Source organism: Diabrotica undecimpunctata, chromosome 5 (assembly GCF_040954645.1).
Source record: "Diabrotica undecimpunctata isolate CICGRU chromosome 5, icDiaUnde3, whole genome shotgun sequence".
In the NCBI taxonomy this organism is placed as follows: Eukaryota; Metazoa; Arthropoda; class Insecta; order Coleoptera; family Chrysomelidae; genus Diabrotica; species Diabrotica undecimpunctata.
The window spans coordinates 111,024,161-112,177,593 of record NC_092807.1 but is presented as its reverse complement, the minus strand read 5'-3'; the positions used below and the strand labels follow the sequence as shown (position 1 = coordinate 112,177,593).

At 32.7% G+C, this 1,153,433-nt stretch overlaps 2 protein-coding genes and 2 long non-coding RNA genes across 5 annotated transcripts; 1 reads left to right on the top strand and 3 right to left on the bottom strand.

The window, feature by feature from the left end:
* Positions 1 to 23,272: 23,272 nt before the first annotated feature.
* Positions 23,273 to 52,760, bottom strand: LOC140442423 (uncharacterized). The gene is made up of 3 exons (XM_072533496.1): positions 52,508 to 52,760; positions 51,879 to 52,403; positions 23,273 to 23,385 (listed from the first exon to the last, which is right to left on the bottom strand). The coding sequence occupies exons 1-3, from the start codon at positions 52,758 to 52,760 to the stop codon at positions 23,273 to 23,275; spliced, it is 891 nt and encodes a 296-aa protein (XP_072389597.1).
* A 155,274-nt stretch (positions 52,761 to 208,034) lies between these two features.
* LOC140440747 (uncharacterized) lies at positions 208,035 to 841,950 on the top strand. The gene is made up of 5 exons (XR_011950919.1): positions 208,035 to 208,258; positions 533,947 to 534,002; positions 683,481 to 683,545; positions 840,963 to 841,039; positions 841,670 to 841,950. It is a non-coding gene; the product is annotated as an uncharacterized lncRNA (long non-coding RNA).
* LOC140440745 (uncharacterized) lies at positions 575,351 to 575,730 on the bottom strand. The gene is made up of 3 exons (XR_011950918.1): positions 575,594 to 575,730; positions 575,456 to 575,540; positions 575,351 to 575,398 (listed from the first exon to the last, which is right to left on the bottom strand). It is a non-coding gene; the product is annotated as an uncharacterized lncRNA (long non-coding RNA).
* Positions 611,906 to 673,934, bottom strand: LOC140440746 (general odorant-binding protein 69a-like). 2 transcript variants are annotated; one of them, XM_072531120.1, is made up of 6 exons: positions 673,795 to 673,934; positions 631,060 to 631,138; positions 622,908 to 622,996; positions 615,419 to 615,518; positions 615,272 to 615,336; positions 611,906 to 612,027 (listed from the first exon to the last, which is right to left on the bottom strand). In XM_072531120.1, exons 1-6 carry the CDS (start codon positions 673,795 to 673,797, stop codon positions 612,010 to 612,012), a joined length of 354 nt encoding a protein of 117 aa, XP_072387221.1. In that variant the 5' UTR covers positions 673,798 to 673,934; the 3' UTR covers positions 611,906 to 612,009. The 2 variants fall into 2 exon arrangements, with proteins under 2 accessions (XP_072387221.1, XP_072387220.1); XM_072531119.1 differs by lacking the exon at positions 673,795 to 673,934 and adding an exon at positions 634,835 to 634,907.
* Positions 841,951 to 1,153,433: the final 311,483 nt, after the last annotated feature.

Here is a 1,153,433-nt window from a genome sequence, read left to right as displayed (position 1 = left end):
ATTATGGTCTTGTACACTCTTATTTTTGCTGTTATTAAGAGTATTTTTGATTTAAGTATGGTCATTAATGAGTAATATGCCCTGTTGCCTGCAATAATCCTGGCTCCCAGGTACTTGAATTTTTTGACGACTTCAAAGTTGTATTCATTGATTGTTACGTTTTGTCTAACCCTTGGTCTTGGGTTCTTCGTAACCACCATGTACTTGGTCTTGTCCTCGTTGACCTTCAGACCAACTTCCTTGGCTTCGTTTTCGAATTGGGTAAAAACTTCTTTTGCATCTCTAGTGGATTGTGCAATTGTGTCCACGTCATCCGCAAACGCCAATAGTATTTTTGATCCTTGGGCGGCAAATCCGTTTGTCAGTTGTGGTTGAGCTTTCCTTACCGCATGTTTCAGTGCAAAACTAAATAGCAGGGGGACGAGAGGATCTCCTTGTCTAAGCTCGGTGTCAATGAGGAATTCTTCCGATGTAGTGCTGCCAACTCTGATCCGTGCGGAAGCGTTCTCTGTGTTCACCTCTGCAAATCGTACCAGCTTTCCAGGTACTCCCTATTTCTACCATAGTCTCTGACAATGCTGCTCTGCTAACAGAATCGTAAGCTTGTTTAAAGTCCACGAAGATTTGGTGTACATGGCGGTTGAATTCCCAGTTTTTTTTTTTCAACACCTGTCGTAGGACGAGTATCTGGTCTATGGTCGACTTTCCCTGTCTGAATCCGCTTTGATAGTCACCTATTATTTTCCTCTGCGTATGGTGGTAGCCTTCCAGACAGTATTATGGATCTAATTTTGTACATTGTATTGATTAACGATATTCCTCTATAATTCCGACATATTTGTTTGTCTCCCTTTTTGTGGATAGGTACTAATTGGCTTTCATGCCAGTGTTTCTGTATTTCTTCTCTTTCCCAGACTTCTCTTGATCTGATTTATTAGCACTAATAAAATTTTAGTTGTAAGTTTTACCGTAGTATTTAACAAGTTGGCTGGTAACAAGACCTCTGTAGTTTTCTGGCTGTTTTTATCTCCTTTTTTGAATAGTAGAATTAGTTTGCTCGTTCTCCATTCTTTCGGTGTTTTATTGTGTTTTATTGTGTTTTATAATTTTATTAATTAATGTTGTTAATTGTTCTGCCATTGCTGCTCCACAATATTTTAGTATTTTGTTTGGAATCCTGTCTTTACCTACTGCTTCTCTGTTCTTCAGGTTTTCAAGTATTTTCCGAACTTCCTGTACATTTATATTAAGTTCTTTATTTGTGGTAATTTCTGGTGCTTTTGGTTCTAGCGTCGTTTGTTCTTCCTTTGCATACAGTTATCTTAGATAATCAATCCATCTATCTTTTTCTATGTGTTTTGGTTCTATTAGTTTCTTCACCTCCGTTCTTTGACGTCTTATGAAGCGTTCCCAGTGATCATATTTTATTTTTGCAAGTGTTTTGTTTCTAATTTTCTTGTAATTATGATACGACTCTTGTGTTTTGGTTGACATGTATTTCAGGTAAGCTTTTTTCTTTTTTTTTACATTTTACCCTCATTTCTGTACAAAACCATGAAGTTCTTCGTATTGGGAACGATTTATTTTTATTTACATCTTTCACCAAGAACTTTCTTGGCCGAGGCTAAGATATTAGACTTAATTTTTGCCCAGCTTTCTTCGACTCTATCATTTTCTGTGATATATGTATTTCTGCTTTTTACCGTTATTTTTTTTTTGGAAGGGTATGGTGTATTCTGTTTTTATTCTGATTTTGCACAATACCAATTTATGATCGTTTTCTATTTCTGTTGATGTTAGTTCTTTTACATCCAAGATTTGAGAGGGCTGTAACTCTCGATTCGATAGAATATAGCCTATCATAGATCCTTGTCCTTTACTGTTTTCAAATGTGTATTTGTATTGTATCTACGCAGAGGTGCGTCAGAATGTCTCCATTTTCATTTCTGATATTTTCGATATATCGCTGTTTTATTCCTGGAACTAAACAAGAACGTTAAAATCACCCATAATGATTAAATATTCATCACTTGGGGTCTCGTTTATTACAGTCTGAAGGTGTTCGTAGAAGTTTTCCCTTGAGGTGGTATCTCTGTTATTCTCTGGTGCATAGATTGATCTCACGTTAATAGGTTTGACATCCAGTTTAATTTTTACACTTGCTATTCTTTCAGAGGTATATTTACATTCTTTTACTTGGTGTTCTTGTTCTTGTACTTCTTTGGCTCTGGTTTTTTTCGCAACACCAATGTAAATCATCTGATACTCATTTAGCTTAATTTGACCCTTTTTTTTTCTTCGTGTCTTGTAGTGTACAAATGTTTATATTTTTTTCTACACGCTCTTTTGTAATTTCATGCTCTCTTGTATTTAGAGACTTTACGTTCCAAGTACCGAAGTATGTTTCTCGTTTTCTATACATTCGTTGTCCTCTTTCGTTAGTCGTCGTACTGAAATCATTCCTGTTCCGAGGCATAATTCTGTTCCTAAGAGCTGTTTGGTTTTAAAGTATATCAGTAGGGTGCTATCCTGGCTGTAGACCCCCTCCTCCTTTATCCGAGCTTAGGACCGGCAACAGTTCTATCGAGCTACTAGATCCATCCAACAAAACTGCAGGCGAAGTTTTTCTGAGTTTCTAAAAGGAGGAACAAATTTTAGCTGGAATACGTTGTATATTGTAACCTTTACTACTACTTGTAATCTTTACTAACACCCGCTAATAACCTTTCACAATTGATGCGACTGTGAAAGGTGATGAACTGTGATGCAAATTTTTTAAATATTTTCGCCCAATTTGAGAGGAAAGATAAGACAATTATTATTACTTAAGAAGACAACTTTCTCTGCAAAAATCTGGTCTAAACTCCACAAATCAAAATATTTTGAATACACTCTGAAATACTTTGCCAGATAGTGGTTAAAAACCTACTTGTTCTAATTTTGGTTTTCACATTTTTTAGTTTCAGTTATTTTTTTTTATTTAGAAAAATCAAAAAACATATAATCCACATCAACCACGAAGGGTTATTAGTGGAGTAACGTACACAAAAGTTCATTTTATTTACATTAAATAGATGTATATAAAAGTGAATCTTTTAAATAATTTATTACATGGTCAGTGTTTATGGTTAAAGTGGTTTTGATGTCATCTGAGATTACATATTTTCTTCTGGTTTCTTCGTGGTACTGGCAGTCAATCATAATATGCTTCACCGTCAATGGGAGAGAACAGTTTCTGCAGGTTGGAGAAGGTTCTTTGTTGATTAAGAATCTATGGGTCAGTGCAGTGTGTCCAATTTTTAGTCGGTTAATTATTACTTGATCCCTTCTATTGGATGGATTATTCAAGATGGTCGTCACAAGGGGATAAATCTTATTGTTGTTGTATATTTTTTACCATGAAAACTTGCACATTTATAAAAAATATGTCTAAACAACAAATCGGACTACAATTTTTAATAAAAAATTCATATTTAGGTCCCACCAAAGTTTTTCTTTGTTCTACCACTTTGAAATAATTATTTTCTTATAATAAAGTAGTCGTTTAAAAAAATTAAATGTAGTAAATAAATTAGTATACTTAAGTTCTTCTTTGAATACTTTGAAAATTTTATTACTCTTCTTCGAAAAACTTATATAATGAAAATAAATGCTCGTCTGAAGCTTGAAGACCGTTGTACCGTGCAAACATTTACACATTGTAGCCTTTATTTAGTTTTCCGAACATCTTTTACCGTACTTTTATTTTCCTAATTACTGGTTGAGAAAAGTTTTTGAAGTGTTGATAGCAGCTTTTAGCTTCACTAGGGTATAAAATAAAAATTCAAAGTTTTATTAAAAGTGTTAAAAGTGCGGCACTAAAAGGATATTATGAAAAGGATGCATTCGAGTGAGAAAATTGGGTCACCTTTTTAAGGGAAAATGGGAAAGTGTCTGTTGGAGCCAGTAGATGTTAATGTTTGGTATAACGGCTTTTAGATATTATTTTATATAAATTTTTGTAGTCTCCAAATAAAAAAAAAAGGAACATGCAGATAGTATGAGTAAAATAATTATTTTCCATTTGTCCGGGTTTTTATATTTTTGTAAAAAAATTGTAATTAAAGAAAGATATTCATATAGTTATTGATGGAACAGTAATACTGATTACTTATATCTGTGACATGGTTGAGTATTTTTAAGATTTACTTTTCTTCTATATTACATATGATATCTTAAAGATCAAAATTAAAAAAAAATAATAATAATAAACCTAATTGTGTTTTTAATTAATGGTTTCCGTTATAAATTGCATATTTAATAATGAAAAAAATATAAGATTTTGTATTAAATTGTATCCTACTATTTTGGATCAAACCTAAAACATCCATATATGTAAGTACATAGCTGAAACTACAAACTAGAGGAGATAACCTGTGATCGGCATTAAGTTTTTGTGGCGGAAGTAGTTCTGGACAAGAGATCGAGAAAGATCGAATGGGACAAAAAATATCAGAAAAGAAACCAAGGATATCATTTGAATGCGACTTTGTTTTTATTCAGAACATGCAAGTGCTATCTATCTATATAAAAGACTATGATGACAGCGAAAGGTCTACTGTAATTCCAGTCAACTAACGGCGCCATCTAGAAAGGAAATATGAAGTACCATATTTCAATCATATTTTGTACTTGAAACGACACGTTTAATTAAAAATACATTATTAATTACATATTAATATAATTAATAATTAATTTTAATAATATTTTTAAGGTATAATACAAAATAATTTAAAGAAATTTGAATTCATTAATTTTTTGAACGTTTTGTGGTGGGGATAGAATAGTTAGTCGGATCGTGACGTATGATACATCATTGGAAAGGAGAGGCGGTAGCGAATATGTTGTGTTTAGTCCAATTGGGGCGTGTGATACGTAAAACGAAAGGGAAGGATATCACGAATACATTAAGATAGAAAAAACAAACAAAGCGACTACCAAAAGGGCTTTACACATTGTCTACATTAATAATAAACGTATAGTTACATACGAGATATCATACGGTACTATGAACAAAAATCGTATAACTAAAAGACAACTTTTGATTTATTGACTTAAAGAGGGCCTCTGGCTGAGTATAAAATAAACAATTGAACGAATCCTAACATGCGATATAGCAAATAAAAGGGGAGGATATAAAGAATATATTCAGATAGAAAAAATAAACATGGTGACTACCAAAAGGGCACTACACAGTATCTTCATTAATATTGAACGTATAGCGACATACGAGGTATTATAGAGCACTATAAATAAAAATAGATTTACTATAAGACAAATTTTGCTTTATTGACTTAAAGAAGGCCTCTGGCTGAATACAAAATAAACAACTGATTGAATCCTATCATGCTACATAGCAAATGAAAGGAAAGGATATAACAAATATATTCAGATATAAAAAATATACAAAGCGACTACCAAAATGGCACTACACAGTATCTTCATTATTAATGAACGTATAGCAATAAATACGAGATATCATAGGCCTCTATAGATTATAGATAAAAATAGATTTATCATTAGACAAATTTTGATTTATTGACTTACAGAAGGACTCAGGCTAAGGACAAAATAAACAACTGATCGAATCCTAATATGTGACATAGCACGTAAAAGGAGAGAATATAACGAATATATTTAGATAGAAAAAACAAACAAAGAGACTACCAAAAGGGTACTACACATAGTCTTCGCTATTATTGAACGTATAGCGAAATATCACATGACACTATGGATCATAATAGACATATTTGCTTTATGTATAAATCACCATCATTTAACCCGGATCTATCCATTGCTGGATATAAGTATCCCTCAGTCTTTTCCATGTATTTCTGTTTTGTGCTGTTTGCATCCAATTTTTGTCGATCCGTTTTATGTCATCAGACCATCTTGTTGGTGGACGACCTCTACTTCGATGTGCTTCTTGTCTCGGTCTCCACTGTATTATTCGCTGTGTCCATCTGTTATCCGACATTCTAGCTATGTGCCCCGCCCAGTTCCACTTAAGGGTCATAATTCTTTCTATGGCATCTGTCACTCCTGTTCTGCGTCTTATTTCCTTGTTCGTTATCCGATCCCTACGAGAAATGCCTAACATCGATCGTTTCATGGCTCTTGGGGTAACACAAATTTTATTTCTTACTTTCTTGGTTAGTGTTAATGTCTCTGCACCATATGTAAGTACTGGCAACACGCACTGATTAAAGACTTTTCTTTTAAGACACATAGGCAGTTCTGATTTCAGAACATAGCTTAGCTTGCCAAATGCCACCCAAGTGAGTCCTATGCGGCGGCTTAGTTCGCACGTTTGATTATCTTTTTCTATGCGTATCTCATGTCCTAAGTACTTATATGAGGTGGTTTCTTCAATATGCATGCCATTTAATGAAATATTTTCGCTTAACACAAGATTTGTCATGATTTGTGTTTTTGTGTGGTTGATTTTTAATCCTACTTGTAGGGAGGCTAGGTATAGTGTCTCCCTGTCGCACTCACCGTTTTATTTTAAATACCTTGGTCTTTTTATCTGCCAGTTTAACACTTGCTGTCCCATTTTGATAGATGTATTTTATCAGAGCGATGATCTATACGGCACTCTGTTAAGGCTTTTAATATCTTTTGATGACTTATTGTGTTGAAAGCTTTTTCGTAGTCAACAAATATCATGACTAATGGCTTGTTATATTCAACACTCTTTTCTATTAAGTTTTTAATTACTTGTGAATGATCATTCGTGCCATATCCTGCTCTAAAACCTGCTTGCTCTCTTGGCTGATAGAAATCCATTTTACTTCCTAGCCTATTGGTAATAACTCTTGTAAATAGCTTATATACTTGTGACAACAAGCTAATGGGGCGGTAGTTTCTAAGGTCGCTGATATATCCCTTCCTATGAAGTAAGATGATTTCACTTATTGTTATTTCGTTGTTCCACTTATGTATAAAGCATATATATATATATATATATATATATATATATATATATATATATATATATATATATATATATATATATATATATATATATATATATATGAAAATTACTGAGTTCTCGGGAAGAACCGCGTTGAGAATTTAAAACTCGACGTTTCGGCACCCATTTTGGAGCCATTATCAAGAGGGATACGGTTCGGTTCGAGTTCGGGGTCTCAATCTGCCTACTCCCCTCACTCGAGACGTACCAATATCGTGTTCTATATTGCAAGAACTGTCTCTCGGCACTGAGGTCTCAATCTGCCTACTCCCCAGTGTCGAGTGACAACCGGTCACACACACACACACACACACGCAGTGATCAACCCTGCCCCTAGGAACATGTGTATACCAATGTAAGAATGGGATCCACATGTCCGAAGATCAAACCGGTCACACCCCGCTAGTCGAAGTGGTACCTATCTGACCCCCAGGCTTTTCCACCACCCCTCCTCATCGTGTGACTTACGTGAGGAGGCTTATGATCTGAAATTTACTTAAGATGCCCTGGGTAATAGGACATCCTCGGTTTTTAGTGAATGTGGTTATGCCACCTAACTGTAGGGGTAGCCACATCTAGGCTTTTCTCCCTATTTACTTTACTGACTCAATTGATTTTAGTCTAGCTTTACGTCGGGACTTGAGTCCCTAAAAAAAGAAAAAAGAGCGTGTGTTCCGACCATAGAGCCATCAGCCTGAGCTGATGACTCTATGTCCGGAAAAGAGTGTGTGCTCGGTCACTCAGCCGCCGATTTGGCAAAATAAATTTTGTTCTCCTCGCCGGCTGAGCACCCGAGAGGGGTTCGGCCACCAAGCCCATGCATGCCGCACATGACCTCAGTGCTCGGATTTCGCGAGTAGATCTTTCATTTCGATCTGCCTTAAGGGCCTAGTCCGCGGAGCGGTATATAGAAGGCCTGGCGGGCCCCTTCTATATTTGCTATATAAGGTAAATTTACGTTAAACGGTTTAATGAAAAGTATGAATGTATCAATATGAATTTACGTTATTTAATCAGAAAACACTTTTTTTTTTTTTTTTTTTTTTGTTTTTTTTGTTTTTTTTTTTGTGGACTTCCTTGTGGCGTCGGGACTATAAAATGCCTGGGCAACAATTCTTTCCTTTTTTCCTTAATCCTATTTGTGTGCGTGTATTGGGGTGTGCATTCCCAAGTGTATAATGCTCTCACACACCCCGGTGTATATTGGACTTATAATTACCTAAAAACCTAAAAAAGAAAAGCGTACCCTCTCGCCAGAGTTTTTTTGGTGTGTTTTCTGATTGACTGCATTTCTTTGTTCGTTCTTCTTGCAACCATCTCATTCTTTATTTATTCGTTCGGGTTCTCCCTATATCGAGCTATCTGTTGTTTTGGTCTTCTGTGTACCGTCCTTGTGTTTTCATTGTAGTTAGTCAGCTCTCTTAACATTCTGCTGGGGTGGTTTCTTAGTCCGTTAAAAATTTCATATGCTCTCTCGTCTAGCGTGCGTAGGATTCTTGTTTGTCCTGAGTCTCTATATACATATCTCAAGGGTACGTACCTTGGTATCTTAAGGGCATCTCTGACTATTTGATTTTGAGTAGTCTGTATCTTTTTCCTGTTTGTTTTACAGGTGTGTCCCCACGCAGCGGATGCATATGTTAGGACTGGCAGGATAATACTATTCGCAACCCTGATTTTGGTTTTAAATCGTAGTTTACTTTTCCTTCCAATAAGTGTTGAGAGTTGACTTTTCAACGCTTTGGCTTTGCGTATTTGCTGATTGATGTGCTCAGTGAACGTTAGCTTCTTATCTAGATGTACCCCTAGGTATTTAGCCTGGTTGGTCCAGTCTACTGGGGTGTTTTCGATTGTAATTTCGCGATTTGGTACACTTCTTCTGTGACTAAACATTACAGCCTGTGTTTTATCTGGATTTAGGGCTATTTTCCATTTTATGCACCATCTTTGGAATCTGTTTAGTGCTCTTTGCAGATGATTAGCTGCATGATCCGGGTTTCTCCAGCTAACAGCTATTGCTGTGTCGTCAGCGTAAAGACTCAACAGAGAGCCTGGCTCTTTTGGCGTGTCGGCCGTATAGATGGTGTACAGGTAAGGCGACAGCACCGCTCCCTGAGGCACACCCGCCTCCAGGGTCCCGACTTCGGATAGGGTTGCCCCTACTCGAACTCTGAACCTTCTGTTGGCAAGATATGACGCAAGGAGGCATGTCATCGCCTCACTGTAACCAAATTCATTCATTTTATAGATGAGTCCATGGTGCCAGACTCTGTCGAAGGCTTTGCTGACGTCCAGAAAAGCTGTAGCTGTGTACATTTTTTCATTAAATCCTTTGGTGATAAATTCTGTAAGTCGTAGTACCTGTAATTCACAGGAGTGTTCGCTTCTGAACCCGAATTGAGCCTCTGGTATGGTTCCTAGCATTTGTGATTCTTCATTAAGTCTTTTTAGTATAACTCTTTCCGCTATCTTGCTTATAGATGATAATAAGCTGATAGGTCTGTAATTTTGCGGAAATGTGCCGTTTTTACCAGGTTTTGCAATCATTATTACGTGTGCCTCTTTCCACCTATCTGGGAAATATCGTAGTTTTAGCATGTTGTTTATTATGTTAGTGATATAAACAATAGCTTTTGTTGGTAGATTTTTCAGCGCCCTATTTGTGATGTTGTCGGGTCCTGGGGCTTTTTTGGCATTTGTCATTTTTATAAGTTCCTTTATTTCTTCGGGAGATGTATGTGTAATACCTATTCTGCCCTTTTTCCTTCTAAGTCTTCTCGCTGTTCTTTCTACCTCTTCTTCAAAGTCTATGTCATCGTCGGGGTCTTCGTTGTTTCTACACGCCCTTTCTAGTTCGTCCTTCATGACTTCGGCTTTGTCGATTTCCGTATGGACAATCCCGTTTACTCCGTGTAGGGGAGGTATGGGTTTCTTGTCCTTTCGAAGGATTTTAGATAACTTCCAGAAGGCGGATTTGTTAGGATTTAGCTCATCGATATAGGAGTCCCAGCTTTCATTTCTATGATTTTGAAGTTGTTTTTTCACTTCCCTGTCTAGCTCATTTGCAATCTTTTTGTCTTCTACCATTCTTGTGCGGTAGGCTCTTCTTCTTTTCCGGTTTTTCTCTTTGATTAGGTTTTGAAGTTCTATACTTATATCCCTGAATCTTCCTTTTTGTCTTGTGATTGTTTCGGTTTTGGAGCTGGCATCGATAGCATTGTTTATTGCTTGTTCTAGTTTTATTACACTGTCTTCTAGTTCTGTAATATTATTAATTGTTGAGATGTTACCGATGTTCTCGCTCACAATTCTTCTAAAGTTTGGCCAACTTGTTTTCTTTCTGTTGTGGGGCTGCAAATAGTTCAATTCTGTTGCGCCCAGGGTCAGGACGATTAGGTTATGTGTCGAATCGCCTTCATTTAGAGAGTGTATCTCGTATTGTTGACCCACGTTGTGTAGGATTGCAATGTCGAGATACGTAGGGAGTTCTCCGTGGAAACATGTCGGTTCTGTTGGTCCGATGACATATGTGTTCGGTCTGTTCTCGAGATGGTTGCAGAGATATCTTCCGTTTCGGTTGGTCGTCCTGTCAAACCAATTGGGAGATCTAGCATTTAGGTCTCCAATAATTATAGTTGGCTCTTCTGAGTTCAGTATTAGGCTCAAATCTTCGTTGAAAATCGGATCATGTGGTCTAACGTAAGCTGACACTATTTTTAGTGTTTCGTTGTTGGCCTTAAGTCGAATAATTGTGGCTTCCATTGTCACCAGTCCGTCTGGTGTTGGGATGTGCTCGTGTTCGAGTCCCCTTTTGACTAATATAGCTGTTCCTCCTGATAATGCTCTATGATCCGTTCTATAGATATCGTAGCCTGGAAATTTTGTTTTTTTCCTTTCCACTAGTTTGGTTTCTTGAAGGGCTACGATATCGAGCTCTAATCTGTTTATTATTTCATCCAGAAGGTTGATCTTTTTGAATATTCCGCCGGAATTCCATGACCCAATGCGTAGATCTTCGTTTTGGTTTGCTAACATTTTCGGACGGCTTCTCCAAATGCAGTCATCATTTTTGTTGCTTTGTCCATCATGGACATCATTTCCATCATTTTGTTATTATACTCTGTATGGAAGTTTGCGATGAGGGTAGCTGCGTCCTGTACTGACACTTCTTGTGGTTGTGCTGGAGATTCTGAGGTGGTTTCAGCGGATTTTTTCGCTGCCTGTGCGTAGCTGACTCCTTTGTTGATTGGAGCGCTGTTTATGGGTCTTCCTACCGTTCTTGTTGGGGCAGGTGTTTTCTTTTTGGGGGCCTTAGAGCATCCTCTATAATTTGCTGTGTGCGCTTCACCACAGTTTGCACATTTGGGGTCGGTTTCCCGGCTTTTCTCACAGTCGTTACTGATGTGGTTTTCTCCGCATTTTACACATCTGGATCCGCAATGGCAAGCCTTTGAGCTGTGATAGAACCCTTGACAGTTATAACACTGTAGGGTGTCTTTTGTGATTTTGAATTCATCCTCCACATAGATGCGCATGTAGCATATATCAGATATTTTTTTAATTTTTGCAACGTCTTCCTCTTTGAGGGTGACGATGAAATGTGGCAGTACTTTTTTATCAGCTTTTTTGGAGATCATATTGATCACCCTTGTTGCTTCTATTCCTTTATTGTATAGTTCGTCTTTAATTGCTACTGTGCTAGTAGTAGCAGATAGCCCTTTTATAATGACTCTTTTTAGTTTATCGCTATCTATGGGATATGCGATGAATTCTACTTTTGGACTGTGTTCTTCTAGGATGTGTACCATTCCTAGGTAATCTTTTCTGGTTTTTGTGTTAATAACAATCGATCTGCCTGATCGTGCAAACTTATTGACTGATATTATGCCTTGGTTGGCTGCTTTCTGCAGGATTTTTTGGTGTTCTCCTACAGTTTTTAGGATTATCGCCGGTGGTTTCGGCTCTTTTACTATAGGCTCCTCGCTTGTTTGCGGTGAGTCTTTTGGTACGTCGTTTTCTTTTTCAACTTGGCTATTTTTGCTCAAGTTATTTTGGGCAGTTTTCTTTTTCTGGCTTCTTTCATGAGCCTCTTTCGCAGCCTTGTTAAATTCGATTTCTTTCCGCTGATTTATTATCTGCGTCTGCTTTTCGGCGACGCTTATTTTTGTTTTCACACTACTGTCTGATTTCTCAGTAGTGGTGCCTGTCTTTTTTCCTTTTTTGTTTTGGACTTGTGTCCAACCTGCAGGTTCTTTGGTTGTTATGATTCTTTCCGGCTCTTTAGGCTTGCCTTTGCTACCGGATGGCTTTACGGGGGGAGGTGAACCGATTCCTAGTTCCACTAGCTTTACAACGTCATTATCGAGGGAGGCTTTCCACGGGTCGATTTCCATTATTGACTCTTCTTTCTCCTTGGCTGCTGTTAATGCCAATATATGTTGTACAAGTTTTTGTATCTCCTTGTCCTTTTCTTTGTTTTCGTTTCTCAGCTCAGTCATCTGAGCGAGAAGGTCTTGGATTTGTTTATTTGCCTTTTCCTCGCGGATACGGCTTTCTTCTTTAAGGGATTTGATCTGTTCCGTCAGTACATTGACCGACCTTAAAAGCTCATTGGCCTTTTCCCTTTCCGCCATTTCTCTGGCCTTTTTCTTTACTTCTTCGTCTTCCGAAGAGTCTTCTTTGGGCCTTAGCCTTTTCATTTTCTTGCCGATTTCGGGCTCGGCTTCATTTTTGGAGACGTTGTCCACGGCGGGTTGTGTCTCTACTACAGTTGGGGGTGGGGCTTCGCGCGATTCTGCAGCTGGGCTCGGCTCTTCGTCGATGGCGTCCATCGTATTGATATCGTCATCGGTGTCGATTTCGCTTTTTTCTTCCTCCGACTCGGGCAGATAGGAGTCATCGTCAGATATTACGATTTCTATGTCGTCGATCGCGGGATTAGTCGATTTAATAAATTTATTATATAGCTCGATCGAGCTGTCAACAGAGGGGTTTGATGATTCGGCTAAATCATTCTCTTCTTCTTCTTGTGTTGTCACCTGCGTGACAACACTTTCTGGGGGGGGAATATCACTCATATTGCCGTAAGGCAGTGAACAAATAGTTCATAAGATATAAGAAAATTCTACTTAGACGACTCTGTTTTTTTTCCACCGACTGACCGCTGTCAGTACGGCTTACTGGGTGCCGTCCCAGGTACCTCGCGGTAGTTCACTCCCTGTATTCACAGTGAGGGATCCTCTTCCTGTTTCTCACACCTCAGGAGCAGGGGCCGTTTCTGTCCGACCTTGTCAAATGTCAAGGCCTTACAGATGTTTTCCAGCTATATTCAATCATCAGGAGAAAGGCTCATAGAATTCTGCCAAGAACAGAATATGGTAATTGCCAATACTTGGTTTCAGCCTTTTAAGAGAAAACTATATACATGGACGTCTCCTTCACATACAGAAAACTACATTGTCAGAAACCAGATAGACTTTATACTTGTAATAGCAGATATAAAAACTCTTTAACCTCAATTAAAACTTATCCTGGAGTAGATGTTTACTCAGACCACAATCCGTTAGTTGCTGACGTGGAAAGAAAATTAAAAAGAACTCAACTCAGAAAACAACAATCAAAAATTAATGTAAGGATACTAAAAAACGAAGAAATAAAAAACGAATTAAAAAATAATGTGAATGTTAATATGCAAAAAACACTAACTGACAACAAACAAATTATGGACGTAAATAAAAAGTGGTATAATTTAAAAAAACACATTACTGAAATCAGCTCAAGAAAGTTTGATACAACAGAGGCCAGAGGCTAAAAAACAGTGGATGACAAAAGAAATATATATAAAAGAAAGAAGAAAATATAAAGGAAAAGATCTACAGAAGTATAAAAAAATACAACGAATAATTAAGGAAACGGTTAAAACAGCTAAGGATTTGATGAAACAATGTAAATAGATAGAAGAACTAGAAACAAAATATGATATGAGAAATATGCAAAAAAAATAAGAGAAGTGACTGGAATGGGTCGAAATAGACAGCGAGGATACATAAATGACAAAAAAGGAGTACCATTAATAGATTTACCAGAGAAATTAAGACGATGGGAGGAGTACGTTAGAGAACTTTTCCAAGATAAAAGAGGTGAAATGCAGAAAATACAAGAATTAAATCCTTTAGGGAGATAGAAGATCATGATAGATGAAATCAAATATGCTATCAAAAACTCTAAAGACAGTAAGGCAGCTATATTAGATAAAATACCAGTAGAACTGTTAAAACTAGTGGAAGAGGATAACTTGGAAGTATTGACAGATTTATTCAACACGGTCTACAATACAGGAATAATATCACAAGAGTGGCGGAAGTAAGCATTTATAACCATCTCTAAAAAAGAAGCAGCAAAAGAGTGCTCTGATTATCGAACACTGAGCCTCATGAGTCATACTTTAAAAGTACTGGTAAAAGTAATACATAAGAGAATATACGAAAGGCTAGAGAAGGATATTAGCGAGACTCAGTTCGGGTTCCGAAATGGAATGGGTACTCGAGAAGGACTATTTGTCATCAACATATTGATTCAGCGATGTCGGGATGTAAACGTTGATGTACACTTGTGCTTTGTTGATTACGAAAAAGCTATCGATAAAGTGAGACATGAAAAACTAATATAAATACTTATGAACAAGCGCATTGACAGTCAAATTAAAATATAGTGCAAACATTATATTGGAACCAAAGTGCCATAGTTCAAATTGATGGGCAATACTCAGAAGAAATAAAGATCTGTAGAGAAGTTAGACAGGGATGCGTTATATCGCCACTTTTGTTTAACTTATATTCTGAAAAAATTTTCCAAAACACGCTCAATAATATCAAAGTCATAGTTACCGTTAACGGAAAATTAATTAACAACTTACGATATGCAGACGACACTGTGATCATAACGAGTATAGAAGATCTACAACATCTTATCGAAAGCTTAAGTATAAATAGTGCTGAGATGGGAATTACTATAAACGCTAACAAAACGAAGTACATGCTAATTACAAAAAGGCCACAAAATATACATCACCTATTGACAATCAATGGTAACGTGATAGAACAAGTAGAAAAATATCAGTACTTGGGAACTTTGATCAATAAAACCAATGATCATAATGCAGAAATAAACAGGAGAATAGAGATTGCCAGATCAGCAATTGTACGAATGAAGCCACTACTAACGTGCAAAAATTTAAATTTGGAGATCAGACTACGTACCATTCGCTGTTATATATTTTCAATATTATTATATGGAGCTGAGACTTGGACATTAAAAATTAAAAAGAATCGAAGCTTTCGAACTCTGGTTATACCGCAGAGTATTAAAAATACCATGGACTAATAGAATTACAAATAAAGAAGTACTGGAGAGGGTTGGTAAAGAAACAGAACTAATCACCACTATACAAACCAGAAAACTGGAATACCTAAACCACGTGATGAGGGGACCAAAATATGAAATTTTGAGATTCATCATAGAGGGAAAGATTCAAGGAAGAAGATCTGTTAGCCGAAGGCAGAACTCATGGTTGAAGAATCTACGTGATTGGTATCAATGCAGATCGATTGATTTGTTTAGAGCAGCAAGCTCGAAAATAAAAATAGCCATTATGATTGCCAACCTCCGTAGGGAGACGGCACTCTAAGAAGAAGTGTACAAGAGTTCATTATTGCTAAATCATAGTCAACGCAGAACTAGATAAGGCGGTCTTCTCTTGAATCACGTACACGTATTCCATATATGCACACAACATTATGTAAATGTTCGTCAGCCATAGTACCACTGATTTTTTAGTTTAACTTGCTAATAATGATAGCGATTTGGGATTAACGGGTTTAATATTGGTTAGTTTTATAGTCTAGGTTTAATGTGTAGTTTATTCGTTATTTCCAAATAATTAATTTGCTCTCTTTTGTTGAAACTAAAATGTTGTGAATTATTTTCAGGTATGAAAATATCTGGTTACCCCGTATGTACTTTCAATTAGGTATTGTTTCATTGACATGCCCAAAGCCATCTGGAAAGAACACGATCGATAAAATATCAATCATAAAAGTACGGGGATATCCATTGAGCATAATGTTCGTGACGACATTGTATTCTGGTGAGCCACTGCGGTGTCGTTTAACCAATTGTCATGCAAACAATGTGAAACCGAATCTGGGCATTGCCTATGACATGTTGGATCAGCCCTTCAATATCTCGTATAATCAATGATATACTACTATAATATAGGGAATCGGCTGAAATGTTTTATTATATTTTTATCTCACACGTGAAGGTTATTTATATTATTTTAAAATAGTCAATTTCTATAATTTTTTTTTAGAATTACAGTATCAATCATAAAAGTGTATTAACCGATTTTACACACAAATGTTTGCAATATATCTGCAATGACCAAATTAAGTCAACAAAGCTTAGTATATACACAGTGATAACACGCAGAGAAAATGTAAGTCTTAAAGGAAAGAAAGATATACAAAGACAGCAATGAGAACGCAGACGTTTTCAGAAAGAATATGAATTTCCGAAAAACACTAATAAAAAGAGGAAGAAAAAATAAAGAAAAAAAATTATCAATTAACCTTCCCCAGATAACGTGAAAAATTTTAAAATTTTTGATAACGTCGGTCTAACAAACCGACTTTTTTTAAATTAAAAAAAAAATAGAAATTTAGCTGAAGGTGATAAATATTTGTAATATTATAATTGTGTATATTATTCCTTATACAAATATATGAAATTAATATTTTTTTTGTTATTTTAATAATTTTAAGGGGGCATTAAAAAAATCATTTTTATGAACAGGGTATTAATAAAATCAAGATAATTATAACAAAAAAAAAATCTGGTTTCACTAAAACATAAATCAGTTACTTGTATGTTAATAAACAGGGAAAATAAAATTTTACTCTCAAAATTTACACAGATTACTGAAACTATTCCAAATTTTGGACACCATAATTTTTAAAACAATGCCTACATAATCCCGTCAGATGTTCTAGACACAAATATTTTTTACAGTTTACACAAAAATATCTTGTTCTTCGACTTTTTGTAGTGCTGCAGTACGTACATCGTCCATGAGTTTTATTCTGGGGAGCAATATTCTCAGTTTCTATACCACATATTTCAGAAAGACGTAAACGGATTATCCTGGGAATGTTTTGCTGTTGTGTTCGTCGACGAACATGTGGGCTAATTAACTTAAATCCTAAATTTTCTAAGAATTTTCTTCTATCGATTTTTGTTTGGGTATTCGAGGTGTAAATGATGTAACTATTTATTCCAGCAACGTTCATGGCAATGTTTTAACAATTAATAAGAGTGGCGCAGAATAGAGAATATTTTGATGTAGTGATCGCAAAGCTCCAATAATGGAGTGCATCAGAAGAAGAAGAAAAAGTATCTCTTCTTTAATCATGGCAAGTAAATTTAGATAAAAAAATTTTATGTTAGATTTAAATATTATTTAAATATGAATTAACCTTTCCGTTGATTATATTTTCTTTGGTTTTTTCTAAAAGAGCTTCCTGATAGCTGCTTTCAGTATAGACAAAAAACATCAATGGTGACAAAACACAATCCTGTCGTTCTCCTCTGCGTATTTCTATATCTTGAGAAGTTTGAGCTTTTATACTGGCATTGTTTAACTTTTTCCCTATAGTATAATTCTAAAGAAAGCGTCACGGAAGAAGCGCCACGAGATGGCGTCACGAGTAACGTCACGAAATAACAATCTTCGCATTAATGAACTACCTGTTATCGATTCGTTTATAGTCATTATTATATTTATTTTAAGCAGGTTTAAATTAGAAACTGCATAAAAAATAACAACAAAAATACTTCTTATATTTTTGTTTTATTTTATTCTACCATACAATATACCACACGGTATTTATTGCCTCCAATGAAGAAGACCGGCAACGACTTATATACAGGGTAACCGAAACATGTGATAGTTATGGGCTAAAACTTATTACTTCTAAGACAAAACTTATGGTTGTCAGCAAAACGGGCTTACAAAGAACAAACATCAGAGTTTATGGAATAGACTTAGAAAGAGTCCACACTCTTACCTATTTGGGCGCAAACGTTACCGATAACTGGGATATAAATAAAGAAATAAGAATACGCATTGAAAAAGCCAGAGCCGCCTCCTATAGATTAATGAACATTCTAATTAATAGAGACATTACGTTAAACCTTAAAATCAGATTAATCCGTTGCTACATATTCTCTATATTTTTGTATGGTATGGACAGCTGTACCCTTACAGAGACATTAATGAAAAGATTGGAGGCCTTTGAGATGTGGATTTATCGACGAGTATTGCGGATAAGTTGGGTTGATCGAATAAGAAATGAAATAGTTTTATATCGAATGAAAAAGAGCACAGAAATAGCAAAAACAATAAAAATTCGAAAGATACAATATTTCGGTAATGTAATAAGACATTCAGAGAGGTATAACCTTTTATACATCATAATACAGGGTAAGATCGCCGAAACGAGAAGCCTAGGCCGAAGAAGAACATCCTGGCTCTGAAATTTTTGACAATAGTATCAAGAGACCACCCCTAATTTATTTAGAGCCGCCGTAAACAAAGTTATTATTGCCAATATGATCGCCAACGTTCGATAATTGGACAGGGTACTGAAAGAAGAAGATATAATATACAGTAGACATATTATCTCCGTAACCAGTGGATGAAAAAATTATCTGTTAGAAGAAAATCATCCCATTTTAATACTACGATATAACATATTACCATGTTGGAGATAATAAAATTTATAAAAAAATAAAAATAAAGTTCGTTAACTCGCGATTCTGTATTCCAACTAAATTAAACCTAATGAAATAAAGTGCTTTAGAGACAATGTAAACTAATCTACTTGATTATTTTCACTTAATTTTAGACAAAGAGTGAATCGCAAACGTTGTTAACAAATTTTATCTGTGCGTATCTGGTAAAATAACTGATTTAATAACGAATCTAAACCGCGGAGAATTTGCATAAAAGCAAAACATGCGCCAGTCGGGTATGACAATGTGAAATAAACCAATAAAAGGGGTCAGAAATAATTTAATAACTTGTGTTGTTTACTCGGAAACAATATTGAAATGGGAGAATAACCGACCAGCACGACAATTCTAAAATTGGAATAGCGCTTTGTGCAGAATGGAAAGGATCTGCTAGCAGTAGAAATCGAAATATGCGGAACTCAGGTTACTAAAATGGAATATGTCCGGAGTATGTATATTAAGTACAGCATGAAATAAAGTTATAAATATATCTATATATACATATTTATATACATATAAGTGAATATTAGGTCCAAGAACAATATTTTTAAAAAATATAAACTTTATTTACAAGGGACTTCTTACTACAATGAATGAAATATAAAAAGTAACACTTCTTCTTCTTCTAATGGCGCTACAACCATTTGTGAGTCTTGGCCTGCTTAACAATGTTCTTCCATCCTGCCCTGTCGGATACTTTCCTTCGCCACTGCCTGATGTTCATGGTTTTAAGATCCCTCTCTACGTCGTCTATCCATCTTTTACTTTTACTTTTACTTTTCTTCCTCTTGTTCTGTTTCCTTGGGGCTTCCATCTCTGGACTACTTTTACAGCTCGATTATTTGGCATTCTTTCTAGGTGACCAAGCCAGTTTAGTCTTTGTAACTTTACAAATCTGACAATATCTGCGCTCTGCATTAGTTCATCTAGCTCGTGGTTCATTTTAATTCTCCACGAACCATCACTGCATTGCGTTAATCCAAATATCTTCCTTAGTATTTTGCGCGCAAATATTCTTAGTTGATTTTCATCAGTGGTTGAGAGGGTCCACGTTTCACATCCGTATGTGACCACTGGTCTAATCACTGTTTTGTAGAAAACAAAAAGTAACACTATACAAACAAAATCTTGTATTTTAGTGAAGAAAATTTTTATCATGATTTTAATAAATATTGATCTATCTATCTATCTAGATGATCCATAAAATCCTTTGTCTAGAGACAAATATTTCAAAACATCCCATATTCAAACAGTTTTTATATTGGTGGAGATACGTAGACGACGTACTAGTATATTTCACAGGAACAAACAGGCAACTCGACCAATTTTTATCGTATATTAATTCACTTTATAGTCATAATAAATTACAATAGAAACAGAACAAAATCAATCCACAAATTTTTTTAGATTTAAAAATTATCAGACTTAAATCCAAACATGACTTCTCCATATTTCATAAACCTATCCATACTGACACCAATATACACAATTCGTCATCCCATCCTACACAACATAAACTGGTAGCCTATCATAGTGTGTTACATAGATTAACAGAAACTCCGATGTCAAAATTCAACTTTGAGACAGAATAAAATATAATTAAGCAAATAGCAGTAAACAGTGGATACAACGAACAAACAATTAATAAAATTTTAAATCAAAAACCACACAAGAAAGCCCTAAAATTAGTATTTATACCACCAGAGATAAAACCCAGTACCTTCTGCTCGATTACATATACAGGCAAAATATCAACAAAAATAGACAAACATATAAAAAAGAAAAAAACTTAGGCAAATATATTAAAAATAACCAGAGCCAAAATAAAAGGCACTTACACAGTGGTGTATACAAACTTAAATGTGGCGACTGCCCCAAAATTTACAGCAGAAACATAAAAGGGCTTTCAATAATAGAAAAACAGATTCTACATACGCACTTCACCTTCTAGATCATAATCATTCTCTTAATGACAAATTTCAAATTCTTTACATTCAAAACAAAGTCCTTAAGCTATCCTTGTTGGAATCTATAGAAATTAACAAATTAAAAAGCACAGATATAATTCTGAATGACCAACTTAAGACAGCCTTTGAGATGTATATATACAGACGAATGTTGAGGATTCCATGGGTACAAAGAGTTACTAATGTTGAGGTACTTCGTCGCATGTGTAAACAAAAAGAATTACTAAGAATAATCAAAGAGAGGAAAATGCAATACTTGGGTCATGTGCTGAGAGGCGACAGATATGAATTACTTCGAGTTATACTGAAAGGAAAAGTACAGGGCAAAAGATCAGTAGGAAGACGCCAGAACTCGTGGTTGAAAGACCTGAGGAGATGGTTCGACCACTCATCCGCAGAGATCTTTCGCGCAGCAGTTTCCAAAACTACAATTGCCATTTGGATCGCCAACCTTCGAAAGGAGACGGCGCAATGAGAAGAAGAAGAACTTAAGACAAACAGTTGTCCCCTCCTCAACCTATTTCATTAAAGACTATAATGTGTAAACGCATGCCAAAAATAGATCACTTGAGTAAGGTAATCAGCCGAAACAGCTGTAGTGTTAAGATTTTATAATAAATGTTGTGGAAGTTTTGAAAACAAAATTTTCAGTGTTTTATTGTTACAATTTTCCATTCCTTCAAACTATGCTCACCCAGTGATTCTCAACCTGTGGGGCGCGCCCCGTTATTGTGGTGCGCTTTTACTAGTGAGAGGGCGTGAGAATTTAAAAAAAACCAACAACATTCTGACAAAATAAAATACACATGAATACTGATATAGAGGTATAATTATTAAGGGCACTGGAAACTAAAGTATCAACAAGTGTAATGTATATTAGTGACTTCCTTGGGCCTGTTTTGCAGAGCAAGGTTTATCAAAACAGGGTGTAATATTAGAAACGCTCTCAGTTCTTTTTCTATATTTAGCTGCAATCTATATTTTGGTCTTCAAAGCAGCCATCGCGGAAAGCTGTTTCGCAAAGGCAAGATGTTGAAAACGGTAATAGTATTCAGAAGGCTCTGGTTTTTAGCGCAGAAAACTCACCATTTACCCCTGACTAAAATTCAAAGAGGGTTTTATTATTAAACTGTCTGTTGATTTCGGCATTTGCCGTGAACTCTATGAAGGTTTCTTCTTCGACAGTGGAGAGCCCTTCCAGTGTAATTTGAAATGGGTTAATAACCCACTCACAACTACGTATTAGTCGGTCGTCGGCAAACAAATATGTTTCAAAATTTTTTGTCAGCATCGCTAAATGATATTCAATGGTTACAAACGCAACTTTCACGTGTTGTTCTTCAACTTTGTAAGTTTTAATATATTCATCTACATTTGCAAACATTTCTAGGTTTTTTTACTTTAAATTTCTGCTCCATAATTCCAATTTTCTAGAACAAGCAGTAACTTTGTTACTCGTATCCAATATATGTATATTGGCTAATTGAAGCTGAAGGCTCAGGCCAGGAGACATTTCTTTGGAAGCCAGAGCTTCTCTGTGGATAATACAGTGTGTCCATATACACATTGGAGACTTTTGTTTCACAAGCGCTTGTAGACTTTGAAATTTTCCGGACATTGCAAGAGCATATTTTCGGTGCATATTCCGACGCAATTCCTCCACTCCACTTTTGCTTCGATTATAAAATCATTTAAGATAGCAACTAATAGAGGCGTTGTTGCTTTCAATTTTTGATGCTTCACTGGTATCTAATGCTCGCTTACACCCAGTTACTACCAAAAATGTATCCATGATTTTGTATATATTTATATTTACCCAAATAGTTGGGTTATCTGATTTTAGTACTGTCAACTGCAATTAACACGCAAACTAGAACATACACGTTCACAATAAATTTAACAGCTGCAGAAGATCTGACTAAACTGACTCGACTAAGACTGGTCACGGTCATAACTGAGGAGTGAGAGTGAGGAGAGGAGATGCAGGTGGACAGACGATCGGGAATGTTCAAGATATCGGAATTTTTGGCGAAGAAATGCGATCGGTTCTGAATAGGTGTTGCCACATATTAATAAATTTATTTATTCTCGGTAATATGGTAACTACAGTAAGATTTTACTGTAAGTTTTTTGACAAAATACTCAAGGTACATTATTATTGCATAGATATATTGTTATTGTACAAGAGGCGGCGCGGTGAAAATAATTATGGAAAATTGTAGCTAACTGATGGCTTCTAGCTTCTTCTGTGTAAACTGCAATATGGCTCAACAGTATTTTTTAGTAATTGCTTACATTTAACTACCTAGTTCTAGAGAGCACGTACGGCTAATTTATACCACGGTACAATTATATGTGCAGATCCTTTTTTGCTACGTTTATTTGTAGACAGTTGCGTCTGCAGAAGCTTCGAGCGTCCAGAACTTGGGTATGCGCAATGCTACTCATCTGGACTTGTGCTATGGGGACCGCTGTCTTTATCTGTGTCTGATTGCTTCGGATTCTCACTGGGCTGAGAGCTGTTCTCTAGATCTGGTTGGGGCTGGACTCTCACTGTCGAAGCGGTTACTTATATAGTCGATATTGGCGTGCTTCTTTCTAACGGCTCTTGACAACACTTCTTATGATTAGCCCTGTGCGAGTAAAGGTTAGAGGGGTCGTAATGGTCTTGGTATTGTTTTTTTAATACTGTTCTCCATATTGTTGGAAGCCTTAGAGCATCACCTTTTTGGTATAGACTGTTAGAACTTTTTTCTATTTTTAATAATTCCCTGATCTCGTTTTGTTTTCATCTTAATTTTAGCTAGCATCTTCGTTTGATTTAGGTTTGTTGTCTGTTCTGTATTTGAGACATGTTGTGCAAGAGATGACGTTTTTCTCTTATTTCGAGAATATTTCAATGTTATTCTCATCTAACATGCATTCTTTAATGGGTCTGTCCAATGTATGATTTGTCACACATGAATTCTCGTATACTTCTTAGATTTTTAACGATATTTTTGTTTTTTTTTTTGTTTATGTGAATGGTAAAATAGTTAAGACTTTTCTATCGGTAATAAATGTCATTTCTGTTTTGTGGTTTCTTAGCATTATTCTTGTTTTCTCTGTTGTACCTTTTACATATAGCAGAATGGTTTTTGCAATTGTTTTTTTTTTGTCTGTTGGATTACTAATTGTTATTTGAGTATACTGAGTTTTTTCGACGGTAAACGTTAAAAAGTAGTTTTTTTTTGGTTTAAAGAAAAAAAACTAATAATGAAACAGAAAAATTAGTGGCGTATCTTAACGAACAGAAAAAAAATTTCGTATCAATGCTCGAAAAGATGACAACAATCTTCAGTGCAATGACAATTATAGGTATCCTATAATATCTAGACGGCTGGAGAATCTATAAGTTGGATCATGGAATTCTACACAACGTGGGACAACTATACAAAATAAATTTATTAAATGTAAACGATGCAACACACAACCTAATAGGACCGACCCCAGGAGGAGTAGAAACAAACTATTTGCAATCTTATAAGAAGAAAAGTACAGGCTGGCTAAACTTCAGAAGAATTGTGGGCGAAAAGATTGAAACAATACTTACAATGAATAACCTTGCAGATCTAAAAAAAGGTGTGGTTAAAGTAAAGAAGGCCATCCAAAATGCTATCGATACTATCTCAAAAGAAAAAGAAATTACAACACTAAAAAGAAAATTCAGTGACATCAGTAATAAACTGAAAGATTGAACCAAAGAAAAAATGGGAAAAGAAAAAAAAACTAAAAAGACAAACGAACTGCTAACAAACTAAATAAGGAAGTCATAAACAATTAGAAAAGCATAGACACGAAACAAAGCAAATCTGCGTCCTAGAAGCTTTCAAAAATATTACGGAAAGCCAATTCTACTGCTATACTGAGAAAATGTAATTGTATACGTAGAAAAAAAGTGGAAGTTTTAGAAGATACTCTGGAAATTAAGATCTGGGAACAACCAGCAATCCTACGAATAGTTAGATTTCATAAAAGGTGTAGAAATAGGAGAATAATTCTAAAAAGAAGAATATGTAGAATGGGTATAATACATATGTCCCACAAGGATATCAAACAACTCAAAGAAATAACCAATTTTAAGAAAAAATTAAGACCAGACAAGATCACAAACAGAGCACTCATCCAGAATCAACCTTCAGTTTTGTGACAGGACATAACCTCGTCAAAAATATTGGTGGTAAAGACCGTATTTTAACAAAACTATAAAATAATCTGTTTTTGAGTACCTCATATAAACATAGTATTTAATTTAAACATACCAGAAGAACAATTGCATAAGCCTATTACTTCATCATCATCATTACATTCATCATGAGCCATCTCCTGAAAACTTTTTTAAAAATAATTATTATACATAAAAGAATATATAAAAAGTGTGAAGAACACATGACAAACACACAATTCGGCTTCAGGGATGCATTGGGTACTCGGGAGGCACTTTTCGCAATACAAGTTCTCTTTCAAAGATGTAGAGACGTAAATTGTGATATATATGTCTGTTTTGTTGATTACCAGAAAGCGTTCGATAGAATAAAACATGACGAACTGATGAAAATATTAAATTCAATTCGTCTAGACAGCAGAGATCGCCGTATAATAAACAATATCTCTTACGAACAAACTGCAGCTGTTAGAGTTGGGGATCAGTTAACAGACGACATAAACATAAAAAAAGGTGTGCGACAAGGATGTATATTGTCCCCATTATTGTTCAATACATATTCAGAGCACATTATGAACCTATCGCTAACGGACATAGACGAGGGAATACTTATAAACGGAGAACGATTGAACAACATAAGATACGCTGATGATACTGTCATTTTTGCAGACAGTCTAAAAGGTCTGCAGACATTTGTATCCAGTGTGGCAGAAGTAAGTAGCAGGTTTGGGCTTGATTTTAACATCAAAAAAACCAAATACATGGTTATAAGCAAAAATCGGATACCACCTGGTTAATTACTAGTTAACCAACAACCTATAATACAAATCGCCAACTTTTGTTATCTGGGTGCAAACTTAAATGAACAGTGGGACCAATCGACGGAAATTAAGATCAAGTTCGAGAAGGCAAGATCAGCTTTCGTCAAAATGAAAAAAATCTTTAACAGCCACGATATAAAATTGGAAATAAAAGTTCGTTTACTAAAATACTACGTATTCTCCGTTCTTTTATATAGAGTGGAGTCATGGACCTTAACTGAAGCATCACTGAAGAGACTCGAAGCATTTGAGATGTGGTGCTATAGACGCGTGTTGAGGATTTCTTGGATAGACAGGGTTACCAACGTAGAAGTACTACATAGAATGGGTAAAGACAGCGAACTAGTCATAACCATAAAACGTCGCAAACTAGAATACCTGGGCCATATAATGTGCAATGAACAACGATACAACCTACTTCGGACCATACTTCAAGGTAAAGTGCATGGGAAAAGAGGTCCAGGACGAAGAAGAATATCCTGGCTGCATAACCTGCGAAAATGATTTAACTTAACCACTACCGGACTTTTCAGGGCAGCAGTCAACAAAGTCAGAATAGCCATGTTAGTGTCAAACATCCGTAACGGATAGGCACCATAAGAAGAAGAAGATTACTTCATAATTCGACATACATACTTAACAAAATAATACGTTTCTCGTCGGAATTGCATTTATCGATTATATTATAGATGATTTATCTATTTTACCAAAATTTTAAAGGTAAAATTAATCTACAGGAAAGTTTCAATGATTTATGATAATTAAAATGATTTTAAAACACGATAATTATATAAATTACAGATTCTTAACTGATGCAAATATATTCTTAAAACCCATTTTACCGTTTTGTTTAGGACATAATTAGCATTAAGTATCGTTATAGCTTAGCGAGATATAACAGCTTTGCGTTGAATATTTTGCTAAAATATAGGTATTTTGTAAAGTTTACAGCTTTGAAATGTTGCTCGTATTCTGGCATTACGAGCTTATAGAAGGATTTGCCATTTCATATACAAATTCTCTAGGAAATTTTAGAGTTCAAGTAATCTTTTTGATACAATGTAAGAGATATTTATGGAGTGTAATCGAATTTCCAGCAAAAGGAATATAATATATTTTATGAGTAATGTTCGATATAGTATATGGATCAAATTGTTTTTTTATAAAACTGTAAAGTATAAAATTATCTTTCAATTTAATAGTAACTAATGTCATATTAGGTCTTGTAGCAAAATTTAGGAAGGGAAGGGCACTTAAATGTGTGTAAAAAGACTTAAGAAATGTAATGTAAAGCGACCAAATAGACTTAATGCATGAGGGTGTTTACTAGAAAACTCAAGGATAGAATTGGCCAATTTGCATGCCTGTAAAAGACATTATAATTTTAAACAAGACGTAGTTCTAACAAACAAATTGAAAAAAAATTTCTATCAAAGAAAGTGTGAAGAATCTTTATCAGAAGTAAAGACTTAAGCACAAGGGAAGTGTACAGAATAGACTTCGCCAAGTTGTGTCCTTTATTATTTAAAACCAATATTTTGGGTTTTTGTAAAATAATGAAGAGAATACCGAATAAAATAATATTACATATGTAACACTGTAATTATAATATGTGAAAATATAGTTAAATAAAGTAAATGAAACTATTGACTTAATGAAACACAAACAAGAAATAAGAACAATGTAGTTATAACTGTACTAGCAATTGATACATACAATGAAAGCGTTTTAAAAGAATAAATGAGAAACTTATTTAAATATATTTTGGAAATAGATCTTGAAATTAAAATCGCATACACACTAGGAGCGATAAAGCTCCAGGACACGACGGTATAATTGCCGAGCTCTTGAAAACAAGCAAAACATTAACAATCCCTGTGCTAACATAGCTTTTTAATAGATGTCTCCTTAATAGCAAGATCCCTAAAGACTGGAACGAGAGTCTAGTAATACTCTTACACAAAAAAGGGGACAAAAATGTAATCTCTACAGAATTATAGACCTATATCGTTGCTCAGTCAAGTATACAAACTATTTATGAGAATTATTAACAACTGGTTAACCGACAAAATGGACAATTACCAACCGGTTGAACAGGCTGGCTTCCGCAAAGGATATAGTACATCAGACCATCTGCTGACAATGAGAACATTGATAGAGAAGGCAAACGAATACCAACTACCCGTATTTCTTGCCTTCGTCGACTATGAAAAGGCGTTTGATAGTATCCAGATGTGGGCCATAGAACAAGCTATTAATAATTGTAGGATAGATTCGAGATATAGGCAACTAATACATATTATATATGAAAATGCAACTATAATAGTACAACTAGACGAAAATACAAATCCCATCCCCATTAAGAGATGAGTGAGACAAGGAGACGTAATATCGCCAAAATTTTTCAACCTAGCCCTAGAAGACGTCTTCAAAATTACAAATTGGTCAACTTATGGCATTAGCGTTAATAGCAACAAGTTAAACCACCTCATATTCGCTGACGATATAGTGATTATAGCGAGCACATTCGAGGAACTGCAAACTATGATGGAGGACTAGCAGTCAGCTCCTAATACGTCGGCCTAAAAATAAATATGAAAAAAACAAAAATAATGACAAACACAGATGACCCCAGACGGCGGTCTGTGGAATGGCAGTGAGATAGAACAAATCCAGGAATATATCTACCTAGGCCAAATCCTGAAACTTGACAAAGGGAACCAAAGTGCGGAAATTACTAGAAGAGCAAGAGGGCATGGGCAGGATTTGGAAAACTTAGTTGGATACTTAAAAACCGCAATATACCCCAATACTTGAGGAGCAAAGTGTTCAACCAATGCATCCTTCCTATTATGACATATGGATGTCAAAACTGGACCCTAACCAAGGCAAACATGAATAAACTAGCCACAACAAAAAGAACAATGGAAAGAGCAATGGTAGGTATACGACTGTCAGATAAAAAGAGGAACGACTGGGTAAGATTCAAAACAAAAGTCAAGGACATAGCAACAAAAATTGCCAAACTTAAATGGAGCTTCGCGAGCCACACTGCTAGACAAAAAGACCTACGTTGGAATACTACAATACAACATTGGAGACCTTACAAAAGTAAACGATTAAGAGGAAGACCACAGATGAGATGGGTGGATGATATTAAAAGAATAGTTGGAACAAATTGGAAATATGTTGCTAAGGATAGAGACCGATGGAAGGAGTTGGGAGAGGCCTATGTCCAAACATGGACGACAGAAGGCTAAGAAGAAGAAGAAAATACTATGGGAGAGAAAACCTGCCTTATGAAACTAATACAACATGAAGAGTAGGTACAGGTTATAAGAAATAAATTCAAACTTAGAAATGTTAAAGAAGGAATAATATACATCAATGACGATACTACGAATAAAGAGAGGAAAATTTAGAAAACAATTAAAAAACTTGCACTAGAAGAAAAAGAGAAAGAAAATAATATAAGAATTAGTGGATGTGTCTTAACTATACGCAATTTATTATCGCATTCTTCATAATATAAATTGGCAGCCTACCATAGCCTGTTACACAGATAAATAGAAATTTTCATGTCAAAACAACAAGATAGAATTAAATAATGTTAAGCAAATAGCAGTAAAAACAGAGTTGTGTATACAAACTTAAATATGGCGATTGCCAAAAACTTACATCAGTTAAACTGGTAGAACTTTTATCAAACGTAGGTATAGAAGAACATAAAAGAGATTTTAAAATAAAAAAAACAGACTCAACATACGCAGTTCACCTTGTAGACTATAACTGTTCTTTTAATGATGAATTTTAAAGTCATTATAGTTTAAACCAAGGCCTTAAGCTATAAGAATATATGAAAATTAACAAATTATAAAATACAGACATATTTCTGAATGACCAATTTAAAATAATCAGTTCTCCCCTCCTTAACTTGCTTGGAGCTTAGTGTTGCAGCTGGATGCTTTTGTGTAACTTAGAATTTTTTACTGTCTTTTTTTTTTGTTTTGATATTTTAATCTGATTTCACTTAATCTCTTTATTTTTTTTTTTGTGGAAAAAAAGTAGGTTCCTCTGTAGGTGTATTATTGTAGTAGGATATTGTGCATTTGTTTTGTATTTTGCCTGTGTTTAAATTCATAGTCTCATTTTCTAAATCAATTTTTAGGTCATTTGTTGTTTGTGAATCTAATTTGGTTGGGTGTATGTGTGGTTTTTGCTGTTAGGTAGTTCGTGGATAAATATTTTGTTGTATGCTTTCTTCTTTTGATTGTTGTTGATGAGTGTTGTTGGGCAGTTTTTTGTTAAGTGGTTGGTTTGCTTACACAATGCTAATCGCTGACTAGGACTATTTGATCTACAAGCCTGTAAGATTTTTTGGTTTATTTAAATTTTTTTATTTTTTTTTACATTTTTAAATAGTTTTATGTTTGCTCAATAGATACGTATACTGTTATTTGTTAATCTTAATCCTCCAGTACACGCGGTCTATTTTCTTCCGGATAACACGCGTGGAATACGTTAGTAATCCATACGTACTGGAGCTCTAAAAAGGCAATATTATTTGAAAATAGTGTTATTGTTTTAAAGAGGTTTCAGTAATACCAGAGAAATCTATAATTGGCTTTATTTTATAAGTAAAGAAAAATAAAAAAAAAACAATGAAAATTAAAAATCAAATACTATAAATCAAAGTTACCTATAACCAAATGTTACACTCCAAACTAGGCCCTATAATATCCTAAATATAACATCTTAATCTGATTAAGACTGCATGTTCTGTCTGCAAAACGAATTTACCATCAGTGCACGATCCTCCTGCATAAAATTCTACCTCTACCTTAGTTTGCCACACACGACAGACACGCATAGCCGTCATTGCCACACAATTAACACGACGGCCAATTTCGCGATACGACAAACCCATATCTTTATACGCAATAATTCTACTCCTGTCAAAATCGCTAAAATGGTGGTAATTATGGTTTATTCAAACTCGAGGCATTTTCTCACACTAAAGACAATTAGACTGAGGAATAATAACTAAAAATTTCTATACGAACCGGTATTCACAAGTCGGTCTCTCACAAAAAATTTAGAAGATAAAACTTCATTTTTACAAAAAGTAGAAGAGATAAACCATTGATATTGTTATCATAGCATTTTTTAAATATAGTCATTCTGTTGCCAAAACATTAAGTTCAATAAATTACTCCTGGGTGTAACACTTCTAATGTCACTGAGTATATTTTGTGGCCTGTCGTAATTTGTAAAGAAATTTTGTTGAAGCGATGTTACTTCTTGCCCTTTTTCTATATTCTGTACCTGAGTGATATTATTTTTGCGATATTTAACTATCACGTTGGCCATAAGTAAACGATGGTCGGATCCACATTCTGATCCACGGTATACCCTTACGTCAGTTGTTTTTAGCTGGGAAGTTTGACGTTGGATTACATAGTCGATTATCGAGCGCAGATTTCTAGTATGTTTTATCCATGTAAATTTGTGGATGTCTTTATGTTAAAAAATCCATTTTCAGTTGTCAATAGTTATTTTTTCTCATATCTTCCTACGACTCTGTTATTTTTTTCTCTCCCTAATCTGCCATTTAAATCTCCTAGTACAAAGATTTCACAGTTTTCTTGAACTCCTGAGAGTATTTCGTTTATTTTGTTGTAGAAATCGTCTTTACTTTCTGGATCTGCATCTTTATTTGGGGCATACACTCTGACAATTACGATGTTGTGCCCATTCTTTTTCATTTCCAGTGTTAGCAGTTGTTTATTTACTTCAGTCCACGATTTAATATTGTTTTTAAGATTTTTTCGAATGGCTATAGAGACTCCTCTCTTAGCTCTGGTATCTTTACTCACTCCACTGTAGGTATGTATATATTTTCCTATCTCTTCATTTCCTTTTCTCTTTTTCTTGGTCTCGGTGAGAATGCATATATCTATTGTTCATTCCGCTAATTCTTTGACCTACTTCTGCTTGTTTGGTTTTAAGTCCTTGTACATTCCATGTAACCAATATAATTTTCCTTTTCCGTTGTATAAGTCGTCTTTGTTTTAATCCATCCTTTGTATTTCAAGGAATAATATTTCAAATATCTAATAATTTTCATATTTTGTGGCAAATAGATTTTGTCTGAGGCCATAATCCCACATACACATAAAAAAATCAAAGGTATGACTGTCGTGTACGTACACGATTACACAATATTCAAAATTCTATATCACCATACTATTAATATTTGTCTACTTTTGATAAGGTTTTGTCCACATTTTTAAATTAGATAATTTTATAGTGGGGTGATACATATTGTAGCTCACCGTATAACTGCTTTAATAATGATATATTTTTAAACAAACTTTAGTAATACCAAATTTTATTACAATCGTTAGTTAGCGTCGTCTCCATGTTAATTCTCTTAAATTTACCTAATCCAAATTCTGATAGATGTAACTTTTATTCTAGCTAGACTACTAATAGTTAGTTGGATAATGACACGTAGATTTATACGGACAGTTTGAGCGACAACAGAATATCGAATAGACGGATATAACAAAGACTAATAGTAGTTTTTGTAAAGGGCTTTGACCATTTAAGCTCGTACATTTTTTAGTTTATTTTATATAAATTTTAAAATTCTCTTGGTACTAAAACTTTGTAGTAAAGAACTTAAATTATACAGAAGAAACATTTACGTACGTACCTATAAAGTACAATCTTGTTATTATAGATCGTTTTATTGTTTAGCCATTTGTGCCTTATGAAGTATTCTATTAATTTGTTTTACTTGTAAAAAGCATCATCTTGCTTATCACATACCGTGTTTTAGCAAAATATACATTTTTAAAGGGATGTTCCTTGTTCGCATAAATTTCTGGTCAGGTAAATAAAAATTTTCGGAGCCATTATAAAGCGAAATATGGTTCCGTTCGAGTTAGAGGTTTTAATCTGCATACTCCCCTCACTCGTGGCGTACCAGTATCATGTTCTCTGTAGAAATACAAGAATCGTCAAACGGCACTGAGGTCTCAATCTGTCTTCTCGTCAGTGTCGAATGGTCTTACCCTGTGTAGCTGCTTTTATACTCTCAGTATGCACGGGAACGGTATACGCGGAAACGGTCTGTGCAGGATCGGTTGGGGCGGTGGATCGCAGAAGTAGTCGCCAGGTTGCCAGCAGTCTTTTAGCGTCATCGCGCGTATTTATGCTGTTGGGACGTTTTTCAATTTTGATGGCTTTTCGACTAATTCTCGATTTTAAAAAGCGGATTTTTTTTAATATTTTTGGATTATTGATCCATTCAGCCACGATATATAATAAATACTGTTTGCTACAATTTTAAATATACGGATGCGATATACATATGCGCACATATACACACTTATGCTCGCACATATATATATATATATATATATATATATATATATATATATATATATATATATATATATATATATATATATATATATATTGTGATGATGTATTATTTAGAGTGATGATGTATATAGGGTTTTTATCGCGGTTCTCAAAGAATTAGTTTGTAAGCACTTTTTTAAAATTTCTTTCTTTATTATATCTATTATGAAACACACATATATATTTAACATAGCCAATGTAAATTGGCTTCGTTCTCAGCCTCGGTTATCCTTGTTTTTGTGAAATTCTTTTTTCCAATTATCAGCTTTCACCAATTTAAAATATTTTTCTTCTTAATAGCGTTTATATTTATTCTTCTTGTTAATACACCAATATACAATCACCAAATATATTGTATAATTTTAATTTTTAATTAATACTTTCTTCCATTATCCAATCACCGTTTATACATAACATAATTTTTAATCTTCAATAATATTCTTCTAATATACTTTCCAATACTATTAAATATTAAAACTAAATCACTGATTATTGCATACTTTATACTTTCTTCCTAATCACTAACTGTAACTAACTGTGTCTGTCTTCTTAATAACTAATTGTCTGACTGCTTACTGACTGACTGATTTGCTGACTGAACTCCTTTGTATCCAAATCACCGATTATTTATACCTTTTCAATGTTCCAGAACCATCTGGCAAGAAATCCTATTCGAATTTTTCTATTTCCTCTATATGAATGTTCTCGAAAAAGTATACCTTCGATTTACAGACATAACCATATTCGAGAAGGTTCTACCGTAAACAAAGGTTAAATTCTGTATTCTAGAGAATTCTTTACTTTTCTATCGAGAATTTTATTGACATTTAGGCTTTTCAGATCAGAATATAAACTTATATGTAATTTAAACAACCTAAATTAATAAATTACACTACTTCAAATCCGTAACTATATGTAAACTAAACATTTCAAACCAATAAATAACCCCACTTCTACATTCGCAACCATCATTTAAAATGTCACTTTCAGAGTATGTATATCTGGTTGCCTATGCACATGGCTCACTTAAATATATTTAAAATATTACAATTATTAAAAAAAAACTTTTTACACTTACTATATGCTAATTTCTTAAGAATACCCTCACATAAATAATATTTTATAGTATATAACTTATAAATTATTTTTAATCACTATTTTTCTTTCTCCTATATAAAATATCATTTCAATATATATATATATATATATATATATATATATATATATATATATATATATATATATATATATATATATATATATATATATATATAATAATTTCCCCCTTTTGCGATTGCACCTTTTGCGATTGCTTGAGCAAGTTATACTCAAAGAAGATATCATCGCTAATATAGAGTCTGCGATTCGCAACTTACCAATCGAAAAACCTGAAGAAATAAAGACAGAATCAGCGAGAATTCTGCATAAAGCTAAGACACTGAAAAATAACCTGAGCCACCAAGAAATCCGTGCCATAAAATCGTTAAACGCAGACAAAGATGTTGTAATTTTACCAGCAGACAAGGGAAACGCCACCGTCGTATTGAAAACAACCGACTACAAAACGAAAATACAAAATCTTCTAGATCCTGCGGTATATAAGAAACTTAAAAAAGATCTCAGTCACCGCAGTCACCCTACGAAAAATCAATAGACTTATAAAATCTTCGTCCATACCAGAGGATATAAAGCCAAGAGTATGCAACAGCGAAGCAGTCCCACCACGCATGTGTGGCATGCCGAAAATCCACAAAGACGATGTACCTCTACGTGCTATTGTGAGCTCCATAGGATCTCCGTCTTACAGCCTTGCTAATTTACAGGAATCTGACATTCTTGTTAGTTTTGATGTTATTTCCCTATTTACAAGAGTTCCCCTAGAAGAAGTTCTGAATTTAATTGAGGGACTGGTTTCCAAGGATATGATGGAATTATACCGTATTTGCCTCACTACCACCAACTTTTCCTGGGAAGACCAGATATATGAACAGATAGATGGAGTAGCAATGGGAAGCCCACTAAGCCCGGTCGTAGCCAACCTTTTCATGGAGCATTTAGAGAAGAGGTTAATGGGCTCAGTATACAGGCCAAGGGTATGGTTCAGATAGGTCGATGACACTTTTGTGATTTGGGGTAACGAAGAAATACCAAGAAACCAACCAGACAATTAAAAAAGAAATACGAAGAGCCAAGGAGACATGGATGCAAGAAAAATGTAAACTAATCGAGGAGCTCCAAGAGAAACACGATCATATAAATATCCACCGAAGGATTCGTGAAGCCACTGGTCAATACAAGAAGAGAAACACACACCTCCTCATAAATCAAGACGGTAATCTGGCGACGACAGTGAATGAGAAGTTGGTTACCTGGAAAATATATATCGAAGAACTTTTCTGGGACAACCGCGGCAACCTTCCGGAAATAAATTGCATGACAGGGCCGTCAATTCTAGAAAGCGAGGTAAAGGCTGCTTTAAAACAGTCTAAGAATGGTAAGGCTACAGGTCCGGACGAAATACCCGTTGAACTTATTAAGGTGATGAGTGAAGTGAGCACGAAGGAGTTAACTGAACTGTTCAACGCCATATACGATTCAGGTAATATCCCAGCGGAATGGCTATTGTCAACATTTGTAACGCTACCAAAAAAACGATCTACGAAAACGTGCGAAGATTTCCGAACTATCAGTCTTATGAGTCATGCACTTAAAATTTTTCTTAAAATCATACATGCCAGAATTTACAAGAAAAGCGAAGAAAATGTCGGTGAAATGCAATTCGGATTCCGCAATTCTATGGGTACACGTGAAGCACTTTTCACCTTACAAGTCCTACTTCAGAGATGCCGCGATGTCAGTTGTGATGTCTATATTTGTTTTATTGACTACGCCAAGGCATTTGACCGTTGTCAGCACCAGAAGATGGTCACCGCACTACAAAGAGTAGGATTGGATGAGAAGGACATTCGGATCATCATGAATTTATACTGGAACCAGCGTGCTCAAGTCAAGGTCGAAGACCAGCTGACCGACCATGTGAAGATCATGCGAGGAGTAAGGCAAGGATGTGTGCTATCGCCGACTCTTTTCAATATATACTCTGAGGAGATTTTTAATGAAGCCCTCAGAAACCTAGACATGGGAATCCGAGTGAACGGTGAATAAATCAATAATATCCGCTACGCCGATGACACCGTGTTACTAGCAACCAGCCTAAACGATCTGCAAGCCTTACTAGACCGAGTGCGAACTGTGAGCGTAACATACGGACTGAACCTCAATATTAAGAAAACTAAATTTATGGTTGTCAGCCGTACAAATTTAGATCCCGGGGCACTAATGGCAGGTAGCGAAGAGATCCAGAGAGTCGACAGATTCACTTACCTCGGAACTACCCTCAACGTACAATGGGACTACGCTCAAGAGATTAGATCCAGAATTGAAATGGCACGGTCTACATTTATTAAGTTGAGATCCTTGCTGTGCTGCAGTGATCTCAGTTTGGGAACCAAGATGCGGATAGTGAGGTGCTACGTTCTTCCAGTGTTACTATATGGAGTTGAAGCCTGGACACTGACGCAAGCCACTGAAAAACGAATCGAAGTCTTCGAGATGTGGATATACAGAAGGATACTAAAAATATCTTATGTGGACCATCTCACCAACGTTGAGGTGCTACAGCGCATGACAAAAGAAAAAGAAAAGCTTAATTTAATTAAACAACGTAAGCTTGAGTACCTCGGCCACGTGATGCGGAACGAAGAAAAATATCGAATTCTTCAACTTGTTATGCAGGGTAAAGTATTTGGCAGAAGAGGACCGGGACGCCGTCGTATCTCGTGGTTGAAAAATCTCCGACAATGGTTTGGGATGACCTCAGCGGAGCTGTTTCGCAGAGCAGTCAACAAAACCATGATAGCCTTGATGATCGTCAACATCCGGACCGGATAAGGCACTGAAGAAGAAGAAGGTAACGGAGTAGACAAACTGAACGATTTCCTGTCTTATATAAATACACTACATCCAAATATTCAATTTACGATGAAAACAGAAAAAGATCAACAACTAGCGTTCCTAGATGTATTAGTAAATCGAAAGGTTACTTAGGACATAAAGTGTATCGAAAACCTACACACACGGACAGATACCTAAACAGGAACTCCAAATCCAAGCCAAAAACAAGGTATCATCAAAACTCTGGCCGAGAGGGCGAAGAGAATTTGTGAACCACAGCATCTCCAAAGTGAACTTCTTCATATTAAGAAAGCGCTCACCTCTAATGGTTATACCAAAAGAGAAATACATAAAGCGATGAACAACATCTCTAGAAGAAAGGACGAAGAAACAGAATGTAAAGGCAAAGCCTTCTTGCCCTATATATCGGAGGTAACGGACAGAATTGGGCGAATACTTAAAAAAGCCAACGTAAAGACCATTTTCAAGCCTACAAAGAAAATCAAGGACTGTTTAAGATCGGTGAAAGACAAACGCGACCCATTAGCAACGGCCGGAGTATATCGAATACCATGCACATGTGGAATGGTATATGTGGGAACCACGAAAAGACACACAAACACAAGGATCAATGAACATAAAAGCCATTGTCGTTTAGGACATATCGACAAATCTGCCGTTGCCGAACACGCTTTGGGAAGCGGAGAACATCGAATACTGTTTGAAGAAATGCAGATGCTGGACAAAACTTCACAGTACTACCCACGATTGTATCGGGAAGCGGTGAAAATATATAACCACCCAAATAATTTTAATCGAATAGAAGAAGGACTGAAAATTAACAACACATGGATACCAATATTAAAATCCACAAACACCCTTCCCACCAAACACGAAGAAAGAAAAGCTACTACAAACGACGACACGCCCCCTTAAGCCGAAACCAGTGGAGGGGAGGCCAGTGGGAAGTCTAAATATTGCCTCCGTAGTACAACGCGGCGTCAGCTTCAGGTTACAAGCGAAGCAGTAACATCTCCAGAAGATGCCAATCCCTAGTGTCGGCGAAACGTCGAGAACTAATCTTAGGAGACAACGGCCTAACAGCCCGAACAAACAGTTTAACAGGTTAGACGATGGCCATGAAAGTCTAACACAGTTTATCTTTTACTTATTGTGGTGTCACTTTCATTTGAAATTAGATGTCGTCGTGGCTAGTCTAACATTATTAACTGTTACCACAGCTATACCATTCCCACAAGTTTCTCAGCCAGGATACTTTTCTTCGACTCGCACGTATGTTTCCTTAATTTAACCTTGTCTGATATTTCTAAGTAATAAGTAATCTTTCCCTATTTATAATATATCCCAAATACTAAGATTTTTGTGTTATTTTGCTTAAAAATATATGCCTTAAAACCATAAAAAAGAGTGAAAAACACATAGGAAAAACTGTTAAAGGGAAAAACTGTAATTTATATTACATAGTCTAGGATATGACGGTTTTCTGATTAGAATTTTTTTATATACATGTATTTACTTAAAATTTTGGAAGTAGACAGAAAACAGCTCACAGATCAAAATCTACTCTATGCCAATATGTGTTTTTTCTCTGAAGGTGGTTACCATTCCAACTCAGGGGTACAAGAAGTTTGTAAAAATAAACCAATGTTTATTTTAATAAAACAACAGAGTGTGTTTTATTTAGAAATTATTTAGACCTTTAGAAATTATATGACACAATTAAAGGGGTGAGTGGATGAAGGGAGTAAGTGACATTTTTTAAGAAAATGGGTTATCCGCGTGGATGAAGGTGGTAAGTGCTAAATTAAATTTTCCACTTATCCCCAGCCTTCTATGATTTAAAATAATAAAAAAATAATTATTGTCATTAAAATCGAAATGAGTACGCCGCTGTTCTGGTAAACATACCTTGAGCGGAGATCTTTAGGACACCCGATTATATAGGGAGAATATGGGACTGCTTAGTCTATATATTATACGTCATTGGGGAAAACACGCAGTCAGACCTAACAAGACCCCTGCTGAAGTTGCTGCTTACGTCATTGAGCATATTTAAAGTTTCCCAGCAGAAGAGTCGCACTACTCCAGGCATTGTAATATTCACAAAAAATATCTTTCACCGCAACTTTCGATCCCTAGAATGCATAAACTTTACCTAGACAAATGCCGAACTGACGGAAGAAATAAAAAATTTCAAATAAAAGAGGCTACATACCGATTCATTTTTAATAATGAATTTACTCTGTCTTTTGGTTATCCCAAAAGCGATACATGTAGCACATGCGATTCTGGCAAAAGTAATGAAGAGCACGCTGAAAATTACAAATCAGCGTTTGAATCTCAAAAAGCAGATAGAGAATTTGCTAGCAAATCAGAGAACACTGTGTATGTAACATTGGATCTAAAGCAAACTATGCCCCTACCTAGGCTTAGTACCCCGAAAGCCTTTTATCTTAGACAAATGTGGTTTTACAACTTAGAAATCCACATAATAACTAAAAATGTGGAAAAAACCGTTTTCTGCACATCGACCGAAAATCAAGCTTCCAGAGGTAGGTCGGAAATTTTTAGTTGTTTTCTACGAATAATCGAAAATATCATCTAGTTTTGTGGACGGACTCGTGTGCCGGGCAAAATAACAATTTTTTGATGGTATATTTGTTTCAGTATCTTGTGGGCAAAGGCATCTTTAAAACGATTGAGCACAAGTTTCCAGAGGTAGGACACTCGTACTTAGACTCGGATAGAGCATTTAGACGTATTGAGAAACGACTAAAGAAACATCAAAACATTTACATCCCTGATGAATATCGTGATGTGATTGTTTCTTCAACCAAGAAAAATGTGGTGATAGACATGCAACATCACTTTAGAGACACGGAAAATATTATGAAAACCATGAAACTAATGCATAGAAAAAAAGATCTTCTTAATGAAAAGGTTAATTTCAAAACTGGAATATAGTGGATTCGCGTAGATATCTTTGGATCATACCCTTTCAAGGAGTCTTACGATTACTACACACCTTTCAAAATGGTATATATCCTCAAGCACAAAAATTTCCCATCCCTTCTACCTGAAGAATTCAACATTCCAAGTCATATCCAAAATACTGGATCCTTAAGCAAAGAAAAGGTAGACAATCTAAAAGAACAGCTTTGCTTCATTCCAGAAAGGGATAAGTGGTATAATGAAGCCATCATAGAGCAACAAAAAAATTTTGAGAAGGTGGTACAATATCCTTAGACTAATTCAAAAGCTGCTTAGAAATTCAGTGTTTGTCAGTCTTTTGTAAAACCAAAAATATAAGTGTTTACTTGACATCCATGTTATTTTTTTTCTGGTTATAGCTCTTATTCAAAAGAAAATGCAAATATTTATCCTAGATAAAAGAGGTAAGTCCACATACCACCTTCATTTTGGCATAGACATAATTTCTAACACAAAAAAGTTTTTGGATAAAAGAGGTAAGTACAAATATATATTTTTCAAATAAGTTTTTAAAAATCAGGGGGATTTTTGTTTTTACAATAAAATTTATACATATCCTACCTGTGAGAATCAAAAAAATCGGTTTAAAAAATTGGTTAATAAAAAAGTTCCAGCAATAAAACTTTGGAGTTAAATTTCTCAAAAACTTACTTTTGTTACTTACTTCCTTCATCCACTCACCCCTTCAATTGTCAAACAAATAATCTTGCGTATATAGTAATAAGTATATAACATTGTACTTGACTTTTATTTTGAATAAATTCAAACTTCGTCATAATAAGAGTATATTATTCCATTTATAAGTTTATTAAAAAAAACCATGGTAATCGCTAGAATAGTAAATTCTAAGAAAAAAATACTCCCTTGAGTTTTTACGAAAAGTCAGTATTTTTAAAGTTATTCGTGAGTAAAATTTCACAAATTACACTTCAAAAAAGCGTTTATGTTTAACCCTTTATTTGGGCAAGGTGGGTCCAACGAGCCCGAGACGTCAATTCTTATATCATAAACTGATAAAAATTTTTATTGAATTTTATACAACACAATTTGTTTAGAAGTATGTTTTCTTCAACATAGTCATGAGCTATTCATAATACTCATTATCATTTTTGAAATTATTGCGTCGAAAGAATTTTGTCACGTAAAGGGGCAACGCGGGCATGTCGGACCCTCTTTGTATTTATACCTAAAGTCTAAAGCTTTGTTACAGAAGTTAATCTGGTAATGTTTTTTTGGATTATCTAAACGACTTTTATGATTCCGGATATCCAATAATAAAGTCTAAACGTGTAACAAACAATGTAAACATCTCTTTGATGTGAACATCAAAGATATGCATAAAATAGGTGTTATATCTATTCTAAATGAATATATATATATATATATATATATATATATATATATATATATATATATATATATATATATATATATATATATATATATATTTTTAAATAAATAATGCATCTGCTATCATTTGTTTGATATCGATGTTAATGTCTACAACTCCTCTTTCTCTACTCTTTATCCTTTGTAAGGATGTGGTGACGTTATGGTATTTGACGAATGGTTGCTATCCATTCTTGTCTCTCCTGGGCGCGGTGTGCTGCCTCAGACTGAGAGTAACCGGTAGCGCACTTTATTTATTGTGACCATCGGACGGGCGATCTTCCTCGGGATCTTTTACCATCTACCTTGCCTTCAACCACCAACCTCTCGATGCCTTCCATTCGTCTGGTAATGTGTCCTAACTACCTCAATATATTTTGTTTGATGATCGTGGTAAGCCTTGGACTTTTTAATGGTCCAAGTTTCTGACGCATAGGTAGTGATAGGAAAGATAAGCGTTCGTACTAGGCGCAGTTTCGTGTTCTTGGTTATGTCCGTATCTTTCCAGATTTTACTAAGTATGACCGTTGCTGATCTGGCCATTGTAAAGCGTCGACGTATCTCTTTTTCGCATCCAACATTGTTTGTGATAACAGACCCCAAGTAAGTGAAACGGCTTACCACTTCAAATCCCTCTACGTTTCGTATTTCCGGCTGGTCATTTCTAATTCGATCGATTATCATTACCTTGGTCTTCTATACATTAATTTTAAGTCCATATTCACAAATAATAGTATCTAGTCTGTTCATGATGTATTCGAGGTAAATTGTTGATGATGCTAGTTAGTACTAAAGTCTCGTCATCATAGCGGAGATTGCTGATTTTTGGGCCTCCGACTGATATTCATCCTTGCCTTCTATCGAATTCAATGCGCATGATGTGTTCGCTATATACAGTGTGTAAAAGCCAAATGGAATAAATTCATTATTTAGGTTACTGTACATATTTATAAAAAATCCCGAAACACGTCAAATTTAAATTATAACTTGACATCCTTTAATGTGAAAATGCAACCCCTACCTTCAACCCCCTTAGAATGATAGGTACAACCCACAATTTTTAAAATAGGAAGTATAGGCTTGTGATTATATCGTTTGAAAGTTCTTTTCATTCTCCATTCAAAAATGTTGTCGCTTTCAAGTTTATTAAGATTAATTAAGATAAAATAAATTAAAATCATGTGGTTACCGAAATTCGCTAAAATATACTCAAAACTTATTTCCCGTTTAGGTTTTGATAATGAGAAAGTGAACAAAAACCATAGCAATGTGGTTTTTAGATGGTAACCATTAAAAAACTTTAAAGAATTTCCGTGGCAACGTTATTTTAACACGTATTAGTAAGTTGTTTTATTTAAGTTGTCAGTATTTTAATTTAAGTAAAAAGTTTGTTCAATTCAATTCTGAAAAATGGTTAGATTAACGGAAATGCATAAAATAACAGTTTTAAAAATGGTTGGTTAAGGAGATAACACCCGAACACAACAGGAAGTAACTCGCCTATTCCATGAGAAATTTCCTAATTTACCGCCTATATCCCAAGGAACAATCAGTAAAATAGAGAAGCAATTTCGCGAGTTTGGTCATGTAAGGCAGATAAAAAAAGCAGCTGCCAATGCACTGAGTGATTAACTCAAATTAGATGTGTTGCTTGAGTTTCAGAAAAATCCCCATACATCGAGTAGACAGGCATCCACTACATTCAATGCTAGCCATACATCGATAGTAAACATACTAAAAGAAGAAAATAAATTGCATCCCTATAAGATGATACCTACTCAGAAGCTCATGGAAGACGATTTTGATAGAACTTTTTTTTTGTGAGCAAATGATGGACATGTTAGATAACAATATTATCCAATTAGAAGACGTTATGTTTTCTGATGAGTGTACTTTTTCACTTAACGGTCATGCTAATCGGCAAAATTGGAAGGAAAATCCTCACTGGATTAGAGAAGAACACACTCAATACCCTCAAAAGGTTAATGTTTGGGCAGGGATTGTAGGAAACAATATCATTGGTCCCTTTTTCATTGAGGGCAACTTGAATGGCAAAAATGATTTGGCACTACTTCAAAATGATGTCATTCCAACGTTGGCAAATTTATATCCTGATCTAGGAAACCCTCAAGTTCCAGCGAATACGATATGGTTTCAGCAGGATGGAGCACGACCACATTACCAACTTAATGTCCGGCACTACCTCGATACAATATTTCCCAATCGGTGGATAGGGAGGCGAGGATCGATTGAATGGCCAGCGCGATCACCTGATCTTACATTATTAGATTTCTTTTTATGGGGATATGTGAAGAGCCATGTGTACAAAACTAAACCTTCTGATTTAAATGACTGAAAAGAACGAATAACGCTCGCGATTAGGTCGATCACGCCTGTTATGTTAAATAATGTTAGAAGACAGTTTTATTTGAGATTAGGATGTTGCCAAGACGTTCGCGGTAAACATATTGAACATCTACTTCATTAACATTCATAGTTCTTTTTCGTGTTCTACATTTTATTACGTTTTGCATTACATTTTAGTTTTTGATTGTATTGTAGCGAATTTCGGTAACCACGTGATTTTAATTTATTTTATCTTAATTAATCTTAATAAACTTGAAAGCGACAAATTTTTGAATGGAGAATGAAAAGACCTTTCAAACGATATACCACAAGCCTATACTTCCTATTTTAAAAATTGGGGGTTGTACCTGTCATTCTAAGGGGGTTGCATTTTCACGTTAAAGAATGTCAAGTTATAATTTAAATTTGACGTGTTTCGGGATTTTTTATAAATATGTACAGTAACCTAAATAATGAATTTATTCCATTTGGCTTTTACACACTGTATATTGAATAACGTGGGAGAGATAATACATCCTTGACGAACACCGGCTTTTAGTTTAAAATTATCGAAGTATATGTTGTTGACTCTTACGTCTACAACTAAGCTCCTAAAATTATATTGAATTACAGTGAAAGTCTTCTTCTTCAAGTGCCATCTCCGCGGCGGAGGTCGGCAATCATCATAGCTATTCGCACTTTTGAGACGGCTGCTCTGAAAAGTTCATTTGATGTACATCCGTCCCACTCTCTCAGGTTGCGCAGCCATGACATTCTACGCCTCCCTATGCTTCTCTCTCCTTGGGTGAAGGAAGGTGATCCAGTGAAAGAACTGGAAATATTGCGATTCTACAGAGTTATATGTCTTTTATTAAACTACTAATAATTGCAGGGTACCTGAGTACCAACATTCATAATGTAGATATACTTTGGAGAAAGTTTTATGGACTTACTGTATTTAAAGCTACCGTGGGGTTAAAACCATTCAAAAATTTGCTAAGATTTGTTCGATTTGACGATAAGGCCACGAAGTCTGAACGAAAAAGGAACGACAGATAAGTATGGCATGAAAATATAGTGCGCCTGTGACTCGGAAACATATTATCCTTTAGGTGGAATACCATATAAAGGAAAAAACGGAAATACAGTAGCCAAAGGTCTTGTTTCTCAAGTTGTAAAGCAACTCATTGAGCCTTATTATAATTCCAAGAGGAATATGACTTGCGATAACTATTTCACTGATCTTGCTCTTGTACATGAATTACTGGCAAATTCTCTAACTCTTGTGGGTACAGTAAAAAAAATAAGATATTTGTTCCTAGGTAATTTCTACCAAACAAAAACCGATTAGAGAAATCTTCAATTTTCGGATTTACTTCAAAAACATCTCTTGTTTCTTACGTTCCGAAAAAACAAGAAGTGTCCTAGTCCTGTCTACCATGCATCACAATGCTTACTGTGCAGATCGTGTTGACAAAAAACCACATATATGATAGTTTATTATAAATGTGGTGTCGATACGTTAGACCAAATGATTTATAAATATATTTGCAAAAGACGAACTAACCGTTGGCCTTTTGCATTTTTTATGAATATTTTAGACGTTGCTGGGGTAGCCTCATTTATTACTTGGAAAAATATACATCCAAAATAGAAGGAAAATAAAAATGAAAAGCGAAGATTGTTTCTTACAACGACAGCAGAACAACTAGTGTTGTCTTAAATTTTGAGAAGAAAATCAAGGGGTCTATAATGGGAAACAAAACAGTGTATTGAAAAATGCTTACAGGAAGTTGAACCACGTAATAAGAAGCAAAAACTGGAAAAACCTTTAGTTTTAACAAGAAAAATGTGTCACATGTGCCCCACAAAAAAGGACAGGAAACAAAAAGAAATTTGTGAAATAGGTACGCAGTAGAAATGTGTGTAACTATTACTGTATAATTAAAAAAGTTTGTAAATATTGCAATAAAGAAAAATAAATGACTAATCTATGGTTTTTTTATCTTTTTTTTTTTTTATAACCTAATACTTAATAATAATTTAATTTGTCATATCAATTTGCTATTCTAGTTGGGAATAAGCTAATCTTGTGGGTTAGTCCTAACTAAAATAGTGAATTGATATGAAAAAGTATTAATTTGTAAAAGTAAAATAATAATATTTTTCTGACTTATGCGTTTTAGTCATTTTGTAAAGATTGTTTTTGTCGGTACTTTATACATGAGCTGCTAATTACCACAATCTTTTCTCAGAAGGGTTTTTACACAATAATGAAAGGCAACAATACCGTAATTTTCCAGGGTATGCGTAAACATCAACCCCTATTTTCAAATAATATGGCTTGGCAGATTTACAAAAGTTTTTATTTATTTATTAATTAAGTTTTTTTTTGGAATGTTTGTTACTTGTGAATAAATATTTTTTCTACAAAAGATTTCTTGGATTTAATTATTTTGTGCAAATCCTTCATGTAGATCGCACCCTCGAGGTAGACCGCATACTATAGTAGCACCTTTTTTTTTAATCGAGACAATTTAAATTTAACTTTAATAAAAAATAAAAAAATAATATTAGAAATATATGGGTAAATATAAATACTACATTCAAGAACAGTGGTAGGCCCAAGTTGCTCAGTTACGTAAGGAAAATATGTTGCCCGGATACGGATTAAACGGTTTTTCACGGATAACTCTAAAAATTTAGATTTTATCGGGAAAACGGTTTGGATATAAAATGAAGCTTTTAAGAAAAGATATTGGATTTTTAATATTACCGTTAACTCGATATTAACAAAGTTATGGCTGTTCGAGAGTAGAATTTTAATCATCGAATACAAAAATACAAACATACGATATTTAATAACCGGAAAACGGTAAGCTATTATAAAAAATATATGAAAAGTTTTTTAAAGATCTTAAACAAACCTTTAAGATGTTACTGATAGAAGCGAGTTACATGAAAAGTAAGGTAAGTTATAACTACAATAAAGTCTGCTTAAATTTTTTTGTGACGTAGAAAGAAACAAACTCACGCCTGCCAAAACCACCCTGATTGAAACTATTCGTTGTTCATTAGCAATTTACTTTATTTATATACAAACATTGTATCTAACTAAGGACAAAAAGCACTAATTACTAAAAAAAGGGAGAAATTCATTTAAACAAATTTTTCTCAAATTAAAAATAAAAAAATAGAAAATTACGTTTTTGGACAAAGGTTTGTCACCTCTTCTGTAAAGTAATTTAGTAATGGAGTCCGTTAGTAAAAAAACAAATGTGCCTTTGTTTCAGTACAAATTACAAAAAAAATCCAATCGATAAGTTTTGAATACACCACTGATTGCGTTTGGCACTTTCAATCAGCTATAAGTTCGATATTGAAAATTTGAATTACCAGATTCATCGTTTGTTCCAATTGAGAGCGATTGTCACAACTCCCAAAATGTAAAAATAGGAAACATGTTAACAGTTACTATTGTTACAAGTAAAAAAGAATTAAAAGTTTACTTTACAATTTTCTTCTATTTATAAAACATGAAAAACACAAACAAATTTTATTTCCCATATACCAAAGTCTCATAAATGCACACTGAAAAACATTTATGTCAATTCAAATCATCGTATCATGAATTATTTAGACATAAACAAGTAGATATTGTATAAATCTGTTTTTCGAGTTCGAATTCGTTAGTCGAAGTAAATAGAGTTGTTTGAGTTTATTGTGAATAAGCTGGTGATTAAGCTTTTGTAAAATATAAATATAATTTAACTATTGTTTTTAATATTTGTATTTCCGGACAGCATAAGTGAATTTTAAGGTGTAAGTAATGTCACAAGAAACGTTCGGCGATACGCCTACCGATGAACAAAAAATACGTCTAATAATAATGATACTGATAATGTCTCCTAAACTGTTAGATTAGGATTGTTTGTATGTTTCCAACTAAAAATTACCTAAAATATATTTTTAAAGATCCTCAAGTCCAAAATGACAAATGCCGATATGGATGCCAAGCCCAAGAAACCATCCAACATCTTACCGGGGGCCGCCAGGCGTTTGTCGGAACTGATTATAAAGAACGCCATGACTCAGTAGGAAAATAATAAAATAAACTTACCAGGCAAACAACACTTATTGATGTGGCAATACCTAACAACAATAATTTGCGTGTTAAATACAACGAAAAGATGGATCAGGAGACAATGGAGAATAGAATGTACCCAGACAGTACCTATTATTCTATCTACTACTGGTGTTATTCCCAAAAACCTCCTAGCAAACATCAAACAGCTGGGTCTAAATGAACGTCTTTATAAGGCCATGCAGAAAGCTGTACTCCTCGCGACGTCCAGATGTGTACGAAAATATTTGGGAGATACTCCAGCAAGCTGAGTCACCTAGGGTTCGATAACACGGAAAGAGTCCCACCAGAGCTCAATCCTTTTGATACCATAGGTATCTGGGATGAGTGAATTTTCCCCTTAGAGGGAGTGTGAGCCGTATGGCTAAATCTGGATGTCTTCTGATTTATGTGGTGAAGCTTAATCATCTGTTGTGTATGGATGATCTGAAATTAATGGCTTCCACTCTAAACCACTTAGATCAGATGCTAAAAACTGTAGAAACTTTCTCAAATGATATCAGTATTTTGAACTAGGCAAGTGCCGTATACTAAATATAGTCAAAGGAAAGGTTCATCCCGGAGGATTCGATATGCAAGATGGTCAAAACATCGAGACAATAGGTGAAAATAATATGTACAAATATCTCGGAGTAAAACAAGCGCTGAAAATTGACCATAAACAAATGAAAACTGAACTAACTTCGGAGTTTGTACGAATAGTAAGACAACTAAATCGGTCATATCTTAATAGTAAAAATTTGTTTAAGGCATTAAATACGTACGTTTGTCCCGCGCTGAGCTACTTATTTGGTATTACAATGTGGTCCAAGATGGATATAGAGAGTCTTCAGCGGAAAGTAAGAACACTTCTCACTTCTCCTCAGTGCAGTAGAGAGAACGACATTACCGCGGTATCAAGGGGGAAGAGGACTTATGGACATAGGTGAGCAACTGGATAGACAGGTTACTAATTTAAGAACTTATTTTCAGGTACAAGCTGAGACATCTACTTTACATCGAGCAATTTGCGCAGTAGATGATACAACGCCGCTTAAACTGAGGGAACAAGAAATGCACATAAACCATCTAACTAAGCAAGAAAAAATGCGCACCTGAATGGGTAAACCTCTGCATGGGCAACATCTCAATGAGATCCGCCATGAACATGTCGACAATACAGCGTTGATCCATTGGTTGACATCAGGAAAGATGTTTCTCGAGACTGAGGGTTTCCTACTCGCCATTCAGGATCAGGTTATTCCAACTAAAAATTACCTGAAATATATTGTCAAAGATCCCTAATTGTCAAAGATCCCCAAGTCCAAAATGACAAATGCCAAGCTCAAGAAACCATCCAACATCTTACCGGTAGCTGCCAGGCGTTTGTCGGTACTGATTATAAAGAACGTCATGACTCAGTAGGAAAGATTGTCCACCAAGAACTAGCTCACAAACTGGGACTTCTCTAAAGCGACCATCTTCCTTATTATCAATACGTCCCTAACAGAATGCTTGAAAATGACAACTACAAGCTATACTGGGACCGCACTGTGGTTACAGACCAACCAGTGGCGCATAAAAGACCGGATCTCATACTAGTTAATAAAATTACTAGGCAAACAACACTTATTGATATGGCGATACCCAACACCAATAATTTACGTGTTAAATACAACGAGAAGATCGCCAAGTACAGAGATCTAGAAATATAAATCGGGCGACAATGGAGAATGGAAAGTAACCAGACAGTACCTATTATTCTATCTACAACTAGTGTTCCTATTCACAAAAACCTCCTTTCTCTCTTGTCGTTTCCTCATTGCTGAGGATCGTGATTTCCTACAATGCGGGCTGTCAATTCTCTCCATCTCTTGCGATTTTGGGCTGCTCTTATGGACTCGGAAAACGTCTCTCCAGTGGCTTTCTGTACTTGATTTGACCATCGGATAGGTGAGCGTCCTCTGCCTCTACGTCCTTCTACGTTTCCGCATACAATTAGTCTTTCTAAGTTGTCATTGTCTCTTCTCGCAATGTGGCCAAAAAACTTTAAAACATTTGCAAGACACTGAGAGGAGAGTCTGGTCTGAATGTTTAGCTCTTCAAAAATCGACTGATTGGATCTGTGCTCCGTCCACGAGACGCGTAGCATTCGTCTCCAGCACCACATTTCGAATGCGTCAATCCTTTTCCTATCCTCTGATTTTATTGTCCATGTTTCGGCACCGTAACTGAAGATTGAAAAAATGAGTGTCCGTACCAGTCTCATTTTGAGTTTTTTGGATAAAGAGCGATCCTTCCATATTTTTGACAGTCGACTCATCGCGTTCTTGGCCATCCCTATTCTTCTGCGAATTTCCGTATGGGAGGAGGCTGCATTGCTTAAGGAAGATCCTAGATACGTGAACTCGTCTACTTTCTCGAATTGATTTAGGGCGCCTGTTGTTTGGAGGATATTCGCGTGGTCCACAATCATGATTTTTGTTTTCTGATTATTAATCTTGAGCCCACACTTGTTGCTTTCGGTTTCTACTCTCTTTATCAGTCTCGACATCGCCTCTTCAGATGTTGCTATCAGTGTTGTATCGTCTGCGAATCTTAAGTTTGAGATCTTTTTTCCTGCAATGAAGATGCCCCCTCTCCATCCATCGAGTGCGTTCCTTATTATGTATTCTCCATATAAATTGAACAGGTCTGGAGATAGTATGCACCCTTGTCGTACACCTCTGCTGATTTTGAAGGTATCAGATTGCTGGTTTTCAATTCTTATTTTAACTGAGTTATCTTCGTCTTCTTCTTCACGTGCCATCTCCGCGACGGAGGTTGGCAATCATCATGGCTATTCTGATCTTAGATGCTGCTGCTTTAAATAGTTCGATTGATGTGCATCCGTACCATTCCCTCAAGTTACGCAACCATGAGATTCTTCTTCTTTCTACACTTCTCTTGCCCTGGATTTTCCCTTGTATAATAAATTGAAGTAGGTTGTATCTCTCATTACGCATAACATGCCCCAGGTATTGCAGCTTTCGTGTCTTGATGGTTTCCAATACTTCCATTCTTTACTTTTACTTTTACTTCCAGTTATCTTCGTATAAGTTTTTAATTAATATTGCCAAATGATCTGGAACTCCCATCTCATGAAGAACTGTCCAGAGAACTTCCCACTTCACACAATCAAATGCCTTTTGGTAGTCTAGAAAACAGATTATTATTGGAATTTTAAATTCGCGGGCCTTTTCTATGACCTGCCGCATATTAAGGATTTGCTCTCTCGTACCCTTCCCTTTGACAAAGCCTGCTTGTTCTTGGGGAATTTGTTTGTCTAAGTATTGTTGCAAACGGCATTTAATGATTCTTAGTAATATTTTGCTTGGATGGGAAATCAGTGAGATGGTACGATAATTACTACACTTTGTAGTTGTTCCTTTTTTATGGATTGGTATGCACAATGATGTGCGCCATTCTCTGGGCCACTTTCCACATCTCCAAATTTTATTACAAAGTTTCCACATTATGTAACATCCTTTGTCTCCCATGTTCTGAAGGAGCTCTCCCGTGATATCATCGCAGCCAGGGGATTTATTCTTCTTGAGGTGAGTTACAGCTTCTTCAATCTCGGACAGCAGAATTTCAGGTTCAGGGTTGTATGCGATGTTTTCGAGGGCTGAAGTGTGGCCTAGATTTACGTGTTCTTCCCTGTAGAGCTCTGAACAATAGTTTTTCCATGTTTTCAACACTCTGTCGATATCACTTATGATAATACCATGTTTGTCCTCTATTGCATAGTTCTTGGGTTTAAATTTTTTCGCAAGAATTTTCACTTTCCGGAAGAGGTCTTTGGTTTCATTTCGATATCCGTGATTTTCAATTTCTTGACAGATTTCAGAGATGTATTCTTGTTTGTCTTTTTGGCATCTTCGTTGAATATCTCTGGAGAGAGCTTTATATGTCTGTTGATCACAGGGGCCAACTTTAAGTTGCTTTCTTTGTTCAATCACTTTCCACGTGTTTCTGCTGATCCACGGTTTAACGCTATTATTTATAGATGGTTGGCGACATTGGTTCACTGTTGTTACGATGGTTTCTTTAATATCTGTCCAGGCTTCATCCACACTTTGTTTTGCCTGATTGTTCTCTATTCTGGTTAGCGCTGGTTCAATTCTCTCTTTAAAGGTAGCTAATTCGGGGTCCGTTAGCCTAAAAGAACGGGGAGAAGCTTTGCGTATGTTCTTGAAACGTATTCTGTAATCAGCCATCAAGAGCTGGTGATCGCTTCCGCATTCTGCTCCTGGAAATGTTTTTGCGTTGGTAATTGAAGACTTCCATCTCGAACTGATCAGTCTATTTGATTTCTTGTTCTATCTCCAGGTGATTTCCAGGTATAGAGTCTACGCGGATGATGCTTGAAATGCGTGTTCATTACAGAAAATTTCCTTTGGTTGCAGAATTCTAATAGTCGGTCTCCTCGCTTATTTCTATCTCCTAGACCATATAACCCTACAATCATCTTCATGTGGTCATCTAGATTCGTTCTTCCAAGTTTGGCATTAAAGTCGCCTAGTACCACCACTATGTCTTTGTTTGGTATTTTATCAAGTACACCTTCGAGTATGTATAATTCTGTCATTAACTGCATCATATCCATTTACGTAGTTCTGGAATGTGGGTGGTATTATAATTGCAACCCCATTGATGCTCTTTATTTGGTGGCCTGAGAAATAAATGGTATTTCCAGAGGCGCTTCGGAAATGCCCCTTACCCTTTCAGTGAGTTTCACTGATGCCAAGCATAGAAATTCGATAATCAGCCATTTCTCTCTCAATTATATGTAACTTTCCAGGATGTTGGATCAAACCTCGTATATTCCAAGTTCCAAATCTGTTGGTTTTCCGAAAAGAGATTTTATTTAGTGTTCCAGTAGTCCTTTGTGCACCAGCGACCTGGTTTCCTGTCGCATTGAGCCCGGTAGCCCATTTCGCATCTCCCACCCCGGACGTGGAAAGACGCCGATTGTCAATCGGTTCGCCTGACTGACCTATTCTAATTTTGTAACACTCCATATTGTAGAACATTGTCTTAGGAATGTAGTGAAGTGGTTTCCTCTTGCCTACTTCACCGCTGTGCAGAGACCGTGTATGTGATTCCCACTGCGCTCGCTGATGTCTGATCTATAACCATACCAGTCCCCATGATCTATGCTCATGGTCAGTTTTAAACTTCCAGCTGCCGAAGTTTAGTTTGCGTCTGGGTTAGACGCTACCTTTTACCATATCTGGCTACCCTCACTTAGTTTAGCCTGCACACCAATGCAGTTTCCCGGGGTGTGGCACGTGGAGCCATAAGTGAGAGTTGGGTGTCTTATGAGGACCAGTTATCAAGAACCATCTTTCGTCTATGACGCTTGATGTGGTCGTCCCGATAAAAGGTACTACCCCTATAACACAACCCTACACTCCAAAACCTCCTAGAGAACATAAAACAGCTGGGTCTAAATGAACATCTTTATAAGGCCATGCAGAAAGCTGTACTCCTCGCAACGTCCAAATGTGTACGAAAATTTTTATGAGATACAGTTGGAATACAGATTTGGGGGAAATAGTCCCAACAGAGCTCAATACTTTTGATACCTTAGGTATCTGGGATGAGTGAGTTTTCCCCTTAGAGGTAGTGTGAGCCGTATGGCTAAATCTGGATGACTCCTGATTTGTCTTTCTAGATCTCTGTACTTGGCAATCTTTTCGTTTAACACGTAAACACGTTTAATTTAACACGTAATCTATTGGTGTTGGCATCGCCATATCAATAAGTGGTGTATATCAAATATATATATATATATATATATATATATATATATATATATATATATATATATATATATATAATCAAAACAAAAATCAAAACAGCAAAAAATGATTATAAAAGGAATATATCATGTCTTCTATTAAAACCAATATGCCTAGAAGCACCGTATGGGAAAATACAAGAAAAATATCTGGAAGCAATGACTACAAAAGAATTTCATTATCATGCAAAAATAAACATATAGTAATATCTAATAACGACATAAGAGAGTTACTAGCAAAACAATTTGAAATGAACTCCAGCGATAACAAATTTTCTAAATAATTTATCAATACTAAGATGATTGCGAAAAATAAATTAATAGATTTTAATGCATTAAGGATAATCCTCTTAATATAACATTTACCATTTAGGAGCTTAATAACTCTGAAGGTACCAGCAAAAAATCTGCGACAGAACCAGACCATATTCCAGTTAGTTCTTTACCAAAATTTTAGTTTAGTAGTTTAGTAGTTAGTACAAAATTTACCAGATATTGGAAAAAGAATATCTTCTTAGTCTATAAATCAGAATTTGTAAAAATAATGAATTTACATAGGTAATTTATTATACCCAAATTTCGAAATACATGAATTATTTGCAATTGGACAGAAATGTCTTGGTGTCTTTTTTTTATATAATAAAACCATTTATAAGTTAACTAAAGTTAATGAACAAAATCTTAGAAAACTTTGAAAAACTTGTTAAGGCGAGACTATACGCTGATGATTAAATTATATATTTAGAAGAAAAAAATTTTCTTTCTGTACAGAAATACTTACAATATAAATTAACTCACCTTAAAACCTGGCCGAAAGCTGTGAGATTGCAATTTCTACAAACAAAATCAAAAGTATTTTATTTTCAACAAACGGCACTCTACAAATCCAGATCTTAAGTTATATGGAAACAACTTAACTTATGTAGAATACTTAAATTTTTTAGGAATGATCTTTGATAAGAAAATATCTTTGAAATACCATTTTATGCAAATAAAGCAATCTTGACAATCTGGCATCAATGTAATGCGAACACTGTGCAATCGTAATTGGAGCTCAGATTTTAAAATTTTAATTCATGTTTACAAATTACTTGTACGACCAAAACTCAAATATGAATCATTACTATATGTGCAATAAAATTGTATTCCACTTTTTATCATACTATTGCTAAACTTTTAAATACACTAACTAATATAAATGAAAAAAGGACGAACCCTTCCGTTTACGATAGAATCAGAAGATATCTCGCTGTCCATAATACTCAATTTCCAAAATTTTTTAATCAGATAAATACAGTCACATCTCCCCTGGACCTTTCCTTTTGCTTTCCTCTTTCTAAATACCGCAAGCTAAGAGCCCCCCATGCAACAATTATCCAATCCTTTTACAACATACTTGCTTTCTTTATAGATCCATCATTGTCATATCTATACAGATTCATCTAAAACTATTTATGGCCAGAGATTAGCACTTATAGCTTCAAACATTGAATTACAGTTTAAATTATCTTCTATTTGCAGTATATTATACTCTAGAGAACTATACTTAATTTGCAAGCCATAAGTTATATACGTAAAATAATTTCAAAATCTCCAAATTAATGCAAAATAGCGGAAAGAATAGAAGACAGATTAAGTTGTGAGATAATACGAGATAAGGCTATTTCTTAGACGTGTCTATTTGACTTCAGTCATAATTATACGGATGACCTCGGAAATATTTTATTTTAATAATTTCTGGTAGAATAAATGATTAAATAAATTAAGATATATTATAGTAAACAACATTAATTAGTAGCGATGTTAAATTATAAATCTTTAAGTTTATTTAATAATAAAAATAACTAAACTGAAATATTTGACTAAACTAAAGGTAGGTATGTTATGTCCGAAAACAATTATTGTATGTGAAATTGGTGTAATAGTTAGAGACGTTGTCTATTGACAAGAAGATTGGGGTTCAATTCACACCAAGGGTAAAATTTTTGTTTTACTTAATCAAAAATAATAGAAAATGTGATGCATATTAGATAACAAGTTTTCGAAAAACTCATTATTTACAATTTATTCTTATTTCAATGTTATAAAATAGAAATACAAAATATTTCAAATTTAATTCCAGTTTTACAGTCTTCAGTTGTGAATGCAAAATAATCCATTGAAGACTATTTAATGTCAAATCCATCACTAAATTCTCAGTGTTCATATCAATTCCTCTGTACAGGTAATGATTTTCAAAACAATTGACGACATTGGAATGGATGCGCGCGAACAGCTACCTGTTTTTTTAAACTTTATATTGAAAAAACAATTCGTGAAAAGGATTTTAACGCTCGAGAAAAAAGTACCAATTGTGGTCTGGCATGTGAATGGGTTATCAGACAACATGATTAGACAACAATTTGTAAATATGTTTCCAAATAGGCCGGCTCCAGCACGATTAACAATTCAGTCTATTATACGTAATTTTTTTACTAATGGATCCGTGTTCGCTCCAAGAGGAGTTCGCAGACGAAGGGAGGTAAATCCAGATTTGGAACTAAGGGACACTTTCATTTGTGCAAGTATTGAGCAAAATCCTACCCAATCAACATCTCGTCTCGGAGAACAATATGGAATTCCAAGATTTAGAGTAGGTGAAATTTTGAAAAGACATCGATACCGTCCTTCTTAACCTTCTCGTCCTTCTCGTCCTTCTTCGTCCTAACTTCATAAATCCAACGAACAGTTCTCTGGGGATCGATATAGACGTTTAAAATTTTGTCAAACTACAATGGAAATGTCACATCAAGATGAACATTTTTTAGAGAACGTTTTGTTCACCGAAGAATGTACGTTTTCATTGCATGGCCGTCACAATCTAATGAATGCTAGGTATTGGTCTCGAGGAAATCCTCGTCAGATTTATGTCGCTCGTACCCAGCGTCTTCGAAAAGTAAATGTTTGGGGAGGCATAATAGGGAATCATGTCATTGGTCCATTTTTTATAGACGGTATGTTGACTGGGCGGAAATACTTGGAACTTCTGCAAAATGAAATTGTCCCAGCCCTTCGTAAGTTACCAATACCTTTCGATTCCATATGGTTTCAACACGATGGTTGTCCTGCACATAATTCTCGCATCGTCAGTGAATATCTCAGTGCGACTTTTCCTAATCGATTGATTAGTGGCCACGGAGATATTTTTTGGCCTGTAAGATCACCTGATCTTGCACCTTGTGATTTTTTTATGTGGGGATATATCAAGTCCAAACTATAAGAGAGATATAACGATGAGAACATCGTGCCTTGAACTCTGATCCATCAGACTTTTATAATTCTTTAGTGATGTCAAAGTTTGGGTTATTTAGACAATAACCCAAACTTTGACAGGTTGGGTCATTGTTCTGCTGCTAATGAAGGCTTATGTAAACATATTGTAAATACGTTTATTTACAGTATTTTTTATTTTTGTTGAATTTTTACTTATTTAAACATTCTTTAAAAGTTCTTTTAATTTTGAAGAATTTATACTTTATTTTCAAAAGTACGACGATACTGTTTTTTCAATAAGACTTTTTGTTTTAACTTTAAACACTTCTAATAGTAACGACTAACATAAATGTTTAGTGATTCAAAGCAAAACGATCCTTGCATAATTTCAAATTATTAAAAAAAAAAAGAAAACCACATGTGGGTCTTAAACTCTAATCGTCTGCGATGTCTGTGTCGCAATGTCGAATTCTTACCACTAATCCACGAAGGATTTATAATTATACCACGACAAGAGTGTATGAAACTTCTCAAATCATAGTAGAAATTATTCTTGGTTAATAATTTAAAACTTTAGATTAAATAATCACTATTAATTAAATTATTTTATTCACATTTTTGCTTTATTGTGGTCAATCAGTTTTTACTTTATGCCAAATTAAAAAATTGAAATACGTCACACATACGACGTTACTCATAATAATTATCACCGGGGTGATTTAGCTCGAAGCTAACGTCTAAAGGTGTGAGACTATCGATAGTGGTAATGTAATGTAATATAAATTATAGGTTTCTCCGATTATTTCTCACCTCTACGAATTTGATTTCTTTTTATTTCACAAGGTAACTGTGTTTTCTATCTCTTACGTTAAAAAGCCGGGTGGTAAAGGTCGTGGCATATTATCGTGCACGTTGCGTTTCCAGCATATAGCATTAAGTTTCCGAAAAATATAATTTAAATGGTTTTAAATACGAATAACGCACACTGTCCGGGACATAGGTCGTAACCGGTTGGTAAGGGTAATGTGCATTAGATGTCCGACGTTCTCCCCTTGTTGTTTATTTCGGAACTTGTTTGATTTTGATATAGAGTACTTAAAAAAATAATTTTCGGGGCTATTTTGTCATTTATGCATGTGTTTTTATTGCTTTGTGACAATTAATCACGGAAGTGATTAACAAGTAAGACTTTTGTACGAAAGACTTTTTAACGTTCGTTAAATGTAGTATTTTGTTTTTTAACTGAAGCTGAAATTAAATTTAAAACGTATTTAAACTAAATCCTATTCATTCTAAAATAATTGTTAAACCTATTAATTATTATTAAATTCCTATTAAAAACAGCCTTGAAAATTATTTTTTTTAAATACTCTGTATCAAAATCAAACAAAGACCTAAATAAACAACAAGGGGAAAACGACGGGTATCTAATTAACATTATCCTTACAAACCGGTTACGACTCGTTACGCAGCCGTCGGCATCAGTAAAATATTGTGTTCGAATATACTGAACAAGTGTCTGAAACGCAATGTTCCGGTCAGTGTGCGTTGTTCATATTTAAAACCATTTAAATTATATTTTTCGGAAACGATATGTGCTGGAAACGCAACGTGCACGATAATATGCCACGACCTGACACTCATCACTGTATACTTATATTCAAGTACGCTTTATATAGGTTGTATTACACATTGGATTTCAAGGAAACGAAAAAGCAGATTTTTATGCCAGAAAATCAATACCTCTTCAGTGTTGTGAACTTAGTGTCTGTTTTCGACTAAAAATCATTCCTTAAAGAAAAAGTGACAAATAAACGGGAAAATGAATAGAGTCTTTCACAACCAACTCTACACATCGTAAAGCCATCAACCGAATATTGAAGTGAGATAAACTTAAATCGCCAACTGTTTGTATAGGTCATACCAGGTTAACTCACAGATACCTAACCTTCAAATCAAATTACCCTACTTGTGACTTATGTAGCTGCGACATTATTGTAACACATATCATAATAGAGTCTCCTAAATATATAAGTGAAAGACAAAAACACTTAGTACCTAACAATATAAAAGCACTCTTAAGAGTACATTGTAAATTTACAAATACAAAAAAGACTGGCCCTGGCAAGGTACGGTTAAGTTGTACTGATAGCGTACTCCTAGTTTTTAATAAAAACAAGTGGTTTTATTAAATAGTTTTTTAAAATTAAAGTGTTTATCTACTAGATACTACTACGTAAGTCATCTATCATCTATACGTAATTATTATTTTATTATTGTGAAAAGAAAACGTCAAATAATAAATATACACTACCGTACAATCATTTTGTGAGGTTAGCTGCTTTAAGTAGCTTATAGTAGCATGCGATTGGTTTTTCATTTACCAGAGTCGGAGTAAGGTCTTCGCCTACGCAGCTTAAAATGACTTCACACAATATAAACACACCTTCCGATCTAACCAGTCCAGTAAATCAACGTTCGAATATCACAAATAGTTATGCTTCAGCCGCTTCACATTCTTTTCCGAGTAAGAACCAAGCAATTGTATTTGGTTGTATCGATAATGCTAAACTGCAGGATTATCTCATTCCTTTGGGTACAATCATCAACCCAAAAAATATTATTTTTTCATCTAGATTATCTCATAATAGAATCTGCATGTATTTGGCAAACAAAACCGTAGTAGATAATTTCATGACACAACATGGCTCTATAGAAGTACTCGGCGAAGTTGTAACAGCACGAAGACTTGTCTCTCCAGCACAAAGACTAGTCTTGTCTGGAGTCTGTCCGTCAATTCCTCATCAAGTATTAGTTGAAGAATTACAGAATATCGGTTTAAAGCTTATTTCCCCAATAACATTTCTGAAAATTAGCTCGACTCTTCCCGAATATAGTCACATATTGAGCTTTCGGAGGCAAGTTTATATAAGCCCTATAACATCACCAATTCCAGATTTTATTCTAATAAATTTCGACCAAACACCTTACCGCATATTTTTGTCTCAAGGTACACTCACCTGCTTTATTTGCAAAAATACAGGACACATATCATCCCAATGCAAAACCAGTTCAGTAACGGAATCAACTCGTATTGAGTCAAACAATGAAGTACCAAATCAAACAGCTTCAACAAGTATACTACACAAGGTACCAAACACCCAGCAGTCATCAAGTTATCCATTATCAAATCCGAGCATATCACCTACACCTACAAATCTTCACAACAAAGAAACTACTAATACTCCTACTCATAGCAACACTTTTATTCAACCTCATTCAGCGACAATACTGTTTTCACAAACTTAGGAAGCAATATTTTCCAATCTATCAGCTCCTTTTCCATAAGATACAACTGCAGAAAATTTTAATAAAACTGATACATCACCACAATTTTTTGAAACAACCAATTCAGTACCTCCAGTACTTCCAAATGTAATAAAGCCACATCATCTAAGTGAAAACTCTAATAGCAATTGCGAAAACGCAAGTTCTTCCATAAAACGCAGTATTGGTGAGATCGACACGCCTCCCTCAGATTCAGCAATTTCATCAGAAAATCTGTTTGTAAAACCCAAACTCTCTAAACCAAAAAACCGCGCTCATCTAAAGTTCAATCTACACAAGAAACTCTTGAAAATTTCATTGATAATCATACCCCACCATTCGTTTTAAATTTCCACCAATTGTCCTTACTGATTTATAATGTCCAAGGCTCCCCCGACACTATTAGCGTCGTTAAAGAATTTACAACTGATATGGCTGGTTTACTCCGTCTTTTACAAAGCAGCTATCAATATGCAAATGATAGATCTACAAAAAGCAAGTTTAGAAAACTTCAAAAGAAACTATACACCCACTAAGGGAAAGAGATTTCTGACTTAGATAGTGACTCTTCTGTAGGCAATCATTCAGTATCATCTAACTTCGAATCTGTTAACAACATTTAACTCGATACTTCAATGGAACATTGATGGATTCTTCCATCGTCTCCCTATGCTACAGCTTCTTTTATCTGAATATTCTCTAGATATTATTTGTCTACAGGAGACAAACTTAAAGACCAATCAGTTGTACAATTCAAAAAATTTTACTTGTTTCCGTAAAGACCGTACAGATGCAAGTCATGCAAGCGGTGGTGTAGCAATACTAGTAAACAAATCCATCGAGGCGATACAAATTCCAATAGTCAGTGATTTGGAGGCCGTTGCTATCAGAATCATATCTACCAGTTTAGTATCTATTTGCAATGTTTACCTTCCTTGTGACAAACAAGTAAGTTCTGATAGCCTTTGCAGGTTATTAGAGCAACTGCCACGTCTCTCTACATTCATTAAAACACATTTTTCCGAAACATCCTTTTGAAAAGTTGCTAAAATACCAGCTTTCCCAAGCTCATAAACATGGAAGAAGCGTCCAGTTTTTATGAGTTCCCTCACACGTCGGAATAACAGGAAATGAAGAAGCTGACAGGATTGCACGAGAGGCAATTTTAAGTGATTTGTCGTAGCCGATAGACAAGTGTGTTTCCAATGACTTAAAAGCTTATTTTAAAAATAAAGTGTTGTGTTTGTGGCGAAATGAGTGGTCTCAAACTAATTCCAATTTAAATAAAATCAAAAATAATGTGTCTCAGTGGTTTCCATCGTTGCGCAATAGACGAGAACAAATTGCGGTTGCGCGTTTCGTCTAGGACATATCAGATTAAAGCACTCCTATCTCTTCACAAAGAAAAATCCACCTATATTTGATCAGTGTAACGTCCGATTAACAGTCGAACACTTTTTAACAATTTGTAGTAAATATGACCAAGAAAGACAGCGCTACAAGATCCCAAACGCTCTACCACAGGCTCTAGGTCAAAACTGTTCCTGTGACAATATAGTGAATTATCTTAGATCCATAAACATTTTGTATAATCTGTAGGTGTTTAACTTTGTTATTTATAATTTGTTCCGTCGCTAATAACCTTTTGGTGGATGCGACATCTTTTTCTAATAAAAAAAAATAAAAAAAAAAAAAATTATAAATACGTTTAATTACTTGAAATATATTGATGTTTTAAACAAACTGTAACTATTAAGGTTTTCTAAATTCTATTTGCAAATTGTAAAGTATAATATTCTTACCTATTTTTGAACCTAATAATTAATCCAAAATACTGTTTAGATTGAAGTATCTATATATTAATTATAGTACTGCTAATAACCCAAATTGGTTGATGCTGTTATCAATAAAATAAATAAGAAAGTAGAAATTGGCTACTGTTACATAGCACATCCTGTATGAAAAGGTTTTATAGCAAAAAATGCGCAACAAAAAATACCAATCAACGTGTCCGAGAGTTTTTTTGAACACGCTTCCATTTATTTATTATCGAATATGTTCCGTTTGGCTGTTCCACTGTGTATATATATATATATATATATATATATATATATATATATATATATATATATATATATATATACATAGTATAAACTGTTTTAAGTAACACTTTTATTCTGTAAATATTATGCATTTTCAAAAGTATAAAAGTTATTAAAAAAAAGATTTTTGTATATAGTAAATATGTACATTTATCATTACATTTTGCTACTATATTTCTTTATTTAACTCGTTGGTTACTGGCTTATAAAGTATATAGTATTTGTCTGACAAAAATAAAATGTAATTTCGTCTGACTTTTATGTGAAAACGTCTATCCAATTTCTATCTTACTTAGTGCTACTTACAAATAGTGATAAAACTAACTACGCCAATACCATTTTATTCCCTTGTTTGTTTAGGGTGGTGGTCATAGCAGATGAGCCTGTCAGATTTAGGGATTGTTGACAGAAATCAAAGACTTTATTTTGATCCTGGATTATAAGGGACAAGACTTGAATTGCAACTAGAGAGATACAAATGACCGCCTCTTGAAACGTATTATGATGATGGAATAGGAGAGAAGCACCTATTTAGGGAGAACAATAGGAAAATAAGCGCTAAAAAGATCATGAAAAAGGCAATTTCGGAGATATACTGTGTACGACTCTTACACCAAGAAAAGTAGTCCCTTTACGTTGCTTAACATTTTTTCAATTGACTTCTCTGCAAACAAATTTAAAAATTGCTTGCTTATTTTAAATTTCACCATTACTAAGTTAAAATAATAAAACAGATAAGCAATTGTAAAAGATAATATCTTCTTTCTTATATTATAAGATGAGTCTTCCAGACTTCGAGATATTATATAAAACAAGCACTAAGTACACGTATGGGAGCAATGAAACCTTCACTTGCCGAACTTTTAAAAATAAAAGCCACAGTACCTCCCTTAGAATTTGGATCATTTTAGCTAAAAAAATGATGATTAAATTTTTAATTACTTATCTGAAGAGCTGCAAGAATATTTAATTGCCTCTTTCTGGGTGAAAAAAAAAGAATTCTACTCCTATTTGTAAACAACTAAGAAATGTAGCTCCACAACTAACAACACATAAAGATATCGATTACTTTATCTACTGTACTTTATTTGATATATCTCTGATTAGTCTGAATTAGCATCATTAAATATTACAGTTGTACAATAAATTCTGGAGCATCACCAGAATTTCCTTGCAATTTATACCCATGGTTCAAAAAGCATTAATAGCACAGGTTGTTTCTTTGTCATACCCAATTAGATACAGAAAAATATAATATATATACATATATATATATATATATATATATATATATATATATATATATGTATATATATATATATATATATATATATATATATATATGTATATATATATATATATATATATATATATATATATACAACTACTTCATAATTTTATCGAAGACGTTTCGCTTTATACTTCTAAAGCTTCATCAGTTCTCTAAAATATAAAAGATGACATAGAGTTTATAAGAAATACAGATGTTTATAGTTCATAACTTACAACTCAATATGTAGTATATTATCGATGTTATTATATATCTACTGTAAACTTTACTCATTATTTAAAACTTACTTAACAAAAACAAAACAAAACAAAAAACACACAAACTCTGCAGAAAATAATGTTCATATTCGTAGATACGAAGATTTAAAAAATTTTAAACGAACGTTTGGCTTCATTTAGATGATTCTCCGCTGAAGGCAAACAAAGCTCTGATTTATTGCAATCTATGCAAACAACATGACGCGATACCAAAAACTTTTTAAAGGGCCATATGTCACCAAATTCTAAGGTTTGAGATAATTATGAACTTCTACAGGGGTCATTGCATGATTAGTTGGACGGGTGGATTTGTATGAGTGGTATGAGAGAGTGGTAAACCTGGCTCAAAGGCTCAAATTGTCGATGTCGGTTCTTTTGCAATTCTTTTGCAATTAATTCTACTACGTAGAATTAATTGCGAAAAGTATTGTATTTGTAACAATACGATTCATGTCATGCATGACTGGATGTATAATTTCTTCCAAATAAACCCGTTTTGGTATGTGTTTAAAAGACATTATGTACATACACACCAAACAAGCATCTTTGGTTGCTAGCACCCTTTCTATTGACAGACTAAATAAATGAATATCGTTCTGAAATAAAAAGAATATACTAATTTGAGTATTTTACATTTTTAGGTACACAGTCGACTTCCGCACATCCGCAATATAATATTCTATTGTTATAATGAAAAGTGGCTAACAGGGAAAAATATTTTCTTACGCGCCGACAATGATCGAATTTAAAATTTCCGAAAATACATGATAGACACGTGAATTCGGTTACTTTTGACCACTTAGGACGCATGGTTTGTGATTTATAGTTTCATTTGATATTTGCCAGACTATAGCTTCGTTTAAATTATTCAGTCTGATAACTGATTTTTTAATATGTACTACTTCAAGGAAGATCCGGTGTTTATAATTTTCAACTTGCTCTAAAATTTAAATTTGAACAAATATATTGATTACATGCTGACGAAGGCTGAATATTTAATTAATTATAAATTTAAGAGTAGAAATTTAAATTTAATGTATGAAACACGATCTAGAAGTGATTTTACGTTATTTACAAGAAACTTTCTATGCATCCCGAAAAATATCACTTTCCGAACTTGTTAGGCAAATTTCTATTTAATATTACGTAATTTAATTAATATAATGAAGTCTCATATTGAACAAATTTTAGTGAATACGTAAACAAGACAAGTTGTAGAGAAATTAGAATAAATCAAAAGAATGTTAAGTTGATGTATTAAATCTAATCGATGATAAGTAGTGAGTTATGATAATCAGATCTATTCTGTAACTTTTAACAAATCGAATAGAAATGACCAAGTCGAATCGTAATTACCTGAAATCGGAATGTTGGATATCTATCGCGTCGTTTTTGTGTTTGGATTGGCATTCTGTAACTCACATCGTAATCGGTGTAAATCGAAAACGTCAACTTCTACTTGACGCGCTCAGAAGTTGGTGGCAACCCCGCACTAAAAAGAGAAATAAGTGTTCCGTGACGTTATGTTACTGGAAAGGCTAATGCGCGCGAAAAATTCATCAAAAAAGAAGATTATATTTCAAGCTTGTCGTCAAGTAGTTTTGATTTGTTTTGGTTAAGTTTAAAAAGTTCGTTACAAGAATACAAAATGGCAAGCGGAACACTAAAGAAAAAGACATCTGCTGAGCAGTTAAATTATTTAGTAAACTTTATCTAAATAAATAACACCACAGACTAAAAATGTCAGACTAAAAAAGTCAACAAATAAATGTCAAAACAAACGTCAAGACCAATTTCGATGTCGAAACTTGATCTCGACAGAGCTTGTCTAGTCGAAATCAATTTCTACACAACATTCCGATAGTAGAGGTCGAGATGAGTTACAGAATACCGATTCCTACAATTCCGATCCGACTTGCTGACCTCTATTCGATTTGACTCATTTCTATTCGATTTGTAGTTACAGAATAGGGCTGATTATTTACAATCAGAAATGGAATAAAATTGTAGGTAAAATAACTAAACGGTTTAAAAGTAATGTGTTTGTTTTTTAAAGATTTAGGAGTTTTGTTAATGTTTACCTTCTCAACAAAAAAGGAGATTTTATAATTGTGAACTAGTTCTATGATTTTTACATTATTAAATTCAAATTTATGCCCTGTCTTTAAGTGGTGTTCCGCTAAGGCACAAGAGTTTTTTCCTATATTTCAATAAATTGTGTTGAGCGTCACGTTGCTTAAGTCACTGCTGACTTTGTCCAATATAACAAATTTGACATTCTCTCAAATTTATTCGGTAAATTATGTAAATCTCCCGAATGTATCAGTTATAAGACTAAGTTATTTAAACAAAACTTTAGTCTGGCAAATATTAAATAAAACTATAAATAACAAATTATGCGTCGTAAGTGGTCAAAAGTAGTCGAATTCACGTGTCTATCATGCATTCTCGAAAATTTTGAATTTGATCATTAGCGGAGCGTAAAAAATATGTTTCCCTGCTGGTCATTTTGCATTGTAACAACAAAATATTATATGTCTGCTTATAAAAATAAAAATTATACATTAGATCTAGTTTATAAAATAAGTTTTCATTCACATTAATAATGTGTAGACTAAGCGGATTTGCAGAAGTCGACTATGTTACTAAAGATGTAAAATACTTAAATAAGTATATAAGTACTTCTTTTTATTTTAGAAAGATATTCAATTGTTTAGTCTGTCAATAGAAAAGCTAGCAACCACAGCTGCTTGTTTGGTTTATATTTACATAATGTCTTCTAAAAACATGTCAAAACGTGTTTATTTTTAAGAAATTGTAAATCGAGTCATGCATGACCTAATTCATATTGTTACGAATACAATACTACCGAAACTAATTTTACGTATTGCGTTTGCAACAGTAAACAGAACGAAATGAAATTATCGAGATTCAAAGTTTATGTCTGAGAAAAATTTAATTCTCTTGAATGTCAAAAGACTGAGAAGTCTTTTTAATAACGGAATAAATCAATTATGTCCTGACTTATGTCGAAATGTGTTTACATCGCAAAATAAAGGCACAACAGATGAATCAACAGCTGAATTAGCAGATTGTCGTAACTACACAACGAAGCAAATACTTTCATTTAATAACCAACAATAAAAAACTAAAAATTCCGTCACAGGAAGAACTGAAATACAAAGTAAACGTTTAACTTGCATGATATAGAATAGAAATGATAACACAGCCCAACAAAATGAAAAAAAATTTTACTTGAGAAATAACGAATTTTAAATATTTTTGATGCTCTGATTTTAAATGTGACTTATTTTTCATAGTTGTTTTTTTTTTGGAATTGATGATATATTTTAACTTCGCTCGAAAAGATATGTATACACAAAGGCACCTGGAAATCACCAGTTAGACTTACAATAAATATGATAGATCATTTTATTATAGACTCAAGGCACCAATCCAATATAATATACGTTCGCACCAGAAGAGTTAGAAACTGGATCGAAGGCAGGTTAACGGACAGATTTTAAACGTTAAAAAAAGGAAAATAGGTTTTAGACATAAACGATGCAATGTAGAAGAAAGAATGATACAATAAAAATAATTATATATACACTTTACTGCAAATTATTACATTTTGCTAATGATCCAGGCTTTTCATGCGGGGGTTGTATTTGGACACGTAATACAGACAACTGCTAATAATATCATAAATAAGTTGGCCATTATTTTCTGTAAGCAAATCATTACTAAATAAACTAAAACCTATTTGAAATAGTATATAGATAGATACTCTAGAACGTAAGGATATTTTTATATTATTGTGCAAAAGCAACCAAATAGTCCAATCGACAGAGAGTTGACCCCTAAAAATTCTACGAACAAGCTGAATTATGCAATATTAATTTTGGTACCCCAAAAAAGATGAAAAAAAGCTTACCACTTTTACCTTCGAGCTTACCCCTAAAACCCCTCTCGCAGACTGATAAAAATTTGAAAAAATCGATTTACCAAAAATCTGTACACCATAGAAAAAATGTTTAAAAAAAATATAACTAAGATAATTTTAAATAAAACTGTTTATAAGAATTTTTTGTGTAGTATGGACCGTACTCTTAGAAACAACGCTCGAAGCGGCCGTAGATTTTGAGAAGTCAATGTTCAATAAAATTTGTTCGGGTGATATAGCTCATTGTAAGTTTTAAAATTAACACACTGTATATAACTAAAGCATTATTGGCAACCGCATTTAAGAAGTGGAGGAAAACAGCGAAAGTCCATTTTTTTTCGTCTTCCTACATTATAACACAAAAATGATCAAAAATATCTACTCCTGCTTTTGTACAATTGTAAAAAGTTATCAATTCTGGATTTAAAAGATCGTTTGTAATTTCATCTATTTTATCATCGTGATGCATGCTTGAAACCATAATGACACTTTTCGATATTTTAGCACATACGAGACCATAGTCTTTTTTTCCGTAAAACCAAAAATGCTACTCCTAGCTTGTCTTTTTTTCTGTGGCATGGATTCCTTGGGAATTTCCTTTTTATTTTTTCCAAGGGTACCTACCATTGTTAACTTACAATCGGTAATCAGGGTCCTTACTAAGGGTACACTAGTATACTAGTTGTCAGTTGTCAGTTGTAACGTTACGATTTGAATACTTGATTGGTTTAACTAATGGCTTCACAAGATCTGACGGTGAGTTATTGATTTTATATGGACCTTCTGGATGAGTTCCTGCATATATCTCAAATGTTTTTAAATAGAAAGTTCTAGCATCAACCATCGCAAATACTTTAATAACATATTTGCCAGGTTTATTTGGTAAGTACTGCCTGAAAGGGCAACGGCCTTGGAACGGTATAAGCTATTCGGCGATTTTTACATAGGCGCCAGTGGCATATGAAGAAATAAAACTTTCTGACAGCAGCAAGTTTATTCGTTTGTCTCCTTTCTTTGTGTGTTGTTAAATCGTCAAATCTTAGACATCTTATAATATATAAGAACATTTGGAAAGGCATGGTCGTTCAATTTTTCACATGCAAAACACGTGTCCAGCGCCAACAACTTGAAAAGGTTGCACATACTCTATTTTCAACTATGCCTGCTTCTGAACACTCACGGTCTCCAACTCTATAAAATATATTTAAATTCTGATGCTTTTCAAACAAATTTAATATGGTCTCCACTTCAATAGTTAATCTTGACTTAGTTAATAGCTCCTCTAAGGTCATAGGTAATAAATGGTTACCTCGTTAAGACAATTTCTCTTTTAAGCCGCCTGTTTGTAAAGAGGCACCTCGCTTAAAGGAAAATTCTTATCTTTTATAATACACTCTAAACGTTTCTTACAACGTCTCTGGCCATTTCCTTGAATAATGGGAGACTGGAGACTGGGATGGTGAAATACTGGATGACCTATTAATCAAGAATTAAAAATCATTATTGGATACATTCCAATCAATATATAAAATTACATGTCCGAGATGCCTAACACTTCCATTGCTGGTTTTGAATATGCTACTACGACAAGGTGAACAGTAAAGGTGAACAGTTCTGAATCTGAACATAAGCCTCTTCAAGTCTTCCTTTCCATTGTTTTTTATTGTACGCTACTTGTAGCCAATTTTTCCCGGCAGTCCTTTTCAGATCATCTGTCCATCTCATAGGAGGTCTACCTCTGGGTCTTTTGTGTTGGTATGAGCTCCAGGTTAAAATTGATCTGTGCCATTTGTTTAGATCGCTCCTAGCTACATGTCCAGCGTATTCCCATTTCAACCCTAATGATTTTTGCACCACATCGGTGACTTTGGTTTTCTGTCTTATCCATGTGTTTGTTTTCTTGTCCTTAAGTGATATACCTAGCATTGCTCTTTCCATCGCGTGTTGAGTGACTCTAAGTTTATTCATATTCTTTTTTGTGATTGTCCATGTTTGTGCCGCATAAGTTAATATCGGAATAATGCATGCATCAAAAACTTTAGATCTAAGATGTAATTGGATTTGTTGATTTCTGAGTATATAGTTTAGTTTACCTAATGCTGTTCAAGCTAACTTTCTTCTTCTTTTTATTTCTTCAGTTTGAATTTCCCTATTTAGTATTATTTTTTGTCCTAAGTATATAATATATATTCTTCAACTTTTTCTATAACTTTATCGTTTATTATTGTCTCGGTGTCTTCGGAGTGCATGACTTTTGTTTTGTTTAAATTCATTTTTAGTCCTATTTTAGAAGATTCGGTATGTAGTTCTAAAAGCATGGTTTGCATTTCTTGTAGGTCAGTAGCTATCAGGATTATGTCATCTGCAAATCGTAGATTACTTAGGTAGCGGCCATTGATGTTTATTCCCTTATATTTCCAATTTAGGTTTTTAAAAGCGTCCTCCAAAACTAAGGTAAACAGTTTTTATAGTTATTAGCTACAAGTAGCGTACAGTAAAAAACCATGGAAAGGAAGACTTGAAGAGGCTTATGTTCAGATGTGGACGTGAATGGCTAGACGAAGAACTAGAAGAAGACTACGACAAAGTAGGAGTAAGTGGAACATCGCTACTGATCCTTTAAAGATGGATGATGTTGTACAAATCAAAGCCTCTGGCAAAAGTCATCAAATTGCTATTAGTCAAAGATTCTCTTGGTCAAATAGGTGTATTCACACCTAATGGCGAATACGTAAGGTTAATAAAGAAAATAGCGTGGTTTTCCTTTAACCAATAGTGGCACTGTAAATATACCTTGTATAATAATATGTATATGTATTGATTCACGGTAAAAAAACGATATCTTTTGACCCAAATGTCCTACCAACAAAATTCAGGATGGATTTAAAAAAAAAGGGTGCAGCTTTCGTATGCAGTTTTTGTATTTTGTCGAGAGTAAATTCAGTTTTTATAAAATTGTTAAATGAATTAACGTGTCGAGATTTTTCCATTTTTTACAATTCTCGTGAGATCAATAAAATTGATCACTTTTATTAACCGTTGGTAGTAAAATTTTCATTTTTAGAGATCAGTCTTTAAAACCTATGATATGAAATTTCAATTTTAAGCTGTGGTAACAAATATGAGGCATTTGAAATATGAATAAAAAACTGTTTTGGATGTATTTAATTGCAGTTTTGCAGTTTGAAGTTTTGTTCTTTTGCAAAACGTACTACTGTATTTAAAAAAAAAGTTTTAAATGTTTTAGATCGTTTGTTGTGTGAAAGTTTAAATCCAGCGTGTTCTAAGCATAATTCAAATGCCTCATATTTATTGCCAAAACTTGAAACTAAAATTTCATGCTATAGGTTTTAAGGCTGGGCTCTAGTAATCGAAACTGCATAGTGGCCAGTCAATGAAAGGGACAAATTGTATTGATCTCGTGAGAATCATAAAAATGGCAAAAATAGCGCCACGTTTATTTATTTAATACCTGTATATAACCTGAGTTTATATGCGGTAAAATACAAGAACTGCATACGAAAGCTGAACTCCTTACCTTTAAAATGCATCTTAATTTTTGTCAGTAGATCACTTAAATCAAAAGATATCTAATTTTTACCGTCGAGCTGATACAATTATTATTAAACATTGATTTCGTGCGCGTAACTGGCATGCAAAATTTACGGTCGCTACAAGCGTTGTTTTTAGAGAACGGTTCATTCTACACAAAAAATGCTTATAAACATATTTGTTTAAAATTATCTCAGCTACATTTTTTATTTGAAATATTTTTTTTTACAGTGTACAGATTCTTGGTAAATCGATTTTTTTGCGTTTTTACCCCCATGTGTAGTAGGTTTTAGGGAGAAGCCTGGGAGTAAAAGTAGTAAACATTATTAAACCTTTTTCGGGGTCCCAAAATTAATACTTTTGGCAAATTTCAGCGTGTTCGTATGATTTTTAGAGGTTTAGTGGCATTTTCGTCTCTGAAGACTGGAGTAAAATATGACATTACTGAAATATTTATGTAATTTTAACATACTGTAAATCAATTATATTTGACAATCATCCATTAAAGGATTAATAATTTATGATGACAGTTAGTTTGCATGTAAAATATTTAACACTCTGTTAAAATAGTATTATATTACATACTACATATTTCAATGCATTTGTTATTGTATTTGATTTTCAGTTTCTGCTCATCGATCTGTGCTATCAAAGGCGTTAGGTTAGTTTCAATTTTGTCAAGCCAATTGTTGCTAGAGCAGCCGTACGGCTATAACCTAAAGGGAAAGCGAAGCAATCATTGTTCTGTTGCGAGTAAATCACAATGTAACAAACGCGTATCTGGCACTATCACAAACAGTGTATGTGTGTGCATAACAGGATCTAATTTAAATATTTCACGCATGTCTGGATTGCCACGTGCTTTCAATCGCACTCCCTATTATTCTGACGAACGCACTCCTATGTATGGATTAGCTGAGAGCATTGGCGTACGAGGATGTACCTACTAAAGTCGTTGATAACACTTGAAAGGTTTTCGGATTATGTAAATTTGTTTTTGTGCTTGTAAATTGAATACCTATTTACCGAATTATCCTATGTGAGTTTATTATCCTCATATTCCAAACATAATATACATTAGTGGGAGTTGTTGTAGGTTAAATTAATTTCTTATTAAATTAATTGTATATTTTAAATACAGGCATATAAACAAGACCCATCTAAAAAAGAGAAAAAAAAATTACAAATTTAGGCTTAAAACAGAAAAAAAAACACCTAGAACACCTACAAAGTCCTAATATGACTAGTATAAATTTAATATTACTAGTATTGTGGCAAAAAAGCTAACAAAAGTAGATAATACAAAGCTTCTCATTAACCAATACTTAATAAAGACCACGTTCCTCAATTCAGGAGCTTCATTGGTGATGGGTAAGGATATGGATATTAGAAAAGTGTAGACCAAAGACAGATAAACGATGGATAACAATTAGATAACACAAAAGCACAAAAGGAACACCAATGAGTTTTAATCTTGACCTCATAAAAGAACTCAAGATTATACAAATTAAACATTATATTAACATTTCTCTCGAAAAAAATCAGAAACATATCAAAGAATTATCGCAAAAACTCTGAAAATTGACATATTTATTCATAAGCTGAAAGATATTTTACATAATACTTCAAATACTTTATATAGTCACTATAAAAATAGAATTATAAATCTCAAAAAATTGTTTATTACTACTTTAAAAAGTTATATACAAACACATGCTTATATCAAAAATTAGCGCAGATATATTTACTAAATACTCCAAAAAACGCATTTTACATATGACCATATTGTCAACAGTAAACTTATAAATAAACAGATTACAGCTCTTGAAATAAAAAAACTCAATTAGACATAAAATCGTTTATTAATTTCTTAAAGTGTTTCAAAAATAATAAATGAAATTAATTAAAATATGGGCTATAGTCTGTTAACAACCATAAAACTTTTCCTTTCTGCCTAAAATACGATACAAAAAAAGGCATTTCCATAAATCCTATACTTCATTACTTTATTTACAAAACGTAATATACAAATACGTCTGCTATTACCCGTAAAAATACTCACATTATAAATAGTTAAAAATACTATATATATATATATATATATATATATATATATATATATATACTTTCGCATACTATAATTTGCTATGCATCTCCAGGTCTACGGTACATGGTAAACTAAATGCCCAAATTGTAAAAACCCGTATTAGGGTACTGTCGGGTACAAATTATACAGCAATTATCCCTATATTATATGGGCGTGTTTATTAAATATGACTTTAAAAATTGATTTAATAAACAAAGTAAAACTTAAGTGAAAAAACAATCTAGTAAAATTAAAATTAAATAAATAAATAACTATTAGGTAAATGCCGATACAAGGATTATTATTTAATGTTTAAGAAAACAGGTAAAAACTATTATAGTACGGGTGATTCTCGGTTTTATTGTAACTATTTAATAAGTAAAGGGAAAGCTCTTGAGGGGAAAAGATATAAATAACTAAACTAGGAATATAGGTAAAGAACATCCCAGAGGTACTTTTCAGTGCGTCATTAATTATGACGTCATGGAATGAATTAGGCGTGTCGAGAATTATTTCATATAATTATTGATAAATCTGACAGATGCCAGGATCGTACTTAGCCACAGGTGAAAAGCTTGTGGAATTACTAGTATTTTTATTTCAAGGTCATCTGAGTAGATTTGATTATTACAAAATATGTTAAGATATATTTTTTTGTAATGGGGGTAATCTTGTATATTAATAAAAATAAAAAGTAAACAATATTGTTTATTTTATTTATAAATATGAAAACATTTAAAATTGACGACAAAATGATTCACTTATTGAGTTTTTGTATTTTCTTCTTCTCAAGGGGCTGTCTGCGCGTCGAAAGTTGGCAATCATCACAGCGATTTTTAATTTTAAGACCGCGGCTCTAAATAAGTCGTTATTACATGAGTTACGTCTCCTTCCTATGGATCTTTTTCTCCGGATTTTCGTTGCATAATGACCTGGAGTATTAGATATTTATCTCCCCTCATTACATGACCCATATATCCCACTTTTCTCCACTTAATTGTTAATACTTCTCTTTCCTTATGCATACGTCACATTACCTCAACGTTGGTTATTCCATCTACCCATAAGATCTCTAGTATTCTTCGATATATCTGCATCTTGAATGCTTTCAGTCTTCTCACGTCAATTTTCTTCAGTGTCCACGCTTCCATCCCGTATTATAATACGGATAACACATAGCACCTCAGCAGTTGCTATTTTTAACTTAAGGTTTAAGTTTCTACAGCAAAGAAGCCTTTGTATTTTTGTAAATGTGCTTCTGGCCTGTTCGATTCTGATTCGTATTTCTTGAGAGCTGTCATTGTTTTCATTAATAGTTGTATATAGGTATTTATTTTAATTCTCTTACTATTTCAATAGGCTTATTCTGTACATATATCTCACGAATGTTCTGAGTTGTCTTTTTTATTATCATATATTTCTTGCTCTGTTGAGTGATGGTCCATATTCTTCTTTGCTTACTGCGGTCACCTAATAAGAAGTATCTGTAGGTCTTCATGTAATTCGGCTAAAAGAACTGTATTATCAGCGTATCTCAGGTTATTTATAATCATGTCATTGATGCATATGCCTACATTTCGTTAATCCATTGCCTTACTTAATATGTCTTTCGAGTATATATTAAATAATACTGGTGAACGTATACACCCTTGTCGAACAACTCTTTGTACTTCTATTTCTTCTGATGTTATGTCTTCTATTCTCACTACTGCTTTTTGGCGATAGTATAAGTAACAAAAAAAATACTGTTTTCAAAAACTTATTAGGTAACTTATAAATTAATTACATACCTAAATAAAATATAATTCTAATCATAAAAACTATTTATTTATTAATGCGTAATAATAATAATAGTTTATTGAAAACACTGAAAAGTAGAATTTGAATAACCTAGCAAAACATTAATTAGAGGAGAAATTTTTAACGCCTCAGCAACAAGCTGAAGTAAACAGTAAATAAAACAATTATATTTTCAGGATAATAAAATACTTAATTAATAATTAAATATTTCACGAACAGCAGAAATTGGTAATAATGTTTGTCCAGCTTCCTTTTCCAATTGAAAATATCTAACTAATTTTTATATTAGTACTTCTTCTTTTTCCGTATATCTTGTCATCTTGACCCCACACAAATACAAATAAACACCCAATACTATGTACAAATACTGACCTGTACGACTACTGTCATTTGCTGTTCAACACTTCGAAAGAATGGCCAGCATGGACGAAGTTTTACGTCAACTGTCGGTAATAGGCGTATTCGATTGGCTAGCGAAAGCGCGCATCTAAATATCAATAAATCAAACGTAGGTTAGGAAAGAACCGCTTATGTATGTAAGCTTATTCTAACGCTGCAATATAGTTCTGTTTAATCACGGAACTACCGCTTTTTCCGTCACACCCAACTTAATGCATTGGAAAGAAATCGAAAAACTGTGACGCACTGAAAATTACCTCTGGGATGTTCTTTATTGTGTAAATTGTTTGTTGAAATTAAATTTGATGTGTTATATTTAGTTAAGATGTCTTAAGTTATTTAAATTTATTTAAAAGGTATAGTTTGGAAATATATATATATATATATATATATATACAGAATTAAAAAACATTTCCAGAATATAACTCTTAAATAAATATAAATAACTTTAACACAATATAACACATCACATTTAATTTCAACAAACAATTTACACAATACCTACATTCCTAGTTTAGTTGTTAATATCTTTTTCCGTCAAGAACTTTCCCTTTATTAGCTAAATAGTCACAACAGCCAATAAGCGCGCTCTGCTTACAAGTCATCTTCAGAGTTGCAGTTTAATATTAAAGTATCCTACAAGGAGAAATCATGTGGTAAAAAATTACAGAAAAATGCTGGCTCTATTTCAGTTTTCCTTCTTTGTTAATGACAAAACACAAAAAGGACTATACAAGAAACACATTAAAAAATTGGTTGTGGTACGAGTGTCAGAACCCAACGATTTATTGTAGTTGAAGCAGCCGATAGCATGAGCAAAAAAAATGCCAGAATTTATAAATATATTTTACTTAACAGCTTAGGGTTTTGTTTTCTTTTGCTCTATGAGAAATTGATGATCCTGGAAATAAATTATTATTTTGGCTTGGGTGGGTTTCTAACATAGCAAAGAATATTTCATATATTAAATTTATAATCTTGTTTGTTGGATAATGTTATGTTTATGTGTGTGTGTGGGATAATGGCATTAGATAAAATCTATAAAAAAGACTGATTTATCATAGAATCAAGTCCCGATTAATTTAAGAAAGGCAGGATAGCTGTTATATTTAGCGTCATTGGAAACTTATTGCGAATTAGTACAGAATTGGAGATTACCGAGAGTTGAGAACATTCGAGGAATATATGATTTAGATTACCCATGGATACGTTATCACAAGTACAGATGGGAGAGTTATGTATTCTTATCTGTCTATATAAAAGGCTATGATGACAGGTCACACCGTTTGTCCAGTAATGTAACGACGCCCGGATCATATTCCAAAATGAAAAATATGCAGATAGTACCTACGTTGTCTTGTATTTGTATTTGTGTTGCCATAATACATTCTAACTGCAATACAAATACATTTCCCTTCAAGAGGGGTATTAGGCAAGGAGAAAACCATCTCTCCTAAGCTATTCACCGCTTTGTTGCAGAGTGCTATGAGAAACAATAATTGGGAGAATATGGGAGTCAACATAAACGGAGAATTTCTGAACAACTTAAGATTTGCAGACGACATAGTTCTAATTGCAGACCGGGTAGATCATGCCTGCCAGCTTCTTTAAGACCTTCAGAGCTCGTGTACACGGGTTGGACTTAAATTTAATTTCTCTAAAACACAATATATTACCAACCTAGTACTGGCGAAAAACATCTCAACTAACGGCACGCAAATTGAACAGGTGTATAGCTATAAATATCTGGGCCACGACATTAAATTAGGAAGAGATATTCAAACAACAAAGCTAAACAGGAGAATAGGACTGGCATGGGCGGCTTACGGAAAACTGAGAGAAGTCTTTAGATCAGATATTCCCATGTGCTTGAAAAGGAAGGTCTTTGATCAATGTGTACTCCCAGTGTGTTTACCGTTTGGAGAAGAAACGTTGACCCTTACCAGAAAAGTAATCAATAAAATACAAGTGGCACAAAGAGCGATGAAGAGGTCAATGCTGAATATATCCCTCAGAGACAGAGTGTCAAATACAATAATTAGGAGAAAAACTGGTGCTACCGACACAGTTCAAAGGATTACAACATTGAAATGGAACTGGGCGGGGCATGTTGCCAGATTAAAAGATGGAAGGTGGACAAAGAAAATTCTGGAATGGAGACCTAGACACGATGCTTATCGTAATCAAAGACGTCCTCCAACAAGGTAGTCAGATGACATCAAGCGCATTCAGCACAACTGGATTCAGGGTGCTTAAAATAGAAAGCATTGGAATTATTTACGGTAGGCCTATATCCAGCAGTGGACTCAAAACGGCTGATGATGACCTATGTTATCAGATTCTCTTAATAACTATTATATAATACATTCAATTATGTATAAAAAAGACTCAGAGTAAGTAGACAAAATATCCAGAGTGTACTAGGAAATTTTCAAAACTTTTAATAAATCTTCTAGATATTTTAATATATGGAATATTGATTTTAAATACTGACAATTTCATTATACTTCTTGAATATGTTTTTCTAGGTACCTACTAGATAGGAATAAATAATTCTGTATTCTTAATACTTAACAAGTTTAAATGGAGATAATAGAAATGGTTTCTTACAAGGAGATTCTGATTATAAAATAAAGCCATTTTTAAGAAGTTCACTAAACAATCCAATTTCTAGAATGAATTTCATATTAGAACCAGATATGCAACATAACTTTTTATGTATGGAAGAGAAGGTTTTTGGTACTATTTCTTCCAGTGGAAGGGACTGTAAGGTTAAAAAGATTCAACCGTTCTAATCTACAGCAATATTCTAAGAGTATAACTTAGCGATAGATCAAAATTAAGATAATTTTGAAGATAAATTGCTAAATGAAGACATTACTGAACTTGTTGAAGTTAAAGATGTTTACGCTAACATTATATAATATTTTAGGCTTATGGAAAAACCTAAGATGGATTATTAAACGTGTATTCTTTTTTTAATCGCCATTAAATTTTTCTTAACATAATTTAATTTATACCTCCCCCCACAAATTGTATAAACAAAATAGATATTAAAACATTATTGTGACTTCTTTGATAATTAAATATGGGTAAATTACGAAATAAATTTTACATTTATCTTACAGATAAGTAACCGCAACATAATTTGACGTAAAAAGACGGGTGCACTTTGTTTTATAAATAAATGTCCATCCTTTGGATAACTATCTGTCAGATAGGAAAATAATTTTTCTGAAGGTGAAAAGAGCGCTCCTTTCATGCAAGAAGTTAATTATTTTAAAAATTTAATTTTTAATTTTTTTGAAAATTTTGTTGATCCTAAAAAATTGGCTGCGAATTTGGTGATCGGTAAAAAATATAATACAAAACTCGAGCTTTCCCGACAAATAAATTGCCAAACTAGAATTACGCTGATTTTAAACGTAGGTCAATTTCATAAAACGACTTTACGCAAAAAGTTCAGCGATTGTCCAAAAGTAACTCATTTGTTGTGAAAGTTGTACAACAGCTAAAATATTATTCTGTTGTCATCCTACCCTTAAATAGGAGAAAGACAGAAAAAATTAGGTTGAGTGATTATAGATGCAATTAATTGGATCCCCTGTATCATGGTGATAGGCAAAATCACTAGTCTGTATATATTTTTGTTCGACCAGAGGCATTTAGAATAGATTTTATCATGACTTGGTATAAGATATTACAATCTAAATACCAAGAGAATATGGTGGTATGTCTGTCAATTATAGAATCAAAATTTTGTGCATACAATGATGTAGAATATTGGTTGAAAATAATTTATTACCAATAAATACATCTGCCAAAGGAGAAGAGTTTTTCTTATTCCAGTAATGATTTGTCAAATTTTTAATTACAAGAAAGTTAATGTTTGCAGTCAAACTACTGTTGTAACACCTATATTTAAATAGACTTTTGTTAGCTAAAAACTATCTTTAAAAACTTTAAAGAGAAAGTTTCTTGAGACACTGAGAGAATAGTATGATTTGGTAAAGATACCATGGCTCCTTAACATATTTTTTGAGCTTTGTATTCGATCGAGAATAAGTTTGTTAGTATTTGAAGTAGAACCATAAAGAGTAGACACATAATCCAAAATCAAGCAAATGTAACACTTGTAGAACATCAAATAAATTTGTTGATCTGCGCTCTAGCTCCATTTGGAGAGGAAGCTCAGAGCAATAATTTTCTTTTCACCCTTTTTAGGTTTCGCCACACAATTGCAGGCTTCATTAGTACTACAACAGAATGCAAAAACATTCCTTAAAATTGTATAACATTTTTTTTTATAAATTCAACAAAATGGTGAAACTGTTACTTAGTGGTATTTCTGGAACAATACATAAGGTAGTGTATCATTATATGCTGCACTAAAATTGGTATTTGACAGTTGTGGCAAATCAGTTGAGTGTTCTTGGAGATAATGTATCCATGTATAATTTTTTTATGACCTAGCCGCAGTCTGTTGATCACCACTTCGTCATGTCTTCATGAGGCATGACCAAGTAGTTAAGAAAAGATGGGAAAAGGGCAAAAATGTAGACTTGTCAGGGTAACACTAAGTAACCTTGAAAAGTTAGCATCAAAGAAGTACTTGAAAATGACCAACAAAAACCTAAGGACATTTGGATTTTTAACTGGTCATTGTTAACTTAGCAAACACTTCCACATACTGGGAGTAGTAAACACGCATCTATGTACGAATTGTGAACTAGAACACAAAACTGTAAAGCAAGTCCTATGCGAATGTCCGGGATTATCGTTAATACGAGAGTACGCTTTCGGCGAGTCCTTGGTCCACCCCTGCTCATATAAGGGAAATATCCCCTGGTGACTTGTTTACCTTCCTAGAAATGGCGGGATGGACAATAAGTTAAGGACGAGAGCTCCCTGGGAGGATACTTAAAGAGTCAATTGTGGCCTTAGGGCTATAGGATTTAACTCACATGCCCTACTCTGCAAACATAAATACAGAAATAGTTTTGGTAGTAATAGACATGTAGTCCTTATCCCGATTTCGGTTTCTTCTAAGATGCATTAGATTTGATGGTAAGGTCGATCGTGAAAAACGTAGGAGACTGGATAAGATGACCGCCATCCGAGTATTTTTTGACAAATTCGTAGAAAAGTGTAAATCGGGATATTTAACATGCGATGAAATTCTTCCTGGATTTTTAAGGAATTGCCCTTGGATACAATATATTCCAAGCAAACCCTTAAAGTATGAGCTCAAATTTTTTAGTTTATGGGATGCTGAAATGTATTATACCATAAATATGGAGGTTTATGTGGGTCATCAACCAGATGGCCCATTTACTGAAAAAGAATTCTGGGTGCAACATTACTCTAGATAATTGGTTCATTAGCATTGCTCTAATAGATGTTTTAAAAAAAGAATTTGGATTGACTGTTGTGGGGACCATTAGAAAAAAAACAAAAGGGAACTGCCCCCTGAATTACTTCAAGGATTTCGTCCTCTAAAATCAAGTATGTTCGCCGTCGTATATCCCCAAAAAGAAGAAAGTTGTATTGCTTGTTTCAAGTCTACATGATGGCGACGCTATAGATAGAGAAACATTTGAACATTATAAACCAGAAATTCTGACGTTTTATAACATAACAAAAGGCGGGGTTGACGTCGTTGATCAGTTATGCTCCTCTTATGATGTTTCGCAAAAACCAGGCGTTGGCATATGGTAATTCTTAACACCATACTAAATATCGCAGGCATTAATTCGCTAATGATTCATGCAAGTAACAACCTTGCTGGTAAGCTTAGAAGAAAATTTTTGAAGCATTTAGCATTTTCTCTGATGGATGAACATCTACGGGTCCGAGCAACAGTAGACAATTTAAATAGAGATCTGAAGTTACGTATTAACGCCATGTAATATTCCTAACACAGACGGCACTCCAACGAATGAAGGAGTACATGGTAGATGCTACTTTTGCGACCGTAAAAAGAACCGGAAAACGACTGTTTCCTGCTGCCAGAGAACATACACGTGCATTATGCAAATAATGCCAAACTGAACTTATTCGGATTAACTAAAAGTTTCCTTTTTTTATCGGAGTAGAAAAAAGTTTTTTTAATGTTCTTTCCAGTGTTTTAACATTAGTTTACTTTTTATATTATTTGTAATATGTTACTCTACTAATTCAACCTTAATAAAATCGTGTTTTAGTTAAACTGGTTCCAAATACTTTTATTAACAAAAACTAAGAAGTAAAAGATCAAACGGTCGTTTCGACCTCGCGCGACTACTAATTTTCAAAAATTCCTAGCGACTACTGAACAGTTAATTAATGTATATCAAATCTTAATTAATTTATACTTAAATTGATTTATGCGTTTATTAAAAGCTAAGTTTCCAGGGGGGTAATTTGAGTACAGATTTAGAGAGTTATTTAGTATCAAAATACATTAAAAAATATTGCCTTCTTAATAATAATACCGGTTCTCTGGCTAGGACTTAAAGGCTGCTTATTGTTGTGGTTCTAAAATCTTGAAAAACTATGCCTAATGCTGTGGATTGAATGATGTCCAATTTATTCTATTGACTTTTAGTAGCAGTTTCGTAGCATATAGATGCGTAATGTAGTTTATTTCTAATTAATTAGAGCTTGATATAAATGTAAAGGAATAGTTGTATCTACTACCTATTTGTTATTAGAAAGTTTGTTCTCCATTGTCATGATTTAATTAGTTCATTTTTGTGCGATGTCCATTTGAGTTTAGAGTCAAACGTCATTCCCAATAATTTGATTTCGTTAGTTGTTGTAAGAGTGTGTGTATAGTTTTAAATTTAAGTGGTATTTTGTTTTTCTTTTTAATTTTTATTTCTCATGTATCTTACATACCGAAACTAAAACTGAAACCGATACTGAAACCATAAACATCCAAAGAGGAGTTAGACAAGGTTGTATACTATCACCATTATTATTGAACTTGTACTCAGAGGACATCTTTGCACATGCTCTAGATGAAGCACAAGAAGGAATAAAAGTCAATGGAAAAATCGTGAACAGTATCAGGTATGCCGATGATACAGTACTTATTGCTGGCAGTGAAGAAGAACTTCAAATTCTGTTAACCAAAGTAGTGCGAGAAGAAGAACTATACGGCCTTAAGGTGAATGTAAAAAAACCAAAACAATGGTAATTTCAAAAAACATAAACCAGTTATAAACATACTTCTTCTTCTTCTGGTTCCTATCCGTTTCGGATGTTGGAAATCATATTGGCAATCATGACCTTGCTTGCTGCGGCTCGAAACAGCTCCGTTGAGGTTTTCTTAAACCATGTTCTTAAATTCCGCAGCCATGATATTCTCCTTCTACCGGGTCCTCGCTTACCTTTGACTTTACCTTGCAATATAGACTGCAGCAGGGAGTAACGGTGCTGATTTCTCATAACGTGTCCCAGATATTGCAATTTTATGCGTTTGATCGTAAACACAATCTCTGGTTCCTTCTTCATTTTTTCTAGAACTTCCTTGTTCGTGATCCTTGCTGTCCATGATATTCTCAGCATTCTTCTATAAAGCCACATCTCAAATGCTTCAAGTTTTTTAATAGTGGTGTCTGTAAGCGTCCATGCCTCCGCCCCGTACAACAACGCAGAGAAAATATAGCATCTCAAATGTCTCATTTTTGTATCTAGGGATATGTTGTGACTTTTGAAGATGGCGCTCATTTTGTTAAAGACCGTTCTTGCCTTTCCTATGCGGCACTTTATTTCCTGTACATTGCTCCACTGTTCGTTTATAATAGTACCCAGGTAGCAATACTGTTTTACTCGCTCTATCGGCGTCCCTTTAATGTAAAGATGAACCCCATTTATATTCTCCTTGCTGATAATCATTTGTTTCGTTTTGTGGGTATTAATGTTTAGTCCGTACTGTTGACTGTACTCGTTTATTCTGTCCATTAGCCTCTGAAGTCCCTCTAAACTATCTGCTATCACCATGGTGTAGTCGGCATATCTAACATTGTTTACTCTTTCACCATTTAGAAGGATGCCTTCGTCTATTCCGTAAAGAGCCTCGTTAAAATTTTTCTCTGAGTACATATTAAATATCAACGGCGATAGGATACATCCCTGTCTAACTCCGCGTAGTATTTTTATGTGATCTGTTTCTTCTCCGTTAATTTTCATGTATGCGGTCTGATTCCAGTATAGTTCCGAAATTATTCTGAGGTCTTTGTCATCCAGGTCTGCTTCTTTTAAAATGTTTATCATCTTTTGATGTTGAACTCTGTCAAATGCCTTTTCATAGTCGATCAAGCACGCGTATACGTCGCAGTTAATGTTCCTGCATCTTTGAATCATTACCTGTACTCCGAAAAGTGCCTCTCTGGTACCTCTGGTAGTAAACATACTAGTCAACAACAATCTAGTTGAACAAGTGAAAAAGTTTAAGTATCTAGGCTGTTGGATACATGAAACCCTAACAGAAAAAGAGGTTAAATGTAGAGTAGAACAGGCAAGAAACACCTTCTTAAAGATGCGACAGTTACTCACTACCCGTATTCTTGATTTGTCCTTTCGATACCGCATGATAAAGTGTTATGTATATAGTGTACTATTACACTGCGTGATAGCTTGGGCGTTAACAGTCAGCTCGTTACGAAGTTTAGAGAGTTTTGAGATGTGGGTATTTCGTCGTATGCTGAAAATTCCATGGACCGACCGCGTTAGAAATGAAGAAGTTTTAAGGCGTATGAATAGAGATCGTGAACTCACAGAAATTGTCAAGAAGCGTAAAACGTCTTATCTTGGACACATATTTAGACACGACAGGTATAACTTCCTTCAGCTTATTATAGAAGAGAAAATAGAAGGCAGACGCGGCCCGGGTAGACGACAAATGACCTGGCTGCGCAACTTTAAAGATTGGACAGAATTAGACTTTCAAAGTTTAATAAGGAAAGCCCAAAATAGGGAAGACTTTGCAGAGGTCATTGCCAACCTTCACTAAGAAGACTGCACCTAAAGAAGAAGAAGTATCTTACAAGAACATCGGCGTAAAGACTTCAATTTTTTAAAAACTCAAATGGATACTTAAAATAATTTAGATCATTCTTTTTGCATTTAGTGTCTACAGATCGATAGGTGCACGTGTAGGGACGACTATCTATACATAAATTAAAACAAAAATGAAACAAAACTAAATTGCAATGAATTCTGGAAAATAGAACGAATTTCGCAGGCACGATGTATACTTTAATGAAGCATTTGCAGTGAAAATCTGCAGGGAATTAGTCAGTGAAAATTGCTAATCTCATGTCGCGTACTCACAATTTATAGATATTTTCCCGATAAAATTTTACATGATGCAGATAGGCAAACCAACATAGACCAAAGGCTCACTAGACCAAGGTCTACAGATTGGAAAATAGCCACAGCAATCACAAGACCAAACAGAATTAGATGGGCTATAAATAAGTTTCGGCCATATAAGTCTCCAGGGACAGATGGCATATATCAAATACTGTTGCATATGGGATTAGAGGTATTGATACCATACCTATACAAGCTCCTCAAAGCCACTTTAGCATGGGGGATCGTACCGGAAATATGGCAAAAGGTCAAAGTCATATGCTTGCCTAAGGTAGGTAAAGTATCAGACCTAACACCAAAGTCATATAGACCGATAAGCCTATCTTCTTTTCTATTAAAAACGCTGTAAAGGCTTCTTGATAGGTACATCAGAGACCAAGTGCTAAAAGATAATCCTCTAAGCAATCGTCAATATGCATACCAACCTGGTAAATCTACGGACTCCGCGTTGGATGATCTAAATAGGCTTATCTCAAAGTCAATGGAAGACAAAGAGATAGCAATGGCCGCTTTTTTAGATATAGAAGGGGCATTTAATAATGTTACCACCAGCTCTTTGATAGGGGCTATGAGTAGACGAGGTGCACCTGCGGTAATATGCAGATGGATAAGGGCATCCCTGGAGAATAGGACAGTAATGTCCACTCTGGGTAAAGCAACCATCAAAGCAAAAGTAGGCAGAGGCTGTCCACAAGGAGGAGTTCTGTCCCCTCTACTTTGGGCAACCTTGGTAGATGATCTGCTCAGAAATCTGTACACAGAAGGCTTTTATTGTCTAGGATATGCTGACGATATAGCAATCGTTGTCAGAGGTAGGTTTGCTCAGGTAGTTTCTGAGAGAATGCAAGCAGCCCTAAATATAGTTGACGACTGGTGTAAACAAGAGAGACTGATAGTCAATGCTCAGAAAACACAAATTGTCAACTTCACCAAAAAAACAGCACTACAAGGCCTAAAACCACCGGTGCTGGGAAGAACAGAGATTTCATTTGCCAAAGAAACAAAATACCTTGGGGTATATTTTGATCATAGGCTTACATGGAATACTTACATTCTAAAAACCACACAGAAAGCTACTATGTCCTTGGGCAGATGTAGAAGAATGTGCGGTAAGAATTGGGGACTTAACCCCAAAATGACTCTATGGCTATATACAAGGGTTATTAGACCCATGATAACCTATGGCTCGGTGACGTGGTGGACAAAGACGCAGCAAGGGGGAGCAATAAGGCTGCTAGGTAATACACAAAGGCTAGCATGCCTGTGTATTACGGGGGCCTTAAAAACAACTCCTACTGCATCGCTGGAAGTCCTGTTGAATCTACCACCACTTCATATCTTTATACAGGGCGAAGCCAGATCCGTGATGCACAGATTAATCCATAGTCAGCGACATATAAGCCAGATGCATGGTACTGACAACAGAAAGCTAATCGAGGAGCTAAAAGCCGATATTGTGATGGGGAAACCTATCGATGCAACAGTTACCAGATATAGCTTTAACAATAAGTTCACAATTAAGATACCAGGCAGGGAAGACTGGAATAAAGGTGTACCCATACAAGCTGCTGCTACCTGGTACACGGATGGCTCAAAAACATCGGAGAGTGTGGGAGCCGGCATAGTAGGGACAAATCAAGAGATAGATTTCCCGGTAAGTCTATCTAAGGATGTGACAGTTTTCCAGGCGGAAATAACTGCAATCCATCACTGCGTGGAAGAAATAGAAAGGCAGGAAAGAACGTTCTGTTCAGTTGCTATCTTCACAGATAGTCAGGCAGCGCTTAAGGCACTCAATTCCGTAGAGGTCAATTCTAAGCTAGTATGGGATTGCGTGTGTGCCCTAAATAAACTAGGAGACCGTAGCAAGGTTACGGTAGCCTGGGTACCGGGGCACGAGGGTCATAAGGGCAATGAAAAAGCAGATGAAATGGCCAAACAAGGCTCATCATTGCCATTCATTGGACCGGAACCCTTCTGCGGAGTTGCTAAATCAGTAACAAGAACGGCTACAAGGAAGTGGGTAGCTCGCAAATCTCTGGAATGGTGGAGGAATTCACCAGGACAAAGACAGGCGAAACAGTTCATTACAGAACATTCGCCAAAATTTACGGCAGACCTAATAAGCAAAGACAGGAAAACAGTCAAGGTCATAGTAGGTCTTCTAACAGAGCACTGTAAGCTGAATAGGCACTTGAAGCTGATGGGATTATCAGATGATGACCTGTGCAGATTCTGTCACCTCGAAGAAGAAACAGCAGAGCACATTTTATGTCAGTGTGACAGTCTGGCAAATGTGCGGTTCTTTGCATTAGGAGAAGAGAAATCCACCGGCAAATAGCTACATGGAAGGTACAGTCTCGAAGCTACTAGACTTTATAAAAAGGGTCAAGCTAGAGAATGTTATCTAGGACTAGAGGACCACAATAGATCTGAAAAGGTCGCAGTGGAATAGGCCGAAAGGCCACCTCTCTTAATCTAATCTAAAACCAAAGTAGTGCGAGAAGAAGAACTATACGGCCTTAAGGTGAATGTAAAAAAAACCAAAACAATGGTAATTTCAAAGAACATACACCAGTTAAAAACATACTAGTCAACAACAATCTAGTTGAACAAGTGAAAATGTTTAAGTATCTAGGCTGTTGGATACATGAAACCTTAGACCAAAAAAAAGAGGTTAAATGTAGAATAGAACAGGCAAGAAACACCTCCTTAAAGATGCGACAAATACTCACTACCCGTAATCTTGATTTGTCCATACTATACCGCATGATAAAGTTTTATGTATATAGTGTACTATTACACGGCGTGACAGCTTGGGCGTTAACAGTCAGCTCGTTACGACGTTAAGAGAGTTTTGAGATGCGGGTATTTCGTCGTATGCTGAAACTTCCATGGACCGACCGCGTTAGAAATGAAGAAGTTTTAAGGCGTATGAATAGAGAACGTGAACTCACAGAAATTGTCAAGAAGCGTAAAATGTCTTATCTTGGAAACATATTTAGACACGACAGGTATAACTTCCTTCAGCTTATTATAGAAGAGAAAATAGAAGGCAGATGCGGCCCGGGTAGACGACAAATAACCTGGCTGCACAACATCAAAGATTGGACAGAATTAGACTTTCAAAGTTTAATAAGGAAAGCCCAAAATAGGGAAGACTTTGCAGAGGTCATTGACAACCTTCACTAAGAAGACTGCACATAAAGAAGAAAAAGTATCTTACAAGAACATCGGCGTAAAGACTTCAATTTTTTAAAAACTCAAATGGATACTTAAAAATAATTTAGATCATTCTTTTTGCATTTAGTGTCTACAGATCGATAGGTGCACGTGTAGGGACGACTATCTATACATAAATTAAAACAAAAATGAAACAAAACTAAATTGCAATGAATTCTGGAAAATAGAACGAATTTCGCAGGCACGATGTATACTTTAATGAAGCATTTGCAGTGAAAATCTGCAGGGAATTAGTCAGTGAAAATTGCTAATCTCATGTCGCGTACTCACAATTTATAGATATTTTCCCGATAAAATTTTACACCGGGTTGAACTTTTCAAGCAAAAAAAAAACCGTAAATCAATTTCTATATCTTAATTATCAAATTACTACGTGCTTGTTTATTTGAAAGAGAGAATCGAAGCGTAGGTGCAATCCTTACAAAATAGTTATATTTTTTAAATATGCGAAAAATAAATAACACGAGAGATACCAATAAACTTCATTCGCTTAGCTCGGTCATATTTTGACAGATTCATTGTCGGAAACTCACAACACAACAATTTCTACTTCTCAGTATTAATAGCTCAAGTATCCTACTATTGCAGACTTCTTTCTTTGAAAAAAGAAGAATTATTCTAAATAGTGGAAGTGTATACTAAACTCATCAAATTTTGGGTAGTATATATTTAAAAAATATATTTTAGTCGTTATAATTTAACATAACCATTTATTATATGGTGCAGATAAATAAATATTAATTGTCGGTAATTCGCAAAGTTCTATTTTATTTACTATTTAGTTTGTTTACTATTAATATTGGCTGTGAGTACGTGTGCTTGGTTGTATAGTAATTTCCAGCCACTTTTAGTCTGTCAAAAAGTAACTAACTTCGCAAAAAAAAATAATTACTAAATGCACTAGACAGTTCGGACTGGGAATAGCGAACCGAGTTTAACAGACGTGTTTAAGTAAGTTCCCAAAGATGCAAAGAATTTTTATAAATTTCTGTTTTCGTCAAACTCCACAAATTTTCACATTGACGTAGATGGGTTTGGTGTAAATCTGAACTTAAAGATATATCTTTAAAATAAGATAATTCAAAATAAATAAGTATTTAAAAAAATATTTTGTTTTAAGTTTATTGTAAAAAATATTATTGCTATATTTGTTATCTCGAATAAATGATACGTAAAAATGAATACTTTTTAATAAAGCTATTGAAACACCGATATTATCACGTTTTAATGCTGCAATAAAATTTCGCTTTTAAATATTGTGGCAAACGTTTATAATCTTTTATAAAACTATTTTGTTTATTCTCTCAAAACATTGTGGCGGTGGCTTAACCGTTTTTGGATAACACCATCCATTTACAAGTGACATAAATAATTATTTTTACTATAATGCATATTAAAATAAAAGATATTCTTCCAAAAAATTATCGTTGTATTGGAGCAGGCATTAACCTTTAACTACGGGCTACGGTGTACTCAGTACACCAGTCGCACTAAATTGGCCGCTATTTCTGATAAGCACTGGTTGCGCACGTGTCCCTCTACCTAACCTATCTCTGATGTGTCAGCTATAAACCTCAACAGTTGTAAAATTGATTGCTGCAGAGATAGACTGACGGTTGGAAAAATTCAGGAGAAGTTTACCAGTGGTGTATGTAGTACACCAAGCACCTAGTTATGTAAGTAAATTTTGTGAGATTTATATTACGTTTATCTACTTAAAAATAGCATTATTAATGTATAGCGACTTATATGTAACAAAAGCTAGACATTTTGCAACGTTTTGAATAAAAGAATTTGTAATTTGTTATTAAAATTTTAATAAAACTTTCACTTTATTATAATAAAACTAGTTTTATGACAATACATTTGATCAAATATTTTATTTTAGCATTTTCTCATAACTTAATATACCGTTGTCTATTTGGATATTTGTGAGTACCTATTATTGGACTATTTAACGACCTTCTAGTTGTTTTTGTGGTCTTGTTTTTTCATGTTCTTTCTTCCATAGCAATACGGTCATGTCCTTTTGAAATATTAATTAGAAATAAATAATAAAAATTACAAACGTTGCCTCTATATATTTCTCGTAACGTTTATAAATCGAGAGGTACTACAAAATATTTACTTTGCAGGGATCGTGTACCAGTAAGAAATCCCCAAAAACTCTCAGAAGATAAACTTAGAGCTATGGCTCAAGCTATATTTGAGGAAGAATCTCATGAAGATGTTGGTGGAGACCCAGATACTTCAGACGACGAGCTAATAGAAAAAACGGAGCACGACACTGAATCAGAAGTTGATCTGAATGACGAAAATCAATATACGATTGACTCGGACACAAACAGTAACATTGAAAACAGTTCAGATCTTGATGAAGACAATGATTATTTTATAGCAAAAGACAAAAAAACTAAATGGTATAAGAAATCTCTTCTTAGCAAATTTACTAAAACTCCTTCAAAAAATATTGTCAAGATATTTCCTGGGCCAACAGTTTGTGCGAGAGATGTTACTACGGAACTAAGTGCTTTTGAAAAACTCTTTACAAATGAAATCATAGAAAATATAGTTGAATGTACAAATTTGCAGATTGCAAAAATGCGATTAAATTATGAACGGCCAAGACGGGCTAAAGATACGACTAAACAGGAAATCATGGCATTATTGCCATGATTTTCTGTTGCCATATGGAGGAAGAAAACGAAAGTGAATAGCACACATATTCTCAAATATGTTCATTTGTGAATGATTATTTACTCCTAGTTTTTAGATTTATATACTAGTTTTATAATATTTTTAATGTTAAGCTAATATACAAGAATCTCAAGAAGGTTATTTTTAGAGAAAAAGAAGTGGTTGAGTTTTTGTTCTTATATTTGTTGCTAATCTTTATATTTTCGTTATGTATTATTTTTTATGTTAAGACATTCTCTTAAATATATGCCTACATTTATTATATACAATATATGTACTAAAAATACCTAGTGGCTTTTATTTGCGTTTTTAGTCGGTGGTGTACAGAATACACCGCGCACGTAGTTATGACTAATGAAGGGGCGCCCGTAGTTAAAGGTTAAACTTTTGTTAAAAAATATAATGAATGGATGATCCCATTTTTGATATACATGTTATGATTTCAATGGCAATCCAAATATCTATTAGTGTTTTTAAATTTACCCGTTTTATTAAAATTTGTTCAGAGTATCACAAATAAAACACTACGTTAAGCAATAATTCAGATAACAATAAATCCAATAAAATTCAGAGATTTCTGTCCTAGAAGTTAACCAGTATAATATTTCCCGCTATTTCCGATAAGCACTGGTTGCGCACGTGTCCCTCTACCTAACCTATCTCTGATGTGTCAGCTATAAACCTCAACAGTTGTAAAATTGATTGCTGCAGAGATAGACTGACGGTTGGAAAAATTCAGGAGAAGTTTACCAGTGGTGTATGTAGTACACCAAGCACCTAGTTATGTAAGTAAATTTTGTGAGATTTATATTACGTTTATCTACTTAAAAATAGCATTATTAATGTATAGCGACTTATATGTAACAAAAGCTAGACATTTTGCAACGTTTTGAATAAAAGAATTTGTAATTTGTTATTAAAATTTTAATAAAACTTTCACTTTATTATAATAAAACTAGTTTTATGACAATACATTTGATCAAATATTTTATTTTAGCATTTTCTCATAACTTAATATACCGTTGTCTATTTGGATATTTGTGAGTACCTATTATTGGACTATTTAACGACCTTCTAGTTGTTTTTGTGGTCTTGTTTTTTCATGTTCTTTCTTCCATAGCAATACGGTCATGTCCTTTTGAAATATTAATTAGAAATAAATAATAAAAATTACAAACGTTGCCTCTATATATTTCTCGTAACGTTTATAAATCGAGAGGTACTACAAAATATTTACTTTGCAGGGATCGTGTACCAGTAAGAAATCCCCAAAAACTCTCAGAAGATAAACTTAGAGCTATGGCTCAAGCTATATTTGAGGAAGAATCTCATGAAGATGTTGGTGGAGACCCAGATACTTCAGACGACGAGCTAATAGAAAAAACGGAGCACGACACTGAATCAGAAGTTGATCTGAATGACGAAAATCAATATACGATTGACTCGGACACAAACAGTAACATTGAAAACAGTTCAGATCTTGATGAAGACAATGATTATTTTATAGCAAAAGACAAAAAAACTAAATGGTATAAGAAATCTCTTCTTAGCAAATTTACTAAAACTCCTTCAAAAAATATTGTCAAGATATTTCCTGGGCCAACAGTTTGTGCGAGAGATGTTACTACGGAACTAAGTGCTTTTGAAAAACTCTTTACAAATGAAATCATAGAAAATATAGTTGAATGTACAAATTTGCAGATTGCAAAAATGCGATTAAATTATGAACGGCCAAGACGGGCTAAAGATACGACTAAACAGGAAATCATGGCATTATTGCCATGATTTTCTGTTGCCATATGGAGGAAGAAAACGAAAGTGAATAGCACACATATTCTCAAATATGTTCATTTGTGAATGATTATTTACTCCTAGTTTTTAGATTTATATACTAGTTTTATAATATTTTTAATGTTAAGCTAATATACAAGAATCTCAAGAAGGTTATTTTTAGAGAAAAAGAAGTGGTTGAGTTTTTGTTCTTATATTTGTTGCTAATCTTTATATTTTCGTTATGTATTATTTTTTATGTTAAGACATTCTCTTAAATATATGCCTACATTTATTATATACAATATATGTACTAAAAATACCTAGTGGCTTTTATTTGCGTTTTTAGTCGGTGGTGTACAGAATACACCGCGCACGTAGTTATGACTAATGAAGGGGCGCCCGTAGTTAAAGGTTAAACTTTTGTTAAAAAATATAATGAATGGATGATCCCATTTTTGATATACATGTTATGATTTCAATGGCAATCCAAATATCTATTAGTGTTTTTAAATTTACCCGTTTTATTAAAATTTGTTCAGAGTATCACAAATAAAACACTACGTTAAGCAATAATTCAGATAACAATAAATCCAATAAAATTCAGAGATTTCTGTCCTAGAAGTTAACCAGTATAATAGGAAAATATCGGCTCTAAGTTAAGTGAATTTTAAGTCAAATATACCCATTGAAAAATTACAAGAGTGAGTTTGTGAATTTCCTGAGTAGGAGTAACATCAGAGACTCTAGTCAGTTTATATTACATAAATTATTATTAATAAACAAAAATATCTATTTGACAACATAAGAAGAACCATCGAATACTTTAAATGCAAACAAAAATTTCTTATCTTTCTTGTTTTTGCACCGGCTTAATTGCCTTGTTATAGTTTGGATACAGGACCGCATTCAGATCTAATGGCTAGTTTCAAAGTTTATTTAAATGGATGATATTAATTCCGAATTAGCTCAGCAAATGAGCTGTATTTTACCACCAACACTTAAAAAGTCGTACTCATCAGTAACCAGTACTCTTAATTTTCCATCCAAAAAGCAAGCTATTGTATTTAAAAAATTAATTAAAATCCTTTGTAAAAGGTATATATTTATAAATATTTTATTAAGGTATATAAGGTATATATTAAAGGTATATATTTAATATATTTTAAATATATACCTTTTACAAAGGATTTTAATAAATTTTTTAATATATGGTATACAGCCAAATACAGGAACGTAGATTCCTTGTGGATTCTATTGTATTTAGTTCATTAGAAAATGTAAAATTAGAAGATTACCTTGTATCACTAGGATCAGTTATTTCTTCAAAAGATATATTGTTCTCTTCACGTATAGCTAACAACAGGATTTGTATTTATTTATCTAAGGAAGAATTAGTTGACAAATTTATAAATATTCATCAAGGAAAAATCATAGTAAATAATCAAATAATATAAGGAAGAAGATTAATTACTCCTAGTAAACCACTAATATTATCCAATGTATGTCCAACAATTCCACATAGTATTCTAGAATCAGAACTACAGACACTAGGCTTTAAACTTATGTCTTTCTTATCATTCCTTAGAATTGGAACATCTCGTCCCGAATTTTAACACGTACTAAGTTTTCGTAGACAGGTATATATTTTACCTTTATTGGACCTAATACTTTCTGAATCCTCGTTATTTTGTCATGATAATACAAACTATAGAATTTTTATGTCTGTAGACCAACACTCCTGTCATATTTGTAAAAAGATTGACCATATTACCTTAAACTGTCCTCAAAAAAACAATAAATCCAGTTCAATAATAAATAACACAATGACTGCAGCAGATATTATAACCGACGTAACACAATATATATATATATATATATATATATATATATATATATATATATATATATATATATAATGGCTATACACCCCAGTGTGGGGTTAAACCGCAAATGCTTTCTAGATCCGATTTCTTAAGTGGATCAGTCTTTTTTGTTTATCTTATCTTCTTGACAATATCTCTTCATTTTTTCCTGTCTCTAGTTCTTCCTCTCCATTCTCTGACTCCTGCCCTTTGGAGGTCTTCTTCAACTTCTTGCAGCCACTTTGATCTCGGTCTTCCCCTTCTCTTTTTTCCTCCTGGATTCCATTCTATCATTGCGTATGTCACTGCCTCATCGCCTGCTCGCCAAATGTGACCTAACCATCTAACTCTGCATTGCTTTATTTTAGTTACGATGTCTTCCTTAAGTTCTTCCTTAATTTCTGCATTTGTTCTGCTTCTATATTCATTTTGCTCTGTTCTGATTGGTCCTAGTATGGTTCTCATAATCTTTCGCTCTGCTATTCTTAAGTCTTCTTCATCTTTTTTAACCATCGTCATTGTTTCTCCTGCATATAATAATATTGGCCTGATTATGGTGTTATAAATGCTCATCTTACTTTTTTTAGTCAGTGTTTTGCTTTTAAGTAATGTTTTGTTTGCAAAATAAGCTTTATTCGCTGCTAATATTTTTTCTTTTATTTCGGATTTCCTTTCTCCGGATTTACTTATTGTATCTCCTAGGTATTTGAAGTATTCTACTTCTTCAAACTCAGAACTACCTATTTTGATTTTTTCTTTCATTGGTTTTTTCCCTAATCTTAATATTTTTGTCTTTTCTTGATTTAATCTTAGCCCCATTACCTCCCCTTTCTCTCTTATTTCTTCTAGCATTTCTTTCATTATTTTTCTGTTCTTTGCAATAATAGCAATATCGTCTGCATATGCAATTATTTGACCACCTCTTGTTCTGAGATTTCCTTTATTTATATTTCGTAGTAAATATTCTAATGCTAGATTAAATAGCGTTGTTGATAAGGCATCTCCTTGTTTCATCCCTTTATTTATAATGAATTCCTCTGTCGACGTAACACAATACTCAGTACAAATCCATTCAGAACCAAATTATTTGGTACAAGATACTCAATCTAAATAATACAAAAATAAAGATGTAGATGTAAATAAACCAAGGCGAAAAAACGATAACTCGCTTACAAATGAAGGAATCATTCATCACTTCACCAATTAGCACAGAACCTACACTGCAAACACAGAGCAAAAGAGCTTTCTCCGAAACAGTTACACCACCTGAAACCCCTGAATGCTTTTTACGGCCTGCTAAGGATACACGTTCAAAAAAGTTTTTATCAACAATAAACAGTTCTAGTTCAGCAGCAATAGTGTGGAAAAAAATTAACAAAATTTCGGGACGCCACACAAACTCATCAATAAGATTTTTAGAAAATAGTAATAAAATTCATACATGTAGATCTGGAATAGCCAATGTATTAACTTCATCCTACGAGTCATAGTCAAGTAACAAAAATATTTCTCAAGAGTTTTTACAATTTAAAACCAAAGAAGAATTCTTCTTCAAGTGCCATCTTCGTTCCGAAGGTTGGCGATCATCAGGGCTATACGTATTTTCGAAACTGCTGACCGAAACAATTCGTTGCTGCTATAGCTATACCATTCCCGTAGATTCTTTAGCCAGGAGTTTCGTCTTCTTCCTATGGACCTTTTTCCTGCTATTTTCCCTTGCATAATTATTCAAAGCAGTTTATATCTTTCGCCTCTTGTAATGTGTCCCAAGTATTGCAGTTTTCATTTTTTGATCGTAAATATGACTTCCTTTTCTTTATTCATTCTTCTCAAGACCTCGACATTTGTGACTCTCTCGGTCCATGATATTCTCAGGATTCTGCGATACATCCACAGTTCAAATGCCTCTAATTTTTTGGTATCAATCTTTTTCAGCGTCCATGACTCCATTCCGTAGAACAGCACAGAAAGTACGTAACATCTCATCAGGCGAAGTTTCATTTCAAGGCTCAAATCTCTTCCGCAGAACACTCTCTTCATTTTAGTGAATATGGATCTGGCTTTTTCTATTCTTATTTTGATTTCTGCTGAGCTATCGTTGTCTTCATTTATAAAAGTGCCTAAATATTTGTATTTGCTAACTCGATCGATAATTTCATTGTGTAAATATAAATTTTGGACATTTTGTGTTGATTTCGATATTACCATAAATTTAGTTTTCTTTATGTTCAAAGATAGTCCATATTCTTCGCTGCAGTCTGCTATCTTATTCACCAATGTATGTAGCTCTTCAAGTGTTTCTGCGATCAGAACGATGTCGTCGGCAAATCTCAGATTGTTTAATCTAACACCATTTATTTTAATACCTACGGATTGCTCAGAGAGTGTTGTATTCATTACGTCTTCGGAATAGAGATTAAACAGGGTTGGTGACAGTATACACCCTTGTCTCACACCTCGCTTTATTTCAATTTCTTCAGTGGTATTATTCTCTACTCTCACTACTGCTTTCTGATTGTAGTGTATATTTGCTATTAGTCGGATGTCTCGTTTATCTAAATTCTTTTCTGTCAGGAGTCTGATTAGGTGATCATGCCACACTTTATCAAAGGCCTTGTTGTAATCTATGAAACACATGAATACATCTTGATTTATGTCAAGACATCTTTGAGACATAACGTTTAGTGCAAACAACGCCTCTCTTGTTCCAAGTCCATTTCGGAATCCAAACTGGGTATTATTGATGTCCATTTCCAGTTTTCTGTGTACTCTAGAGTGTATAATTTTCAGAAATAATTTCAGTACATGGCTCATCAGACTGATTGTACGGTAATCACTGCATTGTTTGGCATTTATCTTTTTTGGTATAGTAACAAAGGTGGATAAAAGCCATTCTTGTGGTATTTTTCCTGATGTATAAATGCTATTGAAAAGTTTAACTAAAATGTGAATCGAGTCTTTTTCTATTAGTTTAAGGATTTCCGTTGGTATTTCATCTTCACCTAGGGCTTTACCATTTTTCATTCTTTTTAGTGCGTACATTACTTCTTCCGTTTTTTCTGGACCTTCGTCTCCTTGTATCTTACTTAGCTTAGATTGTTGTCTATCATCTGCAAAGAGTTCTTGAATATAGTTTTTCCATGTCTTCAACTGTTCTTCTAGTTCTGTTATTATGTTTCCGTTGACATTATACAGGGTATTTGGCTGCTTACGTTTTTGTGTACCTGCAGGTTCTTTCACTTTTTTATGTACATTAAGAATATCATGTTTTGCCTGCAATTGCTCTATTTCTTCACATTTTCTTTCATAAAAATCTTCTTTTGCTATTCTGACTTCTATTTTGATTTCTTTCTGTACAATGAAGAATTACAAGAATTTAATTATGATAAAAGCGACAACCTACCAATAAATGCACCAATACTAGAGGAACAGTTTACTGAATCTATAAATTCTATTAAAAACTCTAGTCCTGGTCCAGATGATATTCCCATAATTTTCCTTAAAAATTTGCCTTAAAAATGGATTTGCCTATTTACTAAAGATACGTTCAGATCCAAACTCCTACCGTTCAGTATCGCTAGGATGTGCAATGAGCAAAGTGCTCGAAAAATTAATTAACCAACGTCTCATTTGGATACTCGAGCAAAAATCTGTTTTATATAACAAACAAAGTGGATTTCTTAGAGATAGATTAACTCTAGACAACTTATGGTTGTCTACTCAACATGGAATAATTAAAACTTTACAAAAATCAGGTATACAAGAAAATATACTAAACTTAATCACAAACTTTTTAAAAAACCGAAGCTTCCAAGTAAAGGTAGATGATTTCATTCCTAAAGTAAAAATACAGGGAAATGGAACCCCTTAATGATCATCAATTGGTGTTACTCTTTTTCTTATTACTGGTGAAAAGGATTTTTCACCAGTAAAGAGTAGGCTATACGCAGATTAATATTTTAATCTGCAGTTAAATTTTTTTTAAATTGTTTATTTAGAAAAGACAGTACCGTAATAATGTAGAAAAAGATATAATGTTCTATTTTTGATAGAAGTTTAAGTGTGCAATAACTTCAACTTGTAATTATCAAATTATGATGAACCGATTTTGGTCTGTGTTTGGACAGAAAAAAAAAATTGTAATGTCAATTAAATTAAAATTAAAAAACACTCAAGGACAAACAGAACACATTCAAAAAGACACGCCAAAAAAGGACTAGCTTTTTGTTGTCTAATAAATTTTTGAGAAGTAAAATTAACATAGTTGAAGGTATGTGTTACAGTTCTTCTTCTTTATTATCAGTACTGTAAATAAAGTTAATCAACTGTATGATGTGAGGTTAACATAAATGGCTGATATGGTGATTAAATATTTAATTGGATATTGTAATCTAATTTTATGAATAATATTGTCATACTTTGAACAAAGACTAAATAAATTTAACGTAACAATTAAGAAGGATTGTATAAGAAACTCAAAGGATCGTATTTACAAATTCAAACTTGTAAGTCAGCATTTGGTAATAAGATAATAAGCAAAATGAATATTAAATACAATAATGGAAAAACAAAAATTATCTGTGTCTATGCACCATCTGTAATGGTATATGTCAGAATTTTTAAATTTAAATATTTTATTGTGAAAAAAGAGAGAGGTAGAGAATTGTTGATATCAAATTACATATTTAAAAAATTTCAGATATTAACTAAATTATTCTAAAACAATAAGGTTGGTATTCTAAAATTGAAGACAAAGGAGAATCGGGTGTGCATTTAACTTTACATTGTGGTTGAACTACATATTTACACTGATTAACAGTAGGTTATCCTAGTCTATTTACCTAGTTTATTATTATATTATTAATATTGATGCCAAAATATTTATATTCTTTCACTATTAGACCAGATAAATTGGCACATAGAAATTTCAAACTTATTAAATCAACTACCTGCTCCAAGGATAATAATTGGAGATTTCAATGCACATAATCCGTTATGGGGTTCAGCAAAACTAACATCTCTAGGTCGAAAAATAGAAAAAATAATAGAAGAAGTCAACCTAAATATTCTTAACGACTGACAACATACGCGCTTTGACACAAGAACAGGTGAAGGCTCTAGTATAGATCTATGTATTTGCGAACCATCAATTACACATACTCTTACGTGGGATGTGTTACCAGATCTATATGATAGTGATCACTACGCTATCATAAAAAGCAATGAACTACAATCAACTACCCCGCAACAACTAAAATGGAATTTAAAAGGCGCAAATTGGAAAGAATTTTAAAATTACGTTGAAAACAACCTGCAAAACCTAAATGACAATGTAGATATATACAAAACAATATACAAACGTAATCACAGAATCAGCAAAAAAGTACATTAGAATAATTAACATCAGTCTTTACCTTGGTGGAATCATGACTTCAAAGAAGCATTAAAACAATCGAAACAAGCTTTTAATAAATTCAAACGACAAAAAACTCAAGAAAATTCTATAGAATTAAAAAAATTAAGGGCAGTCGCTAGGTATACCATTAAAAAAGCCAAACGTGACTCTTGGAGATAATATGTCACCACAATACATAGTTCAACTCCTATAACAGCTATATGGAAAAAAGTCAACAAAATGTCTTGTTCCAAACCCCATAAATCAATAAACTTTTTAACTCAAAATAACACTATTTATAAAAGCCCAGAAGAAATATCCAATATACTAGCATCTACTTATGAATATAACTCAAGTAACTTAAATTATACTTCCAATTTCTTAAAAATCCAAATAAAAGAAGAAAAAAATCCTATAGAATATTACGATCAAAACAATAACGATATTAATATACAAATAACAAAAAGGAAGAATTAGAAAATGTATTTCAGAATTGTAAGAACACTTGTCCTGGACCCGACAATACACCGTTTATATTTCTTAAAAATTTACGCCCTCAATCTAAAGAACACCTACTCAAAATCTACAATATAATCTTATCCAGAAACGTATTTCCTAAATCATGGAAAAATTCAATCATAATACCTATTCAAAAACCAACTAAACCAAAATCACATCCACAAACATATCGACCGATATCACTCACATGTAGCATAGGTAAAATATTAGAAAAGATAATAAACAATAGGCTTATGTGGTATTTAGAAGCAAACAAATTAATTATTCCAGAACAATGTGGTTTCCAAAAACATCGCTCAACTTTAAACAATCTCGTTGACTTAGAATCAGAAATCCACGAAGCATTTGCAATAAAACAGCATTGTGTTGGAATATTTTTTGATATAAGCAAAGCATATGATACAGTTTGGAAATATTCAATCATTAAAACACTCAGCAACTGGTTAATAAGATGTAACATATTAAAATACATTTCAAATTTTCTTGAAAACAGACAATTTTAAGTTCGAGTTGAAGGAACATATTCTCAAACGAAAATTCAACAAAATGGTATTCCACAAGGATCAAATTTAAGCACAACTTTATTCTCAGTAGCAATAAATTCGATATTAACACAAATTGAAAACCCCCTCAAAGCTAGATTATACGCTGACGACCTAGTTATTTTCTGTAGAGGAAAAAACATAGCAACGATTCACAATCACATTCAAAAAGCGTTAACACACATTGAGAAATGGTCAGCTACAAGTAGACTTCAGTTTAACACTACAAAAACGAAAGCAATCTGTTTCTCAAAGAGAAATCAAATCCAAACAAAAGAATTATATCTACACGAACAAAAACTAGATTATGTAGAAGAAATCCGATTCTTGGGTATGGCGTTTGATAAAAAATTAACTTGGAAGACACATATTCAACAGCTGAAAAAATCCTGTCTACCTGGTATAAATTTACTACGATCACTTGCCTTTAAAAACTGGGGTGCCGATTATTCAAGTTTAATACTTATTTACAAATCCATAATTCGATCAAAACTTGACTATGGAGCCATCGTCTACAACTCCTCAAAAAAAACACATTTGAAGTGACTGGATATTATCCAAAATAGATGTCTACGTATTTCTTTAGGTGCGCACTACACAAGTCCCATTCAAAGGCTCTATTGGGAAAGTGTAGAACTTCCTCTTTCTTTCAGAAGACAATATCTAAGCCTAATATATGCAGCGGCAGTGTCATCAAACCGAAATAATCCAGTACTGCATAACGTTTTTGCTGATCGATTTACAAATAAATTTCAACAAACACATCAAATTGATCATCCTTTTTGCTTTCGTATAAAATCGTACTTATCCAAATTAAATTTTTAATTTCCAAAAACCTATGATACCTCTTCAATCCACAACCCAGCACCATGGACAATATCTATTCCTTATATCGACATCAGTCTAACAAACCTAAGAAAATCAGAGATATCATCAACCGTCATTAAACAAAAGTTTTATACTCTATTAAACAGATATGGCAATACCTACAACGTATACACCGATGCGTCAAAAAATGAAGACAGAGTTGGAGCAGCAATTTTTTTGGAAGACTCCTCAGTTAGTTTCAAATTGCCATCAATTACAACCATCTTTTCGGCTGAATTATTTGCAATTCTAAAAGCACTATTGTTAATACAAAACAAAAACAAAGAAAGATGTATAACAATCACAGATTCTTTAAGTTCATTATCCTCACTGACTCAATTATACTGTGACAACCCCTTTCTACTTCTTATTAAAAAAGAACTTAAAAACATTGCAAATAAGAACATCCAAGTTCACTTTTTATGGATGCCTTCTCATATAGGAATTGAAGGTAACGAAGTTGTAGATAAACTGGCTAAGAACGCACCAACTAACCCGATGTCCGAAAAAAGTAATATATTGGTACAAAACGATTTAAAACCATACTTAAAACAAAAAATAATTTAAAAATGGCAACAAACTTGGAACAACACTCCATCAAGGCTATACGAAGTCAACAAACATTCACATCTTTGGAAACCAAAAATAAAAGACAGGAGAGAGCAAGTGATACTTACACGTCTCCGTATCGGCCATACACGACTTACTCATGACTATTTATTACAGCGCAAAAATAAACCAGTGTGTAAAGTGTGCAACAGTGTTCTAACGGTAAAACATTTTTTAATACAGTGTCCCAAATATAATAGTGAACGACTCAAATATAACATACCCAACTCCCTAAGAGATGCCCCAGAAGAAAATACAGACACCCGAAAAATATTTTCCTATCTTAAAGACTGCCAACTTCTTCAAAAGATCTAAAATGAACATTGTAACACACAAAGGTATTATTATTATTATCCAGATTTAGCCATACGGCTCACACTCCCTCTAAGGGGAAAATTCACTCATCCCAGATACCTACGGTATCAAAAGGATTGAGCTCTGGTGGGACTCTTTCCATGTTATCGAGTCCTAGGTGACTTGGTATGTCGGTGTATCTCCCAAAAATTTTCGTACGCATCTGGACGTCGAAAGTAACACAGCTTTCTGCATAATCTTATATAGATGTTCGTTTAGACCCAGCTTTTTTATGTTTTCTAGGAGGCTCTTCGGGATGACTCCAGTGGTAGAAAGAATAATGGGTATCGTCTGGGTACTTTCCATTCTCCATTGTCTCCTGATTTGTATTTCTAGATCTCTGTACTTGGCGATCTTTTCGTTGTATTTAACACGTAAATTATTGGTGTTGGGTATCGCCACATCAATAAGTGTTGTTTGCCTAGTAATTTTATTAACTAGTATGAGATCGGGTCTATTATGGGCCACTGGTTGGTCTGTAAGCACAGTGCGGTCCCAGTATAGCTTGTAGTTGTCATTTTCAAGCATTCTATCAGGGACGTATTGATAATAAGGAAGATGGTCGGTTTGGAGAAGTCCCAGTTTGTCAGCTAGTTCTTGGTGGATAATCTTTCCTACCGAGTCATGGCGTTCTTTATAATCAGTACCGACAAATGCCTGGCAGCCACCGGTAAGATGTTGGATGGTTTCTTGGGCTTGGCATCCATATCGGCATTTGTCATTTTGGACTTGAGGATCTTTAACAATATATTTCAGGTAATTTTTAGTTGGAATAACCTGATCCTGAATGGCAAGTAGGAAACCCTCAGTCTCGGGAAACATCTTTCCTGATGTCAACCAATAGTTCGACGCTGTATTGTCGACATATTCTTGGCTGATCTCATTGAGATGTCGCCCATGCAGAGGTTTACTCATCCAGGTGCGCATTTTGTCTTGTTTAGTCAGGTGGTTTATGCGCATTTCTTGTTCCCTCAGTTTAAGCGGCGTCGTATCATCTACTGCGCAAATTGCTCGATGTAAAGTAGATGTCTCAGCCTGTACCTGAAAATAAGTTCTTAAATTAGCAATTTGTTTATCCAATTGCTCACCTATATCCATAAGTCCTCTTCCCCCTTGATACCGCGGTAATGTTGTTCTCTCTACTGCACTGCGTGGGTGATGTTTTTGCGCCTTTGTGAGAAGTGTTCTTACTTTCCGCTGAAGACCCTCTATATCTGTTTTTGACCACTTTATAATACCAAATGAGTAGCTCAGCGCGGAACAGGCGTACGTATTTAATGCCTTAAACAAATTTTTACTATTAAGATATGACCGATTTAGTTGTCTTACTCTTCGTACGAACTCCGAAGTTAGTTCAGTTTTCATTTGTTTATGGTCAATTTTCCGCGCTTGTTTTACTCCGAGATATTTGTACATATCATTTTCACCCATTGCCTCGATGTTTTGGCCATCTTGCATATCGAAACCTCCGGGCTGAGTCTTTCCTCTGACTATATTTAGTATACGGCACTTGTCTAGTCCAAAATTCATACTAATATCATTTGAGAAATTTTCTACAGTTTTTAGCATCTCATCTAGGTGGTTTCGAGTGGAAGCCATTAATTTTAAATCATCCATATACAACAGATGATTAAGCTTCGCTACAACAGTGTTGTTATTTTTGATGCTAAAACCTGAGTCAGTAGAGTTCAGCAGCTGAGATAGTGGGTTCATTGCTAGGCAGAACCAAAGTGGACTCAACGAGTCCCCCTGGAAAAGCCCCCGGTTAATAGGGATATTTTCAGTTTCGATATTAATTTCACCCGGTATTTGAAGGTGAATTTTAGTCTTCCACTCTGCCATTATATTCTTCAAAAAGGTCACGAGATTATCATCGACTTTATATATTTTCAATATATCTATAAGCCATTCATGCGGCACTGAATCAAAAGCCTTCTTGTAGTCAATGAAGGCAGTAAAAAGGTTTCTTTTTTTGGTGTATGCCTGGTTAGAAATGACTGAGTCGATAATAAGTTGTTCTTTGCAGCCCATGGAGCCCTTAGCGCATCCTTTCTGTTGAGGCTCTATGATATTGTTCAGAGCACAATGTTGGTAGATACGCCGGGCCACACAGGATGTGACCAATTTGTACAAAGTTGGAAGACAAGTAATTGGGCGGTTATTATTATTATTATTATTATTATTATTATTATTATTATTGTAAACTAATGTATATTTTACTTATTGTATCTATATTGTATTAATCTAAATACGCTAATGACCCTGCGTGGTTGATGCGTTAATAAAAATAAAAAAAAAAAGGTTGGTATTCTAAAATTGTAGACAAAGAAGACTCGGGTGTGCATTTAACTTTACATAGTGGTTGAACTACATATTTACACTGATTAACAGTAGGTAATCCTAGTCTATTTACTTAGTTTATTATTATATTATTAATATTGATGCCAAGATATTTATATTCTTTCACTATTAGACCAGATAAATTGGCACATAAAAAGCCTTTTTGTGGCACTTTTTGATACAGGTATCTTACAACTGCTTCTGATAAATTTGGTGATAATATCATGAAATAAACAAAATATGCTAAAGATTAAACGTAATTTTTTACTTAAAAACAATATATAAACAGTGTAAGATCGCTGTTTGATTTTAAATATTAAAGGTGAATACCGGCTCACTATATGGAAAAGTGACATAATTTTACTGAAAAGGCATAGAAAATCCTTTAAAATAAAAACTTATAAAGTTTTTTTTGTTAATTTAAGGTTGATTTTTTGAAAATTTCCAATACCTTTTCTCAAAATTGCACAAAAAATTTTAATTTTGTGTAATAATATTTACAATATCACATGTATTCAACTTTAAAATTTTAATGAATTTTTACACTTATTGCATAATTGAAATTGTTTATCGCGAAATGCTTTTATCTACAACGTTAATATGCATAAACTATTACATAAATTCCAAAAACCACAAAATTAAAGAGAATTTTATCAAATTAAACTATTTAATTATTAAATAGTTTATGTTATATATTTAATATTGGGTTTTAAAAAGAACTCTGATTTTAAGCTTATAAACATTTAAAATAACAGATAAATTAACTTACAGAAAGTTAATTTTTTTTATTTGAAATGTCGGCATTTTTACACGAATTTTAAAATAAAATTCAATGTCCTACGATGCTTTGAATCCGAGTTCACAATTTGTTTATCTCTTTTTTTTTACTATTTTAAAAACTGAATTCATAATTTCAAAATAAATGTCGCAATAATTTATGGTTCTAATGAACGAAACTTTATTTTTTTAACCCTTTCGCTCATGGCGTCCACAAATGTGGACATACATTTCTAAGCGCTCTGTTATACGAAATTATAATAATATCACTATTTGCTCATGTTGCTTACGTTAGGAAACCTCTAAATATTCCTTATTCATGCACTTCATCCTATTTGTTGGCAAGTAGAAGAAATGATCGGAAAAGCTTTAGTAAGATTCTGGCCACTGTGCAGACATCTATACCGCGCAAAGAACAGTAAATTTATTTTTAGACTAGATGACTTACACATACTTTGTAAAAATTATTTATATGTTTGAAAAGGTGCATTTTTGTGGAATACGTAGTTGCCAGTGGAATAAATTGATATTTGGTTTTGTATTCCTACTGAAAAGTGACGTCTTCACTTGCGGACTGTGTAAGTATACGGATTCTTCTAGAGTAGGTAAATATAACCTAGTCCATTTATAGTACTTGTTGAAATAAACATATTTGTAATATTTCAGTAGCCAAGATGAACTTTAAGCGACCTTTGACCTATGAGCAGCTGCTCAATATAATAGAAAATCTTTCAGATGTTGAATATATGTCAGACGACAGTGATGACATTGATGCTTCCGAGCAGCAATTTGAAGATTTGGAAGGTAAAAATATTTATTTTGAAGTAAGATAAACAACTAATAAGTATTTCATCATCATCATGGCTTATTCACTCCTGGCGGAGTGTTTGCCGCCCTTTGGGCTCTCTGATTTATTTATTGCGGAGAATCAGTCCGCTGTTGTTTTTTTTTATTATTATAGCAGCGTGTGTGACTTGGCCCTGTCTACAATTTTCCTCCATTCTTTCCGGTCCTTACAGCGCTCCTTCCAATTGTAGATTCTCAGCTTCTTTATGTCTCCTAAGACTTGATCTCTCCATCTTGTTTTGGGTCTTCCCTTTGGTCTCTTTGTTGTTGGTCTCCATCCAGTTATTCGCTTTAGGGTAGAGTCTGGGTTAGCTCTTTCTGCGTGTCCCAGCCACCTGAGCCTTTGCGTCTTAACGAACTTGATTATGTCTTTACCGTCGATGACTTCTTTAATTTCTTCATTGGTTAATCTTCTAAATTCGCCTACACTTATTCCCACCGGTCCCATTATTCGTCGAATTATCTTTCTCTCTAGGATTTCCAACCTCATTTCATCTTTTTGTGTTAGGCACATCGTCTCTGCACCATAGGTGATCACTGGCCTGATTGCAGTCTTGTAAATTTTTAATTTGGTTTTCTTACTAATGTACTTTTCTTTCAGGAATTTTTGGTAATTCCAGTAGGTTTTATTACCCAGTAGGATGCGTTCATTTATTTTATCCGTTCTATCATTTCTGTCATTCACCATCACTCCCAGGTATTTGAAACGGTGTACTCTTTCAAATGTATATGCACCAAGCTTAATTTCTTTCTCTATGTTCGTATTCTCTCTTGAACACTTGAGGAATTTCGTTTTGCTTTGGTTTATTACTAGCCCTCTCTTCTTTGCTTCTTTATCTAGTATTAATATTATGTTCTGCATGGCTTTTAAATCTCTAGTAACCAGTGCAATATCGTCTGCATACACTATCAGTTGGGCTGAAGATTCGATAATCGTTCCCATAATTTTGGCTGCTCTTACTGCCCCCTCTATGGCAATGTTAAATAATGTGGTTGACAGGGAGTCTCCCTGTCTGACACCTACCTCCATGTGTACTTCATCTGACGGGCCTTTCCTTGTTAAGATTCGTGCCTTGGATTCCTTCATCGTCATTTTCGTGAGACTTATTAGTTTTTCTTGGATGCCTAATTGATTCATATTCTTAATTAGCTCCTCCCTTATTACACTGTCAAAAGCTTGCTTGTAGTCAATAAACAGTATATGTAGATCTATTCCGTGCTCGTAACTTTTTTCGACGATTTGCGTTACAATGTATATTGCATCTATTGTTGACTTACCTTCCCTGAATCCATGTTGGTATTCACCTATTTTTGTTTTAGTTTCTTTTTCTATTCTTTGTCTGATCAAATTAGTTAATATTTTGTACATTGTATTTAATAACGTGATTCCCCTGTAGTTAGTGTATTTCGTCTTGTCGCCCTTTTTAGGGATTGGTGTTATCAGACCACCATTCCAGTCGTTCGGCATGCGTTCTTCTTCCCATATTCGTTCTATTAGGTTGTATATTCTGTGGGCTAGTTCCTCTCCCCCTTTCTTGAAGAACTCATTTATAATGTCGTCTGGTCCTGCTGCTTTCCTTGTCTTTAATCTGTTTATGGTCGCCAATACTTCGCTGTATGAGGGAGGCTCTGATTGTTCTCCATGGAAAACAATAAGTATTTATTTTTAGTATAAACTGAAGAAGAAGACTTAGAAGAAGAACAGGAAATGCAGGTCCAAATGAACCTAATATTAATCATTTTTTTTTGTATTTATTTACTTAAGTATTGTCTTTTAGTTGTTAATGCAGATCGATCGCCATTCCCGATAAGAAACCTTTCTCATTAACTCATAAAAAAAATATATTTATATACATGGCAAAAACTTTTATCAGAACCTGATAGAAGAAGGTTTAGACTTGAATTTTTGTACTTAAGTACTCTACTATAAGAGGTAATTTTGAAAATGCTCATTTTTTTTATTTTAGTTGGAAAAAGTAAAATATTTACATTTATTTTGTCTGGGGATTTAAATGGGCAATAAAAATGGGCAACTGGTACAGTTTTCCAACAAGGAACAGAGCTAAAAAAATCACATAGATATAAGAACCAAAGAAATAATGGTTAATACATATAAATGTGAATAACAAGATAATCCTACGTTAACGGACATTCAACAAAATGATGCATATAAAGTTGGAGTTTATTCGAAAAGTGTCCTTTCATTGCCAATAAAGAGTATAAAAGTACCCATACCTTCTTCTTCTCGTGCCACTCCTAGCGGAGGTTGGAAATCATCATCGCCACTGCGACTTTGTTAGCAGCGCGCCTAAAAAGTTCAATTGAACTACACCCGAACCATTCACGTAGATTACGAAGCCATGATATTTTTCTTCTTCCCACACTTCTTTTGCCCTTAATTTTGCCCTGCATGATATTTCTTAAAAGTTCGTACTTTTTACCTCTCACAATGTGCCCCAAGTATTCCATCTTTCTAGTTTTTATCTCATTTAGAATTTCGCATCTTTTGTCTAAAGTTTGAAGTACTTGCGTGTTAGTGACGCGGTCCATCCATGATATTCTGAGAATGCGCCTATAGAACCACATCTCGAAAGCTTCGATGTTTTTTGTCGTCAACTGTTTTAGTGTCCAAGCCTCTACTCCATACAACAGGGTAGAAAAGACATAACACCGCAGCATTCGTATTCGTAACATTATATTGATATCACGATTGCAAAAGAGTTTGCGCATTCTATTAAAGACTGATCTAGCGATTTCTATTCTACATCTAATCTGTTTTGTTTGATCAGTATCTTCTGCGATCCAAGCACCTAGATATTTATAACAGGACACATGCTCAATCGTTGTATTGTCTATTACAAGATTAGCTCTGATGTTCTTTGATTTCGTGATTACCATAAATTTAGTTTTTTTCAAATTAATTATCAAGCCGTAACTGTTACAGTATATATTGAGACTTTGAACGAGATGTTGTAGTTCTACTAGCGTTCCCGTTAGGAGAACCGTATCGTCAGCATACCTTATATTGTTGATCGTCTCACCATTTATTATCAGACCAAGATCTTCTTCCTCGAGTGCTTGTTCACAGATAGCTTCACTATACAGATTAAACAAAAGTGGCGACAAGATGCATCCCTGCCGGACTCCTCGACGGATTTGAATTTCTTCTGTTAGCCTACCCGCAACCTTCACATTTGCTGTTTGATTCCAATATAGGTTGCATATAATTCAAATATCTCGGCTGTCTATATTTTTCTTTATTAGAATTTGTCTTAGTGGTTCATGTTGTACTTTGCCAAACGCCTTTTTGAAATCAATAAAGCAGGTGTAATTTTCTTGGTTCATGTCTAAGCATCTCTGTGAGAGAACGTTCATTACAAACAGAGCCTCCCTTGTACCTAGCCCTTTTCTGAATCCCATCTGAGTGTTACTTATGTCTACGTCTAATTTCCTATAGATCCTATTATGGATTATTTTCAAGAACAGTTTTAGAGCATGACTCATCAAAGCTATCGTACGAAATTCGCTGCATTCTCTTATATTTGCCTTTTTTGGCAGTAGTATAAAGGTCGAACGGAGCCATTCCCTAGGTATTATTCCAGTTCTATATATTGTGTTAAATAGATCTAGGAGTATTTTAATAGATTCATCGTCCATAAGTTTGAGCAGTTCTACGGGAATTTCATCAGGACCGGGGGCCTTACCACTTTTCGCTTGTTTGATTGCATAATCTATTTCTTCTCTGATTATATCAGGCCCTGTATCATCTCTATATTCGTTTGAGATTTCTTGTCTATCTTTGTCATCAAAAAGTTGTGATATGTATTCTGTCCATCGATTCATTTTTTGTTGTAAATCTGTTATAAGTATACCATCTGTATCTTTGATCTGTCCTGTCTGTGTTGTTCTTCTCCTTCCTGTCATTTCTTTAATCTTTTTGTGTACATTAAAAAAGTCATATTTTCGCTCCAGTTGTTCCAACTCCTGGCATTGCTCACTTAGCCATCTTTCTTTAGCTTCTCTTATTTTCTTTTTTATCAGTTTATCTGTTTCTTTGTATCTTATCGGATTATTTGTTTTGTGTACCCTTCTTTCGCACATCAACTGTAGTATTTCCTCATTCATCCATTCTTTATGTTTCCTTTCTTTCGGTGTTAAATTTTCTCTCCCTGCCAGCATTACGGCATGTTTAATATTCTCTCATTTTTGGTCTATGTTATCAGTATTTCTATTCAGTTTCTCTATATTTTGTAAATTTTCTTTGATGTTCACTATTGTTTTCTCTTTTATATGTTGTTCACTCAGTCTTCTCACTTCAATTTGTTTCTGTATGTGTTTTTGAATGATCTTTAGTTTTATTCTTAATGTGACTACTACAGGATTGTGATCCGAGCCTATATCTGCTCCTGGGTAGGTTTTAGCTGAGAGTATAGAGTTGCGGAATCTTTGTCTAACAAGGACAAAGTCAATTTGATTTCTAACTACTCTACCTTTGGTGTCACTCGGAGATTTCCATGCGTACAGTCGTCTGTTAGATAACTTGAAAAGAGTATTAGCAACTACTAACACCTAAAACATATTAAAATCGTTTAAAATCAATAGTTGCTATAGATGATTTTGATAAGTAAGCTATAAGAAGAAAGGTTCATCAATATTTCTTCCATAATGAAGTTCCTACAATTTAAAAAGCCCTAAGAGATGTTAAGAGATGTAAATTATGATAATGACTTACCAAATTTTAAGAGAACCACGTTTTAAAAACTCTTACAAAAGTTAAATTTTAAATTTTAAGAACTTGGAAGAAACAGTTTGCTACTCGACAGAAATGAAATTTTGCTATGGCAAAGAGACTATCTGTAAAAGATAAGACAATATAGTGCTTAAAATAGAACAATTTATTACTTGGACTTTGTGCAACACATGCATTTTGGGATGGGCTGACGACAGGCTTAAAAAATCTCCCAGGTAATTAAAATTAAAATAAACTTTAATTTTTTTTTATTATTATCCTTAATATCACTTTTAGCAAAATATAAAAGATTGATAATCTGTCACATCGGAAATAAGAATGGTTTTGTTCCAGATGATCTGTGGGATTTTGAATCAAGCAAAAGTGGAGACTACCATGAGGAGATGGATGGGAAGTCATTTGAAAGTTGGCTTCAAAAGACATTACCAACACTGGAAAATATTCCGTAATTGTAATGGAAAATGGCCCTTACCAATCCAGAAAATTGGAAAAAATTCCCATTATGATATTCACTTTTCCATTAAAGAAACGCTGTTAAAAGTGCAACTTTTATAAATCGTCAAACAACATAAAGGCAAATATAGTAAGTACATAGTAGATGAACTGGTAAGTAGCACAAATAGAATAGTGTTAAATTTGCCACCGTACCAGTACCACTGCTAGCTCAATCCAATAGAGCTTGTATGGGCACAAGTTAGAATTATGTTGCTGCCAATAACAAAACATTTAAATTTGCTGACAATAAAAATTTATTCCATGAAGCTATGTCTGCTGTAACCATGTAAAAAATGGGAAAACTGCGTCAGATATTTAAGAAGAAGAAGAAGAAGTAGAGCCCAAACTGTAGAAGTTGGACAATTTAATTGAAGCTCAACTTGAGCCTCTCAACTATTAACAATAATGATGACAGCAGTACATCAGATTCTGAAAGTTAATAACGCAAATACGGTAAATTTATAAACTTTCTTTTTTCAGCATACATACTTTATTTTGTAGTTAATAGCTCGCTATATTGTAAATCATTTTTGTATTAAAAAATTGATGTACAAATTAATATAATCTGTATATGTCAAAGAGTCTCTGTTTTATATTGCATATTTAATTTACTAGTCCGGCTCTGAACAAACGCATGTTTCCAGCGTGGATTTGTTTACATCATCCGTATCTTGAAGTTGAATTTACTTTAGTTAGAAAAGCAATATCTGTGGACTACCACAAGGTTTAGTATTGAGTCCTTTACTTTTCGTAATCTCAATAAATGACTATAAATCATTAATTTAAAAATCGAGGTGAAAATTGTTTTCTATTTGCTGACGATAACCTGAAGATCACCTAAAGAAACATTAATATTGCAACATTTTATGCAACTATAACTCATGATCTACTTAAAATAAAGAGCTAATCCGATACTCTCTTTTACCGTAGATAAAATAATAGCACTATCGTATAAAGGAACTCTTTAAAAACCTTGCTACCTAATATTAGCAGATCAGTAATATTGATTCTGTAAAATTTCTTGGTATTTTTATAGACAACAACCTTAAATGATCCCCTTATATCAAATTGTTAAGTAAGAAACTAGCCTCAGTTGAATATAAAATAAGATCCATTTTGAGTAAAATCAATTTAGTATCTTCCAAAATAACACGTTTTTCTTTGTTCGAGTCTCATCTTCAAAATAGTCTTCCTTTTTGGGGTTCTAATACAGCTGTCTAATCTGATGTTACATTTAAATTATAAAAAAGAGCAATACGGTATCTGTTTGGCCTCAGAACAACTCATTGCAGAAGTAACTTGTTCAAAAATCACAAGATTTTAACGCTTTCCTCTTTATATATTGTGGAAACTGTTTGCTTAATTCGTAAACACCTACATGTTTTTCCAGCAAGACCCAATCATGACTACTCCACCAGAAATTTCACATTTGCTACATCTTTTCCCAAATTCCGTATAATGACAAGATCATCTTTATCTAGAAGACCATATTATTCAGAAGAAGAGTTTCTTAACGAATAACTAAAAAATTACAATACCTATAATGACAAGTAACAAAAACATCTTTATCCGTATTTGGGTAATAATATATGCAACAACTTCAACTTATTTTTTAAAGGTTTTATTATGCAATTTGAAATTTATTTAAATTTTGCAATGAGATGTATATTTTTTTACCTCTTATTTTGTGATATCGACGATTTATGTAATTATAGTAAATTTTAATAATTGTGATTGTAATTTTTTAATTATTTGTAAGCTTTGTCCAAAAAATTGTAAAATTTTGAGTGACAACAAAGCACATTTCAATTCTTTTATATTTTATATATTCAGGTTTTTGTATTTTTAGGCGACCTAAACCATATATTTTTTTTTGCCACAATTATAAAGAAACTTCGCAGAAACGCAAATATTTCATCGAAAATACTTACTTATACGAATTATTTTTGTTTCCATTTTATCCATAATATTGTCTGCACTACGAACATAAATATAATAAACATACTAGGACGTTTCCTTAAAAGTGACCATCTCAATGTATAAGTATTTATAATTAAAAATATATCTGTGGCAAATTAACAGACAAAAACTAGTCACACACATTATATATTTTATTAAAATATATTATCGAACAATAAACAATTAAAAATTGATATGTTTATATAAATATTTTATACCTGACAAAATTTCACTGACGACCCTGACGAGCGTCAGATTTATTTTCATTTATTAAATTCATAGTAACGAGACTCCCTGCCAAGAAAATGTTGCACAAAATATGGATATAGGTACCTTGAACCTGGGAATAACTATTTGGAGTCGACGAGACGCTATAACTTTTTCCACTGAGATTTTTCTGAGACGTTGCTTTTTATAACAATTCATGATAATGATAAACTTTATTGGGCATTGGATATTATCCAAAAAAATTATCATCATTTTTTTGAATAATTATAAAATAAGTAATGAGTTTCGAAAAAAAAAAAAATAAATAAATGCCGAAATACGAAATATTGGATAAAACTTAAAGATAATAAGTCTGTTTGGAAAAATAAGATAGAAAACCTTTAATTTAAAAATTAGTTACACACAGAATAAAAATAAATTATAACTATCAAATTCGTGGTATTAGCTAACCCGGCGAACTTCGTACCAAATTAGAATTAAATATTGGGTCTAAAAAATTAACAGAAAAAAAGAACAAAAAAAATACTCAATCACATTGTCACACGTGTTATAAACGTTACATATTTATTAATTTATATTTAAATATTTATTTTATTTTAATTTCTTTATTAATTTAGTAATTCCTTTACCTTCAATTTTTTTTTACTATTTTTTCTTTAAAAAAGTGGTTGTCGCCTTCTCTCTTTTTTTGTCCGGTAGAATAAATATCCGCTCTCTCTCTCTTTTTGTCCGGAAGACTAATTCTGTTTTATGTTGGCAAAAAAACTAATATTAATAATATAATAGTAGTCTCACCCCACTGTTTGTCAGTCAGCTTTTCTAACATAGTTGGATATTATTTTTTGTCTGTAATTGAAATTTATAAAAGAAGGTAAAAATTACTATAAGAATAAAATTAAAGACAGTCAAGATTTCCTTTCACGCAAAAATAATCTATGTATCTGTTGATACGTATTTCGCTTTAATAAAGCTTATCAGAACAGTTATTCATAGGCTTTCTCAACGTGAAAATTAATCTTTTCCTGTCTTTCTGAAGCAACGATAAAATGGCTTCGAAACGGCTGCAATAGCGACATCTGATATTAAATCCGTAAAATAGTTTCGAAACACAATTCAGATAACTGCCTTAATCTGAACCTTCTATAAATGCAAGGTATAACAGACGCTGATAAAGATGTTAATAGAGACATGGGGAATCTAAAATTTGCATTCCACGACATGTCTCCTCAGCTAAGCAGAAATCGTTAGCGAATTGGTTTCTTGTACTCATACAGAGTAGATCCGAATAAAAATAAAATTAAAGACAGTCAAGATTTCCTTTCACGCAAAAATAGTCTATGTATCTGTTGATACGTATTTCGCTTTAATAAAGCTCATCAGAACAGTTATTCATAGGCTTTCTCAACGTGAAAATTAATCTTTTCCTGTCTTTGTGAAGCAACGATAAAATGGCTTCGAAACGGACGCAATAGCGACATCTGATATTAAATCCGTAAAATAGTTTCGAAACACAATTCAGATAACTGCCTTAATCTGAACCTTCTATAAATGCAAGGTATAAGAGACGCTGATAAAGATGTTAATAGAGACATGGGGAATCTAAAATTTGCATTCCACGACATGTCTCCTCAGCTAAGCAGAAATCGTTAGCGAATTGGTTTCTTGTACTCATACAGAGTAGATCCGAATAAAAATAAAATTAAAGACAGTCAAGATTTCCTTTCACGCAAAAATAGTCTATGTATCTGTTGATACGTATTTCGCTTTAATAAAGCTCATCAGAACAGTTATTCATAGGCTTTCTCAACGTGAAAATTAATCTTTTCCTGTCTTTGTGAAGCAACGATAAAATGGCTTCGAAACGGACGCAATAGCGACATCTGATATAAAATCCGTAAAATAGTTTCGAAACACAATTCAGATAACTGCCTTAATCTGAACCTTCTATAAATGCAAGGTATAACAGACGCTGATAAAGATGTTAATAGAGACATGGGGAATCTAAAATTTGCATTCCACGACATGTCTCCTTAGCTAAGCAGAAATCGTTAGCGAATTGGTTTCTTGTACTCATACAGAGTAGATCCGAATAAAAATAAAATTAAAGACAGTCAAGATTTTCTTTCACGCAAAAATAGTCTATGTATCTGTTGATACGTATTTCGCTTTAATAAAGCTCATCAGAACAGTTATTCATAGGCTTTCTCAACGTGAAAATTAATCTTTTCCTGACTTTGTGAAGCAACGATAAAATGGCTTCGAAACGGACGCAATAGCGACATCTGATATTAAATCCGTAAAATAGTTTCGAAACACAATTCAGATAACTGCCTTAATCTGAACCTTCTATAAATGCAAGGTATAACAGACGCTGATAAAGATGTTAATAGAGACATGGGGAATCTAAAATTTGCATTCCACGACATGTCTCCTCAGCTAAGCAGAAATCGTTAGCGAATTGGTTTCTTGTACTCATACAGAGTAGATCCGAATAAAAATAAAATTAAAGACAGTCAAGATTTCCTTTCACGCAAAAATAGTCTATGTATCTGTTGATACGTATTTCGCTTTAATAAAGCTCATCAGAACAGTTATTCATAGGCTTTCTCAACGTGAAAATTAATCTTTTCCTGTCTTTGTGAAGCAACGATAAAATGGCTTCGAAACGGACGCAATAGCGACATCTGATATAAAATCCGTAAAATAGTTTCGAAACACAATTCAGATAACTGCCTTAATCTGAACCTTCTATAAATGCAAGGTATAACAGACGCTGATAAAGATGTTAATAGAGACATGGGGAATCTAAAATTTGCATTTCACGACATGTCTCCTCAGCTAAGCAGAAATCGTTAGCGAATTGGTTTCTTGTACTCATACAGAGTAGATCCGAATAAAAATAAAATTAAAGACAGTCAAGATTTTCTTTCACGCAAAAATAGTCTATGTATCTGTTGATACGTATTTCGCTTTAATAAAGCTCATCAGAACAGTTACTCATAGGCTTTCTCAACGTGAAAATTAATCTTTTCCTGTCTTTGTGAAGCAACGATAAAATGGCTTCGAAACGGACGCAATAGCGACATCTGATATTAAATCCGTAAAATAGTTTCGAAACGCAATTCAGATAACTGCCTTAATCTGAACCTTTTATAAATGCAAGGTATAACAGACGCTGATAAAGATGTTAATAGAGACATGGGGAATCTAAAATTTGCATTCCACGACATGTCTCCTCAGCTAAGCAGAAATCGTTAGCGAATTGGTTTCTTGTACTCATACAGAGTAGATCCGAATAAAAATAAAATTAAAGACAGTCAAGATTTTCTTTCACGCAAAAATAGTCTATGTATCTGTTGATACGTATTTCGCTTTAATAAAGCTCATCAGAACAGTTATTCATAGGCTTTCTCAACGTGAAAATTAATCTTTTCCTGACTTTGTGAAGCAACGATAAAATGGCTTCGAAACGGACGCAATAGCGACATCTGATATTAAATCCGTAAAATAGTTTCGAAACACAATTCAGATAACTGCCTTAATCTGAACCTTCTATAAATGCAAGGTATAACAGACGCTGATAAAGATGTTAATAGAGACATGGGGAATCTAAAATTTGCATTCCACGACATGTCTCCTCAGCTAAGCAGAAATCGTTAGCGAATTGGTTTCTTGTACTCATACAGAGTAGATCCGAATAAAAATAAAATTAAAGACAGTTAAGATTTCCTTTCACGCAAAAATAGTCTATGTATCTGTTGATACGTATTTCGCTTTAATAAAGCTCATCAGAACAGTTATTCATAGGCTTTCTCAACGTGAAAATTAATCTTTTCCTGTCTTTGTGAAGCAACGATAAAATGGCTTCGAAACGGACGCAATAGCGACATCTGATATAAAATCCGTAAAATAGTTTCGAAACACAATTCAGATAACTGCCTTAATCTGAACCTTCTATAAATGCAAGGTATAACAGACGCTGATAAAGATGTTAATAGAGACATGGGGAATCTAAAATTTGCATTTCACGACATGTCTCCTCAGCTAAGCAGAAATCGTTAGCGAATTGGTTTCTTGTACTCATACAGAGTAGATCCGAATAAAAATAAAATTAAAGACAGTCAAGATTTTCTTTCACGCAAAAATAGTCTATGTATCTGTTGATACGTATTTCGCTTTAATAAAGCTCATCAGAACAGTTACTCATAGGCTTTCTCAACGTGAAAATTAATCTTTTCCTGTCTTTGTGAAGCAACGATAAAATGGCTTCGAAACGGACGCAATAGCGACATCTGATATTAAATCCGTAAAATAGTTTCGAAACGCAATTCAGATAACTGCCTTAATCTGAACCTTTTATAAATGCAAGGTATAACAGACGCTGATAAAGATGTTAATAGAGACATGGGGAATCTAAAATTTGCATTCCACGACATGTCTCCTCAGCTAAGCAGAAATCGTTAGCGAATTGGTTTCTTGTACTCATACAGAGTAGATCCGAATAAAAATAAAATTAAAGACAGTCAAGATTTTCTTTCACGCAAAAATAGTCTATGTATCTGTTGATACGTATTTCGCTTTAATAAAGCTCATCAGAACAGTTATTCATAGGCTTTCTCAACGTGAAAATTAATCTTTTCCTGACTTTGTGAAGCAACGATAAAATGGCTTCGAAACGGACGCAATAGCGACATCTGATATTAAATCCGTAAAATAGTTTCGAAACACAATTCAGATAACTGCCTTAATCTGAACCTTCTATAAATGCAAGGTATAACAGACGCTGATAAAGATGTTAATAGAGACATGGGGAATCTAAAATTTGCATTCCACGACATGTCTCCTCAGCTAAGCAGAAATCGTTAGCGAATTGGTTTCTTGTACTCATACAGCATTAGCGAGACATTAAATTTCGTGCTAATTATTTTACCAAAATCACAATTAAACAAATAGCAGATGGCAAGGATAAAATGAAATAGAATTATTATTAAAATTAGTTAAGTTTTGTAAGATTCCTACATGCATAAAATTGAAGACGTGCCTTTAAAAGAAGTGAGTTTATTAATATTAAAAATGCTGCCAAAATTATAGAATATAGATTACAATAAAAGTACTTACCTCAAGAGATTTATGCAGACAATGAAATGAACCTTATAGTAATTAAATCCGTAAAATAGTTTCGAAACACAATTCAGATAACTGCCTTAATCTGAACCTTCTATAAATGCAAGGTATAACAGACGCTGATAAAGATGTTAATAGAGACATGGGGAATCTAAAATTTGCATTCCACGACATGTCTGCTCAGCTAAGCAGAAATCGTTAGCGAATTGGTTTCTTGTACTCATACAGAGTAGATCCGAATAAAAATAAAATTAAAGACAGTCAAGATTTCCTTTCACGCAAAAATAGTCTATGTATCTGTTGATACGTATTTCGCTTTAATAAAGCTCATCAGAACAGTTATTCATAGGCTTTCTCAACGTGAAAATTAATCTTTTCCTGTCTTTGTGAAGCAACGATAAAATGGCTTCGAAACGGACGCAATAGCGACATCTGATATTAAATCCGTAAAATAGTTTCGAAACACAATTCAGATAACTGCCTTAATCTGAACCTTCTATAAATGCAAGGTATAACAGACGCTGATAAAGATGTTAATAGAGACATGGGGAATCTAAAATTTGCATTCCACGACATGTCTCCTCAGCTAAGCAGAAATCGTTAGCGAATTGGTTTCTTGTACTCATACAGAGTAGATCCGAATAAAAATAAAATTAAAGACAGTCAAGATTTCCTTTCACGCAAAAATAGTCTATGTATCTGTTGATACGTATTTCGCTTTAATAAAGCTCATCAGAACAGTTATTCATAGGCTTTCTCAACGTGAAAATTAATCTTTTCCTGTCTTTGTGAAGCAACGATAAAATGGCTTTGAAACGGACGCAATAGCGACATCTGATATAAAATCCGTAAAATAGTTTCGAAACACAATTCAGATAACTGCCTTAATCTGAACCTTCTATAAATGCAAGGTATAACAGACGCTGATAAAGATGTTAATAGAGACATGGGGAATCTAAAATTTGCATTTCACGACATGTCTCCTCAGCTAAGCAGAAATCGTTAGCGAATTGGTTTCTTGTACTCATACAGAGTAGATCCGAATAAAAATAAAATTAAAGACAGTCAAGATTTTCTTTCACGCAAAAATAGTCTATGTATCTGTTGATACGTATTTCGCTTTAATAAAGCTCATCAGAACAGTTACTCATAGGCTTTCTCAACGTGAAAATTAATCTTTTCCTGTCTTTGTGAAGCAACGATAAAATGGCTTCGAAACGGACGCAATAGCGACATCTGATATTAAATCCGTAAAATAGTTTCGAAACGCAATTTAGATAACTGCCTTAATCTGAACCTTTTATAAATGCAAGGTATAACAGACGCTGATAAAGATGTTAATAGAGACATGGGGAATCTAAAATTTGTATTCCACGACATGTCTCCTCAGCTAAGCAGAAATCGTTAGCGAATTGGTTTCTTGTACTCATACAGAGTAGATCCGAATAAAAATAAAATTAAAGACAGTCAAGATTTTCTTTCACGCAAAAATAGTCTATGTATCTGTTGATACGTATTTCGCTTTAATAAAGCTCATCAGAACAGTTATTCATAGGCTTTCTCAACGTGAAAATTAATCTTTTCCTGACTTTGTGAAGCAACGATAAAATGGCTTCGAAACGGACGCAATAGCGACATCTGATATTAAATCCGTAAAATAGTTTCGAAACACAATTCAGATAACTGCCTTAATCTGAACCTTCTATAAATGCAAGGTATAACAGACGCTGATAAAGATGTTAATAGAGACATGGGGAATCTAAAATTTGCATTCCACGACATGTCTCCTCAGCTAAGCAGAAATCGTTAGCGAATTGGTTTCTTGTACTCATACAGCATTAGCGAGACATTAAATTTCGTGCTAATTATTTTACCAAAATCACAATTAAACAAATAGCAGATGGCAAGGATAAAATGAAATAGAATTATTATTAAAATTAGTTAAGTTTTGTAAGATTCCTACATGCATAAAATTGAAGACGTGCCTTTAAAAGAAGTGAGTTTATTAATATTAAAAATGCTGCCAAAATTATAGAATATAGATTACAATAAAAGTACTTACCTCAAGAGATTTATGCAGACAATGAAATGAACCTTATAGTAATTAAATCCGTAAAATAGTTTCGAAACACAATTCAGATAACTGCCTTAATCTGAACCTTCTATAAATGCAAGGTATAACAGACGCTGATAAAGATGTTAATAGAGACATGGGGAATCTAAAATTTGCATTCCACGACATGTCTGCTCAGCTAAGCAGAAATCGTTAGCGAATTGGTTTCTTGTACTCATACAGAGTAGATCCGAATAAAAATAAAATTAAAGACAGTCAAGATTTCCTTTCACGCAAAAATAGTCTATGTATCTGTTGATACGTATTTCGCTTTAATAAAGCTCATCAGAACAGTTATTCATAGGCTTTCTCAACGTGAAAATTAATCTTTTCCTGTCTTTGTGAAGCAACGATAAAATGGCTTCGAAACGGACGCAATAGCGACATCTGATATTAAATCCGTAAAATAGTTTCGAAACACAATTCAGATAACTGCCTTAATCTGAACCTTCTATAAATGCAAGGTATAACAGACGCTGATAAAGATGTTAATAGAGACATGGGGAATCTAAAATTTGCATTCCACGACATGTCTCCTCAGCTAAGCAGAAATCGTTAGCGAATTGGTTTCTTGTACTCATACAGAGTAGATCCGAATAAAAATAAAATTAAAGACAGTCAAGATTTCCTTTCACGCAAAAATAGTCTATGTATCTGTTGATACGTATTTCGCTTTAATAAAGCTCATCAGAACAGTTATTCATAGGCTTTCTCAACGTGAAAATTAATCTTTTCCTGTCTTTGTGAAGCAACGATAAAATGGCTTCGAAACGGACGCAATAGCGACATCTGATATTAAATCCGTAAAATAGTTTCGAAACACAATTCAGATAACTGCCTTAATCTGAACCTTCTATAAATGCAAGGTATAACAGACGCTGATAAAGATGTTAATAGAGACATGGGGAATCTAAAATTTGCATTCCACGACATGTCTCCTCAGCTAAGCAGAAATCGTTAGCGAATTGGTTTCTTGTACTCATACAGAGTAGATCCGAATAAAAATAAAATTAAAGACAGTCAAGATTTCCTTTCACGCAAAAAAAGTCTATGTATCTGTTGATACGTATTTCGCTTTAATAAAGCTCATCAGAACAGTTATTCATAGGCTTTCTCAACGTGAAAATTAATCTTTTCCTGTCTTTGTGAAGCAACGATAAAATGGCTTCGAAACGGACGCAATAGCGACATCTGATATTAAATCCGTAAAATAGTTTCGAAACGCAATTCAGATAACTGCCTTAATCTGAACCTTCTATAAATGCAAGGTATAACAGACGCTGATAAAGATGTTAATAGAGACATGGGGAATCTAAAATTTGCATTCCACGACATGTCTCCTCAGCTAAGCAGAAATCGTTAGCGAATTGGTTTCTTGTACTCATACAGAGTAGATCCGAATAAAAATAAAATTAAAGACAGTCAAGATTTCCTTTCACGCAAAAATAGTCTATGTATCTGTTGATACGTATTTCGCTTTAATAAAGCTCATCAGAACAGTTATTCATAGGCTTTCTCAACGTGAAAATTAATCTTTTCCTGTCTTTGTGAAGCAACGATAAAATGGCTTCGAAACGGACGCAATAGCGACATCTGATATTAAATACGTAAAATAGTTTCGAAACACAATTCAGATAACTGCCTTAATCTGAACCTTCTATAAATGCAAGGTATAACAGACGCTGATAAAGATGTTAATAGAGACATGGGAAATCTAAAATTTGCATTCCACGACATGTCTCCTCAGCTAAGCAGAAATCGTTAGCGAATTGGTTTCTTGTACTCATACAGAGTAGATCCGAATAAAAATAAAATTAAAGACAGTCAAGATTTCCTTTCACGCAAAAATAGTCTATGTATCTGTTGATACGTATTTCGCTTTAATAAAGCTCATCAGAACAGTTATTCATAGGCTTTCTCAACGTGAAAATTAATCTTTTCCTGTCTTTGTGAAGCAACGATAAAATGGCTTCGAAACGGACGCAATAGCGACATCTGATATTAAATCCGTAAAATAGTTTCGAAACACAATTCAGATAACTGCCTTAATCTGAACCTTCTATAAATGCAAGGTATAACAGACGCTGATAAAGATGTTAATAGAGACATGGGGAATCTAAAATTTTTAGATTCCCCATGGGAAATACGTATCAACAGATACATAGACTATTTTTGCGTGAAAGGAAATCTTGACTGTCTTTAATTTTATTTTTATTCGGATCTACTCTGTATGAGTACAAGAAACCAATTCGCTAACGATTTCTGCTTAGCTGAGGAGACATGTCGTGGAATGCAAATTTTAGATTCCCCATGTCTCTATTAACATCTTTATCAGCGTCTGTTATACCTTGCATTTATAGAAGGTTCAGATTAAGGCAGTTATCTGAATTGTGTTTCGAAACTATTTTACGGATTTAATATCAGATGTCGCTATTGCGTCCGTTTCGAAGCCATTTTATCGTTGCTTCACAAAGACAGGAAAAGATTAATTTTCACGTTGAGAAAGCCTATGAATAACTGTTCTGATGAGCTTTATTAAAGCGAAATACGTATCAACAGATACATAGACTATTTTTGCGTGAAAGGAAATCTTGACTGTCTTTAATTTTATTTTTATTCGGATCTACTCTGTATGAGTACAAGAAACCAATTCGCTAACGATTTCTGCTTAGCTGACCAGACATGTCGTGGAATGCAAATTTTAGATTCCCCATGTCTCTATTAACATCTTTATCAGCGTCTGTTATACCTTGCATTTATAGAAGGTTCAGATTAAGGCAGTTATCTGAATTGTGTTTCGAAACTATTTTACGGATTTAATTACTATAAGGTTCATTTCATTGTCTGCATAAATCTCTTGAGGTAAGTACTTTTATTGTAATCTATATTCTATAATTTTGGCAGCATTTTTAATATTAATAAACTCACTTCTTTTAAAGGCACGTCTTCAATTTTATGCATGTAGGAATCTTACAAAACTTAACTAATTTTAATAATAATTCTATTTCATTTTATCCTTGCCATCTGCTATTTGTTTAATTGTGATTTTGGTAAAATAATTAGCACGAAATTTAATGTCTCGCTAATGCTGTTGTTATATTCTAGTTTATTTGGTTTATTGGATAATTTCTAAAATTCTATGAAATGTTTTATGGAATAATGGAATTTATTGATTAACCGCAGCTTTCTGTAAGGCCTACCAATATGCTCTGAAGGCGGCAACAGAAGCTACCCACATAATCTGGAGCCAATATCAAAGCAGGAGCAAGCAACCAACATATGCCATAAGTATCAGTTCAAAATTTATTGTAAAGCTTTAGTCAGGATTGTCTTGCTTTGTTTTATGTTAAATAATTACGATTAGCTAAATAATTGTGTTATTTGTTACCAACTAAATTTTCATTATGTAATTCATAGTTTAAGACCAGGAGGATTCACACTTGAGAGACTGAGCTAGGCGAAGCATAGACGATAAGCTCCCATGGTTGATTGAGGTATTATTTTATAATAGTATTTCAATTCTCTTTAGTAGTCTTATCGTTACAACATTATACTTGAAAAAAGTTAAATCAATTTAATGATTTCTTCTAAAAATATTTGTATTTTTTACGTTAAATAAATATCCAACGATGATGGTTTTCCGACACAGGAATAATTGCTCATGTTCGAAATATGGAAACTCTATAATTCCAAAAACTTTGTGATTTGTTTATTGTCATTGCAGAAAACAAAAGCACAGGAAAGTATAAACGTTTAAATACAAATGGTAGAGACATTCTCTCCTCTGTATTTTTCCTTGATGAGCTTGTCGCAATGATAATATTTATTAGTCTTTTCACAGTCTGTCTCATTCTATTGCACAGTCGAGGTTAATTAATATTATTGATCCTACTTTTAATTGCGAATTGTTGGGTGAGAGTGAAAACAATTCCAATGAATCCAAAAACTCTGCAGAGCCTCTGTATATGACGCTCTAATGATACCTAATGAGCTTGAAATACGTATAAGCGGATGGCAGAAGTCCTGCATTGAAATTAAACTTAATACCGTCTTTCTGTAAAAAATAATAAATAAATGGATAAAAATCAAGTTACTTACAAAGTTATAGGCTAAAGTTAGAGGCTAAATGAATAGGCAAAAGGAGAAGAAGTAGACCAATCAATCGGTGAGATATTTAAATAGAACTGACAAACTAAAATTAATTTATTGTTATAAAGCATTCTTACAAATAGAAATTAGCACAATTATTGATGCAAAACCCAAATTTATAATAAAAAATATATTTGTCAAAACTGCTTGTGAAAACAATATTATAAAGTCTACAAAAAGAAACACTAATATGGCATTAAAATTGTATATTTCATTTTCTTTTTCTTTTACAGTTATGACAAAGAAAAAGCTTCTTTTGTTTGGTAATTTAAAACGTACCGAGTAGTTTGTAAATAGTGAAATGGTTTTCGTCTTGCCACGTCTAGTGTCATTATTCCCACTGAATTAGGTTTCGCAATCGATTGACACCATTATTTTATAGGTTGCGCAATTTATACAACATTTTTTAGTTACTGTTTTTGGTTATGGTAATGGATACAAGTGGATGTCTTTAGAAAAGTCGACGATTACAAGATTAAATTTGAAATAAAAATATCTAGATTGCAGAACTCTTGTTCGAATAAAACAAAAGCCAAATAAAATGACTGAAATGGCGTTGGAGCACATAAACTAATAAACATTTAACAAAATCCAAACGAAGTTAATGGGACCTCAATAAATCAGTCGCCTAGATTCAAAACCTAACAAGTCCATGTAAATGAGATTTGAGATAATGAAGAAAAACTTGTAACATCTATATCCTATTAAATTAAGCAGCGACTTTTTGAGAAAATTGAGGTTTTTGATAATAATACATAAAAAACACTTTGAAAAAGTCTAGGGGCCCCCAGAAACAGGTAATTGTATGATATATTTTGGACATGTCGGGGGAAATCTATTAGAAAAATAAGTTTAATTACTCAACAACGCAAGATAACATTTATCCACTATTTTATATTGCAAAGCTAACTGTTTCTGCTTCGCAATTATCTTCCTCTTCGTTTGCCTCACTGCCTTGTCCCTCCTCTATAGCTTCGTGGAATACTTCTTTGAAAAAGACCAGTTCATCTCTATCTTGCCATCCCTTTCCGTAGTGTTTCTCCAATAGCTTAGTAATACTTTTTTTCTTATCTTCTTTAATCGCTATCCCAGCCTTCAGTGTTCTTGGAATAATTTGTGAGACCTTTTTCCCTTCTTTGCATAAGCTTTTGGGTGCGCATTAGTCAGTTTTGTACAATGCCTCACCCCTTATAAGTGGTACTGTTTGTCCTCTTGTAAGGATTACTCTCTTTGACGGTTGGAACTTAAAATGCCAATAGCCTGGTTGTTTTATTACTTTTTGAGTTTCAGCCTTCCAGTCCCTAATTGCAACACCAGTTTCAGCTCTGGAAACAGTGGCAAACTTTTTGATTAACTTTACATATTCATCAGGATGAACAATTACCGTGTGTTTTTTATAAACTCTTTCAATTTATATAAACACACGACTAGGGGGAATATAAGAATGCCCCACAACGGGAAACACTATCTTAATTTCCTTTATTTGTCTTGGAGCTTCAAACTGAAGCCAATAGCTCAGCATGGTGATGACCGGGGAATTTTTATTCTGTGCTCCACACCCATCGCAAATAAGGCGAAGAATACGTACATTATCCACAAAATTAAAATTTAAAAGGAATGGTGCAACAACGACGATATTTTGTTTGAACTTCTATGATGGTCCAACTCCGTATAAACATATGACGTAACATTTTCTGGAGTTAATTTACTTTTTGAAGATCCACAAACTACAGTTAGGTGATAAAAATTAAGTTGCATACTGAAATAAGCCGACTGATCCGGAAGTTTTGGTAGCGCCAAATTCTTCTGAAAATCAAATGAAAAATGTGACCATGTCGTCTTTTTCTTGTTGTTGAACACAAATCTGTCTTCGGAGTTCCAAAGCCAACCTTAACATTTTTGTTAAAATAATCTCTAAAGGAACATTCTTTGACTTTAAAGTCTTCGTTTTGGACCATTTTGTCATTGTATATTGTCCATAATTTTAAGGTACTTAATTCAGCAGGCAAATAAATTCTGTTGAATGTTTTTGAACGGCAATAATGAGATTCCGCACATTTTAGGGACTCGATGAATTTTTTTATAGATTGTTTTTTACCTTCGTTTTTTTGTCCAATTCGATCTCCGCCCCTTATTTCGGTAGGAATAAGCGAATGCTTCTTGTAGTTTGTCATAATGTTTAAAATTCTATCTTTTTTAATTCCCAGAATACCTTGGAAAGCTGTTCGACGTACAGGACCAATTAGGCTGTCACTTCTTTTCAATTTGTAGGATAAAATACAAGATTTTGGTTTATTTTTGTTGGCCGTTCGTTTTTTTTTGTCTTACCGGGATATGTGAGTCAATGTGGCATAAAATGAACATGTCTTGTCCCCTTTTATCCTTATTTTGATAAAAAGCTGAATGAAAGTCTCTTACATCGTTCATGGAGAGATGAGATGTACATTGAAATGGTTGATATGACTTTCCCTTATGGCCGCAAGTGGGGTACACAGGTAATGTTTTGGCAGCATACCTAAAAATAATTATTTCATCACAAATAATGTACTAATTTATTGTAATAATATAGGTTATACCTTGCACGTTTTGCCTTTTCTCTTCTTGTTTCGACCTTCGCTCTTTTTCAAGCCTTTGTCACATCACACTGTTTTACATTAATAAACTGTCCAACAGTATTTAAAGTTGCCAATGAATCCGTTATTTTAGCAATTTATTACACACACTGCAAACAACTTACTTAAAAGCATAAACTAAACTGATCTGCTTGGCTAACACGTTGTCAACCGAAATCAGGTGGCGAGTAAAATACTACGCTTCTATTGGCGGATTGGAAGTGTCCGCCACAAAATGGACCTGTCGGTATTTGCATCTAAGGTACATTTTTGGGAGCCTATAATTATCGGATATGTCCGGATTTGCTTGATAAATGTAATATGAACTTGTAGGTTTATGTATTTCTAATTTTTATATCTAATAAAACAGGTTTTGAAAAAATTGTGACTTGTCGGGTTTTGAATCTAGGCGACTGAAATGATACAAATAAAAAACAAACCCACATTTGAATTGACTGTACATTAAATAATTTCCTGAACTTTTCGTTTTATAAAGGAGACAATATTAACCCCTAAAATGAATAAAAATAATACTGGAAAAGGTCTGTGAGTTATTTCTTATTATCTAATCTCTCATACATATTTTTCGTCCTGAGATTAGGTATTTATAATTCCCGTCATTAGTAATTTATAATACTCATGACGAGAAAATGAAAACTCAAAATAAATGCATGTTTCAAAAATTTTAAGGAAATTAATTACAGAAGAAATAATTACCAGTGCATATTTAATTGAAATTATTGAAAAACTCACTTATTTACGAAATAAATTTAATGATGAGTATTACGATCTGGTCACCATTATAAAGGATTTTTTAATCAAACATCGAAATAATCTTGATAATTATCAAAGCTTTCAGAGTTCAAGTATGGAAGCTATATATTGAAGTGGGTTTGAATAATTATACATGTACCTGCAATTAACCAGAAGAAATTTGATAGAGCGTATCCCAGTTGGCTTGAATTCAGAGACATATTCAGGTCCTTAATTCACAAAGCTGATTTAATCAGTGATGTGCACAAATAGAATTATGTATATAAATGTTTAGCAATATCTTTTATTGGATTAATGTACAATAGTAATGAATTATAAATATCTAAATAGACTTTAATTACTCACTACAACATTTCTTAATTTACTTTAGTTAATATCATGTATTCACATGTGTGTAGGGGAGAGTGTTGTACCTCGGACCGGTTTGTACCTCGGGTCAGTTGAATTTCTTTTTCAACCACTGCAGATTTCTCTTCAATTTGGTTAAATTAGTGGTTTAATAATATATGCGGTAGATGGCATGTAAATACACTTATCCAAAAAATTGTAGCGTAGTGACTTGCAGAGCGTTTTGTGTTTTGCTTGATCGTAAGTAAAATATTTACCTATTTGTCATCTGTTTAAATCCACTTCAAATGTATATATTGATACGATTAGGGTTTATAGAAAATAATTTATAAGTTATATACTACATAATATTAGATATTTGGTTGTTTTAAATAAGTTATATACTAGAGAATTTTATAAAATTTATTTATGTGAGGGCATTTTAAGAAATTAGCATATAATAATTGTAAAAAGTTGTATTTTAGTAGTTATGATTTTGTAGATATTTTTAAGTGAGCCATGTGACTAGGCAACACACTATACCCTCCATTCCTAAGTGTCATTTTAAGAATTTTACGAATATAAGTGGGGTTATATTGTTTGAAATGTGTATTTTATTAAATTAGAGTGTTAGTTACTAATTTGAATGTTTATTCTGATCTGAAAAGCCTAAATGTCAACAAAATTATCAATGGAACATTAACGAATTCTCCAGAGTGTAGAATTTGACCTGTGTTTATGTTGGAACATTCTGGAATAATGATTATGGCGGTGGATCGAACAGATATTTTTTTCGAGAACATCTATATAGAAGTTAATGGAGCAGATTGGAACATGATCTCTTACGAGATGGTTCTGGAATATCCAAAAGATATAAATACCCGTGATTTGGATTCAAGAGGGCAGTTTTGGAAGTTTTTAGTCAGAAGTCAGGCCAGTTCATTATGAAAATAGACACATTTAGTTAGTGAATAGTGAAGTAAATTGTTCATAATTTTCAAGAAGTCAGTCAGAAAAGTTTAGTAAGAAATATGAAAGTTAGTTGGAGTCAGTGAATCAGGTACAAATAGTCGAATTGTTTGATATAGTGAGTTAAATGAAGATTAAAAATTATGCATATAATTAATGCACATTTATAATTATACACAAATAATTATTGAAGATTATAAAAGTATATTGGAAGAAATTAAATTATATTATGGTTGGAGATTAGTATAAATCAATTTATAATAATTGGATATTGGTATATTGAAAAGAAGAATAAATATAAATGCTGTTTGCTGGTTTGGTTGGTGGTGTATAAATGCTGGTGAAGAAAACTATATCTTAAATTGGTAGAAGCTGATAATTGGAAAAAGTAATTTCACAAAAAACAAGGATAACTGAAGTACGAAGACATTCAGTGGTGATTAGAATCTATATAGTAGAAAACAGTTCATTTAGGCATTCAGTGAAAGAAAGGTACAAAATTTTGTTAATATAATTTAGTTAGTGTCATAACAATTTCAATTTTGAAGATAGTTTTGTTTAAATTTTATATTGTCTATAGAATTTAATTAGTTTTATAAGAATATCAATTTAAAGATAGTTTATTTTAAATTTACATTGGCTAGGTTAGATATATATATATATATGTGTGTTTCATAATAGTTATAATAAAGATAATTTAAAAAAGTACTTACAAACTAATTCTTTGAGAACCGCGATAAAAACCCTATATATTATATTATTAAAAATACTCATTGCTCATCATTCAAACAAAAAACACATCATAACAATATATATATATATATATATATATATATATATATATATATATATATATATATATATATATATATATATATATATATATATATATATATATATATATATATATATATATATATATTTATATATTTATATATTTATTATCTGTAATGGACAATATATATTTACGCTTGATAATCATGGTATCTTGGGTCACCGGTAGGTTGTGTACATTGGACAGGACCAAGCAAAAATCTTATTGCTTAATTATTTTGACTTTTATTTGAATTAGTCGGTGTGTCTGTTACCCAATAGACTATTTATTATTGTTTCAGATAGTCAGATTAAAATGCCACGAAGTAATGTGGGTATCGAAAGATCACATTTAAATTCCCAGGATTTAACTACAGCCGCAAATAAATACATAAGTGGAGACTTATCAATTGGGGAAACAGCAACGTGCTATAACATATTTTATCAAAAACCGTAAAATCAGGCACGTAAAATTTTTCAACCAGTCGGGGACTTCAGAATTTTCTTATGTTGCTGCCAATAATGTAAAACAAGTTTTTAATAGAGAAGAGGAAGCTGAGTTAAAGATATATCTTCTTACTGCTGCACGCCTCCACTATGGTTTGACGGAAAAGGAAGTTCAAACTTTAGCATACCAGTATGCAATTGCAAATAACAAGTCTTATCCGCCTTCTTGGGACCAAAAAAAGATAGCTGGCAAGAAATGGCTGAGGCAGTTTCTTAGAAGATTATGAAGATTTATCACTTCGTAAACCCGAACCTACAAGTTTGTCCAGATCAACATCCTTCAATAAAACAAATATATCTTCCTTTTTTAAGAACTACAAAGAAGCCTTGTCTGGTGGAGATTTTAACCCAGAAAAAATTTGGAATTGTGACGAGACAGGGTTAACTACTGTCCATGTACCACCAAAAATTGTAGAACGCAAGGGAATAAAACAATTAGGTCAAATGATAAGTAGAGAGCGAGGTCAAAATAATGTAACCTTGATAACCTCAATAAATGCAATCGGAAATGAGATTCCGCCAATGATGATGAATTCCTTTCCGAGGGTTAATTTCAGCCTCACATGATAAAAGTATATATATATATATATATATATATATATATATATATATATATATATATATATATATATATACATATATATATATATATATATATATATATATATATATATATATATATATATATATATATATATATATATATATATATTGTTATGATGTATTGTTTGTTTGAATGATGAGCAATGAGTATTTTTTAATAATATAGGGTTTTTATCGCGGTTCTCAAAGAATTAGTTTGTAAGTACTTTTTTTTAAATTATCTTTATTATATCTATTATGAAACACACATATATATCTAACCTAGCCAATGTAAATTTAAAATAAACTATCTTTAAATTGAAATTCTTATGAAACTAATTAAATTCTATAGACAATGTTAAATTTAAACAAACTATCTTCAAAATTGAAATTGTTATGACACTAACTAAATTATATTAACAAATTTTTGTACCTTTCTGTCACTGAATGCCTAAATGAACTGTTTTCCACTGTATAGATTATAATCATTACTCAAATGTCTTCTTCTCAGCTTCGGTTATCCTTGTTTTTGTGAAATTACTTTTTTCAATTATTAGCTTCCACCAATTTAAGGTATTTTTCTTCACCAGCATTTATAAACCACCAAGCAAACCAGCAAACAGCATTTATTTTTATTCTTCTTTTCAATATATCAATATCCAATCACCAAAATATCATTTAATTTTAATATTCAATTAATACTTCTTCCATTATCATCATTTATACATAACATAATGTTTAATCTTCAATATTATTTTCTTTATACTGTTTCTTAATATTGATTTAACTCACTATATTGAACAATTGTAACTGATTGACTGCCTCTAACTAATTTTCATACTAAAAAACTCATAACTGATTGACTAACTGAATGGACTTTCTTACTAAACTTTCTAACTGACTAACTTAATGGACCTTCTTACTAAAAACTGCCATCTTGAATCCAAATCACGGGTATTTATATCTTTTCAATCTTCCAGAACCATCTGGTAAGAAATCATGTTCGATTTAGTTCTATTTCTTCTATATGGATGTTCTCGAAAAAAGTATATGTTCGATCCACAGACATAGTCATTATTCCAGAATGTTTCAACATAAACAAAGGTCAAATTCTGCATTCTGGAGAATTCGTTAATTTTCTATTGATAATTTTGTTGACATTTAGGCTTTTCAGATCAGAATATACACTTAAATCAATTACTTAACATTCTAATTTAATAAACTACACATTTTATTATTATAACCCTACTTAATATTCACAACCATTCCTTAAATGTCACTTCAGAGTATGTATATCTGGTTGCCTAGTCACATGGCTCACTTAAATATATTTACAACATTATGATTATATAAAAAAAATACTTTTTATATGCTAATTTCTTAAAAATGCCCTCACATAAACATTTTTTATTAAATTCTCTAGTATATAACTTCTTAAAATAACCAAATACTTGTTATATCTAATATTATCTAGTATATAACTTATAAATTATATTCTTTAAACACTAATCATATCAATATATATATATATATATATATATATATATATATATATATATATATATATATATATATATATATATATATATATATATATATATCTTTTTTGTCTCAATTTCCATATTTCTTTAATTTTGCCCTTCACTTAGTTTGTTTACAAATCTCTGGATTGGTGGAGGATTTTACTAGGACAAAAATTGGCGAAACAAAATTTAAAACTACATTCGCCAAAATTTGCACTGACTTGTACAACACGAACAAGTAAAGACAGGAAAACAGTAAAAACCATAAAAGATCTGTTAAAAAGGCACTACAAGTTGATTAGGCAGTTGAAACACATGATGATCTATGCAGATTCTTACATCATCTAGAGAAAGAAACAGCAGAGCACATTTTGTGCCAGTGCGATAGCCTGACAAATGTGCAGTTCTTTACATTAGGCAAGTATGGAGACATTATCACTTGTATGGAGATAAATAACATAGCTTAAAACTTATTTACGTGGTCTATGCTAAAGTTTTTTTTGTGTTTCTAGCTCTATCTCTGTTATTTTGCATCGACGCCAACATTTTTGTTTTTTCTCGTTTATTTTAAGGTTCATATTTTGTACAACTGTCAAATAGTTGAAAACCATATATTTAAATCCTCGTGTGATACTTGCGATCAAATTCAAATTGTAAGCCTAAGCCATATTCTGCTTTGACTTATTAAAGACTATTTTTCTGTTGTGTAATTCAGCATCTCTTACAGTCTTTTCTAATGTTATATTAAAGACGAGACACAGTTCATCTCCCTACCGTAACCCTGTTTATGTTTTAAATTCTTTTGACAGATCGCATTGTACTTGCACTCTGCGTATAACTTTACTCATAGTTGTTTTCACAGGTCTTATATTAATTTATAGGGAATGTTAAGTTTATTCATGACTTTGTATAATTTACATCTTAGGACGCTATCGTACGCTGACTTTAAGTCCACAAAGAGATGAAACATATCAATGTTAGAGTCATTGGTTTTTTTTTAATATTAGACGTAGCGCAAAAATCTGGTCAATTGTTGACCTACCTAGACTAAAATTGCTTTAATATTAACCAATTAATTCTTCCACGTACGTATTAAATGGCTTTACATAATGTTAAAGCATATTTTGTATATTGTTATAAAAAGAGTAAGAGTAAAGAGTTATACCCTCTAATTTTTACATCCCAACAAATCTTCCTTTTTGTGCAATGGACTAATGACTACACTGCACTATTCCTCTGGTGTTTCTTTTTCTTCCCAGAATTTCACTACTATCCTGCGAATTTGGTGCATAATGCTGTTAGAAGAAGGTGGGGGACTACTTAAGACAAAGCTAATATAGACTGTTTACTACAGATTTTTCGAATTTGAAACTTATAATATGGACATTTAGTTCATTCAGTTAACCAACTACTGTTTTTAAAATATTACAAAATAATTAGAAATATTTTAAAAAGACATATTTTTTTAAACATTCGGATAATATCGATCAATCGAATAATATCGACAATGGAGATGGGTAATATCGTTTAAGGATGCGAAATATCGATCACCAATGGACAAATTCAATGGTTAAGTATACCATACATATTACTTTAGTTACATTTACAGTTTGAGCTTATATAAAGAGTAGCAGTATCCACTTCCCTGCAGCTGCATGAGCTCAGAGACCACAGGGACATCTCTACCATAATTAATTTGATCCAAACTCCCAACATACTGCACATAGTTCGCTTTCTTATGTTTGGTGTGCTTTCACGCCATAAGTCTTCTTCTTGACTAATTTTTCTGTTTTTATCTTAGTAGCTTCAATTGTTCGTTTAACTTTCTCAACCTAATTCTTCTGTTGCTTTTTTTGTTCCTTATTTTCTAATTGTTTTTTTAATGGGGTTGATATTACAACGGTCTAGTGCTGAGTTCGCTTGCTTCTAGCTTTTGTATAACTACTGACTGGTAGTGCCGGTAGAGGGCATAGTTCACTGAAAGATATTAGGGATAAGCTCTCATTTTTTAGCTGCACATATTTATCCTTATCGTCGCTCAGATCAATGTCTGAAACTTTATCTAATTCTGATTTAGATAAAGAATCTTTTGATGATGCTGCAGCTTTTGGTCTCAGTGTTTTATTTTGGACTCCACTGGGCCCTGGTAGTTCATATAGGGAAACTGGTGTTGGCGATGGTGTTTGATGTGTATCGGAGATACATATCGAACACCATCGAAGAAGTTGGTGAAGAGAAGACACATTATCTTGGTATAGTTCAACTACTGGTATAGCTATTAATTCTTCTTTATAAAAAACATCGGGATTGAAAGGAAAGATCCCTGTGGTTCAAAAACCATTTACAGCCTTCTCAACAGACGCAGCCCTATTAAAGGCATTTTTAACAAGTTCTACAACGTCTGTTGTATTTATTTTCTCATATTTTTTTGGTTTTATATACATGTCATATTCTTGGTAGTAAGCTGTCTTTAATGGAGAAAAAACGTGATATCTAGAGGCTGGAGACGGTGTGCGGTGGCAGTGAAAGACGATTTATTCCGGTATCGCGACAAAGCTTGTAGGAAGCCAGACTTGAATGCGTTGTGTGCTTATCTAGCACTAAAAGAACTGGATGGTCTTTAGAAGCATTAACATGCTGCTGAAAATGTTTCAACCATTCCAAGAAAAGTTGGTCCCTTATCCACCCTGATTTAGAATATCTGTATATTGTCCCAATAGGACCGTTTTTGTCCAAACCTTCTTTCATCCAATTTCGTCTCTAAATAAACCTTCCACTTCTATAGGTGAAATATATTGACCGAAATATATGCACTGAAAGCGCATACTAGCGTCGTAGTTTATCCTTGTTCACTACTGGTAATTGCACCAGCTTGTTTCTGGCCTTTGGCAGCAAAAATTTTACAGGAAATATCAACATTACTGATATCCGTCTCATTAACAATAAAAATTTGATGAAATTCAAATTTGTAACGATCACATAATTATATTTACCAAGTTTTTTTAAAATATCTTTAGTTCTTTACGATTAAAAGCAGTAATCCTACTCAAACTTGTTGCTTCTTGTTTACGCAAACTGAGTTCTGGATGACGGTGCATAAATGACTAAAACCAGTCTTTTCCACACATTTCCGTTGCCATTTTAAATGTTTATTTTGTTTTGCTCTGAATATTTAAAAACAATTTGACGAATGGTACAGGACGTAAGGCCAAAAATCGCCTTCGACAGTTCGAAAATTCTAGATATAAATTCAGATTCCTCTTTCTTGGTAAAAACAGTTTTTTGTCCTAGTGTAATTCTTTTGACCTCGAAACGACCTTTTAATAGATCTTGAAATGTTTCATAAGGGATGTATATAACTTGGATGATCCTCTTATCCAAATGATTGTGTCAGCTATATCGCTGAGGGCTCTTTCCATCCCCTCTTCGCCCTTGAGGACCGTGTTGTTTTTCTGTGATGTGTTCATGGCATCTTAAATAAAAAACATCAACTGAGACCTATCACAATTAGGGTAATATCAATCACGTTGGGGTAAAATCGACCACTATGGTCGATTTTATCCGAACTTGTGCTCATTGTTGACATGAACTTCTTTAGAAAATACTTAACCTGAAATTATATGATTTTGTGATATTTGTATTCTAAAAATATGTTTTCATGCATTGTAAATACTAAAAAGCTTACTTCATCTAATAGAGGAGCCCTTACCTTAAAATACGATTGTAGAACCTTATAAAAATCTTCCACAAAACACGAATTTACTAGACATTAAGTGCCTACGGCGTATGAAAAACGACTAAGTGGCTAGTGCAGCACATGTTGTTGATGAGTTAAACATTCGTATTTCACGAATGCGCATTTGTTTTGCTCTGCGACGTCAATTAGATGAAATTTGAGAGTGATCGATATTACCCTGCAGTCCATATTCTTCCACCTTCCCCTACCTACATGTTTGATGAGCTGTGCAGTGATATAGTCCACTCCTGGGGACTTAATATTTTTAAGGCGTGTGATTGCGTTTTGGCCAATATTCAAAAAGGTTCTAAGTGGGTGGTACTTTTGGCCTTTGGGGTAACGCATTATTTTACACTTCGGTACTAACTAGTTCTTTAAAGTGCTCCACTCATCTGCTTTGTACTTTGTCACTAATAGTAACTATGTCAATTTTTTTTCCTATAAATTGTTAGCTGTGGTTCGAGTTCTTTCTGGTCTTATTTAGAATGTTATAGAACTTTCTAGTTTCATCTTTTTCCTTTAGTAATTGAAGCTCTTGCAAAATCTGGTTTTCTAATGTTCGCTGTTGTCTTTGATGTACGCGTTTCTCCTGTTCCTAAATTGGTAATAGTAAAAGGCGATGATTTGGTTCAATTTTAGAGAAAATTGGGAAATTTTGACTTCGTTAAATTTATTTCATATTTTTTTCTAAAAGATTTTTAAACTAATCCCTATCTAAATTATATACAGGTTTTAATGCAATATAAATTTTATTTAGAGTCAAATATTTTTTCTTGGTAACATACCGCTTACCGATACAATACTAACAGCTTCTTCACTTCTCGTGTAAGCATTTCGTAGAATCCAGATACTTTTTAGTAGCTTAAAGTGCAGAAGAGAAAAACACCTATAAATCAATGTACTGGTAAGGTTAAATGAATACAAACCACACCCCTGTACAGATCCACAGGCACTTCTTAAAATAAGTACGGAGATTTATGCGGCAATTCTTGCTCGCCGGTTATTTACAACCCCTCTCTACCTCAATTTATATCTATTTCAATACCGTTCGAAAAATGTCTTTTGGTTTTTGTTTTAAAATGTAATACATACTCCGAAGGATTATGTTCTTATTGTCCTTATTTTTATATTACAAATAGATAAAGACAGGAATATATATAATATATATATATATATATATATATATATATAATATATATATATATATATATATATATATATATATATATATATATATATATATATATATATATATATATATATATATATATATATATATATGGTACATGGAAACAAGAACGTATGTCAAATGACGGGCGAAAAGTAGATAATTAGACCATATAGTAGCAAAAACCGGATACTATTTTATATAAAAAATTCACATTGATGAAAGAGGTAAGACAGGATGTAACACACATATTTTTATATTTGTTATAAAGAGTAAAAAATGAGGCATGTCCGAGCGCTACAGTGAAAAAAGGAGGGATGTTAAGGTGACTGACATGTACATTTAGTTTGTACGTAGTTCAGAGGTATTTAGAGGTTACGATTGTTTACTAAACCTGAAACAAGAGTTATTATGCTGTACATAAGTCTAGTGAAAGTGACGTTATAGACACACTGGGACCGTCCCCTTGTCCCAGCCGTAGTAGTGCAGTGACTAGTGAGTGTCTGTAGTGTCTGGGGACTCGAGAGACTAAGACCTCGGAAGTCCTGAAGAAGACATCAGAGAGGATGTCGAAAACTTGGCCCCATGGATATCGACGCGATGTTCAACCCGGAAGACTGATGAGTTTAATATTAATTTTTATAATAGTATTAATCTTAGCTCTAGGTTTAGTGTATATATATATATATATATATATATATATATCTTTAAGGAATATGACCGTTTAATTTAATATAAAAAAAATGTGCACTCGTAAGTGAATGGGATATTTTCGGTCAATTTGGAGATAAAAAAGACAAGAGTTGTGCTACTTATCTTATCTTATACACTTATCTATTTATTGAAGACGTTTCGCCCAATGTTCATTGGGCATCATCAGTTCATCTAAAAGAGCATTATAAGCGATACATCTATATGAAAAACAATTAAGTAAATGATCTTACCTTTAAAAGATCTAGCATTAAGATGTTATTATTGTGAAGAAACATCAAAAATTAATCTATTAATTATATATATACAAACAACAAAGTTTATAAGGGTTGTTTTTTTTTGTCTAGCTCTCGAAATGGTTTTATTCCTTTTTCAAGACACTGAAATAAGAAAAAAAATGTAAATATTTATAAAATATCACAAATCTTCAGTGCAACTTACTAGTCGTTGAGATTATTTGTAAAAGCATAGACACTCAACATTAATAACACACACATAAAATATAAAATAGTGGACAAAATACATTTTAAAATCCTTTAAAATTTAGGTACAGATAGTAAAAATTTTGTTTGTCGTCGTTTGCTGGTGTGTCTTAACTCTGGCACATAGAGAACAAAAAGAAAAAATTATATGATTCAAAAGTAATTAGGTGTACTTAATATTCTATTCCTTTTAAGGAACTACTAGAGGCCCATCTTAGGTGATATTAAATTTTAAACCTGTCTTAAGAGCGTAGGCGCAAAATTTCGGGCCAATGCTTTTTAAATGCAATCATTTTTTTCGAATCCTGAAAAAACTAACAAATATTTTTGAAAAATTTAAACGCAGAATGAAAGATTACATTCTTACCAAGGGTAGAAAGTCCCTTAGTCTCTTAGAATAAACAAAAAGTATTTTTAAATGAGATATTTGAAATTAAAAATCACACTAAATTTTCTCTTTTTTTTCACCCCTGTAACTTATTAAAATAAACATTCGAGAAGTTTTTAGGGACTTTCTGCCCTCAGTAATAATGTAGTCTTTCATTCTGCGTTTAAATTTTTCAAAAATACTTATTAGTTTTTTCAGGATTCGAAAAAAATGAATGCATTTAAAAAGCATTGGCCCGATATTTTGCGCCTACGCTCTTAATGGTATGCATATATATATATATATATATATATATATATATATATATATATATATATATATATATATATATATATATATATATATATATATATATAACATACGGGTAAGAATAATACTATTACAATAATTATTATTAAACTCAACAATAAAAGAGATTACGGAATCCGATTACCTTCGACATGAAGACCTCTTATAAAGAAAATATCGTCCACTCTACCCTCCAATTAAAATCTTGCCGTTAGAAATATTCGTGCTAACTCTAACGCCAATACCCTCGCCAATCCCCACGACAACCTCCACCCAAAGCATCGACTGTATAAATGAATCGTCCGCTGTTTCCTAGTAGCAGTAATGCATAGATAAGGGATCAGTGTACTAGTGTCTAGGGGCTCGGAAAACTAAGACATCGAAAGCCCTGAAGAAGACGTTAGAGAGTGAGAGAGATCTGAATCATATTTGTAACACTTTTATACGTCTAAAATACAGTGCAATATTAATACTTATATTTAGTACCTACTGTTTTATTAATAAGTTCTTGATATTAGAAATCTATCATCTTCTTTTATATGAGTATAAATTTGTTAGCTTTTTTCCATTAAGGTTTTTCCAATTTTTTTTACGCCCCATATACTCGTAGAACGGGATCCTTGTCTGTATTAAATCTGTTTTAAAAATATTACATGGGCTGGATCTTGACTTTTGTATGCTTTATTCGTCAGCAAGCCATTTGTGCAATTTCTTTTTAATTTAATGGTTTTTTTATCCCTTCTATGATCCGTTTAGGAGTTTTTTCTGTTTTTTTTACAAATATCCTAATGTCGCCTTTACAACTTAGTGTATGCATTTTTTAACTGGTATGTTCCTTCTGCTGCTTCTACTTCGTCTACAGGTCCTAACTTTGCAGGCAGTCTTATCTTGTAAAGGAATTATGCAGATTTATTTCTTGAGCTTCCAATATTAATTTTATTGCTTTAGGTCTAATACTGGATCAGATCAGTATTAAAGATAATAAATTTAATAAATAATTTACGCTGATTAAACTAATTTATAATGTTTAAATTTAACCTTTGGCTTAAACTAGTTTAACATCCAATTAAACAAATAAAACATAATTAAAAAAGTTTTAAAAAATAGACGACAGTTCATATTCTTTAAGAACAGTACTAAAGAGATACTTAAAATCTACTAAGAGATAATAAAAAAGGTTATTTCTGCATATGAAAGTGTCGAGTCAACAAAATACATACCTACAATAAGATGTCAATTGTATCCGCTATTCTTTTATGTAGTCTATATATATTATATAGTTTTATAAACATTATTTTAATATTGATTTAAAAAAACGTGTTTTGGATGTTTCGATTATATTTGGAAAATTTTTGATATTTCATTTTTAAAATATATTACTTCCCTTCATATACATGTACCCATATCTCATCGAAACGTCAACATAACCGAGGACTGGAAAATTCGATCTGTCTGTCCTGATTTCATTTATAAAACCCATCGTGTATCGGCATCAGCGTCTCAGGGAAAAGACAGGACAGGTCAGAAATGCGTTTCATATATATATATATATATATATATATATATATATATATATATTGTTTTGATTCTATTTATTTTCTTAAGGTAATATGGTAATACAAAAATATAATTATATTTATTTTTAATTTTCTTAATAGATCAAAACTCTTCTTAGGCTAGTTCAAATTAATTAGGGTTTTACGTCATCAAACAACAGAAATACAAAACCAATACTAAGAGGAAGCTCATGGATAAATAAAATTCAAAAATTAACTATAACCGTATAATAAAAATATTGTATACCAAAGAAATAAATGAAAATTTTTAATGATAGATTAAATTGGTTAAACAAGTACTCTCTGAAACGAGTACTAATTTAATGTACAATATAAAAAATACCGCAAGTTATGTAAAGATAGCAAATTACCCAGTATAGATACAAAATGAATTATTACTGGATCTAAGAAATACTTTGAAAACACATTACGAAATTGTTTATGTAAAATTTCACTATAGTCTTTGTAGACGTTGATAAACATTGGGCGAAGAAAATATCGTTAGAATTATAGGTGAACACCTTGCACCAATTACTATATACGATGTCAGGATACAATTAATTGACTACTTACAAACTGTTGTCACTGATCACTGAATTTAATCTTTTACTTTTAAAAAAAATTTACTTTCTAGTTTATAACTTTTATGGTTGCCAAAAAAGCTTTTGTCTAACGTAGACCGGCACTTTTTATTTTTTTCTAAGTCACCAACTACTCCTATCTGCTGTCTGAACATTCCTTCCTTTTTATTGGTCAACACAAATATCCTTTGAAAGTCTTTAAATTTTCCGTCGTAATCATTTTACCTGTTCCTAAAAAATTCTACCCTTCGATTTCTAAATACTTGTTTTGCCTCGATCTTAATCTCAGCTAACAATCTCCACAAAACCCCCATGCATTGTCTACCAACTTTCAGTCACAAATTGTTCTTAGAATAATAGAAATTTAAATTGTTAATCCACGAAAAACTTCATACTGGGCAATTCTAACCTGTACATATTTTTTTTCGATAAAACCGACAAATAGGTATTTTACATGATTGAATGGAACAAACAGATATTTGAAAAAATATTACTTTACCGTTTTACAAATTGACAAATTTTATGTACACAAATTATTATACAGTTAAATATTTAAATTTCCCTTCTCCTTCTTATCTGCCTTTATTTGTGTACAATAATATATATATATATATATATATATATATATATATATATATATATATATATATATATATATATATATATATATAATATATATATATATATATATATATATATATATATATATATATATATATATATATATATATATATAATATTTATATAATTTCGTTTTAATGATTTCTTCTTCACATTGCAGGTATATTTCTAATTAACTACTATATTAACGTTATTTTATTAAATGTTGTGTTAAATAAAGTTGTGTTTTTTCATCTAAGTTTGCATTACCCTGTGAAATGTTTTAGAAGCAAACGCTACATCTTATTAATATTTCGAAATAGTTGGTACTTGATAAATAATCATGCTTATTACTTAAACACAAAATCTAACACAAAACCATTTTTAATTTCAATAGACTATACCCTGACGTTTCATAGATATTTCACTCGAACATTATAGTAGACGAGCCTAGATGCTAAATTTGTATTTACTAAATCATCATAAGGACCTATTTGATGGTGAAGAATAGGCCCTAAAACGAAAAAAAGTAATGTTAAATCCAATTTCAAAAACAGCAAAGGTAATAAGAAGATTTCTTTGACTCCTGGGATATTACTAAAAGTTTATATATTTTTTTTTTGGCATTGACTTTCGTCATTCAGCCAGCCTCGAAATGTTATAATATATTCCTTAAAAAAGTATACACAGATAAGTACAGATTATTTCTGTCAGACAAATGCACAGCGATATCCCTAAAACGAAATAGACGAATAATTAATAGAACACATCGAAGGGAAATACAAGGACATTCGCTTCTCGTCTAGGGGTCCGTCAAGACATTTATTTTAACAGACAAACAATACTGGACCACGGATAATGTATTGTTACATATAGGATAAACAAATGGTACAAGTCTAACCCTATACACGCTCATGAAAATTTTTATGAACGAGTACCAGATTTATAAAGCTATGCATGTGTCTGATTCTATAATTCTATAATTAAATTATATATTGTTACAGAACCTATGGCTAACATTCCTTCCTTTTTATTGGTCAACACAAATATCCTTTGAAAGTCTTTAAATTTACCGTCGTAATCATTTTACCTGTTCCTAAAAAATTCTACCCTTCGATTTCTAAATACTTGTTTTGCCTCGATCTTAATCTCAGCTAACAATCTCCACAAAACCCCCATGCATTGTCTACCAACTTTCAGTCACAAATTGTTCTTAGAATAATAGAAATTTAAATTGTTAATCCACGAAAAACTTCATACTGGGCAATTCTAACCTGTACATATTTTTTTTCGATAAAACCGACAAATAGGTATTTTACATGATTGAATGGAGCAAACAGATATTTGAAAAAATATTACTTTACCGTTTTACAAATTGACAAATTTTATGTACACAAATTATTATACAGTTAAATATTTAAATTTCCCTTCTCCTTCTTATCTGCCTTTATTTGTGTACAATAATATATATATATATATATATATATATATATATATATATATATATATATATATATATATATATATATATATATATATATATATATATATATATATATATATATATAATATATATATATATATATATATATATATATATATATATATATATAATATTTATATAATTTCGTTTTAATGATTTCTTCTTCACATTGCAGGTATATTTCTAATTAACTACTATATTAACGTTATTTTATTAAATGTTGTGTTAAATAAAGTTGTATTTTTTCATCTAAGTTTGCATTACCCTGTGAAATGTTTTAGAAGCAAACGCTACATCTTATTAATATTTCGAAATAGTTGATACTTGATAAATAATCATGCTTATTACTTAAACACAAAATCTAACACAAAACCATTTTTAATTTCAATAGACTATACCCTGACGTTTCATAGATATTTCACTCGAACATTATAGTAGACGAGCCTAGATGCTAAATTTGTATTTACTAAATCATCATAAGGACCTATTTGATGGTGAAGAATAGGCCCTAAAACGAAAAAAAGTAATGTTAAATCCAATTTCAAAAACAGCAAAGGTAATAAGAAGATTTCTTTGACTCCTGGGATATTACTAAAAGTTTATATATTTTTTTTTTGGCATTGACTTTCGTCATTCAGCCAGCCTCGAAATGTTATAATATATTCCTTAAAAAAGTATACACAGATAAGTACAGATTATTTCTGTCAGACAAATGCACAGCGATATCCCTAAAACGAAATAGACGAATAAATAATAGAACACATCGAAGGAAAATACAAGGACATTCGCTTCTCGTCTAGGGGTCCGTCAAGACATTTATTTTAACAGACAAACAATACTGGACCACGGATAATGTATTGTTACATATAGGATAAACAAATGGTACAAGTCTAACCCTATACACGCTCATGAAAATTTTTATGAACGAGTACCAGATTTATAAAGCTATGCATGTGTCTGATTCTATAATTCTATAATTAAATTATATATTGTTACAGAACCTATGGCTAACAAGGACTGTATATTATATGGAGCGTATGTATTGCATTTAGTTAATTTTGTATACAGGGAGTTTGAATGCTGAATAAATTTAGGACATTCAAAGAAGATGTGATCGAGGTCACCTAGCTTGCCGCAATGTTTGCAACTATCATCATCGATGACTTTAATTTTAAATAAATGGCATGGGAAGCATGCATGTCCAAAGCGTATTCGATTTATAGTAGTAATATATTTACGAGGAGCTTTGAAATTCTGAAGCCAGGTTGTGTTAAGCATATATTTCAACGTAGAGCCAGTTGTTACACTCATTTTAGCCAAGTGATCTACATATTCATTGTGTTTGAGACCAATATGTGCTTTGACCCAAATAAATTTTATGTTGACTCCAGTCGATGATAAATGATACAATCGGTCTTTTATTAAGGCAATCTGACAGAATTAAAATATGTCTATTACAGGTGTTTTTAACATATTTTATAGCCTTAAGTATAGCTATTGATTCCGCAGAAAAGATTGAACATTCATATGGTAGTTTATACTTGAATTCTTCGTTTGTAGCAGGTAAAAAGTATGCGCATCCAGTCCCTTCTGTTGTTTTTGATGCGTCCGTGTATATTACTGTAGCTTCCCTATAATCCTGCAGTAGAGATATTAGAAGATTGCTACTCATAATGGTGTTCTCGCTATAAGTGGGTATTATAACCTGAGTTCTGTGGAATAAAGAATAGTAGTCTAAGCTTCTGTCAACCGTGTCCAATTTCTTGAAAAAAATAGGATTATTCTGTAATGCCATGCATAAAGGCGGGGAAGGTTTTTTCTCCCAATATTTGTTTGTAAGATCTGAGTCGTTAAGTTGACGGACGCTTGAAAATAACTGGGAGTTAGTTAATAGAATTTTAAGAAGGCTTTTTTCACTTAAAAAATTTTTTTTATTTTCCAGGGGTAGCTCAGCGGCTTCAACATATAAAGGTTGTATAGGGGTTGATCTCATAGCACCCAAACATACTCTCATAATAGAATTTTGAAACGTGTTGATATTTCTTAAAAGGTTCTTAGAGGCGGAACCATAAAGAGTAGCACCGTAATCTAGAATAGATCGTATATATGCGCGATAAAACAACAAGGATGTTTCTACATCGATGTATCTATCCTGGCGGATTATATTATAATCTTTAAATATATAGTTTTGATTTGGTTTGAACCATGTTTCACTTAACAACGCTATATCAATGTTTTCAGCTGTTAAAAAATGAACTAAACTATTTTTATTGGTTGCAACGGACCTTCCGTTCCATTGCAAAATTCTCAGAGTTGTTTGTCCTTGGAAAACCTTATTTACTGAAGATGTCCTCCAACATCTGATTCTAACGAATAAGTAAAAAGTGGTAAAATAAAATAAGTGAAAACGTTCATATTTGTTTTTTTAATAGTGCATTTTGACTTTGGATTAATGTTTAAATAAGAAATACTGCCAGAAAAAAGTTCCATTTGAATTACATAATTTAGATAAATAATTTTGATTTTGATATATGCTAAGAATTTTATTTCAATGTTTTAGTACCCTCCAATACCGAAAATATTTTTTGACTTATGCTCTCATTATCTACAGATTTTAAATCCTCAAGTGTGTGAATATTTTTTAAAAAATTAATGACACACTCCGTCACTGCCTGCTCAATATCTTTATTATCACCTTCTGTGGGTTGAAAGGTAGATTGCTTTGGATACTGGGGAAGAGGATGTGATGGTCCAAAACAGAAGTTAAACACGGGAGGGTTCTGTTAGTTTGGGGATGAGGGAGAAGTAGTGGCTTTACGTTTTTTGCTGTTATGGGTTAGTGCCATAGGTCTGCTACTATCCGAACGTTGAGAATTTGTAGGTTGTGGCTGCTGGAAAGCATGTTTATTACCAGAACTTTGAGTGAGTTTCGGGAAATCTGCCTCGTAGTTTGCTAAAACAGAAAAGCGATTGTTCGTTGTTATTTCTGAATATGAAGATTGAAAAAGCTTTTTGGCTTCTAAAAAGGATACTTTCTGTTCTATCATCAAATTTTTAATACGTTTCTGTTCCTCGTAAATTGGGCATAGTTTGGAAATCGATGTATGCTGTGTACTCTTGCAATATATACATGATTTATTAAATTCAAAACAGTTATGTTCTTCGGTTTTTACAGATCCACATAAAATACAATGTTCTTGGCTGCTTTTGCACTGTTTTGATATGTGTCCGAATCTCAAACATCTATAGCATTGTGTGACCCTGCCTATAAACTTTTCCACATTAAAATAAACAAAATTAACGGATATATGGCTGGGTAATATGTTACCTTCAAAGCTGACTACAATGGTCTTCTTAGGTACATACTCAGCTTTACCATCTTTTTCAATTTTCCTGTGCATTCGTCTGATGTCTACAACCCTTGAGTTTGAATTTATGTTTTGTTTTAAATAATCAACGTTGTAACTTGTGTCAACGTCTCGAATCAGACCCTTGACCTCTAAAAGGTGATTAGGTATGAAAGCTTTTAAGTTTAATTCTTTCAAATTTTTATTTGTGACCAACTTATTAGCTTCTGCTATTGAATTTAATATTACTTTAACGCGATTTCTACCTATTCCCTTAATTTCCTGAATGTTTTGTACGTTTAGATTTTTGTGTAAAATATGTCCTACAAACATAGGATGCAAACGACCCAAACTTTGCTGATTAGTTTTTTCAACATATAAATAATTATTTAACGAGTACTAATTGTTCCCATTTCCATGATGGCAGCAGTACTTTCCATATTGGAAAAACTATCACTTCCACAAATAACTCCACTATCACCATCTGGCGTCTTATTTTTTACCATGGGGAGCGAAGTTTTTTAAAATCTTATTTAAATTGTTTTGATAAATTTAGAAACACGAAAAAACAAAAACTTGAACACTAATTAATAACAAATCGGTAAGCCGGTTATTGTTGTTTGACTTCTCTCTTCGAAGGTTCAAACGAAACTGAAAAGTTTATATGAGATGTCGAAAAAATTACAAAGCTTCTAACCAGATGCTTAAAACATACACCCGAATTTGCAGAATGCTTTAACACATGCAAACAATTATTAATGGACGAATCATTATTGCAATACCTTGATTTTTTCAAACCGTTTAATCTCACAACAGATACTAACTATTGCGCTACTGGAGTAGTACTTTCCCAAGGACCAAAACCGACTGATTTCGCTTCCAGAATATTGAATGAAACAGAAACTAACTACCTACTAAACTATAAAAGAAGACATGTTACTAATAGTGTGGGCAACTAAGTATTTCCGGCCTTACTTTCTTAAGGCAATATTAATTTCAACGCAGATACATTATATTGAATTAAAATACACACAAAGGGAAATAAGGACATTGATTCACAAAATAAGGAAGATTTTGATGATTTAGCAACATGGAAGATGATGGATATTCAACATATAATAATTCAGATGAAGATCAAGATTGTAATGGAAAACAATGGAAATAAAACAACATGCAGCAGCAGAAAATCCAGTTCTTGGCATACCTATTTCAGAAAAGTAACTTAACAGCGCTACAGACCTTGTAGGCCCCTGGCTTCTAAAAACTTATTTATTTATATTTGGGTCCCTTGCTTTCTATCTTCAACTTTTCAAGCCTATTTCTGACAAATTTTGCTTTATTGCTTAAGACCACCTCTACTTTGGACGTCATCCTCTTTTTTCTCCATTTCTCCCTCCTTTGGTATTGTTTTAAAATGTTGATTCTCTGGCATTCGTATAATGTGACCAAACCATCTAGTTCTTTGAGATCGTATTTTTGCCGTTATTGCTGGTTTTTCATACATCCTTATTATTTCTTTATTTGTTCGTCTTTTTTTCTGAGCTCCTTTTTTCCAGATCTCTACTTTCTTTTCTTCCTGCTGATTTATAATCCACGTTTCACTGGCATACATCAGTGTGAGTTCGATTACTGTCTCGTAAACTCACAGTTTAGCTGTTCTTGACACATTTTTGCTTTCGGTAATGAATTTAGTGACCCTTTCTCTCTGATTTCCTTTACTAATCTTTTGTCTATCTCTTTTTCTTCTTTTCCCGTGTTCATTATAGTTACTCCCAATTATTCAAGTTCTGACACATTTTTAAAACTGCAGGCAGTCTCTGCTTTTATATTGATATATTTATAATTATTTGTTATGTTTCCTCTTATTTTCATATAATGCGTTTTTGTTTGGTTTATTATTAATCCGTATCTTTTCGCTTTTCTTCAAACTTCTGGAAAACTTTTTCTAAATGTTTTTTGCACTGCTACAGTGTTTCCTGCTACTGAGAATAGTCCGGTTTGTGCTTATATTTGATCTTCTTACGATGTTTTCTAATATTAGGTTTAATAAATTCGTTGATAGCGTATCTCCTTGTTTTAAACCTCTATTCACTATGAACTGTAACTTTTATAATAACCAAATTATTATCAAAGCCGTCCACTACAAATTGGAAGATGTTTGGAACTCCGACGAAAAACATAATGAAGTTATAACGGATTATTGTGAAAGAAAAATTAACCGTTGAAGAATAGCTGCAACAGAAATCCAAATAAGAAAACAATATTACTGGCCTAATACAAAGAAAGGCATAGAAGATGTCATAAACTTAGGCCATATATGACAAAAAAAATAAATATGACAAAATTTCTCCTAAGCCAAAATTGTGGTTACACCAACTCCTACTACACCTCTAGAAATAGTCCCCACTCTATTAATTTGTGTAACACATTATGGACTCCCACCTACGATAGTAGCCAATAATGGTACAGAATTCAAAAATTAGGTAAACAAGAATTTATCGACTCACATAAAATCTCAATCCACTATACAACTCCAGAGAATCCCCAATCTACCGGACGATTAAGTGGTTTCATTCTACACTAATCGAGCATCTTTGGATCCTAACAAACACCAAATTAAAATTATCGATAAAAGATCAAATAATTTATGCTATAATTGTTTACAAGAACCCAATACATTTTCATCACTATCGATCACTATTCAACTGCTACAAATAAAATATAGTCGGTATAGAATTCCTTCGAAAACACAACGCTACCTCCCGAACTATAAATGATACGCACATATTTGGATGATGTTGTGATGATAAATAAATGTAAAGAGAAAAAAATATTTAAAATAAATTTGATACGTCTATGGGTGACAAGGAGAATATATATACATATATTTTTGCCTCCCAGCACCTTCATTTTCAAGTCCAGACTGCATCTACTAGATTGAAATAAGCTAAAATGTAAACTAATAAAACATGCATTTCCAAAACGGGCAATAAGGAAAGGAAAAATGAATTTACGTTTTTAAGGAAATTGTATGTTTTATATTTAAAATATGCAATATGATAGGCATGCCGCATTTAAATTTTGTAATTAACGAAGTAACTTTCAAAACACAGAGAACCACAATCTATCAATATAAAAGTCTATAATGGAAAGTTTCTCTTAAAAATTTAAATATTTAAACGATTATTTTTTCAGTTCTGAACATGTTAATAGTGAATAATATTAAAATCAAAATCCTGTTCGAGTCTAATCTAAAATAGCTCGCAAAGAAGTTAATTTTATGGTGGTTTAATAACTTAGTGAGAAAAGTAATTAAGTATAAAAGTGAAAGTGATTTGTATACTGAATATTGGAATCGTGAGTAGATAAAATATACTTTTTTCATCTATTTGGATTTAGATATTTAAGTAAATCACTGCTATTAGTTATAAGTATTATCCAATTTACATGAACTGGTATCACAACGAAAGCTGTAGAACAGCACCGGTTTTAGTCGGATTTTAAAATCCATTTAAAAGATGTCATCTTCCAATCAGCTAACACAAAATGCATCATACTCAAAAGCAGTTAGTTAACCACGTAGTATATTAATCCCAAGCAGAGATCAAGCTATTTTATTTAACACTCTAGAGAATTGTACAATTTATGACTATCTTGAAGGATTGAGTCAGCATATAGAACCGAAAAATATAATTTTCGCATCCCGTATATCAAATGGTAGAATATGCATATATCTATCATCCAAAAACCTAGTAGATAAATTCCTAGCAGAAACAAAGAAGATAATAGTAAATGGAAATATACTAGAAGCGAGAAGATTAATAACTCCATCAGTCCGCTTAATTCTGTTCAATGTATGTCCAAGCATACCTTCTAACATAATATTGGACGAATTAATAAAACTAGGTTTAAATCCTCTCTCAAAAATATCATATCTACGGATAGGAGCAACCAATCCTGCCTTTAGTCATATTCTAAGCTTCCGAAGACAAATTTTCGTTTCACCTTTTCCAGACAACTTTGTACTACCTGAATCTTTTATTATCGAGTTGGAACAAACATCATACCGCATATTTATAGCCTAAAACGAAAATTGTTTCAAATGCAAATTAACTGGACACCAGGCAGCTAATTGTCCAAATATTTTACCTTCTAACCATCCTCACGATGATAGTGCAATGCAAACAGAAATAAGACAAAATTCATCAATAAATCATACTCAACAAGATAACCTACAAAAAACTCCCGCAATATCAAATACCACTCCCTCCACACTTACTACGTCTTCTCAAACCACATTACAAACAGTAGCAATCCCAAATTTATCAATAAACCAAACCCAACAGTGCTCACTACAAAATACATCTATACATTTGACCACTTCTTCAGTTAACACTACAATCGCAACACCTACATCGTCTGAGTCATCCTCTAATACCCAAAAACATAAATCAACCTTACCCGAAACAAGTCAACACTTACCTCCAAATAAAAATACACATTTGAATTCTTACAAACTCCAAGTAACTTCGAACAAAGCAACCGGAAAAAGAACCATAGAAGATGCAATCACGCCACCCTCTGAAGAAAACTTTGAAAAACCTAAGCTTCAACTAAAGAAAAAAACCAAAACTGACGACAAAAACTTAAGAAATGATATACCAAATCTCCAAACATTATTGGAACCAGTTAGAGAATATGTAGAAAGGGAAAAGCAATTGTTAAGCTTCGATCAAGTAGTGGATCTATTCGAAAATATACAAGGATCAAAAGACATAATCAGCGTAACAAAATTGTACTCAGAAGACTCTCATGCACTTATAAAGTTTCTATCGGAATTACATCCACACTACATCGACAGAAGAATGAAAACCAAAAGCACCAAATTATTACGAAAACTTGGCAAACACATAGGTTTTCTCTCTGTGAATACTTCATTGTCGGAAGAAGATTCCGACTCATCGATAAATAATTCCTTTAAAGAATAATTACATTCACTTCTCTGCTTCAATGGAACTTAAATGGGTTTTACACCCATTTTGAAAAACTAAAACATATTATCTCTGAAACACACCCATCTATTATCTGTCTACAGGAAACAAATTTCAAAAATTCAAACCATGTATATAACCTTCGTAATTATTCATGTTTTTATAATAACAGATTAAACCAAAACATTGCCAGTGGAGGAGTAGCGATTTACGTGGATGAAAAATTCATGAGCACACAGTTACCAGTGACCTCAAATAATATTGAATTAATAACTATTGCAATAAATATACCTCAAAAGATTTATATATGTAATATGTATATCCCACTAAATCAAACCATATCCCAAGAAGATTTAACAGCTGTTTTGGAACAAATTCCTTCACCTAGAATTATCGTTGGAGATCTTGACTGCCACAATCCGATGTGTGGTTCCATAAAACTCAACCCAAAAGGAAGAATTATAGAAGATATTATAACATCCCAAAATCTGAATCTACTTAACGACGGAAGACCAACCAGATTCAACATACATAATGGCACATCATCGGCAATTGATATTTCTCTGTGTGACCCTGTTCTGTCCACTACGTTAACGTGGGACGTTCTACCCTACTTATATGGTAGTAACCACTACCCCATTATAATTTCTTTAACGCATCAAAAAACCACAAATATCGAATCGCCTATCTCAAAATAGAATATTAAAAATGCTGATTGGACTAATTTTACCAAACAGATCGAACAGGACATTAACCAAACCAACTTTACATCACCAAATGACATTGACAAGTTTTTAAGTACATTTTTACAAACCATCACAGCAGCCGCAGAGACGTATGTAAGAAAAACAAAAATTTTAAAGAAACATAAACCTGTTCCGTGGTGGACACCTGAATGTAGCCAAGCTACAAGAGCATATAAGAAATCTTTCAATAAACTAAAGCATCATAAAACAGACGAAAACATAACGGACTACAAAAAACGAAGAGCTGAGGCAAGATACATTCTAAAAAAGAATAGAAAAGAATCCTGGAGAAAATTCATCTCATCTCTAAATACCTCTTCAAGCACAAGTACAGTTTGGAGAAACTTAAGGAAAATCTCTGGCAAAAGTCAACCATATAGGATTCCTTTTCTAGCAAAAAATAACAAAATAATTAGTGATAGAAAAGAAATCGTGAATATGTTAGCAGACCAATACGAATTAAATTCCAGTGATGAAAATTACACTGATAATTTTAAAATACATAAAAACAACGTGGAAAAAAACGTATTGGGATTAGACGGACATAAGATTCACAACCTTAACATTCCTTTTTTCTTCATAGAACTTGCTGAAGCCTTAAACTCTTCCAAAGATTCAAGCCCAGGACCAGACGGTATCCCCTTAGCATTTCTACTACATCTACCAGACAATGGAAAAAATTTATTACTAGACTTTTATAATTTTCTCTCGAGTAACCAGGTTTTCCCATCAACTTGGTCCGAAGCAATAATACTACTACTTCTTAAACCTGAGAAATCCCGGACATCACCTGAGTCATATCGACCAATATCTTTAACCAATATTATATGTAAGGTGTTAGAGAAAATGGTAAATAAAAGGCTGAACAACAAAAGCTCCTTATTCCACAACAAAGCGGATTTAGGCAAAATAGATCCACTATAGATAACCTAATAGACTTAGAGTCAGGAATACATGAAGCATTTGCAAATAAGCAAGATTGTATCGCAGTTTTTTTTTGATATTAATAAAGCTTATGATACTGTCTGGCGATACAATATCATATCAAAATTGCATAATTGGAATATCAGAGGCAATATGTTAAAATTTATTTCCAATTTTCTTCATTCTCGCAGCTTCATAGTTCGATCAGACAACGTTAACTCAGTTAGATAAAAAAATTCAAAAGAACGGAGTACCACAAGGATCAGTTATAAGCTCAACCCTTTTTCTAATAGCTATAAATGACATACTTTAACAATGCTCACCGATTGTTAAAGGAAGATTATACGCTGATGACTTAGTTTTATTTGCCAAAGGAAAAAACTCTACATCTATTCAAAAACATTTACAACAAACAATTAATCAGTTAGAATCATGGTCTAGGACTATCGGATTACAATTTTCACCAACAAAAACTAAATGTATTTTATTCACACGAAAAAATAACACTCTAACTCCACATCTAAAGCTATACAATCAAACCCTTAGTTTCACAAATGATATCAGATTTTTAGGTATGATTTTCGACCAAAAGCTCACCTGGAAAAAACATACAGAAGAACTTAAAAAATCATGCCAAGCAGGACTAAATTTTATGAAAACTATTTCCAGCAAAAACTGGGGAGCAGATCAAAATACACTATTACATGTATATAAATCTTTAATTAGATCCAAACTCGACTATGGTGCGATAGTTTATTCATCAAGTAAAATATCAGTATTGAAAACATTAGAAACTGTTCAAAACACAGCTCTACGAATAGCTACAGGTGCGTTTTGAACGACACCAGTTGAAAGTTTACAATGCTTAACAGGAGAACCACCACTAAGTTTACGATGCAAATACCTTTCTCTCTCATATGCCTCTAAAATAGCTAGTAATAAAGAACACCCAACTTATACCAATACGTTCACAGATCGATTTCAAGACACTTTCTCTACAACAAGACTAGATTTACCATTTTACGAAAGAGTTAGAAGAAATCTTCATGACCTACATTTAAATTTCCTGAAATTCTCCCAACAAATTTCCTAACTTCTCCACCTTGGTTAATACCGATTCCCAATGTTAATACTAACCTTAGTATATATAAAAAACGTGAGACTATAACAAACCTGATCACACAATCATTCTTAACAGAAATGGAAACTTATAAAAATCACTATAAGATATACACTGACGCATCCAAATCTTCAAACGGTGTTGGTGCAGCCATCCTTACACCCAATACATCCTTAAAATTTAAATTCAAGCCCATTACTTTGTCATATACTGCGGAGTTGTTTGCAATATTACAAGCACTTATCCACATAAAAGAGTCAAAACGGTCCCCGCCTCTCATAATAACCGATTCACTAAGCTCACTTCACACTATCAAACGTTTATATACCAATAATCCACTTGCCTCACATATCAAATCAGAAATATCAGAAATAGAGATTCTAAATAATAATAAGATTACTGTTGACTTCATGTTTGTTCCATCACATTCAGGTATACAAGGAAATGAAGAAGCAGATGAACTAGCACGCTTAGCATCCTTCAGCCAGGACTCGATTATTATTAATGAGGTTTCTTCAGATGACCTTAAGTCAGAAATAAAACATAAAGTGCGTGGCAAAATAAGTGGAGTGTATCACAAAATAAACTCAAGGAAATCAAACAATTAGTGAAACCGTGGCTTCAACCAACAGCGAATAGACAAGACCAAGTGAAAATAACACGTTTGCGACTAGGACACAGTAACTTTACAAATAAACACCTCTTTACGCGAACTGTGCCGCCAATGTGTGAAATTTGTCAAGTAACACTCTCCGTGAAGCATATACTAACTCAGATCAAAACATATGAAGCAGCAAGAAAGAAGCACACTATACCAAATAATATAAAGGAAGCCCTAGGAAAAAACATGAACATTAAAAACACAATAAGTTATCTTAAAGACTCAGGACTGTTTCAATTATTGTAATTTTTTATAACTTTACCTGTATTATATATTTAGGTCGCCCAATAACCCAATAACCCCAATAACCCTGGTGGTTACAGCGTAAATAAATAGAAAAAAAGTCTATAATGACAAGTTACATCGTTTGTCATATGAATATAATTAAAAATAATATTAATAATATTTTAAGGTACGATTGAATACAAAATAATTTAATGTTTTATGTTAATTTAGATTTAAAATTCCAGCGTCAAAAGATATCTAGAAAATAAATTGTGTTTATTGTAGTTCGCTATATTATTGTAGGTTATCGCGAAATCAAATATATACCGTAAATATTGTTGTTTAGTTTAGGTTAGAGACATGAACATTAAAAAATTTAATGAAAGTGAAGAGTATGATCAGTATAATATTTAAAATGTTTATAAACTTAGGGCGAGAAAATAATATTTGATGCAGAATTGAATATTTAAATTTATGTAATGATAGACTTTTTAAAAGATTAAGATTAAGTAAACCGACAGTGATCTATATTCTGAGAAAATAGTGTAAATAGTTATTAATAAATGATTATAAAAGTAGGTCATATATTCATTTGCTAAGTTTAGGAATTCAATATTTTTATAATCTTGATAATTAAAAAAATGAAATAAATAACCTTTTTCAAGAGATATTGGTGTTATTGATTCAATAATAGTAGTATTGGATTCCAAATGAAAAATATGCACATAGTACCCAGGTTGTCAGATTCTTTTAACCCGGCGCCAGTGTGGTAGACTAAAATGTAAAAATCTGTGTGGTGGGGTATCAGATACACCAAATTTAAAAAAAAAAATGAAACAAAAATAACACATTTTTAGAAAATTTATATTGTGATTTATATTTCAACATATAACAAACTTAAATTAAAAGGAACTAGTGTTTAGAAACAAACTGCAAACTAAATACTTGAATATTTCAAAAAAAGTCTCATTTTACAGCATAAAAAAACGTCACTCTCATTTTTTCTCGATTATAAAAAAAAGATCAGAGAACTAGTAAAAGTAAATGAATTTTTGGAAAAAACCATAACATATAGAATATATTTTTTTTGTTTTTAGCTAGATAGCAAGAATCACAATGCACCACTGAATGCTCCAAACATATTGCGTTTTTACAATTCACATAATTATAAGGTATATAATTTACAAGGTCTTTCTCTCATTTTTTTTTTTCGGGTAAACATTACATATTTTTTTTTACTTTCATTCGTTTACCTGATTGATTCATTATACCTGATGATCGTTTACCCATTTATAATTTGTTACAGTTCCTTCAGGATGGACTTGGTAGACAGAATTTGTTTGTATTCCGTTAGTAAGTGTATTGCTAATAATTTCAAAAATTCCCTTCGTTTTGACTGAAAATCGCCAGTATTTTGTTGATAAATTACTCTAGCATTTATACCTGCACAGTTAAGTATCGTATAAAAAATTGTAATGGCCCACCTTTTGCTATTACGTGAAACTTTGTATGAAGCCGACAATTCATCGACCACATCTACCCCACATTTTGTAGCGTTATAAAAAGAAATTATTTCTGGTTTCTTACTTTCGCCAGTATTATCGTCCATATTAGGAGTGTGGTGTAAAGTTGACATTAGAGAAGATACTTTTCCTATTTTTGGTACATGTAAAACTAACGTTATACTTTCTTGAAATCCAAATTTTGAGGAATATACTGGCCTGTTCCTAGATTTTATAAAACTTTCAGGTATTTGCCTTTTGTTTTTTGGGTCCCTCTGGCTGCAATCCCACGTATAGTTCAAAATTCAAAACATAATATAATTTTGCATCAACGAGAGCGAATATGTTAAATCCGTATGGTGCAGGGTTTTTCGGCATATGGCGAAATGCACACTGCCACTGCACAAATTTCGCCACTGCATAATGGCAAAAACCACAGCGGCCTCTAAATGTCTCCAACTTTTCATCAATAGTATTCGCTTGGTGTATAGACCACGTCTTGATAGACCACTGAGAAAAAAGAAAGATGCCCCTCTAAAAGACGCAAATGGAAAAATCATTATAGAAATTAAAGAGAAATTTAAAAAATGGAAGACATACATAACAGATCTGTTTGAGGATAATCGACAAGAACCGAAAGAAATCGACAGCGAAACGGGGCCAGAGATCATAATAGAGGAAATCGAACAAGCAATACGAAATGCAAAAAGCAGAAAAACTGTAGGTCTAGACGAAATACCTGCGGAACTACTGAAATATCTAGACGATGAAACTCTACATGTACTTCTGGACTTATTTAATGAGGTATACAAAACTGGAAAAATCCCACAGGAATGGTTGATGTCCACCTGTAGCAATACCAAAAACAGTATATGCCAAAAATTGTTCAGACTATAGGACAATATCACTAATAACCCATACCCTCAAAAGATTTCCAAAGGTGATTCATGGAAGATTATATAGAAAACTAGAAAATGATATGGATGATACTCAGTTTGGGTTCCGCAAGGGACTGGGAACGTGAGAGGCATTGTTGGCTTTTAATGTCCTCTCTCAAAGATGCTTAGATATAAATCTGGATATTTATTCCTGTTTGATCGACTTCGAGAAGGCATTCGACAGAGTCCGACATGAAAAACTAATAGAAGTACTGAGAAACAAAGATATAGACAGACGAGACTTACGAATCATTATCAATATGTAATGGAATCAAAAGGCCAATATAAAGATAGAAGAACAAAAGTCCGAAAATATAGATATAAAGAGAGAAGTAAGACAGGGCTGTGTTCTGTCACCATTACTGTTTAACATGTACAGTAAAGCCATATTTCAGGAAGCGATAGCGGATCTGGGTGATGGAATCTCTGTAAACGGAAGAATAGTAAATAACATAAGATATTCTTTGATGACACCGTTATAATGGCAGACACCCTGGAATCGCTACAAGAATTGGTAAATAGAATTAACGGTTATTGCATTAGATATAAACTAAAAATAAATAAGAGAAAAACTAAATTTATGATTGTCTCAAAAACACAACATGGAAATTAAAGATTAATGATAGAGCAAACCCAAATAGAAAAAGTAGAGACATACAAATATCTGGATATTTGAACATATTGGACATTGAAGAAACAACACATAAGAAAAATAGAAGCGTTCGAAATGTGGTGTTACAGAAGAATATTAAAAATTCAGTGGGTTCAAAGGATTACCAATGCTGAGGTACTACGACGTCTAAATAAGGAGTTAGAAATTATGAACAGCATAAAAAGAAGAAAACTAGAGTATTTGGGTCACATAACCAGAGGAAAAAACAATGAGCTGCTGAGAATTATTGTGCAAGGAAGGATCCAAGGAAGAAGAAGCATAGGAAGAAGACGCATCTCCTGGCTGAAGAACCTTAGAGAATGGTTTAACTGTAGTTCACTACAACTTTTCAGAGCAGCAGCCAACAAAGTGACCATAGCCGTTATGATATCCAACCTCCGATAGTAGATGGAACTTTAAGAAGAAGAAGAAAAATAAAATTCTGTTAAGTGAGAGGGACTTAAATATTAATAGCATACCAGTTTATCATGGTAGGAGATTTATTCACACACGATGAGGTTCCAGACTCATAACAACAAAGGGTAAAGAATTGCCCAAAGCCATAAATGAAAACAACTGTGAAGCTATCTCAACAGGAAAGCCTACGTATTGGCCCAAAGATCCTATAAAATTCCTGATTTAATAGACTTTTACATCATTAACCTATCAAGCAACTATATACAAATAGAAGAGAACTTAAAAAAACCTAGGATCATACTCCCATTATATTAATTATTAGTGAAACTATTATTCAAAGGCCTTACAACTCTGTGTTGGTCAACAATAAAATGGACTTAGATAGCTTAAACATTACATTAAAAAAAATTGATTTGACCGTGTCATTAAAAACTAAAAAAGACTTAAACAAATTTAATACCGCTATTTAACAAGCGGTCTTGTAAAATAACCCCAACCTACTAAAAAGATTAACAGGAAAAAACTACCCTAAGGAAAAGGCAACTAACCAAAGCATCACAAGACAAAACAAAAGTAAACCAACTTGTCTCATAACTAAAGAGAGAGATTAGGCAGATTAAAAATGAATTCACTAGCAAATTCCTTATACATTTGTGAAATGCTTCTAGTCTGAATACTCGCTATAAAAGATCACCACGAATTTAAAGAGACCAATTATGCAAACGCCTGCTATCAAAAATAGACAAGAAGGTTGGGCAAAAAATAACAAACAAAAGCATTAGTATTTGCAAATGATCTCGAAAGTGTTTTCCAAACATATTATAGTAGACATAGATGAAGCTGTTCCAGAAGTCGTTCGACAAGATATGGTTATTCCTTTAGCCGCACCAAAAGGGGTTAAAAATGAAATCGACACGAATGTTAATCCCAGAAAGGACTCCGGCTGCGATATGATAACTGGTCAGGTCCTTAAGGAGCTACCTAGAAAGGGCCTCGTTAAACTTGCCAATCTGATTACCACATCAGTTTGTTAAAATTTTGTTTCACAACTATGGAAAGTAGCTAAGATGATTATGACCCTAAAACCAAGATAATCGCCAAATAAAAGGACGTCGTATCGGTTAATATCCTTAGTGTCGATTATGTCAAAACTGTTGGAAAATCTTTAGCTTAATTGGCTAAAACATATTATCAAAGAAAGACAAATAAACTCCGATCACCAATTGGGATTCCGAAATCAGCATTCTACAATAAATCAAATCCACCGGATCACGGACGTGATTCAAAGATCACTTAAAGAAAAAAAGATTAACTGAGCATTAATTTTGGATGTAGCCCAGGCCTTTGACAAGGTCTGGCACAACGGATTGGAGAACAATATAAAAGTGCCCCTTCCTGTCCAATACTTAAATTTCTTGTTTTTATATTTGTCACAGAGATACTTCAGAATTAAGTAGGATGATGCTTATTTTGAACAAAGGAAAATTAGTGCAGGGGTACTACAGGAAAGTGAACTGTAACGTGTCCTATAGCTCCTGTACACTGAACACCTGTCAGTTTTAGAGCGAACTGGATTTACAAATGAATATTTTTATCCTCGAGAGAGAAATAGAGAGAAAATATATTTTCTGTCTCTCTCTTACCTATATCTTACATATATAATGATTTTGCCGATTCACCCTCGTACAAATTTCCAACGTCGAACGCGCGTATAGAAATATAACTTCAAAAAATGTTTGTGGAAGATAAAAATAAGAAACCAGCAACTCGGATTATGTTGTAAATTTTCATTTTATTTTAAAATTCGGCATTTTTGCGTATATTACATATATTTAATAAGATTAACGTGAGGTTTTTAAATATTTCAAAAATAAAAAAGGAAATTCATATTGGGATTCGAACTCACATATATCAGCGTATGAACCAAACGAGTAAAAAATTTGCCAAATAGGCATGACACTAACGTATTTCATAATTGACAGTTTTCGGTCATACAGTGATTTATTGTAATTATTATTTTAAAATCCAATAATAAAATAATTATGAACATTTAATAAATAATACAAAACATATCACATAAATAATAATATTAATATATATTATATTATATATATATAATATATATATATATATATATATATATATAGAATATTAAATATATACAAAAGGATCATTTTTATTCTCGAGAGAGAAAGAGAGAAAATATATCTCCTGTCTCTCTCTTACTCATATCTTACATATGTAATGATTTTACTGATTCACTCCCGTGCAAATTTAAAACGTCGAGCGCGCGTATAGAAGTATAACTTCAAAAATGTCACATAACATTTTATACACTCGAACCTGTCAAATATTTATTTTATACAATTTTAATTTGTTACATTAAATAAAAATTGTATATTTATTAATTAATAGAAGCTTGTTCCAAAACCAACGAAAATATAAGAGGGGAGTATCTGCTGCCGACACATTATTCCGATGTCAAAATATGCCAGTTTAATTAAATCACAGATATATTTAAACCTGCATTGCAAATTAAATTAAATTTTCCAATTAAAAAGATGTTGAATCCAATTCAATTACTAATTATGTAATAAGAAGCCTCGGAAAGACCACTCGGGAGCTTTTTATATTGTTATTACGGTCGAAGTGGAGAATGTTTCGGAATTTATAATATAGCTCTGCTTTGTATTCAGGTCGACGTGTCGTCCAATGGGCTGTGAATAAGGAAACGCTATCAATGACTTGGTGCCGAAATTCATTTGCAGGTGACACTTGATAAAATATACAGTGAGGAAGGTACATTTATACGAGGTAATCGGAAAACGTCTAACGCAACAAATTAAAGTGTTTTTTAAATCAGTTTATAAAACATAAATAATTATAAACATCTATTTTAATAGTTATTTTGTTGTAATGTTGTTAATATTAACTACTAAAATTAAGAACTAAAAGTAAACCGTAGGTGAAATATTACACTGAAGTTTCCCCTACAAAGTTACTGACCAAATCATGATGCTTCTGGACATCAGGAATTTTACTGCATTTTTCATGACGCTGGAAAAACTTATTTGTAATGTAGTCAATAAAAAGAAGGATAACAGGTATTTTTTAATTCTCTATTGGCTCCTTATCTTAATATGAAGACCGCTTGTTGTAGTACAGTCATCAGAGATTTGATCTCTTAAAATTATACGAATAAGCTAAATTTTGCTGAGAATGTCAATCTTGGGATCCCAAAAAGATGCAAAAAAATCCTGTCCCTGCGCTTTAGCTAAAGAAGATGGGGGGCATGGGGGGGGGGGGGCGGTGGGAGACAGAAAACATTGATTTACAAAGAATTTGTCGAAAAAATACTTCAAACACGAAATGAAGCTGAGATAAAAATATGAATGGGCACTTTTTATGTAGAATAAACCGTTCTTATTTCAGAAAGGGTATTACCAAGTCTATACCGAGGTAAATAAAGCCAGAGATACACATGCCTGTTACTACCACAATGGCATACCAGTACCTAGCAAGCACCAGCTACTGTCCGAAAACTGGCAAGTGTGTACGTTAACTGGCATGCCTGTTCATGGCATGCTAGCTTATCGCAAAGAATTTGATTTTTCTTGCTAGTAGCATGCTGTGACATGCAAGGCGCATGCGTTGGGAGTGTCACTGGCATATGTGAACGCGCGCTACGGCTACGAGCATGATAGTAGCTAGCAGAGAACTGTCAGATTTGTTGTGTTGGTGAGAAAAATTAATCGTTTTATTTTAAACTTGTTAATTTAAAAAAATGTTTGGTTGGGGTGATGAAAAAACTATCAAATGTATCGCTATGTATAGAGAATTGGATTTTTTTTAATTCTAAGTCATCTCTATATAAAAATAAAATAGCCCGTGAGAACGCTTGGAACAAAATTCAAGGGAAATAGGAGATAAAGTCCAAAATACAAATGGCTTCAAGATTTTCCCTTCTACTAATCCAATTTCTCTTACAAATTTTTCTCTTTTTTAAGTTCTGCTTCGGATTTATTATTAAATTTCTAACAATATCTGTGGTTATCAGCAATATTTTCTTGTTGAATTCATTCCGAAAACGTTTCATGAGTTCCCTTTTTATTCATGGATACTCAAAAACTTTTAATTACAAAACAAGTATTTTAGTTTCAGATGAAAACCACTTGATTGTTTACTAGTACTGACATGTGCAAAAATCTACCCTGCCTTTTCGCTTTGTCAGTATAGGAAAGCGAGCTACTGACATGCCAATTACTAGCAAATTTGTTTTGTGCTTGTCAGTTACTGGCCTATGCCAGCAACTTGCATACCAGCTACATTCCGAATGTACTGGCATGTGTGTACGCGGCTTTACGGCCCGCGGGCCAAGTTGAATCTGGCCCTCGACATGGTTTTGAGTAACCCCAAAAATTAGGCAACATAGTACTCTACCTATTTTAAATGTTTCTCTATCTTGCCTTTTTGACCTCTGCGATCCCCTCGACCACAGTGACCTTACCCTGCACCTCATGATGACAGACGATATTGAGTATAATTCGTGTGTTGGTCGGTTAAGTTCGAAACGTATCGGACGCTACCATTCGCGCGCTAGTTTCGCCTTTTCTCATTGTCAGTTCTGTTTATTTCGATCACTCACATAGGCATGACATCCATCTGTGAAAAGTGTTTCTGCAGTTTTTCTTTGTTTGTAGTATTTTGTGACATTTTAATGTTAAAATGACAACTAAAAACGTAAAGTTGATACAAAATGTTGCGTTTTTACATATAAGTGGATTGTAAATAGTTTTTGAGCCTATTAAGGAAAAACTGTCAGTACAGCAAAATATTTGCAAGAAAGCATATCTTAACAAATTTATTCTCAAAAGCAAGTTACACGTGCCAGTTACGTTGTATTGCAAAGAGTAACAAAGCATTATCTGATGGTGAATTTTGTAAAAACTTGTATATGAAGTATTGTGTTCTGATAAAAAGAAAGACCTTGAGACAGTAAGTTTGTTTGGAAAAATAACTACTTTTAGGATATAGATAAAAGTTGAATGTACGTACAGGCGTAACCAAGGCTGCAATTACTTATATTTATAAGAGGTATTGATGAAAACTTTTGTGTTACTTAAGAACTAGCTTGTATGCGTGCAGTGAAGGAAACTTCAAAAGAATCCGATATTTTTTTAAGAATTTAAATAAACTATCAGATCTAAATAACAAGTATTACTAAGCTTGTTAATAGCATTCATTCAGGAGGTCTACCTACAAAATCATAGACGGTTTCAAGAGTTTTTTGGTTCATTGCAGTCTGAATATTCTGATGTACCTACTTTACTACAATAAAGTAAGATGGGTGCGCGCAGATCAAGTTTTCCATAGCAAAAAGAAAAAAAAAAAAAAGAGGTTAGTCTTTGTATGTGGGTATATTTTATTTTATAAAAACCCTTGAAAGGGCAACATTAAAAGCACGAACGTTTTCGGAACAACTGTTCCATCATAAGGTTAAAATACAGGTTACCATGCCTGAGCCACCAAAATATTTGGGTAAAAACCCTTTAAAATGTAATGTGTTACCAAAGATTGTACATGATGTTAATAATATTATATGATGTTTAATATTTTAATTTAATTTTACTTCAGGTAGCATACACCCATGCTTAAGTGAGTTCCAGTTTCCGGAGAGTAAACCTCTTCAAACGGACTTCGGCTGGTAACTCGAGTTACCAGCTCAATATTTTGGTGGCTCAGGCATGGTAACCTGTATTTTAACCTGATGATGGAACAGTTGTTCCGAAAACGTTCGTGCTTTTAATGTTGCCCTTTTAAGGGTTTATATAAAATAAAATATACTTACATACAAAGACTAACCTCTTTTTGTTATACGTGGTATACAGCCAGCTGCAGGAACTATTTTCCTTGTGGATTTTGAAAAAAAAAAAATGTTTTATGGCTTTCACAATTAGCATTTTTTACAGACCTTCTCAGTTAATTGAACCTTAAATTTTAGCAAAGAAATCAGTTAATCCATGATATTTGAGGTAATATCAGGGTCTTTACAAAAACCGTTTTAGAAACCGATAGACTTGAGGCACCTTAGCTTCACTCTGTAATATTTCGAATCACTTTGTATATGTTAAAACACTGAAAAATATTTTTAATCCGGCAAAGCCTTCAAAACTGGCAAATTTTTTTAATTTGAAGGGTAAATTTTACTCAAAATGCGAGCTAGCAGTTTTCTGTGAGAGATTATTAGAGAGGATTCTGTGTTTTATCTCAGAGATTTGTAAGACGGCGTTTATAACCATTTGAGAGGTCTACATGGTTTTGGGAGGAAATTGAGTGTCGGATTTTTGAAGATTGCCGTTTGTTGTCATCCGGGATAATCCGAAGCCCGAATACAGTGTCCAACTTCCAAAGAGTTGTCTATTTGTGTTTCCTATTCATTTCAGACCAATTTGCAGCTTGAGTGAGACACAGTTTGTAATAATTTTTGTAATAACTGTTTATGGTGAAGCAAGAATAAATATGTAATGTTTCTCTCTAATACAGCAGTTGTAGTACTATTTCCTTTGAAAAGATTGTCACCCCTTAATATTTTTTAGGAAAGAAAAGCCTTATTTTTCATCCAGCAGAAAAACTCATTTAAACGGTAGTTTAATATATATAGTTTAGGAACCTTCTTGTATGTATGTTGCCCAGGAAATCTATGTAAGTATTTTTTTGATTTTCTTCCTTTGTAGTTACCCCTTTCCAGTCCCTATTTTATGAACTTACGACCCAGCTCTCCAACCAAACCAAGAGTAGCCGTTCGCGAGTTCATACCTATAAGTGATACCCAATGTAGTAGGCAAAATATAACCCCTACAATTCCTGCAAAACAGCTCAACTCCACATTAGAAATCTTAAGATTTTATACTGGGCGAAATTAAATTAAAATGTTTATCACTGCACTTTCTACAATTGTAAAGTAGACACATTTATGAATTAGTCGACAAAGGAATCTACAATTTGCATTACAGAGATTGATGAATTAGTCGACAAAGAAATCTACAATTTACACTCCACATGTCGTTCATTACGTCAAAAATTCTTAGTGAATTAGTTTCTAGTATTCGAACCTGAGTAAAGAAAAAAAAGAGGGTTTTATATTTAATTTCGATTATCATCCGTTTATATGTATTTTGGCCTTATTAGGCGTCATATACAGAGGCTCGGAATCAAAAATAAATCTTTCGTGTCATAGTAAAATAATTACAAAAATAAATATTTACAAACCTTAAACCGCCATCTAATTCCTACTTGGCGAAACACAATTTAATTTTTTCCCATTGCGTTTTCTACAAATTCCAAAGCAGGCAGATTAATAAATCAGTCGACTACATGAATCTACAATTTACATGCCACATGTTCATCATGGCAAACATTTTTAGTGAATTAATTTTTAGTATTCAAAATCGAGTAAAAAATAAAACATGAATCCAGTTTTAGATTTAATTTCGATGCAGGGCATCTGCCGTCCGCTTATACGTATTTCAACCTTATTAGGTATTATCAGAGCATTATATTAAGTGCTAATCACAGTTTCTGCAAGATTATGAAAATCTTTTAAAAGCTTAGTCTCAGTTCCATATGTCACATGCACCTTCATACTTTGCTACAGAATAATCTATTTTTATGTAACTTTTTCAATATTTTTTACCATTTATACACATGCAGAACATAAAGAATGTTTTTATTTTATGTGGCACTCCGCTTAAATAGCTTGCTCATGTCTGAACTATATGGTAAAAATTTTGAAGGAAAGATTTTAATGATAGCTTTTGATCATATTCCAGTGATAAATTTTTATATATTTAAAATATATATATATATATATATATATATGTATATATTCAGGGATTCTATAGTATTCACTGCCTTCCCTCGCTTAACCGTTTCCATCTCTCTCTGTTGTCCCATTCTCCATCGTTTAGACCTCTCTTAATGGCGTCGTCTACTTCGTTTCTCCAGGATTTTCGGGGTCGTCTTTTTTCCTCGCTCCTATAAAGCCTCATTTGGTTATTCTCTTTATCCATCTGCTGTCGCTAATTCTTCTTACATTTCCATACCACTTTAGTCTTTTTTGTTTTATATATGTATATATGTTAATATGTCTGTTTCTATTGATGTTCTTTGCTTTATTTCGTCATTATTTCTCTTAGCCATTCTTGTAACTCTGCAACATCTTCGCAGGCATTCTATCTCTGTTGCTACTATCTTACTGCTGTTTTTTTTTTTGTTTATGATCCAATTTTCAGCCCCATATGTCATAATACTTCGCACTTATGTTTTATAATTCTCTGTTTTTGTTTTCATATTTGGGTGTCTATCCCATTATACTGAGTTAAGTTTTCGGATTGCTGTTCTTGTTTGTCCTAATCTTTGTGTAATTTCTTCCTCTGTTGTTGACTTTTTCGTGATTATAAACCCCAAGTATTTGAATCTATCCTTTCCTTTGATTGTTACGTTGTCATCAATTTGTTTCAAATCTCAATTTTAAAATATAAATTACGTATAAAATTAATAAAATCTATCACTTCCATCTACCGGTCGCTATGGAATTTCCATTATTAAAGCATAATTTTCAAAATATATAACGTGAAATTTTTATTTTGAGTTTTGGTAAACATGAGGCATTTTTTGAACATGCTTAAGAACGCTTAATTTAAACTTTCACATTACAACCAATCTCAAGTCCATAAAATTTAGAGCTAAATTAGTGTAGTTTTAAAAAACGTACTTACGTTATCCAAAAGCTGAAGTTTTAAATAAATCTTTTGTAATGTGAAAGTTTGAGTTCATCATTTAAGTTTTTTGGGTATAATTTAAATGCCTCATATTTGTTGCCAAAACTTAAAATCAAAATTTCGTGGTATAGGTGTGAAGCTTAGGTTTTAGTAATAAAAATTTTATAGTTAATACTCAATGCAAGTAACAAATTTTAATGATCTTATGAGATCCGTAAAAATGCCAAAAATCGCACATTGTTTATTTATTTATTAACTTTAAAAAAAAACTGACTTTATTTTCGGCAAAAAGCAAAAATTGAATACACAATCTGCACTCTAATCAAAAGATATCAAATATTTACAGACGAGTTGATAAAAATTGTTATTTAAATATATTTTGTACGCGTATTTAACATTCAAAATCGTCGACCGCTTCAAAGCTTAGACAAGGAAAGAGAGAGGACGGGTAACATTCATTTAATAAACCTTCGAAAAGTGAAGCCAGTTTCGATGTGACCAGGGTGCCTGTACGTTGCCCATTACTACCTCCCGTAGGGTTACCAGGTCTACTGATTTTTTCAACTTTAATTTACTGGTTTACTGAAAAACTATATCGTTCTCCTAAAAAATATGTAATGATAAAATCGTGTTCAAAAATTAAAATCATGATAAATACGTCAGTGTTAAATTATAAATAAAAAAGTTAATCAATAAACTTGTAAGTAGTACTTCGCCACTTTAAAATTAATATAATGTCCTAATTTAGTTGGTTTTTACCTCTATTAAAGTTTTGTGTACAACATATTAAGACAAAGGGTGATTTCCTTAGTCAATTTTTAGTCAATTTTAAACGAACACAAAAAACATTAATCAAGCTACAATTGTTTCCCGAAGTATCTCCTATTCGCTCTGTGCGTGACCATGATAGGGGTACTTTGAAACGATGCCAGCGTGCGTAGCGGCGAAATATGACAAAATTGGACCTACCTTTTTACTCATAAATTTTATCAAAAATGTGTGCAAATACATATTGCGTATTTAATTGTGCTAATAATAGCAAAAATAGTAAGTGTAGTTTTTATAGGTTTCCAAAGATGAATCCGTGCTATTAATATGAAAAAGTAAATATCACATAACTTCATTTTATGCAATTGAAATAGGAAAAATTTAAATAATTTAGCTTAAATGATATTTTATAAGGCTTCAAGCTAACTGCAGAGTGCCTGATGACTTTAGCTTTTATATCATAACTTTTACCATTACTGTTTTTAAATATATGCTCTTTCAAATATATATGATATATGCTTGAAAAACTTGATTTGCCAGTACTAGATTTTTCCCTTTCTTTTCCGTTTATGGTTGAAAAGATAATATGATGCATTTTGAGAAACCCAATTTTTAATACTACATTTATTTTGTACATAAACTGAAAAAATATAATTAAAAAGTTAATTATTAATAATTGTCAATTTCTCATGTATTTAACAATGTCAAACATATGTCATATGTTTAACCTGAAAATTGGTAGGTCCAAAACTGTCAGATGAAGGCGGTATTCAAACTATGTTTACACCTTGTATTCAAATAAATAAGTACAAATAATAATACTAATAGTTATTTTACATCTAAGAACATCAATTAAGGAATGAAATAAATGCAACGATTAACAAGCAATGTTCACTAATTGCGAATAAAACAAGTAGCAACTCTACCAAGTTTTATTAATGTAATAGTAAGCAAACCCGTACAAATGGGTACGTGTACTATTTGTCTTATCGTGATTCTGTTTATTTACAGTGCATCTTTACCGTTTTTTTTATTTATTTTGCTTCAACCACGGGTATTAGATAAAAAATACAAAAAGTGATAAAGACATACATAGGCATATACAAAATATCAACTACATAATAAACATATTTATATTTTAATTATTGATGTATTGTGTGAAATTTTAAGAAAATTTTTTATAGATTTTAAGAATTCTATCAATTCAGCTACGTATTTAGATTCTCCTAGAAGTTATTTTAATGTTTTTGGAATGTAGTGATATAGTCTTTCAACTGTGTATATTAGACAGTCAATCAAAATGTGCTTCGCTGTCACTTTACTTTCACAAATAAAACACACTGGTTCCTCTTCTGTCTTCAACATGTATTCATGTGCTGTAGAAGTGTGTCCTAATCTAAGACGTGTTATTAGGACTTGATGTTGTCGCTTTGAAGGTCAGAAGTTCCATGGAAGGACAGAAGATTTTATTTTTATTAATTTAGTGGTGCTTCTATTTCATTGGTTGTGCCAAAAATCGTGCAATTTTGCTTTTAAGAAGGGTTTTAAATCTAAATTCACCGTTCGATTTTCCAATGATGCGGCTTTACTGGTTACTGCGCACCTAGCCAGACTATTTGCCTTTTCGTTACCATCTATTCCAACTTGTGACGGTACCCAGAGAGGAACTGTCACACTACTGTCACATTGTTTTGGTATATACGGTATAAAATTAACTTAATCTGCTGTAATGTTGGATGAGAGGGACAAATCTGAGAAATTAATTTTAGACACCTAAGTGATTCAAATATTATAAGAGATTTGGGAAGTTTTTTTCTAGAATTAAGGTTAGGGTCTTAATTATGGCAAATAGTTCTACTGTAAAAATATTTGTCTCAGAAGACAATTTATAGATGGAATGTTCATGTGATATTACAAAGCATCCTCCTACTCCATTTATGGTATTAGGTGCGTCCGGTTAAGTAAGGTATTAATTTTTGTACTGTGTGACAACATGGAGAAAGTGAGTTTAAAAAAAATGGGTTTTACGTATTTTTGTAATATGCTGTAAGTTTAAGATTACAAAGCGGAGAAGGAACAACCCAAGGAAAACATAAATTTATTTTACAGGTAGGATAAAAATGGAAGGTAGTTCAATATTAAAATCTAATAAGTATCTATTAGCTCGATCATAGAAAGGTACAGGATACCTATTTTTTTTTAATAGACCTCCTGGAACCTGTTACCAAAAGCTTGATGAAGAGCTGGATTTTTTTGGTAAGTTTTTATATTCGAGACATTCGATAGAGTTAAGTATTATCTTCTTATGTTTAAGGATTGTTCTCCAGCTTTACAGAGTAGACAGTCCACAGAACTGGTGCAATATGCTCCAAGAGCAAGTCTAACGGCTGAACTCTGAAGAGTATCCAAAATTTTAAGCAATGCTTGGTTTGCGGAGTTATACACAACACATCCGTAGTCCAGTTTTCATCTAATTAAAGTTTTATATAAATTTATTAGAGTTGTAAAATCTGCTCCCCAATTTTATGTGATACAGATTTCATAATGTTTAGTCAAGCCTGGCACGATAGTCTTAGCGATACTATATGACTTGTCCAGCTTAATTTTGAGTCCAGTTGCATCCCTAGGAATTTTATATCTCTAGTATATTCTATAGAAGAATTGTATTATAAAAATAGATTTAAGGGCTTTTGAGGATTTGATTTTCGTGAAAAATATATAGCTTTTGTTTTTGTGGTGGAAAATTGGAGCCCAATGTTATTAGACCACGATTCTATCGAATTAAGAGCTGCACCAGTACGATTATAAGCAGATAATATGTTTTTATTTCTTGCTAGAATTACCAGATCATCAGCATACAAAAAAGTTTTAATTGTGCCATTGCAGTACGACACAACATTGTTAATAGCAATTAAATATAGCGCTACGCTTAGATTTGAGCCTTGTGGAATCCCATTTTTCTGTAATTTAGATTCAGACATATGGTTATTGATTCGAACTTGGAAATATCGTTGCCGTAGAAAGTTTTGAAATAAAAGCAAACATGTTACCGTGGGTCTTTCAATTGTGGAGTTTAGTTTAAATATCATAGCGACATACTGTATCAAAAGCCTTTTTTACATCAAAGAATATGTCTAAACATTCTTGGTTGCTTATAAATGCTTCGTGAATTTCTGATTTCAATGATATTAAATTATTTAATGTTGATCTATTTTTCCTAAATCCGCTTTGTTCGAGTATAATAATATGTTTATGTTCAATATAGCACATGAGTCGATAGGCAATGACCTTTTCTAGCAACTTACACATTGCATTCGTTAGAGAGATTGGTCTATAGGATTCTGCTTCAAATTTAGGTTTACCTGGTTTGTATATTGGAACTATAATTGACGAATACCAATTTGTGGAAACACCTTATTGATCAATATAAAATTGAAAAATTGCAATAATAGTTCTGGGCCTACTAGTGATAAGTTCTGTAAAAAAAGCACAGGTATGTTATCTGGTCCTGGACTAGTATTTCTAACGGAGTTAAGAGTTTTAATAAGTTTAGTAAAGCTTATAGGATTGTTTATTATTAAAGTGTCATTGATTCATGGCATTACTTTATTTTCTTTGAATCGTTTCTTATTTAAACATTTTATTGCATAGTTTCATCATTAGAAGCGGTACAATATTGATTTGCCATTATTTATTTTAGATATATTGTATGACGTAAATGTCTGATTGTCTTTTATTAAGTACTTTATAGAATGATGTGATTTTTTTTAATATACTAATTCTAATTCTAATCATGTTCCAGATTTGACCAATTGGACTAGATCTATTGATTTCTGAAACAAACTTCTGCCATGACTCTTGATTGCTTTTTTTAATGTTAAATCTACATTTAGCTCTTATTATTTTAAATTCCAAATGATTTTCAATAGTTCCCTATCGTTTATATCTATTAAAAGCCGATGGAGATTCTCTTATTTCCTGTTTGCCCGCATCTTCATAGCTGATGAAGAAATCAATGTTGAGAGCAGTGTCTAGTTGGCCCTGTATTTTTATTACCTACAGTCTAATAAAACAAGTTTACTGAAATCGTACAATTTTAAAGTGTAGAATCTACTGTTTCTTTTTTACTATACTTAGAGTCCACCCTGTATATAAAGAAATTGTCCATTTGCTTGTTGTGGCTCGATTTTATATTTAGGTAAAAGAAGTAAATATTTATTGATTTCATGATCATCCTTGATAAGTATCAAACAGTAAATAAATTCATATTAGACAACCATTGAAAATTCCTGCACGGCCCTGATAGCTAATCTAGTACTTTCATGAAACAATTTTTTTGTCAGTTCGTGTCATCGTATAATATCTGCTGGTCGGTATTTATTGAATTATTGCAGTCAATTGGGTTTTGCAGTTGACCTGACACAACATTTTGTCATCAACCACTGATGGTAACAAATTGCATTGTTTTATCTTTGTGACCAGATATAATTTCAAATTTACAAAATTTGCGGGAGCTATTTTCTGCGCCAGTGGCCATTTTTGTGTCATGTTATTGCTCATTTTTTAAAATAAATCACGGATTTCTCTAAATAAAGTTTATGGTCAAATGGCAAGCTAAAATATAACGTTTAGAGCCTGTTACATACAGTAAAACACACTCGAATGATATTTATTTTTCTACAAAGTTGAAAACAACTATTTACTTTGGATTTAAAGTATTTGGTTTTATATGCTTTATTTATATAGTTTTTAAATGTCATTAGTAAACTGATATAAATAAATTTCAAAATTTTTTCGTGAATACTGTTTTTTTGATGAATGATAAATATATACAGAGTAATTTATTTTTTGCTTAACTCACAGAAAAAAACAAAAGAAAATATTAAACAAGCCTGTAACCACCTAACAGCCAATGTACAAGCGTGGAGTTACTACCTATAACATTGGGTGCTATATATATATATATATATATATATATATATATATATATATATATATATATATATATATACATATATATATTTATATATATATTGTTATGATATGCAAAATCGAGAAAAATATTGGGTTGATTAAAATATTTCAAAGTTCAAAAACATTAAAATAATTCAGATAAGTAGGATAATAACCAACAAACATTTCGAAGAAGGAAAGTTATTAAATTCTTGGATTACCTGTACTAAACAAAATGTAAGCTATACATAAATTATTTCTTTGTTATACTTGAGTGACCCGCATAATTTTAAGTGAAATGCGCTGCTTTGGTTCGCGCATTACACACAATTTTAAATAGGCATGGAGAATTTGTTGTACATTACATAGATGATTTATTAATTTTCTCACCGGATATAACAAGCCATCTACGACATATTCATACTGTTCTCGAAGAACTTGATCAAGCCGGATTAAAACTAAATATTTACAAGTGTCAGTTTTTCCAAAAATAGGTATTGTATTTAGGATTCAAATTAGACACAAAAGGGATTAGTCTTGCAGAAGATAGAATCGAAGTCATAAACAACTACCCTAGGCCAACCAATTTAAAAACTTTGCGGGGATTTTTAGGAATGGTAAACTATTTCAAAAAGCTGATACCAGACCTCAGTACAAAAGAAATACCGCTAATAGCATTACTTAAGAAAAATGTCAGATGGAAATGGGGAACTGAACAAGAAATCGCTTTCAAAAATTTAAAAGGAGCGTTTTCCTCAGCTGTAAGAGTGCACCACCCAAGATATGAGCAACCTTTCATTCTCAGGACCGATGCTTCCATAAAAAAATTTGCAGGGGTGTTATCACAGATACAAGACGATATAGAGGTGCCAATATGTTTTGTTTCCCGTGTAACCAAAACGTATGAGAGAAAATACAGCGTTACTGAATTAGAGTTTGCCAGTGTGTTATTTTGTGTAAACAAATTACGTTTTTACCTACTTGGGGCAAGATTCACCATTGAAACGGACCATGCAGCGTTGGTACACATAATGAAAAATAGGTTGGTAAATAATAGAATTCATAGGGGCATTCTTTTACTCCAAGAATATGATTTTGAATTTAAATATATCAAAGGAACGGACAATATTTTGGCTGATGCGTTGACGAGAGATGAACAATTCCGCAAAGAGGATCACAAAACTCTCCACGTCGGCATGAACATAATGAGAGAAGAAGCAGGCTTATTTTCTTTGGCCAAAATCAGGGAAAATCAGGAAGAATTGAATGAAAGAGAAAAGCAAAGGGCTGAACAAGAAAATAACCTATATTTTAAGAGGGTCGATGGTAAAGAACTCTATGTAATCACGGAGCAAATGGCAAAAGAAGTTTTTTTAAAGTTACACTGTGACAACGGACATATTGGAAGTAGAAAGGTGTGGCTTATGTTCAGGGAGAACTACATTTGTCGACAGGACTATACAATAGCCAAAGAGGTGACTCGAAATTGTGTGACATGCCAAAAGTGTAAAAGTAGGAACTTTAAAAATGAAAACGTCACAAAAAACGTCGTAGCTCGGAAGAAACTGGATATTGTTGCTATTGATATGTTGAGCGATTTGATACCAACAACTCAAAGGAATAAACACATATTAGTTATGGTGGATTTTTTCTCAAAATATGTTAAATTGTACGCATGCAGAACCACAAAAGGAATTGAAATACTTAGGAAAATAGACAATTTTATAGAAACGGTGGGAAGACCAGACAATATTTTATTGGACAATGCGACATATTTTAGGAACGAACTTTTTAAAAGGGAATTAAGAGAGAGGGACATCGATACAAAATTTATAAGCATCCGTCATCCACAGAGCAACCCATCGGAGCGTTTTATACAAGAAGTCACAAAATTTCTACGAATTGCCGCGGAAGAACATCATCGACATTGGGACAGAAAAGTGTTTGAGATCGAGACCTATTTGAATTGTGCTCCAAATACGGTTACCAAAGAGACGCCTTTATATATAATGAAAGGAACAATGCCTACAAGACCGTGGGAAGACACCGCCCCCAGACAATACGAAGAAGTGATCGAGTTGGTTCAAAGAAGATTGAGACGAAGTAGAGAGAAATATCTCCAAAGACAAGAAAGAACCCGAAGAAGAAGGCCGATCAAATTCCAGAAAGGAGATAAAGTCTTAGTGAAGGCACTGAGTGTGTCGAATTTACAAAATGGTATTTGTGCTAAATTGATGCCGATATTTGAAGGTCCATATAGGGTCAATACGGAAAATGGGGTAAATAGTTATGAATTAGCGCACATAGAGACAGGAAATATACGGGGTATTTTTAACATTCACGACATCTATCAATATCATGAATAGATTTTAATAACATAGTGAAATAATTTGATCCTAGAAAACTTTTGTCATTTTAAAATTTAACAAAGAGTTTTCGGCAGATCAAATGGCGGGGATTTGTTATGATATGCAAAATCGAGAAAAATATTGGGTTGATTAAAATATTTCAAAGTTCAAAAACATTAAAATAATTCAGATAAGTAGGATAATAACCAACAAACATTTCAAAGAAGGAAAGTTATTAAATTCTTGGATTACCTGTACTAAACAAAATGTAAGCTATACATAAATTATTTCTTTGTTATACTTGAGTGACCCGCATAATTTTAAGTGAAATCCAAAGACAATTGAACCGGGTTTTCCAAATACATTAATGCAGTGATTAAAGACAATAGAAGAGATTTTACAAAGAGGTTTTTGTTAGTTTTTAAGAATTATAGAAAAATATTATTTGTAAATAAGTTTTAGGAAATTTTATAATTATAGGTAAAAATTTGTTTGTTATCGAAAAGAAAAAATGGGGGAATTGTGACGAGTTTTGATTGGCGGAGATTGAAAAAGGTGGGATAGGTATGTAGGAATGAAAGTTTAGCTAGATTTAGGAGAGAGAAAAGATAATCAGTTGGTTTTCCAAGTCTGTAAGACGAACAGTGATTGTTCTCTGGCGGTTCCCGAGAAGTAGCAAGCAGTAGTGTTGAATGTTAGTGAGTTTTTGTGGAGTTAGTGTATATGACAGAAGCTGAAGCAGCAAAATATTGTAAGTCATATTTTTCTACTTATATTCCAAGAGTCACTGTTCAGGCCAACGAGAGATTCAGTTTATCGTAAAGAGAAGATATTCCAAGAGTCATTTTTCACTCGGGCCAACGAGAGATTCAGTTTATCGAGAGGAGAAAGGCTATCATAATTTGAATGATTTGTGCTTTTGAAGGAGATCATTAAGGACGATATACTTGCAACAATCTGTTGTCAGATTGCTGATTACATAGGGAGCGTTTGAGAGGAGAAAATATAGTCTACAAGGAACAAGGATTTGGACCACTCATCATCAGAGAGAGATTTTTTTTGTTTTCTGCAGTTTTTTCTTTTATGGATAACACAATTTTTACACTTAATTTAGAAAGGATATAAATATTTTGATTAGGAGAGTTAGAATAGTTTGAGATTTTGAGATTTCAATTAATATTGTTTGTACCATTAATTTTGATTGTTCACGTACGTAGAACAAAATTTTGAGAATCATTATATGAGATTTGTTTATTGAAAACTTTTGAGTGTGAATTATTTCATTATTTTTATTTCAATATATAGTGTTAGATCATATGTTTTTTTTTATTCCGGTATTCTTTGGACCTTACCTTTCACATGTAATAGCATAGATATTGAAGCACGAATTTAACCCTGAGATAAAAGAATTAAAAATTGTGATAGAGACATAATCATATCATTTAAATAATTTCAATTAATCAAAAAATTAATTAGCTAATTATTGCTTGGCGCACCAAGACTTTAAATATCTCAATAATATATATATATATATATATATATATATATATATATATATATCTGTACAATTTGATCAGATGATGTTATGTGCATTTTCACTACTTTACAGGAGAGCGTAAAAACCGCTTATGGAATTTGTGTTTAAGATTTTAGCCATGAATTAGCAATTTTCAGAATACATAAAATAGTAGTTAATGTGATATGTTATAATTTCATTTATGATCCATAAAGAGTTTGAAAATAAAAGAAAAATTTGAAAAAAATGCCAATTATCATATTTTGACCAAACGATTATTGTTAAAGGATATCACTTTATCTTCTATCTTCGTATGTTGGATTTATTTAACTCTTTATTGAATAAATTACGCTTAATTATGACAAAAATATTTATTTATTAAAATATTTTGCCCACAAAATGGCAATATATATAAAATGGCTTATTATTCTTCGTCTTCGCTTTCGTCACAATTACTAACAACGTCGTTTTTTGTCATTGAATGGGTAGGTTTTTATAAAAGGGATAATAAAGTGGGTCTATGAAAGGTAATAGACCTTAAATATCCTTATGTTTTTCTTTACCAATTCGAATTTGCTGTTTTCCATAGGCATGAGAAACAATAATGTTTGACGAGTCGTAATTATTCATTTTTCCTCTTCTTAGATCAATAGTTTTAAACGGTTTATCTTCAAGTTAACTGCGCTTATAAAATAGTTTTTCAAAGGATTCTTTGCGTATTTGTATCCTAAATATTTTATTCTAGAAAATGCTTTCATTACCTTCATCTTTAGTCTTTCTCACGAATAAACTAGATTTCAACAGATCTGAAAAAAAGAAGAAATCTTCAGTTTTCATTTCATGTACCTTATAGTTCTGATTACTTATTCTCACCAAATTATACCAATCGTGAGGCACACTAATTACTCCATCGAACTATTTCTTTTTTCTCTCTATATTGGCATGATCTGAGTTGCATTCTAAATGCGTATGTCCTGGAACCAAATATTTGTGATATATTACTATTGCAAAAGGTTTAATATTAAATACGACAGTAAATAATTGACTCGTTTGCCTCTTCGACAGTTTCATCATACCAAGTAGGCATCCAGATACTATCTAACTTTTGTCTCTTTGTAAAATTGACTACTACTGTTTTAATAGGATTTACGAAGAGTTTTTCCCCATCACACCACCTAGTAAGGATATTTATTGTTCTTTAAAGTGTGCATTATCATTTTCTTGTTACGAAAATTACTAGACCATCTGCAATAAGCCTGTACTTCTACTAACTGTGCGTCAATTAGCGAAACCAATTCATCTACCAAGAGTGACCACAGGAGGGTAGAAAGCACGCCCCTTATGGCACCCCTTACCTGTTTTGGCTAAAATCTTCTCTTCTTGCAGGTCGGTTAGAATCAGTCTATTTTCCAGAATTTCTCTGATCCAGTTGCAAACGGTAGCAGATTCTGATGATGCTGCATTATAAAGAGAATTTGGTAGTGCATTATTTAATGCACCTTGATATCTAGGAAGACATTGACTGCCACAATAGTGAAAAAAAAAATTCCTGGCTGCAAATATTTTCTCTCTTTATAAAAACAGAAATAAAAAGTAACCATAAATGTAAACATCTCTTTTAAAATAACGTAGACTTGAGTTAGTTACAGATAAGAATCACCATATAATTCACGCAACGTTGTTAACTAATATTGTTTATTGCAATTATATGCTGATTCGCACAACAAACAGTCATTTCATGCAAAAATGAAACTTCATTATAAATTATTCGCGTTATTCCGTAGGTTTGAGTCGATTTTACTGTATATTCTGTGTAAATTCTGAGTAAAAAGATCGAGAAAAATTAAAACGTTTATGGCAGGAATATCTTACACATTAAGATTATTACTAGTTAAAGGTTCGGTTATAAGTTTCTCTCTAGCAATTCTGATAGTTTTTTAGACAATGAAACAAATACTTATGGCACATTAAAAAGTATATTCAATAGGGTAATGAAAACAATAAATGTGATTAAAAGAAATTTAGAAGAAAGTCAAAATGACCATAAAGGAATTGAAAGCATTAAGCTTCCGCAGATAACGTAAAAAATTAAAAAAATTTTGATAACGTCGGTCCAACAAACGGACTTTTTCTAAAATTAAAAAAAAAATAGAAATTTAGCTGTAGGTGATAAATATCTGTAATAATGTAATTGTGTATATTATTCTCTATACAAATATATGAAACTTATAATTTTTTTGTTATTTGAATCTTTTTAAGGGGGTATTAAAGAAAAGTGTCATTTTTATGAACAGGCTTTTAATAAAATCAAAATAATTATAACCAAAAAAAAATAAGTTCTGGTGCTACTAAAACATAAATCAGTTACTTGTATGGTAAAAAACAGGGAAAATAAAATTTTAATCTTAAAATTTACACAGATTACTCAAACTATTTTAAATTTTGGGCACCATAATTTTCAAAAGAATGCCTACATAATCCCGTCAGATGGTCAAATTCGAAGTATCCCGTTGCATTGGTCCGGCAGGTCCGACTTTCAAATTTGCAGTGTAAAACATTTTAGCATCCACTAAGGCATATATTTTTATTCCAGAGCGATGCGATTTTTTAGGCATATAAATTTTGAAAGGACATTTACATCGAAATGCTTCGAGTTTTTCGTCAATCGTGGTGAATTCGGACATATTGTAATGTTGGGACAAATTTAATACAAACTTGTCGTAAATTTCCCTAATTGGAGCTCATTTGTCGACTTGTACCCTTTCTTACCTGGTAGCTGTATCGTCGAAAGGAATATGTTTCAACAAAAACTGAAATCGTATCCGGGACGTAGTAAGTCTGAATATGTCCATAGCCATCCCGTCTGTCCTAAATAAATCTTCAGCGTTTCTCCGGTTATTTTTACTAGCACCAACTATATATAAAAGTCCCAATACTGTTTTTATTTCTAATAAATCAATCGGTCTAAAATAACGATTTTGCGAAACGTCATAGACTTGTATTTCTATAAATTTGTTGGTGTAAGTAACAATTTTTTCCAACATGTTTGGAGAAAGCAGCATTCCCATATTTTTAAAGCTTTATTTTTATGCCTTATATCTCCCTTAGGTCCAGGTAAATGTGTAAAAATATTTTCAGTGCGTGTTCGAACATTTCGTGCTGATGCAGGATATTTTAGCTTCCTGGTAGTTCTATCTTTACCGACAAGGCAGGGTATTCTTGAGGTACAAGGGGTTTCTTCAAGAATAGGTAAGTTTTGTTGATTTTCGAACTCCTCTTCCGGGTCTATGGTCTAAATGGTCGTCTATCAAACTCACATCTTAATCATCTTGTTCTACCTCTGAATCATTTAAAACTTTTCCATGAAGCCGCAACAGCCATATTTGTTTCCTCTCGTAATTCATTATAAACGTATGCCCTAAAATATATTATAAATCAGTACCGCAAACAAATTAGTCTTACCTCAAAATGTAACGGCAACTATAACGTCAGTTTGTGGAACCGAATCGTGTATAATATTCAAAATCCTTATTAGACGATACATGCTGTCCACTTGCTAAATTACAACTGAATAGATACAGGCACGTTCGAAAGGTACTGGGAGGAGCAGATTGAAATAAAAATTAGCAGCGCTTAAACCACGAAAACTTGAATCAGTCGGTGCGAGAGACATAACGTTATGAGCCGAAGGATAATGATGGTTAGAATTTATCGTGGAAAGACGTGAGTGGACAATATACGAATGTTTTTGATTTCACTAAAATATATGTTAATATAAAAGCGTAAAAGAAGAACTACATGGTTATTGTTTGGATACAGGTCCTTTAAATTTTTATGATATTATTGTCTAATAGCAGTCTCTACGATAATAAAATGAAACTTGTGATGTCTTGCAAACGTTTCAAATAAGTAGTCAAGACATGACATTTTTAATAATACTTTTTGCAGCTTTTATAAATTGTGATGTATGAGACTCGATATTTGATTCTCGTGGCTATTAAGATATATTACCCGTGCATCACGACATACTTCTCATTAAAATAAAGGTGTTAATGCAATCTCTTGATTATTATTATAGTAACTGATTTTCTAAACTACCTCCAGTGCTGTTTCTGCTAATTTTTCTTCTTGATATGCATGCCCGATATAATTATAAGTGGCCAGCTGAATGAAGAAGCCACAAAAAGTGGATCCCCTTAATAGACATTAACAAAACATTGATGATTTATCAACATCAGTATTCTATATGTATATAATAATGTAATTGTTTCATTCAAATTCTATAGGTACTTAGTTATACATAACTTACAGTTAAATTTATAACAAACTAACAAAAACTCTCGGCATGCCAATGTTGCTTTTAACTTAAAATTATTAGATTGAATTTAGTTTATTCGAATATGAGTGATGATTTGTTCTGCAACTTTGATGTGAATATTCAACATTTAATTTGAATATATATCCAGGGAACGCGAAGTGTTCTAATGGAAGCTATACTTCGAGTGATGTTATAATTCGAGTAGGACTGTGTAGAATTCATTAAAAAAGTTTAGAGTATCTGTTTTCCTAACTCGCTCTGTTCGCGTTTATTTACATAAAAAACTAATATAAACACCGAGCCACAAATATCGTTTATTTTTTGCAACCGTTTACATAATTTGATAACCCTAATATACGATGTTTAAAGGGTCTAATGTAAATGATTTCGTGTTTACTAAATAATTAAAATATAAATTTCACTGTTATATCTGAAGTACGACAAAAATTAATTTTTGGAATCCCAAAATATTTTAGTATCCTTCTTCTTACATTATTTATACCCGACATAATTATTTATGTCCTAACGATCAACAAAATATACTTAGTAAAGGAGCTAATTAGCATTTCATTATACAAAATAATTTATGTGCCTAAATCGGAAATGGACCTTTTCCACAATAAGTGAGAATAAACAGAATTACATTTGGAGACTAATTAATACAATTCGCTACGCAGCACAAATTTAAAAATACGAACACGTTCTTAATCCCCCAGTAGTAGCTAGGAATTTTTAAAAACTAGTAGTGGGGCGTGGTCAATACTACCGATCGTGGGCGTTCTGGGAAAATCCACTAACTCACAAAAGTAAAGTTTTGAGTAAAACGCATTTAAAGATTTCTATACCTCTTAAAAATCAGGAACACTGGTTGGTCAAGTTCTGGTACCTGGATATTATTTGGAAGTATGTTATCCACACGTGGTGTGCACATTCATGTAAAAATATTTTGAAAAACATTATTTTATTGATGAAAACTGTGAAAAAGATGGAGTTAGTTGATTTTCCTTGTCACTGATTGCACCTATTTAATATAACGGTTAAAACATTTAAATGTATAAATTAATATTTATGGGGTAAAACCTTTTATAATAAAAGACAAAAAGGTCTTGAATATTTATATTATCAAAAAACAGATATACATAGAGATAAGTGCAGACACTAAGGGTTTTGAACACTCATGTCATCTTCGGTACCACTATCCCCAACATCGGGTTCAATTATGACATCTGTTACCAGTTTTGACATGGGAAGAGACCTGTACCAACCCTGAAATTCATCTGGTATAATGTTGTTTTTGCACAATTTCATTAAATCCTACTTTTTTTGAATACTAATAGGTAGCTTTTTTGTGTAAAGCTTGGGTAAATCTTTTGGTTGATTTGGTGGCCTCCCCTTTCCGTAAATAGGAATTGAGCGGTAGGAGTCGGTATGTCTATACTTGTATTGAATTATGCCTTTGCCTGGTTCATGCTTGGAATATTTTAAGCTTTTAATTAGTAACCAATTAACAACCTTCCCAGTTTCGTCTTTAGATCTATTTTTAATAAGATTTTTTGAAAGGTGCTTCAAATCATAAAAATCTGTGTACTTTAGTTCTGTAATTTTATACGGTTTGGAATTTTTTGATTTTCGCGTAGATCGGGCTATCTGGAAGATATTTAACCAATCGTTCATTGAATACACAGATACATGGTTTTTCGCTTTTTCTATCGCACTATGCATCGAATCAGCTTCCATATAACTGTGCACGCTTTCCAGAAATTTATGTTCTATAACGTTAATACGTGAATTATTCACTGCGTGTAACAAAAGGGCTACCACATGTTGATTTCTGTTTTGTTCTCCACATGTATCAGACCAAAATGCTATTTCAGTTACATGTGGAGGCAACTGGTTGATGTATTTAAAGAGGCACGTTCCTATCTCTGAACTCCCTCGTTTGCCTTTTATTTCAGTCCAACAATAACAACTTGCTTCTTCGGATGATTGCTATATGGTAAGGTTGTATACACATAATTTGCGAGAGTAATACATTGGGCTAACATCTGAACTTCGTATCTGTAACACAGATTGTAGATCAAATGTTACATACACAAAAGTATTATCTTGTAGTCATCTCTCCTTTGTAAATGACACTACAGTGTCTATCATTATCTAGGTTTTCCGCTGTAAATGGCTTATGCGTTTCACATATTAAGCACTGATCCTTTTTGGGCTTAAAAAATGAATAATTGTAATTTCGGCCAAATATTCGTTTGTACGTTACCAGTGACACTGGTGGTTTTCCTTTCTCCTCCAATTCCCCCGTTTAGCATTTTTCTGTATACAACTGATACCTTTTTAATATAGACAAATTGCTATCCAAATACTGCCTTTTAGTGTATCGTCGGGAGTAATGCGATTCTTTTGTGGGAAAACTTTCTATGTGGCATTTTATCTCGGCGATAACTTCAGGCTTAGTTTTATTGGCAGGAGATGACATCCCCCTTTTGTCATTACCAACAAAATTTCCAGATAAACCTCTATGTTTAAAAGCATTTGGAACAACACAGTTACCAATGTTAAGTGTTTTTAAGAAGAAAAGCTGGCATATACGACGTTTGGTTTTATTCTTCTGAAAATGGTATTGTTTAGAATTTTGACGAATAACTGAGTCATCAGTTTTGCGTCGTCTTTTTTCTGGACTTTTTACGGTAACATTACTTAAAATAAAATCTTTCTGTCTGACAAAATCAAGATTCCAGTATGCTAAACACATCACTTTCCTGTTTTCTTCTGTGAAGTCCTCGTGACATTTAAAGCGGCAATTTTGACAATCAACTGGTTGGAGTGTCTTAGCTGGTCGTTTTTTTTTTCTTAATTTGATAATCTAAACCCTGACTTCGTCTTTTCCTGGCAACATTACATTTCTAAGTTTTAAGATTGGTTGCTTTTCACCTATTTAATTTTTTGATTGGACTCCTACTGTTTTCAGGGCTGTTCGGCTTAGACAGAGATAAATCACTATTATACTTAGACAGAGATAAATCACTATTATACGTTGGATCATTGACGGAATCATCACTAAATGGATCTACAACAAACACTAAAATTAACGAATTGTACTTGAAATCTATATAAGTTTTATACCGGACAGTGGAGTTGTAGTTCTACATATTGACACAGGTTGTGGTTCTTCCTGAACAGCATTAACCTCGATCTGGATTTTGTGCCTTCTCAGCATCCTCCACCATTTTACACAATAGCTTTCCTCTGCTATACATTCTAAAGAATTTTATAAACTAACCAAGTTGCATCGACGTCCAAACACAATTAAATTTAATGAAGTGTTTAGCAAACATAACCGCACTATTTGGAGTTAGTTGATTCTCCTTGTTCCAGGTTCTACTATTGCGGCTTGTATAGGCAACTAAAATTACACTATGTGCAGTTAGTTGATTTTTCCTGTCAAGCTTTGTAATTGTCTGTGAATAAGAATCAACTAAGTGCACTTAATTTATTTCTGCTGTATAAAAAAGTCCGCTAAAGGAGTTGGACTAAATCATAGTTCAGATTTAAAATGATGAATGACGAATTTGAAGATATAGGGTTTTTCCTGTTAAAATATTTATGTTTCTGGATTTAATCGTAATAAAATGTCAAAATTAAAAAAAATGGAGTTAGTGGATTTTCCCAGAACGCCCACGCGATCATCTTCTACTTTTTAGCTTGTGTTAATAGAAGTACTTTGAACCAGCTTTTAAGTAAACACTATTTTATTAAGATCTAATAAGTATAGTAACATGTTACAAAATAATATAAAAAGTAGAGAAAAAAACTCTAGGCAAAAAAAGGAAACTTTTGAATCTTCTTGTATACTGTACGTGAAATTCTTTGCACAAAAACTTTTTACATCTACAGTAGGAAAGAGTCGCAAAAGCAGCATCTACCATGTACTATTTCATTTGTTGGATTACCATCTGGGTTGTTAGGTTTATGAATCACTAGCTAAGTAATGCCTGCGATATTTAGTATTGTGTTAAAAATAAAGTACCATGGGCCAACGTCTTATTGTTCGAGAGATATGATAAGAGGAGCACAGCTAATCAACGACATCAACCCAGCGGATTGTACTGTTATAAAACGTCAACATTTATGGTTTGTAATGTTCAACTGTATTTTTATATATAGCATCATCATCATGCAGATTTATATGGTATACCTTGGTTTACCATATAAGCCTGCATATACAGGGGTCAGGCCATGGAGTTAAGGTGTCTTCATTGTAAAAATGACGCTCCATGCTATATCATGCTGGACGATCTATACAGTCTGTAGTCGACAATCCGAGGTACGAGCGGGAATACAAGGTGCATAAATACTCATATGTTTATAAAACGCACCTGCGTATCATATGAGCCTACACAAATTACTCTTTTTCAACTTGTCTTGAGTGATATGTCAGCCTCTATTGGCTAACTTTTATTTCTTCCGACCCCGAATGGCTATTGCGAGCAAAGTAGGCCAAACACCGTCCATTAAAGATCCACAGCAATACGCCCTAGTCAATCAATCATAGCAATGCTCAATACTAAAATCGAAGTAAGTCCTCCGATCGGGTCTCCGGAGAGGACAGTTTTGAGTTTACCAAAAGATAATAAATTGAAGTGCAGAATGAATATCAAAATCTGCACATGAAATGTCAAAACTTTATACAAAGCAGGAAAAATGTACAATGCAATACAGAAGATGAAGAGAATGCTTAACAAGAATTAAAAGAAAACTGGCAAATTAAATGGAATGCTTTTTGTAACAGAAGTAACAACCTTTATACAAAAATTCACCCTGTTTACCTACTGCACCTTTTGCTGCAAGAAGTCATCACAATAGAAGAGTATATTCAATTTTTGTTTGATGCCTTGTTATTCATGCTACTGTGCAAGCCTATCTTCACAGATTTAATTTAAGTGAAACAGAACTTTGTGATTGTAATGGTAACACTGACGATATCAATCATTGGATGTTCGGGTGCATATATAATAATGCTGCTATTAAGTACGTATTGGAAAATCTGATAAAAGAACAAATACCTCTTCCTCAGTGTCAATCTTCTATTTTATATATCTCTCGTCATAATATTAGGCTTAACCAAATTTTTTGGGAATATTTAAAAAGGACTAAAAGAAAAATTTAGGATGGAACGTGTAATGTGAATGTATAAATTTAGCTTTGTTCCCTCTGTCTATCCTTGTATTATATATTTACCTCCTAGCCGTTGCCTGTCTTGTGTTGTAATAAAGTCGCTATGAAAGGCACCTTAGCGTGAAAAGTATTCCTTTTTCTTCACGTGCCATCTCCGAGACGGAGGTTGGCAATCATCATGGCTATTCTGATCTTAGATGCTGCTGCTCTGAATAGTTCAATTGATGTGTATCCGTACCATTCCCTCAAGTTACGCAACCATGAGTTCTTCTTCTTCCTACACTCCTCTTGCCCTGGATATTCCCTTGTATAATCAATTGAAGTAGGTTGTATCTCTCATTACGCATAACATGCCCCAGGTATTGCAGCTTTCGTGTCTTGATGGTTTCCAATACTTCCATTCTTTTGTTGATTCTTCTCATGACTTCGTTGTTTGTTACATGCTCGGTCCATGATATCCTATATATAAGTATTCCTATATTATGTAATTCCTTGTTGGTTCTAAATGTTCACTTGAAGTTGCTTAGGGCAGTGAATGGAACGAATGAATGTATGGTTTTTTGTCAATCTACTGATTCTTGTGATACTGATGTTTACATTATATTTTTAATTTATCTCTATACGAAGTACTATTTTGTTAACAAATGCAATAGATCGATACATCATTAACATATTCAAGTAGTCAAATACATTATCGTGGCTGAATGGATCAAGTTATCCAAAGCCAATAATTAAATAAAAAAAAAAGAGAATGCTTATTGAAATCATAGGAATAGCAGTAATAAGATGGCATAATCCTGGAAAAATACAAATAGAAGGTCAGGTATATTTCTCGGACAAAAGCAATGGATCACATGAATATGGAGTCGGAATAATCGTATCACCCAAGGTTGCTAAATGCGTTACTAACTTTACACCAATATCAGAGAGAGTGATAATACTACAAGTAGAAGCCAACCCTATTAATATAAACATTATCCAACTCTATGCTTTCACTGCAAACAAAAAGGAGGAATAATTATGTTCTATCAGGACATCAACAGTATCATACAGAAAATTCCTTAACAGGAAGTTCTTAACATCATGGGCGATTTTAATGCCACGATTGAAGCTGGAGATAAGACACAGTACACTGGAGCAAATGGACTTGAAGTCAGAAACGAGAGAGGAGACCTCCAAGAAAAATTCGCAGAAGACTCAGAACTAGTTGTCACCAATACATTTTTCCAATTACCACCCCGCAAGCTGTACACTTGGAAATCCCCTCAAGACAGACCCGGGAGAATTATTAGGAATCAAATTGACTACATTTTAGTAAATAGAAGATTCCGAAACAGCTTTACATCTATCAAGACTTATCCTGAAGCAGACTTGGAGACTGACCACGTTCCACTGGTGGGAGTATTTCGAATGAAACTCAAAACAGTGCAGAAAAGGTAAGCACAATCATACGACTTACGTATGCTAAAAGACCTTGATACGAGGATGAGGGTCCAAGTCACGTTAAACGAGCAAGTGACTGCAATTAAAGATGAATCAAACGAAGAACAAACGATTAAATATATTACAGAAATAGTGCAAAATGTAAAGGATAAACACTTAAAGATAGATAGATTAATGAAGACAAAATCATGGATGACAGATGAGATCCTAAAACTATTGGATGAGAGCAGAAAAGCCAAGAATGACCCAGACAAATATAAAACCATAAATATATTAATAAGAACGAAAATCAGAGAAACAAGGGAAAGATGCAAAGAAATTGAGACTCTGCAGTAAAAGTATGATGGCCACAATGTACATAGGAAAGTTAAAGAACTTATAGGGGGACTAAGATGAAGGCAGAAAGGATATATAAATGATTCTGGTAGATTAGATTTGATTTGATTAGATTGATAGATTTTGAAAATAATGGCGGGACGTTTTTACTATTAATACTCTAAAAGAGGTAATTTTAAAATTTAGAATATATAATTTTGTATTAAAATGTTTTCTTATGTATTTTAGTGTGTTGCAGTAGTCTTAAAACTATGCGTATTTACTGTTAATATAACAGTTTGACAAATAGTTGACATTTTAAAAATTTCTCACTTATTACCTATTCTGATGTTTTGGCAACGGTGTGGGGTTTTAACGTCGTAAATCTTGAATGACGTGCAATAATTTTTATATGAAAAATGCTATTTAATCAGACTTCTCTGTACAAAGGTTCAAATCAGCGTTTTAAAGGCCGCTTGCCTTTAAAATGCGTGTTAATTTTTATAGATAGGACATTTGCATCCAAAATTATCGAATTTTTACCGTCCTGCTGATACAAATCTTATTGAACATTGATTTCGGACGCGTAACTTACATGCAAAATCGACAGTCGCTTTAAGCGTTGTTTCTAAGAGAACAGTTCATGCTACACAAACAATGCTTATTAACATTTTTGTTTAAAATTATCCTAGTTACATTTTTTATTTGTAACATTTTTTTCTACGGTGTACAGATTCTTGGTAAATAGATTTTGTTGTGTTTGTACCCCCCTACGAGGAGGGTTTTAGAGGGAAGCCTGGGGGTAATTGTGGTAAACTTTTTTGCATCTTTTTTAAACTTCCAATATTAATATTCTTCGCAAAATTCAGCTTGTTCGTATAATTTTAGGTGTCAATTCTCTGACGACTGCATTATAGTAATAAAATAAGGTAATATATTTTTAACATTACTTTTAAATGCAAATAACTTGAAAACTATCGCATTGAGTCAGATTAATAATATTTACGTAAAAAGTAACTAATAATCAAAAAAACATGAAATGATTATTACAACTTTGCCGGAGATTGTGAGGGGGAAGAAGAAAGTATCTATGTCTACAGCACGTCTCTATCTTTTAACACTAGTTAAAGTAACCAAATATGTGTAAACTGTTTGTCAATTTTAAACAAAAAATATTGGAAGGTGTTAAAACAATTGGCCTAAATCATTTTAGAATATCTATAATATAACACACATATATCTCGGTAAGGAGGAATATCTAATTTAAGTGTTTTAGGTTAACTCCTCGTATTTTGTGCTAAGGTGTCTCCAGTTACTATATGGAAAATTTTTAATTCAACACCCTGTATACGTTTCGTGGTTAACTGTATAATGTGTCGGTTATATCTGTTTAATTATTCGAAAAGGCAGCAAACGTTTAAAATCTGAATAAACTCAAAAAATATTTTTTGACTAATATCCTATATCCAATGTTTCAGTTCTTTGAATATGATAAATTTTTAATGTATATTTGTCAACATTACAAGGGATGGGAGATTTTTTAAAACAATACAAAGATAAAGTATTTGTATGCATCAATTTATCAAAAATTCAATTAAGCAATGCAAAATAGCTGTAATAGGACCGCCCGGATCCCTCATGTTGCATTAGCAATATTATAATATTCCCATTAATAATTTTTAACAGTTATTTAATTAAAGTTCTCGCGTATCCACGATCTAGTATAAAGCAAAGAGCCATTAATATGGTGCAGCAATGAATATTAAATTAGGGAAAAGTGTAAGAAATATGAAGTTAAAGCTGTTCTTTTATCTTTTGAAATATAATATGGATATTAAAAATTTAATTTAAAATGGAATAAGAAAAAACTCGGTTTTTGAATTGAAATTTAAAAATTGTAAAAATGATTTTAACAAAAAATTAAGTCAATTATTAAATTATAAGTTAATTATTTATATTTTCAAACAATAACTTATACTTTAGGTAAATACATAAAACTGATAGAATCGTGAATTACAATACAGATTCTAGTTAAGGAGTTATGGAAGCTTTAATTCTAAGAGTAGAAGTAGAAAAGGGTGTTCAAAAAACACTAAATCCTTTAATTAAGAGGAAATAATGGCCAAAAGATTAATTTTAATTAAATAAATTGTTATCAATAAGTTAAATATTATGATCAATATTCTGAGAGGCCCAACTTCCAAATGATTAACGTGATCTCCTATTTAAAACTCGAATTCTTCTCGGCTTATTAAATAAAATGTTTTTAAAATTTCGTGTATCTACAGAAAAACTTGTAAGTAAACAAATACACTATGTATTAGTTAGACAAAGATACAGGAACGCAATTATATCCGCAAAAACCTATCCAAGTGCCGACATAGGATTAGATCACAACCCAGTAGTGACCAAAATTAGGCTCAAAATGAAAATAATAAAATGAAGAACAACAAATGCAAAAATCGATACAAGTAAATTACGGAACCCACACATAAAGCAACGCCTGGCAGATGATATCAACAACGGATTAATGAATGTTAAAGAACAAATTCTAGAAAATACTGAACCGGATAAAAAATGGTTATTAATAAAGACAGAAATAGATAACAGTCAAAAAGAAATTCCAATACCAACCAGATGTAAAAAGAAGCAATGAATGACGGAAGAAATTTTAGATTGAATGGAAGAAAGACGTCAATATAAAAACAAAGATAATCAGATGCACAAAAAAGTGGATAAACAAATAAAATACAGAATTAAGAAAGCGAAAGAACAATGGTTAAAAGAACAATGCGCAGAAATTGAAGAATACCAGAAAAGACATGATAGTTTTAACACACATAAAAAATTAAAAAAGTAACTCACAACAATAGAACAAGAAAACGGGAAATACTGAAAGATGCAAATGGGAAACTTGTGTTGAATACTAATACATCAATGAACTGTTCAAAGACAATAGAACAGAACAGACGGAGATATAAGTAAAAGCGGATATGGTTTAAAAGGTATTAAAAGAGGAAATTAAAACGGCATTAAAAAAACAGCAAAAATGGTAAAGCACTAGGTCCAGTCCAAATTCCTATAGAAACCTTAAAATGCATAAATGATGAAACCTTAGACATTATAGTAGACTTATTTAACTCAGTATAAAAAACAGGACACATACCGAAACAATGGTTACTCTCCACCTTTTGTGCTATCTTTAAAAATACAAACGCTAAAGATTGCAGTTAATACAGAACAATATCACTAATAAGTCACATTCTCAAATTATTCCTAAAAATAATACATGGTCGTATAAATAAAAAACTGGAAGAAGGAATAGATGAAAGTCAGTATGGGTTCAGAAACGGACTAAGAACCAGAGAAGCGTTATTTGCTTTTAATGTGTTAGCTCAAAGATGCATGGATATGAATGTTGATGTGCAAGTTTGTTACGTTGATTTTGAAAAAGCATTTGACAAAGTAAGACATGAAAAATTAGTTCAAATTCTAAAGATAAAAAACATAGACCAACCTCTACTGGAATCAAAGAGCAAGAATCGTAATAGATAACGAACCCAGTCCAGAAATTGAAATCACGAGAGGAGTTAGGCAGGGATGTATTATGTCTCCATTACTATTTATTGTATACAGGGTGAGTCATGAGGAACTTTACATACTTCTACCATATGTAGAGTCCCTTAGGGAGCATATCATGTGGCCACTAAAAAATGTCAACTCCTCTTCTTTATTAATTAACAGGGTGATTTGTGTAATTGACCATTTATTTCATTTTACTGTAGTGTTTATACGGCTCATTTGATTTTTTTTAATTTTTGCATGATACAGTACACTACTATCAAGCATTCGACTGGTATTAGCTAAACTAAAAAATTCCAGGACTGGCTTTGGAAAAATTAATTTAGGGATTCGTATTAAATATTACACCCTGTATATATTTTTTTTAAAATGCAATAAGTGATTGTCAAACTACATAAATAGCCAATGAAAACGACATATGCGACAATGTTGTCGCAATTTTATTAAATTTTTAGTGAACGATCAAATCTTACCAAAAATAGAACAACCATAATGAAGTATCAAATTATAAGGTATTAATTTAAACAAATGTTATAAATTTCAAACATTTTAATTAAAAAAGTTCCTACAACATAATCTAATACGTAGAAAATTAACATCTTTACTGTCACTTTGTATTACTTTTACGATAGAATCAATTGTTTTTCAATTTTAAATTTTTACTCATAGATCGTATTGGGGCATTATTTTCGATAAATAATAAATTAAATTGATTAAAAAGTCAAACCCCTTGTATGTGTTAGTTTTTATTGATTGTAAATGATTAAAATTTTATGTCAAATAATAATACATTGCATCAACTGTACTAAATAAAAATAAATCTAAAAAAGGTTAAAATGAAGGTTGGCGTTGACCGTTTGACGTTTCTTGATATTTTATACCCATTGTCATTATTGTCATTATCAATTGTTATTTATGTGTACAAGAATACATATTTCTTCTGTCATATCTACGTTAAGTACATTGTGTTAGTTTTGGTAGAGCTTTTGTTACTTTCGTTCAAAATGCCACATCAGTTTTCGACCACAGAATATGCAGACATAATATTTGTTTATGGATTCTGTAATGGGAATGGTAGGACTGCTAGTAGAAAATATCGCAGGAGATTTCCTAATCGTCGAACTCCCAGTCATCCAACATTTGGGTCAGTTTTTAATTATTACTATGAACCCTACAATAAGCACTAGACAAGTAAGTCGAGAACTCAATGTTACTCAATCAAAAGTAAGTAGAGTCTTACAAAAAAATAATCTATACCCATATCACATTCAAATGGTTCAGCGACTACATGCTGGAGATGAGATCGATAGGTTGGAATTTTGTAGATGGATTAACAATAATCGGTCAACGCTATACAGAACACTATTTACAGATGAAGCCCAATTTACCAGAGACGGGATACATAATTCACGAAATTCACATGTGTGGGCAGAAGAAAATCCCCATGCTATTCAAGAACGTCGTTCTCAGTTAAGGTTTTCGGTTAACGTCTGGATTGGTGTCATAAATAACCAATTAGTAGGTCCTAACTTTTTTGATGGTCCTTTAACAGTACAGGTCTATTTGAACTTTCTACAAAATATTTTGCCGAATTTGCTTGCCAACGCGAACGTTGCTATCCGAGGGATGTATTTTTAGCATGATGGGGCACCCCCACACTTTTTACTGGCAGTGAGACAACATCTCAATAATGTTTATGGCAACAGGTGGATAGGACGTGCAGGTCCTATTTTGTGGCCTTCAAGATCCCCTGATTTCAATCCCGTTGATTACCATATTTGGGGACGATACCGACAACAATTAATTGATAGAATTATACATTGTTGTAGTACTATTAGAAACGATCCCCAGAGTATCCGTAATTCAATACGTCAATTAACAATTCGGCAACAAAAATGTGTACAGGCTGCAGGGTTCCATTTCGAAAATCTATTTTGAATTATTTTTATTTTGTTACCATTATTGTATCTTTTTCAGTTCTAATTTATGGGTTTATCATAACTATGTACATATTTTTAGTTTTTTTTTTTAAGTTGTTCTTCGTTATTGTTAGTAGTTACTGTTTTTTGTTGTGCAGTGACTCAGTTTATCATTTCAATTAAAATGTTTGAAATTTATAACATTTGTTTAAATTAATTACCTTATAATTTGATACTTCATTATGGTTGTTCTATTTTTGGTAAGATTTGATCGTTCACTAAAAATTTAATAAAAGTGCGACAACATTGTCGCATATGTCGTTTTCATTGGCTATTTATGTACTTTGAAAATCACTTATTGCATTTAAAAAAAATATATACAGGGTGTAATATTTAATACGAATCCCTAAATTAATTTTTCCAAAGCCAGTCCTGGAATTTTTTAGTTTAGCTAATACCAGTCGAATGCTTGATAATAGTGTACTGTATCATGCAAAAATTAAAAAAAAAATGAGCCGTATAAACACTACAGTAAAATGAAATAAATGGTCAATTACACAAATCACCCTGTTAATTAATAAAGAAGAGGAGTTGACATTTTTTAGTGGCCACATGATATGCTCCCTGAGGGACTCTACATATGGTAGAAGTATGTAAAGTTCCCCATTACACCCTGTATAGTGAGGCCATTTATAAAGAAGCATTACTATCTCAAAGTGAAGGAATAATAATTAACGGATCTATTAACAACATGAGATTTGCAGATGACACCGTAATTGTGGCCAGCTCTGCTGAACAACTCCAATTATTACTGATAAACAAAACAAACAGTTTCTGTGAAAAATATGATAGAAAGGGTTGATAAATACAAATACTTAGGAACCTGGATTTCAGACAATAAGAATCAAACAACCGAAATATGAGTAAGGATAGAAATAGCAAGAAATGCGTTTGTAAAAGTGAAAAAAATTCTCTGCAACAAAGACCTTAGATTAGAACTGAGAGTAAGAGCACTTAGATGCTACGTGTTTTTGATACTGCAATATTGGCTTGAAAGCTGGACATTAAAGCAAGAACACATAAATAAGTTACAGTCCTTTGAATATGCTGTTACAGGAGGATGTTTAGAATAGCATGTACAGAGAAGAAAACTAACACGGAAATATTGCGAGAAATGGGCAAAGAATGCGACATAATAAACACAATAAAAATAAGAAAGTTACAATATCTGGGACACGTAATGAGGGGACAGCGATATAAACTGCTAAGGCTGATGATACAGTTAAAGATAAGAGGAGGAAGGAGTATAGGAAGAAGGAGAGTGTCATAATTGAAGAATTTAAGGGACTGGTTTAAATTCAGTTCTATAAAACTCTTCAGAGTAGCAGTAGATAGAGTAAAGATAGTAATGATGATATCCAACCTTTGAACGGGAGACGGCACTTAAAGAAGAAAAAGACAGAAAAACTTAATACGTAAGCTAATACTGCCCTTCTAAGCAAAAAGGGCATATCTTATTTTTTTTTTGAAAATGAGAATTTGGTTGCATGGTATTTTTAAACAACTTCCTCATCTATATACCAAGCAAAAAAGCCACATCTCAAGACAAAGTACTTCAAAATTACTTATTAAAACAGACATAGCTAAAAAAAGTCATGAAATCCCAAGCAAATTTACCTTATCTCATTTGACTTAGCATAAAGGTCATAACTCTGAGATGCGGCCATTTCGCTACCTGATGCACAAACTGAATGGTCAGCTATGATAAGAAAAATAGACATATCTAAATATATACATCCAAGACGCTAAGTAAATCAGTTTTATGATGTATACTTAAGAAGTGAATGAATGTGCATGTGTTTAAATGTTGATTTAAAATTTGTTTATAGACCTATAAAAATTAAGTGCATAATTTTAGAACTAGTTCCTTAGCTCCTGATTTGTTCTTACTACTTCAAACACTCTTTAGATAAATATATTTCACTTGTAAATAACTTAACTTGTGAAACAAATTGATTGTATTGGTTCTAAACATAACCTACAAAATGGATTCTTATACATACATTATATTATCATATATTTAAGATACCTAACCCCAATCATGATTTAGGTACTCTCAAAGCTATATGTAGGTAATTTAAGTACTGGTACTAGAAGGCTACTTAATAGGCTCCATGTAGTTTTCTATTATAATTACTTGAATTTATTAAAAAGTACTTCAGACTGGAGAGATACTGGTCAGTGAAAATATCCATTTAAATGAAAACAACGAAGAAAAATTAATGTTTGAACTTCAGCCTCTTCAAGTAGATATTGCAAATGAATCCAGTAGAAATATTATCTGATAGTGTTGTAATGCCTAACAAAGAGAACATGCCCCTAATAGATTGTATCTAGCAAGTGATTTATCATTTATTGCCATGTATAATGAATTTATACTTAAGTATGACGATATATTTGCTTATGTGTGAATAAAACTCATGAAAGTAGCTTATTTCTTATATTTGGGTTGTGTTAGTGTAGTCTGTCGGAGTTCACCCTTGCCTATGTTCATACGAAAAGTATCCAGTCGTGGCAAAGAGAACGAATGTTTTTATAGTTAAGTTGGGACATGAAGAGTGCGAGTTGTGGGAAGAATTTTGATCCCATTACAGCTTACACACAAAAGAACACATAGATGAATCGTGTAAAAAGTGGAAAAAACATAAAGATAGAGCTGAAAAATTCCGTATACAGTATGTAACTGACAAAAATAAAGACGTAAACTTAGATGATATAGTATATTGAGCGCATATGGAAAAACTTATATTGTTGCCACGTTGGGATATATTTAAAGCTACCGTATTTATGCATAGAATTGTTGTGTAAAATGATAGTATTGTTCCAATTGGTAAAAAATAAAAGCAGCAAAATAAAAAAGCATAGATATATATATATATATATATATATATATATATATATATATATATATATATATATATATATATATATATATATTTCGTATTTTATATATAGTTTAAAAACGACTAAAACAGTGTATAGAGCATAGTATTACATTGTAGATTGCAAAAGGTTTTTAAACTTCATTATCATCAGCGGTTTCCTGTCATTACCTAAATGTACCTTTCTCACTTTGTTTACACTTTGTAGTAAAATTCGTAAAGCGCAGCACTTTGGTGTCCCAAAAAAATGTACGAGTATTAATACGTGCATCTCGAGCATTAACATTTTTGGGAATAAAAACAAAAAGGACCGAAGTTTGTCCACCTGATTGAATTATCCATGCACGCCAGTACAAATTTTAACACATGCGGCGTCTCTTTTCGGTGTTAATTAGAAATTCGTAGGTATGAATATGCAAATAACTTTGTGGAAACTCGTGAAAGAACGTGTAATACAAGCTTTTAGAGCTAAAAACACCGCCACCATATCTTGCAAATAAAATTATTCAAATAGGAATATTCAAATGAAGAGATCAGAGGAAAAGGCAATTTTAGTATTTCAATAGAAGTGAAGTAGGTACATGTACAATGCCTTCAACGTTTAAGGTAAATATAGAAGAGTATAATAGTAATTGCCAATTAGCAAAATGTGAAATTAGAGTTCATAACAAAGAAATTTTAATTAAAATTAATATAAATTTAAATGGAGTATATTTCAAACCACAAAATATATGTATGATATTTTTAAAATTATGAAAACACAATTTCTTAACCAGGCAACTGTGTTGTGGACTTAAAATCATCCACGACGTTTATTAGCGCATATTAATATAGTGACAACTTCGCCAGATTCATCTGGTGCCACGATTACCTTCCCATAATATAACAGACCTTGTATTGCATTATAAATTTTAGTATATAAATAAGATTTGAATGAGTGGTGTCACGTTCTTTGGACTTGTGGGTAATTTTGACCCCACCACACAGTTGAAGTTTAGTATTATTATGTTTTTGGTAATTTTTACCCCACAACACCGGTTCATTTCTAACAGGTAAGATATTATATTACCATCATTTATTTTGATTTGTTTTAACAGAAACATAATTGAATTGGTAGGAATATTGACAATTAATTAGATATTACTATTTTCAGACATATAGAAATATGTCTAGTTGGGAGAAAGAACAAGAAGCCCACTTGAAGCTTTGGTAGAACGAATTAACTAGATCAGAGTAGGATCAGAAAGCGAATCAGAAAATGAAAATCAGCAGGTTAGCCTTCATCCCAGTGAGCATGTTTTAAAACGAACCAACTTTAATCAATGGAAAATTGTCAGCCTGGAACTTCTAATCAGGAAAGTCAATCATCGTCGGAAGAATCTTCTCAAGACAACAATACGTTTGAAGATTGTGGAATAAGACAATCTAAGTTTTTTATCGGATAAAATGGGAAAACAAAGTGGGTAAAGGACTGTCTTAATAAATCGGTTAGAATACGATTAGAAAATTCAATTACTCTACTTCCCGATGTTCGAGATAATGCAAAATATTGCAAGTTGCTCATTTTTTGCTAGGAATTATTCATGAATACTATTATTGCTGAAGATATTGTCTAATGCACAATTAAAAAAATCAGTTTAGTCGCTCAGAATTATATTGACCAATATAAGCATATCACCAAGCCTACGGATGCAGGAGAAGAACTTCCAGTTTTTGGATTATTATAATCTATCAGGAATTTATAAAGCAAAATGGTTAAGTCTGGAGAATCTTTGGGCTATATATGAAACAGGAATTGACATTGATACTGTCTGACTTATATTATGTATCTGGTAATAGCAAGCGATGGCCTCTAATAATTTTTTTATACTGCTTTATAATGCAGGAATAAATAGTTATGTTATTTATCAACATAACAAGTCAACTAAAAACGACAATGCCGATTTTTTTTTTAAATAACTTGATTTATCAATAATTAAACCATGAATTGAACACCACAATTGAACCATATGAACCACATATAATAAAAAACAAAGCAACAATCAAAGAATACCATCAGACATAAGGGCGAAACTAAAAAGAAGAATTGGCAGCGGAGAGGACACTTAAGGACCTCCCAACAAGAAAAAACGAACAACATCTAGATATGGAGTGTGTCTCAGTGGAAAGGACAGAAAGTGTCAAAAGATGTGTGAAGTGTGACAAATTGTTAATTATCCTATTTAAACAAAAGTTCTTGGTTACTTTTTATTAATTTTGTATTTTTTATATTCTGTATCTCCAACAAAAATTTCGGTAACTTAAATTTTTGGTTAATAAACAAAATTTTAGTTTCTTTTTGAATTACTAAATTTTTTAACGAAAGTTTTTAAAATGATATAAATTTGATAAAGGATATAAGTAAAACAATATATCTTCAATTATTTAAAATCTTAAGGTTGTATGTAAGAATAAAATATTTTTCTTAATTTAAAAATTAGAAAATTTAGTTTAGTTTAGTTTAGTTTAGTTTAGTTAGAAAATTAGAATTTGTTTTTTTTTTTTTTTTTTGCCGCTAATTTGCCGAAGGGTCGTCTCGGCGGGGTTTTATAACACGGAAGAGGGGACCCCTGAAGAAGAGTGGGATTTATGTTAGTGTGCTTATAATTTAAATTTACATTTAACTGTATGTACATAAATAACCTCATATACTCGTATATCTTCAGTTGCAAGTAAGCTCGATAAGTTAAAAGGTGTGTCTATTTTTAATTTATATAGATTACTAAGTAGTGTAGAGATCTCTTGTTGAATAGAAGGGCATTCTAATATAATATGTTCTAAACTACCACGTTTTCCGCATTCGCAATAATCTTCGTTATGGATACCTAAACGGTGTTTATATTCCGGATACATTGCATGGTTACTTCTGATTCGTGAAATTGTTTTTATAAAATTTCTATTTTGTACATTAAAAAACCATGGTCTTTTTAACAGGTTTCTGTAACTTTTATCTGAAAGTAAAATAGAAACTACACATTTATTTTCGCTACAAACTGTCTTGGTATATTTAAAATTAGTTTACTGTATGTATTCATACACTATAAATATACAATGTATATCTTTCAATAAATCTTTCTAGGTACTTCGGCAGATCTGCTATTTATATGCAGATGTACAGACAGATTTATTATCTGGTTCGGGTATAACCAAGGAACTTGTACCAACGCGTCATCGATCCTTCTTGCAGTAAGAGAAAGTTCTTCTAAAGCTGTATTACTGTGCTTGCTAAAGGTTCCTGTGTAAAAGTCTGATTAATGGGCTATTATGTTTAAAAAATAAGGCTAAAAGCAACTACAACGTTAAACAGGTTTTATTCTTTTATATAATTAATGGACCTCTAAATATAAAATTGCGGAATGCTATCGTGCGGAGTGCGTTTTTGGGAAACTGGTGAATTTGTCTCTATGCACTAGGGTGAATTTGGGCGCCTTCTATGCAATTTTAGTACATTATCATTTACAGAAAAGTTGTTTAATATTAAATTTCCTACCAACTGTTACCTTTTAAATTTAAAAATATTTTTTTTATTACAAGAGTAGTCCTGTACATAAATTTTTTAAAGTTCGCCACTCACACCATTTTTTTGCTATTTTTCTTATTTATTCACAAATATTGCTCTAGAACTTGTTGTTTTTCAAGAACAAATAACTTGTATGCAGTTTATATGCAGTTTCAGGTAAATGTAGTGGTAGTGGTACATTTATTTGAAAGAAAACTTAAATAACTTTAAAATGGTCCATACTAAAATATTGTAGATCTAATTTTACACAAGATACGGTTCTTCAAAGACATTTTGGAAAGAATGGATAAAAGTTTATTTTGTAAAGCAATACGTATAGCTATATCGGTATGGAAGAAAATTATGGAACAAAAAAGACAAATCGCGTGTGTTTGTGTTGTTTTGTTTGGTTTTGAATATAAAAAGAGGTAATACCCTAACAAATAAATCAATAGCGATTGCTGTCATGCTGATGTCTTTTTTATTTTATCTCGCAGAAAAGAAAAGGTGACAGAAACATATTCACAATTAAAATCAGGGGCAAAAGAGACCGGACTAGAAATAAATATTTAACCCTTAACTGGTCCGGTACTGTGGCAGTAGCGTAACTGGTCCGGCGAAACTACTGTTTTCAAGAAAGCAAAACAACACTCAAAAATATTTTTTTTATTAAGAAAAAATGTTACAAACATACCCTGATATATTTATATAATAGTGAACGGATTAGATTTGGGCATTATTTGGGTTAGGAAAAAAATATTAAAATAAATCTGACATCCATACAAATATTTGTGAAAAAGTACATAGTTTTGTAACTTTATAAAAAAAATATATAAAAAACACTATGAAAAAAAAATGTATTCCTAGGATAAATGTTCAAACTGCATACTAAACAAAAAACTAGGTAAAATAAAAATCTTCAAACTTCAAATCTTGCGTTTTTCTAAAATATGAACATCAGTCTGATTGTCCTCTTGTTCTTCTTGAACTCCAAGTATCTGGCTAATTGTAAGACGTAATTGACGTTTAATATTCGTCATTGGCATCATTTTTATGTGATCTTGCACTAACTGCAAAGCCAACTCCAAAGCAAAAACACTTTTTTCTTTTATTACTGGATTGTTTTTGTAACACTGATGTAGAATATGTGAATTTGCTATAGAAATGTCCAATATGCGGAAAAAAATTGTTAAGGGCCTTTTTCGGGTTCGACGGCTTGAGGTGTTTTTGGAGCATTTCTCATCTAGGGAATCTACACCTCCCTTATTCTCATTATAATAAAAAATAATTTCTGGTTTTTCAGTAGAGGGATCACTATACCGTCTACTATGCATTGAAGATATAAGTACTGTGGCCTTTCTCACTTTTCCTACATGAGAAATTAAGGTACATTTTCCCCTAAATCCATAAATTGTTGACCCTTCAGGTCTATTTCTGTTGGGCAGAAAATTATTTTTCTGAAAAAAAAAGCCTTATTTTTTTTCAGTGTGCCCACATAAGTCAAGTTTTTAGTTCGTAAAATATCCACTAATTAAATAGAAGAGTACCAATTGTCAGCTTTGATATTTTGGTTGCTACCAAAGAGCGGTTCAGCTAAGCTCAACACAGCTTGTGTAGGCTTTAGGAATTTTTTGTATTCGTCACTGATACCAAATCCATCTGAGTCTTTTCCGCTGTAGATATAAGCATTATACAAATAACCATTGCGTGCATCCGTAAGACACTGTATTTTGAGTCCGTATTTACCCGGTTTGTTAGGCATGTACATTTTAAACCGGCATTTACCTCGAAAACTTACAAACATTTCATCAATTGTGGCAGATTGACCAAGTCCGTATACACTTTGACAATTTTCTATGAAAGTATTGAATATAAATGAAATAGCTGCAGTTGGACCATCTTTTTTGCGTTCCTCCCTGTCTTCAGGATTGTCGAATCGGATAGCAAGTAGAAGAACAGCAAATCTCTTTTTGCTCATGACTGCTTTGAAAATGTCTCTTCCAGTTCCATCAGTTGCAAATAAACGGTCTATATTTTCGTGACTGGAGTTGAAAATGGCAGTGTAAACAAGGAGTCCCAAAAATGCTCTTAACTCAATAACATCCATTTCTCTAAGATGATGGATAGAACTAGCAGAATATTTCTCACACATTGATCGTAATTTTGTGTTTGTATTATGCTTAATATGTTGTAGAATGTTATCACTAAACAACATATTCCAAACAAAGGGTATCTCAGCCTCGTTAAGCATTAGCCTTTGTTTTTAGAATTGGCACTTTTATGACAATGTTCTGTTTACGTGTTCTAGATGAGGGGATAACTTCTGACGTACACCACCTGTGTCGATTTTTACCATAAACATACGTTTTGTCACTATCACTTACTACTAATTCATCACAATCTAAAGGCTCGTCAGAATCAGAAAATTCCAAACATGTATCGTGTTCAGATTCAATGTTATGGTCTTCCGAAATATCGTCTACATCACTGTCACTATCACATTCCTCATTGTACCACTTTAAAAGAGTTGTCTTATAATCGTTATCGCCGAAACGCACTCGTTTTGATGGCCTGACCATAATTTTTAACAATGCACGACACACAAAAAAGTCACACCAACAGTCCGGCGTCGTCTGAGAAACTACTCTCGACCTAATTGTTACGATAACTTTTTAGGAACTGAGAGAAACTTGTCGCAAATACACCCACTTGTCAAGCTCCAACAGTTTAAGGATCAGTTAGAAGGACTTGCCTGTGAGCGGTGCCAATTTCCAATAAAATATAATTAAACATATGGAATCGTCTGTCAGACGACGCCGGACCAGTTAAGGGTTAAAAGACAAAAAAGCTAACACAGGCAAAAACTAGGGAAAATAGACGCACAGTTGAATTAGAAGATGATATTGAAACTGTAGAAAGTTCTACATATCTGGTAGTTGCATTAAAAATGGACGAAACAAAAAACCAAAAATTTAAAGAAAAATAGTAAAAGGGAAACAAAGCTTACTTTTTACTCTATTATGTATTCTGGTTCAAAAAGACACACTGGAGATCGAAAATTGGGGTCTATTAAATTATTATCAGACCAATAGTATCAATAGTATATCCCAAAACTAAAATTGGGTGTTTTAGAAAAAAAGTCCTAAGGGATATTATTGTAAGGAATATTTGGGCATATTAAAGAAAACAGATTATGGATATACAGATACAACCTTGAACTCTACCAATTGTTTAAAGAGGCACCGATCTCACAATTGGTTAAACTTCAAACACTTCGATGGGCTGTTCATGTAGTTAGAATAGAGTCCAAAAGATTGCCAAAAAGAGCCCTAGATAGCAAAATGCAGAACCGAAGACCAAGGCAGGCCACGGAAGGCCACAAAAAAAAGAGGAAAGATAAAATGACAGCGAACGCGCAAAAATTGTTAGACGTGAGAACCTGGAGAAGATCGGCGCGGGATCGGAAAAGCTGGAGGCATAGTTTGGAGGAGGTCCAGGCCCGATTTGGTCTGTAGCGCGATTAGAGAGAGAAAGAGAGAGAGAAAGAGAGAGAGAAAGAGAGAGAGAGAGGGAGAGAGATATCCAACATAATACACACGAAAGACATACAGATACACTTCTAATGACAGAACAGGTAATGTCTACATAATCCCTGTTGTAAAGAAGATTTAATAAAATTGAATGTTTTAACTACACTCATGGACAAAAATATCGAACATTTTGGAATTTTCCAATTTTTTTTTTGTAGTCACTATTACTTCAAAATAATTTTAGATTACTGATAATACTCATATGGTAGGTTGATGTACTTAACTGGTTTGAAATATTTTGATGTTTATTTTGACGTTTATTCAGTGGTTAATGTCATTCGTACATTTTATCATAAAAATCCTTCTTCACGTAAAGTAAAAAATCATACTAATTCGGTTATTTTTAGTTTAATTTATTAAGTTTAATTAAATATTGTTTTGATTTAACTAAGTTTAAAATAAGTATCCCACCAATTCGACACTGCGATGATGTCCAAGAAGCACATATTGTAATTTTGTACGAGGAAGGATATGCACAAAAAGGTATCGCACAACGTCTCAGCAGAACTGAATCTATAGTTTCAAATACTCTAAAAAAGTACCGCGAAACAGGAAATTTTGAACGAAGGCCTGGTCAAGGACGCCCAAGGTGCACAACCGCAACTGATGACCGATTTTTGGTTCTTAATTCTACACGAAATCATTCATTGACATCAATACACTTCAGAAATGAGCTATTAAATGTTAGACTGTTAATGTTAAAAGTTAATGTGAGTTCACAAACAGTTAGTAGACGAAGATCAAAAGAAGCAAACTTAAAGCCTAGACGCCTCGCCAAAGTTCCACGTCTTCTCCAAAATCATAAAGCTCGTCGTTTGGAATTTGCAAGAACACATATTTAGTGGAATATCGACAACTGGAAAAACGTTCTTTTCACTGATGAGACCAAAATACTATTATGGAAGCCAACAGGTCAAAACTACGTCTATAGAAGAGTTGTAGAACGATTCGCCAGCTGCAGGCTGGTTTTGGAGTTGATGGCATAATTCTTTGGAAAGGTATTAGTTGGGAGGTACGTACCGGACTTGTGGAACTGATTGGGCGGATGACTGGTGATTGTTACGTTTAAAACATCCTGCAAGATCATGTTTTGTTATATGTTGGTTATAAAAGATTCACGTTAATGCCCGACCACATGCCGCTGCCATAGTGAGTAATTATCTTGATTTGGTCCAAATTCGAAGATTGGATTGGCCACCGTCTAGCCTGGATTTAAATCCGATAGAGCACATGTGGGATCCCCTAAAAGGCAGCATACGACAAAGAAATCCCGTTCCAAATACGATACAGCAGCTTCGGCCTGCTGCACAGGATAAATGGAATGCAATTTCCTAAGGATATGTCCAAAATTTACTTGCAAGCATGCTGAGAAATATGCAAGCAGTAATAAGAGCTAAAGGGGGTAATACTTATTACTGATCATGCACTTCTTTCAGTTTAAACCAGTTGTTTAAGCAATTTAAATTATCATTTAAGTTTGGAGTAAATAACCTTATTTACCTAATATTAAACATTTATTTTTTTTACAATTTTCTCCGCATAAGAACTTAAAATTTTTCATTAAACATTGTTGGAATAAACTCTATTTTACAATAAACGACTTGCTTGACCAGAATTTATTTTGAAAAAACAAAAATTTGAAAATTCCAAAATATTCGATATTTTTGTTCATGAGTGTATTTTTGATACACTTCGAATATTGAGCTGGAGAGACATAAGATATGTAAATAGGAGGCAATTTTGCGTTTGCGTCCCAGGAAAGTTATTAATTTCTAAAGACAAACTGCAGATCTTATTTTATTTTTAAATGTTGTTTAATTTTGCTAATATATAAATTATCCAGAAATGTTTGAATTGACATTTATCCAACAATTGTTTCCATAAATTAAGTATTCCATGTACAAACTTTAACCAGTTTTCTAATTCTGAAATATGAGAATATCAAACTTTCTGGTAACAATGGCTTGAAACTTGTCTCATTTACTTCTATAGTTCGTACATTTACCCGAAACTTTCCTGTTTCAAAAATCTATTAGTCGTTGTTAAACGAACAATAAAAAAAGAAAAATCTCCAAAACAACTATCTATTACCAGTTGCCAAACTAAAATCGAAGGCGCAAGCGTGCTCTACTTTTGCAAAATCTCTCTCATGTCGAAATTCTCTATTCCAGTTTTCCTACATCCAGCTTGCCGAAGGCACTCTCTTCCCGGTTCTAACCCCGGTCTGACGAGACGGATGACGAGACTCGCGATCTTTTCTAAAATAAACAACATTGCATCTTATTTATCCCGCATTACCAGCATCTCTGAGTAAACGTTAAAAATTGATAATAAAGTGAATACTTGTTTAAAGTCTATTGAGAACTTTATATAGCAAAAAAAAATAGATCATAGAAACATTGTTAATTGTGTGCGTGTTAAAAGACTATTTGTCACTTAATTAAGGTAGTTGGTAAACTTTCAACTTCAAAGTAAGTAAAGTGCTTTAACACGCAAATATTTTTATAGATGGTGTTGGTTTTGGATAAATAATTATTGTCTGCAATGTGCTTACTGACAAAGATCGCAAAAGTTGCTTTCTAAAAGGGTTCATTATTCTTTTATTTTTAGAAACTACGAGGCACAATGTTGAATAAATGAACACATTTTAACCATTTAAATTACGAAAGATAATTAAACAGTAGCGACAACGAGATTGTTTGATTTCACAAAAGCTTTCACAAGTCAAAAACATTTCTTTATAAACTGGTTGTTTATTTTATTTGATTTAATATTAGCAATAATTTCTACGATAATATATAACTACATTTTTGTATTGTAAAAATCCCAAAAAGTCTGATAAATGGCTTGGTTTTTATAATTTTTTATATATACATTGAATTTTTTTAGTTATTGTTTTTAACCAATAAGTTTTCAGTGAAGCAGTACTTTGAGTAGATTTTACATACATAAGAGCTCGCATGGCGCCTCACAGGCACCAAAGTTTTAGTATTATGACATTTTAATATATTGGTAATTTATTTTGCTTTTATACATTAAAAAATATTTTCTTTGTACAAAATAAAATATTTTATTTTTCAAAAAACGTTAAGCAATTAACAAAAATAATAACAACAGAAACTAATGTCTAATGATTGTAGCATTTTGTACAGATATTTTTTAAATGTTTACAGTAGCTTTCTGCAGTTTGAACATATTTATGATCTCAAACATATGTAGCATCTTGATTTTTGACCTGTGGTCGGCAGCTCATCTACTTTCGGTGTTCTTTCTAATCATTTAGAAATTAGTCTTCTAATTTTTCACTTTAGGAAGTTCACTTTAGAGTTTAGAGTTTAGAGTTTATTTATTTAAATACATAACAAATAAAAATATTGTTTGTAGAAGTCAAAAAAAATATATACAGTCCATCTAATTTACTTACCGTTGCACGTCATTATCGTTGACAGAGATCGAAGTTGACATAGTTGCCAAAGTATAAAAAAATCCTGAATCCATTTTAAATCAAATAGGTCACATAATTATTGCAAAAGTGGATTATACAACAAAACAAATTAATATTTAATGTAAATAAATAGAAAAAAAAAAGAGTTTACAACCAATTTATGCCAAAATATCAATTTCGTTCGAATACAGTTACAGTGTGTTTTGAACAAATGTTCTTCATAAAAACGCTTTATAATGCATTTATACAAATTAAATGAAACATATTATTGTGTATTTCTTTTAAGTTAACATTAATAGAAATCTTTAAATATTATTTCTACGCGTATATAATAGTCAAGTCAGTCAAGTCAAGTCAAATTTATTGATCACATGCGACATTATACAAAGTACATGTATGAGACAAGTCAAAGTTACAAAATACATCTTAAAAGTATATAAATTAATAAACACGATAAAACATACTTAAAAGTTATTTTTAGAATATGGCTCTAGCTCACAAATGTATTGATGTACACACCTCCGAAAGTTTGGCTGATGTAAATTCATTCGTATATCTATTGGTAATTTGTTAAGAAACTTATGGCTGCATAATGTGTGCTACTTTCTAACAAAACAGAAAGATGTTGTGAAAGCATAAAGTGATTGTCTCTGAATCTTGTTGAATAAACATGGTTAAATTGAAATTTATTAAATTCATAAATTTTGCTATGTAAATACATTATACACGAAAATATATACAGACCAGGAATTGTAAGAATATTGTTTTGTCTAAAGATGCCTCTACACGAATCTCCAAATTTCATTTGATACATTATCCTAATAGCTCTTTTCTGAAGTACGAATATCTGCTCTAGTTCAGAGGTACAACCCCAGACTTCAATGCCATATTTGGCTATTGAGTAAAAATGGGCAAAGTATACTGTTTTTAATACTGATGTATGAAAGAGACGTGAAAGAATTCTCAATGCATAACATGGGCTACTTAATCTGGATTTCAAATTAGAAATGTGGTTTGACCATTTACAATTACTGTCTAGAAGTACCCCCAGCAACTTCGTGTAGTCTGTTTTATCTATTGCTGTTTCTATAGTGGCTTGATGGTTTAATAAATTATTTGACGTGAAAATCGTATACTTTGATTTCTCTTTATTCAAAACTAATTTGTTGGATAAGAAATAACTGTTGATGGTGGATAGTATCTGTGTGGTTTTATTTTGCAAATTTTGATCAGACGTTCCTGTGATAAGATTGTTAGTATCATCCGCATAACTGATGATGTTAACCCCAGTCAGTGAATTAGTTAACAAAGCCATATCATTAATAAATACTATAAAAAGTAGAGGACCTAATACACTACCCTAAGGGATACCATAATGGATATCCAATGTGTTTGATTCGTTTACAAGTTCATTAGATGTTATCTTTACTTTTTGTTTTCTATTCTCTAGGTAGGAAGTAAACCATTTTAGAACTACACCACGAATACCAATACCCTCAAGTTTTATTAGCAACAAATTATGATCCAAAGTGTCAAAAGCCTTGGACAAATCGAGAAATAAACCACATGCCGTCTCTCGTCTGTCCCAAGCATCCAACACTAAGCTGACGAAATTTGCAAGAGCTGTAGTTGTAGACTTAGAAGATATAAAACCATGTTGAAAATTATGCAAGACACTATGCTTTTTTAGGAATGCGTTTATTCTAGTATAAACCAGAGTTTCAATTATCTTTGAAAACACAGATAAGAGACTTATGGGGCGATAGTTGGTAAGGTCATCTTTATCACCACTTTTGAATAAAGGGATTACAATAGATAGATTAAACATACTAGGAAATATTCCTTGTTGGAAAGAGGCATTACAGATATCCGTCAGTGGATCTGCGAGACCATGAATGCATTGTTTTAATAACTTAGGGGAAATCTGATCAAAACCACAACTGTGTTTGGATTTAAAACTTTCGACTATACTAGTTATTTCTTGTGGGTTAGTTGGATATAAAAACATAGAACAACTATTACGGTTTTTTGATGCTGATGTAAACCCACATATTTTAGTAGGATCCAAAGCTGCAAGTAACTTTGGAGCCATTTTTAAAAATGGTGGTTAAATTTGTCTGCTAAATTACTGTTATCATCACTAGGTACTTTTGAGTTATTTTGTTTCCCGACTGTTAAGTTTACTAAATGCCAAATACATTTCATTTTATTTGATGATTCGTTTAACTGTCTCATGAAGTGACTACTTTTAGCTGCTTTTAATTTAATTGAATATTCTGCCTTTGCCAACTGAAGGACTGGCCTAAGATTTCTATTTTGCTGACAGATCGTTTCTAAAAGTTTTAGCTGATCCCCTAAATTGTACAGTTCCTGCGTAAACCAATTCGAACGATTCGAATAAAATATGTCTAGTGGCTGTAATGCCAGTGTACTCGGCAAAGTGATTCTAAAAAAGAACACACCTACCGCCTCCTAAATATTTCGTGTTGGTATCATATGACCTCACTGGCTATGACGCGGATGATGTGCAACGGTAAGTAAATTAGATGAAGTATATAAAAAAGGAATATAAAACGTAACTTAAATATATCACAAACAAGAAACAGATTAAACAGAAAAAACAAAAAAAGATTTATGTTAAAGTCACGGTAAGCAGTTCAGTGAATCTTCTACAATGAGTCATATTTTCTTCTGAGCAGTAAAACTAATTTACGATTTGTTTGTAAGTAGAGACAGTTTGGCGTATTGTAAACGTGAACATCAGACTGTTTTACTAAATGTGCCGTTTTTTTGTGAATTTAAGTCAGAACTTGAAATATCAACAGAGTAGGAAGTGGCATAATTTTGAATTTGATAAAGAAAGGTAGTGTTCTAGATAACTAACATCTGCTAAAAACTAGATAGCTTTCTTTTGCATTCTAAAAATTTTAAGTATATTTTTTTAATTGCCCCATATGATCAATCCATACTTTAGGTGAAAGTGGAATAAAGAAAAATATGTCATTTTTAATGTTGCAAAGTTGACAACTCTAGCTAGTTTGCGAATAACAAATAATGAACTGATAGCTATTTATTTAGTTGTGATATATGAGCCGACCAGTTCAGTCGAATATATATGGTTATTTCCAATAGTTTGACAGCCTCTTTGTGTTTTATTAGAGTTAAATTTTAGTTTGCTTGCGGCAAACTATGTGCTAGATTTAGTAGAAACTTTTTTCATAAGACATTTTTAAATCATTAATATTTTTCCTAATATAACGTATGTCGTATCATCTGCAAATTGTACGGATTTGTACGGAGATATGAAACCTAAACCTAAGACCGAACCTTGTGGGACTCCATGGTTTATAAATAGAAAATTGGAAAAAATACTTTTAGACACTACCGCCTGGTATCTGCCACATAGATAAGAAGTTATAAGTTTAAGAGGGATAACTTTGATTTCATAGTAATTCAATTTGTGGAGCAAAATGTGTGAGCCACAGTCAAAAGCATCCGACAAGTCGCAAAGAGTAATTGCTATGCAATTCGTAGTAGAACGAGCACTTCTGAATCCATATTGTGAGTTGCTAAAGTAATTATTTAACTTAAAACAGGAATAAAATTTGTTGTTCTGTAATTAGAATTACTAAGAGACTTTATTATTTGAGATACCTCTTCTTCCACAACGGGACGAAAAAAAATCTTGTTCGGAAAAGAATAATTTCTATAATTGAAGAGATCATCGACAATAATAGTCGGAAGAGATTTAATTATCTTTTCAGCAACTGTATTAAAAAATTGATTTATTTTGTCTGGAGGTAGATTAGGTTGTACTGAAATAAACCTTGCATTGTTTCTTTCGAAATTTACTATTTTTTAGCAGTATCTAAGTTTATTATTGGAAATAGTAATAAAATCACAGTAAGCTGACTTTTTAGCATTTTGTAATAGCCGAGTATATTTAAATTTTTATTGTTTATATACCTTAAAAAAATCTGGATCCTTACTGGCGTCTGCAATGTGTTCAATAAGAGAAATATTAGATTTGTAAGACCTTAATTCATTATTAAACCATTGCACGGGTGTTTCCGTAGCAGATTGTCGTACTCTTTTTTGGTGGAAATGCTTTAATATTAGGTTGTTATATGTTTTGGTAAGGAAGACTGACAAAAAATCAGGATCATTGTTAATATCATAGAGAAAGTCCATCTTTTGAGAGATCTATTGAGAATGCCTGACGAACATGAGCCCCAAAAACTTCACAGATGGCAGCCCCCTGGAAGAAGAAAAAGATGTAGAACTCGACGCGCATGGAATGAAGGAATTAGGAAAGCAATGGAATCGAAAGGTTTGGGGAGGAGCATGCCTTGGACCGGAAGGATTGACGGATAAGAATAGGAATACGGCGATAGCCGTCTCCAAAATGTATTGTATTTACAAGTTGGATCCTGTAATTTATATATATATATATATATATATATATATATATATATATATATATATATATATATATATATATATATATATATATATATGTGTATATATATATATAAAAGGTATCACCATAGCTCGCTACAAAAGAAAAAAATATAATAAAATATATGTATAGGATGAAAGGCAACCGTATATACGTATTTTTGACTATCAGTCGTCTTCAGTACGGTGCAGCCAAATTGGAAAAGGAGCATATTAACTTGGGAAAGAATCACTACAGGAGAAATGCGACCAATTTGTGGCAATAATGTTAGAAAACTCCTCTGAGTTTTCCAGAGCACCAGCTTACACATCCACAGAGGATGCTAAGCTACCTGAGGAAAGGAATGTAGAATCCAAAAGTCCATCTTTGTACTAGGTAGCGCACGTGTAAGCTTCTGTAAACCAGAAGAAGTAATAAACCGTTGAAATGTTGAACAACAACAACTTGGATATATACTTCCTTAATTTATTTTATTTTAATTAATCTTAATATACTTGAAAGCGACAACATTTTTGAATGGAGAATGAAAAGACCTTTCAAACGATATATCACAAGCCTATACTTCCTATTTTAAAAATTGGGTTTGTACCTGTCATTCTAAGGGGGTTGAAGGTAGGGGTTGCATTTTCACGTTAAAGAATGTTAAGTTATAATTTAAATTTGACGTGTTTCGGGATTTTTTATAAATATGTACAGTAACCTAAATAATGAATTTATTCCATTTCTCTTTTACACACTGTATATTCGTATCGGGATAAAAATTTTCTATTTGATTTTAATATGTTTATGGTGTAAATAACATACGAGTTAATATTTGCAATATTTATATAATATAGACGATACACAAAGGCCATCTCCTCGTTTTATGATTCGCATTCATACTCGAACACATCTGGTCAAATATATTTACTCCACCTTTCGTTCCATTATAATCAGTTATTATAGTGGGTTTACCATTTACGAGTATTTTGGGAATATCAGCAACTTCGTGAAGTGTTGAAAGAAGTAAAACTACCTTCTTTTTCTTCGGCATATATGATACCAATGGCTTCCTTTTATCGAAGCAAAACATATATGTATTGGAGACTTTATTCTTTACGTTTAACAATTTCTGTGGAACTTTTATTTTATTTTTGCGAAGAGTTCAGATAATTGTTAGTTTTTACTCATTTTTTAATAACTACTTTGCTAAACTAACTGACATAAACCAGTTGTTCATGGTATTATTTCTGTTACTTACATAAACTGATTTTTTTTACAAAATATGTACCCAACGGCAAACCATTTGTACTGGTTTGCTTGCTTAAATAAGGAATAACATCAATCATATATTTCGTAGAGCTGTCACACATAACAATTTTGAGATCATATGAATTAGGTTTATCAGGTAAATACATTCAAAACGTACTTGAAATACTACGAACTATGTATCAGGTGTTAGATAGGATAAAAGTGAAAGCCGGTAAAACTCTGCAGATGGTAATAAAAATATCCCATATTTCGCGTATATGTGCAAAAGGATCTTCTTGCTGCATTTATTTTTGTGTTTTTTTTTTTTTATCAAACCTAAGACAGCTTATGAGATATTTGAAACGTTGACCACTCATGCAGACCTGCTAAAATTATCCTGATATATTACTATCAAACATATATTTCATGGATAGATGACTGCTTTCATCTGCGGCAGATATTGTTAAAATTGACAATAAAGCTTTCAGCTTTATTTTACTCATGTTAAAAATATTAGCACGAGTGGCATATTTTTTAAAATATCTTGTAATTTCAGTACTTGGGTGTAACAGAGTACCACATAATAGAGCATATTAAAAAAATAGAGAAATAGGGAAATAGTAAGAAATAATATATATGTAATTTTTGGCATTTTCTTTGGGACCAGCTATGGTCCCAAATGAATAATATTTCTAGTTGCTTCGCCACTTATGTGTTTTTACCTTTTTGAGCCATTCCCAGATTTACAATAAACTGAGAAACAGTGGCGTTCTTACCTGATGTTCCAGGTACTTCGTCTGTATATTTTTTCGCTTTCCACCATATTGCTTTTATATCTGGATCCATTAAATTTACCGATGAACTGGGTACACTGAATGACTGAAAAATTTTAGGATTACCACTATTTTTAAAATCATATTCTTCATCTGAATCGTCCAATTCAAACTCCAAAACATCTTCTTCTAACTCCCAACTACTTCCACTACCTTCAAAAGGTTCCTGCGTAGTATCTTCACCATTATATATACGCTGTATTTCATCGTTTATTTCATTTGCCGTTAGAAGGTTTTCTTGATGACTTAAAATAATTAGATAATGGCTTACCAAAAACGTCACCGGCGTCCAAAGACACTAGAGAGAAAAAAACTCACGTAGAAAATGGACTTTCGTAAAATTGACGACTTGCTCTCAAAAAATCTAATACATAATTATTACAGTTGTAATTAAACACAAACACCATCTGTTAAATTGAGACTAAAGAAACAACTATTAAAGAGTGTATGGGCATAGGTAACGCGATTGCATCCGAACTGCGGCGAAAATGAAGGAGCATCGTCAAATTCACGATAGTCCATCTTTCTAGTTAATAAGTCGCATTTAAATTTGTGTTTGATAGTTTTTTTAGATTTCCGCAAAAAGAGGAGAGCTCCAACGTATTTATATTACTATTTAATCAAATTTCCAAAAAGCTTATTTTGTGGATATAATATATATATATATATATATATATATATATATATATATATATATATATATATATATATATATATACATATTATATAAATATATTATATATAAATATATATATATATATATATATATATATATTATATATATATATATATATATATATATATATATATATATATATATATATATTACTAAACTAATTTTTATTTGGTAAGTTAACAAAAATTGTTTTTTCTTTTTAGTTCAATCTTGTAAGATATTTTGTCATTTTTAGCTCTTGATAATAATTGTAAACACAATTGAAAGCTCGAGATTTAAAAAATAGTTAACCAATAGCCCTTTTATTGACTCCAACCCATCCAAAACAGTTATATACAGATTGAACCAATTTAAAACGGAACATACAATTTAATATATATCTGTTTGAACTGCATTTGAAATAGTGGACCAATATAAAACTTGGACAAAAATAAATCCATACCCGGTGATAGACATTGTATAAAATATCGTTCAACTATCAGTCTCCTTTAAAGGAAAGAGGAGCTTGCCTAATAGTCGGAGAGATAGAGCCGAAATTTTGAACTGATCAGTAATATGACATTTCTCTATTGGAATATATTCATTGTAACTGGGTTAAGACTTTGCCTTACAGGCGGACGCCCCACGTGGTACAGGGGGTGGCTATACAGGGATGAAGTTGTAATTTTTTTCGGAAAAATTAACGATCGATAATATGGCTAAAAATTTGCCCAGAGTAAGATCTTGATATAACTAGACGAAATCCCAAAGGGCTGACGCGAGAGTGGATACATAAGGGGTGGCGGACAGGGGTGAAGTTGCAATTTTTTGGGGAAAAATTAACGATAAGTAATATGTCCGCCATTTTCATGGCTCATTATTTAGCCCCTAAAAACTTTAAATCCAAAAGGTCGGACAGCTGGGTTGGTACAGAGAGCCACAAAACGGGGTCAAATGTACCACTTGCCTGCGCATTTTAGGTCTCGGTAACAATTTTCAAACTGATTTTATTATGATATTTTTATACCGATTGATTTGAAAATTTGTATGCTCACTTCTGTTACTATACTGAAAAGCGTCAAGTAGAGTTTTCCTCAAAATTTTCCAAAAAAATTTCCGTAAATGAAAATTTTCGTAATTTGTTGAGGTAAAATCTAATTTGTAGAATTCTTTCGATTTTCTGTCAGTTATACCATGATTTTTTTCCAAAAATTTTCAAACGATTTTTCCGATAAGAAAAAAAAATTTAGAAAAACTTTAAATTTCGTCATTTTTCTCACTCTCATTGATGTCATTACATTCATCATCTTCGTCACTTTTACTTTCAATAATATCACATTCATTATCTGCTTCATTTTCAATCACTACTTCTCGAACTGATTCTGGCATCTGAGGTCCACTAAACCATTTGAATTTATATGTTTCATCTTCAAACTCCCAACCATGTTCTTCAACAATCAATTCTGTTGGTAGTTTTTTATGAGCATTTGTCCAAATATTTGAAATGTAATGAGCTCGCAGTAGATGTTGGTGTAATTCATCTTGACATGGTGGTAAGCTTGAAGCATCGAAATTTTTTAGTTTTTTTTAAGGTTCGTTCACATCATGCAACTTATACTGCCGGTTAAATAGTGAAAATCTGACATCGTTTACTTTTCTTTTTGGAATTGTTCTCGTCAGTCCTGTTCCATATAAGTGACATACAAAAGTTTCTAAGGTTTCAAAAACTTCATTACAATCGAAGTCAGTTTCACCAAGTTGAATAAAAGCATCTTGATACTTATTACATTTAGCGCATGCGTCTAGAATTACTGATCTAAATGAACGCGCATCATTATTATTTTAATATTTTAAAATAATAATGATGCAAAATTAATGTCAAAACAGAATTTGTAAAATTATAATTAACTAATGAAAAAAAATTCAATCAATTTAAAAGTTAAAAAAAAATATTGAAAATATCTACAAAGTAAATTTCAAAACTTAAAAAATTGATAATTCCACTATTAAATTGATTTTTATTAATAATTATTTGTAAAATGTTAAAGGAATTCTACAAATTGAATTTTATCTATTGATAAATAGAAATAATATATTTTGTATTTGATTATTAATGTAATAATAAATCAAATTTTTCTTATATCTGAACAATCATTATTTATACAATATAAATTTAAAAACCTTTTTATTGTAATAAAAAATTAGTAAAATTACTATTTGTTATACCAAAAATATTTAATAATTAACATTATAAAATTACTTTAATTTAATAAAATATCAAATATCAAACATTTATTCAATTAAAAATTAATTCGTAAAATATTTATATTTAAGAAAAAAATGTGATTTGTAAAGTAAATATGACTTTAATTTGGAAAAAAAAACATTATCATAATATCATTTTAATACTACAAAATATTCTATAAAAGATTCAGACGATAACGTAGAGTTTTATCAAATGTTAGTTTTTCTAAATTTTTTTTTCTTATCGGAAAATTGGTTTGAAAATTTTTGGAAAAAAATCATGGTATAACTTACAGAAAATCGAAAGGATTCTACAAATTAGATTTTACCTCAAAAAATTACGAAAATTTTCATTTACGGAAATTTTTTTTAAAAATTTTGAGGAAAACTCTACTTGACGCTTCTCAGAATAGTAACAGAAGTGAGCATACAAATTTTCAAATCAATCGGTATAAAAATATCATAATAAAATCAGTTTGAAAATTGTTACCGAGACCTAAAATGCGCAGGCAAGTGGTACATTTGACCCCGTTTTGTGGCTCTCTGTACCAACCCAGCTGTCCGCCCTTTTGGATTTAAAGTTTTTAGGGGCTAAATAATGAGCCATGAAAATGGCGGACATATTACTTATCGTTAATTTTTCCCCAAAAAATTGCAATTTCACCCCTGTCCGTCACACCTTATGTATCTACTCTCGCGTCCGCCCTTTGGGATTTCGTCTAGTTATACCAAGATCTTACTCTGGGCAAATTTTCAGCCATATTATCGATCGTTAATTTTTCCGAAAAAAATGACAATTTTATCCCTGTATAGCCACCCCCTGTACCACGAGGGGCGTCCGCCTGTAAGGCAAAGTCTTAACCCAGTTACAATGAATATATTCCAATAGAGAAATGTCATATTACTGATCAGTTCAAAATTTCGGCTCTATCTCTTGGACTATAAGGAAGCGATAAGTGGTTTGACAGCATAATAACTGCTTGTTTAGTCTAGTTTTTTCAGTGATTCTAGGCAACCTATTTGGGTGGAGGTTTGACTTGTTCTTGAATGAGTTCCGAATCCAGCAGCCCGCTGAAGTATTGGATTTTTATAATATAATTATTTGACAACCTTTTGTTGGCCAACCACCTAGAGCGGAGTTGAGCCGAAATACATTGATTTCGTATGTTCCGTTTTAAATTCGTTCAATCTGTATAGACCATTATATATATATATATATATATATATATATATATATATATATATATATAATGTAATAGAGTTTACCCCTACATATCAATAAAACCTATAAATTAATAGAATTCATAGTAAAACAATTTTTTGCTTCTACTGAAAAAAAAAAAAATGATAAAATGGAGCTGCCTTCTTTTTGCACCCCTCTCTTTAATTAAATCGGTTTATGCCCTAAAACAAAGGAACAAAAAATTATCGTTTTTTAAAAACTATACTTACAATTTTTCTTCTCTTTAGTTGGAAAAATACTTTAATTTCACTATTAGCCACAAAGTTATTTTTAACATTTGACATAATCCAATAAAAAAAAGTTTTTATGCGGAGCTGAATTTTTTAACTCTGTAGCATTTCTATTTCCCCTCGCTGAGATTGATAATATAAACATTTCTGGTCTGTGTATAATAATTTTAATTGGATTCTTTTGATCATTATTCAGCTTAATATTGCGCGTCAAATAAATACCCACTTAAGTTGGTGAAAAAGTGATGCGGGGAGATTATGATGTCACTCAACGATGAAACGTCAAACCGTTTGGTTTTATTGTTTAGTCCTGATTTTCTTCAAATTCGTTACAGTTTTTTGTTATTCGTTTTGGTTATTGGAAATTTAAGTGTAAAGTTCAAATTTGGATTTGAAAGAGATAGCTTGTGGCGTGTAGTCTTCAAAGCCAAAGCAATTTTTTTAAGTAAAGGGGTGAATTTGGGCTCAAAATGTTATTTGGCAGTTTTTGTTGAGTTAATCACCGATATTTGTGCGGTGTCCTAGCTAAGGCATTTGCAAGATGGCGTTTCCAACCATTTTGAGAGATCCACATGGTTTTATGAAGGAATTGAGTGGCCGATTTTTAAAGATTGCAGTTTGTTGTCATCCAGGATAATCCAAAGCCCGAATCAGTGTCCTACTTCCCAAAATTTATCCATTTTTATGTTTCTTGGTCACCCCAGACTATGTGCAGTTTATGTGAGGACACAGTTAAATGTTGTTTGCATAGTTTTTGATTCAATTAGAATCCCAAACATTTTCTTAAAGCAAATACACCAGTCAGTGATAACAGATACTTTTTATTAAAATTATTCAAAATAAAAATAAACAATTTTCGATTAATAAAAAAAATAATTTTATGGATTAGCTAATTGTCATATTAGTCTTCTTTTAAATAAAGGTAACAATAATTAAAATTAATATTTCAATAAGGTTTGATATTTTATTTCGACATAATGACAGTCAGTATTATCCTTTGCTGACATTTGGTACATAACCACCATAATTTTGAATATAGTTTTGTTTAAAGTTAACCTCAAGGTAAGCTCCGTTGAGAAATTTAGATAATTTTCATTTTAATAATAATTTAAATTCCTATAAGTGTCTCCAACGTCTGGAGCTTGTTGTACAACTGTCGCCAACCTATAAGATTTGTTGATAAATTTTGTTAATATTATATGTAATAACTGTTGATGTGAAGTTATAATAAATATGTAATGTTTCTCTTAAAACCAGGAGTTGTAGAAATATTTCCTTTAAAAAGATTTTAACTTTCTTCACTTACTTACGACCCAGCTCTTTAACCAAAACAAGAGTGGCCGTTCGCAAACGTTTCGATTTGTTTGCTTACCCTATCTCCTGCCCAGTAATTTCTTAGTCCCTACTTTCAACCCCGTATAAGTGATACCCAATGGGGTAGGCAAATTATATTGTTACAACTCTTCCCTTAATAAATATTTTGACAGTTTAAAGTAAAATACCTATGATTTTAATAAACGCAATTAAAATTTTAAGCATTAGCAATTGGATTTGTTTCGAAACCGAAACATTAAAAGTTAGATCCTAAAGTCCCATTAATATAATCTAAGGATTTATCTAAGTATCTGCAGCAATTTAATACATTTAAGTAAGGATGTTTCCAAAATGTAGTAAAATGTCAATTATCTTTTCGTTGTGGCGTATCTCTCGCGACCAGTTTGAGACAGTGATATACAAACTACCGAGTTTACTTTTATGTTTATCGTAGTGTCCCTGACCCAAACCGTAAATCCGGTTTACTATTTTCATTACCTAACGGTAATATCTGGGACGTAACTAAAACAATTAATTTTGTTGGTGACACCGGCGATATGTTAACTGCAAAGCCGACTTGATGGGTAGCAATATGTCCTTATCTTGCCCTAATTGAATCTAATAAGAGTCAGAAGACGGCCTTATAATTACTTACATTGTTTTGATGAAATTGCTTCTACGTCTCCAGATTTTCCAGCCTACTCTCTCAGACTATTAATTACACTCACAGCGGAATGTGTTTCGCGTGTTGCTTGTTTTAACTTAAATAAGTATACGTCGTGGGGCGTAGGTGCTTACCTACCAGCTTACACCGAGAATAGCAAAAGCACAGATATATTAATTAGGCAACTGTACGTTCATATCCGATTACTAGGTTTTTAATTTTTGAAAAAAAATTGTGTTTTTTTTAATCTTTAAGAAAATCTATTACATTTTCCACCTCTAATTTTATTTTTTGGTCAATACTATGAGTTACAATAATGAGAATATCACAACAAATAACACAACAGTTGTCAACCTATGTAAAAGACAGTTGAACTAAACAATACTCTTCAAAGTTCCAAATTAAGCTGTAACACCCAACAGTTCGTAAACTTGACATAATCAGTGCAGTAGAAAAAATCTGAGCACAACAAACATACGAAAAAGAAGAATATATAGAAGAATATATACTATTCAAAAAGAAACTGGATAAAAATACAAAATCAAATGTCAGTAAACAGGAATCAAAGAGCTATCAAAACTCTAAAAGCAGAAGATCAATAACACTTCACTACAACAGGACACCACACCTATACGCAACGTACAGGTAATAGCAAACGTTAACATTTCATCAGTGTAAGCAATCAGCAGTACGAAAGAAATGTTTATTTTTTATATACATAGTAATAAAAATTATATCTATTTACCATTATCGTGAAAAGCAAATTCGTCTGTAAACAATACATTTTTAAAAAAATGAGGATCTTTTTTTTATTTACAAAAACTCTCTTTGACCTAATGAGGTTATTAGCGAAACAGTAACAATTAATTAAACTTTACTTATTAAATTACAATCTTTTAAAAACAGAGGTAGTTCATCAATATTGTTATTTGAGTGTAAAATGTCTTTAAGATTGTTGGGTAGATGGTACCACTGGATGGTAGATGGATGATTCCACTAGCACATGTTTTACTGTAAGGGATGAACCGCACTGATCACAAATTGGGTGTTCTTCTTTCTTAAACACCTGTTCATGGGAAAACTGGGTATGTCTAAGTCGTAAACGGGAAATTATTAATTTTATTTTTTATTTCCTGAAGTTTTGGTGGTGTGGATTTCCATTTATTGTCCCAGATCTCGAAAATATGTTTAATAAAGTAACTTTTTAGATTCATACTAAGATATTGGAGAGACATTTGAGTACTGTTATCATTTATGGCTTATTTGGCATTTCGGTAGGCTGCTTCATTAGGGAGAATTCAGGAGTGGTCAACAATAAACCAAGGATGTTGTTGCAAAATTTGATCATAAGTAATTTTAAGGTTGACATTAATATGATGAAGCTTGGTATAGTGCTTCTTAAGTTCTCTTTTCAGGATCTTTTTCTTCAAAATCCCTTTTTCCTTATCAAGTACATTTTTTGATATTTTGACCTTAGCAAAAGTAGGAGTGACTTAATGTAAAATGCACTGCCTAACGAACCAAAGTATCAACCAAGACTGATTAAAGAAATAATTGTTACTTTTCTATTAACTATACGTACCTATACATAAAAGAAGTTAAAATTTTTGAAGATAAAAAACAAAAGCCTCGTATAATTCTTGATTACAATAAAACAAAGTCAGGTGTCGAAACCATAAACAAGCTCGTCCTAACGTAAACACTCAAAGTGCAAACAAGAAGATTGCTTGTGACAGTTGTTTATATTATGATTAGAATTAGTAAATTAAACTCTTGTATTATAGGGTCACATCTAAACGAAGAGTGGAAACCAAAAAAAAAAGGTTAAAAACAACGCAAATGTCTCAAGCCGTTAGGAAAAGAGTTAGTTGCTACTGAAACAAGTGCAGATAAAGCTTCTACATCACAAGGTCCGGAAAAATCTAGAGAATTAAAACGTGCTAGATGTTGAAAATTTCCCAGAAATTTGGGCAAAAAATATTTCCAGAGATGTCAGAAGTGCAATTGATGGTCATAAATGTACAATAAACAATTTGTAAAATTATTAATTCTTTACTATAATTTAATAAAAATGTTAGGTATTTTAAAAATAAATTATGCGTATATTCCATAAAAATAACTATTTTTTTTTAAATATTAGTACACTGTTTGATGGAAAGCTTTCTCGTCACTATTGTACCAATTTGTTATTACGTGTCACAAAAAATCTGTTATTATCGGGATTAATAACATGAATGTTCCTGGTGATTGCAGGATGTCTTTAGATATTATTGATTGTTTTATCACCGATTTTCTTGGTTATCTTGTGGGTATTGTTCTTGGCAGAAATGAAAGGGAATTATGTAGTTCCTACACCTATGCGTATGTATGCTGACGCTAGGTAGGCTTTAAGTAGCGTCCAGTATGTAAAAGCTTAAGATTTATAATTTTGAGTGCAGTTAAACTTTATTTTGTTTGTGAATTTGTCTACTGAATTGCGATCAGGGCAATCCTCCATCACTAGCACCTCAAAAAATTACGCCATCGCTCGCGTGTTAGATTTTATCTAACATATGGGTATAGGTCAAATAAATGAGTCATTGGTACTTATTGGTTAAGTTTATTGGATATTAGCTCGATAACAAAAAACGATAAACTTATATTTTTTAAAACAAAACTGCAAAAAACTACTAGGTAAACTAAAGAAATATACACATTATCCTAAAACACGAATACCTAAAAAAGATAAAAAGTGGATATAAACCTCAAACAAGCCTATGCAAAGATGAAAGTGGGCAAATAATCAGTGACCAACAGAAAGTCACAGAAACCTGGAAGCATTATTTTCAGACCCTACTTGGAACACAAGTAGATATGGAAGATGAAATGGGTACGAACCATGTAGAAGAGAACGAAGTTGAAGTAGAAGCTCCAACCATAGAGGAAGTTCTCGAAGCCATTAAGGCCCAGAAAAACAATAAAGCCCCGGGAGTTGACGAGATTCCAGCAGAACTGTATAAGGTAGGTGGCAACCACCTATCAAGTCATATCCACGCGCTTATCAAAGAAATATGGCAAGAAGAGAAAATACCCGACGAATGAAAGAAAAGTATAGTATGCCCAATTTATAAAAAAGGAGACAAACTCCAGTGCAAAAACTACCGTGGAATTTCTCTACTATGTACAGCGTATAAAGTCCTCACGTATATTATAAACCAGCGACTCCAACCACTAGCAGAAAATATTATTGGAGAATATCAGACGGGCTTCAGACGGGGAAGATCGACAATGGATCAAATATTTACAGTCAAGCAGGTCTTGAGCAAATCGTGGGAACACGACATTGATGTTCACAACGTGTTTATAGACTTCAAACAGGCATACGATTCAGTCAAAAGGGACAGACTATACTATATATTGGCAGAATTAGCAATACCACATAAGCTGATTAGACTCATTAAAGCCACAATGGATAAAACTCAGGCATGTGTACGAATACAAAACAACCGGACAGACTTTTTCAAAATCTCGCAGGGACTAAAGCAGGGAGATGGGCTGGCACCAACATTGTTTAACCTGGCACTGGAGTATGCGGTTAGGCAAATGCAAACTGGACGAGAAAACCTACTGACCAATAAAACGGTTCAACTGGCTGCCTACGCCGATGATATTAATATTATGAGTAGAACATCAACAGGAGCACAGGAAGCATACGCAGAGTTAAAAACACAAACGAAAAGGCTAGGTCTGGAAATTAACACAGAAAAAACAAAAATAATGGTACAGACGAGAAGAAATATAATCCCACAAAACATTATGCATGAAGATGACATTGAAACGGTTGGAAAGTTTACATACCTGGGAGTAGAAATATATGCCGATGGAGCAGAGGATGGAGAAATACGAAAAAGGATAACGCAGGCAAACAAAGCTTATTTTGCCCTCTCCCATATATTTCGGTCTAAAAGTGTCCACCGAAATACAAAGATGAGAATCTATAAAACTTTAATTCGGCCAATAGCATGTTATGGCAGCGAAGCATGGGTCCTAAAAGAAACATCCAAAAACAAACTCGACACATTCGAAAGAAAAGTACTGAGGAGAATACTAGGACCTGTGAGGGAAAACGGAATCTTCAGAATTCGATATAACAACGAGCTCTATCAACTGTATAAGGAAACACCCCTGTCAGACTTCATTAGAATACAAAGATTGCAATGGGCCGGACATGTAATACGAATGGGAGAGGATAGGCTACTAAAACGAGCACTGAACGCCAGAATACAGGGAAAGAGACCAGTTGGAAAGCCAAGAAAGCGCTGGGAAGACATAGTAAGCAGCGACGCACAAGCACTTTTAGGAGTCCGTGTATGGAGAAGAGCAGCCACAGACAGACAAGGGTAGAGGCAAAAAATAAAGGAGGCCAAGGCTCATTTTGGGCTGTAGTGCCGTAGAAGAAGAAGAAACTAAAGAAATATACACATTATCCTAAAACAAAAAAAAATAAGGGGATTTATTCCAAAAAAAATGCATTACGCATAAAATTAGATTTCTTCCTCTTCTAGGCAGTGGTGGCAGGTAAAATTTGTTAAACCAGTGTGCTCCTTATATATCGGCAACACACTGTTAGTAATAATGTTGGGTAAACCTGTTCTTTCCTACAGGGCAAAAAGAACATCTTGGTTTTATAGTTGAAGTTGCCCCTTGAGAAACTGATGGCTTTTCTCCGGTTATATTTCGGATCCTGAGTCTTAACTGAAAAGGCGGATTTGGGATATTGGAACTTCGTTGAAGATGGGACATTAAAAGTTGCTTGCTCAGCTCCACAATGTAGCTTCTTCGAGATGTTACAATATTAGTGTTATTGTTGTAAATTATTTGGCTGTTTATAGTTAAAATATTTAGTAGGTTGCAAAAAACAGTAAACGGCCAGCGATTGCTAAATCAAGTCACCGAACATTCTGCCTTCATTTTATCAACAACATCCACTCCGCCTTTTGTGAGGTTGTAATCAGTACTAATATCTGGCTTCATGGTATGCTCTTTGGTGTTTTCATATTTGGTGTAGTTTTGAAAGTAGTAGTACACTTATTTTTTTTTTGAAACATATGATACAAGTACACACTTGTTTCCATCGTCACCATATGCAAACATGCTACTACATAAAAACTCAGGGGAATTTGTTGTTTGTTTTTATGCAAAGTATCTATCGTTGTCAAGCAATGGTCGTTCAATAAAAAGTTGGCTAAGGGTACAGAGGAAAAGTAATTATCCGTAGTTACATTTCAACCGGTTCCACTTATGAGACGTATAAGTCTTTTTACTACACTAGATACATCGTTGGGTAGTTGACATGGTTCTTCATGTTGTTTGCCGGTGTAAATTTCGAGATTTTGTGTAAAAAATGTTCTAGCGTCCACCAAGGCATAAATCTTGATTCCGTATTTCACTGGCTTATTGGCTATATACTGCCTAAATTTGCATCGACCACGGAACGCTTCCTACATTACATCTATGGTCACATAGATTCCAGGAGTGTATGCAGATAAACAGTTAGTGACAAACATTTCATACATTTCTCGAATATGTGCAAGATTATCAACTGCCGAATTTTTTTGCCACTTAGTGGCGACGTCAAATTTTACAGCTTAAATTATTTGGTAAAATCTTTTCTTGGACATAGTAACTGCAAAAATATCTGGAGCTGTGCCATTTACAGGAAAATCCCTAGGGCGAGTATAAAACACTGTAATCATATCCACTTTTTGATTTGTATATTTTACAATATTAGTGATCATAGCATCCGAGAAAAACAATTTCCAGAATTCCAATAAGGTTTTGGCGCCTTTTGTTTTGCTTTTACCCCAGGTAAGTTGGTAACAATATTACAAGCTTCGGTCTTACCTTCGGGAGTGTGTTTCTTATGTTTCAAACATGGTGTTTTATCTTTGCCATAAAATATTGGATAACCATCATCTTAGCCGCTTTCTTCCATGGCATCTTCAGGATCACTGGGTAGATCTTGTGTGGACTGCTCCGAATCTCTATTGTGGATACTTTTTTCAGAACGAACATCACGTAAGTGCTTATCAGAATCTAGTGATTCCACATCGCTGTCTATCTCTTCATACCATTTAAGTAACTGGTTTTTCATGTTCTTGTCCATATTTACCTCCAATAAACCAAAATAGTGCTTATAATAACGGATATTCAACAGTCTCTAGGTATTTTACTAAAAATCCTACCTTTTATGAAAATATTATAACTTTCTTAAGTGATCTCTCTAAAAATCAGCAGACGCCCACACGCTTAGTTAGATTTTTTCTAACGCTCCGACGAACGCGATCGCTCGCGTGTTAGATTTGAACTAACAACAACTGCTCTTGGCTATAAGATAATTGGTACTCGCACCATTATTTAACATTGTCTTATACGAGTCTTCACAGGAGTATTCGTGGTTGCAGAACCCAAAAGAAGCAATATTTCGAAAATTATGGCGAAAAATTTAAAAATGTTAAATTTTTTTCTAACGGTGCGAGTGATGAAGGGTGTTTTGTATAAAACTTAGAGGTTAAAAGAATTTTGAGATAATTAAGAAACAATGCAATATTTTGACTGTAAATATATTATCGAAAATTAGCAAATAGAACTGTAAATAACTTATGAAATCAACTAGTCTTAGCTCATACTGTTGTCTGTACAAATAATATAGACTCACCTTTTGGTATATTAATGTATTCGTGGCCCTTGTGTAGCGTTGACCGTCACGACGCCGAGGCACAAAAGAAGGGACGTCCCACGTGGTTACTGTTTACTGTTTCGGTAATGGAGTCGAAGTCTCGTCTCGAGACTTAAGATGGTCAGAAAGAACCCTCTAACCGTTACGTGGTGGTCCGTATACCATGAGGGTATACCAATAAATCACTCTATTGTATTGCGATTTTGAATGGCGATAATTTAAGTTAATTGTCACGGTAATACGATACTTTACTCTTGTGTGTATTGGCGACACAAAAATAACAAAAGAAGTCAAATTCTCCGTACTTAAAACATAATAAATGAGACAGCCAGTTTATTAATTCGATTTTACAAAATAACAGGGAGGAATATATTTTAACAAATTCGTTAAAATACAACATTGAATTAGATTACATTATAGTACAGCAAAAGAAAAACCTTTAATGAAAAACATGAAAATAAATACAACATACTTTCCCAAACAGAGGGTTAACTAGGTTTTGTTATAATGTTTATTTATAATTTATAATAGTTTTGTTATAATTTATGTTTACCATTTTGCTTTGCTAGCGCCTTCTATGTTATAGTGACAAACTCATATACTAGGTTTGAGTTTCTTGTTAATATTCGATAAGAAAAAAAATAATTGAACTAATGTATTACTTTTTAGATTTAACAATAAAATATTAATATTTAAAACAGCTATTAATAAGTTTGTAGGAATATATCATATTTTGATTTAAAAAGTATAATAATATATTCTACCTACTAAGACTACTGTTAGTTTATACACTTTTGATGAGTTCTCTATTACCCACCGGATTATACAAAGGCTATAAATCTTTTAACTTTTCTGCAATAGTTTCTCTAAAATGGTGTTCCAGAACCGTCATATATTTAAGAACCGTCCGCAACCCAGTCTTCCGCTGCTTCCTTTTATATTCGAAATGAAAACAATGAGATAAGGAAAATAAAAGTAAAGTATATCGCTGTAAATGTTTATAGGTCAAAATAGGTATAAGGTTAGCTAATATTCTGCAAAACAATGCGAGTTAGATCACAGACTTTTCTCTTTAGAACGTGATTTTGTTGGTAAAACAGGCATACAGAAAATATTTTATATACATGGGAAAACCGCAATAAATTATTGTAATAAAAATTACACTTTTTGTTTAGACGTTTCGATTTTTAACTCAAAAAGTATTTGCAAAATAATTGTTGTTATTTCAGGAATTTTTTTAAAGAAATCCGCATTAAAAATTAAAACAGGAAAACAAAACAACAAGTGAAATTTTTATTATAATTCATTGAGGTTTATTTCCATGTTCAAATATTAAGTGAAAAATCTGTGGTACTAAAGCAAAACCCCATAGGGTATTTGGGGGCAAAAACACTCAGTTTGGTAATCTCCCGTCGTCTTTAGAAATTATGATAGTTTAGAACTTTTCCAATGTTATTACGAGAGAGCCTGCATATTGTTTTTCCATTATAAGTATCGAAAGTAGTTCTATAAGTTCAATAATAAATAAAAAAAATGTTTTTAAAAAATCTTTTGTAATTTCCGTACTCTTGCTCCTACAAATGGGGCAGTTGTAAGCAAGTGCGTATTTTTGCCCCGAAACTAAACTGTATAAAACCCCAATTAAAAAAAATGGTAGGCATTGAAAAAAAACCAATATTTATTGAAAAAACCGAACCTCAAATAGAAAACGTTAATCTGAAAGAGCTGGTTTTTATTGGCTTTGAAAGCTTTAAAACAATATCGTCCTTTCAAAAGAAGGCATCTTCCGTGGTCTCACGAAAACGAAATGTTGTTGACAGTCACTTAAAAAATACGCTTTTATAACCATCATCATTTACTTGGCAGACTGTGGCGACAAATAATCTGTATGTTTTTTTTTTCAAAAACCTTCACTATGACAAAGTCATCAGGTAAAATATTTGGTACAAAATCAATGTCTTGCTCTTCATCGTTATCGGAAAAACAAATTTCACAAGAATCACTACTTTATTGATTGGAGAGTGCTACTAATTCATCAGATGATGATTCGTCGAAAACTTTTCTTTTGGCAGCACGAATTTTAGCATTTTGACATTTGATCTTTTCATTCTTCAGCAATACTTTAATTTTCTTCTCTTTTTCTGCTTCCTTCTTTTCATTTGTTCTTATAAAAGTCGCTCCTTATTAGGTGTCGATGTTATTAGCGTTGACTTCAAACTATTCCTAGTTCGTTCTCTTTTTATCTTTTAGTCCTTTAATTTTTGTGCAGGAATAATGTCTTAAGGTAAAATTACTGACTGTTTTGATTTTAATGACGGCTGGGGCTCTTTCGTGTCAGTAAAAGTGTCTTGTTTAATATTTGAAGACCAGGTACAGAAATTCTAACTTTCGATTTTGATGACGGCTGGGACTCTATCGCATCATTAACTAGTGTTTCTTCTTTTTGCTTAAACTGGATAAAAACATGACCCTCACCGTATGAATCTTTACATAAATCTTGGTCTGTTACTTCCGCTGGAATAAAATCTACGTCCGAAAAAATATTTTTATCTAGTGGGTAGATTCCTGTAGACCGAAAGCCCTCTCTTGCTATATCTACAGTAGCAGTTTTTCAAATGCTGTGAAAAAAAGACCAGCCACATGGTAAATGAAGAGAACCAGTCCTGGATGGGAACTGGTCCAGCTGTCAATCGACGCTCCCATAATAAGATATTATTGGTTTGAAAAATGCCTGATCGAGTGACTGGGTCTTATGGCTGCTATGTGGTGCTTGAAGTGGTACTGCTTGAAGACTTGTTTGTGACACATGATTATCTAAAATCAGGAGAACGGGGTTCTCCTCTTTTGGACTTGCATGTTTTTTAAAATGCTTTAGGTAATTGATAAACGTGGGAGTGTTCATGTAACCACAATCAGTAACAGCCATGTCGCAGGTAGTGGGCCCGTCTTTGATTAGAAGAAAAATCATCAGTTTTCGAGAAAATAAGAAAAATGGAGCGACATGGTAACCAGTTGCACTCATATAGCAAGCAGCCGTAATTTTTTGTCTTGATCGGCAGCTACAGCTTTTCCTACGGTTGGGAGGTAACCTATATTTTTTATAGCATTCTCCAAAATTTCAAAATACCGAGCTAGTTGCACTCTATCGAAGCTCATGGTTCTAGAAATACTTGTTTTTCGTGAAACTCGTAAATATAGTAGGTTTCTTTTCCTGAAAGATCTAGTGAAGTCACGATTAGCTAACTAATTTACAAGTAAAAATGGTTACTCAATACGTTTTCTTACACAATAAGAGCAAATTAAAAAAACAATGACTTCACCCTCATTCTATAAAATCGTTTGTCAAGTTCTTTGCAATGCTCAACTATTTCGTTTTCTTGGATCTTGGTTAGATCTGCTTTAAATCTACTTAAAGACTGGACACCATTTCCTTTTTTCAACCTTTGCCGTAGTGGCGCTTGATAAAATCCCACAATATTAGAGAATAAAAATTCTCTAATGTTTATACACAAATTATCAATACTTGTTATGGCTTGTACTCAAAAAGAAGATCTCTTAATTAAACTTTATATTTATTATGAAAACGAATAGCTGACCAAAATGTTAAAAGAATTAAATTAGTTATGATATCGTTACGAGTGTGGTTGAAAGTCCTCTTTTTATCTAAACAATTTTTTTATTGGCTCCGTTTCTCTTCCGAATGTGCTCTGACCATCTACTACTCGTATTCTTTAATGCTTCACATACCCCTGTTCTCATCAGCTGGTAAAAGTCTCTCACACACACTAACTTTCTCCAAAACTCCTCCTGGATAAACACCTATCCCACAGGAACACACTTTCTTACTAATCGATTGGATTTTCACTTTAGCGATTAGCGCTACATATTTGCTACACCTGTTTTTTTTACTATAGGATGTAAATACCGCTTTACATTGCTACCACTTCTCTGGCTTGTTCCACAGACATATCAAACACTATACACAATTTTTATTTACAAGCAACTCTGCTCATATTTACTGCAAGCTGTGGAGCAACAAAACAACCTGCTTGGCATCGTTTTCCTCTACCTTTCGCTTATAATAATCAGATTCCAGCATCATATACTCTACACCTTAATTCAATACTTTTTCAGTAAACAAACTCGCTGTCGTCATGATTTTATATCATTTGGTATTTTCCATTTCATAAATAATTTCATTCTTTTTGTTTACAAGTCTCAATATAACAATATAACTAAACATTAAGATTATTATCTTCCATTATCTTTTATTAAAAGCTTTCTCCTTACTTTTAAAGTTTTGTGTACAAAAGGTTTCTATTTTCTATTCAAAGAATTCCTATACCTGCGCCTATGACATAATTGTTTTTTAAAAACAGACTATCGCTATTATATCGATATCTATCTGCTTTATTATGGCTTAGAAAAATCATTACTCATTCTTATCTATTTTGTTTTACGGAAATAATTTTCCTATTTATTTATTAAATGGGGTTTATTGGTCGATTAAATTAAATTTACATTATGACATTTTTCTTTAAATATTTTAGATAGACCTTAACAATATTATATATATATATATATATATATATATATATATATATATATATATATATATATATATATATATATATATAATATTGTTGTGGTACATATATATATATATATATATATATATATATATATATATATATATATATATATATACAAAAAAATTGTTTTAAGAAGCATTAAAATAAAACAGAAACTATTTATTTCGTGTCTCTTCAATTTTAAAACAGCTTTAAGAATTATTTTTTCCATCAGACCGAATTATTTTTGAAACAATTTGTATTGAGTAATTTTTTTAAATTTTTTTTAGCGATAAAAAGCTTGATATTACATTTTTTATGATCAAAAAGTAAATTGAAAATCTCGAACATAACCTTTACTAGAAGGAAAATTTGTCCCTAGGCGCAACTTTCCTTTTCCTTTTGCAAATTTTTCATATATATCCGTCTGAAGTTTTATTGCTTGCTACCAACTAACGAGCAAACATTTCAACTAAACTGTGCTTTTTTATTGTTGATACTCTATACTTCCATAAAAACTTTCAAACTTTTCAATTTAAATGTAATATGTTTTACAAGTTTATTTCAACTGTTAAGTAAAACTTAGTTTCAATAGTCGTTTACAATATAAAAGGGTCTGGAGAGAGAGATGCTAACTTAAAAATATAGTTAATCTGTAAAATAAACCACAGTAAAAATTTTCTTTTATTTGGCCGAAGTTTTATGACAACTATGCACTAAAACTTATTATTTTTCGCTAACCTAATCATTTTCAAAGAAGTTAGAGTTCACCCAAACAAGCAAAAAAAAACAACGAATCAGTGACCACTTGAAACGTTAAAAGCATGTTCGAAGCCGAAAAAGTACATAAAACTATATATATATATATATATATATATATATATATATATATATATATATATATATATATATATATATATATGAAAATTACTGAGTTCTCGGGAAGAACCGCGTTGAGAATTTAAAACTCGACGTTTCGGCACCCATTTTGGAGCCATTATCAAGATTGATACGGTTCGGTTCGAGTTCGGGGTCTCAATCTGCCTACTCCTCTCACTCGAGACGTAGCAGTATCGTGTTGTATATTGCAAGAACTGTCTCTCGGCACTGAGGTCTCAATCTGCCTATTCCTCAGTGTCGAGTGACTCGAGAACTCAGTAATTTTCATTTATCTGACCGCGGAAACTTATCCGAACATATATATATATATATATATATATATATATATATATATATATATATATATATATGTATATATATATATATATATATATATATATACATTATTTTAGCCGAAATTTCTTATTCTCCATATTTAATATAGAAGTCTAAGAGTACCACAAAACACTTGGTATTCAATTAAAAATTAATGTTATAAAATCGGGAAAACTGCAAAACCCACCTTCTCCACGCTTCAATTTACTTCAATACTCACCTTTTTCATTCAACCAATACGTTTGTTTTTGTAATTAGGTTCAACCTGTTTGTTTCGTAATTTTGTAAAAATGCATTATTTATTTTATTAAGTATATTAATTACAGGGGTATTATAACCTATGGGTGAACTAGTGTCTTCAGTAAGTGGTGAAGAACGGGCACCAAAACTTTTGAATTGAAAAAGGGCAATCGTTAAAAAACGAAGGTAAATATCAAATCGCTTGTGTTTTAGGTAGACAGTAGAAATTAATTGTAAATATACATTAAATTACTTATACTTATTGACGATAGTAGGCTGATTGGTCAATAAATCTGTGGGAAGTTGCCATTTTTTCTAGGTTTAGCTATCATGATAACATGAGCTTCCTTCCATCTATCTGGGAAGTATCTTAATCTAAGTATACTGTTTATTATATTATTTTTTGTTACATGAACTATAGCTTTCGCTAGTAGATTTTTCAGTGCTTTATTAGTTATGTTGTTCGGTCCTGGGACTTTCTTTGCATTTGATATATATATATATATATATATATATATATATATATATATATATATATATATATATATATATTGTTATGCTACGTAAAATTAAAGATAATATTGGTTTACTCGTAATATATTTCAAATTATAAAATGTAATAATTCAAAATATTTCAACTGATAAACTATAAACGATATTTCAAAGAAATGAAAGTCCATTATCTTTGGATTACCTGTAGTAAACAAAATTTAAGATATGCATAAATTATTTTCTTTGTAAAATATATTCGAGTGTCGTGAGGAAGTTTAAGTGAAGTGAACAATACGACCGGGTTTTCCAAATGGACTTGTACAGTGAATAAGACAATAGAATCGAAATATTTAAGATGTATAATTCTCCGTTAGTTTTTAAGAATTTGTAGAAACGATTAGCGTGTTAATAGTTTTTAGGAAAGTTATAATTGTAGTTAAGGTTGTTGTTTGTTATCTAAATGGGGATAAATATGACGAACTTTGATTAGCAAAGAGTGAAAAAAAGTGGGAGAGATGGAGGAATGAGAGTTTAGCTAGATTTTAGAGGAAAAAAGATCATCAGTTGTTTTCAAAGGGTACAAGGCGAACAGTCGTTGTTCTTAGGCGGTTCCCAAGTGATATTAAGCATTAGAAGTGAATGTTTGTAAGTTCTCGTGGACTAAGTGTATCCTGACGGAAGCTGATCCAGTAAAATATTGTAAGTCATACTTTTCTACTTATATATTCCAAGAGTCACTGTTCAGGCCAGAACGAGAGATTCAGTTTATCAAGAGGAGAAGAGGCTAGCGTTTTTTTTTTAACGATACGTGCATCTGAAGGAGATCATTGAAGACGAGAGGCTCGCAAAAATTAGTTGTAAGATTGCTGATTACCTAGGGAATTGCTAACAATAGATAGTGTAGGCTACCAAGGATTTGGACAACCCATCATCGGAGAGATATTCTTTTTTTCACCATTCGGCAGTTTTTCTTTATCAACAAAGTTTTTTTTTATTGCTTCACAAAAGATAGAAATATTTATCAGGAGATACAGAACAACAATTTTGATTTGAAATTTTAATTTATATAGTGTATAACATTAAATTTTGAAGGTTCACGTACGTAGAATAAAATTTTTTTGATAATCATTAATCATTATATGAGATATTTTTGTTTAAGATATTTGAGTGTGAATTTTATTTCAATATATAATTTTGTATCATATATATCATATATGACTATTATTTCGATATCCCTTAGACCTTACCTATCATATTTAAAGCATAGATATTGAAGCACGAATATAACCCTGAGATAAGAGAATTAAATAGTGTGATAAAATCATAATTGCATCATTTAAATAAGTTTAATTAATTAATTAATTAGCTAATTAATTGCTTGGCGCACCTCTGACTTTTAATATCACATTAATATATATATATATATATATATATATATATATATATATATATATATATATATATATAAATATTGTGTCCAATTTTTATCTATTCCTCAGCAAAAAGAAAACAAAATTTTGTTATCTCCCTTTTAAAACGAATTGACTGTAAAAATTGTTCTAATTAACTTTCTTAAAAAACAAACAAAATTTTATTATGTGCGAATTATCTGATTTTTTTAACTCAATTCTTTTTAATCAATTACTTTATGATATGGATTTAAAAAGAACATATATGATGGTACAAATAAACGCTTATTTCATAAATAATTTGACTGACCTTTTTGATTTACTCTCTGCGATGTTTTCCGACGGACATTGATTTAGTCTCTGGATTGTGTTCGCAAAACTGTCTACTTCTCCAAACACGTGTGGCTCTGCTTCCTTATTCCAAAAATTGTTACACAAAACACCACTCGTTCAGATTCGCTCCAAAATTAAACCTCCGACTTGTTTCAAAATAATAATAATAATGGCACTCATTAAGCCAAATTAATGGTTTTCCCGAATCGACTGGTTATCTCGTACAAACTTTCATTTATAAAATTTTTTTTCTTTACTTACAGAGTTAGGAGTTTCTTCGGACACAAGGAGTTTGGAATTCTTGGACGGTTCTCGATTCGCCTTTAGTTATTCTACGATCACCAACTTGACTCATAAACAACAACTTATACTTATTTTTCACATACTGTACTCAAACTGGACTTCTCGTTCTGAATGGTAAAAACACAATGATTGAAATCTTCTGGTTTAATTTTTAAATTGACTGTGCTATTCTACTACCTTCATTCTCCCTAGCCAATCATACACATTCATTCTATTTACCTATGTAAAGCTATATGCCTATTTACCACAAGCGTGTTTTACCCACAGGTTTTTTCCTAAATTACCAGAAGAGAATACCGACTAACCTTTCTTTTGTGTCTACAGGCAAATCTGTATTTGTAAATGATTACGTCTAATTCATATACCTTCGAAGCAAAATAATATACAATCTGTTCAATTCTTATCTGATACAAAACCATGTATAACTATTTGTAAGATTTCAAACAATATTTAATACTTTCTAAATAATCCCGAAATGCTTTTGCTATACAAATTGTTCTTAAAAACTATTCACTATTGAGTCCACTGTTCTCCAAAAACAACTCTTAATTATAAATCATTAAATTTACAGATTTTTAACCTATATAGGGCCTTAAATAATATTTATGATCTCATACTGTTTTGCATACAAAAATTTATTTTATTCTTGATCTATTTTAGGATCATAACAAATCATTGCCTTTGCAAACGGTAAAAATTACTCGCATATGCAACTGATTTTTATTGGGGCTACACAATCTACTTGCATAGTTTCTTTTTTTAAGTAATTTTATTTTATGTCTTTTCCTTCCATTATTCGTAATATTTGCATAAATCGTAAATGTTGTACACTCCTCTGATCTCTTCTGATTCAACATATTTTAGAACATAGCTATTTATTTCATTTCCGTTATTCACTATGGAAGCACCCTCAAAAACAGGCATTAAGTTTACACAACTATAATTTGTGAGATTCGACACTCTTAATTTCCTTATAAGCACCTTCTCGTCTCTCTGGGAAGTGACTGATCTTCGTTTTCTCTATTTTGATCTTGTCCTTAAATATCTTTCTCATTGCTTCTTCGCGGTCTCCTCTGCATCGTTTTCAACACCTGTTGGTGTTCTCTCGACTCTGGATCTTCCCATGGTCTTTTCGGCATTAAGCCTTTTATGATGTATTCCGGCGTCTCTTTTGTTACCGTACTCGGGATGGTGTTTGGATAGTTCTCTATTTTGTCTACTTTATTACCTCATCGTCGATGTTGTCCATTTGTCGTAGTCCGAAGAAATTTGGTCACTTCCTGAATAAATCGTTCAGAAGGATTGCTCTGAGGATGTCTGATGCTTATCTTATTTTTATTTTATTTTTTCTTAACTGTCCCTTGAAACGATCGTCTCGTTCACTGTTCTCCAAAAACACTACTTAATTATAAATCATTATATTTACAAATTTTTAACCTATACAGGTGCTTGAATATTTTTTATGACCTCATGGTATTTTGCATACAAAAATTTATTTATTCTTGATCTATTTTAGAAACATTACGATATATATATATATATATATATGTATATATATATATATATATATATATATATATATATATATATATATACATATATATAATCAGAAGTTTTACATTTTCCTGATGGGTTTGCTGAATCCTTTATTATATGTTAAATAATTTTTAACTACAATATCTAATTTTTTATCTACAATAAATTGCAATTGTACATAGCTACTAAAACTCTCCGTAAAGTACAAATTGTAATTACGCTTTAAATAATATTTATCCTCTCTATTCATCATATAATTATGTAAATAATTGGGTACAATAAATTATGTGTATTTATGTATTTTAATTACAAACTGACCGAATAGTCATAGCTTTGGGACAATGTCAATGAACAAAATTTATTGTTAAAATAAAATGATTAAGTTTTAAATTATTATTATTATTATATTAATAATTAAAGTAGAATTGATTTTAAACAATATATATATATATATATATATATATATATATATATATATATATATATATATATATATATATATATATATATATATATATATATATATTTATATATATATATATATATATATATATATATATATATACTATCCTAGTGTTGGGTATTATTACTTCTCTCTCGAAATAACTTTTAAACCGTAATTACTGAACAAAAGAAAAACTAAATAATTACCGCGAAATTCAAAAACGTATAAAAAAAATTCAGTAAATTTATATATATTTAGGGATTCTACAGTATTCACTGCCTTCCCTCGCTCAACCGTTTCCATCTCTCTCTGTTGTTCCATTCTCTATCATTTAGTCCCCTCTTACTCATGGCGTCGTCTACTTCGTTCCTCCAGGATTTTCGGGGTCGTCCTCTTTTCCTCCTTCCTATGGGGCTCCATTCGGTTATTCTTTTTATCCATCTGCTGTCGCTAGCTCTTCTTACATGTCCATACCACTTTAGTCTTTTTTGTTCTATATATGTTAGTATGTCTGTTTCTATTGATGTTCTTTGCTTTATTTCGTCATTACTTCTCCTATCCATTCTTGTTACTCTGCAGCATCTTCGCAGGCATTCCATCTCTGTTGCTATTATCTTACTGCTGTTTTTCTTGTTTATGATCCAATTTTCGGCCCCATATGTCATAATACTTCGCACTAATGTTTTATAAATCTGCGTTTTTGTCTTCATATTTAGGTGTCTATCCCACCATACTGAGTTAAGTTGTCGGATTGCTGTTCTTGTTTGTCCTAATCTTTGTGTAATTTCTTCCTCTGTTGTTGCCTTTTTCGTGATTATAAACCCCAGGTATTTGAATTTATCCTTTCCTTTGATTGTTACGTTGTCATTAATCTGTAGATCTTCTATGTCTTCTTCACTTGTAGATAGGTACTCTGTTTTCGCGAGGTTAATATCTAGGCCAGCCTTGGTATATTCTTCTTGTAGTTTCTTCATCATGTAGCTGAGGTCGTCTTGGTCTTGTGCAATCACTACTTGATCGTCTGCAAAACTTAACGTATATAGGTATTCGTTTCGTACCGGTACTCCCATGCCTTCGCATTTTCTTTTCCATGTAGTCAAGGCTTTCTCTAAGTATATTTTGAATAGGGTTGATGATGTGGAACAACCCTGCAGGAGCCCTTTTGTTGTGGTGAAGTCTCCTATGATTATTGTTCCCATTTTAATGGACACTTTATTTTCTTTATACAGAGCTTTTGTAGCTTCTATGAGTTCCGTCTGTATTTCTAATTTGTAAATTTAATTTATTATAAAATATAACTTATTTGTTTTCTTTGTTATAATCTTGCTAGTAAGCCAAACATACATGGTTGTCAGAAGTTTTTGTTGAAGTCAGAATGCCTGAGAATTCCAATTCACTCTGTAAGTGCTGCAACCAGTAACACAGTAATCATCTAGGATTGTTTGTTGTATTTTTAAGAAAAATTTTTACTATGTTAGTATTAATTCGAGCTCCATTAATTAGGTAGAAAAATCTGTTATTTGTACTGCTACTGCTTTATAAAATTATATAAACTAAAGATTATTGTATTTACAAATAAATCAAATTCAGTTTCTTTTATTATCAAACTTAGTATGGATAACTTCGAATATTACTGAAAGAAACAAACAGAAAAAGGTTTTAATAATTTTTGGTAATATTAACTAATTCTTTTATCTGAGCTGAAAAAACGAAAACTTACCATTTTATGAAACTTAAATTTTTGTGCTTATCTTGGTCTCAACAAATTTCTAAATTTTATGTAGTAATTATTAACAGTTTACAATAATTATTCTAAGGCAGGAGTTCCCAAACTTTTTGTATCACGCCCCTTAACCAACCCCTCACGATGGATGTGCTTGCAGTTTCTTTACTACTATGCCTATTCGTGGCTGAGTTTTAGTAAGTGCACAAATAGGTGCTTGAGAAAGGCAAATATAAACGAATCGTTTCCCGTAATCCACTAGGATACACTTTAAAATATTTTAAGCAAAATGAAGGTTTGTCCCTTATATCAAAGTTGTATTTGGCAGATGAATCATGTTTTATTTGCAAAGCACAGGGAGTCTCTGTTGACATGGAATGGGTCAATTAACATTTTGATACTTATCGTCACAAGTGTTTGGAAAGTATTCCTTTAATTCTTCAATTAGGCTCTCCAAATGGTTTGATATGTGGATTTTTAAACTTGATCCTTCATAAATGTCCTTAAAGCGTGTTTTTTCTGAGATTGACTCTAATTTAGGGAAACTTAAATAATTGCAGGGGTTTGCTGATATTTTACGCCTCCAAAGTTGCGATTTCTCAATATACATCTTGATCGCATCACGATGAGTAACTATATTTAGATCTCCACCCCACAGTTTTAGGTTAAGGCTGTTCAACGAATAAAAAGTTTGACAAATAAGCCAGTATTACTTTGAAGGCCACGCTTAGTTTATTTTGCTTTTGCTCTTCCAAGAAGGCGATTACTTCATCTTGAAGGTCAAATAATCTTGCCAACATGTTTTTTTTTTGAATTTTCGTACATGTGTATGAAATAACAGTGTTCTTCTTTTTAAGCCATCGTACTTCTGTAAGAAATAGTAGTGTTTTGTGACCACTACCTTAATCTTCACAAAGCTTTTTAAACAGTCGAGTATTTAACACACTGTTTTTTAGGCAATTTACTACTGTAATACATAACTGACAGTATTTTCTAGTTCATTTGAAAGAGTTTTTGCTGCCAAGGCTTGTCGATGTATAACACAATGTATATCAGTCACATTAGTATTTTTCTCTCTTGCTAATTGTGCAAATCTTGAACGAGAACCAAGCATAGAAAGCGCGATATCCGTAAATACATCGATCAGTTTTTGCCAAGAGAGCTCATGTTTGTCAAAAAAGTCTGACACTGCTTTCATAATATCAATAGCTTTTGTCGTGGACTCAAACTCTGTAGAAAAGAGTAGCTCGTCTTTTATTATTTCTTTTATAATATGCCAAACATTACTAATTAAATGAGAATATTGTGGTATATATGTACTCTCGTCTCGCTGAATAGCCAAAAATGGAGATTGTTTTACTACATCAACTACCTGGTGTTGTATGTCTTCGGTCATATCATCAATGCGACGTTTCATAGGATTGTCAGAAAGAGGTATTTGAGATAATTTCTACTTACTCTGCGTTCCAAGAATAATATCAGCTGCCTTTAACAAACACGTTTTAACAAGTGTCTCTCCAATAATATGGCTCTTCTTTTCTTTAGCAATCAGAAGTGATGACTGAGCCTTAGAACCAGTACTATTCAACTTGATGCGTTTTAAATTTTCAGATTTTGTAGCAAAAAATTCCTTTGGTTTGTCCTTAAAAGAGTTATGTTTGGATTAGAAATATCTTTCAAGACGATTAGGTCTCATTGCATCACTGCTTAATACTTCATAGCAAATTAGACACTGAGGATGTTTGATATTATCTTTACGCATACAAATAAACCCATATTTGATATAATCATTATTATACTTGAGTTTCTTTGCTGAGCTCATTGTGACTACAATAACTTCTCTCACTCAAATCAATGAGATCAATGAAAGTTAACTACAATTAAAATTTTACAATATCAAACACTGAGTCACAATTGACTTGCTGCGGTTAGCTGGCCTGCGTCTGGTGGGGGAAAGAAAGCAGGGAGGCAGTGCTTGGAAACGCTCGGTTGTCAAATGCGCGCTATTGCGACATTGAACGGCTCACATGTCACTCTTTTAAGCATTCGATTTTAAATGTATGTGTAAAGTCAGATGTTACAGTGGTTTGTTTTAATTTGCTAAACGTCATGGTTAATTTAGAATTTTAGAAAGACTAAGCCCCTTAGTTAGGGAACCCCTGATCTAAGGTATATTTATTAAAGTTTCATTACCTGTTTAATTACTGGCTAGGTTTATATTATTCTTGAACTCGTCTTTTGTTAAAATAAAAATGGAACCTAATTATCACAGTCTCTCTAACACACCGCATATTTCACAATAACAGACAAGTATTAATAAAACCTATTCATCAGCAACTTCTAAAAACTTTTTTTAAAAGATTAAGTTATTATCTTCAGCGCGTTAGGACATACGCGGCTGCAAGATTACTTAATATCTTTAAGCAACCTCTCTCTCTTCAATCCTGACACCCCGGAGCGAGTGTAGTTGTTATCGTTATGTCGTGTATAGTCTATCTCGAAAGATCTGTCTTTGGTCATTTCTTTTAACTCATCCATAGGTCTTTTGCATATTCCTAAAATTTTGTCCATCCATCTTAGTGGGTATATTTCTCGTGGTTCCTGGCATTGTACGTTTCTTTGGATAATAAATCTTTCAATATTGTCTGTGTCTAATATTATAACTCTCTCATGGCCAAAGTATTTTAATTGTTGAAGATGGACTTTACTAGATAGCCGTATGCTCGCTTTTAGTTTATTTAGAAATAAGTTATTTGTCCTGTTGCCGGTCCACGGAAATCGTAACAATTTTCTTCAAGAGAACATTTTAGTGGCGTCTATTTTTCTTCTTTCCGCTTGTCGTAAGGCCCAAGATTCATATCCCTATGTGAATATTAAAAATATTAAGCCATATTTAGTTAATCAATCTTATTTTTAAAGTTCGTGAAATTTTAGTCATTTCATATTTTGGCCATCTTTCCTTCGTTTTATTCCTTTTTGTAGTGACCCCCTGTTTGTGATCAGTTATCCCAGTAATAAATATAAGGTCATTACCTCAAGCAGGTCATTAATGGTTATGTGTAGCTGGTTTTTATGTAGTCTATCTAGTATCACGATCTTTGTCTTTGATATGTTTATGTTTAATGGGGTATAATATATAGAGGTAATGACCCAAGTCCAGTGAACTGAAGAACGCTGATTAAGACAACATATTATGTTCCGAATGTTATACATTGCACTTTTGATATTATATTTCATTCTGTATAAAAATCATATTTGTAAGTTAGTCTAGATTCTGCTTTTATCATAGTAAAACGTATTGTTACTATTTTGTGTTAAATAAATATTTTTTAAAAATATAGTTTTGGAAAACTAAAATATATTTGGCGCAGTCAGATTGGATGGTCAAACGGGCGTTAATGAATATAACTCTCAGTTCGTTTCTACGATTTTTTGACCATTTGAACCATATTCGCAAAGTGAATTCCAGTTGGGCGAATTGAGTAACCTGACGAGAAGATTCGTACTTCTATACCGGAGGGACTTTCAAGTGAATATTGTGAGTGTCCCTAGATCTAGTTTCAAAGCAAGGTATTCCTGCTTTTGAGCCTAATTTAACGCTAGATACTAATTATTCAGAGAGTAGTAACTCAGAAACAGATTCTGACTCAATTTTAACTCATTTACATTTTAATAGTAATAATAAAATAATTCCAGAAATATTAAAAGTAAATAATAAATTTAAAATGGCAGTTCCACAATTAAAGAAAGAATACTTAGATATAATTCCAGATTTTGATGGAAATCATACATTACTTCCTAGATTCGATTACGTTGGAAAATACAAAATTTTTAACTATAATAGATTCTTTTTCTAAATATGGTCAACTATACAAAATAAATTCAGCTCAAGGCATTAAAGTAACGAATGCATTAATCCGATATTTTACTTATCACTGCATACCAGAACAAATAATATCTGATAATGGAACCGAATTAAAAAATTCAGTTGTCAAAGAACTGTTAGAGTTACACAAGGTAAAAGTACATTTTATAAGCTCTCAACCTCCAGAGGCTAATGGAATTGCCGAGAGATTTCATTCTACGATCATTGAACACGTTAGACTACTAAATAATCAAAAAGAATATAAAAATGAGCATATTGAACATAAAATAAATTATGCCTTACTAGCCTATAATAATAGCATCCATTCAGTAACAAAAATGAAACCATACGAGCTGATTACGGGACATATAGATAATAATTCTCGTTTTGATATCAATATCGAGCAACAAGTTTTAAATAATTATATTTCAAACCATAAAGAAAAGATGAAAATAATTTATTCTAATATCAATAAATCTTTACAAAACGTAAAAAAAAGTAATCTCAAAAGCTAACGAAAAACGAGAAGAATTGCCAGAAACAATCCCCACTAAAATATTTGTGCGTAACACACAATTCCAAGGTAAAACATTAAATAAATACAATGATGAAGAAATAAGCAAAATTAATAAAAAATGGAAAACCGCGAAAATAGTTACTCGACATAAAAATACTGCCAAAAATATCCACTTTTCTAACGTCAAACGATCTAAAAGAAAACCTTTTCAGGTTCCTGGCAATCAGATGCGCAGCAATCCAAATAAAAGATGTTACCCATAATCTAGGCATACTACCAATCAAATTGGGACCTCCAAAACTTCAAAAATCTAGGCACACATTTGTCCATTACTACAATTTAAATCCGCTTTTAGAAGAATATGATAGCTTAAATATACAGTATGATCACCTGAAAAATAATCTTTCTAATTGTAAATTTTTCAATACCGAAACAAAAAATTATGTTAATCTAGCACAGTACGTCAAAAATAACATTAAGGAAAAATTTGAAAATCTAAACATACATACAAAATTCCAAAGAAATAAAAAAGGTATAATCAATGGGTTCGGTTCAATTAATTATTAAAGCTGTAACAGGAAATTTAGATGCCGAAAATGGCGAAAAAATTAACTCAATACTAGAACACTTAACGTCGAACAAGTGGACAAATATGCATACCTGGGAACAATGATTAACTCCACAAATGATTACAATCAGGAGATAAAAATAAGAATAGAAAAGGCTAGAGCTAATTTCAACAAAATGAGAAGAGTTCTATGTACCAGGGATTTAAAACTGGAACTAAGAGTTAGGTTGGCGAGGTGCTATGTTTTTTCGACTTTATTTTATGGAATGGAATCTTGGACCTTGAATGCGACATCAATGAAAAAACTGGAATCATTTGAGCTGTGGGTGTACAGAAGAATTCTGAAAATATAATGGACAGAACAAGTCACAAACAAAGAGGTTCTGGGAAGGATGAACAAAGAAATGGAAATTTTAAATTCAATAAAAACAAGAAAATTAGAATATCTCGGACATATTACACGTGGAGAGAAATACACCTTGCTCCAACTGATTATGCAGGGAAAGATCCAAGGAAAGAGAAGCATAGGGAGGCGTAGAATGTCATGGCTGCGCAACCTGAGAGAGTGGTACGGATGTACTTCAAATGAACTTTTTAGAGCAGCCGTCTCAAAAGTCCGAATAGCTATGATGATTGCCGACCTCCGCCGCGGAGATGGCACTTGAAGAAGAAGAAGAACACTTTAAGACGAATGAAGCAAACTTGCAAAGCCAAATCAATAATTAGTATTCGCTAAGTCACCAAAATATTAATAATTGTAATGAAACAATTCAAAACATACAAGAAAATGAAATTAATTTAAAATCAACAATTTTGGCAATAAAAAATATAGTAGATTTCCAAACAAATATTGAAAACGTCAATTATTTAAAAGACATGTTTAACGAAATTATAATAACATACAACCTAATACTCAATGCAATGGAAAATGTCCAAAATTCTATTACATTTTGCAAACTAAAAACACTACATCCTAGCAATATTAAGTCTAGTGAATTATATAACGAACTCCAAAAAATTTAATCACATTATAAAACACAACTACCCTTTGAAGTAAAATATGAAAACATTTTAGATTCGAAGCTATTTTACAAATACATAACACGTAAAATAGAAAAGAACCAAATACAATATTTTCTTTCAATTCCTATTAATTATGAATCTAATTTCGACTTTAATAAATTATTACCAATCCTAACAAAAAGTAAGTCAGAATTTGTTATCATGTTACCAAACTCAAGATATTTATTAAAAAACGAAAAAATAACAATTCCTCTAAATGACATTTGTACTTATGGTAAGATCTTTTAATGTCCTGGTTATCTCCAAATCAACCACGAGCACTCATGTGAAGATGAAATTATATTTCATGGCATCTTCACGCACTTCCAATACTTAAAAGCGAAAATTCCATTAAACCATATCGAAATTATCCCAGAAATTAACGAATATTTAGCTGTCTTACCTAAAGAAGAAAAAATACTCATTAAATGTGCAGAAGAGACGCAAATAAAAATCTTAAACGGAATTTATCTCATAGAGAACATACCATATAAAATTATATTCCAGAATAAAGAGTTATCCTTTCAAGATGTCACATCAGGACAACCAATGATGATAAACGCACCACAATTAAATCTCGACATTCTTAAAATAGCACCAATGGAAATAACGATAAATTCATTAAAATTTAAAGATATTCCAAGTTCCATATGAATGAATGAATTAAGACCCATATTACAAACTACGCCTGTGTATCACATTCCAAGTATTTCGACCACTCTATTGTATATTGGAATAATTATAATAATTATTGTTTTCGGTAAGATAGTTTCGAAACAAATTCAGATTTCTGCTTTTATCTGGAGCCTTCTAAAAATTGCAAGGCATGGCCAGACGATGATAAAGATGTTAATAGAGACATGGGGAATCTAAAATTTGCATTCCACGACATCTCTATTCATCTAAGCAGAAATCCTTAACGAATTTGTTTCTCGTACTCATACAGAGTAGATCCGAATAAAATGAAAAAGACAGAAAAGATTTGATTTCACGTTCAAAGCGTCTATGTATCTATTGATACGTATTTCGACTTAATAAGTCTCATCAGAATAGTTATTCATAGCCGTTCTTACCCTTGAAAAATAATCTTCTCTGTCTTATAAGGAAGCATTCATTTCAAATTATTGTTTTATTCAAAAAGAAAATAGCCAAAACGAAGAAAAACAATTCTACAAAGAAGGAAGAAGAAAGGCAAACAATCAAACTTCCACGACATACTTCGTTCTAGGAGAGGAGGAGTTATCGACCCATAAATTACGAACTAAACTTTAATGAGATAATGACCCTAGTCATTACCTCATTAAAGGTTATGTATAAAAATCTAAAAATATAAAGGTTACCTCATTTCATTCTGTATAAAAATCATTTGTAAGTTAGTCTAGATTCTGCTTTTATCATAGTAAAACGGATTGTTACTATTTTGTGTTAAATAAATATTTTTTAAAAATATAGTTTTGGAAAACTCATATATATTTTATATATATATATATATATATATATATATATATATATATATATATATATTTATTTTATTTTTTTTATAAATCAATATATATATATATATATATATATATATATATAACAAGACAAAGGTTAATGCGAGTTAGTAGTAAAATATAGGTAAAAGATGAATGAATTAAGATATAAATAAGAAGGCAACTCTATATACGTATTTATAACTATTGGTCCTCTTCGGTACGGTGCAGCCAAGTAAGAAAAGGAGCATATTAACTTAAGAAAGGATCACTACAGGAGCACTGTGACCAACTTTATATTATATATATACAGTTACTTTTATATTTACCTATAATATACAGTTACTTTATGTTGAAAGCAAAACAAGTAGCAATAATTTTTATTATTATTAAGTTGATTGTCGATGAAAAATAAATTAATAATTTATTAATTTAATTTATTTTTCATCTACAATCAAATTATTAATAATTAAATCTATTGTTACTTGTTTTGCTTTCCACATAAAGTAGCTGTATATTCATTCATATATGTATATTAATCAAACCAACATGACATATATATAATGACAATATAGTTATTTAAAACAATTTTTTTTTAATTTTAATATATGATTAATGGTTCGTTTTATAAAGTACAACATAAACTGTAACCTCACGACTAGTAAGTAAGACAATTAATAATTATAACTAGATAATTTTTATATCTATTTGTTAACAGATGTCTTAAAAAATAATTAAAATAAATTCAAAAGCCTGATAGTAAGTCAAAGAGTTTTCTTTGTTTTGTGGGCCAAATAGACTAACGCATCCTCAAGAATCACCACTTGATATTTAAATCAACAGTCAATAATAGCACCATCTTATCTATCTATATATATATATATATATATATATATATATATATATATATATATATATATATATATATATATATATATATACTCAGTGACATTAGAAGTGTTACACCCAGAAGGAATAATTTCTTGAACTTAATTTTTTGGCAACAGAATGACTATATTTAAAACATGGTATGATAACAATACCAATGTTTTATCTTTTCTACTTTTTGTAAAAAAAATTTTATCTTTAAATTTTTTTGTGAAGAGACCGATTTGTAAAAACTGGTTCTTATAGAAATTTTTAGTTATTATTCCTCAGTCTAATTGTATTCAGTGTAAGAAAATGCCTCGAGTTCGAAGACAGTAAAATTACCACCATGTTAGCGATTTTGACAGGGGAGAATTATTGCGTATAGAGATATGGGTTTATCGAATCGCGAAATTGGCCGTCGCGTTAATTGTACGGCAATGACGATTATGCGTGTCTGTCGTGTGTGGACAAACGAAGGTAGAGGAACACAAAGAAGATCAACTGGTCAACCGAGGCGTACCACAAAGCGTCAAGATAGGCGCTTTAGATTACTGGTTCTGCGAGACCGTTTTGCTACTACGCGTCAAATTGCTGACCAATGGTTTGAAGTAGTAAGTAGACCTGTTAGTATGCGTAGACTATACCGTCATATTCGAGCCTTTGGACTGGTTCAATTCCGTCCACGACTAGTGGTTCCTTTGACTGCGGACCACTGTCATCAACGTTTGAATTGGTGCAGAGAATGGCAGCATTGGGTGGCAGAATGGCGTAATGCATCATTCAGCGATGAATCACGATTCTGTTTAGGAATGCATGATGGTCGTAGGATGGTAAGACGCCACCTTGGAGAGCGACGGGATATCGGGTTTATTGTTGAGAGGCATGTACACAGAACAGTTGGAGTAATGGTTTGAGGGGCTATTGCCTATGGTAGCCCATCACTACCTGTGTTTATTCGAGGCAATATGACAGCTGCGCGTTGTGTTGATGACATCTCACAAACTACTTTACTGCCTTATCTTGACGGCCGTCGAGACGTCTTTTTCAGCAAGACAACGCGCGTCCCCATATTACCCGTCAAACTATAGACTTTTTCCAAAAATCTGGAGCTAATATTTTGCCGTGGCCGCCCCGTGCTCCGGATTTGAATCCTATCGAACATGTATCAGATATGATGGGAAGGAGACTGTCCAGTTTGTACCATCTTCCACAGACTCTGGCACAGGTAATACATGAAGTTCAAGTTGCTTGGAACGACGAGCCACAGGCAGACATCGATGATCTCATTTTGTCAATGCCTAGACGTATACAGGAGTGTATTCAGCTACGGGGTCGCCAAAGACATTATTAATTTTTTTTTGATTACTTGTTATTAAAAGTTCTTGACAACGTTATCGTTTCATTCTTGATGTAAATCTACCATGTTGCCAAAAAATTAAGTTCAAGAAATTATTCCTTCTGGGTGTAACACTTCTAATGTCACTGAGTATATATATATATATATATATATATATATATATATATATATATATATATATATATATGTATATATATATATATATATATATATATATATATATATATATATATATATATATATATATATATTGCTGTGCTAATTCTGTTAATTTGTAAACTATACCTAGTTTCAATTAATTGTTTTATACAACTTTAACTCTAAATGTCCAGTATCGTAAGCTTTTTCATATTTTTAACATCATTGACTGCTACATGTCTATGTAAGGTAACACACATGTTTTTAACTTCTCTATGGATGTTTGGTTTTATATTGTTCTTTTTAGATGAACTGATGATGCTTTCTGAGCAGAAAGCGAAACGTCTTCAATAAATAGATGAAGTAGCCACGTTCTTTGTCTTTTATTTCTCCACTTTGCAAAAAACCCACCACTCTTCGAGTGTACCTTAGTTTATATATATATATATATATATATATATATATATATATATATATATATATATATATATATATATATATATATATATATATATGTATATATATTTATATATATATATATATACATATATATATATATATATAAATATATATACATATATATATATATATATATATATATATATATATATATATATATATATATATGTATATATATATATATATATATATATATATATATATACTAATAATAAATATTATTAAGTATAAAGGATCGCTAACTAAATTTGATAAAATATATTGAACTGGATCCTTAATAGTAGATGGGCAGTGTGATTTTTTTAAGTTTTAGTTTGAGATGTATACAAAATGGAAATAAAGTGAATAAATAAAAAAGACAGCGGTAAAACCACAATGGCTGACATTTTCCTACAAAAGAGGATTTATTCGAAATCTTGAAATACTTTTTATCCCTTTTTGGTAAATACAACGACAATAATACGGTTCAAATAAGCGAGGAACCGCAAATGCGACCTCTTTCTACATGAAACTTAAATGTTACATTCTTTTACATAATATTGAATTCTTTTATACAGGACAGTTTCTGTACAAATGATTGGCTTAGTTGTTTTAGTCTAAAATAGTATTTTTTGTAGTTTCACACTGTTATTTGAAGAAGATAATTAACAATAAAATAAAATTACTAAAACTCTTTTTAAACATTGACAACAAATTGTCAAACTATCGTAATTATAAACAAATTGAATCGGTTATCGAAGAGCTATTATACAAGTTTCAAACATAAAAGAAATAATTTTCCTTGTGTGTATTACACGTACCTACATACGTGTTAAAAATTGTTAAAAATGACTATATTCTTTTATGATTCCGTTTGGAGTAGCGAGTAGCGCACGAGTTTTTCAAAAATCGTCATTTGGTACATAAGTAACTCTCTTGTCAATTATTTGAAAGTCACTAGATCAGTTGTGTTTATATGGTCCATGCATTGTGGGGTTAACAAAGATCCTGCTAAAAACAAACCGCAAATTGTCTATTATTATAACAAAACTTATCGCCAAGATTACACTCACTCTTAAAAATATTAAAGGACATCAAAGAATCCCCACAATAGACACAAGATAACTTAAAGAACCTAACTTTAAGAATGCCTCAAACATAAATTGCATGTGAACTGCAGCAAATTGGACACAAACACCAATGATATTGACGAGTACTGGGATCGACTAAAACATTGTCTACTGTAACCCTGTAAAGAAATACTAAAGACTTTCTCAAGGAGAAAAGAAGAATGGATGATAACGAGATACTCAATATGATGGAACAACGGAGATAATTTAAAAACAAAGACAACAATAAATAGAGAGAGATAAACCATGAGATCAGGAAGATGATAAAGCAAGCAAAAGAAAAATAATTTGAAGAGAAATGCCACGAGATCGAAGACCTTTAAAATAAATATTTATAAGCTGTTTAACCTACACAAGAAAGTTAAAGAACTGACAGGACTAAAAAAACCACACAGCAAACCCGGGGCTACTCTAACACATAGAACATACGTCAAAAGAAATAGGTCCATATGTTACAAATAAAGAAATATTACACGCATTAAAAACAATGAAGAGTGTTAAAAGCCCTGGACCTGATATGCTTCTTATAGAAATCCTAAAAGTTCTAGATCATAAGCACATTGATGTTTTAGTGACAACTCTTGAACCAAATTATAGTTCAGGCGTATTACCCAAAGAGTGGTTAACGTTGATTTTTATTTGTCTCCCCAAGAAGGAAAAAATTAAGAGAATGCAGTGATTACCGCAGTATTAGCTTGATGTCTCATGTGCTAAAATTACTTCTAAATGTCATCCATAACCTAATATATCACAAACAAGTAGTGAGACTACTTGTTGTATAATGGGACCTTACAAATGTCGACCGTCAAAGAACTTGACGATCGACAGCTACCAACTATAAGAGATGTTATAAAATGTATATTATTTGTGAAGAACGATCTAAAATTAAAGTATAATGGAAAGGATCCATCCAATTCAGAAATATATGCCATTGTTTCTGAAAAAGTTATTATTATTTGAACAAAAGCTTCGATTCCAATTGTAACTAAGTAACGGATTATTCAGTTACTATAATATTATTTTGAAAAGTACCTCAGTTTGAAAATACACCCCAAAAGCAAACGAAATAATAGTTTTGAAAACAAAGTGAAGTATTTTGTAGAGTCAGCTGCAAAGCTTTTTGACGTTGCTGCTTGTAAATGTATTTTTATTGAATCTTGTTTATGTTTACAACATAAAAAAAATACCATCAATAATAGAGACTTTCTGTTGGATCAAAGAAATGACAGGAAAATGGTTATCGGCAGTGTTGATAAGAAAGAAACTGCCAGATTCATGAAACTACAGCAGAAAAAAATAGAAGAATCAATGAGGGCAACAAAAAAGTTGTGTGCTACTCAAACGACCGATTCTATATCAGCAAATTGTGATGAAGAAGCAGTGCCTGACTCTTTCTCAACAGAGACACCGTCGACTTTCACGTGTAATAGAAATACGTTGCGGTTGCCAACAGTTGCTAAAGTCAGTGATGGATAGATACGGTTTATCGGTGCGATCTGCTGCTGCTGTTGCTTCTGCCATTTTGGTTGACGTGGTTTTGGTTTCTACCGAAGATCTGACACTGGTTATTGATAAAAACAAAATCCACAGAGCTGTATGTAAAGCCCAAAGAGATGCTTCAAAAGATGTTGCAGGTATTGTTGTAAATAGCATTTACTTTGATGGACGAAAGTACAAGATCCTGATAAATGAGAAAATAGGGAATCGTTACCATCCCAAAAATATTTTGGAAGAACACATCTCATTGTTATCAGAACTCGGATTAATTTATTTGGGACATATGGAATTTTTACTTCGATTACAACTTTTTTTGAGGGTCAAAGTTTGAATTTAGATGATGTAATTTGCGTTGGATGTGATGAAACTGCAACTAATATTGGCTGGAAGGTTGGTGTGATTCAATATTTAGAGGAGTATTTGGAGAGACCGTTACAATGGTGCATTTGTTTGCTTCATGCCAATGAGTTACCGTTTCGTCACCTGTTCCTAACCATAGATGGTTCTACTTCGGGTCCTAGAGAATACTCCAAACCTATTGGAAAACAGTTAGTTGCTTGTGAAAATAAACCCACCGTGACTTTTTGTGCTGTGAATGGTAATTTGCCTGACTTGCCGAAAAATGTGGTAAATGAATTAAGTACAGATCAAAAATATCTATATGAAATATGTCAAGCAGTATTAACCGGTTTCTGTACTCCTGAATTGGCAAACCGTCAACCTGGAAAAATGGCGCACTCCAGATGGCTTACTACTCCATCAGAACCATCAGAAAATTTACAATTACTTGTAATCTATGTTTTTAAAGTATATGCTCCGATGTGGTTCAGAATTAAGCAAAAAGCGTCTTTTAAGGATGGAGTAAAGCATATTTTTCAACTAATTGTGTACTCTCGATTTCTACCCGAAAATCTAAGATCTGTTGTGGATACCATTATCGAAAGAAATTCCTTTTTTGCCCACCCAGAAAACTTACTTGTAAATGTTGTTTGATAATAGAGATCACATTAGGGAGCTGGCTTGACGAAGAATAGAAAAAGCTAGAGACACTGAAAGTAGCGGTAAACTCAGAATATTTAAAACAACAAAAATTAACTTCTCTGCTAAAGATTACACCGATATTATTATGTGGCACGAATGTCAGGATTGTCAGGTTGCAACACCGCCGGTTCTTAGGCATATTTCTACTGAGGAACTTCGACTTGAAGATATGTTAAATTGATTACAGAGGCCTCGCAGAATGTAACTGGTGCTACTTCTAGAGATAGCTTTAATAGAACTAGGTTGGAGTTTCGGGCAGAAATGCCAAATTTTGGACACAAAAATAAGTTCAAATTTTAAGTTTTTGTCATCAAATATAGGATCTGTTTAGTTTGCTAAGTTGTTTTGAAACTTTTTCATTAATTTTAATATTAAAATATCTTTTAAATTTAATTTGTGTATTATTTGAAGTACTTATATGATTTAGGTCTGTAGAAGCGTAAAATTTACAAAACTTTAGTCATTAGTTTTATAAGTCTAGTAGAGCCCTGAAGGTGACATGCTATCGTATTTATTTTACATGTTTGATAATCTCTGGCAGATTACGCAAATTTTGTTACCTCTTGCGATAGTTTAACCCAAAAAAAAAGACTTATGCAAAGACGGGACACCCTAATAGACGTTAATAAAACACAATTTGGCTTTCGCAAAGGCTTAGAAACGCGTAAGTCTCTATTTCACTTTATATACTGATACAAAGATGCATGGACGCCAATCAAGATATATAAGCATGTTTTATAGACAATATTAAAGCATTAGATAAAGTACGACATGAACAATTAATGAATGTACTGAAATCAAAGAAGATTGACTACAACAACCTTAGGATCATATCAAATTTATACTATAAACAGCGAGCAAAGTACATGTTAACGAATTAGTGTCAGAAAAAATTGAAATTAGAAGTGGAGTGAATCAGGGATGCGTATTGTCGCCAATTCTTTTTAATGCCTACTCCGAAGAGATCCTGAAAAAAAGCTCATGAGGGTGAAACAGCTAGAAAAAAGGTAAATAGAAATCCCGATAACAACATTAGATATGCGGACGACACTGTGATTTTAGCCGAAAATATTGAATATCTTTAAAGACTGGTGACCAGAATAGCGGATTATGGATCCGATCAAAACTCGATTATGGATCAGTTGTATACTTATCTGCACGAAGACTCTTCTTGCGCCACTAGAAGTCATACAAAATATAGCACTAAGAATAGCTACAGGAGTATTTTGTACTAGCCCCAATAAAAATCTACAATATTTAACCTTTAAATTGTATAAGAATGTACTCATCATTAACATACGCATCATCCATATGTGCGATAAAATCGCATCCCACTTTTCATCATACTATCGCTGAACATTTCAAAGAAACTTATATAAATAAATGAGGACGAACCCTCCCTTTTACGAGCGACTTATAAGATATCTCTCTCTCCATAATATTAAATTCCCAAAACTTTTGGAAAAGACAAATACAGTCACACCTCCCCGCTGGACCTTTCCTCCAACATACTTGCTTCTTTTCTAGATTATTGTCATATCTATACAGATTCATCCAAAACTATTGATGGTATGGGATTAACCGTTATAACTCCGAACATTGTATTACAGTTTAAATTATCTTCCAGTTGCAGTATTTACTCTGGAGAACTATACACAATTCTGCAAGCTCTCATTTATATACGTACCCAAAAACTTCCAAATTTTGTCATAATTACCAACTCTCTCAGTGCATTACACACGATAGAACAGGTATATACAAGTAATCCGATAAGTATTTTTGAACAAAAGAAAAGAACAATTAAATTTGCTAAACAACGCAAGGCAGCAAGTACGCTTTATATGGGTTCCCATTGGATTATATGGGTACACATTGGACTTTACGGAAACGAATAAGCAGATTTTCATGTCAGGAAAGCAATACACAGTGCCTCTTCAGTGTTAGTAAACTTAGTGTCTGTTTCCGATTACAAATCGTCCCTTGAAGAAAAAGTGGTAAAAGAATGGAAAAACAAATGGAATCTTTCACAATCAACTCTACACATCGTAAAACCCACAAGCAAATATTAGTGCTAGATAAACTTAAATCGCCAGCTGTTTTTTCACCTAACCCGTTTACGTATAGGTCATAGCAGACTAACTCACATCTACCTAATCTCCAAATCAAATCGCCCTATTTGTGATTTATGTAACTGTGATATTAATGTAGAACATAATATCTTAATAGAGTGTCCTAAATATATCAGTGAAAGACAAAAAACTCACTACCTGACAATATAAAAACAGTCTAAGGAGCACATTGTAAATTTACCTACCTGAAAGATATTAATGTTTTAAAGAAACTATAACTACACTCGCGATCATAAAATCCGGGTCACCTTGAAAATCACCGATATTTCATTTTTAACGAGCTTTATCGTAAATAATAATAACACAAATACAAACTAATGCATGTTTCTAAGAATTATTGCGGTTTCCTTTGTAACAAAGAATTCCAATAGTGCCGATTTCGCGGTAAAGTGCACACTTCCCAAAATGAACGCTACCTGTAACTCCGCTTGTTTTAAATGTCTCGTTTGTACTTCGACTTTCTGTTCAAATGCAACGGACAAACGTTTATTATTGCCACCATTAGTGTTTATTAGTGCCATTATTAGTGTTCATTTTTTGACAAAAATGCCTTTAACTGTTATTGAAACGGCACAAATTGTTGCGTTTGTGGAAGACGGTCACACTCAACGGCAAGTCGCAAGAACTATTGGCGTAAGCCTTTCTACGGTTCAACAAGTGCTCCAACGCTTTCAGGAGGCAAGTTCGCTAACCAGGCGACCTGGCTCTGGACGAAGAAGAACGACCAAGGCACTAGATGACCGTTTTTTTGTGTTTCAGGCTTTACGAAACCGGACCTCAACTGCGGTTATGCATTAAAATCGTCTAGAGGAAGTACGAAATCGCAATTTTAGTGTTGCAACAGTCAGAAGAAGACTTCGTTCTTCTTGACTATCTTCTCGGGTAATGGCTAGAGGACCGCCACTTCGCCGGGTTCCTCGAGTTGCACAACTAGCTTTTGCTCGACAATACCTGCATTGGGGAATTAACGATTGTAGCAAAGTGTTATTCTCAGATGAATCCCGTTTCTGCCTAACTGGATCCGATGGACGTGTAAGAGTTTGGAGGAGAACCGGTGAACGATTTGCACAAGCTTGCATTGCTCCAAGAATGCCATTTGGTGGAGACTCGGTCATGGCTTGGGGAGGTATATCTTCCGACTTCCACACAGAATTACCCTTCATTGAAAATGGGTCCCTAACTGCACGAAGGCACATTACGGAGATTCCGGAAGAACATGTTCTGCCCAACATGGCAGGGCTTGAAGAAAACGCCGTTTTTATGCAGGACAACGTGGACAACGACGCCATCGAACATCTCTGGGACGATTTGAAAAAACGTATTCAAACCCATACACCTCCTCCTAACAACGCACAGGAGCTTAAGGATCTGTTAGTGAGAGAGTGGAATAACATACCACATGTAATCCGGAGAAAAATTGAGAGTATGCCCCGTCGTCTGCAAGAAGTTATTAGAGCAAGGGGAGGCAATACACGTTATTGGTCATTGAAATTTCACTGATTTTTTACCACGTTCTGTATTTTCCATTTTTTTTTCGTATGTCTGTTTTATCAACAATTTGATTTGTTTTCTGTTTTTTTCAATAAAAACAATAAAAAACCATTTTTTTTCTTTCAAAACAAACATTGATGACAAATAAAAAATACATTAGCCAAAAAAAAGGTTATTACTGCACCAGAGGCAAAAATATTTAAGAAACTTGAAATTTTCAAGATGTCCCGGATTTTATGATCGCGAGTGTATTAATGTTTTGTTAACCATAAATACAAATTATAAAATGTGACATTATAACCTTATTGTAAACCTAGCAGTTAATCAAAAGTATTGTTTTAGAGTTAAATATCTATGTAATAAACTACATCTATCTATGTATAACTTAGTACAGCTAATAACCCAAAGTGGTTGATGCAGTTGTCAATAAAATAAAAAAAATCTTTTAGACGAAAATTTTTTATTTTTTACATTTCTGCTTTAAAACTTTGGTGCAAATTTAAAAATTACCAACAATTTTTAATACTTAAAGCTTATTTCTAAAGATTATTATATCATCGGTTAACTAAGAGGTCAGGTTTCATCAGTCATTACTTTAAGTAAAACTGTTGAAGAGAATTTTTTTAATTATTACTCTCAGTTAGTAGTTGACCTTCGCCAGAGTATCTAATTACCTCTAGAAATGATTTAAATAAAAATCCACGAAAAATGACGAGCTCATCTTTGCAAGCGCCTCTTTATGGAAGAAATAATTTTTCTCACTCCTAATCCGCTAAAGAAAGTTGCTTAATATAAAAAACTTTCAAAAGCATACCGTAACAGGAAGCAAGTAAATTTTACACAGTAAGTATTTTTAAAGTAGGACCATAAATTCAGAAATACAATCCATTACCTTGGGAACAACGCAATTTAAAAGAAAAGTATTTTTCTGGTAGAGAAAAGAAAAGGGAACAAGGACGGAGAGGGGCGACACAGTTTGATATCATTTTATTATTATCTCCCATAGAATTATGCGAAGTTACAATTAGGTGATATGACAAAAAGCAAAAAAGGAAGAAAATTTTAAATTTACAATTTATAGGGCTGTATATAAAAATAGTACACTTTGTGATTGAGAGTGGCTTATTTTTTAGGCCTAAATACATGGTGGAGAGCAACTTAATACTATTTGATTTATCACCACACAAATTCGCATTTGAGTTAACATTTTGCCGCTAATAACTGGTATTAACCAAGTCGTCTTACTTTGTTATTAAATTTATTTTTGACTTATTTTCCTATCTTCATTGTCACCAGAGGGGCAACGAGGGGGTTATATTTTTCGGCAGCAGTAAAATACTTACTAAAAATGTAACCTCGACTGCAAGCAACTAGCGTAAGGAATAGACGTGTGTAAATTCTGCTCCATAATAATTTAAATTTTGGTTATTGTGCGTCGATAATTTTGCTGATTTTCCGTACAGTGTGTAATAGAAGAATAAAAGTGTTAATGGTAATTATATCATTGGAAGAGAGGTACATAATCTCTATAAATTTAGGAAGGCGAAGGAAATTTTATTTACATTCAACACAAAAAACTAAAAACAAAGCCGGCCCAGGTAATTAACGCTAATATATTAGTTTTAAAAGCTAGAGGTGGGCGTTGCTACATCAGACCGTCCAAAGTAACTGACAATTAGTTTAATTGAAAATTAATTTATCCAGAAAGAAAACGAGAAAATAAATTACTACAAGCTCCTGCTTGAGAGAACCATCTTCCTTCGACGCGTTGAGTGGGGAGGTCGGCTCTATCGCGAGTAGTAGCAGTAGAAATATGGATTCAGATGATAATACATCCGATAACAATCGGAAAAGAAATAGAGAAGAAGGGGAATTGTTATTTGGTCCCAGTAAAAAAAATCAAAAAATACCAGTTAAAAGTCACAGAGATGAAAACAAAATAGATCAAATACTAAATATGATAAAAAATTTACCAATAGAGAATTAAAAACTGATGCCAGTAATACCTATCAAGTAAAAAGACAAATATCGTCCTCTCCAGACATTATTAAAAACAATCCTCGAACTAACACACAACTTTTTATTCCTCCTACTCTAAGCAAACCTAAGAAAAAATCCAAAAAATCAGATAAAGCTTTCCGGGAAGTACTCACTCTTTCCCTGGAATCAATAAAGGACAGAACAAATTACAGAACAGATCTCCCGAATTTAATCTAAATTATAATGAGATTTGCGATATCCTAGAAAACATATTACATTTTTCGCCCAACATTCCGAATTAATCTCCAAAAATTATTCCAATGAACCTACTGAACTAATCGATACTCTTAACTTCGTCCATTGTTATATCCTTAGTTCAAAACTAAAAAACAACATCACCCGTTTAAAGAAGAAACTAAACTCCAATAAAACATCTTTAATTAAAGAGTCTGATGAACCGCAATCCCAATCGGAAATGTAATGTCAGATTCTTTTATCATGCCGTGGGACCCTAATAGGTTTTACACCCATATTGAACAATTAAGACTTTTAATAAATAAACTATCCCCTAAAATACTTTGTCTTCAAGAGACCCATTTTAAAAATACCAATATAAATCTCCGAAATTATCAATGTTTTCTAAAAAATAGAAACGCACACCAAGCCAGTGGCGGAGTAGCTATCTTCACTAGAACAGATATACAAGCTAAACCAATTGCATTAAGTACTAGTCTTGAAGCTGTAGCTGTAAGAGTTACTTACCAAAAACATATTAACATTTGCAATATATATCTGCCTCATTCCAGCGATTTCGATTTACAAGAATTTAGAAATCTTATAGATCAAATTCAAAACCCAAAAATAATTTTAGGTGATATGAATAATTATTTATGATTATTAGAATTTTACTCAACAAAAAAGTAAATAAAGAATATATAGATTAAAATAATATAGATCAACTTTTAACTGTGTGCATACACAGTGTGAAACTATGAAGAAAAAATGGCAATAAATCAAGAATAAATTTTTGAAAACCTCAAGAGGACTTACATTTTTCTATTTATTTAGAAACACTGACTCAACTATAAAGTAAAAAACTGATAGTTAATTAGATGGTATTGATTCCTAAACATCGATATGAAAATTGTATATGCACATAGAAAATCAGTAGAGAAAATTATCTAATAGTAACTAATCATATAAAAAAAGTGACATAAAATATAATAATATAATAATATTTTGAGAACGATTTCCGAAGTAGAAATTGAAACGTCAATAAACGTACTTTAACCTTTAATTGTGGCTTATTCCCATTTAAATAGTAATTACTTTAACATGCCACAAGAGAATAGCTTCAGAACCAACTATTCCTTTTGAAACTGATTGGAGTAGCGCAGAGGTTGTTTAAAAAATGGTTAAACCCATAGAAGAAGCTGGCAGAAATATAACAGTGAATAACTCGTTTACCAGTAACTTTGGCCATGGACTTGCTTCAAAGGCAAATAACCATTGTTGGTACAATTCGTAAAAATAAAAGGAAGCTACAACAAGAATTTATAACGTCTAAAAACAGAGACATACATTAGGTATTCACTAATCGAATTCCTCCAAGAAACATGTACCTCGGTAACGTACGTTTCAAAAAAAAAAATAAGGTCGTATTAGTTGACGTATTGATCCTGAAACAGAAAACAACAACAAACCCGAAACATAACGGATTACAACAAAACAAAATTCGGTGTGGATTTGGTTGACCAGTAGTATGCACAATATAATGTTTCCCGAAACTGTCGGCGTTGGTCACTCACCGTGTTCTTTGATTTATTAAATATATTTGTTGTCATATTTGTGGACGAGGTCCACAAGGAATAAGAGCACAAGAAAATGGTGCAGCAGCTGTGATCAGTGAATTTGCTCAGGACATTTAAAGCAAATATGTGTACATTGTGCTGAGATGAAACAGAACATGCAGTCTGAATCAGATTAAGATGTTATATTTAGGATTATTATAAATATATATATATATATATATATATATATATATATATATATATATATATATATATATATACTATTATAGAACCTTGTTTGGTTTGTAACATTTGGTTATAGGTAACTTTGATTTATAGTATTTGTTTTTTAATTTTCATTATTTTTGTTTTATTTTTTTTTTTTTTAATTTAATGTACATTTTACTTATAAAATAAAGTCAATTATAGAAGGCAGTTGTATTATTAAAACCTCATTAAAACAATAACACTATTTTCAAATAATATTGCTTTTCCAGAGCTCCAGTATGTATGGATTACTAATGTAATCCACGCGTGTAGTCAAGTAAGAAAATAGAGCGCTTGTACTGGAGGGTTATTTAAATTCATCTTATGCTATTCGTTTGTTTATTTTTCCCTAAGATTTAAACTTCTCTAAATTAAAATATAGATATTACTTTAATTCTTTTTTGCTTTTGCTTTTACGAATTAAAAGCCCATGATTTTTTTTTTATTCGTCCTGGTATATAAAGATTATAAACGTTGTCGCTGTTGCCTGATACCTCAGCTGGTATTCGCGCTACTACGCGATGAAAAATGGCTTATAACGAGAACGACAAACTACAACGACCATTTCAAAGCATTGCTAAGTCTACTCAAAAGATTTACGAAACGGCTAGAAAAGAATGTAAAGTAAACCGGAAAAAGTTGGGTTTCTCCTGGAAAGAAAATTACCCGCGATACGAAAATGTCGCGTAAATAAAATGGAAGCATTATATGGGATCCTATAATTTATTACATTTATCTACACAAAACTGCTGACTATAGATATAATTAGAAAGTGTGTTTCAGAAAACAAGAAACTGAAAATTGGCAATGGAATTAAATGTCATCATAAAGTTAATTGTCCTAATATATTTGACAGTAATAAACTTATATATTCACTACTTTAGATAATGATAGGTAGTAACAGAACTGTAAATTTATTGATTTACTTTCTATATTCGAAACGATTTGGGGCAATAAAGTTTTTTTATGTCCATATTTCTCTTATTTGTCATAAGGGGTTCGATAATCTCTAAAAAATGGAGCGAAAGACTACTATTCTATGCTGGAAAAAATACAGATTAAGAATATTATACTTATTTATTTTATAACTAAAAAAAGTTAAATTTCAACCAAAGAAAACTAGATAATGTTCATATGAACAATGTTCTCGGTAACAATACGGAACGTTTTAGGTATTTTAGAGAGACACTTTGCTTTATTATACATACAGTCGAAAATATGAAAGATTAAACAGCGTTTACACGATGACAAATGACAATCATTACTATAAAAACTATAAGAAGGAAGTTTTCTTAGCAAAATACTATATGTGATACAGTCAAAAACTTTATTTAGATATAAGAAGAATGCAAGAGTGTCAAGATATTTTTCAACCTTTTCCAAAATATTGCTAGTGAAATGCTATTGGTCTTAAGAGTGTGGTAAAAATTATGAAGTAAATCAAATATATAATACCATTCATTATATGGCCCTACACCCTTCAGCAAACCTCTTCATTCGTTACGTAAGCGTTCTAATCCACAATCTATCGCCAACGAGATATCTATCGTTCTTCTATTGCTTTCTCGTTCGTTCACTAGGTTTCTGTCGGTACATTCTTGCATTAAACACTTTTTTCTGAATCCTCTTTTCTTCCATCCCAAACAAGATGTCCTACCCATTGAAGGTACTGTAGGCGGATATACTGGGATAAAGGTGGTTGTTTATATAAAATATATAAACACTTTATAATTGTATTGTTTTGCCACCTGCCGTTCTCATTTATAAAGCCTAGTATTCATCTCAGTATCTTTGTTCAAAGTTGTCTATGCGGTTTATAGATTTTTGAATTACCACCCAAGTGACATCTATAGCTCACTATCAGTCGGATTATGGTCTTGTATATTCGTGTCCTCTAGTCTACTTCTTTGATGTACGTCTTGTAATTTAAACATCGAGCTTATAGCTAAAGCTCGGATTTATAGGCAACAAAAATTGAAGAAAAAGGCGCCTATATAGGCAAAGATTTTTATTAAAAAAGACAGGAATATTAACATTTAGGTAAAATATAGGCAATAACGGAATATAACTTATTATTTATTGTACAAAGTGAATTAACGTAATATTAGCTTAAGGCAGGTATATTTACACATCATATCATAATCATAACATTAGTATAAATAAACTAGTAACTAAATAACTGTAAATTAATAAATAAACATTGTAACCACTTAAAATTTTATCATTAATAGAAACAACTAAATGTTTTTCAATATTTTCGGTCTTAAAACTATGTCTTCGATCACTTAAAATTAATTTGTACATTGAAAGCAAACGTTCGACATTGAGATGTAATTGGAGTATATTTCAGAGCGGATAATAAATCTGGCATAATTTGAAATTACTCGGAAAATGTCCCATATAAAACTTTAGCAACATTAGATAAAAACGAAAAACATTTATTCTTGTCAAAAACATATTTCATTTTTTTTTTTAATTAATTGACTGTTACTTCCAGGTGCCGATTTTTAATTTTACTGACTCACATAAATTTATCTCTTGTTTTTCTAATAAGGTAATTGTGGTAACTATTAGTTTATAATTGTCATTGATATAAGCGAGTTCCTGTTTTAATTTGGGATTTTTTCATATTTTTTTTTGCTTCTCGAATGGCTTCGGAAATATCATCATGAAATTCTGACATAACTAATTCTATTTCATTGCAATGTTCAAAGCTGCTTCGAGCCAGGTTTCCTACCTTGTAATTATTGGTTTAGGTGGCAAAGGGACACCGGGAAGTCTTTCTTTATATATTTGCACCCTCAACGGAGCCTTTACAAAAACTTTTTTCATAAAATTTATAAAATTATTCACCAACGGAAACAGATTTCCTATTTCTTCAGCAATTCTATTTACCCCGTGGGCTACACAAGTGCAATGAATTAAATTAGGATAAAAAGTCTTTAAATTAACAGAAGCTTTTAACATATATGCCGCAGTATCTGAAAGCATTAAAACTATTTTATTCACTGGTATAGCGTTGGGTAAAAAGAGGTTTGTTAAAGTATCTTGCATAAATCGACTTATGGTTAAATTGTTTGTTTTTTCCAATTCTTTAACGGCAACTAAATAAGGTTTTCTCGCAAAGTTTTTACTCAAAATTCCAATCGTATAGCAAAGCGTATATCCATTGTACAGCTAACTTAAACCATTATCACACCATTAGAACATTAAAACATTGCCACAAGTTTTAGGCCCAAACTGCAATTTCACCAATGTTATAAATTATTTACTAGGCAATAATATTTACTACAAAAATGACGTTACGAACTGTGACGTAGCTAATATTATCTGATCGTGGTGATTTCTTAAATAAAAAAGTATAAAACATTTGTTTTTAAATTTATAAAGTTTTTTGAAGCAGATAATAGTAAACTCCAATTACTTAGTAAATTTGTAACACAATTGTATCTAATAGAAACCATTTTACCCATTTAGTGCCTCATATTCTTTATTCAGTACTTAATTTGTTTGGCACTGTTTTCATGTAATCATTAGATATGGTTACAGTCCTCACATAATGCTGTTATTATCATTATTTTCTACTCCAAACGAGAATCTGGCTTAGTTTACTGGCTTTATTTCCCAGAAATGAGATTTACAAATAGATTTAGATATCGCATTTTCTGCTCACGACTTCCCTAATAAAGTTAATAGAAAATAAAAAGAATGAAAATGTTACAATAGCTGCTTGTAGTTTTTAGTTTTTAAATTTAATTATATTTTTTTAAAAAACTAAACTCAATTAAAATTGTTTGGGCATCCAATTAATGTAAACCAGGAATTGTTATTGCTCTTAAAGGAGGACCGATTACCGAAGTCTATAATATATCCTAATTATTTTGTGAAATATCAATTATTACTCAGGCTTTCTCTTCTTTTTTCGAACCCTATCTAACATGTAGTATTTATTTGAACTTTTTAGCATAAGTGTTGTGTGTCTCGGTATTTGCGAACTATCAAGTTGAAAATAATTAAGTGATAAAAATTGGTAAATTTTGTTTAGCAGTAAATGTTTGACTTCAATTAGTACCCACTATAAACATCCTGGGTTGACCGACAATAGTATAAAAGGCCCGGTTTCAGGTAAAATTTAAATATGTCTCCTGGTAAAATTTGTCAATCTTCATTTCTTAATATTGATTTAATTGCGTACAGTCCAAATTCATTATAATTTCATTTATACAGATAAGCCTTTGACGAAACTGTACTGATAAGAGGGTTTTTCGAATTCGATGGTAGTGCGCGACGGGTTTGCTAACCACCTGTTAAGTGGTTCTCAGGTATTTATATAATAAGTTTATGGAACTGAACACCCACCAGTATTTAAATACGAGTTCTTAATAAAATTTGTTTGTCCTTATGTATCATGAGAAGTGTTACGTAGTACTACTCATTTTATTCATAACGTTTTCTATCATTATGTGGTCTACGTGGGATATTAATAATGGGGCTTCTTCTGGTGCTCCGGTAAAGAAGAAACATTTTTCTGTATATGCAAAGCAAATTATAAAAACTACATACAGCACCTTACTTAAAAGAGGACTTGAAACAACTTCCGTTACGAGTGAAATATGCGATTTGACGAAAATACCTCTGACCACATTAAAGAATTATATCAAATCCCATAGAAACAAAAAAAAACGTAAAGATTCCAGTTCCACCAAGTGTATGGACGTAACCGATAAGGACTTGATACGTCGAAAAGTCTATACCATGTACGAAGAGCAACGCATACCTACATCAAGAGGTCTGAAGCAACGGCTCAATGTTGACAAAACCCAAATAAGCTGTAGCCTCACCAGCTTATGGAAAATGTTGAAAAGTATAGGCTTTCGATATTGTATATTTGACAAAAGACAAGTAATTATGGAATCTCATAGATTACAAAAATGGCGTTATGAGTATCTAACTTCGATAAGAAAACTCCGTTCTGAAAATTCTCCGATAATTTACCTCGACGAGACACACATTCAAAACGACCTAAAGGATTTTCCGATTTCTCCGGTAAATGTCAGGCAAGAGCTCTGTCAAATAAAGGAAAAAGAATAACGATTTTACATGCTGGATCAGAAAATGTTTGGGTTTCAAATGCCATGTGGCTTTCTGCAAAAAATATTAAAGATTCCTGCGTCGACTACCATGAAGATACAACGGCAGAAGTTTTTAAAGAATTATTCAAAAATAATCTTATGCCAAACATTCCTCAGAATAGCATGATAGTACTGGACAATGCCAGCTATCACAGTCGCCAACTAAGTAAGGCTCCAAACTCAAATAATACTAAATTGGAAATTGAAAATTACATGGACATGAATGATATGTGTTTTGTAAAATGTTACACCAAACAAGAGCTTTTAGAACTTTTAAAAGAATTTTTTTTTAAAAAGTATACGTTTGTGATACATTGGCAGAGGAAATGGGATATGGTACTGTTGTACTACTAAATGATATTCTTTCAAGTAGTTAAAGAAATTCAGTCCGACACGTAAAAAGTAAAGGAAATTCATATGTTCTTGCAGATCATAATATAAATAAACCGATCATAATTAATTTAGATAAGCATAGCGATAGTGAAACAGAACTATGTGTGGAGTAATACTGTCATCAAATCCACAAAAAGGTTTTGATTAAAAAAAAACGTGGTTTTTTACTAAACCACAAATTATTATTAATGTTTATTTCTCTATAAGCTTAGCAATTAAAATAGATTTAATTGATTTTAAAACTCATTTAAAAACATTAATTTTGGTTATATAAGGCAAAGCAGTATATTTTATATCCGTTTTTTGTTTTTGTCGTCGTAATTATTGTAATTTTGGTGGATAATTTGCTTTATAATAGGAGTACCGTCTAGTCAGTGTTAATTGACAAAAGACCAACTCTGTCTATCTCGTTTGCTTATCGCTCCGGACCGGTCTTAACAAAGTCAGATAAATTTAATATTATTTACGACCGCACTAATAGAAGTCAACCATTTTCTGCTAAACAAACTTTAAGCAATTATTTATGACTCAAAAGGAAACTTAAAACTGTTTGACTATGTAAAATTCACTTGCTAGAATGTTGGCCCTAAAAATATAATATTTGCATCTCAAATCTCAAACAACCGAAACTGCATATACCTGAGCAAAGTTGAACGTGTTGACCAGCTTAGTACCAACAATTCCACTATCGAAGTTAACGCTCTGGTCCTACCGGTTAGAAGATTAGTTGCTCTAGCAAAAGGTATCATAATTTTGAATGTTTCCTCATGAAATCCTCACGATTTCGTAAAAAATACTTTAAACGGCCTTAGTGCAAAACTCGCTTCTCCTGTTTCTTTCTTAAAAGCTGGAATTCAAGGAGATGAATATAGCCACATCCTCTCGTTTTGAAGACAAGTATACTTAATTCGACCTACTGAAAATTATGGGCTTTAGACTTAACTAGTCATTAAATTCGATTTCACACCATACTGTATATTTTTATCTGCTAATAAAATGGAAAGCTTTATCTGTAAGCAAACTGCAATACTACAAATTGTCAAAATACTAATGTTCCTCTATCTGCCGGTTAACAATCATCGATAACAAAAACCTCATCAGCTACTTACTACTACATCAGCAAAACAATTATCTGCTAAATCTATACAAGGACAAAATAGAGCACTTTCTGGTCACTCATCACACCGGATTCCCACTCTCTTGACCAACTCATATCTAATTCTCAAATTAAAAACTCGTCATTGATGGCTCCTACTAAAAAATTAATAGAAAAATGTTAACACATGATCAAAAACGTCAAAGCTAATTGCTTAACTAGATTAAATCTATTAAAATCTAGCAAACTATCACTGGGGCGCTGATAAAGATATCCTAATTATACAGATCTTTTATTCGCTCTCGTCTAGATTATGGATGCTTTGTATACATGTCAGCATTAAAATCTCATTGAAGGGCTCTTAACATTATTCAGAATAACGCATAACGAATAAGTCTCAGAGCGTTCAGATCCAGACCCGCCGAACGTCTTCGCTGCTACACCGGTGAACTTACCATTTCGTTTCGCAAGCAATAACGTTTTCTAACGTAGTTTGCTAGAGTTCCTTCGAATTAATACAATCCTATATACAAGCTAATTTACAAACCATAGAATTGTGAGCCTATCACTAAATACCAGATATTACTTCAAATTTTACTTGCCCTTTCACGACCTATAGATTTTTAATCATCATCATCATCTTTGGCTCGACAATCCTCTGTGGATCTTGGCCTGCTCTAAGATTCGTCGCCATTCTGTCCGGTTTCTGGCAACATGTTGTCATCTTTTGATTTTCAATATCCGTAAGTCGGTTTCAACTCCATCTAACCACCTAATTCGCGGTGGGCCTTTGCTTCTTCTTCCTACAGGTGTTCCTGTGGTTAGCTTTTTAGCAATCGTATTTTCTGGCATTCGTATTATGTGTCCAGCCGATCTAAGTCGCTATGTTTTAATGAACGTTATGACATCTGGCTCATCAAAGAGCTGATACAATTCAAATTTATATCTTCTGCGCCACTGCCCTTGGTCGTTTATAGCTCCAAATATTTTGCGGAGTATTTTACGCTCAAATATTCCCAAAAGTCTTTCATCTTTCTGCGTTAGAGTCCATGTTTCTGCTCCATATGTGAGGACCGGCCTCAGCAATGTTTTGTATATAATAATTTTAGTTCTTCTTTAAATGTTTCTTAAGTGGAAATGCTTTTGGAGTCCATAGTATGCCCTATTTGTAAGATTTATTTGTCTTTTGATTTCTTCGCTTGTTTTATTGGTAGCAGTCAATAGCAACCCAAGGTATGTGAAGTTGTCAACACGTCCAAAGGTATGACTTCCAAAGACTGTTTCTCGTTCCTCATTTGCTATCGGATCCTTTGTAACCAACATGTACTTGGTTTTGTCTTCGTTGATGACTAGACCGACCTGTTTCGCCGCTGTTTCTAATTCTAGGAGATTTATACCTCTCGCTTGCTACGCCCTATTATGTCAATGTCATCAGCATATTCTAAGACTTGTATCGATCTATTGTAAATAGTACCGCCGTCCTTAATTCCTGTATCTCGGACTGCCTTTTCTAAGGCAATATTAAATAGGAGGCAAGCCAGAGCATCCCCTTGTCTGAGTCCATCCTTTATCTCAAAGGATCTAGAATTCTCTCCCTGTATTCTAACAGTGGCTTCTAAGTTATACATTGTCATTCTCGTTAGTCGGATAAGTTTCTCTGGCATACCAAACTCATGCATTGATTGGTATAGCACTGTTCTCTTGACACTGTCGTATGCGGCTTTGAAGTCGACGAAAAGGTGATGGGTTTCAATAGATTTTCAATAACAAATACTTATATACTCTCAGATTGATCTTTCAATTAATAATTATCACAAAAATGAAACTAACAGCTAATTTCTAAGGCAATCTTTACTAGAACTTATCAACACAAACTTATATGACGAGATTCCTTATACGGAAGTGACGAGGGAGACAAGTGTCGGATATCCTTAATCAACTGCAAATAGAAGTATAGAATAATAATAAGAAGAAGAATATATAGTACATGTAATAAAAGAATCAAAAATTCAGAAGTTCTGCCTTTCACCACCCATCTCTATTCATACAAGAGAGCTGTACGCTATCCTACAAGTAATAAAATTCTTATGGAACCAAACTAACGCCAAGATTACTGTAATATGTACAGATTCGATGTCTTTCATCGACTTAATTAAAAATATATATTCAGAATATCCATTAGTTCATGCCATCCACGAAGCAAAAAACTGTGTCACTTCTTTTGAAACAAACATAACATTAATCTGGATTTTTTCACACGTTGAATAAAAAGAGAAGTAGCAATTACAATCAAATCAGACATCAAATCTGTTCAACTAGCATCAGATTCAAAACCACTTTTTAGGTACCAAATTAAAAAGTCCTGTCAAAACCAACGGAAGAATTCAACCTTAAAATTACCCAAAACATAACTTATCATCGAAACCTTTCGGCTACCTGACTTATGTAGAATTTATTGTTCGCATGCAAAGGATTCGTCACACACGGCTAAGACATGGTCACCTGATGGCTTCGGAGAAATCACCTGTTTTTGAAAAGTGTAGTGAATCATTACTCCAGTCGTCAGAGACGAAAATGAGATGAAAACTGAACCTCTAAAAATTATACTAACAAGATAAATTTTGCAGAGAATATTAAGTTTAAGACTCCAAAAAATGATGCAAAATGGTGTACCACTTTTATCCGTGGGCTTCCTCTAAAACCACCCTTACAGAGGGGTAAAAACGCAAAAAAATCGATTTACCGTTCGCGTCATAAATAACTGGTACAACTGTTATAACCGAAAATCGTGTTTTTCAAGTTGTGTAAGTTAAGCTTTTCACGTGTGTCATTCTAATTTCGAAGGCAACGTTGCCAGTTCAACGAAAATAATATATCAAACCAGCTAAAAGCAGGGCTGTGCGACATGTCGCAGGTTTTAGTATATTAAAAACTAAAACAATATCGATCATTCTCGATCAGTCAGTCACATTTATATTTAAACATTTATTTAAACATACATCTTAAAAAATTTTATTAATTTTGAAATTTTTCATTATCTCAGTACCCATACATTGATTCGTGTTTTATTATAATTTATGAAAATATTTCAATTTAAAAATAATGATAGATAATAAATCTAGACATGACTTTAAATTATTATGTTTAATTTCAAATCGAAATGTGTGATTGGTTTCCCGTAAAGTGTAGCACAAAACTGTATTGAGTTGTGGAATACTACAGTAAATAAAACCCACTGGAAAAATTTAAAATTTAATTTGAAATTAATAAAAAATTAATAATTTTTGCAGTGAACAAGTGTGGAATTTAAATATATGTATTACAATTTGAAAAGTTACTATTTTGTCATAGCTCCATTATTATTAATCACTTCTTTTAATCTTCTGGGAACTGAGTTTATTAAATGTAGTGACAAATTTCCATCTTCGGCCAAGCTTTCCTAGGTTTCTTCAATAATGGTCCATAAATGATCCCTGTTTTGGGGAACTACATTTAATTTTTGTATTTTGTTGATCATAAGTCCTCAACCGTTCTGTATTGGATTAATATCTGGACTTTTAGAGGGCCATGGAAGAGCTATGCTATTTTCCATAAGGCAATCCCGTACACGGTGGGTTGTGTGGACGGAACAGTTGTCATGCTGGAAAATTAGATTATTGTTGAGGAAAATTTTCCTAACCAATGGCAACATCACATTATCTAATATACGTAAATAGGTTTTAGTATTGAACCGTCCTTCAGTTCTCCAACACATTCCTAAACCTTTTCTATACATCCAAGCCCAAATATTTACAGAGAACCTTCCGGACTTATCACTTGATAAAATATAGTTTTCGTTAAACCTATTTCGAGGCGGTCTATAAACCCTAATGTTGCCATCATAATGAGACTGGAATACTTTTTCATCAGTAAAAATTACACGGTCCCAAAAATTGACTGGATCATTTAAAACGTAATTTAAAGCAAATAGGAGTCTACTTTGTTTATGTTCATCGCTAAATTTGTATTTTCGGGCGGCTGCACAATTTTTTAAATCTGTTTGCTTGCCTTGCGGTATGGAAGGGATACGCTCTTAAATAATTAGTTAATGTTTCATCTTGTTGGGCTGTAGTAATAACTGGTTTCCCACTCCCTCTCCTTATATCCAAAGTCTCGTTTTCCCATTTTTTTTTAATGTTGTGGATTGTGGTTTTGCTTCTATTTAACTCTTTAGCCAGTTGTCGAATAGACCAACCATCTTCTATTTTTGAAATTATTCTCGTTTTATCAAACTGACTTAACTGACGTGGCATCTTTAAAAATTCACTTTGACAAAACTTGCCAAATCTGACTGATGGCAAGCAATTTTTTTATGTTTAATCTTTATGTTTAATCGTTCGGATATGTTCGGGAAGTTTTCACGCGCTGATAACATCTGTAGATATTAAACCAACATTTTTCAGTTATAAGAGGATTTTTTAAGACAGACGATAATATCTTACTCCGCTTAATTTTATTTTCATTATCATTTATACACAGTAAATCATTTAATTTTGAAAAAAATATGCATCTCAATGTGTAGGTAAATGTTTTGTCTTTACATTTTATACTTAATAATGTAAAAAAGTAATAGCCTATTTATAGATAAAAACGGATTACAATTAGGGTGTAGATTCAACCTCCATAGGGAACATTACAGTGAGATATTGGATTGTAATGTAATACTGTCACGTTTTGAAAAGCATTTTTCGCCCCGGATATTTTATAGTTTATAATCTACGTAGGATAAAGTATAATGTTAGTTTTTCACATTTATCCTTTATGTAATAAATAATAAATTAATTTAGGTAGTTTGCCTGTTACTAAACTTATTGACATAACATAAAGTCAACAGTTTGTGTTCTGTAAGTAATTGAAGTATAAAATTACAGTAGATGCATTCCAATGTTCCCTGTGCCAATACCCTAAGTTTAAATATCGTTCAACATTTTGGACATTAACTCAATCCTCTCTCTGGTTATTAAATTTATTAGATACGGTTTTTTGTTGTTAATAATAAAAATAATAGCTATGTAAAAACTTTATACATTTTTGAACGTTATTTTTTACGTTTTACGTTTATTTTAAATATACTGAAATTCCGTTATCTGTGATGGCAACACGGCAACACATTGTGTCCAGTCCATCGAGCAAAAAGACAAAAGAGGGAATCTAATCGTTATGAAAAGGAGACCAAAAAAGTGGCCTCTGATGGCGGACATATCCGGAAATGCAAATGCGCCAAATTTAAATTTCATGACACTTCACAATAATCATACAGTGGTGTAGGGGTTCTAATTTATCTATTTATTTGTTATATTACATAATATTAATATTACATAATATTAATACATAATACACTTAAAATACTTTTTTTTAAACTAGGACACAATAAAGTTTTAATTAAATAATAACAATAATAGTCTAAAATGTGAAACAATTGTTAAAAAATTCAATAGAAAATACAAATAATCTTTCATGTGACAGTTGGGACAAACAATAACATCAGCAATAACATAACCCAACTAAATTTGATTTCTTAAACAAGGAAACAGTCTCTCTTTCCTTGTTTAATGTGGCCTCTCAAGATGGCACTTCCTGTCTAACAATATTTTTGCCCCCACTACCTTTACATTCCCTCTTTTGTCTTTTTGCTCGATGGTCCAGTCTGAACACAGGTTTACATTGGGAAAAAAAAGTGTACCAGTTTTATATGACGGGAAGTGTACACCGTAGAAAAATATGTTTGAATAGAAACGTCAGTCAGTTACGCGCGCGAAATAAATGTTCAATAAAATTTGTATCAGCTCGACGTTAAAAATTTAATTTCTTTTGATACAAGTGTCCTATCAACAAAAATCAAGACACGTTTTAAAGGTAAAGACTTCGGCTTTGATTTGAGGGTTTTGTATTTAGCCGCAAATAAATTCAGATTTTATACAGGTGTTAAATAAATCAACGTGGCGCGATTTTTGCCATTTTTTATGACTCTCACAAGAGTAATATAATCCACCCAACAACAAATGTGTGGCAGTTGAATTATAAAAAACGCTGGATTTAAACTTTCACAGAACAAACGATCTAAAACATTTAAATTTTTTTTCAATTACGCTAGTACGTTTTTCAAAAGAACAAAAAGCACTTTTGCAATAAACTACATCAAAACCGTCTTCGTAAATGCATTTCCCGTGACGTGTGATGATTTGTAATGTAAAACATTAAATTCAGCGTATTTTATACATATTTCAGATGATTCATAATTGTTATATCAATTCAAAATTAAAATTTCATGTCATAAGTTTTAAAAATTGATCTCCAGAAATGGAAATTTTACTACAACTGGTCAATGAAAATGATCAATTTTATTGATCTCACGAGAATCGTAAAAATAGCAAAAATCGTGTCACGTGTCAATTTATTTAACACCTTTATACAAACTGTGTTTATTCTCGGCAAAATACAAAACTGCACACGGAAGCTGCACTTTTTGCCTTTAAAACGCTTCTTGATTTTTGTTGATTGGACATTTGGATCAAAGGATATCGAATTTTTACCGTCGAGCTGATACAAATTTTATTGAACGTTGATTTCGCTCGCGGAACTAACATGCAAAATCGACGGTCGCTTTAAGCGTTGTTGCTAAGAGAACGGTTTATTTTATACAAAAAATGGTTATAAACATTTTTGTTTAAAATTATCTCAGCTACATTTTTTATTTAAAACATTTTTTTCTACGGTGTACAGATTCTTGGTAAATCGATTTTTTTACGTTTTTACCCCCCTGCGATGGGGGTTCTAGTAGTAAACTTTTTTGCATCTTTTTTGGGGTCCAAAAATTAATATTCTTACACAGTGTGTCAAGTACAAGCAAGAACAAAAAAACTCTCTACAAAGTCTTACAAATGTGATACTTCACCAATTAGAACTTTTTCAAAATGTACTAGGTTTCCTTCAAAAAACGAATTTTTATAAAAAATATTCATTGTTTTTTTTTTACTTTCTCTTGTACGCGAGAAGCGTCCACACAAAACTACACATGTCCACTTAAAATAGTTTTGAAATATGTTACAAAAACTGTTTGCACAATGGAAAGTAAGTTTTATTTGACGAAAATGTCAGTAAGTATACTTATGTGCACTTTTTTTGTTTGATAAGGAATGAGGAATAGTTATTTTTAATTTGAACATGTGTGGTTTTGCTCAGACAATATGGACATATGCAGTTTTGACTGGACTGAGTTACGGACATGTGTTATTTTGAACAGTTTATTGGTAAAATACACGAAATTGTTATTAGTGTGCAGAAAATGAAAGAAAAATAAATCATTTTACATTATAAAAATAAACAATAAACTTTAATATTTATATGTGAAAGTTTCCGCAGTCTACTTCCAAGCAATCGCATGTCTCTTCTTAATCGACCTTTATTGTAGATGATTCTTTAATATTCTGTTTTGAATTTCCATAAACAACGTTTTTAAAAAATGTCAGCTCTGGTAGATCTTCCCATTAAATTTTTTTTTTTCATTGTTATTATACTGTTTTTCCAACAATTGCTGTACGTCTGTTTTCTTTTCTTTCGCAATTTCGTTTCCAATTGACAGCTGTGCTAACATGAATGTACTTTCACTTTTGCCTCTTTTTACTAAGCATTGATATGGATCTAGTTGGATTTAAAATCTATAAAATTAGGAACCTTAAACAATAATACAACCAACCTAACGGTTGTAGTAATGTTTTTTGTAGTAAACTTTTTGAGTTTAAAATTTTTTATTCCTGGAATTTTGTTGTATACATCATCTGTTATGTTTTTTATATCGTATAAAAACCAATCATTTCCTAACATTAGAGTATTGTATTCTTCCACACTTGTGATTAAGTCTTTGTGTTTCAATAATTTCTCAACCCTTTTAAATACGCGGTCTGCTGGAAGGTAGCTATGCCCTCGAACTGGAAAATGTATTATTATAGTTTTGATTGACAAAGAAGATTCTAAAAGCCAGCCGGCCAAAATATGCATTATATACGAATTTTTATTTTGGCCACCACAACCGTCACAAAAAGCCGTATTTGCTCAAAATTTGTTAAGTCCAAAGAGCGTAAATGGTGTATTAAGGCTGATATAACTTCAGTATGCTTCAGTGGAACCTCGTTTGGCTTGCGACTCGTCTCAGTTATAAAATAATGGATGTTTACTGTTCATTCCAACACAACAAAATGCGTAGAATTTAATCTGCCGTAAGTGAAACGCATCTTGCATTGGAGTTTTCATAAGTGGATGGACCTACTGCAAATCAAAAGCGAACGAAATGATTTTTGGAGGAGACTCTTTCGTTAATTCGTAAAATGCATTAGCACGTAACTTATGAATTCGTAAATCGGTCAATGTTTTTTTTTTCACCTGTTTCTTTACGTGAAGTGCGCTTTAAATTAAGACAAGTACCACATACATCGCAAGCTGGGGACTTAAAACCAATATTCTACCAAGTTTTGGTAGAATACGTGTTTAAACATAGTAAGGCTCACTTTATAGTCGTCGTGCGCATTATTGTGCATTTGAAAAAGTTTGTTTATATTTAAGTCACACGTCAGATAAATTCGTGAAGATTTCTTACGATTATAATGACTTTCAGTTGCTAGAATTGCAGCTATAAATTCTTTAACTTTGGTTTTTTGTCAACGTTTTTTTCGTGAAATTCTATCCCCACCACGTCTTTCTTTAGGTATCTGTCCTCTTTCGTGGAATCTGTTAACTGTGCGTAGTCGACCAGCAGAAATATTCAAAGCAGCCATTATAAACTTTTTACATACCGGCACTGTCGTACCTTTTGTACGGAAATAAGAGAAGGCATGAAATGATTTAGGTTTAACATTATTTTCCTCTGTGTTATCCCTTCCACGTCTCCTCTGGGGTGGAGACACTGAGATAAAATGGCGCAATTTCTGGTCTTGATTAATTTTATTGGAATATCCATAAATTTTTTCCATCTGTATCTTAATTTCTTCTAGCGAAACTGAATTGCAATTTAAGTTTTTCCAGTTATGATTACAAGGACGTTCCAATCTCTTCATTCCAGTGTCATTGTTGGTATAATGAACACGCATATTAAAATTTAGTAATCGAATTGTTAAAAATAATTTTCCCCGAACGTTTTCTAAAGCTAACGTTAATTTGCCCCACAGTTCCATCCATATTTTATTATTAAATAATTTTCAACTGTAGAGAGTAAAGTAAAACTATTATGTAGCTCTTAAATATTCGCAGAACAAAAACAACGTATTTGAAACGAAATAATTGTACGCTGCGTGCTAGCACTTTATAGGTTAACCACAGATACAAAACGTGGAGATATCGTATTTTTTTGTAAACATGCAATTTAAAATATTATAAAGGATAAGTATTGCCCTCTATGACTGAGTATCTGTACACAAAATAGATAAAAAAGCCTAATATAGAAAACTTTGATTTGGGGACATGTGCTGTTTTGAAAAAGAATTTGCACTAGTCCATATTATGAACTCATGGACATGAGTAGTTTTGGTCGAAATATACAATCAAATTACTCGATTGGGACATGTGCTATTTTGCTCGGATATGGTATATCTTCCTATGTGTTTAATACAGGACAAGATGTATTTTGCTTGATTCTGACCTTATATTCTTGTTCAGTTTAGGAATTTCTATAGAATCTCACTTTTATCTAATTTGGATGAGATATGATGGACTTAATGTCTGACATGTGTCGTTTTGAATAGAGCTTCTCACATATTATCTTTATTGTAAACTAAACCTAATAAAAAGTAAAATGTGTCAATAACCTTGTTGTTTAGACACAATAAACTAAATAAAAAAAAACTTTTCTTGAAAAACGTTGATGTTAAAATAAATTTGTACACTTCTTTCGTTTCAGCAAAAAATTATCGTAAGGAACGACTATCCACGCATCCTCTAGGTAAATTGTGGCAGAATGACAATAAGCCTCTTAACATCGAAAACAATGCGAAAACTACAGAGGAATAAGCGTAATATTATCAATAGAAAGATTATATGGGAAGATACTGCGAGAAAAGATAGAGCAAGTGATAAAAGGCAAAATCGGGGAGGATCAGGCAGGCTTAACGGCAGGAAGATCATGCATAGACCACATATACACACTGGAACAACTGTTGGAAAAGAAAAAAGCAAAAAATAGAGATATACACTTGGCATTTGTGGACCTGAGAAAGGCGTATGACTCTGTACCAAGGTCAGAACTATGAGAGGCAATGTACAAATTAGAAATACAGACGGAGCTCATAGAAGCTACAAAAGCTCAGTATAAAGAAAATAAAGTGTCCATTAAAATGGGAACAAGAATCATAGAAGACTTCACCACAACAAAAGGGCTCCTGCAGGGTTGTTCCACATCTCCAACCCTATTCAAAATACACGTAGAAAAAGCCTTGACTACATGGAAAATAAAATGCGAAGGCATGGGAGTACCGGTACGGAACGAATACCTATATACGTTAAGTTTTGCAGACAATCAGGTAGTGATTGCACAAGACCAAGACGACCTCAGCTACATGATGAAGAAACTACAAGAAGAATATACCAAGGCTGGCCTAGATATTAACCTCGCGAAAACAGAGTACCTATCTACAAGTGAAGAAGACATAGAAGATCTACAGATTGATGACAACGTAACAATCAAAGGAAAGGATAAATTCAAATACCTGGGGTTTATAATCACGAAAAAGGCAACAACAGAGGAAGAAATTACACAAAGATTAGGACAAACAAGAACAGCAATCCGACAAATTAACTCAGTATGGTGGGATAGACACCTAAATATGAAGACAAAAACACAGATTTATAAAACATTAGTGCGAAGTATTATGACATATGGGGCTGAAAATTGGATCATAAACAAGAAAAACAGCAGTAAGATAGTAGCAACAGCGATGGAATGCCTGCGAAGATGTTGCAGAGTAACAAGAATGGATAGGAGAAGTAATGACGAAATAAAGCAAAGAACATCAATAGAAACAGACAGACTAACATATATAGAACAAAAAAGATTAAAGTGGTATGGACATGTAAGAAGAACTAGCGACAGCAGATGGATAAAGAGAATAACCGAATGGAGCCCCATAGGAAGGAGGAAAAGAGGACGACCCCGAAAATCCTGGAGGAACGAAGTAGACGACGCCATGAGTAAGAGAGGCCTAAACGATGGAGAATGGAACAACAGAGAGAGATGGAAACGGTTGAGCGAGGGAAGGCAGTGAATACTGTAGAATCCCTAAATATATATATATATATATATATATATATATATATATATATATATATATATATATATATATATATATATATATATATATATATATATATATATATATATATATACATCGAACATAGAGTACTAGTAGTATTTTAAACATCATTTAAAAATTCCTGTACATAAAGATTTAAGTCGATTATTTAAAACGTAGGTTCCAAGAAGAAATTGTGTTTTTCTTATGAACGGTTGCACTTTTACATCTATATAATGTTGGTTCAAATATGGCTGTACAAAATATAAAGAAAACACATAAAAGAGAATCAATAATTGAATTCATAATATAAATATAATAGACTGGCTTATATTTCCATATAAATTAGTTACCCTGCCGTAAATTCAGTTTCAGTAGACTGTGAAAATCATAATAATTTAATTAAATGGTAAAATACGCGTCAAAGGAATTTAATTTGTAAATCGGTAATAAATTTTTGTGGTTTTATTTCATTTGAACTGATCACTTTAACAATAGCAAACGCTTTTACTCAATTGCTACCCGTAAAAAACTTTTTATAATAGAAGCGAAATTAAAAACGAACATTTAGTGATAAATACAAACGATAATTTCGTTTTATACGTCAGTGAACAATAATGAAAAATCAGCGTATAAAACATTTGAATTGATGCTTTGGGTAAACATAATTAAAATATATTCAAAGAATATAGGATACAATACTAGTAATTTGATTAGGAAAAAAAACCCAAAATGATTATTTTTGATTATTCGAAGACTGCCAACTACGAGAGAACTCGTACTGTGTTTACTTGCCATTTTTGTGTAGCTGCACAAAAATATCAATGCTAATATCGATAGGCAGTGACTTCTGGTAAAAAAAAACAAGAAATTAATATGGCATGGCTTTTTCTAACGCTTTGTTTTTTTTTACGTGTTAAGACTATCTTTGTTTTTAAATTTCTTGATTTTTAGACTCTAAAAAAGAAGCTCTTGCAATATTATTTTTTAAACTGGTCGAATCTTCCTCTTTAAATCAACACAACGACGAATTCTTCTGTGAACATTGTCTGTATGGTATTTCAGACATGCGATACAGTGTACGAAGGAGATACAGCCATGTTAACTAAATGAGAAATTTCTTAACAATCTTACCGCTCTTCACAGCAGCAACCGTAGGAACAACATACAATTAGAAAATATCAATTTCGTTACAAAATTAGATTTTTAGTATACAGGGTGTCCCAGACTAATTTACCCACGCTATATCTCTTAAACGAATGGAGATTTTCGAATGAGACAAAAAGTGGTCTATTCTACTTGTAATACACTTTAATATGGCGTAGAAAAAAATCATCCCCTAAATACGCATCCCTTAGTTACAACCCCTAAATATAATTTTTTTAATAGCACCCTGTATATTTTTTTATAGTTTTGGATGTGGTCTTCTATCGTCTATTCAACAGATTTATTAAAAATAAAATCGGTTTGTAAATAATCAAGAAATCAATTTATTTTTTTTATTTTTGTTCATTAAGTGACCCAGACTAGTATGCTGATGACATGAACAAAAAACTAAAGGAACAGTGTAAATATACAAAGGATATAGAAACAGAATGGAGAAATTTAAAAAAATGTATAAATGAAACAGCGGATGTACACATAGGAATAAAAAGAAACAAAAAAAAACAAGAATGGTATAATGAAGAATGCCATAACATGCTAAAAAAGAAGATAGAAATTAGACAAATGTGGATAAGAACAAATAGACAGGATTATAGGGAAGAATACAATAGAATAAGGAATGAATGTAAGAAAAAAATAAGGAAAATTAAACGTGCCTGGTTAGATGATAAGATAAAAGAAATAGAAAAAGAAAGTAAGAACAGAAACACAAAAGCATTTTATAAGAAAATTAGCGAGCAAAACAAAACTTTTAAAGGAAAGATAAAAGGCATAAAAGATAAAAATGGAAAAGTATCAGAAAATGATGAAGAGTATAAAGAAATTTGGACTCACTATTTTAAAGAATTATTAACAGAGCAAGAAGATCAAGACCTAAATGAAAACGTAGAAGAAGAGACAATGATGTTAGGAAACCAGCTAGAAAGACCAACAAAAGAGGAAGTTGAGGAAATTATAAATAGCAGCCGTAATGGTAAATCTTCAGGATCAGACGGGATCAATATGGAACTTATAAAATATGGTGGTGAAGAATTAAAAGAAAAACTGTACAATTTAATAAAAGACATATGGGACGAAGAAAAAATGCCGGAAGAATGGAACAAAGGACAAATTATCACGATTCATAAAAAATGAGACCAACAAATGTGTAATAACTACAGAGGACTGACGCTATTAAACACAGCATATAAAATTATGTCGACCTTAATACATCGAAGACTGACCAACGCTATGACGAATATCATAGGACACTATCAATGCGGATTTATTAAGGGAAAGTCTACAACAGATGCCATACATACAGTTAAACAAATTATGGAAAAAGCTCATGGATATAAAATAGAAATTGAACTGCTTTTTATAGATTTTCAGCAAGCATTTGATACAATAAAAAGATCAAAATTAATGGTAGCTCTGAAAGAAATGGGAATACAAAACAAATTAAGACGATTAATAAAAATGACAATGAGTAGAACTGTAGTGAGTATAAAAACTCAAGTAGGAGACACAGAAGAATTTGTCATAAATAAAGGGGTTAGACAAGGAGATTCGTTATCAGCAACCCTGTTTAATCTTGCCCTGGAATACATCGTCAGGAAAATAAACAAAGGTACCCTTAGAACTAGAGAAGGACAAATAATAGCATACGCTGACGATATTGTGCTAATAACAAAAAATAGAAAAACAATGGAAAAAATGTTAAATGAAATGGTAACAGAAGGAAAAGTAATGGGATTAAAAATAAACCAAGAAAAAACAAAAATAATGAGATTTGATAAAAACTTCGAAAACAAAAAGGTTAGACTAGGCGAATACATTTTTGAAGAAGTCGAAAAATTTAAGTACTTGGGAATATTAATAACAAACAATGGAGAAAGAGAAACAGAAATCAAAGAAAGGATTATTACAGCAAATAAGACCTTCCATGCAAATAAGAAATTACTAAAAAATAAACTATTGAGTAAGAAATCGAAAATGAAGGTATACAAAACAATAATTCGACCGACGATGATGTATGCAGCCGAAACCCTCAGCATGACAAAAAAACAAGAGGAAAACCTTAGAATACAAGAAAGAAAAATACTAAGAGCAATACTGGGACCAATAAAAATAAATGAAAATGAATTTAGACAAAGAACGAACCTTGAGCTACTGGAAGAAATTAAGGAAGATATAGTGTGTAAAATAAAACAACAAAGAGCAAAATGGCTAGGACACGTATGGAGATCAGGATCAACTACGACGATATTCTCAATATTGGAATGGACACCAGCTGGCAAAAGAAGACGTGGAAGACCAAGATCTACATGGTTACAAGAAGTTGTAAATGATCTCAACAAGGCGGGCATACGACAGTGGAAAGGAAAAACCAGAGATAGGACACAATGGAGAAAAATAACTGAGAAAATTAAATAAGGAACATGAGGACTGATCTACCTCAAAACATAGATCTAGAGAGCGTAAGCGGCGTAACCCCTAAAGGGGTGTTTAGCCACATATATATAAGTGCCCCAGACTAATTTATCCAGGCTATATTTATTAACAAAATAGAGATTTTTTAAAGGGACAAAAACTGGTCTATTCCATTTGTAATACACTTAAATATAGCGAAGAAAAAATCATCCCCTTAATATCTATCCCTTAGTTACAACCCCTAACTTTAATTTTTTAATGGCACCCTGTACATTTTTTTATAGTTTTGGATGTGGTCTTCTATCGTCTATTTAACCCATTTTTTTTTTAATAAAATTTGGTTTGTAAGGTATCAAGAAAATATCAGTTTATTTTTTATTTTTGTTAAATTAATCAAGATAGCCTTAAAAAATAGAATTGAAAAGAAATATTATGCTTTATTATCACTAAAAATTTTACTAATTTAACTACGTATAGCCTAAGCCTAAAAAATAGAATAGAAAAGAAATATGCTTTATTGTCACTGAAATTAGATAAATCGTCAATATTACAAAATAAAAGAATGAAAGTAAAACAAAAACAATTTATTGCAAACTTTAAATAAATTGCAAATTGAACATACTATTCGTACAAATAAAATACAACCTTAGAAACAATAAAGCTTAAAGGAACAATAAAAATAAATGCAATAAAAATTAAACTAAAAAATAAATCAGAACACAAACTAACTAATATTATTTACATTAAATGTTTGAATTGTAACCCACCTGCTGCAACACACATTTCGAATCGTTCCAGAAGATTTCTGGTACATGTGGCTCGAATCATTTCGGGAGTAATTTGGCGACATGCTTGTCTTATTTTTTCTTTTAATTCCTCTAAATTTTGCGGTTTTGATTGACAAACAATATCTTTTATCGCTACCCAAAAGAAAGAGTCAAGAGGTGACAAATCACATGAACGTGCGGCCCACATAATTTCTGGAGAGTTGTTTGCTATCCAGTGGTTATCAAAACGGTTTTGTAGGTGGTCGCTAACGATTCTCGCATTATGTGGAGGAGCCCCGTCTTGTTACCACCACATTTCTTGACGCTCATGAAGAGGAATATCTTCTAGCAAATCGGGTAGAATGTTTTCTAAAAAGTCTAAATATCGAACACCTGTTTAGGACCTATAACACGGCCATTAAATAAACCGCACCACATATTTATACCCCAAATATTCTGAAATCTTGCTTCCATCGTCCAATGTGGGTTCACGGGAGACCAATAATTGGAATTGTGACGGTTGACAACACCATTATTGTGAAATCTAGCCTCATCACTCCACAATATTTTTGAAAAAAAAAAGTGGATCATCACTGATTTTTAACATCATTTTTGCAATAAACTCAAGACGTCTTTGGTCATCACCAGGCTGTAATCCTTGAACTAGGTGCACTTTAAAAGGATGGTACTTAAAATCTTTGAGAATTCTATGCACAGAACTGTTTGGAATGCCACATTCACTGGCGAGGGTTCTAACAGATACCTTGGGATTAAAATTAACATATTGTTGTGAATTTATTAAAAGGTTCAATATTTATAACACTTACGGATTTAATTTATTTCTTTATTTATTTTAACTTATCTGACAATAATTTATTATATTCGTACGTAACAAATTCGCGAGCGCGGGTGTTGAGAATTAACTGGCCCTCCATATAAAAATGTTGTATTTATATACGAAATCCTGATATACTAGAACAGCATCGAAAGATCGCATTGTCTTGCATCGAAAAATCGAGAAACATCTAGTTGGAGAATTCACCATAATTTTGAATCTAGAACCTCCGGCGAAATTTCTACAACAAAACAGAATATTAGTCATCATATATTTAGGCCAGTATATATTTATCGTAACATTGCCCCCCTCTTAAAAGATGGTTCCTCCTGGAACCTTGTCGGGACTGGAACCGGAACTGTATGCTGGTATCGGCAACTGGACCCTCTTTTACAACTTCCAGTTGTATAAAAATGACAAGGGACGGTTTTCTCTCCGCACAAGGTACTTAGCGGATTGCAACAGACTAACACCTGGACTTCGGTGTCTTTGAAGATCTCCTCCACCATATTTCGGATAACCCTCCAATCTAATTGGCGGCACTCCAACTTTGGCATGGCTAACTTTTGCACGTCGGACTCTAGTACGTGCTCTCTCAATTGAAGTAAGGCTTCCCATACATCTCGGTAGGTAGGTTGGTCACGGGCAGTGTCTTTTGTTACCAGGTAGAAAAGGTAACGTGATGCATCTTGGAGTTTCAAGGTTTTACCGGGAGCTGGCACTTGGCATTGAAGTTCTGCAACTCGACCAAACTTCCTTCGAAAGACGGATGCCAACCCTGGTGCATCTTTGATACTGGCCGGGATGGTAAGGGCCAGCGAGTAGTCATCGGGGAGCGCGAGTAGATCTTGCTTTTCTTCAGTGGTAACACCATGTCTTGCTTTACCGGTACCTCCATAGGCACCCATAAATTCCTCAAACGTGAGGTCAGACACATCTTGGACTTGGTTTACTTCCACTTCTTCATCTACGTCGTGGTCACCTTCGAAAGATGCCAACCGGTTATGGTGTACTATCATCGGCTTTCCCCTCGGAATCTTGCTTATTCGGTAGATGACATCGTTGATCTTCTCCATAATGAGGTATGGACCTTCCCAAAACTGCTGCAATTTGGGAGAACAACCTTTTCGCTTCTTGGGATTATACAGCCATACTTTGTCGTTCTTCTTAAAGCAACCCTTTTCGGCTTGTGTATCGTACCGTTTCTTCATTCTGTCGCTAGCGATCTGAAGGTGGGAACGGACCAACTCATGTATATCGTCCATTCTTCTTCGTAATTCGATCACATAATCTTCACCTGCTACATCTTCTCCAGGTTTACATCCAAACTCGAGATCACAAGGTAGTCGCATTTCGCGCCCGAATAGGACTTTGGCTGGTGTCTGGCCTGTTGATTCGTTAACAGCAGATCTGTAGGCCATTGTGAAGAACGGAAGGTATTGGTCCCAGTCTCGCTGATGATCGGACACCATCTTTGTCAAATACTTGCCAACTGTCCTATTCATTCGTTCTACCATACCATCCGATTGCGGATGATACGCGGTAGTTCTTGTTTTCTTCATGCCTAGTCTATCACATATTCCTTGGAATAGATCGCTTTCGAAGTTCCTGCCTTGGTCACTATGGATCTCCAAAGGCACTCCAAATCGGCTGATATATTCTTGGATCAACTTATCTGCAACGGTGGCGGCCTTCTGGTCTGGAAGTGCGTAAATCTCGACCCACTTAGTAAAGTAATCCATTACTACCAACATGTACTTGCCTCCATTTTCACTTTCTGGAAATGGCCCAGCGATGTCCAAAGCTATTCTTTCAAACGGGCTTCCAACATTATATTGTCTCATAGGAGCTCTCCTTTTTCGGTGAGGCCCGTTACTCGTAGCACAAATAGTACATTTCTTACACCAGTCTTTTACGTCGTCGGAACTGTTCATCCAATAAAACCGTTCCCGAATTCGCTGAAGGGTTTTCTTTACCCCAAAATGCCCTCCCGATGGACTGTCGTGTAACTGACGAAGTACTTCGGCTATTCTGCTCTTTGGGATCACCAACTGTCTTCTCTTCTCTGAACCGTCATCATTTTCCAGGACTCGTTTGAGCAAGCCATCTTCGATGATAAATGAGTCCCACTGGGCCCAATACGTCTTAACTACTGAGCATAGGTTTGATATTTCCTGCCAAGGTGGTCGACGGTTTTCCTCTTTCCATTTTCGGATTTTCTGTATAACTGGATCTCTCTCTTGTTCTTCCCTTATCTTAGTAGGCGTCCAGTCGTCGTTGACAATCGTCGTTCTTAGCACTGCTGCTTCCTTGGATTCCGTTTTGTTGCAGTGGGAACACTCTGCTGGGCATGGCCTTCTGGAAAGAGAATCAGCGTTTCTGTGGCTAACTCCGGCCCGGTGCTCAATCTTAAAATCGTATTCTTGGAGTCGTTCGATCCACCTGGCTATCTGACCCTCTGGATTCTTAAACTGCATCAACCACTTAAGGGCGGCATGGTCGGTTCGGATTAGAAACTTTCTGCCATAGAGATATTGATAGAAGTGCTCTACTGATTTCACTACTGCCAGAAGTTCTCTTCTCGTGACGCAATAATTCCGTTCTGGTTTTGAAAGAACTTTACTAAAATATCCGAGGACTCGTTCCTGTCCTCCTTGAATCTGAGACAGCACTCCTCCAATTCCCACATTACTTGCATCCGTATCTAAGATGAACTCTCCTTCTGGCAGTGGATACCCCAAAATTGGTGCTGTTATTAAATGCTTTTTCAACGTTTCAAAGGCATTTTGGCAGTCTATATCCCAGCGGTATTCTCTTGATTCCTCTGTAAGTCGCGTTAATGGCTTAGCGATATCTGCAAACTTCTTAATAAACCTCCGGTAGTAAGTACATAGTCCAAGAAAACTTCTCACTTGATGTTTGTCAGTTGGTTTTGGCCATTCCTTAATGGAATCGATTTTTCCCTTATCCACGGCCACTCCTTCTTTACTGACTATATGACCCAGATAATTGACTTTACCTTGAAATAGCTGGCACTTCTTGGGGTTTAGCATCAATTGGGCAGCTTTAAGTCGATTAAAAACGTTTTCTAAATTCCTCAAATGATCTTCGAATGTCTCCCCCAAGACGATTATGTCATCTAAATAAACCAGGCATGTTTTCCAAGATAACCCTCTCAACACATTTTCCATAAGCCTCTCAAATGTCGCAGGAGCATTACAGAGTCCAAATGGCATAACGTTGAATTGCCACAATCCAGATCCTGTGGTGAAGGCTGTCTTTTCTTTATCTACTGGGTCCATTTCTACCTGCCAGTATCCAGACTTCAAATCCAAAGTAGAAAACAATTTACTTCCAGCCAATGTGTCCAATGTGTCATCGATCCGAGGCAGAGGATAACTATCTTTCTTGGTAACGTTGTTCAGCAAACGGTAATCCACACAGAACCTCGTCGTTCCGTCTTTCTTCTTAACCAGGACCACCGGAGAGACCCATGGGCTCGTAGAAGGTTCTATCACCCCGTCTTTCTTCATTTCCTGAACAATCGTTTCAGCTTCCTCTCTTTTCGCCTGTGGTAATCGTCGAGCTGTTTGACGAATTGGCTTAGCATTACCAGTATCAATTTTATGCTTAACAACCGTAGTTCTTCCCGTCTTTCCTCCTTTCGGTACGAAAATATCACGATACTGCCGAAGAAATTCCCTTAATTTCCTTTTCTCCATCTGATTTAGAGACTGTCCTGCAACTGCAACCATTTGGTCGAATTTATCGTTGGAATTATCAGATGTTGTCGTCTGACGGATTATGGATGTCACAGGTACACAAGTTCCTACTTTTGTCTCTTTCTTTATGGTCACTGGGTAGTCGTTGACATTGATAAGTCTCACAGGAATTTCTTTAGCCGAAGTCACCAATTCCTTTCCAATTATGATTCCACGGCCAACCTCATCGTCGTGGTTCCAAGGCTCCATCATAACAGGTCTCCCTTCGTCTACAATTCCCTGTAGTCGCGCTACTATGATCGTTTCGCTTCTCGCAGGCACGACTGTATCTTCTGTAATGGCTGCTTGCACAGTGTTGTCATTATGTGGATGGAGAAATACCTCCTCGTTGCCAACTTTGATTACCTTATTCTTAAAATCCAATTGGAATCAATGCATATTCATTACGTCCATTCCTAATATAACATCCTCTTCGATGTCAGCAACTATAACAGTATGGACAAACTTTTCTGCCCCAATTCCCAATTGTACCTGGATTTCTCCATGAATGTTGGCATTTTCACCTGTAGCGGTCCGAAGTCGTAACCTCGTTGGTAACAGTTTCTTTCGGCTGTTTATAACTGTCGGGCGTATAATGGTTCTGGTCGCTCCGGTATCCACCAACAACGTATGTCTTTTACCATTTATTTCTCCATCTACATATACACTATCTTCACGACATTTCAAAGAAGCTATTAGTATAAGAGGGTCTTTGGAAAAGTTCCGGGTCGAAGCTGCTCCCCTAAAGCCGACTCGTTCTGGTTTTTCCGATGGTGAGTTTCTTGATTTTATGGTCTTCGTTTTCTTGCATGTCATGCTTTTTATCAAATTAAAGAGCTGGTCAAGTTTATCTTCATCTCCTTCCTCTTGTACAGTCCTAACTTTACTGTACCCGCCAGAGGCCTGCGTAGCTGACTCGTATTCGAGGGCGGCGGATAAGACATCAACCAGCGTCTTGTGACGAGCTAATCGTAGTGTTCTCTGCATTTCATGATCACGAAGACCATCAATAAACGTTTGAACGGCCAATTTTTCCATCATGTCTTCGGGAGCTGTTGGATAAGCATATCGTACTAATCTGGCAATATCTACCTCATATTCTTGAAGAGCCTCCTCTTTCTTCTGTCTATGATTTTTAAGCTGTGACTGATATACATGCTCCAAATGTTCGTGGCCATATCGCATATTTAACCTCTTCTTCAGTTGTTCGAAATCATCGGTCTCCTCTACGGCTATGGTCTGAAGCACATCTAAGGCATCTCCTCGAAGAGCGATAGTCAGGTTTACAGCCTTTTCTTTTTCAGACCATCCATTTGCTCTTGCGGCTGATTCGAACTGTTTCATGTAGTTGTTCCATGATGATTTTCCGTCGAAAGTTGGGACTTTAACATGAATAAAACCTCCACTTCCTTCAAATTTCGGCCGTGTCTCCAACTTAAATTTCGTCTCGTCTTCTTTTATCTCCACTGTAATCGGATTGTTACCTCTCTCTGCTGTCCCTGTTTCTTCCATCTTCCTTTCCATCTCTTTAATCTTTTCTTCGAAGGCCAACTTATCGGCAGCAACTTGGTTTTTTAGCGAAGACACTCTATCGTCAAGAGCAGATATTTCAGAAGTGACTTTAGAGATGTTAGCAGAAACTTTGCTTTCCAGAGAAGAAATCTCGTTAGAAACTTTGCTTTCTAAAGAAGCGATGTCGCCGGATACTTTGTTCTCCAATGATGCGATGTCGCCGGAAACTTTGGCTACATCAGAAGACACTTTCGAAATATCGTCGGAAACTTTGTTCTCTAATGATGCGATGTCGCCGGAAACTTTGGCTACATCAGAAGAAACTTTCGAAATCGACGAGAGGACAGCATCTTCAAATATATAAGTCTCTGGATCTAGTCCTTCTTCTAGCAAAGCGTTCTTTAGTCGTTGGACTAACTCAGCCTTTTTTCCGGTAGAAGCTAATTCTCTGTCTTCAAGATGTCTTCTTAAATTAGTCACTGTCAGCTCATAAATCTTAGCCATTTTCACAATTTATTTTATATTCACTTGTAATTTATTTTCGCAATTTATCTAAGTATTCCACTGTTCTGACACCATTTGTTGTGAATTTATTAAAAGGTTCAATATTTATAACACTTACGGATTTAATTTATTTCTTTATTTATTTTAACTTATCTGACAATAATTTATTATATTCGTACGTAACAAATTCGCGAGCGCGGGTGTTGAGAATTAACTGGCCCTCCATATAAAAATGTTGTATTTATATACGAAATCCTGATATACTAGAACAGCATCGAAAGATCGCATTGTCTTGCATCGAAAAATCGAGAAACATCTAGTTGGAGAATTCACCATAATTTTGAATCTAGAACCTCCGGCGAAATTTCTACAACAAAACAGAATATTAGTCATCATATATTTAGGCCAGTATATATTTATCGTAACAATATGCTAGTACAATAATAAGGTTTTGGTTACATCTTACTGTGCGTTTAATTGTACCTCTTTTATTATTAGGAAAATGTCCCTGTCTAAGTGAGCGTTCCAAATTCTTAAAGGTTTTTTCGCTTGGAATGTTTCGATTTGGAAACCTTTCTTGATATAATTGTCGGGAAATTCTCCTATTTTTTAGGCATTCTCCATAAATCAAAATAATATCAACGTACTCGTCAGGCGAAAATAAATAAGGCATATTAAAATGTTATAGATACACAATTACAACAAATATAATTATTACTGGTCTAATACGAAACGTCAAAAATAATAATTGTTGATTTGACAGATCAAATCATGGCAACCTGAATTAAGGGTAATATCCAAGACGTAAAATAACCGGAAAAGTTTTTCAAATACTGTGACTTTATTATAAGAGATTTTTTTGTTAATTTTTGCACACTAGAAGATAACGTATGCTCCTACAAAGACCAAATTTAGAAAAAATAAAAATTAATATTGTTTAAATAAAAAGAGTGTGTACTTCGTACGCACGTAAGTTCTACTACGTAGTTAAATTAGTAAAATTTTCAGTGATAATAAAGCATAATATTTCTTTTCTATTCTATTTTTTAAGGCTATCTTGATTAATTTAACAAAAATAAAAAATAAACTGATATTTTCTTGATACCTTACAAACCCATTTTATTTTTAAAAAATCGATTGAATAGACGATAGAAGACCACATCCAAAACTATAAAAAATGTACAGGGTGCCATTAAAAAATTTAAGTTAGGGGTTGTAACTAAGAGATGCATATTTAGGAAATGATGTTTTCTTCGCCATATAGCCTGGATAATTTAGTCTGGGACACTTAATAACCAAAAATAAAAAAAAATTGATTTCTTGATTATTTACAAACCGATTTTATTTTTAATAAATCTGTTGAATAGAAGATAGAAGACCACATCCAAAACTGTAAAAAAAATATAAAGGGTGCTATTAAAAAAATTAAAGTTAAGGGTTGTAACTAAGGGATGAATATTTAGGGGATGATTTTTTCTACGCCATATTAAAGTGTATTACAAGTAGAATAGATAACTTTTTGTCCCTTTAAAAAATCTCTATTTTGTTAATAAATATAGCCTGGATAAATTAGTCTGGGACACTTAATTAACAAAAATAAAAAAAAATTGATTTCTTGATTATTTACAAACCGATTTTATTTTTAATAAATCTATTGAATAGATGATAGAAGACCACATCCAAAACTGTAAAAAAATATAAAGGGTGCTATTAAAAAAATTAAAGTTAAGGGTTGTAACTAAGGGATAAATATTTAGGGGATGATTTTTTCTACGCCATATTAAAGTGTATTACAAGTAGAATAGATCACTTTTTGTCCCATTCGAAAATCTCTATTCGTTTAAGAGATATAGCGTGGGTAATTTAGTCTGGGACACCCTGTATATTAGAAGAAATAAAATTTGAGTTATTACATGGATAGAAAACAATTTCTTTTTAATGACTGCCATAATGAATAGTGGGATTTCAATAGGTACATAATTACTTATTAGGAATAGGAAACATATTTAATAACGTTTCTCAAAAATCTATAGTATCTGTTAGTGTCGGTTGTATTTTTGTTACAAGTTTGTATAAATTTAGTAATGGCACACGTAATTGTTTTACAGAAACGCGGGCTATATTTTAGTGTTTCAGAAAAGCAGATATTCATTTATTTTACGAACCATCATTTGGATCGACGTGGTAATGATTCATTATCAAGTATAATATCGCTTGCTTTCGAAATGAGTGGCGTTTCTGAAAGAAATATTTACAACATGTGCCAGGAGTATACAACCGGTCGTTTTGGTAGTAAAATTAAATTGATTGTGAGTAAGTCTTATTTTATTTCTTTTACCTATTTGAAATGGACTCACACAAGCAACACATTCATAATTTTATTATAATAGAGCATCATATCTGGTTTTGTTAACATCATCTGCACAGTAAGCATTGTGATGCATGGTAGACAGGACTAAGACACTTCTTGTTTTTTCAGAAAATAAGAAACAGGAGATGCTTTTGGAGTGAATCCGAAAATTGAAGATTTCTCTAAACGGTTCTGGTTCGGTAGAAATTCCCGAGAAAAAAATCTCTTTTTTTTTAATGTGTCCACAAAAGTTAGTGAATTTGCTAGTAATTCATGTGCGTGAGCAAGATCAGAGAAATAAAGATCGCAAGTCACATTTCTCTTGGAATTGTAATAAGGCTCAACGAATTGCTTTACAATTTAAGATGCAAGACTCTTGGCTACTGTATTTCCGTTATTTCCTGTATATGGTATTCCACCTAAAGGATAATATGTTTCTGAGTCACAGGCTACCATATTTTTATGCAATAATTATATATATATATTTGGTTTTTTATAACGTCTTACGACGTTGTCCGACTCCCAAACGCCACTGTATTCTGTCTTGAGTTAGGCCTTCGTCCAGATTTCGAGCGCTAATCGCTTTCCTAACTCCCAGGTTCCAGCTCTGTGGTGGTCTTCCTCGTTTCCTCTTCTCTGGGGGTTGCCACATCATCGTTTTTTTAGGCAATCTTTCGTTCCCCATTCGGCTCACATGCCCATACCATATGAGCTGTTTTCTCTCAATATCCTCAACTATAGTGCCCTCTATACCCATTTGTTGTTTTATCACTTCATTCCGTATTCTGTCGGCTCTTGATATTCTCATCGATCTTCTGATGGCATCCATTTCCGTGGCTTCGACCTTTTTCTTATATTTATTCTCGGTTATTCTCCATGTCTCAGCTCCATAAAGTAGGCTAGTTTTAACCATTGTCTCATAGATGTTCCATTTTCTTTTCTTTGAGATTTCTTTACTCCATAGAATTCCGTTCAAACATGCTATAGCTCTTCGTGCTTGTACAATTCGATATTCTATTTCTCGTTTGTCTTTTCCACTACGGCCGAAGATGACGCTCAGGTATTTATATTCGTTGATATATTTTATATTTTTTATATATATTATATAAAATAATATATTATTTTATATTATTCTTTTCTAAATTGATATTTAATCCCCATTTCTGGTATTCTTCAATTAGTTTTCTAAGCATGTGTTCCATGTCATTTAAGATTACCACCTGATCATCTGCAAACTGTAAAGTATATATGTAATCCTGATCGTTCAATTGTATACCCATTCCTTTGACTCTCCTTTTCCATTGTTTCAGAGGTGCAGAGATATAAATCTTAAATAAAGTCGGAGAGACACAACATCCTTGTCTGAGACCCTTAGTAACTGCAAATTTTTCAGCTAAGAGGTTTCCGAATTTCATTTGGGAGTTTGAACCATAATATAGATCTTTGAGAGCACTAACTAATGTTTGATGTATGTTTGATGTGCTCAGGACTTCCCATAGTTTATTTAGCGTGACTGTGTTATATGCCTTCTCAAGATCTACAAAACTCTCATATGTAACTCTCTATTTGTCACAATTTTCTTTTCTATAATTTGTTTAAGACAGAAGATGTTATCTGTACATGAACAACCTGCTCTAAATCCTCATTGTTCTTCGACTTCAGGCGATTGATAATCTTCCTCTATCAGGTCCCGTAGTATTCGACCGTATAGTCGACTCATTGAACTTATGACCAATATCCCTCTATAGTTTTTACAATTTCTCCTGTCAACTTTTTTATATATTGGGGTCATATATGCTGTTTTCCATTCATCTGGTGTTCGATGTCCATTAATATATTCGTTAAATATCACCGTGATCATTCTGTGTAATTTCTCTGAGCCATTGTTTATTAATTCCATAGTTACTCCCTCTGGTCCACTTGCTCTCCCAGAATTTCGATTCTTGATGAATTCATATCTTCTTTAAATTCGTCTCTGTTCTCATTTAATAGTTGTTTGTAATAATGTGTCCAATCCTCGGGATTTATGGGATTTAGAATCACTTTCTCGTTAGTCGGCTTCTTAACAGAGTAAAACTTCCACGCCTCAGTGCATTGTCGTCCTCCAATATAAGATTCTATCTCTCTGCACCTTCTATCCCATATCTCATTTTTGGAGGTCATAATTATCTTTCTAGTTTTCTTCTTCATTTCATTGTATCGGTCTTTGTCTGCGTCATCTTTTGTATTCAACCACTTATGGTATAATCTTTTCTTTTCTGTTACCGCATTTTCGACGTCTTCATTCCACCAAACCTTGTTACTAATTTTATTTTGTTTGATTCCTAAGACCTCCTGTGCTGTTTGATGAATACTTGATATTATGTTCTCATATATGCATTTGGTATTTGTTAGTGTTTCGTCAAGTTTGGAGTCCATTGGAGTTTTATATAGTGTGCGGGTGCTCTCATGAATTAAACTGGACAGATTGTATTGAGGAAGATCAATTCTTTCTAAAAGTTGTTCGTCTTGGCTTGATGAGACACGGTCCTTTAATCTATATGGGAAAACAATTTTTGCCCTGACCATGTGGTGATCTGATCCGCATACTGCTCCTCTCATAGCTCTAATATCTCTAATGAGTATTTGTGAATTTTGTTTATCTATCACGTAATCTATTATAGACTTAAGATTCCTTGTTGGTTGAAACCATGTATATTTGTGTATGTTTTTGTGACAGTAATATCCGTTAGTTATTTTGAGTCTATTACTTTCACAGAGATTTACGCAATAATTACCTGGATTTAAAGGCATGTACTGCTTGAAAGGACACCTATCTCGATACGGAACAAGTTGTTCGTCTACTGTTATGTTTTTTCCTGGTAAATAGTATTTCTGAAAGTGCTGGTTGACTTAATTTCACAAATCGCGTATTGCTGCTAATTTGTCGTTCCTTCTTTGTTTAGACCTCGTGTTCTTATCGTCAAATCGAAAAAAATTAGCAAATTTTTAAATCGTTTTAACGCCATGGTAGCTTTAAATATAGTAGGTCCATAAAACTTACTCCAAAATATATCTACATTATGAATGTTGGCACTCAGGTGCCCTGCAGCTAGTACTAGTCCAATAAAGGCATATAACTCTGTAGAGTCACATAGTTTCCAATTCTCTATCTCCAGGACTTTTTGGTCTTCTTTATTTGTACACTTCACTATTTTGTTCACAATTTTTTCGTCCACAGACAAACAAAATTAATCAACTAGATCATTTACACGTTGACCAGGGGCTAACATTACTTTGTGCACTTTGCTTTTTAATATGTCAAAGGATCACATACGTCCTGTCGGTTGTGGTTGACTCAGTTAATTCCATCCTTAGTTTCAAAAATTACACACTCTGAAATCTGGGAACTGCCACCTACTTCACGAGACTCTTCATCATCGGAATTTGACAAATTATTAGCAGTATCTTGCAGTTCTGCAGCTGATAATGGTTTTCGGGACATTTTATTCGCACTATCTACTTTCACTGTAATTAAATATAATTTTAGGAGCTTATTTGTCGACACTAACAATAATATCAAACGACTGATAGAGCAGATGCATTATTTATTTAAAAATATGTATAGATACTTACCTAAAAATATTATTGCATTCTAACAATGATTATCAGTAGACTTCGGCAAATATGCAAATAAAAATGTAGAAAATATGCGCATAAATATGCACGTGTTTACCCGAAAATATGCAAATATTTTACAAAATATGCATACAAATAAATAAAAAAATCGTAAAATAGTAACAATTTTATTTAAAAAAAAAAGTGTACATAACTAAATATTTCCTACTATTCATTAAGATTTACATTTATTTTAAGTAACTACATCATTTTTAAATATGAATAAACTTATTTAGAATTATGGTAACAATAAATGACCAAGTGGTGTTCAAAATTTTCTAACAAAAACTTGTGGCTTCTGTCTGAGTACATATATTTATAAATGGAAAAACTTCGTTCAACATCAACTGATGTAACGGGAGCATTTTTCAAACTAACCAAAACATTTGGTTCTAAATTAATTGTTTCCGAAATATTTCCAGCTAGAACACTGACTACTTCAGAAAGAATATGGTAACCTTTATTTTTTTCCATAGTAGCTTCAAATTTTTTTTTAAAATATCTTTTCCAATATTACCTCTAACGTTCCGACATGACGCAAATTCTTTTATTAATGCTGTACTTTCGAACAATGACAGTTTTGGTGATTCTAACTGAGTAATTGTTTTTTGAACAAAACTAAAATTTGATTTTATAAATGAAAGTTCTTGTTGAAGCAAGTTACTCTAAAAAGTTTGTTTACAATCCAAAAGAGATTGGGAACTTTCATCTGTTAACGTATCAATTATGTTCTTTATTTTAACAAAATGATCTGCATAAAAATTAGCTGCTTCTAACCATGTTCCCCATCGCGTTAAAATAGGTTGTGGTGGAAGAGGAATGTTAGGTAGCATTTCTTTATGAAGTTGAATTCTTATAGGAGATTTAAGAAATACTTTTTTGACACTGGATATCATGGTATTTACAAGAGGAAACTTTTTTCGTATTTCCTCTGCAACTCTGTTTAATCCATGCGCTACACAAATAACATGTATTAAATCTGGGAAAAATATTTTTAAATTTTGTCCTGCTTTCACCATATAAGGAGCAGCATCCGATAAAATAAGCAGTAATTTATTAGAAGAAATAGTTGTCGGAAGAAAAAAAGTTGCTAATGTTTCTTGTATAAAACGGGAAATTGTTAAAGCATTTGTTTTCTCAAGTTGCTGGCATGAAATAAGATGAGATTTTTGTAAGGTATCTTCTTTAAGAACACCAATCAATAAATGAGCAATATACTTTCCTGAGGAATCAGTGGTTTCGTCTACAGATATGTAAAAATAATTATCTGCAATTTCTTCCTTAATATTAATTAACACCGACGAGTATAGCCCGTTCACATTATTTCTTTTTAGAGACCGATCACTTGGAACATTAAGTTTGCAATATTTTTTTAGAAACGAACTAAAATTTACATTTGCTAATTTTAAAAGCGGTATGTTTGCAGACACTAATGCGCGACACAAGTCTTCATTAAAAGTTTCTTGCTCATCTAATTTTTTTGAAGTAGATTGGAAACATTTAGCCATTGAAGTTTGATGTTTTGCTCCTATTTTTCCTTTTTTTGCAATGTGTGAAGCAGTTCTCACATGTTGGTCTATCTGAAATTTCTTCTCACATGCTATCTATAAATAAAAATAAAAACCTTTATGTTAACCCAACCTTTAAAATATAAAAATATACAAGGTGTTTTTGGTTAATCAAATAACTGGTTTGGAAAAAAAACACTCGCTAAGTGTTTTAAATGCAGTATTAATCCACAAATTAAGTTTTGTTACTAACCATTAGTACATCATATAACTTATTTCAAAATTCAACAAAAGTTTTTTTTTTGTTAATTCAATTACAATAAAAATAATTGTGTTTTAGAATAGCTGACTTCATAAAAAAAAGTAAAGGTGAAAAATTATTCTAAATACACACCATTGTATTGTACCATGGACAATTTTTTCTCACTAAAGGAAGCTATTTTTCATTTAAAAACAACCTACGAGTACTAAATTTCAAGTAAATACGTTTATTGGTTTTAAAGTTATTGTTGTTATTAACTAAAAGAATTTAATTTCTTTTAATTTTAACACCCTGTATCTCGAAAAATAAATAAGTTTGACCCCTCATTAACTATATCGTTTTGTTCAATTTTTCGAGAAGTATCTACAGTCAAACGTTGTAAGTGTCATTTGGAAACACCCTGTATGTATGAAATATTAAAAATTTAATAGAAAATATTAAATACTTACAATTTTGCCACAGACTCAACAGTAGATTTTTCCCATATCCATAGACAGCTCTTTATAAGGTTTAATCCAAGTTGAAGCACTGGTTGTTTTAGGCATTATAAAATCACAATCTTCCTTTTTGGTACGCACAACGAGTGTTTACGCTTTGAATATCAAAACAAAAATGATTTACAAATCTGAGCGTCAAATTAGAAATGTTTAGGTACCTAATTCAATAAACTGGGAGATTTTGGAAAATCCCTAAATTAGGAACAAAACTATTAGCCGTTTACCTGCTGTTAAGATACAATAAATTGTAGATAGATTTGGGGATTAGATCATAAAATGCAAATGAGCGAACCCTTAGCGATTATCCAATAACTGAATGCCTCAGTGACCGAGACTTTCTAAGAATGTTGAGGGCTACTTAAATTGATCTTCTTTGAAATTGTAAATGTCTTGTACCTGTAGAGATTACGTACTTAGATAATTTCTTTATTAAAATGACTACAAAATTTTATACAAGAATTAAAATAAATTGGTATGTTTAAAAATTTTCAAATACAGTATAAAAATCTGAACTTTTATGCACTTTATGCAAACTTTTATACAAATATGCCAAAATATGAAATATTTGCATAAAATATGCACAATATGCAAAATATGCAATATGCATATTTGCCGAAGTCTAAGTATCAGTATTTAAAATTCATTTAGAATAGATAGAAACACCTATTGTAAGTATCTCTTTGATATTTACATCAAAGGGATGTTTATATTATTTGTTACACGTTTAGACTTTATTATTGGATTTCCCTAATCATAAAAGTCGTTTAGATAATCCACAAAAACATTTGACCTAACTGCCAGATTAACTTCTGTAACAAATGTTTAGACTATAAATACAAATAGGGCCGACTGGCCCGTGTTGCCTTTTTACGTGACAAAATTCTTTTGGCGCAATAATTTCAAAAAGGATAATAATTTTTATTGAATAGCTCATGACTATGTTGAAGGAAACATACTTCTAAACAAATTCAGTGATGCATAAAATTCAATAAAAATTTTTTTATTAGTTTATAATAAAAGAATTGGCGTCTCTGGCCCGTTGGACCCACCTTGCCATGATAAAGGATAAACCAAAACCGTAGAGTAAGAGGCTCATCACTCACTGTTGACACAAATTTATCTTACAGTGGTTTTAAAATAAATTTACCAATAATTCGGGTGTTATCTAGATCTATTCAATTTTAATCTGTCAACAAAATTCCAGCAAAGGTGGTTACGTTGTAGAAACGTTGAGGCGCTCGCGGTGTACAGGAGCCAACTTCAAAGGATTAACTCAATTACGGATCCTTCGTTAATTAACTGGTTTGCACATTTTGATTACGATGCAACTTCATAAATATTCAAGTAAATTCGAATAATACTGTCACGCAATTCACAATTTGACTAATGAAGTGTACACTGAACGAGCTGGCAGTGTTTGTGTGATCGTTTTTGTATTCCCCAATTTAGATTCCCGAACGGGTGGTAATGGTAATATGGATTTGAGGTTAGTTAAATTAATTTTGATTGCGACATAAATCTATATTTATAGTTACCGGAACGAAGGATTGCATCCAAATTCTATTAGTGTTGCGAGTCCAATAATTTAGTTGTTATCTATGGGAATATGCAACTCCATGAACTCTGTAAAATTTATTTGTAATGAACGCTTACGGTAATTTCATCTCATAAAGAAAACGTGCTATAAAATGTATCTATAGACTAGCAAATAAAAAATAAATTGAATCATACGCATGATCACTTAGGTTTATCGTGTCACTTAGCTGTCGCTTTTACCAAGAAGCGGGTTGGTAGCGGAGAAAGGATACGTATAAGGTCAGTATGCATTTAGTTTTCTCACAGTTATAAGTACACTGTCTGTTAAAAGTATGCAAGTGTCTTAGTGTTTAACAATATATTGCTTTTGTTAAATATTGTTAAATTAAATAAAAATGGAAGAAGCTAGTACTAGCAGAGAGAGTATACATGTGAAAAGTTCTAGTTCTCTATTTTGTAATTAGTTAGACACCCTTTCATTTCAATAAAAATGTAAAGGTAAATTTACCTTATGCTTTATATATAACGCAGATATGTCTATTATCATCCATTGTATCATGTTATATGTCGCTATGCGTTCAATAATAAATAAGACTATGTGTAGTGCCCTTATCTAAATATATTCGTTATATTTTCCCCTTTTATTGGCTATGTCGCATATTAGGATTCGATTAGTTGTTTAGAGAAGGTACACTCGCCTTGTTACGAAATTTATTATTTAGTACCGCTTGCAGCTTATCCGTGTTATTGAGGTATACCCAGAATGCCAATAGAGGGGCAGGCGGACACCGTTATTTCTTTTCGAAAGTAATATTCTTAATGCAATACGGCAACATTAATTTATATTTAAATGGGAATAAGCCACAATTAAAGGTTAAAATACGTTTATTGACGTTTCAATTTCCACTTCGGAAATCGTTCTCAAAATACAAACATTAGTAAATTAAACAAATTTTGTTTTTTATTACTTAGTGAAAAAATTCTTCTAATAATTTAATTTTATCTGACTCATCCATATTGACAATTCAGACATACCTTATACATTTTAAAGTAGAAGACTTTAAAATGATATTGCCAATATTGTTGAGTTGCGTTCCTGGGACGACTTTACTTATAAGATAGTTCATTCGATTACATGAAATCAACTTTAACTTGAGAATATCCGTCAGAAAAGATCATAACATGTAATTCGTCTTTAAAAAGACAAATACATGCCATGATGACAGTAAAATTCTCCTGTTAGTGATTCCATAGTAAATTATGAGGGAAAAACCAGGAAAAAAAAACCTCATAATACTATCCCGACATGGTAAGTATTTGATCGTGCATTTAGTTTACCTTCAATAAACACCAAATTCCGATTTTATATGTTTGTTATTTAAAAAACATAAATGATGTATTCTCTATATGTTACTGACTTACCAATACTGGTATTTTCCTTTTAATAACTTCCTCTTTCAATATGGGTAACCAGATCCTACTACATTCTGCCGAGGAATTCGCGACACAATTGGTCTCATTTAGCATAATTAGAGCCGCTTCTTTGATTTTTCTCTTTTTACCAGTCCTAAAAGAAACGGATGGTAAAAAGAGAAAAATCAAAGAAGCGGCGCTAATTATGCTAAATGAGACCAATTGTGTCGCGAATTCCTCGGCAGAATGTAGTAGGATCTGGTTACCCATATTGAAAGAGGAAGTTATTAAAAGGAAAATACCAGTATTGGTAAGTCAATAACATATAGAGAATACATCATTTATATTTTTTAAATAACAAACATATAAAATCGGAATTTGGTGTTTATTGAATGTAAACTAAATGCACGATCAAATACTTACCATGTCGGGATAGTATTATGAGGTTTTTTTTCCTGGTTTTTCCCTCATAATTTACTATGGAATCACTAACAGGAGAATTTTACTGTCATCATGGCATGTATTTGTCTTTTTAAAGACGAATTACATGTTATGATCTTTTCTGACGGATATTCTCAAGTTAAAGTTGATTTCATGTAATCGAATGAACTATCTTATAAGTAAAGTCGTCCCAGGAACGCAACTCAACAATATTGGCAATATCATTTTAAAGTCTTCTACTTTAGAATGTATAAGGTATGTCTGAATTGTCAATATAGATGAGTCAGATAAAATTAAATTATTAGAAGAATTTTTTCACTAAGTAATAAAAAACAAAATTTGTTTAATTTACTAATGTTTGTATTTTGAGAACGATTTCCGAAGTGGAAATTGAAACGTCAATAAACGTATTTTAACCTTTAATTGTGGCTTATTCCCATTTAAATATAAAGTAATTTAAAATGCCACAAGAAAATAGCTTCAGAACAATATTAAGAAACGGCAACATTGTGAAAACTCACCCACAAATAACCATTAAAATCAGGTGGGTGGTAGTATTTCATGAGCGTACCGTCGGGTAACATCATGGCATCAAAACCAACGTGCAGTACATCTGTTAATAAACAAAATAAAAAAAGGTGGTTGTCTGTGAGAGAAAAGCAAATGATCAAATCGGTTTATGAGGGATTGCGTAGAAGATATTCAGATATGCTTATAGAGGACGTCGCGGCATTTTCTGGAGATTTAACGAAAGTATCGGCTCGTACGGTTTTCCGAATAATTCAAGGTAACAAACCTATCCAAAAACCAATCCATAAAGGACGTGCAAAAATTGTATTGGACGATAGTACGAAAAGTATAATCCGAAGAAATTGATGGTTACTACACGAATCACACCCTTGTTTTCATTTTACATTTTCCTATTCTTTATTCCAAGTCGTTCACATACTTTCATTTATACTCCCTTTCAACTAATAATCACACAATAATCATTTCACCTGGTCCATACCTAGTCCACAACTCAGACCTTTTTCAATATATGGATGTACCATGCAAAAGAAGCGAATCCAAATCATTCATCTGTCCTGAGAAATTTCCACAAGAGAATGACCAGACTAATGACTGCATCATCCAAATTTTCCAGTTAATCAATGATGCTGCCCAATGCCAAAGTGTTTCCGTCACTGTCACTACAACGATCATTCAAAAAGTATCCGATGCACACTACATTGCCGTTTTTCCAAAGGCTACGAAAGTATCTACCCATTGCACCACCACTGAAATAGAAATACTCGAAGGGACCTATCTAATTGAGTTACCGCCAGGATGTGAACTACGAACCAATAATGAAGTTTACATGAATTCCAAAACAACAATTAAAGAAGAACCACTAACATTACCAAAAGTCAAGACCACCACTATTCTGAAGAACCACCCAATAGTCAAACCCCTAAAATTGGACAGAATTCCTTTAGACGAACTACACAAGTTATCACAGAAAGAAGAAAGGTTCCAATCCATCCTTTCAACACAAATGGACCACAGCTACATATGGACACCACCGATATATATCCTGGTAGCAATCCTTTTAATTTTTGGTTTTCTCAAGCTACGCAAACTGAAAAAAGAAAAAGATGAGCAGAATCCAACCACAGCAGAAGACATCCCTGACCAAAGTCAAGAGTCCTCAGAAACAGTTCACAGAGTTTTGTTCATCCCTCACAAAACTTCCCCAGGGGATGGAGAAATTACGATACATTAACCCCGATTGTCAGCAGTATTGCAGTTCAATAGCCCAGCCGATCAGCAGTTCCGACACATATTGCAGACAGGTGGTCATCAATTAATTTCATATAAATACTGTAAATTTTTATTCTAAAACCAGTTGTAATTATATTAAATAAAGTGCTGTTACTCTGTCAGTTGTACCTTTAAAAGGGCCTTTTTAAAAAGTACCTTCGGGAGTGACAACCCTTAAGTCGTGATATCTGATTTTATTTTCTTTACTTCTGCCATGACTTCGTCTGACTTGGTTCTCCACCCTTGGATATTCCATGTGTTTATATTCAAAGTCCTTGTTCCTTTGCTAGGTCGTCTTCGTTTTTTCCCGTCCGTATTCCGAGGCTGGATTTTAGAATTTTTTGCAGTAAGTTTTTTCACGGGTGTAGAGGAGCAGACCCTACGTCCCAACCCCCTACCAGGAGGACCAGGATTTTCTGTTAGGGTTTACTCCCTTAGTCGAGAGAAGAGTAGTAGAGTGTAGGAGACAGAATTATAGTGACCCGTCCGCCCTCGGATTACCCTAATAGCCACTCGGGGTCGGAAAAAACAAGAGTTAGCCAAGAAAGGCCGATAGGAAAGATTAAAGACATTTCACTCAAGACACATTGAAAAAGAGCAAAATGTGAAGGCCCCTATAATCCGCCAGGTGCGTTTCATAGGCGTATGAGTATTGTTACACTTTGTATTCCCGCTCATACCTCGGGGTGTCCACTACAGGCTGTATGGCTCGTCCAGCATGCCATAGCATGGAGGATAGGGTGCATGTCATTTTTACAATGTAGACCCCTAAACTCCACGGCCTGACAATCTAAATCTAAACGGTTTCCTATATAAAATTTATCACAATGTAAACATAGTATTTGATACAAAATTTTAGATATTTTACTTATTTTCAATAGATCCTTAGTGCATAAATTTAAGATGGTTTTTTTAGTGGCAGTTTTAAAATTAAGGTCCTTGCACAATGCCAAAAGTTTTTGTGTTAAATATCAGATAATGTAAATTAAAAAACCTTCACATTATTATTAAAAAAATATTGAAAGTATATTCCTTTATTCATCTTTTAAAAATCTATTAAAACATATAAAAATTCTGTTAATTTTTTTGCTTTATACTCTCTTATACAAAAAATTCAAGGTTTATATTTCCTCTTCAAACGTCTACGTTTGTCTGCATGGGAACGAATTGTGAGGAATGACAAGATTAAATACGAAATTCAATATTCTCTGTCATGGAAAATGCGAATATATTTCTCCGATTTGAAGCTTTTGTACATTGGAAAAAATAAAATAAGCGTTTACGCTTATAGAAAAATCATTTTTTAGAATATATTCACATCTTTTTGTTTTTTCATTTGATAATAATGACAGTAAGTATATTTAGAAATGTTTTGTGACTTAAAAGTTGTTAGTTAATTTGCTTCTAGATAGCGTTATTGTGGTGCAGTAGTATCTATTTTCATAATAAGAAGTAAGGTGTAACTTCTGCTGACATTAAAACTTAAGGTGTAAAGTAAGATACATATATATATATATATATATATATATATATATATATATATATATAAATTGTTATGATTGTTTATTTTGAGTTCAAACTTAGTTTATTGAGCCAATAAAAAAATTATAACTTATCTGTTATCAAAAGTAAAATAATCCTTATATTACCTGTGTTCGATGGATTCAAAAGATTTTCTAGTTGTCTTTTATCGGGATAGAGAAGAAAGGATAATAATACAAATATATTATATTACAAAGATTTACGTTTCTTTATTTTATATGAACGAATAAAACAATTATTAAATTCTGTCGTTATCTTATCAATCAGCATACAAGAAAATAAATCCAATTATTATGATAATAAGATTATAAAGCTACATACATTTATATTACGTGAAAAACCAATTTTACTTAAAATTTTCTTTACTTGAAAAAAAAGAAACCACAAAACTTTAAACTTTTGATTAGCCTAACAAAACCTCAGTTCTTAAATTTGAATGCTAATGACCATGATGTCGAAACGATCCTTCACAGATATAAAATTCACCTCTTTTAATCTACTTGTTATCTCCTTCTTCAAACTATTCACTTCTTTTCGTTACGCCGGTATCCAAACTCACGAACCACACCTTATCTTGAGACACACGACTGTTTCCTTTCGATGACCAAAATATGACTGACTTCTCCTGTCTCATCATCGACTCCCAAATTCCCATTTAAAAACGACCGTCCAATCAAAAAGCTTAAATTGTGTTTACTATGATATTGGAAAAGCCTAATTTCGGTTTCAGAGAAAACTAAATAGCTTACTTTAAAATTGGTTTTTTTCAATACATCATTTATACATATTTCAAAAGATTAGAGTATGGTCATTTAATACTCGACTCTACAAACAATGAAGAGATTAGCTTACAGGTAAAATGTCTTCTAATTCTAAACAAAGGTTTTTTGATAATTTTGTTTGCAACGGAAACAGGTCGTTTGCCAAACAAATTTCTATTCTTATCTATACTAAATTTAATCTTAAATTAATATATACATTTTGTCTATATTGATATCTTGAAATTTTATTTCGATGGATCTTTTTATTTATTTTTCTTTGGTTGGGAAAGAAGAAACATAACAATATATATATATATATATATATATATATATATATATATATATATATATATATATATATATATATATATATATATATATATATATATATATATATATATATATTCAGGGATTCTACAGTGTTCAATGCCTCCCCTCGCTCAACCGTTTCCATCTCTCTCTGCTGTCCCATTCTCCATCGTTTAGGCCTCTCTTACTCATGGCGTCGTCTACTTCGTTCCTCCAGGATTTCGGGGTCGTCCTCTTTTTCTCCTTTCTATGGGGCCCCATTCGGTTATTCTCTTTATCCATCTGCTGTCGCTAGTTCTTCTTACATGTCCATGCCACTTTAGTCTTTTTTGTTCTGTACATGTTAGTATGTCTGTTTTTATTGATGTTCTTTGCTTTATTTCGTCATTACTTCTCCTATTCATTTTTGTTACTCTGCAGCATCTTCGCAGGCATTCCATCTCTGTTGCTACTATCTTACTGCTGTTTTTCTTGTTTATGATCCAATTTTCAGCTCCATATGTCATAATACGTTGCACTAATGTTTTATAAATCTGTGTTTTTGTCTTCATATTTAGGTGTCTATCCCACCATACTGAGTTAAGTTGTCGGATTGCTGTTCTTGTTTGTCCTAATCTTTGTGTAATTTCTTTCTCTGTTGTTGCCTTTTTCGTGATTATAAACCCCAAGTATTTGAATTTATCCTTTCCTTTGATTGTTACATTGTCATCAATCTGTAGATCTTCTATGTCTTCTTCACTTGTAGATAGGTACTCTGTTTTCGGAGGTTAATATCTAGGACAGCCTTGGTATATTCTTCTTGTAGTTTGTTTATCATGTAGCTGAGGTCGTCTTGGTCTTGTGCAATCACTACTTGATCGTCTGCAAAGCTTAACGTATATAGGTATTCTTTCCGTAGCGGTACTCCCATGCCTTCGCATTTTCTTTTCCATGTAGTCAAGGCTTTCTCTAAGAATATTTTGAATAAGGTTTAAGATGTGGAACAACCCTGCAGGAGCCCTTTTGTTGTGGTGAAGTCTCCTATGATTCTTGTTCCCATTTAATGGACACTTTATTTTCTTTATATAGAGCTTTTGTAGCTTCTATGAGTTCCGTCTGTATTTCTAATTTGTACATTACCTCCCATAGTTCTGACCTTGGTACAGAGTCATACGCCTTTCTCAGGTCCACAAATGCCAAATGTATATCTTTATTTTTTGCTTTTTTCTTTTCCAAAAGTTGTTCCAGTGTGTATATTATGTGGTCTATGTATGATCTTCCTGCCGTGAAGCCTGCCTGATCCTCCCCGATTTTGCCTTTTATCGCTTGCTCTTTTCTCGCAGTATCTTTCCATATTATCTTCCGATTGATGATATTACGCTTATTCCTTTGTAGTTTTCGCATCGTTTTATATCTCCTTTCTTAAATATAGATGTCATATATGCCTCAGTCCATTTCTTTGAGAGCTGTTCTTTATTTATGGCTTTCTGAAATATCCATTGTATCATCTGGTGTAATTTTTTTGATCCGTATTTTATAAGCTCGGGTGAGATGCCTCTTGGTCCCCTTGCTTTCTTATTTTTGATTGCTTTTATGGCCGTTCTCATTTCCCTATCTGTTATTTCTATTTCTTGTTGTGGGGATCTCCTTCGTCTTCGCCTGTTTTCTTTTCCAATGACTTGTGGTCTTTGTTCTGTTAACAGTTCCTTGAAATAGTCCTTCCATTCTTTGTCCTGTATATTTCCCAATTTAATTTTTTCTTTTGAGTTTTGTTTCAATTCTCTTAGTACTTTCTATGACTCCGAAGTTCTTGTACCTCCTATGTATGTTTCAATATTTAAGCAGGTTCTTTCCCATTCCTTATTCTTTTGTTGTGTTATTTATTTTTCACTTCTCTATCTTTTTCTTTATATTCTTTATAAATTTCATCGTTGTTTGTAGTCATTTTCTGTATAGTTGCTTTTTTTCTTTAATTATTTTTTTTTGTTTATTTATTTCATAATAGTGCTGTTTATTTGTTATATATTGTTTTTCTCCAAGAGCTTCGACTGCTGCTTGTTTTATACTCGCCTTTATATGCTCGTATATTTCTTCGATGTTGCCGTGTCTAAATTCTATTAATTTTTGGTCTAGACGTTGTTGGTATAGTTCTCTTATTGATTGTTCTTGGAGTAGTTCTATATTGTATTGTTTTGCTCTTATAGTGTTCAACAATTCTTCTGTAGAGGGGGGTCTTGTTATGTTTCTAATTAATGCCCATTTTGCCGTCAGTAGTTTAAGGTCCTTTCCACATTTTGCTCCTCTTCTGACTCGCACATCTTTGATCTTTATTGTGGTATCTTGTTTGATTATTATGTAGTCTATATCAGAGGTGTGGATTTCCACCGGGGATGTGTTTATGTGTTTGGCTTTTTCATCTTGCAATTTTCGTTCTTCTTACCCTTATGTTTTTTTGTGTGCTAGGTTGCTAATTCCTAACGCCACAACCCTCGTTTGGAGGACCTATTCTTTAGCCGTCCATTCTGGATGAGACGCTCTTGGTTCTTCCGCCCTCTCGACCATTGTGACTTTTTCAGTCATCCTCCCCTCTTGAGACCGTTGACCGGTTTGTACCTGTACCCCAGGCAGGGACCCTCACAGGGTGCTATCAGTCGGGTTAGCTGAACCCTGGTTTTTTTAGAGGTGTTACTCCTCTATCCCCCTCTTTTACCCAGGCTTGGGACCGGCTGCATCGGTTATAGAGCTACTCAATTCACCCCATACCAATCCAGGCAGAGTTACTAACAAATATACAATTTCAAAATAAGATGCTCCGAACAGAATTACAAATTTAATAAAAATGTATAAACCTAAGTATGTAAGGTCTTATTCGGTTAAGAATTTGAGCCCATATCCTCTTCAATTACATATTTGATGAAATTATTTAAAAAAATATTAGTCCAATTAAGTTAGATTTTTACTCGAGACGGGTTGACAGTCGAAACGTGTAGAATGAGATATTACAAAAAGACTCTCATCTAGGGATTCATAAATTTTTTAATGACAATATGTTACAATAAACAATAAAAATGTCAAACTCATTATTTTGCTCATAACTTAAAAACGTGTCTATTTATCTATCGTGTCTTTTTTATAAAAAAAAAAGATACTAATAAACAAAAAAGTTATTGCAAAATAAAAAAAGGTGCTCTTTTTGAATATTGTTATAACTTTTTTTATTATTTACTAAAATTTGTTTAAATATACCTAAACTTATAGGTCTTATCATATTTATATTTTGTGCAAAAGATGGGCCAGATCGAAACACCATTTTTGCGAAATTTAATTTGTTTGATAAGATTTTTTAAATATTGATGTAATTTCTAAGGGCGTTACGGATAATTTGACTAAATATATCTCAATAATACTACAAGAACTAAGTTAGCTAACTTCTTCTTTGTGTGCTGTGCTTGTTTTCGAGCGTTATCTATCATCGTGTTAACACGCTGATAAAATGTTTATCGATTGGCAGCTATAGCTATAATATGCTTATATTCAGCTTATAGATGATACACTTCCTCGACCGTTCGATCTGTCCTTTACCTAAGGTTTCGCAGCCAGGACAGTTGCTTTCTTCCGACACAGCGCTTTCCTACGATTTTGCTGTGAATGATCTACCGTAGTAAGCGATACCTTTCTTATTTTGACGATGTTGATCAATTCTCGCTCTTTGTGCATGGTCTCTTTAATACGTTCGTAAGATATGTGTGCTGTCCTCGGGATTCTGAGCATACGAATGTAATACCACAACTTGAACGTTTCTAATTTGTTAAGATTTTTTATTTTTGCTGTCCAGGTTTCACATCCATAGAACAAAGCGAACCAGACGAAGCACTTCAATACTCTTAGACGTGTGGTTAATGACAGACTTTTACTGCACAATACAGAACGGCAAAGAATACAGCTTATTCGTGCAATTTTTATTCTGGTCGAAATTTCCTCGTCAATTTCAACCTTGCAGTCAACTTAACTACCCAGATATCTAATGTGTTTCACCCTTTCCACGATTTTGTTATCTAATTTTAGTATTGAGTCTTCGTTGTTAATCTTTTCGACTATTTCCAAGTTAGCTATCAGAGACAATGCGATGCTACATTATTTGCAATGGCAAAAGTCACAATGAATTCTGTCTGTAGAAGGCGATATACATTTTTTACAAAAAGTTTTTCACATCGTGTATTAGTATTTTTTCTAACAAAACTGGCTAAATGCACAGAACCACGATTACTACGAAAGTTACAATATTTAGATTTGGCTATACTGTTCCATAAAGTATATACAGAAGACCGGATATTTTAAAATGTAGAAGTGTGACATTCATTTTTGAATAAGATATAGTAAATCAGATTGCCCCCATATTTTTTTGATCATAATTGTTTTTTTTTTTAATTTCGGTATACTCTTTATGATGAGGCAACGGATAGTGATGTGAAACGTATAGCCCCTCCTATCCAAATGTCAACCTCACCTTCTCGCGTGATGATCTTGATTATGGTCACCCGGTTCATCCTGCTAGATAACAAATGAGGCTCTAACGTCCAAGAGATTGCCGGTATAAGCAATCCCCCACTTAATGACCAACGTCTTCGGGCAGATGAGTTTGTGAGTGGTAGGGCATTCTTTTGTCCTGGGGTTAAAAAATCGGCCCCGAAGGTGGATGAATCAACAAATAATTGTCAACGGCATTAGAATACAGAAGGCAAAAGAAAACCACTGCATTAACGGCTTATAGAGCGCCCCCAGGAAAATCGCCATAGAATTTACACTGCAATTTCAAATCGTTACTAATCATGGAAAGCGTATGCCAAGATTCGGCAGGAGGGCAGAAACATATTTATACCACGAGGCTTCGCAGGTCGTAAACATGCGAAAATCTCGTGAAGAAATCCTAAAAGTAAAAAAATCTAATTTTAGAATGTGCACATGGAATATTAGAAGTCTATTTGCGGCTGGAAAACTTGACAATCCAATTCAAGAAATGAAAAGAATGAAAATAGACCTACTGGGAATCAGCAAAATAAGATGGCCAGTGTCAGGATCATGTAAAAAGGACGGAAGTGTATTATATTATTTCGGTAACAGCACAGAAGACCCGCATCATAAAAATGGTGTAGGTATATTAGTAACATCAGAACTGACTAAATATGTGACCAATTTCATACCAGTCTGGGATAGAATAATATTACTCCAAATAAAGACTCAACCATTTAAAACTAACATACTTTAAGGTCGAGAAGTTGTATGATCAGATCCAAGATGTCTTACAAAAACTTAATAAACACGAAATTTTATATATTATAGGCGACTTCAATGCAAAAATTGGGGAAGGTCGACGAGGTCAGACTGTAGGTCCTCATGGTCTGGGACAACCTAATGATCGAGGAGAGAGATTATATGAATTTTGTAAAGAAAACGATATGATCATTGCAAACACCTGCTATAAACTACCCAAGCGACAACTCTTCACTTGGAAAGCCCCATTTGATGATGGCAATAACCCTGAGTCCTCAAGAAATCAAATAGACTATATACTTGTAAATGAGCGTTTTAGAAATACCGTCAAAAATGTCTCTACATTTCCTGGGGCAGATATTGGATCTGATCATCAACCACTTGTAGCAGATATTAAACTAAGTTTAAAACGAATTCAGCGACAAAAACCAAAAACCAATGTACTTAACTTTGACGATATAAACATAAAACTTAACATTAAAAAAGAATTTAACAATAGAATAAAAAACATCGGAGAACAACTAGAAGATCTAGAAGAACTATGAAGTGAATTTAAAAATCAACCTAACGAAATCTCCACAAACAATGATTATAGAAAAAACTTAATCAATAAAAATAAATGGATGACTGACGACATCTTGAAATTAATGGAACAACGTCGACTGATAAAATCTAATGAAACAGAATATAGACAACAACAATATAAAAAGAGATTAAATTAGCCAAAGAAAAAATGGTTGAGGGAAAGGTGCGACGAAATGAAGGATGGAATATCTAAACACGACTTATTTAATATTCACAAAAAACTAAAAGAAATGAGTAACATATTTAAAAAACAAGTTCACTCTATACTCGTTGACAATAATAACACAATTATTGTAAATGAGCACGAAATAAGAAAAGAATGGCAGCTGTATAATATATTAGAGTTGTTTGAAGATGACAGGAATAATATTGCCGAATTCTACCAAAACTGTACTGACGGCCCAGAAATTATGAAATGCGAGGTAGAACACGCTATTGCTAAAATTAGAAAAGCTTGTGGTTCAGATGATACACCAACTGAGTTGCTGAAACTATAGTGTATTTTTATGTATGAGAGAGTAATAAAACAATAAATTATGTATGCAAATCCCTAAACTGTTGATACGGGTGACTCAATGAAAAACAGATATTTGTCAACAAGTTTACAGAAGTATATATAGGAAAACAATTTTAAATTGACTATGACCACCAGGTATAAAGGTTGGAGCAGAATAGAATACAATAGTTGTGAGGATTACTAATCTCTAAATAAGATTGCCAGTGTCGGAGTGATGGAGGTTAACAGGTACTAATGAATTTGCAAGAAATGTAAGATGTTTATTTTATTGGTTATATATAACCAATAAAAGTTTAATAAGTACCTACCTATTTGCAAAATAAAGTTTAATTCTTTAAATAAAATAAAACGTTTTATTTTATCTGAAATGAGTGCATTCCACGAAGTAAGGGTTTCAACAATTAAACATTTAATTCTTTAATTCCAGGAATCTACGACAGCAATTGACTAGATAATTACCTTCTAAACTTATTCCACAGAAAATGTGATAGTGGGTTTTTCCATTTTGTAGGAAGGTCCAAGTGGCGTATTCAAAATTCTTAACAGTTCACTAAAAGTAGGTACTTCAGTTGCAAGGTGCAGTTTATTGTGTATACTAGTGTTATGGAAAATTTGGAAGTGCCCTGTAAACGCCGAAAAATTGGTCCTTTAACAGTTAATGAAAAAACATTAATATTTAATTGTTTTAAATCATTTACAGACAAACGTTTATGTGAAAGTGTTGATGAGACCGTTGAGTTAGTTAGCAGTACACTTGGTGTTGGGAAATCTACGATTTACAGAGTTATTAAAGAAGAGAAATGTGGTAGTTTTCAAATGCCACGTAATGCTCCAGGGAAACCAAAATTTCAAATATCATTTTAAAGAAGGACTTCGACGGAAAGTGCATGAATTTTTCTTTAGACAAGAATTTCCAACATTGGATAAAGTTCTTGTCTCAGTTCGAGATGATAAGGATTACCCAGAAATGAGTCGAAGTACGGTATGGAAACTTTTAAAAGAAATAGGCTTCCGCTGGAAAAAGAATCCCAGAAAGTCTATTTTATTAGAAAGAAGCGATATTGTCATATGGAGAAGACATTTTCTAAGAACCATAAAGGAAATGAGAAACCAAAAAAGAAAAATATTTTATCTTGATGAAACATGGATCAACGAGGGTCATACACCAAATAAATTTTGGCAGGATGAAACTGTTACAAGTCAAAGGCACGCTTTTGTAAATAACTTATCTACTGGTTTAAACCCACCATCAGGAAAGGGACGCAGGCTGATAATAGTACACATTGGCAGTTCAGACGGTTTTGTTGAAGGTGGTTTATTAACTTTTGAATCAACTCATACCGGTGACTACCATGAAGACATGAACGCTGATGTCTTTCAAGAATGGTTCGAACAAATGATAGATCTTCTTCCTAAGAACTGTGTAATAGTAATGGATAATGCAAGTTATCACTCCAGACTTATAGAAGGACTGCCCACAACCAACTGGTTAAAAAAAGACTTGCAGAATTGGCTGAGTTTAAAAATTATTACGTACCATCTCGGATCTATAAGAAAGGAACTTTATTCGTTGTGTGCCCTTCATAAAGAAAAATTTAAAAAATACGAAATTGATGAAATTGCCAAAAATCGTGGAATGACAGTATTTAGATCCCCACCATATCATTGTGAATTAAACCCGATTGAACTGGTATGGGCACAGATAAAGAGTGAAGTTTCAAGAAAAAATACCACTTTTAAAATTCATGATGTTAAACAGTTGTTTTTGGAGGCCGTAAATAATGTAAAACCTGAAAACTGGGAAAAGGCAGTAAATCACACTATTAAAGAAGAGGAAAAAATGTGGAAGCTGGACAATATTACTGATAAAATGATCGAGCCAGTTATTATAAATCTTGGTTCTAAAAGTTCATCTTCTGAATCTGATTTGGATTTGTACCAAGTAGCTGTAAGTTTTATATTAATATTTTTATTCATCTATTTAACATACCTTAGACGGTTTTAAAAACTCTTTTTCTCTTTTGTAATTTTTAAAAATTAAAAAAAATGTGAATTTTTTAAAACCCTTTTTAATGTAGGCCAGTCAGTTCTAATATAGTGTGTGATAAAAGAGGTCACTTTTGTTTACATACACATAACACTTTATAACACTGAAATAATTCATTTATTTTTTCAATTATTCAAAGTAATTTTTCAATTAATCTTGAGCACGCCCATGGAGTGGTCGGAGGTACCAAATTATGCTAATTACTCTCTCGTTCATAAAAATAAACTTTAATTGAGGAATATAACATAAAAGTAGTGGCAAGAATTTTTAATTCAATATATAACACCGGAGTGTTAACTCTTAACTCTTAAAATTTTCCTAACAATACTTCACAATAGAATTAGACGCAAATGCGAAGAAGATCTCGAAGATTCTAAATTTGGCTTTAGAAATGCTATTAATGGAACGAGGGAGGCACTTTTTGCGCTTAACATCCTATTACAAAAATGGCGTGACCAAAAAAAAGATGTATTTGCATGTTTCGTGGACTTCGAAAAGGCATTCGATAAAGTACAACATGTAAAATTGATGCAAATACTAAAAAATATCGGAATAAATGACAAGGATATTCGTGTCATTAAAAATTTTTAGTGAAATCAAACCGATATCTTAAAAATTGGAGATAACTACACCGATGAAATTTCTATACAACGAGGGAGGAGTCAGACAAGATTGCATTTTGTCGCCAACATTGTTCAATGTTTACTCGGACCAGTTATTTAAAAAGGCACTTGAGAGACAACCATATGGAATAAAAATCAACGGGGAACTACTTAATGTGATTAGATATGCAGACGATACAGTAATTATGTCAGATAATATCGAAGGTCTCCAAATTCTGCTTGATCGTATTCACGAGGTAGGAGAGGAGACAATCTTTTTTATAATTAAAAAAATAAGGAATGTAGGACATTCAATTATTACTTTTAATCGATTGATGTCCTATAATGGAATTTGCAATAATATAAGTTTTAAATATAATTTTTACTTTGTTTCTACCAACTAACTTAATATCGGTAATGTCTTTTTTGAAGAATGAGTTTTAAAATAAATAATGACCAACTTTGACTGCTGATAATCGACTATTTAAATCATAAGGGTCTACAATAACATAGTATGGTCCAATGTCAGTGGAACTATATTTATTGTTTAAATTATAAACTTGGCACCCTGTATCCATGTTATTCTCTATAACATCTCTATCTGGGGAATAGAATAGGCAAATAGAATTTGTTTGTTTATTACTATTTAAATCGAAAAAATTCTGAGAAACTTTGAAATTGTGTTTAATCTTAACAGATTTTTGACAATTTATATAAAAGCATTTGTGTTTATTTCATTTTCGTTTTTTTATTAATATTAGCAGCTATTAGTTTTTATAATACGTGATAACAAAATTTAAAACGAATATCCCTTAAGAAAATCTGATAAACGGCCCTTCATTAAAATATTGTTCATCTAATAACTACCATTATTACGTTAGGAGGTCGTGGGAGAAGAGACAAGCCGGTGCTAGACGTCTTTTGATAATGGAACGCGTTCCTTGGAAGATGCATTACTCACCTGACATAAATTAGAAACTCCATTGTAATTAATGAAATGGAGAAAATCGCTCTTGAGCTCTAAGGCGAAAGAGAAACAGAATACCAGAAAGCGAGAGAGTGGTTGAACTGGGGAATTATATCTGATAGTAGAATATTCTCTAGGATGGTAGTAGCTTCTTAAAGCCACAAATTTATTTGAACTATATTCAAAAAACTAATACAACATAACATTTTGGTTTGTGATTTATAATTTATCTCTAGAAACTTCTGTTTTTAAATTGTAAACAATATTAAATTAGTATTGCATCGAGCTATCTAAAAAAAAGCTTAATTAAATGAGACTACGAAAAAGTTTTATTGAGAAAACTGAGAGAAACTTTTAAAAGTCAGCTGCCCACATACCTAAAGAGAAAGGTATTTGATCAGTGCGTCCTCCCAGTCTTGACGTACGGAGCAGAAACACTTAAAGCAGCAGCTACTAAACGAGAATCACGCAGAGAAGAATGGAGCGGTCCATGTTAGGAATAACTCTGCGAGACAGAATAACCAACGAAGACACCAGGAGAAGAACCGGAGTGACTGACATCATCGAGAAGATAGCCAGACTAAAATGGAGATGGGCAGGATACATAGCCAGAATGACAGATGGGCAATGGACAAAGACGTTATTGGAATGGAGGCCAAGGGAAGACAAGAGAAGCGTCGGTCGACCACCTACAAGATGGACTGACGATTAAAGAAGACTCAATAAAAATTGGATAAGAGCGGCTCAAGATAGACGGGATTGGAAACATGAGGAAGAGGCCTATGTTCAGCAGTGGACTCTTGAAGCTGGATGACACACATACATCTCTACTAGCACTTATGTTTCTGTAAATTTTTTATATTCAGTATAACGCTTTAATATCTCATTATTTGATATCTATATTTTAAGTGAAAACTATCTATATTAAATAAAAAATATATATCGCTACTTCAATACAAAAGGGTAACAAATAAAAAAAAAATAAAAATAAAATTTATTCAAAAAATCTAACGTTAAGCAGTCATATTTTTATATACCAACGAACCACCCACATACTTTAACTAGCGCCCTTTTTGCATTTTTGTATTTGAGAGAACAAATATGGACTAAACCGCCAATTTGTTAGTTGCGTCCTAACAGTCGAAGTGAACTTACGTTTCTTTTGTGTTAAATAGCCACATTTAAAAAAACCCTAGCCGTTGTTATCGTTTTTATAAACAAAAGTGCCGCATTCCGAAATACGCCCGTTTTGCATGGAATATTCACGTAAGTATATTATTATTTCTTAAACAAAAGAGATGTGTAATGATATACGGCCATTTTATACAAAATATTCGCATATATATATATATATATATATATATATATATATATATATATATATATATATATATATATATTATTTCTTTATCCAAAGGGATGTATTACGAAATATGTTTATTTTGCTTATGATATTCCCAGAGCTGCTATATCATTTAAAATAAAAAAGTGACATATTTTGGGATACAACTCTTTTGCATTTTTTATGACAGTAAAATGTATAAAATAAAATGCAGTTTTTTTCATTTACTTGTATATTGTATTCATTGTGATAATATATCATATTATTTTAATATAATTCAGAAGTTTGAATATCATATTACACAACGTGTTTATTTCCAATTTTAATTGAGAGCGTACGCCTACCGCATTTTGTTTTGACTTTTATTTGGACATTGTCTGAATATGTAATGTCTGAATATATTTTTGTACATTGCCTAAATATATATTGTCTATTTTCAAGCTTCTCCAGTGCTGATTTCTCTTCAGACGACAGTATTAAGGATCCCGATTTTAAAACCAAGGACGATTCACTAAAGAGTGATACTGATTCTGATGAAAATAATGTTAATTTAAAGTAGTTAACGGAACAGCAACAATTATTTTTAAAACCCCAATTCTTCCATGGTAGAATGAAAATTGTCAACAAATTGTAAAAACGCGTACAAATCTGCCTTTAATAGGTTTAAAAGGAATAATTCAAACGTCAATCTAATAAATTACAAAAAACTAGAGCAGAAGCTAGATATATTATGAATAATAGCAGAAAATAATCGTGGACAAAGTTTGTTTATTTAATAAATAGTCAACACCAACATCTTTGTCATGAAATTTATCAGACAAAAGTTACAGGAAGGAAATATATTCCAAAAATTCCGTTCTTTCAACACAAAATGGAAAAATAATAACAAATACAGCAATAATTACAGAAATATTAGCAAATAAATATGAAAATAATTTAGGTGACAACAACTATAGTGATGCATTCCTGGAAACAAAATACACCAAAGAAACAGAATTAATGGATTAGGATAATTACATACACAACTCAATAAATAACCTCTTTACAAAAACAGAGTTAGACGACGCACTTAAAAAATTTAAGAAATCTGCAACAGGCCCTGACAACATACCCATTATTTTTTTTTTCAGAATTTGCCCGAGAGTGCCAAAGAGTTTTTACTACAAACATATAATCATATATATAGTCTAAAAACGTATTTTCTTCAAGTTGGCCTGAAGCCATAACTATTCCATTACTAAAAACTGACAATGAAGAAACTATCCCAGAATCATATAAACCAATATCGTTAACAAATGTTATGTGCAAAGTTTTAGAAAAAATGGTAAACAAGAGATTACTTTGGTACCTACAACATCACAATAAACTTATTATTGAGCAGAGTGGTTTCCGTCAAAATAGGTGTACAGCTGACAACTTGATTGACCTTGAGTCAGAAATTCATGAAGCTTTCGCAAACAAACAGGAATGTATCGCAGTATTTATAGATATAACAAAAACATATGATACTATATGGCGACGCAAAATTATAGGAAAACTCCACAAGTGGAACCTAAAAGGGAATATTTTACACTTTATTAGTAACTTCTTTAAAATTAGAAACATTCAGGTCAGAGTTGATAATATCTTTTCTTCAAAGAAAATACAAACAAACGGCATTAAGCAAGGCTCTACAATAAGCAAGACCCTTTTTTTAAATTGCTATAAATAATATTCTAGGTCACTGCTCCCCACTAGTGAAAGAAAGACTTTAGAAAGGAAGACTTTATGCTGTTGATCTGGTTATATTTGCTAATTGGAAAAATATCACATCTACCCAAAAACATATTCAAATTTTACTAGATAGCTTTGATCGCTGGTCAGAATCCATAAGATTAAAGTTTTCTACATCTAAAACACAATGTGTATTTTTTTCGAAAAAACATTGGCAAGTAAATCCATCATTATTCCTTCAAGGGCAATTGTTGGAATTTTAAAATAGCATTCGCTTCCTAGGTATGACTTTTGATAAAAAACTAACCTGAATACGGAAAGGAAAAAGCAGATTTGTGTGCTAAAGAAGCAACAACCAGCACCGAAGCAACAATAGTGCGCGAAGTGGTAGCGAGTGATATAAAAGCGGTTATTAAAAATAAAATGTGTATGTGGCAAAACAAGTGGAATGCGACTGCACAGAAACTTAAAACAATAAAACCGAGTGTGAAACCGTGGAAACAACTAAATATAAGTCGTGTGAACCACTCCATTTTCTTTGCAAAAATTCAACACCGGAATAGACAAATGAGACTCGTGATTATCTAATTCCATCAAAACGGGTTTCTCTTTGCTACATCGTACAAACTGGACGAAATGTTTCATAAACAAAAAAAAGTTATCACATGTCATCCATCCAGAGGAATGAGACGCACCTACACAACCAGGAGGTCCATTGGCTACCATAACATCTTTGAATTTCTTTCTCGGAAATATTAAAAATGGAGGTACAAAATTTCCAGTTGCGTTGACAGCTAATGCCAAGGTAACAAGTTGATCTCTTTCTCCAGATGTGATAGCACCTACCTGCTTAGTTCCCCTTTTTGCAATGATTTCTGTAGGCCTTTGGACAGTTGTAAGTCCAGTTTCGTCCATATTGTACACTTCTTGGAGCTCAAATTTATATTTATCATAAACTTCGCTGAGATTGTTAAAAAACTGTGACACATTATGACGGTTAAACGCGGTAGCTCGACCCATACTAGTAGCTTCAGGTGTCCGGACTGATAAAGTTCGATGCCTCTTCAAAAATCCATATAGCCAGTCTCTGGAAGCTATTTCATTAACCTTCCAATTTTCCGGAACAGATATTTGGTTGGCTGTTGCATATTGAAATGCAAATTTTCGCAAATTAGAAGTTGTAAGACCGTAATAAATTTTAGCAGAATGCTCAGTATATTCGGCAAGTTCCTCTTCTTCAGCATTGTTAAATATTTTTCTGGCCGTAGCGTAGCCGACTAAGTTCTTGTTACTGTTTTCAGCACCTAAGTTTGATTTTCTTTTCATATAGCGGTGCAATGTCATAAAATTAACTCCATAGCGAGTAGCAGCATCCCTAATTGACAAGTGTTCTTGTAAAACCGATTGCGCAGCCCTTTCAAATTGTTCGGTTGGAATAATACCCCTTGTGGTTTTCTTGGTATACGTTCGCACCATGTTAAGCTATCTGAAAACAACCAAAACAATTTCATGATAGAAAAATTTAATAAAACCTAATCTGTGTTTCTAACATGCTTTGCGAAAATAAATGTAGGTAGGTATGCTATTCATTACAAACAAATTACTATCTACAAAATATGTCTGATCATAATATTGGATTTTTAGTGAAATCATAAATTATGGTAACCATATTGTAACCATTGTAGGTATTTCGATATATTCTTACATTAACGTGTCCGGGCAAGTTGTTACAGTAACAACCTGGCCCCAGATTATTGTAACAACTGGCCCACGTGTACGAAATGAGGTTAAGTCAACGTTTTTTGGTAAATATTGAGAATCAATTACTAAAAATAGCATGCCAATAACGAGAAATATATACGCTTCAAAACTATATAATACACATATTTATACTACTTACCAATTTCTCACAAATAAAAACAAAAGCCACCTGACAACGGTACAGTTTTAGACCCGAAACCACATTCTAAGCAATAACACTATGATGGATGTCTGACTTGAGTATCAATATCCGTTCACAGATGACGGGTCGGTTGACCCAACTTTCCATAAAATATCGGCAACTCATGATACTTGCTGCGTTTTAAAATAATTGTGTAACAACTTGCCCGTGTAACAACTTGCCCCCCTCTCCCCTATTTCTATTTTAGTTGTAATTGTAATGTAAATATATTTGTAGAGCAATGTAATGTAACTTATGTCGCTAATAACTCTTAGTAGTTATTGCGAATAAATAAAACACAAAAAAATATAACACAGCTTAATATTCAATTAAATGAAATGATATCTAAGTTGAAACAATTGAAAAGCAACCTCACCACGCATAGTTAAAACCTGCATTAAATCAAAGAGCTCTGTAATATTCTAAATGGATCTATTAAATAAGCTTTAAAATTTACACTTTCAATTTACCTTTATGTAATGTACTCTTTGACCTGATTTAATTTCTACCAATTTAATTTCCGCGTGCGGTACAGAAAAGCATAAAGGCCAAAAACAGACCGTATTTATGTGTCGACTATAAATCATCAATAATGTACGATATCCACTTTTAAGTGAACTGTACAATTTAGAGAGCATTTATATGGAAAAATGCATCGAAAAGGTTTGTCCAGATAAACTTTATGCCATATTGGAGTTTACTTTGATATAAATCAAGTGAGAGAAAAATAAAAATCAAATGAAGGATACAAAACTGAAGCAAACTGTTCTGTGTTGGAAAAGGTATTTTAATATTAGAATTTTCTTTGGAAAATACTAATAAAAATGAAAGTTGTAAAAAGAATGTTAATTTTTAGCACTGTATTCAGCAGAAACATGTATTAATTGAACTGCTTTACATGTACACATATTATACAGTGATGTAATAAAGTAACGGATAAATTCATTTTATACAATATTATGAATACAAATGGAAAATACAGAAAAAGGTCAAAAAAAAAAAATATTCCAAAAAGGGGTAGTAGTTACCCATGAAAAAAATTTTAATGAAAAAGGGTAGCGTGTGATACAGCAATCGGTGCTCTATTCAGCTATGTCAATACTATTCTTTTTTCTACAGAGATAGTCAAGGAAAAAAAGATTTTATTTGATTCCATTAAAAAGCCATCACGATTTATATATCACAAAATATATGTCACAATTGACTGGTGTATTGGTTGTTTTGTTGTCAAAAAAATAAGATATAATTTTTATGACATTTAAATATCACAAAAAGATTAGACGTATTTAAAATTAATATTAGTTCGTTAGTACTCCTTAATAATTTGTTGTAAAAATACGTTTTATTAAGAATTTTTAAACATTATTCTAAATTATTTTAAAATGAGCTTAACTAAATCCCAGAGAATTAAAAAATATATGAGGAGGTAACATGCAAACGAGCTTAAGTCACAGAAAAATCAAAGTTAAGTTAGATATGCCAATGCATTGTTATGTTGTAGCCAACGTGGTTTATTTTATCTGATTCGTGCAAAAAAAAATATTTCCCATAGTAAAAGCATGTTAAAAACCATTTTTCCATGCAAAACAACTTATTTCCTTATACTGGTCCATGCTAACCAGCTAATTTCCCACCAACCAATAGGAGCTCTGCAACTGCCACTCAGCTGACCCAGTGCGACTTACAAATTTGAGGTTATGTGAGGGTTTATTGACAAAGTACATACAGGCCCGTTCCTAGGGTAGTGAGCGCCTGCGTGCAGGATTTTTTGTGCGCCCCCATATTATGTTTTTAAGATACCTATATTATAACATGTTCTTGTGATATGATTGAAAATACGATATGAATGTAAAAGGAAAAATAAAACGACCCATGTTTGAAAAAAGGTTTTATTGTCAAAATTAAATAAAGAAAAAAGGTCATTTTAAAACAATAATAATTATGTAAGTTAACAGTAAGAAAGAAAACACTTAATTCGCAAATTAATAAGGCATTCTGCAATATAACATGAAACAATAACGGAATGTTCAGTTGCTTCCATAAAGTCCTCGTAGACACACCGTCTCAGGACTTGCAACTTCAACGTGGAGTCATATGTCGCCATGTTACCTAATCCAACGGTAACTTTAACATCATAAGTATTTATAAGATATAATGTCGAACAAATGTAACTAATTATTTGTTAACGGGTTTTTACTTATATATTTAGTGGCTATATTCATATACTCCTAGACACCGATGATGGAATGATGTATTCCGAAAACGTTCTGTCTAACACAGCCCGTTTGGGTTTTTAAATATATACCTTTTACAAAGGATTTTAATTAATTTTTTAATATATGGTATACAGCCAAATACAGGAACGTAGATTCCTTGTGGAAATTAAATAACAAATATTGGAATTACAATATGACACGTTGTTCGTTCACAGATGCAAGCTCATTAGTCATTTCATTGTGATCAATGGCTTCACAAATTTTATTTTCAATTGAAATGACTGCCAAATCTGAGAGCCTTTCTTGGCACATTAACGTTCTTAAATAATTTTTTATGAGCTTTAGCTTTGAAAAACTCCTTTCGCCAGATGCCACCGAAATTGGAAGGGTCAGGAGTATTCTCAAGGCTATAAATAGATTTGAAAACAAGGATTGTAATTTTTTCTGTGTTATATAATTTAAAATATCTATGGGCGAATCCGAAATTTTGCTAGTCTGTGAGTAGGTTAAGAACTTTTTATGACAGAATTTCATTATGCAAATCAAGACCATCAATATCTTTGCATCCTTCATGTTGAATTTGTAAAGCTAAATCCAAATACATAGATGATCTTTTAATCACATCAGAATTTAGATTTTGAAAATTACCCAAAAATCCAAATAAATCGTGGCACTTATCTATTCCCCCAAAGCTTCTTTGTGGGGATTGAATTGTTTTGCTCTACATCACTTTTTTCTGCTTCTGCTACAGCCTCATTTATGAAAATCTCGAAATGTTTGTCTGACCTTTTTTCAGTGAAATAAATAATAAGATTTTTTATTTCTGTATGGCATTCATTTAAAGTTGTATTTGGATTCTGGACAAATTTACTTACTATACTAACTTTTGTTAACACATCATGCCAAATTATAATAGAAAAAATGAATTTGAACGTTTTACTTTTGTCTAATAGTGACCTTGCTGAATGTTTCGTGTTTATATCTCTTGAATTATCTTCCACCAAATCATGTAAACTTTTACAAATTTCGAGGAATTGAAACCTAAGAGGGCGAATGGCTTTGACTTTGCTTTCCCATCGTGTTTCACTTACTGATTTTAAAGTTAAGTTTGGTACATTCCTTTTTAAAATGTCATATCTGTAGGGTGACACAGAAAAAAAATTGAACAACTCCTGAATAATTGAAAAAAAAACCTACAGTCTCATATGAAATTTTAGCTGCATCATGGACACTTAAATTAAAAGTGTGAGCTGAACAAGACAAAAACCTTGCTCTGGGATTATTTTTTAGAATTTGAGCTTAAAGGCCCACATGCTTGCCAGACATATTTGCCCCATTGTCGTAATCCTGACCTCTCATGTCATCAAGGTTTATTTCAAATTTTGATAATATTTCTTCTTTTAAAAAATTGAAGAGCCCTTCTCCTGTAATATTTAAAACTTTTAAAAAACCCAGAAAGTGTTATCTAATTTCGACTTTATATGGAGAACAATAAACGAAGCGAATTATGACCATCAGCTGCTCAGCATGGCTAGCATTTGGAGATTCATCCAAAATAATTGAGTAATATTTTGCTGTTCTGAGGCAACTCAGAATTTCTTTCTGAATATTTCTTGACAATAAATGAATTAATTCATTTTGGAAGTGATTGCTTAGGTAATGAGGCATATTTCGGCATAACCCTTTAGACCTTCGAATATTGATAAGGTATTCCATCATAATTGGATCGAATTTAGTAATCATTTTAACTAATTTCAAAAAATTGCCATTATTACTCTCATAAAGATTCGTACTGTCACCCCTAAAAGCTAAATTTTGGCCAGCTAAATACTGCATAATACAAATCATTCTTTTAATTATTTTACGCCATCGCTGTTTTTCAATTTCATAATATTTTTGTTGCTCTTTATCAATAGTACATACTTTACTCAAACGCGGCGAGCGGCATTAGACGGCGCGTCGTGTGCTGACACTAATAAAATTGTAGGGTGCTAATTTAATTAGAAATTTTGGTATTATAATAGGGAATAGCAATCGGATGAAGTGATTGCTTTAGCGCTTACCGGGAAAATACTGAACACTGACTTTTTTTGTTTTAGAAGTGAGAATATTTTTGTAATGGTAACCAAATATTTGGCGCCCCTAAAATTTAGCGCCTGCGTGCGGGGCATTCATTGCATACCCGCCAGGAACGGCCCTGAGTATATAAAAACAATAAGTAATTAAAATGAAAAAGACAGTCAAGATTTGATTTTACGTCCATAGTGTCTATGTATCTGTTTATACGTATTTCGCCCTAATAGGGATCGTCAGAACAGATATTCATAGGCTTTCTCAACGTGAAAAATAAATCTTTTCTATCTTTAAGAAGCAACAATAAAATGGCTTCGATATGGACGCAATAGCGACATCTGATAATAAATCCGTAAAATAGTTTCGAAACACAATTCAGATTTCTTCTTTAATCTGAGCCTTCTAAAAATTGCAAGGCAAAACAGACGTTGATAAAGATGTTAATTACTTTACTAATTGTATTTAAAGAATACTGGATGAGGCAGATGAAAGTGTAAATATTAGTGAAGGAAATGAAGGTAATAGAAAGAGAAGAGTTACAAAAAGAAAAAGTGAACAAATTACCAAGTATGTAGCTCCTAAAAGAGCTCCAGATTTTGTTCCGTTTATTCTGTTTAAGAACAACAATAAACGTTTTACGTGTTTAAAAATCAAGCCCATTTACATAAGCGCTTTTAAATAAGAGTTTTATAAAGATCCAGACACGAAAAGACAAGATAATATAATTGCCAGTGTATAATTGTATTCATACAACACAAATCAAAAGACATAGGCCTAGGTCGGTAAACAAAAACAAAAAGAAAAAACCTGGACTTGAGCGAAAGTACCTACTCAATACAATACTTTTTTCCAACTGTCTCTGGTGCTAAAACTTGTGTATATTTAAAGTTTTTTCTCACTGTTATTGATATTGAACAAAATACAATAAAAACATAACCAAATAAGTGCATTTTGGGTTTGCTGTTGAAGGGAAAAGAGGAGGTGACTAAGATTATATGTGGGTAGTAAGTTAAGTATTAGTATACTAAGCAAAATATTAGCATAGGTTTTAAGTCACCTCCCTTTGATACTTACAGTACCTTTTCAAAGAATAAATTAAAAATGCACCAGCACAGTCTGTTGAAAGGCGTAGCATATGGTTGAAAAGCGGATTTATTAAAGAAGGGTAAATGCGTTTTATGAGTACATTGAAATGGATGTTTCTCATTCTGTTAACCTTGACTTTGATCTTCAACAAATACAGCCACAAGCGAAAAATCCAATTCAAGAAGCCTATTAATCCAATTTAAGACAGCTATGGTTTTATACCTTTTGTATTACTGATCTAAAAACTTAAAACAACATGTTCTAAACTTGGACAGAGAAGCACTCAGGAAGATAGTGTGGAAGTATCATTGGCTCTCTTTACTATTCGAAAGAAGCTAATTTTCGTGTTTCTTAAAAATAAAAGTTCTTAGAACGCTGATTAATTTTTTGGAAACACACAAAACATTAATCCAAAGATTTTATTGTATTTTTCTGTACGCGGACATAATTTTCTACTCGTCAACCGTGTTTTTAGAAGAGCAAAAAACCCACAATTTTAATTTAACAGGAATACCATGACATCTACAGTGGTATAGGCAAGGTAAGGGCACTAGGAGAAGATTAACCAATTCTTGATACTAAAAATCGTAGTGAAGACTATAAGAACATCCAATCAATTAGTGAACTAACGAGAATTGAAATATACTACCGGACACAAGAAGAAATTGAACACTTCCGCAAAAAGGAAAAGGAAAGGCTTACAAAAATATTGTATTGGTAAGAGCCTTGAAAAACTACAAGTATAAAGAAAAAGAGTCTTTTATATTTTTGAGAAAGAAAGGGAAAAATAATCTTAAAGAAGTGAGACTGGAAGAACTCCCACCTCATCATGTGTTAACCAAAGAAAATACAAAGATGTTTATAAACTTTTGAAAAAAATGTTTTTCTGGCTAACGCCATTTTACATGCAAAACAACTTATTTCCACTGAATTCGTGCAACAGGACTTATTGCCAAAACAAAATCAATTTTTTAAACTATTTTTTAGCTACTCTAACTGAAATAAGTGTTTTAATCTTATGTTTTAAACCAATACTATTGTATACCATTGATTAGAACTTATTATCCTTTTTCAGAGCAAAGCTACAAGTTTTTTGACTTCTCTAAAAATTACTTGTTTGAGACTTAAGCTTGTTTGCATTTTTCCTCCTCATATATAAAGAGAAAGGTCGTAAAACTTGTTAAGTGACACAATAAAAAAATTGATAATATCACATTTTGAATCTAAAAACTAACAAAATAATTTTTTTTTATATCAGCCGTTAAATAAAATATTTTAGAAATGCTCTCATATTATAATAAAAAGACATTGTTTTTTATCAAATTAAATTTGTTTTCAAATTTTAACAAAAAGAAATGTGGAAAAAATGGTACTTAACAAGTTTTTTATGCGTTTTGCATGTTAGCATAAAATTGTTTAGTTTAAGATAACTTTAGTTGAGCAAAGTTTAAAAGAAAGCAAGAGAAATGAACATAATTTAAAAAACATATGAACATAAAAAATAATTTTAAACTGTTAAGTCTTGAAATTTCAGTGAATAGTAGAAAGAATGATGTACTGGTGATGTACTTTTTTGGTTTCCATGTCTACTTCTGCTGTTTCAGGAGCAATAACACCATTTTTGGGCTTAATCACAATATATTCCACTCGACCTCTACCGATTCCATGCAAAGAAATAAATGTATTTTTGCAAATTTTTAAACTTTTGTTGTTTGATTGAATAGAGTATTCAAAAGTAGAAGTCCTCCTCGTATCCCTTTTTCTGGTCTTTCGTTGTTTATTGTTTCTACGCATACATCCGAATAGATAAGTATTTTGTGTATTATAGCTTGAGAGCTGTCAGAACTAAGAAAATATTTTGGATCGCTCATCTGTTGATATTATCTCAAAACATTTTCTTTTACAGGTGCATGGAGGCCCAACAGCTTTCTTGCTTACTTCGCAATCACTTCCTCTGTATTTTTTATATTTCTCTCCAGAATCTTTTAATATTTGTGTTTTCTTTAGTCTGTGTATCTGTCTCTTTCTTTTTCTTTCTTTGTTTACATTAATAATCTAAAAAAAATGTAAATTTAATATGTTAAATAGGTAAAAGAAATAAAATTAGACTTACTCATAATAAATTTAATTTTACTAAAAACAGTCCAAAGTAAATTAAACGCTGAAATTATAAAAAGTCCATATTAAGGTGCTGTCTTATAAAAATCAAGATCAAAAAAGGTTATAGTAATTATGTCAATATTACATGTCTGTGTTTATTAATATGCGTAGAATTGATTTAGCAGACAAAGCGAAAACCCATAATTGTAAGAGATAATCTATTGAATTGTAATAAATTAGAAATAAACAAAATACTACTTACATGCCGGTACAAGAATTTTTAGATAATGATTTGTGATACATAGTTCAAACTATCCTGTAATTGTCGATGATGGCTGATCTTCGGTTACTGTCGTAATTGTCTGACAATTAACGAGGAAGTTTCTTGAGGGGAGAGATGTTAACAAATGAAATAGGAGGAAGGTATATGTGATTGTTTGTTAAATAAAGTGTTGTTTTATATTATTTAAATTATTAAAGTTATTTATATTTATTTAAGAGATATATTTTAGACATGTGTGTTAGTTTATTGAAATTTTTACAGTAAATTTTTACAAAGGGGTGTGCTTTCTCCTTTACTTTTCAATAGTCAGAAGATTTGTTTAAAGAGGCATTAGAAGACGTAAATGAAGGCATATTTATTAACGGAGCACTAATGAATAATCTTAAATACGCAGATGACACAATACTCCTCGCGGACAGCAGATAAGGGCTACAGATCTTGGTTGAAAGATATGGAATAGCACTGAATACAAATAAAACAAAAATCATGGTGGTAAGCAAGAACAAGATAGAGGAAGACAGTGTTTATGCTAAAGGAAAACTTTTAGGAAGAGTGCACAGATATCAGTCCCTAGGTTGCAAACTAAATGAAGGGTGGAATAGAAGTACGGAAATAAAACGGCGTATTGAGATAGCTAGAAGTGCCTTTAATAAGATGAAAGCAATATTATGCAATGGAAATCTCAACATCGAAATTAGAACTAGAGTATTGAGATGCTACGTGTTCTCTGTCCTGCTGTATAGAGTTGAGGCCTGGACAATTACAGAGGCGACAGAAAAAAAGACTCATTAACTTTGAAATGTGTTATCGAAGAATGTTGGAACTATCTTGGACACAACACATACCAAATGCGGAAACGCTACGAAGAATAATAAAAGATAAAGAGATACTCAACACTATAAAGAAAAGAAAAATGAGCTACTTTGGTCACATACTAAGAAACGAGAAATACGCATTAATGCGGCTGGTAATACAAGGGAATGTGGAAGGCAAAAGAGGACCGGGGAGAAGACGCACGCTCTGGCTGAAGAATCTAACACAATGGAGTGGGAAAACGTCAACAGAACTTTTCAGAACGGCTGCAGATAGAGTCAAATGGGCCATGATGATCGCTAATGTCCTTAGGTATGGGGCAAGTTAAGAAGAAAGAAGATTACACGCTTTCTATTTTCAATTTAATTTTTTACTGGGGTAACTACTACCCCTAGGGAGAGCAAGATACATTTGAATAATGTCATTGGGAAAGTGTATTTTCATATATTATAAAAATTGACCTGTTTCAGGATTTTCCATTTATTTTCATAATACTGTATAAAATAAATGTATACGTTACTTTGGAACCTTACTGTATAAGTATATTGTAGAAGTATGTTGTTTTATAAAGATTTTTGGGGACCCGATTATTTATTTTTACTATGTATTTTTCACCTAAAAGTCACCCAAAAGAAATATCAAAATACAAAAATTTCCTACTGACGTATAAGTGTAAGAAAAAATAAGACTATACAAACCTATTTAGGTATTTTACTGCACGAGAAATTTAAAAACGCAGAATATATTAAATATGTCAGTCACAGAATTCTAAAAACGACTTTTAGCACTAGAACCCTGGAAGTTGTTGCCCACTTAGAACTGCGCGACCCGTGACCAATTTGATTGCGGTATACTTACTTAGATTTTACTACTATTATACTAGTATTTAGTGTTCTATCAAAATGAAAGAAATTTTTGCTTAATGTATTTATTCGTTTGTAACAAAATGTATTAAAAAAAATTTAAAAATGGAGATTACAAACCGTTTACACATTGTTTGCTACTTATTTCCTTTTATGTAAAACATTTTTCATATACGAGTTGCAGATATTGTTTACAAATATCCCAGTTTTATTTTTACATTTTTTGTGCAGCGCATTATCGTCGTTTCCGACTAGTGGCAGAGGATTTGCATGTTGGTTATGCCTTTGTATCAACACCTTTGGTTTTATTTCTTGAACTACGTTGCATCATTTATTCATTTCGAAGCTCTTGCGCTAGCTGAACGATAAAATCTCTACATTTAATTTTTCTGCCTGTTACCTCATTGTATAAAATGCATGAATTAATGGCAGCAACGTCCAATATATTATAACATACTTATAGCGGGTCGTCCGGCTTTGGTGGTATATTTTCTGACCATTTGGCCGACTACGTCACCGCCAAATTCCGTTTCGTTATAAAACTTCACAGTTTCTGGAAGATTTTCATTGTTATTATCTATATCCACCGTGGGATACATTGAACTTAGCAACAACACGTTTGTGGTACCTTTTGCTTGATACACAGTCATTGTATACACGTCCTGATTAAGAATAATCGTTGTATATAGTGAAGACCTGTTGTTTTTCAGCATCTTCTAATGTTGGCTTTCTAATTGTATTTCAGCTTTTTCCAATATGGAAGTTTAGGTCTCCTCAGCAAAAATTTAATAAAATGAGTCATACGCCTGATATCATGTTATCGTATAATTTAGCTGCCCTTATAAGTTTTATCAAGATGCGTATTAGTAGCTGAGAATTTATTTTTTATTTAGCATATGGTATATTAAGAACCAAAATAAAATACACCAATTAATGAAAGAAGCCTGGGAACAAGAAATAATGCCAAAAGAATGGAGTGGCTGTATTATCGTGCCAATACATAAAAAAGGCAAAAAGGATACATGTGGCAACTACAGGGGAATCTCACTAATCGGTACTACATATAAGATATTAGCTTCAGTTGTACTAAAACGATTACTGCCATATACAGAGGAAATTATTGGCGATCACCAATGCGGCTTTAGGCCTGGAAGATCAACAATCGACCAAATATTTACTATCAGAAAAATTCTAGAAAAGTATTGGGAATATAATAAAGAAGTACACTAGATCTTCATAGATTTCAAACAAGCATATGATTCCATAGATTGCTTAAAACTGTGGAGTGCAATGATGGAGTTAGGCGTACCAAAGAAGCTGACCATGATTGCGCGAATATGTGTCAACAATTCCTTTGCACAAATTAGAATAGGAGGCAAAACTTCAAAGACTTTCGGCATAAGCACCGGACTCAGACAGGGAGACCCGCTGTCCCCATTACTATTTAACCTAGCATTGGAATATGCAATGCGAAAAATCTATACCAGAGTCAAACCAGACATAACTGCCAGAGAAGCAAAGATTATTCTCGCATTTGCAGATGATGTAGATGCAGTAGCACAGACAACACTGGAAGTTAAGGATATAGTATCGAACTTTGAAGAAGCAACACTAAGCGTAGGCCTGAAAATAAACGAAGAAAAAACTAAATACATGGTCGTATCAAAAAAGGAACGACAGCGAATAAGACAAAACATTACCATAAACGATCATAATTTTGAGGTGGTCAAAGAATTCAAATACCTAGGAGCAACAATTACCAGTAAAAACACAGAAGAACGGGAGGTTGAAATACGAATACTGGCGGGGAATAAATCATTCTTTGCCATTCAACATCTAATGAGGTCAAAGCTTCTCTCAAGGCGTGCCAAAATCCAAATGTACAAAACCATAATACGACCAGCAGTGACATATGGAAGTGAAACATGGACATTGAGAAATAAAGAAATCAATAAGCTGGAAACGGTATGGGAACGCAAAATCCTGCGAATTATATATGGTCCTTGCAGGGACAACGTGACAAATGAATGGAGGAGCAGATACAACAATGAAATAGAGACTCTCTTCGGGAAAGGAAACATCGTAAGATACATAAAAGCCAATGGATTAAGATGGGCAGGCCACGTGGTACGGAGTGATGACGACAAACTGATTAGCAATGTGTTTTGGGAAAGACCAGATGGTAGAAGATCGACAGGAAGGCCTAGAAAAAGGTGGAAAGACGCAGTCAGGAAAGACCTGGAGAAGATGGAAGTAAGGCCATGGGAAATAATAGCACAGGATCGGAATCAATGGAAGGCAATAGTAAACGCGGCAAAAACTCACGAAGAGTTGTAAAAGCCAATGATGATGATGATGATATTAAGAACCCATAATTAAAAGCAATATTTTTATAAAATACCCTAAATGAAGTATTACAAACGAATAACTTTGTAGTGTTAGGGCAGAAGTTGATATGTCTAAAAAATCGTGTTTTTGGTTTTTAATTTGGGGGGGGATATAATTGCATATACATATACTATGAAGATTAACTGTAAAACACAACTAACTGGTCCTTTTTGAAACTAATTGGAGTAGCACAGAGCTAAAAGTATGGTTACACCCATAGGAGGAACGGGCAGAAATGTAACTATGGATAACTGGTTTACCAGTATACCTTTGGCCATGGACTTACTTCAAAAGCGATTAACTATTATTGGTACAATTCGTAAATATAAGAAGGAGCTGTATTAGCTGTTTCAACCATGCACCATGATGAAAGTATTGATCCTGAAACAGAAAGCAAGAACAAACTCGAAATAATAATGGATTACAACAAACCAAAATTCGGTATGGATCTGTAATTACTATTTAAATGGAAATAAGCCACAATTAAAGGTTAAAGTAAGTTTATTGAATTTTCAATTTCCACTTCGGAAATCGTTTTCAAAATACAAACATAAGTAAATTAAGCAAATTTTGTTTTTGAAGTTATACTTCTATACGCACGGTCGGCGTTGGAAATTTGCATGAGAGTGAATCTGTGAAACCATTACATAATATATGTAAGATAATGAGTAAGAGAGAGACAGAAGATATATTTTCTCTCTCTGCCTCTCTCGAGAATAAAAACGTTCCTTTTGTATATAATATAATATTAAATTTAATATTATATATATTATATATACGTATATAATATAATATAATATAATATTTATTAATATTATTATTTATGTGATATGTTTTGTATTATTTAAAATTAAACGTTTATTGTTTTAGGCTTTTGTATTTCAAAATAATCACTGTTTTACCGAGAACTGTCAATTTTGAAATCCGTTAGTGTCATGTCTAATTGGCAAATTCTTTTACGTGTTTGGTTCATACGCTGGTGGTTGGGAGTTCGAATCCCAATTATGAATTTCCTTTTTTATTTTTGAAATATTTAAAAATCTCACGTTAATCTTATTAAATATATGTAATATACGCAAAAAACATAAATTTCAAAATAAAATGAAAATTTACAACATAATCCGAGTTGTTGTTTTTTTATTTTTATCTTCGTAAAGTAAGTTATGTATATTGGCAGTTTTAAATACTTAGGAATATTACATTTTAATTTATATTGTATTATTATATTTAATTATGTTGCAGTGTATTTATTGTATTGTAATTTTTATATTAATAACAAAATAAACAATGAATTTTACTGCAGAGTATGTGTAAAATTTTTTTTGCATTCAACTCCTTTTATACATATATAAAAATAAAAATATATATTTTCATTAAAATATTGATACAATCCTTCATTTACTATAGTCCTATTACAGGTCAAATGTTTATATACAGCAAACGATGCACCATATACCTATATAACTAATTCTTTTTCTCTTTCTGCTCCCTCTTACCTATAGCATTACATATGTAATGATTGTGCAGATTGACTCCTATATAAATTTTTAACGACGAACGCGTGTATAGAAGTATAACTTCTACCGGCAGTCCCACTGGACTACCACACCCGTTTTTTTTTATTGATTGAATCTGATATATTTGTGGACGAGCAAGGAATAAGAGCACAAGAAAATGGTGTATCAGCTGTGAACTGTGGACTTTCAAAAGACATTTAAAGCAAATAAATATGTGTACATTCTGCTGAGATAAAACAGAACATGCAGTCTAAATGAGATTAAGATATTATATTTAGGATATTGTAGAACCTCGTTTGGTTTGTAACATTTGGTTATTATATAGGTAACTTTGATTTATAGTATTTGTTTTTTAATTTTCATTAATTTTGTTGAATTTTTTTTTAATTTAATGTACATTTTACTTATAAAATAAAGCCAATTATAGAAGGCAGTGGTATTATTAAAACCTCGTTAAAACAATAATACTATTTTTAAATAATATTGCTTTTCCAGAGCTCTAGTACATATATTATGGATTACTAATTTAATCCACCCGTGTAGTCACGTAAGAAATAGAGCGCCTGACTGGAGGATTAATACCACTGCTTATTTATTTACGTAATAATGAAATATTTTTGCTTTTCATACTAATAATTTTACATCTTAATAGATTTCGGTTTTAATTTTTTTATCAGAAACTATTTATTTGTATCGTTAATAACAAATCACTTTGCAAAAAATCCGTGGCAGTTAAAGAAGCGATTTTTCACAGGTGATTTAGTAAAAACGAAAAGGAATAATAGATATCTGGGGAACGCGGCATTGGGATTAAACTTCTGAATTTTCGATCGTTGTATCCTTTCCAAATGCTTCTACTGCAACCATTATGAGGGATCAGAATGAGGAAGTTTTATCTTTGTTAAAAGGGAAAACCCATATTCCTCGTAAATGGCAAATAAGACAAAGTAAATCTATAAAACTTAAGTTAAAAAATACAAAAAATTTCTATGAGTAAATTGTTCACTACAGAAAATGAAATACATTTTCTTAATTTTTTTTGCATTTTATTTTTGAAATGGAAAGGCGGATATATTTTTGTACACACTTTCCTTTGTCAGCTTTAGTTATTATAAATTTATGAGTTTTATTTATTTAATTATTCTATTATTCTATTATTCTATTATTTTTTTATTTTCTTATTCTATTATTTTTTTATTTTCTTATTCTATTATAGAATTATTTACTCTTTCTGCTGCTTCAACTTCAGTATGGTCGGGTTCTAACACCTGTATTAACCAAAAAAAAATTTAACGTGTTTTTTTGTGGAGTCCAGTGTATAGTCATTTGTGTTTTTTTCATTATTTAATGGTTAAGTGCCATGAGGGGCTAACACGCACGCACACGCGGCATCATACGGGCCGCGTGATGCCGACGTGGACTCACGCGCTAGGTCGTCAAAAAATGCTGTAGCTCAACAGCGGCTTTTCAAACTTACTTAAAATACACTTGGACATTTAGAGCCCGATTAGATGGTCTAGAAAGCATATTTGGCCTGTGCTTCTAAAATTTAAATGAGGACTCACATGGCCCATAATATTTATAAGTAACAGTTGCTTAATTATATATTTTTTTTGTTATATATTTACAGTAAGAACACATTTTAGGCAAAATAAGCTATATTTTCATAAAACAAAAGGTAATAATATTTTTCTGAAGCTATTTTCTTGTGGCATTTTAAATTAATTTATATTTAAATGAGAATTAGCCACAATTAAAGGTTAAAATACGTTTATTTTAACGTATTTTAACCTTTAATTGTGGCTTATCCCCATTTAAATATAAATTAGTAATAATATTATATCAAATATGTATCAAATAATCTTATATACTAAAACGCTAAGCCCTTTTCTTGTCCACCACTTTACTCAAAAACCATATTAGATAATTAAAATATTTTTTCGGAATATTATTAGTATTACGTATAAGATTGTCAAGATATACTTTTGGTACAAAAATTCACTTCCGGTTTTGAGATGACCGAAAGTTAAAATTTACTTTAAGTTTTAGACCCCACAATGTATATATGGATCGAAAGGTCTCGTCGAGACGAATCTAAATATGTACTTCCGGTTGCGATCCGACACCGGAAGTGACCCGAAACGCGCATAAAACGTCAAGATAGAGCAAATCTGACACCGGATTCGTGATCAGCATGCAAAATTAACTGCTAAATGATATCCATGTCGACATTTGATGAACTAAAAATTGCATTCCGGTTTTAAGGTCGACTTCAAGTTTCGTTTTTATTAGCCAAATCAATAGAGAATTCAACGTAGAGTTCAAAAATGTAAGTTCACGAAATTATCATTTATAGTTTTTGAGTTATTGATAGAAATATTTTTACTTCGGGTCATTGTATATATTGTATATGTCGAGTTGGTCCGCTAGTATTATATCTAAATAGACTAGGCGGGATCTGTAGAAATTCAGACCATAATGGACATTTTCCATAGGAAGCTATTTTTTTGCTGGAATCCCTTCAGGATGTGCCCAATATCGATAATCACGATATGCGCCAGTCGCAAACCCTGTGCTAAATTTTTTATTTAACAAAATCTGAAAACAATTGAAAATTTCTCATTTTTTTGCTCCTATTTTCGTTTATAATTCGGAAAATATTGATCCTAGAAAAAAAAATTATAAGAAGTAAAAAGTTTAGCTATTGAATTTTACACAATATTTCGTTAGCTAAAAATTGAAAATTTAATGTTTATTGTTGAAAAAATAGCAATAATTGGGAAAAAAGTACAAAAAAATGAAGTTAATCCTTTAAATGTTTTCGACTTTCTAAACTTGACTTACAAGCTCCATATTCCGCCTAAAAAAACTTTTTAATATGTTTAAAACGTGTGCTAAATTTTGTTAAGATCGGTCGGATAGGTTTTGCATAATAATTTTGCAATCCAGCCTACCGGAAAAAAATCGCAAATTTTCAAATTTATAGTAGGCCTCAAATAAGCCTTTTAGATAGTTGCAAATTTTTTTACATATAAAGAAAGGCTTAAACTTTCAAACACTTTTTGTAAAATTCAAATCGGTTCACTAGGAGAGCCTAGAAAATTTTTTAAAGTTTTTAAAATTTTTTAGGCTTATAAACAAATTGAATAACTTTACGAGCTTTAAACATTTCAATTTCAAAATTTATAAGGTTGTATACAACCTCTGCATTTTTTTATCAAAGAAAAAGCAAAATTGTTAAATTGTTTTCAACAAATAATGATATATCGCAAGAAGCAACTATTTGTAATGAAAAAAGTGCCACTAAGGAAGAAATTAAACGCAGCGGATGTAAAATTATATCGGCATTGACCTGATATGATATGTTATACCTCATATAACCTGAATGCTACTGAGTGGGGGTGGGAACTAACACAAAATGGTCTTGAGACAATACAAACTGAGCAGGTATTACTACCTGACTCACTGATTATTCAGAAATATTAGTTGCAAATGTAAAAAACTTTGTTCAAAAATGGATTCCTTAGATTTTCTAGAGGCACAAGATAAAGCTACAGATAAAGGAGCAGAAACATTAAATTTACAGATCGAGGATGAAGATATTGAAATGGAAAATGAAGGTTTTGAGGAAGAAATAAGACCTGAAGATTCTTGTCCTTCCAAAAAAAGAAAGACTTAAAAAAAAATTATTGAAGATTGCGTCAAAATAAAGTTTATTTATGAAAAAAAAATTTTTTTTCGTTCGCCCTTGTTTTAACAATTTAAATTATTTATTATCAATTTATAAATACATATTTGTTTACTAAAAGTAACAATTTACTTCAATGTATAAATTGCAAGCTCAAAAAAAATGCATGAAGAAAAAATGCAATTACTTGTTTAACATACAATTGTTTATTGCAAATTTCCCAATTTGCAATTAAAAAGAAGGTTAACAAGAAGCCGAGATAATGCAATTTTTAGCGTGCGCTATGATTTTGAACTCGCCGATTCACATTTCGAGTGAATGTCCCCCACCACCACCTCTCATGCATTCCGAGCGACATTTTACGCCAAAACGGTTTTTTATTTGTCTTTTTTATGGATGTTGCCATGAAGCGCATTACGTAAAACTTTTCATATAAAAAGTACTTGACAAGGCGAGGGTACTTGTTTAAAAACGAGCTCTCTATCATTTATGGTTACACGGCAAATGTATGCCAACTTTGACCTTCAATATCTCGGCATCCAGTAAGCCGAATGTATCTTTTTTTTTAAAGAAGCGTCTTTTAATATTCTTTAAGTGTATAAATTTTGAAATTGATATGTTTAAAGCTCGTAAAGCTCGTTAAAATTTTAAAAAAATTTCTAGGCTCTCCTAGTGAACCGATTTGAATTTTACAAAAAGCGTTGGAAAGTTTGTGCCTTCCTTTATATGTAAAAAAATTTGCAACTGTCTGAGAGGCTTATTTAGGGCCTACTATAAATTTGAAAATTTGCGATTTTTTTTTCCAGTAGGCTGGATTGCAAAATTATTATGCAAAATCTATCCGACCGATCTTAACAAAATTTAGCACACGTTTTAAAATTATTAAGAAGTTTTTCTAAGCGGAATATGGAGCTTGTAAGTTAAGTTTAGAAAGTCGAAAACATTTAAAGGATTAACTTAATTTTTTTGTACTTTTTTTCCCATTATTGCTATTTTTTCAACAATAAACATTAAATTTTCAATTTCTAGCTAACGAAATATTGTGTGAAATTGAATAACGAAACTTTTTACTTGTTATAATTTTTTCTCTTTCTCTAGGATCAATATTTTCCGAATTATAAACGAAAATAGGAGCAAAAAAATGAGAAAATTTCAATTGATTTCAGATTTTGTTAAATAAAAAATTTAGCACAGGGTTTGCGACTGGCGCATATCGTGATTATCGATATTGGGCACATCCTGAAGGGATTCCAGCAAAAAATAGCTTCCTATGTAAAATGTCCAATCCAAAAAAGATCCCGCCTAGACTAAAAGTACTAATCATACTAATAAAGTCACGGAATGTATGACAAAAAAACCGCAAAGGCAACATAATTTTTTAGAGCCATCACATGTCAATGAGGTGTTGGTTGCTTTCTCCTGTGCTATTTGCTTTCCATGCTCTTCTACCATTTTTGCGTAGTACGTTGTATGTCGTCTTCTTCCTGCACGACCAGCATCGATGGTTTTGTGACTATTTTCCATAATACCTGGTGTGACAATAAAATCTCCTAATAGGCCCCGAATTAATTTTTACTTGAACTTGGTAATCGTTATGCTTCCATTGGCAATGCTTTTTGGCCTTACAACATCACTGCGTGCCTTCTACATTATCATCAGTTCATAAGCGTATTTGGTACTAATCATCAGCATATCTCGCTTGTCCGTCCACTTCTGAACAACGATGCTCGAATTATTTTGTTCAGCTACATGTTCTCCTACTTTTAATTTTTTGGAAATATCGTTTTTGGGTTTATATTTGCGGCTTGCACATAGTGTACCAATCATATAAGTTTTGTGGTGCAAGAGTTCATGTGCAAGTGTGACAGAACTGTACTAGTTATCAATCGCAAGTGTCCGTCCTTTGTCAAGCAGTCCATACAAAAGCTTCATCACTACGTTTGTTAGTACGGTGCTACCTTCAGCATGTTCTTTTCTACAATATGCGTTAAAATCGTAGGTATAACTACCTTCCAGATAAAGTTTGAATAATGTTTTCCCAAAGTTGTGCCTCTTGTTGGCAATATACTGCTTAAATTTTAGTCGCCCTTAAAAAGGCACTAAAATTTGGTCAACGCACACGTTTTTCTTTGGAACGATGGCAGTCTTAAATTTATCATTTAGTCGTCTAACCAAGACAACAATCTTCTGCAAACGGTCATCTGTTGTTACGGATATACCGTTAAAATGCAATGTTTTCGACAATAACTGGAAGCGATTCCTTGACATTACTTTTTTGATATTATTCACATAAAGATCATTATTTGATCAGTACGAATGAAAAGATGGAAAATGACATAATTCTATCTGTATAACTATACCCAGGAATCGTTTTATTTCGACGACGTTAGTGTTGTGCCACGCTGTAATACGTGCACTTTTTTCTGATTTTTTTCTTGACACTGCAGGGCATAAAGATTTGTTTCTTCGACCTAAAAATTAAAAAAAAAATCAAAATCAGTTGATCAAAATAAATTAGATATTTACCATTATTTGTAGAAGTTTTCGTATAATTGTGTATGAAAACCTGCAGAATTATAAGCCTCAAATATAAGTTTCTGTAGATTTTCGCTGTTGACCGGTCCCCAGACAATAGCTTTGTTCATTTGTTCCAACCGTTTGGTATTTCAGGCCACTCGGTCTCTTTTTTTTATTCTGTTCCGGAGTACTCAATTCATTTTCAGTGTCAATTGAATCAGTGGTTGGTACTCGTCCGAAAGATACGTGTCGCTAAACTCATTCTATTCTTCATCTGAGAGAATTTTTTGCCAATATTTTTCAAGTTTTTGTTGCTCTTTCTCATACGACTGCATTCTACCGCTATAATCTAATTACTGATAAGAAAAAGGCAATCCACAGGAATAGGCAGGTCAAGGCGTGATGCCACGTTGGAATTCCATAGGCATTTTGTGATAAAAGTCTTGCTTGAGGCCGCGAAACTCCAATGTGGACTCACATTTTGAAAAATAAATTTTTAACCAAAATTTGCATTTTAGAGTGTTAGATTTTAATTTGAAAGTTAAAGAAAATAACAGAACTACTTTAAAAAAAAAAGTAATCGGACAATGAAGATATTAAAATTTTTGATATGGTGATACTTAACCTGTTAAAGAAAAAATAAAAAAAATAGAACCAGTTTTTTCTGCTTACCACAGGATCTCTAATAGTAGGATTTAATATTTGACCAGAGCGCCAAAGATGGATTTGCCTTTTTAAAGATAAACTACATCTTCCTCCTCCTCTATCCTTTATCCTTCGTAAGGATGTGGTGACGTTATGGTATTTGACGAATGTTTGCTATCCAGTCTTCTCTCCCCTGGGCGCGGTGTGCTGCCTCAGACAAAGAGTAACCGGTAGCGCACTTTATTTGGTCTAAACATCGAAGTAGCGATCTTCCTCGAGTTCTTTTACCATCTACCTTGCCTTTAACCACCAACCTCTCCATGCCTTCCATTCGTCTGTTAATGTGTCCAAATTACCGCAATATATTTTGGTTGATGATTGTGGTGAGCCTAATATTGATGTCGAGTTCTGTCAATATTGAGAAATTTGGGCGATGTGCTGTCCGGGGTATGCACATCATTCTACGATATACCCACATTACAAAGGCCATTATACGTCGTGGGTCAAAATTTTTAATGGTCCAAGTTTCTGACGCATAGGTAGCGGTAGAAAAGATAAACGTCCGTACTAGCGCAGTTTGGTGTTCCTGGTTCTGTCCGTATCTTTCCAGATTTTAGTAAGTTTGACCATTGCTGATCTGGCCATTATAAGGCGTCGACGTATCTCTTCTTCGCATCCACCATTGTTTGTAATAACAGAACCTGAGTAATTGAAACGGCTTACCACTTCAAATCTAGCTACGTTTCGTATTTCCGGCTGGTTATTTCTAATTCGATCGATTATCATTACCTTGGTCTTATGTACATTAATTTTAAGTCCATATTCACGACTAATAGTATCTAGTCTGTTCATGATGTATTCAAGGTCATTTGTTGATGATGCAAGTACTAAAGTGTCGTCAACATAGCGGAGATTGCTGATTTTTCGGCCTCCGACTGATATTCCTCCTTGCCATTCGTCGAATACAATGCTCATGATGTGTTCGCTGTATATATTGAATAACGTGGGAAAGATAATACATCCTTGACGAACACCGGCTTTTAGTTTAAAATTATCGGAGTATAATGTTGTTGACACTTACGCTTGCTGTGTTGTTGATATACAGTTGTTTCAGTAGGTATATTAGATGTTCGGGGGTACTAATTTCTCTCAGTATTCCCCACATTTTATGCCACTTTACATTATCGAACGCTTTCGAGTAGTCGACGAAGCACAAATATGTTTCTAGATTAAATTCTCTAGATTTTTCTATAATTTGTCTGAGATTGAGAATTTGTTCTCGTGTGCCTCTTCCTGGGACAAATCCACATTGTTCTTGTGGGATCTGTGAATTACATGCTAAGATTTTTTTCTGACGCATATTCTCAAGTTAAAGTTGATTTCATGTAATCGAATAAACTATCTTACAATAAAGCCCAGGAACACAACTCAGCAATATTGGCAATATCATTTTAAAGTCATCTACTTTAATTTTATATTATATATATATATATATATATATATATATATATATATATATATATATATATATATATATATATATATATATATATATATATATATATATATATATATATATATATATCTTGTACCGCAAATATCACGTTAGCATGGACTACACAGTATTCTGCTGTTACTGTTGCAGTGCAAATGTATTGAAAATGTCTGTCTGATATGATGATATACTGGCATGCTTGGATTCCGAGAAGAGCATTTTGTAGAAAGTGAAAGCGATTATATACCAGATAGCGATGATTCAGAAGAGGAGGAGATTGTTAATATTATTTATGGAAATGATGAAGCTATTTCTAAAAATGAAGGTACTGATAAGGGCGAAGCAGAAGTTGTGGTTGCAAATACATCCAGAAATGAAAGCAAAAGAGCTTAAGCGGATGATTTTAGTATACAGTGGGATAAACCACGGTTCGTAGACTTACTACGGTTGCCTCTTCCGACTGGGGTGGGGATGCTTGAGTTACGTCACCAGAGTACACAAGAATACAAAACTCATTTATTCGCGATTAAAACTGAATGTAGAGAGCAGGTCGATTGCAGTGTTGATTGGTTGAATGGGAAGAATTACGTCCCGAGAGTACAGTTTCGGGCTTAATGTTCATTTGTTAGGCGGAAGAGGCAACCGTAGTAAGTCTACGAACCGTGGGGATAAACAGCAATTTGTTCTTGTCGTTTACGAGTTTGATGACACAAATGCAGGTGCCCATTTAAACAATATTGAGAATCCTTATATATCCAAAATACTTTTGTTAAAAGCAGTTATATGCCAAGTAAAAATGACTTCTTTTAACATACTACTGCTATTTAAAGCGTTATTACTTTCTAAAGATCTGCTAAAACTATGATATTTAATAATTTTAGTTGCAATTCCGCATCTCTGTTATACTCTCCTAGCAGAAATAGATTTATTGCTGTGAGATGCATAGTTTTCACACACTACATTGTTGGATTAATATGTTTGGCTTCGGTTTTATGGAGATCATATCATGCACATTGGAAGCACTCTTCACAGCTAAGTTGTGCAAACGATATGTGTAGTTTTGTAATTTCCCAACGATAGAGCTTGTAGATTTTGTAGTCATTGTACATAATTGTTATTGAAATATCCCATGGTAAGTATGGACGATTGGGAGCATGTTCCCGACGATGATGAGATACGGTAGGTTAAAAAGACTTTATATGTTCAACGATCGGTTTTTTGTTAATAAAATTCAAAGCTCGTCGGAGCCCTCGGTGGTCTTATTTAGAAACTATAGCATTATATTATCAGTTCTTCTAATATTTTTCAAAACTAAATCATTAGTGTTGTCATACTCTTACATGACAGCAAAAAAGTTTTACATACTCGCATCTAATTCGTTAACATTCCATTGGTAATATATGTACGAATATTTGCGACTCGAATCAGTTCCAACAGTATTTTTTCTTTTGTTTAGTTGTTTAACATTACCGTGCAAAAACAAACATTGAGCTTGCTTGGTAAGTTCCCAATACTGCTTGTTAATATATTTTTGTTATGTATAACAGCACTTTAGTGCATAAAAAAAGTAACAAAATTTCAGAACAGAGTAATTTTTAACAAAATTTCACATTTTTCACATTGGGCTTGAAAATAACAGATATAGCAAACCTTTTAACCCCTCATAACCAATCATAAATAAAATGTCCTTTAGATTAGAAACCTTTTATATTAACATCGATTATTTTGTCTTAAGCCCTCTAATGGCAACTAGACCGATGGACTAGTAACTAAACCCTCACATGCCCGTTATATATACATGTATAATATCTTATATAACTTAAGGTTATAAATTATCTGAGGCCAGTTGGCAAAACCAGAACATGGGTCTGATTGTACTTTGTTTCCAAAACTACATTTGCCCTGAGGAATTTCATATATAACACTCTCTTGTTTTCTAAGCGACTTTGTTACACGTGACCGCTTTTAGGTAGTTTGGCATTGGATATGTTATTTTGTTTTGGTATTACGAGATTTATATTCAGTTAATACATTACACAAATTGGCGTTGGTAGAAGGAAAGGTAGGAAAGTTCATTTTATAACTTTTTGTTTATTGTTACTAGAGTTTATTTTTTTTAGTAATTAGTATTTATTGTAGTATAACAAAAACTATTTTTCGTTTATTTTTAAAAATTTTGTATAAACCAGAACAAGTCAGTAAAATACACACGTAAAAGTAAAGTAAATGTATTGGCGTGCTTGCTCTCTCGGAGGTAGTTAGAAAACACATTTGCTAATTCCTTAAAATAAACGCAACAGCTCCTTCCCCACTTATTACAAATACAACTTTTGTATTATATACTTAACCTTTGCCAGAATATATTAATATTATAAATGTACATAATATTCTTTCCACAAGGTTCTAAGCTAGGTCCATTATTGTTCTTGTTATTTATTAATGATCTGTATGAATCAATTTTGGCAGCATGTTTATGTTATGCCGATGGTTTAAAGATTTATTCATTGATAAGCGACCTCAACGATTGTCATTTTCTGCAGAATGAACTAAATCGTTAACATGAATGGTGTAATGCATTTGAATCTTAATGCCAATAAGAGCAAAGTAGTTAGTTATTCTAGGAAACAGTCTAATATATACCATCCTTATATTATCGACGGCAATGAACTTGAACGTTTAAATAAAATTAAAGACCTTGGAGTTACATGTGATTATAAACTCACCTTTGTTGAACGTCCAAATTATAGAGCAGGTGCTGCGTAAATTTTTAAAATTTTTGTCTTTCAAAATTAACGGCATATATCCCAAGAGGGGCATCAGCAATAATGAGTTGTGTAGCGGTTTGGAAGTAGTATCATTAGAATCTAGACGACTTAATGCCTCCGTAATATTCCTGTACAAGATACTACCTAATCTCATTGACTGCCCTGATATTCTGCGACAAATAAATTTTAACGTTCAATCTTATCCAGTGAGAAATTCGATTACGTTCCAAAACCACAAATATTTTCAGAGCTAAAGTTTGCAAAATACAAATTGCCATCATGGTCGTCAACATCCGTAACGGATGGGCACTACAAAAAGAATAATATTACCAATATTTATCCTTAAAATACAACAAATACAACTCATTCACAAGACGCGATAATGTGCGTTGACTGTTCTGATAAGACCCGTGTAATATTTTAAAACAAATTGTTTAAATAATATACTATATTTTAGAACCTAATACGGTTCTGCTTTTAAGTATAATATGTATCGATATTGATGTCAGTTAAAAAGAAAAACTGCTAAAAGAAAGCAATAAGATTAAGGAATAATGCGAAAAAAAGGTGCGTACTTAGGAACGTGCCTACGACTTTAAACTATATGTTGATATCGTAACGATCGATAAATAGGGGCAAGATTACTAAGCATCTAAAATTTTGACCCAGGAGCTAGATAGAATTTTGAAGGTAGGCACATAACATAGTTAACAACTGATAAAAAGTTTTTTAATGCAAAAATATCTAAGGTATTGATTTTTAAGAAATTTTTATATACACTCATTCCAAGTATTTAAATATTTTTATTTTTCGCCCTATTTTGATAATTTTCTTAGCACACTGTGTAAAAATTTATAAATTTTAATTTAGTATAGTTAGCTTTTTAATAAAATTTTTTGTTAGACTAATTATGGTGTTAATCGAAAGGTGGTTTTTTATCCTAACTTTAAAACATCTTGTGGAATAATTCCGTTAGCGGATTTTCTTAAAACCTTATTTTTTGATTGTAACAATGTCTTCTTAGCATTATATTTTTTGTTTTATGTCAAAATATACATTAATTCATATTTAGTCACAATTTACGACTTTTCCTATTATAACCATTATCTTCTGTATTAATTTGTAATACGACGATGGGGGCTTTGGTGACTGATATCGAAGGGATGTCATATCAACATCCCAAAGCACTTTATTTAAATAATGATTAAAAGCAACGAGATGATCTTGGTTTTAATGAACAATGATAACAATAACAAAACATAAAAAAATACAACTTAAATGTAAGTACGCAAATGACAAAGAACTACTAAATATAACTATATAAACTACTAAAATATAACTTAATACTTTATATTGCCGCTTTAACTGCCTAGAGACGTCATGCTGTCTATGAGGTTGCGAATACCGTTTTGCTTAGTGTTTTTCTTGTCTGGTGCTCTAATATTTCTGTTATGCATGTCCCAAACGTGCTCTATTGGGTTCAGATCTGGCAAACAGGCTGGCCAGTTTATTTTTAATAATACCAACTTCTTCTAAATCTTGCGTGACACACATCGCAGAGTGCGGTCGCGCATTATCTTGCATTAATAGAAAATCATCGTCGGTATATTGAGAAAATGGTACTACGTGATTCGCTAAACTTTCCTTAATATACCAGTGTGCAGTCAACGAACTCTCAATAAATACCAATTCAGTGGGCGCCTTTCGGGATATTGCTGCCCATACCATCACCGAACACCCTCCATAACGCGGATACTGAAAGCGCACTCCGCAAATCTCTCCAGTTCGACGCCATACTTGTTCTCCCCCATCTGATGAGTGAAGACAGTATCTCGACTAATCCGTAAAGAGAACATTAATCCATTGTACTAAATTCCAATGTAAATGTTCCCTGGAAAATTGTAGTCTAGCCACTCTGCACCTTGGAAGTAATTTGGGCCCAGTTGCTGGTCTGCAACTTTGCAAACCAAATTCATGTAATTTTCGACGAACTGTAAATACACTTACATTATTGCCTTAAACAATTTTTTGCGGTTGAATTAATAATAAAATGGCATTTCTTTAAAAAGATAAAACAAAAAATATACTAAAAAATTTAAGTAAAAATCCTTTATAAAAGGTATATAAATTAAAAACCCAAACGGGCTATGTCATGAAGATAAAACGTTTTCGGAAACCACGTTCCATCATCAGTGTCCTAAAAAGTATGTAACCACTTTAATTAAAAAGAACATGAAGTTAAAATTTTGACCAAGGTTAATACAAAATGGGTGTACATGTTTTGAGCCACTAAATATCAGGGTAAAAACCCGTTAAAAGTTATCTGTTACAATTTGGTTTACATTATTTTGTATTATATTTTAATGTTAGAGTTACCAGTGGATATGATAACATGGCGACGTATGACTCCACATAAAGTTGCTGGTCCTGAGACGAAGTGTCTACGAGGACTTGATGATAGCAACTGATTTGAATGACAAAATTGACATGTTAGGTCGGAAGTTCGAACAGAGCAGTCATTGTAAGTTAATGTCTGTGTCTAAATATGACTGAAGCCATCAATATTTAAAGATTTGAATAAGTTAAAGTTAAAATAATTTAACAGTAGCAACCATCAATGTTGTAGTATTAAATTGTGAATTTGTCCTGAATTTCTGTTAAGAACCTGGGGAAAAGTATTTTATTAATTGATGTATGTGAAATGAATTGTGGTGAAGAATAGTGTGGGTACTACTACTAAAAATATACTCTTAGTGAAAATAAATAATAATTCCTAATAAAATAATTATTAGTTCTTTATGCCCTACAGAAATGATTTAAATATTTGACCGTCTATGGTAACAATATCCCAATCTATCATCAAAACTTCTGCGGGCGGATGTAACAGTTTCTGCTGTAACAGGATAATTGGAGAATTCTGTTATTCGGTTTTTTAATGCAGTCAAATTTTTTGGGCTCTACCCTGAGGATCATCGTAGATAATGCTTTTTAATTGTCCCCAAAAAAGAAGTCCATGAGTGTAAGATCTAGAGATCGCGTAGACCACTTAATATCGCTTGTTCCAATGATAATTCCATTTGATAAACTATTGTTGAAGTACTCCCTAATTATTCGAGCATTGTGAACTAAACAGGCATTTTGATGGAACCAAACATTCTCCAGATTTACATCAGGAAGACTGAGAATAGCATGATTTTGTAACAAAACGAGGTATAATCTACTATTCAAGTTACCCTCAATAAAAAATGGACCTATTATGTGGTCTCCTAAAATGCCAGTCCAGACGTTAACTTTTTGAGGACGTTGAGGTCGAGAAACAACACTTCTGTCCTAGTTTTTCCGCACCCAATACCTTGTAGTGAAAGGATTGTGTCTCTTGACTAACGAAACAGAAGATTCATCAGTAAATAAAATGTTTTTAATAAAATTGAGTTCATCAGTAGCCTTCGTTTCACAAAATTCTATTCTTCGAAAGTTAGTAGTCGTCTGGATAAAGTGCTGCATTTTACAATTTTTAAAATTCTTGTAACCGTACTTTTTCTATACTTTCGTTACAGTAACATTGCTAACATCTTTCTTTTTGATAACTTTCTAGCAACGCTTCTACTTAAACGTGTTGAATCTACCTTGATTGTGGCACAAATTTGTGTATCCCGGTATTTTTGTTCCTCAACTTTTTCTGGTGACACTTCTTGGGCGTGACATTTTCTGCAATTTTTGAGTCAGTAACAACTCTTAAAATTTTAAAAATAATATGAATTGACTCTAGGCAAGGAATTTATGTGCCCCCAAAAAACACAGCAAAAAATACTACACACTATTGTCCAGAACTGCCACCATAAAACTATTTTATTATTTGAACCTTTACTGCGGGCGTATAAACAGACATGTTGTTTACAAAAATAAATTAAAAATCTACGCTGTTATTGCTTTAAACAACCACTGTATAATGACAAATTATTGGCGCCGGCGCAACGGAGGTTCGTGAAAAGTCTACGGCGCGCAGTGTTGCCATTTATAGTGTGTATATTTAATTTAAAACTTAACGTACTGTATACACATTTGGAATCTTTTTTACGGAACATAGGATTTTTAATACAATAACTCCGATTCCCTGATTTGCAATTAACCAGTGTAAATTTCAATATAACGTCGCGATGTTGTGTAACTAGTTTATTTGTCCCACTGGATTGTCTCTGCTTTGCGGTTTGTAGTAGCGTATGTGGCACGCCGACAGTGTTGTTCCGTCTACCAATTTTTCCTGAAACTCCGGTTTTGTGCAAATAATAATAATGTTATGTATGTTAGTTGTTAGTTGAATAATATAAATTTAATAATTCAACTATGTATTAGTTGAATTATTAAATTTATACTTAAATATATTTATTATTCTAAATATTGTTTATAATTTCAAATTAAAAAGGGTGTATTATTATTATATTTCTGAAATTCATTTTTATTTTAAAAAATCTCCTTTTTTTCAAGACGTTTTTGCAATAAAACAACCTTTTTTTAGTTAAGTAATATTTTTAATTCCGTATCTACATTTATGAATATGCGTTTTTGGCGAATTGACATGCACTTTAGCTGTGTTTCGTTTTTACATTTGCACTGGCGGCATCGCTTCATGGATTGACTTGACGATGATCGTTTGTGTCTTGCGAAGGTGTGGTAGTAGGATATCAACTGAAGAGAGACTACACTCAAACAAATGAATTAATTATAAAACATCGCGAGATTATATTGAAATTTACACCGGTTAATTGCAAATCAGGGGATCTGAGTTACTGTATTGAAAATTTTTTCCAAATCTGTATAGTGATAAGTGAAAAATATAATATATTTAGATCGATTTTAATAGGTGGAATAGAAGAAAGAAGTGTCTCAAGGACACAGTAACATTCGTGGCTGTGACATGTACGAGTTCGGTGCGGAATTCAAAATACATGTTTGAACTTGCTATAGATAAATTCACATTCAGATTGCAGCGTTCCAGAGATAGGCCTGTACTTTCTATATGCCAGAAATAACTACATTGTTGTCAGTTTTTAATCGTACCTACAATCGTACGTTATGGGCCGGCTCCTATAAAAGAATTATAATTTCGGAAATATTTATGAATGTGAAACGGAAAAATACTACATTTTTTTAATTATATTATTTTTCTGTTGGTATTTTAAAAATAGAAAGTTATATTTCGGAAATCTGGTCTTTTCGGAATTATATCTTCTGTTTAAAATTGTTTACAATTCGTGGAAATGAAATAATTATTTGTATAATCCGTTTTTGATCTTAATGTCCTTTTAATGACACACTTTCTCTACCTGCATTTACAGTTACAGACATTAAAAAATAATTTAGAATTAAAAAAATATACCTATTTATAAATTCAAAATTATTGTCTAATGCCAGCAATTATAAATTCAGGTAAATACTTGAGAGTCATTAAAAGAATTTTCAGTTGATATCAGACGTTTGTGTCGTGTCAGTGTCAAAATGGCCGCGAGTGTAATAAAATTCAAAAACGGTAATTTGTTAAATAGTGAATGCAAAAAAATAGTGTTAAATGTTTTTAACTATTTATCAAACAGTAATAATGATAAAAGTGTATCAACAATAGTGCGGGAAGTTTCTGCTATGACTGGAGTCTCTGAGCGAACGATATTCCGATATAGAAGTGAAAGTAAAAATGGTCCACTCGTAACTCCTATAAGAAAAAAAAGAACCGGTTATTTGAATAGTCGTGAGAATAGATATGATGAAGCAACTCGGTTTAGAATAAAACAAGTAGTGCACGGTTTTTTTATGGACAATATTCCTCCAACCCTTGACGTAGTACTAGAAAAAATTAAGCAAATGGAGCATCTTCCGAATTTTTCCAAGAGTACGTTGAGAAGACTATTGCACGACATGGGTTTTATATATGGCAAACAAGGTAGAAATTCAATAATAATAGAAAAACAAGAAATAGTCGCTTGGAGGCGTCACTATCTCCGGGAAATAAAGAAACTGAGGAACGAAGGAGCCAAGATCATTTATATGGACGAATCATGGGTTAATACTGGAATAACCAATGGGCAAGTATGGCAAGATACAACAATAAAAAATAGCCGACAGGCTTTCGTAAATGGACTTACCACAGGTTTAAAAACTCCGACCGGAAAAGGACCAAGATTTGTTTTAGTCCATGCAGGAAACAAAGACGGATTTGTTGAAGGTGCTGACATCACTTTTCTTGCCAAAAAAGGTGCTGAAGATTACCATGAAGAGATGGAAGGAGATCTATTTGAAAAATGGTTTGAAGAGATGTTAATACCGAATCTCCCAAAAAATAAAAAGAATGTCATTATCTTGGACAATGCATCTTGTCACTCTAGGAAATTAAATTTTCCCAAACAATATTGGGTGAAACGTCAAATTAAGGAGTGGCTCTATGAAAAGGACATTTATTTTGAAGAAGATTACTTAAAAAATGAACTTCTGGAAACTGCTAATGTATTTAAAAATATTTATGACAAATACAAAATTGATTGTATTGGTGAAAAATACAGGAATCACAGTGACGAACAATGCCGCGTAGATGTACATATCTTAAGACTTCCGCCTTATCACTGTGAACTGAACCCAATAGAAATGGTGTGGAGTGAAGTGAAACGGTACGTGTCCTCTAAGAATTCAAGTTTCAAACAAAACGACGTTAAAACATTGATTTATGAAGGTTATGATAAAGTACAGAACAATGGACATTGGAAAAATTACGTCAACCATGTTATAAAATTGGAGAATAATTTTTGGACAGTAGACAACATTCAAGATGACATTGAACCTATTAGAATTTCATTAAACGATGACTCTGAAGATGAACTAGATTATGAAAATGAAGATGATTGAAAATTGTTTTTCGGGGGTATTCTTTTCTCAGTAAAGGTAATAAAATATTTAGTTGATCTGGTTGAAATGTAGCACACTTAAATAACTCATTAATCGACATAATTTCAAGTAGTTATATTAGACGTCATTATGCAAAAAATAAAGTTATGAACATTTAATAAATTAGTGCACAATTGAGGCCCCTAGAACAGATGGGGTGTAAGTGCCAAAAACAAAGTTTTGAAAAATCTTTGTTCAAAGTTCGATATAAATTTAAAAACCTAGGTAGCACTTTTTCAGTTTTCAGCATGTTTTCAATAACATGTAATTTTTGATGGTGTTATTGTTGTTAATGTAGAAAGTTTGAAGCCAAAAGTACGTGCCTGTTGTTAGATCTTCTTCTTCAAGTGCCCTGTCCGTTGCGAACGTTGGCTATTAACATGGCAATTCTGATCTTATTTGCGGCGCTTCTGAATAGTTCGACCGATGTGAGCCCGAACCACTTCCTCAGATTTTGGAGCCACGAGTGTCTTCTCCTGCCTGGCCCTCGCTTACTGTCTATTTTTCCCTGGACAATCAATTGCAGTAGACGGTACTTATCGTGTCTCAATATGTGGCCTAGATATTCAAGCTTTCTTTGTTTAATTGTGTTCACGATTTCTTTCTCCTTTCCGATTCTTTGGATTACCTCTGTGTTGGTGACATGTTCGGTCCAGGATATACGAAGAATGCGTCGGTACACCCACATTTCGAATGCTTCTAGTTTTCTCGTGAGCGTCTCCGTCAGCGTCCAGGCCTCCACACCATACAGTAAGATCGGAAAAATGTAGCATTTAACTAGACGTAGTTTTAGGGGAAGAGACAAATCCCTGCTTATGAGGAGCTTTTTCATATTGCTGTTGTTAGATATCAGTTGCTAAGTGATAAGCAACTGCACTTACACCCTTGTGTTCTAGGGGCCTCAATTAGGGGTTTTTTGCAATTATCTCAGTCATTTGTTTATGTATTTTAATTTACAAACTAAAAAATTAAAAAACTGTTTAAGATCTGCAACATTTATTTGAAACATTTTTCCCTAAAATGCACGAGGAACAAAATAGGCAAAAAAATGATTTTTTCCAAACTTCATCTTTCTTTAAAAATAAACAAAGCAAAATTCCCTGTAATTCTTCAAGGAATTATCATCAGTTATCCCTTATCTACCGTTTAGAACATTAAAAAACTTGTAGAATATTTTTCATATTTTTTTCCCTATTAACTGCGGTATTATGTATAAAAGCATTTTAGGAATTATTACCATTTATTTCATTCACGAATTTTCTAATAACAACTTTAGCTTACCTAAACATATCTTAGTTTACCGTGAGTTTGGCCCTGCTTATTTTACAAAGGTAGCAAAACTTACAATGGCAGTAGAATTGGCAACGAGGTTATCCTATATCCGTACACTGCCATCTCAACGTGACTTTATCTATAGAGTGAGACAATTACAAATATGTTATGGCAGATAAAGCTTACACGTTGGAAGTGATTGGCACCTGAACAAGAAGTAGATTATGTAATAAATAGGTTAACAATTGTTTTGCTTGTTGATTTTCTACATGTATCAGCTAAATTTTAAATTTCGACAAGTTTCGATATTTAGGCATTTCTAAATTCAAGAATTCTTCAAAAATTTATAAATATACTAGAATAATATCACTAATCTGTTGAGCTGTCTTTGTTGCAATTAAAAATAGATCATTTTTTTAAATCATCGTAAATTCTAATCGAATATTTTAATAACAAAGAAGAGTGATGTTAAAAGAACAAAATGATGAACGGCCCATTATCTGAAAGAAGTCAACAAATACATCAATAAATAACAATCTAATCCGAATACCGCTCTCTCAAAAACTTCTTAATGTTCCATTTGCAGATCTTGAAAACACTCATCGGTTTTTATATCGTTCGACTTTTTCACAGAGTTGTAATAGGCAATATGGAAGTCTTTTGTGTATACCTAGAAGAACACTGTTTAAATAGACATAATATTTTTATAACTTGAAAAGGATAGGTATGTAAGCAAACTAATTTTAACAATTATTAGCATTAAATATTTAAAAACATAAAATAAAAACTTGATATTTTGTCGTTTATTCCCATTTATGTTGTTTTGTGGTATTTACATAAAGTAACTTCTGTGCGTGCAAGTAAAGTTTATTTTTTATTTATGCGAAATCATTATTTTAAACGTAATCGAGACCCACCTACATATTTATTTGTATTGAAAACTTGAACGGTAAATTATGTTTGCATAATCAGGCCCCTGTAAATAACCTTCGGAGTACGGAGATTATTTTACTTACTTAGATTGAGCTATGCAGTAAGTCATATCATGATATTTATATTTGTAGGGATCTAAACATTGATTATCTTGTCATGTCTAATAATAAGCAATCTTTTAATGAGTTTTTAGTTGGTTATAATCTAAGAGTCACATCTGAGGCTCCTACAAGAGTTTTCGTAGATAAAGTAGGTAAAACATCATCTACAAAATTGGATTACATATTGACAAATATTGAACCACATCTTTATAAATCAAATGTGTTCAAGGGTCACTTCAGTAACCATAAAGTATTTTCACTTAGTGTAAATTTGCAAGCCAATAAAGTATCGAAAAAAGATAAAAAACCCATCAGTTACAGGGATATGTCAGATGAAAATATGCGGATGTTTAAAGCAGGGATTTCTTCTACAGTTTTTGATGAAATTTATTCACAATTGAATGCTGAAAATGCCACAAATTCATTTGTTAGCATTTTAGATTACAATCTAAATTTATATTGTCCAATAAAAACACGGTAAAAAGCACACAAAACAAATAAGGCTACATGGGTAACAAATGAGGTAAGACACGCTAGTGAAAAACTAAAAAATCTACACTGGATAGCAAAAAATATAGGGACTCTCGAGTCTCAAGATACCTATAAACAGGCAAAAAAAGAATATAATTCTCTATAAATAAATCCTAAAAAAAACTTTCATAGTGACTTAATTAATCAATCTTACAATATACCAAAAACAATTTGGAATTTAGTAAACAGTGAAACTGGTAGGCAAAAGAACAGGTCTGATATTATTCTACATTATGATAATAAAATTATTACCAAGTCTTGTGATATTGCTAATTCGTTTGCCTCATATTTTGCTACAATTACAGAATACAATCTTCAAACTCATTTTTCCACATCGTTACCTTCTTCTTGTACTACCTCAAAAATGTGTAACAAAACATTTTTCTTTTTACCCGTAACTCCAATTGAAATAAAAAATACAATCGATCAACTAAAAAATAAGCCTAGTACTGGTATTGATAACATATCTGTAAAAATAATAAAACTGATAAGTGATCATATATCGATTCCTTTAACCCATTTAGTTAATCTCTCAATAACAACCAGCCAATTTCCATCCATATTTAAAATGGCAAAAGTTATTCCAATCTTCAAAAAGAATGACCCTCATGATATTTCAAATTATAGACCAGTATCTGTCCTTAGCATAATTTCAAAAGTAATAGAGAAGGTTGTATACAACAGAATGTTAAATTTTATAGAAGAATACAATTTATTAACTCCAACCCAACACGGCTTTAGATCAAAAAAGTCAACACTCACGGCTGCATGCAGCTTGTTTGAGCGTATTTATGATGAATTAGATAGTAGAAACCACGTGGCAGGACTATTTTTTGATCTATCGCGTGCTTTTGACTGCTTAGACATAACATTTATTCGCAATAAATTATATAACGTTGGTTTTAGAGGGATATTCCTAGAATGGATAATAAATTTCTTAAGTGACAGGAAGAGTGTTGTTAAGATGAAAGAATCAAGCTCAGAACCATACACGACAAATAAAGGAGTACCACAGGGATCCGTGCTGGGACCATTATTATTCCTAATTTTTATTAATGACCTACCAGATCACATAAGGGCACTTATAATATCAATGTTTGCTGATGATACCTCATTAATAGTCTCTGCACGTACACTAGAGGAATTAAAAATGACAATGAAGACTGTTGTTGACTGCTTTATACGCTGGTGTAATACCAACAGACTAATATTAAACATTGACAAGACGCAAATTATTTATTTTCATTCATACAACTCATCTAAATATGACTATACCTTAACCATCCACGATAGAAACAATATGTTATCTTCCACTCACTCTACAAAGTTTTTGGGTGTATTCATTGATTGTAATCTCAAATGGCCAGAGCAAGTGAATTCAGTGAACATGAAATTGAATAAAGCTTTTTATGCTATATCTAGAATTAAAATCACACTACCCATCTCGGCATTAATGAACGTTTATTATAGCCTTGCTTACAGCCACATGTGCTACAATGTAATTTTGTGGGGGAACTCAGTAGATAGTAACAAAGTGTTCATTAACCAAAAAAAATTATCCGTAAAATTTTTAATTTGGATTATCAACAGTCTTGTTGTTTTTATTAAACCTCAAATTTTAACTTTCTACTGCCTATATATCTATAAATGTTTACTTTATGTCAAAGAGGAAATCAATTCATTTCCAGTAAATTCAGACAATCACTACTACAATACAAGAAGTGCTGAATCTTTACGAGTTCCTAAACACAGAACATCCAAATTTCAAAATTGCTTCAGATATATGGGACTAACCTCATACAATAATTTGCCAAAACCTGTGAAAGAAATACCACTTATCTCTAAATTAAAAAAAAATGTTAAAGATTTACTCTTAAGAAAAGCATATTATTCTATAAATGAATATCTTGAGGACAAACTGTAATAGCTTCATATTTTACTTGTAAAAATGTTATTTTATATATTTTATGTTTTGTCAATTTTTTTTTATACTGTGAATATTGTATTATACACATTAATGTTTTTTATACCAAATTCTGTAGTGACGTATCCTATACATTTATTTTGAATGTCTTAAAGGATCAATAAAGATGACTATGACTATGACTATGACTACGATGATGGGTCAAACGTGACGCATTCTCATTTTATTTGCAAGTATGTTTTAAATATGTAGTCAGACAGTATCTTTAATTCAACGAAAAACAAAGAAACATAAAAATTATAATCCTAAATTATTGTATTTAAATTTTTTAAGATGGTTCACCATCCTGGTCTTTTTGGCAGTAGTTGCATTTAATTTTGACAATATGGACTTCTTTGCGTTTTCAATGAGTATTACAAATAAATCTGTTACACATGTCACACCTTTTTGATTTATTGTGTCATGTGTAATATGTCATTTATTGTCACTACTCCTACAAGAATGACAATAACCTCGTTTTGTTGCAGATTTCTGGCACTTCTATTTGCTTTTTTACACTAACACCAGTGGTCTCTATTGCAGTGATTACGGATTTATGGTACCCGGTGGGTTCTTCTTGTATTGTTTCAGCTCTTTGTTTTATATTGGGTAAGGTTAATTGTTTTCCAGGCTCCTCCAGAAATAGTTTTCGCATATAAATATTGGCGATTTTCAGGTCAGCCAAGTCAGTCCCTCACGGGTTCTCCGAGAGCTTAGTGCTCTCGGGGCTCTGCTTCCTGCATTTATTTTCCATACTCTGTGGCTGAGAATTGTTTCAACTTAACTTGGTGTTTTTAATTTTTTATTTCGACGAAGAAATTGTCATGTAAGAAATATCTTGCATTTTTTAAGGCAATACACCGAAGATAAATATTTTCCAAGTCCATAACCCGAAAATGGACTTAAGTAGAGGAGCTCTCGACAGTATATTCGAAGCCCTCTACAGAGCACTCGGGGATATCAGAAGGTGGTTAGACCCTTAATTGTTCCCCCGAGGTGACAACTGCATTTCATTTCAGTTGAACTTCCACAAGTGCTCCTGATGATGAGTTGAATAACTCGAAACACGTGTAGAGCAATGGTGGAGTTCCGATTGAAATGAAATGCAATCTTTTACTTTCATTTAAACGTCTTTCTCTACGTAAAGGGCGAAAAAGATAGTAATTTTCAAAGGTGAATCGTAGATGCATGTTGAAGTAAAAGGATACTTCTAGAGTCGTTAAAAGTCTCTAGTAAGAGGCTTTAAATTTGCGGTTCACCTAATTTACTATCAGAGAGAGGTCTCGGGACTTCTTGTTACATTATATATATATATATATATATATATATATATATATATATATATATATATATATATATATATATATATATATATATATATATATATTGCACACTTCAAGATCGATGCTGGAATTAAATTTATAAACAAAAATGAAATACCGCTTTACACTAAAGTTAGACCTCTCGTCCCGGACGTTCTCATAGAATATGCCTATATTAAAGACTAAATTTACTCCAAGATTAACTTCTATCTACTAATATTTCTACAGACATAATCATTTGGCTTTGAATACGTTCACTGGTAAACGAAGACGGCTGCGTTTTACGTGTACCTACAAACATATCGAAAATATTCTTCGAAATTCGAAGACCGGGTCAGGACTGAAAAGTGATTAAAAAGTGATATATTTGTAATTCGGAAATTATTGCCGCAAATAAGTTTAATATTGCTACTCGGGGGTTTCTGGGGTCACTAAACACTAATCACAATCATGTCATCGATGGTCTCCAAGGCACCTCGTGCTCATTATGGATATGAAATTCATATTCCTGTTTAGCGTCCCCAAAAACTCCTGAGTAACGAGCTTGCACCGATTTTGTTTCGAATTTCCACAAAACTCCACGAGATAAGGGATGAGCTACCTCAAAGACCATCGCTGACATAATATTCGTATTCAGTGACCCCAAAAACCCCCCAAGTAGTAATATCGAACTTATTTCCATTAATTATTTCCGAATTACATTTTTCGTCACTTCGAAAATTCATTTTTCTCGTACAATAATGATGCAACATTCATGTTTACATTTACACTTTAGTAAAAAAAATTTCCTGACGTTCTTACAAATCGAATAGGTTTCATTGATATTCATCCAACTGCAAAAAATTGGTAGGTTGTGCTTTTTACTGCTTTATTCCTCGCCTATATGGTGATTGTCATTATCTTGCATCTGCATCTTAAAAAGCTGTTCTCCTGTAGTTTTAACATTATTTAAGGCTGTTTTATCGGTGCATCAAAACCTAGAGACAGTGTTTTCTCTGTTATTTACTGACAAAATGTCTCGAAATTTGGACACGTTATTCGAAATTATGTTGCCTTTAAACTGATGGTTTTACTTTTTTTATTTTTTTGAAACTTCTGTTGAAAAATTGGAATATACTGTTTAACGTTCTATTATAACCAAACTTTTTACGCCCATCACTCGAGAGAGTTTTTTTTTCTGTAATCGTTGATTTTTGTTTCACCTTTCTGTGTCCAGTAATAATCGAGAAAAGCGTGTTCCAACTTTAAAGAAAATTGCCTAAAAATACTGAAATCTAATAGTGAAACGTGTTACTCATCATTGGGCTTAGTTTCATCGTTATCGCCTTCGTGACGTCAAATCTCATGAACGTACGGTCAGTTAGTTCGTGTTAAAACTAATTTGAATGGAGAATAATGTATTTGTTGTCATTAAACTACCCGTCGGCCGGCGGCACTGAGTAAAGATGGTCTCGCGTAAGCAGTGTAGAAAAGTAAGTGATACGCTTATTTCAAATCGCAGTTGGCTTGAACTGCTAAAACAGCCTTAATGATTACTTTTTTATATATTGGATACAGCATTATTTCTTTTGGGTATTTTTTTCTTGGTTCATAAAAGAAATGTTCAGAATGTTCAGAAAAGAAGACACCTTAAAACAAAATTTCTAAATTAAATTATAAATAATAAAAGTAAAAATACAACTAAAAAAGAGAATTTAAAAATTGTAAGTTTTTTTAAATGTAATCATTTTATAATCAATTTATTAATATTTTAATAAATGCTAAGACCGACCTGGTTGATTTGTGGAAATGTTGGCTAATACTTTATTAAAATATTCTTCGAAACTAATGAGTTGATGCTCTAGCAGAGGGTTGCTTTTGTGTATCTGTCAATTGTTGGCCAAACAGGCAAAAAACGAACAAGAAAACAAACAAGAAAGATTGGCAGAATGCTAAAGGTCGACATAATAAAAATGCAAATGACGACCCCAGTTAAGTCGAGGCAAAATATGAATTTTTCATTGTGCTGCCTGTGAGGCGAATTTCTGGTGTGGGCTTTAAAAGTTTCATCAGGTTCAAAAATAATTATAATAGAAATCCATTTCTAGGCCTGACATTGAATTTCTTATTATCTTTCGCAGGATACTCCACTAAACGGGTTATTCGTCGCTCGCGCTTTCGTTGGAATACTCGAAATACTTTCAACATCTTTGAAAGTTTATAAAAGAAAAATTGCCAGTTTTCATATTAAATTTATACTATTCAAAGACTTTACTAGACTCATTTATTTTTAATCTTAAAATTTAAATTTCATATAATATAAGAATACCAAAATGATTGTCTTAATCTTCATTACAACAATAACTGACCTAATTACATTTTACCATATAACTCATTTTTCTATTACGGCACCGCCTTCTTCTTAGAAAGGTTGTTGATCTAAATCTTTTTAATTTATCTGACGTTTTTTTACTGACCTTTTAGTAGATGTTCCAGGGGATTCTGGTCTTTATGGGGAAAACAATGTTTTCAAGAAAGAGCGTTATATAAATGTGTTGAAGAGAAATAGATATATGTTGACGTTACACTTTAGGTCGAAGAAATTTACATTACTGACTGCCATAGTTCAACTATGATCCGCTAGTTGGCGCCAATAATTCGCCATCTTTAATCCAAACTAATTTACAAATTATTTATGAAGTTTTGTGCTGGTTATCACTACCCACTAATCAAGGAGACAGATAGGGCACCCATCTTTTTCTTTTAGATATTCAGGTATTCAGATATTCGCAGTATCCTTCTATATACACACGTCTCAAAGGCTGTTATTCTCATTTTAGTCTGCTAGTCCATTCTCAAAATTTCACATCTGTAGAGTAAAATAAGAAAATCTTAAAATTCGATCATAGTACTTCTCATCTTTATACTAAGTTTTAATCTTTCTAAAATGTATTCATGCTTATAAATGTTTTCTTTCCTTAGTCAATTCTTAATATTATTTCTGTTTTGGGGTACTCACTTATGTTACTAGCTCTTAGATATGATACAGAGGTTATTCGTTATATTTTTGCCTATTGGGGATTTTAAAATAACTAGTGTTTTAAATTTGGATACGTTTTAGGTATTTATATCCAACGTACAGAATTTATTATGTTTTGGAGCTCTGTTACGTGTAGATGATCTGGTTTTCATAATTTCTCTGATCTTAATTCCACCTTGGGCCTATCCAATTCTTTTATTTAATAAACCTAATAATAAATTTATGTTTGTTTTTCATAGCAATCTTGTAATTAAAAAATAAGTAGTGCTCACTACGGTGAAGCGCTGTTACAGGGAGAAAAAAAAAATAACGATTTTCACAAACGCGGGCCGCGGAATCAATGCTCTACAAGGGCGCTACAGACCAAATTAAGCCTTGGCCTTCTCCAAACTATGCCTTCAATCCTGCCAGTTCCACGCCGATCTTCTTCAGATTCTCACGTCTAGCAAATTTTGCGCATCCTTCTCCCACCTTTTCCGTGGCCTTCCTTCTGGTTTTGCATTTTGCATTTTAGTATCCACGGCTCTTTTTAGTAATCTTTTAGTCTCCATTCTCACCACATGACCAGTCCATCGAAGTCTCTGAAGTTTAACAAATTTTAAAATACCTCGTTTAACACTTGGTAAAGTTTATGGTTTTACCTGGATCACCATATTCCGTCTTCGTTAATAAATCCAAATATATTTCTTATGAGTTTTCTTTCAAAGACTTCCAGCTGTTGTTTTGAGTCTTCTTTTATCACCCATGTCTTGCATCCATAACATATCGATGCTACCGTGGCAAAAAAGTTCGAAAAATTTCTTTGTAATTTTTTTTATATTGTCGCTCTAACATCTAATCCAACGTGATTTTAATTTTGAAATTTGAAAAAATTGTTTTTTTTTCACTTTTACATACGCAGGGTGCCGTATCAATTTGCTTCTAGGATAAATAGAAACCTTCATTAACACTTCTTCCTATTTCCATCAGAATAGCTGCCCCGGCTCTACTGAAATCTATCTATTTTAAATTTCTGGCCAACCCACTACCTAACGGAGCAACCAATCAGTTATAACCTGTCACAGGAGTCGACCCTTACAGTCCCACTCAATTTTAATTCTAAATAGTTATTTACTAATTAGTACTGTTTCGATGATCGGTAGGTTCAGTATTATTTTTTATAGCATTAAGCGGAATTGTCAAGGAAGGTGTCACCTGTGACAAATTTTCTGTGAATTCGTTTACAGTTGTTATAATTAGATTACAACTACTATGGCGTTACTCCGTAGTAGAGGATCTTATCCAATATTTGGTTCTAGCAGTGAGTTCCCTAAAAATCAGTTACATACATACAAGCATAATGATAAAGCTGTTTACATTCGTATCTCAAAACTATAATAAACAGTGTAATTGTGTGAGGAAAACCAGTAAAGTTGTGACGGAAAGAGTAGAGTATAGATAAAAACGATACCACGAGAAGTGTAGAACATTATTGAAACCTTATAAAGGCAGAAAGAACAAAGATGGTTATAAAGAGAAGCTGTTCAAGTTTGGCAAGAATAGTAAGAAATTGTTTAAGACTGTTACTTGCTAATATTTAGAGCTCAGAGATTCCGACTGTTCTAGAAACCGAAAAATTCTAATACCAGAACGAAATTTCTTAATAGACCAACGGACTGACCGCAAAATGATAATTGGTAGTTTAGATCTTGAAGAGACCAAAAAAACTGAGAAGAAATTACATAGCAACTAACAAAAACAAAGTGAAAAATAAACAATAAAATTAATTTCCATTCCAAGTACTTCTCAAATCACCCACAATTTCAAAGATATGGTATAATATTCCACAGGCAGATTGTTTTTTGTAAAACTGACTAAGGTCGCTGGTTAACCCTAGACCCACAAGGTGGCGTCGCCCGGGACCGCGAACGAGAGAAGACAGAAGAAAAATTGATAAATTTGCAATAAAGATTAGAAATTTTGCAATAGAGCCTACTACATCAAAACGTCAATAATCGGCAATGACAGGACTTTCACATGAGTCGGTTAGAAAGGTGTTGAAATAACATATCTACATACTACATATTACATAATTACATACGTGTTTAACACGTACAAAACACTAAATTATTTAATAACTAGGCGATGATGATTCAGACCGACGAATTGAGTTTTGTAAACTCATTACTGAAAGAATTCGCGTTAAACCGAGAATGTTAAAAAATATTTGTTTCATTGATGAATGTACTTTTATGCTGAATGGTAATATAAATAAACAAAACTGTCTGTATTGGAGTGATGCGAACCTGCATCGATTCAGAGAAGGTCACACTTAATATCCTGAAAAACTGTACGTTTGGGCAGGAATATTAGGCGATGCTATAATTGGCCCCTTGTTCATATAATTGGCACTTGGCAATTTAAGTGGCGACATTTATTTCGATATGTTGGAAAACACCATCGAATCTTTAATTGTGCATGGATTAGAGAACCAAAGGCGCGATTAAGGCAACCTAGCTCTAGACGAAGAGTTGCTGCACTTCCAATAGGATGGAGCACCTCCTCACCATGCAGCTCGTTAGGCACTGGTTGGATACTAATTACACGAATAAATTAATTGGAAGGAGAGGTCCTATTGAGTGGCCAGCGAGGTCACCAGACTTACCGCCACGTAAATTCATGTAATCGAATGAACTATCTTATAAGTAAAGTCGTCCCAGGAACGCAACTCAACAATATTGGCAATATTATTTTAAAGTCGTCTACTTTAAAATGTATACTGTATTTTTGATTTGTCAATATAGATGAGTCAGATAAAATTAAAATATTAGAAGAATTTTTCACTAAGTAACAAAAAAAAATTGTTTAATTTACTAATGTTTGTATTTTAAAAACGATTTCCGAAGTGGAAATTGAAACGTCAATAAACGTATTTCAACCTTTAATTGTGGCTTATTCCCATTTAAATAGTAATTACTTTAAAATGCCACAAGAAAATAGCTTTAGAACAAGAATTATCAAGACACTGACGATTATACAGAAGTAAGCATAAAAAAGGGAACAGGAAGAGAACCGTCAACTGTGTCACAGTTTGCCACGTATTTGGAACCATTGTGGACTAAAGGAAAGCCAGTTTTAAAAGCAAAACTCATACAAAAGATACACAAAGTTATCTTCACTTAATACCCTTAAGTTACCACGATTTTTATACATATCTTATAGCAGATAATACTATAATCGAGGATATAGAAGAATTTATGGGAAATTTCTGTCCAGATTTCGAACCAGGGGTCGTATTTTCGAATTCGTTCGAGCATATTTCGCATACGAAATTAGAAGAAATTCGCTCGAAATCCAGTTTTTTATATTTTCGAATAGTGCGTATACGAATTTTTTCGTATACGACGACACGAATGGGTACCTATGAACCATTCGAATTTCGATGCTAGTATACGATCAAAGTAATTTTTGTCATTTCAGTTGTCACTGGGCCCGTGTACGTCAGATAAAATTTCGACTGATAGTTTTTAATCGTTGTTTTAGATTGAACAATACAATAAAATTTACATTAATACCTACCATATTTTTACATTGAACATTGTTTTTAATGGGTGGTTTAAATAATTTTTTAATAGAAAGAAATAGTTAACGCCCTTGCCGAGGCGATAATATTAGCGGAACGAAGAGGCAAGTTTACCAACCCATTCTTAACCATCTAGAGGACTAATCGGATGTACAATTTTAAAAATTGTACAGATTAACAAGGCTCCTCACAATGGAGTTGATAGAATGGCTTTTTTTTGTTCGGCCGACACTGAACCACCATATTTCATGCCCTTTTTTACTTCTTGTTTTAGATAACAAATTCACCATAAACTAGGTTAAGTAAAACTGCCAATTATTCTTCTTTTTTTATTATTTAAGTTTTGGTTGTTCGAGTTTGCAGTGTTGCCGGTGCAAATTCTTTTAGTATACGTATAAAATTTCGAAGGACGTTCAAAAATACAGATTCAAATTCGTATACGAAATTTTTCATTCGAGTTTACTCGTATACGAAAAAATTCGATTGAATTCGAAAATACGAGCCCAAATGCGGACTGTTAATGTTATATTTAACAACAAAGAACCACGTGATTTTTTTTTACTTAGGAGTTAATTTTTTAGTTGTTAATTTTATTATGGCATTAATATCCATAAGTATATTAAATGTGTTTACTTTTGAGTCGTTTTTTATTATTTATATAATACAAATAATTTCCTCAAATAAATAAAACTTTTGTCTTGATTTTCTCAAAACTAAGTTAATGTCAGTTGGTTCGTTGTTCCATAACGTGGTCCAATTGTTCGTGTGTCGGAAAACCATAATCGTCGTATCGCAAAAAAAATAAAATTATTGTTTATCATAAAGTATTAAATTGATTTAACTTTTTTTATACATAATGTTTGGGTATTTTTTGCTTGTTTTTTTTTCTGTATTTTTTTTTAAACATGGCAAAAACATTCTAAGGCAGTATGAAGTTCACCGGGTCATCTAATATTAATATAAGTATAAAGTAAAAATAAATACTATACTTTCACCATAAACGTAAAACTAAAAGTAAAATAAATAATTTTTAGGAGTGTGTAATTTATCCGACATTAAACTCTTAATTAAATGTACGTCTTTGAGGGTATTTCCCACTTGAATCGAAAATGTTGCCAGCGAGATTACTAACAGAGATTACAAAGTAAATAATTCGCCGAGGGAACTATTCACTATTAATTCTGTCACGGTAAGGTAAAGAGTTTAGCTTCGAGACTTCACAACATATCAAAGTTCAGTGGAAAAGCGCGAGGTGTATTAACTTCCGCCTACTTACCTATCTGCTCACCGATGTAAAGAGCTGCTTTATCTTTCCCAAGTTATTAACGTACTACACGCAAAACTTTTAAACAAAGAAGGAATTAAAAACCGCTCCGAGCTACTTGGAAGCAGGTACGCTTTTATAAATTATAGAAACATTAGGTTAGATACCTTAATAAAGATGAGGTGATACTTCTTACAACATATTATTTTACTATTTTATTGAGAATAAGCCACAATTGAAGTTAAATTGAAATTAAACAAATTTTGTTTTTTGTTACTTGGTGAAAAATTTTTCTTATAATTTAATTTCATTTGATTTATTTATATTGACAAATCAGACATATATATTATACATTTTAAACTAGACGACTTAAATAATATTACCAATATTCTTGCCTGGAAAGGTAAAATAGTATAAGTGAAAAAAGTGAGTTTTGAGATAAATGACTTTTTGTTTTTTTTTACTGTGCCGTTTTGTCGTTTATAAAGTTAGATAAATGAAAATTGGAATGTAAGAAAAGTATGATATTATAATAATTATTATAACAACAAATACGTTCAGATAACCGATTTATGGGAGGTACTAATTTGTTAGATGGGAATCTTTCAAGGTATAGGATAAGTATCAGACGTAAAAAGTGTTGGCGGGTCATCTTCACATGGCTTTTAGGTGTTTTTATGGTAAATGCATGAAATAAATACAGAAAGACGGAACCTATATCTCAACTAGATTTTAGAAGACAAGTAGTACAAGCATATCTTACCAAATATGGGACTTCTGCAAAAGCCGTTAGAAAACCAGCAATATCAAGTTATATATATACAAGGTTTCCACAGTTTTCACTGTATTCCTTCACTCAACCGTTTTCTCCAATTTTTCCTGTTTAGCCAGTCCCCTTTCTGTAGGTTTCTTCTACTTATTGCTTCGTCCACCTCATCTCTGAAAGATCTTCGGGGTCTGCCTCTCTTTCTTCTTCCTATCGGGCTCCACTCTGTTATTCTATTTATCCACCGATTTTGGTCTGCTCTTCTGACATATCCATACCAGGTTAACCTCTTCTGTTCGAAGTAGTCTATTATGTCGGAGTTCATTCCCATTCTCCTCTTAATCTCCATGTTATTTATTCTATCTCTTCTTGTTACCCTGCAGCTTCTCCTTAGTAATTCCATCTCTGTTGCTCTTATTTTGTTTTTGGTTTTCTTATTTATTGTCCAATTTTCACACCCATAAGTGAGGATACTTCGTGTCATGGTATTATATATTTTTTTCTTTGTTTTCATGCTGATGTTCTTATCCCATAGTACCGGGTTCAATTTTCGTATGCATTCTCTTGTTTGTGGTAGTCTATTTTTTATATCTTCCTCCGTTGTTCCTTTGTTTGATATTATGAAACCTAAATACTTATACTTGTCTGTTCCTTTTATTTGTTTACCTTCGTCTATTTCCAGCTGTTTTATTTCTGTATTCTCCGTTGTTAGCTATTCAGTTTTCTTTGGGTTTATTTCCATCCCATTCTTTGTATATTCCTGCTCCAGTTTTCTCATCATAAAACTGAGGTCATCCTTGTCTTGTGCGATCACTATTTGGTCGTCGGCCAAACTTAGCGTATATAGATATTCGTTCCTTACTGGTATACCCATTCCTTCGCACTTTCTTTTCCATGGTTTCAGGGTTTTTTCCAGGAATATTTTAAACAGGGTGGGGGATGTAAAGCAACCCTGTAGTAGTCCCTTTGTCGTCTTAAATGGACTGTATATTCTACAGCCCGTTTTGATAGCCACTTCGTTATTCTTGTAGAGTGCTTTTACCGCGGTAATAACCTACTAGTAAAAAACAAAAATTACAAATAAAAGAAATAAAATTACAATTTTTGGTTTAAAAGAAAAACAATATTTTAACTATAATGTAAAACGGTCAAGTCTGTTTTTGAACGAGTTGGTAGAGGGAGCAGAGACAATGTTATCGTTAAGGTTATTCCAGCACTCAAAAACTCTATTTGGTAAAAAGTTCTGCCTTGATCTTGTAGAAAAATTTTCTTTCTTCAGTTTCAACTGATGACCTCTGAGGCGTTCATCTTGATTAATGGTAAACATTTCATCGATATTTCCAAAATTGAATTTTAGTATTTTAAAAGTTGTAATTAAGTCTCCACGTTGTCGGCGAAGTTCAAAAGAAGTTAGGTTAGCCATATTAAGTCTTTCTGCATAAGAAGGTCTTCTCGGTTCCAAAGAAATTCGAGTGGCTTTTCTTTGGACGTTTTCCAACATAGTCTTGTCACGAACCAGATCAGGATATCACGTTGGTCCAGCGTATTCAAGTATGGGTTTTACGTACAGAGTGTAAAGTTTACAGAATGATTGCACTAAAACTCTCGAAAAATACCTCCGAATAAAATACAGTCTGTAGTTCGCACGTTTACAAATAAAGGTAATATGGTCGGACCAATTTAGGCTGCTGTTTATAATAACACCAAGATCGTTATACGAAAACACAGAATATAATGGCTGCCCGTTAACAAAGTACGTCACAAGTGGGTTATTTTGAAGCATATATATGAAGCAAAAAAATCAATACAAATAAATAGAGGCGTGAGACAGGGTGACACAATATCACCGAAACTTTTCAATCAGACTTTGGAAGATATTTTTAAAAGATTAAAATGGGAAGAAAAAGGTATAAAAATTTGTGGACAACGCTTGAACCATCTAAGGTACGCTGATGACATCGCATTGATAACTGATAAAAAAGAAGAATTATTTCTTACAAGATAAAATAAAACAAGTTCAGGATTATATATATCTGGGTCAAACTATAAAACTTAACAAAGAAAACCAAACAGCAGAGATAAAAAGACGAGTTATACTGGAATGGGCGGCATTTGGCAAACTGAGCTACATTCTTAAAAACAAAAGATATCAACAGCATCTTAAGACCAAAGTATAAAATCAATGCGTACTACCTGTTCTCACTTATGGTTCCCAAACTTAGACAATTATACAAGCAAACATAGGCAAAATCATAAAAACCCAAAGAGCAATGGAAAGACAAATGTTGCACATAAGACTAATGGATAAAAAGAGAAACGAGTGGATAAGAGAGAAAACAAAAGTGAGGGATGTTAGATAAGAAGTTGCAAAATTGAAATGGAGATTTGCCGGCACAATATAAGACAAAAAGAAGACCGATGGAACAAAATTAATATAAGTTGGAGACCGTGGGAATATAAACGAAGCAGTGGAAGGCCCCAAATAAGATGGGCAGATCATATCAAGAAGTACGTGTGCTCTAGGTGAATGACTGTAGCGACAGACATAGAAGAATGGAAAAGAGTTGGGCCTCTGTCCAAAGATGGACCGAAGAAGGCTAATTAGATAGATTAGTCTAGCGTTACCATCTGGTCACAGTCCAATTTTTGTCAATAAAGTGTGTTCCTATCATATATATTTTTTTTAATTTTTCGAAAATATAAATAGTCTTAATATATCGTTGAACAATCTCCTTTCGCTAAAATAAAAAGAATCAAATTTCGCCCTTAATGAGTTAAGGGCTTTTTTCCCACATCATAAAAAAAATTAAAAAAATATTTGAAGTTAACCACACTTACCCTTTAGGAGTATGAAAAAATAGATTACGACCGAGTTTTAGACCTACTGAATATAATCTAAAATTTTAGAAAAATCGGTTCAGCCATTTTGAAGAAGTATGGCAACTAACTCTGTGACACTAATATTGCTATTAGAAAAAGGGGTTAGAAATAGAGAGATCTCTAATGTGGGAATGATAACTTTTGATCAGTATCACCAAAGTCTAGGCAAAGTTTCAGCCACAAACTGAATAAACTTTAACATGTGAAAAGTGCCGGGATCCTTTATCTGGTTATTTTATTGGTAAATGTGATCGATGCTTTAATTTCAACTTAAGCATATCAGTGTTAAACATTGCACAAAAAGTTGACTTAATGATATTTTAAAATATTGACCATTCAAAAATCAATAAAATGTCTACGTTAACAACATACTTTTAACAGTTTAAGCCAAACGACAATTTACGATTTAATATAATTATTTATCATTATTTTGTATAACGTTCCTATTACATTGGGAAATTAATAAAAACAGTTTTACTTGATAATATTTTCTTAAATATTTTATAATGAATTATGTTAACGGTGTCCCAGTTAAATAGGCCAAACTAGACTAACCATTAAAAATTCTCATAACAGTAATATAAGAAAACAAAAATAATAATTTCCCATTAGCAGTTGACAAGGCTGGCGTCCTGAAATCATTTACATTTCAATTAAGAATTCCGCTTGCATCATAACCATCGTCATCAGCCATTTCATGTATACAAAATTCAAATGAAGCTTCCACAGCAAAATAGCACTAAAATGAAATTAACTTAAGTATCTAATTATACTTAATCTGATAAAGTAGAGGACCTATTAAAAATTTGCATCTGTTTACGTTATCTGTTTTGCATTATAGAATAACTTTTTTGGCATGTTCAGCTTTTAATATAGATAATCCAATATCGTATTAGGATATAATTAAGTATAATTAGTCGAAATTAGTAACAAAAAAAGTACAAAATAAAGTTTCAAATAAGAAATAGGATAAAGCTTTATAAAATGGTTTCGTAGAACAATTGGAGTATAAAAGTAATTAACAAAAAACAAAGATAACTCCACAGTACTTTGAACACACACACTTAATGTCTTTTAGTACAATTACTAACTCTAAGTTAAACCGCATATTTTTTTTAACTTATCTCATAGGACGCGATTTGACATCTCTATCATCATCAGCTATAGAATATAGAAGAATCTTAATAAAGAATAATTAAAGGAAATTAGTTAGGTTTCCCAGGTCATAGGGGATAATTATTGCTAAAAGAGACTTCAAAAGTCCAATTGCTCTCTTCTGAGTACCAATTTCTCTGAGAGAGAATCCATGTTAGAAAGAAATAGGCAATATAACACAAATACTGTATATTACCACAAAAGAGGCTTTATTCAGGAATGTGGTATATCATCTACACTTTTTAACATATATTTATACAGATCGTGCTTTAAAAGATAGCGTAGAAAATGCTGAACAATGTGCATGCCAGTACAAGAGATTATATTTCATTCACTACTTCTCACAGATGACCAAGTCATCTTTACACAAGACAGGAAGGACATAAAATATATAAAAAGGAAATAAAAGAAAAAATATAAGCACTTAAATATGTTTTAAATCGAATACTTATCTATTGGATGCGAGGTTGCAGATTTAAACTTAAGTTTAACGGAAGAGTAAAAGCAAGCTACGGAAATACTTCATACAGTGATATGGAAAAACACTCTAACAAAAGAAAACAAAAAAAATGAACCTGTCAAATTAATATATAATATATTCCAGTGTAGTAACATTAAATATTTGAGCCAAGGTCACTTAATGACACATTTATTCTAGTTTTTGTTACTAGAACAAAAACTATATTAAGTACAAGAACACAGAATAAAAAGGTTTTTTTGTTCTCTTGTAGCCTGCCGGCTCCAACCTCTAGAACTGGAATTTTCATTTAATTTTTGATTTGGTGTAGAAGATTTTTAATTTGGGAAGAAACTTGGATTTGGGGAAGAAGATTGTTTTAATTTGGGAAGAAACTTTGATTTGGGGAATAATTTTAGTTTGAATTTTCTGGTTGGTCTGCCAGACCTTAAAAGCTGTTACAAGGAACGTAGACAGCAGTTGATCTTAGAGCCCATCCACTACCTGGACACTAGACAGCAGCTTAGAGAACTTCCTTTCCAGCAATAGGATTGCTAAGGACGATTATATTCTTATCAAATCTATTAATAATTTAAATTTCATTTTTTTATAATATATATATATATATATATATATATATATATCTTGGATACTTAGGCCTTCAGCCTAAGTGGGTTACAAAACAGGTTTGTGCACAATCCCTGGATAGTACCCTCAACTTGCTGAATCCTTTTACTTGTCTTACTTTTATTCCCTATTTAGTTTGAATTTATTTATTTATTAAAATTTTATATAACACTTATAATAAGTTGTCAGGATATATTATCCAATTTTGTGGTCAGTTGTATGTACCTTCATAATATCAAATTGATGTAGTATTGTTCCAATTGCTTAACTGACTATTGTCATACTTTTAAACTGCCTTTTCATACTGCCTTGTCATACCTTTTTAAACTGGTATAATTATTTTATTTTTCTGTAATATTTTAATTACTATTTACTCCATGTGAGTTATTCAAACAGTTTTAACATACCCTTTTTCCTTATTGGTAGAGGACTGTGCAGATCAATTTTTTTTGTATATATTTATATTTTTGGGTCCTAGTTTTAGGTAACTGTTCTTTGTAAATATATTTTAGTAATTATTTTAGTGTATATAAATATAGGGTTGGTACATAAGTAGATTAAGATTATAATATAGTGTATAAAGCATTTCAGATTTTTATTTGTTTCCCATAATCTTTTATTTCAGTTAGTAAATATATCCCCCAAATTGGAGTGATTTTTAAAACGGACCCTGGCGCCCATCTCAAGATCATCTTAGGATTGATCTAACTATCTTAAGTTACTACAGGCAAGCAAAGGTGCCGACCTCCTCTCTGAGTACAACTCTCTTTCTCTTGAGCTAAGCCGATTCTTTTGTAGTGTTTAAAGTAAGCTTCATATTTTCTTTTGTATTGGTTACATTCCCTGTTGTTTGACAATTTATTTTAACCATAAATATTTTTATTCACTACACTTTATCTTCATTCAATATAATTTCCACTTAAAAGATTAACACTTTGTTTTTTTCCCTTTTCATTTGCAACAATTGGCTTTTGGCTTACTCTTACATTATTTGTAACATTGGCTTGACCATATCAGGCTTTTCCCTTTTTTAATGGTAACAATAATAGATATATATATATATATATATATATATATATATATATATATATATATATATATATATATATATATATATATATATAGTATAAGTTGTAGCTATAAAATGGGAGTATACGTTTATGTATGTAAAGGTATAGAAAGGTCTAAGGGATCACGGCGTTTTAGTCTTCCTCTCCTCGATCGCTTAAGTAGGTCTTGGGCAAGCGTATTTGGATGGTTCAGTAGTCTATTTTTGTAAATGCCACTGAGTGAGACAACGGTGTCTCACTCAGTGGGACACCGCTCACGTTAATATTTTGGATCTGAAGGTCTCGATGTATGACATAATTGGGCACATACCACGGTGCATTGGTAATATGTCTCAAAACTTTAGATTGGAAACGCTAGAAAAGTTTCAGTAAGTAAGAATTAGATGCTGTACCCCATATCTGTATACCGTAGGTCCAAACTGGCTTTAGAATACATTTATACAGTAATAATTTATTATGTAGACTTAATTTGGATTTTTAGGTCATGCACTAATACGTTTTTCTGTATATTAATCCTAATTGCAGTCGCTTTATCCAGATGTGCTTTCCCCAATTTAGTCGGCTGTCAAAATGTACTCCCAAGTATTTAACATCACTTTTTTTGGGTATTATGGTATTGTTTATGCTCACAGATGGTACACTCTCTTTTCGTAAAGTAAATGTTATGTGTGCTGACTTGTGTGTGCTGTATGTGTGCTGTGTGCTATTTACTTTAACTCGCCACAGTTTTAACCATTTCTCTAGTTTATTTAAATGAATTTGTAAATTTTGACAGGCTGTAACAGAAACCGAGCTAGAAGCTATTATCACAGTATCATCTGCATAGGTAGTAATTGTGCTGTTTACTCTTGTGGGAATATCTGCCATATAGAGTAACTATAAAGTTGGTTCCAATATACTCCCCTGAGGTACCTACTCCCGATAGAATGGAACATATGTTTGATACTGCTTCATTGTATCTGACCTGAAAATATCGATTGCTAAGATAGGATCTCAGAAGTGTATACAGAGAATGAGGAAAGTGAGTTTTTATTTTAGATAGCAGCCCCTTATGCCATATTTTATCAAATACTTTTGAGAAATCCAAAAAGGCTGCAGTGCAGTATTCTTTCTTTTCAATTGCATCTCTTGCTACTTTATCAACTCTATGTACCTGCTCAATTGTTTCATGTTGTTGCCTGAATCCAAACTGATAATAAGGTATTACCTTTTGTCTGTCGATTATAGAATTCATTCTTTGAAGGAGTATCATCTCAAATATCTTAGAGATAATGGGAGGCAAACTGATTGGACGATAGGATGATAGTTCGTGTGGATCTTCATTTGGTTTCGGTATTAGAATAATTTGTGCCATTTTCCATTGAAACGGAAAATAGCCTAACTTTAGTGTAGCGTTAAATATGTACATAACCAGCCGAAATCCTTCTTCGGGTAAATTTCTGCAGATTTTTTCAGATATTAAATCATGCCCTGGAGCTTTTTTAGTATTGAGATGTTTAACTATCTCTTTAATTTTATTAATTTTGATATTTTCTATATAAGGTGGCATCTGGTAGGGTGCATATAAGTTCTTGTGAATGAATTCTTCTTCTTTCTTTGAGATAGTTCTGGAGTGAAGTTGAAAAACTTGGCTAAGATGATTAGCGAATGCTTGTGCATTATCTTCATCGGCCTTAGCCAAATCACCATCTTTATTTCTAATGGGACCATCATGCTTAATCTGATGTTTAAGTTTCTTAGAGAGTTTCCAAATAAAGTAATTTGTGTCATCCGTCGCAGTAAGACTTTTAAGAAAATCATTTATGCCTTGATCTTTGTATTTGTGTAGTTATATTTTAAGCAAACGAGTAGCCCTATTCAGTTCAGTTTTGTTCTCAGGAGATCTGAAAATTTGACACTGTTTTCTTAGTTTTCTCTTTTCGTTGATTAAGATTTTTATATGATGTGGGTATAGTTCACAGTTATTACTCTGATTTAGATTTGGAGTTGCTCTCCAAGCTGCCTGTTGAATGATTGATGTAAGGTGATGAACTGCTTCCTCAATATTTTCATTTGTTTTAAGAGGAGGATTTAAGTTAATTGCATTTTGAATATTAAATCTGAACAAACTCCAATTTGTTTTATGATTTGAAAACATAGGGTATTTATTTGTATTATATACATACGTCCGGGGTGGGAGATGTGAAATGGGCTACCGGGCTCAATGCGACAGGAAACCAGGTCGCAGGTGCACAAAGGACTACTGGAACATTAAATAAAATCTCTTTTCGGAAAACCAACAGATTTGGAACTTGGAATACACGAGGTTTGATCCAACATCCTGGAAAATTACATATAATAGAGAGAGAAATGGCTGATTATCGAATTTCTATGCTTGGCATCAGTGAAACTCACTGGAAGGGTAAGGGGCATTTCCGAAGCGCCTCTGGCAATACCATTTATTTCTCAGGCCACCAAACAGAGAGCATCAATGGGGTTGCAATTATAATACCACCCACATTCCAGAACTACGTAAATGGATATGATGCAGTTAATGACAGAATTATACATCTGAGATTAAAGTGCTCAACATCCATCCTCCACATCATACAAATATATGCCCCGACATCCACGGCAGAACAAGCAACACTAGAAGACTTTTATAATGGCTCTTAAAGGTGTACTTGATAAAATACCAAACAAAGACATAGTGGTGATACTAGGCGACTTTAATGCCAAACTTGGAAGAACGAATCTAGATGACTACATGAAGATGATTGTAGGGCCATATGGTCTAGGAGATAGGAATGAGCGAGGAGACCGACTATTAGAATTCTGCAACCAAAGGAAATTTTCTGTAATGAACACGCATTTCAAGCATCATCCGCGTAGACTCTATACCTGGAAATCACCTGGAGATAGAACAAGAAATCAAATAGACTTTATTGTGATCAGTTCGAGATGGAAGTCTTCAATTACCAACGCAAAAACATTTCCAGGAGCAGAATGCGGAAGCGATCACCAGCTCTTGATGGCTGATTACAGAATACGTTTAAAGAACATACGCAAAGCTTCTCCCCGTTCTTTTAGGCTAACGGACCCCGAATTAGCTACCTTTAAAGAGAGAATTGAACCAGCACTAACCAGAATAGAGAACAATCAGGCAGAACAAAGTGTGGATGAAGTCTGGACAGATATTAAAGGAACCATCGTAACAACAGTGAACCAATGTCGCCAACCATCTATAAATAATAGCATTAAACCGTGGATCAGCAGAAACACGTGGAAAGTGATTGAACAAAGAAAGCAACTTAAAGTTGGCCCCTGTGATCAACAGACATATAAAGCTCTCTCCAGAGATATTCAACGAAGATGCCAAAAAGACAAACAAGAATGCATCTCTGAAATCTGTCAAGAAATAGAAAATCACGGATATCGAAATGAAACCAAAGACCTCTTCCAGAAAGTGAAAATTCTCGCGAGAGAATTTAAACCCAAGAACTATGCAATAGAGGACAAACATGGTATTATCATAAGTGATATCGACAGAGTGTTGGAAACATGGAAAAACTATTGTTCAGAGCTCTACAGGGAAGAACACGTAAATCTAGGCCACACTTCAGCCCTCGAAAACATCGCATACAACCCTGAACCTTAAATTCTGGTGTCCGAGATTGAAGAAGCTGTAACTCACCTCAAGAAGAATAAATCCCCTGGCTGCGATGATATCGCGGGAGAGCTCCTTCAGAACATGGGAGACAAAGGATGTTACATAATGTAGAAACTTTGTAATAAAATTTGGAGATGCGGAAAGTGGCCCAGAGAATGGCGCACATCATTGTGCATACCAATTCATAAAAAAGGAACAACTACAAAGTGTAGTAATTATCGTACCATCTCACTGATTTCCCATCCAAGCAAAATATTACTAAGAATCATTAAACGCCGTTTGCAACAATACTTAGACAAACAAATTCCCCAAGAACAAGCAGGCTTTGTCAAAGGGAAGGGTACGAGAGAGCAAATCCTTAATATGCGGCAGCTCATAGAAAAGTCCCGCGAATTTAAAATTCCAATAATAATCTGTTTTCTAGACTACCAAAAGGCATTTTGATTGTGTGAAGTGGGAAGTTCTCTGGACAGTTCTTTATGAGATGGGAGTTCCAGATCATTTGGCAATATTAATTAAAAACTTATACGAAGATAACTCAGTTAAAATAAGAATTGAAAACCAGCAATCTGATACCTTCAAAACCAGCAGAGGTGTACGACAAGGGTGCATACTATCTCCAGACCTGTTCAATTTGTATGGAGAATACATAATGAGGAACGCACTCGATGGATGGAGAGGCGGCATCTCCATTGCAGGAAAAAAGATTTCAAACTTAAGATTCGCAGACGATACAACACTGATAGCAACATCTGAAGAGGAGATGTCGAGACTGATAAAGAGAGTAGAAACCGAAAGCAACAAGTGTGGGCTCAAGATTAATAATCAGAAAACAAAAATCATGATTGTTGACCACGCGAATATCCTCCAAACAACAGGCGCCCTAAATCAATTCAAGAAAGTAGACGAGTTCACGTATCTAGGATCTTCCTTAAGCAATACAGCCTCCTCCCATACGGAAATTCGCAGAAGAATAGGGATGGCCAAGAACGCGATGAGTCGACTGTCAAAAATATGGAAGGACCGCTCTTTATCCAAAAAACTCAAAATGAGACTGATACGGACACTCATTTTTTCAATCTTCAGTTACGGTGCCGAAACATGGACAATAAAATCAGAGGATAGGAAAAGGATTGACGCATTCGAAATGTGGTGGTGAAGACGAATGCTACGCGTCTCGTGGACGGAGCACAGATCCAATCAGTCGATTCTTGAAGAGCTAAACATTCAGACCAGACTCTCCTCTCAGTGTCTTGCAAATGTTTTAAAGTTTTTTGGCCACATTGCGAGAAGAGACAATTACAACTTAGAAAGACTAATTGTGTGCGGAAACGTAGAAGGACGTAGAGGCAGAGGACGCTCACCTATCCGATGGTCAGATCAAGTACAGAAAGCAACTGGAGAGACGTTTTCCGAGTCCACGAGAGCAGCCCAAAATCGCAAGAGATGGAGAGAATTGACAGCCCACATTGTAGGAAATCACGATCCTCAGCAATGAGGAAACGACAAGAGAGAGAGATATACATATTCCATCACATCAATAAATATGGGAGAATGGTCCGACGAAAGGTCAAAGGAAGGTTTAATATCTAAAAAGTTACTTATTCCTTTTAATCTTTAAAATATTAACGTAATCCTTGATATCGGAAAGAACAAAATAAAAAATCAGTCCCAAACTAGATAAATTTCCCAATCAGGGTGACTTTAGAGGATGGTTTCCAAGGTTCAAGTTATGTGGTGGATCGCTAATAAAATATATCTCCTATTACTTCCTCCTATTAAAAACCAAGGTTTTTACACTTGAATAGATGTAAAGATTGGCAAAAAAATTGACTTAAGGCATAAAAAGCATCATCTGTTAAAAGTTTGTTAAAAACGATTAACACCTTAAAGAGTTAATACCTATTAAATATCTATTTGGAATCAATTACATGGATAAAGGACAAATATATTGTAATCAAAAATTACCAATTTTACAATATATATCACGTACCTACATGACATTTACCTTTTAGCAACAATTTGATTTCGTGTGTACATGGTTTCATAATTTAAACCACTTTTTAAATATTTATTGTATTACACACGTTAATAGTATTTCAAAATTTTATCATAAAAATCATTTACTAAATACAGTTTGTATTCCAAAAAATCACAAATAATAGATACATGGTGGTTTATAATATTTTATTTTTCAAATAAAAAAACAAAACTCCAATTTGAGATACCGGTATCTTTAATTGGACCATTAGCACCCTAAATTGAACCAATGTTAAAACCTGTATTTAAACGGAATGTGTTAAAAAATATCTAGTAACTTAACATAAACTAATATTCAATGTTTGGTAACTGATAAATAGTGTTGCCCAAATCCAAGAGCAAGACGAGACTTAGACAGTCTTGGTCTTGGTCTTGCGCCAATACACCTGGTCTTGGTCTTGGTATTGCACTCCCGGTCTTGGTCTTGGTCTTGGTCTTGCAGCAAGAGTCTTGCAAGTCTTGCAGTTACCCATTAATTAGCCTATTACTATTTATTAAACGTTACTTTATATCTTAGAACAACGTAACAGAGTAAGTACATTTTAAGCTTGAATTAACATAGACATAATAAAGACTAACCAAATTAATAAATGTCTAAACAAGTGACACCAGGTGGGGTTTAAAGCGAAGATCTAAGCGATCCTTGCCTATGCTCTAACTAACTCAGTTATCTACCAGGCCCCACGGAATTCAATCTATTTCTTAATAAATGTTTGCATTTACTATGTATAAAGTAGTAGTTACATAATATATGTAATTGGTAATAAGGTAATAACTATATTTTTTTACATGTCCACCTTTTCTAGAGGTTATTAAAAAGCTTGTGATATCTCCACCGAATTTTGGTTTTTCGGGAAGAAATATTTGTAATTCCTTTTTGTGGAAAGATATTAGATGCTTTCTTAAATCTGACGTGTTTCTGTTGATCATTCTCATTTCAACCTTTTTATGTAGGCACAATTTACACAAAGCAATTTGAGATGCATGAATTATTTCGAAAAACTCATCAAATTTGCTTTTAGGTCTTTTAGATCTATAACTCTAACGCTCACTACTCGGACTAGAACTATTTGAATCTTTGTCCCTGATGTCAAATTGTAAACTTGTCACTCCGGAAACAACAAGGATTTGATGAAAAACAATTATTATATTAGCCTCAATGGAAAGCTCAATTTGGAATAAAGTTAAGTGATGTCGAAAAAGTAACTACTATACTACTAGTTACTTTGTGTTCGTTACTATCCAATACCCTAAGTATCTAATAACAAACCGAGAATTATAATATATTGTTACTTCGTTATTCTAAATACTTCATTACTAACATTATCTGTTACGGTACTTTTGAATATTAGCCACGCTCTTTCAGCAAATTTTGTTTAACCGAATGATATCATCGCACACTCAGCAGAAACAATTTATAGTCTTAGGCCGATAAGATTTGTTTATTTAGATTCCTCCTGACTAAATTATAATGGGAAAAAGTTAAATTATTAAGTGGGTGTCCGTAACAATTATATTTTTTATTAGCTATAGTGACATATTTAAAAAAATATCGATACGATATTACTGTCGGCGTCGCAATGCAAGAATATTATTTTTATGATTAGAGGGCGGCTATTCTCAAAATACGGACAATTAATTTCAGAGCGAAGAAGTCGTCTGCTGTAAAAGAATGTACAAAATATTTTATTTTTACATTGTAATTATGACCTCTGAGCACGTGTCAAATGTGTTTTTTTTAATGAATATTTTGATTCGGTATGTATGTTTATGGTATTGTTTGTAATGCGCGTCCAGTTTTTCAAATTTTTATTACATATTTTTTTGCGTCTCATAGAGTCTTTAAGCATATACCCGAACTACTATACTCGCTAAAACTACACTCAGTCCAAACTGCAAGACGCAAGAGTCTCGCAGGCTTTCTTGTTCTTGCTTAAATCTTGCACGGTCAGTCCTGGTCTTGGTCTTGCTAAAATTAGGCGGTCTTGGTCTTGGTCTTGGTCTTGGTCTTGCAAAAACGCAAGAACAAGACCAAGACTGCAAGACCAAGACCGATTTTGAGCAACACTACTGATAAATTGAACTTAAATGTAAAAAATCTGTATTGTCATGTAATATTATGAATCTAAATCTTGAGTTTTACAATTTGACCAAAAAAATGTTATTTTTTAGCGATACATTGGCAAAATTCGCATGAAACTAAATTTTACATATAAGACATTGGATCATTTCTTCATCTTTGACTGATTTAAACTCGCCTATTTTACAATACCAGCTGTCAGATTTAGCTACACCCAATTTTGCTACCTTTTTTCATAACCAATTTCTGACAATTTTAAAGTAGTTTTAACCGATTTTACTTTAGATGCCTCAGATCGTGCTTCAAGTTCGTTTTTGTACGGGAAACTAGTCAGTTCAACCGTCCTGAATGATTACCGTCCAGTAAACTTTTGATGATTTTGATTTCTTTATAGGTAACAGCGAAATATCCTAAACTGAAATAGTATTTAGAGAAGTTGATGCTGCTCTCTTCGTTTGTTCTGCAAATGGAATATTATCTTCTTCAAAAGAGGATCCAACAGTTGAAGTCTGTGTGTGGTGTGACTTGGTAACTGCAATAATCTACTTCTGTTATCCCTGGCAATTTGTAGAGCCTTTAGGTTTTTACTATAGGTGCTGTGGCCGTCCAACAATAACAAAATAGGAGCCTCAAGGCTTGACTTAACTATTTCAATGAAATGATTAAGCCATGTTACAAAAACATCGCTACCGATATATCCAGTATCGGTAATAGTGACAATGCTGCCAGCCGAAGCACCTAATAAAAGTTCCTCTTGCAGTATTATTTAACCCCTCTCTCCACTAGAAATGCTCCCAATTTGATGTTTTTCCTTCCTGGCTAATATTTTCTAACATTGCCGTTGTATGGTTGAGCAGCCTTTCTTATTGACGTTAAAAATGCGTGTATCGATTAATTTTTCCTCCTCACAAATTCTTTGTAAATGTTCATAGAGTTTCTCAACTTGTGCTTTGCTAAATCCTGCAGTCTTTTCCATTAAAGTTTGCTCAGGCTGCCGTAACGATATTTCTTTATGTCTTGTTAAAATTGTGTTTTAAATTGTTGTTTGTTAATAATTTAAACGCCAGTTAGCGAACGTTTCGTATGCCTATCCCTGACATTCGCTCTATGAAAGTTAAAATATGCTCAGCTATTTCTGCTTCAACCTGTTCATTAAATACAGCAAGCCTGCCCATTTTTTTAAATGCATTACTTGCACGTTTGTTTTTCTTTTTGAGATGTCCTTTTATTGTAGCTTTAGGCACTTTAAACAACCGTACACTTTCATTAAGGTTGATCTTCACCCTCGATTAATTTGTTTCTGATCCTAGAGATGGCTCTACTGCGGCATACTACTGTGGTAATTTTTTTAACTTAATCGTAGATTTCTACATGATGACTCTGTAATATTTTCAAACCGTAACATAAATTGCAGTTTTCTATCATTATGTCAATTGGCTGAGTTGCCAAGTTATGTAACAGTAATTTTATTAAATACCTACGCTATAATAACTTATAATACTAGTAGACCAAGTAAGCAAAGATACCTTTAACACCATCTTTATGTATAATACTTTACTGCTCTGCTGTGTCAGTCGGAATATAATAATTATCTAAACAATTTTATCGACAAAGAAATTATTTCGGCTATATCTGTGAATACCATATTACCATTAAATTGGTAGATCATATTATATTACATTTTTGTTGATAGTTAAAAATTAAATGATCTGGTATTATATAATATTTATACTATCTCAGTCTTTATGGATTAATACATTTTACTATGTCTTCCTCTTCATCAAATTAGTTCATAATAGAAATAGCAAGCAATTTTACTTGAATTTTACAATGAATCATTTACTTGAATTTACAGTCCGTAAACAAAAAATCATTTTTGATTCGCTTTCCGTATCAGTTATTTTTAATGGGACTGATTGTATTTTTATTTTAATTTTGTTTAGGCTTCTTAATACCATAGTGAAAAGTAATCACATTTTTATCTCAAAAAAGAAAATATAACGATCCAATCACAGTTACAGAGGGAAGTTAATTACATTTACTTTTAAGTAAAGTGCATACTCAATTTTTAATTGTAATTAATTTGTTCCCAGCTCTGATATCTAATAAAAAGTCTATATTGTACCAAAGTATCGTTATATTATACGCGTTGACAGTACACGCAAAAATTTTAACAAAGCATACATTTGCCTTTAGGTACTGAACGTAAGAGAGTATGCAAAATATTCTTCATGAATACCCTAGATATTTCCGAAAAAAACATCAGAACTGTTGTGAAAAAGAACAAAAACTGTACTGTCAAAGGCATTCAGGATGAAGAACTTAGAGGAAGACACAATAATCATTACCAGATTAATCCATCTCTACGACGACGTCAGGGATCATATTAACTCCATTCCGAGAATCGAGAGCCATTATTGTAGATCTCGTTCTAAACGCGAATATATAGAAGGCGGTCTTACCATTGCTGCTTTACACCGAAATTATGTTAATAAATGTGTTTCTGAGGATAAACAATATATTCCACACCAAATGCACGATCACATTTTTATGATAGAATTTAATATCTCTTGTCAGCCCAAGAAAGACCAGTGTGAAGAATGTACATTCTCTAATAATGCTGACGATAAACCAAGTTTACAAGCGAAACAAAAACCAGATAAAAGAGAAAATTCTTTTAAGATCAGAAAAAGAAAAAGACAAACAATAAGCTACTGAGATATTTATAGTTGCAGTATATGAATTGCAGGCTGTAATAATAATAATAATAATAATAATAATAACCGTGACCTTTTTGAAGAATATAATGGCAGAGTGGAAGACTAAAATTCACCTTCAAATACCGGGTGAAATTAATATCGAAACTGAAAATATCCCTATTAACCGGGGGCTTTTCCAGGGGGACTCGTTGAGTCCACTTTGGTTCTGCCTAGCAATGAACCCACTATCTCAGCTGCTGAACTCTACTGACTCAGGTTTTAGCATCAAAAATAACAACACTGTTGTAGCGAAGCTTAATCATCTGTTGTATATGGATGATTTAAAATTAATGGCTTCCACTCGAAACCACCTAGATGAGATGCTAAAAACTGTAGAAAATTTCTCAAATGATATCAGTATGAATTTTGGACTAGACAAGTGCCGTATACTAAATATAGTCAGAGGAAAGATTCAGCCCGGAGGTTTCGATATGCAAGATGGCCAAAACATCGAGGCAATGGGTGAAAATGATATGTACAAATATCTCGGAGTAAAACAAGCGCGGAAAATTGACCATAAACAAATGAAAACTGAACTAACTTCGGAGTTCGTACGAAGAGTAAGACAACTAAATCGGTCATATCTTAATAGTAAAAATTTGTTTAAGGCATTAAATACGTACGCCTGTTCCGCGCTGAGCTACTCATTTGGTATTATAAAGTGGTCAAAAACAGATATAGAGGATCTTCAGCGGAAAGTAAGAACACTTCTCACAAAGGCGCAAAAACATCACCCACGCAGTGCAGTAGAGAGAACAACATTACCGCGGTATCAAGGGGGAAGAGGACTTATGGATATAGGTGAGCAATTGGATAAACAAATTGCTAATTTAAGAACTTATTTTCAGGTACAGGCTGAGACATCTACTTTACATCGAGCAATTTGCGCAGTAGATGATACGACGCCGCTTAAACTGAGGGAACAAGAAATGCGCATAAACCACCTGACTAAACAAGACAAAATGCGCACCTGGATGAGTAAACCTCTGCATGGGCGACATCTCAATGAGATCAGCCAAGAATATGTCGACAATACAGCGTCGAACTATTGGTTGACATCAGGAAAGATGTTTCCCGAGACTGAGGGTTTCCTACTTGCCATTCAGGATCAGGTTATTCCAACTAAAAATTACCTGAAATATATTGTTAAAGATCCCCAAGTCCAAAATGACAAATGCCGATATAGATGCCAAGCCCAAGAAACCATCCAACATCTTACCGGTGGCTGCCAGGCATTTGTCGGTACTGATTATAAAGAACGCCATGACTCAGTAGGAAAGATTATCCACCAAGAACTAGCTGACAAGCTGGGACTTCTCCAAACCGACCATCTTCCTTATTATCAATACGTCCCTGATAGAATGCTTGAAAATGACAACTACAAGCTATACTGGGACCGCACTGTGCTTACAGACCAACCAGTGGCCCATAATAGACCCGATCTCATACTAGTTAATAAAATTACTAGGCAAACAACACTTATTGATGTGACGATACCCAACACCAATAATTTACGTGTTAAATACAACGAAAAGATCGCCAAGTACAGAGATCTAGAAATACAAATCAGGAGACAATGGAGAATGGAAAGTACCCAGACGATACCCATTATTCTTTCTACCACTGGAGTCATCCCGAAGAGCCTCCTAGAAAACATAAAAAAGCTGGGTCTAAACGAACATCTATATAAGATTATGCAGAAAGCTGTGTTACTTTCGACGTCCAGATGCGTACGAAAATTTTTGGGAGATACACCGACATACCAAGTCACCTAGGACTCGATAACATGGAAAGAGTCCCACCAGAGCTCAATCCTTTTGATACCGTAGGTATCTGGGATGAGTGAATTTTCCCCTTAGAGGGAGTGTGAGCCGTATGGCTAAATCTGGATAATAATAATAATAATAGCGTTTATTGTCCAACAGAATCCATTTATAGGACTCTTTTCCACAATGCCTTTTCCACAGGGCGTAATGACTTTTCCACAGGGCGAGGTCTCTAGTGTTTATTATATTTCGAAAGTAAATGTGCTTAATTTTACAATTACCGGTTTGTGGCTCTTTTGTATTGAAGTAGCGATATATAGCGAGTATATTTTAATATACAATACATACAACACAATACAAAATACACAAAATATCAAGTTTTAAATTTTCAAGATTTTGGTTTTACGTGGTAGATCAACTATTAGACGGTCGGTAAAGAATTAACACAAGATTAATAGATTTACTTACCGTTTAACTAAATGTAATCCTCTCCTACTATTCTTTTTAAAAGGCATATTGTCCGAATACTAAAACTAATTCTAATACTGATATAAAAATTACCAATAATACGTTATGCACTGTGACGTACCGAGGGGGGTTTTATGGGTTAGACCCCCCTTCCCCAGGGCATATAAAGTAAAAAATATATAAAGAATAGTAGGAAAATGTAACTTGTCTTTCATACACAATACAAAAAATCCAAAACGCTAATTGAATAATTAAACTTCCACGTTAGATATGTAGAACATAATAATTATTGTATAAATACACAATAATTAATAATATTTTTCGTTATGTTTAGATATAGATACCTAATATTAGGCTTATGACAAAAGTAGACAGGTGGTAGACATTGTGGACTATCAGTAGAAGCAGTGCTTTCTATGAGAAAAGAGAGCATTTGACAACAGTTATAAAAAAAAGAAGAAAGGGAAAGATCAATGGAAAGATGACAAGAAGAGGAGAACAACAAGGCAGATGTTGCCCAGTGGACCAAGATGCTAATCCCGAGCCTAAGGAGACTGGTTAGATTGTCTGTTTTAGGGCGTATCTTCACAGGTTCAGAAAGACAGATACAGATAAATGCCTATACTGTGAATATTCCGGCATTGTTACTCACACAATTATGGAGTATAACAGATGTACAGTGAAGAGAAACATAATGTATAAAGAAATAGGTAGAAACCCTGTGACTGTAAGAGAGATAATCGTGAAGATTTGGAGTACGGAGGGATGGAATAGTGTTCACAATTACATCCGAGCAGTCATTAGAAAGAAAGAAGAAGAAAGGAAACACCAACCGGGCCAACGACAGAGATAAGATCTGATTACTATTTTAATGGGAATAAGCGGCAATTGAAGGTTAAAATAAGTTTATTGACGTTTGAATCTTTGATCTTAGATCTTGCACTGATAACTTGTTTATACTCCAACAATTAATAGAAAAAAAAATATTAGTTGGTACCAAAGTACATCTAGCCTTCATTGACCTAGAAAAGGCGTATGATACAGTTCCAAGACTTAAATTGTAGCAAGCTTTACAACAACTCGACATTAGTCCATACCTTTTAGGAATAATCCCAGAAGTATACAGTGATAACACTACTTACCTAAAAATCGGAAATATACTATCAGAGCCAATAAAAGTAACTAAAGGACTAAAACAATGATGCAGTATGTCACCCTTACTAGGGCAAACCATGGTTGAATCAGTTTTTTGTTATGACTCTGAAGTATGGACAATTAATGCAGACCTGAAGACAAGATTGTTGTCAGTTGAAATGGATTATTTGAATGCTAGAACATCAAGGCAGGAAAGGAAGACCAACGAATATATAAGAAATAAGATGAGTGCTAGAGAAACGGTCATTGACGGAATAGAAAGAAGAGGTTTAAAATGGTTTGGACACCTATTGAGAATGCCTGACGAACGTTGGTCCCAAAAACTTCACAAATTGAAGCCTTATTCATCGGGCGGAGAAGAACAGGAATACGGCGATAGCCGTCTCCAAAATGTATTGTATTTACAAGTTGGATTAACGTCAAACGTTAATAAACTTATTTTAACCTTCAATTGAGGCTTATTCCCATTAAAATAGTAATTACTTTAAAATGCCACAATAAAATAGCTTCAGAACAATAGATACGATTTAGATAAGAGAAGGGAGTGTTCCAAAAAGTAAGTGTCGTCAGTCTTACCACCTGAATAAATACCTGAATCTTTGGCACTGCTATCTTTAGTACTTTAAATTAAACTAAAACCCAAATTTTACGGACTCACAATGGAGGTAGCATAAAAAAATTTCAAAACCCAACCCTCAGAAAAATTGTGAGTACGCCACTGGTTATGCAAGGAGCACTATTGTTTATAAATACTAAAATAATTAACTAAAAACGCCTAAATAGTTTTGTAAAACTAAATAGGTTTTTTATAGATATATTATTTATAGAGTGTAAATTTTATAATATCGTACTTTCAACATAAAAGTTGCAGTATCTACTATTGTGTAACTCTGTAAGTTTCAGCATGACCGGTTCAAAATTCAAACCGATAACATTTATATTAAATTTTGTTACAATCTGCCAAAGTGTTGTACAAAGTAATTGATATGGCAACCCTGTTAGTATGACGTTTAATTTGAAGCGTTTCGAAGCCGAACGTAATGCTATCTATCGATGATAAATACTACCATTGTTTCAGATGGAGCCATCTCCCTATATTACAATTTGAAGGCGGCAGTTCAAGACATAATTCTTGTTTAACGAGATTTTTCATATGTTTAGGAAAAAATATTTAACGTTTTATTGCAAATATTTTCTACTTTTACAGTTTTATATAATGTTATTATTATTAGTTATTAGTTATTAAAAAAATTTTCGGTTTCTTACCGGTAACTTTATTATAAGCCGAAACATATTATTTTTTCCTATTGGGACAAAACTGTAAATTCAAAAATTTTCAAAAAATTCATAAATATTTCTTATAATTATATCTTGATGCTGTAAAAAATTAACAAAATCCTATGTTTGGTTTTCCTGCTTTATACTTGGAAAAAAGTAGTTTTTTTGAGTTTCTTGAAAAACGAAAACATGAAGTTTGCTTAAAAGTTGTCAAAATACTTCTAGTCATCACATATGCCTTCTCAAATTTTTTCAAACTTTTTGAATTTGGAGTTTGTCTTTTGGGGGTGCAGATCAACCTTAAGCCCATAAGAACCATTACGAAATGCGAAAATAGCACTGCTAAAATTTTCTGTGCTCCACTTGCCGTATTAACTACCTAATGACAATCTGAAATTAAAAATAAATCTATTAAGAACTAAATGGGACTGGTTTAATTTACAATACGGTTGCCTAAATTGGACAGGTACAATTTACAAGTCAATTGCTAGCCCAATTTAGGAAACCTTGTTCTAAAGCTAAACAATATCAAATTTCACCCACAACAGGTTAAACCAATTTAAAAGTTAGGTCACGAAAATAATTCCTAAACTATGGCCTCCAATGAATATTGAGAAATCAAGATATTATAAATGTTGTAATTACTTACTTGAACCGTAAGTAGTGGTATCTTTGTATCGGAAGTTAAATAATTACGAAAACAGTAATATTTTCTCAACCGTTGTTTATAGCTGCAAACGTGTTAAAATCTAACAGGTTTCGGGATGTAGTTCTAGTTGATATTATTTGCAAAGGTCCAATTTACGAGCCGGTCCAATCTACGACTCTATCCTATAATGAGGGAATACATTAAGCCATATCTAATTATGTCCATATGAAATCTAATTGGTATGAAAAAACGTCCTGAGTAAAAAATTTTCATCGTATGCATTCTAGGGTTAAACATCTTTTCTATGCCCATTGGTATGACATTTAGTGACTGAAAACAAACATTTATTTTAAAACAAGACCTAACAACTTTCATAAAAAATGTTATTTTTGCTTAATTATCGACAGAACTTAAATATAATTTATGGTTTTTTAAATTACTTAATGCAAATAAAGCAATAATTACCGTTGAAATTTAATTTTGCTACAAGGCATTAAACTCAACCAGCGTCCAGTAAATTCTGTGTTATACTCAGTTTAATGACGTTATCAAAAGTTGTGAAAAAGGTTCATATTTAGTATACATTTTAAACTTTTGATTGCTTTGAAATGTTGTGGCAGTTACTTTAAAACTTTTAAATTAAAAAGTTGGGTTTTAGTTTTTATAGAGCAGCATAATAACTACAAATTTTCTAAATTAAACATACAACTTTCAATGTAAATAGGTAAAGTCTTTTAAAACACTGCATTTACTCGAGACAAAGTTGATGGTTTTCTATTAATTCGTTTACTTTTTCTGTTTACTTGATTGAACGTCATCAATAACAAGACTGTCTTTATAAGACTCAGTATATATATATATATATATATATATATATATATCTATATATATATATATATATATATATATACATATATATATATATATATATATATATATATATATATATACATAGATATACAAACTAAACGAATAAATTTAATACTGTGAGGAAGTTACCAAGAAATTATACTGGCAAACTCATTATTGAAAATAGAGAAACAAAATTGTTTTAAAAAGTACAAAAACCTCCAAAAGAAACTATTTTCTTTACCTCATAGAAAAATAAATTACGCATAAATATAATTAGATTAGATTTACAAATTTAATAACGAGAAATGAAAGATAAATAGTTCAATTCTCAAATAATAAACAAAAATTAATAGATTACTGAGGAGATTCTTATGTATGGCATGATAAAATATAAACTTGTCATATCCCTTCTTTTAATCACCGGTTTAATAATTGAAACAATTGAAGAAATCGTTCTTAAATTAGTGATCGGTTCGACCATTACTTGATGGAAATTCATTTTATTTAACAATAAAACACTAACAACTTTTGTTTTTAACACTTCCACAAAATTTATTTTCGATTATTATCACTACAGCTGTTTCGGCCAGAGTGCCTTTCTCAGAAGGATTTTGGGACGACTGCCCAAAAGCTTACATCGGTCAAACTGGTAGAACTTTTATCAAACTTACAGCTGAACATAAAAGGGCTTTCAATAATAGAAAAACATACTCTACGTACGCACTTTAAAACAATTGAAACAATTGAAGAAATAGTTCTTAAATTAGTGATCGGTTCGACCATTACTTGATGGAAATTCATTTTATTTAACAATAAAATAGTAAAAACATTTGTTTTTAACATTTCCACAAAATTTATTTTCGATTATTATCACTACAGCTGTTTCGGCCAAAGTGCCTTTCTCAGGAGGATTTTGGGACGACTGCCCAAAAGCTTACATCGGTCAAACTGGTAGAACTTTTATCAAACGTACAGTTGAACATAAAAGGGCTTTCAATAATAGAAAAACAGACTCTACGTACGCACTTTGAAACAATTGAAACAATTGAAGAAATAGTTTTTAAATTAGTGATCGGTTCGACCATTACTTGATGGAAATTCATTTTATTTAACAATAAAATACTAAAAACTTTTGTTTTTAACATTTCCACAAAATTTATTTTTGATTATTATCACTACAGCTGTTTCGGCCAGAGTGCCTTTCTCAGGAGGATTTTGGGACGACTGCCCAAAAGCTTACATCGGTCAAACTGGTAGAACTTTTATCAAACGTACAGCTGAACATAAAAGGGCTTTCAATAATAGAAAAACAGACTCTACGTACGCACTTTACCTTGTAGAGCATAATCATTCTTCTAATGACGAATTTCAAATTCCCAACATTCATATCTTTATTAGAATCTGTGGAAATCAACAAATTAAAAAATACAGACATAATTCTCAATTGAGTGGTATAAGGTTGACTGCTCGAATAAATAAATTTTAATCAAATAGAAGGTAGACAGCGAGCACAGTTTTTAAAAAATCTTGCCCAAATACTTTAGCTCCTAGAGAATCTTTAGGAGCATCTGAAATAAGTCAAGAAACGTTTTTTTTAACTGAAGGAAAATTAATTAACGACAGAAAACCTCGAAGTTGATGGTTGATAAAAAATTTTGTAATATAACGTTTTAGACTTACTTCGTCAAAATTAGGCTATCCAACAATTTGGTAAATGTCATAAACACGAACTAATATATTTACACAACTCGAGACAAAGGATAAATAGTTTAAAAATCATTATAAAATTGAAAAAGCTACATATTGTGTCACAGCAGAAGAGAAAATTGCTCCTGGTCTTAACGGAAATGTGTCTACCAAGCACTACCAATACTCTAGAAAAGAAGAAATTAAAATTAAATTAATTAATTAATTTAATTAAAATTAAAAATCAAAATTGAAAACAAAGTGTTTAAATGGGGTATAATACCAATAATTTAGTTGAATCCACAGACAATGGGAGAACCATAAAATTTAAATGCCAAAACATTAATCAAGACCAACTGACCAACAGTGGGAGATGTTAAAATATACAACTGTGGAGATGGTATATATAAATTACGAAGATATATGGAGAGTGTAATCAACGCCAACTATAGACCAATTGATCCTGAACAAGCTTGTTTTGCAAGTTATTGAAGAACAAATAGTAATATTAAGCAAAATATGAAATTAATAAACTCTTGATGGGTATACTCAGTGCAGGAAATCAAAACAGTTGAGCTGGGTCTCCTACGAGGTGAAGATACAATAAAGTTTTTAAAAATAGGTTTAAATTTAGTACAATTTAAATTATTTAAGTATTAAGACAGTGCGAGTTTTCATTCGTTTCCCTTGTAATTTCCAAATCGTCTAATAAATCCAACTTCAAGTAGTTTTTCTTTCTACTAATGTCATATAAAATATATGAACCAGTATTGATCTCGAGTCGATAGCATCGAGAAAGATATCGACATCATGGACTTAGCTCTCGTACAAGAAACAGATCCAAAACTAAAAACATACTTAATAGAGAAAACATTGTTGCATTTAAAGAAAATAGTGTTTCCGGAACAAAACGTTAGTTTGTACTGTGACGTAGCAACATCTATGGCAATTTTTAGCACCATGCATAATCTAGCACATCCTGGAATCAACAGTAGCAACATCTATGGCAATTTTAAGCACCATGCATAATCTGGCACATCTCGGAATCAACAGTTCTGAGAAGATGATCACACAGCGATATGTTTGACCTTTAATCAAATCAGATGTGAGAAAATGGGCGTGTCTACAATGCCAACAATCAAAAATATCGCGCCACATTGTTTCACCGACTGGAAGTTTCCTACCACCTTCCAGCCGATTCGATGTTTACATAGACATTATAGTGATGCCGATTTCTAAAGGAAACAGATACTGTTTAACATGTGTCGACCGTTTTACGGGTTGGCCAGAAGCTTTCCTAATACCCAATCAAGAAGCAGATACAGTTGTCAGAACATTTTTTCTGGTTGAATAGCTTGTTTTGGCACTCCCAAGCGTATTACAACGAATTAAGGTCGATAATTCGAATCATATCTCTTTAAATCAATCTGGAAATTAACTGGAACTATCCATTAAAGAACAAGTGCCTATTACCCTCAAGCAAATGACATGGTGGAAAGATTTCATCGACAATTAAAAGTAGCAATTCGATGCCATGAAAATATTCGATGGACCGAAAGCCTACCTTCAGTGTTACTCACGTAACTAGGTCGATAATATTTAAGTCTGGCTTTTAAAAACAAGGAAAGTGTGTTTAATTTGGTAATCAAAAAGTCACAATTTGCATCGGTCCGCAATACATACAAAAAATATTTTGTTACTTAGATCAAATTTTACTTCCTCTTAAGAAATAAATCCAGAGTAAATCAAGTTTAGTACTAAAATATATAAAGTATATATTATTTTTGAATAGTGCTATAATATCTTGACGTATTTCTGATAAATATACTGCACTTCAAAAATATATTATCCCTAGCAGATAGCGCCAATAATCCCTAGAGTTTGACAGCCAGTTCACAATTCAATTTGTTAGAAATTCTATACGCATGCAAAAAGGGGCACTTATAAGTTTGATCTGAAAAGTGACGTTGTCAACTCACCCCTGTTTCGGATTCCTTTACAATTGCCTACTCAATATCACAAGGGAGTTGTTTTCATGAAAATAGAATTACATTGAAAAATATATGTGTTTAGAAATAAATATGTTATCATACTACAAAATAGATTTAGTTTATTCTTTATTGATAAAATTCTAATATCTACATTCCAGAAATCATAGATTACTTTTAATTATTTTTTATGAGGTAACTACTTTTGAAAATTGTATATATATATATATATATATATATATATATATATATATATATATATATATATATATATATACATATATGTTTCGCTTTTATTTTTAAAAGCATCATCAGTTCACTACAAATAAAAAAGATTTTAGAATATAAGTAAACAACCAACAGGGTTCATACTTACAAAAACAATTTGTAGGTTGTTTTAGATGTTATAAGTATGAATCCTGTTGGTTGTTTACTACTTTTTTATTTGTAATGAACTGATAATGCTTTTAAAAATAAAAGCGAAACGTATTCGAATAAATCAATAAAGTAATTGACGACTTTCATTTGCCAATTATTGACCGATATTTTTTGCTATATATATACGAAAACAAAATAGGTATATCGATGGAAGGTAACCGTATATTTTAAACTATTGGTCGTCTTCAGCCACAAACCAACAATGCCACAAATTGGTCGCATTGTTTTTGTAGTAATTCTTTCCCAAGTAACTGCTTCTTTTTAAACTTGACTGCATCATACTAAATACGACCTATAGTCAGAAATACGTATATAAAGTTGCCTTCCATCGATATACCCATTTTGTTTTCTGTTTTCCTGTTTTGCGAGACATGCCATTACATTTTACTTTTATTATTCACTTGCAGTAACCTTTTCTATTTGTTTTAAAAGTTTTACCGTTTTGCATTCCTTTCCTCGGGTAGCTGTAACTCTAATGCCACAAATTGGTTGCATTGATCCCCTAGTAATCCTTTTCCAAATTAACTGCTCCTTTTCTAAATTGGCTGCTGTGTACTGAAGACGACCAATAGTCAGAAATACGTATATACGATTACCTTCCATCGATATACCTCTTTTGTTTTCCATTTTTCTGTTTTGCGAAACATGCCCTTACATTTACATTTAACACTTTCCTTCGAGTTAGGGGTCTCAATCTGTCTACTTTCTTTACTCACGACGTACCAGTATCTTGTTCCCCAGAAATACAAGAACCGTTGAACGGCATTACGGTCTCAATGAGCCTACTCCTCAGTGTCGAGTGACTGATCGAGGATTAGGCTGATTGAGACCTCTGTACCGTTTGACGGTAGTTATAGTACAATGACCTCTAGAATCCAGTATATTCGATCACGAGAATTCAATAAGAAGTTACTGCCTATCAGCACCGAACATTCTGCAACCTTGAAACATCAATTGCCACGTACTAGAACAGCAAACTTAGCAGGTGTATTTATTATAAATAAATCATCATAACACCATTATTTTCAGTCTGGTATATTTTATTTTTGTGGTCTGAATATTATATTTTAAATTATAATTTAAATATTTGCTTGTGTAAAAAGAAGTTTATTTTGAGTGCTTCTGCTTTTAAAAAATGTGTTTTTCAAAAGAACATTCATAATTGACGCAGTCAGTAGGATAGTGGAAAAGTCATGGAAGATCCTCGTCCCTTTCAAGTGTTTGTCCACTATTCCAAGAACTAGCACTAACAAAACTGCCTGCAGAAGATTTATATTTATTAAAAATTTTTAGCTGACTTAAAGTTAGATTTGTTAAAATAAAGAAGGATGCTTTAATTAAAAAAGCTCAAAACCTATAAAAAACAAAAACGTAAGAGAAAGCCAAGCGAATAGTCACTATCTGAAGATGTTACTCTAAACGACACTAGTGGTGCTGAAAATATGAGCGATATTGAAAATGAGTGTGTTGGGTGCAACGAGGACTATCGCCAAACATGTAAAAAGATGACTGGTTAAAACGTATTTTTTGTAAACCCATATTACTTCCACATATTCTGATGTTTATTTAATAAAGAATCAGGCTTTAGTTTTCTAACAGGTGGTCCATCTCTCCTCCCTTTACCATAAGCGGCTTGCAGATGCCCTGCATCGAAATTAAATCTTATGCCGTCTCTCTGTAAAATTTTATTGTTATTATAGAGTACCTAAGGCAGTACTTCAAAAAACAGAAAACTTTGAAAAATACTTATTTTTTTATTAGACTAAACAATCTGAATGTTCAACATACGATCTAGTCAATACGCTTTATTCTCTATTTATAGAATTGCTGTGTGCTGTAAACGTTATATTTTTGTTTTTTTTTAGCTTGATTTGAAGGTTTTTTTGTGTTTATTTGTTTTATACTCCATATAAATTAATATGAAGTAAGCTAAACTATTACCATGTGAATGCGTGGTAGAAAAAGACACAGATTGTGAAAGTGCTGAATCACTTGATGGGGTTTATGTGCCGCCGGAATCAGATGAAGTTTTCGATGTAGAAGACATTGATGATAATATTTGTAAAGAAGGAATAAAAACGGATATAGCAGGTACATACTTAATACAAGTAAATGAAAATTCTGACGATTCTAATTATAATATTTGAATACTTCTCTAAACCACAGATAAAACGTCCAAAGAAAAAACTAGAAAAAAATTGTAAATCCAAATTTGTCTCAAGTTGGGTAACAGATACTCATTCGTACTCAGTAGTAAGTCAACATTAGTCTGATTGATATTTAGACAATATAATAACCAACCATAGAAACAAGTCATATATTGAGATTAAGTTTTTTCACCCTTTTTTTGATAAAAAAATGAATCAGATGAAACAAGATTCGACAATATTGGCCATATTACAAAAAGAGACGATAGTGTAAGAATGTCGGATGTGCAAAAGTAATACTATTCATTTATGTAAAAGGTGTAGAGTGCTTCTACACCCTAAAGGTTTCGAAAATTTTCACCTTAAAATTTAATTTTCATTTAAGATACAATATGTCCTTTAATAAAAAATGTACTGTTTTCCTTGAAAATGAGAAAAAAAATCTTTTTATTTGTAAATTAGTCTTAATTTATGTTTTTTTATTCCAATCTAATAAATTAATGGTCGAATTCCTCTTTGTTTATTGTATCGGTCGTTAATTTGTTAATACTATTAGAAAATAAGCTTACCTCAACATTACTTTACTTAACTCAAAACTATTTTAAAATTAATAATAAATATATTCCCAAGAAATAGAACACACCACGCGTATGCACATACAAAATGTGAAATGAATAAACTAAAATATCATATTCCTATCACTACCATTCTTTCTAAGAACGTAAATATGTAAGAACAACGAAATTTTGATGATAAGTTTACCGATGTTTCAAACTATTTAAAGAACTTGCACAATAACTCATACACAATAAAAACGACCACGTAGGAATTTACTTCTGACATTTAACATGGTTGCCGTTAGCTCTTAGTTCAAGTTGTAGATTGGTCATCTTTAATTGAAAATTGTCTGACTTATGGTTTTGTTTTCTCTTAAAAAAACTGAATGTGTAATTCCATGGCTCCTGAGGTGAGCTTATGCTTTACTTCCATCTTTTTATACTTGCAAATTCTTGTAAATTATTTTTTGTAATTTTCACTATGGATGTTAGCTCATTCCTTTACTTTTAGATAAACTAAACATATGTATGGATTCATATACAAAACGTCTTTAATAAAGGATGAAATAGCAAGATGTTTTTATTGTATTCTTCACTTTGAACCCTTCCACAAGTATCAGTATAAACTACGATTCGGTTATTCAATTATTTTTAAGCTCAAAGCTAAATTTTACTGTTTTGCTGATTTGGTCCCCCTCCAGTGGTGATTACTATTAATCTAAATAATTTGAAATGCCTGTGCATGATATTTCGAAACGAGGTTATACATTGTCATGAACAATTATCATAGTACTGTTAAACCACATTAATAACAGCATGTGGGTATTAAATTAATACTACGTTAATAATTCTCAGATACTGAAATCAATGCAGTCTGGAATTTAATTTTCTCTTTTACAGCAACTACAAATATAATCCATGTTGGGCATGATAGAGTAGAACAGAATAGAAATATGCTTTATTGTTACTGAAAATTGAACAATTTTATGGACAAAGCTACAAAAAGTTATAACAGTTACAATTAAAATTAGATAAATCGTCAATATCATAAAATAAGAGATAATAGAAAAACAATCCATTGCAAAACTTTAATAAAATGCAAATTGTATAATAAAATTTTTACGAATTAATAAGTTGAAATTATTGCATGTGATACCCAAATAAATTAAATTACTTTAGTTATTTGAACATAAAGGTACTGTAATTTCTTAATGATTCGTTACCCAGATACTCCTACTGTCCGTTGAAACATACGCATTACAAATTCGTGTATTATTCGACTTTTACTATTATTCACTAGATGTCACAACGTAGCCTGCTTTTTAAATATGCATCAGTATCAGTAGTTGTTTGCATTTATCTGTAGTCGATGTTTAGCTAAGTAAGGTGTCGAAAATTTGCAATAAATATTAGCGCACGTGGTATATACAAAATGGATAAAAGGAAGTAAGTATTTTGAGGATACTATGATATTATTTTTTCAGAAAGTTTTAACATTTACTTTCGTTTTGGATTATATTTTACTATAGTTATTACTGTTATCAATATTTATTCTTTTTTCTGGGAAAAATAATGCTCAATAACGACTGTATGTGGTAACATACGGTAGGATAACATGCTACTTAGTCATAACATTTTGTAACTTTTTAGTTATTGGACGAAACTATTGACTCTCAATGAGTTATTAGATGACATTAAACACTTAGATGATCCATATTCATTACCTGATGGTATTATTGTCTTCCCTCCATCTAATAAATATGATACCGACGAAGATTTCGGGATAAAAACGACATTGACCTAAATAACCTTCCAGGTAGTGAAATAGGAGTACAAGCTGAAGTTGTTTTTGCTAGTGCAAAGTTTGAGAATGAAAGGCAGAATTAAATTATTACTTCGGGTCCAGAAGATACTACAATTGAAGATTCTGATAGTGACGATAACCTCCTGTTGTCTGTGCGTGTATCTCGCTTTGGTGTAAGTGCTCCACAACCTAAACCGAAGAAAAAAAGAGAGTATTCCTGGAAAAAAAATATTGATCCTAATTTTTCCGACTGAAAGCCAGTAAGTGAACCAAAAACTTTTCTCAGGCTTTTACGGTTATTTTACCTTTTTATTGATGATAAAGTTGTGGACCTAATTACAGGTGAAAAGATATTCGCAGGAAGAAAAAAAAAGTATACTCATCCCACAGCCATTTATAATAAAAAAATATAATGAAAATATGGGAGGAGTAGACCGTACAGACCAAAACATAAGCTTATAAAGAATAGATATCAGAAGCAAGAAATGGTACTTTAGTTTATTTTCGCATTGTCTTAATATGGCAGAGAACAATTCATTCACCTAGCATTCAGAAGATGCATAGCGTCAGGATTATTGGAAATGTATAAGAAAACAACTAAACGCGGACCGTCAAAAAAAGTCAACTTACACATTTTGAGTCAAGGTATGATAGATTAGACCATATTATCGTCATTTATCAAGAAAACCAAATAAGGTGTGGTGTATGTATGTTATAAGCAGGCAGCGTTCAGATGTAACAAGTGCGATGTTGCACTTCACCCTAAATCATGTTTTTTTAATTACCGTAATAAAGAATAACTTTAATTTTTATACTTAGTTTTATTTATTGTATAATGAAATCATTGATCCTTAAGTAGCTTGAATTCCTACTGTTGGTTATAACATACCCCTGATAACTCAAAAACGGCCAACCTAAATGAAAATTTTATTTGTAAAACTCGTATATAATTAAAGTAGAAAGCCATTCATACCAGAATTTATTAAAAAATTTGAGATAAAAGGTTTTAGGAGTATCTGGGTTAAGAAACTCTTTTTTTAAATAATAAATATGGTCTTTTAGGTAGATAGGCTGTTGTTATTTTATGGAACGTGGAAAAAGATGTTGCAGGTTTAAGTTGTAAATGGAGATAATTGTATAGTTTGTTTTGCGAACTATAAAATAGATTTCTTTAATAACTCAGTCGACGAGATCGGTCAATAAATATTAAAGGTTAAATTCTGGTGGTTTAGTCATAACTATGTGTATACTAATTATTTGATATGATATGAAATATGTGATATGAAAATTATATCTGTTCTATATTAGAATCAAACTGCCAAGCTAGAACACCCGAGATATCAAAATACAGAGAGCAGTTCGCCAAAGTTGCGTGATGTCACCACTACTCTTCACTGTCTACAGTGAAGCGGTATTCAATAGAATCTCAGATTCAATAGACGGTATACCTAATAATGGAGGAATTTTAAATAACTTACGTTTTGCAGACGATATAGTAATAATGAAGGATAACAAAAATGATTTACAGAACGTAATGCAACGACTTAATGAATGCTGTCATGAATAAGGACTAAGGATGAATCTAAAAAATCTAAATGAATGATCATGACTAAATCAGCAGATCCTAACATCCAATTAATTATTGAGGATACTGGTATTAAAAGTATAGATACCTTTATTTAGAAACGTAGATAACAGTAAATGTAGACCAAAACAAAGAAATTAAGACATGGATTGAAATAGCACGTGCATCATTCGTTAAACTTAAAAGTTTCTTTGTTGTCAGGATATAAAGTTAGGACTACGCCTGAGAATGCTTCGATATTACATATTTACTACTCTTCTTTATGGTTTGAAAGCATAAACAATAAAACAGGTGCATCTGAGTAAGTAGGCTGCCTTTGAATTTTGGTGTTACAGAAGAATCCTACAAATCCTGGACTCAAAGAATGGCAAATGCAGAAGATACTAGAAGAATAGGAATTGAGGCTAAAATGATATTCATTATCATTAGAAGAAAACTTGAGTAACTAGGCCATGTTACGAAAGGGCAAAGATATTCATTATTGCAGCTTAATATGCAAGGCAAAATTCGAGAAAAGCAAAATGTGGTATGACGAAGAATATCGTGGCTTAAGAACTTAAAGAAATGGAACTTAAAGAAGAAGAAGCAGTTATACTAAAACGCAAAAAAAAGACCGTATCGAAGATAAGTTTCGAAGAAAGAAAAATGTGGTATTTTGAGATGTTAAATCGATTTCCATCAGAACAGATCTTATTGCGTATCAGGCTGAGGCTAGTTTTTTATTCACCAAATCCATATGAAGGGAATATTTAAGGTTGCTGTCTATAAAAATACCAACAAATTTTACAGAATCAACGATACTGATCTGGCTATCATTAAGAAGATAGAGTTGAAGAGCTAGCTCTTTTATGGGATAAAGCTACCATCTTTTCCACGTCAAAATGGAGTCAAAACAGGTTTTTAGTTTAAGTAGATCAAAAATTATAGTTGCATGAAGAGTTGCAATAATACAATTCCTATGGGCGATACTCGTATTATCAGGTAGAAGAAAAATTTTTTTAACGATTTTTAAATTGGTGATGTCTTTTATGAAGATAACGAAAAATAGAGGATCCAATACTAAACCTTGTGGTACTCCACATACAATGATTTTGTAACTATAGTCAGTATTATTTGTTATTGTTTATTATTCCCTGCGTAAGATTAGAACTAATTCTAAGAAATACCTCGCATTCCATAGAAATTTAGTTTTTTTATGAAAATGTCTTGATTTACATAATCAGAAGCTTTTGCATAGCCACCAAAAACAGTGGCAGTAAAAGATTATTGTTTAGTGCTTGGTAAACTTCCTGTAGTACAAAAAACGTAGGAAAGAAAGCAAAAATGATTTTGTGATAAAATGTTGTTTTCAACGAGAAAGGACAACGGGCTTTTATAAGTCTCTTAATTATTTAGGATAATACCGGTAGTAAGATAATAGGTCTATAGTTGCAGGCTATCGATTTTGCACCACCCTTATTAACCCTTGAGAAGTCGGCTGGGGCGTGTGAGACCAGCGAGAATTTATTTCTAATGCCTCGCTGCTTATTTTATATCTAAGTGCACTGCGTTCGTCAGTACCTTTCCGTCTACATGTCGAACAACAGTGAACAACGAGGTTTGCATTAAGACAGTTTTACATTATGCTATTTTCATGCTAGGCAAGAGCCATGCAAGACAGATAGACAGATCATGGAACTGCGCATGCCCACGGGCTATTTCCATGCAATTCCTGTGCTAGACGAAAAATTAGAACATGTTCTATTTTTCATGCTATTTTCTTGCAATTTATCGGTAAAATTAATGTTGCCAACATAACAATTTATAATAGATTACATAACCTTATCTCTATCTTTAGCGTATATCATAAATTGCCCTACACACAATGGGAACACATTGAGATATAGCTGATTCTGATACATGCTGATACTCTAAAATTGTACATTAGAGATCGAAACGTTTCACCAGTTGCCAGATACCTTAAAGTTATAATTAATTTTGTCCTTGATGGAATGCACTGGCGGAAATTGGTATCTCTTTTCTGAATTAAGGGATTAATGTTTTCCAGGAGCTTAAGGAAAGTGGACTCGTTCATTCGAAGAAAGTTTTTAAAACTTTGAAGGTCTCTAGCATCCAAGAACTCTTGGGGTAACTTCAAATTTCCCAGTCCTGCATTCAACCAAGGTTTGACCCAGCATTTTCTAGGTTTTCTTTTTTTATTATTTTTCATAATTACATGCTACAACAGCAATATTCAACAATAACAATGTTTTCTTTTCTTTGGTTGACATCCTTCACCCTTTTAATAACCATAAATAGTGTATATTTATTTATTATATTTTTTATTTTATCTATTTCTTGGTTTACTCTATTCCTGATTCTCACGTAGTCTTCTCGTGCCTCCGATGTCTTCACTCCTTTGTATGTTAGGAAAGCTTGTTTCTTTTCATTTGCTAGTGCTTTCACCCTTTCGTCGTACCATGGAGTTTTGTATTCCCGTTTATTTCTATTAAATTTTATTTTACCTAAAGCTTCTTCCGCTGCTTGTAGGATACATTTTTTAATAATTTTCCAGGTTTCTTCTATATTCTTTTAGTCTCTAGGTTATGGCTGTTTAGCTTTTCTGTTAGTCTGTTTCTATACAATTTTTGTGTCCCTTCTTCTTCTAAGCTTTCTCTGTTTAAGTTTTCTTCTACTTTTGTATTTCGCTTGCCTTGTGTGGTGTTTGCTATATTTATTTTTCCTAGTACCAGAGCATGGTCGGATCCTACATTGGTGGAAGATAGAGTGCGCACATTTATTATATTCTTAGGGTGTATTCGTCTGTTTGTTATAATGTAGTCAATCATAGAGTTACTTCCTCTTGTATCTGACCAGGTGATCTTATGTTGTATTGGGTGGTCAAAGTATGTGTTGTTAATTCGGAGGTTACTCATTAAACAAAGTTCTAGAAGTTTTTCTCTATTGTCTTTAAGCATATAGCACCACATGTGAAAGTAAAAGACACGAGATGCTACAGGAGTGGATCTGCCTCGTTATCAATGGCCTCATCTGCAATGAACTGCTTAAAATCGCCAAATTTAAAAAATAATGTTTTGGATAACTTTTTGAAGTTTTGAGGTTTTATATTAGAATTCTTTGAAGTTATTTATCAACAAATTATTCGTGTTCAGCTCTCTCAAAACCCCCCAAGTAATGACTACTTACTAATTTCGACTAAAAATAACATAAAACTCCAGGAGACGATATCCACCCTGGGCACCAGATTGCACCTGGGCCATCGTCGTTATCATATTTGTATTCAGAAATCTCGAAAACTCACTCTACAAAAACTCTACAAAGCAATAATATGCCCAGTCCTAACATATGGTACATAGATGCTGACTCTAACAAAAAGTAATGAAAACATGTCAGGATGTCTCGAAAGAAACATACTAAGGCGAATCTATGGAGTAGTGAATGACAATGAAGTGTGAGAAGACGATATAACTTTAAACTTTATAGAATATATCATAAACCAGTAATCGTAACACATATTAAGATATGACATCTGAGGAGGATAGGGCATGTAATGCGGATGGAAAAAAATGGGCTTGCTAAAAAAACGCTCCTTGCTAGACTCTTAGGTTAAAGAAGAAGAGGAAATTTCAGAACAAGGTTCTCTCTGAGAGGAAAGCATAGCCTACACAATATCAGTAGCGACAATGGATTACGACCAATAAACACTGAATATGACAGTCGTTAGTACCTATTTTGAACACACAAACATACACAAGGTAACCTGGTCCTCTCCTGATGGAAGAACGATGAGTCAGATTGATCACACCTTAATAGATTCAAGGAATGGAACAGACATAATAAACTGCAGAAGTTATAGAGGCGCAAACATAGACATAGTAAATTTAACAAACCTTAATCTTAAAAAAGTTGAATGTAGAGTACGAATTTAGGGGGAACTGCCTGAACCTTTTAAAACAAATAACTGGCTGCGCCTAGGTGACCCCTCTCCCCTGTAAACTGTTCAATCTGGCTCTGTAAAAAATAATACGCATGTCACAGATCACAATTATTGGTTCAATATATTATAGATCAGTGCAAATCCTAGCCTATGCTAATGATATCAATATTGTTGGGAGAACGAAAAACGCTGTACGAGAGGCATATGTAACATTAAAAGCATCAGCTACAAAAATGGGTTTAATAATAAACACCAACAAAACGAAGTATAGGAAAATCAACACGCAACCACAAATACTACAACCACTTATAGAAAACGACATCATCGAAGCAGTGAACGAATTAGTACACCTGGGAGCGCTCCGTAACACAGAAAGGAATACTACCGCAGAGAAAAACCGCAGAATTTGCACGGCTAACAGATGTCATTTTGAGCTCAATCTCCTCCTTACATCTACAATTATATCGAGAAATACAAAAATAAAGCTCCATAAAACAATCATACGCTCAGTCCTAACATATGGTACAGAGACCTAGACTCTAACAAAAAATAATGAAAACATGTTAGGATGTTTCGAAAGAAAAGTACTAAGGCGAATCTATGGAGCAGTGAATGACAATGGATTGTGGAAAAGACGATACAACTTCGAACTTTATAGAATAGTCTCAGGTGGATAGGGCATGTAATGAGAAAGGAACAAAATGGCCCAGTCAGAAAAACACTCCTTGATAGGCCCATTGGTCAGAGAAGAAGAGGAAGACCCAGAAGAAGGTTCCTTGATAACATCGATGAAGACATAAAAAATATTGAAGTACTGCTTGGTGGAGGAAGGAGATGGATAGGGACGACTGCAGAGAAATTCTTAAGGAGGCTAGGACCTACGCAGGGTTGTAAAGACAGAATGATGATGATGATCTCGAATCAAAATTAAACTCATTTCTGTCAATATTTTTCAAGTTTTTTTTGGAAATGATTTTCTTTATTCTTACAATACAAATTTTATTTTACCATCATGAATTTTGTTCACAAACTTTCCTGATACTTTTCTGATTCGAATGCAAAAATTGCACAGCGATTCATTTTGCTGTGAAAAATTTGTAGGTTTAGTGCTTTTTAGTGCTTTATTTCGTAGACTATTAAGAATATAAACACGAGCTATAGCATGACGCTGTAGGCCGAGTTTGGCTTTAATTGGAGATCATAGTCTAAACAAATTTAAAAATTCAATATAATATAAGCTCCTTTTAAATAGATATTTCGCTTTTTTAGTTAATTTTTTCATAAATGAATCAAAAATATTTATATGTCAATTATTATTATTTTTTTTTGTCGAGAATACTTTTCCAGACGAACACTGTATGTTTTGTTATTTTAACTCTTTTAGTCCGAGGAAAAATTCCAGATGCTACATTTGTTGAAGTATTTTTATAGCATTGATCTATTTCTACAAGGATGCAATAACACTAGATAACGCTGAGATGGAAATAAGAATCAAAACTCGTTACAACGAACGAACAAAATAGATTTCATTGTGTAATACTTTCTCTCTTTTCTCGAAAACTTGAAATTTCCGCCTGAAGCGACGTAGTTCATGTGTAAAGGGCTCAAAGGGTCTTTCAAATGTTGCGCAATAGGTCAAAGGAGACTTCGACACGGTCAAACGGTTGATCCTGACTGATGTATTGTTTTCTTGTTTCTGAAAGTTTATACGGCCGTATATATTCCATCATCCTGAGGGTTTATGGACACGAGAGCCTCTTGAAAAGATATTTCGAATAACCGCACATTCAGGTAATTTTAGAGGGTTAGTGCAGGCTGGCGTCATAATGACGGGTTTTTATGTATACGTATACATGGACTCTTATTTATTGCTAAATCAGTTTTTTTTTTTCAAAAAGACCTAATAAGTCAATAAATGAAACACAATTTTTGCATAAACAAATAAATTTTCTTTTTTCAATATATGCCTTAAAATAAAATCAAATAATAATCATCAAGCCAAATCGGTCTGATGTAGAATATAGGCCTTCTGCAAATTTATTTATCTTTATTTGTCTTACGCTGAACCAATTTAGTTTGTGATTAATCTTCTTAGGTCATTAGGTCATCTGCACATCAGGTAGGCGATCTTCTGCGACAGCATCTCTTTTGTATTGGTCACTCTGGAATATTTAATGCCTATTTATTCATTTATCATAGTTTTTCTCATTTTAGATAGGGTTGAGTCAAAATTAGACCGTTTACGTTTTGTTTGTTTGTGGTTTAGAAAACCCGGCATCAATTTTCAGTCATGCTAATTCTGTCGCTAGGAGAAGAAAGTTTTGATGTGTACATTTATAGTTTGTTTGTGTATCTGTCACATATTGCCTTGGTAATTCCGACTAGAAGTTGTTATTTGAGGATGTAAGTGGTAAATTATTGACTTTAGGTGATATCTATGATATCATAGACTTTAGAAAGGCCTTTGACCGAGTGCAGCATATGAAGTTAATAGATGAAATAAAAAACATCAATTTAGACAACAAAGACATTGAGCTTATTAAGGCTATATACTGGAACCAGAAAGCAGTAGTAAAGGTGAACGATATAGAAACAAATAATATACCGATTGCGAGGGGGGTTAAGCAAGGATGCGTCTTGTCTCCGACGCTTTTCAACGTGTACTCACAGGTCATATTTGGAAAAGCCTTATGGGAAAGAAAAGAGGGAATAAGAATTGGTGGAGAAATCATAAACACCATGAGATTTGCAGATGACACGGTAATTATGGCTGAGAGTATAGAAGAACTACAAACTTTACTAGATGCAATAAATAGTGAATGCATTCAAATGGGACTTGATATCAACACAGATAAGACCAAATTTATGATAGTATCAAGGAGTCCAATAAATAATGAACAACTAACTCTTGGTGGACAGCAAATAGAGAGAGTGACAAAATATAAATATCTGGGAGCTTACATCAACACAGAATTAGATCCAGACCAAGAGATCCGGGTACGAATAGAAATGGCAAGGGCAGCGTTCTTAAAATTCAAACAATTGTTCTGTGACAAAAATCTGAATATTGCGCTGAGACTGAGGTTTGTTGAATGTTACGTCTGGTCGCAACTATTGTAAGGGGTAGAAACATGGACACTAAAAGCGCAAATAATTAAAAAGATTGAAGCCTTTGAACTTTGGATATACCGGAGAATGTTGAGAATCCGATGGACTGCCAGGGTCACCAATGAGGAAGTGCTGAGAAGGATGGGTCGAGACAAAAAATTGTTGAGAACGATAAAAGTATGCAAGACTGCATACCTTGGACACATACTAAGAAATAATAAATATAGTCTTCTGCAGGTCATCATGCAGGGTAGAGTCGATGGCAAAAAGGGAATAGGTAGAAAGAGGAAGTCATGGCTACGAAATATTCGAGACTGGACAAACATGACTGTAGACGAATTATTCCACGTTGCAAAAGACAGAGAAGCTTTTAAAAATGTGGTCGCCAACCTCCGTTAATGGGGACGGCATAGGAAGAAGAAGGTGATATCTCTTTTTTAATAGTTCACGTCACTTTTTTAATAGACGTGGATTCAGCTCTTAAAGGAGGAGGAGGCATTACCAAGGTGAGAAAAAAGTACTTTCGGGTGTATTTTTGCAATTTCAAGCGACGTGCCCTGATTTTATTTTTTACAGACAAAAGATTCCATTTTGTCCATATAAAGAATGATACGGTTTTTGATTTTCTTCGAAAGAGACCACAAGAGATATTTGAAGCTTAAAAGTTTCAGGGGGGGGAAACACGTAAACTAGTTAATAATATGTGATAATTCCTCCCCAGAAATGCCTTTTTAAGAAATGATGCTAGGAAAGCTATTTTTAGACCTAGGCTTTTAACTGCTTTTATATATAATTTTTTGTGAGATAAACGGGGAGGCATTGGATATTAAGATTTTTTTTTAGGAGAAACGAGTTTACGTATGTTTAAAGTTAAGGAGACGATTTGGATGGTGGGATGAAATTTTATAATTTCATCTACTATCTTTTTATTAGTTAAATATATAGAGACAATATTGTTGGAGATTTTAAAGGCGAACTGATGTTCCTGGGTTCGATAATATCACCTATTGATTTTTGCTATTGCTATTGCTAACAATTTGAGGCCGTCTTCGGTATTGAGTATGATTGCTTGTTTTTTCTTTGGGTAGGTTAGTTTTGGTGATGTTTTTGCTGCTGTTAGATATAACATCATTGGAGAAAAGTTGCTGTTTGGTTTATCTTGGATGTTGCAGATTGTTGAATCTTGTTGTGGAAGGAACAGTTGATTTGTTGGTATTTCCCGTGCTGCTTATGTATACATAAGCTGCACGTCAATTATTATTACAATTATTATTATTAATTGACAATTTAAATCAATTGTTCTTATCGTACAAAAACCACATTGGGCACACTACACCATTGTTTTAAACGATATTTATGTTTTTTTATATACGCTGCAATTTTAACTCGTCGGCGGCTAGCGCTATACTTTTAGTTGTGTCTTTTGATAATGTTTAGAACAAAAAGAACAATAGCCCGGTTTATGACTTAGAATTTAAATGAGGTAAATTTATAGGAATAGGAGCGTAGGTTTATTGTGATGGTAAAAAGAAAAAAAATAGATCCATCATAGTCTTCCATTTTTAAAAATATTGTTTATTCAGTACTTCGGTGTCTCGAGATAAATCTGTTCCCAATAAAATAGAAGAAACTGCTTTTAACTGATATACCAGTAACCAATTTACTTAACATATTTCTTAAAAAAATTAATAATGACAGAGTTATTATTTGCTGATTTCCGTATTTAAATCAGGACTGGAATCCTACATCCCTTCTGCCTTCATTGTTTTCTTAATAAAATAACCAAACCATTGCATTATAGGTACTACAAACTTATAAAATATCGAAAAATAATTTTGCGTTTTATTTAACAATCTACAAACTAAACCTTTTATTAAATAAAAAACCGTATCCATATAAAGTATTGTGCTTCTAATTCACAGAAATCTAAGGACGTAATAACAAAAAAAAAGAAATGGGGAAGAAAACAATGTACATAATAATATTTTAACGAATAAACAATACAAACGTTGTTTACTTTCAATTTAAGCTATGGAACGTATTTCTCCAGCTCTGCCCCCTGTGTACTTTTCTCCTTGTCTTCGGGCGTTGTCTTTCAAATGAGATAAAAGGATACATTCCACATGGGATGTTTCTTTGCGGATATGTCTTATCGGTGAATTGGAATATCTTGTCTAAAGAATTTTGTGGTTTCAACATCTAGCTTATGGAATACACAGTAAAAAATAGTGTATATCGCTCATCGACTTAAATAGTGCCATAATAAAAAAAGTGAAAATGAGGTTTTTGTCGCAAATGAATTTAAAAATCGGTATCTTCGAACATCATTAACGTTGTAACTGTAGTGTCACAAATAACTACCTGGAGCGCATTGTGTCGTTATGGCCTCTAGCATTTTTTGTTGAAACCCAGTCTGCTAAACTGCCACAATCTAGATTGTCCGTGACCACCGACAAAAGTGAGGATGTACAGAGAGTGAAATAGTGCCATAACCCTGCTGTCCGTCAATGGTAAGCTGTTTTCGTTCATAAATATTGCCTTATTATGTAATGATGCGTTATTGATATGGTGTTAGTATCAATAAAAATACACGAAATGGAACATTAATATTGCCTTAAGTTTGTTACGTCACTGTTGTGGTCCGAATTATTGCAAAAAATGGCAAGTTTTTTTTAAACAGTGTCATATTTTATGATATGGCACTGTTGTAGACTGATGTGACTGGATTCTATGTAGCAAGCTTGCCACAATAGTGTTAACAGTTGTATTGTGACAATATTTATAATCAATTTTGGTAATTAATTTGATAATAACTGCCTCAACAGGGTGATATGACTTTATCATTGTTTGTAAACCTTGACATATAATTATTTTATTGTTTATTTTAGATTGTGTATTTGGCTTTAATATCGACTTGGTGCTGGCATTCTATTTTTTAAAGATGCATCAGCATAAGCCTATAACCATACCAATGAACCCAAGGGGTGCATTAATGCTTAAACTACCGAGAAAAGACGCAGCTGCTGCCTACAAAATAGTGAAATAGAAAAAAGATGAGCCACTACTTTTCCCTTCAAGTAAGTCTGCAAGTAGCTAGTTAATCTACCTGGCCTTTTTTTTCTAATTGTGAGCTTGCTACATGTGCAAATGCTACAGAAATCTGAAATCTTTTGTAGACCTAAATATATTATAACGTAATCATTAATTATTATTATGTTTTGCTTTTAGGGGTTGAAAGTGATCATCCCAATGAAGCAGGACCTGGATATATCGAGTGTCTAGAAGACGTGGCTGTAACACAGCGCCCTTTCACTTAGAAAGTGTTATTCTTTCAAAGTGTGTACCCGAGAATTTATGGATAGTGGCAAGAGCTTAGCTGACATTTACCGTGACTATTCTATGAATAAAAAAAAGGAGGGGAAGATGCTGCCTCCTTGGTTACTGTTTCTCGTATATTTCGGAATTAATTTAACATTTCCTTCTTCATCCCAAAAAAAGACCAATGTGGTCTGTGTGAAGCTCTCAAAAATAATCCAAATGACCAAGAGATTAAAGAAGATTATGAAAACCATCAATACGAAAATGTGCTGAGCATGATTGCCAAAGAGTTAGACAGGAACAAAGCGAAGGAAAATCCGCTTCACTATGTCTGCTGCTGTGACTACAAAAGATTACGCCATGTCCCATTGGAAATGTTTCTCTTTTTTACTATAAGTCAAAATTTAATTGTTACAATTTCACTGTAACTAATATCATTCATTCAAACACAACTTGTTACTTTTGGCACTAAGGCGAGGGCATGCGAGGTGCTAACGAAATAGCAACTTCTATTTTTAATTATCTTACAAAGTTGTCAAAAGAGATAGATAATGATAGTTAAGAAGTTACTTTGTACTCTGATAATTATTGTGGCCAAAACAAGAACAGGTACATAATAGCAATGTATGCTTACGCAGTAAGAACTCTCAAGATTGAGGCAATCAACCATAATTTTTTGATTGTTGGTCATACACAAAATGAAGGGGACGCCGTTCATGCTGTCATTGAAAAGCAAATTAAGAAGACCTTGAGAAGTGGACCCATTTTCATACCACAACAATATGTCACAATTTTAAAGACATCAACAAAACGAGGGAAAGAGTTTACTATTAATGAACTGCCTTACAAAGACTTTCTAGATTTCAAAAGTCTTTAGAAGCAGCTGGGATCTAATTTTAAGATTGATCAATCAGGCCAAAAGCACAAAATAACTGAAATTAAAATGATGAGGTTTGAGAAGTCCCAACCGAATTCTTTTTACTTGAACACAAGCTACAAAGACGAAATTCAAGAAGTTACTTTCCGCCAAAGAGCCAATAAGGTCACCTCGAAAGTTTCCAATTTACTGCCAGCCTACAAAAAAAGAATGTCTATTGATGCTAATAAGATAAAAGATATAAAAGATTTAATTATGGCACGTGCAATACTTTTGACCTATGAGCCAGTTTTTGAATCAATGTTTGAAACTTAGAGGAAATTGTAAAATGGTCGTTTCCTTAAGTCGTTCTTATCTTGTCCTTTGTTCCTTGTAGTTATTAAAAGAATAAATTTCACTATTAAGAGCAAAATATTTTTTATTTGACATTATAAACTTGATATCCTATAACAATTTTTAGAAGAAAATACATTGGACAATAGTGTCATAACCCAAAAAAATGTATTTTTTGGCAAATTCTTTAATGCCATTGTCCCATTGTCAATATACCAATGTATAACAGCCTTGAATAAAACCGAAGGCAAAAATTAGCATTGGTAAGTTGTGATAGCGCGAAATTAACAATTAAAAGAAAATAGCAAACTTTGTTTCGCGTCTCCTGTAAAATTTTGCGTTTTTCGGGGTTATAGCAGTATTTAAGTCGATGAGCGATATATATATATATATATATATATATATATATATATATATATATATATATATATATATATATATATATATATATATATATATATATATATATATATATATATATGTATATATATATATATATATATATATATGTATATATATATATCGCTCAGTGACAGTGAAGGGTTATCGGTAAAAAGGTGAAGAATAAAAAAAGGATACTGCTACTTCATCCTTTAGTTAAAAATGTCTCGTTTATAATTTTATAAACATTATCAATTTATCTAAAATTAGTTTAATGAGCACACATCTAAAGACAAAAAAAATAGCAAAAATATATACCTTAAGATAAATAGCTCATAAAAAATGGAAGTGAGTAAAAGCTGAACTTATGAACCAGATAAAATTTAAACCATATAAAATTATGCAAAGAACAGAAGTATAAAAAATGAGTATACAAACATACTTTTACAACCTGGAGCACAAACAGACTTTCAAAAGTATTGATAATGTTCATTGATTTAACCTTAATAAGTTCAGGATTAATCAAGACATCAAGATTGGAGAAAAAATTAGATTTCTTTCAATTGAGAGAGCATTCAGGATTTCATTCAAATTATGTTACCAATGATCACCCCCATACAGTAAAATTTTTTATTGAAAAATCTATAGAATACAAGAAACCCCTTGTTCTCACTTAGATTTTCATAAAGCGTTCGACACAAAAATAGACAGCCTTATACAAGCAATGAATAACAGCAGGATTAACCATAGGTATAGTGAAGTTATTTACAATATTTACCAAAATGCCAGTATGATTGTTAAGATACACGATAAAATCCGATCAATAAAAATAAAACTTAGGATAAGGCAAGGAGATACATTGTCACTGAAATTATTCATAACGGCATTAGAGTATGCCTTTAAGACCGTCAATTGCGACCACAGAGGAGTACCAATAGCTGGTAAAAAGCTTAACCATCTTCGTTTTGCAGTTGACATTATCCTTATCGCAGATAATTTAGAAGAAACCACAGATATGTAAAATGAATTAAACTTTGCATGTTCTAAGGTGGACCTCACAATGATAAAACTAAGTTTATGACAAATATGGTCCCCAATAACCATTTAACTATTCAAGATAGAGTGGAAGAACTGATGGAGAAATATACATATTAGGGTCATGAAATAAGAATCAGCAAGAAAACTGCGAGACACATTTTGGGCAAACATACCAATTAGCCTCAAAAGAAAAGTATTTGACCAATGCGTATTACCGGTCATGACTTATGAGGCGGAAACTATGAGTCTAACCAAGACTACGACTTCAAAATTGAAAGTGAAACAGAGACGAATGGAACAGTCCATGCTGGGAGTGACGTTGCGGGACAGAATAAGATACAAAGATCTGCGAAAAGGGACGAGTATTGCTGATGTTGTTGAACGCATAGCGGAACTGAAATGGAACTGGGCAGGCCATGTACGACCCACGGTGGATGAGCAAAATTGCAAATTGAAGGCCAAGAGCAGACAAAAGTAGTAGGAACAGACCACCTTCACGTTTGGCTGACGATATCAGGCGCATCACAATAAATTAGCAACAAAGAGTGCAAAATCGTAAAGAATGAAGGAGTTTAAGGGAGGCCTATGTCCAGCAGTGGACGTGATAAATTTGACCTAAATTTCTAATGTCAGTTCTATTTAGTGCGGTTAGATGTTTAGTAAAACATATTTCCAAAAATTGATAGATAAATCAATATCACTACGATGTGCAGTTAGTCTAACCCCAAGTGATCGCCCAGTTTGCCCTATATAACATGAGTTATTTTCAGCACAAGGAATGTGTTAAAAAACATTTATTTCTTCGAGAAGGGACATGAATTGATAATGTTTATGGACTCATCAACGAAACGTCTTCAAATAAATGATAAAGTAGCATTATACTTATTTTTATTTTTCACCTTTGATGCCTTGTAAAGCTTAGTAAGGCTTTCTTTAGTTAAAATGGTGTATTTTATCAACAAAAGATTTAGGATATCAAAAAAAATATATATATATGGATGTAACTCAGGTGATCTCGCAATACGTTAAATTGTTTACTTTCTGTCAGTCCAGAAATCCCTTTATTTAAATATTGTCGTACGATATAAGAATAATGAGGTGAAGTACTATCCTTTTTGAAATGTATAAGATACTTCTGTAAAACGTAACTTACATTCTACAGAAAGGACCACACTTTCCATATCCCCGAACTCTTACAATCCCACAAATTTCATTTGCATATCAGTTTCAGAGCAATAAATAAATCGTTAGTTTGTAAGAACACGTTTTAACACCCTGTATCTCGGAAAATAAAGGAATCTCTGTAGTTAGTTGCACGTATTTACTAAAACTCTGTAAGTTTTACAAAAAGGTATCATCATCATATTTGGCTCTACAAACCTGTGTGGGTCTTGGCCTGTTCAAGAATTAGTCTCCATTCGCCTCTATCTTTCGCCCTGACTTTCCAATTTCTGACCCCTAGATTCCTGAAGTCATCTTCGACTTGAGTTTTAAATCTAGATCTTGGCCTGCCTCTCTTTCTAGTTCCTACTGGCTCTTGATATATTATCTGTTTTTGGGGTCTCCAGTGTCCATTCTTTTAAAGTGTCCTAGCCACCTTAGTCTATTAATTTTAATAGAACGGACGATGTTGCATTTTTTATAGCATTGATACAACTCAAAATTGTATGTGCCTAAATATTCTTCTTTCAAAGCGACCAACAGTTCTTCGTAGCTTTTATCATAGTCCATGTCTCTGATGCATATGTCAGGATAGGTTTAATAAGAGTTTCATACATTAGTATCTTGGTTTTTCTGCTAATTATGTGTGATGTTAAGAGCTGCGTTAGTCCAGAGTAAGCTCTGTTCGCCAGGTATATTCTTACCTTAATTTCTACGCTTACTGGGTTGCCGTTATTTAGTTTTGTTCCAAGATATATAAACTCCGAGACCCCTTCGAATGTGTGTGCTTCTTGTCTGTCACGAGCTCTTGTGGTGCCGCTATTTTGTGTGCTGTTCGTGATTTTCATGTATTTTGTTTTGGATACGTTGACCTGCAGTCCCATTGTCTTCGCGGCTTTTTCTAATGTTTCAAAAGCTTGTATCAGGTCTCTTTTTGTCCGTGTTACTATGTCAATGTCATCTGCGCAGGCCAATATCTGATTATTGATGATCGTACCTCTAGTTGTTATGCCCGATTTCTCTATGGCTCTTTCTAGCGCAATGTTAAACAATAGACACGATAGATTGTCTCCCTGGCGTAAGTGTTTGAAAAGATCTTGACACTCTGTTTTCGAAAGAGTTGTCTTTACCAATATTATTACATGTGACGGAATTCCGTCGTAAGTTTTACAAATATACATTATTAAAGTGGTTTGCGCACATAGGTGCAATTAACTTTGTACGAGAACGTTTAAGTAAAATAGTTCTGTGTTCCTCTGGGCTATCCAAATGTACAAATGATTGGAACTCTCAGCAAAAGCTTGCCTACTCCTCTGATGAAATCAACCAAATATTATGGATTTGGAGCAAAAATTAGTCCAACTCTTTACATCTGAATTGGCTCGAATGACTGACGACTTAGAGATCCCGAAATAACAGGTATATTTTTCCATTGATATCAATTTAGAAGTAAACAATTTGACTAATTTGTGCCCTAATGCTATAGCATTTGGTTTATTTCATCAGAGCAGTAGCAAGCTTCTGCAGAAAGTTCCAATCGTTTGCACATTTAGATAGCCAAGAGCAACAGAGAACTATTTTATTAAATCATTTTCGTACTTCGCCGTCAATGAAGATGGCATCTCTGAGCATAAACCGTTGGAAGCGGAAATATTTTGGGGTAAGTAAAAAATCTATTATATTTTGTTTGAATCATGGAATTCTTATAAAAATAACTTAATACATTTGGGCACGCCAGACGATAAAAGACTTTTCATAACTGAATTAAAACTAAAATTTACTATAAAATATATTTAAAAATATTTTTACCTTGTGATATTTTAGGACAATTTAAAAATAATTATGAAAAGGTAAATTAAAAGCTGATATAAAAATACTTTTTTATTAATAAAAATAATTCTAAAATATTAATTTATGTATAAGTATAATATAAAAAATTAACAATAAATAAAATCTATCTATTACTATAATTAATGATACGCATTACTTTGTGCTTATATCTACAATAATTCATTTATTTTTGGTTGCCAATTTTCACAGCCGTTTTCCATAACCTTGTTTAATCATCTACATCTAGGTTTTCAAAACGAGCTCTTAAGTTCTTATGGGCGACAGGAGTACCTTCATGCTCACTTGCAGCTATATTTTGTTCCGTCTCTTTGTTACAGAAGCATTCACCATGAAATGGAAATTTTTTACCACGTCTTCCATGTCTACCATGACGTCTAAAGGGGAAATTTTCACCCATCCAACCTGGTGGATGATGGTGGTGGTAGAAATGATCATGATGATGTGGTGGGAATCCAAAATCTACCCAACTGTTTCGTTCGTTTGCATTTACTTCAGGTGTTTCACAGACACAACGGCATCTAGATCTGTCATATCTGCCCTTGCTTCTAGATCTATCCTGCCTACTCCTGCTTCCAGATCTAGAACGACCACCCCGGCTTCGAGATCTAGACCGGCTTCTGCTTTTGGATCTAGACCTGGACCTACCAACTCGTTGTTCCATTAAACCGACAACAGTGTGTTCAACAGCTGCTTTAATTATTGCCTCTAGCTCTGCAGGTATCTGTGTAACAGCGATTGCTGTAGTGGGTTGTATAACAGTTTCCATATTGCTAAAACAATACAAAACTTCAAAAGGTTAAACTTACTAATTTACCTATACAAATTTTGAACTCCAAATAGCACTATAATTATACGAATATGTACACTGTATATCTGCACTGGAAAAATATGATAGAACACTGACACTTGCTATATCGGAAACCAGACTATTTATACACTCAAAGTGAATTATAATTAATATCATCATTTTGTATTATATTACTACACAGCCTTGACATTCCATAGTTAAGATAATGTTTTGTTTGCATCTTATCACATTTTTGTAAGATAATAAACGAAAAAATGTAATTGTCTCAGTAGAAAATCTGACTATAGATAAAGTTTTTGCGACTTAATCAACTAGTGAAGATTTAATCAGAGTCAAAAATATTTGTATAAAATGATTTATATTCATATTATCAAATAACAATAAAAATTCCATAATAATCTAAACGGAAAACATACCGAGATTAATTTTAATAATAAATAACTTTTAATCTAAAATCCTAAAATATAAATTAAACAGAATATTTGGTCTTGTTTTTTGGTAAAAAAAATTCTTCTAAAATTTAATTTTATTTTCCTTATTGATATTGACAATTAAGACATAATAAATTTATTATACACACATTTTAACATAGATGACCTTAAAATAATATTATCAATATTTTTGAGATGCATTTCTCGGACGACTTTATTGGAGAATAGTTCATTCGAACACACGAAATTGACTATACTTCATCTAATTTACTTACCGTTGCACGTCATCCGCGGCATAGCCCGTGAGGTCACATGTTACCAACACGAAATATTTAGGCGGTAGGTGTGTTTTTTTTTTAAATCACTTTCCGAGTACACTGGCATTACAGCCACTAGTCATATTTTATTATATTCACGTATATATAATATTTTAAGATTTCTATTAATGTTAACTTAAAGAAATACACAATAATATGTTTCATTTAATTTGTATAAATACATTATAAAGCGTTTTTATAAAGAACATTTGTTCGAAACACACTGTAACTGTAATCGAACGAAGGTGATATTTTGGCATAAATTGGTAACACAAAAATAATTGAATTTATCTCATAATAATAGAACATCATGTGAAAAGCCAAATACATCTCACCATGGAAAATAGCGGAAATTAAAGCTTTATTATTGAACACTAATCACTTCAACAGAAAAATACCATCAATTTCAAAAGTTTTAACGGCAACTGTGGACTGACAAAACTTGACGAAAATTTGGATTTGATGAAAGAAAAATTGGAGATATTGTCTTGACAAACAGAAAACGACCTCGAAGGATTTTGACAAAAATTATGCAAGGGTTTTACATTAATATTTCACCAATGACAGCTCGTCGGCCAATACAAGATTTGGGGTTTTCAACCTGTCGTCTTACAAAAAAGCCGTTACTGACACCGGCCATGAAGAAAAAAAGACGTCATTGGGGTAAAGATCATAAATATTATACCACTGATGAATGGAATCATGTAAATAACATTACTTAACGTTGTTTTTCTTTTATATAATTTACAAATGATCAATTTTTTGCACAATTTAAAAATAATAATAATATTCAAGGTTTTTTTTGTATTGTGTAGATCCTTATGGATAGTGCTAAATTTGTGAGAAGACCTGGGGAATATACATAGCGGATTATATTGTAAGGAGGGTAAAGCACTCCCTCGGCATTATTGTGTGGTTTTCATAAGCATTCAAGGAACTGATAGACTCTACATTATCGAAGAAACAATGCAGCAGGACCAGTACCAGGCAAGAGAGTACTGCAAACAAAAATGCTTCCTCAGGTCCAGGAGTGGTTCCCTAATAAGAGTTTTACGTTTATGCATGACTCGGTGCCTTGCCACAAAGAAAAAACTGTTAGAAAATTTCTTGCTGACAACTAGATAAAGGCGCTCGACTGGCCCGGCAATTCGCCAGATCTGAATACAATAGAAAATCTTTGGAAGCTCATGAAGAAAGAAATTTTTAATGAAATTAAAAAAACAAAGCGTCAACTGATCGAGCGCTTAAGATTAGTATGGCAAAGGAGTAAAACAATTCAACAAAATTGCCAGAAATTCATAAAAAGTATACCAAAAAGGTCTCAGGCAGCAATATTATGCCTTAAGCCAAGTATTAGGCTTAAGGCATAATTTTTAAGTATAAGTGTTTTCATGTAATTACTCATTTCTTTTTCAATATTTGTAAACTTTATAAGGTTCTAAATTACAGCAAATAGAATAAAGCACAAAAATATGTTTTATAGGTCAATTACGTACCATTATTAAAAAAAGTAAAATTTTATGGGATGCTCTAATAATTTGATCACCCACTGTAGGTACATCAATGGAAATTAACCGTAAATATTCCTATTTAAGCAGAGATATAAGCAAATTCTGTATCGCCTGACATAATAAGAAGATATTGAAAACAGTTTGTGAAATTTTAGTAAAATTCAATAAAATTTTGTTAATAAATTATTCGTGACGGTTAACGGTAATTTTTTTTCTATAAATATGATCACCTCAAATAAACCAAGCGATTGAAAAAATCTGCTCACTTACGTTAATGAAGTGTCAAGCAAAAAAAGCAGAGCCACGCAACAAAAATGCAATACACCCATTTCATTCTGTACGGCCCCACGTAACCTTAAAAAAAAATCAAATTAATTTTGTGTTGCGTGTTGATAGGCCCCATTCGCCTGTCGTATGCAAGATGGATTACCGGGATAATACATTGCTTATCAGGGCCGCCTTAGGAACGACCATATAATTAGTGGTGTTCGAGTTGGAAGAGAAAAAACATGCCAGTAAAGTAGCCGTTGTTATCTGATCGAAAAAGAAAAACAATTTCTTATCGAAAGTCCTGTAATAAGTACTACAAGTTGTTGGTTTGGTCTCATTGCGTGAAGTAATTTCGTCAAATGGACTTAACAATGACACAGGTCCGGGTTCAAGGTCAAGTGATCATATATAATTTTTTTAAATTTTTATTGATCATCCCAATTTTACACTCTCTAATATAATTACAATAAGTAAATTCTCTGACAATAGTTAATAATATACATAATATTATTATAATATTTTTAATATATATATATATATATATATATATATATATATATATATATATATATATATATATATATATATATATATATATTGTATAAAATATTATATTTATAATATAATATAGTATAATGTAATATGAACATTATTAAAAAAAAATGTCTTGTAGAAAATGACTCATTGACAATTTCCTGTTTATTCTTGGCACTGGTCAAGTGTGTCTTAGGGTTTTGTTCGGCTTCTGCTTCTAGATTCTATGGTTCATCTGCGACTAGTTATAGTTAACAGGTTGTCTGGGGTCTTTCGTTTAAGCCTTCGTCCGATTGGTTGTGTCATTTAATTATGGGCTACATTATTCGGTTGTTCTGTTAGTCTCTAATCATTTTGTTGGCAGAGTTTGGTAACCTCTTGGTTGGCAGTTGCCATTTTGAGATCTTGTGCTATCGCTATGTTTGAAACGTACCATGTAGCATCAGTTATCATTCAGAGGACCTTCAATTCAACACGGGACAAAATGTCCCGTGTTAGGATTCCATCAGTTTTTTATTTTGTTCTCAGCCAGAGGCCTTTCTGTCGTCAATTAATCAAAATTTTTCTTATATTAAATCTATTTTTATTCATAGTAACCTAGGATATCTTGGATGTCGCTATACGTTCATTAATAGTGAATATACTGTGTAGTGCCCTTTTGGTAGCGGCCCTGTTTGTTTTTTATATCTTAATGTATTGGGTATATTTTTTTTTATTTGCTATATCGCATGTTGGTATTTGATCAGTAGTTTATTTTGTACTCAGCCAAAGGCTTTCTTTAAGTCAATAATTTAAAATTTGTCTTACATCTATTTTTATCCATAGCGGCCTTTGATATATTGCATGTCATACGTCGTCATTGTCATGTATTATACATTTATTAATAACGAAGATGTTGTGTAATACCCTTTTGGTAGTCGCCTTGTTTATTTTTTCTATCTTAATATATTTGTTATATTTTCCTTTTTTATTTGCTATTTCGCATCTTAGAATTAAATCAGTTGTATATTTTGTACGCCCCAATCAGACGTCATTTCCAGGTCAATAAAGCAAATTTACCTTATAGTTTGTCCATTATCATCTATCTTGTCACATGATATCTCGTATGTCACTGTACGTTCATTTTTAGCACAAATATTGCATAAATAGCGACAGAAAGATAGATGGATAGAAAGAATAAGCAAATTATATATAGATATATATATATATATATATATATATATATATATATATATATATATATATACAGTACTTAAATCTTTCAGCTAGAGATAAGTAATATACATTGAGGTAAATGTGGCAACTGCGCTTTCTCGAGTCTTTGCCAATATTCCACGACACTAAGAGATAGCCTAAAATTACTCTGACAATAAATTAAAAAATCTGACTAATACATGTAATACGATATTCGAATTGTACGATGTGTATATCAAATACGCCGTTTACTAATAAGAAAATGAAAATAATATGGGTTCGAATTAGGCGAATTGGTCATTATTTATCCTCTATCAGTAGCGTTTTAAGACATTTTAACAGTTTTTTATTTAAAGTTAAATTTATTTGAGACATTTATTTTATAAATATTTATTATTTATAAGTACTTATATTCTGGTTTTTTAAGCGTAAACACTTGGATGGGATGTGGAGTGTGTAATACTAAGACGCAAACCCCTATCTTTTGTAGTACTGCTGATCCATAGTTATATTTGATACACCATCGTAATTTTGGGCCAAGTGGCAGACCATTTGGTCTTAATACTGTTACATAACCCTTTTTGTCTTCTGGTCAGGATTTTAACAATCAATTCACTAAATCATTTACAGTGAAGTCTGGGCCGCTTGGGTATCTGACCCAAAATTTTAATCTAGTCATAAATACGCCTTTTATGTATTTTTAAAAGATTACTAAATAGTTGAATAGATAATCCCACAATAAAAATATTTATATTAAACATTAAAATTTTTACTTACAGCTTGGTTTATAAATCATCAGAATCCAGAGAATTCATTGAGTCTGCTGACTCGTTGGCGCTGATCCTTACTATTACAGGTTTAATAAAATTTTTCACTAGACCATCCAGCTTTCACATTTTTTCTTTTATTTTTAATACGTGATCAATAGCAATAGTAATACGTTCTTTCAATTTGAAGGATGTATGAAATCTATACTGGTTTGCAATAGGCGCTAACCATCGCTAATTTTAAATGTTATATTCTCTCTGGCAACATATATCCCTTCATTTAAGCCCGCATTAATTGGATGGTAAGGTAAATGGTAAGGCAAATGGTAAATTAAAAGCCTCAAAACAGTAATACAGCATAATGGCGATATTTACCACGATGCTAATTGATTATTGTCATTGGTTTGCTTTGGATATATCCCCTGTAAATAAAATATATTTTTCTCGTAGCCAGCTCCGCATAATTGATTTTCTATCAATCATCAAGGTTCATGTCTTCATGATAGTCCCCGGTTTTCTTTGATATAAAAATAAGAACATCATTTTGTGGAAAACCGGTATCGCTGTAAATATGAGCGACAGTTGGATGCTGGCCCTTTCCTGACGGCGCTCGAAATCTAGTCAATAAACCTTCAACAAAGGTTTTTGTATTTTTATTACTGTTGTATCTTGCCAAACTGTCCATGTCTCATGGGCTATGAAAAAAACCATGCATAAAAGGAAGCATGGGAAAGAAAGATACTTCGCGGATTGTGTAGTGGAAAAGTAGTAGAGGGAGAATGGAGAAGTCGAACTAATGCAGAAGTCGAACTAATGCAGAAGTGTACCATTTGTATGCTAACCCTGCAATAACAAAAGTGGTAAAAAAACGTGGACTAGAATGGCTCGGACATCTAAACAGAATTTAAGGTAATAGACTAGTTAAGAATATTGCTTGGAGATTACATGAGGGCAAAAAAAAATAGAGGAAGACCAAGAAAGAAATGGAGAGGTGTTTGTAGTGATGAAAGATGAGAATCAGAGATTGAAAGCTAATAGCTAAGAACAGAAAACAGTGGAAATTATCCATCCAGCAATGGGCCTAAAAGGCCTGTTAACGCTGTACATACATCTTGCTAGACTTTGGCGACTGTATGTCTGGTGTCACTTAAAGTCTCGACGAGGTAATACATTATTTGTTTGGTCTCACGATATTTATGAACTGAGCGTAGATAATTACGTCACTATGATATAATTTGCTTTTTAACTGTAAACATCGATACCTTTTTGCCATAACATCGTAAGTCTCGTTTAGTAAATTTTACAGTACGGCAGTTTTTTCAATAAACATGTTTAGAAATGTCCAATTGAAGTGAAAATTGGCATCCGGACGTATTATGATGAGTGTTTGAAGTAAAGTAATGATTTTTCTTTAAAATAGTTTCAGTTTTTTTGTAGTTGGACTTACGTTACTTTGGAAGCATCAAAAATAATTTTGCTACTGTAGTTTTATACAAGTCCAACACTTACGATAATTTTGGTAAATTCAGAAATAATTTTACATTATGATTGTTATCGTAAGCTCAGCACTTACGATAAAAAGTATGTTTAGAGACAACCCCTTAAAGTAACATAAATATATATAAAAAAACACCAAAAATAGTTTATTTAAGGTAATTTATTTGTGAATAGTAAAAAGTACAATAGGCATTTAACTGAACAACAAATCGCTTTAGTCATAAACTTACAAATAGTCATAATATCTAATGTTATTGTATGTGGTATAATAAATGTGAATCATAGCTAGTCAGCAAAAATCTAATCTTGGGGCCCTTCATCGCTTTCGTCTTCCTCATCGGATTCTGCTAGCTTATCTGGCGTAGCTGACGTTTTCATTAGCCTATATTTTTTGAAACCTGAGAGGAATTATATTGTTGTCGCAGAGATCAATTAAGTCTTTTTTCTTTGCAACGGAAATAAACAATTTTTGAGAATAAAGCCGTTTTGTTTTTTTTTTCTTTTAATTCCATCGTGAAATTGATGCAGTTCTGGCCATTATTTAAATAGTCAACCTCTATAATAATATCTGGGTTACCTTTCTCAAATTTTACATTTTTAATTTCACTGATTTTTATAGGTTTTCCGTTCTTACATTTGAATTTACTCGGTTTTAGTACATCATCAGATATTTTTTTCCATTCTAAGAAGTCGCCGAAATCAATTTTTATTGTTTCAAATGGTTTAGGTTTGGTACGAGAGTTGGATATCAATGTGCACCATTCTGATGGGGCCCATACTATGCGTTTTTTGATAAACCGCTCAACTATTGCGTGAACTGGGTCGACATGCATATAAGTATGGCCTGGTAGTAAGTATCGCACACTGATTGATGTTATATTAACAGAATTTTTAAGAAAAGTCGAGATCATTACAAACATTGCCTTGTTTTTGTTCTGTCCATAACAACTATCACAATTTAGTGACATATGTTTTACGGTTTGTCTTTTATCAACTTCTTGCAAATATTTGTAGATTATGGTAGATATTTCGTTACTGCCACGTCCTCCGTCACATTCTCCCCACAAATAACAAAACCGATTTTGGGTTCCACTTTCGTCAACCATAAGATTGTAATAAGCATACTTTCTGGTGTAGTACAAGAGCAAATTGTCTCCATGTTGTATGTTTAACACCTTCTGTAGATCGAAACTAGCACATAAAAATTTTGAATCTTAGATAGTTTTCTTTTGCTCAGCTAGAAATGAATCTTTGCATTTTTCTTTGTTTTCCAAATGTTTTTCATACAATTGCTTTGTTTCTTCTGTTTCCTCAAAATCTTTGTCTTTTCTCACTTCACATACTTTGCACTTATCTTTTTTCGGCAAGTGAAATCCGATATTAAATTCTGCCATAAAAATCTTTCGGAACACTTGCAGGGAAACGATATCGTTCTTAGTTATGCGATTTTCTAACTGTTTCTTCTTAAAAAGTTCGTATAAGAATGATACATTATGAAATTCAGTGGGTAAGTGTCTTCTCGATGTTTTATTTCTGCAATAATGAGGTGGGACAGTGGGTAGCAACGTGATAAAATCCAAAACACTCTGCTTCTGCTCTTTCCCAGTCTTGTTATGTGGAACATGCTTACCTCTCGGATCTATTTTGGAAAATATGGTTGACGTAGAGTTTTCTTTCGTATATCTCAAAGTCATTTGTGAAATATCTGAGGTTTTCAATAAAAATTGTTGGCACACCTCGTGTTCCACATCATTTCACCTAATGATATACTTGTACGAACATTGTCTTCTGCTTCTTCCAGCCTCTTGTTTTCGACGTTTTATTTTAACATCTTTTATGCCTAAAGCAAAAGTAAAAACCATAAATAATTACCGAAACAAATATTTTGTGGTACTTACGTTCTGACTCTGCGGCTATACACAGTGCACTAATAGATCGTAACGCACTTCGCTGCATCGTAAGTAGCAATTTTTGTACCTTACGATGTTTTGGTGTCCATGCGATGTTTTCACAACTACAAAATAGATTTGTTCAGATTTTTATGTGATTTACGTTACAGCAAATTCGGTTTTTTCTCCAAGACTATGCTATTATAGCTTACGATAATTTTGCTGGGAGGTGCCTAGCGGCTTGATAGATACGATTCTTCAATAAAACTGTTTTCCCTAATTTTGTCACTTACGATGTTATGGCAAAAAGGTATCGACATGCAATTCAGGCACCGTTTGGTATGCCGAAAGTTAAGATCTTGTATTGGTTTTTATAATAACTCACTTACATTTGTGAGTTAGAGCCCAATTTTTAAATAAATGTACACTTCTGCTGACAGGTTTTTGTCAGAGGTCATTTGTAGGTGGAGGTTTAAAACCGTTTGTTCATTTGTTTCTCACTCAGAATACGTTCAACTGTTGCCTTTGCTACTCCTGTTAAAAAAGAAAAGCGACTAATAGATTCCGTTGAAAGTAATGGTTTTTAGTCGATCATATACCTTCCAGATAATTTGTTTTTTGTCTTATAAGACGAGTCTATGACGTGAATGTCGTAAACTTATACTAATGGTTATATTTATTTTTATTTTACGAAAAACTGATTGAATATAAGGGAAATCGTGTTACTTTAACCTAATATTTTGTCTTACTTCAAAATAGAAATAACAACGATGAAGACTGATTGCAAAAACTGTTCGCATTTTTCAAATAACATTTTTGCCAATTAGTTTTAAATAATCCAGAACGGTTATGTCTATTTAATTTTTTTAATCAAAACAATCATTACAAATCGAATTAAAAAAGAAATATAAAGCTACATTAGTTGTAAAGTACGAACATTTAATTTTTGTCTGTTTTTAATGTATTATTTATTTCATTTAAACTTTATTTTATCGTTACTAAATGCTGTGTTAAAAACTTTTAATCCGGTTCTGATAACGCCCTTCCGTTTACACGTAGTCGGTTAATTTACATTTTTATTCCTTCCTAATGATATCTTCACATAAAAAGAGTTACAAAAGTTGCGAAATGGCTTTACAGCTGGTTTTCTTTCTTAATTTAGGAGAAACTGTTTCAGATAATATCCGCATTCGTGTATAGAGGTTGTAACACTCGTTTAAAAATATTAGATTGGAGATATTGGTTCTCATTTTAATTACAATGGATGGTTAATGCAAGGACATATAATTAACTTGTAACAAAGTGTAGATCACGTTGAGAACAATCTAAAAAAAGTGTAGGATGTTTTAAACAAGAAAATGTAACGAATGAAATAAACAAAAATATGGAGGATTGCAAAATGCCCAGCTAAAGGCAAGGAAGCAAGCAATTTAACTAAACCCAGCCTGTGAGACATGCAAATTGAGTAATGTACACACTACCGTTAACTGCATAGGACCAATATGCCCAGTAACATTGATAATAATCAAAACAATAAATAATAAATATTAAAAAAACAGTATTAATAACATGATGGCAAAACAGAAGCAAAGCGTTCCTTGTGACTCCCAATTTCTGTACGGAATAGTTGAAGTACACCAAAACAGTCATCCGCAATCTCCTGTACTACTGGATGATTCTGTTAGAGAATATATGTTCAACCGGTCTCGAATTAATAGTAAGTTCTTAGGGGAGAAATCCCCAAAACGAGAAGTTATAAGCAATGCAAAATTAAATAAAAATTCTTCACCAAGTTTAAATATTAAGTTATAATTTGGGTTGGTCGGCTAAAAAAACCAACTTCTTTTTTACTCTATGTTTTTTTTTTTGCTGGAAAGGGTTTTATATGATATAGAAATAAAAAAGATCAGATCAGAGACAGTCTCGCAAAAATTAAAGTACTATACTGAGTTCTAAGTTAACTTTGGACAAACTTGTGTTATATTAAGTAAAATATGAAAGCTGAATATTAATTAAATCTGGCAACTGTTTAAGCAGAATAAGTCTGTTAAAGACATTGTCCCACCATCAATGATGTGCCAATGAAAGTGTACTACTCAAAATATGTCGAGCATTATTCCGATTTAAAATTAATAGACTATGATTTTATACTTTATTTGTCAACATTAAATAATTTCAAAAGGTAAAAGAAGTAATAAATTAGACTTACTCACAATTAATTTAATTTAACTAATCGGACGACCGGTTTCGCTTTCTACAATATGCAAAGCATCTTCAGGTCACGATACAAAGTTAAAATGCTGAAAATAATAATCCCATATTAGGGTGTTGTCTAATAAAGATAAAACAAAGATAGGTGATATAAATTATATAAATTACAGTAACTATGCCAATATTACATGTCTGTGGTTTTATTTATTTTTAAAACCACAGACATGTAATATTGGCATAATTACTGTAATTTATATAATTTATATCACCTATCTTTGTTTTATCTTTATTAGACAACACCCTAATATGGGATTATTATTTTCAGCATTTTAACTTTGTATCGTTACCTGAAGATGCTTTGCATATTGTAGAAAGCGAAACCGGTCGTCCGATTAGTTAAATTAAATTGATTGTGAGTAAGTCTAATTTATTATTTCTTTTACCTTTTGAAATGGACTCACACAAGCAACACATTCATGAATTAAATAATTTATTACAATCGTTAAACTCTTTCGATCCTGTCTTGCTGAAAGTCTCTACTGTTAATCCCATGAACTCTCCCTTTCCTTTCAGAGACAGCAACTACCTACTCCTATCTTTTTTTTTATTGTAGTATTGCCAGATTCCAGTAAAAGCATAAGAAAGTATTCATTGAATTCTGACAGGCAACGGTGGGAGAAATCTTTTTTAGATCTAACGTCACGGGGCAAGACACCTTGACATCTTTCGGCCGAGTAGGATACTATTCCAGAAGACCCCAGGGTAGTGCCGGATTAACCGCGTTCCGGCTAAAACCTTAACCACCGTTCCAGAGAGGTGGTATTACTATTCAATGAACAATTAAAACAACAAACTAAAACTTACAGATAACCAAATAATATTACTGTAAATCAGAAAATATTACCGTAAGGCCATACACTAATAAATAATAACAACCATAAATTTTAAATCCCTAGTTCAATTTTCTCCTCTATCCTCCTGCTTCTTCATCACTCCAAAAATCAGACAGTGTATTGTTCTTCGTTATTTTTCTTCTCTCAACATTATGTTTACCATGTTTCTTTCATCCAGCCCGAAACCCATTTGCCTATCGAAATCTCCCCTCTCATTTGCCCATATCTGGCAGTTAAAAATGTGGGCGGTAGCATCCGGTATACCACAACAGTCTACCGATACAGCTTTGCCTATTCTATTTGTGTAGGTGTCAAAACTACCATGTCCGGTCAGAAACTGCATCAGGAAGTAGTCTAGTTTCCTGGACTTACACTCCCAGATCGGGAGTAAGCTCCTTCGTCCACCTTGCCCTTCCGCCATCATTCGCCCATTCTCTCTGCCACTCCACTATCGTTTTTCTTTCTCATTTGTATCTATATTTCCATACATCCTCGTCACATACAACCTCGCTCGCTCTTTGCACAACAAAACGATCGGTATCACCACTCCAATGACATAAAGAAACTTATTTGGAAACTTCCTGTATGCGCTAGATACCTTAAGGACCATTTGCTTTTGCAAAGTCTCAATCAGCTTGGAAAATTTCTTAGTGTTCAGTGCCCTACACGACACGAGGGCAGCGTAGGTTACCTACTTCTTAAGCTAGCAGAATTTCATCGAATCCAAAAAACCAATTATTAAATCTTCTGACCTCTCCAATACCTGGATTCATAAACTAGCCTAGATAAAAACTTTTTCGACAAATCCTACAACCAGTACGCCAAGACACAAAATTATCTTAAATGCTTGCATCTATAAAATCAGAATCCCGACGATAGTTTAGAACAATTCTTTTTATAAACAATTCCCATTTTTAATTTAATAAGCAACAAACAAATATTATCGACCAGATTTTAAGGACATTTTTAATACATCCCACTATGACTAGGTGTTTTATACCAATGCATCCCAAAACGCGGATAAAATTGGCTGTTCCGTCACTACCGTTGATACAGTATTAGGGCAATACCGAATATCCAACAAATTTATCGTATTTTCGGGAGAACTCTTCAGTATTTCACAATGTCTGTGTTCTGATTCCATATTTGTAATTAATTCATTAGAAAATAGGTATCTTCAATTGACATCACTTACTGCTAAAAACACTAGAATCAATATATCGCCACACTAGCCGAGGGACTTCAATAACAATAATATGGGTGCCTTCTCATATCAGCATGGAAATGATATGGCTGACAGCGCTGCAAAAAGCATCTACATACATCCAACTTACCCATATACAATATGCAGCTCCAAGAAGATATAAAATAAAAACTGAAAAGGAATATCCAAGGCAAGTGGCAAGAACTTTGGATCAGCAAAGACACAAAGCTCAGAGAAATACAATCTAACGTTAACAGCTATGTATTTCTATCATAGATGATTATAAGAGATGAGATTACAGTACTAATAAAAAGGATAGGATACACACGTTTCACATACGGTACCTTATATCCTCTACAGACCAACAATTATACTCCCACTGCAACGATATTCCTAGCAGCGTCAAGCACATCCTCAAAACTTCTGAACTATTCAAGCCGACTCAAAATACTAATAGATTTTTTAAAGACTACATATTATTTTACAAACCATATATAATTCACATGGTATTGTTTTTCCTTAACTTCTTATGTATCTGTAATGTAAATATCTTCTATAACTATGTATTGTTGTAAACCTTTGCTCCCGTGTAAATTACCAAAGATCTGGAGACACGTTAATTCGAAATTAAAAATCGAGAACCATTTCAGAAGTGGAAATTAAAAGGCCAATAAAATTAATTTAACCTCAAATTGTTGCTTATTCCAATTTAAAGTAATTACTTTAACCCTTAACTGGTCCGGCGTCGTCTGAAAGCCGATTCCATATTTTTAATTATATTTTATTGGAAATTGGCACCGCCCACAGGCAAGTCCTTCTATCTAATCCTTAAACTATTCGCTGTGAGCCGATGAGTAGAGGGGATATGACAGTTTTCACCAGCGCTGTTAGTGGCAGTTTTCTGCATTTAACTTGTAAATTTTCAATTAATGGCGAATATGGATTTTTCAAAAAAAAAAGATATAGCAGCTGTTGTATTGATACATGTAAAAATACTGGGTATATCAGTGATTGTAAATTTTATTCATTTCCTGTTGCCAAGCATAAAACAGTTCAAAGAGAAAAGTGGATTATTGCTATCAATAAGAAAAAGTAAGTAAATAACCTATAATACAAACAACATAATATTTCTATGGTGTAAAATAAAAAAATAATTGATTTTGTAGCGAGGATGGATCATTATGGACTCCAAAAAGTCATCATTTAATTTGCAGTGATCATTTTCTTGGAGGAAGAAAATCTGATGCAGAAATGAGCCCTAGTTATGTACCTGAGGCCTGGATGCAGCTATTATATTTCGAAACATTGCGTACATGCCCAGCATCAACTAAATCTTTCCCCTTTTTTGGTGTAACTGGTTGATATGGGATATCATGTGATATAGACTTAAATCCAGTTTAATGTTTAATATCCATTTTGATAAAATTCAAACAAATTGATATCTAAGTACTAAGGCCTACGCACACAAAAAATAACGCTGAGCAAAAACAGTAAACAGAATGAAAAATGAAAACAAGAGGTGTAAACTGGATTTTGACAGATCTGATATCCGATGACACGAAATACGAAATTTTTTGTACGAATATATTGGATTGTCGTATCCGACATTTTTTGACATAATATATGTCATAATATATGTATCATGTGTCAGATTATTGGATGGATTAATATTTATTTCAATTAATTGTCAATAAATGTTAGCTGTTTTGTTTGATAATATAATATATATTATATTGAGCTACGTTCTCGTCGTTTTTGCCTCACATAGTGTAGAAGACCCAAAAGCAACACTTTATGTATTGCATTTATATAATAATTAGGTCTTTGTTCCATTTTAAATATATTTCAAGTAGTAAACATAAACACTCCACAAAAGTAAGTAAGGTAAGGTAACCTTTAACCTTTAAATATTTTCACATAAACTTCGTCTTTTTCTCAATGGCCTCTTGCGTAAGTAGTCATCCAGTCGCAGGAACTTATATCTTACATATTATAATTATAACGAATAAAATAAAAAAGCGTAATTACTTTTATTATTCATTCTGTGTATTCGTTCAGTAATCAGTTTACAATAATATTTCAGTTCATAATCTGTGTATTTTGAGATAAATATCTATTTTTCTCGTTTTGTCATATTTCACTTACACCGGTTTTACAAGAAAAGTACAAGTTTCAAACCGCGAGAGAGCGCTACCGGCGAAACTCACAGCCAATTGGAGCTTAACAAGTAGGTGTATTTGCGACAAGTTTCTCTCAGTTCCTAAAAAGTTATCGCAACAATTAGGTCGAGAGTAGTTCCTCAGACGACGCCGGACTGTTGGTATGACTTTTTTGTGTGTCGTGCATTTTTAGAAATTATGGCCGGGCCATCAAAACGAGTGCGTTTCGGCGATGACGATTATAAGATAACTCTTTTAAAGTGGTACAATGAGTAATGTGATAGTGACAGTGGTGTAGACGATGATTTGGAAGACCATAACATTGAATCTGAACGCGATACATGTTCGGAATTTTCTGATTCTGACGAGCCTGCAGATTGTAATGAATTAGCAGTAAGTGATAGTGACAAAACCTATGTTTATGATAAAAATCGACACAGGTGGTGTACGTCAGAAGTTATCCCCTCATCTAGAACACGTAAACACAACATTGTCATAAAAGTGCCAATTCTAAAAACAAAGGCAAAAATACTCGGCAAGGCAACGATACCCTTGTCTGTTTGGAATATGTTGTTTAGTGATAACATTCTACAACATATTAAGCAGAATAAAACAGAAAATTACGATCAATGCGTGAGAAATATTCTGCTAGTTCTATCCATCATCTTAGAGAAATAGATGTTATTGAGTTAAGAGCATTTTTGGGACTCCTTGTTAACACTGATATTTTTAACTCCACTCACGAAAATATAGACCGTTTATTTGCAACAGATGGAACTGGAAGAGAAATCTTCAAAGCAGTCATAAACAAAAAAATATTTGCTGTTCTTTTACTTGCTATCCGATTCGACAATCCTGAAGACAGGGAGGAACGCAAAAAAGAAGATCCAACTGCAGCTATTTCATTTATATTCAATACCTTTATAGAAAATTGTCAAAGTGTATACGGACTTGGTCAATATATCTACAGCGAAAAAGACTCGGATGGATTTGGTAACAGTTACGAGTACAAAAAATTCCTAAAGCCTGCACAAGCTGCGTTGAGCTTAGCTGAACCGCTCTTTGGTAGCAACCGAAATATCACAGCTGATTCAATTATTCAGCTGATTCAGCTATTCAATTATTGGATATTTTACGAACGAAAAACTTGGCTTATGTGGGAACACTGAAAAAAAGGCTAAAATACCTCCATCTTTTCTGCCCAACAAAAACAGACCTGAAGGGTCAACAATTTATGGATTTAGGGAAGAATGTACCTTAATTTTCTTAATTTTTCACGTAGAAAAAGTGGGAAAGGCTACAGTACTTATATCTTCAATGCATAGTAGACGTTATAGTGATCCCTCTACTGAAAAACCAGAAATTATTTCTTATTATAATGAGAATAAGGGAGGTGTAGATTCCCTAGATGAGAAATGCTCCAAAAGCACCTCAAGCTGTCGAACCCGAAGATGGCCCTTAACAATTTTTTTTCGCATATTGGACATTTCTATAGCAATCTATAGCAAATAAATATATTCTACATCAGTATTACAAAAACAAACCAGTAATAAAAGAAAAAAGTGTTTTTGTTTTGGAGTTGGCTATGCAGTTAGTGCAAGATCACATGAAAAGACGAATAACAATGACGAACATTTCACGTCAATTGGAGTTCAAGAAGAACAAAAGGCCAATCAGACGGATGTTCTTAATTTAGAAAAATGAAAGATTTGCAGTTTGTGTCCGATTAGAAATCGCAGGATGACAAAATACCTGTGCTTGCGTTGCAAAAAGCCTGTTTGTTTGGGATGTACAAAACCACTGTGTAAAAATTGCATATAAAAATGCTAAAGTTTGACTGATGCTGGAAACAAACATTTTTGATCGATTTGTATTTTACCTAGTTTTTTGTTTAGTGTGCAGTTTGAACATTTATCCTAGGAATACATTTTTTTTATAGTGTTTTTTATATATTTTTTAATTATTTTACAAAACTATATACGTTTTCACAAATATTTGTATGGACGTCAGTTTTATTGTAATATTTTTTCTTAACCCAAATAATGCCCAGATCTAATACGTTCACTTTTATATAAATATATCAGGGTATGTTTGTAACATTTTTTCTTAATAAAAAAATTATTTTTGAGTGTTGTTTTGCTTTCTTGAAAACAGTAGTTTCGCAGACTACGCCGGACCAGTTACGCTACTGCTACAGTACCGGACCAGTTAAGGGTTAAAATGCCACAAGAAAATAGCTTCAGAACAATATTAAGAAACCGTTATGGGCCCAGTGCTATTCAAAATTTTCGGAGATTGGAAATTCTTTACAAGAAACTGGCACATTGTCAAAATTCCATCAAATTTTTACGAAGATGTAGAGACAACAGCCAAATTTTAAAGGGCTTGAAGTTACGTCCAGCATATTCAAGCAGAAGGTTAAAAAACATTCAACATAGAGCCAGTTTGTCCATGATCCGCGAAAGTTTACAATTTCATAGATCTAATTTATTTTTTATTGAACAAGATATTGTAAGTATTAAAGATTTGCTTTTCAATGTAATATCAAATTATGATTTTAATCTAATTATTTTTAGTGTAAATATAGTACATGAAAATTCATATATCAAACAAAGAAATATATATTTAAATAAATTTAATATTCTTTTAGAACAAAACAGTATACACACTTTAGATAACCTAAGCAATTATTGTAGCTTAAAATATTAATGTCTTACCTTTATATATTTACCTTTATATTAATGGTTACCTTCTGTCAAGTTGTCACAGCAAATAAAAATATATACTTTTGGAAACTTACTTAAGGCAAAAAAGCAGAAAAAATGTATAACTGTGAATCATTTAGCACGAGTAATTTAAGATCATTAGTTGGATTTGTGCATGAGTTTTCCGGATGCTACACCACGTTAGCTATTTATTATCAAAAAAAGCAAAAAAGTATCAGTTTACTTTCTAATTACAATGATTTAGAAAATAAAGCAAAAACTTTTAACGCTCCAACTGCTTCACGCAAGCAAATAATATCTGCGTTGTATATAGATAAATGTGCTAAAATTAGAATAGATAGATTCAGTAGAATACTCTCCGATATTAATTTTATAAAATAGGATGCCAGAAATAGAACTTTAATTTATCAATACTTCTCCTTATAAAATCTCCTAATAAATATGGTTTGAAATGTTCTGATTATTGTACTTTCTAAAACAAATTATGCAAAAAATGCAATAATTTCCAAGACATCTACGAAAATAGAGGTCCACATTGATTATGATGACCAGATAGACACAAAAAAAGAAACTGACGATGTCTTACTCAATCACTTGAGAAAAATGCGTTTTAATTACACGCGAAGAGACCGCAATGAAGACAAAAAATACGATACTCAGCCAAAATGAGTGAAATATTAAATATATAATGGCACATAATTTAATTATAATAAAAATAATCTAGTTTTTTTCATGTTTTTTTTTTTCAATTTTCTATTATTTGAGTTAAAAACTAACTTTATTGCTTTTACTATTCTATATCTACTATACTATAAAATCAATAGGATTGTCAGGGCAGACATTTTGTAGTTCGTTAACACTCGCTGGTAAGCGGCTATATATTTATTTCTTTATTAGCACACAAATCCACTTCTTAATTATCATTTTTGACGGTTACATCTGTTGGAAGTCCGAACTAGAGAAGGTACACTCGCCTTGTTGCGAAATTTATTATTTAGTACCGCTTGCAGCTTATCCGTGCCATTGAGGTATACCCTTAATGCCAATAGAGAGGCAGGCGGACAACGTTATTTCTTTTCGAAAGTAATATTCTTAATGTAATACGGCAACATTGTGAAAACTCACCCACAAATAACCATTAAAATCAGGTGGGTGGTAGTATTTCATGAGCGTACCGTCGGGTAACATCATGGCATCAAAACCAACGTGCAGTACATCTGTTAATAAACAAAATAAAAAAAGGTGGTTGTCTGTGAGAGAAAAGCAAATGAGAAAATCGGTTTATGAGGAATTGCGTAGAAGATATCCAGATATGCTTATAGAGGACGCCGCGGCATTGTCTGGAGATTTAACGAAAGTATCGGCTCGTACGGTTTTTCCAATAATTCAAGGTAACAAACCTATCCAAAAACCAATTCATAAAGGATGTGCAAAAATTATATTGGACGATAGTACGAAAAGTATAATCCAAAGAAAAGTTCATGGATTTTATTTTAGGAACAAACTGCCCACGTTAAAGGCTATTCAACGAGAAGTTAATGCAGACGCAGATGATACTTTAAATAAACTATCCATGAGAGTATTACAAACAACTTTACATGAAATGGACTTTCGGTATGTGAAGAGAAATCGGAAAAGTTTATTGATCGAGAGAGATGAATTAGTGATATAGCCGAGAAAATATTTGCAAAAAATTCGTGATTTTAGACGACTTGGTAAAAAAATTTATTATACGGACGAAACGTGGTTGTATGAGGATCATACGAAATCCAAAGTATGGCAAGACATTATAGATATTAAAAGTGCGCTACAGGCTTTCATTGAGGGACTTTCAACCGGCTAAAAGCACCCTCGGGCAAAAGAAGACGACTCATTATAACGCACATTGGAAGTGATTCAGGTTTTTTACAAGATGGTTTAAATGTGTTTACCTCAATCAAAACGGACGATTATCATGAGGATATGAATTCGGATGTGTTTGAAAAGTGGTTTTCGTCTATACTGACTCTTGTAGATCCTGGTTTGGTAATTATAATGGACAATGCACCTTATCACAGCTGTCGTATGGAAAAAATACCGACTTCCGTATCTCGAAAGGCAGATATAATAGATTGGTTAAGAAGTAAAAATATAGATTTTGATGAATCCATGATAAAGGTTAAATTACTTGATATAGTGCGCGAACATAAGAGTTCATATATTAGATTTGCAGTAGACAAAATGGCACGCGAGCATGGCATCACCGTATTAAGAACTCCACCGTATCATTGTGAATTGAATCCCATCGAGCTAATATGGGCAGAAATAAAAAATGAGGTAGCGCAAAAGAATACAACCTTTAAATTAAAAGATGTCAAATTATTATTAGACCAAGCCATATAAAATATAACCGCTTCCAACTGGCAGTCATGCATTAAACATACATATAAAGAAGAAGATACAATGTGGCACGTAGACACGCGTGTTGATGTTCTTATCGAGCCCATTATCATTACTCCAGGAGAAGACAGTAGTGATAGTGAATTAACAACAGGAAGTGATTCAGAATAAAAATATTTCTTTCAAATAATATCTTATAGGTACAGTTCTAGAGATTTGTTGTTGCTACATTCGGAGACTACCTGTGAGATCCTTCGTCCTACCAGGTTATAATTTTCTAAGTAGGTATGTACCTAATAACTATATTAATATTATTATGGCAAGTTTGTTTTTCACAATTGTATTTTACATTAGGTTGCTGGGTCTAGAATTATTATTTTATGAAAGAAGTTGGTATTTATATGTTAATATGGATTTTATTTAAAAAAAAAATATTGTGCATTCTACCGATCTCAAAGTCGATCACAAAGCGACTAAGTTATTTCGAAACTATTACCTATTTACAAATTCATTCACATTTACTTAAAACTCTCATGTAGAAATTGATTGTAAATAAAAGTTCAAAAGAAAAAACAAGGTTGTTTCGGAAATTCTATTATTTCCATTTTAATCGTATTTAATTGGAAATTTCCAGGTATTATATTTGTGTTCTTGGAAATTGCTCAATTTGAATGCTACGTCGTGTTTAGTTTAAAACGCATATTATGACTAACGAGGGTTTTTCAAAAGGTTAATCTGACAATTCATCTACAGTTTGATGTCTTAACGGTGAAAAATTTTATAAAAAGCAGTGGAAGATATTCTATTGGGGAAATGCAAGGCGATACAATAGTTATTAGTTATTTTACGTTTACTACTAAAAGTTTCGTTTATATTTTTAAGATATTTTCTTTCTTGTTTGTTATGAATTTAAGATATTTATAAATGATAGGTTTTGTTTATTACAAATTATTACCAACCAGAAGTATATTCGTGACATTTCATTATTATAAGGGAGAAAGTTTTGAATTTAAAATATACCTAATTTAACACCTCGACACCGTAAGGTACAAAAGGACGGCTCAAGTAAGTAAGTATAATTTAGCATTTGAGATGTTGTAAAATAAACATGTACATATTTCTTAAACTAAAAATAATATAAATGAATGAAAATATTGTGTGTACATCTAGCTTACACAATTAATTGTTAAGACGTAATATTTTGAATATAATATTTTTACATAACATTTTAACAAAATATATTTAACATAAATTAACAATTTTACCGTTGACGCAAAAATATTTTTATGTACAAGTGTCCTATTATTTTCCTTATTTTAAAAATATACACGCCACCATTGAACTACACGCGTCTCTCATCTCGGACCCCTCGAGGATCTATCATTTCTAAGCGATAACCTGACAATCCTATTGAATTTCGACTATAGTTAAATAAATTTGTAATTTGAAATCACAGTTTGAAATTAAATTTACCGATTGTATTCCGTAATTTTTCATTATTTATAATTTCAATAAATAATGAAGAATAAATAATTTTACTTATAATAAATAAATATGTGCAATAATTGCGAAAATAGAAGTTTATAGTTCGTCTTTTTTACTTCACGTAAGATACCACTGTTTTTAATTATATTCCCAAAAAGAATAAAAATGTTATTTTTTTGAGTAATTTGCATCATGATAAGGCTATTAGTGACAGATATGACAAAAAGCTGCTAATTATTTTAGATTACAATTCCAGTAAGGGAGCAGTGGATACTCTAGATCAGCTTGTTGGTACATATACATGTAAGAGGAAGACAAATCGCTGGCCTATAATTGTTTTTTAAAATATGCTGGATATTTCTGCCTATAACGCGTTCGTTTTATCTTCTTCTTATGGTGCTGTATCCAATTAGTGGATATTGGCGACAATTCTGGCATACTCCTCTTTCTCTTGTGTGGCTCTAAAGAGTGCATGGGCATCGGGGTTTGTCCAATCTCTGATGTTTTTAAGCCATGAGTATTTCTTTCTTCCGATGCCCCGTTTTCCTTCTATCTTTCCTTCCATAATAACCTTTAAAAACTGGTACTTGTAATTTCAAAATATATGATCCAGATTAGTAGTTTTTCTTATTTTTATTATTGGCAGCAATTCTCGTTCTCTGCCCATTCGATTTAATACATCGACATTTGTTGGGTGATCTGTCCAGGAAATTTTAGGTAGTCTTCTAAATACCCACATTTCAAAGGTCTCCAATCGGTTCATCACATTGGTCTTTATTGTCCAGGTTTCTACACCATCTAGCAGTATGGAGTAAATGTAACATTTTACAAAGCAATATCGAAGCGTTAAGTTAAGGTTGCTGTTGCTTAGCAAGGTTCTAATATTAGTAAATCGTTTGTTTTAAACTTACAAAACGGCAAACTTTTCTTGATGAATTGAAAAAAAACACTAATGAAACCACTTATACTTTCCAGGAAAAATTAACCAAGAACTAAAGACTCACAAGAAGTGGTAAAAAGAACACAAACAGAAGCGAGTAGACAAGACGGAAGTTCTAGTGAATCGTCTATGGACAATCCAGCTTCGCCTGCTAAACGAGCACGCTGTAAATTTTGCTCTAAAAACGATAACAAGACTAATGTTTTATGTTGTATATGTCACAAACATTTTTGTAAAAAATTATTTTTATTACTGTCCAGTTGTAAACTAAATTAAATTTTAAAGGTATTTGTTCTTAGGCTTTTCAGGGAAAGAAAAAAATGCCTTTTATTTTTGTTAATAAGATTTGATTTATATTAGCAACATAATTTTTGTTTAATTAACTATAATTGTTTTTTAATAAAGTTTTGTTTAGCACCATTAGCTTATTTTATTTCGATTAAGGACAGTAAACTATAGTTATGTCATATTGACCCGAACAGTACATTTGCATAGTTGACTTGAACGGTATAGCAGGGTTAACCTTTTGAGTACACGCGCTTTAAAAAGTTGCATCAGTACACGCGGTACAGATTCATGTAAGAAATGCAATAATTTCAAAGTAAAAATAGAGGCTTGTGAAAATAGTGAACATTCCAAGAAGGCCGAACTTAGCACTGCCAAGGAGATTCATTTAAGAAAAGCGGAAAGTGCCATGAATAATATGAAAATTGATATACAGTATGCAAAAGAAAACAATGACACCACAGTAATTATATTTGATCTGATGAAGACTTTTCCAACTCCGGTAATTTCAACTGGAATATCCTATTATAAACGGCAGTTATACTTACTGTTAGGGCAGGGATCACCAACTACATTCCCTGAGGGTCCGTTTCGAAAACCTACTACACTTCCGCGGTCCGGACACTCAGCACTAAACCAGTAGTAGCGTAACCGGGTGTGGGGGTTACTCTGAAACCCTCCAGTAGTTGCAACCCCCCCCCTTAGGAGATCATCCTGGTTACGTAGTTGAAACCAGGCAACTTAGCCACCTCGCTTAGGGAGGGGTGTGAAATAAACTCAAGGAAAAAGATGATTATAAAGTTATTATATTGTTTTTTTCTCCCTTCTTTATTTAATAAATTTGTATATTAGAACTTAATTTAATCATTTAATGCTACTGTTTCTGGCTGCTTTCTTTCTGCAACTATAGTGTTCGACAATTTTATGGAACATTCTATTTAAACATTTAAATGTTGGTAATAGCTTACCTTAAATAACGTTTGTTTACTTTACAATTACTGCAGTTGTATCTATCTAATATCTCATTATTTTTTGGCCACTGTACAGTTAAATACTTTCCTGGTACAGTTAATGAATTATTATAATTTGTGTATTTTTTGATATTATTATCAGTACATTTTGAACATAGCAGTATTGTAAATTATTACTGAAAATATTTTAAAAGTTAGAAATTTATATTTATGTTTGTTTTAAGCTTTATAAATCTGAAAACTACTTTAATTAAATGCTCAGCTGAAAAGAACTCTTATTTAACATGTAGAGAAGAAGGGACTATAAAATAACGCACATAACAAATTTTACATTAGTTTAATTAAATTCAAAATTAATGATTACAATAAGTATAAAAATAAATGGGCCTGCGTAGCGCAAGCGGTAGGATGCTTACCTCGCATGCCGGTGGTCCGGAGTTCGAATCCTACCGCCGGCAAGAATAACTAGACATTTTTAAAAATGTCTATAGGCCCCAGGTCGACTCAGCCTGAATAAAAATGAGTACCTTGGGTAAAACCAGGGGTAATAATAGGCGGTTGAAGCGTAGCACTGGCCATGTTACCTTCCTTGTATACCGTAGGCCCTAGATATAGCAGACTACCCTGCTATACTCCCAAAGCCGCGAAGCGGTATAAAACGGTAGACTATTATATAAAAATAAAGGTAAAACTCCTTACAAAATTAAACAATTAGTGAGAAAAATGGCACTTTTTATTTTGTACAATCTGTTTGAAATTTGGAGTGAGGTTAGTGCAACTGATTCTCATTAGGGAGCCGAGATGTTCATCTGTCAACCGAAATCTGTACCGATTTTTAATACAATAAAGTACATTTTTGAAAAAGCGGCTTCGCAAAAAAGAAGTTCACGGTCCGGATGCGGACCGCGGTTCGCCATTTGGTGACTCCTGGTTTTGGAATTCACAATGCTTCTACTGATGACATTTTTATATACGTTTACGAGGAATCGACTGCATCCATAGGGCCACAGGAAATAGGTTCATGTTTATTAAAATTTATTAGAGATAATGTACGTACAAAGAAACTAATAATGTACTCAGACGAATGTGACGGTCGCAATATAAAAATTGGGGTGTTGTGTATGTACATTGTATCAAATCCAGCTTATACTGTGGAAAAGATTGATCACAAATTTACAGTGAGCGGCCATTCCTACTCATCTTGTGACCTAGCTTTCGGCTTAATAGAAAAGCAGAAGAGGTAATTCTCAAACATATACATTCCGGAGCATTGGAACATCGTGATAACAGCAGTGAGAAAAAAAAATCCATTCAAGGTGGTACAGATGAAACGAGAAGATTTCATATCGACGAAAGCCTGAGAAAGTAACATTACGAACAGAAAGATAAGCGTTGATAGGTCTAAAGTAGATTCGCTAAAAATGCAGTGGATGTTTTATAGTAGGACGCATCCATTCTCCATGTATTTTAAATATTCGAATAATCCAGATGTCCTTTTTACTGAAACTTCAGTAAAAGGAATTCTCAAGATGCTGCTAACCTAGAGCTCGAAACACTCTATCCGGATGAAAGAAAAATCAACCCTGAAACAAAGAAAGACCTTTTGTGTTTACTAGAATATGTTCCGCCCATATATCATCAATTCTACCACCAACTAGTAGACACTAACACTGCAAGAAATGAATTAGACAGAGCAATTAGCGATTTCTCAGTGGAGTAGTGTATAATGAAAACATTTAAAAACAATAAAAGTGATTACAACTTAAGTAAAAAACTAGCAATAAGTTTTAATTTGTAATTTTTCAGTTTAATAAAAGTCATTATCCCTGGTATATTACATTTATTTCTGGTATATTACATTTATTTCTATGAGATGGGTTGTTTTCATACCCGATGGCCTATTATACTTACTTTTATTCACCCGCTTGTTTTAAGGTCGGTACACATATACGAGCCAAACGGTATGCATACGGTATGCGAACGCTAATATTCGTTAATGTGTACGGCAGAAAAAACCGCTTGCGTACTGTTTCATCGTGACTCGTCGCGAACCAAATTGTTGCGGTTTATTTCACGACTTCAAAGGAAGCTCGTCTTTCAGTTTGGACGGCGCTTACTAGACGCAGCGAACATTTTTATTGTGTCATCAAATCGACATTGTGTGAATGACGTGTTCCTTCCTAGAGAGACGTGAGAAAACAGTAAACTGATTATTGTACATATTTTTATTTTTGTTAAACAAGCAAAAACAGGAACATAAATCAGTACCCAAATTATAAAAAAAATGAATCATTTTGCACATGTGTGTTCGTTGTTGGTTTGTCGCTTTCCATGGATCGAGATAAGTATGCGATCAGTACGATGTAGAATATTTTTCAAGGATCTGTACGCGTACGGTACGTATACCTTTTGGCTCGCATATGTGTACCCACCTTTAAATAGCCAATGCCAAAGTGGCCCAACTGTTAAAAAAATTACAAATACTTACAAAATTAGCATCAGGTTATAGCCCATTACAATCTTAGTAATTTTTAAAGTATTATGCTGCGAACTAAGCAATGTGTTTAATATTTACTTAATTTTCTACATTAACTCGAAAATTTCACTAAATTATTTTGGCCCATATCTCTAGTTTTGATTTTTATCACTTGGGCCACTCTGGTTCTGGTGGCCTGAGTTTACTTACAGAAAAAAAAGAATAAAAGATTTTTTAAATATTTTTATATTTTCTTTATTAAAAAGTTAAGCCTACATATTACAACTCACGCATAGTGAAATCATCAGTTGTGGTATTTTGGAGCGATTTATGCAAAAAACTGCGTTTATAAGCTTCACACACCCAACTTAAAAGAGATATCGGCTGGACTATTAAGCTTCTAATAAGAATAAGGATGATGTTAATTCCCGTTTATCCCCAATACCTTTTTTGTTATTTTTTAGCCCAACAAAGCTCATTCATGCTAGAGTACATATGAAAGAGCCTATAAGTTAGTACACACCCTTTTCTGATTCCTCATTTAATTGGTATATCTTTTGTTTGAATATTTCAAGATGAACTGCCGCTAACCGGTGTTTGTATAGATAATTCGTATTCACATTAATTTAATGCTTTAATTGTTTTATGAATTTCTGACCAGTAGCATAATTGAATGTATTAGTAATAATTGAAGTCGAGTCTAGCCAATCTCTATTTTATGTATAAGTGGTTGAATAACTCGAAAACTCTAGTAAGCTATCATGAAGTAAATAAAAATTGTTATAAAAAGTTTATTTTCATTTTCTGAAAAGTACCTCCAGCTCGCAATAAGCGTTCTTTTTTTTGTAACATATCTTCGATGCATGAGTTGATCGAAAACAGCTTTTCACAAAGAAGATGTGAACATTCTAAATCGACCTGACACAAAGTTGCAATATAAATTCATTTCATGGAAAATATGAACCCATCTTTTTCGTAAACGATTCCCCATCTAAGCGATCAAATGTTTATCGAACATTTTTATTTCTTGTTTTTAGTTGAACTTTACGGAAATACAGAGGTGAATTGTGCCAGAGGTGTTGAACGTATTCAGTAGAAACGTAATCAAAAAATAAAAAAAGGTTTAAAAATATTGAATAAAAACATAGGACGTAATTAGTGCAATCTGTTTCTTTCTATTCCATGCTTCAATTCGGATAGGTATCATCATCATCGACCTGTATGCGTCCACTGCTGGGCATAGGTGTTCCCAATCTCTTTCCTTCTGCCTGGTGGTTGGAGTCCTCTGCCTCGCAGTGCTTCTTGTCTTGGTCTCCACTCGACAATACGTTTTATCCTGTTTTGGATAGGTATACGGATTTTAATATCGGTTTTATACCAATTCCTGTTTTCTTACTATTCGCTTTGATCTCACGTTTGTTTTAAGATTTTCATTTCTTATCTCTCAGTTCTACTTCCATTTGATTTATAATTTAGTATGGCTTTAGTTAGTAGTATTACTAGCGTAGCCAGCGTAGTAGAGAAATGTGCAGGAATCCCTGTAAAATAAAAAAAAAAGAAAATGCAAAATGATTTTTGTGGTAAGGTAAAACGCGCTAAAAGGCAAACTTTAGCCAATTACGGCTGATGAACGACGAGCCAAGAAATACTAATTTGTTTGTACAGCCAAATCACTATACAAAGCCCGTCAGGAGAAGAACTAAGGTCACCGATGTCATCAAAAGGATGACATCGGTGACCTATGACAATATATATATATATATATATATATATATATATATATATATATATATATATATATATATATATATATATATATATATATTGTGACGATTGGGGTTTATAGAAAATAATTTATAAGTTATATACTACATAATATTAGATATAAAAAAGTATTTGATTATTTTAGATAAGTTATATACTAGAGAATTTAATAAAAATATATTTATGTGAGGGCATTTTTAATAAATTAGCATATAATAATTGTAAAAAGTTGTATTTTAATGTTGTAAATAGATTTAAGTGAGCCATGTGCATAGGCAACCAAAAATACTCTCGAAGTGACAGATAGAAATTAAGAATTATAAGAAATATAAAGTGGGGTTATATTGTTTGAAATGTGGATTTTATTAAATTAGAGTGTTAGTTACTAATTTGAATGTTTATTCTGATCTGAAAAGCCTAAATGTCAACAAAATTATTAATGGAACTTTAACGAATTCTCCAGAGTGCAGAGTGTGACCATTGTTTACGGTCGAACATTCTGGAATAATGATTATGTCGGTGGATGGAACAGATATTTTTTCGAGAACATCTATATATAAGTAATGGAACAAATTGGAACATGATCTCTTGCCAGATGATTCTGGAATATCCAAAAAGATATAAATACCCGTGATTTGGATTCAAGATGGCAGTTTTTAGTCAGAAGTCAAGCAGTTTATTATGAAAGTTAGTAGATTAGTTAGTGAAGTCAATTGTTCACAGTTTTAGTAAGTCAGTCAAGCAGTTTAATAAGAAATATGAAAGTTAGTTGGAGATAGTCCAATTGTTTAATATAGTGAGTTAAATGAAGATTAAAAATTATGCATATATTTAATGCACATTTATAATTATACACAAATAATTATTGAAGATTATAAAAGTATATTAGAAGAATATTGGATGGACATTGGAAGGAATTAAAATTATATTATGATTGGAGATTAGTATAAATCAACTTATAATAATTGGATATTGGTATATTGAAAAGAAGAATAAATATAAATGGTGTTTGCTGGTGGTGTATAAATGCTGGTGAAGAAAACTATATCTTAAATTGGTAGAAGCTGATAATTGGAAAAAGTAATTTCACAAAAAACAAGGATAACTGAAGTACGAAGACATTCAGTGGTGATTAGAATCTATATAGTGGAAAACAGTCCATTTAGGCATTCAGTGAAAGAAAGGTACAAAATTTTGTTAATATAATTTAGTTAGTGTCATAACAATTTCAATTTTGAAGATAGTTTGTTTAAATTTTAGATTGTTTATAGAATTTAATTAGTTTTATAAGAATACCAATTTAAAGATAGTTTATTTTAAATTTACATTGGCTAGGTTAGATATATATGTGTGTTTCATAATAGTTATAATAAAGATAATTTAAAAAAAGTACTTACAAACCAATTCTTTGAGAACCGCGATAAAAACCCTATATATTATTAAAATTACTCATTGCTCATCATTCAAACAAAAAATACATCATAACAATATATATATATATATATATTTATATATATATATATATATATATATATATATATATATATATATATATATACCATCATCATCATTCTCAACAGTTTGGAGATATTTTCAGGTTTGCAGAGTGTACAAACGTTCAAGGCAAATACTTTAAAACCGTTGTCCTTACTTCTTTGTAGAAATCATCGTCGAGAGTACTGACCAGCAAATTTACCTTTCGATTTAATAATAATAGATTTATACAAGGCGGAAAGGTTAGCCGTACATCCTCTCCCTTGTAGTACGACGCCTTGCACTTTTTGGGTTGGAATAATGATGGTTCCTTTTTCTTCTTTGACAGGAATTTTGACTTGGCTAATAGAATTTGCTTCCAAATGGATAGAATAAAATTGTGTTTTATTTGTTTCGGAATGTTTAATGGGGATTGTAGAATATTTTGTAACTAGAAGCGGTTTGGGGAAGTTTAATTGGGCTTCAAGGAGTTTTAGATTGTCGAGGCCAATAAGACCATTGAAAGTTTTGTGAAACTTAAAGAGATAAAATCGGGTTCCTCTCGAAAATTTGCGTTTTCTTTGTATTCGGTTGGTTGACATGTGTGTGTGTATCTTGTAGAAAATTGACGTATTCAGTTTCGTAGTAATCATTGTAGTTGGCATTCTATTCTTGCTCATCTCCGTGGCATTGTATACTGTAAAGTTCTTCTACGGTGAATTTTGGCTTTGCTCGGTAATTTTGTGTAAAATTTTGACGGCCTCTGGTTAGGTTAGGTTAGGTTAGGTTACCTGGTTGTGGTTTCTGTTATTCCACCATAGGTGTTGGTCTAGGCTGTTTTGACCGTCCGGGTTTGGGTGCCCATACATTTGACTGGTTCTGGGTCCTGAATGCTGGAGAGTTTGAATTTTGTCTAAATTGATTGAAGTTTTGTTGCCGATGTGGTTGCTGAAACTGATTCTTCGGATATAATTGTTTCATTGGTTGCTGCCATCGCTGAGGCGCAAAATTTAGCTGTTGATACAATGGTTTCTGGATAGGTACAGGCATCTGCTGTCTCTGAGGTCGGAGCTCTTGATAATTTTCGCTTCTTCCTGTTGTTGAAGGTTGACTTATTTAATTTTTTTGAAGGTATATAACAATATTTTCTTCCTGTACGTATTGTATTGCCGTGGCTAAACTTCCTGGTCTCATTGCTGTGAAAACCGAGCCCATTTTTCTTGTAGGCCTGCTATGAATGTTGTAAGAGCTTGTTAACGGCAAAAATTCTTGTTTGCTCCTTTTAATATCGGCATTTATGGTATGTAATTCTAGGTAAATATTAATACAGCTTAAAAGTCCCATGATGTTTTCCATTGGGGTTGTTATATCTTAACCAAAGGGTTCCAGATTAAGGAGCTAGAAACTATCGAGAGTGGAATATGTTAGTATCATTGGCTTGTGTCAACTTCGGAGTTTTTTGGTATTTAATGATAGCCACTTTACTTGGCATAGCTACTGCACACCAATATTCATCACTAACCATTCACTATTTTTGAACACTAAAATAACAAATTCAATCACAAAATTAAAAAAAAAAACAATATTTTTGTTTCGTTAGTACAATGTTATTTACAGTGTATACAGAAACGTAATTAATCGCACTCTCTTTATTAAAATTGATTTAGTAACCCTTCATAAAGTTCCGCCACTGGAATGCAGTTTCCTTCGAATTGCATTCGAAGGATCTCTGTTTAAACAAGTATTCATCGGAAAGGAATCGTGAATTCAAACTACTTTGATGTGACTCCAAGTTGTAAAAGTTGGCAAAACAGTATTTGTCAAACGGTCTCGATTTTTGATTAAAGTTTATCGTTGTTGATCGGGAAATTTATTAAGAATAAAATAGAATGACCTATTTGTATTTTGTACTTTATTTAGAATTTTGATTGATATATTTAAAGGAGATAGATACTATTTTATTGGGAATAAGCCATAATTATCGGGTAAAATACCTTAGTTTCAATTTTAGGACTCAGGTGTATAGAAAAGCAACACACACCAATAGATATTTAAATTACAAATTTAATCACAATATCAATATTAAAACGGGAATCATTAAATCGATATAAGATATTGTCAATATAAATTAGTTAGATAACATTAAAATATTAGAAGAATATTTCACCAAATAAAAAAAAGTAAAATTTGTTTAATTTATTAATGTTTGTATTTTAAGAACGATTTCCTAAGTAGAAATTGAATCGTCAATAAACCTAATAACCCTTTATTGTGACTTATTCCCAATAAAATAGTATCTACTTTAAAATGCTACAAGAAGATAGCTTCAAGAACAATTTAAACGAGATATTAATAAAAAAAGAAATATAGATCCTATGCGTACAGTATATATATATATATATATATATATATATATATATATATATATATATATATATATATATATATATACAAATAACACAGTTTATTAGGGCTGCAGTCAGAAATTTTGGCCGGGATGTTACAGAAACACTCTTTTGACTTTTGGTCTAGCTTTCATAATTGTTTTATTCCTTCTTCAAGACACTGTAATTAGAAGAATGTGTAAATATTTACAATATATCACAAATTGTCAGTGCAACTTACTATAAGTCGTCGAGAATATTTATATACAGCTATGACACTTATAATTAATAACACACATATAAAATATAACATATAAAATAATGAACAAAATACATTTTAAAATTTAGTTATTGATAGTAAAACTTTGTTTGTGACATCTTTTAATAGTGTGTTTTAACTGATCCATATAGAACAGAAAGAAAAAACAAAAATAGTATGAATTAAAATTAAAATGTAATTAAGTGTTCTTCATGTTTTATTAATGGAAGTAGTATATTAAACCTGTCTTGATGGTATGCAACATGTTTTGCATGCAGGTGTATTATGGTGTATATATATATATATATATATATATATATATATATATATATATATATATATATATATATATATATATATATATATATATATGTATGTATAGCTATTTAACTCCGCGTTGAACAATTTTGGATTTGATAAAAACCATTATTTTGACGACGTTTCGGCAAGGTCGCACTTGTCATTGTCAAGTCAGGTAGTAGTGCTTCTTGCTGGTGCTGGAAGTTAACTGACTTCCCAAGCAAGCAAGCAATTTAATTAAACCCAGCCTGTGAGACATGTTCACCCCTAAGAATTACGTTCGGTTGTAACAATTCATTGGAGTGAGGTGTATTAACTCGAGTAAAAGCTTGAGTCACTCCACCGCGCTCGAATGCTCTAGATCATCCCTTTCTCCCCTATAGCACTCTGATGCGCGATAGGTGCACAACTATCAGCCAAATGCTCTTAATATGGGAGTCCTTGGTAATAGAACCCCAACATGGTTTCCTAACCGAATTCAAAACTCAGGACAGCGCATTGTCGCTATAATCCTGTTATCTTACTATTGCTTATCCGCGAACTAAAATTGCTTACTTGGGCCTCAAGTCTCCGCTCTGAGCTTGGCTCAGTTCGACGACTTGATGCTCAAGGGGTTGAGCCCTACGTGCCTAGGTTTTTGGGTTTTTTTTTGTTAGTTTTTTTTTGTTGGCATGCGCCGGTTTTTATTAGTAGTTTTTAATTTTCTTTTGGTGGCTGAGGCCGTTTTTTGTGCGTTTTAGCTCTCAAACAAAAGTCATTAGTAGTAGAATATCTATATTATAACATTGAGAAATATATACAAATATGTGACAATATAATAATACCTGGTGTTTTGTTTTCTCTCTGGTGTGATTATCGATTTCCTCTATAGTATTTTGATTTTATTCTACTATTTGTTGTTTGGGTCTTTTGTGCTTCCATCTGTAGAAAGCGTCGTACCTTATGATCTCTCGCAATATGTGACTGGGCTAATTCGCTATCTTCGCAAACTTCGTCCTAGCTTTTTCTTTTATTATATCAGTCACTTTGATTTGTTGTAGTTCTCTAAAAAGAAATCTTTCTGCAACGTATCTCGGTACGTTGACTGCTTCTCTTAGGCTGTTGTTATGTGCCGCTTGTATTTTTTTTAATGTATTCCATATGTGTCCGCATGTGAGAGATGCATACGTTAGTATAGGAAAAATTCTACTATTTATTAATCTTATTTTTGTTTTCAGTCTAAGTTGGCTTTTTCTTCCTGCTAGGCCTCTTATTGATGCTCTTGCCATGTTGGCTTTTTATACCGTAGCGTCTACATGTTTACTAAACGTTAAGCATTTGTCCATGAAATACACATCCTTCTCGTATGCATACTTTGTTACTCATCTGCTAAGTTTACAAGTTGATTTATTCGTTCTTCCAAAATTTTAGTTGTAAGTTTCAGGGTAGTATTTAGCAAATTATTACTTTGTAGTTCTCTGGTTACTTCTTATCGTTTTTTTGAAATAATAAGATTAGTTTTAATGAAACAGTTGTAGCATAATATACCTCTCAATAACAGTGATAAAATGTGTAACAGTTGTATTAAAATTTTTATTTACAATTATATTCACACCATAAAATATCGAGGATAGTTATCTTTTGAATAGTCATCAGTTTCCTTAATGCTTATATTATTCCTAACTATTTATATAGTTATGATTTAACATTTATAGATTGTAATTAATTAAATACAAAAAAAACAACACCCTAAAAAAAGTTTTTACAATATTGAAATATAATTCATGCACCACTTCTTTAAGACCTGTATGTAATTTATATTAATAAATTAAGACAAAAATAAACCATGGATGAATGAAAATAATTTCTACGACCACTTTACAATCGATACTCATTAAGCAAGCAGGTGGCCATACAAACTCATTAAAAAACTTAGACTCTCTTTCGTAACCGCTGCAGTGATTACGGCATCCCATCTCATTACGGTCTGGCAGGTGTAACAGCATCTTTGGAATTTCGGCAAAACACAGTTCACCTGTTCGACGATGCACTCGAGTGTATACCTTTTTTGTCTTTTTTCACCTGTCTGTCTACCCACCGTGATAATTAGACTTTTATTAAAAACTACAGTTGCAGACAAAGTATTTTAATGAAGAATGAATATGAAGGATAGATACATTTGGTGAATAATTGTTTAATATTTTTTATAGATTACATAGAAATATACAGGGATTATCGCATTTTAGACAGAAATTTAGAAACAGTTAAATTTTTCTTTTCTACAAAGTTATTTTCAGTTAATTTCATTTCGACTTATTTATAAACAAGATACACAAATACCGGTATGCTATTGCGCACACTAGCTCTATCTCTTTCGCACTGTGTGACGTTACACGCGAAGCAAAGTTTCTATTGGAACACTCACGTTTGCCCTGTTGGTTAATATCAAATATAAGGCAATCAAATATATATCAGCATGCATATTTGTCACTTTATATTATAAGATGTGTAGTTTACAATGTTTTGAAATTTAACATAATATTCATGTTAATGTAGAAATATTAAAATGTCTTTTTAATTAACCTTTCTATTCTCCCGAAGTAAATGTTACATTCTTTGTCTATGGGTACGGGTGGATACCAGTGGATAAAACTTATACCTGTTTCATGTTATCGATGTATCAAAACTAAAAACATTTTTTTTGTAATAAAAAATATACGGGGCTGATTTTCTGCTTTGTCTGTATACACTTCTGCACAATAGACATACGCAGTTTTGACATCAGATAAAAGACATAATTTAATTCCATATTTCTCACGTGGTTTTTTTGGAATATACTGTCTGATGGGACACTTACCTCTAAATGGTACAAGTTGTTCGTCGACAGTAAGGCTTTCATATGGAACAAACATTTTGGGAATTTGTGCTACAAATAAATCAAAAAAACTTTTAATTGGAGCTTACTTGTCATGCCTCCATCGGATAGGTCTATCCTCTTTATTATCAAATCGCAAAAAGCGGATTATGTTACAAAATCGTTTTAGAGACATAGTAGTTCTAAAAATAATCCTACCATCAGAATTGCTCCAAAAGTTCTGCAGAGATTCTCCGGCACCTTTATGAACAACAGCCAGAAGAAGTAAACCTTGAATAAAAGTACAAAATTTCAAGTTAATTTATTTTATAACTGTAATGAAAGTAGTTAGTTTCCACTAAGAGTAAATTGAGCATTTCATCAGTGAAAAATAATCTCATTGAAGATATAGGTTTATCGGTAGTTCGTTGAGTGGCACATCTGCTGGGACCTGGCACTGGATTTGGTATATTGATCGATCTAAACAATATACAACGCAATTAGTAAAACCCACAAATTTAGTAAGAAAATATATGTAGCACTTGAGCCACCACTTATCTTACACGTGACTAAGGTGGTGGATGTTTGTTAAAAACTTCTATTTCATTTTTCGAATTTTCGCTTTCATCTTTGTCATCATCAATCTTAGATACATGATCTTCTTCAAAAAATCCTTTATCTACTAACTCTTCATTACAAGTAACGGTTTCTAAATTGGTACATTCATCTTCATTTTCTGAGTCTTCTTCAAGGATTTTTCGTAATTCCTCTTTCGTGAGTCCACCCCTGGAGCTCTTTTTCAGCAAGCGCTTATTATTCTATTTTTCACAAATGATTGTATACCACACTCTCAACTCTAAACTTCAAGCGATCAAGTCTGTTACAACACTAAAGATACTCGACAAAGGCTTCCGAAAATAGAACCCAAAAAATCTAATCACCCTTCTCAGAAAAATAAACAAAGCAAATATCACGTATATTTGAAAACACTTATGGGTACAGGTGGACCCATAAACAACAAATGTGTTTCTTTCATTTCAAAGAAAACCAAACTGATATTTCAAAACGCAAATACGTTAAATTGTATATAAACCTTATCTTAAGAGTGTAGGCACAAAATTTGCTTAGAATTAGTCAGTTTATTCAATTTTGGACTTATATTAAATGCATTTTTTTTCACACCCGAGAAGGGACGAAACTCACACCCATGACAAAAGCACACATCGGCACAATATCACTTTTTTCATGTCACAAATTTCATGTCAATCCAAACGGTTCTTTAATAATTACATCAAAAACCGTGAATAAATGGACTAAAAAGGAAATAAAACTTTTCGAAACATCAGTAAATTAAAATATTTTTTTCTCTTACCTTTATTAAAGTGATTACCGCAAGCTATTTTTACTTTTGATTAACAAATACTTTGTTTTTGGATACTAAAAGTTCACTACACACTATAAAACCTAATACTAAACCTATAAAAAACTCTAAACTCTAAAAAATAACACGACCAGTAAATAACTTAACAATAAATATAATATATAACACACAATATATTAACTTAAAAACCAACACGCTACAATTTGAATTTAAACAGACTGGCAAGTTTGGATCTGTATCATGAGAATCCGTCTGGCTTAAGGCAATAAATTATATTTAATAGCCTCTTGACGAATGGAAGGGCAAATATTAACACGTGTACGTGTGTTTACAGTTAAGGAATTTTTGAACGAATGTACTTTAGCTTCACAGTAATACTAAATAGAAATTTTATTTTTTTTATTGATTTTATTTTAGTTTTAGTCATTGAGTGAATACACTTAAGTGTATTTTTTTCACTAAATATATCTATAAGTTTTATTAGCATTTTGTTGGCAGTATTTATTAATACAAACAACTATGGATTACACAAAAATTACTGTTTCTATATAATATGTCTTTACTTTTTGTTAACTTTGCGATTTTGTTAAGCGAGAAGTACCTGTTTAACTAAAATAACGAAAACAATTAATTAAATCAGTTTCTGCTAAATTAATACGGTAATGTACTTAGATTGCTGAAAACATCGCCCAATATTTTATAACTCTCTAATATCTCAACATTTCTAAATTCTAAATGTAGATCTATTATATATACTGAAAATAATTTTCATTGTCTACAAGTAACTTTGTAATCAGCTTTATATTTTAAGTTCAGTATTAATTCAATTGGTTGGTAAAATATCGCTACAAAGAGCATATTGTTTGAGAAAGAATATTGTCTGGGATGAAACAGCATTCCTGATTCACATGTATATTAAAATCTTCTTCAATAAAACCAGAAGGAGAAATGAAAGAAAATACTGCAAAATCCGGATCAGTAATTCTATCAAGTCTAATTCTGGATTTCTGGAAGAGATTTTCTCCGCTTTTCAAATGAAAAGCCACACCATGCGGCGCGGCTTTGACGCTGTTAGTGATGCCGGGTCATTTCAACGGGGCAAATGAGAGAACGTCGCAAAATGTCTTTTTTTCTTTTCTTTTACGAGGCAAGCAGTAAACGTATACGCTCGAAATTAATGAAAAAACAAATCTCCCAACTCTTAACTTGATTGTAATTTAGTTAATAAAATTAGTAATCCTTTCAGTTTTCCTGTCGTCCTGCTAATTTGTTATTGAGCTACCTTAATACGGTATTTCTAGGTAATACAAATAGTTAGTAAATATTATCAAACAATATATCTTTTATGCTTATTACGTCAAATTAAATATTTAATGCCATACTAGTTAATTATTATGTTTTTATTGCTTAGTTACCAACTACGTAAAAGTGTACTTTATGGCCCGCACAGACAAAAAGGCAAAAAAAAATATTGATAAGTTATTAATAAAGTTTATTATTAAAGTTACAAAATATTGAATTAAATTATTATAATTACCTAACGTTATTTGGTAGAATTCACATAAAACTGGCAATTCTGGAAAGATCCAGTAATAGATAGATTATCAGCAGCAATGTTGATTCATGTTTTATTGTCTGCGTATCAAGTTTATGTAAGAAAAAGTCATATTTAGATGGTGTGCCTGCCAGCATCCCTGAAACCTTATTTTTAAATTATATAATACCCTCTAGGTATCGTTTAGCAAATGTCGGTCTATCAGTAGTTCAGTTTTATTGTGCATGTGTGAGCAAGGCCACGATTGGATTATTTGCAATTATGCAAACTCGGCTATTTTGTTAAACTTGACACACTAAGGGTATCCCCGATACTAAATGAAAACAATTTCAATTAGAACAATAACCACTAAAAAATTCTTTACCGTTATTATTTTTATCATTACATTTATTTATTTTCAAAAAATGTTATTATGCGATCGAGGGCTGAAAACCATAGAGTTCCAAGCGACATTTACAAAAATTTTCAGGAGACGAATTTTAAAGTTTGCTGTCAAATAAAACGGTTTCGACAATATTGTACTTTGTCAGATATGTTATATATTATTGTTTAAGGATTTGGTAATACAGTGATTCTTAAAACAATGCTGCCGTTGTGGTATAAAATGCAAATTTCATGGTTTTTTCAAAATGTTACACTTGTACTTGGAACCTTAGGGCACTGTAACAGCTGTCCTTGGAACTTTGTGTCCCTAAATAAATTTGAAGTTTAAAAAATGTCATATTATGACATATTATGTCATCATTGTAGACTTTATTGTCTTTAACAATAATAGCCTATACCATGACGTTGGAAGGATCAAAGGAAGAAGAAAATTAACGAATAGTAGAAAATTAACTTTTATTTTTATAAACTGTTTCGTTTCAGAAATCAAACATTTCATGTAATTCTGATCTTCCAGTGACATCCATTTATACGTAAACTCAATATGCTCATACTGCTGGTAACTTTACTAACATTGACTATAGAAAATTCGGCGCTGTGATCATTCAGCTTATACTGAAAAGTAAACATGTCTCCTTGCACAAAACGTAGTTGACATACTTTAGCGTAAGGTATTTTAATATATTGGTATAATGATGCTGTTTTTTTGAAGTTTTTAAAGTGTATTGGTTTCATATTAATCACACAGAATGGCTTTCGTTTGTTGACTTTTAACAATAGTCTAATAAACGCTAGTGGAGACCAAATATTCGTAACCTTCATAGCTTTTTTTATGCGAGAGTGGATATTATCGATAACCTATATGCACGAATGACCAGGTATGGAGTATTTCATAGTTGCCATTTGGATATTGGGATGTCTGTTCAGGAAGTCAGTGATTGCTACTAAAATTAGGGAGTTCCTGTTCTGAGGACCACAACTATTTGTTGTTTATTTCTGGATGTTTAAAACTACTTTCTCTAAAATTTGTATTAGGGCACTAGACAAATCATTGCCTGATCTCCCACATAATGTTTCTGGCCATACTGCACAGTAAATTTCTGAATTAACAGAACTGAGCTGTCAGATTGTATACGTTTAATTTCTGTTTGTAAAACAGCACATAGACTTCAGATTTAGGTAGATTTATGACATTTTCCAGATCAAAACATATAATGGCACAGTTTGAATTCTCTGTTTTTTTGTTATTTTCACGTTCTTGGCGCATTATTAATTTCTTTCTAATATGGGAATAATATGGCTGTTGCTCTTCTGCCTGCACCCTCTTCTCTTTTTTGGCCAATCTATAGTCTTCGCAGACGTCACACCTATCCGTTTTCGGTTGCAAGAACTCTAGATTATACTCAAAATTAAAAATGTGTCTATACAACGACAGCTTTTGTGGAGGTATATTGTTTGCATTGCACATTTCAATGTACAATTCATACATTTTTTGTACGTTAAGTGTTGGGTCTAGATATCTTTTTGTTGAATCTTTCTTGAAATAATGCGCTTCTACATATGGAAAATTGAAAATTATTTTCTTTGCTTGAAATGCGATCTTTGGTCCCTTTCCCCTTTTTTTATGAGAGTGTGGTGTGCCCGAAACCATTCTGTAAATGCACAGTATATATGGGCTTTTTCTGGAAGATATTCAGAACCGGAGCTACAATAATCCTCCCAAGATTCATTTTCGGACACAGAGGACATTGTAAACAAGAAAATGATAATTTAAACTGATAAAACTCACATGTAACTTTCACCAATACTCTCACTATAGTACATGGAACCATATGGTTCTAACTTTAAACCATTTCGTGCGCTTGGAACTAGATTTCACTGTTGATTGTGGCGCTATCTGTCAACGAATCGCAGAACTTTCAATACCATTCTATGCAGAATTTAAAAAACAATAGATTTCTGTTAAAAAACGAGTTTTGTACAAACTGTCGCTTGGAACCCTATGGTTCTCAGCCCTCGCGATATAAAAATAAGAAAAACCTAAAAACATGTCAATTTAATTACATTTATTTTGGTTTATTTCGATTAGGTTATTATTATTATTATTTTATTGTTTTGCAATACATATTTATATTGTATGCATAATTTAGTACAACTAAAAATAAATTAACTCTTTATATTTGTTTTGGAATTCTATATGATTGTCCCAATATAAAAACGTAAATTTTAATATCGAATAATAAAACATAAAATATATTTTTCAATGTTTTTATATTCACAGAAAAAAGTCAACTTATCGTTTAATACAATGTTTTGATAAAACAGCAACTTATAGGTAATTTAAAATTTTAAACAGAAAAGTAATTGTAAAACATTTTAAAGATTTTCTTGATTACAAATGAAAAGCACAGGGTAAAATCGATTTAAGTCACATTTGGTAGGTTTGAAGATAAACGACTTTAAATTTGAAAAGGTATCCATATAGGCACACTGAAAAAAATATTTTATTTGGTTTAGAAACAGGAATTAATATCGTTTTATTAAAAACTAAAGCAATTATTATACAAAACATTGTTGATAAAAAACTGTAAAATTAGGTCCAAAGGTCCAAAGGTATAAAGATCAAAAAAAAATTGTTTTAATTTCCTCGTATTTAATAATAGTTATTTAACCAACAAGTGTATTAATAAGGGCGATTAACAATTGAGATATATTAACGCGCGAGCGAAGCGAGTGCGTTAATGTTCGAGATTGTTAATCGCCATTTTAATTCAGGAATTCATTACAAAACTTTTCCGTCGACCGAACTTTTCATAAATAAAAATATCTTAGTTTAAATTTTTATATACTTAACGATAAATAATGGCATACAATGACAGACAGTACTTATAGCGGCTATGTCATTTTACATAATTTTTTAGTGGGAATATAAATAGGTACCTTTATGTTTGGTTGCCTACACCACAGGTCGCTGCCAATCACAGAGCGTTAAATGTGGTTAAATTATTATACAAGCAATGTATGTTGTGTTGCCTATAATAAAATCGTTCATTAATAGAAAATCATTCATTAATAGGGGTCATTAATCAATTTTGAGGGTGTTAAAATTAATCATAAATGGATGGTCGACGGAAAAAATATCTAGGGTCATCTCGTTTGGTTGTTGGTTTTAGACAGATGTATTTAATTGTCAAAATGACATGTTACCATTAGCATGTGAGCAATAGGTTTTTGTTTAATAAACAGTATTGTTTCTTTATAATTCCTTCAAAAACCAAATAAATGTTAGTTTTGGTTTTGTTTTTAAAATACTATCAGTAAACTTACATTAACCCCATCATCACAATATTACCATTATCGGCAACTCATGTACTAATTTTGGTGTTAATCGGCAACAAATCATTTTAGTTTCTGTAGCTGTTAGTATTTTGTTTGGCACCGGTTGGAATAGCTTGGAATAGTTTGGAATAGCTTTCTTATATAACAATTTTGGAGATCCGTTTCAAGTCAAATTTGACCCCGCAATAACGAAAATGTATCTCATTCCATTGTAATTTTCTCTTGTATCTATTTTTCTTGGATGATCATGTCTTACGCGCATTTCTCTTCGCGGTATTGTTGAAAATAGGTAATTCATTTTAAAAGATTCGTGCAAGAAAATTTGTCCAGGCACAAAACGTGTCTTGCTTGCATTCTCTAACATCAAATGGTTGTGGTTTTGCATCTGGCGTTTTTGAAAACTACTTATTACTGTGGAAAATCAAATTAATTTTTTTGGTTAATTAGACCAAAGACCTAAGGAAGAAATGAGTTCTTATAAGAAATGTGATAAAAACATAGTTAAAGCGTTCTTTTTTGTGTACCAGAAAATGCAAAATTCTTAAAAGCGTATAATTTTTGTTTTGGTCGTCCCAGGGAAATCTCTAAATGTTATACTCCAATATTAAGAAAATTAAAGCAAAAGTGGTTTAGAAGGGACGTATCATCTGTCCCCGTTTTAGCAACAGTTTTCTAGTATGTATAGAAAATAGACTATTCTGATGGAAGGTTATGAATATCAGTTGACGTTTGTAATACATCATTTGTCGAGGTGAATTGGAAAATTCTTTAAATAATCCATTATTAGAGTTTTAAATGTTTTTTGCTTTTAAGCATTTTCCTTAGCATTACGTTTTCTTGTGTAAAACGTTTCTGCCCTAAGTTTGTGTAATTTATGTTCACTTTCAATAAATTTTAGCTGTGTTTCTAAGACTGTTTGGCTCTAACTTATTTACAGTAACTACAGGTATTCTGATCTAGGATATCCAAACCAAACGTTAAATTTCGTTGTGAAAAGTACTCTGTACGATTCATAGCTTATTTTCTGATATGGATATTTTTCACAAAATAGGAGATACCGCTTTTTAATATTAAGAGTCTCCAAATAATAAAATTTGCTTGACTTTTTTAAACTAGAGTGCGATACACGACCTTTAAATGATCTGATATTTTCCTCCACGTGTTTCACAAGTTATGGTCTCATCTTATGTGGTTTATTTTCATGTCTACAATTTGAAAACGTATTCAGATCCAGTTTATTAGAATATTGTTCTGAAGCTATTTTCTTGTGACATTTTAAATTAATTTATATTTAAATGGGAATAAGCCACAATTAAAGGTTAAAATACGTTTATTGACGTTTCAATTTCCACTTCGGAAATCGTTCTCAAAATACAAAAAAAAATTTTGTATTTTGTTTTTGTATTTTGAGAACGATTTCCGAAGTGGAAATTGAAACGTCAATAAACGTATTTTAACCTTTAATTGTGGCTTATTCCCATTTAAATATAAATCAGTATATTAGATTTTTTAATATACACAACTAAGCTCTGATATATATTATCTGAATATACCGAACGAACTCCTAAAGTACGAAGGATCAGATCTGACCAATCAACTATTAAAACTAATCCAAAAAATATTAGAACAAACCAGAATTCTTCAAGAATGGAGATTAAGCCTCCTTATACCTTTCTTCAAAAGGGGAAACCAAGCGGAATTGGAAAATTACAGAGGAATTAATTTAGTAAACATAACACTAAAATTATTAACCAAAGTGAGAACGAATAAACTAAATGAAATTATAATACTAGCAGAAGAAAAACAAGGTTTCAGGTCGGGAAGATCATGCACCGACGCCAGTTTTATAATAAGGCAAGTGCAAGAGATATCATTAGAATATAACAAACCGGCATATCTATGTTTCGTAGACCTTAAGAATGCTTTTGACCAGGTCAAATTAAAGGACGCTATCCACTTATTGTACACAAAAAAGATACCTCTAGGAATAAGCAAAACGATCAAAAATTCTTACCCAAACAACACAACAAAAGTAAAAATGGAAGAAGAACTAACCGACCCTATTGAAGCTGGTAATGGAATAAGACAGGAAGATTCCCTGAGTCTTCTATTGTTCAACCTGATTATGGATAAAATAATAACACAGGTAAGAACTAAAAAAGGGTAACAAATGGGAGAAAAACAACTTAAAATAATCTGTTATGCTGATGACGCAATACTACTATCTAAAAGTAAAGACGATTTACAACGTATGCTGCACCAATTTAACATAACCGCCAGAAAATTTAATAATACATGTTAATTTCCCCAAAAAAGACAAAATTCGTGGTTACAACAGCAAATTTGCTAAGATGTAAATTGTAGCTGAAAGGTCAGATAATACAACCAGTGATAAAGTTTAAATATCTAGGCATCACATTATCTAGCTACGGAAAGCTCGAAACTGAAAGGGAAGATCAAGTGAATAGAGCAAACAGAGGCGAAAGCTGCCTGAATGAAACAATATGGAGAAATAAAAATATCGGGAAAGAAATTAAAGGCACAGTTTACAAAATAATCATCGGATTAATAATGGCATACGCGGCAGAAACACGACCTGACACAAAGAGGATAAAAAGTATGTTAGAAACAGCAGATATGAAAACATTTAAAACAATTAATGACAAGACACTGTAAGACAGACCTAGAAGTATAGATATACGACGTAGATGCAAGGTGAAGAACATCAAGAACTGGGTAAGAAATAGAAGAGTAGAATAAAACGATCATATAAGCCAAACGACAACAAATATAAAAATAGAGTAGTAAAAACGGCAAGAGACGGTTCCTCAATATGAAGACGATAAGTAAGAAGAGCATGTTGGCATATTGAAAAACAGAGAGAGTCATGTCTACATAAATAGAAGAAGAAGAAGAGGAACTTATCTCTGGTATTATGAGCTACCTTGTCCTCTAAGGCCACTTTTTATAGTTATTAGTAGTCTGTTTGTTATTATATGTAGACTAATTGTCGACGACAACCCATTTTGTATTTGAACGGTCCGCCACTGCAGCCCAGCCAGCCAGCTAGTTGGTACAGACGACAGATGACAGAATGACATTCCATCACCAGCCGTTGAGAAGCATAGAACTATTTGTTATTGTTTTCATATTTTTGTGCAAATTCATAAATAAATGCAGTATTTTAGACTATTAATTAATTTCAATGAATACAGTCCACTACAACAATAAACATTGGTCCATTCGACCCGATATTTGTGATAAAATCAGTGCTAAAAGTGATTCACAGTTAACGGTCAAGTGAAAGAACACGTGGGATTGCCGAACAATATACAGCCAAAAATACCGGTGAGTTCCCATCTGATTCCTATACCTATTTATACTGTTTTTGTTTGTGTAAGTTGCATAAAACTATTTACAATCTATATATCTATTTAAATTCAATTCGAATCTATTTGATTAATAAACAATGTCGGACGAACACTTAAAAAGATTAATTAGAAAACGTGCTGGTCATAAAGCTTCATTTACAATTTTCTCCAAATTTCTAGAGTCTATTAAATGCAAATTAGAATTACATGATGTTGAAAAAATCGAACTAAGCGACAGAATAAATAAACTAGAAAATACATTTTTAGAAATTAAAATTATCCAATCAGAAATAGAAGAATTGGCAGACGATCCCGAACCACACTTTGTGATAAGGGAAGAACTTGAAAACAATTTTTATTCACTATCGGCTAATGCCAAAGCATTGTTAAATAAATTCATTTCGGATATTGATGATAAAAAGTCGGTGACAAGCGAGCATACAAACAATAACACTTCTATTTCTGACGGGGCTTATCGTTTACAAGGTGTAAAACTGCCAACAATACAAATTCCAAAGTTCGACGGCACATACGAATTTTGGCTAAAATTTCGAGACACTTTTGAGTCACTCATTCATACAAATGATAGTATTACAAATATTCAGAAGTATCATTATCTTCGGGCATCATTACAAGGAAATACCGCCGCAGTCATAAAACCTATCGAATTTTCCGCAAACGGGTACAATTTGGCATGGGACTCTGTATGTGATCGATACAATAATAAAAAACTCTTAATACACAATCATATTAAAGCTTTATTTTCATTGGAATCTATTCACAAAGAATCTTTTGTAAAATTTCGTAAATTAGTAGATGATTTTTCAAAACATTTAAAGTCACTTCAACAATTAAATCAGCCGTGTGAACAATGGGATGCCTTACTTATATTCATTATAACATCAAAACTAGACGAAACTACTATTAGGGAATGGGAAAAGCATATTGCTACTCAAACGGAACTACCAACTTTATCCGATCTAAAAGGATTTTTAAAATCAAGAGCAGATTTTCTAGAGGCAATTGAAATGAACATTGAAACAAAAAATAAAAGTAAGGAGAACAGGACGACTAGGGGATTCTTAGCAACAAAAACAAACTATACATGCGTCTCTTGTCAAGGCGACCATAGCATTTACACTTGCGAAACATTTTTAAATTATCCAATAAACGAAAGGTGGAATTTTATTAGATCAAAATCATTGTGTACAAACTGCTTTCGATCGGGTCACTCCAATAAACAGTGCAAACTCGGGCTATGTCGCAAGTGCAAAGCACGTCACAACTCACTTTTACACAATAATACAAATGATAGGAGCATCATTATAAGCCAAAATAATTCGGGCACGTTCAATAGAAATTCGAATATATCCAATAGCAGTATTAATACAAATCCATCACAAAGTACAAGTGAGCCAATAAATCCAGTAACAAGTAACAATACATTTTGTAGTAACAGCATGCTTTCTTGTTCTGATACAGGCTATGTTTTTCTCTCAACAGCAATCTTAAGTGTTAAAGATATGAATGGTAAAATGCAAAGGGCTCGTGCACTATTGGATTGCGGGTCTCAATCTTCATTTATCACAACAAACATGTGTAACAAACTAGGAATCAAACCACAAGATGTCAGCTTAAATCTTTTGGGTATAGGCAACAAACTATCAACTATTACAGGTCAATGTCAGTTAGAGATTTGCACATCTAATAATAAATTTGTAAAAATAATCAACTGTTTTGTATTGCCAAAAATAACAAATATTATTCCTCATACAAACATTGATGTAAGCGCTATAAACATTCCTAATACAATTCGGTTAGCAGATCCTAATTTTGGCAATGCTGGATCTATTGACATTCTTATCGGCGCAGATATTTTTTGGCATTTGATTTGTAAAGGTCGCATATCTTTAGATCAAGGTCCTATTTTAACAGAAACAATATTTGGGTGGATAATTTCTGGCCCGCTGGGATCGGTTCCCCACAATACAATATCTTGCAATCTTAGCACAAATCTGGAACTAACTAAACTTCTTCAGCAATTTTGGGAAGTAGAGGAATTGCCAAATATTCCTCATCTATCTGAAGAAGAGCAATTGTGCGAGGACAATTTTCAAAAAACTACTACACGTGATCCAAATGGTAGATTCATAGTTATGATGCCATTAAAACAATATCCGCATGTGTTAAGTGATTCAAGGATACAAGCTGAAAGAAGATTTCATCATCTAGAAAAAAGATTAGCACAAAACAATCCTCTTCGCGAACAATATATACAATTCATGCGCGAATATCAGGAGCTAAACCACATGTCGTTAGCAGATATCTCTGAAAACTCTACTGTCGACTACTACATGCCACATCATGGTGTCCTAAAGGAGGACAGTCTTACAACAAAACTTCGTGTCGTGTTTGACGCATCTTCACCAACAAGCAACGGGTTATCATTAAACAATATTCAATGCGTCGGACCCAGTATACAACAAGATCTATTCTCAATTCTCATCCGATTCAGAAAACACAAATTCATCATAAGCTTAGACGTAACCAAAATGTACAGGCAGGTGTTAATTCATCCCAGCCAACGCAGTCTTCAAAAAATAGTCTGGAGGGAAAGTCCTTCAGATCCATTACAACATTTTGCTTTAAATACGGTTACTTATGGCCAAGCATCAGCTAGTTTTCTTGCTATCCGATGCCTTTTCGAGTTAGCTAACGAATGCCAATTGTCGCAACCAGAAATCGCGAAGATATTACGTCAGGATTTCTACGTAGATGACTTGTTAACCGGTGCGGATACTATTACTGAAGCTTCGAACATTTGCCGTGAAGTCTCACGTATTTTACTTACAGGTTGTTTTCCACTCAGAAAATGGATTTCAAATGACCCAAGAGTTTTAGAAAGGGTAAATAATCAAGATGATTCCTTTGGAAATCTAAACCTCTCTAAAGATGGAGTCACAAAAACTTTAGGACTTATTTGGTCATCCCAACGTGATTCACTATTATACAATGTACAATATAACAATTACAAGGAAACTTGTACCAAAAGAGATGTTCTTTCTTTAATTGCAAGAATATACGATCCACTAGGCTTAGTAGGTCCTTGTATCATACTTGCGAAGATTCTAATGCAAAGGCTATGGACTGAAAAACTGAATTGGGATGAAAAATTAAGCGGTTCATCACTAAATACTTGGAATAGATTGAAAAATGATCTTGCCAATCTGAAACAATTAAGTATACCACGTCATGCAGTGTGCAATAATGCTAAAGATATAGAAATACACGGTTTTTCGGACGCATCACAACAAGCCTACGGTGCTTGTATTTATTTAAGAAGTACTGATGACAAGGGAAATATCTCGGTTAAAATTCTATGTGCTAAATCAAAGGTTGCCCCTATCAAAACTCTAAGCATTCCACGCCTAGAGCTTTGCGCAGCTGTATTACTTTCACGTCTTTTAATTAAGGTAATTGAATCCATTAATATAGACCTCAATAAATGTTATTTATGGTCAGATTCCACAATAACCCTTGCTTGGATCAATACTTCTCCTAACAATCTTCAAACCTTCGTAGCTAACAGAGTCTCCGAAATTCAGGTCTTAACAAAGTCCTATACATGGAAGTATGTACCCACACAAGATAATCCTGCAGACCATCTATCAAGGGGATTATCTCCTTCTCAAATACTAAATTCTTCACTATGGTGGGACGGTCCGTCATGGTTGTCTTTAAGGGAAGAATTTTGGCCCCTTTTAAATCCAAAGGTAGACATTCTACCCGAAATAAAATCTCAAACTATTCTCAATTTTGTTTCCTATTCTCAGCAAGAACAATGGTTTCCATTCAAGGCCTTTTCACAATATTCGCGTTTACTGCGCGCATTTGCATACATCCTTAGATTTAAAAATAATTTATTAACACCCAAAATTCTTAGAGAGTGTGGCTCTCTAACATTAACCAATATTAATGACGCTCGTCGTTATTTATTGAAGATCATACAACTACACTCTTTTCGCGAAGAGTATAATCAGCTGTCAAAACAAAAAAGCGTTAGTTCCAACAGCAAGCTCTTCTCTTTAAACCCATTTATTGACCAGGATGGTTTAATACGTGTTGGTGGTCGCTTGGCTAACTCGGATTTTCTATATGACAAAAAACATCCCATTGTCTTGGATTCAAAACATCATTTCACGATATTATTTTTCCGTCATGAACACCTGCGTCTATATCATGCAGGCCCTCAGCTGCTTCTATCTACTATTCGGGAGACATATTGGCCTATATCAGGCAGAAACCTATCTAGGTTGACTGTTAAACAATGTACTACTTGTTTACGATTTAATCCTAAACCTATACAACCAATCATGGGTGATTTACCACGTGACCGATTACTATACACATTTCCCTTTTGCCATCACTGGTATTGACTACGCCGGTCCGTTTTTGTATAAAAATAAGGGCAGAGGTGCCAAATTAAATAAATGCTATATTTCATTATTCATATGTTTTGCTACAAAGGCGATTCATCTTGAGCTCGTAACCGATTTGAGCACTCAAACATTCATGCTTGCCTTGCGCCGCTTTATCGCTCGTAGAGGAAAGCCAGCCAAATTGTACTCAGATAATGGTAGAAACTTCGTAGGTGCCATGTCTGAACTTAAAAGATTTTTAAAAATTAACAATGCACACATACAAGATTCATGTACACATGAGGGTATTGAATGGCATTTAATTCCGCCATATTCTCCACATTTCGGGGGACTCTGGGAATCCGGAGTAAAATCTTGTAAATTTCACTTAAAACGTTCACTTAAAAATACAAATCTTACATTTGAGGAGTTTGCAACAATACTATCACAAATAGAAGCAGTACTCAACTCCAGACCTTTGTGTCCTATTAGTCCTGATCCTAATGATTTAACACCACTCTGTCCCGCTCATTTCCTCATCGGTAGAATGCCAACGCTAGCTCCAGAACCAGATCTACTCCAAGAGATTCCACAACGACTCAATAGATTTCAACGCATCCAACAAATTTTCCAAAGTTTCTGGAAGAGATGGTCTTCCGAATACGTCGTCGAGCTACAGAGACGTTCTAAGTGGCAAATATCTAAGGGAGAATTAGTAGAAGGAACTTTAGTCCTTATCAAAGATGACTGTCTGCCACCAGCAAAGTGGAAACTAGGCAGAATAACTTACATACATGACGGATCGCAGAATACCGCTAGAGTTGCAAAAATAAAGACTCAAGAAGGTATCATCACGAGGTCATTCTCCAAAATATGTCCTCTCCTTCCATTAAATTGAAAGATTTAGGATCTTTCAAGGCCGGGAGTATGTCGACGACAACCCATTTTGTATTTGAACGGTCCGCCACTGCAGCCCAGCCAGCCAGCTAGTCGGTACAGACGACAGATGACAGAATGACATTCCATCACCAGCCGTTGAGAAGCATAGAACTATTTGTTATTGTTTTCATATTTTTGTGCAAATTCATAAATAAATGCAGTATTTTAGACTATTAATTAATTTCAATGAATACAGTCCACTACAACAATAAACACTAATAAATACCTGTTGACATACTGACATTTACTAGAATCCGTCATTATCCTCACTTAAAACCCTAAATAAAATGCATTCGATATCAAATTGGCAGTATCTTCACTCTTTAATGGCTGACGTCTTGTAATTGTCAGCATAGAAATTAACCCAGCTTAATGCCCGTTTTGTGAATGTCTATGTTCTATTAAATTGAACTTCCTAACAATTTAATTTTTATCACCGGCACCCAATTTAAAAAAACTGTTTTTTGCAGTTACTCGGATTCTTCATCTTCAACGTATGGTTTTCAACATGTTTTTAAACATCCCTTACATGACCACAAGGATTTCTCTTTTGTGTTTTACCTAAAAAGTTGAACAATAGCACAGAGGTGCTATCACTACTAAACATAATAATATTATTTCTGAATTTGATAACGCCAGAAAAGGATTAGACGTTAATTCAAATAACTTGCTCTTCTAACTAAGATTTCTCTTTCATTGTACGCTTATTTTAAAACGCTAATATAAGGGACTAAGATCGGTCTTTCAATTGATTATTATCAGCATTACGAAAATTCCTATGCTAATCTATTATTTGGCGTAATGACCCTAATTTTCGATATTTTGGACTTGGATAATATTTTTCTCGTGTACTCTTTAAATGTTTAAGAGTTTAGGCTTTAGGCACATATATAAAAATTAATTATAGCAACACAACGCTATTTGTTAATTTACAAAACAAGATATCTTCGTGATGTATAAGATATACACAAAAATTTATTTTATTTATTTATTTATTTATATTTCTGTATATACCCTCTACAAAACAAACATTAGGCCTGTATACTTAGTAGACTTTACCCAATTACAGGTAGATCTAAGCGTTTCGTGATTTTTATTATCGCTTCCCAATTCCTCCAAAAAGCAGACACACCCATCCATCGTCGCTGAGAATCGTCTACAAATAAAACTTATTATTTTCGTTATTTATTACTTTCTTGCATGATTCTCCAATGATATACGGACGTAGTTGTTGTTGCTTATATTTATTTTTGTATTATTTCGCATCTGTTGTTGCAAACTTTCTTCGAGTTTTCGTAAGACGAATTGCCGAAAGTACTCAGACATGGGCGGTGCTACAACTTTGTTGATGAGTAGAGGTAAGCGTAGAATAAATTTTCGTTATGTGGAAAACTAGACCAAGGAAAACACAGGACATAAATAATGCGCTTTGCTAAAAGTGTTAGAAATTAGGTTTTTGGTGTGACGAGAGATATATTGTGTGGATGAAGTATGAAAAAAAGTGCAACATTACGAGAATCTAAACAATGTATTAAAATAGATTTAATACTAAAAACTAATACTAAATGTATTAAATTACAGAACGAATAAAATTGCCTAAGAAAATTTAATTACCTCCATTTTTATTTATGTACATTATTTATTACATAGAGTTTTAAAGTTTATAATAAACGAACAAAGTTGCATCTCCCTCCGTACACACATAAACGAAATTATTCAATAACTATACTGAAAATAACTATACCCCAAAATTGTAGGAAACCCCAATTACAATAGTTTAAGTCCTTATACTAATATTTTTTTTTTTTTTTTTTTTTTTTTATTTAAAGGCAGCCGCATCAACCATATTGGTTATTAGCGGATGAATTTAATACAAACAATAATGATTACAAATAACAAATAAATAACATACTTATATGTGGTTCAATATGTTACAGTCTCTTAAAAATTTCACAATATTTTCACTGGTACACTCACTAAAAATGTCCCTTATAACTGATGGGATTTTATTAGTTAGTCTTTCAGTACTATATTTGGGACACTCCGTTAATACGTGTTTCACTGTTAACGGCACGTCACAACTCGTACATTTTGATTGAGGTTCCTTCTTCATGAGATATTCATGGGTGAGTTTGCTGTGTCCTAATCGGATCCTGGTTAATACAACCTGAAGGAAACAGCTAGGGGCGTTGTTAGTCCATCGTCCAAAATTTGGTTTAATTTCTTTTAACTTTGAGGATTTTTCTTCCCAACATTTAGTCCAATTACATATCAGCTTTTGTTTAAAGTACGGATTGAGATCTTTTGCTAATGGTTTTATTATCGGTCTGATATTTGGGGAATTTGCTATTTCCCGAGCATTTTTATCAGCTAGTTCGTTTCCTTTAATGCCTATATGTGATGGTACCCACACGAAGACTAATGTTTTGTTTTCCAGCTGCTGCATCTTGTTTTTAATTAATTTAGCTATCGGGTTGCAAGTGTACATTTTTGACAGTATATGAAGGGAATTGATTGAGTCAGTAATAATAAGGAATTTATCTGGTTTGACTGTTTGTATGTGAATTAGAGCTCTGTATATTGCATACAATTCTCCAGTTATCACAGTGGATTCTGTGGGCAATTTGAAACTTTTTATTATGTCTCTTATAACAAATGATGATCCTACACCAGAAGTTGCTTTAGATGCATCTGTGTAAACTTGGGTATATTCAGGGAAAGAAGAAAGTATTCTATTATAATTGCTTATAAATATTTGTGGATTAGTTTCAGATTTATGATATGATGATAGTTCTAAATTTAAAGTAGGCAAAGGTATTAACCAAGGAGGTGGCGTGTTTACGTTTGCTGTATGTGTTGAGGGAAAGTTAAAAATTTCAATAGAGTTTAAAATGTTTTTGATCCTTAATTGAAATGGTAAATGTGTTCTTATATTGATATTTGATAACGATGGCTGAGTAAGAAAATGGTTGTCAGGTTGTAGTGATGATTGTTTTGAAGCGTAAGATAGACTAAGTAATTTACGTCGTTCATGTAATGATGGCTCTCCAAGTTCCCACTCGAGACTTGCAACAGGAGTTGTTCTATAAGCTCCAGAGATTATGCGTAATGCATTGTTGTGTATAATGTCTAAGATTTTTAAATTTGTCTTCGACGCTGAAGAATATGCAATGCATCCGTTATCCAATTTTGATCGAATTAGGCTTCTATACAACAGTAATAATGTATCTCCGTCAGCACCCCATTGTGTGTTGGCTAAACATTTAAGAAGATTTATACCATTTTGACATGATATCGCCAATTGTTTAATATGTGGTTTCCAACTTAAAGTTTCGTCGAATGTTATGCCTAAATATTTTATCTTTGTACTTCGTTTTAAAAACTTTGTGCTGAATTTTAAGGCAGGTATGTTAGTGTGAATAGGCTTTTTGGAAAAAATAATATATTGTGTCTTGTCAGCTGAAAAATAGAATCCACTCCTATTAGACCACCTTTCGATTTTATTTAGTTCTTCTTGTAAAAGTTTGACCATCGAGTTAATATTTTTTCCTTTGATAAACATTATCATATCATCAGCATATAATCTAGCCTGTGCAGGTCTCTTGAGATTTTTTATAACATCATTCATTGCAATTAAAAAAAGCGTAGGGCTAATTACAGATCCTTGTGGTGTTCCATTGTCTTGAGACTTAATACTAGAAATTTCTCCATTACTACGTACAGAAAATTTGCGTTCATGTAGAAAGTTATTCAAAAATGCCAACATGTTTCCTTGAATTCCCCAAGTCTGCAGCTTTGTTAATATTCTGTGTCGCCATGCTAAGTCAAATGCTTTGTGGATGTCAAAGTAAACAGCTATGCATTTCTGTTTGTTACAGAAGGCTTCATTAATTTGACTTTCTAAATGTAAAACATTATCTATAGTAGATCTCAAAGGACGAAATCCAGCTTGTTCCAGTATAAGTAAATTGTGATGTTCCAAATGCCACATAAGTCTATTATTTATTATTTTCTCTAGCAGTTTGCAAGTAGAACATGTAAGTGATATTGGCCTATATGGTTCTGCCGCTGTAGCCGGTTTGTTAGGTTTTAGTATAGGGATGACAATAGCTTGTCTCCATAAGTCAGGAAATTTATGTTTACACCAGATTGTATTAAAAAGATTCAATAGAAAGTCTAAAGCTTCGTTAGGTAACTGTTTTAAGAATATTGCGGGTATGTCATCTGGACCTGGTGATGTGTCTTTTAACATTTGGATTGTTTCTAATAGTTCTGTTTTATTAATTGGAGTATTTATATCATCGTTATTGGCTATAATTTCTATTGGATTTGCTTCTTCTTCTTCCCGATATCGTAAAAAAGTATTGCTGTAATTTTCATTTGTAGATTCTTGTCTGTATGTTTCAGCTAATTCTTCTACAATTTTCTTGTTTTCATTAATTATGTTTCCATTTCGTTCTAGGTATTTTATTCCATTTTTTTTACTGACGCCAGAAATCTTCTTAACTTTTTTCCATGCTGATGACATGTTTGTATTCCTGTTAATACTTTGAACGTATTTTTTCCAGGACTCTTTTTTAGATCTGGTAGTAATTAATTTTGCATATGCCCTTTTTTTCTTTAGCTCTATTAAGTTCTCATTGGTTTTCTGTCTTTTGAAAGTATTTAAAGCTTTTTTACTTTGTTTTATTGCCAATTTACACTCTTCATTCCACCAGGGAACAACTTTGTTTTTTGTTATATACTTTGTTTTTCCCATTGCAATTGTGGCCGCTTCAGTGATTAAGTTATTAAACAATTTTAAAGTTAAGTTTATGTCTTCTTCAATTATAGGGATATTCGGTATTTCTTCAGTAATTTTTGTTTTAAAAATGTTCCAGTTGGCTTGCTTAATTTTCCACTTTTGCAAAGGATTGGTTTTTGTTGTGGGGTTGGAAATTTTTGTTACTATTATTGGATAATGATCACTTCCATATAAATCGTCTACGGTTTGCCATGTGTGATTTAGTAACGTCGATGGGTCAGAAATAGACAACTCAATAGCTGAAAAATTTCCAGTAGCTGCGTCGAAACGAGTTTTAGCTCCGTCGTTCATTATTGTTAAATTCATGCTATTAATTACGTTTGCTAATACCTTTCCATTTTTAGTTGTTTTTCCGGAACCCCATAGAAGATTATGGCTGTTAATGTCCCCGAGAATTAATTTTGGTGATGGAATTTGCATAATTAAGTCGGAAAGTTCATTTCCTTGGATATTTTGGCTCGGGGGAATATAAACGTTACATATGTTCATTTTTTGATTAGTACCTATTGTTACTGTTACTGCTATTGCTTCTAAGTTTGTTTTAATTGTTATTCTGTTTACTTGTAAATCGGTTTTAGCATATATCGCAACACCGCCACTAGCGTGATTTGTTTGTCTATTTTGGTAGTAAACATTATATGACCTCAAGTTATACGCATTGTTGCCTTTAAAATTAGTTTCTTGAAGACATATAATATCAGGTGAATATTTCTTAATAAGGACCTGAAATAAGGGTAGGCGGGTGTAAAAACTGTTTAAGTTCCACTGTAAAATATTATTATACATGAATTTATTTTTATTTAAATAATTAGTTTTGAGATATATCGCTGTCTACGTCAGATGAGCCAACATGTTCGAGCAGTTGTTTGGTTAATTTTTTACTTAGTCTAGTACATTTAATTTTCATATTTCGATCTTCAGCCTGGGTATGTATTTCATTTATCATTTCTATAAGAGATGGAATATGTAGGGTATAGTCTTTAGCAATGCTTAATGCATCATTACTACCGTGAGTGTTCTCTAACAGATTAGTGAATTGTTGACTATCGAGTGGGAACTTGGGATTGTGATTGTCAATAAAATTGGTTATCTTTTGGGGCAATTCTGGAAATTTTAATGAGGGTTTATCTTTCGACTTCAACTTTTTCTTTGGAACTTTTGGAACAGGTGTTGGAAAGTAAGATTTTGGTTCTGAGGAATAAGTAATATCTGGTGTATCTTCTGGGCTAGATGTTGCAATTTCAGATAAATTTCGTTTGGAGGTCTTAGGTTTAGTTATCGGAGTTGTTTGAAATTCATTAGAAGCGGGTATGTCAGGATTGGGCTCATTAAATGTACGAGTAATTGGTGTTGGTTCACATATCATTTCAGGGTTAGTAGTATTTGATATAAACTCATCTACATTATTGCTGTCTAAGGAATGGTTTAGAGAGGAACTTTCTTGTTGTGATCTAGTATATGAAGAAGTTGAAGTTTGGAGTTGAAGGCCGGCACATTGAGATGCAAAATGTCCTGGTTGCTTGCACTTATAGCATAATAAATCTGTTGTGAGAAATATGCGATATTTTAAGTCATCATGATTAATTTCTAGTGTATCGGGAATTTGGAAACTATCTTCTGGAGGAGATATGTACACCTGTCTTCGAAAACTAAGTATGTGACTATACGCTGGATCGGTTGCTCCAATTCGTAAGAATGTAAGAGGTGACATTAGCTGTAATCCAATGATTTTTAACTCGCTTTCCAATAAATTATGTGGAATTGTGGGACTTACGTTGGATAGAACAAGTCTTTGTGACGGGGTAACTAGCTTTCGTACTGGTATTACTGTGTTATTAATCTTAATAGAATTATGTTCTTTTAAAAATTTGTCTACAGCTGGTTTACTTGATAAGTATAGACAAACACGGTTGTTTCAACTTCTGGATGAAAAAATTATGTTTTTTGGATCTACAAGTGGTCCCAGTTCTAATAAATAATCTTGTAATTTGAGGCCCTCTATTGCAGAAAAGATAATTGCCTGATCTTTGCTAGGAAAAGTTGTTGGTGAGTGAATCAATGCTGTGGAGTATTTTTTAGTGTTTGGTGAGTTCTCAGTCTCAATAATAACATTGCCGTTATTACTATTCATTTTGGTCGTTTTCGATTTTTCGGTTTCATCAATTCGGCTGAGTACGGATCTGTTTTATTTGAAAGTTGATTAGCAACCAGATTTTGATAATTGCTCTTTTTATTTTAACCAAATTGTTAGGTTATTTAGGACAATAATTTATTCAGTTTATTATCATGCAATCAAACAAAATCAAAGTTTTCTTTACTCACGTATGATTTCCTGCACTTAAACAATCACTATAATTACTTTAGTAATAATTTTAACTTGTTAATTATCGGTTTTTACTATTAATATTTCAGAGCTGTTTGTCACTATTTTGACACAATATTGACTTGATCTGACCTCCTTAAATATTGATTTTAATAAAAAAATTAAGATCAATTTTGTATAAAATATAATTTTCTCTATTTTTGTTCATATACATCCATGTTGTAAAGTTATTATTAAAACTTATCAGCTGGTACAGGGGTGAAAAATCTAGGATGCACCCTTCTATTTTTAACCGTTTAATCCGGAGCGGTACACGGGTGGGTCGCTAACAGTTTGTCCGTAACAGCGGAGCGACCCACCGGTGGGTCGACAGGTCTTTAGCTCCTACAGACGATGCGGTCCACCGGTGGAAAAAAAGTTGTTTAAAAATTGAAAGTTTTAGTATTATATATCAATATTGATACTGCTAGCACATTTTTTCAATACAGAATAAATTATTTCACAAAAATACAACAAACCAGTTTGAATGAAATTTTATTACAATTTTATATATTAGATACCATAAAAAAATTGAAAATACTTAAAAATTATTATTAATTATGGATAATATTAAAACAATCTAGACATAACTAAGGTTTGTTTTCACAAGTATCATAAAAGGTTGGTACTTTTTTTGTTTTTCGATCTGCTTGGAGTTTTACATCACTTTGAAGAATTAGCATTGATTATAAACCACCCATAGATACCTCACTTTTAGGTAAAAACGAATTCAGTGTTAAACTCCGCCCACTTACACCTCTTGGCCCCTCACGTCTAAGTACTACCTGACTGTATGGTGGCGACATTATTGAAATATTTGCCAAAATTGAAAAATAAATTTGAGTTGCCTGTTCCGGCCATTGTCTAGTGCAATAGACGACAACATAAGGATGGCTTTCAGCATTTTCACAAATAATTTTAACGTGCTTATAATTTATATTATTGAATTTCGATTTTATTTCAGAAAAAACGCTAAAAATTGATTAATGAATACAGTAGAGGTTTTCTAAAAATTATTTATTTATCAATACACTACAAAAAATAACAAAATATAAAATACATAATAAAATTAGCAGTGATAAATTACATCTCATTTAAATTACTTTTTTGTAACTTTTCAAACAAATTAATTTCCAGAATTGTTGCAAACTAAAATATTTCAAGCTAATATACAGAATTTATTTGAAGATTTAGTTTATTCACTCACGGTAAAATATTGCAAAACCTCCTAATTTTAAAGAGTCGCTTGGATTTACATGAAATTTGGCTTACGCCTAGCCAACATGTCAAGGAAAAAAAGATGATGCTTTTGCACTAGGGTTCAGTATCACACCTTCTCAGGAGTGAAATAATATATATGTTCAAGATAAGTTCTGAAGTGCATAAAATCAGTAATTCTAAGCAACTTTTGTTCTATAGAGTTTTTTCACTAAGTCAATACTTTTCGAGTTATTGAAAAATAGGTTCTGATTCGTCAAATTCCATGTTGAATATTTCAACGTGAAATAATAAAAAAATGAAGCACTTTTCGACGAAAACTCATTTTAACTTTTTTTAAAGTGTTTAATAAAGGTTTCTTTTTGTTAAGTTTCTAGCATCAAAAGTAAGCAAGTTTCAGAATAGCAAAACCTACATTTTTTTACTCTTTGTGATTTTTGCTGTCACTAATACATTTAAAGTTATTTTGAAAATAAGCATTTTTTTCATAATTAAAAAAAATTGTTCAAAAAATAAGCCGTTTGAACAAGTAAAACTTACAGATCATTATAAATAATACATTAGTAAAGTAATTTGTGAAGCGGTAACGATTAATTTGATTTAAATGCTAATTGGGGGCTGATTTTCCCGAGTTTTTTGACCAAAAACAGGGACCAACTTTATTTTGAGCGTAACGCTTACTTTTGATGCTAGAAACTTATTAAAAAACAAAAATGAATATTTTTTTGAAAACTTTAAAAAAGTTGTACTGAGGTTTCCCCAAAAAGTGTACAATTTTTTGGTTATTTCACGTTGAAATATTCACTTTGAAATTTAACAGATATGAACCTATTTTTCATTGGTTACAACTTTGCTTCTACTGGGTAGTAAAAGTGCTATAAAAATGAAGGTATATTACTCTTTTTTAATAAACTTGGTATACGACTTGTTCACTGAAAGCCGTGTAGACAGTGAATATTATTTCTCTCTTTCTGATTTTCAAAAACTTTAATTTTTTTAAAATATTCTAAACCTGCTGTTAAGTTTTCAGTTGACTTGCTTAAAGTTGACATTGGCTTTCTGTTTGGATTACTATCACTACAATATTTGTTGTTAAGACCATCAAAAATATTATTTATAATTTTCAAAAATATGGCAGTATGAGGAACCGTTTTGGTGGGTAACTGTCCTACAGCTATGGCTGTTGATATTGCTGAGGCATCTGAGTTGGAAAAAAATTGTACTGCTAACTTTACACGCATTTTTTAAAAATTATTAGGGTTTATATGAACGTCTGTTATTTTCAACAGGCATTGTGCTTCATATTGGTTCTATCGATGTTGTATGTGTATTCAATATCTTGCCACGATATTTGTTTAGAATTGGCAAACAACGTCTACTTTTTGTTAAGAAAATTATTTCTTAAACTCTTTAATAAGTGAGGTGTATCAAACACAGTGATATTTCTATTACAGCCTGATCGTTACATGCGCCTAACAGCTTAAATAAAGCTCTATTATTAGATGCTTGATCACACACTAACACTTTTGGTATATACCCAATATTTTGTAATTTTGAAACAACTTCAACTACAATGTTTTTTAAGTTGTTGTTATATATTGGACCAACTGTAACAAAATAACAAATAGGAATCTTCCAGTTATGTAGCAAGCCGCGCATCATGAAAACCAAACCTGTGTCGGCAAGTTTGTTTGTTCTTCTTAAAGCACCTAAATCTTAAAACCCTTCTATAATATCATTTAATTTATTGTACTCCAATTGTTTTTTCAAAGAAATTTCATCAAACATTAACACACAAATTTTTTCCCACTCATCCATTGTCTCTGCTTTTTTCTTCAACTTGTCAATTAAGGAAGTGTTTAAACCAGTTCTTAATTTTATAACACGCAACCAAATTTGAATTGTTTTTACTGAATGTAATATAAAGTTAAGAGATCTAATTAAAAATTTGTAATAACTAGGAGACTTATAATAAATGGCCAGAGTTCTTGCCATTTATTATAAGTAAGTTTTCATTATATTATTCTGGCCATTTCAATCTTTTTCATTGTGACTCCATTTTGAATGAGTTTTGTGTAAAAACTGCATATTAACAAAGTGTGCAGGTATTTGCTTTTATTTTCTAAGAGTATCTGTAACATGAATTTGGTTGCCGATTTTCTGTTTTTTGTTGTTCTTCTACAAAGCTGACTGTTCTTCTGACGGCACTTCTTCTTTTAAGCATTTACTAGATACTTCAATTTTTTTACCTTCTCCGTCAATTCAGTTTCAAATTTTGTGGGCAAATTAATTTCAAAACTGAAAATATCACTGAGACTACTACTTAATCATTTAGGCGATGGAGGTGACCTAACCATACAATCGCCACTTGTAGATCTTTTATGTTTCGTACCGCAATAAACGTATGTAGAGCATACTGGTGATGTATCACCTAAAATAGGTAATCATTGAAATGTATGTGTAATTTTAATTAAAGCAAAACAAGCATCTCCATTATTTCTGAAGTGATACTAACAACGCATTTATATTTAAAAAAAGTCTCTTTTGATTTAATTGTACAAAAATATATAAATCACTTAATATATATTTTATACAAAATATATTTTAATAGTATTATTCTCATTGACAAAGCGCATTAGGCAAACATAAAAATATTTCTAAAGTTGAGTACTCACCTAAATAAGTTGCTTACTGTGTAAATTTTAGAGGAACAGTATTTTTTCTTAATATCTTTCTTTGGCCACTTTCGTAAATATGTTCCACTGCAAAATAATCCTGGTAAAGTACCCTCAGTTTCAGGTTACTGATATCCATTAATATAATATCAATATTCTCGCAGTTTTTTTGCCAAATTTTTGTGCGCTCTATGTCTTTCAGGGGAAATTTAAAGAAAGATATATTACTATTTGTTCAATCGTTTCTTTCAAACCATCCCGCGTAAACACACTTATAAGTTTTTTTTTTTTTTTTTTTTTTTTTTTTTTGTGGCATTGACTTTCGTCATTCAGCCAGTCTCGAAAGGTTATAATATATTCCTTAAAAAAGTATAGACAGATAAGTACAGATTATTTCTCTCAGACAAATGCACAGCGATATCCCTAAAACGAAATAGACGAATTAATAGAAGAACACGTCGAAGGAAAATACAAGGACACTCGCTTCTCGTCTAGGGGTCCGTCAAGACATTTATTTTAACAGACAAACAACTTATAAGTTACAGAGGTCATTTTATCTAAAATGTGAGTCCTCTTTTTATAAAATTCCGCTTTCACTTGTCACAACACTTGTCACAGAAAATACACCTATAGGGTAAGTTCGGCCCTGACATTACTCCTACCTCCTCGCAAGTCAGAGAGAGAATGAGAAATCTCGATACGTTTTTCGAGTAACGCCATCTAGTTGTTGATACGTCTTTCGGTTACCACGAGGTGAGCTATCTAGTGGGTCGTTTATAATCAATGGAATTAGCTTGTAACACTGTCGACATCTTCTTCGACTGGTTTTGACATATTCAGGAGCTCTAGTCAGTTTGTGTTTTTTTCTGGAAGGTGTATTGGAAAACCAAGTACTTTGAACATCATTGACCAATGCATCGATGATACTTTCCTTAAATTTAAGGAGGGACATTTTTGTTCTATTATGGCAAAAATCTTTCTGTATTACCCATGAATTTACCATCATTATACCAAAAAGCAGATCTATAACTAATTTCGATACCACTTAACTCTTTTTCTCAATGTGTTGTAATAGGAACTTAGCTGGTCTAACATGTCTACACTAGAGTGGAGCGAAAAAATCGATATTTTTTTTGACATGTAATGCCTGCGAAAAGTTGACCCTACCTATAGTATATTTGCTCAGCTAACATTTCAGTAGAAAATAAAAATATTTTCAGGGCTCTACCGCGCATCAAAAAAAAAATTAAGAAAAATCGATTTTATTTATTTTTTACTTTTAAAAAATAAAAGAAGCTGCTTTTATCAATGTTAATTATTTTCTATTATTTTCTGCAAAGTGAATTCGAATCATCCACCGCAGAGACAAGAGGATTAAACTTCGATGGCAAAAAGGATAAAACTTTGTGCCAAGAAAAGGATAAACGTTATCGCAAGATAAAAACCGAAGAACACATCTCGTTATTTGAAGAAACCAAGTTCTAAATATCTAAATCACATTAGTCCAACGTCAGGTACAGGAAGACATATTGCCACATCTATATTAAATTTTTGATTTTGATTTTGATTTTTTAATTAATTGTGGCTTATTCCCAGCAGAATAGTATCTAATGTAAACTTACCACCATTATCAACTTTAATTCTTTGCGTTTTCAGATTATGCTTAGTTTTAATTAATTTAATAAACTAAATAATATTTTGATCGGCTTTATCTTTATTTTTTTAGTAATCTTACGACTAAAAAATGCGAGTAATCATCCATTAATACGTGAAAGTATTTATAACCTTCAGATGTTGGTGTAGTTACTGGACCTGAAATATTTGAGTGTATCAACTGACCAATTTTTGTTGTGTATTTTTAACATTTATAAAATGGTTTATGAGTACTTTTACCTTCCATACAATCTTTACAAATTTCTGAACAATAAGAAGTCCTAATATTTTTAAATTGTATCTATTTTATGTTTCCTAATCTTGTACCCTCTATATGGACAGAGAGGAGGTTACCCAGGAAATGGCACTAGGCTCTGGCTTCAGTCTGGTATAGGTATCTTGGTCGGGGTTCTTTTCTTATTACAATTACAAATAATTAGTTAGTGAAGATAAAGAGAAGTAAGAAGATAAAGAGAAGGAAAGTAATTGGGCACCACACTATTTTTAAAGAACAGGGAAACCTATGACATATAAAATAAGATAACGAGAAAGGTAAGGTACGGTTAGGATGATCACGCGAGAATAAATAAAACCGTGAGAGAAATGCTATTATGGTTCTCTTATGGTATTATAATCGTAATATCAATCAATATCAATGTCTGAAAGATATACACCATACACATGAAATAAATATACACATAATAAAAAAATTAAAGGCAAATAGATCAGCAGGGTTCTATTGAGGTATAGTTAAAGTAAATGCTCTAAAAAAAATTTTATTGAACAGTTAAATAGCAAGAAATAAGTTACTGCACAATTAATTATTAAATACAAAGAATATTTTCCGAAAAATAATTATGATTAATTTAGTATCCTCAAGAATAAGAAAAAGGTAAGGAATATTATAGTTGTATCTACGTCAATATTTGATATAACTTAAAATAAAACAAGTGAGTGTATTTTACGTCTTGAGGATACGCGAGAATGAAGTTATTAAAATATTTAATTGTGATCACCTCAAATATGTGTATAAAATCTATAATAAATATAAACTACATATAAAACAAATCTGATCATACCTCGTATGTATGTAAATACCGTAAATTTATGCTATTAATGGTTCGTTTAGTTTGATTCAAAATAAACAAACCATAAATAAATTAAAGGCACTGAACTTCAGTTATAAATCAATACCTAACAATTTGGGTAGCACCGGAGAAAAGATGATCATTGAATCATAAAAATCTCGGCTACTCACAATTGAAGAATCGATATTGTACTTACAGTCGGCGGCAGGTAGTCACAGGTAATAACGTTCTTTCATTAAATGGTCGTCGAAAGGGCTTGACAGGTTGTACCCGCAACAGGTGTATTGGGACGTCTCAAGCAGCGTAGACGATTTAAATAAGGTACCGAATTACCGTGGATTCAATCAGCACATCAATCATCAAATCAATGTAGGTACAGGTAATACATCAGATCAATCCTCACAATAGACTAGACTGGAATAGAATAGACTGAACTGGATGGATGGAGGAAACGGCAAACAGAGTTGACTCAGTGTCATCTAATTGGAGGACGTCTGTGAAGTACAACATATGGTGAGCTATTTCGTTGTTGCTAACAGGCGTGACAAATCGCTCGTTGCTTAAGGGTTATTTTTAATGGGTCTATCAAAGTAGTATATAGACATGGGTGGCATAAAAGTAATTTTATAAGAGGAATATTGAGGAAATTTTAAACATGCTTCAATCTCCTGTGCCATAAATTACCATCTATAGTCTTATTTACATAACTTACTTTATGATTCGTCTCATTACAATAATTGTATTTATTATTTACAAAGTATATATTATATTATCAACCTTTAAACAAAATAAATTATTCAATATTTCATACTGAAATTTTGATCCATTTTTATTTACTGTAGCTTGTCTTTTACCATTAATATCGTTAACAAATGTTACTCTAAAACCTTTTTCTAATAATTTAGATACAGAAATGAGGTTATGTGATAATATACCTTTAACAATAAGTGCTTCTATTTTAATATCTCGTCCCTAACATGTAGCTTTTACTGTACCTACCTTATTTGCTACCAGTACTTCACCATCCTTTGTATTTCCAATTTTCACTGTGTTGATATGTTTTCATCTACCATGTACTCAACCATTTCTTTAACTACCATGTGTTGTGTACATCTAGAATCTAAAATGAATATCTATACATTGAGAATAGCTATGGCACATGTTGCAGTTACACCACTTAATACAATGAAAGTTAATTTATTTGCTTGATTTGTCTCTAATTGCCACCTTGATTTCGTCGACTATGATGATTTGTACCACTTTTTATATATGTATTTCCTAAATGCCCTTGAAAGTTGCCTCTTGGATTGTGTCCTCTATTCCCACTTTTGAATTGACGAAACTCTGATATCTTATGTCCTGGTTTGTGACATTTATAACAAATTATTGTCTGGTTGATTTGGAATGACATTTCATTAACATTGGCTGATTTATCTTGTTTTGAATTAAGTTTCATTACTTAATCTAATAGCATGGATTTTACAAATTCCATTTTAATAGTTATGTTCATTGTTTCTATGGCTGTAATGATTAATTCGCTCTCTTTATTTAATAATAGTAATAAATGGCATACTTTGTCTTCTTCTTCTAGCTTTGAACCAGCATTTTCCAAAGCTCTTTACAATTTACCTTTCAATGTTAATTTTGTAAATAGACCTTTTATTTCAAATATGTTTTCCAAAGCTTTAACCGTTTCTTTTGTAGTTTTTGCATCCTCAACTAAATCCAAGTGTTTGTTAAACATTGTACTATGATGTTTGGTACCAATGTTCATTAGAGTCAAAGTAGAAATTAATACAGAACTACGTCAGTTCCTAAAATATTAACTTCATAATATAGGTATATTAAAAATCAAAATTTACCATTTTGTAATTTTAAAGAAAGATTCTGATTAAACAAAAAGAATCGATACTCAATCGCCTCTCTACTTAATTTATGATCTCCAGATATAGTCAACGTAATTGTTTAATTAGGAGAGTAGGTAATTTTTATTAGTGTACCTAATTACGTCCGCTTGAGTATAACCGAATGATGTTCACCGAAATTGTAAATTTATACGGACGGGGAATCTCTTTAACTCCTTCCCATTTAATGTTCATTTTGACTTTAGTGTTGGATAATATAAATCTACATTTCCTATTGTTGGGAAAGTGCATGCTCCGGCGATTTCGTGCTGGGGAATTTCTGGTAAATTCTAAAAGGGTTTTCTGTGGTCGGAATATTCGAGATAAAGGTGAACACTAGGATGAGACTGAATGAGATATAGTACATTTTATGGGTCTTATAAAGGACCCTCGGTCAGATATTTTACTTTTGCATCAAATAGGCTACATAATCACTTTTAAAAAATAATCAAAATTATTTTCTATTAGTTTTATAATTTTAAGTTTTAAGACGCCTTGAAGACAAAATATATTATGAAATATTTAAACTAATATATTAACCCGTCGTCACCAATGTGGGGTCTAACGGTACCCCCAACACACTTAGAACTAGCATAATTTTATTGTTAATACACGGATGTTTTATTGGTTGCCTATAGCTTCCTGAAACATGTTGCTGTTGAGTTGGGTATTCTGAACCAATTTCAGTTGTAAGTTGATCGTCAAAGTGAGTACAGTGTTCTGCAATCCGATTAGACCCCACCTGGGTGACGAAGGCACAATTTTAATTCGCAAGGTAACTAAGACAATTTTAACTACTAGCGTAATTTGTTGCACATATAAAATTTTTTCTCTAGAATGAATTACGAAAAAGAACCAGCTAAACTATTGGCACTTTGGCAGCAACTCGAAGTTGATGAGTACGAAATTATGAACTCAGACGATGAAATCGAAATTGATCACATATGTAAATAGTCTGATGGTGAACAAAATAAAGAAATTAAGGAACTAGAAGTATTGGAATTTGAAAATAAGCGAAAAGAAGATAAGAAATATCCTTATTATTTAGGTAGGGATTCCAAAGCAAAATGGAGAAAACACCATAGTAATAAAGCTGTTAGAACAAGGGCAGAAAACATAATTTGGAACTAAACAGGATCCAAACGATATGCTAAAATCGCTAAGACTCTTTTAGATTGCTAACTTTTTTTTGATGCAGAAATGCTTGAAGGTATCACTGTCTGCACCAATGTATTGATAGATAAAAAAGCGTTAGCCTACAAAGATAAAGCATATTGTAGCAGGACCAATATTGTTAAAATAAAGGCATTATTTGGCCTCCTCTACCTAGCGCGTGTATATAGAAATAGTCATCGTAATCTAAAAGACCTTTGGCGAATAAATGGTACAGGAATCGATATATTTCGTTCAGTGATGTCACTTTACATTTAGTGATTGACATTTTTATTGCAGTGCTTACATTTCGATAACGTAGATAATCGACAAGAAAGGCAACAGTCTGACAAGTTGGCTCCTATTGGGGCAGCTTTTGAAAAATTTGTCGCAATTTCTCAACAAGATACTCACCAGGAAAGTACTTAACTATTGACAAGAAGTTAGAGTCTTTTCGTGGGCATTGCTCATTCCGGCAGTATATTCCGAACAAGCCCGCGAAATACGGAATATAAATTCAGGCCCCAGTAGACTCCCGTACTTTTTTTATTTTTAATATGGAAAATTATGCAGGGACCCAGTCAGATGGGCGTACCAAATAAGCAATAAACCTATTGATATTGTCCAAAGACTGATAGCACCAATTTCTGGTAAAAATCGAAATATCGCTTTCGATAATTGGTATAACTCTTACGAACTTGTGAAAATTTTGCATAAACGACATAGTTTAACTTCAGTAGGAACTCTGAGAAAAAACAAGCGAGAGATTCCCCCAGAATTTATACAAATTAAGAAGAGACAACCACAGTCCTCGGTATTTGGATTTCAGGAACATATAACTATAGTATCCTTTGTAACAAAATAGGGAAAAACGTGATTTTATTATCATCACTTCACGATGTTAAAATAGATAAATCTACCGGCGAGAAACTTTTACCAGAAATAATAAGTTTCGATAACTTTACAAAAGGAGGGGTTGATACGGTGAATGAGTGGAAGTTACAGGGTAGCTCGTAATAGTAGAACGTGGTCACTAAGAATATTTTTTTCACTAATGGACACAGCTGGTAACAAGAGCCAGGTAATTTACAGAACAAACACTAGTGACTATTCAAAGAAACGTCGTATATTCCTGGAAGATCTGGGATTAGCATTAGTTACGCCAAATATGGAAGAACGAAAAGTTATCAGCGACTTACAAAACATTTACGAAATAAAATAGTTCAAGTTTTGGGAGAAAGTAACCAAGCTCCACCGAAAAAGCAACGAACTAAACGGACTAACAAAAAACTAACCAAACGTGCGATCAATGCCAAAATTTTTATTGTTTAGATTACCTTCATCGCGTTTGCGACGAATGTATCCAGTTCCGGGATTCCTAACTTTTTTCAAGCTTGGATATCTAATGTCTTGCTTGTTTAATATTTTTATTTCAACCTTTTGCAAAAAATTTTTTGGAAAATTTCTTATTTTGAATCTAATAGGACTAATAAGATCGAAGATTCATATACATAACTAACGTCCATTTGGCATGTTGCTGTATTTGAGTTTTGTGTCTCGTTGTATTCTATTGCTTAAATCCCATCATTTGAGGTACTGTACGTCACGATTTGACTAATAGGACCAAAGGTACGTAACTAAGGCCCTTTTAACACGTTGCTGCATTTGATTTTTCTATTTTATTGTATTTTATTGGTTAAAGTATATGATTTAAGGTACTGTATGTCACAATTGGGCAGATAGGAGCGAAGATATGTAACTAAGACCCTCTTGACATCGACATCGAGAGCGAGTAAACGGTAAAACCCTAAACTAAATATATATATTATGTTCACTGTATTATCATTTTAGACTTAAACATTTTCTGGAATAAACTTCTATAAGCTAGTAAGGTATAAAAAAGAAAGCTAATATTTTAAAATACCAACATGGCATCAATTATATTGTAGCATTTCTAAATTCTTTGATATATATTTTGAAATCCCCTCGTATATGTATTAAATTAAAATCCCCTCATATATGTATTGAAATAACGAAGATTGTTTTCCATGTATTTCTATTTCCTTTCGTACAAGTTAAAACACCGAATCTTTCAACTTCCTTTGATTTGCGTCACTAGAGATAATATAAACCATTTTTAGAGTTGTGTATATTTCACAAGATGCGTATTTTGTCGGTATTCATTGATCGAAGCCTCTTTTAGGATATTCTGCGTTTCAAATAAGTATTCCAGTTTATAAGTTTTGTTTATACCAGATTATGTGAATGAATTTTAAAGATAATTTAGTCATTCTTACTTGAGTCGCTGTAAAAGACAGTCGGCTTAGGTCTGGATCAAAATTTATTCGTCGAATTTGTAAAGTATTCTGTTTTTGCCCCTTATTATGGAAATTGTAGCGGTGTAAAGTAAAGTGTAAAGTATGTGTAGTTACAGAGGAGGTTAAAAAAGTATTTAAGAGATTTGTATCGCCTGCTGCAACTCTGATGTTCCAGTTTCCTGTTTTTTTTAAGAAGTCCAGTTTAAAGTTGCATAAGTGCTTCTTCAATTTTACTGTTCCTGTTTTGTTTCTGAAGTAGTTTGTTTAGTTCCAGTTATAGATCCAGAATTTTGGTATAAAACCCCAGTGGAGTAACTTTTTTGTATTTAAATATAAAGTAAAGAAAGACATTTTTTTTTTAATATATTGATTTCATTAAAATTTAAAAAATTGTAATATTCAAAATTGTAAATTTTAGGATTTGACTTTAGCTGTCATTTTAAATTTTCTGTTTTAAATTTAATGTTAACATAAGACAGCTCGCTTTATTATTTTTTTGACTTTAGTTTGTTTTATTTTTAAAGAAGGTTAACCTCCAAGCAATTTTGTAAGTTTTGTAGCAACACAGTTTGTAAACGGCTAGGAAGCATTTAAGATTTTTGTTATTCTTGTACTCTGTAACTATTAATCTGTATAGTAATTTGTGTCATTATTTTTACAACTGTTTGTGGTAAGACACAATAAGTGTTAAAATTTTTTTTAACATTTTGTTTATTTTTTTTAACTAATCCTTTTTTGAGTTTCATTTGAACAAGATATGTTCTGCATTTCCAATAATTATTTCCCTAGTTACAACTAGTTGTTGTAATAGTTATAATTAGGTATCTCGAAGTGGCGTCCTTTTTAAATTACTAGAGGTGTTTCCTGTTTCCTTTCTGTGTTTTGATTTATTTGTCTCAAGAGATTCATGACCTTCTGTTTCATATTTTTGTAGTTGTCCCAATCCTTGTCATTTACTTATCCACGATCCCAGCTCTCCTAACAAACCCTGAGTGCCGTCCGCATAAGTTTCGATTTGTTTTGTTTGCCCTATCTTCGCCCCCTGTAATTTCTATCCCCAATCTTCTACCCCTTATAATCTTACCCTATGGTAGGCAAAATATTTCGTTACAATCTCACTATTAAAATGGTTAAACTTGTTGTAACAAGTACAGGCAAAAATTTATTAAGGTGTTGTAAAGTGGCATGGATATACAGACGCTACTTTCAAACACGATGCCAAATTGATGGTAAAAGCATAATGTACCGATGCCAAAATGATAGCAGGATTTATATATATATATATATATATATATATATATATATATATATATATATATATATATATATATAATTCATTATATTTTAATTATAATGTTAAACATGTAAAAAAATGAGTTATAGTATATCACAAGAGAAACCTAGATTTTTTGTTTAAAAAGACATTGGCAAAGTGCCAGATGGGTGATTATAATTTTTTTTAGCAGAAAAGTATAAGTATCCGAGGATAATCCTAAATAAAAGTCTTGCGAGCCAGCCATTTAAAGTATGTAAAATATAAGAGCGAGCGGGAAATTAATCTTCTCCAAAAATTGAATGCACATAAACTTATTTACTTAATATTTTATAGATTGTAACGATAAGACTACCAAAGAGAATTGAAGTACTATTGTGAAAATAATACCTCAATCAACCATGGGAGCTGATCGTCTATACCTTGCCTAGCTCAGTATCTCAAGGGTGAGTTCGTCTTGTCCTAAACTAGGGATTGAACCTGAGTTCTCAGTTGATAGCAAATAAGACAAATTTTAACCAAACACATTTATTTAAATAAATAAAAAAACAATAATTAACCCTGCCAAAGCTTAACAGTTAATAAGTGTTACTTATTGCTTCGATGGGCTGCTTGTGTGTTCTAGCTGTTGGGTCCTCCAATTAGAATTTGTGGCTTCTGGAGAGCTGCAGTCACACGTGGCTGTATGTCCTGACCAATTGTTGAACTTCAAATAAAGTGGTTGATATAAAGCCAATAAATCCAATACACCAATAAACTGTCGAGTAAACCAATAAATTGTCCAGTAAACTGTCCAGTAAACCAATAAAGTTTTAATACCAATAAACTAAAAGATAAGGAACAACTTGCATTAGAAACACATCAAAAAGAAAGGTTTAACTTCCTAGCCATCTTATAAAATTATACTTAAACAAATAGCGTATGGCAAGGATAAAATGAAATATGACTTTTACTACTTAGTTAAATTCTGTTAGAGTCCTAATGCATATATCAGAAAAAAAAATGTGCTTTCGAAAGAAAGTAAGGTTACAAATATTGGAAATGTGGTCAGAATTATAGAATAAATATCACAATGAAAGTACTTACCCCAAGAGAATTTTTAGACCATACAAATGAGTCTTATAATAATTTTTGCCTTCTTTTATAAATTTCAAAAAGAGGCAAAAAATAATCCCACTACAGAAAAGTTGTTTTGACAGAAAGTGGGAGACTGAATGAAGTTAGCACAGATGTCATTAAATGTTGCTATAGATATCATGAAACTAGCTTGTCAGTCAACACGGAACAGAATAGTCTGCCGAACAAGAGTGAGAGGGCGAATATTTATTCTATGGGACAGAAAGAGAAAAAAAAAATAAAGACAGAGGAAGAAGAGAAAAACAGAGGGCGCCAACTACTTTTATAAATAAAAAATAGTAAAAATTAAACTGAAGATAAAGAAATTAATAAATTAATAAACAAATTAACATGAAATAATTATTTAAATATAAATTAATAGAGATGTGACGTTTATAACGTTACAAGATCATACATACGATCTGTTCTTAATTACGGTTGTGTTCTTTATTTCTCAAAACTATTTTTTTAACCTCAAACAGAATAGAATTTAATTCAATAAAAATGTGTCTAGAAGCTAATATGCCCTTACCAAACTAAGCCGTTCTAGCAGAAATCCAAGAATCTCCTTTATATATAGGTACATAGGCAAGCGTTAACAATAATAAAGTTTTAACAAAATATAAACCATTTAAAAGACTTGTGGTTTACAAAACAGATTTACTTCTGACAGATAAAAAGCTCTCCTCCTATTAGATATATGCATACCAACCTGGTAAATCTACGGACTCCGCGTTGGATGATCTAAATAGGCTTATCTCAAAGTCAATGGAAGACAAAGAGATAGCAATGGCCGCTTTTTTAGATATAGAAGGTGCATTTAATATTGTTACCAACAGCTCTTTGATAGGGGCTATGAGTAGACGAGGTGCACCTGCGGTAATATGCAGATGGATAAGGGCATCCCTGGAGAATAGGACAGTAATGTCCACTCTGGGTAAAGCAACCATCAAAGCAAAACTAGATGGAGGCTGTCCACAAGGAGGAGTTCTGTCCCCTCTACTTTGGGCAACCTTGGTAGATGATCTCCTCAGAAATGTGTCCACAGAAGGCTTTTATTGTCTAGTATATGCTGACGATATAGCAATCGTTGTCAGGGCAGGTTTGCTCAGGTAGTTTCTGAGAGAATGCAAGCAGCCCTAAATATAGTTGGCGACTGGTGTAAACAAGAGAGACTGATAGTCAATGCTCAGAAAACACAAATTGTCAACTTCACCAAAAAAACAGCACTACAAGGCCTAAAACCACCGGTGCTGGGAAGAACAGAGATTTCATTTGCCAAAGAAACAAAATACCTTGGGGTATATTTTGATCATAGGCTTACATGGAATACTCACATTCTAAAAACCACACAGAAAGCTACTATGTCCTTGGGCAGATGTAAAAGAATGTGCGGTAAGAATTGGGGACTTAACCCCAAAATGACTCTATGGTTATATACAAGGGTTATTAGACCCATGATAACCTATGGCTCGGTGACTTGGTGGACAAAGATGCAGCAAGTGGGATCAATAAGGCTGCTAGGTAATACACAAAGGCTAGCATGCCTGTGTATTACGTGGGCCTTAAAAACAACTCCTACTGCATCGCTGGAAGTCCTGTTGAATCTACCACCACTACATATCTTTATACAGGGCGAAGCCAGATCCGTGATGCACAGATTAATCCATAGTCAGCGACATATAAGCCAGATGCATGGTACTGACAACAGAAAGCTAATCGAGGAGCTAAAAGCCGATATTGTGATGGGGAAACCTATCGATGCAACAGTTACGAGATATAGCTTTAACAATAAGTTCACAATTAAGATACCAGGCAGGGAAGACTGGAATAAAGGTGTACCCATACAAGCTGCTGCTACCTGGTACACGGATGGCTCAAAAACATCGGAGGGTGTGGGAGCCGGCATAGTAGGGACAAATCAATGGATAGATTTCCCGGTAAGTCTACCTAAGGATGTGACAGTTTTCCAGGCGGAAATAACTGCAATCCATCACTGCGTGGAAGAAATAGAAAGGCAGGAAAGAACGTTCTGTTCAGTTGCTATCTTCACAGATAGTCAGGCAGCGCTTAAGGCACTCAATTCCGTAGAGGTCAATTCTAAGCTAGTATGGGATTGCGTGTGTGCTCTAAATAAACTAGGAGACCGTAGCAAGGTTACGGTAGCCTGGGTATCGGGGCACGAGGGTCATAAGGGCAATGAAAAAGCAGATGAAATGGCCAAACAAGGCTCATCATTGCCATTCAATGGACCGGAACCCTTCTGCGGAGTTGCTAAATCAGTAACAAGAACGGCTACAAGGAAGTGGGTAGCTCGCAAATCTCTGGAATGGTGGAGAAATTCATCAGGACAAAGACAGGCGAAACAGTTCATTACAGAACATTCGCCAAAATTTACTGCAGACCTAATAAGCAAAGACAGGAAAACAGTCAAGGTCATAGTAGGTCTTCTAACAGGGCACTGTAAGCTGAATAGGCACTTGAAGCTGATGGCATTATCAGATGATGACCTGTGCAGATTCTGTCACCTCGAAGAAGAAACAGCAGAGCACATTTTATGTCAGTGTGACAGTCTGGCAAATGTGCGGTTCTTTGCATTAGGAGAAGAAAATCCACCGGCAAATAGCTACATGGAAGGTACAGTCTCGAAGCTACTAGACTTTATAAAAAAAGTCAGGCTAGAGAATGTTATCTAGGACTAGAGGACCACAATAGATCTGAAAAGGTCGCAGTGGAATAGGCCGAAAGGCCACCTCTCTTAATCTAATCTAATCTAATCCTATTACATAACACACACACACACACACCTACACACACACACACACACACACACACACACACACACACACACACACACACACACACATTCTTTGAGAAATAGTCATCCTTTGAAAATATAGAAATTTTAGAGGGTCACAATTTGATAGAATACGTAAATTGAAAATAACATAAAAGTATTTTTAAAAAACTAACCTGCATCAATACTCCCATGTCAAAAACTCATCCAGTATATATTATAGTTTAACAGTAAACACGTACTACTATACTGGCACAACTCATCGTAAAATGCACTGACATAATTTATATATATTTTTGTTTTTAAGAAATCGATTGTTTCCCTATTAATTTAGTTTTAAAAACTAATAAAATAGAATGTATTCTAAGTTATAAATATGGAAGTGTTCATTGATAGTGGCAATTGGCCGAAACGTTTAAACAACAATAAAGTGTTTATTAATCCCAGCCAAAGAACTCAAGCAAATTTAGATAAAAATATTATTTAAAATTCATGGTCAGATCCAATGTTCTCCTTTTTTAGTTTCTACAAGAATTACAATTTTTAATATTTATTTGAAAAAAATACTCACAAGAATTAAAATTTCATTAATTCTAGTTTCATTTCCATTCAGCAAGTGAATAAAAGTAGCCTTTACAACTTGTTAATAGCGAATTGTTCGTCGCGTAAACAACTTTTTTGCACTAATATTCGGCAGAAGTCAAGCAAATGTAATTAGCTGTAACACATCCCGGGTTGTTAAGTTGGTATAATGAGTGCAAACCGCAATAACGATGGGGTTCGCCCTCAGGAGGGGAGCCACGCAGCTCCTAGAAGACCTAGGCAATTAGTATTGAAATACCTAGAGAGCCTTTGCGGCGGTAACAGTTGACCTTCTCTACACATAAGAATCTAAAGCACGAGGGTCAGAAAGTTAACGTGGCAGTGTTGTATAGAAATTAGTATTTGGTAAATAAATTATTACAATTTTAAAACCATTTAATCAATTATTTATAAATTTATATATCACCTTTTCTTCTTCATTAACCCATTAAAACCCGTAATTCTATACAGAAAGGCATTAAAACTTATATACATTATTTTCAGAATCAAATTAAATGTATAGATGTCATTTTTTGACTGGCAACTTTAGTTGCCACTGTGATACTATGACATAAAACAAATTAAAATACGTTAATAAATATTTCAGGTTAATTTTGAACATTTTAGAATATTTTAAAACACGTATCAGGGTGCAGAGGTGTATCACACTTCTTACATAAGTAGCAAATACGATTTTTACATACTCTGTAACGTCGATATTTAGAGCTACCTTTCTCTATTGTATGGTCATTCCGATCTCTTTGCAAGTCTTCAAGAAAAGGGGAAAATTGTAACGATGATCGTACTCCACTCACTGATGGCCTCCTTCCAAACGATTTCAAAATATAAGTTGTACATCCCGTCGAAATTATAACAGTGGCATGAAGTAACCAAGTCGCCGATACACTAGCCAAGCTTGAGCGCCGAAAGCATCTACTGTCCATAAAAAATACGGCCACCACAACTTTTTTGACCTTATTCGAGTACCATAAGTTTTCGGGACGAATTTGTCAAAAAGGTCTACTCCTCCCATATTGCTATTGTCACTGGTAATTGGTCCAGGAACATCCAAAATAATTATCTTTTTTGATGTCAACCGATGTGAACAAATTATCAAAATATAATTTTGTACCTTTTTGTAGCTGAAGGTAATCAGTCAATCCGATTATAACATTTCCTCCTGGTCCTAGACCATCATCAGATATTTTGATAGAAGAGCCACAATATGGTTTAATATGATGAATGTATCCAGACAGATCAGTGGCAACCCATAATTTAAATCTAGAGTAGAAAAGTAGAACTAAAACTAGTTTATTTGAGGTGCTTGGCTGAAATGTAACTATAATTATTTGTGAACGCTGAAAACATTTATGGAGATTCTTCTCTTCTTGCAGTACCGTCTCTTATCGGAGGTTGGCTACCATCACAGCAATCTTTACTTTGTTGGCTGTAGCTCTGAACAACTGTATTGAACTGCACCCATACCACTCCCTTAAATTTCGCAACCAGGAAATCCTCCTACGTCCCACATTTCTCTTTCCCGAGATTTTTCCTTGGATTATGAGTCTAAGCAGAGAGTACTTTTCTCCTCTCATTATGTGGCCCAGATATTTAAGTTTTTTCGTTTGTATGGTTTTTATGACTTCGCATTCCTTCCTCATCTTCAGCAGAACATCTTGATTTGTTACTCTTTCTGTCCATGGTACTTTCCACATTCTCCTGTAACACCACATCTCGAATGCCTCAATGTTTTTGATGTTTATATTTTTCAGTGTCCAGGCTTCCATGCCGTACAGCAGAACGGAAAAAAACATAGCACCTTAACATTCTCGTTCTTAAGTTTATATTTATGTCCCAACTGCATACGAACTTTTTCATTTTTACAAACGATTGTCTCGCTATCTCTATTCGCCTCTTGATTTCTCTTGTCTGGTCATTAGTATCAGTGAAGCAAACCCCTAAATATTTGTAGGACGTAACTCTTTCAACTGGCTGATTATTTATGGTTAAATTCACGTTATGGAGATTATCACTTAGTTTTTAATCAACTTTTGTATTCATTTGATTGACATCTTTATAGTATACGGACCAAAATGTAATCAATAATTTTATCTGCGATTAACCACGCGTTACGTTATCTGTGACTAAAACACCCATGGGTCTTGAGCATGTTTTTCTCTGCTTTATTGCTAGCGAAACGTTGGGCGGTAAATACTTTGCCGTTGTATTGTAAGCACGTGGTTAAGTCAACAGCACTTCACGATTACAAAAGTATTTTTCTACACATCATCATCATCCAGCCCCATTTTCACATCCATTGTTGGATATAGGCCTCCTCCAAACGTCTCCAGTTCTCTCTATCTCTAGCTGCTGCAATCCAGTTTGTTTCTATTCTCCTTAGGTCTTCGGTCCATCGGGTGGGTGGTCTGCCTCGACTTCGCTTGTCGGCTCTTGGTCTCCACTCCAATAATCTCTTCGTCCATCTTCCGTCTTCCATTCTAACAACATGTCCAGCCCACCTCCACTTTTGTTTATTGATTCGCAGTATAATATCGTCTACGCCAGTTCGTCGGCGTATCTCCTCATATCTCACGCGATCTTTCAAGGTCAGGCCCAGCATGGATCTCTCCATTCGCCTTTGTGTTACCCTCAGTTTTTCGGCAGTAGCTTTCGTTAAAGTTAGGGTCTCTGCTCCGTAGGTCAAGACTGGTAAGATGCATTGGTTAAATGCCTTCCTTTTCAGGTGAATTGGGGTATTTGTTTTAAAAATGTCTCTCATCCTTCCATATGCCGCCCATCCCAACGTGATTCGTCTATTTAGCTCGCAGGTTTGGTTCTCTCTGGTTATTCTGATTTCATGACACAAGTATGTGTATTTATCAATTAATCCTACCTTGTTGTTATTGATCTGTATCTCTTCGCTGGGAACCATATTGGTCATCATTTTGGTTTTCTCGAAATTTATCTCCAGCCCAGTTTCTTGTAGTATGTCATTCAGTTCTTGGAGCATGTCTTTGATCTCTCCCAGATTATCTGACAGAAGCACGATATCGTCCGCAAAACGTAGATGGTTTAATCTTTCTCCATCGATGGATATTCCTTTCTGTTGCCATGTTAGTCTTTTAAATGCATACTTAAGAACGGTAATGAACAGCTTTGGTGACATGGTATCACCTTGCCTGACTCCCCTTTTTATCTTTCTTTTTTTTTTACACATTAGTAAATAAAAATTTCGTATGTTTCCTTACAAAGGTGAAAAGTGGAGTTCAAGTCAGAACGAGAAGTCCAAATATACCTACCAAAAATAATAAACAATGCCCAAAACAGCAAGGCTTTCTTAAGTACCCAAAATGTCATCTAAAAGTTTTTGAGATAATAAAGTAAAGATCATTTTTATTAAATTTTGGTCTGATTTAAAATGGGACTGCCGGTAGAAGTTATACTTCTATACACGCGTTCGCCGTTAAAAATTTATATAATCTACTCTGCACAATCATTACATATGTAATGCTATAGGTAAGAGAGAGCAGAAAGAGAAAAAGAATTAGGTATATAGGTATATGGTGCATCGTTTGCTGTATATAAATATTTAACCTGTAATAGAAGTATAGTAAGTAAATGAAGGATTTAATCAATATTTTAATGAAAATATATATTTTTATTTTTATATTTATTTTATAAAAGGAGTTGAATGCAAAAAAAAATTACACATACTCTGCAGTAAAATTTATTGTTTATTTTGTTATTAATATAAAAATTACAATACAATAAATACACTGCAAAATAATTCAATATAATAATACAATATAAATTAAAATGTAATATTCATAAGTATTTAAAACTGCCAATATACATAAACTTACTTTACGAAGATAAAAATAAAAAACCAACAACTCTGATTATGTTGTAAATTTTCATTTTATTTTAAAATTTATGTTTTTTGCGTATATTACATATATTTAATAAGATTAACGTGAGGTTTTTAAATATTTTAAAAATAAAAAAGGAAATTCATAATTGGGATTCGAACTCACAACCACCAGCGTATGAACCAAACACGTAAAGGATATGTCAATTAGACATGACACTAACGGATTTCAAAATTGACAGTTCTCGGTAAAACACTGATTATTTTGAAATACAAAAGCCTAAAACAATTATAAACGTTTAATTTTAAATAATACAAAACATATCACATAAATAATAATATTAGTAAATATTATATTATATTATATACGTATATATAATATTAAATATAATATACAAAAGGAACATTTTTAGTCTCGAGAGAGGAAGAGAGAGAAAATATATCTTCTGTCTCTCTCTTATCCATTATCTTACGTATGTAATGGTTTCACAGATTCACTCTCATGCAAATTTCCAACGCCGACCGTGCGTATAGAGGTATAACTTCAAAGATAATAAAAAATTTTAAACCAATTGAAAGAAATTTGATGCAGACTTTTTCAAAAATGATATAATATTTAGCCTACTCCACTGCAACCCTATCAGATCTATTCTTATTTCAGATCAATTACAGATTATATTTTCTTCTAGGTCTAACAGCTTTGAGACTGAAACTTTCATGTAGCTCTTTGCCAGTGGCTACTCTTCGCCTAATGCAAAGAACCGCACATTTGTCAGACCGTCGCACTGACACAAAATGTGCTCTGCTTTCTTTTTCCCTATGTAACAGAATCTACATAGATCATGATCTACAAATCCCAATATTTTTAACTGCCTATTCAGCTTACACTGACTAATAAAATAATTATACGGACCTAGTTTTTTATTCATTTTTAGGTATAAAGATAGGCAGTGGGAAAATATTTTCCACTTCCAAAAAATTTTGAAAAAGTAGATCTAAATAAAAAGTTAATTAATCAGTTGTTAAATCATACCTTTAAAATTAACTTTTGGTAGGACTATATATCGTAGTAAGTAGATTTTGTTAATACCTACTAAAGGGTTAAACTATTTATAAAACACCGGTTTAAATTTTTAAATGACTTATAAGTGAAGATATATTTGAAGTGAAGAATTGATTGATCGCAAAGCACTTTATATGTCTCTGAAGAAAAATCAATTTGGTTTTAATTTGTCAATAAAAAGTTTATAAAAAATGTTCGCAATTTTGTTTGTTTTTTTTTATGTCTTTATCTTAACATTCCTAGCTATAAAGAAAAATCATATTGGTGTGAAGATGAAGACCTAAATCAAATGTGTAAGAAATCGCATCATATGCGACTGTTTGATGCCCATACACTATTAATTTATATTATATATTATATTAATACTCATCAGTTACTTTAGCGGGAGCTTGGAAAAACTGAAAAAAAAAGTTAACCAGTTGTAAAATGTAGAAAAGAGACTAGTAAAGAGGTCGAATATTGTATGAACATAACATGAATAATTCACAATTTTTTATTAGGAAATCAACATAAAAAACGTGGAGCCAGAAATCGAACCTTTTTCCATCTAACAAAGGGGTACTTGCCATAAGTCGTTCTACTTAGTTATAATTTATAAATAACTGACTTGGATTATTTTTAGTCTTTGAAACTCGTTTCCAATCGACAATACCTAAGTTATCTTAATATTACTAGTATTGCTGTAGTAAGTCGATTGCATTTTAACTGTTGTTTATTGTTGTGTTCTGCACATACGAAGACCTCTATATAACAATTAAGGTCATCAGAGAGAAAGAAGAATGTCTATATGTTTAATCTAGAACTCGCTGGTTTCTCCATTTCGTTTTGGGTATGTATATTCCCATAGAAAAATAATAAACGAATAAACTATACAAACTCTATTTAGAAACAGATAAAAGCAAAAGACAAATATATATATATATATACATTCAAATATAATAAAAATTTAAAGAGCTACAAATTAAAATCATATATGATACGAAATCCATACGACAACCAATATTGAGATGAGTTTACAAAAAGGGAACCGACTTTTTGTAAAAACACAGCTGTTTGAAATACTAAACATTACGAGGCAAGTTGTTGATATTCTATATTACACAACCCAAACCGCCGGTCTACAAAAGAAATTTTGAGTATGCTCCATATGATAAAAGAAAGAACAATGACTTTATCAGCTAATTTCTACTATAATACACAGAAATATAAGGATGTTAAACAAAATGCAATCGAGAAGGAAATAAATATGTTTTACTATGAGCAATTTAAACGTAATAAAAATTAGCAAGAAGAGAGGTTACTAGGCAATATACAAGTAACCCATACTTGTCATGGAACAGCAAACAATGCAATTGGTATATAATAAAATATGTACTTTATCACCGAAATGATACTATGTAGCGAAGACCCTGACTTCTTGGCAGGTCAGGAACAAAAGTATCTCGAGATAGGGAATACTTCCCCATAACTTCAACACACGTCTCTGTTGACTGAGCAGCCTCCACCCCTACTGGATAAGACGACTGATGGTGACTGAATGCTTGGTGGTAACTGATTGCTACGGCCGTTGGGCCCAGAGTTGTTTTTTTATAAGCAAACGCTAGGTGTGGTCGATAAATACCCAGCGACCTGCACTTTTAAAAAAAGCCATTCATTTTTCTATAGTCCGTTGTTAATATACAACGTATGGAAGAACACTTTTTTTCTATTACAAAATATTGAACAACCGTTTATTGTTCTATATCGTCTGTGGTTTTGTACGCAGAATCTTGGTTAAATATACAGGGAGAATCAAAACTAACACAAAGTCTGTTAATATATTGCAAACATTTATATACAGTTGTGAAACTGCAACAACTACTATTATTGGTTTTAATCACCTCATGTTCTTTTAGATGCGCTTCGTTCCTTTCTGACACTATAAGTACTCTAATTTAAGCTGTTAAATGTTGCTGGTTTAGATTGTTAATTATACCCTCATCTTCCTCCTTACCAATTTAAAATGAAGGCTTCAACCAAACGCTACCAAAACAGAGGTTTCCAGTTTTCAGCTAAATAACAAGCTTGCAGGATGAATACTGAACATCCAATTGGAAAACACCACACTCGCCTACAATAAAATACCATAGTACCTTGGAGTGACTCTTGACAGAACCCTATCTTTCAAGGAACATTTGTCAAAAACAGAGGAAAAACTTATATCCAGAAACAACATCATATAGAAGCTGTGCGGTACAACATGGGGAGCATCGGCTTCCACCTTGCGATCATCTGCCGTGGGCCTTGTCTTCTCAATCGCAGAATACTGCTCTTCAGCCTGGCTTAACAGCTCACATGTACACAAAGTAAATGCCCAATTGAACAGTACAATGAGAATGATTGCTGTTGTTTCAAAATTCATCCCTACGCAATGGCTTCCAGTACTGAGCCACATTCCACCATCCAAACTACGGCGCATACACTCCCTCACTAGTGAGTACAAAAAGATACTTAGTAACAAGATCCTGCCAATGCATCAAGATATAGATGCTGCCAACGGTAACCGTTTACGCTCCAGACGACCGCCAATAAAAACAACACAGATCGCTGTGGAAAATGAGTTTAACTTAACGACCACTTGACTCGAGAATAGATCACACAAAAACCACCAGGTTTTGACTTTCCACGCAACACATGGACTACGCTGAACCGAATCAGAACCCATCACGGCAGATGCGGTTACATGATGCACAAATGGGGTTAACGACCATCCCCACTCTGTGTCTGCGTACAGCCCAAACCATCTGTCACATTACAGAACAGTGTCCCACAAGATCCTATCAAGGCCAGTCAGAGGATTTCCTAATAGCGACTCCAGAGTCGATAGAATATATAAATAAGTTAGATGTTCGTTTGTAAACATATATGTAATGTTTTATACAAAATTATGTAAATTTAAATGTAAATGTGTCAAGTCGATGGCTTAATCTGCAAACAAGATCTCCACTCCACTTTTTTCGTAATATCGTTTTATTTGTGTATCGCTTTCTTTGCCCAGCTATAAAAATATCAGTTCACAAAACGCTGACTCCTAATTTTTATCGTAAACCTTTCAAATAGCTTGCCCAAAAACAAGCTACCTCCATGCATAAGACCCCCACTATGGTAAAAGCGCCAACTCCGTGTGGCGCCAACCGTTAGAAAGTAGTTTAAACGTAGAATCCTGCCCATACGGTTGTTATCAAAACAGTCGCTTTATGATTATTATGTTTCGGACTGGTGTTCTAAAACAACGTATTGCCTGTATCGGTGGCAAAATTTAATAACACTTTAGATACGGAAAACATATTATTATTTCATCCTTAAAAAGACGCCTGCGAGAAATGCATGTCATATAAATTGAGTTTTGTATCTGAAGATGAATACAAGAAAAACGCAACAAGAAAAGAGCAGGCTCGTGCTGAAAAAGAAAAGCATAAAAACTGAGAAGGTTACGTATTTGCAGTTGATGTTCAGGCTCTGCTACAGCACCAAAAACTTATGTACTACAAATCTAAACTTAATGTGCATAATTTTTGTGCATTAGATTTAAAAACTAAGGAAGCATACTGCTTTTTATGCAATGAGGTAGAAGGTGGAGTTTCCGCTGAAGAATTTGCTTCTGTCATTTCATACTTTTATATAGATATAGTTCTACCACAAATCTTGGACACCACAGACAAAAAAGTAGTGATTTACAGCGACGGATGCGCATCTTAAAATCGAAACGTTACGGTCTTAAATGCTTTGATGAATGGGGCGATGACCAGAACCATCGTTATTGAACAGAAGTACCTTGCAGTAGGTCACACACAGATGGAGGTAGATTATATGCATGCCTCCATCGAAAAAAAAAACCTTCGAAATAAAATTATTAATGTACCTGTTGAATACATTGGTATTGGCCGAAGTGCTTGCAAAAATCCAATACCATACTACGTTGAATATTTAACACATTCATTCTTTAAGTCGTTTAATGATGTCAGATTTCTTAAATCCATTCGACCTGGAAAAATGAAGGGGAATCTCGAGGTAATTTTTTTTTCTTCACCTTTGACGGGTAAGGTAGTAAACATTATTAATTGTTCTTGTCAAGGTTAATAAAATCAGAACCATGAAATATACGTATTTTATAGAGTAAAATTTGAAGAAGAATGGAAGTTACTTCCCCAACGGTGTGAAAAAATGACTAATCCAAAGGAGTTTGCTCAGCTGCCGAACTTCCATTCTGATAGATTGCCATTAACCGTCAGAAAGTTCCAGGATCTTCAAGATCTAAAAACCTCCATCCCAACTCATTATCATTCCTACTACAATAATCTAACTCATAGATAAACATTTTTTTTAAACAATCTGTTTTTTATCCTGTAATATTTTATTTTTTCTTGATACTTTTGAATTTTAGTTCTTTATGTTAATTTGTTTTAAAAGATGTTTAAAAAAACAGGCTAACTCCTTTTTTCTATTTCTTCCGGAATATATAAAAAAGCTAACTCCTTTTATGGCGCAAAAAAAACTTATAGGTCAAACAAAGTTATTTTTCATTAATTATTATTAACACCAAGCATTAAAAGAAAAAATTAAGGTTTAATAATTAACCGAAAGTATAATTATTCATGAACTGAATGGTTTTATGTTTATACTGAAAAATTTGCCTAAATGGAGTTGGCTTTTTTCCAGATTAAGCCATCGAAGTGCCATACGATAAATAAATAAATTCCTCTTTACCAGAGCCGATGCTAGGGAGTTGGCCACCCTCGTGCAAAGACGTTATGTGCGCCTTCCTCTGAAAAGTATGTCATATTTTTAATATTTCTTAACGATAGCATAAATCTACCTGACTAAGAAATTGGAAACCCAAAAGTTTATTTTTGAAAAAATACTTTTTAAAGATAATAAAAAACAAAAATGGAATCTTTTATTACATAAAAATAGATATTTTATATTAAAAAATACAAAACAACAGTACTCACTCAGAAAATATAATCTAAAAAGAGTAATTAAGCAGAAATGTCGTGAAATGACAAGTTTATAGAAAGAATCAAGAAAACTTTCAAGAAAATTCAGAATTTAAAATTAGGTCCTATTTTGTACCTATAAATTTTGATCCCAAATTTGTATATTGTATTATATTTTTAAAAGCTTCTCAATATACTAAACTTGGCAATCCCGTAAAGCATTTGTGACCTATGAAATATAGACAGTCTCTCTTCGCGACACTACTAATGGCCTCGTAGATGGTCTTGCGTAATTCCTAATAATTATGCGATGATGGTGGTCCTGTTGTTTAAGAGGATGAAGTCGCTTATCGTCGTAATTAGATATAGTTTTGTTTAAGTAATTAGTATTTGGAGCGATCATGTCTTTCTTGTTAGAATTGCAGCTCTGAGATAGGTAAATTATAGTTGAATTTCTTGTTAAGTCAGTTATACCTTCGGGCCAACTGTTACATTTAGTAGTTGTATCTAGTGTATAAAGGTGATTAGGTGATTTTCATTTAAATTAGGTACTACTGGTTAGAACATCTAGATTATATATGCTCAGTCGGTTATTAACAATGTAGGTACAAAGCGATGTTAGCATGTTGTAAACAATTTTTTTTGTAACACGTCTCGTAATTCTGAAACTATTTTCTTGTTGGATGTTTTTACTAAATATTTCATACTGGGAAATACAGACATGAATAAAAATTTTATTTTTTGTTTTTGACGTTTAGATTTCCAATCTTAAAATAGTTTTCAATACATTCTCGAAATATAGTTATGAGTATTTGATATTTCACATAAATATTATTTTAAATTGGCTGTGAATGAAATCTTGATAGTTCAAATTAGCTTGACTTTGGTATTGCAAGCATCAGCCATTTTTACGCTTCTATAGATGAAAGCCTCAATAACTGTTGTTACACCCGTGATTGATATCAAATTACGATCTTTCTGTGCTTAGTTTTAGTAATGTGTTATACTATTGTTGAATATAGATGATGTGTCTCATACTTGATGCATCCTCATTAGTATTGGTATATGCTTACTGATAATTTCTTCTTTGAATATTAATAACCAGATCTTACTGCATTCTATTATTCCACTCTTCAGATACGAAAATGCCACTGAACCTCTAAATATCATACAAACAAGCTTATTTCTTCTGAGGATGTCTATATTGGTACCCTAAATAGATGCAAAAAAGCTTCCACTTTTACTCCACGGCTTCAACCTAAATTACCAATTCGTAGGAAGGAACAACAGAAAAACTCGATTTACCAAGAATCTGTACTCATAAAAAAATGTTTCAAATAAAAAATATAACTGAGACAGTTTTGAACAAAAACGCGTATTAGCCCATTTTCTGTAAAATAAACCGTTCTTTTAGAAACAACGTTTGAAGCGACCAGTGATTTTTAATGTGAGGTACAATATGCGCGCGAAATTAATTTTGAATAGAATATTTATCAATTTGACTGTAAAAGTTCGATATATTTTGATCAGAAAGTCCTATTAACAAAAATTAACATGTATTTTAACCCAAGACATAACCAAAGAACAATTTTTAGATATTGATGTGCTTTTTACATCTTTTTATAATATTTCTTACGTCTAGTATTTTAGTGAAAAATATACATGTATGCTTATATGTAATAGTATTTTTTTATTTGTTCGTTATGTGTTCTTACGAGAAAGAAATAAAGCGTATTTTTAGTCATATGGACTGAAATTGAGGGCAACGATGAGATAGGTGGACCTCCTGAAGACCAAGATGACGTTTTGAAGAACAATGATAACTCTTACTCAGAGTAATCAGAAGGAGAAGAGCTACTAGATTTTAACAAAACTCAGTAAGATCTAAATACTCGTCTGTGTTAGATGGAAAACTTACAGAACCTATAGAAATAGGCAGCGGAATAAGACAAGGAGATTTACTGAGCTCCATACTCTTCAATTTAATCATGAATGAAATCACCAAACCGTTAACAAAGGAAGAGGATGCACAATGGGAAACAGAGAAATTAGAATAATCTGTTACGCAGACGACGCAATATTGATAGCCCAAGATGAAGAGTCTGCAAAGACTGGTCCTTAGATTTAACATAAGAGAAAAAGAATTAAATATGACAATTTCATCTCAGAAAGCTAAAACAATAGTAGTCAGCAAAGAACCAACCAGATGTAAAATAGAAATTGATGGCATCAGTATTGAACAAGTAATGGAAATAAAATACCTGGGAATTACACTGTCTAGCTATGGACATCCTGCAAGGAAAAATATTTGGAAAACGAGGTCCAGGAAGAAGAACATCTTGGTTAAAGAACCTTAGAATCTGGTTCAATACAACATCTGTGCAGCTTTTCCGCGCTGCTGCAGATAATAGCAAATAGACTGGCAGGATGCCTTAATAACACTATATGGCGAAACAGACACATTAACACTGAGATGAAGTCAAGAATTTATAAAGCCAGTGTAAGACCAATAATGACATATGCCTCGGAAACAAGACCCGAAACAGCTACAATGCAAAGGCTACTGGAAACGGCAGAGATGACAGTACTGAGAAGAATTACTGGAAATACGCTGAGAGATCGAAAGAGAAGTGAAGACATTAAAAGAAAATGTAACGTAATTGTATAAATGAATCGATCATCATCATCATCAGCCTTTTTAAGTCCACTGCTGGACATAGGTCTCCCGTAAATAATTCCAATGCATTATATCTTGAGCACCCTGAATCCAGTTGTGCTGAATGCGCTTGATGCCATCTGACCACCTTGTTACATTACATACATTAATAGATGATAATGGATTACAACGGATAATGGATTACAAACGAATGGATACAAAATAGAAAAAAAGAATGAAATAACGACATAAGCAGAATGGAGAAGACTCGTGTCATCAAAATAGCAAGAGATAAGTCACCAATCGGCAAAAGAAGTATAGGACGACCGCGCAAAAAATGGAGTGACTACCTTCCATAGAGGTATTAATCCGTCAATGAACAAGCAGAATTGCTTATAAAGAGAAAGAAGAAGAAGAAGAAGAAGTGTTTTATGGGAAGGGATAAAAAGACGTCGTGGAATAAATTTTCCGTAGCTGTTTAAAAAAAAAAAGACCTGGAGTAGAAACATAGTGACTCAATCTTCTGTAGCCAATTGGAAAAGCCAGAAAAACAAAAACCATTATTGATGCTTCTTGGCACTTGTTTTTTCCAGATTCCGTCATCAGCGAAATAGTTGAACACACAAACAAATATATTCTAAAACTTTCGATAAATTACAGTAGAGAAAGGGATGTCACAAATACAAATATGGAAGAAATTAAAGCACTTATTGGACTTCTATATTTTGCTGGAGTCTTGAGGTCATCACATCTACATTTAAGGGATGTGTGGGCACAGGATGGAACTGGTTTAGAGATTTTTCGTATTACAATGTGAATTAATCGATTTAAATTTTTTTTGCAAGTGCTTCGCTTTGACGAAGCACTATCTTCTGTAAGAGACTTTTTAATGGATTTGTTCAGGGATGTAAAGCCAATTATGCTCTAAGTGAATTTGTGACAACTGATGAAATGCTTAAGTAATTTTGCGGCAAATGTAGATTTCGGTAATATATACCGAATAAACCTGCAAAGTATGGAATCAAAATATTAGTGCTTGTTAGTTCCACGTCGTATTACACCTTAGAGGTGTGTGTAGCCCCTCTTCAGTCGTACAAAGAATAATTAAACCAATTTCTGGAACTGGAAGAAATGTAACTTTCGATAATTGGTTTACGTCGATACCTTTAGCCTTAGATTTGCTAAAAGAATACAAATTAACTGTTACGGGTACAATTCGCAAAAATAAAAAAGAAATTCCTGAGAATTTACCGCAAAGTTAAAGTAGCGTAGATATTTCGAGCATTTTTTATTTCACCAAAGACATGACTATGGTATCTTATAAGCCCAAGAAAAACAAAATAGTTACAATATTAACAACAATGCATTACAAAGACGAGATTAATCCAGAAAGTGGCGATACCTACAAGCTAACAATGATTATGTTTTACAATGCAACAAATGGAGGTGTTGATACCGTTGATGACCTAAAAGGAATTTATTCTGTGTCACGAAAAAGTTGCCTTTTACATTATTTTTTACTTCCTTGAATATCTTCTTCTTCTTACGATGCCTATCCGCTCCGGATGTTGGCGATCAACATGGCTATCCTAACTTTGCTTGCTGCTATTCTGAATAGTCCGGTTGTCGATGCATTAAACCACTTTCTCAGGTTTTGAAGCCGAGATATTCTTCTTCTCCCTGGTCCTCTCTTTCCAAATACCTTGCCCTGAAGAATGAGTTGCAACAAGCCGTATCTCTGTTCATTCCTCATAACATGGCCAAGATATTCTAGTTTGCGCTCTTTGATGGTGTTAATAATCTCGCATTCCTTGCCTATTCTACGTCGGACCTCAACATTAGTCACACGATCCACCCATGAAATTCTTAAAATACGTCTGTAACACCACATCTCGAATGCTTCGAGTTTTCTTTTAAAGAAGCTTCGGAAAGTGTCCAGGCCTCTACTCCGTATAATAACGTAGAAAATACATAGCATCTAATAAGAGAGATTTTGGTAGCAAGTAAATCGTGACTTTTGAAAAGAGATTCATCATTATGAACGCCGATCTCGCTTTTCCTATGCGTTGTTTTATTTCACTGGAGTGATCCCGTTGGCTGTTAATGTTGGTACCAAGGTATGTGTAGCTGTCCACTCTGTCAATTGGATGTTGGTTAACCAAAAGCTGTGTATTTAATATTTCGCGCTTACTGACTACCATGTATCATGGACTATCCTTGAATATATCTGAAATTAATAGCCATATCGTTGCTGACAAAAATAGCAAGACTCGTAGTACTAGCCGAAACTCTTTGAAATCATTAGCAGTCACCGCAACTTGAACGTCGTCAAAAAATGTTTATTCTGAGAAGTCGTACAAAATAAATATTGGACATCCCGGAGGTATCTACGCAATATAGCCAGTATAATGTTCTAGACAGATGTTATTTTTGCTCGTCGAAAAAAGAACTGAAAGACGAAGACCCTATGTGTATAGTGTCAAAAGTATATACAGTATGTTAATTTTAAAACTTACAATGGGCTATGTTTAACGAACAAAAGCTGATATCGAAAAATGCTAAAAACCCTTTCTAGGATAGTAAGGGGGAACTAAAATGACATAAAAGAGAACGCACCCCCATCAACCCACTAGGCCCCACCCATCACAACCAAAAAGTATAAATTGCAAACCTCTGCTTGTCATATATCATTGAAAATACTATAAAAAATACTATCCAATGGTATAAATAATAATTATACAGGATGAAGCAATAATTGTGAAATGGAAAATTTAATGAGGTTGAAAACTACAGTGAAATAAATATTTTTTACATTCTCGGTTCAACGCGAATTCTTTCAGTCATGAGTTCACAAAACTTAATTCGTCGGTCTGGATCATCATCGCCTAGTTCTTAAAGAATTTATGTTTTGTACGGTTGAAATTTATGTAATTTCAACACATTTCTAACCAACTTATGTGAAAATTCTGTCATGGGGATACGTGACGTGTTGATGCAGTAGGCTGTATTGCAAAATTTCCACGGACTTCAATTTAGGATGCTTCATTCAGTAATCTTGGGGCATTCCTTTTTTTATTTTGCACTGATCCCATTTTTCCAAATTTTTCAATTAAATAGCTGACCTACACGTGACTTACATTTTTGTCCAGATGCCTGTTATGAAATATTTGTGCTGTTCGCAAATAACACTGGTTCTGGATGGCAAATATGAAAATGATCTCCACGCGTTCAGGTATACTGTAAACGATCGTGATAACTACAGCTGATGACATGACATTTAAAATTCTCAAATAAACCAAAAATTATTGAATATGACAGAACTTAAAAACAGATGTTTTCAACTTGTTTTGAAAAAAAGGCAAATTCAATTTTTATCAAAAAAAATCCGAAGGGCACTTATCATTAGAAATAATAGTGAGGGAGATAGCATTACAAATACAAAAGTCATAGTAAGCCGGCTGATATTAACACCCTGTATAATTATTAAACAATAATTATACAGGGTCATCAACAGAATCTGTCACGACCCACGATTAGTTTATCGTGTGATATATTTGCTATAAAATATTATTTTATTAAATTAAAATAATATACGACGACAATTTTCATAGAACTAGCTATTGCTTAACTATACATGTTTACAGAACTGAGTGTCGAATGCTACTACTAAAAATACATTACAAAACTTATAACAGAAGCCCCTAGGGGAGGGGTGTCGTTTCTAAAAACTATAAGATTTTAACTTTTGGAAATAACGTACATTACAAATTTATTCATATTGTTTTTATCAAAACCATCCACAGACGCAGCGGCTGCGACAACAATAGCCGACAGATTTGCCGGGTACCTACTTTCTAAAGGAATGATTTAATCTACAAACTTTCACCAGAAATATGTAAAACTGACAAACATTTTAATCTTTTAATAGATTTCTGGAAGCTAATTTACACAAGCTTTAAGAATTACCGATATGAATCTAAAATATTAAAATAAAATCGACAATAACATGAAGTGAATTATAATGAGACGGAACATGCCTCCCGCCGTGAACTACTTAAGTTCAAAATGAAGTTGTCGGTTGACGTCGATAATCTACCTGATTGGAAGTGGACACAACTTCTTCACGCAGCGTCTGTACTCTCCAGTTTTGGTTTTCAAGGTTGCTACTCTGACAATGCCGTCCTCCCCAGGGTGCACCGACGTGATGAGTTCAACTGCCCATTGTAACGGTGGCAAATTGTCCTCAAGAATTACCACCAAAGCATCAAAGACCACTATTCCATTATCAGTAGCATTAACATTATTGCTGCTGATCAATTGATTAAGATATTCCTTATACCATCGTTTTCAGAATTGCTGCTTCAATTGCTGTGCGTGCTGCCAAGCTGATAATTTCTTGGCTGACATATCCAAAAAGTCAGTCTCAGGATAGCTTTTCATCGGACCACCATTTAAAAAATGTCCAGGTGTAAGGGGAAGAAGGTCCTTTGGGTTAGAAGACATAGGAGAAATAGGACGAGAATTAAATATTGCTTCTATTTCAATAAGATAAGTTTCTAATTGTTTATATTATATTAACAAAGTATCACCCTCGTCCCTCAGTGCGAATTAAATGATTCTTAAAGGACTTAACCGCGGCTTCCCAAATTCCTCCAAAGTGGGGAGATTTGGGCGGTATAGAATGCTAAGCGAACCTTTCAACATCCAAATATTTTCTAATGGCATTTTGATAATCTGACGAGTTAAATAATTCATAAAGCTCACGACTTGCTCTCACAAAATTGGTAGCGTTATCAGAATATATTTCTGTACATTTTCCTTGTCTAGTACAAAAACTGCGAAAGCTAGCTAAAAATACTTCGGCGGTTAAGTCGCTTACTAGTTCTAAATCAACCCCTCGTGTAGACATGCATACATACACTGCGACGTGTACCTTTAATCGTCTACGATTGCGGAACCTTTTTTCGTTCATAAACAAAGGACGCAATAATCAACTCTGGTTTTAAGAAAAGGTCGAGAAGGACATACTCGGTATTCGGGAAGGATACCCATTTTATTATTAGCCGGACGAGGTTTTACGCGAAAACAAGGGATGCATCGATGCACAATTTTTCGAGTTACATTACATCCGTCTAAAGGCCAATAAATTTGGCGCACGAAGTATAAGGTGGTTTGGGGACCAGCATGTTTTAATTTTACATGTTCTTCACGTATAATTAATAGAGTAATGTGATGATTAGCTGGCAGCAAGATTGGATATTTTTGCGATTCAAATAACGAGGATTGATTAAGTCTGCCACCAACCCTTAAGATTCCGTTATTATCTAGAAATGGATTAAAAGGTACCAATTTACCTTTACCAATAACAAAATCCTTGTTTTTTAAAGAATTAACTTCTTTTGAAAATTCCGAGAATTGCGTCATCTTAATTATTAAAGATTGTAAATCGACCAACTCTTGAGTATTTAGCTCGTTTAAATTGCGCTTATATTTTCCCTTCAACTTTGCGTTGAAAATAAATCGACGAACATAGGCAATCACGGGAATTAATTTATGCATGGAGCTGTATTTTTCTAAATTATTATTATTATTTAACAAACCATGCATTACTTAATTGATTAAGGCCTTACCATTTTTAGTTCGGGAATTTCTATCAAATCCAAAATTTCTTTCGGCCATGAAGACTCTGTTCACGAGAACCAAGACGGACCGATTTGCCAAATATTATTTGCTAAAAATTCGGAGGGAAGTTGACCGCGCGATAAAAAATCTGCCGGGTTGTCTAACGAGGAAACGTGCTGCCAATGACACCGACTAGTTAATCTTTGTATTTCCGCAACCCGGCTGGGTATTTATTTAAGTACCACTTACTTACAGTAAAAGAGAATGCTGAAGCGTTGCATAGAGCCGAGCTAGAAGTAATGCGCCGCATAACTCCAATCGCGGTAACGATATTGAGATTAGGGGGGCCACGCGAGATTTTGCACAAATTAATCGCACAACAATATTTCCCTCAGCATCAACAGAACGACAATAAAGACAAGCGCCGTAAGCTTTTTCACTTGCATCGCAAAATCCATGAATTTGGATATCGACGGGATTTGGTATTGTAATACAACGAGAAAAATTTAAATGTTTGATAAGTTTTAATTGAGAACATAAATCGTGAATTTCGAGTGAAAGTGATTCATCCCAGGCTACTCCCGATTTCCAGCACATTTGCATAACTATTTTTGCGTATACGATAACTGGGCCGAACAATCCCAGCGGATCAAATAATTCCGCTCACGCGTTAAAATATCTCAATTATTAATTGCCCTTATTTATACACTTGTTGGTTAAATAACTATAACCCAACATGTAAAAATTAATATTTATATATAAAAAGTAGTCAAAAAGTACAAAAAGTATGGAAATATCAAGATTAACTGCAAACAATGAATATATTGAAACATATAAAAATAGTATTTATTAATGCTTGTTAATTTGCTACCAAACTAAAAACCGATATCAAATCTTCGAATAATAAGTGACGTGGGCGCCAATGTGTAAAGATGTGGCATTCTTCAAACTGTAAACAGGCGTTGGGTGCCAATGTGTAACGATAAGACTACTAAAGAGAATTGAAATATTATTATAAAATGATACCTCAATTAACTATGGGAGCTTATCGTCTATGATTCTCCTAGCTGAGTCTCTCAAGTGTGAATCCGTCTTGTCTTAAACTATGAACTAAACAATGGAAATTCAGTTGGTAAGAAATAAAACAATGAATTAACTAATCATGCTTATTTAGCATAAAACAAAATAATGATATGTTGAACAAGCAAACCCTGCCTACAGCTTCACAATAAAATGAAATGATACTTATGACATCGATAGGTGGCTTGCTTCTGTATAGGATGTTGTTGCCTCCAGATTATGTGGGTAGATCTTGGGTGTCATTACCATTTGAGTGGTCTTGAAGACAGCTGCAGTCTTAGTTGGTGGATATGTGATTAATCAATCAGTTAGTTTAATAAATTATTCCATAAACTAGAATATAATAAAGGCTGTATTAGCGAGACATCACAGGGGGTTAACTTACTTGTCAATTATTTTACAAAATTACAATTAAACAAATAGCAGATGACAGGTAAAGTGAAATAGAATTAATATTAAAATTAGTTAAGTTTTGTAAGATTCCTACATACATAAAATCGAAAACGTGACTTTGGAAGAAGTGAGGTTATGAATATTAAAATATAGGTTACAGTGAAAGTACTCACCTTAAGAGATTTCTGCAGGCCATAAAATGAACCTTATTTTATATTTGCTTCTTTTTTAAATTTTAACGACACCCAAAAAAAATATCCCACCACGTAAGAAAAACTGATTAACTGAAATAGTGGGAGACAAAAGTTGTGGCTACAATGAAATATAGCATAGATGAAATAGAATATATATAGAACATATATGTCTATGATAAAATTACCTCTTCTCTCAACATAGAACAGAATAGTTAGTCTACCGGATAGAAAGAGAGGGCGCCAACTATTTTTTGAAGAAAAAAAAAATGAAAACTGAAGGTTAACTAATTAATAAATTAATAAATAAATTAAAATAAAATAAATATTTAAATATAAATTAATACACATGTGACGTTTATAACGTTACAATATTACTAGTACAAATTCACAACTCTAGTATAAATTCGTATACTTCATTTCATAGTATTAATTGCTACATTATGCACTTATATGTATACTACATACATTTTATACTATTTATACAGTACATACACGTTAAAGAATTACCAATTGCCTTTAATATTGCTCACTTTTGTGTAAACTTATATTTCAGATACAATCGTGATCAACACTTGGTCTTGCAGATGGAACATGGGGCTTAGTATCCACTCAAAGCCCGGAACCGGTAAACATTGCCAAGAAAATGGCGCGAGAGAGGGACTCGCGACCGGAAATAATCCTGCTGGTGTTTGTCTCATTAGGGAATCAAAGACCGACTCGAATTTACGAGTCGAGTCGACGGCATAGAGCGGAATGTCCTACATAATGGAGAGAAAAGCAGACTTGTTGGAAGCCAAATTATTCACCGAGTTTCTGTTTAGCGTTAAAGATTGTAACCGATTTAACTATTTTTTTTTTGTTTGCCAGTACATCTGGCAAATGTTCACTAAATACGTTTTGCCTAAAAGCTTGGCAACAAATTAAACTGACTTACTGAATTTTACTCAAATGTATAGTGTTACATTTATTTAATTTTTTTTAATGAAAGAAATTAAAACAAATGTTTCGAGTAAAAGCATTTTTTCTTCTTCTTTAAGTGCCATCTTCGTTCCGAAGGTTGGCGATCATCAGGGCTATACGTATTTTCGAAACTGCTGACCGAAACAATTCGTTGCTGCTACAGCTATACCATTCCCGTAGATTCTTTAGCCAGGAGTTTCGTCTTCTTCCTATGGACCTTTTTCCTGCTATTTTCCCTTGCATAATTATTCAAAGCAGTTCATATCTTCCGCCTCTTGTAATTAGTCCCAAGTATTGCAGTTTTCATTTTTTGATCGTAAATATGACTTTCTTTTCTTTATTCATTCTTCTCAAGACCTCGACATTTGTGACTCTCTCGGTCCATGATATTCTCAGGATTCTGCGATACAGTCATAGTTCAAATGCCTCTAATTTTTTGGTATCAATCTTTTTCAACGTCCACGACTCCATTCCGTAGAACAGCACGGAAAGTACGTAACATCTCATTAGGCGAAGTTTCATTTCAAGGCTCAAATCTCTTCCGCAGAAGACTCTCTTAATTTTAGTGAATATGGATCTGGCTTTTTCTATTCTTATTTTGATTTCTGCTGAGCTATCATTGTCTTCATTTATAAAAGTGCCTAAATATTTGTATTTGCTAACTCGATCGATAATTTTATTGTGTAAATATAAATTTTGGACATTTTCTGTTGATTTCGATATTACTATAAATTTAGTTTTCTTTATGTTCAAAGATAGTCCATATTCTTCGCTGCAGTCTGCTATCTTATTACCAATGTCTGGAACTCTTTAAATGTTTCTGCGATCAGAACGATTTTAATATTATTTTAATACCTACGGATTGCTCAGAGAGTGTTCTATTCATTACGTCTTCGGAATAGAGATTAAACAGGGTTGGTGACAGTATACACCCTTGTCTTACACCTCGCTTTATTTCAATTTCTTCAGTGGTATTATTCTCTACTCTCACTACTGCTTTCTGATTGTAGTACATATTTGCTATTAGTCGGATGTCTCGTTTATCTAAATTCTTTTCTGTCAGGAGTCTGATTGAGTGATCATGCCGCACTTTATCAAAGGCCTTGTTGTAATCTATGAAACACATAAATACACCTTGATTTATGTCAAGACATCTTTGAGACATAACGTTTAGTGCAAACAACGCCTCTCTTGTTCCAAGTCCATTTCGGAATCCAAACTGGGTATTATTAATGTTCATTTCCAGTTTTCTGTGTACTCTAGAGTGTATAATTTTCAGGAATATTTTCAGTACATGGCTCATCAGACTGATTGTACGGTAATCACTACATTGTTTGGCATTTATCTTTTTTGGTATAATAACAAAGGTGGATAAAAGCCATTATTGTGGTATTTTTCCTGGTGTATAAATTCTATTGAAAAGTTCAACTAAAATGTGAATCGAGCCTTTTTCTATTATTTTAAGGATTTCCGTTGGTATTTCATCTAGACCTGGGGCTTTACCATTTTTCATTCTTTTAAGTGCGTACATTACTTCCCCTTCCGTTATTTTTGGATCTTAGTCTCCTTGTATGTTACTTTTTAAAAAGCATTTTTTAGAAACTTCTTAAAATTGAGAAAAACTGTTTTTCAAATGAGCCGATTTAAATTTTATCTAAATTTTCTGTTGGATTGTTAGATAAGGGGTCTAGATTCAAAACTGGACATTTCCACTTTAAGTTATTTTGAGTAAACTAAAAAAAAAAAAACAATTTACAACTTCACTTTTTATTATATTTAAAATTTTTTTTTCTGTCAATGTTCAAAAACAATTAAAATAATCTTGTTATAAATTTTAAAATATAGGATAAGGCGTAATCTAGAGAAAAAGGAATAAAAATTGGAAATGTTAATTTTTGCATCCAAACTGCTCAATTTTATGTCCCTAAATATCTATATGTGATTGGAAGAAGCATATGTATAATTAAATAAAAGAAAGTACTCATTTAAAGAAAAAAAATTATTTTATACTAATATATTACACACAAAAACTAGGAATAAATTCCGTATGTTCACAGATTGAATCATTAAAATCCTGCGTATGTCGCTCATTCTCGTTTAAAGCTTTGGCATAGAATTCTAGCTCCTGCATTTGCTTCTAGTTTGTACCGAGATGTTTGTTTAGTAGCTCGTTTACATCTTTAAGTTTTGCTTCTTTGGCCTTTACACCTGAAGGTAAAACTGCAGGATTTATACCAGTTAATGCTTTACCTTTACCTACAGGCTCTTCTCTTATACTATTGTAATTATTGACGATTTGCTGATTTGGAAATGCCAACTTGGGAGCCCTTTCAATCTCTCCATTTTACCTACAGTAAATAATCATAAAATTTAGGGCCTAATATTCGATCAGAAGTTAAACTGGAAAATACACTTAAAAAAACTAAAGGACAACTGTGCTGGTAAACTAAATATATTGAAAACACTTGCACATTATCAATGGGGAGCTGAAGAAAATATGTTATTGAGAATCTATAGAGCTCTTATTCGCTCTATATTAGATTAGGGATGCATGCTCTACATGACCGTCTGTAATACTTATCTTAAATCCCTAAACTCAATACAAACGACCTCCTTACGTATATGTCTAGGTGCATTTCGATCTAGCCCCGCCGAAAGCATGTGCGTTGAAACTTTGGAACCTCCTCTTTTCATACGACGTCAGCTTTCACTCTCTTCCTATTTCACTAGAGTTTCAGCCAACCCAAAAAACCCAGTACTTAAGCTCATTAACATCCCCCACGCTCCTGAAAATAGAGACAGATCTGAACAGAATGACGGTATTAGATTTTTGTTTTGATACAGTGCAGCAACAACCGTTGATACGTATTTCGACCTCCTTAAGTCTCTTCAGAACGGTATAGTCACTGCTTTGAACCAAAACAAAAATCTTACGCCATCTGGCGTAGTTACGTCCGTATATAGTTATTTTAATAACTATTGTCTAGGACGGGGAAGATTTTTGTTTTGGTTCAGAGCAGTGACTATACCGTTCTGAAGAGACTTAAGGAGGTCGAAATACGTATCAACGGTTGTTGCTGCACTGTATTAAAACAAAAATCTAATACCGTCATTCTGTTTTGTTATTTACTTCGTTGGAAGTACGAGAAACTGAATTCACAACGAATTTTGACTAGGATGAACGGCTTGTGGAATGCAATTTTAGATTCCCTTGCCGAGTAATTCATCCAGCTGTTTGTTTCGCAAATTTTAGGAAACACAGTGGTTAAGATTTGAATTCTGTTTCGCTAAGTAGAAATCGTTTGATTTCTCTTTTTGTTTTAGATGGCGTAGTTACGTCCGTATATAGTTATTTTAATAACTATTGTCTAGGACGGGGAAGATTTTTGTTTTGGTTCAGAGCAGTGACTATACCGTTCTGAAGAGACTTAAGGAGGTCGAAATACGTATCAACGGTTGTTGCTGCACTGTATCAAAATAAAAATTTAATACCGTCATTCTGTTTTGTTATTTACTTCGTTGGAAGTACGAGAAACTGAATTCACAACGAATTTTGACTAGGATGAACGGCTTGTGAAATGCAATTTTAGATTCCCTTGCCGAGTAATTCATCCAGCTGTTTGTTTCGCAAATTTTAGGAAACACAGTGGTTAAGATTTGAATTCGGTTTCGCTAAGTAGAAATCGTTTGATTTCTCTTTTTGTTAGAGACAGATCTGTTTACCCCCTACCGCAATTAGTAAATCCTTTGCTAGCAGCCATAGACCTGAATATAACTACCCCCATCAGTACTTCCAATAATCCTTCATGGACCAATAAGCTACCTGCTTTCAATACCAGTCTAACTCGATATAAAAAAGAAGACACTCCTAACCACCTCCTTAGACAATTATTTCAAGAACTAATAAATGCAAAACAGTACAACCAAGTTCTTTATACCGACCCATCTAAAGATGAAAAGAATACTGGCTGTGTTGTATGTACCGAAAACATAACTTTAGCTTTATATCGACTACCAACCACTTGTAGTATTCACACTGCAGAATTATATGATATCCTTAAAGCTCTTGAAATGACTTCTCCCAATACCAAATCTCTAGCTATATGCACTGATTCTCTTTCTTCAATTTAGTTCATCGCCACCATATACTCGTTAAATCCGATAGTCCAAAAAATCCAACACATCTGTCATCAAAAACACATCAGAAGAACATCAATAATCATTCTTTGGACCCCATCTCATGTGGATCACTGGAAATGAGTCTGCAGACATCGCAGCAAGAAAAGCAAGTTGTTCTGACCTAAGCCAAGAAAAAATTCAACTTCATCAAGATCTAGCAACAACCATAAAACAAAACACTCATAAAATATTGCAAAATCATTGGAATGGACAAAATACAAAACTGTACATAATCAATCCCACTGTATACTCATTTAAGATACCTACAATGACTAGGAGGGACAAACTTATCATTCGAAGACTTCGAATAGGACACACTCGCTTCACTCACGGATACCTGATGACTTCCGAAAACCCACCGGCTTGTGAACATTGTGATTCTCACCGCCTTACAGTAGAACACTTACTCGTTGAATGCAGTTATTATAGAATATATAGACTAGCGCATAATATAACCGGTAACCTGAAACAGATACTTAGTTCGCCTAATGTGTACAGTGCACTAATTGACTTTTTAAAAGATTGCAGATTATATTATCGGATATAACAAATATTGCAACATTGTTTGTTAAAAAAAAACAAAGTTTGTAACACTACATGTAACTCCGTATAACTATTTGTAACTTACTATATTTATCTTATAATGTAATAATCTTATATGAATAAAGTAATACTCCAGACGTTCTTGTACCCGTGTCAATGGCCATAGATGTCGAGAAACGTTAATTTCAATAAAAAAAAAATCCCTCCATTTTTTCTATTAGGCTACGTTTTTGCAATTGATAATAAATAATTTATTTTCTAAGCTCATATCTTTAAATTAAATCCATTAGACCCGAGTATTATACTTTTTTAAAATCAGCTCATTTTTATCGATCTAAAAATGTCTTAAAATACAGGGTGTTACATTTAAAAAAGAGCTGTTGACGTCATCACTGTAATGTGTATCACCTTGTATAATGAAATTTATTGTAAAATGTAGAACATTAAATTTAAAAATCAACATGATTTAGTTTTTTTGGGCCTTTTCATTTAGGAAATATCGAATTTATTCCATACTATCGGACACACTATACAGATTGAACGAATTTAAAACGGAACATACGAAATCAATGTATTTCGGCTCAACTCCGCTCTAGGTGGTTGGCCAACAAAAGGTTGTCAAATAATTATATTATAAAAATCCAATACTTCAGCGGGCTGCTGGATTCTGAATTCATTCAAGAACAAGTCAAAACTCCACCCAAATAGGTTGCCTAGAATCATTGAAAAAACTAGACTACACAAGCAGTTATTATGCTGTCAAACCACTTATCGCTTCCTTATAGTCCAAGAGATAGAGCCGAAATTTTGAACTGATCAGTAATATGATATTTCTCTATTGGAATATATTCATTGTAACTGGGTTAAGACTTTGCCTTACAGGCGGACGCCCCTCGTGGTACAGGGGGTGGCTATACAGGGATGAAGTTGTAATTTTTTTCGGAAAAATTAACGATCGATAATATGGCTGAAAATTTGCCCAGAGTAAGATCTTGGTATAACTACACGAAATCCCAAAGGGCGGACGCGAGAGTGGATACATAAGGGGTGGCGGACAGGGGTGAAGTTGCAATTTTTTGGGGAAAAATTAACGATAAGTAATATGTCCGCCATTTTCATGGCTCATTATTTAGCCCCTAAAAACTCTAAATCCAAAAGGGCGGACAGCTGGGTTGGTACATAGAGCCATAAAACGGGGTCAAATGTACCACTTGCCTGCGCATTTTAGGTCTCGGTAACAATTTTCAAACTGATTTTATTATGTTATTTTTATACCGATTGATTTGAAAATTTGTATGCTCACTTCTGTTACTATTCTGCGAAGCGTCAAGTAGAGTTTTCCTCAAAATTTTCCAAAAAAAATTCCGTAAATGAAAATTTTCGTATGTTTTAAAGGTAAAATCTAATTTGTAGAATCCTTTCGATTTTCTGTATGTTTTTTTTACAAAATAAAGTCATATTTACTTTACAAATCACATTTTTTTCTTAAATATAAATATTTTACGAATTAATTTTTAATTGAATAAATGTTTGATATTTAATATTTTATTAAATTAAAGTAATTTTATAATGTTAACTATTAAATATTTTTAGTATAACAAATAGTAATTTTACTTATTTTTTATTACAATAAAAAGGTTTTTAAATTTATATTGCATAAATAATGGTTGTTCAGATATAAGAAAAATTTGATTTATTATTACATTAATAATCAAATACAAAATATATTATTTCTATTTATCAATAGGTAAAATTTAATTTCTAGAATTCCTTTAACATTTTACAAATAATTATTAATAAAAATCAATTTAATAGTGGAATTATCAATTTTTTAAGTTTTGAAATTTACTTTGTAGATATTTTCAATATTTTTTTTAACTTTTAAATTGATTGAATTTTTTTTTTCATTAGTTAATTATAATTTTACAAATTCTGTTTAGACATTAATTTTGCATCATTATTATTTTAAAATATTAAAATAATAATGATGCGCGTTCCATTTAGATCAGTAATTCTAGACGCATGCCCTAAATGTAATAAGTATCAAGATGCTTTTATCCAACTTGGTGAAACTGACTTCGATTGTAATGAAGTTTTTGAAACCTTAGAAACTTTCATATGTCACTTATATGGAACAGGACTGACGAGAACAATTCCAAAAAGAAAAGTAAACGATGTCAGATTTTCACTATTTAACCGGCAGTATAAGTTGCATGATGTAAACGTGCCTTTTAAAAAAAAAACTAAAAAATTTCGATGCTTCAAGCTTACCACCATGTCAAGATGAATTACACCAACATCTACTGCGAGCCCATTATATTTCAAATATTTGGACAAATGCTCATAAAAAAGTACCAACAGAATTGATTGTTGAAGAACATGGTTGGGAGTTTGAAGATGAAACATATAAATTCAAATGGTTTAGTGGACCTCAGATGCCAGAATCAGTTCGAGAAGTAGTGATTGAAAATGAAGCAGATAATGAATGTGATATTATTGAAAGTGAAAGTGACAAAGATGATGAATGTGATGACATCAATGAGAGTGAGAAAAATGACGAAATTTTTAAAGTTTTTCTAAATTTTTTTTTCTTATCTGAAAAATCGTTTGAAATTTTTTGGAAAAAAATCATGGTATAACTGACAGAAAATCGAAAGGATTCTAAAAATTAGATTTTACCTAAAAAAATTACGAAAATTTTCATTTACGGAAATTTTTTTGAAAACTCTACTTGACGCTTTTCAGAATAGTAACAGAAGTGAGCATACAAATTTTCAAATCAATCGGTATAAAAATATCATAATAAAATCAGTTTGAAAATTGTTACCGAGACCTAAAATGCGCAGGCAAGTGGTACATTTGACCCCGTTTTATGGCTCTCTGTACCAACCCAGCTGTCCGCTCTTTTGGATTTAGAGTTTTTAGGGGCTAAATAATGAGCCATGAAAATGGTGGACATATTACTTATCGTTAATTTTTCCCCAAAAAATTGCAACTTCACCCCTGTCCGCCACCCCTTATGTATCCACTCTCGCGTCCGCTCTTTCGTCTAGTTATACCAAGATCTTACTCTGGGCAAATTTTCAGCCATATTATCGATCGTTAATTTTTCCGAAAAAAATTACAACTTCATCCCTGTATAGCCACCCCCTGTACCACGAGGGGCGTCCGCCTGTAAGGCAAAGTCTTAACCCAATTACAATGAATATATTCCAATAGAGAAATGTCATATTACTGATCATTCCAAAATTTCGGCTCTATCTCTCCGACTATTAGGCAAGCTTCTCTTTCCTTTAAAGGAGACAGATAGTTGAACGATATTTTATACAATGTCTATCACTGGGTATGGATTTATTTTTGTCCAAGTTTTATATTGGTCCACTATTTCAAATGCAGTTCAAACAGACATATATTAAATTGTATGTTCCGTTTTAAATTCGTTCAATCTGTATATATATATATATATATATATATATATATATATATATATATATATATATATATCTTTAAGGTATATGACCGTTTAATTTAATATAAAATCCTTTATATCATCCTTTATATCTATCACATACCCTGTTCTGAATGTGATGCATGTTATATTGGTCAGACTGGCCGTTCCCTTAAAGGACGCCTTACTTCACATCGTAGTGACATTAAACTTTCTAAACATACTTGTGCCCTTGCAGAACATGCAATCAACACCAAACATACTGTTAATTTTGATGATGTTAGAATTCTCTGTAGAGAACGTAACCTTAATAAGAGACAATTTATGGAGATGTGTCATATTTTGAAACAACCTAATGCATTAAATAAGAGAACTGATATCAGCAACTTAAGCCAAATTTACCATGCACTAATACTACAAAATTGATTCTTCCGTATTCTACTTTTAATTATTGTTTTCTTCTTCAACTTCTTTTATTATATCATAACATTTATGTTGACATCTATAAAACTTTTCCTTCAATCTCACCAGCTGATTGTCATTTCTGACAGTCGAGCTTTCAAATACTTCATTTTCATGATATGATCATAACAGTCAAGAACCCTAGCCTTGCCGTTGTTTATATAACAATTCAAAATTGACAATTATATTTTTTGATAGATTTAATCAATCAATGTTTTCAAAAGTGAAATTTAAAACAAATTAGTTAAATTGAGAATCTTCCAGCGTTCTGTGTTTCTATATTTTTTGCTGTTATATTTATTATATTAATTTTTTGATGTTTCTTTGCAATAACAACATTGTAATGCTACAGATCTTTTAAAGGTAAGATCATTTACTTTATTGTTTTTTCATATTAGATGTATCGCTAATAACACTCTTTTAGATGAACTGATGATGCTTATTGAACAATAGGCGAAACGTCTTCAATAAATAGATAAAGTAGCACAACTCTTGTCTTTTTTATCTCCAGACCGATAACATTCCATTCACTTACGAGTGCACATTTTTTTATATATATATATATATATATATATATATATATATATATATATATATATATATTAAGTTCGAATTATCGGGTAAAGTGGTCTGTAATAAAAATCTTTCGTTTTTCTAAATTACTCAATATTTCGCCATTTATTTAACAGCTTCTTCAGGAGTAAACTAAAACAATTTGAACATTACAAAAAATGGCGTACAAATACATTTTAAAACACTTACAGAATTTAAAAGATTTCGCAAATAAAAACTGACATTGAAGTATTTGAAATATTGAATGTCAAGATTAAATTGTCTTAAGCACGTTCGTTACAGCTATACGATAAAAAATTAAAATTATTTCAAATGTAAAAATAAAAATAACAATAAAAGAAAAGTTAGAAGAATAATATTTCTTTGATGAATTATGAAGGTTAGTTGTTATTAAGATGAATGTTGGCTATTTTGAATATTTATAAATTTTGTTCAATATGTTACAATATATATATTACTTAACTATCCAGTGTCCGTTTTATAATTTAAAGTATTTTTATTTTCGTTAATGTAATACATTAATATTTCTTGAGATGTATTACATTAACAAAAATAAAAACACTTTAAATTATAAAACGGACACTGGACAGTTAAGTAATATATATATTGTAACATATTGAACAAAATTTATAAATATTCAAAATAGCCAACATTCATCTTAATAACAACTAACCTTCATAATTCATCAAAGAAATATTCTTCTAACTTTTCTTTTATTGTTATTTTTATTTTTACATTTGAAATAATTTTAATTTTTTATCGTATAGCTGTAACGAACGTGCTTAAGACAATTTAATCTTGACATTCAATATTTCAAATACTTCAATGTCAGTTTTTATTTGCGAAATCTTTTAAATTCTGTAAGTGTTTTAAAATCTATTTGTACGCCATTTTTTGTAATGTTCAAATTGTTTTAGTTTACTCCTGAAGAAGCTGTTAAATAAATGGCGAAATATTGAGTAATTTAGAAAAACGAAAGATTTTTATTACAGACCACTTTACCCGATAATTCGAACTTATTTATAAATTATTTTTTGGTGGAAATAATCATTTCTAATATATATATATATATATATATATATATATATATATATATATATATATATATATATACATATATATATATATACATATATATATATATATATATATATATATATATATATATATATATATATATATATATATGTATATATATATATATGTATATATATATATATATATGTATATATATATATATATATATATATATATATATATATATATATATATATATATATATAAGAATTACTGGATATTAGTGACTGTCAATATAAACAAACAACACAGTATATTAGGGTTGCAGTCAGAAAATTGGCCGGGATGTTAATGAAACACTCTTATGACTTTTTGTCTAGCTTTTGGAATGGTTTTATTCCTTTTTCAAGACATAGTCGTTGAGATTATTTATAAAAGGATATAGACACTCAACATTAATAACACACACATAAAATATAAAATAGTGGACAAAATACATTTTAAAATTCTTTAAAATTTAGGTAAAAATAGTAAAAATTTTGTTGTCATCTTTTACTGGTGTGTTTTAACTAATGTTGAGTGTCTATGCTTTTATAAATAATCTCAACGACTATGTCTTGAAAAAGGAATAAAACCATTCCGAAAGCTAGACAAAAAGTCATAAGAGTGTTTCATTAACATCCCGGCCAATTTTCTGACTGCAACCCTAATAAACTGTGTTGTTTGTATATATATATATATATATATATATATATATATATATATATAATATATATATATATATATATACATATATATATATATATATATATATATATATATACATATATATATATATATATATATATATATATATATATATATATATATATATATATATATATTATATATATATATATAATATATATATATATATATATATATATATATTATATATATATATATATATAAATATGTATACTTGTACAAATACATGTATATTTAACAGCAAAACAAATATTCCAGTTTAATTTCACTAACACAACGTGTATTCATTTTGCGTCCTCCAAGTTTGCTTTATATCCCTACATCTCCCAAGGTGGACTTTTTCTTCAATTCAATTCTAAGACAAGTCGCCGATTTAAGGGTAAGAATAGAGTTTCAGGGAAGGACGCCTCCTTTGATGCGTGATCGGGTTTAGATAGGATAGACGGGTGACTGGTCGGTGTCCATCTATTTTCCATGTTATTGGTTTGATTCCATAGTGTCAATATACTTCGGAGAGGACATTCGACTATACAAAGAAAACTCTCTCTGAAAACGTATATCGGACTAGAATATAATAAAATCCTATTTGCTGGTTTTTCTTGCTCGAGAGATGTTGTGTTACTTTAATATATTAAAAATACGAAATTGGAGATTATGTTAACGTAAATTTCTACTCCTACTAACCTATAGAAATTTATAAATAGACCTGGATTATTTCCTTTGATGGTAACAAAATAAGAGAGATTTAACGTTTGCAAATATATTCAATTTTTATCGAAACTATAGGATGAAGATTAAATAATGTCAAGCACAGCATTACGTAATGGATGATACACGAATAATTTAAAATCAGAAAGTACTTGCTGAAAAGAATTTTAAGGATGTATAAATAAAAACGTATTAGGCTGAACATGTAAAGTTGGATTATCTGACAATACACAATACGTATTTTGTGAGTGGTTTCCCTGTGGTTCCCATATTAACTTTATCTTATTTTTGGTGTGTTAAATATTTCTTGCAACATACACATATCACAAAAAACTCCATTTATATTCCTCCCTTAGCTAACCGATTAGTTGTTTGAGTTATATTGAGTCAATATAGTATATTATATTTAATGCTAAAATCATTATACAGTGTGGCGCACCGAAAACGAAACAGAGGCATTTACTGGCAGATGATTCCTTTTTTGAAAAAACGCTCGGACAGGTCGATTTTGTTTTCGAGGGGGACACAAAATTGGCATAAAATCACTTTAACATTTGCAGCCCCTTAAGCGGGGGTGGCATCATCCCTAAAATCTCAAATGAAAACGTGGGTCGAATGATCCATTATTTGAAAGGTCTTTCAACTCCCTTGATAATGATGTAAAATTCATGTATTCAATTCAGTAGTTTTGGAGATTTATTGATTTAAAGTTTAAAGTAGACTTTAATAGGTACATCAAATTAGTTTGTACTTCTTTCAGAATAAATTTTAGTAAAAGCATTTTCTTGATAAGTAAATGCTTTTATTTACTACGTCCATGGTTTATTAATAATAAAAATAGCAATTGAAGTGTCCTTTGTGACAAAAAAAGTTGTTTCTTGAAGAAAGATAAGTAGAGAATGCCACGTACTTATTTTAAATAGGAAATAGTACATTAGTTTGCGATTGATTTAACCAATCTTTGTTGTTAAAATATCATTTATTGCTTTATACATAAATTAACCATGGTATATTCCACGGCAGAAAGGGTTGAAATTATTGAAATATTTTTCGGAAATAATCAGTGCGCTAATAGAACAGCACAAATTTTTAATGAGCGACATGAGAACAATAATGTGCACCGAAAATATGTTCTAGAACTTGTAGCTAAATTTCGGGAAACTGGATCAGTCGCCAATAAAAAACGTAATATTGAAAATCCTATAAGGAACGAAGCAACAGAAGTGGGCGTTTTAGGGCAAGTTATTGTAGATCCTACATTAAGTACCCGCAAATTGCAAACTTCGTGTGGTGTTAGTCGACGTACTATCCAACGGATTCTAAAGGCCCATAATTTTCATCCGTATAAAATTAACCTTATACAAGAACTTAATGAAGACGATTTTGATAAGCGATTAGAATTTTGTGAAGTTATGAGTGAACGAATTACAAACGATGAACAATTTTTATTTAACATTTGCTTTTCCGACGAATGTTCCTTTTTTTTAAATGGCGAAGTAAATCGTCATAATTGTCGATATTGGTCGGACTCTAATCCCAGAATTTACCATGAGGTACACACACAGCAGCCACAAAAATTAAATGTTTGGGCTGGCATTTTTGGCGATTATTTGGTTGGTCCTTTTTTCTTACCTGGAAATTTGACTGGTGAAATGAATTTGGAATTACTGCAAAATGCCATAGATCCTGCGCTAACAGATATAATTGAAAATCAGAATGATGGTCGATACGTTGAGAATATGTTGATGTTCCAACAGGATGGTGCCCCACCACATTACGCATTAAGAGTTCGGCATTATTTAGATCAGACCTTTCCAGGTCAATGGATTGGTAGAAGAGGTGCCGTTGAATGGCCCCCAAGATCGCCAGATTTATCACCTTTGGATTTCTTTTTGTATGGTTACTTAAAAAGCAAAATCTATGCTACGCAGCCAACATCCTTAGAAGATTTACGACAAAGAATTGTGAATGAGTGCCATCAAATTACTCCTCAAATATTGCAAAATGTCCGGCAACGTTTTCAGCAAAACCTGTATTATTGCAGGAAAGTAATGGTGGTTATTTTCAACATTTACTCGGCTTACAGGTCAGTTCATTCTTTATTTTTTAACAACTTTGCTGCTATGAATTGATCTCCTCTTACGATGATGTATTTAAACTTTAAATTAATAAATCTCCAAAACTGCTGAATTGAAGTACATGAATTTTACATCATTGTAAAGGGAGTTGAAAGACCTTTTAAATGATGGATCATTCGACCCCCCTTTCCATTTAAGTTTTTAGGGATGGTGCCACCCCCGCTTAGGGGGCTGCAAATGTTAATGCGATTGTATGCCAATTGTGTTTCCTCCTCGATAACAAAATCGACGGGTCCAAGCGTTTTTTTTTTTAAAGGAATCATCTGCCAGTAAATGCATCTGTTTCGTTTTCGGTGCGCCACCCTGTATATTATTTTAAACTGAATAATAGTTATTATAATATTATTTTAAACTGAATAATAATAACTGAATAATACTTCAAAGCCGAAGTAGAATCGTTTTCAGCAGTAGATATGCTACAAAGTGATAGAAATTTAAAAATAACTCAATTTTGGATGCTAAATAAATAATGTAAAGTCAACCTCGTCTTTCATCTTAGATCCATCTGTATATTTATTTGTCTTGTCGACTTAACCACTCAATATGGGTTTGAAAAGGATGTGATTTATTTGAGGAGTTTCTGTATAATTGAGTATTATGAATCTGTGCGGTTTTAACAGGGTTCTGAAGGGAATAGCACATATCAACAATATTTCATTTGAGCAAATAAATTGTGGTCTTCGTTAGTCTTAACAAAAGCTTGTGCAACTGGGGAAAGAAATTTATTTTTCAATTTGTTCACTTTCTACCGACTTTATTTTGCTATTATTGCTTTTAATGGTGGCGATATTATCCCATCGATAGAGGTTCTAACAAGTTCAATATTTTTACTGAAATCTTTCCACTTTATTTAAATCAGTATTATACTAAAATCCGTACAGAATATACCTGTAACCAATTATGTAGAAAATGGTTTGGTTGTACCATTAATAAACTATTTAGGTCAGCTGTAAACAAGGTCAGGATAGCCTTGATGATGATCCAATCTCCGATAGGAGTGGCACAAGAAGAAGAAGTAACCAATGATGAATTGCACATACGTTGTATAGAACGTTAAAGCTATATAAGGAGTTGCGGTCCAACTAAGGCTTGTTACATACTTACTTAATAGAGGCAATGAAGCAATAAACCTACCAAATTTTTGTAGTTAGTTTGGTTTTCAATAAAACTGAAGCCTCGTTTAGCTTAGTCTCTCAGATCCTAAGATCCTTTCTACAATGGACTTTGTAGACAGTGCCGTCGTTCCAAGTAATCCAAATGATGCTATGGCTAATAAAAAAACAATCAAAAACCAATTAGTAATTTTGCAGTAAAATAGTAAATTATTAACATTCAATAAAAATTATTTGATAAAATACCTTGTTGATATTATCATACTTTCAGAAACTTGGCTTAAGTCTAATAGTAATTTTAATACAGGGATACAATTTCATTAAAAAATGCCGTGATGACGGATATGACAGAGTCGGTATATTTATTTTACAAACAATTAACTGTCAATAAAGTTTAATAATCAAACATTTTTTAGAGGGGCATTCAAGTGTTGCAGTATTTATTTAAGATATAAATATTTCTTTAGTTTCAGTACACAAACCTTCAGACAAAGCAGCCACAAAAAAAGATGGTTAAATTTATTGAAATAGTTTAGAATTCCCTGTACAATTTTTTGGGGAGCTTTCAATGTACACCATTACAAATGAGTCCTATTCCGGAAGATCGCAAAGGAAATGTTTCAACACAAGCTTTAGATACTTAAAAACTTTTTTTTAGAATTTGATAACGTTGATCACGAGTTTGAAAGATGCTCTTTTTTGATCCGTCTTCTACCGAAATATCTACAATAAATGATCATCATAATATTAGTAATTCTTCGTATTGGGTGATTAACGTCTCTACGTTGAACATAACCTAATTATCTTAACCTATGCTCTCTCAGCTTAACAACAATTGGAGCCACCCATAGACTTCTCCTTATATACTCATTTTTTGTTACTTCACTCATCCATCTAAGTATTATCATTTCTGCCACATATATTCGTTGTTCCTTTGTAGTGTTGCCCAAAATCGGACTTGGTCTTGCAGTCTCGGTCTTGTTTTTGCGTTTTCGCAAGACCAAGACCAAGACCGCCTAATTTTAGCAAGACCAACACCAAGACTGACCATGTAAGATTTAAGCAAGAACAAGACTAAACCTGCGTCTTGAGACGCTTGTCCTGAGACTCTTGCGTCTTGCAGTTAGGACTGAGTATTGTTTTAGCGACTATAGTAGTTCGGGTATATGCCTAAAGACTCTATGAGACGCAAAACAATATGTAATAAAAATTTAAAAAGCTGGACTTATGCGCATTACGAATAATACCATAAACGTACATACCGAATCAAAATATTCATTAAAAAATCATTTGACACGTGCTCAAAGGTCATAATTACAATGTAAAAATAAAATATTTTGTACATTCTTTCCCAGTAGACGACCTAATTGTCCAGATTTTGAGAATAGCCGCACTCTAATCATAAAATAATCTTCTTGCATTGCGACGCCGACAGTAATATCGTATCGAAACTTTTTAAAAATATATCACCTTAGCTAATAAAAAATATAATACTTACTGTTATGAATACCCACTAAATAATTCAATTGTTTTTCTATTATAATTTAGTTAGGAGGAATCTAAATAAACAAATCTTATCGACCTAAGACTAAACGTCGCTTCTGCCGAGTGTGCGATGAGATCATTCGGTTTAACAAAATTTGCTGAAAGAGCTCGGATAATATTCAAAAGTAACGAGACAAATTAATAACAGATAATTTCAGCTACTGTATAAACAAAATACCGAAATATTTAGAATCCTGAGGTAAAGATATATAATTCTCCGTTTGTTATTCGGTACTTAGGATATCGGATAGAAACCAACATAAAGTAACTAGTAGTAGTCTACCTCCACGGTAAACTCCCGCTAAATAAAGCAGGCCAATCAGAGCTTTTAGTTCACATATTTTATTTGTTAGCCTCGCATCGGAACTGTATTTATATCTCACGGACATATGCTCGATATTTATACATTAGAACATTCAACAAGTTTTATAATTTTGTCAATAAAAAACAGTTTCCAGTATTCCTTTTCAGTTGTGCAACTTTACGCTTCACGAATAACTCCAGAAAGTTTTGTGATGATATTTTCTCGTCTAGTTCTAACATTTCGTGATCCGCATGTCTTATTCCATTTCATTCCATCTTTGGTATTGTAATAAAGGTGTTGGTTTGACCCACCTTGTGGAATACATTCTTGTAAGTATAGTTCGGTGTCTGATAAATCGAATTCATACTCTGAGTTATGATTACCATCTTCATTTTCTAATTCTCTTGGGGTAAATACTTTCATTGTGTTATTTATTCTATAATTCTGACCACATTTCCAATATTTGTAACCTTACTTTCTTTCGAAAGCACATTTTTTTTTCTGATATATGCATTAGGACTCTTTAACAGGATTTAACTAAGTATGTAGTAACATTCATATTTCATTTTATCCTTGCCATACGCTATTTGTTTAAGTGTAATTTTGTAAGATGGCAAGGAAGTTAAACCTTTCTTTTTGATGTGTTTCTAATGCAAGTTGTTCCTTATCCTTTTAGTTTATTGATTTACTGGACAGTTTACTGGACATTTTATTGGTTTATTGAACATATCAAAATTTTATTGGTTTTATTGGCATATTTGGATTTCAACAATTGGTCAGGACATACAGCCACGTGTGACTGCAGCTCTCCAGAAGCCACAATTTCTAATTGGAGGACCCAACAGCTAGAACACACAAGCAGCCCATCGAAGCAATAAGTAACACTTATTAACTGTTAAGCTTTGGCAGGGTTAATTATTGTTTTTTTGTTCATTAGAATAAATATGTTTGGTTAAAATTTGTCTTATTTGCTATCAACCAAGAACTCAGGTTCAATCCCTAGTTTAAGACAAGACGAACGCACCCTTGAGATACTGAGCTAGGCAAGGTATAGACGATAAACTCCCATGGTTGATTGAGGTATTATTTTTACAATAGTACTTCAATTCTCTTTGGTAGTCTTATCGTTACACATTGGCTTACATTGGCATTGTACTTACATTAAGGAACGGGTTGTATAATGTCGCTGTTGATATAACATCGACACTATCGCTTCAATACGCATTAGTAACTGAGGGATTATAGCTGGCCATGCCGTCGAAAGGTACCTAGACCGCCATAACCGTACTTAGACTCGCTGATCGAATAGAAATATTGGAAAAACTGAATGGGCCCGACAGACCCAACCCGTGCACCGCAGGGTTAAGAATCAGACTGACTTCCGGGGATCATGGTAGATAGCCGAGTTAGTTAGAGCATAGGCACGGATCGCTTAGATTGTGGCTTCAAATCCCACCTAGTGTCACTGGTTTAGACATTAATTAATTTGGTTGGTCTTTGTTATGGCTATGTTAATTCAAGCTTAAAATGTACTTACTCTGTTAGGTTGTTCTAAAATCTAAAGTAAGGTTTAATAAATAGCAATAGGCTAATGGGTAAATGCAAGACTTGCAAGACTCTTGCTGCAAGACTAAGACCAAGTCCAAGACCGGAAGTGCAATACCAAGACCAAGACTAGGTGTCAAGACCAAGACCAAGATTGTCTAAGTTTCGTCTTGTTCTTGCATTTGCTATTGCTCTGTCTTTTTAATTGCCTAACATTCAGTTCCATATATCATATCTCGTCTTATGGCTGTTTTATATAATTTTCTCTTTGGCTTTATTGGATTTTTTCTGTCACACATTACACCACTCACCCTTTCACTTCATCCATCCAACCCTAATTCTACTGCATGCATCTCCATCTCTTTCCCCATTACACTGTAACACCGATCATGTACTTAAAACTATTTCACAATTATTTCCTAATTCTCACAATCATTCTATTTACATTTCACAATCATCGACTATAAAGAATAGCGGTCTTAAAAAAAGATGAAGTTATATTGTAATTCTGTTATTGATTTGGACTACATTTTATGTAAATTTTGTTTATAGAATGAACTAGTTTACTTTAGAATACTTGACTAACCTAAAAGTAGTACATCTTTAAATATTATTGTGATTTACATCTCTCACTTTCTCTCTCTTATTGCTTATCAATCTAAAAACTCTTTATTTATTTCAGGTTTAAAGATCGTTATAAATGGGAGCATCTACCACAATAAAATTGCTACCTAAGAGGTAAGTAAAAAATTTTAAGCAGCTCATTTTTACTAAAACTTTGCATGCGGAATTGGACAACTTGTCTAATGAGTTGTTGTCTTGTTTAAACCAACCAACACCTGTGCTATTTAACCAATTTATTCCTGAAACTTTTTATTTAAATACGACTATATACTTTAAGTAAAGATTAAACAGGCTTTAAAAATCCGGGAAAAATAAATAAAAAAATATCCAATACAGTAAGCGAGGCTACACCATAATCAGTAAAATATGCTGAGAATGATGATGATGGTATATATATATATATATATATATATATATATATATATATATATATATATATATATGTATATATATATATATATATATACATATATATATATATATATATATATATATATATATATATATATATATATATATTTACATATATACAACTAAAATTTTAGGTTGTCTGATAGCAAAATAGGCTTTAATATATTCTCTGTCTATCTCGCCCCCATTATTATTGTTAAGATCTCCTGGCTTACTCTATTGTACTTGTTAATAGGCTTACCTAGATTCGCAAAAGTTTCGTTAAAATACTTATCCCAACTGTATTTTAAGGACATACTGACCTCTGGCCTCATTTTCCTTTCCAAGGATTCTCTCTTTTCTGTTTTTACATAAGATAATCCTTGGATAAAACGCTTGAGTTGTCCTTTTTTACGCTATGCAACGTTATACCTCAATCTGCTATACTTTTAATTTCCTTAACAGGCTGTATTAAAAATGTTTTTTAAATAAGCATAATTGGGACTTTTTTTCCTTTATTGTAGCTATCATCGCTTTATCTTGTATTATTGTGCAGCATTGATTGTTGTATCAAATGTATTTATAGCATATTTTATATATGCTTCTCTTGCATTCATTATCAAATAATTCCGATATTCTATACGGCAGTAAGGGAGTAAGAAAGTTTCTTATAAGAGAAGTTTTTGTTATTCGATTCAGGTTATCAACCAAGTAGTCATGTGTAACACTGTGTGATATGACACTTTTGTGCTGATACTTTAGGATGCGTCATGTGTATTGACACCGCGACAATAAAGTGTCATGACACAGTAACAGTGTCGTAACACCCCGAGTGTTTCCGGCCCGAGCAATGCAATTCACCGCAATAGTGCGATTTGATACAAGATACAACAAAAAGAGACAGAACACGAAAGTTGTGCCTTAAAGTTTTCGAATCTCACCGAAACGAAAGTGTCTTTCAACTGCGTTGACTATTTTGTATTTTACCTGGTTGCCACGTTTTATATATTTTTACGGTGTCTACAGATAATTTTAAATCTTAAAAAATAAATTTGAATATATTTCTGTTTATGCAGATAAAATAATTAATAAAGAAAAAAACTGTATTATAAAAAAAAACAAATAAATAAAATTTCAAATCTAGGTCCAAACAACAAAACAAAAAATTTGAAATTAAAATTGGTATTGTTTAAATTATGTTTAAATTTGTTATAGTTTAAATAATTATAGTTAACTTAAAAATCAGTGGGGAGATATTAAACGCTAAAGAAAGAATAAAGATACCTACATAAAAAAATCTAAATCTAGGTTAACGCAACAAAACAAAAAATTTAAAGTAAAAAAATATACACCTACTTATTCGTTATTGTTTAAGTTATAACTTAAAAAAATCACTTAAGAGATTTTATCCGTCTTTAATCTCTCTTGCTTTTCGTTGACTATCTGTCTGGCTTTAGAAAATATCCTTTCACACGGGACAGATGTAGCCATAATACAAAGCCTAGTCTTCATAATTTGGTATAATTTTGGGTAAATGTGCTTCCTCTGGTGCCACCACAATAGAGGATCCTGGGTTATACCGCAGCTATCTTTTCTCGGTAAAATGCTTGCTTAATTGTTGGTGCTGTTGAACGTCCTTGTCAAAATCTTTCCATAAATTTTGAAGTAGATCTTCCTTATAGGGTATATTTTGAATTGGTTGTTCAATATTTTCCTCTTCGTTTTCTTTTTGTGTGGGTAATTTTGTGTTGGCTACCTTGCTGTACAAATTCTCTACTGCTTTGCGATACTGTCTTTCGTCTATGAAACCTCTATATCTGAAAATCTTTGTTTTAGTTCAAATTGCAGATTTTTTACCATATTTTAAACCTGAGGCATCATTGTATTTATGTCAAATGAATTCATGTGTTTCGTAATTTGTTTGTAATAAAATATTATTGACGAAGCACTAACTTTTTGCTCGGAACTTATGGCAGTTGTAACTAAATTAAAAATTTCCAGAACTTTAATAAACTGTTCAGCAATAGTCCAGTCTTCGTTTTGTAGAGGCCCAACAGATTCTGTAGCTGAACTATTTAAAACTGCCAATGTTGATATGATTGCATTTTTCATCTGTAAAATTCTCTTAATCATATCAAATGTGAAATTCCATCACGTAACTACATCATTTTTTAACTTTAGTGAGGGTATATCCATTCGCCAAATCTCGGACTGCTGTCAAAAAACTGACAACGTCGCAATATATCTAACTAGTTCATCAATCAAACATCAACAAACACATTTTGAGTTTTTAACCTGTCTGATCTATTATCCTTTTGTGTGCTTCTCAAAAAGGATTTATTTGTGAAAAGATCAACTCTCGGTCAGTCCGCACAGCTATTAAGTAAATGCAAAACAGATGTTACAGCTTAGGGAAGGTTTCAAACTTTCACGTAGTGTCAATGGCTTACTGTGTTATATGACACAATAGTGTTGACACACTGAGTTGATACAATAAACTGCGCCAGTGTTGCTGTATCAACACCTAAAAATTTAGTGTGTTACCCATCTTTACAACCAAGTAACACCTGTATATTCATATTCATATTTATATTCTTCTTCTCACTGCGCCGTCTCCTTTCGAAGGTTGGCGATCCAAATGGCAATTGTAGTTTTGGAAACTGTTGATAGATCTCTGCGGATGAGCGGTCGAACCATCTCCTCAGGTCTTTCAGCCACGAGTTCTGGCGTCTTCCTACTGATCTTTTGCCCTGTACTTTTCCTTCCAGTATAACTTGAAGTAATTTATATCTTTTGCCTCTCAGCACATGACCCAAGTATTGCATTTTCCTCTCTTTGATTATTCTTAGTAATTCTTTTTGTTTACACATGCGACGAAGTACCTCAACATTAGTAACTCTTTGTACCCATGGAATCCTCAACATTCGTCTGTATATATACATCTCAAAGGCATCTATTCTTTTTTTTTCTATTTCAGAGTCCATTGTCCCACTTTCACAGCCATACAGTAAGACAGAAAAAACGTAACATCTGATCATTCGGATTCTAAGCTGTAGACTAAGGTCTGATCTTGTAAAACATGTTTTAATGCTCATGAATGTTTTCCTTGCTTGTTCGATTCTTGATAGGATTTCTTTTTTTGGATTACACTGACTATTGATATTTGTTCCCAAATATTTTATGGAATTTACCTGTTCTATTATTTGACCCTTGGCATACACCTGTACATTTATTGGTGTCTTTGAAAATACTAAAGTTTTAGTTTTGGAAACGTTTAGATGTAAACCGAACATTTCGCTGTGATGAACTACTGCATTTATTATATTTTGTAGTTCTTGTGCGTTGCTTGCTATTAAGACGGTATCATCAGCATATCTGATGTTGTCTATGCTGATTCCGTTAATCTTAATTCCGCCTTGGACCTCGTCTAATGCTTCTCTGAATATAGACTCCGAATACAAATTAAAGAGTAGTGATAAGACGCAACCCTGTCTCACTCCTCGTCGGATTTGTATGTCTTCGTATGTTGTGTGCTCTATTTCAATTGTTGCCGTTTGGTGCCAGTATAGTTCTGAGATAATTCGCAAGTCTTGTTCGTCAACTCCAGTTGTTCTCAGAATTTCGATCATCTTTTGATGGTTAACGCAGTCAAATGCTTTTCGATAGTCAATAAAACATGCATATACATCTACATTCATGTGTCTGCATCGTTGCGTTAACACATTTAAAGCAAAAAGAGCCTCTCGTGTTCCCAGTTCCTCGATTTTAGCCAGTCTGTTGGTATTTTACCTGTTTCATATATCTTATTGAATAGTGCTGTTATTAAATCTAGGCTTTTACTTTCGTTCGTTATCTGCAATTAGTTTAAGTATTTCGACATTGATATTGTCTGGACCGGCGGCTTTTCCATCTTTCTGAAATTTTACTGCATGAATCACTTCTTCTTTGGTTATTTCTGGGCCTTTTTCATTTATTCAATTGTCTGTGGATGGTGGAGAACAAGGTCTATCGTCGTCAAAAAGAGTTTGTATGTATTCTTTTCATCTCTCTAGTTTGTCTTCTGTACCCATAATTATTTCGTTATTATCATTTTTTAATATTGTTGCTTGTCTCTTTTTGTGTCTACCTGTCATTTATTTTACTTTTTTATGGATAAAAAAGGTGTCGTATTTTTCCTGAAGTTGTTCGATTATTAGGCATTTTGTTGACATCTAGTTTTCTTTCGCCTTCCTGCACTTTTTTCTAATGATTTTGTTGATTCGCTTGTATTCTATTGGGCTTGTTTTATGTTTTCGTCTTACGTCCATGAGGTCCATGATCTCTTGCGTTATCCATTCTTGTTTTTTGTTGTGTTTTATGAACCCGATGTCTTTTTCTTGTATCTTTGTTATTTTTGTTTTTAGAGCAGTCCATGTTACTTCAATGTCTGTCTGTACCAAATAAAGTCAATTTGATTTCTAACAATTCTGTCTTTTCTGTCTGCAGGTGATTTCCATGTGTATAGCCTTCTAGGATGTTGTTTGAAGAAGGTATTGGCAATTAACAGATTGTTTTCTACGCAGAATTGTACAAGTCTATCTCCTCTATTATTTCTGGTACCTAGACCGTATGCTCCTATGTGGTCTCCTTTCGCACCACGACCAATTTTAGCGTTAAAGTCACCCATGATCATCATCATATCACCTCTTTTTGTCAGTCTCATTATTTCATCTATGTTGTTATAAAATTTTTCGATTTCTTCGTCTGACTTGTCACTTGTTGGAGCATAGACCTAAATAATATTTAGTTTTCTGTGAGTTGTTTGTAATTTCAACATTGCTACTCTATCATTTAGGGGGATGAAGTCTATGACTGATTGAGAAATTTTGTTCGACACTAATATAGTTCCATATTGATGTTCTGGGTCGGTTCCACCTAAATAGTATATGTATCCATGTTTTGTTTTTTATATTCCTGATCCAGGCCATCTTACTTTACTCATTCCCAAGTCTTACCATCATTTTTAGTCTTACCATCTCGGCTTCAGTGTTTGCCAGTTTCCCGGACATAAATAAGCTGCGTACGTTCCAGGTGGCAATGCGTACTATTCGGTCGTATTCATATTATTGATCATTGATCATTATTTACAACCCATAGCTACTCTTTAAAAGCAATTTTACCACATAATTATCGCAGTTTGGACCACTGTAAAGTTGGCATGTTCATCACAACTAAAGCACGCTTTCCATACACTAGGACGTGATCAATCTGATTCACTGTACTAATTTAGGACGCTTCTGTCTTCCGTTATAAAGATAATTATGTTCTAAATACGTATTTTTGAGGAATCCATTACTATTAAAACGTTGATCAAGAAATATCTGTTTTTATTTATTTGACAGTTCCGAGAATATGCTCCAGCCACTGTTTAATATGTAACATTTAGGAAAGTGAGAGTTTCTGAATAGTACGAAACAATATTAACAATATGTACTAGTAGAACATGTTAACACAGGTAATACTTTGCGTGACATGGATTAATCAGTTAACAAATTAGTCCAATGGGGTTGGGCGAAAAAAAAAGCCTAACCTTGCATAGCGAGCTGCCCCAAATTATATTAGTCTGACCTTAAGGCAGTCTTTAGCTATCTGCAGTCAATTTCAACAAAAGTTGAACATATCATAACAAAAATTGCCAAACTCAAATGAAGCTTCGCAGATCACACTGCCATATGAAAAGAACAACGTTGGAACACGTTGCCAAGGTAGCCAACCAAGAGGAAGTCCACAAATGAGAAGGGTAAATGACATAAAAAGAATAGCTAGAATAAATTGGAAGTATGATGCTCAAGATAGAGATAGATGGAAAGAGTTGGGAGCTGTTTTTACATACCTGTTATGATTCACCCGTAGACAAGCAGATTCTGAGATATATGTAGATATCCATATCGTTTTGTATTGGTTATATATATATATATATATATATATATATATATATATATATATATATATATATATATATATATATATATATATATATATATATATATATATATATATATATTTTACGGTTAAAATAGGTTTTTTCTTAAATACTTTTGCTATAACTATTCTCAACCTTCGATCATTGTTTTTTTGTATCTTTCTTTGTCACGCATATTTTAATTTTGTAGGTCTAACCGATTTAGAAGTAAATCTACAAATATTCTTCAGTTTTATATTGCTGGCTTTAAATATAGTCTCCATTCATTTCTTTGTATATAGTAATACCTAAAGGCGAAAGAGAGCAACCAGCGGGTTCTAGATTGATTAAAAACATTCTACTTTCTGTCTTGTGGCCTTATATGTTATATAAAAGTCATTATATTTACCGAAACCGCAACATCTTTAAGTTGTATTTCGTACAAGTCTTAATAAGTATTTCTTCGCTGTCATAACTTTCTGCCACTTTCTTACTTTTCGTGGCTTTCCCTGTCATACCGGTAGGGTCTTAAAGAAAAGAAATTAAATTTAAATATAATAAAAATTGCGGTTTAATAAAACTGTAAAAAATAAAACGGGTGTGGCAGTCCAGTGGGACTGCCGGTGGAAGTTACACTTCTATACACGCATTCGCCGTTACAAATTTATTTGGGAGTCAATCTGCACAATCATTACATGTGTAATTCTATAGGTAAGACATAGCAGAAAGAGAAACAGAATTAATAACAACTTACTAACAATGAAGGATTGAATCAATATTTTGATGAAAATGTATATTTTTATTTTCATATATGTATGAAAGGAGTTGAAATCAAAAATGTTTTTACACATACTCTGCAGTAAAATTCATTGTTTATTTTGTTATTAATATAATAATACAATACAAATTAAACTGCAATATTCATAAGTATTTAAAAATTACAATAATATACATAAAAAAATACACTACAATACAGTGCAACATAATTCCATATAATAATACAATACAAATTAAAATGCAATATTCGTAAGTATTTAAAAATGACAATAATGTAATAATATTAATAAAAAAGTCCTCCCCGACTGGGAATCGAACCGCGGTTTCCCGCGTAACAGGCGGGGATACTGACTACTATACTACCGAGGACAGGACACAAACTTATTTCAAGATTGACAGTTCTGGATCATACAGTGATTTATTGAGATTATTATTTTGAAATACAAAAGACTAATATAATTATGAACATTTAATAAATAATACAAAACATATCACATAAATAATAATATTAATAAATATTTTATTATAGGTATAATATTATATGTATATATATATTTGTATATAATATATTTATATAATATTTAATTATATATACAAAAGGAACATTTTTATATTCGAGAGAGGAAGAGAGAGAAAATATATCTTCTGTCTCTCTGTTACTTATTATCTTACATATGTAATGATTTCACAGATTCACTCCCATACAAATTTCCAACATGGAACGCGCGTATAGAAGTATAACTTCAAAAAGGATAAAAGCATTTTAATTATATTCAACAGTAAAATTAAAAAACAGAAATTGTTATATTTTATATATCGCTCTTAAAATAAATGAATATTTTAATCTAAACACTTTTTTATATTGAATCGTTTCCCGTAATAAAAGTTTTCCTAATAAGATCGGTAAACTGCAAAGAGAAACAACATTACCATATCAGATTATGTTATTTTGCGGTAAAAGAAAACAAACAGAAAACAAGTAGCAACTTTAGGGTTATCGCAGCAGCCATTTTATTAGATATAACTTTAATTTTGTGAGTTTTGTTTGTATATCTTTATTCTCTTTTCTGGAAATAATGGTGGAAAGGTATAAAAACATTAAATAATGGTTGACGTTTAACCTAGTTTCGTGTTTCTTATATTATATGAAGTAGCACAACGGTCCCGGAACAGTATTTTCCAAGAATTTATACGTCAAACACAATGAGGGAGCTGAAAGTAATGTTCAGCTCCATGTTTCACCACCGAGTGATTTATATTAAGCAATTGTTTTAATTTGATTTTATCATCACTGGTCTTTCAAGAGAACTGGGTCATCTCAAATTTTTTTATATGACGATTTTACTTACAGCTTTTAAAAAAAGCAATGGATTGAACAAATAAACTTTTTGGGAAAATCTTAAAAGCTTGTAAAATATGTTAAAAATAGCTGACACGAGTTTTTTCAAAATTTATGTAATGTGCTATTTATGTATTTTACTTATAACCTTTAATAATAATACTTTTTATTACAACATAATAAATAGCTAAGAAGATTTTTGTTAAGAATAATTTTATTTGCGTTGATTGTATAAAAATATCTTTTTTAACTACTTCATTCAAGTGCTTTCACCCTTTCTGTATGTGTAGAAGATTCAAAACAGTTAAACATGAACGAAAAATTAATGTCGTCAAAACATTAGGTGAGTGGAGTAAATAATTTAAAGCTCTGACTGAATAAACTTTTCTAACATACAATAGACTGTCGAAATGTCATAACTATACAGAGTTTTCGTAAGAATCATAGATAGGTATACCTTAATCATCATTCTGGCTCAACCCTGCGTGGGTGCTAGCCTCCTCAAGAATATCTCTCCAGTCGTCCCTATCCATCGCCTTTCTCCGCCAAGCACGTATTTCCATATTTCTCATGACTTCATCGATGTTATCAAGGAATCTTGTTCTGGGTCTTCCTCTTCTTCTCTGGCCAATCGGTCTATTAAGAAGCTAGGAGCTAGGTCATTTTGTTCCATCCGCATTACCTTCCCTATTCACCTACGACATCCTATTTTAATATGTTTTACGATATCTGCTTTCTGGTATATTCTCTAAAGCTTGAAGTTGTATCGTCTTCTCCATACTCCATTGTTACTCACAGCTCCATAGATTTGCCTTAGTACTTTTCTTTCAAAACATGCTAACTTGTTTTCATTAGTTTTTGTTGGAGTCACCGTCTCTGAAACATATGTTAGGACTGGGCGTATTATTGTTTTGTAGATTTTTATTTTTGTATTTCGCGATAAAATTGTAAATTTAAGGAGGAGATTTAGCCCAAAATAGCCCAAAATTCTGCGAATTATCTCTACGGTAGTATAATTTTCAGTGATAAGGAACGCTCCTAGGTATACCAATTTGTTCACTAATTCGATGACATTGTTTTCTATAACAAGTGTCGTAAGATTTGTGGTTGCGTAGTTATTTTCATTTTGTTGATGTTTATTATTAAACCCATTTTTATAGCTACTTCTTTTAATGCTACATACGCCTTTCGTACAGCAATATTGTACGAAACAATACCAACAATATTGATATCATCAGCATAGATAAGAATTTGCACTGATTTATATATTGAACTATTAGTTTTATTATGTGACATACGTATTACTTTTTTCAGAGCCAGATTGAACAGTATACAGAAGAGAGGGTGTTTCTGGCGTATCCTGTTATTTGTTTTAAAAGGTTCAGACAGTTTATCCTGAATTCGTACTTTACATTCAACTAATAAATTGTCGATTTACCACCTCTGAAACCACCCTGTGTAGTGTGTCCGCAGATGCGCAGAAGAAGAAGTCCGCAGAAGAGTAATCATTTAAAATTAGTTTATTTCATTTTGTCAAAAATAAAATGAAATAAATTTATGCAATAAAATGTTAATAAGGAAACATTCATAGAGATAAAAACATAATTTACCTTAACAAAAGATTTGCAGCATAATAATCAGTTGGAAGTGTAATCAGTAGCTTAATTTATGAATCATGTAAATTATCATACAAAACGTTTAGTTTTAAGAACTAAATCAGTTTTGTAAAAGATATAAAATGTTACAAGAACAATAATATAAAAATTATTAGTATTTCTCCCCTTTTATAAATCCCTTTTTGGATAGTTTTTGTTTTGTTTAATTTTTCATCTGTATCTATTTGTGGGGGCTCTTCTGTTCTCTGATCACCAAACAAATCTTTAAGATATTGTTCCCATATTTCTTCTTGTTTTTCAGGGTCCATTTCTATTTGGTTTTTTTTTTGTTACAATCGATAAGTGTTTGGGTTTCCATATTCCAGCTACTTCTTTAACCTTTCTGTGTAGTTCTCTATCTTTATGCTTCATTTGCAGATTTTCTACGTCTTTACATTTTTCTTTTATCCACTCTTCCTTAGCTACATTTATTTTTTTCTTAATTTCCCTGTTGAGTTCTTTGTATCTTGTTAATCCTCGTCTCCTCCCCATAATTTGTTATCTTTCGTTTGTCATTCATGGTTTTCTATGTTTACGGTTTTCTTTCTGTCTACTTTGGTCTGCTACCTCCAAGACAGTATTTTTAATTTTCCCCTACATGTCTTCAATGTTTTCTTTTACTGTCTTCTCCTTAGTGGGAGCTATTGTCTTAGACTCTAACTGCGCGTCTACCATGTCCTTATACTTCTTTTGCTGTCCTTGGTTAGCACTACTCCATGCTATTCTCTGACTGGGTTTAGCCTTGTCTACTCTTTTAAGTTTTAATCGGATGGTTGCGACTATAGGATTGTGGTCTAAATTTATGTCACAGCTTGGGTACGTTTTTACATTTAGAATACCATTACGGAACCTTTTGTTAATTGTAATGTAGTCGATTTGGTTTCTCACAATATTTGCTTTGAAATCTTGAGGAGACCGCCACATATATAGACTTCGCACTAATGTTTTATAAATCTGTGTTTTTGTCTTCATATTTAGGTGTCTATCCCACCACACTGAGTTAAGTTGTCGGATTGCTGTTCTTGTTTGTCCTAATCTTTGTGTAATTTCTTTCTCTGTTGTTGCCTTTTTTGTGATTATAAACCCCAAGAATTTGAATTTATGTTTTCCTTTGATTGTTACGTTGCCATCAATCTGTAGATCTTCTATATCTTCTTCACTTGTAGATTGGTACCCTGTTTTTGCGAGGTTAATATCTAGGCCAGCCTTGGTATATTCTTCTTCTAGTTTCTGCATCATGTAGCTGAGGTTGTCTTGGTCTTGTGCAATCACTACTTGATCGTCTGCAAAGTTTAACGTATATAGGTATTCATTCCGTACCGGTACTCCCATGCCTTCGCATTTTCTTTTCCATGTAGTCAAGGATTTCTCTAAGTACATTTTAAATAGGGTTGGAGATGTGAAACAGCCCTGCAGGAGCCCTTTCATTGTGGTGAAGTCTCCTATGATTATTGTTCCCATTTTAATGAAAACTTTATTTTCTTTATACAGAGCTTTTGTAGCTTCTATGAGTTGTACATTTTTAGTTCTGTTTTTCTAATTTGTGCATTGCCTTCCATAGTTCTGACCTTGGTACAGAGTGATACGCCTTTCTCAGGTCCACAAATGCCAAATGTATATCTCTATTTTTGCTTTTTTCTTTTTCAACAGTTGTTCCAGTGTGTATATGTGGTCTATGCATGATCTTCCTGCCGTGAAGCCTGCCTGATGCTCCCGATTTTGCCTTTTATCGCTTGCTCTATCTTTTCTCCCAGTATCTTTCCATATAATTCCTATTGATGATATTACGCTTATTCCTCTCTAGTTTTTGCATCGTTTTCTATCTCCTTTCTTAAATATAGATGTCGTACATTCCTTTGGAAGCTGTTCTCTATTGTTACTTGTGTTTATTATAAAGCTCATTTTACTAAATTGGTTTATGGTGTTTACTTATAAAATCACACAACACAACTATTCGAAGGAACGTTAACCTATAAAAACCTACTGACAGTCAAGCGATAAAGTTTCCAGCAAAAACACAAATAGTCATTAACAACTGTGGTTTTTGCATAAAACTGTACTTGATATATGGGGTTTATGCGGAATCGCCTATATTTTGTCGCTTATATCTTGGACTACTGTGGTTTTAATGGAATATTCTTACGGAAGGAACGTAGGTAATTAGCCCTTCAATCCATAGATGGCGTAAGTCCATTTCCGAAAAAACTGACATATTATGTGGTTTTTGCAAAAACCGCCTCAATTGTTAATATAAAATAATAAAAGACATTTAATTTAAGATCAATAAGGACTAAGATACTAATAATTTTTTTTGTTAACTTATTTTTAAAACAATAACACTATTATACTAGTTTTACTTAGGTCTACTTTTTAAACCACCTTTCGTCATCTACTTTTATTTCTGCGATACGTTAGTGCAATAAATATCAACAACACTGATCTTTCAAAAGAAAATACTTGTCATATAGTTTGTATAAGTCTTCTTTGAAGTCTTGTTCCTTTGATGCGAGCTATAAGAAATATTTTTTATTTGTATATACTTATAGTTAAACCGATATTTCTGCATGCAAGTATATACGCTTTTGTATTATATTTATGACATAAATCTACTGTGGTTTAAGCTTTGAAAGAATCTTTGAAAGAAATTGACAATATATACAAGGTTATGTCTGCATCCATCTTTTACTTTCGTTTTATTTTATTTTCGAATGTAACATAAAATAATAGGTAATGCAGACAAAGTAATAATAAAAAAAAAAGTTTGGTGAAAGTAACAAAACAAAAACTATCCAAAAAGGGATTTTTATAAGAATACTAATAATTTTTATATTATTGTTCTTGTAGCATTTTATATCTTCTATAAAACCGATTTAGTTCTGTTTTTTCTAACTTGAAACTAAACGTTTTGTATGATAATTTAAATGGTTCATAAATTAAGCTACTGCTCACACTTCCAACTTATTATTATGCTGCAATCTTTTGTAAAGGTAAATCACGTTTTTATCTCTATGAATGTTTGCTTATGAACATTCTATTGCATTAGATTAGAGATTAGATTAAGAGAGGTGGCCTTTCGGCCTATTCCACTGCGACCTTTTCAGATCTATTGTGGTCCTCTAGTCCTAGATAACATTCTCTAGCCTGACCCTTTTTATAAAGTCTAGTAGCTTCGAGACTGTACCTTCCATGTAGCTATTTGCCGGTGGATTTTCTTCTCCTAATGCAAAGAACCGCACATTTGCCAGACTGTCACACTGACATAAAATGTGCTCTGCTGTTTCTTCTTCGAGGTGACAGAATCTGCACAGGTCATCATCTGATAATCCCATCAGCTTCAAGTGCCTATTCAGCTTACAGTGCCCTGTTAGAAGACCTACTATAACCTTGACTGTTTTCCTGTCTTTGCTTATTAGGTCTGCCGTAAATTTTGGCGAATGTTCTGTAATGAACTGTTTCGCCTGTCTTTGTCCTGGTGAATTCCTCCACCATTCCAGAGATTTGCGAGCTACCCACTTCCTTGTAGCCGTTCTTGTTACTGATTTAGCAACTCCGCAGAAGGGTTCCGGTCCAATGAATGGCAATGATGAGCCTTGTTTGGCCATTTCATCTGCTTTTTCATTGCCCTTATGACCCTCGTGCCCCGGTACCCAGGCTACCGTAACCTTGCTACGGTCTCTTAGTTTATTTAGGGCACACACGCAATCCCATACTAGCTTAGAATTGACCTCTACGGAATTGAGTGCCTTAAGCGCTGCCTGACTATCTGTGAAGATAGCAACTGAACAGAACGTTCTTTCCTGCCTTTCTATTTCTTCCACGCAGTAATGGATTGCAGTTATTTCCGCTTGGAAAACTGTCACATCCTTAGATAGACTTACCGGGAAATCTATCCCTTGATTTGTCCCTACTATGCCGGCTCCCACACCCTCCGATGTTTTTGAGCCATCCGTGTACCAGGTAGCAGCAGCTTGTATGGGTACACCTTTATTCCAGTCTTCCCTGCCTGGTATCTTAATTGTGAACTTATTGTTAAAGCTATATCTCGTAACTGTTGCATCGATAGGTTTCCCCATCACAATATCGGCTTTTAGCTCCTCGATTAGCTTTCTGTTGTCAGTACCATGCATCTGGCTTATATGTCGCTGACTATGGATTAATCTGTGCATCACGGATCTGGCTTCGCCCTGTATAAAGATATGAAGTGGTGGTAGATTCAACAGGGCTTCCAGCGATGCAGTAGGAGTTGTTTTTAAGGCCCCCGTAATACACAGGCATGCTAGCCTTTGTGTATTACCTAGCAGCCTTATTGCTCCCCCTTGCTGCGTCTTTGTCCACCACGTCACCGAGCCATAGGTTATCATGGGTCTAATAACCCTTGTATATAGCCATAGAGTCATTTTGGGGTTAAGTCCCCAATTCTTACCGCACATTCTTCTACATCTGCCCAAGGACATAGTAGCTTTCTGTGTGGTTTTTAGAATGTGAGTATTCCATGTAAGCCTATGATCAAAATATACCCCAAGGTATTTTGTTTCTTTGGCAAATGAAATCTCTGTTCTTTCCAGCACCGGTGGTTTTAGGCCTTGTAGTGCTGTTTTTTTGGTGAAGTTGACAATTTGTGTTTTCTGAGCATTGACTATCAGTCTCTCTTGTTTACACCAGTCGTCAACTATATTTAGGGCTGCTTGCATTCTCTCAGAAACTACCTGAGCAAACCTGCCCCTGACAACGATTGCTATATCGTCAGCATATCCTAGACAATAAAAGCCTTCTGTGGACAGATTTCTGAGGAGATCATCTACCAAGGTTGCCCAAAGTAGAGGGAACAGAACTCCTCCTTGTGGACAGCCTCTGCCTACTTTTGCTTTGATGGTTGCTTTATCCAGAGTGGACATTACTGTCCTATTCTCCAGGGATGCCCTTATCCATCTGCATATTACCGCAGGTGCACCTCGTCTACTCATAGCCCCTATCAAAGAGCTGGTGGTAACATTATTAAATGCCCCTTCTATATCTAAAAAAGCGGCCATTGCTATCTCTTTGTCTTCCATTGACTTTGAGATAAGCCTATTTAGATCATCCAACGCGGAGTCCATAGATTTAACAGGTTGGTATGCATATTGACGATTGGAGAATTAGAGGATTATCTTTTAGCACTTCGTCTCTGATGTACCTATCAAGAAGCCTTTCCAGCGTTTTTAATAGAAAAGAAGATAGGCTTATCGGTCTATATCACTTTGGTGTTAGGTCTGATACTTTACCTACCTTAGGCAAGTATATGACTTTGACCTTTTGCCATATTTTTGGTACGATCCCCCATGCTAAAGTGGCTTTGAGGAGCTTGCATAGGTGTGGTATCAATACCTCTAATCCCATATGCAACAGTATTAGATATATGCCATCTGTCCCTGGAGACTTATATGGCCGAAACTTATTTATAGCCCATCTAATTCTGTTTGGTCTTGTGATTGCTGTGGCTATTTTCCAATCTGTAGACCTTGGTCTAGTGAGCCTTTGGTCTATGTTGGTTTGCCTATCTGCATCATCCAGAATTGTTGAGCCCGGAAAGTGCGTGTTCATTAGTTCTCTAAGACTTTCCTCTTTGGTGTCCGTAAATTTGCCATTAGCTTTCTTTAGGAAACCTACTTCTTTGGTTGTAGCACCATCCTTTGCCAGGACTTTATGAATTCGAGAACATGCCGGGATATCTGTAATCTCCTCGCAAAACTCTCTCCATGAATTCCTTTTGGCTTTCCGAATTTCTTTTTTTTTTCTATTGCATGAATTTATTTCATTTTATTTTTTGACAAAATAAAATAAACTAATGTTAAATAATTACTCTTCATAAATATATGTCGAATTACCATTTAATTTTTCTTAACTGATCTGGTTTTTGGAAAAAAAAATGTGTTTCCATTTGAGAACATTATATATAGAAACTCTTATTAGAACCAATAATCATACACATTAGATCGACGTATTATCAGTAACAAATTATTCCAAATTGGGTCTAGGTGCAATGAATCTTAATTTAAACGGTTGTTCGAGTGTGAAGCGTCTAGGCCTGTCTATTAAACACTTTGCAAATGCCACTAAGGATCCCGATTTGTTGAAAGTATGTAAACAACAAAAAGTTGAATATATTCGGCAATTAAAAATTGCTAAAAAGTCAGCTTACTGTAATTTTATTCCTAGAGACTAATTCCAACTATTTACTAATTCCAATAATAAACCTAGAGACTGCTGAAAAATAGTAAATTTCGAAAGAAACTACACAAGATCGAGTTCGGTATAACCCGAACTACCTCCAGACGAAATGACACACACACACACGCGAAGCGTTCAACCCAACCCCTAGTGACATGTGTATACCACTGCTAATCAGTGGGATCCACATGTCCGAAGATCAAACTGTACCTATCTGACCCCCAGGTTTTTCCACCACCCCTTCACTACGTCTGACATACGCAGCGAAGGCTTATGAACTTTACGTCGGGCGATTTCGGTAATAAACAACACCCTCCGTATCTACATGGTTGTGGTTAGGCCACCTAAAATTGAGGGGTAGCTAGAGGCTTTTCTCCCTATTTACTTTACTGAATTTAATTTGGTATTAGCATTACATTGGACTGGAGTCCCTAAAAAGTGTGTGCCCTGCACGGAGAGGCACCAACCTAGGTTGGTGCTCCTCCGCACAGGGAAAGTGTGCGTTCGGTCACTCAGCTGCCGATTTCGCAAAAACTAATTTGTTCTCCTCGCCAGATGGGCACCCGACTGGTCTGGCCACCGAGCCAATGCTTGTGGCACATGGCCTCGATGCTCAGAATTTGCGTGCTGGTCTCCCAAATAAACCTGCCTTAAGGGCCTAAACCAAAGAGTTTGGCTGTACAAAGAAAACTTATGGTTTTCTTTGTATCGCATGTGTTTATGTGTGTGCAACGGAATCAGTGTCGCGCATATTGTGGTTGAAGACCCGGAAAACTATGAATAGTTACTAAGCTATTCCCTGCCACTATAATTTGTTAGCGGAGTTAGAAGGTATTTTAACGCCTATTTTATACTAATACTAAGACTAAAACTAAGATATTTTTTTTTGGTGAGCAAGGCCTGGTATCCGAAACTCTAAAATGCCAGACCCCAGTTCTTACCCTTTTTTTTTCCTACTTCTAACCCGCGTTGCCTTTGCCTAATCTGTGCCTATCTCAATCTTTGTGTCATTATCTTATTGGGACATATCCAGCTATTTGTTGTTTAGGCCGTCTATGTGTCGTCCTAATATTTTCGTCATATTCCGTCAGCTCTCTCAGCTTTCTGTTGGGGTAGTTTCTTATTTCATTGAAGATCTCATATGCTTTTTCATTCATTGTATGTAAGATTCTTTTCTGGTTCGTGTCTCTGTATAAGTAACTTAATGGTACATATTTCGGTACATTTAAAGCGTCTCTTATTAGCTGATTTTGTGCTACTTGTAGTTTCTTCCTGTTTGATTTACAGGTATGCCCCCAAGCTGCTGATGCATAAGTTAATGTTGGAAGGATTATGCTATTTGCTACTCTTATTTTCGTAAAGAAGTTTAATTTGCTTTTCTTGGCGATTAGCAAGGCAATTTGCGTCTTTGTTAGCTTGGCTTTATATACTGTTTGGTTTACATGTTCAGTGAAAGTGAGCTTGTGATCAAGGGTCACTCCTAGGTATTTAGCTTGATTACTCCATTCTACGTTTTCATTGGCTAATCTTAATTCCAAATTGGGTGTTTGTCTTCTTTTCCTAAACATGACGGCCTGTGTTTTTTCCGGGTTGAGTGCAATTTTCCACTTTATGCACCATGCGTGCAGTCGGTTTAGAGATCGTTGTAAGTCTCTTGTTGCGAAATTTACGTTCCTGTTGCTTGTTGCAATTGCCGTATCGTCTGCATATAGGCTAAGCAGTGTTTTATGATCGTTTGGTGTGTCTGCCGTATATATGGTGTATAGATATGGAGATAACAGCGCTCCCTGCAGCACATCTGCCTCCAGAGTTCCGACTTCGGACAGGGCAGGCCCTATACGAACTCTGAATCTCCGGTTTGTCAGGTATGATGCAAGGAGACATGTCATTGCCTCACCATATCCATATTGGTTCATTTTAAAAAGCAGGCCTTTATTCCAGACTCTGTCAAAGGCCTTACTGACGTCTAGGAAGGCTGCAGCAATATACATTCTGTCATTATATCCTTTGGTGATGAATTCGGTTAGCCTAAGTATCTGTAATTCGCAGGAGTGGTTTGATCTGAAGCCGAAGTGTGATTCCGGAATCGTTCCGATTGCTTCTGTCTTGGTTTGCAGTCTCTTTAATATTATCATTTCGGCTATCTTACTTAATGAAGATAGGAGACTGATTGGTCGGTAATTCTGTGGAAAGCTCCCGTTTTTTCCCGGTTTTCCTATCATAATTACTTCTGCTTCTTTCCATCTGTCAGGAAAGTATCTTAGTCTTAGAATGCCGTTGTTATGTTTGTACACTATTATTTTGTTGGGTACGTTTTTGATTGCCCTGTTTGTGATTTTATCTGGCCCAGCTGCTTTCTTTGCATTTAATATTTTAATTATTTCTTTAATTTCTTCCGGACTTGTGTGTTCTAGGCCAATTATGCCCTTTCTCCTTAAGCGTCTAGCGCTTCTTTCTACTTCCTCCGTGAAGTCTAAATCTTCTGCCGGGTGAAAGTTTTTCATATTATTAGATTCTAGTGTATCTTGCATTACTTCTACTTTTTGTTCAGTGTATACCATTCCGTTTTCTCCATGTAGAGGCGGTATGGGGTTTTTGTCTTTTCTAAGTATTTTTGATACTTTCCAGAATGCAGATTTATTAGGATTTAGTTCTTGGATATATTTGTCCCAATATTCGTTTCTGTGTTCGTTTAGTCTTCTTTTGACTTCTCTGTCTAGTTCATTACCAATTTTTTTGTCTTCTTGATTCCTTGTTCTTTGTGCTCTTCTTCTTTTTCTCTTCTTTTCTTTAATGAGATCTTTTAGCTCATTTGATATTTCTTGGAATCTACCTTTTAGTGTTGTTTTTGTCTCCGTTTTTGAGCTGGCATCGATGGCATTTATTATTGTTTGCTCTAATCTTGCTATACTTTCTTCCAGTTCTTCTATGTTGTTAATTGTTGGGATTGCCCCGATGTTTTCGCTCACTACTCTCCTGAAGTTAGGCCAGTTTGTTTTCTTTATTTGATGGGGCTGCAGTGGATTTAGCTCCACTGCGCCTAGGGTCATGACGATTACGTAGTATGTGGAATCGCCTTCGTTTATTGATTTTATTTCATATTGTTGCCCTATATTGTGTAGAATTGCTAAATCTATGTGAGAAGGAAGTTCTCCGTGGAAGCATGTTGGGTCCATTGGACCCACTACGATGGTGTTATTTTTGTTTTCGAGATAGGCACAGAGTCGTCTACCGTTCGCATTTGTCCGCCTGTCATACCAGTTGGGCGATATAGCGATCAGATCGCCGATAATTCCCGTGGGTTCGTCTGAATTTAATATTAGATCTAAGTCTTCTCTTAGTACCGGCTCGTTTGGTCTTACGTACGTCGAAACTATTTTCAGCGTTTCGTTGGCCGCGACGATTCGGACTATTGTTGCTTCCATGGTGACAAGGCCATTTGGCGTAGGCAGCAGATGGTGATCTATTTGCCTTTTTACCATAATGGCCGTGACACCAGAGTTAGCTCTGTGATCGTTTCTATAGATGACATAGTCTAGAATCTTTGTTTTGATTCTTTCGACTAGTTTAGTCTCTTGTAAGGCCATGACATCTATAGCGAGTCTGTTGGTAAACTCGTCTAAGATGTTAATTTTCGAACGAATCCCGCCCGAATTCCACGACCCGATCTGTAGCTCGTCCAACTGTACTGGCATTATTCGGTTCTACATTTGCTCATTGCATCGAGGACAAGTGTAATTTTCTCGAACATACCCGAGAAGTGGTCTGTGAATGCTCTTAGCTGATTGTTCATGGCAGCGATAACTTTATCGCTGTCGGTGGAGGAGCTTTTTTGTGTTACAGGAGCAGCTTTTGGAGGTTCAGCTGCTTTTGTCGCTGCGGCATAACTTACGTTAGGCCGGGTAGTGGGTGCACTTGGTGCATCTTTGAATTTAGGAGGAGTTGCTGTTTTTGTTTTCCTTTTTGGTGCTTTTGAGCACCCCCTGTAACTGGCTGTGTGTGCCTCTCCGCAATTGGCACATTTGGCTGCTGTTTCTCTGTATTTCTGGCAATCTGACGATCTGTGGTATTCTCCGCATTTCACGCAGCGCGAGGCGCAGTGGCAGGCACTGGATCCATGGTAGAAGTTTTGGCAGTTGAAACATTGAAGAACGTCACGTTGCTGTCTGATTTCATCCTCAATATTTATCCGAAAGTAGCAGAGGTTGTTTAGTTTTCTAACTTTTTCTGTTTCTTCTTCAGGAACAGTGATTTTGTAGAGAGGTAAAACTTTTTTCCCTCTCTCATTGATCTGACAGATTCAGTTTTAATTAAGTCGATGCCTTTGTCCTCAATTGTTTTTAGGTCCATATTGACTTGTAATCCTCTGATTGCAAGCCTTTTTGTCTTTAGTGTGTCGATAGGGTACGCTATGAAGTCGACAGCCGGTTTGTGATTTTCTAATATTTTTACCATCTCTAGGTACCCCTCTCTGCTTTTGGTCTGTATTACTACAGATCGCCCAGATTTCGCAAACTTGTTGTCAGATGAGATGGCTTTCTCTGCCGCTTTGCGCAGGATATTCTGACTTTCTCCTACTGTTTTTAATATTATTTCCGGTGGTTTTGGCAATTTTGTTTGCTTTTCCGTGGTGGGAACCACTGGTTCGTTGTTTGTACTTTTACTCGTACTTGGTTTTTGTTCCTGAGTTACTTCTCTTTGGGCTCTTCTGGATTAACGAGCTTTGATCTCATCATCCATCATTTTCTCTTGTCGTTTTTCGACAAGAGCGCGTTGTTTTTGCGCTACGCTCACAGTTTCTGTGGGCGTGGCTTCGTCGCTGCTTTTAGCAGTGGTTCCCTTTTTTTTATTAGATTTCTTCGTTACTTCCTGCCATCTCTTCTCACATGGGTCGTTTTCAGGCTCCACGATTTTCGGTTTTTTGACCTTTTCGTGTTGCTTGATGATTTTTTCGGGTTTTTCGACCCTATACTCGTTGTGTCGGTTGCCACTTGTCTCGCGCGCGGGCTTTACGGGTGCCTTTGGCTCCTCCTTATTTTCTGTTAGTTGCACTATTCGCGCAACTAACTCTTTATTTTCACGATCCTTTGTTTTTATTTCTCTGCGGAGCTCTGATAGTTGTTCCATCAATGCCTCTATTTGCCTGTTATGGCTCTTCTGCATTTCATCCATTTTTTGGATGAGTAGTTGCATTTGGCTTGCAACTTCGTCCTTTTTATGTTTCTCAGGGCTTTGCCCTGGACTGCAGCATGGTCTTTTTACTGGTGCCTTTCCGTCCTCTCCGCGCCGAGCATTGTATATATTTGTAGTATCGAACATTAAGCATTTCTTTGAAAATTCCGCGTTAGATCTTTCGTCCGCGTTTAAATTATTGTCAATTTTGGAATTGATTGACTGAAGGTCAATCGCATCGTTACTATCTTCTTCCGAAAGCAGGTAGATATTCTCAGCATCCATAACAGATTCCTCTGAAATGGATGAAGATAAAGGGATGACAGGGATTGAGTCGGGAGCTGTACCATCTAGTACATACTCTGACTCGGTATAGGGAGAATGTGGGGAAGGTTGAACAACGAGATGAGCTGGAAGCTCGGTGGATTCAACGGAATCCGACGACATTTAAAAAGCTGTCTATTTCGAAGATTGCGGTTTTTTGTTTCTCCATCCGACACGTGTCGTGTGGATTCTGGGTACCTTCCCAGGCCCTGGCCTCCTGTTTCCAGGAGGGTGCCTCTTGACGTTTCTCGCTCTGTAAGCGCAGGGGCTGTTGCTGTCCGACCTAGATTCAAAACTAGGCCTTACAGTGTCAGTCCTGTCGACACCATACAGAGATCCCGACACCCACTTGCGGTGTCTTACCCACCGCTAGGAGCTGACAAGCTCAGTTGACTTAGGTCGGTTGCGACTCTTCAAAAACGAGTCTGCACTGCTCGGCTACTCGAACCGAACTTCAGACGAAATGAATCAATTTTTTACTACAATTGCGAAGAATATAATTACATCTCTTCCCACTATTAACGTCGATGTCCTCGTCGATTATAGAAATTATTCTTCTCCGAGCAAGTCCTCTTTTTTTCGTCCAGTTCTGGAAGAAGTGGTCTCTCAAATAATTAAGTCGTTTAGTAATTCTAGTTGGACGTACGTTTACGAAATTAATAGCAAAATTTTAAAAGAAACTTACCAAATAGTTTTAACACCTTTCTACTACAGTATTACCAATTTACAAAAAAAGGTGTATCCTCAAAAACTGACAATTACAGACCCATAAGCATTGTTTCTACTTTTGGGAAAGTGATTGAAAAGGTTACCAAAGAATAATTTTATTTCTATTTTAAGTCAAATGCTCGATATTAGCTATTCAACCGATGAATAGCTAATATCGAGTACTGGGACTGCTTTCCACCAGATGTATGTAGGTGTTCCTGAAACTCAAGCATAACAGCCAATTTGGTATCCTCACTTATTGCATTGTCAGCTTCTTTTTTTAGCTTCCTAACATAGACCAGCTAACCAGTAAACGAGCTACTTAAATTTGCGTCCGTGTCTTATCTCTATAGCCAATCATCTGTATAATTGTAATTTTTTGCAATTCTGTTAAATGAACCATTTTTCTGGCTTGCGGTTCATGAAATTCAAACGACTATAGCACTGACAACTACTTATGTCAAGGAACAATAAAACATTGGCGTTTTAAATCAAATTTAAATTTTTTTTTGTTTTTTTAACATATTAATAGAAAGAAATTCTTAAATAGTTTTTGCTTACTTTATTATTACCAGGACCTAAATGGACAAGAAGTGTTGACAGTTAAGACAGTTAAGACTTTCGACAAATAAATAATTTTCTTTTCTAAAATGCGAAGTTTTGCATTTTACTTAATATTTTTGAAACTGTCAAAGATAGGTATAGGATATTGTACTTAAAAAATGTCTAAGTTGATCTAAGAAATCCAAAATTTAATTAATATACAGGGTGTTCTATTTAAAATAAGCAAGTTGGTATGGGCCACCGTTATCTGAAACACCCCGTATAAAAAGTTTTTATGGAAAAATTGCGCAACTATAAATACTAATTTGTTTGACCGTTTTTTTGAATTTATTTCATTTGGCTGACACACAGTGTATGTTCAGATATGCAGATAATATACAAATCTATAGAGAATAAGAGATTCTAAATATCTGTGAATATAAAAATATAGTAAATGTTTTTTACTTTGAAAATTAAGAATGCATAATTGGTTTTCTGTATATTTATTTCCACTTTTAGTTGAAACGAGTGCACTTTTTATAAGAATATTTATAAAGCTTTTTTAAAAAATCATCTTGTTAAAATATTGTTTTCAATACATTACACTATTGATCTATATTTATTTTATTCTGAACGAAACTCACATTCACCGCTATCAAGCAAATCAATAAATCATACAATAAAAACACAGGACCCTATTCCAGTAGACAGTTTAATGTCATTCCGGTTTACTGTATTCGCGATAGGGTATCAACTAGTACTTGTAAGTTTTCGGTCTTATGATTGATGATTGTCGAATTGTCTTCGGCTTTATTCCTTGAGGCTGAAAGGGATTATCGGGTTCACTTCCCTTGGGGTTACTTTTGTTTAGTAAAACGCGAAATAGATAAATGGCTTTTATCCGAGTTAGAAACGGGGAAACATTAATATAAGGAAGTTGAGGACATTAAGAATTACTCAATTATTCAGTATAAATGTCTGTAGTCTACGGTATTTATCGAGCTACTTTTTTAAAATGTTTGTTTTGTTTATTGAAGGCAATTTAAAAGATATTACTAATGATTTTATTATGTATTATTAAAGGAGCTAATAATAGATACTACTGGTTAGAAAAAGACTAGTTTTTTCACAATCATTTATTAAATACTTAAAATATCTAAATTCAATATTAAAAATATTACATCGAATCATCGCTTAAAAACATCTGCGATGAGGGCATTGAACTGCTAACAAAAGTATGTAATAGGGTATGGAGTGAGAGCCAAATACCAAAAGATTGGGAAGTTGGAGTTATTCAGCCCATTTTTAAAAAGGGAGACAAACGGGAATGTAGAAACTACAAAGGAATAACACTATTGAGCATCCCATCCAAAGTATATGAGAGAATACTAGAGAAACGTTGATTCTAAAATGGAACAATCACAGAGTGGATTTAGAAAAGGCAAAAGTATCCGAGATCACATTTTTACTATTAAGAAACTAATACAAAACGCACGGAACTCAAGAATTGAGTTATACCAAGCCTTTATAGACTTAGAAAAGGCATTTTATAGTACTCCAAGGAAAGTAATTGACATATGTTTAAAAAAGAAAGGTGTGAAAATTAAACTCAGTCAAGCCATTATGAGTATATATAGACACATGTTGGCACATGATTATTCAATTGCACAAGCAAACATTTTTAGCGTCCATTTTCCTTACATTCAATAAAAAATAAAAATTCTGTACAGCGTTATAAGGTAATCAAACTAATCTACGCCTCTCACGTATGTATTGTAGCTTTTGATAACCTCAGATCGTTGTACTAAAACATATTCTTTAGTGTGGGCATTCATTTTTTTTGCTAATGCTCATATAGTTGGATACCATTGTAACGGGTTTATTTTCAAAAAATGTTGTCTTAGCATGTTCCCCTACCTTATTCTTCATTTCGCTATCTAAAAGATCTGGTGGCTTCTGGAACCTATCAACTCTAGATGTACCAGAAACGTAAATGTGCGTTTCTCTAAAATATTGCAATACATTATAATTACAAAAGTAGTTGTCATAATACAGCTAAAAACTAGGTGGAGGTATCCTTTTTAATAGATTCGTAATCACAGAGCCGTACAACCCAAGTATAAGCGATTCTTTTTAATTAAATTCAGTAGTTGCTCATTGATATATTATAAAATCATCAATGAAATTGAAAGGAAAAGTGAAATTGACATGAAATCACAAACATTTATGTTTCTGTCCCTTGAATGGCACGATATATTCATCTACGCAGATATGCATTTCTAGAGGTAAGGAAAGGCACTCTGTTGTTACTTTGCACAGTCTTTCGTTATCAGCCGAATTGTGTTTATCAATGTTTACAAAATGTAAATATTAGCGGAATTTACAGAATCTGTTGACAGGTATATCAGTAATCATAAAAATTTGAAGTTTAGGTTTTCAGTAGCATTTAATTTTAGGATAATACAAGTTTCCTATGAAAATTTGTCCTCAGCTATAGTGGAAGAAGAACTTTTACCTTTTTTAATAGCATAAAAATTGGTATATAAAAATAATATACATATAATATACGTATGTGGCAATTTCTACTAAAAGATCATTAATAAAATATTGATGAAAAAAATGATAAGGGCTTTAAATTAACGCAAGAAATGGCTTCCTCATGCCAATGTATATCTGGGCTTAAGTATGTCATGTTTTTTTCCACTTTATATCTCCTTTTTTTAGCTCTTTATTTTCCATAAAACCGTTTAATCTCTTTATTTTACTTTGTTTTAAAACTCTAAGCTGCCGTTCAACATCTACATGAACAAGCCCACTCAGGAGATGAATGTTCATTTCTAGCTCAGAAACCACCTTTTTGATGTTCTCGAACTACTTCTTTTTCGTCAAGGAATATTTCTGGGTGGGATAAGCCTTACGGAACTTTCGTAACTATATATATATATATATATATATATATATATATATATATATATATATATATATATATATATATATATATATAAACCTAAAGCTAAGATGAATACTATCACAAAAATTAATAATAAACTCACCAAGCTTCCGAGTTAAGCCGCGTCGATTATTAATGCGCCGAGCTTTTGATATCCTCTCTGATGTCTTCTTCATGTCTTTCGAGGTCTCAATCTCCTGAGCCCCCAGACACTATTACGCTAATCACTAGACTACTAATGTTGATGTACCTACATATATTTTATCATGGACAGCGTCTTTAATAAGCTGGTCAACCAGTTAATTTCTGTTGATGTTAGTGAATTTTTTAACCCAAAAAAATGTAAGTAGTATTATTTAAAATTAATCATTGAATAATCGACAATAAATCTGATAATAAACTATTTGTTTACGAAATTTGCGCTTGTTTAATCAAAATTAACCCTCCATCACTCAGTGATTTAAAATAGTTATTAAAAATAGTAAAAGTATCGCACTTAAAAAAATTACGCCATCTCTCGCGTGTTATATTTTACCTAACATATGGGTATAGGTCTAATAAATAAGTCATTAGTACTTATTGGTTAAGTTTATTGGCTATTAACACACAAAAAAAGGTTAACATATTTTTTACAACCAAAACTGCAAAAAAACTACTAGGTAACCTAAAAAAATATACACATTACCCTAGAATAAAACAAATAAGGGGATTTATTCCAAAAAAATGTACGCATTATGTATAAAATTATATTTCTTCCTCTTCTAGGCAGTGGTGGCAAGTAAAATTGGTTAAACCAGTGTGCTCTTTACCTACCGGCAACTTACAGTTAGTATAATAATGTTGAAGATGGTACATTGAAAGTTGCTTGCCAAGCTCCGCAATGTAGCTTCTTCGAGATGTTACAATATTAGTGTTATTATTGTAAATTATTTGGCTGTTTATAGTTAAAATATTTAGTAGGCTGAAAAAACAGTAAACGGTCAGCGATTGCTAAATCGAGTCACCTAGTATTCTGCCTTCATTTTATCAACAACATCCACTCCGTCTTTTGTGAGGTTGTAATCAGTAATAATCTCTGGCTTCATGGTATGCTCTTTAATGTTTTCATCGATGAAACCATCGCTGTGTAGTGTTGAGAGTAGTAGTACATTCTTATTTTTTTTTTTGGCACATATGATACAAGTACACACTTGTTTCCATCGTCACCATATGCAAACATGCTACTACATAAAGGTCTTCCTTTTACGTTTGTCAACTCAGGGGAAATTTGTCGTTTGTTTTTACGCAAAGTACCTATCGTTGTCAAGTAATGATCGTTCAAGAAAGAGTTAGCTAGGGGTGCAGAAGAAAAGTAATTATCCGTAGTTACATTTCGACCGGTTCCACTTATGGGTCGTATAAACCTTTTTACTACACTAGATGCATGGTATGTGGAAAATCCATATCAATACCAGAAGGACCATATCATACCATCGTTGGGTGTTTGCCGGGGTAAATTTCGAGATTTTGTATAAAAAATTTTCTAGCGTCCACCAAGACATAAATCTTGATTCCAGATTTCGCTGGCTTATTGGCTATATTATACTGCCTAAATTTGCATTGATCACTAAACGCTTCCAACATTTCATCTATGGTCACATAGAAAACGGGAGTATATGCAGATAAACAGTTAGTGACAAACATTTCATATATATCTCGAATGGGTGCAAGATTATCAACTGCCGAATTTTCTTGCCCCTTAGTGCCGTCGTCAAATCTTACAGCTTAAATTATTTGATGGAATCTTTTCTTGGACATAGTAGCTGAAAAAATATCTTTAGCTGTGCCATCTAATTTCCAGAGTACATCAGTATTTAGATGTTGCGCTCTCTTTATTCCAGCAAGGAACAGAAATCCGATAAATTCTTGCATTTCCTCGTAGTCAACAGCAGGACAATCCCTAGGGCGAGTATAAAACACTCATCATATCCACTTTTTGATTTGTATATTTTACTATTGATCATAGTATCCGAGAAAAACAATGTCCATCAGTATTATATAGTTTTGGTGCCTTTGCTTTTGCTTTTACCCCAAGTAAGTTCGTAACAATATTACAAGCTTTGGTATTACATTTGGGAGTGTGTTTCTTATATTTTAACCATGGTATTTTATCTTATATATGTCATATGCTATAAAATCTTTGGATAACCATAATCTTGGTCGCTTTCTTTTATGGCATTTTCAGAATCACTGGGTAGATCTTGTGTGGACTGCTCAGAATCTGTATTGTGGATACTGTGTTCAGAAAGAACAACATTTAATTCCTAATCAGAATCTAGTGGTTCCACATCGCTGTCTATCTCTTCATATCATTTTATTAACTGGTTTTCCATTTTTTTGTCCATATTTACCTGTAGTAAACCAAAATAGCGCTTATAATAACGGATGTTTAACGATCTATAGGTATTTCACTAAAAACCTTACCTTTTATAATAATATTATAACTTTTCTTAAGTTATCTCTCTAAAAATTAACACACGCCAACACTCGCGTATTTAGATTTTTTTCTAACGCTTCGACGAACGCGACCGCTCGCGTGTTAGATTGGAACTAACAACAAGTGCTGTCGGCTATAAGATAATAGGTACTCCCACCATTATTTAACAGAGTTTTATATACGAGTCTTCATAGAAGTATTCCTGGTTGCAGAACTCAAAAGAAGCAATATTTCGAAAATTATGGCGAAATATTTAAAATTGTTAAATTTGTTAAATTTTTTCTAACTGTGCGAGTAATGGAGGGTTAATATTGGTTAATTGAACATAACCTATAAAAATATGATTCATAAAATATATTAGAAACATTTTAAGATAAAAAAGGAGCTCGAAGCGTATCTTGTTTTAGATCAAAAACAAAATTTAAAAAACTACTTTAAGTTTTCTCCTACTTTAACCAATAAAGAATAATGAATCCCTCCGATCTACTTTCTAATCTTTCCTCTCTATGTCGAATAATAAGGGCGCCTTTTTAATGGAAAAAAATGAAAGTGTCGAGCGATCTGAGATATAACATGCCTTCGATCCTTAATCCCTTGGAAAAGGCATTAAGTTAGGTAAGGGTTAATGGCCAGGCGTAAATATTGTTATAAAAACCTTTCAGACCTTCCTCTCTTTGGCGTCGTCTTTTAACGTCATTTTCCTTTACCCGGCTCTCGATAGCATCTTAATAGACAACCAACTATTAAGAAAAAATTAGTAGCTTTGTTTTATTTATATCTAATATCCTTTAAATGGAGGGTTCACAAGTTTAGCCTCAACTAGATAAGTTTTAGTCAACAAAAAATAGGGTAAATTTAAATTATTCTGATTTTTGTATTTTTTATATAATTTCACAATTTGGTTACTCACTCTCACTCATTAACCACTCACAATATTTGTGAGTGGTTTTATATTTGAGAACGTTGGTCACCGTTTGTACAGCAATACTTGCTGTGGGAAATACTATTCCGCCCATATTTGTTTTTGGTTGTAAAAAGTTTAAGTCATTCTTTATACATAATAGTCCTTCAGGAAGTATTGGTAAGGCCAACGGTAATGGTTGAATAAACGAGGCAAAATTTATAAAACATTTTATAAAAGATGTAAAGCCAACTATAGAAAATAAAGTGATATTTCTGGACAATCACGACTCCCACCTTCATATACCTACCATAGACCTCTGCAAAAAAATAAAGGCATCATTTTATTATCTTTTCCATTCCATAAGTTTGAAATTTTCGCTGATGCATTTTTTTATCAAACCGTTTCCGCAAACATTATATCCGGTTTTAAGGTTTCTGGCATTTTACCATTAAATAGAGACATTTTCTGTGATGATAAGTGTCATGTCTCGCTAACATGATACTTAATTCCAATTCCTGCATGTTTCAATCATTCTTATGATGAAGTTAACAAATCTTTAGAAGCTTTGGAAAAAATCTTCTACTTCCCAAGGCTGTAACCAATAAAAAAAAGTTACCAAAAAAAGGAAGAAATATAGTGCCATTCTAACCGATACACCCGACAAACAGCTACTAGAAGAACAAAATCTATGTACGGAGAAAACAAATAAAGCAAAAAAGAAAAATGAAAGACGATGATAATATAGTTAAATAACAAAACAGGAAACAACTAAGAAATCTGCATGAATAGTGAAAATAAGGACGAGAATTGAATATGCTTTTATTGCTTCAAGTGGTCCAGAAAAAGCTTAAGAGACTTTTGGATTCAGTGCAATTGTACAAAGGTCCTTAAGTAATTGTACAAAAAGAAACCGTTCATTCTGCACTTAAAATAATAAATAATAAAATATTACGATTTAAGCAAAATTTCTTTATTAAAATATTAATATTAAGAAATATACAGGGTGTTGAAGTGGCAATTTAAAATTTTATTTTTTGCCATATGTAACTTTTACGTTTGTTAATATTTATGGATAAAAATTTATAATTACTTGCTTTTTAGAAGGAGAAATTATAATTTTATACATACTTTGATATAGATTAAGGAGGGCGCCACATATGCCACAAATGTGGCATAAATTTGCGCTTAATTTTTTTCTCTTCAGTTTACACTATTATTGTTAAAAAAATATTAAAGATACATTATTTTTACAAAAAAAGGTATACTTGTTAATAACTTTAAAATTCAACTGTTTTCGAGATAATCGCATTTTATAAGTCAGCTGCATAATAATTCTTAGTTGTGATATTTGTGCGGTAAAGTACTGAATACCTATGGAATAGCATAATTAATAGTTTGTTCTTATTAAAACAACTAAAAGATGAGAATGTAGCATAACAAAATGCTTTGTTATGGCTGCTAAATATCTTTGTGGAGAGAAGCTTTAGGTTCCGTGTTCGCATTCACACGTTGGCCGTCATCCTGTTTACAATTTCCTTTCTCTATCGCTTCTATAAGTTACTATACTGGCGTTGTAAAACTTTTTCCCCATTGTAAAATGCTGAGGTCAGCGTTACGGAAGAAGCGCTACCAGACGGCGTCACAAGTAGCTTTACGAAATAACGGTCTTCACATCGACTTACTACTCTCTATCAATTCGTTTCTGCTCATCATATATTTTTTAACGTTGGTTGTTAGTAAATTCCTTTTAAACTATAATCAAATTTCTTCAAATTTTTCTTGTGACATGTGACAATAGTAATTACTATTTAAATGGGAATAAGCCACAATTAAAAGTTGAAGTACGTTTATTGACGTTTCAATTTCCACTTCGGAACTCGTTCTCAAAATACAAACATTAGTAAATTAAACAAATTTTGTTTTTTTGTTACTTGGTGAAAAATTCTTCTAATAATTTAATTTTATCTGACTCATTTATATTGACAATTCAGACATACATTGTACATTTTAGGTTTGGTTTTAGACAAGATAGATCTCATTGTGTTTGTTGTTTTGAATGTTGAATTTATTTCCTATACTTTTAAGTTTTTCTGATAATCCTTTTATGTATGGTATTGTTATTTTCCTCGTATTATTCCTTGTGTATGCTATAGGATCTCGTTCTAAGTTGTTCTGTTCTATTCGGTCGATTGTTAAAAATTCCTTATTTAGAAACGATAAAGGATAATCATTTTTTAATAAAACAGATGTTAACAAATATTTTTCCTCCAAGAACGAATTTTCGTTAGAACAAGTAACTTTGGCTCTCTCGTATAAGGATTTAATAATCTCCTTTTTTATACTAATATTGTGATTTGATTTTTAATTTAAATATCTGTTGGTATGTGTTGGTTTTCTATACACCTGACTCTTATACCCAGTATCGTTCTTAGAGATTAAAACATCCAGGAAATGTAGTGTGTTACTATATTCCTTTTCCATGGTAAATGTTATTGTCCCTTGTTTACCATTTATATCATTCAGAAATGTGTCTGATCCATGAGGCCATATTGAGAACACATGTGTATGTATTCCATATATACTATAGTATGATTTTCGTTTCTGTACCTCTTAATACTTTCCAAAAAGTTATCATTTTTTGTTGTATATCAGGTTTTTCCATAAGCAATTTTTTCTTTGTCTGAGTTTTTCGCCAACGGAAGCAAATTTTATGTAATACTTTTCGTACTTTTATACGATCCTGTGTAATTAATTTCATTGAAAAAGTTCTTGTGTGTGCCTCTCAACGTAGGAACTTTTTTTTCGTGGACGTGAAAATTTATTACAAATCTCCGAAGAATTTTCTTATTTATGTTATCCAACTTAGTTTTGGTCGCACTTTTTTTTTTCTTTTCATATTAGGTGTATGGAACGAATTACTTTCACCATCATCAACTGATCTCATTTCCTTTGAAATTTGCTTTACAGAACCAACATTAACACCAGTTGCGCGCGAAACACATTCTTGAATTTTCGTTAGTTCTATTATCAGATGTTTAGCCTCCGCTTCTCGTTTCATAAAATATATTACAATTGCTATAATTTCACGAGATTGACCACTTAAAACTTTACGATGACCTTTTGATTTAAATTCAATTGTAACGGTACCGGATTAATAAGTCCTACACAAGTGAAATTGGTATGCGTCTGATCTGTTTGCTTCTGCTAACAAAATGGAACTAAGTATATTCAGGCTACTGAAGGATCCTCCAGTCCAAATTTATATTCTTGTCATAACTCAGAGACATTAGTATTCTTGACGAGCTATAGGTGTTTTATTATTTTGATTCAAAAAATTAATAAACACTACAGTGAATCAAAATAAATCTGTAAAATACATACATTTGTAAATTTTATTTAAAACTGTTTTTGTATTCTTCTCTTTTTAATCATAGGAAGGTAACCTTCATAAATTTTACGAGCTCTATTTTTATCGGCTTGCCTTATTTGGTTCAAGTCTGAAGATGGGGATCGAGCCCTCGTCTATTTACACGTAAATAGATGAAAATAAGTGATCAGTAATTATCTGTAATAAGATCAACAAAACAAAATAAAAAAATAGGTTTTAAGTTACTTTTTTGTTTAATTTTCTCTTATTTCTCATATCTTTATATGAAGTTTTACAAATTCTGAGCCTCTGTGAATAGTTTGTAGAAATCATGGACTCTACAAACTGAAGCATGGTTCACTGCATGCTTCGTTTTCGATAATAGGTCCAAATAATATCTTTTTTAGGACTTTTCATTCAAAGACTTCCAGCTTTCGTTTTGTATCATCACCCATGTCTAGCACCCATAATATACTACTGTTCTGATAATAGTCTTGTAGACCTTGCTTTTCTATCTCCAGTGTGTGTTTTTGGAACAGAATACATGGGTGAGTGAAAAGTAAGTCTTGTGTCTCTTTACTATTATTTTTAATAATTAAACATACCGTATTTATAACTTCCTAAATACCAAAATATTTCCATCTAAAGTAGGTATAGCTACAAAGCTTATAAAATCGCATAAAGAGTTTAAACTATTATTATTGTTAACAATTTTTTCACACTAAAAACGCTACAAATCAACTTAAATCTCACAAAACACCATAAAATCTACAACAAGCTTACCAAAGAAGCCAAAAGCTGAAAAACTAATAAAACTCCCGTTATAAACAGATATATTACAATGGGGGCTATGATGTATCATTTACGTAAATAATTACATACTAGTGTAAAATTCAGAAAACGTACATCAGATTACAGTTCTCAAAACATAATGTGTAAAAACGGTATGATGTATCATGCCCTGCGTTGCTATGCGTAAAATGACCAAGCCACAGCAGAAAATTACATAAAACGTTATTTTCGGTTCTGTCATATCCTGAAGATCTGTCAGATAATTCAAATTAACCTAACTTTTGGCTTCTTGTTTGTTTTTGAAAAAATGGATTTTGTAAATTTGTTATTACTCAATGAATTGAATGATGTGGCAGAAAGAAATTATATAAATGTAGAGCAACTTCAGTTACGGGACACCAGTAACCCATTTGAAATAGATAACCAACTCTAACTAAATTGCAATAGAATTAAAGGTTCTCTCCCTACTTAATTTTGTAGGAAATGAAAGTTACCAAAAATGTACTGGTAACAACCTGTTATTTTCAATGGAACAAAGTACGTTTAGTAAAGTATTAACAGAAATAGCTGCAGGGATAGTGGAACACTTTGTGCCAAAATGGTGAAAAAGATGAAGTACAGCGTAGTTCTCATAGAAATGATTCCAAAGGAGGCAAATCAAAACAATGGTTGGGTGTTGGAAGCACAGAGAATAAGAAGTGTTATTGCTGCAAACTTTGTGTAGTGAAACAAAAACTTATTAATATTTTCATAATTTATTTATTTCACAATGATAAATAGTGATATAGTTTTATAATCAAATATAGTTTAGTAATATAATTTTACAATTTAGTGATATCTCATCATCTTATAATATATATGATAAAGTTTTATAATCTAGTATAGTTTAGTGATATAAATGTTAATATTTCAATTAATTACAAAAAGCTCAAAACAAACAATCTAAAACATATTACTCAGTGGCTCAAAAATTTTTTAAACTGTTTAGATAATACGAAGATATTATATTGCTGCACACTGTATTATAACATATTAAATTAAAAATGTTTATATATTGTTAAAAACAAAAACATAATTCATGTATGTTACAATTAATTACAAAAATGACACAACACTAACAAAATAAAAATATATTACAACCTGGCTCAAAAGTTTTGAAAACCTTAGAGAATATAAAGAAGTGTTATCGCTGCAAATGTTGTTATAAAATATTTAAATAAAAATGTTTATCCTCAGTTTATTTTATAATTATATGATTTATATTTATACAAACTTTGTGTTATAAAATTGTTAAATAAAAATGTTTAAAAACATAAAACCCGTATGTTACAATTAATTGCAAAAAGTTCAAAATAAACAAATTTAAAATATATTAAAAAGTAGTCCAAAATTTGTTAGAACCCTTGGAAAATTAAAACATACAAGTGAAAAATACAATTTCAAAAATTAACGCAAACCTAAAATATACCACAAAGTAAACCTACAAATACACCTAAAATATACTACTACAAAGAACAAGGGGACGACCGGCCCTGGCAAGGTACGGTTAAGTAGTACTGATAGCGTACTCCTAGTTTTTAATAAAAACAAGTGGTTTTATTAAATAGTTTTTTAAAATTAAAGTGTTTATCTACTAGATACTACTACGTAAGTCATCTATACGTAATTATTATTTTATTATTGTGAAAAGAAAACGTCAAATAATAAATATACACTACCGTACAAACATTTTGTGAGGTTAGCTGCTATAAGTAGCTTATGGTAGCATGCGACTGGTTTTTCATTTACCAGAGTCGGAGTAAGGCCTTCGCCACCGCAGCTTAAAATGACTTCACACAATGTAAACACACCTTCCGATCTAACCAGTCCAGTAAATCAACGTTCGAATATCACAAACAGTTATGCTTCAGCCGCTTCACATTCTTTTCCGAGTAAGAACCAAGCAATTGTTTTTAGTTGTATCGATAATGCTAAACTGCAGGATTATCTCATTCCTTTGGGTACAATCATCAACCCAAAAAATATTATTTTTTCATCTAGATTATCTCATAATAGAATCTGCATGTATTTGGCAAACAAAACCGTAGTAGATAACTTCATGACACAACATGGCTCTATAGAAGTACTCGGCGAAGTTGTAACAGCACGAAGACTTGTCTCTCCAGCAGAAAGACTAGTCTTGTCTGGAGTCTGCCCGTCAATTCCTCATCAAGTATTAGTTGAAGAATTACAGAATATCGGTTTAAAGCTTATTTCCCCAATAACATTTCTGAAAATTAGCTCGACTCTTCCCGAATATAGTCACATATTGAGCTTTCGGAGGCAAGTTTATATAAGCCCTATAACATCACCAATTCCAGATTCTATTCTAATAAATTTCGACCAAACACCTTACCGCATATTTTTGTCACAAGGTACACTCACCTGCTTTATTTGCAAAAATACAGGACACATATCATCCCAATGCAAAACCAGTTCAGTAACGGAATCAACTCATATTGAGTCAAACAATGAAGTACCAAATCAAACAGCTTCAACAAGTATACTACACAAGGTACCAAACACCCAGCAGTCATCAAATTATCCATTATCATATCCGAGCATATCACCTACACCTACAAATCTCCACGACAAAGAAACTACTAATACTCCGACTCATAACAACACTTTTAATCGACCTCATTCAGCGGCAACACCGTTTTCACAAACTTCGGAAGCAATATTTTCCAATCTACCAGCTCCTCTTCCATTAGATACAACTGCAGAAAATTCTAATAAAACTGATACATCATCACAATTTTTTGAAACTACCAATTCAACCAATCTTACAAATAAAACTACAAGCTCGACTTCTGTCACTACCAATGAGTTTGCTCCATTACTTCCAAATGTAATAAAGCCACATCATCTAAGTGAAAACTCTAATAGCAATTGCGAAAACGCAAGTTCTTCCATAAAACGCAGTATTGGTGAGATCGACACGCCTCCTTCAGATTCAGCAATCTCATCAGAAAATCTGTTTGCAAAACCCAAACTCTCCAAACAAAAAAAACCGCGCTCATCTAAAGTTCAATCTACACGGGAAACTCTTGAAAATTTCATTGATAATCATACCCCACCATTCGTTTTAAATTTCCACCAATTGTCCTTACTGATTGATAATGTTCAAGGCTCCCCCGACACTATTAGCGTCGTTAAAGAATTTACAACTGATATGGCTGGTTTACTCCATCTTTTACAAAGCAGCTATCAATATGCAAATGATAGATCTACAAAAAGTAAGTTTACAAAACTTCAAAAGAAACTACTCACCCACTTAGGGAAAGAGATTTCTGACTTAGATAGTGACTCTTCTGTAGACAATCGTTCAGTATCATCTAACTCCGAATCTATTAACAACATTCAACTCGATACTTCAATGGAACATTGATGGATTCTTCCATCGTCTCCCTATGCTACAGCTTCTTTTATCTGAATATTCTCCAGATATTATTTGTCTACAGGAGACAAACTTAAAGACCAATCAGTTGTACAATTCAAAAAATTTCACTTGTTTCCGCAAAGACCGTACAGATGCAAGTCGTGCAAGCGGTGGTGTAGCAATACTAGTAAACAAATCCATCGAGGCGATACAAATTCCAATAGTCAGTGATTTAGAGGCCGTTGCTATCAGAATCATATCTACCAGTTTAGTATCTATTTGTAATGTTTACCTTCCTTCTGACAAACAAGTCAGTTCTGATAGCTTTTGCAGGTTATTAGAGCAACTGCCACGTCCTCGTATAATTCTAGGCGACTTTAATGCTCACAACATAATATGGGGTTCAGATCACACGTCTGTCAGAGGTTCAAGTATTGCCGATATCTTAGATCAACTTAATATAAATTTTCTTAATGATGGTAGCCCTACAAGATTCAATATTTCAACAGGATATTCCTCATGCATCGATTTAACTCTCTGCGACCCAAATTTAGCTCATTGTCTCAGTTGGACGCTCAAACCTATACATATGGTAGTGACCATTTTCCAATCCTAATTAGAAACCATAATTATCCCTCATCAGGACCCATATTCATATCTAAGTGGAGAATAAAAAATTCAAATTGGCAAGAATTCTCCCAATATATCGATAATAACATTTCCAGTTTGGATATAACAGACGATGTTAACTCGAATGTAGAACAGTTTAATCAACTTATCTTAAGCGCCGCCCACAAATTTATTGGTAAATCTAAATCTGTTAAGGGCCGATGTCCTGTACCATGGTGGAATGACCGTTGTGCTACAGCAATCCGTGAAAGTAAATCAGCCCTAAACCGATACAAAAAACATAAAACATCCGAAAATAAATTAAAATTCAAAATGCTAAAAGCAAGGGCACAGCTAACTGTCAAAACGGCTAAACAATTTTCATGGAACAAATACGTATCGGAAATTAATAGCAATACTCCCCTCTCTGATGTCTGGAACAAAGTTAGGAAAATTTCTGGTTTACATACTTCATATAATTTCACGGGGCTAAAAGAAAATAATAATTTCATAACATCGAGCAGCGATATTGCAAACATTTTTGGAAGAATCTATCAAGGCCACTCATCGAATCAACAGTATACGGCCAATTTTCTCAAAGCCAAAGAATTCGCCGAACAAAATCCCATTTATCTGTTTGAAGCACAAAACAATTCATTAACCATCCCATCACTTTTCAAGAGATAAACTCATCTATTCTTAACTTGAAGGACTCTAGTCCGGGGCCTGATGATATTCCTTCAGCATTTCTGAAACATCTCCCTGTTTCAGCCATAACGTATCTCTTAAACATATTCAACAGAATTTGGCTTCACCACCAATGGCCAGCTATTTGGTCAAATGCAATAGTCATTCCTTTCCTAAAAACTAATAAACCTAAATATGACCCAGAATCATATCGACCCATATCTCTGACATCGACAACCTGCAAATTACTAGAAAATATTGTTAACTCCAGACTCTCATGGGTTTTAGAAAATTCTAATTTCTTAATCTCCGAGCAAAATGGCTTTAGAAAAGATCGGTCATCCACAGACAACATTTTAGATTTGGAAAGTGAAATACATGAAGCTCTTGCTACAAACCAAAAATGTGTTGCTATATTTTTTGACTTAGAACGTGCATTTAATAAAGCTTGGAAATACAACATTTTAAGACAACTTCATAAATGGAATATTCAAGGTCACTGCCTTGCTTTCATCCAAAACTTTTTAAATAACAGATCTTTTCAAGTAAAAATAAATAATATCTTTTCAAATATTTATAGTTTGGAAAATGGTACACCCCAAGGATCCATACTCAGTCCAACACTATTTCTGGTAGCAATAAACGACATCATCAAAAACATTCAAGCACCCTTACAGGCTCGTTTATACGCTGATGACCTAGTGGTATCTATTAAAGGTAAAAATATTTCCTCAATGTCATCAATCCTTCAAAACTTTTTAGATACTCTCGAAAATTGGTCCAACTTTACAGGTTTTCAATTTTCAGTAGAAAAATCAATAGGAGTCGTATTCTCTTCAAGTTCCTTGCCACAACCTCCTAACCTAAGAATGTATGAGAAACAGCTGGAGTTTAGAGATCACCACAAATTCTTGGGTTTAATCTTTGATTCAAAGTTAACATGGAAAAATCACATCTCAGAACTAATCCTTTCCTGCAATAAAAGATTAAATGTTTTAAGATCTCTCTGTAATAAAAACTGGGGCTCAGACCAATCCACTCTACTCCTCCTGTATAAATCTTTAATACGTTCTAAGCTAGATTATGGAGCAATTGCCTATTCCACTGCTAATAAATCTCTACTGAAATCATTAGATATTATTCATAACAAAAGTCTCAGATTAATCTTAGGGGCTTTCCCAACTACACCTGTATCCAGCATTTATGCTCTTTTAGGAGAACCATCGCTACATCACCGCCGCATGTACCTCGCTCTATCACATGCAGCCTCAGTCGCGAGCAATACTTCAAAGCCAATACATCAAAATACTTTTACAAATAAATATTTAAACTTATTTCAAGGTATTCGCTATACTAAAAAACCATATTACGAAAGAATTAAATCCATTCTTCAAAACCTAAACATCAATTTTCCGGAGGTTTTCTCCTCGGATATTAAATACCCCGAGCCTTGGCTGATCGATATACCAACTTGCGATGCATCTCTAGAGTATTTAGATAAATCTAATACACATCATTCTCTAATTCGGTCCAAGTTTGAGGCCCTCATAAATAAGTACCCCGACTACCATAAAATCTACACAGATGCATCTAAATCCGAAGACGGAGTGGGGGCATCAATCGTTTCTTCAGAAAACAATCTTCTTTTCCGTTTACCCCCAGCATGCAGCACATACTCAGCTGAACTCTATGCCATATACCGTGCTGTGAAACTTCTTAACGAGCTTACACTCACAAAAGCCCTGATTATAACAGATTCCCTTAGCTCTTTAAATTCATTAAAACACATTTTTCCCAAACATCCTTTTGAAAAGTTGCTAAAATACCAGCTTTCCCAAGCTCATGAGCATGGAAGAAGCGTCCAATTTTTATGGGTTCCCTCACACGTCGGAATAACAGGAAATGAAGAAGCTGACAGGATAGCACGAGAGGCAATTTTAAGTGATTTGTCGGAGCCGATAGACAAGTGTGTTTCCACTGACTTAAAAGCTTATTTTAAAAATAAAGTGTTGTGTTTGTGGCGAAATGAGTGGTCTCAAACTAATTCCAATTTAAATAAAATTAAAAATAATGTGTCTCAGTGGTTTCCATCGTCGCGCAATAGACGAGAACAAATTGCGGTTGCGCGTTTACGTCTAGGACATACCAGATTAACGCACTCCTACCTTTTCACAAAGAAAAATCCACCTATATGTGATCAGTGTAACGTCCGATTAACAGTCGAACACTTTTTAACAATTTGTAGTAAATATGACCAAGAAAGACAGCGCTACAAGATCCCAAACGCTCTACCACAGGCTCTAGGTCAAAACTGTTCCTGTGACAATATAGTGAATTATCTCAGATCCATAAACATTTTGTATAATCTGTAGGTGTTTAACTATGTTATTTATATTTTGTTCCGTCGCTAATAACCTTTTGGTGGATGCGACATCTTTTTCTAATAAAAAAAAAAAAAAAAAAGAACAAGGTTTGTAGCACAAACATTACAACTTTGGGTTGTATAGAACCTGACATAAAATTCATTAAGGTAGCATACCTTACATGGATAGAGCAGAGCATTTCATCAGGCAAGAGGTAGGTGCAACAGTCGGAAAGGTTTTTAACAGAAGAGGAAGAAGGATTGATGGCACAATAAACCAGAAGAAAACCAAGACTTAGGTATCAAGACATTTTAGACGATGATTTAAAATCTATTGGAGTTAGAATGTACAGAAGAGTTGGTAGACACAGGGGTGAATGGAGGATTGTCCTAAAGAATTATTTGCACAAGCACAGAGTTTTACATTATAGCCTTGTTAAAGCTGGAAACATATATTCCTGTGTTGCATTGATGTTGACTAATGATAATGGTAAAACAAACTAAAATATATTACAAAATGGTCCAAATGTGCTCATAACCCTTAGAGAATATAAAGAAGTATTATTGCTGCAAACTTCGGTGTTGTAAGATAAAAAAAAAACAAATAAATAAAAGTGTTTATAATTAGTATATTTCATAATGATATGTAGGTATTTATGTTACAATTAGTTACAAAATCAAAAAGAATAACACAAAGATCAAGACAAAACAAAAATCTGAAACATATTACAAAGTGGCTAAAAAATTTTGAGTTATAAAACTGTTAAATAAAAATGTTTGTATTCAGTTTATTCCATAATTGAGATATAATTTTATAAAGGATATGTTTATAAAATTTTAAATAAAACTATTGCATTTTTAATTTTTACAGGTTGACTTCCTTTTCCTTCTAAAAAATATTATACACCATAATAAACATAATACATCAATAATTAATTTTTACTTTTAAACTCCAATGTATTTATAATCTGGGGCTCCCCAAGATGAATCTTTGAAATGAGTTGCAAAATCTTCCACTCATTGAACACCTAAAAATTTAGCATTTATTAAATTTGATAGTAACAGAAATTAATCTTCTTACATGTCTTCATTGTTCTCCTGTTTTTTAGGGCCACCATCTACTGTATTTACCATGATAGCAAATTCCTCTCACAATTGGGCTACTATCTTAGCTTTCCTTGACTATTTTGCCAGTAAGCACTATTTATTTTTATGAAGTCTAACATCACTTTCAATAATTGTTTCCTGGTTGTTTTCTTTTTAATTGAAGCCATTAGTTTATTTTATTATAATTATAAAAAAATAGTAACTTGTTTCCACAAATTATATACAATAACATAAGCTAACTAAAAGCGAAAACGGCACCTAATTTTAGACAGCTTAAAAATTACATTTACATATAGATAAATTACATATCAAGGTAGGCAACCCGTTATACGTAGTTCTTACATCATACCGATTTGAAAATTTTTACATAAATGTGTTAAAATCGGAGTTTACAGCATGTAATTATTTCACATAAACGATACATCATAGCCCTCAATGACGGCCACTCTCATTGTGACATCAAGAATAGAGGATCTGCTGACACTGGCCTGCGCAATATCATACCTATTATTGTTTGTATCATGGGTTGGGGTATTATATCTTTTTAGCATAATCAAGGCCAGGATTTTTTCACAAAAAAAATATCGTTTTCAGAACGTTAATGAATCGAACGTCATGGTCTCGATTATAAGTTTCACCCAAGTTAAAATGAAGGTGAGTTGTAAAAGAGATTTCAACACCTAAAAACTTATTGAACATTAAACAATACCTAAAAGAAGTTGTTATTCCCAGAGATATTTATAATATTCATATAATATACCTTTTGATTAACTGTTTCACTAATACGCCAGTTATACTTTAATGCTACTTTTTTGCTTATTTGATGCTTATTTAAAATAAATATACTTAACTATTATTATATTAAAATATAAAAGTAATTATATTCCTATATTTCGATGACTAAGAATATCTTAAGTTTTTCAATAAACAAGTAATCAGCAAATCTATAAATCATTGGATATACGGAGTCAAGTCGGTATTATAAATGTCACCTCATTTTAATATATATTCGCGATAACCTATCAGCTGTTACATGTTAGTTTCCAGTCCTATGATTGATGATTGTTAGACGGCTTCCATGTCTTAAGGTTGCCACCGTCTCTATATATAAAGGCGTATCGACCTTGGGTCTAGGGGTTTCTCCGCTTTACCTTGCTTTATTATATATGTTTGAAATGGGATGGAAAATAATATATCGATTTTAATAAGACCGTAAACTACACCAACAAATGGAACTGACGTTTTTATAATAATTGTCTTTATGCTACATATACTTTAACAAAAGTTGTATTGTAACGTTATAAACGTCACATTTTTATTAATTTACATTTAACTAATTATTTTATTTTAATTTCTTTATTAATTTACTAATTCCTTTACCTTCAGTTTCGTTTTTACTATTTTTTCTTCAAAAATGTAGTTGACGCCCTCTTTCTCTTTATTTCCGGTAGAATAAATATTCGCCTTTTCTCTTTCTCTCCGGTAGACTAAATATTCTGTTCTATGTTAACAGAAGAGCTAATTCCATCATAGGCATACGTCCTATGTCATCTGTGTAAACTTCATTTTAGTCTCCCCATTTTCTGTCAATCAACTTTTCTAACGTAGTGGTAATATAATTGTTTGCCTGTTTTTGAAATTTATAAAAGAAGGTAGGAATTATTATAAGCTTCATGTTATGGTCTGCAAAATTCTCTTGGGTTTATTGGCTGTAATATGAAGTTTTATTGGCTGTATTACCAGTTTATTGGCTTTAAGGGATATCTCTTGAAATTTATTGGCTTTATGAGATAATTACTGGAGAATATATGGAATAACATGCTCTTGAGGACCTAACTGCAGCTGTCAGGAAGACCTAATTACCCAATTGAGAAGCTACAGATAAACGGTAGCAAGCAGCCCATCGATACCATGATGCCATAAGTATCATCCTTTTATTTACTGTAGAGCATTGGCAGGGTTAATTTTTGCTAGTTAAATATTTTTTTTTTATTTTTAATAAATATAATTAGTTAAGTAATTGTTTTATTTGCTATCTGCTAAGGGTTCATGGTTTAATTTATAGTTTAAGACAAGACGAATTCAAACTTGAGAGAGTGAGCTAGGCGAAGCATAGACGTTAAGCTCCCATGGTTGATTGAGGTATTATTTTTATAATAGTATTTCAATTCTCTTTGGTAGTCTTATCATTTCAGTAAAAGTAATCGAAAAGATTAACAACCAATAAAAGCGAATATAAAAAATTATATATTTTAACGATTTAATCAACTGTTAATTTAGTTTTATTTGTTAAGCTGTTAGGATATTTCTTAAATAATAAGTAAATAACCTTAAAAATTTAAAGAATAATTTTTGTTATACAAACTTAGATTTGCTGACATTCCTGAAAATCATATAGGTCAAACTGGTGGAACCTGTAACAAGCGTACAGACATAAAAAGGGCTTTCGATAAGAAAAAACAAATTCTACGTACGTACTTCACCTTCTAGATTATAATCATCCTTTTATTGATTAATTCCAAATTCCCCATATTTAAAATAAGGGCCTTAAGCTGTCTTTATTAGCATCCATGGAAATTATTGAAATAAATAATAGAGATATAATTCTGAGTGACCAACTTGAGACACATAGTTCTTCCCCCCTTAACTTATTCAGTTAAAGAACATAAAGTTATAGTAAAAATATACTGCGCAGCATAAGTTAGAGATATTGCCAATATAATGTTAATGGTATTATTTGGCAAATATAGGAAAAGGTTTCAGAATCTTAGCCGTCAGCGCAGAGAACAGAGAGAGTGCACATTTGGAGAGTAAAAGAGGGAAGACATAAACGCTCGGTTTGGTGATTTTGCCCTCAAAAATTATTTTATTTTAATTTATTATAACATCTCGAGTCGGTAGGTAGGCATCATTAGAAAGGTAATGAATTTAATGGGTTTTTCCAATAAAAGTTTTTTATTAGTTTTTGGCTTTCTCCAACCAAATCCTATATCCCTCATTGCTTTTCTCAATGATTCACGCGAACCATTGTAGTTGTACTTAGTGGCAAATTTTCTATGTACTTGTCGTAAAGTTTGACCTTTTTTTTCGGTAGTACAAAAATTAATAATAAATCGACGAAGCACCCCTTTGTCGCACTCATCCAACTTAGATTTTAAAGCCGACTTTCGATGCACTCCATTTCCCTTGAAATGGCTTGTATGGCAGATAAACTTACACCTATTGCTCTTACAACACGTTTCTGCACTTGTTTTAAGTCTATTAGAGGTACGTTGTCCCTTGCTTCTTGTTGAATAAAAGGCATAACATTTGCTGTAATTTCTTGGCTTTGACCGGACAAAACTTTTCGATTTAAATTCCAATTTAAGTCACTAGAGACTTCGACTGGTATATTTTCGATAAATTTAGTGCGCATCCGGTGGGCGTGGCGATTGTAAGATTTTCAAACTTCATCCTATATTTAACAAATTGTATTTCATTCTGCATCAATTATTTGTAAATAAACAATTTAAAATTATTATAGTTTTAGTTATATATTTTAACATCAAAATTTGAGACGTTATACAGAAAATCATACAAAAAAAAGCATTTTAAGAAATGACAAAGCGTATGTGTAGCCATTTGTAAATGACCTTTGTTCTTTAAAATGGAATAAACAAATCGGTACCTCGGAGGTAAAGGACACTATGTCCATTTTCTTACTTTTTCGGGAGAGCAGTTTTAAAATTTTTTAAATTTGTAATCAGTAAATAGTCAAATGTTTCTTATATTTAATCAAGATTAATATATTATTATTGTGGTGTGTATAATCGTCTTTCATTCCATGAAGTGTTATATACCTGAGGTGTACCGTTTATTATCTAAAAATTTTTTTAAAATGTGTAGTTGGACATAGTGTTGTTTACCTCTAACAACTTTTACTATACTATTATTTTATTAAAAGTAAATATTATAATTTTCTAATAACTAAGTAAAATTATAGACGACAAGTTTCAAAATTGTTAAAGATGCTCCATATCATCTTCATCTTCTTGTGGGTAATCGTTTGTGGCTACATCGCTATGTGTTAAATTTTGATGAAACGCATAACAAACTGACGAAACAAAAGGCAGTAGTGCAATTAAGTCATTTTACTTTTGTTTTGTGATTGGTAATGGGATTACTGAGACTTGATTTAATTGGGCTGGAAACGTTACTTGCTGTCTTCGATACCTCATGAAGTCCACTTCATACATATTTTGATTATTGAAATCGGACTTATAAAAGAGCTTTCCAATATGTTCTTATTAGACTTGTAGAAAAACACATGTTGCCAGTAGAATAGGGCCTTTATTAACATTTTTTTTTCTACTTACAAAAGGAGGATTAGATGACAATTTCTTATCGAACAGCGTTTTGAAGTTTTTGAAATCTGCAAGTTCCATATTGTGCACTGTGTATTTACCTGATGTTTGCCTAACTAGCTGTTGCCAGTTTTATGGTGTTAAAATGGCCAAATTAGAGAGTTTCTTTCGATTAAAGCATGAACAGTGTCTGCTTCCATCTGTGTGTTCCCTTTCAGTAAACACTTTTGAGTGATCGTCTTTATTTGCAGTATCCAAAAATAGCATATTATAATTATATTTATTATATAATAGCACTTATATTTTTGTCCATAGCAGTTATCGGGCCAAAGAGTGATGTCCTCTACTTGACTACCTGGAATTGTATTGTCAGCCCATTTCAAAATTGATGTGGCAATTTCATTTGCACCTCGGGCCCCTTTCGATTCGTCCCACATTATACATTGTACAGAAGAATCACTGGCATTATGTAATGTAAAATTTAATGTCCAAAGTTTCCTTTTGTAGAAACTAATACTTACAATTGTTTGTTAGTGGTAAAGGCAAACATTTTTGCAAATCACTAGATAGTACTTTGTATTTTGGTTACTCTTTAGCTATTTTAAAGTCCAATTGTTTTAATTTATACCGAGTTTTAGATTCAATTAGGTGAGCATCATGATCAGCCTGTACACTGGTCAGTTCATCTGCAGTAAGATTATTTTTTAATTGAGCGGTGAATGTACTGCATGTATCGCAAATGTCTCTTTCGGGCGGTTTAAATGACAACTTGAAGTCTTTATTAAAAATATTTGCGTACAACCACTTTTTTGTTCTGAGATTTGGATCTACATGTCTTTCATTGCATTCATCAATGTACAGTTGATACATCTTTTCTATTGTAAGTTCTGTGCCCAGATAATCTCTCTTACTCCTTTCTCTGGAATAATGACTCTCGTATTTTGGGAATGATTTAATATGTTGATGTATACTATTTATGGTTTCGGTAGGAGTTTTATTGGTTGGCGTGTGTCTACCTCTTTGATCGGCTTTTATTAAACCTGGCTCAATTTTTTTCAACATATTTACTACTACTAAATTATATATACAAAGTGTGTTTAAAACATAACCTTGTACACCTTCAATAACTGATTGTTCACTGTAAAATGGTAGTGTAGTGTATTATTTTTAGGGTTGGTAGAATTTACATCTTTTTTTCTTGATCGAAGAGTAGGTTGGATGTCGATACATGAGAAGATAAATTGCTTTTTAAGATCTGAAACGTTTGTCTCAGTCCAGTATGAGTTGAAAATTTTTTGTCTTTCGTATTCTGGCAGTCTTTCAGAGCATTTCATGTGACACATGCAAGGGGACTTTAACATTTTTGCAGGCATGTCTTTTCCTCTTTTACTGAGATGCTCTTTCATACCTGCTATTTTTCGTTTGCGAACATTGCAGGCCCAATTTTGTTCACTTACTACACGTTTTTTACCTTTTTGTTTGCACTTAGTTATATTTTGTACCTTTCTTTTAACACTTTTCTCTTCTTTTAAAATAACTTCATTATGTTCATTAAAATTGTCTGCATCACTGCGTAGGGATAAATCGTCCTGAAGAAGATTTTTTTTATTCCCCACTACTTATACGTCTCATATCATTGTCGTCCGATTCTGAGCTTTCACCACTTAGAGGCTCATAGATTTTATTAGTATCCGAATTTTCATCTCCAAACAAATTATCATTTTTGTCCACTTCTTTCTTATAACGAATATATTATATCAAACCAGCTAAAAGAAGGACTTGAATCGTGTTTTATTATAATTTATGAAAATATTTTAATTAAATAATGTTAAAAAATAATAAATTTAGACATGACTTTAAATTATTATGTTTAATTTCAAATCAAGAGCTGTCATTCGTTTCTTGTAAAGTGTAGCACAAAACTGTATTGAGTTGTGGCATACTAGAATAAATAAACTACACTGAAAAAATTTAATTTAAAATTAATACAAAATAAATAACTTTTACAGTGAACAAGTGTGAAATTTAAATATATGTATAATTCGAAAATGCTGAAATAACAGTATTTTGTCATATCTCCATTATTAAAAAATTCTTCAAACATTTTGGACATTAACTCAACCGTCTCTCTAGTTATTAAATTTATTAGGTACCATTTTTTGTTGTTAATAATAAAAATAATATTTATCTAAACACATTTTAAACGTTATTTTTTTTTTATTTAGATTAAGTGCAATTCCGTTATCTGTGAAGGCAACAATGAATTGTTTCACGAACCATTGTCTCCAGTCTGAACCAGAGATATGTAAGAGAGGCTCTCCTTATATATCTCTGGTCTGAGCACTGGTTTACATTGGGAAAAAAAGTGTACCATTTTTATATGACGGGAAGTGTACAAGGGTACATAACACTATGTCCGGATGGTAAATGACGGTGCACACATATAGTAGAGGTAAACAACACCAAGTCCACATGGTGTTGTTTACCTCTGACTGGAAGTGGACTTGGTGTTTATTAAAAAGTCGGTAACTTGCCGTAAAATTGTCTCTGGGCATAGTATGCTTTACCCATGTGTAGAGCCAGAAAAGTTATATTCAAAAGTGCAATAATCTAAATTTCGATAAAAATGGACATAGTGTCCTTTACCTCCGGGGTACACAAATATAATTGTTTAAAAATTAGCTAACCGATTGTGTATATCTTTCGCCAATGTAGTAACTACATAAAAACCCACATTATGAAATGTGTTTTAAATGTTTTTATTGTTTATTTTAATAAGTATAAACAATTGTAAAACATGCTTACTTTCTGGTTTATTTGCAATAACTTTTTTATTAATAAACATTTTTTGATTTAGAAAATCTCATTTTTAGTCGTCTAATGAACCATTTTATCTAGAATGGATAGTTTTTTCACAATATTAAAATGAATGAAACCGATCACTTTTTTTGCTTGAATGTTATGACGCAATAAAAAATTCGATAACCACGAAATAATCTGCGTTTTTCTTGACTTCCCCCAGATATTCCAGTTAAAAATAGCGCCCAGTAGTTTTTCGATTTTTCAAGTAAATTTTCAGCTTTTTTCATGGGGTAATAAACTATAAATAACTTATAAACTTCTTAGCGTCTAAATCCTTTTTATTAACCATTTGGCCTTTAAATTTCAAAATATTTCCAGACAGTCTACAACAGCGACACCCCACATCCCATAAATATATTAGAGTCTATCCTGCTATACGCTGAAGATACTGCACTCCTCTCCACGGGACAGTGAGACATTTATTTTATACAACAGAGCACCAAACAAATTAAACAAAATTGTATCGCGGTGCAACAGATATAAAATTATACACAATCCCTCCAAAACACAAATTAGTTTATTAAGATCTCCTCGCAGCCGTAATGAAGGTGGCAGAACCCAAATAGTTCTCTTGGAAGAAATGCTTTAATTCACATTCTCGGTATCCAATTTGGGAGTTTCCTTTAGTAAAACTCTTGACTGGAACATAGACATCAAAAACACACTAGACAGAGTAAGAGTATCACGATGTCCTAGAAGCAACTTCCATTGGATATCGTAGATAAATTAAGCTGCATTTCAAAAACCAACAGTTGATCCAAAAGACTTTAGTAATGTATGAGTGGTACTAGCGGAGGTACTTTCTGTTCGTGGCAGGTCACGGCTTTTCCATTTTAAAGTAAAAACAACAAGTTTCTACTTACCATCAGCTTTTCCTTGCTTCGCTATCAGTTATTGCCACTCTATCCTTTGCAACTAGCATTGCTCGTCCTCTACAAGCTTCCGCAAAATTGAGTAATCTTAAAAAGGCGAAAGCCTAAACGAAGTCTAGTAACTTTTAGGTCCGGTTCCAAGTCAGTCAAGTCAATCCTTCACGGGTGCCCGTATAAACTGGTCTACACCCTGGGAGCCCTTTTGCTGGGGCTCTGCCCCTCTTCCAGTCTACCTTAAGACTTTAACATTGATTTTTGTCGACAACAAGTATTTTATTTCTAATTATGAGAACAGTTATAATTTATCAGCTCAAATACTAAGCCAGAATTCCAAGTCATAATTGTACAAAAAACTAATAAAATACATTTTTACGACCTTTGGGTGTAAAATATGCATATCTGCTTAAATCAAATTTATCAGGGTTACTTTACTGCACAAAATTTACCTTTAATTCGTGGCGTCTAGTATTTATTTGTTGCTTGCTTTCTTCGGGAAATACAAGGAGAATAAAAATATAACTAACACAAATTTTGTAAAATTTTAAATACCATTTATTTAATATACCATATAAAACATATAAAAACCGTGCATCATTTCTTATCTAATCTTCAAACAAAAGAAACCTTAATTTAGTTATCTTCTTTTTAACCAAATCTATTTAATGCAATGTGAAACCTACTTCTATTATTATTTCTTAAAAGAAAACAAATTTTAATTTTGTATCAATTATCTGACTTTAATTTTACTTTTAATTGATTTTATTTTTACCTGTGAAACTCTACTCTTTAAATAAATTAATTTATAACTCTTTAAGAATTTACGGATAAAGAATTTGTGTCCCAATAACTGAGACTTGACATAGGTTTTAAAATATATATGGTACAAACACAACTCTTATGTCATAAATAATTTGACTGACCTTTAATGTAAGCTCCGCGATGTTTTCCAAAATTTTGAGACCTATTAATTCTCCTGATTGTGCTCCCACAAAGCTGTCCAAATTCTCCAATATGTGTTCCTCTACTTCTTTTTTCCAAAACTGTTAAAAAAACGGCAGATTCTCTCCACAAATCAAATTTCCGACTCATTTCAAAATAACAGTGGCACTCTTTCAGCCCAAAAGTTTTTTGGCCTTGACTGGGTGTTTCGTACAAATCTTGGGTCTTTCGTACAGAATTTGGAATCTCTTCGAACACAAGAAGTCTGGAATTATCGACTTGGTCTTGTTTTGCTTTCCACTATTCTGCAATCGGCTAAAAGGCCGATGGTGATTTTAGCCGAAAACATTGAAGATCTTCAGAGACTGGTGACCAGAATAGCAGAGTATGGAAAAGAGTATGGTCTAACAATGAATGTCAAGAAGACGAAATTTATGAGAATATCGAAAACTCAAAGAAATAACGAGAGTCTTCTAATAAACGAAACCAACGTCGAACAAGTAGACAAATATGCATACCTGGGAACAATGATTAACTCCACAAATGATTACAATCAGGAGATAAAAATAAGAATAGAAAAGGCTAGAGCAAATTTTAACAAAATGAGAAGAGTTCTATGTACCAGGGATTTAAAACTGGAACTAAGAGTTAGGTTGGCGAGGTGCTATGTTTTTTTGACCTTATTTTATGGAATGGAATCTTCGACCTTAAATGCTACATCAATGAAAAAACTGGAATCATTTGAGCTGTGGGTGTACAGAAGAATTCTGAAAATATCATGGACAGAACACATCACAAACAAAGAGGTTCTGGGAAGGATGAACAAAGAAATGGAAATTTTAAATTCAATAAAAACAAAAAAATTGGAATATCTCGGACATATTACACGTGGAGAGAAATACACCTTGCTGAAACTGATCATGCAGGAAAAGATCCAAGGAAAGAGAAGCATAGGGAGGCGTAAAATGTCATGGCTGCGCAACCTGAGAGAGTGGTACGGATGTACATCAAATGAACTTTTCAGAGCAGCCGTCTCAAAAGTTCGAATAGCTATGATCATTGCCGACTTCTGCCGCGGAGATGGCACTCGAAGAAGAAGATTCTGCAATCATCAACTTAACCCACAAAACAACACAAATTGTACTTATCTTTTAACACACTGTTTTCAAACTGGACTGCTCGTTCCGGCTGGTAAAAACTCAATGCTCGAAATTTTCTCGTTCAATTTTAACATCGGCTATAAATTCTCCTCGCCTCGTTTCCCACAGCCAATCATACAAATTCATTCCTCCTATCTATTTTCCGAAAATCCCTACTTTAATTTTTAACAAATCAAGCGTATTGTACTCACTTGGTTTTTCCCTAAATTTATAGAGGATAATCTGAATAACATTTCTTTTGTGTTTATAGGCAGATCCGTAATAATAAAAACAACGTCTGGTTCGTACCATTACATTCGAGGAAAATACATCGAAAAATATAGATATATATATATATATATATATATATATATATATATATATATATATATATATATATATATGTATATATATATATATATATATATATATATATACACCACACCATAATACACCTGCATACAAAACATGTTGCATACTATCAAGACAGGTTTAGTATACTACTTCCATTAATATAATAGCAAGAACTCCTAATTACTTTTTTATCATACATATCATATTTTTGTTTTTTTTCTGTTCTCTATGGATCAGTCAAAACACACCATTAAAAGATGTCACTAACAAAATTTTAACTATCCAACTAAATTTTAAAATGTATTTTGTCCATTATTTTACATGTTATATTTTATTTGTGTGTTTTTAATGTTGAGTGTCGTAGCTTTAGAAAAATAATCTCAACGACTAGTAAGTTGCAATGACAATTTGTGATATGTTGTAAATATTTACACATTCTTCTAATTGCAATGTCTTGAAGAAGGAATAAAAGAATTCCGAAAGCTCGACCAAAAGTCAAAAGAGTGTTTCTATAACATCCCGGCCAAACCTACTGACTGCAGCCCTAATAAACTGTGTTTTTTGTTTATATCGACAGTCAATAATATCCAGTATTTCTTGTATATTGTATATATACCTGTATATATATCTTGCATATATATATATATATATATATATATATATATATATATATATATATATATATATATATGTCTTTTATCTTATTAAGTGTCCAAATGAAACTTTATGATAAAAATTGCTACGAAGGTAGCATTTAATTTTATCTTATTGTAAATTTAAGCACTTAACTCCTTTATCTCGATATAACGTAATTAATCCAGTCCTTTAACTGAGCTACAAAATACTTTACCCTACAGCTCTATCGCAAAGAATTAATAGTGTGGCGCTATATCCTTGTTAGCTACTTCACCTGCTTAACTGATTCAGAACCATAATGAGATAAACATAATGTAAGAGAGATACGCACCTGTGGCGTACAAAACCGAATCTATATAAAAAAATTACAAATTGTACCAAATATAAATCAGACGTACACCCGGAAAGAAAAGTACTATACGGTGACAGTCTGGGAATGGCTCGCGGCTAGACAAAACAGTGGAGATGGTCGTGCGGTCCACAAAACAAAAAAATCCGAAGTTATATCAGGGGCGCCAGGTAAATTGGCCCACAGCCTTCCCTACGTTGCTATTCAATAAACCACCAACTTACCAATAGGTTTACTACTAAAATACTAAGTAACAGTATACAACCTGAATAAATAAAAAAATAAATGAAATTGTCAGATTAGAATTTAGTCAATTTTAATAAATAGATTCCCAAGATAGTTGAAAATAAATACATACATATTACATATTACAATATTATTTAACTTTACCATAGGCTTAATAAAAAAATAATATAAAAATGCGGCTTCTGCTTGCCTAACAAAAATTCATAAGTTATTTCTACTTAACAGAACAAAATGAAAGGTAAGACGTGTCAAAAGTACCGGACGCTAAGGGGTGTGCGGTTCAATACCAACCAAAAAAAAATAATTAACGCAAATAGGACACCACGTGAGCTCAAGTGCGTGCGCAGAAAATAATATAAAAAAAATAAATCTCAAATATATAACCCCCCCTTAGACGCAGTTTACAAAATTAAAATAGGTATGTGTAAATATTGAATTAATAAAATAAACCGCAAATTATCTTTAAAAAAAATCTGTAAAGTATTTGTAAATATGAAAATAAAAACTAACAGCAAATAATCTTTAAAAAAAAACTATTGTATTCCGCAAACCAAATTAGACGGTGCTTAAATCTTCCGTTGAAAATTAATTATCGATCCATACCTCGAATATTCATATACTTCACCGCGTGGAATTCCAGTTATAGTTCAGCGTGTCTTCAATCCAAAATCCCATACGATTGCCGATGTACATAGACTTGTGTGACAATGTTGAAAAGTTGAAAATTACAGCCAGATGGAAAAATACGAAGAAGAAGAAGCAGAAAAAAAACAAACAAACCAACCAACCAACCAACCCTGAAGCAAGAAAACATTAATTACCATCTGTGTCTAAAATAATTATTTGGAAATAAATATATTGATTTTAACACTTTGTTTATCTGCCTTTTGGCGATAATGGAGCAATACAAAAAAAACTTGTCTCCGAACTTGAATGTATGAAAACTGATAAAAATGTGAATAGCTTTTTAGAGATGGGATAAAAAAATAACTACAACTTTTTAATTAATTAAAAACGAAATGTTCTAACACTCACCCTTCTTAGCCAGATTAGGGGTTTGAAATATCCCAAATTGGACCGAAGCGTAGCCGGCTATTTGGACTCGTGATTAAGGCTAATTTCTTGATCTAAATACGACTCCCGGTATTCACGTGTACTGTAGATCCGCTTTTTTTAGCGAAATTGTGGATATTCCAAAAAAAACCCTTCCACGAAGGCAGCAAATCCCCTTGAATATCCACACGGTTCGGACTAGTCCAGATCCCACATGGAACAGCAGCAAAAGCAAAAAAACAAAAATGCCGTTTTTAATCTAGCCCAACCTTTCAGTAACACTCTCAAACCTGGAATCACTTTCTTTCCGTCGTCTTTCCGAACACTTGACAACTTGACACACGGAGGTCACCGAATAGTACCGAGATTCAAAAATTTCAATTTTATGATCCCAATTCTTCCAAGATAACTCTAGAAAGAACGATCTAAATTAGTTTCTTCACAAAAAAGAGGACGTGTTCCCTTAACTTCAGCACAATTTGCCAGACATTACCCCTATTTGAAAATTACTAATTTTATTTTCGCCACCTTGCTTATAATATATTATAGGCAACCGCTCTTACACGTCCTGAATTATTTAAATTTTGATAAAATAGAGGTGGGACTTTCTACTTTAAATTTGGAACGTAACAACACCTCCCTTTCCCAGAGGAAAATTTACGAGGAAAAACTAGACGAAGAAAATTTTCCCTCGCGCTAGCGACACACTACCTAAACTCTGAGCGAAGTCCACACAATCCACACAATCATCATCCACACCGTCTTCACCATGCGCAAGTACTTGGACAACGAAAGACATACCAACCTCAAACCACACGCACAAAGCAACAACTTACTTACAACACTTACTCCACTTCCACACAACAGTCATCTCTCATCGTATGAGATCAAGTAGAATAGTTTCAAATTCCAACGTCAATCTGACAACACTGATTTGGTCGGTTACTGGATGTTGCCCTTATTCGCGACCTCCCAGCTCTGGGGCATCGCTAGTACTTCACTATACCTCGCATAACATGAGTCCATAAGAAACTCTCCACCACTCGACTCTTACTGATACTGCGAGAAACATCTACCGAAACAGTAGTGTAATTCCAATTGTTCATTAAAATAAAAATGAGATAGGTCTTTCAGAATTTAAATCCGTATACAACGAAATTTAGTGAATCATCCAAAACTAAGCTATTATCCAACAAGATTCACCAAAACATAATTATGTGGCTTCGAAAAAATCCCAATTAAATAGAATGGCTTACTAACATCAAAACAAATCCCAACGCCATATCATCGAAGACAACATATTTCTGACCAAACCTAAGTGACATTCAATTCCATAAATCAAAAGAAATTAAGGCTACCGCAACCCTACGACTTCGTATTGGCTACCTAACACAAAAAAAAAAACGAATCGGTTGACCATCCAAATACATCCTAAGAACCGATCATAGCCAACACTCAGTCATCCTTCACGGACACAACAAAAAAAAATAAATACAACCAATTTCAGAAGAATTTACTTAGACTAGACAAAACTTTGCTAGTCCGTTCTACTCCGACCTAAATCCTATCGGGATCACCAGTCGGGTTACTAATCCTTAAATCCTTAATATTCCAAATACCTTGATCCTTGCCATTTTCATCCTCTAAACTATATGTCCAGGGGGAAACTTTCTTCTTCACGAAGTAGGGTCCTATCCATCTAGGAGCTAACTTTTTCGTGAAATATTTAGCGGCATCTGACAACACAAAATTTCTCCGCCATACTGACTGATGGGGCTGAAATTCCTCTGGACGTCTCCGTAGATTATAGGTCTTCTCACACTTAGCCGAAGCTTTATCTAAACGTTTTCTAACATCAACAAATAATTCCTGGAGTCCACGCGATCGATTATATCCCATTTTAGCTACTTCGTCCTCCGGGTCTCCGAGTTTGTCCTTTCGGGAAAAATCTCGTCCATCCACTACCATCTTCCGACCGAAATTTATGAAGTAGGGATCTTGACCAGTCGACTCGTGGTATGCAGTGCGCGTAGCACATGCTAGTTTGGCCAAATTTTCATCCCACTTCTTATGGTTGTCAGCTATATAAGTTGCCATCATTGTTTTAAGGGTTCGGTTATAGCGTTCAGATGGATTGCACTGTGGATGATACAACGCATTATAACGAACTGAGACACCATAGGTTTCCATCATTTTCTTGAAAATACCCGAAGTATACTGGACACCATTATCACATAGTAACAGACGTGGAACTCCAAATACGAGGAAAACTTCTTCTTCTATTTTCTTAACGACATGCACGGCTTTTGAGGATCGCAACGGAAATACCAAAGAAAATTTACTAAACACATCCATTACCACTAAGATAAACTTATAGCCTTGAGTTGATCTTGGGAAAGGTCCCATAAGATCGGTTGCTACTATCTCCCATGGTTGAGTAGCTTTAGGTTGAGGAGTCATAAAGCCTTTGGGCTTACCTTGTTCCACCTTATGCATGGCACACAGTGAGCAACGTCCAACGTAACGAGACACATCACTCCGCAGTTTCGGCCAAAAATACTTCTCGTTAATACGCTTATAAGTTTTCAGGATCCCCATATGACCTGCTAAAGGACTATCATGACACAACTTCAGCACTTCCAATCGTTGACCCTTAGGAACGACTTCCTTCCAATTGTCCGCTTCCTCGACCAAAAATCCATAACTGGGACGGATGTATTTATAAAGTTTGCCACCAGACATTCTCCACTGAGGATACTTCAAGGGATTAGACTCGATTTTTCTACAAAGTTTATCATACCAACTATCACCACTAGGAAGCGGTACAACCTCTTCAACCATATCAAGCACGGGAACTGACCGAGATAACAAATCGGGGACAACATGTTCTTTTCCTTTCCGATGCACAATCTTAAAGTCATATTGTTGCAATCTTACCGCCCATCGAGCTAATCTTCCAGTAGGATCCTTCAAATTTTGAAGCCATACGAGGGATGCGTGATCAGTCACGACCGTAAACGGAACACCCTCCAAATAAGGACGCAGTTTTTCGACTGCCCATAACACAGCTAAACATTCCCGTTCCGTCGTGGAAAAATTCCTTTCTTGACGCGTTAGTGATCTGCTCAGGAAACTAATTACTTCGTCACCATCCGGGCCTGGCTGCAATAACACGGCGCCCACTCCATATCCTGAGGCATCACATTGGACAACAAAAGGCAAATTGTAGTCAGGACAATTAAGTATCGGAGCAGAAACTAGACATTCTTTTATTTTCTGAAAAGATTCTTCACAACTCGGGGTCCAATTGAATTTTCTTCCTTTCTTCAATATCGCTGTAATTGGAGCTAGTAGTGTCGCAAAGGAAGGAATAAATCTTCGATACCAGGAAAATGTGCCTATGATGCTACGAACTTCCTTGACGGATGTGGGTGTTGGGATACGTAGCATAGCCTTGACCTTATCACCATCAACATGTAGTCCATTCCTATCAACCACATGACCCAAATACTTTAGTTCCGGTCTACAAAATTGACATTTATCCCAGCTAACGGTTAACTTAGCTTCTCTCAAGCGTCTAAAGACTTCCTCTAAGATCCTTACATGTTCTTCAATAGACTTTGTCACGATGACCACGTCATCCAAGTAAGTAAAAACATAGGGTTCCAACTCCGGACCGAGGACACGATCTATCAACCTCTGCCATGTAGCCGGGGCATTATGTAATCCAAAAGGCATTCTGCAAAACTGAAAAAGACCTCGACCAGGAACCGTAAAAGCAGTATAAGGCCTGGAAGCCTTAGCAACAGGTACCTGCCAATACGCCGACTTAATGTCTATGGTGGAAAGATAATGCGCGTTCTTTAATTTATTTAAAATATTAGAGATGTACGGTAATGGGTAGCCATCCCTCTCTGTTACGGCATTAAGCTTTCGATAGTCTACGCAGAACCTCCATTTTGGTTCTTCACCTTCTGGAACCTTTTTTTTCACCAAGAGAATCGGGGACGACCAAGCACTATTCGATCGCTCCACTACTCCTTTCGCCAACATATCTTCTAGCTCTTTATCAATATGGCTTTGGATTACTGGGGATACAGGATAGTAACGTTGTTTTATGGGTGCAGATTTACAAACAATCACATGCTCAGTGACATCAGTACAACCAAGAGAAGTGCCCATTAGTTCACGACTTCTATTAATAACTTCCTCCAATTGCGACTTCTCTGCATCGGTCAAAATAGTTTGACCTCGGAGATGATCCACTGAACCTACCATTGCTGGAGCGTCCGAAAAATACCATTCGTTATGCCTCAAATCTGGAACGATACCCATAACACGCCAAAAATCAGATCCTAAAATCAGAATGTGCGGTACGTCCAAAATAACTAATACTGGCAAGACACGCAAGCGATCCCTAACCATGAAAGGTACTAAACATTCCCCCAACGATTCACACATCTGACCATTCGCCACTCTACAAACGATCTTCTTCGAAGTATCCAACTCTAAACCCAAGTTTTGTAAAAATTTCCAACCAGTTCTTCCTACAATGGTCTTTGAAGCACCAGAATCCAATAATCCCAAAATTTCCTTTCCTAAGACTTTAACTTTCAAATATGGACGTTCATCTCCTTCGGAATGATGTAAAATAAAGTCTAAAATAGGACGTAGGTTGGTCGAGTCAACGTCGGCAACACCTCTTCGACCAGTTAGGTGCGCTTCCTTCCGTTTCCCGAATTACACGAAGGACAAGTTCTGACTGTAAACCCTTCTTTCTTACACTTAAAACAGTGAACAGCCTCCTTCTTCATTAGACACCCTACTGCCTTATGGCCTGACTGATTACAACGATAACAGATTAAAGTCCTAAACTTTCCTCTAGCCGACTCCGATTCGGATGAAGCAACAGGACCCTCACTAACACTACTAAAACTTTCAGCATCCACACTGATATAAGCTAGGTCCTTTTCCAAAGTATTCATTTTCCTACTATTCGGTTCAACATAGTTCCTAATACAATCACGTCTTTCCTCCATACTGCGACATAGAACACGAAGTTCCTCCAAGGTAGCTGGCAAAGGATCACGTAATCTATCTTGATAGAACGGATGCAAATTCCTAATAACTATAGACAATTTAACTTCCTCTGGAACATGACAACGCAAGCGATTAAAGTAACTATTCATTATTGCCAAGTAAACTCCAATAGTCTCAGACGAATGCTGAGTTCTCCTCCGAAGCTCTTCAAAAAGCGCTTCCCCATGGTGAGCTGACAGGTACTCCCTACGAAACTCTTCAACTAATTCAGCCCAACTCCCTACACGTAGACGAACATCTTTATAAAACTGATAGGCTTTATCCGAAAATAAATCTATACCTGATTCCAAAAGTATACTATCTGGTACATGACGAGCGAGACTCAATTCATTCACCATCTCAAAAAATGCAGAAATAGACATACCCCTAGCAGAACCTGAAAACTTTTCTATTCCCCATTTATGAGGAAGTATCATCCCAGAAGAAAAACTAGAGACAGACCCTGAAAAAACATTATTACCAGCTTGTGACATCGCTCCAGGAGAAGAAGCATGAACTTGTCCTACCCCTGCCTGAAAAGACTGATTTAAAACCGAAATCACATCGAGCGCTACTGGTACCGAACCAGATCCGATTGGATGCTGCTTATCATGTAAATCCTGTGACAACTTCAAAATCTCAGCAAGAAAGTCTGACTTAACAACCTGGGCTGCGTCTGCATCATCACCTGTTGGCAATACCATAAGATCAATTCTCCCCAAGACATGGTTAATCTGTGTCCGCAATCTCAAGGACTCAGCACAAGTAGGAGTTCCGGCAAACTTTCCAACAGCCGTATTCAGCTCCGCAAGTTTAGTCTCGATTGCAGTTTTATCCTGTGAAAAGGTGAATGGGTGCTCAGGATATCTAAAGCTTTCATTTGCTGCCTCACGACTAAGTGCATCAGACAGACTAGACCTCATAGACTCAACAGTGCCAGTAGACACTCCACGAATTTTGAGTTCATATTCCAGTTCCTCTTTCCTTAAGTAGTTGGGTACAAGTTTTCGCACCATCTTGCCAAAGTTCAAAATTTAAAAAAAAATGTATCAACCGAAAGGAGCAAATATTCAAACAAAATCAAGATATAAGTAAAAATATTAACACACAGGTACAGTTTACTTTATTAATGGGAGCAAACCAAAAGCAAAATAAAAGTAATAGTCGCTTTATTCAATCTATAAAATTTCACAAAAGATTTTCAAAATTTCATTGTTTCAGAACAAATTACAAGTCACAACATAATCTCAAAAAAAGATTTTACATTCCCTAACATAACTAAGTTAAACCACAATGTAGAATTTCGAAGTCCAACTTCTCAAAAAAATAAATTTGAACTCCAACTGAAATAGAAATATTTCAAAGTCCTAATATATCCATAATTCTTCTAAGTTCCACAACACCACTTCAAAGTATCTTCTTTTAAGTTCCATTTTTGGCTTCTTCCAACTTCACGTCACACAAAAAAAAACTAGTAAGCACTTCTTGGCATACACTTCCACTAAACACGAAGTTCTAAGACTACTACTAAGTGCAAAACCAGTGGTAAAGTAAATAAATCAAAGTTAGTCAATTAAAGCCCAAACACGTTAGGTTAACTAATTAAAAGGAATCTACACAAGGGGTTGACAAAAAAACGGTTAATTAATTAAGGGCCCCACGTTGGGCGCCAAAATATGTGGCGTACAAAACCGAATCTATATAAAAAAATTACAAATTGTACCAAATATAAATCAGACGTACACCCGGAAAGAAAAGTACTATACGGTGACAGTCTGGGAATGGCTCGCGGCTAGACAAAACAGTGGAGATGGTCGTGCGGTCCACAAAACAAAAAAATCCGAAGTTATATCAGGGGCGCCAGGTAAATTGGCCCACAGCCTTCCCTACGTTGCTATTCAATAAACCACCAACTTACCAATAGGTTTACTACTAAAATACTAAGTAACAGTATACAACCTGAATAAATAAAAAAATAAATGAAATTGTCAGATTAGAATTTAGTCAATTTTAATAAATAGATTCCCAAGATAGTTGAAAATAAATACATACATATTACATATTACAATATTATTTAACTTTACCATAGGCTTAATAAAAAAATAATATAAAAATGCGGCTTCTGCTTGCCTAACAAAAATTCATAAGTTATTTCTACTTAACAGAACAAAATGAAAGGTAAGACGTGTCAAAAGTACCGGACGCTAAGGGGTGTGCGGTTCAATACCAACCAAAAAAAAATAATTAACGCAAATAGGACACCACGTGAGCTCAAGTGCGTGCGCAGAAAATAATATAAAAAAAATAAATCTCAAATATATAACCCCCCCTTAGACGCAGTTTACAAAATTAAAATAGGTATGTGTAAATATTGAATTAATAAAATAAACCGCAAATTATCTTTAAAAAAAAATCTGTAAAGTATTTGTAAATATGAAAATAAAAACTAACAGCAAATAATCTTTAAAAAAAAACTATTGTATTCCGCAAACCAAATTAGACGGTGCTTAAATCTTCCGTTGAAAATTAATTATCGATCCATACCTCGAATATTCATATACTTCACCGCGTGGAATTCCAGTTATAGTTCAGCGTGTCTTCAATCCAAAATCCCATACGATTGCCGATGTACATAGACTTGTGTGACAATGTTGAAAAGTTGAAAATTACAGCCAGATGGAAAAATACGAAGAAGAAGAAGCAGAAAAAAAAACAAACAAACCAACCAACCAACCAACCCTGAAGCAAGAAAACATTAATTACCATCTGTGTCTAAAATAATTATTTGGAAATAAATATATTGATTTTAACACTTTGTTTATCTGCCTTTTGGCGATAATGGAGCAATACAAAAAAAACTTGTCTCCGAACTTGAATGTATGAAAACTGATAAAAATGTGAATAGCTTTTTAGAGATGGGATAAAAAAATAACTACAACTTTTTAATTAATTAAAAACGAAATGTTCTAACACTCACCCTTCTTAGCCAGATTAGGGGTTTGAAATATCCCAAATTGGACCGAAGCGTAGCCGGCTATTTGGACTCGTGATTAAGGCTAATTTCTTGATCTAAATACGACTCCCGGTATTCACGTGTACTGTAGATCCGCTTTTTTTAGCGAAATTGTGGATATTCCAAAAAAAACCCTTCCACGAAGGCAGCAAATCCCCTTGAATATCCACACGGTTCGGACTAGTCCAGATCCCACATGGAACAGCAGCAAAAGCAAAAAAACAAAAATGCCGTTTTTAATCTAGCCCAACCTTTCAGTAACACTCTCAAACCTGGAATCACTTTCTTTCCGTCGTCTTTCCGAACACTTGACAACTTGACACACGGAGGTCACCGAATAGTACCGAGATTCAAAAATTTCAATTTTATGATCCCAATTCTTCCAAGATAACTCTAGAAAGAACGATCTAAATTAGTTTCTTCACAAAAAAGAGGACGTGTTCCCTTAACTTCAGCACAATTTGCCAGACATTACCCCTATTTGAAAATTACTAATTTTATTTTCGCCACCTTGCTTATAATATATTATAGGCAACCGCTCTTACACGTCCTGAATTATTTAAATTTTGATAAAATAGAGGTGGGACTTTCTACTTTAAATTTGGAACGTAACACACCGTAAAGCGACATAGAGATATGTAAATTTGTTTAGGAGAATGTTGCCCTATAAACTAGGTTAACAGGAGATCTCTCCAACCGTATAAGGCATATACCTATTCCTGCGCGGAAATTGTATGTTGTATGTTTGCCTGTGTCTGACTGTGTGTGTATGTATGTTTAATGAAATAATGTCGTTGTCATATTAGTTTAAATTCGTTGACTTGAAAATATATTTTAGGGGTTAACTCCATTAGTATGTGTAGTTTCTGGTTTCTGATATTTATCCAAATTTCCCCTTGACATTATAAAGGAAGAATGACTAAAAGTACATCCACTATATTTTGTATTCGGAAATTTTTTATATTTCTTTTTCTGTCGCGAAATGCTATTAGCAGGAAGGTAATACGCATTTCGGCGCATATCAGCTCGCCTTTTTTAAGTTAAAAGTTCTTTTAATTTTTTATTGGAGACCTTATTAGCTTAGTTAACACGTATAGAGACGTTGTTAACGAATTTTTGGGATGCTGTCAAAAATGCATCCATACTCTAGTGATAGTAAAGTTCAATAGTTCTGAGTTAAGTCTTTTCAATTCTCTTTGTAGTTCAACAATACGTAATACGTTCATACGTAATTCTCCATTCTTCTCAATATTTCTTTCACTTTTTGCTAGAATACTAGAAGATTTTTCACTAAGGAGTTTTAACTTCATGGTTCTCTGTATGTAATTGTTCGATCTCTTCATTACAATTTTCTACGCAGTTTTCGCTTCCAGAAGCTTTTAAATCCTTATTTTCTGTTTTAAGCTTTTATATTTCTGCCTAAAAGTAAATTTTGATACCTCTTTAGAATCGTGATAGGAATAAGAACCTTTAAGAAAAATGGATTGCCTGCTTTAGTGGAATATTACCGGGTTTTATGCTCACTTATGAAGTGTTTAAACGATTATGTTCAGAAATCTAACCATCTATTTTATATTTACACGAGACAAATTTTACAATACAGCATTCTTATTATATTATAAGTCTAAATTACCAATTTTTTTATGTATTTTAGACTTTTATTTCAATGTTTGATTCAAAACTTGTATTCTAAAATCCATCCGACATATAAAAAAAACGGGTGTGGCAGTCCAGTGGGACTGCCGGTAGAAGTTATACTTCTATACACGCGTTCGCCGTTAAAAATTTATATAGGAGTCAATCTGCACAATCATTACATATGTAATGCTATAGGTAAGAGAGAGCAGAAAGAGAAAAATAATTAGGTATGCAGGTATATGGTGCATCGTTTGCTGTATATAAACATTTGACCTGTAATAGGAGTATAGTAAACGAAGGATTGTATCAATATTTTAATGAAAATATATATTTTTATTTTTATATATGTATAAAAGGAGTTGAATGCAAAAAAAAATTTTACACATACTCTGCAGTAAAATTCATTGTTTATTTTGTTATTAATATAAAAATTACAATACAATAAATACACTGCAACATAATTCAATATAATAATACAATATAAATTAAAATGTAATATTCATAAGTATTTAAAACTGCCAATATACATAACTTACTTTACGAAGATAAAAAATAAAAAACCAACAACTCGGATTATGTTGTAAATTTTAATTTTATTTTAAAATTAATGTATTTTGCGTATATTACATATATTTAATAAGATTAACGTGAGGTTTTTAAATATTTCAAAAATAAAAAAGGGAATTTATAATTGGGATTCGAACTCACAACCACCAGCGTATGAACCAAACACGTAAAGGATTTGCCAATGAGTCATGACACTAGCAAATTTCAAAATTGATAGTTCTCGGTAAAACAGTGATTATTTTGAAATACAAAAGCCTAAAATAATTAGAAACGTTTAAATTTAAATAATACAAAGCATATCACATGAATAATAATATTAATACATATTATATTATATATAATAATATATATATATATATATATATATATATATATATATATATATATATATAATATTAAATATATATACAAAAGGAACATTTTTATTCTCGAGAGAGGAAGAGAGAGAAAATATATCTTCTGTCTCTCTCTTACTCATTATCTTACATATGTAATGGTTTCACAGATTCACTCTCATGCAAATTTCCAACGCCGACCGTGCGTATAGAAGTATAACTTCAAAAATAGTTATTTCACAACATCAGATTAGGAATGGCAGTTTTTGACAAAACACCGGTTTTCGGTTATACCTGTTTTTTTTTTGCTTACGGTTTAACCTGGCGGTTATAATCGGTCAAAAAAAACCGGTTTTTTTCAAAAACCGGATTTCGGTTTTTTAATCCAATAGGTTACAAAGTTAGACTTACAATGCACTTTAGTTTGTGATACTTCATTCGACTCGATAATACTCGTAAATATTATGATTACAAATATCTTTTTAACGAAATATTATAATAAAACTTAATTGTTTCTGGATAATGTGAGTTTGTACTTTCAGTTTGCTTCTGTATTTATAAAATAAACTAAAATTTGAATTATGGTTTTTTTTGGAACAATTACATAAGAATAATAATTATGATTGGGATCCTAACTGGGAAAATAATATCTAACCTAATCCTAATCACCGTAAAAACCTAATAACCGGTTTTTACTTTAAAAATCAAAAATCGGGTATAACCGGGACAAAAAAACAACCGATAAAACCGGTTATTGCGTAGTAAAAAAAAAACGATTTTCGGTTAAAACCGGTAGGTTTTTCCCATCCCTGCATCAGATGTTTGAACTTGAACTGATCTTTCTAATAAAGGTTTTTGACAATTTTTGATGCCAACTTTAATAGTGTCTCCATTGAATTGGCAAAAAATGTTTTTTGGTTCATGACACTTTATAAGAAATGTTTCCGAAGGCTTCACCAAATTGCCTTCTAAAAGGTGATTTATCGATGAGAACGAAGTGTTACTAATTGTAGGATTGCCCAAAACCTCTTCATGTCGTAGCTTGAAATCTATAAAATCAGCTAAATTTTCTAGTCTCTTCCAGTACAACTTTTCCATTTCAAAATCTGTTGGATGGTTTTCATTCTCTGAAGTTACTTTTTCTTTTTATATAGATATGACTCTCTCTGTTTTTTAATGTGCCTTCAGTAAGTTGAGGTTCCATCGTTTTCGTGGTCTCCCTACTGATCATCTTCCTATTGGGGAACCGCCTCTTGTCGTCTTTTCTACTCTATTTGTTGTCATTTGGCTTATATGATCGTTCCATTCTACTCTTCTATTTCCTACCCAGTTCTTGTTATTCTCCACCTTGCATCTACGTCGTATATATGTACTTCTAGCTCTATCCCATAGTGTCTTACCATCAATTTTTCTAGGTGTTTTCATCTCTGATGTTTCTAACATTTACTTTTTGTCCTCTCTATGTCAGGTCTTGTTTCTGCCGTGTATGTCATTAATGGTCTGATGACTGTTTTGTAAAATCTGCCTTTCGTTTCTTTCCCGATATTTTTATTTCTCTATATTGTTTCATTAAGGCAGCCTGCGGCTCTGTTTGCTCTATTCACTTGATCTTTTACTTCAGTTTCGAGTTTTCCGTAGCCAGATAATGTGATGTCTAGATGTTTAAACTCCTTCACTTGATGTATTATCTGACCTTCCAACTCCAATTTACGTCTTAGTAACATTTCTATTGAAACCGTGCATTTTGTTTTTTTTTTGTGAAAATTAACATTTTAAATTTTTTGGCGGTTATATTAGATTGGTGCAGCATACGTTGTAAATCAACTTCACTTTGAGATAGTAGTATTTCATCGTCTTAATTATTGCAGATTATTCTACAGGGTGGTCCCTAAGTAATTGTACAAACAGAAACCCTAGATTCTGCACTTTAAACTATTACGATTTAATCTAACTTGCTTTCATAAAATGTTGATAGTAAGAAAGATACAGGGTGTTAAAGTTGAAATTTAAAATTTTATTTTTTGCCATAACATTTACGTTTGTAAATATTTTTAGAAAAAAATTTACAGTTGGATGCTTTTGAGTAGGATAAATTATAATTTTATACATACTTTAATGTAAATGATAGAGGGCGCCACATATGTCACATGTGTGGCATAAATTTGGGCTTAACTTTTTTGCTCTTTAAGTTAGCTTAATAATAATATTTATGCGGTAAAGAACTGAATATCTGTAGATAAGCATAATTTATGGTTTATTCTTATTAAAACAACTTAAAGATAATAATGTTACATCACAAAATGCTTTGTTATGGCTGCTAAATGTCTTATTGAAAAAAAGATTATTCATCTTCTTCTTTAGGTGCCGTGTCTGTATTCAGACGTTGGTCGTCATTATGTTTACAATTTCTCTTTTCTATCGCTTCTTAAGTTTCTATACTGGCGTTGTATTACTCTTTCTTTATTGTAAAATGCTGAAAACCTAAAATATGTGGTTTATGCAAGATGGTATACCTCCAGATTCTAGAGAGAAGGCAGTGAGAACATACTTAAATACAACTTTTCTGAACATTGAATTGGTAGTGGTAGTCATATTCCTCAGCAATGTGGTGAGATATTGATATAATTATTTAATTTATAAAAAATCTCAAAGGAATACTTATTATTCATTACACAGTAAACACACAGGCAATTTAGTTCATCATAATATTAGTTCGTTATAGTCCATTTATTCGAGATGTAATTATAGTTACTCGTAAGCTGTAACGTAATTATATAAATAAGTAATGTCATCGATAGGTTATCCCGTGTGTATATAAGTAACCAATGAACGAGATAGATCACAGTTTAATATAATATTTAACCTCTGCGACAAATAAGTTGTAGTTCCACAATATACCATAAGATTTGGATATGTAACCAAAAGAATATATTCATCCATTATACATTATAGCCACCACGTAACCCAGAATTTAATCCGCTTGATTTTGGTGTATGGGGCGCATTAAATCAACGTGTTTAGAAGAATCCCATAAGCATTCGCAACCAACTATGGAAAGAAATAAATACTGCAGCAGTTTCTTTAGAACCAATGATGCTATATGAGACGATCTTTTATGGAATATATTGAGAAATGAATTAAAGAAAATGGTGGACATATCGAACACTTACTAAGACAAAAAGTTATGTTATTTAGTTTAACTATGTCTTAATTTGGTTTGTACACAAAATGTTTTGATTATGACATTAATTTAACATAAAACGTAAAATGTTTGATGTAAAATCCTATTATTCTGTTATTTTGTCAAATCCTATTATTAATTATGCTACTGATATATTTATCTTATTTAATATTTTGTTAACTGTTAACTTTAGTTAAAGGTATTTTATACCAAAATTCAGAAGTATTAATGTTTTTCTCTATTTTTCCTTCGTTGCCTTGAGTAATTGCCTTAAATCAGAATTACGCAGCTGATTTGTAAAATGCGATTATGGCGAAAACTTTTGAATTTTGAAGTTATTAACGAGTATACCTTTTTTTGTTAGGATAATGTATCTTTAATATTTTTTGTCACAAATATAGGTAACTTGAAGAGCAAAAGAGTTAAGTGCAAATTTATGCCACATATGTGGCATATGTGGCGCCCTCTATTAGCTACATCAAAGTGTGCATCAAATTATAATTTTTCATATTTAAAGGTACCCAGTTGTAAATTTTTATACATAAATGTTTACAAACATAAAAGTTATAATGAAAAATAAAATTTTAAATTTGCACTTTCACACCCTGTATATTTCTTATTATCAACATTTTATTAAAGCAATTTGGCTTAAATCGTAATATTTTAAAGTGTAGAATCTTCTGTTTCTCTTTGTACAATTACTTAAGGACCACCCTGTATATTGTTTTTCTCACATTTTGTATCCTTTTTTAGTTCTTATTTTTTTTTATTATTTCTTTCTAATACGTATTGAACTATTTGATGTGATTTTAATACCTTTGGTGTATTAGTAAGGCTACACCTTCTTTGGCCCTGTTTTTTTTTGCTACTCCACTATAGATTAGTATGTATTCACCTAATTTTGGTTAACCTTTTCTTTTCTTTTTGTTTCCTGCAGAGCACAAATGTCTATTTCTTTCTCTTTCAGCACTTCGGTAATGTCTTGGTCCCTTGAGTTGAGTAATACTCGCATCTGGGTTTTAGATCTTCATCTACGAAGTCGTCTTCTGAAGTTATTGGAGTATTATTTAATTGACTAAAAAGTGGTTTGGTTATCATCACCGAATCTTCTATGTCACATCTTCGTTCTGTCCGGTAGGTTACTTATTATATTAGCTGATAATGAAATAACTTCATCATTTCGGCCCATAATAAAATTATGAAAACGGTATTTAAATTGCAATATTGAGATAAGTCCTTCTAAGCAATCTTGATTTAAATTGTATGTTGTTATATACTATGTTGAAATCTTTTTTAAATCCAGAAGCAACAGTTAATATTTAATGCTAACAATAATACCATATTGAAAAAACAGTAAATACTTTGAAGTGGATGTACGAATATTTTTCACAAGATTTTCAATTTTATCTAAAATAATAATTTGCTTATTTAAAGATGTTTCGTAAGCTTTAATATGATGTCTTGTATCTTTTTTTTTTAATTTTAAATTGAATAAATATCAAACAAGTCGTTAATTTGTTTTATCATTTCCGCACATGCTAGCCAATTGACGTTATTCTTGAATTTTCCCAAAGATCCCAATCTAATAAGTGCCTTAGAAACAGTGTGTGAAAAACAGTTTTTTTGGCAACTTAACTTTCTGGGGTTGAGGTCCTTTCACTGTAAAAAATTCATCGCTAATTTTGTGAACAATATTCAAATCAATTTGTTTTGTATACTTGAGAAGATCGACTATCGGTCTGACGTTGATCAATTTTTCATTTAAAACAGAGCCATACTCCAAAAAGTAATTTCTAAACAATTTTAATTTTTTTTCCAGATATTGGGTTTTTAAACCAGGGCTCACTTTTAGAAATAAATCCTTTCCAAAAACCTAGATTACTGCCACCCAAATCTGAGTTTATAGCATAAACCGTATAGTTAATGTTCTCCGAACTCTCGATTCTTTCAAATAATAATTCTTTTGTCATTGGCCGATCATAATCATAGAAGATAGGCTGCTTCCATTTGTGGCAACTACTCCGGACCATACCAACTTGCACATAGTTATGAGGTCCTAGAATAATATAAGGTTTTTTATTATATTTGAACGTTGTTGGTTGAATTTTTATCTCATCGAAAATAATTATACAAATTTTTTTCTGTTTATTAGCCCATAATTTTTCAGGAGCCTTAAAATTATTTTCAATATTCCTAGAAAAAATATTTGCTTGTTAGAAATGTACTTAATTTAAATAAATTTTTACCTGGACGAATTTCGACATTGGACGCCCATTTTGTTATGGTACGAATTATTACTTTTTTAGCATGATTCACAATTGTTTTGTTTTTTTTTTTTCAAGTTGTCCAATTTTTTCTGAATCTTCATTTGAACCAGTCAATTCGTATTATTCCTTGTGTATGCTGTACGAGGAAAATAACAATACCATATATAAAAGGATTATCAGAAAAACTTCAGAAAAAAATCAGAAAAAGGAGGAAAATAAATTCAACATTCAAAACAACACATTGAGATCTATTTTGTCTAAAACCAAATCTAAAAATGAACAAGAAAGGACTAAGAATTGGAATTATAAAATACCTTGTGAATGCGATCAGTTTTATTTATTTCAAATATCAAGGCTATTAAATGTTAGAATAAGTAAACATCACTATTATATTAAAACTAGAGAATTTGATAGCTCTCAGATATGTAAACACGCATGGGATAATGAACATAGGGTTCAATGGAATGATTTAATAAGTCCTAGAAGAAACGAATGGAGAAAAGCGAAAAATCAAAGAAGCAGCTCTAATTGAACCAATTGTGTCGCAAATTCCTCGGCAGAATGTAGTAGGATCTGGTTACCCATATTAAAAGAGGAAGTTATTAAAAGAAAAATACCAGTATTAGTAAGTCGATGACATATAGAGGATATATGTTTAAATAAAAAAAAATATATAAAATCAGAATTTGGTGTTTATTGAAAGTAAACTAAATGCACGACCAAATACTTACGATGTCAGAAGAGTATTGTGAGGTTTTTCCTGGTTTTTCCCTCATATTACCATAAAATCACTAACAGGTGATTTTTACTGTCATAATGGCATGTGTTTGTGTTTTTAAAAACGAATTACATGCTATGATTTTTTCTGGCGGATATTCTCAAGTTAAAGTTGATTTCATGTAATCGAATGAAGTATCTTACAAGTAAAGTCGTCCCAGGAACGCAACTTAACAACATTGGCAATATCATTTTAAAGTCGTCTACTTTAAAATGTATAATGTATGTCTGAATTGTCAATATAAATGAGTCAGATAAAATTAAATTACAAAAAGAATTTTTCACCAAGTAACAAAAAAACAAAATTTGTTTATTTTACTATTGTTTGTATTTTGACAACAAGCTATTAATAATTGTAGAATAGATTCGAGATATAGGCAACTAATACATAATATATATGAAAATGTAACTATGATAGTACAACTAGACGAAAATACAAATCCCATCCCCATTAAGAGAGGAGTGAGACAAGGAGACGTAATATCGCCAAAACTTTGCAACATAGAATTTAGAAGAACCAGAAGAATCTTTGGGCCTTATCACGACATTAATAGCAACCAAATGAGAACAAATGCTGAGGTCAAGCAGATGTATAGAGCAAGCGATAGAGTCTAAGAGATTAAATACCAACGTCTTAGATGGGCTGGCCATGTCCATAGACTGCCTAATAACCGCCTTGCCAATTTAATATGCGAGGAAGCCCCCACAGAAAGAAGACCCTTAGAATGTCCACGAATGCGATGGAGAGACAATATATGGTCAGATCTAAGAACAATGGGGCTGCCCACTGACCCAACTATTATGAACGACCGTTCAAGATGGAAGCAAGTTGTGCAGTCAGCCAAAACCCACCTTGGGTTGTAGTGCTACGAGAAGAAGAAAAAGAAACAACAAGTTAAACCACCTCAGATTCGCTGACGACATAGTGATAGGGGAACTAGCAGCCAGCTCCCAATACGTCGGCCTAAAAATGAATATAAAAAAACTAAAATAATGACAAACATAGATGACCCCAGACATATAACTATAAATGGCAGTGAGATAGAACAAATCCAGGAATATATCTACCCAGGCCAAATCCTGAGACTTGGCAAAGAAAACCAAAGTGCGGAAATTACTAGAAGAGCAAGACTAGCATGGGCAGGATTTGAAAAACTTAGTTGGATACTTAAGAACCGCAAAATACCCTAATACTTGAGAAGCAAAGTGTTCAACCAATGCATCCTTCCTATCATGACATATGGATGTCAAACCTGGACCCTAACCAAGGCAAACATGAATAAACTAGCCACAACAGAAAGAACAATGGAAATAACATTGTTAGTTATACGACTGTCAGATAAAAAGAGAAACGACTGGGTAAGATCCAAAACAAAAGTCGAGGACATAGCAACAAAACTTGCCAAACTTAAATGGAGCTTCGCGGGCCACACTGCTAGACAAAAAGACCAACGTTGGAATACTACAATACAACATTGGAGACCTTACGAAAGTAAACGACCAAGAGGAAGACCACAGATGAGATGGGATGATGACATTAAAAGAATAGCCGGAACAAATTGGAAATATGTTGCTTAGGATAGAGACCGATGGAATGAGTTGGGAGAGGTCTATATCCAAATATGGACGACAGAAGACTAAGAAGAAGAAGAAGTATTTTGAGAACGATTTCCGAAGTGGAAATTGAAACGTCAATAAATGTACTTTAACCTTTAATTGTGGCTTATTTCCACTTAAATAGTAATTACTATAACACGCCACAAGAAAATAGCTTCAGAACAATAGTAAAATACAACATTTTACATTTTGTCGTTCGGTGACGTAGTCATAGAAGAAAGAGACACTGTTATTCATGCGCGTGGCTTTATCTTGTTGTCGTAGTATCATAAGCATAATAAACTATTTTATAAAATATGCTTATATATCCTGAAGCGCTCCACCATTATTGTTGAATATTTGGTCTCACTCCATCGTGTCGTACATGTTTCTTATAACCGATTAAAGATTAAAGTTTCATTACTTATGAAAAACAAGTTGCCCTCCAGATCTACGATCCTAAAAAGGTTTTTAAACGAGATTCCTTGTCTGTGGTTAGGACGTCGCAGTAACGAGCAGAGCGGAGAAATCAAACTCCGGGTCACAAATCCGCCAATAAGATGTTTGAGTTAGAGACAGAGGCGATAATAAAGATTTGCTTGGGAGTTTTAGAACGGAGAACGCCGTATTGGGGATTGGATTCCCGTTGGAAGTTTGTTGATCAGAATTTACTGAGGGATTCCGACCCAAATTTCGTTCATAAATTCAATTGTGGGATGTGTGGTAAATAGAGTGAAAAAGGAACCTAATGCATTTTTGTAAAGGTACATATTGTGTATAAGGATATATGTTTTAAATAGAGGGAGAAAGATGAAACAGCTAACTCTGGTTCATTTTGCGGAAATATAAATGTTCGCACGTTTGATAGCAGCGAACCGAATGCATTTTTATTTTATATAAATAAAAATGATTTCAATTAGGTTTGCATAAATAGGGTAGGACTAAGTACTGAGCCTTAAGGGGTACCGTTTTCTGCAGTATAAAAATCAGAATAAACGTTATTAACTCTTACTTGGAAAGAAAAGTCTTTTAACAAATTTTTAAAATCGGCTAAGCAGTGTCCTCTAATATTGGATGCGTGCAATTTTTTAATAATGTTGAATCTCCAACACGTATTAAAGGCTTTCTTTATATTGAAGAAAATACCTATGCACATTTGATTAATTGCTAACGCTTCTTGGACATCACTTTGTAAGTATACGGTATTGTCCATTGCTGACCGATTACGTCTGAAGCCGTTTTGCTCTGGTAAGAAGAAATGAGATTTTTCCAGTGTCCACATAAGCCGGGCATTGACTATTTTCTCCATTAATTTAGCCATGGCACATGTTAGAGAGATGGGTCTGTATGATTCTGGATCAAGTTGAGGCTTTCTGGATTTTAAAAATGGTAAAATTGTGGCTTTTGTCCATATAGACGGATATTGTCGTTGTTGCCAATTTTGATTGAAAATTTGCAGTAGATGTTGTTTCGTTAAGATTGATAAATGCTTTACGAATACAACAGGAATATTGTCGGATCCTGGATTTAAGTTTTTCATATCTTGTAAGGAGTTATTTAGTTCTATAATAGTAAGAGGTTGAGATAGGGGGTTTTCGTGGGATTCTTCTAGAGACAAGATGGTGCGTTCTTTCTTTAGCTTGTAGTCCCTAAAATTAATATCGTAGATTTCGCTAGAGGAATGTTGTTCAAAAATGAAAGCAAGAGTTTTAGCAATGTCTTGTGAAGAAGAGACTGTGGTATTGTTTATTTTAAGAGTGTGAATTGATGAAGAATACTTTAAACCGGAAATTTTCTTTACCCTTTCCCAAACTTTGCTCATTGGAGTAGAACTGTTTATTTCTGAGGCGTATTTTGACCATGAGGCTTTTTTTTTTAATTATATTTGATTAATTGGGCTCTAGCTTTTAATCGTTTGAATTATATTTTACTTTCTTGGGTTTTGTGCCGTCTAAACCTATTTAAAGCTTTTTTACTTTGCTGTATTGCTTCTTTGCAATCCTTATTCCACCATGGTACTGGATGATAATTGTGAATTTTTTTTATTTTTTGAATGTAGAGTTCTGCACTTTTTGGTATTAAGTCATTAAAATTGGTGATTGTTTTATCGATATCACAGTAATTTATTTCACAGCTTTCTACGGAATTATCAATATATGTTAAAAAACTCACCCAATCAGCCTTTTCTGTTATCCATTTTAAGATAAAGGTATCTTTTGGTTCCGGTAGGGTGTTAGTATTGCAGATTTTTATGGGGTAATGGTCGTTGCCGTAGTTGAACGACAAAACTTCCCAGGATAAGAAAGGAGTTAAAATTGGATCACAGAGACTTAGGTCAATTGCCAGAATTCTCCTGATGCTGAGTTGCACCTCCTGGGGGTTCCATCATTAAGAAAATTTAAATTAACGTTATGTATAAGTTTTTTCATTATTCTTCCCATCTTATTTATGTTAGAAGATCCCCATATTATATTGTGTCCATTAAAGTCACCGACGACTATACGTGGTGTTGGAATTTGGTGTATAAGGTGCAGTATATCTGCATAATTTACCTGTGAGTTGGGAGGAATGTAGATATTACATAGATAAAATGATATCAAGGAATCAATTTTGATGACTATAGCTTCTAAATTGCTTAATACGGGAAATAAATTTGCATCGAAAGATTTTTTTACTAATGTCATAACACCACCACTAGCATGGTTAACAAGCATCCTGTCTTTACGAAAGCATATGTATTGTTTTGGACTGTATTTTTATTGGGGTTTTAAATTGTTCTCTTGTATCCAGATTATGTCTGGACAGTTTTCGGCAATGATAATCTGTAGCATAGCCAAGCGATGGAAGAATCCATCGATATTCTATTGTATGATCGAGTTGAATGTAAGAAATAAAAAATTTAAATGAAAAAAAAAAAAAGAAATAAAAACTAAACGATAGCTGCTAATAAGTGCTGGTTTGTGATGCATCACTTTCTAATCCAGAGCCCACCTCTCCAAGGTAAGCAAATATTTTTTTGTTTAAGTTAGTTAGTCTTGATTTTATTGACCTTACTTTTAAATAGGGACGGATTTGTTTGGACATGTGAGAGAGACCTAGCAAATCAGGAGTGAAATCCTTGATCGAGATTATGGGATTAGATAAGCCGACAGGTGTTGTCTAGTAGGAGGGCTAATTGTTTACTGTTCAGTGGAAATGGTGGTTCGTGATTATTTATGAAGGTTTTGGCTGGTTCTATTATGGATGAAAAGAATAGATCCTAATCCATTTCTACAAGTTTAGTTTTCTTTGGCTTTTTTCGAGTTCTTGTGGATTTTGGTGTTACAAATGGGCTTTCTTGAGGTGCAGTGTCAGTTTCTGGAGAGATGACTTCATTTTGAATGCCTTTCTTTATTTCCTGTTTCTTCTGTATTTAAATTGGGTAATTCTAACTGTATTTACATTGGGTAATGTTGTAAAAGGGTGCTTTGGTGTGATAATGGAGGTAGAGTTTGGTTAGGCGGCGACATTGAAGGTTGGCTAGTTCAACTGGCAAAGGAACACGATTATGTAGGAGGTGTTTCTGTTACAGTTTGTGCAGTTAAATCAGCTATAGTTGTAATATTAGAAGTTGTAGAACTTAGTGGAGTTTGTTGTATTTCAGATATATTTGGTGCAGGCTGCTACCACGTGTCCTGGTTTTTACATTTAAAGCAGACGTTCCCATCTTGTGAAAAGAATACTGTGTAGTTTGTGTTTTCGAATGTTATTGTTATGGCTCTTGGGATGGTTAAATTATGAGGGCTAACATATACTTGCCGTCTAAAGCTTAGGATATCGCTATAATCGGGAAGACTTGCACCGATTTTTAGAAATGTTATGGGAGAAACAAGGTTTAGACCAATTTTGACTACCTAATTCTTTTTTAAGAATATTATGTGGAATGGTCGGGCATACGTTTGACATAACAATTCTTTCAGCAGGTGTTATAAGCCGTCTCGCTCTTAAAACTTCTCCTCGGATAGTGATTTGACCATGGTTATCTAGAAACTCATCTAGGATATTTTTGTTGGCAAGTTACATGCAGATTTGGTTGTTGGAAAGGCGGGAGGCGAAAATGATATTTTTTGGTAGAATTATAATACCAAGAGGAATTAGGTAGTTTTAAGGCGGAGTATTTTCAATTCCACTAAACACTAGTGCTTGTTCTTTGGAAGGAAATTTAAATTGATTGGTCACTGCTGAGTAGCTTTTTGGTACATTTCTTTTATATTGAGATGGTTCGAAATCAAGTTGTTGTGCATTACTTATATCCATGCTTGCTTCCGTAAAATTATTTTAAAATAACAGATGTTATCCGCAAGAGTGAGTGCGGCCCTGTCCCCTGATGGGAACCCAACCGGTTCTTATCAATTTAAACCTCGATTGAAAGTTTCTTGGTTAATATAATATTATTGGTATATACAATAAAATCTTTGTTATTTGGAATAATTAAGTGAAAAATAATATCTCGTTGGTAACTTACTGTCTTTTTTATTGATATTCACAACTTTCACAAAATAAATCAGACTTTTTACTTGCACTTTTTGTATAAATTACGATCATAACTAAAACACAGGTTAACTTGTGCTCAGTCAGGATCGGTCTCCTCTAAATGAATATTGGTAGTCAACGTTTGAATTATCTTCGTTGTCATTGATACTTTTATTCGATAACTCTGAATTAGTCTTGTGACTAAAATCACTATACTGTTTGCTTCAATTGGACAGCCTCCATATTGCTGGCATCACTAACAATCTCATTCTACTTAATAGCAGTTTCTTCAAAATTGTTGGACAATATAGATGTTTTTTCCAAGGAACTAGCCATAACTCTCAATAACGACTTAGTAACGCGAACAGGCAGGTGTCGTTTCACAAACTACAATTACTTTATTTTAGCCTTATACTGATTCGAAATTTCATAGGGTAACTGACCAGTCGGTTTAGGATGAGGAGGCGTTGCTAACTTGTCGGTTAGGTAAAACTTTTTCCTGTTAAGGGTTGAATAAACAACTTAAGAAAAACTTTTATTTAAATTAACAATACAAATAAATTTTTAATTATACCACTTTAAAAAAGGAAAACCAAAAAACTAAATTACATTTTTTCTATCAAAATATTTTTCTATGGTAAAAAGAATGCCTGAAAAATAAAGAAAACTAAAATTAAAAGCTATATAACTTATGTGAAAAGATATTTACTTCTACTACAACAATAACAACTAATTATGTAAAAAACATTTTATCGTTAGATCTTCATCTAAATGTTTTTTTTTTCAATGTAATACTTAACTATATTCGCAAAAAAATATATACATTCTTTCAGTCATCATCGGACTGACCAACTCCAATGATGATTCGAGTTTGGACCTATTAGTATAAGTATTATTTTTTTCTGCATTTCTATGCATCTTAATTTTGAATCGTCAAGCTTCCATCTATTGGTGATTACAATTTAATTAAGTAAAATATTATATTTTGAGTTAGTATTGGAGTCAGTTGAGTTCATAATTTAGAAAACATAAATAATTTTATCGAGATGGAAGAAGAAAATAACTTAGTTGATTAAAATATAAAAGAAATCAAATTGACATTTACTTTTTACAGTTTTTTTTATATGATATTAGGATCAGAGAACGAATGGAACGAACGACAGGAAATTTTATGGAAAAGGACACAATATAACTAAAAAAGTATGGAAAATGTTCTAATATCATTACCAAATAGGTCAAAAGAAAGAATCTCTTATTAGTACATGTCTTTTTCTTCGTTAAGTGTCATCTCCGCGGCGGAAGTTGACAATCATCATAGCTATTCGGACTTTTGAGACGGCTGTACATACGTACCACTCTCTCAGGTTGCGCAGCTATGACATTCTACAGTACATGTGGTGATGGGCAATGTCAGAAGAACATGTTGATTTTTATAAATCTGGATTTTAGGCTTAAAAAGCTGACGGGAAAAGTGCCAATATGTTAAAGGACCTGTACAATTCCGATGTATAGATTAAAAATTTCCAGAGGTGAGTCACTGTTAACTAGACTTAGACTGCGAGTTTGGTAGTATTGAAAGGAACATACGAAAATAGTCTAATATGTTCTTACCAGACATACAATATTGCAAACAACCACAGGAAACCAGGTTATAAATATGAAAGCTCACTTTAGGAACAATGAGGAATTAGCTATATATATATATATAAAATTCATCATTATCATCATTGGCGTCACAACCCATGTTGGGTCTTGGCCTGCTCAAGGATAAGTCTCCATTCTCTCCTATTCTTCTCCTTGGCTTTCCAGTTTCGTACTCCCAACATTCTCAAGTCTTCCTCCACCTGATTTTTAAATCGTGCTCTGCGCCTGCCTCTCCTTCTCACTGCATCTATTCTTTGGTTATAAATATGTTTTGGCGGCTCCATATTATTCATTCTCTCTATATGACCTAACCACCGCAGCCTGTTTATTTTGATGGACCTAATAATATCAGGTCTGTCATACAGGCGGTAAAGTTCGAAATTATAGCGTCTACGCCATAATCCACCCTCCTGTACTCCCCCATAGATATGCTAGAGGATTTTACGTCCAAAGCATCTTAAACGTTCTTCATCGCTTTTTGTCATCGTCCATGTTTCCGACGCGTAGGTGTGGATGAGCTTGATAAGAGTTCTGTATATCACTAGTTTCGTTCTTTTTGTAACTAAGCTTGTTGTTAAAAAATTTTTTAATCCATAGTAGGCTCTATTTGCCAGATATATCAGTCTCTTAATTTCTGCACTTACTGCATTATTTTGAATAATTTGTAAGCCTAGGTATACAAACTCTCTTACTCCTTCGAAAGTATATGTTCCGATCGTTAGATCTTCGGGTTTTGCTGCTTTTATATAATTTGATACTTTCGTATACTTCGTCTTACTAGTGTTAACCTCTAGTTTCATTCTTTTTCTTTTGCTGCATCAAGCGCCTTGAATAATTCGAGTAGGTCTGCATTTCTTCTTGCAATAATGTCGATGTCATCAGCGTACGCTAGTAATTGTACGCTGCGATTAATAATACTTCCTCTGGTTGTTATTCCAGTTTCTCTTATCGCTTTCTCTATTACATATATAAAACTAGTGAATCGAAAAAAGACCTCCTTTAAGCGACTGGGATAGATAAATCTGCTAGTTATCTGTACAAGTATAGCTACGATCCCAACATGCCGTTCAAGAAGGTAGGCACTCAACGTTATAGGTCTAGTCTAGTCAACAATGAGAAGATCATTACTAATTTACAAATTATCGGTTTGAGTCATTCGAAAAATCCAAACAGAAAGGAAAATTAAAAAATAACCTTCTCAGGTAGTTTTACCAATGAAAGGAGAGTTACAGGTAATTTAAATGTAAACAGAACCTTTATATACGTTTTGGGTCGGGGGCGATTTCTTATTTTAAAAAAACCATTATGAGCGGAGTGATTCAAGGGGGCCAGTTGACATCAGTTTTTATCCAGCATTTGGTAAGCTACAAGCTCTTGTTTCAGAACGTCGGAATATTAATAATTTTACTCAGTTCGTGTCAATAATGCGTCACCGACAAGTTATCTAGTTTTTTCTGCACATAAATTCAAGACAACTAAATTTCGTAAATCAGCTGACGTAAGCCAGTTATTGGCATTCAAAATAAGTTGTGGCAATTTTTTAAATAGACTTGTTAAAACGTTCTTTGCGAAACTTTCATTTGTACCAGTTTTCTGGGCGGTCCTTCAAAAACATATAGAAAAGTGAACCTATTTCCCTAAGGAAAAAATTTGTTCCCTAAGGGAAAAACCAGCGACCTATGACTGGTACGCTAAACAAAGGCATCAGGATAAGGCGTAAGGACAAACACACCTACATCTGCGCATACCAGTCTTAAATTAATGCTCCAAAACACTTCCCTTAACCTACAGAAACCAAACCCAGGGTAGTCCAAGGACGTATAGAACGCTCGTTACTTGGACTGACTCTCAAAGTTAGAGACGAAGAAATAAGAAGGACAGGCGTCACAGATGTCATAGAGCATATAACATGATTAAAGTAAAACTGGCCGGGCCATGTGGCCAGAATGAATGATGGGCGGTGGGCCCAAAAAATTAAAGTATGGTGGTCACGAGCTGACAGAAGAAGCAGAAGTATACCATATACACGATCGATAGCCTACGGCAAAAGAAACGCTGGGAATTGGCTGCAGGAAGCTTAAGACCGACAAAACTGAAAGAAATTAGGGGAGGATTATGTTCAACTATAGACGCAGAAGGCTGGATGATGAATTGTCTTTAATTAATCCAATTTTATTGTGTTCCCTTCATCGAAGAAATTGGATAAAGAGTAAACTTTAAATAATGATTCAGTAGATAAAATAATCTTACCGTTTTATCTTCATTATACTGACATTTCATTGTATTAAATACGACGTCACATATATCTGCACCAGCTGAAATAAATTAATGTATTAGTATCCACAAGTAATATAAAATTAAATTGTAGGAAATAATCAGAAGACACAACAAATTTACCTTGACTACCACATTTTTTGATTACTGGGGCACAATACTGTAGATTATCGGGTAAAGTAGCCAAAGCATAATCTACGTCAATTTTTCCATCATCACCTATCTGCAACAAAGCAAAAATCAAAAATGACTCTTAAGGATGTGTCTGGAGCTCGTTTAAGAGCTATCCGTGATGCTTACCTTATATTTTATCTTAATTTAGTTTATAATTCACTGTTTTCAAGCTATATCTTTATTATTTCTTGTTCTTCTTGCATTAAGAAATAGTTTGGTGTATCTGGCATTTTAGTTTTTTATATTTTTAACATATTTTGAGCGATGTTTTCAAATTAAAATGATTAAATAAAAAATGTAGATCTCTTTTTGTATTTGCTGAGTATTATCAATATGTTCATGTCTAGTGTTGCTTCGTTTCGGTTTTTGTCAGTAGTATCGATTTTATAGGGACTCAGTTTCATAGATTTCAGAATATGATATTATTCGTCTTTTACTTTTACTGTATTTTGTTTTATCCTGATATATTGTAGTCCTACGAGAAGCTAACCATACATGCCAACAGAAAACTAATGATACCTCCCTGTGACCTGATACCCGTAATTTTATCCGGATAAGTTCTAGTGAGCTATTCATACTTTTCAGAACCATAAACTACATCTAAATAAAGTCCAACTCCCACTACAATATCTTTCGTTGTCGAAAGGATTTTCACCTCTTTGATGGTAATTTTTTTTTCATTATTTTCCTCCCTTTACGCATTTACGCAATTTTCTATTACCAAACAAGTTTGAATATCAGCTTTATACAACTTTAAACTTATAAACTAGATAATTTCGTTTTTATTTAGTAATGGTTCCATTTAATTTTTTAAGCGTTTATGATCATACTTTTTGATAAATTAGAAGCAAATCCTGGCAAGAATTCTAATGTTTCTATCCAAAGCATATTACCGACTTTTAGGAAACTGTTGTTATTTCTAATATGCCTTACCGTATATTCATATTTCTTCATTTACTGATTTTTGAAATTGCTGTGCTATCTTACTAGAGTACTAATGGGTAGCGGGTAGATACTTTTAAACGATCCCGGTAGAGAATAGGTTTACTTCAGGAAAAATACTTTGCCTACGCGAGCGATGCTTTGCGCTTATTCTTATTTAGGAAAACCATGTCCAATCATTTTATGCTTCCTAAAAAATCCCTCCCAAGAATTTATGTATCTATTGACTATCCCTCCTTGGTGACACGCAGCAGCGATCATCAGTACCAGCATAAGGTGCAAAGAAAATAATCATGGATCGGCTTGATATTCGATTACCACACGTATGGCTGGAGCAATTTGAATGGTTGTGGTACTGCTATGAGGAAGGAAATGTAAAACCACAGTATACAAATTTTTTAAAAAAGTTATTACGGCAATAAACTAGGATAATAAAAGCTTATTTCAAGATCAGCTATCCTAGTAAATCTATTTAAGTCAATAGACTGGATAAATAAGGGAATCCCTGTTAACAGAAGATACTTGAACCATCTTAGATACGCAGATGATGTAGTACTAATAGCCGACAATTGGAATGCACTGAATACGGTGATTAAGGAGCTACACACAGAATCCCATAAAAAAAGACTGACAATGAATTTGAGCAAAACTAAACTAATATCAATCAAAGATAACAAACCTATTGTAAACATCCAAGGGACAAAGATAAAACACAAAGATGAATATACATATGTGGGTCAAAACGTCAAGATAAGCAAAAAAATCAGACTACCGAAATAAGCAGACGTGTAAAAATGGGATGGGCAGCATTTTTGAGACTCTCATACGTACTTAAAAATCAAAATATACATCAAAGACTGCGAACCAAAGTGTTTAATTTCTGTATCCTACCTGTTCTTACATATTTTAAGAAAAGACACTACTAAGTTGGAAAGAAGACAAAAACAAAGAAAATTATTTGAGTTACTGAACAATGTCAATAAATGCAAAATCACAGCTTAGTGCTTTATTGTGTATTAACTATAGGGCATAGCTATTAGATGAATTAAGGACGCCACGGAGTTAAGCTTTTTTAACCTATTTTAGTACCATTTAGTAATTTAAATCAAAAAAGAGTTGATACTCGGTCAACTGTGACTAGATTACAGTGGTATTAGCAGTTGTTGATTCTATAGGGATATACTTTTTATGTTTTTCATTATTTTCATTATGATCTAATGCCTGGTTGCACCAACAAATCTTAAGCTCCAGCTTAGCCTAGCTCCGCTTACAGCTAGGGCCGCCTGAACTCTCACTTACGTTGCACTATAATTTTCGATTCTTACTTAAGCACGTCTTAACTGCGACGAAATTTAAGGTGCAATTCACGTGGCAACCATGTAACTTGTCCATTATTGGGTGACGAAAAGAGTCTTAAGATTTTTTTATTTTTATGTGCTAATTTAAATAAGTATATATTTTTAATGCTCTGTCATATACTAATAACAAAAAGTTATTAAGTATACATTACAGTAAATGACCATTTACTTTTCTTTTTCTGGAAAAGATCACTGCCTATCTCAATCAACCAATTTCATAATCTACATTATATAGGTTTTTCTATACTATATGGCTGATTATGGTGGTTGTTGACCTTTTTTTGCAAAAATGCAACAAAGATTAAACACTAGTAAACCTGTAATTTACTGAAATGTGTACTTAATGAGTTTTTCTTGTCATCAGACAATACATAGTTTTTTTTTTCTGAATTTAAATATTGAATATATCGTAAGTAGTAACTCTCCTTGGTTTATTTATTTTAGGGTGTAATAGATACAGGTGAAAATAAAAAAAAATATGTATCTGTATTCCACAACAATTTCCACAACCCTCAATTTTTTGAGGGTAGATTGCTCATGAACTCAGACAACAACTTAAGCTGAGAATAACGGGGGTGGATTAGGATCAGTTCAAGCTGGAAATAATTGATCTAAGACTCAATATGTTAGTGCAACCAGGCATTAATACGTTTAAGTAGTATACCGATTTTTATAATATCCACCAATAGTTGACATCTATTTATCAAGTTAAACGTGTTGTTATAATCTACTATTTGTATATATTCAAAATATAAGTTATTCAAACATTCTCAGAGATTCGACTCATTCAGATTCAGAGATTCATTCGATGGTTATTAGTGATCAAGTAGTCTAATAACAAAAATAAATACAACAGAGAAACTCTAGAAGAAATGCTAAGATACTGTAAAACTTTATTTAATAACCCAACCTCCAACTACCCTATAACTTACGAACAGTTATTAGACTTTTTTGAAAAATGTGAGAACTCACCAGACCCGTTGAGTACCGACAAAATGTATACATAAGAAACAGGAGGGGTCATAGATCTATTAACTAATATATACCCTTACCTGAATGACCGAAAAATTAAAGTCAAATGCACTCGAATAAAAAATAAAATATTAAAGCAAATCAACTCAGACCTTCAAACAGACTTAGAAAGCGACGTATCTACAAAAACTTATTAATATATCAATTTCAACTCTCTAATTCAATGAAACATAAATGGATATTATGCCCATTAAGAAATGTTAAAATTATTAAATTTCAAACCTAAACCTAGTTTAATATGTTTACAAGAAACCAACTTCAAAAACAACAGATCTCATGACTTTCAACTATTTCTTTAGAAATCGAAAAAATACGAAAATTGCTAGCAGAGGGGTAGCAATCTACATAAAAGAGAACGTTGACGCTAAACCAATAAAACTCACAACAACTATCGACGCAATTGAAATTAGAGTCACAGACACAATTTATTTTGCAATTTGTATTATTTACATTCCTCCCAATAAAGAACCCGATTCAAAAGAAATTTTAAACCTGTTAAATCAACTACCTGCTCCACGGATAATAATTGGAGGATTTAATCCTCCATAATCCGTTATGAGGTTCAGCAAAATTAACATCTCTAGGTGGAAAAATGGAAAAAATAATAGAAGAAGTCAACTTAAATATCCTTAACGACGGACAACATAGGCGTATTGACATAAGAACAGGTGAAGGCTCTAGTATAGATCTTTGTATTTGCAAACCATCAATTACACATTTTCTTACGTGGGATGTGTTACCAGATCTATATGATAGTAATCACTACCCCATCATAATTTGCAATGAACTACAATCAACTACCTCGCAACAACTAAAATGGAACTTAAAAGGCGCAAATTGGACAGAATTTTAAAATTACGTTGAAAATAGGGATGGCGGTTTTTGACAAAATACCGGTTTTCGGTTATACCGTTTTTTTTTGCTTACGGTTTAACCTGGCGGTTATAACCGGCCAAAAAACCGGTTTTTCCAAAAACCGGTTTTCGGTTTTTTTAATCCAACAGGTTACAAGTTTGCACTTTCAGTTTGCTTCTGTATTTATAAAATAAAATAAAATTTGAATTATGGTTTTGTTTGGAATAATTACTTGAGAATAATAATTATGATTGGAATCCAAAATAATACCTAACCTAATCCTAATTACCGTAAAAACCTAATAACCGGTTTTTACTTTAAAAATAAAAAACCGGTTATAACCGGGACAAAAAAACAACCGATAAAACCGGTTATTGCGAAGTTAAAAAACCGGTTTTCGGTTAAAACCGGTAGGTTTTTCCCATCCCTAGTTGAAAACAATCTGTAAAACTTAAATGAAAATGTAGATATAGACAAAACAATATACTCTCTGACCAACGTAATCACAGAATCAGCAAATAAGTACGTTGGAATAATTAATAAAGATCACAAACATCAGTTGGTACCTTGGTGGGATCATGACTGCAAAGAAGCATTAAAATAATCGAAACAAGCTTTTAATAAATTCAAACGACACCAAACTCAAGAAAACTCTATAGAATTTAAAAATTAAGAGCAGTCGCTAGGTATACCATTAAAAAATTCAAACGTGACTATTGGAGAGAATATGTCACCACAATACATAGTTCAACTCATATAACAACTATATGGAAAAAAGCCAACAAAATGTGTAGATCCAAACCCCATAAATTAATCAACTTTCTAACTCAAAGTAACATTATTTATAAAAGCCTAGAAGAAATATCCAATATACTAGTATCTACTTATGAATATAACTTAATAGCTTAAATTATACTTCCAATTTCTTAGATATCAAAATAAAAGAAGAAAAAAATCCTATAGAATATTGCGTTCAAAACAATAACGATCTAAATGTACCAATAACAGAGAAAGAATTAGAAAATGTATTTCAGAACTGTAAGAACACTTGTCCTGGACCCGACATTATACCGTTTATATTTCTTAAAAATTTAGGTCCTCAATCTAAAGTACATCTACTTAAAATCTATAACATAATCCTGTTCAAAAACGTGTTTCCAACTAAAAGCAACTAAACCAAAATCAGATTCACAAACATACCGACCGATATCCCTCACATGTAGCATAGGTAAAGTACTAGAAAAGATAATTAACAATAGGCTTATGTGTTATTTAGAATCAAACAAACATCGCTCAATTTAAGACAACATTGTTGACTTAGAATCAGAAATCCACGAATCATTCGCAATAAAACACCACTGTGTTGGTGTTGCTTATATTTTTTGATATAAGCAAAGCATATGATACAGTTTGGAAATATTCAATCATTAAAACACTCAGCAACTGGTTAATAAGGGGTAACATATTAAAATACATTTCAAATTTTCTTGAAAATAGACAATTTTAAATTCGAGTTAACTTAACATATTCTCAAACAAAAATTCAACAAAATGGTATACCACAAGAATCAAACTTAAGCAAAACTTTATTCTTAGTAGCAATAAATTCGATATTAAATAGAAAACCCCGTCAAAGCTAGATTCTATGCTGACGACCTAGTTATTTTCTGTAGAGGGAAAAACATAACAACGAATCACAATCACATTCAAATAGCGTTAACACACATTGAGAAATGGTCAGCTACAAGTGGACTTTAGTTTATCACTTTAAAAACGAAAGCAATCTGTTTCTCAGAGAAAAATCAAATCCAAACAAAACACGAACAAAAACTAGATTATGCAGAAGAAATCCGATTCTTGGGTATGACGTTTGATAAAAAATTAACTTGGAAGAAAAATATTCAACAGCTGAAAAAATCCTGTCTACCTGGTATAAATTTACTTCGATCACAAATCCATAATTAGATCAAAACTTGACTACGGAGACAAGTTACTGGATGTTATCCAAAATAGATGTCTACGTATTTCTTTACGTGCTCACTACACAAGTCCCATTCAAAGTCTCTATTAGGAAAGTGGAGAACTTCCTCTTTCTTTCAGAAAACAATATCTAAGCCTACCATATGCAGCAGCAGTGCCATCAAACCAAAATAATCCAGTGCTGCTCAACGTTTTTGCTAATCAATTTATAACTAAATTTCAACTTACACATCAAAATGATCATCCCTTTTACATTCGCATGCAATCATACTTATCCAAATTAAATTTTCAATTTCCAAAAACCTATGATACCTCTTCAACCGACAACCCTGCACCATAAACAATATCTATTCCTGCTAACGACATCAGTCTAACAAACCTAAGAATATCAGAGATATCATCAATGGTCATTAAACAAAAGTTTCATAAATGCATTAAAAAATGAAGACAGAGTTGGAGCAGCAATTTACTCGGAAGACTCCACAGTTAGTTACAATTGTCGTCAAGTACAACCATCTTTTCGGCTGATTTATTCGGAATTCTAAAAGCATTATCGTAAAAAAAACAGAGAAATATGTAGAATAATCACAGATTCCCCAAGTTTATTATCCTCACTGACTCAATTGTACTGTGACAACCCCCTTCTACTTTTTATTAAAAAAGAACATTTTAAATAAGCACATCCAAGTTTATTTTTTATGGGTGCCTTCTGATGTCGGAATTGGAGGTAACGAAGTTGTAGATAAACCTGGCTAAAAACGTACCAGCTAACCCGATGTCTGAAGAAAGTAACATAGTGGTACAAAACGATTTAAAACCATACTTAAAACAAAAAATAATTCAAAAATGGCAACAAACTTGGAACAACCCTCCATCAAGGCTATACGAAGTTAACAAACATCTACATTTTTGGAAACCAAAAATAAAAGATAGAAGAGAGCAAGTGATACTTACTCGTCTCCGTATCGGCCATACACGACTTACCCGTGGGTATTTATTACAGCGCAAAAATAAACCAGTGTGTGAAGTATGCAAGAGTGTTTTAACCGTAAAACATTTTTTAATACAGTGTCCCAAATATAACAGTGAACGATTCAAATATAGCATACCCAACTCCCTAAGAGATGCTCTAGAAGAAAATACAGACATCCAAAAAATATTTTCTTATCTTAAAGACTGTCAACTACTTCAAAAGATCTAAAACATTCTTTGTAATACACATACATTATTATTATTGTAAAATTTCATAAAAAATAAAACATTCTCACTTACCACACCGATTTTATCAAAATAACATTTCATATAACATTTTAGTTTGGGATCTTGAACAAAATCTCCACTTTTGGCTTTGTCGATGACATCTGTAAAAGAAACATAGTAGCTGTTGAAAACTTTAAAAATTAGATTATCAGCTTAAACAACTTAAGTACTTTGGCACCAACTTAAAAAGCAAATGAGACTTCAACGTGAAAACAAAGATAATAACAGTAATATCTTAAGCTGGTTTTGGTAAATTTGGTATCTATATCCTCGGAAGTAAAGTTTTGGTAAACCTTCGAATCCGGTTCTTAAAACAGCTCATGTAGCCCATGCTAATTTACGGAAATAAGAGCTATAAACGTAAGATATCTGAATCATGTGGTAGCTTTTAGAATGTGGTGCTGTAGAAGATGGCCCAGAATTTCATGTATGTACCAAGTTACAAATTAAGTTCTAGTATTAGTACTAAGAAGAGAATTAATGTGGTAGAATACGTGGCTACAAGTAATATTTACGTTTCAGAGAAACAAGAAACCGGTGTGGCATAATATCTGATATTATAATAATAATCAAAAAAAGGAAAGAGGAATCTCTAGTACATTCGACAATAGGGGAAGAAGAGGCACATGAGGACAGAGGCACAAGTAGACAGTTGATTTTTTTCGTCTAGATTTCTTTTCGAATGGTTCTAACTCACTCTTCTAGGTGGTACTGGTAATATATTTCTACGTCCAGAAATAAATTTAATGCCAGTTGCCATTTGTTTGTTTCACAAGGTTGTGTTACTTTTACCACGTAAAAGTAATTAAACAGTTTTTTACAGATTGTAATATTATTAAGTAACATTCTGTGTTTCCTTGTAGTGCATCGTATTTGAATATTGTCATATTTGATATCAGCTAAGCTTCTACCGTTTTGTTTTAGTCATAACCTAAAAACAAATATCCGGTAGTTAAAAATCTATGCATACAGGGCAGATATTGACACCATATAGAAGAAGAAGTGGACAGTGTCCACTTGTACCCCATAGATTCTTTCAAAACAAAGCAACCTAAAATATAATTTTTTACCTTACAGTTCGAAATAATGGTGACAATCTACATTAGAAAAACTGAGAGAAGTAATATTCCTGAAAACGTAGTAGTTCAGATCATTTGCGATATAAAAAATGGTAACAGATCAATCAGAAACGTAACACAGAGATATGAATTGAATCAAAATATGTAACCAAAATATGTAACCAATAAACATAAAAGATTAAAAAAAAGTGGTCGCAAATAAGGGCTGTAAGCAAGTGTTACAAGCAGTTGAACCAGAGAGAGGTAAGCAAGTGACGTTTGTTGGAATAATTATTGGCAATGGAAACGATATTCTGTTTATTTATATCTTCCCACGAGTGCGAATTAAAGAGTCATTCCTGACTGGAGCTCCAGAAGACAGCATTGGTATTACTTCTCCAAGTGGTTGGATGACTAACGAGGGAAACAAGCTCCAGAACAAATTCGTCCATACCCAAAGGCCGTGAGAATAAGTTCTAAACAGGGAAGTAAGAAAAAATTTCAACCATTCTGACAACTACAACAGAATAAAATAAGATTGGAGAATAAAATAAGAGAAAATTGGGAAAAAAAAACGGACTGAGGAAAGAAAGGCAAGCAATGTAGAAAAAAAATCCAAATCTCATATTCGCAAGGATTTTGATCAGGAGACATCAGAAAGCGAAATTATTGGGAAGAAAAAAAATTATAGTCTTATGGAAGGTGACACTGAAGATGGTAAAGATTTTGGATTGGTTCTTACAAATATTCAAAAGGGGATTTTGTTCTCATTTAATTTGCTACAAAATCAAATTCTTTGTTGGTCAAAAAAAAAACACTCAAATTCTTTGTTGGTCAGATCGAAAAGGAACTAAAAGGGTCAGAATTTTTAGTAACTATTTTAAAAATGACGCCGCGACAAGATTTTGTATTTCCAGATCAGAAGGATGAGAGTCATATTTATGCGAACGATATTATGAGAAAATTGCTAGCTCCTAAAAAAAATTTGCACAGTAAGATCCAGCTCGTTTTTTATATTTTATGTTAATTTTCATGGGTTTTGTATGGGATAATTCAATGTATTAAGTTAAATAAATAAATACTAAAAATTGCACTTATAAAAAAATGGTATTATTTTATTATTACCAAAACCTGTGTCCATAAATATGTGTCCAGGAAGAGAATTAACAGAAAATGTTACCACATTATTACACAAGATTCTTGAAATGAAATGCATACCCGGGGAATACAAATTAAGTATATAATCTCTAAATACAAAAAGTGGGGCAAAAATGACCCATCTAACTATTAAACCATTACGTTGCTGGACACCAGTTTGAAATTATAGTGGGAATATAATTTTTTACCTCTTTTTGCAATTTATAAAAGAAGGCAAACAATTTTATAAGATTAATTTTATGGTCTACAAAATTCTCTTGGGGTAAGTATTTTCTTTCGAAGTCACGTTTTTTAATTGGGTGCAGTAGAATCGTAACAAAATTTAGCTAAGTTCAATAGTAATTCTATTTCATTTTATCCTTGCCATCTGCTATTTGTTTCATTGTAATTTTGAAAAATGGCAAGGAAGTTAAACCCCTTTTGATGTGCCTCTAATACCAGTTGTTGTTGCATTTTTAGTTTATTGACCAGTTTGAAAAATGTATTGACCACGTTCAAGACCGTATGAAAATTTATTGATCACATTCGAGTTTATTGGCTGAATTAATCAAATCATGAAAATTTGTTAACCAGTGAAGGACCTAACCTAAATTCTTAACAAATTATGAAAATTTATTGACCATTGAAGGACCTAACATCTACAACACACAAGCATCCCATCGAAGTCATATGTATCACTAATTGTTAAGCTTTGACAGGTTGGATTATTGTTTTTATTCTGTTTAATAAATATTTTTGGTTAAAATTTGTCTTATTTGCTATCAGCTAAGAGTTCAGGTTCAATCCCTAGTATAAGACAATACGTACTCACACTTGAGATACTGAGATACCAGTGAGATGCATGAACAAAAAAATAATAGAACAAGTATTGAAATGCAACTATCGAACCGGCAATATCGCATTAGGGAAACTTCTCCTAAGGAACCCGCATACAATCTAATAAAGCAGCGTACGTGCCAGGATGCTCATGAGACGTGATATGGAAAAATAAGGACATGAGAATAAAAGCAAAAACATACTTATATAAGGCTTGTGTTCGACCGGTATTAACCTATACTCTAAAAACAAAAGCAGAAACAACAATTACAAAGAAAAGAACAACAGATATGAAAACACTAAGAGCGATAGGAGGTAAAACTTTAAGAGACAGAATCTCTAATACACAAATCAGAGACATGTGTAAAGTACATGGTATCGTCAGATTTGATACTTGTCCGAATAGTAAGATATAGAAAACCAGAATGTAAAAGACCACAAGGAGACCCCCGAGAAGCTATACTGCTAAATCAGACAAGGCAAGTCAGTAATCGTTTGAGTCAAAAATGGCAAACCAAATGACTGGTGCAGTTACTGGCCATTTCAATCTCCACTCTTGTTAGTGGTTACCAAACCAAGTTTTTAGATTTTCAAAATCAAAGTCAAATGAAATAACCACCAATTTGCTTTGTAGGTGACCAAACAACAGTTATCGCCGTGTGGATCGAAATTTCAAAATCAGCCACAGTCTTGATGGACTTATAACGACGCGGAGCATGTTCAGAGTAATTAATTAATTAAATAAAGGCTGTGTCGTAGGTTTTCATTTATTTTTAGGAAATAACAAAGTACAAGAAGCATATAAAGTTGCCTCCATCTATCTATCGTCTGTCGGCAAATTCAAACAAATACCTCCTTTAGTCCAGATTTTTTAAATGAGCTGGACATACAAATTTTTCTGTCTTTGAACGCATTGTCGCGTTCTCTGTCTTTGTATGAATATAACGCCAGACCGCAAGATATTGACCGCCGAGTTCTGATTTGGACGTAAGTACGACAAACAACGCAGAAACATTGACTATAAACCACCCACTAGATAGCTCACCTCGTGGTAACCGAAAGACGTATTAACAACTAGATGGCGTTACTCGAAAAACGTATTGAGATTTCTCATTCTCTCTCTGACTTGCGAGGAGGTAGGAGTAATGTCAGGGCCGAACTTACCCTATAGGTGTATTATCTGTGACAAGTTTTATGAGTTATAGCGGAATTTTATAAAAAAAAAAGGACATTTTAGATAAAATGACCTCTGTAACTCATAAGTGTGTTTACCCGGGATGTTTTAAAAGAAACGATGGAACAAATAGTAATATATCTTTCTTTAAATTTCCCCTGAAAGACGTAGAGCGCACAAAAATTTGGCAAAAAAACTGCGGGAATATTGATATTATATTGATAGATATCAGTGACCTGAAACAGAGGGTAATTTGTTAGCATCATTTTGCAGTGGAACATATTTACCAAAGTGGCCAAAGAAAGTTATTAAGGAAAAATGCTGTTCCTCCAAAATTTACACAGTTAGCAATTTATTTAGGTGAGTATTCAACTTTAGAAATATTTTTATGTTTGCCTAATGCGCTTTGTCAATGAGAATAATACCATTAAAATATATTTTGTATAAAATCAGTTGATATTGAGTGATTTATATATTTTTTTTACAATTAAATCAAAAAAAACTTTTTTAAATATGAATGCGTTGTTAGTATCACTCCAGAAATAATGGAGATGCTTGTTTTGCTTTAATTAAAATTACACATACATTTCAATGATTACCTATTTTAGGTGATACATCACCAGTACGCTCTACATACGTATATTGCGGAACGAAACGTAAAAGATCTACAAGTGGCGATTGTATGGCTAGGTCACCTCCATCGCCTAAGTGATCAAGTTGTAGTCTCAGTGATATTTCCAGTTTTGAAATTAATTTGCCCACAAAACTTGAAACTGAATTGACGGAGAAAGTAAAAAATTGGAGTATCAAGTAAATGCTTTAAAGAAGAAGTGCCGTCAGAAGAACAGTCAGCTTTGTAGAAGAACAACAAAAAACAGAAAATCGGAAACCAAATTCATGTTACAGATACTGTTAGAAAATAAAAGCAAATACCTGCACACTTTGTTAATATGCAGTTTTCACACAAAACTCGTTCAAAATGGAGTCACAATGAAAAATATTGAAATGGCCAGAATAATATAATGAAAACTTATAATGAATGGCCAGAACTCTGGCCATTTATTATAAGTCTCCTAGTTGTTACAAATTTTTAATTAGATCTCTTAACTTTATATTACCTTCAGTAAAAACAATTCAAACTTGGTTGCGTGTTATAAAATTAAGAACTGGTTTAAATACTTCCTTAATTGACAAGTTGAAGAAAGAAGCAGAGACAATGGATGAGTGGGAAAAAAATTTTGTGTTAATGTTTGATGAAATTTCTTTGAAAAAACAATTGGAGTACAATAAATTAGATGATATTATAGAAGGGTTTTAAGATTAAGGTGCTTTAGGAATCACAAACAAACTTGCCGACACAGGTTTGGTTTTTATGATGCGCGGCTTGCTACATAACTGGAAGATTCCGATTTGTTATTTTGTTATAGTTGGTCCAATACATAGCGACAACTTAAAAAACATTCTAGTTGAAGTTGTTTCAAAATTACAAAATATTGGGTATATACCAAAAGTGTTAGTGTGTGATCAAGCATCTAATAATATAGCTTTATTTAAGCTGTTAGGCGCAAGTAAGGATCAGCCTGTAATAGAAATATCACTGTGTTTGGTACACCCCACGTATTAAAGAGTTTAAGAAATAATTTTCTTAACAAAAAGTTGACATTTTTTGGCGATTCTAAACAAATATCCTGGCAAGATATTGAATACACATACAACATCGATAACAATGCCTGTTGAAAATAACAGACGTTCAGATAAACCCTAATAATTTTTAAAAAATGCGTGTATAGTTAGCAGTACAAATTTTTTCCAACTCAGTTGCCTCAGCAATATAAACAGCAATAGCTGTAGGACAGTTACACACCAAAACGGTTCTTCATACTGCCATATTTTTGAAAATTATAAATAATATTTTTGATGGTCTTAACAACAAATATTGTAGTGATAGTAATCCAAACAGAAAGCCAATGTCAACTTTAAGCAAGTCAACTCTGCATATTAATAGGAAACATAAAACTTACGTTTATACTGAAGCACAGATTTACTATATTACTTTTCAATATTTGGAGAAACTGCTCAGATCAAAGTTTGAAGCTATTCTTCAAAATATTTGTTTTTACACACCGGAAGACGTAGAAGTTCAAGATCGACTTTACAAAATTAAAAACGTTACGAGTCATATTATAAATAGTATCTTTAAAGTTTACTATACAGGAGAGAACTTAAGTTTTGACGAGACCCTCTTACTGTGAAGAGGGCGGTTAATATTTCGACAGTATATGCTCAAAAAAACTAGTAAATATGGAATAAAAACTTATGAGATTACTAGCTCTGATAGATTTTTACTAAATTTCCTAATCTTAAGCGGCAAAGGGACAGTAGTAAATAAAAATGGGCATGCGTTTGAAGTAGTTATCATTATCAGACTTGTTACTGAATTATTAGAGAAAGGGCACACTATATACATGGACAAATATTAATACAACAGTTATGAGCTTGCCAAGTTTTTACATGAAAAGAAGACCTACGTTTGTGTAACATTAAGAAAAAATAGACAAAGTAACCGAAAGAGTGTTACTACAAAAAAATTAAAGAGAGGAGAAGTCGTATGGAAAAGAAATCGTAAACTCGTAAAGAAAAGAGAGTAACAAAATGGAAAGATAAGATAAATGTAATAATGAAGAAATGGTTGAAGTTGAAAATAGTAGAGGCCAGAAAAACTTGAAGCCAGTAATGATACGTGACTACAATTCCTTTATGTCGGGAATTGACAGATTTGATCAGATGACTTCATATTATGGCACACCACGAAAAACTTTGAGATGGTACATGAAAGTTTTCAGTCACTTAGTAGATATTATTTGCCAATAAAACATTTATTGGGACAAACAGAACGACCAAGCAGAAAAAAAATTGTTGAGAAACACAACTTAAAAAAATAAAATAAGCGGAAAAGATGTCGACAGTGCAGTGCAAGCAAAAAAGGAGGTCTCCTGGTACACATGTCAGGAACGTAAGGGAAGTGATGGATAGCCCATTGGATTATATGGTACACCCTGTTTTGCTGAGTGGCAGAGAAAAGACAATTAAACTTATGTTTCATTTTTTATTGGACGTGATTTTAATTTTTGTTAATGTTAAACAAATAAATGATTTTTTATAAGTAGTAGCTACAAATTTTTATTAGCATATACCAGTGTCACATATGTGTGTCATTAACCAAAACATTTTTTTTTATAATCCTTGTTCAATCATAATACTCCTCCCCAAAAAATGGTGGATTAGGCATGTTTCTTTCATGTATAACCCCAATCAGTTTGACTGGACAGACTGAAAAATAGGTTGGTCGCGAATGCGTTAAAGACCAGGACAAATTCTATAACTAGACATTGTTGTATACATATAGAACTAACTTGCCCTAAATTTCTATAAAATTTAAGATTGTCAGGAAAAAGTACTCTCAGTTTACAAATAATAAAAAACGCGATTTTCGAAAAATTGGCTATTTTTACAGCTATAACTTTAAATATTCTAAATGGATTATAATTTACCGATGCTCGTTTGAAAGGTATTTAGATATCCTTTAATTTACCTGTTCTTTCAACTTTTTGTCGTTTAGTTAAATTTTGAAAATTAATTGAAAATCATAAAATTTTATAATTTTTCGTTTCGTTCTTTACCTATATAATGAAACTTCTGTTTTGAGGTTTTATAAATTATTTCGTCATAAGCTGACACTAAAACAACAAAAAATTGGACTTTGTCAGTTAAAATAAGTTTAACCAATTAAGATAAAATACGTTATTCTTTAATTAAATATTTCAATGAAAGTAGTGAAGAAATACTGATAACGTAATTTGTATTTATAAGTACTACTTTTAATAAAATGTCTAAAGAGTACTGATCCATAACTTTTTTTTTAGTTATACATTATTACAAAAATATTTCTTAAACTCACCTTCAGAAACTCCAATTTCTGATACACACATAGTATGTATAGAATCCATATTCTGTTGTTGCTTTTCTGTTAGTACAGCCTAAAAAATAGCTTATTAAATAGATAAAAATACTGAAATGAAGTAATTTATATCATGGGCCAAGAGCTGGTCTACCTTCCGAGTAAAAGTATGTCTGAATGGCTAGAAATTTTTACAGTGATAAGTAGGGAGCGGATTTTATATTAAACGCATATCGCTTGCATATTTCGCATATTTAAGAATTTTATCAAATGTTGTAAGATTTTAAAAGAAACATGCATATTATGTGTAAAAGACTTTTTGTGTAAAATTAAAAATTTTTCAATTTGACATAAAATATTCCCCCGCACATGCCGTCGTATCTTTAGGAAAAGTCGGCTCATTCACTAAATTTTAGGATATTCTTAGAAAACACCCAAACTTTACCCACAAAGTGTGCATAGTCTTCTTCATTTTAGAGTGTTGTCTCTCTACAAAGGTTGGCAATAATAATGGCTATTTTTATTTTTGAACTTGCTGTTCCAAACAAATCAATCGATCTGCTTTGATACCAATCACGTAGATTCTTCAACCATGAATTCTGCATTCGGCCAACAAATCTTCTTCCTTGAATCTTTCCCTGCATTATGAGTCTCAAAATTTAATATTTTGGTCCCCTCATCACGTGGCCTAGGTATTCTAGTTTTCTGGTTTGTATAGTGGTGATTAATTCTGTTTGTTTACCAACCCTCTCCAGTACTTCTTTATTTGTAATTATATTAGTCCATGATATTTTTAATACTCTGCGGCATAACTAGATTTCGAAAGCCTCGATTCTTTTTAAATTGCATTTTTTTAATGTCCAAGTCTCAGTTACATATACTAATATTGAAAATATATAACAGCGAATGGTGCGTAGTCTGATCTTCAAATTTAGATTTTTGCACGTTAGTAGTGGCTTCATTCGTATAAATGCTGATCTGGCAATCTCTATTCTTCTTTTTATTTCTGCAGTATGATCATTGGTCTCATTGATCAAAGTTCCCAAGTACTGATATTTTTTAACTTGTTCTATCACGTTAGCATTGATTGTGAATAAGTAATGTATATTTTGTGGTCTTTTTGTAATTAGCATGTACTTCTCTTCTTCTTATTACTGTATTACTTTCTTACGTATCTTATTGGGCACTACTGAAGTATAATTGGTCATATTTTTTGCAAGTGTTTACGCTCAAACCTTATCCTTATCTGGCAAGAAATGCATTCTCAGATAAGCAATAAAATTAGTATCGTCATGATAGACAAGTGTAAGTATATTTTTAATATTTTGTGTACATCTAATGTTTCGGTAAATAATCCTGGTTCGAGTTTGTATATTTTGTACAATTCTGCGTTAGATTGTAGTAATAATGTTAATCCGGCTAAAGTACCATGTATAAGTTTGGACAGGGTGCTTGTGCTTTCTATCAGGAATAGCTTTACCCCCTGGATCTTTTGCTGTTTCGATAGCTCGTGGCCTGTATATTTTTATTTCTTGTATTTTTATTTCTTTCTTGGCCTGTTTATTTCTTTTATAAAGTAAGTTGAAGGTAACTGCAAGCTCAATCGTCTAATTAACTTACCGTCAAGGGTTTGCTGAGTGTTGTGTTTAATAAAACTCATTTCATTTCAAAAAAACATATATTGACAATACCAGGACTACAATACGTTTAAAGTTAGTTACTAGTACATACAAATAACCATAAATTGGGAATGTCCTTTTTTACCATTGAGCATCTTACACTAAGTAATGGATCACAGTACAAGCGCTGTTTTTGATTCGATTGTAGAGTTCAACTAATATACAATAAGGTCTAGTATCCGTGTTAATTACAGCGGCTGTTGAGCAAGCCATTTACGTTTTAGATAATTGTATACGTATAGGCAACGAGAATATTACTCGCATCTCCATTTTCATCGGTATAGCTGTAATCTGTACCATTTGGTACTGACTCGTTGCTGTGAAGTACCTCATGACTGTTATTTATTTGTTATTGGTATTGACTTTGGTGTCGATTATTGGCTGTGTTCATATTTCTACACATTGAGGAAGGACCTGCCTTGCCTTTTCTATCGTCTTCGCAATTTGTCCTGGCTTCATTATACCTATAAGATGCCCGTGGTTGTATTGCAAATTCAATATCTCTTTGTATATTTATATGTATTCCTGTATGAATTTCATTACTTGTTAAGAGATCATTTGTATTCTAAGTGTAATGTATTTTTTCTCTAAAATATTTGTTGTCTGCGTTACGGCGTCAAGCCCTTGACTAATTTCTTACATCCCTTTTTGTAAATGCATCTTGTTAAGGTGTCTGGCTATCCTCTGCTACTACTACTAGTTTCTGGGGGCTAAGGAGACTGAGATCTCGGAAGCCCTGAAGAAGACATGAGAGATAATGTCGAAAGCTCGGCCCAATGGATATCGACGCGGTTCAACAAGGAAGACTGGTGAGTTTAACATCAATGTTTATAATAGTATTAATCTTAGCTCTAGGTTTAATTGTACTAACTGCGGAAATCTTTCCGAACATTTTATTCGCCTCTACGGGGAGGAATTTTACCAGCTCACTAAATCATATAGCAACCTACTACTACGTAAGAATCGTCTTCTTTGTAATTTAACTTTCCTTAAAACCTGCCGAGACCATAAAGTCAAAAACAGTGTCTGGGGGCTCGGGAGACTGAGACCTCGGAAGCCCTGAAGAAGATATCAGAGAGGATGTCGAAACCTCGGCCCAATGGATATCGACGCGGTTGAACCCGGAAGACTGGTGAGGCTCTAGGTTTAATTGTACTAACCGTGGAAATCTTTTCGAACATATATATATATATATATATATATATATACATATATATATATATATATATATATATATATATTTATATAGAGCGAGAGAGAGAGAGAGAGAATGGATCAGACAGAAAACCAAGGTAACTGATGCTATCCACAAAATTAAATCCACTTGAAATAGCAGTGGCAAAATATTTAGCGCGAAGAACTGATAATAGATGACTATAGAATACTAGACTAACACTGTGGTATCCAAGAGGCAACAAGTGGCCAAGAAGACGTCCAAATTTAAGATTGGACTATGACATAAGGAAACAAGCTGGTAAAACATGGCAAAAAAAACGAATATTAGATAATTTTCTGAGCCAAAGTATGGTCATCTTTCAAACTCTTATATATTTTTAACAATTAGTCTACATATTTAGAATTGGTAGGATCACACTTTTTGTTATTTTTTTTAACCGAAACAATGTTCATTAGTTATCACGAGTGCCCAGCGCATTACATATATAAAGATCATACCCAGGAATCAATGATCTTTAAAGCCCTATTTTAAATTAAAAAATATTGCGAATAATTAATAAAGAATAGGAAATGATACGAAAAGTGAAAAAACAAAACAGGAGTAATATTATTATGTTCATATAGAGAGGAGAACCAGATATACAATAAGTATATCTGGTTCTCTTCTCTATAATAGAAGAAAAATAATTTCTTGGTTTGTGGATAGGGTAAGCCCAAAAAAGATGACCAGAAACAAGACGGAACAGGCTGCAAGCCCAATCCTTGAATTTCAGAAGAAGAAAAAAAAAGATAAAAATAATTTTTTAATTGAAAAGGTTATAAGTACAAGTACATAATATAATTTCTTATAATAACTTCTTCTAATAACATAAAAACTTAAATGGTGGGTGATATTTATGAAACCACCAAAATATACTCACCATTGTCCCACAAACTAAAGATCCCAAAATTATAAATAGTTTCATATTGTATGACCGTTATCAGGATTCGCACAAATCACTTAGTTAATATTCCACATAATTCACACATTTATATATACAATTTTAATAACAGTTTATAAACATGCAATTTTTACATAAATACCATTTAAGGCAGGATGTTACTATTTTTGTTTATGGTCACCTTTTGTACTTAACTGCTATTATGTAAATCATTATACTATTAGAACACTAGATAATATCCTTGCCGGTTAGAATTATTTTTATGGAAATTAAATTCAATTTAGATACACCACATTAAAATATTTTTTCCACAACTAATTAAAATATTTGTTTTACTTGACTTAAATATATGGTATTGTATTAAATTCTTTTTAATTCAATTTTCAGGTGTTGCAGAAATTAAAAATAAGTGACAAAGGGTACCAACCTCACATATTATGTAAAAGGATGGTAAAGGCGAAAAAATAAAGTAGCCCTGTGAAGAAAAATGTAAGCTACAATGTCGGCTAAAACTCACCCAAGAAGAGAGGGAAGCTATCTTATTGGGGTTTGGATAGTAATGAGAATCTATGGAATTTCATTTCCAAGAGTGTAGAAGCAATGTTTCCGAAATATAGATATATTCGAGAAGGAGGCGTTCGACCTCGACGGCAGTAACAATTCTTTTTATTTCCATTTGCCTGACAAAAAAATTATAGTATGTAAGACCTTCTTTAAAGCAACTTTGGATATAACAGGCCTACCGATTCGCGCAGTTATGAAAAAACGAAATAAAGTTGCCAACACTGAACTAGAAAAAGATCAACGTGGGAAGCACGGTAAACATCCCAAAATAGATAAAAAGGTTAAGGATAATATTAGGGATCATGTCAACTCGATCCCAAAAATTGAAACCCGTTACACCAGAGCTAACACCTCAAAACATTTCATTGACGGCAGTAAATCAATAGCAGAGATTCACAAGGATTAGGTTGCTAAGCAAAGAGGAAAATGTACCTTTTGGCAATTACATTCTTGTTTGCAGAATATTTACAGAGGAGTATAATATATCCTTCTTTCAGCCTAAGAAGGATATTTTTAAAACTATAAATCGTTTCGTATTGTGTAACCGTTCTCAGGATTCCCATAAATTACTAAGTTAATATTCCACAAAACTCATTTATATTTATACATTTATATAAAATTTTAGTGAGAATTTGTAAATATGCAAGTTTTAGATAAACGTCATTTAAGGCAGGATGTTACTATTTTTTGTTTAGGGTCACTCTTTGTACTCAACTGTTACTTACTATGTAAATCATTATAATATTATTACACTAGATAATATCCTCGTTAAGTATAGCAATTTAAATTAGCAATTATTTAGCTTTTTATCAATAAGATGGTTAATTTTGCATGTTAAGACAACAATTTTATGTGACCATTAAATACCTAAAAGTTCTTAGTCATGCCATAAAAATATTATTAATTGATAGACAAATACGAAAACGAACCATAATATCCGATAAGCAGTTTGGCTTTGTACCAGGCAGATCAATAACAGATGCAATTTTTATTACAAGGCAGTTAATGGAAAAAATGCAGGACTAAAATTCATTGATTCTAGAGATGATAGAGTTCCTTGAAAGATTTTGTGGTGAGTACTCAATAAGAAAGGAGTTGCCGGTGAATATGTAAAGATTTTGAACAAAACTTTAAAATTTTCTCCTACGAAGAAGTCACTACAGCTCTAAAGGATGTATGGCCAGGTAAAGACTTAGATTTTGACAATATTTATTCCAAATTCTTAATTAACAGCGGCAAATATGCGAAAGAATGAACTTTCTACGTTTTTACAGATATTATGAAGACTGGCACCATACCATAGAAACTCAAACGTTCAAAGGTCATTGCCATATTAAAACCAGGAAAAGAAACCAAATGATTACAAGCCTAGGAACCGATAGCCCTATTATTGGCGACGTTTAAGATACTAGAACGACTTAATTATAACAGAATTAGTCCAAAGCCACTTAAATCAATACCGTTGGATCAGGCACGTTTCCGACCGAAAAGAAGCTGCGCAAATCAGGTTCTTTCACTTACCAAATTTATTAAGGCAGGGTTACAGAGAAAATTTAAAACTGTAACCGCATTCATAGACCTAACAGCGGCCTACTGTCTACAGTCTGGAGAGAAGGTATGATATACAAGCTCTTCCGTATAATCACCTGTCAATCCACCGCTCGAATAATCATCAGCATGCTAGCCTACCAAACGATTCAAGTAGTCATAGAAATCGACATTAGCACCCCAAGAAAACTAAAGAATGGACTGCCTCAGAGATCTGTTTAAGTTCCTCTTCTTTTTAGCCTGAACATGGCTGATATACCAGAAACCAGATCAAGGAAGTTTGGTTACTCCGATGACTGGGTCCTTGCAACAAGCTGCAAATCATTTGAAAAAACAGAAGAAATCCTAACAGCGGACTTATACACAGTAGGAAAATATTTCCGTAAATGGAGGCTCCAACGATTCGCTATCAAAACAGAGGTTTCCAGTTTCTACCTAAATAACAAGCTTGCAGACAGAACACTCAATATCAAATTCGAAAACATCAAACTTGCCTACAATAAAACACCAAAGTACCTTGGGGTGACTCTTGCTAGAACCCTATCTTTCGAGAAACATCTGTCAAAAATAGCGGAAAAATTTAAATCCTGAAACAACATCATCAACAGCGGAATACTGTTCTTCAGCCTAGTTTAACAGCACACATATACACAAAGTAGATGCCCAATTGAACAATACAATAAGAATGATTACGTGAGTACAGAAAGATACTTATTAACGGGATCCTGCCAATCGATCAAGCTATAGATGCTACCAACAGTAATCGTCTACGCTTCAGACGACCGCCAATAAAAACAGCACAGACTGATATAAAAAATGAGTTCAGCTTAACGACCACTTGGTCTCGAGAATGGACAGAACAACAAAATAGCAGCTTAACCTGCATAACACATAAACCACCAGGTTTTGGCTTACCATTCTGAACCGAATCAGAACCCAACAGAGCAGTTGCGATTACATGATGCACAAATGGGCTAAACGACCATCTCCACTTTGTGACTGTGGACAAGGCACACACACAATCCCATACCAGCTGAGAATTGACCTCTACAAAATTGAGTGCCTTAATCGCTGCCTGACTATCTGTGAAGATGGAAACTGAACGGAACGTTTTTTCCTGCCTTTCTATTTTTTCCACGCAGTGATTAATTGCCGTTATTTTCGCCTGGAAAATTGTCACATTCTTAGATATACTTACCAAGAAATGTATCCCTTGATTTGTTTCTACTAGATTTGAGGGATTTGACTTCTCCTTTCATGTTGATTGTGTGCGGCTTGTCTTTTGATGCTTTAGATGTCAATAGTAGACGTGATGTTATGGTTTTTGGATTAACTATTCTTCTGTTTCTTTTTATGAGAGTTTCGCTTCTTAATTTTCTTAGTAATCTTAATTTCTATCTGCTTGTTCTTAAAAAGGTCAGGCTTTCTACCCTTTCCATTTATTTTTGTTATCTTGATGCATTTATGCTACGGTTTATTATTTTTTTTACGTTCTTGATCACCACTCTGAAGGAAATTTAAGTCAAAGTATAGTTCTTTGCTATAATGGGACCAACAAATAATGTATTTCTTCTGCTAACCTTTTGGTATATGATTTTTGGCTGTGCTTATTTCAATTCTGAAAAAACTTTTGTAATTTCTGCTGGTAGGAGATATCCAGCCTATAGGCTTATTCATGCCCGCAGCAAATTCCACATAGTCCCTCTTTAGATTGCACTTTTGTGGGAGATAGATTTGATTATCTGCTGTAGTTCTTTCTGTATGATAAGTGGAATATGCTGACTGTATGGAAAAACGTTCATAGCTTTTTGTAAGATTGCTAGAGATTTTTCGCTATTATTAGTAGCTAGCAAAAAGATAGGTCAAAGTTTACCGTTTACATTTTAATTCCATTTTTTATATTTCCACTGTTCATGGTGGCTGTTGTAATCCCCGTTATATAAATGTATAAAGGTGTGTTAGGATCACTTGGTCTAGCTCGAACACATCTGGTGATTTTTAGATGTGAGTACTAGGTGTTTTTAATTTTGGAACAATATGAGTTTTATCGGTAGTAGGTATGGAGACAAATACGGCGATTGTTGTTTAATATAGATTGTTAAAGTGGTACAAAGTTGTTGGTTTAACTTATTTAATAATTGAATCTTTTGATTTTTTTGGTAAATGGAATCACATGTCGGGATTTTATTGTTGTTATTTGTATTCAGTCCCGGCGCGCAGCGCTAGGATATAAGGTATAAACTTGCTCTTCGGTTTTTTTTTTATTTAATTATATATGTTTACTTATTTCATATTTTTCAAATCGTACAAAGTTTTGTAAAACGACTTAATATTTAAAAAAATATTAAACAAGATTTATCTCATTAATTTATATGGAATATATTTTCTCAGTAGCCCGATGAACTTTTTTATACATCGCACCTTTTATATAACGTCACTTATGCAATTTTTGTCAAAACTGAACTGAGTATAAGAAAATACTCCTAATCTATCTCTTTACTTTGTGTGTTATTGTCATTTGTGTAGTACATATAGTTTCCTCGTGAGGTCATTGGTTTTTGCGCAAATCTGGACGGCATTAGGAGAAACAACGTTACATTCATGGTACAATGAATACACAAGGTATGATATTGCGCATGACATTTGACATTCCTGGCCCAGGAGTGTGACGTAGTCAAGACCGCTCGAACCACCTCAAACCCATTATTACAGCTTAATGTACACATTAATTTTGAACTTATGGTCAAAAAATTATCTAATTTTTTTCAATGTTTTGTTTTGGTTATAATTGAATAAAAAATATATTTTCAGTAGCGTAAAACCTTTACTTTTCCTAGGGATTTAGGCAAAATATTTATTTTTGTTTTTATACATGTACTAATAATATAAGCACTCTTTTTGTTTGCAAATCCGTTGAAATTTAAAAATTTTCTGCAAAGGAAATACTGTGAATAGGTAAATAGTAGTAGATTTGCTTATTATGATTCACTGTCACTCACTTCCAAGCAGTTTTACTGAGATAAAATCAAAATAGATTACAATAAAGAAAAACCGTTTTACAATTCAATATGCTATTTTAGATGAGTTATAATGAAATTTAGCTAGTAAAACTTTAGTAAAACTAAGCTAATGTCGAATAAAGATGATCAACCGACGATAACCATCCAAGGAACAAAAGTGGAACATGTAGAAGAATACATATATCTGGGTCAGAATATCAAGGTAAACAAAGAAAACCAAACTACCGAAATAAGCAGACGAGTAAGAATGGGATGGGCCGCATTTGGAAAACTCTCATACATACTGAAAGACAAAAAGATACCCCAAAACCTTCGAACCAAAGTGTTTGATTCTTGTATCCTTCCCGTTCTCACTTACGGAGCTCAAACCTGAACATTCACAAAAAAGAACATGGACAAGATTCGAAAAACTCAGCGAGCCATGGAACGACAGATGCTTGGTATGTCACTAATAGATCGGCAAACGAACGAAGCAATCCGGAACAAAACAAAAATAAAGGACGCCGCGAAACAAGCAGCTAAATTAAAATGGAAATGGGCTGGACACAACGAACGTCTCGAAGATGGTAGATGGAACGAAGAAGTCGGAAACTGGTGACCGTACGATGCGAAGAGACCAAGAGGAAGACCTCAAATGCGCTGGAGCGACGATATCAAAAGAGTCGAAGGACCAATGTGGAAACGCCTAGCACATAACAGGGATGAAATGCGAGAAATGGGAGAGGCCTTTATTCGAAAATTTGGATAGAAAAAGGGCTATAAAAAAAATAATGAAATTTAGTAAAATAAAAAATATACACATTACTATAACCTACCGATTATTATATGCAAAATTTACTTATATGAAAATAAGACACAAATTAGTTCAAACGCAAAACACAATAAATATCGACTTCAGACGACTTTACACCGGCAAGCCAGAAAGCTTGTATAAAAACAAAAGTTCAACAATAATATCGGTTATCAATGGTGACTACTATCAATTGATGGATTCTACCGTTACTTGATGGAAATTCATTTTATGTTACAATAAAACACTGAAAACTTAAATTTATTTTAAATTCTAATCACTACAGCTGTTTCGTCTGATTGCCTTTCTCAAGTGATCTGTTTTTGGTATGGGTTTACACTTTATAGTCTCTAATGAAATAGGTTGAGGAGGGGAGAACTGTTTGTCTCAAGCTGGTCATTTAGAATTATATCTGTGTTTTTTAATTTGTTGATTTCCATAGATTCTAACAAAGATAGCTTAAGGCCTTTACTTTGAATTTGGAGAATTTTAAATTCGTCATTAAAAGAATGATTATGATCTGGAAGGTGAAGTGCGTATGTAAAATCTGTTTTTCTATTATTGAAAGCCCTTTTATGTTCTGCTATTCGTTTATTAAAATTTCTACCTGTTTGACCAATGTAAGTTTTTGGGAAGTCGCCACATTTAAGTTCGTACACACCACTGTGTAAGTGTTTTTTATGTTGACTCTTGTTGTTTTTAATATATTTGCCTAGGTTTTTATTTGTTCTGAAAGCTGGTGTTATTCCTTTCTTTTTTATATGTTTGGCTATTTTTGTTGATATTTTGCCTGTACATGTAATCGAGCAGCAGGTACTGGGTTTTTTCTCTGGTGATGGAAATACTAAGTTCAGGGCTTTCTTGTGTAGTTTTTGCTTTAACATTTTATTAATTATTTGTTCGTTGTATCCACTGTTTACTACTATTTGCTTAATGATATTTAATTCTGTCTCAAAATTGTATTTTGACATAGGAATTTCTGTTAATCTATGTAATATACTATGATAGGCTGCCAGTTTATGTTGTGTGGGATGGGATGATGAATTGTGAATAGTCGTGTCAGTATGGGTAGGTTTATGAAATATGGAGAAGTCATGTTTGTTTTTAAGTCTGGTAATTTTTAAATCTAAAAAATTTATGGATTGATTTTGTTCTGTTTTTATTGCAAATTCAATATGACTATGAAGAGAATTAACAGACGATAAAAATTGGTCGAGTTGCCTGTTAGTTCCTGTGAAACATACCAGTACATCGTCTACGTATCTCCACCAATATAAAAACTGTTTGAATATGGGATGTTTTAAAATCTTTGTCTCTAGATGATCCATAAAAATATCTGATAGCAATGGGCTTAGAGTATTGCCCATTATAAGTCCTGCACTGTTATTTGTATATAATTCATTATTAAAGTCAAAGTAGTCCTGGTTTATGGAAACTTCAAGAAGATGTAAAATTTCAGATGTAATAATTGGATTTGTAATATTTTGGTCTAAAAGGTTTTTTACTAGAATAAAAGTTTCTGTGGGAGGGATACTAGGAAAAAGATTTTTTACGTCAAATGAAATTAATCTGGAGTTGTTAGGTAACTGAAAATGTTGTATTTTATTAACTAGTTCTATTGTATTTTTTATGGTAAATTTAGGTGAAAATTTAGTGTGTTCTAAAATAATCTCTAGCAGTTTTTTTAAAAGTTTATATGACGGAGCTGTATAAAAAGACACTACAGGTCTTATTGGGTGATCCGGTTTGTGTAGTTTAATGAAAGAGTATAATTTAGGAGGTTGTGGGTTCATGATACTGAGGCATTTCTGTTCTATTGGATTTACTATTGATTTTGAATTTTCTAACGCTAGCTTAATTTGTTTTTGATACTTTTCTGTTGGATCTTTGTGTAACTTTTCAATGTTTTGATTATTTAAAAATTCTATTGTTTTGTTATTACATTCCATTTTATCTATAGCAATAGTAGTGTTACCTTTGTCTGCTTTTGTAAATACTATGTTGTTTTCTATTGATTTATTTTTAATTAAAATAGCTGTTTTATTCTCTTTGTAACAGGATTTTTTGGTTTCACTACACACATCTGTAATAGAATTTTCAATTATACTTTTTTCGATATTTTTAGCAGTTTTGTTTAATGCTACTTCACATTCTACACCTAAATATTCTAAAGTTTTCTGATTATTATGTTGGGGCAAGTTGTGTTTAAATCCTTTCTCTAAAAGTTGTATCTTGCTATTACTAAATTTAGTATCTGTTAAACCTATGTGTTTGCCAGGTTTTCGTAATAATTTAGTGCTTTTGGTTTTCATTCTTTTGTCGATGTAGTATGGATGTAATTCCGTTAGAAACTTTATAAGTGTATGAGAGTCTTCTGAGTACAATTTTGTTACGCTGATTATGTCTTTTGATCCTTGTATGTTTTCGAATAGATCCACTACTTGATCGAAGCTTAGCCCTTTCTACACATTCTCTAACTGATTCTAGTAATGTTTGGAAATTTGGTATCTCATCTCTTAAGTTTTTGTCATCAGTTTTGGTGTTTTTCTTTAATTGAAGCTTAGGTCTTTCAACGTTTTCTCTGGCGGGTGGGGAGATTGTATCTATTAGGGTTCTTTTTCCGGTTGCTTTGTTCGAAGTTATCTGGGGTTCGTAAATATTCATTTCTATATTTTTATTTGAAGGTAAGTGTTGACTTGTTTTGGGTGAGGTTGATTTATGTTTTGGGGTATTAAAGGATGACTGAAGACGATATAGGTGTTAATTGTCCAGTGTCAAATGTATCGATGTATTTTGTAGTGAGCACTGTTGGGTTTGGTTTATTGATAAACTTGGGATTGCTACTGTTTGTAATGTGGTTTGAGAATACGTAGTAAGTGTGGAGGGAGTGGTATTTGAGATTGTGGGGGTATTTTGTAGATTATCTTGTTAAGTATGATTTATTGATAAATTTTGTCTCATTTCTGTTTGCATTGCACTACTATTGTGAGGACGGTTAGAAGGTGAAATATTTGGACAATTAGCAGCCTGTTGTCCAGTTAATTTGCATTTGAAACTTGTTTCGTTTTGGACTATAAACATACCGCATGTATGATGTTTGTTTCAATTCGATGATAAAAGATTCAGGTAGTACAAAGTTGTCTGAGAAAGGTGAAATAAAAATTTGTCTTCGGAAGCTTAGAATATGACTGTAGGCATGATTGGTTGCTTCTATCTGTAGGTATAATATGTCTGAGAGAAGATTTAAACCTAGTTTTATTAATTCGTCCATTATTAAGTTGAAAGGTATGCTTGGACATGCATTGGACAGAATTAAGCGGACTGATGGAGTTATTAATCTTCTCGCTTCTAGTATATTTTCATTTACTATTATCTCCTTTGTTTTTGCTATGAATTTATCTACTAGGTTTTTAGATAATAGATATATGCATATTCTATTGTTTGATATACGGAATGCGAAAATTATATTTTTTGGTTCTATATGCTGACTTAATACTTCAAGATAGTCATTAATTGTACAATTCTCTAGAGTGTTAAATAGAATAACTTGATCTCTGTTTGGGATTAATATACTTCGTGGTTGACTAACTGCTTTTGAGTATGATGCATTTTGTGGTAGCTGACTGGAAGATGACATCTTCTAAATGAATTTAACCCGTCATTGTTCGCGTGGTGAGCGCAGCGCTCAGTTGGAATTATTTTTAAGGCTACAAAAGTATTCAGAAAACAACCGTCATTCAGAATCATTGTAATGTCTAATGGTAGTATGTAGGAGGCACTTACGTGTAAAAACATTGCCGGCAAGCAAAAATACCTTACCACTAAATATTTATTTCTTGTTCGGTCATAAGCTGAGCGGCGTGCTCAGTACAGTAACAGCCGTGGAAAGAATTTGTTGTGTTTGAGTCGTGCTGTTTTAACGTCACCGCGGAGATATAATTGTACTACTTGCGCTTTTTATTATGGATTCAGCCCAAAAGAGACAACTTTTGGCGTGGTTAGATGAAATTGAAGCAGAGGAGAATTAAAATAAACCTGGTTTACAAGATGAAGAAGACAGTGATATTGACCAGTGTGAAAATTTAGGCCATAATACAGACTCCGAATTGTCAGCAGATTCTGATGAAAATGATGTGTTGATGTGGCTTCTGTTTGTCGTAAAGGTGATCCAGTTTATCTTGGAAAAGATGGTATAACAAAATGGGCTGTTCATTCACAGCGAAAAACCAGTCGCACAAGAAGGCACAACATAGATACTCGTCTATAAGGTGTAAAACAAATAGCGAAAAATATGTTAACACCAATTGAATGCTGGAAATTATTTTTCTCTGACGAAATGATTAACGAAATTGTGCAACATACCAATACGTATTTAGTAAAAATGCGTAACCAGTTTTCTCGTGAAAGGGATGCAGTATGTACCAATAGTGATGAAATTAGAGCACTATTTGGCTTGTTGTACTTAGCTGGTACTTTCAAAGCTTCTCATGTAAATCTGGACGATCTTTGGGCTACAGATGGAACAGCTCCTGAATGTTTTCGGACAGTTATGTCACAGAAGCGATTCTATATCCTTCTTCTTGCACTACGCTTTGACGATATCCAGTCCAGAGCAGAACGACGAAAGCATGACAAACTTGCACCCATTAGAAAAGTTTTCGTTTTTAGAAAAGTGTATGGCTTGCTATACAGTTGGAATGTATTGCTGCATTGACGAGATGCTTGAAGGTTTTCAAGCTTGAATTGCTTTTATATAGCAATTTTAGAAATATATGCTGGAAAGCAGCCAGAAGGCCCCTTTGAGATAGATAATAATCCTAATGTGGTTAAACGTATATTGCCCATACTGGACGCAACATTACTTGCGACAACTGGTTTACGTCCATTCCACTGGCTACTGACTTGCTACATAATTACAGGATAACTCTAGTAGGAACCCTGAGAAAGAATAAACCACAAATTCCTCCCCTTTTTGTAGCTACAAAAGGAAGACCACTAAACAGAAGCATTTTTGGTTATGGTAAAGACTGTCTTTTACTATCATACGTTCCAAAAACAAAAATGTTCTGATGTTATCTACGTTTCATGATGATGACATAATTGATGAAAAAACAAGTGAAAACTGAAGCCGCAGATTATAACCTTCTACAAATACGACAAAGGGAGCAGTGGATGTTGTGGACCAGATGAAATGTAATTACTCCGTTTCTCGAATAAGTTACCGATGGCCACTTACAGTCTTTTTTTCATTGATGAATATTGCAGGAATAAATAGTTAGGTAATTTATTATAGCAATACTAATACTAAATTAGAACAGATCTCATCAGACCCCACCTGATAAGTCGTGCATCAATAATAACATTGCCATTGCCAATATTATTACGACTTCAAATCAGGCGCCAAGCAAGTCTTCCTGATGAAGAAACTTCAGTAGCAAGTCCAGAAACTAAAGATAGAGTTAAAGGTTTTTACTGTCCTCAAAGTAAAAAAAGAAAAACCACTTTAAGGTGTGTAGATTGTTCAGAACCTATTTTTGGTGAACATATAATTACAATATGTCAAATATGTCGCAATAAATGCTATGAGAGTGAATAAAGTGTTTACATTTCTTTTATGTTATACAATTTTTTCTATATGTATTATTTCATTAATAAAAAGTACATACATTTATGTTATTTATCACTAATAAAATTTTTAAAGAACCAGCAACCGACTAAGTTTCGTTAATTATTGAATATGTTAATAAAATATAAATAAATGAGAAGAAAATGTCGACTGAAAGCAGCACTCATAGGGAACAATCGCTTCATTTTCTGAGACGCGAACAATGACAGGTTAAAATCCGACTAAAACCGGTGCTGTTTTACAGCTTTTGCTGTGATACCAGCTTATAAAAATTGGATAATACTTGTAACTAATTTCAGTGATTTACTTAAATATCTAAATCTAAATAGATGAAAAAAGTATATATTTTATATGCTCACGATTCCAATATTCAGTATACTCGTACAAATCACTTTCACTTAGTTTTTTACTTAATTACTTTTAAATTTACTTCAATAATTACTATTTAACTCTGACTGAACTTTGCATTTCCTCTATATAGTGACTCTGGATTAGTTAGTCTAGAAAAATCTACCAGTTGACCAACCAACTCTTCCTTGAAATATGTGACGGAAATGTTACTGTTGATTACTTTTGGGTAAATTATATTAGCTTTGAAAATAGATGACCATAGAAGCAGCTCAATTGCTATATTATGATCCCATTAAACTGATTTTCGTAGTTTTGTAGAGTAAGATTTTATTTGGTCGAATATATCTATAAATCCATTGTTATTATTGTAATCAATAACACAAACTGGCTTTTTAACTATTTCTTCCCTTTGATGGACGTCTACTACTTCAGCAGTATCCTTTATACAAGCACTTCGCGTTTGTCCTTTTACATAGTTACTACTATTTCTGTGTTACTTCATTCCTATAATCTTCTCTTTCTTTAATTTTACACCTGTCACTTATTTCGGATTAGGTTTTTTGTTTTGTCACAAAGTTTTCAACAAATTTTTATTTATGTTTACCAACCTATGTGCTAATGTAACGCTAGTATAAAAAGTGTCTGTGAATATGGTATGTTTAGCATCTAATAGGTTATTAGCTTAACAAAATACAACACAAAACGAAACTGACATATTTTCAGTTTTATTAACACATATGATCTACAAATAAATTTGTAGATCATAAGTATAAGCTCCATCTAAACAGTTTGTATATCTTCATCTTGAACTTATAACTCTTATTTTGATATACTGTTTAAATAATAGTCGGTCTCTAAACAAAACTACGATTTCATTAATGCAGAGTTCTTCCCCCGGTACTACCATTTTTTGAAAATTTGATACCAGCTTCTCCAGTAGGGGGGATAGTTTATATAGTCGAAGTTCTCTCTTACGATTTTCATTGACACTAAAGTATAAACTGGCAAGTAATAATTAAAAACGATTACTCGTCAGAAAACATTTTACTTTGTTTTCCGATAAGGGATTTTTTGACTAATACGAACACAGTTTTGGCCTTCGTTGCAATCCCTTCCAGATAAGATTAACCAAAAATTTCTTTAGCATTTTTATACACCCAGCTGTGAATCCTAGCTGGTAGGTACAAATCTTCTATGAAATCGATTAGTTTTTTGCAGAATCCTCTCAATAATATCGTCATTCACAAATAGTTAAAAAAAGTCGAGGGATTTTTTATCATACAAAAACTCTTCTTCGAGTTTTGAACACTAAATGTAATATTTTTCAAGTACATACCATCCACATTCTTCGATGTCAAGGGTGTGTTATGATTAATCGCAATGTCCTCGTCTTATGAAAAGCTTTCATCATTTGGCAGTCGATATTGGGAAATAACATTTTTAATGATATCGTCTACTGCCCTTGAGTTTTGTGATGTTGAAGGTAAATTTTGTAAATTACTTTCCATTTTTTGTCTTTTGCTTTCCGGAACACCTTCATTTGGCAAAGAAGTACTTATTTCGTCATCACTACCTAATTAAAAATTTTTATCCCAAACACTGTATAATTTATATTGTAGAACTGTAAAAATATAAAAACTAATTACGCCATTACCGTCCCCGTACATTACAGTCCCCGACGGTCGGTAACGCATAGTGCTCACGCCAAGCTACAGGTTCCGGGGGACCGGTAATGCACAGTTCCGTGGATTACATATTTTGGGAACGCAGTCAACCTGATAACCCGTTAAAAAAACCTAGGTACACAGTACCTAATTACACAGTAGGTAGAGGAGAGTATACGACGGAGAGCAGTTGACACAAGCAGCGCGTGGTCTCTCAGGCATTGAGGTAGAGGTTGTACCAGAGCCCCAGTCAGATGATTTGCTTCGTAGAATACACATAAAACGTTTGGCAGTAGATTAGCATCTGATGCGACGCTCCATGGTGGAAAATATCTCTCCAGCTATTCGCAACCGACGCCAGGAAGTGGATGGAACTTCATGTGAACATCAGTTTCAGTGCCCTGATTGTATATTGCACCCCCAAAAAGTTTAAAAGTGCAACTTATAGGATCAAGTTTGACAAATTACTGTTACATTTTTATGTTTGGCACCCTTTTTAAAATAAAAGTTAATTTGCATGAACCCTTGTTTTATTTTTCACAATTCATGAACATCCATCATTTATTAATTATTTTGGAAGGTTATATTATTTATTGGTTCCAAATTACATTTTATTGTTTAAATATTCATAAAGAAGTAAAGCTAGATAATACACCAGTAGGTCTTGTTTTGATTTTCTACTTAATAAATTATTGAATTTTGGATCTGTCAGAATAGGCACCACTACTGGTGTTCCGATATTGGGTGCCATCAGTGCAGGATTAATATACTTCATTTAATAAAACAACGCAATATAGATGAAAGAAGAGCGCCAGGTCGAAGACGAACGTAATGGCTTTAAAATCTGAGAGAACTGTTCAACAGATTGTCGGCATTTCTTTTCCGAGCTGCCGTTAACAAAATTAGTATAGCCAATTTGATAGCTAACGCACGATGATCGAGCAGGGCACAAGTAGAAGAAATAAATAAATAAAGTTATTTTAAAGCTTATATAGTTAAAATTTTTAATTTAAAAAATACAGACCTTAGTTTTTTTATTGATTTTTTTACAGATTTTAATAAAATTGAAAAAGTCTACTTGTTGTATAATAAACTCGCTCGTCGCATTATTGGACTCTTCCAATTGATTACTGTGACTGCGAACCATACGAATTTCTTTTTCCCATAGAGAAAAAGTACCAGCAAAAAGTACCTACAGCAGTATAGATGCTTTGCTTTAAAATGTTATCGTATTATAGTATCTTAGTTAATATAATTTTACAAATACCTTCAGTTATTAAATTCTTAAAAAACGTTAGGGTAATTTTAAATACAATATTGGATTTCAATGTTGTGAAAAGCATAATATCATATAAAGTTTTCTACGGCCAGTTACTGCTTTAGAGATATTTAAATTCGTGAAAAAGCATTGCGTGATGTGAGATTTAAAAATTCATCATCATCATTATAACCCACATATCTGCATTTCTCTCATTATTTTTACTATTATCCTGTCACCTTTTTCAACGTTTCAGTTTTTTGTGGTTGAAAAATGTTGTTCCCATTACATAATTTAATTCAACAGGAACTGCGTGACATATTTAAATTTTCTTTACTGACCTGTTTAAAGCATACATGAAATGTTTTATAGAGTAATTTCTTATACAGGGGGTTTAGAAACTCCTGGCGAACGAAAACCGGAGATTTCTCAGATAATTTTAAGACAATTTAACTCAATTGATATATATATATTTAGGGATTCCACAGTATTCACTGCCTTCCCTCGCTCAACCGTTTCCTGCAGCATCTTCGTAGGCATTCCATCTCTGTTGCTATTATCTTATTGCTGTTTTTCTTGTTTATGATCCAATTTTCGGCCCCATATGTCATAATACTTCGCACTAATGTTTTATAAATCTGCGTTTTTGTCTTCATATTTAGGTGTCTATCCCACCATACAGAGTTAAGGTGTCGGATTGCTGTTCTTGTTTGTCCTAATCTTTGTGTTATTTCTTCCTCTGTTGTTGCCTTTTTCGTGATTATAAACCCCAGGTAGTTGAATTTATCCTTTCCTTTGATTGTTACGTTGTCATCAATCTGTAGATCTTCTATGTCTTCTTCACTTGTAGATAGGTACTCTGTTTTCGCGAGGTTAATATCTAGGCCAGCCTTGGTATATTCTTCTTGTAGTTTCTTCATCATGTAGCTGAGGTCGTCTTGGTCTTGTGCAATCACTACTTGATCGTCTGCAAAACTTAACGTATATAGGTATTCGTTCCGTACCGGTACTCCCATCTTCTTCTTCTTAAAGTGCCTATCCGTTACGGACGTTGGCGATCATCACGGCTATCTTCACTTTGCTTATTGCAGCGCGGAACAGTTCAGTGGTAGTCGTGTTATACCACTTTCGCAAATTTTGAAGCCAGGAAATGCGTCTTCTTCCCGGTCCTCTCTTACCATTTACTTTCCCTTGGAGAATCAGCTGGAGAAGGCCGTAACGTTCTTGATTTCTCATTACATGACCTAGATATTCCAACTTTTAAGTTTTGACGGTCATGAGAATTTCACATTCTTTCCCCATTCTACGCAGGACCTCCACATTAGTAACTCTGTCAACCCAGGATATACGTAAGATGCGCCTATAATATATGCTCCCATGCCTTCGCATTTTCTTTTCCATGTAGTCAAGGCTTTCTCTAAGTATATTTTGAATAGGGTTGGAGATGTGAAACAACCCTGCAGGAGCCCTTTTGTTGTGGTGAAGTCTCCTATGATTCTTGTTCCCATTTTAATGGACACTTTATTTTCTTTATACAGAGCTTTTGTAGCTTCTATGAGTTCCGTCTGTATTTCTAATTTGTACATTGCCTCCCATAGTTCTGACCTTGGTACAGAGTCATACGCCTTTCTCAGATCCACAAATGCCAAGTGTATATCTCTATTTTTTGCTTTTTCCTTTTCCAACAGTTGTTCCAGTGTGTATATCTCTATTTTTTGCTTTTTTCTTTTCCAACAGTTGTTCCAGTGTGTATATGTGGTCTATGCATGATCTTCCTGCCGTGAAGCCTGCCTGATCCTCCCCGATTTTGCCTTTTATCGCTTGCTCTATCTTTTCTCGCAGTATCTTCCCATATAATCTTCCTATTGATGATATTACGCTTATTCCTCTGTAGTTTTCGCATCGTTTTCTATCTCCTTTCTTAAATATAGATGTCATATATGCCGCCGTCCATTCCTTTGGGAGCTGTTCTCCATTTATGGCTTTCTGAAATATCCATTGTATCATCCGGTGTAATTTTTTTGATCCGTATTTTATAAGCTCAGGTGAGATGCCTCCAGGTCCCGGTGCTTTCTTATTTTTGATTGCTTTTATGGCCGTTCTCATTTCCCTATCTGTTATTTCTATTTCTTGTTGTGGGGATCTGCTTCGTCTTCGCCTGTTTTCTTTTCCAATGAATTGTGGTCTTTGTTCTGTTAATAGTTCCTTGTAGTAGTCCTTCCATCCTTTGTCCTGTATATTTCCCAATTTAGTTTTTTCTTTTGAGTTTTGTTTCAATCCTCTCAGTACTTTCCATGACTCCGAAGTTCTTGTACCTCCTATATATGTTTCAATATTTAAGCAGATTCTTTCCCATTCTTCATTCTTTTGCTGTGTTATTTGTTTTTTCACTTCTCTATCTTTTTCTCTATATTCTTTATAAACTTCATCGTTGTTTGTAGTCAGCCATTTTCTGTATAGTTGCTTTTTTTCTTCAATTATTCTTTTTGTTGGTTCATTTATTTCATTATAGTGCTGTTTATTTGTTATATGTTCTTTTTCCCCAAGGGCTTCGAATGCTGCTTGCTTTATACTCGCCTTTATATGCTCGTATATTTCTTCGATGTTGCCGTATCTAAATTCTATTAATTTTTGGTCTAGACGTTGTTGGTATAGTTCTCTTATTGATTGTTCTTGGAGTAGTTCTATATTGTATTGTTTTTCTCTTATAGTGTTCAACGGTTCTTCTGTGGAGAGGGTCTTGTTGTGTTTCCAATTAATGCCCATTTTTGCTGTCAGTAGTCTATGGTCCGTTCCACATTCTGCTCCTCTTTTGACTCACACATCTTTGATCTTTATTGTGGTATCTTGTTTGATTAGTATGTAGTCTATTATCGATATCAGCTTTCGTGTTTCTTGCGTCCATGTATATTTATGAATATTTTTATGTCTGAAGAATCCGTTGGTGATTTTTAGGTTGTTTAATTCGCATAATTCAATCAGACGTTCTCCGTTATCGTTTTGTTCATCCTCTCCAAATCTCCCCACTACTTTATCGTTTTCTTTCTGCCGTTAAGGTCTCCTGCTATAATTATCTCCACGTTCTTTTTAATTAGCTCTATTTGATTCTGGAGTTGTTCCGTGAAATGTTCTTTTTCTACTCTCGGAGAATCGTCTGTTGGTGCATATACTCCGAGTATCACTGTCTCTTTACCGTATATGTCTATATGCATTTTAATTATTCTCTCGTTGATTGGTTCCCATGTTCTAACCCTGTTCTTCCACTTATTTTTGATTAGTATTCCTACTCCTGCCTTTGCTCTACATTCTTTATTAACTCCGCTCCACCAGTGGATATGGTCTTCTATTGTTTCCGTTCCATTTTCTTTCTTTTTGGTTTCTGTTGTTACTAGTAAGTCGATGTTGCTTTCTTTAAACTCTTTGATCACTTCCGTCGCCTTTTTGTTCCATCCTTGTATATTCCATGTTGCACATATGAATGTTCTATCTTTTCTTCGTTTCGATTTTTGGTTGAGCTTTGATAAGACTGGGTCTTCCGAGCTCTTCGCAACATTGCCCCCCCCGTATCCGATGGGGCTCCCTCTATCAGAGGTGTGGATTTCCACCCGGGGATGTGTTTCCGTATTTGGCTTTTTCATCTTGCGATTTTCGTTCTTCTTACCCTTACGTTTTTCTGTGTGTTTGGTTGCTAATTCCTAACGCCACAACCCCCGTTTGGAGGACCTTTTCTTTAGCCGCCCATTCTGGATCAGACGCTGTTGGCTCTTCCGCCCTCTTGACCATTGTGACTTTTCTAGCCATCCTCTGCTCTCGAGACCGTTGACCGGTTTTCACCTGTACCCCAGGCAGGGACCCTCACAGGGTGCTATCAGCCGGGTCAGCTGAACCCTGGTTTTTTTTTAGAGGTGTTACTCCTCTATTCCTCCTCTTTTATCCGGGCTTGGGACCGGCTGCATCGGTTATAGAGCTACTCAATTCACCCCACACCAATTCAGGCAGAGTTAACTCAATTGATCAAGTCCGAAAATGTTTCTTAAGGGAGCCAGAGCTCTTTAAAGATGGCGCCTTGTAAGTAGTTTTGTTTTAATACCTCTAGAACGCTTCTTTTTAGAGAAATGAAAATTGGTACGATTATTTTTCCTCCAGAGTTGAATCGATTCCATTAATTGCAAATTTATTTGGTAAATTGTAAAAATGTTTTGGGTAGGTCAATGGGTATTTTAACGGATAACTCTTTGTCTGAGGTCTTTCGAGAGAAATCGATTTGAAAATTTTTCGTTTTTTCATTATGAAAATTAAATTATTATTTTAAACTGTCAACAGAACTATAACCTACGTTTTTCATTGTCAAATTTTTGATACTTCGTGAAGTTTCTCTTCACAATTTTTACTTTGTGGCATTCAAACACTATCTATCTATCTATCTATATAGTCCTTGCTGTCCAATTTTGGACATAGGCCTCCTCTTCCTTCTTCCACGTCTCTCTACTGTAGGCTGTTTGTATCCACTTCGGGCCTGCGTGTTCGTTTGTAACTATACGGTCTCCAGTGTATAATCATCTTATTGCATCTATCGTCATTCTGTCAAGTATTTTTTTTTTCTTGTCTGATAGCCTGATGTTCAGCATTTGTTTTTCCATGGCTCTTTGAGTCTTTGCTATTTTTTCCATGGTTTCCTTTGTAAACGTCCAAGTTTGAGAACCGTAGGTGAAAACAGGAAGTATACATTGGTTGAAGACCCTTGTTTTTAAACATTGGGGGTATTTTCTATTTTTTAGTATATAGGAAAGTTTTCCGAAGGATACCCAAGCCAACCGTATCCTTCTCTTTATCTCTCCGGACTGATTTTCTTTATTTAATTTAACTAGATGTCCCAAATATACATATTGTTGTACTTGTTCTATAGTTGTTTGTGCAATTATAATTATTAATTCTTCTGGTTGGTTGGTCATAATTTTCGTTTTATTATAATTCATTTGTAGACTATTTTTGCAGATTCCCTTTTTAATTCATTCATCATATTTTGATCTGTTAATAATACAATGTCGTCTACATATCTCAAGTGATTAAAGTATTGGCCATTTATGTTAATACTCAGTTTTTCCGATTGTAATTTCCTCATAACGTCTTCCAAAGCTTGATTGAATAGTGTGGGTGATATCTTAATGGGCTCCGTTTGTTCAACTATTTTGATGGATGTTGTTGCTTGTTTATATAATTATATTCTCCCATTTTGTAAAGACTTCTTTATTGTCCAATGTTTTACCCTATCGATTACTTTTTCAAAGTCTACAAATGCCATATACATTGGGATTTGATATTCGTTGGCCATTTCAATTAATATTTTTATCGTAAGCAGATGGTCGCTTGTACTGAATACTTTTCTAAAACCGGCTTGATCTCTTGACTGGTAATTATCTAACTTAGTTGTTAATATGTTTGTTAGTAGTTTAGTTAACAGTTTGTCTATTACATTCAGTATCGTTATGAGTTATAGTTTTTCAGATCTTTCCTATCGCCTTTCTTAAATAGTAGTAGTGTTATTGCCTCGTTCCATGTGGTGGGTATTTGTTTTGTGTTCAATATTTTATTCATTAGTACATAAATGACTTCCACTGTAGTTTTCCTCCATTTTTTAGCATCTTCATAGTTTTTCACATCTTTCCTAAGAGATTTGTTATTCTTCATATCTTTGAGTGCCTTTTTTATTTCATTTTTGCTAATTTCTGGTTGTAGGTCAGAGTTAATGTTCTTTATTTTCAGTTGTAACTGATCATCTTTAAAAATTTTTTATATTGTTGGTCTCCACTACTTCTTTGTTCTTTATGCTATTAATTTGTATGTTTCCTAGGTTCTGCTTTAAGCACTTCATGTTTCTATTTTTTTCAATTGTTTTCTCTATCTTTTCTTCCTGTACTCTCCGTTAACGTTCCTTGATATTTTTTTTTAATAGTTTTGTTTATTTCTTTGTATTCCATTTTATTTATGTCCCCTTGTTTTAGTAATGTTCTTCCTGTGTTCATAAGAACCTTTGTTTCCTGGGATATGAAACTTTCTTTTTTTGTTGTTGTCTGTGCTATTTCTTTACCCACTTTTATTAGAGTTTCATTAAATATCATGTTTATTTTATCGATATGTTTATGTTCTCTATCTTCCTTGGTCGTCAATAGTTCCTTTATTCTCATTTCGTACTAATAACATACATAATATAATCAATTTCGTTTTTAGTTTCACCATTGGGACTAATCCATGTCCATTTTCTTTGGGGTTTTTTCTTAAAGAATGTACTCATTGCATTCGTAGATATCTTCAATATCTTCATCGCTGTAGGTACTTGTTGGAGCGTACACCTGTATGATTTTTAAGGACGTTCTTTTTAATTTAAGCGTCGTTTATGCTACTTTATCTGATATGCTGTTGGTAGATTGTATGTGTTTAACTACTTTTTTATTTATTATAAATCCTACTCCATTGTTGCTGTTTTCTTCATTACCTTTATAGTATTGCAAATTTCCTGATTTAAGCTATATTTTTTGTTCTCCTTTTCTTTTTACTTGGGATATGCCACTGTATTTTAGTCAGTTTTTCCTCTAGTTTGTGGATTTTAATGTCTTCGTTCATGGATCTGATGTTATACGTTCCTACATTTATTTTTGTCGAATATTTGCCTCCGTCAAAATCCTTGAGGCGGACCGGTTTCCCGCTGTGGGATTCCGAGTTAGTAACTCTACGCACCTGGGGTCCTAATCCGTTTTTTCATAATTCGACATGTTTCCTGAAGAGGGTTGTTTGTATTCTGTATCAGCCGCCCACTCTGGGTCCGATGCTGTTCGTAGCCGTCCACTCTGGATCAGTTCAGCTCAGGAATATGCGTTCAAAGACTATCTATCATGTATTCCAGTCTCAAAATCTTCCGCAAAAAATATCTTACACAACGAAAATTTATATCCCTACATTTTACAAAGGTAAATGCTGCTACAAGGAGATTTTCCTGCTTAAAAAATTTTCAAATCGATTTTTATAGAAAACCGTGTATCCTACAAACTTAAAGTAAGAGTACCTTTTAGAACTAGAATATCTGAAAATTTAATAATCTAGTATCACAAATGCTTAAAAGAACAGACGAAAAAGTTAAATCGTTAATGCGTTAAACCACCCGTTGATCTACCCAAAACGGACGTCTATAAATGGTACTAGAAATTTGTATTTAATGGAATCGATTCAACTCTGGAGAATAAATAATCTTATCAGTTTTTATTACAACTCAATTACAAAAACTACTTACAAGGCGCTATCTTCAAAGAGCTCTAGCTTCCTTAGAAAGCATTTTCGAACTAGATGAATTGAGTTAAATCGTCTTAAAATTATCTGAGTAATCTCCGGTTTTCGTTTGTCAGGAGAGTTTCTGGACACCCTGTATACATTTTAAATTATACTTTGAAAGTGAAGACGCAAAATGATTGGTAAGAAAATATAAAAATTAATTTATAATTTAGCTTCCGCTTCAGCTTTTCCTGAATATTTGTCTGACTATCGTGTTTCAAGCGTCTTACATGATTATGTTTTTTAACTTGATTTTTAACTGATTTTGTTTTTTTCAAACCAATTGAAACATTTCAGTTTCTACGTTTTGTCCAATATACAGAATGCGCCAAACTTCTGGCGTTCATTTATTACGGCGAAATTATGGAGTCTATAAAAAATGTTTATAACGAAACTGGTGTATATTATATATCACATATGGAATTATATCACATATATCACATGGTAGAATTAATTGTTCCTCTCTTGTGAGTCAGAGTATTCTTAGAGTATCATATTACCATGATTTCCATTATCTATGTACTTTTAATGGTCCATTTTATAGAAAAAGCCATGGGCCAATGGCCCACTGAATAGATACTTATCTTTGTTAAACAACCTGAATGTAGAATGTACATGTATTTAATATGTCTCTCAATGAATATATAAATATTTGTAGAAAGTTACTGGTACGTTATAGGCATATATATTATATGTACATACATATGTTGTTATAGTGCTGGATCTTAGAATCATAGAGTTAACTGCTGGATTTATAGGTTTTAAGATTTAATTACATATATAATATATAAGTGTACTTAAAACACTATTTTATATATATATATATATATATATATATATATATATATATATATATATATATATAATATATAAGTGTACTTAAAACACTATTTTATATATTGTAAATTGTAACATTAAATGGGTTTGTCCCGTATATTAAATAAATTAAATTAAATGTTGGGTGACATCTAAATTACATATATATTAAAAAAAAAATTTTTTTTTCAAAAACATTTGGAAATACAAGGGCGTTCTCAAATGGGTTTAGCTATTTGTATGGTATTTCTCAAAACATCCTTTTTTTATACACATTGTTTTTCCACTCGTTTTGCATGTCCACCTTGCGTTCATATGACACACAGAACACTTTTTAACTGTTTTCCAGTTTTCCTGGAAAATAAAAGCCTCTGGTGACTTCAATTCTGGAACCAGCTTTTCTATTTCTTGGTGTTCTTAGTGATACCATCTCCCAAATAACTGTAGTCTATATGACGACGGAATTCTCACTATTTACATCACATTTTCAGTATAAATTTGATGAGGTTTCCAGGCATTGGCACTGATCATGTCAGGAAAGTACGTAAATAAAACCCACCATGACTTTTTACCGTTTAAACTTATTCGATATAACGATATGTACTGATCATGCGCATCTACTACACCCATTCCAGAATTGTAGAAAGCAAACAATTTTAGACTACATTACTGGACTTTTTTGTACACGATTTTCTCTTACAACTCCTGTCGCCTTTATGATTTTATTTTGTTTCAGATATATCATTAGTTTTTTGTCGTGATATAATTATCGAAAAAATACACAGGAAAGGTTTTAATATTTCATTTATATCCAAATTCTACTTTTCAATGTCTTCAGTCTATTTATGTAATTAATTTATAAGTTACGTAATAAACATCTTTAAAAACAGTATTTTTTGCTTTTATAAAAAAATGGCGGCAAATATTTAATTGTATAACTAGAAAACGAACTAACTACACTTGTATTATATACTATGATAAAATAAACAATAAATGGATCGTTGTGTTCTCGTTTTTAAATGTTTCCATATTTATAAATTTAATAAACAATATTGTTTACTATTATTTAATCCACCTTGCAATAAAAGTAAGTACGGTTCTGGCATCTGTCACAATTCTCAATAATTCATCATCATCATAAGTTGCTCGACAATCCGTTGTGGATCTTGGCCTGCTCACAAAGAAGTCGCCACTCTTGTCGATTCCTGGCAACTTCCCTCCATCTTCTAACCCCTAGAATCTGTAGGTCTTCTTCCACATCATCAATCCATCTCATTCGTGGTCGTCCTCTGCTTCTTGTGCCCTCTGGTTGTGAAAATGTTAATCTCTTCGTGTATTCGTGATCTGACATCCTAGCAATGTGTCCAGCCCATCTAAGTCTCTGCACTTTAACGAATTTCACAATATCTGGATCGGTGTATAACTGATACAGTTCAAAGTTGTATCTTCGACGCCATAGCCCATTTTCATTTACGGCCCCAAAAATCTTTCTAAGAATTTTTCTCTCAAAAATACCAAGAAGTCTTTTATCATTTTGAGATAAGATCCACGTTTCAGCCCCATATATCAAAACTGGTCTTATTAAGGTCCTGTATATATTAAGCTTTAGTGCACGTTTTATATTTTTATTTTTTAAATGTCTCCGGAGGCCGTGAACAGTTCTGTTTGCTATTGCTATGCGTCTTTTTATTTCGTCGCTTGTCGTGTTTGTTGCGTTTACTAGCGATCCAAGATATGTAAATTCTTTGACTTGCTCAAAGGTATGGTTGTTAATTTGAATTCTTTGTTGGATATTTCGAGGGTTTTTAGAAACCAACATATATTTGGTTTTTTCCTCGTTTACCACAAGTCCTAACTCACTTGCTGCGTCCGCAAGCCTTGTAAAACACTGCACCATGTCTCTCATACTTCTGCCCACTATAACTATATCATCAGCGAATGCGAGAATTTGCGTCGATCTATTAAAAATAGTTCCATTCATTCTAATATTTAATTGTCTGATTGCCTTTTCCAAGGCAATATTAAAGAGCAGACACGCCAACGCGTCCCCCTGTCTTAGACCATTATTAATGTCAAAGAACGTAGAGTTTTCTCCTTCAATTCTAACGCATGAGCTTACGTTTTGCATTGTTAGGTGGGTCAACTTAACTAACTTAGGTGGGATCCCAAAGTCTATCATTGCATTATATAATGCAGTTCTTTTCACACTGTCATAGGCTGCTTTGAAGTCAACGAAGAGATGGTGTATTTCTATGATATATTCTAGTGACTTTTCTAGAATCTGCGTATGTGCTTGAATTTGATGTGTAGTTGACTTTCCAGCAGTAAATCCGCATTGATATTGGCCAACAATATCCTTTGTAAAATGTTTAAGTCTTTCAGATAATACATTGCCGAAGATCTTATACGCAGATGCTAACAGAGTAATGCCTCTATAGTTCTTACACTCCAGTTGGTCCCCCTTTTTATGCAATGGACATATTATTCCCTTCAGCCACTCTTCTGGTACCCGTTCATTCTGCCATATAAGTACTATTAGTTTTAGTTTATAAGTTTAATAATTACATGAAATAATTCTCGACACATCCAATACAGTATATGACTTCACAATTAATGATGCACTGAAAGAAGGCTCTAAGAAGGACTATATATCACATAACGTCTCTATAGGGTTAGTCGGAACAACGGAATTAACCAAAGTTATGTTTTTTTTAAGAAACACTCTGTATATTAAAGCATTTTTAAATCCACTTTTTAATATATATATATATAGAGTGTGTATAAGATATTCTAGGTCTAAAGTTAACAGTTTTCGAATTATTTACACTTTTTCTGATAAAAATGCTAATATTTAAATGGTTGTAGATTAGGTCTTCAAGGTAATAAAAATGTAAATGATATGGCAAAATTGTTCTAATATCGTGATATTTTTAAATAGTTTAATATTTTCGACATATATCCATACAATATACAGTATGATCACTATTTTCAAATACAAATTTTTCTCATTTTTTATAAATACCCTGTATTGCAGCTTGTAGAAAATATCACAACCTTTCTTTTGGTATTAGGTTCTACATGATTCGTTGTGTGGATGTTTAAAAAAGAATACTATAAGAAAGCTATAGAGCTTTTATATTTTTGCAAAAGAAACACTTTTAAAAAATATTGTAAAAGATTTTATACAAAAGCACCTATAAGAGGATGCCAAAATAGAATCTGCAATGAACCCAACAAAGAATACATGGCTGGTACAAATTAAGGTTTATGGCGAAAGAACTAGGTTACGACAGAAAAAAGTCTCAGATTTTTTACTCGAGAAAAGATCTTCATCAACGATAAAACGATCGAAAAGGACATTGGCGACACATAGGCAAAACATTGTAAATAAAAACAAGGAATTAAAAGCTGTAGGTAAGAACGTAAAGATAAGATATAATAAACTAACTGAGGATAGCATAAAATGGGAATGGCGGAAATGGTACTTTTAGAACAGAAAATTTTATAAATATTGACCCAAAAAACAGTATATAAAAGTAGAAAAAGAAAAATAGGACCCATTGTGCCGATAGACCTTAGCGATAAACAATAATATGAGTTTAAACATAAATAGCGAACCCAAAAATAAGAATAAGTACCTTAATATTGCGACATGGAATGTACAAACCAGGAGGTAGCATTAATTAATCTGATAAAAGAACTTAAGAAATATAAAATACACATCATAGCAATACAAGAAACGCATTGACTGAAAGCAACATCAGAAAGATTAGTCCATACACGTTTTATACACTTTTCCAACTTGGCTGCATCACACTGATGACGACCAAATAGAAATACTTATTTACGGTTGCCGTCCATCGATGTTCCTATTTTGTTTTATTTTCCTGTTTTGTTTCTACTACTTTCTTTGGGTATTTGTTTATAAAAAAATTATACATTTATTTTAAATTAATAATTAATGAAACAAAAATTTTTCTGAGCTAGCTCAAATTGGTAAATAATCTCAGGGTTTTACGTCATTAAATCACAGACATATAAAACCAATACTCAGAGGAAGCTCATGGATGAATATAATTTAAAAATAAAATATAACAGTATATTAAAAAAAAATTTTGTACCAAAGAAATTAACACAAATTTTAATGACAGCATAAATTGCAAAAAACAAACAATCTATGAAAAGAGTAAGTAATTAAATATAAAAAGACATATAAAAAAATACCAAGTTATTTTAAAATAGATTGTTTTTAAATGCACTTCAAACCAATAAATAATTCCATAAATATTATCGATTAGATTACAAATATGTTAACAAAGACTGATCGATTGAAAAGATATGTTAACTTAGTATTTTTTAAAAAAACTACTTTAACGTATTACAAAATGACGTATTTTATGTATACAATAGATATATTTTCTTCTTCTATTTCTCTGCCTTTATTTATCTACAATAACTTCCCCGGCTTGGGTGTGAAAATAAATTGAAATTGAAAAAACAATTTTTTCAGACCCAAAATACTCAATAATTTTGCTTATATCCTATCTACTATTTCTATACTTATCTACCTAAATTATTTACATGTCTCTGCAAATTTTTTTATTCGATATAACGGTATAAATCATTGATGTTAAATCTACCCCTAATATTGCCATTCTTTATGTGCCCTACTCTCTAGCTGTTTACACCATCTGCTGTTTGCACAAAATATGGACCTTCAAATACTTGCAGCAATTTCGCACAAACACCGTTATTCAAATTGGACACTCTCAATGCTCTCACCATTACTTTGTCGCCTTATTGAAATGTTACAGGTCATCTTCGCCGTTGTCTTTGCTTTCGTTGAATGTATTGTTTTCCACTTCTCCCTAATCTTGTAGTTACTTTGTTTACTACTTCTTTATATTCTTTTTCTGTTGGTTCTTCCCATGGTCTAGGTGGCATTCTTGCTTTCATCATGTACATCAAAGATTCTTTGGTGATTGTGTTTGGAATATAGTAAATGTATTCTTCTACTTCTTCCACCTTTTTATCCCATTCTGTATGTTGTCCATTAGATACAATTCGTAAAAACTTTGTTACTTTCTGTATATATCTTTCGGATGGATTGCTGTGAGGATGTCTGATGCTTGTAAATACAGTGTCTATTCCTTTTTGTTATAGTTCACCTGTAAATTTATCGTTTCTAAAATACGTAGCATTATCTAGCAATATTTTCCTCGGTGTCGCAACTTCTTCTATAAAATTGTGTACTTTCCATAATATTTAATTTCCTTTTGTTGTACGACAAGGGTATAATTTTACAAATTTTGAAAAAATATCCACTATTACCAAAATGTGCTTATTTCGACGGGAAGTTCTTATCAGTTCGCTTAACATATCGATGGCTACTTGATCTAATTTTTGGCCAGATGGTATATTTTTAGGTATGTTTTCATTTTTAAAATTTCTCGATTTATTTTTTTGGCAGACCTCACATCTTTTTACGATGTCCTGTACCAACTTATGGTCGCCTTTGCAAATATAATTTTCTCGGAACACAAGAAATATTTTCCTGCTTTCGACGTGTCTGTTGTTTCAGTGTATATCAATTAATATTTTGTTAGCCAGTTCGTCCGTAATCATGTTCTCTTTCCTCTGTTCTTTTTATATAAATTCCATTTTCTTGTGTCGCTCTGTTTTTTTATGTTCTGCCAGATTCTTTTGGTCTCTCATGATCTGCTCTAAAGAATAGGTTCCGTCGTCGTCTGAAGGAATGTTCATTTCAACCTGAAATTCCATTTTTTACTTCTTTTTTGAAATAGTCATCCCTGGTGAGAGCATCGGCGATGTTATTATCTTTTCTTTTGACATATTTGAAATCAAAATCATACTCTTGTAGTAATAAAATGCTTTGGTGTATTCTGTTGTTTACTACTCTATTGTTCATGATGATAGCGAGAGCGGCATGCTCTCTTTCAATAAAGAACTTTGATCCCAATAGATAAAATCGTAGTCCATTTACGCAGAAAAGAATACTGATAAATTCTAGCTCGGTTGCGCTATATCGTACTTTGTATGTTTTTGTTACTCTGGACACAAAACATATTGGAACTTCCATGTCTACTTGTATTTGGGATAAAACCCCTGCAAACTTATTCATCGAAGCGTCTGTTCGTTAAATAAACGGTGCTGTGTATATCGAATGGTATATTTTACTTCCACTTGCAAATTCAATTTTGAGATTTTAAAATTCCTCTTCCTGCTCTTTGCCCCATTTCCATCTCTCATCCTTCTTTAACAGACCTATCAATGGCAGTTCCTTTTGGCTGATATCTGGGATGAGCGTCTTAAAATAGTTTATCATTCCCAAAAATCCTCTTAGTGTCTTTAAATTTGTTGGACGTGCGTATTCTTCTACGATCTTGACCCTTTCTTCGTCTAGACCTATGCCTTGCCTGTCTAGTTAGAACCCTAAGTTAATCACCTTCTTTTCAAAGAACTTGCATTTTTTTATGTTTAATTTTAAACCTGCTTTATCCAATTCTTTTAGAACTATTTTTATGTGATTTATATGGCTGGCAATATCATGGGAATAAATCAACAAATCATCGATATAATGTTAAACAAAATCACCGCGTTAATTTAAAATTGTATGCAATGCCCTTACCAAAGCCACGCATGCACTTTGTAAACCAAATGGCACTACTATAAACCTATATACCACTCCGTCGACAGAAAAAGCCGTGTAATCTCTACATTCATTGGCTAACTGCAACTTATCAGCATCTGGATAATATTCTCTGTATTTTTGGAGCAATTAATATTACTGTTCATTTTTTTAAATTTTATTACTATAATTTTACTTTTGATATTCAACAAAGCCGGTAACGACCGATACACATAAATGTACTCTATATTAAACTTTCTTTCTTTCCATTTTTCCTTTGCAGACATAGTGTTAAAACTCAGTGTTAAAACGAAAATGAACCAATATTACGCAATATTTACAATATTTCTCAATAAAAACCAAAGTCATGTTGATTGACACAATATATTGCGCAATCACTTAATGTGATCTACAGACGATCAATATACTAAACAATATAAATTATTGTCCAATGTATTGACAATAATATTGACCGTCTAAGGGCCGCTTAAATACGTTATCAACAAGGACGAAGCAATCCATGTAATATTGATAAAAACTATAAAGAATATAGTGAGCGTTGTGACACATTTTTATACGTGATGTAGTAATCTTATTTAGTGATGGTTTCTTTTTGAATAAGAATTCTGTGAAAGTTTCGTTTGTTTTTCTAAGTTGAGTCGACGATGCATCCGTTCTGTTTGCTTTTAACTGTATACTTCTTTAAGAATACCAAACTTGATTAGCATTTTTTGGGAATTTTCCGATGTATATTTGCATAATTTGGAGAGAGTTCGTGAAGTTGTTCTATATTCTAGTAAGAAAACTGGTGAATAATTTCTTCTTTACTGGCTTTATTAATAATCATATAAATGTGTTTTATATATTATCGTTGCTGGCTGCGTCATTCAAATTCATCCATATCGGGATCAAACAAAGCAAATTTGGATAATACTATTTGATAATATTAAATACTATTCATAATATATAATATTATACTATTGTTAAATACTATTCAACAAAAATAAATCATATATATGTAATTAAAATCATAAATTAATTACAAAATCAATATTTTATTAATATTTCTTTTACGTGTGAAAATAAAATACATTAGTTTTCAGTATTTAAGTATGAACACGTTGGATGTCGTAAAACGGATATTTTCAGACTTTATATTTAATTGATAGCATTACATTGCAAGTTTTATATCGCGGTTTTTTACAATTTTTAATTAAATAATATTATGACTTAGTCTAAGACGACTTGTCTTTTCGAGGTAGGTAACACGAAGAAGAGGTAGAAAGTGATAAGTTAAGACTCATGGTTCGCTACAACAAAACCAAAATCATGGTTATTGATCGCCAACAACAGTTTCCTGAAACCCAAACTATTGCAAGATTCGATGTAGTCTTCTTTATATAATATGTTATTAACAACACAGACTGTGAACTTTAAATTCGAAGGCGCATTCAACTAGTAAGAGTAGCAATTACTAAATTCAACTGGGTATGGAGTGATCTTCACATTACTATGACAAACAAAACTAGACTTGTTCAGTTTTGTTTGACTTGTTACTCAGATCTTTTCCATATTTTACTATGCATGCGAGACATAACCATTCAAAGAATCAGATAGGCGACGCATAGATGCTTTTAAAATGTGGACATAGAGACAAATGTTCCATGGACGACTTGCCTAACGAATATCTAGGTTGTAGCAAAAATTAATCAGCGTCTTTCTGGTACTGTTTACTCTAGAATCTTAAAGTTTTTTGTTCATGTCCAGCTAAGTGATCATAAAATGAACTGGTTGGTCGTTCATGGAAGGCGTCAGAGTCAACGCCAATGTAAGACAAACACAACAAAAGTAAATACTTTTTTCGCTCATGGGCAACGGTCGGGTATTACACACAACCGAAATATTGCCCTCGGATTGGTATAGTGAAAAACCCAAGAGATTAAAGAATGTTTATAGAAACAAAATATTGTGTTGATGCTTTATATAACATTGACTTATCTATGTAATTTTTGACATTATTCAAATTACTTATTGAAAAAATTCGAATATAATTATAACAATGGACAAATTCGAATGTAATTATAATTTCGAATTGTTTCTAATTCCCTGTATCCGATTCTTCTTGATCGACGATAATAACATAAAATTTTGAAGTGGAGTAAAATATAAATTTTTCTTACAGCTACTGAATTATTACCCTCTAGTTGTTGTTATTATATAGTTGTAGATTATATAGAAAACTAGAAGGTGATATGGATGATACTCAGTTTGGGTTCCGCAAGGGACTGGGAACGAGAGAGGCATTGTTTGCTTTTAATGTCCTCTCTCAAAGATGCTTAGATATGAACCTAGATATTTATTCCTGTTTCATCGACTTCGAGAAGGCATTCGACAGAGTCCGACATGAAAAACTAATATAAGTACTGAGAAACAAAGATAGACAAAGACGAGACTTACGAATCATTATCAATCTGTATTGGAATCAAAAGGCCAATATAGACATAGAAGAACAAAAGTCCGACAATATAGATATAAAGAGAGGAGTAAGACAGGTCTGTGTTCTGTCACCATTTCTGTTTAACGTATACAGTGAAGCCATATTCCAGGAAGCGATAGCGGATCTGGGTGATGGAATCTCTGTAAACGGAAGAATAGTAAATAACATAAGATTCGCTGATGACACCGTTATAATGGCAGACACCCTGGAATCGCTACAAGAATTGGTAAATAGAATTACCGATTATTGCATTAGATGCGGACTAAAAATAAATAAGAGAAAAACTAAATTTATGATTGTCTCAAAAACGCAACATGTAAATGAAAGATTAATGATAGAGCAAACCCAAATAGAAAAAGTATAGACATACAAATATCTGGGAATCTGGGTTGATGACAAAAATGACCAAAGCAGAGAAATCAAAGTCCGAATTAAAACTGCAAGACAAACATTTGTGAAAATGAAGACAATGCTTACCAACAGAGACCTTCAGTTGCATCTCAGATTGAGGGCTCTAAGATGTTACATATTTTCTATCTTACTATATGGAATGGAAGCTTTGACATTGAAGAAACAACACATAAGAAAAATAGAAGCGTTCGAAATGTCGTGTTACAGAAGAATATTAAAAATTCAGTGGGTTCAAAGGATTACCAATGCTAAGGTACTACGACGTCTAAATAAGGAGTTAGAAATTATGAACAGCATAAAAAGAAGAAAACTAGAGTATTTGGGTCACATAACCAGAGGAAAAAAATATGAGCTGCTGAGAATTATTATGCAAGGAAGGATCCAAGGAAGAAGGAGCATAGGAAGAAGACGCATCACCTGGCTGAGGAACCTTAGAGAATGGTTTAACTGTAGTTCACTACAACTTTTCAGAGCAGCAGCCAACAAGAAGAAGTTGTTGTTAAGATAAAAATCTATAGTACACTGCGTTCTTAACTAGTCGCAAAGCTTTATTTATAATCTCACTAAAATGCTACGATTCATCAAACAAGTGTTTTGCCTTCTGCATAGAACAAAATTCTTTGACTTTTGAAAGGTTTTGAAAGAAATATAATTTGAACTGAGGAAATGACTGCAGGTATTTCCGCAATACATATTGGGCAATCTATATTTTGCAGAAAGTTGAACAAACTGTAGTTAAGCTACAAATCTATATGTTTCACAATTATACACAGTGAAACTATACATTCATACATGGTGAAATTAAAATTAATATGAGATTACAAACTATGGACTACTTTGTAATTGCACACTTATTATTATGTTTTTATTTATTGTATCCATTAATTTTATATTTCCCTTTCTTCATAACTTTATTTTGTGAATATTTAAAAAAAATGGGTTATAAAGGGTTATAAAGGAGGGTTGTGAGCGATATTAGTCTTGTACACTTATTTTTAGCCAGTTAAATATATACATCAAAATTTTGTACATTGTTAATAGATCACATTCACAGTAAGGATGTTCCCTTACCCCTATTTTAAATAGGTGATTTGGAACTAAACAGTGACCTGTACGCATTCTAATGATAGTTCTTAAGCGATTTAGAAATACAAAGGCCTATTTGAGAAAATAGCTTGAAGTGATTGATACCACATATGTTTATTTTTGAAAGATTTCTTCCACTATTTTTTATATGAATCACAGTACATTTAAAAAAATGGGTGTGGCAGTCCGGTGGGACTGCCGGTAGAAGTTACACTTCTATACACGCATTTGCCGTTACAAATTTATATGGGAGTCAATCTACAAAATTATTACATATGTAATGCTATAGGTAAGACAGAGCAGAAAGAGAAACAGAATTAGGTATATAGATATATGGTGCATCGTTTGCTGTATATAAACAACATTTGACCTGTAATAGGAGTATAGTAAATGAAGGATTGAATCAATATTTTGATGAAAATGTATATTTTTATTTTCATATATGTTTGAAAGGAGTTGAATGCAAAAATTTTTTTACACATACTCTACAGCAAAATTCATTGTTTATTTTGTTATTAATATAAAAATACAATACAATACACTGCAACATAATTCAATATAATATTACAATACAAATTAAAATGGAATATGCATAAGTATTTAAAAATGACAATATTATATATAAAAAAATACACTACAATACAGTGCAACATAATTCAATATAATAATACAATACAAATTAAAATGCAATATTCATAAATATTTAAAAATGACAATACTTCATAACTTTTCTACTTACGCATATGTTTAATTTATCATGATAATAATATTAATAAAAAAGTCCTCCCCGACTGGGAATCGAACCCCGATCTCCCGCGTGACAGGCGGGGATACTGACTATTATACTACTGACGACTACATTAATAATGTTTAAAACTTTCTATAAAAATGACGTGTCACGATAGGATTTATTGATTTCCTTACTTTTGACAAAACATAACCTAAGATATCACAAAGATTAAAAAATATTGTTTGGTGATACAACTGTCAATTTATCTGACATTGACAAATACAACATTTAATTGTTGTTTTTTTCTGTATATAAGTACACATTTGAACTTTCTTGAGACATTTACAAGTTTTAATTTATAATTTAACATGCCTAACGAGGCTTGTTACTCCAATTACTTGTTACTCCTAATTTCCGATTCACTCCCGTGCAAATTTCCAAAGTCGAACGCGCGTATAGAAGTATAACTTCAAAAACCCACAACTCGGATTATGTTGTAAATTTTTATTTTATTTTAAAATTTAGCATTTTTCCGTATATTACATATATTTAATAAAATTAACGTGGAGTTTTTAAATATTTCAAAAATAAAAAAGGAAATTCATTTTGGGATTCGAACTCACATACACCAGCGTATGAACCAAACACGTAAAATATTTGCCAATTAGACATGACACAAACGTATTTCAAAATTGACAGTTCTCGGTCATACAGTAATGTATTGAGATTATTATTTTGAAAAACAAAAGACTAAAATAATTATGAACATTTAATAAATAATACAAAACATATCACATAAATAATAATATTAATAAATATTATATTATATATAATATATATATATATATATATATATATATATATAATATTCAAAATATATACAAAAGGAACATTTTTATTCTCGAGAGAGGAAGAGAGAGAAAATATATCTTCTGTCTCTCTCTTACTCATTATCTTACATATGTAATTATTTCATCGATTCACTCCCATACAAATTTCCAACGTCGAGCGTGATCTTAGCCGAAAATATTGAAGATCTTCAGATACTGGTGACCAGAAAAGCGGAGTATGGAAAAGAGTATGGTCTAACAATGAATGTCAAGAAGAAAAAATTTATGAGAATATCGAAAACTCAAAGAAATAACGAGAATCTTCTAATAAATGAAACCAACGTCGAACAAGTGGACAAATATGCATATCTGGGAACAATGATTAACTCCACAAATGATTATACTCAGGAGATCAAAATCAAAATAGAAAAGGCTAGAGCAAATTTCAACAAAATGAGAAAAGTGCTATGTACAAGGAATTTAAAATTAGAACTAAGAGTTATGTTGGCGAGGTGCTATGTTTTTTCGACTTTATTTTATGAAATGGATTCTTGGACCTTGAATGCGACATCAATGAAAAAACTGAAATCATTCGAGCTGTGGGTGTATAGAAGATATCTGAAAATATCGTGGACAGAACACATTACAAACAAAGAGGTTCTGAAAAGGATGAATAAAGAAATAGAAGTTTTAAATATAATTAAAACAAGAAAAATGGAATATCTCGGACATATTACACGTGGAGAGAAATACACCTTGCTCCAACTGATTATGCAGGGAAAGATCCAAGGAAAGAGAAGCATAGGAAGGCGTAGAATGTCATGGCTGCGCAACCTGGGAGAGTGGTATGGATGTACATCAAATGAAGTTTTCAGAGCAGCCGTCTCAAAAGTCCGAATAGATATGATGATTACCGACCTCCGCCGCTGGGATGGCACTTAAGGAAGAAGAAGATAGAATATTAGCTCCTGTGTTTGCTTCCAGTTTGTACCGAATTGTTTGTTTATTAGATAATTTAAGTCTTTAAGTTTTGCTTCTTTGGCATTTACACCTGGAGGTAAAACTGCAGGATTTATAGCAGTCAATGCTTTACCTTTCTTGGTTACTGATAACCTGGCACTGTTCCAGTGCCAGATTTGTAGAACATCTCCACTTAAACAAGAATTCTATGTCCTCGCAGACTCTTCTCTCGTAATATTGTAATTATTAACGATTTGCTGATTTGGAAATGCCAAAATTGGGGAGCCCTCTCAATATCTCCATTTTTTCTGTTTTCCAATCCATTACTTTAAATTCTGCATATTTAATTCCGGTTGTATATCCAGAAAATATATCAAAATATTTTTGGGGTTGAATTACTGTCGTTTTTCTTCGTATTGCTTTTTCAATAATGCCAAAAACTCGATCAGAAGGTAAAAAGCTGTGTCCTGTAACTGGATAGACAAGTTGAATTTTATTAATCCTAATAGGAGCATAATCAGCAAGCCATGTTTGACACATAAATACAAGTGTCAAATTTTTGTTTTGTCCCCCAGTCCATATCAGATGGACTGCGTCTATTTCAGAGAAAAAATCTGTATGTTTGAGCCTGCGATATATTGCTGAAGCAATTTGGCAGGAACCTTTTGGTCGATCAAGCTCCATCCATGTGTATGTAAACACATTGTCTTTGGAAAGTTTTGCTTTTGAAGAGCTTTGTACTATTGTAAAATTAAATACGTAGAGTTGTCTTGAATAGTATGCTGCCTGATCGGGTATTTTTGGTAAGGGCATATTTTTCTGATAGTCAAAACTAAAAGAGTTAATATTGGAACTTTTATGCTATGTCCAGCAGTATATCAAAGAAACTTTTAGCTTTTAATTTATGCAGCCATAACTCTTCTTGTTCATTCTCGCAGCATTTAATAGTTTCTCTCAAACAAAGACAGGTACAGCAGACATCTGTAGCAAGTGAACCAAACCCAATATTATATTTTGTGTTAAATATATTTGAAAATAAATAATCTCTTACTTTCAATTCGTTAGCGACTGATTGATTGTACATACGACACAGTTTCTTAATATTAAGCTCTGGATCTAAGTACACTCTTACTCTTGAGAATGATCTGCAATAGTGTGATTCGTTACATTTAAGTGATTCAATAAATTCCTGAATTTTTTTCTGTGAGCATTTTTTAAATGAGAAACTCACCGCCCCTTTGATCGGTCGGCATAGTCTCCAATTTGTAAAATTATTTCATTACACCCAAAGCTGGGTGTTTGGAAATACCAAGTATACCTAAGAAAGCCTTTCTACATAGGTACAGGTATTTTTTGTTTGTTAACAGCAGTGTATATAAAATATTTTACACCCACTTCTCTTGCTTTTTTCTCCGCCACTTATGACATGCTGGTGCACGCACTTCACAATGCTTTAAAATAAAAGCATTTTGAACATCTTTTTTTTTTTTATTTCATAAAAATTTTTATAAAACCGCTGTTTGTCCATCATTGAAAGAGAGCAGCATTGAAATGATTGTATTTTATGACCACACGATGGATACTGAGGCAAACTGCTTGCAGAATATCTACAACAATGAACTAACACTGGATTAATTTAAAAGAAACGAAAAATAGTTATAAAAATAGTTACCAAAGTTAGGTATATTAATATTTTTACTCGTGATAATTGATCAAACATACAATTTTAATTGTATATATTATTTTGTTAAATACATGAATGAAACAATTAAAATTTTCATACATTTATAACGGCAAAAACTTTCGAGTCATATAAAATAAAGTTACAGATTTTTGAAGCAGTTGGCAACGTGGTCTAATATTTTGCTCATATTTGTATCAATCACCGAGTTAAAATGTATTGTAAACGGTTATAACCTAATATGTAATTGTAATTGTAATTGTAATTGTAATTGTAAATATATTTAGTTGCCGCCAAATATTATTGGTTATGTTCACAATACTGTTTTATATTTTAAAAGTTTAAAATCTTACCTTGCAACTTTTTGTTTTGTTCTTTTCCAAGAACTAGGATTGCGTTGTCTTTTCCTTAAATCGCTGGTTGAAACTTGGGTGCAGGTTGTTTACATTTTTTAATAAAAAAGCAAATCTGATTCCTATAATTGTTTAACTTGTTGAATTACCGTATATAAGTTTCACACTATTTGCTTATATTCAATAACACTAACAGTGTTGTCAAGCGACAGCTGATGGAAATGTCCCGTGTTGAATCTCAAGCGTTGGAGGAAAAGTCCACTTTTGCATTTCAACCAATTCTTTCACACCAAATTACTACTAGGAACTGTCTACTTTTGCTCTTTATCAAATTGTTAATATATAGATCTCTAATCACTGATTACAGAGGTGTAGTTAACTAATTTTGACCAAAAATCGGAAATGTCTGGTTTCGCATCTAGACCCCTTATTAAGATATTATATTATAGAACTAGATCTAGAAACTACTCTTTCGATCTAGAAGTTAAAGCTACAATATAGTTAATATAGTTAAGATAATATGGTATATGTATATATATATATATATATATATATATATATATATATATATATATATTTATATATATATATATATATATATATATATATATATATATATATGTATATATATATATATATATATATATATATATATATATATCGTCGGTATACTGCGAAAACCAGGTAAATGACAAATTTTAAAATATTGAGTTAAGTGTACCAAAATTCTCAGCGTTTTTCGCTCTACATACAGGTAAAACCCAATAAATGATACAACTTACCATTCAGCAGATAATTTGTGTAATAAACAAAAAAGTTACACCTAACCAACTTTTTATTTTCAAATAAAACAATATATCGCTGCTTACTTCCATAAAATCAAAGTTCTGTTGCATGTAAAACAAAGTAAGCCCACATATATTATTATGCCGGACAACAATATATTTCTACTTCTGCATACCATATTCAGTAAAAAGGTGATAAGTGTCATTAATACATTTTACGTGTATAATTTATTAAAATTTCTCTTTTATATCGACTAGTAAAAACCTACACTTACTTCATTCTACCCGAATACGGGTTGAGTTAAAATTTAGAAATGGTTACCAAGCTAAAACCATAAATGATCTTATAACACATACACAAATAGAATAACTGAAGACAGCAGTTCAATTCTTTATGATTCTCAAAACAATATAGTCTCAATGATAGAATCCATTTTTGATAGTGACTTTTCAGATGTAGACCCCACATATCAGCCAAGTGAAGAGGGATCGCTCTCTCTAGGAAGTCTATATGAATTACACACAGCTGTCCTTGATAGCCTAAATGATAAGAAAATAGATACTGAAATAGGTGCACCCACAAACAATTTAGTATCAACTGAAATAGCTAGTTGGATATTAAATCTACTTCTTGACAAAGTATGGAAAGACGTACGTCCACTAAAACGTTGGAGAAAAGCTAATTCCAAATATTGGGTAATAAATGTCGCAAAAAGGAAGCTTGCTGAGGATTTGCCTTATGAGATAAAAAAAAGAATAGACCAGCAAAATTACCAAAACCAGTTAATTGTTCAGAGTGCTTTTACAAATGTGCCAGTTATTTCAGCGAAGATTACAAACAAAGACTATGACGTAATTATTGAAAGTTAGAATATATAGGCCAGAAACATTTTCTTATTGCACAAATTAAAACGGAGCCACTAAAGAGAGTCGTTGCAGTTCGTCAAAGTTAAAAAAACCATGTGTATTTTCCAAAAAGTGTTTGAAAAAGAATATGAAAAACTGATATTCTAGGCTGTTATGCAGGCAAGCATACACTGCCAAATAAAACAAGCAGTAAAACCCGAACAATCGTGAAGGTCCATATTGAGTCTTTTCCAAACATGGGCCCACATTATATTCGCCAAAGTTCAAAGCGTAGACATTTGGACAAAAATTTAAGTATAAAAAAAATGTACCAATTTTATATAAATAACTGTAAGCAGAAGAAACTGGAAGGTGTTGGCGAAATTACATATCGAAGAATATTTTCTAACGACTATCATTTAAGCTTTTTTTTTCTGAAAAAGATCAATGTTTAGTTTGTAATAAATGTGATAGGGCTAATCAAACTGACAAATCGGATTTAGAAGACAGTTACAGAGAACATCAGAAAAGAAAAGAGGTGTGTAATCTTGAAAAACAAAATGATCTGAAAAGATCTAATGAACAACGGGATTTTGTTTCAATTACTTTCGATCTACAAGCCGTACTACAGATTTCAAGTGGATTGACTGGACAACTATATTATTCTCGAAAATTATGCGTCTACAATTTGTGTATATATCAAGCCGCATTACTGTTTTGCCTGGTCAGAAATTAACGATAGACGAGGAAGTTCTGAAACCGGAAGTATTATACTCCACTACTTATCAAAATGTGTTCCAGAATATGTAAGTTAAATAAGTTTATTTTCTGATACCTGCGGAGAATAGAATCGCAATCAGCATATTGCAGCCTTACTATTATGGGCTGTTCAAAACATAGATCCTTTAAATATTATTGAACACAAATTTTTAGAGTCTGGACATTCCTAGATGGAAGTTGACTATATGCATGGTAGTAACGAAACCGATAAAAAACACAGATCTCTCTATGGGATGCCAGATTACTGGTCTGTTTTTCAAAATGCAAGGGGAACTAAAAATATCAAGGTTTATGATAAAAAAGTATATATAGAACCATACAAATGTAAAGAATTTAAATACTACGACTTTTATGATATAAAAAATTTGTCACACACTTTAATTAAAAACCGGACAAAAGACCACAACGGGGAAAAAAATAATGTGGTTGAAGATAAAAAGAATGAGATTCGTGAAAGGAGAGATAAACAGAATCTATTTTAATTATAACATGTCAACTAGCTTCAATTATATCCTTACTGATACTGCACGGCAGTCAAAAAAAAAGCACCCCAAGTTATCAACTAATACAAGCAATTTTGATGAACTTAAGCAACTTTATTATGCACATTTGCCAATTAACATAGCAAAAAAGAGAGATTTGGTACAGCTATGTGATAAGGGAGTGATACCGGAGGAATATCACGGGTGGTATCGTAATTTGAAAACGGGAAATGATGTAACAGACATCTTGCCAAAGCCTGCTTTCAGTGACGAATCGGACGAGGAAGGCTCATAATAATAATATTGTTGTTATTATATTTAGAATAAATTTATTTTTTTCTATAAAACTGCCTATCATTCATATAAATAATAACTATAACTACAAACAGCTGTTAATAACATTTTCAGGGAAAACCAGTTAAATGTCATAAATATCGACTAATACCTTAAAACATTGCTATTACCTAGTAAAAGCCTCATATCTCGATCACAAAACTGGAAAATATTATACTTGGCTTATTATATTTGTGTTAAATATGTTATTTGAAGAGTAATTGATTTATTTAGATTTACAGGTAAAACCAGGTAAGTGATAGCATTTCCAACTTTAATTTAGGATTAGTCAGATAGGTGTCTCAACTTTTTCAAACTAATGATAGAATATCATTTCAGATATATGTATCTTTCACTAGAATACCTAATATCAAAAACAAGCTGACTGCTTAATTCACAATAAAAAACTAAACTTTAAAAACGTTTTTTCTCGATTTCGGTATTCCGACATTTACCTGGTTTCCGCAGTATACCGACGATATACAGTATTAAGTTTTAATAGGACGAGATTAGAAGTACGAGTATTGCTGATGTTGTGGAACGTAAAGCGGAACTTAAATGGAATTGGACAGGCCATGTAGCAAGAATGCATGACCGCAGACTCACGATGGACGAGTAAAATTACACGTTGGAGGCCAAGAGCAGACAACAACCGTAGTAGAGGAAGACCACCTACACGTTGGGCTGATGACATCAGGCGTATCACCAAAAATTGGCAACAAAGAGCACAAAATCGCAAAGAATGAAGGAGTTTAAGGGAGGCCTATGTCCAGCAGTGGACGTGATAAATGAAGGCGGGATAATGATGATTAAGTTAGTATAGTATATAGTTAATAAATAGTGTATTTTTCAAATTTGTGGTATACTTTTAAAAATAAATGTTAATATTCGTTTTAGATATCTGACAACTTAAGTAAAAATCCTATTATAGAGCTTAAATTAATATTTCAATAATAATATAACAAGGGAATTATAAGAACGATAATAAAATAATAATTGTAAAGCATTTCGAATTTTTTTTAATAATCTGAAAAATATCATGGAAAACACCTAGTATACTAATTTTTCCAACGCTGTCTCTTAATCAACCAAACTCAATAATCCGCAAGTCTCACGCTGTTATTATTATTAATTTTCTTAGAATCATCCCAGATTCAATTAAAGCGTGTCTTAGGCGTGGCACCCGTCTCGGCAGGAGATCATTACTCATATCGGTTTATTGAATTTTTTCACTCCTTTCCTAATTTTTTTTCTTACCGAGTATGTTTTTGTTTTATTAGTTGGCAAATATTATTATTTGTGCCATAATACGAATATGCAAATAAAACGATAATTTCAGAATATTTTAAATTACTTATTTGCAATTTATTGTAGATAGTTTTAAGCTTCGTATTTTTTAAAGTTGTAAGATACATTTTAAAATACAGGACAGTTAAAAACCGATTAAACGGTATGTACTTATATAGTTTAATTATATAATTACATGTATAGTTCAAGTTTTAGTTTAACTCTCTGTTTCTAAAGGGGATATAAATCAATAAACTAATAAAATAATTTTGATGGATTCGACCGTTACTTGATGGAAATTCATTTTATGTAACAATAAAACACTGAAAACTTTGTTTTCAAAACTTCCACAAAATTTATTTTAAATTCTTATCACTACAGCTGTTTCGGCTGATTGCCTTTGTCAAGTGATCTATTTTTGGCATGCGTTTACACTTTATAGTCTCTAATAAAATAGGTTGAGGAGGGGAGAACTGTTTGTCTCAAGTTGGTCATTCAGGATTATATCTGTGTTTTTTAATTTGTTGATTTCCATAGATTCTAACAAAGATAGCTTAAGGCCTTTATTTTGAATGTCAAGAATTTTAAATTCGTCATTAAAAGAATGATTATGATTTAGAAGGTGAAGTGCGTATGTAGAATCTGTTTTTCTATTATTAAAAGCCCTTTTATGTTCTGCTATTCCTTTATTAATATTTCTACCAGTTTGACCAATGTAAGTTTTTGGGCAGTCGCCACATTTAAGTTTGTACACACCATTGTGTAACTGTTTTTTATGTTGGCTAGGTTGTTATTTGTTCTGAAAGCTGGTGTTATTCCTTTCATTTTTGTGTTTGGCTATTTTTGTTGATATTTTGCCTGTATATGTAATCGAACAGAAGGTACTGGGTTTTTTCTCTGGTGTGGGATGGGATGATGAATTGTGAATAGTCGTCTAAGTATGGGTAGGTTTATGAAATATGGAGAAGTCATGTTTGTTTTTAAGTTTAATAATTTTTAAATCTAAAAAATTTATGGATTGATTTTGTTCTGTTTCTATTGTAAATTCAATATGACTATGAAGTGAATTATTATACGATAAAAATTGGTCGAGTTGCCTGTTAGTTCCTGTGAAACATACCATTACGTCGTCTACGTATGTCCACCAATATAAAAACTGTTTGAATATGGGATGTTTTGAAATCTTTGTCTCTAGATGATCCATAAAAATATCTGATAGCAATGCGCTTAGAGGTTTGCCTATTATAAGTCCTGCACTGTTATTTGTATATATTTCATTGTTAAATTCAAAGTAGTCCTGGTTTATGCAAACTTCAAAAAGATGTAAAATTTCAGATGTAGTGATTGGATTTGTACTATTTTGGTCTAAAAGGTTTTTTATTAGAATAAAAGTTTCTGTAGGAGGGATACTAGAAAAAAGACCCTAGTATCGCTCCTACAGCAACTTTTATTCTAGTAAAAAACCTTTGTAAATTTAAATTTGTTATTTTTTATTGTTACACAAACTAATAAAACCTTAGTTTTTTGGTGATTCTAAACACTTAAAAAGAAATCTGTAGTTTTTCGATTTAATATTTTATATTTTAAATAAAACCCAAGTCCTTCTTCTTCTGCTTTTTAACTTGCGGAATAATACCTGTATGGAAGGTTGTCACTCCCTCTTTTGCGCGATCGTCCTATACTTCTTCTGCCGATTGGTAACTTATCGCTTGCTATTTTGTCGACACGGGCCTCCATTCTGCTTATGAGCGTATTCCATTCTTATATTTTATTTTCTGTCTATTTATTTATAAACTGTACATTTTTTTTTAATGTCTCTACTTCTCTTTTAATCACTCAGCGTATTTTCTGTAATACTTCTCAATACTCTCATCTCTGCCATTTCCAGTAGCCTTTGCGTTGGGATTGTGTAAATCCCAGGTATTTTATTTGCATTACTTGTTCAATACTAATGCAATCAATTTTTATTTCACATGCGATTGGTTCTTTGCTGACTACCATTGTTTTAGTCTTGTGAGATGAAATTGTCATATTAAATTCTTTTGATCTTATGTTAAATCTGTGGATATTTCGTCATCTGCGTAACAAAGTATTTTTATTTCTTTTTTTTCCTATTCTGTATCCTCTTCCTTTGTTAACGCTTTTAATGATTTCATCCATGATCAAATTGAAGAGCATGAGGCCCAATGAATCCCCTTGTCTTATTTCGCTGCATATTTATATAGTTTCTGTAAGTTGTCCATCTATTTTGACTTGTTTTTGATCATTTTTATAATATTTAGGGGAACTTCTCTATTATGCAGAAGACGGATTACATCTTTGAGTTTTACTCTGTCGAATGCTTTCTTTAGGTCAATCAGACACAGAAATGCTGCTCTATTATACTCTAGTTATTTCTCAGTAATTTGCTTTATAACGAATATTGCATCTGTACACGATCTTCCACTAGAAAAACCCTGTTGTTCATCTGCTAAACTTATCCTCCGATTTATTAGCACTTGTAAAATTTTAGTTGTAAGTTTAAGCGTATTATTAACAAGTTTATACCTTTATAGTTTTTTGGGTGTTATTATCTTCTTTTTTTTTCGTAGACCATAAATATCATGATCCACTTCTCTCGAAAAGTCTTCTTTATTTTTTTTAGAAGTGTATGTGTTTCGTTTCTAATTGTCTTGTAATTATGGTATGCCCCTTTTGTTTTGGTTGACATGTAAGCTTTTTTCTTTTCTTTACGTTTTTCCTTTAGTTCTGTACAAAACCTTGATTTCTTTCACCAAGAATTTCCTTGGCCCAGGCTAAGATATTAGACTTAATTTTTACCCAGCTTTCTTTAACTCCTTCACTTTCTGTGATATATGTGTTTCTGCTTTTTTTCGGTTATTCTTTTTTGGAATAGGTATCTTTGGAACAGGTATTTTCTCCACAAGAAGTTTAAATTAGTTGGACTTTCAGTATTATCGTTGCTTAATATATAGCAAATTAGTTTAAATGACACAGCTTTTAGTGACTCATGCGGTAAGTCATAAAATGCACTGACAGAAGAATTATAAATTTCGTCAACTTTTTTGTCAGGGTTTCAGGTTTATCGTCTTCTCGTTTATCAACCTCTACAGCAAGTCCATTTGACAAGAAGCTCCTGTTATATACATTAGAAGAAATAATAATAAGTGGAGTAGTGCAAAAAATTACGCTATGTTATTAACGTTACACTCTGAAAATAACATCAATTTTTCAACAACTTATATGTCACCAAAATGGTAATATATAATACAAAAATTCTGAAAGGAGACATAATTTTTTGTGAAACAGTATTTGCAAAATTATCCTACTGTCAATATTTGGGCACTTAAATAATTATTTCTAGATATATTAGCAAATACATTTTTTTTGACCAAATTTTTTTTTTCCATTGACCATTTTTTTCAATTGTACAAGCCACTAATAAGTTTTAAACTAAATAAAACTTCTTAATATCATACACAGGTATTATATGTAATTTCAACTACCTGCTGTATCTAAAAAACAGCTTATCGTGGTGTGATGGGGGAGGAAGAGGTCTTCCCCCACCCTGAAAAATTTCCTAGTTTCGGCACTGGTAGCAACACATATCCATATATCTTAGAAGTTTCATGTTCATTTGGTCCTTTCCGGTTGCTATTCTATTTCTTTATGTTGTCGCCTTTAATTAATTTGTCTTTTCAAATATTTGTATGCAATATGTCCTATTTTCCCCCTAACTCTGAAACCGAAACATGTGTCTATAGTACATAGTGGAAAATATCCCATCTTAGGGACTCGGCGTAAAAATATCTACATAGAAAGATTTGTTTTTATTTTGAATGCATCATTTTATTTTTTTACAATCATAAAAAAAAATACTGATGCTACTATTCTGAAAATTTATTTTTTAAAACAGAGATACTTACAAAAATATTAAAAAAACTTGGAACTATTTAAAGTAAACACACCGATGTTCAATAATTACACTAATTACCCATTAATTATAAAGTAAGACCCCCACCATAGCACAGTTATTGTATTATTTTCTGCTGCACTCAAAGCAAAATTATGAGAACGCTACATTTTAACCATTTGTATAATGTTTTTTTCTCTTTCTAATGTAACAGATAAAACATGTTTTGCGATTCTGGAGTTTGACGGTAACACAAATATCTCTCTCTTGTCTTTTCCCCACTACTAAGGATCGTAATTTCTTCCAATATTTCTAACAATTTTTTTCGTCATTAATAGGAAGATTATATGGGAAGACACTGCGATAAAAAATAGAGCTAGGCGAGAAAAGGCACAATCGGGGAGGATCAGGCAGACTTCACGGCATGAAGATCATGCATAGACTACATATACACACTGGAAGAATAGTTGGAAAAGAAATAAGCAAAAAATAGAGGTATAAATTTGGCATTGGTAGACCTGAAAAATGCGTATGACCAAAACTATGGGAGGCAATGTACAAATTAGAAATACAGACGGAACTCATAGAAGCTACAAAAGCTCTGTATAACGAATATAAAGTGTCCATTAAAATGGAAACAAGAATCATACGAGACTTCACCACAACCAAAAAGGCTCCTGCAAGGTTATATTACATCTCCAACCCTATTTAAAATATACTTAGAGAAAGCCTTGACTACATGGAAAAAAAAATGCGAATGTCATATGAGTACCGGTACAAAATGAATACCTTAATACGTTAAGCTTTACAGACTAACTACAGACTTTAAGTAGTGATTGCACAAGACCAAAAAGACCTCAGTTACACGATGAAGAAACTACAAGAAGAATATACCCAGGCTAGCCTAGATATTAACCTCGCGAAAACAGACTACCTATCTACAACTGAAGAACACATAGAAGATCTACATATTGACGACAACGTAGCAATCAAAGGAAAGGATAAATTATATTTTGAAGTAATGCGTATTTATATCTCGTCATCAGGTGACGCAAATATTCGAGTTTTCTTCATTTGATCGTTGACAAAATTTCTGGGTCTATTCCTATCCTTCTCATTACTTCAAAGTTTGTGACTCTTTCAACCGAACTTATCTTCAGCATTCGACGGTAGCACCACATCTCGAAACTTTCAATATATTTTATGTTATTCTGTTTGAGAGTCCAGGCCTCTACACCGTATAATAGCGTGTTAAATACGTAGCCCCTTAGCATTTTTAATATTAGAAGGATGCTTATATCTCTGTTAACTAGCGCGACAGCAGATGGATAAAGCGAATCACCGAATGGAGCCCCATAGGAATAAGGAAAGGAGGATGACCCCGAAGATCGTGGATCGAGAATGGAACAACAGAGAGAGATGGAAACGGTTGAACGAGGGAACAAGGCAGTGAATACTATAGAATTCCTGAATATATATATATATATATATATATATATATATATATATATATATATATGTATATATATATGTATATATATATACAGAGTGGCCCAAAAGTCTGGAAACGACCAATTATCTCGTAAATTGCAATGTGAAACTTCCAGTCTTATGTACCTGTAATATAATAATTGGCATAGTGCGAAATACCCGGCCTGTGAGACCGGAGTGCTTTCAAACAGCGACTGGTACCTTATGGTTGCAAAACATAAAATATACTAATCATGGTTGCGCGCGTTACGTAGCTCATATGACGGAGTAGTTGAAGGAAGCATATTTAGGAGGGGAGAACCGCAGCTCAAACAGGGTTACCAAAGTTCAGCATAATATGACACTAAAGGTCTTAGAAAGCAGTGTATCCGTTTACGGGTTAACATATGTGTTTTGTGTTTGTATATTAAGAACCATCGATAATCTTGCCTTTCAAACATTCAATGATAATAGTAGTGACTCACTTTACTGTCACATGAAAACATAATTACACATTTTATATTATTTAGAATAATCATTTTATAAATATTAACATATTTTTTTATTTTCAGGTTTAGTGTATATACTTTGTAGAACTTCTGCTTCATTTCGTCAACACAATTCTGCTACTAAGGAGGTACGTAAAGTGTAAATTTAAACTATTTTAACAATCCAACGTTTGCACGCTAAGTAGCTACTTTAAAATACATTTTCCAGCATCATACATAGTTAGCATAAATATCTAATTTCACAGAAGGTTTAATTTTAATTTTCAAGTTGATTGTCAAAACCATAATCTGGTAGTTTAGTTGTTCTATAACTTTGGTTTGCGATATTAGTCTTTTATGGTTTTACGTGAAAAGTTTTGTCGTATATTCTGTAAGTTAATAAATTGGTAGATTATTAACATTAATATTAAATAGTACTTGTCTTAAAATTCTTATTATTCAATATAATTTAATAAACTAATATATTTGCTAGTAGCGCCACTTGATAACGATTCAACTACACATACGTTGTTTACTTCTGACAGACCCATCAAAGTCTAAATACTAACTATCAAATAATTTTTAAAATATAAATAAAAATATAATTAATATGTAAAATAAATAAGATGTTTGTTATTAATGTTTCAGTATAGCTCGAAAGGAATTTAAGAATTTAATAAGTAAGTTTTAAGCAGTGGGTTTATCCATAATAAGTTTTACCCAGAAGGACTGAAAAACATTATAAACACTTAAATGTGATAGACAATTGGATGTAGTTATGCATAAAAGAACCAACCCAAAATATATGAAAATGAGCTATTACAGGTTTTATGTATTTAAATTGCAAAAAATGTAGTAGGGCAGTTTGAATTATTTAAGTGTTCATTTATGGATAAAACTAATTTATTGGTGTAAATCTAAGATAATTTAATGACCATATTATAAAAAATGTTATTTTGTTTTTGTTATGTGGCTTGGTTCTTTTTTGCATAATGTGAATACCTGGATTATAAAATTTGAATATTGGAACCACTCTGATATTTATTCAATATGGATAAAAAGTAACACTTTAAAAGGCAAAATATTTTATTTATCAAATCAACATGTATTATCCGTCAAATTCAAAATCTAAATTAGCGTCGTAACCATCAAGATAATCTTCAACATTACTATTACTTGTCAGAGTAGTATAGTGGTGCTTAACGTCTTCAGGAATAAGATGTAGTAAAGATGAGATGTCTTCAAGCTTTTTGGGCGATATTGGTTTGCTCGTAGGCCACAGTTGAGTTAGCGATGGCGAAAAGATATTCCTTGTGTTATCTAAAGAAGGTCTGCCTTTTAATTTTTTTTTTAAAATGTCTACTTGAACATAGTCTTCCCTGTGTGTTTTTGACGTAAATAATTCAAATGGTTTTTCTTTATAAATTTTTGTTTCTCTCAAATGAAACCAATTAATTTTTTCTCCAGACGTATCTACTTTGCAGTTGGTGATAAGCTTTTCTGTATCTTTGGTCCCAAAAAAATGTTCCGTTTTCATTTTCGTAACCTGTAAGGGATTTTTTTTACGACAGCTTTTTATGATATTTATGTAATCGTCTTCACTGTAGATTCTTTGCTGTAACTTTAATGCCTTTTCTATGTCTGAAAAATCGCTGTCGTTTTTTAAAAAACTATGCCCGGAAACCAAAAACCTTAATGAAATATCTTCTAATGTCAAATGATTTTCCATTGCAGCCTTTAACATTAGTACAATTTTTATATTTCGGTTTTGGCCACCACAAGAATCTGACCAAAGTATGAGATGTTTTGTGGATTCAGGAACATGTCGCGCAATGTGCTTGAGCAAACAAGACCCTACCTCCTGAGCTCCTCTACCAGCTTTGCCTTCTAACCATGTATAACAATATCCTTTATTGAATTTGCATGAATGGATACCAGTATTATAAAACCATATCTGTCTCTTATAGAAAACTATATTCGTGGGAATTTTTGGCAAGGGTAATGTTTTTTTCATGTCAAACGTAAGGACTTCTAAACTGTCATCGATTTTTGCCTGTTGCATGTCTTTGTTCATTCTGTTTCTTGCTTCTTCCTGATTAGTTAAATGTATTTTATGCTCCTGCAAAAACTTTTTTTTATCATCGTTACTCTTAGCACATTTTACAGCAGCATTTAGTTTGTCACATAGATTACAGGTGTCCTTTTTTAACGGCTTACGCCGTAGATTAAAATTTGAATAAAAATTTTTTTTATACTTTTGATAGCTGACTGGATTTTCCACTTCTTCTGAATACAAAGAATGCATTTTCTCAATAGTTATGTGGCTTTCTAAATACTCAGCATCTTGCATTTCTTCCCGTCTGTAACGGGACTTATATTTTGGAAGTCTTTTTATATGGTCAATAACTTCGTTGAAACGTGTACTGCTAAGTTTATTATAACCACCATACGCTCCTCTCTTATCAACTATACTGTCCGACTTAATCTTCACGTGAGTGGTATTAACACGTTTTGTTGATATTTGGAGCGTTTTAACAAACATGTCCCGGCAAACCTTAATACTACTTATTTTATATACTCGAGTAAATTGTTTCGCCCGATCACCAGAACTAACTCAATAATGACGCTTGACTGATTCCTCGCTAATTAGTGTACCTAAATAAGTTGTTTGGGAATCATATGATCCTAATTCCCAGTATTTTCTTAAACAGTTTCTTACACAGAAACCATCTCACTGCACCTATTCTTACACTTGCACACGAAGTTTTCAAATTCTTTGGAATTAACATGGATACCTCTATAATTTACGTAAGGTTTGTTGGTGTTCTTGAACTTTTTCCTGCTATCACGTGTTTGATTGTTATATTTGCGTTTTCGACCCTTTGGCCGTCTGCCTGTAGAAGTACTTTGATTGCTAACTACATCTTCCAACGGGGCATTTTCATCTTCTGTATCTGATGAAGAGGGTACATAATTCGCATCAGCAATGCTATCATCGGTGTCTTCTGAAAAATCACCCGAATCTTGTAACAGATTATCACCGTCAATGGTAGATTCCTAAAAAGTATTGAGGTTAGGTTTCAAATTTTTACTTAATCTAAACAAATTTATTTTTGCACGCTTTTAATACTTATTACATACCTCATCTTTGTTTTCTTTTTGTGTTAGCTGCACCATATATCGTCCTCTGGACACAGACATAATGATATCACTCGTTAACACTTAAAATGTAACTGAAAGATAACGGTTTATGTAAACACAACCGGAACCAACAATAGAATAACTAGGTATGAAATTTGCATAAAGGAACTAACCCGTTTGGTTCCTTTATGCAGAATTCTGTATCCGCGTTTTACTGTATGCATAAGGGTACTATCCCACAGATGGCGTGACTATGCACATAAATAGGTTAGTTCTATTTTGCATTTTACAGAACACTAATTTTTATAATCGAAAACTTCATTATCTCAAAACTGCCAAAATGTGGGTTGAGCATGGGTTGCATAAACTCCTTTATGCAGAACTACATCCAATTGTTTCCCGGTATTTGTAGATATTATATTTTAAAAGCCTTTGGTTTAAGTATAAAATAAAACCGTTATCATTTTCAAGGAAAATTGTTTAGAAGGGATGCTTGGATTTTTCTGATGTAAAATAAAAGGAGGGATATAGGAATTTTCTGATTGGTTAGCAAGTTTGAAATGGGGGTGAAAGAGAGTGAATGTTTGGAGTAGAAAAGATTATTATGTGATGGTCATCCGAAAGAATCAGTTGAAGTTTTGTGTAGTAAGTTAAGAAGCAAGTGCCAGTAGTGTTAATAGTTAGAAGTGGATGACTGAAGGGTGGAACGAGAGATAGGTCAAAGTTGAGAAGTCAAATACCTCCTTGCTTCTATAAAGTCCAAGTGAGTAAGTCACAAGAACTATAACTATTAAAAATATTTGCGACACCAAGTAAAAAAAAATACTTGGGTCTCAGGAGATTGTTAGTATTATGAAAGAGAGGAGAGAATTTTAGAGTTTGTTGAATGAGTACTGGTAAAAGAGGCCTGCTCGTGTTTTGAAGAAAGAGTTGCTGGTATGCTGATAGGTTGATACTTAGAACGGAGAAGGCTTTGATTGGTAGCCTAACATAATCAACAAGGAGGAGCTGTTTTGGTCGAAAGGAGACATTGTCGTCTGTGAATTAAAAGGTCAGTCAATAATTTTTGTGACAGAAATTTTTTGTATATTTTAAATAAAAGACTCTATATCATCAGAAGATCAAAAATTATATTCATATTATAATATTAATAATAAATATTCGTATTATTAATTATCTATTTAATTAATATGTATTAATATATAGAGGAAAGTAACGAATTATGGAATAGTATCCTAATATGGAATACCTTGATTTTTTCGCAAATATAAGTTTGAAACGTAATACATGACCATCTTCTATTTCACGCGCCCACTTTACTACTGCACTCACTCCTTTGTGTCAGTTGCGCGAACAATACGCATATGGCAGGAATGTTTTGTTTTATGGTCTTGCAGAAAATTTCACAGATATGTATTAAACGAGTAGTATCGGTTATTATGCATGAATACAGACTTGCTATACAATTAAGTACATCCATATTACGTTTATTTGTTCATTTTGTGACCTTTTGTAATTAAAATATTGTGATTTGAAAAAATATTGATACTAGTTTCAACTAGTATAAAAATCCAAATATGGACAATTGTTGGTGTCTAATTATGGAATATTCCATAATTGGGTCCTTTTTTTACAAATTAGGTACTTGCTATTATTTATAAGCTATAAAATTCATCCGAGAAAAGAAAATTGGATATTTAAAAATAGCACAGCATTTTCAAGTGTCTAGGACGACTTTATTTCGTTAGTGCCAAACAGATGAACAGTTTTCAGAATACAGCGACTTACAATATTAATGATTTCACGGTTTGACAAGAACTGATCTTCGCCGTATGATGTATATACTAGCAAAGAGAAACAGTTTGTAGAATCCCTTTACTCAATTAGATGTGGCTGCAAAAAAGTGGTTGAAGTTATTTCTAAATCATTATAAAAATCATGCATACAATCATCATATATAAAAAATTTATTAAAATGCTTTATAAAAGGTATATAATTAAAAATCGGGATATATCAAAACATTAAAACGTTTTCGGAATCCATTTTCCATCATCAGTGTCTAGGTGTACATGTTTTGAGCCACTAAATATCTGGGTAAAAAACTGTTAAAGTTATTTGTTTAAATTTATTTTACAATATGCGACTATTGGGCTTGGGCATCGCTGCGTTCCTATATTGCAGCATACTGGAATGTATGTTAGTTGATGTCTTGACGTATTTGTGGTAAATACATATTTGAAAATAATTACAACTGATCACGTCAGGGGTCGTCTGGACTTTTTGTCAAGCATTTTGGACATTGGGACTTAGTTAGCAAAATATGTTACCATACTCACGTTTTTTGTGTTTATTTCCAAACAGAAAAAGGATATTTACAGATTGCGAATTGAAGGCTATTTTGTCAGATAATGATTTTTTCCTCAGTGAAGATAGCGATAATGATTGTAGTGAAAACGAGAATCTTTCTGAGAACCTCTCAACTGTTTTTCATGAAAACGAAACTAATGCCCAAAATAATTTAGAAAATGATTCAGATTCGGAGTGGAATTCTCACGATGATACTCCTTTACTGCAGCGTTGGGAGAGGAAACGGAACAATTAGATGGTGTTAAGAATGGGTGGAATAAAAATATTTTTGAGACTCAAGATGCCGACGCCGCTGATCTATGGACAGCTAATGAAGATCACGAATTCTGGACACCATTGGATTATTTTATTGAGTATTTTCCTGAGCATTTTTGGGAAAATTTGTCTTCAGCAAGTAACATACGAGCTATTCAAGCAAACGAAAAGAAAAATTTAAGGTCAACTCCGGAGGAATTCAAGAAACTAACAGGTATTCATATTTTGATGGGAATTTTTGGACTACCGAGCTTACACCTCTATTTCATGAAAGAAATTGAAATTTCTATTATTACTCATCTTCCCCGAGATAGAATCTACAAGTTACGAAATTTTTTGTGTGTTGTAGATAACTGTGCAGTTTTAGAGGACACCAAAAGGGCAAATAAACTTTGGAAAGTTCAGCCTATTCTTGATGTTGTACGAAATAAATGTATCACTCTTCAAAGATCTCGCGAGTTGTCCAGCGACAAACAAATGATTCCATTTACTGGCACCAATAGTCTACGACAGTATGTCAAGAACAAACCTTAATTCTGCGGGTTTGAAGAATTTTGTGCTTGCTTCAAAAACAGGGCTAGTCTTAGATTTCCTAATTTATCAAGGTGCAAACACTTGGCCTGATGTTTCCCCCCTTTTTTTAAATTTGTTTAATTTACTAATGTTTGTATTTTGAAAACGATTTCCGAAGTGGAAATTAGAAGTAGAGCCCATAATTCCTGTAAAAAGATCTAAAGTTGTCCAGTTACCGCCTATAGATGTAGGAAAAACCGGTAATGACCTTTTGCCAATATGCTCTGTGAGTAATAAAACTTTTTACATGCGTTGCCGAAACCCTGGATGCACTAAGAAGACAAGATTCTTTTGTACAAAATGCAAAATTTACTTGTGTATTTCTCCTGAACGAGAATGTTCTTTTCAGTTTCATAAATTATATGAAAGTTAGTCCTGCTGTACATTATGCTAGACCTGTCATAATATGTCTGTCAAATAATTTTTTTAAACAAAAAGAGAAATCAAACGATTTCTACCTGGCGGAACCGAATTCAAATTTTTACCACTATGCCTTCTAAAACTTGCAAAGAAAACAGCTTAATAAATTACTCGGCAAGGGAATCTAAAAATTGCATTCCATCTGCCGTTCTTCATGGTCAAATTTCGTAGTGAATTCAGTTTCTGGTACTCCAAACGGAGTAAAGTAATAAAACATAATGACAGTATTAGATTTTTGTTTCGATACAGGGCAGCGACAAGCTGCTTATACGTATTTCGACCTATTTAGTTCTCCTCAGAGCGGTATAGCCACTGCTCTGAATCAAAACAAAAATCTTTCCCGTCCTAGACAATAGTTATCAAAATAACTATATAAGGACGTAACTACGCCATCTAAAAACAAAAAGAGAAATCAAACGATTTCTACCTGGCGAAAGCGAAATTAAAATTTTATCACTGTGCCTTCTAAAACTTGCAAAGCAAACAGCTTAATAAATTACTCGGCAAGGGAATCTAAAAATTGCATTCCACCTGCCGTTCTTCATGGTCAAAATTCGTAGTGAATTCAGTTTTTGGTACTCCAAACGGAGTAAAGTAATAAAACATAATGACAGTATTAGATTTTTGTTTCGATACAGGGCAGCGACAAGCTGCTTATACGTATTTCGACCTCTTTAGGTCTCCTTAGAGCGGTATAGCCACTGCTCTGAATCAAAACAAAAACCTTTCGAGTCCTAGACAATAGTTATCAAAATAGCTATATACGGACGTAACTGCGCCATCTAAAAACAAAAAGAGAAATCGAACGATTTCTACCTGGCGAAACCGAATTCAAATTTTTATCACTGTGCCTTCTAAAACTTGCAAAGCAAACGGCTTGATAATGTTAAATATGTTAATTTTTTTTTTAGTTTTTTAATAAATTTTCGTTTATTGTTTTCAAAAATGAAGAGAGAAAATATAAAATATTGTTACAATAATAAAAGCTGTTTTCTTGGGACTGAGGAGGCTATAACAAATTTTACCTTAAAAATATTATTAAAATTAATTATTAATTATATTAATGTATAATACAGTATTATTTATTAAATGTATCGTTTCAAGAACAAAGTATGATTAAAATATGGTAGTTCATATTTCTTTCCTAGATGGCGCCGTTAGGTGACCGGAATTACAGTGTGACCTGTCACTGTAATTATAGCCTTTTATATAGATAGATATTCTTAATTACTAGCATTTCCAAATTCTCTGCATACATAAAATTTAAAGCAGTAACGTTTCCTCACAATAATAAAATACTAAAACGCAGTGATTACTATGGTCGACGGAATAACAAGTTTACGTTGTGGTCGTTAATACACTTTTACGGGTATCGTTAAACTCATTTTTACAATGATTTTTATTAAATTTTTGTGTTTCTTTAATTTATAGTAAATAATCTGCTAATGGGGTATTGCAGTGGTAGTAAAGATAAAAAAGTTTCTTTTTTATCTTACATTTTATCAGCTTATTACACGGACTAAAAAAATCAACCAGAAGTAGCTTTCGTATAGTTTATTAGAAGAATTAAAAAAAACTAATTTTTTATGTTAAATTGATGACACATACATATATCATACATATAAAATTATTTTTTCTCTTTATTTATATCGAATTGCTAAAGCAAGAAGGCTGTATGATAGACGGATTGCCTAAAACAGAAACAAGTACAATAAACTTTAACTGAATAAAAAATAAAAAGACTGATATAAGGTACTGTACTCTTTACCAACCATTTCCCATTACCGACCGCAATGAATTTTTTCAGTATTAGCCGTTTTATGAAAAGTCCATACAACTACTGAAACTTTAAATAGTTTTTTTTTATAAAACATAGATATGCCAACATTACAAACATAATTCAGCTGCTGACTAATGCCAAATTTGACAAATTTTAACGGATTTCGCAGTGGTGTTGCAAGACTCCAAAAAGCAGGTTATAAGAATCATTGTGCATATGTGTTGGCATTATTAAGCATTTGTTATAATATATCAAGGTTAGTACTGCACTTTTATAACAGGAAATAACACAAAACCCCGTTTTTTTTAAAGATTTAATGTGTTCGTTGGTTAATTATTTTCTCTAATTAAAATTTATTTACAATAATTAAAGAAAGGTCGGTAAAAGGTGCTTAAAACTTAAAATGAGGAGAATGTAGTCATTGAAAATTGTGAAATTTTAAAAATATTTTAGCATACAATAAATATTTATAATGTATTTTTTTTCTTAAAGGTAATAAACCAATGATTCACTTGAGCATTTACCGACCGACTAGATTGTAATTTTCAATTAAAAGAAGGAATATGAAAGTTGAACAAAATTGTATTTTATTGGAAGAATTACTTCAAATAGAATAATATATTAAGTGCCATATTTCCAAAAGTCTGTCTTTGAACGGGAACGATAATCATAGTCATGGTACTTGATTGTTTTAAACGTGAATGAAATATATGACTTTTAAAATAGTCAAAAGTAGTCTCTTAAAATAATATTTTTTTCACGGTCGGTGAGAGAGTACGAAAAATATATATTGTGACCTATTACCGACCGAGAATATTATGAACGTTTTCTTCCAGATTCAAGAAAAACTTTAAGCTATGTCTGAAAAACGAAAAAACTATACGAATGAAATTCTTCAGCAAGCACTGAATTCAATTCGAGATGGAATGTTGTTTGGAAAAGCATCCAGATCAATTCAAAATTCCAAAAAGCACCCTAGTTGATAAAATTCATAACAAATATGAAGAAGTTGCTACTACTGGGGCCCACTGTGTCCTGACTGCAGCTGAAGAACAAACCATAGTAGATTGGATTCTATATTTAGAAACTGTTGGTTTTCCTGTAACAAAAAATCAACTGTTGGGGTGTGTTGCAGAGAAATAGTTCGACGTCTAAAACGAGCAAATAAATTTAAAGACGGAATTCCAGGACGTCATTGGTACGAAAATTTTTTCTCCTGCTCTCTCATCGAGTATGTCACAATCTAACCAAACTTCGGGCAAATATAACAGAAAAAGTGTAAGAGGTTGGTTTGATAGAGTTTGAGATTATTTAAAAACAAATAATTTGGAGGAAGTTCTATCAGACCCAAGAAGAATTTTTACTTGCGACGAATCAGCGTTTTTTCTTTCACCAAAAGAAAAATGTGTAATCGTAAGAAAAGGTTCGAAAAAAGTTTACACCAGAATCGCTAATAACTAGAAAGAATGCCTCACGGTACTTTTGACAGTTTCGGCAGAAAGACAGGTTGTGAAACCTACTGTTTTTTTTCCATGAAAGAGTACCAGCCAGTATTCATTTAAAAATGCCTCTGGGCTGGGGTATTGGCCATTCAGACTCCGGGTGGATGACTGGAGAACCTTTTTATGAATTCATTACGAATGTATTCTATAAAAAATGGATTATTGAAAACAACGTTCCTTTACCTGTTTCTTTTTCTAGATGGCCATTCTTTACATTTAACGCTTCATCTAACCGAGTTCTGCAAAAGAAAAGGTATTATACTAATTGCTCTTCTGTCTAACTCCACACATCTATTGCAACCACTAGATGTTGCTATTTTTAGGCCTGTTAAACTTTCCTGGAAAAACAGGATCCATAATTGGCGTATTAAGAATAATACCAAAGAACTAAAACGGAAAGATTTTGCAGAGGAAGAATATGCTGTGGTTATTTATGAAGGAGAGTACTTTCCTGGAATAAGTCTTGGCTTTGACGGTACGGGATTTGAAGTGAAGACTATGATAAGAAGTGGTTCACATTGGAAATGGCCTGAGAAAGAGGATATTTTATCGTATCCAGAAAATGAAATATTTTCAAAAATTAATTCTCCAAAACCCGTGAATAAAAGGGGCATCTATGGAATTCCGGAGATGGATGCAATAAAAAATATAACAATAAAAAAATAAAATGATTTCATACAAAAGTTGAATCTATTATACATGCCCAATACATTATGTACTTAACTTTTTATTTGTTGTGTTATGAATTTATATTTTTAAAAATATTAAAATCTTCAACTGAGTTTGTTTTTTCAATTGAGGAAGTAGATACGATTATTTTTAAATAAATAAGTTAATATAATGTTAATTACTTGAATAAGTAGTCCCCCAAGAAGGTCGCTGATAGGACTGAAATGTCCGGTAATTAGGTGCTTGTGGTCGGTAATAGCAAAAAAAAATCGGTCGGTGATAAGTGAGTATTTTTCAAGCCGGTCGGTAAAGGGAGCATATTAATGAAATAATTGTACATAATTATTAAAACATTTAAAAAAAGAATTAAACTGTAATAATATTATTTTTTCTATATTACAGGCTGAATCGACTAGATTAAAACTTATCTTTAAAAATTATGCAAAGAAAAATATAAATGTATTCTTCTTATTATTGAATCTGCTTATAAGCAAAGAATATAGACGCTTATATTCTATAAGCGTCTATATTCTTTGTTATAAGGAAAACCTTAAGTAGTCGGTAAAAGGTACAGTTACCTTACTTTATGTATACACTTATTACTCCAGTCCTCAGAGACGAAAATAATATTGAACCTCTAAAAATCATACAAACAAGCTGAATTTTGTCAAGAATATTAATTTTCGACCCCAAAAAAGATGCAAAGAAATTTTACCACTTTTATCCCCGGGCTTCCCTTTAAACCCCCCCTTCCCGCTATAAAAACCACGCTATTACCATCGGGGTAAAAACGCAAAAAAATCGATTTACTAAGAATCTGTACACCGCAGAAAAAAAAAATAAAAATTGTAGCTAAGGTAATTTTAAACAAAAATGTATATAAGCATTTGTGTAGAATGAACCGTTTTCTTAGAAACAACGCTTGAAGCGATCGTCGATTTTGCATGTCAGTTACGAGCGCGAAATCAAAAAATCACGCCATTACTGGCCTGTTAGATTTGTCTAACATATGGGTATAGGTCAAATAAATGAGTCATTAGTACTTATTGGATAAGTTTATTGGCTATTAACTATGTTTTTAAAACAAAACTGCAAAAAAACTACTAGGTAAACTAAAAAAACATACACATTACCCTAGAACAAAACAAATAAGGGGATTTATTCCAAAAAAAATGAAAGCATTACGCATAAAATTAGATTTCTTCCTTTTCTAGGCAGTATTGGTAAGTAAAATTTGTTAAACCAGTGTGCTCTTTACATATCGTGAACTTACAGTTAAAACAATAATATTGGGTATACCTACCTGTTCTTCCTTACAGGGCAAAAAGAACATCTTGGTTTAATAGTTGGAGTTGCCCCTTGAGAAAATGATGGCTTTTCTCCGGTTATATTTCGGATCCTGAGTCTCAACTGAAAAGGAAGATTTGGGATATTGGAACGTCGTTGAAGATGGGACATTTAAAGTTGCTTGCCAAGCTCCGCAATGTAGCTTGTTCGAGATGTTACAATATTAGTGTTAATGTTGTAAATTATTTGACTATTTATAGTTGAAATATTTAGTAGGCTACAAAAAACAGTAAACGGCCAGCGATTGCTAAATCAAGTCACCAAGTATTGTGCCTTCATTTTATCAACAACATCGACTCCGCCTTTTGTGAGGTTGTAATCAGTAATAATCTCTGGCTTCATGGTATGCTTTGGTGTTTTCATCAATGAAACCATTGCTGTGTAGTGTTGAAAATAGTAGTATATTCTTATTTTTTTTGGCATATATGATACAAGTACACACTTGTTTCCATCGTCACCATATGCAAACATGCTACAACATAAAAGTCTTCCTTTTACCCTTGTTAACTCAGGGGGACTTTGTTGTTTGTTATCACGTAAAAGTACCCATCGTTGTCAAGCAATGATCGTTTAATAAAGAGTTGGCCAAGGATACAGAGGAAAAGTAATTATCCGTAGTTACATTTCGACCGGTTCCACTTATGGGTCGTATAAGTCTTTTTACTACCTACACTAGATGCATCGTTGGGTAGTTGATATGGTCCTTTAGGTTGTTTTCCGGGGTAATTTTCGAGATTTTGTGTAAAAAATGTTCTAGCGTCCACCAAGGCATAAATCTTGATTCCGTATTTCGCTGGCTTATCGGCTATATACTGCCTAAATTTGCATCGACCACGGAACGCTTCCAACATTTCATTTATGGTCACATAGAATCCAGAAGTGTGTGCAGATAAACAGTTAGTGACAAACATTTCATATATTTCTCGAATGGGTGCAATATTATCAACTGTCGAATTCTCTTGCCTCTTAGTGGCGTCGTCAAATCTTACAACTTGAATTATTTGGTGAAGTCTTTTCTTTGTCATAGTAGCTGCAAAAATATCTGGAGCTGTGCCATCTAATTTCCAGAGTTCATCAGCATTTAAATGTTGCGCTCTCTTTACCACAGCAAGGAACAGAAGTCCGATAAATGCTTGCATTTCCTCGTAGTCAACAGTAGGACAATCCCTAAAGCGAGTATAATAATACTCTCATCATATCCAGTTTTTAATTTGTATATTTTACAATATTATTGATCATAGCATCCGAGAAAAACAATTTCCAGCATCGAAATATGGTTTTGGCGCCTTTTGCTTTTGCTTTTACCCCAGGTAAGTTCATAATAATATTGCTTGCTTTGGTCTTACCTTTGGAAGTGTCTTTCTTATGTTTCAACCATGGTATTTTATCTTTGCCATAAAATCTTGGATAACCATCATCTTGGCCGCTTTCTTCCATGGCATCTTCAGGTTTACTGGGTAGATCTTGTGTGGACTGCTCAGAATCTGTATTGTAGATACTGTGTTCAGAACGAACATCGTTTAAGTCCTTATCAGAATCTAGTGGTTCCACATCGCTGTCTATCTTTTTATACCATTTTAATAACTGGTTTTCCATTTTCTGGTCCATATTTAACTGCAATAAACCAAAATAACGGATGTTCAACAATCTATAAGTATTTCAATAAAAATCTTACCTTTTATGATAATATTATAACTTTTCTTAATTGATATCTCTAAGAATCAACACACACCAACACTCGCGTGGTTAGATTTTTTCTAACGCTCCGATCAACGCGATCGCTCGCGTGTTAGATTTGAACTATCAACAACTGCTGTCGGCTATGCTATAAGATAATAGGTACTCCCACCATTATTTAACATAGTCTTACACGAGTCTTCATAGGAGTATTCCTGGTTGGAGAACACAAAATAAGCAATATTTCGAAAATTATCCGTTTCATTGACTGGTCACTATGAAGTTTCTATTGCTAGAGCCTAACCTTTAAAACCTATAGCATAAAATTTTAGTTTTGAGTTTTGGCCACAAATGTGAGTCATTTGACATATGTTTAAAAGACGTTGGATTTAAACTTTCACACAACAAACGATCGAAAACATTTAAAACTTTTTTTTAAATAACAGTAGTACATTCTGCAAAAGAACAAAACTTCTGGAATAAACTACACCTAAAACTGTCTACTTAAATGCACTTCCCGTGACGTGTTATTGTTTGTAATGTAAAACGTTAAATTCTGCGTTTTTATTTATATTTCAAATGACTCATATTTATTACCACAACTCAAAATTGAAATTTCATGTCACAGGTTTTAAATGTTGATCTCTAGAAATGGAAGCTTTACTACGACTGGTCAATGAAAGTGATCAATTTTATTAAGCTCGCGAGAATTCTAAAAAAAGGCAAAAATCGCGCCACGTTAATATATTTAACACCTTTATAAAAACTGAGTTACAAAACTGACAGCAAAAGCTGCACTCTTTGCCTTCAAAACGCATCCTGATTTTTGTCGTTAAAGTTATATCTCGTGCAGCTCAAACGAATTTGGCCAAACAAACTAGCAAAGATCGTTTGGATCAATTTGGAAAATGTCTTGTGTCATTATTACGAAACGTTTCTATAGCCAAAAGTTTTTTACTACAACAAAATATGATTTCACTAGTAATGGAAGCAATAAAAAAAAAATTCTGTCGTTAAAATGACATAAATTTTTTTTTAATAAAGCAGGTATTATATCTTGATATTTTCACTTACCTCTATAAATCGTTGAAGAGTGATATATATATATATATATATATATATATATATATATATATATATATATATATATATATATATATATATATATATATATATATATATATATATGCTATCTAGAACATCCCGTAAAATTTTACTTATGGTTGTTTTTGGAACTATAAATTAAAATTTTAAACTTTTGAAACTGTCGCCGGTGGCTAAATAACGAAGAGTTATTTCAAGTTTCGTTTGAACCGATACAGCTTCTCTGAGATGTGTATCACGTTTTTGTATTCGGTGAGATATACGTTGTAATAGAGAACCGTAATGATCCTCAGTCATCCTTAATAAATTTTTAAAATCATCCGAATATGTTACACGTAGACTTGAATTAATGCTGAAGCTCCAGTAATGTTTCTATTTGGTCCACCATCTTCTGTTCCTTCTTGCATTCTTTTTTTTTTCTCATTCAAAATATGATTTTTAACTATTTCAGCAGCTATTATTTCGCAGGTTGCAATAGTAGCCTCTAATACACATGCTGACGCCATATTCATTACTAAAATATAAAACTATTGTGCCCAATGTAAACACAATAACCTTTCTTATAGAACGTATTGCACAGAAGCGTAGATAACGCTTGTTTTTTAGTGTAAACCACGTTCGTTATTCACTAGTAATGTAAACGCGCCTTAAAGCTGCTTTGCCATGGGTAGTAAATTACGAACGTGAGCCACGCTTTTTTAATCCACGCTCCCTGTAAACAAGTACATCCGTAAAACACGAAGATTAAATTATCTTTATGACTCAACGATCGTGAGAGGATCAAACTTGTTTGATTTTTGGACCGTGTAGTCAGTCGTGAGCAGTGTAAGGTCGAGGTCAATATTCACTTTAAATTATGTTGCATGATGTGTGTTTATAATAAATATTAAGTTTGCTTTCCTATCTTTATTTCATTTAATATTAGGTATTCGGACACAGTGTAAACATTGGTTTTAAAATAATAAAATAGCAAGAAAAATGGCGCCACACAAAAGCTACGTTTGGTTCCATTTTAGTAAACTCAATAAAGATGCTGAAATTTTTGCTCAAAACTTTAGAAACATCAGTTAATACCTCCAATTTGTACGCCCACTTAAAACAAAATTATATATGGTGTATCCCTAATCCTCAGTAGTCAATATTATTTTGTATGGGTAAAAACGTAACAGTAAACACGGTTTTAATTGAACTTACCGACAACAACATCTGAAAATTTAAAACAACCAAACCGTAGCAAGATATTTTAAAAGGCTGTTGACAATTCATTAACATCATTATTAAATATCCTCTGTTACTTTTGTCCCAACTATACCACGGACAATCCCATAGGACATTATACATCTTTTCGGACTAAAATCAAGTATTTTATGTTAAATTTAATAATTTTTTTGCTCGTATCCTATATACTAGTAGAGTGCGTGTCTCTGAACATAAAGTTTGTAAATTGGTATATTTATAAATGCTTCAACTTACAAATGACTATATATTTATATATATATATATATATATATATATATATATATATATATATATATATATATATATATATATATATATATATATATATATATATATATATATATATATATATTATACTTATACTTATATATGTACTTATAGGGCAAGCGGGTCACTCTATTTCTTTCTACTACATACTCCGCTTCGGGCGACTGCATTAGTAAGTGGTACGGCAATTTCTTGTCATGCGGTTGAGAAATTAGCCCCAAAGGCCGATAAATCTATATGTGATTAACGGCGTAAGGTTATAGAGTGCAACGGAAATCAACTACATTAAAAGATCGGATCTCCCTAGGACAATAACCATGCAAAATACGGTCAATCACATGGCCCCTAGTCCATGACTGACATTTAATGGACGATGGGTGCTAACAATATCCGCGAGGAAGAGCCACCCCGATGGTACAAAGATCAACGTCATAAGGATGTAGAGGACAACGGAATACAATCACCTTAAAGATCGTCAGATTTCCCTAGAATAATAACCATGCAAAATACGGTCAAACACATGGCGTCATGTCCGCGGCGGATCTTTAATGGACGAGGGGTGCTAGAAATCTTCGCAAGAGGAGCCACCCGAATGTCATAAATAGCTTTATAGAGAACAAATCCTTTTTAAATTTTGGACAAGAAATGTGAGTTCGTTCGAATAACGAAAGACGCACAACCCGATTTAAAAAATAACCAGCCTAAACCTAGAAATCTTAGGCATAAGAAAAATGCACTGGCCTGGTCCCAGTAAAACATCGGACATAGATAAAACGACATATTACTCCTGAAACGACACTCGAGATCATCTATAATAAGTTAGGATAATTATCTTAAATAAGGCACAGATCGAAACTCTTTAAAAACAGAAGAACGCCGAAAATCTTTTATGACTTAAGAAATACTGAAAATCGTGGAACAGATAAGATAGTATATAAATAAAAACCCGAATAAATAGAGAGAAACACATAATTTATAAGGAATAAAATAAAAGAGGCTAATGAAAATTGGATGATAAAATAAGCAGAGAAATTGAGGAATTACAGAAAAAATATGATCATTATAATTTACATAAAAAAGTCAGAGTTATCTGAAAAATCACGAATAAATACGCCTAACCGATTATTTGACAAAAACAATAAACCTATTATTAACCGAACTGAAATAAAATAATTATGGACTAAATATAAGAAAGTCGTTTCATATACATAAGAATGGAACCAACAGAAATTGATAGTGAGGAAGCTCTCGCTAATAGTATTAAAATCTAACGTTCAACATGCTATAAACAACTTAAAATGTGGCAGAGCCCCTGGACCAGATAAAGTTTACTTCGAGCTGATCAAATTTATAGATGAAGACAATTTAAGCTCAATAGATATCCTCTTTAACATCATACACTACTCTGGTGAGATACCTAAAGAATTATTACTATCGACCTTTGTTACGCTACCAAGAATCAAGATTAAGAAACACTGTAATGACTGTAGATTAGTGGTGCTCAGACTTATACTGCATGGGATCTACCACATAAACTGCAAGCGTCCGGAGATCGACAGTTATACAATGATTTTAAACCAGGAGGAGTTATTCTAATTTACCGCACCGCAATGTTTGTTTGTAACTGGTCCAACCTCAGGCAAGTTTACTCCACTGTTATGAAATTTTGACAATAATGGCATTTCATAGCTTAATTAAATTATACCGGCAATTTTTTGTGTTTTTTGCGTTATTCTTTTAATTTTTAGATTTTTAGTCTGCTGTTTTTAGAACTCTTTAGCGACGTATTAGTATAATATAATATGATCAACCAAAAAGAAAAATGTATTTGATAACGTTTCTAGTTACTTTCTCGGGTGCGAATATGTCTCTTTAGTTTACTCCTCCTGGTTTAAAAACAAAGCATAGTAAAAAAACAATTTTGAAAATAAAAAACTTTATTGCTCATTTCTAGTTAATAAAAAGTTGTAAGTAAAGCAGTGGGTCGTAAATAAAGTCATGTTTTTTATATTAATTCTATTTGGATGTTGATGCGTGGCACTGAATATCATCCACAAGTATTTCATATGATGGTACGTAATTACGGAGGGCCAAACGCAAACATGAAGAGAGATGTTCGTCAATTAGCCGATTACGATATTTTGATTTCATTATCTTTATTTGGGAAAATGCAGACTCACGTAAGTATGTTGATCCAAAGGATGCTGTGAGCTGCAGAGCTACCTGTCTTAAAGACGGATATTTCCCAGACTATATGAAAGACCAAAATTTCGTATCAGTCGCTCTGGATTTAAGATGTATATCCGAAATTATTTTCAGTACCAAATTTTGGACGGAAATGATCTCCATATTGAACGTAACGGATATTTCAGTGACTATTTTTTCCATATCTTAACAAAAAAATGGATTGAACATGAATGTTACAATATCTGTCAGTTTTTTAAAATCAGCGAAGCGTCTTTCAAACTCACCATGAAGTGTTTGCAGCTCCGTTTCGTAATAAACATAATTTAAATAAGCGGGTACCCTTTTTTTTCAACGATGGAAAGTTGTTTAAATTCTTTCTGCTAATTTGCTTAATCAATAATTTCAATTTATTGACAAAAGAATGTATTATAGCGCTCATCATATCGATAATTGTTTTATTTTTACCTTGTAGTTAAAAATTAAGGAGGTTCAAATAATTTGTTAAATCTGTTAGGAAAGCCAGATCACTGAGCCACTTTTCGTTTTGAAGTAGATGAGTGTCGTCCCCTCGTTCTTCTAAAAAAGAAATTATTTCGGGAAGTAGCTCCTGTAACCTATCTAAAAATTTTCCACGGCTCAACCACCTAACATCTGTATGAAGAAGTAAATCAGTGTGTTCTGTAGAGTCGCTATCTTCCAATTGCGCTTTAAAAAGAGGTCGTTGCAAGCTTCGCGCTCTGATTGAATTCACAATTTTTGTTGTCATCTTCATGATGTAATCCATATTTAAAATTTTGGAACCAAAACTTGCTGATGAATAATGCAATGAAATGAAAAAACGATGGAAAGTCATCGTTAGCTCGACATAATGCAACAAATCCATTGTTAACGCCAGTCATGGATGGTGCACCATCTGTTGTAATACACAAGAGTTTCTAAATCGGTAGCTCGTATTGTTTTACAAAATTTATAAAAACGTTGTATATATCTTCTCCGCGAGTTTTTTCTTTCAAAGGCAACGTTGTTAACAATTCTTCTTTAGCCAACATGTCAGAAAATACCATCCGAATGAAAATACACAACTGGGCGGTATCAGTTATATCGGTTGACTCGTCAAATTGCAAAGAAAAGTACATACACTTCATAATATCACTTTTAACTTGGCTTTCCAAATCTTTTCCCATGATTTCGATACGTCTAGTAACCGTTGAAGGTGATAACTGGACTTATTTGATGGCGGACATATCTGTTTTATTTTTGAAGTCCTGAAATAACACATTCGCAGCCTCAATTAATGCTTCCTTCACTACTTCTCCATTTTCAAATGGTTTTTTATGTTGTGCCAATATATAAGAAATTTTGAACAACGCAATTGTTGCAGTTACTGATTGTTTAACAGGCCTAGTGAACATTGATTGTTCCGTCTTCAAACTACTTTTCAAGTCTTGTACTTTCCGTTTTCTAAACAAACTGTTTTGCGGAAAATCATTTTCATAGTTTGTATGCAAAGTTTTATAATGCCGTTCTAAATTTCCGCGTTTGGGCAGATCAACAGAAGAACGACAAACAAGACAAACACACTTATCTTTCACCATAGTAAACAGGAATTCTTCTTCCCATGCATTATTAAAATGATATGTTTTACTCTTTTTCGCAGCACTCATATCGAGTTTCAAATATTAATGTAAAGAACAAATATATTACAAAAATGTTTTACTATAATAGTAATAACTTACTAAATGAATGATCAATACTTGACTAGCAGCAATATAATGCAGATACAGCACACTCCCAGTTTAAATTTATCTGTGAATGCTGATATGTTGAATCAGCATTATCTCAACTTTCGGGTGAAGAGATAGCATCATAATTATTTCGATCATGCACGTGTGGTGAGTCAGAATATTAGGCATTATTTTAGTTTCGTTTATGTGGACTATTATCTTCTTTTTATTCTTGGCATTTTCAATTTATATTTTCCCATTTTCTAATATTTGCGTCTAATACAGTTCTCGTATTTTCTCCGTGAATCGCGATCGACTTCAAAAACTTTGGTGATCGACCGATCGATCGCGATCGACTCTTTGAGCACCGCTGCTGTAGATCAATTAGCTTAATATCACAATTATTGAAAATATTTTTAAAGCTTATACATGCAAGAATATTCAGAAAGTATAAAGCGGATATAGATTAGATTAGATTAAGAGAGGTGGCCTTTCGGCCTATTCCACTGCGACCTTTTCAGATCTATTGTGGTCCTCTAGTCCTAGATAACATTCTCTAGCCTGACCCTTTTTATAAAGTCTAGTAGCTTCGAGACTGTACCTTCCATGTAGCTATTTGCCGGTGGATTTTCTTCACCTAATGCAAAGAACCGCAGATTCGCCAGACTGTCACACTGACATAAAATGTGCTCTGCTGTTTCTTCTTCGAGGTGACAGAATCTGCACAGGTCATCATCTGATAATCCCATCAGCTTTAAGTGCCTATTCAGCTTACAGTGCCCTGTTAGAAGACCTACTATGACCTTGACTGTTTTCCTGTCTTTGCTTATTAGGTCTGCCGTAAATTTTGGCGAATGTTCTGTAATGAACTGTTTCGCCTGTCTTTGTCCTGGTGAATTCCTCCACCATTCCAGAGATTTGCGAGCTACCCATTTCCTTGTAGCCGTTCTTGTTACTGATTTAGCAACTCCGCAGAAGGGTTCCGGTACAATGAATGGCAATGACGAGCCTTGTTTGGCCATTTCATCTGCTTTTTCATTGCCCTTATGACCCTCGTGCCCCGGTACCTATATCCTTAGATAGACTTACCAGGAAATCTATCCCTTGATTTGTCCCTACTAAGCGGATATAAGTAATAGACAGTTTTGCTTTTGTAATGACTATGGAACAGTATAAACACTTCTCTATTATGCTGAAGCATAAACTGTTAAAGTTAAAAGAAAGCTGAAAGCTTTTAAGATGTGTCCTTTTAGAGAAATTTTGTAAAAACCATGGATTGATTATATTATGAACGAAATGGTTTTGCACAGAATGGGAAGAGATAGAGAACTTTTAACCATATTAAAACGAGAAAGACAGCATATTTGGGGCAGATACTTAGAAATAAGAAGTACATGTTATCGCAGCTGAAAAAGGAAGGTAAAATTGAAAGAAAAAGTAGTCCTGGTAACAACAAATTTCTTGGTCGAAAACATTTGCGACTTAATGGGTTAAACACACAGACGCTTTTAAGAAAGGTAGAAGACAGAGACGAATTTCCATTAGTTATAGCAATCCATCATTAGTGGATTAGGTACTAGAAGAAAAAGGAAAATAAGATGGTTATCAATATCTTTAGTACATAGACACGAAGAGAGAGCTGAGAGAGTTTGAAACAAATTTTGTTCCATTTTAACATAAGACAATAAGCTTTACAAAAGACTTTCCATGGGTTACAAAACATAGATTGGAAAATTGTGACTATATTTGAAATGATTTTTCAAGAGACTAGCGTACATATTTTTAAGGTTAATCTATAGATAAGGAAATTTATTTTTACTAAGTAGCCAGTTTTTCTTTCTTTATTTTTTATTTTATAATTTAAACTCTAAAATTTAAATAATTTATAAGACAATAGCACGACAACTCTTGTGCAATAATAATTTAATCTTACCTCGTCTGATAAAAGCTGGCCATAGAAACACGCAATTAGAGTTTGCGCTGTACACAATAACAGTGTCACGCACATAAAGATATTAAACTTGGGGTTAATATTCTAAAAATAGAGAGACAATTTTGTTAAAAAATACCAACATAACTATAATCATGTAATCAAGTTTTATAAAAATTCAGTTTTATAAATATATATTTATAAATATTCCGAGTTAAGAGTTAAAAATTTATTAACATATCATGATCGTTGGGTGACGTAATTTGAAATCATCGTTTAAGTTTGCTTTGCAGTATTTGTTTAAAATCATGGCCTTACGTTTTCTGACAAAGAGATTTCTCGTATTTTAGAAATCCGTTTGTCATATAGTTTTACTTATATTAATAATTTTAGCACACCATATCTATTGTCTTTTGGCATTAGCTATCCTAGTTATTAGAGCCTATTCTAAAGGGTAAGCAGAAAAGACAAGGGATGGAACTTCAAAGTGCAGGGGTACAACTAACATCAAAGAAAAGCGTCAAATATCTGGGAGTGACACTACACCAATATGGCAAATGGGGGGAGCATATACGTAGTGGTAGCCCAGTAGGCAGCGAAGAGTGCGGCTGCGATGGGGAGAGTGATACCTAACATTGAAGGATTTAAATCAGAAAGGAGGAGGGCCTTACACGGTGAGATACCGACCTACAAAGGGCTTATGATACTAGTAGACAGAACAAGTCTGTTGCGAGTAACATGCGCCTACAGAACTGTATCTGCGGCGGCCTTGTGGACTATCACAGGTTGTGTTCCTCCTTGACATTCCCTCAAGAGAATATTTGATAGCAGCCATAAAAAAAGAAGAAAGAGAAAGATCAATAGAAATATGGCAAAAAGAGTGGAACAACACTGAATATGTTGCTCAGTGGACCAAGATGCTGATCCCGAGCCTAAGGGACTGAGTAGACTGTGGTCACAGGCAATTGGATTACTTCCTGACTGTGTTGTAGGACATATCTTCATAGATTCAGAAATACCGATACAGATTAATGCCTATACTGTGAATATTCTGACACGCTACTTACACAATGCTGAAGTGTGATAAATGAACAGTGGAGAGAAACAGAATGTGTAGAGAAATAGGTATGAACCCTGTAACTGAGAGAGAGTTGATCGTGAAGATGACGGGAAGTAAGGATGGATGGAATATTGTACATAATTACATTATAAGATAAGAGAAGGTAGTACTCCGAAAGTGTCGTCAGCCTTACAATGGCCACCAAACTTTTGAAGTACGGTACTTGCGACAGTAAACTGCGCACAAGTAGGAGAGAGTGTTTTTAGTTATTATGCAGGATAACAGGAAGACATTTGTTTGCAGAACCTTCTTCTTCTAAGGGGAAATGGGCTGAAATGTTATCCTCTACACTCAATCCAACACACGCCAGCCATCCCTAGAAATGGCTTTTGAGATATTCGAGCTAGTATTTTTAAACTGTTTAAAAGAATTTCATATTTTTATGTATTTATGCACATTTTACAATTATATCATTTTTTATATTAGGAGTAGTTTTGACCCCTAAAAAATAAAAATTAACCAACGGAACAAATCTAAGAGAGAAGTGGAGGGTAAGTAGAAACTAAGTCCAAATTTTTATGCAATTTGGTTATAAGACGGAAAATTACACGATATCGCCGTATTTCATGTTGATTTACTGATCTATATAGCTGTTGGAAGTATATCACAATAGATGAAATTCATTTAGAAGAAGTTGCCAACTTAAAACGTTACACATAAGCCAGACAAAGACGGTCTAAAAATGCAGTATTCAGTAGACTATAAAAAACACAATATTTTTTGAATGGTTTTGTACTGAAAAACATACACATAAATCCAAAAAGTTATTTTTACCACTCTAAATAAGTGATTATCAACCCGTGGGGCGCTTTTACTAGTAGGGGGGTCTAGTAGTTGATCAACAACATTGACTAATTTACTTAAACCTAAGCAAAACAACATTCTGACAAAATAAAAAATAAAATACACATGAACACTGATAAAGAGGTAAAATTATAAAGAGCAATAATTACTAAATTATCAACAAATTAAATGTATATTAGTGACTTCCTTGGGCCTGTTTTGCAGAACAAAGTTTATCGAAACAGGGTGTAATATTAGAAATATACGCTCTCAGTTCTTTTTCTAAATTTAGCTGCGATCTATATTTGCTTTTCAAAGCAGCCATAGCAGAAAATCCTGTTTTGTAAAACTAAGATGTTGAAAGCGGAAATAGTATACGGAACCCCTGAGTATACTTGGAGTATACCCCTGACCAAAATTCAAAAAGGGATTTATTATTAAACTGTCTGTTGATTTTGGCATTGGCCGTGAAATATATGAATGTTTCTTCCTCGACAGTAGAGAGCCCTTCGGACATAATTTGTAATGGATTCCTAATCCACTCATAACTACGTATTAGTTGATCGTCGGCAAAAAAAAATCTTTTAACTAAAATTTTTTGTCTGCATTGCTAAATGATTTTCAATAGTTACAAAAACAACTTTCACGTGTTGTTCTTCAACCTTGTAAGCTTTAATATATTCATGTACATTTGCAAACATTTCTAGGTTTTTTTGCTTTAAATTTCTGCTCCAGAATTCCAATTTTCTACAAAAAGCAATAACTTTATCACTCGTATCCGATATACCTGTATTGGCTCCTTGAAGCTAAAGGTTCAAAATATTTAGTTTCTCGAATATCTCAACCAAGTAGCTCAATTTCATTAAAAATAAACCATTGCGAAACATCTCTTGTTACGGTCTATTTTCTTCTTCTAGAAAAGTGGCTATTTCATGTCTTAATTCAAAAACACGTTGTAAAAATTTCCCACGTGATAACCATCTTGCCTCACAATCAAATAATAATACTGACTGTACTAGACCCATATCTTTACAAAGTGCAGAAAAGATTCTAGTTTTTAAAAGTTTCATTGTTATGTAATTAACTACTGTTACAACCGTAGTTATTACAATACTCAGGCCAGGATACATTTCTTTGGAACCCAAAGCTTCTCTGTGGATTACACAGTGTGTCCATATACACATTAAAGAGTTTTGTTTCAGAAGCACTTGTAGAATTTGAAATTTTCCAGACTTGCACGAGCACCATCGGTGCATATTCGGACACAATTCCTTCATTCTATTTTTACTTCATTTATATAATCATTAAAAGTATAGCAAATAATGCGAGCGATGTTGCTTTTAATTCTATTGGTTTGCAGAAAAGTAGTTTTTCCACCACTGATTATAAAACCGAACGTAGGCAATAAAATGAGCATCTTTATTGCTATCTGTTGCCTCATCCGCTGAATCGATAAGATCTTGTCGAACAACTTCTTGAGTAGCTGATCCTGTACATCTTTAGCTATATCACCAATTCGACAGGCAACAGTATCATTTGATAGAAGTATAGATTTCATTTTTTTGGCAAAATTATCTCCAAACATAGTTTCTACAATTTGAATTGCAGCAGGCAAACTAAGCTTTTTACCAATAGTGTGAGGCTTTTTAAATCTGGGTATTTGATATGAGACTTTTTAAGAGGTAATTAAAGCTTTTTCATTCACAGCCAAAGTTTTTTTAAAAACGATTTTTTGCTATTTATGTAATTTTAATTTTAACTCGAAGAATTCTCGGGGTTTGTTAATGTACTCACTATGACGTGTTTTCAAATGTCTTTTAAGTTTATTAGGTTTCATGCCGTCGGCTGCTAAAATGTTTGAGCAAATAATACATAGAGGTCTTTCTTCTTCATTTACTTCAGTAAAAGTAAACCCAAAATTTAAATATTCTTGAGAATATTTTCTTGATTTTATTTTTGGAACCACTCTCGCCTGTGCACTTGTTGATGCTTCACTGGTATCTAATGCTTGCTTACGGCCAGTTAAAAATCATCATCATCATCCAGCCTCAAGAGTCCACTGCTGAACATAGGCCTCTTCCTCATGTTTCCAACCCCGTCTATCTTGCGCCGCTCTCATCCAGTTTTTATCGAGTCTTCTTAAATCGTCAGTCCATCTTGTAGGTGGTCGACCGACGCTTCTCTTGTCTTCCCTTGGCCTCCATTCCAATAACCTCTTTGTCCATCGCCCATCTGTCATTCTGGCTATGTGTCCTGCCCATCTCCATTTTAGTCTGGCTATCTTCTCGATGATGTCAGTCACTCCGGTTCTTCTCCTGATGTCTTCGTTGGTTATTCTGTCTCGCAGAGTTATTCCTAATATGGACCGCTCCATTCTTCTCTGCGTGACTCTCAGTTTGGTAGCTGCTGCTTTTGTTAAGGTAAGTGTTTCTCCTCTCCGTACGTCAAGACTGGGAGGACGCACTGATCAAATACCTTTCTCTTTAAGCATGTGGGCAGCTCACTTTTAAAAGTTTCTCTCAGTTTTCCAAATGCTGCCCAACCAAGGCCGATTCTTCTCTTCAGTTCATGAGTCTGGTTATCCCTGCCAATCATAATTTCATGTCCCAGGTATTTATATCTATCTACGAGTTCTATTTCTTTTCCACCAATACTGATGTTCTGGTTGGATACCAAATTGGTCATGATTTTTGTTTTCGAGATATTTATATTTAAACCTACACTTTCTGTAGCCACAACGAGTTCCTGTACCATCTCTCTTGCCATACCTAGATCTTCAGCTATTATAAGTATATCATCGGCGAAACGTAAGTTGTTTAGATATTCTCCATCTATTTTTATTCCCTTTGTCATCCAATCCAAATTCTTAAAAGCATGTTCTAGCATCGTATTAAAAAGTTTAGGTGACATTGGGTCTCCTTGTCTAACCCCCCGTTCTATTTTTATGCGATTACTGTTAGTATGTAATCTGACAGTGGTTGTTGCCTGCAGGTATATTTTTTTATGTTAGAGTTAAAAATGTATCCATGATTTTGTATAAATTTATATTTACCTTCCGCTTGGCATATCTTATTGTAGTACCGTCAACTGCAATTATTATCACGCAAACTAGAACATATAAGTTCACAATAAATTTAACAGGTGCAGAAGGACTGGCTAAACTGACTCGACTAAGACTGGTCACGGTAAAAACTAAGGAGTGAATAGAGGAGATGCAGGCAGACAGACGATCGACCTGATGGAGAAAGTTCAAAATATCGGAACTTCTCGCGAAGAAAGGCGATCGGTTCCGAATCGGTGTTGCCACAAATCAATAAATTTATTTATTCCCGGTAATATAGTAACTACAGTAAGATTATACTGTAAATTTTTTGTCAAAATACTGAAGGTACATAATTTTTTGCATAGATATATTGTTATTGTACGAGAGATGGCGCGGTGAAAATAATTATGAAAGATTGGGTCGCAAATGGTAAAAGGTTGAGAAACGCTACTCTAGATGTTTGACACTGTTATCCTGGTCGTACGTTTAAAAGTTGTAGTAAAAATACCTAATGTAAAAATAATTACTATTAAGCTGAATCTTTGTAAATAGCTTTCGTTTCGATGAGATGCCCAAAAAAGCTTTTGTTGATAAATTTCGGATTTTTTTTTATACAATAAATATTTTCTTTTTTGTTAAACTTAAAATTTAGGGGATACTTACTGCTATTAGGAAATACAAAGCTGCAACGAATGCTGATATTCCTGAACTGCATAACACCAACATAGGAATATTAGCTAGCTTTGACAGTTGAACTTTATAAATGCTAAAATAATTATGTAATATTCAGTTTAAAGTAAAATGTATACATATATGTTCACACGAATAAAAGAGTTATAAGTTATCTAATCTGAATCAAGTTCTAAAGGGTTTCTGTAAGACACAAGCTTGTATTTTGAAAACAACTATATAAAAACGCTGTATTGGTTAATTTAAAGGTTTAAATTAAACATTTAAATTAAACATTTAAAAATTTTTAGTACTATTAAAAATATTAAATATGGGAGAAAAAACATTAATATGAAAGAAAATAAAATATAAATAAATATGGCCGAAAAAGAAAATGCAATGCATATAAAAGTGTGCAATAAGGTTTGGAACGAGAGGAAGATACCAAAAGAGTGGGAAGTGGCAGTTATTTTACCCATTTTTTTTTAAATTGACATACTGAAATGCCAATTGCTATATTCATTTAATTCTTGACAATTTGCTATTTTCTATTGAATATTGTCTTAAAATTTGTAACTATTGGTAATATCCATACGGTAAGGAAAATTTTTTTCTTATCCACCTTTTGGTAGAACATATCGAAATCACATAGGTAGAAACTTTTAAGCCTCGTTAAGAACTTTCTACAGCACATGGTTGACCATGCGATAATAACTGCAGCTGCTATCCAGAACTCAATGGTCATCTAAAGATACAACTACATTCTACTTCTTCTTCTTTAAGTGCCATCTCCGCGGCGGAGGTCGGAAATCATCATAGCTATTCGGACTTTTGAGACGGCTGCTCTGAAAAGTTCATTTGATGTACATCCGTACCACTCTCTCAGGTTACGCAGCCATGACATTCTACGTCTCCCTATGCTTCTCTTTCCTTGGATCTTTCCCTGCATAATCAGTTGGAGCAAGGTGTATTTCTCTCCACGTGTAATATGTCCGAGATATTCTAATTTTCTTGTTTTTATTGTATTTAAAATTTCCATTTTTTTGTTCATCCTTCCCAGAACCTCTTTGTTTGTGACGTGTTCTGTCCATGATATTTTCAGAATTCTTTTGTACATCCACAGCTCAAATGATTCCAGTTTTTTCATTGATGTCGCATTCAAGGTCCAAGATTCCATTCCATAAAATAAAGTTGAAAAAACATAGCACCTCGCCAACCTAACTCTTAGGTCTAGTTTTAAATCCCTGGTACATAGTACTCTTCACATTTTGTTGAAATTTGCTGTAGCCTTTTCTTTTCTTATTTTGATCTCTTGATTGTAATCATTTGTGGAGTTAATCATTGTTCCCAGGTATGCATATTTGTCCAGTTGTTCGACGTTGGTTCCGTTTATTAGAAGATTCTCGTTATTTCTTTGAGTTTTCGATATTCTCATAAATTTCGTCTTCTTGAAATTCATTGTTAGACCATCCTTATTTTCATTCTCTGCTATTCTGGTCACCACTCCCTGAAGATCTTCAATATTTTCGCTAAGGTCACAGTGTCGTCCGCATATCTAATGTTGTTAATAGTAACTTCATTTACCTTTTTTCCAGCTGTTTCACCTTCAAGAGCGTTTTTCAGGACCTCTTCGGAGTAGGCATTAAAAAAATTGGCGTCAATACGCATCCATGTCTTACTCCACATCTAATTTCAATTTCTTCTGACAGCGGTTCGTTAACACGTACTTTTGCTCCCTGTTTATAGTATAAATTTGATATGATCCTGAGGTCGTTGTAGTCAATCTTTTTTGATTTCGGGACATTCATTAATTGTTTATGTCGTACTTTATCGAATACTTTATTATAGTCAATAAACCATGCGTATATATCTTGATTGACGTCCAGGCATCTTTGTATTAGTATATTAAATGAAAAAAGATCTTCACGTGTTCCTAGGCCTTTGCGAAAACCAAATTGTGTATTATTAACGTCTATGTCCAGTTTGTGATATATTCGGTTATGGATGACTTTAAGTAGTAACTTTAGCATATGAGACATTACATTCTACAATCCTGTCTAACTAATAAATAAAGAAAATATGTATAGCACTTGAGCCAATACTTATCTTACACGTGACTGAGGTGGTCAATATTTGTTCCAAATTGTCCCATCGTGAACAGTATATTGTAAGTCTTCCTGTTCAGGAACTTCTATTTCATTTAACGAAATTTTGGCTTTTATCTTTGTCATCATCAACCGTAGACATATGATCTTCTTCAGAAAATTCTTTATCTACTAATTCTTCACCACTAGTGACGGTTTCTAAATTGATAGATTTATCTTCATTTTCTGAGTCTTCTTCAACGATTTTTCGTAATTCCTCTTTCGTGAGTACTCTCCTGGAGCACATTTTTCAACAAGAGCTTATCATTCTGTTTTTCACAAATAATTGTACACCACACTCTCAACTCTAAACTTCAAACGATTAAGTCTGCTGCAACACTAATGATACTCGACAAACGCTTCCGAAAATAGAACCCATAAAATCTAATCACCCTTTTCAAAAAAACACACAAAACAAACATCACGTACATAACACTTCTCGGTACAGGTGGACCCATAAACAACAGATGTGTTTCTTTCATTTCAAAGAAAACCAAACTTATATTTCAAAACGCAAATACGTTCAATTGTATATATACCTTATCTTAAGGATATCTTCAAACATCACGTCTCAAATTTACGATATAATAAATATATGAACATTTGAATTTTACTACTGGGTCCAGGCGTACCCAGAGACAATACAAAGGTTAAATAAAAAATTATACAAAAACGACTGGCGATAGAAAATTTTAATACTTGTCATTTTGAACGCTGCAGTGGTTCTAGTTATGCAAAAATGAAGGTGCTTCTAATGTTAATGTATACTACTTTTGACATGTTTACAGAAATTTACATATGACCAGAAAAATTCCTTGCACTTTTGGATGCATTTATGCACTGTAAATAGAATTGTTTGTGCATTTTCACCCACATTTCTTACGTAGACTTTTTTTTAGACATCCCTAACACAATGCAAAACGTTACAAATTATTAGGTACTGTATTTAAAAATCGATTTATTCCAGTGTTTGTTTTTCTAAATGTCCTGGTCTATTGTGTCTTTCAGTCGCGTAGTGATTTAATGTTATTATTTACTACTAAGTGACACTTATTTATTTATTTTACTTAAAATAAATGTGTTTAGATTTTTTTAATTTATAGTTATCCAGTAAAAACGCTAAGATTCGCTATTAGAACTAAAGAAAAGATTTTACTTACTATTTTAAATTTATGTGAAGCTGTACACATTTAATAAGTCTCCTTTTAATTGTATGTTGATAGTTTCTTGGTCCAAATGTTGGGTACATGTCAATCTTAAGATTCTTAGTATTAATTTCTAAATATTGATTTAGCAAATTAAGTTGAAACTTAAGATGTATCACAAAGTACATAGTTGCCCATATAGGATACACAACAGCATAAGCCAGAATAATTGCTACACCATATCCAATTATTTTCACAAATATATGATACGGATTTACCGACATGTAAAATTCCAGACCAAAGGAAATGGTTTCGTCAATATTTTCTTCATTAAGGAAAATAAATAAAATATGTGAAACTATGGACATTAGTAGTAAAAAGCTGCATACACTTTTCGCTATTATTATTTCCTTTTGTATTTTAGAATTGAATTGGATATTTCTTGTATGTATTGAGCAAAAATACTGAAAGCAATGTTCTTGTAACTTGCTCGTGTGCTTAATAAAAATGGGATAAAAAAAGATTATTATACATCCCTGAAAAAGTAAATCAATTAGTTAAAAAGTAGTTTACATAAAACACATTTTATATGACATTTAACGTGCAGCACCCACTAAAGATCAAAATATGTTCCCATATTTTCAGTAACCAAAAACTTGTATAGTACATCAAATGATCAAAGCTTCAAAACAACTTATTTAGATTTTTTCTATGGCATCTTATTAACTTTTCGATGCATTATTTGAAGTAGGGAAATAATATCTTATAAAGGAAGTATATACAAAGTGACTTTACAGTTATGTTTAATTTATATTAAATTAAACCTATCAAATTAGAATGTATTATTAACAGTTTATACATTTATTAACATTTGATACCATAGTATTTGCGGACAACTTAGAAGACCTACAAGTTCTTATGAACAAAATCATGTATTACAGTCAACAATATGGACTCAATATAAACGTTAAGAAGACAAAGCTTATGATTATTATCACGAAAAGAATAACAGAAGGTCAACTCTACGTCAATCAATCCCCTGTAGAAAAAGTGACGCACTACAACTACCTCGGCACCATAATAAATGAAGAATGGACCAACAACCAGGAGATCAGAGCACGCATCGGAAAAGCTAGATCCAACTTTAATCGGATGGGGGCCTTCTTCAAGAGTCACAACCTCTCTCTTGATACAAAAGTAAGAATGCTGCGATGCTACGTCTTCTCTGTTCTTTTTTATGGTGTGGAATCGTGGACCTTTAAAGAAGATATGTGCAGAAAACTGGAAGCATTTGAGATGTGGCTATATCGGAGAATGCTTAAGATCCCGTGGACTTACCGAGTCACAAATGAGAAGGTCCTCAGAAGAATGAATAAGAATCAAGAAGTACTGACCACCATCAAATCTCGAAAGTTACAGTTCTTCGGACATATTATGCGAAATAAATCCAGATATACTCTCCTTTAAGCCATCCTGCAAGTAAAAATATTTGGAAAACGAGGTCCAGGAAGAAGAAGAACATCTTGGTTAAAGAACCTCAGAATCTGGTTCAATACAACATCTGTGCAGCTTTTCCGGCTGCTGCAGATAAGATAAAGATTGCCATGATAATCGCCAACATTCGTAACGGATCGGCACATCAAGAAGAAGAAGATTAACAGTTTTAAAGTAGTATTACTACTTTAAAATTTTAACTACAAAATACAAAAAAGGGCACGTTATGAACATGTAGGACCTTATTCTTCTTCATGTACCATGTCCTTTCGGAACGTTGGTTACCATCATAGCTATCTTAATTTTATTCACTGCCACCCTAAATAGCATGCTTGTATCAACACCATACCAATCTCGCAAGTTCTTCAACCATGAGGTTCTTCTTCGTCCTGGACTGCGTTTGCCTGCTTTTTTCCTTGCATGATATTTTGTAGTAACCCATATTTGGGACCTCTTATTATATGTCCGAAATACTCCAACTTTCTCTGCTTGATGCTTTTTATGATCTCAGTAGTCTTGCTGCGACGTTCCAGTATTGTGGAGTTTTGAATCTTCTCCACCCAGGAAACTTTAAAAATTCTTTTATAGCACCACATGTCGAAAGCCTCAAGGCGATTTAGATCGATTTTATTCACAGTCCAGTACTCGACACCATAAAGTAAGACCGAGAACACGTAGCAGCGAAGTAAGCGGATTCTCAATGCCAACTTTAGGTCTCTGTCCAACACCTTGGACATCCTTCTAAAAGCCGCTCTAGTCTGCTCTATCGTAGATCTAATTTCGCCGTGACTTTCTGCGTTACAATTTAATTGCTGTCCAAGGTAAACGATTTTATCAACTTGCTCAAGTTAGATATTATTTACATATATAGACGGTTTTATATGCTGTTGTTTACTTATTACGAGTATTTTGGTTTTCCGTATGTTCAGATCCAGACCTGCTTCCCCACAACTATCAACGACACTATCAAGTAGTGTTTGCAGATCTTCTTGACTAGAAGCTAGGAGTACTGTATCGTCTGCATATCGCAAATTATTGATGACTTCACCGATCATAGACACAAAAAAAATTGTGTAGCATTTGTTTATCATCAAAAATGAGGAAGACAAATTATAAATGTGTGCGTTGCTCAAATGCTATTTGTTTGGAATGTAGTAGAAAGGTTTGCGTTATCTGTCTTCAAAATTAGTAGGTAGCTGTAGTATATTTTTTATTTTATTACTCCATTACAATTCTTCTGCATAAAAAGGGTGAAAACATGAACTTAGGAAATTACAGGTTAATTTCTATACTCGACCATTTATACAAACTGTACAGCCAAATGTGAATTGTATCAGCCTAGAGAAAAGGCTAGTTTTCGCTCCAACAACGGTACAAATGTGCACAAAAGTCTTGATTGAGATACTTATTAAATATAATAGACCTCTAGTTCTAATATTTATACTAGACTTCCTTAAATTTTTGATACTATCGAACTACCCAAAGGCATTGGAAGAGTCGAATTATTCATAGGTTCACTAACATTATGAAAATACAGTACGTTAAGCTTTGGATTAGATATTGCAAACTACATAAAGGGCTAAAATCGGCAACATTGCCTCGTACGATGTAAATTTTTAGATTTTCTCCGACACTTAGATTCCTAGACAGAAAACAAGAGAACCATTTAGTAACATATAACAAAGCATGGGATATACATCTCCGTCCGTCGGTTTTTGTTTTCCTTTTGTATACCTATCCTATACGTATTGGCCTATTGCTTACGTATACATTTTTATAATATAAAATCAATAAAAATACACTGACCTTTATAAGGCGGTGTATTTGTATCGGTTTTTAACAATGTGAACAATTATTTGTGGTTGATTTAAAAATAAAAGCGCGTTTCTTTAAAATGATTAATAGGAAATAAGTCTTTAGACCCTACATATTAAATTACATTAATAAATAATAATTAAAGCAGAAGCAGGACTTAACGGTATTTGCATAAAAGTAATTTATGCAAATAAATACGAATAGTAGCAAAAATCAGGCAGTATCTAGTGATTACTTACCGGTTGTTGAAATATAAATGTTGTGATATATGGTTTAACGGTTATATCAGATCCAGTATAAAAAAGATTTATTACAAAAATTAACAGAGGAAATTCTACTATTAAAAATATACTGTAGCATATTATTTGGAACAGGATTTTGTATTTGTATGCTAGTTTATACATAGATATTGTTTCTATAAATTGTAGAGGATCATCTAAAATAAAAGAAATAAATATAGCGACTCATAAAATAATCGTCATAAAAATATTATTGTCAAAATTAGCATTGGTTATAAATCAGCTTTCAAAATTAAAGACGGAAATTCCAAAGACATCATCTAAATATCTGTATCAAAAATAGTGTTATTTTTTTTATGTTTTAGTGTTATAGTTAATATCATCCATAATAATTGAAGGGCCAACTGGAAGAAGGTGTTAAGTTACAAAAATTAATTTACTTTTCTAACTAATCAACTTTTAGTGAACGATACTTGCTTCTTTTTATTATCCCTTTATCACTCGCACCTCAAAAAATTACGCCATCACTGGCGTGTTAGATTTTATCTAACATATGGGTATAGGTAAAATAAATAAGTCATTAGTACTTATTGGTTAAGTTTATTGGCTATTAACTCACAAAAAACGATAAACTTGTATTTTTAAAACAAAACTACAAAAAAAAACTACTTGGTAAACTAAAAAAATATACACATTACCCTAGAACAAAACAAATAAGAGGATTTATTCCAAAAAAAAAGATACGCATTACGCATAAAATTAGATTTCTTTCTCTTCTAGGAAGTGATGGCAAGTAAAATTTTTTAAACTAGTGTGCTCTTTACATATTATCGGCAACTTATAGTTAGTACAATAATGTTAAGTAAACCCGTTCTTCCTTACAGGGCAAAAAGAACATCTTAGTTTTATAGTTGGAGTTTCCCCTTGAGAAACTGATGGTTTTTCTCCGATGATATTTCGGATCCTGAGTCGCAACTGAAAAGGCAGATTTGGGATATTTTAACGTAGTTGAAGATGGGACAGTAAAAGTTTCTTCCCAAGCTCCGCAATGTAGCTTCTTCGAGATGTTACAATATTAGTTATATTGTTGTAAATTATTTGGCTGTTTATAGGTGAAATATTTAGTAGGCTGTAAAAAACAGTAAACGGCCAGCGATTGCTAAATCAAGTCACCAAGTATTGTGTCTTTATTTTATCAACAACATCCATTTCGCCTTTTGTGAGGTTGTAACCAATAATAATCTCTGGCTTCATGGTATGCTCTCTGGTGTTTTCATGAATGAAACCATCGCTGCAACGGTTGACTGCGGAGCAGTACTACTCCAATAGCTAAGTTAAGCCAGACAGGAAAAGTGAACCCTGGAAAAAATGAACATGGCACATAGTGGCAAAATAGCATGGAACCTTGTAAAAAAACTTAGCGGTGATCAAAAAGAACATAAACCACTTTGCAAGGTTACAGCAAACCAAGTCGCAGCTCAACTCCTTATGAATGGAAGAACTATGAACCGGTATAAGGACCCAAAACTAGAAGAAGATTGGATTTGGAGACAAACTACCCAGGAACTCCTTTTACACAAAAAGAACTTCACGACGGTATGAACAGGTTAAAAACAGAAAATCTGTAGGTGTGGATAATATATGTAGTGAACAAATAAAGCATCTAGGCCAAGGAGCAAAAAACTGGATCTTGCAACTTTAGAACACCTGCTGCAAAACCTGCGAAATTCCAAAAACATCGAGGAAACCTAAAGTAATAGCCTTGTTAAAACTAGGAAAATACCCACAAAATTCCAGTAGCTACAGACCAATTTCGCTGTTGTGTCACTTTTTCAAACTATACGAAAAACTTATACTTGCCAGAATAGAAATAAATGTCGACAAGCACCTCATCCAACAACAAGCAACAACGCTGCAAATCTTGCATCGGTCAAGTCCCTGCACTAACAGAACACATTGAAGAGGGCTATGAAGAAAAACTTATAACAGGGGCTGCTTTCGTAGATTTGACAGCAGCCTATGACACAATAAGGCACAAAACATTGCTTCGCAAAATATACGGCACTCTCAATGACCATCATCTGGGTAAGGTCTTATATGCCTTACTGCAAAACAGACGTTTTTTCGTTATGCTGCTATGTGCTCAAGGGTATAGTTTTAAAGAAGTGAAGAAGAAACTCAAAACTGCCTTAAAAACAATGACAGCGTACTACCTGCAGAATTCCCTGAGACTCAATCCCTCTAAAACCCAAGTCTGCGCTTTTCACTTTCGTGCAAAGAAAGTCAAGCGAAAACTCCAAATTGCGTGGAATGGTAATACATTAGAACATACAAACCAACCTACATATCTTGGAGTAACTCTGAACCGGTCCCTTACCTACAGACAACGTTGCACAAAAACGAGAGGGAAAGTAACAACTAGGAACAGCATACACAGTAGGGATGGCGGTTTTTGACAAAACACCGGTTATCGGTTATACCGTTTTTTTTTTTGCTTACGGTTTAACCTGGCGGTTATAACCGGCCAAAAAAACCGGTTTTTGCAAAAACCGGTTTTCGGTTTTTTTAATCCAATAGGTTACAAAGTTACATTTACAATGCACTTTAGTTTGCGATACTTCATTCGACTCGATATTAATATGATCAAAATTAGAAGGTACTATCGAAAGAACATCAATAACAATATAAATAAAACACAATTTTTAATAAAACCATTTTATTCTATTAATTATTATATTTATTTATTATTTTATTATTATTATATATTTATTGATTACTACTAAATGTAATATAGCGTAAGATTAATATATACATATTGCAATAATATACAATAAAAGTATAATATTAGTAGAATTAAGTAATATTTTAAGTAAAAAAGTATAGGTTAGAAGGTTACAAATAGGTTATATTATATGAAATGGATTTAGCATTGTGTTGGCCAGTATTTTTCATGAAGCCTATTGAGAAAAACTCGTTAATATATATGTTGATCGGTTAAGCGGCTTTCCTCATCTGACACAATATCATTCAATGATGACACCAGTCTCTCTGATGCCACCGAACTTCCGACCAACGACATGTATTTTTTAGCTATAAAAGCCAAGTCTGCTATACAGGTTCTGTTCTGCTCCCAGAATGAAAACGGATCACTTAATCTCGGCAGCAAAGGCTGCTACAGATATGGAGTCAGTTTATTTGGAAAAGAACTTTGAATCCGTGTGTCCTGAGAACTTGAACTGGAATCACTGTTCACCAACTCCATATCGTGTGAATACCAAAAAGGGTTTGATTTTAAACTCACTTTGGCTTCTTCATTCTGGAAGGATCAGGAAGGAGAAAGTTTTCCGTTTTTGGTAAGGTACGTCCTAACTTCCGAGCCTAAATTGGATGTAAATTAATATAGGTTGAATGCTCAAATAAATAAACTTTGATAAAATGAAAGGCAGATATCGAGTACAGTTTTATTAATTAAATCTTGCCCAAGTACTTTCGCCTCCTAAAGCATCTTCTAGGGTATTTTGTCAAATTTGGGCTATCCAACAATCGCAGAATGTCGTAAACATAAAATTAAACATAAAATTGTACATAACAATACACTAAACAAGGACAAACAGTTTAAAATTATTTAAAAAATAGTCGAAGCTACATTTTAGTCGGCAACAGGAGAGAGATTCTATCCTGTTTCCCTGTTTCCTGTTACCCCAACCATTTCAACTTATAAGAAATTTCCCAGATTCTTTCAAATGGGATTTAAAAGAAAATAATATCAACATAAATATTTTACTTAAAAATAAATTTTATAATGCAATTCATCTTATATTTTTACTACTATCAAAAAAAATTTATCATGTATTACTTTTAACACGTTTGTATATTTGTATAATAATAAATTTTAACTCATTTAATACTTCCTGTATGGGTATATCGTTTTGAAAACGTAGGGAAATCCTTGGAGATTCGTATTCGTAATCGGTACCTAATTTGATATTCATAGTCAGAACATTACTTTTGGTAATCAGAAAAAGCCATTCATCCACTTTCAATGTCAAGAGTCAAGTGTGAAAAATGGATGATATACCAGATCACTTCTTATGTAAATATTATGATTACAAATACCTTTTCAACGAAATATTATAATAAAACTTAATTGTTTCTGGCTGATGAGAGTTTGCACTTTCAGTTTGCTTCTGTATTTATAAAATAAAATAAAATTTGAATTATGGTTTTGTTTGGAATAATTACTTGAGAATAATAATTATGACTGGGATCCAAAATAATACCTAACCTAATCATAATCACAGTAAAAACCTAATAACCAGTTTTTACTTTAAAAATAAAAAACCGGTTATAACCGGGACAAAAAAACAACCGATAAAACCGGTTATTTCGATGTAAAACAACCGGTATTCGGTTTAAACCGGTAGGTTGTTCCGATCCCTAATACACAGAAAGCTAACGGGAAGTAAATGGGGTAAACATCCTGGCGTTTTAAGAACAACGGCATAGGCACTGTGTTTCTCAACTGCTGAATATGCGTGCCCCATTTGGAGCAGCTCTGCCCACACCAAACAAGTTGATACTGCGCAGGAGAGACATATTAATGAGAGATGCAGGATAGTAACGGGGTGTATGAAATTAACGCCACTCTCAAATCAGCGGGTTTGCAGAACCCTCAACATAGAGACAACTAAACAGATTGGGGACGAGTGGCATGCCCTATACAAAGCTCGAACACTACGAAAGCGATTAAAATCCAGAAAAAGCTTCGTTTTTCCTGGAATAGAACTTCTTCTTCCCCAGGTTCAATGAACCGGCCAGTCCCTAGACTTTAAAACGTGGAAAACTATGAATAGGATAAGAACGGGGGTCGTTCCAGTATAATCAAACATGGTAAATATGGGGAAAATAGACTAAGATGATGTGAACTGTGACTGTGAAGAAATACAGAATATGGTACATCTTCTTACATGCAGGAACTGTCCTCATCGATGTACCCTCGAAGACTTGTGGCTCGTCAACAAAGATGGAAGCGACGTAGCCCGATACTGGCCCGAAATTTTATGAATGATATGTCCGGACACGATAAAGTAAAGTAAGTATTTGAAAATTAAAAAAAAAATATTTGATTATTTATTGTTTCCATAATTCTATGAAATAGTATGCTACTTTTTTAATACTTTCATTACAATTAATTATTATATTACAATTATATACCTACTTAGTTTTTAAATTTATTTATATTGTTTTCTAATTATAAAAATAAACATAATACACCATTATTAAATATATGGTTCCAATTGACAGTATGTAAAAGAAGAAAATTTTCTAAAACTAAGTGCATATTTATGCACATAATTTTTTCACTTTTTTGCATATTTGCCTAAGTCTAATTTTATTACTAAGCAATTGATTGAAAAATATTGATTGCACTCGAACTACAATATGTTAATTTCACATCGCTTGTTATACACACTTACTTTTTCCAGTTGCAGCCTAAATAGCTTCTATTTCTACAAAATAAATAAAAGAATATTTAAAACAAATTATATTTACCTTGCATTCGTTTAAGCTTAATGTCAACTTTGTCTTCTTCCAAAAAATCTTTAGTTGCCATTTTTTAGGTTAGCACAAACCTTTCACAGAACTTTTTGTTAAACACTGTCAGTTATTCTTGAAAGAGACACATTTATTGAGTTTTTTATTCAATATCAAGAAATAAATAGAAACATCAAAATATAGAGGGTGATTAACTAGGTATTGAATTAATGAACTAATTAAATAAAGTAATGTGCGATCACAACGCGTTTATAACATTATAATATTTAGGAGTCAGATACTAAATAATAATTTAATACAGTCAGAACGACAAAAAATTAAAACATAAATAAACTCTTAGTGTGTATAATATAGGTTTCTTATAAAAAGTTTTTATACGAAATTTGAGTTCATTCTTAATAAAACGGAAGCAAAATATTCGTAATGTTCTCAATGATAAGTTCCAATTCTATGTTCATCTTCATGTAAGAGAATTTTCTGTAAGACAGTGAAATGGTAAAAGTGCATAACAATTAGTTTCAATGTTACTTAAATATAAGTAACAAAACAATACTATTTGGCTAAGAAAACAACTTCAAAATTAGAGACATCGGTGCAAAAAGTAGACTGCTCCACAAATTTTGTTTTTAATCCATATTATTCAAAGGCGCTCTATCGATTGGTGCAAAAACGAGGCAGCTATTGGAACCCGTAAGGAAAATATAATGAATATTCAGATATCTTCTCATTGGATTTAGTGCAAAAAGAAGACAACTCCGGAGCTACCTCGTTTTTACTAGGAATAAATAATTCATATTTTAGTGCAAAATGTGGAAGACGTCGCCGTGGCCTCTTTGCCGCGAGATGGAGTGTTTCACACCAGGGAAATAAGGCAAAAACTACCATGTTCAGGACACATCCAGCCAGGTTGCAAAATGGGTATTTTGAGCGATGTATACCTAACACATTTTAAATACAAACATATATATATATATATATATATATATATATATATATATATATATATATATATATATATATATATACCCGGTATTTTAGGCGTTCCACGCCCTTCCGGTAGGGATCTATGGAGGAGTATCACCTAGCCGCAAGCCCTTATCTCTTGCCGTACTGCTCCACCATAGGCCGATCAGATACCAGCATATTCTAGACTAAGCCGCAGATTCATTTTAGAATTTTAAACTACTGCGTTAGCCTTTTTGTTTGCTATTCACCGAGCCGGGGATTTGAACTGACATCTCTCGCATTGAAGCGAAGGAGAAGCCAGCCGCCCAGCCCGCTTGGCTATCCGATCGACAAATACAAACATGCCAGTCACAATTCTTGGGCATATCATATTTTTTATCCAATAAGGGTCAAAAATGGCAGTTTTTTCATTTAAATCGATAGCAGTATTGACTTGCTTTTCGTCGTTCAGATATTTAAATCTCTTACTCCCTGCAAAATTCAGAATACACATGTCGATAGCCAATTGACCGAGGTGTGTCAACTTGTAGTAGAAGTTTGTCCCTTTGTTATATTTTCAATCAGACATATTCCATTTCATGCGCTGCCGTGGCTGTCCTGCTTAAATGAGCGCCATATAATGTTTCAAAGAGGAAACTTCGGTGAATTGAGCTATTGTGTTGGTCGAGTGTGGTTGTTGTTGTTGTTGTTGGCTGTAGCTGATTGTATGACAAAGACCCAACTCTTCAACACACTGCCACCGACTTCCAGGATAATGCTACATCCAACAGCCTACAGATATTATTAATTTAACAAACGATGAAAATTTGATAAATATTGAGAATACAAATAATAATGGGCAAGAATAGAAAACTGTAGGGCAAAACAAAAAGAATGGACGTATTGTTATAGGTAATAATGAGAACTTAGAAAACAGTGGTATCTAAAAATTTAGCCATCTCCATGTTACTAGAGTAGACCAAAATACAACGGCAGAAAATCTTAAGAAGATGTTAGAAAAACACTTTCCAGAAGTAATATGTACGTAGTTAGAGGCTAAGCATTCCAACATATATTTATATTTTAAAGTTTTAATTTTTGAACAAAATTTCGGTATAGCGATGGACCCAAAGCTATGGCCAGTTAGTAGTCTGTTATGAAAGTATATTTTTTATGAAGCGCCCAGCACATTCTCAAATAAAGTGAAGGATAAGGAAATAACTTTTAAACAGGAAAAAGGAAGGGATGAGTACGGTTTCCTTTTAAAATAGATTATTTAAATGTTGATTATAAGGAGTCTGATTTGAAATTTTGAAAGGGTGGGTAAAATGAGGTACATAGAAATATTAGGTTATTTTTTAGTTAAACATGTAATAAAGTATTGACAATTATTATTATACAGTTGATTCAGTATAACAGTATGAACAGTATTAAAAAATAAAAATCAAACTATAAACAAAAATCGCATATAAAAGTGTCATCATCATCTTTACAGCCTGAACAAGCTTCGAACGAGTTTTTGTACATCCCGTTGCAAAAAATGCTTCTCCTTCGTGTTCTTCCTCGTTTTCATTAGAGGACGTATCAGAATCTTCAGCCTGACACTTTTTATTTTTACGCTTATTTTGGATAGACAAACCATTGTTTGGTTTCATTTTTTTAGGCAGTAGCAGGACTAGTTCTCTAGTCTTTCTTTTCCTTAATAGATTATCACTGGAAGTCGCAGATGTTTTATTTTTGTTGAAAAGGTCTTTTTTGTGTTTACCTTCTTGTTTCTCTTGGCGCTTCTATTCTTCGGCCTCTAGTTCAGCCTTGTATAGTGACGATGTTAATATGACCGTTTTATCTTTCCTCTTGTTACTATTCCTTTTGACACGCTCCTTTGCTTGGGATGGGGTCAATAAAATTTTTGGTGAAAGCAGAAAAGCTGATTTGGGTGACGTAGATCCTCCTGTTGAAGTAGAGGGCTCATGAAAAGTTTCTTTATACGGCTCAAGAGAAGCGTCGTTAGAAGGCACAGTTTCACTTCTAAAAGTAGAATGTTCTGTTCTACTGTTTGTGGTATTGGTATTAGTGGCGCGTGATATCTGCTGCTCAGAATTGTGGTTTGGTTATTCTGTGGTATCTGACGGGCAAACAGGTAATCATGAAATACATCTTTATTGAAAGGATATATTCCTGTCTTTTCAAATCCCTTCACTGCGGTTTGAACATTAGCTGCTCTTGAAAAAGCAGTATTTACTAGTTGTCCAATTTGATAAATTGTAACAGGGTGATTAAGCAACCATTTTTTTACCTCTTGTGCATAAAATGTACTAAGTGGTGCCATAAATAAGACATCGAGCGGTTGTAATCGATGTGTGGTATGTGGTGGAAAACATAATAATATAAAGTTATTTTCCCGAGCAAAATAAAGGAGTTCTAAACTTTGGTATGGGAACTGTGACCATCACGAATAAACAGCACTGGTTTTTGAGGTCCGGGATTAGAAAACTCAATAAACTTTTAAACCATACAATAAAGTTTTCTTTGGTAATCCAACCAGTCTCATAATACACTGTAGATGGTACCCTGGTGGGGCACCGTCCATTAAGAGCGGATTTGCTTTTTTACGGGAAAATACTAATATCCCTGGCATAAAATTTCCTGCAGCATTCATACAGGTTTCTAAGATCACCAGTACACCTCGTTTTGCTGAGGACAAACAACCCACTTGCTTTTTACCATACAGAGCAAGGATTTTGGAAGGCTTGTTAGGTACAGTCATAATGCCGGTCTCATCTACGTTGTAGATATCATTGCGTGATAAATTGTGTTGCGTATATAAAGATTCAAGCAAATCAAAAAATTTCTTTACTGCTACTCGATTTAAACCTTTTGCTTTTGCCAGTAAAGTTTTTTCAGGATTACGTAATGCTAATTGGGGGTGTCGCTTTAGAAAGCCATAAAGCCAATGTTTACCAGCTATTTTCATATCTTCATTAAACACGTGTGGAATGTGATTTTTAACGGCTAAATCGAAAGCTAGTTCTCTTAAATCTGTTAAGCTAAGGCCAAACAATCTTTCTTCTAAATGTATTTTTTAATCCACAAGTTCATTTTCTTGCGCCTCGAAAAACACAGTCTTAAATCTACCCAATCTTTTTTCTACAGCTTTTTTTTGAACTCAATTCTTTTTCTCGAGCTTCTTTTACTTTGTGCTCCAAAGTAGTTTGTGGAATAGCGTACAGCCTCGATGCTTTTCTGTAACCCATGTTGCCATCTAACACTTCTTGAATGGCGGCCATCATACTTTCCTTGGACCAACTCTGTCTGTCGCTTTTTCTTGTATAACGACTCATGTTGAAATCTTAAAAAAACATAATTATTTAGATAAGTCAATGCATAAATACTTACCCTAGTTTTTTGTATATACAGACTTTTAATATGTAAGACTTTTTTCAGTAATACCTTTAAATTTTAAATGATTTGTCAAAAGCTGTTCTACCTAGGTACCTAGTAAAATTACTAAATCGGCATTAAAATATTCCATAGGTTAAAATAGGGACTTCCCCGTTTTGAGCTACCCTTACCGTCCCCATTTGAGCTGTTAATGACTTAATTAAAAAAATATGGCGTATCGAAGCTAAAATGCGAAGAATTTTAAGTGAGTATTGTGTGAAAATGTAGCTTAAAGACAGCCGAAACAAAGGTCTACTTACCGGAATTGATTATTTTAATGTACCTTGCTAATACCAACCAACAGTACGGGTTGAAATCGTAAACAAATCACAAAAAATCTTGGATCAACTGTACACAAAACAAACATAAGCTCACACCTCGACTACTTACTGCAAACTGGTTAGTAGGCAACACCCACGCGTTGTTCGGCGGTCAATTCTCCACTCTATTACTGAAATTTTGAATGTTCTCATATTACCCTGCGTCCCCGTTTTTAGGAGACTCACCCATATTGTAAAAATGATTCTAATTAATTTTCTTAAAAAATAAACAAAATTTTATTATGTGCTAATTATTCGATTTGTGAATTGAATTCTTTTTAATCAATAACTTTAAGATATGCGTTTAAAAAACATATATGGTACACATACAACGCTTTTTTTCACAAATAATTTGACTGACCTTTTTGATTTACTCTCTGTGATGTTTCCCGACGGACACTGATTTGATCTCCGGATTGTATTTAAGCAAAACTGTCCAATTCTCCAAACACGTGTGGATCTTCCAAAACTGTTACACAAAACAGCACTTGTTCAGATTCTCTCCAAAATTAAACCTCCGACCGGTTTCAAAATAATAATACCAGCACGATTTCCCCGCCTTGACTGGTTATCTCGTACAAACTTTATATAAATGTTCCTCTAAAATAAAATACACTTAAATCGAATTTCCTATTCTTTTACCTTCGTTTTTTCTAGCCAATCATACACACTCATTCTTTCTACCTATCTTCAAAATTTCCTATTTTTAAATTTTAAGAAATCAAGCGTGTTTTACCCACTTAGGTTTTCCCCTAAATTAACAAAAGATAATACCGACAAACCTTTTTTGTGTCTACGGGCAAATCTGTATTTCTAAAAGATAACGTCTAATTCATAGCCTTACCTTCGAAGAAAAATAATATACAAACCATTGTATATCAAACATTAATTTAGAAAAAAAACGAACTTAAAAGTTCTCTGCATTTTAAAGTTTAATTTGAAGTAAAGAAGTTTACTGTGATTTGTTAAGTGCCATCGCATATAGAGGATTCATCATGTCCGTAACATCAGACGGAAGTTACAACGTAATTAGCTGTGTACCATAACATACGAACACAGTTAAATCCTACTCAAAAGTTCTAAGCGAACATACATACCTCTACAATCAACAACGAAGTAACAACAGCACTTGTTCAGATTCTCTCCAAAATTAAATCCCCGACTCGTTTCAAAATAATAATACCATCACGATTTCCCCGCCTCGACTGGTTATCTCGTACAAACTTCATATAAATGTTCCTCTGAAATAAAATCCACTTAAAATCGAATGTCATATTCTATTACCTTCGTTCTTCCTAGTCAATCATACACACTCATTCTTTCTACCTGTCTTCAAAATTTCCTATTTTTAAATTTTAAGAAATCAAGCGTGTTTTACCCACTTAGGTTTTCCCCTAAATTAACAAAAGATAATACCGACAAACCTTTTTTTGTGTCTACGGGTAAATCTGTATTTGTAAAATAAACGTCTAATTCATAGCCTTACCTTCGAAGAAAAATAATATACAAACCATTGTATATCAAACAATAATTTCGAAAAAAATACGAACTTAAAAGTTTTCCGCATTTTAAAGTTTAATTTGGAGTAAAGAAGTTTACTGTGATATGTTAAGTGCCATCGCATATAGAGGATTCATCATGTCCGTAGCATCACATGGAAGTTCCAACGTAATTAGTTCTGTACCAGAACATACCAGCACAGTTAAATCCTACTCAAAGTTCTAAGCGAACATACATACCTCTACAATCAACAACGAAGTAACAACAAGACACCAGGAACACTTCTAGAAGCTCTAGGTGCAGACTGTAACTTTAACAATACTTTGAATTACTTGAAAGACATAAATAAGTACCACAATATTTAATAATCCAAATTGTAATGCAGTAATTGTACCTAATGTAATTGCTTTTTCGCTAATGGCCGTTTGGTCGATTTTCTAAATAAAAAAAAACATTAATTAAAAATTATTATCTGATACAAAACCATGTATAATTATTTGTAAAATTTTAAATTGTTTAGAAACCATTTGTTCTTAGAAATTGTTCTTAGAAACTAAGAACTCACTATTGAAGTCTACAGTTCTCCGAAAAGACTTCTTAGTTATAAATCAATATATTTAACCTATACAGGGTCTTGAATGTTTATTATCTCATGGTATTTTGCATACAAAAATTTATTTTTGATCTATTTTAGAATCATAATAGTTTATATTTAAAAAATCCTTTTTACTATAAATGGGCGCTCTATGTGATAATATTTTTGGTCGTACGAGAGCAATAATTTACGAGAGAGGAGAATCATTGATTTATGCTTTAATAAAATTTCTTATGTTTGAATTGCCAATTAATAATTTTTACACTACCTTAAGGAATCAGAAATTTAGAAGAACCTAAGTGATGTCTTTCTTAGTACATACATTATCATTGTCATTCTCTTTGTTTTCATTCATGTGCGGCATAAATTTCTTTAATTACATTTCTTCGTTAATTTCTGTAAACTTAATCTTAGTGTAAACCCTGTTACCACACATGTCTAAGTGTTTCGTACTAGGTGTATTTTGATTTTGCTCTTGAAAATTTTTCTTATTTTGTAATTAGCATCTTGACACTGAACATGTAAACATCTAAACCTATGCTCTCTTATATTTAACATTAATTAATTTAAACATTAATCTAAACCTATGTTCCCTTATATTTAACATTAATTAATTTAAACAGCATGGCCATACATTTTTCTTTCCTTCTTCTAGTTCCATGACCGTAACCGATCACTGGATATTATAGTGGCTACCATATTCGCTATCGTGACTTCATTGACAAGAGCTCTAAATAATAATGTAGTCAATTTTCCATACTATTGTCTTAGATTTTACAGCCATTATATTCTTCTTCTACTAGAAACACGTTTACCTTGGATCTTTCTCTGAATGATCTAATGCAAAATTTCATATTTTTTAGAAATCATATATATTGTGACCTAAGCATTCCAGCTTGCGTCTCTTAATTGTATTGACCAGTTGTGTTGTTCAGCCGTCTAAGGACCTCCTCATTTGTAACTCATGTCGGCCCAGCTTATTCTGCGTAGTCGTCTTTATGCCCACATCTCAATAGCTTCCAAGCGTTTAAATATTGACTTAATTGGAGTACAACTTTTATTCTTGCCACTTTATGCAGTATAGATTTGTAATTATTCGTAAATTTTTATTGCTATATCCAGCTTTTTTCGTAAATCGATTACACAGATAGTATACATTTTGATTTATATTTTTGTATCTCTGTATAAGAACTTTGATACTGAACAAGGCTTCCCTCGTAACCAAGCTACTCGTATCAGTCTTATTGTCCGATATCATTATATAAATAATAATAACGCAAAAAAGGTTCTAGAACTATTTTCTTGCAGCATGTCTAAGTGTGTTATGCTTATATCAGATTAAGCCGAAATAGATTGTACTAAAGATTACATTTTTAACTAAAAAAGTTTACGTTTTGATTTTCACTCCGAAAATCATTTTCAAAAAAAGATTATTTCCAAAATTTGTGATTGTTATTATAACCGAAAGTAATTTTAAAATAATCTTTTTAGTAAACGATTTCCGGAGTTATAAGCGAAATGTAATTAACAATGTAATTTGTATTAAAATCAATTGCAGCTTAATCCCATATAAACATAATAATACATGTAACGCAATATGATAACTGACTTAAAATTTTTAAACAATATTTTTCGCGATTGAGAATCGAAACGTAAAAGACAAAATAGATAACATATTCAGAAAAATGCATATCACAAATAAATAAATAGTTTCGCACCATATACTCGTATGTTGTAAAAGCATAATATTTTTTTATCTAGTGGGAAATTAAAGTATCTTTGAATATTCCTGTATTAATTGTAAATTTTTATAATTTATAACAGGTTTTGTATCTCACTATGTAATTAGCATTAGTAATTAATATTGTGTATTATGTTTTAATATCCTATTTTAACTTGTTGTCATTAAATAATCTTTATTATCATGTAATTAGGTTAATGCAGTAAATGAAATTTTAGAATAGGTTGACGAAATGTGTTAATATACTGCCCAACATAAGTTAGGCATATTTCCAATATAATGGTAATGGTATTTCATTCTGGATCAATTATTGGTAAGTAAAAAATTAAAAAGTATAGTAATTTGAATTTATTTTAGAAATTATTATCCTGTTTTAACTATTTTCGGTTGTAACATAGTTTACTAACGGATTACTTAAAGAAAACAACGTTTTTGCCGTTTAAAGTTTATTAAAAATAATGGAAATGAAGAATTTTCCTTTGATATACTAAATATTAAAAAGGGACAATTTTAATTTGATGTTATTTTTGTTGAAAAAAAAGAAATTTTAAGAACTTCCGTAGTGAGTATTCCCTCCTCTGGCAGTGATAACAGCTTGCAAACGACGAGGCATGCTTTGGATCAGATTTTGGATCACATTCTGCGGAAGATTATTCCATTCTTGCACCAATATGTCGCGAAGCTCTCTCGAATTTCTGGGGGCCGGCACATGACTCCGTAAACGTCTCTTCATCTCATCCCAAACATGTTCTATGGGATTTATATCTGGACTGCGAGCGGGCCAAACAAATCGTGTGATTTGAACCTCGTGAAGATACTCAGTAACTATCCTAGCAGTGTGAGGCCGTGCATTATCATGCATAAATGTTGCGTCGTCTCCAAGAATAAGCATATACGGTAAAACATGATCTTCCAGAATCTGTGTCAGGTACCTATGCGCTGTCAATGTCCCATTCTCGATAAAGACTAACTCCGTGCAAGCGTCAAACGATATGCTCCCCATGCCATAACTAACCCTCCACCAAATGGAAGACGCTCGGCAATACATGCTTAAGCATATCTCTCGCCTGGACGTCGCCACACTCTTACACGTTTGTCTGAGCCCGTAAGACAGAATCTCGATTTATTGGAAAACAATACACGACTCCAATCCTTCATTTTCCAAGCCAAGTGTTCTCGTGAAAAATTCAATCTGGCAATTCGGTGTTCACGGGAAAGCGGCGGTCCAGTTACTCTAGTTCGAGAAGATAAACTAGCAGCATGAAGTCGTCTCCTAACTGTCCATTCACTTATGTTTACATTTCTCACTTCTTGCAGATGATTTCGAAGAGAAACTCTCCACAAACACAAGCCGTGACCGTTCGGTTTCTCAAAGCACTAGAAACGACAAAGCGGTCATCTCGAGCTGTTGTAATCCTGCCTCGACCTGAACCAGGTCTTCGTACCGTTGCCATACTCGTTGCACACTCGAGAGACTTACACCAACGTTTCTCGCAGTTTTGCGCTGACCGTAGCCATCTTCTAACGCCGCCACAATTCTTGCCGCCACAACAGAATTTATGCTCATTGCAATACACTGACAGTGATAACAATACACAAACAATTTACAATTGACGTTAAAACCATAGAAACAAAAGCTGTGCTGATAACGGTTTTTAGGAATTACGCTAAGGGGCCCTTTTTTTATCTCAAACGCTTGTTGAAACAACAACGACAACAATTTTTTTTTCAAAAAATCCATTAGTAAACTATGTTACAACCGAAAATAAAATAAAACAGAATAATAATTTCTAAAATAAACTCAAATTACGGGGTGACCCTAATTTTATGCTCGGTAGTGTAATTGTTTAAAAATTACTTGATCGATAGTAAACATCTTTCGTAAATATAGTAGCAGCATAATGACCAACATTATGAAATGTGTTTTAAATGTTTTTTGTTTATTTTATTAATTTAAAACAATTAAAAATAAGCGTACTTTCGGGTTTAATTAGCAATAGAATTAATAGAATTGGGATCACTTTAATCCTCGCAAACTTTACAGAAGCACACAACATTCATCAAAAAACTTTGTTAGTTATTAACATATTAGAACTACACACCGACTGCTAGCAGAGGAACGTCAATTTTCGTATCTACTGAAATCTTTCACCGTAAACTCTATATAAACACTGCATTAGAAGCTGTTTCTATAACAGCAGTTTGTCCAGAAATAATCACAATATGTAATTTATACATTCCACTTAATTTCTGGCCCATTTATTATGGTTCGAGATTTTAGTGCATACAGCATTATGTGGGGCTACAAAAATAGATATGCTAGAGGTAAAATTATTGAAGATGTCATTATTAATACTGATATTAGCTTATTAAACGCAGGTGATAGTACATATTTCCATATTCAGTCAGGAAGGTTCTCGTCAATAGACTTAAATTTACGTGATCCCAAAAGATACCCATTATTAAATTAACACACTCTAGATAGCTTATTCGATAGCAATCATTTTCCCATTATTATCACTAATAATGCAGACAAATTAAAACATACAAAACCGAGATGCTAATTGGGAATTCTTCACACTAATTGTAAAAGGATGCACAGATATACTTAAATATTAAAATAACAAAGAGCATAACAAACATAAAACAACTCAACCATTGCCTAAGTTCTTCCGCAGGGGGTGTATCGGCAAATACAAAATTAACCCAAGTAAAACACATATTCATTGGTGCGATGACTCACGTAAAACATCAATTCCATAATTCAAAATAGCTTTAAATAGATCCCGAAATCTCGCACTATAGCTGACTTACTAAATTGTAAAAGGCTTAGAGCAAAAACAAAACGTATAATAAAAAACAGTTAACAAAATTCACAAAATGAGTTTAATAGCTCTATTACCAAACAAATCAGTGATGTGCTATCTCAACACTTTCTCAATAAATCAAATAATCCTATCAATCCTCAGACCGAAATTTTTGCTACTAAAAAAACTTGCAATAATAACCATCCCATTAACATACCTTTCGGTATCATACACATACGAGGAAATACTCCAAATGTTTAAAAACATTTGATCTTATCAACAATTCCCATCACTATGGAGACAATCCCTAACGATTCCTATTAAAATTTTTCGCACAGACGCTTTATTACAGAACATGGTAAATAAGATCAACGACTGCGCCAGTTCATTCTGCCTTAACTTCTCGCTTCCAAATCCAAAGGTATTTATTTTACCAGAAGACAAAACACGCAAGGTTCAACCATTTCTCTCCAAGTAGTAGACCAAATAAAACTACTGGGCATTATTTTTGATAAAAAAATTTCGTGGAGACCACACATTCGAGAACTTAATGACAGCTGCCTTTAAACAATTAATCTCTTTAAATCACTACTTTCAGACACTTTTAGGGCCCCTCAAACTCCTTTATGGATATGCAAACTTCCGAATCTAAATATCACTTCCACGATCAAATAAAGATTTCATGAAATACTACATCAATACAACATAAACTTTACTCAGACTATTTTTATTCTCTAGAAATTGCAGTATTTATGCTGCTGAACTATATAAAATACCACAAGCAGTGAAAAATCCACTCAACGACAATAAAACTACAGCAATCTGTACTGACTCTCTATCATTAATGCACTTCATAGGAAACTTACATTCTATCCACCCAATAGTTAAAGAAATCTAGAGTATATGCAATTATCTTTAAATTGATGGAATAACACTATCAGTTTTGTGGGTCCCATCACACATTGGTATTCCAGGTACTGAAAAAGCCAATCTAGCAATAAAACAAGCCTGTTTTCTAAACTTAACAACAAAGAATCAAACATCTAAAAAGAAAACTCAAACAAAAAATAATGAGAGTTTAAACTTATCATTGGGAAAAAAGATATACCAAATTAAGCATTCTCCAACGAAACATTTTCTATTATCAGCTCCCACCAATGAAAAGAAAAGACAAATCTATTATTGGGAGATTGAGAATAAAACACACACCTCTTACACATGGACACCTAATTAATTACAGCAATCAGATATTGTGCCAGTTACTATACTACTGCTACTGGGAATAGCGGTAACAGCTAGTAACAGCAGTCAAATAAAATAGGGCCGGTATTCGTTCCTGTTGAAAATCATAGATCAAAGAATTTACCATTTTTTAACAACGTCTACTTTACTACTTATGTGACCTTTTGGAAGAAGAGCAAAGGAGGAATACAGGACCCTAACAAGGGAAGAAAAAAGATTACATAGAAGAAAACAAAGGCAATTTAAAGAAAAGCAGTTAGAAAACATAATATTAATAATAATACTTTATTTTCTTTTTAACAAATACAATTTGTATAGGATCAGTCACAGTTTAGAAAACAAAATTAGTAAATATAAATGTAAATCTGAAACTACGCTAAACCTAAAATTACAAGACAAACACAAATAGAAAATGTAAAATTACTAGCATATACTTAAAATAATGTCAACTACTAAAATATTCATTAACAGAATAAAACGTATTCTGCAATAAAAAATCTTTTAAAGGTTAATTTAAATATTTTCATATTCTTACATTTTTTTATTGGCTCGGGTAACTTATTATAATATTCTTTGACCTATTATTGCAGGTGAGTAAAAATGCATATTTCCTTTAGAAAAAGGCACATGTTATTTTCGATTTTGCCTTGCATTTATATTGTGAATTTGATTATTAGTTTTAAATTTCTCAAGATTTGAATGAATAAAAACACAGACTTCAAAAATATATAAGCACGGCACAGTTAAAAGTTTATATCTAGTAAAGTAACTCTTACAGCTAGTTATTCGAGAAATACCAGCAATTCAATGGACTATTCTCTTTTGAGATAGAAAGACGTCACTGAATTTACAAGACGTACCCCAAAATACTATGCCATACCTCGGCATGCTACCTACTTTGAGGTGTCGAAGTAGGTAGCATGCTGAGTTTATTTTGGAAATAATATCATCGCATTGCCTTTTCCAATTGAGACATTCATCAACATACAAACCCAAAAACTTTAGGCATTGAACTTTTTCAATTTGTTGCGAATATATTGATAGTTCGATATCTAACAGATATTTCTGTCTATTGTGGAAATGAATAGCATACATTTTATCCACATTAAGATGTAAGTAATTTGAGGAAACCAGATATTTCTGTTTATCGTGGAAATGAATAGCATACATTTTATCCGCATTAAGATGTAAGTAATTTGAGGAAACCAGATATTTCTGTTTATCGTGGAAATGAATAGCATACATTTTATCCGCATTAAGATGTAAGTAATTTGAGGAAAACCAATAACTAAGACCACACAAGAGTTCGTTATATTTATTTTCAAGAGATAATATGTGATTTATCTGATATAAGTATTAAAATATCATCTGCATAAAGTGTATACTGTACAGCAGAATTTAATGAGACAATATCATTTAAGTGAATAAGAATTAATATTGGGCCAATTACAGAACCTGGCTAACCACCCTTATGAATGTAGATGTAATCTGATTTACAAATATTTACTGATTGTTGGTATACATCTGTTAAGGAGACATACATACGACGTTCTGCTAGGTAAGATTCTATCCATTTTAAAAAAAATCTTTTATTCCAATATTTTCTAATTTATTAATGAGTAATGTATGATCGACACAGTACTTTTAAAGTATGACTCATGAGGCTCAGTGTTCGATAGTCAGAGCACTCTTTTGCTGCTTGTTTTTTAGGGATGGTTATAAATGCTGACTTCGGCCACTCTTGTGGTATTATTCCCGTATCGTACACCGTGTTGAATAAATCTGCCAATACTTCCAAGTTATTATCTTCTACTAGTTTTAACAGTTCTACTATTATTTCATCTAATCCAGCTGCCTTATTGTCTTTAGAGTTTTTGATAATATATTTGATTTCATCTATCGTGATTTTCTGTCTCTCTAAAGGATTTAATTCTTGTATTTTCTGCATTTCACCTCGTTGAACCTGAAAAAGTTCTCTTGCGTACTCCTCCCATCGTCTTAATTTTTCTGGTAAATTTATTGGTAGTACTCCTTTTTTGTCTTTTATGCATCCTTGCTGTCTATTTCGACCCATTCCAGTCACTTCTCTTATTTTTTTGTGCATATTTCTCATATCATATCTTGTTTCTAGTTCTTCTATCTCTTTACATTGTTTCATAAATTAGATTTCCTTAGGTGTTTTGATTTTTTATTCCGAATTCATTTACATGGTAAGGTTCTTTCCGTTTTTGTCAAACAAATGATTTGTGCATACTAAGTTAGCACATAGATAGGACCAGATTTTAAACTTTTCTTTATAGCCTTCTTAATAGTTGGATAAACAAAGTCGCCTTTATTCTGACTATGTCCACTTATCAAATATTTATGGGTTATTGAACGTATTTTAGGGTATTTACCCAGAGCATAAATATACATAGCAATTAAAAATCTATTTTTTTGTTGGTCACAACAATTATCTGTAAAGAAAACGAAGTCAAGCCCAGTTTCGTTATTAGAAATACCCAGTTTTTTTCTATGAAATTAAGTACACACAAACCTATTTCATAGATCTGATACTCCTGGCAACAATAGGTTTCTGTGATTCAGATCTTGAGGTATATGTTTGGCCAGAGTTTCTAATTTCTTGGCTTTGTTACTTAACCAGTTATCTGTTCGGCTACTCGCCTTTTCCCTCTTTTTTTAGGACTGGCAATTTTGGTGTCTGCTGAATGAGTGTTTGCTGGTTAGGTGTCTGCTAGTTAAGTATCTGGTACTTCAGGTCCTGACCCTTGTAAGTTTGCTGCTAGAGTGTCTGCAACTTCAACGTCTGATACTTGAATGCTTGCTGCTGGAGTATTTACTGTTTGAAAGTCCGTAAGTGGAATGTCAGCTACCTGGCTTACATTGTGTGAATTCGACAAGAAACCATTGCAACCTAACTATAACTACTGCTTGAGCTAGAATTATCACTTGATGTAGAAGTGGAGGACAAACTAGAGCTACTGGAATCTAATTCATAGTTTGGATTTTTTATGGAATCATCATCATTATCGCTTACGAAGTCCGAGATTTGAAGTTCGTTGTAAAAACAAGGAAGGATAACAAACAGTCATAAACAAGAAAATAATAGTCAATAATTCTAAAAAAGCGTCATAATTAAAAAAGAAATGTCAGTGGATTTAAAAATTATATGTGCCAGTTCTGCAAAAGTCATATTCCAAAAATAGTTTAAAAAAATATACTTACATATTCAAAAAACTAGCTAAACTCCAAATGTAATACTCTTCCACACCATGCAGTACTTTCAAGTACCAAGTACTTTCCTTGTTTAAATTTTCGAAAATACTGCCACAACACAAAAAAGAACAGTATTTTACTTATTGCAATAATCAGATATAACTAATAATTCATACAAAAACTGTTACAATTCTAAATAAGACTCTTTTGAGGTTTAAGCAATACGTGTTGACTGTTATAAAGTCAAAGGTGACACTGTAGCGGAATGCATGCTGAGCTAACCTGTAAAAAAAGAGTGGCACATCGTCATCTCGTGGTAAATGGTCCAAATATAAGAGTGACGCTTTTATGGAAGAAAGTACGACTTATTATAATACTTGTAGCATGGTCATCTCAATAATGGCGATTTTTGAGTTGTTACTCTTTTTTAGCGAAGGTGCGCTATATATTTGAGATAAATTGACTGGACTAATTTATTTTTTATCAACAATCAAATTGATAATAAAAACTATTGTTACTGGTTTTGCTTTTTACATAAAAGAACTGTATACTATTCATATATTTATATAATGTTAATCTGTATGTTATGTAATTAATATCTGTCATGTAATTAATAAATAAAAATTTTAATATGTGTGTAATTGTGCGTTGTGTCAAGTCAAACTTATTTGTAATGTCACGACTAGTAAGTAAAAAAATTAATATTTATAAATACATGATTTTTATATTTATTTTTTGTCAACATATGTCTTGAAAAATAATTGAAAATTTGACAGTAAGCCAAAGAGTTTTCTTTGTCTTGTGGGCCAAATAAACTGTTTACTTAAGGAATACCACTTGATATATATATATATATATATATATATATATATATATATATATATATATATATATATATATTGTTATGATTGTTTATTTTGACTTCAATCTTAGTTTATTGAGCCAATAAAAAAATATAACTTATTTGTTATCAAAAGTAAAATAAACTCCTTATATTACCTGTGTTCGATGGATTCATAGATTTTCTAGTTGTCTTTTATCGGGATAAAGAAGAAAGATAAGAATAAAAAATATATTATATTACAAAAATTTACGTTTCTTCATTTTATATGAACGAATAAAACAATTATCAAATTCTGTCGTTATCTTATCAATCAGCATACAAGAAAATAAATCAAATTTTTATAATAATAAGATTTTAAATCTACATACATTTATATTAAGTGAAAACCAATTTTGCTTAAATTTTTCTTTACTTGAAACAAGAAACAACAAAACTTTAAACTTTTGATTAGCCTAACAAAACCTCAGTTCTTAAATTTGAATGCTAATGACCATGATGTCAAACCGATCCTTCACAGATATAAAATTCAATTGTACAAAACACTTACAGCTTATTTTCTTATTGAGTTGTATGTTGGAACATACCCAGAAAAATCCAGTCTCCTCAACGATGTGGTCTCTCCTTTTTGGCACCTAGGCTCCTTCCTAACGTTTCTGCAAACCTGCTGCACTAACTAAAAACACCTGATGCACTTCTCCAAAAACTCAACAAGTTATTAATGACACAAGGACCTCCTTTTGTCAACTTGATGCCGTAAAACTACTTTCACAAATCTTCACAAAATGCCAACGGTAGATACAAGGACCTCTTTCAATCTACTTGCTATCTCCTTCTGCAAAACTATTCAATTCTTTTCACAATGCCGGTATCCAACTCACGAACCACACCCTATCTTGAGACAAACGACTGTTTCCTTCGATGACCAAATTATAACTGACTTCTCCGGTTCTCATGATCGGCTCACAAATTCCCATTTAAAAACGACCGTCCAATCAAAAGCTCAAATTGTGTTTACCATGATTTTGGAAAAGCCTAATTTCGGTTTCAGAGAAAAACTAAATAGCTTACTTTAAAATTGGTTTTGTCAATACACAATTTATACATATTTCAAAAGATTAGAATATGGTCATTTAATACTCGATTTTACAAACAATGAAAAGATTAACTTACAGGTAAAATGTCTTCTAATTCTAAACAAAGGTTTTTTGATAATTTTGTTTGAAACGGAAAAAGGTCGTTTATTCGCCAAACAAATTATTCTTATCTACACTAAATCTTATCTTAAATTACTATATACAATTTGTTTATATTGATATCTTATAATTTTATTTCGATGGATTTTTTTATTTATTTTTCTTTGGTTGGGAAAGAAGAAACATAATAATATATATATATATTTCTAACTTTTCTATTTGGAAGTGTATATTGGTATAATATAAAGTACCAAAAACAAAAAGGAACTATAATCTCCGCCAGTTCTGCACCTTATTGTTATTAAATAAGTGTGAAACCATGCGGAGATAATCTCGAGCAGACTGTTCCAGATTTAAAAAGTTCAATAAGACTAGAGTCGCGCCAGTCTGTTCAGCAACATTTTATACGGCTCCTTTTGATACATTTCCCCGGTCTTTTATAATTTTCTGAGTCCCTCGTTATGCTTCGCGTAACTTTAATACTAATTTATTTGGCTTCGTTAGAAACGCGACATTAATGACACCTCAACTATATATGAATGAGTAATACCTTTGTGAGAATTGGATCATATTCAGGTTTGTAGTCTGAAAATTAAAGTAATTATAACGGTAATGATATTATAAATTATATAGTAACAAATACGTCTCTAAACCTACTTGTAAAAGAAAATATAGTTATATTGCAGCATGTATCTTTGAAGTATTTATATACGTATTAAATTTCACATTCAGTTGTCACAGACAAAGCTTAAGACTTTTATATCTGAAAGATATGAGATTTATAAAAAATATTCCCGGTACATTAAAAAATTTGTAGCACATGTATCATTCCAATGTCAAACTTAATCATCCATACCAGCAACATCCAACAATTTTTTAGCTTTTAATAATTTGTCCCTTTGAAGTGTTTGAATTGATAGATTTTTCATCATATTGATAGAGTTTTCCTTTAGACTACTATTTAGAGATTTTTAACAAATAGTTTTCAAACAACTCTATTTCACTTATTCCCAAAAATTTAATTTGCTTTTATCGCTTTTAATATTTCTATACTTAATGTAATTGTTTTCTTAATCAGTGCAGTTTTTACGAAAGTTGCAATACAAACATATAGTTCGATTAGACGTCATAGAACAAATTATTCATATAAATAAACAGTAATTAAATTGGAAGTACAATACAAAATTTAAGTATATATATATATATATATATATATATATATATATATATATATATATATATATATATATATATAAAGGGATTAATCGGTGTGCAGCTTTCTGAAGAAGATGTCAGTTTAGACAATATATTGCTAACATGTTAGCAAAATATGGAATTAAAATTTATTTATTTTTTTTATATTAGAAAACAAGTCGCATCCACCAAAAGTTGTTAGCGACGGAACAAAATAAAAATGATAAAGTTGAAAAACTACAGATTATAGAAAATGTTTATAGATATTTAATTATATTATCATAGGAACACTCCTGACCTAAAGCTTCTGCTAGAGAGTTTGACATAATATTATTGTAACGATGTCTTTCTTGATCATATTTACCAGAATTTATTAAAAAGTGTTTAACTGTTACACATCGAACATCGAACTGATCACATAAGGCGTTCCTTGAGAGCAGAACTATACTATGTCACAAAATGAAAATTTTGCAGAAGAGGTTTTTTTTTGTTTTTGAGATCTCGTTACGTAAAATTGTAGCAATAAATTAAATTAAAATATTTTTTTAGTGCCCATATACATGTTTCTTTATCTAATATTCTCTAAAATTATGAAATTATGAAATAAGTGGACATAGTATACTCACAAGTTTTTTAATAATTCCATGTCAAGTATCGTTATAAGTTACTACTTTTGTAATGTGACATAGAATAGATCTGATGTAATAATATTAATTAATAATAAACAATACCCACTAGTTTAAGTCTTTTATTTAAAATCAAACACATTTTTAAAATGATTTTTACAATGAATAAAGATATCGAACGGAGTTCGGCCCTGAATGAGCCACCGAAAGGCGTGTTTATTTTGGTCTCAACAAATTTGCAAATTTTATGCAGTAATTATAACAGTTTATTTATAAATAGTTAAGTGACAATTACATGAAACACCAGTAAGTGAACACATCATATTAGTTTTCATTAATATAACGTGATCAACCAGTTTTTGGTTGATTTTTAATTTAACAATTATCAATAAGATACGACTCAAGAAATATTATTTTAGTTTTACTACCTGTTTGATTACTAGGCAGGTCCATATTATTTTTAAACACATGTTCCGTGTTAAAATCAAAAATGGAACCTAATATTCAGAGTCTCTCTAACATACCACAAGTATCGCAATTACAGACAAATACCAATAAAACCTATTCATCAGCAGCTTCTACACAATTTCCCTCAAAACACCAAGCAATTGTCTTCAGCGCTTTAGAAAATACTCGACTGTAAGATTACTTAATTCCTTTGGGTAACCTAATTCATCCCAAAAATATTATATTTTCCTCCCGACTATCCAATAATCGGATTTGCATGTACCTTGCAAATAAAAAAATCGTGGACGAATTCATGCAAAACCATGGACACATACAAATCCAGAACAATATTGTACAAGCTAGAAGATTAATCTCACCAGCGGAACGTATTGTTTTTTCAAACGTATGTCCAACAATACCACACAGTCTGTTAGTTGATTATCTACAAAGTATTGGACTTAATATGGTCTCTCCTGTCACTTTTCTGAAAATAAGTTCCACCCTTCCGGAATATAATCATATTTTAAGTTTCAGAAGACAAATATATGTCAGTCCCCATAATATCTCCTTACCTGACTCATTCACCTTAGACTTCGATAATACAACATATGAAATATTCTTATCTCAAGAAACTATGGCCTGTTATAACTGCAAAAAGTCTGGACATATCGCCACCAACTGTCCCGATAAACTAGAATCAACAACAAATTTAATTGATTCTAATAACAGTCAATCTACTACTCCTTTCACCCCTGACATCATGCCTCAACCTGCATCAACATCCATATCAAACGAACAAATTTCCGTCCAAGAAAAATTAGCAAATAATCTGAGCAATTCCAATGGTCAAGAAGAAGTTAACACCTTGGAAAGCTGCAAAGTAATCAATATCGATCTTCAGCCAAAACGTAGTATCAATGATGTTCTTACGTCTCCAGAAACAACTCATACAGAAAAATCATTTGCTGTACCTACATCCAAACCTAGAGCCAAGAAAGTTAAAAGCAACGAGGAGCATACATGCATAAAATCAACAAAATCATATGACCTTGAACCTGCCAAAGATTTTATCCAAAATCATTTACCCAAATTTGTTCTCAATTTTGACCAATTAAATCTACTTCTAAGCAATGTTAGCGGCGTGCAAGATCCTTCTAACATAATTCAAGAGTTTACTTCTGACCTTTTGGGATTAGTTCATATGTTAACTAAAGTCCATCCGCAATTAAAAGATAGATCAACCACACGTTATATCACCTTCTTAAGAAAGAAAATCTTCCGACACTTGGGTAACGACATCTCTGAATCCGAGGGCGAGTCATCTCAGGTTAACCCTTAAATTCATATTTTTCGTATATAATACAATTCACTAAACTACTGCAATGGAATATAGATGGATTTTTCCATCGACTGCCAACCTTACAAAAACTTATTTCTGAATTCTCTACCGAAATAATATGTCTCCAAGAAACAAATTTAAACCCCCAAAAAAACTATAATTCCAAATATTTTAACATTTTTAGAAAAGATAGAGTACATGACAATAATTTCTCTTCAGGTGGTGTTATGACACTTGTCAAAAAATCTTTGGTTGCAAATGTTTTTCCTGTCAATAGTAACATTGAAACTATAGTTATAGAGATCACCGCTCCCGTTCCAATTTTTATTTGTAACATTTACCTTCCATCTAGTTCTTCAGCTACATATGAAGATTTAAAAAGCCTTATCGAACAGATACCCTCTCCTCGAATCATCGTACGTGATTTTAACGGTCATAACTTTATTTGGGGATCTAAGCGTACTGATCACAGAGGAAAACTCTTAGAAAAGGTAATGCAGGATCTTCAATTAAATTTTCTAAATGATGGTTCACCTACAAGATTTAACATCTGCACTGGAGAATCCTCCGTGATAGATTTAAGCCTCTGTGATCCAGGTCTTGCTCCGCGTCTCTCTTGGAATGTTCTCGAGTATACTTATGGTAGCGACCATCACCCTATTACCATTGAGAATCTCTCAGGTCAGCCTTGCCCAATATCCTTCTTGCCCAAATGGAATATAAATTCGGCTAAGTGGATCGATTTTGAAAATTATATAGATAAGGCTTTGGAGAGTCTTATACTGAATGATAATATTAACGATTCTTTAGGTACTTTTAATAGTGTCATTCTGCAGAGTGCGGAGCTCTTCATCGGCAAAACAAAGCCCATTAAAAATCATGTTTCTGTGCCTTGGTAGAATTCGGAGTGTAACGAAGCAGTACGTGCCAGCAAACAGCTTTTAATAGCTTTAAGAAGCATAAAACACTCGAAAATAAAATTAACTACAAAAAAATGAAGGCCAGAGCTCAACGTTTAATAAATCAAACAAAAAAATCCAGTTGGGCCCAATATGTCTCTAGCATTAACAGCTCCACTCCTGTAAGAGAAGTATGGAAGAAAATACGTAAAATTTCTGGTATAAAGGAGTCATCCCCAATATCTAGTCTCAAAATAGGTAATCAAATTGTCACCTCTCCTCTTGAAATTGTTAATACATTAGCTAAAAACTACAGAGAAATGTCTTCCAATGAAAATTTTGACCCTGTATTTCTGGAAAATAAACTAGAGGCCGAAAGGTCTAACCTCTATTTAGAAAACTATAACATTCCATTAAACGCTTTTCTCACGTTACAAGAACTAAACAACTCACTGAACGATCTAAAAGAAACAAGTCCTGGGCCTGACGATATCCCAAGTATTTTCTTAAAGCACCTACCCACTTCCTCTAAAAATTACATGCTTTAACTATTTAACTTCATTTGGCAGCGACACCAGTACCCATCTGTTTGGTCAAAATCTATCATTCTCCCATTTCTTAAAAGCCAAAAATCTCGTCTAGATCCCAATTTCTATAGACCGATAAACCTAACTTGTGCAATGGGCAAGCTACTAGAAAAAATTATTAACTCAAGGCTGATTTGGCATCTAGAAAATTCGAACTTACTTATAAACGAACAAAATGGTTTCCGACAAAACCGATCCGGTATAGATAACATATTGGACCTGGAAAGTGATATTCACGAATCTCTGGCAACAAAACAGCATTGTATCGCAGTATTTTTTGACTTAAGAAAAGCATTTAATACATGTTAGAGATTCAACATTTTAAAAAAGTTACAGTCATGGAACATTCGTGGAAATTGCCTTCATTTTATCAAGAACTTTCTAGAAAACAGATCTTTTCGTGTAAGAGTTAACAACTTCTATTCCGAAATGCAGGAGGAAGAAAACGGTATCCCTCAAGGCTCAATTATTAGTCCTACACTTTTCTTAATTGCTATTAATGACATAATCAAGAACCTCAAAAAACCTTTAAAAGCACGTTTATATGCAGATGACTTGGTGGTTTACGTAAAAGGCAAAGATATTAATTTAACTTCAACAATTTTGCAAACTTTCTTACAAAAACTCGAAAAGTGGTCTCGCGATACTGGTTTTCAATTCTCGGTTACAAAAACCGTTGGTATGGTATTCTCAAAAAAGAAGTTCTCAAATAATCCCAATCTCAAGTTTTTCAATACATCGCTATCCTTCAAATCATGTGTAAAATTCTTAGGTATGTGGTTTGATAATCAACTTACTTGGAAAGAACATATTAGACAATTAGTTTCGACTTGTCATAAGAAACTTAACCTAATGAGAACACTGTCAAATAGATTTTGGGGCTCTGACCTCTCTACCTTACTGACAATCTACAGAACTCTAATTAGATCAAAAATTGATTATGGATCAATCGCTTACGCCTCTGCTTCCCCCACATTGTTAAAACAACTAGACTCTATTCACAACACAGCACTTAGACTCTCTCTTGGCGCATTTCGAACGTCACCGGTGGAAAGCTTATATTCTGAAAGTGGGGAGCCTTCATTATATCACCGCCGAATTTCCTTAACACTTTCACACGCAACGTCAATAGCCTCAAATGTAAACAAATCTCTATTTAATAATACGTTCACTAATAAATATATAAATCTCTTTACCAATAGTACCAAACATAAGCCTTACTATGAGCGAGTACGGTGTTACCTGAGATGTCTTAATATAGAATTCCCAAATACCTTTCCAATCAATATTAAAAGCCCCTCTCCTTGTATAATTAATACCCCAAATTTAAATACTTGTCTAACCCAATACAACAAACATATTAACTGTTACGCAGAGATTAAGAATAATCTAGATCTAATTCTCCGTCAGCATTACGAACATAGCTATAAAATCTTTACAGATGCATCTAAGTGTGATAAAGGAGTAGGTGCTGCATTCGTTACTCTAAGCGATACATATCAATTTCGTCTTCCAACCTTCTTTTCGATTTTCTCCGCTGAGCTCTATGCAATGTTTAAAGCTATCATGCATAAAAATTCTAATAACATTCCTAACTCTGTTATCTTAAGTGACTCACTAAGCGCCCTTCAAACCCTTAAACAGATCTATCCTAAAGGTCCCCTTGAGAAACTGATAAAACTAGAACTCATGAAGGCTCAAGAAAATTCTAGGAGTATCAGATTTATATGGATTCCATCCCATATTGGCATTGCTGGCAACGAAAGTGCGGACCAGTGCGCGAGTGAAATTGCTAAATGTGCCGATATAGAAAAAGCCGAGAATTGAAATACCGCGAGTGATATAAAAGCTTTTATAAAAAATCGAGTTTTGTGCAAGTGGAAAAACGAATGGCAATCTTCTCAAACATCACTGAAGCAAATTAAAAATGACGTTACAGCTTGGCAACCCTCAACCAGGAACAGAAGAGAACAATTGGTGATAACTAGATTACGAATTGGACACACGAGACTTACTCACTCATATTTACTGTCCAAAAGTGATCCACCTATTTGTGAAACATGTAATGTACAAATAACCGTTAACCATTTATTAATTGAATGTCATAGATTTGCCCATTTTCGTCTTACATTTAACATACCTTTAACAGTTTAAGTAATTTATTAGGCACTAATTTTTCTGTTATTAATATCGTAAATTTCTTGGAAACCTAAATCTATAGGAATATTTTATAAACTCTAATTTTGTAATTCTGTAGCCGCCGCTAATAACCATTATGGTGGATGCGGCTATAATTTCTAAATAAAAAAAAAAAAAGATATCGAACGTAAAAATAATCGAAAATACTGTTACTAGAGATAGAAATAAGAAAAATTCAATTGTTATTGTCTGAATCTTTGAATCTTTTGCTGTTTCTCTCTCAGAAAATGGTAGATTTTAAAAAAAATTGTGATAAGGATTCAATATAACTCGCTTGTCACACAGAAATTTTAAATAGTCATACTTTTTTTGAATATGAGAAGTAATCTTGTATTAAGCGGTTTTAAGCAAAAGTTTCTAGCATTGACGTTGAGTGACTTTCTTCCTTTTTTAGATATAAATATTTTTTAAATGGATCATTGTTACTGTAAGAATATTTTATGAAAACTACATTTGGGATATAAAAGTCTGTTTCAACACTTTTAATTTTATTCCACGTGACTTTTTTATTTTGTTCATCCTTGTCCCAGTTGATGGCCGTTTTTTCTTGTAGACTTTTTAAATTCAGTATGTTTGCTTGCTCTAGTTCAATTATTGTAACATATGGTTATTTTCGTTTCGCAGACCTAAGGATACAGGTAGTTGTATAACGAAAACAAATATTTGTTTCTGTTTTGACCAGAACAGTTGTCCAAATAGAACGACAACTCTTTTACACCTTTTTGGATCTGATGTCTGATGTTCAATGAAAAGGAGGAGACAGCTGCCAATTTCTGAGAATCCCCTTTTTGCAATACATTTATACCACATGTAGCAAAATAAATTCTTAGCTGCTAAATTGAAGGCCGTGAAATTATACGTACTGAGTTTTAATTTGTAGTACGCAAGACCAACGTCGGATTTCGGGGCTGAAAGCACCTGTTGTAGATTAAACGTGGCTGCGCAAAATGTCGAATTCTCTTTAACTTTTTTTTTGTCGATATTTTTCAGATCCCTCGCCATGTTTTTGTTTCAAATATGTAATTGAAATATTTCTTTTAGTTTTAATTTTTCTTCTGCAAATAGTAGTATAACAGAAATCTTTTTTTGTGGCGAAAAAGACATATTTAACTCGGTATTAAATATTGTTCTGTACAAACTTTCCGTCGCTTTTTGTTCGATATTATGATTTTGACAGTGTTCTTCATACAGGCTTTATATTTTGGATATATTTAAAGTCTCAGGTAAATACAAACGTGTTGTTTTTTGCCGACAGTAGTAACTTTCAACAGTTTCGAAGCAGTTAATATGGTCGCGAATCGATTGTTTAACTGATTCATCTAACATTGAATTTTTGCAAACTTTACCTCTTTTTTCCTTACGTACAACTCCTGTGGAACAAATCTTATTAAATACAATCCTTATTATCTGAGCGCTAATACTTAAAGTATGAAGAAAGAAAAGTTTGCAGACTTGAACTTTCTTAGTGTCGACTTGAAGGTAATAGACGAATGTAAAATTTCGTCGGGAAGTTGGGTACTCGGTTGTTTCATCTGCGTTATTTCGGATTCACATTCTTGCCTTATTGTTACATTGAACAACTTGGATATATAATCTCTTTGTCTGTTTATATCTACAAGATTCCAATATTCCAAAAATATCTTTTCTCTGTCTCCTTCTTTTATTTTATCCGAACATTTCATTCTACATTTATACGAAACATTAATTTTTCTTTCAGGTACTGGATTTTTTTTTCAGTTTATGTAAGATTTGCCGCTGTCTCTCTATGTTTTGATTTTAGTTCTTCTCCAGGTGTTGTATTTTTGTTTTCGTTTACGGCATATTTTTTTTTGCACTTGTGTCTTCAACATCGGAACTATCAGATTCAGAGTAATTAATTGGAATTTTATTATGACGGCCAACAGTAGCTATTAATTCATAATTTGGGTCATTATCTTCGTCATCTCCTCCAAACGGGTCCGACTATGAAGAAGATAGACTTAAATCATCAAGCACTACATTTGAAGACGGACCAGGTAAATCAATTGTTAACTTATCTTTCCTTATAATATGATGTGACGTACTAGATACATCAACTATGGTTAGCAATGGCTCGTCACTTGGCTGATATGAAGTGAATTGGGGTAAACTGATAACTTGGATGAACAAAACAGACTTCTTGAAACAACGTGTATTGAAGAAAAAAATGACACATCTAATTCACTAGTAGATGTTTCCCTTAATAACAGATAAGATGGAAGTACCAAGTTTTCACACCTAATCATTAAAGAACGGACATCTTTTATATGGTTGGCCACATCTGAAGTTGATTTGTAGAGAGAGTTTTCAAAAATTTGGTGCCAATTGATGTGCTTCAGCCTGCAAAAAAATACAAAAATTAAAATAAAACTAGATCAAAATATTCACCAAATCATAATCAAAAAATCATCAAATTTTGTTTTCGTTTACGGCATATTTTTTTTTGCACTTGTGTCTTCAACATCGGAACTATCAGATTCAGAGTAATTAATTGGAATTTTATTATGACGGCCAACAGTAGCTATTAATTCATAATTTGGGTCATTATCTTCGTCATCTCCTCCAAACGGGTCCGACTATGAAGAAGATAGACTTAAATCATCAAGCACTACATTTGAAGACGGACCAGGTAAATCAATTGTTAACTTATCTTTCCTTATAATATGTTGTGACGTACTAGGTACATCAACTATGGTTAGCAATGGCTCGTCACTTGGCTGATATGAAGTGAATTGGGGTAAACTGATAACTTGGATGAACAAAACAGACTTCTTGAAACAACGTGTATTGAAGAAAAAAATGACACATCTAATTCACTAGTAGATGTTTCCCTTAATAACAGATAAGATGGAAGTACCAAGTTTTCACACCTAATCATTAAAGAACGGACATCTTTTATATAGTTGGCCACATCTGAAGTTGATTTGTAGAGAGAGTTTTCAAAAATTTGGTGCCAATTGATGTGATTCAGCCTGCAAAAAAATACAAAAATTAAAATAAAACTAGATCAAAATATTCACCAAATCATAATCAAAAAATCATCAAATATCATCAAATTAGCGAGCGTTTGCTTATTTACAGTTAATTGGGAAACACTACATTACAAACAAAACAACACTTCTTACTACAAAATTATTCAACATTAAGTTGCCGACCTAAATATAATTTAACAACACTTACTTATAGATAGATAAAAATTCCAACTTTGTTACAAAAAGTGCCATACTCAAGCAGTTGAACGTTGCGAAAAACTGGTAACTGAGGCATCTATCACTCTAGCAGGTTAAAAAGCTCGTGATGTATTAACTCGTACCACACTCGAGTCTAGAAGTCTTATGCCATCTTTTGATTGTAAAGCTGAATTTAAGTGTTAACATTGCAATTTTTCTCAGTGTATTTGTTCTGGATTTGTCAAACATGTATGTTTTATTTATAATAAATATTGTTTCTTTTTAAACAGCTTGTAAAATTTTATTTTACCCGTTAAAAATCAAAGAAAAAAAATTTAAAAATCTGACATTTCAAACGCAGGTAGTGGGTTATAAACTATATAGAATTAAAAATCTAAAAGCATTATCTCAAACAATTCAGTATTGTGCAGCTTCTAAAACCTACCCACCTAAAAAATTTGAAAAAATTTTTTTTTTACAAAATCTACCCACCCTAAAGTTAGAAAAGATACATGCTCTGTATAATCATATTTATAAATATTTATTTGATTTGCTTACCTGTACATCTTCTAGTTTATGTGATACCACAGCACTGGCAATCATATATTTCGTTCTTGATTTAAAATTGTTTATTTTTAATTGCACTTAATAACGGTTTATAACGCGACACGTTGGGACGGCAATCTAGCATGTAACACGACTGATTAATTAATCTCAGAGCGTTAAGGTTTACTTTTATAAATGAAAATCACTATGTTTTGAGAAAGCGGTGTATTTTACGTAGTTGTTTTACAAAATCTGAAAGTTAACCAAATATAATTTAGAATAGGAATAACGTTTTTGGGTTCCACCTCTGGAAGTACTCAACTATTTGGACCTCCCGTACACTAGGTTGCTGAGACACAGGTTATTTTATAGAAAATTTTAAGCAATAACTGCCACTACTTCTTAACCTAAACGCCTCAAAAAGTTATTGTCAACAACGTTCATGTACGTATGTTGCCAAATATTTGATTTACAATCATTAAAACGCTCGCAAGAGGCGCTTGGTCTACTGATGCAAAACTAATACACAAAATTAGTCGCTTGATCTAGTCATACAAAATTCAAAATCCAGAATAAGAAGAAAGGCACTTGGTCTTTTTAATATATCTGGTTAACCATTACTAACAGACTAATGGGATTTATTCTGTAGATAGTTTATGCTATTTCCCACCAGAAAGCGCCATAATCCACAATTTGAGAAAATGGCGCTTGGAATAGTGATGCATAACGCCGTGCAAATAAAAGTATGAAGACCTAAATGGAATTTACTTATAAATGCAATGAATTAAAATCGATACTTACTAAGAAAATGCTAGTTATAAATAATCTGAAATATAAAAAAGTGTAAAATTCTTCTTTAACAAAATGAATCGAAGTTTGATGTGGGACTGAAAATGTCTAAACCCCTGGAATGAGGAAAAGTAGATTATTTTGACTACTTGATTTAATGCACATATGCATATACACACAAACACACACAGGAACACATATAAGCGCAAAAATTACCTATTCTATTTCTACTGCTGATATTTTAAGTTAATTTAAAGAAAAAACAATGAATAAAAAGTGAAACTCATAAACATGCAAAATGTATCATTTTAGTTAGGAAAACAGATAGTTATCCCACTTTTATCCTTTATTATTTTCTTTTATAATTTCAGTAAACAGTTTCTACAAGAATTAACATGGCCTAGAATAATAAGCATTTCAGCTTCAACAATGCGACCGAGTTAGCAAGTCTAAATGTTTTTGTTCATTTAAGTTTCACATTTAGACTCCTAAGAAAGATGAATTGGAAGTCGGTTTTTGCTTCATTGTTATCTATTCATTGTTCGTATATATGAGAGTCGCCAGAGGCGGCGAAAGGCAGAATTAAAGTTAGGGAACTTCTTTGTCTTTAATAATGACAGATATTCTATCTGGTGACTTGATTGAGTGAGCCGCGAATAAGATTTGAGATTATATAAGCGAAGAGAAAAAAAAATGAAAGAAGCTTATATTGTAAAATACGTCTCACAAATTGATAATCGTTTTAAAATTTTAGATGGTTTTTTGTAAAATATAAAAAAGAATTTTTTAAGTACATAGAGGATATATCTAGTACTACACAATTCTTTTTATAGCGTAATAAGCCTTTGGATTTCATATCGTTCATTTGAAAGAAGAGGGTTACATCTAAGAATTTTCACTTTTTCAGTAGAGAGGTTTTAAAATTCTCATCAATTTATTTCATTTATATTGTGCAGTGTTTATTGATATTGTAGGATTTAATGATTGAGTATGATAGATTTCTGATCTTTTTATCGCTCTGACAAATTTTTGTTTTTTTAAGATATCAGGTTTAGAAAAAAAAACTTAGATATAACCCTCTTGAATAAAGAAATATTATCTTTTGAAGAAATTGATTTTGCTCATAAAGTTACATTTTAGAAATTGTATTGGTAAAGTATTATTAAAAATGCAATTAAATAAATATTATTTACTAAAACTGATTAATAAAACATAAAAAAACTACGTAACTAGTTCGTATCCATTACACAACACAATATGAAACATAAAGCAACAATAATAACGATTGTTTTTCTTTACAAATTTTTATAAAAACTTAAATAATATTCAGGAACACATCGCTTTTTTTCTATTAAAGACAACAGTCCATTTTTCTTAGCTTCAGTGATTCCCACCTTTTTTGTAAAAGCTTTCTTTAAAACAATATTATTGATATCAATTTCACGTCTAGAACGCACAATTCCCACTTGATCATATTCTGCTTGATTAAAAGATGATTTATAATAAAGAATAGTAGGATTGTTGCGACCTAACATCAAGATCCTCACATAAGATATTTTAAAATTTTTGGGAATAGTAAGCTGTAAGTCTGCACACAAAGCTTTAAGATAAAACACGTCATCAAAACCCATTTCATGTACTTTATATATGGACTTCCAGTTTTTTTAGCTGTCCGAATAATGCACTCATATTGGTCAGGTACGTATATTGGACTTGATTTTTTATATTTTTTTGTCTGTTTTTCTATCATAGCGTGGACACTATCCCCTTCACTCTGTCCATGTCCGGAGACAAAAAATTTATGAGTTATTGATTTTATGGGCAAAATAGTGGTGAGCAGTATTTTTTAAATATTTTGTTTCACTGTGCTTCGTCTAATTTTTCGGAACACTTTAATTTGCATTTATTTCCGCAGGGTGGTAAAAGGGTTTTAGCTAACTGTAATATTTTGGATTTGGTTTTTGTGCCGTCTGCATTTTTAACAATTCTGGTAGATAAATAGGCTTCTCCGTCATTTCGCAATCTCTTTGTGTCTGCCTGTTGCCATGTTGCAGGCTACCGAAGTTTCTTCCTACCCACCTTTTCATTGTTTGAAGGATGTTTAACTTTTCTTTTTTTAATTGCATTACCTGTTGTTAATTTAACTTGCCTTTTAATGACAGGTGGATTAAAAAGAGGATCTGCATGCTGTCATCTGATCCATAAGAATCGGTGTTAAAATTTTGTGAACTGTTGTCTGTATCCGAAGTTGTGTGACTGCTAGATGATGACTTACTGCTAGGTGATGACTTACTTCTTGATGCTGAGTTACTGATTAAAGATGAGTCACTGCTTGAAGATGAAGTACCTTTATTCATAGCTTTTTTAGGTAATTGAGTTTCTAAAAATAAGAATAATACCACTTATAATAATATTCACATTTTTAGTAACTTTAAAGCAGTGTATCTTTTTATTTTATCTTACCCAAAAAATTATTATTTTCATTGAAACATGTGTCATCATTTATCATAATTGGGCTACTGAAGATTTTTTCAGATGGGTCTGTATTATTAATAAAATCTAAAATAATATTCTTTATACAAAAAATCCGTATTTTTTCGATCTAAATAAGAACTTAACAACAGGAGAATTTTCTAAATTTTCCCTGACAAAATGTTCCATCACCCACTTTGTTGTTGGTGTCGTTTCTATAGTATTTACTGTATTACATTTATCATACATTATGTTTTGTGCATCTTTAAAAGAATTGTCCAAATTATCTTGAGTATAATTGCCTTGACTATCTTCATCATTTTCAAGATTTGCAAAAATACGATTCGTACGGCTGTTATTAAGCATTATTGTCTAATTAAAATAATCCTAAAATATTACTACTATTTATATATATATATATATATATATATATATATATATATATATATGTATATATATATATATATATATATATATATATATATATATATATATATATATATATATATATATATATATATAATATATAATACGATAAAGTTATAATAATTTACCCAATGCAAAAAAAAGATAATTCAAATATAACAAAATATCTTTAAACAATAAGGTTACATTTTACAAAAATACTTTTTACGCACACTACATTGCTTCTATATTATAATATATTATCTAAAAGAAAGTTACAACTAAGAAAGTAACTTTCTATCAGAACATAATATTTACTTTTAACGTTATACTTTTAAGAAAAATGGGTATATCTTTACTTATAACTCTATATACCAAAAATAAATGTATACAAATAATATTACCTTTGAGAAAAATGGGTCCAAACACAAATATCACCCTTTTAATTATATTAACTTATCTTTTGTCAATTATATTTAAAGATATAACTATATTCTCTAAAACGAGTAACGTTCAGTAAAAAAAGGTCAAGTACATACTGAAATATAACTGTATTTTTTATAGTCAACTGGTTAAATTCGGGGAACGACCAAGAGTTGCATCTGCCATCTCTCGGAAACTAGCGTAATATTAACATTTTGAGATGTAACCCTCTTCTTCCAAATGAACGATATATCCAAATCTATCTATTCGTTATTTTATGTCGTTTTCACTTAAATTTCTTTCTGATATTGCTTTGGTGATTACGTGTGTCCATGTTGATATTTATTAGATATCCTATTACTTAAAAGGATAATTTTAAAAAATTTTTTGTTAGCTTCTATTGTTCAAAATCTGCATTTTACTGATTTTGAACATTGCGTTGTTTAAAATATTCAATTTAATAATTAAAGATATTTTTAACTATGCCACCAACGATAAAACGACTTACGCACGAACTTTATATTGATAGATGAAAATATATGTCTAAAGTTAAATTTTTGGTAATTTTTTTTTTATTTGAAACTGCTTCAACCACAAGGTTATTAGCAATGGTCGATTTTAGAGAATATATATATATATATATATATATATATATATATATATATATTTATATATATATATATATATATATATATATATATATATATATATATATATATATAAAAACAAAGAATGCAATTAGATTTTGTTGATTAGTCCTGAAATGACGTGGCGGTTTTTTTAGTTTCATTTCTACGTTTTTTCCGCTCTTTCCTGTATTCATTGGCTATCATTATTATTTCAAGATTTATTCATTATGGTGTATTATTTTTTTTCAGAACTGGATAAATGTTTAATTACATTAAATAATAATTAAATAGCGAAGCTAACTAATTTCATATATGGCCACCTACTTTACAATTAAAAATTAAATTTATCAATACGTTTTCTATAACGACTCAGAACATATTCTGTTATTTATCGGTTCAGTAAATACTTTTCTGAAAGCTGGGCAAGCTGATAAATATTTAACAATATGCATTTAAATGTACAAAGCTTTTATTTATAATTCAAATTGAAGCATTTACTCTAACCGACATTATAGCCATTGGTTTATTAAGTACGATATTAGATTGTTTCTTTTCAAATATTAATGGGTGTAAGCAACTAACTACCTTTCATGTACTTACAAATCGACCAGCATAAAACAAAACAGTTGCGGAGAAATAACGGGGAAATTATTTTTGATGTTTAATTCTGATTGAAATAAGAAAAGGTAGGTAAAAATGAAGTTAATGAATAATGTAATCTACAACTACACGAGATTTGTATCAAAATTGTTCAATATTCAAAAGGGTCTAGTTTGTAAATGCATGATTTGTGTATAGCAGTGATTCTCAACCTGTGAGGTGCGCCCCCCTAGGGGGGCGCGGTATTATTAATGGGGAGGCGTGAGCCTATCCAAAAAAAAACATCAACAACATTGACTAATTTACTAAAATCAAAGCAAAACAAAATTCTTACAAAATAAAAACTAAAATACACATGAACACTGATATAACAGGTATAATTATAAAGAGCACTGAACACTAACTTATGAACAAGTTTAATAATAAATCAGTGACTTACTTGAGCTTGTTTTGTAGAGTAAAGTTTATCGAAACGGGGTGCATTATTAGAAATAGACGTTCTAAGTTCTTTTTCTATATTTAGCTGCGATCTATATTTGGTCTTCAAAGCAGCCACCGCAGAAAATCCTGTTTCGCAAAGGTAGGATGTTGAAAACGGCAATAGTATACGGAACGTTCTGGTTTTCAGTGCAGAAAACTCATCATTTACTCCTGTCCAAAATTCAAAGAGGGATTTATTATTAAACTGTTTCTTGATTTCATCATTTGCCGTGAAGTGAATGAAGGTTTCTTCTTTGGCAGTAAAGAGCCCTTCCGGTGTAATTTGGAACGGATTCCTAACTCACCCGTAACTACGTATTAATTTGTCGTCGGCAAAAAAATATCTTTTAAAATTTTTAGTCAGCATAGCTAAATGATTTTCAATAGTTACAAAAACAACTTTCATACGTATTGTTCTTCAACCTTGTAAGTTTTAATACATTCATCCACATTTGCTAACATTTCTAGGTTTTTTTGCTTTAAATTTCTGCTCCACAATTCCACTTTTTTACAAAAACCATTAACTTTATCACTCGTATCCAATATATTTTTATTGGCTCCTTGAAGCTGAATATTCAAAATATTTAGTTTCTTCAATATGTCAACCAAGTAGCTCAATTTCATAAAAAAAAACTGTCTCGAAACATCTCGGCTTCCGGTCTATTTTCTTCTTCTAGAAAAATAGCGATTTCATATCTTAATTCAAAAACACGTTGTAAAAATTTCCTACGCGATAACCATCTTGCCTCACAATAAAATAATAATGCTGAATGTAATGCACGCATGTCTTTACAAAGTGCAGAAAAGATTCTGGTTTTCAAAGGTCTCATTTTTATGTAATTAACTACTGTTACAACCGTTGTGAGCACAATATTCAGGGCAGGAGACATTTCTTTGGAAGCCAGAGCTTCTCTGTGGATTATACAGTGTGTCCATATAGACATTGGAGACTTTCGTTTCACAAACGCTTGTAGACTATGAAATTTTCCGGACATTGCACGATCACCATCTGTGCATATTCCGATGCAATTCTTCCACTTTATTTTTGCTTCATTCCTATAATCGTTCAAGATAGCAAATAATGCGAGCGACGTTGCTTTCAGTTCTATTGGTTTGCAAAAAAGTAGTTCTTCTACTAATGATATTCCATCACAAAATCGAACGTAGGCAATAAAATGAGCATCTCTATTGCTATTTGTTGCCTTATCAAGCTGAATCGAAAACAGCTTCTTGCTGTTTTGATTTGCTATATATATATATATATATATATATATATATATATATATATATATATATATCTGCCATAGCTCCTGTACATCTTCAGCTATATCACAAATTCGACGGGCAACAGTATCATTTGATAAAGGTATAGGCTCCAATTTTTTGGCAAAATTATCTCCAAACATAGTTTCTACAATTTGAATTGCAGCTGGCAAAATAAGCTTTTCACCAATAGAGTGAGGCTTTTTACATCTAACTATTTGATGGGAGGTTTTATAAGAGGCAAGTAAAGCTTATTCATTCACAGTCAAAATTGTTTTTAAAAATGATTTTTGTTTTTCATGTAATTTTAATTTTAACTCGCAGAATTCTCGGGGTTGATTAATGCACTCACTATGAAGCGTTTTTAAATGTCTTTTAAGTTTATTTGGTTTCATGCTGTCGGCTGCTAAAATTTTTGAGCAAATGATATATAGAGGCCGTTCTTCTTCATTTACTTCAGTAAACGTAAACCCATAATTTAAGCAATATATTTTGTATAAATTTAAGTATATTTACCTACTGCTTGGAATATTTTTAATACCGTGAACTGCAATTAATACACGCAAACTACAACATAAACATTCACAAAAATTTAATAGGTGCAGAAGGACTGACTGGACTGACTAAACTGACTCAACTCGACTAAGCACTGGGTCTGATGAGGAGAGAGGAGAACTCGGAACTCGGAACTTCTCGCGAAGAGAGATGAATGGTTCTGTATTGGTGTTGCCACATATCAATAAATTTACTTATTCTCGGTAATTTGGTAATTAAGGTGTAAGTTTAGTGCAAGGGCGAATCCAGAGAGACTGGGTAAAAAATTTGACAAATAAATATACTTTAATAACGATAAGGTTTGATTGTCTTTATGGCACTCTTCTTCTTCTTCTGGTTCCTATCCGTTTCGGATGTTGGAAATCATATTTTCAATCATGACCTTGCTCGCTGCGGCTCGAAACAGCTCCGTTGAGGTTTTCTTAAACCATGTTCTTAAATTCCACAGCCATGATATTCTCCTTCTACCGGGTCCCCGCTTACCTTTGACTTTACCTTGCAATATAGACTGCAGCAGGGAGTAACGGTGCTGATTTCTCATAACGTGTCCCAGATATTGCAATTTTATGCGTTTGATCGTAAACACAATCTCTGGTTCCTTCTTCATTTTTTCTAGAACTTCCTTGTTCGTGATCCTTGCTGTCCATGATATTCTCAGCATTCTTCTATAAAGCCACATCTCAAATGCTTCAAGTTTTTTAATAGTGGTGTCTGTAAGCGTCCATGCCTCCGCCCCGTACAACAACACAGAGAAAACATAGCATCTCAAATGTCTCATTTTGTATCCAGGGATATGTTGTGACTTTTGAAGATGGCGCTCATTTTGTTAAAGACCGTTCTTGCCTTTCCTGGCGGCACTTTATTTCCTGTACATTGCTCCACTGTTCGTTTATAATAGTTCCCAGGTAGGAATACTGTTTTACTCGCTCTATCTGCGTCCCATTAATGTATAGATGAGCCCCATTTATATTCTCCTTGCTGACAATCATTTGTTTGATTTTGTGGGTATTATGTTTAGTCCGTACTGTTGACTGTACTCGTTTATTCTGTCCATTAGCCTCTGAAGTCCCTCTAAACTATCTGCTATCACCATGGTGTCGTAGGCATATCTAACATTGTTTACTCTTTCACCATTTAGAAGGATGCCTTCGTCTATTCCGTAAAGAGCCTCGTTAAAAAAATTTTTCTGAGTACATATTAAATATCAACGGCGATAGAATACATCCCTGTCTAACTCCGCGTAGTATTTTTATGTGATCTGTTTCTTCTCCGTTAATTTTCATGTATGCGGTCTGATTCCAGTATAGTTCTGAAATTATTCTGAGGTCTTTGTCATCCAGGTCTGCTTCTTTTAAAATGTTTATCATCTTTGATGTTGAACTCTGTCAAATGCCTTTTCATAGTCGATCAAGCACGCGTATACGTCGCAGTTAACGTCCCTGCATCTTTGAATCAGTACCTGTACTCCGAAAAGTGCCTCTCTGGTACCCACTGCGTTAATGAAGCCGAACTGTCTGTCTGATATTTGTTCCTCGCACTTCTTATAAATTCTTCCATGGATGACTCTAAGAAACAGTTTCAACATGTGGCTCATTAGGCTGATTGTTCGATATTCTTCGCACTTTTTAGCCCCCTGTTTTTTAGGTATCGCTATGAATTCTGATTCTAGCCATTTATCACGGATGATTCCTGTATTGTATAGTTTATTGAAGACAGCCGTGATCCAATTTATTTCTTCATCCTCCAAGAGTTTTAATAATTCAGCTTCGATATTATCAGGCCCTACAACTTTTCTGCTTTTCATCCGTTTTATTGCTTCTTCTACCTCGGATTTAAGTATGTCCGGGCCCGTCATCCTCTCTGAAAATGGATGCCTATAATCTGTTCTTTGATCTTGAAAAAGTGTCTCCAAATATATTCTCCATTTGTCCTTTATCTCTTGGGTGTCAATGATTAATTTTCCATTGGTGTCTATGAGTTTCATTTGTGTTCTCTTTTAAAAGTACCCGTTATTTCTTTTACCTTTTTGTGTACATTAAAATTGTCATGGTTGGCTTGTAGTCTTTCTATTTCTTTACATTTCTCTACAGCTTCTTTTTCTTTAGCTTCTCTTATTTTTCTTCTGATGTAAGCCTGCATTTTTTTGTATTCATCTTTATTTCCTTTAATTAACCTTCTGCGTTCCATTAGGTGAAGGATTTCTGGAGTCATCCAAGATTTCTTCTTTGTTTCTTTGTTTGGTTTTAGCAGATCTTGTTTAGTTTTCTTAATTATTTCTTCGAATTGATTGATTTCTCGTTGGATGTTATTTTCTTCTTTTAGTTGCTTAACTTGATTGTTAATATATTCCCCCACTTGCTTTTTAACTTCCGGATGTTGCAGGGCTATCATGTCGTAGTTAGGTCTCGACTTTTTCTTTATTGTCTTCAGTCTCACATCCATGACTCCCACTAAAGGTATGTGGTCAGATTCAATGTCCGCTCCTGGATATGTTTTGACAGATTTAAAACTGTTTCTGAATCTTCTATTTACCAATATATAATCTATCTGGTTTCTAATTACGTTATGGGGTTTATCTGCTGGTGCCTTCCATGTATACAATCTCCTCGGTGGTAGTTTATAAAATGTGTTTAGAACCACTAGCTTGTTTTCTTCTGCGAATATTTCTAGTCTGTCACCTCTTTCACTCAAGTGTGTGAAAAGTGCCTTAATAAAATTTCGGTACCACCGAAAAAAGTTCATGTGCCATCAGCCCCCCCCCCTGAAAATCGGTCCTTGATTCATATATTTTTATTGTATGATGGGGGGCGCGGTGAAAATAATTATATAAAATTGGGTCGCAACTAGTAAAAGGTTGAGAAACGCTGGTGTATAGTGTTTTTTGTATTATCTTTATTAATAAAAATATATCGCCGAAATGTTTGGGTATCGCTTTAGAACGACTACACCAAATAAGATAATTATTTTTTTGTTGTGTTTTTTATTATCAGAAGAAGGTTTGTGTAAAAGATCATTTTTGCTCAGAATTTTTTTTATTGCTTTTTTCCCACAAAAATAACGAAAATCCAGTCTGCAAACATTTTGTAACGAAAAATAAAAAATCATTCGGTGAAGGGTTAAAGATTTGTGATTAAATTGGTTGTATGTTTTGTTTGATTTAATGAATATTGTTTTTAGTATTATTATTATTCTCAATTAGTAAATCTTCATGATTGCTATTTTACGTTATACCAATGATATTTATAAGTATTTCTAACAACTCTATTTTCTTCATCATTTGCGCCAGCTAAATCTATATCTTGTGGTTCTTCTATATTGTTAGATGAGTATTATGGATTACAGTATTCTTTAAACAAAAATTTTATTAAATTCAACCTTTTACCATTTTTAATAAACTTTAATTGAATTTAATTTGTATTCTAGGATTAGGTATATAAGTAAACAATAGGATCTTATAGGCATTCATGGCTGATTTTTATATTATACAAAAATATTTAATGTCATTTGTCAAAATAAAAGATTTGGTCATTTAAATATTTAAACAATCTTGTATTTTTTTCTTCTTTATTTGAGTGCTTTAGCAAATAATTGTTTTTATCTTTTCGTTCCATATTTTTATCTTCTGTTTTATTTATAGCACACTGAAAGCCAAATTAAACACGAAATGAGACATCTAGCTTTTTTTATACAAAAGCATATACAAGTTTCCACTTTTCAGTGGAAATGGAAACTGCTTCGTTGCTAGCAAAACAAAGGCTAATTAAATACAATTGCCATTGTGTACACAAATTTAGAGCAAAAGAAAACACGAAAATTTACATAAGAATCCCTGATGTTTTATACAAAAATATAATCTAAAAAGATAATAGCGGGAGTCAGGACTGAAATAAAAGAATTAAATTTAGGTCGACAAAGTACCAATTAAGAATATTTACTGAATCTTTTCCCATACTCATAAATAATATTTTTTTTTGCAGCTTTTCCTTTATTTCGAGTTCAACCGTAAATATTCTAATTATTTTGGTAGTTGGCTTGTAATATAAAAATTTCATTAAATTGGTTTGTCGTTTTACTGTCAAAAATTTCTTAGATTTTTACCTAGTTATGTTTCTCGTTGGAAACATTGGAGTTAAATCCCAATTTGTTCATAAATAGATTGATCGCAATGACCTTTGTGAACTGAAATTATTCACCAATGCTTTTGTTCAATATCACACCCCATAAAGAGGTGGTAAAAAGTTTATCTAATCCCTTAAGTAAGATTAAAATAATAGATTGAGATTGAGAATTGATTAAGTATATGTTTAATCATCCCAAAACAACAAACATCTTCTTCTTAAAGTGCCTATCCATTCCGGATGTTGGCGATCATCACGGCCATCTTTACTTTATTTATTGCAGCGCGAAACAGTTCAGTGGTAGTCGTGTTATACCACTTTCGTAAATTTTGAAGCTAGGAAATGCGTCTTCTTCCCGGTCCTCTCTTACCATTTACTTTCCCTTTGAGAATCAGCTGAAGAAGGCCGTAACGTTCTTGATTTCTCATTACATGTCCTAGATATTCCAACTTTTTAGTTTTGACGGTCATGAGAATTTCACATTCTTTCCCCATTCTACGCAGGACCTCCACATTAGTAACGTCAACCCAGGATATACGTAAGATGCGCCTATAACACCACATTTCGACAAAACAACAAACATACAAAATTAAAAATATTAAACTAGAAAAGAGAACCTATCTATCAGAATTTACAAATATTACCAATTTAGATAAATTAAAAGTCTTTTAATTATCATGCAAATTGAGAGTATATGGATGTAAAACTCTTTTAAAATATTTATTAAAAAGTTCTGTTATATCTACCAGTGCCATTGTACACCACGATGGCTGGTGATCACTGGTCTTGAAACTTTGGCCCAAAAATCACTAGGCTACTACATAAATCAGCAATCTCCTACGCATATCAGCAATCTTCTTAGCACTTTTAAAATTTAGCAATATAATCACTAAACAAATAGACCCCAATGATCTATACTAAATTATTCACTTAGGTGACAATTTTCCTAACTAACTGGACAGTCAGTACAGTTTTGGTAGAATTCGGCAATATCATTCCTGTCATTTTCAAACAACTCTGATATAACAGTTGCCATTCTTTTCTTATTTCGTGCTCATTTACAATTATTTTGTTATTATTGCCAACGAGTACAGAGGGAACTTATTTTTTAAATATGTTACTCATTTGTTTTAGTTTTTTTTTGCATATTAAATAAGTCGTATTTAGATATTACATCCTCCATTTCGTCGCACCTTTCTAGCATCCATTTTTCTTTAGCAGGTGTCTATATTCTGTTTTATTAGATTTTATCAGTCGACGTTGTTCCATTAATTTTAAGATGTCGTCTGTCCTCCATTTATTTTTTTTTATTAAGTTTTTTCTATAATTATTGTTTGTGGAGATATCGTTAACTTGGTTTTTTAAATTCACTCCATAGTTATTCTGCATAATATTCTAGTTGTTCTCCGATGCTTTTTATTTTATTGTTAAATTCTATTTTAATGTTGTTTTTTGTTGATATCGTCAAAGTTAAGTACATTGGTTTTTGGTTTTTGTCACTGAATTCGTTTTAACCTTAGTTTAATATCTGCTTAGTGGTTAGTGATCAGATCCAATATCTGCCCCAGGAAATGTAGTGACTTTTTTTAGCATTTAACGGCATTTCGGAAATACTCATTTACAAGTACATAGTCTATTTGATTTTTCGAGGACTCAGGGTTATTTACATCTTCAAATGGGGCTTTTCAAGTGTATAGTCGTCGCTAGAGTAGTTAATACCAGGTGTTTGCAATGGTTCTCGATCGTTAAGTTGTCCTAGACCATAAGGCCCCTTCAGTCTGACCTCGTCGACCTTCCCCAATTTTTGAATTGAAGTTACCTATAGTATATAAAATTTCGTGTTTATTAAGTTTCTGTAAGATGTCATGGATCTGATCATACAACTTCTCGACTTCCTTGTCATATTTTCTATCTACAGTCGGGGCATAGATTTGAAGTATGTTAGTTTTAAATGGCTGAGTAATTATTTGGAGTAATATTCTATCCAAGACTGGTACGAAATTGGTCACATATTTACTCAGTTCTAATGTTACTTATATACCTACACCATTTTTGTGATGCGGGTCTTCTGTGCTGTTACCGGAATAATATAATACACTTCCGTGCTTTTTACATAATCCTGACTCTGGCCATCTCATTTCGCTGAATCCCAGTAGGTGTATTTTTATTCTTTTCATTTCTTGAATTGCGTTGTCAAGTTTCCCAGCCGCAAATAAACTTCTAACATTCCATGTGCACCTTCTAAAATTGTATTTTTTTATTTTTAGGATTTGTTCATGAGGTTCTCGCATGTTTACGACCTGAGAGGCCTCGTGGTATAAATATTCTTTTCTTCTCATACCGAATCTTGGCCTCCGCTTTCCATGATTAGTAATGGTTTGCAATTGTAGTGTCAATTCTATGGTGATTTTTCTGGGGGTGCTTTATCAGCCGTTAATGCAGTGGTTCCCCTTTGCCTTCTGCATTCTTATGCCGTTGAACATTATTTGTTGATTCATCTGCCTTCGGGGCCGATTTCTCAACCCCAGGACAAAAGAATTTAAAAAGAACTTAATCTTATATCAATTAAATGGAGTTAAGGTACAAATATTTTAACCAACACTTATTCAAGTCAAATTACAAACTTTTTAAATGTGGTTGAAAAATTTTGCAACAAAAGTGTGTACAACTCAAATTGAGCCAAGGTACTAAATATTTTAACTTTAAGGAAGGACGAAAACAGTCTCTCCTCGCCCTACTGACAAACGAGGACATAATATATTGACCTGTTTATTAATTCGCCTGCTAATATTTAATTTCGGCTTTAAAATTACACGCTTTCGGAACACTTTTTTATATTTCTATTGTATTTTTTATTCCAGAATTTAGGCAGTTCTTCATCAAGCTTCGCTCCAGATTGTCAAGTGGCGTCCTATACTGCTTCCTTTGATTTGTAATTTGGTATTTAGTTAATATTTATTATTTTATTAATTAACGAAACACTAGAATGGTTTTATTTCTAATAAAACAACTAATATTTAAATATTAGTATAATAAATATATTTCGTTATTACTAAGAATGATTTAAATAAATTGCATTTCCGGAAATATCGAATGTAAGATACATCTGCTCACACATGCTTTTCACCAAAGTCATTTGATAAATAAGCTCGCGTGTGATATCAACGATATACAGCGTTGCTTTCACGTTCAGATAATGCCCATTGGGGTGTGATTAATTGTAAACATGTAGCAGCGTGCGAGACACACACACAACGTATACTTGACCACAGGACAGGATGGGACTTATGAGACTTGCGGTGTGGCCAGCCTGCTGGTTATTGATACTCAAAAGTGATTAAATTTTTTGAGACTGCTATTTCCAGACTAAAAACAAAAGTTTAAAAATAATTAAGCTGCTTAACTTCAGTCTGCTAACCAATGGAACGATCTTCCGCAAACGGCCATCCGTTGTTATTGAATTACGGTTAAAATGCAGCGTTTTCCACACTCACTGAAAGCGATTCCTTAACATTACTTGTTTGATATTATTCACATAAAGATCATTCGTTTACAAGTACGAATGAGAAGATGGAAAATGACATAATCCCATATATTCAGGAATCGTTCCATTTCGGTAACGATTTGTTTTTTCTACCTAAAAATTAAAAAAAAATCAAAATTAATTGAACAAATTTTTTTTTTTTTTTTTTATTAACACCTGTGCGGTGTTTGTATACTGCTATCTGGTCACAAATGACCAATTATCAGTTATTTTCTGACCTAACATAATAACAGCCAATGATTAAATCTAAGGCTTACCCTATGGCTTACTCTTATTTTATCTATTAACTAATGCACTACAACTAACATGCAATAATTTCACAGCACTATACTCTGCTTTTTACACTAAACTGTTACACATTTACACTAGCTCAAATGGTTTTGTCCTTATGAGTCTTCTCTTTAGTTCAGTGTTGTCAAGAAGCTGGATTGCCTCGACATTCACATGACTATGCAGCCTCTGCTCGTGACTTGCTGCTGTTCTCTTGATTATTTCGATCACAGTTTCCATACCCAGGTCCTGGTGGAGGTTGCTGTTACGGATATACCAAGGAGCATCAACAATGTTTCTCAGTACTTTGTTTTGAAATCTCTGGATAATATGTATATTACTAGCTTTGGTACAGCCCCAGAGTTGGCACCCATATACCCATACTGGCCTCAGTACTTGCTTGTAGATGGATAATTTATTATGAATTGATAATGTTGAATTTTTTCCCCTCATCATCAAGCTCCCCTCTTTTCTTTTTGACATGGACTTTCCAGCGCAGCTTCGCGTCTAGGGTGATGCCCAAGTATTTTGCTGATGTTGCATAAGGAATTCGGGTATCATTTATTCTAACTGGCAAATTTTCTATTTTTTTAATTGTATAGTTAACGTGTGCAGATTTAGTCTCATTTAATTTTATTCGCCATGTTCTGGTCCAGTTATGTATTTTATTTACTGATAGTTGCAGCTTATCAGTCGCTTCTTCACTAGTGTCTCCTATCGCCAGTATGGCTGTATCATCCGCGAAGGTGGCAATAGTATTTTGTTCTAGCTCTGGAATGTCACACGTATACAATAGGTACAGGACCGGACCTAAGACACTCCCTTGTGGCACGCCAGCTTTGATCTCCCTTAGGTCGGTGTAAACTTCTTCTTCTTTTACTCTGAAATATCTATTCGCAATGTATGATTTCAAGATTTCTGAATACTGTTTAGGCATGAACGTTCTTAGTTTATAGTTTAAACCGTCATGCCAGACTTTATCAAACCCCTGTGCTACATCCAAGAAGATTGTAGAGCAGACTTTATTTTCTTCTAATGTTTTTTCTATTATATTCGTTATTCTGTGAACTTGATCTATAGTGGAATGTTGATTTCTGAAACCAAATTGATGATTTGGTATAAGATTTTTTCTTTCTATTATTGGTTTTAATCTTTTCAATAGAAGTTTTTCAAATAGTTTTGACATCACCGGAAGGAGTGATATTGGTCGATAGGATGTCACTTCATTAGGAGATTTACCTGGTTTGGCGATCATAATTACTTCGGCTACTTTCCAGAGTCTGGGAACATATCTCAATCTAAAAGCAGCATTTATTAGGTGTGTCAGCTTAACTATGGCTTTTCTTGGTAAATTTTTTAATAATTCGCCTGTTATGAGATCATATCCTGGAGCTTTCTTAGGATTTATATTCTCTTTTATCTCTGTTGATACTTCTCTAAGTGATGTTAACGTTATTCTTTCTTCAGTTTGGAATGGTTCTTCCCATCTCAGTATTTCGCCATCATTGTGGTTGGGTTTGAACGTACTTTCTAAATAATCTGCAAATCGTTCTGCTTTCTGTTCGTTACTTCTAGCCCAGTTGCCGTTTTCCAACATGATAGGAGGAGAATGAATAATTGGTCTCTTCATTCTTTTTGTTGCCTTCCATAAAGAATAATCTGTGTTTTGGTCAGCTGTTAAATTACTTAAAAAAGAATTAATTGTTGAATTTTTTATATTATTTATCTCCCTTTTTAGTTTTTGTGTAGCATTATTTAGACTAGTTTTGTCTCGTGGAGCTCTATATTGCTGCCATTTTTTCCTTAACTTCCTTTTTTCTACTATAAGTTCTCGGATTTCTTTTGGATAGTTGTTCCCTTTTGTTCTAGAAGTTATTGTGGGAGTATTTTCCCAAGCTGCCTGTTGGATATTTTTTATAAAGACTTCTAATTCGTCATCAAGTTGCCTCGTGTTTCTCAATGGCACAGCAAGATTAATTTTGTGTTCTAGGTTTATTTTGAAGCTCTCCCAGTCAGTTTTTTTATTAGTCAATATTGGATTAAACTCTTTTTTAATCACTGTATCACTCATAGTTAAAATTATCGGTGAGTGATCAGAGTTCATGTCCCAGCCGTCATTGATATCCAGATAGTTAGCTGAGATATTCTTGTAAATAAAGAAATCTATCAGGTCTGGAATTTTGTTCCTATCGGTAGGCCAGTATGTTGGTCTACCAGTAGAGATTACTTCACCCTTTTGTTCCTTAATAGCTGACAATAATTCTTTTCCTTTAGTTGTAGTTAGCCTAGAGCCCCAGTGGGTATTTTTTGCATTAAAGTCGCCACCGATGATGTATCTTTTTCCTAAAGTGTTCATAAACTCTTTATATTACTCTCTTTTAATGGAGTGTCTAGGAGGACAATATATTGAACTTATATTTAAGGTATGTGTTTTCATCTTCACACAGACTGTTGTAGCTTGTATGTGCTCAGTTGCATATTTTAATTCCTCATGATGCAAGATGTTATCTTTAATTATAATAGCGCTTCCTCCTTTAGCTGCATTATCTGGGTGTACAGTAGAATATACTCTATACCCCCTAAATTTTACATATGACTGTTTAGTGAAGTGTGTTTCAGAAACGAGACACAGATCAATTTTCTCAATATCTAGTACTGCTTGCAACTCGATCTGATGTTGTAACAGTCCATTTGCGTTCCACGCCATTATTCGGAGGTCTTTAGCCATTTCTGATTTTCGGAATAGCTCCTTTAGCGCTATGCTTTAGTCGGGTAACTCTGATATCGATTTGAGTTATTTTGTCATCAATCTTGGTGAGCTTTTCCAATATCATTTTTAATGTAATGTCAGTTTCTTTTTCTTCTTGCGATGATGCATGTCTCCTTGCATTTTTTGTTACATCGCTGTAACTTCTATTTTCAGTGACCTCTGCCGTTTTTAGTTTTTTGCTTTCAATAACTTTATGGGGCGCTTTTATAACATTGCCTTTGTTTGTTCTCTCGTTTCTTATTATTTGTAATTTTTTAGCTATATAACATCCGCGGTAGTTTGCAGGATGGTTTTCTCCACAATGAACACATTTTGGTTTATCTTCTGGTGGTTTTTGGCAATCTTTAGTAAGGTGTTTACCAATACATTTTACACATCTTGGCTCCTTTTTACAGTATTTCCACGTGTGTCCGTAAGCCTGGCATCTTTTACATTGTGGGACTAATCTGGAACTCCTTAATGGCTCGATTTCAACTCTCGTACTAAGTATGTCTGTTATGCCGTAAATTCTATTTATATCTTCATCCTGTCTAAATGTTAGGATGAACATATCTAGTGGTTTTTTAGTTGTCCATTTGAATTTCTTATCAGCTTTAATGGCTTTATATTGTCGGTTTTGTAGGTCTTTTACTATTTCCTCTGGTGGCCATGTGTGATGTAATTTCTTAACAACAACTCTAATTGGTCTCTCTTGCTTATTTTCATAAGTGTGGTAAGAAAGGTTACTCGTATTTAATTTATCTATTAAAGCTTTATAATGATCGCTATTGGCTGTATTAATTTTTATAACTTCACTGTTTATGATTTTCATAGTGAATGTAATACCAGCCTCAGTCAGAAGCTTGCTTAGGTCAACAGCACTTTGAAAACCTTCTACTACAACCGGAGGTGGTGGTTTTGGTTTTTTTATTGGTTTTTCAATTTGTGTTTCTGCACTTGATTTTTGCTGAGAGGGAGGAGATAATGAGGTATCCGTTTTACGTTTTTTGTTAGTTTTCCTGTTTTCGGTTCTTATCCAGCCCGTTTCATACGCTAAATCTTCTTCATCGGTGCAGTATTCAAGTTTATCTGTTTTTAATTTCTTTTGTGATAATTGAACAAAATAAATTAGATTTTTACCATCATTGACAATCTTCTACAAAATGTTTGTAGAATTCAAAGGGCGATTAGTTGTAGACGTTTTCGTATAATTGTGTATGAAAACCTGCAGAATTTTATTCCTCAAATGTAAATGTCTGCGAACTTTTGCTGTTGATTGGCCACCAGACAATAGCTTCATTTATTGCATTGGATGGTGTTGGCGCCAATCTCACCCGATTCTTCATTTGACAGAATTTCTTGCCAATATTTTTCCAATAAGTTTTTATTGATATTTCTCGTACGACCGCATTGTACCGCTCTAATCTAAGTACTGACCTACTGATAAAAAATTGCAAGCCACGACGACGGCGCCTTCGCTTGATAGATTTGCGGACACGTTATCAACAGAAATGGACAAGTCAAGGCCTGATGCCACGTTGAACTCTCAAGCTGTGTAATCGGCAGTGTTGTAAACAAAGAGTACTTTGCGTTTCAACTAAAGTAAAAGAAGTGAAGGTAATTGACTGAAGTGCCAGCCTTGCCCTTCAAAAAATATGACGCAGTTTCAAAATGGTGCGTTCAAAAAAATGACATCTCGGATTATACTGAATCAAATTTGCTCTAACATATAAAATAATAACATATATCATATTGTTATTGCAAAAAAATCAAAAAAAAAGCAATTTATACAGTGCCAGTCAAAAGTGCGTTCCCCCCTTGTATCTTTTAAATGGTTATACTTATAATAGTGAAATTTGGAGCGAGGTAATAAACAGACGTAGGCTTCTTAACTAGTCATAACAAGTGACGTAATAGTGACAGATAACGTTACAGCGCCACTGTGACAAATAATTTTAAATAGGACCTTATGACAAGTACAAGTAATAGTAATACCTCGTTTAAAAGGTACCTATTGAAAATATGTATTGAGTCATGGAAATATTGTTTGAGTTCATTTTGATAAATAAATTAAATATATACTAAAATTGTAGCTTCTTATTTAATTCTATAAAATAACACGATGTACAAATTCTTTTATTAAGTCGTCTTTTTATTATTTTTTTTTTATTTAATTAGTAGTGACTTTGTCGGTCGCATGTGACGGTGGATCCAATCCAATCCAGTATGACCACTTTGCACTTCCGACTTGTCATGTTATATCTTCTCCTTTCATTTGCTATGTAGCATGTTAGGATTCGATCAGTTGTTAATTTTGTACTCAGCCTTAGGCCTTCTTGAAGTCAATAAATCAAAATTTGTCTTAAGGTAAATCTATTTTTATCCATAGCAGCCGATCATATCTAGTATGTCGCTATACGTTCATTAATATTGAAGATATTGTGTAGTGCCCTTTTAGTAATCACTTTGTTTATTTTTTTATCTGAATATATTCGTTATATCCTCTCCTTTCATTTGCTGTATCGCATGTTAGGGTTCGATCAGTTGTTTATTTTGTACTCAGAGGCCTTTTTAAGTCAATAAATCAAAATTTATATTATAGTCAAAAATATTTGTATTTATAGTGCCCTATGTTATCTCGTATATCGCTATATGTGTATTAATAATGAAGTTACTGTGTAGTGCCCTTTTGGTAGTCGCCTTTTTGTTTTTTCGATTCTAATATATTCTACAATATCCTTTCCTTTCATTTAAGGCATCACATTGCTGAAATGTGTATTTTTTCTGTCTCAACAGCATTTTTACAGCGTTTATTTAATTATCTTTAATTTTGGTAGATGTTGGTAGTTCAGACTTCTTTCCTAGGTGGCGTAGTTACCTTACTGGACAAACAGTGTACTTGTCATCCTAGCCTTTTATATAGATAGATTTATAATATAATTATATTAAATACATATTATTTATAAACATTACCCATTATTATTGTTAATTGTAAACAGTTTTTCCATAAACTCTGATTAGATTTGAACAAATCTGTTTTTAAGTATTAAAAAAATATTTTTAGAATAAAAAAATCGAATAAACGAATAGAATTTTGAATATTCTACTGTACGTTAAATGCTTCTATCTCGATCATGGTTAGAACTATAAGCGTCCATGAACTGATTCGTATTGCATAGTTGATCAATCATACCATTCATGTAGTCGTATCCTAAGTTCTAAGTTGATGTTCGTGTCTCATAATAGTCCTTTCATTTATATGAAAGAAAATTGGTTTTAGCACTATTTATATTTGCATGCTAAATTTTAATACAGTAAGATTGAGTCTGTCGATAAACTTTTGAGACATTAAGATAGGACAATCCTAATTAGTTATTTTTAATATACCTGTTTTTTCAGCTTATTAGACATAAATAGAAATTTAAAGCCGTATATCAAATTAAAATTAACAAAAAAAAATTGTGTTTAACCTTTCCGGAACCGTGCTATAAAAACGTTGCAGGCCGTGCGGGGTAACTATGGTACCCCACTAAAATACTTTAATAATTCATTTAAATTTTACATTATTGTTTGGAAAGTTATATAATAAAGAGCTAGTCACTGAAATAATTTGTTTTTATTATTAAAAAGATGTACATTTTTTTTTATTTTACCTGTAATTACAATAATATGATCTTATTTATCATTTTTACAGTCAGGGCAAAAAAATGTTTTAGTTTCTTCTCGATGTATGTTGCATATGGGTTTTCTGCATGTACTACATGATATTTTAGTCTTTCTGTCCCGTGTTCTGGCACAAAAGCTGCATCTTCGATTTGTATATTGTTAAATGTCTCTGGCAGGGGTATCTGACACAGTGGCATTGCTATTAGAGAGAAATAAATCTATTGCACTTTTCACAGTTTTGTGAAAATTTTTATTATTCTGTTTCCGGTGTAGAACGTTTGGGAGTGAAAGTTCTTCTGCCAAGTTTTGTAAAAAAATTCTTCGCCTACTTCGGTCATTCCTCTTCCAATCGGGAAACTTTTTAGTAAATATAATATAGGCATATCAATAATTTCCATAAAAATCCTAAATGGCCATCTCCTAGTTGAACGAACACATGTATATTCTCTAGTCATTTTATCTCCGGTGTCAACTGACCCTTTGGTTTTATTGTAGTGTAAAATAATTTCAGGCTTACGTTTTTCTTTTTCATCAGAGGATATTTCGTCGCTGTGAAACTGTGTCGATAACAAAATAACAGCTTTCTTTTTTGTAGGTACATAGGATACTAATGTGAGATCATTAGAAAATCCAAAAATAGAGGAACGTTCTTCGCGCGCAGAATTTGGAGCAATTTCAGCAGGAATCTCTTTTTTGTTGGCCCTTAGAGTTCCCGTAATTGTAAGTTGACGTCTTAGCAGTTCTTCGGCTAGGGGAACAGAGGTAAAAAAATTGTCTGTGGTAACTCCACGCCCTGATCCAAAATAGGGTTTAACCATGTCTAGAACTACCCTAAAACCCTGATTTATTTCTCGTTGATTTTCTATCATTCCAGTGTATATCTGACTGTTCAAAATATAAGCAGTATCAGAGTCCGAACAAACCCAAATTTTTATTCCATATCGACCAGGTTTACTTTTTATATTAACTCTAAAAGGACATTTTCCTCTGAATGTAGCTAATCTCTCATCGACTGTGATATTTTCACCAGGTGAATAATTATCAACGCAATTTTTTACAAATTGATTGTATGTATTGCGAATTGCTTGTAGTTTATCTTTTGTTTCTATTATTCTATTTGCTCTTGTTAAGGGGTCATCAAATCGCAAGTGTCTATATATCATTTTGAATCTATTTCTAGACATTACAGCAGTAAAGAATGGTTGTTTGAATAGTTCATTTTCGGCCCACATTTCCGACAAGTGGAGTTTTCTTTCGTGATTCCTCCCACTTGCTATAAGCACTGCAATAAAAGCGTATAATTCAGTAATTGTAACATTCTTCCAACGCATTTGATCATCAGGATGAGTTTCATTAAATTTTTCAGAATATACTTCTTCATGTCGATTTGTGTGAGTGCATATGTCAGCTAGCATATTGTCATTTAAATAGCATTGGAATGCTTCTTTTATTGAAGTTAGAGCCATGCTAAAACGAATTGCGAATTAATCAAAACATTTGTTTATTTTCAAAATGTATACTCACCTATTATTTTGTAAACCTTCTCGACAATTTAATATATTATGAGCCTTGCGCCTTGTAGGTGCAGGAGGTTGCGTTTTCCATTCATATCCTGATTTCGATTTTAGTATTTCCGCAATTGGCTCAAAAGTAGACTTTTCACTTTCGTTTTCAGAGACTGTAATTTCATCTAGAACTGTTTGTTGTTCTTCGACATTGTCGGTACTTTCTGATTCACTATCACTGATCTCGTATTCATCATTGTCACTCTCTTCTAAAATTCTACGTAATTCCTCTTCAGTATAATTACCTTACGTCGCGCCATTTTCTCCGAAATACACAAATACGTACCGCAAAGCAAAGAAATTACTACTAAGATCGACTAAAGTAATCTAAACCTGATTATTTTATTCTAACAGTAATCTAAAAATAGAATATTGTTTACATTTCATTTCATTTCGTTTACATCATATTTGGCTGGCCGACGACAGGAATATACGCGTATGATTTCAATACGCAGCAGGCCGTGCGGGGTAACGGAGGTACCCCAAGGAATTAATTTCAATTTTACTATAAAATTGAAATTATATTTAATAATTATTACAAAAAAATGATTTGGTAATATATTTTCTAAGATTACATGGAGGGATAAAGAAAAATAAAAATATTTTGAAAAGTTATAAAAACAAAACCGAATCTGGGGTACCTAAAATGCCCCGCACGGCCACGGAAAGGTTAAAAAGAAATTTAATTAATATTAATTTTTATAATGGTTCAATCAATATAATCCTTTGAATCCTAACCTGTACACCTGCTTACTAGTGCTTCTGGTTATCGGGACTTTAAAGCAACATTGTGTTTATTATGGGTACACGACACGGTATGCCCTACTATTGCATGGTTCTAAGGTATGATTATTTTACTAGATTAATTCACGTAAGGGACAAGTTGTAGTCTCGAACATTGAGATACGTTGACACTTGCCGCTTGCATTAAAAATAGAGTGATTTTTGTTGCGTGTCTACAAGTAATGTTAATAAAATGAAAACAGTAAACATGATATTTTTAAAAGAACAGGGAGTGATGTGTACTATATTTATATATTTTTTTTGGTATGATATCTCTATGATAAATTTGTTTATGCTGAATATTTTAAATTATTTTTATCTCTAGAACTAAATCAATTCATGAAAACACTAGGCAACCAAAAAGTGGCAATGAAAGCTTATGTGATACGTACTGTCCGATGAGCAGGTGATACAAATATTTTCTTATGTATTTTGGTAAACTAAATTACTGCACCTCTTGACAGTGTTTATCTTCTTAAGAAACCTTATGTAAAATTAAAAAGTTTAAAATTACGTGTACAAGTCAAATATAGAATATTTCATATAAAAATCAATTCACGTCAGTCAAGATATACAACGTCATAGACCCACATCGTCGCCAAAAAAAACCAAAATAATTAATAAGTGAGGAATTTTCAAAAAGACAACTACTAAGGAATACACTAAACAGTCAATTGGATATTTAAAATGAAGAAAATAATCACATTCTCAAAATTTTTTTGTACTTTTCAATAGTGTGGAAAACGATACACGTTTAGTCTAGCACTAAATAAATCAATAACTTTTATTATGTAATCATCATCATCGTACAACCTTTTGTGTCCACTGCTGGGCATAGGTCTCTCCCAATTTTCGTTACTCTTCACAGTTCTGTGTGTCTTGTTGCAATTTTTTGGATAATCGTTTAATGTCGTCCATCCAGCATGTTAGTAGTCGTCCTCTGCTGCATTTGTCTTCTCTTGGGCGTCAGTCAACTAGTTTTCTAGTCCATCTTGAGACTTTTAGTCTTGCTATGTGATCTGTCAAATTCCATTTTAGGTTGGCTATACGGTCGATGACATAAGTGATACCTGTTATTTTCCTTAGGTCTTGGTTCTTTATTTTGTCTTTTTTGTCACGCCGATAATCTTTCCATGCGCCTTTGTTCCACTCGCATTTTTAGTGCTGTTGTATTTGTGAGAGTGAGCATTTCTGCTTCATCTGTCATAATAAAGAGAACGTATTGGTCAAATGTCTTCCGTTTCATAGCTATCGGGATGTTGCTCTTAAAGATGTCTCTTAGTGAACCATACGCCGCCCAAACAAGTGTTGTTCGTCGTTGAAATTCGCAGGTCTAATTATCCTTGCTTATTCTGATTTCATGACCGAGGTATATGTACTTTTCTGTTAATTCTACCACTTGATTTTGGATGGATAGGTGTTCGCTGGGAACTAAATTTGTCATAAATTTGATCTTACTGATATTCAGTATTAGACCTATTGTTAAAGATATATTTTATAATTCTTGTAGCATTTGTCGTGCTTCACGCAGATCTTCGGTAATAAGTACTATGTCGTCGGCAAAACGCAGTTGATTGAGCATTTCCTCGTTTTGTTTTTAATTTCTTTAGTTCGTTTGGTCTTCTCTTTGACTTGTGTATAGTTCTTAATAGAAGTCTTCAACTATGTGTAGTAGTTCTTTTCTATTTGATATGAGGACTCCTTCTTTGTTATTTAGTTTGTGTATTTCACATTTTCCATTGTTAAGTTGTCTTCTCAGGACTTTCAGACTTTTATTCTCTTCTATAGTTTTGGTGAACCTTTTCATTCTTAAATTTTCTTAAATCTTTCCTAATTGCTTTTGATACATATTTATTTATTTTTCAAAGTTTTTCCTCGTCAATGCTGTCGTTTTCTTTAATTTCTCTTCTAGTTTCCATTACTTGCATTGTTTAAATGGTTATTTTTTTGACTTGGCGTCTTTTAGGGCAGCATTTTACTTGAGCCTCTCTAAGTATATCTCTAGAGTATTTAGATTATTTATGCATTCATTTTGTTGTAGCATTTTGATATTGTCTTGGTATTTATTTCAATTCCTTGGGTCGTTCCATATCGGGTTGGCTTTCTTCCTAATCATTTTGGATCTTTCTGTTATTAATTATAATTTTAGTTTGGCTCTTACCATTCTATGATCGCCGGCTGTGGTAAAGCTAATTATGTAGTCTATCTCGCTTTTGATCTTGCCATCTGAGCTTTTCCACGTCCATCTTCTGTGGTCTTTTTGAAAGAATAAACTATTCATCTGGTACATATTTTGTAGTAATCGAAATTCTAGTAGTGTTTGTCCACGCTCGTTTCTGCCTTTGGATCCAAATTTACTTAGTGTTGTTTCCTGTTCATCTTACTTTAGACCCATCTTTGCGTTAAATTCGTCGTATATAATCGTGTAGTGTATTTGTGTTTCTTTTAGTATCGTTGAGGTATCATCGTAGAATTCTTCAATCTGCTCATCCGGATGGTCCGTTGTTGAAGCATGTACTTGAATAACCTTCATTTTATTCCTTTAGTTTAGCTTTACGATTAAATAGGCTACTTTTGTGGATATGCTTTGATTAGAATTCACTATCTATACGGTAAAATATATGCCCCGATTTTAGTATTGTCAGGTTTTCCCCATGTCGTCTTACTTCACTGATTCCAATGATGTCCGATTTTACTTTTGACATTTCAATTTCCAGTTCGGTAACTTTTTCTTCAGATAATAATGTTCTAGCATTCTAGGTATAAATAAAGAGTGTTAAAGATTTTTTCGCCTTTCGCATCGTCAGTTTTTTGTTCCCCTCATCTCAGATTCCTTAGAACAGACTGATAAATCAGTGTGAGACTTTCGATTTCTCGGTATACTCAAGTGGGGTACGTCCGTTTTTTTTTTTAAACATTTTGTTGGGAGGTATTTAACTTAAAACACCACGCTGGCAAGGGCGGGTTGGTGAATTTTTGGTAAGTACCGACGCTGTTTGAAGCCGCCCGCTTCGAGTCAGACGCTTCTAAGTTTGTGATCTTATACTAACTCTAAAATCAGGGGTTGTCAACTCCGCCATCTTCGCTGTACCGAAAATATTCTTCGACGTCTTGGATGATGTTCTTGACTTCATCCGTGACCCCAGACAAGGGACCCTTAACAGGTGCTAGGTTCCCGGGTCAAGAAGCTCCTGGAATCTGCAAAGGGTAGGTATTGATTCACTTTTCCTAATAGGACTATACAATAAAATCCAAGACATTTCAAGGAAGGTCCTATACGCTACCTGCATATTTATTAGGTAACATTTTATCTAAATAAGAGTTAATTCATTGTGACGTTAAATTGGGAAAGCCTGTGGGAAGGAAATAGAATGTGGTATATAAAAGAAAGAACGAATACCTATTGTGAAATGAATGGACAGAATTGCGAGAATGTAAAATAGACAGAAAGCTCTACTGATTTATATAATTTCAGGAATGGGTTGCATAACATTCGGAATAACCTAATCGAATTGAATTATGAAGAGGCTCTCCAAAAGAAACTGTAGAGTGCACCAAAAGCTAATAGTCAGTCTCGAATTAAAAAACTACCATTTTTTAAACTTATCTCAACTGTAAAAATAAATAAAAATGTTTAAACTTATTCTTTATTATACTTTAATATAGATACATAATGATACATAATCATATATGTATACATACAAATAACAGATACATCCACAAGGTAAAGAAAATTTAGACATAGTATACATTTAATACAAAAAAAATACAATTTATTTAATAACTACTGCTACAAAATTATATTTAAACTATTACAATATATATATATATATATATATATATATATATATATATATATATATATATATATATATACATATATATATATATATATACATATATATATATATATATATATATATATATATATATATATATATATATATATATATATATTCAGTTCTCTACACATAGAAATGATCTTAGAATATAAGTAAAAAACGAACAGGGTTCATACTTACAAAAAGAAATTGTACGTTTATATAATGTTATAAAAACTCTACGATAACTTAACATTAAAACTTAACCAACTAAACGAGAAAAAAACAAAAAAAAAACAAGAAAAACTGTATAAAAGTACTATTGGTGCAGGCCTGGTACAAGCCCTCAGCCTTAGAGTACACACTTTGACACACCTGATTCCAAAAGCTATTGGTAGTCCATTACTGAAACACCCAACGGGCTAACATTAGCGTCCATTTCTAATAAAATACAGATTAATAATCCCTCTCTCATCCCTAAACAAACAACAAAGTAGGCTTCGCTCCCCTACTTCCCATAAATCACGAACAAGCTTACCAAACTTTTCAAAAACTTACCTGTTAAAATAGCCTTAAAAAACACCAGAACCTTAGAAAACTTATTTTCGAAGAGAAAAACTCCACTGGCCCCTCTAGAACAAACTAATGTCTATTATTATATACCCTGTGAAGAGTGCAACTCCTGGTACATTGGCCAGACCAGCCGCTCTACTCAAAGTCGACTAACATCCCACAAAAGTGACATTAGAATTTCTAAACCATCTTGTGCCCTTGCACAACATGCCATTTCAGCTAAACACAATATCGATTTCACGAATACCAAAATACTGTGTAAAAAACAAAATTATCATAAGCGATTTATCCGTAAATTGTGCCAAATTCTAAAACATCCAGCGTCCCCAAATAAAAGAAAACAACATCGAAAACCTGAGCCAGGTGGGAAGAAGAACTTTACATTCCTATTCTTCTTCCCTTTTCTTTTAACTAATACACCAAATTGGCCCATTTTCCATTAAATATAATATATTAAACCAAAAAATAGAACAAAAAATTAATCCTTTTTAAAAAAGGTCGGTCCCTTTTCTTTTACCAATTCTCTTGATAATCATACCTCACTGTATTCCAAATAAACACATGTACGAAAGCAAGCCACATGTGAAATTATGACATTCTACAATGGATTGAAAGACAACCAAAAATATACTAGTGTGGTTTGACCCTTGAAAGAGCTGTAACTAACATCCAAATGAAACCATCGGTCAAAATAGAAAAATCACCATCGATATAAAATCTTGTTTATTTTTGGAGTTTTATTTACTGAAATAACGAAAATGATCATCTTAAACATTCTAGTTTATTTTAGAATTACCTAGAGAGACTCCACTTTACTTAATTAATAACAGTATTTTCAAATCTCCAACGCTGGGTTGAGTCTAAGAAATATCCGATGGGTATAGAGATGGCAGCGTTTAGTAGCAAAAATACTCTAGAGTTACTATTAAAGACAGAAAGGAATCAAATGCAATTATTAAACATGCCAAAATTCACAGATGATTGTAGAGCCGTTAACAATTAGTGGAAAATAAAGTTCTTTCTACGGGTATTGACCTATTTGGAATAATTTAAATAAATTAATTAACAGTTCCTTGTATAGAATGGCCATTAAAGTCTACTACTAGACTACAACGGCTAAATAGATTGTTTGTTTTTCAAAGTTCTCCTAGAGATCTACGAGTTAAACATAATAATCGACCACATATTTTACGGCCTGAGATTCTTGCAAAAATTCATCAACATCTTGAATCGTTTCCTCAAAAAATATCTCACTACAGTTTAAAAGTCATTACCTATCTTGAATCTACCTAAAACTTTAGGATTATGTATAATCTGTTTATAAAACTACATCCAGACTTAGCAAGAACAGTAAAATATGAAATTTATTTAAAATTTTTTTAAGAAAATTTTGTATTGAAATTTGGGCGGCCTCAAGTTGATGTTTGCGGACAATACGAAGAGTTAGGAACAAAACTTAAAGATGTGAATTTAAACGAAAACGGAAAGAGAGTTGCCGCTGCCGAATTAGTAGTCGATAAACGAAGAGCTAACAAATTTTACTCAAAACTTAAGGAAACCTTATGCCATGAAAGAGAAGATATTGGCGGAATAGTTTTTGACTATATTCAAAATATGCCCTTGCCTATTATACATGTTTTATTACAGACAATTGTGGTTATATGGGTTCGAAATACACGATTTAAAGAACGGAACTGGACATTTTTATACATACCATGAAGGACAAGCAGCGAAAGGCCCCAATGAGATATGTACGTTTGTTAATGATTATGTACAGAAAATGCCAGCAGAGATTCAAGAGCTCCATATATTTTCTGATAGTTGTCCGGTCCAAAACCGGAATAACACACTGTAGTCAGATATTTATTAGCTCTTGCAGCTTCAAAGCGGTTTCGTAAAATTTTTCACTACTTCCCATTGCGTGGTCACCCTTTTTTGAAGTGTGACAGGGACTTTGGAACTTTGAAGAGAGCGGTACGAAAATACAATAGAATATATCTTCCAGAAGATTACGAAAAGATGATGCTGTCTTATCGCAAATTAAAGACGTTAACGATTTCAACACTATGTCATAAAGACATAATTGACTACAGAAATTGGTGGCCGAACCAGTACAAAAAATTCACCCAGTCTTCCAATGGAACAAAAGATAAATTTACAATATCACATTACAGGCAATTTACTTATAAAAGTTTTACACCAGGGTACGTCACAACTAGCAATTATGTTGGCGGATTCAACACAAGCAGTTTCAAGTTAGTCAAACCTAAAGCAACCCAAATTTTACCAGCCAATCCTGCATATACTAAAACATTACCAATCAATATAAAAAAAATTGATAATCTTAAAAATGTAACGCTATCGTATGACAGGAGAAGTTTTGAAATTTTATTATCACATTACGTCATGAGAAAGCACCAATATTGACACTGAGGCGACTCAGGAAGACCAATAAGTACCATTTCTTTTAGGTCCTTTTAAAAATGATAATGATTTTACGTTTTAAAAACTTATATGGCCAAATATATTACAAATAATACACGTTATTTAAATATGTTGTTTTATTTTATTATTCACGTAAATATTTCAACGCATTTTTAATGTTGAGTGGAAAGACGGTATAATTCCAAGTGACGTTTGGGCGCTAATGTCGCTTATTAAAAAACAAAAATAATTTTTTTCTTTACATTCGTTTAAAGAATTTGATTGTCTTTAAACTTGAAATGTACATATTTTTTGTGTAATGTATACTTTTTGAAATAAATAATTTTTTTTGAGGTTATCTCAAATGCATGATTTTGGAGTTATATCGTTTTTTCACTCACCGATTCTTGTTTTATTGATCATGAAGTAAGGATAGCATAGCCCACGCGGCTAAGCATTGTTACGTTTAGTTTTCTTTCAGTAGCTGTTAGATTCAAATCGGTACGTAAAATTTACGTACGTTAGTACTGTAGGGTTAATCTTCGGGCTTCCCCTTAAAATTGTAGGGGGGTAAAAACGCAAAAAAAATCGATTTACCAAGAATGTGTACGTTGTAGAACAAAATGTTTTAAATAAGAAATGTAGCTGAGTTAATTTTGAACAAAAATGTTTATAAGCAATTTTTGCGTAGGATAAACCGTTCACTTAGAAACAACGATTGAAAAGACCGGCGAGAAAATTTATATCGACTCGACGGTAAAAAATCAATATCTTTTATTCAGAGTCACCTATTGACAAAAATCAAAATGCGTTTTAAAAGTAAAGCGTGCAGCTTTTGTACGCAAGTTTTGTACTATGCCGCACATTAAGTCCGTTTCTATAAAACTGTTTAATAAATAAACTTTGCGCGATTTTTGCCATTTTTTATGATTCTCGTGAGATCAATAAAATTAATTACTTAAAATCACTTAAAATACTTAATCACTTAAAATTACTTAAAATAATCACAAAATTCACCCTTATATTCAGATGATATATCATTTAAGCAAATTGGTCGTGTAGAGATTTTATTATCGCTAAAAATTACAACTCCTCCATGTTCCCTTACCTTCCGACAATAAAAAGTTGACAAAAAATACCCATCAAGCTTTAATGTTGTTAATATATTTTCTCTGAGCCAGTGTTCTGAGAAACATATATTGTACCTTTTATTTTTCAAAAAAATATTAAGCTGATCTATTTTGTTTAATAATCTTTGTGTGTTTACATGAAAAATATTAACTAGACTAACCTGGTCAGAGTTTGCTAAAGATTTTTGTTTAATATAAAATGGTACAGATTTATTCGAAACAACACTTTCACTTCTGTCTTTTTCAGTTGATGTATCTACTTTGTCTAGAAGATTTATCGACGGAATGTTTTCTGCGAAAAAAAATATTTACTTACCTCTATGCCCTTCAGTCACATATGTGGTTGAAAAAGAATATCCCTCAATTCTGCATCTGACGTGATTCTGAAGGAATTGGATCCATTTACTTTGTTCGCGTACAAAGTGCACGAGAACTCATGTCCGGGGAACTTTGTTTGTAGATAATATGTTTCCAGTTTGTCTGTACTATAAGATTGTTTATACTTTGCAGCATAAATCCACACTTTGTCTTTTGATGCTAGCTCCTCACTATCGCTGTTATTACCCACAACTTTTACATCTGACCAAGAAGGTTTGTTGACATATTAATCAAAACTGTGCATATCATTCATTTTCAAACTTTGTTGTGCCTGCGTTAATGCGCTTGAGTAATTGTTGATTTGTAATGGTTATATTTTCACGTGTCTCTTGTATACCTTTGATTTTCTTTCAATATACCTTAATGTTAAATGACTTACCGCTTCGGCATGGTCAGCTACAAAATTTTCAGGTATTTCAGTAGTTGCGTCAAGGAACTTGGTACTTTCATCACTTTCGACATACTTTACCACTTTATTACTCGATTTTATGTCTAAAGGCACTTTCTTCTCAATTATTATCTTAATTAAATCACTTTTATTTAAATTATTCAATTCTTTTTTGACTTCTTCAACTGCTGTCATGTTGCCGAAATATACACAGAAGCTGTAAAATGTTAAACTTCCAAAGATTTGCTGATAACAATACACAGTGCAACTGCAGGTATGTACAGACATAATATCCACAGGAATATCGTTTCCAGGTATCCTACTTTTTTTGACATGAAAACATTAAGAAATATCATTCCGGTACCTTATTTGTGTTTGTTAATATTATGATACCCAATGTATAGACGGCACGTTTCCAAATTAATTATTTAGAAAAATGACATAAAAACGACATTTTAAAGCTCCATAACTCAGAAACAAGTAATTTATGAGTCTGGGAGAAATAAACTATTATGGTCAGTAAGACTAAAGCTATTTCTCTGCAAACTTTCAGCCAATTTAACTGAAGCCACCGTTACATTAGAAAAGTCTTTTACAAACCTCCATCAAGCCATTCTCAAGTCCTCCATCTCTAACGGAAAATAAAAATACCGAGTCTGATTTAGTTCCGGAAATTCATCGAGCATAAAATAATTAGACTATAAGAAAAATACAAATTAGAGACATTTACTCTTGTACTTGTAAAAGTTGCCAAGCAATTTAATTAAAAATATTTCAGGAAACCGGCCCTGGCAAGGTACGGTTAAGTAGTACTGATAGCGTACTCCTAGTTTTTAATAAAAACAAGTGGTTTTATTAAATAGTTTTTTAAAATTAAAGTGTTTATCTACTAGATACTACTACGTAAGTCATCTATACCTAATTATTCTTTTATTATTGTGAAAAGAAAACGTCAAATAATAAATATACACTATCGTACAATCATTTTGAGAGGTTAGCTGCTATAAGTAGCTTATGGTAGCATGTGATTGGTTTTTCATTTACCAGAGTCGGAGTAAGGCCTTCGCCTTCGCAGCTTAAAATGACTTCACACAATGTAAACACACCTTCCGATCTAACCAGTCCAGTAAATCAACGTTCGAATATCACAAACAGTGATGCTTCAGCCGCTTCACATTCTTTTCCAAGTAAGAACCAAGCAATTGTTTTTAGTTGTATCGATAATGCTAAACTGCAGGATTATCTCATTCCTTTGGGTACAATCATCAACCCAAAAAATATTATTTTTTCATCTAGATTATCTCATAATAGAATCTGCATGTATTTGGCAAACAAAACCGTAGTAGATAACTTCATGACACAACATGGCTCTATAGAAGTACTCGGCGAAGTTGTAACAGCACGAAGACTTGTCTCTCCAGCAGAAAGACTAGTCTTGTCTGGAGTTTGCCCGTCAATTCCTCATCAAGTATTAGTTGAAGAATTACAGAATATCGGTTTAAAGCTTATTTCCCCAATAACATTTCTGAAAATTAGCTCGACTCTTCCCGAATATAGTCACATATTGAGCTTTAGGGGGCAAGTTTATATAAGCCCTATAACATCACCAATTCCAGATTCTACATATTCTAATAAATTTCGACCAAACACCTTACCGCATATTTTTGTCACAAGGTACACTCACCTGCTTTATTTGCAAAAATGCAGGACACATATCATCCCAATGCAAAACCAGTTCAGTAACGGAATCAACTCATATTGAGTCAAACAATGAAGTACCAAATCAAACAGCTTTAACAAGTATACTACACAAGGTACCAAACACCCAGCAGTCATCAAGTTATCCATTATCAAATCCGAGCATATCACCTACACCTACAAATCTCCACGACAAAGAAACTACTAATACTCCTACTCATAGCAACACTTTTAATCAACCTCATTCAGCGGCAATACCGTTTTCACAAACTTCGGAAGCAATATTCTCCAATCTACCAGCTTCTTTTCCATTAGATACAACTGCAGAAAATTCTAATAAAACTGATACATCACCACAATTTTTTGAAACAACCAATTCAACCAATCTTACAAATAAAACGACAAGCTCGACTTCTGTCACTACCAATGAGTTTGCTCCAGTACTTCCAAATGTAATAAAGCCACATCATCTAAGTGAAAACTCTAATAGCAATTGCGAAAACGCAAGTTCTTCCATAAAACGCAGTATTGGTGAGATCGACACGCCTTCTTCAGATTCAGCAATCTCATCAGAAAATCTGTTTGCAAAACCCAAACTCTCTAAACCAAAAAAACCGCGCTCTTCTAAAGTTCAATCTACACGGGAAACTCTTGAAAATTTCATTAATAATCATACCCCACCATTCGTTTTAAATTTCCACCAATTGTCCTTACTGATTGATAATGTCCAAGGCTCCCCCGACACTATTAGCGTCGTTAAAGAATTTACAACTGATGTGGCTGGTTTACTCCATCTTTTACAAAGCAGCTATCAATATGCTAATGATAGATCTACAAAAAGCAAGTTTACAAAACTTCAAAAGAAACAATACATCCACTTAGGGAAAGTGATTCTTCTGTAGACAATCGCTCAGTATCATCTAACTCCGAATCTGTTAACAACATTCAACTCGATACTTCAATGGAACATTGATGAATTTTTCCATCGCCTCCCTATGCTACAGCTTCTTTTATCTGCATATTCTCCAGATATTATTTGTCTACAGGAGACACACTTAAAGACCAATCAGTTGTACAATTTAAAAAATTTCACTTGTTTTCGCAAAGACCGTACAGATGCAAGTCGTGTAAGCGGTGGTGTAGCAATACTAGTAAACAAATCCATCGAGGCGATACAAATTCCAATAGTCAGTGATTTGGAGGCCGTTGCTATCAGAATCATATCTACCAGTTTAGTATCTATTTGCAATGTTTACCTTCCTTCTGACAAACAAGTAAGTTCTAATAGCCTTTGCAGGTTATTAGAGCAACTGTAACGTCCTCGTATAATTCTAGGCGACTTTAATGCTCACAACATAATATGGGGTTCAGATCACACGTCTGTCAGAGGTTCAAGTATCGCCGATATCTTAGATCAACTTAATATAAATTTTCTTAATGATGGTAGCCCTACAAGATTTAATATTTCAACAGGATATTCTTCATGCATCGATTTAACTCTCTGCGACCCAAATTTAGCTAATTGTCTCAGTTGGGACGCTCAAACCTATACATATGGTAGTGACCATTTTCCAATCCTAATTAGAAACCATAATTATCCCTCATAAGGACCCATATTCATATCTAAGTGGAGAATAAAAAATTCAAATTGGCAAAAATTCTCCCAATATATCGATAATAACATTTCCAGTTTGGATATAACAGACGATGTTAACTCGAATGTAGAACAGTTTAATCAACTTATCTTAAGCGCCGTCCACAAATTTATTGGTAAATCTAAATCTGTTAAAGGCCGATGTCCTGTACCTGTTGTGCTACAGTAATCCGTGAAAGTAAATCAGCCCTAAACCGATACAAACAACATAAAATATCCGAAAATAAATTAAAATTCAAAATGCTAAAAGCAAGGGCACAGCTAACTGTCAAAACGGCTAAACAATTTTCATGGAACAAATACGTATCGGAAATTAATAGCAATACTCCCCTCTCTGATGTCTGGAACAAAGTTAGGAAAATTTCTGGTTAACATACTACATATAATTTCACGGGTCTAAAAGAAAATAATAATTTCATAACATCGAGCAGCGATATTGCAAACATTTTTGGAAGAATCTATCAAGGCCACTCATCGAATCAACAGTATACCGCCAATTTTCTCAAAGCCAAAGAATTCGCCGAACAAAATCCCATTTATCTGTTTGAAGCACAAAACAATTCATTAAATCATCCCATCACTTTTCAAGAGATAAACTCATCTATTCCTAACTTGAAGGACTCTAGTCCGGAGCCTGATGATATTCCTTCAGCATTTCTGAAACATCTTCCTGTTTCAGCCATAACGTATCTCTTAAACATATTCAACAGAATTTGGCTTCACCACCAATGGCCAGCTATTTGGTCAAATGCAATAGTCATTCCTTTCCTAAAAACTAATAAACCTAAATATGACCCAGAATCATATCGACCCATCTCTCTGACATCGACAACCTGCAAATTACTAGAAAATATTGTTAACTCCAGACTCTCATGGGTTTTAGAAAATTCTAATTTCTTAATCTCCGAGCAAAATGGCTTTAGAAAAGATCGGTCATCCACATACAACATTTTAGATTTGGAAAGTGAAATACATGAAGCTCTTGCTACAAACCAAAAATGTGTTGCTATATTTTTTGACTTAGAACGTACATTTAATAAAGCTTGGAAATACAACATTTTAAGACAACTTCATAAATGGAATATTCAAGGTTACTGCCTTGCTTTCATCCAAAACTTTTTAAATAACAGATCTTTTCAAGTAAAAATAAATAATATATTTTTAAATATTTATAGTTTGGAAAATGGTACACCCCAAGGATCCATACTCAGTCCAACACTATTTCTGGTAGCAATAAACGACATCATCAAAAACATTCAAGCACCCTTACAGGCTCGTTTATACGCTGATGACCTAGTGGTATCTATTAAAGGTAAAAATATTTCCTCAATGTCATCAATTCTACAAAACTTTTTAGATACTCTCGAAAATTGGTCCAACTTTACAGGTTTTCAATTTTCAGTAGAAAAATCAATAGGAGTTGTATTCTCTTCAAGCTCCTTGTCACAACCTCCTAACCTAAGAATGTATGAGAAACAGCTGGAATTTAGAGATCACCTCAAATTCTTGGGTTTAATCTTCGATTAAAAGTTAACATGGAAAAATCACATCTCAGAACTAATCCTTTCCTGCAATAAAAGATTAAATGTTTTAAGATCTCTCTGTAATAAAAACTGGGGCTCAGACCAATCCATTTTACTCCTCCTGTATAAATCTTTAATACGTTCTAAGCTAGATTATGCAGCAATTGCCTATTCCACTGCTAATAAATCTCTGCTGAAATCATTAGATATTATTCATAATAAAAGCCTTAGATTAATCTTAGGGGCTTTCCCAACTACACCTGTATCCAGTATTTATGCTCTTTTAGGAGAACCATCGCTACATCACCGCCGCATGTACCTCGCTCTATCACATGCAGCCTCAGTCGCGGGCAATACTTCAAAGCCAATACATCAAAACACTTTTACAAATAAATATTTAAACATATTCCAAGATATTCGCTATACTAAAAAACCATATTACGAAAGAATTAAATCCATTATTCAAAACCTAAACATTAATTTTCCGGAGGTTTTCTCCTCGGATATTAAATACCCCGAGCCTTGGCTGATCGATATACCAACTTGCGATGCATCTCTAGAGTATTTAGATAAATCTAATACACATCATTCTCTAATTCGGTCCAAGTTTGAGGCCCTCATAAATAAGTACCCCGACTACCATAAAATCTACACAGAAGCATCTAAATCCGAAGACGGAGTGGGGGCATCAATCGTTTCTTCAGAAAACAGTCTTCTTTTCCGTTTACCCCCAGCATGCAGCACATATTCAGCTGAACTCTATGCCATATACCGTGCTGTGAAACTTCTTAACGAACTTACACTCACAAAAGCCCTGATTATAACAGATTCCCTTAGCTCTTTAAATTCATTAAAACACATTTTTCCGAAACATCCTTTTGAAAAGTTGTTAAAATACCAGCTTTCCCAAGCTCATGAACATGGAGGAAGCGTTTAATTTTTATGGGTTCCCTCACACGTCGGAATAACAGGAAATGAAGAAGGTGACAGGATTGCACGAGAGGCAATTTTAAGTGATTTGTCGGAGCCGATAGACAAGTGTGTTTCCAGTGACTTAAAAGCTTATTTTAAAAATAAAGTGTTGTGTTTGTGGCAAAATGAGTGGTCTCAAACTAATTCCAATTTAAATAAAATCAAAAATAATGTGTCTCAGTGGTTTCCATCGCCGCGCAATAGACGAGAACAAATTGCGGTTGCTCGTTTATGTCTAGGACATACCAGATTAACGCCCTCCTACCTTTTCACAAAGAAAAATCCACCTATATGTGATCAGTGTAACGTCCGATTAACAGTCGAACAGTTTTTAACAATTTGTAGTAAATATGACCAAGAAAGACAGCGCTACAAGATCCACTCGCTCTACCACAGGCTTTAGGTCAAAACTTTTCCTGTGACAATATAGTAAATTATCTTAGATCCATATACATTTTGTATAATCTGTAGGTGTTTAACTTAGTTATTTATATTTTGTTGCGTCGCTAATAACCTTTTGGTGGATGCGAAAAAAAAAAAAAAAAAAAAATTCACCGTGGTAGACAAATTTAATAAAATACATCTCGCTCAGTGTTTCTATCCGAGAGCAACGTAGAAATACAAAAAAAACAGGAAAAGAAATAAGGCAAATTAAAATAAAATATTTAAATGATTTGTTATTAGACATTCGATAATACAAATATAATGGTTGAGGCAATAGTGCGAGGAAGTTCATTTACTCATTTGTCGTAAGAGATACGAACCAAATAATTTAGGTAGAAGTTGTGGCATAGACGGGGTAAAACAAACTTATTTTTCTAATGAAACACTTATGCTTCTTTTACACACTAATCGAACACTTGTTATATTTTTGGTCTCTTACTAAAGTTTTCGTTTTTTCAATATAGGATTTAGCAGTATTATACAAGGTAGTCTAAAAGATAATTACGTTTTATCATTAATTTAGTAGCAAACTAATACCTTGTAGAATTGTGAAGATTTTACGTCAAACAATATATTTATGTTTAAAAAAGTTTTAGTAGAATTTTTTTAAATCGAACACCCTATAATTTGGTATTGTAATGAAAAGTATCTTTTTTTAGTTCTTACTTTTTTAATATTTAATCCATAATCAGGTTAAACAATAAAAGACTGTTTTGGTGGATATTTTCGATTGTTTTGATTATTCCTAGAGGTATCTCTTTTGCGTACAATAAGTAGATAACGTCCTTTAGTTTGACTTGGTTAAATGCCATCTTAAGCTCCACAAAACACCAGCTTATCTTATTCTAATAATTTCTCTTGCACTTGCCTCATTATAAATATAGCGTCGGTGCATAATGTTCCCGACCTAAAACCTTATTGTCCTTTTGCTAGTATTATAAATTAATTCAGTTTATTTGCTATCACTTTGTTAATTTTAGTGTTGCGTTTAATAAATTAATTCCTTTGAAATTTTTCGGGACAGACTCGCCTCTATTTTTGAAAAGAGGTATTGAGATGCTTGATCTCCATTCTTAAGGTATTCTGTTTTGTTCAATTGTTTTTTCAATTCTCCTCCTTTTGGTCCTCCGTACTTTAGGAGTTTCCTCGGTATTTTATCATCTCCTGGCGATTTTCTATTTTTTAATTTCCTTAATGCTTTCTTAACTTCTTCCCTTTCAATATCTGTTTCTTCGTTTGTCGTTACCTCTGGTGTTGGTAGTTAATTATCGTCAGCTTATTATAGGTTATCTCCACAGCGAAGAAAACTATACCTAGAGGATATCATAAAGAGTATGTCCCAAGATGGGATGAAAAATGTGAGAAATTGTATGAAGAGTACAACGAAAGCCAAGATAGAGAAATTGCGAACGAACTACTGCACAGTTTGGATGCAGCCAGACGACAAAAATGGATGAAAACTGTGGAAAAATTAGACTTTAGTAAATCAAGCAGAAAAGCATGATCATTGCTTAGAAAACTTGGTAGTAGCAGACTTCCAACTAGAGACAAAGTACCAATAGCTCCCAACAGAGTAGCCTCTCATATTGTAGCAACCTCAAGAGCACCTAGAGATCGTGACCACACCACCAATGTAAAACAACAACTAAAAATACTAGAGTCTGCATGCCCGCCTACATCTGAATACTCTGACGAGTTTATTCCAGAAGAAATTATTTCAGCAATATCAGAAATTAAGTCTAGAAAGGCACCCGGTTCCGATAAAATCCATTTAGAATTTTTACTCCACTGTAGCAAATATGCAAATATGCTGGCTGATTTCTATAAAGATATGTTAAAATTAGGAGAAATCCCTGATTCACTAAAAAATGCCTTAATACATTATAGCTGTATTAAAACCAGGAAAGGCAAATGATCAGCCCCAAAACTACCGACCGATTGCACTGTTGAGCTGTGTCTATAAACTGTTGGAACGCTTAATCTACAACAGAATTAGTAGAAACTTACTTGAATTGATACCTATTAAGCAAGCAGGGTTCAGACCTAACCGCAACTTCACAGACCAGATCCTATCCCTAACAACACATATTGAAGCATGTTTTCAAAAAAAGCAAAGCAAAGAAAGCATCCGTTGCTTTCATTGACCTATCAGCTGCATACGATGCTGCTGTCTGGAGAAAAAGACTAAGCTGCAAACTAATCTGTGCCATCCAGTGTCAAAAGGTAACTAGACTCATTGATAGCATGCTCACCGACAAACCTTTTCAAGTCACAATGAGCAATTTTAAAATTGTTCAAATGAAACTCAGAAATGAACTGCCACAGGGATCTGTTTTGGCACCCTTACTGTTTAATTTATACATTGCGGACCTACCTAGGACAACTTCGCAGAAAGTTGGCTACGCTGACGATTGGGCCATTGCAGCAAGACATAATAACATGGATATTACAGAAACAATACTAACAGAGGACCTTGCCGTTATGGGAGAATACTTTCGCAAATGGAGGCTACAGCCCAATGCAACAAAAATGGAGGTGTGCTGTTTCCATCTGAATATTGCCCAAGCCAACAAAAAACTCTCCGTTAACTTTGAAAATAGACTGCTCACTCATAACTCAACACCAAAATATCTTGGAGTTACTCTGGACAGAGCATTAAGTTTTAAAGAACGGCAGTAAAACTGAAAACGAAAAATAATATTGTCTAAAAGCGATGTGGCATCACATGGGGATCCTCAGCCTGCGTACTTAGATCATCCGCTCTCGGACTTGATGGCTGAATATGCTTCCCCGTATGGCTTAATAGCAAACATATAAAGATTATTGAGACCCAATTAAACCAGACAATGCGAATGATCTCAGGTACAATTAGACCGATACTGAACTATTGACTTCCCATTCTGAGTCACATTACACCGACGAAACTGCGGAAGAAGCCATTCTTTTCTCAGAGAATATCAAAAAATCGAGGCTAACCATTAGCTACCCATCCACCATGATAAGCTTAATATCGAAATAAACAGACTGCGCTCCAGATATCCTCCATTGCTAAAAGCCAACTCCTTACATCAGGAACATTTTAACCTCACCAACTCCTGAAGAAGACAATGTGAGAGCGACTTACCAGAGGAAGTAGACCAAATGGCTTGTATCGATCAGAAACCGCCAGGCTTTGAACTGAATCGCAATACATGGACAACGCTAAACAGAATAAGAACAAGTAGCGGTAGATGTGCTGACTGCTTATATAGATGGGGAAAAGCCCTTATTCTTGAGTATGCAACGACAGACCGTCCGTCACATTGTTGAAGAATGCCCCGGAAGGCGATTCCCTGGAGTTTTTGATGAGTTCCTGAATGTGACCGAAAATGTTTTACATTATGTTATTAATACATTAGATGTTCGTTTGTAATACTCCAAGTAACGTTTTATATTGATTTTTAATTATGTGTTCTTATTGTATGCCGTACGATAAATATAAATGTATCGTCAGCTTTAACAAATAAGGATTGAAAGTAATCTGTCTATGTTTCCTTTTCAATTTGTTTCGTTTTTATTAGTTCGTTCATCTCTTTTTTTTGTCATCTGATTATTCTCCATGTTTCTTTTTGTGTTTCATCTATTTCTAAAAAGCTCCAGTGTTCCCTTTTTATTTGTCCAACTTAAGTATTCGTTTCATTTCTGATTTGTTTATGGTGTTGTATACCTGTTGTATTTGTTGTGTTCGGTTTTGTAAAAAGGCTTTCTTCTTTTCTTCACATTGTGTCTTCACTTCCTCGTTAAACCATGAGGTTTTCTTTTTTGAAATGTTCTTCATCTTTAAGTTCCATCTTCTATCGAAGGTTGGAAATCATGATGGCTATGCGGACTCTGTTCACTGCCGCTCTAAAAAGTCCTGTACTACTGCATTCAAACCATTCCCTTAAGTTCTTAAGCCAGGATATTCTTCGTCTTCCTACATTTCGCTTTCCTCGGATTTTGCCTTGCGTAATAAACTGTAATAATGCGTATTTTTGCCCTTTTATCACATGCCCCAAGTACTCAAGTTTTCGTCTTTTGATAGTTAATATTCTTTCCGCCTCATTTCCTATCCTTCTAGTTACTTCCACGTTTGACATTCTTTGAATTCATGATATTTGTAGGATTCTTCTGAACTTATTCAGATGGACTTGTTTTAGTGTCCACGCTTCCAAGCCATAAAGAAGAGTAGAGAACACATAACATCGAAGCATTCTCAGGCGTAGTTTGAAATGTTTGTGTTCGTTAATGTCCTTTCTCTAAGTGATTCTGTTGCTGCGTTAGTTATGTTATTTTTTATTTTTTCCCAGTTTTCCTTGATGTTATCGTTTTCTAATATTTTATTTTTAGATTCCATGTCAGTTCTCACAGCCATTAACCAACCTTTTTTTCCAAACACATACTCCAATCCCTACATAATATTAATTAAAAAATTAGTTAAACCCTTTAACGAAAATAAAAAAAAATGTGATATTTATATGGGCCAATGCACACAGTGGAATTAAACATAATGAACATGTGGACCAACTAGCTAAATTAAGTATTTATTCAATGAATACCACAGAATATCTACCCAGTATTTCTGATTTGGTTGCTTCACGCAAGGCAGTTTTGAAATATAAATGGAATGATCTATGGTCTTAGTTTTGTTTTACCAACCCAAATAGATACACTTCTTTACACACAACTGTCCCTGTTGCACATTGGCACAGAACTTATAATGTCCCTAGGCGTTATATAACAACCATATTTAGGCTTAAATTTGAACATGCTTGTTTTCCTGCTCATCTTGCAAGGATTCATGTGATCGAGAGTAAAAACTGTGTGGAATGTGGATAGAAGCTGACCTAGATCATGTAATTTTTGGTAGTGCCAAATATAATTTGGAATCTACCTTATTGTACAATAATATAGTTCATATTACCGGTAAATCCCCGTTTAACGTTTTATCTGCCCTAGCGACTCAAAATAGATTAATTTAAGATTGTATAATCGATTTTTTGACCAAATGTAATATTTTTCTTTAGTTAAAAAACAAAATTTGTTTTTACTTTTTGTAAAGTTTTGTACCTTTGTTGTCTCTCCGTTCTATGTTTAATCCTATTTACCGTGGCCTAGTTCTCCTGTGTATGTTATATATTATAATGTCCTGATGGGCCTTTGGACGTGAAGCGAGTGACCCATGTTAATTGTATGTGTTTATGGATATATATGTGTATGTATATATATTTTTTCTCTTCTTTTTGTTAATTGTTGTACTGATTTACCAACTTTAAATTTATTTATTTTAGTCTACTCGATTGCAAATAATTCAAAAACTTTTCACTGTGCCTAATGAGATTAAAAGATCATGTAACTGGCTGTATGGCAAACTGCCGAAGCCATATAAGAAAAAAAACATATTTTATTTCCAGCAATCTTCTCTGGTATTGTTTTTTTGTATTTTAGTATTTAAGTATTTTATGGATTCTGTATTTAGTCCTTCGACTCTGATTTTTATTTATGTTGGCGTCTCTCTCTTGGGTGTCAAGTATCTTATAATGATCTTTATTTTTCATAATACGAGTACTAGGCTATGGTCGCTAGGCTATATCTGCTCAGTTGAGGCATCTTACTTCAATTATTTTCATGAATCTATAGCTCTGTTGATTGTAACATGATATCTCATAAATCTTTTTGAACAGGTATTATTTAATGTTTTTTTGTGTTGCTCTTTGTGGTCAAAAAATGTGAAAACATTATTCTGAGTTAGTTATGCGTGGAGAAGTTTATCATCAGTTCTTAATTTTTGTTTTTAACATTCTCATTATATTTTTGCTTAATTTCGGATATTACTTGATTGTCTATTCAAGTGTTAAAGTCCCCCAATATTATCATTATGATTATAATGATACGATTAGAATATACAGAAAAGTCATTAAAAACAGAGTAGAAAGCGAATATAAAGACTTAGAGGCTGAGGGACAGGCAGGATTTAGGGCAGGTAGATCTACTGTTGATCATTTGTTTTGCATTACACAGATTATTGAAAAAAAATAGAAGTGCATTTATTGTATGTAGGCCTACGAAAACCTTATGATAGCGTACAACATTATAAATTATGGAAAGCGTTAGAAAAAACAAACATAAGCATGAATGTAATAAATGCGACGAAGGAACTGTACGCTAATGCTAACTCAAAGGTAAAGGTTGGAAATAATCTGTCAAGGGAATTCCAACTAAATAAAGGCCTTAAGCAGGGCTGCTGTCCCACTCCGACATTATTTAAAATTGATCTAGAACAAGCTCTAAATCTGTGGAAGAGCAAATGTAGAAATATGGGAATGCCGATTAACAACCTTGTCGATAGACACCTTGTCATTTGCAGATGATCAACTAGTGATATCACAAGATTATGAAGATATTGAGTATATGACTCAAAAATTAATCAAGGAGTATAAAAAATGGGGACTTGAAATCAATATCAAAAAAACCGAGTATATGTGTATCGGCGGGAAACAACAGGGCCTTATATTGGAAGATGGAGAAGTTATTAAACATTGTCACACATATAAGTATTTAGGTATGATCATCAGAAAAGAAGGCAACGTAGACAACACAATTGAAGAGAAAAACAACCAAGCAAGAAAAGCAATTTCCCTTCATAATAGTATCCTTTGGGATCAATCAATCTCTAATAATAACAAGCACAGGATATATAACACAATCATTAAAAGTATAATTACCTACAATAGTGAAGTATGGCAAATAAAGGAAAGATACAAGAGAAAACTTGAGGCAACCGAAATGGATTTCTGGAGACGTTCAGTTGGAAAATCTAGACTATAAAGAGTAACGAATAAGAGAATAAGAGAAATTATGAAAATAAAACATACAATAGTAGACAATATTGGTACTCAACAACTCGATGGTACGGTCATATACAGAGAATGTCTGAAGAACGTCTCCTAAAACAAGTCATAATGTGAACCCCTCACGGTAGAAAAAAAAGGGAAAGGCCCCGCCTTAGTTGGATATAAGGCATCAATAGAGAAATGAAAGACAGAGACATAGAAGACATGGATAAATCGAGAGGATATATATATATATATATATATATATATATATATATATATATATATATATATATATATATATAATAAAGGTAAAACTTATATTTATATTTTATTTTTACTATTAACTTGCATTATCCTTTTTCTGGTTATATATATATATATATATATATATATATATATATATATATATATATATATATATATATATATATATATATATAAATATATATATATATATATACTGATGTAAATAAATTTGTATTAAACAATTTTTAAAAAATAAATTAATAAGAATATATTACCCTTCCTCCCTTCCCCCTAAATAATAAAAAAAATTCTTCAGGTAATTCAAAACATTTTTATTGTATATGTACAAAATATAGGAGTAAATTTAATACATAATATCCTTTTATTTAAGAGAAAAACAACACATTAAGTAAGGTGCGATGTTATATACCTCCACTCTATATTACATTTTCCAGTTCTAACACTCCCGGAGGATTTTTGTTTGAAATTCTTTCTGTGTCATGTTAGTGCCTGTTCACTTCGAAATTAGATTACACGTTACTTTTTGTCCTGTTACTCGAGTGATGACTCTCAAGTCTCGTAAATTAAATTTTGAGATGGAACTAAGTGAACGTTTTCGTTTATTAGGGATTTAAAGTAAGACACGAAGGCGATAAGAACGTAATAAATACTGGCGTTGGCTTAAATATGGTGGAGGAAACCTAAATTCCGATACACAATATTTATTTATATTTATTGTATACAATAAAGCTTCTTCGTCTTTCAGTATTGTCTCCAAATTGAGGAATTGTTATTTTTCTATTGTCTATTCTATTCTAGGCTAGTCCGTTGGTGAAGGTACTCGGGGTCATGAGTATTTCTTCCTACCAATTCCTCTCTGATTCTTCTACTTCTTTTGGTGCCTATCCTCTGTGGATGTTGGCAATCACGTTGGCCCATACAAATTTTTTGACAGCTGCTCTAAATAGGTGTTTGGTAGTCATTCCTGCCCACTGTCTGGTATTCTTCAACCACGATGTCCTTCTGCCCTAAGTATGTCATCTTTATGACTTTCACGATAGGCATAATTTCCAGAACTTTATTCATACGTTGGGTCACGGTGTTTTTTGTAACATGATGGATATAGGAAATTCTGAGCATTTCAAAGGCTTCTAATAGTTTAGATGTTGCCTCCGTCAAGGTGCAGACTGCGACTCCATATAAAAGGGTAGAACTTACATAGCATCTCAAGACTCGTGTTCTTATCAATGTTAAGCTCCATATTACATAAAATCTTCCTGAGGCGATTGAAGATAGCTCTCGCCTTTTCTATAAGACATCTTATTTCCTGTGAGTGGTCCCATTCTTTATTTAGGCTGCATCCAAAGTATGTAATTTTGTCGATTATTTTCAAGGGTTCATTATTAGCTGTGAATTGTACACTGTGTACAATTGTTCTGTGAACAGTATCTGTCACAGGCTTCCACTACACGGTCTATTAATCTTTGCATATCCTCCGCATTATCAGCAATCAAAACCGTATCGTCCGCATATCTTAAATTGTTTATGATTTCACCATTGATTTTTATACCTTCTCTTAAACCATCAATAGCTTCCCTAAACAGCATTTCTGAGTAAGTATTGAAAAACGTCGGTTATAAAATGCAGCCCTGACGTACTCCCCGTTTTATCGTGAATTCTTGTGAGGTCTCGTTGTCTACTCGTACAGTTGCCCTTTGCTGTAAGTATAAATTTTTAATTAGGCGTAAATCTTTGTCACCAATACATCTTTGTCATCAGTATCTGAAATAATTTTTGATGTTGCACCTTGTCAAATGCTTTTATAAAGTCTATAAAGCATGCGTAGACTTCGCAATTTACGTCTCGAGGTCTTTGTATCAATACTTGTATGGAAAATAGGACCTCTCGCGTTCCCAGTCCGCTTCCAAACCCAAACTGAACACTGCTAATGTTTTCTTCAAGTTTTCTATATATGCGAGAGTAAATAACAGAAAGAAGGATTTTAAGTGCATGGCTCATTAAGGTAATAATTCTGTAATCAGAGCATCTGGTGGCATTTGCCTTTTTGGGGAAAGGGATGAAGGTGAAAACTAGCCAATCTGTAGGAAATTCTACAGTTCTGATTAAAGAAGTTTAAACTATAGGGGAAGGACTTGTACCTCTTGACGTTTGTACCCTTGAACAACTTAAATATTTTAAAAACTAAAAACAGTATGAAGCAACAAAGCGTCAACAATAATATTTTTTGCAGAGTTGTCAACAGTGTGTGAAGAACGCGTTTATTATTGTGTATTTAAAGCTCCGAATTAGCTTTAGATTTTTATTAATAAAAGTAAGTTTATTAGCAATATTCACCATAACATTCATTTTGGTAATTGCAGTTAATATTACAAAACTTTTGATATCAGTATACAGAATAATAATCTAGATAATATTTATGCATAATATTTTGAGTTGCATTTTTACCTACAATAGATTATAGTGTTTAAAAACTTAAATCTGCGTTGCTTGTAGCTGTCGACACATCAGTGATATCTGAAAATGCATCTATTAAATAGGTTGCACAAAAAGATTTTTCTTAGCACTAGAATTTGTCCAATAAAAAAATCCAAAATAATATTTTGTGAAACGTCCAGAGCTACACGTTCTTACTCTGGAAATGTTGCAAGAGAAACTTGGTCCATAATAAACGATCTTCGTAATAAAACTAACACAGCTCAAACATTTTCTCTTCCAAACTTAGAAAATCTAAATAAATACTTTGTTTATATGAGTGAAAATATAACATCAACTATTTGGTCACAGCAAGATACTATGGCACTAATTAATGATTCGTTTGAAATGGGTATGTTTCAAAGGAATGCTAGTCGTCTCGAATGCATTCAATAACTAATTGTGGACTCGAATGCTGACTTCATTTGCCTACAAGAAACAAACTTCAAGCAAATTTACAAGAAATATCCCAATGGTTTTTAAGCACATTACTTTTTAAGAACAAATTATATGGCTAGTGAAGGCATATCTATATATACTTCTAAAGACTACTATTGTAAAGAAATACACTTAACTACCACTCTAGAAGCTATTGCTGTTACTCTTTGGTGTCCATGTAAAATTACTATCTGTAGCATTTACATACCACCTTCCCACAGCTTTACTGAATTGGAGCTAATAAACTTACAAGAAGATCCAACTACAACTACCAGAAGATCCTGATATAGCACTAGACCTCCCTAGTGAGTTTAATCACCCTGGCTGCTCATACACACATTGTATCATGCACAATATCGTCTTCTTGTAAAAGTGTAAGTCTTGACAGAACTGAGTCAAACCTGATTAAATTCAAACAACTAAAGCTGTAGTGCGAAGAGTGATAAAACAAAGTAAAAAAGACTGTTGGGATAAATACATATCTTCCATATTTATTGACGCACCTTCCAGTCAAGTTTGAAAAAAAATTAAACAAATGCACGAGAAAACAACACACTTGTCAATTTTAGCGCTCAGTTATCATAATATCATAATTCAATAGTAACCGAAGGTCAAAAGCAAAAACTAAGACTACACAAATACTTTGACTCTCCATAAAGATCATTCTTCTACTACAGATCTCCCAGATGACCTTCTCGCTTTAAATGCACCTTTTACTTTTCAAGAGTTTTCCTTTGCTGTATCTACCTTAAAAAATTCTGCAGCAGGAATTGACAATATACCCTTCATATTCCTTAAAAATTTAGCCATCAATGAACTCACAAAATTATCTTCTTTGGATCAACAAAAATTTTCCCAACCTGTGGAGACAATCAATCATGCTTCCATTAAAAAAAGCCAACAAACCTTCAATAGCCGGAGCCATCCTCTTATAGACCGATCACGTTAACATGTTGCATGTGCAAATTAATGTAAAAACTAATATAAAAATAAATAGACACATATAAAACAATAATAGACTTAAATGGTTTTCTGAAAAGCACAATATAGTTAGCTCCGTTCAATCAGGATTTAGACCACATCGAAGCGCAATGGACAATTTATTATTACTACAAAAATATATAACCGAGCATTTCAATAAGCAACATGATACAGTTGTGGCAGCCTTCGATATTCAAAGCGCTTTCGGTATTATTCCAAAGAATGTAATATTACAGGCAATATTTACATGTTCATAGATAACTTTTTAAATCGCTGTAAATTTAAAGTTCCAATAAACGTTAATGAGTCAAATGTTCTGGAACAACTCAATAGTGTACCTCAAGGTTCTTCCAACTCAGATTCCAACTCTGTTTAATTTAGCAATTAATGACATCTCAAAAGAAGTTCGTCAACTGGTAAAAGCTCTACTGTACGCTGATGATCTACTTATTTACTGTAGTAGAGCAAGCATATCTAGTACATTAAATCTTATTTAAAATGCTGTAAACAACGTATATTCTTGGTCCACACAACACGGCATCAACATTTTCAGCTAAAAATCTGTGATACTAAGAATTACCAAAAAGCAAAGTGTTCAAAATCTGGAAATATATCTAAACGATGTTACTTTACCTACAGTAAATCATAAAATCTTGGGGCTAATATTCGATTAGAAGTTAAACTGGAAAATACACTTAAAAAATCTAAAGGACAACTGTGCTGGTAAACTAAACATATTGCACATCATCAATGAGGAGCTAAAGAAAATATGTTATTGAGAATCTATAGAGCTCTTATTCGCTCTATATTAGATTATGGATGCATGTTCTACATGACCGCCTGTAATATTTATCTTAAATCTCTAAATTCAATACCAGCGACCTCCTTACATATACGTCTAGGTGTATTTCGATATAGCGCCTCCAAAAGCATGTGTATTGAAGCTTTAGAAACTCCTCTTTTCATAGGACGTCAGCTTTTACTCTCTTTTTATTTCACTAGAGTAAACGCCAATCCAAAACACCCAGTAGTTAAGCTTAATAACGTCCACCACGCTCCTGAAAATAGAGACATATCTGTATACCTCCTTCCACAATTAGTAAATCCTTTGCTAGCAGCTATAGACCTGAATATAATTACCCTCATCAGTACTTCGAATATTCCTCCATGGGCCAAAAAGTTACCTGCTTACAATACTAATCTAACTCGACATAAAAAGAAGACATTCCTAACCACCTCCTTAGACAATTATTTCAAAAAGCAATAAATGCAAAACAGTACAATCAAATTCTTTATACCAACGCATCTAAAAATGAAAAAAATACTGGCTGTGTTGTCTGTACCGAACACATAACCTACACCGACTACCAACCACTTGTAGTATTCACACTGCAGAATTATATGGTATCCTTAAAGCTCTTGAAAATACTTCTCCTAATACGAAATCTCTAGCCATATGCACCGATTCTCTTTCTTCAATTCAGTCAGAGAAACATCAATAACCATTTTTTGGACCTCATCTCATGTGAGGATCAGTGAAAATGAGTCTGCAAATATCGCAGCAAGAAAAGCAAGATGTTTCGACCTACGCCTAGAAACAATTCAACTTCATCAAGATCTAGTAGCAACCATAAAACAAAACACTCGTAAAACATGGCAAAATCATTGAAATGAACAAAACACAAAACTGCACATAATCAATCCCACTGTATACTCATTTAAGATACCTACAATGACTAGGAGGGACAAACTCATCATTCGAAGACTCCGAATAGGACACACTCGCTTCACTCACGGATAGCTTCCACGAATGACTTCCAAAAACCCACCTGTTTGTGTATATTGTTATTCTCACCGCCTTGCAGTAGAACACTTACTAGTTGAGTGCAGTTACTATAGACTATACAGACTAGCGTATAATATAAATGGTAAACTGCAACAGATACTTAGTTCGCCAAATATGTTAAGTGCTCTAATTGACTTTTTAAAAGATTACAGATTATATTATCGTATAAAACAAATATTGTAATATTGTTCGTTCAAAAAAAAAATAAAGTTTGTAACACTATATTTTTCCAAATCTAATGTAGCTTACTGTATTATTCTTATATTTTATAATGTAATAATCTTGTATATACAGGGTGTCCCATAATTAATTGGACATTAGCTAATGGGTGATAGCTGACATCAAAATAAAGCGTTTGAGCTCAAATTGCTGAGGCAAAATGTTGCTAGTTTTCGTTCTACAGGGTGATTCATTAATATTTTTTTATATTATTTTTAGGGATATATTGAAAACTATTCTACCGATTTAAGTAAAATTTGGTATCTTGCTATTATTTAGTGTGCTTAATATGAAAATGATATTAGTTTTACCGATGACACTAGGTGGCGCACCTACTATAACATTGGTTCATTAATGGGGCCATAATTTTTTTTCCCGCCCTGTGTAAACATTCTAGGAAAAAAGCATGAAATAACATTCAATTCTACACAAAAAACGTATTCTTGTTTCAAATCAAAAAAGTACACCGTTTTCGAAATAAACGTATTTTTTAGAGACGTGCATAAAATAAAAAAATTTTACAAAAACTTATGTAAATTCAAACATTATTCAAAAGGTCTTAAATAAAAGTGAATATTAAATGTATTAGATAATTTTTGCAAACAAAATGCATATGATTGAAAAAATTATTTTTATTAAACCTTTGACTCAGTAACAAATTTTAAAAAAATCAGAAATTAAATTAAACAATGAAGTGAATATAAAACAAGTAACAAAGTGAATAATTCAAAACGAAACGAAAAAAAATTACAATAAGTGTCCAAAATGTGCACCATTAGATAAACTACATAATCTAAATCTTTTGTGTAAGTTTTGTCTTATTTTAAATAATGAGTTTTTTTGGGCTTTAATTACGTTAACTCCCTCTACAATATTTTGCCATAACTCTTGACGGTTATTTATTTTTTTTTATAAACAAGTGACTTTAGGTAGCCCCACAAGTAAAAGTCTAGGGGATTTAGTTCGGGACTGCGTGCTGGCCATGGGTATACACTACCTCTACCAATCCACCTTTGAGGATAAATTTCATCTAGATAATTTCTAACTTCTAGGCTATAATGTGGTGGTGCACCATCATGCATGTACCAAGAGTTCCGTCTCAAATTTAGAGGTATGTCTTCTAAAAAAATTGGTAAATCTTTTCTCAAAAAATTTAGATACGTTACTCCGTCAAGCCTAGTTGGTAATTCGAATGGTCCTACAATACAATCCCTAAATATGCCACACCACATATTTATGGAAAACTCGTCATGAAAATGATGTTCTTGAAATGCATGAGGATTTTCTGTCGCGTAGGTATGGCTATTGCGCCAGTTAAATACACCCCTTCTAGTAAATGTGGCTTCATCGGTAAATAAAATTTTATTATACATTGGATCGTCTAAATGCCGCCCCATCATAAACTGACTAAATCGGAGCCTTGCTGGAAAATCCTGTGGTAAAAGATTCTGTACCGGAGTAAAACGATACGGATACAGATTTTCTGTCCGTATTATTCTTGACATCGTAGATTTGCTTATACCAGTGGCCGCAGAAACAAGCCTTGTACTGGTTTCTGGATCTTCTGCAACACGCACAACAATTTCATCCTCCATATCCACATCAATTACTCTCGGTCTTCCAGCATTCCTGTTTTTGAGATGAAATGGCCCTGTTTCGCCTAATCTGTCGAACAATGACCTAATAGTTTTATGGTTTGGTTGCCTTCTATTGGGATAAAGTTCGAAATAGAGTTCAGCTGCTTTACGTAAACAAAAATTTTCCTGGGCATACAAACAGATCATATCGCGCATTTCTACATTAGAACATTTACTATGACGTGGCATTTTTCCTTTATCTTAAGTGGTTTATAAAAAACTTAATAGCACTTTGACAAATAATGACTCACACTGCACTTTGACAACTAATAATAAATAAATTCAGAGTTACCTTTGACAACTAATAATAAATAAATTCGTAGTTACGTCTTGACGTTGTCATTAAGTTCAAAGCATACTTGTTTTGCAAAAAATTAAATAGAGACATGCATCATTAACAAAATACGTTTATTTCGAAAACGGTGTACTTTTTTATGTGAAAGAAGACTAGGTACCTTTTTTGTGTAGAATTGAATGTTAGTTCATGTTTTTGAAGTTATACTTCTTTAGGTGCAATTGGGAAAAATGTTGAGAGTGAGTTTTTATAAAAATGTGCTAGTTGCTAAATCTTTGAATTTACGTATGTATCAGTGCGAATAAAGTGTGAAAAAAATATATTTTATAATTTTTGTGTCTTTGAATTTGTCTTCGTCGGATATAGGATAATAGATATTAAAATATGATGATAAGAAGATTAAAAGGCAATCTTAATATTATTTTTGTAGATATAATCTGTCAAAATAATTCACTTTAGTATGAATTTTAGGGCCATAGCACACTGGCTACACCAGTTGTCGCTCGAAAACGGGAGTCAAGCAGTGTCTACCAGGGTCACACGTTGGATGGGTGACCGCTTAGGAACATAACATGTCATGTTATTGACTTGCTTACTTTTTTTTATTTTCGGTATTATTTAAGAAAATTTTGAGGAAACTTGTTAGTATTAAAATTAGTTAAATATTTAAATAAAACACAAATAAACTGTTTAAAATATATTAATTTCGTTGAAGTCATATAATAGAAGTATAACTTCTGACCTGCGTACAAAGTACACAAATATTCTTTTTTAATAATACACTCGCACTGCACTTTGACAACAAATAGTAAACAAATTCGTACTTACGCCTTGACTTTGCCATTAAGTTCAAAGCATACCTAGGTACCTGCTTGTTTTGCGAAAAACAAAATACGTTTATTTCGAAAACGGTGTACTTTTTTGATTTGAAACAAGAATACCTTTTTTGTGTAGAATTGAATGTTATTTCATGTTTTTTTCCTAGAATGTTTACACAGGGCGGGAAAAAAAAAATTATGGCCCCATTAATGAACCAATGCTATAGTAGGTGGCGCCACCTAGTGTCATCGGTAAAACTAATATCATTTTCATATTAAGCATACTAAATAATAGCAAGATACCAAATTTTACTTAAATCGGTAGAATAGTTTTCAATATATCCCTAAAAATAATATAAAAAAATATTAATGAATCACCCTGTAGAACGAAAACTAGCAACATTTTGCCTCAGCAATTTGAGCTCAAAAGCTTTATTTTGTCAGCTATCACCCATTAGCTAATGTCCAATTAATTATGGGACACCCTGTATAATGTAATACTCCAGACGTTTTTGTACCCATATCAATGGAAATAGATGTCTAGGCACGTTAATTTCAATTAAAAAAAATTAAAAAAAAATGAAAATTTACTCCTGCACATATTAAATAATTTAATAATAAAACGTAACATTTTTAATAAACTGTTAATTTGCTATAATTTTTTAGCGGACATTCTACATTTTTATCAATGTTTTTGTACATTCCTTACAATTATTTTATTCACTATTTATACAATTAGGCATGTTTGTATGTATGGTGTATTTGGGAATAATAGATGCATTTATTTTTGTAGTTAAGCACCAAGTTATTATAATTCTTAATTGAGTGGTATCCACAATTCAATAAAAGCTTATTTTATTCCTGTCCTGCTTGAAGAAACGTTGTCATCGTTAGTTACTGTTCTCAGTCGGTATTCATGAACTCCATGTCATTCAATGACGCGGTTAATATTTGTGGTAAGAATAGATGACTTGGAAAATCTTTTAATCAAAAGCATCATCATTCGTCATTCAAAAGGAATTCTTAGACGGGCCACCAACGGAGATTGACTGCATCTGTGTTACGATTATATCGGAATATTTTGTTAGGGCCTTTCTTTAAAGGATATATTGAATTTTTTATGTCTTTTACATAACAATTATTATTAAGCATCCATATCTAAAAATATTGTAGGCTATCTGGAGGAAACAAAGATATATAAAAGGACTATTTTGTGTTTGTTTAAATTTATACAACGTTTTTTTCGATTCACGTTTAAGACTCGATAGGTAAGATAAGCTGATAAAATAAATTTATTTTAAATTAATTTTTTTTTAAATCAGCCGATAGAATATTCAGATTATTGAGAATAACATGTACAGCAGTATCAATTACTTCATTTTTTTGGAGCCAATAAAACTGTTCGCAGTTTTTGTTATTATTTTATTTATGACATAATTCAATATGGATAATGAAACCAAATATCTTCGCTTTGGCATCATTAAGAGTTTTATTTTTTCTATGTAGTTACTTATTTCATATATTCTGGTTTTCAAAGATATCGGCTAAATAGCTCACTCATACTAACTCGGCGAGGCTGTTGGACGGATGAAGATCCGACAGGCACCTGGCATAGATGGAGTCATGCCAGAGACAGTAAGACTGGCCGCACTAAGATACCCGCAGGCTTTCTTGAGATTGCTAAACAAACTGCTTGAACAACAGCAGTTTCCAGCAATGTTAAAAGAAGCTAAGGTTATCCTTATCCCGAAAGATAGAGGTAAAGAGGAAGAGGTGCGATTTCGGCCAATATGCCTTCTTAGTTCGATAGCTAAATTATACGAGCAGCTTGTAAAAGGCCGCCTTGAGCCAGAGCTAGAAGAAAAGCATGCGCTGAGCCACCGTCAATATGGTTTTAGGGCCAAAAGGTTCACCATCGATGCGGTCACAGAAGTAACGTCTTTAGTTACGCGGGATATAAAGAGATGGGTGGCTCTCATTCTGCTTGACGTCAAGAATGACTTTAATACGGCATCGTGGGAAAAAATCATGTTCAGGCTGAGAGAATTGGGCGTTAGTGAGTATCTGGTCAACATAATTGACAAATACTTTACTGATAGGTTCATAAGAAAAAAAGATACCAGCATTCGTTTGTCGCAGGGAGTTCCGCAGGGTTCATTACTAGGTCCCATTCTGTGGTATGTCTTGTACGATGAGGTGTTGAGGCTACAGATGCCAAGGGGATATACTCTTGTAGCTTATGCCAATGATCTCGGACTGGTTGCGAAGGCGAGTTAGAAAACGGACATGGCTAAGGCGGCTTACACAGCCCTGCGACGTATTAATAAGAAAGTTCAGAGAGAACGATCTACAGCTAGCGCCTCAGAAAACTGAGGTGTTGGTTCTCAAAGGGAGCCGGGAAAAATCCTCAATTGCCTTATAGTAAAAGATGTGGAGATTGCACCGGTTAAATCGATTAAGTCTCTGGGAGTCTGGTTGTTGGAAGGACTAAGGTTCGGAGTACACATCCAAAAGACGGTAGAGAAGGCGAACCGAAATCTGGAGGCATTAATACGACTGATGCCAAACATTGGAGGTCCAGGTAGCACCACCAAAAGAAAGGAGCTAAATTGAGTTTCTCAATTTCCATGCCCCCGTGTGGTTTAAACACTGAGAAATACGCTAAGCTAATGAATGATAGCGAAAAAGCAAGGTGGAAAAGCAAGAGCTTATTTCCGATCTAAGGCCGTAGTGGGAATGTAAGTTCAGGAAACTAGACTACTTCCTGACGCAGTTTCTGACCGGACATGGTAGTTTTGGCACCTTTACAAATAGAATAGGCAAATCTGCCTCGGCAGACTGTACTGTTTGTGGGGTACCGGACGTTCCAGCCCACATTTTTAACTGCCAGATATAAGCAAATGAGAGGGGAGATTTCGAAAGGCTAATGGGTTTCGGGCTGGATGTAAATAACATTGTAAGTATAATGTTGAGAGGAGAGAAAGAATGGAGAGAAGTACACTGTCTGATTTCTGAGGTGATGAAAAAAAAAAGGAACAGGAGGACAGAGGAGTAAATTGAGCCAGAGATCAGAAATTTATGGTTAATATTATTTATTAGTTTATGGCCTAACGTCTAAAACATTTTCTGATTTACGGTAATAGGTATGGTTATTTATAGGTATGAACTGAGGTATAATATAAATTTTTAGTTTTTTTATTTTAGTTGTTCATTGAGTGGCAAGATCACCTCTCTGGTACGGTGGTTAAGGTTTTAATTACTTTTAAATTACCTTTGAAATAGTAGGGTCCAATGATTTTATTTTTTACAATACCAGCCCATACATTTAACTTTTGCGGGTATTGTGTATGATGTTCCCGTATCCAGTTGGAGTTTTCTTTTGCCCAGTATCTAAAATTCTGACGGTGGACCTCGCCATTTAATTTGAATGTAGCCTCATTAGAAAAAATAATATTTTGAACCAAGAGAGGGTTTCGGTGGCTGTTATCCATCATTATTTCGCAAAATTGTATTCTTTTATCTGGATCATCCTGGTTTAATTCATGTAAAACTGTGCATTTTACTTACATTACTTACTTTTACGTACTTTGTGTACCGTTTTTTTGCAAACATCGAGATCACTACTAACCTTACAAACAGAAGTGTGCGCAACTTCTTGAAAAGCCAGTAGAACATCTAATGTTGTAACATAATTTACAGAGGGAGGACCTGATTTGCGTGCATTTTTAACCGTACCAGTTTCTAGAAATTTCTTTTCAATCTTACTTACTGTTAACTGCGTGATGGGTATTTTTGGATATTTATCATTAAATAAATTACATACTTCTATCTGAGTTCGCGATTTGTCTCCATACCCAATCATTATGAGTATTTCAATTATTTGCTTTACACTCAAATTCATTTCTACTTAAAATTAATTCTAAGCAATAATACAGAACATTCACGAATTAATACAATTATTGTACTACCTAATTACTAATGAACGTTACTAAAAATAATTAGAGTTTACCAAAAACTAGAAGTAGGCTAACTGATATCTCCCAATATCAGACGCCCAAGACTCCAGAACAGATCAGAGGTAATGTAAGTCGAAAAAACCTCACCAGATACAGGGGGTCATTTAAGATGCCCCCATTTTCAGTTTTTAATAATCAATAAGTTAAGTCTATTGCATTTACCTTGATAAATACCACCAGGATTATATTTTAATACGGATGTCCTTCGAAAGTCTTTTTAAGTGGCCATACAATGTTTTTTAATAACTTTTTATTTAACTGATGATGGAATGATTTAATTCCGAAAAGATCTTCTTAAAAAAAAAATTTAAGCTTGTAATAAGCACTTTTTTTATACCTTAATACACACGAACACCACGTGCTTTGTATTCAACAGGTATACTAGCCACTCCTGGATATTTCCACTTCATGGTTTGTTCCAGTTTCACTTTTAATTTTAAACCTGATATTATTAGGTCCATCAAAATAAACCAGCTGCGGTGGTTAGGTCACATAGAGAGAATGAATGAGATGGAGCCGCCAAAACATATTTATAACCAAAGAATAGATGGAGTGAGAAGGAGAGGCAGACCCAGAGCACAATTTAAGGATTAGGTAGACGTAGACTTGAGAATGTTGGGAGTACGAAACTGGAAAGCCAAGGCGAAGAATAGGAGAGAATGGGTTGTGGAGCCAATGATGATAATGATATACATTAAAACTAAACTGGATATTTAAAGTATTTTAAATGGAGTAGTCCAATCACATACGGTGTAATGCTAATACTCGTAATCACTTATAATTGAATGAATTTTATAATTAAAAATAATGTCTTTATTTATTACCTAAAAGCCATTTTTATTGCTATTTTAGGTCGCTCTAAAACTAAAATTAATGTTCCTCAGTATCAGAATTTACAGCAAGTGTACGTGTAATATGTTTCTCCTTGTTCTGAAACTCAAATTATTGGCCCATTATTCATTTTGCGCTCGAAGGCGTCTCTTACTAATAACATCCATCAAACTTTGAAAAAGGAAGAAAACCATAAAAATCCTGGCACAGGACAAACTTACGATGGCAAAACAATCAGTAGCAGGTGGCTGTGAAATATAAGAATAGTATTTGCACGTGCGTCACACACAAAAACCCTTTGACTTTGTTCATTTTTCTTTTGTTGGAAATTACGTATCCGAAAAATACGTTGGTTATTCATTATACTGTCAAATGAAGGACTATGCTACAAGCTAAAAACACCTTTAAAATTTTTTATAAAATCACAATATTTCATAACATATACGTACATGGTGAATAAAAAAAAATTAAATATTACGGCGGTCAAAATGCGTTATTTACAATGATATAATATAATTTATATGTATGTAATAATATCTAGGGATTCCATTTGAAAAATATGTAAGTTTAATTACCTTTTCTTTTTTTCCTTGCTCGCTTGTTTCATTCTGAAGTTATTACGATGTAATGGCTTTTTTATAAAATGCAATACTGATATACAAAAATAGTCAAAATAATCTTAGAATGCTAAAAGGGAAAGTTGATAGGTTTAGAATTGGTCAACGAAATCCAAAAGGAAAAAGGCTTCTACAGTTTATGATTACCAGGGAAAAAGATCATGAACACGATGTTTGAACATCACTACTAATGAGACATGACAAACAAGAATACAGATTAACAAACCATGATTTATGGCCAGTAGTTGAGTAGATATTCTGCAATGAGTCATTTATGTTCATCTGGGCAGTAAAAGTAATATTTCTGCAAATATTTAAGGCAATTTTAATCTAAAAGACTTAATCTACAGTGATTTGTTTCTGACATCGGATTGCTTTTTTTTAGAAAACTTATTTTTAAATGTTTTAAATTTTTCTGTATTAAAAATATAATTTAAATTGATTTGAGTTATATGTAAAATTTCTTTACATTTATCTGAACAATTATCTGTATACAGTTAAAAAATTGATTTTTCTTTAAGCTATATTAATTGCACAAAGCTCTGAAATTTGCTCTTTATTATATTTATTTAAATAAGAAAATAATACATAAGATTTACCTTTTACATAAATTGCAACTACTCTTTCTCTTTCTTTTTTACCCTATAACAGAAATTAGCTAATGCAGAGCCAGAGATGCTAATTAATTTTAGATTTTCATCATTTTGTTAGTGTCCCAAAAAACGTTGACGTCATAGAAATTTTGACCGCAAAAAAGCATTGATCATATTGACTTTATTTGAAATACATTGCAAATTTATATGAATCATACCCGTGCTGTATCGAATATTTTAATAAGAATTTGTAGAAGTTTCTAGGTTTTTCCATTCGTCTTTTTTTGTGCTGAAAATTTCTTTTGAAATTAAATGTCCTAACTGCAGCTTTGACTGGCAGGATGCCTTAATAACATTATTTGGCGAAACAGACACATTAACAATGAGATGAAGTCAACCATTTATAAAACCAGTGTTAGGCCCAAAAATCACATATGCCTCAGAAACAAGACCCGACATAGCCACAACACAAAGGCTATTGAAATCAGCAGAGGTGAGAGTACTGTGAAGAATTACAGGAAATACACTGAGAGATCGAAAGAGAAGTGAAGACATTAGAAGAAATTGTAACTCACAGTGTGTAAATAAATGGACACAAAACAGAAAAGAATGAAATAACCACATAAGCAGAATGGTGGAGACCCGTGTCCTCAAAATAGCAAGAGATAGGTCACCAATCGGTAGAAGAAGTATCTTACATTCACGCAAAAGATGGAGAGACAATCTTCCATAGAGGTATTAATCCTCCAATGAACAAGCAGAATTGCTTTTAAGACAAAAAGACAAAGACAAATTTAAAGACAAAAAAGAAAAGAAGAAGCAGAAAAAGAAAATAGACTGTAACTTTCGCTGGGAAAAATATTATGCCTATAGCCATCGTCAATTTTATTAAAAAGGAAAAATGCTTACAACTTAAAATGAGTAGGTGCACTCACCTATATTTATATTAAGACCAATGCTGCTGATTTTTTTTTATATAACGGATATCAAGCAATCTATTATTCATAAACATTCTAATAATCAGCATCTTTGAAATTCGAAATATAAATTGATTTTAGAGAGGTCAGTCCAATGACTGGACCTCTAGTATGGAACAAGTATGACAATCCAATAATATGCTATATACGCCACACACCGTTCCATTCGTTTTTTCAATTGGTCAAAGCAATGATGGAAGTCTTTCAAGGCATACTTGATCTTCGAAAACAGGAAAAAGTCACAGGGTGCTAAATCAGGCGAGTACGGCCGGTGTTCGAGCACTGGAATGCCTCTAGCGGCTAAATAACGCTTCACAGACAGCGCATTATGCGCAGGTGCGTTGTCCAGGTGCAAGATCTACGGCTTGTTTCTTATCAAGCCGTTTCTTATGAACTCGCTCTCGCAGCGTTGCAAAATTTTTCAAATAGTAAGTTTAGTTTACAGCTTGACCCTCTGGAACCCATTCAGTCATCTGTCGGTAACTTAAAGGACTCTTAACTCCCTCAGGAGTAAGAGCAGGCTCGTTAACCGCTCTATCCATCGCTTTCTGGGACCTAAGAGGGTAGGGATCTCGGTCAGTGGCCATAGACACGGGCTATGGACACTTAGCTAGGATTAATGCCTTTTTAAAGAGAAAACACAATAAATAATGTTTATTGAGATAATAATAACGGTAATTAAATTGTTAGAAACAGATATGTTAGAACTTATGCTAAGAATCTGAAAGAAAATAATAATTATCTCCTGATCCAGGAATCGGGAAGATAATTATGTTAATTATTCTTAAATTAAGAATTTGAAAGGGAAAGTATATTATTTATAACTAATAATCAAAATATAAGCAAATTTAAAATTAGTAAGTAGGGAAAATGTCACTTGTCAAAACTACCTGAAGTGTGGAGGAGTTGAGCTAGGGACTCGGGATAAAGACAGGGATGTTGGTTATAGTGCCATTCGGGCGAATCAACAATAAAAAGTAATAGAAGTACACAGTAAAAATAGTTATCAATAAAATTCTAAATATTTTATTTTTAAGTCGCTGAGACCTGTGGGAAAAATTATAAGTTATTTATATATATCGAAAAATAGGCACAAATGTTGCAAGTTTATTTAATGCATATAAATAAAATAAATAACAAATGTTAAAGTCAAAATTAAATGTTAAAAGTGTACCTGAAAAATAATGTAAATACCCAAAATCAAAGAATGAAATATTTTACAAGTTTTTACAGTGTACCTGAAAGAAAGGAATAAAACACAATTTGCAAGTTTTATTAAATATGTTAAACAGTGTACCTGAAAATAATGTAAATACCAAAATCAACTTACAAGTTATTTTGCAGTGTACCTGGAAGAGAAAAATAAAACACAATATAGGAGTCTTTATTAAATCTCAATTTCTTTAAGGATACAAGCACGTCCGGTGGCTAAGTCCCGTGAAGTAGAGACTTAGCAGAATCCTGAAAGAGAAAATTCTTACACTACTTGTAAGACTACCGAGATAATCAGATTTTGGGCTAAGTCCAAAAGCACAGATTAAATCGATGACACTTGCGACGCTTTTGAGGAAAATATTAGCAAATTCGACTCAAAGTCGAAAAGCAGAGATAAATTCCTCAAAAATGGCCGCCGTTTGGTTTGAAGATAAACCGTCGTTAAAGATGAGAACGTTAGGTTCTGGGTTTAAAGGTGATGGTGTGGAATTAAAACAGAAGCTCTGAGAACTGAATCAATCAGAGGATCTTAACTTGCCTAGAAGGCTGGACCAGCGGACATATCCTGACCCGGTCTAATGTCCTGACCGTCGTGCACTTCTTTTATGCCAAAAGAAGTAGGTCAATCTGTAACGGTCGTTTTGGCCTTTTTACGATTGGACCTGCACGACGACCAATGTCCAATTTTCAGTATTATCATTGGCTGCAGCTCAGGTGCGTTTCGACCAACGATAATACAGAAAATGAGCAACAGACTCCTGAATTATGATTAGCTGCAATTACTGTTGCCATTTGACCAATCACAATTCAGCAGGCTGGGCGACACATCACGATGTCGTTAATGTCGAAAAAAACGATTAGCATGGCTTTAAATTTTGATTTCGACATCCTTGGTTTTTTCATTCTTGGCGATGCAGGAGTTTTTCAGTGCATGGATTGTCGCTTAGTTTTAACATCGTATTTGACTATCCAGGTTTCATCGCAAGTGGTGATGTTTTCCATTAATTTAGGCTCTTCATGTAACCTCTTAAGAATATCTGAGCAGATCTGTTGACGGACGAGCTTTTGTTCAAGGGTTAAATTTTTTAGGACCAACTTCGCAGAGACTTTCTTCATGTTCAATTCTTCATGTAAAATTTTTCTGACAGATTCTTTATCGGCGTTTACAGTTTCAGCAATCATCCAAATGCTCATACGATGATTTTCGCGCACAATTTTATTTATTTTGGTCACTGTTTGTGGGGTTGCAACAGAGACAGGTCGACCTGGACGTTGGTCATCTTCGGCGTCTCTCGGCCTTCAGGAAACCGTTTATACTATTCGAAAGGACGCGCACGAGATAGAGAGAATTCTTACCATAGGCCTCTTTTAACAAATTATAGCACTCAGTTTTTTTTTTTTTTAATTTAACAAGAAATTAATCCGTTGCTCATGTTTTTCGTCACACATTGTTACCGGCACAAGAAAAAAACACGTTCTTTTCTAACCTTTACATAAAAAATACTACTACAGCGACAAAAACGTGTTTTCGTACTGAAAGAGTAGACACTTCCAGCTATCCAATGCTATATTTGTTTCTCACTCCTCCCCTCTAGGACGCCTTGTGCGAGCGCAGTCTCTTTATTTCATAGCCAGACCTCGTATATATTATATCTATAATATATACACAATCACAATTACGGTGGGTTAGAACACTAATTTATATATCAAATCTAATGGATTTTTACTTCTTAGTTTTTGAGTTTGTTGACCGTTATCAAGCAAGTTTATTTTTAGGATATTTGAATGGTTTTCTGGACGTTGTAGATAGCGAACGCTTTACTAAATTATAACCTCACTGATTGTGGGTATTTTTAGATCACAATAAACACCTTTGTTTGACACGAAGTATGAGGTGTCTGTATTGCGTAATACTTTCGATTGAAATTTTTCCATTATGGATAAGTGAGATTTTGCTGCTATACTCCATAGCTTGATCCCATAGGTCCAGACCAGTTTGAGTATTGCATTGTATACCAACACATTGTTACGAATGGATAACTCGATGTTCTACCCGGTATACAATACTGTTCACTTGAATTTAAAATTTCAACTGTTGGCGCTTTCTATACGAAGCGATATTTTGCGACATTTTGTAAATATGATATATGTTGTGATTTAGATTTATTGATCTTTTCACGCCATCTCATTGTCCACTTTAAGGTCCCTAATGTGCCTTTGCAGAGATTTGGTAGCTATTTCAGGATTATTATTTGTGACTAACATAGCAGTGTTATCTGCTAATATTGTAGTCGTTACATTTTCGTGTGTTGGCATATCGTGCTTAAATATTAAATATAATATAGGACCGAGAACACTACCTTAAGGGCCTCCAGATCGTATAGTGTACATTTCTGACGTTTCTAATTTATACTGAACATGATAGTACCTTACTTCTAAATATGATATTTGTAAACATTGACTCAGGTACGTTTATTTTTATTTTAAGCAGCAATGCTTCATGCCAGACTTTATCAAAAGCCTGACTGATATCAAGAAAGAGTGCAGAGCAGTATTTTTTTTCCTAAAAAGCTTTACTTACTAGATCAACGACTCTATGTACTTATTCTATTGTTGAATGCTTCTCTCTAAAACCAAACTGATCATCCGGGAGAAGATTATTCATGAGGCGGTTTACCAGGTTTATGGATTATTATTATATCAGCAATTTTTCATTGAGTTGGTACAATTTTAAACCTTAGTAAGGCATTAAAAGTTGTGTTATCGTAACTATTGCTTTATCTTGTAACTCTTTTAAGGTAGCTCCTGTTATCAGGTAACAACCTGGAGCGTTTTTGGTTTTTAATCTATATTAAATAGCACTTTTTATTTCTCTTTTTGATACTGGTCCAATTTGTTCACCTGACTGTTGGATTAATACTGGCCTTTCGTAGATAGTTTTAACTTTTTCAGTATTGACAAAGGGTAGAGGCTAAAAACTTCTTTAAGATATTTTCTAAATATCTCTGCAGTTTCTTGATCTGTTCTCGCCTATCCCTTCTGGGTTTCTTATTACTGGAATGTGTTTGTCTTAATTTTCTGGTGGTCTTTCATTGCAAATAATTGGTATCTGGTGTTGCTGTTAAATTTAGCAGATAATTTTTAACGTAGGAATATTTCTGCTATATTACTGTATTTTTTAGGTGTCTTGCAGCTCAATTGTAGTTTATTTTTTTTTATACTGCCTTGTATTTTGTTCTATCTTTCTTAGTCGCTTCTTTTTTAAGTCGTTAAAAATTTTAAAATATATGTTAATTACAAAGTATGAATCTGTATATAGACAACTGTAGCATTTTGTCCATTTAAATTTTCACCGCTATAGATTAAGTCATACTCGTCCCTTTTGTGTATATTTTTATGTAAATTTCTGAACTTAACTTTCTCATATTTCATGAGATAACTTTAAACGATCTGTACAAAAAGTATAAATAAAAGTTGAACTAATCTATTTTAGAATTCATATTTTCTTATATCTTGCTATTGTTTGTTATTATCTGGTTTTTGCTACATACTTTTCTTAACGCTCTTTAATAATAAATTTATCTTTTAGAGCAAACAGCGATTTTAATACCAGTTTACCTAACTAAACTTTAACAAATGATTGCTCACAGGCTCAAAGCAAATATCATTTCCAATTGTAGAAACACAAATACACGAAATAATCATTACAACTCTCACTCACTCTAGTATACTCATTCTCGTATATATCGTATAGACTCAGATTTAAATATATCTGTGAAACGTTAGCAAATAGTTTAGATGTATACAACTGCCGTTGAATTCGATTCCTTAATTTAAACGATGCCTCTAAGATCTCTCTCCCTTCCTCTTTTCTGTCTTACCCTCTCTTCCTACCTATCTCAATGTTATTATTACTTGCAGCAGATTGCTTAGTTCTGTCAATATTTATTAGTAGGCGATTGATTTCCAAAACTAAGTGTCTACCTATATATGTATAATATGTGTTTATCCTTTTTAGTTCTGAAACCATTTAACTGTAGTATATTTTACACTGCAGATTTTAATCTTGAAAATAATAAATAATAATAAAACATAATAATGAACTAACCAACCTAATTAACCAATAATATCTTTGTTGGTGGCGAGTCATATCGTCACTTATTTTTCTTATAAATAAATCACTTATATGCTTAAAACTATATTTATTTAAAAAACAAGATAAACGAACACGGGAAATTTACAAACATAAAATTACTACAAATTTTAAATAGTGACTGTTCAAAATAAAATTATAGCCACGCTTATGAAATTCTGAGAAATATTCTAAACACAGAGCAACGTTACACTCACAACCTGCATGCTTTGATCTTTTCACATTAATTGTGTGGAGCAACCTACACATCGCCTAAACTTAACCTTTACTGGTAAAAATGCATCCCAACATTCGTTGTTCTCGTAACATTATTGGAGGAAATAGTACGTCCACCAATTTTATGCATTTTATTTTTGCTTGTGGTAGTTGGCGCACCTCTGTATTTTCTGCCGTAAAAATTACCAATTACCTAGTTCATTAGCTGGTATCGATCGAAATTGTAAATAAAACTAGCTCTTTTTAATTTAGCCTTCATTAATATTTTTACATTATATATTTATTTATAATTGCAGAATATAAAAGGTATAAGGTGCAGTAGGAAACAAGATATTGATTAAAAATATCAACACCGCCTATAGATTTGTTGCATTGAGCTACTGATTGTGGACAGGGTACTTTTTTTCATTCTTTGTTTGTTAGAACAACATCAACTTTCAATGAATAATCATTAAGAGAACTAATTATGACCACATACTGCTTGCCTCTGTCATGCCATTTGCAAACTTATATTCCACTGTATAAAATCAAATTCGTCCAGTTTCATTTGGATACTATTTAGCAAAAAAGTCATTCTATTTATCCTGGAATTATATTCAAATGCAGAACAGTTCTTTCACCCAATGTACGCTCAATGTGTCCAATTTCCTTTCATTCATATAATTTAAATGAAAGCATATGATCTGTTCGTTCTCAGGTCATAACCCAAATTTGAAAGCCTTACTTAATAGGCTTCATCTGCTTGATTGCTTGAAAGTTAAGCGCCCTTTAAAGCCTACAAAGCTTTCATCTAGTAAGAGTTCTCCGGTTAGTAAAAATAACTAAATAATTTAAATTCTTTATTTAGATGGTCGACCTCAATTAAAAAAAGTTTATCAAAGTTGTTTTTACCTTTTTCTAGGCATTTTTCATTGTTAGTCAAATAACACATCCATTCATACAAAGAATCGCTAAAAAGAGCATTACACTCATAATGTTTGCGATTCTATCAACTGGAAAATTTTGATGATAAGACCAATGTACTTTTATCCCAGGAAGTTAATTGAATTCCATGATTAGATTATAAGCATTTCACAACAGCTTGGAGTTCATCTTTCTCATTTAAAATAAAATTACGCCTATTTTGCCTTGCATGTAGATTGGTTTTATATATATATATATATATATATATATATATATATATATATATATATATATATATATATATATATATATATATATATATATATATACGTATATATATATATATATATATATATATATATATATGTATATATATATATATATATATATATATATATATATATATATATATATAAACAAAATGCGAGATTACAGAAGGATTTCAAATAATTTACTTTAAATATTTTTAATAAACAAGTATAAACAGGTGTCTCTAATATAAAATAAACATTTGTTTTTAGAATTATTGCAATAGCTCTTAAGAAAGTTAAAAGAAAACTGTATAAGTCAACAATGGTAAAAAAATTAAATAAAAACTAATTTGTTGCCTCTCAACTTTCAACAAAGTAATGTTTAGGTTAAGTAAGTATAGTATTGAATTGTCTTGTATTGAACGCAATATTTGTTGTAAAATGCGTCTGCCCAATATATACCATACATGCTCAATTGGGTTTAAATCTAACGATTGTGCAGGCCATGGTCAAAACCTCAATTTCATTATCTTCGAGGACTTTTCCCACAATGAGCGCCTGGCAGTCTAAAGACGCTCATAGTGGGACAATAATTAAAATTGGGGACCAGCTTGTTATGCAAGGGGTTCAACAGTAGATTCAGGAATAATATCGCGTTAGTATGTTGCATTTAGAAACCGTTCCAGACAAACGAGATTGGTTCTTCCGCCCAAAAGTGATGCCACCCCATACCATTATACAGCCGCCTTGCTGTCTATGAACCTTCTGCATGGTGAACAATCATTCAGCATTGCCAGATCGTCTCCAAAGTCTTCCCCGTCTTATATCTTGTGGATACAAGACGGAGAAGACAAGATGAAAACAATTCTCTGCAACAAAGACCTTAGATTAGAACTGAGAGCAAGAGCACTGAGATGCTACGTGTTTTCGATACTGCAATATGGATTTGAATGTTGGACATTAAAGCAAGAACACATAAATAAGTTACAGTCCTTTGAAATGTGGTGTTACAGGAGGATGCTTAAAATAGCATAGACACAGAAGAAAACTAACATGGAAGTATCGCGAGAAATGGGCAAAGAATGCGAAATAATAAACACAATAAAAATAAGAAAGTTACAATATCTGGGACACGTAATAAGGGGAAAGCGATATGAACTGCTAAGGCTGATAATATAGGGAAAGATAAGAGGAGGAAGGAGTATAGGAAGAAGAAAAGTATCATGGTTAAAGAATTTAAGGGACTGGTTTAAATACAGTTCTATAGAACTCTTCAGAGCAGCAGTAGATAGAGTAAAGACAGTAATGATGATATACAACCTCCGATCGGGAGACGGTACTTAAAGAAGAAGAAGGTGGGTCTCTTACAGCCTCATTTGTAAGTGTGATGCAATTACAGTGCAATCTCGCAAAGCTTGCAACCTAATAAAATGGTCTTCAATCTCGTTGGTTATCCTTGTACCATTGATGACCATTGATCACCTATCTATACCTATATATTTTCAACCTTCCTTTTTAATCCCGATTTATAAAAATTTGACTTTTCTATTCTGTCCTGCTTTAACGAGTAACTTTTTTATTCAGTTGATTTTTTATACAAAATCTGATTTCCATATATTAGGAAGCCGTATTAATTTTTATTTCGTTTTTGCAATAGTCGAGCCCTATCTGTCAAAAGTTGCTTTTTTAATTTCTTTAGTGTCTAATAATAAAGTTAACTTCCATGATGTTTTTTTTTTTTTTAAATTGTGTACTTAAGCTCTAACTAAAACAAGTTACTTTTTCTCCTGGCTTTACGCCTTCACGCTTATATTTTACGTTATATCAGCGATGGAATAAAAGTATTATATCATATTACATTATTTTCTTGTAAAAATACTGTGACATTTTTGTGACTTTTTAATGTTTGTATACATTTAGGAAAAACTCTTAATGTGTTTTTCACTGTATTTTTATTGTAATTTTTAAATGTCTGTTCTAACACCTAAACCTATACATTTGACATTGTTTGACATCTTTATATCACTTTACAATCATTAGAAATGAAGAAGTGCAAAAATACTGCACGAAATGTTTTCTATTAAAATATTGAAATAGTTTGTTCATTTTTTATTTCTCCTTGACCGATATCCTTATTTATAGTGAGATTTTTATCCCACTTGCATTGTGTATTTAAATTTAGACAGTCGTACTCCTTTCAATATATATATATATATATATATATATATATATATATATATATATATATATATATATATATATATATATATATATATATATATATATATATAATATATATATATATATAATATATAATATATATATATATATAAGCGGGGATCCTACAGCTTCTGCCGCTTCCCGCATTTCGATCGCCATCTTTTTCTATCTCTCCAGGTGTCTTCATCAATGGCTCTGTCTTTCATGGTTTCTATAACACCTAGTATCCAAGACTTGGCTGGTCTTCCTCGTTTCCTTCTATTACTTGGATTGTATTCCATAGCTCTTTTTGGACATCTGTTGTCGTCCATCCTCTGTACGTGTCCATACCATATTAACTGTCTAGTTTCTATTCTTTCAGAAGTTGTATGTACTCTATCTGTTTTTCTTCTAATTTCAGAATTAGGTATACGTTCTACTCTTGATATACGGCAAGCTCTTCTTAGGTAGTCCATTTCAACCGTGTCAACTTTTTTCTTTCCTTTTACTGTCATTTGCCAACATTCTGCTCCATATGTAAGAATGGGCTCTACAATTACTTTGTAGATAGTCATTTTAGTTCTCATAGTAGCTTTGTTGGACCAAAGTATCGAATTCAGAATTTGAACACTCTTCCTGCCTTGTTGCACTCTATAGTCTATATCTCGTTCAGTTGTTCCTTTACTGCAGATAATACTTCCCAAATATTTGTATTCGTAGCACCTTTTCATTTGTCTAATTTCCAAATCCGGGTCTTCGTCTTCACTGCCTATTCGCATATATTCTGTTTTAGACATATTCATACTTACTCATTCATACATATAATATATATATAATATATAATATATATATATATATATATATATATATATATATATATATATATATATATATATATATATATATATAAATATATATTAAACTTGGAGCTAAGATTAATACTACTATCAAAATTAATATTAAACTCACCGGTCTTCCGGGTTGAACCGCGTCGATATCCATTTTGCCGATCTTTCGACATCCTCTCTAATGTCTTCTTCAGGGCTTCCGAGGTCTCAGTCTCTCGAAGACCGATGAGTTTAATATTAATTTTGATAATAGTATTAATCTTAGCTCTAAGTTTAATTGTACTAACCGCGGAAATCTTTCCGAACAAATATATATATATATATATATATATATATATATATATATATATATATATATATATATATATATATATATATATAAGAATAAGAAAAAAGAAGTACTTGTGACTCGTTTGGAACAAATATATAACTGTTTTTTAATTTAGTTTTAATTTTAATTTTAATTTGTGTTTTAATTGTAGTGAAAGTAATAAATTTAAAAGGACTTTTTTGGAAATGGTTTGTATTAGCAAAAGTGATAATAATTTAAACAAAAGATCAGAAATTCAAAATCTAAGCAAAATTTATAATTATATTCTTTCTTTATGATTTATATATAAAACTTTTAAAATGTCATATTTAATTCTCCATATATCTGTTACATTTTTTCAGACATCTGTCAACGGTGAATAAATCTTCTTCTTTTTTGTTACTAAACAAAAAAGAATGTTTAAACGAAATTTTACTTTTGGCAATATAATTGTCAAAAATAAAAATTTTATGTTGGCATTTATGACATTGAGGCTTATTTGTAATTGGTTGCTATTTTAATTATTTATAAATTCAATTATTTTTGTATTAAAAAAATGTTTTCAAAATTATAAAAATTTTCAGAGAAACATTTATTAGATTAAAACATTTTTATATTAATTATTTTGAAAATGTATAAGCAGTAATTTTTACTTACTAAACTAATTTGTATTTGGTAAGTCAACAAAAAATTGTTTTTTCTTTTTAGTTCAACCTTGTAAGATATTTTGTCTTTTTTAGCTCTTGATAATAATTGTAAACACAGTTGAAAGCTCGAGATTAAAAAAAATAGTTAACCAATAGCCCTTTTATTGACTCCAACCCATCCAAAATAGTTGTATATATATATATATATATATATATATATATATATATATATATATATATATATATATATATATATATATATATATATATATTAATGGTACCATATATGCAATATTAGGTGCTATACGTCTTACGTCGTTTGATTTGATGTATCATAGGCTAGTATTAGGCTAGTTGTTTATTTTGTAATCAGTCAGAGACCTTTTTCGGGTCAATAAAGCAAATTTACCTTATATTTACCTTATGCTTTAAATATAAAAACAAATATGCCTATTATCATGCATAGTGTCATGTGATATGTCGTATATCACTATACATTCATTATTAAGGAAGACGATGGGTAGTACCCTTTTGGTAGTCTCTCTGATTGTTTGACTGTTTTTTCTATCTAAATATATTTGTTATATCCTCTCCTTTTATTTGATATGTCGCATGTTAGTATTCGATTAGCTGTTTAATTTGTACTCAGCCTGAGACCTTCTGTAAGTCAATAAATTAAAATTTGTCTTATAGTTAATCTATTTTTATCCATAGTGTCCTATGGTATCTCGTATATCGCCATATGTTTAATAATAATGAAGACACTGTGTAGTGCTCTTTTAGTAGTTGACTTGTTTGTTTTTTCTATCTTAATATATTGGTTATATTCACTCGTTTCATTTGATATGTCGTATGTGAGGATTCGATTAGTTGTTTATTTCGTGTATAGCCAAAGGCCTTATTTAAGTCAATAAATTAGACTTTGTCTTTCAGTTAAACTGTTTTTATCCATAGTACCGTATGACATCTCGTATGTACCTATACGTTCATAAATATTAAAGACACTGTGTAGTGCCCTTTTGGTAGTCGCCTTATTTGATTTTATATCTTAATATATTCGTGATATCCTTTTCTGTTATTTAACGTATCGCACGCTTTCAATGGAACCAATAACAAAGAAGATAGAATGATGCAGGAACGGCATAGTACAGTTTTTGCAGGTATAGTTTTGACTTAATTTTATTTAATTGTTATTGAATTCTACGTAATTTTGTTTAACTTGATTTAATTTTATTTAATTCTATTTACCTTTATTTAATTTTTATTTACTTCTAATTTAATTTTATTTTGGTAAAGGGTTGCCGTTTTATCATATATGTATTGTCAATTATATATAGATATTCTCGAGTTAATGAAGTTTTTTGATCTTTTTAAAAACATTCAATTTCAATATTCGCGCTAGTTTATACCTAAATTATATATTTAGCTCATAGTTATTTCTATGTACATTGTTGGAGTAGTGGTTTTATTTAGCAAACTGCATCACACTATTATTCATGACGGAAATCTGAGATTATGTCTTGGTAATTATGTATCTAGCTTAATTAGATATTCTGCTTCATGGCAGTATTCTGAATTCATATGTATGATACGTGTCATTATTCGAAGTTCATCAGAATTCGAATAAACTTTGAATTTATAATCAACGAAATGAATAGTTCAGTAGACATATTTGCAAAAGCGTGCAATGAGGAATATCTGCAGAAAAACTGTTTTTCAAAAACTTACAAATGGCATGGATTATTTTGTAATATTCATAATTTAAATTAAAGTAAATATTAATTATGCATATTTTTATTAATGCATGTACCTATATTTTACAATTCATTAATATATAAATAATAAAAATTCAATTATTGAAATAGATTCGACATTTCGACAATTCGACAGAATGTTATAATTTTGTAGAAAATATAGAATTGGATTTTGACATGGACAAAAAACAATTAGTGTCCTTTGCATTACGGCCCTTTTCCGACCTAATACTGTTTTTAATGGACCAAACGTAATACAATCCATCACTAGCCCTAAAACAAGGGACACAGAAAATCGTCACAGTGAATTTTTTAATGAAGATTACCTGTCAACCCTTCGAGTGGGGCCGTCAATACAAATGGTGTAGGTGCCGTGTATACGGGGTCTAAATAATGTTGTCTAAACAAACTTTCCACTGGTAGGAATTAATCTGGCTTGAACATTATGAGGCAGTGGCAGACTAGAAGATTTGTCAAAAGGGCGAGTCGATTTGTCAACCAGGTTTTATTTGATTAAATTTTATCCGCGGCATGACTCTCTTTCATGGAATTAATTAATTAGGGACTTTAGCTCGAGGCTCCTCAATCGTGAAAGATAGAATTAAAAATTTTTGTAATAAAGTTGAAGTATTTCACCCATTTAAGTTGATTACATCGGGGTTCACAGAACAAATGAACTTGTTAATCAGGACACATATGATCAAAAAAACTACATTTGGTGCGATTTTTTTACTGAGGTCTTAAATACTTTACGAATAAACATAACATCACAGACAAAAAACAATAAGATTTATTACTCAAAAATATGTAAATATACTTTTTTAAACAATACATGTTTTTTATTTACAAACAATAGACGCTTTAACCACCTGAGTCATTAGCGACATTAGTTATTACAATAAATTAAATTATATAAAGATGTCTCTTTAACCCTACGTTAGGCGCGTGGTATTTTGTAGCGGCCTTGGGCGCGTGGTCTACATTTATGTAGACCATTTTCTTTTATTATTAATTGTCATCTGATGTGATATTAAAAATAGATTTTTTTTATACATATATTTTAACCTAAAATTCATTTTAATTAATATACATATATATGTGTGTAGTTATTTAAAAAAAAACGGAAAGCATGTTTTTCTACCTTTATTATTCTGGGATAAGTTTTAAACAACAACATAAAATTCTTAGTGCACTAAAATTAAACCAAATGTAATTTTCTGATACTAATACATACTAAGCTTACCTAATATTACAAAATTGACAAAATAAAATCATTTGAAAGTCATGAAAGTGAGCACAAAATAAGTATATATTTAGTCGGTCAAACAACTAGTGCACATATCTGCCATGTGTTGTTTACATGCCTAATGGTTGCATTTTACACAAGCTTTTTTTGTAGATTTGTTGCAGGCTCGAGGACAAATATGACAACGTCCTACGTAATTTTCTGGTTTTGCCGGTGGAGCAGGCGGGGCTTCAATTCCAAGAAGAGCACGCGCGCTAGGTGTTAGTTTACCTCGCCTCTATCTGAGGCTTGATCAATTTCCAAGCAAATTGCTCAATAAACTGACTTCTCTTGACTTTGGTTTCAAAGGGATGATTTTCTTTATATACGCAAAGAGCGTTTATACCCGATATATTCAAAAAAACCAAAAATATTACCATTGGCCAACGACACGTGTTTCTTACAACATTGTAGTTTACACATAACTGATCGACACAATCTACACCAATTTTAGTTTTGTTATATCGGGTGACGATATCAGGTTTTTTGGAATCCCCTGTTTTTGGATCAATGGCATTATCATGGTGCATTGAAGTTACCAAAATAACAGACTTGTTTCTTTTGGGACAATAAGACACCAACGTCATATCCTTCTGAAAACCAAAGATAGAGGTTTTCTCTTCTCTTTTTTATTAGGCAAGAACTCAGCGGGGATCTCACGCTTATTCTTGCGCATTGTACCGAGATAAGTTTTTTTTGATGTAGCAATTTTCTGGTCAATGGTATACTGGTGAACTAATTATCGCCTGTAATATTACGATGAGTTCCCTCTATTGGCTACACCAATCGTAGTACAATATCTTCAGCAGTATTGCTAACCTTATACAGGCCATCAGGTTGAGTTCCGACATATGTTTCGAGATTGAAAGTGTAAAAGGTTTTTGCATCAACCAGCGCAAACATCTTTATCCCATACTTTGCTGGTTTATTGGGTATATATTGCTTAAATGAGCAGCGTCCTCTAAAAGCCAATAATTGCTCGTCAACAGTCAGATACGCACTAGGGATGAAATTATTTTGAAAATTAGCCAAGAAAATTTCGAAAACATTTCTAATGGGTACTAATTTGTCTAATTCCTTTCTTTCTGTTCATGTATGGATATCATCAAATCTTAAACAACGGAGTAGAAGTCTAAACCGTTTTTCGCTCATAGCGAGGTAACATGATTCGACTCCATTGTCTTTGGAATTATCCCATACTTTGCGAGCGTTTTTTCTTGAACTTCTCAGTGTTCCTATTAAAAACAAAATTCCTATCAAAGCTCTTATCTCCGTTTCATCAGTTAATCTAGCATCCCGTTCCCTACAAAATCGCTCTTTTATGTTCTGAATATATATATTCGCTGAACAAACTATTATTCGAATGATTGCGTCAGACAAGAAAGTTTAAGACAGTCAATTGCAAGCATTACATTGAGGGCATCACGTTTTGGTCCGGGTAAGTATGTTAGAAGATTATGAGAACGCGTTCGCACTTGTACAGTACATTACCACAATCCTTTCTTCACTTTGTCGTCCTATCCTTACCTTTGTAAAATTTGCCATCACCAATTTGTTTATCGTCGCTTTGTGATTCATCTTCATCTGATGTGAGTTCTAGTTCTAAGTCAGTCTCATGATCACTTCTTTCCACTATATTTTCATTTTCTTCTTTATTTTCCTCATTTTCATCTACTGGGCTCTCGTCTCCACTTGATTCCTCTTCAAACCATCTTAACCATACAGCTGGGTCTGTACTACTCTGTGTACGCCTTTTCTTAGAGTCAGACATATTTTTCTGAAACAAAGAAGAAAAATACTATAAAATTATGTATCAAAATAATACATACATTTGTGCAAAAACACAAAATTGAATATTTGACAAATATGAATACATTTCTGAGAAGTACAATTCAAGAAAAAACAAGACTTACCTAATTTATGACAAGTCTATTATATAAAAACACTACGTAGGTACTCGAAAAATAATTTCACACTGTTAGGCGCGTTTTCTACAATCGTAGACGAATCGTGTTTACACGTGTTTAAAAATTAGCACTTCACTAGCTCGCTGCAACGGACATACTGAACTTATAGATTACGGTGTTATTAATAGCTACTGAACGGCACAGCCTCATAGTATATCCCAACTTAAAGGTCGGTACACATATACGAGCCAAACGGTATGCATACGGTATGCGAACGCTATATTCGTTAATGTGTACGGCAGAAAAAACCGCTTGCGTACTGTTTCATCGTGACTCGTCGCGAACCAAATTGTTGCGGTTTATTTCACGACTTCAAAGGAAGCTCGTCTTTCAGTTTGGACGGCGCTTACTAGACGCAGCGAACATTTTTATTGTGTCATCAAATCGACATTGTGTGAATGACGTGTTCCTTCCTAGAGAGACGTGAGAAAACAGTAAACTGATTATTGTACATATTTTTATTTTTGTTAAACAAGCAAAAACATGAACATAAATCAGTACCCAAATTATAAATAAAATGAATCATTTCGCACATGTGTGTTCGTTGTTGGTTTGTCGCTTGCCATGGATCGAGATAAGTATGCGATCAATACGATGTAGAATATTTTTCAAGGATCTGTACGCGTACGGTACGTATACCGTTCGGCTCGCATATGTGTACCCACCTTTAGACAATCGTCGTTCAAACAGATGTGGTCTACAGTCGTAGACCACGCGCCTAACGTAGGGTTAAGGTAGCTAATTAAGTTTTTGATACTTAAATGTTTTTAGTAATTAATGTTGTTTTTTTTTTATTTGAATTATCGTGTCTCGACGTCGAGGTTCATGACACGTATAATACAATATAAGGGTATTACAAATACAGTTATACATTTGACAATACACAATGCATAATATACAATACTTATTTTTTACAAATTTAACCGTTATACATAATTACAATTCAAAGTTTATAAAGCACTTGAATGTCTTTTAAATATTTATTGCATACTTGTATATTTCTCAATTTATGAGGAAGAACTCTGGAGAACACTGGAGAAGAACACTGGAGAACTATATGACGATACCATATAGTTCTCCAGTGTATACACTACGAACGGCAGGAAGTCTAATTAGTTTTGTAGAACTGAAAGAGGTAACAACAGCACTACCCACCCCTACATCATTTTTAGTTATCTGTATAAGGAACTTTATGAAACTGATTTCTATTAAGTATGTCTAGGAAAGATTGTTTAATTATAGCTTTAGGAGTATCATGTATATTGTAAGAGAAAAGGGAGGTTTTGACATTCGAAATTTGCTTATACCACGGAAGAGGTGTAGAGATATGAAAGGGTGAAGTTGCAGCAAAATCGAAACCATCGAGAATAGAATTTTGTATACAAGAGAGAGGTTGGGCAGCTCTAGTGGTCTGAGAATGATGAATAAGATTATTTGGTTGAATAAGTAGTTAGTAGACTGGATTTTGTGGATTGGCTGATAAGCTAGCTGAATATGACAAAAAAAGATGTTGTCTCCTTACCTAGAGTAGCGATTCGTTAGCTCCACAGTACATGCTTTGAGAAGGGCTAAATCTGAAGGCACCTAAGCAGATCCTAAGATCCGTATTATGTACAGAGTCAAGAGCTTTCAGATGTGACTTGAAGGCAGACATATAGACAAAACTATCAGTCTATTTTTGAGCGAATAATGAATTTGTAAACTGTAAGCAATACTCAGTTAGAATAGGTATTCATATTTTTTAAACAGTTGCCTTTTGTTTCCTGTATGTGAAAATTTCAGATGTAAAAATTTTCAGATAGGATTTGTAATATTATGGTCTAAAACGTTTTTTACTACAACCAAAGATTCTGTAAGAGAAATACTGGAAAAAATATTTTTTACGTAAACTGAAATTAATCTGGAGTTGTTATGTAATCGAAAATGTTGTATTTTAATGACTAGTTCCACTGTATTTTTTACGGTAAATTTAGATGAAAATATAGTGTGTTCTAAAATAATCTCCAACAGTTTTTTTGAAAGTTTATATGTCTGAGCTGTATGAAAAGAAACAACAGGCCTTATTGGGTGATCAGGTTTGAGTAGTTTAATAAAATAGTATAATTTAGGAGGCTGTGGTTTGAGGATATTTTGATATTTTTATTCTCTGAATTTATTATTGATTTTGAATTTTCCAATGCCATTTGTTTTTGGACCTTTTCCCTCGGATCTTTGTTTATTGTTTTAATATTTCGATTCTATAAAAATTTTATTATGTTGTTTTTATATTGTGTTTTATCTATAGCAATAGTAGTGTTACCTTTGTCTGGTTTTGTAAACACTATGTTGTTTTCTATTGATTTATTTTTAATTGAGATGACTGTTTGATTTTCTTTGTAACGGGTCTTTTTAGTTTCACTACACACATTGGTAATAGATTTGGCAATGACACTTTTCTCGAGATTGTTGACAGTTTTATTTAATGCTACTTTACATTTTACATGTAAATATTCTAAAGTTTTTCTGATTATAATGTTGCTATTATATGATCTACGTTAATTCTCAAGTTAAAATCTAGGATATCATATAGCGACAGCAGATGGATAAAGAAAATAACCGAATGGAGCCCCATAGGAAGGAGGAAAAGAGGACGACCCCAAAAATCCTGGAGGAACGAAGTAGACGACGCCATGAGTAAGAGAGGACTAAACGATGGAGAATGGAACAACAGAGAGAGATGGAAACGGTTGAGCGAGGGAAGGCAGTGAATACTGTAGAATCCCTAAATATGTATATCAAATTTTATATGATTTAATCTAATAATTAATTCTAAATGACATATCTTAAGATAAACAGCTATGATATCATGCTTTTTATACTCTGTGTTTTTCTCTCATCTTTCAGCCATCTGGAATAGCCATAATGTATCCCTGTTTGCGCCGCTGGGCTCAGGTTCTTCGTTTTTAGTTGTATATATTTCGGAAACAGTTTTTTTTTCGGAAACGCATGTTTGAAAACCGGATGTTTTGTGTCGCAAGTCTTTGCTTCAAAATTAATCTTGAAAACAATATGGTTAACACTCCTGTATTGACTTCTTTTAAGGCAATGCATTTCATAACGCTGTGCTGGTTTCAAAAATTTGCTAATTAATGCCCAAAATCATTCATTGTCTATAGGTTGGACTACATGGACTTACATTCTTTAAAAGATATGCTAACTTTAATTTCCTCTTTACCTAAATTTGCTACATAAATCAATTAAAGTGTCATTTAAGAATAAAACCATATAGATAAGATCTCTTAATTCAATTTAGATTTCTTTAGATGGCTCTATTTAATTTGCTACAAAATATTATATGTATAAGTTTCTTATGCACAAGCTGATTTAGTATACATACTATAATATTTTGCATACATGCATTACGTTATCAGCATGACATCATCAAACAAAAATAAAACGAACACTACATTTAACCGCATTATATGATAAAACCTATAGTTGCAGTAGTTAACATTGTCATTATCTAACAACAACGGTAAATGAGTTCAAATATTAACAAACTTTTCGAAAATTGCACTTCGGTGGCATCACAAACGGACTACTATTTCAAAAGGATGATTTTGATTAAATTCCGTCCATAGTCGAATTCAAATTTGAATACATTCGTAATTATTAATGAATAGATAGTTAGTGTCAGTCGAAATTACCGTACCGATTATTCAAATATAGTTCGAGCTCGAATCGTATTATGTGATAAATTGAATGATTTGAATTCGAATTGCTATCAACTTATGTCTGATGCAAGTGCTTAATGGATTTAATTAGGTGAGATACCGCAATTACCGGCTACTCTTTTAACACTTTATTTAATTATATGCATTATATAATGGTAGGGTGTTTATAGAGTTGGCAAATCAATTTAAATATAGGTTATAAGAGACATGCGTGATATAATATATATATATATATATATATATATATATATATATATATATATATATATATATATATAGATAGCAAAACTAGTAGGATTATCGACCGAAACGTAAATAACAATTTGTTGTAATGGCGTATCGGGTATGCGGTCTGTTATTTGAAACAAAAAACTCTTTATTCTTTTACTTCTCTATATTTCGCTGATTTCTTGTCAGCTTCATCAGGAGACAACTAAAATATGGTTAAAATTTGTATTAATAAAAGGTGAGAATAAACAATGCATTACTTACAGATTTAGAGTTTAAATTATTTGAAAATGTTCTTGTACATAAAATGTTAAAAACAGTACTGACAATATTGGTTAAAAGCACCTAGGTCACTAGTAATTAAACATAAAAAGCAAACAAAAACAACCAAGAAACAATTAAAACACAATATATCAAAAACATATTCTTTAAAAATTGATATTTAACTCAGACATTTATATATATATATATATATATATATATATATATATGTATATATATATATATATATATATATATATATATATATATATATATATATATATATATATATATATATATAGTAAGAAAAAGTAGTCCAAAGTTTTTTGACTAGTTTGGAAAAAATATATGTAAATACTTTTTTCTTTTTGGGTGTGGTAGTCAATAAAAACAGAGCTTTGCTAAGGCGTACTATTTATTCTGAATCCAAGCTTTCGGTGGTTTTTTGCCACCTTTATCAAGGTCTACAAAGAAAATTACTATGTTGTAACAATTTGAATGGTGCCAAAAAAAGGATATAAAAAACTATAAAAAACTTACCCGAATGTAAGATTCGTGGCATAAACAACAACGTTAAATAACATGATAATACTGAAGTTGCAACTAAACTTAAAAAAGTTACTGTTAAAAAAACACTTTAAAAATTACTAAATACGTTAAAAGTTAAAAACAAAATGAAGGACGACATGTTAAAACAGTCGTCGCTGCAGGCTTGATTTCAGTCACATTTCACGAGCAGAAAGAGAAAGTGGGTGGACAATTATTGTTTAAATAGTTAGGAGAAAATACAAAAAACAACTTTGAAAATAACGTCTCACAAATACTGTTTATGAATTTTGAGTACTACCAACTGTATTACCAACTTAAAAATAAGCGGGAAATTAAAAATGTTATTTATAACATAAGCAATCGAAAGAAAATAGTATTTAGTAAATAGGTTTAAAAAAAATAATAACTCAAACAAAACAAAACTAAATTAGTAACTGAAGTTTGATCACAAGTATTCAATTAATACTGAAATTTTAAAAAAAGAAAAGAAACAAAGAAAACTCTGAGATGCAAAATAGCTCAGTCAAAAGTCAATATAAAATTGTAAATTTTGCTAAGATTCTGGATCTCAGATCTCTTATTAAGATTGTTATTATCACTCTTGCTGATATGTACCATCTCTAAGAAAGTTCTCTTAAATTTATTTTTCTCTCTGGCTAATATTTTTACATTGTTGAATATCTTATGGTCTAGATCGATAGTATGCTCTGCCAAAGCACAAGTAGCTTTGTTTAATCTACAATCAATTGATCAAACTTCAGTTACTAATTTAGTTTTGTTTTGTTTGAGTTATTATTTTTTCTAAACCTATTTACTAAATACTATTTTCTTTCGATTGCTTATGTTATAAATAACATTTTTAATTTCCCGCTTATTTTTAAGTTGGTAATACTGTTGGTAGTACTCAAAATTCATAAACAGTATTTTGTAAGACGTTATTTTCAAAGTTGTTTTTTGTATTTTCTCCTAACTATTTAAACAATAATTGTCCACCCACTTTCTCTTTCTGCTCGTGAAATGTGACTGAAATCAAGCCTGCAGCGACGACTGTTTTAACATGTCGTCCTTCATTTTGTTTTTAACTTTTAACGTATTTATTAATTTTTAAAGTGTTTTTTTAACAATAGCTTTTTTAAGTTTAGTTGCAACTTCAGTATTATAATGTTATTTAACGTTGTTTAAAGTTTTTTATAGTTTTTTATGGCCTTTTTTGGCACCATTCAAATTGTTACAACATAGTAATTTTCTTTGTAGACCTTGATAAAGGTGGCAAAAAACCACCGAAAGCTTGGATTCAGAATAAATAGTACGCCTTAGCAAAGCTCTGTTTTTATTGATTACCATACCCAAAAAGAAAAAAGTATTTACATATATATATATATATATATATATATATATATATATATATATATATATATATATATATATATATATATATATATAATTCTGCTTGATCGAATTTACGAGGTAAAAGAGGAAATGGGCATTAAAATAAACTCAAACAAAACCAAATTTTTAGTGTTTAGTCCTGACCCACATCCCGATGCAAAGCTTAAATTAAACGGAGTCCCAGTTGAGAAAGTTCACAAAAGGACATATTTGGAAACTGTGACATCGGAACAACTAGATCCAGACATAGAAATAAAACGTAGAATAGCAATGACTAAAACTACTTTTATGAAAATGAAGTCACTTCTTTATTTCTTCAATAATTATCTTAGTTTAGAACCAAGACAAAGAATGGTAAAATACTATGTTTAGTCCGTACTTTTGTATAGTGCAGAAGTGTGGACGCTAAAAGTATCGATCATGAACAAAATTGATGCATTGGAAATGTGGATTCATAGACAAATGCTGAAGATACCTTGGACAGCAAGGAAAACTAATGAAGAAGTATTAGGGAGCGTCAACAAGAAGAACTGCTAAAGACTGTTAAACATCGAAAAATGTCTTATCTAGGACATATTTTATAGAAAGGGGAAGTGGATATAAAATATTACAACTGATCCTTAAAGGCAAAATAGAGGGCTGTAGAGGTGTAGGAAGAAAACAAGTTTCTTGGTCAGTGGACTCAGATATCAAATGCAGGACAATTATTCCATATTTCAGAAGATCGAGAAGCCCTAGCAGTTGTGATCGCCAACGTCGGATAATTCTGATATGGCATGCGAAGAAGATATATATATATATATATATATATATATATTATTGGCTATTAAATGTGGAAATAAAGCCTACAATCCATTTAAGACGACAAAAGGACTTCTACAAGGTTGTGCTACGTCCCCTACTCTGTTTAAAATATTCTTGGAAAAGACACTCAAACCATGGAGGAGAAAGTGCGAAGGAATGGGCATACCAGTAAGAGACGAATACCTATACACCTTAAGTTTTGCCGACGATCAAGTAGTCATCGCACAAGATGAAGAAGATCTCAGCTTTATGCTCAGAAAACTAGAAGAAGAATATTAAAACAACGGAATGGAAATAAACTTAGAGAAAACCGAATACCTAACAACAGAAAACAAGGATATGAGAAACCTAGAGATAGACGAGGGAAGACAAATAAATGGAACAGATAAATTCAAGTATTTAGGAACCATAATATCGAACCAGGGAACAACAGAAGAAGATATAAACAACAGACTGAGACAAACAAGAAACTGTATAAGACAACTAAACTTAGTGTTATGGGATAAGAACATTACGATAAAGACAAAAAAGAGAATATATAATACCCTGACAAGAAGTATCCTGACATATGGGTCCGAAAACTGGACAATAAACCAGAGAAATAGAGGTAGAATAAGAGCAGTAGAAATGGAGTTCCTGAGGAGAAGTTGTAGACTTACAAAAAGAGACAGAATTGAAAACGCAGAGATTAAGCGGAGAATGGGAGTGCAATCAGACATAATCGACTATATAGAGGAGAAGAGACTATCCTGGTACGGCCACGTCAGAAGAGCGGACAGAGGACGCTGGATAAACAAAATCACAGAATGGAGCCCGATTGGAAGAAGAAAGAGAGGAAGACCCCGAAGGTCATTCAGAGATGAAATCGACGAGGCTATGGAGAAAAGAACCCTGCGAGATGGAGACTGGAATGACAGGGAAAATTGGAGAAAACGGTTGAGTGAAGGAAGACAGTGAAAACTGTGGAAATCCTTAGTAGTAGTAGTAGTATATATATATATATATATATATATATATATATATATATATATATATATATATGTATATATACATATACATATAATATATATATATATATATATATATATATATATATATATATATATATATATATATATATACAGTCCGAAAAATGAAAGATTACCTATGACCGGTCATATCAAGAACATATTTTGCATTTGCTGTCGTTTCCTATAAATAACAAACGAGAAAGATAAATTATTAAGTGTTGTCTACTAAGCAAAAACGTTATCCACGACATACGCAGTTACATATTTCTAATTGACAGAGTGAGACGGCGATATAATTGTTAAACGTAGTAAGATTAATTTAGTAGAACATTTAAACTCTCACTTGACTATTTCTGTCCCTCTAACGTAGTTCGTAGAAAAAACATTTAACATGAGTACAGCTTGTATAAACTACTATTAGAGTAATCGTACTGGTCAACTATAATCGAACCAATTCGATTTCCATTAAAACTGGTTCCACTATTCAAAGTAAATTGTTTTGTTTACGTTTGTGTTAGGTTAGGTTCGCTTGAGTTTATAAATTTTAATAATTAGTCATATTTACCTGACTAAACTTAGTTCTTTTAAGAGCTATTTTGACATTGTATTATATTTTTGGTTTGGTAAGTATTTATTCAATTTTAATAGGTCAATAAAATTTGTAAGTAATCGAGATTTATTTTAACGGTGCGGTTAATGGAAGGTTAAAAAATAACAAACTTGTGACGTTTATTATGTTACAAAAAAGTTATTACAGTCTGTCCCAAACCCTTTTTTCAGTGCGTCACTAATTTTGACGTCATATAGGATTTTAAGAATGTCGAGAATTATTGCATGACATTTTAGTTAAATCTGACAGTTGCAGGATTGTAATCGGCTAAATGTGAAAAGATTATTTTTTTAAAATGTGAAGTAAAAACTTTAAGAATTCAATTTTTTTTTTACTTTACATATTAGAGGTCCCATCCTGTATAAAAATTTTTATTGTGCCTTATATTGGAACGGCATTTTGTCATAATTGCTATTCTATACATTCCAAAGAAAGTGCTTAATTAGCTAAGATTTATTTATGGATTTATTATTATTTATTATAAACACTATGGAATTGAAATGTGTGTTTATTTAAAATAACGCTTCCTCCTATAGAATCTGTTAAGAGTTGACTGCGAGATAAAAAAATTTACTGGCAATTGCAAGGCATCAAAGCAAACATTCCTGTGATAAAATAGCATCGATTGAAATCAGTCATATTCGGATAAGTAATTTTCGGAAAGTTTCTGTGGCAGCCATTAGTTTAATTTTGTGAAGATTTATCATAAAATCGTGAAAATAGTTTAAATAGTGAGTTATTCTACTAGATTGGGTGTGCAAATGAAAGAGTGTTATGAAGTTTAGGTAAAAAAACAATGGACAGTTTAAATAGTAAAGCAGTTGATTTTTGAGTTAATCTATCAGTTTCGGTATGCAGATGAAATAGTGTTAATGAAGTTTAGTTAAAAAACAAGATACCGAATGTAAGTTTATGTAAATAGTTTAAATAGTGAAGCAGTCGATTTTTGAGTTAATCTACCAGTTTCGGTATGCAGATGAAATAGTGTTAATGGAGTTTCGTTAAAAAACAAGATACCGAATGTAAGTTTACCTTCTTTTTTTATGAATAACAAAAATGAATATTATATTTTAAACAATCCACAATCCGATTCAGAACCTGATTCATTAAAATCAATGATTACAGGGGATATGTGGCTGGCATCAATTATATCTTATATTTTAATAAAATGTGGTTCTAAAAAGAACCGTTTTAATACATATGAATATCTTCTAATTGAAAATAATTTAATAATTTTAATATTACTCTTTGTTCTTTCTCGGTATATCTCGGCATATCTAAAATATTTTTATGACAATAAATACAAAATTAAATTTTCACTGTAAAATGTCTGAAAATACTAACCTGGAATGACAATTATCATTTTATCAGTTGACATTGTCATAGTACTGTCACTATTGAGACCATCTGCGTCAAATTATATTTATGCGCATCATTGATTGGATATCTATTTAGCGCATTCTAAACTCCAACCAATTATATATCCGTAAGTAGAATTCGCTTTAATATGCAAATACCCGTGAACGATACATAATTTTCTAAGTTCTATGTATAATAATCACAGACTTACGTTTCTTTCTGTCACTTCTAGCTTAATGCGTTAGAGATAATTCGATCAACTATGACGCACTGAAAGAAGGGTTTGAGATGAACTGTACTTATTGTATATTAACTAATAAATTGTTTATGTAGACAAAATCGACAATTTAGAGCTTCAACGCTCTAAAATTTAAATTAATACTCAGTCAGTATTTTAAATTGGCACAGGTAGTGTAATTTACATTTGTACCATCGTTTCCCTGTAATTTTATCACGCATTCAAACTTAATTAAGTAACTTTGTCGACGTGGAATGGGTTGCAGCTTCAAACAAATGTTATTTTCATGTCTATTTGCTCTTCTTTACAGTCACTTGGCACGAGCGACTCAAAGCTTTCCATATTTAAACATTTGAATGCCACTAATAAAAATTTTAGAGGATTCGATTGGACGAACTCTAACATTGTGGTTTGTTGACAGGCTGTAGAGGGTACATCCCAGTGGGCACAGAATTAACTGTCATTGTTCCAGATCGGAGATAACGTACGCTGTTTTAGGTGAGTAGTAAATATTTGTACTAGTTTGAAAACAGTTTGCGGTTTCAATACAGGTTTTGATCGATGACCGAATGTTCCAGAGTCGTATTATAAAATTTCGTCTTGTTCGTCAAAGTATTGCAACAGGTCTAGAATATTATTTTGTTTTTAATGGAACTGACAAATCTTTAAGAACAAAGATTCATATATGCTTATACAGAAATTATAGAAACAGGCTAATATTCTCTTTTTGGGCTAGAAAAGTTGCTATTTTTGTTGTTATTCCTCTCAGGCCTTGATTTTTTTATTTATTTTAAAAATATATTCGTCTTTTTTGTTAAATTATTCAGGTAATCGATATTCTTAATTATTACTTTCTTCAATTATTGTGCTTTTAAACTTTGTCTATGTTCATAAGATTACGTTCGATATTTTTTTATTTATTTATACCTTAACCTTAAAGGTTCATTGGCGTAGTGCAATTAAAAGTTTTGGAAGTATAGCCTATCTTCGAACGAGATAGAACGGTTTGATGTAAACGCTTCAAGGGTTGATTTCGAAGGTAATATTGAATGTTTTACTTCTCGCAGTTTGAATGTAGATTGATTCCATTTGGTCTGCCAGCATTGATTACTAATTTCTTGATTATAGGTTTTGCATCTAGATGTGAGATATTTTTGGTTTTCACAGCTTTAAGACTTGAGACTGCTATTTTGCCAAGGAATATACTTCTTCATTACCACCAATTTCGATATGTGATGGAATTAGTACAAAGACAGAAACCCAACCCAACCCCACAAGACATAAATGATACTATTCTACGTGTGCCAAGAATACACAGGAAATTGTCAATGGACAATTACAAGACATTATGTTTTCTTTAATAATATGTATATTGCTAAATATTGGCTGCAATTTACATATTGCAATTATATTACAGATTGTAAATATATTGGGATGCTAAATAAAAATAAACTGAATAAGTTTTATGAATTTTATTGCATTACCTAAAAATAACTTTCTTATATATGTTACAAAATAACAAAAAACTTTAACATTAAACATTTAACACGAAAATTTGTAATCAAGATAAATTATATTTTGAGTGCCTTGTTTGGGAGTGAAGAGCCTTCCTAAAGAAGGAAGGTTCATTCAGGGCCTACTTGAGAATGAATTAAAATATATTTATAAGAAACAATAAAACACTGAAAACTTGGATACAACGAACAAACAATTAATAAAATTTTCAATCAAAAACTACCTACACAAGAAAGCTCTGAAATTAGTAGGGAGTTTAAGTGCAAGGCAAAACGTTAACGATAACGTATAATTTGACAGCTACTCGTGCGCAGTAGAGGAATACACACGTTTGCGTTAACGGGTCTCCGTAACCTTGCGTGCGTTTACGAATTCCCTTAACGTTATCCAAATTGTTCCGAGTATTACCGAATGTCTGTCAAGTCTCCGAAAATTAAAAATTTTTTGTTGTTTTGTGATTTTAACCAAAGATTTACCTTTTGTTTGTATTATTGAAACCTAAGAAGTAAAAAAAAAATCGAAAAAAAAAATGACGGAAACCAATTCTCAATAAATTATTACCAAATGCATGTAGAAGTACAGCATCGTTCATGTCATTATCCTCGAAATCAGATTCCCCAAACATTTAAATATTAAGGATATCTTAGATTCTGCTGTAAAAGCAATCAAAATGGTTCATAAAAAATCTACCTAAACCAGGAAAAAAATATAAAAGGACACTGTCTAATCATTCAAATTTGTAAACAATCCACAAAAAATCTGAGTAAAAGGTGATAAACACACCTTAGACGTTAACGTTTTACCGTTTTACATTTCACAGTTAAAACGTATAGTGGCCGTAAACGTAATTTCTTTACGTTTACGTTAGTGTTAACGTTTACGTGTTACCTGCACTTTAACTCTCTAATATTTCCACCACCAGAGAAAAACCCAGTACCTTCTGCTCGATTACATCAAAATATTAACAAAAATAGCCAAACACATAAAAAAGAAAGGAATTACAGCAGCTTTCAGAACAAACAACAACTTAGGCAAATATGTATATTAAAAACAACAAGTGCCAAAATAAAAAGCACTTACACAGTGGTGTATACCAACTTAAATGTGGTGACTGCCCAAAAACTTACATCGGTCAAATTGGTAGAAATTTTATTAAGCGAATAGCAGAACATAAAAGGGCTTTTAGTAATAGAAAAACACATTTAGACATACACAAATACACTTGGACACAAGAAACAAGAAAGTTGAGATCTATTATTGATTATGTTATAGTAAACCACGAAAGCTCGATAAAAATAAAAGACGTGAGAGTAAAGCGAGGTGCAGAATGCGGCACAGATCACAAACTAGTAATCGCTTGGATGGAATTGCCCTTCATATGGACCCAACAGAAACCGACCCAGGGAGAGTCTGCCCAAGTTACGGCTCCGGCTACACCTGTCAATACATGCTCAACACAAGAAAAGAAATTCAAAATCAATTTATTAGAAGAAGACTCAATAAAAGACCTATATAAGCGAAGATTGGACCAAAAGCTAGAAGAGTTTCGGTATGAATCATTAGAACAAACATATAAACACATAAAAACCTGCATGAAGACAGTAGCCCTAGAAGCTCTTGGAGAAGTGGACCAAAAATACACCCACCAAACTACGAAATTAACCGAAGACACACTAACATGCATATAAGAGAAAAAAGAACTCCATATAAAATACCTGAACACAAAAAACTATGAAGACTTGGAACGATACAGGAAAAAAAATAAAGAAGTGAAAAGAAAAGTGGCAAATGAAAAAAATGAAGAATGTGAAAAAATATGCACAGAGATAGAACAGCACATAGGAAAAACGAGAAATTCAGAGTCATGGCACATCTTAAAGTCGCTCCAAAGAAATAAGACAGAGAAAATCAAGATCGGTCAAATCAAAGAAAACGAATGGCAAGAATACTATAAAAAATTGCTAACCGAAGACCGCCTTGAATTCAAAGAATCAGAAATAGACGGAATAGAAATCTACACACATGACGAAATCGAATTAAGCCTAGCTGAGGTAAAAAGAACGATCAAAACTCTAAAGAACAAAAACCCTGTTCAAAATATTCCTGGAAAACACCCTGAAACCATGGAAAAGAAAGTGCGAAGGAATGGGTATGCCAGTAAGGAACGAATATCTATATACGCTAAGTTTTGCCGACGACCAAATAGTGATCGCACAAGACGAGGATGACCTCAGTTTTATGATGAGAAAACTGGAGCAGCAATATACAAAGAATGGGATGGAAATAAACCTAAAGAAAACTGAATACCTAACAACGGAGAATACAGAAATAAAACAGCTGGAAATAGACGAAGGTAAACAAATCAAAGGAACAGACAAGTATAAGTATTTAGATTTCATAATATCAAACAAAGGAACAACGGAGGAAGATATAAAAAATAGACTAGGACAAACAAGAGACTGCATACGAAAATTGAACCCGGTACTATGGAATAAGAACATCAGCATGAAAACAAAGAAAAAAATATATAATACTCTGACAACAAGTATCCTCACTTATGGGTGTGAAAATTGGACAATAAATAAGAAAACCAAAAACAAAATAAGAGCAACAGAGATGGAATTCCTAAGGAGAAGCTGCGGAGTAACAAGAAGCGATAGAATAAATAACATGGAGATTAAGAGGAGAATGGGAATGAACTCCGACATAATAGACTACTTTGAACAGAAGAGGTTAACCTGGTACGGACATGTCAGAAGAGCAGACCAAAATCGGTAGATAAATAGAATAACAGAGTGGAGCCCGATAGGAAGAAGAAAGAGAGGCAGACCCCGAAGATCTTTCAGAGATGAAGTGGACGAAGCAATGAATAGAAGAAACCTACAGGAAGGGGACTGGCTAAACAGGAAAAATTGGAGAAAACGGTTGAGTGAAGGAATACAGTGAAAACTTTGGAAATCCTTGTATATATATATATATATATATATATATATATATATATATATATATATATATATATATATATACATTCTACATACGCACTTCATATTATAGATCATAATCATTCTTTTAATGGCGAATTTCAAATTCTTCACATTCAAAATAAAGGCCTTATGCTATCTTTGTTAGAATCTATGGAAATTAACAATTTAAAAAACACAGATATAATTCTGAATGACCAACTTGAGACAAACAGTTCTTTCCTTCTCAACCTATTTCATTAAAGACTATGAAGTGTAAACGCATGCCAAAAATAGATCACTTGAGAAAGGCACTCTGCCGAAACAGCTGTAGTTATAAGATTCTATAATAAATTTTGTGGAAGTTTTGAAAACAAAGTTTTCAATGTTTTATTGTTACATAAAATGAATTTCTATCAACTAACCGTCGAATCCATCAAATAAATATTTATTAAGCATTTAGATAAAATTCTCGAGTGGAAGTGCGTGTGAATCCTGGCCAAGTGTACAGAAAAATAAAAAGGCTAACTTAGAAAATAAGTAAAAGTTTTTAAAATATAAATAAAATTTTATCAAGCAATAAAGAAACGTTAATAAAAATATTTTCTAGTAGTTTATTAACAAAATTTTAAAGGGTTATTCAAATAGAGATTAATATAGATTATATGATGTAGCGTATTTATTTGTTGAATAGTAGAATACGTTATATTGTTGTTTTAATTAATTTTAATCCCATCCATTTGTGTCTTCTAATAATTTAGGACGATTCTATTCGAAAGGGTTGTATCATTGGCATATATGGAATTTTTTATTTATTTATTCGGCTTTTGGCCATGATGTGTAGGCTGCAATGTACAGAGAAATGGATGATAACCATCTGCTCAGATTATGAAATATACATATAAGCTAAAGCACACAATTACGTAGATCCTTTGTATTAAGTTTCAATATGGGTTTTGTTCCTTTGTTAAAAATCAATTTTTTTAGGGAGATTATTTAACAAAGAACATTATCAAAAATTAAAATCTTGTAAAGTTATATAAAATGTATAACATGATTCACTAACCATCATTAGAAAGTAGGGTTATTAATTTAAAACCGTATACTAGGGTAACTTTGTTTACAGTTGTTTAATACCGTCTAGAGTTATTAAAGAAATTGTGAGGAAGAGTATATAAAATTACTTCAACAATTATGTTTTTTTTTTATACTTATAAGTTTTATAAAGCATCTATCGATATAAAAGGCTATGAGGACAGGTCACACTGTTTTTCCAGTAAGGTAACGGCACCATCTTAGGAAGAAATATAAACTACCATATTTCAATAATATTTTGTTCTTAAAACGCTAGATGCAAAACTTTGTATTTACTGTATAAGTCAAACTGAGTTATTTGCAAAAAACTGATAAATTTTGCAAAAAACCTTAGACATAATAAATGGCACTTTTTTGTGATAGATAAATGCTTTAATAGGTAAAATATAATAATTTTTTTTTTAGAAAAGTTATTGGGTTTGCTAGAAAAGGAAGAAAAATTTGAAAATACCGAGTTTTGCAAGTGAACTATGTAAATACAGATTTATGCAACTAACATTTGCTAATACATGATAATAGTCAACCATTAACGATATTAGTGGTTGTTATATTAGTCTGTTTTCTAAACCTAGTGTGTTAGGAATAAGGAAGAAAGCATGTGGAAGTAAACTTTTAGTGAAGTTTATTTTTATCCAAAGTACAAAAGGTATTACAAATTATAATATGTATATATTTATATTAATTCCTAAACTCTAAGTTCCTCTGGGTCCTCATCATCAATTTGATCAATTTCTGCAGCACTCTAGTTATTATTTGCTTGTACGCCAGTATCTATAATTTTATAAAATTTGAGATCCGGCTGGTCTCTCCAATTTTCACTAAAATGGTTTCTAAGGAGAGTGCCTATGGACGATTTATCTCCTTTCAATGAACATTCAATCTGTTGTAACTTTGGTTTCAATAAAGAAATCTTTTTCCCTTTTCGTATTATAGACTTGCTGAACCCTATGTCAGAACGATAAAATATTTCCCCCTTTACCGTAGCCATATAATCTTTGTCCTTAGAAAATATAAATCGTTCCGATGCATTACATTTAAAATGCCACTGGGAAGGTTTTTTAACAACAACGTCACTCGTCTTTCTCCAGTCTGATATCTGCCAGTCTTTACCAAGTCTCAGCACCTTTGAGTGTTTTCCAATTATGTCTTCATATTCTTTTCTGTTTATTACAACGTTCTTCTTTTTTATCTCCCTTTCTATCATACCGAAAATCCTATCTGGTGGCAAAAAGGAATGACCAACAACAGGAAACGTAAACTTCACTTCCTTGATGTGACCAGGTGCTTCATAAACCAACCAGTAGATTATCATAGACATCATCGTGCTATTTTTGTTCTGTCCACCACATCCATCTGCAAATAGGTGAACTTTTTCGATTTGATTTTTAAAGTTGAATTTTATGAGAGTATCATGTACAGCAGAGGCAACAGCATTTGAATCTTTTGGATGTTCAAACTCCAGCCACACATATGACGTCACATTTGCAGAAGAAAGATGGGATTTCGAATTTCCAGCCACGATGGTAATATTATAAAAATTTATTTGCTGTGAGAAATAAGCCGCCTGGTCGGGAAGCTTTGGCAAAGAAAGATTTTTTTGACAATCAAAAGAAAATATTTGTATGTTATGATTTGATTCATTTTTTAACCAAGAATAAAAGGCTTTAGCTCTTAACGTATGAACTCTCTGCTCTGTTATAACCTTTAACTTTTCTTCTTCTGAATTTTCTTTTCTCAAAATTTCCTTCGCTCTGAGACACGCAGAACAAGCATCTACTAAGGGAGTGCCGAATGATATGTTGTAGTGTTCATTAACGTATGTTCGGAAATATGATAACTTTACGGAATGATGTGGATGACGTTGACAATACATTCTGTAAAGCTTTGTGAAATTCAGATCACATGGTAAATACAATCTAGTCGATCGTCCTCTATTATAATGACTCTCTGCACCGTTCAAACGCCCCATAAATGTTTGGATAGATAATTTTATTGGATCAAATCTACCTTTTGTTGTATCTCCCCCTCTTCTCTCTTTTGGTATTTCACCCCGGATAACAAACGTTCTTACAATACGCTCTATTCTTTCAGAACTTAAATGAGTTATTCCAAGAAATGCTGTCTTGCATACTCTTAAAAGTCCACCCTCTACTGTAGGAACAAAATATTTAATTGAAATTCCATGTAGATTTGTATCTGATCTCTTAGGCTTTTGACCTTCACAAAATTTCAGCAAAATAATATCTTGTTTAATTTTGTCAGTTGTTGAATACAGATTATTATGGAAACGCTGAATGTCTTGCATCTTTAAATCTATACAACAATACACTTTCTTTGTATGGTTACAGGTGGGAAAACCGGGTAAATCCTTAGGTTTATGCCTAAAAATATTGACAATAAGTCCCAAACCTATCTAGTTAATTGTAGACACCTCTTACCTCTTAAGTTTCATTACATTTCGTTTCCATTTTTCTGTTTGTACAACTCGTTTTCTCCCTTTTCCTTTTTCACAAGGTCTAATATGCACATGAAGATCCATAATGTTAATTATTTGCAATAAACTTGGTGTTTTTAGTACTCAAATAACAAACAGTGAAACCGGTAATGGCGAATGATGGAATAATTGACATGTGCACATGAGACGTGTCATGTGACTCAAACAATGTAAGCGATTGGCCAATTGTAATTACACAGTTATGCAACTGGCATAGGCCGACAAATACAGAGTTTTGCGTCTGATTCAAGATTTCTAATGCCTTTTTCTTAGTAAATACCTTACTTTGCTGCTGAATTTCTACATCAGCAGATAGGTATAACATGTGATAAATAACTGTCAGCTAAAACTCAATTTTTACAATTTTTGCAAATACAGAGTTTTGCATCTAACGCACTCATATATTAATATAATTAATTAATAATTTTAGTAATATTGTTAAAGTACAATTAATTACAAAATAATTTAAAGCTTTATGTTTGTATAGATTTAAAACCTAACGCCATCTACGAAAGAAAATCTGTATCTGTATAAAAGAAAAAATACCAACTGACATTTCAACCTGAGTCAATCATGTTTTGTTCTTGAAACGATACGTTTAATTAAAAATACTCACAATATTAATTAAATAGATAATTAATATTACTGTAATCTCGGAAACCTTTTTTGGATGGTTGCTAGAAAGGTCACCAATCCAGATACTGCGGACGGCAGCTAGATGGTCGACCCACTAGCGAGTCGTGGGTTCGAAACTAGTTTTTGGAACCGAGAATGGGTCCAACGGACGAAATAAGTATAGATAGTACAGGATAAAATATATTAGAAAAGATATACAGAAATAAACAAAAAGATAGATGGGTAAAATTACCAAAGATAAGATAAGATAGAAAAAGGACGCCACTTAATTTTTTGGGGTTTAAGGGGAAAATTAAGAAACCTTAGGAACGAAAAGAGATAAGGAAAGATATAGGTATTATTTTATCAGGAAACTTATAAGGAGTCGAGAAATAAAATTCATTGATAAAACAAAACAATATATTCAACAACACGATTAAGTTTGGATAAATCTGATGATTTTAAATCTGAATGTAAACACAAGTAAAAAAATTGCACTATCAATTAATAAATGGTGGTATACATATAGAAATAAACAGTTTTATGAATAAGAAATACCTTTACAAATACAATATAAGAAAATTATGCACAAATTAAATTAGTAGCGAAGAAAGCATGATAATATTTAAGAAAATTCAACTAAAGCTGGTTAAAGAATTCTCTCTTCGCTGTTGATGGGCTTATCTCGAGATAACGGGTACAATGAATAAGAAAAAAATTAATAGCAAATAAAACAAAGTTAGTTAAAGTTTAATTTAAAAGAATACGGAAAGGTTACAAGAATTCTGTATTATAAAAATTAAACCATCATGTACTTGGTTTTATGTTAATTATCATCTATCTCGGACTGTTGTTTAATGATTAACTGTTCTTACTAAGAAATAAATGTTCGTAATAATTATCAGTGAAGAGTCCTTAATTGCTGATTGAAAGTTCGTATTAAAATATTAAATATTCTTTTAGTTAAATTGCTAAATGGGTAGTTAACCTTAACTACAGGTGATGAAATGGTTGACGCAGATTCGTCCAAAATTGGGTAATATGATTACATACCATATTATTGGCCCAGATAATTGAAGGTAATATGATTACAATAACTTACAATAAAATATCAATGAATGTTGCACTACTTCACTGATATTTATTATACTTTACTAGTATCAAGCACTGAATTTAATTAAAATAATGGTACTTAACCATATTTAATCTAATATGGTATTAGATTAAAAAACTAAAATATTTAAGTGTATACACTTAAAGAAAAAATCCACAGAGAACAGTAAGATAAGCAAGCGGCTTAACTCAAAGACTACCCTGCCAGAAGTGATATTCTTCCTCTCAAAATTTCACAAGCTTCCCCAAAAAAAGGTGGGATAACCCCCACTTTAAAACGACAGACCGGACTGTATCCATTTCTAGGAAGATAAAAAGGTTCTAACGAACATCGGAAGTAACAGGAAGAAACGTGAGAAGAGATCGAAGCTTCTGAATTACGTTCTCTCAGAAAAATACTATAAAGTGCTTTACGATGATTTTTACTAAATTTAAAAAAAAAACCGCCTGGTACCGAAAAGGATTAACCAGGCCCTACCATAAAGTATACTACTTCGGCGTTTTTGATAAATAGGATCTTCCGTACTTTTGAGAACTCCGTGGTTTGGAAATTCGGTTAAGCCACCTCTTACCACCTTAAATGTACCATAAGTTTGAAGCTATTTTTCTTCTGAACGAATAATTGGATTTTAATGTTTTATTTATGTTATAGGTCTACTTCTAGTAAATCACTGTATTAATGCTTTCTAAAAAATATCATTGTTTAACTAGTATACGTGGTGCAAAAATAAAGTTGTGTTTTTTCATCGTAATTTGCAACACCCTGTGGAATTTATTAGAAAGAAACGCTACATTCTATTAATATTTTAAGACAGATTCATCCTTTTTTAATATTTTCGTAAAAAAACTATCTTGATAGCTCTATTAATTAAGATTGTACTGAATTTTAAATGTAACAAGTTTTTATTAACATTTAAAGTAAAGAAAACATTACTTACATAAACTTTATTGACATTTATTACAAATAAAGCCTAAGAAAACATAACCTAAATAATCTTTAACAATTCCCTCTCCCAATAATACTTATTAACGAGTATTTCCACCCCTAAATCTAATTACTTATTCACAGGGACGAGGCATACTTAAAATCAAGCGGCGTATTAGGTCTTGATCAATTGCATTCCAAACTTCTCTTTTCATAACTTCTCTGTCGTCAAGAGAGACAGGTGGTGGTTTTCGGCTCCTGAGTTGACAATCAATAATATCCCACAAATTTTTTTTGGATTGAGATCAGGGCTGCAGGGTGGCCAGTTCATGGTTTGTATTCCAACCTCGTCCAAATATTCACGAACCACACGTGCAACATGTGGTCGAGCGTTATCATGCATTAAAAGAGAATTATATTCTATATAAGGAGCCAATGGAACTACGTGGTTAGACAAAATGTCTGTAATATACCTTTCACTTGTTAAGGAACCTATTCGTAAAGCAACAAGTTCCGTTTACGCTGTAAGAGATATTCCTCCCCAAACCATTACAGATCCTCCATTAAATAAAGTAATAGGTCGTATATTGCTTGTGCGTAGCGTTCTCTTGGCCGTCGAATAACTCTCACACGTCTGTCTGAGCTATATAAGCAATACCTTGATTCATCAGTGAACAACATGTTCTCTCAGTCATTAACATTCCAGACAAGGTGCTTTCTGGCAAATTGTAATCTACTTCTACGATGAATTCCATTCAAAGCTGGTGCTCTGACTGGTATCCTTATATGCAGATCTTATTTAGCGAGACGCCTTTGTATAGTGTTTCTACTAATTTGAATATTACGAACAGCCTGAAGCCTGAGAAACTGACCTTGTCGTGGTGTTGTGACTCTTCCTCTTTCTTGTCCAAGTCGTCTCGTATGATCGTTTGTTTCTCGAAAACGTTGAATGACTCGTGATATTGTAGTTTGAGATACTCCTAACCTCAATCCTATTTCACGATAACTTAACCCTACATCAGCTAAAGTAATTGCCTGAACACATTCACCTCGGCTTAGATTTCTTGAAATACGGTCCATGTCAACTATATAACATATGCAAAATAGCAAAACAATTTTTTGAAATGTAAACAATATTGTCCGTTTAAAACTGACCTGTCAAATTGTTTGATTTTTTATAGCCATCTAACTGCTTCCATTAATAAGTAGTATAATTCGATAAAATCACGTTATGCTTTGAAAGTACTTTTCTTTTTGATAATAAAGAATTCGACGATTTTTTTACGAAAATGTTGAAAAAAATAAAGCTATTTCGAAATATTAATAAGAATTTGCTGTTAATAAATTCCACAGGGTATTGCAAAATAAGATGAAAAATCAAATTTATTTTTACACCCCGCATATGGGTGAAACGTTGACATTTCCCAGAAAATATTAATACAGTATTTTCTTGGAAATAGGTCTGCGGTGCAAAAAACAGAATCATCGAAATACAATTACGGATTCAAAAGAAAAATAGCTTAAAAATTATGGTAGAGTTGAGGTAGTGCGTTAATTTTGGAGAGTAGAAAATCACGTACTGCTTTGAACATACTTTCCTTTTTTGATAATAAAGATGGCGAGATGATTTTTTTACGAAAATGTGGAAAAAGAATGAGGCAATGTCGAAATATTAATAACATGTAGCGTTTGTTTCTAGCGAAATTAGATGAAAAAACACAACTTTATTTTTGCACCCCGTATATAACTAAAACGTTGAGATTTCTCAAAAAAACATTATTATAGTAATTAATTAGAAATTTTCCTATAATGTGAAGAATAAATCATTGAAATCCAATTAAGAGTTCAAAAGAAATATAGTTTCAAAATCATGGTCCATTTTAGGTGGTGCGTTAATTTTGGAGAGTTAAATATATATATATATATATATATATATATATATATATATATATATATATATATATATATATAATATATATATACATATATATATATATATATATATATGTATATATATATATATATATGTATATATATATATATAGATATATATATATATATATATATATATATATATATATATATATATATATATATATATATATATATATATATATATTTGTGTGTACGTCTATTTGAAATCCACTTAAATAATTTAATTTTACATAGGATCTAAAGAAAAACTTTATTCAAGATAAAATTATTAATTATTTTGTCATAATTTTCAGTTTACAAAGTCTTTAGCTTAAGTTAACGTACCATGAAACCAAAATTAATTCTTAAAAACCCAGAAGGCGATTTAGAAACAAAGTACTCACCAAAAAATAAAATCTTTGATGTTCAGCGATTAGCTCTGAGGTGAGGAAGATTATACGAACCTTTAGTGAAAACATCAAAAGAAAACATTTGCTTTGCTTACAATAGTCTTTGTTTACTCGTGCCTTGCCTCTTATAAAAATTGGAGAATTTTAAATAGACCAGCTCCGTAAAGTTAAGAACAATACCCTCTTCGGTTCATTTTAAAGTATTCGTGTTGTATAAAGTCCTACCGAGAGTTGTTTAAGAATACGTATGTTTACCTCGTTCAGATTTTCTACCCTACCCTTTTTCATTAAAAAATTATCAAAGGAAATGAGTTTTCTTTACTAAGCCAAGTTAAGAATATAACACGGGACTGGGTAAAATTTACGTAGCTGCTCTATTATTTATTATATATACTTCACAGCGTTTCCTTAATTTACTGCTAAAATGATCAAAAAATTCAATAGTTCCATTGTGTTATAGAATATTCAAAAAACGTATTTAGAAAAATGTAGGTAATGATATTCTCCATACTTGGAAAATACGTGGAATTCTACAGGCTGATCAATAGCTACGTGGTATAGCAAACATACAATTTTTTAAATGGGACACCCTATATATTTTTTTCAAATTTATATTCTTCTTATAATTCTTGTTCTTATGGTATTGGGTTTTGCATTACTTTATTATATTGTTGTTTGGACTATTATGTTGTGAGTATTGTTATGACTATTTTTATTTCGAAATCCCTATGAAATGAATAAACAATTATTTACTTTATGTACTAAAGTAAACAATATATGAGGACCTTAGAGGACAAGGGGTCTAAGTAACGTTTTTTAAAAAAATGAGTTAGTTGCATGAATGAGTTGTTAAAATACTATTTGGTGGTGAATAGATCCAAGTGATTGTTTTGATAGTTGCTGACATCTGGCGTGGTGCCCCTTAAACACTGAGTATTGATAATTTCAAACTTGGAACGCTAGAGGTCTAAAAGCACTTAGATCCCTTTACCACGAATCCACAACCGTTACAATTTTGTTGTAGTTGACATAAGTGTCATTAAGAACAATTTTGATCACATTTTTTTGTAAATGGTTACAATATAAGTTATTTTACTGCTGGTGTTTATCAAAGTAAATATATAAGTGTGTTACAATAATAAAACAATTTCTAAAACTAATACTAACTGGAAAAAAAATGAAGAAGAAGCTCAATGTAACCTATAATCTGCAGGTAAGGTGTAATTACTAGATACTTTAGCTTTAGTATATTAATAATATGAAAGAATTAATATAGCAGTAATAATAAATATAACAACTGTACATTTTTTTACAAAATTATTCATTTTATAGATCCTATATCCTATTTAATTTTTGTTTTGTAGATTAACGGCGAATATTTTTTAACTAGTAAAGAATAAGAAGGAAGATCTGAACCGTCCAATACTTTTCCTCTTGAACCTCAACAACGAAAATAAAAGACTAAGAAGAGAGGAAATATGGAAATGTTATAAGAAAAAGAAATTAAGAAACACAGGGCATGCTTATCTGAATCGTAATATGAGGCAACATGAGTCAAAAAAGTTACGTGAATATAATCACCGGTTTAGGTTGGTTTCATTGCAACGAAAAGATTCCTTACGAACAGAGGGAATCAATATTTAATGAATATTGGGAGCTAGGTAAGTAGGAGCTTCAGACATCGTTTTTAAATGGTGCCTTAGAATTGCAGCCTGTCATGAGGAAGAAAGCGACAGCCGTCATTGATAAAGACATATCATGTAACTATAACCTGGTTGGTCATAGAGTGTGCAAGGTATTTTTTTTAACTGTTGACATTTCTAACAAAAGGATAAGGAATGTTATTATTAAAAAAAAAACGATAAATCCATCTGGCGTATCACAACGTGACAAACGAGGAAAGAAAGAACCGCCAAACAAAATTCCAACAAAGTGGAGATAATTATGGAGCATATAAGAAACTTTCTGACTTACTAACGCCATTACAGTCGGGCTAAATCTCCAAATCAAAGATACCTAAACCCAGGCTTGAATGTGCCAATTATGTATAAACTGTAGGAACAATTTTGTAGAGAAAAACAAAATGTGGAACCTGAAAAAAAAGCTTTTACAGATTTATATTCAAAACAAAATTCAATCTAAGCTTCCACAGGCCTTACACCGACACCTGTGTCACTTGTGACAAGTTACAAACGAAAATTAGCCACGTCACGCCTGGTAAGAAGCAAACAGCTAAACTTGAAAAAGAACTTCATTTAAGAAAGGCAGAGGCAGCTAAAGAAGCTAAAAGAAAGTGCAAGTTATTACAGAATGATAGTCAAGTTGCGATATGCTTTGATTTGATGCCGATACCTTATGTGACAAATTCAAAGGCCTATTATTTGCGCCAACTCTGGATTTTCAATTTGAATATTCACTACCTAACAAGTGAAACCGCCCACATCTACAAGTGGCACGAAGGACAGGCAGGTAGGGGCTGCCAGGAGATAGCTTCTTGTTTGTTAAAATTCGTTCAGAGCCTTCTTCCGACTGTGAAACACATATCTGCGCTAAGTGAGAACTGAGGGCAAAACAAAAGTCACCGAATTGTCAAATTTTGGCTTTATATTGTTAAGAATACTCAAATTGTAATTGTTGATCAAGATTTTGGAATCATAGAAATTAAAAAGAAGAAGAAGAACCAACGTGATATCTATGTACCACAAAACTGGATAAATCTGGCTGCCTTAACAAGTAGAAAATTTAATGTGACTAAGTTAATGGATGTAGACTTTATTGATCTTTAATTACTAAATCAGTATACAATTGTGAAAAGGCAAACACTCTTTTTTATAAGACATCAGCAGAGGGTATAATGCCGTACGAAAAATTGCCAATGAAGAAGCAACGAGCAGGTATAATTCCTTATCAGCTTCCCATGTTTCAACCAAAAATTGAAAAGCTCAAGCTTAAATACAAAAAGTATGAAGATCTTATGGAACTCTTGCAATTCGTCCCACCGATATACCATGAATTTTACCTAAGTCTACCTCAAGAAACAAAGACTGGAAAGCCTTAGCTACAGGTACTTTTGTAGGCAATGAAAATGATGATAATTACTTTGGTAACAATGTTTATGATACAGATGACAGCAATTAAATAGTTTTCAAGTGCCAACATCTAATATTTTCTGATTTAATAGTGTCGTATAAAAATAATATACAAAATAGTTGTTTAAATAATATAAAACCACTTATGTATTTTTGTGTACATTGAGCATTTTCATTCTCACAAAATTATTGAGAGGTGAAGGGATCCATAAAATATAAAACAAAAACTGAATATTGTAATACTTTCTGCTATTGGCAATAACGATCTAAAGACCTGATTATCCTTCTTACATGGTCAAAATATTGCAGTTTTAAATTTCCCTCTTACAATAATCTTCCGACTTTGACTTGAGTTTTCTCAAAATGTTAATTTTGTTACTTAGACCCCTTGACTTCTAGGGGCCTCATAAGTTTCTGTATTTAAATTAAGTTTAATTGAAATCATTGACAAACATTTGTATACAGGGTGAACTACAAAACAAATTACAATGTTTTCAATTTCTTTAAATGGATCACATTATATTTTATTTTTTTAGTATTCAGTACATACTCTTTTATTTTTATATCTTCTTCTTTACGTATCATCTCCGCGACGAAGGTTGGCAATCATCACTGCTATTCCGAACTACAGCCCGAAAGAGTTCAGTTGAGCTGCATCCAAACCATTCTCTGAGGTTTCTCAACCAGGACATTCTTCTTCTGCCTAAGCTGCACTTTTCTTGAATCTTTTCCTGCATTATTATATTTACGAAATCATATCTTTCACCACGTGTTATATGACCCAAATATTGTAGTTTTCTTATTTTAAAGGAATTCAGTATCTCCCTGCTCTTCTCTATTCTTCTTAGTACTTCTTCATTGGTTATTCTGTCTGTCCAGGAGATTCTCTGCCTTTTTCGATATACTCACATTTCAAATGCTTCCAATTTATTGAGAAATTGTTTAAAGCCCATATCTCCACACCATATAAGAGATCAGAAAATACATAACCCTTTGGTACTCGTTTTCTAAGATTTAGGCTGAGGTCTCTACAACATAACATTTGTTTGATATTATTGAAAGCACTTCTAGTCTTTTCTATTCTAACTCTAATTTTTTTGGTATAATCGTTTGTTTCATTAATACGAGTATTTGCCCCAAAATAGCTATAACCCTAAACTAGTTCTATCGTCTTATTATTTGCGTGTACATTGATGTATCTAATATTTATCTCCGATAAAACCATGTATTTTGTTTTCTTTATATTAAGTGACAGACCAAATTATTCACTCGATGCAACAACCTTATCTAAAATTCTTTATAGATCTGTAATTTTCGTATAGCATTTTTATATAGCATTCCCTATACCTAAACTGATTACTTTCCGAGATATTTTTAGATTTCTTTAAATTTCGGATAGATTTAATTTTTGTAAGTAGAAATAAGTATTGAGTATATAAGTAAAAAATATAAATAATAGCAATATGCAATAAATGTATCAATAAATGTGATATTTGTGCAGCAAGTGCATAGTTTTTTTTTTTCGATTATGTGCTTCTTGGAGATGAGGCAACATTTCACAAAAATATGGCCTTTTTACCATTGCATAAATCACATTTTTTACATCAATCTTCTAGATCTCACCGACAATTGATCTAGTAATATCTCAAACTCTGGCAAGGGTTGTTTAAATTTCAAATCATCCTCCAAAATGGTTGCTATGAAGTTCTTGTAACACAGTTTTATTGTGTAATTTTGGCAGCACCTCTTGTTGAACTCTACCTACTGCAATAAGACTTTCCCACTTCCATTTTGATATATTTTTTAAGTATTTATATTTATTTTGACACTTATTAAGGCGCTCTAGGAGAATTTGATCATTAACTTCTTCCTTTTAGCTCTAATCTTGCGGAGACTTCCTACACTCTCTTTTTTTAAGCTGACACTGACTTTAAACCTGTAAATTGTTCATTATAAAAATTTGTATTTCTATTTGCACTATAAAACAGGATTCTAAATATCAATTTCGGCAAGTTTGTGATCTCATTATATAATCTTTTTGTCCTTCCCTGGGATTGGCTTCTTAAATTATTTTGCAAATGTCCTATTGTTCTGCAATTAAAATACCTTCTGTTTTGATTTTGAGATTTTTGTAAAAGATTCTGCAGTGTGCTCAATATCGATAATAAAATTGGTTATTTGTTATCTACGGTTGTGACTTTTCATTTTCTCTAACTCTTATTTTATTTTTAATATTGGACTAGATCAGAAAATGCCTTTGGCCGCTTTATACGCCTGAGTTACTTTAAAGTGACAGTATTACTTTAACTAGCATTTGGTGATGCTGTAATCGATAAAGAACTTATCGATTATAGTAGATAGAAAGATATGGATTAAAGAAATAAAAACAGATACACGCCTGATTACATAAAACTATAGGTTTAAAACTGTATCCACTTTCAAATATTTGGGAGTGACAATTGGAGAGACCAGGAGGAACAAAGTAAAAAAAGGCTTTAAAAAAAATCAGGCGTATGGCATGAACAGAAATTTACTGAGAAGCAAAATATTAAGCAAAATAAACATGGAAATACAAATCAAACTAAAAGAGAAAACACAGTTAGATATATCAAAGCACTCCACCTATAATAGATTAGACACATACTGAGGAGAACACATCAAATCATGCTTCGAATAATAACAACTACACACCAGTATGGCCTAGAAAAAAAGAAAGACCGAAAAAAATAGATGACGTGTAATCGTGTAGACGTGTACGTTAATGCACGTACCTAAAAAAAATGAAAGCTTATCACCACAACTACGAAAACATCTAGTAAATTATATTGAACAAAGGGAATTATTGCACCTATAAAAAAATAGGATTATTATACGGCCAGGCTTCAACCATATACCAATGGGATTGCAAGGCCATGACAATGATAGCTTTTAAATGGAACTCTGCATAGTGGTTCATCATTATCATCATACAACCTCTTCTGTCCACTGCTGGACATAAGTCTCTCCTATTTTTGCCACTCTTCGCGGTTCTGTACTTCTTTTTGGATATTCGTCTAATGTCGTCCATCCAGCGTGTTGGTGGTCGTCCTCTGCTGCGAATGTCTTCTCGTGGGCGCCACCCAATTAGTTTTCTGGTCCATCTTGTGTCTTTCAGTTACGCTATGTGACCTGCTCAATTCCATTTCAGCTTATACATATACATTCAGCCATACGTTCGACGACATCACTGATATCTGCTCTTTTCCTTAAGTAATGATTCCTTATTTTGTCTTTTTTTGTCACGGCGAGAATTGATCTTTCCATGCGCCTTTGTGCCACTCGTATTTTTTGGGCTGATATTTTTGTGAACGTGAAATTTTCTCCTCCGTATGCCATAATAGGAAGCATGCATTGGTCAAATGTCTTCCGTTTCATAGCTATCAGGATGTTGCTTTTAAAGATGTCTCTTAGTAAACCATACGCCGCCCAAGCAAGTGTTCGTCGTTGAATTCGCAGGTCTGGTTCTCCTTGCCTATTTTGGTTTCATGACCAAGATATATGTACTTTTCTGTTAATTCTACCACTTGATTTTGGATAATTAGGTGTTCGCTGGGAACTAAATTTGTCATAAATTTGGTTTTACTGATGTTCATTTTTAGACCTATTGTTGAAGATACGTTTTCTAATTCTTGTACCATTTGTTGTGCTTCACCCAAATCTTCGGTAATAAGTACTATGTCGTCGGCAAAATGTAGATGATTAAGCATAGTGGTTAACCTTCTTTAAAAACAAAATCCCAAATATGATTAGGTATGTGTCAACTGTCAAAAAAAATAAAGCTAACTGTCATAATATGTCAATACTAAATTCTAAACTTTGGGAATAATTAATATGACAGCTTAACCACACCCTAACATTTATAATCTTATATACTAAAACGCTAAGCCCTTTTCTTGTCCACCACTTTACTCAAAAACCATATTAGATAATTAAAATATTTTTTCGGAATGTTATTAGTATTATGTATGAGATTGTCAAGATATACTTTTGATACAAAAATTCACTTCCGGTTTTGAGATGACCAGAAGTTAAAATTTACTTTAAGTTTTGGACCCCACAATGTATATATGGATCGAAAGGTCTCGTCGAGACGAATCTAAATATGTACTTCCGGTTGCGATCCGACACCGGAAGTGACCCGAAACGCGCATAAAACGTCAAGATAGAGCAAATCTGACACCGGATTCGTGATCAGCATGCAAAATTAACTGCTAAATGATAACATTGTAACAAAAAACATTGTTTTCGACGAAATATTTCGTAATATTTAATACACTTTTTACTTGCATTATTATTGATGAATGTTATGTATATTCTTGCTTATATTGTTTGTATTGATCTCTTAATTTTTCTCGCAAAATAAAAATTTCATTTAAAAAACTCGATGTCGAGTTGGTCCGCTAGTTTTAATTATTACAATTTCTTGACCTTTTATGAAACCAAATACTTAACAAAACAGATTAAAATTTATGTGGTTATAATTTACAAATGTTATAATGTTACAAATAAAAAACTGTTAATTTTTACATGAAAAAAGTTTAACTATAAAATAGTACCTGGTATTTTACTAAATATTAATTTCTTTCTTTTGAAATTTCTGGGGTTAGAACTGGATTTAGATTCTCTGCCACACAAACAATGCATCAACTGCGAAATAGCCTGAGATGACAACCACAGTCAAACAAAATGAGGATGGAAGCTGTTCACTGGGACGCAAACCTTGACACTCAGCCTCTTTAAAAACTGGAACACATGTGCGTATCTTTCAAAGTTGTTGTAAACGCCACAAATCTCTTAGATACTTAGAAACATAGAAACAGTAATTGCTCTTTCAAAACTGACACATTACGTTGAGTATAATTTACGTTTTTCAACAAATTTGCCGGCTTCTTAACGCCGAAATTCGCCGCGTCTTGTCTCAACTAAATCTTTTCCAAACCTTTTTAACTGCACAACTAACTGCCACAAAACTACTTATTTTCGATAACAAAAGACGAAAAACGAAAAACTACGAATTTGAAGAAAAATTCGGACTTCAATAAAACTAAACGCCTTTAACAGCGGCCGGCCTTACCGAGAGTGATGTGAATCCTTTTCCCCGCAATACTTTCTCAGCGATCTTTAAAAATCACTCGCTAAACTCGTTATAAACATAACATATACGGTTAAATTCCTATTTATTTGACCCGCAGAATATTCTAAAACCAGCTATTGATCAAAGAATAGCGAAAAAATTACCCATCTGTGATATATAAACAAACTTTAAAATGTGTTTATTATCTATCTCGGCGACGCAAAAAGGATTGAAATAATATTTTGGTGTTTTAACTTATACAAGGTGATTTGAAATTGTACAATTCTCAGAAACTAGTATAAAATAATTATAATATAGGTCAAAGGGAAAGTTACTCTACCAAAGATCTTTATAACATCTATAAAGCATATATAAATATGTTGACACAATATTTTTCTTCTTATTTAATGCATCTTTATGATCTGATAAGATTACTATGCTTTTCTAAATAGAAATAAACCTAGATTTATATATTTAACTATCGTCTTGTTGAGTTATATAGTAAATATTTTAAAATTATTGTATGATTTTGATAATATGAACATTTACAGTTATATGAAACTTTTTGTTTGTTCTAACGAGTTTATAACGGTGCTTCATAGTTTTGCCGTTCTCATCTACCGTTTTAATTTAAAATGAAAAACAATAATTGTCACAACAGGGCGAGGAGCACAACCTCATAATCCTCGACGTTCGACGAGCATTCCTACTTAGAGATATGTGATCCAATTATTTAAATGTTCAGTTTGAAAACCATTAACTGCTCTAAATCGCTCAATATAAGGAACTCACACTCTCACACGTATTATCTATCACTATTCAAATTACGCTGACATAGTCGGTTCTTATGGCACTATATCTTCCCAACCCAACCCCATCTAGATGGTAGTTGGCGTTTCCTTTTAGTTGACTACACGGGTCGTCACTTGATTAATATACTGGCCTTTCATTCCGGATGTCTACTAGGCCAGATGTCCTACTTCGTGGCGATTTATGAAGGTCCTGTGGATAATTTTAAGATGTACTTTTAAGAATAATGTTGCTCATAAACTAGTCAATTTTTATGTAGATTGTAGGTAATTTAATCCGGTCATCTTATATTATAACGCTGGACAGAAAACTAAATTTTCAAAGAGTTTAAATCTGTCTCGTTTTTTTTTTAACTTTATATAGATTTTTACTTTATATTAACTACTGTATATTATTATAAGAATAAATAAACAAAATAATCAAAATTATCTTTAATTTGACTTTTCGATTTTCACCTCGGGAATTCCTACACACAAACATACACATAGGTACATAATCTTTCCTCTTCTACCGTTAGGCGTTCACGGACATTTTGTTTTGTTACTTGAAAATAAAAACAAACAGTTTTACTTTATCTAATTTACTCGCAATCAAAATCATCATCCAGCCAATCACATCACTACTGGACATAGGCCTCCCTCAGTTTCTTCCAATGTTCTCTACACTTGGCCGCTTGTAGCCAGTTTTCCGCCATTTTTACGTCGTCAGTCCATTTAGTAGGGGGTCGTCCTCGGCTTTTTTTATAGTTTCTGGGTCATTCATTCCATGATTCATCTTGTCCAACGTCTATCTTATGTTCTAGGTAAGTACCCTGCTCAGGTTACTTTTTTTGAAGCGAAGCTTTTATACTGACGTTGTCTTTTACTTTTTTCTCCATAATGAAATGCTAAGCAGGTTTTAATTAAAAACTCGTCTGTCTGTCCGTAACGAAAATCCCAGCACCGGCACTACATCATATCGCACCCTCAGTGCAAGACTGCAGTAACTCAAAATTTTATGAAAATGAAGTAATCATGGAATTCGATTGTAAACATGCATATCTATCCCCTGTAAAACTTTAGTAACTTTCAAATGCTTAACCGGCTAAATATTACAACAACAACAGTTTAACTATTTTGCGTTTTTGTACATAAGTTCCGTGCAAAACTGTTGTAACTCTAATGTAACAGAGTTACAACAGTTTTGCACGGAACATTGCAATGGTTTCGATAACAAGCAATGAAAACCACGAAAAAAGTGAGATATTTGTCATATTTGTTATTTTAATATGTATATCTGTGGTGTTTAATATTAATATACAGTGTGTCTACGTAATCCATTAACGGTCGAGACAATAAACAAAGATTAACGAGACCAATCTATTCATGTAAGTTTTATGTCCTTTGTGTGTCATTATATTTTCCATAAAATGTTTGCGATGTCGTTTGACCATTTATTTATTAGATTGGATTAAAAACACATAAATTAAGACTAATTATTTACAGCCAAAAAGTATTTTTTTATGAAAGGAAAAACAGTTATCTTAAAACTTGTGTATTAACAATACTGACAGGTTAAAAATATCTATTCTCAGAAAACTTGTTCTATAAAAACTAAATCCCAAACTATATTAAATCTTCACGTAACCTTCCGGGGTGATTGTCATCATATTATTGTCCCCACGTAATTCCCAACTTTTACTAAGGTAGTGAATTCCAATCCTTTTGTTAATCACTTTACTCAAGGTAGCCTAATTTGCATATTTTTATTATAGTCCTTTTGTTTTGAATTTAAATAAAAATATTCAAAGTTTTACAAATAATGTTTCTACCTTGTTATGGCATTGTCATTACAAAGCGAAGGATTTGTGGCTATCAGAAACATGTGCAGAAATAAAAATATTAAATTGCCGCTAACAATAAGCCGTTTTATTAGGTATAATACCTATTTATTCTAGGTAGCTATCTGATTTCTTGGATTCTATTAAATGTAAAGTTTATTACCATACTAAACCATACTAAACCACGATTGCTGTTGGGGATTATTTTTTCTTTACTTACCCGATGATTTATTGGAATTTATTAAACGTATATACTTAACCCCCGGGAATTACTTTCCCTTTATCTACCAGGTGATTTCTGTGAATACATTAAATGTAATGTATTTAGTACTATTCCTATCGTTGTTGGAGATTATTTTCTCTTTACCTACCCTATTAACTCATTAGAAACAAGTTCTCAGGGAAGAAGTACGAGTAGGTACATTTTAGTAGTGTAGTTTTTAATATAATCTGTTATTAGCCCTTGCAAGTGATAGATGCAGAATTAACGATTTCGAAAATGTCAAAATTTAATAGTTCCAGAACATTGAGGATTTTATCCCTGTGTGCGCAGACAAGTGAGGATAGCAACGACATGCAGAGTAAGTTGAATTTAAATTAATCGTTGTATTATAATCTATTTATCTACTCTTGTTTTCAAATTCAATGGTGAGAATTTCTACGGCTAGTGTAAACTGAACGAAATAGGGGCGTTCAAAAAAATACTTCTGATTTAAGCAAAATGATTAAAAGTACATAGACACAATGTATTAGAGAAACAATAATACTAAAGTTTATTTATCAAAATAATTTTATATTCGAAACCGCACGATAACAATATTACTACTTATTTACAGAGATTGTTTCATTGTAGAAAGTGTGTCTACACTTTTTACAATTTTTTCCGTGCAAAAGTGTTGTAACTTTAAAATTCCAATACTAAATGTGTAGTGATTAACAATTTTCTCCGTGCAAAAGTGTTGTAACTTTGAAATTCCTAATTTTTTTAGCATTAATATTATTTTATTTAAATTTTTATTTTTCGTTAATGTAATATAGGCTAAAAAGCATGCAAAATAATAATTAAATGTTAATTTTTCTTCAAACTTGTGTCTTATTTCATCGATATTAGCACGAAAATAAACAAAATCGTCTTTATCTCGAAACTTACTTATTCTGACTTACTGCAGTCTTGCACTGAGGGTGCGATATGTCCGTTGTTATTTATCCGGTTGAAGGGTGTGACCGGTTAAATAAAGGTGAGGGGGACAAGGATTATATTAAGATAGAACAAAGAAACAAGGTGACTACCAAAACGCTACCACATCTTTTCTTCGTTATTAATAAACATATAGTGACCTATGAGATATCACATGACAGTATGGATGAATAGAGTACTTTATGGTACATTTGCTTTATTGGCCTAAAAAAGACATCTGCCTGAGTACAGAATATACAACTGATCGAATCCTAAAATATTATTGCTATATAGCAAATAAAAGAGGAGGATATAACAAATATATTAAGATATAAAAACAAATAAGGCCTGCGACGGGTAGCTTCTATAGACAGCAGACTCTATAGTCTGCTGTCTATACTACTACTATCTACTTCTATAGGCAGCAAACATACGGGTTTAAACTGAATGAAAAAATATTCGAAATAAATAAATAACGGCTATTGGCGATGACGGTAACATGGACGATGATATGGCCCACTGTTTAATATCTGCGAAAAATAAACTACAATTAATAACATAAAATCTAAATGGCACACAAGAAATTCAGAGTATTGTTAAAGTTACAGTCTGCACCTAGAGCTTCTAGAAGTGCTCCTGGTATCTTGTTGTTACTTCGTTGTTGATTGTAGAGGGGACCTTCACATAGTATGTGCATTATCGTTATTGTCGTATTACACGTTTCACATCGCGGCGGTTCGCACTTTTTAATTACGTAATCATGCGTTAACCTAGTATGTCCAAGTCTGAGGTGCGTTACTATTATTTCTTCGCTTCTTGACGTAGGTAACACATTCCATGACTCTATGCTGGGACTCGACAAATTCCATTTATTTTTCCACCCATTTAAGATTGATTTTTTGATGTAAGCTTTCATATCTGTTGATACCGATGTGTTTACGATTTCGGAAACGTCACTCACTATCGCGTCTTTCGCACTATGGTCAGCAGTTTTGTTGCCTTTTATTTCTATATGGGATGGGATCCAGATAAAATTTATCTCATTATGATTGATATAAGCCTGATGAAGGACCATTTTGATTTTTATTAAAAGCGGGTTTTTTGGATAAAGTTGTCGGATGCTTTGTATAGCACTAAGTGAGTCTATTAAGATAATATATTTTCAGTTTGTTGTCAGATTTATTAGTTTTATGGCGCGATCGAGAGCATACAGTTCAGCTGTATAGATAGTACTAACATTAGATAGTTTGAATTTAAGGACATTCTCTGGAGTTACTACAGACGCTTCCACACCTTCGAATGATTTTGAACCATCAGTGTATATCTGGGTATGATTTTTATAACGACTAAGGATTTTTCTAAAATGGGAAATAATTAAATCATGACTAGTGGAGTGTTTGTCAAATGACGTAAGTTCAAAGTTATATGATGATGGTATGTTTTGAATCCAAGGTGGATTATGGTCATATGTGTATGGAAGATGTTCAGGTATGACAATATCAAACAGATGCAAATGGTCTTTTAATCTTTTATAAAAAGGTTTAACAGAACGGTGATTTGTAAAAAAGTATTTCTATAGACAGGATTTTTTGCATTATCCCTAATTTTTGTTGCATACGTTAAACTAAGGTAAGCTCTTCTATTATTTAATGACAACTCATTTGCTTCGCAAAGTAAACTTTCAATCGGTGTTGTACAAAAGGCTCCCAGACATATTCTGAGTGCTGTTTTGTGAATAGTGTCGAGCTTTCAAGTACTAATTTCGAGGCTGAGTCGTAAGCTATTGCGGCGTAGTCTAGTTGCGATCGTATAATAGCTCTGTATAAAATTAACAATGTACTTCTGTCTGAACCCCAATTCTCGTGTGCTAGAATTTTTAGTAAATTTAATCTTCTGTAACATTTACATGTTAGATTATTGATATGTTCTTTTCAATTCAACTTTCTGTCAAAAGTACCTCCTAGCAACTTTAGCGAATCTTTTTGTTTTAGTGATTAGTTAGTGATAGTTTTAGTTGTTGAAAAGATAAATCCAGTTTCCTGTGACCATTTTTCAATATCTAACAAGAAACTCTGTGCAAGTTGTGAGAGGTTGTTTAAGGTTTTGTTTTGACCAAATATTACGAGATCGTCTGCATATAAGCGGCCTTTAAGTGGAGTTTTAAATTATGTAGAACATTATTTATGGCAATTATAAAGAGCGTAGGACAGATCCCTAAGGAATTCCATTTTCTAATTCCTCTTTTGACGACAAGTTACCATTTACTCCAACTTGCATATACCTTTTATATAAGAAGTTTTTTATAAATGCAAGGCAGTGTCCTTTAATTTCTAAATCGTACAGTAATCTGATGATACGGTGGGCCAAGCTGTATCAAAGGCCCTTTCAATGTCGAAGAATATTCCAATACATTTTTGATTAAGGGAGAAGGCTTCATGTACACTGCTTTCTAGATCTATAATATTGTCTAGAGTTGATCTATTTTGTCGGAAACCACTTTGTTCTGGAATAATAATATTTCGATCTTCAAGTGTCCAGAGAAGACAACGATTGACCATTTTTTCTAACAATTTGCATGCAGTACATGTTAGTGCAATTGGTCTATAAGACTCAGGATCTGTTTTGGGACATTTTGGTTTTAAAATTGGTATTTTAATAGAATCTCTGCATGCTGTTGGAAATTTCTGTTCTGTCCAAATAATATTAAATATGTTAAGAAGATGATTATGTGCATTCTCAGGTAAATTTTTAAGAAAAACCATTGGGATATTATCTGGACCCTTACTAGTCTCTTTAAATGAGTTTAATGCATATTTGTATTCATTTTAAATTTGGAGTTTAAAGCATCTGTTTCATCTACAAAGGGTATAATTACATTGCATTCTTCGTTCTGTTTAAAGTTGATAAAACTATTATTATAATTGCTTGTATTAGATCTATTTTGATACGTATTAGCAAATTCTTCTACTTTTTCTAGGTCATCTGTGATTATTCTATTATCTGTCTTTAGTTGAGTGATTTTGTTATAAGCCGGTATTCCAAATATTTTTTTGACATTTTTCCACATTTCAGACATAGGGGTCCTACTGTTTATACTGGACACAAATTGAGCCCACGAATTCCTTTTTGAAGTTTTTATTGTTAACTGAGCTTCTAAGTTTTTGAAATTCTATTTTATTGTTAAGTGTTTTATATCTTTTGTATCTGTTAAAGGCTATTTTGGAAGCTTCGATCGATGTCATATATTGTTCATGTCACCAAGGAACTAGTTTATGTTTTGTAACAAGTGCAGTTTTTTAATGGTTACCTCGGCTGCATCGAAGATGATGCTAAAGAAGGTTTCGATGTCGGTGTCAATATTGTTGGATATTTTACAGTTTGTGACATGTTTTTCTGTGATATCTTCAAATAATGTCCAATTTGCTTCCTTCGTTTTCCACTTAGAGGTGTTCTTTCCATTTTTAGTGTAGTCTAATCTGTCCCATATCATTAATGCAGAGAAGTTATTATCCGCTATCGTTAAGTCCAAGGGCGTTGATTCGCCTGTTTGTATATTGAGTCTTGCACTGCGTCCATCATTCAATAGTGATAAGTTATACTGATTTAATAATTCTTCAATAATAAGTCCCCTTTGGTCATCATATCTAGAACCCCAAATACTGTTGTAAGCATTAAAATCACCTGTTAAAATACGCGGAGAAGGTATTTGTCTCACGAGGTTAAAAAGGTCCTGTTTATTAATTAGTTGTCCTGGGGGTAAGTAAATCGTGCAAATATTATTTATTTTTGTGGTCCCTTCTAGAGAAATAGCTACAGCTTCTAAATGTGTTTGTAGGGGTAACCTACTTGCGGTTAATTTGTTATTTACAAGAATGGTCACTCCACCGCTTGCTATTCTTTGGTTTACTCTATGTTTTGAAAAACTTTGATAACTATGTAAACAAGATTATTGATTGATCTTAAGATTCGTTTCTTGAAGACAAATAATATCTGGTAGATACTCTGATTGTAGAATTATTAACATCGGTAAGTTATTATAGTATCCGTTTATATTCCACTGAATAATTGAATTAAATGACGCTATTTTCACCTTGTAGTTGTAAAAAAAATTTTAATTTTATTAGGACTCTGGATCTGTCTCAAGTAAAACGTCATTTTCGTTGTCGGTAGAGGAGAGTTCGTCATTAAGGTGTTTTGTGATTTTTTTTCTAAGTTTGGTACATTTGATTTTAACAGATCTGTTATGTGAGCATATAAGTTACTAATCATTCCTAGTAATCCAGTAAAATCATGTGTATAATTAGTTATAGTGGTGATAATATTTGGAGAACCTGGTGCGTTTTTTAACAGATGTATAAATTGGTCGTGATTAAGGATATATGGTGGTGAATGTTCATTTATTATTGTTTTTAGGTCAGTATCAGAACTTTTCTTGGGTTTTTTGTTGGGTTTTTGTGTAGGTTTCCTAAAACTTATTTCTGTTTGTTTGTTTTTTTCTGACATATCTGATGTATATGTTGGTGAAGGTGATAGAATTTCATCTACGTCACGTTTACGGCTTGTCTGTTGAGTAATATCTAGTGATATAGCGCCGTTCTTTTCTGGAGATGTTAGGGTGGGTACACATATGCTCCGAATACCGTCTCGAACCCCGTTGCGTACAGCGACGCGATCAACAGAAGTTCGCGACGTTGTTACAGGGGGCATTGAAATAAGTAACGAACCGAACACCGCTCCGTACTTTGTACCAAACATTTTAGCGTTCCAGCAGTAATTGAGTTGAATTTGCATGTGCAAGATGCAAGTTTTTCTCTCCGTAATCCAGATAGAAGATTGGTCATTTTTTTTACACTCATCCACTGTAATTTGCATTTTAGAAGCAATCTCTTTCCATGCATCGTTTTTTTTTATTTTATTGTAGTATCTGGGATTATTTGTATCCCATAATATCTCTTTTTCCCGATAATTTTCGATTAAGAGCACAAACCATACATATGGTTTGTGATTAAGAGTAAACTATTCTCTTCCGTCCATTCCATCTTGATGCACTTAACTTTAAAAACACCTTCAACCTTCAAAATAACAGACTGACTATTTTGAATGACTGGAGATTCGATAAAAGATTCGCAAGCTAGTCCAAACATGAATTCGCGGTGTACATTGTCGCGCTCAAATTTCTTTTGATGCGAAGGCATTTTACCGACAACCGATGGATCGCTTCGTTGTACGTTGTTGACGCGTCGAGGTACGGTACGCGGTTCCATGACTCCGTCCACACTTGAGAACGCGACGGGGTTCGAGACGGAATTCGGAGCATATGTGTACCCACCTTAATGGTATTGGTAACTGAGGATTCTTTTGGTTCGACATGTTCAGGATTTGTACTGTTTCTACGGGAAGTAGATTGCTGATTGGGAAGTTTTTCTATAGTGTCCATTTTTGTGAAGGAGTGTTTCACGATGTTAAAATAGTTGGAGGTGTGGGTGATTGTTGAGAGTTTGTAGGATTTTTACAATTATTAGCATTATGTCCTTGCTGTTTGCAGTTAAAGCATAACTGACTATCTTGGGATAAGAAAATTTGATAGGATTTGTTATCGTAATTAATCAACTCAATCAATCAATCAATTAATAAATCGTAAATATGATTAAATTCCGGTAAGGTAGAGCTAATACGAAGAAAGGTCATTGATGATATTAGCTTGAGACCTAGGTTTTCTAATTCGTGAATAGGAATATCATGGGGAATTGACGGGCATACATTTGATAGAACTAACCTATCCTCTGGAGTAATATATTTTCTAGCTTGAACTGGTTCATCATTTATTAGTATTACACCATCATGTACCTGCACAATATCCACAATATCTTCGCTCGCTAGATACATGCATACTCGAGTATTGGACAACCTTGAAGAAAATAAGATGTTTTTGGGCTGTATAAGTGCTCCTAGTGGTATGAGGTAGTCCTGTAGGCGTAATCCATTCTTTGAAGAGAAAACGATCGCTTGTTCAGGACTAGGGTATGTATGTTGGCTTGGAACTTTTAAGCAGGATTTCACTCTGTTGGTATGTTGTGGTACAGAGCTAATTACGTTGAAACTTCCATCTGATGTTACGGACATGATGAATCCTCTATATGCGATGGCACTTAACAAATCACAGTAAACTTCTTTACTCCAAATTAAACTTTAAAATGCGGAGAACTTTTAAGTTCGTATTTACACTTTGACGTTTATTTGACAATCCACAAATAAATATTGATTATTGGTAATTCGTAAAGTTCTATTTGATTTACTTTTGTTTACATTAATATTGGATAAAATCACGTGTACTTGATTGTATAGTAATTTCCCGCCCCTTCTGGTCTGCCAAAAACTAACTAACTTCGCAAAAGAAAAATTATTAAATTCACTATACAGTTCGGACTGGGAATAGCGAACCGACTATATCACTTTAAGTAAAACAATAAATATTTTTTGTACAAAATGTTCTGTTATGCACAAATCTACTTTAAGTTATAAACATATTATTTTTTTAAAATATATATTTTTATTAGTAAAATTGCTTAAAAGGTATGTAATTAACATATATTTGCCCAATATAGTGTAAAATTTCATAAAAAATCCTTCTTAGCTACTACAAAACAATGCGTTTATTGAACTCTTGACCTATATATCTCTTTTTATAAAAATATCCAAAATGATGGACTACTTCCTACTTTATTATCATCCGGGTTCTGTTAGGTCCACTTTGTCCAATCAAATCGAGAATCCGAGTCGTATCGAAAGAAAATTATAACACATAAATAATAAACCCTATCTTCTATTATCATCCTTTCTCTAGCTTTTCGAACATCAGCAACTTTGGTTTCGCCTGATAAAAATTTATATCTATGGATTTTGAACGTTCAATGGTCTGCTAAATGACTTTTTATATTTTTAAAGAAAATTAACTGGACGTTTTATTTCCTGTGTCATTTTTGTATCTTTAAAATCAAACTGTCTATCTTTAATAATTGGCAAAGAAAAGTAATTGTATGACATTGTAGTAATTTGTATTACTAGGGTAGTCTTATTAACCCGTTTTACCTAGGAGTACACTGCTAAAATGTGTGTGGATGTAATAGCAATAAATAAAAGAGCAGTTGCTATATATTGCTATATATTCCTATATATATATATATATATATATATATATATTGCTATATATGGATGCAAATTCAAGCAAACAGTGGGGATACTCCATGGAAATTAAGAAAATCAGTTTTAGTCAAAATGAAAAAAATCTTTAACAGTCGCCATCTACCGATTAGTGATGACATGGGTCTCCCTAATTTTGCTTATGTGGCTATGCCATTCTTTTGGTATAGCCTGGTGTTACAATATCTCTTTTAAATCATTATATAATCGATTTGGTCTCTTACCACTTTTTCCGGTTTATCTGTTGATGAGCGCCATGTATATAACCGTCTCATAGGTAATTTAAAGAACGTGTTTGTGATTATTAAAATTTGTTCTTGGCAGAATTGTATTAGACGATCTTCTCTATTGTTACGTTCCCCTAGTCCTTGATTTTCCATTATCGTTCCCACTCTTCTCTTGCCGATTTTGCATTCAAACTACCGTGATTTTCCTGTTCTCTGTCATTTTCAGTGCATCTTCAATTTGTTGGTAGAATGTTTCTACTTCATCTTCTGTTGCATTCGTCGTTGGCGCATATACTTGAATCAAATTTAGTTTTGTGTGTGATGTCCTTATTTGTAGTAGCATCACTCTTTCTGAGATTGGGACAAAACCCTCTATTGACTTGTGGACTTCTGTATCTACCATAATTGCTATTCCACGTCTATGCTATTTGTAATGTTTGGTACCGGTAATATAAGGTACCGGTTTCCGGTATGTTCTGCATTTTACGAGATTGATACATGCATTTGACGTTCCACGTACCTATTTTTGCTTTTGATGATTTTACTTTATCTTGTTTCGATGTTTGACAAGAGTTTCGCCGGTTAACGATCTGGGAGTCTTTGTCTGTTCCTTGTCTGCCACCCCTTAGGCTACGATTCCCATGATCAGTTTAAATATATATATATATATATATATATATATATATATATATATATATATATATATATATATATATAAGCGAGGCTCCTACAGCCTCTGCCGCTTTTCGCATTTCGACCGCCATCGTTTTCTGTCCATCCATTGGTCTTCGTTACTGGCTCTATCTTTCATTATATGCCGTACATTATCTTCCCAGGCAACTGAAGGCCTTGTTTTTCTTTATTGTGGTACGTAATTTAAAGCTTTCTTTGACTATCTATCTTCATGCATTCGCTTCACGTGACCATACCACACTAGTTGTCTCATTTCAATTCTGTCTACACTGGAATATACAGTATTTGTGCTCCTTCTACTAATATCTTCATTCCTGATATGATCTTTTTTGCACCACACGCTCTTCTTATAAAATCCATTTCTACTACTTCTATTCTTTTCCTATCTTTTTTCGTGATTTGCCAAACATCTGCCTCATAAGTCATAACAGGATCTACGAAGGTTCGAAAGATTGTCAATTTCGTTTCTTGTCTAATATTTTTAGACCACAATATAGAGTTTAGAATGTTTACCACTTTTTTCCCTTCTTCGTTCTGTTCTCGATGTTTTTTTTTTTTTTTTTTGTAGTGCCTTCTTTAGATAATATAGATCCGAGATATTTATTTTCGTTGCATGTTTTTGTGTTTCTAACTTCTAATTTTGTATCTTCTTCATCATCTCCTATTTTAAGATATTCTGTCTTTGACATATTCATATTGAGGCCCCATTTTGCATATTCTTTCTTTAGTTTTCTAAACATGTAGTCCTCATTATTGGCTACGACTACCTGATCATCTGCGAAAAATAAAGTTGTTAGACATTTACCACTGTCTATGTTTTATCATGCTCCTTCCATTTGAGTTTGACGTCCAGATTTAAACCCAGATATTTCGCTGTTTTCTTATTAGGAATAATTCTGTTGTATAAGATAATTGGAAGATAATTGATTTTCCTGTTAGTAAAGATAATATGGAATGATTTTTGTTTAATAAACTTTATACACCATTTTTTTGCACTTTTTTTCCCAGTTATTGCTATTGTTATGTTATTATTAATTTAATGTATTGCTTTTTATTTATTATCAAAGGTTCTACACTTATAACACTTATACGTTTATTTAAAGTCTTTATTTGTACAATATAACTAATATATTTTACACTAAGAATTATATCATTTATCTACGTGCGTTACATTTTAAAAACTCGACGTGATGTTCAAAAACTAACTGTTCCTTTAACTAAAATGTCTCATATATCTAAAAAAAAACCTGCTCTGGATGGAAGGTCATCGATTCTTCGCCATAATTCTCCATAACGGTTATTCATATATATATATATATATATATATATATATATATATATATATACATGAGCATTTTAGTTAAAGGAACAGTTTAGGTAAAGGAACATAACATTGGTTTTTTTATACCGGAGGGGGACCCATACGTCCAGAATCTCGTCGGCCATCCTGACCCTTGGTGAAAAGACTGGAAGGTCACGCTATTTTGGTTTTTTATAGCGGCTTCTGCCGGCTGGTGTATGATCTAAAAAATACTTGAATAGAAAAGATATTAGTAATATGTTTACAGTTTTAAGTCATATGATGCGTCATTATCTATCGTAACACTATTTTTTAAACAATAAACATTAAATTTTTAATTTCTAAATTATAAATATTATGCAAAATTTAAAAATAAAAAATTTAAATTTTGTTACTTTTATTTATATTTTTTTTTTTCGTGCAAGCACTATCTTTTGAGTTATAGGCAAAAAACGGGCGCAAGAAGCAAAAATTGTTGACGTTTAGGTTAAGTTAAATAAAAATTAAGCACGACGTTTTCGACTGGCGCATATTGCATATATTAATAGAAGATATATTTTAAAGTAATTTCAACAAAGAATAAACCCCCATGGAACATTTTTAATTCAAGACAGATCCCGCCTGGACTATAGTATAATTTCTAAATTATTTGTTTGTTTATAGTTTGCTCTGGCGGTAATGCCGACTCGTATTTGTGTTGGATATATTATCAATTTATTTCTTAAAATTTTACATTAATACACAAAAAAATCTATCAGAATTATATTTTAAAGCTTTGAAAAATCTGTTTTTTAAACCTTTAACTTACATTTACTACATATTCCCAAAATTCTACGTAAACCTCCAAAATGTGATATATCTCCAGCCGTTCGGAATTTATACACTAACAAAAACCGTATGGTGGGTCGAGAGTTTGGGAACGGGGTGGTATCTAGTGTTTCCTCTGGTATCCGGCAGAAGCCGTCCGCATTCCTTGGCTTGGACCAGGAATATTCCTGCGAATTCCGGCCCGTGACATCTGCTTCTGTCTACTGGGTTATTGACTATCTTATCCTCGACATTGTAGTATCCAAGAATTTATAACTAAGGTAGTATTTGTATTACGAATTTTTGGCCACATTTTTAGGTAATAGGCACATAAATTAAATACCATGTTATAATATATTTAAAGTTAAAATGACGTATTTAGCATACTAGATTTAAAATTGAAGTACTCAATGTGATATATTTATTTATTTTTTATTTTGTTTTTTTTTATTAATTTTCAATCCCCCTTCTAGCGACGAAAGGTAGAGCTGATTTAAAAGTTCTTTGGCCTCATCTATCCTATCAGCTATTAGTACAATATCATCTGCAAACCTTAGATGGCTAAGCTTTTCTCCGTTTATGTTTATGCCCTTGTCGGTCAGTTTTGCCCTTTTACATATATATTCCAAAAGCGTAGTGAACAGTTTCGGCGATATGGTGTGCCCCTGGCGTACTCCACGTTGTATCGGGAATTTCTGGGTTTGACGATCACCCACTCTAACACTGGCTGTTGCGTTTTGGTATATGTCTTTAATTATATTTATATACCGATAGTCAATTCGGCATTCTGTCAAGGCTTCCAACATTTTTTGTTGATTAACGGTGTCGAATGCCTTTTTATAGTCGACAAATATTAAAGCTAGTGGTTTATTATATTCAGTGAAAATAAATATATCTAAAACCCAGATGATGACAAATCTTGTAGTCAGCGAAGATATATGCGTAGAAACAAGATCCATAGACCAGGTAATGGCCTATAATTACCTAGGTTATGAGATTCGCATAGGAAAAAATAACCAAACCGTTGAGCTTCTCCGTCGTATAAGACTGACTTGGGCAGCCTTCAGCAAGCTAAACCATATTTTCAAATCGTCTAATATACTAATATGCCTTAAAAGAAAAACGTTAAATCAGTGTGTTTTGCTAGTGTTAACTTACGGTGCGGAAACGTTGACCATGACAAGGAGAACAGTTTAAAAGATCCGTGTGTGTCAAAGGGCGATGTAGCGTGGTATGTTGGGCGTTTCACTATGAGACAAGATCCCAAATCGCCAGCTACAACAAAGAACAGGAGTGGCTGATGCAGTAGAGAGAGTAGCAACACTGAAATGGAACTGGGCAGGTCACGTGGCTCGAATGACAGATAATAGATGGACAAAGCGGATACTGGAATGGAGACCAAGAGATGATGCCTACCGAAGCAGAGGTCGTCCACCAACACGTTGGACTGACGATCTAAAACGTTGTCATAGGAATTGGATGCCAGAGGCACAAGATCGAAATATGTGGAAAATTATGAGGGAGATCTATGTCCAACAGTGGATAAGCGAAGATTGAATGATGATGCTCAATGTGAAATATTGACAAGCCTGAAGAAGGTAAAAGTGGGACTTTTGTCTTTGAATATTAAAAATAATATTATAAAATCCAATAAGAACTTTTATTGTTTTCATAGGGAAACTGAATTATTGTAGTTGGCTGTATACCATAAATCACAAAAATAAGAGACACTTCTTAAAAACACTTCGTCTAAGGGCTATCGACCCCATTGGAGTCCTACGTTGTCATGCATCTAATTCCTATTATAACTTAAACTTTCTAGTTTTTTAACATCAAAAATGTAATTTAAAGTTAATTCAGTTATATTTAATGGGTTTTTATCTATGTATTTAGTGGCTTTAAACATGTAAATCCAGATAGCACTGATGATGGAATAGTTTTTATATTAATATACTTTTTCCGTCGACCGTCCATTTATGATTAATTTTAACACCCTCAAAATCATTGATTAATGACCCCTGAATGATTTTCTATTAATGAACGATTTCATTATAGGCAATACAACATACATTGCTTGTATAAATTAATTTAACCACATTTAACGCTCTGTGATAGGCAGTTACCTGTGGTGTAGGCAACCAAACATACCTATTTATATTCCCACTAAAAAAATATTAAAAATATATTAAAAATATTTAAAATGAAGTAGCCGCTGTAAGTACTGTCTGTCATTGTATGTCAATATTTATCGTTAAGTAAATAAACATTTAAACAAAGATATTTTTATTTCTGAAAAGTACGGTCGACGGAAAAGTTTTGTAACGAACTCGTGAATTAAAATGGCGATTAACAATCTCGAACATTAACGCACTCGCTTCGCTCGCGCGTTAATATATCTCAATTATTAATCGCCCTTATTATTACACTTATTGGTTAAATAACTATTTATAAACAATTTTTTTTTAAACTTTATTATTTTAGTTTAGGTAAATATGTCGATGCACTATGCCCTATGGGAATATAATTGCCAACAATATTAATAAAATTACCAAAAGCTTAAGAAAACCAGTCTTTATTTAACCCTTAACTGGTATCGTCATTTTTATACTCTTTGGTTCAATCCTAACCCGACATTTTATTCAATTATAAAAAAAATAATTAAATCAAATTGAAGTTTTTATATATTTATTAATATGTCATTATGAAAGAAAATTTTGTATATAAAGAGTTGGCTGCAAAAGTTTAACATAAACATGTATTATCCTGTTATCTCCAGGAGAATCCAAGCAGCCGTTTTGCAAGTAAATTTTGTTCCCTCTTCGGATAGAATGCTATTATTACAAATACAGGGTAAGCCAGTGAACATTAGTGTAGTGTAAGTGTATACTCCAACTGCAGATAAATCAGAAGCTGAAATGCAACATTTTGATAAAAAACTCAAACAACTTCTACAATACACAAGAAAGAAAAAAATTACTATAATAATCAGTAATTTAAATGCAAAGATATTAAAAGGCCGAGTCGACAATATAATAGGTGATTATGGTTTAGGAATACGGAATGCTAGAGGCGACAGACTGGTTCAATTTTGTCAAGAAGTAAACCTGGCGATTATGAACACATGGTTTCGATTACCACTTCGTAGACAGTATACCTGGAGGTCACCACAGAATAATGAACAAAATTGCATTAAAAATCAAATCGACTTAACTCTAACCAATCTTAGATTTAGAAATTTTATTGTAAGCGTTAAGAAGCAGATTTTCTGGAGCAGATCTCCCCTCAGACCATAACCTCCTTGTCTCAAAAATTAAACTGAGCATAAAAAAGATAATAGCATCCAAATACTCAGTTACTCAAGATATAATGAAATCCGTGCTGATGTTTCAACTCGTATCAATCAAGAAATAACGAAATTAATATCAGAAATAAAAAACACTGAAAATGTGAACATTATCTGTAGCAAAATCAAAGATTCTGTTATAAAAATACAGAAAGAAACTCTACAAAAGAAAACAGAAAGCCGAATACCTTGGATAACTCAAGAAATACTGAAAATCATGTAACAAAAAGAAAATATAGAAACAAAAACCCAAATAAGTACAGAGAAAAACATAATTAAATAAGGAACGAAATAAAAGAGGCTAAGGAAAAGTGGATGATGGAAACATACATCGAAGTGGAGGAATTGCAGAAAAAGCGTGATCATTATAATTTACATATCGTTATTATTATATATTTATATATCGTTAAATAAAAATCGTTTCAGTGACATCGTAGCACGAAATATGTCGCGTCCCATGCCGCCACTTCAGCATCCTCATGATTCGATTTAAAGACAGACGTGAGATATAAATGTCCAAAGAGTGCTTTTATTTATAAAAAGCTTTTATGCTCAACAAGAAGAACCTGTACCATGACAGCTCGCTAATTTTTTTATTTGTGAATTCCACAATTACGTTTATATTAGCATCATCAATTAAAATGTTCCACAAATTATACGGCGTTTTTTCGCCACAGTCGTTTGCAGCAGACTTAAAATCAGTTTAGTTAGTAGTTTGTAGATTTTTTGATCATTTGTATCTATTTGTGTCATAAAACTACCTTGATAGTTCTTGAGAACTTTCATCATCACTACTTACTACTAAAAGTACAGTACTCTTTCCATTGATTTCCATCAATAACAATCCATAGTCGTAAACATATATGCGTATCTGATATCATCGGGTCAGAATGGACTCCAGATAATCGAACCACCTACTTAGGGTACTATTTATCGACTGGTATTTAACAGCTTGGGACTCTTTTAGGGACACAAGAATATGAAGAGCATATGGACATGCATCACAATGAGGGAGACACCGAAAATATAGAACCTCCAACGATGGAAGAGCTAAAACAGGCAATACAAGCACAAAAGAAAATAAGGCTCCAGGTATTAACAACGTCCCCCCTGAGCTATATAAATTAGGTGGCGATCACCTAGTAGGACAAATGCATGTGCTCATGAACAAGATTTGGAATGATGAAAAGATCCCTAATGATTGGAAAACCGGGATTAAATGCCCAATCTATAAAAAAGGGGATAAACTGAAATGCGAAAATTATCGCGGCATAACCCTCTTGTAAACGGTGTACAAAATTTTACTTACATACTAAACAAACGACTCCAACAACTAACTGAAAATATTGTCGGGGAATATCAACAGGTTTCCGACAAGAAAGATCTACAACTTAGCAACTATTTACAGTGAAACAAATGACGACAAATTGACGTCCACCACATATTTTATAGATTTCAAACAAGTCTACGACTTAATTAATAGGAACAAGTTATATCAAATATTGCAGAGCTTTAATATCCCCCAAATTACATCCGACTGGTAAAAACAACAATGGATTCGTCAATAGCAACTGTCAGAGTCCAAAATGAGCTCACTGAATACTTTACGATAGCCCAAGGATTAAAGCAAGGAGACGTGCTGGCATCGACACTATTCAACCTGACCTTGGAATATGTGATAAGACAGCTGAATATAGGAAGAAGTAACAAATAAATCAATACAGATTGCCGCCTATGCCGATGATATCAGCATCATGTCTCGCAGAACAGAAGAGGCGGCAGAAATATATTCACAATTAAAATCAAAGGCAAAAGAGACCGGACTAGAAATAAATATTCAAAAGACAAAAAAGTTAACACAGGCAAGAGCTAGGGGAAACAGACGCACAGTTGAATTAGAGGACAATATTGAAACGGTAAAAAGTTTCACATACTTAGGAGTTGCATTAAACACGGATGGAACAGAAGAACCAGAAATCCAAAGAAGAATAGTAAAGGGAAACAAAGCTTATTTTTTTACTCGATCATGTGTTTCGCTCCAAAAACACACACTGGAGATCGAAAATCAGGGTCTACAAAACTATTATCAGACCAATAGTATGTTATGCATGCGATACATGGGTGATGACAGAAGAGACAAAAAGAAAACTAGAAGTCTTTGAAAGAAAAGTCCTAAGATATTTGGACCTATTAACGAAAACGGAATATGGAGATCCAAGTATAACCATGAACTCTACCAACTGTTCAAAGAGACACCGATCTTAGAATTCGTTAAACTTCAGAGACTTCGCTGGGCTGGTCATGTAGTAAGAATGGAGACAGAAAGATTGCCGAAAAGAGTCCTAGACAGTAAAATGCAGGGCGCAAGACCAAAAGGAAGGCCACGGAAAAGATGGGAGGATGAAGTGGCAGCGGACGCGCAAAATTTGCTAGACGTGAGAACCTGGAGATCGGCGCGGGACCGACAAGGTTGGAGGCATAGTTTGGAGGAGGCCAAGGCCCGATTTGGGCTGTAGCGCCATTGGAGAAAGAGAGATTTAACATCTTGACGCATGTGCATGATTTGGAAGAACTCCTAAAAGATGCCGTTATTTGGAGCTTGTGCGAACAAAATAAAAAGGGAAATTTATCCAGTTGGGTCCCGACCCGATGATACCAGTTAAGGTTTAAAAAAATCTGGTTTGTTAAGTTATTTCATTAATAATAAATACCCACAATCTTATTTAATCAACCAGCTTGTCGACCTCATCAGCAAGATCAGGGCTAACATTTTCACGTAAACTATTGTAAAAAGGATGATTTACTGAAGTGAGTTTCTTTTGTAATTCTAATGGGCTCAATATACTTCTGTTGTAAAGCAAATACGTCCCTCGTTGACAACAGTAGTTGTATGTACCATTCACAAAATGTTTAACGCAAAATGTTTTTGTTATCATTTTTAAATAAAAATAAGAAACATTAAGAGTGGTTGTACATTGAGGAAATATTCCTGCTTTATGACAGTAAAGTTAAAATGCTTATTTTTATTAGATTCTTTTATAACTTTATGCCACTCCTCAGGTGAGTACACAAGCAGAGCATAATTTCTATGCTGCTATTCGATAAGAACCAAATCCCTGTCGGAGGAAAATTAAGTATGTCTGCTGACTAAAAAATGGTATGTAGTAGACATACTTTTATGCATTTACCAGCTGGAACCATAAAGACGTTAAAAGCCAATTTTTGTTTTGCCTAGGGCAACTATGCGTGAAAAAACCAAATTATCTACTTCATCTATCTTTGAGCTCAGAAATTTTTCATCACTTCCTCTTTTGCAACGTTTTTCATCTAAACAAACATATGACCAACGTCTTATGTGCAATTATGGATTTTATAGTTTTATATATGTCGATCGGATAGCCAAGCGGGCTGGGCGGCTGGCTTCTCCTTCGCTTCACTGCGAGAGATGTCAGTTCAATCCCCAGCTCGGTGTACAAAAAACAAAAAGGCTAACGCAACAGTTTAAAATTCTAAATGAATCTGAGCCTTAGTCTAGAATATGCTGGTATCTGATCGGCCTATGGTGGAGCAGTACGGCAAGAGATAAGGGCTTGAGGCTTGGTGATACTCCTCCATAGATCCCTACCGGAAGGGCGTGTGACGCCTAAATACCGGGTATATATATATATATATATATATATATATATATATATATATATATATATATATATATATATATATATATATATATATATATATATCGCACCCTCAGTGCAAGACTGCAGTAACTCAAAATTTTATGAAAATGAAGTAATCATGGAATTCGATTGTAAACATGCATATCTATCCCCTGTAAAACTTTAGTCACTTTCAAATGCTTAACCGGCTAAATATTACAACAACAACAGTTTAACTATTTTGCGTTTTTGTACGTAAGTTCCGTGCAAAACTGTTGTAACTCTAATGTAACAGAGTTACAACAGTTTTGCACGGAACATTACAATGGTTTCGATAACAAGCAATGAAAAGCACGAAAAAAGTGAGATTTTGTTATTTTAATATGTATATCTGTGGTGTTTAATATTAATATACAGTGTGTCTACGTAATCCATTAACGGTCGAGACAATAAACAAAGATTAACCAGACCAATCTATTCATGTAAGTTTTGTCCTTTGTGTGTCATAATATTTTCCATAAAATGTTTGCGATGTCGTTTGACCATTTATTTATTAGATTGGATTAAAAACACATAAATTAAGACTAATTATTTACAGCCAAAAAGTATTTTTTTTATGAAAGGAAAAACATTTATCTTAAAACTTGTGAATTAACAATACTGACAGGTTAAAAATATCTATTCTCAGAAAACTTGTTCTATAAAAACTAAATCCCAAACTATATTAAATCTTCACGTAACCTTCCGGGGCGATTGTCATCATATTATTGTCCCCACGTAATTCCCAACTTTTACTAAGGTAGTGAATTCCAATCCTTTTGTTAATCACTTTACTTAAGGTAGCCTGATTTGCATATTTTTATTATAGTCCTTTTGTTATGAATTTAAATAAAAATATTCAAAGTTTTACAAATAATGTTTCTACCTTGTTATGGCATTGTCATTACAAAGCGAAGGATTTGTGGCTATCAGAAACATGTGCAGAAATAAAAATATTAAATTGCCGCCAACAATAAGCCGTTTTATTAGGTATAATACCTATTTATTCTAGGTAGCTATCTGATTTCTTGGACTCTATTAAATGTAAAGTTTATTACCATACTAAACCACGATTGCTGTTGGGGATTATTTTTTCTATACTTACCCGATGATTTATTGGAATTTATTAAACGTATATACTAAACCCCGGGAATTACTTTCCCTTTATCTACCAGGTGATTTCAGTGAATACTTTAAATGTAATGTTTAGTACTATTCCTATCGTTGTTGGAGATTACTTTCTCTTTACCTACCCTATTAACTCATTAGAAACGAGTTCTCAGGGAAGAAGTACGAGTAGGTACATTTTAGTAGTGTAGTTTTTAATATAATCTGTTATTAGCCCTTACAAGTGATAGATGCAGAATTAACGATTTCGAAAATGTCAAAATTTAATAGTTCCAGAACATTGAGGATTTTATTCCTGTGTGCGCAGACAAGTGAGGATAGCAACGACATGCAGAGTAAGTTGAATTTAAATTAATCGTTGTATTATAATCTATTTATCTACTCTTGTTTTTAAATTCAATGGTGAGAATTTCTACGACTAGTGTAAACTGAACGAAATAGGGGCGTTCAAAAAAATACTTCTGATTTAAGCGAAATGATTAAAAGTACATAGACACAATGTATTAGAGAAACAATAATACTAAAGTTTATTTATTAAAATAATTTTATATTCGAAACCGCACGATAACAATATTACTACTTATTTACAGAGATTGTTTCAATTTCTTCTTTCGGTGTAGCCATGTCTACCTGTTTTTTCAATGCGTGGTCATTATATTCTATTCTTCTGTTTCTTACTCAATTATTGTTTGTTTTAACTTTAAAATCATTATTATTTTTCACAGGTATGATATAAAGGACAGATATAAAAATTCTGCAATGTAGAAAAGATAGTCCGCACATAATTTTCTTTAAGTTCAACTATGATGACGAACTATGGAATTCTTTTAATCTAAAAAAATCATCGCGGAATACACATAATATACGAGAAGTGCTACTTAAACCTGCCTACAAAGAACAGCCAAAAATTCAAATGGCCATAAAGAAAGATTTGGTATACTTATGCCATTAGAGTATGATACCAGAAGCTTACAATAGTTTTTATGAAAATATTCTGGCCCAAGATGGTCAAGAAGAGGACAACAACTAACAGAAAGTGTGTCTACACTTTTTACAATTTTTTCCGTGCAAAAGTGTTGTAACTTTGAAATTCCTAATTTTTTTAACATTAATATTATTTTATTTAAATTTTTATTTTTCGTTAATGTAATATAGGCTAAAAAGCATGCAAAATAATAATTAAATGTTAATTTTTCTTCAAACTTGTGTCTTATTTCACCGATATTAGCACGAAAATAAACAAAATCGTCTTTATCTCGAAACTTACTTATTCTGACTTACTGCAGTCTTGCACTGAGGGTGCGATATATATATATAATTTTATATATCCATATTTTCCTGCAAAAAATACAGGTCTAGTGGTCAATTTAAGAAGCCGTAACGCTCGCAGCATGTCAAACAATATAACACATGTCTTCTTATTATTTTGGAACCAGACTAGTTAGCTCTTCAATAAAAATTTAACAAAACTAACTCTTAAAAAGTTTAATGTAGAGTACGAATTCAGGGGGATCTGTCTGAACCTTTTAAAACAAATAATGGGCTGCGCCAGGTAGACACCCTATCTTCTGTATACTGTTCAATCTGGTTCTAGAAAAAGTAATACATAATATATCACAATCACTGGTTCAATATATAATAAATTAGTGCATATCCTGGCCTATGCCAGGGTATGCACCCTGGCCAACAGATGCTGTTTTGTTCAGAGGCCTGGACTCTAACAAAAAATAATGCAAACATGTTAGGATGTTTCCAAAGAAAAGTACTAAGGCAAATCTATGGAGCAGTGAATGATAATGGAGTATGGAGAAGACGATACAACTTTGAACTTTATAGAATACACCAGGAACCTGATATCGTAAAATATATTGAGATAGGACGTCTGAGGTGGAAAGGATCTGTAATGCGGATGGAACAAAATGATCCACCTAGAAAAACGCCCCTTAATAGATCTATTAGTCAGAGAAAAAGAGGAAGACCCAGAACAAGTTTCTTTGATAACAACGATGAAGACCTGAGAAATATGGGAATACGTGGTTGGCGGAGAAATGCAATGAACAGGGACGACTAGAGAGAAATTCTTGAGGAGGCCAGGACCCACGCAAGGATGTAAAGCCAGAATGATGATAATGATAAGAAATCAACATTTCTTAGTTGATGAAACCAATCTTCGTATTTTTGCTTAAATCTGTACCTTCTATAAATTGCAAGACAAAATTGACGAGAAAAAGATGAAAAGAACGACATGAGGAATCTAAAAATTACAATCTACATAATAACATGATAAGTATTAGTGAGAACTTACAAGTTAGATAAAATTAAGCTAGTTTTTCACCTCTTTCCTTTTTAATTCGGTACGAAGTTTCTAATAAAATGACACCAACTTTTTTTCCAAATTTTGCTTGCGTCTTTATCAAAAGTAGAAGCATACATTTAAAATAATATTTGAACTTTGATCTGGACTAATATTGAAATACTATTCCAGGGCCTCTTGCTTTTATTGCACCAAATTCATTTTAGCGCAAGTTAATAATTGTCAAGTTGCCTAATTTTTGTCATCTAGATTCAACTAGACCCAACATTTTGCAGTATTCTCGTTCCTTTGATGTTAATAACTGCGTTTTCTGTCAGAGCATTTGATGTGCTTTTTTCAATTTAATTTGTTCTGTTTTAAGTATTGTGCGATACGTTGTTAGTGGTGAGTAGAGTGGACGGATATATGGATAACAGATATATAGTTTTTAGATAATAATAACATACTTTATACGCAATTTTCAGCTGTAGTCTTACAATTTATAGTTTAAAACAGCCAAAACATGCCATCCTAAAATTTATTACTATTTTCACACAATATCATTTCTAAAAAATATTTTTAACAATCTGCCTGTCGATTGCTGCAGTAAATGCCACAGCTAATATCAACTTCGCAAATGATCCTATTGGATGTCGACATAACGTCAAAATAACCAGCTTTATTTTTGTTGAAACATTTGTTTTATGCGAATTGGCCCATTTGACATCGTAGACAACATGTCGATAACAATAAAATTGAAATTCTGTTTGATACTGTCACTATGAACATGTTCGCAAAACTGAATTTATTGTGTCAATTGTGTTGTTTGTTTGTATTACAAAATCAGTTAAACTCGCGGTTTACTTGGTAAAATATGACTGCGTTACATATGGGGATTATTTTACGACTTATCGCTGTTACTGTACAGGTTTTTAAATATAATTTTTTTAACTTTTTATTATTTACACATGAAATTTTTTATATTGATATAGAGAATATGATACGCAGTTTTATATATATATATATATATATATATATATATATATATATATATATATATATATATATATATTATTTGGTGAGTTAACAAAAATTGTTTTTTCTTTCTAGTTCAACTTTGTAAGATATTTTGTCTTTTTAGCAACTCTTGATAATAATTGTAAACACAATTGAAAGCTTGAGATAAAAAATAGTTAACCAATAGCCCTTTTATTGACTCCAACCCATCCAGAACAGTTAATATATTTTTCCAAACGAGTCACAAGTACTTCTTTTTTCTTATTATATATATATATATATATATATATATATATATATATATATATATATATATATATAAAAAGAAAAAAGTGGTTAAATCTTTGTAAATGGGTATATTTAAAAAACCCTTAAAAGGGCTACATCAAAAACACGAACCTTTTCGGAACAAAAGTTCCATCATCAGGTTAAAAATACAGGTTAACATGCCTGAGCCACCAAAATATTAGGGTAAAAACCCTTTAAAATATATAAAGTTACCAAAGATTGTACATAATGTTATTATTATTATTTGATGTTTAATATTTTAATTAAATTTTACTTCACCCTAATATTTTGGTGGCTCAGGCAGGTTAACCTGTATTTTTAACCTGATGATGGAACTGTTGTTCCGAAAACGTTCGTGTTTTTGATGTAGCCCTTTTAAGGGTTTTTTAAATATACCCATTTACAAAGATTTAACCTATTTTTTGTGATACGTGGTATACAGCCAGCTGCAGGAATTATTTTCCTTGTGGAGTTTAATATATTGTTTTAGATGGATTGGAGTCAATAAAAGGGGCTATTGATTGACTATTTATTATCTCGAGCTTTCAATTGTGTTTACAATTATTATCAAGAGCTGCTAAAAAAGACAAAATATCTTACAAAGTTGAACTAGGAAGAAAAAATTTTTTGTTAGCTTACCAAATAAAATTAGTTTGGTTAATAAAATTGCTGCTAATACATCTCAAAAAGAATTACTAAAAAATGTCCTTATCTAATAAATGTTTCTCTGAAATTTTAGTATAATTTTGAAAACATTTTCTTAACAAAAACAATTGAATTTATAAATAAGTTAAAATAGCGACCAATTACAAATAAGCCTCAATGTCATGAATATCAACTTAAAATTTTATTTTTGACAATTATATTGCCAAAACTAAAATGTTTAAAAATTATTTTTTGTTTAGTAACAAAAAAGAAGAAGATTTATACACCATTGATAGATGTCTGAAAAAATGTAACAGATATATGGAAAATTAAATCAAAATGTGATATTTTACAGGTTTCATCATCATTCAATCTTCGCTTATCCACTGCTGGACATAGATCTCCCAGGCAACCTCTTGGTCTCCATTCCAGTATCCGCTTTGTCCATCTATTGTCTGTCATTCGAGCCACGTGACCTGCCCAGTTCCATTTTAGTGTTGCTACTCTCTCTACTGCATCAGCCACTCCTGTTCTTTGTCGGAACAGGATATGTCCAGGTTTCATATATAAACTATATAATTATAATATAATAATATAATTAAAAATTTTGCTTTGATTTTGAATTTCTGATCTTCTGTTTAAATTATTATCACTTTTGCTAATACAAACCATTTCCAAAAAAGTCCTTTTGAATTTATTACTTTCACTACATAAAATTTTAATGTTTAATTAAATTTTGTACATCAAAATCCATAATATGGTCTTTATCGATTACATGCTCTGCCAAAGCACAAGATGGTTTTTTAATTCTGCAATCACTTTTGTGAGAAATAATGCGATTTGAAAGATTTTTTCCGGTCTCACCAACATACTCAGCTTCACACTGAGTACAATGCTGTATACTACATTTGTTTTTTTAAATTTGTCTATAGGATACTTAGTTTTGGAATATAAAGATGAAATAGTTTTAATGTTCTTTTTTGCTATTTTTATATTGTCAATAACCTTTAGTGTTTGTATTAATTTAGGTGTTAATGATGGTATAAAAGGTAGTGAATAATAATAGATGTTCTGATTGTTGGATACAATGTTCCGAGATTTAGCAAAAAATAGTGTTCAGTTATTTATATTAACAATATTAGAAAAAAGCATCCTATGTAGCATATCTGGAGGATAAGAGTTTTCAATTAAAATATTTTTTAACAATTGAAGATCTTCTTGTAGATAATCTGGATGAGAAAGCTTTAAAACACGTTCTTTTAATCCTGTTATAAGGTTCATTGTCATCTTATTTGGATGATGAGAGTAATAGCTTCTAAATCTATTACTACATATGGGTTTTTTGAACCATCTGGTTTTTAAGATATTGTCTGTATTTCTTACAATTCTCATGTCAAGGAATGGTAGAGAATTATCTACCTCTTCCTTAACTGTAAATTGTATATGTTGATTATGATTGTTGAAAATGTTGACGGTTTTATGAATTTTGTGTTTAGGAAGTCCCAAAACTAAATCATCTACATATATTTTAATAGAAGGAATGAAAAAAGTGCAATTGTTAATACAATCACTGATAACATCATCCATGACTTAGAATGGGTGAAAGACTAGATCCTATAGGACTACCAAAAATTTGTTATAATAGCCACCATTAAATATAAAAATATTAGAATCAAAAACAAAGTTGATAAGTGTTTTGAAATGTAATAAGTCAATATTAGTGTGTTGCGAAAACTTATTTCAATGTTTTTCAATATTACTTATGATATTGGTCTCATAGATAAAGTTGGTTTATGTATTTTAGGTAGAGCATAAAAGCGTGAAGCAATAGAATTATAAATTTTGATCTCTTTTGCTTTTTTATTATCAATAAATTTCTGTCTGTTTAATTTAGATACTAGACAATTTGCTTTTTGTTGCAAAGTACAAACAGAGTTGTCCAGTTTCTTGTAGGTAATCCTCTTTACACATTACAACAGTTACGTTACCTTTATCGCTTTTGACAATATAAATTTCAGGATGGTTTTTGAGAAGAAGTTTAGTTTGTACATAGAATTTATTTAAAAAATGATCTTTGACTTCTTTATGCAAAAAGTTTGTAATAATGTTTGTACATTTAGATCTAACATCCTTTTGACTATCATTAAGTGGTCTGATTATTGATTCAATATCAGAAAGTAAATTAGGAACTCTAATATCAGATTTGGAAGGACATAAAGAAAATTTAGGTCCAAATACTAAAAATTTTTTAAATTCAAAAGGAAAATAAATAGATGTTAGATTTTTAAACCATTTTTCTTGAAATTTTATCTTATCAAAATCTTCTATTTTTAATTTATTAAACTTATTAATTTGTATTTTTTTGATTTTGTGAAATTCTGTGTTGTATTTAATTCTTTGTCTACGATTAAATTCATTAAATGTGTGTAAATTTAAGATATTATAAGCCTTGGTACGTAACTCATATAATTTTCTTTCAAAAAAGTTAATATCAGCAAAAGCGATCTTAATTTCTAAATTAATAATATTTTTTTCAAACCTGTCACATAATTTCCGAGCAGCATAATAAATATTCCCAGTGCGATGATGTAAAAGGGAATTAACATTAACTAGAGCATTTGTAACATCTTTTATCTATGTATGCCAGGGGCCTACATGGCCTGTAGCGCTGGTATATATATATATATATATATATATATATATATATATATATATATATATATATATATATATATATATATATATATATATTTATATATATATGTATGTATGTATATATATATACCTATGATATCTATGTATATGAAGATGTAATTTAAACACAACTAAACAGTTTACACTTTATTTATACTATAAGGAATCTGAAAAATGATTCCTCATACATATTAAGCCTTGAAGTTGCTCTCATAGAAACGATGGATTTAAGATAATATTCTTTGACATATAACTCATTGGTTTATTAGAATACAATACACATTACATTAAACTATTTTATGCTTTCTTCACATCACTTTTTAAACTCGAAATATATATATATATATATATATATATATATATATATATATATATATATATATATATATATATATATTGTCATACTTTTTCTTTCTCAACCAAAGAAAAATAAATAAAAATATCCATCGGAATAAAATTTTAAGATATCATTATAAACAAAAATGTATATAGTAATTTAAGATAAGATTTAGTGTAGATAAGAATAGAAATTTTTCCGTTTCAAACAAAATTATCAAAAAAACCTTTGTTTAGAATTAGAAGACATTTTACCTGTCTTAGTTAATCTTTTGATTGTTTGTATAGTCGAGTATTAAATGACCATATTCTAATCTTTTGAAATATGTATAAATTGTGTATTGACAAAAGCAATTTTAAAGTAAGCTATTTAGTTTTTCTCTGAAACCGAAATTAGGCGATTCCAAAATCATGGTAAACACAATTTGAGCTTTTGATTGGACGGTCGTTTTTAAATGGGAATTTGTGAGCCGATCAGGAGATCGGAGGAGTTAGTTACAGTTTGGTCATCGAAAGGAAACAATCGTTTGTCTCAAGATAGGGTGTGGTTCGTGAGTTTGGATACCGGCGTAACGAAAAGAAGTGAATAGTTTGCAGAAGGAGATAACAAGTAGATTAAAAGAGGTCCTTGTATCTACCGTGGGCATTTTATAAAGTATATGTGAAAGTATTCTTACGGCATCAAGTTCACAAAAGGAGGTCCTGGTGTCATAAATAAGTAGCTGAGTTTGGAGAAGTGAATCAGGTGTTTTTTGTGTAGACGTTAAGAAGGAGCCGAGGTGCCAAAGAGGAGAGATCACATCGTTGAGGAGACTGGATTTTTCTGGGTATGTTCCAACATACAACTCAAAAAGAAAATAAGCTGTAAGTGTTTGTACAATTGAATTTTATATCTGTGAAGGATCGGTTTGACATCATGGTCATTAGCATTCAAATTTAAGAACTGAGGTTTTGTTAGGCTAATCAAAAGTTTAAAGTTTTGTTGTTTCTTGTTTCAAGTAAAGAAAATTTTAAGTAAAATTGGTTTTCACGTAATATAAATGTATGTAGCTTTATAATCTTATTATTATAAAAATTTTATTTATTTTCTTGTATGCTGATTGATAAGATAACGACAGAATTTGATAATTGTTTTATTCGGTTATATAAAATAAAGAAACGTAAATCTTTGTAATATAATATATTTGTATTCTTATCCTTTCTTCTCTCCCGATAAAAGACAACTAGAAAATCTTTTGAATCCATCGAACACAGGTAATATAAGGATTATTTTACTTTTGATAACAAATAAGTTATAATTCTTTTTTATTGGCTCAATAAACTAAGATTAAATTTAAAAAAAAACAATAATAATAATATATATATATATATATATATATATATATATATATATGTATATATAAATATATATATATATATATATATATATATATATATATATATATATATATATATATTTAACGATCTGTATTAATACTTTTATTTTAATAGTGTTATAATAATTAAATATTTTGGAATAGTCCATCTGTACCTTAATAACAACCAAAATCACTACACCAGAATTTTTAGCCAAACATCGGTCACCAAATTCAATTATATTTTATACCGCCCTAAACAATGGTTTGCAATCGATTTTGTAAAAGCTTTTCCATATTTCCACAAACCGATTCAAAACAATTTTCCAGACATGCATTTTTACTCTCACCGCAAACTTCAAACTCCGCCCCACATGTAACTGACGAGACCAGAAAATTGTATGAAAAACAAGATAGGTGAAACTCTGATTCAAAGTATTGTAAAAAATTTTGTCACGAGATTTGATTTCTCAAATGAAGTCGTGAGTTATCAGAAAATATTACAGGTTAGAATCTAAAAGAGTCCATATTTTGTTTATATTATTTTTATTTATAAATTTTGACTACACTTTTTAGTTAATATTAAGAATTTTTATATTTCTTATGGTTTGTTCTTATGTAGAAGAAGGAAGGAGCCTCCACCAGATTAATAATAGTACTAAAGCCATTACAGAATAGTAAATACTAATTACGGCGTACTCCGGAAACGTCTACTAATAGACGACTAATACTGCCAACACCACACAAGGACCAAAATTCACGATGATGTAAACTATAACGGGTTATATTGCCTACCACATAGGGTATTACTATAAGAGGTTGAAAATTGGGGACAGAAATTGCTGGGCTGGAGATAGGGTAAGCAAAACAATCCGGAACGTTTGAGAGCGGCTGCTCTTGAATTGTTTGGAGAGCTGGGCCGTGAGAAGGTGAATAAAACAAGGAGACTGAAATGGGGTGACTACAAAAATGAAGAAAAGGGGGTACTTGCATGGATCTCCTGGACAACACAATTCAAAAAGATTCCTTAGCTATTTAAAAGAGATGCCGCTTACATGAATCTTCCTGCTGGATGGAAAGATTGGCTTTTCTTTCCTAAAAATATAATAATATAATATATAATAAATTTTAAGCCAATATGAGAAAGGATGGCCTATGTAAGAGTTAATAACAAACCATTTGTGTTGAACTTATACGCCCCTACAGAAACAAGCAATGCAGACAAAAAAGAAATTTTTTATGCTAAGGTCGAACAGGAGATAGAAAAAATGCCCAAAGAAGATGTTACATTTGTACTTGGAGACCTCAATGATCAGATTAGAAAAGAGGGCTTTTTACAACAAACAGGGCAAACACGAATGACAATGGGCAAAAACTATGTAACCTAGCAACAAGAACAAATTTGTTAATAATCTCAACAAAATTTAAACACCGTAAAATACACAAGGTAACGTAGAGGTCACCAGATCAGAAAACATACAGTTAAATTAATCACATAGTGATTAATAAACGAATACAATCGTCAATAAAAGATGTAAGAACATTTAGAGGTGCGTGTGCAAATTCAGACAACTATATGGTCACAACCACTATAAGACAAAAAGTTAAAATTGAAACAAAATAGAAAAAACCAACTTACAAAGTAGAATGTCAATAAAATGAGTAATGATGAAGTTAGAAAAAAATATGAAAAAGCAGTAAGAGTTTAAATAAAAGAGAAATATAAGCGGAAGATATAAACACAGAATGGAAGACGATCAAAACATCAGTAGAAAAATAATATAGAAAAATAAAAGGAAAAAAATGCAAGCCAGAATTAAATGGCTAAGAACAGATAAAGATGAAGATAGAGAAGAATATAAAAAATTTAGAAAGAATGCTAAGAAAGTGGTAAGGCAAAATAAAAGAAGATGGGTAGTTGAAAAAATGCAGGAAATAGAGCACGAAAGAACAAACATAAAAACAAAAAATTTTATAAAAGGTCAAAAAACAAAACAAAAATACAAAGGCAAAATAAACAAAATAAAAAATGAAGAGGGAACAGTGATAATAGAGATTCAAGAATACAAGCAAGTATGGAAGCATTAGTAGAAAGAGCTCTTGACGAAGAAAACAACAAAAGAGGAAATGAATAACGAGGAGGAAACGGTGCACGAAGAAGAAGCAGACGAAATGGATGAAGTAGACATCGAAATTTCAAAAGAACCAACATTAGAGAAATTGGAGGAAGTAATACAGAGAAGCAACAATGGAAAAGCCCCTGGTAAAAATGGAATTAATATGGAACTAATAAAAAACGGACGAAGGAAGCTGAGAGGAATAATACTGGCACTATTTTAAAATATATGGAAAGAAGAGAAAATGCTAAGGGACTGGAAGGTAGGGCAGATCATAACAATGCATAATAAGAAAGACCAACAAATTTGTGAAAATTATGGAGGAATAACGATACTAAATACAACATAGAAAATATTAACATCAATAATAAAAAGAAGGTTATCAAAGATCACAAAGAAGACAGTGGGACAGTACCAATGTGGATTCACAGAAGGAATATCTATAATAGATGCAATACACATAGTAAAACAATTAATCGAAAAAGCAAGCAGATATAAAATATAATTGGAAATGTTATTTATAGACTTCAAACGGGCATTTGATTCAATTAAAAGAAGAGGATTAATGATAGCACTTAAAAAATTAAAAATTCTACAAAAACTCACAAAATTAATAGAAATGACAATTAGAATTACAAAAATTAGCATAAAGGCACAAAGAAGAGAGACAGAGGAATTTAATATAAATAAAGGGATGAAACAAGGAGATGTGTTATTAACAACGTTATTTAATCGAGCCTTAGAATATGTACTTCAAAATATAAATAAAGGAAATCTAAGAACAAGGGTGGTCAAATAATCGCATATACAGACGATATTGCTATTATTACAAAAAACAGGAAAATATTGAAAATAAAAATATTAAGATTAGGGGAAAAGCCAGTGAAAGAAAAAATCAAAATAGGAAGGTCTGAGTTTAAAGAAGTAGAATACTTTAAATACCTAGGAGTTACAATAAGCAAAACCGGACAAAGGACCTCTGAAATATAAGAAAAAATATTAGCAGCGAATAAAGCTTATTTTGCCAACAAAAGATTACTTACCAGCAAAACACTGACTAAGAAAACTAAGATGAACATTATAATTAGGCCAATATCACTATATGCAGGAGAAACAATGACGATGGTCAAAAAAGATGAAGAAAACTTGAGAATAGCGGAGAGAAAGATTATAGGAACCATACTGGGATCAATCAGAACAGAACAAAATGAATATAGAAGCAGAACAAATGCAGAGATTAAGGAATAACTTAAGGAAGACATCGTGACTAAAGAGCAATAGATGAAGCAGTAACATACGCAATGATAGAATGGAATCCAGAAGGGGAAAAAAGAAGGGGAAGACCAAGATCAAAGTGGCAGCAAGAAGTTGAAGAAGGCCTACAAAGATAAGGAGTCAGAGGATGAACAGGAAAAACTAGAGACAGTAAAAAATGGAGAGATATCGTCAAGAAAATAACATAAACAAAAGGGACTGATCCACCCAAGAAATAGGATCTAGAAAGTATTCGCAGTTAAACCTCACGCTGGGGTGTATAGCCATTATATATATATACGTATATGGATGACAGGTATTAAATGCATAATATTAAAATAAGTGGTAGTTATTTACAATAAGAGGCGTAAACAGCCGCGTAATCAATGACAGAAGGTTAAAGCACCCCTACCTCGAATCGACATCAATAAAAAACCAAAAATGCAATTATAAAATCTTTCAATATATTTGTTAAATAATTTAAGGTATTTTTTAATGGAAATATATGTATCTAGCATAAAGTTAGCATACACCCAAATGAAACGTTTATTTTCAATTACATTTCGAAAAATCAAAATGCCCGATTACATCTCAAACTCCCATTTGCGTTACCTCAAGCCGTTCCTGCAGTCATGTCACGTCTTTTCCTATCACAAGCCATATCATGGGCACACATTGAGAGTATTATGTAGCTCCTCATTTTAAAAGTGCTCTCACAGAAAATATCTAAGTTTTATAAGGCGTCTATTCAACATTCTTAGCACAGCTTGCACGGAAGCGAGATAATTTATAAATCCAGGGTTGAATTTCTATAAGTTCCAATCAAGTAGGGAGTCCTATGTAGGTTACGTTATGGAAACCTAATATTAGAGTCTTTAATACACATTCGTATACTTATGTTGGTTTTAATTTTAGGAAATATATACTATCCAAATATAAACTTTTAAAAACAATAGAATTTTGGAAAGATAAGTTTTTATTTAATACTTTTGCATTTCTATTGCATGGTATTTTTAAGGTATGTTCATTAGACATGCATTTAAACTTATTTTTTTAAGTGTACCTTAAGCATTTTCTTAATTAGGATATATAAAAGTAAAGTTATATGACATATATGGGTATTTTTTATTTAAACTATTTAAAATTTATCCAAAAGAATTACAAATCTTCAAACCGTTTTCGTTGCAGTCGGACCATCATCAGTTAAAGACGTGAAATGTCGTCTCCGGTGTAATTAATAAACGTATGAAAATGTGTTGGTGTAAGTTCCCTTGTTTATTAATTGTTCTAACTATTGCGCAATATGGTGTAATATTGCGTAGTTAGCCGGTACGCTCTTATTGTGGCATTGTCTTAAAGAGACAATGCCTTTATGGTTTTATTGGTGGTGGAAATAAAACACAGTCTTTCTAAGAAGAAAAAAACTCAGCTTCAGAGTCTTAGAAAGTTTGCAGAGCCCTTCGAGCAAAGTGCTCTAGGGAGCTACCCTACACGGGTAAAGCCATGTACTAGACACTACTGACACTACTCACTATACTACTGATTTGAGATCCGAAAATGTCCCATATTTAAAGATACATTAACTTTTATATGAAACTTGTTCATTTCTCAACCAATTAAATTTAATTGTAAGTTCCAGAAGGAAGGGCGATGCACATCGAGGTGCGTGATTGGTGGCACCTCATGACATCCCCCCTGCTTTGGAGACTCTGAGGGTGATAAAAAAAGCCGATTTTATTAAAAAAACTTAAGAAAAACAATTTTTTTACAATTCACATAAAGAAAAGAAAAAATACATAAAATATATTAAAAATTTATATGTTCATATTGTCAAATTAACTTACAGTTGTCTAACACACACTACACTCGCGTACACTCGTGTAGCACTCACTTGCACTCGCGTAGCACGCACTTGCACTGCACACTGCACAAAAACACTCACAGGCGGTGGTCGGTGTTGTTGACAGCATCTGCAGGTCCATCCTCGGCGATGTGCTCGTTCTACGGCGGCTTCGTCCTCTCTAGCTATACGTTTCCCATCTGCATGTCGCCGGTGAGTTTGCCTGAGCCTCCGTGGTGACTCTGGACCACATATTGGTAGGCAGGCAGTGACTGGCTACTGCGGAGACATCCATCGCATCAGGTAATTAGCATCAAGTAGGCTGGCTCGTCGGAGATATGGCACATCGACGGTTTCAGGGCTGCAGAAGGTGTATATCGGACGTTAGTTTGGTATACTAACATCCGATGCTTCTCCCCGCTGTTTTCTTGAGAGGTTTTGATGCAGGCGTCGTGTTGGAACTTTTGCGATTTTCGATCGCGGAGCATGAGAACTCTGACATCTCGGAGTCGTGGTAGAGTTCGTTAAAAGGTTAGGCGCCATGTCGTCTCAGGTGTAATTAATAAACGTATGAAAATGTGTTAGCAACTTGGTGCAAGTTCCCATGTTTATTAATTGTTCTAACTATTGCGCAATATGGTGTAATATTGCGTAGTTAGCCGGTACACGCTCTTATTGTGGCATTGTCTTGAAGAGACAATACCTTTATGGTTTTATTGGTGGTGGAAATAAAACACAGTCTTTCTAAGGAGAAAAAAACTCAGCTTCAGAGTCTTAGAAAGTTTGCAGAGCCCTTCGAGCAAAGTGCTCTAGGGAGCTACCCCACACGGGTAAAACCATGTACTAGTCACTACTGACACTACTCACTATACTACTGACTTGAGATCCGAAAATGTCCCATATTTAAAGATAAATTAACTTTTATATGAAACTTTTTCATTTCTCAACCGATTAAATTTAATTATAAGTTCCAGAAGGAAGGGCGATGCACATCGAGGTACGTGATTGGTGGCACCTGATGACAGAAATATATATCCACTTTAAAATGACACAAACATAACGCAAAATTTTGACTGTTGATTTCAAAACGTGGAAAATACTTACATTTAAAGTAGTTGAAACTAGCTACGCAATTAGGTGTAGAAACCTTTGTAATTTGTCGCACCATCAATACAAGACTATCATAACTCAAAACGTTGCTTTTTATAGAATCAAAAATTTAATTTTGCTCTAAAATACAATTTTCAATAACTCTTTTAAAAATGAAGTTATTGCAGTGATTCTTTTTTATGAGTTTCTATTAGTTTTTACTTTTCATATTACTATATACAAAATAGAAATTAAAACTTTGTAAATAATTATTTTTATACAATTTCAACTTGTTATAGTTTTGCACGAGTAAGATTTGATCATTTGAAAGGTAATTTTGGCATAATATATACATTACAATACGTTAACAATAACAACACAATAATTTTTATTACACTTTATTAATGTTAAACAAAATAGTAAATCCATAATAGTATTTTCATTCCCTACTGGCATGAGAATCACTTTAGTTGACTTTACTTTCAGGGTTTCAGGTCCATGTAAAATTGATGATGTTCTTTGCGAATGGCCAAATCATTCAGCCTTTTTCTTAGTTGTTATCGCCGGAGGTACGTTAAAAGCAGGAACAAGACTAATATCAGCAACTGTTTTCTGAGGGCTTCTATCTTTGTCTCCAATTTTTATTTCAGAAAATTCTTTGTCATCAAAGTTAGTTTTATAAAATATCGACTCTAAATGGAATTTTTCAAATTAAAAATTTTTTATTTTATTCCAGCAGACCTTTTGCCCTTTGGTGCCGATATAATAATTTTTACCCAGTGTTGCACTAAGATTTTTTAAATCATAAAGATTTTCAGTCTGGGCTTGGATAATAGAATATGGTTTAGCTTTTTTCTTTGTCCGTGCGATATGTGGAACCCATTGAGACGGAACAAAGATAGAGGTACTACTAAGCATTCTTTCTTTTTCTTTCTCTATAGTTCAGTAAACACTATCGGCCTCGTTTTGGGTATGTCCGACTCTTAAATATTTATGCAAGATTGTTGAAATTGGTAACACATTAACATCATATAAGTACATAGCACAAACATATTTGTTTTTATTCTGTCCACAGCAGTTATCAGAATAAAGTATTGATGTTTCTTTTTCAACACAATGAACTTTTAGATAACTAAATATAAAACTATCAATTTCATTTGAAACTCTGTTAGCTATGGCTTCATGCCATACATAGCACATAACTTATTTATTTGTAATATTGAATTTTGATATTCTTCAGGTGTTTTGTGAGAAGTCTTGCCTTTGGTTGTTTTAACTTTCATTAAAAATGCATAATACTCATTTCTGGTGAATAACTGATGATTGTTTTCTTTTCCAGATTTAAGCGTATCAATTTGATCACTAAATCGTGCTTTTATGGACCCGAAATCACGCATTGTAGAATAAGTTAGTAGGTATGCACAGAACACTCGAAACTTCACATCGCTTGTTCAACTAAACAAAAATGTTTTACAACGACACAGAACCGCTTCCGACTACAGATTTATTACCACTGTGGTAAATAGTGGTAACCCCGCAACCTTCTTATTGGTATTCAACATTTATCACGTTTACCGTTTGTATAGGGGATTTATTAATAATAACCGGTTAAGGTGAATATTTCTGGTATTTTTATTACTTTTACCTAGCTATTCGGGTTGTATCAATAGTAACCGGTAATTATTAATAATTCCCATGTAATCATATTTACCGTAACATATATATGTATATATATATATATATATATATATATATATATATATATATATATATATATATATATATATATATATATATATATACAGCGATGAGTGCCTTAAGAACCGGCAAAATAACGCAAAAGATATAAAACATAATACGTTGTGAAATAAAAAGAGATGAAAGTAGTAGAGGTGAGAAATTATCGATATTAACCTATAATTTACTTTACATTACATTAGAATTATCGAAAATTTCCCACCTTTAGACGTTAGCTTATGAGCTGGTTGACTTCAGTCATAGTAATAACAAAGAATATAGACGCTTTCTATATTCTTTGGTAATACGTACCACGTAATGTAAGTAAAAACAGTTTAAGTAGGAGTATTTGTTATCCAACATTAAAGTATTGATCAATAATAAACTATGATTTGAGACGTCGCATACACTCTTCTCAATACAGAATTATCATAGCTTGTTATTCTGTATTCGTCAACACAGAATTAATTATCAAATTACTACTAATTAAACTGTTTACTTACATTTGCTTTATTGCCTTCAATCAGTTTTTACTTTATGCGAAATTTAAAAAATGTAAATATTCGACGTCATACTTGTAATATTATGACTGAGTTAACTAAATAGCTCATAAGCTAACGTCTAAAGGTGGGAAACTATATATATCGAATGTAATTTAATGTAAATTAGAGGTTTCTATCGATAATTTCCCACCTCTACTACTTTCATCTCTTTTTATTTCACGTGTTATGTTTTCTATCTTTTGCGTTATTTTGCCGGTTCTTAAGGCACTCATCACTGTATATATATTGAATTTGAAATTTCCGCGGGAGCTATATGTGGTTTCAGTTGTTTTCCGTTTTTGACTCCGCGTTAAATATTTTTGGTTTTTAGAAAAACCATTGTTTTGGCGACGTTTCGGCAAGGTCACACTTGCCATTGTCAAGTCAAATTGGTTCTGCTTCGTCTTGATGTTCCAGGCAAACTGAAAGTTCCTCGAACTGAAGTTCGCCTGGAACATCAAGACGAAGTAGAACCAATCTGACTTGACAATGGCAAGTGTGACCTTGCCGAAACGTCGCCAAAACAATGGTTTTTCCAAAAACCAAATATATATATATATATATATATATATATATATATATATAAACAAATCGTAGAATTTAAAATAGATTTTATGAACATTCCATTCCTCTAGGTCAACATCATCTTCATACAGGTCACAAAATTAATTTTAAAAACTCTAGAACCATAACCTCCATCCACTTCTATAAACCAAGAATTATCGTCCGCTCCACTCGACAATCAAAATTCTACTGTCGCAAATGTTGGCGCTAGCCCCCGCGCCAATCCCGCCTATCCCCGGACCATTCCCCGTGCCAATCCTCGCGCCAGTCCCCTCGCTAACCCCCATTTTAACCTCCACTCAAACCACGTTACCATTGACGATATAAGTGAACCATCCTCTGGTCCCACTAGCAGTGTTGCATTGTTTAGTGATTAGTGTGGTAGTGTCTGGAGGCTCGGAAAACTGAGACCTTGGAAACCCTAAAAAAGACATTAAAGAGGATGTCTAAAGCTCGGTGACATGATAATCGACGCGGTTTAACCCGGAAGACAGTTTAGTTAAATATTAATTTTTGTAATAGTATCAATCTTAGCTCTGCATTTTATTTCAATTCGAATTCCACCATTGTTCTACACGTGTTTCGAGTTATATCAACTCTCATTAGGAACACTTGAGGAAGTTCAAACTGAAATCAAATGTCCAGTATTTGGCTGTTATAATAAAAATAATATACCTCGTACGCTAGCAGCGACATATATACTAAGCAACAAAAAGTCGGGAGACATCCCTTCGATAGCGAAATAATAGGTGAACAACCCAAAGTCAAACTTTTACAAACATATAATTTAGATATGTAGTAGAAAACATATCAAAATATTTAAGTATTTTTATAGACAAAATCAGCTTATATCAGACAAATCGTTATACCTATGCATATTTATTTTGAATTCGTTACATTTATATCTATCTATACATCAACAAGCTTATGCTTATTTAAATCCTTTTCAGAATAGCTTATAACATTCAATGTTTAGTATTGGTATTTCGTTTATCGTAGATTGAATGATCATACATATCAATAGTAATGTAAGTTCGTATGACCTTTGTACTTACTGATCGGATTTATTTATTTTGTTCATGTTAGTTTGAAAAAGACTTAAGTTTAAGAGGAAAATACGTACACAGGTATTTTTATAGTCTGTTTTTAAAAGCAATGAAACTCACTATTTCCTTTCTTGGTACGTTTACAAAAAGAAGGATTTATTTAAATATTTTTCTGACAAATCAATTTATGTGCACGCGAATGAAAAAATATTCGTTGCCTTATTGTTTCTAAAAGAAAACGAAAATAATATCTCGCTATTTAATGATTTTGTTATAAAAATATCACCATTAAAGGGATTTTCCATTTGTAGGCGGTTAATATATCAGATACGTTTCTAAATATTGTTTTAAAGTAGGAAATTTTAAAAATAATAATTAAATACACTTTAAACAACTTTCGAAAAATTTATGCCGTAAAAAGTGCCGTAAGATATTGACGCCAAATAAGCCCAGTCTTAATAAGGCCAATTGTAAATGTTTCCTTAAATATAGATATTTATTATAAACTAAATGTCACTGTAAATCGTTTTTTTCCAGTCAAAATCGTCTGCACTATTCAGTCGGTAGTATTAAACAGCAGCGCGAGGTATACTAGACACGTGTTTACTACTTTACTACGATGCCGAAGTTCGGTTATAAATTGTAGGTAAGTTATAAAATCACTATAAAGTTACTTAAATAATATATACCAAATATTATTTCTTTGTAAAGCAATAGAAAATTAATACTCTTTTAGTAGAAAATAGAAAAGTAGACAGTGCCCTAATAAGGCCAATTGATTGGTTTTATTAAGAGTCGACTGGCCTTCTTTTTCTTTTTCTTCTTCTTCTTCTACTTCTTGTTCTTCTTCTTCTAATGGCGCTACAACCATTTGTGAGACTTGGCCTGCTTAACAATGTTCTTCTATTCTGCCCTGTCGGATACTTTCCTTCGCCACTGCCTGATGTTCATAGTTTTAAGATTTCTCTCTACGTCGTCTATCCATATTTTACGGGGCCTTCCTCTTGTTCTGTTTCTTGGGGCTTACATCTCTGGACTACTTTTACAGCTGGATTATCTGGCATTTTTTCTAGGTGACCAAGCCAGTTTAGTATTTGTGACTTTACAAATTTGACAATATCTGCGCTCTGCATTAGTTCATCCAGCCAGTGGTTCATTTTAATTCTCCACGAACCATCGCTGCATTGGATTGGTCCAAATATCTTCCTTAGTATTTTGCGCTCAAATATTCTCAGTTGATTTTCATCAGTAGTTGAGAGGGTCCAAGTTTCACATCCATATGTGACCACTGGTCTAATTACTGTTTTGCAGATTCCCAGCTTAGACTCACGATTCAGTAACTTACTTTTCATTAAGTCTTTGTATGCATAAAAGCACTTATTACCGCTAAGAATCCGTGCTTGTATTTCTCGACTGGCCTTATTAAGATCTAATTGACATTATAAACAATTTGTTTACATAATCGTTTAAAATAATTTATCTTTGCAGATATATACACCAGTAAAAGGGCACATTGGACCGAAGAGGCCACTGAAGCTGCAATGAATGCCGTACGAAATGACATTGCTGTTCATAAGGCAGCACTTACATTTAGTATTCCTCGGCGTACATTTACTTAAACATCTAGCTAGTGGTAATTCACAAAAACGACTTAGGCGGCCTTCAGTACTTACAAAACCTCAGGAAGATGAATTGGTTAGGCGTATAAGAAGATTGTGTGATGTGGGTATGCCAATAACCCCCAAAATATTACGAAAAGACGTGTATACTTTTGTTAAAGAAAGAGGATATAAAATAAAGCATCTTTCTGGGTTAAAAAGGAGATAGCTGGAAAAAAAAAGATAAGATTGTGTTTTTTTCTAGGCATCTTGACATTGCAAAGCGTCGAACTCAAAAATTCAATTTGGCCAAAGCCCAAAAATTAAATCGTACAGTTATTAGTGACTATTTCAAGAAACTTCGACAGATTTTATATGAGAAAGGCTTCGCAGGGAATGTTATTGTTATCTTCCAGCAGAAACAAAAATAATAATGACCAAGAAAGGAAGCATAACATCAGATGCATTTTTAGAGTGGTTAGATCACTTCTGCCGATTCAAAAATCCTAAATCAGCCCTTTTAATTTTTGATGGAACTTCATCTAATTTAGACATTAGAATTGTAGAAGCTGCAATAAAAAAAGATGTAACTTTGTTTCGTCTACCGTCCAACACCAACCATGAGCTTCAACCACTCGATAAAGCAGTCTTTAGAAATTTAAATCTTACTGGGATGAGGAGGTGTTAAATTTTTGGGTGAACCGTAATAACGAACGTACCATCAACCAAGCAAGATTTGGACAAATATTTACGCCGATTTGGAAAAATGTAATGACAAAAAAATACATTTGTTCTGGATTTGAAGCAACTGGAATATGGCCATTCAATCCGTTCCGGATGATGCCTTTGCATCTAGTTATCTGATACAACAAGAGATTGAAACAACTTCAAGAAAATCCTACAACCGAAACAGAAATTGAAACAAGTGGCAAAAAGAATACAAATTTCGAAAAACAGCTATCCTGCAGCGGTGTAAACAAAAATAATAAAAGCAAAGCATTCTCGAGTAGTAAGAAAAGCAAAATTACCAAAAAAAGGACAGACCAAAGTTTTTCAAACATACATCACAGTGAAAGTGACTGATCTGGGTATTACTCAAGTGGTAGAGCTTCTAGCAAGGATTATAGTGATGCAGTTTACACGTCAAATAATTATGATAAAAATAAGGTTGCAAATATAAGTGAGACATAGCCATGTCAAGAACTAAATGCAAGTTTTAGTTCCAGTGGTTTGCTAATTATACCACGTTAAGAGTATCAACAAAAAAAACGTCGACAGGACAATAATGCGAAAGCACAAAAAGTTACCAGAGATTTATTTACTGCACTTTCATAGCTCAGCAAAACCAAAACAACATTTAAAAAAATATTCATGGTACTGTTTCTTGTGTGATGAGGATAGAGTGGCTGATATGTGCAAGTGTGTTTGTTTGTTATAATAAATATATCCACGAGGAATGTATAGGATTAATAAAAGACGACAAGGATATATTTGTATGTCCTCGATGTGTGTAAATGTGCGATATAAAAAATAAAAAATAAAATAATAAAAAATAAAACTGGCCTTATTAAGTTACCAGTACCAAATAAGGCCAAATATTCAAGATTTATTCAACGTTAAAATTTTATATTTCTTTTTTTTTTATTTATTAAGTATTTTATCGTGAAATTTTTTCTCCCATATTTTTGCTGAATAAAATATGGACATTTAAACCTTAACGTGGCCTTATTAGGCCTCCTTACCTTACTATCAGGTTATTGCTAATATTATTCTCATTATTGTTTATGATTTATGATACTTGAGCAAAAGTTCTCTTATATTTTTTAATTTATCTGTTTATTATCATTATCATCCTAAGTCTGGCCTTCTTTCGCCAAGCACAAACTCCATTATTTCACATGTCTTCATTGATTTTATCAAGGAACCATGTTCTGGAACTTCCTCTTTTTCTCTAACTATGTCCTATTCACGACAGACGTCGTTCTATTTTAATATATTTTACGATATCTGGTTCCTGGTATATTCTATAAAATTTGAAGTTGTATCGTTTTTTCTACATTTTCTTGTCATTCATAGATTCATCTTAGTACTTTTCTTTCGAAATATTCTAACATGTTTTAATTACTTTTTGTTAGAGTACAGATCTCTGAATCATATGTTAGGACTGGGCGTATTATTGTTTTGTAAAGTTTAACGTTTGTATTTCTCGATATAATTGAGGATTTAAGAAGGAGATTAAGTCCAAAATAGCATCTGTTGGCCGTGCTAATTCTGCAGGTTGTCTCTGTGGTAGTATTATTTTCAGTGTAAGCGAGCACTTCCAGGTATAAAAATTTCGTTCATTGCTTCGATGACTGGTAAGATTTGTAAATAGTGATCATTAGAATAGTCAAAGATTTGCACTGATTTATTATATATTTAGGGTGCTCAAGATTGGATGCAGTGTAATTATTTACGAGAGGTCTATGTTCAGCAGTAGACTCAAAATTATTTATTGAACGGGTGATTGTGATCTTTGACATACTTTTAAAAAGGGTCTCATGTATACTGCTCTACACATTATTTGTCCTAAAAAGTTCAGACAGGTCCCCTGGATTCGTAATCTACATTAGACTTTTCCAAAAGTTAGTTTTGTTAAATTTTTTAACTGATTAGGTATTCCTAGCTCTTTTATTGCTTTGAACATTTATATTCTATTTACAGCGTTTGTAGTCTATAAATATGTGATGAGTATCTATGCCATATTCTAGTGTTTTTTCTAAAATTTGTCTCAGAGATATTAACTGATAAATTGTTGATTTACTACCTGTAAAATCAGCCTGGCATTTTCCTATTATTCGTTTTGCATATGGTACCATACAATGGCATAGTACTGTGGAAAATATTTTATATTCCTATTATTCGTTTTGCATATGGTACCATACAATGGCATAGTACTGTGGAAAATATTTTATACGCTGCATTAAGAGGCGCTATTCCTCTGTGGTTTGAGCATTTAAGGATACCTCCTTTTTGTGTAAGGTGCAAAGTATTCCAATATTCCAATCACTGGACAAGGAATTTCTGTGTTTATGTTGCTTTTATGAGCTGCTATAGTGCCATTATGGTATTGCGACCACCTTCTTTATATAGTTTTGCTGGAAGATTATCTATTCCGGGTGATTTGTTTCTGGGTAGTTTCTAAACTGCATTTTTAACTTCAAAAATCGTTGGTGGCTCCCCTTCTTTCTTGTCTCTTTCGCTTACCTCATCTCTTTGGCCATCAGAGTTTTTTTCTTTTCTATATTAAGTGCCTGGTTAAAGTATTCCACCCTTCTATTCAATATATCTTTTCTTTTTGTTAATAGGTCAACATTCTGACTTCTGCATTGGCTTGTGGTTACCTTAAATTCTTTTCTGTTAATGTTAACTTTCTGATAGAATGCTCTAAATTATGTCTCTCTATTTAGATTTTTTTATATATGTAAGGTCCCAATTTAAGTGGTTTGGTTTCTTTCTTTTGTCTTTTGTCTTTTCTTTTTCTCTTTGTCTCGTAATTCTCTACAGTTGTTCTATTTGATCGGGTGAGCATCTTTCTGTAGGCTTTATTTTTTTCTTTTGTTGCATTCTTGCATTCATAGTCAAACCAATGATTTTTACAGGCACAATTTCCAGTTTCTATTTTATTTTGTGTTGGTGCTTCAGTATCTTTCTTTGTTTATCCATTTTTTTAATCTTTGTTGATGACTGAAATTCTAGCCCTCGACGTTAAGATCACTAGGCAATGATCTGATCTACATTACTCCTTTATTTCTTCAGTCTAAAGTTTAGAACATATCTGAGCTAATTTAAATAGCTTGGTTGCGATATAATCTCCTTGTCTAACTCCTATCTGTAGTATAATTTTTTCTGTTTTTTCTTCTGCTTCTGCTTCTTTTACTTGCGATGTTGCATTGTCATATACATGGCATACAAATTTAATGATTTTTATATGTAGTCATTAATTCTATTTTTGCTTAAGGCTACTTAAGGAAGGCCCAAATTTCTATGGCGTCAAATGCCTACTCGCCATCTATCATAGCTACCCAGAGTGTTATATTTTATTCGTATTTTTTATATAATAAGTGTTCTTATTCCTTGAACATCTTATACAAGATTGATAATAGACTAATGGATCTATAGTTTTCTAGTTTATGTCTATATTCCTTTATAAATATCAGTATTATAAGAGCATTTAACCACGCTGTAGTTTATTTATTTCTATACAATTATTAAAAATGATTTTTAACTTTTTTATGACGTGTTGTTCGCCATACTGTACTTATCATTTTTAATTCTATTACGTCTTAATGTCTTCTTTTTTCTGTGTTGGTGTTAATTCTTATTAGTGTTCTTAACATTCTGTGATCGTTACCAGTGTTTTTAGTACTTAAAACAACTGTATCTAATATTACGTTTCTGTCGTTGCATAATATAGCCTATTTAATTTTTTGGTATTTTTACCAACCTCGGGAACAAGCCGGTTTCCGCCCTAATTACGGCACAAACGATCACCTGCAGTGCCTAAAAACCCTGATAGAAAAAACTAACGAATATAACCGTCCCTTGGCATTGATATTTGTAGACTTTAAAAAGGGGTTTGATACAGTAGAATTACCGTCCATCTTAAGAGCACTACAAGATTGCAGGGTCGACCACAGATATTGTAATATAGTTAAAAATATATATGAAAATGCCACAACAACCATAAGTTTACATTTAGCAACTAATAAAATAAAGATAAAAAGGGGAGTCAGGCAAGGTGATACCATGTCACGAAAGCTGTTCATTACCGTTATTGAGTATGCATTTAAAAGACTAACATGGCAACAGAAAGGAATATCCATCGATGGAGAAAGATTAAACCATCTACGTTTTGCGGACGATATCGTGCTTCTGTCAGATAATCTGGGAGAGATCAAAGACATGCTTCAAGAACTGAATTACATACTACAAGAAACTGGGCTGGAGATAAATTTCGAGAAAACCAAAATGATGACCAATATGGTTCCCAGCGAAGAGATACAGCTCAATAACAACAAGGTAGAATAAATCGATAAATACACATACTTGGGTCATGAAATCAGAATAACCAGAGACAACCAAACCTGCGAGCTAAATAGACGAATCACGTTAGGATGGGCGGCATATGGAAGGATGAGAGACATTTTTAAAACAAATACCCCAATTCACCTGAAAAGGAAGGCATTTAACCAATGCATCGACGAACTGGCGTAGACGATATTATAATGCGAATCAATAAACAAAAGTGGAGGTGGGCTGGACATGTTGCTAGAATGGAAGACGGAAGATGGACCAAGAGATTATTGGAGTGGAGACCAAGAGCCGACAAGCGAAGTCGAGGCAGACCACCCACCCGATGGACCGACGACCTAAGGAGAATAGAAACAAACTGGATTGCAGCAGCTAGAGATAGAGAGAACTGGAGACGTTTGGAGGAGGCCTATATCCAACAATGGATATGAAAATGGGGCTGTATGATGATGATGATGATGTCCCATTTGGGCTTTGCCAGGTCCATATTTTTTTTCTGTTTTTTTAAAGAACATATTGATTATGTATAGGTTGTTTTCTTCTGCATAGTTAACTAGTATTTCTCCTCTATTATTTCTTTTATTATTTCTTCTCTATTGTTCTTGCATTAATGTCACCTAGTCAAACACAATATAAGTGTCATTTTTGAGACATTTTCTCTTAAGTGCAAATATGTAGTACATTCTTTGACTGTAGACTTTAAAGTAGTAATAAGCCCTTTTGTTGGTTGATTAATAATAAATCCCACTATATCTATGCGTTGACGTTCATGGCAGCTATACTATAGGCAATGGATTCTATCAATTTTCAATTCACCGCATAAAGTGCAGTACCAAAACATCTACTTTGTACGTGTTTGCTATGTCTAGTAAAGATTTGAGTGCTCCAGCCCCTACAGGTTTCGGGTATTCCATGTACCTAATCTCAATTCTATTTTTTACGGTTACGTCGTAACCTCCAAACTGCAGAGATCTTCTGTTAGCGAGTTCATACACCAAGGTGATATCCAATATACAACATACAACATCCAACATGAATGTTGCGTATTTCATAATAGCGTACATCTGTACAAAAAAAAACCGCTAGAAAGAAACAGAAAAAAATGCGTCGATATTGGAATCACCCGCTGCTTGAATTTAACATATTACATAGTCTAACATTTGTTTCAAAAGAACAGTTGAACCTCCATCCTGAGAAATTTAAGAAATATTGTAGTATCTGGTTCTCTAAATTCCTCTGTCACATAACGTGATGATATTAATAAATTGGAAGATGGGCTTCTTAGGTAATCTCGTATATCCGTTTCATGACCTTCAGGAAGTTCTGCGATCATCAAAACGCTGACTTTAATTAACCAGTACTTCCATATTGCTGACTCTAGTAGTTTTAATTACAAACGATTTTTTTCGCTGGTGTTAATGGCGACTGCTGATGAAGATAGCGTGATAGCGATTAATGTAGGTGATTTAGGCCGAAATAGTATTTAAATCATCTCATATCGGATGAATGTTACAAAAACACAAACTCGATATTCCTGAACCCTCGAATTTACCAGAAAACTTTTCTAGGGAGCATTTTGCATTTTTTTATATAGTGGAAATAAAGCTTTTCTGTTATTACCTTACCTTATGAGGACATATCCTCAAAGAATATTGAAGATATGCTCAATAATAGTTTAATTTTGTACTTATGCTACAAGATGCATTTTTAACTTTAGGCTGCCACGGGAAGGAAAGAATATTTAATGTGCATTTAGAATTGTAGTGTCTAAATTGCGTATATTCCAAGAAGCAATTTTTTGAAAGGAAGAAACTGTAAAGAAAATTGTGAAGGCAGCTTGTATTTTACACAGTTTTATACGAAAACGAAAAGGAGAATTATCCACTACAATGCAGTTCGAATATGGCAACCCAATTTACAAATTAATGAACATCAAAATAGATATCGCGAAGCGACAATGGCAATGGAATTACGAAAATCTCTAGCTAGCTACTTTCTAATGCCACAAGGATTAATGAAAATATGCGTACATTTTATATAACATAAATAACAGATTTTTAATGTGGAAATGTGAAGTAATGATTAAAATTTCCTTAATTATTCCTCTTAGAAAACAAATATACTTTCACTCCACCTATGTCTATATATCTTGCTAGATGTCTTAAAAATAACTTATAACCAACGAGCGATTTGTCATCCCTGTTCTCAACAACAAAATAGCTCACCATATGTTCCTTGCCCGTATTATCTATAGTTAGTTAAATAGAAACCCTTTCTCTTAACAAAGAAGTTAGTTTCTATTGTCGAAAAACCCAGTCTACTTTCTAAGAAAAGCTGAGATGTTGGTCGTCTATGAAATAATTCTTTCTATCGAGAGAAAGTAGAAGTTATAGAAAATAAGCCCACACCGGACTTGTCAATTAAGTACCGTTTTCGAGTGGCACTCTTCGGCCAATACTCCCACCCTTTTTTTATCCCTGTCTTGTCTGAATATCGAAAATCGAGTACATTTTCGTTGTAGTTCCTGTTGCATGCGGTTGTCTTAATCAAACAGCGGTAAGTGTAATTTTAATTCACCATTATCCATCTATCTTCATACAGTGCTTCCTACATAAAATATACAGACGTCTTCTAATTCGATGACACTGGGTCAATTCTGTCTGCCGTTTTCTTCCTCCATCCATTTAGTTCAGTCTATTCTATTCCAGTCTAGTCTAGTGTGAGGATTGACCTCATGTGTTACCTGTACCTACATTAACTTAATGATTGATGTGCTGATTGAATCCACCGTAACTTGTTACCTTACTTAAATCATCTACGCTGCGCGAGAAGTCTCAATATACCTGTTGCGAGTGCAACCTGTCAAGTACCTTTATCGACGACTGTTCTATGAAAGAAACCGTTTATTACCTGTGACTACCTGCTGCCGACTGTAAGTACAGTACCGATCATTCAATTGTGAGTACCGATATTTTTATGAACCAAAGCTCATCTTTGCTCCTAACGATTTAGGTGGTACCTAAATAATTAGGAATTGATTTATGATTCAAGTTCAGTGCTTTTACCTTATTTATGGTTTGTTTATTTTGAATCCAACCGAACGAACTATTAATAGCATAAATCTACGGTATATATACATGCGATGTATGATCAGATTTGTTTTATATGTAGGTTATATTTATGATAGATTTTATACCCATATTTAAGGTGATCACAATCAAACATTTTAGTAACTTCATGTTTACGTATTCTCAAGGCTTAAAAATCACTTATTTGAGGTGATCACAATCAAACATATTAGTAACTTCATGTTTACGTATTCTCAAGACTTAAAGATCACTTATTTGTTTTATTTGAAGTAATATCAAATATTGACGTAGACACAACTATAATATTCCTTGCCTTTTCTTATTTTTGAGAATACTAAATTACTCATAATTATTTTTGAGAAAATTTTAATCGTTGTATTTATTAATAAATTGTGCAGTAACATATCTCGTGCTATTTAACTGTTCAGTATAGCGCTTTTACTTTAACTATACCTCAATATAACCTTGTTGATGAACTATTTGTCTTTTATTTTTTTTTAATATGTATATATTTATTTAATGTGCATGGTGTATTTCTTTCAGACATTGTTATTGATTGATATTAGGATTTGATTTATTATATAAACAATGTATATGTGGCGAAATATTAAGTGTGTACCGCGCAATCATAATAACTTTTCCCTCACGGTTTATTTTATACTCGCGTGATTATCTTAACCGTACCTTACCTTTCTCGGTATCGTATTTTTTATGTCGTAGGTTTCCCTGTTTATTTAAAAATTGGGTGATGTCCAATTATTTCCCTTCTCTTTATCTTCTAACTTCTCTTCTCTTTGTCTTTGGCACTCCACTAACTAATTACGCTAATAAGCTCGACAAAACAACATCCAAAATCCTTAGAGATTCTTGTTTCTGTCAAACTGTTGTTCTGTCAAATAATATATCACAGTAAACCGTTCATCACCGATTAATAATTTACTATTCAGAGTATAAATATCTAATATGTGCACGGTATATGTACACTTAACTGTAACAATAGCCTTTACATAGAGCATGCACATAAACCTGTACAATTACCTAGAGAAAATCAGAATCCTGCACCTCTACTGTGTATTTCAAGTTATCAACTCGTAACTACCTATTGAAATCCTTCTCAATACTGCATTCCAATACGTAATTTTAATCAATAGTATCTAGTTCTGCTTTTGCATAACGGAACTAAACTTACTCATACTCATGTGATTACAAGTTAAAATGGGCCGTGCGGGAGAACTTTACATTTCCATTACCGTTTCCACAGTAGGATAAATATTTGATTAGATACATGTAGATCAATCGACTTCCATTTGCAACATTTAGTTAAAGGCTTATTCAACAAATATTGATTTTTCAACTTTGCACTATGAGATATTTTTCTTTATTGGTTCAACTTAATAGAATTTTCTCTTACGCCGTTAAACACTTCCATTTTTAATTTTAGCTTTTCTGGTCTTATTATGTAAGTACTCAAAAGTAATGTATTTTCTAGATAATGCGCATATTTGCAGTTTATTTGCATATTTATTTTTGTTAACAATATCACAGAAATTTCTTTGTAACATATAGGGTGGAAATTACTCATTGAATAAAATCAGTTTTGTCCTTGTTTAAAAAAAATTATAAAAAACACTCGAACCCGTTGACTTTAATATGAAGAGTCCAGGGGAAAAACCCCGTCTGGACATTTTTGGGTTAATTCGGTTCAAAGTGGTTACTCGAAGGATTGCGAGGCGTAGAATCCGACGAAGCCCTCTGTTTTGGAAAATAACCCCGTCATCTCAGCGAAAAATCGGGTTGAATATAAGCAGTACTGGGTAAAAACCCCGTCATCGACAGAGCGTGTGGGGAAGAACCCCGTCATTGCAGTTTAAATGCACATCGCAAACACGCAGCACATGCCGGGATCTTTATTAAAGTTGCATACCGGGGACTAGACGCTAGTAATATTGCTTCTGCGCTCAGTACCGTATTGTTAACCTGTGTATTTGGTTTCGTATTTTTGTGAAAATGGACAGCGATGATGGAAAGTGGAGTGATAGTGGTGATAAGACGAAGTCTTCAACCAGCAAGAAGCAGAAGAAAACAGGTAGAGTAACAGATGTGATGAAAGTGTTGAAAGCTGTGAGCCATGAACTCGGGCCGGATTGTTGTTGCAAGATGCTTCGTTGTTTTGAAGCAGTTCCTGAGGATCAGCACAAAAGAATCATTCGCGAGTTCAATGCGATGGGGGATGTAAATAAACAGAATTCGTATTTAGGTGGTCTCATTAGTGTGTTGCCGGTGATGCGAAGAGGGAAAAATGAAAATCAAACTAAATACAATAGAGCTTTCTTTGTCTACAGAGTTCTTTTGCTAACAGATGATGGTGTTGCCCGTGATGTGAGAGTGTGCTTGAAAGCTTTCATGAGCATGCATGGTATCTCAGAAGACAAAGTGAGATACATTCGCAAATCTCTTTACATTCGCAAATCTCTTGTTCAAACGGGAAAAGCACCTACAGATCAGTGCGGCAAACTCTCAAACAGACCCCACAAGCTAACAGAAGACACTAAGGAAAAAATGTACACATTTTTTAAGTCACTGAGAAGAAGAAAATTACACTATTTTCTGGAGAAAACGGAAACATTATACCTACCTGAAGAACTCAACATTACAAAGCTGCACAAAATGTGCACGGATCAGTATCCGTGCACACGGAAAATGGAGTATCGTATGAATCCTTTCGTAAATATTTTGAAAACGAATTCAACATCACCTTCGGCTATCCTCGCAAGGATACTTGCAGCACATGTGACTCCCTGAAGTCTGAGATTTACATATTGGAAGCAAAAGACCCGTCCAGAACAGACCCCCAGTTGTCTGTGAAGTTGCGAAATAGGGAAATACACCTAAAGAAAAGTAAGCGTTTCTATCAATTGAATAGACTTTACCGAAAGAAGGCAATGAAGTCGACATCTTTTAAAGGATTTGCCATGGATTTCCAAAAAAATTTACCTTGTCCAAACATAACTACTAATTACGTCTACTACAGGCGTCAACTTAACTTCATCAGTTTTAACATTTATGTACTGTCTACTCAACAGGTGATTTTCTACACGTACGATGAGTCTGTAGCAAAAAAAGGAGCCGACGAGGTTTGCTCTTCTTCTTCTTATGGTGCCGTGCACCCATAGTGCGTTGGCGAATTATCTTAAGGTCAGACGTCTGTCTTTTGCGGCATGCAAAAGTTCGCCAGTGTTAGTTACGCCTGTCCAGTTCTTTATATTTCGCAGCCACGACATTTGTTTGCGACCTACTCCTCTCTTGCCCTCAATCTTTCCTTGGATAATTAGTTGAGGGATTGCGTATTTTCCCCCTCTCAGGATGTGGCCCAGGTATCCAATCTTTCGTGCCTTGATCAAGCTGAGCAATTCTCTCTCAGTATTTGCTCTTCTTAGGACTTCCTCGTTTCTCACCCTATCTGTTCATGGTATGCGGAACATTCTTCGGAAGGTCCACATTTCGAAGGCTTCCAACTTGTTAATGGAAGATATTTTCAACGTCCATGTCTCAATGCTGTATAACAATATGGACCATACATAGCACTTAACCATTCTGTAACGGAGATTGAAGGAAAGATTGCGGTTACAAAGTAGCGGTTTAAATTTAAGAAAAGCTTGTCTTGCTTGTTCGGTACGGCATTTTATTTCTTGTTGAGGATCCCATTGGTCATTCACCATCATTCCCAAGTATTTAAATGTTAGGTTTGCTATATGTTGCATCATTTCGTATGCATCATTTTGCCCCCAACGGTGAAGGAAGTTACGATATTTTGCGACTCTTGAGGAGGGCAAAACAAAAATTTCAAGTTAATAAGGTTTTTGCACAATTTGGTAACAAAAAAAGGGAAGTTGGAAAATATAAAGACTGTTTTCCCGATTCGAGGCCACTCGTACTTGGAGTGCGACCGTGACGTAAGTATTATCAAACAAAAGTCACACAAATGCATTCAGGCACGCCCGCGTGAAACCGATCCTTTCCAAGTGGTAAATTGTGGCCTGGTCCTAGACATTTTTCAAAATTGGACTGAACATCTGTCGTCCATTTACCTAAAAAAGGCATGTGCTTTCCCCACCAGACCAATAAGAGTCCTCAAAATAAGTGCCACCAGCAAGAATTTGGTTTACCACAAAGCCACGTACTCTGGCCCGTACACAAGCTCTCCATTATTGGTTCCACTGCCACCTACGAAAACTTTGTCGAAGATTTCGAAAAAAAGAAAACAGAAAGCTCCAAAGCCAGTCGTGGAACTAAAAAGATCGTACGATGTTACAATCCCTATTAAAGCCGCCAAACTCAAAGATCTGCTATACTTGGCACAATTTTTGGATAACCCTGAAGCGAGACGTTTTTACCAAAGCTTGAGGTCGGATGAACTTTCATCAGAAGACGACGACGGCGACATTTACATCGACGACCCTCCCATTAATGTTGAAAACTCAGAAGATAACCGGTGAATCCGCCAATAATCAACTTCAGTGACTTCCACAATATTTTTTGGAACCGTATTTTTCGTTCGTATTAACCATTTTTTTTTCGTAAATGTCGGGTAAATTTGTTTTAAAACCTAGTAGATAAGTACGCCGTTTACAAATAATTGTACAAAGAAAGTTTTTGTGTAGTTTGCGGATAATAAAATACGTTTTTGCTTCTTCAAAATATTTCAATCTCTTCATTGTTTGGTTTAGTGGTAAAAGGGGGTATAAAATATCATTGAATAAAAATGGTTATCTGGGAAACTTATTTTGAATCTGCATAGTTAATGATTCAAAAACAAAATTTTTGTATTTTTTAAATCGTTTTTGAAGGTTGGTGAACTTTCAAATTTATTTTTCTTAAAATCAGCTTTGCATCAATGACGGGGTTTTTCCCCTGGACTCTTCATATATAAACAAGATGGCGTATAACGATATTATGCGCGGAAAGTGCGTCATTGTTAGTCCAGTCGTCAGAGAGTTGACATCTAAAAATCATACGAACAAACTGAATTTTGCAGAGAATATTAATTTTGGGACCATAAAAAAAATGCAAAAAAGTTTACCACTTTTACCCCTGGGTTTTCCCCCCGAAAACCCCCCTCACAGGAAGATAAAAACGCAAAAAAATTTATTTACCAAGAATCTGTACAACATAGAAAATAATGTTTCAAATAAAAAGTGTAGCTGAAATAATTTTAAATAAAAATTTCTATTCGCTCCGTGCGTGACTGACGCGACACCTACCGCCTTCATCTGACAGTTTTGGACCTACCAATTTTTAGGTTAAACATATGACATATGTTTGACATTGTTAAATACATGCGAAATTGACAATTATTAATAATTAACTTTTTAATTATATTTTTTTAGTTTATGCACAAAATAAATGTAGTATTAAAAACTGGGTTTCTCAAAATGCATCATAATATATCTTTTGAACGACAAACGGAAAAGAAAGGGAAAAATCTAGTACTGACAAATCAAGTTTTTCACGTGAAAGAGCATATATTTAAAAACAGTAATAGTAAAAGTTATAATATAAAAGCTAAAGTCATCAGGCACTCTGCAGTTAGCATAAAGCCTTATAAAATATCATTTAAGGTAAATTATTTAAATTTTTCCTATTTTAATTACATAAAAATGAAGTTATGTGATATTAACTTTTTCATATTAATAGCACGGATCCATATTTTTTTTTTCTCTAATTTATATGTAATCTTTGGGAACCTATAAAAACTACACTTACTATTTTTGCTATTATTAGCACAATTAAATAAGCAATATGTATTTGCACACATTTTTGATAAAATTTATGCGTAAAAAGGTAGGGCCAATTTTGTCATATTTCGCTGCTACGCACGCTGGCATCGTTTCAAAGTACCCATACCATGGTTACGCACGGAGCGAATCAGCATTTTTTGTGTAGAATGAACTGTTCTCTTAGAAACATGGCTTGAAGTGACCATCGATTTTGTATATTAGTTACGCCCGCGAAATCAATGTTCAATAAAATTTGTATTAGCTTGACGGTAAAAATTCGATATCTTTTGATCCAAATGTCCTATCGACAAAAATCATGATGCGTTTGAAAGGCAAAGTGTGCAGTTTTAGTATGCAGTTTTTTGTATTAAGCCAAGAATAAACTTAGTTTTTATAAACTTGTTAAATAAATTAACATATATAACATTTTTGAGATCAGTCGTTAAAACCTATGGCATAAAATTTTAATTTTGAGTTGTTTTAACAAATATGAGGCATTTAAAATATGAATAAAAACGCAGAATTTAATGTTTTACATTATAGCGATTACACGGTAAATGCATTTAAGAAGACCGTTTTGGGCATAGTTTATTGCAGAAGTTTTGTTATTTTAAAAAACGTACTAGTGTAATTAAAAAAAAAGTTTTAAATGTTTTAGATCGTTTGTTTTGTGAAAGTTTAAATCCAGCGTTTTTTAAGCATATTTCAAATGCCTCAAGTTTGTTGCCTAAACTTAAAACCTCAATTTCATGCTATAGGTTTTAATGGTTATGCACTAGTAATCGAAACTTTATAGTGGCCAGTCAATAAAAGGGATATATTGTATTGATCTCGTGAGAATCATAAAAAAATTACAAAAATCGCGCCACATTAAACACCTGTATAAAATCTGAGTTAATTTGCGGCAAAATACAAAAACTGTATACGGAAGCTGAACTCTTTATCTTCAGAACGCATCCCGACGTGTGTCGATAGGATATTTAAATCAAAAGATATCGAGCTGATACCGTCAAGCTGATACAAATTTTATTGAACATTGATTTCGCACGCGTAAATAATATGCAAAATCGACGGTCACTTCAAGCGTTGTTTCTAAGAGTCATTCTACAAAAAAAAATTCTTATAGACGTTTTTGTTTTAAATTATCTCAGCTACATTTTTTATTTGAAACATTTTTTTCTTCGATGTACAGATTCTAGGTAAATCGATTTTTTTGCGGTTTTACCGAGGGGGGCGGGGCGGTTTAAGGGGTCGAGGGGGGTTTTAGGGGGAAGCTCGAAGGTAAAAGTGTTGATAATATCTTTTCTAACAGATGAACAGGTAGAAGAGGATTTATAGAGTAGCCAGGAAGATCTCTTGATCTAACATCCAATGATTTTGACATTTGGGGTTATTTTAAATCTAAAAGTATACTTCAATCGGCCTAAAAGTGTAGAACATATGAAAAAAGAATTCTCGATGAGCTAATTACAGAAACATTAACTGGAATGTTGGGAGAGTTTAGAAACCGTCTTGGTTATTGCCAGGAAGTCAACGGCACGCACTTTGAACATTTGAGTTAATTTTTAAATGAATTATTTTAGCCAATAGAAATTTACAAATGGATCCAATCCAATCCTTCCAATAAAATTTTAGAATTAAAATTTATAATATAACATTTGTCTGTAATTCACAAACCAATCATTTTGAGCTATAAATATTATACATTTTTGCAATCATCTATTGTTGTGAAATGTAAAAAATTTAGAGAAAAATATATTGTTTCATTTAAAAAGAGCCTATGACGTCATTTACACGAAAGTGGAGACTTCAATAATATATTTAATTATAGCTTAAGATGTGCATTTGGAAATAAAAAATTAAGTGTGGAAGGATTTCGTTAAAACTCTGTTTTCTAATCAAAATTTTTTTAATTTTATTTAATTTTGCTTAATTTTATTTAAGTTTATTGAATTTTTTAAATTTTATTTAATTTTGTTTAATTATAATTTTATTTAATTTAACTGAATTTTATCTTATTTCAGTTTTGGTAGAACGTTGAAGTTTGTTAAACGTCATTTTATTTTTATACTACGTGTAGGTATATGTAAATGTATTTAAATCTTACTTTACAATTAGAGTAACCCATATTTTTAGCAATTTTAGGACACAATTAATTACTTATGAGGTAGAAAAATTTTCGAGTTTCATCAATTTGTAGAATGAATTAGCAATAAATCAGCCGTACCGTTTCAACAAAAAGATATGATTGAAATGTCAGATGTTAGTAACTCAGATTTCTTTACCAGACAAACAGTGTGACATGGTCCTAGCCTTTTATATAGCATTGGGTGGTACACAGTTGGTATACGTGACTGAGCAACGATATAGGTCTATAATTCTTTAGGTCACATTTGTCCCAGCTTTTGTGTAGAAATATGACTACACTTTCGTTTCAGTCTTTAGAGATTTTGCCATTATGGAGACATTTACCAAATTCCTCTCTTAGTATTAAGATTTTTATGGGTTGATCTAAAACCTGTTCTACTGGTTGCATAATTATTAATTTTATAAGTCAACTGGTTATTTTTAACTCTTATAAACACTTGGTACAAGTAACTGAGCACCGATATAGCTCTATAATTTTTTAGGTCACATTTGTGCAAACTTTTGTGTAGAAATATGACTACACTTTGGTTCCAGTCTTTAGACATTTTTTTATTTTAGAGACATCGAGACAATACCGTCGTGTCCTGGAGATTTATTACTTTTTAGATTTTATAAATTACTTTATATTTGATAGCTTACCTCTGATCTCACGTGTTTTAAGTCATCTTTGGGTGTTCTCTTTTGTTGGTTTATTAGGCTGGATTTGCTAGCAGTACAAGGTTTCATAGCGGTTTTCATCTGTCTTTGTTATTTTATGTTTGTCCTTCTCTTCTTCAGTATGGGTGTCTTTATTTTGATAATTTTCTGAATACCCTTGTTAAGATAACACAATCAATAATAAATGGCGCCCTTATTTTGTGTCAAAATTTTTGATTGTATTTGTTACCTAAAATAGTGATTCTCCACCTTTTCTTTTGTCATGTATTTTTTTTTTCAAACACGTTTTCAAACAACACAAAACAGAGCTACGTTTTAAATTTACACTGACTAAGAAAGATTTGTGTCTACAAATATATGAACACGATTTGATATCATAAAGTGTTCGTACTCGTATTCGTAACCTACATACAGCAACATTTCCTAAAGTCTTATATAGCGGAATCTGCAATATCTACTGTGACAATTCAATTATCGCCGACCTTCTTTTGTGTCTCCCTGCGGTGATGTCACTAATAGCTGATGCGTCACCGCCATGCAATTCCGGACAAGTTCTAACATAATTCTGAAATTCTCAGAGGACAGCTCTAGACTCTTGTCCGAGAACTATAAGAGGTAGGCCAATCTCTGAACTCCTGGAAAACTGCACTTGTGGAATTTTTTACTTTTGTGGTTTAAATATAAAATGTTCTTTGATTTCAAACTTCATGTAGTGCTTTTTTATTTCTTATATATATATATATATATATATATATATATATATATATATATGTGATTATTGTCTACTGTTCATTAAATATCAAAGAACCATTTTAACAGTAGATATCCCTACGGAACATCGACAACTATCATGCTTATAATATAATTTTGTCCTATTGATCTCAGCGTAAGACTATATGTATAAATTGGTTTCTTGTCAAACCTATCCTCTGTCGCAAATTCCTCAACCAGCAGAGTTTCTTTCGTCTTATAGATTACTTCGTTCTATTTTACCATTCAAAGTGAGGCAAAGGAACTCACATATGGGTCCTCTAATTAAATGTATGATATATCCTAGTTTGAGTATCTTAATAATATTTAATAGAGTTAATTGGTGTCCTATTTTCGAAGAACTTCTTAGTTTCTGGTTCTGCTCGTCTACGATATTTTGAATATTCTTCAATACAATCACAAACGCCTTGATTTTATGCAATATATAACGTCAAAGTTAGAACTGTGGAAAGTGGGTTATTACTGATATGTCATCAGTAATAAAAAACTTTCGTCAGAGATTTATATATGTATATATATATACAAAACCACCAGTTTATTAGTGCTGCAGTCAGAAGGTTGGCCAAGATGTTAGAAAAAATTTGGTCGGGATAGTAAAACTTAGTTTTTAAATTTTTAAATTTTTTAGAATGTATTGACCATTATTAATTTTACACTTGTGTTGTTAATGTTGAGTGACAAAGTTTATTTTAAATAATCTCAACGACTAGTACGTTGCACTGACAATTTGAACTGATATTTTGTAAACATTTACACATTTTTTATCTATATTACAGTGTCTTAAAAAAGAAATAAAACTATTCCGAAAGTTTGACAAAAAGTCAAAAGAGTGTTTCTCTAACATCTCGGCCAACCTTCGGAGTGCAGCCCTAATAAGCTGGTCATATATATATATATATATATATATATATATATATATATATATATATATATATATATATATATATATATATATATATATATATATATATATATATATATATATATATATATATATATAGACATTATTAATTTTACACTTGTGTTGTTAATGTTGAGTGACAAAGTTTATTTTAAATAATCTCAACGACTAGTACGTTGCACTGACAATTTGAACTGATATTTTGTAAACATTTACACATTTTTTATCTATATTACAGTGTCTTAAAAAAGAAATAAAACTATTCCGAAAGTTTGACAAAAAGTCAAAAGAGTGTTTCTCTAACATCTCGGCCAACCTTCGGAGTGCAGCCCTAATAAGCTGGTCATATATATATATATATATATATATATATATATATATATATATATATATATATATATATATCACAATCGACGGTAAGCAGAATATAACAAAAATACAAAGAATAAGGCAATGTCAGGAATGCAGCAAAGCATGCACCAAAAATTAATGAAAATATTCAACAGGACATCATTTTGGCGGCAGTAAAAACTGTACAGTGCAAGAATTATCTAGCAATTTTGGTGTTGGAAAGTCTTCAACATCAAGTGTTTTTAAAAAGGTAAAATACCATTCTTACAAAGTATGTCTAATCCATAAATTGGCTGAAGACGACTTTGACTGAAGAACTGCGAGTATGTGATAAACCAATATAACAATTTCATTGATAACGTTTTATTTTCGGACGAGGCAACGTTTTATTTGAACGGTCATGTTGATGAAACACCTGTTATTGGTCTGATGAAAATCCACACTAGATGCAAGTGTCCCATACGCAAAGACCACAAAAAACGAACATATGGGCTGGTATTGTGAGAAATACGATTATTGGTTTATATTTTTCTGACGAAAATTTAACAGAAGCATTATATCTGAATTTCCTACAAAATACATTAGTTCTTGAGCTGATCCAGCTTTTGCCTGATATTCAAATACCCACAAATTTAGACCGCAGAATCTGTGAGCGAATTCTTAAACAGAACTTTTCTACAACGGTGGATAGCAAGAAGGGGGCCAGTGGAATCGTCTCCTAGATCAGCCGATCATTAGATTCCATTTTGTGAGGTTATTTAAAATCTAAAGTCTACATAAACAGACCCCAGATAATATCCGTTAAATACAAGACCAAATTACACAAGAAATAAACATAACACCCGCTATGCTACAGAATGTTAGAGACGAAAGTAGTGACCGGTTCAGTCTTTGTTTCACGATCATAAATTTTCGTTTGTTTATTTTTGTTAATGTATCACAGTAATTGCATAATAGTAAATCATTTTGTAGGTAACTTGGAATTTTTGCATTTGTGCCATCCTGTACCAATTTGAATCAACGTTTTATAAATTTTTGGAATCAGCTCAGCAAAGGAAATAATTTTAAAAAAGGGGGGTTCTTTTAACAAAAATGGGGGTTCCATTTAAAAAATGGTGATGACGTCATCATACCGAGGTGATTAACCCTGAATATTAAATAGTAATTTAAAAAAATAGTAAATTAAAATCCAAAATTGACTGTCTCGGGAATTTCTAATACTGTTGTTTATTTAGCTAACAATGAATTTATGCGTTACTTTATGGACGCACTGTATATATATATATATATATATATATATATATATTATAATAATAATAGTCTCCCGTTTTATACCGCTGTCGCGGCTTTGGGAGTATAGCAGGGTAGTCTGCTATATCTATATCTGCTATATATATATATATATATATATATATATATATATATATATATATATATATACATATATATATATATATATATATATATATATATATATATATATATATATATATATATATATATATATATATATATATATATATATATATATTGAAATGATATTGGACGTAGGAGGAGGAAAAATAGTGTTTAAAAAATTAATTTATATGTTATATACTAGATAATATTAGATATTAAAAGTATTTGGTTATTTTAAGAAGTTATATACTAGAGAATTTAATAAAAATTATTTATGTGAGGGCATTTTTAAGAAATTAGCATGTAATAAGTGTAAAAAAAGTTTTATTTTAGTAATTCTAATGTTGTAGATATATTTAAGTGAGCCATGTGACTAGGCAACCAAAAATACTCTTTAAAGTGACGTTTAAATAATAATTACGAATATAAAGTGGGGTTATAATAATATGTTGTTTAAAATGTGTAGTTTATTAAATTAGAGTGTTAAGTTACTGATTTAAGTGTATATTCTGATCTGAAAAGCCTAAATGTCAACAAAATTATCAATAGAAAATTAAAGAATTCTCCAGAATACAGAATTTGGCCTTTGTTTACGGTAGAACATTCTCGAATAATAGTTATGTCTGTGAATCGAACATATACTTTTTCCAGAACATTCATATAGAGGAAATAAAACTAATCGAACAGGATTTCAAACCAGACGGTTCTGGAAGATTGAAAAGCTATAAATAATCGGTGATTTGGATTCAAGATGGCCAGTTTAGTATAAAAGTTAGTTAGAGTCAGTCAATCAGTTACAGTTCAGTAAGTTCAAGATAGTCAGAAGGTCCAATTGTTCAATATAGTGAGTTAAATGAAGATTAAGAAACAGTATAAAGAAAATATTATTGAAGATTAAAAATTATGTTATGTATAAATGGTGATTGGATAATGGAAGAAGTATAAATTGAATATTAAAATTATATAATATATTTGGTGATTGGATATTGGTCTATTGAAAACAAGAATAAATATAAATATATAATATATTTGGTGGATATTGGTATATTAAAAAGAAGAATAAATATAAATGCTGTTTGCTGGTTTGCTTGGTGGTTTATAAATGCTTAAGAAGAAATATATTTTAAATTGGTGGAAGCTGATAATTGGAAAAAGTAATTTCACAAAAACAAGGATAACCAAAGCACGAAGACATTGAGTGGTTATTAGAATCTATATAGTGGAAAACAGTTCATTTAGGCTTTCAGTGACAGAAAGGTACAAAATTTTGTTAATATAATTTAGTTAGTGTCATAACAATTTCAATTTTGAAGATAGTTTGTTTAAATTTTACATTGTCTATAGAATTTAATTAGTTTCATAAGAATTTCAATTTAAAGATAGTTTATTTTAAATTTACATTAGCTAGGTTAGATATATATTTGTGTTTCATAATAGATATAATAAAGATAATTTAAAAAGTGCTTACAAACTAATTCTTTGAGAACCCTTTATTATTAAAAACACTCATTGCTTATCATTCACAAACAATACATCATAACAATATATATATATACATATATATATATATATATATATATATATATATATATATATATATATATATATATATATATATATATATATACATCTAGCGGTTAATGTAAGCTCCGTTCTAAAACGGTATTATACTAACTCCAGTAGAATATACACCGTGTATTTTATTATCTAAGTAGCGCTTTATGTAGACTCCGACCAACACGTAGGATTAAGTGGACTCCACAAAAGTATAAACCATTTTTGGGATCCGTATTTACGATATTGCATATACTTCTAAACTCCTGCGATGTTGCCAATAATTGTATTAGTAGTAGATTTTCAAATTTTACAGCAGATACCTTCTGGAACTTGAAATTTATTTAAATATCCATCAATTTAATCATGGAGGAATTTAAGGACTATTTGGCTAATTTATGTAGTTAAATATAAATTGTTTAGCGCCATATACCTTTATTTTACTTTTTAGTTTTAATAAGCAAGGCGGTAATTTATATTACTTTTATATATTTTCAAACATAAGAAAGTGTGTATTATAAACTTGGAAAAGCGAAAATCTCCGTTTTTTTTAATTAGTATTTTTTATTAAAATGCATTGGCACTAAAACATTTAGTACATACATGTACATATATCAAATAGAGTAATCGTGTAACAGTTTCTGAAATAAGAAGCCCCTTCGGTATGATTATAAAGTTTGTTACCACAAAAAATCTACTAGCATACACAGAGATGAGAGAGACCTACACAGAAGAAGATTTATTTTTAGCGAATGACAGGGCCATTTATGTAGCCAACCATTGGAAATACAAAATTTAAAGCTGTTGGTGTTCCGGACACGGAAAGTAAAGTAAGTACAAAAAGGGGTGAAAGTAAAATGAAAAAAAAAAAAAAACTAAAATACTTATATAACATGTAGACCTGAAAGTGCGCCGGAGGGTTTGAAATAAGAATTTACCTAAGGAATGAAATAAGAATTTACCTAATATAAAACAGATCTGAAAGAGAATAAAAAACAGATCAAAGAATTAATAGAGATTAAGTACATCCTTAAGTAACATATCTCAAATCCGCCTGCAGTTTTTTTGGGTAGATTGAGTAGCTCGACAGAACTGTTGCCGGTTCCAAGCCCAAATAAAGGAGGAGGGGGTCTACAGCCAGTTTAGCACCCTACTGATAGACTTTAAAACCATACAGCTCATAGAAACAGAATTATGCCTCGGGACAGGAATGATTTCATTACGACGACTAACGGGAGAAAGAGGACAACAAATTTGTGGTAAACGAGAAATACACTTGCATCGGTGCTTTGAACGTAAAGTCTCTACAAGAGAGCAGAAAATTACAAAAGAGCTTGTAGAAAAAAAAATATAGACATGTGTGCGTTAAAAGATACAAAGAAAAAAGGAAAAGGGTCAAATTATTATAGATGACCATCTCATGATTTACAGTGGTGTTGCCAAAGAAACCAGAGCCAAAGAAGGAGTCGCTCTGTTAGTACACAAAAATTTTTTACACCAAATATAAAAATAGTAAGTGTAAAAATTATACTGGATGTTAAACCTCTGCATGTGGTAGCAATTCACTTCCAGAGAACAACAAAGATACCACCACAAGGGAAAACTTCTAGGAACACCTTCAGACTGTAATAAACGAGACCCCAAATGATAAATATATAATCATTATGGGTGATTTTAACGCCCGTGTTGGCAATGATTTAGTTCCAGCGATAAAACAGCGATATAACGAAAATATCAGAAATGAAAACGGAAACCTTCTAACGGACCTCTGCAGCAAAAACCAGATACGTAATAATAATACATTTTTCCCTCACAAAGAACAATACAAATACATTTTTGAAAACAGTAGAGGACAAAGATCTATTATAGACTATATTCTGTTGAATAGATAGCACTAAAATCAGCAGAAATAGGAAGCGATCACAAATTGGTATTGTGCCGAATGAAAACACATATATGTGATAACAAAACACCGAAATACACCACAAAGATAAAAGTCGAAAGCTTACAGGATGACTCGACAAGATACCTATTCCAGAAAAGAAGAACCGAGAAAAACAGAAATACATATATCACAGAAAGTGATGGAGTCGAAGAAAGCTGAACAATACTTAAGTCTAATATCTTAGCCTCGGCCAAGAAAGTTCTCGGTAAAAGAAATATAAGTAAAGTGAAGGAAAAATGTAAAGAAAACAAAAAAGCTTACCTGAAATACATGTCAACCAAAACACAAGAGGCATAACATAATTACAAGACAATTAGAAACGTAACACATGCACTTATAAGAAAAATAAAAAATGGTCACTGGGAACGTTTTTCGAAAGAAATGGAACATAATTTTTCTCGTCTGCAAAAGGAAATATAGCGCTTCATCAGACGTCAAAGAACGGAGGTAAAGTAACTAATAGAACTAAAATACATAAAAAATGATACGTGGATTGACTACCTAAAAAAGCTATATACAGGAGAAGAACAAACGACGCTAGAACCGGAAACATCAGAAATTACAACATATAAAGAACTTAATATAAATGTACAGGAAGTTTGGAAAATACTTGAAAACCTGAGGAACAGAAAAGCAGCAGGTCAAGACGAGATACCAAACGAATACTGAAATATTGTGGAGCAGCAATGACAGAACAATTAACAATATTAATTAATAAAATTATAAAACACAATAAAATGCCGGAAGAATGGAGAAGGAGCGAACTAACTCTACTATATAAAAAAGGAGATAAAAACAGACAAAAAACTACAGAAGTATAAACTTGTTAAATACTACGCTAAAACTTACAACTAAAATTTTACAAGTGCTAATAAATTACAATATAAGTTTAGCAGATGAACAACCGGGTTTTTTAAGTGGTAGATCGTGTACAGATGCAAAATTCGTTATAAAGCAAATTACTGAGAAATCACTGAAGTATAATAGACTAGCATTTCTGTGTCTGATTGACCTAAAGAAAGCGTTTGACAGAGTAAGACTGAAAGATGTAATCCATCTTCTGTATAATAGAGAAGCTCTCCTAAATATTATAAAAACTATCAAAAACATCGACCAAAACAACAAAATTGAAGTCAGAATAGCGGGACAACTTACAGAACCTATAGAAATAGGCAGCAGAATAAGACAAGGGGATTCGTTGAGATTGAGCCCCATGCTCTTCAATTTGATCATGGATCAAATCATCAAAAGCGTTAACAAACGAAGAGGATACAGAATGGGAAACAAAGAAATTAAAATACTCCGTTACGCAGATGACGCAATATTAATAGCCCAAGATGAAGATAGTCTGCAAAGATTGGTCCACAAATTTAACATAAGAGCAAAAGAATTTAATATGACAATCTCATCTCAGAAAACTAAAACCATAGTAGTCAGCAAAGGACCACAGATGTAAAATAGAAATTGATGGCATTAGCAGAAACAAGACCCGACACAGCCACAACGCAAAGAATAATGGACGCGGCAGAGATGAGAGTACTGAGAAGAATTACAGGAAATACTCTGAGAAATCGAAAAGAAAATGTAACGTATAGTGTATAAATGAATGGATACAAAATTAAAAAAAAAGAATGGAATAACCACATAGGTAATGGAAATAAAATACCTGGCATTATGAATTTATTATGACAATTTCATCTCAGAAAACTAAAACAATAGTAGTCAGCAAAGAACCAACTAGATGTAAAATAAAAATTGATGGCATCAGTATTGAACAAATAATGAAAATAATATACTTGAACTTTATTTTACTGTAGTTTTGAAATTTTAAACTTTCTAGTGGGTATCTTTATGTCTTTATTACCAATTGTTGTTAACATGCGTTTACACAACGTTATAACGTTGTGTATTATAAAAGTATTCTATTTCTTTTTATCGTAGTAAGTCATTACTCAGACAAAATATTTTGGTGTCTTATGGTATTGGTAACTTGATTCTGTAATAAAATTCATGGCAGACGACAAGCGGTTTCATAACCACTAAACATATCTATTTCTTTATTGTTTCCGTATATATTATGTGTTACAGTTATGATATTATGTTCGGTCTAATTGTTTTAAAAACTTTGTCGCTTGTATAAGCTTTAACTTTAATAATAATTTTATAGACCTTAATCATTTAGAAGTAAATGTATATATAATTTTTTTTCTGTCACTTGGTTTAAATATAGTTCTTATTATATATATGAGCAGAAAATAACACTTATTTCAGTTCGTACGATTTGCGGTAATTTATTTAATGTTAATTCTGGAATTTCACGTTTATACTCAGTTTCTGTTGTTCCGCTTATTTATCTGAGAGATGTTACTTTTTTTTCTTGTTATTATTTCTCTTTATAAGCAATTTTACTTGTTCATTAATGGAATAATACCTCTATGGAAGGTTATCACTTCATTTTTTGCGCGATCGTCCGATACTTCTTCTGCCGATTCGTGACTTATCTCTTCCAATTTTGACGTCACGGGTCTCCTCCATTCTGCTTATGTAATTATTCCATTCTTTTTTTCTATTTTGTGTAAATTCATTTATACACTTTACGTTACATTTTCTTCTAATGTCTTCACTTCTCTTTTGGTTTCTCAGCGTATTTCCTATAATTGTTCTCAGTACTCTCATCTCTGCCGTTTCCATTATTCTTTGCGTTGTGGCTGTGCCGGGTCTTGTTTCTGAAGCATATGTCATTATTTGTCTTACACTGGCTTTATAAATTGATATCATCTCAGTGTTAATGTGTCTGTTTAGCCATATAGTGTTATTAAGGCATCCTGTCAGTCTATTTGCTTTTAGTACTTGATCTCTCATTTCTTTGTCCAGGTCTCTATTAAGTTTTTTCTAATTCCACACTAATAGTCTCCTATTTGATAGTTCACCTATTCACTCAATCGTTATAGGTTTATTAGAAAAAAATCTGTATATCCTAATAATTAATATATAGCTTATACCGCTATAGTTTGTGCACTACATTTTATCATCCCTTTTGTGTATGGGTATGCTTTTCAGCAAGTTGGTACTTGCTCTTACTTTTAAATTGACAGGTTAGCTGTTTAACTGCCTATACTGAACTTTCTTCTTCATATTGCAAATATATATAAAAATTAATAAAAACCACTCTGACATACCATTGACTGAAATATTGGAGACCCTATATTATTCAATCAATGGAAATACTAAGATCACACGGGGGGAATATTATGGGTTATTTCTGGTTTCGTCATAATTTACACTAGTAAGTAAGTAAGTTCGTGTAACCTTCTGGCCAAGGTCTAGTGTTAGGGTTTTCAGGTCGCGCAAGCGCCCCTAACATGACTTAACGACTACTTTCGTAGCCGGGACCGACGGCTTTACGTACCCTCCGAAGCACGGTGGCAGCGCAGTTAAATTAGAAATTGAAAATTTTGTTGGTGCCAGGATTCAAACCCGGGCCCTCCAGCTTGTTAAACCAGTAACACAGCCACTGAGCTACGGCTGCCACATAATTTACACTGAAAATACTAACAAGAGAGTGCTCTCACTTCCACATGTTAAAATTGATATATAGTACCAACAGATGCTAGTTATATACCATCAGTACTAATAAAATGGAAACTATTAAATTAATATCAATTTCATTTAATCAAACGTACTAACCTTAAACATGGTCATTTAAGGAAACACCTCAAAAATATTGACAAAAAATTAAAAATAGCTTAAGCGTTATACAAGTAACAGAGCAGCAAAGCTCACAGCATGAGAATATTGCCTCGTACTTTTATATAGCAATTTGTTCTCACAATTTTATAGTTTTTTGAAAAATGAACTCCGATTAGAAGATTAAAACGTCAAACAAAATGTAAAAACCTATTCATATTTTGTGATACAAAATCTTCAATTTCGATATTGAATATTCTTAATAAATGTATAATCTAATATTTAAGCCTGTTTATGTTTTACAGACTTGTAAAACACTAAACAGACAAATATTTATTCCTTTATGTACTAGGTTCTAAAAAAAGTGTACTCAAAACAAATAAATATTATCTACCAAGTGTTTTATTCCAGTTTCATATGAAAGCACCAGATATTAGATATGTATTATAAATTTCGTCATAGGTGCAAATTTGAGATAAAAACCAAATGATAGAGCATATAGTGAAATATAAATATCTTAGAATACCTGTATCGAGCGAGGATAAGATAAGGTTATTGATGAGGAAAAAAAGACCTATCGCTGAGGAAGTGAAAAAGTAATTGGCAAACGCAAATGAAATATGCATTACAATCTATCATGATACACATATATTCGTACTGCAGAAACAAGACAATTAATAAACACGTTAAGGGAATCTTAATAATAAGCAAAATTTAACTTTTAATACACAGAAGAAATAATGATATGCAGAAGAAACACAAATTAAAAAACGTTATCCACTTATTGTACGCAAGAGAGATACCTCTAGGAAAAATCAAAACGACCGAAAATATATACCAAAATAACACAATAAAAAGTAGAAGAAGTAGAAGAAAAAGTAGAAGAAGAACCAACCGACCCTAATAAAGCTGACAATGGGATAAGGCAGGGATATTTCCTGAGTCCTCTATTGTTCAACCTGCTTATGGATGAAATAATAAAAAAGTAAGAACTAAAAAAAGATACCAAATGAAAGAAAAACAAAATAAAATTGCTGTGCAAACGACGCAATACTACTCTTTCAAAATGAAGATAATTTACAACGTGTGCTGCACCAATTTCATATAACTGCCAGAAAATTTAACATGTTAATTTCCCCAAAAGAGACAAAATTCATGGTTACAACAGCAAATTTACTAAGATGTTAATTGGAGCTGAAAGGTCAGATAATAGAACAAGTGATGGAGTTTAAATATCTAGCCATCACATTATCTAGCTACGGAAAGCTCGAAACTGAAGTGGAAGATCCATTGAATAGAGCAAACAGAGCCGCAGGCTGACTAAATGAAACAATATGAAGCAATAAAACTATCGGGAAAGAAACGAAAGGCAGAATTTACAAAACAGTCATCAGACCAATGACATACGCGGCAGAAACAAGACCTGACACAGAGAGGACAAAAAGGATATTAGAAACAGCAGAGATGAAAACACTTAGAAAAATTGATGGTAAGCCACTATGGGACAGAGCTAGAAGTACAGATATACGACGTAGATGCAAGATGGAGAAGATCAAGAACTGGTTAAGAAATAGAAGAGTAGAATGGAACGATCATATAAGCCGAATGACAACAAATAGAGTAGTAAAGATGGCAAGAGACGGTCAACCCGTAGGAAGACGATCAGTAGGAAGATCACGAAAACGATGGAACGGCAACTTACTGGAGGCACATTGAAAAATGACAGTCATGTCTATATAAATAGAAGAAGAAGAAGAAGAAGATACACAGGATAAACATTAAAATTGCTGCAAGAAAGATAAAATAAATCAGTCATATTAATTTAGAATAGCAGAGGACAGAGTGTTTAGAGAAAATAATGAATCAGTCATATTAATGTAGAATAGTAGAGGAAAGAGTATTTGTCATAGCTTTGGACAAGTGCCCAATTAAAAAAAGAACACAGGTCGTTCAAAAAAGACGGAACTCTAAAAAGAAAATAGAATAGATTTAAAAAAATAAAAGCATAAACATGTCTTTTCCTACTTTTTTAATATTGAAAATACGTAAATAGAACATTGAATTAAAATGTAATCTTTGATAATCTCTGATAAACCCATCACCTGAACAGTGGCACCGATATATGTAGTTGAAATTGTTTACACTTATTTTAACTGTTTATTTTGTTATTATCTAGATATGACTTGCGACCGATATCACAAACTTATTTATTTTTCACAAAGAGGCTCTTTAATACCTAAAATTATTACTATACAAATCTGATTCGAAATATCGACAAAAAGTAATACACGGCATATAAAATTTAAATTTTTAATAAAAAGTAAAAGATTAGGCATTACTTATGGGATTCAAAGAACGCGCGTTAAGGAAGATTGAAGTACTAATAAGATCACCGCAATCGGGCATACCCCGGGTAATGATTAATTAATTAATCGGCTAATTCTTCAGTCACCCCTTTAATATGATTTTGTCAAATTGGTCCTTTTTAGAACCAACTATTCTAATAACATATGTCTATAACTGTTAAGGGTATATCTAGAGATCAAGAAACTTTACTTTACTTAAACTTATCAGACATATGAGCTAAACACGAATGTAACTTATCTCTAGTGCAGGAAACACATATAGGGTCTAACCTAGGGTATTTGGTATATAGCTGATCGCTGAAAACCAGATCATAGATATAGACATGCTATTTCTGTCGCAAAAGAAGCAAAGAATAACTTAAAGTAAGAAAGGACAAAACCAGTCAGCCGAGAGAACCTTTTAACGATGTTGCGCTTGGATCCACCATCTACATATTTAATGAAAAATAATACAACTACCGACATTGAGGATCTGAGCACAAAGCTTATTACGAAACCTGGACCAAAAACACTCTACAATGGCTTATCCGCATGATGAACAACTGTATTCAAATTATGGAGATAGCCAAAATTTAGAGACAAGCCAAAGTTGTTACCTTGCTTAAACTTGGCAAAAAAAAAGACGGGTACGAAAAATATCCGGTATCAGGGGTGGTATTTTTCAACCAATTTAAGACACCTTAAATTACAGAATATTTCTCCAAAAACTATATGATATCCCCTTAGATAACAAGCTCACTTACATTGTCTGCGTATGCCAACATAAGAGAATATTTTTTGTATCACTCACTGGTAAGAGTAGCAGATGAAGAACGGTCTCGCTTGGGGTAGCATAAAGGCACCTACACTGTATAACATTTACACAAACAAACGATCCATACCGGTAGATACTAGGACTTCTATTATATAGACGAGACACCCATTATTGCACAATAAAAATAAACTATGAATAAATTTTCAGCCAAAACCCCTGAAAAACTCGTGGGTGCTCCTTCAATTTCCTCAACATAGACGTTTTCACAAAACTGAACATCCAATCTTGTCATAAAATCATTGAACTGTAGACTTCCTATAAATTCCTTGAAAATAGTTTGTATCACACCGGGTCAGTCATAGATTATTGTTTAAAACTAAAAGGTAAATTGAGGACCAGAAATAATATTCTTCGCAAGTTTGTCAGCTAAAAATGAGGCGCACGTCCTTCCGCCCTTAAAACATAGACGCTTGTACTATATACTTCTGCTGCCAAATATACCTTGTTAGACAAATTAACCATTCTTTCTTTTTGTGCACACTACTACCCATTTTAACACAAAAATATCTATTGTAGCACTTAACCATATTTATTTTGAGATAACCTTCTATCGAGATATCACATGTAGTACACAAATAAGACCAGAACTAAAATATTAAAAAAGTTTTATACAATATATCGCAGAAGATTGAATAAAATAAAAGTGGTTTTTATTAATCAGATGCTTACATAAAATGTACAAAGACACTCACGTAAACAAAATATATTACGAAATTTCTGTAATTAAAAAAAACATCAAGTCCGGCATTGAACTAATAAAATTATATTAAATGAAAAAACAACATCTTTAAAAATACAGAAAAAATAAAATTTTCTATGCAAGCGAACATTCCATTCAATAATAAGCCCAAATCCTTTTGTATCTTCATACCTGTTTTTTAAAGAACCAGTTACATTTTAGTACGTAGTTATACCAGGTAATATGATATCCTCTGTTACACAGTGTTATGCGTATGACATTCCACTGTCTACAAACAGTAGATAAAAATAAGGAGCCCATATAAACCGTTCAGGGTATATGTTGAAAATATACGGTATAATCGCACAGTTGCCAAACTCTCAGAGCTTAGTTAAACCGATAAACGTATGGTTCAAATATACAATGAAGAAGATCTGAACGACCCCTATAATATATACACGTGAACTAAGCGATATACATTTATGATACAGGGGTATTTACGGGCTCCAAAAAATTTTGATAAATTATTAAACTCTACATGCTGATGAATCGACTGAACCAATATTACGGAATTGTCAAGTGAGCTCCGTATATCGGTATCCACTTGACCACGGAGCTCAATTGAACCTGAATTTTAACATGGGCGGAGTTCACTTAATGCCGTAGATATATATATATATATATATATATATATATATATATATATATATATATATATATATATATATATATATATATATAGGTGCAGAAAACCCATGTGTAGTAATAGATTTATATTTTTATTGGAAAACAATGCATGGGATTATATATCTCAACAGTATTTTTGTATGGCATATATAATTCCAACAGTATACATGAACGATAAATGTTTATACATGATATGGGGTAAAACAATCGCTACATAATGGATCATCACATATTTTACAAATAAATTTGGTACGTTTATCTTTCGTATGTTGTGTACATCTTATACACCTTAAGCGACTGGATTTTCCTAATATAGGTAAATGGTCGCTAACATTACTCATCACTGTGGCTGACATGCTTCAACAGCCACTTATTTGGTTTTTTTTTTCTTCTTTGGAGTCCTTGTTGGCCAGTACTGATAAGAATCTCAGCTAAGTCAACCAGATAATTTAGAAAGGATATTTTCTTATTTCTGGTGTATAACTCAGTATATAGAGTATATGGATTGTATACTGCCATCATTAGAACTTTGTAGTAAATCTTCTTATCCTACACAGATGTCATTTGAATACATCTACCTACACCTCCCATGTAACGTTTATAGAATTCAATCGATACAAGACAACAAATGTTGGCTTTTGTACCATCTTACAGTTATCTACACACAGTTGTTTCTTCTAGATTATGGCAGTTAGTTAGTACAATAAGATCTTTTGTGTCCTGCCATCGTATAGCTAATGTTCCAGTTTCATTACCTTTTACTTGCGATTCTCCTCGAGTTAGCTCGCCATGAAATTTGGGTAAATTTTTTCTCATTCTTTTCATGAAATTTTGGGTACTCATGCTTGTACCAACAGCAGGAAACATAATGGTATCCATAAGATGAACTGTTGTAAAAAATCTGTTGAAACAAATTACAACATTTTCATAAGATAACTGATTTACGACACGTTCTCCCAAAGTACCTGCCATGTTATTATCATTTTTGCCTGAATACACATTTACATCGTACATATAGACAGTTTCCGAATCGCATCTTGCCCATAACTTTATGCAACGTTTTATAGGTTTGAGGGGCATATACTGTTTCAATGTAGATCGCCCTTTGAATTTTGCCATACACTCATCACAAATGGTTTGATATGTAGAATCACTTCTAGTTCTCATAAAACTTGTCTTTAAGTAGGAAATAACATCATATATGTAATAAGGTTTATTTGCTGTGGCAGGTTTATTGGGTTCGGCAAAATACAATTTTAATAATAGTAGTTGGCACCTATCCCTTGGTATTGCGATACGAATATAATCGTTTCAAAGCGATCTATTATTAGACCAGTACATTGCGAAAGAAGGAACTATATTATATTGCATAACTAACGTAACACCCGTAAATAGCATCATTTCTTTTTGTCACGTTTTGACAAAAGTTTTCTTCTTTTTCTCTTTTAAAATTTCAAGCCTACGGTTTGTAAACTGAGCCCTTACATAAAACAACTTTTAGAAAGTTTTTTTAGAAAACAGTCTAATGCAGAACTACCTCGATTCAATTGATCTGTAATAACTGGGGCTGTTCTGGCTGGTAGATCATATCTCGGAATAAAATTTTCTGCATTGACATCAGTCCAAACAGCGGAAAATTATGTACTAGTTGGTGGTAAAGGTTGCATAACCTCGTCTGCATCTTGGATATATTTATCATCGTCAGAGGATTCATGATCTAAAATTTGAGCTGCGTTCTCAGTTTCATTACCTATATTCACTTCACTTTTAAGTGAACTTGCCTCACTTAGTTGATCTGATGACAAAATGCAGTCCTTATCCACCATAATGTCATCACTACTATAGTCTATAGTCTATACTTTTAATTTCATCAATGTTATTAGCATATTAATCAAGTTTATCTTCGGTAAATTTCTGTTTCTTTGGATCCATGCTAAAAAAAGGAAATTGTTTATACCTGTCGGGATATTTCCCAATAAAAACATCTGATTGGATATATAATCCCATTCAAGATTTATTGCCGATTACAACAAATTTCGTACTGAGCAGCAATACTAAATTATGTGCTCACCGATCTTAATCATTTATGATTAACAATCAGCAACCAAAATTGTCCTTACGTCAACAGAAATGTGTTATCAACACAGTTTTATACGTGTTCACATTACACTAAATCTTAGGTTAAAATTTGATGCCGAAATATCCCGTCCCAACGTAGATTTAAGCCAGATTAAAACATTCAGAATTTTTCAAACATGTGTTGGGAGATATATATATATATATATATATATATATATATATATATATATATATATATATATATATATATATATATATATGTATATAAATAATATAAAAAAATGTGCACTCGTAAGTGAATGGGATGTTTTCGGTCAATTTGGAGATAAAAAAGACAAGAGTTGTGCTACTTTATCTATTTATTGAAGACGTTTCGCCCACTGTTCAATAAGCATCATCAGTTCATCTAAAAGGATGTTATTAGCGATACATCTAATATGAAAAAAACAATTAAGTAAATGATCTTACCTTTAAAAGATCTGTAGCATTAAAATGTTGTTATTACTCAGACCTTTTATCCCTTAGGTCTTCTTTTAATAACATTTTATTGAATTATACCAAAAGTCCTAAGCATTCCATATCGATCATTGATAATGTATAAAAGGAAACAGTATCTTTTTAAAAAATCACCCAAACCTTTTGGTCCTCACTAGCGACAAGAGTAATGCCACAGTTCTGATACATATCTCTCAGCCAGTCCTTGTTGACGATAGTCGTTATTATCAATCCTTCCCTCTAACCCTTGCTCTAAGTTTACTAATAGAATAAATAAGTTTATTACGCATTTGAAGAATATTAAGGTCATGAACCAAACCATAGCTAAATCTCTGCATAACTATGATGGTTATTCACCGAGATTTTACTGTTTACCTAAAATACATAAACCAACTCTTAGTATGAGACCTATTGTTTCTTCTATCAATTCACCAAATATACACATTGCTGAATTTCTAACTGATATTCTATCTAAATCCTATGATTATCACAATTCTTATAATATTTTTGATTCTTTTCAATTTAGTGCATTTATTAACAATTTCAAACTACCAGTTAATTACATTTTGGTGAGCTTTGATGTAGTATCACTTTTCACTAACCTTCCTTTTTCTAGTGTTCTCACTTCTTTAAGTAATCATTGGAACACTATCCAACTAAACTCCCCCGTTTCCTGGGACGTGTTTGCAGAGCTTTTGCAATTGGTGTTTGACACTAATTTTTTGGTTTTCAATGATAAATATTACTTACAAATTTTTGGTACACCAATTGGTTCATCCATATCTCCCATCCTTGCTAACTTTGTCCTTGATGACTTGATATCTGAATGTTTGGGTCTTATAGATTTCCATATCCCTTTTGTTAAACGGTATGTTGATGACCTTTTGTTAGCCTTACCCCCTGACAAAGTAGAGTCTACCTTATCGATTTTTAATGGTTTTGATCCTCACTTACAGTTTACTTATGACTTTGAGGATCCTTCTAACAATAGTATTCCTTTCTTAGACATGCGTGTCTTTAGAAATAGTGACAATACACTAACTACAAGTTGGTACAGGAAACCTATGGCTAGTAATAGGTTTCTTAACTATCATTCTTACCATCCGTTCAAATACATAATAAATCTTATAAAAGCACTCAGCTGTAGGCTACATAGGTTAACACATCCTGATAACAAAAGGGATTCTCTTTTGTTACTCAGAAATATACTATCTGACAATTCTTACCCTACATCTCTCATAAATAAATACCATTTTTCAACAAGTTTTGGGTCTTCTATTGATGATTTACCTAATTATGATCAACTAAGAATGATTTCTAATAATATTATGAACAACAGTACTCTACTTTCTCCTAACATTGCAACTTCCACCACCCATTACTCTTCATTACCCTATTTCCCATATGTTACTGAAAAGCTTATTAAATTGTACAAACAGAACAATATCCCGTTTAAGATTGCTATCAATAATGCTAAGACTGTCAGGAACTTGTTTTCTAAAATTAAAACACCTCTTTCCTTTTTAGAACAAGTGAATGTAGTCTATCACATACCATGTTCTGAATGTGATGCATGTTATATTGGTCAAACTGGCCGTTCCCTTAAAGGACGCCTTACTTCACATCGTAGTGACACTAAACTTTCTAAACATACTTGTGCCCTTGCAGAACATGCAATCAATACCAAACATACTGTGAATTTTGATGATGTTAGAATTCTCTGTAGAGAACGTAACCTTAATAAGAGACAATTTATGGAGATGTGTCATATTTTGAAACAACCTAATGCATTAAATAAGAGAACTGATATCAGCAACTTAAGCCAAATTTACCATGCACTAATACTACAAAATTGATTCTTCCGTATTCTACTTTTAATTATTGGTTTCTTCTTCAACTTCTTTTATTATATCATAACATTTATGTTGACATCTATAAAACTTTTCCTTCAATCTCACCAGCTGATTGTCATTTCTGACAGTCGAGCTTTCAAATACTTCATTTTCATGATATGATTATAACAGTCAAGAACCCTAGCCGTGCCGTTGTTAATATAACAATTCAAAATTGACAATTATATTTTTTGATAGATTTAATCAATCAATGTTTTCAAAAGTGAAATTTAAAACAAATTAGTTAAATTGGGAATCTTCCGACGTTCTGTGTTTCTGTGTTTTTGCTGATATATTTAGTATATTAATTTTTGATGTTTCTTTGCAATAACAACATTTTAATGCTTCAGATCTTTTAAAGGTAAGATCATTTACTTAATTGTTTTTTCATATTAGATTATCGCTAATAACACCCTTTTAGATGAACTGATGATGCTTATTGAACAACAATGGGCGAAACGTCTTCAATAAATAGATAAAGTAGCACAACTCTTGTCTTTTTTATCTCCAAATTGACCGAAAACATCCCATTCACTTACGAGTGCACATTTTTTTTATATTAAATTAAACGGTCATATTCCTTAAAGATATATATATATATATATATATATATATATATATATATATATATATATATATATATATATATATATATGTATATATATATCCCAACAGTAGTGGAAGGGTTAAGTGAGAACTCTTATTCTCCAAATATGCTATATAGATTTATAATACTACCACCATATACCATACACCTATAAATAACTTACCACCATTTTTTGCGAAATCTCAGAACATTGTATCTAACAATCAGAACATCTATTACCATTCACTGCCTTATATAACATCATTAACACCTAAATTAATACAAATACTAAAGGTTATTGACAATATAAAAATAGCAACAAAAACATCAACAGTATATCATCTTTTTATTTAAAAACTATATATCCTATAGATAAATTAGATAAAACAAATGTAGTATAATATAGCATTAGTTGTACTCAGTGTAAAGCTTTGTATGTTGGTGAAACCGGGAGAAATCTATCAAATCGCATTATTTCCCACAAGAGTGTAAAATAAGAAACTACCTTGTGTAATCTTGTGCTTTGGTAGTAACACAGGAGCATGTAATTGACAAAGATGATATCATGGATTTTGACAACAATAAAATTTTGGGTAATAAGGGTAATAAATTCAAAAGAACCGTTTTAGAAATGGTGTGTATTAGCAAAAGTGATAATAATTTAAAAAAAGGTAAATTCGAAATTTAAGTCAAATAATTTTTCTCTTGAAGCTGGCATTCATGACATTAACGGTTATTTGTACTTTTCTATTAGTTTCTATTCTAATTTATTCATAATTTATCAAAATAATCATTTTTACATATGTTTTTTAAAGATTCAAGAATAAGGAGAAACATTTATTAGATCCGAAAGGTTTTCTAATAATGTTTCTTAAATCCGTTTTACAACAAATACATTAACAATCGTAATTTTATTTGGTAAGTTACTACTTTTTTACAATTCACGGGTTGGGTGCAAAAACGAGTACACTCCATTTTGTTACCCAAATTCAGTTTATATATGCATCGTATATGAACAACGTTTACACATTTTCTGGTGCAAGAATCAGCCATCTCCAATAAATATTAAGGTAAATACATGGGCTAAGGAGTTGACTGCATCAATAAATACAAGTACTTAGGTGCAAGAATCGGTCAACTCTAGGAGATGACTGTTTCTTGCCATCCTTGCCATCAATGGCAACATTTGCACCATCGGAGAATTAGGCCACGGAGAATAGCATAGCACTTCAATTATTTGTTTTGATGCAGTAGTGTGTCGGAGGTACGAATAAAGTGTAAAAAATATCGTTACATTATGAATATTAGTTCATGTAGTAAATTTAGTGAGGAAGATCCCTATGCAGATTCTGGAACTGACTATGTATTATCAGATTCCTCCAATTTTGATGTTCCAGGTCCTAGTCGACGTCGATCAAAGCATTTTGTTATTGCTAAAAAAGGTACCCATGAAAATATTGAACAGCAAAAAACGGCTGTGCGTAATAATACAAAAACTTCAAATCTTTAAACCGTTAAGAAAAAAGGCAAAAATCGGATAAGGATGGAAAGCAACTGGAAACAAAACATTATGAAACGTAAACGTGCCAGAGGGGAAGAATATATTTAAGCGGCAAAAAAAATAATTTAAAAGAAAACTACTGGACCAAATTGCTATTTGGCAATCTTTTTCTACAAAATTTTACTAAAATAGACGATACCCAAAAACAGAACATACTTGAGCAATTTTATAGTACGGGAGATCAAGCTAAACAAGACATTTATCTAGGAGAATTAATCAGCGTGTCAAAGGTGCAAAGGAAACCCCCGACTACAGGACAGGGAAGAGTACAAAACATCACCTATAAATATAAGGTAATATTTTTTTTACAAAATATAATAATTGGTTCTAAAATGTCTTTTTTTTGAGTTGCGTGTAGGAAGCCAGGAAACCATAGTATGCAAAAGATCATTCTATTCTTTGCATGGAGTATCAAAAAATAGAGTGTCTCACATTGCCAAAAATCTGACTCTGGGTAGTGTTATGTCACCTTCCGATAAGCGTGGGAAGCATTCCAATAGACCTAACAAAATCATTGAAGCAATAATAGAGCAAATCGGGGAATATATTCGAAGTTTTCTCAGAAGAAAATCTCACTATAGTAGGGAGGATAATCAAAAAAGGTATTTTTTAACTTCTGAGTTGAATGTTGCAAAAATGAAGACGGGAAAAATTTAAAGGATATTAAGCCACTAGTAACATTTAATTTTTATCAGCGGCATATTAATCTCAATCTTAATCTTAGTTTTGGTCTTTTCAGATCAGATACTGGCCAGAAAGTTGACCGCTTAAATAACAAAATTGCTGCAGAAATCAATGCAGAAACTAAAACTTACTTGGAAACTGAAAAGCGTCTACACTTTCTGAAGGCCGAAATATTTTAACCAAATTAAGGGAATATACCAATCTTGCTCATGAAGATAAATCAGTTGATGTCTTATGCTTTAATTACCAACAAAACATGCCACTGCCATATATTCCTTCAGACGACGTAATCTATAAAAGGCAGTTATGGCAATACAACTTATGTGTACTTTCTGCCAAGAAAAGAGCTACTTTTTATATGTACGATGAGGTCTGAGATGATGAGGTACGAGACTGTTTCGACCCTGTATTTATTTTCAAACAACTGTTTTATCCAAAACAGAAATCACACCATAATGCAGTTCGTTCATACATTCATGAATGCTTTCAATAGTAATATTGAGCAAATTATACATCACTTTCCAGAGCCTGGTCACAGATTTCTACCGTGCGATTGTTGCTTCGATCTGATTGAAAAAGAAAAACAAAAAAAGAAATAGTATACTTGTCTTCTGAATGAAAAAAATTAATCAAGACAACATTAAAACAGTTTCGCGTAATAAACATTTCCCAGGATATAATCACCGATTTTTCAAATACTTTTAAACCTATTTTTAAAAAAGTCAAAAGTAACCAACAAAAAGAAAAATTTACCATCTCCAAGTATCATCTTTTCAAATATGAAAGAAAAAACATAATATAGTGTAGTGTTACTGCAGGCATCACGCTATCTTCACCATTTGTCATCAAAAAACCTAATACTGTTTTAGTATGGCCAAGTACGAAATTCTACAGCACATTTTCACTTAAAATAAATCCCAAAAAATAGCAAATGTAATGTCTTTGCAGATAAATACGTACCTCCAATATAAAACTGATACTACGAACAAATACGAGTCACAAATCAAAATGAACAACAACCAAAAGAAGATCTGAACAGCGACAGTGGCGAAGTTGAAACTGAAGATTTCTAGTTTTATATACTTACATAATACAGTGATGAGTGCCTTAAGAACCGGCAAAATAACGCAAAAGATAGAAAACATAATACGTTGTGAAATAAAAAGAGATGAAAGTAGTAGAGGTGGGAAACTATCGATAGAAACTTCTAATTTACATTACATTATATTAGGACTATCGATAGTTTCCCACCTTTAGACGTTAGCTTATGAGCTAGTTGACTTCAGTCATAATATTACGAATATGACGTCGAACATTAACATTTTTTAAATTTCGCATAAAGTAAAAACTAATTGAATGCAATAAAGCAAATGTCAATAAACAGTTTAATTAGTAGTAATTTGATAATTAATTCTGTGTTGACGAATACAGAATAACAAGCTAGATAATTCTGTATTGAGAAGAGTGTATGCGACATCTCAACTCATAGTTTATTATTGATCAATACTTTAATTTTGGATAAAAAAATACTCCTACTTAAACTGTTTTTACTTACATTACGTGATACGTATTACTATGACTGAAGTCAACCAGCTCATAACCTAACGTCTAAAGGTGGGAAATTTTCGATAATTTTAATGTAATGTAAAGTAAATTATAACATAATATATTAATAATAATATAAAATTAAATAAATATCTATAAAATGATATGATATGATAAAATATCGATAATTATATCGATATTTTATCACCTCTACCACTTTCATCTCTTTTTATTTCACAACGTATTATGTTTTCTATCTTTTGCGTTATTTTGCCGGTTCTTAAGGCACTCATCCCTGTATTATGTTGATCAGTTTACTTTGCTGAAAAGTTGTTTTTTAAATTTTTATCACATTATCCGTTATTTTTTTTGTGGTCTCTATTATTTTTTCTATTTTTTAAAGTTGCTTTAAGTTAAAAAATAAAGTTGTTTTTATTTTATGATAAATAAATACGGAACGCAATTTGCCGAGGTCTAAAAACAATATTTTGTTATCAGTTTGGTATTCTATTATTTTCCAATACCAATACTTAATTGGTATGTTTTTTTTTGCAAAAAATTCCTACAAATAACAATCTTAGAAAGTTTTTATTGATATTACACAAATTATAAAAAATGGTATTTGCACCGAACCCTTCAATTATTCGTTTCAATTTATCAAATGATTTGCATTTTTATTTTAGCTTTTAAAAATAATTGTAAACACAATTGAAAGATCGAATAATTAAAAAATAGTTCTCTAAGTGCCCCTTTTTATTGACTCTAACCCATCCAAACATAGTTTTATTTTTTTCAAACAAGTGCTTCTTTTTTCTTATTTATACATGTCATAAATACAAAGGCAAGGTTAAGCTAGGTTAAATACTTGTTAAACTGTATTTTTATTTCTTACATCTGTGGATTGAGTACTGTACTTTTTTTATTGATGGTTGTGAATGATTAATTTTGAGAAATATATGCCTTAAAGCTGTGGGACTAAAAATTTAAAAAAATATGGTATACGAGCAAAAGCCTGGACTATTTCTCTCTTCTATTAAACGTGTAGTATAAGTTAGTGAAGACATATCGACGCGGATGATATGAAATTCGCATTAATACTTCGGGCATTGAGGGCGCTACGAGACCATGTCGAAGGAAAGCTGATTAAGAATTAATCGCCCAAGTTATGTGATGAAAGCAGCAACACAATGGATGACCTGAAAATCATAAAACTGTTTACCGTTCACAGAGCCTCATACATAGTCAATAACTTCTTGATGGTAGGCGGTAATAATTATGCCGACATTTTGCTATTTTAGTGGAACATGAGTAGGAAATTGAAACTTTGTTATGATGGTAAACAACATTAAACTAACTATTACTTAATAAAATAAAATGGATCGGAACTTCAAGAGCAATTACTAACAATATGAAATAATGATTAATTCATGAAGCGCTCAAAAAAGGATTAGCAAGTATTTTATAAAAATTTATATTCATTAGCAAAACAAAACATAAATTTAACACTATATTTTAATTTACACAGACTATCGTCCACTTAACCCTTATAATACCACGGGATTACTGGAGAGCCCATGCGCAACTTTTAAAGTGTTTTCTCCTGAAATTATGTTACTTAAAATCCTAAAAAAATTTTACTTTTCTTAATATGCTGTTTTCTATGTTTAGCATAAACACATTTTTTGTAGCTTGCATAATTTTGCTAAAAAATTCAAAATTCAGAAGTACTACCATGGGAGTTACAAGTACACCCAATAATTATATACCATTTTGGCATGTCTTTCTCATTTCTGTTTGCATTTAGAGAATTCGTACTACGTTTGCTCATTCGTTTAGTAATTATGGCTGGAAACAGTTCGGTTCACTTAGGGGATGAAAGTGTGGAAAATATTTGCTGTAGTAGTTGGAAGAATGTGATAGTGATGGTGAAGTTGACGAAGATGGTACTGTTTATTCAGTATATTTAGTTTATTCAGTGTTTATTCACCGAATATATATATATATATATATATATATATATATATATATATATATATATATATATATAAATACGTTCAAATTATCGGGTAAAGTGGTCTGTAATAAAAATCTTTCTTTTTTCTTAATTGCTCAATATTTCGCCATTTATTTAAAAGCTTCCTCAGGAGTAAACTAAAAACAATTTGAACATTACAAAAAATGGCGTACGAATACATTTTAAAACACTCACAGAATTTAAAAGATTTCGCAAATAAAAAGTGACATTGAAGTATTTGAAATATTGAATGTCAAGATTAAATTGTCTTAAGCACGTTCGTTACAGCTATACGATAAAAAATTAAAATTATTTCAAATGTAAAAATAAAAATATCAATAAAAAAAAAGTTAGAAGAATAATATTTATTTGATGAATTATTAAGGTTAGTTGTTATTAGGATGAATGTTGGCTATTTTTAATATTTATAAATTTTGTTCAATATTTACAATATATGTTACTTAACTGTCCAGTGTCCGTTTTATAATTTAAAGTGTTTTTATTTTTGTTAATGTAATACATTTCAAGAAATAATCTACTTTTGTAGTTATCAGTCTGTGCCAAAATATGAGCTTTGTTATAGTCTAGCATATGACCAGTGTTTTCATAGTGCTCAACCACTGCGCAAGTATTTTTTCTTAAGCGGCAATCACTTTTATGTTGTGCGTGTGTGATGCGTTGTTTTAGCCATTGTGATGTTTGACCAATATAGCTATTTTGATATCCTAAACACGGTATTTCATAAACGACATTACTTTTATATAAGGTTGGTATTGGGTCTTTGATTTTTGAAAATAGTTGTTTGCTGTTCATGGTATTATATTTAGCTACACTAATATGTATTAGGAACATTTTTGAATATGGATATGACAGAATGAGTTAGACCATTAATAAAGGGAAGTTTTTTATATTTTTTTGACGGGTGGTATGGTTTGAATAGTAATTTATATACCTGCCTGATGCTGTCGGCTTTTGGTACCAATCCAATGTCAAAATATTGTCATTTGTTCTTATTACTCTTGTGTCTAAAAATGGTATACTAAAATCTGTCTCAGTTTCAATTGTAAACTGAAGATGTTTATTAAATGAATTAAAAATGTTTAGTGTGGTATTGATGTGATAAGATGGAACTGCACATATGATGTCATCGACATATTTATATATAAACGGTAATTCAAAAGGTAATTGCGTAATCACATTATCTAAGAGATGATCAGTTACAATAGTTGCAAGGATTGGACTAATCGGGGAACCCATCGGTGTTCCAAAAATTTGGGAATAAAATTTACCATTGAAACTAAAGTAAGTGTTGTTAAAAATGAACCTAAGAATTTGTAGAAAATTGTCTTTTGATAATGTCGTGTAGTCTTTTATAAGGTTTCAATTTGATTCTATAATGTCCGTGACCATATTTAGTGAAATATTTGTAAATAGCGACACCACATCTAAAGAAATTAAAACATAATCATTTGGTAACTGATGATGAAAAAATCTGAACATAATATACAAAATTTTTCGTAACAACGGATATCCTAAACAAATGTTAAAAAAACTGATTTACAGCACTAATTTCTATGACGGTCCCGTCCATGATTCTAATAACAAATCAATCAAATATAAAAAAACTTCCCTTTATTAATGGTCTAACTCATTCTGTCATATCCATATTCAAAAATGTTCCTAATATTAGTATAGCTAAATATAATACCATGAACAGCAAACAACTATTTTCAAAAATCCCAGTACCATCCTTATATAAAAGTAATGTAGTTTATGAAATACCGTGTTTAGGATGTCAAAATAGCTATATTGGTCAAACTTCACAATGGCTAAAACAACGCATCACACAACATAAAAGTGATTGCCTCTTGAGAAAAAATACTTGCGCAGTGGTTGAGCACTATGAAAACACTGGTCATATGCTAGACTATAACAAAACTCATATTTTGGCACATACTGATAACTACAAAAGTAGATTATTTCTTGAAATGTATTACATTAACAAAAATAAAAACACTTTAAATTATAAAACGGACACTGGACAGTTAAGTAATATATATTGTAACATATTGAACAAAATTTATAAATATTAAAAATAGCCAACATTCATCTTAATAACAACTAACCTTAATAATTCATCAAATAAATATTATTCTTCTAACTTTTCTTTTATTGTTATTTTTATTTTTACATTTGAAATAATTTTAATTTTTTATCGTATAGCTGTAACGAACGTGCTTAAGACAATTTAATCTTGACATTCAATATTTCAAATACTTCAATGTCAGTTTTTATTTGCGAAATCTTTTAAATTCTGTGAGTGTTTTAAAATGTATTTGTACGCCATTTTTTGTAATGTTTAAATTGTTTTTAGTTTACTCCTGAGGAAGCTTTTAAGTAAATGGCGAAATATTGAGTAATTTAGAAAAAAGAAAGATTTTTATTACAGACCACTTTACCCGATAATTTGAACGTATTTATAAATTATTTTTTGGTCGAAATAATCACTTCTAATATATATATATATATATATATATATATATATATATATATATATATATATATATATATATATATATATATATATATATATATATATATATATATAAATTCTACAGAGAACTATACAAAGCTCCTGATACACTTGAAGAAATAAGTCCTTCCGGAAGACGTAGAATCGACAACTGCAAAAATGAAAAGTGGTAAAGCAACTGGAATAGATGGTACAACAGTGGAAATGCTTAAATACGCTGGCAATAAAATCTGGAAAATCTTAGCAAGCATATTTACGAACTGCCTAAGATCGATGCATGCCACACCACTAGAATACAGCAAACATAATTCTCATTCATAAATCAAGAAAAGTAGCTTAGAGGTTATCAAAAACTACAGACCTATAAGTCTACTACCAATCGTATACAAGATATTCACAAAGATCATCAACAACACATTAACAAACGCATTAGATGCTGCACAGTTAAGAGAACAACCTGGCTTTAGAAGTGGATTTAGTAACATGGGTCATATTTGTACACTTCGAGAACTAATGAGTAGAGCCAAAGAATATGAAATACCGCTAGCATTAACCTTCATAGACTTCGAGATTGCTTTCGACTCTATATATTCCATGGCAGTAATAGAAGCTTTGACCAACCAAAGTGTTGACAAACCGTACATAGAAACTTTAGCAAATATATACAGACAAGCAAAAGCTAAGGTAAAAATTTATGAAAACGCTCCAGAATTTCCCACTGCCAGAGGTGTCCAACAAGAAGACACAGTATCACCAAAGCTCTTTACTGCAACTCTAGAAAATATATGTAGCAAAATAAACTGGCAGAACAAAGGAATATCCATTGATGGAGAATATCTCAGCCATCTAAGATTTGCAGGCGACATCGTTCTGATTGCTAATATTCCTGCAGAATTACGAGAACTTATCAGCGACCTAAATGCAGCTAGCATTGAAGTTGGCCTAAAATGAACTTGACAAAAACAAAAGTCATATACAACGAGCTAGTGTGTATCCAAGATGTAATCATAAACAACAGTGCACTTAAGACGGTAGATGAGAATGTATATCTGAGACAATTAATACATAAATCGGGATCCTTACTTCCAGAAATCAACACAAGAATGAAACTAGCTTGGACATTCTTTGGTAGAAATGCAGTTATATTCAAATCGCAGATGCCAATAAACCCGAAAAAAAAAGCATTCGATCAGTTTATACTACCAATCATGACATACAGCTGCGAAACTTGGACACTAAAGAAAACGATAAATATCCAAACTAAAAGTCACTCAAAGGTCAATGAAGCGATGATTGCTAGGTATAACAAAGAGAGATCGAAAAAGAATAGAATGGATTATACAGAAAACCAAGATTATTGATGTAATCCATAGAACTAAATCTTTAAAATGGCAGTGGGCGGGACATTTAGCGACAAGAACTGAAAATAGATGGTCCACTGCAATGATACTACGGTATCCAAGAGGCGTCAAGAGAGTAAGATGACGTAAACAATTTAAAATGGGACTCTGACACAAGGAAACAAGTCGGTACAACATGGCACAGAAAAGCGAATTCCAAGAAAGTCGTTTTCATTCAAATCAGTTAATACCGTTATAAATTAAAATACACTCTTACCTCTCTCTCTCTCCAATGGCGCTACAGCCCAAATCGGGCCTTGGCCTCCTCCAAACTATGCCTCCAACCTTGTCGGTCCCGCACCGATCTTCTGCAAGTTCTTACGTCTAGCAAATTTTGCGCGTCCGCTGCCACTTCATCCTCCCATCTTTTTCGTGGCCTTCCTTTTGGTCTTGCGCCCTGCATTTTACTATCAAGGGCTCTTCGCTGACCAGCCCAGCGAAGTTTTTGAAGTTTAACGAATTCTGAGATCGGTGTCTCTTTAAACAGTTGGTAGAGTTCATGGTTATGTGGTAACACATTATTTAATTTTAAGACACTACGGAGTTCCCCGGGTCAGTTAGTTGTATAATAATAATTGGTACGTAACGACATAAAGAAAATATTTTAGGTTGTAATTAGGCAACTATCAATAAAAATACCTTCTGTACTGGTAATAGTAAGCAATAATGCCCTGTATGTTTGTAATTAACATTTACTACCTGAAAGTTATATGGTAAATATGTTTATGATTTAAAAATATTAATTGTTGATGATGTGGCATTTCTATTTCCCCTCGTATATGTTAAAACACCGAAAAATATTCTCAATCATTTTGCGTCGCTGGGATTGATAATATAACCATTTCTAGAAGTCAGGTCATTGTTTAGTCCGAATTTTTCTTTTTTAAATTTGTAATGGTTTTTACGTTATTCGTTTTTTTTTGTTATTGGGAATTCAGTAAGGTAAAGTGAAGTTTAGTAGCGTTAGAGGAGATTAGAGTTTAATTAGAGATTAGATTAGAGTAACTATTAGTGTTTATTGCATAGTAAATAATTTATTGTTATCACTGAATACCTAGTAAGTGAAAAATAATCCGATTTATAAATTTAATGAATATTTTATGCATACATGCAAGTAACAGTTCTTCAAGAATATTTAAAAATTAACAGAAATGTCCATCTTTATTTCTTTACTGCCGACGTCGTCGGAACTCATACAGGTTCGGACACGGTAGGTATTATATTTCGGTATTGAAATTTTGTAGTTTGAATCGATTTGTGAGTAAATTTTTAGTCGTCTTGATGGTTAAAGGACAATAAATTATATTTATGCTGTTAATGTTGAACTAGCAATTATTTATTGTGTGATTTAAAACTATTTAAGTATATATTTTTATTTGTATAACGACCCTATCTATACGTGATCTATACGTGATTGTGATTACTGTAATAGTAACTACGTATTTCAGTAACAGATATTGAAACCAAAAATGTCATCCGCTGATGAATTGGTTGAAAATACATGGAGTCCTCCTCGAAAACGAAGTAAAAGAGCCCTCTTAGCGTTGAAGTTAAAGAAATCATTTTAAATGTTTCAAATATAAAAGACAAGAAAATTCTGGGTTAGTAATTGAATATATTGTGAAAAAAGTGGCCAATAAAGTTGTAGTTTATGATAGAAGTGTGTTTACGGCGATTAAGGAATACAAAAACGAATCATCAATTCGCTGGACCAAAAGTATGTCTGATCCGGAAAAAGGAGTTTGACAAAATTGATGATTTTGACAAAAATGACATTAGAAGACTGGTTCATAATTTTTTTATGAGCAACCAAATACCCACCGTTGATAAGATTTTAAAGAAGGTGAACAATGACCCTGATTAGCAAAATTTTTCGAAAACCACGTTTTACCGAATATTGAAAAAACTTAATTTTCAATATAAACGTAGAGGAAGAAACGCCCTTTTACTAGATAGAGACGACATTGTGATGTGGCGAAGAGAATATTTTCAAAAGATAAAAGCTTATAGAGAGGAGAAGCGGAAAATATATTATCTGGATGAGACATGGTTAAACGCTGGCCATACAAAGTCTAAAATATGGGTAGACACTACAGTAAAAACATCAAGACAAGCTTTTTTGGATGGATTAAGAACGGGCTTAAAAAATCCTTCAGGTAATTTATTACATTCTAGATATTTTAAATTTCAAAACCTAAATACTTTTTTCTACGACGCTTTAATAACATGCTTATTATTCACTAGTTTTGAATAGATAATAAAAACCATTACCTACTTATCCCGTGAGTAATAGTTCATTACTCATGGGTCATTACTCACGGATTGAAGTTAGGTTCAAGTGGTGCATGTTACTTTTGATATATTTGTCGTATATACACTTTAAATAAAATTACTTAAAATCGTTTATTTAATACAACAATCATTGTAATTTATATCAAAGTTTTATATTCCCGACATTGAAAAGTAAAAAGAGTTAAAAGGGACTATAGTAACAATGGGTCAGTATATTTTTTACGTTTACCTATACTTTTTTTTACTATGAATTTTGACAATTATCATAATATTCATTGCTCACAAAGTTTACCATACATTTGTGCTTATAATTTTTCGGAAACGAATAGAACTTGAATTTACTATTACTTGTTATATTTTTACAATACATATGACACCTTTTTTGTTATTATTATTATGAAACTTTTTAGAATTGTACAAACAACTAAGTATATCAAAAATTAAAAATAAAACATATTTTTGCAGGCACTCTTTACCTACATAAAATTGTTGGCAAAAAAAAATTCTTGAATTTTTCGCCCTGTATAAATGGTTCCTATTATAGGATATCAACTAAAATAATCATGTTTTTTGTCGAGCACTTTTGCAAAATTAAAATATAAATTTCGTATTTTTTATAAGATAATATAAATATAATATTCTGACTAAACAAGATAATAACAAAGATAATCCTAGATGCGGCCCTGTTGGAGGCCTACACGTGGTAATGTTTACATCTCCCTGCATCGCTTAATGAATTTTACATATTTGTTGGGCGTCCTCTGCTCCGTATTGTTTCTTGTCTTGGTCTCTACTCGACAATACACTTTAAAAGTTTAAATATTTATTTTAATAAAACGTCTTAATATTTACTCATTCTAAATTTCTACAAAATAAAGAAGAAAAATCCTCTACTTCTCTTTTTTAGACCCTTCTGGTCTATAACACCGGGGCAACTAAACTTGTAAGAAACTATAGCGCCACTACCCGAAAGTTAATCGTACACTAATAATTTTGAGTTGAAGTTTGACTCATATCTTAACTCAATACTTGAATTTGCAAAGTATATCTAAAATATTAATTTTCTTCTTGTTATCTTGTCATATGCCCCCTTAGAACGTCAACAAATAACTGCAAGTATTAACTTTACCTAATACTGCCCTGGATAACAATTTACAGCTGACTGAATACTTTAAGTTATCAACTTAATTTCAATAAAACAACTTAATATTTAAGATCTACGTATTCATATCACCAGTAATACATTATCCAATCTAATAGGTTTCCTGTCGGAAGCTGATTTCACTATCGATAATTATCATTGATATGAATCATTTATCACCGAGAGTCGGAATAGTAATTAGCCCCATTTGACAGAGACAACGGTAAAGGGTATAATGACGTAAATGTGTTTGGGTTTCATAGTTTACTCGACAATGTTCTGAATAGTTTCCTATTTTCCACAAAACAACTTCGAAAAAGTACAATCCAATAGAATTTACTATATAACATAGCATATAACAACCACAATTCTTTTTTTTAAGACGGTAAAGTTGCACAGCTCAATAGTCTTTTTGGTGCAAGAAAATTAAGAATTGTTGTTTTAAATATTTTTAATTCACTGATTTTAAAAGTATTTTTCTTTTTTTGTAGCGGTATTATTTACAACTGCTTTGAAACTAATATTAGCCTTTTATAAAATAAAAAAAGTATTGAAGCGAAACTTCTATACTGGCGTTGTATACTTTTTTCTCCGTAGTAAAATACTTTCTTCGTAGTAAAATAGGTTTGAAAATCAATATTAGTAAAAACAAGTCCATGAGAATAAATGCAAGACACAACACGCTATTTACTATCGACAATATGCAGATTAATGTGTGGAAAACTTTACGTATCTTGGAAGTGTCATAACAGAAAAAGGAGGTACAGAAGACGATATTCGTATGAGGATACGAAAAGCCCAACTAGTTTTCAGCACGCTCAATCCTGTTTGGAGATATGGCGAGTATACTACAAGGACAAAGATCCGAATATTCCGATCAAATGTCATGTCTGTTCTACTCTACGGATGTGAAACCTGGAAAGTGACAAACACCCTCACAGACAAACTGCAGTTCTTTGTTAACAAATGTCTACGAAGAATTGTTCGTATATTCTGGCTTAACACCATCAGAAACGAAGATCTGCTACACCTGACCGAACAAAAGAGGGTACAAAATGAAATTAAGTCCAGAAAGTAGGGTTGGATCGGTCACACACTCCGAAAAAATAGTTCCAGTATCGCAAAGACTGCCCTAGAGTGGAATCCTCAAGGAAAAAGAAAAAGAGGTCGCCCAGTACAAACTTGGAGAAGATCGATCTTGGACGAGATAACAACAGGCCAAGGAAAGTCTTGGAATGACGTGAAGGCCTTAGCGCAAAATAGAACCCGATGGCTCGTTTTCACTGAAGCTCTATGCTCCACTTAGGAGTTCAAGAACCTATATATATATATATATATATATATATATATATATATATATATATATATATATATATATATATATATATATATATATATATATATATATAATACTGAGGCGAGCGTCATAAAACTAGCGCCACAAGATGGTGCCGTCACGAGTAGCGTTACTTAACCAGTGCCACAGGATGACATCGTCACGAGTAGCGCCATAAAATGATATCGCCACGAATAGCGTCACAAAGTAGCGTTTCTTCACATCGATTCACTACTCTCGATTAATTCGATTCTAGTCATTATCTATTTATGCGAAGCAGGTTTAAATTAGAAACTGCATGAAAAATAACTAACAAAATAGACATTAAATGAGAAGTAAAAAATTAAAGAGTATATATATATATATATATATATATATATATATATATATATATATATATATATATATATAAATAATAACGGATTTTTTACGGCTGTCGCCGCTTCTCCGCCCCCAATTTCCATCTTTTTCTGTCATATGCAGTTGCCTCTTCTAAGTCTCTTGCCGCCATTGCTTCATCAATATCGTTGCGCCAACTTCTCCGTGGTCGTCCTCTCTTTCTTCTTTCAGGAGGGATCCATTCCAGTACTCTCCGAGGCCATCTGTACTCTGGCATTCTTTTAATATGTCCGAACCAGATTAATTGTTTTCTTTCTATGTCATCATTGATATTTCTCTCCATTTTCATTTCGTTTCTTATTTGTTCGTTTCTAACTCTCTCCAGTTTCGATCTACCGCAGCTTCGTCTCAGATAATCCATTTCTGTCGTCATAAGTTTGTTTTTATTAGCTTTGGTGACGTCCCATACTTCCGAACCGTAAAGTGTAATACTTTGAACTATACTACCGTAAATGTGTTTTTTGGTTTCTCGTCGAATTGTTTTTTGCCAGAGAAGAGAGTTTAAGGCACGGGTCGCTGCTCTGCCCTTGTTTATTCTTTCCCTGATTTCATCTGCGCTATTTCCCTTCTTGTTGAAAATGACCCCCAAATATTTGCAGGATTGCACGCCTTTGATTTTGTCGTCTTCCAAGACTAGGTCACATATTTCATCTGTTCCCACTGAGAGATATTCACATTTTGTCATATTCATGTTTAGACCTGCCACCTCATATTCTTCTTGCAGTTTTCTTACCATATAGCTAAGATCGTAGCTGTCTTCGGCAATTACTACCTGGTCATCCGCAAAGAAAAGTGTATATAGCTTGTTTTCTTCCACCGTTATTCCCATGTTTCTACATTTTTTTACCCATTTCACTAAGGATCTGTCCAAATAGATTTTAAATAAGGTGGGTGACAGACAGCAGCCTTGTCTTAGTCCTTTTGTTGTTTGAAAAGGAGAGGTGATTTCTTGTCCCATTTTAATTCTCGCAAAGTTTTGTTCGTAATATTTTTGAGTGGCGTTAATAAGAATTGGGTTTATTTTCAAGTTACCCATTTCTATCCATAGTTGGGAGATCGGTACACTGTCATATGCTTTTTCCAAATCTATTAAAGCTATATGAGTTTCTCTATTTCTCTGCACTCGTTTTTCCATTGCAATTTTTAATGTGAAGATATTATCCATAGTGGAGCGTCCGGCCCTAAATCCCGCTTGTTCTTCGGGTTGTTTGTCTTTGATATCATTTTCTATCAGGTTTCGTAGTACTTTTGAGTATAGTCGGCCTATAGAAGCAATCACTGCGATCCCTCTATAGTTTTTAGGATCCATCTTTGTGCCTTTCTTGTGTATTGAAGAGATATACGATTGTCTCCATTCTTCTGGAACTTCTTCTCCGTTTAAGCATCTTTCGAATAATTTTCGGATCATCTCAAACAGTTTTGATGATCCATATCTAATCAACTCTGGATGTATTCCGCCTGGGCCTGAAGATTTTTTTAATTTCATTCCCTTAACTGCTTCATTCACTTGTTCTATTGATATTTCGATTCTTCCTTCTACTTCCACTTGTTCATTTGTCTGTTTAAACCCTTCTCTTCTCTCTGTTAATAAGTTCTCAAAATGCTCTACCCATGTGTTCTCTGGTATTCTATTTATTATGACTTGGTTTTTTGTCGTTGTTCTCATCGTTTTTATAGTTCTCCAGGCTTCAGAGCTCTTTGTCCCTCCTATATGGTTGTCTAGGTAATGGCATTTTTGTTCCCATGTACTATTTTTCTTTTTAACCACTTCTCGTTTGACTTCTTTATTCAAGTTTTTATATTGTTGTTTTGTACGTTCGTCTCCCTGTTGTAATAACTGTAGATATACTTCCTTCTTTCTTTTTATCTTTTCTTCCACTTCTTTATCCCACCAATATGGTTTATCTACTCTTCGTACCTGTGGCCCTAAGGCTTCTAGCGCTGCGTCTTTCATGCAGTTTTTTATATGTTCGTATTCATTTGTCGTTGATCTGTGTGATTCCTGTAGTTTTTGTGTTAGTCTCCAGGAGTAAAGTAACTGTGTGCTCTCGTTATCTAGATTATCTAAGGTGTACGTAGTTCTCTCTATTTTTTCTCTGTGTTCTTTGTTGATGTCTGTGTGGTTCCTGTCTACGAATGGTGTATATATTTTTCCAATTATCAGGCAGTGGTCCGAGCCGCACTCTGCTCCTCTATTCACCTTTACGTCCTGTACTCTTAACTTAGTTTGTTGTCTTGTTATGAAATAATCTATTATCGATTTTAGACCTCTTGTGTGCTGATTGTATGATTGTGTGAAAAATTAAAGAGTATCTGTCAATAAAAGATTCGATTCGCAATAATTGTCAAAATTTTAAAGTAATGAATGTCATACAATTAATAACAATATTGGATCATCAGTTTAAATTCTTATTTTACGTTCTAAAATAATTTTATATAAATACAATTATGGTATAAATGGTTTATACAATATTTAAATTTACTATCAAATGATAATAAGGCTGAGCTTAAACGGCAGCATTACCTACCGGTTTTGAATGAACAGCATAAATTTGGAGTTACATTCCACTTCAGAACGCTAAATGGCAGTACTGACGACAATCCTTATGAAACTGCATGTCTCAGTTATTATACATTCATATTTCTATTTTACATCTGGTTTGTTCTTTCCTGACTACTATTGTTTTAGTTTCTGAGATGAGATTGTCATATTAAATTCTTTTGCTCTTATAATAAATCTGTGGACCAGTATTTGCAGACTATCTTCATCTTGTGCTATCAATATTGCGTTGTCTGCGTAACAGAGTATTTTTATTTCTTTGTTTCCAATTCTGTATCTTCTTCGGTTTTGATGATTTCATTCATGATCAAATTAAAGAGCATGGGGCTCAATGAAACTCCATGTCTTATTTCGCTGCCTATTTCTATAGGTTCTGTAAGTTGTCCATCTATTCTGACTTCCATTTTGTTGTTTTAGTAGATTTTATCGATAGTTTTTATAATATTTAGGGAAACTTCTCTATTATACAGAAGATGGATTACATCTTTGAGTCTTAATCTGCCAAACACTTTCTTCAGGTCAATCAGACACAGAAATGCTGGTCTACTAAACTCTAGTGATTTCTCAGTAATTTGCTCTATAACGAATATTGCATCTGTACACAATCTTCCATTACGAAAACCCTATTGTTCATCTGCTAAAATTATCCTCTGATTTGTTAGCATTTACAAAATTTTAGTTGTAAGTTTTAGTGTAGTATATAACAAGTTTATACCTCTGTAGTTTTCTGCTGTTTTTTTATCTTCTTTTTTGAATAGTATAATTAGTTTACTTGTTCTTTATTCTTCCGGTATTTTATTGTGTTTTATAATTTTACTAATTAATGTTGTTAATTGTTCTGTCATTGCTGCTCCACAATATTTCAGTAACTCGTTTGGTATCCAGTCTTTACCTGCTGCTTTTTTGCTCTTCAGGTTCTCAAGTATGTTCCAAACTTCCTGTACATTTATATTAAGTTCTTCATTTGTGGTAATTTCTGGTGTTTCTGGTCCTAGCGTCGTTTGTTCTTTATCTGTATATAGCTTTTTAAGGTAGTCAATCTACGTATTCTTCTGTATGTGTTTTGGTTTTATTAGTTCCTTTACCTCCGTTCTTTGACCTTTAATGAAGCGCCATATTTCCTTCTGCAAACCGTAAAAATCATGTTCCATTTCTTTCTAAAAGCGTTCCCAGTGATTCTTTTTTATTTTTCTTACAAGTATGCACCATACCTGATGTCAGAAAATATCAAAATTAATGAAATATTAAAGATTTAGTTAAACATTTAAATATTTAAAAAGCTCCAAGGTATGATTTTTTAATATCGAGAAAAATTTGCAAAAATTTACCTCAAGACGGATTTCGGTTGATTATGTACATATTTAACACTATATTAAAGTTAGGCTATTTTCCGCTTCAATGGAAATTGACACATATTATTTTAATACTGAAGCCAAATAAAGATCCAGATTGATTCTCATTATTTTTAAGATAGTTAAAAGAACACTCCTTTAAAGAAGGAATTCTATATAGACAAAAGTTAATACTGCATTATTAGTTTGGATTCAGGCAACAACATGGAAAAATTGAGCAGGTACATAGGGTTGCCAAAGTAGCAAGTGATGCAATTAAAAAGAAAGAATACTACACTGCAGCCTTTTTGGATCACTCACAAGCATTTAATAAAATGAAATGAGGGGCTACTATCTAAAATAAAAACTCACTTCATCATTTTCTGTATGCACTTCTGAGATCTTATCTCTTCATTCGATGCTTTTAGGTCAGATAAAATAAAGCAGTATCAAACATATCTCCAATTCTATCAAGAGTACCTCAGGGTAGTATATTGGGACCAACTTTGTACTTATTCTATACTGCAGATATTCCCACAAGATTAAACGGCACAATTGTTACCTATGTAGACGATACTGTAATAATGGCTTCTAGCTCGGTTCCTCTTATAGCCAGTCAAAATTTACAAATTCATTTAAATGATCTTGAGAAACAGTTAAAACTACGGCGAGTCTCAGGTAATGACAGCAAAACAGCACATATAACATTTACTTTACGGAGGGAGAGTTGACAATTTGTGCATATAAACAATATCCTAATACCCAAAAGGAGTGATGTTGAATACTTAAGAGTATAGAACGAACTACATATTCAAATCTACTCTTCTTTCTTTTTACATACAGATATTATTGTACCAAATTATAGTGAAAACATATATTTAAATAAAAATATTGTTCTATCTATAACGAGCAGTTACAAAGAGGCAATAGCTCTATATACAGATGCGTCTAAATCGCCAGACGGAACCGGATGCGCTTTTTTTATACCATTGGGACATATAGAAAAGAAATTCAAACTGAACCAGGAGACTTCGATTTATACAGCAGAGTCTATTGCAATATATAAAGCTTTATTATATGTAGCTGAAGTTGATTTTGCCCATATTATAATTTTGTCCGACTCCTTAGCAGTGTTAAAATCTATTGGTAAATATGGACCACCAAACTTACAAGACTGCCCATACATTTATAGAATTAAACATATTATTCAAATTCTCCTAGAGCACTCCTAGAACAAAACATTGGTATGAACATTAATGGAGAGTTAATTAACAATATACGATACGCTGATGATATGCTAATAGTAACAGATAACCTAGCAAATTTACATTTTTTGATGGAAAACATAAACACTAATAACAAAAAGTATGGTCTAAAACTGAACATCAAAAAGACTAAATTCATGATTGTAACAAAGAAGCTATACACCAATGTGAATTTAACCATAAATAATCAGCCAGTTGAAAGAGTTACGTCCTACAAATATTTAGGGGTTTGCTTTACTAATACTAATGACCAGACAAGAGAAATCAAGAGGCGAATAGAGATAGCGAGACAATCGTTTGTCAAAATGAAAAAGTTCCTATGCAGCCTGGACATAAATATAAACTTAAGAACGAGAATGATAAGGTGCTATGTTTTCTCCGTTCTGCTGTACGGCATGGAAGCCTGGACACTAAAAAAGATAAACATCAAAAACATTGAGGCATTCGAGATGTGGTGTTACAGGAGAATGTGGAAAATACCATGGACAGAAAGAGTAACAAATCAAGATGTTCTGCTAAAGATGGGGAAGGAATGCGAAGTCATAAAAACCATACAAACGAAAAAGCTGGAAGATCTGGGCCACATAATGAGAGGAGAAAAGTACTCTCTGCTTAGACTCATAATCCAAGGAAAAATTTTGGGAAAGAGAAATATGGGGCGTAGGAGGATTTCCTGATTGCGAAATTTAAGGGAGTGGTATGGGAGCAGTTCAATACAGTTGTTCAGAGCTGCAGCCAACAAGGTTAAGATTGCTGTGATGGTAGCCAACCTCCGATAGGAGACGGTACTGCAAGAAGAAGATTCAAACTCTTTTAACCAAAGAAATCAATGTATATTTTCTCTGGATTGAAGCACATGCAGGATTTGAACATAATGAATATGTCGACTTAGTAACCAAAGTAAGTATTTTAACCGATACTGGTATTCTACATAAAGTAACGCTTTCTGCAAGTATTATTTCTTGCAAGTCAACATTGCTTCGAGAGTGGAGCTACCAGTGGAAAGAATACTCTTTTGTGAATCAAAATAGATACTGCTTAATTCAGCCAAATATTCACAAATTTCATTGGCAGAAGTCTTTAGAGCTTCCAGCGGGCACATAAATCCATTATTAGGATACGATTCGGGCACGCATGTTTTCCAAAAACACTTATTTAAAATATAGGTTTTGGATGATAACAAATGTGAGTATTGTGGAGAGGAAAGTGATGTAGATCATATATTTTTTGATTGATCTAAAAATACAGTCTACTCATCCAAACTTTTAATGATTTAATAAAATATAAAATAGCAGCTCCTTGGAACATACTATATTTATTATTACTTGGCTCTGTAGATATTTACAATTATTTAATTAAATTTTTTAAAGACAGGAAATTATCATTATAATTTACTAAACATTATTTAGTTAATCTTGTTACCTTTGTTTTAAACCATTTGTATAACTTTCTCCTCTCCGTGACCTAGCGTTGTTGTGTCTTATATAAATCAATGCCTTGATAGGTCTCTAGGCGAGAAGAGTGTGTCCCTGTTCTCCTAATATCGATGTAATATTTTATTTTGATAGGGCATTTAGGTAAATTATAATGATGGATACTGTCTTATCCCTTTTGTGTCTGGCTATACGATAAGTCTAAACCAAAATAAAAATACTTAAGAGTACATTGGGAAAAGCACATCTCGACAAAGCGACTGCAACTAGGATTAATATACAGGAATGTATTGGTTCATGAACCAACGACCGAGGAGAGGAAAACTAAAACGCCTTACCTCTTAGACCTTTCTATACCTGTAAAATCATTTTTTATCTAACTCTGTGTGTATTTTAACTATTGCTATTGTTTAATGTGTTATTATTATTAGAATATGTCTTTGAAAGGTGTTATTTATGTATATTTCAAATATTTATATAAATTAGAACTTTATCTTAAAGGATTTTTGTCACTGGACGGATTTCCCCTGTGTTAATTACATGATAAACTTATTGAATGAATGAATTGAATAAATTGAATAAATAAAGGATGTAAAAAAATTAATCACGTTCACGGTTAGATTCAAAGCTATCGTCATCTGGTTGTATGCCATAATGAAGGGTGACGATTTATTAAAAGAACCTAAACCAAAACAATATTTTGCATACAAGGCGTGCGTCGCAATATAATAAAAGTGTAGTTTTTGCGGAACATCCCGCGGGACAAAGCGCTAGTTCCCTCCCGTGTCCCGTTCCACAGAAAAATCGCCAAGGTTTTGGAATTTGTCCCGGGACACAATGTTTATTATAATTATTTGCTTCAATGATTTGAATTTTACTATATATAGAAGATCGAGCCATACTCTTCTATATCTACTGTGTAACTCTTCTTCTTTCGGAGAAAATTTGGAACTAGGTGATATAAATTGCAAACCTACCAATTATTAATTTTTTAAAATGCCATTCACATATCACGCCACTGGGATCAACTTATAAAACGGTATCTTCGTCGTTTTCCACGTGCTTTATCGCCACGCACTTTCGATGAATTTTGAAGTGCCGTAAATTACCAGCATTATGAATCTGAAAAGGAAATTCGGCTTCCGAACACAAAAAAAGTAATGGGAAACTGGCTTCGAAATTTGTTAATTTATTGCCGGGATTACAAAGTTTTCGAACCGATAGAGCTGATTTCTCACGTTTTGATTTTGAAGATTTTCAAGCGGATTGAGAACGGTTTTATAATGCGAGTCAGTGGGTGGATCAGCGTGTAATTGGGGCTTATGGTATTGGAATGGCTAGTGAAAAGAGATATTGTGCTACGTGAAATCTGAGTTATTTAGACTAATACAATAGGTACAATCTTGATCAATATGTTACACAACACAATTTTTCTATTTTAAGGCTTTTTCTATATCATTGCGAATTAACTCATAATACCACTTTAAAAACGAAGAGTTACGTAAGCATAAAAAAGCAAAATTGGCGCTATTATCTCACTCATGTCGTTGAGAATACAACAATTGAGATGTGTGAGATGTGGACCGCGGACAATCTGCAAGATGACACCAATTGATTATTTTATATAGTCCTACCAGAGATCTTAGAGAGTCATTATTATTTATTATCGATATGTACTTTTATTTTCGATGTGCGTTACTTATTCGATTATTAGGTGTGTTAAAAAGCTGGTCTTTATCATTGTCTACTAAAGTTGTAATAGCTGCAAAAATATTTACATACACTACATTCACATATTTACAAAACTTTATCATTTTTAAATAGAGTACAAAAAGAACAGAGGCAAAAATATTTTAGAAAATTATTTTCAAAATTGAAGTGTGTCTAAAAGCTGGTTTTATACCGTTATCAACTGAATTTAAAAATATTTAGATAAATTACGTATACATAGAAACTTAACCAATTTATAAATACAATTCAACAATGGAGAACCTACAATTTTAAGACGTCCTAATCAACGGGATTTAGCTATTGATGTAACCTTTTATTCACCTGAACTAGTTAACAAGACATCTTGGAATGTCATCTCACTATGTCATATCTATAGAATTTATTTTTGCAATTAATAAACATGAAATATCTCCTAAAAAGAAATGGAATATTAAAAAAGCGAACTGAGCGTTATATACCTCGACTATTCAGACTTTGCACGATAAGAACAACCTTCACTCGGATAAGCTAACTGAACAGTACTCCTCCTTCATTAACAATATAAATACGGCCGCAGTAGCAGCTATACTCCAACATAAACCCTATAAATGTTAATGGCACCTACCTCCCTGGTGTAATATTGATTGTGACAATATTATCAAACAACGGAAATTGGCTTTAATAAATTACAAAAAAAACTAATTTTAAAAATTACGTTCAATACCAGGAGATCTCGACTAGAACCAAAAAACATTAAAAAATATACCAAAAAAAAATTTGAATTGAATGGGTCTCTTTCCTGAATAAAAATAAACCAGCTACTCTTTGAAACCAAGTTAGAAAAATTTATAGAAAACAAATACCAAAAATGAAATCTTTCGATCAGAAATGGATGGATGACTTTTTTATCAAAGCTGCACCACCAACTACAAACCCTCAAAAATCCAGCTACATAGATTCAATCCCATCTGACAAAAATCATTTTCTATTAAAACCTTTCACTTACAATGAACTAATTTTCACTATAAATCGTAACGATAATAGTGCAGGATACGATCATATCAAATACTTTATGCTTATTAACCTTCCAGAAGTAGCAAAACATTTTCTATTAGACTGGTTTATTTTTAGATATCATTGTTATTCCTATTCTAAAGCCTCCAAAAGATCCAAATTCAGCCGAATCTTATCGACCCATTTCTCTCTTTTCGTGTATATTTAAAACTTTGGAACGGATGTTAAAACATAGACTAGAATGGTAGGTCCATACCAAAAAATTACTACCAAACAATCAGTTTGGATACAAATCAGAATGTGGAACTTTAGATGCTCTAGCTACACTTATAACGGGCATACAGAGTAACTTTTCTAGAAATTACTATTTGCCTACCTTATCTCTAGTTATAGAAGGTGCTTATGACAGTGTGTATTTACCTCGATTAAAAGACAAAATGATCAATAAATTTCAAATACCCACAAATCTGGCACAAACCATAATTAATTTCTACACTAATAGACGCTTATACCTTAGAAACTATTAAAATTAATTTCTTGGGACACGTTATAATAGTTGGAGATTACCCCAGGGATCAGTCTGAAGCCATTTTCTTTTTAATCTGCATACTACTGATTTTCATAGCCTTAATATACCAAGTATCACTTATAAAACAATCCAATATGGTGATGACTTCCTAGTCTATACAGAAAGGACTAAATATGAACCCTCCCTTACAATCTTAAGATAATTACATGAACATTTCTCAAACTGGTTTTGTAAAAATGGTTTTAATTTATCCGCTAATAAATCAAACGTGTGTATTTTTTTACGACATAATATTCCTAACATAACTACTATTTTCTACAAACTGGCATAAGCTCACTAAATACAGATGATCTTAACAGTTACAGGACTCATAAAAATTCACCAACCCTTTGCACGGTCTTTAGAGCCATGTGTAACAATAACTAGACTAACAGTATTAGCAACCTTAATATTAACGACTATTTCGCATTTTTTAATGAAGCTGACATTCACATACCAACATATTATAATACTTCATTATTAGATTCATGCATCTTAAACTCTTGTATAAAAAAATGGTCCAAGGCAACTGTAATCTATACAGATGCATCTTAAACATTGGAAGGAACCGGATATGCTTTCTACATTCCATCCAAGTCAACAGAAAAAAATGTTCAAACTACCTCATAATTGCTCAATTTTTAGTGCTGCAACACTTGCAATTCTTGAAGCCTTGATATATTTAGACAGTTTAAACAATAACGCAGTTTTAATACTATCCGATACATTATCAGTCTTATTATCTCTCAAAAATACTAAGTTACCCAATTATAATTGTAATCCTTTCATTTACCAAATTAAGAACATGCTTGTCAACCTTAAAAATAAAAATAAAACTACGAATTTTATTTGGGTAAAAGCTCATGTTGGTATAAAATATAATGAGCATGTTCTTTCCATTGCTAAAGCTGCAATAACCTCCCCAGCTGAAATTTTACCAGATGACAGAATTTGTGTTTCTAACGCTTTTCTCATCTCTAAAAGAAATCAAACAGATCGTTGGAATACTTCCTGGCAAACTTTTTGCGACCACTCAACAACACATTACGTGTATATACAATCACACATCCCTAATCAAAAATGGTTTAAGAATTTTAATACCGCCCGTAAATATACAACTTTAATAAGATTGAGATTTGGCCACGCTTGCTATCCTGCTCATGTTGCAGAAATCAAAATATACAATTCAGACTTATGCGAAACTTATCAAGAACAAGGAGATCTTAACCACATCTTATTTAAGTGATTCAAATATCTTCAGCATTCAGGAAACCTTTTAAACAACTAGCAAACTCTGCTATTTCCTCCATATCAAATAAATAACCTATTGGCTACTAATAATAAAAAAGTCTATAATTGTCTGATTAAATTTATACATAGTGCAAATGTGTGTCTGTAGCCAATCTTAGCTAAGCTCGTTAACCTTTGTTTTAACCCAATCGTTATTTACCTTGTCTTCCGTGACCTAGTGCTAGTAATGTTTTAAACAAATGTCCTGATGAGCCCCTGAACGAGAAGTGCATATCCCTGTTTTTCCTAATATTTGTTTTTTCTTGCTATTATTTTCCCTTTGTGTTTGATTGTATTGTGACTTGAGCATGCTAAGGCATACCTGAATTTATGAAACCATTACTTCCTTCAGACGATTTTTTTTGTAATAGATATTATAATTTTAAGTTATTTGGTCAATAAATACCAAGGTAGGTTTTTTTGACTTGGTCACTTTTGGCAGTATGGATATTTAGTTGAGTGAAAAGTTGAATAAAAAGTTAAGTAGGGGTAATGGAGGACACTTACCTTAATTTCAAATATATTAAGATATTTTGGGGACAATTAGTGTGATTAAATTTTTCGTATATTTTTATGTGATCGAGGAGAGATAATACTTCAAGAAATTATTACTTTCAACATATATTTGTGTAAAGCAAGTACTCTATAATTTTTTTTTATATCTTAAGTCAAATGTCCTCATTTGTCCCAATGTACGGGGTAAATGAAGACTGCAATTTTTTCCCAATTTGACTCACCTATAAAATAAAATGGGTAAATGATCAAGACAAAAGCTGATCATTTATTGCACATAAAAAAATAATAAAATCGATTACTTCTCTTACTAGTTTATTGAAAAATTAAACGGTACATTGTTAACTAAGTAATTAACTAAATTTAAAACGAACAAATTAAATAAAAATAATACTATTTGTGGGAAATCTTTCCAGGCTTGTTCAATGGCCTTAATAGAAAGGTATAGTGTTACGGGATTTTTGCCTGTTGAAAATACCTCTATTATAATTGATTCCACCGCTACATTCTCAATCTTCAGATTCGTTGACCATCTAAAGGTAGTTCTTAGTCGATCTAAAAATGTCATTTTACTTCTTTATCGGAAACAATTTCCGATACCAGGCCAATGTACCATGTTTTCGAAGTGTTACTGAAAAATGACAATTAAGTAAATCTTGGCAACTATCATTGCAGCCTGATAGTTGGGAATATTACTAGTAGATGGCTTATCTGTTGCCATCTGTTCTTTTCGCTGCGCTTGGCTCAGTCGTTCGTTATTCGTTATTCGTTAGTAATTCGTTAATTTGGTCATAATCATCCTTTGGAAATTTACTTTTGTCCAGTGGCAAAAAACCTGTACCAACAAATCCAGGAACGATGATATTCGGAGATAGATATTTTATCCATAATTCTTTGATGGCAGTAGAAAAATCTTTTTTTGACATTTTGTTCTTATTGATAACACCTAAACATTTTCTCATTTCTGTGAGTAATATTCTATTCCATCCTGTTTTTAGAGGACTAAAAACAGACAAATCTAGAGGCTGCAGTCTATGTGTTAGATGGCTAGGAAGTTGAAATAAAATTATTTAGTTTTCTAGGGCAGCTTGTACAAGTCTTGCACTTAAATGGCTTTTGTGTCCATCAAATATTAGGAGTGCTTTTTGAGTAGGCTCCACATTTGGCAGTGATCTTTTAACTTTTTTCACATGGGGTATAAACTGACCAACAAACCAATTAAAGAAGACTGGCTCTTCCATATATCCTTTAGAAGTAGCCGAATATGTGGTCCCCGGAAAATCTAAACCACTTCCAGTTCATTTTGGTAAGACTGCACTTCCTTGAAAAATTATGTGCGGTGGTAAATAAGAACCATCAGCGCTAATTAAACAGTTGATTGATATATTTTCACGACCTGTGCCATGAATGCGTTGATAAAGCACTTTATTTTTTTTGGCCAATACCCTTAATTTTGGAGGGATCCGTACAAAATCCGGAGTCGGAATTGATGATAAGCTCGGGCATTTGATCAAATAAATTTTCATTTTAATTTGTTGTAATTTATTGTAATGGTCTGCTACAACAAAAGAATCAAAAGACATGGCCCTTTTATTTTGCAAACATTGTGGTTTCTTTAATAATAATCGAGGATGTCGATTCATCAAGTTCTTATACCAATCTTAACCGGGTTTATTTTACTTGAAAGAAGTGGAAATGTTTAAATCTTGACAATAACTTTGAACGAAAGATAATAATTCTTCTTTATCCATGAGATAACCAAAGTCGGTTTGACTCTAAAACTAGCTGTTCTAGTTGACTCTCAACTTCTTTTGAAAGAGCATTATGCCAACCAGCGCCGAGAGATTCCAGTGAAGTCTTTTTTCCATTTATTCGGTTAAATATACCGCTTCTTGGAACTTCATAATATTCTGCAGCAGAGCGATAAGAACGGTTGTGGTTTTTGATGCCGTTTACGGCAGCTTTTACGTTTTCTGTCGTGTAGGTTTTCTCTGGTTTTTTTAATATATTTTCTTACCATTTTGCAATTTATTTTAACCTGTTAACTTTAACGAAAAAATGAGTACTAACTAGAAACGAAGTCTCTGTATAATAGTAATTAGGGGTAATTGGGGACTCGTCCGCAATTACCCCAAAATTCTGTCTTCATTTTCCTCTTGTACATATTATTTTGGGGTAATTGTGGACACACAAAATAAACATCTCACAATGGTTTGCAGTTAAACTAAGTATTAAAAAAATGTTCTACTTACAATTAAAGGCAACTGTGATGAGAAACATTCAACATTTTAAATATTTTTAAGGTAACAGTACTTACCGTAACAGCCGACCAAACCGATACACCAAATATTGTATAGGTTAACTTTCAGTGTCAGGTGCGTTAAAATAACAGCTTTTTATTGTAAGTTCGTAGATTGCTGGTAGATGTGACCTAAGTATAGAAGGGAGATACAAAGACAAATTCAACATAGCGCTTTTATTAACGGTTTTATTTTCGATGTCCTCATTTGCACCTGTCCACATTTACCCTGATTGATCTTAAGGGCCCACTATTTTTTAAATAAAAAGAGTAAAATGAAAGATAAGTTAAACAATAAATAAAATAAAAAAAAATTAAATAAACTAATTATTTAAAGAAAAAGTACATACATAATGTGACGTTCATAATATTACACACTCTCAGTGCGAATTTAACTATAGCTCTCTAACTCTGAATTGTCGGGAGAGGCGAAGTAAATATATTGTAAAAATAAAGGCTTCTTGTTATTTGAAGTTAGAATATAATAATACAACGAGTGGGTTTTATGACTAAAAAATGTATACGGTAATACACCTTCAAATGGTTTTGTGTCAACAAACAAGTTTAATTTTGTTGGCGGTATTTTGTGTATTTTATAATCCCATAATTTTGTTTTTAATTATACACATTTATTTATCAACAAAGGAGAATTTGAATAAATTATAATTTCACCACTCTAATTAGGAATAAATTTCCAAAAAAAACTTTTTTAATTTCGAAATAAACAAAACAAACTGCTAAAATGAGACAAACAATGGGTACGAACTCCGAACATCTGTTCAATTATTTCTCAAAAAAATTTACAATTATTCAAAGAGACGTCGAGAGAATTGCTAATGCGAGATTCGCTCCGCCGTATCCGATACCAATATTATTTGTAACTTCTGTAGCTGTATCTGGTGAATTAATTAACTTTTCTCTTCTTTCGGCTCTTATAATTCAATAAAGTCATTACTGATGCGACGCGAAAGGTCGAATTCTCCTTTATCTCGTCTCGAATTCCCTTTCGGCTCCTTCTTTTCCGATCGACCTGAATTTTATTGGTGAACAAAGGCCGGGGGGTCAGGACCTTATAGAAAATAGCAGAAGGGGTCGCTTGGGGAACGATTATGAAATGTTTATGTCAGATAAGTAGGTACTTGAATGTTCAACGAGAAACGCCGTTTTGTTCATTTCAATAATACTACATACTTTCAGTTTTTATAACACAAAGTTAATTATAAAATGTCAAAATTTAATTATTTATTTAGGAATTTACTTCCCGCCTACTATCTAGTGATTTAAAGTCATGCAAATTATCGTTATCTATTTTAGAGTCTATGCCAAATAGTCTGCAGCTTAACGTTTTCGCGCCTAATGCGATATAAATGTCCTACTTCTTCCTTTGCCCTATCCGTTTCGGACGTTGGCTATTAACAAGGCTATTTTGACTTTGTTTACGGCACCTCTGAACAGTTCGGTCGATGTTGGTCCGAACCATTGTCGCAGGTTATGCATCCATGAGTGTCGTCTTCTTCCCGGTCCCCTCCTACTTTCGATTCTTCCTTGGACTATTAACTGTAGCAGTCGGTACTTAGTATGCCTCATGACATGTCCGAAGTACTCAAGCTTCCGTTTCTTTACGGTGAATATTATTTCTTTGCTTTTGCCTATTCTCTGCATTACTTCCACGTTAGTGATGTGGTGTGTCCAGGATATCCGAAGAATACGGCGATATATCCACAGCTCAAAGGATTCTAGTTTCTACAGGGTGTCTTCCGTTGTGGTCCATGCCTCTGCTCCATAGAACAAGACAGGGAAGACATAACACTTGACCAGTCTTAATTTTAGTTCCATTGAGATTTTGCTTGTGAACCACTTTTTCATATTGTTGAACGCGTTTCGCGCTTTTTCAATTCGTGATCTTATTTCTGTTGACTGGTCCCATTTTGTGTTGACTGTGGTTCCAAGGTATGTGTATGTCTCCACTTATTCTATTTTTCGGTTGTTTAATGTCAATTGCATTGGAGGTCGTTGTGTTCTGCTGATGAGCATGCATTTAGTTTTGATTGTATTGAGTTCTAAACCATATTCTTGACTTGCTGTGTTTATGCTTTGCATGAGTCTTTGAAGCTCGTTGCAGTGATTTGCGATAATAACTGTATCGTCAGCATATCTAATATTATTGATTACCTCTCCGTTTACTTTGATATCCTCCGAAACTTCTCCCAGTGCTTCTCTGAAGATTTGTTCAGAGTATATATTGAACAGGAGCGGCGAGAGGACGCATCCCTGTCGTATACCCTTTTTAATATATATCTTCCCACTGTGTAAGTTGCCCATCTTTATCTCAGCACTTTGGTTCCAATAGAGACTGGTTATTATGCGCAGATCCGTGTAAATGTCCTACTAGATATTCAAAAATGTTTTTAAAAGAACTATACGGATATATCCCACTTTTACAATATCATTTTTACTTACACCACACAAAAATTGTACAACGCAGTCGATACAAGTTGCTACAAGTCAGTTGCACTTTATTATAACCAGAGAAATTAGAGAGATATTGTACAAAAAACTTTGGTTTCGCGTGATAATAGGGACGCTATCACGTGTTCAGCTAAAAATTTCAAGAAGTTTCACTTAGTTATTGCAAAATTGAGTTAAAATAACTTAGACGCATCAACATATCAGAAGCTAATTTTTATTCGACTGTTTGCACTTTTATGACAAATAAATGTCCTACAACCCAGACTACTTTAGTTCTCGACTTTACTTTTTAAAAACAGAATTCATGATCTTAAATTTTGGAAAGTCGCAGTATCTCCGGTTTTGATCAAAGAAAATTAATGTTTTTTATTTTGAGTTACATTTTCATATGTAGTATAATAATTTGATTAGCTAATTTCTGAATTGTTTATTTGCCAGTAATTTATAATTACTTACAGTATTATAGTTATAAATAATATCTTATAATAATATTTTACAAAAAAATAAATTTTTTATTTGTAAATCATATTCATACCTGGTAATTTTTATGTGCTTTCTGTGGTTTTCCAGGTTGGACTCCCCGTTGACTAATTTTGGTTTTGAAAAAACCATTCATACTTAACCATGGGCTATCTATCAGATAATGTATCAAAGTGCAACTTGTTATTTTGAATTTAATTAGTTGAGTTATTATTAAAAATAGAATATGTTTACAATATGGCCGGTTTTGGAACTTACAAATCAACTTGGTCGTTTTTGAAACTCATTCCCCCAAACATGTTCGGTTTTGGAACAAACTAGCTAAATCACCTATTGTTATAAAACAAATTTCAGCTCACTTTACATAGAAACCGTTTGTTAGGTACATGGATTTCATGTGTAACTTAATTTGTGTTCATATTTTTTTAAACATCAATAAAACCAGAATAACTTTTTTGTATAATTAAAGAATTAATCGAACAAAAAATAAAATTACTTAAATCTTACAACCCACTTGTCAAAAACGAATTAAAAAAGAAAAATTTACATGTGGCTGTAATTTTTGTTAATAATATCCATTGCCATCTCTTGCGTACAACAACTCACAACATCCTACTTCCTTACCGTTCCTTAATAGCTTACGATTGTAGAAAACTTGTTCAAAATTAGTCCATTATAGTCCATTAGTCCAAAATAAACCCATTAAGCTTTAATGGGTTTATTTTTACCATTCCTGGCTGTATTGTATCCTCAGTATATTTTTTCCTCTCTTTAAAATACTTTTGTATTTGCCCATATCATGTTTATACGCGACTTTTCCACGAACCAAAATTTTGCCATTGTTATTTTCTTATAGTCGGACAATTTTCAATTAAAGGTGACTAATCTCCAAATTGACATAACATGGTCCCATAAAATTTGCGCCCGTAACAATATAAATTGGTGCGATTCACTAGTGTATAGTGAGACAAGTTCATTGAATAATTTGAAAGATCTTTGTCCCTTGTCAATAAAAGGGGCTATTGGATAACTATTTAATATCTCGAGCTTTCAATTGTGTTTACAATTCTTATCAAGAGCTGCTAAAAAAGACAAAATATCTTACAAAGTCGAACTATAAAGAAAAACATTTTTTGTTAACTCACCAAATAAAATTAGTTTCGTTAATAAAAATTGCTGCATATACATGTCAAAAAGAATTAATACTAAAATGCCCTTATCTAATAAATTCTTCCCTGAAATTTTAATAATTTTGAAAACATTTTTTTAACAAAAAAATAATTGAATTTATAAATAGTTTAAAGTAGCAACCAATTACAAATAAGCCTCAATGTCATAAATGCCAACTTAAAATGTTTACCTTTGACAATTATATTGTCAAAAATAAAATTTTGTTTAAAAATTCTTTTTTGTTTAGTAACACAAAAGAAGAAGATTTATTCACCATTGATAGATGTCTGAAAAAATGTAACAGATATATGGAAAATTAAATAAAAATGTGATATTTTTCAAGTTTTATATATAAATTATAAAGAAATATCTTTTGTTTAAACTATTATCACTTTTGCTAATACAAACCATTTCCAAAAAAGTCCTTTTGAATTTATTACCTTCACTACATAAAATTTTAATGTTATCAAAATCCATAATATGGTCTTTATCGATTACATGCTCTGCCAAAGCACAGGATGGTTTTTTAATTCTGCAATCACTTTTGTGAGAAATAATGCGATTTAAAAGATTTCTTCCGGTCTCACCAACATAGTCAGATTCACACTGAGTACAACTAATGCTGTATTATACTACATTCGTTTTTTCAAATTTGTCTATAGGATATTTAGTTTTGGAATATAAAGATGAAATAGTTTTAATGTTCTTTGTTGCTATTTTGATATTGTCAATAACCTTTAGTGTTTGTATTAATTTAGGTGTTAATGATGGTATAAAAGGTAGTGAATGATAATAGATGTTCTGATTGTTAGATACAATGTTTTGAGATTTAGCAAAAAATGGTGTTAAATTATTTATATTAACAATATTAGAAAAAAGCATCCTATGTAGCATATCTGGAGGATAAGAGTTTTCAATTAAAATATTTTTTAACAATTGAAGATCTTCATGTAGATAATCTGGATGAGAAAGTTTTAAAACACGTTCTTTTAATCCTAAGGTTCATTTTCATCTTATTTGGATGATGAGAGTAATAGCTTATAAATCTATTACTACATATGGGTTTTCTGAACCATCTGGTTTTCGACATATTGTCTGTACCTCTTACAATTCTCATGTCAAGGAATGGTAGAGAATTACCTACCTTTTCCTCAACTGTAAATTGTATATGTTGATTATGATTGTTGAAAATGTTGACTGTTTCATGAATTTTGTGTTTAGGAAGTGCCAAAGCTAAATCATCTACATATCTTTTAATAAAAGGAATGAAAAAAGTGCAATTGTTGATACAATCACTGATAACGTCATCCATGACTTAGAATGGGTGAAAGACTTAATCCCATAGGACTACCAAAAATTTGTTATAATAGACACCATTAAATATAAAAATATTAGAATTAAAAACAAAGTTGATAAGTGTTTTGAAATGTAATAAGTCAATATTAGTGTGTTGCGAAATCTCATTCCAATGTTTTTCAACACTACTTATGATTAAATCTAAAGGTAAATTGGTAAAAAGAGATGTTACATCAAAATTAACTAAAACATAATTTTGTGGTAATTGGAAATTATTAATGAAAGAACTAAAATCAAATGAATCTTTAATGTTAAAATTGTTGTTTAAATTATAAGCATTAGTTAAGATGTCAGTGAGGAGCTGTGCTATTGGTCCATTAGGAGGACATAAAGATGAAACAATTGGTCTCATAGATAAAGTTGGTTTATGTATTTTAGGTAGAGCATAAAACCGTGGAGCAACAGAATTATAAATTTTGAGTTCTTTTGCTTGTTTATTATCAATAAATTTATTTCTGTTTAATTTAGATACTAGACAATTTGCTTTTTGTTGTAAAGTACAAACAGGACTCCTTCTAAATGTAGTTTAATACTTAGTATCATTTAAGAGTTCTCCAGTTTTTTGTAGGTAATCCTCTTTATACATTACAACAGTTACGTTACCTTTATCGCTTTTGACAATGTAAATTTCAGGATGGTTTTTAAGAAAAAGTTTAGTTTGTACATAGTATTTATTTAAAAAATGATCTTTGACTTCTTTATGTAAAAAGTTTGTAATAACGTTTGTACATTTAGATCTAACAACATCCTTTTGACTATCATTAAGTGGTCTGATTATTGATTCAATATCAGAAAGTAAATTAGGAACTCTAATATCAGATTTGGAAGGACATAAAGAAAATTTAGGTCCTAATGCTAAAAATTTTTCAATTTCAAAAGGAAAATGAATAGATGTTAGATTTTTAAACCATTTTTCTTGAAATTTTATCTTATCAAAAGCTTCTATTTTTAATTTATTGAACTTATAAATTTGTATTTTTTTAATTTTATGAAATTCTATGTTGTATTTAGTTCTTTAAATATTTCCACACATGTAATGAATTTAATCGTAGACAAAGAATTAAATACAACACTGAATTTCATAAAATTAAAAAAATACAAATTAATAAGTTCAATAAATTAAAAATAGAAGCTTTTGATAAGATAGAATTTCAAGAAAAATGGTTTAAAAATCTAACATCTATTTATTTTCCTTGTGAAATTAAAAAAATTTTTAGCATTAGGACCTAAATTTTCTTTATGTCCTTCCAAATCTGATATTAGAGTTCCTAATTTACTTTCTGATATTGAATCAATAATCAGACCACTTAATGATAGTCAAAAGGATGTTGTTAGATCTAAATGTACAAACGTTATTACAGACTTTTTGCATAAAAAAGTCAAAGATCATTTTTTAAATAAATACTATGTGCAAACTAAACTTTTTCTTAAAAACCATCCTGAAATTTACATTGTCAAAAGCGATAAAGGTAACGTAACTGTTGTAATGTACAAAGAGGATTATCTACAAAAAACTGGAAAACTCTTAAATGATACTAAGTATTACACTACACTTAGAAGGAGTCCTGTTTGTACTTTGCAACAAAAAGCAAATTGTCTAGTATCTAATTTAAACATAAAGGAATTGATTGATAATAAAAAAGCAAAAGAGCTCAAAATTTATAATTCTATTGCTCCACGGTTTTATGCTCTACCAAAAATACATAAACCAACTTTATCTATGAGACCAATTGTTTCATCTTTATGCCCTCCTAATGGACCAATAGCACAGCTCCTCACTGACATCTTAACTAATGCTTATAACTTAAACAACAATTTTTACATTAAAGGTTCATTTGATTTTAGTTCTTTCATTAATAATTTCCAATTACCACAAAATTATGTTTTAGTTAGTTTTGATGTAACATCTCTTTTTACTAATTTGCCTTTAGATTTAATCATAAGTAGCGTTGAAAAACATTGGAATGAGATTTCGCAACACACTAATATTGACTTATTACATTTCAACACACTTATCAACTTTGTTTTTGATTCTAATATTTTTATATTTAATGGTGTCTATTATAACAAATTTTTGGTAGTCCTATGGGATTAAGTCTTTCACCCATTCTAAGTCATGGATGACGTTATCAGTGATTGTATCAACAATTGCACTTTTTTCATTCCTTTTATTAAAAGATATGTAGATGATTTAGCTTTGGCACTTCCTAAACACAAAATTCATGAAACAGTCAACATTTTCAACAATCATAATCAACATATACAATTTACAGTTGAGGAAGAGGTAGATAATTCTCTACCATTCCTTGACATGAGAATTGTAAGAAATACAGAAAATATGTTGAAAACCAGATGGTTCAGAAAACCCATATGTAGTAATAGATTTATAAGCTATTACTCTAATCATCCAAATAAGATGAAAATGAACCTTATAACAGGATTAAAAGAACGTGTTTTAAAACTTTCTCATCCAGATTATCTACAAGAAGATCTTCAATTATTAAAAAATATTCTAATTGAAAACTCTTATCCTCCAGATATGCTAGATAGGATGCTTTTTTTTAATATTGGTAATATAAATAACTTAACACCATTTTTTGCTAAATCTCAAAACATTGTATCTAACAATCAGAACATCTATTATCATTCACTACCTTTTATACCATCATTAACACCTAAATTAATACAAACACTAAAGGTTATTGACAATATAAAAATAGCAACAAAGAACATCAAAACTATTTCATCTTTATATTCCAAAACTAAATATCCTATAGACAAATTTGAAAAAACGAATTAAGTATACAGCATTAGTTGTACTCAGTGTGAGGCTGAATATGTTGGTGAGACCGGAAGAAATCTTTCAAATCGCATTATTTCTCACAAAAGTGATTGCAGAATTAAAAAACCATCTTGTGCTTTGGCAGAGCATGTAATCGATCAAGACCATATTATGGATTTTGATAACATTAAAATTTTATGTAGTGAAAGTAATAAAATTAAAAGGACTTTTTTGGAAATGGTTTGTATTAGCAAAAGTGATAATAATTTAAAAAAAAGATCAGAAATTCAAAATCTAAGCAAAATTTATAATTATATTCTTTCTTTATGATTTATATATAAAACTTGTAAAATGTCATATTTAATTCTCCATATATCTGTTACATTTTTTCAGACATCTATCGACGGTGAATAAATCTTCTTCTTTTTTGTTACTAAACAAAAAAGAATATTTAAACGAAATTTTACTTTTGACAATATAATTGTCAAAAATAAAAATTTTATGTTGGCATTTATGACATTGAGGCTTATTTGTAATTGGTTGCTATTTTAACTTATTTATAAATTCAATTATTTTTGTATTAAAAAAATGTTTTCAAAATTATAAAAAAATTTCAGAGAAGCAATTATTAGATTAAGACATTTTTATATTAATTATTTTTAAGATGTATTAGCAGCAATTTTTATTTACCAAACTAATTTTTATTTGGTAAGTTAACAAAAATTGTTTTTTCTTTCTAGTTCAACCTTGTAAGATATTTTGTCTTTTTTAGCTCTTGATAATAATTGTAAACACAATTGAAAGCTCGAGATTAAAAAAATAGTTTACTGACTCCAACCCATCCAAAACAGTTATATATTTGTTCCAAACGAGTCATATATATATATATATATATATATATATATATATATATATATATATATATATATATATATATATATATATATTGTTACGAACATACTCTCGGCATGGCCTATGTAAAGGTTGCATTGCATCTCTAATACCCTTCCAGTGTCTCCGGAGGCGTGTCAGCTGGGAGCTGATAGCCGTACCGGACGCATCAAGGAATTTGGATATTGGTCAAAATACTTGGGAATTCCAAGTTTGGCAAAATCCAAATTTCTAATTGACTCGATGCAGGGAAATTCCACTTTTGCTACGTAAAACAAAGGATTTGTTTTACATAAAAGCAGGTAGATTTTCTCTCATCGGTCAGTCGAGCTTGCCTCTTCTACTGTAGACCTAGTCAGTGCTATTATTGTTCCAACTAAGTTATTGTTTTATTTCTGATTTCCTGTATACCTTTTTATTTTAGCATTATTGTATATCCAGACCTTGTCAGGTTAGAATATTACATATTTGTTCATGTACTGATTGTTTGCTATTTTATTTGATTGTTTATTTTCTTGTATTTGTATCTAAGCTGTTCTTTCGTAAGTTAAGAACAATTAGGAATATTTATCTTACCTTTTCTAATTTATATATTTGATTTTGTACTTTGTATCTAAGTCGTTCTTTTCGGTAAGTGAAAGAGCTTTTAGAAGTATTTCTCTGATATCTGACTTGTTATTTTGTTGTGTGTTGTTCTTTTCCGGTAAGTCAAAAGAGCCCTTAGAAATATTTTCATATCGCATTATTATTTCTGATATTTTATCTAAGATATTTTCTTCCGTAAGAAAATACTTATATATTTGTCTATTTCATTTTTCCATTTTTTGCTAAGCTGATTCTTCCGTAAGTCAAGAAACACTTAGCAATATTTTCACATCTTTTCTATATTTGATTTTTCTTATTTTCTATTATAAGTCGTTTCTTCCGTAAGTCAAGAAACACTTAGAAATATTTCCATATTTTACTCTCACATTTACATATTTCAATTTCAATAAACGGCTTCTCAATATACAAAGAGAAATTTGACAATTAATTTATTAGATTGGATTAAAAACACATAAATTAAGACTAATTTACAACCAAAAAGATTCTCATTTTCAAGGAAAACAGTACAATTTTTAATAAAGGAACATGTTGTATCTTAAATATAAATTAACTTTTAAAGTGAAAATTTTCAAAACATTCGGGGTGTAGATACATTCTACACATTTTATATACACTAACCGGCAAAAAAAGTGGCCACCCTATAAATTTCCGAAATGAAAAATGCATTGAAAGTTTTATGCACTGTTTCATATTATATACACAACATCTTTAACTTTTAAAACAAAAAATGGCCATTACTGCTTGATTCCTTAGCATAATTTATTTAATTAGAGGGCTACAAAAGAAAATAGTGTAATACCGAAACGAATTACAAACAATAAAAATTACGAGTGAACTTGAACAAAATTGTCTAATATCGGGTATTTTGCGCTAAAACATCAGTAACAGTTTGCATACGGTCTGTAAGGAAAAGAAACAAATTTTAAATAAAAACTTGAGGAATACCTTCATATTCTTCACGAAGCATGTTGTGAAGTTCTGCAAGACTTTCTGGCTGGCCTTACTTTTTGTTGATGACTGAAGACTGAAGGGTCTCGATTATATTTTATCGTTATATCTTTTGAATACTTTATATGTTATAGTGTCTGAATAAATTTATATATTATATAAAACTGACTTGTTCTATTCTTTTTTTTTATGAATAAAAGAAATTTATAGTTTATACTCGTATTTTATTAATATAAGTAATTAATATAAAACCTTTTTCTTCAAGCATATAATTAATTCTATAAAAGTTTTCTTCACTACGTGCTCTCTTCTTCTAAACGACATTTACCATTGACTAACTAATAAACGCAAAAAATAATAATTTAAAAAATATTCATAAAAGTCTCGAATTCGCCGTCTTTTCTCTGTTTTTGTTTAAGAAGTCTAGACATGAGACATTAACTTCGACTTTTGTTTTTACTAACGACAAAAGAGCTGCGATTTTAATTTTTTTTATCTCAATTTACATTTTCTAAGTTTATTCTTTTAAAATACATTTTATATAAAAATAAGTAGAGAGCGGAATGTATCCAATACAAAATTACCAAAGTATGCACATAATATTTGCATTTCTTTTAATAAAAATGTGCAGTTATTTTTTTTTCCTACACATGCAAATAATTTAATTTTTTTAATATACATTTAATTATACATTTAATATAATTTTTTTCCCACAACATACAAATTCATATTAAAAGTACTCAAAAATAAAACAAAATATTAAATATATAAATTTATGTTTATTACCTATTTATTTTTCACATAAAAACAAATAGATGGTCAACGATAACCAAAACTTTGAAGTACCTTATTACGTAAATAAAATTTAAACGTAACGTCGTACGGTCATCTCCGATGTGTTCGAAGATTCATGATGGTTTCCGACCGCCGCTCTGGAGGAGGAGCCAAGGTTTTTCGCTTCCATCCTCGTGGAGTTCGCATTTTTGACTTGAGAAGCTCACCGGTGGCTCAGTGATCAGAAAGGTGCCACCAGACGTATAATAGAATACTTCAACACTTCGAATCTATTACGTGAATCGTATATAATATATATTATACCGTACCGTATATATATACAGTAGAACCCCGATTATCCGTGCGCGCTTTATCCGGGCGGTGGATTCTCCGTGCCGCATATTAAATTGATCATCCGTGCGCGGATTATCCGTGGCTAACGGCCAGAGGTTGGTGGCGCCCATGAACGCTGAATAATGCACCTTGTAAACATTCATCGCTGAATAATGCAGCACCGTGTAAACATTCATTTCGGGGAATCCCCAAGTTTTCTTATATTTTCGTCAACTGCTGACCGGTTCGTTAGTTGAACGTAAACAGGCGCACAAAATGCAGCGTACGGGTGCTAATGAAAAGCGTAAACGCAATGTTTTAACTATTGAGCAGAAAATGAAAATTTTAAATCAATTTGAAAATAAAATAAGTGTTGCTATGTTGGCTAAAACATATAATATTGGGAAACAAACAGTTCGTGACATTGTGAAGAAAAAATCCGAATTACAGAGCTTTGTACGGTAGCTTTGTAAAGGGTCTACGTTTCGAGAACGTGATGATGCTATGACCAAGTGATTCTTGCAGAAAAGATGAATGGGGGTTCCAATATCAGGACCTATGTGTGCTAGGCAAGCTGAAAAGTTTCACGAGCAGTTGAAAATTAAAGGCACCTTCCCGGCATCTTCTGGTTGGCTTTACAGATTTAAAAAACGTCATGGAATATGAGAATTAGCTGTTCAAGGGGAGAAATTAAGTGCTGATGATGTAGCTATGGTAAAATTTTGCTACGATTTTGAAAATCTCATAACGGAGCACGACCTAAAACCTGAGCGAGTGTATAATGGAGACGAAACTGGCTTTTAATGGAAAGCAATGCCGAGAAGAACCCTTGTTGCAGGCTCAGAAACTAGTGCACCAGGTTAGCCTTTTTTTTACGTATAAAGTATTTTTCAAAATAATTTTTTTTTTAGGTTTCAAATCAAGTAAAGACCGTATAACAGTTTTATGCTGTGCTTATGCCTCAGGAACCCATAAGCTTAGGTTAGCCGTCATTGGAAAATCCAAAAATCCGAGGGCTTTTAAAAATATAAAAACACTGCCCGATGATTATTATAATCAAAAGGCAGCTTGGATGGATCGTGTAATTTTTAAACAGTGGTTTTTCCAAAAATTGGAATTGGTTGTATGTTTAGTTTAATTATAAATTTATTTGATTTGATAAATTGAAAGTAATTTTTAAAAATTGTTTGATAATTTATTATCACAAATTTATTTATTTTTATTTATTCTCCTATTGTCCATTTTTCCCTCAAAGGCAATAGTATATATATATTACTTTGAAGCCACGTAGAAAAATTAATAATAAAAATAGCCCTGATAGTAAAAATTAATTAAGAGAAATTTATTTGTTTGGCAAAATTAAGCCTAAGACAAATTAATAAAAAACATGATAAGGGTCATAATATGCAATTCATAATATATGTATATGTATATATATATATATATATATATATATATATATATACATAATAAAACTAAAACTTGGAACTTTTTTTTTATTTAAACACAAAACCACATCAACCGCGCAGGGTTATTAGTGGATATAACAAATATATGAAATATTACATTATATAAAATTGAATAACTTGATGTCTGTTAAATAGCTTAACACTGTCGAAATTTTTTTGGTGAAAACTGTCTTGAGATCATCATCTGTGAATCCGTGGGATCTTCTTTTTTCCTTGAATTGAGGACAATCAAGCGGGATGTGTTTCACAGTCAGTGGGTTAGAGCATGAAGATAGATACTCCGCCACTGGCCAGTTGTGCTACTCTGTTTTTTGGAAAAGATTGATAATTTCGAAGATTTATATTAACTTGTTTAAAATGAGTTTCTTGAAGACATAAGATCTTTGGGCATTATTCATTTATTAATAGTTTTAACTGTTCCAAATGGGTATAAAACCCATTAAGATTCTACTGTAAAATAAAGGAATTGGACATGTTAGAATTCTGCCTAAGATAATTGTTCATTTGTTTCTTCTGTAGAAGAGATATTATTGGGCTTTAGTTTCTTTTTTAATCTAGTTATATTATTTTTTAATTTTGAATTGTGGGTATAAACGTGAACAAAATTAAGGAATCTCAATTAGTTCGGTAGTTTCATTCGAGTAATCTTTTGAAATTATTTCAGGGTGTTTGGCATATATTGTATTTTCTAGAAAGTCACATCTTTCATTATAATTTAGGATAAACGGTGCTCATCTGTTTTCTATTATGTCTTTAATTGACCCTAGTGAAAGTAAAAGTTCTTAGCGGGAATTTCGAGTTGACTTTTTTGACTTTTCTTTTCTGTGGGGTATTTTCATTAGTGTCTGGAGAAGATGAGATGAACCTTTTTAGTTGATTAGGGACGTTTGTATTAATTGGATTTGGTGTTATTTCTACTGGAGTAGGATTTCTGATGTTGTTTGAGGTTGATGATGTTGGAGTTTTTAAGGAAGATGTTTCACTTCTATTACTTATGGATCCTGTCAGGTTATTGTCAGTTTCCATAATTTGTTCTGTTTGGTTATTAAAGGATTTTATTGTAATTAATGTGTTTTGAAAAGTTTCTGGATGTGCACTAGCAGTGGATAAATTAGCTTTGTCAGAACTTTGTAGTTCTGTTTGATTATTAGATGTATTTACTGTAGGTAATATGTTTTGAGAAGTTTCTGAGTATACATTAGAAGTAGTGGGGTTTGCTTGATTAAAGCATTCAGCTTCCTGATGACCAATAGTCTTGCATTTTGTACAGCTAAATCCTTCCATAGAAAGGTATAAACGATAATTGGTATTATCATACGAGATAATGAAAGAATCAGGAATAGATATATTGTCTAAAGGTGTAATAAATATTTGCCTTCTAAAACTCAAGACATGATTGTATTCGCTTTCAGGCATACCTACTCTTAGAAAAGTCATTTTTGAGATGGAGTTTATACCCATCTCATGTAGTTCTTGTTCAATTAACGAGTTTGGAACAGTAGGACAAGTATTTGATATGACTAGTCTTTGAGCTGTAGAGATAAGTCTTCTTATTTCTACTTGAGTTTCTTTTATATTGCCAGTGTTAACTTACGGTGCGGAAACGTTGACCATGACAAGGAGAACAGTTCAAAAGATCCGTGTGTATCAAAGGGCGATGGAGCGTGCTATGTTAGGCGTTTCACTACGAGACAAGATCCCAAATCGTCAGCTACGACAAAGAAGAGGAGTAGCTGATGCAGTAGAGAGAGTAGCAACACTGAAATGGAACTGGGCAGGTCACGTGGCTTGAATGACAGATAATAGAGGGACAAAACGGATTCTGGAATGGAGACCAAGAGATGATGCCTACCGAAGCAGAGGTCGTCCACCAACACGTTAGACTGACGATCTAAAACGTTGTCATAGGAATTGAATGCAAGAGGCACAAGATCGAAATAGATGGAAAATTATGAGGGAGATCTATGTCCAGCAGTGGATAAGCAAAGATTGAATGATGATGATGATTTGTGGGAATGTAGTAGTGAATCGACTGCATTTTTAGATGATAGATATAGACATATTCTATTGTTGGCAATTCTGGAAGCGAAGGATACGTTACGTGGACCAACTAGTGAACCAACGGCGATGATATAGTCATGAACTTTAGTTCCTTCAATACTGGAAAGTATTATAGCTTGTTCTTTTGTTGGATCTTTAAATGTGTTGACAACACTGGAATATGAGACGTGAGATGAAGTGTGAGTAGTATTCGTAGTTTTATTCGAAGTTATGGTTGATTAATTATAAGTCAGGCCCTATCACCGGTTCGAAAACCGATGTGGATTTTGACCCAAAACTGGATTTGTTTCTATTTCTTCGGAACGATATAGGTTATATTAATATTAATATAAATACTATGAAGTGATTTTTGGTACTCACGTAACGTTTACTCGGTTGACTTGAAGTTAGCACTATAAAGATTTTCTCCAATAAGTTTACTACCTTTTTACTGCCGAAGTTCACACACTACTTAGTTTTTAACCAGTTTTACTAAATGAAACTGTGAAAAATACTTCAATATTAATTAATATTGAGTATTGTTGAAAGAGTTCTAACTTAATATGTATTCTTCTTCTTCGTTTGTTTTTTGGGTTTCGATTATATAATCATTTACCCAGTACATGTAAGGTTATGCTCGTCTTGCTCTAGGCAATGCACAACCAGGGATCAATTTCTACTTCTGTTTACTTTACTGCTAATTGACAACTGGGTGATACTGAAAGATCAGCTTTTCCATTTGTTTATCTTCTTCATTTAAGGTTACTTTTTACTGCTAATTGACAACTGGGTGATACTGAAAGATGAGCTTTTCCATTTATTTATTTTCTTCATTTAAGGTTACTGTTTACTGCTAATTGACAACTGGGTGATACTGAAAGATCAGCTTTTCCATTTATTTATTTTCTTCATTTAAGGTTACTGTTTACTGCTAATTGACAACTGGGTGATACTGAAAGATCAGCTTTTCCATTATTTGTTTATCTTCTTCATTTAAGGTTACTGTTTACTGCTAATTGACAACTGGGTGATACTGAAAGATTAGCTTTTCCATTTGTTTATCTTCTTCATTTAAGGTTAGATTAGACTTTTCTCGTTTGGGGGTAGCTTCCAAACATTGTCACATTAGGTATATGGGTAATGCTACCTTCGGTTAGGATTAAGGATTTTAAGGACGTACATTTTTGTATGTTAGGATATTTCCAGTATTTTCTAGATTTATTTTGTTATTTTGACAAGTATATATAAAAAAAAAAAAAAAAAATTTTTTTTTATAGATCGATTTGAAAAAATTTGATGAATTTAATAATTATTTTTATAACTTTCTCAGAGGGTTTATATAGAATACTATGTAAAGATATTGGACTCTCTATTCCTGCTTTTATTAGTTCTAAATACAGATCCATATTTTTGTGTTTGTTTATGGGACATTCAAAGAAGATATGGATCACTGTTCCAATGGTTCCGCATTCACATATCGGTGTTTCCGTTTTACCTATTTTGTAGAGATAGCAAGGAGTTTTGCAATGTCCACTACGTAAACGATTAATATTTGTTATGGTATTTCTGCCCATATACCCACATTTGGCATACCATGGTTTTATGGGGAAATCACACTGCAATCTGCAATAGTTTGGATTTTTATGTTTAATTTGGGAATGCCATTCATTGTAGAACTGTGTTAAAATGTCTTTTTTTGTAACGCAAAAGATATCTGTACTAACATTTTTTATATTATATGGTACTCTTAATTCTCTCCCAATATTCGCCAGCCTATCAGCTACCTCATTACCTTTAATCCCCTGATGTCCAGGTACCCATTCTATTCCTATCGAGAATCCCATATTATTAGCTTCTACCAATAGTTTTTTGGTCATTATGGTTACGTAATCCATTTGATCCCATTTGAGACTGGAAATTTTGGATAAAGCACTTTTTGAATCCGCAAAGATAACTGCTTTCATGATCCCCTTCTCAATGCACACAGAGATAGCTTTATATATAGCTATCATTTCAGTTGTACAGATTTGTGTGTAATTATGGAGCCTTGATGAAAATTTGTAATTAATCTGTGGTATATAAATTCCAAATCCAGATTGGTTTGTTTGTGGGTCGATAGATCCATCTGTATATACATAGGTATGATTACTATATATTCCACCATATTTTGCTAAAAACATTTCATTAGATTCAATTTCATATTTTTCATATTCTAGGCTATTAATTGTAATAGGATACAAAAGAATTTTTCTTTCTACTTCATATATGGGATTAATTTTGTATCGGATTATATTTTTTGATTTTTTGAGTATGTCCGTATATGCTAATGAGTAGTCTGGTATAGCTTTATTCTTCCAAAATTGGTTATTTGCGTTTATAGCTTCATTTAACTTATTTAAACTTCTTATTACTATGTTATTTTTTTCAGACATTTGTTTCAATATATACTTATGAGCCAATATTTCCCTTCTAACTTTTAGTGTGGATACTGAACATTCCGCTTGTAATATTAAAATTGGTGTAGAACGTAGACAACCTGTTATAATCCTTAAGGCCACATTTTGTACTTGTTCCAACTTCATCATCAGACTTTTACTGCAAGGATTTAAAAGATTGGCTGCATAATCTAAATGAGATCTTACTATCCCTTTGTATAAGCTTAAAAGAATGTTTGGGTCAGCTCCCCATTTTGTACCACAAATTGCTCTCATAACATTAATTCCTTTGTTTGCTTTAGCTATCATATCATTTATTTGAATTGTCATATTCAAGTTACACTGTAGATGGAACCCCAGATACTTTATTTCATTTTTCCATGGGATTTCCATGTTTTGGTACATAAGATGGGGGAAGTTATAAGCTTGAGCTCTTTTTCTAAATATTATTGCTTTTGATTTATGTGCTGAGATTTTAAAGTTGTGTGTTTCAAACCACTCCTGTAATTTTTGTAAGTAAGTATTTAAGCAATTAATTGATTTATATATATCTGACCCTTGTACCAGAATTACAAAATCATCTGCATATTGGAAGCACTCCATTTCAGGTTTGATTAAATCATGTAAAGACTTAGAGTACAAATTAAACAATATTGGACTGAGAGGAGACCCTTGTGGCAATCCAGTTGATGCTTGGATTGGGCCTAGTATATTGTTTGATTTATCTTTAATATAAATATTTCTATTGAGCAAGAATTGCATAATTAGGTTTGTATAGGTTGTTGGAATACCATACTTTATTAGATATTTATATAGCAAAAACGTATTGACCGTATCATATGCCCTACTAATATCCAAAAAAATTGCGATTGTATTTAAATTTTTACTAAATCCTGTTCTAATATAATTTATTGTTAAAGCTAAATTATCGTTACACCCTTTATTTCTTCTAAATCCTAACTGTTTTGGATTCAATATACAATTTTTTTCAATTATTTGTTCAATTCTTAATTTAATTATATTTTGGAGTATTTTGCCCACACATGACTCTAGGGCAATGTTTCTATAGTTGTCTGCACATAATGGATCTTTATAGGGTTTTAAGAAAGGAATAACAAGAGTGTTTTTCCATTCTTGTGGAAATCCAGCTTTTCTATTCATTATTTGATTAAATATTATTGACAATGATTCTAATGCTACCTGAGGAAGTCTGCCAATCATACTATATGTTATTAGATCTAAGCCAGTAGCCTTATCCTTTTTTTTAATGACACTTATTATTTCCTCTCTGGAAATGTCCTCCACATTGTCATTGGATTGGATAACAGTAAATTCTGGATCTGTTATATCAATTCCCAATTTATTTAATATATCCAAAGCTATGTGTTTGCTGGGAAGTTTGGCAGGAATTATTGCATTTTGATATGTGGAGAACTGTTTAACAGTTCGCCATATTTCTGCTAGAGGAGTGTCCCTGTTTAGTCCATTACAAAAGCATCTAAAACTATTTCTTTTTTTATTTTTAAATATTTTTTTACTATAGGCAAAGATTTTTTTGATTTCTATATAATTATCTGTACTTGCATCTTCTTTGTATTTTTTGATTTTTTCTTTTCTCATTTTAATTAAATTTGAGCATTCCGTGTCCCACCATGGAGGACTTTTCTTTTTTCCTGTGTGCTTTTTTGTTTTCAAAAAAGGTATTTCTTCATCACTCACCTTCTCCATAATTTGCGTAAAGGTGCTATATTCTTTACACCCACTTTTCATTAGTTCTTCTATTTTTGAACAGTATTTTTCCCAATTGGCATTTTTAATGTTTCTTTTGTAACTTTTTTGGATAGCTGTATGTTGAATTTGTGTCTGGATTTTACACATCGTTGGGAAATGATCACTACCACCCGAGTCCTCTAACACATCCCATTGACATCTGTTTACTATTTCCGAGGAGATTAGTGTTAGATCTACTGCTGAAGCATTCTGACCTGGCAGTGTAATCCGTGTGGATCTTCCATCATTGCAACAAACTAGATCCAAATCCTCTAGAGAGTCAGCAATTATTCTTCCATTAGCATTAGTAGTTACCTGACTTCCCCAAAGTGCATTATGTGCATTCAGATCACCCATTATAATTTTATTGCCTCTGATTTTTTCTATTCGCCCAACCCATCCATTTAAATCTATTTTTGCCCCAGGATGAATATAAATATTAATTATTGTTATGTCCCAATCAATTATTTTAACTGCTAAAATTTGAATTTTACTATTATTATTGTTATAAGTATATACTACTTTATGATCCAAACTATTATCAACAGCAGTAGCAATACCACCATAACCATCTAATCTATCCAATCGATGTATTTTATACCCTCTTAAATAAAAATGATGATTTATTTTTAACCATGTTTCATTTAATAATATTACTTTAGGGTTAAAATCGTGTATAAAAATCTTTAAACTATTATAATTACTGTTTAAACTTTTTATGTTCCATTGTAGGATGTATGGATTCTTGAGATCCATCTAGATCTAATAATTTTCTATTTGTTGAAGTTTCATGTGTAATTAGCTTGTTCAAGTAGGTGATTAGGTCTTCCTTATGTCTCCAATTCAGTTTTTTTAGTATTTTATTCAATATTTTTTCCGTTTCCCTCTCTAGTTGTTCTGTACGTGAACATCCAGGGATAGGAATTTTAGAACTAACAGAGAAGGTTCCCTCTTCAAATCTGCCATTTGGAGATATTAAATTCTGATTGTGAAGCTCTCTGTCATAAGTTTTATTTGACTCGTTAATTTTTCTTTTATTTTTGTTCCCGCTATTTTCTGTTTTTTTGCTAAACCACTGTTCTGGGTTACTTCGAATATTTTCTATCCATCGCTCATTAATTGGAATTCTGTCAGGTATATTAACCTGATTTGATAGAGGTGGAAATTCGTCCTGGCTTACTCTAAATGTATTTTCTTTTGATAACTTTTTATTGAAGACATATGGATACCTTTCACTTGCCTCAAAATAAGAGAGATTATCTAATGACATAACAGCTTTAATATTCTGTTGTCTGACATATTCAGGACACTCTTTAAAAGTACTTACATGAAAATTACTACTACAATGGAGACATTTCATCATACATTCACCTTCATGTGCTTTATCAGCACAATTTTTACATTTTTTATCCCCTCTGCATTGATTTTTTGTATGACCAAAACGAAAACAATGATAGCATTGAACCACCGGAATCATATATGGCTTTACCCTAAAGGGAATCCCATATATAGAAACCTCTTTTGGAATTTGTTTTCCTGAAAAGGTAAAAGCAACTGTCTCTGTATTTATGTATTTGCCTGAATCATATTTTGATTTTCTTTTAAAACGTCTTACCTCCAAAATTTTAATATTTACTGAGGATGTACCCGAAAAACTAATTAATTCAACATCAGAAATACTTGCATCAACATTATTTACTACACCCCTACAAGTTACTTTATTAGCAGGAATAAAGAGTTCATATCCATCATTTTTAATCTCTATATTTGAAACAAATTTATTAGCACATTCCCATTTCTTAAAAATAACGCTAATTCGGTTTTTACCCTTTTTATTAATTTTTTGTATATTCTCAATTTTCTTATCATGTATATATTTTGCTAGCTTTAAAAAACTATAATTTCCGAAGTTATTGTTTTTTGATTCCATATAGACCTCAAATGGGCCAGTGTCGGTATACTGATAAGAATACTGTTTTTTGTCTTTTTTACTCTCATGTTGATTAGTGGTCTCCGAATTATCATTATTTCCTACAAATGTTTTGTCTAAATCTATATTACATTCTATATCTGAATCATCTCTCTTACTTATTGCCATCTCAACACTAGGAGGACCAACCCCCCCTGTGCTATCCCCCATTATTAAACCTCTTTAAATCTTTTTTTTCCAATTGATTTTAAACAATAAAAATTATTTATATACAACTAAAAATTAAAGTTTATAAAGATAGGAACAGAACTATTATAATACAACCTCTCTCCACAAAAGCCAATCACGGAAACCGAAGATAGCCTCAACCCTCAACCTCAAATGAGTTTGACAGAACCTCTCTCCTACTTTCGATGGACAAAATCGACAAATTGTTAAGATTTTCTTCAAAAAACCGTGCTTCAAGTTTGACAGTTTTTTGACAATCTAATATGTATTCTGACTTTGACATTCATTTGACATTTGTTAAGGTTAGAACTTGTAGAGAAAAAGATTTAGAGACAATATTTTTAAAAATTATTTAATCTGATCTGCTTAAATTTCCTTTACCCATAATCAATATTTAATTATACCTTTAATTATAAACAAAATTTTGTGATAGTAAGCCAAATAATATGAATTTCGCATTAGTTTTGAAAACCTGTGTAAATAAAACTCCTAAATTTAATTGTTTTTGGTCTCACCGATAATTAAAATTTAAAATCGTTCTAAAATCTACATGTAAATTCACTTCAAATAACGATTTAAATTGAATATTTGTTTTGATCTCGTATTTACTACTTTTTAGGGTTGTAAATATTTGCTCGTGTATTGGTTGCGCTGCCTAATTTTTTGCTACTGTTTGTTCGAAAGGTTATTAGCAGTATTAATGATACAGACACTGAACGTGTCAGTCTGGAAATGAAAAGGACAATCTAAAATGTTTATGTGGCTACTAAACAGATTTAAAGTACTCTAAATTTTTCGTTGATCAATATTTTTTTCAGGCGTAGGTTAAAAACCTCGTACGACATAATGTTTTTTTTTTTCTATGCCCTAGTTGATTATCGTGCGTTGACCGTCAAACTGGATATACTAATTTTCTTGAAGGCAGCTCGGAGAAGCTCAAAATAGAAGTGAAAGATCAAGTGTACAGGGCAAATAGAGCTGCAGAGCTGTTGAATAAAACAATATGGAGAAATAAAAATTTTGGGATAGAACTGAAAGAGAGAATTTACAAAATAGTCATCAGGCCAATAATGACATATGACCGGACATAGAGAGGACAAAAGGGATATTAAAAACAGCAGAGATAAAAACACTCAGAAACATTGATGGTCAAACAATATAGGCAGAGCTAGAAGTACAGAAGTACAGATATACAACATAGATGCAAGTTTTACAAGAATTTTGTAAAACTCTATGAATGACTTTGAACTACATAATTTAGCACAGTCTATCAGAAAGTGCTGTATACTGTCTACTACATTGCAAATTTCGCATTTTGGAGTTTCGCTATTTGAGAAGAACTAGAAATCCTTTACCATTGAGAAATATGCATGAGTATCTCGATTTTGTCCAAGGTATAGAAGTGATAATAACTTGTCATCTTCTGCTACTGGTAGTGAACTGAAAGATGAAACTTTTGAAGTTTCTGAGTTTAGAACTGAAATACTTTCACTCCCAATTCCACGCACATCTTATTTTTGAAACAAACTTTTAAATCTTCTTGTGCCACTCATATCGGAGATTGGAAATCATCAAGGCTATCCTGACCTTGTGTACAGCTGATCTAAAGAGTTCATTAGTGGTACAGCCAAAACACTCTCAAATTTAGCAACCATGACATTCTTCTACGGCCTGGATTCCGTTTTCCTTCTATTTTTCCTTGCATTATATTTTGAAGTAATGCGAATGTATGTTCCCTCATCAGGTGACCCAAACATTCGAGTTTTCTTCGTTTGATCGTTGACAAAATTTCTGAGTCTTTTCCTATCCTTCGCATTCCTTCAAATTTTGTGACTCTTTCAACCCAACTTATCTTCAACATTCGACGGTAGCACCACATCTCGAAACTTTCAATATTTTTTATGTTGTTCTGTTTGAGAGTCCAGACCTCTACACCATATAATAGCGTGTTCAATACGTAGCCCCTTAGCATTTTTAATCGTAGAGGAATGCTTATATCTCGGTTGCAAAATAATTTCCTCATCTTTATAAAGGTGGCCCTGCGCCACCTGAGCGACTGCGCTCAGCTGGTGCAAACCTTGATGTAGGAATGGGACAATTGAGAACTCGTTTCTGGCGAGAAGAGTTGGATGCGTTACCACTTCTACAGGCAGGCTGCGACTCAATTGAACCAAAGTTTGTCTTCAACAAACCCTACAAAATTGAAACAGGACAGTATATGGAGACAAACGTGGCAAATGCCTATTGCATATACACCGATGGCTCCAAAATGAAAGAAGGCTCAGGATGCGGGATATACTCCAGATCACTGAACCTAAGAATAAAGTGGGGTATGGGCAAAAATGCCAGCGTAGTTCAGACAGAACTGACTGGTATCTCCATAGCCGCAAAAGAGATAACCCAAAAAGGTATAGCAGGTAAAACTATAATCATCTGCACAGATAGCAGACAAGCGCTACTAACCTTGAATAGACCACGTGTCACATCAGGTTTAGTAATGGAGTGTCACAAGTCACTAACCCAAGCTTCGGATGGTAATACCATCATCCTGAGGTGGGTTAAAGGACACAATAGGAATAAAGGCAACCGCATTGCTGACCAATTAGCTAGGAAGGCGGCAGGCCTAAGACTCTTAGGACCTGGGGATCTTTTTGATTGGTCAACTACAACAATTGCGGAAATTGTCAAATGTCACTCCCATGCGCAAACCGTAAAAAGATGGGAAGAAGGGAAAGGATGTAAACTTGCCAGGGTAACACTAAGTAACCTTGAAGAGTCAACATCTAAGAAGTACTTGGGAATGACCAGGAAAAACCTACGTTTGGCAGTTGGTTTTTTAACTGGTCATTGTCAACTAAGCAAACACCTCCATACACTGGGGCTAGCAGACACACCTCTATGTAGGAAGTGTGAACGAGAAGACGAAACTGTAGAGCATGTCCTATGTGAATGCCCAGAGTTATCGTTAATACGAGAGTACGCGTTCGGCGAGTCCTGGCCAACACCTGCCCACATAAGAGAGATGTCTCCTGGTGACTTGTCCACCTTCCTAGAATTGGCAGGATGGACAATGAGCTAAGGGTGACAGCTCCCTGGGAGGATGCACAATGGGTCAATTGTGGCCTAAGTGCTGTGAAACTTTACTCGCCCTCCCTACTCTACAGATACAGATACAGAAAGGTGGCCCTGGCAATTTCGATACGTCTTTTTCGCTAGCTTTTATATGCAAAGTGGCTGACTTTTTAAGCATTGGTTGAGGCCCAGCTTCCATTAGTGTTTAGGGTTGGTGATTTATGTAGTATAGGCCTTTTGAGCCATTTGGTGGCCTTAGAGAGAGAAGTTTCACTACTTTTTCAGATATTAACTCGCTAAGGTATGTAACAATCGATTCGTTCTTGATGTGTTGTATTTTTCGCTTAAGATGTTGTTACACATTGTTTGAACTTGTTTTGTCCTTGGGAGATTTGGTTTGTTACCATTTGTAACGTAATTTTTTTTTCAAAAATCAGTATTCTAATTTCTTTCAAATAATTTTTTTCTTCAAATAATTTTTTTCTTCTGTTCTAATAGGAATGATTTGAGTACTGTTTAGTGCTTTCTGCATTCTGAATCTGTTTGGTGAGCAATTTAACTTCTGAAACTAACTCATTTTTAGTTTTCAAAGACACCGAAAGATTAACTAAGTCTTCTTTTTCATTTCTAAAACTCTGCCAATCTCTCCTTGCATTTACCAAGTCTGAGGGTCTTTGTCCGAATTATTGCATCACTAAGTGTGATAAGAATGGGAAAGTAATCCGAATTCCTTATCCATTAAGAAATTAGAGACAATACTCGTAATTATATTAGAGAGAGATGGGAGGATCAGGTCATGTACTGTGTCAACAGTAACGAAAGCCAAGTGATAAAACAAACTTTGATAACATACAAGTCGAATGCGGAGTGATTCACCGCAATAAGCAAATCAGAAAGCTCTAAGTAAGAGCGGCAAACATTCCACCCGGAATAAAAAGCAGTGATGATGATGATGATTCGTAATCGGAATACAATATGGAAAATTCAGTCGGGCCAGGAATTTTATTCCGATCCGTTGGTCAATAGGTTGGCTTTTCAGTCGATAGTACTTAACAGTTTAATTGTCTGCGGGCTTTTGCGAAATGTTTTGAAGTAGTGGTTAACCTTGATCCCCATTTATTATGTTTCGCATTGTAATCACCTCCGATGATAAATCCACTTTATTGGGATTTTAAAAATCTTGTGTACAAATCTCTATTTTATGTTTTGGCGGGCAATATATATATATATATATATATATATATATATATATATATATATTGTCTGAGATTGTCGTATGCTATGCTTTATAATTATTGTGCTTCCTCATTTGGCTGTATTTTCTGGGTTGATAATTCGGTATACCTGATATCCTTTAAATTTCATGTATGAGTCTTGGATAAAGTGTGTTTCGTCGATAAGGCATATAATTATCTTTTCTAAATTTAAAACAGTTTACAATTTTGTTGCTGTTTTAAAAGGCAAGTGAAATTGGATTATAAAATTTTTAGGTACCTAGCCATTTTTTATTTTAGGAATCGCTTCTTTTGTGCTCTTTTCCAAGTTTGTGATTCTTGTATCTAGCTTTTCCAGTTTTTCTAAAATAATGTTAAGTATAATGTCAATGTTTGATGCTCTGTAAATATGATAATTTTTTTGAGAGTTGTTAGCAGTAGTTCCTCTTTGAGAACATGACTGTATTGTCTTCTTTTCTGATAATTAGCTTGGGATTGCTCAAGTTTTTTGACTCCTTGTGCTCTTTTTGCGGTTACCTAGCTAACCTAGTACCTTTGACTAACTAATTTTTGACCAATAAGTCTAAATATTGAACACCTTATTTTAATTTATATAATGTACTCACTTACTTTAACTTAGTACTTTGCCATATTGCAGTACTGCACAATTTTTTAAAAAGCTTTATAGCAAGCCCCTTATAAAGAAAAAGACACCCTAAATTCGGTTCAATTGCGCTCCTGATTTATCACCCTCGAAAATTAAATCTTTGTCTCTCTGCAATCCATGTTTGTATTAAATTTCTCTTAATGTGCACAATTTTTCTTCGTGTGTGTGTTGTTTTTTCGACCTCTAAATTATTTTGTTTACTACAATTTTTCTTTTAAATTTATCTTAACTCCGTTTCGGTCAATCGATTTGACTTCGTCAGCTACGGAAGAAGAGAGACCGCTATATATAACATAGTCGTTAGCCGTCAATAGTCAATACGGAATTGCCAAAGGCGTATTGGTTTTTGATGCGTTATGTGCTCCAGAAAAAAGCCACCTGGGGATATACAGCCGGCTCCATTTGCTGGATATGATGCGAATATTCCTGATGGGGAGCTACTACATTTCCTGCTTGATTTATTCATCAACAAATACTGAGTATTCTGATTTTAGAGTCTAAAATTAAAATTACAATTTATTACGATTTAATCAAATATATTTTACATTAATTTTAAAAGCATAAATATATTTTCATATAAAAATTATTTACAATTAATATTTACAGTTGTTAGTCTACTCACAAAAGGAACTGCTCCAAATAATGAGCAAACTGGACACAATTAGCAGGCAACATATATTTTTTTTTTTCAATTTATTACAAATGTTACATGTTGGTATTACAAATGTTGCGTAAAGAAAAGCAAAATAATAGTGTGCAAATAGTGTTGAAATGTGTTTTATCCAAGCTGCGCGAAAAGAGGTGATGTAGAAGTTTTTGAGAGACGAATCGGACAAAATCCTTTGAAAACAGTGAAGAGAAACTTAATGAAGTAAAAGTATCAGAAGACAACCAAAATCTATTAAAAGTAGAAAATAAGTTGCTTAAACGACTGATTGTGTAACGAGTCCGTCACTTCAATAATCCTTGCATCACTTTAAATAAAATCTATAAATCAATATTCAGTCGATATCTCTTAGTGATTTGTAATTTCTAAGTTGGTATTAAGCAGCGACTCCAAGCGGCAGTTTTGGCAGACATGCTTATCTGACTAGATACACTCGACACTCTTGTTGTGACTTCGAGGGGAGAAGTTGGGTTTAAGTTAGTAGCGGCCAGAGATGCGCTAGAATTTGTTTTAAGAATATTAAATGTTTTGGGAAGAAGAGAAGTTAAAGAAAGTTTTGATTTTTTTTAGTGTCCCGTTTGGTTTATAGCCACTTTGAGCCAGTAAGTGGATCTAATTATCAATAAAAATGGAAAAAAAAGTATAAAAACCATCAGCCATTTTGATTTCTAAGATATTGTTATTTCTTCTTTGATAGTTAATATATGTTTATCTGTCATTTTTCACATTATTTCATTAAGAAATATTCTACATCTTAATCTATTTAATAATATAAAATCATATTCTGTCTCATACAGTTCTTTTGTATTCTAAAATATATCCAGAGCATGATTTTCGTTAAAATTATCTATTTGATCCATTCAATATCACAGAAAATATTATCAAACCTTTACAAGGTGACATTTTTACAAAACCACTAAGTTTTTGCCTTCATACAAGGTTTTTTTGGTAATTTTTTGTATAACTTTTCAAGGTTAACAAACCTTGTGTTTTTTCCTACATTTTCTCAAGAGTAAGAAGAAACTCTAATACAAATATTATTTTAAGCCTACTCGAGGAGTTTAGCAAGAGTGAAGGGAAGAATTCCTTATTTTGTTTTTTTATGGGATTTATTTAAAAGAAAAAGGGTTAAGTTATTCCTATTGGATTTACATCTGATCCCCAGGGTTGACTGTCATCCTTGGTTGTTCCTTCAAAGATCCAAATCTAGATCAGACTATTCCTGGACAACTTCAGGAAACCAGCCGGAAAGACCTCCCTCATCGACTAGAGTTCGGAACACTGTCAATTTGTACTAAGTTTTATTTATCAATATTAATAATTTTCTATAATTTTTTTTACGTTAATCATACTAATTCTTCTAATAATAAAGACCCGTCATTTTTTTCTAAATAATACTAAATAACATTTAAGGACTAATTGTCAACTACAGGTTAAGGCTTTAAATCCTCCTTATTAACTCTATTGTACGGTTTTATGTGTACACATTTAATTAGAGAGTTCCTTATTGGTATTTTCAATAATATATATATTAAAACCTTGGCATCTATTTCCTTCAGGATAGAGTGACTTATTAGAGATACTTTATTTGTACTTTTAATTTAAAGCCGAAGTACAGAATTACATTTCTAGTAGAGAAGTAAATTACCTTTTTAGATAAAATTAGTAAATTTTCTTCCTTATATTTATTATTTGTAAATTTTTTAAATAAAATTAGAATATACTTTTCAGTTTATTTAAATTTAGGAATAAATTGTGTATAATCAGGGAATTTTTTTAGTATATAAGTAACTAGGTTAACTGTACATAAATGGTGGTGGGCAGCATAAAGAATTAGACGGTATATATTTGGTTGGGTATTAAATTGGTTGCCTGTTTTTTTTTCCATTTCAGCAAAAAAGGATACACGGCATTACAAGATACCTTGAAAGGTATATGTTAAGACTTTCCTGGCGCCCAATGACATCTTAGGGCAACTTCCATATCCTACCATTTACATTTACATCTATTTATATTTCTTTTGATTACCTTGTCATCTATTTTCTCATTTCACGGTCACTGTAGGGCATGCAAATTGGCTGAATCCTCTTCTGAGTGTCAAGTAGTCGGTCTACGGCACAGTCCGCCAGCCTTCATTTATTTGTTTTTCGTTACATTATTATTACCTTTTTGTTATATTGGCGTCCAACGCTCTTAAAAACTTTTGTTAAAATTGCTAAAATGGAAGATAGTAATGGCATTCTAAAAGAAAACAATAGCTCATTATTGCAAAGAATCAACATTTTAGAAAAAACTGTGTCTGGAAATCCACAGATCAAAAAAAACATAAACAGTAATTTTAACAAAGTGAGAAAAAAAGTGAAAGTAACCCCATATTGATATCAACAGAATATCCAGGCTACACAAACAGTTATATCTAAAACTTTCAGTGAGGTTGAAGATAATAGTAGGTCATTTGCACCAAGACACTTGAGAGTTGACAGTATCAACAATAAATCTAGTAAAAATAAACCAAAAGAAAATAGAATTAACTTGGGAAAGGATCTACAAGAGCCATGCCGTGGCAGTACAATCAGAAAGCTCTATATTCCAGCCTAGTGACCCTGCAACATAGCCACGAGAGACGCTACAGCTACCTAAGGAAAGAATCACTTAGGAGCAATGTAATCAATTGTAACAATAACGTCAAAAGATCGTACGTTCTAGAGCTACAACTAACACGTCCACGGAGAAACCTGAGAAAAGGAACGCCAAAATGTTTTATATATAAATAAGGAGGTTGATTAATAAGAGCACTAGTATAATATAAATAAGGAAAAATTATTGACAAAACTCGCAACATAAACACAAAATAAAATATTTTGGTCGCCATAAGTACGTTGCAGCCGAGTTAGAAAAAGAACAACTTAACAGTTAAAGGATCTACAGAAGCAATGTGATCAATTGTGGCAATAATGTGAGAAGACCCTACAACTAACACATTCACGGAGGAAGCCAGTAACTTCTGACAGTGCTAACACAATTGGTCTCATGACCTTTGTAGATCGTTTTTCTAAGTTAATTTGCTTCTTTCTAACTTAACTTACAACCTTAAATACGTAATTACGGTTGTCTTCTACTTTTATCTATTTTTTTTTTATTTACTTGGCGGTTTTGCCAATGATTTTTCCTTATCTGTGTTACACTAGTTCTCGCATTAATGAATATTCTTTTTTATATTTAAAACGTTAATAGTTTCCTGAAGGAAGTTCCAAATATTTACTTTTTCTCTGTGAAAAAAAATCTTAAAAACAAAAAAACGTAAGAAAAATAAAGACACGCTATTTTAGTTAATATACACCTAAAGGCAAATATTTTGTTTAATTTTATTTTTATACGTAGTCCACTGTTATTTTCTTAACTTGAACCGTTTTTTCTTCCTTTTCGTTAATGCATGCCTTAATTAAATTTTCAAGATAGAGAATTATACACCAAGCAGTCTGGTATTTTCGATTTATATACCAGCCACTCTCTGAGAACACTATATTTACATTTGACTAGTGGCCGTTCATTATGGAGGTATCCCAAATAAATTATACCAGCTAAAAACGCAGACAGACAGATTGATTGTCCGGTAATTTTAGGATAGAGCGTTATGGAGTTCGTAGTTTTTGTCGATGTATAATTTAATTCGTCGAAAACGATTTGATGTTATTTACCATTAAATGGATTATGGCTTTTAGAAATACCTGCCTGTTGAGTCATTGCAAAAATATGAGCTGGTTTAATAATAGGGTAATTTGGTTATTATGGTGAGACCACAACTTCGGTAATTATTTCATGGGCTTTATTATAACCCTAGACTAAAGTATGTTCTATTATACATCATTAATTTAACTCGAATTATTCTACATGAACGTATTTTCCTGACAATGTCAATTGGTTACGAATTATCCAAAGTTTATAATATCGTTATGATTTAATATTTATGTATAAAGCTTATTATAGAAGTAAGCACAAAGCAGTAAGATAAATTATTAATTACCCGTAGTTAGTTTCTACACATTAATTTTCTACGATCTTTAATAACTAATTAACTAGTAATATCGTATGTTTTTAAAGTTATACTGTCTACCAAAAATTCACAAAAGTAATATTCTTCGTCAACCGATCAATAGCTCCCTACTAGTGGACTCAAGTCAAGTCCACTAGTTATAACCTCTCCAAATGCTTGACTAACATTTTAACTGTTATTTTTTTAAATAAAACCAACTACAATGCGATGCTTTAGAGCCATATATTGATGTAACTACAAAATTGGCGAAATCGTGTTATCAATATTTCTTCTTCTTCTTATAGTGCCGTGCACCTATAGTTCGTTGGCGAATTATCTTAAAGCCAGACGTCTGTCTTTTACGGCATGCAAAGGATCGCCAGTGTTATTTATGCCTTTCCAGTTCTTTATGTTTCTTAGCCACGACATTTGTTTGCCACCTACTGCTCTCTTGCCTTCAATCTTTCCCTGGATGATTAGTTGAGGGATTGCGTATTTTTTCCTCTCAGAATATGGCCGAGGTATCCAATTTTTCGTACCTTGATCAAATTGAGTAGTTCTCTCTTAGTATTTGCCTTTCTTAAGACTTCTTCGTTTCTCACCCTATCTATACATGGGTATGCGGAACATTCTTCGCAACGTCCACATTTCGAATCCTTCAACTTATTAATGGAATAACGTCCATGTTTCCATGCCGTATAACAATATGGACCATATATAGCATTTAACCATCCTGTAGCGGAGATTGAAGAAAAGATTGCGAATAAAGGTTTAAATTTGATTAAAGCTTGTCTTGTTTGTTCGGTATGGCATTTTATTTCTTGTTGAGGATCCCAGTGGTCATTCATCATCATTCCCAAGTATTTAAATGTTTTCACTTTTATGTGAAGACTTTTATGTAACTACAATACACTTTTAATTGAAGACTCTTTTAATAGATAATACAGAAAACATTAATAAATAGTACTTTGTTACAGCTTCAAAATTCCAATCCGTCCATTTTAGTACACAGTGACGGTAAGTGTAGAATCTTTAGCTATATAATATAAATAAAATAATCGGTAAGATAGTTTCGATTCTTTTTCGTGATAAATAAAATACTTTTCACCCTTTCTGTATGCCAACACATGGCGTATATATGTATTTTTTTTTAAATGGTGCTCAAGCAACTTTATTTAGCATATTTAATTTTTAATGATTATTTCTTCTTCTTCTAGGGCCGTCTCCACTAATGAAGGTGGGCTATTACCAATGCAAATTCGTCTCTATCTTCTGCATTTCTTAAGAGCGTCTGTGTGTTTAACCCGGTCCAGTCGCGAATGTTTTTCAGCCAGGATATTTATCGTCTACAAGGACCCCTTTTTCCTTCGATGTTACCCTTCATAATCATCTGCAACAACTCGTACTTATCATTTCTAAGTATGTGCTTCAAACATGCTGTCATTTGCCTTGTAATGGTGGTCAAAAGTTCTCTGTCTCTGCTCATTCTGTGCAACACCATTTCGTTCGTAATATGATCGGTCCATGGTATCTTCAAAATTCTCATAAAAATCCACATCTCAAAAGCTTCCAGTTTTCTTATTAAGTCAACATGAACAGTCCAGGCTTCGACACCATAAAAAAGAATAGAGTGGATATAACATTTTACCATCCGATATCGGATTTGCATATTGAGTCTTTGGTTACTCAGAAATTTCCCCATCTTCAAAAAAGCTGCTCTAAATTGCTCATTTCTTGAGCGAATTTACTCTTACTGATAACCATGGTTTTTGTTATCTTTATGTTTATTGTTAAACCAAACTGTTCCCCAGTATCACAAATTGTGTTTAGTAACGTCTGCAGGTCTGTCTCACTTTCAGCGATAATGACTGTATCGTCAGCATAACGGATGTTATTTATATTTTCACAATTATTTATCTTCTTGTACCTTATGTACAGTTTTCAAATGCTTGCGTAAACAATTCTTCGGAATATATATTAAATAGTAGTTGTGAAAGTACACATCCATGTCTCACTCCTCTACTTATGCGTTGCGCATCCTTGCTATTTCCATCTAATGTTACTACACCCTGTTCATTCCAATCGAGATTTCCCTACTATGTTAATGTCATTTTTGTCGAGTCCTTTTCTCTTGGGACATTTCATAAGAATGTTATGTTCAACTTTGTCGAAAGCTTTCTCATAGTCCATAAACGAAACGAAAAGATCTTTTTGTTGGTCTCGACATTTTTGGGCAAGAGTTGTAAAACTATACAGAGCTTCCACTGTTCCGAATCCGTCACAAAAGCCAAACTGTCTATTACTCATATTTCACTTTCTGAATATTCTTACATATTTATTCTTTAAAAATGTTTTTAATAAGTGTGACATTAAGCTGATTAATATATAGTCATTGCAGTGTTTGGGGTTCTTGGTTTTTGGTAGCGGAACAAAGGTCGATAGAAGCCATTCTGTAGGTATCCCACCAGATTTGTATATGTAGTTAAAAAGTATAGTTATTGCACTTAAATTATCTTCGTCTATAAGTTTAATAAGCTCGAAATGAACTTCATCTGGCCCAGGAGCTTTGCCAGATTTTGAGTTGTTTCTAACATTTTGGATTTCAGATTTTAATATTATGGAAGCTTCCTCATTTTCAATTAGTGTTGGTTCTGTTCTTGTGTCCATGAAAAGATCTTCAATATATTTAGTCCATACTTGTTTTATTTCAATTGGGTTATTAATAGGTTTATTGCTGTTGTCAATTAATCGGTTAAGTGTATTTATTCGTGATTTTCCAGATAATTCTTTCACTTTTTTATGTAAATTATACTAATCATGCTTTTTCTGCAAATATTCAAAATCTCTTTTATTTTGTTCCGTATTAATTTATGTTATCTCTGTACTTATTTGGGTTTTTGTTTCTATATTTTCTTCTTTGTTCCATTATTTTCAGTATTTCTTGAGTCATCCAAGGTCTTCGGCTTTCTGTTTTCTTTTGTAGAGTTTCGTTATATATTTTTATAACAGAATCTTTAATTTTGCTCCAGATAATGTTTACATTCTCAGTGTTTTTCATTTATGATGTTAATTTCTTCATTTCTTGATTGATACGAGTTGAAGCCTCAGCACGGATTTCATTTATCTTGAGTTACTAAGTATTCACCTTAGAACTTTTGGATTTTTTTTTTTTTTATCCTCAGTTTCATTTTTGAGACAAGGAGGTTATGGTCTGAGGGGACATCTGCTCTAGGAAAAGTCTTAACGCTTACAATGGAATTTCTAAATATTAGATTGGTTAGAATAAAGTCGATCTGATTTCTAATGCAATTTTGTTCATTATCCTGTGGTGACCTCTAGATATATAGTCTACTGGGTGGTAATCGAAACCATGTGTTCATAATTGCCAGGTTTTCTTCTTGACAAAATTGAGCCAATATGTGGTCTCTAGCATTCCTTATTTCTAAACCATAATCACCTATTATATTGTCGACTCGGCCTTTTTCTATATTTGCATTTAAATCACCCATTATTATAGTAATTTTTTTCTTTCTTGTGTGTTGCAGAAGTTGTTTGAGTTGTTCATAAATATGTTCTATTTCAGCTTATGATTTATCTGCAGTTGTAGCATACACTTGTACTACATTAATGTTCACTGGCTTACCCTGTATTTGTAAAAATAGCATTCTATCGGAAAAGGAAAAAAATTTACAACGGCTGCTTGGATTTTTCTGGAGATAACTATTCCAACTCCATATAGATGATCTCGGGTGTTATTTTCGGAGTAGTACATCGTTTTATCCATGACCAATGTTTTACCCGAACCAGGCCAGCGCATTTCGCTTATGCCTAATATGTTTAGATTCAGTAATGAATTTTTTTTAATTATTAATATTTTAAATTATTTGTTGTTATTTAACACAGCCTCCTTTTTGTACACCTTAAATTTTTTCTTCACTTTTTAAATTTATTCCTACGGCCCTATCACTTCAGAAATTTTTAAGTACCAATCAAACAATAAGTCATTTTTAATTTCGCAAGTGAATAAACAAAAAAGAATTGCTGTTCTCCCTTCTTTCAGTACTTATGATGCCTCTCTTGTTTTCCTCTCAAAATCAGAAGGCAGAGTAAGACAGAACCGGCTCTTCCGTAACTATTTTTCTTGATTTCCGCTTTGTAATTACTTTTAATATGCCAGTTTCTTTTTAATTATTACATTTTTCTCTGGTTGATTTCATTATAATTATTATTTCCTGATCATTACTTTCTGATCATAAACTAGATATTGATTTAAACGGCTTGGATAAAGTTATAAATTGCCTTTGAACTAAGTACCTTAAAAATAATAAAATTAAGGTGGGTAGATTAAGCCACCGATATCGGTGTGTTTAGAAGAGTGGAATACTACAAGGCAGTTCTAAATATCAATAAGTTGAAAAAGTTACACATTGTCTAGGACATATGATAAGAGGCGAAAATTATAACTTGCTAAGTGATTATACAAGAAAAAATACAAGGGGAAAGAAGTCTATAAAGAAAACGTATTCTCGGGTAAACAAATTAAGAGACTTGTTTGGATATAAATCCCCTGATATTAATATTTGTATTTTGATAACAATTTTCGAAGTGGAAACTGAAATGTCAATAAACTTCACTAACTGTCACAAAACAGCTCCGCTGAGGTTATTCCAAACCATTGTCGGAGATTTTTCAACCACGAGATACGACGGCGTCGTATATTAAGATACCACAAAAAAATAGCTTCAGAACAATATGTTTAATGACGTTTCTCATTACTTCTTTTAAAAGGCTTTGAGTGTATGTATCAACTGAGTCCATTCAATAGTATCCTTTACTTCATTTAACTCTCCCTCTCTCATTTAACTCATTTATCTTATAAAGCCTGGTTAACATCAATAAGTCATTATTTTGCTTCGGTACTTCTGTTTTGGGTTGTTCTTATTTATTTAATGTCACTTGCCAGATTGTTGATCATATCTAACAGTTCATCCAGTTTTGCCCCATCATTGTTATCTGTTGCTTTGGGTGAAATCTTGAAAAGTTTTCGACTCTTTTTTGGCCTCTTCTTCTTCGTTATCTAAACCCTCATCTCTCATCTCCCTTTTATGGTTTCATCCGTTGTTGTGTTGTTACTTACCAGATATTTTTCTTTTTCCAGGTAATTGTTCATTTTCGGCCAAGCACTATTTTCATCTTAACGGTTAAGATTAAGCTATGCTTACCGTTTCACAGTGATATTTTTATTGTATTTATTCTTCTTCTTCTTCTTTTTATTTATACGCAAATCTGCTTGTTCACTGGCCAATTAATACCTCTCTAGAAGGTTGTCACTCTATCTTTTGCGTGGTCGTCCGATACTTCTGTCGATTGGTGACTTATCTATTGCTATTTTAACGACACGGATCTTCTCCATTCTGCTTATGTGGATATTTCATTCTTTTTTCTATTTTGTGTCCATTCATTTATACGCTTTACGTTACATTTTCTTCTAATGTTTTTACTTCTCTTTTGATTTCTCAGCGTATTTCCTATTAAAATTCTTCTCAGTACTCTCATCTCTGCAGTTCCCAGTAGCATTTGCATTGAGGATGTGATGGGTCTTATGTCTGATGTATATGTAATTATTGGTCTTACACTGACTTTATAAATTTTTGACTTCATCTTAGTATTAATGTGTCTGTTTCGCCATGGAGTGTTATTAAGGCATTCTGCCAGACGATTTGCTTTTAGCACTTGATCTCATACTTCTTTGTCCAGGTCTCCATAGCCATAGACAGCGTAATTCCCAGGTATTTTATTTTCATTACTTGTTCAATACTAATGCTATCAATTTATATTTTGCATCTGGTTGGTTCTTTGCTGACTACTACTGTTTCAGTTTCCTGAGATGAGATTGTCATATTAAGTTCTTTTGCTCTTATGTCAAATCTGTGGACCAGTCTTTGCAGACTATCTTCATCTTGGGCTATCAATATTGTCGTCTGCGTAACAGAGTATTTTTATTTCTTTGTTTCCATTCTGTATCCTCTTCCTTTGTTATTGCTTTTGATGATTTCATCCATGATCAAATTGGAGAGCATACGGCTCAATAAATCCCCTTGTTTTATTTTGCTCCCTATTTCTATAGGTTCTGTAAGTTGTACATCTATTCTGACTTCCATTTTGTTTTTTTTTGGTAGATGTTTTCTTTTTTAATTAATTATTCTCTAATACCTTCTCTATTATACAGAAGATGGATTACATCTCTAAGTGTTACTCCATCAAACGCTTTCTTTAGGTCAATCAGACACAGAAATGCTGGTCCATTATACTCTATAACCTTCTGATTTCTCAGTAATTTACTTTATAACGAATATTTATTTGCTTTATAACGAAAGACGTGAATATAAAAACAAAGATAATCAGATGTTCAAAAAAGTGGATAAACAAATAAAATACAGAATTAAGAAAGCGAAATGACAATGGATAAAAAAACAATGCGCAGAAATAGAAGAATACCAGAAAAGACATGATAGTTTTAACACACAAAAAAAAATTAAAGTATCAACTCACAACAATAGAGTAAGAATACCGGGAATACTGAAAGATGCAAATGGGAAACTTGTGTTGAATACTAACGACAAATTAAAGAGATGGACAGAATACATCAATGAACTGTTCAAAGACAATAGAACAGAGCAGATGGAGATAGAAGTAGAAGAATATATGGTTTTAAAGATATTAAAAGAGGAAATTAAAATGGCACTAAAAAACAGCAATAATGGTAAAGCAGTAGGTCCAGACCAAATCACTTAAGAAACCTTAAAACGCATAAATGATGAAACCTTAGACATTATAGTAGACTTATTTAACTCAGTATACAAAACAGGACACATACCGAAACAATGGTTACTCTCCACCTTTTATGCTATCCCTAAAAATACAAATGCTAAATATTGCAGTGAATACAGAACAATATCACTAATAAGTCACATTCTCAAATTATTCCTGAAAATAATACATGGTCGTATAAATAAAAAACTGGAAGAAGGAATAGATGATAGTCAGTTTGGGTTCAGAAACGAACTAGGAACCAGAGAAGCTTTATTTGCTGTTAATGTGTTAGCTCAAAGATGCATGGATATGATTGTTGATGTGCATGTTTGTTACTTTGATTTTGAAAAAACATTTGACAAAGTAAGACATAAAAAATTAGTCCAAATTCTAAAGACAAAAATCATAGACCATAGGGACTTACGAATACTAACAAACCTCTACTGGAATGAAAGAGCACAAATCGTACTAGATAATGAACTCAGTCTAGAAATTGAAATTAGGAGCGGAGTTAGACAGGGATGTATTATGTCCCCATTAATATTTAATGTATATAGTGAAACCATTTTTAAAGAAGCGTTACTATCTCAAAGTGAAGGAGTAATAATTAACGGAAGATCTATTAACAACATAAGATATGCAGATGACATCATGATTATGGCAAGCTCTGCTGAACAACCCCAATTACTGCTTAACAAAACAAACACTTTCTGTGAAAAATATGAACTAAAAATGAATATAAAAAAGACCAAATACATGATCATAACCAAGAAAACAAACATACATTTGGGAAATGTACCCATAGAAAGGGTTGATAAATACAAATACTTAGGAACCTGAATTTCAGACAATAATGATCAAACAAACGAAATAAGAGCCAGGATAGAAATAGCAAGCAATGCGTTTTTAAAATTAAAAACAATTCTCTGAAACAAAGACCTTAGATTAGAACTGAGAGTAGGAGCACTGAGATGCTAAAGTTTATTCTTTACCAAATTCCCATCAGTAAACATGAGCACGTGTTGATATTCGCCGTCACATTTGACAAGACGCTATTAAATATAATTTATTACCTTAAGCGAGACAGATTCTCATGTTACAGATCCCAACTTGCCATCATTTTAAATTCAAATTTTATCGTGTTGATTTTTAAGTTAATCTATTGTGTTATATTTATGTCAGTTATATTTATGTCATAGTTATTGTTAAGTTATTTACTTGTCGTGTTATTTTTTAGAGTTTAGTTTAATTGTGATATAATGATTACATTTTAAGAAATTCTTACACTAACAGTTTCAAAAGTAAATATTTTTAAAAATCATATGATACATAGGTCGTACATCAGTACGACCCTGTTTGGCTTACACGTGGTTCTATTGACGATTGGGAATTTGTTGGTTGAAGGCTGGACATTAAAGCAAGAACACATAAATAAGTTATAGTCCTTTGGAATGTGGTGTTACAGGACGATGCTTAGAATAGCATGGACACAGAAGAAAACTAACACGAAAGTATTGCCAGAAATGGGCAAAGAATGCGAAATAATAAACACAATAAAAATAAGAAAGTTACAATATCTGGGACACGTAATGAGGGGATAGCGATATGAACTGCTAAAGCTGATATTACAGGGAAAAATAAGAGGAGGAAGGATTATAGAAAGAAGGAGAGTGTCATGATTGAATAATTTAAGGGACTGGTTTAAATGAAGTTCTTTAGAACTATTAAGAGCAGCAGTAGATAGAGTAAAGATAGTGATGATGATATCCAACCTCCAATCGAAAGACGGCACTTAGGGAAGAAGAACGTATATTGCTTCTGTACACGATCTTCCACTACGAAAACCCTATTGTTCATCTACTAAACTTATCCTATAGAATAAAAATATGTTTTATGGTCACTGAAAATTGTATAATTTTATGAAAAAAGCTTACAAAAATTAAAAAAATAACAATCACAATTAAAACTTGCTAAAATGACATAAATCATCAATACCACAAAATAAAACATTTACAATAAAACCGTATGAACTAGCTTACGAATTAGTTTAAGCAGTTGCATGTGATTTCCAAATATATAATACAAAAATACTTTATTGCTTATATCTTAACGTACTGTAATTTCTTAGTTATTCGTTAAGAAACTGTGCTACTGAATAATATGGTCTTTCAGATAGATAGGTTTTTGTCAATTTACGGAACTTAAGGAAAGAATTAATAATATAGATTTATTTACTAACTCAGTAGACGGCATCGGCAAATACACATCAAAGCTTGAATTTCTGGTAGAGTAATCATGATTAGGTCTTGCCGGAAAAACATGTAGGTGTTTACGAATTAAGCAAACAGTTTGTAGATGAGATAAAGAGGGGAGAGTGATTTTTAAAGTAGCTTCTGCAATGTGTTATTCTACTGAGACCAAAGATACCGTTTTGCTCTTTTTTGTAATTTAAAAATAACATCAAATTGGGCAGCTGTACTATAACCCCAAAAAGGAAGGTCATATCGAAGATGAGACTCGAACAAAGAAAGTATTGTAGCGAGATTAAATAAAACGAGCGCTTCGAATTTATATACATATATTTATTTATAACTTTACAGTTCGGTAGTATCTTAACAACTAAAAACTTTAATCATCGTTACTTTGAGACTCAATCATTTGAGACGTTTCATCGAATCTTTTGGAAACATTCTCGAATTTTCCATTAATTATTTTAGTTAAAACGGCTTCGTCTGCTGACTGGAACTGGAATGTCTCTGGGTCTTCTCCATTCTTGTTGAGAACAGTCTTCAGTCGTTCTTGTAGTGTCTTTTTGGACCCACTGCAGTCTTCATCGCGTTCTTCTAGCTACTCACGCAACTGTTTTACTGAAAGTTCTACTAGCAGCATCTTTGGTCAGGCACACACGTACTTTTTAAATGTTCTTTTATATAAAGATCACTACGCGGATGTTCTCGACGAATAATATATTTTTTTTTTCAAAAGTCTTTTTCAAAAGTCACTGTGAATTTATATTTTCTTTGCTCACACCGTAACACCAACTGTATCGAGATTAAATAAAACGAGCGGTTCGAATTTATATACATATATTTATTTATAACTTTACAGTTCGGTAGTATCTTAACAACTTAAAACTTTAATCATCGTTACTGTATATATACTACAGTTACTAGGTTCGGGAATATTCTGGCGTTGTCCCACCTCTAATTGTCTCATCGAAAGAACCATCGAAGACGGGCGGCATTGACATGCCGATTCTTACGTTTACTAGATTCATCTTTCTAAGAATTATGACGTATCGGAGATGGGCTATTTCGTTACAGTATGTTATTTTGGATGATGTTAAATTGATTTACTTCTAAACAGATCTTATTGCACAGCAGACTGAGACTAATTTCTTACTTAACAAAGCGATATGAAGGAACCATTTAAGGTTGATGTCTACAAAAACACCAAGAATCAACGATACTGACCTCGCTGTTATTAAGAAGCAAGGGTTGAAGATCTCCTTTATAGGATAATGCTACTGTCGTATCCACGTTAAAATAAAGTAAATAAGAGTTAGACCAGGTTTTTATTTTAAGTAGATCAAATTCTTTGATTTATTAGCACTTGTAAAATACAAGCACTTGTAAAATTTTAGTTGTAAGTTTTAGCGTAGTATTTAACAAGTTTATACCTTTATAGTTTTCTGGCTAATTTTTTCTCCTTTTTTAAATAATAGAATTATTAGTTCGCTCGTTTTCCAATGTTCCGGTGTTTTCTAATTTTATTAATTAATGCTGTTAATTGTTCTGTCATTGCAGCTCAACAATTTTTTAGTAATTCTGTTTTTATTCTGTATTCCGAAATTCTTATCACATCATATTAGTGAATTTATTCCAGTTAAATTCACCATCTTCTACAGAAGTATTATAACGCAACTATTTTATTGCTCCTGTGTGATAAGCGAAGCCGCTTCTGTGTAGAAACGCAATAATATCACAGAAGGGACTTTTAGCTGCTGATATTACAATATTTCACGGTAATTAAACTTTCAGACTGTTCGATCGGCATTGGTAAATATTGATTTTAAAAAGAGGGGTCCTAATTTAAGAAGGTAAATACCTTCGGATCCCATCAGGTAAGGTTGACGGGATAGTAGTTTCAATAGAATTTGTATGCGGTTTTGGCTAAAAGCTTTCGGTAAAATGAAAATGGTTAATGCCTGTCATAATAAGAAAGTCATGGGATTTGGATAAGTCGAATTCAGTCTTGTTTGTTTGTTTTTTATAACGGTGAAGATTATGCAGCTGCCTTTCTTTATGAGAGCCGTAACCGAATGTTGTGTATACCATATTTTTATAAGAAGTTTAATAATACAGTTTTTAACAAATTTATTAGTTATTTTTTTCATATTTTTAGATAAACAGCCCCCGGATTCGTAAGCATTAAGTTATTTAAACAATTTAGAATAAAATTTACATTTATGACTAATGTTGGAAGATCTGAAACGGTTTCTCTTGTTTTTATAATGCACTTCCGTCTTATTTTTCGCATAGTTGTGTTAAAGACCACCGGAGATATTGCTTATTTATATCTCAATGCTTGTTCTCCTTTTAATTAATCTGGTCTACGTGCTTTCTAAGTAATTTTATTTTCGTTGTTCTCAACATCGTCTTAACTAACTGCATAAGCTTTTTGGTTGCTCAGCCCTATTATTGCGTACTTTACGTTTTTCTTCGTTTTATTGAGTCATATGCTAATTGCATATATAGGGGTTTTATAGTCATAACGGGTAGTTTGAATTTCTTCTAAAGAAAAAACTTGTTCGATAACTCATCTTTTACATCAAAGTCCCACTTGATATTTCCTTATTTTATTTTGTGCATATTTTGTTTGCTTATTTATACAGCCACTATTATATAACAAATGATTATTTTCCCATATTTTTTATTTAAATTGCATATATTTTTGCAGTCTATTTCTTTCAAACGTGTCAAAGAGAGGAGGTAAACGAGGGAATATATCAAAACTAACAACAATCTCCAGTTTTTATTAAATTGAAATTTTATTTCCTTCATAAACTCTAGTGCGCTGTACTTACACTCTACTGTAAAATTAACAATGTTCTTAAAATATTCACATCATAGTTGACAATATTCAGTTTAGCCAATACACACAAGATATCCACCACGTGACTTAACGTTGATAATGTCATTTTAGTATGCTTTTGAACATAAAAATAGTGGTTTCGTGAAAAAAACAATTATAAAATTTGTTTTGTTACAAAAAGTATATATTTTTAAGGAGTGTTATAAAGGATTTTTAATTACGGAACCCTATCCTACTGAAACCAATCAAGAAAATGCTAGACAAAGAATTTTAAATTCAAAGAATTGGAAAAGAAGATTGAAGAAAGACGCGGTACGTAGGGTTTAATTATTGTATTTTGATAAAGTTTTTTGCTGAAGCCGTTAATCCTACATCTATACACATAGCTTATAGATGTAGTTTCTTTCAAAATATTATTTATTTAAGTGATATTTATGTAGATCTAAAGAATAAATATGATATTTTTTGGTTTCAGCTAAAAGCCTACATGCCTTCCAATAAGCCCAAAATGTAGCTCTTTTTCTGGTGCATTCCAATGTAGAAATCTTACCGTAATTGATATAAAATAATTTCATGATAGATTCAATTCGAGTTGCAATAAACAGGATGCTGTAATACTTAAGTTCACTTAAACAGCATGAGTAAAAAATATTTTATCAGCACCAATGATTCCAGTTTGCCAAGTAGTATTTCAGATTATACTTAATAATAAAAGATGTCGTAAATCTAGTAAATATAAAGACGAACGATCTCTAATTGCTTATATAAAAACATTTAAATGTGACCCATTATATTACTGAAGAAGTTCGTCTTCCCAAGAGGATCTACGTTCTAAATTAAACATAAATAGGCTCTTTAGAATGTACCCTAATTAGGCTGATGACCAAGAAAAGGTCAGACGTACATTTTTTTGAAAGATTTTCAGAAGAAAATTTAATCTAGGATTTGGTCATATTACTACAGATGCTTGCTCTGCTTTTATTCTACTAAATTTAAAAAAACAAAGTAAAAAATACATTGCTGCAATGTCTACTCTAGTGGTCAAAAATAAGTTCACAAACTTAAGGCGACAACCTTTATTGATTTGTGGAAAGAAAACGAAAAGACCTAATACCATTTTGTTTTAATTGCGAAACAAATTTACCTTTTTCTAAAATTCCGGATGCAAGTTGTTATTATAGTCGACAGCTCTGTCTTTACAATTTTACAGTCACTGTCGTATGCTCAAAAGACAAATTTAACAAAAACAATAAGTTTTGTTATACATGGACATGGCTTGAGTGTAATTGCATCTGCTTTGTACCATCGACTAATATATACAAATTTTCAAGGAAAAAAAATCATTCGTTTGATTGTCGATGGGCATGGGGATTAGAACAAGAATCTAACGGTTATTGCCGTTCTTTCAATATGCACCTTAAAACATTGAAACAATTTAGCTTGTGTTTCCTGTAGCAGGGCATTTATTTATAGTACCTGATGGTGTGTACCAGATTTGTACAAAGAAATTATAGCCCAACATGGAACTATCATATAAATTGGAAGCGATTGTACGGTCTTTAATCTTAAGAAAACGACAAACACAATTATAAATTCAAAAATTAGTTAAATTTTAAAATTAGCAAGTGCAAAAGGTTTTATACGCGGAAGAGTTCCAGATCTAACAAGCTATTAGTAAAAAGAGAACGTGTTTATCGACAAGATATGAAATGAAATCTAGTTTACAAGTAAAACAAGAAAAAGTAGTAGATTGGAAAATGTTAGAAAATTCTTAGAAAAACTGGCTTAAACTGGAAGAGTATTGAATAATTTATTCTATTTTAAACTCGTTTCAGAACAAGAAAGCATTGGAAAACATCTATCTGAAGCCAGCAATTTATACCAACCTACATAGCCAACCTAGATAAGATTTACCAGATATGTCGTTTAAATTTAATTCACAAATAATATGTTTTCTTTTAACAACAATAAATAATAATCTAAGTTTAATGCTTATCATTAGTCCGTATCTTCAGTCATAAAAGAATATTTTAAATTATCTGGTGCAGTCAACAATTTTCATATGCTACTACAACAAAATAAACAATATCTAACTGTTCATATCAAAGTTACCAATATCCATTATATTAATGTGATTTTATTTCTTATTACTAATAGTACAAGTTACCTATTATGTATATTTTAGTTACGAATATAACAACTATGTACCTGTAGAAATAAATATTTTAAAATTTCCGGTTTTTTGTATGCCTCCTTGATTTCTATGGTTTGTTTAAGAACTTATACAACCAAAATACATAAAAAAGGATACATGGATTGACTATTTAAAAAAATCTCTATGCAGAGGAAGAACATATGACGCTAGTACCGAAAACATTTCGGAAAATTTCCCCTAGATGTTATAAAAACTATTGAAAATATCTACCAAAACAACAAAATGAAGGTCAAAATAGATAGACAACCTACAAAACCTACAGACATAGGCAGTATAAAAAGACAGATGGACTCATTAAACCCTATGCTTTTTAATTTAATTAGGGATAAAATTAAGTGTCAAAAAAGAAAGAGGATAGAGAATGGAAAAACCAAAACTAAAATTATTCTGTTATGCAGCAAGCGCAATATTAATATGTAAGGTGAAGATACAATTAACAGAGATAAACATCCATCGAAATCGACGTAAGATGCCTCAACTCAGCGGATGTAGGTAACGACTATAGCCTAGTATTACGTATAGTAAGCATCATCCTGATGAATAAACTAATAAAAACAAAACACATTCAGAAGGAAACATAAGTGACAACTTTCGATCCCTATTTGATAAAGGTGACAATGATGAACCACCAACACCAGAGGTGACGACAAGCGAAGAAATAAATATTGAGGAGGAAGAGATAAAGGAAGCATTAAGGAAATTAAAAAATTAAACAATCATCAGAAGAGGACAGAATACCAAACGAACTCCAAAAGTACGGAGAACCAGATCTGAACCAGATACGGCAGAATTCCTCAAGAATGGAAGAACAACAAGGTTTTAGGTCGGGAAGATCATGAACCGACGCTATATTTATAATGAGGCAAGTGCAAAAGAAATCATTAGAATACAACAAACCGGCATATCCATCTTTCGTAGACGTAAAGAAGGCATTTGACCGTGTCAAAAAAAAAAGACGTTATCCACTTACTCTACGCAAAATAGATACCTCTAACAATAATCAAAACGATCAAAAATATCTACGAAAACAACACAAAAACAGTTAATGTAGAAGAAGAACTAACAGACCCTATTGAAGCTGGCAATGGGATAAGACACGGAAATTCCCTGAGTTCTCTATTGTTCAACCTGCTTACGGATAAAATAATAGAAAAAGTAAAAAATAAAAAAAGGATATCAAATGGGAGAAAAACAACTTAAAATAATCTGCTATGTAGATGACACAAAACTACTCTCTCAAAGTGAAGATGATTTACAACTTATGCTGCACCAATTTAATATAACCGCCAGAAAATTTAACATGTTAATTTCCCCAAAAAAGACAAAATGCATGGCTACAACAGTAAATTTACTAAGATATAAATTAAAGCTGAAAGGTCAGATAATAGAACAAGTGATGGAGTTTAAATATCTAGGCATCACATTATCTAGCTACGGAAAGCTCAAAGCTCGAAGTGAAGATCAAGTGAATAGAGCAAACAGTGTCGCAGGCTGCATAAATGAAACAATATGGAGAAATAAATATATCTGGAAAGAAATGAAAGCCAGAATTTACAGAACAGTCCTTGTCGTACTTTTTTTCCATCTCTTTTTATCCCATAATTTTTTATGCTGGTATCAGTATGGGGTCTTTTATTTTTTGCCAACTTTCTTCTATATTGTTATGGCCTGAGACTTTTTAATTTGCTTCTATCTGTTTAAAGTAATATTATACACATATGAAAAAACACATAACACACAAAAAATACATCTATAACTCATCATCAAAAAATATTTCCTTTTATTTAATTTTCTAGCACGTAAGTGCCAAGAAAAATCTTGCTGAAATTTCAAACAATAATCAGCACCTATAATGACGATAGCATCTTCCTTGGTAAGGAGCTTTCATTTGGAATCCTGATGAAGGGATTTTTATGTCCTTTGCTGCAATCAACTAAATTTTTTGAAAATTAATCTAAATCATTGTGAAGTTAATGAAGTTTAATGCTCAGATTATAACATTAAAATAATATGGAAAACAAACATTAGAATTGAAAAACCTAGATTTTACTAATTTGACAGCATTAAATTAAACTTCGTCATTGATGTCGCGAAATGTCAATCTTTAATTTAAGTCCGTTTGAATCACATGACATCTTTAAGACATTTTTAAAGACCATTTTTTTTAACCCATTGCTGACTTGCGTTGGGTGCACTAATTCATTGATGTAAATGTTAAATTCTTGCTTTACATATCAAATATGGTACCCAATATTTATCCTGGTCTTTAAAGTGGTCGCAAAATAGGGAGATAAGATTTTTTAAACCAAAATAACCAAAAAAACCAAAATAAGTTTTTGGTTTTCTTGCAAAATATATTTACCACATATACAGGAGTGGCCATAAGTCAATTATTCAATTTGCATACCAAACAAAAAAAAACTATACAAAAAACTAGTTTATTGCTTTGATTATTTTAATACAAAAGTAATTATGGTTTTTAAGTTACTCTTTGTGTTCAAACTGCAGACCACCTTCATCAATACAGATATGAAACATATTCACGCTTTTGCAGGTTTTGTCAAAGAATTCTGGGTTTTTGCAGATTGCATTGAATTCCTCTTGAATTCTTGTTTTCAAATGTTCAATTTCACGTAATGGGATGGAAAACACTTTGTTTTTGAGTACTCCCCACGCTAAAATTGCATGGCGTTAGGTCTGTTAATCGTGCTGGCCACTCAATTCTGTGCTGCCGAGCACCGTCTTGTTGAAAATAGCGAGTACCTACAACTGAAACTTGTAAGGGTCTAGATAAACATTAGGCCTCTATCCTAGGTAGGAAAATTTTATCGTGAGGGTTTGTCATTTTATATAGTTAAATATGCGTTTTACGATCATGGGAATTTTCAAGTACTTAAAACAACATAATTTAATTTTAATTTTAACCTTAAAATTTTGTTTTAGACACGTAAAAAGATGTCTGTACTTTTACCTTTTATTAAAACTTTTAAAACATTTTTTAAGTCAGCGCAAAAAATATTTAAAATTCCTTATTCATGATTTATTTTGACAATATAGATAAAAACACACTATAGTAGAATATTTATTTATTATATTTAAATAATAGTAACCAAGCCAGAATTCCAAAAAAAGATAAATTTTTTATATCGGGAAAAGCTCTTACTGAAAATCAGGAAGTTAGAAACTATAGGATAAGCAAAAGACGTAATAAAATACTTTTTGGTCCATTAGTTGTCTGGTGAAATTCAAATAAATCAGTATAAAGGGACTTTAACAAAAGAACTTTGGTTGTCGCTTATGTTCAACTCGAAACAATTGTTTGCATGGAATGTAGCGCCATATTATATATTTTGGAAGTGATTGATTCAAAAAGTATAATAGTGTTTTCCCTAGAAACGTAAAGTTATATACAGTTATATAAACAGAGAACTTAAAATTGCGGTCACGCGAGTGCTTCTAGAGAGAAAACGTTTGGAAGGAAACAAAGTATGCCATTTAAGATGGCAGACCAATAAGCCCTGATGATATTTATTCTAAATTATTAAAAATTATTAACGACAATGACAGAAGTTGGCTTATAAATTTATTTGACCCTAAGTACATACAATACAGGCAAAATATTCCAAAATTTGTTAAAATAAATATTCAAAAGTAAGTTACTGCCAAAAAATGCGAAGAATAGCATAAGAGAATAACAACTAATAAGAACACACTTTGGATTTCGTTACGTTCTGGGATCTCGAGAAGTCCTTTTTAGAGCTTTTGGATAGGGGAATGCTTTAGAGATTATCAAAAAGCATGTGAGAAAGTAAACATGACAAGTTAATAACCCCGATAAGAAAATGTGGAATGAAATTGAATTAATTATTGCAATTACAAGACAAAACTATAATCGGAGAATACAGTAAGCGAATGGGATTAGAGATTAATACCAAAAAAACCAAATTTGTGATCATCTCCAGAAACTTGGATGCACTTGAAAACTCCACCATAACACTGAATACTAAGTCCATTGAAAAAGTGAGTAAATTTAAATACCTGGGATCGTGGCTTTTTGAAGACTGGGCATCGGACAGGGAAGTAAAATGTCGCATTGAGCAAGCTCGACAAGCTTTCGTAAAATTCAAGAAGGTACTAACTTGTTCAGAATTCGATCTTCAACTGAGACTAAGGTTTACTAAGTGCTACGTGTGGTCAGTGCTGGATACTCAAAACGAGAAATATAAACAGATTAGAAGCTTTCGAAATGTGGCTCTATCGCCGTATCCTAAAAATACCATGCACAGCGAAAATCACAAATATAGATGTCCTTAAAAGAATAAACCAAGAACGCCAACTTTTCAAAACCATCAAGAAAAGGAAAACGGCGTATCTAGGTCACATCATGCGAAAAATACCAGTTCCTCCAACTTATAATCGAGGGTAAAGTTGAAGGCAAGAGAGGAATGGGACGCAAGAAAATGTCCTGGCTCCGAAACATAAGGCAATGGACAGGGATTAACGACATAAAATCTCTGATACATATTGCAAGAAATAGATAATTAATGGAAAATGTGATCGCTAACATCCATTAGTGGATTAACATCTGAAGAAGAAGAATCAAACGACCAAAATAAAAACAAACCACTAATTTTCACAAAGAGTATTGCAGAAAGCAGAAATGTATCCCCCCACCCACCGCTGTTCAATATTTCTGAATGTGTCTTTAGGGAAACTCTAGAGAAATACAACCAAGAAATATTAATAAGCGGTGAATATCTGAAAAACTTCAGATATGATAAAGTACAACAAATTTATGAGGCCTGTTTTAAACAGGTCTCATAAATTTGTTGTACGTTCAGGTTTAAACATTTACAGCATTTAATTTGCAGTTAATGTAGTATTGTAATTAGAGTTTATTGGGGTGAGATTATTATTTTTATAAATTCTTGTACAAAACCCGGACAAAATTTATGCTAACATGAATTTCTAAATCGAGTACAGATTAGCATTTTGAAAATCTTGCAATATAAATCTCATGTATTGGCTTTTCAATATTTGCAACTTTTACCTGAGTTTTAAAATCAACATTTTCAAAGGTTCCCCCATATTTAAATATTTATTTATTAACTTATTTATTTATTTTTATTATTTAATTGTAAGTTTCTTTTTTTTAATACAATAAATTATCTGAGGCGAGGCTGTCAATGTCTTTTGGAAAGGCTGCCAGATTTGAAGAGTTGTAGGCAGCATTTGATTGTCAATATTTTATTTTGATAAGAGATAATTTCTTAGGGCAAACATCGACCCTGGAGAATATTACTTATAACGAATCTAGCAGAATTTTAAGAAGAGGAAGCATTCTCAATTTGCAGATTTAATTTTGAATAAAAATTGTTAAAAGACAGTCATGGGCAGATAGAGGCCTTTTGAAAATTTATCGGCTTTGTGAATAGAACAGTTTTTGATTCCTAGAATTAAAGCACAACTTAGGAACATTATGATCTGTACGTTTGGATTTCTTCAATTTGGATGTCATAAGTTTGATTTGTTAGAAAATTTTATTCCTTTTATATAGCAGGTACATCAATTTTGTATTGATAAAGTATATTAATGTACTTTACATTTGATTTTTTTATCTTATTTAGGATACAATATATTAATAAAATATAAATTTTATGTGTACTCTTATTATTCCTTTTGATCTTCTTACTTGCAAAGAGATTAATCTAATCTATACTTACAACACAGTTTCTATTATTTGTCCCATTTTGCTTTATCTATTAGATTCTGAAAGTGAATTTTGTCCATTTAAATCTCCCATTATATTCTTAAGCGATAGAATTTGATCTGTACTGTGAGTTATTACTGTTATACTTTTATCAGTATTCGGTGGAAAATAAACGTTGCAGATGTTAATAATTTTGGAAGTTTTTGTTGTTACTGCTACTGCTTCAAAGTTGGTATTTAAAGGTATTTGTCTGGATTTCAATTGATAATAAAGAACACTTTGGTTTGGCTGTATCAATTTCTGTATATCGATAAAATCTTTTGTTCTGATGATTTTTCCTTTTTTGAACGTGTATTTTTAGCAGGCTGTATAAAACATTCAGGATTTCCGGTGGTATGACTGTTTCGGAGAAAGATCTTTTGCTATGTATTTGCCGTATTGATTCTGCGCTAATTTGTTAAGTGAATGATTCATTAGAGTCTGGTTTTGCTTCATTAACGTCTATACCATTATGTTTAACATTTTTACAAATATAACAGGAATTTTTGTCTTAAAACATAAAAATTTTATGATTTGTATTATCATGGCAAATTAACAACGGTTCAAGAAGTAATAGGTCGACTAAAGAAGAAATACATAGCTGTCTGTGGAAAGTACGCATTGAAATTCGGGATGAGATGTGACAACTCTAAGAAACGATATGGGAGACATAAGATTAACACTTAGTTTCTGTACTTCTGTTTCTAGAATATAATGTGGAATTTTTGAGCATACATAAGATAATATACTTCATTCACGAGAAGAAATTAATCTCTTTCTTGTATTATTTGATTATTTACTCTAATTTCCCTTTAATAAATATTGAAAATTTTGTCAAATAATTCTTCTTTTGATAAATTAATACAAATTTTGTTATAAGCTATACGTGAAGAGAACATTATATCTTTTGAATATATAACTGATACCAGTGATACAAGGTAATCTAGTATCACTGGTATCAGTTATGGAGCTTGCTTTTTGGATGAAAAATTAAGAGTAGGTACTGGTAACTGATGAGTATATTTTTTGTGGTGTTGGTTGCGAAATAGATCTCATTTCTTGAGCTTATTCGGAGTTAATATTATCCACTTAAATATATGTAATATTATATTTATCTAGTTATAATAATAAACTAGTCATTAGATTTGAATGAGGTCCTGTACCAAAGCTATACACAAAAATAAGAAATTCTTGTTTGTATTTAAATTATTTGACTGTTCTTCGTTTGTTGTTACATAGTTATTTTCGTTTATTAAAAGTAATTAATGTAATATAAGCTGACTTAAAGAGTCTCTGATGTAACTCCTACTCAGGAACTTCACCAACTCACTCTTATAACTTTTTAACTTAATATTTAAATATTAAATATATTTAAATCAAAATGCACTTAACTTAAGAGCCAATATTTTCCCACTGTACAGGTTAACTTCCAGGTCAGGAAATATTAACCCTTTTGAGTCTGACGGGACGTATGTATCCCATTCATGAAATTATCAAGTCTGTTGAACTAAATCTGAACCATTTTACATAAATTATTATCGTAACCGACTTTTTAAGATCTTTTTTAAGAACAATTTTAAGCAGCAACATTGCGAACAGTTTTCGCTCTGTATTTTCCCGTGATGTTATTCTGTGGAATGTGTTTATGTAGTTTTGTTGATGATTACTACAGGGACAGTTGTGCGTTGTTACTGTTGTTGCGAATTCGAATTTTATTTTTGAGTGGAACTACCTTCAATAAAAAGTAAATAATATTTATATTATAATCAATAAAACTAGTATTTTATTTAATGGGTGGAATATATCCTAACAGACATTTATGGTGGGTTATATGTGTCATAACAGTCTTGTTTTGTTCTAGATGAGCAGAAAGACATTGACACAGAAAGAGCTAGAGAAGGAGGCAGTAGTCATTTTTGCCAGCGATAAAGAATCAGAAATCGATCCTTTTGAGACTAGTGGCTCCGATGATGAAGACTATAATCTGACTACCATCAGGGTTCGAAGGAGAAATAGAACGAGAGCGTCAGGAAATAGATTCAGGTTTCAGGGCAATAAAATGGAAGAAGAAAATCAGATCATAAGTGACAAAACCATCATACTGATGAAACTTTTAACCATGGTTTTTGGTTCCATCAGAAAAAATTCGATTGTGCCCCTCCACATACCATGACCGAACTAGAAATATTACTTAAAGTCTTTCCCAGAATCCTCATTCGACATTTGCACATTGCACATACTTACGTTTAAATAAATTTGGAAACGACACTAAGAAAAAAGAATTCCTACCGATGAACACGAAATTATGAATGTATTGGGTGTAAATAATTTATTTTTCACAAAATTAACCTTTAGAAAATTTAGAAAGCAATAAAAAGGATGATTTCTCGAGACCATTGGAAACCGATCCTTGTCTAAATGTATTTCGCTGATATTGTAAAGCCTTACAATGCAAGGAAATCATATTACACCGAGGATGTCACTAATTTTTTAAAACTAGCATTTGCAAAATATATAAAAGAGACTGCTTTTCAAAGCATTGATGAGTCAATAGCAAAATTTAAAGGAAGGTCTGCCCTTAAACAGTTTCTACTCATGAAACCCATCAAACGGGGAATAAGGATATGGGTACGAAGCGACTCTGCAACAGGATATGTATGCGATTTTAATATATACGAGGGAAAAGAGACAGGAAATAATACTAGTTTATTATTAGGTGAAAGAGTAGTGGCCAAATTAGTTAGTACTATAAGGAGAACAGGTGTATTATTGCGTTTTGATAGATTTTTCTTATCTATTTACTACTTAATACTCTATTTTATCCAGCGATAGGAACAATAATTGCAACGAAAGTAAATACATCTAATTTTGTTGGTAAGTTGAATCGTGGTGACTTAGAGTTCAGAGTAATAACCGCGACACCATGGCTCGCAGATGGCAAGATACTAAACTTAAGCAGTAAGCAGTAATCAATTTGCTTGGAAAATAAGCAAGTAAAAGTGAAACGAAAAATGAAGAATGTCTCTAAAATAAATGTGCGATGTCCTGAACTTCTCGACATGTACAATAAGTAAATGGGCAACGTGGACCTAACAGATCATATTTTGGGCTTGTGTGAATTTAATAGGAAGTCTACTAAATGGTGAAACAAAGTATATTTTCGTTTTCTGTTGATGGTTGTTAGAAATTCTCATGTACTACACAATGATCTAAAAAGAAATAAAAAAATCATTTTTGCCTTTTCTAATTAGTGTATTTTATTGGGAAAAAGCTATAGTGCTGTTAAAAGAAAAACCTTGTCTTCACTTGGACGTCCTCCAGCAAAGAAACAAAAAAAATTAACGTGGGACATCCTTTACCTATCGAATGAAAGACCGTAGAAGATGTCAATGATGTTCTTCTCAGAAAAAGTAAAAAGAACCACCACACTATATCAGAGCTGCAATGTACCTTTGTGCAAAACACGTTTTACACCTTTTAATTTGCATTAAATATTGATCTTAGTTTTAGTCGTTTTGTTTTCAAAATATGAGATTTTATTTTTAAATTCGATTCTTCTTTACTAAAATAAAGTAATTTGGTTTCTGATGGGATATTATAGTCCCACATATATGTTCCGAAAAAAGTCTGGCTGGGACGTATATGTCCCGGACAAAATGGCGGATCTCAAGAATAAAATTAAACTCAAACAAAAAAAGATCTAAATTCTATACCAATCCTACATTCCGACTTGAAGGGGTTTTAAGAAAACTGTTTAAAATACTTTAATATTAATTAGTATTAAGTATTTTCATTTATTTTAACTACGTACATTTAAGATTCTTTTTTATTGTTTTTTTTTAATTTAGTTTCCTTTAATAACAACATAGTTTACTTTATAAACTACAACAAAAGTTAAACAATAAAACAAAAAAATAATGCAAATGTAAAAATATGTAATATAAGTGAATTTATTGTTATTTTACTACGAATATACCTTTTCCTGTGTTTATAGTCGCTATAATTTTCAAAAGACGACTTCCTTTAGTCTAGCAAGGAAACGACTCCGAAAGAAAATGAAATAATCGCTGTCGATTCGCATTAGCTACTGGAAACGACTGAGTAAATACGTGAATCCAAGCGCTTACTATACCTGAGGAACTTCGAGACAAAGGATAAGAAAACAAACTTCCCATTGTGAAAGGTTATATTTGCGTTTTACCGCACCTGGCTCTATTATAAATGTCTAATGATCAACGAAAATGGCAAGAGAAAGATATAGAGCTACGTAAATGGTCTCGGGGTTATTGTATTATCTCTATACGGTATGTTTATTTTTTATGTCTTCGATATCTATTGTGATTAATTCTTATTCTGTAATGTAAAAAAATATTACGCATTTAGAGAGTATTAAAATCAAAATTATAGAAGAAATTTTTTAGATTATCTACTAGATAATATGTACTAACAAAACCTTTTGTGTGTATAATACTTAAAATATCATTTTAAAAGACCACCGAACATATTACTTACTACAAGGATATATCATATAGGGATAATGTCATTGTTTACAGAGTGCCCCGGCATATTTCTTATAATAATAATAATAATAATAATAATAATAATAACCATTTTGATGAATGAACATCTCTACAAGACCATGCAGAAAGCTGTACTTCTCTCAACATCCAGATGTGTATGAAAATTTATGGGAGATACTCCAGCATACCAAGTCACCTAGGGCTCGATAACACGGAAAGAGTCCCACCAGTCCTTTTGATACCGTAGGTTTCTGGGATAAGTGAATTTTCCCCTTAGAGAGAGTCAGAGCCGTATGGCTAAATCTGGGATAATAATAATTTATTCAACAATCATACAAAATTTGTTTCAATAATTAAAAATATGTGAATAAATTAACCCGAAGGTCTCTTAGAGGTGTGGGAACACCTGTTTCGCTAAATGTAACATACAATAAATAAAAATGCAATATACAATACTAAACTATAAATATATAAGATAAAATTTAACCATAAAAAACAAGCTGGTTGAAAATTTAGATACAACAATCAAAGATGTATAATAAAATTAAACTTAGATACTAATAAGTATTTAACGAGATCTGCAAATACACAAATTATGTTCTGGTAAATATGCTAAATAAAATAAACAATACAATGTATACAATACAATAATATATACTGCTTTTTGAATCATAAATAATCATAATTACAATTTTAGTAGAAACCCTTGGTATGAATACAGTACTTATGTATTAATGTAACGTTTTCCTAACCGAAACAAAACCAGGACAGCGCATTGTCGCTATGATCCTGTTATCATACCTATATGTTTTGTGGCTTATCCGGGAACTAAAATTGTTTACTTGGGCCTCAAGTCTCCGCTCTAAGCTAGGCTCAGTTTGGAGACTTGGTGCTCAACGTTTGGTTTTATTCTACTATTCTCTGTGAACTCTGTCCTTGCTTTGTCTTTCATTATCTCAGTCATTCTAATTTGCTGCAATTCTCTAAAGAGGAATCTTTCTGCAACATATCTCGGTACGTTGGCTGCTTCTCTTAGACTGCTGTTAAGTGCCGCTTGTATTTTTTTTTAACTAAATGAACCACGTGCAATGAAACCGAGTATAGACGTCTATTATAATTCCCCTTTTTACCCCCAATCGCAGTTCTTATTGACAGTACTACCGAGATACAAGAGTTTCTCCATTCTGTCCAGTACTGTATCTCCGACTAAACATCGTCATATGCCATTTTGTTGGTCAAGTATTACTTATTTAATTGTTTTAACGTTGAGACTTAATCCATACTGATCCCAGGTCTTATCTCTGGCTTACATCTTACACTATTTATATTTTAAACTAAAATAATAGAGAAATGGTATCCCATCTTGAAACATTAAAAATGATTCTCCACTTTCTTTGAAAAGCGTTCGTAGTGCTCGTTTTTAATTCTACTTACAAATGCGTGGTAATAATTTAAATGCGTAGTACACGCAATAATTTAGGTCAGAAAAAAGTTGCTTGCTGATCGTATTGATTAATCAGAATTTTCTGTTTACACGCATCTTATTGGTGTTTATAAAAATCACCTTAATTCCTTTTTATTTTTAAAATTTATAATGCCCGATTGAAAGTTACCATTCGACGCCAATGATAATACAAACCTCAACACTTACCCGTCTGGGCAGTAACGTCAGTACAATATTTTGAAATGCTTATAAAGAATGTAATAAGCGTAAACTAGATTTTGTAAAGATATTGATAGATTATCATCGGAACATGAACTGAAAGGCCCTTTTGTGTTAGAATAAAAAAAAAATATTCCAATCTGAAATTGATAGGATGTTGGTGTTTTTGTCATAAATGTTTACAAGACTGAACACAAAATGTACTGAACTGTAAATATATAAGAATGGTGTATTGTGTTGTACGATATTTAGCTATAAAAAGTTTCAACAATTAGAGCTTGTCAACTTTCTAAGCGTCTATGACCTTGAAAAATTATGCGCGTTGGCTCGTCCAAAATTATTAATTTTTAGTTTGCGTATGCATGATTCATACATAATCTACCACTAACAAAGATTCTTATATTGATTTTAATTATGTCTCTAGTCGTTTTCCTTTATTGTACCTGCATATTTGGTTTGTTTCTCTTCTTGTAGCTTTATAATTTTCTATTGTAACATGTAAGTTGTTTCTACCTTTCCTATTTTTGGTTTATTTTTTTGAATTAATGCATTCTAATCTCATCAAATAAGTTTTGTTGGTGTTATATTTACTTTTTATAGCGCTCCTCTGTGTATTTGATATGACGTTTGGATTTCCAATACGAAAAATTTCCAACACTGTGAATTGGATGAATAGGTCACAATTAAGGTTGAAGACGAATCACAATATGCCCCCTTTTTGGACACAGAATTGATTCGTTCGGCCATAATAAAATATTGGTAGATTGGTACAAAATATCTATGGTCTCGGGAAGGTAAATTCGGTTCGCTATTCCCAGTCCGAACTGTCTAGTGAATTTAGTAATTATTTTTTTGTGAAGTTAGTTACTTTTTGATAGACTAGAATTGACTGGAAATTACTATACAACCAGAACCAAAAAGAACTTTACGAATTATCGAAAATCAATATTAATTTAAATCATGAATGTGTTTCTTGTGTGAGTCCATTTCAAAAGGTAAAAGAAATAATAAATTAGACTTACTCACAATCAATTTAATTTAACTAATCAGACGACCGGTTTCGCTTTCTACAATATGCAAAGCATCTTCAGGTCACGATACAAAGTTAAATAAATGATGCCGGTACTCTATTAATTGATGGGTGAAAGAACATGGTTCAAACTATCTTGTATTGTTGATTGGAGAACTCAAGTAAACTATTGTAATTGTTTAACAGTAAACGGGGAAGTTCTTGAGGAGACAGATTTTATCCAATGAAGTAGAGATAGCTAAATGTAATTGTTTGTTTGATGAAAGTAATGTTCTATACCATTAAGTTTTTTATATTTATTCTGGAGATATATTTATGAAATATATTATTTTATGTTATTTATTGAGATTTTAATTTTTGTTTTGGAAGGTGACAGTTGTGAGACAATGAATAAGAATAGATGTACAAATTGTGTGGGTGTGCAATTATATCAGCTTGTAATTATCAAATTTCTTTGATAAAGTTATGTTGCAATATGTGGCAAATTGTTGTAAAGTCCAATATATAAAGTTAAAAATTAAAATTGAGACACTTTAAGACACACAGAAAACACACAGAAAACACTTAAAAAAAACGGGGTGACGAAACAGACATTAAATTTAAAAGGGGAGGATTTTAAAAGAACTACATCCGGTCGTCTGATTAGTTAAATTAAATTGATTGTGAGTAAGTCTAATTTATTATTTCTTTTACCTTTTTCAATATTAATTTATTTACACCATATAATGTATTGATAACAAATAATAAAATTATTTATTGTGAAAAATAAAAATATTTTAAGGAAATAAATTCCACAAAATTAAGTTGTCACCAGTCAGAAAAGTTCATACGACATACTTAATTGTTGTTAACGTTTTACTAGGATATACATAACATAAACATACATAACATAAACTTTGATTTTATTATCTTACAAGATACGTATACTTGTCTATTCAAAGAGGATTTAGCAAAGCAAATACATGATACTATAACAAACAAAGCAAATATTAATAAGATCAATCTCCAACTAACCTTCAAAAATAACAGCATCCATTTCTCCATAATAGTGTCTTTATAAATCCATTCTCTGAGCATATACGTACAATTATGTACCTAGAACATAAATAATTCGATCTAATAAAGACAAATTCTTTATATGTAATGGAAATAAGATGCTCTCTGCAAAAAAATATAGTCTGTAAGTTAACTAAAGACCTGGAACAGAAAACAACCACTTAAGTCATTTAATCCAATTAATAAATCGTATAAGAAAGCATATATTTATCTACTTACCTCATTCCAACACCAGTTTTTAGTTTGCTTATTCCTTTATTAGACTAACCTTTTAACTGATCCATAAGAGAGTACTTAAGTTTGCCTTGTAATTTAACTGCATCCTTGCTCATCTAAAAATATCAACTCTTAAAGAACATTTATCATATTTATTAAAGAAAAACTTACCAACATATTATTTAATGAAACAATTTGGCTATCCATAATAATAAAATTCAATATATTAAACTAAATAGAACTAGAAAACAATGACAAAACAATAAAACAAACAGCGTGACTTATATTTAACAAATATTTACTGAATATGTTAAATTATCACAACTGAAATATATTTTTTAAATAAGATGTTGAGATAATAGATAATAGATAAAACATTAAAAGGCAATATGACTAACAAACTTTATAGTATTCCTTGCACACATTGTAATGTGCAATACATTGGCCATTCATCAACTTAAATTGTGGCAAGCTTTACAACAACTCGACATTAGTCCATACCTTTTAGGAATAATCACAGAAGTATACAGGGATAACACTACTTACCTAAAAATCGGAAATAGACTATCAGAGCCAATAAAAGTAACTAAAGGGGTAAGACAAGGATCGCAACATTTTCAAAATGAACAAAATAAGAATAAGGGCAAATCATGGTTGAATCAGTTCTTTGTTATGACTCTGAAGTATGGACAATTAATGCAGACCTGAAGAGAAGATTGTTGGCAGTTAAAATGGATTATTTAAGAAGAAGTGTTAGAACATCAAGGCTGGAAATTAAGACCAACGAATCTCTAAGAAATAATATGAATGCTACAGAAACGGTCTTTGACAGAATAGAAAGAAGAGGTTTAAAATGGTTCACAGATGGAAGCCCCCTGGAAAAAAAAAGAGGTAGACCTCGACGCTCATGGAACGAAGGAATTAGAAGAGAGATGGAATCGAGAGGTTTGGCGGAGGAGAACGGGAATACGGTGATAGCCGTCTTCAAAATGTATTGTATTTACAAGTTGGATCCTGATATATATATATATATATATATATATATATATATATATATATATATATATATATATATATATATATATATAGTAAACTCTTAAATATTGGGGAAATCTGCAAGAAATACTCTAATGTGTATCAATTGTTTCGCCGAACTTTTTCGCCAAAGAGAATTAATTTGGCTTCTTCAGGGCTGAAAGAGAATAAATTATAATTAGCTACTATATATTATCTATTAAAACATTATTGATCTTACCGTAACTTAGAATTGTAGAGTTAGAATATTAAAAAACTTTGCTAGTAACATAGTGGTGTTTTTTGTTACTATGTGCAAAAAAAGTTTTTTATAAGAATTGAAATGTATAGTAGCTTCGAACTTGACACGTAAAGGCTTACCCAAGGTTAATCGAAAAACCCAATGCAACTACATTTAAAAGGAGGTAATTCTTTGAAATGTCGGCAATAACTAAATTTTTGATTTTAAATAGTTAAAAGTGAGGTTCTGTTTAAGCCAGAACGCAAGCGCTGACAACTTCATTATAATTGGTATGAATCTTTATGTCGTTAAGGTTCATTGGTAAAAAACGAATGAATTTAAATCCCAGTAAAGGGAAATATTATTTTGATTTTCTTTATTTAATTATATTATATTGTTCATGTATTATTGAATCTTATTGAGACGTATCTAAGAAAAGCAAGGGAATGTTATATATTTTTTTGTTAATGAAAATTAATTATAAAGGTATGTTAGTTGTTAATGGATATATCAGTCAAGTTAGTAATCTGTGATATAGTATTGTTCTTGGTATCTGATTTAAGTAACAGGTGGTATATATCGCTTAGATTCTTGATGTCACTCTTAACATTAATGGAGAAATCGTTAAGAAAAATATAAGACATTTCAATGAACTCTCTTTTAGATTTATTGTTCTCACGGTGGAGAATTGTGGTGTTGGTATAGTCCATGAGATGACCAGTGGAATGGACATGTTTGGCTAATGCACAACGGTCAGGGTGAAGTCGAGAATCACTTTTGTGTAGTGTAATACGTGATTTTAATAATTGAGATGTTTGACCGATGTAGGAATTGTTGCAAGAGAGACATGGAATGTTGTAGACAATATTACTAAGCCTATCTATGGGAGTCTTATCTTTTATCTTAGAATAAAGATTATTAATTGTTAGGGCTGATCTACAAGCTACATTAAGTTTAATGTTGTTATTATTATTGCCAAAGCTATTTTCAACACTTTTCAGAATCCTTGTTAACCCCGGAGTGATATCTCTGAAATATGGTAATGAAAAATATTTGTTTATAGGAGTATCAGAGACTGGGTTCCCACTTAAGACATCAGGATCAGCATTGTTAGTCGCGAAGGAAGGTGAAATATCTTCGTCATGGATAGTATTAAACAAAATCTTATTAACTAATGGTGTTGGATAAGCGTTCGAAATAAAAAGTTTTAGTAGGATTTGTAGGTTTTTTGTATGAAATGAAGGATCTGATAGTTTTGTTACTCTATTTTTCATCTGTTTGATTAAGTTGACTTTGGTAGAATTATTATGGTATGAGTTGTAGTTAAGGTATCTACCAGAATGGGTCGGTTTTTGATACCAATCTATTTTGATGTTGTTGGTTTCCCTGATCATCCTTATGTCGAGAAAGGGGACGGACCAATTACCATCTTCCCTCTCTATAGTGAACTGGATGTAGGGGTCATAACCATTAAAAGTGTCTAATAGTTCATCTACCTTGTCATTGGGTATAGCCAAAATGATATCATCAACATATTTTTTAATAAATGGAATATTAAAGGATAGTAAAGGAATGACTGAGTCTAATACATAATCCATAACGTAAGTTGCAATGATAGGAGAAATCTTAGCTCCCATAGGGGTACCGAAAGTTTGTTGATAGAATTTATCATTAAATGAGAAGTAAGTGTTGTTAAAGAGAAATATATATATATAATATATATATAATATATATATATATATATATATATATATATATATATATATATATGTATATATATATATATATGTATATATATAATATATATATATATATATATATATATATATATATATATATATGTATATATATATATATATATATATATATATATATATCTATATATATATTAGTGGAGTACGGCAAGGTTGTCTTTTTAATCTGTACTCTGAAGAAATCTTTAGCGAGGCTTTGGATGGTAGACAAGAGGGAGTAAGACTAGTCGGAGAAGTAATCAACAACATCAAATACACTGATAATACAACGATTCTTGCAGAAAATTTACCAATCTCCAAACATTAGTAAACTTAGTCAGTAAAGCAAGTTGTCTGAAAGGCCTCAAAATTATTATTTCAAAGACAAGGTGGATGGCGGTTGTAAAGATTAATATAAATCAGTATTTACTTTTGCTTAATGGAGAGGAGATAGAACAAGTAAACCATTTTAAATACCTCAGCAGCTGGTTAAATATAAATTATGACTCGGATAAAGAGATAATAACAAGGATCGAAATATCACGTAAGGCTTGTGTGAGCTGGAAACAATTTTGACCTAACAGAAACCTATCGATACATATTCGTAAGAAGGTCCTGAAATGTTATGTGTGGTCTATCCTATTATATGGTTGTGAGACATGGACATTAAAAACCACAATGCTTAACAAATTAGAAGCATTCGAATTGTGGTGCTATAGACAAATCTTAAAAATATCATGGGTTTCGCACACTTTTAATGAAGATATTTTTCAAGGAATGAATTTAGAACATTGGATCACAAAAATCATAAAGAAAAGAAAAAACTTTGGCCATAAAATTAGAGGAGAAAGATGGATTGGTCGAAAGAAGCTTTCATGGCTACGTAATATTAGACAATGGTGTGGTACTACAGTAGAAGAATTATTTCACGTAGCAGCCGATAAGGAACGGTTTCAGGAAATAGTGAAACATGTGAAACATGATAATGGTCAACGTCTGAATACGGATATGGCTCATAAAGAAGAAGAGTATGTGTACTCACTCCAAGAAAAGTATAACGGTATAAAAGGATTTTTGAAGCTAAACCAGAGCACCGAATTTAATTTTAGAATAAAAACAGTAAAAAAAAAGAAAAAGTTAACAACTAAATAAAATAAAACTATTTATTTGAAGAAAAATAACAACCGTGTGACATTTAAAACGTTACAATTTTGATCGTAAAATTTAAGACATGCGTTTAAGACTTGCGCTATAGGTATTTATTGTACAAGACGATAAAATTGTACTTTATCTTCGAGAGCGTTTTTTAGCGTCGAGACGTCAGTCGAGACGCTAATTATGCTCGAGAAGATAATGCGATTTTATCGTCGTGTGCAATACAACATTTTTTTCTATTGCAAGACTTCAAGTTCAGGTGAAAAATAGAATTTCAAAGAAAATTGTAATTTTTAGCACAAAAATCGCAATTGTGTTACTTCGTTGCTAGGGATATGAATTACTCTGTCAACAAATGTCAAACAAATGTTACGTTTGAGTTTTTGCAAAGAATATTGTTGCGTTTTGTGTACAAAGTGAATAAATACGAAATGGACGAAAAAGAATTGACACAAGAAAAGGAAAACCTGCCATCAGATTTAGAAAATGCAGCGTTGGAAGCAGAAAGGTTATTATTGCCACAAAAATCTAGTATAATGTATGAGAAAGAATACCAGTCTTTTAAAAAGTGGAAAAGCATTAAGAATATCAATGGCGTGAGTGAAAAAATACTTCTGGCGTATTTTTCTGAAAAGTCGAAGAAAGCGATGCCACCGTCATTATGGTCGTATTATTCGATGCTGAAGCGTACGTTGTTGGTGAATGAAAATTGTGAAATTTCTAAATTCAGCAAGTTAACCACCTTACTAAAAAACCTGAGTGGAGGATACAAAGCTAAAAAGTCCAAAATCCTGGAGTCAGATGACATTATTAAATTTCTGACAGAAGCTCCTGATGACGTCTAGTTGTTGATGAAGGTTATTGCTATTTTTGGTGTGCATGGAGCGACTAGGTCCGATGAATTGTACAAGTTAAAAGTGTTTAACGTTGGACGACAGAAAATCGGTGATAATTGTTTCTTTATCTGATACTAAAACCAAGCAGGAAAGGTCGTTTTGTATTACTGACAAGAACAGTGGACTGAATTTCTTTTAAAAAAAAGTTAAAACATTTTATCTACTCTTGCTGTTAAAGTGCCACTTTATCCACCCTTGTGGTTAAAGTGATACTTTATCTACTCAAAACAGTTGTTATAGCAACACTTTAACATTAGCTATGAAAAAAATGTTATTTTTATTAGCGTTACTTTTGTACTAGACTAAACATTACATTCTGTTTGTAAATTCTAAGTTACACCATTATAGAATAAGATAAAATGTTAGTATCTAACTGCCTCTAACGGGGTTTAATTAAGCATCCAGAAATCAGATATACCTGGAATCGACTACCTGGAATCGACTCATAGCGAGAGCAATCATTTCAAGCAATAATCCGTACATCAAAATTTTGAATACAACTTACGAAACAGTAAAGATTGAGACAAACACAATCAGAACACGACATTAAATTGTTTAGAAGATATAGACTGATCAATGAAAAGTGATTAATTTTATTGATCTCACGAGAATCGTAAAAAATGAAAATATATAAACTGACTTTATTCTCGGAAAATACAAAAACTGCATAAAAAAGCTGCACTCTTTGCCTTTAAAAGGCATCTTGATTTTTGTCGATAGGACATTTTGATCAAAAGGTATCGAATTTTTACCGTCAAGTCTATATAATTTTTATTGAACGTTGATTAGGCATACGTAACTGACATTCAAAATCGATGGTCGCTTCAGGTGTTGTTTCTAAGAGAACGGTTCATCAAACACAAAAAATGCTTATAAATATTTTTGGTTAAAATTAACTCAGCTACATTTTTTATTTGAAACATTTTTTTCTACGGTGTACACATTCTTGGAAAATCGTTTTGATGCTCACGTCTGTTACGATGAGTCACCGAACGAGAGAGAGGCCCGCCGGACCGTGCTGTAATGCGACACAATACAGCAGAAACACTTCCTTTCATTTCATATTTCTCCTATCATCGTCCTATCCTCAACAAAATCACTCAAATAGAAATTAGTTAAGTTTAAGTTTACATGTACAATGTTTTAGTAAACAAAATATATTTCTATAGTTAAAATTTGTGCAATTCTTATTTTCATTCAATTCCTTGTTCCTATTGTGCAATTTAATAATATTCATATCAATAAATATTCTACCGAGAAAAAGACGTTGTCACGTAAAATCTTCGCCCGTAAAACCGACTTTACAGGCAACCGATTTTTTTTATTTCGCTTTTAACCCACTGCGAGGGAGGTTTTAGGGGAAAGTTTGAGGTTAAAAGTGGTAAACTTTTTTGCTTTTTGTTTTTGGGGTCCCAAAATAATATTCTCTGCAAAATTCATCTTGTTCGTATGATTTTTAGGGGTCAACTCTCTGATGACTGGACTACACCTATACTGATAATGTCTATTCATCACTATTCTTATTCGTGGGCGAACAGACAAAAAAAGAAGCAAAACAAAAAATTTGGTTTTAATAAAAAAATATATTTTGAGAACACCTTTCTAAAATTGAAACTTAAAAGAATTTATTTAACCATTATTATTACCTTATATTTTAAAAATATCCTTTGGAAATAGTTTTATTATTTCTACCTTTTTTATTTTCTCACAGAAATTTATATAAAAATTCGTCCGAAATAAACTTCTCCCTAAATCCAACATCTTTGATAAAGACACACTTCCAAGCATACGTCATAATCCCTTCGGTCTTATTTTGCGGATCCCGCCATCTACGAATCTCTTCTTTTAAAAGTGTTGCCGGCGTTTTGGATAATATATTACACTCATATTTTACGTTCTCGTGAAAACAATATGTTCAACATTTTCCTCGTACCAAACATCTACCTGCATGGAGTAAGGCAATAAGAAAAGCAAAAACAAAAAAGTGTACCCCAGTTTTGAATGTCGTCAAATAGATCGGTAATAATTTTTCTTCTTTGAAATTTCCCTAGATGTTCTTAAACGTAAAATATTACGCCATTTACGCCATACGTATTATTTTTATTATGCATTTTTCCATTTTAGTTTATGCTACGAATGTAATAAAATATTTAGAAACATGAACATAAAGAATATACTTATTATACATATTATACCATAAGAAAAACTCTCTCCATAAGGGAAAACTGCGTTTTGATGGATTCTGTGGGAATATTGAAGATTGAAATTTGACGAGTCATTGATCATAGATATGTTTAAATTCTTGCTTTCTTGATTTTTGTGAAACTGAGTATTTAATCCATTCTCTCTATGATTTTTTTCTTAATGCAATTAGGAGCTATAGAAGTTCTGAGCTATATAAACTCTAAACTATATAAATTAGGTGGAGAATACCTAGTAAGACAAAAAATACAGATGCTTATGAACAAGATTTTTAATGATAAAATGAGCCCTAGCGCTCTTGTGCACAGCGTACAAAGTTTTTACTTATACACTAAATATAACGACTTCAACAAGCAAACAAGAAAGCAATTTAATTCAACATAGCCTGTGAGAAATGTTCACCCCTAAGAATTACGTTCGAGTGTAACACTTCATTGGAGCGAGGTGTGTTAACTCGAGTAAAAACAGGAGTCACTCCACCATGCTCCAATGCTCCAGAGCATCCCTTTCCACCCTATAGCACTCTGATGCGCGATAGGGGCACACCTATCAGCCAAATGCTTTTCATTAGGAAGATTAAACATGAAGATGTGGTTTTTGTTGGGTTTTAGGTGGTTTTTGTGTTGTATTTGTAAAAGTACCATTTTGTGTTGTAATGTTTTTATTGAAAATTTTAAATGTATTTTTTAACAATTTTAACATATTTATGACAGTGTTCTTCACCACTAGAACCAACTGAACATTTTCAATGTAGGTTTTTAAATGTTAACTTCCACCATTTGTACTAAATAAGTTTTCCATTTAGGTGCTGATTAAGGTGACAGCCTATCACCGAAAATTTCACATTAAGAATAAAATTCTACACCAAACTGGCTTATAACATCTCTAGCCGATCCTTGACTTGACGCTTTCCCGAAAGTTACCTACCAAAGAATTATATATATATATATATATATATATATATATATATATATATATATATATATATATATATATATATATATATATATATATATATATATATAATATTGTTACAGAAATCGCAATGTACTATATGAACCGTAAAAAGGTTCACAGAGTACAAAGTAGAAGTAAATATTGGAGTCCATTTATTGAGTCACGGTCCCTGGGTAGTTCTTTCTGTTGTGAACCTCATGTTGGTTTACAGGGTAGCCAAAGTGATATTTTACAATATTATATCTAATTATCTAGTAGCAAAAATTTAACAGGCTCTTTGTATAAATATTTAATCCAAGCAAGACATTTATAATAAAGTAAATATATATCAAATCAATCCAAATGTAGCGTAATATGATAGTTTGCCGTTTGAAATACCAACAAACTTTGTAAAGTAGTTAAAAAGAGGAAATTTCAGCTATGAAATTTCTCAACTAAAAAACTTTTTTCGTACAACAAAAATATCTTACAACTTTTGGAAAATTGCCAGCAAGTTTTGTTTACTGAGACAAAGTTAACAGAACTTCGTCGGTTCATTTCATATTTTTGCAGAATTCATACGGTCTTCTGAATATATTATTAAGATCATTATGTCTGAAGTCTGTGTATCTAAAAGTATTTTCTTATTTTATACTATTGTAGTAGTAATTTTATACTACTAAGTGCCAAATAAATTTATAGTTTAACGGTTCCATCATTTTTCTCGTCGTTAACCTGTTTAGAATTACAAATCTGAAAAGAGAAAAGTACAATATTTATTTGAAAATTGGTGACTAATTATTAATTTCTATTTTTAATATATACAATATTCCCAAAATCATTTGATTTAATCTTAAATGATTTAATTTAATCCTAAACTAAGCATAATCTAAGCTGTAAGATGCCGATATTTATTGATCCGTTTTCCAAGAAGAATATTCCTTATATTCTATAATGTAAAACTAATTCTTTATTGGGGCTTTTTGCAATATAAAAGAAAAGCGGAAATTATACTCTTATAGCGGTATATGCCCCAGACGAGAAGAGAAAAGACGAAACCTCAAAATTCTATGAAACATTACAAAAAGTGATTAACAAAACCAACAAGAACAACTTCATAATATTTGTGGGATATCTAAAGACCTATATAACATAATAATAAACATAACGAGTAGGAAGGAACTACTGAAGGAACATAACCAATAAATTAAAATCGAAAAGCTGAGCACTTTCACAACTTTAAACAATATTGTTCTGAAGCTATTTTAACAATATTAAGTTATAAACTACATCAAAATAATAAATTTATTTAAGCAGCAAGAGGACAAAAAGTTTTATTGACTACATAATAACCAATGAAAAACTAAGCAATCAAATAGAAGGTATTCCGGTATACAAACGTCCAGTAAATAAACCACACTATTACTTCTTAAAAATTAAACTAGACATTTCAAAAGCTGAAAAATATATATATATATATATATATATATATATATATATATATATATATATATATATATATATATATATTGATTTATAGTATCAGCAATCGGTCAGGAAATAAAACTCTATTTGTTCAGTCTCAATATTTCGTCACGATTTTGTGACTTCTTCACGAGAAAACTGTAAATTTATTAGAATAATTAATGATTATATGTAAACAAAATGAATATTTTAATACTTACAACTATAAGAATGAAAATTTAAATTTTTTTGACATATCTAAATAAATGACATATTTGTTTGATTTTATTAAGGAGTTATGGTAACCGCAATATGTTATAGAGTGAATTCCCGTTGTACAATTTTCAGCGAGTAGGTTAAAATAAACAATTATTACTATAACAGTATTATTCATTTTATAAAGTGGAAAGATGGAATTAATAGAATTGATAAAGAATCAGGAACACGATAAATTGATCTATAAGATGTAATTGATGGTATGTAGTCAGTTACTGCAATACTGATATTTAGGAATGTAATAAAATTATAGGTACAGTTACTAGAGAATGACTAAATTTGTGTTTAAAGGTTAAGATCTATCATATTATATATATATATACATACTAAACAATATATAATATGATAGATCTTAACCTTTAAACACAAATTTAGTAATTCTCTAGTAACTGTACCTATAATTTTATTACATTCCTAAATATCAGTATTGCAGTAACTGACTACATACCATCAATTACATTTTATAGATCAATTTATCGTGTTCCTGATTCTTTCTCAATTCTATTAATTCCATCTTTCCACTTTATAAAATGAATAATACTGTCATAGTAATAATTGTTTATTTTAACCTACTCGCTGAAAATTGTACAACGGGAATTCACTCTATAACATATTGCGGTTACCATAACTCCTTAATAAAATCAAACAAATATGTCATTTATTTAGATATATCAAAAAAATTTAAATTTTCATTCTTATAGTTGTAAGTATTAAAATATTCATTTTGTTTACATATAATCATTAATTATTCTAATAAATTTACAGTTTTCTCCTGAAGAAGTCACAAAATCGTGACGAAATATTGAGACTGAACAAATAGAGTTTTATTTCCTGACCGATTGCTGATACTATAAATCAATATTTAAAACAGTACGGTCGAAAAAATAATTTGAAAAAAATATATATATATATATATATATATATATATATATATATATATATATATATATATATATATATATACTTACAACACGTATACAGGTCTTAGGTAAGAGAAGAAAATGTTATAAGAAAGTCGTAGTTACGATTGTACTAGGGGGCCTGGTAGGGCTAGTGAGCCCGTTCCCCCAGGGCACAAAGTTCAATTGTCCGATTTTATAAGATGGATACGGCCGACTCTGGTACTTTCAACTTGCTAGGAAAATCGCCGTTTCACTCCCTTTTCGGTTACACTAGTGCCGAACTCATCAAAAGGAGATAGCTGGATGGAAGCATGGAAAGGTGACATCACTACTTGAATTTTATTTCTTTGAGCACTATGAGTCTTAAACTCTATGGAAAAACTATGGACTTAAACACCATTATTTTGGCCCAGGCGCAGACTCACTAAACCTATCCCTCGTTGGCAGGACACATTTGCGCGGCGAGCGGGATTCAAAGCCCAGGAAATCCAATAAAACTTGGACTCCCTGGCGAGGATTTCTCCCTGGATGGTGAAGACCTAGTACACCCGAACAATGACGACCTTTTAAATAGAGTAGGCGCATAAAAGGCATAATTGTTGGTAAATTCAGTGCTCCTGTGAGTCAGTTTTCGGTGAGTGTAGCACGACAGCCAGTCAGCAGGGCTTCACCCTTCCCGAAGTAACTGTGTTGCCATACGTACCCCTGTCCGTGGTCCCTATGAGAGCAAACAAGTGTACGCAGGTTGAATAACGGACCCATCTCTACTAGAGGCACATCTTACAAGCGCATGTTTAGAATGGGGCTGATCGTGTAGAACTTTCAAAACCTCCCACAGAGTTTATGTGGAACGAAAGCAGAGTGGTCCCACATAAGCTCGTCTAGGATACTAGGAACGCAACCCGTTGACTAGTGTGACTTATGAACCCGTCTCGTTTTTGGTAGCTCCCATACCAACTACCAACACCTCAAACCACAGCCACGTTACTATTTGTACGTACGGGACGAAAGTACTAGTTCTCGCCCTGCGCTCTTAGGGACCAGCACCCGAGCGGTAATCGGTTTGTCCTTTCGCTCCGAAGAGTTACTTGGACTCGGCTGCCGCTAGACAGTCGGACAATTTATTGGTCGTCTCTTATGATGGATAGGGTGCAGCACTCTAGCAGTATTTATTTCTTCCATTTGCTCGTAGGAAGCTACTAGGACTTGGCCGCACGCTATACAGCCGGAAAAAAATCATAAAAATGTGTAACGAAGAAATTTAACCACTAATAAAAGAGAAACTAAGAACATAACAATTCCTTGGACAACAGAAGTTATAAAAAAGGAGAAGTTATGATTAATATAAAGAAAGGAATATAGAAAGCACACCAAGAGAAGTGGGAAACATTCACATAGGTAATATCGAGAATGACGTTCATTGGATTCAAAAAATTGGCTAAGAATTCTTAAAACATTTAAACAATAAAGAAAAAGACACATCAAAAATAGACATAATTAATACAAAAGACTGGATTTAGCATTAAAAAGCTTTTTGGTATAGCTCTTACAGTTATAATATAGATATTGCAACGGAACAGTTAACTTATACAAATGAAAAACGTTAAGCTACAAGAATGGAAACCATTTATATAGAGCTGCTGAAATAGGGGAAAAACTTCTTCATTTCATTTATGTGTTTTGAATAACAAAACAAATTTCATAGACAAATATTTACAGTTTCTATCTCGACAGTTATAACAGAACTAGTAATCTCTTCAAGCATAGCAACTTACACATAGCATTTTACATTTTTCCGCAAATTTGCTAATTCTGTGTAGTGATTATTAACAGTTTTATTACACACCAGTAAGTAAATCCATCATATTAGTTTTGATTACAATAACGCGGTAAACCAGTTTTTGTAATTTTCCAACCATCAATAAAGTATGACTTTTTACTTGAGAAAGGCACTCTACCGGAACAGCTGTAGTGATAAGTTTTTATAATAAATTTTGTGGAAATTTTTGAAAACAAAGTTTTCAGTGTTTTATTGTTACATTTAATTTAATAATTCTGTAGCCACCCCTAATAACTGTTATGGTGGATGCGGGATGCGGCTGTACTTTCTCAATAAAAAAAATATCCCAGCAATTTTATTTCCAATTACATCAGCCAAGGCAATAATTTTGTGGTGGCTTTATGTGCTGTACTTAAAAAATGTGCGGGTTTTCATTAATATATATATATATATATATTTTAGGGATTCTACAGTATTCACTGCCTTCCCTCGCTCAACCGTTTCCATCTCTCTCTGTTGTTCCATTCTCCATCGTTTAGTCCTCTCTTACTCATGGCGTCGTCTACTTCGTTCCTCCAGGATTTTCGGGGTCGTCCTCTTTTTCTCCTTCCTATGGGGCTCCATTCGGTTATTCTCTTTATCCATCTGCTGTCGCTAGCTCTTCTTACATGTCCATACCACTTTAGTCTTTTTTGTTCTATATATGTTAGTATGTCTGTTTCTATTGATGTTCTTTGCTTTATTTCGTCATTACTTCTCCTATCCATTCTTGTTACTCTGCAGCATCTTCGCAGGCATTCCATCTCTGTTGCTATTATCTTACTGCTGTTTTTCTTGTTTATGATCCAATTTTCGGCCCCATATGTCATAATACTTTTCATTAATCCAATCCAATGCAAAAATGTTTGTTTATTTACATTATCATTAAAAAAATGTACATTTGCTTAAACAAATACTCAGCGGATTATTTTATTATGACCGGAATTATTTTTTTTTAAGTAAGTTACATATGTGTAACGCTAGGATCTTATGCAGACCTTAATAGAAAATTATACGAAATATCATGTAGCATTCCAAACAAATGCCAATATCACATTTGTTGCATATAGTTCTCATCCTACTGGAAGAACAATCTTCTCCAGCACAACGTCTCGACTTCTTGTCAAAAATGGTAGTTAGGAGATGGTTCATCTCATCCTAGCGAAGCTCGTCTAGAATTCCATTCTGGACATACTGGATTTTGAACAACGGCCTTTCACCTCCTTTAGGACGATTTTGGTACATTTGTAGATCAGTCTGAGCTAAAGTTCTGCGAAGCTTTAACTGAGATGTATTGTGGTGCTTTCTGTACAAAATCCAAGGATCCAAAGCTGCATGAAGGAGCTTTGTATATATGCTCCACCATCATTTTTTAGACCTAATCCCAATCTGATAACAAGCACTGTTTTAAACATATTTAGTTGACTCAATTTATGGCACATTAATTAAACCGTTATCAATAAATTATTTGAACATATCCACATAAGACATTTCATGATATTTTTCATAATTTGGTGGTGGAAAATGTATGGCGTGATTGTCTTTAAGATCCCCATCTTAGGCTTTTATACTATCTTTGAGTTTTGTCTTATCTGGCAGTATAAATGTTGATTTTTTCTCACGCTCATTCGTTACTTGCTAAATGATTACATTCTCATCAGATGTACTGCAAGTTGGTTCAGCTAAAGTAGAGTGGGAATAAATTCTTGTTGAATATGTGAATTTAATTTTGACTTGTGCTCTCAATTGGCGATCTAATATATCATCCACAATATCTCCAGTATCCTCGTCTGCAAAATCTTCGTCTGTCAAAGTATGATTTTCCGGTGGTTCTATAAATATCTCCTCTGCATAATCAATGTAGGCCATTTCTAAAGGGCCATATTCATTCTGAAATTAAAACAAAAAATGAGATCAAAATTGTAAATACAACTATAATTTTTTTTTATATCTGTCTTATAGCGGTAGTTTTAACCTATCGTTACATATTTGTAATACACACAATATGATAACTTTACGTTCATGAATATCGGTGATGTCAGTTTCGAATTACTCTGTAAATTTAAAAACCGATTATTAAATAACTGCTGCCTAACCTATTTAAAATTTTATTCCATCCTGTACTGTATTTATTTATATCCGAAACATTTACTAATATGATCCACATTTAACGTTATATTGGCTCCCTATTTTTATAAACACAATCGTATTTTTCATTACAGATAAACATATAATATCAACCATATTCCAGATCTACTAATAAAAAATATATGTAACGACTACTGCATTGCCTCCCATGATGAAAAAGAATTTATCTCCCCCTCTAATCTTTATACCAGCTTTTTATTCCTTCACTCAAAGATTTATCAGCATGACACAATCCCTGTTCATAAATGTGAACTTCCTGCTTTAAGTACGTTTTTATTCCTCCAAATGCAATTGTTCAAATGAGATTTTGATTATTAGAATAGACCGGAAATTAACACTACAAAACTATAATAGTAGGCTGAAGGAATGGCTCTTTGCACGACATTCTTTATCTTTAATCTTTCGGGGTACGTGTTTTAAAATTATACTGAATAAGTCATTTTTATGTATTTGGTTAGAAAATTGTTTAGGTAAAAAGATCAGAAAAAACCATTTTTAACATTGCAAAAACTAATTGTAAGAACATTGTAATTTTTTGCTTATAAACTTTTAAAATATAACTTTTTCGCTATTGCCCGGAAAAAATTGATGAAGTCAGGTTTTCACCAATAAAAAAAGGCTTCTTCTTCTTCTTCAAGTGCCCTGTCCGTTGCGAACGTTGGCTATTAACATGGCAATTCTGATCTTATTTGCGGCGCTTTTGAATAGTTCGACCGATGTGAGCCCGAAACACTTCCTCAGATTTTGGAGCCACGAGTGTCTTCTCCTGCCTGGCCCTCGCTTACTGTCTATTTTTCCCTGGACAATCAATTGCAGTAGACGGTACTTATCGTGTCTCAATATGTGGCCTAGATATTCAAGCTTTCTTTGTTTAATTGTATTCACGATTTCTTTCTCCTTTCCGATTCTTTGGATTACCTCTGTGTTGGTGATATGTTCGGTCCAGGATATACGAAGAATGCGTCGGTACACCCACATTTCGAATGCTTCTAGTTTTCTCGTGAGCGTCTCCGTCAGCGTCCAGGCCTCCACACCATACAGTAAGATCGGAAAAATGTAGCATTTAACTAGACGTAGTTTTAGGGGAAGAGACAAATCCCTGCTTATGAGGAGCTTTTTCATATTGCTAAATGCTGCTCTAGCTCGTTCTATTCTCGCCTTAATTTCTGTGGCCTGTTCCCATTTTGCACTTACGTTGGTGCCAAGGTACACATAAGATTCTACATGGTCAATTAGTATGTTACTTATCCGTAACTGTCGAGCAGGCTGTTGCTTCCTGCTTATCAGCATCCACTTTGTCTTCTTGAAGTTGAGGCTCAGGCCGTATTCCTCACTAACTGAATAAACTCTTTCCATTACCTGCTGTAATCCGTCTATGGTACTGGCAAGGATCACCGTGTCGTCGGCATATCTTATATTGTTTGTTAACTCGCCGTTTATTTTTATGCCCTCATTTGCATTTTCCATACATTTATTAAATATTTCTTCGGAATAAATATTGAATAGCAGTGGGGATAATATACAACCCTGACGGACACCTCTTTTGATCTGCACACTTTTAGTGAGATCGTTGCCAATTTTTGCTCTTGCTGTTTGACCCCAGTATAGGTTTGCCACAATTCGAATGTCCTTGTCGTCAATACCTGTCTTTCGCAGAATATCTATCAATTGTTCATGATTGACATTGTCAAATGCTTTTCTAAAATCCACAAAGCACAAATACACGTCCTTATCAACGTCTCTACACCGCTGTATAAGCACCTGGAGAGCGAAAATTGCTTCTCTAGTTCCAAGTGCTTTCCGAAAGCCAAACTGCGATCTATCAATATTTGACTCACATTTATCATATATTCTTCTATGAATGATCTTAGTGAACGCTTTAGTGACATGATTAATCAAGCTTATAAGCCGGTAGTCATCAGAGATCTGGGCCTTTGGTTTCTTCGGGATTGTAATAAATGTTGACTGCAGCCAGTTCTCCGGGATTTTACCGCTATTATATATGTTGTTAAAAAGTTCAACTAGATTATCAAGGAACTGTTTGTCTGATTTACATAGGATCTTTAATATTTCGCAGGGTACATTGTCCGGACCTGCTGACTTATTGTTTTTTAGTGCTGCAATGGCATCTTCTATCTCCGATTTAAGGATTGAAGGTCCTGTTTCTCTTTCTCCATATAGGTGATCATCAGTCCTGTCAGATGCAAATAATTTTTCTATGTATGATTTCCATGTTTCTAAGATCGTTGATGGCTTCGAGATAAGATTTCCATCGCCATCTTTTATGCTGTTGGGTGACTTATTGAATTTCCTCTTGTTTGTCATTGATTTTATTTTTTTGTGCATATTGTAACTGTCGTATTTTCGTTCGTATTGTTCTATTTCCCTGCATTCGTTGGAAAACCATTTTTCTTTGGCTTCTCGAATTTTCGTTCTTATGATTTTGTGGATCTGCTGGTATTTTTCTTCATTTTTATTCTTGAATTTACGTCTTTCATCCATCATATCCATTATCTCATCAGACATCCATTCGTTCTTCTTTCGTCTGTCACGCTTTAATAGAGTCGCGCATGTTGTTTGGATTGCTTCCCTCGATTTATCCCATCTCTCTATTATGTCCGACGTGTTCTCGTTAATGTCGTTTATTTTCTTTCCTAGTTGTTCTCGTACTTTTATTTCGGTTTTTGGGTTAGTGAGTTTCTTAATATCAATTGTGTTTAAATTAGATCTTTTCTCGAGCCGTTTTACTCTCATGACCATTCTGCATACCAACAGATTGTGGTCCGTAGGAACATCGGCACCTGGGTACGTTTTTGATGATTTTATCATGTTTTTATATCTTGTTGGTACTGCTATATAATCTATCTGATTCCTTATGATGTTGTTAGGTGAGTCAGCGGGGGATTTCCATGTGTAAAGTCAACGTTTGGGGAGCTTGAAGAGTGTATTACTTAATAGCAGGTTATATTCCTGGCAGAAGCATATAAGTCTATCACCTCTATCGTTTCTCTCTCCTAGGCCGAAGTTACCCACGATCTCATTCACCTTGCCTCTGCCAACCTTTGCGTTAAAATCTCCCATCACTATTGTTACTTCATGTTTTTTTGTCATTTTCATCAGGCTTCCCAGTTGTTCATAGAATTCTTCGCTGGTTACCTCATCTTTATCTGCCGTTGGCGCGTATACCTGTAATATGTTAATATTCACCGGTGTTGCTTGAATTTGTAAAAGCATTATTCTATCTGAATGGGGAGTGAAAGATTTTACTGCCGAATTAATACGTGGGGCAACTATTATTGCGGTGCCGTTTCTATGATGTTTCCAGCATAGTAAACTTTATATCCAGGTATATCGCATTGTCCAGAGTTTTGCCAGTGTGTTTCACTAATTCCCAATATATCAATTTTTAATCTTTTCATCTCTTTTACAATGTTATGAGTTTTGCCGCTCTCGTACATACTTCGTACATTCCAAGTTCCAATCCTTAGGTGTTGAGGACTTGCTTCCTTTTTTAGGCCATAGGGATTTCGCTGGCTGACGACCAGGGAGGCCCTACTATTTGTTTGTGTGCATCCTCCCCTGCCGGGTCTTGGGATCCGATCACCATGATCAGTAATGTTTTTGTTATCGTAGTGTATTGCCATGATAACTATTCTAGGAAATTCTTATGGGGTGGTTTTCCGTTGCCTTCCCCATCGCAGTACCACAACCATTCAAACTGCTCCAGTCATGCTTGTGGTAGTCCAGTTTTAAGCCGATCCAGGATCATTTCCTTTGCGCCTTGAGCTGGTACTGATGATCGCTGCTGCCCTTCATCAGGGTATCACTCGGTAATCACTCGGTGAAATTTTCGCCATATCTGGCTATCCTCACTTAGTTTAGCCTGCAGACCATTGCAGTTGCCCGGGGTGTGGCACATGGAGCCATAAGTGAGAGTTAGGTGTCTTATGAGGACCAGTTATCTAGAACCATCTCCCGTCTATGGAGAGACGGGAAAAAAAGGCTAGATACTTTTTAAATCGTAGCTTATTTGTTTATAAAAATATTAAGAAACCTAGTTAGCAGCATTTGACTGATCAAGGACTGAAGTATGAACGTAGAAAATTTTAACCTTTCAACAACTATTTACAAAGGTTCAATGTGGAACTCCAATTCATTTAAAATGCTTTAAATTCACGCTATGAACTATGTCTTCGTAATCGGGAAGTTTTTGTTTTATTGGGGTAAGTTAGTTGGCATATCCAGGACAAAAACCATCATTATTGTAGATAGACTACATAACAATCATCCACACCTAACCACGATTAACCGGTATATGTAAAATAATAGATTTATGTGAAAAAACTTTAACTTGTTCTCTTATTTTGCACTACCCTCAGGTTCTTGACACTTGAATCTTCTTTAAATCGAGAACTACCTTTTACAAACAGGGATCGAAAGTAGTCTGTCCATGTTCTCTTTTTAATTTGTTTGTTCTTATTAGTTCGTTCATCTCTTTTCTTTGTCTCCTAATCATTCTCCATATTTTTTTTTGTGTTCCGTAGAAGCCGTGTTCCATTTGTTTTGAAAAGCGCTGCCAGCATTTTCTTTTTATTTGTCTGACTAAGGTATTCATTTTATTTCTGATTTGTTTATCTTCTTAAGGTGCCTTCTCCATTACTGAGGGTTGGCTATAACTACAGCAAATTGCCGTTCTACTGCACTAACGTGAAAGTAAAAAAGATTTTTAACATTGAGAACGTTGAGAGGTCAAAGAAGAGTCGGTTAGATAATCTTTATTATTATTTGTGGATTGCGATGTTGTGCTTCCAATTTCTGAATTGTCTATATTAAGCTGCTGTTTAATATTCTTAGAAACTGTTGTAAATTCATTCTTGATTGTTCTATCTTCCAGTGAAGGGGATATGTCGTCGAGTAGTGATCGAACATTTTGAGTGAACTGCTGTGCTTCTTGTAGAGGGATATTACTGCCGAGTGAGTTTTGCAGAATGGCAAGAAAATTTTCAACCGGTAAGGAGAATAAGTTTGGATTTTCTTGATAAAGATTATTTATTGTGAGAACAGAGGAGGCGGTTAATTTAGACTGATCGGGTGCGACTGTCTTGGATTTTTTAGTTTTATGCTTTTTAGGCACGTTTGCATCGGGTGAAGGCATTTTTATGTCTTTGATGGGTAAGTTAGTAGATGCGTTTCTTTCTTGGGAGGTAGAATTGACTGGGAACCGACTTTTGTGTTGTATTTGGTGGTGCCATATTGTTTGATATTGGAGTAGCAGGGATGGGTTCAGCTGGGGACATTTCTTCATTTGGGAGAAGATTGCTAGGGGGATTTTGACAGTTATTTGTTGTATGTCCATGTTTTTTGCTTAGAAAACTTGCCATTTTGTCAGTAGAGAGGAATATTCTGTACGAATGATTGTCGAATGGAATTATTAATGAAGTTTCAATTTCGAGGCTATCTGTAGTTGGACTAACGTATACCTGCCTTCTGAAGCTCATAATATGCGTAAAACTAGTAAAGCTAGTTGAAGACCTAGATCTTGAAGGTGTTTTTCCATAATTTCATGAGGTATTGAGGGACAGACGTTGGAGATTATTAGTCTTTTCGCTGGAGTTACCAGTCTTCTTACGGGTAGTTCTACAGAGTTGATTGTAATCGTAGGAGATTCTGTTAAAATATGTTCGACGAGTTCAGAATTTGTTAAGTAGATACATATACGATTATTGGAAATTCTTGAGGCAAAGCATATGTTTTTGAAGCTAACAATATTACCTATGGCTTTGACGTAGTCGAGTAGTAATAAGTTTGGTTCAGCATGTAATAATATGGCTTGATCTTTTTTGGGATATTTCGGTTTGGGTTTTGACATAGTAGCAGTTGCATATGAATTTGGATTAATACTGATGACGTTGTTTCCAGACATGGTGTTGCTAACAGTAGGAGAACATTGATTTAAGTTGTTACTCATGTAGTCAAAAGTAACTATTTTTGGTTTTATTGTATTCAAGTTTCGTCCGATAGGCAGAAATTGTAACACATATCTGTATTACTGGTTGCCTGTCTAAAACTTCGCCAAGCCAGTCCTTGATAGGACTGACTTATGTCAAATATGGCAAAAAATGACAACACAGCTGAATATTTTGGTTAGAAAAGTATTAATTAACAATTTTTTACTGAATAATATTGCAGCTCTTGACGTTGAAAACTCTACACAATAATAATTACTAATAACTTTTTGATGGTAAAATACTTTTAAATACTGGTATTTACTGTGATAAACGGCGAATTTTTACACTGATTCACAGAGCGGTATGTGTACTCGTTCAAATCAATTTGACAGTTCGAGTGTATTATTTATTTAAACAAAGTTTTGTCTTATTTAGTTTAGTTATCAGTTTAATAAAAAATTACATTAAATTCAATATTTATTAAATTTTTCATAACATATTCAACGTATTTTTCCATGTCATTTTAAATATACGAAAAGCAGTTACGTAAAGCTCTTTTTTATATTTATATGCCGCTATGTGTATTTCTTATATGCACATATTCCGGATCTTTCTTGAAAACAGATTTTAATATTTTTACTATAAAGAATCCTTGGGTATATTTTCTATAACATGTACTGACGAAATTCTCTGGTTTCATATGCCGCGGTACACTGCAAAGTTTTACCAGATAAGCAGATGATTCGTATCTTTTACTATATATAATCTAATGAAATAAAAAATTATGTATGGTTCTGTTCAAAATATAGAATTCGAATGACTAAATGACTGATCCACCGAACGTCGTCGAATTGTTGAAATTCTTGAAAGATGCAGTAGAATTGAGGTTAATAGATATTAATAAATACGAAGAAATAATGTTATATTCTGCTATATAAGTAAATACAGAGAATAATATATTATATAATAAAGTAGAAGATAATATTCATTTGATTTAAAATTCTGGATCAACGTCTGTATTAAGAGCGTCGTTGAGAGACTCGAAATGTCAAGAATCTCTATCAGTGTCTACACAGAGAACGTCGGTGAAAGATTTGATACAAATGTGCGCACACAAATATATAAAAAATTTAGTAATATTAAAAAATTAATTACTATTTAAATGGGAATAAGCCACAATTAAAGGTTAAAGTACGTTTATTGACGTTTCAATTTCCACTTTGGAAATCGTTCTCAAAATACAAACAATATTTTGAGAAGTAGGTAATTAAAATTAAACTCAATTAGTTAATTGAGAACGATTTCCGAAGTGGAAATGGAAACGCCAATAAACGTACTTTAATCTTTAATTGTGGCTTATTCCCATTTAAATAGTTATTTCGGCCAATCGGCCAATTATTGATGACATACCAAAGGATTCTAAAATGTTTAAAGAAAAAAATATAAAAATATGTATACTACAAGACAAATAAAACATCATTATCATCATTATCATCATCATCATCATCATCATCATCATCATCATCATCATCATCATCATCATCATCATCATCATCTTCTTCTTCTTCTTCTTCTTCTTCTTCTTCTTCTTCTCATTCTTCCTCCTTCTTCAAGTTCCAAGTATCGGAGATTGGAAATCATTCTGGCAATTATAATTTTGTTGGTTACGCGCCTGAATAGTTCAATTGAACTACATCCAAACCGTTCACGGAGATTGCGTAGCCACGAGATTTTACGTCTTGCTACGCTTCTTCTGCCTTTGATTTTACCCTGCATTATATTCCTTAGTAGTTCGTATTTTTCACCTCTCATGATGTGCCCCAAGTATTCCAATTTTCTTATTTTTATGGAATTTAAAACTTCGCATTGTTTTCCTAGTTGTTCGAGAACTTGTTCGTTTGTTTTGTGATCCATTCATGATATTTTCAAAATACGTCGGTAACACCACATTTCGAATGCTTCTAGATTTTTAATGTTGGGTTTTTTTAAGTATCCAAGCTTCAACCCCATACAAAAGAGTAGAGAAAATATAACATCGAAGCATTTTTATTCGGAGCGATATATTGATATCACGATTACAAAAAAGTTTTCTCATTCTATTAAAAGTTGACCGTGCAATCATCTTAATCATCCAGGCTTTATTTATCACGTCCACTGCTGGACATAGGCCTCCCTTAATTTTGTGCTCTTTGTTGCCAATTTTTCGTGATACGCCTGATGTCGTCAGCCCAACGTGTAGGTGGTCTTCCTCTACTACGTTTGTCTGCTCTTGGCCTCCAATGTGTAATTTTGCTAGTCCATCGTGAATCATGCATTCTCGCTACGTGTAGGTGGTCTTCCTCAACTACGTTTGTCTGCTCTTGTTTCTTATTCGGTCCCGCAACGTCACTCACAGCATATACCGTTGTATTCGTATCTGTGCCACTCTCAATTTCGAAACCGTAGTCTTGGTTAGAGTCGTAGTTTCCGGCCCATAGGTTATGATCGGTAATACGCATTGGTCAAATAATTTTCTTTTGAGGCTAATTGGTATGTTGGCTCTAAGTGTGTCTCGAAGTTTTCCAAAGGCTGCGAACGCTAAAGTAATTTGTCTTTGAATTTCGCATGTTTAGTTATCCCTGCTGATTCTTATTTCGTGACCCAAATACGTATACTTCTCCACCAGTCCTACATATTGAGGACGATATTTGTCATAAACTTAGTTTTGGACAAGTTCATTCTGAGGCCCACCTTCGCAAATGCAAAATCCAATTCATTTAACATATCTGTGGCTTCTCCTAAATTATCTTTGATAAGAGCAATAAAATAAAAAATGACTAAGCCCCAGGAGAGGATGGAATTGTAATAGAAGCTATCGTACATGGAGGAGATATGCTATTAAATCAATTAGAGAAACTCTTAAATCTATGTTGGCAGCAAAGAGAGGTGCATAAAGAATGGAACAATGCTATAACCATCATTTTACATAAAAAAAGGAGATAGAACGGACCTAAAAAATTAAAGACCTATTAGCCTGTTGAACCACATATACAAGCTCTTCACTAGGTTAGTGACATCAAGATTGGAGAAAAAATTTCTACCAATGGAGAGAGCAGGCACGATTCCGATCAAATTATTGTACCAATGATCACCTCCATTAAAGACGCACATTGAAAAATCTATAGAATACAACAAACCTTTCATAGATTTTCATAAAGCGTTCGACACGATCGAAATAGGCAGCATTATAGAAGCAATGAATGACAGAAAGATTGACATAGGTATAGTGAACTTATTTACAAAAATGGCACTATGACTGTTAAGATACACGATAAAACCCGAGCAATAAAAATAAAACATTGGATAAGGCAATTGTCACCGAAATTATTTATAACAGCATTAGAGTATGCCTTTAAGAGGGTCAATTGGGACACAGATGAGTCCCAAACAGAACATGGCAGATTGGAAATTAACAATTTCCACATGTTATCCACAAGAGATCATGCAGGAATAAATAGAAATTATAAAAAAATAAAGAAATATTATTTCTGAAACGGATTGCAGAAAGGTAATAAAAAATATGTTAAGAAGTGTGACAAGAAGTCTGACAAGGCCAGAAGTATTAAAGAACCCCTAACGATATTGACATCCATCAGCGCATTTTACACAATTAAATCAGATAAAATCAGATTAATTTCATTGTTAACGAAATTTCTCCAAAATAAAAAAATTGTAGTAAAACAAGCATTAGATAATGCAGATACACTTATTGTTAAAACCGCAATAGAAATGTCGAATAATGGTCGAACATTTGTAGTCAATAAGGATGTTGATCTACTTGTTCTCTTGATCGCATTATCACCAGAAAATAAAGATATATGTATTTCTCATGAAACCAGACACGGGCAAAATCAACAGGAAAATATTTTCATCATCAGAAATCGTACCAGTATAATTAATTATAAAAGATGCAATCTAACTGACTCATGCCTTCAGTGGTTGTGATACAAGGTCTAGTATATTTCAGAAGGGAAAATTACAAATTTTTAAACTCCTGCAAAATGAATATGGATTGGCTAATGTCGTGAAAACTTTCAATAACAAAAATTCAACCCAATCAGAAGTAAGAGATGCTGGTGAAACTGTTTTTTTTTTTGGTAGTATACGGTGTAAAGAAATTTCGAAATTATTCACTTGATTTATACAGATTGTTAAGACCTTGTACCTCTTGTAAACCATTGTTACCTGAAACCGGGCCATTTATACTATTATCGGTTAACCCAGGATGTTTATATTCGGTACTAATTAAAGTCAATTAGTGCTAAACAAACTTTACCTAAATTTATCTCGTTATTATTATTTCTTAATATTGTTTCTTGTCGGTTTCTGTGTCTACCAGTCATTTCTTTCACTTTTTTATGAACACTAAAGGTTTTGTATCTTTTCTGAAGTTCACTGTTTTTATATATTAGGTGCACATATTGTAAGGATAAATATAATTTAAGGATAAGGAGAGGGGGAATTTAAGCAAAAGGTTATTACCATTTCCTTTCATCCTATGGTTGGAGTATCCACACATAGATCTTTTATTTATTTTATTGGATTTAGTTCAATATAAGATGTGATGTTATAAAGTGTATTGATAAACAATGAATGAATTTTCAGTAGAAAAACATTAGTATCTGCATGTACGCGGCCTTGTATAATCAGTCAATAAATTATTTAAGAGATTTATTGTAAATACATAGATATAAAAATTTGTTCGTCACGTGCTGACACATGTAAAGTGTAGAAGTCGACTCTTGTTTACAACATTTCATCCCAACCTAGGTTAAATTAGATTTGTTAAGTTATTAAATAAAGGATGAAAAAACACCGTATATATTTTTTTGAAAGTGTAACATGGAAAACCGATTTAGCGTATCGGGAGTCCAACACCAGAGGCTACTACTGAAGGTCTAACTTAAATTTTAAGTTGACAACTACTTGAATATTACAATCGACAAAAGATTTAATAAATTCTTTTATTAGAAAGTTATTTCCTAAATTAAGTTTAAAAGTTCGACTTAAAAATAGTAAGATGAAAGTTATCGAAACATTTTAAAGAATATAGTTCTCAGCTACTTAATACTCACTTTGCTTGTTTTATTTAACAGTGTAGTTATTTTCCCGCTACCATGTCTCTATCCCCATTCTATTGTTTTCTATAAACATTTAAAGTTCTACTAGAGATTACTTTGTGCTTATGTAAATACATTCCCCATCTCGGGGTGATTCATATTTCCTTTTGTTCGCAGATTCTCGACGACATTTTTCGGATGCTCTCTTTAGTTGGACCTACTGCTGACTTCCTAGTGGTAAGTCTACTTGAATATGTTTAATCATTTGCATTGTATGAAGATCTAATGTTTGGAAAAAAAACATTGTTGATAATTTAAGAGTATATATATTTTTGAGATGGATACTTTCTGACAATATTCGCTAAGAATATCGTTAGGAATAAGTTTAGTTTTAGTTAATTGATGGTAGAGTACGGGTCAATGTACAGCGACGATGTTGAATTTTATCATTGTTCAATTTTCTAGAGAAATGAAAACTAGTGCCTACGGTCGTCGTCTTTGAGATAATCTTCATCACCAATATTTAACTCCTGTGATAGAATATTGCTCTCGGGAACACAGGAATTTCATCGTCGGATTTTTTATCAATATCAGACTGTCATTTAGTATCAATATTTAGTGGTTCTCCATAAGTACTTCCTAAATTCATAGGAATTTCAATCGTGACTGAACGTTTTTTTGAAGTCGACGCTGTCGATTCAGATGGTTCTTTACTATCAGATGCAAGTTGTCTTAAGAAACTTCATTATACCTGTACTTAACGCCTGGTTTGATATTGCTCTTTTGGCTTTTATTTTTCGTTTTGCTGATCCGGATTCTCGTTTTCTCCCAGCATCCCTATCTCTCTTAGGGTCCAGTGGTGACGTGCACGTCGTGCATTGCAGCGAGGATTTCTCGAGAGCTATTTTCTCGGCGCGTTCACGGCTTATTGTTTTGAAACGCGATAGTGTTGGTGCACTCTGAATATTAGTAGCCTTATACCCTTTTGTTTTGGTTACTTACTCATTAGTACCTATTAGGTTTAAGTAATACATCTCCATGGCGCGAGGCCGGGGGCTGTGCCCACGTCAACAACACCCTACGCCGCCTCTGTATATATATATATATATATATATATATATATATATATATATATATACATATATATATATATATATATATATAATGTGAACCAACTTCGGCAGTAAGTTGACGAATCAAGAATTTATTCTAATCATTTTAATAAAAAGGGACACTAAACTGTTTTGTCACTCACTATATTTTAGTTGTTAATGCTGGTACTTACTTATTTTATATTTTAAAGTCTTTCGACCTATAAAGTCTTAAGTTACTATTACATACATATTACATAATATAATAAGAGGAGACGCAGTATTAATGATTTTAATTTATAATATAGCTATCGCATTTTGTAATGTGTTCCTTGTTCCTAAACTATAACTGACAAAACTTATATAGCGTAATAATGAATACATGTTAGTATATAAATTTTCCAGTCATACTGGTTGCCATTGTGTGACTATTATACATAAATCCCAATTAAGTATTCACCAACAGCGTCATCAGCTAAGCTGGCTTTTGGGCTTTTTGGCGTAAGTCTGAATAAATCAAAATGTAAGTAGTTATGCCTGAGATATTTAAAACGATTACAGACAGACGGCCATTTGCATCGAATGATACTGTTTATTACTAGTGTACTCAAGATTAATATTTAAATATTTTATCTGAAAGTTTATTATTTTATTTGAAGTTATTTGGCATATTCAAACAATATTGTAGTATATATACATACATATTGTTACAAAAAAAATTCTATTTTAAAATTAAAGGTGGTAAATAGTCGGACCAGCTCTTTAAGGTTTAAATCCAATATATACCCGGAGAGTGGGGTGGGTAAAATGTTATGGCACAAATTATTGAATAATGCCGCGTATCAGACCATTAGCCATAACCCAGCGGAGGAGTTGTTGTCACCTGTCAAGAACTACACTTTTATGTTTATACTTTATCTTTTTATTCAAAAGTGAGTTTAATTGTAAGAAATCATATAATAACATTATCAGTATCAAATAGTTGATATGATTTTTGATGTCAAATAACCTGTCAGAAGAGGCTAAATGTCATGTCACTCAAGGTAAGCATAACCTGCCATTAACCCATCGAGTTAGAATCTATGGAGAAGCTATGAGCATATTAAGTGTATTAAAAACGGCGTAGGTAGGCGTTGCTAACGGTGATACCAATATGGCGGTGGGATCATGGCCGGACTCAATAATATTAAAACTACTATAAATATATGACTAGTTATTCAGAAGATTTAATCATAATCTACAAAGTGCAATACATTTTTAATAAACTATGATTTATTTATCCCGCGGTAAACACTAAAAACACGATATATTATACATACAGATAAATTAATACAGTCAAATACTATTAATTTATTCTCTGAAGTACGGACCATTACTTTGTTAACATATTTGTATAGTAACCTGTAGAACGTTATTCCTGAATATTTTTTATTAATATTGCTTCTGCCACTGCAACTACGTTGAGAACAAGAAACCATTATTATGCACTATCACAATATATTATTACAGTTTCTATAAAAGCATTATAAAACTAAAAATATTCGAAAAATAACAAACGTAAACAAACATATAGGATCTGTCAAAAGTGTCAAAACAATATGGCCGAAGTGAGGTCGTTTTTAGTCACGTGATGCCCTCTCTATAGATTATAACTCGATGCATTAACCTAACATGTGACAGTTTTGATAAAGAAAACATTTCATAAGAAAACAATAACCTAAAGAAAACCAATTTAAAAGATAACATGAAGATACTACCAGAAGAAAAATCAAGCCGTTTATGAAACTATAACTGAGCAAGTTTTTATAAAATAACTTCAAAACCAATTTATTGTCTATTCTATTTCTAGTTTCATCGACCACATAAGCAAAATAAACGAAGGAAATATTAAACCTGTAACAGTATATACATATATATATATATATATATATATATATATATATATATATATATATATATATATATATATACATATATATATATATATATATATATATATATATATATATATATATATATATATATATATATATGTTATATATATATATATATATAAATATTATATATATATATATATATATATTTATATATATATTACAATAGTAAAGTCCGTCTAATTTACAAAACGGTTGCACGTCATTATCTACGTCAGAGATCGAAGTTGACATAGTTGCCAAAGTATAACAAAATCCTGAATCCATTTTAAATCAAATAGGTCACATAATTATTATTATACTCTTTACAACGACTATTTAAATTCTTAGAGGTATTCACAATAAAATTTAAAATAATAAAGTACAAAAAGTGTCAATACCGCAACTGTCAAATAAGTGTTACCAATTTATGCCAAAATTTCACCTTCGTTCGATTACAGTTACAGTGTGTTCCGAACAAATGTTCATCATAAAAACGCTTTATAATGCATTTATACAAATTAAATGAAACATATTGTTGTCTATTTCTTTAAGTTAACATTAATAGAAATCTTTAAATATTAGTTCTACGCGTATATAATAAAATATGTCTAGTGACTGTAATGCCAGTGTGAAATGCCAAAGTGATTCTAAAAAAGAACACACCTACCGCCTAAATATTTCGTGTTGGTATCATGTGACGTCACGGGCTATGACGTCGATATGACGTGCAACGGTTTGTAAATTAGATGGACTATATATATATATATATATATATATATATATATATAGATCTAGCGGTTAATGTGGGCCCCGTACTAAAACGGTATTATACTAACTCCAGGAGAATATACACCGTGTATATTATTATCTGGGTAGCGCTTTATGTAGACTCCGACCATCACGTAGGATTAAATGAACTCCGTAATAGGGTAAAACACTTTTGGGATCCGTATGTATTCTTCCCCGTACACAACTAAACTCCTCCGATGTTGCCAATAATTTGATTAGTCGTAGATTTTTAAATTTTACAGCAGGTACGTTTTGGAACTTGAAATTTATTTAAATATCAATCAATTTAGTCATCCCGAAATTTCACAAATACTTGGTTAATGTAGTTAAATATTTTATGGTGGTAATTTATATTACTTGCTTTAATTATTTTTAAACTTAAGTTAGTGTCTGTTATAAGCTTGGAAAAGGCAATTTTTATGTATTAGTATTTTTTTAATGCATTGACACTGAAAAATTTATTATAAATGTACGTTCCGATGTTTCGATTGCTACGTTTTATGATGTACAATATTTGTTTCATAAAGTAGTAAAATTTAAATTATAATAATTTGTAAATCAATCTTAAAATTATAATTTTTTACTGTCTAATTTCAATATTTCAATTTTTAAATGTAGGGAATTCAATATCTTACTATAATACTTTAGTATGTAACTTGTAACAGATACTAAAATAATAAGGAGGCATAACACCTAATTTCGCCAGTAGTGAGTCATTACTCAGATAAAATATTTCGGTGACTTTATGGTAATTTGATTATAGCCAACATATCTATTACAATTATTACATATAATATGTTCGGTTGTTTTAAAAAATACTTTGTGGCTTGTAAATTTTGTATCTTTCGTTATCAGGCATACGAGTATTTTATTTTTAATTTAGAAGTAAATGTATATATAATATTCTTTTTTCTGTCACTTATTTTAAATATGGTTCACTTATATTCTTCTTTCTTATTTATTTTTATTCGTAATACTTATAACGTACGTAATAACGTACCCGTTGTTGCAAAAAGCAACAACGGGTACGAAAGATATCAGGTATCAGGGGTGGTATTTGTCAATCTAAATGCCGCCTACGACACATTAAATTAGAGGACATTTCTCCAAAAACTGTATGACAAACTGTAAACATCGTTTTATCCGCGTATATCTACAGAACAGAAGATTTTTCGTATCATTCAATGGTAATATGGAGAACGCAGACAAACGGTCTCGCTTGGGGTAGCGTAATGGAACCTACACTGTATTACATTTACACAAATGATCAACAGATACCAGTAGATACTAGGATTTTCATGTAGACCATACATTGCACAACCAAAAACTTTTGTTGCTGGAGTGGAAAAAAATCTAGTAGATGCCTTAAATATAATAAAAATGAACTACGATTTAATTTTAAGCCAAACCCCGAAAATCTTAGGGACGCTCCTTCAATTTTCCCAACACAGGCGCTTTCACAAAACTGAACATCCAATAGTGTGATAAAATCCTTGAACTCTGAATTTCCTATAAATACCTTGTAAATAGTTGATATCGCACATTGTCAATCACAGAATCTTGTTTAAAACTAAAAGGCAAACTAAGGACCAGAAATAGTATGCTCCGCAGGCTTGTCAGCTAAAAATGGGGCGCACATCCTTTCACCCTTAAAACGTAAATGCTTGCACTTTTCTTCTTGCTTAACTGTCTTTTTCCTTTTATTCCGATATACTCTGTACGAGTACTAGAAACCAATTCGTTAAGGATTTTTGCTTAGTTGAGGAGATATGTTTTGGAATGCAATTTTTAGATTCCCCATGTCTCTAATAACAAACAGTTTTATCAACGTCTGTTTTTCCTTGCAATTCTTAGAAGGCACAGATTAAAGCAAAATACTGAATTTGGTTTCAAAAATTAGTTTACGTTTTTTAACCAAGTTTGACATCTTGGCGTTTATGCATGTGTCTGATCTACCTTAAGCGATTTATTTTCCTAAACAATATATTTATAAGAGCTTTCTTTATTTAGTATGTGTTCTTATTCTATACGGATTTGTAGCAGTCATGTTTGTCCAGTCACGAATATTTCGCAGCCATGACTTCCTCTTTCTACCTATTCCCTTTTTGCCATCGACTCTACCCTGCATGATGGCCTGCAGAAGACTTTATATTCCTTAGTATGTGTTCCAGGTATATCTAAAATTCAAAGGCTTGAAGCTTCCTAACTATTTGCGCTTTTACTGTCCATATTTCTACTCCTTACAATAGTTGAGACCAGACGTAACATTCAACAAACCTCAGTCTCAGCGCAGTATTAAGATTTTTGTCACAGAACAATTGCTTGAATTTTAAGAACGCTGCCCTTGCCATTTAGTCTTAGTCTGAATGTAATTCTTTGTTGATGTAAGCTCCCAGATATTTATTATTAAATTAGGGTATATATTCAGGTAGCTAACTGATGTAAATATAACCCACATAACACTTTTAAATCCAGAAGTCTAATACAAATCCCTAAAATCAGGATATATAAAACAGTAATTAAACCAGTGCTATTGACTGAAAATGTGACGAGAACGCTGACAAAACAATGTAAGTAAAACTTAGGTATTAATTAGATCAGGATTACTAGAAAAGCCATCAGATCTACAAAGCCATCCTCTTACAAAGGTCCGAATACTAACCAATACCGAACCGGAACTAATGCCAAGGTCTAACAGATATATAAAGATAGCAACGTCATACAAGAGACTAAATCTCAACGCCAAAGTTACGCTGGCTACATCCAAAGGCTTTCTAATAACTGCATTGCCAAGTTAAACTGGGAGAATGCCCCGAGAGAAAAAATGCCCTTAGGACGTCCACGAATCAACAGGGGAGGTAACATATGGTCAGATTTAGGAATAATGGGACTACCTACCGCCCCATCATATTTATCAACACATGCCTGTACAACCAACTGCTATCCAACCTACAATCAATACTTATCTGTTGGGAACTATCAAATACATTACATGTAGTCAAACGAAGTAGGCTTAAAAAAAGTTATCTTAGGAAAGGCACTACAGAAATATTGATATATATTTTTAAAACGTTATTTACGTGGCTAAGTTTTCAATAGGAATGAGGAGACAAAAAGCAGAAAATCCAATAGAACCTTGTTGCGTTCTGACTATACTATGACGATAACCTTTACAATATAAACAATACTTGGGGCAACTGTTTGTCTCAATTTTGTCATTCAGAATAATTATGTATGTATTTTTTAATTTGCTAATTTCCATAGATTCTAATTTCCATAGAATCTAAATATATCTTAAGGCCTTTATTTTAAATATACTTTTTTAGTAATGAAAATACGTAGATAGAACCTGGAATATACATTTAACCTTTAATCTCTGGGATAAATCCATCTCCTAAACAATGGCGCCGATATATTTAGTTAAAATTCTGTGCACACATTTTAACCGTTTATATCCTTATTATTCATATATGAGTTGTGACCGATATTACAAACTCATTTACTTTTCACAAAGAGACTCCATATTAACTATACTTATTACTATACAAATCTGATTCGAAATATCGTCTAAAAGTAACAGTGTGTAAAATTATTTTTAATGAAAAGTTAATTAGCCATTTCTTATGGGGTTCAAAAGAAAAGCCTTTACGAAAATTTGAGTACAAATAAGACCACCGTAATCAGTTGTACCCTGGGTAATGAATAATTAATTAATCGGCTAATCAGAATCACCCGGTCAATATGATTTTTGTCAAATCGGTCCTTTTTAGGATCAATTATTCTAATAATGTCTATAAATATTAAGGGCATATCTAGAGATAAAGACACTTTACTTTACTTAACCTTATCAGACATATGCGCTTAGCACAAATGTGACGTATTTCTAGTGCAGAAAATACATAGAGGGCAAAAAATAGTGTATTTGGTATTAAGCTGATCGCTGAAAATCACATAATAAATGTAAAAGTGCTATCTCTGCCGGCAAAGAAGCAAAGAAAAACTTAAAATGAGAGAGGACAAAACCAGTCAGCTGAAGGAACCGTTTAACGATGTTGAGCTTGGATCCACTATCTACGTATATAATGAAGAATAGTACGGCACTGACTAAAGATCTGAGCACAAAGCTTATTATAAAATTTGGACCAAAAATACAACAGTTACTGATATCCAAAGTCTTCAGACAAACAAAGCAAAGACAAAGTTGTTGCCTTGCTTAAACCTGGCAAAAACTCCAACGACCACAAAAGCTATCGGTCAATATATTTATTTTGTCAGCTTTACAAAATACTGCTCAAGAGGTAAAACAGAAGAAAAACTCAAATTAAAAGACAAATAGACAAATTAAAAGACAAATTTGCAGTTTTCAGTCAACATCTAAGTTACGTTATGCCCTACTCTACGTCCTCTCTCTTGTATGTTAAAGAAATTTATTTAGTCATCTGGGAAAAATTTCTCAAACGATATTATTATTAAAAGGGACTTTAAAGAGCCAAAGCACGCTAAACCGTAAGGCGACTAAACCACACAAAATGGTTATTTGAGAAAAATTATAGCTCGTTCCAGAAAGAATTGTAAATATAACATTAATGTAGATTAAGAAGAAACGCTGAAGAAAAAAACAGTAGCGGTTAGCCTAAATAAAGAAAGACAAAAAGATGTAATTTAATGTTTTGAAAAAATCTGATCCGAAGACTATATGAAAAACATTTCATAGTATAGACATCGAGCGCGGCGATGCCTTTGCCGTCTGGCGGCCTATATCGGAAACTTTTACTACCATTTCACTATTTGTGTACGATTTTGTGTATGGTTAAGTGGCACACCACAAAAAGTGTTTCTATTTTCTCTTTTGTTCAACAATTAAAATGTATTACTATACTTCTAGATGTTCCAATACAATAAAGGATAATAAACATAAAGCACTGGCTACAAAATTTTATTATTTTCTATGTGCTAGTTATTATAAACACATAAGCTATACTACAATTAAAAACTATGACCACTAGGAAAAAATACGGTAGACTATAAATTCATTTGTGCTTTAGCACTATAGTAAGAACAAGATAAAAATTTAAATTCCTACATAATTATATTAACGAGAAGTTAAAAAAACTTTTGTTCGTTATCAGTAATAGAAAGCGCATTTCAGAATATATTATGAAAAATGTTGTTGATATTACAATATCAGATGATAGGAATACAAAAATAAAAAACAACTTACCTTTTCAAAACAACAATCAATCACTTCATTTTATCACGAAAAATTTAAAAATTGCAATGTAATTGAACCCATTTTGTGAGCTATAGTTACATTGATACTTATGTGGCAATTAGCTGTAAAGTCATTAGTCGTTTTCGCCGTATCATATTTTCCTGATATTTTTTGTAGGCAAGCGGTTTAGTTTGTGTAATATAATATCCCCAATTCGTCTCATAATATTTAGTTTTCAAAACAGATGTTACGCTAATTCGTTTAAATTTTTTAAAGCACTTTGCAGTACATTTGAAAATAAGTCGACAGTTTTCCTCCTATTTAATAGTTCACCTATTCACTCAATCGTTCCAGGTGTATTAGAAAAAATACTGTATATCCTAATAATTAACAGATATATAGCTTATATATATATCTTATATCGCAATAGTTTGTGCAGTACATTTTATTATCCCTTTTGTGTTTGGTATGCTTTTCAGGCCAAAAGGTAAATCTACCTAGGCCAAATCCTGAGACTTGACAAAGAGAACCAAAGTGCGGAAATTACTAGAAGAGCAAGACTAGCATGGGCAGGATTTGGAAAACTTAGTTGGATGCTTAAGAACCGCAAAATACCCCAATACTCGAGGAGCAAAGTGCTCAACCAATACATCCTTCCTATCATGACATATGGAATGCAAACCTAGACCCTAACCAAGGCAAACATGAATAAACTAGCCACAACAGAAAGAACAATGGAAAGAGCAATGTTAGGTATACGACTGTCAGATAAAAAGAGGAGCGACTGGGTAAGATCAAAAACAAACGTCGCATAGCAACAAAAATTGCCAAACTTAAATGGAGCTTCGCGGGCCAGACTGCTAGACAAAAAGAACAACGTTGGAATACTACAATACAGCATTGGAGACCTTACGAAAGTAAACGACCAAGAGGAAGACCACAGATGAGATGGGTTGATGATATTAAAAGAATAGCCGGAACAAATTGGAAATATGTTGCTCAGGATAGAGACCGATGGAAGGAGTTGGGAGAGGCCTATGTCCAAACGTGGACGACACAAGGCTAAGAAGAAGAAGATGCTTTTCAGCAAGTTGGTACTTGCTCTTACTTCTAAATTGACAGAGCAGCTGTTTAACTGCCTGTACTGAACTTTCTTCTTCATTTTGCAAATATATATATATATATATATGAAAACTAATAAAACTCTGGCTTACCGTTGATTAAAATATTGGATACCCTATACTATTGAATCAACGGAAATACTAAGATCACACGGGGAGAATATTATGGGTTATTTCTGGTTTCGTAATAATTTACACTGAAATTACTGTCCAATATCAAATCTTCAGAATTCATATCCGAAATTGGACAGTATAATTTTATCACCCAGTAGACCGAATGAATCTATTTGTTATTAAATACACACACGTAGTTAATTAGGTTACATACACATTTGGTCAATTATAAATAATAATTTGGACATCAGTCAAAAGTACTGACAAAGTTAAACAATTTACATAAATTAAATACACATATCACGCTAGGTACGCGAAAAATATTGACCCAAATAGAATTTATATAAAACTAATATCTCTTGACTAGAGAAGCATTCAATCAATATTCACTCAACGAACATATAGTCTTCAACGATCAACTTCATCAGTCTCTACTCAAAGTAATCCCGGGTCTACACCCATAGTGTACGTCTCAACAATAAACTCTGCTACTATTATTTGGTGTTTCCATTACAACAGAACGAACATCTTCACTGAGCCAACGAAGGAAATTTGTTCATGGTCCTATCGAGAAACAGAATACTTCAAGGAAGTTTGAGAGAGCCTATACAGTCCACGCCAGCAACACCCTCAGTAGCAGAGAGAGACCACTAGACCCGGGAGAACGAGAGCAGTACCAAAGCCAAGAGCCATACTAGAGCCGAGAGCAGTACCAGAGCCGAGAGCAGTACCAAAGCCGAGAGCCATACTAGAGCCGAGAGCGGTACTAGAGCCGAGAGCGGTACCAAAGCCGAGAGCCATACTAGAGCCGAGAGCGGTACCAAAGCCGAGAGCCATACTAGAGCCGAGAGCGGTACCAGAGCCGAGAGCAGTACCAAAGCCGAGAGCCATACTAGAGCCGAGAGCAGTACCAAAGCCGAGAGCCATACTAGAGCCGAGAGCAGTACCAAAGCCGAGAGCCATACTAGAGCCGCAGAGCAGCCAAAGGACAGGACCGATTGCAGAACCCACCAGAAGCGAGGGATCCTCAACGTCTAAGAACACAAAAAACCGTAAGTTTTTGAATAATTACAAAATCTTCCAACTTTTACAATCTTACAATTTAATAAGTTTTTTTTTATTACAATTTAACAATTTAGAACAACAATCTCCACTCTATCAATCGTATAATAATGTACTTTAGAATGCATACCATTTAAATAATACAGAGAATTGATAAAACAAAAATAAACGTCATTCACAACTATAATTAACTAAACAGTAATTTTGTATGACAATTTGAAAAAAGAAACGTTCATACATATAGCTTGCTTTTAATTACAATTAAATATTTTATTTCGAAAAATTAAAATAATTACGTAGCAAATAATTTCATTTATTTTGATAACAATATATATATATATATATATATATATATATATATATATATATATATATATATATATATATATATATGTATATATATCATTATAAGAGTGTGTGGATTACATCTTGACCTACCTCAATGCAAAGAATAGCACAGCAGGCAAGGTCAAACTCATATTTCGCTAAATTGCACATTCCGATAGAAAAGAAAGTGTTATAATACAGGTATACTTATTTAATACATAACGTACATTTAGTATTGTCTAATATATTTACCGCTGAATGTAAAAATTTTTAAAATAATCATGGAGAGTCTATACGTTAAGCAAGCGGAAATAGGAACAGAAATAGTGAAACTCGTTTCAAATACAAAAAAGGATTCCCAATCTCGGAAAAATCAACAATACATCCGGGATAGACAGGAAAAATTAGAAGAATATTGGGCAAAATTTTTAAATAACCACGAAAAGCTGCTAGAAGGGGGTATAACGAAAGAAAAATATTTTGAAACAAAATACTATGATCAGGTATTTAAGACATACATTGAGGGGAAAACCCTGTTGGAAGAATATGGAAGGGTGCTGAAAAGAGGAAAAGCACCGAAAGTAAAGGAGATACAGATAAGAAAACAAAGAATCGAGGAATTATTACGGCCAGAAAATGAACAAGACTTGCAGGAGGATGAAGAATTGCAGTCAGAGTTAAGAGAATACATGGAAAAGGTGAATACACTAATGATTGAAGCAGCAGTAAATGAGGAACTGGACGCTACAGATATTGGAGAAGTAGAGAGAATAAATCATCTAAAGAGGAAAGTCAGGGAAGTTTTAAAGAAAATAAGGCCAGGAATGCAACGGCCAGAAAGCACACAGAGGAGGGACGGTGTGACATTGCCGCAGGTAAAAATCCCTGTGTATGAAGGCAGATATGAAACGTGGAGAACTTTCCACGATCTGTTTACTAAAGTAATACATGAAAACGACCAGTTATCAAACGCAGAAAAAATGCAGTACCTAAAAACTCAAGTAAGAGGGGAAGCCAACAGAATGATACAACACTTAAACATATCCGAGGCCAACTACGAAGTGGCCTGGAACATGCTAAAAGATAGGTATGAGAACCCAAGGATGATATTGTTTAAATTAATAGACAGGATGCTACTAGCGCAGGAAGTAAAGGAATCTTCTGCTAGAGCATTGAAATCACTACATGACACCTTCCACGAAAGTCTGGAAGCCATAGGAGGGTTAGGAACAGACACGGAAGCGTGGAGCCCATTGATAGCCCGAATTATCATAACGAAATGGGACAATGAAACTAGGAGGCTGTACGAAAACCACATTGGAGACAGTAGAGAGATACCGACGTACAAATCGACACAAACATTCTTACAGCGAAGATTTCAGACACTGGAACTGCTGGAGTCAGAAAAAAGACAAGAGAAGCAAGGAGGATCTCTTAGGAAACCAAGAACACATTGCGTGATATGCAACGGAGATCACGGAGTACCGAACTGCAGAGAATTTCAGGAACTCAATGTAAGAGACCGGAACAGGATGATAAAAGAAAAAGGATTGTGTACAAACTGCCTAGCACATAAAAAGGAAAAACAATGTTATTCACAATATAGGTGCAGACACTGTGGCGGAGACCACCACCATATGTTGCATTATGAAAAAGGAAACACAAGCAACAAAAGAAACTCCAATGAAACGAAACGAGAACAAACACAAGAAAGAAATGGAAGAGATTCAAACAATAGAAGAAACGGGTACCAAGCTGATAGGTACAGAGGAGGAAATAATAATCCATACAACGCCAGAGAACAAAATAACGGAAGGCGAGAAAATACACAAGATACCAATGGGCCTAGGAATAGCAACGACCAGCAAAGAGGGCAGAATTCAGTAAACTGTGCAAGCCATAAGGAAGGTGAAGCATTACTAGCGACAGCTGTGGTACGCATAAGAGATGCGAAAGGAGATTCACACATAATGAGAGCACTAATCGACCAAGGGTCACAATGCGCATTTATAACGGAACAAGCTGCGACGACGCTAGGAACAACAAGGCCCATACAGGCGACCATATCCGGGATAGGCTCGTCAGGAGAAAAAACAGCCAACTGGAGTATGAAACTTTTAATCGAAACTCATTACGAAAGTGACTTCGAGATGGAAATAGAAGCACTAGTACTACCGAAGATAACAAGGAATTTACCGGAAAAGGATATAATTCTACCGGACTATAACGAGAAAAATGCAATACTGGCAGATCCAAGATATTACAAGGTAGGGAAGATAGACTTACTACTAGGAGTAAAAGAATACAGTTACATATTGACAGAAGGGATGCACAGAATAAGTAATGGACTCCTGAGTCAAAACACGAAACTAGGATGGATAGTTTCGGGAATAGCACGAGAAAGGGAGAATATAAAAGCAGAAGTAAGCTGTATGATATCAAGACAAGAAATGGACGTACAAATAAAGAACTTCTGGGAATTAGAAGAAGTAAATCAGGATACAAGTTTCTCAGTGGAAGAACAAGAATGTGAAGAACTGTATCGACAGACTGTAAAAAGGAATGAAGAAGGGAGATACGAAGTAAAAATTCCGTTTAGGGAAGACGTCGCAAAGTTAGGAGAATCTAAACAGCAAGCATTCGCCAGATTGATGCAACTAGAAAGGAAGTTTGCAAAAGACAAACAGTTAGAAGCGAATTACAGACAATTCATGGAAGATTATGAAAACCAAGGTCATATGGTAATAGCAGAAAACCAGGGAGATGGGCACTACTTACCTCATCATCCAGTGAGAAAAGAGGACAGTACTACAATGAAAATAAGAGCCGTGTTTGACGCATCAAGCAAAAGCTCATCGGCAGTAAGCCTGAATGATATTATGCACACAAGGCCGAAATTACAACAAGACTTGACAAATATACTATTACGATGGAGATCCAATAAGGTAGCATACTCAGCGGATCTGGAAAAAATGTTTAGACAAATCAGAATGGCAGAAGAAGACCAAAAATATCAAAAAATTTTGTGGAGAAAGGACACAAAGGACCACATACAAGAGTATAACTTAACGACGGTGACATACGGCACGGCCGCAGCACCCTTTTTAGCGTTAAGAACAATACACCAATTACAAGAAGACGAAGGAGCGAGGTTCCCGTTGGCATCGAAAATTGTAAAAGAAAACATGTATGTAGACGATATACTAGGAGGAGCTGAGACAGTGCAGGAAGCAGAAACAGCCCAAAAGGAATTAATACAACTGTTCAGAAAAGGAGGTTTCACTCTTAGAAAATGGTTGAGCAACGAAGAAAAAATAATGGAGAACGTACCGGAGGATATGAGGAACGTAGACTCGAAGGCATTCAAACAAGAAGAAGTACGGAAAACGTTAGGAATACACTGGTCACCTAAAGAGGATATAATCACATTCAAAATAGGGATAACGACGGCAAAGAAAATAACGAAAAGACACGTACTGTCAGAAGTAGCAAAACTATACGACCCACTGGGATGGATAGCACCTGTAGTAATTCAGGCGAAAATGTTCATACAGGAATTATGGGAGCAAAAGACCAGTTGGGATAAAGAATTAACTAGCAACCAACAAAGCAGGTGGAATACATACCAGGCGCAATTAGTAAATCTGGAGAAAATAACATTGCCCAGGTGGAACAACTTAAGCAAGATAAACAGAGTAGAACTGCATGGATTTGCAGATGCGTCTATGAAAGGATATGGAGCGGTAATCTACTCAAGGGTATTAGGCCCAGAAATTAAAACGAATCTAATGATAGCAAAATCGAAAGTCGCACCATTGAAAGGGAAAACGACGTTACCGAGGCTCCAGCTGTGTGCCGCGGTACTACTAGCAAATTTAATGAAGAAAACCCTACAAGCATTGAACAGGGAAAACATTGAGGTATATGCATGGTCGGACTCAACGATAACCCTGGCTTGGATAAGGGGATCATCAAAAAGGTGGAAAATGTTCGTCGCCAACAGAGTAGAGGAAATAAGACGCGTTATAGGACCGAAAAATTGGCATAAGGTAGATACAAAGGAAAATCCAGCGGACATCCTCTCACGTGGAAGTACCGCATCAGAATTATTAGAAGCAGAGCTATGGTGGAAGGGACCAACTTGGCTGACTAGTAACAAAACTTTAACTCAGGAATCAGAAGAAATACCAGAGACAAATGAGGAGGAAGTCAAAACGAAGATAACGGTGCACACGACAACGATAAAGGAGGACATATGCGAGAGATTCTCAAATTTAGAAAGAATGAGAAGAGTACTTTCATATTGTAGGAGATTTGCAGACAAATGCAGAAAAAAGAAGGACAATGGACAAAGTCAGCTTACAGTCCAAGAATTAGAGGAAACGCTATTAAAGGTGATAAAGCACACACAGCACGCCTACTTCAAACAAGAAATAAATAAGCTGGAGAAGAAACAGCAATTAGACAAGAAAAATAAATTAGCGTCATTGGTACCATTCCTGGATAGACAAGGAATTCTAAGAGTCACCGGAAGACTGAGACACACGAATCTAAAGTACGGAGAAAAACATCCGATAATTTTGCCAAAGGATAGTGCATTAACAAAGTTACTTATAACAGATAGTCACGCAAGAAATCTACATAGCGGATTACAACAAACACTACAGTACATAAAAAGGAAATACTGGATAATCAACGGCAGAAGAACCGTGAAAGATCATCTAGCAAAATGTTTAAGGTGCAGGAGGTATAAAAGCCAAACAGCACAACAATTAATGGGAGATCTACCGAAAGACAGAGTGAACCCGAGTCATCCCTTTACTAACACAGGGATAGATTATGCCGGGCCAATAAAAATAAGTACCACGAGAGGCAGAGGACAGAGGAGCTATAAGGGCTACATCTCAGTATTTGTGTGTCTGTCAACGAAGGCAGTACACCTTGAGGTAGTAAGCGATATGTCTACGGATGCTTTCATCGCAGCGTTCAAGAGATTTACGGCACGCAGAGGACTGTGCAACAACGTATACAGCGATAACGGAACCACATTCGTAGGAACAGCAAATTTGTTGAAAAAAGAAAATCAAAAAATAGATGACGAGATAAAACAAGGATTACGGGCACTAGGTACCCAGTGGCATATCAAACCTGCATATGCACCACATTTCGGAGGATTATGGGAGAGCGCAGTGCGAATAATGAAATATCACTTGAAAAGAATCATCGGGGAAACAGTTCTAACATATGAAGAATTGAGTACGGTGCTGGCACAAATAGAAGCATGTATGAACTCGAGACCATTATGTGGGTCATCAGAAGACCCTGAAGGGAAAATAGCCCTGACACCAGCTCACTTCCTTATAGGGAGAGAAATTATATCACCAAATCGGGAAGAAGAGCTTACGACTTATTTGAAGATGCCGACGAGGTGGAGATTAGTGGAGAAAATAAAAAGAGACTTCTGGAAAATTTGGAAACAGGAATACCTGCACCAATTACAACAGAGAAATAGATGGCATAAGGCGCACCCTAACATAAAAGAAGAAGAAATAGTACTAATTAAAGAAGAGGATACACCTCCAGGCAGATGGCCATTAGCGAGGGTAACAGAAACACACCCTGGAGCGGAGGGATTAACCAGAGTAGTAACAGTGAGAAAGGCAAACGGGAAACTGACTAAAAGACCCATACATAAGCTAATACGACTGGAAGAAGAGAAACAGGAAAAGCCGAATAAGGCAGCAGCACTAAGATGGAAGAAAATACTAGTAGCTATAATGTTTTTAACGATGTTAAAACCCATAAAGGCAGAACCGTATAAAATATATAATCCGGTACCAGGATTTTTCACAGAAGACCTTGGAGAGGTCGTCATAGACCGGGGAACATTTCGAATAAAGGTGTTACTCGAAAAAGGAAGAATTCGAACAGAGCACCAACTAATAGGAAATATGATACAAGGCGTACGAGAACTGTGTCATGAGATAAAAATCGTGAATTGTAAGGATATAATAGAGAAATTGGAGGAAGGACAAAGAAAGGCGGAGTCAGTAAGCGAAGGGCTGACAGTAGAAATAAAAGGAAGGGAAAGAAGAGGAATATTAGGAACAATATTAACCTCAGTATTTGGAGTCAATGACGAAGCCTACAGTAACATTGAAGCATTAGATAATAACCAAAAGGAGCTAATAAAGGGATCACAGCACCAGGCGAAGATAATGTTAGAAACAATAACATCAATCAATCACACAGAGAACAGGATAAACGAGCAAATGAACAAGTTTAACAAAGCACTAATCACAGGTCTACAAGAAATATCTAAAGGACTTAACGAAGTAGAAGACAAAGCACAAAAACTAGAAACCGAATATAGCACGTTACGAATACAAACGATAGCATTACAAGTTATGGACTTCATAAACGAATATACTCAATTTTACGAGGGAATATTAAACCTTCACTATAACCACGGACACAACCAAGTACAGCATGCTCAAAGTCACGGCCATACCACTTAACGTTGAGGGGTCGGTGTTGCGCACATTTGTCGCCCCAAGGAATCTACTGGTCGTAGATTATAACACACTGCACTACTTCGAATTGACCACGGAAGATAGAGAAAGGTGCTTACTGTTGACAAAGGCGCAGATAGCGTGCTCACCAACGGCTATAAGAAACATGGATACCCAACCAAACTGCATACTAGAAGAAATTTATGAGCGATCTAAGAATAGCACATGTCCAGTGGTAGCCAGGACAATACAGACAGCTCAATGGAGTAAGATGGGTACTCCCAACCTCTGGCTAGTTATCACGCCAGTCACGATACACATATCCATTATTTGCGATGGAAATCGGAGCGAAAGAGTACTGGAACGAGTCACATTCCTGAAGCTTTCACCCAAATGTATCGCCCAAACGAAAAATATTACATTACTCCCCACTAGCAGTGGGGTGGACAGAGCAGTGACGAGTTACCTGAAGTCGCCAATCACTCCCGTGGCCCAACTGGTGGCGAGGACACCCCGCAAGTTTAACACGCCTCTAAACACCTACCTTGACATACCAGGAGGAGAGCTACGTCATGTGTTACTTGAGGAGGAGAGTCTGGAACAAGAAATGACGCATACGCAGTGGCGATCGATTCACGAATCTAATTGGCATTATTTTGTGGCCACCGGGATCATTACTATAATGGTAATAATTGGGATACTCACGTTATGGAAGTACCGTCCTGTTGCACGACTATGTCGTTCAGGGAATCCACAAACTCAGACTAACGAACAGGAAGTACCTGTATTAGTTAGTAATCGGCACAACAATGTACGGTCGACTTCCCAAGTTGACATCCCACTTTCCACATTTTCATCCAATTGCCCTAATTTTAATCTAGAGATAGAGTCGGACATTGATAGCTAGGGTACGGTTGGAAGATTATTGATTATTCTTAAACTATTTATAATTTATCATGTTTGAATTTTACTATGTTATGTAATACTTATATGTAAACTTTGAGTATTGACACTTGGGCCAGATTGCCCGATTCCGCAGTATGTCCAATATCAAATCTTCAGAATTCATATCCGAAATTAGACAGTATAATTTTATCACCCAGTAGACCGAATGAATCTATTTGTTATTAAATACACACACGTAGTTAATTAGGTTACATACACATTTGGTAAATTATAAATAATAATTTGGACATCAGTCAAAAGTACTGACAAAGTTAAACAATTTACATAAATTAAATACACATATCACGCTAGGTACGCGAAAAATATTGACCCAAATAGAATTTATATAAAACTAATATCTCTTGACTAGAGAAGCATTCAATCAATATTCACTCAACGAACATATAGTCTTCAACGATCAACTTCATCAGTCTCTACTCAAAGTAATCCCGGGTCTACACCCATAGTGTACGTCTCAACAATAAACTCTGCTACTATTATTTGGTGTTTCCATTACAACAGAACGAACATCTTCACTGAGCCAACGAAGGGAATTTGTTCAATTACTAACAAGAGAGTGCTCTCACTTCCACATGTTCAAATTGATATATAGTACCAACATATGCTAGTTATATACCATCAGTACTAATAAAATGGAAACTATCAAATTAATGTCAATTTTATTGAATAATCAAAACAATCGAAAATATATACCAAAACAACACAATAAAAGTAAAAGAAGAAGAAGAACTAACCGACCCTATTGAAGCTGGGAGCAGGGAGATTCCCTGAGTCCGCTGTTGTTCAACCAAATTATGGATGAAATAATAAAAAAGTAAGAAATAAAAGAGGATACCAAATGGGAGAAAAACAAATTAAAATAATCTGCTATGCAGACGACGCAATACTATTCTTTCAAAGTGAAGATGATTTACAACGTATGCTACACAAATTTCATATAACCGCCAGAAAATTTAACATGTTAATTTCTCCAAAAGAGACAACATGCATGGTTATAACAGCAAGTTTACTAAGATCTTAATTGGAGCTGGAAGGTCAGCTAATAGAACAAGTGATGGAGTTTAAATATCTAGGTATCACATTATCTAGCTACGGAAAGCTCGAAACTGATGTGGAAGATCCACTGAATAGAGCAAACAGAGACGCGGGCTGCCTAAATGAAAAATATGAAGAAATAAAAATATCGGGAAAGAAACCAAAGGCAGAATTTACAAAACAGTTATCAGACCAATAATGACATACGCAGCAGAAACAAGACCTGACACAGGTCATAGAACACATAGAAGCAGCAGAGATAAAACACTTAGAAAAATTGATGGTAAGACACCATGGGACAGAGCTAGAAGTACAGATATACGACGTAGATGCAAGGTGGAGAACATCAAAAACTGGTTAAGAAATAGAAGAGTAGAATGAAACGATCATATAAGTCGAATGACAACAAATAGAGTATTAGAGACGGCAAGAGAAGGCTACCCAATAGGAAGACGATCAGTAGGAAGACCACGAAAACCATGGAACGGCAACTTACTGGAGGCACATTGAAAAACAGACAGAGTCATGTCTATATAAAAAGGAGAAGAAGAAGAAGAAGAAAAAGATACACAGGATAAACATTAAAATAGCTGCAAGAAAGAGAAAATGAATTGTCATATTATTGTAGAATAGCAGAGGACAGAGTGTTTAGAGAAAATAATGAATCAGTCATATTAATGTAGAATAGCAGAGGAGAGAGTATTTGTCATAGCCTTGGACAAGTGCCCAATTGAAAAAAGAACACAGGTCGTTCAAAAAAGACGGAACTCTAGAAAGGAAATAGAATAGATTTAAAAAAATAATAAAAGCATAAACATGTCTTTTCCTACTCTTTTAATATTGAAAATACGCAAATAGAACCTTGAATTAAAATGTAACCTTTGATATCTGTGATAAACCCATCACCTGAACAATGGCGCCGATGTATAGAGTTGAAATTTTTTACACTTATTTTAACTGTTTATTTTTTTATTATCTATATACCTATGAGTTGCGAACCATATCACAAACTTATTTATTTTCCACAAAGAGGCTCTTTAATACCTTAAATTATTACTATACAAATCTAATTCGAAATATCGTCAAAAAGTAATACACGGCATGTAAAATTTAAATTTTGAATAAAAAGTAAAACATTAGGCATTACTTATGGGGTTGAAAGAACGAGCCTTTACGAAAATTTAAGTACTAAGAAGACCACCACAATCGGGCATATCCAAGGTAATGATTAATTAATTAATCGGCTAATTCTTCAGTCACCCCTTTAATATGATTTTTGTCAAATTGGTCCTTTAATTTAAATTGCTAGTTGAAGCTAAATATTGCCAGCTTCAATAGGGTCGGTTAGTTCTTCTTCTACTTTTACTTTTATCGTGTTGTTTTGGTATATATTTTCGATTGTTTTGATTATTCAAAGAAATTGACATTAATTTGATAGTTTCCATTTTATTAGTACTGATGGTATATAACTAGCATCTGTTGGTACTATATATCAATTTGGACATGTGGAAGTGAGAGCACTCTCTTGTTAGTAATTTCAGTGTAAATTATGACGAAACCAGAAATAACCCATAATATTCTCCCCGTGTGATCTTAGTATTTCCGTTGATTCAATAGTATAGGGTATCCAATATTTTAATCAACGGCATGCCAGAGTTTTATTAGTTTTCATATATATATTTGCAAGATAAAGAAGAAAGTTCAGTACAGGCAGTTAAACAGCTGATCTGTCAATTTAGAAGTAAGAGCAAGTACCAACTTGCTAAAAAGCATCCTCTTCTTCTTCTTAGCCTTGTGTCGTTCACGTTTGGACATAGGCCTCTCTTAACTCCTTCCATCGGTCTCTATCCTGAGCAACATATTTCCAATTTGTTCCAGCTATTCTTTTAATATCATCAACCCATCTCATCTGTGGTCTTCCTCTTGGTCGTTTACTTTCGTAAGGTCTCCAATGTTGTATTGTAGTATTCCAACGTTGGTCTTTTTGTCTAGCAGTCTGACCCCGCGAAGCTCCATTTAAGTTTGGAAATTTAAATCCAGAAGTGTAATTCGAATCTCTAAAATCAGGATATTTTATATAAAATAGTGATCAAACGAGTGCTAATGTGTGGATACGTGACGAGAACGTATTAATTAGACCAGGATTGCTGGAAAAGCCAGCAGAGGTATTTTCCGACTTACAAGGTCAAACACATATATAAAGATAGCAACGTCGTACAAGAAACTAAATCTCAATGCTAAAGTTGCGCTGGCTTTATCCAAAGACTCTATAATTACTGCATTGCCAAGTTAAATTGGGAGGATGCCCCAAGAGAAAAAATGCCCTTAGGACTTCCACAAATGAAGGGGGAGGTAACATACGGTTAGATTTAGGAATAACGGGACTATCTATCGACCCATCATATTTATCAACACCTACTATCCTTCCTACAATCAATACTTATCTGTTGTGGACTATCAAATCAATTGCATGTAATCAAACGAACTAGGCTTAAATAATTATCCTAGGAAAGGCACTTCAGAAATATTGACATAACTTTTATAAACGGAATTTACGTGGCTTTATTTTCAATAGGAATGAGGAGAAAAAAAACAAGAAAAGGCAATAGAATCTTGTTGCGTTCGGACTATACGATGACGATGATCTTTATATAAGGTATAGGGAGAAAGAGAGAATAATGTTTATGTTCGATTTAGAACTCGCTGATTTTCACCCTTTTGAATTGGGTATGTATATGTATTACCATAGAAAATAAAAGCACGAAAACTATAATTATGAAACGATAAGAGTACGAAATGAAAAGATTATATAAATCCCTTATATTTACACAGACTGCTTTACAAAAGGTGAACGAATGAGCATAAAAACACAGCTGTTTTAAAAACTTAATATTATTAGACGAATTTAGGATCAATTTCACTCAAAATATGATATGCTAAAATATGATACGACAGAAAAAAAGGCAATGACTTTTACAGCTGATAGCTTATGAATATTGTCTCGTACTGTTATATAGCAGTTTGTTGTCACATTTTAACCTTTATTTTCTTATTATCCATATATGTGTTGTAAACCGATATTACAAGCTCATTTCACAAAGAGACTATATATTAAGTACAGTTATTACTAAACAAATCTGACTCGAAATATCGTCTAAAAGTAACAGTATGTAAAATTTAAATTTTTATTGAAAAGTAAAAGATTAGTCATTTTATGAAGTTCATCGTGGAAGCCTTCACGAAATTTGAAGTAACAATAAGACCACCGCAATCGAGCGTACTCTGAGTAATGAATAATTGTTAAATCGGTTAATTCTTCAATCACCCGTTCAATATGATTTTTATCAATTCGGTCCTTTTTAGGACCAACTATTCTAATTATGTCTATAAATATTAAGGACATATCTACAGATAAAGACACTCTACTTTACTTAAGCTTATGAGACATATGTGCTTAACACAAATGTGACGTATCTCTACTGCAGGAAGCTAATAGAGGGCTAAACCTAGGGTATTTGGTATTAAGCTGATCGCTGAAAATAACGAAATAAACATATTAAATGCCGGCAAAGAAAAACATAAAATGAGAGAGGACAAACAAGTCAGCTGAGGAAACCTTTTAACGATGTTGAATTTGGATCCACTATCCACGTATATTATGAACAATATTACGGCTCCTGACTGGGGATCTAAGCACAAAACTAATTATAAATTTTGGACAAAAAAATACAACAATGGCTAATATACAAAGTGTGTAGACAAGCAAAGCACAGACAAAGTTGTGGCCTTGCTTAAACCTGACAAAAACCCCAACGACCACAAAAGCTATCGGCCAATATATCTATTTATTTTTTCAGCTATACAAAATACTTCTGCATATGATCCTTAATATAAACCGATATTAGAAGAAAAACTTCAATTGAAAGATAAAAGTGGCTATATATGACAGGATAGATCATGTTCGTTACACATACTAAATCTTGCCCAACACAGCAAAGACGCATATGAAAAATATCAGACATGAGGAGTGATATTGAATCTAAATTCTGCTTACGACACCTTAAATTAAAGCACATTTCTCCAAAATCTATGTGATATCCCCTTAGGTAATAAACTCACTTGTATTATCCGCGTATGCCTACACAACAGAAGATTTTCCGTATCACTCAATGATAAGAATAGAAGATGAAGATGGAGAACGTAGTAGAACGGTCTCCTTTGGGGTACCGTAATGGCACCTACACTGTATAATATTTACACAACCCATACCAGTAAATACTAGGACTTTTATTTTGTAGACGATACATCTATTGTTGCACAACCAAAAAATTTTGTTGCTGAAGTGGAGAAAAATCTAAATATCATATCTTAAACACAATAAAAATAGATTATAAATTAATTTTAAGCCAAACCCTGGAAAAAGTGAAATACATACTTAACACGTAGATTTAGCTATAAATTAGTCAGCCAAATTCAGCGGATATTAAGACTCACATCCATACATAAGCTCTACAATATCGTAGTTATCAATCCACATAATATCCGAAGATAAGTAGCTAGAGAACAAAAGAAACAAAGTCTAGATTCGTAACATCCACTCCACGAATAACAACCCATTTTATGACTAGAATCGAGAAATAACTAGCTAGACCAACACATCTGCAAGACATACAAAAAAAAATAAGCTGCTTCTCGCCATCTGAACTCTCGAAAGGAACTTCCTTATGGTAGTTATCTTCCTTAAATCTGCAATGAGGACTCTTGCCTTCAAACACCGGTTAACCTGTGTGAATCTGGGGTGATACAAGATTCATTACACTTTCTTAGTTGACTTTGCCATTCCAATCGCTCTTTTCTGAAGGGACAAGGTTTATTTATTTGAACTAAACATGTAAAGTACAGTCAGTAAGCTATTACTTATATTGATCATTGCAAATTTGACACTAACTACACTTATATTGACTACATATTACCCCTAAATAGGAGATAAAACATTCAGTATGTAATATGGGTGTAAGTATGTAATATGGGTGAAGTGGTATAATTGTTGTTAGATAAATTAAGCATTCTTCTTTTTTTTGTGCACTACTATCTGTAGTACACAGATAAAACAAGAAATAAAATAATAAAAAATCTGTATAAAAGATATCATAAAACAATGGATAAAATAAAAGAAGTTCTTATCTATCGAATTCTTAAATAAAACATATGAAGACATACTCACGTTAACAAAATACATTAGGAAATTTCCGCATGTGAAAAAAATCCAATTTGGTAACAAAATCCTTTTGTATCTATAAAGCTATTTTTAGAAAAGCACGTACCTACCAAAAACAGGTAGTTAATAGTATTCATATCTGTTACACAATGTAATGCGTTTGAATGATAACAAAAATAAGGAGTCCATATAAACCGTTCAGACTATACGCGAGAAGTATACAGCTTAATGGCAGAGTTGCCAAACTATCAGAGCTTACTTAAACCGATATACCTATGGTTCCAATATACAATGAAAAAGATCTGAACGACCCCTATAAGATATACACGTGAACTAAGCAATATACATTCATGATACAGGGGTACTTAAGGGCTCCACAAAATTTTTAAAAATTATGAAATTATACATGTTGACGAATCGACAGAGCCAATATTATGGAATGGTCAAGTGAGCTCCGTATATCGGTGTCGACTTGACCACGGAGCTCACTTGAACCTGAATTTTAACATGGGCGGAGTCCACTTTATGCCGTAGATATATATATATATATATATATATATATATATATATATATATATATATATATATATATATATATATATATATAATATTAGAAATGATTATTTCGACCAAAAAATAATTTATAAATACGTTCAAATTATCGGGTCTGTAATAAAAATCTTTCTTTTTTCTTAATTACTCAATATTTCGCCATTTATTTAACAGCTTCTTCAGGAGTAAACTTTTATTACAGACCACTTTACCCGATAATTTGAACGTATTTATATATATATATATATATATATATATATATATATATATATATATATACATATATATATATATATATATATATATATATATATATATACATATATATATATATATATATATATATATATATATATATATATAACAATAATAAATTTAATGGATTAACCTCATGTTGTAAGTTTTTGTGCTGGTTTTATACAATGCTTTTTAATTCTAATTTTATTGTATCTACTGATAAAATAATTATAACCATATTTAAGCATATATCCTGAAGAAGCGAATAAATTTTGCGAAAGCTTGATAAAAAAACAAAAAGTTTTACTTATCCTGCCATAAATATGACTGAAACATCAAAATAAAACTTTAGTTTATATGTATATATATATATATATATATATATATATATATATATATATATATATATATATATACAATAAATACTGGATATTAGTGACTGTCGATATACACAAACAACACAGTTTAATAGGGCTGCAGTCAGAAGTTTGGCCGGGATGTTATAGAAACAATCTTTTGACTATTTGTCTAGATTTCGGAATTGTTTTATTCCTTTTTAAAGACAATGTAATATAGATAAAAAGAATATGTAAATATTTACAAAATATCACAATTCGTCGTTGTTAATTTACGTTTAAGTAATAATTATATAAGAAATATATAAAATACTGAACCAGATACATGCCAACGGAAATAATCATACAGACGAAAACATAATTAAATATTCTTCTTTATAAAAAGCTAGACAGAAAACGTAACCAGTTCAGAAATATTAGATGGCCACGATAAAGCCGCTGATATTGCCTCGCAATTTTTACACCGCACATAAAACACTTTAGCATTGAAATTTCTACCTATCTTTTAAACCTCTAGACTTTACTTTTCATAAATACATTAAATTAAAATAGGGGCAACGTTTCATAGAATTTTTAAAGGATACCTGAATTTCGCAGTTAATAAGGAAGTATATTGACACTACTCTCACCAGCTAATAATTGTGAAATTTAAATATGAACAGGGTGAGCTTTGATGTTTTATTCATAAATCTTCTGTACATATTATATTTCATAATTCGACGGTTCAAAAGATATGCTAGAGACTAGAGATTATAAAATGTTATGGTAGTTAATGTTCTTTAGTAACAGTATAGAGCAATAAAAAAAATAATTTAAGAAGGCCATGCAATCAATCATTTTTTTTTGATCGGTTATAGCATAATCAACATGCTGAATGACAATACATTAATGGGGGCCCTTTTGCTCGTGTCGGAAAGAGGTTGGGTGTAGTTCATTTAAAATTCATATACAAGCTATTTATATTCTCTTTAAAATTAAAATGAATTGGGCACCATTCCTTAATAGTTTATTATTCCTCGTAAGGAATCGAGCTCAGACAAAGAAATAAAATAAAAAATTTTAAACAAAGCTAACCTTTATTATTTTGTAACAAACATTACCGAATTATTAAAATATTTTACGTTAAAAGGTTACAGTCTGTGTTGAGGTACAGCTTATTTTAAATCGAGTGGGGAACCCTTTCACTAAATAGTTAAACGCGCAGACAATAGAATATCTATGATCAGACCCATCTAGTAGCGTTGCAATATTAAACAAATTAAATTATTTGAAATCGCAGTGATTACAAAATTATTACTCAGTTAAATAATAAATGGAGTTTGATTGTACATAGATTGTTTTATAGATACCAAACTTTTTGTTTGTTATAATACCATCTTTTTTCATTGATACTCTATAAAGTTTCTTCTTCTTCTCGTGCCACTCCTAACGGAGATTGGAAATCATCATGGCCACTGCGACTTTGTTAGCAGCGCGCCTAAAAAGTTCAATCGAACTACACCCGAACCATTCACGTAGATTACGAAGCCACGATATTTTTCTTCTTCCCACACTTCTTTTGCCCTTAATTTTGCCCTGCATGATATTTCTTAAAAGTTCGTACTTTTCACCTCTCACAATGTGCCCCAAGTATTCCATCTTTCTAGTTTTTATCTCATTTAGAATTTCGCATCTTTTGTCTAAAGTTTGGAGTACTTGCGTGTTAGTGACGCGGTCCATCCATGATATTCTGAGAATGCGCCTATAGCACCACATCTCGAAAGCTTCGATGTTTTTTGTGGTCAACTGTTTTAGTGTCCAAGCCTCTACTCCATACAACAGGGTAGAAAAGACATAACACCGCAGCATTCGTATTCGTAACTTTATGTTGATATCACGATTGCAAAAGAGTTTGCGCATTCTATTAAAGACTGATCTAGCGATTTCTATTCTACATCTAATCTCTTTTGTTTGATCAGTATCGTCTGTGATCCAAGCACCTAGATATTTATAACAGGACACACGCTCAATCGTTGTATTGTCTATTACAAGATTAGCTCTGATGTTCTTGGATTTCGTGATTACCATAAATTTAGTTTTTTTCAAATTAATTTTCAAGCCGTAACTGTTACAATATATATTGAGACTTTGAACGAGATGTTGTAGTTCTACTAGCGTTCCCGTTAGGAGAACCGTATCGTCAGCATACCTTATATTGTTGATCGTCTCACCATTTATTATCAGTCCAAGATCTTCTTCCTCGAGTGCTTGTTCACAAATAGCTTCACTATACAGATTAAACAAAAGTGGCGACAAGATGCATCCCTGCCGGACTCCTCGACGGATTTGAATTTCTTCTGTTAGCCTACCCTCAACTTTCACATTTGCTGTTTGATTCCAATATAGGTTGCATATAATTCGAATATCTCGGCTGTCTATATTTTTCTTTATTAGAATTTGTCTTAGTGGTTCATGTTGTACTTTGTCAAAGGCCTTTTCGAAATCAATAAAGCAGGTGTAAATTTCTTGGTTCATGTCTAAGCATCTCTGTGAGAGAACGTTCATTGCAAACAGAGCCTCCCTTGTACCCAGCCCTTTTCTGAATCCCATCTGAGTGTTACTGATGTCTGCGTCTAATTTCCTATAGATCCTATTATGGATTATTTTCAGAAACAGTTTTAGAGCATGACTCATCAAAGCTATCGTACGATATTCGCTGCATTCCCTTGTATTTGCCTTTTTTGGCAGTAGTATAAAGGTCGAACGGAGCCATTCCCTAGGTATTATTCCAGTTCTATATATTGTGTTAAATAGATCTAGGAGTATTTTAATAGATTCATCGTCCATAAGTTTGAGCAGTTCTACGGGAATTTCATCAGGACCGGGGGCCTTACCACTTTTCGCTTGTTTGATTGCATAATCTATTTCTTCTCTGATTATATCAGGCCCTGTATCATCTGTATATTCGTTTGAGATTTCTTGTCTATCTTTGTCATCAAAAAGTTGTGATATGTATTCTGTCCATCGATTCATTTTTTGTTGTAAATCTGTTATGAGTATACCATCTGTATCTTTGATCTGTCCTATCTGTGTTGTTCTTCTCCTTCCTGTCATTTCTTTAATCTTTTTGTGTACATTAAAAAAGTCATATTTTCGCTCCAGTTGTTCCAACTCCTGGCATTGCTCACTTAGCCATCTTTCTCTAGCTTCTCTTATTTTCTTTTTTATCAGTTTATCTGTTTCTTTGTATCTTATCGGGTTATTTGTTTTGTGTACCCTTCTTTCACACATCAACTGTAGTATTTCCTCATTCATCCATTCTTTATGTTTCCTCTCTTTCGGTGTTAAATTTTCTCTCCCTGCCAGCATTACGGCATGTTTAATATTTTCCCATTTTTGGTCTATGTTATCAGTATTTCTATTCAGTTTCTCTATATTTTGTAAATTTTCTTTGATGTTCACTATTGTTTTCTCTTTTATATGTTGTTCACTCAGTCTTCTCACGTCAATTTGTTTCTGTATGTGTTTTTGAATGATCTTTAGTTTTATTCTTAATGTGACTACTACAGGATTGTGATCCGAGCCTATATCTGCTCCTGGGTAGGTTTTAGCTGAGAGTATAGAGTTGCGGAATCTTTGTCTAATAAGGACAAAGTCAATTTGATTTCTGACTACTCTGCCTTTGGTGTCACTCGGAGATTTCCATGTGTACAGTCTTCTGTTAGGTAACTTGAAAAGAGTGTTAGCAACTACTAACTCCTCCGCTTGACAAAATTGTACCATACGGTCTCCTCGTTCGTTTCGTTCTCCTAATCCATAGTCACCCACATAACCGTCCACACATCCATGTCCAATTTTGGCATTAAAATCGCCCATTACTACTGTAGTGTGATGTTTCTTCATTGATTTTAGAATTTGTTCCAGATCGTAGTAGAAACTTTCAATTTCATCATCATCTTTATCAGCCGTAGGAGCATATACTTGTATAATATTTATAATTTGTTTATTTGACTGAAGTTGTAGTGCCATTATTCTATCAGAGAAGGGAGTAAAGCTTGTTATACAGTTACTGATTTTCTTTGATACCAAGACACCGACACCGTAACGATGAGTTGAACTGATGGTGCCTGAATAATAAAGTGTTCCACTATTATTCGTGCATTTTCCTGATCCTGGCCACTGTACATCACTTATACCTAGGACATCAATTTTAAGGTTTTCCATTTCAAGGGCTACATTAGTTAATTTACCTGCTGCAAAGAGGCTTCTTACATTCCACGTCGCTATTCTTAACAGCTTAAGGTGATTGACATTACTTACACAGGGATTTCGCTGGTTCACGACCTGAGAGGCCCTATGGTCTGTCTGTGGTTTTCCTCTCCTGCCGGATCTTGGGTTCCGAGGTCCATGATCAGTAACATGAGTGATTGATGTGACATTTGCCATCATGATTATACTAGGGAATCTTAAAGATCATTAATACAGTGGTTTCCCGTTGCCTTCTGTATCCTTACGCCGTTGGCCATTCCTTGATTCATCCGCCTTCGAGACAGATTTCTCTGTCTCAGGACAAAAGAGTGCCCAACCACTTACCCACTCTTCCGCCCGAAGCCATTGGTAGGTAAGTGGGGGATTGCTTATACCGGCAATCGCTCGGTGGAATTGTCGCCATATCTGGCTACCCTCACTTAGTTTAGCCTGCAGACCAATGCAGTTGCCCGGGGTGTGGCACGTGGAGCCATAAGTGAGAGTTAGTTGTCTTATGAGGACCAGTTATCAAGAACCATCTCCCGTCTATGACGCTCGATGTGGTCGTTCCGATAAAAGGTGCTACCTCTATAACACAACTCTACACCCCTTCTATAAAGTTTGGTAAAAGTTAATTTCTAATTTAGTATCAGTAACCCTAACACTGTAATTATAAAGTTATTATTAATGACTCTTTAACGACTCGTTTAGGACATACAAAGAACTGATAAGAATTATTTTCGAGAATTTCTAGTCACTGGATTTCAAACGAATTCGTAATTTAGTCTCATTATGTTCTCGAGTCTCAACAAGAAAGGTGCTACCACGCGTAATAGAATTTTGTAAAATGAAGATGGTTAAGTTTAGTACAAGAAAAGAGATCAGATTGACACCAGAATCCAAAGGGATAGTTTACAATGTGTTTAAATATATACAAATACTATTTCCTGAAAATAATCGAACCAGTATTAAACAACGTGTGAGTGAAGCTACTGGCAGTGCCGGTTTAACACAGTCTGCTGCGCGATGCTGATACGGATGCCGCGGCCAGGCTCAAAAATATTTCTTAACTTTATTTCAATCCAACAAAACATATTTTGAATACAAGTTTATTAAAATAAGGAAAACAGTTATAACTTTTTGTGGTTTCAAACTTAAATGAATACTAAACAAAATACAAGAAAAAAATTAAGGGCGAACTTCAAAAAGTAAAACAAAAATATACCTAATAACACTCAAACAGTTACTATGAGGTAGGTAATCAAATACCTTTACTATTGAAAAGCTTGTTTTCCTGCTTTTACTAAAGCAAAGTTTTCTATATCATTTATATTTAATTTATTTAGCAGACCTCGTTAATGGATAAAACGCTTGGGAAATTGCATTTTTTAAGTAGGTCTTTACCCTTTTTAGTGTCAAAAAAGAACGTTCGCCACTTGCATTTGCAACCATTATGAAGAAAAAAATACGCAGGCATCGTATAAAACCTCTACCAATGCTAAAGGAGAGTATATTTTTAATTTGAGAAGAAACGTTAACAAATGATTTAAATGAACACATTTTTGGAGAAAATACTCGTCCAAATCCTGCTTCTATTTTTGTTGTAATTCGGTTGCTGATCTGAAAATATCTCGATCTTCCGTAGTTTATTTTAATCGAAAATTCAAATGCTCTTGAATAAGATTTATAATTATCAGATCGGCGAATAATCTCCGACTTAAGATTGTATATTATAAAAACAAGATGTTCGCATTTTTTATTTTTGGCTACTTGCCTCCCAATTATTTTCTCCTAATTGCAATTTTTTTATACTTCTCTTCTCAGCATAATTTTCGTTCCCTGTTAACAACATTCCTAAGGACTCGTTGTGATTAAATCGATCACGTAAGAAATCAAAGAAATCTGCTAAAGATGATAACAGATGAGCGGTAGTGCTTAAATCCATATTTTCCTTTTTTATTTCTTTATTCACCTCATTAACCCTTTTTAAAATGTCAAGCCAGAATGATATAATTATTCCGTTTTCCAACAAATCAAGTCTTTTCGGTAGAAGCTGCTTCAACTCTTCATCATCTTGGTGCTACAGCCCTTAGAGGGCCTCGACCTTATCAAGCTTTCTACGCCATTCTATTCTGTCCCTCGCTTGCATTTTCCAGTTGCCAACTCCGATCTTCTCGGCATCTTGTGTTACCCCGTCCATCCACCTTAGCTTTGGTCTACCTCGCCTTCCCATTCCCACGGGTTGCGCTGTTAGAATCTTTTTTATCATGTTTGACTCAGGGGCCGGGGCTACATGTCCTGCCCACTTCAGGCGGTTTCGCTTAATTATAGTGGTAATATCTTTAGCACCAAACGTATGCTTGTAGATATTCTGCAGTTAAAAGTTATATCTACGCCTCCATATTCCGTTCTCACAGACCGCTCCGAATATCTTGCGTAGCACCTTTCTTTCAAAGCGAATCTATTATAAGCGAAGCTTAACTCAAGCGAATCTTTTATTGCACGAGAGAATAACTTCCACCTGTATGTAGACACGGGGAAAAATTGTAGATAGCTTGTACCAACATAAAAGTAGATGTTGCTTCCAAACAACAATCTGTTGCAGTTTGGACAACTAAATTTAAAGAGTAAGCAGCACACTGCACAAAGAGAGATACATTATTGTAACCTTTAATACGTGCTTGTCAACCAGAATACTTGCCACTCATATTACTGGCATTGTCGTAAGACTGACCTCTACAGCTCTTAATATCTAATTTCAAAGACTCTAACATTTCAATAACTGTTTCCCCAAGTTCTTTTCAGCTATACCCAGTGTTTTTATAAAATCTCAAGAATCTTTCCATGGGATCCCGTTATTGTTACAATATCTCAAAATCACTGTACGTTCACTGGAATGATAGAAAAACAACGAAAAGTGAATCAAGGTTTTAGGGTAGTTTTAGATATGGTTAGACCCTATTTTGGATCGGGGCGTGGGGTTACTACAGACACTTTTTTTACCTCAATTTCTCTAGCCGAAGAACTGCTAAGACATCAATTTACAATTACGGGAACTCTAAGGGCTAACAAAAAAGAGATTCCTGCCGAAATTGCTCCGAATTCTGCGCGCGAAGAAAGTTGCGCTAGTTTTGGATTTTCTAATGATCTCACATTAGTGTCCTATGTACCTACAAAGAAGAAGAAAGTTATTCTTTTATCGACACAGTTTCACAGCAAGGAAATATCCTCTGATAAAAAAGCGAAACGTAAGCCTGAAATTATTTTACATTATAATAAAACCAAAGGGTCCGTTGACACCGGAGTTAAGATGACCAGAGAATATACATGGGTTCGTTCAAGAACGAGATGGCCATTTAGGATTTTTATGGAAATTATTGATTTGGCTGCACTCAATGCCTATATTATATTGTCTAAAAAGTTTCCCGATTAGACAAGTAATGACCGAAGTAGGCGAAGGATTTTTTTACAAAACTTGGCGCAAGAACTTAACTGGAAACAGAATAGCAATAATTTTCACAAAACTGTAAAAACCGCGATAGATGTATTTCTTTCTAACAGTAATGCCACGGTATCGGAAAACCCTGCTAGAGGAACTCAACATTACACAAATCGAAGATGCAGTTTTTGTGCTAGATCACGGGATAGAAAGACTAAAATATCATGCAGCATATGCAGAAAACCCATTTGCAACATACATCGAGAAGAAAGTAAAAAATTTGTATGCCCTGACTGTAAAAATAATAAATTTAAAGATTTTAGTTAAAGGTAAAAATAAAAACAATGTATATTTTTTTAATAATAAAAACAAATTATTTTCGTTACTAGTGCCTCATTGTATATCTTGATGTCTTGGTAGACCTTTTTAACTCCATATACAAGACGGGACACATATCAAAAGAATGGCTTCTCTCAACTTTTGTAACGTTTCTAAAAATCACAAATGCTAAGATTGCAATGACTATCGGACAATTGCATTAATGAGCCACACATTGAAAACCTTCCTTAAAATGACACATAACAGAATCCAGATGAAATTAGAACAAGAAATAAGTGATTCATAGATGAGTTTTGGAAAGGGTCTAGGAACTAGAGAAGCATAATTCGGAGTCAATGTTCTGACACAACGATGTCTGGATATGAATCAGGTCAATATATGCTTGCTTCATAGATTTAAAAAAAGCTTTTGACAGAGTTTAACATGAAAAGCTTTTAAGTATTCTTAAGACCAAAAACATAGATAGTAGAGAGATACAAATTATATCGAATCTGTATCAAAATCAGAAAGCAAGAATAAGAGTCCAAGGAGAACTGACAGAGGAAGTAAGTATAATTACTATTTAAATGGGAGTGTGTCACAATTAAACGTTAAAATACGTTTACTGACGTTTCAATTTCCACTTCGGAAATCGTTCTCAAAATACAAACATTAGTAAATTTTGTATTTTGAGAACGATTTCCGAAGTGGAAATTGAAACGTCAATAAACGTATTTTAACCTTTAGTTGTGGCTTATTCCCATTTAAATAGTAATTAATTTAATATGCCACAAGAAAATAGCTTCAGAACAATAGGAAGTAAGTATACTTAGAGGAGTTTGACAAGGGTGCATACTTTTACCACTCTTATTCAACGTCTACAGTGAAGTAATCAAGAAGCTTTATTGGATATTGTGGAAGGTATTTTGGTCAACGGAAATAGCATTAATAATATTAGATATGCGGACGATACGGTCATATTTGCAAGTGACATGGAAGATCTACAGTACATAATACAACATGTATACAATGCATTTTGAAACGTACGGACTGCACATGAATCTCAAGAAAACGAAATCAATAATATTCTCAAAAAAACCACAAAATGTAGATAACCTGATCATCAATAATACAACGAAGAGTAACAACATACAAATATTTAGGAACGTGGTTAACCGAAGATGGAGATCATGGAAGCGTGGACAATAAAACAGTCTGAAATCAAAAAATTAAAATTCTTTGAGATGTGGTGCTACAGGAGAATCCACAGAATATCGTGGACTGAAAAAGTAACTAATATAGAGGTGTTACAAAGAACGAAGAAAGAATGTGAAGTTATAAAAACTGTTAAAATTAGAAAGATTCAATATCTGGGTCATAGAATGGGGGGTGAGAAGTACGTATTCCTTAGATTAATTATGCAAAAGAAGATACAAGGAAAGAGAAACCCAGGACGACGCAAAATATCCTGTCTAAGAAATTTGAGAGAGTGGTTCGGTTGCAGCTCATTAGAATTATTCAGAAGCGCGGCCAATAAAATTAAAATAGCGATGATGATTTCCAACCTCCGATAGGAGAAGAAACCTGAAGAAGAACAAGCTTCATTGTATAACTTCACAAACAATAATGTATAATTTAAATGAATTATTAAAGTATTTTAGTGGGGTACCCCACACGGCCTGAAGCGTAAGTTTTTGTAGCACGGTTCCGGAAAGTTTAATAAAATGGCTTCTTGTTACACGAAACAGCACGCCATCTCTTAATAGCTAGCAAAATAATTAAATTACAGACATCTTTGTAGGGAGGTCTTTAAATGGCCTTAAATGGGTTAATATTTTTTTACGTGCAAGTATACCACAAATTAAAAAAAAAAGAAAAACATAAAAGAATTAAGAAAATAGAAATAGAACAAAAAACAAAAAATAAATCCAAAAAAGTACAAAAAAAAAGAAAAAACAAAAAAGCAACAAAACAAAAAAAACCGAAAACACAACAAAAAAAACAAGAAAATAATAAAAGAATAAAAAAACAAAATAAAAATATATCAAAACACAATTTATGTATCCATAAAAATATTAGGTATATGTAGTACTAACATTGTAATAATTGATAACAAGAAAATTTTAAGTATGAATCTGCAATCAATAATAATTAAAATTCAGTCGATTTTAACAATAAACACAAACAAGTCACAAGAGAGACAGGGCACAAGAAGCAGAGGACGACCACGAATAAGATGGATTGATGATGTGGAAGAAGACCTACAGATTCTAGGGGTTAGAAGATGGAGGGAAGTTGCCAGGAATCGACAGGAGTGGCGAGTTTTTTGTGAGCAGGCCAAGGTCCACAACGGATTGTCGAGCCACTTATGATGATGATTATGACAAACAAGTCTGGCTAACTGGCTCTGCCAGAGCCATTTTTCAGGAAAAAAAAAAATGTGCAATTAATGGGATTAGTTAATATCTTATTTTATTCGTCTCATCCAAAATTAAAGTTCAGATTTACCTTTAAGATAAGACGTTCCTACACCTCTCACAGAACTGAGCTAAACGAGACCTAGCAATTGGCTCCTAAAAAAAGTTGTGAGTTTTATTGTTCTACATTGGCTCTTAACTTTCGGAGGTAGTTATCTTGTTACACATTGGTGCCCAACGTTTCTGATAAGTCGTTCAAAGGTTAAAAACTGTTTAGTGAAACCTTTTTACGTATTTTCATCGCTAAATAAATGTGATATTGTCTCTATTATCATGCAAAATTAAAGTTTTTTGTTTATTTTTAGAAAAGTTATTAATAATTTTCAAACAATCGACTTTTAAGGCTATTTTTGTAGTAATTTAGTAATAAATTAACAAAAATAACTTAACAGGCTCTCATTTCAAACGATTTTTTAGCTAAATTGTGTTACTTTCCATATAATTTACACTTCTTCATTTTTAGTTTTTAAAACCAAATAGTGTCTTACGTTGTTTATTTAATATTTATAATAAAAAAAGATGTTTAATGTTTTGCATAATTCATTTATTGTGTACTGTTATTACCAAATTTATTAAGACGTGTTTTCGTATTATTTTGATTTGGTTTGTAGTTTTTGTTTTGTTTTTTTTTTTCGGTTCTTTGATAGAAACTAAACCCGTGGAGTGTCCTGATTCGGCCAGGAAGAAGAGAAACGAACCTGAAAGTTGGAAGAGAGCACGAGAAAAGAGGCAAAGGTAAAGCTATTGAAGACTGTAGTTTTTATTTTCTTTGAAAACTTTATGTTATATGCAATGGCAGATTAAGGTCGTGGCCTGAAGTCAATGCGAGAACAAGAGGCCTCATTGGTTTTTACGCTTTAAAGTTTTATTTTAACCGATTATATAGCATTGATAATTTATTATTATGGGTAGCATATTTTTATCTGAAATAAAACGGAGGTTCATGAAAAAAACTTTTTTGCAGCTTGGGCTTAAACCGATGTGTATGGATATTACAACAAGGTATTTTTTACAGATATGATTCAGATGGATTTCCGAAGAAAATTACATGCAATCACGGAAAGAAGACAAAGGCATATCACAGCCAAGAACTTACATACACTGACCAAAGATATTTTCATAGCCAATTTTACAAAACTATAAAAAAATCAAACAGCAAATGTAAAGGTTGAGGGTAGGCTAACAGAAGAAATTCAAATCCGTCGAGGAGTCCGGCAGGGATGCATCTTGTCGCCACTTTTATTTAATCTGTATAGTGAAGCTATTTGTGAACAAGCACTCGAGGATGAAGATCTTGGTCTGATAATAAATGGTGAGACGATCAACAATATAAGGTATGCTGACGATACGGTTCTCCTAACGGGAACGCTAGTAGAACTACAACATCTCGTTCAAAGTCTCAATATATACTGTAACAGTTACGGCTTGAAAATTACTTTGAAAAAAACTAACATCAGAGCTAATCTTGTAATAGACAATACAACGATTGAGCGTGTGTCCTGTTATAAATATCTAGGTGCTTGGATCACAGACGATACTGATCAAACAAAAGAGATTAGATGTAGAATAAAAATCGCTAGATCAGTCTTTAATAGAATGCGCAAACTCTTTTGCAATCGTGATATCAATATAAAGTTACGAATACGAATGCTGCGGTGTTATGTCTTTTTTACCCTGTTGTATGGAGTAGAGGCTTGGACACTAAAACAGTTGACCACAAAAAACATCGAAGCTTTCGAGATGTGGTGCTATAGGCGCATTCTCAGAATATCATGGATGGACCGCGTCACTAACACGCAAGTACTCCAAACTTTAGACAAAAGATGCGAAATTCTAAATGAGATAAAAACTAGAAAGATGGAATACTTGGGGCACATTGTGAGAGGTGAAAAGTACGAACTTTTAAGAAATATCATGCAGGGCCAAATTAAGGGCAAAAGAAGTGTGGGAAGAAGAAAAATATCGTGGCTTCGTAATCTACGTGAATGGTTCGGGTGTAGTTCGATTGAACTTTTTAGGCGCGCTGCTAACAAAGTCGCAGTGGCCATGATGATTTCCAATCTCCGCTAGGAGTGGCACGAGAAGAAGAAGATAAAAAAATCAAACAAGTTGAAAATATATTAAGACTCGTTTATTTTAAAGTATTCAGAGACATTTGAGTCAAAATCCTGTAAAATTTAAAAAAATGCAAAGGGAAAAAACAAGATGAGTGCGAATTACTTTGTGTGCAAAAAGTCTTCGAAGAAAAGGGTCCGTGTGTAAGTGTATCTAACTACTAAGCAGTAGTTAGATACCTGTACCAAAGAGTGTCACGAAAAATGCTTTTTATTTGCTAATTTATGTGGCCTTTTTTATTTTAAAGCTTCTTCATTATATATTTTAGACAAATAAAATGAACAATATAAGCACTGTACTGTACGTAGAAATCAATATAATTTCTTTTAGTGTAAACGTCGAACTAAACGTATTTGGAGAATAGGATTTGATTGCAATTCAACCGACCCAGTTGTTTCCTCCTTCTTGAGACGCAATTCAATAAACCGGCCAACTTTTTACGAGCATTCATTGTTCATAAGAGCCTCATATAAAATTGCGAAATACATTTCCGTTTTTATCAGTTATCGTTATCAACACGGCTGTCCCACGGGAGGTTTGAGGGGATCACTGATCGTTTAAAGTTTGCTTAAAATATGTTGTTGATCGATATTAAAATATCTGACGAGTTTTGGTTCGTCTATCAATCAATTAATACAGAAATTGGCAATTATTAATATTCTTTATGACTAATTATTGCAGTAGTTAGAGATAATTATTTTAAAATCAAACAATTTAACAGTTCTAAAATTAAAATTGTTAATTAAACACTAAAAATGAAAATTGACTTTATTGGGAGTCTAACTTGACATTAAATTCTCTGTTTTTTTTGTCTTATTAAGTCTTAACTTTTCATTAAACTTTCAAAAACAGCATTGAATCGATGTGTAAAATATAATACACTTGGAAATAAATTATAATTAACCAACTTAAAGCTCGAGCTAGATTCATTAAAAGAAGTGAACGTGAACCATGGAAAAAGTTTATTTCGCAATTAAATTTATCGACAACTATAAAATGTGACAAATGGTACGAAATATGTTTAGAAAAAATACCCCAAACCACATTAACAGGTTGACTGCCACAAAAAATGTTTAAAAAGTCCGTAGTGAAAAGTAAAACAAAACCAATCTATTGCAAAATTTAAATAAATTGCAAATTGCATAATTTAGGTTTTTTTTGGCAGTTTCATGGTTACAAAACAGTTTGTTTGTTTTTTCAGATGACGTACCTAATGATTTTCCTTTGATTCTGACCTAGACCCTCTATTCTTACGGTCCAGCGATGAAGAAATTGCATACAACTCCGATGGGTCAGAAGCGAAAACAAAAATAAATTTAAAAAATAAACGTAGAAAGCTAAACACTTTTGTTGCATAAAGGGAAAATGAGCTATACTGTTCTTAGTTACTTTCCAGTCGGGATAACATTCCCAAAGAAATACACTCTTTGGGGGAAAATTCAAAAAATATTGTCCAACTACAGCCTTTAGAATCGAACAGTGCTATTTCCTCGAAAGCATTAAATGACTTTTTTTAAGTTACAATCGATCAACAAAACCAACAAAATGTATTATCATGAGAGCAAAATAAAGATCACCAAAGCCAGGAAAATTCTGCTGATGGATACGAACAACTCTCATGAAAAAAACTTATTGACAATCACAAAGTTTTCAACTATTCTGCGGAAGCTGTATTCTTATTCAAATTACGCTGCAGCTCTTATAAAAAATTTATTCCCCTATAATTATTTCGAATTTTCGTGGACGATAAAGTTATAGATGAGATGGTTAATCAAACTAACTTGTATGCCACCAAGATTTTGTGCGATACTGATGATATTAGTAACGAATCTAGACTGCATCGATTGGTTCAAACCAGCAGAAAAGTATTGATACAATATATTGACCTTGTGGGTTATATGAGACTTGTGAGGTTGCTTTCTATTGACAAATACTGGAGCACTGACAATTTTTACAAAAATTGTATGGTTCCGAAAATTATGCATAGACACCGATTTCAGCTCCTTCTAAGAATGTGACACATATCCGATTATATGGGCGTGCATGATTTGGACGTTAAATTTAAAATTCGACACTGAAAAATAAAATTACCTGTTTCTGCATAAATGATTTGGACGCTGGGTGTAATTGAAATGTAAATGGAAAGTCAGGTAATAAAATTCTAGAGATTAAGTTTGATAAGATTTATTTGTCACTTTGAAATAAATACGACATACATTTTACGAAATGGAATCGATCGATACAGTTAGTTTGATACTCATGTATCCTATTTCTAACGAACATAATTTTTTTTCTACTCTTTGGATCTGTAAGTCTATTACTTTCACTATTACAGACACTATTAATTTTAATGTAAGTTTCAGTTTGAAAATTTTTTAAAACATCAATAAAATGGAAAATATTTGGATGGGCATGGTAAAAATTATCATTAAAACGCGAGTGGAACGATTCACAAGCATTAGTTGTTAATTGTAAACTCTCACTCATCGCAGCCCACATCTCCGACGGAAATGTTGCGTGGTCGCCAATGTAGTTGTCCAATAAGTAGTCTTAAAACTTTTCAATTTTTGAATCCTTTGGTTGAATAGCCATAAAATCATATATGAAAGATTCTTCGACTTCTGAGGGAGGTAAAAATGGCAGCCCAAAAATATATTTCAGCCATTTAGATATTTCACTGTCTGCCAATTTATATTCCCGAATTAAGCCACAACCACTGATATTACAATACCGAGCTTGCATAAGATGAAAACGGCACCCTTTAATGTGCACATTTGGAAATTCAAAACGCGCAGCATTGTGGATAGCAATTTCAAAATCGGAGAAAATGATTTTTGGATTGAATTTTAGACCAATTACTTCACATTTGCGTTTCAAAACATTAAATAGTTTTATATAGGTTTGTTCTGATTTGTCGGGAAGTAAACAATAACACAATGGTATATAATGTTCATTGATAAATACATGTATGGTAAAAAATTGCTTGAAATATTGAGCACAGTAACTAAATGTACCGTCCATATAAATCGTTTCAATGCCGCGCAGAAAACGCATGTAAGTGTTACACTAGAAGATGATAGTTTCTTTTTTACTTTTGGGCAGTTTCGGTTGAGCCATTCGCCGTTCACTGTATATTTGATTTCGTATTAAATTAACGTCTTTAACAGACATGTGGCTTAAGCAATCTACATTTTCTTTCAACGCGCTATGTATGATTTTGGACGGCCTTTCGGTCAAATTATCCTTAGCCTTCCTTTTGGCACTGCTACGCACAATCTGTCTATTAAGCGTCTTGATATCACACTCGTGATTATGTTCTAGATTCTAGATTAGTTCGGATCACTAACTTTTCTGGCCCTTTCGTGAATATCTTCGCTTTACACGACCGTTTTACGCACCTCCAATACATTTCTCCCGATTTTAGTACTTTATCTTGAGAAAAAGTAAAACTGTTCACTTTGAGCAAAATTTTACCACGATTACTTACTAACGTTGAAATTTCCATGTTCACTTTTCACTATTCTCTGACAAACTAATAACTAGTAACTAAGTAAATTTCAATGACCATCATTAAACCCTAATTATATCACGTGTCCTGATGGAGACCGCTTGTACAAAGTCAAACCATTGCTAGATAAACTTATAAAACTTTTAAGCAGCTTATATACCAGGGCGTATATTCTGTATAAGTATGCGGTTAAGCTTTTTAAGCTTTGTAGTGATAATGGCTACACGTGGAATATAAGGATTTATGCAGGTAAGGAGAAAAATGAAGGTAACGCGTCTGTATCAACAAATGTAGTGATTAACCTATCAGAACGCCTTTTGAATTCCGGACGTACGCTAGTACGTCCGGAATAACTACTATACAAGCCTAGAGTAAGCTAATATTTTACTTGACAAGCAAACTCACTATATTGGGACGTAATAAAAGACGTAATAAATCCAAAAGAAGTAATAAATAAAAAATTTAAAAAAGGGGAAACGTTTGGGTTGGAAAACGAGAGAGGCATCTGCGTTTTGAAGTGGAAGGATAAAAGAGATGTCTTGTTACTATCTACTAAACACACTACCGAAACTCGAGCAATTCAGCAACGAAGTGGTGTTGTTCACAAACTTCAGACTGTAATGGAATACAATGAGGCAAAGTCCTCAATTGACCAGTCAGACCAGATGACAAGTTATAATTCACCTCTACAAAAGTCACTGAAATGCTACTGGAAGCTCGCTGTGGAACTTCGTATTGGTACTTCTCTCGTAAATCATGCATCACTTATATTATTTTCAACCAACTAGCCGATAAAAAGATAAAAATAACTGAATTTAGAGAGCATGTAATAAAGTCGCTCTTAACTTATGAAGACAATATTAAGTCACAGAATGATTCCGCAAGGGAACAACAACGAATACGAACTACAGGGAAATGGATGCAACTTATACTGTGGTGAAATATAACCATCTGATAAAATGAAGAAATACTGTAAAGGTTGTTATAAAGAAAAAATTCGGGGAAACATAACAAAAAATCGGGTCAGAAAAGTAGTAATTTACTGTGATACTTGTGAAGGCCAACTACACCTATGTTTAGATTGTGTTAACAAACACTCCAAATTTACCGATAATTTTTAATTTCTTTCATGTTCTTATTGAACTTTTGTATATCTTTTAGTTTATAATGGATATTTTTTAGTTTTATGTTTTTTACTCGAAATAAAGATGTCAAAATTTCGATATCATTTCAGTTTCCCCTATTCAGCCAAAATGAAAAATGATAAGTATATGCGATGACTGTTTGCCATGGCGGTTGAGTACTGTAATAACTCCACTTCTCTATAAGACCTCTGACAAAACAGGAACTATATCACAGACCGTATCAAATCGGTCGTATACGACTGCCGTAGCATGAAGTATTTATTGAACTGTCGGTAATATACGACCGCCTGTCAGTCAACCTGTTAAATTCTTGGAAAAAAAAAGAAAAAAGGTACACTTTACATCTAGGCCAATATTCTAGCTTGTTTTGGTAAATTCACAAGTGATAATATATTTCCTGCAGATTTCTTGGCCAAAAAAGAAAGGGCCAAATCAAAACGTATCGATATACCGCCTGATAACCTTTCTCATTTAAATTATCCTATAACAATAAACAAGTAGAATACTCTCTTATTTAACTAAACTAAAAACTCGTCTCTTGGTCCTGATAATATCCCTGCATTATTTCTTTAAAAATTTGCTTCATCTGTAGAGAAACACTTGCTGAATATCTAATAATACAGCAGACACATTAAGTTCCCAAAAATCTTGAGTTCACCTTTTGTTATTCCTATTTATAAACAAAATCAATCAAAATATCTGTCACATTTGTACAGACCTATTTCTCTAACTTGTGTAATGTGAAAAGTTCTCGAGATAGTTTAGAGAAGGCCAAGGCCCGATTTGCCTGTAGCGTCATTGGAGAGAGAGAGAGGTTTTGTTAAAAAAGGAACCAATCTCAACATGTATGGCCTGTATGGAAATAAAATTTTTACAAGCATGGGGGCTGAAGTCTACATTGGTCCTTTTTGTTTTAAAAATTAGTGTTCATTAGAGATAAACGGCCAAAAATAATGCTGTAAGTCTGTTAATTCGATAGCGACAAGCTTTCGATAACGTAAAGCACGAAAAGATAATTGAAGTTCTCCATAAGATCGGAGTCGACTACAGAGACATTCGAACAATAGCGAGTCTCTATTGGGGCCAAACAGCTAAAGTGAAAGTAGGATCTATATTGACCAATAAAATTGAGATCAAGAAAGGGGTACGACAGGGCTGTATCTTGTCTCCTATTGTCTTTGATATATACTCAGAAGAAGTATTTAAGACAGCGCTGGAGGAAAGCACAGAAGGCATAAAGATAAATGGAGAAATAATTAATAACATAGGGTATGCTGATGACACTGTGATTCTAGCAAGTAGCCTGGAGGAACTGAGTTGTCTAATGAGCAAGATACAAAAAACAAGTGCACAATACGGACTCAGACTAAATATCACAAAAACCAAATGGATGTTAGTAAGCAAAATCCAACAACCACCACAGCAACTGATATTAGACAATGAAAGAATTGAACACGTGGATTCGTACATCTACTTGGGAACAACAGTTAACTGAAATTGGGATCAAGCAAAGGAAATACGTATAATGATGAAAAAAGTAGAGGCCTTCGAAATGTGGGCTTACCGACGTATATTACGTATATCCTGGACTGAGCACGTGGTGGGATAGGTAAAGAGAGAGAGGTAGGAATAAGTATAAAGAAAAGAAAGTTGGAATACTTGGGTCACGTTATGAGACATATTAAATATAGAGTACTACAACTGATCGTTCAAGGGAAAATAGACAGCAGAAGAGGTCCAGGGAGAAGAAGACACTCGTGGCTCCAAAACTTGCGGCAATGGTTCGGATTGTCATCTGCTGAACTATTCAGATCTGCCGTAAACAAAGTCAGAATAGCCATGTTGATTGCCAACGTTCGGAACGGACAAGGCACATTAAGAAGAAGAAGTCTGTTAATACTCAATCTAGACATTGGCTACTTTTGCACAGGATTTTTTGTTTAAAATCTAAGAAAAAATGCACATAATCCCAAACAGTCTAAAACTGACATAACCCTTTAAAACCAAGCTCCTAAAATATGTAGAACCTCCCCAACGTCAAAGTGAAGCAATTAAGAAGGGTGGTTTAAATTTCTTGATCTTTGGACATGACAATTCGTTACTCCGGAAAACGCATGTCCCCTGGAGCTGGGATCAGCTTTAGTGCATATGTGTATGTGAGTGTATGTGCCGTTTTTATTAAACTTTGGAAAATAAAAAGTTTTCTGTCATTTTCGGCTGTTTATCACTAAGATCAATAATAACTCTTTTTTATTAGATAATGATATCGGCACCAGATTTATGGATAAACATAAAATTACCCTGAAAAACAATAATAAATTATCTATCAAAAGTTCAATTTTTTAGGCTAGGTATTTACAATAACAGATTGATCTATAAATAATTCTTATTAGATACCCGAACGTATTGCTTGATTTAAAATAAATATCCGTAATAGCAAATTTTCTTGTGCGTCTCTGTGTTCCAAGTAAGGTGAAGTTTTCTTGCAAAGGAAATTTATTAGGTCAGGCGGAAGAATGCTGTGGCCTATAAAACGATACACATTCGGTGAAAAGAAACCGCATAAAACATTTTCCATATGTAAGCAAAATCTGTCGAATAAAACTTTTTACGGGATACAACCAAAGTAAATTCCTATGAAAGATGCGGCAGCGTATGTCAAGGTAAAACAATGTTCTGGACAAAGCAAGAATTCACGTAGAATACAAAATAAATTTATTTTAAAATATTTTCGTAGAAATATTGTTTGTAAATTAATATTATGAATAATAAAAAACCAATCAATTTTATGACTTACGGATTTAATATATTACGATACAACAAGCTCAATAGATTACAAGCCCATGGGTCATTTTTAAGTAGTCATTTAACCCAGTACGAATGACATACAGATTGAACCAATTTAAAACGGAACATACAATTTAATATATATCGGTTTGAACTGCATTTGAAATAGTGGACCAATATAAAACTTGGACAAAAATAAATCTATACCCGGTGATAGACATTGTATAAAATATTGTTCAACTATCAGTCTCCTTTAAAGGAAAGAGGAGCTTGCCTAATAGTCGGAGAGATAGAGCCGAAATTTTGAACTGATCAGTAATATGACATTTCTCTATTGGAATATATTCATTGTAACTGGGGCAGTGACAGGGGTGAAGTTGCAATTTTTTGGGGAAAAATTAACGATAAGTAATATGTCCGCCATTTTCATGGCTTATTATTTAGCCCCTAAAAACTATAAATCCAAAAGGGCGGACAGCTGGGTTGGTACAGAGAGCCATAAAACGGGGTCAAATGTACCACTTGCCTGCGCATTTTAGGTCTCTGCAACAATTTTCTTTCACTAATTTTATTATGATATTTTTATACCGATTGAATTGAACATTTGTATGCTCATTTCTGTTACTATACTGAAAAGCGTCAAGTAGAGTTTTCCTCAAAATTTTCCAAAAAAATTTCCGTAAATGAAAATTTTCGTAATTTTTTGAGGTAAAATCTAATTTGTAGAATTCTTTCGATTTTCTGTCAGTTATAACATGATTTTTACAAAAATTTTCAAACGATTTTTCCGATAAGAAAAAAAAATTTAGAAAAACTTTAAAAATTTCGCCAGTTTTCTCACTCTCATTGATGTCATTACATTCATCTTCGTCACTTTCACTTTCAATAATATCACATTCATTATCTGCTTTATTTTCAATCACTACTTCTCGAACTGATTCTGGCATCTGAAGTCCACTAAACCATTTGAATTTATATGTTTCATCTTCAAACTCCCAACCATGTTCTTCAACAATCAATTCTGTTGGTACTTTTTTATGAGCATTTGTCCAAATATTTAAAATATAATGAGCTCGCAGTAGATGTTGGTGTAATTCATCTTGACATGGTGGTAAGCTTGAAGCATCGAAATTTTTTAGTTTTTTTTTAAGGTTCGTTCACATCATGCAATTTATACTGCCGGTTAAATAGTGAAAATCTGACATCGTTTACTTTTCTTTTTGGAATTGTTCTCGTCAGTCCTGTTCCATATAAGTGACATACGAAAGTTTCTAAGGTTTCAAAAACTTCATTACAATCGAAGTCAGTTTCACCAAGTTGAATAAAAGCATCTTGATACTTATAACATTTAGCGCATGCGTCTAGAATTACTGATCTAAATGAACGAGCATCATTATTATTTTAATATTTTAAAATAATAATGATGCAAAATTAATGTCCAAACAGAATTTGTAAAATTATAATTAACTAATGAAAAAAAATTCAATCAATTTGAAAGTTAAAAAAAAATATTGAAAATATCTACAAATTAAATTTCAAAACTTAAAAAATTGATAATTCCACTATTAAATTGATTTTTATTAATAATTATTTGTAAAATGTTAAAGGAATTCTACAAATTGAAGAGAGCCACAAAATTGAATTTTATCTATTGATAAATAGAAATAATATATTTTGTATTTGATTATTAATGTAATAATAAATCAAATTTTTCTTATATCTGAACAATCATTATTTATGCAATATAAATTTAAAAACCTTTTTATTGTAATAAAAAATAAGTTAAATTACTATTTGTTATACCAAAAATATTTAATAATTAACATTATAAAATTACTTTAATTTAATAAAATATCAAATATCATTCATTTATTCAACATGACTTTAGTTTGGAAAAAAAAAATTATCATAATATCATTTTAATACTACAAAATATTCTATAAAAGATTAAGACGATAACGTAGAGATTTTACCTCAAAAAATTACGAAAATTTTCATTTACGGAAATTTTTTCGGAAAATTTTGAGGAAAACTCTACTTGACGCTTCTCAGAATAGTAACAGAATGAGCATACAAATTTTCAAATCAATCGGTATAAAAATATCATAATAAAATCAGTTTGAAAATTGTTAGCGAGACCTAAAATGCGCTGGCAAGTGGTACATTTGACCCCGTTTTGTGGCTCTCTGTACCAACCCAGCTGTCCGCCCTTTTGGATTTAAAGTTTTTAGGGGCTAAATAATGAGCCATGAAAATGGCGAACATATTACTTATCGTTAATTTTTCCTCAAAAAATTGCAATTTCACCCCTGTCCGCCACACCTTATGTATCTACTCTCGCGTCCGGCCTTTGGGATTTCGTCTAGTTTCTAGTTATACCAAGATCTTACTCTGGGCAAATTTTCAGCCATATTATCGATCGTAAATTTTTCCGAAAAAAATGACAACTTTATACCTGTATAGCCACCCCCTGTACCACGAGGGGCGTCCGCCTGTAAGGCAAAGTCTTAACCCAGTTACAATGAATATATTCCAATAGAGAAATGTCATATTACTGATCGGTTCAAAATTTCGGCTCTATCTCTTGGACTATAAGGAAGCGATAAGTGGTTTGACAGCATAATAACTGCTTGTTTAGTCTAGTTTTTTCAGTGATTCTAGGCAACCTATTTGGGTGGAGTTTTGACTTGTTCTTGAATGAGTTCCGAATCCAGCAGCCCGCTGAAGTATTGGATTTTTATAATATAATTATTTGACAACCTTTTGTTGGCCAACCACCTAGAGCCGAGTTGAGCCGAAATACATTGATTTCGTATGTTCCGTTTTAAATTCGTTCAATCTGTATAAATCAATACTATAATATATAATAATAACTTTAGAAGCTATGCCGTCAATTTTTATCGGCCAGATGACTACACAGGTAAGGTAAACTTACCATTCAACGGAGGGGTAGCGGCATTTTGGTCGATATAAATAAAAATAAAATAAAAACGTTTATTGCCATACTAAAAATATATACATGTCAAAAACTTAAAAATTTTTGCCTTCTTTCTTCTTCGGCGTCCCGCTCTTGCACCGCCAGCGCTTGTAGATTTTTCCTTTCGGCTTCTGGATTTTCCTGGGTGGTGTCCTCGTCTGCTTCTGTAGGTACTTAAATCGGCAAACGTACCTACTTCCCTGCACGCCTGGTTAGACCCTGATTAGGTGGTCGATCAGTCGGTGGGTGGATCTAAATATCCTCTGGATCCTGTTCTTCTCGAGGATATCCCTGGTCTTTCTTAGTCTTCGTGTGGCCTGGTTGAAGAACCACCTGGTTCTGTTCTCGGCCACTTCCCTTAGTGGCGTGTATCCTAACCTGTTCTTGATCGTCGCGTTTGTAACTCTATCCTCCCATGCTGCTCCGTCGATGATTCGGTAGCATGAAGTCTCAGTTGCTTCCAACTTTTTCCAGTGTGATTCCGCAATGGAGCTCCACACTGGTATAGCATACAGAATCACCGACCTAACATATACTTGGTAGAGTTGAATTTTCTTCGCCTTCGAGAGTGGACTGGACCTAAAAATGAAAGGAAGTATTAGTTTTTTAGCTGCATTAGCTTTTACCTTAGTTTTTTGTGTATGCACCCGGAAGTTGAGTCTTCTGTCGAGGTGGACTCCTAGGTATTTGACCGTCTTTGTTTCCTGAATTCTGTTGTCTCCTACTGTGATCTGGTTCCGTAGTGGTCGTTTGTCCTGGCCAATATGATGAACTGCGTCTTTTCGGCGTTGATCTTGATTTTCCATTTTTCGGTGTAGTCCGTGATTTTTTCCAGGTGGTACTCCATGTCATCTATGATTCTTCCTTCGTCTTTTCCGGATGCATACACTGCTGTGTCGTCTGCATACAGGGCTGTAGAAGTCCTTGGATCTGTTGGGAGGTCTGAAACAAAAATGTTATATAAAATGGGTGATAAGATGCTGCCCTGAGGCATTCCTTCCTGGATTTCTTGGATCGTCGACATCTTTTGGTCAGCTGAAACTTGGAATGTTCTATTGGATAGATACGTACAAGTCTAGCCTTGTCCATCTTGTAGATTAGTGCCTTCTTCCAAACCGTGTCGAATGCTTTCTCTATGTCCAGTATGGCTAATCCTGTCTTCTGTTTCCTGTTGAATTGTATCTTCGTGTCGCTGATGATCCTTGCTAGTTGAAGTTGGCAGTTTCTTCCTTTTCTGAAACCAAACTGGTCTTCTTGGATGACTCCTCTTCTTTCTGTATGCTTCATCAGTCTCTTGTAGATGATTTTTTCTAAGATTTTTCCCATCGTATTTTGGTGGAACATATTTGTACGGCATTTATAACTTGGTAGGTAATACAAAAATATTGACCTGCGACCTAATGCCGTAAAAAGCACCAGCAGCAGAAACAATCTTTGTTCGGAAAATTTTGGCCTCATTTTCGGCAATTTGATAAACTACGGCATTCGTACACATAGTATCAGATCGTTATTTAGATTACTTTTTTGCTATGCCGTACATATCGGCTGGTACACTGCTGTGCTTAGCTTAAAAGTGGTATATCCAATTTTGTGTCAAATGGAGTTATATTATACAGATAAACCTTTACGTTCTACATCATTTTCCTTTACTTAAAAGTTGTAAAAGCTTATAAATAAAAATAAAAAATATATTGTTACAAAAATTGTGGTATGTACAACAAAACATTGCAGTAATAGTCTTAAACGTGGTATCTACTATTTCTTCGCTAGTAAGTGATATCTTCTCAAAATTCTGTTCATACCACTGTTAAGACAAGTAATTCACTGGCTTATGAATGCTCGTCTAAAAATGCAATGTTTTTTTTTATTTTATTTATCCGCATCAATAACTGGGGTCATTACCGGTAGGTTTATGATACAAATAGAGAAAATGAGGTACATTTTACAAGTCATTTAAAAGTCAACAATGTGGTACAATGTATATGCATGTACATGTAACAAAAATTAAATTATAATTTATTATTTACAGTAGAAATATTCAATCATTAAAACACACAGTGACTGGTTAATAAACGGTAATATATTAAGATACATTTCAAATTTTCTTGAAAACAGACAATTTCGACATAAATTGAAAACCTCGTCAAAGCTAGATTATACGCTAATGACCTAGTTATTTTCTGTAGCGGAAAAAACATAACAACGATTCACAATCACAATTAAAAAGCGTTAACACACATTGAGAAGTTGTCAGCTACAAGTGGCCTTCATTTTAACACTTCGAAAACGAAAGCAATCTGTTTCTCAAAAAGAAATCAAATACAAACAAAAGAAATATATCTACATGAACAAAAACTAGATTATGTAAAAGAAATCCGATTCTTGTGTACGATGTTTGATAAAAAATTTACTTTGAAGACATATATTTAACAGCTGAAAAAATTCTGTCTACCTGGTATAAATTTACTACGATCACTTGCGTTTAAAATCTGGGGTGCCGATTATTCAAGATTAATATAACTTATACTTATTTACAAATCCATAATTCATCACAACTTGACTACAAAGCCATCGTCTACAACTCCTCCAAAAAAACATATTTAAAGTCACTGTACACTATCCAAAATAGATGTCTACGTATTTCTTTAGGTGCCCACTACACAAGCCCCATTTAAAGTCTCTATTGAAAAAGTGGAAAACTTCATCTTTCTTTCAGGAGATAATACCTCAGCCTAACATATGCAGCAGCAGTGTCATCAAATGAAATAATCCAGTACTGCATAACGTTTTTCTGATCGATTTACAAATAAATTTCAACAAACACATCAAATTAATCATCCTTTTTACTATTGTATACAATTATACTTATCTACTTTAGGTTCAATATCCTCACTGACTGAATTGTACTTTGAAAACCCCCTTCTAAATTCTTATTAAAAAATAACTTAAAAACATTTTAAATATGAAAATCCAAGTTCACTTTTTATGGGTGCCTCCTCGTGTTGGAATTAAAGGTAACGAAGTTGTAGATAAGCTAGCTAAAAACGCACCTCGTTGTAACAAACGTAACTCGATGTCAGAAGAAAGTAACTTATTGGTACAAAACGATTAAAAACCCTACTTAAAACAAAAAATAATTCAAAAATGGCAACAAACTTGGCAACACTCCATCAAGGCTGTACGAAGTCAACAAACATCCACATCTTTGGACACCAAAAATACAGAAAAGAGCAAGTGATACTTACCCGTCTCCGTATCGGCCATACACGACTTACTCATGACTATTTTATTACAGCGCAAAAATAAACCAGCGTGTGAAGTGTGTAATAGTGTTCTAACGGTAAAACATTTTTTAATACAGTGTCCCAAATATAACAGTGAACGACTTAACTCCCTAAGAGATGCCCTAGAAGAAAATGCAGATACCCAAAAAATATTTTCTTATCTTAAAGACTATTAACTACTTCAAAAGATCTAAAGCATAAAATTGTAATATACATACATATTATTATTATAAACTTATGTATACACAGTAATTGTATCAACTGTCACATTAATCTAAATACGCTAATAACCCTGCGTGGTTGACGCGTTATTAAAATGAAAAAACGAATAAACAATAGCCAAAAAAGTTGTTGAAATAGATATTAAATATTACTTGAGAGAAAACAGGTTACTTTAATAAGATGAAAACAAGCTTAAAGTTATTTTAGTTTCTGAACAAAATATTGGTCTCTTTGGCTGTTTAAATTTATTGCGTCTGTTCATCGGTGTAACCGATGTTATGAAATATGAAATATAAAATATTGTTAAAAAGTTCTGTTCACAACAGCAAACATTGCCAAATTAACAATCGTTTTGAATAATATTTTTGCTTCACAATTATAAATAACCAAAACTTTAATTTTAAAATACCTACCAAAATTTTCAGTCCATTATAATGATTCGTGTATCCGGTTATCGGTGCCTTTTGTAGCTCGACCATTCATAACTAGGTTAAAATGATTTGATCCACTACCAAACGTTTTGTACAAAATGGACATTTAGCCCTAGATATATTACCTGTCAGCATAAAAGCCAGGATGTTTAGTAGATATGTTTCACCGGATATGCTCAATACAAAACTTTGGCTGATGCTATTCATTGCGTATAGTTAGGTTAGCAAACGAATATAGTTTTTCATATCACATAAAATGGAAATATAATTTTTTTACAATATTTGTTCTCATAGGTACACTGATAAAAAGTAAAATTAATAAAAATTTTAAATATCGTTAGAAATGTGAAATAAAATACAAACCAAAGTTAGTTACCAACCAAAGTATGTAGGTATATAAAATATGTATGTTACTTATGCATTATCCATTTGAGATTAGTACGGTAATAATAATAAGTGCGAATGGGTGTAATATTGAAGATGGTGGTCTATTAAAAACAACCTGAATCATGCCACATACAACATCTTGTATACCCGAAAATAATTTTTGGCGATAGACCACTTAAATTCTAGAGAACTTCGCTTTCCATGTTTCGTGAATGTTGGCAGAATGAACCCAGCATATTTAACAAGTTTAAATCTAAACACAAATGTATGTCAATATTGTTCTCTAAAGTATGTTAAGAAATACTCTACATTTCTCTTGCTATATATTTTTGATAAAAAATGAAAATGCCAGGATTGTAAAATCACTTAGTATAATAAGTTTTGCAAGATGCAAGAGGCACAAGATCGAAATAGATGGAAAATTATGAGGAAGATCTATGTCCAGCAGTGTATAAGAGAAGATTGAATGATGAATAAGTTTTGCAAATATTTTACCACCTAAAGATCCAAATATTTTTTTGACTTAACCATAAATGGATCATTTTTTATAATTCAATACAGTAGTGTTTTTACATGAAACGTAAAAATATGCAAATAACTTATTAAACTTTTAAAACTAAAGACGACTTTATTTGAATGAATAAAGTTTAGTTGTCTGAAAATGACCAGTATGTGTTTACATTTCTATAACTATTTTAGTTGCGGAAATTACTCTGCACTGCGACTTGGAACACAATCGTATAAGCGACCTTTAAAAACTAAGCCGTCAAGTCATCAGAAAATGCTGCAAGATGAAAGCTCAAGAGGACTTATTGGAGAGGCCATAAAAAATCATTCGCCAAGAGATTGCAACTTCTTCTTTCAAAGATTACCTGACAACAACAGGCATCTCTTGTATTCCGAGGAATATGAACAACGATCGTTTGCCTTTTATGCCACCTGTTTCGAAGACAATGTGGAAGCGCATTAAGCAATCCGACAGATGAATCTAAATAAGCACCGCGATAAATGTTTTGTGTTGCGTAACGATTAGCAACTTTACGTTACTTGGCGAAAGCAGAGGCATATTACATGAATGGTACATTTCAATATACCCCAAAAATTTTCTTGCAATTATTTACAATCCATAGCTTATTAAATGGGCATTACGTCTCTCCTATATTCTGTGTTCTTCCCGACAAACGCATACGTCACGGCCTTTAGTCAATTAATTCGTTGCCCCGAAGAAGTTGGTGTCGTTTTAAATCCATCAAGACTTGTGGCTGATTTTAAAATTTCGATTCACAAGGCCGTGATTGCTGTTCGACAACTACAAAGCGAATTGGGAGTTTATTTCACTTGACTTAAAGTTGATTTTGCAAATTCCAAAAACTTGCTTTGGTAACCACTCACAAGAGAGGAGATTTCAACGGCAAGTGGCTGCACCACTTATTTGGCTTGTCTTTTTGACCCAGAACGAGTCAAACACTATTTTGTCAACGATTTTATAAGGATAACCATATCCTGCCTTTATTTATGAAAATGGCCGATTATATGGTAGAGAACTACATAAGTAATGAGGAGTCTCTTTTCTCTTTATCTGTCATCCCAGTCTAGCCATATAAATTTCACGACAAATCCATGCAAATCCTTTTATTTCCATTTTTACAACTCTTTTTAATAAATATTTTCATTATAAAGTTCATTATCGAAAACCTATGCAACTGAATTTTCAGATCTCAAAACCGTTTAGATAGTTAGTTAGTTTAATAGGCCACACCGCAAGAAACCTGAAATTAATATCTATTTTATGCCAATTTGGTTAAAATAATTTTTTAATTTAATAAATTACCACATAAACGAGAAGTGTAACAGGTAACAGGCAATCTTCCGCAATAGAACCAGCGCCTAGGGGCAAAAATGTTGGTGATAAGTTTATCTATCTGCGGTGATGAGTTTACCTATCTCCAAAGGATGTAGGTGATCAGTTTACTATATCTCGGAGGGTCTAATAATTTTATGGGGGCTATAAAGTGATGAGTTGGTACTTCTTCTTCGTACTAGTCGTTAACCTGATGCAGGTATCGTGATATCATGAAGCTATTAGCTAAATTTCCCAATGTTCCTCTACGTTTTTCTATCTTCTGCCATTCTAGCACATTCTGACAATGGAGCGCCAATGGTAGCAGCAATATGGTCCGTGTATCGTGTGGGAGATCTACCTCTATTTCTTTTGGCTTCTACTTTTCCCTGAATGGTAAGTTTTTCAAGACCATTTCTTCGAAGCACATGTCCAAAATAGCTTATTATTTGTTCTGATATTTGTGTTCTTAGTCTTTTCTTTATGTTTAGCTGGTCCAGTATGGATTCATTTGTTCTTCGGGCCACCCATGGTATTCTCAGCATTCGTCTCCAGCAGTACATCTCAAATACATCTATGTTCTTTTTGTCTTTCTCAGTATGGGTCCAGCATTCCGATGCATAAGTAAAATCTGGAAAAACTAGACTTCTTACTAGTCTCATTTTTGTATCGGTAGTTATTTCATGGCTTTTCCAAATTTTTGTTAATTTTGCCATAGCGCTTTTTGCGATTGCTGACCGCCGCTTTATTTCTTCAGTACAGCCTCCTTTGTTGGTTATTAATAAGCCCAGATACACAAATTTATCTACAACAGCGATATTGTTTATCATGACCAGATGATTTTGATTGTTGTTAGCTCTGTCAATTATCATGATTCTCGTTTTATCTCTGTTTATTTTAAGGCTCATCGTTAAGTTTACGTCTTCTAGTCGTTGTAGCAGGTGAATCAATTCAGCTTCAGAACTAGCGAGGATAGTAGTATCATCTGCATATCTCAAGTTGCAAATCTTCTTCCCGCCAATGGTGATGCCACCGTTCCAGTCCTCAGTAGCTTTCCGCATTATCCATTCACCATAGATGTTAAATAGAATTGGGCTTAGTATGCAGCCTTGTCTCATGCCCTTTGTGACCCTGAAACTATCGGTTAGTTCCCCATTTATTCTAACTCAGGTATAATTGTTATTGTACAGGCTTGTACAGATGAGTTGGTACACGTCCCTACAAATATCCAAACGAAGATCAAGCAATTATCTTTAGTTCGTTTCAGGGTGCAGAGATTATCTATTCCATTTAGGACCTCTGGTAAAACCAAAAAATATTATTATCTGTAACAGAATATGTTTTTATCTAAGAAATAAATCACTAGTTGATAAATTTTTAACTAAACATGGTCAAATTATTGTAACGACCCCGCATCAAATCCGGACCAAGACATGCTCAGCGGCAGGTTTATATCGCTCCTTCCCCAGATATTATCGTACCTGAATCCTTGGAAATAACCTAATACGAGAATCTATCACAGCAAATTATTTAAGCCTTATACACGTTCCTTTACATGCAAACTGCCATATCAAACATGCATGTTGCACCCCATGGACTTTTGATAACAATAATCCAAATATCCAACAATACAACAACCCGCACAAAATATTCAGATCTCTCCAATATCTCAACCCGCTGAAACATCTTCCAATAACTTATATTCTAAGATAATAAATAATATTCTAACCAAAAACCCTTACAAGTACAAAATGGTTCAAAAGACGCTAATATTACTTTAGACACCCACTCCGGCGTTAAATCCAGATTGCACTGCTCAATCTGCAAATATTTGCAAATCTGTAAATAGTTCTGGGAAAGGCCAGAGGGAAGAAGGTCTGTAGGGCGGCCTAGAAAAAGGTGGAAAGATGCAGTCAAAGAAGATCTAGAGAAAATGGGAATTACTGGCACAGGACCGACAAACATGGAAGGCAATAGTAAACGCAGCAAAGACTCACGAAGAGTTGTAGCGCCATTGATGATGATGATGATGAATCTGCAAATATCCCAACCACGGGGAAAACTTCCAATTCAAAAGCCTTTTCCTCAACAAAACTAATAGCTGAAGATATGTCTCTAGCTATTTCAGAAGAAAAAGCGTCACCAAATACTTCTACCTTCTCTTTACCCAAAAAAGTCTACCTGAAAAACAATACTTTATATCAAGAGATAGAACTCACCAAACCCATTATAAACTATGTTTACTCCCGATCCCCTCCCTTTTTAATCACATGTTAAACAATTGTGATTTTCCCTTAATCTGAAAAAAAAACAAAAATCAGTCTCATACTCAAACCTAACAAATCTTCTCTTTTACCTGAATATTGCAGGCCAATCTCCCTAATCTGCTCTATGAGCAAACTATTAGAAAAAATATTCAATAAGAGATTAATATGATTTTTCCTTCAGAACCAGAAGCCATCCAGTAGCACACTGGATAACTATTGATCTATAAAGTTATATTTAAGAATAATTTGTTACCAAAGATAACTATCTAGCAATTTATTTTATTATTTTTAAGCAATGCATAACATCCTTTGAACGTTGGTCCACAATGTCTGGCTACAGTTTTTCCCTAAACAAAACAAACTGCATATTATCGTCAAAAAGAAACATAACAGAACTGAATTTGGCAATAATATTTCTATTCAACCAGAAACTAAACTACACCTAACATATTGTTATGATAAATATTATGACGCATAATACTGTAAATATATTAACCCATTCGTCTTTTCTAGATCATATATATATATATATATATATATATATATATATATATATATATATATATATATATATATATATATAGAATATACCTGCCGGCAGAAATTTCTAGGGGTCCCCCTCCGATGTAGAAAGACCTGTTTACGTGAATTCTGATGAGTCACCCACGATTTCCAGAAGCAGACCGAATAAAACCAGTATATTTTGTTCTAAACAGTTAGTTAGTTTTTGAACATCGCGTCGAGTTTTTAAAATGTAACGCACGTAGATAAATTATATAATTATTAGTGTAATATAAATTAGTTATATTGTGCAAATAAAGACTTTAAATAAACTTATAAGTGTTATAAGTGTAAAACCTTTGATAATAAATAAAAAACAATAAATTAGATTAATAATAAAAACAGTACAATATAAATTTTCTAGGTGTCATATTCAACGAACGTCAATTGTCAAAAAATCATACCAAAAGTCAAAACTTTTCGTGATAAAAGGGCTTTATAAGATAGCTTTATTATATTATTTTCATAATAAATCATTTATTAAGATGCTTAGCAAATAAGTCTTAAGGATCTGATGGTCTGGTGCTACTAAACATATGCAGAAGTCTCATTCGTTCGAAAATTGATTATGGATGTGTTGCAGATACGTCTGCTCGCTCTTTAATATTAAACTGCTTAGATACTATAGACAATACCGCATTAAAAATGATTTTAGGAGTTTATAGAACAATGCGTATAGAAAGCATATAATACGAACTGGGCGAACCATCAGTACTTTGTTGGTTCTCCCATCCTAATGGAAAAATTACAAAACTCGATCACAAAACACACTAAATTAGCATTTTATATATTAAAATCAACAAATTTCGAATTGGACATTTAATACAGCTTCAAAAATACAAAGATTTTGTTATCTACACAATAGAAAATATTTTCAATATATTCCTTGCGAGTGGCTTTCAGAAGACTCTACACAAAAACACAACGTTGTTCTGCTTATCCTCATCTTCGTCCCTTGTCAAGTTAAAATTAATCTTGACATGATATTTTCTTTTTGTCTGAACTAGGGTAAAATTAAAACATTTGTTTGACCTATTTTCCTGTTTTTTTTAGGCCAGTGAAAAATTTACACTTTAAAAATGTTCAAATTAATTGATTTTTTTTATTTATAAGTATTTGCATAAAAATATCGTAGACATAAGTTGTGTAATATATTAATAGAATACAGTAATGTATCAATATTTCTCTTAAACTGTTACTATACGATTATAGCCCCAAGTATGAGTATCGACAAGTTTAGTAATAATTTTACGAATTTTCTTAATATTAATTAATTATAAAAATAAGAGTTTTTTTAGGAGAAAAGGGGATTGCTAGCAATAAAAAGCATCTTATGCCTTTATTTTTACTTGTATACTTAAATAGGTGATGGATTTAACCGTTACTTGATAGAAATTCATTATGTGTAACAATAAAACACTAAAAACATTGTTCCACAAAATTTATTATAAAATCTTATCCCCTACAGCTGTTTCGGCAGAGTGCCTTTCTCAAGTGATCTATTTCTGGTATGCGTTTACACTTTATAGTCTTTAACGAAATAGATTGAGGAGAGTAGAACTGTTCGTCTCAAATTATGTCTGTGTTTTTTAATTTGTTAATTTCCATAGATTCTAACAAAGATAGCCTTTATTTTGAAGTTGAAGAATTTGAAATTCGTCATTAAAAGAATGATTATGATCTAGAACGTGAAGTGCGTATGTAGAATATGTTTTTCTATTATTGAAAGCCCTTTTATGTTCTGCTATTCGTTTATTAAAATTTCTACCAGTTTGACCGATGTAATTTTTTGGGCAGTTGCCACATTTTAGTTTGTATACACCACTGTGTAAGTGCTCTTTATTTAGGCTCTTGTTGTTTTTAATATATTTGCCTAAGTTGTTGTTTTTTTCTGACAGCTGGTGCTATTCCTTTCTTTTGTCTGCGTTTGGCTATTTTTGTTGATATTTTGATGGTATAAGTAATCAAACAGAAAATACTGGGTTTTTTCTCTGGTGATGGAAATACTAATTTCAGGGCTTCCTAAATTAGGGGCTTTTAGCTGAAATTGGTATTTTCACCACCAGAGAAAAAACCCAGTACCTTCTGCTCGATTACATACACAGGCCACATATCAACAAAAATAGCCAAACACATAAAAAAAAAAGAAGTAACACCCGCTCTCAGAACAAACAACAACTTAGGCAAATATATTAAAAACAACAAGAGCTAAAATAAAAAAGCACTTACACAGTCGTGTATACAAACTTAAATGTGACGACTACCCAAAAACTTACATTGGTCAAACTGGTAGAAATTTTAAAGAACGAATCTTCTTCTTCTTCTCGTGCCACTCCTAGCGGAGATTGGAAATCATCATGGCCACTGCGACTTTGTTAGCAGCGCGCCTAAAAAGTTCAATCGAACTACACCCGAACCATTCACGTAGATTACGAAGCCACGATATTTTTTCTTCTTCCCACACTTCTTTTGCCCTTAATTTTGCCCTGCATGATATTTCTTAAAAGTTCGTACTTTTCACCTCTCACAATGTGCCCCAAGTATTCCATCTTTCTAGTTTTTATCTCATTTAGAATTTCGCATCTTTTGTCTAAAGTTTGGAGTACTTGCGTGTTAGTGACGCGGTCCATCCATGATATTCTAAGAATGGGCCTATAGCACCACATCTCGAAAGCTTCGATGTTTTTTGTGGTCAACTGTTTTAGTGTCCAAGCCTCTACTCCATACAATAGGGTAGAAAAGACATAACACCGCAGCATTCGTATTCGTAACTTTATATTGATATCACGATTGCAAAAGAGTTTGCGCATTCTATTAAAGACTGATCTAGCGATTTCTATTCTACATCTAATCTCTTTTGTTTGATCAGTATCGTCTGTGATCCAAGCACCTAGATATTTATAACAGGACACACGCTCAATCGTTGTATTGTCTATTACAAGATTAGCTCTGATGTTCTTTGATTTCGTGATTACCATAAATTTAGTTTTTTTCGAATTAATTTTCAAGCCGTAACTGTTACAGTATATATTGAGACTTTGAACGAGATGTTGTAGTTCTACTAGCGTTCCCGTTAGGAGAACCGTATCGTCAGCATACCTTATATTGTTGATCGTCTCACCATTTATTATCAGACCAAGATCTTCTTCGAAAGAACGAATAGAAGAACATAAAAGGGCTTTCAATAATAGAAATACAGATTCTACATACGCACTTCACCTTTTAGATCATAATCATTTTTTTACTGACGAATTTCATGTTCTTTACATTCAAATTAAAGGCCTTAAGCTATCTTTATTAGAATCTATCGAAATTAATAAATTAAAAACACAGACATAATTCTGTATGACCAACTTGAGACAAACAGTTCTCCCTTATTCAACCTATTTTGTTAAGGACTATAAAGTATAAACGCATACCAAAAATAGATCACTTGAGAAAGGCACTCTGCCGAAACAGCTTTAGTGATAAGATTTTATAATAAATTTTATGGAAGTTTTAAAAATAAGGTTTTTTGTGTTTTATTGTTACAATTGTATACTTGGTTAATGTCACTTATCCTAGATTTGATGTTAAACCTTGAGGAGTACCATCGGTATAAGTACAAACAGAAGGGAAGACATTATTTATAGAAACTTTGGAGGCCCTTTAAGACAAAAAATTTTGTATAAAATAAAATATATTTCCGATGATATTAGTTATAATAATAGAAAGTAGAGTTTGTCGATTATAGCTTGTCGACTTATCGTGCCGAATGCCCTTGCTATGTCAATGACGACAGCCGTTACTTCATACTTTTCATTTATTGGCATGGCGATGTCACTCTAAAGGACAAGATTGTCGCGAGTGGATCTGTGCAGTCGAAAGTCAGATTGTTCTTTTGGAATAAGTTTGTATTTGTCAAGATACCAGATAAGACGTTTATTGGTAATTTAAGTATTTTATACATATTACAGGTAAGATATACCGGCAAATAAAAATCAGGGGCAGAGGCAGGTAGTTCATTTTTGTTTGGTAATTATTATATATCTATCTAGAGAAGTTTATATAGACATGGAGATGATAATTTCTTTAAGAATATGTAGTGAACGTTATCAGGACCAGCAGCTGTGTTTTCACAGAATTTGAGTGCAGTTTTTAGTTCTAAATAGGTTATGAAAGAGTTCAGATAAATAGTATCTTATGAAACTGGGGATGAACAAGGAAATGATCAAGAAAGAGAAGAGTACATTGAGTTAGGTCCAGAATTGTTGCGAAGCTTTTTTTGACCTGTATTTTTCCAATTTTTTTTTCAAACTTGGCTTTGGCTAGTATTTTAATTTATGGAGAAGATATATTGTCTCCATGAAGTTTTCTTACTTAATTTAATAAAGTCTAGATTTGGATTTTGTTCTTTTTAGTGGAATAAAGTTCTACCTTATATTTGTTTCTGCTGTAAATTTTTAGAGTCGATTTTTGCTGCTACACAACGTCTTCGCAAGGGGAGCTCCACCATTGGACACTTTTTGGTTCTTCTTAAATGACTGATATCCAGATGTGTGCCTCAGCAGCAAGGCAGATACAGTTTGTGAATTGGGTGGCGTCCATATTAATATTGTCAGTTAGAGTGAGTTTAGGTAGGAAATGATCAGAGTCGCTAATATAATTAGAACACTTACAATTTTTTGAGCCCCAATACTTTTTGTCAATATTTGACAATTTGATGCATCTGCATTAGTTATAAAGATTGGGAAATGATGATGAGTCTGGAGAAGATGATATAACTTTGAACTTTATAGAATATACTAGGAACCAGATATCGTAGAACATATTAAGATAGGACGTCTGAGGTGGATAGGATATGTAATGCGGATGGAACAAAATGATGCAGCTAGAAAAACGCTCCTTGATAGAACCATTGGTTAGAGAAGAAGAGCAAGACCCAGAACAAGGTTCCTTGATGACATCGATGAAGACATGAAAAATATGGGAATACGTGCTTGGCGGAGAAGGAGATGGATGGGGACGACTGGAGAAAAATTCTTAAGGAGGCTGGGACCCACGCAGGGTTGCAAAAGCCAGAATGCCAAGGAAGAAAAACAAACAGTTCTAAGTCATGAGTGAGGTAGCGAAGTGGACATACCAAATATTTCAAAATACGCTCAATATAAAAAAGCCAAAATAGATGGTGAACCAAAGAGAAACGCCCAGAAGAATATAAACTAATAAGCAAAAAAATAATATAGAAGATAGGGAAAAATATACGAGAATCAATAAAAAAATTATTTTGAAATAAAAATTTTAAAAGCATCGACAAGAAATATAGCGAAAGAAACAAAAAATTTTCATCAACTTCGTGTCTCAGAAGGTCACTAACATCATCATCATCATTTGACACTACAACTCTATGTGAGTCTTGGCCGCGTTTACTATTTTCCTCCATTGTTTTCGGTCCTGAGCAGCTATTTCCCGTTGCTGTGTTCCCCCACTAACATCAGATAAACAAAAATAATATAAATATTGCATCCAAAGAGTGTCCGGCGGAACTTTGCAGTTTACTACGTCATACCAGTTTGATTTTCATATTTTTGGAAAGCAGTGTATCTATAATGACTTAAATTTGTGGTATTTTAAAACATTTGATACCTGCTCGACTAATGAAAAACTACACTATAATATTCGATATCTACTGTTAAAAATCATGTGTTGTGCAATAAAATTAACAACGATTTCTAAACAATTTAAATAAAATTCCTTTAAATGGCATAAAATTTCCCAGCACGATTTTCTGTATTATAGCTGTTAAAGTTATTTGTTACTTGCGTGTATCGATTGATACATTTGAAATCCGCGCGTTTGTAAAGTTTTGATTTAAAAGTAAGTTTGGAAGTTATTTTTGGGCTGGCCTATTAAATGAAAAAAGTTCACTTTCAGTTGAGAGTCGAACTGGAAACGTTTTATTTGATGTTTTCCTCAGTTGCTTGGTCTTTGTCTGAAAGGAATTTTAATGGAAAATTCAATTTAACGTTTTCTTTGATTTCTACCACTTATACACATTACTAGTGGATACAGTATGTCACTCGTATTTTTGATTAAAGACCAACTTTGTGGGGAGGTCGTCGGATTGATTGCTTTTAAACAATTTTATCAATAACTTTGGTGTAGAGCTAAACGTAAAGCACTTCTTTTTCTTTATTAATTGTATTTACGTTACTGTATTCCATTAAAATAGAATAAAATATTTTATATTTACTTTTAAATTTAATAAAAATATATTCCGGAGTTCGGTTCTGCATCGATAACTATAACGTTGTATTCAATATGGGCTCCGAATATTTTTAACATTAACAAAATTTAATGTAAGTTATAAATTGTAAATCTTAGTGATATATTAATATAAACTGTAAGTGTACAAACTCTTTACATAATATCTAGTTAAATTAGCATTAAAGTCAGCAAATTGCAATTATTTGTTATTGTTGTCAATAAATAAATCCAGTTTTACCAGCAAATAACCGCTTTTAGTAAAGACCGATATACCTGTTTTAGCAGGTGTACTGCTTACTTTTTACAAACGTTTATCGAAATGAATTAAAATATGGAATCACACAACAGTTCTACAATACAAGACCATCAAAATCAAATAAACAAATCACAGTCATACTCTTCGGCAACATCGAGAGTGCAATTTCTTTTAAAGTCCCAAGCAATTATCTTTAGTGCCTTAGAAAACACCAAACTTCAAGACTACCTTCTCCCACTTGGAAATATAATTCAACCGAAAAATATAATCTTCTCTTGTAGATTATCTAATAATCGCATATGTATGTATTTATTCAATAAACAAATAGTGGACGATTTTATGAATAATCATGGTCAAACAGAAATGCAAGTTGAAATTGTCAGAGCAAGAAGGTTAGTTACATCAGCAAAACGACTTGTGCTCTTCGGCGTATGTCCTTCAATACCGCACGACTTGCTAATCAATGAGTTACAAAAAATCGGCATAGTTTCTGTCTCCCCATGACCTTCCTCAAAATAAGTGCTTCTATGCCTGAATACAATCACATCCTTAGTTTTCGAAGACAAATCTATATCAGTCCTCACAATCTAACACTACCAGAGTCATTTGTTCTTGGTTTTGACAACACGAAATATAGAATATTTATTTCTTAAGACAGTTTAGTTTGTTTTAGATGCAAGAAGCCAGGACACATCGCAGCACAGTGCTCCGAACCACTAGCTCAACTAAACCCCAACCAAAACAATGAAGCATCGGTATCCAGCGCAACAAATATATCCTTGCAAGCATCCAATGACACAAACCCTTCTCAGTGTGAACAAATGTCTATTTCTAATATCCCGGAGATACCGAACAAAGTAGATGCATCAAATAAGGACAGTCACATAATTAATCAACCAAAAGGAAACTTTGATGAAGTTATTTCACCTGAATCAAATCCATCTCCAAAAGAATGTAACATTTTTCCACCACCTAAAGTTCGAGCAAAATCTAAAAAAGCTAAAATTAGTTCAGTAAACACTTCTGAATGCTCATTTTCTCTCTTACTTGACCCTGCTAAAAACTTCATAGAAAATCACCCCTATACTTTTCCCTCTAAACGTTGATCAACTTAACATGCTCCTAACGAATATCACGGGGTCAACAGGTCCTATAACCACAATTCAAGAATATATCACAGACCTACCAGCTTTGTCCCTTTTTCTCAGTCAAGTTGATCCCCATTTAAAGGAAAGATCCATAAAACGTAAATTCACGTCCATAAGGAAAAAAATCTATAAGTATATTAACAGTGAGGCATCGGAAGCGGAAAGTGACACATCTCAGTTAAGCCAACATTATCTTCAAGTCTCTACTTCACTGGAATATTGATGGTTTTTTCCATCGCCTTGCTATGCTCCATCATCTAATTATTGAACAATCTCCTGATGTAATATGCCTACAGTAAACTAATCTGAATCCCCCAAAAACTTATAACTCCAACCAATATGACTGTTTTCGTTGTCTAGTTCTTTCTAACTCTCTCAGCGCAGTCAAAGCTATGCAAGATGTATACCCTAAACACCCAATTGAAAAAATTATCAGAACCGAATTAATGAAAGCTCAAGAAAATTTCAGAGAAGTACACTTTCTATGGATACCATCTCATATAGGCATAGAAGGGAATGACGAAGCAGATACTAGCGCGTATCTCTATCACCAGTGACGCATCAGAAACAGAGTGTCGGAGTATCGCAGGCGATCTAAAAGTTGGACACTGCAGGTATACTCATGCCTATCTCTTCTCAAATAGTGAACCTACAAAATGCGAAACATACAATGCAGTAGACAGTATAAAGCACTTCTTGATAGACTGTCCTAAATATGTAAATCAAAGACAGTCTTGCAATTTGCCAAATAACCTGAAAGCACTCCTCAACAAAAGTCTATTTCCGAACAATTTATTAGGTTACTTAAAATGTTTAAATATGTTACACAAAATTTAACTTAATTAATTGTTACAAATGTTCAATTGTTCACAAATTATAATTAATTGTTACAATGATTAATTGTTACAAATGTTAAATTTAATATTATTACAAATGTTACAGGAATTTCGCTAATAACCTTTGGGTGGATGCGACTTTGTTTCTTTAAATAAAAAAAAAATATTATATTCCTGATCTAGACTATTTCTTACTATAGAACACGAGAAAGTATAAAATATCTAACGAGAAAATAATCAACAGACAAAAAACTACTTTTTCAGCCCAAGAGAGATATGGAGATAAAAGTAAAATAAAAAAGCCATATAAGAAGCAACCATATTTTTTTCAAGATTATACATCAGTGTCTTTGCATTTATGTCGATGCAGGGTCAGCTTCCCTAATTATATTTCTTCATAAGCTTTTATTATTGTATTAGACCAATAATAATCCTGTTTACCGCCATGTCATGCCTAAGCCTCCTTCAATATCTTTTTGGCCTTCCTCTCCTACTGCTTTTTTTTGGAATATACGACACCAAAGTAATGGATTTTGAAAATGCGAACATAGACGAGTACTGTGGTCTGCTGGGATCAAGAAGTTCCTTTGTTATATCCCTTTTATTTTTTTAAATTATTCCAACAATTGTAATTTTAAAGTAATTTCTATTTAAATGGGAATAAACCATAATAAGGTTAAAGTAAAGTACGTTTATTGACGTTTCAATTTACACTACGGAAATCGTTCTCAAAATACAAACATTAGTAAATTAAACAAATTTTGTTTTTTTGTTACTTGGTTAAAAAATTCTTCTGATGATTTAATTTTATCTGACTCATTTATATTGACAATTTAGACATACATTATACATTTTAAAGCAGACGGTTTTAAAATGATATTACCAATATTGTTTAGTTGCATTTCTGGGACTACTTTACTTGTAAAATAGTTCATTCGATTACATGAAATCAACATTAACTTGAGAATATCCGTCATAAAAAGGCATAGCACGTAATTCGTCTTAAAAAAAACACATGACATGATGACAGTAAAATTCTCTTGTTAGGGATGCCATAGTAAATTATGAGGAAAAAACCAGGAAAAAAACCTTATAATACCATCGCTTGTAATTTTGTGCTGCTTCAACATGCGTTTTACAATTTCGTAACTTGTACATCAATTATACATTATTATATTTCTAGACGGTTTAAACACGGGCTTACATATTCTTTCCTATAACCTGGTAAGTATGAAATTAAATAAGAACTTTTTGTCCAAACATTTTTTGGAGGCGGATTTTTGTTTCCAGGATATTCCATCTTTTGCATAATAAAAGAGCCGCCGGTTTTCCGTATTTGTTTCAAAATATTTTAAAGCTGCAGGTTCATCCCCCAATCGTTCATCCAATTCTGTTTCCATTTCTTCCTCCCATTCTTCTTCTGTGTCTGTGTTGTGGTCAATTTCTTCACACCTGTATAATTCGGGCTCGCTTTCCAAATCAATATTTTCTTAAAATCCGTAAACTAATTTACGAAACCAAATTCAGATTTTTGCTTTAATCTGTGCCTTCTAAGAATTGCAAGGCAAAACAGACGTTGATAAAGATGTTATTAGAGACATGGGGAACCTAAAAATTGCATTTTACAACATATCTCCTTAACTATGCAAAAATCCTTAACGAATTGTACTCATAAAGAGGAATAAAAGGAAAAAGACAGTTAAGATTTGATTTTACGTACAGTGCGTCTGTGAATCCACCTTATACGTATTTCGCCCTAATAGGGTTCATCAGAGACGGCTATTCACAGTCGCTCTGTTTTTCGACATGTAGACTAATATGTGCTGACGAACGCAGCGCACTCTGAGATAAAATAAGAAGTGAGGTATTAGAAATAAATTAATTACCATTTAAATGGGAATAAGCCATAATTAAAGGTTAAAATACTTTTATTGAGGTTTCGATTTCCACTTCGGAAATGGTTCTCAAAATTCACTAATGTTTGTATTTTGAGAACGATTTCCGAAGTGGAAATTGAAACGTCAATAAACGTATTTTAACCTTTAATTGTGGCTTATTCCCATTTAAATAGTAATTAATTTAAAATGCCACAATAAAATAGCTTCAGAACAATATTAGAAATAAATTGTCGCTGGTCTTACAGGCCTCACCCGACTACTCAAGGGTTAAGTAAAAATTAAAATTGGAATTAAGAAACATTATTTCTACGACGTACAGATTCTTGGTAAATCAAAGTTTTCCGTTTTCTTCCCTACACGGAGTGGCAAACTTTTTTGGGGTTCCAAAATTGACATTCTTAGTAAAACTCACTCTCATTTTTATATCCGACGACTGGACTATATTGTATTATTTGATATGAATATTTTCCTAGATTCTGGCTGTTTGATATTTTACCAGTTCTGTCTTTTATTATTTTTATATAATTATATTTTTTAGTATTACTTATACAGCTATATAATCGTTTTAACATGCCTTATTAATTTGTCTATCTAGATTATTAATTTATTGAACGTTATATACATCGTACAAAGCACAATAGGCACAAACGAAATTTTACCCATATTCGAGTAACAACTCTATTATTATATATTCATTATAGTTCTGTGTTAAACAGAACAGCGTGCTATACCAAGCAGCAATTGACAGATAATTAAGCCTTAGGGCACTACTATATAAAATGAAGTTTGGATGGAGTTTCCAAATATAGATACAGCATTGAGCCGAGATTTGTCGCTTGGATATTATATACAGAAGTGAGGGGGATAATAGTTCTGTTTGAGAATTGGATAGTGCCAGTTGTCTATTGTCTTATAATGTTATTGTTAATGGAAATTTAATGGATAGTTAATGGATATACTCCGAAATTGTTCTTTTATTAACCAAACCAAAAAAAAAACAGTATACAAATTGCGCCAATATAGAAAATATTTTGGTGAACTAATCTTTAAAAAGGTTTTTTAACATAGGTATTGTTGAAATTATTACACAAATATGACCATATTTTAGTATGACTGTAAAAACGAAGCAAAGAAAAAACCAATGAGGCTCTTTTTGTATTTATATATACACTGTGTCTGTAAAGTATGGAATAAATTCGATATTTCCTAAATGAATAGCCTTTTTAAAAAATCTAAAACACGTCGATTTTTAAATTTAATGTTCTAAATTCTACAATAAAATTTTATTATACAAGGTGATACACATGACAGTCATGACGTCATCGGCTCTTTTTTTAAATGTAACACCCTGTATTTTAGGACATTTTTAGATCGATAAAAATGAGCTGATTTCAAAAAGTATAATACTCGGGTCTAATGGATATAATTTGAAAGATATGCGCTTAGAAAATAAGTTATTTATTATCAATTGCAAAAAAGTAGCGTACTTCCAGTTTTTGGTAAACTGTAATTATTTTTAGTAACCTTCAATAACAAATAAGTAGTACAATAATTGTATTAATTCGTGAATGTTCTATATTATTGCTTAGAATTAATTTTAAGTAGAAATTAATTTGAGTGTAAAGCAAAGAATTGAAATACTCATGATGATTGCGTATGGAAACAAATCGCGAACTGAGATGGAAGTGTATAATTTACTTAATGATAAATATCCAGAAATACCCATCACGCAGTCAACAGTAAGTAAGATTGAAAAGAAATTTCGAGAAACTGGTACGGTTAAAAATGCACGCAAATCAGGGCCCTGATTCTATTTCATTTCGATGTCGAAATTTAAAAGCGACTACGACATGACAGTCGCAATCGCTAGCGATTCTCATTCATTTCGATTGTAGTTAAAACTGGGGATATTTACTTTATCATTTTGACACTGCTGAAAATTTGGGTTGGCCCTGTTGTTTATTGGCTGCACTACGCTTGTTGAATGTTTGTTTTGTTTACGTTATGTGAACGTCTTTCTTTTCTTGTTTGAGTTGTTAAATCATAAATATTGGCCATTCTCAATTATATTTTGAATTGAAAGAAAAGATGGCAAGAAAAAAAAAGGCGATGTGGGAGATCCTTAAGTTATAACGACTAAGATTTGACTTAGTGGTTATATTCTAATATATTTTTAAATTTACTGCAGCTTAGTAATACTAACCCTAAACATTTTGGGTATCCTAGAGGCATAAACACCTTCTTCCAAATATGGTTCTATAACCTTATTAAATAATTTGCAGCTTGTTTATTAAGCCGGAATTGCTGCCTAAATTGAGCATCACTTAGTGAAAAAGAATTTTGAGTATCCCGTAACATTCTTCTTATCCTCCGTTATGAGCGTCGGATATCTAACCTCTCTAATTCCTCCAAAACTAGCAAATGTCCGTAAAACACAGCCATATTGATACTTTTTGCCTCAGTTTTCCTTGCAAAGATCAAAACACCGCCTACCTAAACTGAACCTAAGTTCACTTCTCCCAGTCCAGTCAGTCATGTCAGATTAATTTCGACTCGAAATGAAATTTCAACCACTTTCTTGAAGTTGAAATTAATTTCGATGAGTCGAAAATTAGTGACGTCGTTTGGTTAGTTCAGCTGAAATCCACAAGATTCGCAAAGTCGCATTTCGACGTCGCCATATTAATTTCGACATGTTTTGAGTCGAAATCTCAATTACAATCAGGGCCCAGGTCGTCCCTCTGTAAATTATGTTACAACATTAGATGTTCTACATACTTGCTTTTGAAGAAGATGCACATACTTCTGTTCATAAGGTTAGTAGTGATCTCGATGTTTGCAAACCAACGGTACACAAAGTACGTAACAGTAAGTAAAATGCACAGTTGTACAGGAATTAAACGAGGAAGATCGTATTGGCTGCAATTGTAAGAAATCGAATCATCGGACCCTACTTTTTCGAAGGAAGTTTAAACGGGGCAATGTACCTTGAGTTTTTAGGAGGTATCTTGTACCTACTTTACGTAATTTATTTCCCAGCAGACATAATCCTGGAGGTTTTGATGAAAGTTTATGATTTCAACAGGATGGTGCACCTCCACATTATACTGTAGATGTTAGAAGGTACCCAGATGAAACTTTCCCGAACAGGTGGATTGGTAGACGTGGACCTATTGGATGGCCAGCGAGGTCACCAGATTTCAATCCTTTGGATTATTTTATGTAGAGCCATCTGAAGGATGTTGTGTATCAAACGAACCCAGCAAATATTCAAGAATTACAACAGAGAATTCGGACAGCAATAAACAATATTTCTCAAGACACAATAAACAAGGTTCAACAAGAATTTGTACAACGTTTGGGAAGCAAGGGCTGCAGTTCCAATATTTATAAAGTCATGTATTTCGTCATATTCTGTCTGCTAGACAATAAGTATTTTGTTAATATTGTTAATTTAACTAACGCGTTACTTTATAAACACACACAAAACTATTGTATTTTTGTCTACCCTGTACCAATTTGAATCAACATGTGATATATTTTTGGAATCAGCTCAGCTACAGTAATCCGAAAATTGTGACAAAATGGGGGTGTTCCATTTAAAAAAATGACGGTGACGTCATTACTCGAAAGTAATGCACCCCGTATATTAGAATGTTATTTAAAATACGGTAAATTAAAATCAAAAATCGACGTGTTTCAGGATTATTTCTTAAAATGCTCTGTTTAGCTAAAAAAGAATTTGTTCCATACTTTACGGACACAGTGTATATTGAACAAATGTTAAATAAATCAAGAAATGTTTACCTATTTCCTTTCGTATATAGGGTTAAGTTCTAAAACCATACCTCCATTTTGATCTGTCTTTGGTAGTCCATTTTATTACTTTAAATTTATTTGGTTTAATATACCCATTAACCATAACTCTTTATTCGGTTGACTCAAATAAGCCATTTGCAACCAAGAATATTAAAACAAAAGGAAATTACTTTATTTTTATTCTGATTCGCACAGTCTTTAAATATAATTTGAAAGTAATGAAACCTTTATTTAAAAGAAAAATTAAAGAAAATACAATTTATTGGAATAACCTCCTGGAAAAATCTCAAAAACTTTTGATAAAAAGTGTCTCTTTTATGGATACGAATCTAATAAGGTAAGTCATAACAATTCAAAAATCTAATAGTTTGTCGTTTTTCGGTAAAAACTTAACAAACTAAATTGTTTTTAAAGGAGTAGTGTAGTTTTTTTTTAAATTCACAAGTTTTTAAATAAGGTTTTATTTGCTATGTAATCATATTTTACCTCATAAACGTATTGAAGTCAATGAAGAGATACAAAAATTAGTAATTTAAACTTTATAACAAACATAATAGAAGCAAGAAACCAGTAACTTAGTTTTGTTATAACAACAATTTTTATTTATTATATACTTAAGTTGTATGGTGTAAAAAATGTGTCGATGTAGAGATACTTTGAAAGAACACTGTTATTACCTTGCTAAACAAAAGATATGTTTGCAATGTTCCACTGTCTTATATTTCTAATTGAATGATTTATGTAACTTTCTGATCGTCTATTCTAGTATTCCATTATAAATTGATTTACTGTACGTTGACCGACTCTGCTAAACTCACGTTATCACTAATTCATAACATGTACTTAGTGTATATTGTAGAATTGATGTCGGTATGAAAACGCGATTCATTAATTATAACGCTTGTTACGTCCCTCCACATATTCTCAGTTTTTAGTAATAATTTTATTATTTTATTTTTATATTTTAATTATTTACTTAACGTGTGTGTATGCCTTGTCATCGTAAATTAATACGGACCTGTACAGCCCCCCCCCCCTAGTCTTAAGGGAGCAAGCTACGGGCGACACGCATATTTTTCAATCTTAGTTTAGAGATAGTCCTGTATAAATCGGCGCGTTAAACACTCCAGTATTTTAACCTGACAACGTGACCTTGTGAGATTTTGTTCCCGAATCGCCCAGTGCACTGAGGAAGAAGAAGTATACATCAACATCACAGCATCACAGGTACCGTAATTTGATTGCATACACACATAGTATTTATATTAATTGATAAATTTACCTATAACTTATTTTCATATTAAAACTAAACCAGCACCTATATAAATAAACAATTATGAGTGAATGTCTCTTATAGAACTTAATTCAATCATTTGGTCCTTCTAGCCGCATTAAAATTAGTTTAAATAATTTATTCAATTAAAAACGTGATCAAATTATATAAATTTTTAAATATTGGGCAAAGTTTCTTACCAAAGGTCGTTTAAAATCATTGAAAAATTTCCACTATCGGTACATAAATTCCACAGCGGTACACATCTTGCAACAGATGCGATAATCCCAAACCAGGGTCTCTACCTGACTTATTGTTAAATCGAAGTACAGCCGTTGAAAGTTTCCAAAAACGTTCAATTTCTGTTACAATCTACAATTTAGAATTCTTTAAATACAAGGGGTTTATATGATTATATATTTATTTTATATAACTTAGGAAATTAAAAAAAACGCAATATTAATTGAACTACAGTTTTAAAAATATTTTATCCGTATATTTCTAGTTACAATTAAATAAATATATATTGATTTTGTTTAAATAATACTTGGAGTGTTTTTTTTGTTTGCTCGATTATACATACTCATATATAATAAATATTTATTCTTACTGATACTTATTGAGTTTCATAACTTTAAAAGTATTACATATATTACATATACGAGAACATACTGAATTTATTGAGATCATTCTTTAAAGGTTCTTTGTGTTACATAAATTTCTTTTTCTATATCTACAATAATGTCTTCTAGAAGTTCAAATAGAATTGTTCGTTTGCGTGCATTGAGAAACGTTGACATTTGTAAGATTAAACAAATGGAAAAGCTGGCAGAGGAAGTGTTGGTTGATGGTTCATTAATTCCAGGGTTTCTCTTTGCTGCAAAAGATTATGAAGCTATCAATACTAGCTTCAATAATCAGCATACTGAATTAATTAATTTAATTGCTGTCGAGGAAGACGCAAATTTGGATACGGAAGAAATAATTAGGTTTGAATTTGCCAATAGTATTAATAAAATAGCTTCTCTTTATTTTAAACATAATTCTTTATTAAATAATACAACTAGTGGAACTCAAAATGTGTCCGCTGATCCACAAATCAAATCAAAACGTAACGTAAATCTTCCTAAACTAAATTTAAGTATATTTGCGGGCGAGATTACAGATTTCCCCACTTTTATAGACTTATATAATGCTCTTGTACACAATAATTCTGATCTTTCTAATATAGAAAAGTTTAGTTATCTTCTGCAATCACTTAAGGGAGTACCTTACAATTTAATTAAAAGCATTAAGCTGCAAGATTCTAATTATATAATTGCTTACAACACCTTAATTGATCGCTATGAAGGTAAACGAGACTTATCTAGAGCATTATGGAAAAATATTCAAAATGCCAGTGTGGTTAAAACTGATGATCCTGTTTCACTTAGAAAATTATTAGATATTTTCAATGAAAACCTAGCCTCTTTAGAAAAATTACTTTTTTCTCCCGCTCAATGGGACTTTATTCTAATGAATTTACTGATGGACAAATTGGATGTAGAAACAGTTAGGGCTTTCGAATTACACTTTGCTTCAAAAAATGTACCTTCCTATGAGGAAGTTTATAAGTTCGCATTGCAGCGTTGCACTTCATTGGAGTCATATAAAAGACAAGTCAGCAAAAATGTTAAATCTATTAATTCCGATACTTCTAATAACGTAAGGTATTCATCTCGTCAAACTTCTACATTTTTGACCAGTTCTGTCAAAAATAAGTGTCTATTTTGTGGTTCAGATCATGCTTTATTTAAATGCAATCAATTTCTTGCTGAATCACCTCAAAAACGTTTTGACTTTGCTAAACAGAATAAATGTTGTATAAACTGCTTGTCTAAAACTCATGTTACGATCAAATGCCCTTCATCCAAAAGATGTACACATTGTAATAAAAAACATCATACTTCTCTTCACTTTGATAATCTCAATGCGAATGATTCTTCTTCTTCTTCTTCTTCTCACAACGAGGTTGCTAGTTCATCTAACGATCCTATGCCTTCTGTATCCGCCTTATCAAATACTTTGACAAATAATGTCTTGCTAGCTACAGCTACAATCTATGTTCTCGATCGTTTTGGTAAAGCCTTGGAAGTTAGAGCCTTATTAGACAGTGCGTCTCAAGCTAACTTCATTAGTAAAGAATGTGCAGACAAATTAAGTCTCCCTAAATTCAATGCGGCTTTATCGATACAAGGTCTTGATAGAATGTGCACCCCAGCCAAATCAGGCGTAAAATTGAACATTTCTTCGTCTTATGACATAAACTTTCATTGCGAGATAGATGCAATAATTCTTCCTCAAATCTGTCAAAACATGCCAACTGTTCCAATTTCTTTAGACAACTTGCCGTATCTTCAACATTTAAGGTTGGCTGATAAAATGGCAAATATTCCAGGTAAAGTTGATGTTCTATTAGGAGCAAATATCTTTCCTTACATCTTAACAGGAGGAATTATTAAAACCCGTAATGATCAGCTTTCAGCTCTTGAAACAAGTTTCGGTTATGTTTTGATGGGAAATATTCCACCTACAAATATAACAAATATTCATTCCTTTTTCACGTCATTTTCTGCTAATGATTCTGAGCAATTAGATGCGACATTAAAACAATTCTGGGCCATTGAGGAAGTACCAGAAGTTAAATCTTATTCTCCGGAAGACTCATTCTGTGAGAAGCTGTATACTCATACCACTTATAGAAATTCCGAGGGCAGATTTGTAGTAAAGCTGCCTTTCAAAAACGAAATACCTTCTTTTGGCGACACAAAACGTTTAGCCTTACAAAGATTTAGTTCTTTAGAGCGCAGATTTGCCAAAAATGAATCACTTAAGATTCAATATTCAAGCTTTATCAAAAGTTTCATAGATAATCATTATTTAAATCCTATTCAGCCAAGTACGGCAATAAATAATGCTTATTATCTACCACACCATTGTATTTACAAGGAGTGCAGTACTACTCCATTGCGCGTTGTGTTTGATGCTTCCGCACACGCCCCTAACTTTCCGTCTTTAAACGATACGTTATATTCAGGTCCAAAATTACAAAATGATCTTGTAAATTTATTGCTTAAATTCAGGTTTCATAAATACGTCTTTACTGCAGATATTAAATCCATGTTTACTCAGATTCTTATCGCTCCTGAGCAACAAAGATTTCAAAGAATACTTTGGCGTTTTTCGGAACAGGAATCTATTGCTGAATACGAACTTACTCGGGTTACTTTCGGTGTGTCTAGCTCACCATATCTTGCAATTCGTACTCTACAGCAGCTAGCACTCGACGAACCGGACTTGCCTGTAGCCTCATCTATACTCCTAAAAGATACTTACGTAGACGATGTGGTGACAGGAAAGGATTCTTTAGAAAATAGTGTTCTTGCTATAAAAGAATTAATATCTTTATTGAAACGTGGTGGATTTGAGTTACGAAAATGGGCAAGTAATGCCCCTCAGTTATTCTCTCTCGCTAATATTCCTTTGGATCATATTCTGCAACAGTCATTTTCATTTGACTTAGATCAATCTTCGTTGAAGGTATTAGGACTTGGATGGAATCCATCATCTGATGATTTTTTTTACAAAATTTTACCTCTTCAAGCTTCCTGTACAAAGCGAAATCTCTTATCCCAAATAGCTCGCATATTCGATCCTTACGGTATTCTTAATCCTGTCACTTTGATAGTGAAGACTATTATTCAACGTCTTTGGCTACTTAATTTAGATTGGGATGCAACTCCACCTTTGGAAATTACTTCAAGGTGGGAACAATTTAAAATTGAACTGCCTATACTATCTAAGTTTACTATACCTCGTCATATTTCTTTAAATGCAATTATTTCCTGTGAGCTTCATGGCTTTTGCGACGCTTCTTTACGTGGATCTTCTGCTGTTACATACCTTCGTGTGTGTTATGATACAGGAGTCATCAAAACTTATTTTCTTTTAGCCCGAACAAAGGTATCTCCTACCAGGGTACAAACTATTCCTCGTCTCGAGCTCAATGCAGCAGTAATTCTTAGTAAATTATTATCTTATATACTGCAGACTCTCACTATACAGTTTAGTAGAATTTACGCATGGTCAGATTCGACTGTTGTTCTTCATTGGATTAATTCACAGCCATATAAATGGAAAACCTTCGTCAGTAACAGAATTTCTTATATTCAAGACAGGATAGCTTCAAAACACTGGCGATATATTCCTTCTTCATTAAATAGTGCCGATCACGGATCCCGTGGACTTTTCCCTGAGGATTTCTTAAATACTCCTGCTTGGTGGGTGGGTCCGGAATTTCTTCGCACTACTGAAGATAACTGGTCATTCTCCTTGACCGATTCTATCGAACATAACTTAGAATTGAAACAGAAAAGTTGTCTTTTGTCTTTTCCATCTGATGAATTTGTCGATAATCTCTGTAATCGATTTTCTTCCTTTTCAAAATTAAAACGTATCTTTTCCTATGTTCTTAGATTTGTTGGTAACCTAAAATCAGTCAATCAACGAACAGTTGGAAGGCTTTCTATTCAGGAACAAAGTAACGCCACTAATCAACTAATTAGATTAGTGCAACAAAGATATTTGAAGGAGGAAATAGAACAGGTTAAGGGTAATTCTATAAAATTCAAATATTTGAAAAAATTAAATCCCTTTTTTGATTCACATGATCTCCTAAGAGTGGGCGGAAGACTTAGCCAGTCAGAATTAGCGTATGACAAGCGCTTTCCTCTTCTTTTACCTTCCAAAGGTAATTTTATTAAATTACTTATTTCGGAAATCCATATTGTACATCTACATGCAGGCATTCAAGGTACGCACTTCGCCTTGTCACAAAACTTTTGGATAATTTCATCCAAACGTGTTATTCGTAGTGTTCTTTCAAAATGTCTTTCCTGTTGGAGACTAAAACCTCAAAATTATCAGCCACCTATGGGGGCTCTTCCCGACCTACGGATATCCAAGGCCAAACCATTTTCTTGCGTTGGCGTCGACTTTGGCGGTCCTCTTCTGATACGAGCCAATAAGCTTAAAAATGCTAAACGAACGAAAGCCTATATTTGCCTATTTGTATGCTTTGCCACTAAGGCTTTGCACTTAGAATTGGTATCTGAACTTAGTACCGAGGCATTTTTAGCCTCATTCAGACGTTTTATAGCACGTCGAGGACGTTGCTCTGTTGTCTATTCTGATTGCGGAACAAATTTTGTAGGAGCAAAATCCTATTTAGAAGACATTAAGTCACATTTTGACAAAAACGACGTCATTACATGGCATTTAAATCCCCCGGCAGCTTCTCATTTTGGTGGATTGTTTGAAGCGGGTATAAAAAGCGTAAAAACACATGTGTCTAGAGTCATAGGCGAACAGGTTTTAACCTATGAAGAATTCAATACATTACTAATACAAATAGAGGCTGTCTTAAATAGTCGTCCCTTATGTCCTGTCAGTAATGATCCAAATGATTTTTCAGTGTTAACACCTGGTCATTTTCTTACACTAGAGCCTTTAAAGATAATTCCCGATCGGGATTACAGTGATGTTAATTTAAATAGACTAAGTCGTTGGCAATTGCTGCAACGATTACATGCAGACTTTTGGCAAAGATGGAGCAGAGAATATTTACATACTCTTCATCAACGCTCGAAGTGGCATAAAAATGAGGGTAATCCTAATATAGGTACACTCGTACTAATACGTAATGAGACCAAGCCTCCCTTACAATGGCAAATGGGTCGAATTAAAACTTTAATTTTCGGTCAAGATGATATTGCTCGCGTAGCTATCGTACAAACCGCGAAAGGTGAACTTAGGCGACCTTTGGTTAAGCTATGCCCTTTGCCTTATATTGACTAAAAATGCAAATATGCATTTTGGTGGGTGGGAATGTTACGTCCCTCCACATATTCTCAGTTTTTAGTAATAATTTTATTATTTTATTTTTATATTTTAATTATTTACTTAACGTGTGTGTATGCCTTGTCATCGTAAATTAATACGGACCTGTACAGCCCCCCCCCCCTAGTCTTAAGGGAGCAAGCTACGGGCGACACGCATATTTTTCAATCTTAGTTTAGAGATAGTCCTGTATAAATCGGCGCGTTAAACACTCCAGTATTTTAACCTGACAACGTGACCTTGTGAGATTTTGTTCCCGAATCGCCCAGTGCACTGAGGAAGAAGAAGTATACATCAACATCACAGCATCACAGGTACCGTAATTTGATTGCATACACACATAGTATTTATATTAATTGATAAATTTACCTATAACTTATTTTCATATTAAAACTAAACCAGCACCTATATAAATAAACAATTATGAGTGAATGTCTCTTATAGAACTTAATTCAATCAACGCTTTTAAGAAAACCGAAGAGCTAATATGAAATGTTTATTTGTTTTTGAAAGCAATCTAAATGTTCCATTTAGGCTTCTGCTTATATTTCTTTTTAGTAAATAATTTACAGAAAACCGTCAATTCGGGAACGTTTTTTTAAGTTTGATTAAATCAACAAAAACAAAATAAAGTACATAGTTTAAGGTTTCCTTAATACCATAAGTATATTAGGTATCTATATTATATAAACAATAATGAAGAAAATACATAAAAAATCTTCTACAGGCAAAATATGTCATAAAACTAAAGAAGATGCTATTATCGTCAATAATTTTTAGGAAACTTCAAAATATTCAAGACTTATAGGATCGGATCAACGTTACACAAACAGAATAAAAGTTCTGTAGGAGTACGGTCCTGACTAAGGTACAATATACCACGTTTAAAGCCGTCCAAAAATAAAATTATTTTGAATGGTTAATTACCTTTCAAAAATTTTTATTTCATCTGTGCAAAAAGTTATAGTGTTACACTAGTGCTCACCAATATAGACTGACGTGAGTACTCGAAATTACATTAATATAAACAATATTATCAGAAATATAACCTGCAAAATACACAAAGATAAAACAAGTTTGAGTCTGGACCCGGAACGACGACCAGTTTTCGAACTGGCGGCAGGGCTGGTCTTACGGCATCTTAAAATATCATGACTTCGAACAATATTATTTTAAAAAACACTACCTCAATCAACATGAATCAACCACAAAGCTCATCTTTAAACTCCTATTCCAGTGTAGTAAATTCTTTTAAACATCCAACAAAAGAACAAGCTATTGTCCTGTCTAGTATGGAAGATACCAAAATTCACGATTACATCATAGCAGTAGGATCACTAGTAGGACCATGTAATGTCATCTTCGCATCAAGAATTTCTAACAACCGAATTTGTATTTATCTTTCCTCAAAAAGCACGGTCGACTCACTTCTCCATTCCTACAAGTTTGTAAACATAAAAGAATCACAAATAGAAATAAGAAGATTGATCACTCCAGCTGATAGACTCATAGTATCTAATGCATGTCCTACAATTCCTAACAATATTATAGAAGCAGAACTACAAAAAATGGGTATCATTGCTGTGTCTAAGATGACTATCTTAAGAATAGGTATGCCAGAAACAGAATACAGCCATGTTCTCAGTTTTAGAAGGCAAATATTTATCACTCCCCTAGAAAATCTCTCTATCCCCGATTCTTTTAATATATCACATGACAACACCCTGTATCGTCTGTACCTTTCCATAGATGGATATAACTGCTCAAATTGTAAAACTATTGGTCACAAAGAAGCAGAATGTCCTCACAGAACTGATCTCAACCCATTAAACCCTTCCCTAGCACCTACCCTATCAAGAACAACAGTTCAGGAATCTAATGAGCAAACAAATGTAACAATGGAAACCGACTCTATTCTAGTAACACCTATAACCAACACTACCCAAAACCCTTCTCCCAATACATCATCAGACTCAAACAATTTAACCAAAAATTTAGCAGGGGAAACATCTTTACCTTCTATAAACATTGCCAGTAAAACCAATCAAGTTAAAAGACAAATATCGTCCTCTCCAGACATTATTGAAAACAATGCTCAAACTAACACAGAACTTTTTATGCCTCCTACTCTAAACAAACCCAAGAAAAAATCCAAAAAATCAGATAAAACTTCTCGCGATTAACTCACTCTTTCTCTTGAATCAATAAAAGACAAAATAGAGAACAGATCACCCGCATTTATTCTAAATTATAATGAGATTTGCGATTTCCTAGAAAACAACTACACTCCCAACATCCCGAATTAATCTCCAAAAATTATTCCAATGAACCTACTGAACTAATCGATATTCTTAACTTCGTCCATTGTTATATCTCCAATTCAAAACTAAAAAACAACATTACCCGTTTAAAGAAGAAACTAAACCCCAATAAAACATCTTCAATTGAAGAGTCCGATGAACCGCCATCCCATTCGGAAATCTAATGTCAGATTCTTTTATTGTACAGTGGAACCTTAATGGGTTTTACACCCATATTGAACAATTAAAACTTTTAATAAATGAACTATCTCCTAAAATACTTTGTCTTCAAGAGACCCATTTTAAAAATACTAATATAAATCTCCGAAATTATCAATGTTTTCTAAAAAATAGAAACGCACACCAAGCCAGTGGCGGAGTAGCTATTTTCACTAGAACAGATATACAAGCTAAACCAATTGCATTACGTACTAGTCTTGAAGCTGTAGCTGTAACAGTTACTTACCAAAAACATATTAACATTTGCAATATATATCTGCCTCATCCCAACGATCTCAATTTACAAGAATTTAGAAATCTTATAGATCAAATTCCAAACCCAAAAATAATTTTAGGGTTTCATGCCGGTAATCATCCGGCATGGGGAAGTCATAAAACTGACAAATTCGGTAATTTACTAAATCATTTCATTGATTCCTCAGACTTAATACTACTTAATAATGGAAAATCGACCAGATTTAACTCTTACAACGGCTCATTTTCCGCCATAGATTTGACATTATGTAGCCAATCATTGTCAACTTATCTCTTATGGAATACTTTAGAATCACTACATGGCAGTGATCATTTCCCAATTCATGTAACACTTAATAAATCTCAATCTCCTAAATTCCCAATATATCAATCTTGGAAAATAAATAATGCAAACTGGAACTCCTATCAGATCGACATCCAAATTAAAATTGAAAATTTCCAATTAAGCAGTGACATAAACTCTGACATTAAATCCTTAAATAATATCATAACAGACGCTGCCTTAACTAATATCGGTAAAACTAAACTCTGTAATAGACAACCAGTGCCTTGGTGGACCAGCGAAATCGCACTAGCTCTATCTATAACAAAACGTGCGTTTATTAAACTTAAAAAGCATAATACGGAAGAAAATTTACTTAATTTTAAAAAACTTGAGCAAGATCGAGATATCTCATAAAAAAAAGTAAAAGAAATACATGGGAAAATTATGTTTCTTCTATAAATTCATCGACCCCTTCAGCTGTCATTTGGTCTAAAATTCGTCAACTCAAAGGTTCCAACTCTTTTAGACAAATAAACTCCTTAACTCATGGTCAAACACTAATTACATTAACATTTGCTGATATTTATCAACAAAATTCTAGCAATAATGATATACCTCAGGAAATGTTAACGCACAAGGAAACTATAGAATCCTCTATTATCACCATAAACGATACCAATGATCCTTTAAACATCGCTATAACTCTTCAAGAATTAGAATTTGCTATTTCTGATTTAAAAAACGCCTCGGCTGGACCAGATGACATACCACCAATATTTATAAAAAACTTGCCATTTACAGCTAAACTAGTTTTACTAGATTTATTTAATACTTGTTTTCTAAAACATAAATTTCCTGATCTTTGGTCCCAGGCTGTAATAATTCCCATCATCAAGCCCAACAAACCCAAAGATAAGCCCACTTCTTACCGCCCCATCTCGCTAACCTGTAGTATGTGTAAAATCCTGGAAAAAATTTTAAACCTTCGTCTAGTATGGCACCTGGAAAATAGTAATCTCCTTTCCCCTTATCAAAGTGGCTTTCGAAGAGGTAGATCGACGTCAGATAACCATGTTGCTTTACAAACCTCAATTAATGAAGCATTTGCAAACAACCAAAAACTGATTGCTATTTTTTTTGACATAAGCCAAGCTTTTGAGAGAACTTGAAGACACTGCATTTTGAAAAATCTAAGCGATAACGGGATTCAAGGTAACATACTAGCATTTGTAAATAATTTTTTAAATAATCGATCAATAGAAATTAGAATAAATGGCCTTAAAAGCTCAACAAGAACATTAGATAATGGAATCCCTCAAGGTTCCATCATAAGTCCAACATTATTCTTAATAGCTATCAATAGTGTTATTCATGAAATTAGAGCACCAATTAAAGCCAGTCTTTATGCTGACAACATCGTCGTTTATACTAAATCAAACAATATAAAATCGGCAACTAAAATTTTACAAATTTTTTTAACTCGGATTGAAAATTGGACGTTAAAAACTGGGTTTAACTTCTCTACAGAAAAAACACACTACATAATTTTTAATAAAAACAGATCTCGGTATTCAATTTACCTAACTTTAAATAATTTAGCATTAAAACAATCAGAAGAAGTTAATTTTCTAGGTTTAACTTTTACCAGAACCTTAAATTGGAACTTGCATATTAATAATCTACAACATTCCTGCCAATCTAGCTTAAATATACTCAAAATTATGTCCAATAAAGTTTGGGGCGCAGATACTAAAATATTAATAAACTTATATAAATCACTCATTAGGAGTAAACTAGATTTTGGTTGCATTTGTTATAACTCTGCAAGCAAAACTACCTTAAAAAAGCTTAACGGTATTCAATCTGCAGCTTTGAGATTAGCACTTGGTGCATTTAGAACTAGTCCCACTAGTAGTTTACAAGTTCTAGCTAAAGAGCCACCTCTAAACATAAGGCGAAAACAATTATCACTAAACTATATTGCCAAAATTTTAATTCAAAAACAACATCCTCTTTTCTCTCAAATTTTCCACCCTGGCATCCTCTCTTTTAAAAAGGCAACAAACTGTATTCCTCTAATAGAAAGAATAAAAGTCACAAATTTTAACATGGATCAACTTAGTCTATTGCTATATACAAATGCAATCTCTCCTCCATGGACAACCCGCCTACTTACCATTGACCTAACACTAAGAAAGTATCCCAAATCATATACAAACTTCTGGATAATTAAACATCTTTTTCCAGAAATCATATCAAATTACCCCAACTACTTACAAATCTTTACAGACGCCTCTAAAACCCAAGATGGACATGCTGCTGCTTACTATTCTGATGAAGAAAACTCCTACAGCATACACTTACCTACAAATTGTAGTATACTCACAGGTGAAACCACTATAGCTGGTGAAACCAGCTATATTAAAAGCCTTAACTTTTTTCAAAACGAGTAACAATATGAAGTGCGTCATCATTACAGATTCACTTAATGCGTTATTGAAATTAAAGCAAATTTATATAACAAATCCCATTATACAAGCAATAAAAAATGAATTAGAAACACTTCATTCCATGGGAAAGGACATAGCTTTCATTTGGGTACCATCGCATACTGGAATCTGGGGAAATGAAAAAGCAGATCAACTAGCAACTACAAGCCGTATCAACTTAGAAGATACTACAAAAATGACAAAATATCCTTATTGTGACATGAAACATCTGATTAAAGATCATTGCAGTAACATTTGGCAAAATTACTGGGAAAATTCAGTAACCAAATTAAACCCAATATGCCCAAAGGTGAATAGCTCTTTGATTAACCCCACACGTAGACGAGATCAAGTAATTATAAACCGTTTAAGAATTGGTCATACTGCTGTCACACACAAATTTTTAATCACTAAAGATCCAACGCCATTTTGCAATAACTGCTCCACTTCATTGACAGTGAAACACTTCTTACTTGACTGCCCATGTTTCCAAAATCAAAGAAGAATGCATGGAATTCCAGACGACCTCAAATCCATCTTGACAGATAAAAATTTAAATGTATTAAGTTATTTAAAAGATATAAAATTGTATTATACTATTTAATGTAGATAATCATATTAAAACTATTGTGTTTGTCATCCCACTAATAACCCTGCGTGGTTGATGTGGTATAAGTGTTTTAAATAAAAAAAAAAAAAAAAAAGTTCTGTAATATAATCGATACATGTGTATTAAAAATATCTCAATTTATGCGTATTTTTTTGAAATATTGTAATGTTCCCGGAAATGGTCAACCGTACCCGGAATGACAAAATGTTACCGAAATGAGAATATTGATATCATAAGGTATAAGTAAGGAAAAATATAAATTATAAACAACCCATTAAATGAAAAAATATTTATTTATATTGGCATATTGTTTACAAAAAGAAAAATTACTCTTACTATTAATAACTTCTTATTAAAATTAAGTTTAAACATTTTTATAAATCAATCTAATGGAACTTTTATAATCATAGTTTTATCTTCTTAAAGTTTGAATCAGTTCCTAATTTAGAAAACATCAATATCATCCAAATAATAATATTCTAGATTTTTTTTTTTTCAGAAATGGTGTTAGAATAATACTGATTATTTGGTCAAAGTCAATATATGACACATCCTTTGGTTCCAGTTTAAATTATTTAAGTTATAAATGTTTATACTAATATTTCCCCATCATCGTCATCGACACACGTCTGACAGGTAGCAACATATCTGATGAAAATATTTGGCTTCGCAGTAGGAACTTTGACAAGCAAGAATGTTCCACGGGATACAAGATTTGGATGTAGTTCTTTTAGTTCTTTTTTTATTTTATTGTAACTATAGATGCCATATAAGTGTTTCTTTATAGCCGGAATATCTTCAAATAAAGTAACTTTCAATTTTTGTACTGTACTGGAAATAAGAACTTTTTTGTTAGCTTAAAGGTCTTCTTCACATCTTTTATAATTTTCTCTTCTTGAACCTCCACATAAAATATGTCAAAGAATCTCTATTATCTCCTAATTCAAACTCGGGAATTTTGCATTTTTCACATAAACTATTCTTGCAGTCGTGAGACTTAACATTACACGTGTATTTTTAAATAAATTTTTCAATAGACGCGTGTTTACGCTCTTTTGCATATTTTAGTTTATTAAACCTTTCTTTAAAATTTTCATGCTTCACGTACATACAAGTTTGTCTATCCCTTGATTTTGGCGTTACGACCCAAAATGGATCTGCTCTCAATAGCGTTGCGCATGACAATTCCTGTTTCTTTTACAAATTTTGACACAAGGTCTTTAACTGTGTGTAAAAGCACGCGTCTTTGTTTTTTAATGCCATTATGTTTCACATAGTCTCTCTTAGAAGAGCACATTCGACTTACATCATCTTGTTCGAAGAAATCAATGGTCTTTTGGCGAACATCTTACTTTAAAACAATTTAGCGAACTTTGACATAAGACTTCAAAAAACTTGATTTAGAGTTTGTTTCCTTTAGCCTACCTGGTAAAATCTTGTTGGCTATATGTAGCGTTCTGTATTTCTGCAAAGTGCTTCCACTGATACATTTATGAAAGACTTCTATCTCTTTTGAATTTCTGCAAAAGGCATCAGTCTTTTCTTGCAATTGGTTAGTCAATACTTCGCTATACAGAAGTTGCTTGCGTACTGCAGCAGTAACGTAAATATCTTTAATTAAAGCATTAGCTTTCCTAACGGGACTTGGAACAGTTTTCATTCTGGCTTCTTTTCTTTGTAGTTTTTTGGTGAGAAATTGAATTTTCCGCTTCATTTGAACAATAGTTTCTTCCTGCTTTTTAATTTTTCGGTAAGCTTTCGCCCTATCTTTTCGAACTGTTTTTCTGCCTACTCGTCTTCTTAAAGTCGTCTTTTTTAAAATGTCTTATGTATGTCTGAATTGTCAATATAAATGAGTAAAATAAAATAATTAATAATATGTTTAATTTACTAATGTTTGTATTTTGAGAACTATTTCCGAAGTGGAAATTGAAACATCAATAAACGTACTTTAACCTTTAATTGCGGCTTATTCCCATTTAAATAGTAAAAGAATTGGTGGCTCTGTTATCTTATGACTGCTCTAATTATATTAAAAGTAGGTTTATACACTTTAAACAATTGTGTACTTTTATTAAAGAGCCACTTTAAGATGAAAAACCGATTGTTTGCAATTTCCGCTTATATTGGAAAATAGTTTAATCAGATACATTATATTTGCATGTAATAAAGACGGTGTTGGGTTCAGTATGTGCGTGTAGTGATTGAAACGTGCGTGTGTATAATACGTGTTTGTATCCCCATTGGCGCTAACTTAATAATAGAACAACTTACTTTACCCCATAATAATCAATAATTGCTCATCAGTGTATATGTGTTTATTTTAAAATAAGCATTTGCTAGCAAGCAAATGTTTTACCTGTCTTTAAAAATCGTTCGAATTTATATAAAACAATTCCAGTTAAAATGACAAATCACAATATAAGCAAGAACACATTACAACAGATTTTAAATATTTACGTAAAAACATAAAGATGCAACAAAATATTCCAGCTTTATCGCTATAATAAATAAAGAGTTAAAAAACATTAACATAAAATACTTTTTTTCTATAGCTAATGTTAAAGTGTTGCTATAACAACTGTTTTGAGTAGATAAAGTATCACTTTAACCGCAAGGGTAGATAAAGTGACACTTTAACAGCAAGAGTAGATAAAATGTTTCAACTTTTTTTTATTCAATAAAATTTACAAATTCAAACACATTAGGCATTAAAAACAACTGAAATTTTACAATTAACATTATTAGAAATATCTATTTTTGGAGCATCACAACTTGTACTCGTTTGCTTAAACACTTGGTTCGAGGTACTGGATTGATTTTCTGGTCCGCCAAGTATACACTTGGATACAGCAATCTTATTGCTTATTGACTCTTCAATGAAAGATTCTGCAACAGATGACGATTTCCATCCACCTAAACGTGTAACTAATACTAGATCAGCTCCAGAATTTGCGAACATAGTAGCTGAAGAATGACGGAAACAATGCCCCGTGTACAATGCGCAAAGCAATATCAGAGTTTTAGTATCAGATAATGAAACGATTATCACCGATTTTCTATCGTCCACGTTAAACACTTCTAACTTGTACAATTTATCGGACCATGCACACCAAAAATAGCAATAACCTTCATCAACAAATAGACGTCAGCAGGATCATTGATATTCTTAATGCTTTTCTACTTTTTAAAAGACTGGTATTCTTTCTCATACATCATCCTAGATTTTTGTGGCAACAATAAACTTTCTGCTTCCAACGCTGCATTTTCTACATCTGATGGTAGGTTTTCCTTTTCTTGTGTCAATTCTTTTCCGTCCATTTCGTATTTATTTACTTTGTACACAAAACGCAACAATATTCTCCGCAAAAACCAAAATGTAACATTTGTTTGACATTTGTTGACAGAGTAATTCATATCCATAGCATGATAGCATGATCCATAGCAAGAATTTGAATAAAATTAACTTACACTATTGTGCTTAAAAGCTTTGTTGAAAAAGCTCACTTTTCTTGTTTTGTATACCCTGAATTAAAAAAAAAACATCAATTTTCGTGGAACAAACCCGGACATATTGCGACCTTTAGAAATTTCAATTTATGAACTCAGTTTTTAAAATAGTAAAATCGTTTCGCTTTTAGACCCTTTATTTTTGGCGCTTCATTGATAGCTTGTTTTTAAATGAATCGTTTTTAATTTTTTTTTTTTTTTTTGGTCTCAACTTGAAATTTTAATTTTTCAAATGGTTCTGTTTAAATTGCTTATTGTTTATAAACAAAGCTCCGGTGAATTTTTAAAACATTACGGCTAACTCGGGTTTTAAGTGTCGTGGGACAATAGGTTTTATTTTGAAATTCTCGTAAAAATGTTAACGTACCTAATACAAACAAAATAATTTCCTACATGTTATTAAGTCTAAGTTAATTAATTGCTTATTATGTAACAATAAAACACTGAAAACTTTGTTTTCAAAACTTCCACAACATTTATTATAAAATCTTAACACTACAGCGGTTTCGACTGATTGCCTTTCTCAAGTAATCTAATTTTGGCATGCGTTTACACTTTATAATCTTTAATGAAACAGGTTGAGGAGGAGAGAACTGTTTGTCTCAAGCTAGTCATTCAGTATTATATCTGTGTTTTTTAATTTGTTAATGTCCATAGATTCCAACAAGGATAGCCTAAGGTATTTATTTTAAACTGTGAAGAATTTGAAATTCGTCATTAAAAGAATGATTATGATCTAGAAGGTAAAGTAGCATATGTATAATCTGCATTTCTATTATTGAAAGCCCTTTTATGTTCTGCCATTCGTTTATTAAAATTTCTACCAGTTTGACCGATGTAAGTTTTTGGACAGTCGCCACATTTAAGTTTGTATACACCACTGTATAAATTCTTTTTATTTTGGCTCTTGTTGTTTTTAACATTTTTGCGTAAGTTGTTGTTTGTTCTGAAATCTGGTGTTATTCCTTTCTTTTTTATATATTTGGCTATTTTTGTTGATATTTTGCCTGTATATGGAATCGAGCAGAAGGTACTGGGTTTTTTCTCTGGTGGTGGAAATACTAATTTCAGGGCTTTTGATTTAAAATTTTATTAACTGTTTGTTTGTTGTATCCATTGTTTACTGCTATTTGCTTAATGATATTTAATTCTGTCTCAAAGTTGTATTTTGACATCAGAATTCCTTTTAGTCTATGTAACATACTATGATAGGCTGCCAGTTTATGTTGTGTGGGATAGGATGATGAATTGTGTATAGTCTTGTCAGTATGGGTAGGTTTATGAAATATGGAGAAATCATGTTTGTTTTCAAGTCTGATAATTTTTAAATCTAAAAAATTTATGGATTGATTTTGTTCTGTTTCTCTTGTAAATTTAATATGACTATGAAGTGAATTATTATACCATAGAAATTGGTCGAGTTGCCTGTTAGTTCCTATGAAACATACCAGTACGTCGTCTACGTATCTCCATTAATATAAAAACTGTTTGAATATGGGATGTTTTTAAATATTTGTGTCTAGATGATCCATAAAAATATCTGATAGCAATGGGCTTAGAGGATTGCCCAGAAGTCCTGCACTGTTATTTGTATATATTTAATTATTAAATTTAAAGTAGTCCTGGTTTATGCAAATTTCAAAAAGATTTAAAATTTGAGATGTAATGATTGGATTTGTACTATTTTGTTCTAAAAGGTTTTTTACTAGAATAAAAGTTTCTGTAGGAGGAATACTAGGAAAAAGATTTTTTACGTCAAATGAAATTAATCTGGAGTTGTTAGGTAATTAAAAGTTTTGTATTTTATTAACTAGTGCTATTGTATTTTTTATGGTAAATTTATATGAAAATTTAGTGTGTTCTAAAATAGTCTCTAACAGTTTTTTTGAAAGTTTATATGACGGAGCTGTATAAAAAGCAACTACAGGTCTTATTGGGTGATCCGGTTTGCGTAGTTTAATAAAAGAGTATAATTTAGGAGGCTGTGGGTTCATGATATTAAGCTTAATTTGTTTTTGATACTTTTTTGTCAGATCTTTGTGTAACGTTTCAATATTTTAATTATTTAAAAATTCAGATTTGTCTTCACGGACTTTGTCTTGTTCAATAGAATAAAGGCTTGGACCATGAAAGTCGGTACAATGAACCGCTTTGAGGTCTTCAAAATATAACTTTTAAGTAAGTCAGAATATATTGACGCGTTCTTAGAATTGTTACGGCATAACTAACGATATTTTAAGCTGATTGGTAGATAACAGAGTAGTGGTATACGTAGGACATATATTTTAACATGGCAGATATAAGCTCTCGGAACTAGTCATAAAAAGAAAAATAGAGGGCAGCAGAGGATTTAGCACTTGTAATACACTTCTGAAAATGGTACAAAACTGTACATAGTTTGCGAAATTGTTAGCAATGGAGAAGTAACTTCAAAAAGAAGACAAATAGGTAAAGTAGATGAAAAGTAAGCTAATTAGAATTTTACATAGTTCCTGTTCCTATAATTTACAAATCCTAAATGTTAAAATAAGATCATATTTTATAGTGCTTCGCTTTAAAATAAAGACATAATATTTATTTATCACTAACAGTAAATCCTTATTGATCGAATTACAACCATTAGGTTTGCTTGTGGTTAACTATATTGATTATGTTTCCTCTGCGGTTTATTTGAGACATAATGTCGTTTCCACTGTTGACCGATTACCCAAGATATACAAACTCACTAATGGGCTTTATAATTTAATTAGGGATCGTGGACCTAGTATTTCTATCCATACCACACTTGGATAGTTCTATCATGTATTTTATAATATACAGATTGTCTTTATAATGTACAGATTGGCATATAACGCTTTAGATACTAATATTTCTCGACTAAAGTCTTCTTAAACAAGCAGTTTTAAATTATTATTGATCTGCATAATATGATGTGAAAAATATATTTGCTTCTAAAAAAAATTAAGCCAGAAAGATTTTACTTAAAAAATACGACAAGTATGCGAATAAAATATATGTTACAATCACTAAATTTTCTTTACCATGTATCTATGGACATAATCATACACATGAAGTATAATTTTTACCGACAATGTCTCAATTATAGTTCTATCGATTCATCTTTACAATTTAATTTAAAACACTACTATTTAGACAGAAAATTATCCATATTTTTTAAATCACGATGAGATCTTCTTTAAGTGCAGTATCTAATAGAGGTTGGCGATGACTTCTGCAAATTCATCCCAATCCTGAGCTTTTTGTATTAATGTTTGGAGATCTAGTTCTGCCATGTGTCAAAACCAAGCTTTAATTCTATTTTTCTTTCAGTATTAGTTGTAGGAAGTTATATCTCAGTAACTCAGTTACTATTCAGAAGATGTTTTTCATTTTTTAACAAGTTCTACAGGTTACTCGTTTAAAATTCCCAGTAAAGGACAGACTACTTTAGGGCTTAGCAACCCTGCCTCTACGCTAGCTGCTATTTTTCTCCTAAGCTTTCCCTAGGAGAAAACAGGTCCCAATCCTATACTCCATCTAATCCCTATATATTCTTCGCTTTCCACGATTGGAGCTCGTTAATGTTCCTGACGGTGAGCAGCAACGACTGGCAGTACCAAGATAAGAAACAGATAATGATGATGAACCTGCTTGTTATTGGATTTTTTAAAGTGGAACTGTATTAGCAAAATGGTTGTAATAATGCGATACAATAGGTCAGGGCAATCCATTCCATTATAATTCTTAAGTGAATTATGCTTGATATCTAAGAGAATGCCTTGGATGTTGTCAAGCAGTCCAGGTGACGACCGGCGCGCTACCTTCAGTCCGCGTCAGAATGTTAGTAATGAGGCATCATGTGAAAATTCAGCACTGGTCTACAGAAATTACAACTCATAAAATTAATAAATGTCGGTAAATGGACCGTACAAGGGTTAAAGACAATCACAGGTAAGCTGTCAATGATTGGAAAAGAGCTGGCAAGGTATAACATTGAAATCTCTAGACAAGCTGAAACACATTGGTTAGGATAGGGTCATTTTAAAACACATAATGGCAATTAAAGTATACTTCTCTGGTAGTAAGACTCAGAACTATACATGTGTTTCCATTCTGGCCTCGCCAATATTACAAAGTATGTCGTCGAATTTAAAGCTGTAAACGATAGGATAGTTTTTCTTAAACTAGAATGCAAACCACATAAGCTCAATATCATACAAGTTTGTGTGCAAACCGGTACAGCAGATGACATAACATTTGAGAAATTCCACAAAAAATTGGAAACAGTAATGACCAAAATTCCAAATAAAAGAGCTAACCTTAATATGCGGTAATTTAATGGAAAAGTTGGCAACACTAAACAGAATAAAGACATCAAAATTGTACTAGGAAAGTTTGTGACAGGTTAGAGAAACGCAAGAGGAGGCAGCTTAATCGAGTTTGCTATTACAAATTACTCTTCTATTATGAATACTTGATTTAAATATCATGCACGCCGACATTATACTTGGACAAGTCCTGGAGGTAAGTCAAGAAATCGAAGTGAGTACATATTTAGTAATATTCGCCGGAGATCATCATTCCAAACAGTCAACTCATATCCGGGGCGGTATATGGATTAGATCATTCTCATAGCTTAAGTAAAGCTCAAATTTAAAGGGACCAACAAATGGTAAGCCCTTTATTGATAAGGGTCCCTGTTCGTCATTCCTAAAGCCCTTGTCAGGACGTGGTCATGCTCTAAATATTATTGGCTTGCTGCCTCCATTGGCTGCAATCCTGTGCCATGCGGACCGCTTTATGTAGAGATTTTCCCAATAGAGCTTTCATTTATTCTATTTATCGTGTTGGAGATCTTCTTCTTGGTCTTCGGCCTTCTATCTTTATTCTTTCCTTCTACTACCAATTAGTAAGGATACATTACAAGAAATTTACGAGAATATTAAACATTATGTAACCAAACCAATGTATCGCAAAAAGGTAAACAAACACTGACGAACCAATGAAATCCTTAAAATAGTTGAGAATAAAAGAAATCTTGTCAAACTGGTGTACACTAGTGGCCAAAATTCTGGAAACTTTACAAAAATTATCGTTTTTTTAGCAAGACTCGTCTCATGATCATGATTTATACCATTTTAGGTTTACCATTACAATTACATTTTTATTTTATTGTTTTATATTCCTGCATAATATTTTATGTATTTCTTACTCTTTTTCTATTAACATCATTATTTAATAAAATATGGAACCAGATTCAAGCGAAACGCCGAAAATCCGAGATTTGCGAGTGGCAACATTGGCAATACTGTATTGCGTCAGGGTTTTGCTAGTCAGTCAACAACCCAAGTGGAAGCGGTTAGGTGGCCTTTAGTACAGTTTCGTGCGGCTTCCAGTGTTTATGAGTGACATCAGGTAGTTGTTACTAAGATGATATTGTTTAATTGTCGGAGAGGAATTCATTAGCGTCGATTCAACGAAAATGGCAAGCAGAAACCCAAAACGTGTTGACTGGTCTCCAGGAAAGAGAGCCAAAGTAATTATCCTTCGAGAAGAAGGTTACACTTATCAAGAAATAGCAAACAAATTGGGTGGTGGTGCCACAAAATCAGGTGTAATGAAAGTTTGCAAACGTGGACCGACAAAATCAGCAAAAAGATCTGGCAGAAAACCCAAAGTTAGTCACTACGATGTGCTTAGAATATGCCGACTTTCTTTAGAAGATCGTCGCAGATCCGCAAAAGATATTAACGGTATTGTCAAATCAACTGGATTACAAATATCGGACCGCACTATCAGAAGAAAGTTGTCTGAAAATGGATTGCGAGCACGAATTCCTAGAATGAAGCCGTTCCTGAACAAAAAACAGAGGCAAAACGCATTGATTGGGCTTTAGCACACAGAGGGTGGACAGAAGAACAATGGAGTAAAGTAATTTGAAGTGATGAAACCAAAATCTCGATCTTTGGGAGTGACGGAGTGAAGTTTGTTCGCCGCCGACCGGGAGAAGACCTTTTGCCCCAGAGTACTACGGTCACTGTGAAGCATCCTGTGAGTGTCATGGTATGAGCTTGCATGACCAATAATGGAGTTGAACATTTAGCAGTAATAGAGGGCATAATTAATGCAAACAACTATCAGAAAGAGATACTGCAAGCCAAACTGCTGCCGACTATCAGAGATTTGTTCTAAGGGGATGCCCAACAATGTATCTTTCAGCAGGATGGAGCGTCATACGGCTAAGACTTCCATGGAATGATTGAGATTCCATGATGTTAATGTTCTGCCTTGGCCTGCAAATAGTCCCGATCTAAATCCAATAGAAAATTTATGGTCAAGGCTGAAAGTCTTAGTATCACGCTGAAACCCAAGTAACAAGAGAGAACTGATAGAAGCCATTATTCAAAACTGGTTTAGAGTTATTACACCAGAAGATTTGGCTCGTCTCGTCAACTCCATGCCTTGCAGAATTGAGTCTGTCCTAAAAAAACAAAGGTTATCCTACCAAATACTTATTTTGTTGATAATAATCATTGTACCATTTTTTTTAAATATATCTACTAATAGGTAACGGCTGTTGTTTTATTTATTTTAGCAACTCAGGACTAGCAACTTCAACATGGAGTCATATGTCGCCATGTTACCTAATCCAACGGTAACTTTAACATCCTAATAATTCATAAGAAATAATGTCAAACAAATGTAACTACTTATTTGTTAACGGGTTTTTATCCATATATTTAGTGGCTACATTCATGTACTCCTAGTAAGTATTAACCACACTTTACATTAACCTTGGTCAAAATTTAAACTTTATGTTCCTTTTAATTAAGTGGTTTTAATATTTTCTAGGACACTGATGATGGAATGATGGATTCCGAAAACGTTTTGTCTAACACAGCCCGTTTGGGTTTTTAAATATATACCTTTTACAAAGGATTTTAATTATTTTTTTATAAAGAATAATTTCTAAAAAACCCCCAAACATAATTCTAAATAAGTCAAATGACTAGTAAATACCTTTAAATGTTGCTCGTGATAATATTAAATTTTCTTAAAATACTTTTTGATATATACAGTGTCAAGTGTATATATCAATATTTTACAAAAATACCAGCTGTGATTACAATAATTACTAAATTTTACTGTATTATGGGAGCATTGGTCCACTCAATCAAACTAAACATATTACACACGGCATTTGAAATTCAACACTACGTGCTTAAATATCTTTGTTTCACCGGCTCGGCAACTTCATACTCTGCCAGTGAATCTGACCGTAAAGTTTTATTCTAATGACAGAAAGCCTTTGTGCTAGAATGGCAGTGCAATCAGACTTGTGGAAATCTGCAGGCCTGAACTCGTATCAAACTTTTTAAGACTCGCCAGTTAACATAACATGTCTTTAAGAAAGAACGGATATATTATAAACAGTTTAGAACTTTTGCGAGCTCGCAGCAGGATAGCAGGAATTTACTTTGCAGCACCTTCTGAAATCTTCTGAAAGGTATGCAGTAATTTATCATTACGACCCAACTGAAAGAGAAGAGGAAGTCGTGAAAAGTTTGAAAGTGGAAAAATGTTCGACTAATGGTCCATATTTCCTTCATTTAGAATCGTGAAAATTTCTGTCTAATTTTTCCAGTTTGAATTGAAAAATTCTGAGGAAGTTTTTAATGAATAGCGTTCTTGTCTATTAAACCAACGAAAAACGTCGAACTATTGAAAGCTTCTGGAAGTTTTGAATTAATATTGACAGGGGTGAGTAAAACTCACAATAATTTTAAATAATTTATGACCTTCTGTACAATTTTTAAGCGAAGCTGGTTCGTTTTCTACTTTTTAATTAAAATATTTTAAAAAGATGTTTGCTTTAAAATTGCTCTAATAAAGTTATATCAATTTTTTTCTACAACTGCTACTGAAAAAAGTTTATTTGCATTTTATGGTAACAAACTTGATCTTCTCGCAGTAATTAAAATATGGAATTAGTGAGCCGGAAATTGATATTTTTGTGGCAGAAAGTTTTTTCCACGCAGTTCCATATAACATACTATAACTAAATGGAATAATGTATTGTAATGAAGTGCAAAAAGGTAA

What these genes read in the sequence shown, in the direction of transcription:
- LOC140440746 (XM_072531119.1), bottom strand. Translation starts at nt 634,879, where the DNA reads ATGAAACTATTTATAATTTTGGGATCTTTAGTTTGTGGGACAATG. An exon ending in CTTTAGTTTGTGGGACAATG is followed by an intron (nt 631,139 to 634,834) that starts GTGAGTATATTT and finishes GCTATTTTTTAG; the next exon opens with GCTGTACTAACAGAAAAGCA. An exon ending in ATTTTGATAAAATCGGTGTG is followed by an intron (nt 615,519 to 622,907) that starts GTAAGTGAGAAT and finishes GCTTTGTTGCAG; the next exon opens with ATAGGTGATGATGGAAAAAT.
- LOC140442423 (XM_072533496.1), bottom strand. Translation starts at nt 52,760, where the DNA reads ATGGATATGATGCAGTTAATGACAGAATTATACATACTCGAAGGTGTA. An exon ending in GCATTTCAAGCATCATCCGC is followed by an intron (nt 52,404 to 52,507) that starts GTAGACTCTATA and finishes AAACATTTCCAG; the next exon opens with GAGCAGAATGCGGAAGCGAT. An exon ending in TGCAATAGAGGACAAACATG is followed by an intron (nt 23,386 to 51,878) that starts GTATTATCATAA and finishes CCGCTTCGACAG; the next exon opens with TGAGAGTCCAGCCCCAACCA.